Source organism: Heterocephalus glaber, unplaced genomic scaffold, assembly GCF_053883595.1.
Source record: "Heterocephalus glaber isolate CG9 unplaced genomic scaffold, H.glaber_assembly_v1.0 deba00000347, whole genome shotgun sequence".
In the NCBI taxonomy this organism is placed as follows: domain Eukaryota; kingdom Metazoa; phylum Chordata; class Mammalia; order Rodentia; family Bathyergidae; genus Heterocephalus; species Heterocephalus glaber.
Window position 1 is genome coordinate 12205801 of NW_028258143.1, and position 1062179 is coordinate 13267979.

The window sequence follows — 1062179 nt, forward strand, 5'->3', positions numbered from 1 at the left end:
ACTGGATATCTAATTTAAAATTTTAACACTTTGATATTTATTGAAGTCTCATACAGCATGTAGTTTGTCTTGATGAATATACCATGTTGAAAAGAATAGATACTCTATAGTTTTGGGGTCTAGAATTCTGTATTGTCTATTAGAAAGTGATAGTGCTGTTCAGATATTCTATGTTTCTACTGTGCTTGTTTGTTCTATTGATTCTTAAGAGAGGGGTATTAAACATCTAGCTGTAGTTGTAGAATTTGATCTTTGCTTCAATTCTGTCAATTTTGCGTTACATTCTGATTTTTATGATTTTCTACTGAATCTACTCCTTTGTCGTTGTGAAATATTTTTCTTTACCTCTGGAAATATTCTTTGTGTTAAAGTCTATTTTATCTAATATTTTAATAGTCACACCAATTTTCTTTCAGTTGGTGTATGGTACAATTTTTGTCATCTGTTCACTTTCAATCTCTCTATGTCTTTGTATTTAAGATATGTTTTTTACATACTGTATATAGTTTGGATTTTCTTTTTTTATTCATTATGGCAACTCTATCTTTTAGTCATAGTTGACATAATTATTTGTATGATTGAGCTGATATCTACCATCTTATTGTCTTCTATTTGCCTCATTTATTCTTTGTTCCTTTTTACCTCTTGGCTTTTGGGTTAATTAAAATTTTTTTATTGAACTTTCACTTTATCTGTTTTTGACTTGTTAGTTATACCTCCTTGTTTTTTAGCAGTTCCTCTAGAAATGGAACATATTTATTCTAGAACATATTCATCTTTGACTTCATAATTTACTTAGGGTTACTACACTGTATCACTGCACATAAAATATAAGAAACATCCAACCATGTAAGTCCATTTGTTGTCTTTCTTTTTCAGATTTATCCACATATTTAGTGTTTGTTTGTTGGTGTTCTTCATGCCTTCCTAACAGTTTCCATGTGGTGTTATTTCCCTTCACAGTGAAGAACTTCCAGTAGCACATTTTATGGTGGAGATCTGTTTGTGGCAAATTCTTTCTGTATTAGTTTGGTAAAAATGCCTCTCATTCAACATCCTTCTTCTAAAAATGATTAATACACAATTTTTTGAAAATTTTTAGATTAAAAAATTGATATGAAAGTATAGTTCCCATATATTCCTGCCACCCACAAAAAAGTCTTTCCTTACTATTTACATCTTCTATTGATATAGGATATTTGGTATAATTGATTAAGTACTGTTTGTATATGATTAACTAATTACACAGATATTAGTGTAAAGTCCAAAGTTTACATTAGGGTTTACTCTTTGTGTTGTGTGCTAATGGGTTTTGACATATGTATACCAACATGTATTCACCATTACTCTATCATTGAATAGTCTCCTCTCAAAATGCACTGAGCTATAATTGCTTATTAGTTCCAAGAAGGTTTTTTTCTTATTGTTGGTTCTTTTAGATTTTCTGCACAGACCATTGAAACAACCCTGAAAAGATGACACTAGTATTCCAATTGCCTAGCTAAAAGCTTGAAGTTAGCAAGTAGGGCTGCCAGATTCTGCAAATTGAAATACAGGATTCCCAGTTAAATTTGGATTCCAGACAAACAATAAGTGATTTTTAGTATAAGTATGTCCCAAATGAAAATTATTCATCATTTAACTGGGTGTTGCTTATTTTATCAAGGTGATTTTTCATTTGTTCATTTGTTTTATTTTTTGAGGCAGGATCTTGCTATTAGTTTAGGCTGACCTTGAACACACTATGTAGCCCAGGCTGGCCTCAAACTCAAGGCAATCCTCCTGCCTCAGCCTCCCAAGGGATTATAGGCACGTGCCACCACTCTCAGCTCAAGGTGATTTTTTTAAAAAATTAATTTTATTGGTATACTTTTAATATACAAAATAGTCACATCCATCATAGGAAATTTGTACCTGTAAATAGTATATCTTGATTCTTTTTTACCCCATTCCCCTACCTTCCCTTGAGCCCTTCTTCCCCTCCTTATTTACACAATCTTTGTTTCCATTTTTTCCTTCCATTCTCTTTTGTTCCTTTTCTCTTTCCTCTCCACTCTTCCTTGTTCCTCTTCCCATTTGAATGTTTTCTGAGAATCTAAAATCAAGGTGATTTTATCAATAATTTAGCAAGGTGTCCTTATATAACCTATCAGGGAGGTTAAATAACCAGCTTATGGAGTAAGACTGAAATAAAAGTCTGTCTTTCAGGCTTGTATTCTTTCACATCATCATCTCAAGATGGGCATTGAGAAAGAGGTTAAAATGAAAATTGACCAGGACTGGCGATTTAGCTCAGTGGTGCCACTGCCTGCCTTGCAAGTGCAAGGTCCTGAGTTTGAAGAAAAAAAAAATTGACCAAGAAATAAAAACCAAAGGTTAGTATAAACAGTCACATAATTAAAGAATACAACAGAAATAAAGCTTCATATTTTAAAGACATATTAAGCTTGTATATGTCAAGACTATATAATGTCACATACATTTTTAGAAAAGAAGCTTCTGCATTTTTCAGTAAGTAGCAGGACAAAGCCTAGCAGCACACATATGTCAGCTAACCATATGTTTTGGAATGCCTTGGGTCTACTTCCTTATGAGTATGTTTTGTAGTTCACAGTCTCTTTCACTGTGTTTATTGCCATTTATGAGTCAGACAAAAATGCATTTACTGAAGCTTTTGCTTTAGAATACCACAAGCCAGTCCAGACAAGATATGTGTTCTAATGTAAAGGTTTTCAGCTGCTGATGCTTTCTCAAGTGTGGCTCTAAGAATAAAACCAGTTCAGGGACAATATATTAGATTCTCAGTCTGTAACCTACCTTCAGCTTCAAAAAGGGACCCTTTTGGCATTTCACAAGGATAACAAAAGTATGGCTTCCCTGGAGAAAGTCTCAGTGAGCAACGTGATGGTGGCAATAGTGCCAACCATGGAAGTACACAGGGATCCAACTTTTTAAACACCCAACAGCAACTTTGAAGAGTGTACAACAATTGTTTTCTCTCCTAGATGAAATTGTCCTGCTTTTAATTCTCCAAGCTAGACACTTGCTTGGATGGTTGCCTGGGTGACAGCCTGTAAACTAAGCCGTCTCCTTGCAACTAACTGAAGGGTTTGTGTATGCAGAACCAGTTTTAATAAAAAAAAAAACAAACTATTGGTACTGTGCACACTGGAAAATAATCAAAGAAAAAAATCTAAATCTATGCTGCTTTTAAATGGATCCCTAGTTAAAGTGTGGATTGACAGATGGTCCAGAAATCAGTGCCACAATGAATTAATATGACATTGGCTGCTGTTTGGCTTGATGTTCAACTGTGTACCCATTGCCTCAGCAAAACTCACCATAGGTAAGCCAAATCTCCACTTTTCAACCTGCTTAGATAATATAATATGTTGCAACATTTTCTCCCCAAAGGATGTTCTGAGGAAGAACATCAGGTAAACTGACGGGGAAAACTGTGTCCTTTTGTCAAATAATTATATCCTTAGAGTTGTTGTAATAAGCTGGTTGTAACTTTTAAAATATTGTGATAATCCCTTCTAATACTTTATACAAATGCCTCTAGATCATAGGCTAAACTAATATATACAAGAGAAGTATATGAAAGCACTCGCTTTCATTGAATTATATACAGGGACAATCCTGTACTTTAGTTTAATCACCTTAATATTTATAAACTTTATATCATATAAACCTTATAGCTACTCAGTGTTATATACATATGAACTGGATACATTTTATTAACTTAAAATGAAATACTTGTTACTTTAATTCTTTATTACCTAAGATTCCAAAGCAAATATACAACATAGTAAAAAGATTTGGCATTACAAGTAGATCACCCATGCAATCAAAGTTTAAAAACAAAAAAAATACTGGGTTTTAATAAAGCTCTGTGGAATGAAACATTTAAAAATCACTGCTTAAAACAGTTCTAAATGGAAAATTAAGAGAAGGTTTCATCTGAAGAAACTTTGAATGGAAATGCACAGATTGGAGGTCAGAAGAGGAAATGATCACTAATGAAGTGACATGGGTCTGTCCATGTTAGTTGAAAGAGTGACTTGTATGTGGGAATACTGCGGTGTGTTCATTAAATATGCATCATCTTTCTCCAGCCACTGCTAAATGTGTAAGACACGGGATGACCAAATAATGACCACATGGCCTGTATTGTAGTGATTTGATTTGATGTTATTGGGACTGCAGTTTTTTAAAATCAAAATTCCCATTTTTCATGATAGATGGTAGGTACTGCTTGTGAAAAGCTCTCTATTAAAGGTTACATGAAGACTTAAACCATAAACCCTATAACATATATTGCTATTTCTTGCCTCGTTATTTGAATATTTGAAGTTTAGCTTTATTATAGGACAAGTTTTAAGTATCCTTTGTTTCTGAAATTGTTTCTTTTATCTGAAATGATTCTGCAAACACTGTTGGTCTTTCAAAAAAAAGCTATGTAGATAAACCCAAGTTACAAAGCAATTTGCTGGGACAGATACGTGTCGTGGTTTGAAATTTTTCTGTGGCCTAATTTTGAGCTTATTGTCTGCTCTTTCCACCCTTAGTAAAGTTTCAAGTATGCATTGCTTATTAAATGCTAATGATTAGCATGGTGATTAAGTGACAGCAATCAACCAAATGTCTAATTAGAAGAGATGAAAGAAAACAGGCACTGCTGGTGGGAGCATAAAGCGATAAAGCAGTTCTAGAGCATGATCTGGCAGTATTCTGTGAAATTAAATACCCTTAACTCTAAAGGAATAACAGGTGGTAGTGAAAAATGTCAGTTAGACAATAAAAATGACTGTAAGAAAGATTGTTTGTTGAACTGAAACAACTAGGTTGGTGTTTCCCAGAGTTGCCTGATAGCAGGAATCATCTGAGTGTTTGATTATAGAAAAAAAAAGAAGCCTCTAGAGCAGTGGTGGTGAACCTATGGCACTTGTGCTGTAGCTGGCTGTTTGTATCATTGAAAGCTCTAAAAGGTGTCACCATCACTGCCCTAGAAATATAAAAACATCACCGGTAGCCAGGTGCAGTGGCATATGCCTATAGTCTCAGACTCTCAGGAGGCTGAGGCAGAAGGATTGGGAGTTCAAGGCCAACCTAGGCAATTTAGTGAGGCTTGTTTCAAAATGAAAAATAAAAACGGCTGAGGATGTATCTTAGTCGTAGAGTGCTTGGTCAGCACACACAAGGCTCTTAGTTTGATCCCTATACTGGAAAAAAAAAATCACTGGTTGCCACTGGTCAGCAGGAGGGGAAAAGGAGTGGGCAGAGAACAGAGGATTTTTAAGGCTATAGTAAAGCTATTTCCTGTGATACTATTATAATGAATGCATGAATACATGTCATTATGCATTCATCGAAACTCTTAGAATATGTAACAACAAAAGTGAACCCCAATGTGAATTGGATTTGGCGTGATAATATTGTATTTGTAGGTTCATCAGTTGTTAACAAATACAGCATTCTGGTGCAGGCTGGTGACAGTGAGGCAACCAGTGGGGGTAGGTAGGAGGAGCAGGAGATACATGGATTTCTGCTCAGTTTTGTATTAACATAAAATCATTTCAAGGAATAAAGTCTATTTTAAATATTTATTAAAAATTTAAAGTTTTTAAAAAAATGAGTGTCCCTAGCCTCAACCAGACTTACTTTAAAAGAACCTAGGACTCTTTATAACAAGGAGACAAATAATTTGCATAGGCAACTTTAGGAAATTGTGCTGAACTAAGACCACCATTTCTTTGAAAACCAAGGAGACAGCATGCCCAGTTTACACACTGGCTCATTGCTGCCCTCATCTTTTGCCATTCTGTAAAAGGAATAACCCCATCCACCCTTCCCTGCATCAGGTCCTTTTTATTGCCAGTCCCCAACCTCTTGGATTTGTCTTTCACTTTCTGTGACCAGTCAGTCACAAATCTTTTGCTTTCAAATTTTCATTTCTGCCTCTCTACTTTCTGTCATAATAATCTTCCTAAAGGGGCCAGGGTAGCTCAGTGGTTCCATCGCCTGCCTTGCAAGTGGAAGGACCCGAGTTCGATCCCTGGTACCAAAAAAAAAAAAAATCTTCCTAAAGTACCAATGTTCCTAAAAGGCGCTGATGACTCTCCATGATCTTTCCAACCTGCTGGGGAGTTGTAGTATAAGCTTCTATCTGATTTTACTCTCTCTTCCTTGACCCTAGGTATAGATGGATCTTTGTTGGGGCTCATCCCCCAGTCAAAATTGCCCTTTCCCCTTCACTCTGAATCTCCAATATTACTGACACTTTCTTTCCAGGGAGTGTTCCAGCCCACACTGTTATCCCATTCCTCTGACATCTGTATGGTCCATTATCTGTTGCTTGCAATAATAATCTTGTATTTTGATTCTTCTCTTTTGCCTTAACTAATTTATTTTCCTTCTAACAGGCCAATGAAAGCTCCTGAAGGGCATATAGATCTTCCAAATGAATGAATGAATTCATAGAATAGTATTATTTCTGGAATGAAGCATATGTAGCATATATTTTTTTTTTAAAGAAAGAAGGCTGTATTTAGTCTGGTCTATGAATTAGAAAGGAATTTGTGTGTTTAGAACACTGAAGGCCAATTTTAAGCTTTTTCTTAGCTTCTCTCCACAAAGCAGTGTCGTGGAATGAGCCCCTTGTTCTTTTGTTTCCAACCAAATGCCAGATCATTGCAAGTAAATCATCTCTTCCCTGAGTAGTATGTGTCCACATACAGTGACTATGGTGTCCAAAGCAAAAACTGGAGCTTAGAGACTGACAAAGAGTTCATATTGCTCCTAATAGCAAGGCATGCCATGGGAAGGGGGGTTTTTGGAAACTGTAATTGCAATTTAGGAAATATTTCTATGATTTGGGAAACTGAGATGGGATATTTAGAACTTTCCTGCAAAAGCTAGAATGGTAGCTGCTATGCTCTCAAGGCTAGAATTATGTAAGATACAAAAGAGTAAGGCATGAAATGTCTCTTCTGTTAAGGAGTTTGGTATCATTGGGAAGATAGAAATCCCATAAGGAAAATAATTATAAGGAGGCAAATAAACCACACTAAAAAAGTGAAATCCACCAAGTGTAGTGGTGGATGCCTGTAATCCCAGCACTTGGGAGGCTGAGGCAGGAGGATTACCATGAGTTTGAGGCCAACCTGAACTATATAGTAAGACCCTGTATTAAAAAGAAAAGTAAAATTTAACACAAATTTTCCCTTATAGAATGTGCAAATGCATTGTAGATAGTATTTCAGACTCTAAGCAACCTTTTGAAGAGGGGACTCTCATTTCCATTTTCAAGATGAGAATTAAAGCTCAGAGGGGATGAGCAACATGCCCAAGGTCACACAGTCAGTACTCTGCAGAGAATTTGAGCCAAGATTCTGTCAGACTATGAAGCCTGTGTTCTGGAGTTGGTGTTGGTTTATCCTTTCTTCTCCTGTACCACAGCAGATTTTTCAAAGCAATGATAAAGTTACTGTTGTTACAATTTAAAATGTACAAAAAACCAAGATGGAAATGTAGGATTATCTTCCTTTTAAAAACTATTATAATATTTTTACATCTAGGGCCAGGGATTTAGCTTAGTGGTAGTGGTTTCGCCGCCTGCAACCCATGTGCAAGGACCCGAGTTCGATCCCTGGTACCAAAAAACAAAACAAAACAATATTTTTACATCTAAAACAAGAAAATCAGTGTTGATGAAGGCAGAATACATCTGAACCACCTACTGTTTTACTGGCTCTCTATAATTAAATCGTTTCTTTTCTCTTGAAGGCAATTTTATGGGACTAGCAAGATGAACAAAAATAAACTGATTCATGATTTCCTAGAAGTTATTTCAAGAGGTGATCTCGAACTCATCTGTGACCATGTTACTAAAGTCCATTCCATCCTTGGAAACCTTGACTTTCAGCACCCAAAGACTGGGAATACAGCTCTCATTACTGCAGCAGAAAAAAACCTAACAGAGGTACAGGTGGAAGAAAAAAGATTGTCATACTATGCCAATAAGCCAGGGACATTTACGTTTGGTTTCCAGATTTACATTTGGAGGTTTCTTGTGGCTCAACCGAATGAACTTTCTATATTTTCAGTCCATCCAAAGCCTTGTATCAGGTGACAAGGCCATTATTACTAACACAACTTCAGTGTTGAGGACAGTTGAACATGGTGTCCACAGCCACACTGCCTTCTGGCTGGAGCTGTAATTTGCAATCTTTGCTGGCCAGGGATTTAGCTCAGTGGCACTGCGGCTGCCTTGCAATCTTTGTTTAACCTGGGCTTGATTTGGCTTCTTTCTTTTTAAAAAGGAGCCTCCTTTAGTTCAGGTCATTTGCTGCCCTTTTATCATGACATCTTTCAAATTTTCACCTGTTTTTTTTTTTTTGTACCAGGGATCGAACTCGGGTCCTTGCACTTGCACAGTGGGCAGCGAAACCACTGAGCTAAATCCCCAGCCCTTCACCTGGTTTTTATATAAGGTCTTGGAAAGTTTTATAGGACAGTGGGGCCAATTACAAGAATTTATCTAGATTTCTTTGATTCAATTTCTCACTCTCCAGTGAGTCACTTTCCTGAATATTGCAAACCTAATCTAAACTAAGAAGAGCCTGAACACTGGTCAATCTGTGGTTCTCATGAGAATCAGTCTGTCTCTGGGAAATTGAATCTAAAAAATCCAAAGTTATCTGAGGAATGCCGAAATTCACCACAAAAATCCTGCCACCTACCATCATCACTGAATGGATGTAGGGTTGTCATCAGGAAGGGCTGAGCTGCAAGATAGCTCTTTCCACTCTTCATTAACAAGCACTATACACACCTCACGTCTCCGAAGTAAACCAAGCAAAGTTCATGGTTTCCGTCCATATCATTTGTGACTTTTCTTCCTTTCTCTCTTTTTTCTTTTTCACTCTTCAGTGAAGATGCACAGCTCTGTAACTGTTGCCTGAAAGGGGGTAGAATCTTTTGCCCACCCAGGGTGGATCTTGATATTATTTGTTGCCATGACACGGATCTGGGGCAAACTGCCAGACTGGTGAGAGACATAGCACCTACAGGAAATTTAGTAAAAGCTAGGACACTGAATAGCTATCTTTGAACTTATTTCTTGGCACTCGACTTGCATCCACCCCCAGTTCTTCCTCATTAACAGTCAATAAAGTAGAGAATCATTTCTTGCCCAATTGACCTACTCTTTGGTTGATATGTTTGCTGCTGTTTTCCCATGAACTTCCTTTAAATCCCATTAATTAGTCCATGAAGCCTGCATTCTTGTTCTTGTCTCCCTTATCATCTCATCTTTTTTTTGAAAAAACTATCAACAATGAAACATCTGAGACTTTTCCTCACGTGGAAGCTAACAAATGAGACTGCCATAGGTTCATAGATAGACTCCTGGGCCAAAGGAAAATAATGGTTTACTTCCTTTATTTCTACTAAGAGGGAGAGGACCAGAATTTCCTTCAGTTTTCAATGCCCCAGTTTGCCTAGGGCAATATGAAGAGGGCCAAGGACACAGTGGTTATATTGCAAGGGATGAACCATGATCCTTGGGAACCCTGACCTTTTACAATGAACAGTAGATATGTCTTTCCATTGCTCCAGAGGGAGATACTATTTCTGTCTTCTAAGGCTGTTCACTACACAATATCTTTGAAAACATTGTGTAATACCAAGGTAGTTGGCGCCTCTTCTTTGCTCAGAGGCCTGCAGTGACCCATGGAGGATGTCTTCCAATAACCTCTCTAAAGAATGATCTACTGATTTATCCTCATTGTCTCTGCTTCCTCACCTCTGAGAACTATTATCGTCTAGCATCTTTCTCTACCACTTCATTGAAACTTCTTTTGCCAATATCATCTACAATATCTTCGGTCACTTTCACGTCTTAGTAGCGCTCGATGTCAGTTTTTCTTGAAATATTTTCTTCCATTTGCTCTCTTCTGGTTTTCCTCCCTACTTCTGTAGCAACTTCTACCCAGTCTCCCTTATGGATTCTTCTCTTAAATACTTATGTCCCTTGATAATGAGGAGATGACTCATAATTTGGTAACTCAAGCCCACATCTCTCACCTGAATTCCTGTTTATATATTATCTTGAGCTTCCAACTGAATATCTCAACTTTGTTAGCACAGAGGGCTCAAAAAGAGCCTGTGGGCCAGGGATTTAGCTCAGTGGTTCCAGAGCCTGCCTTGCAAGCACAAGGTCCCGAGTTCAATCCCTGGTACCAAAACAAAAAACAAACAAAAAAAAGAGCCTGCTCCAAATTGTCTTCTTCATCTTTCTTCCCAAACCTAATCCTTTAAAAAAACAATTGCACCAGTGTTTCCTATCTTATTAAATAGCATCACTATCTGTCTTAATCCATTCATTCACTCACTAATGAATTTTTATTCGTGTAATAAGTTGTTTTGCCCATAAACTTGCATTCTAGTGAAAATAAAGCACAGCAAATAAAAAAACCAGAGGCATTTAAGTAGATTACAAGCTGTTGTTAGTGGTTTGCATTAACCAATAGAGCAACTCCCTTGTCAGTAAAGTTCTCACTGATGTGGCTTTATTATATTCATTCATTTATCATACAAGCTAGTAAGTTTCATTTTAGCATATCTGTACATGTGGTTACATTTATGCTAAGACATAAATAATGATAAAAGATGACATTTGAAGAGCAATTGGGACAGAGGAAATAGCAAGAACAGGTTCTCGATTGGGTAAAAGTCCTTGTGAAGTACGAAAATGTGGCTAGAGTTTACAGGGGCAGTTAGAGTGGCATGAGATGAGGCCAGAAAGATAGGCAGGGACCAGGTCATGCAGAGGTCTGAAGACATATACAAAGGCATTTTAAAAAACAGCTTTATTGAGATATAAATCATATACTATACAATTTATCCATTTTAAAGTATATAATTCAATGAATTTTAGTATATTCACATAAATACACAATCATCACCACAACCAATTTTAGAACATCTTCATCACCTCAAGAACTCCATCCCCACCCAAAAGAAGAAGAGCCCCAATACCCTTTAAATATCCCTCCTTATCCTTTCTCCCAACTCCCCACGCCATCCCTAAGCAGCCACTAACCTAATTCCTGTCTCTATAACTTTTCCTATTTTGTACATGCATATAAATGGATGTGGTCAGTATGTGGTCTTTTGTGAATGGCTTTCTTTCACTTAACATGTTTACAAGGTTACCCACGTGGTAGCATGTATCAGTACTTCATTCCACCTTTTGTTCAAGTAATATTCCATTGTATGGAATCATCCAATGATGGTAATTATCCAGTCATCCACTGATGTTAATTTGGATTGTTTTCACCTTCTGATAAATGTAAAAAGCTTTCAACCTAGGTGTAGAGATCCTGGGTTACATGGAAACTTGGTATTTAATAATTTAAGGAACTGCTAGACAGTTTTTCAAAGTGGCTACATCATTCACATTTTCACCAGCAGAAACAGTGATAGTGATTCCAATACTTACTGTTTGAATTTTTTATTCTAGCCTTTCCAATGAGTTTCATGCAAAGGCATTTGGAAATGGAGAGACAGTTTCAGGCAAGGGAACATGATGTTCCTTCCTTCTTTCTTTCCTCCCTTTCTTCATTTCTTTCTCCTTCCCCTCCTTCCTTTTCTTCTTCTTTCCCTCTATCCTGAATTCTATCCATATGTAATTCCTAGAGCTTTGAATGTTACTTTCCCTCTCCTCCATAGTCTTTTATTCACACAGTGTCCTTTAGCCTGGATAAATTAATCTAATTATTAGTGTTTCAACTTAGACTTTACTTTTTCCAAAAGTCTTCCTGAACTTTGCAAGACAGCTCAATAAGTTTCTTCTAAGTGCATCGCATTTCAGCCAACTGTGTATGCACCTCTACCATTGCCTTTATCACACTGTGCTGCAACTCCCTTTTATCTTTTCCTGTTCGTCAACAGACTGTAAATGACTTAGACTGCCTCTTTTTCTTGGTCACAGTTGAAGGCCCAGTATCAAGAACAGTTCTTGGGCATACATTGGGCACCCAATCCTTATCTGTTGAATAAATCATCAATGCACCTTTTAAAATGTAGTTTACATTCCCCCTAGAAACACCTACAGAAATATTTGTGACATAAAGAATATATAGATCTGAATCTTTGGGTCTAAAAGATTTGGGTTAAAGTGATGCCTACTTTGGCCTTTGGGTAGGTGGGCAGGTAGTAAGAAGGGCAAAGACAAGGGCTGGGGATTTATCTCAGTGGTTCTGCTGCCCGCCTTGCAAGCACAAGGACCCAAGATTGAGCCCTGGTACCACACCCCCAACCCCACCCCCCAAAAAACCAAAAAGAAGGGCAAAGACTACATGTGAATCTTTTATTTTATAAAACTTTAATGTTGTATGGCTTTAACACAAAATACTCATAGATCTTTGGTCTAAAAATACACCACCAAATCATTCATATCACAGAGATTTTTATTTCCCATATTTACAAAGGCAAATAGCAGTTACTTGCATCTAAATCCCTTTCTTTCTTTCTTTCTTTCTTTCTTTCTTTCTTTCTTTCTCTCTCTCTTTCTTTCTTTCTTTTTTTCTTTCAAGTAGTGCTGGGGATTGAACCTAGGGCCTCACACATGATAAACAAGTGCTCTGCTACTGAGCTACACCCCAGTCCACAACACTCCATTTAATTCTTTTCTTATTCTATGTCATCAATCAGACCCATATTTAAATGTTTCCTACCCAACTCTGAAGGTATAGTTGATATTCAAAATATTAAATTAGAATGCTGTTGTTTTACAGGTTGTTAGATTTCTTCTGGAAAAGGGAGCAGATATCACTCTTTGCAATTACAGCAATCAAACTGCAGTCCATGTAGCTAACTGTGATATTCAAAGACAACTCTTGGCAGTAAATGGAATCAAGGCTCCCCAAATGCAACTTCTACAAAGTTCATGGCAAGGTGATCTTGAACAACTTCAACACTTACTGGTTAGTTAAAGTGATGTTTACTTTGGCTTTTAAGTAGGTGGCAGGTGTTAAGAAGAGCAAAGACTACATATGAATCTTTTATTTAAAAAATATCTTTTTAAATGCAACTCCAGAAAGTCTCAGAAGGAAATACGAGAAAAAAACCAGGATTGAACAAAAAAAACAGGATACTGGGGTGGAAAATAAGATAATAAAAGAATACCCCAGCAACCTATTGCCACTTTCCTCCAGGTGAATACTAGAAGAAGTCAGGCAGCACTCCTGGGAAATGATATGCTCCCAGGAAACCTCCAGAGAACTACTATCAACTTGCTCAGAGAAGTTCCCTTGACATCACTGCCATTTGTACAGTTGCTATTTAGATCCCCTTGGACCAGTTGGAGTTATTATCTTTATCCTGAAAAGGGAATCAGAGAGCCTATGCCTCACATAATATTTAGCTGTGACTAAAGGATTTAAGAGGAGTATTGATCCTCTTATCTAGATTTTCTACATCCCCAAATCACCTTGCCAAATCACATGCATAACCAAGGACACTAATTATTAGTGACTAGCAATTGTCTACTCTTGGCATTTATCTTCAAAGATACTGGCAGATCCACGAGACCTTCCAGCTGAAAGAAAATCAATTGCTGCTAGGAAACAGTTTCTTCTAATCCCTTATGGTAAAGACACAAACAGAGAGGGAAAAAGTGAAAGATACTCTAGTCACGTTCAGTTCAAGGATAGATATAACAAATCCGAAGGACACTATAATTCTTTTGCAGTACTAAATGATAGTCTAAAATTACCATACATTATGAACTGAGGGTTAGAAATTTTTCTGAAAGACAATACATTTTGTTTTAATGGTATTTTTGACAGTTGTAATTGTAATCCAATGTCTGTTTTCAAAACCACATTCTTCACCCCTAAAAATTAGCAACCAAGCTTTAAGAAACTAGTGCCAAAAAAAAGAGAAACTAGTGCCTGTAACAGAGCTTAATCAACAGATACTAAATTAATGTGCTACTAGCAAGACCATCCTCAGCTCAAAACTTTCATGTTGGTTCTAACTAATAATAAACATCAATATAAGAGGCAGTTTCTTCTCAGAGACTGAAAAAAAATTGACTAATTAATTCCCATACCACCCCGCTGAAGTAATATCATTATCTCTGTTTTGTCTCTAGAGAAGCTGAGGTAAGGATGCTGACTACACTAACATGACACACAATAAATTAGAGATGGAAATTAGTGCATAACTTTGGTCTACAAAAAGAGCAACTTGGATATTTTGGCCTTTCAGTAGCTTTCCAGTTCTGAATTATTCAAATTAAATTTTACTTTCAATAAAGCATCTAATGACATCCATATATCCACTTTCATTTGAGTACATAAGTGCTGTTAAATGAACTGCTTTAATATTACAAATCATTCATTCAACAAATGCTTATTGAGCCCTGACTATATGTCAGACACCCCACTGAATGCTTGCTATTCATGTTCTGCTTCTAATAATCAGAACAACCCTGCAAGGAAGACACCCTTATCCAGCTGCACAGCTGAGTGGTCTGAGGTTCAGAAAGCAGGGTAGTCAGATTTTGAAAATAAAAATACAGATACCATGTTGAATTTGAATTTCAGATAAATAACAAATACCTTTTAAGTGTAAGCATGTCCAAAATGAAAATTATTTATCATTTAACTGGATGTCTCTTATTCAGCAGTATAATTTTATCAAGGTGTTCCTGATTTAACCAAGGTGTTCCTGACATAACCTATCCAGGGAGGTTAAATAACTGGCTTACAGAGCTAAGACTATGACCCAGAGCTGTCTGTTTTTGGCTCCTTCTTAGTGTAGATACTGAGAAATAATATATTGAAGTTAAGGCTGAGGTGTAGCTCAGTGGCAGTGCATGTGTTTATAAGTAAAGCCTTGGGTTTGATCCCCAGCAGCAAAATAAAAGTTAAAATGAGAAGTTGGCTAAGCAGTGAAAATTTGAAGATTTGTATAAATAGGTCTGTAATAAAAACACAACAGAAATAAAGCCTTGTGTTTTTAAAGGCATCTGAAGAGTTCCTGGATGTAAATTTCCCAAACCAACATGGCTTGACCCCTCTGATGTTGGCTGTGAGAGACGTGGACCTGTTTGAACGTCTTGATATGTTAACCATCTACAGACCTGTGGAAGTTCTGTCTGAGCTCCTTAGGCATCATGCGTGAGTACAAGTAATCAGTCAGTACCAGCTGAAAGTCATCTATTTTATTGTTCTTTAAAGAAATCACATGTAAACCTGGACATATAGGATTTTTATCATATATATTAAATGCATGTGAAGCATCATAAAAGTGACTTTGAAACTGCAAAGTGATGTTCAGATGTTAAAATTGGTTATTATTTTTAAGATATTCAGCTTTTTGTCTTATTTGTTTAAATAATTACTGTTTTGGTAGTTACTGGGAATGTCAAATAATTCTTGAATATGCAGCTGTCTGCCTCCAAGATGTTAGTAATTATTTTGAATAACATTGTCAGTCTATCAAAAGCAATTTTACTAATGATTTCCATTTATCTGAAAATGATTATCTACCAAATGTTTTTAGGACATGGGAGGTTAATGATTAACTTTTTTAAAAATAGAGTTAATTGCAATTTCCCATAGTGTTACCTAGATATCTTGTCATCACATAAGAACAGATGGGCCAGCTCTTTCTCAGTGTTTACATCAATTTTGTTTTGGAATAGAGAGAGTGAGAGCAAGAGCGAGAGAGAGAGAGCCAGAGAGAGGCTTTAAAAAGAAAAGTATGGTCAAGGATGTGCATTATTATAAAAGTATCAGAATAGTAGAATAAAAATAAAAATTTGAAGCTTTCTCAGACTTTAGTGTTAAGAAACTGCTGGGATGGTTGTAAATGCAAATTGATGGATTGCCTCCCTACCTCGCCCATATCCAGCTGATGTTTCACAGGTATGAATTGGAGTCCAGAATACAGGAGATCAAAAGCAGATGAGCAAACTGAGGTCCCAAATTGAGTAACTCACCTGTCTATATATTAAAGTAGAGCAGCCCCAATTCTTGATCCTATAGTATTTCTTTTGAATTATGATTTATTTTTTTGTGATACTGAGGACTGAACCCAGGGTCTTTGCACTGAACCTCACCCTCAGCCCTTTATTTTTCATTTTGAGACAGGATTTGTCTAAGTCACTAAGGTGCCCCGGCTGGATTTGAACTTGCAGTCCTCCTGCCTCAGCCAGCTAGAGTGCTGAAATGACAAGCATGTGCTACCATGCCTTGCTTGAATTATGTTCTTTAACAATCCTTAATGTAGAGGTCACAAGAAACTATTGCTGCAGCTAAGAACACATTACCCTGCATAGCAACGAAGAGACTCATATTAGAAGTGTTACCAAAGGATGAGGCAAGAAGATGGTGAATTCCAGGCCAGGGTGGGTTATATAGCAAGTTCAAGTTCAGCTTGGACTATGTAGCAAGACCTTGTCTCAAAAACAAAAAGAAAAAAGGTGTGTAGAGGGTGAGGGTTTTATGGATTGAAAGGATTTAGATCAACTTGTTCCTTATCCTAAAACATAACAAAGAGAGTTGTTTTCTTCAGTATAATCTGTTAATAGGATTTTCATTATTTACCCTTTGGATCTCTCTGAGCCAACATCAAAAACTGGGATTCAGTACAACATAAAGAGGATAAGATGTTTGTGTTGTTGGAAAGAGCCCTAAGATTAGCCAGTTGAGTTTAAGAACTCCAGGGCAAGGGAAAAAGGAATAAATGATCATGTGAAAAAGGACATTATATGACAATATAGCGTTACTCAATCAAGAGCTTGTGAAAAAAGCCTAATCAGTTTTGATTTGTTTTATTTTGTAGTGCTGGGGACTGAACCCAGGGCCTCAAGCATGCTGGGCAAGTGCTCTACCACTGAACCCCCAGCCCTAGCTTAATTTTAAAATGAGAGTCTATGGCACTCCAACATTTTGAATGACAAAAGAGCTAGCCATTTAGGTCAGCAGTGAACTAATTCATTGGAAATTCTAAAAATAATCAAGTCAGCTATTTGGGATGATAAAACAATAGTTTAAGATGCTTTTGTCTTGATACATGCATCACTAAATTTTGAAAATTTTTGTCCAAAGTTGGAAATAGTCTGCAAATCTTATAATGGCTTTAAAATGATGGCAGGAATAAGATACAGAAAACATTCTTCTTACTTAAAATTTTGAAAAATTGTCACTCTGGCTCATACATTTTGGGTTTTCTATCTCATGCATTTTGAAATCATTATCACCTCCCAATACAGAAGATTACTTTTTATTTGATATCAATGTTTTTTCTTCAATATTGGCTTCCTTTTTTCAACCGATTTAAACTAAATAATCTTCAATGTTGATTCTATTCTTCCTAGAGATCCTAAACTCTGTGATTTTAGTGGAAAATCAACAATACATTATGTGTCACAAATAAAGAGTATGAGGAAACAGCAGTTATTGGACATCTTGATGAATTCTATACCCAAACCAGGTAAATATTTCATTCCACATGCACAATTCCCAACTGAAAAAGGCCTTTCAAAAGTCTTTCTTCCTCTTTTTGGTGGATCTACTTTAAAGGAAGCAAGCTAACAGCTACTCACTGATCAGTGACTGGACCAGGCCCATGACTACATGTTCTGGGAATGTAAATGTTCAAAACTCTTGAAAGTAAACAAAAAGGCAAAAAGGCAGAAAGTGAGGATGATCTCTTTATCATGCATTTCGGTGTTGGACCTCTGAAGAAGAAGGCTCCTTAACCCTGAATAGCTGTTGATGGTTTCAATGGTGAAAAGCTCTTTCTCATGTCCCAGACTCCACAGTGTTGCTGCAGTGGGAACATACCATTAAGTATGAGCTGATTTGATTCATGTTGAACCAAAATCTGACTCTTGGTGAGTGTCTTAGTTACTTTCCCATCATTGAGACACAATATAACTTAAAGGAGAGGTTTATCTTAGCTCAGGGTTTCAGTCCATGGCTGGCAGGCTCCAAGGCAGAAACACTCAATAAAGAGAGTCTGAGTGAAGGATCAGTGCTCTTTCTGTGGCAGTCAAAAAGCCAAGGAGCTGGGAAGAGGGATGCACCCTTCCAGGTCATAACTCCAGTGACCAACCTCCAGTCAGACCCCACCTCCTAACAGCACATTTAGCTCCTGAACTCACCAATGGATCCATCAGTGCTCCCATGATCCAATCATCCTCCAAACATGTGAGGCTTTGAGGGGACATTCTAGATCTAAACTATAAAAATAACTTTTAAATTCTTCATAGAATTTAAGATTTGAGGTGCCTAGTGTTGATGGATTGAACTTTAACTCTCTTAAATATTCTACTTGCTCAGAATCTCAGCATACATATTTACTTTTTTCTCCTTGAGTAATAACAGCCAAAGCCTTTAAAAACCATGTATTCTGTGGATTCTTGTTGTTTTCATCTCTCTTCCAGTAAAAATTATTGAAGCTTTATCAAGATCCCAGGCCATTTAGCCAGGCACAGTGGTACACGCCTATAATCCCAGCACTGGGGAAGCTGAGACAGGAGGATGACCTAAAGTTCAAGGGTGGCCTAGGCTACATGAGTTCAAGGCCATTCTGAACTGCATAGCAAGACCCTGTCTCAAAAAACAAAAAACAAACCAACCTCAAAAAAGATCCTAGACCAGTGGTAGTGAACCTAGGGCACACGTCCCACAGTGGGCTGTTTATACCATTAAAAGCTCTAAAAGGTTTGCTATCACTGTCCTGGACCATTATTGGGGGAAAAAAAAGAAAAGAAACTGACAAAATGGAGCTGATTTTAAAAACTAGAGCTAGATCTTCCTGTGAAATTGTTGGAAATGAATCTTATCAAAACATGATATTATGTTTCTTTTGGACAGAAAGACATGTTGAATCTTTGCTTGACATTTGTCTTGATACAAACTCTTCTCCAACTGATATGATGACAGTTACCAAAAATCAAAACATAATCTTGCAAAGCATCAGCAGCAGCAAGGTAAGATGCTTCCTTTAAAAGAACAAACTAAGGAAACAAAACAAAAACAGATAACCTGTTCCATTTACCACTTCATTTGTGTTGCTTGAATGTTTGATGGTAATCATATATTACAATTACAGCTTTAATGTAAGCATTATAAAATGTAAAACACAGTTAGTAAGACACTTTTCTCAGAATTTACTGAGTAGTAATTAGCTAGTCAACTCTGAGTCCCACACAGTGTGTGTGTGTGTGTGTGTGTGTGTGTGTGTGTGTGTGTTAGTCCAGCTTGCTATAAGGTACTATAGCTTATAAACAATAGAAGCTTATTTCTTACAGTTCTGAACACTGGAAGTCTAAGACCAGAATGTTAGCATGGCTGGGTTCTGGATAGAGCCCTTTGCTTGGCTGCAGAATGCCAGCCTCTCACTCATTCTCATGTGGTGGGAGAGAGCTTGCTTTCTGGGGTCTGTTGCATAAGGCACCAAGTCCATCATGAAGCTCCACTCTCATTACCTAATCCCACTTCCTAACACCATCACATTGGGAGTTAGGATGTCAATGTTTAAACTGTGATGAGACACAAATGTAGTATTCAGTCCACCCATAACTCTGTAGGTGATTCCATAGAAGATTGTTGCAGCTGAATCCATACTAAATAACATGTTGCACGATTCCATTTAATTAAATCTTTTTCTTTTATCAAGCAATATTTTATTATTTTGGTTGTACAGAACTTTCACTGCTCCATGTTTTTGTAGATTCCAGTGGTACCTTTAAGAAATCTGGTGTCATTCTAGTTTCCTATTCTCTCTCTCTCTTTCAACTTTTAGGATCCTTTTCCAGCTCCACTACTTTATAACTTCACAATACTTTAGGGTGACTTTTGTAGTCATTATTCTGGGAATAGATGGGCCCTTTAAATTTCAAAACTCACATCTTTTTGTTCAGGTACATTTTCTTTTTTCTTTAATTTTCTTTATTCCTTTTAAAGTTATTTCTTGCTATCCAGGTATAGTAGCAAGCACCTACAGTCCCAGCACATCTGTCCAGGAGTTTGAGGCCAGCCTGGGTAACACAGCAAGACCCCTGTCCCCAAAATAATAAATAAATAAATATACACAAATTAATACAAAAATAAAATTATTTCTTCTTCATTTCTTTCTTCATCTACATTCTTTTTTTTTCCTTTTTGTTGTTTCAACTTTATCTCAGATTACAGATTTTCCTCAAACATCTGGAAGTCTTTAGCTATTCATATTTGAGGAGACACTAAAATGTGGTGGGAAGCTATTTATGGTGCAATTTATCTATTTGTAGCTTTCTCTAGGGTGGATCTAATAGTGAAATAGTTTTGTTTTAGGGGACTTATAAATATCAGTATCTGTGGGTCTACTTCTCTGGGCTCACTGAATATCTTCAGAAAAGGATTTTCCAATCTTTTGACTCGGCAGTGTACATTGGCTGCTGGCCATGTGGGAGCTGGGTTGGGAAGAAGAATGAATACAATAATTTTGGGGGCAGTGAAATTACTCTGTATGAAACTGTAGTGGTGGACACATGTCATTACGTATTTGTCCAAATTCATAGACTGTACAACACTAAAAGCAAACCCTGGTGTAAACTGGGTGACAATGGGTGTCAGTATCATCAGTAATAAAGGTACCACTCAGGTGAGGAATGGTGATAATGGAGAAGCTGTGCAGAAAATCTCTGCACCTTTTCAATTTTGCTATGAACTGCACAAAAAATAGTTTATTTTAAAAAATCAGAAGTTTTGTGTTTTGTTGGGAGATTTTATAAGAAAGAAAATATAATCATACTATATTGTAAGTGTACTACATAGTACAACCCCCTCCTAAACATAATTAGGTTATTGATTTATCAACAGAAATTAAATTTACTGCCATGATGAGGGCAGGGCATTAGGATGTTACATTGTAAACTACCATAATAAGTCAACAGGTGACGTCTCACTTTGATGGCCTAAGAGACACCATAGTAATCAGCTAGAGATATGGAAGAAAAGGCCATAAGAAACAGCTATGTTTGGTAGTGGCTGCCTCTGAGGGAAAGGGTGGGGAAGGAAATTGATTATTGTGTTGTTAAGTCTTTTGCCATTATTTTTTTAATATAATTTGATTTTGATACACAATTAAAATTAAATACATTAAAAATATAAAAATGGTTAAATTAAGACTTCTCTGGGGCATGACATAAGATAGAATAGAAACTTTTATTTTTGTAATTCTATGAGAGTATTTTAACTGTGCATTTATAACATTTCTAAACAAGTTAATCTGCATCTTATCAAAGTGGCTTTTGTATTTTCCTGAGGACAGTGTCCAGGTGATGTGTTGGAAATGTTTGACATATTTTGGTGTCATAACTCGGGGAGCACGCATGTAGTGGGATACAGACCAACGATGCTGCTTAATATTCTCTGGTGTGCAGGATGGCCCCACAACAAAGAATTATCTCACTCTAAATGCCACTTTGAGGCTGAAAAACTCTTCCCTGGGTGGCTCAGTGGTATAGCACGCACTTCCCATACATGCAGCCCTGGCTTCAGTCTCTAGCACTACAAAAACCCTATACCCTGCTATATAATAGGTAGTATTGTTTTTGGCTTCTAATATATAGTAATAAAAATAAAATACCTAGAGTCCTATCTTGAAAGTGAGTGTCATGCATTAGAAACTAGATAAACAGACCTATTTACTTTTCATTTTTATGGGACATTTAAGAAAAAGACAAAAAAAATCCCTTCATATTAGTAAATTTCTTCACACAACCTTAAAACTTTTTCTAAAACTTTCCCTACATATTTTTTCTTATTGTGGTTGAAATCAAATTTGATTTTGGGAAAAAAACATTTGATTTTGGGAAATGAAATAGACTTCTTCACTATTGAACTTGCCTTTTCCTCCACTGTGCTTTCTTTAGGGTTTAAATCGTAAAACCCAAGCTTGTCCTTTGCTTCTTTTCTTTGAATAGAGTCTTGATTCTCTTCCTGCTTGTCTGTAATAGGTTTTTATTGTGTACAAATACAAGCAGTTGCCTTGCTTGTAGGATTGCTCTCGACGGGCTGTTTATAGGCTCTTCCAGCTTTTTTGTTTTTTGTTTTTTCATCTCAGGAGAATCCTCTTTCCAAATTTAATTGTGTATGATTTCTAGGCTACTTTTCCCTTCTGTGTGTTTGGTGGTCTGATGTTTGCAGGTGAAAATGCTATGCTCTATTTCTCATTTGTGCTTTACCTCCTGGGTTGTTGCTAATGGTTTATGAAATCCATCCACGATTGGGATTTGTTAATGTTGTCTCTCCTGCATTCACTACTATGTGTTAGTATTTCAGTTCTCCTCCTTGTGACACAAAGCATATCTTAATTCCTTTCATAATTAGCATTCTATAAAAAATTAGAAAATTTTGTGCTGCTTTGGTTTTAGAGTCTTTCTTTTTATGATCACCTTTGCAGTGGGTCCTATTCCCTACACCCTTTTTGTATGTGATACTTATGATTTTTCCATTTATTCCAGGGCAGAAATTTTTGTCAGGCCCTTTTAGGTATTAGATATTTTTCTTTTTTCCTATATAATACTTGTAACTGAAGTGTGAGTATCCTTTGTTTTCATTTTGCTCATTGTTGTTGATTCTCCTGTGTCCACTTCTTGTTGAAATTCTTTGTTTCAAACCTTCATGGTAGCAAGATAGCAGACTGATCAAAAGCTTTGGAACTAGACTTCAGAGTTTGGGTATAAATGTTGGCTCTACAACTGGCTAGCTGTGTGATCTTGGGTAAGTTACTCAACTTCTCTCAGCTTCATGTGTTAAATGAAAGTAATAGTTCTTACCTTTAGAGTTATTGTGAAGATAAAATTAGCTAATATAGATAAGGTCCATCCAGTAATGTCTGGAATGATAAATGTGAATGCTTGTCATTAATACATATTTTGCAGGCACATATGCTTGTACTCTGCTGTCTTCCAACTTTTCCTAAATAACTGATATCAGAGCAGTTGAGACTGAGCCTAGCCTATCAATCAACATAGAAACTTGATGTGAGGACCAGTTGTATATTTAACACTTCCAAATGAAGGCTGCTATTTTTCCAAAGTTTGGCATAAAAATTTCATTGAATCACCATAACTGTATGAAATGATAGAAATATGTTTTGTGATTTTATAGAATCTTGTAGACTAAGTATTTGAACAAAACCTATGGATGATGAAAGAAAAATCCAAATGATCCATAAGCATCTAAACCATTTTAATTTTTCTGTTAATTAAAGAGTGTATAGTCACATGATAATAAGGTAATTAATCTCATATATTACACTAACAAAAATGAAAACTGATAATAATTGATGAGAGAAAATATAATAAAACACATACACTGCTGGTGGATGATAAATAGATAAAAACTCTACTTTTAAACGGTATAAGAAAACTTAAAATTTTTCATGCTCTTTGGATTAATGATTTTATATCTACAAATCTACTCTAAAGAAACAATGCAAAATTAGAATATTAGTTGTGAAGATGTTCATAATACTATGTGTAATAATAGAGAATTAAAAATTGCCTAATAAGCATCATGGGCCTTATAAGATTTATGGGATTTGTAGCAGAAACATTATTATAACCCTCTGATAGATATTTATTGGAGGAAAGAAATTTTAAATTCCATTCAAATGATGTTTACTTAATAAATTGCTTATAAATGTATGCTTATCTGTTTTTAATTATAAAGAAATGAGGTTTATCTTTGCTCATGGGTCTGGTCCAAAGTCAAACAGCTGTTTCTAATGATGTCCTCCTTGCTGGCAGGGTGCCAAGGCAGCACAGGGCATCACTTGCGAGAGACAGGGAGGGCTTACGCTTATCCAAAGTACAAAAGCCAGATTCAAAATTATATGATGCAGCTCGATTTTTAAATACTTTGGAAAAAATGAAGGAAAGATGTTTTCTATGTTATCATGGTCTGTCTTTTCATTGTTGGATGACAGGTGATTTTTTTTCTTAGTTTTTAAAAGCACTTTTTTGTATTTCCATACATTGTGAATAAAGTTTTCCCCTTTTTGTAAATGGGAGGGAGAGGAACTTGCCAGATATTGGCAGAATTTTTGAAAATTGGAGACGGACAAGCTGTGAAATTGATAGCAGTTGGGTACAAGATGAATCCATCTACCACTGAAACCAGGATGGCCTGTGCGAGCGTTCTTAACCTTTGCCAGGAGATAGACAGTATTTTTAAAAAGCATCAATTGCAGCATAAAAGCAAAGTGTGACCACTTAACTATCTGAATATCTAAAAAGATTTTCAGCAGTACTATAAATGGAGGATTTTTTTATGTTCAGATTTTATTACGTTCAGATTTTATTATGTTCTATGATAATTAAAATAAACAAAGCAAAAAAAGAAAGAAAGAAAAGAAAAACATTTCCAATCCATTTTTGAGCTAATGAATGAAATATCTGAGGGTTTTGTGACAGGCTACTTGTCTGAGTTGTCAGATGACAGGCACCTGCATTTGAGGCAAGGAGTTTTTATTCAACAGTCCTCTCAAACAGGTAACTCATCCAGATCATACAAGCAATAAAGCTAATTGAAACATCTGGATTGTGATGTGATGTTTTAACTACTATTTGCATCTATTGTTGTTCTACAGTTTTTTGTTTGTTTTTTCTGGTGCTTGGGATTGAATCCATGGCCTCCATGCTAAGCACATGCTCTGCCACTGAGGCTCTGCCTCACCCTTCTTATAGAAATTTAACAGCACAAAATCAACAGCAAAATTTCTAATAAAGGAACCTATCAAAAACAATGAATTCCAATAAGAAAATATTTCTTCTTTATAGAGTTCAGAGTGTTTTTTGTAATTCCAGTTGATTTTCAACCTTATTTTTCAGCATGATGATTATTTTCTAGAAGGCAAAGAGAAAGTTTGAGAAGTTGTATCCCATGATTAGATCACAAAGCCTTCATCTTGAAAACTCTAATCAGCTTTGCTGCCTACTTCAGTCTTGGGTTATATCTGTAGCTTCCACAAGGGGCAGGGATTTCTATCCTTACCATTTGTAAATGATGCCCCAAGGAAGCATTATGGAAAAGATCGTGTTCCTTTGGGGCTGTTCACTGTGACTGTGGCTGAAGGATTCTTTCCAGTTACCCATCCAGATGGAATTTGTGGCAGCTTAGCATAAGCCTGGATGCTGAAGTGATAAAGTATAAAATATTGAATTTCTATTTGTCTGTATCATTTCAGCTTTGATCTTCATTTTCGATTATGCAATTAATCACATCTGAAACTGTCTGAGCCTGGTGCTCTGAGGGTAGATACTTTCCCATTATTTTTGTCTTAGGAACTTTATCCACTTTAAAAGAAATCCACAGTGTGAAACTTTAGCCTTGAAAAACTAACACTTATTGTGCCAACGAAATGGTACATTTATATTGCAGGAATTTGAACAAGATGGTGACTGCAGTCATTCCATGTTGGTTAGTGAAGAAGGGGATCCCAGGAGTGAAGGACAAGATTGGCTACCCAGGACAGAAGGTATCTGGCTTCTGTCTTTGATGTGCTTACAAAGTTAACATTGATTTGGCGGGGCGGGGTGGTTTCTGTCTCCTAATTTTGGAAGTGCTCAGTGTAACTTTGAGAACACAGAAAAGGCCAGGCATGGTGGTGCACACCTATGATCCCAGCTCCATAGAAAGCTGACCCAAGATTGCATGTTCGAGGCCAGCCTGGACAAAATAGTGAGACCCTATCTCAAAGTAAAATAAAAATGGCTGGGGATGTATTGCAGTGCTTCCTGGGTTCAGTCCTGGGTTCTTGCCATTAGGGGCTAGAAAAGAAAACCATCACAAAGGAAAACAAAAACCTCTCGACATCCTATCCTTTAGTCCACATCTGAATCAGTGAATTTTGGCAACTTGCCCTTGCTCAGATGGTCAACTCTGTCCTAGTTCTTCTCGGTAGCTCACCCTACTCAAGCTCAGTATGATTCTCTGCCCCTTTCCCTTTTGCCGAATAACATCCTTTCTCCTCAGAATCTTTCTCCTCATCCATCTCTTTCTCCTCAGAATCTTACATCAGCTCCAGGAATCTGTTGCCTTCCAGAACCAAACATCTATCCATCTGTAGTGGTCCCTGAGTTCTTTCCCTCGAGGGGAAGGTGGGAGAGTGAACTAGCTCAAAAATGCCGAGTCTATATTTTATCCTATGGGGCCCCAAATCAAGAATTTTCCAGAACAACACCTATTTCAAATATGTTACCCTGCAGTATCCCTGAGTGCCCTTGCAGACCGCACAGTATTTGCAGATCCTTGCTTTAGAAAATAAAATAGTCAGCAAACACATTACCCTACAATCTATTTGCCTTTAACCCTTTTTTTTTTTTTTTCCTGGTACGGGGGATCTAACTCAGGACCTTGTGCTTGCAACGCGGGCGCGGTGCCACTGAGCTAAATCCCCGGCCCTGCCTATGACCTTCTTCAATTAAATGTTTATTTGAAGTGCTCCAACTTCTCCCTGGGAATTTTCTGGCTTCCATTTCTAACACTCCAGGAAAGCTGCCCTCTTCGATGTATGTATTTTTCTCATCCTTTTTATTTACTCCCATGGAGGCTGCATCTTTTCCTGGCGGGGGTCTCCTCCAGTGCCTTGTGTCTGCTGCCCTCTGCTGGACAGCCTCCTGCCTTTCTCCAAATCACCGCAAATCTCTTCGCAGGCCAGGGCAGAGAGTAAATTAGTAACAGGTGAAAATGATCAACACCATTAAGCGTGGAAGAGCTAATTAAAAATTTAAAAATCCTAATCCCTTCCAAACAGTCCTTATGATCTTCCACTGAATTTTATAGACTTCAAAGTCAAGTTCTCAGAAGTCTAATATTGTTCCTGATCACCTTCCAAGAGGTTAAATAGTTCATTTATTCTGCTCAATTTGGAGATGACTTGCCATTGAGACACTAGGCATTTTTTTTAGATTTATTTGTAATGTTTTCAGTTTTAATATAGAAGGCAAAATACTTAGACAAAATTTCACTGAGCCCTTGGAGTTTTAAGCCTTAATAAATTGGATTACAAATTTCAAAAAAACAATAATCTTTCTGATAAAAATTTTCCTCACAGTTGATAGATTTCAGTTGAGTTACTTACACTTTTTAATCAGAGTCTTAAGTAAAAGTGTTTTGAGGATTGCTGTGCATTTTATGCATCTTAAATATCCATGTAGTTCTCTTTATCAATTCACTACTTTAAATCCCATTTCCATGTTATTTCTAGTGTTATTAATGTTCAAAGTGCTCATAGACTTTCCAAAAAAGACTATATGTATATACCACATGACTTTATTCTGGTATAGATATGCATGTTTAACCATTTTGTATATATCTGTTTGTCCATTATTCTATTAAAAAGGGAAGATCACTAATTAAAATACCTATAACCCCCATAACATTTGGATCACTCCCATAAATATTAACATTCTTTATGGAGAATGTAAGTATTCTCACAGCATACATTTGCTTTATTATGGGCTTTTGCGAAGGTAATGTGTAAAATACAATTTATGGACCAAAAAATAAAAGTCTTTCATTTTTTCCCCTAATACAAAATTCTTCTTGCCTTCCTCAGTTCTCTTTTCTCAGAAGACAGATACAAATCTTCTAGACTAGAAACTGATCTTGTAAATTTAACTGATCTTGTAAATAAACTGATCTTGTTTTTCATGAGTCAATAACAGTGATTTTAGGAATTAAATTAATGGGCTTAAAATTTTTAATACAATGTAAATTCATCAAGATTCTTAGTCACAAAGAACCTACTCTTAGTTGTATTTAAAAAAGGAATGAGGGCCGGGATGTAGCTCAGTGGCGCCGTGCCTGCCTGGCAAGCACAAGGTTCTGAATTTGATCCCTGGTACCACACACACAAAAATAAATAAATAAATACATAAATAAATAAATAAAAATTAAAAAGGAATGAATTTTAAAAAGGCATTATAAAGTTCATAAACCATTGAAAAATCAGAGAGGAACTGCCTTAGTCCACTCAGGCTGACAACAAACTAACACAGCCTGAGCAATTTAAACAGCAGACATTTATTTTCTCATAATTCGTTAGCTTTACTCTCATGGCCTTACCTGGTGTGTGTGTGTGTGGGGGGGTGGTCACTAGGTTCTCTTCTTATGTAGAGACTACTCTTGTTGGATCAGGGCCCAGGAAAAGAGCTAGGAAAAGAGCTTCAATGTATGGATTTTGGGAAGACATAACATTCAGTCCATAACAGGAAGACTGTAGGTTGTACTGTCAGGAAGAATTCCTGTAACCACATCTCCAAATTGGCCACTGCTGATCCCCAAATCATGCTGTCTCTGCCATAATCATGTACCCACTATGTAACTAAGAACTCTGTCCCTCTGCTGACACCACCTCAGTTCAAAGGACACCTGGACCTTATCTTTTTTTCAAACTACTCACATGCATCAGTCTTTCAAGTAAGTTTTCTGAACTCTAGTGATACAGGAGGCTAGAAAATAGAGGGTTTTAAAAAAATACAATTTATTCTTTTCCTGAGAGACTAAATTCAGTGCAGTATTTGTTTTCCTAACATCCAACGTGTCTCACATCAAACTTAACCGCTTTCTGTGCAGTGACTGGAGGCGTGATCTATTTTATCTGACCACCCTCATGCAATTCGTTTGAGTAGTTTTGTAGCTTATAAGCAATCAAAATGTTTCTCCCTACAGTTACTCCTGCATTTGCAAGCAGTTTCTTCCACACATGGTCTAAAGAAAATTTATGTGATATGATTGCACTTTTTAAAAATACCAGGATTTCTAAAACTAAGAAAAACAATATTTAAAACATCAGTGTTTTTGATTAAGGATATAATTAAATTTAATCAGTACATTATATTATAGTTTAACTCATGCTAGAAATGTTAAAATCCAAGATCTTCCAAGTCACATAATACCAACGTTTCATATTAATGAGTAAATTATTTGGGTTCCATAACAGAGATATTAAAGGATAAGGAAGAGAAAAAGCCATGCTTTCAAGTACTCCTTTTTTACAAATATAGAGGCAAACTAATGAACACAACTACACAAAATATATTCCAACTGAGTGCAAGATAAACTAGTTAAGGATTAACCTTTAAAAATTGTATTTTAAGGGCCAGGGATTCAGCTCAGTGGTTCCACCGCCTGCCTTGCAAACGCAAGGTCCTGAGTTCGATCCCTGGTACAAAAAAAAAAGAAAAAAAATTGTATTTTAGGACTTTGTGATATCCCCATAAAAGACAGCCGACTAAGGTATTAAAACAGAAGTTGTTTGAAAATATCATTTTTAAAAAGTTGAGATTCACAATTTAGGAAGTTATCAAAACATAGGGAAGGGTATCAAAATATCAAAAAGGGTATCAACTTTGATGCCCACAATTCAGACAAATATGCCCATCAATTTAAACAGAACAATGAAAATACACAGGAAAGTCCATCTTTTCTGGAGACAATAATTTTTCTTCATTGAATAAGTTAGGCTGGGCCACATTGTAAGTTTCCATTTTTAATAATGGCTTTAACATTAACAATAAGTTAATGATCATTTTCTGATTTTTTTATGAATATCATTTTCACCTCTTCTATGAAGAAAATATGTTTTTGGCTTTGTCAAAATGTTGCCTTTTATTTTCTCTCAATGGTAACATTTTCTGGGTTTAATTTACCATTCCTTATGTGAACAATGCACTTTGGCCATGATAATATACTCAAGGACTTTATTTTTACTGTGACAAGGTGTCATCTTTGCTGGTCTCCTGAAGGTTCAGAGCCTATCCACAGTTCCTTGGCTATTCACAGTGTTTAAGAAACTGTGGAACAAAGATATAAAAAGTGTTTACATCTTTCTAAATGATTTCAGAGTCAGTACTTTCTGTAATATTTGCCCCATTTAGGACCAACAATTAGGATAGTGGCTCTTAAGAATTTCTAAAAAGGCTGGTATTCCTTATATTTACTTATTGTATCTTTATTCCTTAGTTGAAAAAGAAATCAGCCAGTTGGTCTTTTAAGTACTTAATATTTGTTTGGAAATGTTCTGGGTTTATCTGTCCTATATAATCATAAAACATACAGTCATTTTTAGTCATGTGCCCATATGAATACATTTGTTTGCTAACTTCCATGGCAAAGTACTAAATGCATCTAGCTTTTGTCCCAGAATATCCTTTTCACTGACAGTTTAGTTATTAGGAATGTATGCTATATGTTTTTCTCACTCTAACATGTCATCTAGGTTTTCACACTTGAGGATGACTACCAAAATGTTATGAAATACATCTGTCTTCCTTTCAAGTTGGAAATGACCTTGTGCATGTCACACAGACACATGGCTATCAGTTTTTTCATCTTAAAAATGAAGGGGTTGGATCAGATGCCCTCTAAGTTCCTTTCAGCTCTATAATTCAAAGCCTCTTATTTCACACTACACAGTGTGGTGTTAGCATCTTTTGAAAACTTAAAAAAAATGTGACCATTCCAAGGAAACTTCATTTTTAGAGTCATTCTTTGCTATTGTGTAATGTTAGAAAATATACAATCAAGTCATCTTGAGAAACATGAAGAAAATCAAAGCTAGATACATTTTCATGGTACCACAAAATATAATGTTGAATGACAAAGACAGTAAACATGATTATCATAATTTGCCTGATTATAAATAGAACTTTTCCTTTTGGAGAATTTTACTGTTTCTTTTAAACTGCATGAGTCCCATTAAATGGCACAGATATAAAAGTCAAACAATAAAAATACTATTGACCCCCAGTACCAAAAAAAACCAAGCTTTTTCTCTGAAAGTTCTTATGTATTGAATAAAACATCCAATGTCCTTTAAAAAGTGTAAAAATCTACTAAACGAGATGATGATGATGATGATAGTGATTGGGAATCTTTCCCAGGCCTCCCAGGAAGTGGCAGAGGAAGTATATAGACTCAGATCTGATCCACCCTTTCCCTTATCCTTCTTCTGATACTTCATCCCTAAAATTCAGTCAGTGGAACTTAAAAAACCATTGCTCCTTCAGGTGTAGATTGACTAAACAGCCATGTCAAATTCATGGATAGGACAAGCATTGTATCCTAGAAGGACCTTCCTCTGTGTTCCCACACTCTGCACATGTCTATCACAGCGCTGACCATCTCTTTGCTTCTTATTGTCTCTACCAGGGCCATAGCTCCATCTTGTTTATTTCTATATCTTCAGTCCAAAGCCTTGGGCTTGGTATACATGTACTTAACAAAAGTTTATTGGATGGGGAAATTGAGAAATAAACTACGTTATAATGTTAAATTGTTATAGTATGCTCAAGCATTGGTTCCCCAAGTTGAACTTTCCATTTAAGAGTTATACTGGGAATCATTCTGTGGAACCAAACAGGAGATGACCAAAATTACAAATACAAGCAAGTTTCTTTGAGGCTACAAGAATTATCTCAGTTAATTCTCACTACAGACCGTCCTGGGAAGTGGGTACAATCAGTTACACTTTATAGAAAGAGGTCTTATTTTATCAACCTAGGGACAGTGCTATTCATTGTAAAACCATATTTTCCATCTGGAAATTTTTATTATACAGTATTTTTTCTTTTTAAGCATTTATTTAAAAACTATCATATGCTGAACAAGAAAGATACAAAGATGGTCAAACTTCAGCCACTGGTTCATGTATGTTTTCTAATTATTAAGAACAAATTGGTCAAATAGAAATACAAATACTTCTCCCACTCACTGTTCATTACTTTTACTTATTTTTATTTTTTAAATTTTTTTTGGTACCAGGGATCGAACTCGGGTCCTTGCGCTTGCAAGGCAAGTGGCAGAACCACTGAGCTAAATCCCTGGCCTACTTTTACTTATTTTTTTAAACTTACCATTCATTACTTTTTTTCTGCTCTGCTACTGTCACGTGTTTCCATAGGTGTTGAGATTATTATGACTTTTCCAAGACATGTCAGTCATCTCCAAGAAGTGAGCCAAGAAGATCTGAAAAAAAGCAAGTAAGGAATATTCTTGGGTTGTTCAATTAGAATATAAATATGAAGTGATGACACTTGTGTAGCAACCTGCATTTTTAGTAATTTGATCCAAAACAATGTTCTAAGGCAAGGGTCACAGTAAATATTATATAGCAGGGGCCAAATAATATTTTAGGCTTTGTGGGCCAGATGGGCTCTTTTGATGTGATTCAGCTCTGCAGTTGTCACTTGAAGGCAGACATAGACAATATGTAAACAAATGAGTGTATATGCAATGCAATTAAAGCTACAAAAACAGGATGAAGGTCAGATTTGGCCCCAAAGGAAGTTTGCTGACCTTGCTCCAGAAAAGTGCTATACAAAATGTGGTTCTTTGGCTCTGTGTTATGTCCATGATGAGCTCAGTACAGACCTTGAGAGTAACCATTTAAAACATTTGAATAGTGATTTTACAACATAATTTTAAATTCATTGGTCATATAATGAAAAAAGTGGGGCTTATTGTTTGCATGTTTTTAAATTTTTATTTTGTTTTTATAATCATTCATTTTTATTGGGGTTTACGAAAGTATCAACCCATAACATAATTGAAACTTTAAAAACTGGCCCAAAGATAACTTGAGAAGAACTGGGCTGGCCAGTGCCTTTGGAGATACAAGGTACAGAGCTCGCTTTGGCAGCACGTATACTAAAAGTTGAGATAAAAGGCACAACTCCTGTACCTACACTGTCTCTGATTTCTCTGCTTCAGGAAATGGGGACTAGAAAAATGGAAGTGTACTAAAACCAAATCCATTCAGGTGATTGTACTGGGTGCAGAGTACAGAGAAGGTGAGGAGCAGGTTGGAGGGTGGAGAGGTCTTGTCCTCTCAGGATACAGCCATTCCACTTAGCAGCACCACTTGGAAATAGGTCTCTAAACTTTCCAGTGATGTCAGACTGGTCTGAGAAGTAGAGATCCAGTAGACATGGTGATTGTGTGAGCTTTCCACCACTGTGACAAGACCCCTGAGATAATCAACTTAAAAAGAAGGAAAGGTTTACTTTTGGGTCATGGTTTCGGAGGTTTGAGTCCACGGTCATTTTTGGCTGTGTGTGTGTGTGTGTGTGTGCGTGCACACACATCATAGAGGAATGTATCTTGTAGAGGATACTGCTCACCATATGATAGCCATGAAGCAAAAAGAGAGACCAACAGACCAGCATCCCAGTATCTCCTTTAAGGGCATGCCTAACTTCTTTCCACTAGATCCTCCTAACTCCTAAAGATTCTGCCACCTCTCAACAGTGCCACAGGCTGGACACCAATCTTTTAACATATGGGCCTTTGGGGGACATTCCAGATCCAAACTATAGTGGTGAATGAGTTTTAAATCAAACCATGTCTCCCCTTTTAGTCAGATAACCTCTGTGCATCAAGAATGGACACAAGCACATTCTGTTTCTCTCCCAAATGAAATTGAGATGGTGGACTTCAGGACAAAGATGCTGACCATGAGGCCTTTACTCCTGAAAAAAGAAGAAAGTTCCAAGAAGCTCTGTGATGTAGATATGGGCTTTTTGTTGCCCAGAATTTGCTTAGAACCATGTATCTCCAAGTCAGTGGCCAGGGAAGAGGCTCCTCATTTTCTGAAGGGGCAGCAAAGAAAATCTGAAGGTAAGTTGAGAATTTAATTCTATAGTGATTCCTTTATTCTTTTGGCAGACAAATATTTGTTATGGCAGGCATTATTCTAAGTCCTGGAGGTGCAGTGGTAACAAGACACAATAACCCCTACCCTGGTGAAATTCACACTTGTGAGTGAGACAGACAATAAAGTAGCAAACAAGTAAAATATATCACATATCAGGTGGTGATAAATGTTAAGGAAAAAAAGAGAAATGGGCATGTAAAGTCTGGGAAGTCCAAGATCAAGGCACCAGTAAATCTGGTGTCTGGTGGGCTTGTTTCCTAGTGCTTAGATGGTACCTTCTTACTGAGTCCTTGCATAGTTGAAGGAGTAAACCAGCTTCATTGAGCCTATTTCATAAGAACATTAATCCAGTTTATGAGGGTTCCACCTTTATGGCCTAATTATCTCCCAAAAGGCTCACTTCAATACTATTATCTTGAGAATTAGGATCTCAATGTATGAATTTTGGGGAGACACAGATATTCAGATTATAGCAGGCAGTCTTAAATTTTACATAGGGTGAATGAGGGATAGTAGAACTGAGAAGGTAACTTAAGCAAACAACTAAAGAAAAGAGAATGGGTTGTGTATATTTCGGGGAAGAATGTTCCAAGGAACAAGAAGGTCAGTGTAGCTGGAACAAAGTGTGTATGGGTGGGAGGAAGTATAAGCAAAGGAGATTTGAACTGTAATAGGACAGGCACAAATTATATAGGGTCATGTAGTACATGGGAGTATTATAAGTGACTCGGGGGGAACTTTAGAGGATGATCTGAAGTGCAAGTTTAAGCATTCTTTTAAAAGTGCCCTAAAAATAGGTACAGAATTATAAATTATAACTTAGCATTTCATCTTTCTTGACTCATATGCATCCTTGGTTTATAACCCCTAGTTTAGAATATACATTAGTACTTTTTTTTTCTCTCTTCCATATCTTTTAATCTGCATTTCAAATTTTCCATATCCTTTTCTTTCTGAGCTGTATTCTGGGTAATTTTATTTTTATGTCTTTAACTTCACCTATCATCTTCAACATTATCTAATCTGCTTCTAAACTTACGCAGGGAGTTTTTTTCTACCAATATTTTATAATAAGATTTTCCAAATATACAGTAAAGTTGAAAGAATCTTTACAGTGAACACTTGTATATTGACCTTCTACATTCTACCTTTAATATTTTGCTTTATTTTATCATATATCTGTTCATCTATCCATCCACTGATATATCTTAATTTTTGTTGAATTTACAAGTAAATTGCAAATATCAGTATATGTTTCCCCAGAATTTCAGCATGCTTATCATTTGCAAGAGTTCAATATGTGTTTGAAGATTTTTTTTTCATTTGGAAAAAAGTACATCGAGTGTACATTCGCCGAGTATTTACAAATGCATATGCCTGTGAAACCCAAATCCTTATCTAGATATAAAATAATATGAGTATCAAAAAAGTTCCTTTATGCCCCTTCCCACTCAATACTTATCTGCTCTCTCAGGGCAATTCCTGTTCTGAGTTTTTTTTCCACTATAGATCATTACATACTCTTTTAAGTAGTAGGGGCCAGGGATTTAGCTCAGTGGTTTTGCCATCTGTCTTGCAAGTGCAAGGTCCTGAGTTCGATCCCCAGTACCACAAACAAACAAACAAACAAGTAGTAAATAGTACTCCATTGTATGAATATTCCACAGTTTGTTTATCCAATCTTCTCTTGATGGATATCTAGGCTGTTTTTTTGACTATTATAAATTAAGGTTCCTCAAATTTTTCTTTTTTTTTTTTTTTCTGGTACCGGGATCTAACTCAGGGACCTTGTGCTTTTGAGGCAGGCAGTGGAACCACTGAGCTAAATCTCTGGCCCCTAATCATTCTTTTTTTTGGTACTGGGGATCGAACTTGGGACCTTGTGCTTGCAAGGCAGGCGCCAGAACCACTGAGCTAAATCCCAGCCCCTAATCATTCTTTTTTAAAATGAAAAATTAAAACAAATTTGGCCAGGGATTTAGCTCAGTGGTTCCAGCTCTTGACTTGCAAGCACGAGGTCCCGAGTTCGATCCCCGGTACCAAAAAAACAAAGGGATGGAAAATAAAACAAATTTTCATGATAAAAACAATGGAATTTATAATTTGGGGAAGTATATGAACTTCTCCCTATTTCCTATTTATCTCTCTTCTATTTTGCTTTTTATTTTTCTCATATAAGAGAAACCATGTAATATTTGAGCTTGTGTGTCTAACTTATTTCATTTAACAATATGTTCTCAAGTTTCATCCAATTACCTATGAATGCCTCAAGTTTATCTTTCTTTATAGCACCATAGTACTCCACTGTATACAAATACCACATTTCTTTTATCAATTCATCTACTGATGGATATATATGCTGTTTCCAAAATCTAGGTATTATAAATTGTGCTGTTATATATATATATTTTTCGGTACTGGGGGTCGAACTTGGGTCCTTGTGCTTGTGAGGCAAGAGGTGGAACCACTGAGCTAAATCCCCAGCCTGTGATTGTGCTGATATAAACATGGGTGTGCATATATCACTGTAATATGATGATTTTAACTCTTTTGGAAAAATACCTAGGGGAGGATAGCTGGGTCAAATGGAATTTCTAATTTTAGTTTTTTGAGGAAATCTCCACACTGACTTCTACAGTAGTTGTACTAGTTTACATTCCCACTAACAGTGTAGTAGAGTTTCTTTTCCCTACAACCTCACCAGCATTCAGTGTTAGATTTTTTAATGATAGCCACTCTTTCTGAGGTAAGATGATATCTTAGTGTAGTTTTAATTTGCATTTCTCTGGTGGCTAGGCATAATGAGCATTTTTTCATGAATTTATTGGCCATTTATACTTCTGAGAAATGTCTATTCATTTCGGTTTTCCTTGTTTTTCAGTTCCAGGGAATTGAATTCAGGACCTTGTGCTTACCAGGCAGGCACAGTGCCACTGAGCTAAATCCCCAGCCCTCCATTTTTTAAAAAAATTGAGTCTTTTATTTGACGAGAAGGTCTAATTTTTTTTTAGTTCTTTATGTATTCTTGATGTTAGTCCTCTGTCCAAGGAATAGCTGGAGAGATTTTTTTCCCATTCTGTAGATTGTCTCTTCACTCTATTGGTGGTTCCTTTGCTGTGTAAAAGCTTTTTAATTTAATATGATCCCATTTGTTGATTCTCAGTATTATTTCTTGTGCCACTGGGGTTCTGTTCAGAAAGCCCTTGCCCATGCCTATGTCTTCAAGAGTTGTACCTATTTTATCTTCCAGTAGATTGTCTGTTTTAACATTTAGATCTTTGATCTATTTTTATTTTATTTTAGTACATGGTGAGATATACAGGTCTAGGCTCAGTCTTCTGCATGGAGATATCCAATTTTCCCAGTACCATTCAAAGAGGCTATCTTTCCTCTAGTGAGTGTTTTTGCCTCCTTTGTCAGTGATCAAATAGCTATACGTACCTGAGGTTGTTTCTGCTTCCTCTATTCTGTCTATTCTGTTCCATTGATCCATATGTCTCTGTGCCAGTACCATGCTGTTTTAATGACTGTAGCTTTATAACAACTTTAACTTCCAGAAAGATGGTAGATGCCACCTGCTTTGCTTTTATTACTCAGGATTGCTTTTGCTATTCTGGGTCTCTTCTAATTACAAATAAATTTTAGGATTGTTTTCTCTAGGTTTGTGAGAAATGACATTAGTATTTTGATTGGAATTGTGTTAAATATGTATATTAGTTTTAGAAGTATGGCCATTTTGATTATGTTGTTTTTCTCCTAACCAGGAACAGGGGATATTTTTCCATTTTTCCATGTCCTCTGCGATTTCCTTTTTCAGTCCGATGTAATTGTTATTGTAGATATCTTTCATTTCCTTAGCTAGGTTAATACTGTAAATATTTAGGATTTTTTAAAATGCTATTGTGAATGGTATTGTTTTCCTAATTTCTTTTTCTGTGAGTTTGTTATTAGTGTATAGGAATTCTCTGATCATTCTTTTTTCTTCTTCCTCTTCTTCCTCTTTCTCCTCTTCTTCCTCTTCCTCTTCTTCTTCCTCATGCTCCTCCCCCTTCTTCCTTCCTCTTCCTCTTCTTCTTCGTCATCTCCTCCTCCTCCTCCTCCTCCTTCTTCTGACAGGGTCTTGCTATGTAGGTGAGTTGAGGCTGTCCTTGAACCGACTATGGAGCCCAGGCAGACTTTGAACTCTTGGTGATCCTCCAGCCTCACCCTCCCAAGTGCTGGGATTACAGGCATGTGCCACTGTACTCAGGTGAATTTCCTTCTAGTAGATGTACCAATCAGGGTCTTTACTGATTTGAGTCTCCTTTAGCCTGATTCCAAGATTCTCAAATTAATGTGCGAGTCTAAGAACCAGTTTCCAATTACATTGAACCCAAGACTTAGTTGACAGAGCCAAATTGATGCTGGCCTTTTCTCACGATGTGACAATGTTATATGGATTTGATTGTCACTATTCTGAACCCTTCAGCCGAAACCACATATAACCCAACATGTTGCACTTATTGGCTCATTGCAATGAGGGATATGGAACTCCAGATTTCAGGCATCTTTGTAAAAAAAGGAAAAATATAATAATTATATGGTTTTTGGAAAAGGGTACAGTTCAAGTGAATTTTAAATGAGCAGTGTTTTAAATTTAAAAAAATTTTGTGATAAGGCATACATAAAATTTGCCATTTTAACCATTTCCAAGTGTACAATTCAAGTAGCATTAAGTACATTCACATTGTTATACAGCCACTGCCCATCCCCAGAACCTGTATGACAGACATGAGCACTACTAAATGCCTTCCATTCCTTGAACAAATACTGTTCTTTCTTCTGGAACACTTTGGAGTCCTTTGGGTCTCATCTTAGATACCACTTCTCTGGGAAATCTTCCTGAACTTTTCCATGAATGGGCGAGTTGCCATTCTTTTGAACTCCTATAGGATCCTGACTTAATCTGCAACATAACTCCCAATGAATTGTCACTGTTTATGTCCCTGTATTCACCAGATTATAAAGGTAAGAATCATTGCACCTACATAACTATTTTGAAAATACATATTGAATTAACAACAGGAATAGTAACTATTTCTGAGGATCTCTTATTGCAAGGCACAAATATCCACTAATAATATTCCAAGTTTTAGAAATGAGGAAACTGCCAGGCATGTTAAGCACATGCCTGTAATCTCAGCACTTGGAAGGCTGAGGCAGGAGGATCGCTGCAAATTCAAGGCCAGCCTGGACTACATAGTCAATTCAGACCTGGGCCATTTGTCTCTGAAGCCAGTATGCTTAAGCACTATACTAGCTATGTGCAGAATTGTGAGGAAAAGGGGAATAAGCATATTTAGTTTCAATGAAGATGCATTCAGAGAAAAGGAAGGGCAGTTGGTACAAGCACAACCTAAAGAGACGTTTGGATGGAGATAATGAATTGAAGACCCAGGAAACTCCTCTCTTGGCCATACCACAAGGAATCCTGAAAATGTAACAGGTACTACACCCAGGCAAGAAGAACCTTAATGAGGTCAGAAATTTGTTGTGTGGCTGTTTCATAGCTGCTGTAGTCTTGTCTGGAAGTGTCAATTTGGGTTTTTCCAAACCAGGATTTGTTTGCCTTTTCAGTCCCAATGCAATTTAAAAAATTTAGACAGTCAGTATATGTTAAGAAAAATTCAAAAAGTATAAATGAGCAAAAATAAGAAATAAATACATATAGTACTGCTGTTTCTGCTGGAGTATACTTCCATATTTCTGCATTTCATGATTATAATTATATATTTTGACTGTTCAATTTATATTTCATCTATTAAAATTTAACTTTTATGGGCCGGGGATTTAGCTCAGTGGTTCTGGCGCCTGCCTCACAAGCACAAGGTCCTGAGTTCGATCCCCAGTACCAAAAAAAAAAAAAATTAACTTTTATATTATTCTACCAGACATAAGCAATTTTCACAATCTTTTTGTTTTGTTTTGTTTTTTTGAGATAGGGTGTAGTTATGTAGTTCAGGCTGGTTTGAAACTCATCATGATCCCCCTGCCTCAGCCTCCCAAGTACTGGGATTACAGGTGTGTCCGACCACACCTGGCTCTCGATCTTTATATTTAAAATAATTCAGTATCTTCATTATTACGATCAGGTAAAATACTTCCAGCTGAGCCCCAATGTCTTTTCTGAGACATTGCATTTATACTGGTTTTACTAACTGCTTCATTTCACCATTTGTTTACTTTTCATAAATCTATCAGTAAGTCATCCCCATCCTGTCTAATGCACTAAAAAACCCTCATCTCAATACAGGGGATTACATGGCAAGTAATCTGTTGCTTCCATTTATTTTGAAGACATTGCCTCTGGGACCTTCTGCCCTCTGCAGTGTCTGCTCTTTGGACCTACTGACCATCTGTCCCTTTGCCAGCATCCCAGAATTCCCTTGCCTTCCTGGTTTGTTGAATCCTAGGGTACGGATACATGGTTTCCTCCCTCATTTAGTGGGGCACATTTTCCAGTAACTTTCTGAGAAAAAGTGCACAGAGCACATTAATGATAATCTTTTGTTGTCTCTAATTCCTTTGAGCTATTTTCTTTCTTTCTCTGTATTTTCATGGTAGAGGATTTTCTTACATATCAATGATCCCTGGTGATTTTTTTTTTGATCCTTGGTGATTTATTTGTATTGAGGAGAGTGACACTAAAAAGGTCCACGTGTGTGATTGAGTTTGCTGAATGGACTCAAAGAGCTTGAATGTGCAGAGACCCGAAAGATTGATTGAGGGATTCCCCATGTTTAAATGTGCATAGATAGGCCTTTTCTGTAGGCTAGTTTTCCCTAGAGAGGGATAATCCAAGCTCCTGCTTGAAGTTTATAAGGCTGGAGGCCAATGTTCTTGACACTGAACACTGGCTTTATAATTCATTATGTAGATCGTTCCTTAATCCTGAATCCCCTTTATTTTATTACAGCACCACATTTCTGCTTCCAGGTATACCTAGAGCCTCAACATCTTTTTTTTCAAGCTCTCCAGAGTAAACTGCCAGCCATCTTCCAGGAAAGGAGATGAGCAATTCCTGACTAATTGGGCAGGAATCTGGATCCCACTTCTCATACAGAGTTATGAGCATCTTTTTTTTTCTTCTGACCTGTATCCCTGTCTTCAGAGGTACCTGTTATTTTCAATTCTTGCTCCTTGTTAGTGCATGTTTGTAGTGCATGCACTTTACAGTTATCTTGGGGAGTGGGTACATGTACATGCTACAGCTTGGTTCTTTTTTAATCCCCTCACCGCACTTTCCTCCCGCCTCCTCTAAATTCCCTTTCACCGTTTTCATTCTTGTTGGTACTATTAATCTTATCTCATAAAATGTTTACATTCATTGAGGTTATTAGGTTCCTGTATATGATATATCTTATACTATATTTCCCCTTCCCCTCTCCCTCTCCTCTTGCCTTAGTCTCCAGGACACCTTCCCATCTGCAAGAGATCTATCCCCTTGTCTCCTTCTAGCTGTCTTATATTGTGCTCTTTGTGCTTTGCCTTACTCAAATGAGAGAAACTTTATGGTATTTAAACTTGTGTGTCTGATTTATTCCCCTCTTCTGCTCCTTTCTAGGGTTTTTCTCTTGTTAAGTTTTCTTCCTATAAGTATTGGTCAGAGAAAGCTGACAACTAAATCAACTCTTTATTCTTCCATATAATTTTCACCATCCAAAATTTTGTTGGCATTACTCATCTTCTATTTTATTCTGTTTGTGTGTGTGTGTGTGTGTGTGTGTATCCTTTTTTTTTCTCTTAAATTATTTTATTGGTACATTTTAGGTATACAGTACATTTACATTCATCATTGAGAACTTGTACTTTTACATGATGTATCTTTGTTCTTATTTTTTCTCCATTCCCCTGCTCTCCCTTCAACCCCTCCCACCTCCCTATTTGCAAAGGTTTTGTTTCCATTTATTCCTTATCTCATATTTTTTCCTTTCCCCTACCCCTCCCTCTTCTCCTACCCCTTTGGACCTTTTCTTCCTATTTCACATTATGAATTATCCATTTTAATCCTTACTTACACTTTCAGTTTCTCATACCAGAGAAACTATTCAGTATTTACACGTGTGTCCTATTTATTTCACTTAAGAGTATGTCCTGATTGTGCATCCATTTAGCTATAAATGTCTCTAATTTCTCATTCTTTATGGTTGAGTAGTACTCCATTTTATTAAAAACCACATTTTCTTTATTCAGTCTCCAGTTGATGGGCACTTGGGCTGTTTCCAAGCCTTAGCTATTATAAACTGTGCTGCTATAAACATGGGTGTGCATATATTGCTGTGGTATGATTGTTTTAATTGTTTTGGAAAGATACCCAGCAGAGGAATAGCTGGGTCAAATGAGACCTCTAGTCCTAGTTCTTTGAGGTATCTCCATACTGATTTCCACAGTGGTTGCACCAGTCTGCTCTCCCACCAACAATGGGGAAAGGTTCCTTTCTCCCCACAACCCCGCCAGTATTTGTTATTGGTTGATTTCTTAATAGCAGCCATTCTTTCTGGGGTGAGGTGGAATCTCAGTATTGTTTTCATCTGCATCTATCAAGTGACCAGTGATGTTGAACATTTTTCATATGTTTATTTGTTGCTTTTACTTCTTTGTCTGAGAAATGTCTGTTCCTTTCAGATGCCCATTTTTAAATGGGGTCTTTAAATTTGGGGGGGGTCTGAATTTTTTACATTCTTTATATATTCCAGATAGTAGTCCTTTGTCTGAGGAACAGCTGATAAAATTTTTTTCCCACATTGTAGGTTGATGGCTCTGTTGGTGGTTTCTCTTGCAGTGCAGAAGCTTTTTAATAAGATGAGATCCCAGGTGTTCTTTGTGCTAATTCCCGTGCTACTCAAGTTTTGTTCATAAAGTCTTTTCCTATGCCAACGTCTTCACTATTTCTACCTAACTTATCTTCCAGCAAGTTTAGTGTTTCTGTTTTAATATTTGAATCTTTAATTCACTTCTATTTTAGTTTAGTGCATGGTGGTAGATACGGGTCTAGTTTTAATCTTTGGCGGTTGAAATCCGAAGTCAGGTTTATTGATTTTTTTTAAAAATTAAATTCTTTTATTGGTACATTGTAGGTATACAACACAATTACATTTCTCATTGGAAATTGTACCTTTACATAATGCATCTTGGTTCTTATTTTTTCCCCATTCCTTGCCCTCCCTTCACCCCCTCCACCCTTCCCTATTTACAAAGACTTTATTTCCATTTTTTCCATTTCTCATCATTTTTCCTTTCCCTTCTTTCCTTTCCCATGCCCTGCCACTACCCCTACCCCTTTGGACCTTTTCTTCCTATTTTACATTATCGATTATTCATTCTAATCATTGGTACATTTTAGGTATACCATATAATGACATTCATCATTGGAAATTTGCACCTTTACATAGTCTCTCTTGGTTCTTATTTTTCACCCTTGCCCAGCCCTCCCTTCAACCCCTCCATTCAACCCCTCCATTCCTCCCTATTTACAAAGATTCTATTCCTATTTTTCCATTTTCTCATATTAATCCCATTCCCTTCTATCCTTTCCCCTAGCCCTCCCACTTCCTTCACCTTTTCTTCCTATTTCACATTACCTATCATACATTTTAGTCCTTATTCACACTTTCAGTTTATCACACAAGAGAAACTATTAGGTATTTATACATGTGTATCCTATTTATTTTACTTAAGAGTATCGCCTCAATGTGCATCCACTTAGCTTTAAATGTCTCTAATTTCTCATTTTTTATGGCTGAGTAGTACTCCATTTTATTAAAAAACCACATTTTCTTTATCCAGTCTCCAGTTGATGGGCATTTGGGCTGTTTCCAAGTTTTAGCTATTACAAACTGTGCTGCTATGAACATGGGTGCACATATATCACTGTGCTATGATTCTTTTAATTCTTTGGGGAAGATCCCCAGCAGTGGAATAGCAGGGTCAAATGGGACTTCCAGTCCTAGTTCTTTGAGGTATCTCCATACTGATTTCCACAGTTGTTGCACCAGTCTACACTCCCACCAGCAGTGGAGCAGGGTTCCTCTTTCCCCACAGCCCAGCCAGCATTTGTTATTGGTTGATTTCATGATAGCAGCCATTCTTTCTGGAGTGAGGTGGAATCTCAGTGTTGTTTTCACTTGCATCTCTCGAATGACCCATGATGTTGAACATTTTTTCATGTATTTATTTGCTATTTCTACTTCTTTGTCTGAGAAATGTCTGTTCATTTCAGATGCCCATTTTTGGATTGGGTCTTTAAATTTGGGAGGTCTGATCTTTTTAAGTTCTTTATAGATTTGAGATAGTAGACCTTTGTCTGAGGAAGAGCAGGTGAAGATTTTTTCCCACATTGTGGGTTGTCTGTTCATACTGCTGGTGGTTTCTCTTGCTGTGCAGGAGCATTTTAATAAGAAGAGATCCCACTTGTTGATTGTTTGTGCTAGTTCACAGGCAACTGAGGTTTTGTTCATAAAATCTTTTCCTACACTGATGTCTTCAAGGGTTCTACCTAACCTCTGTTCCAACTGGTTCAGAGTTTCTATTTTAATATTTAGATCTTTAATCCATTTTGATTTTAGTTTAGTGCATGGCGAGAGATACAGGTCTAGTTTTAATCTTTGGCAAGTTGAAGCCCAATTTTTCCAGCACCATTTATTAATGAGGCTATCTTTCCTCCAGTGAGGGTGTTTGGCTCCTTTGTCAAAGATGAGATGGCTGAGTGTGTCTGGCATTGATTCTGCATCTTCCAATCTGTTCCACTGGTCCTCAGGTCTGTTTCTTTGCCATTACCATGCTGTTTTTATCACAGTAGCTTTGTAGTAGAGTTGCAGTTTGGGGATTGTGATACCCCCTGCCATGTCTCTGTTACCAAGAATTGCTTTTGCTATTCTGGGTCTCTTCTTATTACAAATGAATTTTTGGATTGTTTTCTCAAGGTCCATGAAGTATGCTGCTGGGATCTCAATTGGAATTGTATTAAATCTATATAGCAGTTTTGGAAGTATGGCCATTTTCACTATACTAATCCTTCCTACCCAGGAGCAGGGGATGTCTGTCCATTGTCTGATATCATCTTCAATCTCTCTTTTCAGAGTGCCATAGTTTTCAGAGAAGAGGTCTTTGATTTCTTTCATTAGGTTGATTCCTAGGTATTTCAGTTTTTTGGATGCTATTGTGAAAGGAATTGTTTGCCCTATTTCTCTCTCAGTGAGTCTGTTGTTCGTGTAGAGGAAAGCTATTGATTTTTGTGTGTTGACCTTGTAACCAGCTACTTGACTGAATTTGGTTATTAAGTCTAGAAGACTTTTGGTGGAGTTCTTGGGGTCTTCTATATAGAGTATCATGCCATCTGCAAATAATGACAATTTTGACTTCTTCATTACCTATCTTTATTCCTTTTATTTATTTCTCTTGTCTAATTGCTGTGGCTAATGTTTCCAGAACTATATTGAACAAGAGTGGTGATAGTGGACATCCTTGTCTTGTTCCTGATTTTAGTGTGAAGGATTTCAGTTTTTGACCATTTAGTATGATATTGGCTGTTGGTTTTTCATAGATGGCTTCTATCAGTTTGAGGTAGAGACCATCTATTCCAATTTTTTGTAGGGTTTTTATCATAAATGCATGTTGGATTTTGTCAAATGCTTTTTCTGCATCTATGGAGATAATCATATGGTTTTTGTCTTTGGCTCTATTGATATAGTGTATTACATTGATTGATTTGTGTATATTGAACCATCCCTGCATCCCTGGGATGCATCCCACTTGATCAGGGTGTATGATCTTCTTGATGATCTTCTGCATTCTGTTTGCCAGTATCTTATTAAGGATTTTTGCATCTATGTTCATTAGTGAGATTGGCCTATAGTTCTCTTTTTCGGTTGGGTCTTTCTCTGCTTTGAGGATCAAGGTGATGCTTGCTTCCAGGAATGAATTTGGGAGTATTGCTTCCCTTTCAATTTCATTGAAGAGTTTAAACAGTAGTGGCAGCAGTTCCTCTCTAAATGTCTTGTAGAATTCAGCAGTGAAGCCATCAGGGCCCAGGCTTTTCTTAGTTCATAAGTTTTTAATTACGTTTTCAATTTCATTGGTTGATATTGGGTTGTTCAGAATTTTTAGGTCTTCTTCATTCAACTTTGGTAATTCATATGTATCTAGGAATCTGTCCATTTCTTCTGTGTTGTCCATCTTATTGGCGTATAGGTTCTGGAAGTAGGTATTGATGATCCTCTGGATTTCTGCTGGGTCTGTTGTAATTTCACCCTTTTCACTCCTAATTGCATGGATTTGGGCCTTTTCTTTCCTTTTTCTGACAAGGTTGGCTAAGGGTTTGTCAATTTTGTTGATTCTTTCGAAGAACCAACTCTTGGCTTCATTGATTTTCTGTATGGTTCTCTTAGTCTCCACTGCATTGACTTCTCCTCTGATCTTTATAATTTCCTCCCCTGTATGAGCTTTGGGGTTGTCCTGCTCTTCTTTTTCTAGAAGCTTGAGGTTCAGCATCAGCTTGTTTAATTGGGCTCGTTCTGTTTTCCTAATATGAGTATTCACTGCTATGAATTTCCCTCATAAGACTGCTTTCATTGTGTCCCATAGATTCTGATATGTTGTATTGTCATTGTCAATTAATTGAAAGAACTGTCTGATTTCTTCTTTAATTTCCTCTGTGACCCATTGGTTATTCAGAAGTGTGTTGTTCAATTTCCACATGTTTATGAAATTTTTTGAGTTTCTTTTGCTATTGATCTCTAATTTCATCACACTATGATCTGATAATATACAGGGGATAACTTCAATTCCTTTACACTTACTTAAACATGTTCTATGTGTGAGTATGTGGTCTATTTTGAAGAATGACCCATGTGCAGCTGAGAAGAATGTGTATTCTGATTTTGTGGGGTGGAAGACTCTGTAAACACCTGTTAAGTTCATTTGTTCAAGAGTTCGATTGAGTTCTAGTATTTCATTACTTATTTTTAGTCTAGTTGATCTATCTATTTGTGACAGTGGGGTGTTGAGGTCCCCCACTACAATTGTATTAGTGCATATATGACTTTTCATATCTGTTAGTATTTGTTTTATACAGTTGGGTGCACTAGTGTTTGGTGCATAGATATTTATGATTGTCATCTCTTCCTCTTGGATTCTTCCCTTTACAAGGATGTAGTGTCCTTCTTCATCTCTCTTAATCAGTGTTGGTTTGAAATCTACTTGATCTGCAAAGAAGATAGCTACTCCTGCTTTTTTTCGGGTTCCTGTCACGTGGAATATTGTTTTCCACCCTTTAACTTTCAGTCTATGAGTTTCCTTTTGAATTAAGTGTGTTTCTTGTATGCAGCATATTGTTGGATTTTGCTTCTTGACCCATTCTGCCAGTCTTTTTCTTTTGATTGGTGAATTGAGACCATTAACATTGATGGTTATAACTGAAATGTATTGATGGGTTCATTCTTCTTTGCTTCCTGGGATTGTGATCCTCAATGTCTGTTCCTAGGATATTGTGTAAAATTCTTTGGAGTGCTGGTTTGGTATTCATGAAGTTCCAAAGTATTCTTTGTCATGAAAGTATCTTATTTCTCCATCCATTTTGAAAGATAGTTTTGCAGGGTACATCAATCTGGGTTGGAGGCTGTTTTCTTTTAGGGCTTGGAATATGGCACTCCAAGCTCTTCTTGCCTTGATGGTTTGTGTTGAGAAGTCTGCTGTGATTCTGATGGGCTTTCCTTTGTATGTGATTTGTTTCTTTTCTCTGACTGCTTGTAGAACTTTGTTCTTCTCTTGTGTTTCTGGAATCTTAACAATTATATGCCTATGTGTAGATTTTTTTTGATCAAGGCTATTTGGAGTCCTATATGCTTCACTTATCTGTATGTCAAGCTCTTTTCCCCTGCTTGAGAAGTTTTCTGCCATTATTTTTGTGAAGAGATTTTTTATGTCATCTCCACTCTCTCCTGTTTCTTCCTTGAGCCCAATCAGTCTTATGTTATTCTTCTTTGCATCATCTAGCAGCTGCTGGATTGATTTGTCATGTTCCCTTTTAATTTTGAAGCAATTTTTTTCCATTTGTTTCCTATGTTGGGATTCAATCATATTCCTGAGCTACTCTATAGTTTTATTAATCATGTGTTGCAGTAGGGGCACAATTTCTCCTGTTATCTGAGAAATTATTTCTGATTTCATTTTTTCCAGATCCCCTTTCATTGCCAGTTCAGTGGGTCCAGGTGGTTGAGTATCAGAGTGTTCCATCTCATTTCCCTTTGGGGTTGCTGTAGGTGATCTGGAAGTCTGGATTTGAGACTTATTTACGTGTTTTCTCATTTCGACTGGGGAAGCAGGGGGGGGGGGTGCTGTTGGCACCTGTAAGGATTACCTCCTCTGAGCTGGGAGAGGTGGGACAGGGGCCGGGAGCAGTGGTAGGGATGGTGACCCAAAAGCCCTTTCGTGTGGGCTGGGAGCAGCGGGAGGGATGGTGGCCCGGAAGCCCCTTCCTCTGGACCAGGAGCAGTGGGACAGTGGCTCAGAAGCCCCTACCTCTGGGCCAGGGAGCAGCGGGACTCAGTACCTTGGTCTGGTGGTCTGGTGTCCTCTGCGTCTTTGTAGTGTGGAAGCAGGTGGCTGCCTGTCTGCAGCGGGGTGACCCAGCGTCTTCCGCGTGACTCAGGACCTCGGTAGGGCGTGCACAGACCTGCCTGTCTGCAGCGGGCCAACTCGGCGTGTCAGGTTTATTGATTCTTTGTAATTAGGCATATAACACACCGTAGGAACCCTGGGCCTCCACTAAACACAAAGGAAAAGATAAAGCATTTACTGGCTTTGAGCGAGCGGTGGGTAGTGGGGAAAGCTTTTAAAATTTTATATTTATTTCACCTAATATATACACAGAATTATATAATTTTACTTAGTAAAAGTTTCACACTCTAGATTCCAACAACTTTGCCAAACTTGAACTTGAGAGATAAATAAACTTCACTACCTTGCTCTAGAAAGAGGGATTTGGTAGAAGATGGATTCCATTTCTTCAGTTTTTTCTAGGATAGTTCTCTGTACATGGGAAAGACCAGAGTTTTACACAATTTTTCTGATGATAATTCTACTGAAAAACCTTATGAGAATATTATTTCCCTAAATTAATATGGCAACTTCTTGATTGAAGAATTGTACTTTTAATGTTCTTGGTCACGTTCCTGTGAACTACATCGCCCATGCAGCCAGGCTTTGGCAGTGCCCGTGGGATTCGTTGCAGCCTTCATGTTTGCGGTGTTGGGAGCCAGAAGCTGCACCTGAAGTCGAACGGAGCAGTGGCAGATGCTGGAATGGGGGGGGGGGGGGAGGGTTACGGATGATGGCGACCGTGCAATGTCTCCTTCCGGTATTTAGATCCCTGCCGCTTAGAGTCTGTGGAGATGCCTCAACCCACGCAGAGCAGAGTGCGGTCCCATGAAGCAGTGGTGACAGTCTGACCACAACCACTAGGCGGCTAGGGGCCAGGGCCGCCCCAAGGGCCAGAGTGCCGCAGGGCAGCCCCAGAGAGTAGCGCATGCGCCTGTTTGTATCCTTATTTACACCTTTTTAAACCCCTCATTTTAGTGACAGAAAATGGAGAAAAGCTTATATATTCAACCTGCTATGATTAATTGGAATTCTACACATTTTAAAAGGCTTTCAATGCATATTTCTGACTTAATCTACCAGAAATATCTTACTCCACCAAAAATCTTTCAGAGTATCTTTCTATTCAACAGCATTCCTGACCAGTACTGCATAATATCTAACCAAATATATATAATATCTGAAAGATGTTTTTTTAAACTCAAGAGGTTACTTATATGCACCTAATTATAAATTATGCTCAGATTTATTTCTGGATTCACTTCTCTTTTCAACAGAAAATCTTAACCTCTAAAGTGGAACCTCTATGAGAGCAAAGATTTTTGTCTTTGTTATTCACACCTGGTATATTATCATTTGGAATGCTATTAAGCAATCAGTAAGCACCCAATAATTATTTGTTGAATAAATGCATAAAGAAGTGGGAAAGCAGGAGGAATGCCCGGGCCAGCTGTTGCCAAGGAGAATGCCTGTGCCTCCTGTGAAGACCCTCTTCTTAGGGGACTTTTTCATGTGATGCGGATTTCTCTGCCTGTGCTACAGCTCATAAGAAGTTCATTTCTTTCTAAGAAAATTGTCAAAATCACAGCCTGTGGCAGAAAAGGACTTACAGGTATATTTTATTTAGTCCTCCCAGCATTTAAAAACAAAGGACTGGCCAGGGATTTAGCTCAGTGGTTCCACTGCCTGCCTCGCAAGCACAAGGACCCGAGTTCGATCCCCGGTACCAAAAAAACCCCACAAAAACCCCCAAAACCCACAAAGGACTAGGAATGGCAGTGCACACCTGTAATCTCAGCGCTTGGGAGGCAGAGGCAGGAGGATCAACATGAGTTTGAGGCCAGCCTGGGCTACATAGTGAGTTCTAGGCCTGCGCGGAGTAAATAGTGAGACCCTGTCTCAAAAAAACTAAACAAAAAGACCCCAAAGTCCCCCAAACCAAAAACAAACAACCCCGCAAAGGATTGGGAGGAACATTTCACAAAAAATCTGCTGATCTCTGGTATCTTGTCCTTGGAAGATCTAGCAGTGCTGGGTTACCCTCCGGTTTGGACTTCACTTACAACTGGATAATGACACCACTATAGTTTGGGCACATGATATCAATTCGCCACTGTCCACTTATACCCATTTATATAATTTGTTCTGACCCTGGAGACATTGGAGCCTTTTGACTTCAGCTTTAGGCTGGAGTGATGGATTTGGAGAACTGTTCTGTTTAGTAAGAAGGGTACGACTTCTAGGTTTTATATTACCTAATGAATGCCACACTCTTCTCCACATCACTGTCCAGAATTTATGATATAACTCAAACAACTGTTGGGAGACAATTACACATGAATATTTTCATGTTTCTGCACAGTCTAGGCTTTCTGAGAAAAAGATGTAGAAAATTAAGTTTAAAGATGATTGACTGGCAAACAGGCCTTGGAAGTTAGGACAGTTTGTATCAACTCTAGGGACATTTAGAGAATTACTTCCTCAGGAACTATTTGCTTTCATCCTAGGATAATAAAGCCCAGAGACAACTTATTCCTTTGTCCTCGAGACATTTGCTTACATTTTATCATAAAGGTCTCACTCTGGAGGGAAGGATGGGCAAAGGTGCCAACCACTCTATAATATCACCGGAGACACGTAATTTCAAGGTCCCTCCTATGGTGCAAACCCACCATGTAAACATCTGACTCTCATCATATCACCCTGTGAAGAACTGGGATGCGGGGAACTGGCATGTTTCTCTGTCAGTACTAAATGGTCTGTTCTCTGATCCAGGGACCTCATGTACCCTGTCAGAAATAGACATAAATACAGTAGTCCCCTCTTACTCACAGAGGTTCTATTTCATGTTCCTCAGTAGATGATTGAAACCACCGATGATACTGAACCCTATATAGTCTGTTTCTTCCTGCATATCCACACCAATGATAATGTTTAATGCATAAATGAGGCATAGTAAGAGATTAGCAACAATAGAACAATTATAAAAATATAATGTAACAAAAGTTATGTGAATGTGGTCTCTCTCTCTCACTGCCCTGCACTCATCCTTCTTGTTCTTGTGATGATGTGAGAGGATGCAATGCCTGTATGACAAAATAAAGTAAGGTGAATGGCATAGGCATAGCGATGTAGCATTAGTCTCATACATGACGTTATTTGAAAACCAGCACTGTGATACTAGGACAATGAACCTGACAACAGAGATGTCTAGAGGGTGACTAATAGGTGGGTGGTATGTACAGTGTGGGTGATAAAAATGTGATGATTCATATCCTGATGGAACAGAACAAGATGGTGCAATATTTCATCATGCTTCTCAAAATGGCACACAATTTGGTGCTTTATGAACTGTTTATTTCTGAGATTTTCTATTTAATGATTTTAGGCCACAGAAACCATAGGAAACAAAACTGTGGGTAAGGGGAAACTTATGGGTAAGCATAAAACAACAATTCCTCCTGGTAGCCGTGGCCTAAAGTCTTCCATACCCACTTCCATATGGATTACATGGGGAAAAACTTTTAATTTCTACCACTTTCTCTCAAACTTTAACAGCTACATTACTTCATCCTCAAACTCTAGTTTAAGAATGTGCTCATTTAACTATTAAGAATATCCAATTATTATTTTTTTCTTTTTGTAGAGTTTTCTACACGTGACATGAAATGCAGTAGCCGACAAATTGGGGTAAGATTAGTTCTAATATTTTTGACTTGAGAATTAAAAACCAAGGAACTTTATTGTTAAAGACAAACTTCATTAAACTGTTCGGAACCTAGTTCTCATCAATTATATCTTAGGAAAACAACAACTCATGGTTTATATTGTATAAATTTGATAAAATTGCTTTTATATTTCCTATTATATTATCGTACAAAAATTAATGAAAAATATGCAAATTTTGGTCATCCTGTATTTAAATAATTGGAATGCTAAGTGGTTAATCTGTCTAGAAGCTAGATAATTTTTTCCAGTGGTGAAAACTTTTTAGTTGCTTAATTTATAAGTAAAGTTTTTGGAGGGATACTTATAATTCTTTACTTTTCCCAGCTTTCTCACCTCTTAGGTATCCTGTGAGCCTTTGAGAAAATACTTAAACTTTAGTACCTCTTAGTGTTTTAAAAAAGGAGTTTATTGGGCTAAAAAAATTAATGGCAGTTACTAAAATGTCAAAGCACTGGGAAAATCTGCCATTATTTCTAAGTTATTTGGGGGAAATGTAGAAAATCACCAAGACAATGAAAATGAGGCATTGCCTCTCACTTTCTAATGCTTAGGTTTCTAGTGTCAGTTTCTTTTTCCTTTCTTCTTACAAAAGGTGGCAAAGAATGAAAATTAAATTTATAAGCTGTCAGTTACCATGCATGATGTGTGCCTATAAATATTCTGATATAATTATGGACTCTGTATTCAAGGGGAAAGCCTACAAGGAAAGAAACATCAGGGAGTTTATAACTCAATGATTGCAAAACGGAGTATTATATACTAGGTTATACTGACCTCTAGAGGTTGGCATTAATACAAACTAGCTTAATTTGAAAATATAGTGGACCCCCGAAATTCGCGGAGGTTGTTCCTACAGCACCCATGAATTGTGAAAAACCACAAATGTCAGCTATGGTCAGAAAAATGCCAGCAAATGCCTATTTTTATAGTTTAAACTCTATGCTATGTCTCCCGCAGTTATGTAATTTAATTTAATAAAATACTGTATTACTAGAGCCTTAGAAGGTGCAGGGCATTTTGGCGGCATCTTAGGGATCTTAGGGCTTTAAGAAGAACAAAACCAAGAACACTCGATATAGCTACATGCAGCACAGCAACTTGTTATGATGCGGGAATGCTGGTGCATCTGCTGGAGATGGGTTACAGGCAGCAGCCAATCAGCAGCAAGGAGAACTAAGTAACGCTCTCGGATTGGCTACTTGCAAACCTCCCGCCAAACAAAACAAAACAAAAAACATTGTGGAGGATATTTGAGGTTTCCGTGAAATTGCAGGGGTTTTCATGAGTGACTGAGGCTGCAAACTCTGAATCGTGACTTTGCGGGGGTAATATGGTAGTTGAAGGGCAAAGGAGAATGAAGAGTCATGCAGGTAACTAACTTTCAAGTACAAAGTGTGGCGATGTATAAGCTACTCTCAACAAAACAATTCAGCAAAATGATGACGAATATTTGTGTGCCAGATACAAACTTTGGTTTAGCCAACAATGGAGCGATCATTGATAAAATATATATAAGAGCAATTTAAAACTATTCTCAGTGGGATTTCAAAAATCTTAAAACAACCCTATGGAAAAAAAATTAAAAGAGAAGAGAAATAAACTGATTGTTATCTTAAATTTTTAATCACAGGTCCTTCATTTGAAAATATGTAACCATGAGTGTTTTTTTAATATTAATTTTATTGGTACTTTTTATTGGTACATTTTAGGTATACAATTCGTTTACATTTATCTTTGGGTGTTTGTACCTGTACATGATATATCTTGGTTCTTATTTTTTTCCCCATTACCTGTGTGCCCTTCACCCCCTCCACCCTTCCCTATTTACATAGATTTCATTTCCATTTTTTTTTCTTTTCTCATAGTTTTTCCTTTCCCTCTTTTCCTTTCCCCTTCCCCTCCCTTCACTCCTTCATCTTTGGACCTTTTTTCCTATTTCAAATTATCAATTATTCATTTTAATCATTTTAACTCTAGTTTACACTATCAGTTTCTCACACTAGAGAGACTATTTGGTATTTACACGTGTGTCCTATTTCACTTAAGAGGATGGCCTTGATATGCATCCATTTAGCTATAAATGACTCTAGTTTTTCATTCTTTATGGCTGAGTGGTACTCCATTTTATTAAAAAACCCACATTTTCTTTATCCAGTTTCCAGTTGATGGGCACTTGGGCTGCTTCCAAGCTTTAGCTATTACAAACTGTGCTGCTGTGAACATGGGTGCACATATATCACTGTGGTATGATTCTTTCAATTCTTTTGGGAAGACACCCAGCAGGGGAATAGCTGGGTCAAGTGGGACATCTAGTCCTAGTTCTTTGGGGTATCTCCATACTGACTTCCACCAGTCTGCACTCCCACCAACAATGGAGAAGGGTTCCTTTCTCCCCACAACCCCGCCAGCATTTGTTATTGGTTGATTTCTTGATAGCAGCCATTCTTTCTGGGGTGAGGTGGAATCTCAGGGTTGTTTTCATCTGCATCTCTTGAATGATGAGTGATGTTGAACATTTTTTCATATATTTGTTTGCTGCTTTTACTTCTTTATCTGAGAAATGTCTTTTCATTTCAGATGCCCATTTTTTAATTGGGTCTTTGAATTTGGGGGGTCTGATGTTTTTCAATTCTTGATATATTCTAGATAATAGTCCTTTGTCTCAGGTACAGCTGCTAAAAATTTTTTCCCATATTGTAGGTTGTCTGTTAGCTCTGTTGGTGGTTTCTTTTGCAGTGCAGAAGCTTTTTAATAAGATGAGATCCCAGTTGTTGATTCTTTCTGCTAGTTCCCGTGCTGCTGAGAGTTTGTTCATAAAGTCTTTTCCTATGCTAATGTCTTCAAGAGTTCTACCTAACTTATCTTCCAGCAAGTTTAGTGTTTCTGTCTTAATATTTAGATCTTTAATCCACTTCTATCTTAGTTTAGTGCATGGTGATAGGTATGGGTCTAGTTTTGAATCTTTGGCAGGTTGAAATCCAGTTTTTCCAACACGATTTATTAAATAGGCTATCTTTCCTCCAATGATGGTGGTTGGCTCCTTTGCCAAAGATGAGGTGGCTGAGCATGTCTAGAGTTGTTTCTGCATCTTCTAATCTATTCCACTGATCCTCAGGTCTGTTCCTTTGCCAGTAGTACCATGCTGATTTTATCACAGTAGCTTTGTAGTATAGTTTCAAGTTGGGGATTGTGGTACCCCCAGCCATGTCGCTGTTGCTTAGAATTGCTTTAGCTAGTCTAGGTCTCTTATGGTTCCAAATGAATTTTTGGATTGTTTTCTCTAGTTCTGTGAAGTATATTGTTGGAACTTCAATTGGCATTGCATTGAATTTATATAGTAGTTTTGGAAGTATGGCCATTTTCACAATATTGGTTCTTCCTACCCAGAAGCAAGGGATATCTTTCCATTTTCTTATATCCTCTTTGATCTCCTTTTTCAGGGTGCTGTAGTTTTCAGTGTAGAGGTCTTTTGCTTCTTTTGTTAGATTGATTCCTAGATATTTCATTTTTTTGGATGCTATTGTAAAAGGAATTGTTTCCCTAATTTCTCTCTCAGTGAGTCTGTTATTTGTCTACAAGAAGGCTATTGTTTTTTGAGTGTTGACCTTGTATCCAGCTACTCTATTGAATCTGTCAATTAAGTCTAGAAGTCTTCTGGCAGAGTTCTTTTGGTCTTCTATGTAAAGTATCATATCATCAGCAAATAAAGACAGTTTAACTTCTTCTTTTCCTATCTTTATTCCTTTTATTTCTTTCTCTTTTCTAATTGTTGTGGCTAATGTTTCCAGAACTATGTTGAACAGGAGTAGTGATAGTGGGTATCCTCATCTTGTTTCTGATTTTAGTGTGAAAGTTTTCAGTTCTTGACCATTTAGTATGATGTTGGCTGTTGCTTTTTCATAGATAGCTTTAATCAGGTTAAGATAAAGACCTTCTATTCCAATTTTCTGTAGGGTTTTTATCATGAATTGGTGCTGGATTTTGTCGAATCCCTTTTCTGCATCTATTGAGATGATCATGTGGTTTTTGTCCTTGACTCTGTTAATATGGTGTATTTATTGATTTATGAATGTTGAACCATCCTTGCATCCCTGGGATAAGTCTGACTTGGTCAGGGTGTATGATCTTCTTGATGACCCCCTGTATTCTGTTTGCCAGTATCTTGTTGAGGATTTTTGCATCTATGTTCATTAGGGAGATTGGCCTGTAGTTCTCTTTTTGGGTTGGGTCTTTCGCTGGTTTTGGAATCAAAGTAACACTTGCTTCCAGGAATGAATTTGGAAGTATTGCTTCCCTTTCAATTTCCTTGATGAGTTTAAAGAGTAATGGCATTAGTTCTTCTTTAAATGTCTTGTAAAATTCAGCAGTGAAGCCATCTGGACCTGGGCTTTTCTTTGTTGGTAAATATTTTATTACATTTTCAATTTCACTCATTGTAATTGGGGTGTTTAGAATTTCTATATCTTCTTCATTTAACTTTGGCAATTTGTATGTATCTAGGAATCTGGCCATTTCGTCTGTGTTTTCCATTTTATTGGAGTAGAGGTTCTCGAAGTAGGTATTGATGATCCTCTGGATTTCTGTTGGATCTGTTGTGGCTTCACCTTTTTCATTCTTAATTGCATGTATTTGTGCCTTTTCTTTCCTTTTTTTGATAAGGTTGGCTAAAGGTTTATTGATTTTATTTATTCTTTCAAAAAACCAACTCTTTGATTCATTGATTTTATGTATTGTTCTTTTAGTCTCCATTGCATTGATTTCTGCCCTGATCTTTATAATTTCCTCTCTTATACGAGCTTTGGATTTCTTATGCTCTTCTTTTTCTAGGAGCTTGAGGTTCTGCATTAGGTTATTTATCTGAGTTTTCTGTTTTCCTAATATGGGCATTTACTACTATGAATTTCCCTCTAGAACTGCTTTCATTGTGTCCCATGGATTCCTGTATGTTGTACTGGCATTTTCATTTACTTGTGGAAACTGTTTAATTTCTTCTTTAATTACTTCTGTGACCCACTGGTTGTTCAAGAGGGTGTTATTCAGTTTCCATGTGTTTGTTGGGGTTTTAGGGTTTCTTATGTTATTGATCTCCAATTTTATTGCACTATGGTCTGATAATATACAGGGGGTAACTTCTATTCTTTTACATTTACTTAGACATGTCCTATGAGCTAGCATGTGGTCTTTCTGGAGAATGACCTGTGTGCAGCTGAAAAGAATGTGTATTCCGATTTTGTGGAGTGGAACACTCTGTAAACATCTATTAAGTCCATTTGTTCAATAGCTTGGTTCAGTTCTAGAATTTCCTTGTTAACTTTTTGTCTAGATGATCTATTTGTGATAGTGGGGTATTGAGGTCCCCCACTACAATTGCGTTAGTGTTTATTTGGTTTTTCATGTCTATTAATATTTGTTTTGTATAGTTGGGAGCATTCATTTTGGTGCATATATATTTAGGATTGTCATCTCTTCATCTTGGATTGTTCCCTTCACAAGAATGTAGTGACCATCTTTGTCTCTCTTAATTAGTTTTGGTTTGAAATCTACCTTGTCTGCAAATAAGATTGCTACCCCTGCTTTCTTCTGGGTTCCTGTGGCATGGAGAACTGTTTTCCATCCTTTTACTTTTAGTCTATGAGTTTCTTTTTGAGTTAGGTGTTTTTCTTGTATACAGCCTATTGTTGCATTTTCCTTTTTCATCCATTCTGCCAGTCTATTTCTTTTGATTGGTGAATTGAGGCCATTAACATTGAGGGTTATAATTGATAGATATTAATTTATCCTTGTCATGATGTTTTACTTTTGTTGGCTCTTTTATTTCTTATTTTTTCCCCCTTTCCCTTTAGTGTCTTACCTTGCCTGGTGGATTCCCTCTGCTGGGCCTCACAGAGTTGTGGCCTTCATTGCTTTTTTCTAGGATATTGTTTATAATTGTTTGGAGTGCTGGTTTGGTGTTCATGAAATTTCTCAGGTGTTCTTTGTCATGGAAGTATCTAATTTCCCCATTAATTTTGAAAGATAGTTTTGCAGGATACAACAGTCTAGGTTGGAAGTTATTTTCTTTTAGGGCTTGAAATACTTCACTCCAGGCTCTCCTTGATTGGAGGGTTTGTGTTGAGAAGTCTGCTGTGATTCTGATGGGCTTTCCTTTGTAGGTGATTTGTTTCTTTTCTTTAACTGCTTGTAGGATTTTGTTTTTCTGTTGGGTTTCTGGGACCTTAACTATTATATGTCTAGATGTAGATTTTTTTGGATCATGGCTAGTTAACCATGAGTGCTTATTTCTCATTTTTGAAAGTATTGTTTTGTCATGGTTCTAAAAAAACTACTGGGTATGAGATTTTAGTTGTTTTGTATTGTTTTTCTTTTTGGTGCTGGTGATATAACCCAGGGCCTTGTACACAATAAGTTCATGTTCTACCATGGAGATTTTAGTTTTTAAAATTTTTTTTATCTCTAGGATAGCTTTGTACTTTAAAGTCCTTCCTTAAGAGAATATTACAATCTCTTCAAATGACTTTAAACCAGGTAACATGATATTTTTATGTTCATTCTCCCCTTTTTCTCTCTTTCCTTTTAGTTACCTCTGCCACCACTGTCACTCTTGCCCATGAGATCTGATGTCCTCACTATCCCCAAAAGTCACAAGTTTCTAAGGGAGAGAGAAAGAAATATTTCAAGCTTCACATCCTCTATATCTAAGCTCTCAGTTAGTCCATCACAAGAAGCCTCATTGAAGGGCTCAATGGATCAGAATCTCAGGACTTCTGGTAGCTATATTTGGTCAAGAAACATGTGTTCTTTTTGGAATGGTAACCATCACAGACAACACCTGGAGGTAGAGGAGAATTGGAGATCCAAGGAAACAGAAGAATTGGACAAAACTGAAATCTCTTGCTTTGATAAAAGGCAGTCTTTTGTGTTCTTTGAGACTTTTAAGGAAGGCAATATTCTTATAGGTAGGGGAGAGGATATTGAATATTATGGTAGTGATATTAGAAAAGCAGAAGAGAACTCCCAATATCTTTTATCAAGAAAGAAACAAGATTCAGCAGCCAGAAAGTATGAACAAGATTCAGAAATTGTATGTACCTTTCCAAGCAAGCTCCAAGAAGCCCAACATTCAGTAGCAACTCTAGCTGAGAATGAAGAGATTAAAAATGATACCATTGATTCAAAAAGCTCTTCATTGTATAAAGGTGAAGCCACAGAGCCCAACATTTTAGAAGAGTTTACTGAACTTAAAAGCTTGTCAAATGTAATCTCTGATGGCCCCACTGAAAAGCTCCTAGAAGGTCATAGCGATATGGAGACAAATGTGAAACTATCTATAGCAGAAGGAAGCAAAACAGAAATGAATGAGAAGATGCCTCTTGTTGACATCACCGTCCCTGGAGATGGAACCCCCCAGGAACCAGCCATAGTCAAACCAACCCTCCAAAAAAGAAAGACCACCATTCATAACAGTAACTTCAACATACTTGCACACCAAGGAAATGACAAACATAAGATGAATATCCATAGAAGTAAACTGGATTCAAAGACCAATACAAGTAACAGGACAGCTCAGAATTTCATGATTTCCATTCAAGCTTCCATTAAGCCAAGTATGCATAAAACTAGCATAAAAACTCAAGTTTTCCCTGCTTTGGAGCTTGTTGATCCCAGGCCTCAGCAATCACTGAAGTTTCAAAGGAGAACACCACAGATGGAAAAGAAGCAATCAACTTTCCGAACTCAGAAACCTAAAAAGCAATCATTTCCTTGCATCTGTAAAAATTCAGGAATAAAAAAGCCATGTGTTCTTCTCTCTGCTCAACCAACAGAGCCAAGACTACATTACTTAGATCTTAAGTATAGTGACATGTTCAAAGAAATCAATTCAACTGCTAATGGACCTGGAATATATGAAATGTTTGGGACCCCTGTTTATTGTCACATGAGACAGGCTGAACAACATGAAAACAAATTTTACTCTGAGATATATTCAGCTCCATCAGGCAGATGTATAACCAATAAATGTCAATCTTCACACAATGAGAGGAGCAGCAACAGCAGAACAAGACTTTCTCAAAAAAGACCACATATTAAACCCCCCAAGCCTTCAGTTTCTCTTAAACAGAAGCACAAATGTTTAATTTCTAAAGGGAAGGGTTGTAAGGCTGTAGGTAGAAACCTACAAGACATTGAAAATAATAATGGTATTTCAGAAGCAGGCTGGCAGATAAAATCTTCAGGAAATGACTTTCTCTCTCCCAAAGACCAAGTTCAGCCCATAAACTTGTCCCAGACTCTTGAGAAGTCCACTGAACAGAACAAATTCATTCCTGTTTCAGGTTTATCCATTGTTGAAGAAATTTCCATGGAAGAGTCTACCAATGAAGGAGACATTTCTAACCATCAAATACTCACCACGAGCCTTAGAGATCTGCAAGAACTTGAAGAGCTACATCATCAGGCTCCATTTGTTCCTTTAAAAAACAGCTGGGCCATGCCCACTGAGAAGAGTTCTATTAAGCATGTACTGCCAGAAAAGCAAAGTACAACACCTCTGGATAAAATAAATGCCAGCCAAATGTTACTGAATTATCTAGAGTTTGATAATGTTTTAGATAAGCCTAAAACACTTGCAAGTTTCTCTTTCCAAGAGAAACAAGAAAGCACATCTTCCCAAACATATCGATATTGGGCACATTCTTTGGATCATGATAGTTTAACAAGTAAGTCAATAACATTTCAAACATTAAGAAAAACTTTAAAGGATACAAATTCAATTTCCCAAGAAATTCTGGATTCTGTAAAGAATGAAGAGTTGACAGATGAACTATTAGGTTGTCTAGCTGCAGAACTATTAGCTCTTGATGAGAAAGATTACAACTCTTGCCAAATAATGGCAAATGAAACAGATCCTGAAAACCTAAATCTTGTCCTCCGAAGGAGAGGAAATGCCACAAAAGAACTGGACAGAGAGATGACAAATATCACAATACAGGTTGGTATAATTAGAATCCTAGATTCATTGGGATGGGAAGGGACCTCAGAGACAATCATAAACTCTAAATAATTAAGTAGTTTTTTCAAGGTCTCATTGTTTGATCACAAAGTTGGAATCCAGGTCCCCCAGAAAGATATTTTCTGTATGTGGCCTTACTTCTGGGATTTAATTAGTTTAACACTGGAATGAAATCACTTGGGGTAAATTAATTTGGCAAAACTATTTACTTAAATAGGTCGTTATTTTATTCATTGATAACATTTTCAGAGCAGATACTTTTTCATGATTAGTAAATAGATCAGCAAAGCATTACTACAGATGTGTTTTAGGTGTTGTGTAAGATGGAAAGAAATGACTATGGCCTGTGAAGTAGCTCACCATTTCATATGAAGACATGAAATGAACATTTCTCAAAGATTCCCTGCACTTGAGCATTTGGTCTCAGATGATTGACTACGTTAGCACAAAAATATTGATACCTACTATGTTTCTGGCACTGAGCTAAGAACAAGGAAGATAGTGGTGTATAGAACTCAGCTATTGCTCTCAAGGAAGCATAAGCAAAACTCCTGAAAAAAAATTTAAAGCATTTTGTTTGGCATGGGAATGAGAATAGAATGGAAAAAAAATCAACACATAGTTGTGGTTTGTTTTAGTATACCCTGAGCACATGATTTTCCTATTCTGCTCAAATTTTAAGGACAGAAATAGCAAGTTAAGCTGAAATGTTATTTATTAAACACGAAACCAGGTGTGATCAAAATATACAGTGAATATTTAAATTTTTAAAATTTATTACAGTAAAAGACATTGTGACTAAACTGGCAAGAAGGATGAGGCAGGTGTGTTTGAAGTGAGGGGGAGTATTTTGAGGGGGATTAATAGCAATGTGACTTTGTAATAAATTTAAACATTCACCTATTTTTGATTACATTTCATCAGATACAAAGTAAATAAATACACCGTAGCTCGGTTTATTGAGAACTTACATTTGAGTGAGGCTCATTGTAATACATCATTGTAATGCTCATTATATTACATCATTGTAATGCTTTATAATAGCACTATAAATCCTGTAGGTACAAATATGTTCCCATAGTGTCAATGAGGAAATTCTTCAAAGGTATACTTTTTTCTTGACTTCCAGGGAAGTGCTTCTCAAGGTTTCCTGTGAACATGTTATGATTTAGATTGAAAATGGCTCCCAAAACCTAGTGTGTGTGTGTGTGTGTGTGTGTGTGTGTGTGTGTGTGTGTAAGGTGATTGGACTATGGGTTGGTAGCACTATATAGCTTGCTTTTGGTTGGAGGATATGGGTCACTGGGGGCATGGCCTGGAAGGGTTTATCTCCCTCCCCAGCTTGTCCCTTGATTCTGTCTGCTTCCCTACCACCATGGGCTGAGAGCTCTCCTCCACCTTGCCCCTCTACCATGCCTTGGAGCCAGTAGACTATGGGCTGAAACATGAGCCAAAATAAGTTATAGGTGTCAGGTATTTTGTCCCAGCAACAAGGGAAGTAACTAAGACAGAACATGAATTTCTTGGGGATCCTATTAAAATGTAGATGTTGATTCAGTTTGTCTGGGACTTGAGATTCTGTAGGTCTAGAAAGTTGATTCTGCTGGCCTGCACATTCTCTTCAGAGTAGCAAAGGTCTTCAGGATTTTGGATCTTCAGTCAGTTTTGATGAAGATTAAATTCTTTGTTATGGGTCTGTGTGTGTGCATGTGTGTATGTGTGTGTGTGTGAGAGAGAAACTGTTTGTGATCTGTTTTGTAAATGTACATGTTTTCTCATATATATATATATGCTTATACAGTGGACCCTTGACTTACGAACTTAATGAGTTCCAGAGGGCTGGTTGTAATTCAAGTTGGTTGTAAGTCAGTACAGCTGAGATCTGGATGTTTACCTGGGTACATGCTATAGATAATAAGAGGCAGGTGAATCTTCCACTAACCTAATTAACCCAAGTCGGATCCAACTTTAGGGTCCACTGTATGTATATGTGTTTGATTGTATGTATATCTTATGGAAATAAATGAAGAACAGGAAATGACTATTCAGAGGTTGCTTCAACCACCTCCACTTGCATTTGGTAGGGACATAAAGGCAGGCAGAGGGGTGGGAAGGATTTATGATGGGGAAAAGGAGACCATTGGTGTGGGGAAGTCATTTGCTTAACTAGAGGTGTGGCATTCTATGAGATTAGTGAGAGAAACATAGTCGACATTCTTTAATTGGTCCTAAGTTGGAAATGGGGACAGAATTTAGAGAAGCTGTTATTAACCGAGTACTGGTTATGTGGTCATTTTTGGGAAATCTGGGGGTCCAGAAGTTACCTATGAACAGTAAGAATAGCCATGGACAGGTACATTTGAAAGGAAGACTACTGTACTCTCCATTCCAATGACTCAGTTTAATGCTGATCTTTCCTTTTGTCTCATTTTTCCAGAGGTATAGTAATGGGTTTAAGATATATGACAGTGAGGAGAAATTTCTGACTTCAAATGAAAAGAGGATGTTTTCTGAAAAGAGCTTAAATCATGAAGAATCTATCTTGTGGACCAAGGGTGAGATCCTTGGGAAGGGAGCCTATGGCACAGTAAGTTCAATCAGAACTCCCAGCCCTCCTTGACTTTTCTTTTCCCTAGCTGTCCTCTCTGCACTCCTTCTGCCCACACTCTTACATAAAGTTCTTTCAGTTGGAAATAACAGAAAACCCAAAACTAACTGGCTTGAAGGAAAACATGTTTATTGTTTTATGCAGCTAAAAGGTATGGAGTTGGTCTGGCTCTGGGCACAAGTGGTTTCCGGGATCAAACCATATCATCACTATTTCTTTATCCCCATCTGGCTCTTGTTTTCAGGCTTCACACAGTGGTTTAATGACCATTGCATTTCTTGCCTCTCATTATTCCCGGTTCAAATCTAGTGGGAAAAAACCTGTTCCTTCAGTGGCTCAATGTTACTGGAAGTTGGGAGAATCATTTCCAGGTGGCAAAACCAAAAGTTGTACCTTGTGTTTTGCAAATTGTGTAAAAGGCAATCTAAAGTCTTAGTAGTTTTGATAGTATTTACATAGGTGAGTAAAGAAAAGACTGATGCTCCAAATAAGATAAAAATCTTTGCAGTTGCCAGTTGGGAACATTGCAGGAATGGGGTGCCGTGGGCCTCTTCTAGAGATTTTTTTCCAGATTCTTGTTGTCCTGAACAAGGAATTGGTCAAGACATGTGCAAAATGGAGCAAGGTTTTACATTTATTAAAGGTAGGAAAAGAAATACGCTCTGCAGGGTCAGAGCAGACCACTTGAAAGAGCTTACATGTGTAGTAGCCATAAAGTTAATGGTGGCCATCTTTGGTCTCTCTCCATTCTGATGTCAGTTAGATCGACGTCATCCTATCAAAAACCTACTTGAAGGACTGTGGATTTAGCTCAGTGGTGCCACTGCCTGCCTCACAACCACAAGGTCCTGAATTCGATCCCTGGTACCGCAAAAACAAAAAACAAAACAAAAATACCCCTTCTTGATTTCATGTCAGAAGAATTGAAGATAGCATGATCTGATTGGTCCCTGGTGAGTCTTAGGATCTCTATGATTAACTGGTCATGCCCAGTATGCCCAGTTGGCCATACTTTAATCCTTGGGTCAGGTGGAAGGCACCAAATCATCTAGATAACATCAGGAGGATTGCCTCCTGCCAGGACTTGCCTCCTTTCTCCAGGAAGCTTTAGAACTGACCTATCCTTATTTCATTTATTCAGTGAGGGGTTTTTAAAAACCACAATCTGATGTAATCATTATAGAAATATATGAGGCAAAAATGGTTATATCGGCCCAGCTCTAGCAGGTTTGGAGAAAGCTAGAAAGAAAAAGGTGGGCTGGGGAGGGCCGGGCAAGGAGGGGGCGATATTTGCCGCTGGGTGAGTGGCCAAGCCTGAGTTTCCCCGGCTCCCACTAGGCTTTGTGTACAGGGGATCCGATTACGGGGAATAAGCTTTACCTGCGAGGTAGGCAGGAACCCTCTCACGTTGAGAAAACTCGTGGAGGCTGCACACTGCTTCGGGTCCACAGTCTGGGCGCCCAGCGCTGTAGTGAGAGCCCCCGAGCCCCAGCATTCCCTGTATCATTATAGGCCTGTACTCGCCCTGAGGTGTTTGGTTTGAATGTAAGACAATGAAGTGGAAGGAACCTGCTCCCACCACTCAGGAAAATTCTTTTTAGAGAAGCTCTGTAATCCTTATCCCCACTGTCCTCTTCTGACTTCTCACCCTGTTACTGGTGCTGAGCGTTACTGGTTACTGGTACTTGTTCAAGAATTTTGCTTCTCATTGATTTTGGTGCACTTATGTTAGTGTTTAAGAAGGTAAACACGTTACATGGTTCAGTACATGTGGATGTTCAAACTAAGTGTGTTTAGCTGGGGATTTAGCTCAGTGGTTCTGCCGCCTGCCACGCAAGTGCGAGGTCCCGAGTTTGATTCCCGGTACCAAAAAAGAAGAGACTAAACAAAGTGTGTTGGTTATAGTTGGATCTTTGAGTCTTTTTTTCCTTGTAGTACTGGGACTGGAACCCAGGGCTACACACATGCTAGGCAAGAGCTCTACCAGTAAGCCACACCGAAGCCCTTGATTTTTTTTTTTTGTACCGAGAATCTAACTCGGGGCCTTGCGCTTGCCGGACAGGCGCTGTGCCGCTGAGCTACATCCCCGGGCCTGCCTGCCTTCCTTCCTTCCTTCCTTCCTTCGTTTTTCTTTCATTCTTGTTTTTTGAGACAGGGTCTCTAGTCCAGGCTGGTCTTGAACTCACTATGCAGTCCAGGCTGGCTTCCAACTGTGGGAAACTGCGACCTTGTCTTTTCGATCAAGGGATATAAACAGGACTGCCTACGTTTTAAACTTTGTTTCCCCCTAGGTTGCCCTCCTCCACCTCATACACCAGAGTTGCAGTTGTTGCAGTTATAAGGAACCTGGAACACCTTATGCCAAAGACTTTCAATTCCCTGTGCCCTCAGACGCCCTCAGCTACTCTGCCCAGCAACCCTTCAGCCTGTACCCCTTGCCACATAAACTAGACAGTCAGGGTAAATTGTGAACCTTTGAACCAGCCAGTGGGGAGGTCAGCTACCCCCATGGATATATAAGGAGCTGCTGCAGCAGCTTGGTGTGCTTTCTGCCTTGCCCTAGAGTGCATGCAGCCTTCTGCAGAAGTAAAAACTTTGCCTTGTCGAGAAAAAAAAAAAAAAGGTTGTATCAGTTTTACTGACAAGAAAAACTGAAGTCAAAAAACTTACACAACGTATACAAAGTTATATAGTTGGGGAAAGGTAAAGTCAGGATTGTAATCAATCCAGCTACTCAACTCCAAGCCAGTATGATACCCACTTACCATACTGCTTGCTCACTCCCATCTTGGCTCCAAAATTTGCTTCAAAATTTTGCATGTAGATGAGAATGTATCAAGTGTTTGGAAGAAGGGAAAGTCAAATGTGACATGAAGCATTTTGTAAATGTGCTATGATATCATTAAATTTAATAATAAGGTATTTGTTTGTTTCTAGGTATATTGTGGTCTCACTAGCCAAGGGCAGCTAATAGCTGTAAAACAAGTAGCTTTGGACACCTCTGATAAATTGGCTACTGAAAAGGAATACCAGAAACTACAGGAAGAAGTGGATTTGCTCAAAGCACTGAAACATGTCAACATTGTGGCCTATTTGGGGACATACTTGGAAGAGAATATTGTAAGCATTTTCATGGAGTTTGTTCCTGGTGGCTCAATCTCTAGTATTATAAACCGTTTTGGGCCACTGCCTGAGATGGTATTTTGTAAATATACAAAACAAATTATTCAAGGTGTTGCATATCTCCATGAGAACTGTGTGGTACATCGAGATATCAAAGGAAATAATGTTATGCTAATGCCAACTGGAATAATAAAACTGATTGATTTTGGCTGTGCCAAGCGTTTGGCCTGGGCAGGCTTAAATGGCACTCACAGTGACATGCTGAAGTCCATGCATGGAACTCCATATTGGATGGCCCCAGAAGTCATCAATGAGTCTGGCTATGGAAGGAAATCAGATATCTGGAGCATTGGTTGCACTGTGTTTGAGATGGCCACAGGGAAGCCCCCACTGGCTTCCATGGACAGGATGGCAGCCATGTTTTATATTGGAGCACATCGAGGACTGATGCCTCCTTTGCCAGACCACTTCTCAGAAAATGCAGCAGACTTTGTGCGCATGTGCCTAACCAGGTAAGAAACAGAAAACAGGAAGAGGAGAATTCCTGAGTCCGAGCAGCTGACATTCCCTTTGCAATTTGTGGCCCATTAAATGCTGTTTCAGTTACATAATCAATTAGGGAGTGATTTTTGTGCTGAAAGTAATCATGACTAATTGCATTGGGTGATTGTTGTTGTATCAAGTATAGGGGGCAGTGCTTCAGGGAGAAATTGGCTCAATTAAGTATGCTGTCAGGTCCTGACAATAATTCTCCAAACCAGTGGGTTTGCAAAATTTGCTAAAGACCTACTTATGTATCAATGGGAGTATGAAGCTGGAACTCATCCATTACAACTAGGATGATGCAGAGCATCCTAAAATCACCCACCTAGTGAGGCTCAACATTTAGTTGTAATACAGGTAAGGCTGAGACTCATATTCAATTTCCTGTCTTCCAAGAAAGCATGCTTTCTTATCCTTAGATGAAAAATTCTAGTGCTTATCCTTTTAACAAGCACATATGACACCTATACCCTAACTGCCAAGGGGTTCATTTTGTCTTTCTGATTAAATCTCAGAATCCACAGTTCTCCTTGTCTGCTAGGAAGTGTGTCCCTCTGTCTCGCTCTCCCAGCACACATATCAGTCTGCCCTGATTGATTTTAGGATGAACACGTGAACCATGGGTGGAATATGAACTCCAGGAGTCTAGTTCTGGGCACTGCTAAATGCAGAAAGACCTTAGGTGTCTCAGTGTGGATTTTATGAACAGAGCCCCAGGTACAGAACTGCCAACCTTCCTGAAAAAAAACAAAAAACAAAACCCCAACAAACCACAAAAGGGACATAATGGCATTAGGGACATCACATGGAGCAGTACTCGATGTGATTTGTCTTAGCTCTAAAATTACTGTAGTTGCTTTGCTGTGAGTTTAACAATTACCTGTTTTTTTCTCACAGCTAGAAACCACTTGATTATTCTCATTTTCTTTCAAGTTATCATTACATAGACAAATACAGCTTTAAAGAGAAAGAGTGGAATTGTTTATGGCTCTCCTTTTGAACCTTTGCATCATAAACAAAGCAATACAGAACTTATACCACTAATAAACAGAATTATGAAGGTTAAGTGAAATGGCATATATAAATTGCTTAGCAGTCTATGAGGCACACAAGTAGGACTCTGTAGTTAATAATCATTAGGAAGAACATTAACACACTTCAATTAATTAGTGACACACACACACACACACGCACGCACACGCACGCACATATAATCACCTCTTGAAATTCTACAGCAAAGACCCTAAAGACTCTTGCATCTCACCTGACGCTGAGGCAGTACGTTGGATGGCAGGTCAGATGGCAGTGTGCTGAAGGGCCAGAAATGGACTCTGCTTGAGACTAGAAAGCAAGGTAGGAATCAAGAATTTAGACTTTGATGGCAGAAGCAGTGAGAATGTAAAGAGGATCCCAGAACATTTCAAAAGAAGGTGAATTAGGACTTGGTAATGGAGAAGCATAACAGGATTTCATGGTTTTGAGTGTGGATAATGGGAGAAATAGCTGTGAGAGCAGTAGGGAAAGGAAATTGAAAAGGCCCTTGCCACTTGTCTAAGGAGACATTTGGAACTCCAGAAAGCAATTAGATTGGAGGTACAAACCTGATGCGGTACTACAGCCTGTAGTCCCAACACTCAGGAGGGAGGCTGAGGCAGGAGGATCATGAGTTGAGGCCAGGCTGGGCAACTTAGTGAGACATTACCTTACAAAAAAGAAAAAAAAAAAAAAGGTGTGCAGTTAAACATTCTTATAAGGAATAGGAGTATAGCTCACTGGTAGAGTTTGGTTAGCAGCCACAGGGCCTTGAGTTTAACTTCCAACACCAGCTAACAATAAAATCATTACAATGTCGTTATAGTCTTGAAAAAAATTAAAGGCTGAGAAAAATATTTTTGAAAATGTGCAAGGAGAAAAATAATACACATACAATCAAATCTAGCATGTAACTGGAAAAAGAGACGGACAAAGGAAAAGATGGAATGAGAGGAGTTGCCCCAAGGTGGAAAATCAAGAGAACAAGTTTCCAGTAAGTTCCAACAGAGACAGTTTCAGATAGGAGGGAATAGTGAGCATTTCAAATACTACAGATGACAAGGAAGATGAGTTCACTAGATTTGGTTAATTTCAAGAGGATGATTTCTATAGAGCAGTAGGCCAAATTGTAAGGATTTAGGGGATAACAAATGTTAGGGGAAAGAAGTAGAGTTGAGGATTCTCTTTAGTGGTAGAGCATGTTCTTAGCATGCACAAAGCCCTGAAATTGATCTGAAACATCACCAAAAAAACTAACCAAACAAAAATCTCACAGGGTTCACATTATGGACATTTGCAGGGATAAAGTAGGATAGCTGGTGTGGTGGTACATGCTTATATTCTGAGCACTCTTGGAGGCTGAGGCAGAAAGACTGCACATTTGAGCATACCCTGGGCAATTTAGTGACTTAGTGTGATCTTGTCTCAAAAAATAAAATGGGCTGGGGCCGTGGTTCAGTGTGAAGGCTTTGGGATCAATCCCCAGTACTGGGGGGGAAAGAAGAAAAGAAAAGAAACTGGCCAGATGGCAAGCAAATGATTTTTGAAGAGATCACCATGTATTTATTTTTTTTGGTACCGAGGATTGAACTCAGGACCTTGTGCTTGCAAGGCAAGTGAAGGCACCACTGAGCTAAATCCCCGGCCTGAGATCTCCATGTATTCTGAAGGCAGGAGAAAGGAAATCCAGATGGAGAGATTATTATTTTGAAATGATATATTAAAATAAACGTTAAGTATTTTATCCCATAGTCATCTGAAAAATAACCTGGTAGTCATTTTGGTTTCAAAATTATTAAAAGATAGCCAATTAAGCCAGGTACACAGGTGCATGCCTATAATCTCAGCTGAAGTAGGAGGACCACAAGTCTGAGGCCAGCCTGGGCAACCTAGCAAGGCCATCTAAAAAAAAGAAAGAAAAAAGGGCCATGGATGTAGCTTAGTGGTAAAGAGCTTGCCTAGCATGTGTGAGGCTCTGTTTGATCTACAGTACTTTCCAAAATAAAAGGCCAATTTAACCAAGAGAATGCCTTTGGAATAGACCACTGCAGCTGTTGACTGTTCCAAAGGTTCACTGACTGCTTTACTGAATGATAGATTTCCAAAAGATTTAAATTTCTTGAAGAAAATCTAAACTACAATAGTACGGAGCAACTATCTTCTTTTAATTTATTCTCATCTAAGAGCATCAAATGAGCATATGGTCAAAATGGGATTATTTCAATCACCAAAGCATATTTTTAAAAGTTTTAGGATGGTTGGGGATTTAGCTCAGTGGTGCCATGCCTGCCTCGCAAACGCAAGGCCCTGAGTTGATCCCGGTACTGGAAAAAAAAAAGTTTTATGAAATTATTATTTGTGGTACTGGGGATTGAACCTAGGGCCTGGTGCAAAATAGGCAAAGACTCTTAACACTGAGCTACACCCTCAGCCCTTTTTAGTTTTGAGATAGCATCTCACTAAATTGCCTTGGCTGGCCTGTTAGGAAAAAAGGAAGAGAACAAACGTAGGAGCTCAACAGGACAGGTTTATTTTAGAACAAACTTGAGAGGGGCCACTCCCAGCACTGAGATCAGACTGGGTAACTCTCGTACAGGATATAAATTCTTTCATAGGGTCATGTGCATAAACTGGAGCTGTGAAAGAAAAAAGTCAAAATAGGACTTTTGAGGGGAAGAGTTCAGTGAAAAGTTGTGGCTACCTGCGGGGGACAAGGCTTGGGAACATACAAGGAGTTGAGGTTGCTTGTCAAGAGCAGGGCTGAGTAACAAGGGGAGTTATGGGGGTGCTCACTGGGCCTTATCAGCCCATTATTATACATCCTTAGCAGATGTACAGAGCACAGGGAGTGGGAGATGATGGTGGTCAGATTCCTTCACCTGTAGCTCCAATCCTCCTGCTCAAGCCTTCCAATTAGTAGGAAGTATAGGGGTGCACCGTCACACCTGGCTTAATTACGTTTTTTTGTTTTTGTACCAGGGATCGAACTTGGGACCTTGCGCTTGCAAGGCAGGTGCCGGAACCACTGAGCTAAATCCCCGGCCCCTTAACTACTTTTTACAGTCTTCAATTCTGCCTTTTTTTTTTTTTTAAAGCAAAGTCTTGTTATGTAGTTCAGGCTGGCCTTGAACTCACAGCAATCCTTCTGCCTCAGTCTCCCGAGTGCAGAGATTACAGGTGTGTGCCACCTGGGTTCTAGTCTGGATTCTAATATTCTAAATCTTAAATCTAATGCTAAGCGCTTAATGTACTCTCAAAGTATGAACTGTAACTGTAAATTATACCCCAAATTGAATGAAGTGCCATGGAAAAGTAGGGCCTAGTTTTTTTTTTTTTTGGTACCGGGGATCGAACTCAGGTCCTTGTGCTTGCACAGCAGGCGGCGAAACCACTGAGCTAAATCCCCGGCCTGAAAAGTAGGGCCTAGTTTTTAATCACAAGTTTTTGAACACCTATGTGTGTTGAAATGCTGCATATACATTATTCATTTTTTCCAATGAAGTAGGTATTGTTGTCTTCATTTTACTGGTGAGTGAAAAACTGGAGTCTGGACTCAACTCAGGTTTCTTGGACTGTCAGCAGTTAATACTTATATCTTTAAAGTCTGTATGTGAATTAAGTAGATCTTGTTGGCAGTCACTTTACAGGGTGCTGCTTCTAATGTGTTTCCCCTTCCTAGGGACCAGCATGAGCGACCTTCTGCTCTCCAGCTTTTGAAGCACTCCTTCTTGAAGAGAAATCAGTGAACACACAAGATTCTTCCCAGGCCTGCAGAGATACTGTTACTGCTTACTTGTGTGGAATGATGGTCGAGACCCTTGTTTTCGTACTGGAAATTCAATCTCTTAACCAGATTCTACAGTGTCACTAAAAATCTTACATATTAGCATTCTCAAGCTTGAGTATTACCTGTATGAGAGGAATATTTTAAATGAGAACCCATTCCAGTGTTTTGTTTTGGTTATCCAGGAACTATAATCTCTATTGCTTTATATATTTCCTTTAATTTCTGGCTTTTTAGTTTTCATGTCATAGTTTTAAATAAATTATACAAAGAACCTGTATCATCCTGCCTGGTGAGTAAATACACTTAATTCTTGCAAGACTATTAAGATGGGAAGGTAAATTAAGAGATTCTAGATTGTGCTTTTCAGCAGCAGTCCTAACCTTAAGGGTTCCAGGAACCTCAAGGCCTAACAGGAGCTAAGGGCCTTGGCATTCCATCATCAGTCCCCCAGCTCCCCAGAAGTCTTTCAATAAGTCAGAATACCTAAGGTGGTGCCCTAAATTGGCTGCTTCCCAGGTAGGTTACTTGTAGTATAATCTGACAGCTTTCACTTCTTTGCAGAGTAAGTTAGGTCATGAACACATATACAACTAGTTAAGCCTTTAGGCTGGTAGGACAAAAACTACATCTCATGGGAGAGTGAGTCAGCATAAAAACTTTTCAAATGATTTTCACCACTACTGAATGGTCATTTTTGAAGTCACTTTGTAAACTTTCACTTCTGAAACACTGGCAAGTTGTTAGAATTCTTAGAAGCTCTTTTAAGTTGGACTATTTTTGACAAGGTTTTTATTGCTGTGGATTTAGCACTAAATTTGACACCTACTGATTTAAGCTATATTTTATTGGCTGCCATCACCTCAAGATGGTATGTGCATTCTAACACTAGTATCAGGCTTTGTCAAAATTAATTTTTTGAGAATATGAAATGTAGCCCAGGTAAGATAAAAATATTTTACTTCTTTCTCTCATTTGTAGTTTTAAAAAAATATCTGATACAAAGGCATGACTATATTTCCTATTTTACTCACTTGAATATCAACATGATCTGAAATTACATAATCTTATTGTAAAGGAAAAACAAAAGAAAAAAATCTAGCTAGGCGCAGTGGCACATGCCTGTAATTACAACACTTAGGGAGGCTGAGGGAGGATTATAAATTCAAATCCCACTAGGGAAACTTAAGATACTAAAAAAAAAAAATCTGTTGGGTTCTGAAGCAATTAACTATATTCGTCTATTAAACCCTGTGGGGAAAGTGTGGGGAGTAAAACATGTTGTGTACACAAATCACAGTAATGGACCTATGAGGTTGGTTAAACAAATCTACCCTTCTATTTAGAGAATACTGAACACAATTTTGAACTATTAAAAAGAATCTTCTGGGCTGGGGATTTAGCTCAGTGGTGCTGCCACCTACCTTGCAAGTGCAAGGTCCCGAGTTCGATCCCTGGTACCAAAAAAAAAAAAAAAAAGAATCTTCAAAATAGGGTTCAGAGATAATTTTCTGACAGCCATCTAAATGGTAGGCAGAATTGGGATTGCCACCCCATTTCTACAACTTTTAAAGCTTTTTCAGATTCAATCTATTAAGGAAACCAGGTACTCTCTCACTGCTTTACTCAAAGCAAAATACCAGACACACAGATACACAAAGGCAGAAGTCCACTTTGATTCTAAGTACTTTAACGGTGTGATGAACTACTGTTCTTTTATCAGTTATATTGCTTTCCCCTCCATGAATATAGCCAACACAACTGTCCTCATTTTCCATCACACTAAAGAGCTCACTTCATTAAATACTCCTTTTCTTTTGGGCCCAAACTCAACCAAAGAAAATTTAACTCTCAAGCAAAGTTCTAAAAAGTAGGTCTGCAGTATCTCAAATTTAACTTCCTTTAGCCCTTACACTGTGGACATTTCTCAGTGGTAGAGTTAGGAGGCACAAGAGACAAAAGTGAACTCTGGAGTACTGGAAGTTGTGCAGTATTCTACATTTGGACTGCATCCATTCCCTCCTACAAGATCAATGCAGCAAGCAGTCCCTCTTTCTGTAGTATAATGAACAGCTGGAAGATAGTAATGCAATCAACCTGCTCAAGGAGAAGCCAAAACCTCTATTATTTGCTAGGCGGCCCAGTTGTTACTTTTCATTTACAAGTATTAATTCAGCTTAAAGCAACTACTTAAATGTAGAAACTTGGATTTAAAAGGCTTTCCTGATAATTCTGCCAGTTAGTTCTGAGGTGGGCACTTCTATCTATTGATAACCAACATTGGTGTGTCCAACCCATGGCCCAGGGACCACTTGCTCTCTTAAAAAATATTGTAAAACCGTGAAAAACCATGGGTGAATTCATCTGTAAAACAAGCTCATACTAACTTCAAAGGCTAGAGAAAACTGACCTTGGGGGTTAGTTTGAAAGGCCTAAATAAACTGCTTGTCTTCATTTCATGGCAATATGTTAAAAGGCTGCATTAGTGAGGCTATTTTGGGAGGTGGTATTAAGGGAGAGAACAGGCAGATTTTATACTAGGGCTAAAACAAAATTTTAAAATACTGAAAACAGCAGGAGAAAAGGGGAACATGGATTTGGACAAATTTGATTAAATGGAATTAGACATCCCCCATTTAACAACCGAATTATGGGCCTATGATTATTATTAGGTCACTAAATGAGGAACTGTATATAGTATGTACATTACAATATTCAGAACAAAGAAATAGTCAAAGGAAACTACAACTTGATGACTTCACTTTTATTTGCACAATTCTTACATGGAGTACTATAATGTATAACAGAACATAAAATTATAGTACTGTACTGTACAGTACAGTCAGCAAAAACTACAGTACTGTACTATAGAAAAAGCCCTTACTGTTGTTACCAACATAATCTCTTAATGTGATTTAAAGAATTTATTTACATCTAGGCTTAAATGAATACATTTTTGAGATAACTTTTGCATCTTTTACTAAAGTTATTGCAATTAGCTTTCATTTTCTTTCAAGTGGAAGATACAGGAAAATGTGTGCGGAGGGGAGGGAGGTTGGAGACAGGAAGGATATTAAAAGGGAATGTACTAGTAATGCAAGTTTATAGGGAAGGAAATGAAGGTACAAAAATCAAATAATTCATCCAAGGTCAATCTTCTATTAAGCACTAGGGCTAAGATTGGAATTTGACCATACACAGTGGTGCCTTGGTTCACGAACTTAATTCTTCCCATGATTCTGGTTACACGCCAAACTGCATGAGAACTGAATCAAATTCAATGGTTGGGTTCAATGCTGACACTGAAATTTGATTTTGTTCTCGTTCAATTTGTTTTTCAACCAGAATTGTGGAAAAAATTTTGTGAATCAATTAATCCGAGAAGCTGTACCCTGATGATATGTGTTACTAGGATAAAGAGTCAATTATATTAGAAACCAGGTTTCCCACATTTTTCTAGGGACTATAAGTTACACCTAACTCATGTTAACAAGATATGTTAGAGGCTTGAATTTATGTTGTTAATAAACAAATTTTATTAATAATTTCTTATATAGGAGAAGCTCAAATTCAGACTAATTCATGGTAGTACACACATATGCCTGTTCTGGATTTTCTATTAGCAAACATCCCATTCAGTTGTCCTTGGGGGTTCTGAGTACATTTAGAAAACAGAATTCCAATCACTGTTCACAACACAGTATTTGTGAGGTATTCTAACCAAATGAAGCTGCTTGAAAACACACATCCTAAAAAATAGAATTGTACTCATCACTAAGAATGGTCTCAGTACTTAATAGGCAAGTCAAATTAAACTACTAAATAGAAATGGCAACACATAGGCTTTTAAACAAGGTTTCTGCTCAATACTTGGAAATAAAAATTAGCCTCAGGAATTTACTTTTGAGATTAATGGATCAAAGCAAATAGGTTAAGTTACCTTTATAAGACAAGAACTGCTCCTAGCCATGCAACCTTTAATATCTTGGTTACCAACCCATTGAAAGAATATGGCAGGCAGAACAGATGATGGCAAGTTATGCAACAGAAAAAGGAGTCACAGAAGAAAAAGCAAGCTGGTCCCAAATTGACACTGAAATAAATGAAAGCATGTTAAAATACTTAAGAGCATTTCAGTTCCACTGGCAAGATCATCTTGGTTGTAAAGACAGATGTTTCAGACAAATTTTTAATAAAATAAGCAAATTTTTGCTAGGTATGGTGGCACACACCTGTTATCCCAGCACTGTGGGAGGCTGAAGCAGGAAGATCAAGTGTTTGTGCCCATCCCGGGCAATGATCCTTGGCAAGATCCCAGTCTTTAAAAAAAAGGTCTGGGGAAGTAGCTGTGTTCAATCCTCAGCATATTGAAAAAAAAAAAGCAAACTTCTTAGTTTATATCTCTATCAGCTGATCAAATTGCCCAATGATTTCTGATGTAAACTTAGGTGTGAATTCTCAGATTAACATTGATATTGTAACTTGTTACTCTAACTGGACAGGGACAAAATATACTGCTTTTCCAGTATAAAAATGTTTGAATTAGTCTGCCTAATAAATGGGCTTGAATTTGGTTAATTCAAGTTTCTCCAGAGGCTGGGATTTGTTGACCTTTTATCTGCATAACTGTGGTCAGTGAATCTACTGCTTCCCATGAGAAAGACTGCTCAATCAAGAGAAATAACAAAGCAAGGGTCCTTCATAACAATAACTTGCAATTTTTCCCAGCAAAAAATCCTAAACAATCACCTAGCAAGGTAAGGACAATGGCAGGTGAGAAACTGCTGTTTGTTCAGATAAAACTGGGGATGGTAAAAACAAAAATAAAAACAGGATGGTGAGTTAACAGAACTGTATTCTTTTACAGGTGGTACCATGCTAAAAAATAAATCCTGTTTCATATATGAAAAACCCTAACATGTCTAATCAATCAAGTGGGCATATTGTTTAATATTCATGCATATATAAGCAGTGGTTTATTTCTAAGGTTGGTTAAGGAATAAAAATTTAAAATTTCAAATATAAAAAGAGTATGTGCTTAAAACCTTTTAAGGCAAGGTATTGGTAATAGAAATCCTTAACACTGGTTCTCTGAAGCACACCAACTACAGTAGTTGTTTTCTTTAGGTCAGAGGATAGACAGGCCAACAAGGTCAGTTAACCTACTAATTATGAGCTGTCGGTACACAGCAACAGAAGCATCACCCCATGACATTCCTTACCATGTATCTTGGTAGAAGTTTTCTTTAAATGACTGAATAACCTGAATGAATCTGCACACACAGGGGGAAGATGAAGGTACAAACTCAGCTGCTTTTAAAGAGAAACATGGGATGGATGCTATGACTTTTTGCAAGGTCTTAACCACTAATAGGTACTTAACCACTAACATATTATACCTGTTTTGTGAAGTAGCTTTCTGAGAATGTTTCGCTGAAAACTGCTTTGCTTTGGTTCTGAAATTACATTTTCAAGTGGCTAAGGCAAATATTTAGGGGGCACAGCTCAATATTGGAGAACTAGTCGAAAGAGGTAGACGTAAAGCCTTTGTTTGCAATGTGCTTCTGCATAAAGGTAACAAATCTGCAATCTAGGGAAAAGACAACTTAAAAATGAATCACTCTTTTATAAGATGTTTAAAGATAATGCTTTTTAATATTTCAAATATTTAAAAAAAATCTCATAAAAAATGTATCACCTTAACAGTACTTTGCACATGTGGAATTTCATATCTAAATTTGATATTATTTTGGTTTATTTATGGCTACTTACAAGACTCACAGTAATGTCCATTCATCTGAGTCTTTTTCTTTGGTAAAGCCTAATGGGACCAGGCCGATGAATTATTTTATGCAAATAAGATGGTTGAAGCAAACTCATGGTAATATGAATTATAAGAGTTTTTGTTTAATGGCAATGAAACTTAAAAGGATTTCTGCATTAATCACCTTTGTGGTTTTGGAAGCTTAATATCCTGTTCAGAGGTTAAAGAGTTTGAATAGCTCACACAATCCTGTAAAAATCACAACTGACTGCCCTTTAATAAATAAAGTCATTGTAAAGAATTACATTTACAGAGTGAAAAGTTAATACATAGCATTTCAAATTCAATTTTGGAAGTACTAGTAAGTACTGACCATAACAATATATACTAGCTATCTTTTTAACTGTCCATCATTAGCACCAATAAAGATTCAACAAAATTACCTTTATTCCCACATTTCAAAACAATTCTTCAAATTCTTAGTGAAGTTTAACTATAGTCACAGACCTTAAATATTCACATTGTCTTCTATGTCATACTGAAAATAAGTTCACTACTTTTCTGGATATTCTTTACAAAATCTTATTAAAATTCCTGGAATTATCCCCAATTATACAGTAGCACAACCACCCTATGTCGTTTCACATGATAGATCTGTAGAGGTTTCACATCTAAATCACCAAGAACAGAACCATTCCCTCCCTCATCTTGCCCTCAGCTTAATTCTATACTAGTCCTTGGATCATGTACCACTGTAAAAGTATAACTGTATCAAAATTACCATGTTTATGGATACAATATTATGCCATACAGAACAACAAAGTTACATATAATGACAAAATTACTAATGTTATGCAAGACAAGAACAAATGTCAGGACATGCTACCTAGGCAAAGTCCCTAGAAGGAGGCTCCTAGTATCCCAAATTCAAATAACATTGATGAAATAATAAAGTTATCTTAGATAACTGCTAAATAAAAGTAGAGCACAGATTAAACTCTATTATTTACAACCACAAAGTATTTGAGTAAAGTTACAATTGTGCACATATCAGTGGCTTTGTAACAAAAATAGTTCTTTTACAGCGGAAAAATTAAGACAGTTTTCAGTTCAACATAAGTTGAATTCAACCAATCTCAAAGATACTCAAAAGCTCCAAGATTTACCACAGAATAAAGTCAAGATTAGCAATAGACAAGAGCCATACTACTGGTATTTAAAACAAAACTTATACAAGTTAAAGTCTATCATTCAATCAGGAGTCAGATGACTGTGCAAACTTTACCTTAACAGGAGTATACTGAGATGTGCAAACAAATGTAAAACCTCCACTAGTGGTTTGCCTGGAGGCTGATCTTTGTTTTTCTACAGAGCTTTCTGATAGCAACCATAAGCTATAAATACAGGTACAGTGCACAGTCAGTAATCTTTTCTTTTTATTTATTGTTAGAATATAAAAGAATTAAGAGAGCATAGGTTTAATTTCATTTTTATAAGGAAGACTGCATTTACCTGAAAAAGAAATATGACATCACACACAAACACGCTTCAGGGGAGGAGAGTATTTAAGAATATGGTGTCGTTCTGAATGCTAAAGGAAAAGTGATCCCTGTTTATTGTTAAAATACGTAGTGTTAAAGTTCAAGGAAAAACTTACTAATTCTTCACTATGTAAGTTTTTGTGAATTTAGTTTTCAAATCACAGTAATCTATATAATTATTAACAGCTGTTTTATATTGTAATAAGCCAACAGACATTTAAATGCACTTCACATCAAGAGTATGTAAACTTTATTTTTTTCTTCTTCAAGCCTTCAGAGAATTAGGGGCCATTTCAGCAGCCAATCTGGTCAGGACCTCTGAAGGCAAAAACTGAGTGCCTCACAGTGTAAAGGACCACCTGTGGCACTGCATACCCATCTGGTAGTGAAGTGTCCCTCTCTTCAGCGGCTTCCAGTAAGGCCTAGAGTTTAAGGTTAACATGAAAAAGTGCCACCTTTGTTTCAGATTAGTGTTGGACTCTGACAAGAGAAAATAAAGTTATTCTGTACATTGTTATACTTACAAGCAGCTCCAATCCTGAGTATTTATGGTAATATCTAAACATACAAAAATGTATGTACATTTTCCTCCACTTTCTTGTAAACAGTTGTCAGTATACTGTTTTATCCCTTTATCATTGAAACATGCAAATCATACATACAAGTATAAATACACAAAAGAAAACAATTTTCACTCATTCAAAAGCCAAGCAACAACAAAAAATAACTACAGTATTCAAATTATAAATAATGCTTGAGGCATCTTATATTCCTAGAAGCAGCCAGGCATTCATCCTAATGTTCTTAGCTGCAATTGTAGAAATAATGAGTTTTGCACCTTCCATGCTTTTACAGTATTTATAACACTATCATATGTGGAGATAAAGACTTGTTTACTATAATCTCTTCTTTTCAGAATGAAGAATAAAGCAGCACTTACAAATATTGAAGCAGTGGCAGAAACAGCAAGTGTTACCACTGCTAGATCAGGAGGAAGTTTTCCATTCTAACAATTTTTAAATTAAAAAAGTAAAGGAAAAATTGACCTAAACAAATGATTACATATTCATTCCTTGGGCACTTAACAGCGAGTCCAGCATGTCGAATGTGTCTTTGTAGTCCATATGCTGGCTGTTTGTACTGTACTCGTGATTGGCATCAGGTCCGTTGGTCTCCACTGGCTTCTTGTCCAGTTTCACGAGGGTGCTGAGATGTCCGTAGCCCACCTGGTATGTGATAGGGGGAGGAGGGGGTAAGGGATGGTTAAAAACAGAGTTGTGAGAGGATATATACTGCTTAACAGAGGAGGAAGAACTAGATGAACTACCTGAACTTTTGGAACTTTTGCTCATTTTGGAGTGATGGTTGTGAGAAGCATCATTGATATGCAGCTTCTTCCTTGAAGAACTGGAACTAGAGGAAATGCCATCACTGCTCAGGCCAACTGGACTCCTCAAAACAGTGGGTGGTATTCCATCAGCATTGTGTTTACTGCCACTGCTGCTGCCACCACTGTGCAAATGGGGATGCTTGTGACTGCTGGTGTGGTGGCGGTTTGCAGGGTGCTCCTTGTGCTTTTCCTTATGGTCTCTGCTAATATGTGGGCTCGAATGCTTGCTCTTCCCACTGCCTTCATCAGAAGAGCTGTGTCTTTCTGAGGATGAAACTTTTATCTTCATCTTCAGCTCTTCTTTACTGGTGCCTTTATCAGTGGGTGGTAATGGAATTCGTAATTTCAGTGATCCACTCTTTTCCTTTTTTTCTGCCATGTACTTTTCAGGTTTTTCAGTATTTGTGATGGGAATTTTCATTTTAATGGGAGAAGTTACAGAACTGCTGCTTGTTGCCTGTGACTGCGTGTGTTTGTGTTGCTGTTCTACCTGGGCAGCTATATAATGATCCCTTACATCGACATCCAGAGTTTCTAGCTTACGTTTTTCTCTGTATTTATCTAAAGACATTTTCTGAGGAATAACTCCAGGAGTAGCAGAAATTGGCCCATGGTGTTTACTGCTCCCTGCTTTATGAGTATATTCTTGCTTAACAGAAGAATGATCAGAAATTTTGTCAGGTCTGTGATGTAATCCTGAATGGAGTGATATAGAAGGTCCCTGTTGGAAGTTGATGTTGTACTGGGTGCCAGACAAAGACGTCTCCTGTTTCTGTGAATATATTGGTTCTGTCCTTGCTGATTCTTGATGCTGAGGCCATTCTTGGTGTGATGACAAACCATATGAGGTACCTGGCATTCCTGTGGCTAGCATTGACAAATTGTCAGTTGTATGGCTGTCCTGAACAGAAATATTTCCTGAATTTAGAGGTACTGGTGCAGGGAATGCAGAAGTAGATGGTTTCTGAAAACTTGGGTTTGTTGGTACACCAGTGACACTATCTACTAAAATGGAATTCTGAACCAAAGATGAACCAAGAAGTGGTGCCTTTGTTACTTGTCCGTCTACTTTTGGTTTCTTAACCGGCTGATCAGCCTATGTAAATAAAACACACAAAAGAAGCAGTGAAAGCACAGGGATTTAATGTGAGATTTTTGCTTGTAAATAGTCTATTTTAAATATATGGAAATAAAATCACCCAGGGCTCAAGGTTTTATGCTGCCAGCAAATAAATGTCTTAATTTTGAGGTGTAACAGAAGGCTTTGAAAGCACTGGTTTTAGAATCAGATACAAATTAGATCCTAGCCCAGCATTTGAGATAGTAATTTAATTTGTCTAGGATACAACTTCCCCATTTGTAAAACAAAGATAATTATTTCCACCACAATAACTGTGAGATTTAAAAATAAAATGGATAATACACTTAGAAATTCTACTGGACACAGTAGTTAAATAAACTGTGAACACATGGAGCTTATAGAATACTGCTTTTAGGAATAGTGAAAATTATTAACCACACAATTTCAAATGAGCTATATAACTGTTAGGTAAGTGACAAACTGATTCTATTAAATCCTGCCAATACTCTTACCCTCCAGTTTCGAATCCTCTTCAACCTACTAGGCGTTTTCTCCAATATTTGTAGAAACTCATGTGTTAGCTCTAAAAATAAAATTTAAATTTAAAACTTAGAAGGTATCTTTAGGATTTAAATTTCTCGCAAGTGGGCAATATTAGAAAGGAACCCTATGAGCTCATCTCTATTATAGTGGTACCTTCGTTCACGAACTTAATTCTTTTCCACATTCTGGTCGCAAAATTTATTCTATAAATTCGGTTGCAACTGGAATCATGGAATGAATTCTGCAACCATAATCATGGAAAGAATTAAGTTTGTGTATTGAAGTGCTACTATATTATTAACCTTTGTTCAATCTTTAGCATATGCAGAAGCAGACTATTTGTGTAATCCAGGGTCTTGTGTGTGCTAAGCATGCACTGTGCCAATGAGCAACACTAGCCCAAAGCTGGGTCTTTATTTTTTATTTTTGGTACCAGGGATTGAACTCGGGTCCTTGCGCTTGCGCAGCAGGAGGCGAAACCACTGAGCCTAAATCTCCGGCCCAAAGCTGGGTCTTTTTAAAAATTATTTACTTATTTATTTTTTTTGGTACCAGGCATTAAACTCAGGACCTTGCACTTGCGGCACCACTGAGCTAAATCCCCAGCCTGCTGGGTCCTTTATTTAAAGAACACTTCCCTTTGAGCAGTACTGATCAGACCCAAAGCTCAGCTTCTTCTCAGTCTCATTTTTCTACCTTTCCTGTAATTTGCTGTGTACTGCCGTGGCTCACAGTGAACTAGGACTTACTGCAGAGGTTCTGGATCTCCCAGTGAATATCAAGTTCATTCTGGAAAGGATGGAAGAAGCTGGTTCTATTGCTTTGGAGGAACTTATCAGAAAAGAAAAGGACCGGTTCTTCTCCAGCGTGGACTACATTGTGATCTCAGATATCTATCTATGGCTTAGCAAGAGGAAACCTGCACTCACTTATGGAACCCGAGGAAACAGCTACTTCCTGGTGGAGATGAAATGCAGAGATCAAGATTTTCATTCCGTAAGTTTTGGTGGTATCCTTAATGAACCAATGGCTGACTTGGTTGCTCTTCTTGGTAGCCTAGTGGATTCATTGGGTCACACATCCTGATACCTGGAATCTATGACCAAGTGGCTCCTCTCACAGAGGAGGAAAAAGAAATGTATGAAGCCATTGATCTGGACCTCGAGCAATATTGGAATAGCAGTCAAGTTGAGAAATTTCTGTTTGATACAAAGGAGGAAATTCTAATGCAACTATGGAGGTACCCATCTCTTTCTATTCAAGGGATTGAGGGTGCATTTGATAAACCTGGAACTAAAACAGTCATACCTGGCTGGGTTACAGGGAAATTTTTAATCCGTCTAGTCCCTCACATGAATGTGTCTATGGTGGAAAAACAGGTGAAGCAGCATCTTGAAGATGTATTCTCCAAAAGAAATAGTTCCAACCAAACTGCAAATATTAATGATACTCAGTACCTTGCAGCAAAAAGAGCCATCAGAACAGTGTTTGGAACAGAACCTGATATGATCCAAGATGGATCAAGCATTCCTATTGCCAAACTATTCCAAGACATTATCCAAGAGTGTGACGATGCTTCCACTGGGGGCTGTCGATGATGGAGAGCACTCTCAGAATGAGAAGATCAACAGGTGGAACTACATAAAGGGGTCCAAATTATTTGCTGCCTTTTTCTTGGAGATGGCGAAACTGCATTAATGACAGGAACCTTCCAGACTGATATGACCCACTGACACACCTCACCTCACTATGTCCCCAGACAGGGATGGGATCTAAATAAGCAGAGAATGTTGCTCTAACAAAGATTTTTTTCCCCCCTCATTTAAAATGTCTTGAGATACTTGGAGCAATAATAAAATATTTTAAAGGCAAAAAAAATAACACTTCCCCTTCTGATTTTACTTGCATACTTAGAATCTATGAAAAATCCATCTATAAAAATATCCATCTCCTCCACTAAAAAAAAAATCTCCATTAGGCAAAAAAATATAATAATATTTGTTGTAGGAAAGAACCACCCAATGGATTCTTTAAAAGTTGGTATGCAAAAGAATACAAAGGATTTTAAAAATAATCTCAATCTATCTTCCCCAACATATTTATGAATTACAAAGAGAAAAATGTAACTCTATAGTGGAGAAGCTCAGCAATATACCACCTTAATCAAGTGATCATCACTAGCGGTAAAATATATCAACACAATGTACTCTTTTCTATTATGCACTAAGCAGGGAATAACCTACTTCTGCAGTATTCTTATCACCCAAAACTCCAAGCTCAATCTAGTTATGAGAAAACATTTGAGAAGCTTCAAATGAGAAATGCTCTGTAATAGTGACCATTATTCTTCAAAATGTCAAGGTCATCAAACACAAGGAAAGACTGAAGAACTTAACAGACTGCAGATAAAAGGGACGTGCCAACTAAATGGAATATGGGATCCTGGAATAGGGAAAAATGGAGAAATTCAGATAACCTGTGGTTTCATCATTATCATAATCATTATTATTGTTATTTTGAGACAGGGTCTTTCGCTATGTAGTTCAGGCTGGGTTTGAAATTGTGGCAATCCTCCTGCCTTAGCCTCCGAAGTGCTGGGCTTACAGACATGCACCACCATGCCTGGATCCTGTAGTTTCATTATAATAAAATGTTAATTTCCTGGCTTTGATAATCATATACTGCTATATAACATGTTAACACTAGGAAAATCTGAGTGAGGGATACAGAGGAACTCTTTCAAGTTTAAAGTTATTTCAAAGTTAAATGCTAAAAAAAAAAGAAAAAACTTTCCTCCACCTATACTCATATTTTCTAGAATACAACACTATTAGCAGATTATCCTTGCCATAATTTAATCAGTTTTCTTAGGTTTAGGATTACAGTAAGATGACCCACTTTTCCAAAGTGGTATAGCAATGATAAATTATTCTTTTATATCCTAATGTACCATCATCACTAATAAATACTGGCTATGCTCAAGACAAATGTTAGTTAAATGAATCAGAATACCCATTATATAAATAATGCCAAGTCAACTCAATACTGAGAGTGAACTTATCTGAATAGAGACTACAGATTCACTTAATATTTTTAATACAAACACTAACCTTTTCTGCTAACTATTCTAGGAAAATGCTAAGACTGACAAATGTTCCCCAAAAAGCACACAGCATACAAAAATCCTATAGCACTATGTTTATAAGGATGGTGATATCCAAAACTAGCTTGTGAAAGGGTATGATGTTAATTGACCCATGAACCAAAATCTATTAATTTTCAAGATCCAACTTACTTGGCAATTTCACAAATGTTTCCTGACAGTCTCATGATCAAGTCTGAACAAAATAAGATCCAATGCCTGGACCTCTACTTTGTCATTTGAAAAAAAGGGTCACTTTTCTCCTTGAACTTGGGGTCCAACATTAACATGAAATTGTTTTGACTCAATTTCTTAACAGCTTGGTTGTCAAACATTAAAAGCATATAGTTTCTAGTTCAGAACCTGGCACATAGCAGATACAAAATGCAAGCTTTGTTTTTCCTACTCCATTACATTTTATGTAGTAGAGGAATAAATAATTTGACAATCTGTGATTGTAAATTAGCAACATACACAAAGACCACAGATGTTTAAAAATAGAGGCCTTTCCCCTACAAAGCTAATATATAGAAAAATTTAAACACAAAACACAAAAGCATGAGTGTAGTTCAGTGGTAGTGTTTACGCAGAATGTGACAGATACTCCAGGCACTGCTTAAAAACAAAGCGAAACAAACACCACCACCAAAAAACCCCAAAAACCAACCCCCCCAAAATAAACAAAAAACCCCAAGCCAAACCAAGACATAAAACAAACCATATACTCTTTTCTATTATGTATCAAAACAAAAAAACAAACATATGCAAGGGTTTATTAATCATTAAAAAAAAAGAGAACACATACACTCCCTAAAAAACCTTATAAATCTAGGCCAATGTTGTTTCTGGAAGAGATTAAATGAATTACTTCAATAAATAACAATAGTATGAACACTTCATGTATCATGCTAAACTTCAGATATATTTTAAATTTTAAATTACTTTAACATTTCTGGTGATCAAAACCAAAAGCTAGGGCCCAGGGATTTAGCTCAGTAGTTCTCCTGCCTGCTTCACAAGTGCAAGGTCGCGAGTTCAATCTCTGGTACCAAAAAAAAAAAAAAAAGAAAGAAAAAACCCCCCCAAAACCCCCAAAAGCTGCTATCAACAATGAGCTTCAGTTTTTCAGAATCAAAGTGGAGAGATATTTCATGTGGCTCTTCTTATGTCAAAAATTCCAGTAACTTTTCTGCAAACAAGTACTAATAGAAATAAAAAATCCTAGTAACTTTGTAAAAGCAGATTACTTTTTGTGAGTCTTATTTCCCACTATGTACATAAATTATTTTTATAAAAATTATGCCTTCTTAATTCAGTGACTGCTAAAGTTAAGACAGTACATAGACAACCTAGTTTTCAAGCTAGAGAACAGATAAAAAGAGTACTAAAGCCCAAGTGGGTTTGAGATGTCATTTCAATTCACTGAAGATTTTCTTTGCTCTGAATAAACTCTGAGAAAACTTCTGACAATTTTAAGAAAACAGTATAATCGGGTGGCAGTATTATGATATGAAATACATACTTTGGGAGAAATTGAGGAGGAAAAAAATGAAAGGGATCTAACAAAGAAGCTATTCTATAACAGGATTAGGCAAACTACATATGGCCAGTTAGCCAAATATGGTCTGTTGTCTGTTTCTGTAAATGAAGTTTTATTGGAATACAGCCATATCTATTCATTAACCTATTACTTATAGTTGTTTCCCAGCTACAACAGTAAAGTTATGCAGTTGAAACAGAGATCTTATGGCCTACCAACTCTAAAGCAGCATCTTTCCCACTTTATGTAACACCTGTCTCCAATAGTAACAAATGTCAATCCTGTTTTCCCATCAGCCTCAATTTCTAAAGAGAACTGGAAAAAGCACAAAAAAGAATAAAGTGAAAATTTGCTAAGTGCAGTTCTTATCAATTAGGTAAGAAGTAATACACACAGTGGTACCTCAGTTCAAAATCTTAATTTATTCTACAATTTTGGAAAAGATGGCCATGTTTGTGTTTGTGTAGGAAAGATGGCTATGGGCATGTATGTGTCTGATGCAGTTTGCTAACAAAAAGAGAATTTTGCCAACTGCTTCTGTCTGCAAACCAAAATTATCTGCAAACAAAAAGCAGTCTAATTTCCTTTCTGAAATCTTATTACTTGGTTAAAATGTCCTAGAATCTCCCATCTCTGAACACTTTCTCATTTCTCCATCAGATAAATTCTTTCCTTATCAGATTTGGGAGCTTTGCAAATTTCAGGTTCACACAATTGACAGAATTTGTATCTCAATTTGCCCTTGTCCATTAATGTTTAATAATGCAAACCAACAAGGGCACTAAAAAGCAAGAATGGTTACCTAGAAAAATCTCTTTAGCTTACTCTTTAGTATCATCTACAGTTAACACTCAATTTCTGAGTTTACAGCAACCTTTTTTTTTTGCAGTGCTGGTGATTGAACCCAGGGCCTTGCATATGTAAACTTGTGCTCTACCACTGAGCTCTGAGACTAAATTTACACATCTGAAAATTATATATGCTATAAACAGGTATTCTTGTCCTATTAACCCACAGCATTTATTTATTTTATTATTTTTTTGGTACCGGGGATCGAACTCGGGTCCTTGAGCTTGCACGGCATGCGGCGAAACCACCGAGCTAAATCCCCAGCCCTAACCTACAGCATTTAAAATCATTCTTCTTTGAAAAGATGCCCTGGTTGCTTTGCTACCATCTTATGCTACCATGAACTGTTGCTCCTCTGCCATGTGCCACTGCCTTGGAGCCAGGCGACTATGGACTGAAATCTCTCAAACTGTGAACTAAATAAACTCTTCCCCTTAAAAAAAAAGCACATATACTTCAGGAAAAGAAAAATAGTATGGGCTGGGCATGATGGTGCATGCCTGTTATCTCAGCACTTGGGAGGCTGAGACAGGAGAATCACTGAGTTCCAGGCCAGTCTCAGCTCCATAATGGGTTCAAGGCCAGCCTGAACTACAATAGTGAGACCCTGTCTCAAAAAAAAAACAACAAAAAAAAGAAAAATAGTATGATGTTTTTTCAACAGATGGTGTTACCTTAATATGGGGGACCCTAGGGGCCGTTATATATAACAGAAAACCCACTATACCGCTGGTCCTTAGAGAAGAAGTTGAGAATGCATGTGTAGCAATTTCAATGACCAAGGTTACCCAAGCAGCAGTTTGCCGTACTAATGTCTGGAATCTAATGGCTACCACTTGAAGCACCTCTTGTTACTGGAGAGGCTAACGGTAACTTATATGAACCTCATGATGTTACAAGTTTTTCTTTGCTTGAAGCATATACACTTTTTGGGAGGTGGACCTTGTATATACATTTGTAGTAAATATATTCAGTTGTTTGTTTTTTCATTAGGGTAATGAGTCTTATTTTCATTCTATGTACCTGATCATGTAATTACACCTTTAAATTCTATACAGGGCCAGGGATTTAGCTCAGAGGTGCTGCGCCTGCCTTGCAATCACCAAGATCCTGAGTTTGATCCCGAGTATCAAGAAAAAAAAATCAATTATAAAGAAAAAATTCTAGACATGGAATATACTCATTTTTTTAGAGACCTTAGAGAGACCTTATCTTTTGAAATGCAATTATTAATAGCCCATACAGAAGGAAATTTTTCCATAATGAAAAGTTAAAAAAATTCTAATGTAAAAAACAATTTTTCTACTTACCATCTAGTAATTCTAGAGTAACTGTAGGATCTACATATTCCCACCAATGCTTTCCATCAGTTGACACAGGAATCTCCCAATTGGACCATTTGCAAGCCAAATGAATGCACACACAAGCTATCACTGTTGGTTTGTACTGCAGACAGAAGGTCGTAAGATGCAGACTGTTGTAGAGCAGGTTTGAAAATGGAGGGCCATAGAAATTCAAATATGTAAAACAAAGAAAAACATTTATCAGTAATTTTAAAGAAAAAAATAAAATTTTAGGTTTTCTTAATCTTATTAAATTAAAAACTTACAGCAACAAAAATTCTAATATGAAAAAAGCCTATGTAGATTATAAAATGCAATCCCTCACCCTCATGGTATATTAATACCCTACTATCACTAATATAAGAGCATTTAAGAAATTTGTTTTTATACCTAAATTTAGAGTATTTTATAAAAAGAGGGAAAGATAGTATACTTGCAATAATTACTAGTCACAAATAGAATTTTAAACTTTTTTGGGTACTTCTATTTTTTTTGTAATGTCTTGTCAAAAATGTAATTAAAAAAGACTATTTGTCTAACAAAGTAATTTCAATGTCACATCATAATCAAGGATTATAACCATTTGATGTGGCTTAGACATAATTCTTTAGTAAATCAAAGAAAACATTTCTTATCTATGTAAATTTCTGTGTTCTTTTCAACAAAGCCCCAAAGGGAACTTACCTTTTCAAAAACAATTTCATGGCCCATTATTGCTAACTACTACAAAAATACTAACATTCTCCTCCAACTATATACTAAATATTGGGCAGTTAAAACATAAGAGAAGGGCTAGCCTTTCTAACCAAAGTTTTAAATTTAAATCCTTCCCCCCTTAGAATTTCTAGGGTAGATGTTAAAGTCCAACAACATATATCTCAGAAAAATATACTGGCACCTGCCAATCCAAAATTTTAAATAAAACTTATCAGTGTCACAAGAAATTAAGGACCACACAAGGATGGTCTGGTTCCTTTTCCCAATAGCTCACTTAAAAAACAAATTCAAATCTTTCATATCAACCTAGAACAGAATTATATATTAGATATTAAAAGTTCCTTAAAGTCACCCTCCCAGTTTAGTTTCAGAATTGATAAATGTTTACTGATCATCCACAAATAGGTATCATTTTTTGCTTTATATAAGCTGAAAAGGAAGTTTTTTATAGAACTAAAAATTGTATTTATGCAAACGCAGGCACTGAAAGACTTGACTAATTCTAGTTGGTTTGTATTAACTGGAACCCCCCAAGTTATATAAATTTATTTATTAAAAAACTTCAGTGACTATTTAGATTGGATCAATGTGAAATTTAAAAAAAAACTGTCATTTAACTATAATTGTAAACTAGAAATAGCTTTATACTTACCAAGTTGCTCGAGTTTCTACGTTAAGTTTAGCTCTTTGTAATCTTTAGCTGCTATTCAGGCTACCAATTTTAGACTTATGCACTCACAAATCGAGAATATGTCATCAGAAAGCACCACTACACTTCACATTGTGCATTTAACCCCTCTGTGCCCAAAGTCCCTTGTACAATACACCGCAAAGCAAACAGGAAGGTACCACCACAGTAGTTGGTCCAGTCTCCTGTTGCAACAAGGGTAAGAGACACATTGAGGGGGCCCTGCATTAAAGGAAGCTATAGTGTGCTACAACAGTGCAACAAAGAGGGTCAGGATAACAACCTGTTGGTAGCCATGAAATAGGATGTCTGTGCCAAATCCTTGCTTGCTGTAAGAAAAGAAAAGGAAAAAAAAAAAAAAAAAAGACAAAACTATCAGCATTAACATGCTACCATCAAAAAGTTCTCAACACAACAAAACTTCAAAGATTTGTACACAAAAAGTAAATTTTACTTACTACTTACAAATATCACAAGAGCGCCATCATTTTCTATACTACTGAAAATCTTCAACAACATTCACTCAAATGTTTCTTGCTATCCCCCAAAGATCTGAGAAACAAGCCGATTTGCTTTTAGCTAGCCAGTTACAAGGGCTAAACTTGTTACTAAGTTAAGCATCTAGTCAGCTAAAAGTTGAAATAAAGCATTCTCCTGGATTTAAAAAAAAAAGAAGAAGAAGAAGAAAAGATTTTTGAAGTCTAATACAAAATACAGAGTTGCCTGCCAGACTTAATCCTCAGTCATATTTTAGTTGGCATAAATAATTTCATCAAAATAAAACAAAACAAAACAAGCACCCACCCTCCCAAATTCAAGAAAGCACAAACTGCTCAGTCTATCATGCTATTAGCCATCAAAAGAATAAACAACCTAGAAACATCATAAGACTATAGATATAAGAAGCTCCACTGTATCATTTTAAAAGAAAATTTACAGAATTCAATTAAAGATAACATTTAGAAAAGATATGAGTCTTCAAGGGTGAGTCAGGATGCTTCAACACTGGTCCCCAACAAAAAAGCAATTTTTAACTGGCCTTTTAAGGTACTGAAAATAGTTTCCCCTCCCCTTTTTGTGCTTGGTATTATCTTTTTCAAAAAGAATATCCTTGCTATAATTTCATTTTTATTCCCAATTATATTCAAAACCACTGCTCTACTAGGATTAGTTCATCTCAACACCAGCCCTCTCTAACAGGGCTCAAATCCCCCCTTTATTCATGGCACCTGTAATCCCTGCTGCCCCATGTGGATCATCAACATAAGGGTTTTACAAAAGGGATTTGGGTTTGGCAGAGTTGTGCTAAGGAAGAGTGTCAAAGCATCAGATGTCTTGGAGGCAGTGTGACTTAAGTATGGCATTCTTTCCTGGTGGGGAGGGAAGGAGAAATCACAGAAGTGAAAGGTCCCTGGAAAATGACAATAGCCAATTTTGTACCAAAGTAGCATAATATTAACTTTCTCATGGGGGGGGCTTTACAGAAGTTAAATTTATTTACCCCTCCCCCAAAGTAATCAAAACATATAGAAAAGGAAAAATCATTTTAAATTGCTATGGCAGTTTTCACCTAGGAATGTATCTAAATTCAATAATCTATAGTCACTGTTAAGAATGGAAAGGAAATGTTCTTTTGTTAGTTGAAAGTGGTAACAGAGCAAAGAAAAACACAGCAAACATGAAAGAATTTTTTTTAAATGGAGTGAGAGATTAACTATAATTACTTGAAATGTTAGTCAGACAAAATGAAATTAAACATATATGGTTTGCACTCAAATTTAAGCATGTCACATTTTAAACATTAGTAATAACAAAATCGATTTAAATGCTTTCCTTTGTATGATGTATCAAATCTGCAGTTTTTGTGTATAATTTAAAAAAATCTAGTCTTATTTCTTACTGAGTGAATACGTGATTTTTAAAAGCATACATTATCTTCCTTCATCTAATATCTTTTTTCATTAAGTTCTCAACTTAGAGCAAATTATATAGTTCTCTATTTTTCTTACAAAACTTAGCTTTCCCTTTGAAATTTTCAGGAAAACAAAGCTATAATTTTTTTCTTAATTCATCATTTATAACTAGTTATACAATTCTGTATTTATATTGTAACACTGGGGGTGAGAATGTGCTATAAAATATATTTATATAATAACAGAAACCATAATTAAATACATTCTAGTGTGCAAAGTGATCTAGTTGTAATGTGTGCTACTATGATAAAAAAATGCAAATGAGATTTTTAGAAATCTATTTTTTTTTTTTCTTCCCGGTACCGGGGAGCAAACTCAGGACTTTGTGCTTGTGAGGCAGGCGCAGTGCCACTGAGCTAAATCCCCAGTCCTAGAAATCTATTCTTTAACAAGAAAATTGTGGTTACCAACTACAGGCTTAAAAAAAAAAAATGCAGTGATGAACATAAAACACTACACGTAGGTATAAAATGAATTCAATTTAGGATGAATAAAATGTGAGAATATTTAGATAAACACTAAAAAGAAAATAAGGTCTTCAAAAGTCTGACCCATTTTGCTTAGAATAAACCTAAAAGGCTGGTGGCAAAACAATGAAACTGCAAAATTTATTCAAAATGGAAGAGAAAAAGGTCCACTAAAGGTCCACAAGAGGTTGCTATGAGTACCTAACACTTCAAATGGGCAACAGGAAAGTAGAAGAAGCAGACATGCAATGGTGTAAAAAGTATTTCTAGGACTACAACAACAGATACATAGAATTCATTAATATGAGTAGAAAGATCCATCATGCTTTACACGCAGTAAAGCAAATATACAAAAACTTCATATTCCTATTTATCACAAAATGTATTGATTTAGTTATTTCTACATTTACATGAAAAGGAAACCATTTTTAGAAGTGCTAAAGAACTTTAAAAATTGTAGTAAATCAATTTTGTTTAAATGAATATGGAAAACCATTTCCAAAGATGACAGATCTACTAATAAAGGCAATTTTTATCTGAAAGAGGTTGGCTTCAAAATTCAACTTATCATTTTTCAAGAAGCTAATGGAAGTTTGTTATAAATCAGAAATGAACATTACTAGTTACACCAGTATACTGATGGCTTACATTCTAAATATTAACTGGAATGGGAATGGAGTAGTCCAATGAGGGAGGATTCCTATTACTTGGAAGTCCTCCAATTTTTCAGGGAACCGAGATTCTCATCTAAGTTTAAAGGAAACGAATGCTTCCTTAGGAACAGAAGATGTATAGTCTGATGCAGAACACTAAAAAATAATGCTTCAAAATAAATTTACCTCATTTTAATAAAACCCAACAACAGACTAAAGAACAAAATAGCATCCAAACCATTTATAAATGATAAAAGCATTAGTATTTATTTTAAAAATTTCCAAGATGACTTACCTCTTACTAACTGGGTGCACTTCACCACATCTGTGTGTGGGTGTTCAATGGTGATCTCAAAACCTGAAATGATAAGCATTTTCCCCCCAACCACTTACCACTACAATACCTACCAGAGAAATACCATTTACCACACAATCATAAATCTGTAATATATTCATTATTAAAATAAATCCAAAGACAAAATTAAAGCTTCTCCATCACTTTTGGAGGTGTAATATTGTTTACTATACCTCTAAAAATGAGAACTACAATGTCTCAAGTAGGAAAACAGTTAATGACAAGGGTAATTTTATTCACAATTCTGAATAATTAATTTGGAATTATCCTCAAGTTAAAAACAAATTAAAATCACAGCAAATAACAATTACATATTAAACTGGTCCAATAGTTTATACAGAAAATTCAACTAAGTGTTATCTTTCCTAATATTTCAAATCTTTTGTTGCAGAAGATTTGAAAAAAACATTTTTATAAACTTAGCTGTTGGACAACAGTGGTAGAAGTTACTTTTAAATAATAGTCCTTTTAGTTTTTTACTGTGTTAGATCAAAAGGTTTCAAACAGTGTATAACTTAATACTGTACTAAAAATAATACTGTACTAAAAATCATATGGCAAGTGAACTATGTAGGGCTCACAGTTCTTTAAATCAATGCCTCTTAAACCAAAGATAAAATGGTGAAAAGCTTTCAATGTTCAATCCTTAGTTATGTCAGGATTTTTGCTCTTATTAAAAGGGGTTGTAACATTTAGTGCCTTTAGAAGCAGTAATAAAAGTAAATTCATAATCTGGATTTATAAAGTTGCTGTAAAATTTTTATTTCCTCTGCAATTATACATGTAAAATACTTTAAATAAAACCACAGAGGTATATCTTCTACAGTTTTAATGTTCCTTTAAAATAATGTTATTCATTCTCTATGTTTCAGAATGTGTTATAAGCAATATATATGCAATGACTCCTTCCCCGTTCTGAGTATCGAATCCAGAGAGCACTGAGCTATATCCTCTCCCACCCCTTTTTAAGAAAGGGACTATTAAGGTACCCAGGCTGACCTCAAACTTCTGATTCTCCACCCTCAGCTTCTCAAGTACCTGGATTTACAGGCATGCATCATCTTGCCTGGCTACAAAATGATTTCATATTATTTATTATTACTATTAGTAGTAGTAGTGCTGGAAATCTAACCTAGGGTCTTGCACATGCTATGTGAGCATTCTACTATTAAGCTATACCTTCAGCCTCTACATAATGTCTTCATATAATAAAAACAACTTTATAAGCCAGGGATGGTGGTACACGCCTGTAATCCTGACACTCTGGAATGCTGAGGCAGGAGGGTCAGAAGTTCAAGCCAGCCCAGGCAACATAGCAAGACCCTGTCTCAAAAACAAAACACCAAAACATAACTTTATAGTATTTTATGATAATACAATTTATATTTTTCATTCAAAATATGTAATGTTGATAACTTACCATAAATTCATATTATTTTGTATAAAATGACAACATGCCAAATAAGTCTCACCCTTGTATTTTTTTTATTATATACATTTCAAACAAGCTACTTTTATAATAAGAATCTATCTTTGTGATATAAAGCAGAAGTAAAGAAATGTTGCTCAAGTTTAGAGAAGTCAAGGGCCTATAGATTTAAAATTAGATCCCTTTGAAAGCACGTATTTATTCTACCATACCCTACTACGGTTTTCCATAAGTAGAACACTGTTTTCAAAAAGTCATAACCATCTTAGGTCTCAATTTCTTCACTAGCACAGTGAAAGATTAAATAAACCTTGCATACAAAGAAAACTTTTTAGAATATGATGATCATTTAAGTAATTATTATTTCACATTAAAAAAGATGTGATTTATTCATTAAATACTATTACCTCTGAGAGCAAGGACTGTCATAAAGTATTCTCCAGTGTAAGTCTAGCATAGTGCTTCAACAATCCAAAAACCAAAGAAATCATATGAGGCTGTTTACCATTTAAGTAAATTATTCTAAATGAAATTAAAAGTTTAGAAAAATGGTTTCCTTATAACTGGACAATATTATTCTAGCCCCAAAACCTGTCTGAAAATAACTTTCTTCAAAAATAAAATTATTCTAGAAATCTTAAATATTTAGAATATTGCATCGAAGAACACAAAATAACTGATGTAAGTACATACCTAGTGTTTGTAGCATTATGGTTTCAAGTAAAACCAGTTCTTGAGTCTGCTGAAGGTAAGCCTGTCAGATGAAAACAATAAAATGCTTAAGAAAAAATGTAACACTACTAGGGCAATTGACTTAGATCTCCTGGGAATCAGATTATAAAAGAACTACAGCAGCTTGCAAATAAGGGGAAAATAAATTGAGGGAGATAAGAGAACACCTATTTGCTGTGACAAGTCTAAACTGAACCACTATCTACTACAGGAGATATAAACAAAGCAAAGGGAAAAAGACAACTCCTCCCCTCCACTAGAGACAATGATAACACATAAGGGGTAGGTTAACTGAAAAGGAGATCAACACACTCTACTCAGTAGTGGGGAACCTAGGGCATGTGTGCCACAGCAGGCTATCTGTTACCATTGAAAGCTCTAAAAGATTCACCATCAGTGTAAGAATGTTATACCTAGGCATTAGTGCATCAACACACATTAAAGAGAGAGGAACTAAGCTAAACAAAATCATCAAACTCAAACTTGTCTTTAAAGAAAAAGGCTTACAAATTCACACTATGACACTTTATGTGGTAATTCCTTGAACATAAAAGTGAGCATTTTCAGAATTAACTTCCTCTCAGCTTTGGAAAGACAAAATCAAAACGAAACTTCAAATTTCTAGATTAAAAAAAATTCTGATGTAAAACATCAAAATAATGTATCATATATCCAGAGACATAAAAGTCAGAGAGCTTTCTCCCTAAATTTCAAGAAATTATTCTTTTGCAATACTTAGAATAAAATTTTCTGCCATCCTATCTATTCTCAGGTCGTGACAACTGACGCAGATGGTCAAGAAATAATATATTACATGTAAAAATCATGTTAGTAAGCACTTACTGCTAAACTTAGATATTGAAATGCACCTATAATTTTATTTATGCTCCATTCTGAAAGATGACTAACTTTTAAAACATGGATTTCTAGTATCTAAGCAATACCTCCAAGTATTCATTAGAAATAATTTTGGGTCTCTAACGACAAGAAAAAATATATCTTTGAATAATCACAAATTCTTTATTATGTAACAGTTATATCACTATCTTACTTTCTTAAAGCCAACATCTATGACAGAGCTTGTCATTAATAAAATCAGATATATTTCTATCAGAGCTCAAATTAATCTGGACATTAAATGATCTAACTCAAACTGAATTAATGTAATCTTATTCACTCTATCGGTAAAGGTTCCTAATTAAATAACTTACTTATAATAGGGATGCTAGCAAAATTATTTTAAAAACCTAAAATTCTAGCTTCTATTTTTATAGAACAATTTTTTAAAAAGACTAATTACTAGTCTAGAGGTCAGTGTTTTTCTCTTCCTTTATCTGCCAACAATTTAAGAGTTATTTAACTTCTGGTCTCAAGTGCTGTACACCTATCATGTTTTACCTTCTACATTTATCACTGCTTTGCTGTGAGAATAAACAAAATGTGAAACAATTAAAAGTAACTTTGAATCTAAGCCTTATATGACTCAGAATAACATCCAAATTCACAAACTGTTTCTGCCAGATGGCTTCCTGTGATTATTGTTCAGTGCTAATAAAAATAAGCAAGATTCAAATTTACAAAGAAAACCCCAAAACCCAATTTTTACATACATCACATTTTGTATCCAGTAGTGGCTCTAGGGGATAAAGGCAAGCATGTGCTACTTTGATAACATGTTCAAGTTTTCGAGCCTGTTCTTCTACTTTTGCAGCCAAAAATAATGCAGTAGGTGATATTATCTGCAGAAAATAGAAAAATTTGATTTAAAAAGTAAGTCATTTGGGGAAAACCCTCTACTCTCTAATGGGGGAGGCTTGTAAGGAAGGAATGTATTATTAATATAGTATGTTTTATATGTTAGGCTATGACAAAATTGATGTATGAGCTGTCTTTTCTTTTTTTTTTTTTTTTTTGGTATATGGGCTCTACCACCATGCTATACCTAGTTCCAATGTAAGTTTTAAGAAGTTATTAATTAAATAGAATTGGTTATCCTAGTGTATAAAATGTATTTTATGTTTTGCAAGTAGAACAGCAAAAGAAGAAAAAAAAGATTTATATCTTAGTTAAATGAAAGTTTAAGTAATATTACTTTGTACATTATATTAAGTATAGGAAAAAACCCAGCTCATGTGGAAAGATGGTGTAGTTAAAAAAAAAAAAAAAGATGAAAAGGGGGTAAAGTATATTTGCTATACTCATAGGCAGAGTCCCCACTTTCTAATGCTCATATAAGTAAAGCAGCATTTCATTCCATCGCTAAGAGCCACACAATCTTGTTTAAGGGAAAAAAAAAAAAAAGAATCCATACAACAAAATAAGATGGGAATTCAGCTTAAAAACCAGGGCATACTCATGTAATATAAACCAAGACAGTAGGAATTTTGCTAAGTGGAGATCCAGAAAGTAGCTTTTTTTCATTTAAAGCTTTTAGAGTAAGTTAGGTTCTTGAGATAAAAGTACAAGAACACAGCACTACAAAGACAATGACAGAAAAAAACATTAATTTTGAATAAATATTTACCCCAAAAGTTCGTAACAAACCAAGTAATTGCTAACTCAGAAACCAGGCATACCTTAAACTCAAATGTCTTAAGATTACATACAAATTTCTTACGGAAAGAAAATTTCTAAATGTTAAGGTTCAGGCACCTATTTTTCAAGAGATGAACCTCTGAGTCTCATTGTATCTTGCAGCTTATCAATCACTGTTCTGAAATAATACCAAAGAGGAGGTAGAGAAAGGCATAAATCTTATCATTATATGATTCGGGTAATTAACATAAAGAGAAAATTTCTACTAGAGGGAAGGTAGATCATTTTCTCTGAGAGATTTTAAAATATGTCACCAAATTTAATCACAAGATTTTGAGGACTTTCTCTACTATAAATGCATTTGCAAATGACCAAATGGAATAAAAATGACATCAAGGAGTTTTCTTTTTTTGGTATTAAAAAAAACCCTAAACATGTAAAATAAGATGTATTTGGCTCCTGCTACAGTGTGGATCTTGACTGTATCCCCAAAGTTAATGTGATAAAAGATTTGGTCCCCAGGGTGGCATACTAGGTGCTATGGATCTGCAGGAGGTAGGAGGTTCTTAGGTTATTGGGGGCACCTCTCCCAAAGGGATTGTGGGATTCCATTTCTTCCTTTCTCTTTGCTTTCTGGTCATGAGATGAACAGTTTGCTCTGTCATGATACGCTGCTTTTACCAGATTCCCATGAGAGAACAGAAACTCAAGAGCCATGAGCCCAAAGAAACCTTTTTTGTTTTATAATTACCACCAGTTTTTCATAAGAGTGACAGACAGCTGACTAATACTACTCTCAACAACCAGAAATGTCATCTTAAATGAGCTGTTTAATTTTTTGGGGGGATACAGGGGTTCGAACTCAGGACCTTGCACTTGAGAGCAAGGCACTGTGACACTGAGCTAAATCCCCGGTCCAAGCTGTTTAATTTCAACATAGACTTTCAGCTTATTTCTCCCTTTTAAAAATTAAAACAGAAAAGATAGGAAAAATTGAGAAGGCCCAAAACAGTAATTTAGTCTGGAGTAACAGACTGAGTTATTCATTTGTGTTCCCATTATCTAGCAGTGTGGCTGTTGCTCAATGTTTGCTGAATGTATTAGATGTGGATGGTATATAAAGGTACCAATATCTAAATTAAAGTACTGTATTTCAAATGCTACAATAAAAATCTAAGGGTGAATGCCCACATAAGAAATACTCAATAAAATGAGCACATTTAGTTTCCTACAATCTCTTATCTAATATATTGTTCATGCCTAAGAGAATACCCCAATCCAACCTTCAAGTAGCTAAAGCTATCAAAGAGTGAAACAGTACTTATATTTCCTTCCTAAGTGCAGATGATCCAGAATTTCTCTTCTTTACCACTAAGGCACTTATAAAAGTCTCCAATGAACTTTTCTTGGTAAACTTTTACAGGGTTCCTAATCATAGCTCTAGCCTCTTCATACTTTTTGAACCAATGGTAACTGTAAGCCTCAATATCAAGAAAACTTTTAAGCTACACAGCTTTTCTTCTAAAATAATAGTGTCAAAGGAAATAATGAGTACTGATGATTCTAAAGTTATAAATAATTCAAAAGATTAAGTATCAGTGAGCCATGCAACAATCTTCAATAAAGATTCCCAGTTTATTTACCCTACTCATAGAAGTCTTTTTGTTCCCTCAATTCCCACCTTCCTCTAGCACAACACTAATACTTAACATTCTTCTGATGTTCCTGGTAAAATTTACTAACTCCATTCACATTTCCTCCTCTACAATCTGTTAATATTTTACTCCACCAGAGCTGTCAAAAGAAAACAAAATGAAACACTGTTTTAGATACTTGGTGAATCTCCATGTGAGGTTTTAATTTTAAGGATGACTAGGGAAGGCAATCAAACTACATACTCATGCTTCTTATACGGAAGGTAGACTTTGTTGTGAGGCTTAGATGAATTCCGAAAGGTTTGGGTAATAAAAATACATGTATTGGGCCAGGGATTTAGCTCAGTGGCACCATGACTACCTCACAAGCGCAAGGTCCCGAGTTCGATCCCCAGTACCCCCCCCCCAAAACCAAACAAACCCCAAAACATATATTATTAGTTCATCTGTGGTCTTTAAGGATGAGGAAACTTTTGAAGGGAACAAACATTTATTGGTATGCATAAATTTGGTTCAAAGCCAAAGTTCACAATGATATTAAAAGAGTACAAATAAACATTTTGGCTTATTTGACTAAACAATTATAAAGTGAGATTCAGTTCATTGGGGACCACGTACCATTTTAGTGTTCTGGTAGCTAGTTTTAGTAAACCCTCGAATTACTATAACTAAAGCAAATAACAAGAAGTTAAGTTTTAAATAGTACACAGACTGGTGTACTACTACAAAGAAACGTTGTATTTCGAAACAAGACAAATTTCTACAGAAATACACATACAAATCAGGGATAGGGTTAGGGAGAGGTGATCCAGACAGTGGTGACACAGTAGTCAGACTGTCTCAGTGAAACCCTGGTTGTTACTTGACTAGCAGAGGCAAATTACTTATTTTCTTTGTGGTTCAGTTTCTGGATGTATAAAAATGTGAGAAAGAGTACTTGCTTCTAAAGTTGTGGTAAGGATTAATGAATCACCACTATATACGCAGAGCACTTAGAAAAATGCGCCATAGGAATGATTCAAACATTACTTCTATGGTGAGAAACAATCATGTATTGTTACTGATCTTAAATTTAAAAAATGATTTAACAAGTTTATTTAAAAATTTCTATTAGGGACGGGAGGGGGCTTGGGAGGAATGGGATAAAATAAAATTAAAAAGAAAAAAATAAAATTTAAATAAAACAAACATAACTGTTTAAAGGTTTTCTTACAGTTCTAATTAAGCATATTCAAACACTAAAGTTACAACACTTGTCATTATTTCAATGACTTCCACCTACATTCTTTTCTCCCCTTCTCTCTATTCCTTTGTTTCCATTCCTACCTCTTGATTTGACTCCCTTCCTTCTCCATCTTTTCTCCTGCCCACTCCTGGCTGCTGTGTTCCCTCTCTGCCATGCTGCCCCCACTGCTGACATTTTTCATTTCCAATGCTGGCTTCCACCTTGATAGTTGGAGGCAAGATCAGGTTGAATTAACAAAAAGCCCAGGTAATTGCTAAGTCATTGAACATGGCTGCACCAGTCAAGTTTCAAATGAATCATTCTGGTTCTTACTATTATAATAGCCATTAGTGCATACAACTGATATGTATTTGTATTTAATAATTAGCCATGACTTTTTATTTGCTTTTCACCTTTAAGTCTATTAAGACAAGTCCTCTTAAGTTTGCTAATACATTACTAACAGGCTCATTCTAATCTGTTGTTTTTTTTGGGAACTGGGGATCGAACTCTGGTCCTTGCATTTGTGCAGCAGGTGGCAAAACCACTGAGCTAAATCCCTGGCCCCCGTTCTTGTGTTTAATCTTTAGCCAGTCTAGTGATCTCATTCTTCCCTGTGCCTTAACTGCCCCAAGAAACTCCCTACTTGAACCCCAACTAAGACTAAGGCACTATTCTTGGTGCCTTCTAAAGGGGATTTATTAATATCCAGGTAGCTTGTCATAGCTCTAGTTGTCATATCCCAAAAATTGGAAATTACTTGCCTAAGGTTATCCCTTTAAGAAAAGGGATAGTGGTATAACCTCAGTAAAGGTCCACAGAAAGGTCTCAAGAGTAAGGGAAGAATTTAGATATGCGGAAAGATGGTGAATAGCCCACAACCACAACAGAAAAATCACCAAGCTTGAACCAACTGAATCAAAATCCCAGTAAAATGTTAAAAAGTACTGTAAATCCTTAATTTTGCTGCACTAAAAAGTAGCATTATAGTATTACAGAAAGTGTCATTAATTATGTTTGACATTTTAGTTCTTTTCTTACCCATACACATTTTTTTTTGGTGAGATACTGTCACAGAAGAAAATTCACACTGAGAATTAAAAAAAAAAATCTTCAGGCTGGATGTTATTTGGGACATTTATAAAGGCTGAAAAATGTAGTATGAAGAGAATAAGGGTTTTTTCCTTCCTTTTCTTGTTCTTTTATGTAAGTTTATCCAATTTTACTAATTTCCTCTTATTCCTATATGTCAAAATTTGGTTTGTCTTAGTGTTTACACTATAATTACAGGTCTCTTCTCTGTAGGTAAGGATGGTACATTATTTTTATGGTGTATCAGTATCCAGTTTGTCTTTGACAAAATTAATCGATGCTGATTTAGCTGCTATTGCCAGGGTGGCACAATAGTTGCTATTAATAGGTTTTCTCTGTATGCCAGTAAGTAGATTACTTGCGTGTCATTAACAATACTGCAGGCCATTTCTAGAGAATTGGGAGCTGGGCCAATTACAGTGCATTCTCCTTTCCCAAATTAGGAGGGGGACAAAGGCAAAGGGCTATAGTTGGTCACATCCAGAGTGCAGCACTGAAAAGCATACATTAACTAAAGGGCTCTCCATATTGGCAACAAAATCCTTCCACTGTAATCAACCTGTGAATCTTAGCACAAAACACAAACAAACAAACACCACAATAGAAACACAAGAAGACAAGGCAAAAAAAGGCCTCCAATAACTCCAAAACTGATCCATGGGACATGGGGGTGGGGTGGGGGGATCAAAAGACACTGTTACGGCTTTTGTCTAGATGTTCCCCCCAAAGCCTCATGTGGTCATAGGTGGAGTTTTTCAGAGGTGGTGAGATCTAGAGTGTGTGCTGGGATTAAGTGTGTGATTACTAAGTTAGTCCACTCATTGATCTGGCATACTTCTGAGAGTGGATAATGGGAAGGCCCTCCCTAGGTGTGAGTGCTACCTGCCCTAAAGGTGAGTTGCCTGGACAGAATAGAAGGAACAGAGAGAGGGCTGCTGTGGTCGCTTGAGCTGCTTTTTCACTACTTTGTTGCTCTGCTGTCTTCTATCCACCATGAACTATTTCTTCTCTGTGGCGCCCCTCTGTCAATGCCACACTGCTTTGGAGCCAGTTGATTATGGACTGAAACCTCTACAAACTATGAGTTAAAATAAACCTTTTCCTCCTTTAACTTTAGGTGTTGGGCCATTTTGTCTCAGCAACAAGAAAAGTAACTAAGGGCCGGGGATTTAGCTCAGTGGTTCCGGTGCCTGCCTCGCAAGCGCAAGGTCCCGAGTTCGATCCCCGGTACCAAAAAAAGAAAAAAAAAAGAAAAGTAACTAAAACAGACACACCCAAATTAAAATTATCTGAAGGAGATAAAATACATCAATAGGGTGCCTGACCAGCTCAAAGATGATACACTACACAGTTAATGAACTTAATAAACAAAACAATTAGCGAGTTTACAGAATACTTTAAGAAAAAGCTAGATGAGCTAAAGAAAATGATCAGAAAAACAGTGAGTTCTAATAAATCTAATGATGCACTTCAAGGTCCTAGAAAAACAAGAATAATCCAAATCCAAAGTTAGTACAAGGAATGAAATTACAATGATTAGAGTGGAAATTAATGAAACTGAGACTAAAAAAACCAACACAACAAACCAATTTACCAAAGAGTTATTTGAAAGAATAAACAAAATAGGAAACCCCTTAACTAATCTTACGAAAAGACCAAAGTCAAAGCAGCTAGAAATGAAAAAGGCAAAATTCAAAAGGCTGCCCAAATCCAGAAGAGATAAGTAACTATTTTGAGATCCTATCTTCAATAAACTGGAGAATTTAGAAACTGACAAGATTCCTAGATACATATGAATTTAAAAAAACTCAACCCCCAAAATATAAAAACCCTGAGTAATCCAGTATTAGCCATAGATATCGAACAAATAAAGATTATATGATGACTAAGTAAAGTTCATCCCAGGGGGTGGAGGGATGGTTCAATATACATAAATCAATAAATGTAATACATCACATAAAGAGAAGGATCAAAATCACATGATCATCTCAACAGACACAGAATGACAAAATCAAACATCCATTCATGATAAAAATGCTGAAGAAAATAGATACAGGATGTTCTCCCATTATGATAAAAGTCATTTATGACAAACCAACAACCAACATTGTATTAAGATGGGGAAAAACTGAGTTTTTCCTCTAAAATGAGGAATAAGACAAGAATGTCCACATCACCATTCTTCTTCAATATAGTTCTCAAAACATTAGCTAGAGCATTCAGACAAAAGAAATAAAATGATATGTATAGAAGTCAAATTATCATTATTTGCAGATGACATGATCCTCTATATAGAAGACATCAAAAATTCTACCAAAAGACTCTTAAAAAAAAAAAAAAGGAGACTGAAAAGGACATCAGAAAATGGATAGATAACCCCTTGTTCCTGCAGAACCAGTATTGTCAAAATGGCCATACTAGCTGGGCATGGTGGTGCAGGCCTGTAATACTAGCACTCCGGAGGGCTGAGGGAGGAGGATCACTGTGAATTCAAGGCTAGCCTGAGTTCAAGACTAACCTGAACTACATAGTGAGACCCTATGCGGGGAGGGGGGAGGGTGGCGGTGCCACACTTTCAAAGCTGATACACAGATTTGCATTCCTCAAAGAGCTAGAGAAAAAGTTCCTAAAATTCACATGAAATAAAGAGACCCAGAATAGCAATAGCAATCCTGGGTAACAAGAGCAAAGAAGGAGGCATCACAATTCTGAACTTCAAGTTATACTGCAAAGTTATGGTGATTAAAAAAAAAAAAAGGCAAAGCATGATACTGGCACAAAAACAGACATGTGGATAAAGAACAGAATATAAAAGATGCAGAAACCAACTTTAACAAATGAGTCAAAAACACACAGATAGCCTCTTTAACAAATGGTGTTAGGAAAACTGGCTATCCATATGCAGAAGATTAACTCTAGACCTATATCTCTCACCATATACTAAACAAAAATCCAAGTGGATCAAAGACCTAAATGTTAAAACAGAAACAATCTCCTGGAAGAAAACAGGTAAAACTCTGGAAGACACAGGTACAGGCAAGGATCATTTGAACAGAACCCCAGTTGCACAAGAAATAATACAACACATGGATCATATCAAAATAAAAAGTTTTTGCACAGCAATGGAAACAACCAACAGTATGGATACCCCTCAAAAAAATGAAAACTAGAAATTCCATTTGACCCAACATGCACACTCATTTTACAAGCAGCACAATTCATTAACAGCTAAATCTTAGAAACAGCCTATATGTCCATCAACAGCTAAATGGATAGAGAATGGAGTATTACTCTGCCATAAAGAAGGATAAATTTGACTGATCTGAAGGAAAATAGATGCACCTTGAGACCATAATGTTAAAGAAATAACATGAAATAAATAAGACACACAAACGTAAGTATCCCATGGTTTCTCTTATGTGAGAAACTCCAAATATAAATAGAGCAACACAGAGCCTTTGTGTTGTGCTCTGTTGCTTGGTACCTTGTCAAGAATTTGAGGCTCCCAGTGCCCAGGAGGAGGCTTCTGGGCCAATGCACCACCCCCTACCCCAATGCACAGGAGGTGAGCCACACAGGTACCAGCAACAACCCCCCCCCCAACAAAAATGAGAAGACACGTAAACAAGTCTCAAAACCAGACTTCCAGATCACCTACAGCAACCCCAAAAGGAAACGAGATGGAACACTGATTCGCAACCACCTGGACTCCCTGAACTGGCAACAAAAGAGGATCTGGGAAAAATGAAATCAGAAATAATTTCTCAGATAACAGTAGACATTGTGCCCATAGCGCAAGACATGATTAATAAATCTAGAGAGGACACAGATAAAAAAATAGAGGAACTGAGGAACGTGATGGAATCCCAACATAGGAAACAAATGGAATCCATAAAACAGATACAAACAGATTTCCAAGAGATTAAAAACTCCATTGAAAGCTTACACAGCAGAATGTGCCAATGTGAGGACAGAATTTCAGATAGAAAAGATAAGATTGTAATTAGTGACCAGGAAAAGAAAAATTGCTTTAAAATAGTAAGGGACCACGAGAAATCAATCCAGCAGCTGCTAGACAATGCAAAGAAGAGTAACATAAGGCTGATCGGAGTCAATGAAGAAACAGGAGAGAGTAGATGACATAAAAAAAACTGTTCACAGAAATGATGGCAGAAAACTTCCCAAGCAGGGGAAAAGAACTTGACATACAGATAAGTGAGGCATACAGGACTCCAACTTGCCTTGATCAAAAAAAAATCTACACACAGGTATATAACAGTCAAGATTTCAGAAACCCAACAGAAGAACAAAATTCTACAAGCAGTGAGAGAAAAGAAACAAATTACATACAAAGGAAAGCCCATCAGAATCACAGCAGTCTTCTCAATGCAAACCTTCAAGGCAAGAAGAGCTTGGAGTGATGTATTTCAAGCCCTAAAGGAAAATAGCCTCCAACCCAGATTGATGTAATCTGCAAAACTATCTTTCAAAATTGATGGGGAAATAAGAAACTTTCACAACAAAGAGCACCTTGGGAACTTCATGAATACCAAACCAGCAATCCAAAAAATTTTAGACAATATCCTAGGAAAAGACAATGAGGATCACAACCCCAGGAAGCCCAGCAGAATGAATCCGTTGGGCCTGAAAAGAAATTAAACGCAAAGGGGGAGAACCCAACAAAAAGAAAGTCATGACACTGATAAGTCAATATGTATTTGTACTGGCTATTTATCATCTTCTTGTGTCTACTTTTTAATTGGGTTGTCTACTAATGAGCTCTAAGAGTTCTTTATATTTTCTGGAGTTAGGTTATATGTATTATAAATATGATCTGTTTAAGGACCACTTTTCATTTTCTTAATGATGTCATTTAAAGTTCTAAATTTTGATGGAATCTCATTTATCAATTTCTTTCTTTTATACATCATTGTTTTGTATCCTAGGAAATTCTTGCCTGCCATAAATTCATGAACATTTTTATTTTCCCTTATAATTTCTTCTTAAAGCTTTATAGTTGTGGTCTTTCATATTTAGGTTCATAGATCCTTTCAAGTTATTTTTATGTATGGAAATAAAGGGTTGAGGTTCATTTTTTACATACGGATAACAGGTATTCTAATACCATTTGCTGAAAACACTATCTTTTCCTCTGCTCTTGAGTTTATGTTATATAAAATATTAATGTTAAATAATCTTTCAAAACTCAGTGGACCATATATGTGTGGTTCTATTTCTAGATTCTCTGTTTTATTCCAGTGACCTGTATGTCTTTCCTTACACCAACACTGCCTTGATTACTGTAGCTTTAGAGGGAGTCTTAAAATTAGGTACTAAACATCTTCCAACATTGTTTTCTTTTTCTTTTTACTTTGCTAAGTCCTTTGTACTCCTACATAACTTTTAAATTTCAATATCCAATTCTTTATTTATAGCAAGTATACACAGACCTGAATTTTTATATATACCTTGTGTTTTCTAATCCTGCTAAATTCAAATACAAGTTCTAGGGGCTCCTAGAGATTTCTTAGTATTTTCTCTGTAGATGATCATTTCATCTACATATAAAGATTTTACTTCTAACTTGGCAACTGTATGCTAATTGTCTTTCTATTGCCAGGCTATTCTGGTTTGGGTCTAGGTTTCAAAGTTTAATGGACAGATGAAGAGTAGGCATATCTGCCCTTGTTCTCCACCTTAGGGAGAAAGCATTGTATCTTTTCCATTCATATAAGGTGTTTTTGCTGGAAGTATGGAGTACGTGTCTTTTATCTGTTGAGAAGGTTCTGTTCTCCTTCTAGTCTCCTGATAGCTTTTACCATGATCAGCTGTAGAATTTAGTCCAATACTTTTTCTGCAACTACTGACAGGATCATATGGCTTTTTCCTTTCCTCTGTTAAAATGATGACTTATGGGAGTGGATCTTCCAATGCTGAACCAACACTGCCATCCCTATAATAAAACCACTTACTACATACTGCCAGATTTGACTTCTAATAGTATGTTTTGTTAAACAAATTTTTATCTATGTTCATACTTTTTTCTTCTGTTATCTTTATCCAGTTTTAGGATTAGCACAATGTTGATCTCCTAAAATGAGGGGAGAAGAGTTCCTTCTTTTTTCTGCTTTAAATGTTTGATATAATTTACCAGTTAAAATGTGTATGAGCCTGTTGTCATATAGGTAGGTTTTCAAGCTAGGAATATGCTTCCTTTAATAGGTGCTATTCAAATTTTATATTTCCTCCAGAGTCAGTTTCATTAATTTGTCTTCCAAGGTACTTCATAGCAGTTGTCAAATTTATTTCAAAAAAGATTTTTGTAATATGCTTTCTACATCCTTTTAAATTCTGTAAAAATCTGTGGTAATATCCTCTAAATTTTGATATTGTAATTTAAAAATGTATAATTGATATTGTGTAATAGGAAGAAAAGGTCTAAAGGAGTAGGGGAAGTGGGAGGGGTACAGAAAAGGAAAGACGGGAAAAGAAAAAATATGAGAAAAGGAAAAAAATGGAAACAAAGTCTTTGCAAATAGGGAAGGGTGGAGGGGGTGAAGGGTGGGCAGGGGAAGGGGAAAAAATATAAGATCCAAGATACATCATGTAAAGATACAAAATTCCAATGATGAATATAACTGTACTTTATACCTAAAATGTACCAATAAACTTAATGGAAAAAAACAGAGCAAAATAAAAGATAGTAAATAGGAAGACAGTTTTTCTGCAAAAGGGAAGTGGACCAAGAGATGGAAGGAGCATAGAGGGAGAGAAGGAGATGAATGAAGAATTCAGATGTGTCATGCACATGTAGCAACTCCTCAGAAAGAATATAATCATTATGTACTGCAAACAAGTACCCCCCCCAAAAAGTGACAAATACAACAAATATATTGGGAGTTATCACTTCACATCCACTAAGATCACACAAAAAAATGTGAAGTGTTGGAAAAGATGTGGAGATACTGGAATCCTTGTACATTGCCCGGGGGAAGATAAATGCTATGGCAGCTTTGGAAAACAGTTTGGCAGTTCCTTTAAATGTTTTCAAAAAACTATCCATTACTGGAATCTTGAGTTACCATAGAACATAGCAATTTTACTATGAGGTATGTATCCAAAAGAACTGAAAACATACGTTCACGTAAAAACTTGTACTGACCATAGCATTATTTATAACAGACAATTAGAACCAATCCAAATGTTCATCAATGTATAGATGGATAATAAAAGTACAGCCACCTGATGGACAGAATATTGTTTAGCAATTCAAAAGAATTAAGTATAAATATATGCTACACTATGGATAGATGATGAAAACAATACACTATGTGTAAAACCAATACCCAGACTAGGCTAATCTATGGAGACAGACAATAATTTAGTGTAACTCCCCATTTTATTTGTTGATAGATACAAGTACCTATAGCCAAACTAGCACTGTCAAATAGAAATATGGTATCAGTCAACTTACAAAGTTCTGGAAACCAATTAGAAATAAAGAAAATTAATTTTAATGTATTTTATTTATTCTGATACTATAACCTATAAAAAAGGATTAGATATGGTATTTCATATCTTCCCCATACTCAGAATTTGAATTTTTACACTGACACTTTACCTCAATCCAGATGTTATTTGAACAATGTGAAATGTAGTTCTACCAAAGCAAAAGCTGTGCTTAAAAGGAAATTATTTGACATTGTTTGCATTTTTAAACTTAAAATAATTAAAATTCAGTACAGTGCCACTCCTCAGTGCACTTGTCACATTTCAAAATGTTCAATAGTTATCTCTACTTAATACTTACACCACAGTTTCATAAAATTCCATAAAGAGAATGAAAGAAAAACCCATTACATATATTTTCTTAAATATAGCCAGAGATACTTAATATGCCACCTTTACAGCTAAAACCTTAAATATAAGGCAATGCCAACACACTATGGGGTGGTAAGGAGATTCCGAAATTCCTCCTTATTTCCTAACATGTGTATAATGATCTAATTTGTTTTCACTTAAAATAACCTTAACGAATTTTATGTACTAAAAATAAATCCCCTGTTCTAAAATTTGAAAACCAATCTATAAATTTTGCATGCTTTGGCCAATGCTAACACTAATACACATTTGTTAGTGTAAAATTCTACTCTATTCTGGAGAACCGATTTAGTTTAAAATTTCATAAAGTGGGCCAGGGATTTAGCTCAGTGGCACTGCACCTGCCTCACAAGCACAAGGTCCTGAGTTGATCCCTGATACTGGAAAGAAAAAATTTCAGAAAGCTTTGAATGTGTCACTCAGAATTCATGTGTAGGAAACTAAATTACAATTGGAGGAGGGGGTGTCTAATGGGAAAATGTTAGGTCAATAGGGGTTGGATGGCATGACCAGATTAATACCATTATAAAAAGGGCTGGGAGACTGGATTGCTCTCTTCTGTACTTCTGCCACATGATTAGTCAGCAAGAAGACCCTTGCTAAATGTTGGAGTCTTGATATTGGACCTCTCAGTCTCTACAACTGTGAGGCAACAATTCACAATAAATTACCCACTCTCAGGTATTGCTATAGTGGCATGGCACAGTAAGTATTATTTCTTGGTCTACAGCAGTAGGGGCGAACCTATGGCATGCGTGCTGCAACAGGCTACTGGTATAATTGAAAGCTCTAAAAGGTTCACCATCACTGATCTAGGGTGTAGTTCAGTGTTTCAGCATTTGCCTAGTATGTGCAAAACTTGATTTGACCCCAAGTACCACACCAAAAGCAATTACATACTTTTAAATTCTGGGACAAATAGGGTATGGTCACCAAGTATATAAATTATTAGGATTAAGACTTTTGTAAGTTACTACATTTCATCCCTGTAATTAGGCAGATAGATGTACTGTGTTCCAAAGTAACACTTAAAATTTTGAGGAAACTGTACAGAGTTGTTCTAAGAATCAATTTGAGAAAATGAACTGATAGCATATGGGTATGACTGAAAAACAGTGAATTTTTAAATAAAAAATTATGACAATAAAAGACATACTGCCATTAATTCCCCAAGAAATACTCTTCCTCATTTCAAACACACTTATCCCACTGTCCTAGCCACTTTCTGAAGCAGTTCTGGAAGTCTTCATTCCTGAGTGTTTTAAATTGCACTGTTGTGGCTCCCTTGATGTTGAATCAGCTCAAAACATTTAACTTTCATGTTCATTTTGACTTTTCGGGAAGAGCCAGAAGTCATCTGGTTAGTAAAGTAGATGAGGACTTGCCATGTTTTTATGAGCCTGTTTTGTCACTGGATGGCACTAGACAGCAGCATTCACCAAATTTTTGATCATGCCTCAAAAAGATATGAAAGAAGACTTCCAGAATTGCTTTAGAAACTGCTAAGAACAATATCATAAATGTGTTCAGATTGAGGGAGAGTATTTTCAAAGAGATTAATGGTAATGTCTCCTACTGTAAATTTATTAAAAATTTGAACATTTACTTAAAAATTTATTTCAGTATCTATTAACAAACCCTCCCACAAGGATCATCCTATTTAACAGAACAAACTTCAAGTGACTTATTCCTTAAAAAAGATAATCAACTTCACCCCCCTAGAAGGATTTACAGATATAAAATACATTTAAATAATACCATATTTTAGTGCCACTGGAAAGCTGTATAATTGAAGGTGACTGAAAATAAACCTTTAATCATTTACCTGAAGAATACTAAGATGGCAAAGGCAATACAAAATCTCTATAGGAAAAAAGAGCAACAAGATAGCAAAATCAAACCTCATGGATACTTAACACAAGGCATTCCTAGGAAACTCCAAATACACTAAGGTAAGGAGAAAACAGGCTACTCTGTAGCCACAATATCTTGCACCTGTGTAGCAAGAAGCAAAGGGAAGCAATGGGGCATGTGTTAGACTTGGCAACAGAAAAACTTCACAGAGCCAACAGGTGCTCATTGGAGGGGCAGTGCAATTTGAGAAAAGCAAATTTTGCCAATCTATTAAGTAGGTGGTGGATGCAAGAAGCCTTTAATAAGGCTTGAAGGTTGACGCTAACACCTATGATAATTTGAAACTGATCTTTTAAGATTCTCTTTTAGGACTCTAAGGAAGAGAAAATCCTGGGAGCAAAAGCACAATTGGTACAAAGGAAAGAAAAGATAAAAATGTAGAGGGGAAAAAAAAAGCAAACTACCAAATTTAATATTTCACAAAAAATAATAGAAAAAGCACTTGTAAAATTAGGAACTCATGAGGTATTTTATTTTTTATTGTTCTGTTGCTAGCAATTAAACCTTGGGCCTCATGCACATGTCCTCTACCACTAAGCTATACCCTCAGTCAAAGACAGAATCATCCTTCCGCCTAAATGAGGTGTTTTAAATTGTGATCCTTTAGTATCCAAGAGGGATTGGTTCCAGGACACTCTTCCCTCCAGGAGACTCAAATCCCTTATGTAAAATAGTGTAGTACTGCATAAAACCCACACAAATCCTTCTGACTACTTTAAGTGATCCATAGATTATTTAAAACTAGTATCAAAACTGTTTTGTTTAGGAAGTAAGGTTAAAAAAGTCCGTACATATTCATTACAGATTGATGTTCACACAATAGATGAATCAAAGCACTGTATTTCTATATATAAAACCTTTAATGATGGGGAAGACTAAACTGGTTTTTAGGAGATGTGTGGTACTACATAACTATAAAGAAACTGAAGAGAGACTATTTTATATTATTAAGAGAGGCACATGGAAACACTTTCTGGGATAGCTGGAAAAGTTCTAGTGTACTTAAGTCTTAGCTAACAGCTACAAGGTTGTCTGCTTAAGAAAACTCACTTCCTACACAGTCATGCTACGGTATTATCAAACACCAAACAGATGGAATATAACAAGACATTAGTAGGACTCAAAGGTAAGATCAATATGGACATTCAAAAACAGAAAAGTACGGTTATCAGGGATAACCCTTTATGAAGGAGTTGCAACTTCAACTCAGTCTTAAAACTCGACAGAACACAGACATATGGAAAGTAGAGAAAACCCCCTAAGGAAATACTGAGGTACACAATGAATAAATGCCAAGACTGATGTCTGGACATTTCATATAAATAGAATCATGCAATATGTGGTTTTTCACATAATGTATTGTTTTCAGTGTCTATCCATGGTGTAGTATGTATTGCTGAGCAAATGTGAAACCTACAAGATCTCACTGGATTTAGTTAAGTGAGGTAAGCAAATAAAAACCTGAGTTTTGTTTACACAACTCCTCCTTAGAAATGACTGGCATAAACAACTACTGTTCTCCTTCAAGAGCACAGTAGAAGCTCGGGAGGGATTTAGCTCTGTGGCACACCTGCCTTGCAAGCACAAGGTCCTGAGTTTGATCCCCAGTACAAAAAGAGGGAACATACTAGAGAAGGTAAAAGGGGGAAATACTATGTGGACTTAGACAAGACACTCAGTAAAATGAATCTGTTTCATCAGGAGAAAACACTACCTGAGAAGGGTGAATTAGACAAAATTATCTTAAGTGCCTGTCACACAGTAGATTTCATAAGACATTTTAACAGATAAAACATGAAACATAAATAGATTTAACTTGTATAGAATTTGACCAAGTATAACTTCTGGGGAGATGGCAGCAGATAAAGAGCCTCTGTGAAATTTGGTGTCCTGACACTGGAAAATAGCAGCTTGAGAAGAAAGAGGGAAATGGGTCCCCAGGATCCAGGAAGGATCTAAGGCAAGAACTGAAATTACAGGGAGAGCAAAGAGAGAGACTTTAATGAAGAGCAAGGAGGTAGCAAGCAGCACTCTCTCCCAGAGGCCTGACACTTGGTGAGGAAATGGTGGGCTGAACTTCCAGATGCATGGTGACTACTGGCAACCCAGAGGCCTCCACAGAGAAACCTAACAATGTAATGGAGCAGTGGACAGAGGACGGCAGCGGCTGGTGAGTTCTCCAGGTTCAGACCTCACACAGGAGAGAGTGATTGGCTGGTAGCCATCTTGGAGAGGGCCCGATTGACCTTGGAAGTGAGAACAGCTATCAGTGGCTCCAGGCGGCTCAGTGCAGATACTGAGTTCAAGTCAGTGGGGGGAGTGGAGGTCAAGCCACCAGGAGACATACAGTAGGCTCAAGGAATCTGGTTCCAGCCTCATAGCCAGAAATTGGTCTGAACTTCAGAGGAACTAAAGAGGCAGGCTGGCTGGAATGATCTACTACCCCATCATGAAGCTGTGTCTGGTTTGCTGATATTAAGCAACTTGGCTCTGGACTCTGACTGCCCATACTGGCTACCAGTGACAGCAGAGACACACCTTGGAATGGACTTTTTTTTGGTCTTTTTTTTCCCCTGCTTTCTGGTTCTTGGTTGTTTTTTCTTGACTGTTTGAACATGGTTTCTAGTTTTTTTGTCATTCTGTTCTATTTTGTTTTTATTTTTTCCTTATATCTTTCTCACCTGTCTCCTTCACCAGTTTCCTAGTTTGTCCTCCAGCCTTGCTTCTCATTTCTTCTTCCTATTCTATTTGTATTTTACCCCTAAGCCCCTTTCACTCTTCTCCCCCAAGGGTAAAACTGCCACATTAAGGGCTTATTTATTGCATACATCTCTTGGGTTCATTCTAGATTTTGTTCTGTAAACAAAAGTCTAGTTCATATGGTTAAAGGTAGAAATTAATAGTTGCCACTGTCTGTCATTTTCTAGGCTGTATTTGATGCTATTGTTATTGTTGATTTTACTACTTTAGCCAAGGTGACATAATTGTGCTAATCAGTTGTTCCTCCTGATATAGCAAGACTGGGATTGCCTAAGGGTCTTAAAAAAAAAACCCTACAGGGCCAGGCCTGGGATTTAGCTCAGTGGTTTCGCCAACTGGCAGCTGGGCCAAGTAGACAAGCTTCTAATACCCAATATGTACAAGAGGTAACATCTGCAACAGACTCAAAACCCAAAGCAAGCTACACCTGGAAAACATCTCTGAGTAGTCATTTCCCTGAACACTGGAAATAAAGCTACTTGCCATAAGCAATTTACCAGCATCAAGCCAGGAATCAAACTAAAAAAAGAAAAAAAGAGATAAGACATTTAAACAAGATGCAACTCCCCCACCCAACAAGACCTTCAGCTCACCAAAGACAAGCCCCTGGGGGTGGAGGGCAATGAGGTGGAACAATCCAAAAGTCACTCACCTGGACTCTGTAACAGCAGAAATAACAAAGGAGATGAAAAAGGCTCTTGGAAAAAAAAAATCAAAGCAGAAATAACATTCTAGATAACCACAGAGATGGTGACCAGAATGAAAGACATGCTTTGTGACACTAGAGCAGATATTGATTAAACACACACACATACACACACACACGAGCTCAGGAACATGGGAGACCATGAACACTCAGCATAGGAAAGAAACAGAAACTGTGAACATCCAGCACAGGAAACACATGGATAACATGAATGCCCAGCATAGGGAAGAAATGGAATTCGTGAAACACATTCAAACCGATATCCAGATTAAAAACGCCACTGAAAAGTATACACAGCAGAATGAGTCAATGTGAGGACAAAATATCAGATATAGAAGAGAGGATTGCAGTAAGTGAGCATGAAAAAGAGAGATTTCTTTAAAATAGCAAGGGACCACAAGAAATCAATCCAGTAGCTGCTAGATGATGCAATGAAGAATAACATAAGATTGACTGGAGTCAATGAAAAAGCAGGAGCTAGCAAATGACATAAAAAACCTGTTCTCAGAAATAATGGCAGAAAACTTCCCAAATGGAAAAAAAATTTGACATATAGATAAATGGGGCATATAGGACTCCAATTAGCCATGATCAGAAAAACAAAAAACAAACTTTCCCAAGGCATATAATAGTCAAGATTCCAGAAATTCAACACAAGGACAGAATATTAAATAAAAGCTGTTAAGAGAAAAGAAACAAATCACCTATAAAGTAAAGACCATCAGAATCACAACAGACTTCTCAACACAAACTCTCAAGTCAAGGAGAGCCTGGAGTGAAGTATTTCCAGCCCTAAAGGAAAACAACCTCCAACCTCAACTGATGTACCCTGAAAAACAATCCCTCAAAATTGATGAATAAGATACTTCCATGACAAAGAAGACCTGAAGAAATTCATGACCACCAAACCAGCACTCCAAAATGTTCTGCAGGATTTTCTAGAAAGACACAATAAGGATTACAACTCCATGAACCCCAATGGAATGAATCCACCAGGCAAAGAAAGAAATTAAACAGGAAAGAAGGAAGCCAACAACAGGAAAATAACATGACAGAGAAATTACAATACATATCAGTTATAACCATCAATATTAATGGTCTCAATTCACCAATCAAAAGAAACAGACTAGCAGAATAGATCAAGAAGCAAGATTCAACAATATGCTGCATACAAGAAACAAATTTAATTCAAAAAAAAAAATCCACTGACTGAAAGTCAAGGGATGGAAAACAATATTCCATGTGACAGAAACCTGGAAAAAAGCAGGGGTAGCTATTCTATTTGCAGATAAACTGGATTTCAAGCCAAGACTAATTAAGAGAGACAAGGAAGGTCACTATATCCTGGTAAAGGGAAGAATCCAAGAGGAAGAGATAACAATTCTAAATATATATGCACCAAATAGCAGAGCACCCAACTATACAAAACAAATATTAATGGACATGAAAAATCAAATAAGCACTACTACAATTGTAATGGGGAACCTCAATACTCCACTCTCACAAAAAGATCAACTAAACAAAGAAATCAACAAGGAAATAGAACGGAACCAAACTTTTGAACAAATGGACTTAGTAGATGGCTACACTGTTCCACCCCACATCAGAATACACATTCTTCTCAGCTGCACATGGGACTTTCTCCAAAATAGAGCATATATGAGCCAATAGAACATGCTTAAGTAAATGCAAAGGAATTCAAATTATCCCATGCATATTATCAGACCACAGTGAAATGAAATTGGAAATCAATGGCAAAAGAAACCACAAGAACTTCACAAACATATGGAAATTAACACCCTCTTGAACAACCAATGGGTCAAAGATGAAATTAAAGAAGAAATTAGATCATTTCTACTATCAAATGATAATGCCAATACAACATACTGAAACTTATAGGATGCAGTGAAAGCAATCCTATGAGGAAAATTTGTAGTGGTGAATTCTCACATCAGAAAAACAGGTCAAATAAACAACCTAATGTTGAACCTCAAGCTTCTAGAAAAAAGAAGAGCAAGTCAAGCCCCGAGCTCATAAGAGGGAGGAAATTATAAAGATCAGAGCAGAAATGAATGCAATTGAGACTAAGAAAATACAAAGAATCAATGAATCAGAGATGTTTCTTTGAAAAATTAAGTAAAACTGACAAATCCTTAGCCAACCTTATGAAAACAAGGAAAGAAAAGATCCAAATCTATGCAATTAGGAATAAAAAAGGTAAAATCACAATGGATCCTGCAGAAATCCAGATCATCAGTATCTACTTGGAGAACTTGTACTCTAATGACATGGAAAACTCAGAAGAAACGGATAGATTCCTAGATACATATGAATTACCAAAGCTGAGTCAAGAAAATAAAAATTCTGATTAATCCACTATCAGTCAATGAAATTGAAGATGTAATTAAAAATCCACCAACAAAGAAAAGCCCAGACCCTGATAGATTCACTACTGAATTCTGTAAGAAATTTGGAGGAGACCTAATGCTACTACTTCTCTAACTCTTTAATGAAATTGAAAGGGAAGCAGTACTCCCAAATTCATTCCTGGAAGCAAGCATTACCCTGATACCAAAAGCAGAGAAGGATCCAACCAAAAAAGAGAATTACGGGCCAGTCTCCCCAGTGAACATAGACACAAAAATCCTCAGTAAGATACTACTGGCAAACGGAATGGAGCAAATCATCAAGATGATTATATACCATGACCCAACAGGATTCATCCCAGGGATGCAGGGATGGTTCAACTCATGCAGATCAATTAATGCAACACACCATATTAACAGAGCCAAGGACAAAAACCATATGGTCATCTTAATAGATGCAGAGAAGCACTTGACCCAGTCCAACATCCATTCACGATAGAAACTCTACAGAAAATTGCAATAGATGGTCTTTATCTCAATCTGATGAAAGCTATCTATGACAAACCAACAGCTAACATCATGCTAAATGGACAAAAACTGAAAGGTTTCATTCTAAAATCAGGAACAAGACAAGGATGTCCAGCATCACCACTCTTACTCAATACAGTTCTGGGAACTTAGCCAGAGGAATTAGACAAGAGAAAGAAATAAAAGGAGTAATGATAGGAAAGGAAGAAATTAAATTACCATTGTATGTGGATGAGATGATACTCTACATAGAACCCCCAAATAATTCCACAAAAGACTTCCAGATTTAATAACCAAATTTGGTAGCATAGGATACAAAGTCAACCCTCAAAAATCAATAGCATTCCCATACACAAACAACAAACTCACTGAGAAATTAGGGAAACAACACCTTTTGTAATAGTATCCAAAAAATGAAATACTTAGGAATCAATCCAAGAAAGGAAATGAAAGACTTTTACATTGAAAATTACAGTACCCTGAAAAAGGAGATCGAAGAGGTTATCAGAAAGTGGAAAGAAAACCATAATTCTTGGATAGGAAGACAGTGAAAATGGCCATAGTTCCAAAATTGTTATACACATTTAATGCAATCCAAATCAAAACACCAATAGCATATCTCACAGAATTAGAGAAAACAATCCTAAAATTCATTTGGAACCAGAAGAGACCTAAAATAACAAAGGCAATTCTGGGCAACAAAGGCAAGGCAGGGGCATCACAATCCATCTTAAAATTATATGACAAAGCTACCCTGATAAAAACAGAATGGTACTAGGAAAAAACCAAACAAACAGGAGGATCTACAGAACAGATCAGAAGATGCAGAAACAACTCCAAACACATTCAGCCACCTTTTGTTTGACAAAGGAGCCAAACACCTTTACTGTAAGAAAGATAGCCTGTTTAATAAATAGTGTTGGAAAAACTGGCTTTTCACATGCTGAAGACTAAAACTAGACCCATATTTTTCACCATGCGTTAGACTAAAATCAAAATGCATGAAAGATCTAAATATTAAAATAGAAACAATAAATCTACTGGAAGATAAAATAGGTAGAACTCTTGAAGATATTGGTGTACACAAAGATTTTATAAACAAAACCCTGATCACAAAAAATCAACAACTGGTATCTCATCTTATTAAAAAGCTTTTGCTTTAGCAAAAGAAACCACCAACAAAGTGAAAAGACAATCCACAGCATGGGAAACCATTTTTGGTAGCTGTTCCTCAGATAATGAACTATTATCTAGAATATATAAAGATTTAAAAAAAATTAGACCCCCTCGAATTTAAAGACACAATCCAAAAATGGGCATCTGAAATGAACAGACACCTCTCAGATGAAGGATGACAAATGGTAAATAAATATATTAAAAAATGTTTAACATCTCTGGTCACTCGAGAGATGCAAATTAAAAAAAAGGCTGAGATTCCATCTCACTCCACAAAGAATGGCTATTATCAAGAAATCAGCCAACAACAAATGCTGGCAGGGGTGTGAGGAAAAAGGAATTCTTCACTGTTGGCGGGAGTGTAGACTGGTCCAACTACCATGGAAATCAGTGTGGAGATTCCTCAAACAAATAAAACTAGAGTCTCCATTCGACCCAAGTATTCCCCTTCTTGGTATGTTTCTGAAAAAATTAAAAGCATCATACCACAGTGATATATGCACACCCACATTTATAGTGGCAGAGTTTGTAGTAGCTAAACCTTGGAAACAGCCCAAATGCCCACCAACTGACGAATGTATAAAGATGTGGTTTTTAAAATATACAATGTTGTACTACTCTGCCATAAAGATGATTTTGAGACATTTCTAGCTAAATGAATGTGCCTTGTAACCATTCTCTTAAATTGGACACAGATGTTTAAATACTGCAGTATTTCTCTGGTGTAAGAAACTGAAAGTAGAACCAAAATGTGTAATATAGATATTGGGAAATGGGAAGAGAATGCTCAAATGAGAAGGGGTACAAGGGAGGGGTGACTGACAAAGGGAAGAGAAAAAACAAAACAGAAGGAAAAAAATGAAAACAAAGCTTTTGTAAATAAGGAGGGGGAAGAGGGGTCTAAGGGAGGGAGGAATGAGAAAAAAGCAAGATACATTATGTACAGGCACAAATTCCTTACAATGAAGTTATCATTATGTACATCTAAAATGTACCAATAAATGTTTTGCTTAAAAAAAACTTCACTAAGAAAATTAATGAACAGAGTTCCTAAAAGAAGTTGGATCAATATCTAAGACTGATGCTAGAGAGGATGCCAACATCAGTTTATGTCTTCCAAGCATTGTTGGTTCCAGCACTTTTATACTTTACTAGATTTACCTTGAGCTCTACCTAGCAAGGCCATTCTTCAATTATGAGTCCAAATCAAGAACCTTTTTGCATGCAGTAAACAAAGGATAGATTTAATCTAATTGGGCTATATAAAAGCATTTACTGCTAGTAGTGATTCAAATCTCCAAGAAACTGATAAGAGTGAACAGGGAGTTTCTGGGTTACCAGCAAATGCTGAGATTGATATTATTCTTAAAATACAAAAGTGCTTCATTTCTAGGGTTCTTTTAAATGTCAGTGTGAGAAAATGAGGTGATAAACACCTAAAAATAATACAATGTATGATATAGAAGAACTGATATAGTTTGGCTTAGCATCTTCACATTTAAGCTTGTTATTTCATAGGGTTTAATTTCTCAAATGATGTGCAGTTTACTTTGTAAGGACTCATACTTTTCCTAAGTTTACTATAACATTCAAGTACAATCCTTCATGATAAATTTTCCCAATGATGTAGAATATGAATTTGAATGTGACCATTATGCACTGCAAATACGTACTAATGAAAATTTTAAAACTTAAAAACATTATATTCACCTCCAAAAACCAAGAAACAAATAAATATGACTTCCATTCAATCTGAGATCACTCTTTCATTTTGAAGAAATTGGGGATGGGGTGGAGAGTGAGGCTGTGCAATAGGTAACAGTGTACAAATACAATTATTAAAACCACAATAAAAGGCAAAACACCACAGCTATGAAGAGTGTAATGTTGCCTCCCAAAACATGAGATTTCAATTATAATGACTCAATATAAAATGCTGAAGTTTATATTTGCATTCATGAGATATTAAGGAAGTAATAAAAGATATTCTGGCTATTTACTGAATAACACTTAAAATAGGGAAAGCTCTAATGCAAGTAACCTGACCCACTATTCAATTCAAAGTTGTGAATTTGGCTTTAAAGGAGATATTTGTTTTAAACCACACCAACCAGGCTGTAAAAAGAAATTATGAGGGAAAACTTAAGAAGCAAAGGCTTATGTTTTAATCATTTACTGGAAGTAGAAAAGCTAACCTGATTCAGCAAATGGAACATCAACAGTCATAATTTCTACAACTATTCTGACTTGTAATTTCTATGAGGATCAACAAGAGTTACTTAAGAAAAGCCAAATTTATATAAGTATCCATTAGTTCACTATGCCTTTGCAGACAATGTAAATAAAAATGTAAGTTCTTTAATCTAAATAGTATTACCAGTGACTTCATTTTTCCTCCACAACACCATCAGACCTAAGTACTATGCATAAGAAATAACTAGGAAACTAGAATCAACAGTACAAGGATCACACTGATTTAAAAGGAAGAGTGGAAATAAGGGGGACTGCAAGAGACCATAGTCTATGTAAAATTATATACTGTTCAAAATAAACCTACAGCCAATTTGTAAACCAAGCCAGACTTGATCAGAAGAGATAAAAGTAATCAATCTAAATCATGAAACATATCAAAAATAACATTCTTTGGCAGTGGATTTAGCCCAGTGGTTACGGCACCTGCCTCGCAAAAATAACATTCTAAGGATCTTTTTATTTTATTTTTTGGAACCAGGGATCAAACTCGAGTCCTTGCACAGCAGGTGGCGAAACCACTGAGCTAAATCCCTGGCCCAAAGGATCTTTTTAAAGACTGTTTTCCTAACAAATGAGGTTCAGCCCATGCAAAAATAAGTTCTCCTGATTCATTTTCTTTTTTGTTACATGATCCATGTAGCTACACAAATTTCAGAATAACTTTCTAAACAACTGATTTTTTAAAAAAAGTAATATAGCTAACCATGGTGGTGCATGTCTGTAATCCCAGCACTCGGGAGGCTGAGACAGGAGGATCACAAGTTTGAGGACAGGTAGAGCTACACAGTGAGATCACATCTCAAACCCCCGCCCCCCCCCCAAAAGTAATATAGTGTTGGGGAGTGTAGCTCCATGGTAGAGGATTGTTCAATCCCTAGTCGCGAAAAACAGTATTACAAAGACACTGAGACTTAAGGAAGGGTTAAATTAATTTGGCATACTCCTGACACAGTGTATTTGAAGCAAGCGTTGAAGTTTGAATCACAAACTTAAGGAGACAAGTAATATTAATAGGTGATAAATTGAAACTTTTCTGACATTTAAGAAATGATTGGGTAGCAAAGGACTTATCTCTCTAAACAGCTAGGTCTTTTAGGTGTTACTTCAAGGGAATGTGACCAATTTAATCAAAATTCACAATATTTGAAACAATGAATCCAACAAAATAAACATTATCAGTGAACATTACACAGGCCTAAACCACAATGTACTACCGGATTACTGAAATTTTTAAAATGTGAAGTATAAAGTTTAAATAGGAAAAATACATCCATTAAACCTTTTCGGAAAAGAAACCTTTCTTTCTTTTTTTCTTTTTTAGATACCGGGGATCGAACTAAAAAATGTTTATCTATCTCTTATAGTTTAAAAGGCCTAGCAGATTCTAACATGGTGCTTTAGTTAATTCATCATAAATTTAAAACTCAAACGAAAAAGCTCCACATTTGAAGCAAAACGTTTATCAGGTCATTTATCTTTACCATTAAAAGACTAAAACCAACAGTACATTAATAACCAACTGATTTCTTCTCCCCCTTTATTAGTATGTGTTTGTGAAACAATACATTCGTCGTGGAGTACTAACAGTAAGATTTAAAGTTTGGTGGCACTAAAAACGGGCAAAAAAATAGTACTTACATTTCTACTGAATTTGGTGAAAGAATGGTGCATATAAAACCTGTGCATATAAACAATTGCAGTGTTTATTGTGAGCTGAGAGCTGGAATATAACATTTAGGAAGTAATCTGAGAAAAAACACCATTTCATTTCCAAAACGATTTTGCTGGAAAATTCCCGATCTGTGGTTCTTTTCCGATCCCTTCCATTCACTCAAAACCAAACCAAATTGCATATAAATAAATAAAACCCCGGAAGAGGAAAAGAATAGGCTTGAAGCCAAATAAACAAAAGTAATAAATGCTGACGATTTCACTCATAATATTATTGAGAGCCCTGGAAGCATTTTTAAGTAGCTACAACAGACTAGAATCAAACAGTTGAAATGCGCGCGCACACACCCACATACAATACCACAAGAACATAAAGACCTCCAGGGCGCTCCCGAACGAGAACCGCCATCAAGTCGGGGAATGGCCTCGAAGAACATTTAAACCTTTCAGTTTTAACCTTACAACCTCGCAACCTGTTCTCTGATGTGGAGAAGGCCGAAAGGGCCAGTCTTCTTCGATAATCCTTAGGATTCCCTCTGGCCTGGGTATTAGTCCCATTTCGAGCCGCCACCACGCGCTGCCCCAAACATTACACAACGCAGCCTCCTGGCCCGCATTCCCAGTCTCCTCTTTCTCCCTCCCCTCCTCCACTGGTTCCTCGCGGCTGCCGGAGCCCAGGCTTTCCCTCCATCACGTCGCGGCCCTGGCCCACAGAAGGCCAGGGCAGCGGCGCCATGTTTCGGAGACACCAGGCCCGGCAACCCGGCGAAGGAGATGGCTTGAGGGGTGGAGGGCCAAGAACAGGAAAGGATACACATTGAGACGCTGCCCCATGTCCTGGATAAGGTTAGCGGACTGCTGCCGGTACGAGAGCTCTTTATCCGCCTCCACACCACAGCGGCGACTCGGTGTGTTCTCCAGCTGTTCTCGAGTAAAGAACCAGCGAGAAGAAGTTCCACGGCCCGACGCCATGACACTTCCTCCTCCGCCCGCTCATTCGCCCATACCCCCTCCCCTCCTGGCTCCTAGACTCGCCTCCAAGGCCGCTCGATCACGCCCCACTTCGCTCGCCGTAGGGCACGCTCCGTCCCTTTTTAACTCCCTGACACTGTCAGTGCGCATGCGTAGGGGCCGATTTAGCAACTCTCGAGTCTTTTGTGTTCTTTTTCCTGCCCTCCACCTCTCTCTCGCGTACAGGACCACAATGCCCCGCGCCGCGTGTCATTGGGAGGCGCCGAAGGTGGGGATCGCCTGGAAGGAAAAGGTCGGCGCGGTGCATGTCGGGTCTAGGGTTGGCGAGGTGAAGGGGCGGGGAGGAGAGGAGGGGAGAGGCTGGGAGTCCTGTTGGGCGGGGGCTTGTAGTCAGACGGCTGCGCTGTGGGCCCTGGGCCTGGACTCCGGAGACTCCTCGTCTTCCTGGAGCTGCAGGCCGGCTGCGCTTTAAAAATAGAAAAATCTTTCTTTGTTGCGGTTGCATGCCGTTACACCATTTTCCTTTAGAGTTGATCGGCATATTTTCATAGTCCTATAACTCGTGTCCACAGTCTCCGCCCGAGAGGCGGGTCTGGGAAGTAGCTAGCTAGGAAAGAGTATATAGGGAGTCACGCTCTACGTTTGTCCGCGTTTGAGCCCCCCCCCCCCCCCCGTTTTGACTTCTGGTGCAAGCCTTGTGTTTATTTTAAAAAATTACTTGTCAGAGGTTATGTAGTTAGTAATTGAGAACGGAATCTGAACGAGGTTTTCATTTCTGACTGGGAGCCTCCCCCCACCTTTGTTACTGAGACTTGAACCAGGAAGCGCTGAGCTGTATTCCCATCTCTTAATTTTTAAAATTTTGACCAGGTCTTGCTAAGTTGCTGAAGCTGGCCTCAAACTTGCGACCCTCTTGCCTCAGCCTCCCTAAGTAGCTGGCTTACAGGCGAGCGCTGGGTCAGTTTAGGAGTGTTTTTCAATGGCGCTTTGGTTTCTTTGAGAAAAGTTTGGATAGGAGCATATAGTGCGAGAGAAACAGTAAAATGTTGTATTTAGTATTTGGTAACATGACACACACCTGTTTATCCCTTTGCTTTTCACCAGAGAAAATGCCACCGTATTCACACAAGAATCCATGTCTGGCTCTCAGCCAAAGCCTATTGTATGTGAGTGAAATTTCTTTTTTTGTTACCGTTGATGTAACTCAGGACCTTGCGCTTACAAAGCAGGCGAGGTGCCACTGAGCTAAATCCCTGGCCCGTGAATGAAATTTTTACGTTTTAAGTGTTAATTTGTTTGCTGGATCGCTTGTAGTAAAAGCCATTACTTTCAAATGAGTTCCTTATCAAACCTCCAGGCTTTTTTTTTTGTCCTCGTTTTGAGGTTCTTTGAGGCTCTGAAAATAGTAGTAGCAGTACTGCCTGCTCCATTGTACCCTAATATTAATTTGATTAGTCGGCCGTTATCGTGGACAGTTTCCCAAATAACTTCATTTCTTACTTGCCTTGTGCCTCACGTCTTAGGTTACTTAGAAGTTCCTAGATAGGGACTGGGGATATAGTTGAATAGTGGGACATTTGCCTAGTGTGCATGAAGCTCTGGGTCTGATCCCCTGCACTGAAATAAAAAGTTCTGCGATTTAAATCAACATTCTAAAAGTGCCAACCTCTAATTCCCATTTTTTTATAAACACTTGACAAACAATAAGAGAACTTCCTCAACTTGATAAAGAGCATCTATGAAAAGACTCTAACAACTCTTCATAGCAAAAAGTAGATTCTTACCCCTAAAATCCAGAACAAGGCCAGGATGTCCCCTCTCCTGACACCTTTCGTCATTGTACTAGCATGTCTTAGCTAACATAATAAAAAATGGAAATTGAAAGTATGCAGATTGAGAGGGAAGATATTTACCTTCTGCTCACATATGACATCATTGTTTATGTAGAATATCCCAAAGAAATAAACTCTTGCAACTAATCAGCTATGGTAACCTGTAATCCCAGCACTTGGGAGGCTGACGAAGGAGGATTGCTGAGAGTTCGGGGCCAGCATTGGCTACACAGTGAGTTCAAGGCCAGCCTGAGCTACACCATAAGACCCTGTCTTGCAAAAGTTAAAAGAAGGCTGGGGCTGTAGCTCTGCAGCAGAGCACTTGCCTAACACATATGAGGTCCTGGGTACGATTCCCCAGCAGTGCATAAATTAAAAGAAAAAAAAATTTAATTCAGCGATGAGGAAACAACCTAATGTTATTTTTAATAGCAAAACATTTATTGGTACATTTTAGATATATATAATGATAACTTCATAGGGAATTTGCACCTTACATGGTACCGCCCATCTCTTTTTTTCTCATTCCCTGCTCCCCTCAAGCCCTCCTCCCCTCACTGTGTACAAAACTTTGTTTCCATTTTTCCTTCTATTTTCACTTTTTTTCTTGTCCCTTTCTTTTCTTTCTTTTTTTTTTTTTTTTTTGGTACTGGGGATCGAACTCAGGTCCTTAGCTTGCGAGGTAGGCAGTGGAACCACTGAGCTAAATCCCCGGCCCTCCCTTCCTTTCCTAATCCCTCCGCCCTCCCTTGTTCCCCTTCCCATTTGAACATTTTCTTCCCGTTTTCCCATATCTATTATACATTTTAGTCCTTATTTTCACTTTCAGTTTCTCACACCAGAGAAAATCGGGTATTTAAACATGTGTCCCATTTATTTCACTTGAGTATGGTCTCAAGGTGCATCCATTTAGCTATAAATATTTGAAGCTCATCCTTCTTTGTGGCAGAGTAGTACTCCATTGTGTAAAAACCCCCACATCTTCTTTATCCATTTGTCAGTTGATGGGCATTTGGGCTGTTTCCAAGATTTAGTTATTACAAACTGTGCCTCTATAAACATGGCTGTGCATATATCACTGTGATATGATGCTTTTAGTTCTTTTGGGAAGATACCAAGAAGGGAAGATACCCTTGTCGAATGGAAACCCTGGTTTTATTTGTTTGAGGAATCTCCACACTGATTTCTACAGTAGTTGCATCAGTCTACACACCCACCAATAGTGGAGAAGGGTTCCTTTTTCCACACAGCCCCTCCAGCATTTGTTACTGATTTCTTGGTTACAGCCATTCTTTGTGGAATGAGATGGAGACTCTGCATTGTTTTAATTTGCATCTTTTATATGACCAGTGATGTTGAACATTTTTTCATATACTTATTTTCTGTTTGTACTTCTTCATCTGAGAAGTGTCTTTTAATATCAGATCCCCATTTTTGGATTGGGTCTTTAAATTTGGGGGGGTCTGATTGTTTTAAGTTCTTTATATATTTTATATAGTAGTCCTTTGAGGAATAGCTGGCAAAAATTTTTTCCCACGCTGTGGGTTGTCTCTTCGCTCTCTTGGTGGTTTCTCTTGCTGTGCAAAAGCTTTTCAATAAGATGATACCCTAGTTGCTGATTCTTTGTAGTATTTTCTGTGTGGTCTGGGGTTTGTTCATGAAGTCTTTGTCTACTCCTATGTCCTCAAGTCAATCAGCCCAGTTTTAAACAGGGCAAAAGTTTCAAATGGACACTTTCCTGAAAAAAAAAAAAACTGGGCTGGGGATTTAGCTCAGTGGTTCTGTTGCCTGCCTAGGAAGCACAAGAGTTCAATCCCCAGTACCAAAAAAAAAAAAAAAAAAAAAGAGTCCAAGAAAAAAAACAGACTGCCAAATAGCTTATGACAATGTAATGTTTGGGGAAGGGTATAGGCCATGCCACACCACACCCCCTACACCCCCTGCTCCGCAGGAACATGGATCTCCTGGTGATCCTAAACCCAGCATTGGTAAGAAGCAGAGTTTAAAGTAAAAGCAGGCCATTTATTTGAAGATGAGGAAAAAAGGGGTTGGAGAGAGCTCTTGAGAGCCACTCCAGACCCCTTGATGAGTAGGTAGTATTCAAAAGGAAAACACTCCTGGAGTTTTTATTTGCAACTCCTTGTATTGAGATCCTTGTCCCATGTAGGGTCCTGGAATCTGATTGGCTCCCTGGCTGTTTTTGGTCCTCCCTTTGAATTTCTTTTGGTCATATGACCTTTCCTCCATGGAAGATAAGATTAAGGGTGGGGTTTGTAGATAAATAGTTTAGGTTTAAGGATGAAGGAAAGGGAATTCTTACAGAATTCTTACCTGGGACCTTCCTGAGTTTAGTTTCTTTGTCTTTCTGATTGCTGTTGTCTAATCTGCCTCTGTAAGAAGGTGGCAGCCTTTAGGAAGTTTCTCCATTAACTTCTAACAAAGCTCAATAGGTCTTCATCCTATCTTTTTCCTGACTGTGGCCCCTTATCCCTACAGACGGATGCTCAACATATATTGTAAGAGTATTATTTTTCCTGTCATTTTTATTTTAAATTATTAATTAGATAAATTGGGTTATTCCCTTACATGTTATTTTATTTTTTTTCCTTAAATTCTTTTATTGATACATTTTAGGTATACAATATGTTTACATTTGTCATTGGGTGCTTGTACCTGTACATGATATATCTTGGTTCTTATTTTTTCCCCATTACTTGTGTGCCCTTCACCCCCTCCACCCTTCCCTATTTACATAGACTTTGTTTCCATATTTTTCTTTTCTCATAATTTTTCCCATGTTATTTTATATACCAAGAAAAAAACCACATCATTATTTTTCAGGGTGCAAGAAAAAGGGGAAAGGTTTGTTTTGCACACATAGTATAAAATATAGACTTAATTGAATAAAAGGAAAATATTCAATAAGTCAATTTATGGATGAATTTTATTTTATTTTATTTTAAAAAATTCTTTTATTGGTACATTTTAGGTATACAATACGTTTACATTTATCATTGGGTGCTTCTGCCTATACATGATGTGTCTTGGTTCTTCTTTTTTCCCCCATTACCTGTGCGCCCTTCACCCCCTCCACCCTTCCTATTTACATAGATTTCGTTTCCATTTTTTTTTCTTTTCTCGTAATTTTTCCTTTCCTTTCTTCCCTTTCCCCTTCTCCTCCCACCAACCCTACACCTTCGGACTTTTTCCTATTTCAAATTACTATGGAAGAATTTTAATAGACTGCTTCCACAGCTTATCAATGGGGCTATGTATAGAAATATATAGGACTCTATCCATAATTATCAGAAATAAGATTAAAATTTATTATGTAACAAGCATACCAAAATGCATGTCACATGATTCAAATGTTTCTACTGAATATAACAAAATAAAAAATTTTATGAATACAAGGCACCCTAAAAGGGTAGGAAGCCAAAGGACCCAAAGATTTTTATACTTAAGTTTTACTTCATAGAAACATTAATTCAGTTTTCAAAATAGATTTAGTTGTAGTACAACATTGCCAATATTCAAGCCCTCTTCAGACAGGCAGGTCTGCGCACACCCTATGGAGGTCACAAGTTTTGCGGAACATGCTGAATCAGCCCGCTGCAGACAGGCAGGTCTGCGGACACCCTACCGAGGTCCCGAGTCAAGCGGAACATGCTGAATCAGCCCGCACTCCTGCAACAATCCACTGGACCCCCCACCCCTGCGCCTCTGTACAGCCACATGGTTCCACACTACAAAGACGAAGAGGACACTGGACCACCAGACCACCAGACCACGGTACTGAGTCCCACTGCTCCGGGCCCAGAGGTAGGGGCTTCTGAGCCTCCATCCCACTGCTCCTGGTCCAGAGGAAGGGGCTTCCCGGCCACCATCACTCCTGCTGCTCCCAACCCACAGGAAAGGGCTTTTGGGCTGCCATCCCTACCGCTGCTCCCCTGTCCCACCTCTCCCAGCTGTGAGGAGGTAATCTGTGCAGGCGCCAACAGCAGCCTCCCCCCCCCCCCCCCGTTGAAATGAGAAAACACATAAATAAGTCTCAAAACCAGACTTCCAGATCACCTACAGCAACCCCAAAGGGAAATGAGATGGAACACTCTGATACTCAACCACCTGGACCCACTGAACTGGCAACAAAAGGGGATCTGGAAAAAATGAAATCAGAAATAATTTCTCAGATAACAGGAGAAATTGTGCCCCTAGTGCAAGACATGATTAATAAATCTAGAGAGGAGCTGAGGAACATGAAGGAATCCCAACATAAACAAATGGAATCCATAAAACAGATGCAAATAGATTTCCAGGACATGAAAAACTCCATTGAAAGTCTACACAGTAGAATGAGCCACTGTGTGGACAGAATTTCAGATATAGAAGATAAGATTGCAATTAGTGACCAGGAAAAGAAAAATTGCTTCAAAATTATAAGGGAACATGAGAAATCAATCCAGCAGCTGCTAGATGATGCAAAGAAGAATAACATAAGACTGATTGGGCTCAATGAAGAAACAGGAGAGAGTGGAGATGACATAAAAAATCTCTTCACAAGAATAATGGCAGAAAACTTTGCAAGCATGGGAAAAGAACTTGACATACAGATAAGTGAGGCATACAGGACTCCAAATAGCCTTGATCAAAAAAAATCTACACATAGGCATATAATTGTTAAGATTCCAGAAACACAAGAGAAGAACAAAGTTCTCCAGGCAGTCAGAGAAAAGAAACAAATCACATACAAAGGAAAGCCCATCAGAATCACAGCAGACTTCTCAACACAAACCATCAAGGCAACAAGAGCTTGGAGTGACATATTCCAAGCCCTAAAAGAAAACAGCCTGCATCCCAGATTGATGTACCCTGCAAAACTATCTTTCAAAATGGATGGAGAAATAAGATACTTTCATGACAAAGAGTACCTTAGGAACTTCATGAATACCAAACCAGCACTCCAAAGAATTTTACACAATATCCTAGGAACAGACATTGAGGATCACAACCCCAGGAAGCAAAGCAGAATGAACCCATCTGGCATGACAAGAAATTAAATGGAAAGGGGGAGAACCCAACAAAAAGAAAAAGTCATGGCAATGACAAGTCAATACGTTTCAGTTATAACCATCAACATCAATGGTTTTAAATCACCAATCAAAAGAAATAGACTGGCAGAATGGGTCAAGAAGCAAAATCCAACAATATGCTGCATACAAGAAACACACTTAATTCAAAAGGAAACTCATAGACTGAAAGTGAAAGGGTAGAAAACAATACTCCATGTGATAGGGACCTGAAAAAAAGCAGGAGTAGCTATCCTCTTTGCAGATTAAGTAGATTTCAAACCAACACTGATTAAGAGAGATGAAGAAGGACACTACCTCCTTGTAAAGGGAAGAATCCAAGAGGAAGAGATGACAATCACAAATATCTATGCACCAAACACTAGTGCACCCAACTATATAAAACAAATACTAACAGACATGAAAAGTCATATATGGACTAATACAATTGTAGTGGGGGACCTCAACACCCCACTGTCACAAATAGATTAACTAGACTAACAATAAGTAATGAAATACTAGAACTCAATCGAACTCTTAAACAAATGAACTTAACAGATGTTTACAGAATACACATTCTTCTCAGCTGCACTGGGTCATTCTCCAAAATAGACCACATACTCACACACAGAACATGTTTAAGTAAGTGGAAAGGAATTGAAGTTATCCCCTGTATAATATCAGACCATAGTGCGATGAAATTGGAGATCCATAGCAAAAGAAACTCAAAAAATTTCATAAACACGTGGAAATTGAACAACACACTTCTGAATAACCCATGGGTCACAGAGGAAATTAAAGAAGAAATCAGACAGTTCCTTCAATTAAATGACAATGACAATACAACATATCAGAATCTATGGGACACAATGAAAGCAGTCTTACGAGGGAAATACATAGCAGTGAATACGCATATTAGGAAAACAGAACGAGCCCAATTAAACAACCTGATGCTGAACCTCAAGCTTCTACAAAAAGAAGAGCAGGACAACCCCAGATCTCATACAAGGGAGGAAATTATACAGATCAGAGGAGAAATCAATGCAATGGAGACTACGAGAATGATACAAAAAATCAATGAAGCCAAGAGTTGGCTCTTCGAAAGAATCAACAAAATTGACAAACCTTTGGCTAACCTTGTCAGAAAAAGGAAAGAAAAGGCCCAAATCCATGCAATTAGGAATGAAAAGGGTGAAATTACAACAGACCCAGCAGAAATCCAGAGGATCATCAATACCTTCTTCCAGAATGTATACGCCAATAAGATGGACAACACAGAAGAAATGGACAGATTCCTAGATACATATGAATTACCAAAGTTGAACGAAGAAGACCTAAAAATTCTGAACAACCCAATAACCAATGAAATTGAAAATGTAATTAAAAACTTACCAACTAAGAAAAGCCCAGGCCCTGATGGCTTCACTGCTGAATTCTACAAGACATTTAGAGAGGAACTGCTGCCACTACTGTTTAAACTCTTCAATGAAATTGACAGGGAAGCAATACTCCCAAAATCATTCCTGGAAGCAAGCATCACCTTGATCCCCAAAGCAGAGAAAGACCCAACCGAAAAAGAGAACTATAGGCCAATCTCACTAATGAACATAGATGCAAAAATCCTTAATAAGATACTGGCAAATAGAATGCAGAAGATCATCAAGAAGATCATGCACCCTGATCAAGTGGGATTCATCCCAGGGATGCAGGGATGGTTCAATATACACAAATCAATCAATGTAATACACTATATCAATAGAGCCAAAGATAAAAACCATATGATTATCTCCATAGATGCAGAAAAAGCATTTGACAAAATCCAACATGCATTTATGATAAAAATCCAACAAAAAATTGGAATAGATGGTCTCTACCTCCAACTGATAGAAGCCATCTATGAAAAACCAACAGCCAATATCATACTAAATGGTCAAAAACTGAAATCCTTCACACTCAAATCAGGAACAAGACAAGGATGTCCACTATCACCACTCTTGCTCAATATAGTTCTGGAAACATTAGCCACAGCAATTAGACAAGAGAAAGAAATAAAAGGAATAAAGACAGGTAATGAAGAAGTCCAATTGTCATTATTTGCAGATGACATGATACTCTATATAGAAGACCTCAAGAACTCCACCAAAAGTCTTCTAGACTTAATAACCAAATTCAGTCAAGTAGCTGGTTACAAGGTCAACACACAAAAATCAATAGCTTTCCTCTACACAAATGACAGACTCACTGAGAGAGAAATAGGGCAAAGAATTCCTTTCACAATAGCATCCAAAAAACTGAAATACCTAGGAGTCAACCTAATGAAAGAAATCAAAGACCTGTTCTCTGAAAACTATGGCACTCTGAAAAGAGAGATTGAAGATGATATCAGACAATGGACAGACATCCCCTGCTCCTGGGTAGGAAGGATTAATATAGTGAAAATGGCCATACTTCCAAAACTGCTATATAGATTTAATGCAATTCCAATTGAGATCCCAGCAGCATACTTCATGGATCTTGAGAAAACAATCCAAAAATTCATTTGGAACAAGAAGAGACCCAGAATAGCAAAAGCAATTCTAGGTAACAGAGACATGGCCGGGGGTATCACAATCCCCAACCTGCAACTCTACTACAAAGCTACTGTGATCAAAACAGCATGGTACTGGTAAAGAAACAGACCTGAGGACCAGTGGAACAGATTAGAAGATTCAGAAACAACGCCAGACACACTCAGCCATCTCATCTTCGATAAAGGAGCCAAACACCCTCACTGGAGGAAAGATAGCCTCCTTAATAAATGGTGCTGGAAAAATTGGGCTTCAACTTGCCATTGATTAAAACTAGACCTATATCTTTCACCATGCACTAAACTAAAATCAAAATGGATTAAAGATCTAAATATTAAAATAGAAACTCTGAACCAGTTGGAACAGAGGTTAGGTAAAACCCTTGAAGATATCAGTGTAGGAAAAGATTTTATGAACAAAACCTCAGTTGCCCGTGAACTAGCACAAACAATCAACAAGTGGGATCTCTTCTTATTAAAACGCTTCTGTACAGCAAGAGAAACCACCAGCAGTGTGAACAGACAACCCACAATGTGGGAAAAAATCTTCACCTGCTCCTCCTTAGATAAACATCTACTATCTCAAATCTATAAAGAACTTAAAAAGATCAGACCTCCCAGATTTAAAGACCCAATCCAAAAATGGGCATCTGAAATGAACAGACATTTCTCAGACAAAGAAGTAGAAATAGCAAATAAATACATGAAAAAATGTTCAACATCACTGGTCATTTGAGAGATGCAAATGAAAACAAGGTTGAGATTCCACCTCACTCCAGAAAGAATGGCTGCTATCATGAAATCAACCAGTAACCAATGCTGGCGGGGCTGTGGGGAAAGAGGAACCCTGCTCCACTCCTGGTAGGAGTGTAGACTGGTGCAAGCACTGTGGAAATCAGTATGGGGATACCTCAAAGCAGTAGGACTGGAAGTCCCATTTGACCCTGCTATTCCACTGCTGGGGATCTTCCCCAAAGAATTAAAAGAATCATAGCACAGTGATATATGTGCACCCATGTTCATAGCAGCACAGTTTGTAATAGCTAAAACTTGGAAACAGCCCAAATGCCCATCAACTGGAGACTGGATAAAGAAAATGTGGGTTTTTTATAAAATGGAGTACTACTCAGCCATAAAAAATGAGAAATTAGAGACATTTTTAGCTAAGTGGATGCACATTGAGGCGATACTCTTAAGTGAAATAAATAGGACACACATGTATAAATACCTAATAGTTTCTCTTGTGTGATAAACTGAAAGTGTGAATAAGGACTAAAATGTATAATAGGTAATGTGAAATAGGAAGAAAAGGGGAAGGATGTGTGAGAGCTAGGGGAAAGGATAGAAGGGAATGGGATTAATATGAGAAAATGGAAAAATAGGAATAAAATCTTTGTAAATAGGGAGGAATGGAGGGGTTGAATGGAGGGGTTGAAGGGAGGGCTGGGCAAGGGTGAAAAATAAGAACCAAGAGAGACTATGTAAAGGTGCAAATTTCCAATGATGAATGTCATTATATGGTATACCTAAAATGTACCAATGATTAGAATGAATAATCGATAATGTAAAATAGGAAGAAAAGGTTGAAAGGGGTAGGGGTAGTGGGAGGGGCAGGGGAAAGTAAAGAAGGGAAAGGAAAAATGCTGAGAAATGGAAAAAATGGAAATAAAGTCTTTGTAAATAGGGAAGGGTGAAGGGGGTGAAGGGAGGGCTAGGAATGGGGAAAAAATAAGAACCAAGATGCATTATGTAAAGGTACAATTCCCAGTGAGAAATGTAATTGTGTTATATACCTACAATGTACCAATAAAAGAATTTAATAAAGTGCAAAAAAAACCCATTGCCAATATTCAATTGCTTACCTAAATATCCTTTTTCTGTCAAATGTTACTTAAAAGAATAAGATTAAGTGCTTGAAGGAATAGGAATGCAGCAAAAAACTACAGGAGCCCACATAACCTTTTTCTTAAATTTAAATTGTCATATATAAGATTTTTATATACAATCAGTGTGCATTGTAACAGATTGTATTAAAAGTCAATCAAGTTTGTCTAAAATGTTAACCTGGCTGCATAACACATTGGAAAAACAGATGAATTTACAGTAACTTTTGGCCACTTGAATTGTAAGAGTGTCATATACCTACCTAAGGATTATGCTGCATTGTACTACAAATATTGTAGTACTCTTTTTTTCTTTCTTAAAGAAATGGAAAGTGTTTACTATAACAGAGACCTCAACACTGCCCTCTCATAAGGGTTGGATAAAAATTTTTTTTGTCAGTTATTTTAGACTGGCCTTCATTTAAATTATGTTTGTATATGAACTTTATTCTGACCTGTGATCATGTTTCAGGTTAATAAAGAAAAAAGGCTTAAGGACTTTGTTCACTTTCCAAAGCTACTTGTTTACATTGTACTGCGACTACCTTGCGGCTGTTCATCACAAGCTTGAATATTTAAATTCTGTACTTATATCTGTAACATAACCAGGAATGTCCTGTTTGTGATTCATTATTATGCCTTTTTACAAAAAAATGGCTGTGAATTATTCTAAATGTGTTAAATGAGCTTTCCTTCTTTCCACCTCAGGCTTTTTTTTGACTGTTCCTTTCTCAACCAACACAGGCTTTCTTATTAAAAAAAAATCAGTGCAATGACATTTTTTGATGATTTGTCTTGATGGAATCATGTTTAGAGTGCAAAAATGGGGAAAGGGGCCTCTTATTTCTATTAGTCTTTTATTTTATTTTGGTTCCGGGCATTGAACTCAGGACATTGTGCTTGTGAAGCAGGTGGTGGAACCACTGAGCTAAATCCCCGGGTCCTCTATTAGCCTTTTTTTATATTGAATGCTTTATTAGATACCTGTTACTCTGTTCTTCCTTTTTTAGTCAATATTATGTTTGTAGTAAAAGAAAAAATGGTGAGATAATATGGAAAGTCTCAACTGGATGTTCTGGAGACTTTTTTTTCGGATGCATTTGGTTTAAGAGTATTCTTAAGAGTATTCTTAGCAGCGATTTGTAATTACAAGACTGGAAACATGAGTGTCCATAAATTGAGAATTGGACGGTGGTACATCTGTGTAATTTTCATTTGTAGAGTTCAGCCATTTGAAAGAAGGCAGCATATGTGTAAAGTGACCACCAAAAAGCAAGAATCTATTGTTTGAGTAAAATGACAAAAGGAATAAATACGTACAACTACTTGTCTAATCACACTGTAGGAATACAGACACACCAAAAAGCAAAAAACAAAAGCAGGTGAATAGTTACCTTTTCAGGGTGGAGACACAAGTTGAATTTGATCTTTTAGAACTTTAACATTGTTTGTATGTTAACTTTTCAAAAGTGAACTATTAAGTTGTCGGTTTTTTTTTTTTTAGAAATGGTAACTTCAATTTATTCTTTTTCAATTTTGATTAGAAAAAAATCTTCAGAAACATGTTTAGTTTAAATTTAAAACTGGTACTTAATGAAGTAATCTTAAGAGCTTATCTTGAATATAGGTTTATGTTTTCTGGTTGAGTGAATTAATTGGATTGAGCCAGAAATGGCTTCTATTTTAGGAGACACAGAGAAAAGTATTGTACAAGGAAAAGAGAAATACTCGGATGGTTATGAATGGTTATTTGTCTTTGGAATCTGTCTTTGTGGTGATGGTATTTTTTTTCCAGTACCTATTTTAGAGAAGTACCTGAAGTACCTAAAGTACATAAAGAGGGAGATAAAATCTTGAAAATCTAGATTGGTGTGTAAGCAGTGTTGTTCTAAGACCAGCCAATCAAATGTCTCTACTTTTGCTCAGAACCATGTATTGCTCATGGCACCTGAGAAGAATGTCTTCTATCACCGTGGTGTAGTATACAGATAGGTTTGTGAATATAAGTACGGTATTTGTTATGGGCTGAATTTTGTCTTCTCAAAAGTCTTATGTTGAAGCCCTAACCCAGCACCTCAAAATGTGACTGTATTTGGATATAAAGTCTTCAAAGAGGTAATTAAGTTAAAATGATACAAATGATCTGAGCCCTAATCCAATATAAGTGGTATCTTAGAAGAAGAAATTAGGATGCAGACACACACATGTATTCATGATATTGAATAAAGTGACTAGGTCACTTTTCTAATTGTTTTTCCCCCATGGTGCCAGGGATCCAACTCAGTACCTTGTGCACCAAGGCAGGTACAGTGCCACTGAACTAAATCCCCAGGCCTTGGGTCACTTTTGATAAAAGGGCAATTATTAAATACTATGTCAAAAGAGCTCAAATATAGAATATTTGAAAAGAAGTAGAAATTTTTCCTGAAGATTCGGGGGAGGAAAAGACAGTAATATATATTTCCTATTGTTGTGTTATTCAACATTTATTTATTTATTTAGGCAGATTGGAATCATAAACTGATGGGTGGGGAAAAAACTTACAAAGCAACAGGAAGGGCAAGAAAGATGCAGTAATTAAACTATACAAAGTGAAAATAATAGGATAAAAATAGTTTAGTAAGAATTAGATCTCTTTACTCTGATGAGGCACTAGTACAAATTATATGCTAATATTCAACTTTTGATTTTCTGGACTAATAGAAGGGAAAAGAAGTATGAATGAACCCAACCAAAGTAAAAGGTTATTTGGAAAAATTATATTTGATTTTGGGATTCAGCCAGAGGTATGTGAATTGCAGATGTTCATTACCCCTCCCAGTACCAAGTTCTTTTGTAGCATCCCAGTTGAGATGATAAATTAAATTAGTAGAATAAGGCTATCCTGGTATTGCCTGATTACTCTGCAAAACTAGCTTTATACATTCTGCTCAGTATTTTAAATTAAAAATTTATGCTGAAAGTAGATTATAGAAAGGAACTCTTCTCCAGAATGGATGTCTCATCCATTCTGTAATCACAGCTATGTTCCTATAATTTTGCCTTTATTTTTCTTATCCTCTACCCCCCCAAAGCCTTATCTAAGATTCAGCCCAAATTCTAGTATCTGTCCCACTGTTTGAGACCAAATGAATTCTTCTTATTGAAACTTCTTTGAAGTTCTTGTATGCTCAGTAATTATTCTATGAATGTGTGTATTGCTTTCTTAATTGGGTTGTAAACATACATGTACATCTTCATTTTGTGGCTAAAGCATTCCCAGCCAAATTCTGGCCTAGTGGAAGGTGTTAAAAATGAACAAAACAGGTTATTTCGGCCCAATTCACATGACCAAAATGGAGAATCTACTTGAGCCCCTAAAATGAACCTGGTGTTTTGGCTTTTCTCCATATAAATCATTAATGATATTTTATTTTTTTATTTCTTCCAGGTCAATTAAAAAGACACTGGAAAAGTAATTTTTGATTTGTCTGTGAAATAATGTACAGCTTTTCAGAAGGAAAACACTTATGCATCATTTTTGTTAGGAATAATTTTTTTTTACCAGGGATCAAACTCAGGATCTTGTTCTTTTGAGGCAGGCGGGAGTACCACTGAGCTAAATCCCTGGCTCTGTTAGGAATAATTTAGGATATTTGGGAATATTCTATTTCTGAACAAAATAGTTCCAAATAGGATTTTAGTATTATGTGTGATACATATTTAAAAAGAAAAGTGAAATCTTATCATGAATTCAGTCAAATTGTTTTTGTAGTGAATTCATTCAAATTGTTTTCTTTCCAGACCCAAAAATATCAGAGCATTGCCGGCTTTGAGTTTATCCTACAAAAAGGAAAAGAAAAAAATTTTATTTTAAAATATTATTGGTTGTTTTAAGTATTTTATTGTTTTCCTCAGATTTTTAAAAACTCAGCTCCACAGTATGAGAGAAAAGTATTAGCAGGTTATTACAGTGAATCTCTTATCCAAGTCTTCTTAATCCATGTTTTGCCACACTATTTGAAATATAAATCTGAAACTAGATTGTAGAAGAATCATATAAATGGGAGAGCCTCCTAGAAGTGGCCTCTTTGGAAACTTTTAGTGGCTCTCCAATTCTATTTGGAGGCAAATACAGAGAGAAGGTACAGTTTAAGTCTATGGGACAAGAGGGTTAGAAACAGTGCCTAAAAGTAATCTAGCTATCCCCTGGTTTCTAGGCATATACCTTACTTTTACATATGGCCCTAAATAAATGGTGAGATCTTCCATCATAAGAGAAGTGATACAGATGAAAGGTCTCAGATGGGGGCACAAATCTGTACACCTCATAAATTTCATGTAAGAAAAGTTCTCCCTGATTTTTCTCCACCTACTCCCTGTTCATAGACTATCAGCTCTTTAGCAAAAAGAACTGATTTGCTGGGTGCAATGGTGCACACCTGTAATCCTAGCTACTCCAGAGACAAGAGGATTGAAAGTTTGAGGCCAGCCGGGGCAACTTAGTGAGACCCTGTCTCAAAATAAAAAGGGCTGGATAAGAAGCTCAAGTATAGAGTGTCCTTCAGGCTGGCCTTGAATTTACTACAGCCCATGTTGGCCTTGAATTTGTGGTGATTCTTCTACTTTAGACCCCTGAGTGCTGGGATTACAGGCATGTACCACCATAGCCAGCTGAGATTTTAGTCTTAATACCCAAATAACTAGCATCATTACAACTTTTTGAAATCCATAAATAACAGAAATGTTAAAGGAAAAAATTTGAGACATTTTTCTTTTGATCTCTTTTACATACTAGCTTATATTATTGATATTCTTCTTTACAGTTGTCTTTCTTGGCTTTTGAATTTAGTAGTGCTAGGCTGTTTTATATTCCTTTTATATTCTGTTTTATATTCCTTTGTTTTACATTTCATTTCATTTTTTTTTTTTGTGGCTCTGGGGGTTGAACCCAGAACCTTCACACTGAACCACAGTTTTTCTATTTTGAAACAGGGTCTTGCTATGTCTCTCATTGTTTAGACTGGGCTCAAATTTGTGATCCTTCTGTATTAGCCTCCCAGAGGTGTGCACCACCACATTTGGCTACTTTGTCCTTTTTTTTTTTCAGTACCAGGAATTGAACTCAGGACCTTATGCTTGCCAGGAAGGCACAGTGCTACTGAGCTATATCCCCGGCCCTCCTTTGTCTTTTAAATTTTATTTTATTTTTGGTTTTTTGAGACAAGGTCTCACTATGTAGTCCAGGTTGGCCTTGAACTCACTATGTAGTCCATTGAACTTGCAATCCTCCTGCCTCAGCCTCCTGGAGGCTGGGATTACAGGTGTGAACCACCACAACCAGCTATCCTTTGTCTTTTAATACTTTATCAGTGGTGGTGAACCTATGATACAGCGAGCTGTTTATATCATTGAAAGCTCTAAAAGCTTTCCCATCACCACAGGCTTAGCTACTTCCAAAGATAGAGAAATAGCGTTAGGAATGTTAAGTGTAATAATTTATTTGTTCTTTGTTAACATGCATTAAAGTGTTCTGGAACTAAATGCATTTAGGGCAGGAACACTCAAGAAGAAGACCATGAAATAAAACATGCAGTATACCTTTGTTTCTTCATCAAATTCTTCCATGGACTCTATTAACTTCCCAGGTTCCAACTCACCTAGCGGAAAAGGGTAATCGGTTCCCAGGATGACCTTATCCTGAAAAGAGAAAATATATTTTCACTTGTAAATTGGTAGAGCATCAACATCTAAGAGCCTCCTATAAACTTTATTGTATTTACTTATTATAAACTTAATTCATAGTAAGATAACAAATCTTTGTGATTAATAGAAACAGGAATCTGATCTAAATACTTAGAGATTTAATGGTTCTAATTTTATTTTGACATTTTTCCAGCAGATGTCGCTATTAAGTCTCCTAAACTTGCATATCAACTCCCATCCTCAAGAGATGGAAGGAGCTAGGAAAGAGGAAAGGGGAAGGGAGTAAAAAGAGAATTAAGATGTTTTATGTATATGTACCAACTCCCCAGGAGGAATGTAATCATCATGTACTACAAACATGTACTAATAAAAAATAAATAAAAACTGAATAAAACCAAGAACTGAAATACAGAATATAAGAAATAGGCATTTATTTAATAAAATATATAGAATGATATAATTTTTGTGGGGTTTTTTTGTTTGTTTTTGAGATAGGGTCTCGCTATGTAGACCAGGCTGGATTTGGATTCACTATGTAGCCCAGGTTGGCCTCAAATTCACAGCAATCCTCCTGCCTCAGCCTCCTGAGTGCAGGGATTACAGGCATGTGCCACCACGCCCTGTGATCCCGTAATTTTTGAATCCATACTAGAATTAGGAAAAATGAAAAAAAAACTAAAGAGAGATATTAAGTCAATGGTATTGTATCAAAATAAGAAAAACACATGTCAAACTGTAATTCTTTTTTTTTTCTTTGGTACTGGGAATCGAACTCGGGTCCTTGCACTTGAGAGGCAGGTGGCAGAACCATTGAGCTAAATCCCAGGCCCAAACTATAATTCTTATTTTTAAAACTTTATTCCACTTATAGAAGAAATAAATACAAGGAAATTAAATTATTTATAACAGGATAAAACTAGCCTACTAAATTATAGAATATCTGAAAATAAATAGGAATAAAGAATACTTATATATGCTGAAATTGAATAATCCATAAGTTGTAAAGAATAACCTTAAAGTAACAATGTAAAGAGAAAAAAAATGTAGAACAATGTGTCTGCTATCCTCATATTTCTGTTTTTAACAAGGATGTATAGATCCACAAATATATGCAGTATATTTCAGGAATGGTACCTGAGAAACAAGTAGCATTAGTTGCCTTTGTGGAAGAGGTTTGAGGGTGAGGAAATCTACCAGAAATCTCTCTTCTCTTCCTGACTCCTTCCCTCCCTTCAAGATATAGCTCACATGCAGTATAAATTAATCCTTTAAAAATATACAATTTAGGGGCTGGGGATTTACCTCAGTGGTTCCGCTACCTGCCTCTCAAGTGCAAGAACCCGAGTTTGATCCCCGGTAAAAAAAAAAAAAAAAAAAAAAAAAAAAAAATATATATATATATATATATATATATACACACACACACACGCACACACACACACACAATTCAGTGGGGTTTTAGTATATTTATGAACTTGCATAGTCATTTCTGAGGTAGGATGGAAAAAAGACAGGAGACACGGAAATAATTTTAAAATTGTACTTTTAATAAAAACTGCAGCTTCAGGACACAAACTGAGTCAAAAATTCCTAAGGTCCTTAAAACTACAGAAAGCCTGGGCCATTTCTTTTTACCTGTAAATGGACCTTGGCCATTCCCTTTTCCTTATAAATGGGCCTTTCACTTATGGAAGGGCTACAGCTCTGTCATCTGTGATGGTTTTCCATCTATGAATCAGCCACTACCCTTTCCCTGTAGAAAGGGCCACTGCCTATCATCTGTAAATTGAATCCCATCTTCCCATAGAGTCACAAGTCTCACAGATTTCCTCCCCAAAACCCCATAAATATACCCAGCTACAGGGTACAAGGTGCCTCTCTCTGTTGAGAGCCCTCTATTTCTTTGAATGTGTACTTTAAAATTTTTATCTAATAAATCCCTTTATGTCTCTTATTTCTGGTTATGTCTTATTTTGGGGGAAACACAGTATCTACAGAATGTGCAACATTCTTTTCAACAACTACAGAATACACATTCATCTCAGAAGCATGTGGAGCTTTTTCCAAAATAAACCTACTAACCCATAAAGCATGCATAAATAAATACAAAATATCCATGAATATTATCACATGCATATTATTAGATTATAGTTTAATAAAATGAGAAATCAATGACAAACCACAAAAATATGCAAACACAGATTAAACAATACACTTTTGAATGATCAGGGGGTCACAGAAGAAATCAAGTTAGACAGTTCCTAGAATCAAATGATAATGCCAGTACAACTAGAATTTATGGAATAACAGTGAAAGCAGTCCTAAGAGGGAAGTTTATAGTTGTGAATGCCCACATCAGAAAAAGAGTGAATCCAAGCAAATAACCTAATGATCCACTTGATGGTCCGAGAAAACAACAACAACAACAACAACAACACCCACAGAAAACCAGGGCAGAAATTCATAAAATTGACACAAAAAATACAAAGAATCAGTGAACCAAAGAGCTGATATGAACCCTTGCCAATCTTTAAGCAAGCAGGAAAGAAAATATCCATCTTAATGCAATTACAAATGAAAAAGGTGAAGTCACAACAGACACCACCAAAATCCAGAAGATTATTAGGGACTACTTTGAAAACCTGGACTCCAATAAATTGGAGAATCTGGAAGAAACAGGTTCCTAGATACATATGAAATACCAAAACTGAACCAGGAAGGTGTAAAAACCATGAGGAGTTCAGAAAGCAAGATTGAAATTGAGGCAGAAATATAAAACCTACCAACTGAAAAAAGGCCAGGACCTGATGGATTCTCTGTTGAACTGTAGAAGAACTTCAGGGAAGACCCAATGCCAATATTCCTCAAACAGTATAATGAAATTGAAAGGGGTAAAGTATTCCCAAAGTCATTCCTAGAAGCCACCATTACCTTGATTCCCAAACCCGACAAGGACATAACAATAACAACAACAACAACAACAAAATAAACAAACCCCAAGTCCCCCAAACTATAAGCCAATCTCTTTAATGAATGTAGATGCAAAAATCCTCAATAAGATACAAAGTAGGTATGGAAGGATCTTAATCTGATAAAAGCTATTTATGACAAACCTACTACCAACATCAAATTAAATGGGGAAAAACTAAAAGATTTTCTTCTAAAATCAGGAATAAGACATAAATGTCCACTATCACCACTCCAGTTCAGTATAGTACTTGAAACTTTAACTTTCAATCAGGCAGGAGAAAGTAATAAAAGGGATATGTATAGGAAAGGAAAACAAGCTATTCTTATTCAGCAATGGCATGACCCATTATATAGAAGACATATCTTTCACCATGTACTAAAATAAAATAAAAAATGGATCAAAGACCTAGATATTAAAACAATACAACACAGGTAAAACTCTTGGAGTCATAGGTATAGGATGGATTTTCTGAGAACCACAATTGCATAAGAAATAATATCAAGAATTAATGAATGGGATTCTATCAAAAAGCAAAGGAAACAACAGAGTGAAGAGATAACCTATAGGATGAGAAATTTTTCCAGCTACTTCTCAAAGGACTAATATTTAGTACTCAAAAATGTTACCCCCCCAAATAAAAAGACCCAATTAAATAATTTGAAACTGAAATAGACACTTCTCAGAAAAAGAAGTACAAATGACCAATACATACATGAAAAATTGTCCAACATCTCTGACTGTTATGGCTTTTATCTAGGTGTCCCTCCAAAGCCTCATGCATTCAGAAGTGGGGATTTGTGAGTGACTGGATCATGAATGTGATGCTAGATTATGGATGTGATGCTGGATTAGTCCACTAATTGGTTTAGCATAATTATGAGTGTGACTGAATGGATTTACTGAAGATGGAAGACCTAACCTAGGTGTGAATGACACCAATTAATAGGCTTGTAGCCTGAACGGAATAAAAAAGAAAAATCAGAAAGAAGTGTGCAGCTTCCTGCCTGCCATGCCATGAACTCTTTCTCCTCTGCCATGCCACCCTGCCTTGAAGCCAGCTGACTATGGACTGAAACTTCTACAGACTATGAACTAAAATAAACCATTCCTTCCTGTGGGTGTCAGGAATCTTGTGGGTGTCAGGTGTCTTGTGGGTGTCAGGTATCTTGATCCAGCAATGAGAAAGTAACCAAGACACTGGCCATTGGAGAAATGCAAATTAAAATAACACTGAAATTTCATTTTACTAGGGAAAGTAATATGAAAATGTATCCTGCAAAACTTGCCTCCAAAATTGACAGAGAAATAAGGTATTTCCATGACAAGGAGCATCTCAAGAAATTCATAATCACCAAATCAATATCATAAAAATTTCTGATGAATATCCAAGAAAGAGACAATGAAACCAACAATGCCAATGAGAAGAATAGCAACAACAACAACAACAACAACAACAACAACAAAAACCTTGTGGGATGGGCAGTGAGCAAAATGAAAAAAATCAGCAACAGGAACATAATGCAATGACAAAAATAAGTCAATAACTTTCAGTAATAACGCTCAAGGTGAATGGTCTCTCCTCAAACAAAAGACACAGATTAGCAGAATAGATCAAGAAACAAAACCCAACAATATACAGCATAGTGGAAGCACATTTAATTAAAAAAGAAACTCATATAAAATGGAAAAATAGGAACAAAATCTTTGTAAATAGGGAGGAATGGAGGGGTTGAAGGGAGGGCTGGGCAAGGGTGAAAAATAAGAACCAAGAGAGACTATTTAAAGGTGCAAATTTCCGATGATGAATGTCATTATATTGTATACCTAAAATGTACCATTGATTAGAATGAGTAATCCATAATGCAAAATAGGAAGAAAAGGTCCAAAGGGGCAGGGGTAGTGGGAGGGGCAGGGGAAAGGAAAGAAGGGAAAGGAAAAATGATGAGAAATGGAAAAAATGGAAATAAAGTCTTTGTAAATAGGGAAGGGTGGAGGGCATGAAGGGAGGGCTAGGTATGGGGAAAAAATAAGAACCAAGATGCATTATGTAAAGGTACAATTCCCAATGAGAAATGTAAGTATGTTGTATACCTACAATGTACCAATAAAAGAAATTAATAAAAAAACTCATAGATTAAAAATTAAAGGATAGAAAACAATATTCCATGCAAGAGCAACCTGAAAAAAAGCAGGAGTAGCTCTCCTAATTTCAGACAAAGTGAATTTCAAGCCAAGACTGATCAGAAGAGACAAAGAAGATCACTACACTTGGATGTGGTAGCATATATCTGTAATCTCAGCACTCAGGAGGCTGAACCAGGAGGATTGCCATGAGTTCAAGGCCACCTGGGCTACATAGTGAGTTTAAAGGCAGCCTGAACTACATAGACCTTGTCTTAAAAAAAAGAGAGATCACTATCTATTGGTTAAGGGAACAGTTCAACAGGAAGAGATAACAATTATAAAGATATGCATATCCTGATGTACACAACTTCATAAAGCAAACATTAATGGTCACAAAAAATTGGATAAACATCAATACAATTGTAATGGGGGACCTCAATACCCCACTGTCACAAATGGATAGATGAGCTAGACAAAAACATCAACCAAGAATTAGAGTTGAATCAAACCTTTGAACAAATGCATGTAATAGATATCTAGAGTATTACATCCAAAACCCACAGAATACACATTCTTCTCAGCAGCAAATGGGATTTTCTCCAAAATAGACCACAAACTAACCCATAAATCATGCTTAAGTAAATGCAAAAGAATTGAAATTATCCCACGTATTAGTTACTTTTCTCTTATCGCTGAGACAAAATACATGACACCCAAAGTTAAAGGAGAAAGAGTTTATTCAGCTCACAGTTCATAAAGGTTTCAGTCCATAATTGTCTCCAAGGCAGGATAGATGGCAAACAGACCTTCCAGAGAAGAAACAACATGGTGCTCACAAGGTAGCAAAAGCAACAAAGGACCTTAAAATGTCTTTATTCAGACTACCGGGATTAGGGCGGTGCCAAACCAATCACTCATGTGTAGTGGTTTAGTAATTACATGCCCTTAATCCTAGCATCACACATTCCAGATTTATCTACCTTCAAAAAAGACTGCATGAGGCTTTGGGGGGATATCTAGACACAAGCCACAATATCCTATGTGTATTATCAGTGCAGTGTGAAACTAGAAATCAGTGACAAAAGACACCACAGAAACTATGCAAACACATGGAAATTAACTAATATCCTCTTGAATAATCAATGGTTTACAGTTGAAATTTAAGAAGAAATTAGACAGTTACAACAATCAAATGATAATTCCAGTATGACATACCAAAACCTATAGGACAAAATGAAAGCAGTCCTAAGAGAGGCGTTGATAGTGATGAATTCTCACATCGGGAAAACAGAGCAAACACCAACAGATAACCCAATAATGCACAAGAAGATCCTAGAAAAATAAGAACAATCCAACCCAAAAGCTAGTATAAGGAAGGGACTTACAAAGATCAGAGCAGAAATAGTAAAATAATCAATTGAGATTTAAAAAATCAGTGAATCAAAGAGTTAGTTCTTTACTGATTAAACAAAATAGACAAACCCATAACCAGTCTTACCAAAATATGAAAAGAAAAGATCAAACTCCATGCAAATGAAAATTAAAAAGACAAAGTCTCAATGAATTCTGCCAAAATCCAGAGGATCATTGGTAACTATTTTGAGAAACTGTACTCTAATAAAATGGAAAATTCAGAAGAATGAGTAAATTTCTAGGTACATGTGAACTACCAAGCTGAACAATGAATACATAAAAATCCAGAATAATACACTGTGAGTCAATAAAATTAAATAATAAATAGAAAGAAAACTGCCAACTAAGAAAAGCCAAGGTCCCAATGGATTCACTACTTAATTCTTTTTTTTTTTTAAAAGCAAAACATTCAATGGAAGCAAGATATATCATGCAAAGGTATAAACTATATATATGTATATATATATATATACATATATATAGTTTAGATATACATTCATCATAGGGAATTTATACCTTTGCATGATATATCTTGCTTCTTCCTTTTTCCCAATTCCCTCCCCTCCCCTCAACCCCTGCCACCTCCTTATTTACAAAAGCTTTGTTTCATTTTTTTTCTTTTATTCTCTTTTTTCCTCATCCTTTCTTTCCTAGGAACAAAGAAGAGGGGAGGGGATTGTTCTCCTCATTTGAACATTTTCTTCCTATTTCTCAATAGCTAATATACATTTTGGTCCTTGTTTCCACTTTCAGTTTCTCACACCAGAGAAACAATGTGGCATTTAAACATGCATGTTTGATTTATCTTATTTAAAATATGGTCTCAAAGTGCACCCATTTAGCTAGAAATTTCTCAAGCTTATCTTTCTTTATGTCACTACTGAATTCTGCAAGAACTGTAGGGAAAATCTAATACTAACACTACTCAAACTCTTTAATGAAATCAAAAGGGAAACAGTTCTCTCAAAGTCATTCCTGGAAGCAAGCAATACCCTGATTTCAAAACCAGAGAAGGACACAACCGAAAAAGTGAACTGTAGGCCAACTTCTTCCCTGAACATAGATGCAAAAATCCTCAATAAGATACTGGCAAATAGAATGTAGCAAATCATAAAAAAGATAATACACCATGACCAGGTAGGATTCATTCCAGGGATGCAGGGATGGTTTAAGATTCACAAATCAATACATGTAATAGACCACATAAGCAAGGACAAAAATCACATTATCATATCAATAGTTGAAGAAAAAGTATTTGACCAAATCCAACATTCATCATGATGAAAACCCTAAAGGGATATAGAAAGTCTTTATCTCAATCCAATAAGAGCCATTTATGACAAGCCAATGGCCAACATAATACTAGAGACAAGCAGAAAGCTTTTCCTTTAAAATCAGGAAAAAGACAAGGATGTCTGCTATTGCTGCTCCTGTTTAATATGGTTCTTGAAACATTAGCTAGAGCAATTAGATAAGAGAAAGAAATAAAAGGGAGGAGGTAGAAAAAGAAATCAAATTATCATTGTTTTCAGGTTGCAAGATCATCTACATAGAAGACCCCCAAAACTCCACCAAAAGACTACTAGAATTAATGATCAAATTCAGTAACATATCAGAATACAAACTCACCACTCAAAAATCAATAGTGTTCCTGTATACCAATAACAAAATCCCCAAGAGAGAAATTAGGGAAATGATACCTTTTACAATAGCATCAAGATAAATGAAATACTTACGAATTAACCTAAACAAAGAAGTGAAAGATCTCTACAATGAAAACTATATTACACTGAAAAAGGAGATCAAAGAGGATATCAGAAAATCAAAAGTTATGCCCTGTTCCTGGATGGGCAGAACCAATAACTGTCAAGATAACCATGCTTCCAAAATTATTATACAAATTTAATGCCATCCCAATCAAAATACCAATAGCAGAGTTTGGACTGAGCCTGGAATGAGGAGCTTGGCCCTGGGGCAGCAGGACACAAACTCTTTGCCATAAGCCTGGTGGAGGACTTCCAGGAAGATGGTGGAACAGTAAGCAGCAACAAATCAATCTTTCCTAAGTTTCAGAATCCAGACACTGGAAAATAACATGAGGGAAGAAAAGAAGGAGGGCGGTGGGACCCAGGAAGTATCTGAAGGGAAAATTGGAGCCTACAGAGAAATTGAAGAGACAGACCACAATGCAGAAAAAGGAGGGGGCAATCTGCACTTTCTCTCTGGCTCCTGGCTAGTGGCATGAGAAAGGAAGATTGAATCTATAGGGACAGTGAAAGCAGGTGACTCCAGAGGCCTTCAGGGAGAAACACACCAGTGGAATAGAGTAGTGGATGCTGTGCACTACTTCAGCTGCTGAGTGACTCCAGTCCTGGCATCTGCCATATTCACCAGAGAGAGTGCCTGGTCAGATGTAATTTTAGTGACCGGTCAACTGAATGTGGAACTCAGAGTAGCCATAGGTTGTCTTCATCTCAGGGCTCCCAGTGTTAAGATCCCACAGTGACTTGAGAAGGGACAACCACAGGAGATGTTCATGGTCAGAAAGTTGTAGTCAGGCCAGCAAGAGACTCTCAGAGTGTTATAAGTTAAATGATTGAGGAGCTAGCCTCACAACCAGAGGCTAGGTTCAACCTGAACTTCTGTGAATTTGCAAATGCCCAAACTGACACTTCACCCTACTCTCCTACTGCTGGCTTGCTAGGATTACCCAGCATGGATCTGGTCTCTGACTGCCTCCCTTGTCTATCAGTGAGAGCAAAGTCATGTCTTGAATTGGACACTGCCACAAAACTATAGACTCCAGAAGATAACAGCAGGCTTGAAATCAAAGAGAAATTTCTCCTTTTTTTCTATGTTTTTTCAAAAAAAAATTGCTCATTTTTTTTTCTTGTGAGTGGGAACATTGTTTTCAGTTTTTGTTTTGTTTTGCTTTTGTTTTTGTTTTTTCCTTTTTTCCTTCTCTCCTCTTTTCTTCACCACTTTCTTGAGTCTTGGGTAATCTTTTATCCCTCAGCCTTGTTTCTAACCTGTTTTTCTTTGTTTATTTCTCTATTTCTTCCCCTTTCCCTTTTAAATTTTCTCACCTTAGGGTAAAATCACTCTATTAACTGGATATTCACTCTCTATAATTTTGATTTGTCTTAGATTTTGTTATATAACTATAAATCTTGTACCTAAGGTTAAAGGTGGCAGATCATTACTTATCATAATTCATCATTTTCCAGACTGTGTTTGATGCTATTTCTATTACTGATTGTACTGTACTACTTTAGCCAAGGTGTCATAGTTGTTGTGAACAATTGATCTTCTTTGTATGCCAATAGCTAGACTGGGAATTATAAACAATGCTACAGTCCAGTACCAAAAAACTGGGTGCTAGGCCAAAAAGGGTGCAACATTTCATCCTTAATTAATAGAAGGGGCAGGATCCTAGGACAGACTCAAAGGCCAAAAGTCAGCTAGGCCTAGAAGACATCTCTGAAAAGTAAAGTAGTAATTTCCTTAAGAGGTCTCAATACTAGTAATAAATCTACCTACCATAAGCAGTTTACAAGCTTCAGTACAGAAAACAACAACAATAACAACAACAAAACCCACAATACAACAACAAAAAGAAAATGAGGAAACATGGAAGCAAGATACAACTCAACAGCTGCAAGGTAAATCCAGGGGACACTGAGGTGGAAGGAATCAAAAGCCACCTAGCCAAAATTTCTGAAATGGTAGCAGCAGAAGTAACAAAACAGATGAATACATTTCTGACAAAAACCACAACAGAAATAATTACACAGATAATTAAAGAGATGATGACCATAATAAAGGAAATGGTTAGTGAATCTAGAGTAGATACAGATATGTAAAATAGAGGAGCTTGAGAAAGATATGAAAACCATGAATCCCCAACATAGAAAAGAACTGAATTCCACTAAACAGCCTCAAGTAGAAATCCAGGAAATTAAAAATGCTATCAAAAGTATACACAGCAGAGTCAGTCAATGTGAAAGTATAGTATCAGATCTAGAAAACAGGGTTGTGGTTGACAATCATTAAATTAAAGACTTCATAAAAATAGAGTGGTATCTCAGTACATGAACTTGATTTTTTCCAAGATTCTGGCTGCAAACCAAATTAGATGAGAACTCAAATTCAATGGTTAAGTTCAATGTTGACTTAATGAGGAAATTTGATTCAGTTCTCTTTCAATTCGGTTTGCAACCAGGATTATGAAAAGAATGTGGTTTGTGATACAAGGTACCACTGTAGCAAGGAACCTTGAAAAATCAATCTAACAGCTGTTAGATGATGCAAAGAAGGCTAATATAAAATTAACTGGAATCAATGAAAAATCAGAAGATAGTACAAAGGGCATTAAAAAACCTGTTCACAGAAGTGATAACAAAATCTTTCCAAGCATTGAAAAAATATTTGACATACAGATAATTGAGGCATATAGAACTCCATATAGCCATGATCAGAAAAATACTATGCCAAAGGATATACTAGTCAAGATTTCAGAGATTCAATACAAGGACAGAATATAAAAAGCTGTTAGAGAAAAGAAACAAATCACCTATAAAGCCCACCAGAATCATGGCAGACTTCTCAACACAAACCTTCAAATCAAGGAGAGCTTGTAGTGAGTATTTCAAGCCCTAAAAGAAAATAACTTCCAGGACGGGGGATTTAACTCAGTGGTTCCGCTGCCTGCCTCTCAAGTGCAAGGTTCTGACTTCAAACCCTGGTACCAAAGAAAGAAAGAAAGAAAGAAAGAAAGAAAGAAAGAAAGAAAGAAAGAAAACAAACTCAGACCCAGACTGATGTATCCTGCAAAATTATCTTTCAAATTGATGGAGAAATAAGATACTTCCATGACAAAGAACACCTGAAGAAATTCATAGCCACCAAACCAGCACTACAAAATGTTCTGAAGGACATTCTAGAAGAGATAATGAGGGGTACAACTCCATGCACCCAACAGAATGAATCTACCAGGGAAGGCAGGCCATTAAATAGAAGGGAAAGAAAGGGAGCTAAGAACAGGAAAATAACACCACAGGGATTAGTCAACACATATCAGTTTTATTTATTTTTATTTATTTATTTTTTTGTTTGGTCAATACATACCAGTTTTAACCATCAATGTAAATGGTCTCAATTCAGCAATCAAAAGAAACAGATTGACAGAATGGGTCAAGAAACAAGATCCAACAATATGCTGCATACAAGAAACACATTTAATTAAAAAAGAAATTAGACTGAAAATCAAAGGATGGAAAGCAATATCCCATGTGACAGGTTTCTGGAAAAAAGCAGGGATAGCTATTCTATTTGCAGACAAAATGGATTTAAAGACAAGACTGATCAGAAGAGACAAAGACAGTCATTACATACTTATTAAGACCAAGAGGAAGGGATAAAAATCATAAATATATATGCACCAAAATACCTGTGCATCCAACTATATAAAACAAATACAATGGATATGAAAAATCAGATAAGCACAAATACAGTTTTATTGAGGCACTTCAATAGCCCACTGTAAAAAATAGATCAACTAGCCAAAATTCAACAAAGCAGTTTCAGAGCTGAACCAAACCTTTGAACAAATAAATTTAGTAGACATCCACCTAACAACAGAACACATGGGACAAATGTATTCTTAGCAGTACAAGGAACATTCTCCAAAATAGACAACATACTACCTCATAGAACCTGCTTAAGTAAATGTAAAGTAATTGAAATTATCACATGCATATTATCATATCATAGTGCAATGAAGCTGGAAATCAATTGCAAAAGAAATGACAAAAACTACATAAACACATAGAAATTAAATAATACCCTCCTGAACAATCAATGGTTACAGATGAAATTAGATAGTTTGTACAGTTAAATGATAATATCCATGTGACCTACTAGAATTTATGAGACACAATGAAAGCAGTCTTACTAGGGAAATTTATAGCAATGAACTCTCATATCAAAAAATCAGAGTGAACTCAAATAAGTACCCTAACATTGAACTTCAACATTCTAGAAAAAGAAGAACAAGTTAAACCCAAAGCTTGTATAAGGAAAGAAATTATAAAGATCAGAGCAGAAATTAATGCAGCTGAGACTAAGAAAAAAATGCAAAGAATCTATGACTTGAAGAATTGATTCTCTGAAAGATTAAATAGATAAGTCCTTACCTAACCTTATGAAGAGAAGGAAAGAAAAGATCCAGGGCTAGGGAGTTGGCTCAGTGGTGCGGCTACCTGCCTTGTAAGAGCAAGGTCCTGAGTTCGATCCCCGGTACCAAAAAAAAAAAAAAGAAAAAGGAAAAAAAAGAAAGAAAAGATCCAAATCCATGCAATTAGGAATAAAAAGAGTAAAATTACAATGGATCCTGCAGAAATCCAGATCATCAGTATCTACTTGGAGAACTTGTACTCTAATGACATCGAAAATTCAGAAGAAATGGACAGATTCCTAGATACATATGAATTACCAAAGCTGAATCAAGAAAATAAAAATTCTAATTAACCCAATATTAGTCAATGAAATTGAAGATATAATTAAAAATCTACCAACAAAGAAAAGCTCAGACCCTGATAGATTCACTACTGAATTCTATAAGAAATTTAGAGAAGACCTAATGCTGCTACTTCTCTAACTCTTTAATGAAATTGAAAGGGAAGCAGTACTCCCAAATTCATTCCTGGAAGCAAGCATTACCCTGATACCAAAAGCAGAGAAACATCCAAACAAAAAAGAGAATTACAGGCCAGTCTCCCCAGTGATCATAGACACAAAAATCCTCAGTAAGATACTGGCAAACAGAATGGAGCAAATCATCAAGATGATTATATACCATGACCCAATAGGATTCATCCCAGGGATGCAGGGATGGTTCAACTCATGCAGATCAATTAATGCAACACACCATATTAACAGAGCCAAGGACAAAAACCATATGGTCATCTTAATAGATGCAGAGAAGCACTTGACAACCCATTCAGGATAAAAACTCTAGATAAAATTATAATAGATAGTCTTTATCTCAATCTGATGAAAGCTATCTATGACAAACCAATAGCTAACATCATGCTAAATGGACAAAAATTGAAAGTTTTCATTCTAAAATCAGGAACAAGACAAGGATGTTCATCCTCACCTCTTATTCAATGTAGTTCTGGAAACTAGTCAGAAGAATTAGACAAGAGAAAGAAATAAAAGGAATAATGATAGGAAAGGAAGAAGTTAAATTATCATTATATGTGGATGACATGATACTCTACATAGAACCCCCCAAACAATTCCACAAAAGACTTCCAGATTTAATAACCAAATTTGGTAGCATAGCAGGATGCAAAGTCAACATTAAAAAAATCAATAGCATTCCCATACACAAATAACAAACTCACTGAGAGAGAAATTAGGGAAAAATGCCTTTTGTAATAGCATATGAAAACCAAATACTTAGGAATCAATTTAAAGAAGGAAGTGAAAGACCTTTACATTGAAAGCTACAGTACTCTGAATAAGGAGATCAAAGAGGATATCAGAATGTGGAAAGATATCCCTTGTTCTAGTGTAGCATGAACCAATATAATGAAAATAGCCATATTCCAAAATTGCTATACAGATTTAATGCAATCCTGATCAAAACATCAATAGCATATCTCACAGAATTAGAGAAAACAATCCTAAAATTCATTTGCAACCAGAATAGACATAGAATAGCAAAGGCAATTGTGGACAACAAAGGCAAAGTAGGGGGCATCACAATCCCTGTCTTGAAATTATACTACAAATCTACCTTGATAAAAACAGCATGGTACTGGCGAAAAAACAGACTTGATGAGGTTCAACAGAACATATTAGAAGATGCAGAAACAACTCCCTATAAACTTAGCTACCTTATCTTTGGCAAAGGGGCCAACACCTTCACTGGAAGAAAGCCTGTTTAATAAATGGTGCTAGAAAAACTGGCTTTTCACATGTTGAAGATTAAAACTAGACCCATATCTTTCACCATGCACTAAACTAAAATTGAAATAGACCAAAGGTTAAATATTAAAACAGAAACAAATCTACTGGAAGATAGAATAGATAGAATTCTTGAAGACATTGGTGTAGGCAAAGACTTTATGAATAAAATCTCAGTCATGCAGGAAATAACACAAAGAATCAACAACTGGGATTTCATCGTACTGAAAAGCTTTTGCACAGCAAGAGAAACCACCAACAAAGTAAGGAGAACATCCCTAAAAAGGGAAAAAATTTTTCCCAGCTCTTTCCCAGACAAAGGATTAATATTCAGGTTACATAACTAAAAAAAATTAGGCTCCCCCTAAATATAAAGACCCAATTCAAAAATGGGCATCTGAAATGAATAGACACTTCTCAGAGAAGAAGTACAAATGGCAAATAGATATATGAAAAAAATGATCAAAATTACTGATCATTCGAGAAATGTAAATTAAAACAACACTAACATTCCATCTCACCCCTTAAAAAAATGGCCATCATCAAGAAATCAACCAATAACAAATGCTAGTGAGGCTATGGGAAAAAGAAACTTTTCTTTAATTCTGGTGGGAATGTAAACTGATACAACCATTATGGGAATCAGCATGAAGATTCCTCAAAAACTAAATCTAGAAATTCTTTTTTAACTCAGCTATTCTCCTTTTTAGGTATCTTCCTCAAAGAGTTAAAGACCACAGTTATGTATACATACCCACATTTATAGCAGTACAATTCACAATAGCTGAATCTTGGAAGCAGCTTATATGTTCATCAACAGGTAAATGGATAAAAAAGTGGCATTTATACACAGTAGAGTATAAGATTAAGTCATTTGTAGAAAAATAGATGCAAAAATAGGGCATGGTGGTGCACACCTGTAATCCCGTTACTTGTGAGGCTGAGACAGGAGGATCGCTGCAAATTCAAGGCCAGTGTGGGCTATAGTGAGTTCACGACCAGCCTGAACTACATAGTGAGACCCTGTCTCAAAAAAAAAAAGATGCACCTTGAGACTGTAATATTGAGTGAAGTAAATCAGACAGATAACCTTAAATATTTCATGTTTTCTCTTATATGTGAAATTTAATATATAAATAAAGTGCAAAGTAAAAGACAATACAAAAAAGAGAGAGAAAAAAGTTACTATAATGGACAATGTATCTAAAAGTGTACCTCGATTTAGTATAGCTAATTATCAGAGGTGCAGGGTGTTGCAATGGCCAATGTTCTGAGCTCCAGAATATAGAGCAGAAGTGAACAACAGAGAGAGGGCCTCTCTGAGGCTACTTGATGAAAATTGAAGCCCACTGAAAGAGTGAAGAAAATCTCTTCAATAAAGGCACACCAGACCACCGTAGTTGTAAGTTGAAGGGCTCACCACCTCCCCTCGGAACCTGGACTATCTTCAGGGGAAAGGTAGCTGGAACCTGCAGTAGAACCTTGCAGAGTTCAATCCAGCAGGTGGTCAAGGAGCTCAACTTGGGTCTTGCAGCCAGAAATCAGCCTGAATCTCAGTAGACTGCTGATGGCTTGCTGAGACTAATCAACTTAGATCTGCACACTGCTGCCCACATTGTCTAATGTGACAGCAGAGACATACCCTGAAGTAGGCCCTTTATTTTTATTTCTATTTTTTATTTTTAAAAGTTTTTTTTCTTATTTTTAATTTTTATTTATTTTTTCAAATTTATTTTTACTGGTTTCTTCTTTTTCTTTTTTATTTTCTTTCACTCTCATGCTCTTGCTCTCTCTCTCCCACCTTGTTCTTCATCCCTCTTCTTTTTTGTTCCTTTTCCTGCCCTAATTCAGATTTCTTTTTTCTTTCTTTTTCTTTTCTTCTCTCTTTTTCCTTCTCTCCGTTGTCATTAGTTTTATAGGGAAGTGAATACAGTTTCTAGCTTCCCTATTGCTGTTAGTTTGTTCTGTTCTTGTCTTTGTTCTTTTGTTCAGTTTTTTCCTCTTGTCTTCAACAGTTTCCCAAAGTTTGCATGATCCTCCTGTGTCCTCTGGCCTCACTTCTAACCTTTCCCTATCCTTCTACCTATCTATCCCTTCCTCCCCAACTCCTTCTAAGTCCTCACTCCAGAGGATAAAGTTGTATATTGAAGAGTTTATTCACTGTAAACATATTTTGGGCTGGTCCTTGATTTTGATTTAATTCACATGATTAAAAGTGATAGATTAATGGCTACCACAAATTGTCATTTTCTAGGCTATTGTTTTTTATTCTATTGTTGTTGCTGATTGTATCACTTGGGCTAAGGTGTTAATCTAATCAGTTGTCCTTCCTGGTGTACTGAAAACAAAATCACCTAAGAGTGATTAGAGACTCAAAACCTAAAGACCAGCTATATCTAAAAGAAACCTCTGAGAAGCAATCATTCCATAAGAGTTCTAAATACAAGCAAAAAAGATACTTACAATAAGCAATATCAAAGTATCAACCAGGAATTAAACCATAACAGCACCCACAACAAAAATAGAAATGAGAAGACAACTAAGGAAGGCACAAACCCAGACTTCCAGCTCACCAAAGGCATGCTCTGTGGGAAATGAGGTGGAAAAATGTGATTATCAACCACCTGGACATCCTGGACTGATAGCACAGGAAGTAACAAAACAGATGAATAAGGCTCTAGAAAAATTCAAGACAAATAATTTCCCAGATAACTACAGAGATGGTGAGCAGAATGAAAGACACAATTAGAAACTCTAGAACAGAAACAGACAAAAAAAAAAAATAGATGAGTTCAGAATCATGATGGAAGCCACTAATGCCCAGCATAGGAAAGAAATGGAAACCATGAATGCCCAATATAGGAAAGAAATGGAATCCACAAAACAGATTCAAACAGATATCCAGGAGATTAAAAACTCTATTGAAAGTATTCAGAGCAGAATGAGCCAATGTGAAGACAGAATATCAGATATAGAAGACAGGACAGTGGTTAGTGACCATGAAAAGAGAGATCTCTTAAAAATAATAATGGACCACAGCTCCCAGCCGAGAGGAGACTTCCAGGTCAACACACCACAGCTCCCAGGCAGGAGGAGGCTTCTGGGTAGGCATGCCAGGGCTCCCAGCACAGAGAAGGCTTCCGGGTAGGTGTGCCATGGCTCCCAGCACAGAGGAGGCCTCTGGGTCAGCATGCCATGGCTCCCAGCCCAGAGAAGACTTCCAGGTCAGTGTGCCACAGCTCCCAGCCAGGAGGAGGCTTCCGGGTAGGTGTGCCACAGCTCCAAGCACAGAGGCGAGCCATGTGGGTGCCAGGAACACACACACACACACACACACAAACACACACACACACACACACGCACATGTCGAAATGAGAAGACAGGTAAACAAGCCTCAGAACCAGACTTCCAGATCACCTACAGCAACCCCAAAGGGAAATGAGATGGAGCACTCTGATACTCAACCACCTGGACTCCCTGAACTAGCAATGAAAGAGGATCTGGAAAAAATGAAATCAGAAATAATTTCTCACATAACAGCAAAGATTGTGCCCATAGTGCAAGACATGATTAATAAATCTAGAGAGGATACAGATAAAAAAATAGAGGAGCTGAAGAACATGATGGAATGCCAACATAGGAAACAAATTGAATACATAAAACAGATGCAAACAGATTTCCAGGAGATTAAAAACTCCATTGAAAGTCTATGCAGCAGAATGAGCCAATGTGAAGACAGAATTTCTGATATAGAAGGTAAGATTGCAATTAGTGACCAGGAAAAGAAAAATTGCTTCAAAATTATAAGGGAACATGAGAAATCAATCCAGCAGCTGCTAGATGATGCAAAGAAGAATAACATAAGACTGATTGGGCTCAAGGAAGAAACAGGAGAGAGTGGAGATGACATAAAAAATCTCTTCACAAGAATAATGGCAGAAAACTTCCCAAGCAGGGGAAAAGAGCTTGACATACAGATAAGCGAGGCATATAGAACTCCAACTAGCCTTGATCAAAAAAAATCTACACATAGGCATATAATTGTTAAGATTCCAGAAACACAAGAGAAGAACAAAGTTCTCCAAGCAGTCAGAGAAAAGAAACAAATCACATACAAAGGAAAGCCCATCAGAATCACAGCAGACTTCTCAATGCAAACCCTCAAGACAAGAAGAGCTTCGAGTGATGTGTTTCAAGCCCTAAAAGAAAACAGCCTCCAACCCAGATTGATGTACCCTGCAAAACTATCTTTCAAAACTGATGGAGAAATAAGATACTTTCATGACAAAGAGCACCTTAGGAACTTCATGAATACCAAACCAGCATTCCAAAAAATTTTAGACAAAATCATAAGAAAAGACAATGAGGATCACAACCCCAGGAAGCCCAGCAGAATGAATCCACTGGGCACAGCAAGAAATTAAAAGCAAATGGGGAGGATCATACAAAAAGAAAAAGTCATGACAATGATAACTCAATAAGTATCAGTTATAACCATCAATGTTAATGGTCTCAACTCACCAATCAAAAGAAATAGACTGGTAGAATGGGTGAAGAAGCAAGGTCCAACAATATGCTGCATATAAGAAACACACTTAATTCAAAAAGAAACTCATAGACTGAAAGTTAAAGGGTGGAAAACAATACTCCATGTGACAGGAACCTGAAAAAAAGCAAGAGTAGCTATCCTCTTTGCAGGTCAAGTGGATTTCAAACCAACACTGATTAAGAGAGACAAAGAAGGACACTATATCCTTGTAAAGGGAAGAATCCAAGAGGAAGAGATGACAATCATAAATATCTATGCACCAAACACTAGTGCACCGAACTATATAAAAACAAATACTAACAGACATGAAAAACCATATAAGCACTAATACAATAGTAGTGGGGGACCTCAATACCCCATTGTCACAAATAGATAGATCAACTAGACAAAAACAAGCAATGAAATACTAGAACTCAATCAAACTCTTGAACATATGAACTTAACAGATGTTTACAGAGTGTTTCACCCCATAAAATCAGAATACACATTCTTCTCAGCTGTACACGGGTTGTTCTCCAAATAGACCACATACTTGAGCATAGAACATATTTAGATAAGTGCAAACGAATTGAAGTTATACCCTGTATATCATTAGACCATAGTGAAATGAAACTGGAGATCCATAGTAAAAGAAACTGCAAAAATTTCATAAACACATGGAAATTGAACAACACACTTCTGAATAACCAATGAGTCACAGAGGAAATTAAAGAAGAAATCAGACAGTTCCTTCAATTAAATGACAATGACAATACAACATATCAGAATCTATGGGACACAATGAAAGCAGTCTTACGAGGGAAATACATAGCAGTGAATACGCATATTAGGAAAACAGAATGAGCCCAATTAAACAACCTGATGCTGCACCTAAAGCTTCTAGAAAAAGAAGAACAGGACAACCCCAGAGCTCATACAAGGGAGGAAATTATAAAGATCAGAGGAGAAATCAATGCAATGGAGACTAAGAGAACGACACAAAAAATCAATGAAGCCAAGAGTTGGCTCTTCGAAAGAATCAACAAAATTGACAAACCTTTGGCTAACCTTGTCAGAAAAAGGAAAGAAAAGGCCCAAATCCATGCAATTAGGAATGAAAAGGGTGAAATTACAACAGACCCAGCAGAAATCCAGAGGATCATCAATACCTACTTCCAGAACCTATACGCCAATAAGATGGACAACACAGAAGAAATGGACAGATTCCTAGATACATATGAATTACCAAAGTTGAATGAAGAAGACCTAAAAATTCTGAACAACCCAATATCAACCAATGAAATTGAAAACATAATTAAAAACTTATGAACTAAGAAAAGCCCAGGCCCTGATGGCTTCACTGCTGAATTCTACAAGACATTTAGAGAGGAACTGCTGCCACTACTGTTTAAACTCTTCAATGAAATTGAAAGGGAAACAATACTCCCAAAATCATTCCTGGAAGCAAGCATCACCTTGATCCCCGAAGCAGAGAAAGACCCAACCGAAAAGGAGAACTATAGGCCAATCTCACTAATGAACATAGATGCAAAAATCCTTAATAAGATACTGGCAAACAGAATGCAGAAGATCATCAAGAAGATCATACACACTGATCAAGTGGGATTCATCCCAGGGATGCAGGGATGGTTCAATATACACAAATCAATCAATGTAATACACTATATCAATAGAGCCAAGGACAAAAAACATATGATTATCTCCATAGATGCAGAAAAAGCATTTGACAAAATCCAACATGCATTTATGATAAAAATCCAACAAAAAATTGGAATAGATGGTCTCTACCTCAAACTGATAGAAGCCATCTATGAAAAACCAACAGCCAATATCATACTAAATGGTCAAAAACTGAAATCCTTCACACTCAAATCAGGAACAAGACAAGGATGTCCACTATCACCACTCTTGTTCAATATAGTTCTGGAAACATTAGCCACAGCAATTAGACAAGAGAAAGAAATAAAAGGAATAAAGATAGGTAATGAAAAAGTCCAATTGTCATTATTGGCAGATGACATGATACTCTATATAGAAGACCCCAAGAACTTCACCAAAAGTCTTCTAGACTTAATAACCAAATTCAGTCAAGTAGCTGGTCACAAGGTCAACACACAAAAATCAATAGCTTTCCTCTACACAACAACAGACTCACTGAGAGAGAAATAGGGCAAATAATTCCTTTCACAATAGCATCCAAAAAACTGAAATACCTAGGAGTCAACCTAATGAAAGAAATCAAAGACCTGTTCTCTGAAAACTATAGCACTCTGAAAAGAGAGATTGAAGATGATATCCGAAAATGGACAGACATCCCCTGCTCCTGGGTAGGAAGGATTAATATAGTGAAAATGGCCATGCTTCCAAAACTGCTATATAGATTTCATGCAATTCCAATTGAGATCCCAGCAGCATACTTCATGGATCTTGAGAAAACAATCCAAAAATTCATTTGGAACAAGAAGAGACCCAGAATAGCAAAAGCAATTCTAGGTAACAGAAAAATGTCAGGGGGTATTACAACCCTTGACTTGAAACTCTACTACAAAGCTACTGTGATAAAAACAGCATAGTACTGGCAAAGAAACAAACCGGAGGACCAGTGGAACAGATTGGAAGATGCAGAAACAATGCCAGACACACTCAGCCATCTCATCTTCGATAAAGGGCTTCTTTTAGGGCTTGGAATATGGCACTCCAAGCTCTTCTTGCCTTGATGGTTTGTGTTGAGACGTCTGCTGTGATTCTGATGGGCTTTCCTTTGTATGTGATTTGTTTCTTTTCTCTGACTGCTTGTAGAACTTTGTTCTTCTCTTGTGTTTCTGGAATCTTAACAATTATATGCCTATGTGTAGATTTTTTTTGATCAAGGCTATTTGGAGTCCTATATGCTTCACTTATCTGTATGTCAAGCTCTTTTCCCCTGCTTGAGAAGTTTTCTGCCATTATTTTTGTGAAGAGATTTTTTATGTCATCTCCACTCTCTCCTGTTTCTTCCTTGAGCCCAATCAGTCTTATGTTATTCTTCTTTGCATCATCTAGCAGCTGCTGGATTGATTTGTCATGTTCCCTTTTAATTTTGAAGCAATTTTTTTCCATTTGTTTCCTATGTTGGGATTCAATCATATTCCTGAGCTACTCTATAGTTTTATTAATCATGTGTTGCACTAGGGGCACAATTTCTCCTGTTATCTGAGAAATTATTTCTGATTTCATTTTTTCCAGATCCCCTTTCGTTGCCAGTTCAGTGGGTCCAGGTGGTTGAGTATCAGAGTGTTCCATCTCATTTCCCTTTGGGGTTGCTGTAGGTGATCTGGAAGTCTGGTTTTGAGACTTATTTACGTGTTTTCTCATTTCGACTGGGGCGGGCGGCTGTTAGTGCCTGCACAGATTGCCTCCTCTGAGCTGGGTGAGGTGGGACAGGGGCTGGGAGCAGCGGTAGGGATGGTGACCCAAAAGCCCTTTCCTGTGAGCTGGGAGCAGTGGGAGGGATGGTGGCCTGGAAGCCCCTTCCTCTGGGCCAGGAGCAGCGGGATAGCAGGTGGCCCAAAAGCCCTTTCCTCCGGGCTGGGAGCAGCGGGAGGGATGGTGGCCGGGAAACCCCTTCTTCTGGACCAAGAGCAGTGGGACGGTGGCTCAGAAGCCCCTACCCCTGGGCCAGGGAGCAGCGGGACTCAGTACCTTGGTCTGGTGGTCTGGTGTCCTCTGTGTCTTTGTAGTGTGGATCCAGGTGTCTGCCTGTCTGCAGCGGGGTGAGTTTGCATCTTCTGCATGATTCAGGACCTCGGTAGGGCATGCACAGACCTGCCTGTCTGCAGTGGGCTTATTTGGTGTGTTCTGTGCATCTCAGGACCTTGGTAGGGCATGGGCAGACCTGCCTGTCTCAGTGGCCCAGTTTCTAATAGCTAATGCTTGGAAACCGCCCAAGCGCCCATCAACTGGAGACTGGATAAAGAAGATGTGGGTTTTTTTTTTTTAATAAGATGGAGTACTACTCAGCCATAAATAATGAGGAGCTAGATACATTTATAGCTAAATGGATGCACATTGAGGTCATACTCTTAAGTGAAATAGGACACACATGTGTAAATACCAAATAGTTTCTCTGGTGTGAGAAACTAAAAGTGTAAATAAGGATCAAAATGTATAAGTGATAATATGAAATATGAAGAAAAGGCCTAAAGGGGTAGTGGAAGTGGGAGGGGTAGGGGAAAGGCAAGAAGGGAAAAGAAAAAATATGAGAAAAGCAATAACATGGAAACAAAGTCTTTGTAAATAGGGAAGGGTGGAGGGGTTGAAGGGAGGGCAGGGGAATGGGGAAAAAATAAGAACCAAGATACATCATGTAAAGGTACAAGCTCCCAATGATGAATGTAACTGTAAAATGTAGCAATAAACTTAATGGAAAAAAAATAGATGCATAAATAACATTTTTCTTAACAAAAGTAATAAACATTCCTATCAAGTTGGGCAAGAAACATGACCATTAACTTAATTTAAAACAAGAAAAGAAAAAGTGAGTGAGTGGTCTGCTGGGAGAGCTGCGCTATAGATCATTATGGCCGGGCCTAACTCACCTCCTCCCATGGATGAGGCAGGGTTCTGTGGGAGGAGAACAGGTGACAAGAGGGCGTGGTGGAGCAAGGCCTGGCTGAGAAGAGTATGTGTCTTCCTCCCCATCCATTCCCCATAAAACCACCAAAGGATGATAATCTGCAGACCTTAGCTATTCCCCTGGTTCCAGTTACAGACCAGCCCCTTTTACCTTCCCCTGCACTTCCCTTATCTCTACCACTATAAATAAACGCAGTGCAGTTGCCTGGGAGTCTTTCTATCCCATCAGGAGGAAAGCCCTATCTGGCCGCAGCTTTGTGTCCCTTTGTTCTTTTGTATCTCTTTGCTTTTATTTTTAATTTTTATTTTTTTGGTACCGGATTGAACTTGGGACCTTGCACTTGTCAGTCAGGCTGCAGAACCACTGAGCTAAATCACCAGCCCTCTTTGTCTTTCTTTTCTTCTTCCCCCTCCATTCTCTCTCCTTGGACCCTTCAGCAGCACAGGCTGTGGCAGTGGTGAAAAAAGAAATTGGTAAAATTCACTACTCATTCACTACTTTTGTTTCCTTCTCTTTCAGCCTCACTCTATTTGCATTGTTTGAGCCACCATAAGCAAAGATTTGTCTCCTAACCTTCAAGCCCCAGATATGTTGCCACATTCCAGATATCTCTACTTGGCTGCTCACACGCAACATGTTATCTGTAATGATCTAGCTCTTAAATGTCCCCTAACAGCCCATATGGCAAAGGCTTTGGTGCCAGTCTGTGGTGCTCCTGGGACAAGATAGAGCCTTTAGAATGTGGGGGCTAGGGCCGGGGATTTAGCTCAGTGGTTCTGCCGCCTGCTTCGCAAGCGCAAGGTCCCAAGTTTGATCCCTGGTACAAAAATACAACAACAACAAAAAAATGTTGGGGCTAGTGAAAATAAGTGAAGTCATTGTGTGTATGCTTGTTAAAGGAGTATTGGAATTCCAACCCCCCCCCCCCTCTTTCTGCTTCCTGGCTGCCAGAAAGTGAATAGCCTCCTTCAACCACATGCTCATTCTATGATGTACTGTCCTACCATAGGCCAAGAGAAATTGCACCAAGTGACCATGGACTATGAGTCAAAATAAATATTTCCTCATAATTTGGTTATCTCAGGCATCTTGTTGCAATGGTACAAAGCTAACACATTATTTAATATTGAAGTTATTATCTAAATACTTATTCAACACCATGTTCATTCTGTCTCTCACACTTTTGTTCTCTTTTGCCTCCTGTTCCACCCCATCCACCTGCATTCTAGCCATCTTCCATTTGCTCTTCCAGGTCCACTCTCCATCCTTTTCTTTCCCTGCTTTTCATCTGAAGGCTCACCTTTATGAACTATACAGTGGGCTCCCTTGGCTTCAGGCTTCTAGATGAGTTTAGCTCATAATTAAGTCAGGAGCCTGGAGAGTGGGAAGGAAGCTGTCTTCTATGGAATCATCTAGACTTGCTCCAACTAAAAGTCTCAGCTTCTGTCAGAAGAGCCTTTCTATAGAACCTTTTCTGTCTTCAAATTTTAGCCTGAATAGTAATGGAGCTCCTCACATCTTTGTAACTAATCCATTTATTAAGCCCCCTTAAGTTTCCCCAGATCAAATATTACATCTTATTTCCTGCTGGAGCCATGAATGAGTCACATTGTGTTCCAGTTATACCAGAATTTTACAGTTGACTTTAATGGGTTGATTTCCTCTGATTGGATTTCCCTGTTGAGCCTGAATTTCTATTTTTATTGATTAATTAGTTAATTGATAATTTTATTTTGATAGAATTTCAAGCTGACAGAAATATTGTAAGAAAATTCAAGGATCTACCATATAACCCTTGTCTACATAAAATAATTGTCTATATTTTATCACCTTTGTTTAGTCATTTCCAATGCCCAGATATTTATGTGTATGTACATATTTCTGAAAATATATGTAAGATGGAGACATCATGACCCCTTACTCTTTAATATTATTTATTTCCTGAAAAGAAGACATTTTTTCCATAACCACAATATACTGTACATCAAACTGAGGAAATTTAACATTGATACAATATTGTTATGATATCCATAGTTTACATTCAAATTTTGTCATTTGTCTCAATGATGTGCTTCATTTGTTACTTTAGTTTTTTTGGACATGTAATAATTGTACAAGTTTATATAGCATGATGTTTTCATATGGGTATATATTGTGTAATGATCAAATTGGGGCAATTAACCTTTCCATTAACTCATTTATTGCTGGAGATGAAACATTCAAAATTTTCTCCTTTATTTTTTTGAAATATACAAAACATTATTATGACTATAGTCACCCTATTGAGCAAAGAACATCACAATTTATTCCTCTTATTTAGAGGTATCTTTGTATCAGTCGACCCACCTTTCCCATTGCTGCTTCCTCCTCTCCTCTCCAGCCTCTGGTAACCATTATTCTTACACTACTTCTGTGAAACTGACTCTTAGATTCCACACATGAGTGAGGTCATGTAGTATTTGTTTTTCTGGGCCTAACTTATTTTGCTTAACATTATGTCTTTCAGGTCTGTTCATGTTGTGAAAAATGATATAATTTCATCTTTATGGCTGAATGGTATTCCATTGTGTATACATACACAACAAAGGAATGTATTTCAACACAATAAAGGTCATAAATGACAAACCCATAGCTGATATCACTGAATGAGAAAAAGTAGAAAGCTTTTTCTTTAAAATGTGGAAGAAGACAAAGATGCCCACTTTCACCATTTTTACTCAACATAGTACTGAAAGTCCCATCCATATCAATTAGAAAAGAGAAAGAAAGGACAACTCAAATTAAAAACAAGAAGTAAAATTTTCCCTGGTTGCAAATGACATGAATAAATAAATATATATCTAAAGACCACATCAAAAAGCAGTTAGAATTAATACAAGAGCTCAATAAAAAGTTGCAGGATATAAAATCAGCATGAGAAAATTAGTAGCATTTTATATACCAATAGCAAACTATCTCAAAAGTAAATGAAGAAAGTAACCCAATTTACAACAGTTACAAAAATTGCCTAAGAAAAATATAATCATGAAGATGAAAGATCTCTACAATGAAAACTACAAAACACTGATGAAAAAATTAAAGGTACAAATACATAGAAAGATACCCTGTGTTCATGAGTTGGAGGAATCACTATTGTTACTATCCAATATGATTTAAAGATTCAATAATATTCCTATCAAAATACCAATGACCATATCTTCTTTATCTGGTCACCAGTTGATGGGCATTTGGGCTGTTTCCGAGCTTTAGCTATTACTAACTGTGCTGTTATAAACATGGGTGCACATATATTGGTGTAGTATGATGCTTTCAACTTTTTTGGGAAGGTACCTAGCAGGGGAATAGCTGGGTCAAATGGGACCTCTAGTCCTAGGTTTGTTTTTTTTTTTTGGTACCAGTGATCGAACTCGGGTCCTTGCGCTTGCAGGGCAGGTGGCGGAACTACTGAGCTAAATCCCCGGCTCTCTAATCCTAGCTTTTTGAGGTATCTCCATATTGATTTCCATAGTGGTTGCACCAGTCTACACTCCCACCAATAGTGGAGAAGGATTTCTTTTCCCCCACAACCACGCCAGCATTTGTTATTGGTTCATTTCTTGATAGCAGCCATTCTTTCTGGAGTGAGGTGGAATCTCAGCCTTGTTTTCATTTGCATCTCTTGAATGACCAGTTATGTTGAACATTTTTTCCATATGTTTATTTTCTGTTTCTACATCTTTGTCTGAGAAATGTCTGTTCATTTCAGATACCCATTTTTGGATTGGGTCTTTATATTTGGGGGGGTCCTGATTTTTGTAAGTTCTTTATGTATTCTAGATAGTAGACCTTTGTCTGAGGAACAGCTGGTAAAAATTTTTTCCCACATTGTGGGTTGTCTCTTCACTCTGTTGGTGGTTTCTCTTGCTGTGCAGAAGCTTTTTAATAAGATGAGATCCCATTTGTTGTTTCTTTGTGCTAGTTCATATGCGACTGAGGTTTTGTACATGAAGTCTTTTCCTATGCCAATGTCTTCAAGAGTTCTATGTAACCTCTCTTCCAGGTTTTTTATAAAATGGAGTACTGCTCAGCCACAAAGAATGAGGAACTAGAGACAACTGTGACTAAATTGATGCACATTGAGGCCACACTCTTTTTTTCTTTGGTATTGGGGATCGAACTCAGGACCTTGAACTTGTGAGGCAGGCATGGTACTACTGAGCTAAATCCTTGGTGAGGCCATACTCTTAAGTGAAATAAATAGGACACACAAGTGTAAATACCAAATAGTTTCTCTGGTATGAGAAACTGAAAGTGTAAATGAGGATCAAAATGTATAATAGATAATGTGAAATAGGAAGGAAAAGTCCAAAGGGGAAGGGGAAGGGGAAATGGGAAGGGTAGGGGAAAGGAAAGAAGTGAAAGGAAAAAATATGAGAAAAGGAAAAAAGAGAAACAAAGTCTTTGTAAATAGGGAGGGGTGGAGGAGTCAAAGGGAGGGCAGGAGAATGGGGAAAAAATAAGATTATGTAAAGGTACAAATTCCCAATAATGAATGACATCATATTGTATGCCTAAAATGTATCAATAAACTTAATGAATTAAAAAAATACCAATGATGCTCTTCAGAGAACTAGAAAACAATGTTAAAATTTGCACAGAACCACTGAAGATACTTAATAGCCATAGCAGTCTTGAGCAAAAATAACAAAGTAGACATGTCACATTGCCTGACTTCAAATATACAACAAAGCTATAATAACAAAAACAGTATATTGACATACAAACATATAAATGAATGTAACAAAATGGAAAGCTTTGAAGTAAGCTATAACCAATAGATTTTCCACAAAGATTCTGAGAACAAAAATTGAGGGAAGGACAATCTCATCAGTGAATGGTGCTAAAGAAATTGAGTATCCACATGAAGAAGAATGAAACTCAACCCCTACTTTTCACCATTAAAGAAAATTATCTTAAAATGGATTAAAGTGGGACCTAAAACTATAAAACTACTAGAAGAAAACAGGGGAAATGCTTTAGAAGATTGGAATGGGCAAGGATTTTTTGGACAAGCACAGGAAACAAAAGTAAAAATAGACAAATAGAATTATACCAAAAAGCCTCTACATAGCAAAAGAATCAGTCATCAGAGTAAAAATAAAGCCTATAAAATAAGAGAAATATTTTCACATAATACATCTGATAAGAGACTACTATCCAGAATATGTAAGGAAAAACTCAAAGTAAAAAAACAAATAACCTGATGAAGAAATGAGAAGTAGATCTAAATACACATTTCTCAAAAGAAAACATACCAATGACTCATGGGTATATGAAAAATTGTTCAACATCACTAATCCTGCAGGAAATGCAAGTCAAAACCATAGCAAGATATCATTTCACTGTAAATGACTTGCTATAAAAAAGGAGATAAGTGGTGGCAAGATGAGAAGAAAAGAGAACTGTTGGTGAAAATGTATATTAGTATTGCCTACTATATTTTGGATCTGAAATGTCCTCTAAAAGCCCATTTGTTAAAGTCCTGGTCCCTAGCCCACGGCACTAGTGAGAGGTGGTGGAGTCTTTACGAGATGGGGCCTACTGTAATTGGAAGAAGTGAGATTATTTCTGGCATGCCCTTGAGGGGGCTATTAGGACCCATGTCCCCACCTGCTTCCTGGCCACCATAACATGAGCATCTTTCTCCACCACACACTCTAGAGCCATGGGGTACTGTGACAGGCACAAAGGCAATGTGGCCTAGTGACCATAGAGTGAAATGTCTGAAATCGTGTTCCAAAATAAACCTTTCCTTCTTATAAATTAATTATTTTAGGTATTTTATCACAGTGATGGAAAGCTTACTAACATTATGGAAAATAGTTATTGAGATTCTTTAAAAAATTAAAAATAGAACTGCTGTATGATATGGTAATTCCATCATTGGGTATATATCTAAAGGAAATGAAATCATTATGTTGAAGAGACATCTGTACACCCATATTTATTGTAGCACTGTTCACAATAGCCAAGAAATGGAAATAGCCTAAGTGTCTATCAATTGATGAATGGATAAAGAAAATGTGCTATATAACACACAATGGAATACTATTCAGCCACAAAAATAATGAAATCTTGTCATTTGCAGCAACATGGATGGAACTGGAGATCATTATGCTAAGTGAGATAAGCCAGACACAGAAAGATAAGTATTATAAAATTCACTCATGTCAAATGTGAAATAGTTGATTTCATAGAAGTTAAGAGTAGAACCTGGACATCATGGTATACCCCTATAATCCCAGCACTCTGGGAGGATGAAGTAGTAGAATAACAAGTTCCAGCCTGGCCTGGGCATCTTGGTTACTTAGTGAGACACTGTCTCAAAATAAAAAGTAAAAAAGGAGTTGGGGATATAAATCAATAGAAAGGCTGTAACTCAGTGTAAAAGTCCTGGGTTCAATCTCCAGTGCTGAAGGTGGGGGTGAGACTAGAATGGTGGTTACCAAAGCCAGTGGAGAGTAGAGAGGAGAGAGGGATGGGGGGAAGTTGATAAATAGTTACCAAGATAGGAATAAGAAGTTCTGATGTGCTATTGCATAATAGGACGATGACTACAGATAACAATAATTTACTATATATTTGAAAAAACTAGAAGAAAGGATTTTGAATATTTTCACTGAAGAAATACTGAGGAGATATGTTTAACCTTATGTAAACATTACACCACATATAATTGTATCAAAACATTGCAATACTTTATGAATATGCACCATTTTAATATTTTTGTCAGTTCAAGCAAATTTAAATTAAAAAATATTTTAATGTGCTTACCACAGTAGTGTCTGCTTCCAATTCAGGATGTTACACAGCAACTCTGGTTGGATTTGTATAACATTTTTGCCACTATTAATTGGAAATTATACCTTTGGAATTAACTTGGTAATCTCAAAAACTCTAATGTCTGATACATAATTGTTTGACAGAGCATGAACCTAAACTGTCTTTCCTTCTGGTTGATGGCAGCACTTTTCACCTAGTTGTCCAAGCCAGAAACCTAGAGTCATGTTGGATTCTTTCTGCTTCCTTACCTCCTGCATCTCACTGGATCACTAATCCCTTGGAATCCTACCTCTATATCGTTTCTTGCTTTTATCACCTCCTCTTCACTTCCTCAATTACTTCCTTAACTCAGACCCTTGCCATCTCTTAGCTCTGAAGCACCCCACATATATTTACCACACTTACTGCATTATGAGATAATCTTTAGTAATAATAACAATATCTAACATTTATTGATTTCTCATTAAGTACAAGGTGCCGTTCTAAGCTCTTTGCATTTATTAACTTATTTGATCTTTGCAACCTTCCTATGAGATGGATCCTGTTAGCATCCCCATTCAGTAGATGTCAAGATGGAGATGACTTGTCTAGAGTTGTGCAGCTAAAATGTGGTAGAGGCAGCTTTGTGTTTATAACTCCTCCACTCTGCTAAGAGTTAGGACACAAACTGTCCACAGCTCTGAGTTTAAGATCTAACATAGAGTAGATACTTATTCAATTAAACTGGGCAGCTAATGTCATTTTCCAACTATTCTGTCTGATTTTAGACTTACTTCAACCAATACTAAGAACTGGAGAGGATACCCTTTTAAATATACAAATTTGCCATGACATATCCCTGGTTAAAATCCTTTAGTAATTTCCCATTGCCCATAAAGTAGAGCTCAAATTCCTTAGCACAGTATAGATGGCCCCAATAAATGTGAGAAAGACATTGGCTCCAAAATCTCGACTGGTGCAGGACTTTGTAACCTGATGTAACTAGCTGCTTTTCCTGGGGGAATAAATAGCACTTTTGGTAGCATACATGAGCAATTTCTAAATGACTAGTGGACTTAAGAATCCATCCTCATAAACAACTCAACTGATTATTGGCCTTTCTTTCTTTTTTGTTTTGAGATATTGTACAGTCCAAACCAGCCTTGAACTCACTGTGTAGCATAGGCTGGCTGCTAATTCTTGCCTCAGACTCCTGAGTTTTGGAATTATAAGCATATTCCACCACATCCAACTTGATTATTAGCCTTGAAACTGGTCTAAGATATTTCACTAATAACTCAGAGTGGCTATCATCCTTAAATAGATATCCTTTAAAAAAATCCAATCTAACAATAATTATATAGCTATTTTTCCCTATAAAATAGCACTACCAAGAATGATTCTTTTACTTGGAATTTTGAGACAGCCTCTTGTTTTGAGAGAAGTTTGGAGCATAACTGATACATGCTTATAATCATTTGAAAGTTGTTTTAATGATGTGTGTTCAAAGGTGAATAAATGTTTGAATGTGTGAAAGAAGGAACTCTTACTGTAACTAGGTCTGATATACTAAATATATTTAAAATGCTCAATACAAACTTTAGTGAGAGCAAATAACACTTTGATTTCTGTAAAAAAATATTTTTCTAGGTTTTATGAATACATTTATATGAATATTGGGCCAGGGATTTAGCTCAGTGGCACTGTGCCTGCCTCACAAGTGCAAGGCCTTGAGTTCAATCCCTGGTGCCAAGAAAGAAAGAAAAAGTATAATGATATTGGAATATACATAGTAAAGTTTCAAAGAAGGCAAGAATAGGCTAACAAATCTATTTCTAGATTTCTGTATTCATTACTATATGAAGCCAAGCAAATATACCTGCTGGTAGAATCCCTGAAGACCCAAAGTTATATCTACTCACATCTGTGCCAACAGCTGATCTCATTTTGAACTGTCTGCTTGGTATTCACTGGAGTTTCATTTGTCCTTATTTCTACCTTCCTCTTGCAAAAGCTGTTTACAATTTTAAAGCAACATAATTTTTAGAAGTCCCATGGTTATATTATATTTGTCAGCTTCATTAACATGAAAATGAAATCTAGAAATTAATTTTGCTTTTTAGAGTACTTCCCTTCCCAATATTATAGCCTTCTCATGTATATATGCATTCAGAAAGGAGGTCTGTTCTGTTTTAATGTGGAGAAAGCAAATGATTCTAAAACAGAAGTGAAAACCACTCATGCAATTCATCCTTCCTGATTAAGAGACTTCCCTGCCTTCCTTCCTAACTGGATTTTGAATGCCCACTGAAGGATATCAAATTCATGGTTTGGCAACATTTAACTATTATTTAGTGGCTATTATTCACAGTTTCTATCTATACAAAGTTAATTATCTGGCTTGTAAATTTTTCTTACATGTTATCTATCTTTACACCTTATATTGAAGACATCTAGTAAACTGTTGACTATTTCTAGCATGTTGGTAATTTCATAAGGGAGAGGAAAATAGGCATAAAAGAATTGGAAATACAATTCTTGTTTGAGTTTCTTATTCTGAGGGAGAGGAGATAGTAGCAGGGAGTAATGTGGGTGGGAAGAGACACCTTAAGAGTTGTATGGTACTGTAGGATGAAAGTCATACTCCATTGATTAACATGAATCTCTACTTGATCGATGCTTAATAAATAGTTGGGTTAAAATGCTTTTTATTGTTATTTCTAGCACCTATTATCTCCTGATTCCAAATTGACTATGTTTCAAATAAATTGCATGAGAGTCCTGGATTAAGGATGTGTACAATATGATCTTGGGTAACTGTTGCTCCATTTTCACTGACCTAGCTCCCTGGGGTGTACAAGGCACTCGTTGCATCTAAGGTTCCTAAGTCCCATACTTGATCCTGGGCTCCTCAAACCTGAACTTTGTTGTTTGTAACAAGATTCTATTCCCTTGGTATCCACTATGATCATGAATTAATTTTAAAACATATATGTTCTAATTTGCTGATGTAATTTTCACAATAGTTTCGTTTTATTAGGGCCTTTCTAAAGATTCTTTTAAACCCAAGTGAATAACTCTAATGGTAAGTATTTTAACTAACATCTCTCTCTTTTCTGGGATACTAAAATTATAACTTCTAGACAAATGCTGGCTTTTCTTATTAGGCAGGAGGGCAGTGGATAATCCTGATGGATTTGTCAGCACCATCATTGCTCTAATATACATTTCCCTCTCCAAAACCAGGAGCAGCACACATCTCCCTGTGAGGTCAAAGACCTACTGAGTTGATAATAATAGTGATTAATATTTCTGTCCGGAAAAGGAATAAACTGCTTTCTTATTGGGATACACTAACATTTTCACATTTTCAGGGAATGCAACAAACACTGAAAGATGTGGCTTACTAAGTAAGCTCTAACAGCAGAAGATGGTTTCGTTTTTCTTCTAGAAATTGAACAATTAACCATCTCATTAGCATATCTCATTAGTGTTATTTGTAGTAAATCCACCATAACTGTCTTATAACATAGCTTACTACAAAAATTCTAGTATATCAGTGATACAGTTTGTTCCCTGACACATAATTTCCAAGAGAAAGAGCTTGATTTAATTTAATCAATGCAAAAATAAGATTAGCCTTGTATACCCAAGATCATTACACAACTCAGTTAAACAAATATTAACTTAATGCCTACTATTTGTAAAGCACTGGAATAAGAGTTATAAATCCCTGACATTTGTATAATCCTCTGGTGTAGTATTATATTAACTCTTCACATAAACTCTACTTGGTTATCTTCATTTTACAGTTGGGGAACTGAGGCTGTGAGGGACACTAAAGGCCACCAAGCTAACAAGTGTTAGAGTCAGATTTAGTGACTTCTAATGAATAAAATGTTATGGAAGTAATGTCTAGTAGTGATTTTTATTGCAGGTTATAAAAAGGATAACTGGTGGATTCTTACTCCCTTTCTCACATTCTCTCTGACTCTCTCCCCATTTCTTAACCTTCATTTCTCTCAAATCACTCATTCTTGAGCCACTCAAGCAGCTCAAGCAGCTCTGTACAGAGGCTCATTTGGGGAGAAACTGAGGCTTTCCACCAAAACCCAGCAGTCACGTGTCCATCATGATTAGAATACACCCTGGAAATAAATCCTTCAGCCCCAACCAAGTCTTTTTATCTTTTGGTACCAGGGATCGAACTCAGGACCTTGCGCTTGTGAGGCAGGCGGTGGAACCACTGAGCTAAATCCCCGGCCCCTAACCAAGTCTTTAGGTGATGGCAGTCCTAACTGAAACCTTGTCTGCTGCATTTGGCCAGTTGAATTGTTTTTAAATTCCTAACACAAAGAGAGCATGAGACCATATTGTTTTAAGCCGCTAAGTTTTGGGTGATTACTTATGCAACATAGATTGCCAATGGATCTAGCCAAAATTATGACATAACCATAATGAGTAGATGAATGATTAAAGTGTATTTTCTATGCTCATATGATATAGGGAGGCTATTTTTTTTCTTAATTTTTACAGTGATAGACTAGTGACATATAACTAGTGTTCTCTGATCTATCTTTAAAAATGAGTAGAGGTAGATTAAAAGAAAAAAAAACATTTAGAGGAAAAAGAAAACAAGAGATCATTTACTTTAAGTCCTTCTTGTCCAAGTGATTTAGAAGAAGGTACTCAAAAATAGTTTTGGTTTTTTGAGACAGGGTCTTACTTTGTAGTTCGGGCTGCTCCTGAACTCACTGTGTATCCCAGGCTGGCCTTGAACTTGTGGCGAGCCTCCTGTCTAAGTCCCCCAAGTGCTGGGATTACAGTGTGAGTCACCATGCCTGGCTTTTTTTTTTTTTTCTTGTACTTGGGATCAAACTCAGGACCTTGTGGTTGCCAGGCAGGAGCGGTGCTGCTGAGCTAAATTCCCAGCCTGGCTTTTTAAAAATCACATATATTTAGTCTTATGGTATTGTTTAAATTATGACTGATCAAAATAACACATGCATAGTTAAACAATATATCATCAAAAGCAGTCCTGTGCCAACTTTCTCAACTCTTATTCCCCGAAAACATCCGTATTTACCTTTTTAACTTACATTTTCTGATAACTGCCTTCATATTCCAAGATGATAAGGTTATGGTTTTTTTTCTTGTCTTTTTTTTTTTTTTGGTACTGGGGATTGAACTCGGGTCCTTGCGCTTGCGCAGCAGGTGGCGAAGCCACTGAGCTAAATCCCTGGCCCCCTTTTTTTCTTGATATATTAACTTCAGAGAGTATTTACTGATTTCCCATTGTGGTCATTGGAAATTTCTTTCTTATCCTTAAACACTTTAATTTTCCAATTACAAATTTTCAGTTAAAACAATATTTAGTATTTATACCTTTATGACTGTAAATATTGTTCAATGGTGAGTCAAATAATGTACAATGATTATCTGCCCCATACAGATTGTTTTCTTGGAGTTATTTCCTTTTCTTAATTTTTTTGTATGTACTATTTGTTCCTAAAGCATTAATAGAGTCTACCTAAAGACTAGCAACAACTGTTGCCAGCTCTCAAAAACACCAAATAATCCATCAGTTCAATATGTTTCCCTTCTGAACACCTCCCTCCACAGCAATCTATTCTCTTGCTCTAATCTACACCGGTTGCACTGTAGCACAGGTGTCCTGGTAGGACTTTCCTTAGTCATTTTGATTTTGTGATTGTTTTTATTTGGTAGTGGGGATCAAACTTGGGACCTTGTGTTTGCAAGGCAGGTGGTGGAACCACTGAGCTAAATCCCTGGCCTTTGTGATTGTTTTTGAAAGAGAATTTGTTAATGTGAATATAACTAAAATGAGGAAGCATTAATATTTTAAAGAAAACCTTCTATGTCCTAGATTCACCAGTCTGTGAGGTCACATAAAATGAAGTTACATTTACTTTTGATACCCAAATTATAGTAGTCATGCCTTTATAATTTGAATATAGGATGTCAGTATGATCACCTTTGCAAAGTGCTCCCTGAGTTTTTCTAGGGGTGCTTACTAGAAGTAGTCACATGTGCTCACTAACTAATTTACCTACTGGTTTCCAAGAAGTGCTTGCTATGTTCTTTCTCTTCTTCTTCAGCACCCTGGCCAATGTGTATTGCATTAGGTACTTGTTTAAATATGTTGATAGTATTCTTCATTGCTGATGGTATTACTCAGGGTAGGCTTTATATGTACCAAGGGTGTTTTCTCTTAATGTTTCCATTTTCAAGAATACTAGGAGGTACAAGGCTGAATGGGTGGTAATGTGAATGACCCTTTCTCCAATTCTGTATTACTTTCTCTCTTCCTCTCTTCCACTGGTTAAGTCCAGAATCCGTGAGTCTTTTAGCTTCACTTCTTTGTAGTTTTTAACTTACATACTCCCTTATCACCTTTCATTCACATCCAAAGAAATTAATAGTAACAAGTAACTGCTAACCACCATCTCTCTAGATATAACACAGAAGCTAGACAATGTAAAAACACAGCTCAATCACATATAGCAGTATCCCTTATCTGAGGTTTTACTTTTCATAGATATAACACAGAAGCTAGACAATGTAAAAACACAGCTCAATCACATATAGCAGTATCCCTTATCTGAGGCTTTACTTTTCATAGTTTCAGTTTCTCTTGGTTTGTAACAATTCTGAAGCATTAAATGGAAAATATCAGAAATATTTAATAAGTTACTTAAACACTTAATAAGTTTTAAGTTGTATGCCATTCTGAGTAGCATGGTGAAATCTTCCACCACCCTACTTTGTCCAACCTGGTATGAAACATCTCTTTATCCAGCATATACACATTGTATGGTATATCTATCCCATTTGTTACTGAGCAGCCATCTTGGTTATCAGATGGACTGACACAGTGTCTCAGTGCTTTTATATAGGGTTTGGTAATAATCAGTAGTGTCAGGCATACACTGAGGATCTTCAAATATGTAGGTATCAGTCATCTTTCCTGTCACTGGAACAAAGTATGGTAGGCTCTTGACTTATGAGCTCAATCAGTTCCCAAGGGCTGGTTGTAACTTAAGTTGGTTGTAACTCAATACAGCTGAGATTTGGATGTTTACAAGGGTGCACACTATCGATAACAAGAGGCAGATGAATCTTCTATTAACCTAAGAAGTCCAGTTGTTCATATGTCAGGCCAATTGTAACTCGAGGGTCCACTATACCCGATACTCTCAACTTAATGGAGAGATTTATTTTTGGCTCACAGTTTCAGAGGTTTCAGTCCTTGGTCAACTTACTTCAAGGCAGGAACATTATGGCAGAGGGTCATGGTAGTGCAAACTCACTTCGTGGCAGCCAGGAAGCAGAGCACAGGGGAAGGGTGCCAGTGAGAAATGCATCCTTCAAAGATATGCCTTCAGTAACCAACTTTTTCTAAATGGGCTCTACTTCCTAACAGCGCATTCAGTTATGAATATCAGTGGATTAATCCACTGATGAATATGTTACCCCATAATTCAATCACATCTCCAAGAGTCTCTCAATTCAGTCAAGTTAACAACTAAGTTTAACTGTCACAGAATATATACCCCCTGGATAGGGAGAGACTAATATAATTTATTACCAAACTAAAATATTAAACATTTACATACTAGTTATGTCCTCAAACCTGAGAAACAGCATTAAAGTGAAATGAAGAATACATTCTGGAGCTAGAACACTACTTGTTACTTATGAATGATGGGCCTTTTAATCCACTAAACAAAATTTTAGAAAACTTAACGGTCTAATTTAAATCCAAGTACCATCCTGAAAAATCCTTAAATTTCTAAAAATCTTTAAATATGTCCATATATTTTTGGAAAGCCCCAAAGATTTTTTGCCTTGGAAAAATTTGGAAACCTTCTGTAGATATTTATAAATAATAAGATAGAACTAAAATATGGTCAGTCTTTAGTATCCCCAGGTCCCACATTCTTGGATTCAAGAAACTTTGGATCAAAATGTTTGGAAAAAAATTGCTTCTGCATTGAACATGTACAGGCTGCTTTTTCATTGTAATTATTTCCTAAATAACACAGTATAACAGCTATTTACATTGTCTTAGGTATTATAAGTCATTTAGAGATTATTTAAAATACATGAGTGGATGATTGTACATAATATGTAAATGTTGTGCCATTTAATATAAGGACTTGAGTATCTAAGAAATTTAGTTTCTGTTGGGGTCCTGGAGTCAATTCCCTTTTGGCAACAAAGGGCAATTATAGTAAATATTTCAGACTTTTTATTAATTCATATTTGTCTTTTCCCTAAAAATGTCTAACTTGCTAAGCAATGTGTGCTAATCCAGCATACATCTTCCAATAAGTCATCCAAGTGTGAGGCCCCGCTTACCTTTCCTATGACATCCATTAATAACTTGAGGGCTCGAGGATCATGAACCAATGAGTCTGTGTAAAAGGATCCGAGGTATTTCTTTGGATCAGTTGGATTGTCCCGGGCACATAGATCTGGGCGCATGTTGAATCCATGGGAGATTCTTCCCACGGTGAAAGGGAAGGCACCACCTGCAAGTAAAACACGTAAGTCAGGAAGAATGTGCATTTAAAAGGATTCCTTTCAGTCTTGGTGTTTCATGTAGAGAGAAGTTGCCATAGCCCAAGTGATGAACGGTCTTTACAAAGGACCTGTTGGATTCCAAATGCTGGGAGATGATACAAAAGAAATGACATAACTCATCTAGAAATTCAGACATGAGAAATTTATCCCAAAGAGAGAAGACAAACATGCAAAGATATATGATCAATGTTTTCAAATGTAATGTGGTCATCATAGCAAAATATCAAGACAGTCTTATCAGTTAAGTGATATCTGAATCATGATGATATTTCCATAAAATGAAATGCTATGCACAATGTCATGAAAAAATGATATAGCTCTGTATTTATTGACATGGAAAGATGTCTTCCCTATGTATTGGGAAGGAAAAGCAGGTTAGAGAATAACAAATATAGCTTGATATTATGTATGTATATGTGTGTGTGTTCAAGAGTCACAATCTCAGTTACCTGCAGGGACCAGGCAAACAATACAGAGGAATGGAGTAGGCTTTTGTAAACAAAGGAGAATGGTAGAGACTGGAGAGCTCTTGGTCTGATTAGAGAGATTGTCATAAAAAATAAAATACAATTAAACAAAAACTAAACTTGCCTATAAAAAATGGAATTTGGTCTTATCAGATGACTAGAATTATGACTGGAAAGTTGTTATAGACTTAATTGTATCCTTCCAGAATTCCTCTGTTCAAGTTCTAACCTCTTATATGAATATATATATCATATATATATTGGTACTGGGGATTGAACTCAGGACCTTGTGCTTGTGAGGCAGGAGGCGGTACCACTGAGCTAATCCCTGGCCCTTATATGACAGACAGTGTATGGAGACAGAGTCTTTGCAGAAGTGATGAAAATTACTTGAGTTTGGAAAGTGGGGCCATAATCAAAGAGGACTGATGTCCTTATAAAAAGAAGAGACACCTGTGCTCTTCCTTTCCTTCCCCTGTTCCCTCTTCCCCTCTCTGCCCATGCAAACACAGAGGAAGGGCCATCTGTGAGCTAGGAAGAAAGTGGTCACTGGAAACCATCTCTGCCAACACTTTGATCTTAGACTTCTAGTCTCCAGAACCACGAGAAAATAAATGTCTGTTGTTTAAGCTGCCTAGTCTGTGGCATTTTGTTACAGCAGGCTAGGCTGATTAATACAAGTAGAATCTTACCTCCATGTGCAAAACATACTTTCAGTTTAGGAAACTTCTCAAACACCCCACCCAAGATCATGGAACAAATAGCCGTGGTGGTCTCTGTAGGCATTCCTGAAAGATAAAATAGTCACAAATTTCAGGCTTGTCCTTTTCACCAAGAAGCAGCTCAGTGACATTATTGGCCAGGGAATAGCAGGTAATAGCTGGGGAATTGCCAGTGCCAATAATCATGGGGCTCCTGTTCTCCAGTATGGTTTGGCTATATACAGGCTATTATTTGGCAAAGAGGGTCATTGGATGCTTCCTATTTGCCATCTGCAAGGAGAATAATGTAGTGGGTAGAACATCTTTTGTCCTAATTCTCCTGACTTTGGTTTTGGATGCAGTGGAGCAAGCAAAGTGTAAGGAGTCTGGGCTGAATATTAACTCTTGTAATTCTCTGCCCCCTGGCCTGTGATAAGTTATTTAATGTTCCTGAGCCTGGGCTTCTTCACCTGTAAGATGAATACAATGTTGCCTATCTTGCAAGACTTTTGTGGAGTTTTGCAAGTAATGACGTTACCAAAGCTCTTGGGAAGAACTTCATGTTGGAGATGCTCAACAAATATTAATTGCCCTCTGTGACTCAGTTTCCTCATCTATAAAATGATTTGTTAATAGCTGGGTCCTGCCAATGGGTTGTTCTGAGGATTCAGCAGATAGCACCTGACGGTTATTGCTCAATAAATATTAACTATTATTGTTATTCCTGCCAAATCATTGCTGTCTCTCAGGGTTAAAATTGAAAATTAGTGGATTAGTGTGAATTATTTCAAGTGCTCTATGCTCCAAGGAGAAGCAGCTGCTCCATTTCTGATGCCTTCACACCCAAGGCACCAGTTTGAGTTGCACTGCCAAATGACTGCTTTTCAGACTGTGACTCAGAGATCTCTGACTGCTCCTCATACACAATCTGTACCTTCTGGGGGCACTATTTTTTGGCTATTGACTGGGGCTATACTGGACACTCATTTTGTCTGTCTCCATAAGCAGAGATGCCCTATCTCTTTAACTTCCTGAGAATTCTGGAAGCATGATGGATTCATATCCATTTGTGAGTGATTCTGGGGCAGAGCTCCCTGATGGGAGGGGGATCGACTTCCTTCTGGACCCGTGATTTTGCTTCTCATTAATTACTTGAAACATATAGCCCCACAATCCATTCTCCATACAAGAGACAAAGTTATATTCACAATGGACTGTGACCCTTCCTCCAATCCACTAACAATCACTTTAGCATTCACAATAAAATTCTGAAATCGGCCTGTTTGTATATGATCAGTGTATTTGATTATCATTCCTTTTCTCTGACTAGAATACAAGCCCCATGGGGACAACAGTTTTGTTCATATCTATATACAGGGCTTGGCATGGTGGAGGAGATCAATATATATCCATTGCATGATTATCAAAGAAATGATAAAATGATTTTATGAAAATACTCGGTTTTTCATGTCAAAAAGTTGTAATTTATAGGGCTAGGGATTTAGCTCAGTGGCGCCTTGACTGCCCCATAGTGCAAGGTCCTGAGTTCGATCCCCAGTACAGCAGAAAAAAAAAGTTGTAATTTATAAATAAGTTTGTGAAAGTTGTCAAAAGTTGTGTGAATTAGGATGAGATTATTTTGGATCTGGACAGCATGGTGCTTTTAAACAACAATTAGTAAGAAAAAATTAGTGGGGATAGGTGAGAACCTGCTTTGTTAAATACTTTGGTTTCCACTAACAATCAGAGGACCATGTAAAATACCGTAGCAGAAAGAAACCATTGGAGGAATCCAGACCAGGTCTCCCATTTACAGATGAGGAACTGGAGCTCAAGGAGGTGAAGCGACTTGCTACATATTATACCATGACATAGAGATTAAGCTGGAACTGAAATTCTGACTGTGATTTCCAATATATTGCTTCATTTGATTCTTCATTTTGGGTAGTTGCCATTTTGATTAATTAATAATTACTAATTGTGCTGGAGAGTGAATGAATGGATGATGACCCCTAAAAAGTCCAACACTTCGTTTAGGGACCCACTTTTCCTTGGGTCTTTAGATGAGGTGCGCTTTTTAGTTGTAGCTCCAGAATTTTACATCATGTGTTCTCCATGTTTCTTTCTTATTGGGCTGCTAATAAGAGTTTGGATAGGACAAATGGAGGTTTCTCCTCTTTCCTTTTCTACCACTCTCATGTGGAACCATGAATTAATAGTGCAGGAAGCAAAGGGCAGAAGAGAGGACCAAATAAGAGAAACATTGAGAGCTTCTACAACTTAAGGCTTCAAGATCTTTAGATGGAGAAGTTGACCTTCTACTTGTAATTCCAATGTTCTCATTTATGACAGCTGATGTAATTTTCATCTTCTAAAAAAGTCTGCTAAACATTGGTACTTTTTTCCTTTTCTTGGAGCCTTTTTGGAAGTTTGTGTAGCAAAGTGCCTTTGCAGTCAGGCAAATCTATGTAAATTCCAGTTTCTTTTATTAACTGTGTAACTTGAATGAGATACCTAACCACTTCAAGACTCAGTTTCTCCATCTGTAGAAAGGTCATTATGTCAGCCTTGTAGATTAAATATATGACTTACTTATCATGTGATTTATTTATAAGCATATTGGATATGATTAAAGTCAAGCAAGGTAATATATATAGTGCCAATCTGAGTAAGAGTTCAATAAATGATAGTTACTATTACTCTCAATCTTGTTAACTTTACTTTCTTTATTTTACATAATGGGGTTCCACAGGTGATTGGAAAAACCCAAAAGTTGGTCCTCTGTTCCAGACCCCAAGCTGACACAAACCTACAAGCCAAGGGAGCCAGTATTTGGCCATTCGTCCATCCATCTGCATGTCCCAGGGATGCACGAACAGGGAACAGTTCAGCCTTTCAGCTGCCTTTGAAGAAGCAAGAAGAGAAGAAGTTTATCTGGATGAACCAACAAATACAAGGTACTCTTTTTGGGAAACTGCTTTTTTTGTCTCTAAGTTTATATTGATTTGGATAAATAAAATACTTTTGAAGTTGTTTTTTTTTTCATTACTGGGAATTGAACTCAGGACCTTGTGCTTGCCAGGCAGACACGGTGCCATTGAGCTAAATCCCTGGCCCTTGAAGTTGTTTTTTGATCTGTGTAAAAGAAACATTAACAAACTGCTCCTGCTTGGAAAATTACAAAGGACATTTAGAATTAATGAAAGGGATTGGTGGATTTACCATTGAGGTTGATAAATTTAATATATTGTTTGGCAAAACAAGTCACAGGAAACATTAATCATGCAAATATTTTGACTGAGGTCAAAATGTTCAAGCACTAATCCCACACTTCAAATTTAGAGGAAGTTTTCCCTGCTGGCTCCTACTTGGCCCACTCTCTGAGAGGGATGATAACCCTGGAATCAGGGTAGCAGTGTTCCTTTCTTTTCTTAGAAACTTGAAGGTGTAGGAAGTGAGGAAATGATGGACTGGGTGCTTGGGTCTTAGGGCGGGGCTGGGACAGGCTGGCCTGACTCAAGCCATCAAGTCAATCAGAGCCCAAACTAGGTGGGAATTTTCTGGGGCCTATAGGCACTCATGTAGCCCCCACAGGCCAGGTGTCCCCAAGCAGTCTGCTGTGAATAAGATGACCTAGGAGGGGAACAACATCTCAATGCCTGAGCCAAGGAAAGAACTAAGAGGAGTGTCATGGGCAAACTTGTTCCAGACTTGTCTTCTGAGAAATGGAAATACCATCTGGATGGAATGACTTTTATTCACCAGGATATTTACTAAGATGAGTCCCTCCAACAAGCATTGAATATTAGTGCTTGCTAAGGTTCAAAAACAGATTTTCCTTAGTACATTTTCTCTCTAATTGTAAGGGTGTTGAACTGAGTCATCTTATCTTCATTCATAAATATTTGTGTTAACTAGGCTGATGCGATGTGACTTGTGTACTTAAGCATTTTTAAAATATAAAAACAATTTTGGACAATAGGAGATTCTGGAAATGGTAGGCAAAGGGTAAATTGAAGACTTCTAACAACAGGTTCTGGGGAGCAGAGAGATATAAGCTTTTTGAAGGAAGAGGGGCTAATTAATTTTTGATAATGGATGCAAGTTACAAAGAGAATACTGACTTCTTGGGATGGTTTGGACTTTGCAAAGGCATATAATCATGGTATCCCATTGGGATTTAATCCTTATTAATATAAAACTTTATTCTATGTGCCTATAATGGTTCATTTCTATTCAGTTCAAATTAATAATTTAAAAATCTCCTATATATGAGATATAATGGAGAACACAAAATCACTTCTCTCAAAAGTATAACATTCACCAAGAACTTAGTATATGCCAAAGCTGTTTTAAGAATTTTGTAATTATTGGGGCTGAGATCATAGCTTAGCGGTAGAGCACTTATCTACCATATTCGAGGATCTGGATTTGATCCCCAGTATCACAAAAAATTACAATTATCAATTACTTCAATTCATCATCTGATGAGCACTCTTATTCCTCTCATTTTACAGAGAAGGAAACTGAGGCAGATGAAGTGAAGCCTAAGTAACTTACTCAGATATTATGGCTGACTAATGGTAGAGCCAGACAATCTGGCACTACCATTTCATCTGCTTCATACTGATAATTTTTGTACCTGAAAAGTACACTCAGGTTCACTCAATAATAAAGGAGGTCTAGGAGAGAACTGGGACACAGTTAGATACTCTGGCCCACCAGGGCTAACTTGAAATGACAAAGTCAGCTTGGCTTTCAGAATTTTCTCTTATTTGTTTGACCATGTTACTAACACAAGCTAGAGAGTATTGAGGCAGGTGAGCTTTGCTGACCAAACAAATGTGCTATTAACCCTGGGACATTACAAGTCAACAGGGGTCAGGATATGCTCCTGAATCCTTCAGAGACTGGTAGTCCCCCAAACAATCTAATTAGAATGATTGCTGGGTCAAGCTTGTCACACAATGAAAATATTTGCGTGGGCCCCAACTGTCTGCTATTGCTAAGACCCTTAGTAATTCATAAACCCAATTCCAATAAATAATAAAATGACTTGTGGCTGAAGTCTTGTTCATACTGTGCTGAAACAACTCGAATACTCAAGTAAATGAATCCTTTTTCAAAGCTCACTAAAGTTTCCAAAAAACATTCATGGCATCAGCCAAGCCGCTGAAGTCAATAAGCTTCAGGAAGTTCAATATTCAGAGGAACATTAAATCTTTCAGGTCATTTAACAGGCAATCCCCAACTGGTGGGCCATCACCATAGATACAAACATAGAAGAATTTTTGCTTGTAATTAGAGCTTAATAAATATCAAATGAATAAATGATAGTAAGTATAGTTCCTAGTGAGTCCACAAACATCTATTTAACTCATCGTTAAGGATTTTGCCTTTACAATGAAAATAATAGAAAACAATACTCTACCATTATAATTCTAAGAAGAAAAGAAGGAATTTAAAAATGCTATTGAGTAAAGAATCATAGATCTTGAATTCTGGTACTAAAGACAGCATTTTTATTTATAGAATGAACAGAAAGAAGAGAAAGGCTAGTGGAGAAGATTATGAAATGACATACTTAAAGTCGGTATTTCATAAATAGATGGCACTAAATTTTTGGAAATATATTTTATTATGAGATAATTTAAATATAGAAAGTATAAACAATAGTATAACAAACATCTATATACTAATTGTCTTGTTTCATCAAATGTTAACATTTTCATGGCATTGTTTTTCATTATATATTTTTGTTATACATTTTCAGAAAAATTGGTTTTAAATGTTTGTTAATTGAGAATTGGTTAAATAAATCATGGCACATTTATACATTATATTATTTTGCGGATATTTAAAATCACACATTAAGGTAATTTTCATTTAGTTTGGAAATTTTTAGGGTATGAAATTGCATGCATAACAATTTCAATTTTGCTGAATATAGATATATGCAAATTTTACAAATGAAATATACTAAACAGTGGTTACCTTTGAGTGACACAATTAAGGGTGGTATTTGTTCATTCCTCTTTATACTTTTCTGTCTTTTCCACAATTTCTTCAAAGTTAGTATTTTTAAAACAATTTAAAAATATTTTTTCCAAAGTAAAAAAAAATTTTTGCATGTCATTAACATGGTTCTTATGCACAATGGTTGTGATGAAGGAGAGATTTCAGTTTCCAAAGGAGAGCAAGGGTGATAGAAAGAAAAGATTTCATCATGGAGTTAACTCAGGGCTGGTCTAGGAAGCATTTGCACCATCCCTCTTCTGTAGAATGGCCCATTCATTTTTTTTTTTTCTGGTACCTGGGATCGAACTCGGGTCCTTGTGCTTTCGAGGCAGGTGCCAGAACCACTGAGCTAAATCCCCGGCCCCATTCATTTTTTTGAAGGAGTTTTGATAGGAGGTTTCCATACCTTCTACCTACTTCTAAAATCATCAGTATCTCTGTCTCCCTCTTCTCCTTACCAGCACCCAAAGCAGTGCTCGGCCCTGGCAAGGTATTCCGTGGTTGTGCGTTGGCTGAGTGACAGCTGTGTACTCACTTCATAGAACTGGAAGAGTTCCTTGTCATTGAGGTCCCATGTGTTGATATGGGAGCCAATCTGGACCCCTGGAAAGCCTAACTCCTTTACACAGCGCTCCATCTCCTTGATGGCCAGCTCTGGAGCTTGCATGGGCAATGTCCCCAGACCCACAAACCTCTGGGGATGGCACACAACTGTGGCAGCCAGGTTGTTGTTTAAAAACTGGCACAGTTCCAAAGTATCCTGAGGTTTGGCCTGGTGGAAAAAGGAAAGGGAAAAATCATACTGTTGAAAACATACTTCTTTAGACAGTTCCTCTGAAAACCTCTTGGATAAAATACTTGTCTTTCTCAATGGCTTTACCACTCAGGCAACTGAGGCACAGCTTGAGAAACACACTGGCTAAAGAACACCCAATCTTTGTAAAAAAGCAAAAGAAACCTGCCAATATACTACTGGTTAATTAGAAAAATTAAGGCTAAAATCTATCATTGAGCCTTTTATCTTGATTACTGGACCATTCTATTCTAGAAATAGAATGAGGATGGCTCCCCAGGGAGGAGACTTGGTCTCGCCCAGTGTCTGAAGCCACAATCAAGGCACTTTTTTGTCACTCCTGTTCAAGGGATACCAGGCCTATTCAGGGACCTCTCTTTTCCTACTTGTCCTCTCCATTCTTTCTGATGGCTGTGGCATTCAGGACTGGCCTTAGCAAAACACAGAGCCAGATGAAGTTTGCTTTTCATTCTTTTAACTCTCCCTTCTTCACTGTTTTCCCTTCAACATCACTCTACTGCTAGGAATTTGGAATCCAAGTTGTTTTGTCAAAGTGATTTGATAAGATCAGGCATACTGAAGTTTTAAGTAGTGAATCTAATCACAGGAACAGAGAAAAACTGAATCTCTAATAGTTGATCTATGAATACAGGTGGGAGAAGTATGGGTGAGTGGCTGGTTTTTCATTACTTCTTAAATCACAGCAGGAGTAAGTGTGCATGTACTTCATGCATCCCCAGCTCTGTAAAAAAATTTCCCACCACAGGCTGAAAATCATGAGTGTTTGAGATTTATTCACATTTGGGAAGGTATCCAACTCTAAAACACTCCTTTTAAATTGTATATTTATCTGGAAGAGGCAACATATTAGATCAAAATCATCTTAACTCAAAACATTCTTACCTCTGAATAAATTGTCTTGTCAGTTCCCCATCAAGGTATCTCAGGAACGAAACACCAGACAGGCAAGTTCTAGGGGTGTTAAGGCTGAGTCTAGAATTGTACTGTCCAACTATAATGCAAGTAGCATAGTGACATATTGGGTACTCTATTAGATCAAGGACATGGCTAAAATAACAGGCCTGGGAGAGGATACTGCTGATCTCTAAAGGGGAGGGTGGTTTGGGAGAGGGCATGGGCTTGATCCACCTGTTGGGCAGCTGGACCTGAGCCCCCACTACCAAGGAGATGGCTTGAGATTTCATACTCACCCAGTAGCTAAACATGATGGGAACTGTGGATAGAGCTTGTACTGTTACTCCTAGACACAAAGAAAGGCAAAGCTGGTGAGAATTGCCCAGGCACCCCTTCTGCCTTTCCCAGGGCCAAAAAGTCAGCAAGCCCCCACCCTAGCCACCTTCTGCCCACCCTCCCTTGTTATTCCTCCCCATGCTCCTTGTCCCAGGTCCTCTCCCAGGCCTCCCTCATCACTCAGCCTCAGGTCTTTGGGAGAGAGGTGAAGGTTGGACAAAACTGAGATCATTCAAGAAAAACAAGCTGACTCTATTTGCCAAGTATTTCTTCCATCCTTTTTCCTGTGAAATTTTATTTAAGCAATGCATTTCTTTTTACCACACCCCTGCCCTGAGTTTTCTACCTTAGGTCATGCAGGACACAGTATATTTCTTAGCCCCCTCCCCTGCCCCGTTTCAGTTCCTAAATCAGCCTGGATGGAGTCTCATGCTCTGGAATACCCAGAATGGGATCCTGAATTTGGATTCAGAATCTAGGATATCAAGAATCTCTTGTTTTTAGGAGAATCTACCTTCTGTAATTGTTGTAAAGATTAAATAAAATTAATGCATGTTGAATACTTACAACAGCACATAATACAAATTCAATGCTCAGTAAGAATTAGTCATGACTGCTCTCTCAAGGACAGCTATGGAATTAAACACAGAACAACAACCAAAAGAGAGTCATGTACTTCCATCTATACTGTAGCCATAAATAATGATATCTGACATCAGTCAGCCAAGTTTCATTTGCACTGTTTTTTTTCTTTTAAAAAGTGGGCCCTCTTCTTGCTTTGTATTGATAGCAAAGCCTTGCTTTTTACTGTAAATCTAGGAAACATGTTTTTCTCCAGCTTCCCTCTCATCCCAGTAGTCTCTTAAAATAGGGGTATATACTACATTCTCTGGAGTAGTCTACAGAAGTGCTTAAGGCTTTCTTCATAGTTTCATCTGAGTGCCACTTAGATATGTTTTTAATTGTTAAAAATATATAAAGCAATTCCTGGATAAAAGCACCCTACAGCATTCTAACACTCCAGAGACCACCTACTCATTTTGGGCTGCCACAATTGATTCCTTTTTTTTTTTTTTCTTTTTTGCAGACCTTGGAATAAAATTAAAGTCTCCTGGCATTTCTGTACATTTATCTGAACTTCTTATACATTTGTTTTTGACACTATATATGAATTGCTTGTTTTGATTCAAATCTAGACCACTGATGTCAAAATTTTGGCTTGACAATGTCAGTGGTGGCAAGTTCCTCATGACAGCCTGTAGGCACTGCTGACTTGTGTTTGGAAGGCTTGACTTATTTCCTTAGAGTGTGCTTTCTTCAGGTGGCAAAGCAGTGAGCGATAGTATAAAATGGGTATAATATCAAATTTTAGTGTTTGAAATTGTTTTATATTGTGAGGACTTGTTTGCTTTTTTAGACATTAGATAAGGAATGCAAGCAGTTCTTAGAAATTGTTAGAAATTGAACTTTGAAAGAAAAATTTCTTAATTTTCTTTTTTCTGGGTTTTCATCACGGAGTATTCTGAGATTATCTGTTAACTTTAAATTTTTAAAATCTTATTCCATCTCCACTTTTATGTGTCAATGGATGTGTTTTGTGTATTTAGTACACCAAGACAAACTACAGAAATTGACTCTCAAGTCTGACTAAACAGGCTGTTGCCATGGATCCTTAATCTATGATCTCTAATTTTACTATTTTAATTGGTTCTCTGATAAGTTGGTACTATACATTTGAGCTAAAAAATACTTTAAATAATAAAATGCCACTACTAAATTTTTGGTTATATACCACTCTGTTTTTAAACAAGGTGTAATTAATTGTGATGTGTTAACCTGACTTGAATAAGAACTCTCTAGATTAGTAAATCTCTCTCTCTCTCTCTCTCTCTCTCTCTCTCTCTCTCTCTCTCTCTCTCCATGTGTGTGTATGTGTAGATGTGGGTGTCACCAACCAATAAACTTGTAGCCTATGCAGAATAAAAAGGTAACAAAGAAGAAGGAAGTTTTCCCTTTTTCTTCTTGGAATGAGCTGTGGTCTTTGCCTTGCCTTTGAATGTTTGTCTCCTGTTCCTTCAGGTTTTCAGTACAGATTCTTCAGCCTTCCAATTCAGACCCCTTTGGCTTTCTGATAGGACTTGCCCTGGACTCTGCAGTGAGCTCCAGGCCTTTGACCTTCAACTGGATCCTCTGGCTGTCCGGTATGCAGATAGCCATTTTGCATTCTCCTACCCCAGACTCTGCAGGTGGCCATTGTAAGCCTACCTAGCAAATCCTTATATAATCATATTAAATCTGTTCATGTAGTGAACTATACCTGATGTAGATTTTGATACCAGGAATGGGGTCAGGGAGGCTTTCACCCAGATTTCAGAGGAAGGGCTTAGAGGCCAGACAGTGTGCCTGTGAGAGGGCAGTATGTGAAGCTGTGAGAATGAAGCCAAAAGTGCAGTAGAGACCCTGAAAAGTCAGAGAAGCCAGGGATGTGGAGCCTCTGATGAAAACTGCATAGAAGGAGCAAATTCAGCTCAAGAGAAAAGCCATAAGGTCTGCAATCAGAGGCAATGCTGCAGAGGCACAGTAGCACAAGCCCTTTGTAGTCCACATCTCACTGCAGCTTACCCTGGGTGTTGGATGCAGAGCTACAGGATTTAATATTTGCCCTGCTAGGTTTCAGTTTTCCTTTGGTCCAGTTGGTTTCTAGCTCCCTATTCCTTCCTTTTGGAATGGGAATGTTTACCCTGTTTCTTTGTATTTTGGCAGTGTTTAACTTTCTTTTTGATTTTTATAGGCAATCACAGCTAAGAGTTTGCCTTGAGTCTCAGAGGAGACTTTCTTTGGACTTGAACTTTTCAGCAATGCTGAAACTATTAAGACTTTGCCAATTCTCAGAGATGGATTAAATATATTTTGCAAAAAGAAATATATATGAGTCTTTGGGGAATCAAGGATGGAAGGGTATGGTTTCTAGATGTTACCCTAAAGCCTCATATGATCATAAGCAGGGCTTTTTGTGAGGTGATTGGAGTGTGGTGCACTATACTCATTGGTGGATTAATTCACTAATGAGTTTATAGCTAAATGTGCTGCTAGGAGGTGGGTCCTGGTCAAAAGTGGTGAGTTACTGGGGGCATAGCCTGGAAGGGTATAACTCCCTCCCTTGGTTCTCCTTTTGTTCCTTCTGCTTCCCTGCTGCCATGATGTGAGGCACTTTCCTCCACTATGACCATCTGCCATGCTGTCCTGCCCTTGGAGCTTCCTGACCATGGACTCTAAATATGAGCCAAAATAAACCTTTCCTTTAAGTTGTGGGTGTCAGGTATTGTCTTAGCAATAAGAAAGCAACTAAGACACAGGGTACAAGGAATCTTAGAGCATTTAAAATCCACAGTCTAAAGCATTGTAACGGAAAATCCCCCCTTTCCTAGTACAGCTGGAATAGCTGGACCTGACAGAGAAAAGGCAATTGGAAGTTGTCATCAGATAAATCATGCCAAATGGTAAACAAACTTTAAAGATAGACATTGCTTTTAAGTCATATGTAAACCTGGTAGCATTTCTTATTGCAAATACCTTTCTGATCCATTTCTTTAATACGAATTTCTGGATCCCAGCAGTTCTCTTGGACAACTCTGAAGACTTTCCCATCTTTTACCATCTTTGCTTCTCCCTGCGTAGAAAACCCATATTAGTAAAAGGATGCCTGAATCTACTTGGGGTAATCTTTCTTTGTATGCTTTGAAACATATTTCTCCTCTAACATTTTTGGAAAAAAATTTTTTTACTTAATTCACATAGCCATAGAAATCTACTCATTTAAAGGAATTCATCTTTTCTTCCTCATGCCTTTCTTTGGTCTGGAGTTGAGGGAATGTGCTCTGTGGGTGTCAGTGACTGAACAGAAAGATAACAATGTCATGGTCATAACTTTTCTGGCCTGCATGACCAAGGATGGATGATCCCTTTGATGATCTGAACCACTGGTTATAAAATCCAAGAGGATGGCCCAGGGTTTAGAAAATTTTAATTCTATAACATTTTAGAATTGGAAAGAACCTTTGAGATAGACCATTGTCTAACCCTCTTCTTCAGAAGCAATATATGGAGAGTGAAAGTAAGTGGTTTGTTAAGCAAAGCAAGGCCCACTGATGTCAACACATATAGGAGAAGAGGGAGATGAAATGAATTAGACTGAAAGTATGTAAAGAATTTAGTGCTGAGTGGCTCACTTCCACCAGGCATCATGCCTGCCTAAGTACCCTACCTCTTAAAAAGTTGTGTATTTTGGGGCCAGGGATTTAGCTCAGTGGTTCTGCCACCTGCCTTGCAAGTGCAAGGTCCTGAGTTCAATCCCCGGTACCGAAAAAAAAAAAGTTGTGTATTTTTAAACTAATACATAACATTTTATATATTTTGGTTTATAACATGATGTTTTAACATATGCATGCTTTGTAGAATAGCTAAATGAAATTAACGTATCAATTGCTTTTTTGAAGTAAGAATACTTAAAATCTATTAGTAATTTTCAAGTATATATTATTGCTAACTATAGATTTTTTGAACTTATTTCTCCTAATTGAAATTTTTTATCCTTTGACATTTTCCTCAGTCTCTTCTCATTCCCCCCTCTCACCCCCATTCAATCCCTGGTAACCACCATTTTGCTAGCTGCTTTTGAGTTTGACTTTCTTTAGATCCACATATAAGTTCATGTTGCATTTGCCTTTCTGTGCCTGGGTTATTTTAGTTAACATAATAAGCTCAGGTTTATTCAGGACGTTGTTGCAAATGATGGGATTGATGAGATTTCTTTCTTTCTTTTTTTTTTCCGGTACTGGGAATTGAGCTCAGGACCTTGTACTTGCTGGGCAGGCACAGTGCCACTGAGTTAAGTTCCTGGCCCTCCTTTTTTTCTTTTTCAAGGGGAATATTGTTGCAATTAACAAGAGAGAGCAATTTCTCTTCAATATACTGATTTCATTTCCTTTGAATATATACTCAGAAGAGCAATTGCTGGCTCATATGGTAATTCTATTTAATATTTTTTAGGAAACCATATGACCATATCAATAGATGCATAAAAAGCACTTGACAAATTTCAACAACCATTCATGATAAAAATTTTCAATAGATGAGATATAGAGTGTATGTACCTCAACATAATAAAGTTCATGAATTACAATCCCACAGTTAAAGTCATACTTCGTGAAAAGTTGAAAGCTTTTCTTCTAAGATTAGAAACAAGACAAGATCGCTAACTTTTGCTACTTCTATTCAACATAGTACTAAAGGTTTTAGCTAAAGCAATTAGTCAAAAAAATAAAAAGTATGTAATAGGAAAGGAGCAAGAAAAATTGTCTTTATTTGTAGAAGATGGGAAAACGACAAGGACTCCCAAAAATACTATTATAACTAATAAAAAAATTGAATAAAGTTGCAAGATATAGTATCAACACAAAGATCAGCAACAGTTGGATTGATTTGCCTCATTTGTGGTCCTCTGTTAATGCCAGCATCTGAACCATTTTCCTAGTTTGGGGAGTCTCCTGCAGGAATCTTGAAGGGGCCTAGATTCCCTCTACAAAGCCTCCAAACCCAAATACTTGTTCTCTTTGCTTCAAATTTGGCTAGTCAATGCTTGGTTTAAAACAAGATAAAAAAGACAGGACAGGTGAATTTATTCTGCCAGTGATTTTGAGAGTGGCATGTCCAGTGTCCATTAGCAGCAGTGGTAATGTTGAGAGTCTAGTGGGGGCCAGTGGTGCTCTAGTCAGGCTCCTACTGTGGGGCAGCCATGGTTGTGACTTCAATCCCCTTATTTACTTCAGTTTCTGCACACGTTATGAGCTTGGTGCCCTGGACATTTTATGAAATTTGAGAGACTTAAAATACTTTCAACAAATTTGTTTCTTCTTAAACTAATTATTATTGGTTTCTGTTGGTTGTGACCATGAGTCTTGACTGATACTGAACCCACAAATAGAAAATAGCAACACATATCTTTCCATTTGTCAAAGAAGAGAGTTAAGAACAGTGATGGTGGAAAAGAAAAAAATTTGGAAGCACACTTTCATTTAGCAAATGAGAGGTTTTCTTTTGCTCTTTACTGGCATGTGCCCTAAGCACTGCTGGAGAGACCCATTTGTGGCTTTGGTTTGGAAGTGAGCAGTGCGAAGGAGCAAAGCTTCCCAATAGACAAAGGTATTGTGTGAGATGCCTAAGTACTGATTTCAGATAAAGCAGATCATATTAAACCCAGTATATGATCAGTTTAATGCTTACATTTTAGCAGTCCATGATATACAGTGACTTGTCCAAGGCTATATATTAGAAGCCATTTTCAACTCTACCAGCTGATATTTGGCAATTAAGTATATTTGGTAGGCAAAAGTTAATTATTATAATTTCATAAGGAGTTTGATTTTTTATACAATAGGAGAATCAGATTCAATAAACTTCTCTTTCTCTACATTTTTAAGTTAACAGTATGGTAAGAAAAATGAGTAGGAGCAGCTGTCGGTGGAACTTAGTGAAAAATTCCCATAGAGCAGTTATGGCCTATAATTGACTTCCCACAATTCTCATTGTTTGTTCAGCCACAATTTTGGGCCTGACGGTCATTGTTTTTTGTTTTGTTTATTTGTTTTTGTTTTCTGAGACAGGGTCTTTCTATGTAGTTTAGGCTGGCCTTGAACTCACTATTTAGATCGAGTTGGCCTTGAATTTGTGGCAATCCCCCTGCCTCAGCCTCCTGATTGCTGGTATTACAGGCGTATGCCACCACACTCAGCTCTGACAGCCATTGTAAAGAATCAATTCCTGGTCCTCCTTACTTTACATTCAGGATCCCAGAGTCTTTACAAGGTGATAAATGTGCTTCACGGATCAGTACTTGATGCTAGGGGAGGAAAGAAGGGGTTTCTAGTCCTGTTATTTCACATTGATCTCAAAATCAACAAAGACCTTAAACTAAGCTAATGACTAAGTAATTGGAGCAAACTGCCCTAACTTATGCCACCAGACTCCAGTCCTATTTTTCTAAGCTCTCAAAACTCAACTTTTTAGTTAAAGAATTTCCTCAGGCCAAGGCAAACAACTATCTCAAAATTGATTCCAAAAGCACTGAAAAACCAAATGTTTAAAAGAAACAAATAGATCAAACCAGGGAAATGGTTTGGAAAAACATCTTTCGGAGAACAAGAATCTCTAAGGTAAACTAATCACTAGAGAAGAAGATATTTGTTCATTAAAGGAATGTAGAAGATTAAAAAGAATTTTAAAATCCCAAATTTTGGGTCATCTCATTGCTCCTGGTTAATTTGCATAACAGTACACATTTGCATGTTGTTTTCTAGTGACTGTAATTCCTGACTTCTGTAATTATGAAAAGTACAGATTTGGGTGGGTTTTGTTTCACTTAGCTTTATGAGTGGGAAAGAAAGTGTCTCTGTTTTGTTCTATTAGACTACCATTGTAATCAATTTTGTTGGAGATAAGTAAATCAGTAAATGTGATTGGAAACTGTTTTTCTTTTTGTTTGCTTTTGGAGATTTTCTGTTAAGTTTATGAAATATCTTTGCATTGTGTGAAATGAAGGCCATTCATATTCACTATTGAGGGACAAACTTTGGCCTGAGATATGGAGTAAGAAAAAAAATCAGAGGGCAGCTGTTTCTGCAATTGCAGTTTTCTGATAGATTTGTAGTCAGTTCCACTCCTAATGTACTTTTCCTTGAAGAGACTTGAGGCCAACTGAAAGAATGAGCTCTCTAGTTAGAAACCAACACTGGGAATGCAAGAAGCTGGCACTTAAGAGTACACTCTTGGAGAATGTGAAGATGAGCTTTCCCCAAGATTCTGATGTTTAAAACTCTTTAATGATTCCCTATTGCCTTCAAGATCAAGTATAAAAGCCAAATTTCATTTTGGGCCTAAGCTCCTAAATCCTTTAAGTCCCTGCCTCATGAGGCTTATGCTTACCTCCTCAGCTCCTTTCCATAATTTGTTCTCCAAAATGTTGCCTGCCTCTGTACATACTCCACAGAGAAAACTGGTCATTTAAAACCATAAAGACCTTCCAAAGAATTTGCATTGCTTGGAGATTGCAATCCAGACTCCTAGCATGTCCCACAAATGTGGTTGGACCCATTTCCTACCCTCTCCCCTTCTCACTGCATTTCATCCACATTGCTCTCCTTTCTTGCTCCTTGAACACATTGACTCTTTGCTTCTTGATGGCCTTTGCAACTGGCTGTTCCCTCAGCCAGGAACATTTTCAAGGTTTTCCCTGCTTGTCATTCATGTATGTGCCACATCAGTAACCGAACAGCCTGTTACTCTCTGTAGCAGCAGTTTTTTCTTTTCCATTTGTTTTTTTTTTGTTTTTTTTTTTGGTGCCGGGGATTGAACTCAGGTCCTTGCACTTGCGAAGCAGGCAGCAGAACCACTGAGCTAAATCCCCAGCCCCTTTTCCATTTAGTTTTATTGGTACATTTGAGGTATACAATACAGTTACATTCATCATTGGGATCTTGTACCCTTACATGATGTATCTTGGTTCTTATTTTTTTCCCCATTCCCCTGCCCTCCCTTCACCCCCTCACCCTTCCCTATTTACAAAGACTTTGTTTCCATGTTTTTGCTTTTCTCATATTTTTTCTTTTCTCTTCTTTCCTTTCCACTACCCCTCCCACTTCCCCTACTCCTTTAGACATTTTCTTCCTATTTTGTTTGAATTAATCATTGGCTTGGGTTCCATCTAGAATTTGAGCACCATGAAGGTAGGAACAATCACTCCATTGTTTACCAGCATATTTCTAGTGTCTGGATGGGTGGACCTGGTACAAAACAGATTTCATTAGGGCCAGAGATTTAGCTCAGTAGTGCCACCACCTGACTTGCAAGCATAAGGTCTTGAATTTTATCCCTGGTACCAACTCCCCCCCACCCCCAAACAGATTTCATTAAAAACAAATGAATGAATGAATGTATTTGCCATGAGTTCTCACATTTAAGTTTGCTAAGACAGATAGCTGTCTCCACCCTCAGATTTGGTAGCTCTGGGGTATGGCCCCCAAATCTGCATTTCTCCCAAGTTCCCAGGTGATATTGAGCCTATAGGGACCACAGTTTGAGAAATGCTAGTGCCAGCCATAGCTGGGTGCCTGAGTTCTGGGGTCACATATAGTTAGTATTTCTATGCTTTTGTTCCCTGTCTTCTTTTTCTGGAACACTGTTTTCTTTACTTCTTGGGTAAGCCTCCAGCCCTGCTTCAAGACTCAAGATAGGCATCACTTTCTCCAGGAGATCTTTTCTAATTCTTGATGCTCAAGTCTTTGCTCCTTAGTGCGTAGTTCAAAGGCAGTCCTCATCTCATTCTAACCTTACAACTACATTGGGTTAATCTTGCACATAATTGTTTTCCCAGATCATGAATCCCCCAGGGCCTACCTTAGTCATGTCTATATTTCAGCTTGAAGCTCTAGAATGTTTCCTTTGAATTCCAAGAGGGTTCTCTGAAAACAAAGCCAAACTTGAACTCTGTACAGGTTTAGATTCCCAGATCACTTATTAGAGTTCATTATTTGCAGAATGCTTTGCCCCAATGCCTTCCTCTTTGGCATCAAAATCAGCCAGAATATCAGTGGCTTTTCCCTTTTGTCTCCAGTGTTTGATTTCTCTAGCTTGTGCTCAAACCTAATTGTTCCATTTATTTTATCAGCCTTAATACACTGTAATAATCTGTGCAGAGGGCCAGGTCAGTTCCTTGTGGTAGAGAAATAAATGCTAAAATTGGTTCCAGGGCAGAAAAAAAAAGATTTCTTAATGGATTCTCAAATACCAATTTTATCTTCCTAAATGCTGCTCTTTGAAGTCACTCCCCGCTTTTTCTAATAATTCTGAGCAGTTCTGCTCTCTTGCCAACTACACAGTTAATGCAGGACAGAAGAGTTAAGTTCCCTTGAGGCACACTCTGCAGTAAGATATCTCAAGGCTAAGGATGTCCTTGGGTCCCACTATGCTCACACTTTGGGAGAAACTTACCTTGCTATGGTGTTGAAGCTTTACCCAACCTCCATAGCCGAATCTCTGCAGTGGAGAGATGCACAGTTAGACTTACGGAGCAAAGAAGAAAGGATTGCAATAAATGGGCTTCTTCAGGGAAAAGGATATTTTTAGGCATCCATCCCATCCTTTCAGGCGTCATCCTCCCACTTGTCCCCTTGAGCCACATATTGCTTATTCAGTATTTATACTTAGATCAATTTACTCTTTTCCATATATGTATTTATGCAAAAATATACACATAATTATATATTTATAAATGTATATATGTATTTATGCACAAAGTACATTCTATATATCAGAAGTACCAGTTTCATCTCTTCTCCTCCCACAGTTTGAAATTTTAAGGTGAAGATTAGCATTAAAATATATTTGTTTATGGACCACCTATAATCATTTCACAGGCCACCATGAGTACATAGAACTTAAATCACCCTCTATGAATAAATACTGCTCTTCAAACTGTGGGCTGCCGTCCATGAGTACATCATGAAATTAATTGAGTGGATAGGGACCTAGACATTTTCGGATAGCGCTAGTGTCCTATTCATATTTCTTCCCTTTAATGCTTCAGGACACGCCAGCCCATCTCCACCTGCCAGCATCTGCTTCTGAGGGCTTCTCTTACATCCCTGGAAACTTCTTTGATCAAATCCTAGATGAGAAGTACCAGGAAATTAGACTTCCCTCTCCACCTGCCCAGCAGCCCTCAACCAATGACTGAGGTAGTTTGTATACATATACACTAAATACTCTGGTATCACACTCTTGGGCAGGATAACTCAGGCAAGGAGCACATTCTACACTCAATAACAAACCTGTCATTGACTGTCTTTCTTTCCCTGCCCCACTTCTCCACTCATTGGCATTTCCTTGGATCATTTCCAAAGGAGGATTCAAACTACCCACATTTGAATCCTTGTCTCAGTCTTACTTCTTGGAAAATGCAAACAAAGATAAGAAAAAAAATGGAGGCTGGGGATTTAGCTCAGTGGTTCCGCCGCCTGCCTTGCAAGCATAAGGACCCAAATTCGATCCCCGGTACAAAAACAAAAAACAAAAAAACAAAACAAAGAAAAAAAATGGAAAGGAAAAGATAGAATTAGGATAGAACAGGATAGAATGGAATAAAATGGGAAGTCTTCCATGTAATATTAGTTCCACAAAAATTTTTGCCATATATATATATATATGGAAATGTTTGTACTGAATCATAATATAAATATATTTCTTCCCGGGAGTCATGGATAAAAATTTCTGAAAGCCACTGCCTAAAAACATGTCATCTATTACTCATATAACTTCAGGTTTTAAAATATCATTTCATTCATCCCTTCATTCATTCCCCAAGCCCTCATGGAGTCTCATTTGTGAAAAGCCTTCCTAGGGCAGGGAAAATTAAAGTGAAGGACAGTTCCAGGCTATGTAGGGCAGGGTCTTTTGCGCTTGGGGTTGTGATGGACAAACAGTGCAAGAGCTGCCTGGTAAGTGAGACCTGCTATTATAGTCCTCCAAAAGATCTGTGGAAACCTGGTGGAGGGAGCTGATCCACACCTTGGGTCAGTTTGTGTCATAGGAGGAAGGTTGAAAAGGTAGTCTAGGATCGTATTGGAGAGGAATTTCTCATGTTCAGGATTTCTATGTCTTAATGAGTGGCTCTCAGAGCATGATGTAAGGAGGGAAGGTGTGGAAGCAGGAAATACCTAGGTGAAGGAGTTCATCACTAGCTCTTAAACCTTCAGCAGTAGAAGTAAATGATCTAAGTAAGCTGAATTTCAGCACCATTTCTCACTTATAATTGGATAAGTCCAGGTGACAGTGGTTGGTTCTGATGTCATGGTGTAGAGATGTTGCCTAGAGGGAGACAGATCCTGGCAAATTGCTCTTCCTAGCTTCCTTCTCACCTCCAGGCTAAATGGGAAAGTCTGGATCTGGACCTCAGTGCGGTATAGGGGTTTTTGTCTGTGTCTGTGACTGGAATCTGCCTCAACAGGTTTTTTAAATGCATATTAGTTCTATTCCAATCTTATTTTACCTAGATATAAGATCTATCTTTGAGTTCTATCTTCAAATAGTATTAGCTATAGAAATCTATGTGCTTTCTGCCTAGTGACATTTGCAGACTCTGTTTAATGACCTGGCATGCAAAAGAAGCTGTCAGCTGGGGCCAGTTCTCCCTGCCTCCAATTTCTCCTTAGCCAGTGCCCTGATACTTTACTATCTTCTCTTTAAGCATTCAAAACCCTTATACTTAGCTCTTCTCTTCCCCTGGAAAAAGCTACCAAGAGACATATGTCGAAGGAAAGGGTGGAAAATGACCTTAATCAATTACATTTTAGAATAAATTTGAGACTAACTGTATGCTCTCAAGTTGAAAATTTGCTATTAAAATATTATAGTCAGGGCTGGGGATTTAGCTCAGTGGTTCCAGTGCCTGACTTGTAAGCACAAGATCCTGAGTTCGATCCCCAGTACCAAAAAAAAAAAAATTATAGTTAGTATAAAGGAAAAGGTTTTATTTCCTTCTTTCCTCCTCTCCTGTTTTCTTTCATTCATTCCTCTGTTCCCTTCTTCCTCACTTTTTTACTGTTTCTTAATTCTGTAAATAACTTTAAGTCATATGGGAAGAATTTTATTTGGGTAAGGATGGGGAGATAGAGGGAAAAAGAGCAGAGGGGTTCTGACACATGCAAAAATCACTTTTAGGGATCTGGCTTTGTTGGAGTAATTTAACGTTTTCAAATCGCTATTTCCTTATGTGTAAAATGAAGCTAACTGGAATAGCTGAAACAGTATTATGGGGAATTAATTGATATAATGAATATAAAGCTACTGACACAAAGCCTGGCTTATAGAAAAGGCTTTATCAATGCTAATGATACTAATGGTGATGGTGACAGGGTTAGAGATGGTGTTGGTAGCAGTGGTAATGACAGTGGCAAAGGGAGTGAGGTGGTAGAAGTAGTGGACATGGTCGTCAGTATTTGGTGGTATTTGGCAGTACCATTGATGGTGATGATGGTGTTGTGGCAGCAGTTTCCACAGCAGTGATGATGGCAGCAGCACTGGTAGTAGTGAGGGGTGGTAATGTGTGTCAGACAGTGACAGTCATGTGACAGCCTTACCGTACCCCTTGGTGGAGTACCCTGGGGTCAGACACTAAGGAGACCTATGAAGGAAGGAACTTTCCTCTCCTTTTCCTGAAAAGATTTGTATTTATTATTTCACAGGCCACTTGCAACAACCCAATGTTGCAACTCATTCTACTCTAGCTTTGGGCTCCATATAGTCCCCCAGCTGTCATCCTGGCTTGAGCCAAAACTTGGGTCTCAAATCTATGGCCCTAAGAGTGGTTTATTCTGATCCTATGCCTGGAGACATACAGTCTGATAGTGTTTTAACTGAGAATTACTAGTATCCCATAGGCATTTATGGCATGACAAATGAAAAGCAAATTTTAAAAATTCAATGAAATTTAGTTTTATATACAAGAGTATGTTTCTGATATGGATACGTATGAGTCAGAGTGGATGAATTCAATGGCTTTCTTTTTGCTAGCATCAGATTTATTTATTTATACACTTGTTTTTGACAAAGTCTAGGTATGTTGCCCAGGATGGCCCCAAACTCCTGGGCTCAGTTGATCCTCCTGAGTAGCTAGGACTACAGATTCCTGCTACAGTGCCCAGCTCTTGAATGTTTGCAGTGTCCTTGGGACCTCACACAAGGTGATTCATGAACCTCCTGGGTGATGAAATCAGATATCTATTTCCTCAGAGAAGTTGTTGAAAAGTCAAACTATGTCTGAGATTTTGTCTCTGAAAATCTTACCTTAAAGAGTACAGCTAAACCATTGCTAATGAAAGGAGATTTAAATATATGCTTTTAAATTAAAGGCCAGAATTTTTTTTACCCCATTTAAAATTGAAAAATTTCAAGCCCTACAATTGGCCACATAGTAGGTGGTCAGTAAAGCCTTGCTTAAAAATAAGGCAAAACCTTACTATTATCACCAATGGTTTCATTGTAGATCAGGCTCAGACATCTTTCATATGGCTCCTTGGGCCAGGATTCTCCTATTTGTGACAGCAGAGAGTGTGAGTCCAGATTCATTAGAAACCATTTAATTAAGTTTGTCTGAATCTGTTATCCATCTCAGATAGATTTTTAGAAAAGGACCCTGACTGTAACTTTGACTAAATCATCATTAGTAAGTGCAAGTGAAAGATTTCTCAAAATTGAGCCCTTTGTAACCTTTAGTTAATCATCAGCCCAGGTGTGCTGATTCTGCTTTTTAGTTTTTAATTGCACAAGATGGTCAATATTGTGCATGTGTCTCTATTAATATTTAAGAAAGAAAGACAAGTTTGAAAGGAGACATTACTTCTTCCAAAGGAAATTCATCTCATCAGAAAAAAAATAGTACTGGTTTATTCTTTTTCTTCATTTATTGGAAAGCTTGAAAAAAATAGTGAGAAAAAGTTCTTTAAACTATTTAAATGAGACAGATCTTTTAACTATTTTTTCCACTAAGAAACATTTTGAAGACAAAAGAAATATGCTGTCGTTAGTGTAACTTTAGTACTCACTGTACTGACCGTATAGATTAGAAATGAAGGGACTAGCAGATAGATCTCAGCCCCATTAGATATGTTTCACTCATCCAATTTGGAAAATGTGGCTGGTTTTGGCTAGTTGATTCATCACTGGCTTACCAGCACTCAAAAGGAAACCTCTGTCATATAAGAGATCCAGTTGTTTAAACTGTAGGTTGGAAGCCAGGTACCAATGTAAGCCTTGGCAGGCTTACATGAATGTGAAAAGTTGGGGGCAGGCTTGTATCAAGAAAGGCATTAGAAAGCAGAGAGAAGCATGGATATCCCTTACAGCAGTAATATGCTCCCTGGCTACTTTTCTCAAGGTGGATAGGGTAGTGGTGCTCTGGAGGGACCACTGTAGTCCTGTATAGCTCCAGGTATATTTCTGAATATCAAGTACTTCATTTGTCAAGCAGGTTAATAATATAAATATTATCTTCCTATGTCATAAGATTTTATATGAATCAAATTATTTATATATATATATATATATATATATATAGAGAGAGAGAGAGAGAGAGAGAGAGAGGCTACCAAAAAAATGTATACACACTTCAGCAGTTGGCTGTATTAATAAATGTCTGGAAGCTAACGGCCACCACTTTGAGCACCTCTTGTAATTGTAGAGGCCAAAGGTAACTTGTCCTAATCTCATGATGTCTCAATAAATTTAGTATTATAATATTTATACATTTTTTCTTGTGGAGTATATATCCCTAGAACTACAAAATACTGTGACTAGTATCATTGTAAAATGTATCATCTATCTGCTTGCAGCATGTGAGACTGCTGGGTAGGAAAAACCTGATTATTGCAATAAAATACTGCTTCATCTTTCAAGACAATAAACTTTGCTTGATAGGAGGGGCAGGCAGTATAAAGTGGCAGCAAGACAAATGCCTGGGAGTTTTCCAGGGCACACATCTATGTGCTCTAATTTTCTTTATCACTCAATTTTCCAAGTAGTTTGAACAATTCCTTTAGGGCCCTGCATGAAGTGGAGCACCTAGAAATTGTCAGCTGTAGGTGGCCAGTTCTCTGCTGAAAAACAGGCAATCTTCAGGATGGGAGGCAGGTAATGGGGGGTGATGTGGCATGGGCTAATACTGATGCAAAACTTTCCTCTCCCTGCAAAAAAGAGGCATCATTTTAGGTTTCTGTGGGTTTTCCAACTGGAAAAGGTAGAAGGGTTTTTTACTTGTGACTTATTTATGAACAGCTTCTAATTTTCAGAGGGAATATCTCATTGGGGCCTAGATTTAGTAGGAAGATAACCATTTTTCTCCAGGATGCTGGAGAATTCCCCAGAAACAATGAGATTGGTTTAGATCAGTTTGGGAGTTTCTGAAGCTTGACTTTAAGTCCATTTTTCATTCTAAGAATGCAACAAAAATGGATAGAACAGCTAGGTTCTTTGCACACCCAACTATGAGAGGAACTGAAAATTCCTTGTTCTGGTGGTGAAAGCACCTCAACTATGACTGGATTACTCTCTGTGTTAGTCCATTTGGGGTGCTTTGATAAAATACCATCAATTGGTGGCTTATAAACAACAATTTATTTCTTATAGTTCTGAGTGCTGGGAAGTCCAAGATCAAGGATGTGGTAGATTGGGTGTTTGATTCCTGATTCATATAGATGGTACCTTCTTGCTGAGTCCTCATATAGTAGAAAGGGCAAACAATCATCCGTGGGCCTATTTATAAGAATACTATCCCATTCCCAAGGGCTGTCTTTTCATGACCTAATTGCCTCTTGAGGATCCCATTTCTGAGCACTGTTTCCTTGGTGGATGAATATTTCAACATATGAATTTTGGGTTTACCCAAAGATTCAGACCACAGCACTCTTTAAACCTCAAAATCCTGGTCAAGCAGGTCAATGCTATCGAGCTTGGAACCCTCTAGGTGGCTGGGTCAGGCTGTCTTGTAGAGGAGGTTACAAGTGTACAGTGTCCTTCAGAGACTATCATGGGAGCTTCCAAAGCATTTAGTGTAGGTGTTATTTGATATTCAAATAAAGAGAAAAGTTGTAATGCTGGAGTTAATAGTTTTTGCTGAGGATAGATCAACATGTTCCCATGTAAACAGTTAGACTTTGTGTGTGTGTGCACACGCACGCGTGTGTGGACATGCATACATGTAGATCAATAGGATTCCTTTTAATACGATAGGTTTTCCAAGAAGGTTCAACATCATTTGCATGTTTCAATCTATAATTTCTACCACCCATTTTACCTAAGATGCCAACTAGACTGAGAAACACTTAAGATTACCATTCTTGTAGGAGACAACTATGGGAGGAAAATAGTTTCATTTACTAGCACAATGAATTAATTAGAGTTTGGGTTCATTCATTTTCCCTCACTTGGGATAAAATGATGAAATATTATCAGTGATGTGAAAGAATTGGAAGAATGCTAAAGATTAGGGGAAACCTGACACTAAAGCTGAACAAACTTTACCAATTTAAAATTTCCTTCATATTCTACACCTTCCTCTTTTAGTATTCGTTCAAAAGGTCTTAATGACAAAGAGTTTCCATCTTTAGAGAAACACAGAGAATACACTTTACAGATACTCATTGTGCAAGACTTCATGTCATTTATTCTAGGGTTGGTTTTTTTTTACTACCTACTTTCTATTTCTTCATAACAAGGGCTTACAGCTTAAATGTCAAAAAGGAAAGGCTTCAGACAAGTGTGCTAAAATAGATTAAATTTTTTCCACAAAGCTATCTCCTGGTGCTTCTAAAACTTATTTTAAACATTTTGGAAAACAGATATACTTTAGAAATCCTTGAAACCTATCACATTCAATTTTTAATAGCCTTTTAGTTGAAATTATAACTTTAAATTCTGTAATTGATGTGTATCTTTATAGCAGGTTGAACGTGCGGTTTAAAAGGAAATAAATCTGCTTGACTTATATTGTCCAGAAATTTAAGAGAATGCTTTCTTTGAGAGGAAAAAAAAGATTTTTGAGAAGGCATTTATTTCTTTCAAAATAAATATAAAAGTTATTTTTAAAAGCTAGGAAATTAGAACTACTAAAGACAAATTAAAATCACCCTGGAGCAAAGAAACATAACAGCTAATTCCTCAAAGAAGAGAAAGGTCTATAAATAGAGGCACTGAGAAACCCTGGAGAAGTTCCAGAAATAATTCAGCAAATTAATTACCATTACCTTTTCTAGATCTGGCCATTCTTTTGGTAGAATGTGGCTATGGATGTCAATTTTCATCTCCATAGGATCAGAGGAGACATGTGTTTAAAAAAAGAAATTTTGATATCAAGAGATCTCCATGAAAACCACAGAGTTAATTGATTTACTCAGCCCCTTTATAGCTACCTTCAGGTACTGGTCAAAAGGGGTGTTTTGGTCCATTGGAACTACCCTATTAAAGTTCAAAATTCTGTTTATCAACCTGGCTTTGAGTCAACACTATTTAGTAACCAGGACTCAGCACAAAATAAAAAAAAAAATTGTACTCAACCTCTGAGGTCAAAAGTACAACAAGCTACTCTGAGTTACTAACAAATGAAAAATGACTAATTTTAGGGGCTGGGGATTTAGCTCAGTGGTTCTGCTGCCTGCCTTGCAAGTGCAAGGACCTGAGTTTAGTCCCCGGTAGCAAAAAAAAAAAAAAAAATTAAAAAATTAAAAAATGACTAATTTTGCATTTAAATATTTCAAGTGTTTTTGATTATATATAATCAAAATATATATAATTTAAAGTCAAATAGTATATGGTTAAAAATGAAATAATACAGAGGGCTTTTGAAGAAAAATGATATATCCTTGACTCATGTCTTCTTATACTTGGTTTTACTTCCCAGAAACAACCAAGTGTTTTTACTTTTTTGTTCGATTATTTCCATGTCTTTAAATAATATTTAACAGTGGCTTCATCATGAAAATGTAGCACATTGACCTGGTACTGGAAAAAAAAATGTAGCACTTTGAAAAGGTTGTGGAATAAATTTTATCCTTACTTTTATAAAAAATGTCCCCTCAAAACAAACAAACAAAAAACAAAACAAAAAATATCTGGGCTGGGGATTTAGCTCAGTGGTTCCATCACCTGTTTCATAAGCACAAGGTCCCAAGTTTGATCCTTGGTACCACAAAAAAAAAAATAAAATAAAAAATAAAAAAGTGCCCACTCTTCCAATGTATTTACCTCCATTGCCTTTGTCCCTTACTCATTCATTTGTTTATTTGTTCATACATGCATTTAATAAACATTTATCAAGAATTACAGTACTGTATGCTGGGTATAAGATTGAATGATACATAAGATGATAAATATCCTATAATAGATAATTGTACACAGCCTAAGTATAGGCGGAAGAAGACAGGAGCCATTGTTATTGAGGGTTACCTATATGGTTAGAGAGGGCTTCCACTGGAACATAATATAGAGCTCATGGCTGCATCTTTAAAGGAAACCTGGAGCAAATTAGTCTTTTATTGCTCTGTTCTCACCCTCTCCTCTTCCTAGAAAGCTTAACATATTCAAGGGACTCCAGGGTCTTTAGTAAAGCCTTGAATCTCCTTTGAGGTGATCCCTTCTACTCAGTGTCTCAATGACAACAATACAGGGAAAATGTAGTCAAAAAGCCTTTTTTCTGTGATTTGATTAGATTATGGATAAATTATAACAGACATACTTATAAGTGATACTCAGGGCAAAAGAAAATAAAGGACACTCCAAATTCCTTTTTAAAAAAGGTCAGTGAGCTAAAATCCAATGACTGAGACTTTAACACACAGGCACATGCCAGTACTTTTAGAGCACTTCTCTTTGGCAGGCACTGTTTTAACCATTTCAGTCACATCAATTCATTTATTGCCCATATCATTGCTAAGAGGAAGGGACTATTAACAATATCCATTTTATAGAAGAGAAAGATGAAGCACAAAGAAGTTATGCAATTTGTCTGCAGTCATATGATAGTACATGGTAGGGCCTCAATATGAACCTAGACAGTTTGGCTTCAGCATCTTAGAGATTTGGGAATTAATATCTCACAGGGATGGAAGATCCTCACTTGTACTTATGCAAAGCTGAAATCTATCAAGCTAAAATTCTTGAAGGTTCTAAAACCTTATGAAACAGTAGGCTAGACACAGTAACAAAAACAACATGATGTCACAAAAACAGACATGTAGACCAATGGACTACAATAGAAGATTCAGAATCAAACCCATTCACCTATAGCTATCTGATTTTTGACAGAGGGCCCAAAAACCTACACTGAAAAAAAAGACAGCCTTTAACAAATGATGCTGGGAAAACTGGATATCTACATGCAGAAGATTAAGACTAGATCCCTGTCTCTCATCCTGTACTAAATTAAAAATGAATCAAAGACCTAGATATAAAACCAGAAACTGAAATTTCTGGAAGTTAACACAGGGGAAACACTTGAAGCCAAAAGAAAAGACTTTCTAAATAAGTCTCCAAAGCACAAGAAATAATATCAAGAATCAACAAATGGGATCACATCAAATTATAATCTTCTGCACAGCAAAAGGAAAAATTAACGAGTGAAGAGAAAACCCACTGAATGGGAGAAAATATTTGCTTTGCACTATTCTCATAGAGGATTAATATCTAGAATATATTAAGAACTTAAAAAAGTAACCCTCAAAAAACAAGTGAGTTAGTAAAAAAGTAGGCAGATGATATGTATAGAGACATCTCAAAGGTAGAAGTACAAATGGCCAATAAGTATATTTAGCCATTAGAGCAATGCAAATCAAAACTATGTGGTGTCCAGATCTCAGAATATAGCAATTTGAGGAAGAGAAGAAGCAGGGAAGTGGGTCCCTGGGACCCAGCAAGGATCTGAAATGAGAATTGAAGTCCATGGGGAGAGGAAAGAGAAAGACTTCAATGCAGAAGAAAGAGGTGGCAAGCAGCATTTTCTCTCTGAGCCCTGACTCACTGCATGGGAGGGGTAGCTCTAACCTGCAGACCCGCAGTAACTACTGGTGACCCCAGAGGCCTACATGGAGAAACACACCAGTAGAATGGAGCAGTGGACTATAGGAACCAGCCTATGAGTTTATCCTGACTGTGTGTGTGTGTGTGTGTGTGTGTGTGTGTGTGTGTGAGAACAAGGATGAAAGACAAAAGACACAAAGATAATTTAGAATGAGGGGCCAGGGGGCTCTTGCCTTTAGTGGAAAAAGAGCCCTGAGCATTTGGCTCACCTCATTTTTATTCACTTAGACAAGGGTGCAAGCAATAAGGTTAATGGAAGATTTATCTGCCTCTTGTTATTTATAGTATGTACCCAGGCAAACATCCAGATCTCAGCTGTAGTGGCTCTTCTCTGAAACTTACAACATGCCAGCATGCCTTTTTTCTCTTTTGTGCTCACAAAAGGTCAATTAGGCCTCAGTCCTTATTATCTGGTCTCCTACAGTGGACAGCAGATTGCAGAAGCTGGTGAATTATTTGGGTTCAGATGTCCCCCAGGAGAGGGTAATTGGCTGGTCACCAGCTTGGAGAGGGAACATCCAAGCTCAGCAGAACTCAGAGCAGCTGTGGGCTGGATCCATATAGCAGCTCCCAGTTTCAGAGTGAGGCATAACTGAGTTCAAGTCAGCAGGAGATCAAGGAGCTGAGTTCAAACCATCAGGGATCCGAGTTCAAGACAGCATGAGGCACACAGAGTGTTGCAAGCTGAACAAATCAAGTTCCAGCCTCATAGCAAGAAACCAGTCTGAACTTCAGTGGAACTAAAGGTGCAGACTTGCTGGGATTATCCAGTAACCTGTAAATCTATGGCTAGCTTGCTGGGATTGATCAACATGGATCTGGGCTCTGTCTGCCCACTCTGTCTACCAGTGACAGCAGAGACATGCCTTGACATGGACATTTGTATTTCTTCCTTTTTATTCTTGATTGTTTTTATATGACAGTGAGCATTGTATCTAGTTTTGTTGTTGTTGTTCTGTTCATGTTTCATTTCTTCCCTTTTCTTTCCATACTGTCTTCTTCACCAGTTTCCCAAAGTTCTTGTAATCTTCCTTTGTCCTACAGCCTTGCTTCTAATCTCTTCTTCTACTTCTATGTTTCCCCCTTTAACCCTTTTCAATTTTTCCCCTGAGGGTAAAATTGCCATATGTAGGGGATATTTACTGTATACAACTTTCTGGCTTGTTTTAGATTTTGTTATATAACTACAAACATAGTTCATACAGTTAAAGGTGGCAAATTAATAGTTAACACAACTTGTCATTTTCTAAGCTGTGTTTGATGCTCTTGTTATTATTGACTGTACTACTTTAGCCAAGTTGACAGATTCCCTAAGGATTCTCTATACTAGCAATGAAGCTACCTGCCACAAGCAATTTACAAATGACCTAGGAATTAAACTTAAAAAAAAGAGAAGAAGAGCGTGGTCGGCGCGGAGGGATCTGGGGTGAACGGAGCGCGGAAAAATGTCCCCCTGAGGAGACCTGCAAGTTCTGTGGGGGGACCGCAGCCGGTCCGGAGGAAGGCGGCCGCCGAGCCCGCCCGCGTGCGGCCCCGAGGGAACTTTCGCTGAGGCTGGACCTGCGAGAAGTGCCTGAACATGAACCCCCAACAACAGCGCATGGCCGCGACAGGGACCGACAAGGAGCTGAGCGACCTGCTGGACTTCAGTGCGATGTTTTCCCCACCTGTTAATAGTGGGAAAACCAGACCAACGACACTGAGAAGCAGCCAGTTCAGTGGATCAGAACTTAGAAGATGATGAAACACTTTCCGCCTTTCTTTATGAAGGCAGAATTAACCTGATTGTGTAAACCAGACAAACAATAAACAATAAAGGAAGGACAAAGGAAAATAAAACTATGGACCAATTTACCTCATGAACATATTACATAAATCCTCAAAAAAAAATAAAAGCAAATTAAATTCCACTGTTCATAAAAGGAAAATCATAATCAAAACAAACTACAGCTAACATCATACTTAATGAAGGGATGAAGGTTTTCTTCCATGAACAAGAACAAAGCAAGTGTGTCTACTCTTAATCTCTCTCCAGTTCAGTATTTTACTAGAAAATCCTGGTCAGCATTAATATGGCAACAAAAGGAAATAAAAGAGGAGGAGATTGGGAAAGAAGAAATAAAACTGTTTCCATTGACAGACAACATGATTGTCCCAAAGAATCTTCAAAAACCTAGAGTTTAGCAAGGTCACAGGATATAAGATACACACCCCCCCATCCCCATCCCAGTCTTAATTCTCTATACATTTGGCCCTTCATTTCTTCTGGTTCACTGTCTGCAGATTCAACCAACTATGGATTAAAAGTATGTGAAAGAGGGGCCAGGGATTTAGCTCAGTGGTTCCAGCGCCTGACATGCAGGCGCAAGGTCCAGAGTTCGATCCCCTGTACCAAAAAAAAAAAAAAAAAAGTATGTGAAAGAAATTGTGGCTGAACTAAGCATGTGTCTGAACTAAGCCCTTTGTTGTCATATTCCCTAGGGAATATAATATAACAATTATTTATATAGCATTTATATTATCTTAGGTATTATAACTAATATGGAGGTGATTTAAAATATACAAGAGGATGTGTATAGGTTGTGTACAAATACTGTGCCATTTTCAAAGGAACTTGAGTATCTGTGGATTTTGGTATTTGTGGAGTTTCCTGGAACCACTCTCTTGTGGATACTGAAAAACCACTGTCTAGCAATGTATAATAGGAACATTCATGGAATAATAAGTACTATTTACAGTAGTTCCAAAGGAACAGATACTTAGTCATAAATATAACATACATGTACACTTGATCTGTATGCTGAAATCTAAATAGTACTGAAGGAAATCAAAACAGACCTAAATGTAGAAGTATACTATGTTCGTATAAAAACTGTCAGTCCTTCCCAATTTGATTTATAGATTTAATACAGTTCCAATAAAAACTCTAGCAGTATATGGGCACAGGGAATCTGACATCAAAATTTAGATGGAAATGTAACAAAATTAGAATATTTAAAAATTTTGTAAAAGAAGAATAAAAAAGGATTATTTTTTGTGATTTTGATATAGTGTAATTTACAGGAAGTACTGCACTGTGAAGGGATACAGAAGTATTCTCCTCTGCCCTCCCCTCTTTTGATTCCTTTCTGTATTTTGGGGCATAGGACTGAGTACTAAACAACAAAGCATGGTTGTCAGTCAAGCATGCCATTTCTAGAGAGTCATATGTAGACATATTCTTATCCAGAAAAGAAAACAAAAATAATTTGAAAGAGAAGAAATGGAAGCAAGATGTAAACCTAGACTTTCAGTTCACCAAAGGCAAACCCAGGGGGCAATGAGGTAGAACAAGTTGAAAGCTACCCACCTGGACTCTCTGAAATGGTAACAGCAGAAGTAACAAAGCAGATAAATGAAGTTCTAGAAAAAATCAAATCAGAAATAATTTCTCAGATAACTACAGAGATGGCGACCATAATGAAGAACATGGTTAGTGACTCTAGAGCAGATAGAGATAAAAGAATAGATGAGCTCAGGGAAATTATGGAAATCATGACTGCCCAACATAGGAAATAAATGGAATCTATGAAACAAATTCAAACAGATATTCAAGAAATGAAAAATTCCATTAAAATTCTACCCAGCAGAATGAGCCAATATGAGGACAGAATATCGATCTAGAAGGCAGGATTGTGGTTAGCAATCATTAAATGAAATATTTTTTTAAAATAGCAAAGGACCACAAAAAATCATTCCAAAGTTTCTAGATGGTGATGCAAAGAAGAGTAATAAAACATTAATTGGAATCAATGAAAAATCAGACGATAGCACAAAGGGCATAAAAAATCTGTTCACAAAGTAATAGGAGAAAAATTTCCAAGCATGGAAAAAGAATTTGACATACAAATAAGTGAGGCACATAGAACTCCATGTAGCCATGATCAGGAAAAATCTATACCAAGGCATACAGTAGTCAAGATTCCAGAAATTTAACACAAGAACAGAATATTAAAAGCTGTTAGAGAAAAGAAACAAATCACCTATAAAGGAGAGCCCATAAAAATAATGGCAGACTTCTGAACACAAACCCTCAAGTCAAGGAGAACTTGGAGTGAAGTATTTCAAGCTCTAAAAGAAAACAACCCCCAGCCGGGATTGATGTACCCCACAAAATTATCTTTCAAAACTGATGGAGAAATAAAATACTTCCATGACAAAGAACTCATGAAGAAATTCATGGCCACCAAACCAGCACTCCAAAATGTTCTGAAGGACATTCTAGAAAGAGATAACAAGGGCTGCAACTCCATGAACTCCAACAGGATGAATCCACCAGGCAAGACAAGTAATTAAACAGGGGCGGGTAAAAAGAGAACCAACAACTGGAAAATAAAGTGGCAGGGATAAGTCAATACATATCAGCTATAACCATCAATGTAAATGGTTTCAATTTGCTAATAAAAAAAACAGACTAGCAGAATGAATCAAGAAGCAAGATTCAACAATATGCTGCATACAAGAAACACATATAATTCAAAAAGACATTTATAGATTGAAATTCAAAGGGTGAAAAACAATACTCCATGTAACAGGAACCCAGAAAAAAGCAGGGGTAGCTATTCTATTTGTAGATAAAATGGATTTCAAGCCAAGACTGATTAAGAAAGACAAAGAGGGTCACTACATCCTTGGAAAGGGAATAATACAAATGGAATAGATAACAATCATAAATATATATGCATCAAATATGAGCACACACAACTGTACAAAACAAATATTAAGAGACATGAAAAATCAAATAAGCACTACCACGGTTGTAATGAGGCACTTTAATACCCCATTGTCACAAATAAACAGATCAAGTAGGGCCAAAACTCAACAAAGAAATATCAGAACTGAACTAAAGTTTTGAACAAATGACTTAGTAGGTGTCTATAGTGTGTTCCACCCCACAACATCAGAATACACATTTTTCTCAGCTGCACATGGGATGTTCTCCAAAATAGACAACATACTAGCTCATAGAACATGCTTAAGTAAATGCAAAGGAATTGAAATATCCCATGCATATTATCAGATCATAGTGCAATAAAATTGGAAATCAATGGCAAAAGAAACCACAAAAACTTTATGAACACATGGAAATTAAAGAACACCCTCCTGAACCACCAATAGGTCACAGATGAAATTAAAGAAGAAATCAGACAGTTTCTACAATAATTAAACAATAATGGCAATAATTGGCATTAAACAATAATGCTGTACAACATACTGGAATTTATGGGGCACAATGAAAGCAGTCCTATGAGGAAAATTTATAATGGTGAATTCCCATATCAGAAAAACAGAGCGAGCTCAAATAACCTAATTTTGAACCTCAAGGTTCTAGAAAAAGAAGAGCAAGTCAGCCCAAAGCTCGTAAATAAAGATCAGAGCAGAAATTAATACAATGGAGACTAAGAAAACAATACAAAGAATCAATGACTTGAAGAGTTAACTCTTTGAAAGATTAAATAAAATTGACAAACACTTAGCTAAATTTAACAAAAAAAGGAAAGAAAAGGCTCACATCCATACAGTTAGGAATGAAAAGGGTGAAATCACAACAGATCTTGAAGAAATCCAGAAGATCATCAACTCCTACATTGAGAACCTATATTGTAATGAGATTAAAAAGACAGAAGAGATAGACAGAGTCCTAGATACATATGAATAACTAAAGCTGAATCAAGAAGATATAAAAATTCTAATTAAGTCAGTATCAGTCAATGAAATTCAAGATGTAATTAAAAACCTACCAACAGATCACTCCCGCTGCTCTCAGCCCAGAGGAAGGGGTTTCTGGGCCACCATCCCTCCCACTGCTCCTGGCACAGAGGTAGGGGCTTCTGAGCTGCTGTCCTACTGCTCCTGGCCCAGAGGAAGGGGCTTCCCGGCCACCATCCCTCCCTCTGCCCCCATCCCAGAGGAAAGGGCTTTTGGGCTGCCTTCTGTCCCACCACTCCCAGCCCAGAGGAAGGGGCTGCTAGGCCACCATCCCTACCACCACTCCCGGCCCCTGTCCCACCTCGGCCAGCTCAGAGGAGGTGATCCTTGCAGGTGCCAACAGCACCCCCCGCTTCCCCAGTCGAAATGAGAAAACACGTAAATAAGACTCAAAACCAGACTTCCAGATCACCTACAGCAACCTCAAAGGGAAATGAGATGGAACACTCTGATACTCAACCACCTGGACCCACTGAACTGGCAACAAAAGGGGATCTGGAAAAAATGAAATCAGAAATAATTTCTCAGATAACAGCAGAAATTGTGTTCCTAGTGCAAGACATGATTAATAAATCTAGAGAGGAGCTGAGGAACATGATGGAATCCCAACATAGGAAACAAATGGAATCCATAAAACAGATGCAAATAGATTTCCAGGACATGAAAAACTCCATGGAAAGTCTACACAGCAGAATGAGCCAATGTGAGGACAGAATTTCAGATATAGAAGATAAGATTGCAATTAGTGACCAGGAAAAGAAAAATTGCTTCAAAATTATAAGAGAACATGAGAAATCAATCCAGCAGCTGCTAGATGATGCAAAGAAGAATAACATAAGATTGATGGGAGTCAAAGAAGAAACAGGAGAGAGTGCAGATGACATAAAAAAAACAGAAGTAATGGCAGAAAACTTCCCAAGCAGAGGAAAAGAACTTGACATACAGATAAGTGAGGCATATAGGACTCCAAATAGCCTTGATCAAAAAAAATCTACACATAGGCATATAATTGTTAAAATTCCAGAAATTCAACAGAAGAACAAAGTTCTCCAAGCAGTCAGAGAAAAGAAACAAATCACATACAAAGGAAAGCCCATCAGAATCATAACAGACTTCTCAACACAAACCATCAAGGCAAGAAGAGCTTGGAGCGACACATTCCAAGCCCTAAAAGAAAACCGCCTCCAACCCAGATTGATGGACCCTGCAAAACTATCTTTCAAAATGGATGGAGAAATAAGATACTTTCATGACAAAGAGCACCTTAGGAACTTCGTGAATACCAAACCAGCACTCCAAAGAATTTTACACAATGTCCTAGGAACAGACATTGAGGATCACAACACCAGGAAGCAAAGCAGAATGAACCCATCTGGCATGGCAAGAAATTAAATGTAGAGGGGGAGAACCCAACAAAAAGAAAAAGTCATGGCAATGACAAGTCAATACATTTCAGTTATAACCATCAATGTTAATGGTCTCAATTCACCAATCAAAAGAAATAGACTGGCAGAATGGGTCAAGAAGCAAAATCCAACAATATGCTGCATACAAGAAACACACTTAATTCAAAAGGAAACTCATAGACTGAAAGTGAAAGGGTAGAAAACAATACTCCATGTGATAGGAACCTGAAAAAAAGCAGGAGTAGCTATCCTCTTTGCAGATCAAGTAGATTTCAAACCAACACTGATTAAGAGAGATGAAGAAGGACACTACATCCTTGTAAAGGGAAGAATCCAAGAGGAAGAGATGACAATCATAAATATCTATGCACCAAACACTAGTGCACCCAACTATATAAAACAAATACTAATGGACATGAAAAGTCATATATGCACTAATACAATTGTAGTGGGGGATCTCCACACCCCACTGTCACAAATAGATAGATCAACTAGACAAAAAATAAGTAATGAAATACTAGAACTCAATCGAACTCTTGAACAAATGAACTTAACAGATGTTTACAGAGTCTTCCACCCCACAAAATCAGAATACTCATTCTTCTCAGCTGCACTGGGTCATTCTCCAAAATAGAACACATACTCACACATAGAACATGTTTAAGTAAGTGCAAAGGAATTGAAGTTATCCCCTGTATATTAGCAGACCATAGTGTGATGAAATTGGAGATCCATAGCAAAAGAAACTGGAAAAATTTCATAAACACATGGAAATTGAACAACACACTTCTGAATAACCAATGGGTCACAGAGGAAATTAAAGAAGAAATCAGACAGTTCCTTCATTTAAATGACAATGACAATACAACACTTCGGAATCTATGGGACATAATGAAAGCAATCTTTGAGGGAAATTCATAGCAGTGAATACTCACATTAGGAAAACAGAATGAGCCCAATTAAAAAACCTGATGCTGAACCTCAAGCTTCTACAAAAAGGAGAGCAGGACAACCCCAGAGCTCATACAAGGGAGGAAATTATAAAGATCAGAGGAGAAATCAATGCAATGGAGACTAAGAAAACAATACAAAAAAATCAATGAAGCCAAGAGTTGATTCTTTGAAAGAATCAACAAAATTGACAAACTCTTAGCCAACCTTGTCAAAAACAGGAAAGAAAAGGCCCAAATCCATGCAATTAGGAATGAAAAGGGTGAAATTACAACAGACCCAGCAGAAATCCAGAGAATCATCAATACCTACTTCCAGAACCTATACGCCAATAAGATGGGCAACACAGAAGAAATGGACAGATTCCTAGATACATATGAATTACCAAAGTTGAACGAAGGCGACCTAAAAATTCTGAACAACCCAATATCAACCAATGAAATTGAAAACATAATTAAAAACTTATGAACTAAGAAAAGCCCGGGCCCTGATGGCTTCACTGCTGAATTCTACAAGACATTTAGAGAGGAACTGCTGCCACTACTGTTTAAACTCTTCAATGAAATCGAAAGGGAAGCAATACTCCCAAAATCATTCCTGGAAGCAAGCATTATCTTGATCCCCAAAGCAGAGCAAGGCCCAACTGAAAAAGAGAACTATAGGCCAATCTCACTAATGAACATAGATGCAAAAATCCTTAATAAGATGCTGGCAAATAGAATGCAGAAGATCATCAAGAAGATCATACACCCTGATCAAGTGGGATTCATCTCAGGGATGCAGGGATGGTTCAACCTTTGCCAGTCAATCAATGTAATACACTATATCAATAGAACCAAAGACAAAAACCATATGATTATCTCCATAGATGCAGAAAAAGCATTTGACAAAATCCAACATGCATTTATGATAAAAACCCTACAAAACATTGGAATAGATGGTCTCTACCTCAAACTGATAAAAGCCGTCTATGAAAAACCAACAGCCAATATCATACTAAATGGTCAAAAACTGAAATCCTTCACACTCAAATCAGGAACAAGACAAGGATGTCCACTATCACCACTCTTGTTCAATATAGTTCTGGAAACATTAGCCACGGCAATTAGACAAGAGAAAGAAATAAAAGGAATAAAGATAGGAAATGAAGAAGTCCAATTGTCATTATTTGCAGATGACATGATACTCTATATAGAAGACCCCAAGAACTCCACCAAAAGTCTTCTAGACTTATACCCAAATTCAGACAAGTAGCTGGTTACAAGGTCAACACACAAAAATCAATAGCTTTCCTCTACATGAATGACAGACTCACTGAGAGAGAAATAGGGCAAATAATTCCTTTCACAATAGCATCCAAAAAACTGAAATACCTAGGAGTCAACCTAATGAAAGAAATCAAAGACCTAGTCTCTGAAAACTATAGCATTCTGAAAAGAGAGATTGAAGATGATATCCGAAAATGGACAGACATCCCCTGCTCCTGGGTAGGAAGGATTAATATAGTGAAAATGGCCATACTTCCAAAACTGCTATATAGATTTAATGCAATTCCAACTGAGATCCCAGCAGCATACTTCATAGACCTTGAGAAAACAATCCAAAAATTCATTTGGAACAAGAAGAGACCCAGAATAGCAAAAGCAATTCTAGGTAACAGAGACATGGCAGGGGGTATCACTATCCCCAACCTGCAACTCTACTACAAAGCTACTGTGATAAAAACAGCATGGTACTGGCAAAGAAACAGACCTGAGGACCAGTGGAACAGATTGGAAGATGCAGAAACAATGCCAGACACACTCAGCCATCTCATCTTCGATAAAGGAGCCAAACACCCTCACTGGAGGAAAGATAGCCTCTTTAATAAATGGTGCTGGAAAAATTGGGCTTCAACTTGCCAAAGATTTAAACTAGACCTATATTTCTCGCCATGCAATAAACTAAAATCAAAATGCATTAAAGATCTAAATATTAAATTAGAAACTCTGAACCAGTTGGAAGAGAGGTTAGGTTAGAACTCTTGAAGACATCGGTGTAGGAAAAGATTTTATGAACAAAACCTCAGTTGCCTGTGAACTAGCACAAACAATCAACAAGTGGGATCTCTTCTTATTAAAAAGCTTCTGCACAGCAAGAGAAACCACCACCAGTGTGAAGAGACAACATACATTGTGGGAAAAAATCTTCACCTGCTTTTCCTCAGACAAAGGTCTACTATCTCGTATCTATAAAGAACTCAAAAATATCAGACCTCCCAAATTTAAAGACCCAATCCAAAAATGGGCATCTGAAATGAACAGACATTTCTCAGACAAAGAAGTAGAAATAGCAAATAAATACATGAAAAAATGTTCAGTAACACTGGTCATTCGAGTGATGCAAATGAAAACAACACTGAGATTCCACTTCACTCCAGAAAGAATGACTGCTATCATGAAATCAGCCAATAACAAATGCTGGTGGGGCTGTGGGGAAAGAGGAACCCTGCTCCACTGCTGGTGGGAGTGTAGACTGGTGCAAGCACTGTGGAAATCAGTATGGAGATACCTCAAAGAACTAGGACTGGAAGTCCCATTTGACCCTGTTATTCCACTGCTGGGGATCTTCCCCAAAGAATTAAAAGAATCATACCACAGTGATATATGTGCACCCATGTTCATAGCAGCACAGTTTGTGCTAGCTAAAACTTGGAAACAGCCCAAATGCCCATCAACTGGAGACTGGATAAAGAAAACTTTTTTTTTTGTAAAATGGAGTACTACTCAGCCATAAAAAATGAGAAATTAGAGACATTTATAGCGAAGTGGATGGACATTGAGGTGATACTCTTAAGTGAAATAAATAGGACACACATGTATAAATACTGAATAGTTTCTCTGGCGTGAGAAACTGAATGTGTAAATAAGGACTAAGTGTATAATAGGTAATGTGAAATAGGAAGAAAAGGGGCAAAGGGGAAGGAAGTGGGAGGGCTAGAGGAAAGGATAGAAGGGAATGGGATTAATATGAGAAAATGGAAAAACAGGAACAAAATCTTTGTAAATAGGGAGGAATGGAGTGGTTGACGGGAGAGCAGGGCAAGGGTGAAAAATAAGAACCAAGAGAGATTATGTAAAGGTGCAAATTTCCAATGATGAATGTCATTGTATTGTATATCTAAAAAGTACCAATGATTAGAATGAATAATCGATAATGTAAAATAGGAAGAAAACGTCCAAAGGGGTATGGGTAGTGGGAGGGGCAGGGGAAAGGAAAGAAGAGAAAGGAAAAATGCTGAGAAATGGAAAAAAAATGGAAATAAAATCTTTGTATATAGGGAAGGGTGGAGGGGGTGAAGGGAGGGCTAGGAATGGGGAAAAAATAAGACCCAAGATGCATTATGTAAAGGTACAATTTCCAATGAGAAATGTAATTGTGTTGTATACCTAAAATGTACCAATAAAGAATTTAACAGCAAGAACTAAAAAAACAAAACCTACCAACAAAGAAAAGCCCCACTCCTGATGGATTCAGCCCTGAATTCTGCAAGAAATTTAAAGAAGACCTAATGCTCCTACTTTGCAGATTCTACAAAATGGAAAGATATCCTTTGTTATTGGGTAGGAAGAATCGATATAAAGAAAATGGCCCTCCTTCCAAAATTGTCATACAGACTTAATGAAATCCCAATCAAAACACCAATAGCATATCTCACAGAATTAGAGAAAACAATCCTAAAATTTATTTGGAACCAGAAGAGATCTACAATTGCAAAAACAGTTCTGGGCAACAAAGGCAAGACCATGTGCATTACAATCACTGACTTGAAATTATATTACAAAGCTACCATGATAAAAACAGCATGGTACTGAGAAAAAAGTCCCAAGTCTCTATGGAATAGACTAGAAGATGCAGAAACAACTCACACCACACCCAGCTACCTTATATTTGATAAAGGGCCCAAGCACCTTCACTGGAAGAAAGATAGCCTCTTTAATAAGTGGTGCTAGCGGGCTGGGGATTTAGCTCAGTGGTTCTGCCACCTGCCTTGCAAGTGCAAGGTCCCGAGTTTGATCCCTGGTGCCAAAAAAAAAAGTGGTGCTGGAAAAGCTGGCTTTCTACTTGCTGAAGATTAGAACTAGCCCCCTTTCTGTCACCATGCACTAAACTAAAATGAAAGTAGATCAAAGACCTAAATATTAAAACAGAAACACTAAATCTGCTGGAAGATAGAATGGGTAGAACTTTTGAAGACACTGGTGTAGGGAAGATTTTTTTGAACAAAACCCCAGCCACACAGGAAATATCACAAAGAACAACAACTGGGATCTCATCTTAATAAAAAGCTTTTGCACAGCAAAAGAAACTACCAACAGAGTGAAGAGACAACCCACAGAGTGGAAAATTTCTTTCCATCTGTTTCTCAGAAAAAAGACTACTATCTAGAATATATAAATAACTCAAAAAAATTAAACCCTCCCAAATTTAAAGACCCAATTCAAAAATGGGGATCTGAAATGAATAGACTCTTCACAGATGAAGGAGTAGAAAAAACAAATAAATATATGAAAAATTGTTCAACATCATTGGTCTTTTGAGAGATACAAATTAAAACAACATTGAGATTCCATCTCACTCCAGACAGAATGACTGTTATCAAGGAGTCAACCAATATCAAGCGCTGTGGGGCAAATAATGATATCCACCATGGCTGTATTTTACTCTGAAGGGAAAGTAGAAGGTCTATCAAGAAGTTTTGATCAGGAGGTTCTGACAGCTCCTTTCTTCACAAAGACTCTTTTTGTATTAGTTTTGAGCCCCGGGAGGTTGGTAAAACCGCTAGGTTGGCCAAGTAGATTGTCTTGGCTGGCCATCACCTCCTCTACGGAACTCAAGAGTCTGGTCATAGGTGCCTTCTTCTCCCCATGTCTCTGTCTGAGTGGGCTTGATATTGCTTAATAGCACCTCTTCATAGTTTCCATAATCAGTAAATTAACAACTGCAATCATATTGGAAGAATGGAGAGCTTCAACTTCTGCTTGGTAAAACTTGTTGTCTTCCCAATAAAGTGCAAAACATTCATCTCCAGGTTTCCACATTTTTGCATACTCCATAGGAATAGATGATTCTAGTGCTTTTTCTGGCTTAATTGGCCCAGATCTTCTTTTGGGCCCACTATTGTAAAATACTTTTTCTTCATAGGGTATAGCTGTGACAGATCCTGCTGGCTTAATTGGTCCTACTTTTCTCCCTTTCTGTGGCATTTCTGTCTCTCCATTTGGAATGGCAATGAAACTATTACTTTGGACAGGATTCTGGTAATCAGTATTTACATGAAAATGGCTTTTCAATTTTTACACCACTGAAAGCTTCCGTATTTATTGTTTATGATTTCCTGTCATAAAAATGATCAGGATTACCTGTTTGACTTTCTTTTTTCCCATGTTTTTGACTATTACAATCTATGAATTCTTGAGGAAGTGGATTTTCTTTTGCCTTTGCATAGGATAGACTTTTTCCTGATCTGCTTTGCATAGCATTATCTTTGTTAAAAGCACCATCATTGTGCTGAGAATTTAGAGGATATGAAGTATCTTTAGTTCTGTCATATCTAGGATATGGTCTATCACATTTGATCCTCTCCTCAGCCCATACTTCAGATCCTGAAGAAATACTCTGTCTTTCAGAAACGCTATTTCTAGGCAATCCACGGCCATCTAAAATTGACTTTGAATTTTGGATGTCTCTTTGAAGACGAGGAGGTTTTTCATTTCTTGGCTGCCTGGTATCATTACAAGGAAGATGTCATGGTTGATTATTATCTTTTACTCCATTTTATTCATTATTTGACATTCTGTGGTGTCCCTGATGAAACTGCTGTAACTGCAGCTTAGGCTCTTCCACACTTAAATTTCCCATTTTAGACTCCAAAAAATTCAAATAATGTGCTTGGTGCTGAAGGCCTTGCATTTCCTAGGTCCTCTTCATCTTCTGATCTTACTCAACCCCTGCCTTTTCCTTTACCTCTTGGAGGTGGACCTGTAATAGGTTTCTGTTGATTGTTGTTAAGCAGTACATTCAATGCTGCTTCTAAATTGTTGCCATTTTCCATAAGAGCTTGCCTCGATGCATCCTTACTGAAGCCCATTTCTGTTATGTGCTTCAGTGCTTTCTCATCAACCAATTCTCTATAGACACTTTCATGTTTCTCTTCCAATCTGGTTGATTTTTCTTTCTGTAAAACTTCTCTACTTTGGTTACCGACAGCATTCATGTTGAGATTACTTCTGGCACTACCCCCTGCTCCTCCAAAGGTCTTAGTTTCCTTGCTCTTTGCAACTTCTGCAATAGCAGCAGTCATTTGCTTTTCAAATTCATCATTATCATTTGTCTATTTGACAGGCATTGTAACTTGTAATGTCTTTCTTTGATCAAATTCTCTGCTATCTACTTGAACATGAGAGGCACACTTCTCTCCAAAAGGCACAAAAGAAGGTGGTCCACCCTCAGTTCCAATGTTGCTTCTACTGTGTTTTGATAAGCTTCTCTGTAACTCCTATTTCTCAATAAGGTGTTCCACTTTACCACCAAGAACTGTGGTGTTAGAGACATTCAAGAGCAGAAATCCATTTTTTGTATCAACAATGCCTGACAGCTTGATTTTAGTTCCAGGTAGTGCATTCAGGCTTATTTTTGACATATAACTAAATTCTACTGCTGTGCAACTTATATGACCATCTGTCATCTGCAAATGCAGTGTCCTTGGTGCAGCCTGAGATTCTTCATTATCCTTTGGTGCAGCAACACTTCGAATTTTTTGAATTTGCAAAACACATGGACCTTCAAGCTTTTCTACCTTTCTACCACTGCTGATGTCACTGGGAAGGAATTTCTTGCCAATTGTTCTCAAATCTGTATTGAGAACAATAAGGATGATGTCATTTATATTGACTTTGTCAGGAGAACTTGTGCAAGCTTCAATGCCTTCATCTGAAAGATACAATTTGTCAAGGTTTCAATCCACAGTCAGCTGGCTCCAATACAAGGCAGCATAGCAGAGGGGCATGGAAGAAGAGAATCAGTCCATGGCAGTGCAGGCATCCAGAAAAAGCAGCAGCAGCAGCAGCAGCAGCAGCAGCAGCAGGTCTCCCTTTTCATAGTCCATCTAGGCTGCAAGCCTATTGGTTGATGCCACCGACCCCAGCCACTGCTTTTAACATTCATGTTTCTACCAGTGACATATTTATTGTGATTAGGTAATCTCTAAGACAGTAGTGTTTCTCTGTTTCCTTTCAGATGTGCTTCTCACTTCTTTTTGAGCCCTCACTAGCCAAATCTTCAACATTCACATTTCTATTTCTATTAACAGTCTGTTAAGGTCAACCTAAGGTTTTGGTATTAGGATCCCAGTATTGAAGTTCTGCTCATACTGCCCAACTCCAAAATTATTTCCACATTTTTGTATATTTGTTATATTAGGAATTCTCTTTCAGGTACCAAGTGTGTATTAGTTTCCATTGCTGCTGTAACAAATTACCACAAATTTAGTGCTTTAAACAATATAAATTTATTTGCTCATAGATCTGAAAGTCTATGAGCCTATCAGAAGTCTAAAATAGGTGAGCAAGGCTGTGTTTCTGCTGAAGTTTCTAGAAATTAATGTTTCCTTGGTTTGCTACCTTCTTGAGATCACCTGTGGCCCTAGCTTGTGGCCCTCTTCCTCACTGTCGAAGCCGTAAGTAAGCATCTTCTAGTTCTTCTCTCTGCTTCTGTCAATATACTGCATTTTCATTTTATTCAATTATTCTACCTCCCTCTTATAAGGACCCATGTAATTACATTAGGATCACCTAGATAACTCAGGATAATTTTCTCATCTCAAGATTCTTTTTTTTTTGTCTTTAAACACAGACTTTAATGGTAACAATTCCTTTACGCTTAATTAACATTAGTTATTACAAGTCTTAGGCAGTTGTCACTTTTAGACATTTAGTGACTTGCACTGGGTTCCTCGAAAAAGACATTCACTTAAGTGTAATCAACAGTTAACAGTTATGTCAACACAAAACATGGCTAATTTGTCACCCCCATCACTAGCACAGCATGATCAGTATTTTAATACTAAACCATTCATATTTAAAAATAAAGTGAGTGCTTCACTACCCCTGAGACCACTAGTTAATCGTGGTTCATTCTTTTAAATGTGAGTACACCCACACAGTAAAAGGAAACTAATGTTAAACAAAAAGTCTGATCATTACATTGCAAACCTGCCCGAGAAAAAAGTGAGTCACTTAAGAATGTGATATTTATCACTAACAGGCCAACTGTATTCATAGGTGAAGAAAAATGTGAGTTTACTACAGGAAACACAAACAACAGTCCAAACCAATACTTAAGCGAACAGTCACATCAGTCCTACACATGGCACTAGCAATGTCCAGTTGCTGTCGGATGGGGAAGAGGGCAAATCCTTAAGATTCTTTTGAAGGTATCGTGGTGATCCCAAGTCCAGCGCCTATACATTAAAAAACGTGGGGTTTTCCAGGTACTTCACTGTTCTTACACCTGGAGAAGCCTCTATGGCTTATTCCCTTAGAAGCAACACAGGAGATACACAAAGTATCAAAAGACACAACTGGACATACCCACTAATCATGATCACGGTAGTCTAAGGTATCTCTGTAAACAACGTCTAAAGCTAAAAAAAAAGTCCAGTTGAAAGCCAATTAGGGCCCCACCCTTTTATTTTAAAAGTTTTATTCATGTTTGGTTTTCAAGAACATGCCTATTAAAGCTGTTATTTTGAGTATAGGAATCTTGAAAAGATTCTGAAAATAGCCAAAGAGCAGTTATTTCTTACCTTGTGGAGCAGTTACTGGTTTTTCATTCATAATTTGAATCTATAAAAGTTTTGACAGCATGACATCTACCCTGAAGAACCCATGATTTTTAAAGCAAGATAAAAGTCACTTCATTCATTGGAAAAGACCATTTAGGCAGATTTGTATTTCCAAATGAAGCGCTTACTACAAAATGAACAAAGCTAGAATATCTTCAGAAAGCATGCATTTCACTTCCAGTTTAGATTAGAACCTTAACAAATTATGTCCAAACTACATATTAAAATGTTTATAAAAATTAAGCTTTAACGTTTATTTCTAGCTTTCCACATCTGTGTGCAGACAAGAAATAAGATTGCATGTAAGTGTAAGCAGTGCAAAAATGTGAAAGTGGAGACATCACATTTGCTAGAAACTGTACACAGGACTTGAAATAAAACAATGAGTAAATCAAGTTAACTAGGAAAAAAGTAAAACTACAGGGTCAGAGTTAGGGTGAAGGACGGTAATGCCCTTGTTACTACAGTTCAGCAGTAGAGAGAGCACTTGTTGAACAGAAGAACCCAACAGCACTCGACCTTAGCCATTCATGTGAAGTCCCTCGCAGTGGTACCTGCTGCACTGATGCTCACAACTGTAAATGGCCGACAATCTACTCCCTCAGATACTCAAATACCCCAGGGCTAGGCCACGTCAACACAGCCTTGCAACAGCTCCCACATGGAACAGTACTTTATTCTGTCAATTCCGACCCACTGCTCCCATGTGATGGTTTTCTTAGGGTGTCAAGTGTACAAGGTGAAGACATTCTAGACAGGGGATGCACCTGGAAAATAAACTTCAACTCCATACACACATTTCAAAGCTGCTGGGGCCCAAGTCCATCTCGATCTCCAGGGCTGCCAGGATCATATGCAGCACACTGAAGCTACACTATCCGAGTAGCCTATTCTGCATAAGTCAGGTCAAGCAATAGATCAACCTATAACAGACTGCATTTTAGCTGAACATGACAAAATAGTCACTCTTGAACTTTACATCATTATCTGATGTCAAACAATGAAGCAAATCCCAACAGTATATACAAAAAAAACCAGCTTTGCATTTACAAGATTGTTTCCCATACTGATTAATCCAGGCAGCTAACTCATTGGTTTATGCAACTTTATTGAAGAAAAATAAATCAATTACTAGCAGAGCTATTAGTTGATCACTCATCCATTGACAACTTGTATCATTTACTCAGTGCTATATTTAATAGTGTTTTGGAAGATAGATTAACTAATAGCTCCAAGCCTCCTAACAATTTAAATGAAAATTACAAAATGTTTTGAGACCCTATTTTGGAATACAAAGGGTGTTTGAGTTCCAATTTCCATTCTCTGTAGAACATGAACAGGTCATTCCTTTATTGACATGCATAAAATACATCACATTTTCTGTTCTGCTGATGTTATAAATTCAATACCAATTCTCCAGCCACATCAGTTATGAGCATAAAGTATATCACGTAACCTCAAATCTCTAACAGTGGAAGGCTTAACAAGAATGGATGCTGCTAGAATAATGCTGCTTCCTTGCCGTGACAACCGAGCATCCATCTCCCCCTCTCAGCTAGCTTCTTCAGCAGCTAGAGCTGTGAGGAATGGTTTAGTCTCATAATCAAGTTAGAGTGAAGACGTTGGCCGCATAATACACATGCTCCATTTTTTAAAAAAAATTCTGAATCTTGGGCAACCGTTCTCTTGTAACTACTTTACAGTTTCTAAGAGTGGGGTTGTTGCTGTGACATTACCTGGCCATGTAGCTCAGGAGCCTTTGGAACTGGCTTGTAGGAAGGAAAAAAGTTTGTAAATGCTGGCTGAAGAAGTGGAACTGGAATGCCTTAGGCTATTTTGTATGGGAGATCCTGGTCAGAGCTCAGAAGACCAGAAAGCTGGTAAAGACCAGGCTCAGGAGGTTTCTGCTAGGAAGGATTACAATTGGCTGTTGGACTCCAGACAATGTGTGTTACGGCTTGGCAGAAAGTTTGTATGCATTTTGCTCATGTCCAGAGACTTTGCCTGAGACTTAGATTAAGGGTGGCAGACTGATTAATCTCACAGAAGAAATTTCAAGGCAGTCTAATGTTGAGGCCATGGCATGGCTGCTGTTGGGGTCTTTTAGCCAGATCTATGTTGAGAATGAAGAGCAAAAAGCCTAGCAGAATGATTTAAAATGTTTTGAGTTTGGCCAGAGGGGAAGCTCCAGTATAGCTGTGAACTACAAAGATAGGACAGAGGAGATCTTGATTGCTGAGAAGGGACAGGAGAATAGAAAAGATGGCCTGAGGGCATCACAAGAAGCAGAAGGGCTCCACCCTTTGCAACCTAAAAATTGCAAAAGTGAAAGACTTTGCTTTGAGAAGAAAGTCACAGAGCATCATGTTCCAGAATGGCAGCAGCCTAGAGAATTTGTTCCTCAGGATTGGATTCAAAATACTCAGAGATCCAGGCACTCAACCCCTGCAGCCAAGTAAGGAAGACTAGCTGCTGCTCCAGCTGGCAGCAGGCCTTGGCATCATCCACGTTGCACTGGTTTTAGGTGCATGCAGAATGCAAGAGTTGTGGGGTCAGGAAGGCTTTCACCCAGATTTCAGAAAAGGCCTGGGAGGCCAGGCAGGGGGCCCCTGAGAGGGCAATGTGTGAAGATCTGAGTGTGAAGTCGAAGGTGCAATGGAGACCCCAGAAGTTTGGAGAAGCTAGGAGTGTGGATCGTCTGAGGAAAACTGTAAGGAAGGAGCAGAGCTAGCTCAAGAAGGAAGCCACAAGAGCTACAACCACCAGAAGTGCCTGAGTGGCCAAGCTACCCAAGTCCTTTGGAGTTCACATTTCACCACAGATTGCCTGATGCTGCACATGGAACTATAGGACTTAATTTTTTTTTCAATCTTCACACTTTTTTCCCCAATGGCATTTAGGGGTATCTCTTCAGAGTGGGGATATTAGGCAGCCAGAGCTGGATTGGGCCCTTGGATTCAGTACAGAAGACAAAACACACCAAGATTGTGGCTGGAGATGAATCTGAAGAGAAACAAGCCTCAAGATGGAGATGCAATAGCCACGTCTGCAAGCCTCCCTAGAAATAACAGCAGCTTGAGATTGTACGGTGATTAACACTGCCTGATCTAGTGAGCCCAGATAGGCATCAGATGCATGCTGGATAACCAGACACCTGGCCTCGTACTCTCATTCTTTGCAGGAAAGCCTTTGTTCTTTCTGTGTTAGAAGTTACAGATAAGATAAAGTTAATGATGCTTGCATGTGTCCCTTTACATGCCCCATTTCACTACTGGATCAATACTAGCTGAGCAACTAGACTTGTAATCGTATAGGTTGATTGTAGTTTGACCTATGTTGTGATTTTGATGTATAAAATACCACTGACAAAGAGCTTCAGCAGCCACCCACTCAGGACATCTCTTGGAAACCCTGGAGCTATTCTTTTTCTTATTTCTAACAAGACTCTCCTAACCTAAAAACAAATAAATTAAAAATAAAAAAAGAAACCAAGTACTTTATGTCTAGACAATAGGAAAGATAGCTTGAGACCATCTCAATTGCCCAGACCCCACTCATCACAGGCCCAAGAGCTTAAATAGGTAAACTCTTTTGAAGGACTTTTCTTTAAGAAAAGAGCCTCAGAGTGTCCTGCTTATTCTGGGCTGCCTAGGGAATTGTCTCCCATAGTTCAGCACCCCAGGCACTTAGAAGCTGCTGCAACCATTACCCAAGAGTGTCTGGCTACTGCTTGAGCTGGCCGCAGACCTTGGTATTATACACATGGTGCTGGTTCTGCAGGCATGCAAAATGCAGAAGTTGTGGAGTCATGGAAGCTCCCACCCACATTGTAGAGGAAGGCCTAAGAAGCCAAACAATATGATCTGAGAAGGTCATAGCCTCTTCCAGGAACTCCTGAGAGGGTGATGTGTAAAGCTGTGAGAATAAAACCAAAGGTGCAATGGAGACTTCATTGAAGTTAGAGATGCCAGGAACATGGAACATCTGACAAGGAAGCTGCAGGCAGTGAACAGAGACAGCTCCTGAGATAGGCCACATGGCCTGCAACCAGCAAGGCCATAGGGACGGGGCTGCCCAAACACTTCGGAGCTCACAGCTCACCACCATGTGCCTTAGCTCTTGAATATGGAGCTACAGGATTTAATGTTGCCCTGCTGTATTTCAATCTTACTTTGTTTTTTTGTTTGTTTTTTTTTGGTACCGGGGATCCAACTCGGGACCTTGCGCTTGTGAGGCAGGCACCGGAACCACTGAGCTAAATCCCCGGCCCATTTCAGTCTTACTTTGGTCTGATTCCTTTCTATTCTCCTAATCTTCCTTTTGCAATAGAAATGCTTGCCTATTGTGTGTTGGAAATATTTCACTTTTTGTTATCATTTTACAGGGACTCATAGATAAAAGTTTTCCTTGAGTTTCAGAGGAGTCTTTGGACTTGGACTTTTGAACAATGTTGAAACTGTTCACATGTTGGCAACTCTTTGAGATGAACTAAATGAATTTTGCACAATGAGATGGACATGAGTTTTTTTTTGGCTTAAGGGTAGAATGTTATGATTTAGATTTAAAATGCCTCTCAAAAGTCTCATTTGTTTAGAGGTGGGACTTTTAGAAAGTGATTGGATCATGGGGGTGCTATACTCAACAATGAATGAATCCATTGATGAATTCATAGTTGAATGTGCTGTTAGGACACGTGGCCTCATTGGAAGAGGTGAGTAACTGGGGACATGACCTGGAAGTATATTCTTGTCCCCACTCCTTCCTCTCTCTCTGCTTCCTATCTGCCATGACTTAAGCAGCTATTCTCTATCTAGCTTTTTCATCATTCTGTTTCTTCCTTGGAGCCAGATAACCATGGACTGAACCCTCTAAAACAGTGAGGCAAAATATTTTCTTTAGGTTGTAAGTGCTGGATATTTTATCCCAGGGATGGGAAAGCTGACTAATACACCTCTATAGAGGAATGAAGAGAATGTTAAGATTACACTGGGCATTTTTACTTTCTGAATGAAGACCGAGTTTGCAATTTAAGGCAGCCTTAGGAATTTTCATTCATTAAAAGTGGATTGATGAAGACTGGTGGAACCACTGTGGAAATCAGTATGCAGATATCTCAAAGAACTAGGACTAGAGGTCCCATTTGACCCAGCTATTTCCCTGCTGGGTATCTTACCAAAAGAATTAAAAGAATCATACCACAGTGATATATGTGCACCCATGTTTATAGCGGCACAGTTCGTAATAGCTAAAGCTTGGAAACAGCCCAAGTGCCCATCGACTGGAAACTGGATAAAGAAGACGTGCTTTTTTTTTTTTTTTAATGGAGTACTACTCAGCCATAAAGAATGAGAAACTAAAGACATTTATACCTAAATGGATGCATATTGAGGCCATACTTAAAATATATATATATATATATTTATTGGTACATTTTAGGTATAAAATACATTTACATTTATCATTGGGTGTTTGTACCAGAACATGATGTATCTTAGTTTTTATTTTTTCTCCCATTACCTATGCACCCTTCACCCCCTCCACCCTTCCCTATTTACACAGAGTTTGATTCCATTTTTTGTTCTCATAATTTTTCCTTCCCCTTCTTCCCTTTCTGCTTTCCCTTCCACCATCCCCAAACCCTTGGACTTTTCTTATTTCAAATTATCAATTATTCATTTTAATCATTTTCATCCTTATTTACACTTTCAATTTCTCACACCAGAGAAACTATTCGGTATTTACACATGTGTGTCCTATTTATTTCACTTAAGAGTATGGCCTCAATATGCATCCATTTAGCTATAAATGTCTCTAGTTTCTCATTCTTTATGGCTGAGTAGTACTCCATTTTATAAAAAAAGCCACATCTTCTTTATCCAGTTTCCAGTCGATGGGCACTTGGGCTGTTTCCAAGCTTTAGCTATTACAAACTGTGCCGCTATAAACATAGGTGCACATATGTCACTGTGGTATGATTCTTTTAATTCTTTGGGGAAGATTCCCAGTAGGGGAATAGCTGGGTCAAATGGGACCTGTAGTCCTAGTTCTTTGAGGTATCATTGAGGCCATACTTTTACGTGAAATAAATAGGACACATATGTGGAAATACCGAATAGTTTCTCTAGTGTGAGAAACTGAAAGTGTAAATAAGGATTAAAATGAATAATTAATAATTTGAAATAGGAAGAACGGGTCCAAAGGGTAGGGGAAGTAGGAGGGGAAGGGGAAAGTAAAGAAGGGAAAGGAAAACTATGAGAAAAGAAAAAAAATGGAAAATGGGGAAAAAATAAGAACCAAGATGCATCATGTACAGGTACAAGCACCCAATGATAAATGTAAATGTATTGTATACCTAAAATACATCAATAAAAGAATTTAAGCAAAGAGATATTAAAGAGTAGATTTAAAAAGTGAAAAAAATGGATAGAAATATCTTGAAGGCTGTGCAGATTTTCATCCAGAGTAAAGAAAAAGATTGCCTTCACTAAGCAAAATTAAATTAAAGTTGCACCTACACCTAACTCCAATGTGTGTTCAATGTTTATAACAAAAGAAAAGAGCAATGCTTTTATTTTGACTCATAAAGACTGGCAAACGTTTTGGCTGAGCAGGAGGTTAATTACAGAGTAATTAAGAACAAACAATTCCTGCTGGAAAACTAAGGAAAATGAACAAAAATGGGAAATTGTATAAGATCTCCACATTTAAGAAATTATAAATCAGTAGGCATTATACTTGGTATGCCTTTATGTAAAGAGGCAAGGGGTCTTTAAATTATTCAGTAGTTGGAGTGTATAAAAATAAAAAAATGATTTAGACAAGTCTGAGTAGCTCCCTCTCTTGGCCCCAGTCTAATGGCTACAAATTAGTTCAAATGCCAAGGTTTAACCTCTGCCTCTTCTGCTTACTGCCTTGGGCAAATTACTGTCTCTCTATAAAATACGGTTAGAAAATTGAAGAACTGATTTCATAAAGATATCGTAAGTATTAACTTGAGTCATATAAAACCATAAACGATGAATTGTACCATGAGACATAATCAAATTCTTGGTCTACCATATGCAAAGACTGGGAAGAAATCTAATATTGGTCAATTTAAGGACCTCCCTCTCCCTTTCTTGGATTATAGTAGAATCTAGGTTTATGAAATGCAGGAATATGAAATGGGGGCTTTCCTTCTCTGGAGGTCACCATGATTGCTTCTCCTTAGCAAGGCTTGTATGGCTCAGTTGAAAGTAGGTAGCTGTACAGGCTGAATGGACTACTTTTGGAAGTTCCTATTCAAAATGGATTTCTTCACTTCTACAACTGCTCCTCATCTTGTTTTTGTTTTCCTTTTAGTTAGTGATACTCTATCCAAGCCAAGCTTTTCCCTCTCTGCTTCTCTTTCCCCTGCCAGTCAATGAATCAATGTTACTAAGTCTTTTTATCGTGATCACATTGCATCTCCCAACCTTGTTACTTCCGCTCCAGCCTCGCTGTCAGGCACTCATTATCTTTCTCCACGATTTTTAAATTGCCTACAAATGGTCTCTGGTCCCCTGTAATCCATTCCCAAGATTCCCTTGGCCAATATCACCTCTCTAATATATAAAATGATTACTTATCTTTCTGGCTTAACACTTTGCATGGTTCTTCACTGCTAAGCCCAGCTTCCCAAAGAAACAAGACCCCAGACATCCTTCTCCATCTCTCTTTCTTCTGTTTTGCCTGTGTCCTATGCCTAAGCTGCAGAGAATACCTTGTGTCTCCCCAAATGTAATACATTCTTCCTTTTGTTTTTATTTGTGGTTTCTTGGCCTCTAATGTTTGGAATGACCTTTCCCTGCTCTTTTTTTCTGTCATAAGCACTCTAAACCATGACTCAACATTTCTCTTAAACCACTTCCTCCATGAAGCTTCTCTTGACTACTTCCATCCCCCAATAATAAAAGCAACCACACCCCCTAGAGGACTCAATTGGGGGAATAAGTCAGTAGAAATGATCATGACAAAGCTGTAAATGGGTTCTAGTTTATCTTCAAAGACAAGAGAGTTCCTTTCTGCTACCTTTTCCCCAGCCCCTCATTTTTGGCATCCAGAGACCTCTTGATCTATTTCTCCACTTCATCAACACTTGACATTTGGAGAGGACCCAGTTTCAGTCTTCTGCATTTGAATATGTCTACATTCAGGCATTGTTGAATTAATGAATTTTTAAGTTAGCAACAGAGGAACAAGAATCATGTTTATTTTGTCTGTTGTATCCTCAGTGAAAAGCTACTGAGTAGGAGCTTATGATGGTTATTTTTATGTGTCACCTTCATTGAGTAATGGCACTCAGTTCATCAAATAGTATTTTGAATGTTTCTGTGAAGATATTTTTAAAAGTGGAATTAACATTTAAATCAGTAGACTTTGAAAAAAGCAGTTTATCGCCCACAATGTGGGTGAACCTTATCTAATCCATTGAAAGAAAGCTTGATATAAAAAGACTGACTTTCCCCAATTAGAAGGAATTCTGCTAACAGACTTCCTACAGCATCAAATTGTAATATCAGCTCTTCCCTGAGTCTGCAGTCTGTTGGTTTACCCTGCAGTTTGCCAGCCTCTACAATCATGTGATCCAATGTTTAAATCTCAATTTTCTCTCCCCGCCCCCCCCGTCTCTGTCAGTTAATGACAGGAATATATTCTGAGAAATGTGTCATTGCCATTGGTAAATATCATAGAGTATACTGACTCAAACCTGAATAGTATTGATCAATCAAAAGATTTGGTAAAGACAAGATGAATGGGGGTGCTGCTAATATAACATGGCTTACTGTTTTACAGTACACTTTTTATAAGTAGAAATATACTCTAAAATAATGATTAAAAAGTATGACAGTAAATATATAAACTAGTAACAGTTATTATCATTTTTGAGTATTATGTGTGGTATGTAATTGTATGTGTTATATTTTTATACAATTGGCAGCACAGGAAGTGTTTACATTAGCATCACCACACACATGTGAGAAATGCAATGTACTATGACCTTAGACAGTTACTACTTCTCTAGGTGATAGGAATTTTTCGGCTCTATTATAATCTCATGGGACATTACATATTTGGTCTGTGATTGATTGACACATCATTATGCAGCATATGACTCTACAGCCTATTGGTTGTGTTTCTGTAGACAACGCTCAATAATAGAGTGCTCTATAAATGTTTCATAAATATTTGGTGAACTAATTAATCAATAAGTAAACATAACTAAGTGGATAAAATGTCTTTTGCAGGAACATTTTTTAAGCCTTATGTGAAAGATTTTAGCCCTTATTCCCAGTGTTTCTTTGAATTCTTTGGCCCTTTTTGTATTTGGCTAATTAGGTGTTTAAGGGTAAACAAATAGACCAACTCTTGGATTTGAGTTTTAAAAGCCTCAGCCCCAGTGGTGGATGGAAAGACTTTGAGCCATAGACTTGGGAGAAACCAGGAATAATATTAAAATTTTCAAGACAGTCAAAAGGGCATTAGAGAAGAAAAGGGAGTGTGTAAATACTATGGGTCTTGAGGAGGCCATCCTTCAGTTCTGGGTGGGATGACAGAAGAAATCCTTTATGGGTTGAGGGACCTTGATTTGGTAATTGGGGGAGAGCTGGTCATTGGTTCCCAAGCAGAAATAGGGTTGTGGCAAGAAAAAGTTGTTGATGGTTGTACCTGGATCAAGACAGGTTTAGATGAGTAAGCAGAATGCCCAAGGCTCAGCAAAGCAAGACAGCTAATGAGTGATCACAAAAGAAGAATGAAAGTAACTGAAAGCAAACCAGCCATCAAGGGGCTGCAGGGTGAGGAATGAGGAGTGAGCCACCAGGCATTTGTTTGTGTTGATGATTGCAGGAAGATGCATCAGCAGACCCAAGATTGACAGTTACCTAACTGGGTCCTACCTCTTCTGTTAATGCCCTGCACAACAAAAGAGAGTAATAAGGTCTAGGGCAATGGTTTAGACAGAGTATGGACTCTAGCACAGACTTATGGACACTGTTTTTTTTGTGTGTGCAAATTACTTAATTCTCTATCTACCCATTTCTCCATATATAAAATAGAACAATAATAGTAGAATATATCTTGAATTTTTATAAGCATTAATTTAGTTAAGACATGGAAGGCATATAAAACAACAGGTAGCATAGAATAAGTGGTACATAAACATTAATCTTTATTTTTCACATTAATATTGTTATGTAAGCCTGCCAGAATTTAGGCAAAAGCTTTAGGAAAATATATGGATAAAGGAAGCCCTGTAATAACTGAGATTAAGTTTCTATCATCTAACAGCATAAAGATTTATTAACAGTTGAGGAAAATTATAGGAAAGTAACAAATATTACATTTTGCATTGATCTGTATAAAGACACACCTGAAATGTTTGCAAGCTCATGTAGGAATTTCAGGTATCATTATATAGATGAGGATTTTTGGGAGTAGACTGGGACTGATAATCTTACTGTGCGTAGGTCATGTTATCAACGGATGATAGCTGCCTGTGACAATATGGAGAGATGGGGCCAGGGAATAGGTAGAAGATTAGCTCTGGGGGTGGGGCAGGAAGTAAGGCACACCAATGAACTGGTACATGGCTAGCTTTGGAGAAGATCTCCAGTTCTTCTGAGGGCAAAGGAAGCAATGAAAGGATATGAGGGTGTTGTGATGGGTTGAGCTGAAGGTAATCATCAGTGAAGAACTACTATGGCCTCTTTTTGAGATATGATGTGAGGTTGTCCCCTGAAAAAGACTGGAGATTTGCAAAGAAAGCAAAAAAAGGATCCGCTTTAAAATGGCGTCGGAACTGCTTTCTAGATGATAAACAACAGCATCAGGGCTGAAGTGTAGTTAGACTCTAAGATTGTTTAGCCTGAACTAGATTGTGAAGCCTTGTCTCAAAAAACAAACAAACAAAAAAAGTTTTGTGGCACGTCAGTTAGAAACATGCAAAGAAATTCTTTTTTAAAGTCTAGAAGAAAATGCAGCCAAAAGTATGCTATGTTTTTATCAGACTAGTGAGCTTATCAATGACTTTTCATCTCTGTATCTTCTGAACATCTTATAACAAGGTCATAAAAGTTTAATCATTTGAGGTTTATAAAAGTATATTTAAAAAGAATTTACTATATGTCACATTTTCAGTGTTCTCAAAAATCTCAATGACTAATCTCAAGACCATGAAACACACAGCTTGTCTTCTCTGAGCTGTTTAGTCATAGCTTAATCCAAAGTTCTCATTTCACTTTGATAACGTTGACATAATATAGCCTACCTGTTTCCTCAGGTAATGAGGAAATGAAAAACCCCACAGTCCTGTACACTCTATTCCAGTTGCCTCCTAAAGTCTTTTTTTTCAGTGAACTGCAGGAACCAAGAATTGAGATTCAATTCAGAATTTCCTATGATTACATTACCTTTCTCCAGATCAGAGTAACCTAACAGGCTTTGCACTTGTAGGAAGAGCTATGCCAATTGGAACTCAGAAAAAAATGCTTAGCTCACTTTAAATCAGATTGAGGAGTGCCATAACCTAAAAACCAGTGGTATACTTGAATCTTATTCATCTTTTCTTTTAATTATAACTTTGAATCAGTTATCAGCTCTTCTCTGACTAAGCCTGTTTGTTCACTGTTGCCATAACTGATGACTACTTTATAAATGAGTGCTTGGCATTTACAGAATGGGAGATAATGCACTATTTTCTTATAACGACAATGCTAGAGCTGTCAATCATTATACCCTCTTACACTATTATAAAGGGAAGAGGCAGCAATAAAGAAGGGTGAAATCCATCACCTGATGTGTGTTTAGAAAGAAATGAATTGCACTCTATACCTAGAGTTCTGATGATAGAGAATAATAAAATCATTTTCCTGTGGCCTTGAGGATGGACTGGGCAAAATTAGAATATTTTGATATTATTCCTCAAGTGGTAATCACTTAGGTGAAATATTTTTATTTTAGTTTATTAGTACATATGTGTTACACATAATGCTTACATTCTTTGTAGAAAGTTGATATATATATATAAAACATCTTAATTTATCATTTAAATTCCTTTTTCGTTCCCTCCCTCCTTCCTCCACCCACCCATCGATCCCCTTCCATTTTTTGGTACATGATTGCAGTATATAATGTTTATATTCTTTGTGTGGAGTTGGTACATGTACATATGACATCTCAATTCCTTTTTATCATCTATTCTCTCCCTCTATCTTTTGATCCCTTTTCCTGCTGAAAATGATCTATTTCCCTACTTTCTGTTATCTTTTATTTTGCTCTTTATTTTTATTTTGAAATTATCATATAAGAGAAAAATGCAATATTTTAGCTTGTGTGGATGATTTATTTCACTTAACATTGTGATCTCAAGGTGCATCCATTTTCCTACAAATGGCTTGACTCTATCCTTCTTTATGGCAGAGTAGTACTCCATGGTGTGAAAATACCACATTTCTTTTTTTGTTGTTGTTAAATTCTTTTATTGGTACATTGTAGGTATATGACACATTTACATTTTTCATTGGGAACTTGTACCTTTATATAATGCATCTTGGTTCTTATTTTTTCCCCATTCCTAGCCCTCCATTCAACCCCTCCACCTTTCCCTATTTAAAAGACTTTATTTCCCTTTTTTCCATTTCTCAGCATTTTTACTTTCCCTTCTTTCCCTTCCCCTGCCCCTCCCACTACCCCTACCCCTTTGGACCTTTTCTTCCTATTTTGCATTATCGATTATTCATTCTAATCATTGGTATATTTTAGGTATACAATATAATGACATACATCATTGGAAATTTGCACCTTTACATAGTCTCTCTTGGTTCTTATTTTTCACCCTTGCCCAGCCCGCCCTTCAACCCTTGCATTCCTCCCTATTTACAAAGATTTTGTTCCTGTTTTTCCATTTTCTCATATTAATTCCATTCCCTTCTTTCCTTTCCTCTAGCCCTCCCACTTCCTTCCCCTTTGCCCCTTTTCTTCCTATTTCACATGACCTATTATACATTTAGTCCTTATTTACACATTCAGTTACTCACGCCAGAGAAACTATTCAGTATTTATACATGTGTGTCCTATTTATTTCACTTAAGAGTATCACCTCAATGTGCATCCACTTCACTATAAATGTCTCTAATTTCTCATTTTTTATGGCTGAGTAGTACTCCATTTTACAAAAAAAAGTTTTCTTTATCCAGTCTCCAGTTGATGGGCATTTGGGCTGTTTCCAAGTTTTAGCTATTACAAACTGTGCTGCTATGAACATGGGTGCACATATATCACTGTGCTATGATTCTTTTAATTCTTTGGGGGACATACCCAGCAGGGGAACAGTGGGGTCAAATGGGACTTCCAGTCCTACTTCTTTGAGATATCTCCATACTGATTTCCACAGTGCTTGCACCAGTCTACACTCCCACCAGCAGTGGAGCAGGGTTCCTCTTTCCCCACAGCCCCACCAGCATTTGTTATTGGTTGATTTCATGATAGCAGCCATTCTTTCTGTGGTGAGGTGGAATCTCAGTGTTGTTTTCATTTGCATCTCTCAAATAACCAGTGATGTTGAATATTTTTTCATGTATTTATTTGCTATTTCTACTTCTTTGTCTGAGAAATGTCTGTTCATTTCAGATGCCCATTTTTGGATTGGGTCTTTAAATTTGGGAGGTCTGATATTTTTGAGTTCTTTATAGATACGAGATAGTAGACCTTTGTCTGAGGAAAAGCAGGTGAAGATTTTTTCCCACAATGTATGTTGTCTCTTCACACTGGTGGTGGTTTCTCTTGCTGTGCAGAAGCTTTTTAATAAGAAGAGATCCCACTTGTTGATTGTTTGTGCTAGTTCACAGGCAACTGAGGTTTTGTTCATAAAATCTTTTCCTACACCGATGTCTTCAAGAGTTCTAACCTAACCTCTCTTCCAACTGGTTCAGAGTTTCTATTTTAATATTTAGATCTTTAATCCATTTCGATTTTAGTTTAGTGCATGGCGAGATGTATAGGTCTAGTTTAAATCTTTGGCAAGTTGAAAGCCAATTTTTCCAGCACCATTTATTAAAGAGGCTATCTTTCCTCCAGTGAGGGTGTTTGGCTCCTTTATCGAAGATGAGATGACTGAGTGTGTCTGGCATTGTTTCTGCATCTTCTAATCTGTTCCACTGGTCCTCAGGTCTGTTTCTTTGCCAGTACCATGCTGTTTTTATCACAGTAGCTTTGCGGTAGAGTTGCAGGTTGGGGATTGTGATACCCCTTGCCATGTCTCTGTTACCAAGAATTGCTTTTGCTATTCTGGGTCTCTTCTTGTTCCAAATGAATTTTTGGATTGTTTTCTCAAGGTCTATGAAGTATGCTGCTGGGATCTCAATTGGAATTGCATTAAATCTATATAGCAGTTTTGGAAGTATGGCCATTTTCACTATATTAATTCTTCCTACCCAGGAGCAGGAGATGTCTGTCTATTTTCTGATATCATCTTCAATCTCTCTTTTCAGAGTGCTATAGTTTTCAGAGAACAGGTCTTTGATTTCTTTCATTAGGTTGACTCCTAGGTATTTCAGTTTTTTGGATGCTATTGTGAAAGGAATTATTTGCCCTATTTCTCTTTCAGTGAGTCTGTCATTTGTGTAGAGGAAAGCTATTGATTTTTGTGTGTTGACCTTGTAACCAGCTACTTGACTGAATTTGGTTATTAAGTCTAGAAGACTTTTGATGGCATTCTTGGGGTCTTCTATATAGAGTATCATGTCATCTGCAAATAATGACAATTTGACTTCTTCATTTTCTATCTTTATTCCTTTTATTTCTTTCTCTTGTCTAATTGCCGTGGCTAATGTTTCCAGAACTATATTGAACAAGAGTGGTGATAGTGGACATCCTTTCTTGTTCCTGATTTGAGTGTGAAGGATTTCAGTTTTTGACCATTTAGTATGATATTGGCTGTTGGTTTTTCATAGATGGCTTTTATCAGTTTGAGGTAGAGACCATCTATTCCAATTTTTTGTAGGGTTTTTATCATAAATGCATGTTGGATTTTGTCAAATCCTTTTTCTGCATCTATGGAGATAATCATATGGTTTTTGTCCTTGGCTCTATTGATATAGTGTATTACATTGACTGACTTGTGTATGTTGAACCATCCCTGCATCCATGGGATGAATCCCACTTTGTCCGGGTGTATGATCTTTTTGATGATCTTCTGCATTCTGTTTGCCAGTATCTTATTAAGGACTTTTGCATCTATGTTCATTAGTGAGATTGGCCTATAGCTCTCCTTTTCGGTTGGGTCTTTCTCTGCTTTGGGGATCAAGGTGATGCTTGCTTCTAGGAATGAATTTGGGAGTATTGCTTCTCTTTCCATTTCATTGAAGAGTTTAAACAGTAGTGGCAGCAGTTCCTCTCTAAATGTCTTGTAGAATTCAGCAGTGAAGCCATCAGGGCCCGGGCTTTGCTTAGTTGATGAGTTTTTAATTATGTTTTCAATTTCATTGTTGATATTGGGTTGTTCAGAATTTTTAGGTCTTCTTCATTCAACTTTGGTAATTCATATGTATCTAGGAATCTGTCCATTTCTTCTGTGTTGTCCATCTTATTGGCGTATAGGTTCTGGAAGTAGGTATTGATGATCCTCTGGATTTCTGCTGGGTCTGTTGTAATTTCACCCTTTTCATTCCTAATTGCATGGATTTGGGCCTTTTCTTTCCGTTTTCTGACAAGGTTGGCTAAGAGTTTGTCAATTTTGTTGATTCTTTGGAAGGACCAACTCTTGGCTTCATTAATTTTTTGTATCATTCTCTTATTCACCATTGCATTGATTTCTCCTCTGATCTTTATAATTTCCTCTCTTGTATGAGCTTTGGGGTTGTCCTGCTCTTCTTTTTCTAGAAGCTTGAGGTTCAGCATCAGGTTGTTTAATTGGGCTTGTTCTGTTTTCCTAATATGCATATTCACTGCTATGAATTTCCCTTGTAAGACTGCTTTCATTGTGTTCCATAGATTCTGATATGTTGTATTGTCATTGTCATTTAATTGAAGGAACTGTCTGATTTCTTTTTTAATTTCCTCTGTGACTCATTGGTTATTCCAAAGTGTGTTGTTCAATTTCCATGTGTTTATGAAATTTTTTGAGTTTCTTTTGCTATGGATCTCCAATTTCATCGCACTATGGTCTGATAATATACAGGGGATAACTTAAATTCCTTTGCACTTACTTAAACATGTTCTCTGTGTTAGTATGTGATCTATTTTGGAGAATGACCCATGTACAGCTGAGAAGAATGTGTATTCTGATTTTGTGGGGTGGAAGACTCTGTAAACATCTGTTAAGTTCATTTGTTCAAGAGTTCGATTGAGTTCTAGTATTTCATTACTTATTTTTAGTCTAGTTGATCTATCTATTTGTGACAGTGGGGTGTTGAGGTCCCCCACTGCAGTTGTATTAGTGCATATATGACTTTTCATGTCCATTAGTATTTGTTTTATATAGTTGGGTACACTAGTGTTTGGTGCATAGATATTTATGATTGTCATCTCTTCCTGTTGGATTCTTCCCTTTACAAGGATGTAGTGTCCTTCTTCATCTCTCTTAATCAGTGTTGGTTTGAAATCTACTTGATCTGCCAAGAGGATAGGTACTCCTACTTTTTTTCAGGTTCCTGTCACATGGAGTATTGTTTTTCATCCTTTCACTTTCAGTCTATGAGTTTCCTTTTGAATTAAGTGTGTTTCTTGTATGCAGCATATTGTTGGATTTTGCTTCTTGACCCATTCTGCCAGTCTATTTCTTTTGATTGGTGAATTGAGACCATTAACATTGATGGTTATAACTGAAATGTATTGACTTGTCATTGCCATGACTTTTTCTTTTTGTTGGGTTCTCCCCCTTTCCATTTAATTTCTTGTCATGACAGATGGGTTCATTCTGCTTTGCTTCCTGGGGTTGTGATCCTCAATGTCTGTTCCTAGGATATTGTGTAAAATTCTTTGGAGTGCTGGTTTGGTATTCACAAAGTTCCTAAGGTGCTCTTTGTCATGAAAGTATCTTATTTCTCCATCCATTTTGAAAGATTTTGCAGGGTCCATCAATCTGGGTTGGAGGCTGTTTTCTTTTAGGGCTTGGAATGTGGCACTCCAAGCTCTTCTTGCCTTGATGGTTTGTGTTGAGAAGTCTGCTGTGATTCTGATGGGCTTTCCTTTGTATGTGATTTGTTTCTTTTCTCTGACTGCTTGGAGAACTTTGTTCTTCTGTTGAGTTTCTGGAATCTTAACAAGTATATGCCTGTGTGTAGATTTTTTTTTGATCAAGGCTATTTGGAGTCCTATATGCCTCACTTATCTGTATGTCAAGCTCTTTTCCCCTGCTTGCGAAGTTTTCTGCCATTATTTCTGTGAAGAGATTTTTTATGTCATCTCCACTCTCTCTTGTTTCTTCATTGAGTCCAATCAGTCTTATGTTATTCTTCTTTGCATTATCTAGCAGCTGCTGGATTGATTTCTCATGTTCCCTTATAATTTTGAAGCAATTTTTCTTTTCCTGGTCACTAATTGCAATCTTATCTTCTATATCTGAAATTCTGTCCTCACATTGGCTCATTCTGCTGTGTAGACTTTCCATGGAGTTTTTCATGTCCTGGAAATCTATTTGCATCTGTTTTATGGATTCCATTTGTTTCCTGTGTTGGGGTTCCATCATGTTCCTGAGCTCCTATGTAGATTTATTAATCATGTGCTGCACTAGGGGCACAATTTCTCCTGTTATCTGAGAAATTATTCTGATTTCATTTTTTCCAGATCCCCTTTTGTTGCCAGTTCAGTGGGTCCAGGTGGTTGAGTATCAGAGTGTTCCATCTCATTTCCCTTTGAGGTTGCTGTAGGTGATCTGGAAGTCTGGTTTTGAGACTTATTTATGTGTTTTCTTATTTCAGCTGGGGTGAGGGGCTCTTAGTGCCTGCAAGGATTACCTCCTCTGAGCTGGGAGAGGTGGGACAGGGGCCCAGAGCAGTGGTAGGGATGGTGGCCCAAAAGCCCTTTCCCGTGGGCTGGGAGCAGCGGGAGGGATGGTGGCCGGGAAGCCCTTCCTCTGAATCAGGAGCAGTGGGATGGTGGCTCAGAAGCCCCTTCCTCTGGGCCAGGAGTGGTGGGACAGAAGGTGGCCCAAACGCCGTTTCCTCTAGGCTGGGGGCAGCAGGAGGGATGGTGACTGGGAAGCCCCTTCCTCTGGACCAGGAGCAGTGGGACAGCGGCTCAGAAGCCCCTACCTCTGGGCCGGGAGTAGCGGGACTCAGTACTGTGTTCTGGTGGTCTGGTGTCCTCTATGTCTTTGTAGTGTGGAACCAGGTGGCTGCCTGTCTGCAGCGGGGTGATTTGGTGTCTTTCGCGCGACTCGGGAACTCGGTGTGGTGTGGGCAGACCTCTTCCTCACTCTCTTGCAACTGCAGGAGCTTTGAAGACCTAGGCCCTTTATCTGTGTGTAGATCCAAATTTGAGCCACTTTAGCCCCAGCCTTGTGTCTCAGCAGCCATGATATGATAGAGTGGTACTTTACTATCTAGGATTTCTTCCTCTTCTTTACCTAGCAGGATCCACTTTTCTTTTCTCTCTGACAGTCCATGTGGTTTTAGTGGGGCCAATACCCTCTCCTCTAGTTCCAACCTGAACAGTGGCCAAGATCATTAGGTAGAGAGATGAGTATGTGACTTAAATGTGACAAATCAAACCCAGCTTCAGGCTGTTGTCATGGAGAAAGAAGGTATCCATGTGGTAGGATGTTTGATAGATATTCATGGTCATGTTAACACTACTTGGAAAGAGCCTGAGAAGCAAATCAACCCCAAATAAAGCACAGCTGAGAAAGAAAGACTGAGCGTGTATTGGTTAGGAGACTCTGGAGAAACAGATTCAGTATAAAATATATGTATGATTATTTAAGGAAATTGTTAGGTAGACTTACAGGATCAGAAGCAGAAAGGCTCCAGTGGCCATCTGTGAACTCAGAGGTGGAAGAATTCAAATTGCTTGTCTATGTGCATGATAGCCAAAGAATCCAGTAACTTGAAGGCCTGGAATTTCACCACAGAGTCACCAGTGTGAGTATCTGTTGGGAGGCTGAAGAGTCTGCACTGGAAGGCTGAGGAAACTGGAGACCAACATCCAAAGGCAAGGGCAAAGGCTGGAGCTCTTCCAGAAAAGGGAAACACTTCCTTCTTCTCTACTTTTTAATTCTGTCCAAGCTATAAGCCTATTGATTGCTTGCATGAACATCTGAGGTGGGTCTTCCCCTCTCAGTTTCCTGGTTTACATGTCAGTCATCCATAGACACACCCAGAATTTACTACTGGGAGGCCATTCTTACTCAAGTCAAGTTGACATATCACAAATTATGATCACAGGGAGTAGACGGTAGAGAAAAGAGGAAGAAATACTGATTGAGATTACTGGTGACATCATTTGAGACCCTGTTTTCAGCTACATTTGGAGCAAGATCTATGCCTGGCTTTGTGTGTGTGTGTGTGTGTGTGTGTGTGTGTGTGCTATGAGCCAATGAAGTAAAATATTGGTTTGTGAGCATAATTCATCCTGGAAACATGTTTGTAATCCAAAGCACTTACATATCAAAGCAAATTTCCCCATAATAAATAATGGAAACTCCAATGATTTGTTCTGCAACCCAAAAATATTCATATAGAAATGACTATAATACTATAATATACTATAAAATAATAAAGAAAACACAAGATATAAAAAAAATAAACAAATTATTCTGCACTTACTTTTGAATCTGCACTTACTTTATGGCAGTTGTGAGGGAGGTAAGAGAAAAGAGGGCTATTGTGTAGGATGACTTTCACTATGAATGGAATCATTGCTGTCTATTGGCTCAATGGAATCTCTTTCTTTTCCTGTTCAAGGAACCTGTTCAATGACACTTGCTTTTTCTTTCTTTTGAGGATTTTGTGGAAATTTGACATTGCATTGTCACTAAATAGATTCATCGCTTGCACTGCTACAGCCTTATTTGGTGTTTTTCTACAAAATTTTGCAGTTTTTCCACATCTTCCTAATCTCATTTGAAGGGAGGGATTCTTCTGCCTTTTTCTCCTTCTCCTCTACAGATGAGATCTTCTCCATAATGCCTGGCTGTTGGGAGACAATCACACACAACGAGGCGGGGGAGAGGAAGGATATCATTGGCTCAGCTGTGATCATGTGACATTCAGTTTCTGGTACCGCAAAGTTTGTTTATCAAGTTAGAATTTATTAGTAATGTTTGCTCGTTATGTTGAACAGTCACAGAACAAGTTACTTGCAATCCAAGGTTTTTCTTTTTTGTTTTAGGGTAGTTCAAATTGATTTGTATTACTTGTAACTGAAACTTGGCCTCCATGGTATGATAAAATTCTACTTTTGCTTGGATAATTCTTCATGCTTCCTATTCTAGAACATTTTAAAAGTACTAGTTCCTGGGGATGACTTGGTTTCTTGGATATCTTGCTGGATCCTGTGGATGAATTGTCTCTACTTGAAGCAATAATCTCATTTTCTTGCTCTCTGAGAACCCTAAGCCCCTGAGCTATATAGGTTTCTTGGGTTGCCTCTGATTCCTCATTTGACTTTGGATCTCACTTGTAGAGAATGGAAGGAGATGGCTCACTGTCTTCAGGCCATCAATAGATTTTGTCCAATGAGAAGGCCTGATTTGCTTCTTTTCTATTTTCTGTTTTAGGTCCTGTTGGTATTATTTTTGTCATTAGAAGAATAGACATGATGAATTCTCATGCCTGTAAATTAGAAGGGGCTAGGAATAATGTGGATATTCATAATAGCATCATATGCATAATATGGGGTTCATAATATAACAATGTCCAGAAACTAATATCTTTAAATTAGAAAATTTGAGAGACTTTATAAAGGGGCAATTTATAAAGTTGTGGGCAGAGAATAGGGAAACTGCTGGGAAACAAAAAGGTGCATTTACCTTACTTGGGTCTGAATGGACAAGGGGAGCAAGAGGTCTCCCTGACAGGGAAAACTGTGTGGAACTGAGACCACCTGTGTGGGAAGCAGGGGGAGAGGTGCTCATCAGAAGTAGGTTTATCCTGAAGCCCTTGAAACTGAAGCCTTAAGGTCCCTTGCTCACATAGGCCCCTTGAGTGCTAATTGCTGCTGCAATGAAAAGCGGGAAAAGCAAAACCAGCTGGCTTGAAGCGTATCTAAGTGTTCTTGATAAATTGTCTAAAGAGACTTCAGACTAAAGGATAGGAATCTCTAAAGCTCCACTAATTTGTTTTGATTTTTTTTCATTCTTAATAAATATTCATATTTATATCTAATTATGCATTTTTCTTAGAAAGTGTGTCTAAAATTGTATTAGCAATGGGTCCTACAAACCCTAGAATTTCCTCCACCCTGCCTTGGATCTGAAAGGAATTTAAATGAAACATAATTTCTGTCCTCAATGGGCTGAGACCAGTGAGGGGATACAAATGGGCAAAACAATGGCAGCCTCCCCCAGCCCCCACACAATGGTTTTCATGCAAGTGTTCTCATTAAAGTGCTTATCATGTCGTCCTGTCAGTGTCCAGGTTCTTTATCTCTTCTCAGTAGTCTAGGAACTTCTCAGAGCCTGAATGTGGCGTCTTTGGTCTATATACCTCACACCAAGCAAAGAGGAAGAGAGGAAAGAATTAATGAATGAGTGAGTGGATGAATGAGTATGATTAAAGGCTATGACTGACCGTAGAAGTATGCAGCCAGAGTACAACAAAGGTGTTCTTAAATATTTCATCTTTCTTTAGAGTCATGGGCATGGCCATGGGATTAAAAGTCCTAGAAGTACGTATATTACATATGTTATCTTTGTCAAATAGAAGAAAAAATAGGACAGAAAAGCACACTTACATATTTATCACATTACACATTATATCAGACTTGTCTAGGAAGTTTTGAAAAATGCTGATGTCTGGCTTTGCTCCAGGAATACTAAATCAGACTTTCTATAGCTGGGGGCCTGGCCACCTTGAACTTGTAATAAGCCATAAATAATTCTGATATTAACCCCATATTAAAACCCAAGTTTAAGCTATGTAACATGTTCACATGTCTATTAACATATAGACTGGAAATGAACCAGCAGTGACATTACATCACATATCTGTTGCTTTTTGCCTGCCTAACATCTCCTCTCCTTTTCTAGTAATAACATCCTTACTTCCCTTTGTGGGGGAGGGGTTCTTCTTGCTTGATCCTAAATTGATGTGATTTGGATTAGGCATATGTCTTCAAACCCCCTCCATACTCAGTCTGGACCTCAGTGGTGTCAAGGGTGGAAATGACACTTAGTTCTGGCCCACATGTGTCCCATCCCCCAGCTACTGAGTTTAGTTCAGAGATGCGCACATGATGAAATCCATTCTGAGATTTTTATGGGACATCTTGGGAAAGAGAAGCCCTCTTTCCACTGGGACGGCCAAGTGAAAAGAGGTAGGCTGGGGCTGCAAAGGGTCTGTTAGAGGGCCAAGCTACCAGAGAAAAGCAGATCCAAGTAATAGGGAGACAAGGAGAGTCCTCATGACTTTCTTTTAGCCCTCAGAGTCAGCTCTGTTTGAATTCAATTCAGCTTGAAGCCAGTACAATACTTACACATAGGACAACTTAAGCAGTCACAACTGCAAAGTCTGACAATTTATGTTAACTTTTTCCTGTAAATTTGTCTAGTGTTTCAAAAACCCCAAATCGAATAATTCTTAGAACAATAATAAGAGGTAGCTGGGCATGGTGGTACACACTTGTGATCCCAGCACTTGGCAGGCTGAGGCAGGAGGATTGCTGAGTTTGAGACCACCTTGAACAACATAGTGAGTTCAAGGCTATCCTAAACTTCATAGCAAGATCCTGTTTCAAAACACACACACACACACACACATACACGCACATGAGTTAATATTTATTGACTATCTACCATGTGCCAGGCACCATTCTAAGAGTTTCACATATACTTAGTCATTTAATCCTTGTGTAACATACAAGTACCTCCTTGATCTACAGATGGAGAAACTGAGGCACTTTGCCCCATTTCCATCAACCTCAGGTTCAACATATTTCTTGCTATAAAGTCAGGAAATACTACAAAGATCTTGACTGCTATTTGAGAAGCCACCACGTAAGTGAGTTATTGTACTTAAATATAAAGGTTTCATGGTACACAGCATTGCTGCTTCCAGAAGTGTCCCAGGGAAGCCTTGAGGGGATAAGAAAGAAAAATAGCAGCCATGGTTCAAGGTCACAAAAGAAAAGTCAGTGGTAGGCTGGTAATATCTCTGTGAAAGAGGAAAGTTTAAAGGAGTGTTTTTTTCTCTCTGTAAGATTAGATAATCAAGGGTATCATGCTACTTTCAGAAATCTAGACTCCTGCAGAAAGAAAATGGATGAGAAAATAATAGCATGTTGCCATGGCAGAGGAGATGGGGAGTTGCCTCCTAGGTTATCTCCTGGCAACCATTTGACAAGGAGCTGCACTTGACTTTGAATTACAGGCAATGAAGCAACCACTGGGGAATCATTTACAGAAGAACTTTAATCAAGCTCACCTTGGTGTCTTGAGAGAATCCCAGATTTATTAATAGAAAATAAACATAATTTTCAGGCATCTCTCAGTGAACCATTTCCTCAGTCTGACCAGTCATGAAAGCAATGAAAGTTTTGTTCATGAAAGAACTGGCCACTTCGGTTTTCTGAAAACAAGTTACGCCAAGGAAAGATTAGCTCTTGTTTGTAGATGCCTCTACCTCAGGGACCAAACCACGGGAGTGATGAAGAAGGGGTACTTTCTGGAAAGGAATTGCTAAAAATCTTGCCCTTATCCAGTGAAAGGAAGAAACTCCCATGGTGAATAGTGACCAATGCATCCTGTCTTACCCAGGACTTACCTGGTTTGAGCAATGAAAGTCCAAGTCCCAGGAAACCTGGAATGGTTTGCCAGGACTGTCTCTCCTTTAAAAGAGAAAGTCCCACATGCTAGGTCTATCTGAGCTGCTATAGCAAAATACCATACACTAGTAGCTTATATAACTAATATTTATTTCTAGTTTTAGAGGCTGGGAGTTCAAGATCAGAGGGCCAGTGAGGGTCCTTTTCCTAGCTTGCAGATTGCTGCTTTCTTATTGTGTCCTATGAGAAAGAGAGATGGGGAGGAGGGGGAGGGAGAGCTCTGATTTCTTTTTAGAAGAGCAGTAATTACTGGGGCTTCAACATATGAATTTGGGGGGATACATTCAATCCATAACATGAGGCAAACAGGGGCAGTTGGTCATCTCTGATTGACTGCTTCATAATGCTTTCTTAGAAATAGACATCTCTTGAGCATATAAATATATTTGCTTTCCCTTTCAACATTTCTAGAGGCTAAGCCCACTTTGGCTCACCCTCAAATGGACAATAATCTGTTTGTATATGAAGTAAATAACCTGTCTAACTTGTGTAAGTAGTTTCAAATACACCACAAGTTTACAAATTTTATCTGCTCTAAGAGGTGTTTTGTTTTGTTTTTTGTTTTGTTTTGTTTTGCAGTACTCAGGATTGAACCTAGGGCTTCATATATGCTAGACAAGTGCTTAACCACTGAGCTACAGCCCCAGCGCTCAACTCTTTTATTTTATTTTGAGGCAGGGTCTCACTAAGTTTCCCAGGCTGGCCTCAAACTCAAGATCCTTCTGCCTCAGCCTCCTGAGTACCCTTCTTTCTTAATTGCCCCTGAGCACTATCTATTTTGTTCTGAAGAGCCAGAGCATAGTAGGTACTCAATAAATAATCAGAAGAGGAAAGTCTTCTCTAATTTTATTGGTCTTCAAAGCTCTTTCCTTTGTTGGGTATCAGCTCTATCATGGTCAATGGTAACTTTTCCACTCTAACATAATAATTATTGTCAACTATGAGCTATTGTCCTAGGCAGCAGGCCAACGTGTGTGCCTGCTGCCTGTGACAGTAATTGTAGTGTTGGGCAATGGTGGCTTTAGCAATGTCCTTTCCAACCACTTGCAAAGGAATGGCAAGATTCCAATGTAGCTAAAAATCTCTCAGCCAGGTTTTGTCTTTAAACCCCAGTAGGATTCAGATACCATGAAACAGAGGTTTTCAACCTTAGATGTAAAGTAGAATCACTTAGGAGCTTGAAAAAATTCCCGTGGTTGGCCTCCATTCTGACCAAGTAACTTAGAATCTCTAGCTGAGAGCCTGAGCATCAGCATTCTTAAAAGCTCCCTGTAGTTTTCCTATACTCAGTCACAGTTGAAAACCACTGGCCTAAGGATCTTTGATGACTGAGATGACTTTCAGGAAGGAATTGTTCTAGGAAATGACTAAGATGAACTGTAAGAAATAATTGTTCTAGGAAAATTTATCTTTTCCAGAGTAACACTCATAGATGCTACCAGTATTTGAGTCAAAAAACCTTTGTTTTGTTTTTAAGTATATACTGTACTTATTTTAATTATGAGAATTATGCACAACTCACTTTTGCAGATTTTCAAACAATTTAGAAATCAATAGGTAGATTTTTTAAAAAGCAAAAATAATTCTTTTTGTCCTGTTCCAGAGATAACCCTCTTGTTATCATGGGGTCTATTCAGACCTTTCCCACTGTTGTTATATTTGTATATGTGTGTATAGACACAGGTTTTTTTTCACAAATGTGATCATGCTTTCTATATTTTCAAGTTTTCTTTCTTCTTAGCCAATTAGTCTTCTAGATATTGCCAAGTCATCATATCTGTGTTTACTTCCTTTCCATTGCTTAATCTCGTAAACTGCATGTTCCATAGCTAATTTCATCATCCCTGGTTAATGGGCACAGGCTGTCTCCAGAGTTTTTCCTGATGCACAATGAGCCAATCACTGAAATGACAAGTTTTGCAAAAGATAGAGTTTACCCATGAAGTGGCCAAATGTTTGGAAATGGAGGAAGCCTCAAATATACCTTTTTTTTTTCTTTTATTGATTCTTATTTTTTCCCCATTCCTAGCCCTCCCTTCACGCCCTCCACCCTTCCCTATTTACAAAGACTTTATTTCCATTTTTTCCATTTCTCATCATTTTTTCCTTTCCCTTCTTTCCTTTCCCCTGTGCCTCCCACTACCCCTACCTCTTTGGACCTTTTATTCCTATCAAATATACCTTCTTGAAGATAAGCATTTAGGAGTGTTTAAGGGATAAAGAAACAATGATCTAGGCATAGGGAAAAGTGGAGGAAATGTAGTCAGTGGTCTGCACATACATAATTGAATATCCTGACTCTTCATGTCAGAAATTGGCAACAGTATTGAACTCTGAGGGCTCTTTGGTGTCAAAAGGTTACCTATTATATACTTGCACAAGTCCACCAGAAGGGTCAGTAATTTCAATGGTTTTGAGGTAAAATGAAAGTGTCTTCCAGGTTCCTAAAAAACAACTGTTACCATCGTGACCCATATATAAGAGGTTCTATCTATAGCAAAGCTGATGGGAATAGACTGCTTAGCTATGTAGTTTCTAAGATTGGTGTTAAAAACAGGTCCTATGTTTGTCAGTTAACCAATCCATCACCTTGTTTTGTGTGTGTTTCTGTTTATAAGCATCTTATTTGATATGGATTGTTGTTTCATTATAATTGAACTCATGACCAACAGCACTATGATTTACACTCGAGTGAAGCTTATTTAGCACATGGATTTTCTCTGACACATCATAGCTTTCTTGTGTTTATGAAAATGGGACAGCACTACAGGATTGTGTTTGGGGTCATTTTAAACAGCAAAGTTATCACCATAAAAATGTGGAAAATTGTGGGAGACCAGCTGGGAAGACTGAGGCCTAATTGTCCTCCTTGGTGAGCACTAAGAAGAGGGAATGCAAGCATGCTGACATGCTGGAGGGAAAAGTAAAAGCACCTGAGATTCTGTTGTTTACCTGGACAAGTACCATGGAGGGAGGGAGACAGATGAATCCCGTGTAACTCTAATTGCTTGTGCTCATGTCTGAGTGAATGAAGCCAAGGTGTGCCAGTCACTTGGGGCTCTATGTTGAAGGGAGACAAGAGTCTTCAGCCTTTCAGATTTTGACTTGATTCTGTGACTTTACTTTTTTTTTTGTACTGGCGATCAAACTTGGGACCTTGCACTTGCGAGGCAGGCGGTGGAACCACTGAGCTATATCCCTGGCCCTCTGTGTCTCTATTTTTCATCCTTGTCACCCTTGTTCACCTTCAGGCTTGTAGGCTAGTTCCTATAGAAAATGTGGCATTAAATAGATCACTGGAAGATTACTTATTTCCAGAAGAAAAGCTCAACCAGAAGGCAGTGTTGGCTTCTTTGACCTCAGCAGAGAGTGTGTGTGGGGAAGGCTCAATTTTTTTTTTTTTTTACTGCTCTATGCATATCTGTTAATGACTCAAAAGCAGGCTAGTAATGATTTGGGTTTGCAAATACATTTTAGCAAATAGGCAAATTCACAGGTACAGAAGCTGCATAACCATCAGTGAGGACTGATTGCATTTTGTTTGACCAGTCTGATGATGAAAAGAAAAAAAAAGAAATTGAATTGGAATGATGGGGAGGGATGGTACGGGCACCTTCTTGATCTTACTGTATTTCCCATCATTCCCAGTTATTTACCACTGTTGGCTTCACACATCTATCTTCTCTACCTGGTCTGTGGGAGGAACTTGATACTAGGACTCCCTGGTGTGGTTTCCTAGAGGTAAAGCCCTTTTCTGTGAGCAGCTAGTGTTGAGACAGGCCAGGTGTGTTCCACTGGTCCCAGTGAAATGAGTTTTAAGTTTAGCTTTGGGGATGGGGGGGATCACAGAGCACAAAGTTGAAGGAATGTAAGTCTTAGCACTGAAAGTCCTCACCAGGACACAGGGGTAGACTAGATCAAGGGGTGTAACTAAAGAGCGAACACTGCAGAACTCTCTGAAACTCAAAGTCCCATTATAGTATCGACTTTGATATTTTCAAATATTTTTATCCATTTTGGTTTTGGGGTTTCAAATACATTTTAGCAAGTAGGCAAAGTGGGGGGGGGCAGAATCGAGCTCTTTGCTTTCCTACGGGCATGGGTGTGGATTAATTCCCAGCAGTGTCAGGCCTCCCAAGAAGCCTGAACTGCAGGGCCCAGCTCTCCATGACCTGCAGGTGGTTTAGTGGGGGCCAGATGGCTGCTTGCTCTGCCCTAAGGATAGTTCCCTGCAGTTTCAGGTGAATCCTCCTACTCTGGGACTACAGAATTATGGGTAGGTGAGGTGGGGTTGGCTAGTCAGCTAAGTTTTCACCTTCTATGCACAGACAATAAGGAGCAAATTTTCTAGGTGCCTGAAATTTGTCCCTGGAACACACAATTAAAAATTTTTAATCATTGTAATTTTTTTTGACCTAAGGAATTTTGTCACTGTCTTTTTTATTGGTTATAAAGATTAATGGGTTTCATTTTGGCAGACTCATTCATCTGCTAGGTTTCTGGACCTTTTAGCTCATCAATATGTGGTTACTCTTTGCTGCTATCAGTGTTTCAGGAACATACTTGGCACAATAGGTCTGAGAGCTACTTAAGCCTGCAACAGCAAATCCAATAGTTATAGTCTTGTTTACTTGCTAAAATGTATTTGAGACTCCAAAATCAAATGTCAAAAATATTTGGAAACACCAAAGTCGATACTGTAATGGGACTTTGAGTTTCAGAGAGTTCTGCAGCGTTAGCTCTTTAGTTACACACTTTGGTCTAGCTCATCTGGTGTCCTGGTCAGGACTTTCAATGCTAAAACAAAGATTTCTATTCCTTTAACTTTGTCTTGTTCCTGACCTCCCATTGATAGGTGCACTTGCTTTCGCCATGATGTGGTCTTTATAAACTTACTGGTCTCACATATATAGCTCCAACCCAGCAAGGCTTTGTGGCCACCCTTTTCATCTCTGCTCACTTATTTAAAGATGCAGTTGTTGAGGCTAGTGCTGCCAGCCAGAGAGGCAGACTATTACTGAGTGCAAGTGGAAAACCATGCCCCAGAATTCGGTTTACCCCCCAGAGGTGGACAAATCGGGTGGAAAGGTAGAAGATCACAGATGGCAGACTTTCCCCCCGAGGTGCAAAAGAAAGGAGGCAGGAGGAAAGTAACTGTCCTAGTTCATTTGTGTTGCTATATTAAAGTGCCATAGACTGGGTACTTTATAAAACACAGAGACGCTTATTTCTTACAGTGTTTGGAGGCTACAACTCCGAGATCAAAGCAGAGGTGGTGTCTGGCGAAGTTGGGCCTTCGCCCAATTCCTGGTTCATAGATAGGACCTTTTTGTTTTGTCCTCACCTGGTGGAAAGAGTGAGCTAAGTGTGGGGTTCTTTATGCAAGGGTACTAACCCCATTCCTAAGAACATCATTTCTCTGACCTAGGTACTTCCCAAAGGTCTTATTTCCTAATACTATCCTCTTGGCACTTAGGATTTCAACATTTACATTTTGGGCAGACACAGTCACTCAGTTCATTGCCGGAAACCATCAGAAGTGCCTAAACCATTTGAAGCAATTTCTAGTACTCTTAATGAAGTGCAACTTCCAGGAAAGTATATTTCTAGCAGTTTCACAATTGGTGAAATAAAGGCAAAAGTTTTTCTGCCTAGAACCAATGTTGAAATTTTACCATGCTTCAGCTTCCTGCCACAGACATAATTCTTATAAATAAAAAGTGTCCTTACCCACTCTATCCCCCTAAGATAACTAGTATTTATCTATCCTTACCATTGCCTTGTTTCACATTCTGGGCTCTGACATGCCATTCCACACACCAAACTAGAGAGCCTTTCCTAAAAGGCCACCTGGGTCATGACCTCCCACCCTCCATCCCCTTGCACATCCCCACCAAGAAAAGCCATGTTTCATTATATGGCACATTTATTCCTTGATCTCTTCTACAAAGCATGTGCCAGTCATCAGCTGGGGGCCTTCCTCCAGATTCCTTGTTTGTTTGTTAGTTAGCACCCAAATGTTACAGCTAGAAAGATCTGGCTCCAAATCCCAGCTTTACCACCTTCCAACTCTGTGATCCCAGGTGAATCATTTAACATTTCCGAGACTCAACTTTCTCACTTGTAAAATGGAGATGATAATATTGAACTTTAATACTAACCAAACTGTTAATACTGGCTTGTTTGGGGAAGTAGAATCTGGGAAAGCATAAGGAAGGGATTTACATTTTATACAGCTTTAAATTATTGGCTTCTTTAGTAAGATTATACAAGTGTTCAAAGGATTGAAAAAAGTCTGGTTGACATGGTGTAGGATGCTAACCAGGAGCATAGATCTGGAGCAAGACTGCCTGATTTGAACCCAGCTCACCCACTTACTTGCTGTGTCACTGTGGAAAAGTTACTTAACCTTTCTGTACCTGCTCTACTGATTTGTAAAATATTGCTTACCTTACCTCTTAACGCTATTGTTGTAATGATTAAATAAGTAACATACATGCAGTGTTTAGATTAGCACCACCACAAAAGTGGCACCCCTGAGTTTGCTGTTCTTAGTAACTAATGGATAGTGAAACACCATTTGGTGTCTCTGCCTTCATCACCATTTAATAGAGTCACTGTGAAGACTGCATGAGGCACTTGGTTCATGCTGAGTGCATAGTACCTGGTGAGTAAAGGCTGGATCCCCTCCTGTCTCTTTTTCTTTCCTTTCAAGCTTCAGTTCAAGGACTCATTCTTTGGAAAGGCTTTCCTTTCTGGCCAGCCCTACATTTCCTATATTAGGACTCTTTTCACTCTGCAGTCCCATTGCTGGTTTACTTCTCTGTTTTGCACCAGACTCTAAGAACTTTGATGGCTAAGTATTATCTTAGTTGTATCCTTTTATTTCAAGCATGTGGCCCAGTGGCTAGCAAAACAGTAGGAGCTCAATATGTTTGCTGTACTTTGCATGAATAAATATGACCTCTACCTTCAAGCAGTTCATAATGTATCTAGGGTAAAAAGATATAAACATTCCAAAGTTGGTCTACTTATAAAATGTAAAGACTTGTTTTTGACAATATCCCGGGCAGATAGGGGATAAGTTGAGCACTGATGTTGAGACCTGGGGAAGGTCACCTAACTTCTCTGAGATAGAATTCCATTAATTGTAAAAGATGTGGAAGATAACTCCAAGCCCCATGAAAACATTATGATTAAGTATCCACCTTGGGGAGACTTTCAGTTCTAGAGATGCTCAGAGAGGGAAGAAATCCGTTTTGGCCTTTGTGGTTCCACAGGCTTTTGGAATACATAGCATCTGAGCTGAGCTTTGAGAGAGTGGGCAGGGATTAGGGAAATGGAGAGGAAGGCTGACTATTTCAGGCACAAAAATATTTTGAGACGAAAAAGTTTAAAGAAAGAGACAGACGGGGGATAATCAACTTTCTTGTCAAAAAATAAGAATTAAAAGAAAAGGCTCATTGACTTGTGAATGCATATTGGCATTTTATTTCTTCTATCAAATTTGAAAAAAATTTTTTTAAATGTTAATTGGAGGCTATCAAAGAAAAGCTAGGACTGTCCAAACCTGGAGAAGACTATCCCTAAAATCCAATGGCGTGATATTAATTTTTTGAGAAACAGCATGCTATTGGGTTGAGAACAACCCAAAAGCTGTGGGTGCAAAGGTAATTAAGCTAAGAATCAAATGTTCTTATTATTTTGAAATTTAACTTTGTTTAAATGAGTTTTAGTTTCTTAAGTCTACAACTTGGTTAACAAGTCTTTAAAGACAAAAAAACACTGACAAATAGTTATTTGGTATTCATATTTTAGGAATTGAAAGTAACATAAAACACTTCTTATTGCTTACCTGTATTTTCTATTTTGCTACAATGTGGCATTACTTGAGTAACTTAAAAGGTTCTAAAATTTTTTTTAAAAAGCAAGTTATAATCTCCAAATTTCTTGAGCCTGCTGCCTCCCTTCTTTGGCTCATTTGCTTCCTACATGGAAACAGTCAAAAATATAACAACTAAAGAATCCTGATTGCAACTGCAGGGCCTCTAGCATTGGTTGGTGTATGCCGCTGCACCTAGTCTACATTTTTGTGATGCTGTAGAGCTGTATAACAACAGTGAATTTAGAGCCATTTCTTCTTTAATCTTTGTTTAAACCAGTGCTGGTGATGAGCAGCAGGGATCCTGTTATTAATGAATATTGCCCCCTAGTGGAAAATTCACAGGTCCATACACAGCTAACTGGGTAGAGTGCAATTTTTTTTTTTTTGGTACTGGGGATTGGACTCAGGACCTTGCTCTTTCGAGGCAGGTGGCAGAACCACTGAGCCAAATCCCCAGCCCTAGAGTGTAATTTTTGAACTACTCTATAATTCAAGAGAGATTAAACTCTTCAGTTTCCAACTATTCTTTCAAACTGGCTATGGAAGCAGAATAGTGTCTCTCTCCCACAAAGATGCCCATGTCCTAATCCTTGGAAGCCTATGCATATGTTACCAAACAGCAACAGTGGGACTTTGCAGATATCATTAAGTTAAGGACATTGAGATGGGAAGTTATCTGGGATTATCCAGGTTTCATGTTCTGAAATTAGTTTAATGTTGCCATGTTACTGGGCATTTAAGCTATTTGGGGTTTCCGGTATAATGAATAAACAGTGAGGAGAATATTTTATACAAAAGCCTTTGATGTTTTAACCCATTTCCTGTTGCTGTAACTAAATACCTAAAGCTGGATAATTTGTAAAGAAAAGTGGTTTGTTTAGTATAGTTCTTGTGGTTAGAAAGTATAAGTAGCATGGTATCTGGTAAGGGCTCTCTTCACTATGTCAGTACATGGTGAAGAACCAGAAAGGCAAGTGGCTACATGCACAAGGGCCAAGCCTGTGGGGTGACCTTGCTTTATCACAACCCACTCTGCTGAGAACTAACCCAGTCCTGTGAGAACTACAATAATCAGACCTAATCATCTTCCACCTTGACCTACCTCTTAAACATCTACCACTTCTCTACATCACCATACTGAGGACCAAGCTTATAGCACATGAATCTTTGGTGAAAAATACCCATCCAAACTGTAGCATCTGAATTTTGGATTGTTTCCTTAAAATAGATATCTAAAGGCAGAATAAGTGGTTTAGAGATTGTGGATAATTTCAAGGTCTATGAAACTTAATTGAAAAATTACGTTCTATTAGGCTTACATTAATTTCCTCTCCTACAAGTAGCATATATTGGCTGGGAAATTTGCACGTACATAGGTTTAAATCAGTGACTTTTATATCTATTTAAATGTAACTCATCCTAAACTATACATTTTATAGCATAAAACACACACAGACACACACACACCGAAATGAAGTTTTAATTTCAACATAAAATGTGTTACTTTGATGATGTGTTTTATAGTATCTGCTATTTTTTAAAATGCTGGTTTTAATTCATAAGTTGATTTTAGGGTCTACAAATCTGTTTTTAAAGGCCATGATCCAATTTGAGTATAATACTTATGTACATTTAGGGGGATCATAGGAACCATCTTTTCTGAAAGTAATCTCAACCCCCAACTTCCTGCCACTCCAGAAAACTTGCTTGTCTGATGAAATGATCATAGCACTCGATTAAAAACAACATCTGCATTGAACAGCTGACCAACCTTTTAAAATCTGAATTTAGCTCTGCCTCCAAGCCTAAATGTCAGCCCCATTAGTTTTACATTTTGGGTGTTTGTTAATTCAAGAATTCTCACAGGTACACACCTTGTGATTTCTATGCATTTAATAATGGAAGATGAAGTGGCAACCACAGATCCTTCAAATTCTGAATTCTGTAAGATTTTTGATGTAAGTTGCACCTTTGCTGTTATCAACACTTTTGTATATCTGTGAGTTCTGGCTGGGCTTAAAAAAGATTTAGATCTTCCAGCCAACATCTGGAAAAGGGGAATGAACAAGCATTGGGTTTTTAAAAATAGAGAGAAGGACACAGAAGGGAGGAAACATCTCTATATTTAGATAAATGTCAGGTTAGTATCCTGAACTCAGATCTAACAGAAATTCCTTGTCATGTGTTAAGTGCTACCATTTTGATGAAATATTTTAAAAAATCTGTCAGCATATATATTAAACACATGTTATAGAACACTCAGTTCTAAATTTTATGAAAAATTTAAATGACAAACATTTCATGAAACACTTTTTTTTTTTTGTACCAGGGATTGAACTCAGAACCTTGTGCTTGCGAGGCAGATGGCAGAACCACTGAGGTAAATCCCTGGCCCTATATTTTTGATACTAATTCAGTTTTCCTTTCTTATTTCCAACTGGCAAATAAATGGACAACACTGGAAGAAAGACAACAATAATGGAATAGTTAAACATTAAAGATTGTGAAAAAGTGCTTCAAAAATTATATTTTTATTTATGATACTTTTCCTTGAAAGAATTCAAAAATATTTTACAAACATTTTCCTCATTCATTTGCACAGTCTTTTAGTGCAATAAAAGAATCTTATATCCACAGTATGGAAAGATTAGAGGAAAAAAAGGACTGTAGCCAAAGGATCTGCCCAGATTGAGAAGTATGGACAAAATATTTACATTTTCAAATTCTAAGCCATCATCTCACATGTGCCTCATCCTTAATCATAAGACCCTCAAGAGTTTAAGTCTCTGAAAGCACAGATTTTTTGTTAAATACATAGCACCAACTGTGGGCTAGGCACCACTCCAGTTATTTCCAAATATTGTCCCATTTAACCCTATTAATATTACGTTTTTATGAAGGAGGAAACTGAGGCACTGAGATATAAATGACTTGTTGGAGGTCACAGCTAGTCAGAAGTGGAAACAGGGTTTGAAGACTGCAAGTCTGGCTCCTTGGTCTTAATGATCACATTTTGTTTCCTCTGATGCTATCAAGTAAATGAATCCTTACCTTTTCTTTGGACAGCCAAATTCCTCCAGGATTTTACATTGTTTGATATATGGGAGCATATTTTTGATATGATAATATGTTAGTGGACAAATTCAAAAGCCAAGGTGTATCGTGAACATATACATACATACATTCATACGTGAACTGGGATAGAAATTTATACTGGACTAAAGGTACAAGTCCTCTGGGTTTCCCCTGCTATCCACTAGATGGCCACCATCCCCCAGGGCCAGTGGGTCATTGAAGAGTAATCAATCCTGGCTGGAATTTGGATGTCACTGTGAAAATTGAGTGTCCATAATGTAGCCTTTAGTTATAAGGCCCTATGCTCTGGGGCCTTTTCTTCTTACATCCAGATTTCCTCTGGATTACCAGAGTTCTCTTGGCTCTTACACATTCCCTGGTGATACTTGTAGGTTCTCCTAGAGCCTGTGTGTGACACACAGACACTGGGTCTATAAGCTTCATTGAATGAAGCTGCTTCCCCTACTCCCCTGCACCGCTGAATACAGGGCCATTACCCAGTGGGGGACTTATTTGGTATTCTGCAGTCTCCTCTGGCATAGGTCACCCAATGTTCTAATTTCTCAAAGTGTAAGAGTGGGCTCCTTATGCCTTTTCTGAAAGTTTTTACCCACAAGATGAGTTAAAACATTTGCATCTGACTTTTTGTCTCTCCCCACTCCTTTCCTCTTTCAGAGGTTTTCCCCTAATGCAAGTTCTTCTTTTCTCTATGATCCATACTCTGCTTCTTCTTGTTCAAAGGGAATGTTGCATAATCTAGAAAATATCTTTGTCAATCAACAAAGCCTGGCTTTCAAGGTTATCTTCATCATGGACCTAAAATCTATTTGAAGCTTCGAGCTGGGCTCTGACTTTTTCCCCCCCAGCACTGAGGATCCAACTCAGGACTTTGCCCTTGTGAGTCAGGCATGCCGCCACTGAGCTAAATCCCCAGCCCATGGGCTCTGATTTCTGTGATCTCCGTTATGTCCACCTTCTGTCTAGGCAAAGAAGGCCTCTGCTTTAACAAGTCGGGAGTCCTCAGCAACATGATTTATTAGGATGGTAAGTAGTTATTTTTTGATTCAAGTACCAGTTTTAGAGGATAATGAGCCTTCAGCTTAAAAAAATCTTATCTATAGGGTACTTATGGTAGTAGGTTAATATGGGAAAAATGTACCTGGATGTTTTAAAAATCACACTGATAAACCCTGCCATGGCCTTGCTTCTTGACTTTCCTCTCATTGTCATCTGTCTTTAACTCCCTCTAACAGAAATATCTTTGTGAAAATTTCTTCTCTGTTTAAAATCCTTTGACTTCCCATCACCTTCAGTATGAAGTTCAATATTCTGTCATCTGACTCTGCCTGAATCTTCATTTTATCAGGTGTCACCCTGCGATCCCCATCTCTCCAATGCATTCTGTGGCCTGCTGCCAAAATGTTCAATTCCCCGAAGACCCCTTGGCTCCTGCAGTCCCAGTAGTAGTGCCTCACATACATTGCCAAGCTACTTTGAATTCTTTACATCCTACTGCTCCTTTCTGGCTATATGGTTTTTCATTTAATACCCAGGTCCAGTGGGATCACCTGAGGAAGATGACACTTACATCCTTGGCAGATTCTTTGCAAAGGTGGGGTGGGGGGATACTGAGGATTGAACCCAGAGCCTTCCCTCTGAGCTACATCACCAGACCTTCCAAAATATATATATTTTGACTCAGGATCTCACTAAGTTGTAAAGGGTGTGCTTGAACTTGTGATCCTCCTGCCTCAGTGCTGTGCCATCATGGCTGGCTTTGATGTATTCTCTGAGCTGCCCGATGACCTTCTAGCTTAATATTTAGAAAACTGTGTTTAATTGTCTATATCTAAAATATTTAATCCAGTCTACATATTCTAAATGCTGTTTTTACCAATGAATCATGTTAATTGATAGGTTACTAATTTCATCATTAAAAGCAATTTCTGACCCTCCATATTCTAATTAGCAAAGCACTAGTGGACATACTGATATTAGAAATATTTGTTGTGACCCTTCTGATGTAAAGCCAGCTGATGACCTCAAAACACATATTCTTAACTAAGAATCTCCACAGAAACAATCAAATAAGAAAATACTAGTTTAAGTTTATAGACAGCCAAGAAAGATTATGCTTCCCTCACTCACTGTGCCCCAAATTTCCCCACTCCCTTAAAAATCAAAGTAGAAACTTCAGAGAAAGACAAGCCTTACAGTTATTTGTATGATAAAATTACAGCATTAAAAATATAATTCATCTTCCCAAAAGACTTAAAAGAATCATACCACAGTGATATATGCACACCCATGTTTATAGCGGCACAGTTTGTAAGAGCTAAAGCTTGGAAACAGCCCAAGTGCCCATCAACTGAAAACTGGGCATATTGAGGAGATACTCTTAAATGAAATAAATAGGACACACGTGTAATTACCGAATAGTTTCTCTAGTGTGAGAAACTGAAAATGTAAGTAAGGGTTAAAATGATTAAAATGAATAATTGATAATTTAAAATAGGAAAAGGTGCAAAGGGGTAGGGGTGGTGGGAGGGGAAGGGGAAAGGAAAGAAGGGAAAGGAAAAACCATGAGAAAAGAAAAAAATGGAAATGAAATCTATGTAAATAGGGAAGGGAGGAGGGGGCGAAGGGAGGGCAGGGAATGGGGAAAAAATAAGAACCAAGTTACATCATGTACAGGTACAAGATCCCAATGATAAATGTAAATGTATTGTATACCTAAAATGTACCAATAAAAGAATTTAAGCAAAAAAAATTCAAGTTCATTGGGCCAGGAATCGGGATGTTTTCAGTGGAAATGAGCAGAAAACACCTCAAAATGGCTACAACTGCAGGGAGAATGCATTATCTCACTTAGCAAGAAGTTCTGACCTAGGGCAGCTGCAGGACTGATTAGCTTCATGCAGTGGTGGTGAACCTAAGGCACCTGTGACACAGCTGCCTGTTTGTTATCACTGAAAGCTCTAAAAGGTTCACCATCATTGGTCTAGTGGCTCAAACTTTATAAAAACCCAAATTCTAGGGCTGAGGGTGTAGCTCAGTGATAGAGTGCTTTCCTAGCATGCACAAGGTCCTGAGTTTGATACCCAGCACTCCAAAATAAAATGAAAAACATTAGAGAAGTGAATAAAGTTCACATGACTAGTGTGGAGCATGCAAAGGAGGGACATGGGTATGTCATGCTGTGGTAAGGAGTTGGCCTTTATCTCACCTGTCACACAGGTATTTAGTACCCATTTGTGGAAATAGTCTTGAAACTAGGCTGTACTTTAGATCAGTTTATTTTGATTCACCACTGCTCTCCACTGTGTATCTTCTAATGATGCCTAAGAAGAAAAGGATAAGATCGCTTATCTCATGCTTTCTCATTTCCTCAGGGGAAAATTCTCTTTGCTAGGTGCCAGAGAGATTATCTGTTGAAGCCCTTCATAGTAGCAGGGCTGTTACAGCAGAGCTCAAGCTATTCCTTCCAGAGGCCACACTTAGACCTGAGGGGCAGTCCTAATCAAGGTGACTGTCAGACCATGGGACAGGACCTCCTTTCCTTCCCCAGCCCACCTGTAGGCCTCCCTCCTCACTTCATGTTGCTATGGAGAAATGTATACCTTTGAGAAATGTATATCTTTTTATCTGAAGAGAATTACTCACATTTTCCCAAATTTCTAGGTAATTTTTATTTTGAGCAAAATGTTTTGGTGCCTATACTGTGACTTTTATTTAGTCTTTGCACTTCATGTCACTTTTTATTTTAGCATGGACTGCAAAATGTCAAGATAATGATGTGGGTTTCCTTTTCCGGAGCACTATTAAAGATTCTAAGGGAGAAATGTGTTACCTGATGACCTTCTGAGGTCCCCAAAAGGACCATTTACAGAGAGAGCATCCACATCTGTTAAGCCCATGAGCATGTCTCTAAAATCTGTGTTTTTACTAGGATATCATGCCATAAGTAAGGTTACATGTTCTAAAATCATTGTGCTGAGAGAGTCCCTGTGGCCATGCCATAATCTCAACCAGTCCTGGCCCAAGCAGCTGGGAGGAGGGGCAAGGAAACAGGGAAGGTATGTGCAGGCTGGGATTTGAGCAGTGGAGGGACAGCAGGTTTTGCCCTACACGCTCTATCCCCTTTGGTAATCCGTTTGCTAATCCACGCTCTCTAGGGACTCTTGCTTTGGGCCTCACATTTCCGAAACAATTCAGGCTTAAGGCAGGTAGGCAGACAGGGTGTGAATTCTGAGCCTTGAACCAGGCCAGGAATAGAAAGATGATAGCTCTTCTCTGAATGAGATGTTCTGGGAGCTGAAAAGATGCAATGAATTGCCAGAGATTTTTTTCACTCTTTTGTCTGAGACGATTTTCTCTTTCCACTGAGAAACCACTGTGGAATAACCTTTCCTGAACCTCACAGTTTGGGTGAGAAAGCAAATTTCCTGCTGCCACAGCAACTGCCTCTCATTTCCCCTATACAGACAGGGTTGAAGCTCCCTCCATGATGTGAGGTCTATAAGGGATGAGGGAGTCACACCAGCCCATTTCCTACCTGTTTGTGTACCAAGTGCTAGAGGAACACACACATATCAGAAACCTTATCTGCTCACCAGCTGGCAGAGCCAAGTGGCCACATGACCTAGGACTAGGCACTGACAATCCTTGTGCAAAACAGGATCCCTGTGCCTGATGCCTACGTTTGGGATCATGATTCTCCACCCTTCCAGGGGGTCACTCACCTCCCTTCTCACATCTAGTAAATAGGACCACAGGGTCAAAGACTAAAGGTCCTTTCAATGATAAAGTGTCATGATATAGAAATGACCTCTCCATCAAAGGGCAATTTATCTGAGAATGTGTCCCACTCTAACACTGCATCCTCCAGGCCCAAGTGGTGGCCACTGCCATTCATGTGTAATTTGGATGCCCTGGGGAAGTTTTCAGTTCAGTTCAAATACTTATAGGTCCAGTGGTTGGTTGAATGAATGGAATTAACAGGATCTGGTGCATAGATTCTTGGTTCTACTCATAAAGTTGGCATTGGAGGCTGCCTAAGGAAGCTGGGGGTCAGTATAAGACAGGTGGATAGTGGTGGGGAGAGGTGTTCATGGTCCATGGATCTGTAACTTGGAATACATTTTTCCATATGTAGGCTGTAATTAGTAGTAGTGGGGGTGGCAGATTAACTTTATGTAATTATATAGCATTAGCTCATGACTTCAAGACTTCAAGGACAAGAGTAAAAGGGCTTTGATGGGTTGCCCGCTGGGGATGGAACAAACTAAATATCTGATAGAATGATCCTTTCTGAGACTAAACAACTGACTAAAAAATTGTGGGCTAGGGGTGTAGCTCAGTAGTAGAGTGCTTACTTAGCATGCATGAGGCCCTAGGTTCTCTCCCCAGGACCTCAAAAAAGTTTTCTAACCACTTGTGAATTGAAGGCTGTGCATGGAAGTTACCCTCCCAGCTTTCACCATCTCCCCTAGCCTCATTTCCTTTCCCTTTGAGGATCCTCAGGTCTCTTGGACCCAGTCTGTGGTCCCTAGAATATTCCACCTGACTAGTTACATCTTTTTATTCAACTCCTTTTCTCTTTTCAAACACTCATCATGTTTCTTATGCCTCTCACAAAGCTCAGCCTTTTCATGGCTGGATGGTTTCATTTCCTATATGACCAAAAAATGAAGTCATTGGGCAAAAAGCACCCCAATTTTCTGCCTCCTACTTTATCCCTAATGTCTTCACCTGTCCAATCTCAACGGATGAGCAGCTCAATTAGGGCAATCTACTGTCTGAGCCTTTCCATTCTTCTCCACCGGAAGTCACTCCTTCTTATGTTCACTGGGCCACTGCCTTGCACAAACATAGGGGTGTCATTCACAAGCAGCATGGTATAAATGATGCTGCCTGAGTTGGCAATGGACAATGCTGGACTGAAAATATATTCCTGTACTATTTCTATATCCCTGTCTGTCATTTTAGCAGTAACAATAATCCCCCTTCCCTCTTGTCTTTTAACGCTCAGTCTCTCTCCTTTCAGACATTACTGTAGTTTTTGCATCACTAGGATTGAACCCAGGGCCTCACACATGAGAAACAAGCACTTTTTCACTGACCTACATCCCCGACCCTCAGCCGTAACTCTTAAAATAGTTATTTACACTTGTCTTCATTTCCTATCCCCCTTTTACTCTCCATAGTACTGCAATTCACTCATCATTCAATATATATTTATTAAATACCCATTATATGCTAGATATCATGGTAGATTCTTAGACTACAAAACCAAGTAAAAGAAAAATTATAAGGGCCCTTACACTTATAGTTAAGAGACTATTAAGAAAGAGAAATGGGCATAATAACAAATCACATTTTGAAAGTACATAGTTTCCAGCAGATAGGTCTTATTTCCATATAAATCAGGGCAGCATATAAGAATCTTATGTATAACAAGGAAGCTTATCTACTATCCCTATTAACTAATTTATTTGTTTTACAAAAGATAGAATCTGGAAATACTGCTTTATTTCCTTGGAGTGGAAAAGGGTAGGAATACTTCACCCTATAGCAGGTCAATGGGAAGACATTTGAAGGTGGTTGCAACCTTTGGATTTCTCAAATTTAGGAATGATTTATGCTATATAGAAAAATGGGTGATTTCTAAATCCATAAAAAATAAGATGTCATGAGATTTGCATACAATTTAGCATCTCACAAATGTCTCAGGATTCTGTTACCTAACATTGATTTCTGATCATCCAAAAAATCAAATTAATGTTTAAAAATAATCTATTTTGCAAACTCAACATGCCCTGTCTTGACTCACCCCATTTGGCAGAAACATAATATGAAAAAACCCATCATTGCCTTCTTGTGGTCTTGGAGGCTTCTGGGTGAAGTCTTTAAGAGGTACAGTGCCTGCCTCCCTAAACTGGTAGTTTTTCTAAATTTAGGTGACCCTAACATCAAGGTTAGGTTCTTACTTGTAATCCAGGGCAGTTAATTAGTTAATCTGTTCAAGAACTCAACCTAGAATACTTTCCGGTTCTTCAGTTGTCTGGTCAGATGTAGTCTTCATTAGACTCAACAGTTGCACTGTTTGGGTACTGGCCAAAAATGTGACTGTAATATAGTGTATTCCCTCACTCTTGCCTTGGAGTGGTGTTCATGGGGATGTGCCATAGGACCTCAGGAAAATATAGATCAGAGAAGGAATGTTAAGAGTCCCTATTGAGCACTTAGATCAATGGTTCTCAGTCTCAGCTACACATTTGGATCACCTGGGAACCTTTCACTGCTCCTAATGCCTGATTACCACCTAGAGATTGAGGCAAATCATCTGGGGGTATGGCTGGGCATCAGTAATTTTTAAACACTCCCCATGATTCTCATGTGCAGTACATTCCATTGATTTTGTACTACTCTTCTTGTACTGTACAAATAAGCTAATTGCATCACAGAACTTGAACAAGGCTGCATGGCTTATGAAGTAGGGGGTGGAAATTCAAACTCAAGTTTCACAAATGTTCTATCAATGACCTTAAGAAGAAGTATAAATAGTCAGAGAGAAAAGAAAGGAAGAAAAATTTAGAGATGTTGGTGGGTATGCTTGTGACATCAATGAATCTGAAATAACTTCTGTGGTTCATGTAAGAGTCATGGTTAAGTAGCTTTAAAATGTTTCATAATGGGAGGTCTGGCATGGAAACTCCAGACACCATCCCTGGTCATATTTCCTCCTTCAAAGCCATGCCATCTCTCTTGGGAGTAGTGCTCACCATTCTGGGCAAACAGAAATATGTTCTAAAGAACAGATTACATCGAGAAAGCAGACATCCTCTGCAGGAAAGACTATTGTTCTGTTTCTCAGGGCCAGAGGACTGTGAGTGGGAACAGGACACCTATCCTCTTGACCCTGGGGATGGACATAACACAATTAACAAAAAAAACATGTAATATTTTTAAAATAATGTCTGTAGCAATTAGTTTATAAACCTTACTGTGCTTCTGAATTACTTGAGGGAATTTGTAAAATCATAATACAACACCTAGAAATTGTGACCCAGTAGAATCAGAGCGCAGTAGTTTGCATGTGTAAACACTTCATTCCAACACACACACATTCATACTGCCTCCTTCTCCAGCACACATAAGCCAGAGCCCTCAGCAACTCATATCAGAGAACCCTCAGAATTTAATCACTAAACCTAACGCCTCTGGAGCAAACCCAAACATAAACAAGACTTGCTGATAGATTAAACACAGAGAGAGGAATTGTGGTAGCAGTGTGAGATTTTTAAATGCATTTAAGTGCATTTAAAAAAAGTATTAGAGAATAGTTTTGATATTTGAATTAGACTTTAGGTGGAGCTGTGAGAGGGAAGGTTATTATAATAACCCAAAGGAAGGTTGGAAGGCTGCAGTTGGAAGATCAGAGTAGAAGTCACTCAAGACTTCAGCCTGAAACAATGGAAAAGCTGGGCTCATGACCAAGTCTGATCTGCTGCCGTGGACTTTCACGTTTGGGTTATTACAAATAATGACACTATGAAGTTGGGCATAGAAATATCTGTTCAAGTCCTTGTTTTAGGTATATACCCAGATATGGAATTCCTGGATCATAGAATTCTATTTTTAATTTTTCGGGGAAACTGCCATATTGTTTTCCATAGTTATACAATTCTTACATCAAATGCATTTTTTATATCTATTGAAATGGAACATGTAGGGTTTGTCCTTTATTAGTGTAATGTAGTATATTAATTGGTTCTTCAGATATTACTAACCTTACACTCTTGGGTTAATACTGCTTAGTCATGGTGCACAATACTTTTTACATGTTGCTGGATTCAGTTTATTAATATTCTATTAAGGATTTTTACATGTATATTCATGAGGATATTAATTAGTTTTTAGTTTTCTTTTCTTGTGATATCTGTCTGGCTTTGTCGTTAGGATAACACCAACCTCATATAATGAATTGGGAAGTGTTCCTACATTCTCAATTTTGTAAAATTTATGTAGTATAGTAGTATTGCTTCTTTAAATATGGGATGAAATTACCCAAGTAAATATTTTCTTTCTTTCTTTCTTCCTTTCTCTCTCCCTCTCTCTCTCTCTCTCTTTCTTTCTTCCCCTGAGCTATATCCTCAGCCCTTTTAATTTTTTAAAAATTTGAGACATGTTCTAAGTTACTTAGTTGTCCAGGCTGGGCTTGAACTTGCAATCTTCCTGCCTCATCCTCCCAGAATGTCGAGATTACAGGCAGGCATCACCACACCTGGCTCCCAGGCAAATTTTTAAAAGCCTACCTCAGATTATATATCTTTTTAGTTTAAAATCCTTCTGTTGCTTTCCATCCTATTAAATTACAACCCAAACTCCTTCCCCAATATGTGAAGCTCCGCAAACTCATTTCTCATCTATTTTATGTCACTATATTCTAGTCACCCTAGCCTTTTTTGTGTCCCTTAAACATGTTGAGCTTGTTCCCAACATGCCCTACCTGTTTCCACTTTGGGGCCTTTGTACTGGCTTCTCTACCTGAAATGTACTTTCCCTGGCCATGTAATCATTGGTGCCTACTTGAGTTCTGCCTGAACCTCTCCTCCTCAGAAAGGGCTTCCTAAGGGGAAGGATAGACTTAAGGATCTATTCTATCTCCGTCTTATCACCCTATTTTAACTCTCTGCATAACACTAAATCACATCTTGGAATTTTTCTTGTTTACTTATTACCTATTTCTCTTTATGTTGAATGAGCAGGGACTTTATAGTGTCTGTTGTCTGTGTCTTCCTGCTACCAGGAATAGTGTTGACACATAGTAGGTGATCAAAGGTATCTGTTGAGCAAATGAACATCAATAACAATCCTAACAGCTGCTACTTGGGCACAGGCACTGATTTAAGGAACAGGTACTGATTGAAGTGTTTACAAATACCATTTAATTTAGTTCTCTAAAGTAGCCCCAAATGAAGATATTGCTTTGCCTTATTAACCAAGAAGAAAATGAAGCTTTGAGATATGAAACATATTCATGGCCACACAGCTGTTAAGGTGCAGAGCAGGGTAGGCACCAGGTTTGTTTTGCATCAGAGCACAAGACGATCTGTACCTTGACATAAATACCCTCTTCTTAGTTAAAGACAGGAAAAGCTTATTCACTCTGTTAAAAGTAGAGACCTCAGGTTGATAAATCTTCATGAAGCCCAGGGTGAGATCCCTTTGTTCCCAGCAGTGATCTGTGTGGGCATGAGGAGCTGCTGCCAAGCCACGGTCCCACACACTGTCTTGATGCATCCCATACGTGCTCAGAGGCTGAGTTTGCACATCTTCTTTTTGAAAGTGCATTTACTTCTGTCAACACACTTGGCTTCATCTTTTACATATTGCAAATTTGTATTCCTGTCTTTTGTGAAACCAATGTCCTTGTGACTTCCATGTGTCTATCAGCTAAAGCTCTGATAGCTTTAGATGGTCTGACCACAGAGGCAAATAATAATTCAGAATCACTTGATGCTCCCTCTGGCCTAGCACTGTCCAGGAGCATCCCAGGGAGCATCTTTGGTCACTGTACAACAGCCCCAGGATGGATCTCTGCTTAGTAGCCTATTTTGTGGATTTAAAACCTTAGGCTCAAAGGGGTTAAATTATATACTCCAAATCACATTTCTAGTTTGTGGGGTTGGCACAGAATATGAACCTAGCTCTCTAGACTCCTGTCTGTGTAGCACCTGGCCAGAATCATGCCTCTTGTGAGTTATTACTGTTACTGTTGTGAAAAGCACTTGAAATATATTATATCACAACAGCCTTGAAGGGGGCATTGTTGGGACCCCACCCAGATTCCCTTTAATGTCAGACACCCACCCACCAGCTGCTGGGAGTGTTGACTGCTCACAACTCTGAGTGCCCAGCAAACAAGAGCCACCTTGTCTAGGAATGACTGCTTTCCTCATGGGTGTGGCTCTAGCCAATGTAGCCAATGACAGATATGGGGTACAAAGATCTGGTTGCTGGTCTCAGGCCTGGATAACTCTCCCTGCTGTACAGAGCTCCCCATAGGATCAAGCTGAGTTTAGAATTTAGCCAAACTTACATTTTTCTTTGCTCCTTCCTCTGTTCTGTGGTGTTTCCCTCATTCCTCTTCTCTTAAGATCACTCACACCAAGCATGAGTCTTGGGTCCTGCTTCTGTAGACAGTAGACAAGCCTGGAGTCCAGAGTTACTGTCTGTATTTTGCAGAGGGAACATGAAGCTGGAGGCAGTTGTTCTTAGGCAGGTACTCATCTCACTACTAGACATGTGACGTGACTGTGGGCTCCTGCCCACGTGAAGAGTGTTCCTCATTTCCTCACTGAAATCTCCCCCACTCAAAGCACAGACTCTGAATCATTCTCTCATTCTTTCTTTGAGAAAGAATTTTCTTTCTGTCTTAACATTGTCTCCCAACACCTATCATGGACTACAGCTGTCAAGACACTTACAGAGCAGCTGGAGTCTGAGGTAACTATGGATTTTGGTTCACCAGCACAATTTTCTTCTGCCCCCTATACTGATAGTATCCCTTCCTCATGCTCCATTGACCATTGGCCACAGGGTAGTCATGTAACCCAGGCTAGACCAGGGCACCATCTCTCCTGCAAGTTACAGAAATTGGACCTTGGACGACCTTGGTTAACCCAAATTGTTCCTCTCTTGCTTGTGATTTTCTGACAGAATGTACTGAGAATGCAACATCCTGAGACTAGCATGCATCCATAGCAACCTAGGCTGTTCTTATTCCTCCTAGAACAGGATGCTCTGCAATGCTCGATTCCAGTAATCCAGGGGGTACCCAGGGTATTGAAACCCAGGAAAAGTGCTTTCAGGGTCTCTGATCTGCTGTGTGACATGGGGTGCTGACAGATGAGACTCCATTCTCTCAGGGCAGCTTTCTTGAACTTTGAAAAACTGACTTGCCACAGACTCTAGGCTTCTGTTGATTTTTGCTGCTTCCCTGTGAGTAATAAAGTTGCTTTCTCTGAGTTTGGCAAGTGTTCTGTCTCACTGAACTGAACCTAAGCACGGGGGGGGGAGGGCTAAGGGAATAGCTTATTGGCAGAACACTTGCCTATCATGTGCAAAGCCCTGGATTCTGTCCTCAGCAGCAGCAGCAACAAAAAGTGATAAAGGTATTGGGGTTCCATTTGGTCTTTGCAGCTGTCTTAATGTTAAGAACCTGCTTTGAGCTCCTGACAGAATAAGAACTCTTACAGAGCTCTGGAAACTGGGCTTGTGAAAAACTTCCTGCCAAACTTAGGAACCTGGCACATGTCACCAAGCCAGGTCAGTTAGACCCCTTCTTTAAGACATTTTGTAGTAACTAAGAGAAAAGAAAGCCTCTTCTTGCCTCTGAGGTGCTAGAAGGATTCAAATCTGGGTCTGTCAGGGACCAGCTTTCCTGCCCCAGTGGAAAAGGCCTTTCTGAGGTAACAAAGAGTCAACCAATTCTGAGGGAGCAACAGTGCCAAGAGGTGAAGAAAAGCCAGGTGTGGTAGTGCACATCTGGAGGGTGAGGCAGAAAGATTGAAAGTTTGAATCCAGCCTTGGAAGTTTAGCAATTTAGTAAGACCCTGTCTCAAAAAATAAAAAATGAAAGAAAGGGCTGGGGATATAGCTCTGAGTGGAGGCCCCTGGGTTCAATCCCAAGTACCAAAAGATGAAGAGAGAAAATGGCAGTCTTGACAACCATGAGGCAGCACTGAAACAGCCACACTGGAGGAATCCTGTCCTTTCTATGCAAGCTAGGCAGGCCATTTGTTGATTTCTCTCTGTAAGGTTCTGACCACAGGCAGATGCCACTTCCAGTTGAAAGAATTCCAGGAGACAAGCTATGTTCTCCAGTGGACTGTGAGCAACCCAGCCATCAGAAGGTGAGAATGAGGTGCAGAAATCAGGTTTTTTAACTTGAGGTTCTAACTTGTTCTATTTAGTCCAACATCCCAGCTTTCCCAAGGAATAATTACCTTGCCTTTCACCTGGGGAGTAAATGACCAGGATGTGGATCTACTAGAAGGGAGCTTGGTGCTGGAGGAGCTAACCTAGCCAGAAATGTCTCAGGCAGTCTGTTCATCTAGATCTTTGAAACAGTAAAAATCAGGAGCTGATGTTAGAAGATGGGGCTGATAAAAGGCATGTTCCAGGGATCCCTCATCCAGGCAGAGCGTCCTTATGGAGCTTTTTGTCCTACTGCTGTTTTTCCTACTATGTTTATTCTCTGGAGAAAATTTAATAATCCGTTAAGGGTGAGGCTGGAAGTTCTGACCAAGGAGTTTGTGCTGATGGACTATGGGATGTGGCCCTGGCCCATGGTATAGCAGGGAAGTGGATGGCAGTTTTCTTTCTCTGCCCTCCTTCCCCTTGTCACAAGGCTTGCGTCTTCTGATGTCTTTGTGTGAATTGAGGTATTGCATACTCTTTTCTAGGAGAATTTGGAAGCTAGGTCTTGTTTTTTGTTTTGTTTGTTTGCACTGCTAAGGATCCAACCCAGGATCTTATGCATGATAGGAAAAGTGCTCTGCTACTGAGCCCCAGGGCCAGCCCTGGAAGCCAGATCTTTATATACATAATAAAAACATTGTTTCTCATTAAAAGATTTTATTAATTTTATTGGTACATTTTAGGTATACAATATAATGACATTCATCATTGGAAATTTGCACCTTTACATAGTCTCTCTTGGTTCTTATTTTTCCCCCTTCCCCTGCCCTCCTTTCAACCCCTCCATCCCTCCCTATTTATAGACTTTGTTTCCATTTTTCCATTTTCTCATATTGATTCCATTCCCTTCTTTCCTTTCCCCTAGCCCTCCCACTTCCCCTTCCCCTTTGCCCCTTTTCTTCCTATTTCACATTATCTATTGTACCTTTTAGTCCTTACTTACACTTTCAGTTTCTCACACCAGAGAAACTATTCAGTATTTACACATGGGTGTCCTAATTATTTCACTTAAGAGTACCACCTCAATGTGCATCCATTTAGCAATAAATGTCTCTAATTCTCATTAAAAGATTTCAGGGAACATCTTAGTTCTTTTGGGCTAAATTACCATAGTCTTGTGGTTTATAAACAATAGCCATTTATTTTTCACAGTTGTGGAAGTTGGGAAATCCAAGATCAAGGGAACCACAGATTTGCTGTCTGGTGAGGGCCTACTTCCTGGCTCATAGCTGGTAGCTTCTCACTGTGTTCTCTTCTGGTGAGAGGGGTGAGGGCCTGCCATGGCCTGTGTGGCTGAAGGGTCCACAGAGTGAGAAATGAGGATGGGAGATTAAGAAAAAACAAAGAGATACCAAAGAACAAAGAGAAACAAGCTGGGGCTAGGTGGAGTCTTCTTCCTGATGGGAGAAAAGGTCTGGCTGGCAACCACAGCAAGTTTATTTATAGTGTGGAAATAAGGGAAGTGCGGGGGGAGCTCAAAGGGGATGCCTGTGATTGGAACAGGGAGAGCCGCTAGGCTCTGCAGGACATCGTGCTTGATGGTTTTCTGGTGAATGGACTGAAAGGAACATAGTCCTCTTCTCAGCCAGGCCTTGCTCCACCGCGCCCTCCTTCTCACCTGTTCTTCTCCCCACCTGTTCTCCTCCCTCAGGGCCCTGCCTCATCCGAGGGAGGAAGCGAACAGGATGCATGTTCTTTGTTCCATGAGGGGCTCTGCCTCATCTGCTGGAGGGGCCAAGTTAGGCCTGGCCATAGTGATCTACAGTGCAGCACTCCCCGCATCGGACCTCTCTTGGGCCTTTTTTGTAAGAGACCTATGTCTTTCTAATGACCTCATCCTCCAAAACCATCATTGTGGGAGTTAGGAGGTTGACATTTGAATTCTTTTTTGGTGGGGGACACAAACATTCACTTCATAGCAGCAAGTAATAGGTATAAGAGGTAGTTTTTTGGTGGGAGAACAGGATAAAAAAGCACCCTTCCAGAAGTATCTATTTTTATATGTAAAGATATGCCTGGCTACAGGGTCTTCAAGCCATTCCTGGAAGTATAAGTGTCCGGCACTAAGCTGTCTGGCACTCTGGATTTGTCTCTCTGTGCCTCAGTTTCCCCATCGTCTCCTCCCTGCCCTCCTGATCCCTGGCCACCATAGCCACTGGCTAATCTGACTTCTCGCCATCATCCTCTGGGTGGGTGCCACTGTCATGCCCATTGTTGCCTTCCTTGGGTAGGTGGCCCTGGGAGCCCAACACCAACAGTGACAGGAGCCCATTGCCCAGTGCCCCTGCTCACAGCTGGCGGCAACGGCAGCTGCTGCCTGACACAGAGGAGCATCAGGGGCAGTGCCAGGGCCTGCAGCTGCAACAGCTGGTGAGCCTGAAGCTGCTGTTGGATGATGGAGTTCAGCTCAGGAGTGGTGACCTGCTTGGCTTTCTCAATGGCTCCTAGGACCTGTTGCTGGTGCTCCTGGGAGAGACAGGGCAGACCCTGGGCACAAGTGCTGTTCAGGAAGACCCTTTACAATCTCCATTTGCTTTTGCATTTCAGTGTTGAAGCTGTAGTGGACACAAAGCAATTTGAGCCTATTTCGATGGTTTTGGCATTATGAGATCTCAAAAGTCAGAAAAGATCTGAAAGTCAAACTCAAGATGATGAACGACAGCTCCTCATCTCCCAGCAGTGATGAATTAGAACCAATTTTCAAGTTTATAAACAGCTACAAAGCCTCACAGTCTCCTGAGCTAGTGCCACCCAGGATTACTATTTTAGAATTAAAGTATTATCAGGACATTTTTTTCACCTATTAAGGAGCTTTTCATCTGAAGATCTTGATGTGTGTGACTACCTAGTGAGTACGCATCATTTCCAGTCTCCCCAAGGCAAAATGGGATGACTACATCATGGAAGAGGGAACAAAATTATTGGCCTGTATGGAAGGGTTCCTCAGAATATTGGCTTCTCAAACCCTGCACAGTATGACAAAAACTGCAGGATTCTTTTAATAGAATGATTGTCATTTCATTCCATTATTAAGCCAACAAATATTTTTCTACCATGTAAAAGGCACCATCCTAGGTAGTTGAAATACATTAATGAATAAAGTTGGCAAACTATCTTATCGTGTGGGCCACACATTCACAAGACATTTGACAGAGTGTGGTATTAGGAGCAGGTCATTGGGATTCATGATCAATGGCGGAAATACTTATGCCTATAGAATTAGAAGACTGCCATGTGGCCCCTTCCCAGAAACCAAGTTACTTTGTCAGCTTGAGTCTCCAGCAGTCATTCCTCCTTCCCCAGGTATTTAAATTTTTTCTATATTCTGTTGTAAAATTTTCTATGTATTGTGTTAAAATCTTTCTGGCTTGGAAAAGACTATCCTTCGAGGGCTAGCCATTTTGTAGTTAGCAAAGACTCCAGCCCTGGGAACCTGTTTTTGATATCAAAAGTAACCACTCCAAAGACTGAACTCCTCTATCTGGTGCATATACTGCTGGAGACAATATTCTTCCACCTTAATCACCATGGGACCAGGTACCAGATAACTAGGGAAGGAACATTGTTATTGCCCAGGGCCACCAAAATTATTCAAACTTGTCAGTCCTAACCAGCTTTTCCTGCCCAGCATTACATTCTTGAAGAAACCCCAATAAAGGCTGTGGCCTAAATGTTCTTCTCACTCTTGTCTTCTGTCTCTTGACCACTCCCATGTCTCCCCTTGTGGCTCTTTGTGCTGTGGCCTGACTTTAGGACATATAATCACAATACACTTTGTTTTTCTGAGCTTCTCCCATGGCTCCTCTTGTGGCTGCACTTGACTGAGCCTCGTACAAAACACTTAGTTACCACCCAGCCCCATCCCCTTTCAATGAGTGAGCACAGGGCCTAGCAAGAAGGGCTGGAGCTCATAGAACCAGATTCTGTAGTTCCAGTTTTATCTCAGTCTCAGTTTATAATTACTTTGTAATGGTGTTTTGAGTTTAAAGAATGGGAAGTGCCCAGCCCAGAGTAGCCATGAGTATGACTTTTCTCACCCTTAACTGTGGGCTAGACAGTCTGGTGTAAATAGTTACTCTGCGATTTAAGCACATGTGGAACACAGCAGTAAGGAAATGCCAGAACTGAGGGAGTCAGATCCATTTGTAGATGGTATCCAGAGAGTAGGCACTGAACACTGGGTGCAGCTGGGAGAGGGTGGATTGCCATTCATTCATTGAGCACATATTCACCAAGGCCTGTTTTGTACATCTCAGGTCCTGTGTTAGGACACAGGGAGGCTGAGAGATAAGACTATTTCAGAAAGAGACAGATGTGAAATAATTACAACACAGTGTGACACATTTTCTCAGAAGCACGTTGGACTGGTGGGCTTCTAGAAAAGGAAGTGGCCTGTCTCCCAAACTGGGCATGGGAAGGTAACCAGGAAGGACCTAAGATCATGTCATCACTGAATAAAGGTGCTAGGGAGGCAGAGGGGCATTCAGGTGGGAAGACAAGGTTGAAGGCTTGGTGACTGGGGGGAACCCAGGATGTGTGTATGGCTAGAATCTAAGGATTAAGGAGTAAAATCTAAAAGTGAAGAGGTCCTCAGAGGGCAGGATGTGGATGGCTTTGGATGTCAGGCTAACAAGCTTATAAACACCAAGCTGATATGATGAGGAGGTGATGGTGAATTTTCATGGGGAAAAGACATGACTAACCTCATGTTTTAGTAATGCTACTCTTACTGTGATGTGGAGAATGAGTGGGGAGTGCATTGCAGGTGGCATTGCAGCCAGGAGGAGGCACCTCCTCAATCCAGGTGAGACAGGATGGTGGCCTGATTCTGGGAAAATAGTAATAGGGCATGGCTGGAGGTTCTCACTTGGCTGTATGTAGGAATCATCTGAACAAATTTTAAAAATAGCACCAGCCCACACTCCAATCCAGATGAATTTATCCAGAATATTTATGATAGGCCTTGGCATGGGTGTTTTCTTTATTTATTTACAATTGGCATAATAATTGTACTTATCCATGAGGTACAATGTGATGTTTTGATAAATGCATACATTGCATAGTGATCAAATCAGGGTAATTGGCATATCTATACCTTAAATATTTCTCATTCTTTGTAGTGAGAATATTCAAATTTGCTCTTCTAGCTACTTAGAATAGACCATACATTATTGGTGTCTATAGTCACCCTATTGTGCAATAGGACACCAGAACCTATTTATTCTAACTATACCTTGGTACATGTTATTGAACCTCTTCCTCTCCCACTTCCTACATACCTTCCCCAGCTGTTGAGAACCACTGTTCTACTCTCTACCTCTGCAAGAACAACTTTTTAAGATTTCACATATAAATGAGATTATGCACTGTTTAATTCACTAATGATCTCTAGTTCTATACAAGATGTTGCAAATGATAGGATTTCATTTTTTATGCCTGAATAGTAGTCCATCATTATATATAGACTACATTTTGTTTATTCATTCAGCATCTTATAAACATGTAGGTTATTTCCTTTTCTTGGTAATTATGAATAGTGGTATAATAATCAGGGAAATGCAGATGTCTTTTCCACATACTAATTTCATCTCCTTTGGATATATACCCCAAAATAGGATTGCTAGATCGTGTAGTAATTTTATTTTTAATTATTTTCTGAGCCATACTGTTTTCCATTATGGGTATGCTAACACTATGTAAGGGTCCCCTTTCCCTTTTCTCAACATTCTTGCCAACACTTATTTTATTATTATTATTTTTAGTAATAGCTACCCTAACAAAAGTGAGGTGATATTTCATTGGTTTGCATTTTCCTGAGTACTAGGCAGGTTGAACATTTTTTCATGTATATGTTTGCCATTTGTATGTCAGGACCTTCACACTGAGCTACATCTCCAGCCCTATTTGTTTATTAATAAATATTAATAATATTTAATATTAATAAATATTTTTGTTTTGAGGTAGGGTCTTACTATGTCACTAAGTTGTCCAAGGTGAGCTCAAACTTGTCATCCTCCTTCCTCAACCTCCCAGAGTGCTGGGTTTAGAGGTGTGTGCTCCCACACCAGGTTTTTGTTTTTTTTTTTGTTTTGTTTTCTGGTACTGGGGATCGAACTCAGGACTTTGTGCTTTTGAGGCAGGCACAGTGCAGCTGAGCTAAATCCCCCGCCCAGGTTATATTTCTTCTTTGAGAAATATCTAGATCTTTTGCCCATTTTAGTTGGGTTATTGTTATTTATTTATTTTTTGCTATTGAGTTGTTAGGGTTTCTCAGATATTTTAGATGTTAACTATCCATCCTTATCAGATGTTTAGTCTATAACTAGTCTCTTTATCTAGGTTGTCACTTTATTACACTGATTGTTTCCTTTGCTGTGCAAATGGTTTTTTGTTTTGTTTTAGCTTAACGTAGTCACATTTGTCTCCTTTTCCTTTTGTTGTCTGAACTTTTGTGGTCTTATTCACAAAATCTTTGCTGGGTGTGTGTTTTTTAAAAAAGCTCTCCAGGTTACACTAATGTGCAAGGTGGATAACCACTGAAGGTTCCCTAACTCTGTCACTGAGCTAATGAGTCTGCATTCCAGGAGCCCTGGCCTGGGAATCTGCATCTCAAAGCAGTGATCCTAAAGCTCCCCAAGATTGGAAATTATCTTCCCACATGCTTGAAATAAGGGAGGTAACTATCCACAATAAACAGACAAATGGGCAGAACCTAGAAGGACAGAACTAGAGGGACTGTCCAGCAAAGGTGGAGGAGGACACATGGGAGAAGGGCTCAGGAGCCAACAGACAGGGACAGAAGATCAGAACGGCCCCATGTGGACTATTCGGGAGTTTCCATCACATATTTGGGTTTAGGCATTGTATTAGTTATCTGGGATGCTGTAGCAAAGTACTGTAAACTGGGGAGCTTAAACAATAAGAATTTATTTTTTTCCTGTTGTAGAGGCTGGAAGTTGGAGACCAGTATATTTTCCTTTTGAGGTCTATCTCCTTAGTGGGTAGGTGATTTTCTTCTTCTTGTGTCTTCACATAGTTGTCCCTCTGTGTAGGTCTGTGTCCTAATTTCTTCTTCTTATAACAGTCAGATTAGACTAAGGCCCATTCTCATGACCTTGTTTTACCTTATTTACCTCTTTAAAAACTTGACCCCCACATATAGTCATGTTGTGACATACTAGGAGGCTGGGTTGTGAGAAAATGAATTTTAAGGGGCCACAGTTCAATCATAACAGACATCTCAGTGTTAGGAAGAGTGAGACATACAAGGTCTGGTACCCACAAGAAAGGAGAGCACATCAATAGTAAGGGCAGGTAAAAGAAACAGGCCTGCAATACAGATTTTAAACAAGGCTTTAAATAATACTTTAGAAAGTCTCTGGCAGAAGTGTTATGGTTTAGGTCTAAAATGTTTCCCAAAATCTCATGTGTTCTAAGTGGGATTTTTGGAAGGTGATTTAATTATGAGTGCATTAAATCCCTGAGTGGATGAATCTCTTGATGAATTCTTAGCTAAATGTACTATTAGAAGGTAGGGTCTTGTATGAGAAGATGAGTCACCCAGCCTTTCCTCTTACTGTGCTTCCTGCCTGCCCTAGGTTGAGCAGCATTCCTCTACCATTCTCTTCTACTACACCATTTCTGCCTTGGAGCCAGTCAAACATAGACTGAACCTCTGAAACCCTGAGCCAAGTTAAATCTTGTTTCCTTTAAGTTGCAAGTATCAGATATATTTGCCCAGTGACAGAAAACAGACTAAGATAGGAAGGAATAAGACACATCTCTTTCAGAGACTGAATTGATTTTTTTATCTGGAAGATGAGTGAAAGGGTCAAAAAGCATGATAAAGGCACAAGCTTCAGCCAGGGGCCTGCCATACTATTGGTAAGTGTGTGCAGATCCCAGGAAGCAGCTGTGTGGACCAGAGATGTGCAGCTGCAGGCCGATCCCGGCCAGGGCTCCACCCTGACCACAGAGGCTTGGGCACACTCGCCCAAGCCAAAGGCCCACCCAGAAAAGACCTGCACAGGCACACAAGCTTCAGCCAGAAGCCCACCATACCATCAGCCGCAGCCAAGGGTCTGCCTGGAAAACAGCTACTCAGGCACAAAATTGAGCATCTGAAATGAAGAGACATTTCTCAGACAAAGAAGTAGAAATAGCCAATAAACATATGAAAAAATGTTCAACATCACTGGTCATTCCAGAAAGAATGGCTGCTATCAAGAAATCAACCAATAACAAATGCTGGCGGGTCTGTGGAGAAAGAGGAACCTTGATCCACTGCTGGTGGGAGTGTAGGCTGGTTCAATCACTGTGGAGATCAGTATGGAGATACCTCAAAGAACTGGGATTAGAAGTCCCATTTGACCCAGCTATTCCCCTGCTGGGGATCTTCCCCAAGGAATTAAAAGTATCATCCCATAGTGATATATGTGCACCTATGTTCACAATGAACTATAGTTGATACATTATCATGAAGTGAAGCCAGTACTTTATTCAGATATCCTTGATTTTATCTCAGGTCTCTGTTTCTGCTCCAGGATCTCATCTAGAATACCACGTTGCATTTAGTTGTCATGATCCCTTTGGCTCTTCTTGCTGTAATGGTTGTCTCTCTTTTTATAACAATTCTTTTGGCTTATTCACTATTGTGATTATGAAATGAATTCATGGATAATACATGCACACATAATTTAAAAATCAATACAATGACCTAAATGATAACAGAGGGGAAATAAAAGTAGTGCCATACATAATTAATGTGCATTTGCTTTTATAAATGTTCAGTCAGAACTACACTAGATGTCATAAAGAAGTAGTCAGATATTTGTTCCTTCTTATAATTCTAGAACAGACAGAAGACCGAGACTCTGGAATAGTATTGACACTTTTTCTTCATTTTTGACATTTTGAAACAAGAGCTAAATAAATATACTCATATACACATATGGAATTACTAGCGCTGTGGCAGTTATACATGCGATAGGAGCAGATGTGTTGATTGCTGACTCAGATGCCATGAGTGGAATTGGCTCAGTTTCCTGGTTTTCTAAAATGGAAAACAGTACCATCTTTCTTAGACTTATACGATAGTTGTATTCCCAAAAAATTTTGTGTGTATTCAAAAGGTGCAAATATATTTTGTATTTACATGGAAAACAGAATTAAAGTTCTAATGTAATTAGAAGCACATTTTAACAGAACCAAAGATGGAGTCTGACATATAAAGGCCATGTGAGACACAATGTCCTGCATTCCAGGCCTCCCCCACTAAAGGCCAGTGGCCCCCTCCTTCCATCATTATAACCAATGCAGTTTTCTAAAACACCTCCCAGGGGGCAGTACTGCTGTGGATTGTGGTGCTAGAAAGAGCATAACAGGAAGCCTTGGTTCCTTTTTTGTAAAGTGAGTTCAGCAGTTGGCTGAGTCTGATACACATTGCATGTAAAAATACAGCAAGAAGCCTGGCACGTGGTATGTCCTCCAAGAATGTGAGCTAAAGCCTGGCATGGTGGCCCATGCCTGTAATCTCACCCTTCTAAAAGGCTGAGGCAGGAGGACCACAAGTTTGAGCTCAACCCGGGCAATTTAGTGAGACACTGTCTCAAATTAAAAAACAACAACAACAAACATTGGGGATGTATAGTTCAGTGCAAAAACCCTGGGTTCACTCCCCAGTACCAGGAAAAGCAAGCAAACAAAACAAAAATGTAAGTCAATATTATCTTTCAGTTAATCAGCAGTTTGTTTAGGGGAACACAGTGTCCTTGGTATCCAGGTAGGTGTGTGTGAGTATGGAATGCAGATCAGGCAAGCACATCATTCCTGCCCCACACATGAAACAAGCAGTGAATTATTAATCATTTACATTCTGAAAAGGGAGCTCCCAGGGGTGAGCCAGTCAGAGAAATTTTTCTGGAGGAGACAATAGCAGCGTATTCAATCAGGGCAGCAATAACATGAAGGAAAATATATTTACCCCATGAATAAAAAATGTCTCCTGGATGCTTCGCAAAATGTGGTCTTCAGATCAGTGGCACTGGCAGCACCTGGAGGTTCATTAGAAATGCAGAATCTCAGACTTACTGAATTAGACTCTGCAATTTTAACAAAAATCTTGGGTGTTCTTAGGAACAGCGAGAATGTGATACCTTACTTCACCTATCATAGGGGTTAGGGCTGACACTCCCATAACAAAAGACAGGTTAACAGGAGAAAAATATAACACAATGTATTTAATCAACACTTTACCTAACATAGGATTCTTCAGAAATGTAGACCCAAAGGTCCAGGGAAACTGTCCATTTTAGGCTTGGACTTGATGAGAATGGACAACCGTGTAGAAATGTGACTGCACAAAAGGATATGATCTAGTGGTAATGAACTGGGTGGGAAATGCAAGGCCTGTCCAGGGATTCTCCTTGGCTTCTCTGTGCTGCATTCTTATCTCCTGGGTACAAGGAAACACACCTTCTGGAAAGAGCAGGTCTTATGATCTGCTATCTGACAAGGTAGCTCAGAGAATATTCCTAGGTTTTATGGCTTGGCTTTGAAAGAGTGGAGAGGGGTTCCAGTTTCTATGAACCATTCTAGGGAAAGAAAAATTGTAATTCTGCAACTTACCCTAAAGGAGAAAGGGGAGCAGGAGAAAGAAGGGCAGGGGCAGCTCAGAAACATCTTGCTTTTGAAGCCCCTTCCCTCAAATTCAAAGGACTCAGCATGCCAAAGCACCATACTTTGGGATGTTGTGTTCTGAACCTCAACATATCCATGTGCACAGTCACATTTGAAATTCCCTGGACAGCAAAACCAGCTAAGGAACCACAAGAATGAACAATGATATGCTCTCCTTTGGTGAGCGTCTGCTATAGATCTTGAGGTGTGTGTGTGTGTGTGTGTGTTATGTGCAGCATGCATGGAAAAGATCAGAACAACAAGGTCCATGTTGTTGAAGGACTCACAATAGGTGGTTTCCGGTAGAATCTACTTCAGAATGTGGGAGTTGGGGGAGGAAAAGGGCGCTCCAACAAACATCCCTAGTCAGGACCTCAGGTCTATTGAATAACATTTTCGGAGAGCGAGGGAGGAGGAGCAGGTATTTAAATAAACAAACAAAAGGATGAATGATGGAGATGTAGCTCAGCTGTAAAGTGTGTGCTTAGCCCTGGCAGGGCCCTGAGTTCTGTCCTAGCTCATTAAAAAAAGCAAACCAAACGAAACCAAACCAATCAACCAACCAACCAGCCAACCAAAGAAACAAACAAACAAACAAAAAACACTAGACGGGAGAGGGAAGGAGCTTCACAAAATGCCGACGCTAAGATCTCAGCCCAGACCAGCCACAACAACGCTGATATCAAAACCTCTAGCGGTCCTGGAGGCCTGAGCATTTTTGTTCTTAGTCCCCAGGTGATTCTTGGAAAGACATTGACCTGAGGATCAAATGGGATAAACCTGGAGGGAGAAAAAAAAAATTCCATGTGGAGTGGAGTGGGGGTGGAGGGGTCTGCAAATGGGTGGATTGTCTGCTTTCGAGAACAGAATCAGGATTAACCAGTAGAAATTTTCATTTTTTTGCCAAGTAATCATTGTGTTTTTCTTTGTGGCAAGAAGGAACCTTTGAAATGACCTTGTTCAACTCCTTCAGTTTGTAGGCGAAGAAAAATTAGTGGTCAAAAGGGTAAAGAAAGCCAAAGTCAACTCAGATCTAATTCCAACCCAACAACTACTAAATAAAATGAGACCGTCTCATTTCTGGCGATGTTTCCACTGCACCACAAAGATATTTAAATCCTACCCTGATTTTGATCATTAGCAAAGCCGAGATGAGGAAAGAAACCGTTACTTTAAAAAAATAATAAAATAGGGTGGATTCTTTTAAATAAAGAATTGGCATTTTAGGGTACTCGAATTAAATTTAGAGACTGATGATATCCACCTAAAGATGAAATCTAGATTTTAGAGCTTGTATGTTGATCTCATTAAATGCAAGCTATATCTGTTAAACGGCCGGGTTTCTTTTGCACTTCTCTGGTTAGCCGCATTAGCCGGGTGTCGATCGCATTGGCCTCGCTGGGGAAAACCAGCCGGACAGCGCGAGGGTACGAGGTCTGTGCCCTTTAGAGACCTGGACATCGATAGCGCTGGGGCGAGCCGGGAGACGGTAGAGGAGGCTTCCATTTGAATCCTGCGGAACGATTTTGGTTGCCGACAGGGGCTCAGGAGCTGGAGGGAACGGCGTGGGAAAGGCTCAGGGAAGTCGCAACGGGGCAGCTGTGGGGTCCAAGCATCTTCTAGAGCGCCCCGCTGGTCCAACAGATACTCCATCCTTTGGCTAAGTTGATGATCCAGAGAAACTGGGAGGAGAGAGAGCTCTAGGCAGGCATGAGACCGACAGGCTGGGGAGGTGAACGTCGTCTTCTCTGGATCGTTGGTGAGAGTGGCAGCCCAGACAGGCAGAGACCTGGTACAGCCCCTGACGCCTGTACGGCTTCGGAAGAGAAAATGCCAAACGAGGGAAGCTGGCCACCCTCCCGCCCACGCGCGGCTGCTGCTTTTGTGGACCGCGGAGGAATCGGGTCAGAAGGGTCCCTTCTGGGGACCGCTGCGCGGGTGGGGCGTGGCGCCTGTCACGCCCTCGCCGAGCCCTGCCCTGGCCGCCTGCTGAGCCCCCCACCCTCAACAGGCCCCCAGTCTCCGCAGATCTGGCCCAATCCGGTGTCTTCAGCTCCACCGCCTGGGCGTGCGGCCCGCGTGCCTCCGGGCGGGTCCCTTCCGCCCGCACCTGCCCCCGGGGGCGGAGCGCGCGGGGACCGCGCGGCCCCAGCCTCCTCCAACGGCCGCGCCAGCCGAGCCGCGCCGGACCTGCCCCGGCCCCGCCCCCGTGCACCTCCACTCCACCGCGGCTGCCCTCTCTGCCTCCCTCTCCTCCGTCCGTCAGTCCATCCCTCCGCCTGGCGGATCCGCGGCGCCTCCCACTTCGGACTCGAGTCCCAGCCGCTGGGATCTGGAGCCCCGCGCCATGAAGCCGGCCTCGGGCAACGAGCGCAGCAGCCCCCCGGGCCCCGCGGTCCCGCCGCCGCCCCGGGGTCACGCTCCCTCGGCTACCGCCCGCAGCCCGGGCCCGCTGAACTCCCCGGAGCGCGAACCCGCGGAGGAGCGGCAGCTGAGGATCAGCGAGAGCGGCCAGTTCAGCGACGGGCTGGAGGACCGAGGTGAGCGGCGCGCCCCCGGCCCCCGAGTCCCTTCCCCGCGCAGAGCGCGCCTCTCCCTGCTCACGGGCTGGACCTGCCGGCCGGGGGAAGCGGGGCGCGGAGCCAGGGCTTCCCCGGGACGGGACGACGGCGAGCAGAGGGCGCAACTCCCGGGTCAGCAGCGGCTCCGGACCCGGGGAAACCGGCTGCTCCGAGCCAGCCCGGCCTGGGCCCGCGCCCTCCTCCTGGCCAGCCCCAGCCCCAGCCCCAGCCCCAGCCGCTCAGCGCCCACTGGAAAAGTTTGAGGGAGCCGGGATTTTTTGCCTTTGGTGTGGAGCGCTCCTGGGGACTGCGGTCCCCGCGCAGCTCAGAGGGTCCAGGTTTGATGAGTTCCCTTTGGGTTCCTCTGCTATTCCCCGCCAGCTACAGGGAAAACTTCCCTCCGTGGGCTTAGCCTGGAAGTGTTTCTCGGTGGGTTCCGGGGCTGACAGTGCAACCAGCGCAACCCAGGGTACAATAAAAGGAAAGAGCCAGGGCCTGGGATGCTGCTGGACTCTGGTCCTCACCGGAGTCTCGGATTTCAGTGGTCCCTGCCGGGCTGTCTGATGCTGGAGGCTGAGTGCTAGGGCATTAGAGTTGACGCCACCAAGGATGGATGTCACTGAAACCTGGTAGTTCCCGGAGAGTGCATCTCCAGACCCTCTGGAATCCCTCCCTGGACACTGGCATTGTATCCTGCAAGTGTCGTCCCTGAAGGGGCCGAACTCTACCTCAGACCTACAGCCGGTTGCCCTCTTCCAGTGGTCTGCGCGGAAGGGAACGGGAGGACTTCCCTGTTTGTTGCCGAGTTTCCCTCCTGCTCCTTATCCACCCCTCTCTCGTTTCCTTTGGCTTGAATTCCTTGAGGAAGGAACCCTGTTCCTGGCCAAGACGACATCCTTTCAGCTTCTTGCTGCTGCTAAGTGGGACTCCTGGAAAAGAATTAGTGGTTATGCTAAAACCCTTGGTGGCCCAAGCAGGATCCTAGAAGCCAGGCCCTTCACCAGGAGCCGGCTTTTTGCACCTCCGCCCCCTTTTCGTGGAAGCTTTTTTGTCAGCTGTGGAGGGTTTATGTATTTTAGTCTTAGCAGGTTTTTGTCCTATTCTTAGTATCTCCTGTACATTTTTATTCCGGCTTCGTGTTTGGATTCACGATGTCTTTCTCCTTAGAAATTTAAACTGTAGCATGTGAAATAGAATGACATGGAAACAGCGATTCCGATTCCCAGAGAGTCGGAGGAGATGCTCTCAGGAAACTGGAGCTGTTCCAGTTGCAACGAGTTCTCTACCCGTGTTGCAGTTTCTCCCCCTTTTCTCACACAACTAGATACCCTTTGAGAGCCCGTAGTGGGTGACATCGACCCCACCCAGCAAAACCTGTCACTTTATATGGGGTGTGTTAATTACCCTTGCCCGCCCTGTAACCAGTATTGTAAGATTTTAAACATTTATACTGAAGAAAGACACAAGCCTGGGTTGGATTTAATTTTGCAGCATTGCGGGTCATCTGTAAGACCTGGCCTGTCTCACCACAAAATGACAGGAGGGAAAAAAAGTGCTAGAGTGAGTTAATATTCAGCATTTCTTTGCAGCTCATGGTCAAGTGTAAAAAGCTCTTCTGAATTATTCTTGAGGTTATTCACCAGTGCTCAACTGAATTTCATTTTCCATTATATTGTAGCCTGAAAGCATTTGCTGTTCATGAACCATCACTGTGTGAAAGCGTTGCATGTCACACACAGCATCCCTGTTAGGGTGAGTTCTGTCCCCCAAAGAACCCGGAGCCATGTGCCATTGAGAGCCAGCTGAAAGTCAGTGTGACATTCTTTTGTTTGACGCATTCCTGATGGCAAAGAGTTAATAATAAATGAATCATTTTGTTCAAATAAATCAGAAGGTTACCTGGAGAGATTTATTATAATATTTTGTGTTTGTGCTTTTTTTCTTGTATTGATTTTTGTACCTCTTGAGAAGGGTTCCAGTGCTTTGACCTCTTTCCGAGTGGTGAGAACAATTGAAGGAAGAGTAAACCTTGGCGGTTGCCTGTGGTGTAGCTCTTTCATCTGGTTCTGCCTGTCCTGCCGCGCTGGCTTTCTTCTAGGCCTAAATACCTATAGTGTGTGGGGGGATGAGGACTCTTGATATATACCTACTTACCATTTTCTTTTGTCCTAACTTCCTTCTGAGCTATTAGGACTCCAGTCACAGGGTTGCTTTATATTCTGGTGTTTGGGGATTTTGGAGCCATTTTTCTCTTAGAAATGACTTGAACTGATTCTCAGAAACCTTGCAAGCTTGGAATGTCAGTAACTACAGTGCCATTTGGTTGATCCTGTACTTCAGGGAGCAAGAGCTCTGCGGTTGGACTTTCAGGGATGAAAAACAAAAAACAAACCAAGTTTACCTTAGGCATTACATCCACCCCTTTTATGCCCACTTTCCTCCCCATAAGTGTTTCCCGTTATTCTGTCTCAAACCTTAGGTGCCACTTAGCTTTGAGAGTGACAGACTTCAGCATTTCCCAGTAGCTCTCCATCTAATAAAAATTCTTCTTCCTGCAGAGAATTAAAGCTAGGAGAAAGCAATGGGGATTAATTTGTACTAGTCTGGGAATGACTGATGGCCTAAACCTCCCCACATATATTTGCTTCTGCCTCCCTATCTCCTCCAAATAAGGAATTAGTAGTTCATTAATATAAGTTTGTGCTTAGTTTTGCCAGGTTCAAATTACAAGTATGTGAAATTCCAGCGAGGTTAGAAATTCAAATGTGGAGGTCAGCTATGGTAGGGAGGATCTGGCCCTGGATATAAACATGAGTCCTAACTTAACTTTGCTGGGCTGTTTTGCCTCTCCAGGTCACCTTGCTTCCACCTCTGCAGCACAGCTACCTGCAAACTTTAGGAAACTTCACCCCATCTTTGTGGCTTGTGCATATGCATGCACCTGTCACAGGTGTAGTGTCACTTGGTTGTGGTCCATTCATTTAAGATCTGGATCTTTGGTGGTGATCATACTCTACTTCCCTTTGAGGAGTAGAAAGTGTTCTATTTTTGGTATTGGCCACATTTTTTTTTAGTGAATAGAAATGAGGAAGTCCTTCATTTTTTGGATAGTGCATCCTTTGCAGTTATTTTTTTTTTTAAATTTTAAAATTTCGTAGGGGAGACACATTGAGGATCAGATCTGGGGAGGAGCCTCTGTTCTACTACTGAGTGTCTCAAAGTGTAGCTCCCATGGCTGCCAGCCAAACCCCTGCCTGGACTGCTGACCCAGAGTGGGTGAGGCACATGGGTGGGCTCAGATGCATGGTCAGGACAAGGTGTATCTTGAAATCAGCTGGCTTTGGAAGGAAAAAGAAATGTTATGTGGCAGAAGAGAAGGCCTAGGTCACGGTTATCCTTCATGGAAAATTAAATCTATTTCTAAAAGAAACCGTGTAGATAAACCTCCCCCTCTTGAAATTATTGCAATCAAAATACCTTGCAAATGAACTGCTTGTTTGAGTCTATAGTTAAATGTTGTAACTTTGCTTCTGAAGATCAGTTGGTCAGAATGAGAGGATGATTTTTTTTATCATTTGGAAAAAGGAAAATAAATGATTGGGGTGTATGGGATCTGCTCATTCTAGGTTATGCCTCTACCTGAACAGGAGGGTTATGGTAGTTAAAAATTAGAATGAGATATTTTTCAGTAGCTAAGGAAGAAGCAAACAAAGGGACCTGCTGTGTTTTCATTTGAAATCATCTGTACCTAGGGTAGAATGAGACAGATAAGTTTGTCTTTTTGTCCACCTGAGTGCATGCATGAAGGAAGATTTGGGGAGACTTTTACAGTCAGAAGATAGAGATGGTGTTATACTTACTATTTGCATTTTCATCTACATCTACTATTGGTTCCAACCTAAGCCCACAGATTTTGATCAGTTAAAAATCTCCAGGGCTGTGACCTGGACTTACTAAGCCCATGTTCCTACTGATGTATTAGGAATGTGCTCAGAGATGTTTGGGCCTGGGTAATAGACAGAGCTGAGAAGTTTCAGCAGGATCCTTGTTATGGTTTTTAAACAGGATGCAGTTTTTGGCAGTGTTGGTGCTCAGAAGATAATCCTCCAAAGTAATGCACTTTGGCATGCAGGGTACTCTGCATTGAAGGACATTGGAGGGGTTCAGAAGCAATGTATCTTCTGACCTTTTGATTTCCTTTCTCTTGCTCTCCCTTCTCTCCCAAGTAGTTCATGTAAACTAGAATTTTTCTTCTCCTACTAGGTAGGTCATAGAAACTAGAACCTCTCTCCCTATAGCCAACCTGGAAATATTACTCTGACCTCCTCATCCTTTCTGTGTCACAGCTGGTCATAGAGAAATTTTCTGACCTACCTTGTCTGGTAGTTGATCATAAGACTATTCCGAAAGGGATCTTGACTTCTACCCAAGAGAAAAGAATACCACACAGACACCAAAACAAATCTAACAGACAGGCAAGCCTTGCCGAGTTTCTCTTCTCAGTGTGTTACCATTAGCTCATACCCCTTTGTCCAATCACACTTTTACACACTTCTCTATTTTTCATCAAATCTATGCATAAAAATAAGACAGGTTTCTATGAGTCTTTGGGTTTTCATTTTGGAAGGCTCACATGTTACACTGAACTCTGATTAAATACATTGGTCATGCTTTCTCTCCTCTTAACTTGTCTTTTGTTGTAGGTGTGTTGACTATGTCCCTTATAGGTAAGGAAAGGTACCACACCCTTTCCACCGCTATACCAACTATAGACTTCTGTGGTAACCAGTCAGACAAATGAGATGATGGATAGGTGGATGTTTTTCAGATGAGCACTTAAACTTGGCTGCAAGATCCTTCATTATTTGGGTATGATGAGGCTGCTCAGCCTCTGAAGGGACTATTCAGGGATGTTCAGCCAAAGCTGGTATAATAAGCTTCTGTTTATACAGAGCACATGACTGAAAATTTGATTCTCTGTGCAACTAAGAGATGCCAGGTATGATTTATTTTCAAAGGAGAAGAAAGAAATATAAATTAAGATCATACTGAAGATGTTTTAATCTTTGGCCCCAGGGGGTGGAAGCTTGAGTATTGCCTAGAAGTTGTATTTTTCTATCATTGTCAAGAACTCTCAATGTGCAGAGAATAGGAGACAAATATAAAACCTGTCCTACACATGGCCTACCTAGGAGCTACCTCTGCTTTTAGCAGGTTTACTCTGCTTTAATATTCCAAGAAGTTTTTGATGAGTGCTGGTATAAAGGGAGGAGAGAAGAAAACATGGCATCTAATTTGGGCCTTGTGGCTGTTGTTGGTTGTGGTTGAAGAGAAATGGTCCACTTCTTCCTGTTAGTTGCCAGGGGTCAGAGAAAGGGTTTGTAGTCTATGATTCCTTGCTTTGGGAATTGTTAAGGCTGTGCTGGTGGATCCAGGCCAATCAGTGCCCACAGCTGATTGGCTCAAAGCTCTACTGAGTGCCATGCTCTTTTCCTAATGGAAGGGCCTTCTTGGATGGAGCAGCATCTACCTGAGGCAAATGACAGCACAGGGGCAAGAGACTGGCCTGGTGTGACATGTCAGGGAGTAGTGGGGTCTGTGGAGTTCTAAAGAGGCCAGCTGCTGTCACCCTGCAGAAATATATGGCCCATATTACCAGAACCTGTGATTTTTTTTTTTTTGGTACTGGGGATCGAACTCAGGACCTTGTGCATGTGAGGCAGGCGGTGGAACCACTGAGCTAAATCTTTGGCCCCTAGAACATGTGATTTTTTTAAAAAAGAGATTCCAGAAAACTTCATTTTCATGTGAAATCTTCTAATTGTGAAAACACAGTGTGGGCCAAACAAAACATATCTTAGTTCATGGGCTTTCAGTTTGCAATCTTTGGATAAGAAATTGTAACTCTGGCTGTGTGTTTCTTAATAAGGAAATGCCTAAATTCCTTTTCTCCTTGTTTTTGTCAGGCTTGCTAGAAAGCAGCACCCGGCTGAAGCCTCATGAAGCCCAGAACTACAGAAAGAAGGCATTGTGGGTGTCTTGGTTCTCCATTATTGTAACACTGGCCCTTGCCGTGGCTGCCTTCAGTGAGTATCAGGAGTCTTGCTAATCAATATACGCCAGTGTTTCCTGTCTTATTCTCTAACCCCTCTAGGATATGCTCTTGCTTTTAGTTGACTATTATTGATGAGTAAATTTTTTAGGTGGTTGGATAGTCAGGGTACTTATAAATTAGTAAAATGGCTTCTCTACAGAAAGAAGAGGTATTATGAAAAAGAAATGGAGAGCAGTACTGAGAGCTTTGGCTCTCATCAATATGCAGGTTTGTGGAAGTAGATTCTGGTTGCCAGATGAACAGTGGAAATATTCTCTTGGTGGATGCCTTCAGCTTGAGCTGACATGTGATAAGTACATATCCTTGAGATTTGTATTTTGAGCCTAATGCAACAAGATGAGTGCAGTATTGCAGTGAGCCTTCTCCTTTCCCCCGATTATATCTTGTGTAAGGTTTGGAATAAAATCATATGTACATTTTAATGTAAGAAAAATGGAATTATTTTCTTTCAAGTTTTTAGAGGCCACAGAAATAAAATCATTTATTATAGTCAAGAAAAACTATTAAAGTGGAATAATTTCTGCCTGTAGACAATCCTGTTTGAGGATTAGGAAGCCCCATAGCATGTGTTTTCTCAGCCAACATTTGCAGCCTATGGAAATAAGCATGAGCTATTTATTCTTATTAACGGTGCAATGATTCATAAGCCTAAGCAATGACAGTTACAGCTCAACCTTGGTAGAAATCTTTTTTTTTTTTAAATGCTGGGCTAAAGGGGAATTTTTCTGTGCATTTGTGGTAAATTTATTACCTAACAGAAAACTATGTATTCTAAGTAGTAAGCATCATGTAAGGTGTCTCAGAGTAAGAGGAAAAAAAGACTTGTCTATTAGAAGATATAACTATGTTTGTGTTGTTTAAAATTCTATTCTGCCAGGTTGGCCCTGCTGCTGGAAGTTGGGATTGGGTCCCAAGAGGGAAGATTAGAATTCGGCCAAATGCTTCCTACAAAACTAGGCATATATTACTTGAAGCAATTTATATTGGAAATACTGTGCCATATCTTGGCTCTAAAAAGCCAAATATTTCGTTTTACCAAACGTCATGCAGAGGGTAACGTGTTTCAGGAAATAAACAGAAATCTAATCAAGGGGAATTCTGATTCCTGAAAATACCTACTTCCCCTCCCCTCCCCCTCTTACTTAATGGCTGAAACAAGAATAACAAGCCCCTTGATGTCCCTTGAGGGTAATTTGGTTGTGGTGGCTGGTGGGGACTGTGGATCAAACATTGTAATTTACATAAATAAAGAAAGAGAAATGGGATGGAGATGATTTACAAACAGAATAATAGTTACTCAGACATGTCCATGTGCCCAGTAAAGCCCTTATGACTTTATTGTGTGCGTGTTTGAATAAAGACCTAGGTATGAAGAATTATGAGCAAGCCTTTCCTTTAGGAGAATAATGTAACATTTATGTACTTAAATCTCATAATAGGGAAAAAAATATGAGGAAATTTTGGTTTCACACATTATGCCTAATCAATTGGGTTATCTTTAAAATATTGTTCCATTTCCTTTAATAGGAAAGGATTTGCAAAACGTGTAGAATTAGAATGTTGCTTTTTGTAAGGCTTTCCTTTTCTTTAAAAAATGATTTTACCCCCTTATTGCAGCAAGTATTTAATTTTAATTTTAATTTTTATTTTTTGGGGGTACCGGGGATCGAACTCAGGACCTCGTGCTTACAAGGCAGGCGCCAGAACCACTGAGCTAAATCCCCAGCCCTTTGCAAATATTTAATTTAAATCCTCTAACTTCTTGCCTATAAAATGTGGACATTATGATGTAATTTCATAATGTATAGTCCATTCAGTTCTTTTTCAAGTTGCTTTCCACTTATTCTGGTTTAGTTAAACTAAAATATGTAGAAGATGAGTTAAATTTTCTTTTTCTGGCTTAACTATCGAGTAGCTTCATTTTGAGAGAGTGTGTGTGTTTTGTATGTTAAACCCCTGGGCTGGTCTCTGTGTTGTTAGGATTGTTGGTGTTACTCTGTAGTCTCCTAAATATATTTATAATATGAAATATTTAAAATCCTTACTAAAGTGTCATTTACTTGTTACAGACTTTTGTATCATTCTTTTTAATAGTTTTCATGGAAAGAAAATAAGTAGAGATTAAGCAATATAAGCTGACTTTTGAAGTTGTGTTTAAATTGGTGTCTAAAGGAAAACTATACATTTCAGAAATGGCAATAAAGTTTTAGAAAGTGTTACCCCCCACCCCCAGCCTTACTCTTTAAGGAGGTGGTTGACAGAGGGAGAGGTGGATAAAATAGAAAACTCTGTCTTGGTAAACTGCTGTCTTATCCAGGGAAACTGTCAGGTTGAACCAGTTAGTATTTTTAAGAGAACTGCTTACAGAATTACTATAGGTGATGCTTTGGTGTTTCAGAGGTCTTTGGAGTATGTGCGCCTGTGTGTGTGTGTGTGTGTGTGTGTGTGTGTGTGTGTGTTTGTGTCTGGGGGGTGTTAATCATGGTAAAAAGAAGTAGACTGTATTTGTTGTCGTGTCTTTTGCCACTGTTGGATGGTAAAAAAATTGGAGGCAAGCAGAGTACTCATCTTTGCTTGGAGCTGGTCTTGAAGATTGTTGAATGAATTAACTGAGAGAGATTTTTAAAAACTTTTACAAAAGATATTAGGTGTTAGGAAAATATTTTTTTTGGAAAATGGTAGCTGGGTGTGATGGTGCACACCTGTAATCCCAGCACTGGGGAGGCTGAGACAGGAGGATTTCTGTGAGGGCTAGGCTAGCCTGGATTACATAGTAAATCCAAGGCCAACCTGAACTACATAGTGAGATCCTGTCTCAAAAATGAACAAACAAACAAAATAACAAATTTCCCCTGCTCAGTTAGATACCAGGCTTAGATTTCACTTATTTTAACAACAGCTACAATTTTGGGAGACCATCTATCTTACCATCTTTATGGACATGCCTTATTCAGGGCAGTACCTGGGAGATGAACGTCCCAAATCAGTTGAAATTTCCCATCATCACCTACTCAACTGCCATTTTCTATTTTTTTCCTTTCCTTTGATTAATTAGGTCTCCTTCACTGTGTCTTTATTTTTTTCCCTTAAATTCTTTTATTGGTACATTTTAGATATATAATACATTTACATTTATCATTGGGTGCTTGTACCTGTACATGATGTATCTTGGTTCTTATTTATTCCCCATTCCCTGTGCTCCCTTTACCCCCTCTGCCCTTCCCTATTTACAAAGACTTTGTTTCCATTTTTTCCTCTTCTCATAATTTTTCCTTTCCCTTCTTTCCTTTCCCCTTCCCCTCCCATTTTCCCTACCCCTTTGGACCTTTTCTTCCTATTTCAAATTATCAATTATTCATTTTAATCCTTATTTACACTTTCAGTTTCTCACACCAGGGAAACTATTCAGTATTTACATGTGTGTCCTATTTATTTCACTTAAGAGTATGGCCTCAATATGCATCCATTTAACTATAAATGTCTCTAGTTTCTCATTCGTTATGGCTGAGTAGTACTCCATTTTATTAAAAAACCCCACATCTTCTTTATTCAGTTTCCAGTTGATGGGCACTTGGGCTGTTTCCAGGCTTTAGCTGTTATGAAATGTGCCGCTATAAACATGGGTGCACATATATTGCTGTGGTATGATTCTTTTAATTCTTTGGGGAAGATACCCAGCAAGGGAATAGCTTGGTCAAATGGGACCTCTAGTCCTAGTTCTTTGAGGTATCTCCATACGGATTTCCACAGTGGTTGCACCAGTCTGCACTCCCAACAATGGAGAAGGGTTCCTTTCTCCCCACAGCCCAGCCAATATTTGTTATTGGTTGATTTCTTGATAGTTCTGGGGTGAGGTGGAATCTCACTATTGTTTTTATCTGCATCTCTCGAATGACTAGTGATGTTGAACATTTTTTCGTATGTTTATTTGCTGCTTTTACTTCTTTGTCTGAGAAATGTCTGTTCATTTCAGATGGCCAGTTTTAAATTGGGTCTTTAAATTTGGGGTGGGTCTGATTTTTTTCAGTTCTTTGTATCTTCTAGATAGTAGCCCTTTGCCTGAGTTACAGCTGCTAAAATTCTTTTCCCACATTGTAGGTTGTTTGTTAGCTCTGCTGGTGGTTTCTCTTGCAGTGCAGAAGCTTTTTAATAAGATGAGATCCCAGTTGTTGATTCTTTCTGCTAGTTCCCGTGCTATTGAGGTTTTGTTCATAAAGTCTTTTCCTATGCCAATACCTTCAAGAGTTCTATCTAAATTATCTTTCAGCAAGTTTAGTCTTTCTGACTTAGTATTTAGATCTTTAATCCACTTCGATCTTAGTTTAGTTCATGGTGATAGATATGGGTCTAGTTTTAATCTCTGGCAGGTTGAAATCCAGTTTTTCCAACACGATTTATTAAATAGGCTATCTTTCCTCCAATGAGGGTGATTGGGTCCTTTGTCAAAGATGAGGTGGCCGAGTGTGTCTGGAATTGTTTCTGCATCTTCTAATCTATTCCACTGATCCTTGGGTCTGTTTCTTTGCCAGTACCATGCTGTTTTTATCACAGTAGCTTTGTAGTATAGTTTCAAGTTGGGGATTGTGATACCCCCTGCCATGTCTTTGTTGCCTAGCATTGCTTTTGCTATTCTAGGTCTCTTCTGGTTCCAAATGAATTTTTGGATTGTTTTCTCTAGTTCTGTGAAATATATTGTTGGAATTTCAGTCAGCATTGAATTAAATCTATATAGCAGTTTTGGAAGTATGGCCATTTTCACGATATTGGTTCTTCCTACCCAGGAGCAAGGGATGTCTTTCCATTTTCTTATATCCTCTTCGATCTCTTTTCAGACTGCAGTAGTTTTCGGTGTAGAGGTCTTTCGCTTCCTTTGTTAGATTGATTCCTAGTTATTTCTTTTTTTTGGATGCTATTGTAACATTTTCTATTTTTTTCGTAGGTGTTTTCTATAGGCTATGTCCCCTCAAGCCATTAATTTCTTTTTTTCTTTTTTCTTTTTTGTGGTACTGGTGATCAAACTGAGGCCCTTGTGCTTGTGAGGCAGGTGCTGTGCCACTGAGCCAAATCCCTGGCCCCCGTTTCTTTTTTTTTTAAAGCCATTTATTTCTAAAGAACCTACTGCTAACACTAGCTTAAATCAGTATTATTATTGAGCTATTTGTCATAAATCATGTTTGTAACTCTGATTGACATTCACCTGTCTGGTATAGTTTAAAAATTTAGATGAACTTCAAAATTTGTGACTTAAAAGTACATTGATTAGGATATGAACTATTTTTTATAGTACTTGATAATATAGCAATTTTTAGACCTGTTCAAATGCTGATATAAAATCATATGATAATATATCTTAGAATATTTCAGAGGAAGCCCTAGTTTGGTTTTAAAATTTATTTTGTTTATAATTGACAGGTAGCATGGAAAATGGCACTCCTGCTCTGAACAAACATGAAGAAAAGGTCTGTTTTAATAATGAGGCTAGAAAGAGAACAGCAATTTGGTTTCAAAAGTCAGGGTTTTGACATCATTGATGTCTTTGTTAGGATGATTGAAGAAAATGTATTCTGACTCTGTTTTGAGGTTTGAGTATAAATTCATTTTTAAACACTCAATGCTTGTTCAGTGGGAAATGAAGATATAAATGAAACATTCTGATTGAGGGACCTTAAAAAAAAAATACTCCAGACCAAGACCTTCAAAAAAGCACTAAAAAATTTAGTGCATAGGCAGATTTAAGAATTAGAAAAAAAAAAATATATCTCTGAAAGGAGTTTTTTTTTTTTTGTTTTGTTTTTTTTTTTTTGCAGAAATTGGGCCTTTACATTAGGACACAGCCCCAGGTCAGCCTTTTTAATTTTAATTTTAATTTTAAGGTAGGCTCTTGCTAAGTTGCCTGGGCTGGACTTGTATTTGCCTCCTTCTACCTCAGCTTCCCAGAACTGATTATAAGCTGATTATAGGCGTCACAACTGGCTTGTGATTTTTAATTTATATATGGGGATTTTAAAATAATTTATTGGATTTTAGTGTAAACTCTTTTTAAAATGGCACATTAATATGTACCCATTCTTTTTATTTCTAAACTGTCAGACCAAGAGTTGAAAGATGGGTAAAATGAAATGACGATGTGTCTATACATAGGATAAGGTGCCTGGGAACTTTCTGAGATGTTCTCTTACCTGCCAGACACATCGTCAGATAGAATAGGCCCAAGACGCCCCAGGGACTTTCTGGGGTCCTGAGAGTAATGTGTAAATAGTTACAGTGATCTTGAAAGAAGGACCTAACCCAATCTTTATCTCCCTTTCTCTGTCCTACCTTCTCCTCAGGGCTAGGCCCATGTCCTTTGGTCCTGCTCACCACCTCATGGATCTCACATGGTGGGCTCCTCCTCAGAGGCTTCATTAACTATGTGACCTCATCCCCAGGGTGATTTTATCCACTACATTGCATGTTTCCTTCCTTGCTGTTCTATCCTTAGTACCCCGTCCTCCATTAGGCAATGAGGTTTGTGAAGCTCTGGTCTCTTGTGCCAGCGTCCCTAAGAGCTTTTGCCCTCATAATACTGTGAGAACCAAAAATTTAAGCATACAGTGTATATTCTGCTCATACAGTGATTCTTTTGCATTGCTTTCTCATTCTTATTTTTATTGGATAAACAGTGTATGTACATGATAAAAATTCATGAGAGCCGAGGTATATAGCGCACATCTCAGTCCACCTTGACTCCCTGTTCCTGCTCCGCACAGATAGCTTTTGTCATCAGTGCTTTGTAGGGTCAAGGCATTTTCTCTGTAGCACAAACCCAAAGATGGTACCTGCATACACCTTCCAAGTGCCATCTCTGTTAGATATAGTGTCTTATCTTTGTTGGTCTTTTATATAGCATGAACATCTTCACAAGTTACTGTTTCATGTGAAGTGGAATTGAAGTGGAGAATCTTCAGAAATAACCTTCTGGTGACTGTCTGGTAGTCCAGCTGACCTGGAGGATGAAACAGTTGGGTGGGAAGATGTGGGCAAGTAATTGGGAGCCACATCCTGGTGGTGTTTGGTGGGATAACTCACTCACTGTAGATGGGTTCTGTGTGGAAACCAGGAGGGAGGATTAGGCAGCAACACAGTTTGGGATGCTCACCCAAGAGAGAGAGACAACTCTCGGCCTCTGAGTTCTCCCTTCATAGCCTTATGTTCTCATCTTCAGAGATTCTGTGCTAGGCACTCCCTTGTCTGTTAAGCTACGGATAGCACATAGGTTACAGAGTCATATTTTAATCTGGCCCTTTGCTTCCCATAAGACTACTCATGATCATTCTCCAATCTTCCTGGTTAAACTCATCTCCTCCCGAAAAGGCTCCTTGTGGTCCCCCAGGTGCAGCATTTTGCTCTTTGCCTGTGTTCTCATGACTTTGGTGTTTCTTGGTCTCAGATGCCGTTAGCTCCTCACTCTCACTATTATTTTGCTAGGTAAAGTTTACTTATTCCTCAAAATCAAGATGAAAGACTACCTCCTCCAGGAACCCTTCTGTGGTCCTCCTGGCTGATTGAAATACCCTTTCCCCTTATAGCTCCATGGATGCCACAAAGCAGATATTTGATGTACAATACTTAAGTCTTCAAAGTATTGTTTTCTGTACTAATATATACTTCTCAGTGCCTTCCATGGCTTCTGCCCTCTGCAGTGTCCTATTCCTAGTTCCTAATGCAGTTGGCCATGCATATTGGTTGGACTGGAGTCAGTTTTGACATCTCCCTGCAGAGGCCACCATGGACACAGCAGGTTGAGGATGTATATTTGTAGGTAATGATCTCAGACTAAGGAAGAGCAGCTTTCTCAGGTGAATGGAAGCAAGGAGGGAAGCTGCAACTTGGGCACCTTGGGCAAGGAGGGAAGCTGCAACTTTGTGAATATCTGGGTTGCAAGAACTCATTATCTCTCCCTCCTCCTCTGTTCCCCACTTCCCTGATTTCTTTTCTCCCTCTGCATCGTCTTAGGCTGAAGGATTCAGAGGCTTGCAGTGACAGGAACTCCCTGCCTGCCACTGTTAGGAGAACACATCTTCCTGAGTCTGCTCTCACAAAAGAGCTGCTGTTTGTAGCCAGGAGGGGAGGAGCCGTCTTAGCAGCTGCCTGCCTGGTCTGCCTCCCTTCTTGGTACGTTCTGTGCACAGTGTTTAATTTACATTGTGGTCAGTGTGCATTAGCACGAGGGTGTGCTTGCTGCATAGCCATGGCAGGGACAGAGGGGAACTGAGCCCAGCTGGACTCCTCGTCAGACCAGGCAGTCTCTGCCCCTCCTTGCTTGGGAGATTTGTGAGGGGTTTTTTGTCTTGTGGATCAGTGACTTACCAGTTGTATTTGTTACCCAGTTAGATGAGAAGGGGTTTTCTGGTCTGCTTATGTCCCAGACTGTAATTTGGTCCTCTGGGAATTGCCTCTTTAAATATGCTTCTTTATTTTTTTTGGTACCGGGGATTGAACTCAGGTCCTTGAGCTTGCACAGCAGGTGGCAAAACCACTGAACTAAATCCCCAGCCCCTGTAATTGCTTCTTTAATGTGAGTTTCTGCTACAGTTCCTCACAGACAAGAAGTGACTTTGAGGTGTCTTACGTTTTGTTCTGAAATGTAGATGCCCTAAGATTTGGAAGAAGTAGCTGATGCTAGAGGGAGGAGAAAGCCCTTTTTTCCAATAAAGGAAGTTGTTCCTCATTTGCACTATCCCTCATGCCTGACAGCCATTCCTCCTTCCATCTGATGAGTGTGTCCATCCGGACCTGTTGGTGAAGGACACCTGCTGTGCCAGGTACCACACAGGATATCAAGCAGCAGAACAGTCTGTTCCCTTAAAGAGGTCAGGTAGATTGGATACTAGGGTAGGACAAGAAACCCAAACCTTCTACCTTGATGCACAGGGATGTCCAGGAAAGGGCATTGATGACTGGTCAGAGTAAAGATGATTTGCAGGCCCCTGCCAGCCACCTGTCCCGCCCCCCCCCCCAAAGAGTGAGATGTGGATTGGAGCTCTCAGTGCGATGCTAAGGCTACCCTGGGGGTAGTAGGGGAAAGGTTGCTGGTCTCAGGTAGCAGGATTTAGACTATGATGTCCATATGGCTGCATTCATGTGCTCACACAATAACAGACTCGGTGGCTAAAACAACAATCTATAGTCCCATACTCCCAGAAGCTGGAGATTTGAGATCAAAGTGGCATTAGGATTGGTTTCTTCTGAGGCTGCTCTCCTTGGCCCATAGGTGATTATCTTCTCCCTGTGTATTCACATGGTCTTCCCTCTGTATGGATCTGCATCGTAATACTTCTTCCTATAAGGAAGTCATCCTGGATTAGGGTCCATTCTAATGACTTTAATTTACCTCTTTAAAGATCCGAACCTAAGAGTATCAGGGAGACACAATTTAGACCATAAAAACACCCATGGTCAGCACCAGACAGGTGGAGGAAATTAAAATCTCAGGATAAAGTAAATGTCTTAAAAGAGTGTTATCTTCAGGGAAAGGGTGGCCTGGAATAACACACCCACCAGCTCAGAAAGACAGTGAGGAAGTTCATCTCTTCAGCATAGCACAAGGTGGGCTGAGAGTAAGGGACTTTTCCACTAGAATTCATAACTATGAGACTGAGTTCATATAAATTGTGTTTTGAATTTTCCTGGGTTGATTCCCTGGGAAATAGGCTCTGAGACTCTGAGATTTACTACAGGACATTTTTTGTGGGTCGGAGTGAAGCCTGGGGAGGGACTGGAGAATAACACCTGGAAAGGTTTGGAGAAGGAAAAGGGCAGAAGGAGAGGTTGAACTGCAATGCTGTTGCCTTGGAAGCTCTTCTGGACACTCAGAAGCTGGGCCGGGCCTTCAGAGTTTTCCAGTTGAAGCCAGGGGGCAGACCAGACACTGGTGCGGGCTGCCCCAGGGGACAGGTGTAATCTTGGGAGGCAACTTCCTGCAGTGGAGGGCAGTTCCAGGAGAGGGATGCAGCTTCATAGCCCTCATTCCTGGCAGCTGGGAGAATGAGTGCCTAGGCCTTGAAGAAGAATCCAAGCATCCACTCTAGGTTTATACACTCCATTTGTCCTGGACACCCTGAACAGTATCTCAGTTATTGCTAAAATGTTAATACGCGTGTGGTCCTGGGCTATAAATACCTTTGGAGCACCTGAAAGAAGCAAGGTCAGAACCTCTACTAAGATCTGCAGGAGCCGCACAGATCCAGCCCCGCTGAAGATGAGTTCAGAGTCCAATACTAGAAAGCTCCCAAGGAAAGAGCCCATCATGATTGGGGGTTATTCGGAAAGCATGATTAGGACTGAATTCTAGATATGGAAATTTTCTGACAAAATCAGTAAAGTTAATATTTACTATGAATAATCAAAAGGAACCAAACGTATGAAAGAAAAGACAGTGAAAAGAGCAACTAAAAATTACCAGATAAATTTTTTGTTGTTCGGTGAAGCAATAAAATCTATAGTAATCCTCATTCTCTCCCCTATTTCTCTTTTTTCCCTTTTCCAGCAATCACTTTGCTTTTGTAGTTGATTCTTTGTTTACTTATGTGTATAAATAATAGGCCACTAATGCTAATTCTTGATTTTTTTGAAGTTTAGGCATTATTTCTTGACTTCCCCAAATTAAAGAAGATATTCTTTCTCCTCCTGGCCCCACACAAACCTGCTGACTTCCTGAAGTTCCATCCATGCATAAAGCTATAGTTTTCATTATAATTATGTGTCCTGCTCACTGAGCTGCACAGTAAAGAATGACTACTTCTTTCTTGCATAATTTTTTATTTTCTCTGAATTTAATGTTTATTTTTCTATGAATTTATTTCTTATTAAGCTCTAATTCAGCATTTTCTAAAAATTCCAACTTCAACTTCTCTGAGATGCATTCAGATGCACAGGTAATAGTGTCAGCTTCTTCTCCAGGGAATCTCTCTCAGAGCCATTTGACCTCCTCTAATCCCTGTGGTAAATTTTTCTACCTGCTACACAGCTGCATCCCAGCATATCTCTTCACTGCCTTTTTGAAATTCCCTTTAGTTTTCTTCCCTCTTGGCCCTCCTTTTTTTGTATGCTAGGTATTCCTTTTCTCTGGTTTATTCCCTTTTAAAGGGAACATATCTTCTCCTAGCTTCCTAAGAATGGGCACATGGGAGGTATAGCTTTTAAGCCATGTAATACTTGAAATGTCTTTAATATATCTTGACACTTGATTGATAGCTGGATAGAAGGCTCAGTGGGAAATAATATTCCTTAAGAGTTCTGAATGTTTTGGTCCATTTTACTCTAATTTCTAGTCTTACCATTTAAATCCTGAACTGTTCTGAATCCTAATACTTTGTATGGAACTTGCCCTCTCTCTCATCCATGCATGCCCCACCCCTTCCATCTCTCCCCTTTCTTCCTTCTTTTCATCTCCTCCCTCCATCTTTCCTTTCTTTCCCCTTCCCCTTTCCTTTCCCTTCCCTTTCTTTCCCTTCTCTTTCCTTTGTTCCTTCCTTCCTTTCTTCTTTCTTTTTTTTGTGATACCGAGGATTGAACCGAGGGCTTCAAGCATGCTAGGCAAGTGCTGTACCACTGACCTGCATCCCTGGTCTTTTTGATTTTATTTTGAGATAAGGTCTTGCTAAATTGTGTAATCTGGCTTCAAATCTGTGATTTTTCCTGCCTCAGCCTCTGAGTAGCTGGGATTACACGTGTATATGTGTGTGCAACTGCACCTGGCCATACTCCTACTTTCTCTTTATATTTTTTTGTTCTACTTGCTGAGAAATTTCCTCAACTTCATATTCCTACTTTTCTACTGAGCTTTTCATTCCTACTTTCAAGTTTTATTTTGTTTTTTAATTGTCTTGAGTGTGTTCCTTTTAAAAAATGACCCATGGCTTATTTTATGGATCTTTTAAATAGATTCTAATCTTTCTGAAAATATTTGTGATGGTTAAAATAACAAACAATGATTAATTAAAAAACCAACTGGATCTTTAAGCAGGTGGGTGGCTTTTACTATAGGTCTATTGTTGGTCTGTTTTGTTGGCAGAGTCCAGTTTGATATTTCCAGACTCTTCTTACTGGGCTGGCTGAGTGGCTCAGAGAAGGGCATTCTTTTATTCTGCCTGGAGGCTGAATCCCTGTGTTATGGCTTGTATCCAAATGTCCCCTCAAGACTCATACACTCATAGGTGAGGGTTTTTGGAGCTGGCTGCATCTAGGGCTTGTGATACTGCTCCTGCTTCGCTGCTTTGCTGCCTTCTGTCTGCCATACCATGAACAGCCTACTCTATAATGTTCCTTTGCCTGTCGCCCTTCCTTGGAGCCAGCTGACTATGGATTGAAACATCTACAAACTGAGCTACAATAAGCCTTTCCTCTTTTAACTTTTGAGTATCAGGTAGAAAAGTAAGGCACCCTGATTGCCTGACTTTTGGGAACTCAGTTAGGGATGAAGGTTGAAATTTCAACATTCTGTGTGAATTTTCTTCCATGTTCAGCCACTTTCAGTTTGGTTCCCTCTCCTTCAGCAGAGACTGATGGTATTCAAATAAGAGACCATGGCACACTCTCCAGAGATTATCCTCCTGGTAGGAGAGTTAAGAGTGATGGGTGTTTCCTTTTTATGCAGAGTTAGGGAGGAATCTGGAGAATGGCTTGTTAAATAGGCTTTGAACCACTCTCCCCCACCATGCACACACTGTTAGTCTTCTTTTAATTCTTGCCAATTCTTGCTTTCACACTGCTGTGCTAGGAATTTGCTTTCTGGAGCCTGTTAAATCAATTACCACTTCCTCATTTGTTCTCTGGCTTCTAAAAATTATTTTTGTTGCCTCTTTCATTTTCTTTTTCTAATGCATTTTTCTTCTTTAAAAGTCTTCACTCTTAGAGGGTGTTTTAGAAGAAGCAAAAGTAAACCTGAGAAACCATTCTACTGTATTTCTCTGAAAGTGTCAAAGAGAATAATTTGTAAGGAAAATTATACTATGTAAATCAGAAACCCGTGAGAAATAGTGAACCAAAATATAGACCAGAGGAACTTACCCCAAATATATGAAAAGCGATTCTTTTTTCATATTTCCTAAGAGATATGGAAGATAGAATAAGTACCAATATGAACAAGTGAGAACAAGCAGGGAAGAGAGGAAATAGAGAACAGCCTGTGTTTTTACAGGTACTATCTGGAGCAGTTTTGGAATTGATGGTAGATACTGATTACATGCCTTTCAAACCACTGTAGGGAAAAAAGAATTAAAACACTTACCTCATTCAGTAGACACCAGAAGTAAAACAAATGACACAGAAAAAAGCATATAAACTACAAAAATAAAATGTAGAAAAAATCCAAACATTTCAGCAATTTCAGAAACTATAAATGGATTAAATCCATCAGATAAAAATCAGAGAAGGGCCAAAGTTTAGCTCAGTAGTAGAGTGCTTGCTTTTTGTGGTTTGATTCCCCAGTCCCCCCTGCTCCCCCCCCCAAAAAAAACCCCACAGAAAACAGCAGTAAAACAAAAGCTGGAGGTAGATTGCTTTAAAAAATATCTGGCTGTACATTGTTAATAGGAGACAAATTTAAAACAAGGTCACAGAAAGGCATAAGTATAGGGAGAGAAAAAATGTATCTGGCAAATACTAGCAAAATAAAGTTGGTAGACATGCACTGAGCTAAAATTGAAATGTATCAAAGATCTAAATATTAAAACAAACACAATCTGCTGTAAAATAGAATAGGTAAAATTCTTGAAGATGTAGGTGTAGGAAAAGATTTTATGAACAAAACCCCCATCACACAGGAAATATTACAAAGAATCAACAACTGGGATCATATCATATTAAAAAGCTTTTGTACAGCGAAAGAAACCACTGAGAGTGGAGTGACAACCCACAGAATGTTACCAGCTGTTCCTCAGACAAAGGACTAATATCTAGACTATATAAAGAACTCAAAATTTAAAGACTCAATTCAAAAATGGGTGTCTGAAATAGAAGCTTCTCAGTTGAAGAAGTACAAACTGCAAATAAATATATAAAAAAAGTTCAGTATCACTGGTCATTTGAGAAATGCAAATTAAAACAACACTGAGATTTCATCTTACTCCAAAAAGAATAGCTATCATCAAGAAATCAATCAATAACAAATGCTGGCAAGGCTGGCAGGGAGGAAGGAACCTTTGTCCACTGTTGGTGAAAGTGTAAATTGGTATGACCAATATAGAAATCAGTATAGCGATTCCTCAAAAAACTAAAACTAGAGGTTCCATTTGACCCAGCTATTTCCCTTCTTGGTATCTTTCTGAAACAGTTAAAAGTATCATACCACTGTAATATAGGCACACTCATGTTTATAGCAGAACAAATTGTAATAGCTAAATCTTGGAAACAGCCCAGATGCTCATCAACAGATGAATGGATAAATAAAATATGATTTTAATATAAATGGAGTACTACTCTGCGATATAGAAGGATAAATTTGAGACATTTTTAGGTAAATTGATACACTTTGAGATCATATTTATAAGTGAAATAAATTGGACACACATGTTTAAATATTGCATTGTTTCTCTTGTGTGAACAGAACAGTTAAATAAGGACCAAATTAGATGATAGATATTGAGAAGTAGGAAGAAAATGTTCAAAAGGGAAAGGAAACAAGGTGAGGGGAGTAGAAAGGGAAGGAAGGGAAAAGGAAAAAAAGGAAATAGAAGGAAAAAAATGGAAACAAAGCTTTTGTAAATAAGGAGGTGTGAAGGGTTGAAGGGAGGGGAGGGAAATGGAGAGAAAAAGAAGAGTTAAGATATATTATGTACAGCTACAAATTCCCTATGATAAATGTGATCATTATGTATATCAAAAGTATACCAATCAAATTAATTTAAAAAAAAGAAAGTTGGTGTAACTATACTAACAGGAGAAAATAGAATTCATTACAAAAAGCATCGTTAGTCATAAAGGGTATTAATGTAAAAGATTCATTTATTCAGAATACAAAACATTTGTGAATTCATATGCAAAACAACAAAACTCAAACTCCCAAACAAAGAGGGACAGAATTATGGACAAATTATAATTATAATGGTAAACTTTAATATACCTCTTATTAGTTGATAGATGAAAAGACAAAAGTAAAGACATTTAAGATTTGATGTATATAATTCAATGTTTTCCCAACATTTTTGACTGCTATCCTTAAGGAGAAATGCTTAGAATACATAAACATATCTATACAAACTACACGTCATTATATCTAATGACATGATGCTAATATACAACATAATTTTTTTGTGCTACTAGACAGTAAATTGCTGTTATTAAACTGAATTATGTAGTTTATTGTGTGAGCTACTGAATGTCAGAGTCGTTAAAATGGAAAAAATGTGCACTTAGGTAATTTCTTTCCTCTTTCATTTTAAAAACTGCTAGTGACAATTACCAAATTAATTTTATGCCCCACAAGTAGGAGATAATTGTCAGTTTAAAGTTCACTGACCCATTGTGTCAGTGTAGAGAACCTTGCATCCAATAAGTATCTTTCAAAAAGTCACCACTCCCATCATTAGAAAGGAAGTTCATTAAAATTTCTAAGAACCTACATTTCACAGTATTCTCTGGCTACAGTGCAATGATAATTTGAAATAAAAATAGCTAAAATGCTACTGTATATCATGATATATATTGGGAAATTAATATTTCTGTATAGCTCAAGGATGAAAGTTAAATGTTAAAAATTATTTACAACTTAAAATGGGAAATCAAAAATTGGTGAACAAAACTAAGAACTAATTACAGCAATAAGAAGATAAGAAACAGAAAAATACTAAATACAAGGCAGAGAAGATTACAGCCATGCTACAGCAGCATGATGGGAGACCCCAGCCAACTCTACCCTATGGATTCTGTGCCCTGGCAGGGTCAAAGTGCCAACTCCTAGACAGCTCTGCATTTTGGTTACCCACAATACTGAGCCACAGAGGCAGTGATCAACTGAATAACCTGATTGTGAATGAGGCCAGTGCCTCAGGAGAAAAGATAAGTCCCCAAGAGTCAGCAGCTTCAGGGAGAAACAATGAATAGGCCAAAAGTACTGGCTCCCCAGAAAGCCTATGTCTGTTGTAAACTCCAAAAAACATCATGGGATTTTACTCAGAGAGGAACTTCTTCAGGGTAGGATAGAGTTGGCCAGGAAATCCAGGGCAGTGTCCAGCATATTGCCAGAGAGAATTTAATCAGGCACCGTTTGGAAAAGGGGTTGGTTGATTGTGCGAGACTAAGACACACAACAGCTACACTACAGCTTCACTCCAGGATTGTCAATGTCATACAGTAACTAGTTGAGAGACAGCCATCGGAGTCAGGCAGAGAGAGGATGAGGGCTAGACATAAATCCCTTAAGAAGTTCAAGTTCAGGCCAGAGAGGACATGGGCCCTGTACTCCAGGGTGGGAGGCCAAGTCCAGCAGGTATGGTTTTCAGAGGTGGCTGGATCTGAAGGTGATGGCATTAAATCCAGTGCTCTTTTTGAGCCCCTGCCCTGTTTTTTACATCTAGTAGAAACCAGTGATTCGATCATTTCCCCATAAATCAACATGACTGGGGACAAGCCTCAGCTTGGATGCTTGTTGTGGTCTGAGGTTTATGAACTTGGGGCCTCTGGAGCAAGGAGAACATCTCACCACCCCACAGGTTATAAAGCTGGGTGGAGAGGACCATGATTTGCTGGCTTAGAAGACTTCAGGCCCTAGGAGGAAATCATTCATTTGGAAATACAGAGGAATTTTTATTTTGGACTCATTTTTTCCCCTCCTTTATTGTGTGTATGTGTGTGTGTGCACACATGCATGTGTGTGTGGAATTCCCACCCTTTTTCCCATTTCTTTTTTCTTCCTTTATTATTAACCATGCCTAGAGTACATTACTGACAAGGAGACACTAACTAAAGAGACCTCTATACTAGCAAGAACTCTTCTACTCTAATCAATCCACAAAACTCAGGACAGAAAATGAATAATCACAGAAACATGAGAAGGCAAGGCAACAAAATAAAAAATAGGTCAATAACGTTCTTGGTGACTTCAAAGATGATATAACTAAACAGATAATGATCCTTATAAAATGATCAGTGAGTCTACATAACACACTAATAAAAAGCTACCTGAGTTAAAGAAAGCAAAGCAAACATGAATGTCCAACATAGAAAATAATTAGAATCCATGAAAAGGTTCCACACAGAAATCCAGAAGATAAAAAATTCCATTGAGAGTACTGGCAGCAGAAGCAATCATTGTGAGGACGGAGTGTCAGAACTGGAAGACTGGGGTATTGTTAGTCATCAATTATTGAGAGATAACAAAAACAAGAGAAGATGAAAAACGGATCCAACAGCTGCTAGATGACACAAAGAAGAGTAAGATTAATTGGAATTGTAAAGTCAGAAGACAGAACAAATGGCATAAAAAACCTATTTACAGAAGTATTGGAAGAAAACTTTCCAAATATGGGAAAATAATTCAAAATACAATACAGATATTTGAAGCAAATAGAACCACAAATAGCCATGCTCAGGAAAGAACCTCTCCACAACAAATCACAGTCAAAAATCCCTGAAGTCCAACATAAGCACAAAAATCTTAAAAGCTATTAGAGAAAAGCAATGAAGCACTTATAAAGGAAAACCCATTAGAATTACAGCAGACTTCTCAGCATAAAACTTAAAGACCAGGAGAGCTGGGATTGAAATGTTTCAAGCCCTAAATGAAAATGACTTCCACACTGAAGTATCCTGCAAAACTATATTTCAAAATTGATGGAGAAAGAAGATATCTCCATGATAAAGAGCACCTAAAGAAACTCATGACCACAAAACCAACATTCTAAAAAATTCTTGAGGCTATCCTAGAAAGAGATAATGAAGCTAACAATGCCAAAAGTTCCAATAGAATGAGTGGGCCAGGTAGGATGAGCAATTAAGTAGAAGGGAAAGAAAGGGAATCAGTAGCAGAAAAATAATGCAAGGGCAGTAATAAAATAATACCTTTCAGTAATATCTCTCATTGTGAATAGTCTCAATTTGGCTCTCAAAAGACACAGATTGGCAAAGTGGATCAAGAAAGAAAATCCAAGGTATACTGTAAACAAGAAACATATTTAATCCAAAAAGAAATTCATAGACTAAAAATCAAAGGATGGAAAACAATATTTGATGCAGTGGAAACCTGGAAAAAAAAAAAGGAGTAGCTAGCTATCTTATTTTCAGATAAAGTGGATTTTTAGCCAAAACTGATCAAAGAAGGTGAAAGAAGACAAAGAAGGTCACCACATACTTGGAAACAATTTAATAAGAAGGGAACAATTTAATAAGGGAATAATTAATAAGGAAACAATTTAATAAGAGACAGCAATTATAAACATATGCCTGAACACATATGCACACCCAACTTTATAAAACAAACACAACTGGATGTTAAAGATCAGATACACACCAGTATAATTATAGTGAGGTACCTTAAAACCCCAATATCGCAAATAGACAGATTAACTAGACAAAAGAATTGGCAATGAAATATTAGAGTTGAGTCAAACCTTCAAACAAGTGAACTTAATATCTATAGGACCACTCAACAATAAGAGAATATACATTCTTCTCAGCAGCACATGAAACTTTTTCCAAAAAGACTACATAGACTACACAGTAGCCAATAAAGTATGCTTAAATAAATGCAAAAAGAGTCAAAATTATACCATATATTTTATCAGATCACTGTGCAATGAAACTAGAATTCAGTGGCAGAAGAAACCACAGAGATTATGCAAATGCATGAAAATTAAACAGTACACTTTTAAATAATCAATGTTCACAGAAGAAATCCAGTAAGAAATAAGACAATTCCTAGAATTAAATAATGGTAGAACTTATGGGACACAATGAAAGCAGTCCTAAAAGGGAAGTTTAAGCCAAGAATGCACACATCAGAAAGAAAGAGTGAGCCCAAATAAATATCCTACTGGTGAACTTCAAGGTCTTAAAAAAATAAGAACAACCCAAATCCAAAGCTAGTACAAGGAAGGAAACTCTAAATATCAGAGTAGAAATCAATGAAACAGAGACAAAGAACAAACTACAAAGAATTAATGAATCAAAGAGCTGGTTCGTGAAAGAACAAACAAAATAGACAAAACCTTAGCCAATCTTAACAAAAAAAAAAAAGAAAAAAAGGAATGAGAGAAAAGGAAGAAAAGACACAAATTAATAAAATTAGAAATGAAAAAGTTGAAATCACAATGGACACTGTGAAAATCTAGAAGATTATAACCAACTAGTTCACAAACTTGTGTGCCAAGAAAGTGGAGAGTTCAGAAGAAATTATTTCCTTGATACACATGAATTACCAAAATTGAACCAAGAATATTTAAAAACCCTGAATAATTCAATAGCAGGCAATGAAATTGAAGCAGTAATAAATCTATCAACTAAGAAAAGCCCAAGTCCTAGTAGGATCACTGCCACATGCTGGAAGAACTTCAGGGAAGATCTAATGCCAATACTCCTCAAACTCTTTAATGAAATTGAAAAGGAAAGAATATTCCCAAAGTCATTCCTGAAACCTACCATTAGCCTGATTTAAAAACCAGAAAAGGATCCAACCAAAAAAGAGAACTGAGCCCGCTGTAGACAGGCAGGTCTGCGGACGTCCCACCAAGGTCATGAGTCATGCGGAACATGCCAAATCAGCCTGTACCCCGGTAGCAATCCACTGCCTCCCCCCCCTACTCCTCTGGCCTCTTCTCTGTACAGCCACCTGGTTCCACACTACAACGACGCAGAGGACACTGGGCCACCAGACCACGGTACTGGGTAAGTTGGAGTCATCTTCACCTCCCATCAGGACCGGGTCTATCTTCAGGGGAAGGGCAGCTGGAACCTGCAATACAACTCTGCAGAGTTCAACCCTACAGGAGGACAGGGAGCTCAACTTGGGACTTGCAGCCAGAAATCTGCCTGAATCTCATGGGTCTGCGACTAGCTTGCCGAGACTCATTGACTTATATCTGCACGCTGCAACCCACGATGTCTATTGTGACAGCAGAGACATACCCTGAAAGAGGCCCTTCATCTTCATGGTTATTTTTTATTGCCCAAATTAGTATTATTAGTTTGTGTTTTTTCTCTTTTCTTTTCTTTTGCTCCTCTTATCTTTAATTTTTTTTCCTACTTTTTGCAAATATTTATTTTTCTCTCCTTTTTTCCTTTCTTTTCTTCTTTCTTTTCTCTTTCTCTCTTACACTCACTCTCGTGCTCTCCCACATTGTTCATCTTCCCTATTTGTCCCTGTATTGGTCCTCATTTGGAGTTCTTTATTTTCCTATTATTCTCTTTTTCCTTCTCACCTGTGTCCTCTGGCCACACTGCTAACGTTCCCCTATCCTTCTTCCCATCTGTCCCTCCCTCCCCAACCCCTTCTAACTCCCCATCCCAAAGGGTAAAGTTGTTATATTGAAGAGTTTATTCACTATATGTTGGGTTGGTTCTTGATCTTGATTTAATTCACACAGCTAAAGGTGATTGATTAATAACTGCCACAAAAATGTCATTTTTGAAGATGTACTTGATGCAATGGTGTTGCTGATTGTATCACTTGGGCTAAGGTGTTGTTACTGATCTAGTCAATGAACCTTCCTAGTATAAGGAAAATGAGATAGCCTTAGAGTCATTAGAGACTCAAAACTTAAAGGCAAGCTATATCTGGAAGACACCTCTGAGAAGCAATCATTCCATAAGGGTTCTAATTACAAGCAACAAAGATACCTACAATAAGCAATTTCAAACTATCAACCTAGGAGTTAAACCAAGGACAGTACCAAAGACAAAAATGAGAAGACATTTAAGCAAGGCACAAACTCAGACTTCCACCCCACCAAGGGTAAATCCTGGGGGAAATGAGATGGAAAAGTCTCATAACCAACCACCTGGATACCCTGAACTGAAAGCACAGGAAGTAACAAAACAGATGAATGAGGCTCTAGAAAAATTCAAAGCAGAAATAATCTCCCAGATATCTACAGAGATGGTGAGCAGAGTGAAAGACATGATTAGAGGATCTAGAACAGAAACAGATGAAAAAATAGACAAGCTCAGAAACATGCTGGAAGCCATGAATGCCCAGCATAAGAAAGAAATGGAAATGATGATCGCCCAACATAAGAAAGAAATGGGATCCATGAAACAGTTTCAAACAGATATTCAGGAGATCAAAAACTCTATTGAAAGTATCCACAGCCGATTAAGGGAATCTGAAGATAGAATATCAGATATAGAAGACAGAATCGTGGTTAGAAAATAGAGATTTCTTAAAAATAGTAAGGGACCTTGAGAAATCAATCCAACATCTCCTAGACGATTCAAAGAAGAATAACATAAGACTGATAGGAGTCCATGAAAAAATAGGAGAAAGCACAATTGACATAAAAAAACTGTTCACAGAAGTAATAGTGGAAAACTTCCCAGACAGAGGTAGAGAATTGGACATACAGATAAGTGAGGCATATAGAACTCCACCTAGCCATGATCAAAAAAAATCTACATCTAGACATATAATAGTCAAGATCCCAGAAACCCAACAGAAGAACAAAATCCTATGGGCAGTTAGAGAAAAGAAACAAATCACCTACAAAGGAAAGCCCATCAGAATCACAGCAGATTTCTCAACATAAACCCTGCAATCAAGGAGAGCCTGGAGTGAAGTATTTCAAGCCCTAAAAGAAAATAACTTCCAACCTAGACTGTTGTATCCTGCAAAATTATCTTTCAAAATTGATGGGGAAATAAGATACTTCCACAACAAAGAACACCTGAGAAATTTCATGAACACCAAACCGGCACTACAAGCAATTCTAAACAATATCCTAGAAAAAAGCAATGAAGGTCACAACTCCATGAGGCCCAACAGAGGGAAGCCACCAGGCAAGGTAAGACACTAATGGGAAAGGGGGAAAAAATAAGAAATAAAAGAGCCAACAAAAGTAAAACAGCATGAAAAGGATAAAACAATATCTATCAATTATAACCCTCAATGTTAATGGCCTCAATTCACCAATCAAAAGAAATAGACTGGCAGAATGGATGAAAAAGGAAAATGCAACAATATGCTGTATACAAGAAACACACCTAACTCAAAAAGAAACTCATAGACTGAAAGTAAAAGGATGGAAAACAGTTCTCCATGCCACAGGAACCCAGAAGAAAGCAGGGGTAGCAATCTTATTTGCAGACAAAGTAGATTTCAAACCAAAACTAATTAAGAGAGACAAAGATGGTCACTACATCCTCATGAAGGGAACAATCCAAGAGGAAGAGATGACAATCATAAATATATATACACCAAATACAAATGCCCCCAACTATACAAAACAAATATTGATGGATATGAAAAACCAAATAAGCACTAATACAATTGTAGTGGGGGACCTCAATACCCCATTATCACAAATAGACAGATCATCTAGACAAAAAATTAAAAACAGAATTCTAGAACTGAACCAAGCTATTGAACAAATGGACTTAATAGATGTTTAAAGAGTATTTCACCCCACAAAATTAGAATACACATTCTTTTCAGTTGCACACGAGTCATTCTCCAAAATAGACCACATGCTAGCTCATGGGACATGTCTAAGTAAATGTAAAAGAATAGAAGTTACCCCCTGTATATTATCAGACCATAGTGCAATAAAATTGGAGATCAATAACATAAGAAACCCCAAAACCCCAACAAACACATGGAAACTGAATAACACCCTCTTGAACAACCAATGGGTCACAGAAGTAATTAAAGAAGAAATTAAACAGTTTCCACAAGTAAATGAAAATGCCAGTACAACATACAGGAATCCATGGGACACAATGAAAGCAGTTCTAGAGGGAAATTCATAGCAGTGAATGCCCATATTAGGAAAACAGAGAAAACTCAGATAAATAACCTAATGCAGAACCTCAAACTCCTAGGAAAAGAAGAGCATAATGAATCCAAAGCTCGTACAAGAGAGGAAATTATAAAGATCAGAGCAGAAATCAATGCAATGGAGACTAAGAGAACAATACAAAAAATCAATGAATCAAAGAGTTGGTTTTTTGAAAGAATAAATAAAATCAACAAACCTTTAGCCAACCTCATCAAAAAAAGGAAAGAAAAGGCACAAATACATGCAATTAAGAATGAAAAAGGTGAGGTCACAACAGATCCAACAGAAATCCAGAGGATCATCAATACCTACTTCGAGAACCTCTACTCCAATAAAATGGAAAACACAGAAGAAATGGGCAGATTTCTAGATACATACAAATTGCCAAAGTTAAATGAAGAAGATATAGAAATTCTAAACACCCCAATTACAATGAGTGAAATTGAAAATGTAATAAAATATTTACCAACAAAGAAAAGCCCAGGTCCAGATGGCTTCACTGCTGAATTTTACAAGACATTTAAAGAAGAACTAATACCATTACTCTTTAAACTCATCAAGGAAATTGAAAGGGAAGCAATACTTCCAAATTCATTCCTGGAAGCAAGTGTTGCTTTGATTCCAAAACCAGGGAAAGACCCAACCCAAAAAGAGAACTACAGGCCAATCTCCCTAATGAACAAAACCTCAGTTGCCTGTGAACTAGCACAAACAATCAACAAGTGGGATCTCTTCTTATTAAAAAGCTTCTGCACAGCAAGAGAAACCACCAGCAGTGTGAAGAGACAACCCACAATGTGGGAAAAAATTTTCAACGGCTTTTCCTCAGACAAAGGTCTACTATCTTGAATCTATAAAGAACTTAAAAAGATCAGACCTCCCAAATTCAAAGACCCATTCTGAAAATGGACATCTGAAATGAGCAGACATTTCTCAGACAAAGTAGAAATAGCAAATAAATACATGAAAAAATGCTCAACATCACTGGTCATTTGAGAGATGCAAATGAAAACAACATTGAGATTCCACCTCACTCCAGAAAGAATGACTACTATCATGAAATCAACCAATAACAAATGCTGGCGGGGCTGTGGGGAAAGAGGAACCCTGCTCCACTGCTGGTGGGAGTGTAGACTGATGCAACCACTGTGGAAATCAGTACGGAGATACCTCAAAGAACTAGGACTGGAAGTCCCATTTGACTCTGCTATTCCCCTGCTGGAACTCTTCCCCAAAGAATTAAAAGAATCATACCACAGTGATATATGTGTGTCCATGTTCATAGCAGCACAGTTTGTGATAGGTAAAACTTGGAGATAGCCCAAATGCCCATCAACTGGAGACTGGATAAAGAAAATGTGTTTTTTTAAAATAAAATGGATTACTACTCAGCCATAAAAAATGAGAAATTAGAGACATTTATAGCTAAGTGGATGCACATTGAGGCGATACTCTTAAGTGAAATAAATAGGACACACATGTATAAATACTGAATAGTTTCTCTGGTGTGAGAAACTGAAAGTGTAAATAAGGTCTAAAAGGTACAATAGATAATGTGAAATGGGAAGAAAAGGGGCAAAGGGGAAGGAAGTGTGAGGGCTAGGGGAAAGGATAGAAGGGAATGGGATTAATATGAGAAAATGGAAAAATAGGAACAAAATCTTTGCAAATAGGGAGGAATGGAGGGGTTGAAGGGAGGGCTGGGCAAAGGTGAAAAATAAGAACCAAGAGAGACTATGTAAAGTTGCAAATTTCCAATGATGAATGTCATTATATTGTATACCTAAAATGTACCAATGATTCGAATGAATAATTGATAATGCAAAATAGGAAGAAAAGGTCCAAAGGGGTAGGGGTAGTAGGAGGGGCAGGGGAAAGGAAAGAAGGGAAAGGAAAAATGCTGAGAAATGGAAAAAATGGAAATAAAGTCTTTGTAAATAGGGAAGGTTGGAGGGGGTGAAGGGAGGGCTAGGAATGGGGAAAAAATAAGAACCAAGATGCATTATGTAAAGGTACAATTCCCAATGAGAAATGTAATTGTGTTGTATACCTACAATGTACCAATAAAAGAATTTAACAACAACAACAAAAAAGAAAATGTGGTGTTGATACACAGTGGAGTGCCACTATGCCATGAGGAAGCATAAACTTGAGTCATTCATAGGTAAATGTATGCTCCTTGAGATCATAATACTAAGTGAAATAAATCAGACATATGAGCTTAAATATCACATGGCTTCTCTTATATGAGAAACCAAAAAATATAAATAATGAGCAAAATAAAAGGTAATTTGAAGGAGCAGGATCTTTTACAGATGGGAATGGGCTCAAGAGATAGAAGGAGGGGGAAGGGAGGGGAGGAAAGGGGATATAAAAATTAAGACCACTTATGTACATGTATCAATTTTCTACAATGAATGCAGTGATTATTTAATAGAAACATCTAATAAAAATAAAAACTGTAAGAAAAATAGAAAAAAGAAAAGAAATCATACATTTAAGAATACAAATAAATGAATGAGAAAAAGATATGATAAAACCAAAAGCCATCTAAGGCTAATTAAATAGACTTATTAGATGGATTTTTAAGAAATGAATGAAGGAAAAGTAATTAGAAATTAAATGAAGAGTGTAGTAAGGTAGAAAATTTAGGCAATGAGACTTTTAAAAATAATTTTATCCCTGTAAATTTGAAAACTTAGATAAAATGCATCATTCCATAAAATAATAAACTGCCATTGTTGGCTCAAGGTAGAAGAATTGACCTGAGTGGTGTATGACCATTAAATAATGTAATTCAGGCCAGTACTTTTCTACTAGCATTGATTTTTCGCTTTCCTCCCTTTCCGGTGGACATCTGGCAACATTAGGAGACATTTTAGTTGTCACAAACTGTGAGTGAAGTGCTACTGGCCTATTCAGTGGGCAGAGGGCAAGGATGCTGCCAAAGATTTTCAAGTACAGTCTCTTTCAGAAAAAATTATTTGGCCCCAAAAGTCACAGTGCCATGGCTGAGACACTAATTTGGGTCAACATGGTTTTACGGGTGCTTTTATGATTATTCCAGGAACAGATAATCTCAGTTCTCATGCTGTTTGTTGAATAGAAAAAAAAGGAAAGCTTCTGCATTGTTTTGAAAATAGCGCTACCTTAATACCAAAACCAAGGTCAATAGAGAATTTATAAGTCAGTATTATTCATGAGTATAGGTACAAAACTTTAAAATATTGGCAAATGGAATCTCTTTGTGTTTATGTAACAAACCCACAAGCAAATAAACACCATCATCATATGTTTTTCTTCTAGGAATGTAGGATGGTATACTTAGAATGTTTATTATGTAATTCACCATGTTTATAAATTAAGAGGAAAATTATAGCATCTCTTAGTAGGTATACAAAAAAGCATTTGAGAGAATTCAGGCAAGATAAAAACTTTTAGTAAACTGGCAAGAGAATTGTTTTAACCTAATACAGAGTATCTAGTCTAAAACATCAATAATCTTAAGTGGAAAATATTAGAAGCAACCCTTAAAATCTAGACTATAGTTAAGAATATAGTAGATGTCTGCTGTTACCTCTTGTCCTCAACATTATATGAGTCACACCAGTGGGGTAAGGCAAGAAAAAGTAATAAAAGTATATAGATTGGAGATAGTAAAAGTAATCATTATTGCACATGGATAATATAGTTTGTTTCACATAGAAATGCTAAGGAATTCTGCAGACATGATTAGAAGAAATAAATTTCAACAAGATTATTGTGGGTAGACAGAAGTTTAATATACAAAACTCAATTATATTCTGCGTGTGTGTGTTAGCGTGTGCATGTGTGCATGCATGTGTGCGTGTGTGTGTGTGTGTGTGTGTGTGTTTTGGGGGACTGAACCAAGGGCCTTTGCACTGATTTTCATCGCCAACCTCTTGCCCCTTGAGACAGGATCTTGCTAATTCGCTAAGTTGTCCAGGCTGGAATAAACTTGCAATGCTTCTGCCTCAGCCTTCAGAGTGCTGAGATTATAGGTGTGGTCAGTTATGCCTACTTCAAATTTATTCTTATATGACAGCAATACAGCAGTAGAATTTTTAATTTTCATAATGAAATAGTTTTTCTGTTGTGCTGGGTAATGAACCCCAGGTGCTCACCTAAGTTACATCCCCAGCCTTTTCTTTATTTTTATTTTGAGACAGGGTCTTGCTAAGACTGGGCTTGAACTTGTGATCCTCCTGCCTCAACCTCCCAGAATACTTGGATTACAGACATGTACCACCATATCCAGCTATGATATAATTTCTTATAGCAACAAATCAAAAGGAATGTCAATAAACAGTATAGTTTCTATATGGCGAAAATTATAAAATGCTATTAAAGTATATAAAACAAGACCCGGATAAAGAGAGAACTGCATATTTATGATTGAGAAATAATGTAAGGACAATATAATTTCTCCTAGTATTAACCTGAATACATGCAATTTCATTAAAAATTACAATAATTATTTTTTCAATAAAGATGGTGAGCTCTAAAATGCATATGGAGGACTAAAGGGTGAAGAATAAACAAGACAATTTTCTGAACAAGGTACATGTCCTAAAGAACTTCTAAAACTAGAGCAGTGGAGATTGGGATATTTTTAGGGACAAATAGAACAAGGAAGTTGAGTAGGTAGAAAAAAATAATACCACTCATACATGGAAATTGGTTGTATAAGAGAGGCTGCATCATATATTAAGGAGGGAAATAATGATAATAGAACAATTGGCTGTCTATATAAAAAGATAAAAATTTGCACACATTTATATACAAATATAAATTCCATGTGAATTAAGAAGCTTAACCTGGTTTTTCATTCTTTATGGCTGAGTAGTACTCCATTTTATAAAAAAAACCCCCACATCTTCTTTATCCAGTTTCCAATTGATGGGCACTTGGGCTGCTTCCAAGCTTTAGCTATTACAAACTGTGCTGCTATGAACATGGGTGCACTTGTATCGCTGTGGTATGATTCTTTTAATTCTTTTGGGAAGATACCTAGCAGGGGAGTAGCTGGGTCAAATGGGACCCCTAGCCCTAGTTCTTTGAGGTATCTCCTTACTTATTTCCACAGTGGTCACGCCAGTCTGCACTCCTACCAGCAATGGGGAAGGGTTCCTTTCTCCACACACCCCCGCCAGCATTTGTTATTGGTTGATTTCTTGATAGTAGCTATTCTTTCTGGGGTGAGGTGGAATCTCAGTGTTGTTTTCATCTGGATCTCTCAAATGACCAGTGATGTTGAACATTTTTCCATATATTTGCTGCTTTTACTTCTTTGAGAAATGTCCGTTCATTTCAGATGTCCATTTTTGAATTGGGTATTTGAATTTGGGGGGTATGATTTTTTTCAATTCTTTGTATATTCTAGATAGTAGTCCTTTGTCTGAGAGTCATTTATAGCTAAATGAATGCACATAGAGGCCATACTCTTAAGTGAAATAAATAGGACACACATGTATAAATACCAAATAGTTTCACTAGTGTGAGAAACTGATAGTGTAAACAAGGGTTAAAATGATTAAAATGAATAATTGATAATTTGAAATAGGAAAAAAAGGTCCAAAGGTGAAGGGGTGAAGGGAGGGGAAGGGGAAAGGAAAGGAGAGAAAGGAAAAACTATGAGAAAAGAAAAAAAAAATGGAAATGATGCGTGTGTAAATAGGGAAGGGAAGGGGGGTGAAGGGCGAACAGGTAATGGGGAAAAAATAAGAACCAAGACACATCATGTACAGGTACAAACACCCAATGATAAATGTAAATGAATTGTATACCTAAAATGTACCAATAAAAGAATTTAGAAAGAAAAAAAAAGCTTAACCCGAACAGCAGGAATTTAAAACTTTTAATTGAAAATATGAGACTTCATACGCCCTGGGTATAAAGAAAGATTTTAAAATTTGAGCTACCGAAAGACAAATTACAAAGGAAAACATCAATTGATTTACCTATAAACATCCTCAAAACTTTGTGCATCAGAAAACAAACATATAGGGCTGGGGATTTAGCTCAGTGGCGCCGCACCTGCCTGGCAAGCAAGCGCAAGGTCCTGAGTTTGATCCGGTACCGAGTCAAAAAGAAAACAACCACATAAAACACCTCAGAAGAAGCTGCTGACTGGTAAAGATACTTACAAAGCATTAACTTGGGTATGGCTGAGGAAATATATTAAGATTATTCTAGCACTTCTATTTGTAACAGCAAAAAACTAAGAGACAGTTGTCCATTACTAGGAAACTTGATAGATGTAATATCTAAAAACAGAAAACCTATATTTAGCAGGTTTCAGCTTTATCATACCCAATGTATTCTTTAAAAAAACAAGTATTTTATCATACCCATTTTACTATTTTAAAGTGAACTATCTACAGACACCACTTAAAAATAGTATATCCTAAATGTAGCATAATAGGTGAGGAAAGGAAGATAATTTTGGAAAAACATGTACATTTAAATATATAAAATGCTTAGTATGATATTGATAGATATAATTAAGTAGTTAGTTGACTACACTTGCATAGAATGACTAAGTTTGGATTTAAAAGAGGTAGGAAATTGAGTCATACTGTAAGGTTGACATTTTCCTTTGTATGACATTTTGAAATAAGGCTCAGGGTATATTGATATTAATATGTAGAACCACCATAAATATAAGAGCTACAAAAACAGACTGATACAACATTCAACATTTGAATGTTTTCAATACTTTGAGTGGAGTTGCTATTGGTAACCTAATTTTTTGAATTGATTTATAATTCTTTTTAAAGGGCTAAATAACACTGTGTGGTGGTGCATGCCTGTAATCCCAGCACTCTGGGAGGACTGCAAGTTTGAGCCAGTCTGGGGCATTTAAGTGAGACCATGTCCCAAATCATCTTGACTAAAACCAAACGTATTCTTCTCTTGATTTATGTAGTAGCTACATTCCTGGAAAAATCAGAGTTCATTTAAAACTAGGCAGAACAGAACAAAACAAACTCCTCTACAGATGAAATAGAATTGAGTTCTAGGCTCAGATAATTTTCTACCTGCGAGTATGTTTGAATTGTCTAAAAGCCCTAATAGGGCAAGTGGGGATTCTTCAATGTACATGACTCTCTTGAACCTTCCAGGATATTAAAATGTCCAGCTCCTTTCTACCCACTAACTAGTATGATTTCATCAGTCCAAAGCTGTAACAACCAGTGATAACCCTACAGATTTCCAACATGCCCCTAGGACTTGATACTGCCTCCTGAGAACTGCTGAAGTTAAATTCCTTACATGGATGAATCTGAAAAACTATGCTGATGAATAAAAGAAATTGCCCCCAGTTGTATAATCTTAAAAACAGTACAATGTGCTGCTTGTGGATCTGTAAGTAGAGCACAAGTATGGGAATGTGGAGTTAAACTAAGAAGAGTATATGTCTTGCTTGGGGTAGACAAAGGACCAATGAAGGATATGCAGAAAGCTTCGGCCATAACTGTAGTGTTTCTTTAAAAAAAGTTTTGAAGTATTGGGATTTGTCAAAACTGGGTGGGGGGATTTATTAGTGTTGGTTCTTTTGTTATTCTGTAGTTCATCATATGCTTAAAAACCCTGCGTAGTAATCTCAAGTGAGACAATAAAGAGTGAAGCCAAACGAGATAAAGTTCAGATGAACAGTTATTGTTGTGTCTATACATTTCTGTAATACCTTTTGACACCTCAACTATTTTAAAAATGTTTGGTTCTTTACTTTGAATTAATAATGTTTTTTGCCTTTCCCCTCTCTTTCACATAGCATCTAATTTGAAAATAGCCTTTTATTCACAGTCAACCTATAAGGAAATTAGTGGATTTATTATTTTTCATATACTTCTTATGAATTTTTCATATGTTTCCATAATTGTCATTTTCTGTATTCTTTCCAGTGTGTCTTCCTGTTTGAAAATATTTTACAGTATCTCTATTGTCAGACTGTATAGACATTACATATTTTACTGTTTCCTTAGAACTATCATTTAGTCTCAGTTCTACAAACAAACATTTTAAATTATCACTGCCAATCCTTATAATGATGCTTCATTTAAGCACTTTCTCTATGACATTCTTCAGGAAGAGTTCATTGAAACAATATTTGTTAAGCTCTTGCATGTTTATAATACTTTCCTGTGGCTTTACATTTGAATTTTGGCTGAACATAAGATCCTTGGTTCACATTTTCTTTCCCAAATCATCTTAAATATTTATTACTTTACTGTGTCTTGGCATAAAGCATTGGTGTGAGTGTTGGATGACACTCCTAATTTCTTTTTTCTTTTTTCCCCGGTACTGGGGATTGAACTCAGGAACTTGTGCTTCCCAGGCAGGCATGGGACCACTGAGGTACATCCCCAGCCCAGAACAATTCTACTTTCTTGCACTGAAAAGTAATTATCTTTTCCTTGGATGTTTATGCCCAAATAATAATTTATTTTGTTTTGTTCTTGCAGTATTGGGTATTAAACTCAGGGCCTGTTCACTGAGCTCCATCCCCAGTCCTTCAAAATTCATTTATTTATTTTGAGACAGATTCTCACTAAAACACTAAATTACCCACATTGGGTTTGAACTTGTATTCCTCCTACTTCAGCCTCCCAAAGGGCTGGGATTATAGGGATGTGCTATTGTGCCCACCTCCAAATGATTACCTTTTAATGTCCAAGAGTTTTACTGAACTACATCTTTGCTATTCTGGGTCAACTTTCTCTAGATACTGCTTAAGATTATATAATTGGTATGGTCTTGAAACTAGATACAAGGTGTCATTTCATGTCTTTCTTAGAAAAGTATTTGTTCTGTTCTATTGCTTCGATTTGATTCCTTAGAGATTTTTAATTTATGTATGTTGGATCTTCCTTGCCTATCATTTGTACTAATCACTTTTCCTGAAATTCTTTCTGGCTTTCATTTCTATCTGATTTTAAAAATTTTCCTCCTTTTCATCACTTACTTCTTTAAAGTATAGCTATTTTTTCCCTCATTTATTCCTTGCAGTTTTCCCTTATTTGTTGAAATGAGAATTTTCTTGTTTTTAAGCCTTGAGTTCAATTTTCTGTTCAAATGTTTCTCCTTTTCAGTCACCTATTTCAAAGGTTTTAAATTCTGATATATATTTCTATACATACATCATTTTCTTTATTTCTTTTTACTTGCTTCAAGAAAGTATGAGTATTTGTATCAGATTTGTGAGCATGTTTTCCTAGTGTGCTTTAGTAATATGTAGCTTCTCCTTTTTTGCTTGGTGGCATATTTGAGTGCAGTCTTTTTCTGTTACGTTAAAGTAAAATGAGTCTTCCTTTACTCCTATGAGGAAGAGTAAATCTGGAGAGATTTTTGGATAGCATGGTTCTAGAGTTCCTTTCTCTTACTCTTTTGTTTTCTTTGCTCCACAAAATGATTTTTAAAACATGGTCCCCTTATTTGGGTCTGCCTAATTTGCTCCCACTTTTCATTAGGATTGAGTTTTCCTTTGCCCCATTTTTCTTTGTCTTGTTCTGCTTGGATTCTACTTCCAGTAACTTCTTCTCAGTACGGGCTCTGTTCTGGAAGGGAGCTTTGACTTGTTAGTTCCTAGTGGCTTTCACATCATCATGGTTTTCACATCATCAGACTTTATGGTTATTCTCATGTATTTGTCTGCAAATTGGAGCTTGTATAGCTTTATTTTTACAAGGTAGTTGTGGCTACCTTTCTTAGATGGACTTGCCGATAACTCTAGTAATCATCTGTTACTGATTTCAGAATTCTTCTTTCCTTCTTTTGACTTCGTCCTGAGGTCTTGCAGCTGTTAAGTGTTCCTCTTTTATATTTTGTGGCAATGCCTTTCACCTAGTTTTCTTATAAATTCTTGAGTTTTGGGTCCTACTGTTTTATTTTCTTTGATGTCTTTATGGGGGGGATTATAGGACATTAAAAATTATTTCTATCTTTCCAGAAAACCAGAGATTTGGATTTTTCACCTTTATATCTTTTCCCTTATGTTTTACTTATCTAGGGAGATTTCTGGCCATTTCTATTATTTGCACTTAGAAACACTGTTGCATTGTTAGATGGCAGGTACCCTTTGTTTATGTGATAAAGTACATTTCAAAACAGGGACTTTCTGCTAGGCAGCTCTGATGGTGCATACATATAATCCTAGCACACTGGGAGGCTTTGGCAGGAGGACTGCAAGTTTGAGTCCAGCCTGGGAAAATTAGTGACTTAGCAAGACTTTGTCTCAAAATTTAAACAGGCTGGGGACATAGCTTAGTGAGAAAGCCTTGGGTTTAATCCTCAGTATGAGAGAGAGGGAGAGACTGAGAGTGGGAAAGAGACAGAGAGACTGAGAGAATGCCTGTCTGCCTCCTCCTCCTTGCAGAAGAGTAATGTGTATATGTAGTCATTTTGTGAGAGTTTAGACCACATCTCAGGTTATTTTTTAGTGAAAATGAGATATGGTGTCAGAACTGAATAGATATTTATGATAAAGTGATGTACTGGTCTCCTGAAAGCAGAAGCTTAAACTCTGAAGGTCCCATAAAAAGAGTATTCTTAGTGAATGACTTTTAAGTGGCCAAAGATGGCTATTTTTTCTTTTCCTTTTGCTCTTAGGAGAGATGTGATTTGTTTCTGGTGAAATAAGAATAACTTCTTAGTTGTAAGAAGTCACCTTTAAGTGAGAGGCTCACCGTGGTAATGTCTGCAGTGCCATCAAACAGTGGGATGGGTTCCTTCTTTCTGGACAGCACCTGTCTGAATTGCCATCATTATAGACTATTTGCCCTCATTAGGTAGGTTCTAGTGGGTCTCCAGACTTTGTTTGAATACACCTAAAATTAGGAGCTGGGTGTGATGGTACACACCTATAATCCCAGGACCCTAGGAGGCTGAGGCAGGGAGATCATAAATTTATTTATTTATTTATTTATTGAAATAGTATTCATTTCTTTTTTTTTTCTTTATGTATTCTTTTATTGGTACATTTTAGGTATACAATATAATGACATTCATCATTGGAAATTTGCACCTTTACATAGTCTCTCTTGGTTCTTATATTTTCCCCCTTCCCATGCCCTCCCTTCAACCCCTCCATCCCTCCCTATTTACAGAGACTTTGTTTGTTTTTTTTCATTTTCTCATATTAATTCCATTCCCTTCTTTCCCCTACTCCTCCCACTTCCCCTTCCCCTTTGCCCCTTTTCTTCCTATTTCACATTAGAAGATCATAAATTTAAACCCAGCCTGGGCAACTGTCTTACTTTTCCATCACTGGGGCAAAATAGCCAAGAACCAAAACTTGAAGAAAAAGAGGTTTATTTTGGCTCACATTTCAGTCCATAGTCACTGGCTCCAAGGCAGAATGACACATATTGAAGGAGAAGCTGCTCACCTCATGGAAGTGGGAAAACAGAGAATGAAGGGAGGAGCTGGGGAGAAAGCTATATACCCTTCCAGGCCACACTCTCATTGATCCACTTCTTCCCACCAGTGCCAACTCCTGAAAGCACATTTAGCTGTAACTCATTAGTGGACTAATCCACTAATGTGTATAGTGCCCTCATGATCCAATCACCTCCCCAAAGCCCTGTCTGTGAGCGCATGAGGCTTTGAGGAGCATCTAGATATATACCATAACACTCATCTATTCTGGTATTTTGTTATAGCAGCTTAAGAAAACTAAGACAGGAAGGGAGAGGAAGAGGACAGTTCAAGGTGGCAGCATCGGCTACTCAGCCTGGAGTCAGGTGGTTCAGTGTTTAGCAGCTGGGTTATCTCTGTAACTAGAGTGATCTGGCTCTTTCCCTGGCATTCCGCCTCCTTTTTGCCAGCTTCTGGAGCTTGTTTGGCTGGCCTTCCAGTCAGTTCTCTGAACTCTAAACTCCTATGTAAATCCCTTCTCTATTAATCAGAGTTGGTGAGTATTGTTCAAAATCAAGAATTAAACTCCCCTAGTTGGGGAATTGTTTTGACAACTTCCATGTTTCATCCTCTCATGCTTTGTACATAGTTTTCTATTATTTGGTTGACAAATTAGCTTTTTAAAAAAAAATCAGTGATTCATTTTTCTGGTAAAAATAGTATCTACATGGGATGTTGATCATAGAACATGTGCTTTATAAAGAATTGGCCTCCATTTGTAATAGCTTCATTTAACTGTCACCTGAGTCATGCTTCTCATGATTGAATACCATCGAAGCGTGAGTGTTGCCACCTCTGCTGTATGCACTTTGTCAGTCACACAGGATCACTTTTAGAGAGGTGTCTAGTACTTAGCACTTGTATGATGTTGCTGAAATTGTATTGAGAGATGAATATACATTGGTTATGCTTTCTTGTTAACTTAGCACATGTTCTATGACTAATTTTATTTATCAAAAAGGTAGATGCTCATGATTTAAGTCAGATAGTGCTAAAGTTGGTGACAAAAATCTGTCACCCGTGGATCCCTTTCTTGTCTTCCACCTCGCATAGCTATATCTGACCCTAGAGACACTGCTTTCCTCATTTCCTCTTGGTTTTCTGCAAAGTCTGCGTTCCTTTTAAAATAGTTTTGTAGTGATTGGATGAAATGCTGAGGGAGTCAGGTGGGAGAGCGGGGCTGAGGTGAGGGGCATTATAATGACTTTCTGGAAAATTCTCTACAACCCGAATAGGTATAACATAATGCTAAATTATGACTTATAAGTCAAATATTTCATTTACACAATTTGATATTTTTAGCATTCTGAATTGCTACTCATAGCTAAGAGAAAAATCGCCCCCCTCAAATGCTCAAGATAAAAGACTTTTAGTTAGTGATTGTGTTGTTGGTCTGTTGTTTCCTGCCTAGTCACTGCTTTTTCTTGAATTAGAATTTATGTGTTTTTCAGGATAGTTTGAGGATTTGTGCAGAGAAAGAGAGTCCTGAGTGGTAGGTTTATTGTGGAAACCTAGAGCATTAGATAGGAATTTTGAAAAGTTAGCTTTTGGGTTAAGCATCTTTAAGATGTGATAATTAACTTCAGCAGGTGATTCACCTAGGATTTTTATAGGCAGATACTGTTGACCCAGAGAGGACATACATTCTTCCAGTTACTTTGTCAACTCAGGACCCCAGGGAAGGTTTGGAGAAGCAGCTCCTGTTATATTTTAGTTATGACATCAGTCAGGCAAGGACATAAAGGTCGAGAAGTAGAAAGAGAGAGAATGGACATTTTTGAATGCCATTGGGTTTTTTTCCTTTCTTCAGTGCTGGGGATGGAAATTGGGGTCTTGAGTGTGCTAGGTAAATGCTCTACCACTGAGCTACATCTCCAAGTTCTATATTGTATCCTTTTGTTTGGTATTTCTGGAGTGCAGCATTACCAGCTAATTCTTTCTCAGGGTGGCTCATGCTCATGGGCTTCTATCAGAATAAAATGCTCTTCTCACTGTCCTTGGCCTTGGGAGAACATTTAGCTCCTCATGGTCCCACTGAGCCTTTGCTCATGGTATAGAATTAATTACTCCCCTCTAGCACCACTGCTTATGTTTATAGTTGGGGCTCCTTTCATTTTGCCTTATAGGTTGGATGTGTCTGTAACTCTCATTGAAGAAAGCTTTTGATAGTATGGTTTGTGCTTGATAAATCTTTTAAATTACTAATAGGTAGAAGTTGCTCTGTTCAACATTCATCAAGAGAACAAATGAATGGGTGGCGAGGGCATGTATATTATGAGGCAGAGACCAAGTACTGCTCGTTTCTTGGTGACCTTGAAGAAATCAATTTTCATAGGTCTTGCTTTCCTCATCTGTGAAGAAAGATAATGATGCTTACTTTTGTGATGTGGTGAGTGTGGAAGTCAATACATGCACTGCTTAGGACATTATGGCACAAATATATGACAGTGACTATCATTAGTTGTTGTTAATAAAATGCCATTTGTCATAGATTTTCTTTTCCTCTTGTTTTCACAATTTTAACTGTGCCCTTTGGAGATGCCACTAGAAGTTGAGGGTATGTTGCATCTGTGAGTAGGACTGTTACAACAGTGCTTCTCCTGTTTCTTATTGGTGATGACTTTTGTGTTGACATCTCAAGTTTTTATTTATTTTTTGCTTAAATTCTTTTATTGGTACATTTTAGGTATATAATATGTTTACATTTATCACTGGGTACTTGTACCTGTACATGATGTATCTTGGTTCTTATTTTTTCCCCATTCGCTGTGCTCCCTTCATCTGCTCCACCCTTCCCTATTTACAAAGAGTTTGTTTCCATTTTTTTCTTTTCTCATACTTTTTCCTTTCCCTTCGTTCCTTGCCCCTCCCACTTCCCCTACCCCTTTAGATCTTTTCTTCTTATTTCAAATTATCAATTATTCATTTTAATCCTTATCTACACTTTCAGTTTCTCACACTAGAGAAACTATTTGGTATTTACACGTGTATGGTATTTATTTCATTTAAGAGTATGTCCTCAATATGCATCCATTTAGCTATAAATGTCTCTAGTTTATCATTTTTTTTTTTTTGGACACTGGGGATTGAACTCGGGACCTTGTGCTTGCAAGGCAGGCACTGGAACCATTGAGCTAAATCCCCAGCCCCTAGTTTGTCATTATTTATGGCTGAGTAGTACTTCATTTTATAAATAAAAACCACATCTTCTTTATCCTGTTTCCAGTTGATGGGCACTTGGGCTATTTCCAGGCTTTAGCTATTGTGAACTGTGCCACTATAAACATGGGTACACACATATCACTGTGGTATGATTCTTTTAATTCTTTGGGGAAGATACCCAGCAGGGGAATACCTGGGTCAAATGGGACCTCTAGCCCTAGTTCTTTGAGGTATCTCCACACTGATTTCCATAGTGGTCGCACCAGCCTGCATTCCCACCAACAATGCAGAAGGGTTCCTTTCTCTCCACACCCCTGCCAGCATTTGTTATTGGTTGATTTCTTAATAGCAGCCATTCTTTCTGGGGTGAGGTGGAATCTCAGTGTTGTTTTTATCTGCATCTCTCGAATGACCAGTGATGTTGAACATTTTTTCATATGTTTATTTGCTGCTTTTCCTTCTTTGTCTGAGAAATGTCTGTTCATTTCAGATGCCCATTTTTGAACTGGGTCTTTGAATTTGGGGGGGGGTCTTTTTTTTTCAGTTCTTTATATCTTCTAGATAGTAGACCTTTGTCTGAGGCACAGCAGTTAAAATTTTTTTCCCCACATTGTAGGTTGTCTCTTAGCTCTGTTGGTAGTTTCTCTTGCAGTGCAGAAGCTTTTTACTAAGATGAGATCCTAGTTGTTGATTCTTTGTGCTAGTTCCCATGCTACTGAGGTTTTGTTCATAAAGTCTTTTCCTATGCCAATGTCTTCAAGCGTTCTGCATAACTTATCTTCCAACAAGTTTAGTGTTTCTGTCTTAATATTTAGATCTTTAATCCACTTCGATCTTAGTTTAGTGCACGGTGATAGATATGGGTCTAGTTTTAATCTTTGGCAGGTTAAAATCCAGTTTTTCCAACACCATGTATTAAACAGGCTATCTTTCCTCCAATGAGGGTGGTTGGGTCCTTTGTCAAAGATGAGGTGGCTAAGTATGTCTGGGGTTGTTTCTGCATCTTCTAATCTATTCCACTGATCCTCAGGTCTGGTTTTTTTTGCCAGTACCATGCTGTTTTTATCACAGTAGCTTTGTAGTATAGTTTCAAGTTGGGGATTTTGATACCCCCTGCCGTGTCTCTGTTGCCTAGAATTGTTTTTGCTATTCTAAGTCTCTTCTGGTTCCAAATGAATTTTTGGATTGTTTTCTCTAGTTGTGAAGTATATTGTTGGAATTTCAATTGGCATTGCATTAAATCTGTATAGAAATTTCAGGATTATGACCATTTTCACTATATTGTTTCTTCCTACCTAGGAACAAGGGATGGCTTTCCATTTTCTTATATCCTCTTCGATCTCTTTTTTCAGAGTGCTGTAGTTTTCAGTGTAGAGGTCTTTTGCTTCCTTTGTTAGATTGATTCCTAGATATTTCAATTTTTTGGATGCTATTGTAAAAGGAATTGTTTCCCTAATTTCTCTCTCAGTGTGTCTGTTATTTGTATATAAGAAGACTATTGTTTTTTGAGTGTTGACCTTATATCCAGCTACTCTCCTGAATCTATCAATTAAGTATCGAAGCCTTTTGGCAGAGATTTTCTGGTGTTCTATGTAAAGTATCATATCATCAGCAAATAAAGACAGTTTAACTTCTTCCTTTCCTATCTTTATTTGTTTTATTTCTTTCTCTTGTCTAATTGCTGTGGCTAATATTTCCAGAACTATATTGAACAGGAGTGGTGATAGTGGGCATCCTTGTCTTGTTCCTGATTTTAGTGTGAAAGTTTTCAGTTTTTGACCATTCAGTATGATGCTGGCTGTTGGTTTTTCATAGATAGCCTTAATCAGGTTGAGATAAAGACCTTCTATTCCAATTTTCTGTAGCGTTTTTATCATGAATGGGTGCTGGATTTTGTCAAATGCTTTTCCTGCATCTATTGAGATGATCATATGGTTTTTGTCCTTGACTCTGTTAATGTGGTGTATTACATTTATTGATTTACGAATGTTGAACCATCCTTGCATCCCTGGGATAAGTCTGACTTGGTCAGGGTGTATGATCTTCTTGATGACCTCTGTATTCTGTTTGCCAGTATCTTGTTGAGGATTTTTGCATCTATGTTCATTAGGGAGATTGGCCTGTAGTTCTCTTTTTTGGTTGGGTCTTTCGCTGGTTTTGGAATCAAAGTAACACCTGCTTCCAGGAATGAATTTGGAAGTATTGCTTTCCTTTCAATTTCCTTGATGAGTTTAAAGAGTAATGGCATTAGTTCTTCTTTAAATGTCTTATAAAATTCAGCAGTGAAGCCATCCAGACCTGAGCTTTTTTTCTTTGTTGGTCAATATTTTATTACATTTTCAATTTCACTCATTGTAATTGAAGTGTTTAGAATTTCTATATCTTCTTCATTTAACTTTGGCAATTCATATGTTTCTAGGAATCTGCCCATTTCTTCTGTGTTTTCCATTTTATTGGAGTAGAGGTTCTCGAAGTAGGTATTGATGATCCTCTGGATTTCTGTTGGATGTGTTGTGGCTTCACCTTTTTCATTCTTAATTGCATGTATTTGTGCCTTTTCTTTGCTTTTTTTGATAAGATTGGCCAAAGGTTTATCAATTTTATTTATTCTTTCAAAAAACCAACTCTTTTATTCATTGATTTTTTTTGTCTTGTTCTCGTAGTCTCCATTGCATTGATTTCTGCTCTGATCTTTATAATTTCCTCTCTTGTAAAAGCTTTGAGTTTGTTATGCTCTTTTTTCTCTAGGAGCTTGAAGTTTTTGCATTAAGTTGTTAATATGAGTTTTCTCTGTTTTCCCAATATAGGCATTCACTGCTATGAATTTCCCTCTAGAACTGCTTTCACTGTGTCACACAGATTACTGTATGTTGTACTGGCATTATCATTTACTTGTAGAAACTGTCTAATTTCTTCTTTAATTTCCCTTGTGACCCATTGATTGTTCGGGAGGGTGTTATTCAATTTCCATGTGTTTGTGGGGGTTTTGCAGTTTCTTAATGTTATTGATTTCCTATTTGATTGCACTATGGTCTGATAATACACAGGGTGTAACTTCAATTCTTTTACATTTATGTAGACATGTCGTATGAGCTAGCATGTGGTCTATTTTGGAGAATGACTCGGGTGCAACTGAAAAGAATGTGTATTCTAATTTTGTGGTGTGAAATACTCTTTAAACATCTATTAAGTCCATTTGTTCAATAGCTTGGTTCAGTTCTAGAATTTTGTTTTTAATTTTTTGTCTAGATGATCTGTCTATTTGTGATAATGGGGTATTGAGGTCCCCTACTACAATTGTATTAGTGCTTATTTGGTTTTTCATATCCATCAATATTTGTTTTGTATAGTTGGGGGCATTTGTATTTGGTGTATATATATTTATGATTGTCATCTCTTCCTCTTGGATTGTTCCCTTCATGAGGATGTAGTGACCATCTTTGTCTCTCTTAATTAGTTTTCGTTTGAAATCTACTTTGTCTGCAAATAAGATTGCTACCCCTGCTTTTTTCTGGGTTCCTGTCACGTGGAGAACTGTTTTCCATCCTTTTACTTTCAGTCTATGAATTTCTTTTTGAATTAGGTGTGTTTCTTGTATAGAGCATATTGTTGGATATTCTTAATCAATTCTGGCAGTCTGTTTCTTTTGATTGGTGAATTGAGGCCATTAACATTGATAGTTATAATTGATAGATATTGACTCATCCTTATCATGATGTTTTACTGTTGTTAGTTCTTTTATATTTTGCCCTTTCCCTTTAGTTTCTTGCCTTGCCTGGTGGCTTCCCTCTGTTGGGCCTCATGGAATTGTGACCTTCGTTGTCTTTTTCTAGGATACTGTTTAGAATTGTTTGGAGTGCTAGTTTGGTGTTCATGAAATTTCTCAGGTATTATTTGTTGTGGAAGTATCTAATTTCCCCATCGATTTTGAAAGATAATTTTGTAGGATACAACAGTCTAGGTTGGAAGTTATTTTCTTTTAGGGCTTGAAAGACTTCACTCCAGGGTCTCCTTGATTTGAGAGTTTGTGTTGAGAAGTCTGCCATGATTCTGATTGGCTTTCCTTTGTAGGTGATTTGTTTTTATTCTCTAACTGCCCGTAGGATTTTGCTCTTCTGTTGAGTGTCTGGCATCTTGACTATTATGTGTCTAGGTCTAGTTTTTTTGATCATGGTTAGTTGCAGTTCTATATGCCTATCATATCTGTATGTTCAATTCTCTACCTCTGTCTGGGAAGTTTTCCACTATTACTTCTATGAACAGTTGTTTTTTATGTCAATTGTACTTTCTCCTTCTTTTTTGTGGGCTCCTATCAGTCTTATGTTGATTTTCTTTGCATCATCTACCAGCTGCTGGATTGATTTCTCACTAGCCCCTTACTATTTTCAAGAAATGTATGTTTTCATGGTCATTAACCACAATGCTGTCTTCTAGATATGATATTCTATCTTCAGATTCCCTTAATCTGCTGTGCATACTTTCAGTGGAGTTTTTAATCTCCTGGATATCTGTTTGAATCTGTTTCATGGATTCCATTTCTTTTTTATCTTGGGCAATCATGACTTTCAATTCTTTCTTATGCTGGGCATTCATGGCTTCCAGCGTGTTTCTGAGCTCATCTGTTTTTTTAAAATCTGTTTCTGTTCTAGATCCTCTAATCATGTCTTTCACTCTGCTCACCATCTCTGTGGTTATCTGAGAGATTATTTCTGGTTTGAATTTTTCTAGAGCCTCATTCATATATTTTTGTTACTTCCTGGGTGTCCAGATGGTTGATTATCAGACTTCTTCACCTCATTTCCCCTAGAATTTACCTTTGGTAGGATGGAAGTCTGAGTTTGTGCCTTGTTTAAATGTCTTCTCATTTTTGTTTTTGGTACTGTCCTTGGTTTAATTCCTGTGTTGATACTTCAGAATTGCTTATTGTAAGTATCTTTGTTGCTTGTATTTAGAAACCTTATGGAATGATTGTTTTTCAGAGGTGTCTTCCAGAAATAGCTGGTCTTTAGGTTTTGAGTCTCTAATGACTGAGGCTGTCTCATTTTCATTGTAGCAGGAAGGACAACTGATTAAATCAATCACAACACCTTAGCCCAAGTGATACCATCAGCAACACCATAGCATCAAGTACATCTTAGAAAATGACAATTTGTGGTAGTTATTAATCTGTCATCTTAACTGTGTGAATTAAATCAAAACTGAGGACCAACCCAACATATATTTATACTGAATAAACTCTTCCATATAGCAACTTTACCCTTTGGGATGGGGAGTTAGAAGGATTTGGTGAGGGAGGGATAGGTAGAAAGATAGGGGAAGGTTGGCAATGAGGCCAGAGGACACAGGTGAGAGAAGGAAAAAGAGAAGAAAAGAAAAATAAAGAAGAAATACAATTTAGGGCCAGAACAGGAACACAAAGACAGATGAAGAACAATGTGGGACAGCAAGGGGAGTGAGTGAGAGAGAAAGAGAAAGAAAAGAGAAAAGAAAGAAAAAAAGAGAAAAATAAAAATTTGAAAAGAGCAGGAAAAAAATTTAAAATAAGAGCAAAAATTTTAAAAATACTGGTAATAATTTTGAAAATTACAAAAAATAAAAGATCAAAATGAAGGGCCTCCTTCAGGGTATGTCTCTGCTGTCACAATAAACAACATGGGTAGCAGTATGCAGATATAAATCAATGAGTCTCAGCAAGCCAGTTTCAGACCCATAGGATTCAGGCAGATTTCTCATTGCAAGTCCCAAGTTGAGCTCTGCAAAGGTCTACTGCCGGTTCCAGCTGCCTTTCCCCTGAAGATAGTCCAGGTTCAAATGGGAGGTGATGATCCCTCCAACTTACCAAGTACGGTGGTCTGGTGTGCCTTTATTGCAGAGATTCTGTTCACTTTTCCAGTGGCCTTCAGTTTTCATCAAGGAGCCTGAGAGAGGCCCTCTATCTGTTCACTTCAGCTCTATCTTCTGGAGCTCAGGACAATGACCTTTATGGGCACCCCCCCCCCCACTTTCTAGTGTGGAACCAGGTAGCAGCACAGCCAGGAGGCCAGAGGGGCGAGGTAGTGGGGTTCCGGGGAGCTGCAGGCACTGCTAAGCTGGTCGCCGCCGTGGGTGTGGTGAGGGCTGGACAGAGCCAGGCTCCAGGCGGCCAGGGACCTCTCTTTCCAGCAGGCTAAGCTGGTCCCCCAACATCTCAAGTTTAAAGAGTTGCTCAGACAAATCACTCTAGTGTCTTTGCTGTCCTTTGGCCTATTGCCATCCATGTTTGTTTTCATATAAAAATCTGACAGTCCTCTTCTATGTTCCTCTCTGTTTGTGTGTAAAAAACCTGCCATCAAGTTATGGGCTGTGCTGGGGACACAGGGATTAGAAAGACAAGCTGTGCAGCCTTTAACATGCCCAGAAATCAGCATTACTTACCGCAGATGTAATCAGTGGACCTCCAGAATCTTTAACAAGCAAGCATTTAGGCTCTAGTATCAAGTTGTAATTGCCACACATGTCGCTTACTCTGAGTCCTGAAAAATTGTTGTGGTTGTGTATGGCTTAAGGGATGAGTTTGGTTTTAAAGAAAGAAATTGAGTATGGTGGAAAGAGTGTGGAACTAGAAGTCAGGAGGTTGGAGGTCCCAGCTTTGGGATTTTGAAGTCACTTCAGTTTCTTTTTAAAAAATTAATTTTATGGGTACATTTTAGATATATATAATGATAGCATTCATCATAGGGAATTTGTACCTGTACATGATATAGCTTGAGTCTTCTTTTTTCCCCAACCCCCTCCTTCCCTTCAACTCCATTTCCCCTTCTTAGTTACCGAAGTTTTGATTCTCTTTTTTTCCTTTTATTCTTATGCTTTCTTTTCCTTTCCTTCCTTTCTCCCTCCCCCATTCCTTTTCCCCCTTTCCACTAGAACACTATAGAACACTATATTGTGTTACATTGCAACACAATATCTATTATATATTTTGGTCCTTATTTATCCTTTTGGTTTCTCATACCAGAGAAACAATGCGATATGTAAACATGTATGTCATATTTATTTCACTTAAGAGTATGGTCTCAAAGTGCATCCATGTACCTAGAAATGTTTCAAGTTTATTCTTCTTTATGGCAGAATAGTACTCCATTGTATAAAAAAATCACATCTTTTTTAACCATTCATTCACTGATGGGCATTTGGGCTATTTCCAAGATTTACCTATGACAGACTGTGCTGCTATAAATGTGGGTATGCACATATCATGATGCTTTTAATTCTTTGGGGAAGATACCCAGAAGGGTAATAACTGGGTCAAATGGAACCCCTAGTTTTAGTTTGTTGAAGAATCTCCACACTGATTTCCACAGTGGTAGTACCAGTCTACACTCCCACCACCAGAGGAGAAGTGTTCCTTTTCCCTCAAAGCTCCACCAACATTTGTTCTTGGTGGATTTCTTGATGATAGCCACTTTTTCTGGAGTGAGATGAAATGTTAGTGTTTTAATTTGCATCTCTCGAATGACCAATGGTGTTGAACATTTTTCATATATTTATTTTCTATTTCCATATATTTATTTTCCACTTCTTCATCTGAGAAGTGTTAATTCATTTCAGATGCCCAGTTTTGGATTGAGTCTTTAAATTTGGAGGTTCTGTTTGCTTTTGAGTTCTTTATATATTGTAGATATTAGTCCTATGTCTGAGAAACAGCTGAGAAAATTTTTTTTCCCACTCTGTGGGTAGTCTCTTCATGTTGTTTGTGGTTTTATTTGCTGTACAAAAGCTTTTTAGTAAGATGAGGTCCCAGTTGCTGATTCTTTGGGATATTTCCTGTGTTATTGGGGTTTTGTTCATACAGTTTTTCCCTACACCAATGCCTTCAAGAATCCTACCTATTCTGTCTTCCAGCAGATTTAGTGTTTGTTTTAATATTTATGTCCTTGATCCATTTTGATTTTAGTTTAGTGCATGGTGAAAGATATAGATCTAGTTTTAATCTTTAGCATGTGGAAATCCAGTTTTCCCAGCACTATTTATTAAACAGGCTATTTTTCTTTCACTGAAAGTATTTGGCCCCTTTGTCAAAGATAAGGTAGCTGAGTGTGTTTAGAGTTGTTTCTGCATCTTCTAATCTGTTTCAGTGAGCTTTGGGTCTTTTTTTTCTTGCCAGTACCATGCTGTTTTTATCACAGTAACTTTGTAGTACAATTTCAAGTCAGGGATTATGAGGCCCTCTGCCTTGTCTTTGTTGCCTAGAATTGCTTTTGCTATTTTAGTTCTCTTCTGGTTCCACCATGAATTTTAGGATTGCTTTCCCTAGTTTTATGAAATAGGTTGGATTGATTTTTCATGGTCCCTTGCTATTTTTAGAAATCTTTCTTTTTGTGATCCCTGTTGTAGCCAGGGTTTTGGCAAGAGAATACATTTAATACAGGACACATAGTTTATAGGATTATTTTATGATAATTACCCAAAAAGTCAAATGAAAAGGAGTGCAAGGGAGATTAACTGCACACTAGAGGCCCAAAGAATCCAGCTCTGGGCCTGGATCCCAGAAAGTTCCTACACAAGTCCAGCTAAAGACTTAGAGTCCAAGGCAATGTCTACCAGGAGTCCAGTGTCTCATGCTTGTCTGTATTGAGGATCTGCACCTGGAAGGCCTAAAGGCCAGTGGTGGAAGCCAGAAAACCTATCCCAGTGAGATGAAGGATTTGTGCCACCAAGCTGAGGGATCCACATTGGAACCAGGAAGTGATGCTCGTGGTGAAGATCAGAGCTCCCCTGATGAAAACAGCAGCCATTCCCAGCAACAGTGAGGTCCCAAGCTTCTCCTCCAAGGAGAGCAGTGTAGTTCACATTAGGAAAACCATCTGTAGCAAGCTTCTCCTAGAAAATCAAAAGGCCAAGATCTTCCCTTCCAATTCTTTTTATGGCTATTGTTAACAAACCTCAGGTGGATCCTTCACACCCAGACCACGCTGATTCAGTTCAGCTGGCATTAAAAGTTGACCATTAGTTAATCCACTACAATTCCATCCTCTAGATCTGGTATTCTCTCCTCACATTGGTTCATTTTGCTGTGTATACTTTCAATAGAGTTTTTAATCTCTTGGATATCTCATTGAATCTGTTTCATGAGTTTCATTTCTTTCTTATGTTGGGCATTCATAGTTTCCATCATTTTCCTAAGCTCCTTTATTTTTTAAATCTGTATTTACTCTAGATTTACTAATCATGTCTTTCTTTATGGTCACCTCTGTAGTTGAGAAATTATATCTGATCTGCTTCTGGAACCTCATTTATCTGCTTTGTTACTTCTATTAGTATTTGAGAGAGTTCAGGTGAGTAGGTTTTAAATTGTTCTACCTCATTGCCCCCTGAGTTTGCCTTTGGCCAGCTGACAGTCTAGAGTTGCATCTTGCTTCCATAACTTCTTATTTTCTATTTTTAATTTTAATTTCTGCATTGATGCTTGTAAATTGCTTATGGTAGGTAGTTTTATTGCTAGTATTGAGAACATCTTCTCAGAGATGTTTTCCAGGTGTAGCTGACTTTTGAGTTTTTAGTCTGTTGCATGATCCTACCTCTTCAATTTATTTGGGATGAGAAGTTGCTGCCTATTTGGCCTAGCCTCTTGGTCTTTAGCACTGGCCAACAGCATTCTTTATGACCATCAGGTAATCTCAGTCTTGGCATACAAGGAAGAACAACTGTGTCACGTTGGCTAAAGAAGTACAGTCAGTAATAACAATAGCCTCATGCACAATCTAGAAAATAACAAACTGTGGTAACTATTAGTTTGCCACCTTTAACTATATGAACAAGATTTGTAGTTATATAACAAAGTCCAAAACAAACCAGAAAATTGTATGCAGTAACTATTCCCTCAGTATGACAATTTTACCTTCAGAGGAGAAAGTTTTAAAGGGGTTAGGAGTAAAATAAAGAAACAGAAGATGAGAAAGAGATTAGAAGCAAGGCTGAAGAACAAAGGAAGATTAAAATAATCTTTGAGAAACTACTGAAATGACAGGAGAGAAAAAGAAGAAATAGGAACAGAACACAAGAGCAATGACAAAAAAACTACAATGTTCACACTTATATAAAAACAAGAACAAATAAGAATAAAGAAGTAAAAGAAAAGCAAAGGAATGAAAAAAATATCCACCTCAGGGTATGTCTTTGCTGTAGACAAAGGGAGCAGACAGAGCCCAGATTCATGTTGAATTGATTGCAGCAAGCCGGCAGTAGAATTATGGTGGGTTGATGGATATTCCCAGCAATCCTTTGCTTTCAGCTCCACTGAAGTTCAGCTGGTTCTGGATTCTGGCTGTGAGGCTGGGGGCCAAGTTGTCCAGCCCTTGACATAGTGGGTGCTTCCTGCTGGCTTGGACTTGGCTCCCTGAACTGGGGTGTCTCCTACAGCTGCACCTCACCCTGACACTTGGAGCCACTAGATGGACTCAACCTTCAGGTGCTCTGAATTCTGAGTTCAGTTGGTCACTTTCCAAAATGGCGACTGGCCAGTCGCCCTCTCCTTGAGACATCTGAACTGAACTGGAATGTAATAACTCACCAACCACTGTAGTCTGCAATGTTCACTGCACCATTCCACTGGTGCGTTTTTCCGTGGAAGCCTGTGGAGGTCACCTGTGGTCACTGTGTCTCTTCAGGTTTGAGCCACCCCTCCCATGCTGCAAGCCAGAACTTGGAGAAAGTGCCAATTGCCACCTCCCTGTTCTGTGTTGAGGTTCCTCTCTTCACTCTCCCCATGGGCTCTGATTCTCACTTCAGATCCTTGCTAGGCCCTGGAGTTCCAGTTCCTTCCTTCTTTTCTTCCTCACATTGCTACATTCCAGCATCTGGACTCCAAATCTCGGAGAGCCTGTTTCTCTGCTGTGCATCACTCTGTCATCTTCCCAGAAGTGTTCCCTTATTTGGTTCACTGTTGTCTTTTATATTGGGCATCTTCTTGCAAAGGGAAATTTGGGAATGTATATATGATTCAGCCCAAAAGAACCACTTTATTATAACCCTGAAGACTTCAATAGTGGCTGCCACAGGGAAATAGTAAAACAGGCTAATCTATAATTAACAAAAGCCTCTGGATAAGTTTAACAGAAGTTCTTGACCCAGATGTTTCCATCTCTCATCTCTGCAGCTATGCCTAATTCCACTTCAGTTTCTTGAGACTTGGTTTCCATATTCTTTTAAAAAGTATTCTTAACATTAGTTTCATTTTTATCTGTTTAATATTTTTATTTTTTAAGGTTTTTTTTAGTATGTTTGTGATGTAAGATAATTTTATTCATTTTGGGGAATTGGTACTCCTTGTCCCCCCTCTACCCCTTTTCCCTGACCTACTTCTTTTCTCCAAAACATCTACCTCCCTGTTTTCTATTATCTTTTCTTTTTTTGCTCTTTAAAATTATTTATATTTTGGGTTTCTCATATAAGATCCTTTTTTTAAAAGAGAAGTTTAGATTCACAGCAAAATTAAGTGGAAGGTAGAGTTCCCATGTACTTCCTGCCCTCACACACTCCCCATATCACTATCTTCCACTGTTGTGATGCATTTATGACAATTGGCGAGCCCACACCGACACAATAGCAGCATCACCCAGAGTCGGCAGTTTACCTTAGGATTCACTCATGTGATGTATCCATCATTATAGTATCATAAAGAATAATTTCACCTAAAAATCCTTTGTATTCCTCTTTTCATCCCTTCCTTCCTCTAAACCCTTGTAACCACTGGGTTTTTTGCTGATAATTTTGCCTTTTGTAGAACATAATCTAGTTGGAGACATACAGTGTATAGTTTTCATATTGGCTTCATTCACTTTGCAATATGCATTTAAATTTTCTCTGTATCTTTTCATGGCTCGATAGCTCATTTCTTTTTAGCACTGAAACATATTCTGTTGTCTGGATATACCACAGTTTATCCATTCTCTTTGCTGGAGGATGTCTTGGTTACTTCCAGATTTTGGTAATTATGAATAAAACTGCAAAAAGATTCCTATACATGTTTTTGTGTGGATATAAATTTTTAACTCTTTTGGGTGAATACAAGGAGGATAATTGCTGGTAAAGTGGCTGTGCCATTTTTATTCCCTTCAGCAACGAATGAGAGTTCCTGTTGTTCCACATTCTTGTCAGCATTTGATAGTGTCACTTCTGGATTTCTGCCATGTAATGGTAGTTCATTGTTGTTTTCTAAGCTTTTTTTTTTTTTAAGTATGGTAATGAACTCTGAAGCTCTCCAAACTCTAATAATTTGTAGTTCTAAGGACTTGAGCCCACTTTCTCCATTTTCATCTCATTCTCCTTGGTTTGCTGCTGCTGCTGAGGTACAAAATAGTTAACTGATTGAGATATGGCTCTTGACCCCTCAAAATGAGCTGACTATGCTCTGGTATTTGTTGTTGATCTCTCCCCAAACTGGAAAAGATGTTTTAAGCTTTGTGAAGTGATAAAGGAAAGTGAATATAAATTTATAAGAAAGTCTCTCTTTATCCTTTCTCAGGCTGGGTTGTGCAAGAGAATTAGCTCTAGTGACTGAACAGAGTGTTGTGTACAATGAAAGAACCTCTCTGTCCCGTGTGTTGAGATAAGTAGAATCCATGAACCATGCTTGGGAGAATTGAGGAAGCTCACTCCTGTCGTTTTCTGTGCTCTGTGGTTAAGATAAGGAATCCTGATTAAGAAAAATTGCAAGACTAAGTAGCAACCTTTGGGTTAACTGGATGCAAACTCCGGGTTTGTTTTCTCTGGGATCTCTTAAATAAGTATTTGATGAAGTAAGGTTGTTTGCCGTATGTGATGCATGTCCCCTCCCCACAATGATTAGTTTTAAAAATTTCTTTTGCATCTGGGTTCCAAATTTACACTTATGAAAATATATGTATTATGAGGTGATCCTGGGCATGTGAAAATCAAATTGGCAGTGTATGGACATGAGGCTGTTTTGTTCCTAGAAGAAAAATGTGCTCCTTGGCTATCTGTCCATTCATCTGCTCCATACACTCTAACTGAACTCTGTGTGCTGGAAACTAAAGTTTGTCAAGAGGAATGCAGATTGGGATGATTTGTAAATTGCGAATGTACTATGTACTGTGGGTTCCACTCTACTAAGAGAAAGCATGATGCTTGTGCCTAGATGTGGAAGCTGAGTACCAGCACTTAACAGATGGAGCCTTCTACTTTTATTTGCTTTGGGTAGGGGTGGGTGGGTAGTGACCATATGTGTGTTGTGGGCCAAGGAAACAAAGTTCTCAAAAGTCTGGCGCACTTGGGGAATTGCAGGTGGTTAGGATCAGCAAGAACAAAGAGGTGGGGTTTATGTGGCAGTTGCTGCAAGGAACTTAAACTGGAGAGGAGGTTAAGGGACTGGAAATGTGAGGCTGCCCTGCTTAGCATGTATCCAAGACTCTGTCCAGTACTGAGCAGGATCTAAAGGAGGTTGGACTAGATTTTGGGATGATTGGATGTGGCTGTTGAAGATTGCCAAGGTGCCCTGCTAGATGGCTATATCTGAGACTTGGAGCTTAGGGGGCTTTAATGTGTGCCGATGGAGAGAAGATGACTTAGGAATTGATGGTAAATGTCAAGCACCCTTCAGTGACCCAAGAACCTTTGACAGATGATCTAAATGATCCTAAAGATGGGTGAAGGCATGCATTGACTGTTCATTTTCTATCAAATGTCCTCTGTTTTAATTCAAATAGTCCACACAGGTTGTAAGGTTAATCTTGATTGAGTACTTACTATGTGTCAGTGATCATCTGAATTTATGTGATTGTGCCTAATCCTCTTGACAATTCCATGAAGAAAAGGAAGCATAGAGGGGCTAGTAACATGGTTCACAGGTGGTGCGGCTGGGTCTGAACCCCAGTTCTCTGGCTTCAGAGCATGATCATCCCCTCTCTATGTGGACTAGGGTTAAGCCCTACCTGCCCCAAAGCTTCCTGGAGTCTCCAAGCAGAGATTGTCCCTACTCCTTTGACCTCCTTTGCCCAACATACAAATGAACTGTCAGAACTGATAGGAACTTTGCACTTCAATGTGGTCCACAATGAGCTTTTGGGAATGTAACACTGGAAAAGAATGGTAACTTTTGGTGACTTAAGTAACAAAAAAGTGAAAGATTTGTGGAAGTGGAGTTTAGCTAAATTTGAACTGTGACTTTAAAGACTGTTTTATAGATTTCATCATTGCGGACTAAATCCATTCTTTGATTTTAATTTTTAAATTTAATCCTTTTATCTATCCCTTAAGGGTAAATATCCATTTAAAATGAAAACAGTAATTAATTAGTATTTATAAAACAATTAAAATTTTTCTTAAGGCCTTGTTTAAAATATTTTGCTCCAAAATATTATGTAGAAACTTTTATTTTGTCATGCAACCATTTATATAGGTAGGAGACTTGTGAACAGTTTGTATTTTGCTTTAGTAACCTTAGTTTCCTTTCCTAGCTGTCATGCCACTTGGCAGAGCACCATATGACTTGAGGTTGCCTGTATTTGTTAGCCTACTGTATGGATTGGTTCCTTTGTATTTTTCTTGGAACAAATGTTTGAAGAGCTCCTTAAAGTAAGTTTTTTCTGGCAGGTATAGGGTAGAGGCATTAGAGAAGCTTGGGAAGTTGATTGATGAGAGAAGGCAGTGCTGCTGAGTTGCTGGGCAGGTGGCTAGGAACCCTGTGGAGACTCCAGCACCTTGCAATAATTCACTTGTAGTGGGAGGTGGAGGTGAGGGAGTGGGACTTAGAAAGTTTGTTTCTAGGTAGGCCACCACTTCAGTTTTCTAACCCTGTGCAGGAGATTCTCTGTGCCTCTTTGATCATTTGTAGATGGGGTAGTTAGGTCCTTTCTAGGATAGGTGTAAGAATCAACTAAAGTGCTACTGAAAGCCCCTGGTGAGGTCCTGAATTAGTCTGGAGTTCCTCACTTTTGGTGCTTCCTTCCAACTCAGGGCACTTGTCTTTCCTTTCTGTCCCTTGGGTGAAATTACTCTTTAAGTATAAGTTTTCACAGGTATGAAAATGATTGAAATGGCTGGGGCCTGCAGAGCACATATCCGATTGAAATGCCTAATCTTGCTCTAATTGAAGAAAACCTCTCCTTGTGTTATGGTACATGACCTAAAGAGAATGATTTATCCTAAAGGTGATGGAACAAAGTGACACTGGCTATGCACTTGCAGACATAGACATATACAGTGACCAGAAGAAGACTGGTGTTCCTCAGGTGCATGCCAAGATGGCACTGCTGGCTGTTAAAACCCACTGGGCAGTCAGTCACTGCCCACACCCCTTATCTCTGCTCTTTTGCCCATCTCCTTTCCTGAGATCCTGTGGTTTTACACACTAGCCAGTAGCTGGAAGTGCTAATGCTGGGAGTGGGTTCCAGGACTTGCCCCAGACTGGAAGCATACACTGACCCTTATGTCGGGGTGGGGGAGTGTCTTGATCTCTGTTAGTTGTTAAATGTGTTGCTTGTTAACCTCTTTGTGCGAATCCAATATTTTCATATACCTAGATGGATATTGGAAGAGGTTTCTTTTGTTTGGTGAAAGACTGACATTTCAACAGTTGAAGTAGCAGTTGTTCTCAAGTATAGTAGCCTCATTGAAATGTAGCTTACCTACTGCAAGTTAGAAAAAGCCAGCTCTATAAAAATTCATTTTAAAACAATTAAAAATCAGTAACGTGAAAGAATTAATTTATTTAGCAGACATTTATTGATCAACTGGTCTGTGCTTGGAAAAAATAATAACTTATCTCAAACATGATAGAAATGTGCAAGGGCTTGCTGCTGGTTTTGCAGCTGTCTGCACCTGCTTTGGTTTCTGTTTTATAGGTTGTGGGATATGAAATAACTCCTAAGGGGACACAGTTTGTTAGTAGCACAGGTGAGGTTTGAAGCCAGGTCTGGAGATTGCACAGCCTCTGCTCTGACCTTTAACCTTGCTCTCACTGGCTGTGTCTAAGAAAAAACTCAGTAAGATGCTGCCACTGTCGTTTCCTCGTTTTGGTGAGGAGGAGCTACCTGTAAACAAAAAACCCCCCAGAACACCATATTACTTCAAAAAACCAAAAATCTTTACCTTTTTTTCTTGCTTGGAACTGTTTACAGCCCATAAAGTCTGAAAAGACAGCCAGGAGAGTAACAAATCCTGTGCTAACGTGGGCTTGAGAATGAGGCAGAGTATCTTTGAGCCTCCACTAATAGCTGTCTGGATTTAACAGTGAGATCATTCCCTGTCTTGGTGAGGCTCTTAGATGTTAAAACTCTGAGAGTCATTCTATGGCTCCTTTTGCTGCTGGAGGTTTGGTAGTGGACTGGTGAAAATATATTTAGTAACACTTGTAAGGAAGATTTTATTCAGGACCATGGAGGCAGGTATGGGAACCATGGCAACAGTGTGTCCTGAAGTGAGGGGGGGATTGGGCTCAACTCCAAATACAACATGGGCAACTGGAGATTTGTAGCCAAGGAGCAGGCGGAGAGTCCTTGGATGAAAAACTAGTAGAGAGGAAATGTCAGAGGTAAGGGGCTTCTGGTTAAGATGCTCTAACAGGATTGTTGCTAACGATAGGCCAGATGTCATATGAGGGATGGCGGAGGAGGAGGAGGCTGCTGATCGGATATCCAGGATGATCAGATCTTGAGGGTGGGAGTTCTGGTTAAACTAACATGGTAAGGTATTTGCTAAAACTGGGTTTTGGATGGAAGTCCACATATGGGCCTGGAAGATTTAGAAGCCTGATTAAAGTTTAGCCAAGCAAAGACTGTCTTGTCACCAGAGATGGGACAGATGTGTTAAAAGCGATTTTTGAATAACGCAGTGTCGTCCTAGAAAATGGAGGTTCTGAAACTGAAACCACAGGATAATTAGGAAGTTTGTTCTGCTTTCCTGACACCAGAAAGAGACCATGACCAAGAGGTGCTGCAAGTGGGCGGGGACATCACTGTCCGTCTGGCTTTCTGACCTTGTAGGTTCCTTCCTCTCTGTCTGTCCAGTGGTACTGGAGGAGCTACCATCTACTTCATTATGACCTGGGGGTATACTTAGTTAAAAAGGTAAAGATGATATTGGTACTTATTATAATATTATAGTATAAAAGTGATACATCATTTTGAGGAAAAAAGGACAATTCTCCACTCTTCCATTTTAATATTTTTTGTTTATCACTATACTCTGCACCCATTTTAAGAAACATAGCTATGATCATATTATAAATATATTTTTGTTTGGGGTGACTTTATTACAAAAAGATCTTTTAGAGACTTGAGTCATTTTTCCACCCCCAAGATGAAATTGACTTTTTTCTTTTGCTTGTAAAAGTAATATATGGTGTGGTTAAAAGAAAATTAAACGATTTTGAAACCAGTAGTTTCTTTTTGATTCAAAAGGCCACTGCCGCCTTTATTTTTGTCTCTCCCATGTCTTTTCCAGCATAGATTGCAGGGAGCTTTTTGTCTGTGGCATTTCTCTTACAAGGAGTGAGATTTTGTGCTGAGGGCCGGGTATGGACGGATCAAGTGCTCACACTTCAGAGATACCTTTAAAAATAGCACCGTCATCACAGTCCCTGGGGCTCAGTCTTATCCTGTGGCCTCTATGTCCCCCATTCCTCTGTGGATCTGGATCATCTTCAAAGCTTCTTTCTCTGTGCAGTCAAAGCCATGATGTTTGAGGGAGGAAGAGAGAGGAGCAGGGTTGCTGGAAGCTGGTCTGCTTTGATTTTGACGTGTCACAAGTTATGCTGGTGGAATGTGGACATTTTGATGGTATTTTACATCTCCTTGGCCTAGTTAAAATGCTTTCTTTGGAGAATTGCAGAAGCAAAATTGCTGGCAGAAAACAGAACTGTATTCTTCTGTGTTTTTTCCCTACCCTATTGGTGGAGTTTTATCAGTTGGTTCAATGAGATAAGAAGGAGGATAATCAATATTCTTTTAGGGCTGCCTTATACAGTACCAATTCATTATGACTTTTTCATCTCAGATATTTTTACACTTAAAAATATATGTATAATATTATATGATTTCATTTTTGTGAAGTATCCACAATAGGTAAATAAATAGAGACAGAAAGCAGATTAAAGGTGGACTAGGACTGGGGTTGTTGGCTGAAGTTAGAGGCCACATCTAAAGAGTAGGGAATTCCTTTTTGGGGTGATAAGAATGTTCTAAAATTAAATGTGGTGATGGTTGTGCAACTCTGAATATACTAACAGCCATCAAATTGTACATTTTAAATTTGTGAATTGTATGTTGTGTAGGTGTCTCAACCTGTTAGAACTAGGTATGTGTGTCCACTGTAGTACTAAACAGTGCAGTTAATCTTTACCCTGTTGGAAGGGCATGCCCCTTAAAGAGAAAACACACAATCCTTTGCCCATAAGAATGAATGGAGATTCAGACATTTGAAAGTTTTTTTTATATTTTTGAGCGAGGATGAAGGGCTGCTCAATAGTGAACTGGAGTGGGCTGGCTCCCGATAGTGGATTGTTAAAATTTCAAGATTTTTACAAACTGGTTGACACCAAGTTAGTGGCTTGAAATCAGCAATGGGGTGGTTGTATTTGCATTGTGGAGACTGAGAAATGCTGCATGTAAAGGCATTTTTTTTCTCTCAGAGAGCCAGTGAACCATTTACCATCTCATCACGGGCCCACTGCACTGTATGTTACATCATAGAAGGTCCATTTTCTCCTGGCCTTGAGCTTAAGCTCTGAGTTTAGGAGCTATGTCTTGAGGAGGATTGAGGACAGTTGACCACAGAACTGTTTTAGACTCTGGTTTCCTTTTGTCAGAAGGCTTTGGGCTAACCTGAGATGCTTCCTCTCTTTTGCTATGTGGAGTGTCTGCTAATAATCAGTGATTGCTTTTTGCATGGCCATTCTGCTTTTGATAAAGAAAAATTCGATTTCCAAATCCTGGTACCAGATTTATTTATTTACATTATTATTATTATTATTATTATTATTATTATTATTATTTTTGGTACCAGGGATTGAACTCGGGACCTTGCGCTCGCGAGGCAGGCGCCAGGACCACTGAGCTAAATCCCCGGCCCCAGATTTATTAATTGGTGTTGTTCTTTTCACTTGGAGGCTGCCTGATTGTGAATTCTAGATGAAATTTGCAATGGTAACTTATGAAGCTAAGCAACAGAATTCCCTTTACTTCATATTCATCTTCTTTAACTAATTCAATCTGATTTAGGCTTAGATATCTAAAAGTCTTTTTTTCCCCATACAGAAAATATATGAATTATTCATATCCTTCCCATTATGAGCTGGGCATATCAGTCCCTTGAGGAGTCACTGCTACACATTTTATACTTCTGTTCCTATGTGTTTGTCAACCTCTCTCAGTGAGATTAGCAGTTAGCCATCCTGGAAGTTGTAGAAATAACAGAAGTTTTGGGAAAACCTCAGTGATCCATGTGGCTAAAATGTAAACCTAAAAAACTCTCATTATGCCTATGTGATTCAGATTTCTTTCACTAATATTTTAAAATTAAACATAAAAGTACTTGTCCAGGCGTGGTAGTACATGCTTATAATCTTGGCTCTCAGGAAGCTGAGGCCAGGAGGATCAACAGTTTGAGGGCAACTTGGGCAACTTAGCAGGACTCTATCTCAAAATAAGAGGGTTGGGGATATAGCTCAGGGGTGGTGCACCCTGATTCAATCACAAGTATCACAAACAATAAAACCAGATGAGCTGAGTGGTTTATTAAATTTTACTAATATTTGGTCCAACTTTTTTCTTTTTAGTGCTCACAATGAAATTTCAACCCCAAACTCTTCTGAAAATGGATGTGTTCCTCTCAATGGAAATATATTCAGTATCCAGTTGATGGACAATTGGAGTACTACTCAGCCATAAAGAATGAGAAACTAGAGACATTTATAGCTAAGTGGATGTACATTGAGGCCATACTCATAAATGAAATAAATAGGACACATGTGTAAATACTGAATAGTTTCTCTGGTGTGAAAAACTAAAAGTGTAAATAAGAATCAAAATGTATAATTGATATTGTGAAATAGGAAGAAAAGGTCTAAAGGAGTAGGGGAAGTGAGAGAGGTAGGGGAAAGGAAAGAAAGGAAAAGAAAAATATGAGAAAAGGAAAAAAATGAAAGCAAAGTCTTTGTAAATAGGGAGGGGTGGAGGGGGTGAAGGGAGGGTAGGGCAATGGGGAAAAAATAAGAACCAAGATACATCATGTAAAGGTACAAGATCTCAATGATGAATGTAACTGTATACCTAAAATGTACCAATAAACTTAATGGGAAAAAATGGAAATATATTCATATATTTCTTTTTGAGAATGCATATTGGAAAATTCAATTAGTAGCCCCAAAGTAAGAATTGATGCTTAATCCTATCTTCTCGAGATGAGTGAGAGATACTTTTACATTAACTTGGAGTGATACCTGTGATGCAATGTATCAAATGCAAAAGGCAGGGTAGGCAGTGTGTATAGTATGATCTGATTTATGTACAGAAAGTATATCCTCAAATATGGAATAATTTATGCTCATCAAAAGTATGTATTTGTGTGCATATAAAAGAGAAAAAGACAAATATTGACCTTTTCCTTCCTAATGACTATATCATTGTATGTATGCACCCTAATTTATTTAACCAATCCCCTATTAATGAATGCTTAGGGTAGTACAGCTTTAGACTTGTAATGGTTATGTAATACAAATATACAACCTGTATTTATATATAGTATGTTTTCCTAGTTTCCTGTTGCTGTGCTGCAGTAGTAAATGACCATAAACTTAGTGGCTTAATACAACCCAAAGCTATTACTTTACAGTTCTGGAGCTTAGAAGTCCACAATCAACCTCATTGGGCTAAAATAGAGGTTTTGATGGGATCGGGCTCCTTCTGGAGGAGAGACTATGTTTCCTTGCCTTTTCCAGGTTCTAGGGGCTGCCTTCATTCTTTGGCATGGCCTCCATCCATCCAGCAATTACATCACTGCAGCCTCTGCTTCCATTGTTGCGTCAACTTTCCTATCTTCCTGTTTCCCTTTTAAGGACTCCTCAGAGTCCATGGCTCACCTGGATAATCTAGTATGCTGTATTTTCCTCATCTCAAGATCCTTAACACCTGCAAAGTTCCTTTTGCTATGAAAGGCAAGATATTCAGTTTTTAAGGATTAGGAAGTGGACATCTTTGGGAAACACTTTTATTGATGACATTATTTAAGATTCTGCTAGCTTTTTAGTAATTTGCCTATTTTGTTTAACCTGTGTCCATCTCTGAGTACAAGGTTCTTGGGATACAAAAATGAACAGCTCAGTGTCTGCTTTTCATGGACTTATAGCTTTGAAGGGAGAGAAGACCCCACAAAAAAATGTGGGGAATTGGAGGATCTGCTGGTCATTCAAAATGGCTAGGCCTCAGGTACAAGATAGGAAGTAGCTAGAAATGAAGATAGAGGGTAAATATGAACCTGACCACCAAGTCCTTGTGTAAGTTTATGAGATGGGGCTGTCTTTTGTGGATTATGGTTTCTTATCCCAGGGGTAGTAGAAAGATACCAGGGGCTCCTTTATGACCTGACCTTGTATGTAAAAGTTTAGGTATTTGTGCATTTTCCTAAGAGGGTCTATGATATTTGTTAGATTTTTGATGGGACTTGTGATTAAAAAAACATTCAGTGCAATAGCTGTGATTGATGGAATGTCTTTGAAGGACTGTAAGTAGGGAAATAATATGATTAAATTTCTACTTTGGAAAACTGGCCTTGGGTGGGGTTTGGGGTACATGAATAGGGGCAGGAACATTCTGAGGAGGTCCCCCATAATGATGACCCAAGAAGATGAGAGTGAGGCAGGAACAAGAACAGATCAGTGTTACTGGATTTCAGGTAGGTGGGGCAGGTAGAATTGACAGAATTTGTATGACAAATAAGCAGGGTAGAAGATAATAGGCCAGAGTTCTGGATGTAGAAAAACTCCATTAATAGACTTAGGGAATACAGAGGTAAGAAGGGTTAGGGGGTATTATGGGGCCAGTAGGAAGATGGTAAATTCAGGACTGGGCATATTCATGTCATGGGGCCTGTGGGACATTCAAATGGAGACGAGTAATATATAGTACACAGTCATAGCAGTTCGTAGAGTACGGAAGTATAGACATTCAAGAACTTCATTTCTATATTTTTATTTGTCCTTTCATGACACCCTCTGTTCTGTTTCTTTATTGTAAGGCTGAACCCTTGAAATGAACAGGGCTTAGGTTAGGAATTTTGAGGAGACAAAAGTAGCAATAGCTAATGCATTTTTTTTTTTTTTTGCTTTTAAAATGTAAAGGATACTTTTCACAAACAAGATCCTATTTTATGCTTATGCAACCTGTTGAGGGATAGTAGATGAACTGTAACTGACATGAGGTTAATGATAGTAATAATAATTATTTCATGACAGGCTAAGGCTATCTTTGCATTTATGAGCTTAATTCATCCTTACAATAGCCCTATAAGAGCTATAAGACTGTTATTTTTATTATCCTGTTTAATAGCTGAGGCAGCCAAGTTCCAGAGAGGTTGAATAATGTGCCCTAAGTTAGCCACCACTAAGGAGGAATGGAGCTAAATAAGTTTTGAACTTGGTTGAGGCTCTTGCTCTGGTGTCATCCTGTCATTTGTGGGAATTGTCATGGGGGAATTGAGTGGGCCACATGGGGGCAGTTGACAATAGCATTTCTGTTTCAGATTTCATGGTGGGAAGACAGGGATCCTACAAGAGGAATGTTGGGGTAGTATTAGTAAGAAATCTGGGATCTGTAGGTTGATGGGGAGTGCCTGGGTCACCAGCTATGGATAGAGGAGTCTGTATAGGGCTTTACTCTGGCAAATTGGGTGATCCTACATAGCCAGTTTGGCTATCTAGAGAGAGAAACACTAGACATGGCAGAATGGGGGTGGGTCCTTGGGTATCTGTGGCTGAAGCTACAGAGTTTGGAAAGAGGTTGTGATTGATCCTAGAGACTGCAGGGCCCAGAAGTTGGGGAGCAGGCTGGGGGTGCCTCAGAAGAGTACAGTGGACCCTCAAGTTATGACCAGCCTGACGTATGAACAACTTGGGTAAATTAGGTTAATGGAAGATTTATCTGCCTCTTATTATCTATACTGTGTACCCAGGTAAATATCCAGATCTCAGCTGTCTTGACTTACAACCAACTTGAGTTACAACCAGTCCTTAGGAACCAATCAAGTTTGTAAGTCAAGGGTCCACTGTATCCGTGCCATGCCCCTGACAATCAGCTTGTTAACCTGGAGCTGCTGAATGGCTGAGGCTCATGATAAGGATTATGAAACCCAGGCAGGATTTGGAGCCTCTGGGAAGCTGAGCACTCTGGGCCAGGTGCCAGTTTTTGTGTTATTTGTCTACAGTGGCCTTTATGGAGGTCCAGTATTGCTAGTGAGAAAGGAGAAGGCACTCAGTCCCAGCTGCTGGGCAGACATGGCTGGACAGAAGCACAGAGCCCATCACCAGTGAGAAAGACTGTCACTTGGGGAGGATAAGTCTTCCACAGAACCAAGACTCAGAGTCCTGTGACAACATATTATGTTATAGGAAGAATGGCACAGTGCTTGGGAGAAAAGTAATGAACTAGAATATCACAGACGAATATTTTGTTTATTCAAGCACTTATGTGGTATTGGTTTCAAAGTACTTTAAATTCAGAGACTTCGAGGTCAAGTAATTGGCTCTTATGAAAGGGTTTCTTGTTACAAACGGGGAGCCGGTGATCTCAGGTTCCAGCCCAACTCAGTTAAAAAACCAAGGCTTTAGCTTTCTGAAATGGAAGCTCCCTGCTCCAGTAACTTGCCTCTTCCTCACCTTCTCAGGCTTTGCCTTAGCTCGTTAATACACCTTCCTTCTCATATGTCTCTTGCTGCTATTGCCCAGGGCACGGAACTCCAGCCATCCCCCAGCCAGCTTATTGAATGTTACCAGACTTTATTTGTTTTAAGTTATTCGTGTGCCTGATTCTTGCTGTCAGAGGCTTAGTCTGCAGTGTGGCTGTCAACTTGGAGGAAGGCCGGTGTCAAGGCCAGAATGCTCAAGAGGGAGAGGGAGCTGGACATAGGTGGTGTGGTTTGTAATTCCAGACCTCTATGAGGCTGAGGCGGGAGGGTTACAAGTTCAAGCCCAGCATATGCAGTTTAGTGAGACCCTGTCTCAACTTTTAAAAGAATGGCAGGAGATGTAGCTCAGTGCAGAGGCCCTAGGTTCAGTCCCCAGTACCACCAAAAAAACGGGCGAAAGGCCCTAATCATGCCCTTTCTACGTTTCCCCTTTGGATGCTCAGGGGTTGGTATGGGGAATTCATATACTTCTGGCTGTGGGAATTGCCCAGTCTCTCCTTGAGCTTTTGCAAAGCCTCTTGAGTGACCTTGAAAGAGAAACTGTGACATTTTCAAGATCTTGAAGCAGAAATTTAAACTCGTTTTTAAAAAAGGCGTGATTTACTCTACTAGGAGGTAGAGTTGTGAAATTAAACACTGACATGATTATTTAAACCTACCCAGAGGTGGTAAATTTCTATCTTGGGAGTTGGAGCTGAGTCTTCTAAAGTTCCTGTGATCTAGTCACAGTGACTGCACAGCATATCACTCCAAACCCAGTGATTAAAAGAAAAATAATTGCTATCACCAACCTTGTTTCTGTGGGTCAGGAATTTGTGAGCGGCTCAGGTGAGTGTCTGGGCCAGGGCTCCAGTGAGGCTGCTGTCAGAGGGTTGCCATGGCTGCGCTCATCTCAAAGGCCCCTCTTCATGCTCATGTGTGATGTTTGCCTAAAGTGTTCACAGTGGGGCTATAATTCATATGTCTTGCTTCTGAGTGACTTGAACCATTGGTGGTGCATTGCATGACCGTCCCATGCACAATTGTTTTCACTTGTACCACCAGCTTTACAAGCTGCCCAAGGGACAGTCATGCATGTACCACGTGTGTCAAGCTGGCAGGAATATGTTTAAGGAGCCACAAACTCCTAGGGGCTATAGCAGGTGAGGCTCCTTGTACATACTCCATCCCTATGGAATCTGCCCATGTCCTCTCTCTAACATGGTGGCTTCTTTAATGATTGCTCAGGGGTCTGAAGACATGTGTCCCCAGAGAGAACCAGGGAGAAAAATAATTGTGAGATCTAACCTCAGAAGTTGTGCTGCATCACTTGGCCCACTTTCTCTTGGTCAAAAAAGTAGTAAATGTCAGCCCAGGTTCAAGAAAGGGAACTAGAGCTACCTCTCAATGATGGAGTATCAGTGTCACACTGTAAGACATCATACATGGGATGCGAAAGAAATCTGTGAAGCCATCTTTGGAAAAACAGTTTGCTGCACACTAGAGGGGAGATTTCATTGGAACTGTCTTGTTATAGCTCATGAGCTTTGGAACCAGAGTGTTAGAGAATCTTCATTTGGGATCTATTTTTTTTTTTTTTTAAATCTGGAGATGATCAGAAATGAAAGCATAAAAGAAAAGAATGGGGAGGAAGTCAGGGCTCAGACTCTTATATTTTTTTCTCTTCTGTCTACCTGGGGAATAGAATTAGGACCAGAGAGACACAGTAGGCCATTGGCCAAGGTAGGAAGGAGTCACCAAGGGGAGGGGGAAGAAGCCCAGGAACACATCCCCTTTTGGATCAGGGTCAAAAGGGTCAAGCGTTTGCTTAGGGAAGGGACTTTTGGTCTTTATAATGCTGGCCGGCATACCCTAGAAGTGATCAAAAGACTTTTCACTCATCCCCCACCTCCCCATTCTTCAAAAGTAAAGGGGAACAGCCCTGGGCTCTGCTCCTGCCAATGCTTCTATGGTGAGGAAGTGGCCATGGGGGACCTGGGTCTCATGTTTGATTTAATTCCTGGTGGTGGTCTCTTTCATGTAGCACATGCAGGAGGCCATGAGCCAGTGAGTTTCTCATGTAAGAGTTCCTTTAGGAAATGTAGAGACTCAGTAACTGAAGTGCAGAATTGGCCACACATGAACCCAGACCACATTCCCTCCAAGGAAAACTGATGCATACGCTTGAACTATTCTATAGCCACATTCCTAGGGGGCAGTCATTTGTTTAAAATATATTCAATTAACTGCACTTAGAATATGTTAGCCCACTTGATAGTGTGGAGAGGAGGAAGGCACCAGAGAGCCCATGGTTTATAAGTGCTGTGTTCGTAAACTTAGCACCAGAGGAACCTGAAATGTAAGGGCTGGGTCTCTGGGCCCCAGGAACCTGAATTGAGGTCTGAATATTTGGAAGAATATTAAAACTAATACACAATGGTACTCTGTCACTCTGCTTTTCCCCTCAGTCCTTCCCCTTCCAGTCCCTTGACACTGGGACATCTCGGCGAGAGGTAATGAACACAGGTGGAAACTCTTTAACTAGTTCCATCCACGAGAAGGTTTTTGTGATGACTGGGGACAAGGGGCAATAATGTGGCGGGGGCTTATAGGTTGGATGGGTAGGCAACTCTTTGAACTTAGGTTTTTAAAATTTTCTGTCCTTAGTACTAGTTTTGTTTCTCCTTCGATTTATTATTATTAATTTTTGGGCCATTTTTTCCTTTGGCTTGTAGGCTTTTAGTCTCTGGCTCCTTATAAATCCCTTGGTCTTTGTATTTACAGAAATAAATGAGGCTCAGAAGGTCTGGCTAGCCTTGGCAGGGCTGGGTTTACAGACCAGACTTCCCAGCAGCTGGTTCAGAGCCTTATCTATTAGAATTATCTGTATTTTTCCAACTGTGGTGTTCAAAAAGTTTGCCAGAAGAAGATATCGTAAATGTCACTGAATGTGTTTAAGGTGATTTTGGTGGATTGAGGCCATTAGATTGTTTTCTCTTCCCATTTCAGGAGAAGTAATGATTAACTGTAGACCCAGTGACTCATTAGACAAATAACACGTGGATACTCTAGCTGGATGAGTGCTCTCCTCTGAGTAGTCACTTTGCGAAAATTTATATAATGTTATCCCTAGCTAAAATATATTTTAAACTTCTATTTTGCGGATACTTTAAGAAGTTCTTTTTGTTTGAATTAGTTGGAATGTGGATTCAGTTTTTATATGAAATTACAAATAGTCACAGCTTAAACATGTATCCTGGGTATAAGCCGCCCAGGGCTGCAGACACCTCCATGACAGCAGAGATACTGTTCCACCCTTTTGCTTTGCAAAAGCACATTTAGAATAATGGGGTGTCAGTGTCACATTGTGAGACACCAGACATGGGATGGGAAAGATATCTGTGTGAAGTGCCCTTCTGCCTGAAGTGCCCTTCTCTCGCGTGGTTCCAGAACAAGAGTAGTCAGGCTTTTCTCACCCCATAGGTAGGAATATGGAGGATTTCTCTTTGGAGAAATCCAGCCTATCATGGCTGTGTTGAAAGTGGAGAAGGTGGGACTTGGGAAGGGCTTTCAAGGAAGAGGAGGTGGCAAATGTGGAGGCAGAAACAAGAAAGAATCCTAAGCAGCTGGAAGTCATCTAGTAACCTTGGACTAGATGATCTCTGTGGGTAAAGGAGAGTTGTGAGAAATTAGACCTAAGACATGGGCCTAGTGGTGGAGGAATTTCTAGGCTGTGCTAGAGAGCTTTGGTTTTACTTGCAGGCATTTAGGTGCTTTGGAAAAAGTGTACCCAGGGATGAGATGTCAAGTGTGTAAATGGGTTGAAGAGATGAAATGAGAGGAACAAGCAGATAGAATTTGCCTGTTGTGATCCCCAGGTGGATGGAGATGGTGGCCAGGATTTAGACTGATTAGTGATTTTTGCTGTTCAGTGCAGGGGACTGATCAATCAACTGTTTGATTGATTTATTTATGTATGTACGTGCATCTCTTTTTCTCTTCTCTCTCTTTTCTCCCTTCTCTACTCCTCCCTTCCTTTTCTCCCTCCCTCCTCCTTTCTTCTTCTCATTGTGTTTCCTTCTTTTCTTCCCTTCTTTCCTTTCCTTTTCCTTTTTCCCCCTCCCTCCCTCTCTTCCTTCCTTCCTTCCTTCCGGGGCTGGGGATGGGGATCAAACCTGGGACCTTGTACAAGCTAGGCAAGTGAGCTGCATCCACTGAGCTGCATCCCCAGCCCACTTCTTACTTTTTGAAACAATCCCTATTGATTTATAGGTGACAGGACCAGATCTTAAAGGGAGCTGCTTGATTTGGGTCAAGAAATACAATTTGTCAGGAAGGAAGCTTCTCTTTGTGAAAACTGGGGATATGCATTCAGCTACTTTGAAAGCAGTTTCTAGTCAACAAAATAATACTGTAGTAGCAGGCATTTGGAGAATTCTTTCAATGAGGCAGACAGAGCTTACATATACTGTTGTGTTTAATGTTCTTGATGCTTTGAGGCTAATATACCAAGTTATACCAAGTTTCAGACACAGAAACTGAAGCATGGAGAGGTTCAGAGTCTGCCTAAGCCATGGTGCCAATGAGAAGTAGAACCACATTTTAAAATTATCTCTGTAACAACTTTGCTGTGCTCTTTGCTACTATGTAAGTTAAGGGAAAGGGAGGTGTGAGATGGGGTATGTACTCACCTTGTAGTATTCTGTTCAAAATCATTATCAGATCTTCCAGGGAACTATTCCCATAGACCTTGAGCTTCAAATGATATTAGACTGGCCAGGGATAGATGCAGGGCAGTGGTTCTCAAAATGTGGAGTGACTGCACTGTTAGCATCATCTTCAGTTTTAGCTTCCTACCATACATTTTGTGACTTAAACAATAATTTATTCTCTCACAGTTCTGAAGGTGAGAAGTCTGAGCTGAGTCAAAGCTCCTACCACCTCCCAATAGCTCCAAGCTTGTAACACATAGGTGTTTGGGGGAAATTCAAGATCCAAACTGTAGCAGTTTAAATAAGCCTCCAGGACATTCTGTTGGAGTCTGAAGTTGACACTTAGCTTATAAAGCTAAGTTGACACTAAGCTTATAAAGCTCAGCTTGTAAGTAACTGAGTCAGGTACTGCGGAGAGGGTCATCAATGCTATGGACATCCTAATCTCTCTATAAAGGTATTAAGAATGAACAAGAATCCAGCATGCTAGCCATGATGGAAGCCTTCTTTTGCTAATCATGAGGAAAGCTGATTTGAGAAATCCAGGCCTGGAATTCATGAAAGAGAAAAGGGGTACATGGTCTAGATGAACATTCCCTGATACAGATAGGAGAAGAGGAGAGCCATGAGACAAAAATGAGAGAGATGACATTTTGTTTGGGTCCTTCGGATGTGCTTGTGTCTGTGAGGTTGCCGGGTAGTATGCTTGCCTGTCACCGAGACCTGGAGGTGTTAGGCAGGCAGTCTTCACTAGTAGCTTTGGGAGCATCTGTAGGGGGCAGATGTGGTGGAATAGGTAAGAGCCAGATGCAGAGTCCTGGTTTTGCCTCCTTGTAGCTAGGCAGCCTGAATGTACTGCCTGACTTACAGCATCTTCCTGTCCTCAGCAATGGGATAGAAGCCTGTATTGTAGAGTAGGGAGGCAGTTGAATGATACATTCAGAGCATTCAGCATTCATGTTTGACATGGAGAAGATCAATACAGTTCTGATAATGCATCAAAATGAGGCTGTAGCAGGGACACAAGGCAATCGGAGCCCTTGACACAACCACACACTTAGAGCACTTGACCATGGCTTATAGGATGTCATTCTCCATACTTGTCACAGAACCAAAGGCAGACTGGTCCAAACAGTCATGGTGAGGATTTCTCACAAAGGTTTTATTATCTTTGACTTTCTCAGAAATAGCAAGAAGTTGATGAAGAATGTTGAACTGGATGAGCTTCTGGGCTTTTGCTGAATTCTGCCCTTCATGTTTGCCTTAGTCATCAGACCAAAGACCTTCGGGGACACCCAGAAGGCTTTAAAATATTAGGGTTAACAAAATTTGTAAATGGTAGAAACCAGCCTGAGCTGCCTTAAGCTGGGATCATAAAGCTTATTCCTATAGGAAGAGAATTCTGGCCACTGTCACTCGCCTCTGTGTCTCTGTGTGGATCTGTTTAATTCTTCTTTCTTTGCAGCCAGGATTCATTCTCCAGGCCCCATGGCAAAATATAGCTGCCCACAATAGAGGGTTAATCACACAGAGTCCTAACTCCTGCAGGCCCAAATCAAGGTTCTCAGGCCGGAAAGGTTGATTGGCCTGCAGTGGGTGACTAATTCAAGCCATGCTGTCAGCAGTGGCCTGTGGATTTGGGAGCACAGGGTACCATCACACAGAGCACCCAAGAGGGTATGCTTGGTACAGAATCAAGGTTTTGTTAGCTGAGCAGATTGTCCCAAGCCTGACAGACATGGCACAGAGGAACTGACATTTGGTTATGAGGTACCTGTGATATGAAAGCATGTGGAAAGGTCCTTGCTCATTCTCGGTCATTTGAAGCCCATGATCTGATAAGTCTCATGAGTATCAGTGGATTTCAGGTTAGTGATGCCAAGAGAGGAAAAAAATTCTCTCCTGTCTTTCCCTCTTCTGAGCAGAAGAATATAGAGAGAAGGATAATTACTCAACTCCTAAATCTTAGAATGCATCATTATTAATATTTTAGTCATATGTGCAACTAGTCTTTTTTTCTCCTGGGTATGTACTTTGATATTATATGAATAATTATCTTACAAACAGAACCTTACAAATGAGGCTAGAGTTCTTTTTGACCAACAGCCCATTCTGGCCTTACCTCTACCAGGTCTGAAGGTATCCACTTTTATGTGTTTGGTATATATCCTTCCTTTCCTTTTATTATATCTTTCCTATGTATTAGTCAGCTCTTCATTGCTGGGACAATATATCTGATACGTACGACATAAGGAAGGGTTTACTTTTGGTTCACAGTTTCAGAAGTTTCAGTCTATAGTTGGCTGTCTCTGAGACAGAAATGTCACAGTGGAAAGGCGTGGTAGAGAAAAGCTGTTAATCCTATAGGAGCCAGGAAGAAGAGAATAGAGGAGGAGCCCAAGAAGAAATATACCCTTTAAAGGTAGGCCCATGACGACCTACTTCCTCCAACCAAGCCCTACCTCCTAGGAGCACATTCAATTATGAACTCATCAATGGACTAATTCATTGATGAGACTAGCACCTCCTAATCATCTTCCAAAGCCTCTGAACCAATGAGAGTTTTGAGGGACATTTTTGATTCAATTCATAGCAATTTACATCTTTATGTATAAAGAGATCACTTTATACCTAGTTCAAAATATCTATCTTAAAGAAAGACAAACTACATATGATTCTTTATTGGTTCCAAGGGTGCACATTGAATGAATGAAAATGAAGAAACCTATGAATACCTCCTTTAAAGATGGTAAGCTTTTGTTATTTATTTTCAATTGACTCCATTAAAACTCTCCTTTTAAAAATCGTGCAAGTCTCCAGAAAATATGCAGGGGTAGAACTTTCAAGATCCTGATCTTGGATTGGCAAAAAGCCTTTACAAGAATGTATATTGTGTGAGTTTTATACACATTTGTCTATTCCTCATTGTATGAATGAAAAACTTAAGATGCTCTTTGTTTTATGGAATTTAAATGAGTTGTATATTGCCAATGGATTCCTGAGGTCATCATAAGCTCCATAAATTGAACTTAAATGTTTTTGTATCCACCTGGAAAATTAAGGAGCCATAAAGTTCCAAAGTCTTTGAGTATGATTGTACAGGCATCATCTAGACCTGCTGCAAAGGAAGATTTAGGAATGATTCTGTGGTATGGTATGAAGCCATTGTTTTGAAACATGAGTATGAGCGCAGATTTCATTTGCCAAGTGATATAAGTTCTTTTGAAAATAAGTACTGATGAAAATTATGCACTTATATGTTATGTCGTAGTCTATTTTATGTTACTATAACAGAATAATCAAGAATAATCCTTAATAAAGGATATAAATTTATTACCAACTCCCAATCTGACCGCATTGGGGGTCAAGTTTCTAACTTGAGCTTGTAAACTTTGGAGGACACATTCAAACCATCACATTTTGAAAGTACTTTTCTACAGGGCTTCTTTCCATTTCTGAACCATCAGAAAAACACTACCTCTCTCTTTTTCTCTCTCTTCATTACTTTTTTTTAAATGACTGAGCAGTTTTCTGAGATTTTCAGCAATACCACTGGGTATGCATGTGACCACTTTACTCAGCTGTTAAATCTGCAGAAGGTCTGTTTTGAATTTGTCTGATGGCCTGGTTCTCTTGCTTCTCTCAGCTATGGACTGACATCGCAATGGATCTGAGAGCTGATTTCAAAGGTTGGCTATGAGTAACTGGGTGGGCATCTTTAGAAGGTGAGGCCGCTACAGAGACACATCTTAAAGCAGGCATCACTGATGAAAGTTGCTTTCATTTAAAAATAATTTCTTTTAAAGTCATCTCTGGGCTGAAAAGAGCTAGGGCCAAGTTGGGGAGGACAGGAAGTCTGGTGGTGGGAATGCCAGGACAGGACACGGGCCCGGCCAGGAGAAGGACGGGCACATTTTTCCGGGAAACTGCCTCCTATGGAGGGGACAATAATCAGCAGCAGACCGGACCGGACTGCCAATTGAGGCGGGGGAGACTTTGAGGAACCAGGAACAACAGCAATTCAAGCATGGATCAAAGTAGCGAAGGATGTACAAAAAAGATTCGCAGTGTGAATACTGACAAACTTATAAAGGATTTTTCACAGATAGAAAAGGACTATATGAATAATATTGTCAAACTTGTACATGAAATGAAAATCAAAGAGGAAGAACATAAGACAGAAATAAGCAAACTTTATCAAGATATGCAGAAAAAAGTTGAATTAAATGAAGAAAAGCACAAAGATCTAATAAAGAAAAAGGAGATGGAAATCTCAGAGTTAAATGCAAAATTAATAACTCAAGAAAAAGAAAAGCAAAATGAAATAATCAAACTACAGCTGGAGTTTGATGCCAAACTAGCAAGAGTTCAGACTAAGTCAAAACCATATCCAGATGCTACTATTTCCCCACAGAGTATCTACAGAAGGAAGCTTCAACATCCTCAAGAAGAAAAAAACAAAGAGATTGCAATTCTTCGTAATACCATTCACAATTCGGAGCAGCGCCTTTCTATTGGCAAAGATTCTCACCTTAAATGTAGATGATTGTAAGTATTACAGTAAATTCATTAATTACTATTTACTTTTTTTTAAAACAATTGAAAAATTCGCTTCCATTTTCAATATAAGTATACTGCCTAAATAGCCTAAATAATAAATGAGACAGCTTTATAAAAATAAATAAATAAAGTCATCTCTGAGCATCTGCATATGACTGTGAATTAACCTCTCTTTCTTATTCCTGTATCTAGTCCATTGGTAAATTAATCTAAAATGTGACCATAATCAGCCCCTTCCTATCCATCTCTGCTGCTTTGGGGCATCATCATCCCTTGCCAACACCATTCCAGTGGCCTCCTGCTTCCAGGCCTCTCCAAGGTGGCTTATCCTCCAAACTCCCAAAACAGTCATTTTTTAAGCCAGAGATTAATCTTCCTATTTCTTTACTTTAAAATCCCCTAGTAGTTCTCCTTTAAACTTAATAAAAAATCTAAATTCTTCACCATGGCATCCAGGTTCTGAGTGGTCCAGCCTCTGTTTGCCTTTTTGATTTCATAGGAACACTTTCTGTGGCTTATTCCCCACTAAAACAGCCACTTTCATGGTCCTTAAGCACACCTACATCTGGGCAGCACTGGCCCCTTCCCTCATAGAGATCTCAGCTCAAATATCCTGTCCTCAAAGATGCCTCCCCAAACCAGGCTGCATAAAGTAGCACCTCCTGCCCAGATGACCTGATCAAATCTTTCCACTTTGTTTTATTCAAAATCTAAACATTATGTGAAGTTATTTGTCTTTGTTGACTTGTTTTTTACTATTTGGGGACCACAGCATCCTTAAAAATTAGAGCAAATGGTAGGCAGTTGGTACAAGTTATGGTTTGGATCCAGATGTCCCCTCAAACCTCATGTGGTCATAGGTGGGGCTTTTTCAGAGGTGGCTGGATCTAGAGTGTGTGACAGAGGGATTGATTCATGATGAAGTGCTAGGCTCAAGGGCACTAGGATTAAGGGTGTGAATGCTGCCTACCCTAAGTAGCCTGAATAAGATATAAGGGACAGAAGGAGACTTGTCTTTATCCTTGCTTGTTTTGCTACCTTCTGCCTGCCATGAACTGTCTCTCCTCTGTTATGCCTGTCTGCCACACAACTCTGCCTTGGAGCCAGCCAATTATAGGCTGAAACCTCTACAAACTGTGAGATAAACAAACTTTTCCTCCTTTAACTTTGGATGCCTGCTATTTTGTCTCAGTGATGAGAAAAGTAACTAAGGTAGTACACGTTTGTGGAGTAAGCAAACATGGTTGTAGGAAATGGTGCATCCAAGCCTACAGTGAAGAGCTCCCTGCCTATCTTTACTTGTTCATGGGGTGACCTGAGCAGTAGTACACTCAAGCCTGCTGCAGGGTCACCCCTGCCTGAGTCTGATATGTTACAGGGTCTGTGCTCAATGTGTAGGGGGAATTGGGGGTCTTGATTGTCATCTTGGACTCAGACTTCAAAGCCTGTTGTCCTAATCATTTTGAAGTATTTTGCCTTCCTTTGTAAAGCAGAGCTTTATAAAAACATGTTTTAGAATATCACAATATTGTGTATTCCTCACAAAACAATGAAATTTCATGACACATTTCTTGGAATGTAATGTATCCTGGCCATCAAGTGGATGCATGACTGTACTTATTTCTAAAACAAGCCTTTACTTAGAAATAACCCCTGCAGGCTTGATTTATGGCATCATTTATAAATTCACCATTATTATCAAATTTTTTTGAATATTCGTTTGACATTTGAATATACAATCAATTGATTTTTTAAAAATGTAAATTTGAGTTGAAAACACATGATAGAAATGGGTATAAAGTTAAAAATTAAAGTTTCCAAGCTCCTTTTTATGTGTTAATGATTTGAAATATATAATTCCAGATTTTGTATGCACACACATATATAGAATGAATCATCTATAGTATAGTGTAATTATTTTCTACATAAAATTTTGGTCATATTGTGCCTATTGCCCTACCCCTTTTTTTGTTTCATTCAATAATATGTCATAGACATCTTTGCATGCCAGAACATGCAGACCTACTCTGTTCTTTATCATGGCTGCAAATGTTCTATAGAAATGCCTTGCATTATTTTACCCATTCCAATACTACTTGACAATTACATGGTTTCAATTTTTGGTTATTAAAATATGCATCCATGTTTTAATGTAATTTCAGTGTACTTGCAAGTGTTAAATCTTTGCAAACATTTTTCCATGTTTCCATATGTAGTTATTTGATATTGATATCTTCCAGCTAGTAAAGTACCTAAATAGAACCTAATTGCTATGCTCTTAAATTCCTCTTTCTCACTGCTATACATAATTCTTTATTTAAAAACAGTTTTATTGAGATATAATTTATATATCATATGGGGCTACATTGCACTATTGTTTGCAAAGGAATTGTAAATATTTTAAATGCAGCTAGCCCTTTAAAAGCATATAGATTATTGGCATTGGTTACTAATGTTGGTCCAGGGTCACAGGCATTGGTCATTGACACTGTTTGTGAACACTGGGGTGTGAGAGAAATAGAGGAGGGGAAATAAATGTTTGTGTTTTGCCAAACATGAAAATTCCTCAAGTTTTGATTGATGATTAATTTAGGCCAAATATTTTCAGTGTGTATTTCCTTTCCTGTGAACTATGTAGATCTATTTCACTTATCTCATTGCTTCTTAAATTGAGTTCCAGAATTTTACAGATTATCAATAGACTTTGTTATATTTCATGTAAATATTTTCTTTAACCTTTTTGCCCATTATTTTGTTGCACAAACTTTTGTTTACTTTGCTAGACTCAAATGGGTTAAGCTTTCTTTTGATATATCATAGGTATGAGAATTGTCTCCAGAGTTCTGACATTTAGTTTTTTCTTCTAGTTCATTTTTCCCCACTATGAATAAATAGATATATAAAGATCCCTTAGTAGTAGAAATGATTCTTCAGTTCTTTAGAAGTTTTTAGCTCTGAGCCATCAGCTATAGTTATACCCTGAGGAAATGTTTACTTCTGGTAGAAGTGAATCGTTTACCTCCTGTATTACCAAGGCCCAAATGGATATAAGAAATATTACAGTTTAATAGTTGGTGAGAAACCAGTGCTTAGCTCTGGGCATCATGCCACCCATCTCAAAAGGCCTATTACAATTACAACTACAACCAACAGGCTTATGCAGATTTTACGCTGTGTGAGGTCTTTTCCTTTTACATCTTTGTGTATACAATTTATTTATTTATTTATTTTTTCTTTTAAATTCTTTTTATTGGTACATTTTAGGTACACAATACGCTTACATTTATCATTGGGTACTTGTACCTGTACATGATGAATCTTGGTTCTTATTTTTTCCCCCATTACCTGTGTGCCCTTCACCCCCTCCACACTTCCCTATTTACATACATTTCATTTCCATTTTTTTTCTTTTCTCATAATTTTTCCCTGCCCTTCTTTACTTTCCCCTTCCCCTCCCACCATGTCTATACCTTTGGACCTTTTAATATTTCAAATTATCAATTATTCATTTTACTCATTTTAATCCTTATTTACACATTCAGTTTCTCACACTAGAGAAACTATTCGGTATTTACACATGTGTGTCCAATTTATTTCTCTTAGGAGTACGGCCTCAATATGCATTCATTTATCCATAAATGTCTCTAGTTTCTCATTCTTTATGGCTGAGTAGTACTCCATTTTATAAAAAAACCATATCTTCTTTATTCAGTTTCCAGTTGATGGGCACTTGGGCTCTTTCCAAGCTTTAGCTATTACAAACTGTGCTGCTATAAACATGGGTGCACATATATCTCTGTGGTATGATTCTTTTAATTCTTTTGGGAAGATACCCAGCAGGGGAATAGCTGGGTCAAATGGGACCTCCAGCTCTAGTTCTTTGAGATATCTCCATATGGATTTCCATAGTGGTTGCACCAGTCTGCACTCCCACCAACAATGGAGTAGGGTTCCTTTCTCCCCACAACCTAGCCAACATTTGTTATTTGTTGATTTCTTGATAGTAGCCATTCTTTCTGTGGTGAGGTGGAATCACAGTGTTGTTTTCATCTGCATCTCTTGAATGACCAGTGATGTTGAACATTTTTTCATATATTTATTTGCTGCTTTTAATTCTTTGAGAAATGTCTGTTCATTTCAGATGCCCATTTTTGAATTGGATCTTTGAATTTGGGGGATCTGATTTTTTTCAATTCTTTATATTTCTAGATAGTAGACCTTTGTCTGAGATAAAGCTGCTAAATTTTTTTTCCTGCATTGTAGGTTATCTCTTAGCTCTGTTGGTGGTTTCTCCTGTAGTGCAGAAGCTTTATAATAAGATAAGATCCCAGTGGTTGATTCTTTGTGCTAGTTCCTGTGCTACTGAAGCTTTGTTCATAAAGTCTTTTCCTATGCTAATGTCTTCAAGAGTTCTACCTAACTAATCTTCCAACAAGTTTAGTGTTTCTGTCTTAATATTTAGATCTTTAATCCACTTTGATCTTAGTGTAGTGCATGGTGATAGATATGGGTCTAGTTTTAATCTTAGGCAGGTTGAAATCCGGTTTTTTCAACACCATTTATTAAAGAGGCTATCTTTCCTCCAATGAGGGTGGTTGGGTCCTTTGTCAAAGATGAGGTGACTGAGTATGTCTGAAGTTGTTTCTGCATCTTCTAATCTATTCTACTGATCCTCGGGTCTGTTTCTTTGCCAGTACCATGCTGTTTTTTTTCACAGTAGCTTTGTAGTATAGTTTCAAGTTGGGGATTGTGATACCCCCAGCCAAGTCTCTGTTGCCTAGAATTGCTTTTGCTATTCTAGGTCTCTTCTGGTTCCAAGTGAATTTTTGGATTGTTTTCTCTAGTTATGTGAAGTATATTGTTGGATTTTCAATGGGCATTGCATTAAATCTATATAGTAGTTTTGGAATTATGGCCATTTCCACTATATTAGTTCTTCTTACCCAGGAACAAGGGATGTCTTTCCATTTTCTTATATCCTCTTCGATCTCTTTTTTCAGAGTGCTGTAGTTTTCAGTGTAGAGGTCTTTTGCTTCCTTTGTTAGACTGATTCCTAGATATTTCATTTTTTTGGATGCTATCGTAAAAGAAATTATTTCCCTAATTTCTCTCTCAGTGCGTCTGTTGTTTGTGTATAAGAAGGCTATTGTTTTTTGAGTGTGGATCTTATATCTAGCTACTCTACTGAATCTGTGAATTAGTTCTAGAAGTCTCTTGGCCGAGTTTTTTTGGTGTTCTATGTAAAGTATCATATCATCAGCAAATAATGACAGTTTAACTATTTCCTTTCCTATCTTTATTCCTTTTATTTCTTTCTCTTGTCTAATTGCTGTGGCTAATGTTTCCAGAACTACATTGAACAGGAGTGGTGATAGTGGGCATCCTTGTCTTGTTCCTGATTCTAGAGCAAAAGTTTCCAGTTTTTGACCATTCAGTATGATGTTGGCTGTTGGTTTTTCATAGATAACCTTAATCAGGTTGAGATAAAGACCTTCTATTCCAATTTTCTGTAGAGTTTTTATCATGAATGGGTGCTGCATTTTGTTGAATGCTTTTTCTGCATCTATTGAGATGATCATATGGTTTTTGTCCTTGACTCTGTTAATATGGTGTATTACATTTATTGATTTATCAATGTTGAACCATCCTTGCATCCCTGGGATAAATCCGACTTGGTCAGGGTGTATGATCTTCTTGATGACCCCCTGTATTCTGTTTGCCAGTATCTTGTTGAGGATTTTTGCATCTATGTTCATTAGGGAGATTGGCCTGTAGTTCTCTTTTTGGGTTGGGTCTTTCGCTGGTTTTGGAATCAAAGTAACACTTGCTTCCAGGAATAAATTTGGAAGTATTGCTTCCCTTTCAATTTCCTTGATGAGTTTAAAGAGTAATGGCATTAGTTCTTCTTTAAATGTCTTATAAAATTCAGCAGTGAAGCCATCTGGACCTGGGCTTTTCTTTGTTGGTAAATATTTTATTACATTTTCAATTTCACTCATTGTAATTGGGGTGTTTAGAATTTCTATATCTTCTTCATTTAACTTTGGCATTTCATATGTATCTAGGAATGTGTTCATTTCTTCTGTGTTTTCCATTTTATTAGAGTACAGCTTCTTGAAGTAGGTATTGAGGATCCTCTGAACTTCTGCTGGATCTGTTGTGGCTTCATCTTTTTCATTCTTAATTGCGTGGATTTTAGCCTTTTCTTTCCTTTTTCTGATAAGGTTGGCTAAAGGTTCATCGATTTTATTTATTTTTTCAAAAAACCAACTCTTTGATTCATTGATTTTTTTTGTCTTGTTCTTGTAGTCTCCATTGCATTGATTTCTGCTCTGATCTTTATAATTTTCTCTCTTATACAAGCCTTGGGTTTGTTATGCTCTTCTTTTTCTAGGAGCTTTAGGTTCTGCATTAAGTTGTTAATTTGAGTTCTTTCTGTTTTCCTAATATGGGCATTCACTGCTATGAATTTCCCTCTAGAATTGCTTTCATTGTGTCCCACAGATTCCTGTATGTTGTACTGGCATTATCATTTACTTGTAGAAACTGTCTAATTTCTTCTTTAATTTCCTCTGTGACCCATTGGTTGTTCAGGAGGGTGTTATTCAATTTTCACGTGTTTGTGGGGAGGTTGGGGTGTCTTTCTTTCTTTCTTTCTTTCTTTTTTTTTTGGTACCGGAGATCGAACTCAGGTCCTTCTTTTTTTATTTTTTAAATTCTTTTATTGGTACATTGTAGGTATACAACACAATTACATTTCTCATTGGGAACTTGTACCTTTACATGATGCATCTTGGTTCATATTTTTTCCCCATTCCGAGTCCTCCCTTCACCCCCTCCACCCTTCCCTATTTACTCGGGTCCTTACACTTGTGAGGAAGGCAGCCTTTGCGGGTTCTTAATGTTATTGATTTTCAATGTTATTGCACTATGTTCTGATAATATACAGGGGGTAACTTCAGTTGTTTTACATTTAAATAGACATGTTTTTTGAGCTAGCATGTGGTCTATTTTGGAGAATAACCCATGTGCAGCCGAAAAGAATGTTTATTCTAATTTTGTGGGGTGGAATACTCGGTAAACATCTAGTAAGTCCATTTGTTCAATAGCTTGGTTCAGTTCTAGAATTTTGTTGTTAATTTTTTGTCTAGATGATCTGTCTATTCGTGATAGTGGGGTATTGAGGTCCCCCACTACAATTGTATTAGTGCTTATTTGGTTTTTCATGTCCATCAATATTTGTTTTGTATAGTTGGTGGCATTTGTATTTGGTGTATATATATTTATGATTGTCACCTCTTCCTCTTGGATTGTTCCTTTCAGTATGTAGTGACCATCTTTGTCTCTCTTAATTAGTTTTGGTTTGAAATCTACTTTGTTTGCAAATAAGATTGCTACCCCTGCTCTTTTTCTGAGTTCCTGTCATGTGGAGAACTGTTTTCCATCCTTTTACTTTCAGTCTATGAATTTCTTTTTGAGATAGGTGTGTTTTTTGTATACAGAATATTGCTGGATTTTGCTTCTTAATCCATTCTGCCAGTCTATTTCTTTTGATTGGTAAATTGAAGCCATTAACATTTTTTTTAACCATTAAATTTATTGGTACAAAATACAGTTACATTCATCATTGGGATCTTGTACTATTACATGAGTATCTTGGTTCTTATTTTTTCCCTTTCCCTTACCCTCCCTTCACCTCCTCCACCCTTCCCTATTTGCAAAGACTTTGTTTCCATTTTTTCCTTTTCTCATATTTTTTCTTTTCCCTTTTTTCCTTTCCCTGACCCCTCCCACTTCCCCTGCTCCTTTAAATCTTTTCTTCCTGTTACACAATATCAATTATACATTTTTTAAATTACAATATCAAGATCTAGGAGACATTACCACAGATTTTACAGAATTTAAAAGGATATAGAAAGTATATTACAAAAATCTTTTTTGAAATAAATTTGACAACTTCTAAGAAGTACCTTGGAAGACAAATTAATGAAACTAACTCTGGAGGAAATATAAAATTTGAATAGCACCTATTAAAGAAATAGAATATTCTGAACTTGAATACCTACCTATATGATAACAGCAGGCTCATACACATTTTAACTGATAAATTATATCAAACAATTAAAGCAGAAAAAAGAAGGAATACTTCTCCCCTCATTTTAGGAACTCAACATTATGCTAATCCTAAACCTGGATAAAGATAATAGAAGAAAAAAGTATGAACATAGATAGAAATTTGTTTAACAAAACAAACTATTAGAAATCAGATCTGGCAGCATGTAGAAAGTGGTTTTGTTATAGGGATGGCAGTGTTGGTTCAGCATTGGAAGATCCACCCCCAAAAGTCATCATTTGAACAGAGGAAAGGAAAAAGCCATATGATCCTGTCACTAGTTGGAGAAAAAGTATTGGACTAAATTCTACAGCTGTTCATGGTAAAAGCTATCAGGAGACTAGGAGTGGAACCGAACCTTCTCAACAGATTAAAGAGATGTACTCCATACTTCCAGCAAGAATGCTTTATATGAATAGAGAAGATACAATGCTTTCTCCTTAAAGTGAGGAACAAGGGCAGATATGCTTGTTCTTTATCTGCCCATTAAGCTTTGAAACCTAGGCCCCACCAAAATAGTCTGGCAATAAAATGACACATCTAGGATAGAATTGGCAAGGTAGAAGCAAAATCTTTATATGTAGATGAAATGATCATCTACAGAGAAAATACTAAGAAATCTCTAGGAGCCCCTAGAACTTGTATTTGAATTTAGCAGGATTAGAAAACACAAGGTATATACAAAAATTCAGGTCTGTGTATACTTGCTATAAATGAAGAATTGGATATTGAAATTTAAAAGTTATGTAGGAGTACAAAGAACCTAGAAAAGTTAAAAAAACAAAAACAGTGTTGGAAGATGTTTAGTACCTAATTTTAAGACTTCTTCTAAAGCTACAGTAATCAAGGCAGTGTTGGTGTAAGGAAAGACATATAGATCATTTGAATAAAACAGAGACTCTAGAAATAGAACCACACATATATGGTCCACTGAGTTTTGAAAGATTATTTAACATTAGCATTTTATAGAATATAAACTCAATTCAAGAGCTGAGGAAGAGATAGTGTTTTCAGCAAACAGCACTAGAACACCTGGTATCCGTATATAAAAAATTAACCTGAACCCTTTATTTCCATACATGAAAATAACTTGAAGGGATCTATGACCCTAAATATGAAAGCCTAAAAGTATAAAACTTTAAGAAGAAATTATAAGGGAAAATGTTTATGAATTGAGGGTAGGCAAGAATTACCTAGGATACAAAAGACATGATGTATAAAAGAAAAAAATTGATAAATGAGATTCCATCAAAATTTAGAACTTTAAATGACATCATTAAAATGAGAGGTAGTCCTTAAGCAGACCATATTTACAATGCATATAACCTATGACCAGAATATATAAAGAATTCTTAGAGCTCATTGATAGACAACCCAATTAAAAAGTAGACATAAGAAGATGATAAATAGCCAGTACAGCACAAGGAAAGGTATGCAACTCTAGAATCAGAAAAATACTAATCAGTACAATAACAAGATTGAATTATACACTCATTAGGGAGATGAAGTTAAAAATTTTAAAAGCCTTGTCCTGACTTTTTCTTTTTGTTGAATTCTCCCCCTTGGCGTTTAATTTGTCACACCCAATGGATTCATTCTGCTGGGTTTCCTGGGGTTGTGATCCTCATTGTCTTTTCCTAGGGTATTGTCTAAAATTTTTGGAGTGCCGGTTTGATAGTCATGAAGTTCCTGAGGTGCTCTTTATCATGAAATTATCTTATTTCTCCATCAATTTTGAAAGATAGTTTTGCAGGGTACATCAGTCTGGGTTGGAGGCTGTTTTCCTTTAGGGGTTGAAATACATCACTCGGAGTTCTTCTTGCCTTGAGGGTTTGCATTGAGAAGTCTGCTGTGATTCTGATGGGCTTTCCTTTGTATGTGATTTGCTTCTTTTCTCTCACTGCTTGTAGAATTTTGTTCTTCTGTTGGATTTCTGGAATCCTATCTATTATATGCCTATGTGTAGATTTTTTTTGATCAAGGCTAGCTGGAGTCCTATATGGCTCACTTATCTGTATGTGAAATTCTTTTCCCTTGTTTGGGAAGTTTTCTGCCATCACTTCTGTGAAGAGTTTTTTATGTCATCTGCACTCTCTCCTCTTTCTTCATTGACTCCAATCAGTCTTCTGTTATTCTTCTTTGCATCATCTAGCAGCTGCTGGATTGATTTCTTGTGTTCCTTTACAATTTTGAAGCAATTTTTCTTTTCCTGCTCACTAATTGCAATCTTTTCTTCTATATCTGAAATTCTATGCTCACATTGGTTCATTCTGCTCCGTAGACTTTTGATGGAGTTTTTGATCTCCTGGAAATCTGTTTGCATCTGTTTTATGGATTCCATTTGTTTCCTATGTTGGGATTCCATCATGTTCCTCAGTTCCTCTATTTTTTAATCTGTGTCCTCTCTAGATTTATTAATCATGTCTTGCACCATGAGCACAATCTTTGCTCTTATCTGAGTAATTATTTCTGATTTCATTTTTCCCAGATCCTCTTTTGTTGCCAGTTCAGAGAGTCCAGGTAGTTGAGTATCAGATTGTTCCATCTCATTTCCCTTTGGGGTTGTTGTAGGTGATCCATAAGTCTGTTTTTGAAGCTTCTTTACATGTCTTCTCATTTCCACGGGGGGTGGGGTGCTTCTGGTGCCCTTGAGGCTCACCTTCTCTTCCCTAGGAGCTTGGGATGGCGGCGGGGGAGCTTCCTGGTGCTGGGACCAGCTCAGCTTCTCTGCCCTAGGAGCATGGGATGGTGGTGGGGGAGCTTCCTCCCAGGTGCTGGGACTGGCTCACCTTCTCTGCCCTGGGATCTTGGGATGGCAGCGGGGTAGTTTCCTTCTTGGTGCTGGGACTGGCTCAGCTTCTCTGCCCTAGGAGCATGGGATGGTGGTGTGGGAACTTCCTTCCAGATGCTGGGACTGGCTCAGCTTCTCTGCCCTAGGAGTGTGGGATGGCAGCAGGGGAGCTTCCTTCCAGGTGCTGGGACCAGCTCAGCTTCTCTGCCCTAGGAGCTTGGGATGGCGGCAGGGGAGCTTCCTTCTAGGTGCTGGGACCGGCTCACCTTCTCTGCCCTAGGAGCTTGGGATGGCAGCAGGGGACCTTCCTCCCAGGTGCTGGGACCGGCTCAGCTTCTCTGCCCTAGGAGCTTGGGATGGCAGCAGGGAAGCTTCCTTCTGGGTGCTGGGACCAGCTCAGCTTCTCTCGAGGCCATTAACATTGATAGTTATAATTGCTAGATATTGACTCATCCTTGTCATGATGTTTTACTGTTGTTGGTTCTTCTGTTTTTTATTTTTCCCCCTTTCCCTTTAGTTTCTTGCCTTGCCTGGTGGCTTCCCTCTGTTAGGCCTCATGAAGTTGTGACCTTCATTGTCTTTTGGTAGGATACTGTTTAGAATTGTTTGGAGTGCTGGTTTGGTGTTCATGAAATTTCTCAGGTATTCTTTGTTGTGGAAGTATCTAATTTCCCCATTGATTTTGAAAGATAATTTTGACAGATACAACAGTCTAGGTTGGAAGTTATTTTCTTTTAGGGCTTGAAAGACTTCACTCCAGGGTCTCCTTGATTTGAGAGTTTGTGTTGAGAAGTCTGCCGTGATTCTGATTGGCTTTCCTTTGTAGGTGATTTGTTTCTTTTCTCTAACTGCCTGTAGGATTTTGTTCTTCTGTTGGGTGTCTGGCATCTTAACTATTATATAGCTAGGTGTAGTTTTTTTGATCATGGCTAGTTGGAGTTCTATATGCTTCACATATCTGTATGTTCAATTCTCTATCTCTGTCTGAGAAGTTTTCCACTATTTTGTGAACAGTTGTTTTTTATGTCAATTGTACTTTCTCCTGCTTTTTTGTGGACTCCTATCAGTCTTATGTTGTTTTTCTTTGCATCATCTACCAGCTGATGGCTTAATTTCTCCCTGGTCCCTTACTATTTTCAAGAAATGTTTGTTTTCATGGTCATTAAGCACAATGCTGTCTTCTAGATATGATATTCTATCTTCAGATTCCCTTAATCTGCTGTGCATACTTTCAATGGAGTTTTAAATCTCCTGGATATCTGTTTGAATTTGGATTCCATTTCTTTCTTATATTGGGCAGTAATGACTTCCATTTCATTCTTATCCTTGGTATTCATGGCTTCCAGCATGTTTCTGAGCTCATCTATTTTTTTTATCTGTTTCTGTTCTAGAGCCTCTAATCACGTCTTTCACTCTGCTCACCATCTCTGTAGTTATCTGGGAGATTATTTCTGGTTTGAGTTTTTCTACAGCCTCATTCATCTGTTTTGTTACTTCCTGTGGTATCAGTTCAGGGTGTCCAGGTGGTTGATTATCAGACTTTTCCACCTTGTTTCCCCCAGAATTTACCTTTGGTAGGATGGAAGTCTGAGTTTGTGACTTGCTTAAATGTCTTCTCATTTTTGTTTTTGGTACTATCCTTGGTTTAATTCCTGTGTTGATACTTCAGAATTGCTTATTGTAAGTATCTTTGTTGCTTGTATTTAGAAACCTTATGGAATGATTGCTTCTCAGAGGTGTCTTTCAGATAAAGCTGGTCTTTAGGTTTGAGTCTGTAATGACTCTGAGGCTGTCTCATTTTCATTATATCAGGAAGGACAACTGAGTAGATCAATCACAACAGCTTAGCCCAAGTGATACCATCAGCAACACCATAGCATCAAGTACATCTTAGAAAATGACAATTTGTGGTAGTTAATCTATCACCTTTAACTGTGTGAATTAAATAAAAATTGAGGACCAACCCAACATATGTTTATAGTGAAAAAACTCTTTAATATAGCAACTTTATCCTTCAGGATGGGGAGTTAGAAGGATTTGGTGAGAGAGGGATAGATAGGTAGAAGGATAGGGGAAGGTTGGCAGTGAGGCCAGAGGACACAGGCGAGAGAAGGAAAAAGAGAAGAAAAGAAAAATAAAGAAGAAATACAAATTAGGGCCAGAACAGAAACACAAAGGGAGATGAAGAACAATGTGGGATAGCAAGGGAGTGAGTGAGAAAGAGAAAGAAAAGAGAAAAGAAAGAAAAAAGAGAAAAATAAAAATTTGAAAAGAGTAGGAAGAAAATTAAAAAGAAGAGAAAAATAAAAAAATACTACTAATAATTTTGAAAATAACAAATAAAAAATAAAAGATCAAAATGCAGGGCCTCCTTCAGGGTATGTCTCTGCTGTCACAATAGACAACGTGGGCAGCAGTGTGCAGATATATGTCAATGAGTCTCAGCAAGCCAGTCACAGACCCATGGGACTCAGGCAGATTTCTGGCTGCAAGTCTGAAGTTGAGTTCCCTGACCTCCTGCTATGCTGAACTCTGCAAGCTTCTGCTGCAGGTTCTACTGCCCTTCCCCTGAAGATAGTCCAGGTTCTGATGGGAGGTGATGATCCCTCCAACTTACCAAGTATGGTGGTCTGGTGTGCCTTTGTTGCACAGATTCTCTTCACTTTTCCAGTGGGCTTCAGTTTTCATGAAGGAGCCTCAGAGAGGCCCTCTATCTGTTGTTTACTTAAGCTCTGTCTTCTGGAGCTGAGGACAATGGCTTTATGGGCACCCCCCCCCCCCACTTTATAGTGTGGAACCAGGTAGTAGCACAGCCAGAAGGCCAGAGGAGCTGGGTAGGGGGCGTGGTGGACTGCAGGTGCGGCTAAACTGGTGGCCGCTGTGGGTGTGGTGAGGGCTGGACAGAGCCAGGCTCCAGTGGGCTAAGCTGGTTCCCCAACATCTCAAGTTAAAAGAGTTGCTCAGACAAGTCACTTTAGTGCCTTTGCTGTCCTTTGGCCTATTGCCATTCATGTTTGTTTTCATAGCAAAATCTGATAATCCTCTTCTATGTTCCTCTCTGTTTGTGTACAAAAAACCTGCCATCAAGTTATGGGCTGTGCTGGGGACACAGGGATTAGAAAGACAAGCTGTGCAGCCTTTAACATGCCCAGAAATCAGCATTTCTTACCACAGATGTAATCGGTGGACCTCCAGAATCTTTAACAAGCAAACATTTAGGCTCTAGTATCAAGTTGTAATTGCCACACATGTCGCTTACTCTGAGTCCTGAAAAATTGTTGTGGTTGTGTATGGCTTAAGGGATGAGTTTGGTTTTAAAGAAAGAAATTGAGTATGGTGGAAAGAGTGTGGAACTAGAAGTCAGGAGGTTGGAGGTCCCAGCTTTGGGATTTTGAAGTCACTTCAGTTTCTTTTTAAAAAATTAATTTTATGGGTACATTTTAGATATATATAATGATAGCATTCATCATAGGGAATTTGTACCTGTACATGATATAGCTTGAGTCTTCTTTTTTCCCCAACCCCCTCCTTCCCTTCAACCCTGTTTCCCCTTCTTAGTTACCAAAGCTTTGATTCTCTTTTTTCCTTCTATTCTTATGTTTTCTTTTCCTTTCTTTCCTTTCTCCCTCCCTCCTTCCTTTCCCCCTTTCCACTAGAACACTGTAGAACACTATATTGTGTTACATTGCAACACAATATCTATTATATATTTTGGTCCTTATTTATCCTTTTGGTTTCTCATACCAGAGAAACAATGCGATATGTAAACATGTATGTCATATTTATTTCCTTTAAGAGTATCACCTCAAAGTTCATCCATCTAGCTATAAATGACTCCAATTTCTCATTTTTTATGGCTGAGTCATACTCCATTTTGTAAAAAAACCACGTTTTCTTTATCCAGTCTCCAGTTGATGGGCAATTGGGCTGCTTCCAAGTTTTAGCTATCACAAACTGTGCTGCTATGAACATGGGCACACATATATCACTATGGTATGATTCTTTTAATTCTTTGTTGAAGATACCCAGCAGGGAAATAGCTAGGTCAAATAGGACTTCCAATCCCAGTTCTATGAGGTATCTCCATAGTGATTTCCACTGTGGTTGCACCAGTCTACACTTCCACCAGCAGTGGAGCAGTGTGCCTCTTTCCCCACAACCCTGCCAGCATTTGTTATTGGTTGATTTCATGATAGCAGCCATTCTTTCTGGGGTGAGGTGGAATCTCAGCATTGTTTTCAATGGCATCTCTCCAATGACCAGCAATGTTGAACATTTTTTCATATGCTTATTTGCTATTTCTACTTCTTTGAGAAATGTCTGTTCATTTTACATGCCCACTTTTGAACTGGGTCTTTAAATTTGGAAAGTCTGATTTTTGTAAATTCTTTATATATTCTAAATAGTAGACCTTTGTCTGAAGAATAGCAGGTGAAAGTTTTTTCCCGCATTGTTGGTTTTCTCTTTACACTGTTGTTCATTTCTCTTGCTGTGGAGAAGCTTTTTAATAAGAAGAGAAACCACTTGTTGATTGTTTGTGCTAGTTCACGGGCAACTGAGGTTTTGTTCATAAAATCTTTTCCTGCACCAGTGTCAAGAGTTCTACCTAACCTCTGTTCCAGCTGGTTCAGCGTTTCTGTTTTAATATTTAGATCTTTAATCCATTTTGACTTTATTTTATTGCGTGGTGAGAGATATAGGTCTAGTTTTAATCTTTGGCAAGTTGAAACCCAATTTTTCCAGCACCATTTATTAAAGAAGCTATCTTTCCTCCAGTGAGGGTGTTTGGCTCCTTTGTCAAAGGTGGGGTGGCTGAGTGTGTCTGGAGTTGTTTCTGCATCTTCTAACCTGTTCCACTGGTCCTCCGGTCTGTTTCTTTGCCAGTACCATACTGTTTGTATCACAGTAGCGTTGTAGTATAGTTTAAGTTGTGGGCTACATTATCCCCTACAGTGTCTGTGTTACCTAGAATTGCTTTTGCTATTCTGGGTGTCTTCTTGTTCCAAATGAATTTTTGGATTGTTTTCTCAAGGTCCATGAAGTATACTGCTGGGATTTCAATTGGGATTGCATTGAATCTATATAGCAGTTTTGGAAGTATGGCCATTTTCACTATGTTGATCCTTCCCATCTAGGAGCAGGGGACGTCTTTCCATTTCTGATATCGTCTTCAATCTCTCTTTTCAGAGTGCTATAGTTTTCAGATAAGAGGTCTTTGATTTCTTTTGTTAGATTGATTCCTAGGTATTTCAGGTTTTTGGATGCTATTTCTGAACATTTTCATTTCATATTTTTAGACTATGCTTAACCACAAATAAGTGAAACTGGAAAGCAAAACCACAGATGAGGTGGAGTACTAGAATCAGACCTTTATCTGTGTCTGGGTTTCCACATTTCTCTCCTTATTGATTTTTTTCTCTTTTTATCTCCTCTGCTAAAAACTTTCTGACATGCTGATAAGACTAGAGTCATTCATCTTTGTATCTCCTCTACTAGAATGAAGGGATTTTCTAGGATTTTGGCAGTGTTGAAAGTTTGATTTGGTCCCTCTAAGTGCAATAATACTTATCAGTCCCATGATACAATTTTTTATCTCTGAGATACTTCAGATAGTAACTCAATTGATGAGTGATGGAAATGTTTATAGCAGCATGAATCGCTGCTGTTCCTCTAACAAAGGAAGTAGGAAGCACTTTGAAGGACAGTTATGAGGTGTGGTGAGGAAATGGGGAGGCTCAGGGGTAGATAAAACCAAGGGATAAGGGAAAGAGCCCTCCTGTAAACACTGGGCACAAGTCCTGTCACCCAGAAATAAGGGACTAATATTCCTGCTTTTCAGAGCAGCACAGAAAGCTGAGCAAAGAGTCAGAGACGGTAGTTCTCTCAGTGGACAGTATAGCTTTTAACAAATGTTTTTGCTTATGTGTTTGTCTACCAGGCTTGTTATTTTCCCATGAAAACTTTCCATGATTTCCTACCAATCTCTTTGTCTTTTCTCCTCTCCCCACTCCTGTCATAATGAAACATTAAGTATGTAGATCTAGTTGTGTCACTGTCTTCTGATTGGGATGCTATAATATTTGTTTTTGCTTTTGTCAGTGTAGGTTTCTCATATCTTCACTATTCTTTGCTCTAAGCTTTGCTATTCTAGAGTTTGAGGTTTAAGAACATTGACCATTTGTTTTGCCTTATTCCTTCTTTGCTTGAAGGGGTCAGCAAACTTGGTCTGTAGGCCAATCACTGCTTGTTTCTGTAAATAAAATTTTATAGGGACACAGCCGTGCCTATTCGCTTATGTAATTGTGAGGCGAAGGTGGAGATGATTAGTTTCAACAAAGACTACGTGGCTCTCAAGGCCAAAAAATATTTACTGTTTGGCCCTTTTCAGAAAAACCTTGTAGATCTCTGCTGTATTGTGTTAAATTGTCACCTCATATTCTCTCTCCTTCCTCACCATGATGGTATTTTCTTCTTGGTTGATTCTTCTATAGCAACGATGGTGAACTTTTTAGAGACCAGGTGCCCAAACTGCAACCCAAAACCTACTTATTTATCACAAAGTACCAACACTGCAATTAAACCTGAATACTTGGCTGCTGGGGCAATTTGGTTTGCATGCCAACAGAGAGGGCTCTGTGTGTCCTCTCCGGCCATAGGTTCACCGCCACTGTTCTATCGTATTTATGTCATGACATATATTTACCATATATAGCCACTCAGCACATATCACCGGCTAGAGGTGTGTAGCTTAGTCTCATTTGGCTCTCAGTGTAGGTAGTCACTACACTTCTAATAAGAGTGGTGGTGGTAGTGGGGTGGTATTGAACACCAGCTCAGTAGCTGTTGCTGCTGTTGCTGGAACTAGGCACTAAGTTAAGCTTTACCTGCTTAAACTCTTAATAACTTTCATTAGATAATGGTCTTATTCTTATTGTACTGAGGAAAATGAGGTACAGAGAACTAGTATTTTAGCCCAAATGTTATTAAATGGAAAGCGCCAAAGCCTGAATATAGCCATGGTCTGCCTGACTTCACAGAGCGGACTGACCTCCTCTGCTGTGCTGCTATCTCCTCAAAATGAAGCCAAGCCTTCTGGCACCAGGGACTTATTTTCATGCCATGTCTTACTTGGTCTTTCTCTGGTACACTAAACTCCTAGTTATGTTTTACCCCTCTATGTGTTCTACTTAGAGAGTAAGAATTCCTTTGTGACTTCTTTTTCTTCTTACTTTTGTGTCTTCAACACAGGCATTCTTTTAAGACTTCTTATTTACCCTTCTCTTCTGTAGGGATCTTATCTATGGTTAAACCTTGAAGAGTCAACTTTATAGAGAAGACTATGGATCTATAATCTGCTTTTCTTTTGGAACTAAATCACGGGCCTGATCTTTTGCCAAAGTTGTATCTGATTTTCCTAATTTCTTACTGGACCTCTCTCTGGCATCCCCTTAGATCTCACTTTCTCCCCTAGAATCAGCTCTCTCCCTGACCTGTGTTTCTGTTTATGACATCTTCCCATCACGGAAATTCAAAAGAGAAAGGTCATGTGTGCCTTTTCTGCTTCCCCACCTCCACTGATTTGTGTTTATCCTGGCTCGGATTGGTTTTTGTCCTACAGTGTCCCATTCCTGCTACTTCACCCCAGTAGCCTTCACGGTACCTTTTGACTAGATAGGTATAATGGGCTCTTTCTTACTGTCCTTAGTATTCCAGGCTGGAATGACAGACTGTGTTGTGGTGCTCTCTCCTTTTGGTCGACTGTGCCTCGGAAGCTTTCTGCTGTGGTATGCATGTGTCCTCTCAAATTCATTGGAAACCTAATTCCCACTGTGGTGATATTAAGATGTAGGACCTTTGGGGAATGATTAAGACTTGAGGGTCTACTCTTATAAATGAATTAGTGCTCTTATAAAGAAATGAAAGGGAGTACCCCTCCACTTCTGCCAGGTAAAGATGCATCAACAACCTGCCCTCTTTGAAGCAGAGGGAGAACCCTCACCAGACACTGGATCTGCTGTCACTTTGATCTTGTCTTTCCCAGCCTCCAGAACTATAAGAAATAAGTTTCTCTCATTTATAAATTACTGTGTTAGTCACCTTTGCATTACTATGGTGAAATTTTAGGGTTAAGTAAGTTTAAAAAATGAAATGATTTATTTTGGCTCTTGATTCTGTGGGTTACAGACTGGGTAATCCCATTCTTTGGGCTTCTGGCAAGGGTAACATATCACGGCAGGAGTGTATGCACAATATACTAATTATATCATGGGCTGGGAAGCAGAGAGTCACAGTAAGAGAAAGATCCTGGGGTCCCACAGTGCCCTTCAAAGGAACCCCCTAGTGACCTGTGGACTTCCCACTTGGCCCCACCTCCTAAAAGTCCACAGCACTTTCCATTAGCAGGCCTATAACGACTTTCAGGGACACTACCCTTATTCAAATCCAATCTTAGTATTTTTCATAGCAGCAAGAGTGGATTAAAGTACCTCTCAACACAGGCAGCAATGGTACATTCCTTCTTTATTTTATGCAGTTATGTGAAGTAGTTTTATTCATTTATGTAATCTATCTACTTCGAAACTCAGTGGTTTCTTACTAACACATTGAAAATATCAGTGCCTAGATAAGCATACAAAGCCTGCCTGTATGTGGCCCCCAATATTTACTGCTAGTATCATCACCCATTCTGTTTCTCCTAGGTTCCAGGCAGTTAAGCACCTCGGTGGTTATAATAAGTGGTCCCTTACTTCTCATCTTCATACTCTTACGTCTTTCCAGAATGCCTTTTCCATCCTGCAAAGCCTACTTCAATTGCTGCCTCATCGGTGGTATCACTTAATTTCTAGGTTAATGCGAATTTTCTCCCCTTTGAGCCAATGTATTACTTTGTTGGAAACTTTCTTATTGGAATTTGGCCTTTGCATGTACTGTGGTGACTGGTAAACTTGTCTTCTGTTCGTTGTACTGCTAATGCACCAAAATGACCTCTTCTCTACTTAACTGGTGTTTTAGATGCCGGGGAAATGCTTAACAAATATTTGCTGAATGATTCTGAGTGGGATTATAGGAGACAAGTCATATGGTTGGCCATGAAACTTAACAGATTTTTTTATTCCAGTATCCCTAATACACTGTTGATTAAGTGGTACTGAAGTCTTCAAAATATACCTTTAGTTAAAATATTATTATTTTCAGCCAAAGTCCCATCATATACCAGCTCAATGTGATGATTCAATGTATTATTAGCCAGTTTTCCATTGCTAGGACAAAATACTTGACATATACAACTTAAAGCAGCAAAGGTTTATTTTGGCTCATGGTTTTCAGTTTATGATCAGCTGGTTCCAAGGCAGAAATATCATGATAGAAGGGCCTGGTAGAGAAAAGCTACCCATAGCAGTTAGGGAGCAGAGTAAGAAAAAAGCCAGAGAACAAGGGGCCAGGGAGCAGATATAATCCCCAAGGCCACACCATCATGAACTGCCTAGATATGCCCCAAAGTGTGCTTTATTAATCTCCTAGGTCTCTCTCAAGCCAATCAAGTTAACATTCAAGATTAATCATTGCACACACAACGAATCCAGAATATCTCCATGTCATGAGGTGTCCTGTCTTGGTCACTAAGTCACCTCTGTGGGACTGAGGTTGCCTCTTGCCCTTTCTGTGGTTTACTTTGCTCATATGTAAGGTGGGCCTGGATAAATATTCTTTTTACGTAGAACAACAATACTAGTGGGTGATTTTTGTCTGCTTCTCCGGGGTACATTTGGAAATGTTCAAAGACTTTTTTGGTAGTCCCTCCTTGGAGTGGTGGTGCTACTGGGCTAGGAATACTGGTAAACATCCTCATTACATAGGACAACCCCCACAACAAAGAATTATTTGGTCTAAAATGCCATTAGTATGAGATTGAGAAATCTTAAGATACAGGATATTGTGACTTAAAATCTTTTTTTTTAACTAATTGAATGACTGTTATAACCCTGATATTTTAAAGTATAATTTAATTTAATAGATTAATGCTTTTTCTAGGAAACGTCCTGAGATTCAAAGTTTTCTCTTTTTATTAGTGTGTAACCAAATGGGGATAATTAATGCTATTATGGAGACTCACAATGTGTGTAATGTAAGATCATATCCATCTTTATCTTACTGGATCAGACCTTTCAAGATTCCTATCTTACTGTTGTTAAAACATTTAAGAGAATTTACAGGGAGGAAGTTTAGAAGAAATGGAAACCATATATATGTGGAATGAACACAGGCTTTAAACAACTAGATGAATTAAAAGTGAAACCTTTTTTTCTCTTTTTATATCCTCTAAGGACCACAATTACTGATGTTGTTTGAGAAAGTTCCTGCAGCTTGATGAGGCTAGAATCTGGGCAGTTTGAAGGCTAGAGGCACAAGCTGAGGTATTCATTACTTTGTAGTTTGGAGTTTGTCTTGCCAAAAATACCAGAGCCAAAAGCTAAAGCAGAGGTAGAAATAACATGAATGGTCAAGTACACAAAAGCAGACCCTGCAGCAGGTGCTGGGCTTGTTTCTTCATGATGCTAACAATGCTGTTTAGAGTCCTTGCCAATGGCAGGCACCAGGGGTGGCCTTTTACCTTGGGTGTATTTGAAGCAAATTGGAAAAATGAGTTTATTTATTCTTGATTCTTCTCTTTCTCAACGTTTTTCTCCACAGGTGAGCTTTGAAAAACTACCAGATAAAGAACATAATTTAATTTGTAGAGAATTACTGTTTTGGAATAAACTCAGAACCATATTCTAAGAACTTGGTATGAAGTTGGCATAATTGTAATGATTGGCAAAAATATAAAAATTCCTGAAATATATTAGAAGAGTGAAAAGCGTTTACTAATTGAAAGTGTTAGATGATTTGGCATTCATACTGATCTATAGCAATGTCATTAACTAAAGAGACTTCTCAGATTCTGTGATTCCCTAACAGAATCACTGCAGTGTTTCCTTCCGCTGGTTTATGAGTTAGCGAAGACATGGCGCTGCAGGTAATAGGAAACCTAGTTAGGGCAATTTAGTCAAATGGGAGGTCATTTTCCTTAAGTAAATCTAGAGCAAGTCAGCAATCCTGCCAGAAACCCAGGCTCTCTAGTTTTTGGTTCTTCATTTATATAGTCATATGTAATATGTAATTCTTTTTTTTTTAAAAGACAGAGTCTCACCATGTAATTGAGGGTGCTCTTGAGCTCACTGTTTAGCCCAGGTTGGCTTCAAACTTGTGGTGATCCTTCTGCCTTAGCCTCCCGAGTGCTTTCAGGCATGTGCCACTACGCCCAGCTAAATTTCATTTTCAAGCTCATGAGATAATTGTTTTGACATCCAACATGCCTAGAGGAAAGGAAAGATGATAGAGACTGTTGAGTATAAGATCACACTCAGCTGAGTTCTGATTGGCCAGCTTGTACTCATGTGGCTACCTCTACTTGCAAGGGAGCATAGGAGCCTCAATGCTGCCTACTGCTGTGCTATCAGAAGTAAGGGATAAGGAACAATGGACCTTGGGGAGGCAACAGGGCTGCTGGCTTGGTACTTTTTTTTGTTTTTGGTGGTGCTGGTGATTGAATCCAGGGGCTCGTGTCTCACTGAGCCATATCCCAGCCCCTACTTGGTTGGTGCTTTTGCCACCAACAGATGATTTCAGGGATTTTAAACTCATTCTTTTGTTGGTTTAGGAGAAGTAAATCAGGAAAAATTAAATTATCCCAGTAAATTTTTGCCTTTTGCTGGCTAGGTTGCAAAAGGTTGTATTCTGGATTATGGTTCTTTTTTTTTTTTTTTTTTTTTTTTTTTAACCAGAAAGGCATTAAAACTGCTTTTAGGTATGTGCAACATCATTATATTACACGTAGGTTGAGCATTCCTTATCTGAACATCTGAAATCAGAAATGCTTCAAAATCTGAAACTTTTTAAATGCTGACATGATGCCACAAGTAGAAAATTCCACATCATGAAACTTTTTTCATGCACAAACTATTAAAATTGTATAAAATGACCTTAAGGCTATGTATATAAAATAAACATGAAACATGAATTTTGTGTTTAGACTTGGGTCCCAACACCAATGTACCTCATTGTGTGTATGCAAATGATCCCAAATCTGAAAAACTCCAAAATCTGGAACACTTCTGGTCTCAGGCATTTTGGATAAGGGATACTCAACCTGTACATATTTTATTTTCCTGCCAAGGCTAAGATGTTTACTTCCCACTATGTGGTATAAATCTAGCTAAAAGTTTCTGTAATGCTGTTACATTGAGAAAGGCTAAAGAACAGGGATTTTTTTAAAAACTGAGAACAAAGGACACAAGTCCTTAACTACCTTTAAACTGAATTCGTGTATGGAGAGATGCTCTATGAGGGAGAGATGGCCGAGCCGTCAAGGGTGCTTATGTTTCTGGAACCATGAAGCATGGTGGCCTTTCTGCTGATGGCCACACTGATGTTGCCTTCAGTGCTGCACCCAGTGGGTTGAGACACTTTATCCTTCTTTATTGTTTGCTGAGTACTCAAGTTTACTAGGAATGTAGTAGAAAGTTAACAAGTTGTGTTTATTTTTGACCCTTTTCAACTTCCTATGAAAATCAGAACCACAATTACCGCCACCCACCACCACCTCCTTCATCCTAGCTCTGGTAAATCTCTTTTGGGGCTTGTTTTTCTTTTTATTAGAAGGTACTTCTGGATGCCTTGAAGAGAGTCTGGGCTGCCTTTAATCCATTGCTATTCCACTCTCATTGTATGATGTTGCTGTTTTTTTTCATAAGCCAATTTTTCTTTTCCTCAAGTATTTGACACTTAGCTGAGTGAGGCTGTCAAAATGTTTTCCTTCTATCATTAGCATAGTCTGTCTTCCTTCAGTGTTTTGTGTGTTTGTAGTGGGTTTTGTTTAATCTGCTGAGCCACAGATTAACAGCCAGACCTCCCCCTCTCCCCTCACACATCTCCCTACACAACACATAGAGGACAAAATCACTTTCAAAAAAGCATTCTAGATATTTCGCACTGCTGAAGAGGATGGGCTGCCTGCCTGCCTCTCAGGCTGGCGGTAGTATGCCTGCTGACAGTGTTGCCATGGCAATGGGTGAAGGATCCTAAACCTGGGCAGAGAGGGAGAGGCCTGGGAGAGAACCTGGCTGTCAGACCCTGTGAAGCCCCTCTGAAATATCTCATTTCTTACTGCACTCTTAGGATTGGCATTTGTCTCTCCAAGAGCACAGTGCATGCCTGCATGGAGACAGCTTTGTTAGCTGTGCCCATGCCTGGGCTATTTTCTCCTGCTTTTCTTTCCCATGCGGCTCTGGGGTTTCCCCTCTCTTTTTGCTTCTCTTATTCTCTGCAAAGTGCTGCATTGGGGATGGGAGACCTGCTTGAGGAAATTCAGGTAGATGAAGACATCACTGATTTGAAGATGCTGGAACTAAAAGCAATATTATTTAGAGTTGTCTTTTCCTCCCTTTTGGAAGTGATCTACAACTTCGAAATAGGCTAATTGTGTGGCAGTGACATTAGTACTGACGATGCTTTCCCTTCCTTGGGTGCTTATTGTATCCAAGAAACTTACCTTGAGTTGTCTCGTTTGGTTCTCATGGGGACCAAATGGTGGATGATCATTCCCATTTTACAGGTAGGGAAGTAGGGATCAGGAAGGTTAGGTAGCATACCCAACATCACACAGCTTCTAAGTGACAAGAGTTAAACCCAGTGTTAATCAAGCATTGTAAACAGTCCTGACTTGTCATAGACAAACAGTAAGTACATTGTGTGAATGAATTCAACTGCTACTGGTGAGGTCCTCAGTGAATACTGATATTAATGTGTAATTCAGCATTTTGTCTAATTGGAAAAGCAGACCATAGGTGTCTAGATGTACATATTCCCATTAGTTTAGACAATGTTTGGTCAACATTGGTCAGTTGATGTCTTTGAAATCTTTTCTTCACAACATCTGTCAACTCTGAGCCAGCCCCTTGGGATCACAAATTCTGAATTGGTATTCTCTTTATTAGTGGGGCGGTACTCCTAGGTGAAACCCTTGTACATAACTGCAATTAATGATACCAATAGAACTTTATTATAGAACTTGAATGATGCTGAAGTTTATTTAGAAGAATAAATATGCAAAAATAACCTATGGTTTGGACAGAGATTGGTGAGGAAGAACTAGTATAATCAGAATGATGATGGAATTAAAATTGAAGATGTTAGCCAACAGTGGTGATATGTGCCTGTAATCCAAACTACTTGGAAGGTTGAGGTAGGAAGATCACAATTTTGAGGGCAGCCTGGGCAACTTAATGAAATCCTGAATCCTGTCTCAAAAAATAAGAAGAGTGCCCCTGTTCTGGGTTCAACTCCCAGTACATATATTTACAACAGAATAATACAAGAACTGATCAGTGAAAGAAAGCAGAAAGACCAAAGACAGTTCCCTAGTGTATCTTTAAGAACAGCATACAAGGGGCGATCAGAATATATGATCAAGCCAGGCATGGTGGTATATGCCTACAACCCTAGGACTTCAGAGGCTGAGGCAGGAGGATTGCCACAGGTTCAAGGTCAGCCTGGGCTACATAGTGAGTTCAAAACCAGCCTGAGCTACATAGCAAGATGCTGTCTCAAAAAAAAATATATATATATGTATATGATCAATGTTTATGTTTTAAAAATTTATCACAGTAAAAGATATGTTGCGACTAATCTTACAATTGTTCCTGCTCACTTAAAACATACTTGTCTCATCATTCTTGGCATTTTCTGAAACAGTTCTAGAAGCTCTTTTTTGTGGTTTTATGAGATATGATAAAAAATATGGTGAATGCTGCCACTGAGTGAATATCCAACAGAAAAGCAGACTTGTAAAAAAATTACGGTGTGTCCTCACCCACCTTATTCACTGGACCTGACACTGTGTGACTTCTGTCTCTTCCCCAAGTCAAAATGACCAGAAGGATAAGTGTTTTGGATTAATTCCGTACATTGAAATAGTGACAACAGCACACTAAAAGATACTCATGAAGGAAGACATCAAGAACTGCTTCAGAAAGTGGCAAGAACAATGGGATAAGTGTGATTGAACTGAGGGGGAGTTTTTTTTTTTTGAGACAAGGTCTTGCTATGTAGTCTAGGATAGCCTTGAACTCACTATGTAGCCCAGGCTGGCCTCAAACTCAGGGCACTCTTTCTGCCTCAGCCTCCCAAGTGCTGGGATCACAGGTGTGCATCACCATGCCCAGCTATTTCCAGGGGAATTAATGGGAATATTTCCTTTACTGTAGTAAATTTGAAAATTTTTTCCCTGTATTTATCAATCACACCTTTTATGATAAGATAGATATCTCTTTTTTTTTTTTTTTGGTACCAGGGATTGAACTCAGGACCTTGGACTTATAAGGCAGGCACAGGTGCCACTGAGCTAAATCCCCAGGCTGATAAGATAGATCTCTTAATCTGTAAGAGTTATTATATCATTAATATCTGCTTGGTATATAAGAAATACAGTACCTTTATAAGGTCAAAGTAAAAGTCACATTTCTTTGCATAGTTTCACTTCCAAGAATAAATTATTAACATAGTTTTGAGTTACATCACAAATATGCCTAGAGATAGGCATACTTTTTGAGAGCAGGGCAGCATGCTGTATTGGTTAAGAATATTAGCTCTCACCTAAGACAGCCCAGTTTCAAATCCTGGCTGTGTATCCTTGGTTGCACTATCTAACCTCTCTGTACCTCAGTCTTCTATTCTTTAAAATAATAACGATAGTAGGACTTACAGGGCTGTTACAAGGAGAAATGGGGTAATACATGTAAAACACTTAGATGAAGCCTGGCATATCATGACTGCCCAATAAAAGCTTTAAAAAATTTAAAGTCATGCTAATGATGTCTTGTAACTATGGTAACTGATCATTTAACAATATATTGTAGGCATCTATTATGAATATATACTCATACACATGCATCCACTTTATTTTGGATATAGATATATGGCTGTACATTATTCTGCTTTATCAGTTTAACAGAATTCCTCACTGATAGCTGTGGAGAGTCCCTAGGACCACCCTCAGGCTTGATGATTTCCTGGAAGGACTCATGAGACTCAGGAAAGCTGTCATGCTGCTAGTTGTGGTTCATTTCAGTGACAGGATACAGATTAAAATGAGAAAGGGGGAAAAGCAGACAGAGCCTAGACAGTGGTGGTAAACCTATGGCATGCATCCCTAAACGAGCTGCTTGTATCATTGCAAACTAAAAGGTTCATCATCACTGGCCTAGAGTGAAGTCAAGAGTGTAGGCTTCAACCTGACTCCCAGTGGAGTCTAGGCACATGCCTAATTCTCCCAGCAATGGTGTGCAACCTCCAGAGGCTTGCCAAGCAGGGAAGCACACCGAGCCTTGGTGTTAGGGCTTTTGTAGGAGGACAGTTATGTTGGTATATGGGACCTGCTGCTGGCTTCCACTACACACACTGCAGTCCTGCAGAGCAAAGACCGGCGTCAGCCATACATAGTCAGCCCTCCATCTCTTCAGGTTCCACATCCATGGATTCCACCAGCTACCAACTGAAAATATTTGAAAAAAATGTTAGAAAGTTCCCAAAAGCAAAATTTGGATTTGCCACGTACCAAGTACTTTCTGGAATCCACATATATGAAGTGCTATGTAGGCAAACCCTGTGGTAGCCACCAGCCTTTTACAGATCCTCAGTCTGACTCCAGGGATCACTACGTGAGCACCATTTGCCTGACCTTATGTTCTGCTACTATCTAATTAGCTCTAGAGTGGCTGCATCTGTGCTGAACATTTACAGAATTTTTTTTGTTGTCATTTCCTAGACAATTCAGTACTGCAACTATTATATAATATTTATATTGTGTTAGATATTTAATCTGGATGTGATTTAAGGTATATGGGAGGAGTGCATGGGTTATATACAAATACACCATCATTTTATATAAGGTATTTGAGCATCCTTGGATTTTGGTATTCTGGGGCTGGGGAACAGTGGAGGAATTTCCTGGAACTAATCCATCACAGTTAAGGAGAGGCAACTGCATCCCATTGATAATATTAACTGGTACAACTTGTACTGCATGTTCCAAAGTCTCAGGCATACAGAAACATTCATATCAGTAAAATATTTTAAGGTGTCAAAGTTCATTTCCCAGGAGGTTCTGAAGGGAGGCCTTCTGTGTAGGGCTTTCAATCCAGGTCTGCTCAGGTAAACTTATCCTGTACAGATAGGCAATTAGGAATTTTCTTTTGTTTTACTATTGTGAACAATACTTTAAGAGGTAGCCATATACATATAACTTACGAATTTCTCTGAAAAATTCTATGATATAAGCTTATAAAATTTAAATAGCTGATCCAAAAATCCCATAGAGTTCAGCTTCTGACAGTTTTCTACTATGAAAATCAGAGTTGACATTTCACTACATCCTCTTCAGCTTTATATACAATAAGTGTTTATTAATTTTTTTAATCTGATAAATATTGATATCTTACTAATTTAATTTGCAACTAATTACAATTAGGGAGATTGTACATTTTTAATATGTATTCTGGAAATTTCTATTCTTTGACATTTCAAATTTGAAGAACGGAAGAATTTAATAAAGAGTATTGGGGCAGTTTATATTTCCCCTGGTATACCCTAAATTATGTTTCATAGCAATTGATTTTTTTTAAAGAACCAGGCAGTGAATATTTTAGTCTCTGTAATATCTCTATTCCATATCCTCTTTTTTCCCTCTCAAACAGCTCATGGGCCATAAAAACGTAAATGGCAGGCCATAGTTTTCTAATTGCTTGTTTCAGTAATTAAATGTAAAATGTCATCTGGTTCTTGTATGGTTTTTATCTGATTTTAGTATCAAATATTTTATATTAATTAGAACCTGAGGATATAAGGTTTTCTACTTGTAGTGTAAGGTTCTATTATATGCCAATTTGGGCTTGTAAGCAATAAAGGAAGTCAACAGAAGTAAGATATGTACCAAAGAGAAGAGCTTGATAATTAAAAATTACTTCATGTTTTGTAGTGTTTGGGATCTAACCCAGGGCTTTGTACATGCCAGGTAAATGTTCTACCTCTGAGCCACACCCTAAACCCTACAAAAGGTTTTTTAATGAAGATTTAACAATTTAGGCTTAAGCATCTAGAAATAAATACCAAAAAAAGTGATAAAATAGATGTATGTAAAATATATCTTTGAGATGAAATTAAAAGTTTGATAGTTTTTTGTTTTGTTTTGTTTTTTGTTTTTGGTACTGGGGATCGAACTCTGGTCCCTGCGCTTGCGCAGCAGGCAGCAGAAACCACTGAGCTAAATCCCCGGCCCAAAAGTTTAATAGTTTTAAAGACAAACATTTTTCAAATGCATCTGAAAAAAACGCATTAGGCAAAGGACATGAGAGGAGTATTTCAAAAGAAGAAATACAGGTTACTAGTAAATATGGTATATAGATAACAGCATCACCATCAAGAAAAAAAAAGCAAATTTAAACATTATGCTAACATTTCCTTTCAAACTGACAGTGATTGGAAAAAGGGCAATATCCTCTCTAGCAAAAGTGGTATGAAATGGGCAGTATTATACACTTCTGTTGAACACATAAATAAGTCTTTCCAGAGGGCAGCTCACAGAATATGTCTAAGATCCTTAGATCTGAAAATAACTACAGGAATTCTCAAATTTTACATGGTATAGTATCTATATCAAGTGGCATGTGGTCTTGCCAAAACCTTCATTTTTTTCCCAGTGAGACCAATGATAGACTTCTGACCTCTAGAACTGTAAAATGATAAATTTGTGTTGCTTTGAGCTACTAAAGTTGCTGCAAGTTACTATGGTAGCAATGGAAAACCCATATAGGGAAAAGTTCATACAGTGTCAGTGGTTTGGAGACACATGATATCACAGTGTGGGATGTTTGGGAAGAGGGTGCTGTTCTTGCAACAGACTCTCTAATAAGCTGTCATCCTGTTTACCGGAAGTATGGAACTATCAAATTAGAAAAGTATAAGCAGGATTTTGTCCTCCGTCCTAGTCCCTTTTACCTTTGGTCTGTCTCACTGTTCAGAAACAACATATGAAATAGTTGGTGTTTTCAGTAGGCAATATTTTTAGCCCTCAGAATGTGTTTGGGTTTTGCTATTTTTAGCATTAGTAAGGTTACAATTTTTGAAGGAAACGTCAGAATTACTATCAGGTATTTCCTTCCAACCTCGATACCCTTAGTGCTCATTTCTCTATAGTGCTAAACTCTGACTCAGAACTACATGTGACTTGTTACTGTAAATCTGCTCCTCTCCTCAATGGAAGGCAACAGATGTGTGTGTGTGTGTGTGTGTGTGTGTGCACGCGTGCACATGGCCTACTAAGAAATGGCTCTGTGTAGTCCTAGGCAGAAAAAAGACTCATGATTGTTCCTGGGTGATGGGGTTGGGGTGATTTTTGTCCTGGCTATTACCTTTTGCTTACTTTTGACAGTGTGTATTGACTTCTTTAAACATCGCAGTGCATTTTTTAAAAATGAAAGATGAGAAATTTCTGTGCACACTTGACTAGGGATTGCCTGCCATCTTCAACCAGTGATTTCTTTACTTTAATATCTTGATCATGATTAAGAAACTCAAAGTGCATGAAATGTTTCTGTGTGTTCACTGGTAAAAACAAGTAGTCATCTTACACATCATCTGTCTTTCTTGGTCTTTGATAGTTTTCTCTTCTTTGTTGGAAAAGTATAGCACAAAGCAATGCAGCATACTAACCTCAGAATTAGAAAGCTTGAATTCTTGCCATCAGGCTGTTGCTAACTAAACATTATAAAACTTGTTTCACTTCTTTAGGTCCCATATCCCTTTATCTCTTTTAATAAAATAGGGGAGTTTGGACATTGTGAACTTTCTTGTCCTGTCCATGTGTAACATTCTAGAATTTTTAATTGAATCTAATCCTCATATATGAGAGCTGCTTGGAAAACTGTAAATGGAAGTTGTAAGCTGGACTTAAGTATAATGTTGAGTATATGGACTTAGTTGAGTGGTAGCATCAGAATTTATCTGAAGTTGACATTGTTATGTATGAGGGACACACACACACACACACGCACACACACACACACACACACACACACACACACCACAAAGCCAGTATTGGAGGGAAAGTGTTGTTTTTGCCCTTTCCCTTCCCCTTGTACTTCCATTCTTTTCACAACCACCAGAAATCTTTAGATGAGAGATTGGAAGTAGCCTAGAAAGGAGGAGCTGGAGCTGTCACTGAAACCCCTTAGGAACTTGAGAGTACTTGGGTCAGAGGTCAGAGAATATTGTTTGCTCAATTTGTGTTTTTGACACCTTCTCTCTGCTTTTGCCCCCTTCTATCTTCCTACTTTCTTCCTTTGATGGAAGTAGAGATTTTATTTAATACTGGGTAAGTGAAGCAAGTGAATTCAACTAAAATTTCCCACAGGCTGGCCCTGTGCTTCCGAATAAAAGCACTCCATTCAGCAAGCTGAATAGTTGTTTCTCGGGACTTGAGAAAATGATTTGACTAAATATTATGGAAATCAGCAGACACCAAAATTTAAATGGACCCGTCTGTGCTGCATTTTATTTTTCTTATAATACTTTCTCTTGGGGAAATTAAGTGGGATTGGGAGAAACCAGTATCATTTGTCCTAGGACAGAATGTTCAGACCACATTCTTTTGGTGTCTTTTGCACACTGAAGTCAAATGCTTAATTCCCACTCAATTTTACTACTGTGTATTGGTGATGCAGAGAAATATCCTTTGCTTTAATTTAGCAACAAGATCTTCTTGACATGTTTCATTACAGCAACTGGCATGTTTCCTGTATGGAAGTGAAGACACTGACCCCCAGCTGTGGAGTCATGGTAGAGGCCACCTAGAGGTGGGAAGCAAACATATTTGCTGTGTTCATCTGAGCCATGGTTTTTATTGAGATATAATTTATATATCTAAAAATGTCAGTTGTACATTTATAAACTTGTATAACCACATGATGTTGTGAAACATTTTCACCACCCCCAAAAGTTCTCTGATGCCTACTTGCATTCATTCCCTGCTCTTAGCTTCAAGCATTCTGTTTCTATACATTTACTTTTTATGGGAATTTCATATAAATGGAATCATAATTTGTAGTCTTTTGTGTTTTACTTCTTTCAATCAGTGTAATGTTTTGGAGTTCCATGTTGTCTTAATATCAGTAGTTTGTACTTTTTAATTGTTCAGTAGAATGCCTGTTTCAGTTGGTGGACATTGGATTGCTTTCAGTTTGGAGCTCTTACAAATAACACTGCTATGAATATTTTTATTCCAGGCTTTATGTGGATATATATTTTCATTACTTTTGGATATATACTTAGGAATGGGATTGCTGGGTCAAATGGTAAGTCCAACCTTTAAGAACCTGTCAAACTGGTTTCCAAAGTGGCTGTACCACTTTTTTTTCATTGACCATTTAGAATTCTTATTCTTTTTTTTTCTTAAATTCTTTTATTGGTACATTTTAGGTATACAACACATTTACGTTTCTCATTGGGAATTGTACCTTTACATGATGCATCTTGGTTCTTATTTTTTCCCCATTCCTAGCCCTCCCTTCACCTCCTCCACCCTTCCCTATTTACAAAGACTTTATTTCCATTTTTTCCATTTCTCATCATTTTTCCTTTCCTTTCTTTCCTTTCCCCTGCCCCGCCCACTACCCCTACCCCTTTGGACTTTTTCTTCCTATTTTGCATTATCGATTATTCATTCTGGTCATTCGAGAGATGCAAATGAAAACAACACTGAGATTCCACTTCACTCCAGAAAGAATGGCTGCTATCATGAAATCAACCAATAACAAATGCTGGCGGGGCTGTGGGGAAAGAGGAACCCTGCTCCACTGCTGGTGGGAGTGTAGACTGGGTCAACCACTGTGGAAATCAGGATGGAGATACCTCCAAGAACTAGGACTGGAAGTCCCATTTGACCCTGCTATTCCCCTGCTGAGTATCTTCCCCAAAGAATTAAAAGAATCATACCACAGTGATATATGTGCGCCCATGTTCATAGCAGCACAGTTTGTAATAGCTAAAACTTGGAAACAGCCCAAATGCCCATCAACTGGAGACTGGATAAAGAAAATGTGGGTTTTTTTATAAAATGGATTACTACTCAGCCATAAAAAATGAGAAATTAGAGACATTTATAGCTAAATGGATGCACATTGAGGCAATACTCTTAAGTGAAATAAATAGGACACACATGTATAAATACCAAATAGTTTCTCTGGTATGAGAAACTGAAAGTGTCAATAAGGACTGAAATGTATAATAGGTAATGTGAAATGGGAAGAAAAGGGGCAAAGGGGAAGGAAGTGGGTGGGGTAGGGGAAAGGAAAGAAGGGAATGGAATTAGTATGAGAAAATGGAAAAACAGGAACAAAATCTTTGTAAATAGGGAGGAATGGAGGGGTTGAAAGGAGGGCTGGGCAAGGGTGAAAAATAAGAACTAAGAGAGATTATGTAAAGGTGCAAGTTTCCAATGATGAATGTCATTATATTGTATACCTAAAATGTACCATTTTGTATTCCTACCAGTGGTACATAAGGTTTCTGATTTATCTATACCGTACGGAAACATTTTGTCATGTCTATATTTTGACTCTAGTCATTCTTATGGGCATATAGTACTATCCAATTTTAATTTGTATCTTTATAACAGTTGATATTGTTGGGCATCTTTTCTTGTGCTTATTAGCCATGTGCGTATTTTTGTGGCATGTCTATTCAAATCATTTGCCTAGTTTTTTAAAATGAAGTTTTTTGACTTCTTTTATTGAATATAGGACGTATATGTATTCTGGATGGAAATACTGTATCAGAAATTTGAATTGCAAATATTTTCTCCCAGGATGGGGCTTATGATTTCTCTTTCTCAATGGTTTTTCTTTCTTTCTTTCTTTTCGTTTTTTTGAGGCAGGGTCTCACTGTGTAGCCCAAGTTGGCCTCAAACTCATAGTGATCCTCTTGCCTCAGCCTCCCAAGTGTTGAGATTACAGATGTGTGCCACCACTCATGGCTCAAGATATTTATTTTGATGATGTTCAGTTTAATCAACTTTTTCTTTTATGGATTGTTTTAGATGCATCCAGGAAATTTTAGTCCTAAATCTAAGGTTATGAAAATTTTCTCCTATGTTTTTCTCCACAGGTTTTATCACTATTGGTCTGTTACACTTAGGTCTGTTATCCATTTTTGTTAATATTCGCATATAATGTGAGGTAAGAGTCTAAGTTCATTTATCTTCCTTTTCATATGGATATTCAGTTGTTACAGCACCATTAACTGAAATGACCAAGCAATTAAAAATTCCTGTTGAATTGCACTGGCAATTTTGTTAAAAATGAGTGTACAATCAAAGAAAAAATTTCTCCTCTTGGACTCTCAATTTTGTTTCATTCACAAATGTTTCTGTCTTTACACCAATGCCATACTGTTTTACTATAGTTTTCTAGAGTTAAAATCAGATAGTAGAGGTCCTTCAATTTTTTCTTCCTTTTAACAGTTGTTTTGGTTACTTTAGAGTCTTTGCATTTCCATATAAATTACAGGATTAGCTTGTCAGTTTCTACCAAAAAAATAATAAAAGCTACTAGGATTTGATAATGTATGTATTGAATCTATAGATTCTTACATCATATATTTGAGGAGAACTACCATGTTGGATGTGAAAATGGAATTAATCTTTTATTTAGAGCTTTAGTTTCAGTAATGTTTATATTTTCTAGTGTACAAGTCTTATACTTCTTTTATTTACTTTGTTGCTAGATGTTTTATTCTTGTTGAAACTATAGTGAATGGAATTGTTTTGCTTTTTTAGTTTCATTTTTGGACTGTTCTTTGATAGTGTATTGAAATAATTAATGTTTGTATAATAGCCTTGGGTCTTGCAAATCCACCAAACTTGTGTTTTAACTTAATAATTTTTGCAAATTATTTAGGATCATGTTGTTTGTAAATATAGTTTTACTTCCTTTTCAATCTTGGTGCCTTTAATACTTTTTCTTTACTGAAGATATAAAACTTTCAGGAGAGTGTTGAATAGACATGGCAGGAATATTTATCTGTGTCTAATTTCTGCTCTTAGGGGGAAAATAGTCTTTTGTTGTTCAGCATTATTTAGCTGTATGCGTCACAGATGGACTTTACAAGGTTGAGGAAAATCCTTTTTATTACTATTTTGTTGAGAAATTTTCTCAGTAGAAGGGATACTATTGCCTTTCATGATTATTTGACTTTGGAGAAAAGCCAGGAGTTTCACAGAGCCAAATCCTGTGAATAAGGTGGATAAGGACATGCCATAATGTTTTTATTTGACAGAAATTGCTATAAATGTTTTGAATTGATTCAGGACATCAAAGCAGCCATGAAAAAACACTCACCAAAAAGGACCTCTAGAATTGCTTCAGAAAGGGGCAAAAATGGTGGGAAAAGTGTGTTTGAAAGGAGGGAGAGTAGTTTTGCTGTTGCTACATGTTTGTGATACATGATGAATACGTTGATCACTGAGAGGTGGTATATATACATATAGCATCTTAATCATTTTTACTTCCTCTTCTCTTCCCCACTCCTGTCTCCCCCAACTCCAGATGAGAGGGAGAGTATTTTAAGGGAGATTAGTAGGAATATGTCTTTTAATATAATAAATTTTAAAATATATAAACACTAACTGTATTTTTCAGTCATATATTGTATGTTGCTGGCTTTGATTTGCTATTTTTTTTTCATTAGAGAATACTGAATCTATATCAGTGGAGGAGATTGGTTTGTACTTCTTTTGTGAGGTCTGTCTGGGTTTGGTTTTACAGTAATACTGACCTCAAAACAAATTGAAAAGTGATCCTTTCTTTTTTACTTTTTTAAAAGTGATTGTCTACAATTGGTGTTATTTCTATATCATGTTATTTCTTCTGATTTTTAAATTTCTCCAATTTTAAATTTCTTTAGGCTTATGTGTGTGATTACTTTAGGTATTACAATATTAATGTTAATGCATCCTAATCTACCTTATATTAATATCAACCTATAGGAACTGCTCTAAATAGCTCCATTTTCTTCTTTTTTCATGATGCAGTTGCCTTATGTATCTACCTCTTTGATGAGCCCCCAAATATTGTACTTGTACAACCTTTCACAACTTAAAGAAATTAAAGGAAGAGTAAAAGGGATATATTATTTTATTTTTGCCTTTGTGATTGTGATTTCCAGTGCTCTTTATTTCTTGCTGTGCATTCATATGACCATATGGAGTCATTTCCTTTCAGCTTCCCTTATTTCTTATAAGGGAAGTCTGGTATCTACCTACAAATTTTTTGAGTCTTCATTTGGCTAGGGATGCTTTTGTTTTGCCTTCATTTTTTTAAAAAAGCATTTTATTTTGAAATAATAACATATTTACAAGAAGTTGCAATAAATGTACAGGGACATCTCAGGCACGATTAGCCTCGCTTTCCTAATGTTAGTGTGTTGTGTACTATAGTACAGTATCAAAACCAAGTAATTAACATGGACCCAAATCGCAGAATTCGTTCAGATTTTTGCTGGTCTGTGTGCTCTCATTTGTATGTGTGTGTGCATGGATGGGTGTACATTAATATCTGTTACTATCTTCTGATTGAATTGCTTTTTAGTATTGAAGTTTGATAGTTTCTTATATATTCTAGTATAAGTCCTCGGTCAGGTATGTAATTTGTAATTACTTTCTCCCAAATTATAATTTGTCTTCTCATCCTTAGTCTTTCTTGGAGCAAATGCTTTTAATTTTGATGAAGTTCAGCTCATCAAGCTTATTTCATTGTTGTTGGGCATGGTTTTGGTCTCAAGCCTAAGAATTCTTAGTCTAGCCAGAGATCCTGAAATTCTCACCTACTGATTCCAGAGAGTTTTTATAGTTTTATATTTTACATTAAACTCCACGATCCACTTCAATTTTGTATAAAGGCTGAGGTTGTGTTTCTCTACTCTTGCCTACTGCCTGTTATGTCCCATGATGTTTGATCTTTACACCATCATATTTTGTGGTTGTTGTTGTTATTATTTTTTTATTTTTTTTGATTCCAGGGATCGAACTCAGGTCCTTGTGCTTACGCAGCAGGCGGTGAAACCACTGAGCTAAATCCCTGGCCCTTGTTTTTTGTTTTTGAGACAGGGTCTTGCTATGTAGTTCAGACTGGGTTGAACTCACTAAGTAGTCCAGGCTGGTCTGGAACTCACAGAGATACTCCTACCTCAGCCTTCCAAGTGCTGGGTTTCCAGGCATGTGCTACCACACCCAGTACATCATCATATTTGAAGACTATCCCTTCACCACTGAATTGCTTTTGCGTCTTTCTCAGAAGTAATTGAACATATCTGTGTGAGTTTATTCCTAGGTTATCAATTATGTTTCATTGATCTATTTGTCTCTTCCTGCCAGTACTATATGTACTATGTTAATTATGATAGGTGTATAATAAGTCTTAACATTAGGAAAAGTGATTCATTTGTCTTTGCTGTCTTTTCATTATTTTGAGTACTGGGATATTTCTATTTCCTTTTGTATAAATTTAGAATGATCTTGTCTATATCTATGAAAAACCTTACTGGGATTTTGATCAGAATTAAGACAGATAAGTTTTGGAAAATTGACATCTTTACTATGTTGGGTCTTTCAAACGAGGAAAGTGATGTCTTTCCAATTACGTATCGGGTCCTTTTGGTTTTCTTATCAGCACCTTGTAATTTCTAGCTTGTAAATGTTTTGTTAGTTTTATACCTAGCTATTACATTTGCTTATGTAATAGTCTCCCTTCTAGTTTCATGCCATCTTTCCCCCCTAGATTTGACATAGTAGAGAAATCATGCAATACTTGCCATTCTGAGTCTAGCTTATTTAATTTATTTATTTATTTATTTATTTATTTTTATATTCTTGATGATAACCATTTTGCCTGGAGTGAGATGGACTCTCCATGTTTTGTTTTTGGGTGAGTGGTACTGGGGATTGAACCCAGATCCTTTTTCCTGAACAATATCCCCAGCTGTTTGTTATTTTATAATTTGAGACAAGGTCCCAATTATGTTAAATTGTATTGCCCAGGCTGGGCTCAAACTTGCCATCTTCCTGCCTCAGTCTCCTGCCTCTTCCTGCCTCAGTCTGTTGGGGTTACTCCATGTTGTTTTGATTTGCATTTTCCTACTGGCTAACAGTGTTGAACAAATTTTTTCATATAACTATTGAATATTTTGTATTTCTTCTTTTGAGAATTGTTCACTTTGAATTATTTGTTCTTTTGGAGTTAGGTTTTTGAGCTCTTTATATATTTTGGATGTTAATCATTTGTCAGAAGAGTAGTTGCCAATGTTTTAGGTCTCCACATAACCAAGAAAAAAGTGTTACATGGGTTGAATCCAACATGATTTTCATGCATGTAACATAAGTCCTATTATTTTAACCTATGTATCTGTGTTGTTTTGCACTTCACTCTCTGAAATGCCATTGCTTGTCACTGTTCTACCACTAACCCCAGTGAACCCTTCTGAATATTTCAAGGTTATAACAGTTGTCTGTAACTATGTGGAATCAGTCTTTTAGACTCCCAGTTCTGGCTAAATTCAGTGGACCCTCAAGTTACAAGTAGCCTGACATATAAACAATTGAGTTAATTGTGTTAATGGAAGATTCATCTGCCTCTTGTTATCTGTAGCACGTACCCAGGTAAACATCCAGATCTCAGCTGTATTGACTTACAACCAACTTGAGTTACAGCTGGCCCTTGGGAACCAGTTGAGTTCCTAAGTCAAGGGTCCACTATATAACCCGGCTTCCTTCATGACTTCACTGTACTCCACAGAATTGCAGTCACAGCACCTTTAACACTTCATTATACTTTTTGCTTAGATATTTGTCTCTTCTTTCTAGCTTACAAATCTCTAATAGGTAGGGACTTTATTTCTCTATTTAATTAATTTTGCGTCACTAATGTTCCTGAGGACCACATGGGTATTCAGTGTTGAAAAAAATGACTGGAGAAATTAGGTGAGATTTGTTATGGCTTGTGTCTAAATGGCCTCCCAAAGCTTCATGCTCTCAGCTGGGGCTTTGGGAAGGTGACTAGATCGTGGATGTGTGGTACTACATTAATCCACTGATAGGTTTATAGATGGGTGTGGTTGGAAAGTGAAGACTAGTGGAGGAGGTGGGTTCCTGGAGGTGTGGCCTGGAGGTATATATCCTTCTCATTCTCTTGATCTGTTGCTTCCTGCCTGCCACACCACAGACTGTTTCTCCACTGCAATGCCTCTTTGCTGTGTCACTTTGCCTTGGAACCAGCTGACTATGAACTGAAACCTCTACAAACTGTGAGCCAAAATAAATCCTTTGTCCTTTAAATTGTGGGTGTTGGGTATTTTGTTTCAGCAATGAGAAAGTAACTAAGACACAATGCAAACATGAGTAAGTAATCTGCTGTTCTGGCATAATCTGGATTCTGTTAGGTGAAAATCATAGGTTTAATGGTAAAATATAATTACTGACTTTTAACCACATATTTAAGGTAACCTTTAAATTTTAATTTTTTATTATTATTTATGGTACTGGGCATCAAACACAGAGGTACTCTACCACTGAACTACACCTCCAGCCCTTTTTATTTTTTGAGATAGGCAGGGTCTCACGAAGTTGACAAGGTAGGACTCAAACTTGTGACCCTCCTGCCTTAGCCCCAAGTAGGTGGGATTACAGGTGTGTGTGCCACCATTCCCAGCTTAAATTTTTTTTTCAAAATGCTTCAATAAAAGGATCTGCTTTCAAATATTTTTATCTAATTTGTTAGCTGGTGTACAGCATCCTATATGCTAGGTACTTGAACTGATACTGCTGACCAGTCTTTTTCAAAAGGAATAGTTTGGGAGTGATCAATCTTACTATAGAAGCTTTGCATGTAATGATTTTCCTGAATCTGTAGAGATGACCTGCATCTCTAAAGCACTGCTACACATTCACCTTGCCCACAGATCCCTCTTCCTGTGTTCTCCACCCTGACTGCTCATGAGATGCACCTGGGGAGTTGGTAAATATCTCCTGTTTTCTTTTTCATGATCAAGTGTCTAGAGTGGTGTCTGGAATACAGTAGACATTCCATAAATATTTCATGAATGCACCATATCTAAATCATTAAGACCAGAAAATCTCAGAACCAGTTTAGGAGGCATGAGACCAGGAAGGACACAATTGGTGGTTAAGCCTGGCATTGTTGCCTCTGTAGTCGCCTTGCATCTGTCCCCTGGCACATTTGTTGTTTAGCTGCTGCTAGGCTGTTGAGTTGGTTTCTACCTCATTGGCCTCCAGGGTGTCAGGCTTGACTTCTCCTGCCTCTCTTGTACATGCTGCTGGACATAGCTTCCTGCAGTGCCACTCTGATCCTGTGATCATTGTAGGAGGCCAGCCTACGGAGTTTTCTCCTGACGAGGATGAACAAGGACGAAAGATAGACACAGAGTTAATTTGGAATGAGAGGGACAGGAGCCCTGAGCCTTTGGCTTGTCTTACTTATTCACTTAGACACTGGAGAAGCAATCAGGATAATAGAAGATTCACCTGCTTCCTGTTATCTATACTCTGATAAACAACCAGATCTCAGCTGTATAGATTCTTTTCTAGGACTTGCAACATGCTAGCATGTCTACATGTGGGCAAAGGAGGCACAGCCTGTTGTTTTTCTCCTCTGTACTCACAGAGAAGGTCAACTGGGCCTCGATCCTCACTGTCTGGTCTCCTACAGATCATGTTGCATTAACATAGTTCTTGTGCATTATCTGGTTTGAGAAAGAGGTAGGTTTAGACTGTGACCAGAGCTGACTTACCCTTTAACCATGATGGATAAAGTGCTTAGGGCTTAAGAAATTCAGGTATATTTATTTGCATAGTATTTTGGGAAAGTTGAATCCTGTACATGGCAGTTTTTCAATGACACCTGGGCACAGCATTATCTTCCAAAGAAGTCTATCTTTTCTTTAAAACAAACTTTAGACTCCTCATCCCATACAGCATATTCCTTAGCCTCCTTTCCCACCCCTACCTGTCTCCTCTCTGCGTTGGTGGAGCAGGCTCCTCAGTGAGCCTGTATGAGTTCTCTGTGAGCTTGGGCTTCAGGAAACATGGGTGAAGCTGTACCTACTGATAAAGGTGGATATGTGTTCTACTAAGGAACATGTATTTATTTTGACACAGGGAAACAGACATCACAGAAGTACTTGAAATTGTTAAAAGTTCTCTTTTCAGTCCCTGTGAGTGGACTGTAAGTGACATAAAGACAGCACATACTTCCTGGGCAGCTCTGGTGAGCCAGGTGGGTCTGAACCTGACTCTGTGAAACTTGCTCTGGGAGGGAGGCCAGCTTGGCTGCCTTCCATTCCTTAAGTGGTGAATAGTCTGGGTGGTGAATAAGGACTGGGTACCATACTGTCACAAATTTTTTGGAACCAGAGTGTTCCTCACAAACACAAAATGGACAAACTGGAAATAACTTACTGGGGAGCTAATTTATTTGCCTAAAGGGAGGTGTAGAAATCACTACCCTCTTGTTTTATTGCCAAGGATTTCCTCTCAGAGCTGTTGCACAAGTAGAGGTACTTGGTAAGACACCAAATAAGAGACACTCAAACTTCTGATGTGTTCTGTGGGTTCCAATTCTGAAAAAAAACAATAAAGATTTTAATAAATATTGAAAAAAAAGTGCTTAGGGCCTATTACGGTTTTGCAATGTACCTATGAAAAGTTTTAATTTTTAAAAAATCAAAAACAGCTTTTTGGTCAAAGAATATGACTTAGTACGTAATATAGATTTGCTCATCTTTATACAAGTACATCTTTAAAAAATTGTTTAGAAGTTTTACATTTTAACATTCTAATGGATTTTTCAGTATTTTAAGCGAATTAAAAGAAAAATTTGCCATGAATGCACAAGTACTGGAGATCCACAGAAATTACATTGCAGCTTTGGTTGTGACTTGCCTGTGGTTATCCAATGTGGCACACTTAGAATTGACATTGTCTTTGAGTTCATGGAGCAATTTCAGACCCCTCTTTCACAGGTGAGGGAGCGGGGGCCTAAAGGGGCTGTGCCTGGCTGAAAACCACATGGCTGCTGAGCCTTTTGGTCACAGCTGGATATTCTGACCGCTGGCCACTGCTGTTGCCCTGAGTCATGCTCCTTTGCCTGGAAGCCTTCTGAAGTGAGTATGAGTATGTTATGAGTACCCTTTGATGAGTAGGGTTTCTAAATATAGCTCTCTTTTCTAAGTGATTGAACAGGTGCTTATTGATGCTCCTTAGTCACTCACAAAGAGTCACCTGTGAGTGACTGTGACACTTTCATCCCATTCTTACCTCCATTCTACAAGGTCAGGTCAAGACAGTTCATAACCTCCATTTCATCACATCCCTGCCCCCCCATAATGGGGATCAAACTCAGGTCTTCATGCTTGCAAGGCAGGTGCAGTGCCACTGAGCTAAATCCCCAAACCTCTCATCCAATTCTTTACTCACACTAGGTAACAATTCACTGTGTTACTAATAAACCATATCTTAAAGGGAATAGGTCTATTAGGTAAATAAAACTGTTGAAATAGTTAGAACTTGTTTGACTGTTGTGGAGGCAAATGGTGCATAGTAGGCTGTCAAGTATTAATTTTCTCTTCCTTTCCTTTACTTAGACAACATTTGTAGTCCTCTACACATATATCTTTTTCTGTTACTTGTTTATTACTCTGTTAGCTCAGACACAAGTAAAGGATTACATCCTAACCAATTATCTGCACTAAAAACTTCATTTACCTTCATGTCATGTGAGGATTAAGAAACCTTCTACTTCTTCACTGTTTTGCACATATAAACCTCATTTCACAATAATATAGTCATACATAATTTTTATTCATTGAGTTTTCAGTTATTCATACAAAAATTATTGATTGCCTTTTCTGTGGTGAACTCTTATCTGGGGTCGGGATATTGAAATAAATCACTAGGACAAACCTTTGCTCTCAAGGAGTTTGTTTTGCAGTGGAGACAACACTAAAATTATTTAGATGGCATTTTCTAGTTTGAAATTTTTTAATGGTTCTAAATAATGTGTGTGTGTAAAAGTAGAAGCCTTTTCATATATTTATAGTTGTTAAAAATAGGGTAAAGCTGGGACTATAGATATCTTCACTATTAAATGTTAACTTTATGTCTTAGTTATGACTGCTATATCCTTAGGTGGGTGGCTTATACACAATAGAAATTCATTTTTCACAGTCTTGGAGCCTGGAACTTCTGGATGAGGTGGGTGTGTGATCAGGTTTTGGTGGGGATACTCTCCCAGGTTCAGTCTGCCATCGTATGTGGCCAATGGAGGTGAGAAAGCTTTCTGGGATGCCTTTTATAAGGCCCTAGTCCCGCTCCTGAGCACCCACCTTTATGACCTAATCACCTCCCAAAAGCCCCACTTCCTAATAGCAGCACACTGGGTGGTCAGGATTTCAATATATGAATTTGTGCGTGGGCCATAAAAATTTAGTCCATATACTTTATATGTTTAAATTTTACATGTGCAGGGCTGGGGATTTAGCTCGGTGGCACTACACCAGCCTCGCAAGTGCAAGATCCTAAAATTTTTACACGTGTTCATATACATCTTATGAATCCTTTCTCAGAGTGTGGATTCAGTGGCAAGCGTTCTGAATCGAAGTGTTTATTATGGACCATATTCAGGAAGGGTTGCCTCCAAATTTCCAGTTTTCTTGGCATTAAACTGGAGAGAACACATATATACTTGTAAAGTCATTTAAACCCAGATTTCTAATTTTTAATGATTTTGTTCTCCCAGTCTTAGTTATCTTGCCTGTACCTGGTGTGAAGTCAATTATTTTTCAGCAGAATGACTTCAGTGAGTCTTGCCACAGTATTTAATTTGTCCTAAAAATTTCCCCTGTTTCATTTTGCCCTCATATATATTAGCTCGGCTAATATTTAGGGAGCAAAGTTCAAAGACCTAGGCTAAAGAGGCAGACTGCCTGGGCTCTTAGCTGAGCCCTGCTTCTTGCTAGCCCAGCTGCACTGTGGCCACTCTATTTTCCTTATCTCAGTAAAGCTAATGATCTTACATATCTCACGTGATTGCTGTGAGAAGCTTATCAGTACAGATAAAATCCTTAGAACACTGGTGCACAGCAAAGGCTAGGTATTGTTATTACTGTAAATATTTAGCATTATGTAATTTGCACAACAGGTTTGAGAGCAGATGACATTTGTTAGTTAAAAACTGATCCTACCACGGAATGAATTTTGTGAGACAGCAGCCTAGATCAGTCAGGGCATTTTGCAGTGGAAATATCTTTCCCTACTCTGGCAAACAGGTAAGGACAGATCAGTTATGCTTTGTGTGTAATTGAGTGTACACTCACACTGTAACTCAAAATGTGCACCAAGTTGCCTGGAAATAGATTTTTCTTTTTCTTTTTCTCTTTTTTGTTCAGTGAAACCAATTAACTTGCTACTTGCCAAAATCTTGCCTTGTCATTCTGGGGAGTGGGGGTGGGGGAGAAGAGATTGAATCTGTGGAGTATGTTGTCCCTTGTTTATATTCTGTACATATTCTATGAGATCTAGAGAACTGGCCAGTACACTTTCTTCTGAATTTAACACATTTGTGTGCCCGACGAAATGATATTTACTTGCTGATGATCTAAACTAGTGGATGGAAATGGACCTAAATTAATGAACACAGCAGGCAGGGTTTCTGCCAATGAGTGTTTCTCCCTCCCTGATTCACAGTTCTGCAGAATCCTGGGCTCTTGGGGAACAGGAGAGTAGCTTTTTGTGCCACATATGTCTTTGTTTTTATCCTGCTTTGTGTGAGAGGGCACAGTGACAGGCAGCATATAAATAGCTAGTTCCCACTTTTATTTTTAGTGGTAATGACTTTTTTTTTGAAATGGGATTTCTTATTTAATAAGTTCTGGGATATAATTCCCGCCTAGCAGAAGACAGACTGCATCATACCCCTTGGGAACTCTCAGTAAAGTTATTGTCCATTTATCATAGAATAAAATAATCCTGGTGATGAAATAGATAATCTTTAGCCTGCTTTAATGCTCATACCCCCCTCTTTTCTATCCCTCCCTTTCCTCTGTCCTCCCTTTCTCTCTAATAAACTGGAACGACACAGATTAAAAGTGTTTCTGAGTGAGCCAGATGCACTCAATTTCTGTGGCTCGTTGAGGAAGGGAAAATTCTGCCATGTTAACATTCCCGTTCTATCAGGCTGACCCTGTACCTGGATTTTCTCTTGCCTCTTTATTGAGTTTTTGCCCCTAACCTTTAAATTCTCCACCTAGATTCCTCAAAGACTTCATTAAATGACACCCTGTTCTACCTGGTATGTGTTCCAGGAAGACTGCCTGGTGGCTGAGCTGCTTTCATGGGGTTAAGTGCTATTGTTGAATTAAATTTGTATGTAGAAGAATTCCAGAGTCAGAGGCATCTTTAATTTTTTATGAATCAAGCTTTTAGGCACTAGAAAAGGTTAACCCTGTAGTCACTCACATTCGGAACAGTTTGGATCCTTATAGACTGATTGGAGAAACAATGAGGAAAGAGTTGCTCTTGAATGTGCCTGTGCCTGATCTTCAGCCCCTCTTCGTGTGCTGCCCGCCCCCTTGTGTTGTCTGTTCTCTCCACCTCAGTGTCCTCGGGAGATCCGCTCCAAGTAGATCTGCAGACAGCACGAGAGCAAGTGCACTTTTCAGGGTATTGTACTGACCTGTCCTGTCAACTCACAGCGAGATGATAATGGAGAGGGAGAGGGGCCTGTGTGCTTGGGCTGCTCTGCTTTCTTGTATCAGCCTCAGGGTGCAGTACAGTATGATGCTGTTTCTAGTTTCCTTGTTAACTGTTCTAAGGAGTTTCCATATAATCTCAAGTGAATGTAATTGGATCGCTCTCAGGGAAGGTGGGACTTTTAGGGAGTTTGTCTTTTTTCTGAGAAGCTGAAAGTCCTGGTCTTCCTTTATTCTATTAAAATCAGAATACCAGTATTTGAGAGAAGGTGATACCAGTGACATTGCTTATCTAATTCTCTCACATCCAGGGCCATATGATATATACAGCGTGTGTATATATATGTATATGTATCTATGTGTGAGAGAGATCTACCCCTCTATCTGACTATCTTATTCATGCATATATACAGGGTGTGAAAGCTGCAGGAAAATGAGTTCATTTGTTCCTTTGGAGAGCTAAATAGGAGGTAGCAACATACGTAAGTGGTGACATTTGAACAGTGGTTGGAGTCCTGAATGTCAGGCTGTAGAATATGAGCTTTATTTGGTAGACATTGGGGAGCTATGAACATTTGTAAATGGAAGAGTGTTGTGATGCAAACCTAGTTTGGGAATTTGGGACAGAATGAGAAGCATTAGGTGAGAACTAGGAGAAAGCAGGCCTGAGGAGTATGATTAGGGGCACCCACAGTAGTTCAGGTGCAGAGTGACACTGGTTTGGTCGAGGTGTGGGGTCCAGGAGTGAGCAAAAGGGCTGAGCAAAAGATTTCAGGGAGGTCAGGAGGAAAAACCACAGGGTTAGAGACAGACAAGCTGGTGTGGTCACTGCCTGTGTGACCACAGGCAAATTACTTAACCATTCTGTATCTCCACTAGGTCTGTGTCTGAAAATGGAGACCTCAACCTTAAACTTTATAGGATTAGATTGACTGTAGCTTGTCAACTACTCTTAGTAGGTAAACTAAGGATCAGTGGAGTTTGAGTCTGGTGGATGGGACAAACCTGAAAGATAATGAAAAGTTTAAGTCTAAATGAGTTATGAATAAGAGTAAGTGTATTTGTCCTTAAAGCCAAAACCCAATAGCCCTTATCATTAGTACTATGGCTTTTGATTCTGTATTTCTTGCCAGGTTTCTTGAGGGTTAGAACCAAGAGAATTCACCACAGGAGTATGAGGACTGCTGGATGTCTTATTCATGTTTGTATCACCACATACTGTACACAGTAGACAATAAATAAATGGTGGCCTCTTTTTGATCTTTGGCTTTCCTTAGCCCCTTTCCAACATCTGGGTCCTGTGTGAGCTGTCTGTACCTCAGAGCTCACCTCAGTCCCTGTGGTAGTTTCGCTGCCCTTTACTTCTAGACATCATGGCCCTGTGCTTGAACTACTGCAGTGGCCTCATACTCTCTGCCTTAAACCTTTGCCCCTTCCTGCTTATCGTAGGGATTGCTAGATAATGGAGTAAACTTTTAAAGGTACATTTCTTATTCTAACATGAAATGCTCCCCCCCCCCCATTCCCTTTTGGGAAAGACACCAACAGTCCTGGTATTCACTACATTAGAACCAAGAAAATTCACCACATGAGTATGAAAATTGTTGGGTGTATCATTTAGGTAAGACATGAATTCCTTTAAGAGAGGACTATTGGTTCCAGAATGTCAGGAAATGCCATTCCCTACTAAATAAGCGCCCCCATATTCCTTGGTCAGCTGTTTAAGACCCTTCATGAACACTACTGCATCTCAGTCTAACTGACCCTATTTTTTCCAAGAATTGAAATAGACTCCTCCTCTTCCAGTCTTCTTCCTCTTCCAGTCTTCTTGACACTATTTCAAACCAGCTCAAATGTTACCTCTTCCATGCAGCCCTTTGTGATTCTTCCGTCATCAAAGAATAAATCCTATGGTCCTGTACTCCTGTGAGAGGCAGACTTTACACTGGAACACTTGCCTCACTAGACTGAGTTCTTGGGGATGAGGGGCCTGTTGGTTCTCTTCTACCCCATCTAGTATATGATTTTGGTATACAGTAGCCATCTAATGAATGTGTGAATGGATGACTCCTGGAGAGATCTGTGGTATAGCCTTGACTGATGGCACGTGCTGGTTCAGTGCCCTCTGCTTGTACCCAAGGATGGACTTGTGTTCCTTCTCAGATGTGATGCCACTCCACTTTGATCTGATTTAGGAACTGCAGGTTGGACTCCACAGTGATAAGTGTCTTTCTTTTGGCTTTGCTTCTCTGCCCTGAATGATGATGTGATGAGGTGTAATTGGCACCTCAATAGTGATACAAGATGCCTCTTTGCAGAATCACATCTTGCTTCCCCCTCCTTTCTTACTCTCTGGCTCACTCTTTTCTTTCAGAATGAGCATGGTTTTTAATTTGATTACCAGCAAACATATCAGCTTTTCAGGTCTGTGGCCTACCTGATTCTTCAGGTTCTTCTTGGAGCTTTACATGGAGTAGGATTTTTAGAAAGGCACCAGCAGTCCTCATATTCACATTAGAACCAAGAAGATTCACCACATTGAGTATGGAAACTGTTGGATATATTATTGAGGTAAGACATGAATTCTTTAAGACAGGGCTTCTCTTGGTTCCAGAGTGTCAATTCCAGGAAGGGAATCTTGGTTTATGGAGATTTACAATTTGGGTAGGAATTTAGCTGATGTTGACAAGATTCATACTCAGCTTTTTGGGTAACATTTTACTTCCCCTTGGATGTGGCAATTTACAGAGAAATTGTAATTGACAGGGCTATTTTTCACACTATTCAACAGGGAATATTATGAAGTTGCTTTCTTCCTAAAAGTAAATTAAATATAAACACTCTGCAGTAATTGGACTTGAAGTGCATCCATTCTTGTTATCTGTCTGAATACCTCTTCATCAGCACCCAGGAAAATGTCTCTGGAGCCTTCCAGGTTTTTGACATCAGACAGCTAAACTGAATTGTTATCAACAAAAGAAATCCCTTCACCCAGGAGCCCTGGGGTAGCATTTGGTCCTCTTTGCTTAAGGAACTACTTTCTTATTTAGTCTTAGTATTCCAGCTTTAGAATACTTAGGAGACAGAGTTCATTGATGCCCTGCCTGTGTGATTTAACCATGTGTCCAGTTTCTTTTGTGTCTTCATTGGCCTTTGGCATGGCTTATACACCTGATTATGTACAAAGGCTGGCATTGAAGACTGAATGTGCAGTGGTGTTCTTGACTCAACTTCCTGATTACGATAATACATTGGTTCAAAGTCAAGGGTAGACCTTTTTATAGACACCTTTGGGATTTTTCTGGTGGACTAAATTACCAAATATAAATACTTGACTTAGGATGGCTTGCTCCAATAAACTTTGCCACTTATTACCTTTCTGTGGTTAGTTGAAGCTCACAGCAACAGCCAACACTGGCATTTAAGACTGTCTTGTGACTGGGCCGGGAGTTATTGCTGCTGAACAAGTCCCCCTGGAGGATGAGCCCTGGAGTCTGTCAACAGCTCTGTTATGGGTTAATTGTATCCTCCCAAACTTAAATATTGAAATCCTACCCCTACTATTTCAGAATGTGGCCTTATTAGGAAATATGGTTGTTGTAGATGTAACTAGTTTAGATGAGTTCATATTGGAGTAGGGTGACCCTTAATCCAGTGTGATTAATATCCTTATAAAAAGAAATGTGCAAACAGACCTATTCATAGAATGTCATGTGAACATGAAGATAGAGATCTGAGTGATGCAGCAGAAGCCAAGGAAAGCTGAAGATCACTGGTGTACTACCTGCCAGAGGCCTGGAGCCAATTATCCTTTAATACCTGCAGAAGGAACCCTCCCTGCCAACACCTTGATCTCAGACTTCCAGCTAAATACCTAGACTAAATACCTTCTGCTGCCTGGTTTTTACTTTGTCACAGCAGTTCCAGCCAACTAATATGAATTTGATCTGAGATGAAGGGATTCTCAAAGAAAAGGAAGTTGTTCTGGAAACAGCCCTTCCCCCAAAAGGTTCCATCTGAAGACTCTCAGGGACATTCATGTACCTTCACTGTAAAACTATACAGTTGAACCCCGATTTTGAACACTGTTTGGAGGGCCTTAGGACCTTGCTTGCTCATCATTACAGATTCTTTGACCTTATTTTAAAGAGTTGAAAGTCTATGTACTAGAATCTTCCCTGAGGAGAACATTTATTATAAAGTCTTCAAAATTTTGGGCCTTATTTATATTTAACAAATGCTTGAAAACATAATGATTTCTTTTCATGGTTACTTTTACTAATGGAGTATTGCAATTTCACCTTATGTTTATAAGAAATGTTGATAGTAACAGCTAACATTCCTTGAGCATTGACTTTGTGCTAGACATACTTCTAAGCCCTTTAAGTGAACTTATTTGATTCTCACAGTTCTCTAAGAGGAAATAGAGAAAGAGAGAGAGTGAATAACTTGGCTAAGGGTTTTACTAGATGAATCAATTCATAGCCATCATGTGGGGATCCATTAGGTCAAGAGAATGAGGTTGCCATCTCTTTCTACTTTTGTTTTTAGTGGGATATAAATGTAATGGATACACTTTTTGAAAGACATCTACATGTGATGTAGTTATAAGGATGAAAATGTTGCAAGTGAGCTCACAGTTTTGGGTCATGTTGCTCAGATTCTAGCTAAAGAATATCCAATTATCCATAAAGTGTCTTGGCCAGAAAGTGTTGGTGGGAAGTTGGCAAGTCACTGGGCATAGTTGGGGCCCAGAGCAGGGCACTGGGCCCTGATACCTACCAGCTCTCTTGATTATGATGAGTCATTGCATTTGGGGATCCTCAGCTTCCTTAGCTCTGAAGGGAACTAGCACTGTTGTGTTTACACAACAGGCTCAGTGGCTGGAACCTTGAAGACATTGTTACATTATAGATAATTTTATCAAACATTTGTGCTTGAATCTAATGAAAGTTGCTAGTCAGACTCTCGCTTCCTTAGCAAGAAACTTGAGCCTTCATCCTCTAATTTTGACTGTTTTAAAAGAATGATTTCATTTTGAAATGAAATGGTTAACAAATCCATGGTTCTGGGTAATTAACCTTCCAAATAAACTTTGAGGTTATGTCTTACCAGAAACCTAGTTTTGGGGGAGGGTTCTTCCCTGTGATTTTCACATGGGTGACAGTAGAAGGGTTGTACAGGCCACCATTAACCCCACTTAATGCTCTCTGTATACTCATTCCATGACTTCTACCCAATGGGAGCTCAGTGAACATATGCTTTTGTGTATGTAGCAGTGAGTTTATGGTTTCTGTTTAAAGTTGATGGCCTTCTATAGCCCAGCCCTCTCTTGGCAACACAATAAATTTAGATTTTTCACTTTAAGGATTTGCATTGTTCTTTGCAAACATTAAGAAATTTTATTTGGGGCCGGGGATGTAGCTCAGTGGTTCTGGTGGCTGCCTTGAAAGTGCAAGGTCCCAAGCTTGATCCCTGGTCAAAAAAAAAAAAAGTTTTATTTTGGATATCAAAGTCACCACCGTGTTACTTCATCATGGGAGAAGGAGAAGGAGAGTTTAGCGATGTCCTTGCTTTAATCTCTATTTCTGCCAAGCAGTAGTATACATATCCTGTGCAGGAATCTTGTAGCCCATATATTCAGTACCTTTTAAGTGCCAGGTACTGTTTTGGCCCTGGCATAGAGAAGAGAACAAAACAGAAATCCTTGTCTTTCTGGAGCTTGAAGGAAAGATGCTACATTATTAGGCTGAGTAAAAGAGGAGAACAGAAATAATGTCACAGAAAGCCTCACTGAGGAGATACAAAGTTAGGGAGGACTGAGGGAACAGCATACAGATAGATATCTGGGAAGAGCATTGCCCACAGAGGGAAGAGAAAGGTCATGGGAGGAGGCTTCTCACAGCAGCCTGGCAGTGGCCAAGGCCAGTGGCCAGAGCAGAGTTGGGGGAGGTCAAGAAGGCCCTAAGCTCATAGAGGTTATGGGGCTTCTGAGGCTGGGCTCTTACAAGCCCCTTAAATGTTTTAAGACCTGTACGGAAGGGAGCTCCATGGATGTGGTGAGACCCCTTTCCCAGGATTCTGTTGGCTCCAGCTTCCTCTGTTGACCCTTGAGTTCCTTCTAGATTGTAGATCAGCCTCCCATTTCTGGGGTCATGGCCTTCTCCATGAGGTTTTGAGTGATGGCCTCATTACCCTGGACATTGATTGTTTCTTTTCCCCTTCAAATTCTAAGAGCCTTTTCTCAGATTACTGTATTGTCTTCTGAAAGTTTTATCATCATAAATGGTGCCTGGAAAGTAATGATGGGATATACAATACTTAGTGAAAATTTACATGTCACAAGCATTTGCCCTCTCCCCCAGGGCATTGCATGTATCAACTCTCAATACATAGTAACTGCCTGAGGTAGAGACTATTAACTCCTATTTCACAGGTAAGGAAACCAAGATGGACTGGGGCTGGAGTGTGGCTCATTAATAGAGCACTTTTCTGGCATATGAAAGCTCCTGGCTTCTGTTCCCAACACTAAAAGACAAAAAGCAAGGTAGGGGTGATGGCACATGGTCTGTAAGCTCAGTGCTCTGAGAAACTGAGGCAGGAGAATCCAAATTCAAGTCCAGCCTGGGCAATTTGGCAACTTAGTGAGACCCTGTCTCAAAATTAAAAGGGTTAAGGGTCACGCCGAAACAGCCCACTGCAGACAGGCAGGTCTGTGGACACACTACCGAGGTCCCGAGTCTTGCGGAACACGCCGAATCAGCCTGCGCCCCAGCAACAATCCACTGGACCCCTCTCCCCGCTCCTCTGTACAGCCACCTGGTTCCACACTACAAAGACGCAGAGGACACTGGACCACCAGACCACGGGACTGAGTCCCGCTGCTCCCGGCCCAGAGATAGGGGCTTCTGAGCCACCATCCCACTGCTCCTGGTCCAGAGGAAGGGACTCCCCGGCCACCATCCCTCCCGCTACTCCCAGCCCACAGGAAAAGGCTTTTGGGCCACCATCCCTACTGCTGCTCCCGGCCCCTGTCCCACCTCTCCTATCTCAGAGCAGCTTCACTGCTGAATTCTACAAGACATTTAGAGAGGAACTGCTGCCACTACTGTTTAAACTCTTCAATGAAATTGAAAGGGAAGCAATACTCCCAAATTCATTCCTGGAAGCAAGCATCACCTTGATCCCCAAAGAAGAGAAAGACCCAACCAAAAAGGAGAACTATAGGCCAATTTCACTAATGAACATAGATGCAAAAATCCTCAGTAAGACAATGGCAAACAGAATGCAGAAGATCATCAAGAAGATCATACACCCTGATCAAGTGGGATTCATCCCAGGGATGCAGGGATGGTTCAACCTTCCCAAGTCAATCAATGTAATACACTATATCAATAGAGCCAAGGACAAAAACCATATGATTATCTCCATAGATGCAGAAAAAGCATTTGAAAAAATCCAACATGCATTTATGATAAAAACCCTACAAAAAATTGGAATAGATGGTCTCTACCTCAAACTGATAGAAGCCATCTATGAAAACCCAACAGCCATTTATACTAAATGGTCAAAAACTGAAATCCTTCACACTCAAATCAGGAACAAGACAAGGATGTCCACTATTACCACTCTTGTTCAATATAGTTCTGGAAACATTAGCCATGGCAATTAGACAGAAAGAAATAAAAGGAATAAAGATAGGAAATGAAGTCAAATTGTCAATATTTGCAGATGACATGATACTCTATATAGAAGACCCCAAGAACTCCACCAAAAGTCTTCTAGACTTAATAACCAAATTCAGTCAAGTAGCTGATAACAAGGTCAACACACAAAAATCAATAGCTTTCCTCTACATGAACGACAGACTCACTGAGAGAGAAATAGGGCAAATAATTCCTTTCACAATAGCATCCAAAAAACTGAAATACCTAGGAATCCACCTAATGAAAGAAATCAAAGACCTCTTCTCTGAAAACTATGGCACTCTGAAAAGAGAGATTGAAGATGATATCAGAAAATGGACAGACATCCCCTGCTCTTGGGTAGGAAGGATTAATATAGTGAAAATGGCCATACTTCCAAAACTGCTATATAGATTTAATGCAATTCCAATTGAGATCCCAGCAGTATACTTCATGGACCTTGAGAAAACAATCCAAAAATTCATTTGGAACAAGAAGAGACCCAAAATAGCAAAAGCAATTCTAGGTAACAGAGACATGGCAAGGGGGTATCACAATCCCCAACCTGCAACTCTACTACAAAGCTACTATGATAAAAACAGCATGGTACCCACAAAGAAACAGAACTGAGGACTAGTGGAACAGATTACAAGATGCAGAAACAATTCCAGACACACTCAGCCAGCTCATCTTTGATAAAGGAGCCAAACACCCTCACTGGAGGAAAGATAGCCTCTTTAATAAATGGTGCTGGAGAAATTGGCTTTCAACTTGCCAAAGATTAAAACTAGACCTATATCTCTCACCATGCACTAAACTAAAATCAAAATGGATTAAAGATCTAAATATTAAAATAGAAACTCTGGACCAGTTGGAACAGAGGTTAGGTAGAACCCTTGAAGACATCAGTGTAGGAAAAGATTTTATGAACAAAACCTCAGTTGCCCGTGAACTAGCACAAACAATCAACAAATGGGATCTCTTCTTATTAAAAGGCTTCTGCACAGCAAGAGAAACCACCAGCAGTGTGAGGAGACAACCCACAATGTGGGAAAAAATCTTCACCTGCTCTTCCTCAGACAAAGGTCTACTATCTCAAATCTATAAAGAATTTAAAAAGATCAGACCTCCCAAATTTAAAGACCCAATCCAAAAATGGGCATCTGAAATGAGCAGACATTTCTCAGACAAAGAAGTAGAAATAGCAAATAAATACATGAAAAAATGTTCAACATCTCTGGTCATTCGAGAGATGCAAATGAAAACAACGCTGAGATTTCACTTCACTCCAGAAAGAATGGCTGCTATCATGAAATCCACCAATAACAAATGCTGGCGGGGCTGTGGGGAAAGAGGAACCCTGCTCCGCTGCTGGTGGGAGTGTAGACTGGTGCAAGCACTGTGGAAATCAGTATGGAGATACCTCAAAGAACTAGGACTGGAAGTCCCATTTGACCCTGCTATTCCACTGCTGGGGATCTTCCCCAAAGAATTAAAAGAATCATACCACAGTGATATGTGTGTGCCATGTTCATAGCAGCACAGTTTGTGATGGCTGGAGCTTGGAAACAGCCCAAGTGCCCATCAACTGGAGACTGGATAAAGAAAATGTGGTTTTTTAAATAAAATGGAGTATTACTCAGCCCCGAAAAATGAGAGATTAGAGACATTTATAGCTAGGTGGATGCACATTGAGGCAATACTCTTAAGTGAAATAAATAGGACACACATGTATAAATACCAAATAGTTTCTCTGGTGTGAGAAACTGAAAGTGTCAATAAGGACTGAAATGTATAATAGGTAATGTGAAATGGGAAGAAAAGGGGCAAAGGGGAAGGAAGTGGGAGGGGTAGCGGAAAGGATAGAAGGGAATGGGATTAATATGAGAAAATGGAAAAATAAGAACAAAATCTTTGTAAATAGGGAGGAATGGAGGAGTTGAAGGGAGGGCTGGGCAAGGGTGAAAAATAAGAACCAAGAGAGACTATGTAAAGGTGCAAATTTCCAATGACGAATGTCATCATATTGTATACCTAAAATGTACCAATTATTAGAATGAATAATTGATAATGTAAAATAGGAAGAAAAGGTCCAAAGGGGTAGGGGTAGGGGTAGTGGGAGGGGCAGGGGGAAGGAAAGAAGGGAAAGGAAAAATGCTGAGAAATGGAAAAAATGGAAATAAAGTCTTTGTAAATAGGGAAGGGTGGAGGGCATGAAGGGAGGGCTAGGAATGGGGAAAAAATAAGAACCAAGATGCATTATGTAAAGGTACAATTCCCAATGAGAAATGTAATTGTGTTGTATACCTACAATGTACCAATGAAAGAATTAAAAAAAAAAGGGGTTAGGGGTGTAGCTCAATGCAAAGGCCCTGAGTACGCACCCCAGTTCTGGAAAAAAAAATAAAAAGAAAAAAAAGAAATAAGGGAAATAAACCTAAGGCGGCACAAAGATGTTAATAAACTCTAGAATGAGGTGAGGTTTCAAATCCTGCCGCTGTAGATAACTGCTATGCCCATAGTAACTTTCTAATGAAGTTCCACAGCTCTCTTTCCACAGGGGTAAATAAAATGAAGTTATCCTAATATATTTTATCTTAATTATCATTTCACAAAGATGCCTCTTAAAATTGGGCAATATGTTTTAGTGCTATTTTTAAAGGAAGAATTGTTGCAGAAGTCAGTATAGCTTAGGAGACATGTGGAGAGTGTTCCAGCAGGTAGATTCTTTTCTGGGTCCTGTGTATAATTCACAAGACCATTTTTTTTTTTTTTTTTTTTTTTGGTACTGGGGATTGAACTCGGGACCTTGTGCCTACGAGGCAGGTGAAGGAACCACTAAGCTAAGCTAAATCCCCAGCCCCAGGTAGATTCTTTTCTACTCCTTGCAAGTATGAGGGAATGTGACTTCCTTGAACCCCGGAAGTGGTTCCTCTGCCCCCACTACTCCTCCCCTCAAGGTGGAGGCAGAAGCTGAACTCCCATCTTCTTAGCTGACAATGACTTATGACTGTTGCCAACAACTCGGGCATCAGCTTGATGCAAAACTAATTTCTTCTTTCTTCTGTCACAGATTGAGCCTATTTTACAACTAATTGATTGTCTCCTTTATTTTTGTTTCCATTGCTTTACGTAAAGTTGTGTTCTTTGGCAGTCGGGAATGGTGGTGCACATCTGTTATATCCCAGCATTGTTGGATGCTGAGGCAGGAGGATCACAAGATTGAACCCAGCCTAGGCAGCTTGGTGACTTTGAGATACCCTGTCTCAAAATAAAAAATAAAAAAGATCTGGCCTTGTAGCTCAGTGCAAAGGCCCTGGCTTCAATCCCCATACTGCAAAAGGAAAAAAAATTCTTTGGTTAATATGATGTGATTAGTGTACATGTGTATAGGCAGATGCTGACGTATGTGATGAGAAGAGATGGGAAAACTACAGGTGGAATATTTCCCTTGTAAAATGTGCTGACCTGGCTTCTAAACCTATTTTCTCATCCAGTTCATAAAATCCTTCCTGCTCAAAAAGATAGGAAGAATATCTCCAGCTCTGCAGGAGGGAGGACTGAGTCCCAGTGCAGGCACAGTGGGATGGCAGCAGCACTGATATATTTGGAAGGAAACAGACTCAGTTCTGGAATGAGTGTGAATGTTGACATTCAGCTTCTCTCACTAAAGTGGAGAGTTTCATATATAATCTCAAAGAGACAAATATGACATGTTGCTGAGGCTATTTGCATGTAGACACTTAGGGGAAAGGTGTGAAAATTGGTTCTGTAGTATGTATTTTCTAGTTAATTTAAAAATATTAATTGGTTTGAGAGGAAGGAAAGTTGATTGTTTATTCAAATAGCTACTTGCAGGGATAGGAATTTGGCTAAAAATAAACATAAAATATTATAAAAGAAAAAGAAGGGGATGTTCAACCCAGGGTCAAAAATGGTGTCACCTGCCCCTAATGGTACGTAATGGATTCCAGACTCCTCCTGATTTGCCCAATCTCTTTATTATCTTCCTGCCCTGGCTCTGTTCTCCCAGACCCCAGTGTCTGTGATTGTCCCGAAGATTTAGGCTTCAGGGCGGGATCTTGCTTCTGGAATGAGCCTTAGAGTTATCTCAGGAAGCCCTCCTGGAAAGTTTGGAAAGTCAATCCATCATCTACATCTTGCCCTAGTCTCAACTTACATTCGTCTTAGGTCCAATTCCAGATTAATTTCTTGTCTCAAGAATGAATGGATTTTATTCTATATACGCTACTATATTTGGAGGTGGTGAACAAGGATTTTATTATGTGCTTCTGTTGCCAAAGGAACAATTTATAGTGTTACATATTATGTTCCATCAACCTGCTTAATTGGGCTTGACAGGGTTTCATTCTTAAACAGTTTTGTAACCCTCCTAATTAGAATCCAGTGTATGGTGTTATGTCTCTTAAATTGACAACTGTGACTCATAGGGTTCAGATGGCCTAATTAATGTTCAACTCTCAGTGAATTCTAACTCTCTTCACTTTTGTTTCCATCGTTACAAAAGTCACTGAGGTGCAGACAGCAATAATTCAATATACTGTGAAAATGTATCTTCTCAAATCAACAAAATTCCTGTTTTACTATGTGATTGGTTAAGTAAAATACCTTTGCTTTGTTTATTGAAGTGCTTGATGAAAGCCTGGGATTTACATTTCATTTAAGTACCAAATTTTACCAAGCACCTTAGTTTAATAATTGGTCTTTGATCCGCTGCCTGCCTTGCAAGCGCAAGGTCCCGAGTTTGATCCCTGGCACCAAAAAATAATTGGTCTTTGATGTACAGTAGAAAGTAATTTTTGGGGTTATCACTTTGTTTTATAAAACTCAATCTCTAGATCTGTTTGATATCATATGAGATCTTTCCTGTGTACAGGAAAAGAAATGATTACCATTAGTACAAGCTCCAACTTGTTAACAAAAAATATTCAAGCAGTAAGCAGTGAATTGTTTATTCCCTGACTGATAGGTTATATATGTCCCTTTTTATTTTCACAACTTTGAGAGCATCTTTACAGATGAGATAACTGAAGTATAGAACCATTAAACAATTTGCCTCATCCTAGAGCTGTTACAGGCATGACTAGATTGAAATCCAGGTGATGCCTGTCCCAAAGTCCTGTGTCCCCACTAACTTAGTGCTTGTGGCTTTCTCATAGCTCCCTTATTAAGGTGGGAACTAGGAAAAAAGAGTTGGATGTTCAGGTGGTAACAGCCAGAACATTTAAACCTTGGGTGGATCCAGGACTTTTCCATTAGTGAATCTGTTCATTTAAAAAAAAAAAAACAAACCTCAAAGAGCTTCTTAGTGTCAGAAACTTTACATTTTTTTTTTTAAATCATGGAGGGATGGTTCTGAAAAATTACTAGCATCCAATTATAGTCTCCATTGTGGTGTGATTTTTAAATCCACTTTTGTGGCACTGGGCATCTAACCCAGGGATGCTTTACACCTGAGCTATACCCCAGATCTTTTTATTTTTGAGACAGGATCTTGCTAAGTTGTCTAGACTGGCCTGGTACTTGGAATCCTTCTTCCTCAGCCTCCCAAGTAGCTAGAATTACAGGACTGCACCACGGGTCTCATCTTAAACTCATTTTATTTTATAGTGTGAGAAAGTGAGTTTTCAAAAGAATTCAGTGTCCCAAGCTATATATGTTTTGATAAACTGAATAGTTTATTAGTAATCCTTATATGGAAAGCTCTTTTCAGAATAGTTACCCCTTTGCAGATATCAGAGTATTCCCTTGAATAGACTTGAGACGGAGGAGGATTTGGGGGAAGCTTGTTACAAAATAGTGAAGCTGCTGTGGGAAATTTCGGTAGGACATGATGGTCCCAATCCCCCCTCCTAACCGGGAGGGTCTGATGGCTTTCTGCCATTTACTTGGTTTCTTTCAAGTGCTGTACCTGGTGGAAATTTCTTCTTTTGGAGCCCCTGTAGGAATAACTGAACCATCTATTTCCTTTTGTGATTGTCTTTCCATTTAAATACTAGGTACATCCAGAATGGAGGTTCATATCTTTGTGGTAAGTTATTTGGGAGTGGAAAAATACAGTAAGTTAGGTTCTTGGGGAATAGAGCAATCTCTTCGACCTCCCTTCTTTAGAATATAGTCAGGCTCCACTTGGCAGAGCTGTAGAAAAATTGTTGTTTTATATGCACATACACATACCCTCCCCACACACCAGTTATTTTTCCAATTAAGCTGTGACGTTTTACATGACCAGAATTAGTGAGTTAGGGCTTTAGATTACTGGGACAAGTTGAGAGGTGAGTAATCACAGCTGCATGTTAGTATTATTTTGGTTGTGCACAGTATTTTTCATATTAACTGCACCAATGGGAAATGTTTTCTAACTTTTGCAGTTCATTATCAAATTAATGTTTTCCAAATGGCTAAAATCTAAACAGGAGGGTAACTCTTCACTATTCACATGGATACGAAGCTGGAAATGTAACATCTGACAGGAATATCATGCATTTCATTTCTGGTTCTAGAAAGGCTATGGCGGTACATTGGAGGGATTGACATAAACAAAATCTTCTCTTCCTTAGGTGTATATGTCTGGGTGCTTCTGTTTGTTCAGCTTTGGTGAGAATAATTCTTGTGAAATGGGGCAAATCCAGAAAAAGAAATAATGTGAGCAAAATCTATAGTCAGAATTTTCTTTTTCAAAATTAATCTTGTGGTTAATTTTTTGACAAGCTACCAGAATACTGTGTAGCTCATCTGAAAACTACCCTTTCTCTTCCTCTTATTTTTAAACTGCAGAACGCATATAACCAAATTTTTAAATTGTGGAATGCATATAACCAAATTATCAAAAGTAGGAAAATTGGAGTAGGGTGTGGTGGCCCATGCCTGTAAAACCAATATTCTGGGAGGCTTACAGGAGAATCACAAGTTTGAGCCCAGCCTGAGCAATGCAGCCACTTAGTGAGGCTCTGTCTCAAAAAAGAAAAAGGACTGGTGAAGTAGCTCAGGGCAAAGATCCTCGTTCAGCGCCCTGTACTGCACTTAAAAAAAAAAAGGAAAACTGAAAGGTTAAGTTATTCAACCTATTTGCCCTTTATGAGAGAGTAAATGTCCTTTAGGCAGGAATCTCACCCAGGGCAAGTGAGAAGGCCCAAAAATGCCTCCATCTAGGAGGGGTGAGACCTACGTCCTAGGGACAGCAAGGGGGATTTGGGGGAAAAGGGAAGAAGCTGGGAACTTCCCTACTGCCTCTGGCTGTAGCAACTCTACACTAACTTTTTCCTGGCCAGCATCTTTTTTAATGGGCCTGGAGATGCTACCTCCTCTTCTTGTCACTTCAGCCCTAGGTATGGAATTGGCTTCCAACTGATCTGTGTTTCAGGTGCCTCAGTATCCTAGTTTTGCTCTTTTCATCCCAAAAATTAAAGTAAGTTAAAAAAATCTCTTCCTTTCTGCCATCTAGGGTGACTTCTTTTCCTTGCTGGGACCTTGGCTGGTGCAGAAGATTCTTGAGGAAAGGAAAGGGATCATCCATAATAATAATAATAATAATGCATCCCATAGAGCAAGAATGCAGATTTGGGCTCCTAGGAGTTGAATTGGTGGCCATGCCATATATTTCATAATGTGTGTGTACTTGTATGTGTGTATATAAAACATATTTATTGGTCAAAATGCTCAAAAAGTGGCACCTCTTTCATTAAGTTCAAGAAAAGTCTATTAGGTTTTATGCCAGCCTCTTAGGGATGGGGTGAGGTTGAAACAGGAATTCATAAACGGGAATGAGAGTTGTGAGGTAGGAGACTAAGGCATGGCATCGTGGCTGGAGCAACTGGGCATGACCTGCTATTGAAGAGAGTGTTAAGCACTGCCCCAGAGCAGCGGCTCCCAAGCCTGACACAAGATCAGGCTGAACACTGCATCCAGTGCCAATTTTCTGACATGAGAACATGCTGAACCTGCCACCTGATGTCAAACTTCTGATGCAAGAACAAACCAAGCTTAGCATCAGATACCAATCTTTTAGCATGAGATCAAGTGGGACTATCTGGATCAGCTGTTGAAGAAAATATAAAAAGATGGCAATAATTGACTTTGTGCCCTCTGCCCTCTTATTCTTACAGTGGTCTGTTCTGCCTGCAGGATGCAGCTTCTCTTTTCTCTTCAAAGCACTCTTTTCTCCTTGAGGACTTCTTTTGACTTATTTTCCTTTTCTTATGTTTATCCTAAATGCTAATCTGTCACATTCACCAATTGTTCCAGCCAATTCATTGAAGGAAAAGCACTGTTGGTTCCTACACCTAGTAACAGTTGGGGCCCCTGGTGAGTGTCCAAGCTGAGGGAGTCGGTACTACACACAGCAGTTTGGATGTGATGTGCGTAGATAAGAGTATTCACAAGCCTTAGAGTTGACTGTGCAGCCTATTAACAGGGAGTAAATAATAATATCTCTGATGCTTATTTGATTTAGGATATTTAAGAGGGATGTCCTAGTTTTATCCTGATAGCAGGGAAAGGAAGGAGAAACCACATGGAAGTGGGCCTGTTTGCAAGGTGCCCCTGCCCTTTCTGTGTGAGACCTTAAAATGTTTGTAGATGCATTCGATTTTGAGAAAGGTGTGATCCCTGCCAGCCTTGAAACTCTCAGCTTTGTAAGCAGAGATTCCTGAGAGGCCAGGCCATTATCTATCTCTCCTGTTGATTCCTTTTATGTATGGGAGACCGTCTCCTAAAAAGAAATTCTTGACCTCTTAGAGGCATTGTGTGTGATTGGTGAGGAGTCCTGCTGGGCCATTTGCTCAAGGTTAAAATTCTTACTGTCACTTAATGTGTGGCCCTTTTATGTTGGAGAAGCTTATTTTGCAAGCTAAAATTAGGCACAGGTAGGATGAAGCCCTTATAACTAGGCATGCAGCTTTTCCCTAAATGTGGCTACAACAGGCCCTGTTGGCATTTTTGTTCACTTAATTTAGGGTTTAGTGAGAAAAACAACAGCAACAGGCTTTTATGATGACTAAAACCATCTTGAAGAATTTCACAGGCAAGTCAGAACTATGACCTAATTTTTAGCATCTTTCTTCCTGAGATCTCCAGGAGTTTAAAAAATCCTCATATCCCCTCTACTTGTCCTCTGTGTCCCCTGTGCCTCATCCTTAGCTGACCAGTCAAATGCCCTTTCCTCAGGGTCTTGTTCTTGGACACTGTCCATGGTCCATCACCCCAAAGCTCCTCCCTTGGCCATTCAGTACTGACTTTTTTTTTTTTTTTTTTGTACTAGGGATTGAACTCAGGACCCTGCACTTGTGAGGCAGGCAGTGGCACCACTGAGCTAAATCCCCAGCCCACAGTACTGACTTTTAAATTCTCATCTTACTATATCTGCGGTGTCTTTTATTTCCTTTGCTCTCCATCTTTGACCACTTCTTAAGCACAGGATTCTCCAGAGTCCTTCATCCTTCTGTGCCTAGGAAATGCCCACATCCTGGGCTGGCTTCTGTGTGCATCTGTCCCAGGACCCCCACAAGTCTAGTAACTCTCGAGGATCACTTCCACTTGGAGACTCCCTTCTACCAAGTGTGCCTTGTTTTGATTTAGGACAGTGATGGCAAACCTTTCAGAGATGGAGTCCCCACACTGTAACCAAAAACCCACTTATTTATCTCAAAGTGCCAGTACTGCAATTCAACTTGAATACTGAGGTTACAGCTTAGAAAAACAACTCATACATGACCATCTTTTGTCTTAAAAGAAAAACAATAACAGAGCTTTCAATGATACAGCTTTTATTGAAAGGTAAAACTTTGCATCTGGCATGCTTTTACACAATGTGATCCCTGCTGTTGTATGCATTTTAATTGTCAAATCTTGGCTCACACTTTCTTAGTTTGAGAGCAGCACATGAAATGTTCGGGTCATCTGTCAGACTGTTTCTTGTATCAGATTTGGTATAATTCAGAGCTAAAAACAGCTGCTTACAAGTATAAAATGATCCAAACAAAGTAAGAGAAACAATCCCAAATGCTTTCACTGACTTAAAATTATTTGGCAGAGAATTCCATACTTTAAGGATTTCATTTTCAGTACTACCATCTGTGCTGTCCTTTGTCATCCTTTCAGTCTTCTCAACTGTTGCATGGAAGTCATAGAATATCTTTTTTCAGGTAGAGCTATCTTGAAGTTCCAATAGCTTCATTTACAGATTTCCAAAATCTAAGCAGTATAAGCAGGAAGCCCAAGTATTCAGTTTTGGCTTTATACAGAGAAGAAAATACAGGGTTGTTTCCTTCTTACAGAACCGTAAAAATCTGTTACTACTAATGGCAACACATCTTGATGGGAGTGTGGTACAGAGCTAGGAAAAGCCTGAGCACCTCGTGCATTCCATGTCCCACTCACCCATCAGCTGAAGGACAGATGTCATTCTAGACTCTCCTGTGCTGGAAACACTGCACACAGCAGACCCTTGGAGGTGAAGGTAGTGATGAGTAGACCCCAGGATCTTGTCTGACACCAGAGCGGGTGTCTCAGCCTTGCTCTTGGCTGTACAGTGGCAGGATGGTGGGGAGTGGAGAGAAGGGTCTTGGCCATGGTTCAGATGGATGTGTTTCAGAACTGCTTAACCAGATCCCATTTTGTAGGCAAAAAATCAAGACCAAACATTGTGACAGTTATCCCAAGCTATCAGTACCTGTACTTTACAATCATTTCCTTTTCCTTTTTTACCCCTCAAGCTATGCTGAAGAAATACAAGATTTTTCAAAGAGGACCTGAACTTTCCCCTTCCTCCTCGCCACCTGGACTTCCATTCTGCATGCTCAGGACCATCCCCCACCCTATTCTCCCCAGATCCCAACATGTCTGGGCTGGCCTTGCTTGGCAAATGGATCCTGCCTTTTTCCCTACTGGGTGGCAAAAACCTGGTTAGGCCATGGAGCATCTTTCCATCTCTTCGAAAAAGTCCTCTTTTCTGTGAGCAATGCAGCCCCATGCTGTGTGTGCATGGTATAATAATGATGATATCCCAGGAAGACTGAACCTCTGTTTCCTCAGGCCATGTAAATAAGCTTCTTAATTTTCTTTTAGACTGAGCCTGAAAAATGACACATTGCTTGGCGGCTAGACAGCACATGGAAGGTTCTCTGGGGCCATTCCCACAGCTTCACTTGTGGGGCCTGGATGTCTTGGGCTTGTTGTATCTTTGCAGATTCAGCCCTGTGTCATACTTCTGGGTAACTGTTTATTTAAAAGGGGATGCATATAAATAGCATCTAGATGTCATAATACAATCTCCCCCCAGTGTAGCAATCATTTTTATTAGCTCTCTAATTTGAGTACTATTGGCTCTTTGCAGGGCTGTACAGGTTCCCTTGCACAAGTCATGCAGGGGAATTAATTTCAGATCATTAAGCACTTAAGGGTCTATAATAAGCATACAGTCTTCTGAGCTCTGAAAGCCTGGCTTGGTGGGACAGCAGGATGTGCCTGGAAGTGCATGTGACTGAAAGTCGAGATAAGAGGATGCTAGCATTGGCGTTTGGCTCTGATGATAGAACTTTGGTTGAGTAGCTTTGCTCTCTGTATTCCAGTGTTTTTTTTGTTACATAAAGATGCTGGACTAGATAGAGCATCTCTAAGGACTTTCCAGCTTTAAGTAAAAATGTATTATTTTAATTAAAGTGATAATGAACTGGTTGTCTTCAAATATAATTAGAGTTGGAGAGGTATCTTTTTTTAAGAGGGAATGTGGAACGATATTAAAAATTATATTTATTCCATCAGCGAAACTTTCAAGAAGTGAATGTAATTAATGTTGCCATGGAGAATTTGTGGCCTGAGAACAGAACTGTCTGCATCCGTTTCCCTTTTAGTCTCCACTTTGAGTTGGGGTGACTTCTTTGGAAGTCTTGTGCATCTGGAGGCGACTATGTCCTGTGCTCCTGAGAACCTGAAGATACAGGTGTCAGTTCTTGCTGTATGCTACATGATTTGGGAAAGTTGCTCTCTCTCTCTCTCTCTTTTTTTTTGCCCTTTTTTCCTCAGGAATTTGTTCTCTTTTTAATGTGAGAAAGTAAGCTGTGGTCCTATGCAAAGAAGTTTAACAGAGCAGGCTGGAGATTGTCTATCCTCAGGAAAGCTTGCTTGCAAGATTGGTCCTTGGGCTGTATTTGGGAACTGGGCTGGGAGTTCCCTACCCTTATAGTAAACTTTTTCTAAGAGTGGCTCACTGTGTCTAAACTCCGTGTATAAACCATGTGTTATAAGCTGAGTATCTGCTTTCCTCCTAGAATCAGGGATTTTGGTAAGTGCCACCTGGAAGGTACTCATATAAAGGGCCTCCAGTAAAGTCCCTGTGCATGGAGTCATTAATAAGCTCCCTGGCAGACAGCACTTTGCAGGTCTTACAACTTGTTGCGGAGGAATGGAGCATGTTCAGTGTGACTCCACTGCATGTTCAGTATGACCCTTGGAAGCTTGCATTTGGTGTCCTCCATGCTTTGTTCCTTGTACCCTTCCTTTTGCTCATTTCACTTTATACCCTTTGGCTGTAATAAATCTTAGCTGTGGATGTGACTATGTCCCAAGCCCCAGGGTCCCTTAAGGTGAGTCATCAAGCATGGGGGTGGTCTTGGGGACCCCTGGCAGAAGAACTCTAAGACTCTCTGAAAATTGATTTTGTCAGTAGAATTCTTTGGATTTTTTTCCAGACTAAAAGTTACTTCAATAGCCTAGGCTTTTGTCCTCCTTAAATTGGCACTGAGGAAAAGGTCATGACAGGGCCACGTAGGAGTGAACTAGCAGAAATGCCCTTTTTCTGGGGTCAAACAACAATGTTTTTGGCCAGTAGATGATGTGCTTTTGATTGTGAAAAAATAAATAAAAGTGATACAGGGTCAAGGCAAAGTGAGACAGTAGCTAGGCAATATCATTTTTAGATCTTGTTTTTTTTTTGGTACCGGGGATCGAACTCAGGTCCTTGCGCTTGCGCAGCAGGCAGCGAAGCCACTGAGCTAAATCCCCGGCCCTAGGCAATATCATTTCTGTCATAATCTTATTAACTGTGTATTTTACATACTGATGTGTCTGTTTTTGAATGAATGTAATTGAATTCTTAAGACTAAGGCTCTGTCTATAACATGAGGGGAGCTCATTTGAAAAAAATCTTTCTGTGAACCAGTTTCTAATTTATCTTTGAGGGGATGCCAAGATGAGAAAAGAGTAGCACCAGCCTGAGCATCAAGCATTCTGATTGAAAGAGACATGTGTGTGTTGTACCAGCCTGGAGTGTCCCAGTTATAGGCAGTGGAAATCCCTCACTTTAGTTAAGTAAAATAAATGAGAATGTATTACAAAATTAAATTGGCTGGATCCACAGGCTCAAATGATGGCAGAATTCTGTTTCACTCCCTTCTTCTCTGCCTCTCCTCCTTTCTTGTCAGCTTCATTTTCCGGCTGGATTTCCATATGGGTGACCTTGAATTGTTCTGCAAAGGGTCCTAACCCTTAGGAGGAGAAAGACCTTTTCTGTTCTACAATTTATCTGAGCCTGCAAAAGAATCCTGAGTGTCCAATCACTGTGTCCAGGGGGTAGGATATGCTGCAATCTGGTCACAGGCTTTGCTCCAGTGGAGGAGGACAAGATCATATCTTAGTGTCAGCTACTCTGCTGGGAAGAAACATCTCCTACCTTGGGAGTAGGAAGAGAATTTCTTTTACTAGAAAAAAGAAAGAGAGAATGAACAAAAATGCCTAATATCTTGTACATATGTGGATCTCAGAAAAAAAGTTACATGGCATCTGATATTGAGGTTCGCAGGTCCTATTACTTGGTGGTAATTGCTGGCTGCCCCTGAGAACTGAGTGTGGAAACATATCTGGCCTTATTTTCCTAGTGGGCACATATTAGTGGCTTTGCTCTGTGCCAGGGAATGGAGATGTGATTATAGCTAGACTGTACAGTTTAATGAATTTTCACAAAGTGAAACATAGATGTGTGGTCACCTTTCACATTTCCATCTGACAAACCTTCTAATGTTTCCTCCAAGACACTGTTCTCTGCCTCAAGAAAACCACCATTCTCTACGATAATTCATTGCCTTCTCTGTTTTTGAACTTTACCCAAACAGAATCATACATAGATTTTCTATCCAATGAATGTTTTTATGATTGCCCTTTTCTCTGTCATCATTATTTTGTCTTACCTACAAGCATGGTACATGGTATGTTTAGTTTTGCTAAGTGTTTAATGTTAAATCTTTGATAGAGACCTTATTCTTAATAGAAGTTAGAAGGAAGTTGCTGACATTGGAATAAAGTGGGGCCAGATGAGAGGCCTGGTGTGATTCCCTAAAGGCTTAAATCTATGGTGTCTGCGGGGCTCTTTTGAAAAGCCAAAGGCAAATAGCACAACCATGGCAAGCGGTTTGGAAATGTTCAGTTCACTGCCCTGATACCTAATTATGAGTTATTTATCAGCATTATGTGGAAGTAAAACTGATGCTATCAGGGAAGAATTATTATTATGGGGTGATAAGCCATGACTCCTTACTTTTATATTCTTTTAGAGCCATCAACATTGATTCACCTTTGATTTACAGCTCAATATCCCTGGGAAATTGTACTGATTCATGTAAAATGCCAACACAGCTTTCCATGTAGAAAATCCTGTCAGAGTTCAATCCAGACTATTTGTAGCTGGATAACCAGTGGCACTATGGGTTTTTGGCATAATGACGTCATTGAGTGTCTATAATTTCACTTTTGAAGATTGTCTCTTCCATATTTGCTCCCTTAACTGATTCCCTAAGCTTTTCTTGTGAAGTTGTATTGGTTGTTTGATGGATTCAAAGATGTCTTCTCTTTGTTGTTGTATCGTCCTCACTTTAGAATACACAGAAGGCACATGGATAGCTAATGTGATTGTTGACTTGGAAACCAGATGTAAGGTTTTTTTCCTTTGTTCCTTTTTCTTTTTCTGAACAGCCTATAGAAAATTCATGGTCAAGGTCAATGAAAGCTGGCAATATTTTAAAACATAATAGAAAATAATAGAAACATAATAGATTGGAGGCACTCTAAAATACATGTTACCACATACTTCCGAATAAAGTGAGTAATATTTGTTGAGAAAAAATTGCCTTATTCTAGAATAATCTTATTTAAATCTAGTTTTATTTTTTAAAGCTAGAACAATGCTGTTTATGCAATTAACTGCGTCAGACATGATGATAGCCTTTTAAAAAGAGACCAGGTAAGTTACCAACCTCTAATAGAGGAGGCAGTGTATCCAATTGGATACCTGACCTTTTTATCCACTGCAGAAGGTTCTCTGAGCTATATATTTACTTAGTGAATTCCCAGGACAAGTATACCATTGTACATTTGTACCTCCACTTCTTTTTGAGTCTCTTCGCATCATCCCCAAGTAGATAGTGTGCAAATGAAGAACGGTGCTGTCTTGGGGACTTTAAATTTGGGAAATTCCTGACTATTTTGTGAGTATTGACAAATAGTGGATCTATTTTGTTTGTAACTATGTAAGTAAAGAGTAGATTTAGGAAGTCTAGAATGCCCACCACTTAAACCTACATCTACACAATCTCTTTTTTGGCCAAAATCAGTTTGTCTACACTGGCAAGCAACTCCAAAATACCTTATTTGCAGTAGCCATGTTTGTGGCTAGGCTGCTCTCTTCAGTTGTGGTGTATGGACTTCTGCTCCCACCTTGGAAAGCTTCCACCCTGGAAAGTACGTACAAGTACTGCACAATACACACAGCAAGAGAGCATAAGCATACAAAGAGATGGAGAGTGTAATGAGAGCTTGATTTCAACCTTGCATGTCCAGACCTCTTCTTCAAGGCCATCCCCAGCTCCATTTGGTTGTGTAGTTCTCTGAAACGTCATGTGCACTTCTATGAATTTATTTCTGCATACGTGCATGTACCCACACACATGAGCTTTGAGAGTCACTCTTAATTACCTTGCTTTATTCCTTCACTGCATTTTATGACATTAGAATCTATCTTTTCTAGGAGCTCACTGCCGTCTCATAGTGTGGATAGATGATAATTTATTAAATCATCCCTTATTGAGGGACGCTGAAGTGGTAGCTACAGATTCATAACCTTTGCTGTTATATATCTGTAGTAAACACACTTGCATGTATTTTTCTGTACCTATGCCAGCATAAGTATAGAATATATTTCTCAAAATGGAATATGTAGCTTACATTTTGATGAACATTTCCAACTTGTTCTTCAAAGACATTTCTCTATAGACATTAAACGAGAAGACTGTGTCCTCATACCCTCATCAACACTTGGCGTTTAAAAATACTTTTATGCCTGCCATTGTAATAGGTAAAATGGAACTACTCTTCATGTTTTTATCTTTTATTCAACCTTACACTTGTTCTTCATATTCTTTTTCTGAAATTGCCGATTTATGTCCCTTCTTCACTTACCTGTTAGGCTCTTTTAAAAAATAATTTGCACATATTATTTTTAAAAATTAAAGTATAGGAATCCAGACAAGTCATAGATCAAAATTGTGAAGCTTAAAATATTTCATAGAGTGAAACAGCTGTGTAACCACCATTCATACTTACCTTCCCACCTGGGAGCATGCCTCATTTCCCCTCCCAGGCTCTGTTCCCTCCTCAGAGATAATCACTATTCTGATTTCTACCACCCTGGATTGCATTGCTTGTTTTTGAACTTCACACAAATAGTATGTAGATTATCCAATGAATGCTTTTGTTTGCATTTTTCATTATTTATTATGATTCATATATGTGACTGTGATTAGCCTCAATTCATTGTCGTTGTTGTATAGTATTCCACTGGCTTAATACTTTACCGGTTTATCCATTCTACTACCACTGACATTTGGTTTGTTCCTAGTTTGCACAATTACAAATAATGCTGGTGGGAACATTTTATAAGGGTCTTCTACTATCCATATGTAATGTGTTCCTAGTGAGTATCTTGGTGTAAATTGTTTGAGTCATGGAGTTTGATCATTTCTTATAATTACCATAAGCCTATTTTAAAAAACATTTATACTAATTTACCCTTTGCACTACTAGTTTCTAGAGTTCTAGTTAGACTATATCTTTACCACTACTGTATTTGAAATGGTCAGTTTTTTTAGCATTTCTTTGAGTATGTCTTATTATCTACTTGTGCTTTTAATTTTGTTTTCCCTGGTTACTAATGAAGTTAAACATATTTTCATGTTTATTGGTCATTTGTGTATTCTGTTTCATGAAGGATCAGTGAAGTCTTCGCCTGTTTTCCTATTGGGTTGTTTTCTCTTTCTTATTAATTTGTAAAGCTTCTTTTCTTTATTCTGAATACAAACCCCCTGATAGTTATGAGTCTTGTATCTTCTCCAACTCTGTAGCTTGCCATTGGTGTCTCTTCCTCTCCCTCTCACTGTCTCTCTCTGTCTCTCTCATCTCTTTCTGTCTCTGTCTCTGTCTCTCTCATCTCTCATCTTGTTTTCACTACTAGGGATTGAATTTACAGCTTTCACACTTAGCAACATCCTTAGCTCCCCTCCTTTGAAACAGGATCTCACTAAATCGCCCCAGCTAGGCTTGAGTTTGCGGTCCTCCTGCATCAGCCTTCCGGAGTATAGAGATTATGGACGTGCATGACCATGCCTGGTTCTGTTAACTTTTTTTTTTTTTGTATTAAATTCTTTTATTGGTACATTGTAGGTATACAACACAATTACATTTCTCATTGGGAATTGTACCTTTATATAATGCATCTTGGTTCTTATTTTTTCCCCATTCCTAGCCCTCTGTTAACTCTTTTAATGCACTTCTATTTATTTATCTTTTCCCTCATGATGAATGCTATTTAAATCTTTTTCTTCCTCAAGGTTATAAAAGTACTCTCCAATCGTACATTTTAGATATCGTATCTCCTATGGAATCTTTTGCCTTACGTATTTATATTATAGCTCATCTATATCACTTTTCTGTATATGGTGTGTTATAGGTCAAGATTCAGTCATTTTATATGAATATCCAATTGGCCCAGCACTATCAAATGAAACAAAACTTTCCCCAGTGTACTTTAGAGGTGCCTTTCTTATGTAGTGACCATGTATGTATGGGTGTTTTTTGGTTCTCTGTGGTCTTTTTGTTTATCTTTGTGCCATTCTACTATAGCTTTGAAACAAATAAATATTGATATCTGGTAATGACTACTTCTAGTTGTTGTTGTTGTTGTTGTTTAGAATTATCTTGGTTATGCTGGACTCTTCACTTTGCAGAAATATTTTATAGTGGTCAGTTCTTTCCCAAGAGAAGTGAATTTTGATTGACAATATTGATTCCTTCATTCCACATAGTATACCCTTCCATATATTTAGTCTAATTTCTCCCAATGTTTTACTGTTTTTCTAGGCAGATATCTTTTGCATTTGCTGTTAGTTTTATTAGTTCTAGGCATTTGGTTTTTAGGCTGTTATACAGCCTTAAAAATTTCATTTCTTTCTGTTTGTAGCTGATATAGAAATAACTGGTACAGGGGCTGGGGATTTAGCTCAGTGATACTGTGCCTGCTTTGCAAGCACAAGGTCCTGAGTTCGATCCCCAGTACCAAAAAAACCCAAACATAGAAATAACTCATACAATATTTTCCTATTGACTTGGCGTCTGATGGCCTTATGAATTCACTTCTTAACTCTCTTTGGTTCTCTGGTACTGTCTGCCTGTTTGCCAGTACCTCCCTGTTTTAACAGTTGTGGCTTTATAGAGAGCTGATCATGAAGAGAGCAGCAGGCAGCTTTGAGCATTTTTCCTTTGGGTGCTCTATACCTAATTTCAGTAGTATATCTCTGAGAACATATCCCTGCCTTGCGAGCAAAAGGCTGCCAAGCTGAAGAGAACCCCTCCTACCCATCCCCAGTAATGTCATCAATTTTCCACCTGCCTGCTTCTTGTGCCATGGCTGTCTGAGCAGTTGTCCTTTGGTTTCACTCCCTTGCTGTGTAGTGGCCGAAATCCAGGTTTAGAGGTTCAGGAGTAGGTGCCACTGCTCACCCCTGTGGTAGCCAAGCACAGAATGGGCAACGGCTTGGCTTTTGAGGACTGCACCATCTAACTGTGGAAAACTCTGAGCTCGGCCTAAGATTTGGCTGAACTATGTTATCAGCTTTCCATGTCTTCCCTTAGTACGGTCTAAGTTTTACTATATTCGTATTTTGTAATTGAGGCTTTGAGGGATGACTGTGCCCTCATTTCTTTGGTCATTGTATTCATTCTCTAGTTTTTCATGCTTCTCATTACTTTGGTAGGTTTTATAGAGTGGTGTGGATGGAGGAGAGAAAAAGGCTTTATTCTATCATGTTTAACTTGTATTCCCTGAGTGATAATGTTAATGATCTTCTAGTGACTTTGATTCAGCTCAAATGAGTAAATATTTATTCAGCACCATTTCTTTAACCCAAGTCTTTAAAGCCTTATTCGGTGTATCTCCCTTCCTCACAACATATTCTCCTCTTCAAACTGTTCCTTTATGAGCTTTAAGCCAGATAGGTTCAATGTGTGGGACGCCGTCAGCACTGCCAAGCTGAGAAGACGGCCTGGGAGGGTGAGCTTGGGTCCTGACATCTGTGCCGTTACCGCTCTAGTGCCCATAGCATAAGCTTTAGGATCTGGCCTGAATTAATCATTGCTTGGTAAAAACTAAATGTCCTTAATGGGGCTTAGGAATCTCTCAAGTTGTGTTTGGTTTAGTTTTACAAGCATTTATTGAACACCAGTGATGTACTTTCATAGGACCTGGGGATGGAGATGGATATTCTGTCACCATTGACTTGAGGTTTCTACGTGTTGGTTGGGAAAAGACAAGGCAGGAGGGAAAGGGAGCTTCAGATGCCAGAGGAGACGTGTTCAACCAAATTAGAACTAGGAGTGGATTGAGAACGAGAACTTCCCTAGAAACACACTTTAAATTCCCACACTCAGCCACACTCAGAACAGTGGCTGGAGAAGACAAAATGTGAGGCCCTGTTCTACACCACCTCTCCCCCAGCTCTGTTTATCCAATGAGTGCTTTATTTATTAGGTGAACATAGCAACATTCTCTGATGAAGGGAAATTTGGGGTTTTCAAAGGCATGTTTCATCAATTGCTGGGGAAATAATAACTGTATCCTTAGTTCATGAAATAGTATTTTCTTGTAGTAGATGCTTAAGTGTTTGTTCATTGAATGAAAACCTTGGTGAGTTTAGTCTACTCCTGCTGGTCTGGACAGAGGGTTGCAGGATGGGCTGAGTGGAGTATGAGGTTGCCCAGCTAGGCCCATCTCCCACAGGCTTAGACTACTTGCTGGACAGCTGTGCTGGCACCATGGGGGACCACAGCACAAGAAGGCATACAGTTGTGTAAAACTAATGTTAGAAATGTGCAAATGACATTCAGCAAGAACCCATCTCCCACAGTTGGTTCTGGGAATGAGGTCTTCAGCATGAAAGTAGCAACAGGGTGAGTGGGCTATTCACTCAATTGAAGAGTCTATAAACATTCCTAAAAGTTGAGTAACCAAGATGCCCTGGGGTCCTCCTTCCTCTTTGTTCCTAGTTTGTAAAAGAATTAAGGTGAAAGTGTGCTATGCAGTTGAAGAAACTTTGGCTTTAAAAGCAAGAGACTTGGGTTTTTGTCCTCAGGCTGGTGTCACCTGTGTGTGAGTGAGACCTCTGTGAAACTTCATCCTCCAGGGCTCTGTCTGTGAAGCAGCGGCCAAGCCCATGCTCCAGTAATGCTGATTCCACTGTGGTAGTGTGATTGCTTGCATTCCATGTTAGGCTACCTGAGCAGAGTTTACAAGGGCTGTGTGATTAAGGGAGCAGGGATGCCCTGGTATACCCTGGAGACCCATGTTGGGTTATCCTTATTTAGATTTTGTTCTTCTTTTTTTCTTTTTGGTACCGGAGATAGAACTCGGGACCTTGCACTGGTGAGGCAGGTGGCGGAACCACTGAGCTAAATCCCTGGCCCCAGATTTTGTTCTTATGTGCTGTTCTGTTCTTGATCTTTCCATAGTCTGCAGCCCTTGCCATTTGCAGGGCCCTCAAGCTCTGTATAAAGGAATGATCCTTACAGAGGCCAGCTTCTGTCCCTTTTGCTCAGGGAATGACTGCCTGGTAATAAGCTGGGTCTCTTGGTGTTTTGGGCCCTTCCTGAAAACTGTTCCCTGGCACATGGGAGCTAAGGGAAAGGTGTAATTCTGATCGATCAATTGATAAAAGCTGATCCAAGCTTTTGGGAGACATCAGGGAACAAAAAATTGAAAGTTTATGCTTCTGTTTCAATGGTAGGGGATGGGGAGTGCAGCACATAGATGATTTACCATATTCATATATAAATAAGTCGAAAACACATGTGGGTGAGGATAAGGGGGCACTAAGATAGGGAGCTGGGTATGTTGTAGCATTAAATAGGGCAGCCAAGAGAGGCCTGTGTGGTGAGCTTGAAGCAGAAACCTACAGGAGATGAAGGTGTATGGCTGGAATCTCTGCTTTAGTTTGTTCCATGCAGAAAGATAAGCCAAGGCTTGGCTATGCAGAGGTCACCAGGAAGGCCCAGGTAGCTAGAGTGAGCAGATGTGGCCTGTAGGGGAGGAGGTCAGATCATGGTGGCCTCATCTATTACAAGGGCTTTGGTCTTTACGTGGAGTGAGATGTATACAAGCAACATGGCTCGGTGTGGGTGTGGGTGTGCGTGGGTGTGCGTGGGTGTGCGTGTGTGTGCACGTGCGCGCATTCATACCCTGAGAATGGGGAATGGGCTGGGGCAGAGATAGAGGCTGAGCATTTGGTTCTTGTTCCCTTCCTAGTGCAGAAGAATCTTTCATTGCAAAATGGCCCTAAACATTATCAAATGACACCCTTTTGTCCTGTAAGTAGCAGCTTAGGGGCAGTGTTCTACAATTTCTTTGAACCCTCCCTCGCTGTGAGTTTCACAGCTTATTGTGGGTGTGGGATTTGAGGACGAGCAGTCACTTTTCTGTTCATGACCAATTCTTGATCATGTGAAAGAGAAGGGAGGCCCATGAGCATCCCTGAGGTCTTGGTAATGGTTTGTTGTGTGCAGACAGCAGAGCTCAGAGGGTGGGTGGGTAGTGCCTGTGCCCTGTCTGGGGCTTTTGTGTAGTTCTCAGGGTTGTCTGGATAAAGAAAACACACTGAATGTTTCTGGATTTGAGAATCTGAACCGTGGTACAGCTTTTTGTAATCTGCTGAGCACCAGACTTTGTAGGAGGAAACATTGGAGGGTGCTATTCATGCTGTGCCATGAATGTTTGGTAGGCGCTTTGCTGGAACTTGCAGAGATGGATGTAAAACCACTAGCCTTTTACACAATTTGTTCATCTGGAATTCGATACTCAAGCCATGAAGTCAGCGAGATAACAAAGGGCCAGGCAGAGGCAGGGGCTGAGAAGGGTCTCTTGACCTGAATGTACAGAAGAGGGAGGCATCCAATAGCTTGTCCGCATCCCAGCGCAGTGCTGGCACTGCCAGGAGAAAGGGACAGCCTGAGCTGTGCAGATCTTGGCATTTTAGGAGAAGCCAGAAATCCAGGTTTTAAAAAATCGTTATTTTGTTTTTGTTGAATTTCTGGATTTGAAAACATTCAGAGCCAATTATGATATTTGAATAAAACTGGCTAGGCAAACAAAAACAAAAACAAAACCTTCTGGGTTTCACACTCAGGCAGCCTTTTTGCAAATTCTGATCTAGACAGATGAAAGGTTAGCCAGTGTACTGCAGCTGTAGATGAGTAATCTTGTGGACTAAACAGCTATTTTGTGAATTTGTTTTTTAAACAGCTTTTACCTCTCCACTGAATTCAACAACCTGTCACTAATTTTTATAGTACTTGATAATCTTGTTTGAGTGGGACATAGTCTGGAGGCCACTGTTGAGGTGAGTTGAAGTATAGATCAATTTGTGACCCTTGTTAGTTCCACTTCTGCCCAGGTCCGAGCAAACAGGGGCGCCTGCCACTGAAGACAGGTGATAGAAAAAGTAGCCTGACTGGGTTAGTTCTGTGGCTAAGTGAGGTGGTTGCCAAGCGCCTGAGTGATGGAGGTGGTCTAATTAAAATAGGATTGATTTATTAACAGGGCTTTACAGTCACATAATTTAACAACTTGGAGGTGTTATGGGGCCTGGGATATTGCTAAAGAGTGCTAAGGCTCAAGATAATTATTGCCTGACTTTGGAGAGAATGACAGATGGGTCCTCATTGTTGCTGTAAATCTAGCCGGCAATTGAAATGGAATTCTTTGTTAAATATTGTTGAGGGGCTCTCCCATTGATCCTTGGTTGCCTTGCTGGCACACTCCCCTCTGCATTTCCAAGGCTCTTTGTCTCAGCCTTCCACCACGACCCTCCCTCAGAGCCTGCTGCTTATTCAGCTGCTGGATTTGCATTTGGCTTTGCCTTGACAATGAGTTGCCTGGGTCCTGTTCATTTTCCAGCTGTCTTTCTATTTGAATTTGAGTCTCCAGTCAAGATGCTTTTTGGCCTGGTGTGACTTAGTTAAAAAAAGACCTGGTCTTTTAACCAGACCTATATAAATATTTATTTAAGTCTTCTGTTGTTTTGTGTGCTTCTGGGAGTATAGCTGTTATTACTCCCCTTGACATGTAAATGAAAGTAGAGTGTAAGACAAGCAATGCCCTGGAAGGCAAGAGGTCTCTGAGACTGAGAGGGACATTTTACTTGTATTCCACTTCCTGGCTTGCCTGGTCTTCCACCGTACTCCAATACTGCCCTTGGCCATCCACCATGAACCCTATGGGCAATTTGACCTACAAAGATGGATTTCAGATACTTAGGCTTAATAAAAATAGGCATGGTGGTGTGCTCTCCTGTAAGCCAGAAGCATTTGTGAGCTCACAATGCAGCCTCCCACATGTCCACTGTAAGTCTGGTTTATGCTATTTCATTTTAGACCTTTGGATATATTTTTTATGAGTTGGAAATTTTTCCCCAGATAAAAATTTCTTTCTTTTTATGATTTGAATGGTTACTATATGATGGTTTTAGGAAATGTGAAAAATTTAAAAAAAAAAAGAAAAAATCTACTCAAAGATTAATCACTGTTATCATTTGAGGGAATTTTTTCTAGTTTTCTCCTCCCACCCCCTGCACTAGGGATTGAATCCAGAGCTTTGCATTGAGCTACATCTTCAGCCTTTAAAAAATTTTTTTTGAGGCGTTGTCTCACTGCATTGCCCAGGCTGTGCTCAAATTTGTTATCCTCCTGCCTCAACCTTCCAGAGTACTGGCACTGCATCTAGCTTTCAGTTCTTTTCAATGAACTTTTAAAACCCAGTTGACTGTAAAGCTAGTCATATTATATACATCATTGTGTATCTTTCTCTAATTCTCTCTCATAATGTCTTTCTCCACCCTTTGGTTTTAGCCTACATGGCTTCAATGTGCCAGGGTTTCTATGCAGGGCCTTTGCACTGACTTCCTGCTTGCTGGGAGGTTCTTCTTTTTTGACAAGTGAATGGGTCACTCCCTCACTTCTTTCAAGTCTTTGCTTAGATGTCACCATCTCAATGAAGCATCTTCTGACCTCCCCACACCTGTGGCCCCTAACATACCATCTATTATTAATATCATTATTCTACCTAATATACCAATGTAAACATTAAGCAACAGTATTTTTGTACACATTTCAAAATGGTTATATAAGATCTATCCTTTCAGTAGACCCTATTGCTGAATATTTAGATTGGATCCAATGTGTTGTTTGTTATAAATTACATGAACTTACTATGAACCTTGTATGTAAGGTGTTTTTTCATTTCTTAGGCACTAAAGAAATTCTGGGATGAGGGATTATCAGGTCGAGGTATATAGTATTAAGACTCATTTGGTGGCAAGTCAAAGAAACTCAACTCACATTGGCTTAAGCAATTTAAAGAAAATTATTAGACAGTATTTGAGGAACAGAGGGGTGCATATCAGACATGGGTGATTCTAGAGGGCTGGTTGATGTCATCAGGGCTTGATCTGTCTCTTTTCTTCAGTGTCCACTTCCTCTGTGTTGGCTTCATTCTGTGGCCATCTTTATACATTTATGTCAAGCACTTCCCACCGTTCCTGTTTTCGTCTTACTAGCTCTAAAACCACGTCTTAGGAAGGCATTCCCTCTAATATTTTTAGCAAAAAACTTGGTATGGGCTCTCCTTGGCTCAAATTGGATTGTGTCATATTTGAATCATTAACTTTGGATGTGGGACAAGTTAGTGGGATATAGCAGGGTGGGAATCATGTCATTCCTGCCCACAACATTTAGTCTGAGGCTAAGCCAGGTGCAATTCCCCAGGGTGAGAATCAGGGTGCTGTCCCCAGCATGAGGAATGGGCGCTATGCAGGCCCCAACCAATATACCTTCATGTTACTTATGAACATTTTAAGGACTCTGTGTCTGGGGGGGGGGGTTGCAAAAAAGCAGAGAAAAGGAGAGGAGTCCAGTGCAATGTCTAAACCTGCAATTTTGGAAGTGTAAGTGCAGCCTAATCAGATGGAAAAGCATTTGGACTTTAACCATGAGGAGGAAGGGTGGAAACCAGACCACAGTCCCCGGAGAATTGGACGAGGCTCCTGTAGCTTGCAATCACACACCTCAGAGGCTGGTGGTGACCACTAGCTCTGCAAGTGCACTTTTAACTTAATGAGCAGTGGTGATAGGTGTGGATGTGAGAAATAAACATTCTTGAAGACTCCCCTGAGATTCTGCTAACTGCTATCCAGGTGCAGTTGCAGGCTGTGGCCAGTCCAGTCTGTTGCATTTCAGCACAGTTACAGGGGGGTACATTCAACAGGCCCTGCTGTGATGTCCTGATAGCCTCGGTGACTTCATTACCTTCAGCTCTGTGGCCTCTGCCTTGACAAAAGCAACCTTCATAGGAGACCTCTGTTTTGTGGCTGCTTGGTTGCCCATGTCTTCATGGGCATGGCCAGTCGGCAGCATAACAGGGCCCATGTCTGTTATCTGCCTTATGGTCAGTATCAAACTTCGACCCCATGGTGGTTTTTGGCTATGCTCAACCATGTGTACATGGAGCTCCAAGGGCCCCTATGATACCATCTCTGCCTCGGGTGGTCATCTTGGTCCTTGCCTCCTGTTCTCCAAGTGGGAGAATGAAGGAATGAAGGAAGTTAGAAATACATCAGTAAAAACCCTCTGCCTTTACTTTGGAACAGGGACTGTTTAAAAAATCGGACCTTTTCTGTTGAGTTCAATCTTATCCTAGAATTAGAATATATTATGATGGGTCAGGAGCCAAAGAAAATGAAGTCATTACTCAACATTGTTTATGAATTCCTTAAAGGCCTTCTGAACTCTCCCATTTGGTTCTTGTATTAATAACTGTTCTTATTCAGTAGCAAGAACCAGGAAGCTGCCAGAGGTGAGGCTGTGTGGAGGGCCCTTCAGTGTAATCTTGATTCTCCATGAAATTTTTGGCATTTCCTTTTCCATGACAGCAAGGATATTAGACTGAGATAATTCATCAGTGAATGATGTATCTCTGTTAAGGACTCCAAGTCAACCTAGAGCCCCATTGCTCACATTTCCCTTGCACATAGGATAGAGCAACAGTAATATTCCACTTGTGCTGTAGGTTTTCCAGCCGCTGAGCAGGCTTACCTCACTCACACATGCAGGACTTTCTGGTATAATTCCAGAGTGTTTGAAATTATGGGTATTGGACTCGCATGGAGTTGGGGAAATCCTGCCATTCAGTGGTCATCTCTTTGTTTGATTGAATTCCTGATATATGAAATTCCTTGTGTGTCTCACTATGATCAATCTTTTGAAATCTATAGCTTACTATGTATGTCTGGCATCACCATATAAGTCATACACAAACAATTTTAAAGTCATAGTTTACTGCTTTTAAAGCAGGTGGTCTTTTGTGATTGGATGTGGAGGAGAGTGCTTTTCTAGCTGTGCTGTCTGTGATGCCCAAGCTGGAGAGCACAGTTAGAGACAGAGTAGGCTCTTTGGCCCTGCAGCTCTCCTTTTGTCTGTTATTGAGTGTATGTGCAAGATGTTAATGGGAGTTAAGAGGTTTCTTTCTTTTTTTTCTTTTTAGATTTTATTAATTGGTACGTTTTAGGTATACAATATAATGACATTCATCATTGGAAATTTGCACCTTTACATAATCTCTCTTGGTTCTTATTTTTTCCCCATTCCCCTGCCCTCCCTTCAACCCCTCCATCCCTCCCTATTTACAAAGACTTTCTTTCCATTTTTTCATTTTCTCATATTAATTCCATTCCTTTCTTTACTTTCCCCTACCCCTCTCACTTCTTCCCCTTTGCCCCTTTTCTTCCTATTTCACATTAACTATTATACCTTTTAGTCCTTATTGACACTTTCGGTTTTTCATACTAGAGAAACTATTCGGTATTTACACGTGTGTCCTATTTAATTCACTTAAGATTATCGCCTCAATGTGCATCCGTTTAGCTATAAATGTCTCTACTTTCTCATTTTTTATGGCTGAGTAGTACTCCATCTTATTTTTAAAAAACCCCACATTTTCTTTATCCAGTTTCCAGTTGATGGGCATTTGGGCTCTTTCCAAGCTTTAGCTATTACAAATTGTGTCGCTATAAACATGGGTCCACATATACCACTGTGGTATGATTCTTTTAATTCTTTGGGGAAGATCCCCAGCAGGAGCATAGCTGGGTCAAATGGGACTTCCAGTCCTAGTTCTTTGAGGTATCTCCATACTGATTTCCACAGTGGTGGCTCCAGTTGACACTCCCACCAGCAGTGGAGCAGTGTTCAAGAGATTTCTACTAGTGATAAAAAAGCAGCCTGCAAGAAACACAGCTAAACTATTCTAAAAACAGGTTGTAATGGGAAAAACTAGATACCTTTTTTATGTGCTTTTATGAAATTTTATTGTGCTTACTTAACAATGACTGAGGACTTACTCCAAGCCACTTAATAAGACATTTCCATACTCAGGGCAGTCCATGCAGGGATCCACGACCTCTCACATGCCAATGTGGGCTGTGAATTAATGGTGTTTAGGAAAGCTCTGTACTCTTACACCATACACCTGTCTGAGATAGCTACAGCTGGGCACTATGCCTAGCTGGCTCTGGCCTTCCCCCTGGGCCAGTAAGAGCAACATCAGGAACACCTGGAGTAATTCATGTCAAGATTAAAAAAAGATGGACAATATTCCGCCTCACACAGCCTAAGAAATAGAATGAGTGTCACTGAGTTTCAGGTGGGACTTAGAATGTTAGGAAGCCAGTGGTTCTCTTTATCTTGCACTCTGTGTTTCTGCCCCTTGCTTGTCTTTCTACCCCCTGGTCTTTGTAGTAAACAGGGGCACAATTTCAGTTCTACTTACACAAATTGACCAACTAGAAAATGAACTAATTTTGGTCCACTTTGGGCCAGGTGACCCCCTTGTGCACACAGTACAACATGACTCTCTGGGTCTATTCCTGGATATTGTGGATAGGATGGGGAATAGTTCCCAGTAAAGGACCACTGTGGTCAGCTGAATGGACGTCCACATAGGTGCTAACCCCAGTGCCTCTCGCCCATGCCTGTTTCCACACTTGGAGCCTCTGGGCCTGGAGCAAGCCATCTCAAAGCTTTGGTGATTCAGAGGTAGAATTTGCTTCTTTGTTGGAGGGTGGATATAGCTTGTAAAATTTAGCTTTTGTTTGTAGATCTGCCTTTATTGAGTCAAATTGAGGACAGTTTTTGAAGCTGGACATTGCTTTGATACAGAACAGAATTAGGCAAAACTGGCACCTAATTGACTTGGCTCCCAATTTTTGAATATAGATAAAATGTTTTAACTATAATCTTGGCATTTATGTTTATAGACATCTATTTAAAATAATCTGTTTTTCTAAACAGTTATGTTGGTGTCTATTTTACACTTTAAACTCTAGGCAAAAGATATTTTTTTCAATTATATTAGCAATGATGGAGGCATTAGATTCCATCACCAATTATTTTGTATGAGAAGAGTTTGAATAGTTGTAGTCCTCCTTTGAAAGTTTAACATACTTCCCAGATATGTTTTCTGGTTTCTAAATTCTCACATCTCAGAAGTCATATGATTGACAACTACATAAACAGGTTTATTCAGAAGTTGGATGATTCTGAACACATAGGGAAGGGAAGTTGTTGCAGGTAGAATTTGGAAATCTTTTTACCATCCATTTCTTCAATTTCAGATTTTTATAAGGATAGTAAATTTTTAATTTTATTCTCTTGGAACCTTTCGGTGATGTTTAAAAGGCCGTATCAAATATATTAATATATGCACAAATGAGAGAAATTATCTATGAGGATTTCAAATATTCTGAATAATATTTTCTTTCTTTTTAGCTGTCTCCATTATGAGGTACAGCGCCTCTGCTTTTGGGTTTGCAGTAAGTAAATGTACTTTCATGAAGTTTTGCACGTTTTTCCTGAGCCCATGAATCTCTCCCTGAGCCCTCAAGAGGGCGGTTAGCATGTGAGAGCTTAGCATGGGAACCATACCTTTTATGGAAAAAGCTTCTGTAAAGATGACAATTTACTAGAATTAAACTGCAGTGTGACCATGTATTTCACAAGGACAGATGGGGAAACCATGTTTTCCACCAAAAGTAGTTGATTGAGAGGCTATTTTAGGAGTTTTAGACCTTCTTTCCATTTCAGGTATGGGTAGGCCTGGTAAGTACTGAGTGATGCATTTACTGGTATAGACAGGTGTTGGGATGAGTTGGTCTGTAGCCCAGCTAGGGGTTCCTGGGCTCCCAACCCACCTCCAGATGAAAGTTGTTCAGGAAAGCTGGTCTTTCCTGTGGTTAGCCATGTTGAAAAACTGGGTGATATTTCCCCTCACTCCTCCAAGACAGTGCCAGTTCTTGTGAGTTTCTAGAAGAGTGTGTAATATGGTGTGATGATTGCTAAAGAGAACTGCTTGCAACATTCCTCCTCTGTAGAGGTAGGATTTCTGGTACCTGAGAGTATGTGGGCTTCTTCCCAAACCTACTTCTGCCCTTTGTCATAAGAACTTAATGTTTGTGGAGGTGTTGCAGAGTCTTTTCAGAATCTTATGATAGATGTGGACTGTCCAGAGAAATGCACATGACCACACATACACACTCAGACACACCACATAAACACACACCGAGAAACACACAAATATTCTCTCCCTCCTCTCTAGCAAGCCCTGTCCTGTCCCTTCTACCTTCTATTTGCCCTCGTGTCTCCCTCTCTCCCCCGTCTTTGAAACAAAGCCTTGACTTTTGTTTCCAATATCAAAGTGCTGGTGGACTCTCTGGAGCCCTGGGTAACTCTCACCTTCACCCCTGAGTCTAGGTGGAACAGTCCTTTTGAGGGCTAGAAACAGAACCCACACCTTTAAGATGTGCAGGGAAATGTTGAGATTATCTTGCCCGCCTCAGGGAAACCAATCCACATATTTCAGAACAGTGTGCTACCCATCCCCTGCTTTATGTCTCTAGAGTGCTGGGAGCAGAGTCCACCACACAACTAAGGGGCTACGGCAGTTATCAGGCCAGTACTCTGGTGCTCTGAGCTCCATGCCCCAGGCTCCACCATGAGGGTTATGAGCAATTGTGTTGAGACATTCAACACTTCTTTTCACTGAGATACTCTGAAATACAGCAAAATTGTCTTGTGTCTTCATAGTCATGCTGTATTACCTCTGGAAAACCACTAATGCCGTGTTTCCTTCTAGTTTGATGCCATCTTGGACGTCTTGTCATCGGCGATTGTCCTGTGGCGTTACAGCAATGCAGCTGCTGTACACTCTGCCCACAGAGAGTACCTGTAAGTAGATTCTTATTTTTTCCAGACTTCAGAGCCCTTGCAAATGAAGGCTAGACAATTAGGCCATCAGCACACATCACCCTGCGGCTTCTGTCCCAGCAGTGAGATGAGGATCCCAGGTTGCCTTTGAGGGCAGCTAGTGCAATGTCAGCCATGGTAATAGGTCTTCCTTGGATGGTCAGAGAGATCAGTGGTCCTTTATAACCCTCCTTGTGCCCTACTCTTTGAGTCCGGAGTGAATGTTTATTTGCTTGTCCATCTATCTATCTGTTCTTCCATCCGTTCTTCCATCCATCTATTCATCCTTTCTGTTACTGTAATCTTAATTTTTAAAAATTTGAACTTTTTTCTTCTAAGTAAGATATCACTGACTTATAGAAGACATTTTAAAGGCATTCTTCTAAATTATTCTACTTGTTTTCCATCACTTTCTAAATTAGAGGATGCTGCTTTATCCTATGGGTAAAAATCTTGAATGTGAAGGATTTGTATTTGTGTCTATAAAACATGTATCTTTTTACCTTTCCTTACCCTATAGCAGTGATGCTGAACCTTTTAGAGCTTTCAATGATACAAACAGCCTGCTGCAGCACTTGTGCCATAGATTCATTACCTGTAACATTTGAACCCCCCTGGGTAATAAGAGCACAGGTTCTAGAGTCAGATTTTTTTTTTCATGGTAGAAGGAATTAGAACTCAGGGCCGAGCACAGGTTCTAGAGTCGGATTTCTTTATTTTTATTTTTATTTTTCATGGTAGAAAGGATTAGAACCAAGAGCTTCATGCTTGCTAGGCAAGTGCTCTACCATTGAGCTATACTCCACTCCTAGAGTAAGATTTCTTGGTTTTGAAGATGACAATTTGGGCGCCAGCTCCTGGTGTCAACGAGCTTGATCTCATCTGATCTTGGAAGATGACAATTTGCTAGCTCTGAGACTGCTTTGTGTCTCATTTCCTCATCTGGAAAATCAAGAAAACAATTTCTCCTTCACAGGATTATTGTGAGGAATACACATACATACATATCTATATATACATATATGTGCATGTGTACAAAAGGTGATAAAATTATATGGTGAGTGTTTAAAGCATTGCTGCCAATGATGTCTGAATTGACTGAAAAAGTTTCCCTTTCTTAGTCATTTTGAGTTTGGAGAAGAGCCACTGTGTGGAAGTCACACAGTGCTAGATCTAGTGAATAAAGTGGATGAGAACACACTGTAATGTTTTTATGAGCTTGCCTTTCTGTTGGATGGCATGCAGGAGCAGCATTCACTATATTTTTGATCACAAAAGACTTCCAAAATGGCTTCAAAAATTATCAAGAACAATGGTATTCGAAGTTAGGGGGTGTGTTTTGAGGGAAATTAATGCTCTACTATTATTAAAACATTATTATATTCGTGTATATTTTCATTACATGATATTCATGTGTGTGCATGTGTGTGTATGTGTATGTGTGTATCAGAACATCAGGCAAGAGTTTTACCTTGCCTGTACAGATTTTGGATTGAACACAAATGAGTAACTCCCCCAACTGCCCATTGAGTATGTGGTAGTCCTCAGAGAAAGGGTACTCTTGAATGTGTTGTTAAGCCATACTCAGTCACGCAAGTGTGTCAACCTTGTTGCTGCTAGGAGATTCAGGAAATATTGTATTTGCAATTGAATGTGCACAATGGAAACTTCCAGAACGTGATACCATAATAGATTTACATTTTAATTCATTTCATTATTGGCTTTAGGTAGTACACAAAAACTTTTTTTACTTGTTAAATAGTATTTTATTTTAAGTGTGTTAGCTCTTTTAACAAATATAAACTTATCAAACTTGTGATATATCAAACAAGATATTATTTTGGACAAAATTAATTTTAAAGTGAGTTAATTTATCATTGAAAAACTTCAGGAAACAATGCTAGCAAATTAATTTTATAAAATTTGAAATGATCAAATGTTGATGATGACATTCAAAGTTATGTTAACTTTTTAGCTGAAGAAACGAATGCATTTGCCCAGTCTACTATGTAGCTATTTGGAGAATTTAATAAAAATAATCTAGAGAGTGCCATGTAGAGATATACCCAGATTTTGAGAACTAGTTGCTGTCTTGTCAGAAGAACACATTATATTTGAGTATAGTTGCAATACCCAAAATACTTGCCATTAGCAAGTATTTTAGCATTTGATATGTGGTATGTCTGAAATGAATTGTGCTATAAGTATAAGATATACACCAGATTCCAAAGACTAAGAAAAAATATAAAAATTTTACTAATTTAAAAAATGTTTATTACATGTTGATAACAGAATACTTTGGATGTATTGTACTAAACTATTTAAATTACTTTTTTCTTTTTTAATTTTTAAACATGGCTTCTAGAAATTTAAAATGATATATATGCTTTGCATTTTATTTTTGTATATTTCTATATACAGGAAAAATAGAATTTCTTCTATATATAGGAGAAATAAAATGAAAAGAATTGTAAGGAGATAGTTCTATTCCATCTTTGTTTTCTTATTTTAGAGTTAATAATCCAGCATCTGCTTTACAATTTCAGAAGGAATTAATTTTAGTTTCCCAATTCCTTTCTCCTAATTTGATTTCTTATCTGATTTCCTTTCTATTGAAATGATTTTCATACATACTAGTCACAAAGCCACAAATGTGGCTTTTCTATACTGTTGAGATCTCTGCAAACTTTCACCAAGTGCCCTGAGGTTTCCCAGATGAAGGTTCTATGATGAAGAAATATTTATGGTTTCACTGTTTTAATGATCCTCAAATGGGCACCATTAAAAAAAGTGTATATTATCACCGAAAGGCACAACTTTGAGGGATGATGATGCTATGATCATTGCTAGTTTGTTGTTTATGTGATGATGTCAGTGAATTCACTTGGAGATTCCTAATCTAGGGATTAAAATGATACAATCCTCTGTATTGTTGGCTTTAAAGTTTTAATCTCCAGTTAAAAGTTCATGAAATTACTACCATCTGAGAATCCAACGTTTACATATTAACGGGCATACATGAGTTGTGAGGAGCATAGGTAGAAAAACCATTGGTTTTCAGTTAGTTGTTAAAGAACAGTATTACTATTGGAAAGTATCCAACTGGCTCTGAGTTCTCTCTCTCTCTCTTTTTTTTTTTTTTTTGTGAACTGGACCCAGAACCTCAGGATGAATCTTGAGTTTGAAGTTCCCATTGCGAAGAGAATAAAAGCCTTTCTTGGTCTTGCCACCTAATGGCTGTGTGTCTTGACTGTGGATGGAACAGGGCATTGAATACTCAGAGGACAGATTGTGGCCCCTGTACCATCACAGAATATATCCCAATAGTTTCTTTGTTGTTGCTTTCTCTTTTTGTAAAAAAGCATAGCATAAAATTTAACATTTTAACTATTTTTAAGTCTATAGTTCAATAGTGTATATTTACATTGTCAGATATCCTGAGATTTTTAATCTTGTAAAACTGAAACTCTATACTGATTAAACAATTCTGTTTTCTTTTCCTCTCAGCCCCTAGTAATGCCATTCTACTCTCTGTTTTTATGAATTTGATTGCTTAGAGACCTCATAAATAGAATTTATACAATATTTGTCTTTTTGTGACTGGCTTATTTCACTTACAATGCTGTTGTCAATGTTTATCCATGTTGTAGTGTGTGATACAATTTCCTTCTCTTTAAAGGCTAAATAATGTTTCATTATATATATGCCACATTTTTGTGTATCCATTCATAGACAGATTGCTTCCCTCTCTTGGCCATTGGGACTAATCTTTCCATGAATGGGTGTGCAAGTAGTTCTTTGAGAACTTGCTATACTCAGAAGTGGGATTGGCAGATCATATAACATTCCTTTCTTAAATATTTTGAGGAGCCTCCATAGTTTTTTCTGAAGCAGTTGCACCATTTCATAATGCCCCAAAATAGTTGTTTTTTTTTTTAAAGCACCAGCTTTGATCAGTCACTTTTCTGTGAATTTCAGATATGGAGAGGTTGGATCATCAGGTTTACTCATCATCAGGGCTTTCAACAGATGAACATGGGAGAAAGGTGAGGGAGTCAAGTATATTTGCAAGGAAGGGAGTGTGCAAATAGATCAGAGTATCCCAACTGGTCAAGGATGCATGGGATGACCGTGGCAAGGTGAATGAACAGTCACATGGATTACAAGTCTTGATTAGCTTAACAATTGTTGGTATGGGGTACTATTCTGTAAGTGAGATATGAAAAACAAGAATTTGAGGATGTGGAGTCTGGGAGTGGGATGACAGTGTTTAGGAAGGGAGGTTCAAGGCCATGCAGGGGTGAACAGAGGAGTCTGGGCATGGGGTTGGGGGTGGTGACACTAGCCGGGTGCCAATGGATTGCCATGCATCCAAAGAATGAGGCTCTATGTGTACAGTTACATTATGAGCTCTAAGGCTTATTAAGTGAAGAAAGCATAGTACAAAATATGTGTGGTCTTTTCTCATTTGTTTTAACAAAAGAGGGTCACATTCACACATTGGCTTATGCATAGAAAAGATCTCTGGAAGGACATAAAGACTGGCAGCAGGATGACTTCCCCTCTAAGAGAAGGGCTAGGGGCAGATGAAGGCGTGACATTCATCCTCTGGACCAGAACCATCCAGTAGACTCTGGGCCAATATAGCATACTCTGTATCTGTGCTGAGCTATATGACAACCACGAGTGCCATGTGACCATTGAGCATGTCACATGTGGTTACAACCACTGGTGAACTGAATTAACTTTAATTTTAAAGAATTTAAATAGTCATGTGTGGCTAGAGACCACCATATTAGAAAATGAAGCATCTTTAGATAAATTGCTCACTTTTAACCTTTTTTAAAAAACGGAGTTGTTAATAAATCAAAATGCAGGAGGAATGGGTGGTAGCTTAGTGATAGGCCACTTTCCTAGTGTGTGTGAGGCCCTGGGTTCCATCTCTACACTGGAAAAAGAAAACAAGTACAGAGAATTTATAAGAGAAAGGCATTAAGGGAAGCAAGAAGGTGCTGGAAGTGGAGAATGTGGGGAGAAATTAGTGTATGAGGAACCTGGCAAGGCTGAGTGACACAGGGAATATCATGCCTGTCTTCTTAGTCATTCTCAGCCCATGTACCATGTAAGGCTACAGGAAGGACAGCCTCCTGCTGCTGTCAGCTGCCAGGCCATCAGGATGCTTGCCATAGAAGGTACAGCTTGATGCTCTTTGGAAGCCTCTAACATTTTGCATATGATTACAGCGTGGTGTGGGGGACGAAGGCCCTGCAGGCCCAGCTGTCTCTTTGGGCCATGTGTCAGCTCCTTGAGACAGAGGGGCGGAGGAAGGTGGGGGGCATTGCTCACCTTTACAGTTTCTTATTCTGTGATGGAGTCAGAAATGAAGCCCAAGAGGTTGTTCTGTTGTTCCAAATGTACCTGCAGATGGCATTTATTTGCTCAGTAGTGTTTTGGAAAGTGAATTTGAGCACTCTGGAATGGATATTCTTAGAGATGCATAAATATTTTGTGTGTGTCCTCATGTAAAATAAATGGGGCACACTGGTTCTCACCCAGGGAGCCTGCTGTGTTTGCTTTTCCAATTTGCTGAGCCAAATGCCTTGGTTTACAAACTCCAAGCTGACAGGATGGTTTGCTGATAGGCTTTTGATTACTGGCTTTGCCAGAACCTTTGATGCTTTTGGAAACAACTCCAAAAATTAAAGAAAAAAAGTAACCGATTCAGTCAAGGGATAATGGTTTGATAATTTGTTTCTGATGTCTGGCCTGAATGGATTACAAAGGCATTGATTTATACCAGGAACATACTAACATCGTATCATATCTCCCTGCCCTCATGAAGTGTTTAATCTCATCCTAACTTAGAGGTTCTGGGGATGTGAATTGGATTTATTATACATTTGTTCCATGGTCTTAACTGTGCAAAGCTCTTGAACATGTTATAAGTCAAGAGCAGAACCTGAACTAGAAGAATAAATAGCTTTGGAGGTACCCTCAATGACTGATGGGATCGGAGACAGAAAGTGGCATCTTTATAGGTGGACAGAGCTCAGCTGCCTTAAATGGTTTGGATTTTGTCTTGCCTGAAAGCAGAAAGGAATGGCATTCTACTGTCAAGCCTTTCATGTGCCAAAGGACATATGAAACCCAACAGAACACAGACATGACACTAACAAGTCATGGTGCTATGGGCAAGGTATATTGAAGAAATGTAGACTTGGTCCTTGTTATGAATTGTGTCTCCCCAAAAGACACATTGAAGTCATAACTCCCAGTGCTACAGGATGTGATCTTTTTTTGGAAGTAGGGTTTTTCCAGGTGTAATAAAGTTAATATGGGGTCATGCTCCATTAAGGTAGGCTGTAACCCAATATGACTACCATCCTTATAAGAGATGATGGAGACTGGAAGGAGACAGCCACGTGACAGTACAGGTAGAGATTTGAATGATGCCAAGTGAGTCATGCTAAGGATTGCAGAAAACACCAGAAGAGGAAAGAAAGCTAGGTCTCCAGCAGGGGACGATCCCTTGATCTCAAACCTCCAGCATCCAAAACTATAAGACAGTAAATTATTGTTTTTAAACCAGCCAGTGAATGGTCCTGTGTTATGAAAGCCCCAGGAAATGGATGCAGGCCCTGAGAAGAGTCCTTCATCAGAGCTACACTGTCCCTCACCTGCTTTGTTCATTTTTTTTTTTGGGAACCTGGGATCAAACTCAGGTCCTTGTGCTTGTGGAGCAGGCAGCGAAACCACTGAGCTAAACCCCCAGCCCCTGTTTTGTTAATCTTTCTAAGCCTCAACTTTCTCATCTGAAAAGCCAGGGTGGTTATAACAGCTACCAAATGGCGTTACAGTGAAGATGAAGTCCAGTGCTCAGTGTAACTTTCATATATGCTCAAGGATGTCAGATGACTAATATTATATCCTTGGAGTTTTGAAAATGGTTTTATTAGTTGCACCAGACTAGTTTGAAATGATCTGCCCCATTGTTTTGTTTTTCAAGAGCATAGGATAAAAGAATTTGTAGAGAATGATTTTAAATCTTAAGCAGACATTTTTAGCATATTTAGAATGTTGCTTTTTACCTAGAGACATAGGGGAAGTAATGTAATGAGGTGATAAAGGGTGGTTCTTGATTCCTCAATTTCACTTCCCTCCAAAGAAATGTGATTTGTATAAGGCAAGACAAAGGAATACATGATTATTGTAAAAAGAGGTAATTCGTAGAGGTACAAAGAGCACAGTAAAACACATTTGTTGTAAGTTATCCTAGGAATGACCAGAGTTAGGATTTTAATGTATGTATGTGTCCAAGCTTGCATGCACAGACAAGCTGATGGCTTTCACAAAGTTTAAAGAAAACTTCATCTCTGTATAATCAATTTTTAATAATTTTTTGCATAAACATAATATATATGCATTCTTTCATAAACTAGTTTTTTTCTACTTAAACCATATGTGGAACATCCTTCCATCTTAGGATAGAGGTATGTTATTGTTTTGATATCTATGTGTTAGTCTGTGTTTGGATTTTATTTAAGCAAATTTCTACTGAAGATGTGGGTTATTTCTCACATCTTGGGGTTAGAAACATCCCAAAATAATCATCCTAATATGTGTTTGTTTTCTTTTTTTTAGGATGAATTCTTAAAAGTGTAGGTCAAAGTCTATACCTAATAACCTTGATCACCAGTATAAAACTCTGCTTCAAAAAAATCACATCGACAATCTCAATAGTAAGAGCTGAGAATGTTTGTACACCTATCTTCACCAGCACTAAGTATAATAATTCTTTTTTCTTTTTTGCTAGCTGTCCAGGTGGAAAATTGAATTTTCCATGTTAACATTTATTTACCAGTCTAGTTGAATGTACTCTCATATACTTCTTGGGCATTTGTGTATCTTTTGGGAATTGGGTTGCCAAAATTTCTGATGGGAATGAAAAGCCTTTTATTTCTACTTGAAGTTACTCTCATATACTTCCTGGACATTTGTATTTCTTTTGGGAATTGAGTGGCCGGGATTTCTGATGGGAATGAAAAGCCTTTTATTTGTTTTGTTTCCACACTCTGGCTACTAGAACTCAGGTGACTAAGAAGTACAACTTAATAATTGACAAGGTAGTTCCTGCTTTGCCTCTTACTGTGTGTGTATTGGTAAATTTGCTTGTCTAGCTCCATCAGAAGATTTTAAGCTCATAAAGGCAAGAGTATTCCTTAGCTATTATATTCTTTTTACCCCCACTCCCTGGAATAAAGCCTTACATTTCACAGGTACTCATTAAAAAACTGCAATGTAAAAGATTGAACTATGAGATTCCTTCATCTTACGTAAAGTTTTGACAGCTCTTACTAAGATGATAGTAGTAGCCATTCACCGAGCACCTGATCCATACCAGACATTATGGTGCCTCTGCTTGAGATAAAGGTATTATTTAACACCCATTAGAGAAGGTAACTGTTGTTCCTAAAGGCTCATGGCTAAAAATGGATAGAACTAAGGTTCAAGCCTAGTTCTTCTTTGGTCTGAAACTATGCAACTACTATGCAACACTACTCCTCCAAATAATCATTTGTATAGCTGGTTTTACCAGTTTGTCACTCATCTTCCTCATTCTTCCCTAGAAATGTCCTTTCCTAGCAATTAGCTGAACACAAAATTAATTGGAGGAAGAGAGAAAATGGTTGTGGGTTCAGAAGAATTAAGAACCATACCATGGTCTAACGTAAAATGAAGCGTTGGACTCTGATTCTAACTTGGTAAACTGAGAAGTTGGCCAGACACAGATGACAGCAGTTTTATCAAGAGCTGGAATTCATTTCCTGAATTCTTTGGCAAATAGTTGCTGTGACAAGCACTGCAGCCTGCCAGCGTCTCAGAGGCCTTGACAATGAGGATCATTAGTCTTGGCTGCAGCCTGGACATCTTCCACACGCTTTGAAATAGCCCAGTTTTCATGTTGATGGACTGAAGCTCAGCTCTCTAGTTTTGCCTTCAAGGAACAGGAGGCAGCCTGTGTCCTTTCCTCTGGCACTTCTGTGGCCTCTCCTCTGGCACCTGCTGCCAGCAGAAGATACTTGCCAAATAAATAGTGTCCTATCCCCAAGAGCATTAGGCCTCAGCACTATGAAAGTGGCCTCTGTTTCATCCTGACAACAGTCACCCTTTCGGAAAACCAAGCCTGGAAGTCATGGTGCTCATCATCTTTCCACTCTGCTGCCTTGGTGGGAAATGCTGCCAGTGCCTAGAAGTTAATGGGCTTAGTTCAGAAGTCTTCCTTGAAGTGGTCAGGCATCTGAGAAACAGAAGACTTCGATGTCCCTCTTTGTGACTACCGTTGTCAGGAATTGTGGCAGCTCCTGAGCTGTCCTATTTCCACCCAAAAACTTTTGGCTTTGTTTACTCTGCAGTTGTGTTTGAAATTTTAGGATCAGAGTTTTTATGGTATGTTTTATTTTTACTTGAATCTCCATGTCTTGTTCTGTGTGTTTGCTGTTGGACATTTTTAATTAGATTTGAATTTGCATAGTACTTGCCACTGACTACTGATGAACACCTAAATGCTGATGTTGGTTATAGTTGTCAGCCTGCCTTCCTGTGATTATCTTATATTGTACTGTTGGATTCCAACCATCCACACCACTGGGTATTTTCACATATGACCACTTCTCTTAGGAAGGAGCTCACTATTGTGTACATAGCCTTCCTTTGGAGGTAAAGTTGTACTGGATAGAATTCTGGCGACTATTTTTCCCATCCTAATCTTCTCTCTAAGAGTCACAACCTTTGAACATGGAATCATCTAGATCTGACTAGTGTCCAACTGGATCAACCAGCTCCTTGCATAGCTAAAGAGCAAAATATGAAGCACTTAGAGGACTATTTTAATGGTTTTTTAAAATGGGTTTTACCTACCTCAAAGTGTTATGAGAAACAAATGAGGTAATATGGGAAAGTTAACGTGGCCCAGTATGAAATCTATACTAGGTACCTGATATGAGGGTTATTTTTAACAGTAGACTTTCTAGGAAAAATACAGATTTTTTCTAAATAGTTTTATTAAAACATAACTTACATAGGGGTGCAGTGCCATATACCTATAGTCTTAGCTACTCAGGAGGGTGGGACAGGAAGATCCTTTGAGCTCAGCCTGGGCAACATAGTGAGACTGTATCTCTTTAGGAAAAATTATATATATGAATAAGATTCATTAGCACATTGTCTACCTGTTTAGAGTGTACAACTCGGTGGCTTTTAGTATATTCAGAACTGCCCATCCATCACCACAGTCAACCTTAGAACATTTTTTTACCACAAAAAGAAGTCTTCAGCCAACTCCTCCTTGTCTTCCCCGCCTTCCACCAGCTCAGGCAACTACTAATCTGCTTTCTGTCCTGATAATGTAGACTATTTTATACATTTCGTATAAATGGAATCATATAATGTGTGGTCCTTTGTGGGTTCCCATATGCCTTCCTTAATTTCGACATTTACTTAGCACAATGTTTTCAGCGTTCTCCACGTTATCAGTTGTCAATTCTGCCTTTCTTTTTATTGTTGTATCATATTCCATTGTATGGACATACCACACTTAATTTCTCTGTGTATCGTTTGATGAACATTTAAGTTGTTTCCTCTTGGGAGCTATTATGAAGAAAGCAACTATGAACATGTATGTGCAAATATTTTTGTAGACATATGGTGTATCTTTTTTGGGTATAGAGTTAGGAATGAAATTGCTGAATGTCTTAATCTGTTCAAGCTGCTATAACAAATTGCTATAGTCTAGATAACTTATAAACAGTAGAAATTTCTGAGAGTTCTGGAGTTTGGGAAGCCCAATATCAAGGCAGATTCAGTATCTGGTGAGGACCTGTTTTTTAATTGATACATGACATATTCTTAATGTGTCTTTATATGGCAGAATGAGCACAGCTCTCTGGGGCTCCTTTTATAAGGACACAAATTTCATTTATGAGGGTTCCTCCCCATGATCTAATCACTACTCAAAGGCTCCAACTCATTGGGAGGGTGTAGGATTTCAACAGAGGGACATGAACATTCAGACTATAGCACTGAGTTATATGGTAACTGTATACTTAACTTTTGAGGAATTATCCAAATGTTTTCCAAAGTGTCTATGACATTTTATATTCCCCACTAGCAGTGTATGAGGGTTCCAATTTCTGCACCTCCTTGCCAATACTTTATCTGTTTTTTTGATTCAAGTCCTTCTAGTGGGTATCACTGATGTTTCATTGTGTTTTTAATTTATACTTGAGGATTTTTACACTTTTGAAGAAAACCATTTTTCTTTTCCCTTTTCTAATTTTTGGTTTTGATTCCCACACACCTTTTGAAGTTCTGTTAAAGAAGCATGCCACTATCTGTAGAATACTTTCTTCCAGAGGCCCTTTACCTTAAAGAAGTTTGTCTTCCTGGCCTCTTGATGGTTCTAGAGTCTAGCTTTTGGCCTTGCAGACTGCAGCTTGATTTTAATGCTACAAAGTCAGGAAACTCAGAATAAATTTGCAGAACTGACAGGCAAGAACAGGATACCAATTTATTAGTGGCAAAGTATTTGTCATAGACATTGTGTCTGGGTAACTGTTTTTAGATTAAATGTTCTCAGGGCCAGGGATTTAGCTCAGTGGTGCTGCCACCTGCCTCACAAGTGCAAGGTCCTGAGCTCGATCCCTGGTACAAAAAAAAAAAAAATAGATTAAACTTTCTGTCCTCCAGAATTCATATGTTGAAGTCCCAACTCCCAAGGTAGTTGTTTTAGGAAGTGATTAGGTTTAGATGATGTCATCAGGACAGAGCCCCATGATTGGATTAGTGTCCTTTTAAGAAGAAGACATAGCAGACCTGGCTCTCTTCACTATGAGAAGACATTGTGAGAAGGTGGCTGTCTGCAAGCTATGAAGACAACCCTTACCAGAACCTGACCATCCTGGACCCTAGACTTGGACTTCCAGCCTCCAGAACTGTGAGAAAATATCTGTTGTTTAAACTACACTGTTTGTAGATTTTGCTATAGTAGCCCCAGGTAAGAGAGTGTCCATATGGTGTCTTATTTTTCTCCTTGTAGATTGACTCACTTAGGAATCTTGGGCATTGACATAAGCAGGGATTAGATGACTACAATATTTACTGACATCAGTCTGTGTATTAGAGATGTTATTTGAGACTAAAAGGCAATTATGACACTGAATAAGATTCCACCTTCTTCAGGAAACACTTTGGAGTGATCCACCATATTTGCCTTTATCACTGTTCTTTTTGTTGGTTGACTAATCCCCCATCATATTATCAACTTTTTTTCAGTGCTGTTGATCTTGTCACCATCTGCTACCAATTGGAGCTTCATATTCTTTTTTAAAAATTCTGTATATTTTAGTGACTGTAGGTGTTAGGCATAGAGCTATGGGTCTTACAGTTTGGCAGGAAACTATGGCCTAGGAATGAAGGGATTTTACAGTTCCTATTCTGATCTGGTAGATTTCTATTTAAATATTAACTCTGAAAGTTTTCTTAATTACTCATTTTTAAAACTATTTTTGGGCGTTGTGCTAAGTAATTTCTATGTTTTGTCTCAATCCTCAGAACAATACTGTGAGATAGAAGTTTCACTATTCTAGCTTTATAGGAGAGGAGATGGAAGATTAGTGAGATATACAGTGACTTACCTAGTGGGTAGTGGATTCTGCTGGTGGAGCAAGGATTGGTGGTGGAGCAAAGATTGTGTCTTACCCTATAGGGTTCCAAAGCCTAGTGTAGCTTAATTTCTGCACAGTGCTGCCCTGTGGACTCACTGTGCAAAAAGACCTTGTGTGCTGAGGACAGGTGTGACTGTGGACCCAGATGGGAAGAGGAAGGAGAGAACAGCTGTGAATAGCCCCAAACCTCAATTATCCCTATAGGGGATTCTCATAGGGTTATAACCAGTTGAAGGGGGACACCCAGAGGAGACTGGCAAAGGGAGTCTCATTTTCCCTGTGACTGAGAAGTTATTTTCTCAATCTGAGAGGAAAAGCAATCTTTTGGGTTTATTTTTACTATACATGTCACTACCCTTTGTTTTCATTTTTCTCATCTGTTAGGTTAAGACTGAAACTTATTTTATCTGTCCTGGAGGCATCCTAGGATAAGGATTAAAAAGACTAAAAGGGGGCCGGGGATTTAGCTCAGTGGTTCCGCTCCCTGCCTTGCAAGTGGAAGGACCTGAGTTCGATCCCCGGTACCAAAAAAAAAAAAGACTAAAAGGATTAAAAGTAAACATGTTCTGAAGATTTGGAAAAGTGTATGCAAAGTCTCATTTATGCTTGCCTGCTCCCCCTTGTGTGCTCTGTTTCTCTATGTATAGTTCATCTATACACAATATGAAATATATAAATTAGTATATAAATATACATTTTAAGTTGTTTAAATTAATTTAAATTCTTTTCAAATTTTATATTTTTATTGTATGAACACTTAAAAGGAGCTCTATACTCTTAACAAATTAAAGATAAAATAGAATATTATTAACTAGAGGCACAGGTTTATACAGTGCTTATTCATCGTGTATAACTGAAACGTCATGCCCTTCAATCAGGAACTCCCTTTCCCCCACCCCTTACCTTACATTCTTAAATACAAACCACTAGGGGGAAAATCTCTGACAGGGGTTTTGTATTTGATAGGGTTTCATTGAGTTTCCCAGGATATTGGGAAGAAAAAGTTTCCCAGGCTGCCCTCGAACTCAGGATCCTTCTGCCTCAGCCTCTCAAGTGGTTGGGATTCTAGATATGCACTACAGTACCCAGGTGGTCAACTTTGAATAGCAGAATTTTAAAAAATCCTCCCTTTCTATAGCTTTCTTAGGGGAACAGAACAGGGAAAGTTGCTGTGTTTCTGTTTTGCTGTAGCATTTTGTTGCTACAAAGAGATTGTTTAGTGTGGGTGCTGTCATCCACCAAAATTTGTTCCTTGGCATCTTCAGCCAAGCATATCTTTTGGTCTTTTTGCATATGTTTCTTTGAGAAGAAAACTTGTATATACAGCACATCTGTGATGTGGAAGTCTCCCATAAACAGACACCATCCTGATCTTATCTACCCTTTAAATCCAGGTTTGGTCCTCTTCTCCCAGGGCAACTGAGTCTAAAATTGTAGAAAAGCCAGTTGTTCTGGGTGTAGTTCTTCCAGAATAGGAAGTAACATGTTGGAGTCTGAACTTGACCCTTCAAGAATAGCCGCTATGTGAACAATCTCTTAACAAGTCCTGGCCAAGAGAATAGATGAAAATTTGGGAAATAAAATATTTGGCCCCCCATGTCTCAGTGTGTCTCATCTCTCTCCTGATTTGAGCAACACACTATCAGCTTCAGCTAAGACCAGCTGTCTGGATGAATTTCTGCTGCTAGTTTTGGGTTTGCTTACCTCTTTCAGTCGGCACCTGGGAAAGGTGGTCACAGAAAGCCTCTTCATGGTGCAGAGTGAACATTCATGGATAGATCAATCTTGAGGGCCTCCTGTGACATATTAGGGGATTTAAGCTCCACCCTTCCTTTGAATTTTCTAGGTTCTCCTCTTTATTTCTGAAATGGTAAGCCTGATCCAGGCATTGGTTTCTGATTGAAAAGGCATCTATCAATGTAGTTTACATCTTGTTTCATATGTGAGAAGGTAAAATCTGTTTTGAAAAAGTCCAGTAATTTTACTTGTTTGCTCTCAAGAGATGCATTTTCTAACACCTGTCTCTGAAGTGTATTCCTTCATTCAATGAGTTGATAAGTGTTCATCATGTGCCTAGTCCCTTGTAATTGCAGAGGTAGTAAGAACTGTGGGGAAAATAATAAAGCAGGGCAGCAGCACAGAGCACATAAAGAGGGCTTCTCTGAAGTGGGTGAGCAGTGTGTCAAGGTAGGTAACTCTGCTCAGGTGATGCTTGAACCGATGCTTCAGGTGGCAGGAAGGAGCCTGGAGAAAAAGCTGCCCTGCATAGGGTGAAAGAATGGCCAGAAGCAAAGAACTCAGGTGGGGTCAACTTGGTATGTGAGAGTTAGGACACTCTGTTCCTCTGTCTGTACCCAGGTTGTGCAGAGCAGAAGGAGATGCAGCTGGAGCCCTGGGAGCCTTGGGAGGAAGATTTGATTATAAGAGCAGTAGAAGGCCAGAGGCAAGTTATTAAGCCTTGGGGTGAAATGACCTGTTTATATAATTAATGTAGGAGAGCACAGCTGGCTTTACATAAGAGAAATCTGCCATTTCATGAATATGGGAGCCCCTCCATTGTTTCTTTAAAAGTGAGAACACCTTCAGTGATTGTAATTGTGTGCATATGCATAGAATAAATGGCTTTAAATGAATATTAAGTTTTAAAGTAAACGTTTTCTCTCATTCTTTCTTACTCTTGTCTTTTTCCCCCTTAGCCATAAAAGATAACCGTAACGAACAGTTCAGTGCATTTGCTTCCAGAATATTTTCTTTGCAAATAAAATATGAGGGCTGGGAATTTAGCTCAGTGGTTCTACCGCCTGCCTCACAAGTGCAAGGTCCTGAGTTCGATCCCTGGTACCAAAAATAAAAAGGCAAGCAAATAAGGTAGGATACACACTTGTATGCTTTTCACACACACAAATATAAACATGTGACTAGGTGTGAAAATGAGATCTTTCTTGGGGCTGGGGATTTAGCTCAGTGGTTCCGGTGCCTGCCTCGCAAGCGCAAGGTCCCAAGTTCGATCCCTGGTACCAAAAAAAAAAAAAAAAAAAGAAAAAAAAAGAAAATGAGATCTTTTTGAACATATTGTTCTGGAACCTGCTTCTAATACAAAACCAAGGATGTTTTAAAATGTCCTGCCTATGTATCTAACCCATTCTTTTTACTGACCTCACGGAGTTCTGCTGTTAGCGTAATTTAAGAGTGCTGAGTTGTTCCAGCTCTTGCTATCTTACTGTGATGTCTTTTATGGCTTCTGTGTGAATCTATTCATACCTCTTTGTTTAATCCTTTAGATTCTATGCTTGAGATATAGGGTACTTTTTTATTCAATAAAAGCAAACTAAACTGTGCATTTTTAAATCCCTTAATGTGCCCTGGCCAGTCTGTATTCTGAATGAGATTGAAAGCTGGTTTATTGGCAAGAGTGTACATTACACCAGAGACCCGTCAGTCCCCGAGCATGGTACGGCTGTTGTTTGCCACTGATCTGTACTCTTGAATGTTCACAGAGTGGCTTCTGTGATTAGAAATGCTGCCAGCCACAAATGCACCGAAGAATGAGGAACATATGTAGGGAATGGTAAGCTCACCTATTTTATATGCACATGCAGCCCAGAGTATTCCCCAAGCGCTCATCACTGTGTGGGCACAGCTGCAGGTCTGTATTAGGTTGCTCTGCCTAATATCATGAGTAACTAAAGCTAGGGACAGGCTTACAAACAAAAGACTACACAAAGCTGGGCCTGCCCTTTGCATAATTAACCCACGAGTCTGCACTTCCAGAAAAGAGCTTGTTTGAGGCAGTGGCAAACACATTCAGGATCAAATACACATTTCCTTATTATCAAATATACATTGTACAAATATCACCTTCTGCCTAAAAGGGGGGTGGATTTAAGGAGGATTTTGCTCATGTCTTGGGAGGAAGAAATTATTTACAAGTAATTTTCCTGTATTTGTTGTCATACCCCATGTCTGAGAAAGTCCAAGAAAATTGGCCTTGTGAGATGTTTGGGAAGGAACTGTCCAGCACTTGGAGCTTGGGTTGCTTGGACATGAACCTGTTGCGCTGATTTTTGACATCAGTGTTCACAGTGCATTTACAGTAGCTCTAAAAGCTGAGCCAGGAGTTAGGCTTAATTTAGCATCCCTCCTAACCAGCCCACTTCCAGACATAGAAGGGCTAGACTTCAGCTTTTGGTTTGTCAGCTATACAGGATCTTGAATTGGTATAGAATGTATGCATCTGATCTTGGCTTTCAAACCAACTGTGTCCACCCCCTCTCCTTAGAGTTGCCTCTCTCCAAGGAGGTGGACACTGACATCAGGAGCTCTTTGGGGACAGGTAGAGGATATTAGATTAAGTACATATTTCGGTGACCTCTTAAATGAGGGGTTTCTTGTGGCAAAGTATAACAGGCAAACCCCATTACTTCTCTACATCATAACCAGACCGTGATATAGCTGATGGTAAAAGTTGGAAGTGAAGCCAGAAAGAATCAAATCAGCCTTGAGGAAATGTAGAAAAGTATGTAAACTCCTTGGATCCTAAGCTTTATAGTATTGGATTGGCCTGTTTTGGAGGAAAGGTGTGTGTTGTTTTTGTTTGTGTGCATATGTATGTTTTGGGGAATTCTTACTGTGGGAGAAAATAAATTTGCACATTACCTACTTTACAGACATAATTACTTTGATTTATTCCCCCTTCAGCCCCTGAGGGGAGCCCAGGTTATTACATTTAGTTCCAAAGAAAGCATATGTTATAGAGTTAATGAAAAAGCCTTTCACAAGTCATTCATGCTTTCTTCTGCAAAATAAAAAATTGTTTTAGTATAATTATTGAGGAAAACCTTTGCATTTCTCTGTGGTCCATTTTATATTGAGAAATTTACCACGGAGCCCCTTTTCTTTGTTAGCTCCCTTCTCCAGAGTAAGTCTGAAGTATCTACAGTGAAACACGGGTTGTGTCTGAAAAAATAGAGGCATCTGTAGGATGAGCTTTAAGGGGGACAGGCTTAGGGGAGGTTTGAGACTCAAGTGGGGACAAAGGTCTTGGTGCCCAGCATGTTTATCATGTTTATAATCATCCTGTGAAGGCCTAAGTGCTGGGATTGGAGGCTACTGGGTTAGAAGTGGCCTTGATCACCACCCAGTATCATCACTTGCCCTGCTCCATCCCTGTCACATCCTGGATAGTAACCCTGCAGCCCCTGCCTGCATGTTCCTCTTTCCTTTTATTGCTTTTGAAAACTAATTATAAAAAAGTGTTTTAAATAACTTTTCATGACCCTTAATATATATGCACTATTTAAAACTGAATAGCCTCAAAGTAGTTTTTAAAAATCACTCTTTGTCCTACCACAAATAAAATGGCTATCTTTTGAGGGGATTTTTTTTCCTCTCTGTCACTTTTATGCATGTGCCTAGGTCTATGCAGTTTTACAAAACTGGGTTGAAGCTGTGTGTTCTATTGTGTCTTCTGCTTCTGCCCCAAATGAATTTTCTAGAGTGAGCATTTCTATGTCATTTGAAAAATCTTGATATACTTTAAGTATCCCTTAATATCCCATCTTATGGACCTATTATTAACCATTCTCTTTCTATTTAATACCTAAGAGTGCTTTCATAGCAATGTCATAATATCCTAATCCTCTCTTAAACCCCCTTTTCTTCTCCCCTTATTCCCTTCTTGTCTAATAATATTCTCCCTTCTATTTTCATGTCATTGTTTCTAGAAATACATACTGGTAGGTAAAATATGTTATACTTGTCTTTGTGAGCCTGGGTTATTTCACTTTACCTCCATTTCCATCCATTTTCCTGTGAATGATATAACTTCATTCTTTATGGCTGAATAATCATTATGTACATATAATACTTTTTCTTTATCATTTGTTGATTAGGCTGTTTCCATATCCCAGCTATTGTGAATTGTGCACAATAAATGTGGGTATACAGATATCCTTATAATATGCTGATTTTAATTCATTTTGCTATATTCCAAGGAGTAGTATAGGTGGGTCATATGGTAGTTCTATTTTTAGTCTTTTGAGGAATGTCCCTACTGATTTTCACACTGGCTGTACAAGAATTCCCTTTTCCTCACCAGTATTTATTGTATTTTTAATGATAGTCATTCTGACTAGGGTGACACAGAATTGCAATACAGTTTTGATTTATATTTCCCTACCGGCCAGAGGTACTGTATATTTTTTCATATACTCATTGATCATTTTTATTTCTTCTTTTGAGGAGTGCCTGTTCAGTTTATTCACCCATTTATTGATTGAGCTATTTAATTTTTTGGTGTTAAGTTTTCTCAATTCTTTTACATAGTCTCAATATTAAAGAGAATAGCTCTATCAGAAGAATAGCTGGCAAAGATCCTTTCTCATTTTGTATGTTGTCTCTTTAATCTATTGGTTGTTTCCTTTGCTCTACAGAAACTTTAATTTCCTGTAGTCCCATTTGGTGACTCTTGCTATTATTTCTTGTGCTATTCAGGAAGTCTTTGTGTTTGTGGCTTCAAATGTTTTCCCTATTTTTTCTTCCAACAGTTTGAAAGTTTCAAGTCTTATATCTAGGTCTTTGATCTATTTTGAACTGATATTTTAATCAGATGAAACATAGGGACCTAGTTTCAGTCTTCTACATGTGAATATCCAGTTTTCTCAGCACCATTTGCAAAAGAGGTTTTTTTTCCCTCTCCAATATATGTTTTTGGCTCCTTTGTCAAGAATGAGCTGGCTATAGCTGCACAGGTTTATTTCTGTGTCTTCTATTGTTTCATTGGCCTATGTGTCTATTTTTGTTCTAGTACCATACTGTTTTGTTAATAGGGGCTTTGCAGTATAATTTGAAATTGAGTATTATGAGTATTATGATGCTTCCAGCCTTACTTTTGTTAGGATTGTGTTAGTTATTCTGGATCTTCTGTGTTTTCATATAAATTTTACCATTGTATTTCCTAATTCTGTGTAGAGTGTCTTCACCGACACACACCAAACCTTATTATCCAGAAGCATTTAATTTAAGCTTTGATTGTTAGTTTTTCCAAATGATCATTTTATAGGAGCTGGTAAATGACAAGGCTCAGAGAATGACTATTTTCCGTGTTCTTTTTGAAATATAATGGCCTAATTAAGACAAAACCAGAGAAGAAGTGATGGGACTATGCAAGTGGTTTTCTGAGGGACCTGTCAGTCCACTGCATTGCTGGGCTGTTCTCCCTGATGGGTATAAAGTAGCTTTAGTTCTGATTTTAGAAGTAGCTAACCTAGGGGCCGGGGATTTAGCTCAGTGGTTCTGCCTCCTGCCTCAAAAGTACAAGGACCCAAGTTCAATCCCTGGTACCAAAAAATAAAGAAGTAGCTACCCTAGTTGGTGAGAGAGACTTCATTAATTCCATAAAGGTTTGTGTCAGGCAGTCCTTTTGTTTAGTATAATTGTAGAGATTTTTAAGGCAGCTCCTCCCTGAGAGATTTTCAATGTGGATAACTTTAAAGTTTAAAATATTTCACCAAATCTTGTGTGGTTTTATAAAATTCTGAGTCATGCTAAATGTGTCCTGGAGTCTCCCTTCCTTGCTTTCACCAAAAGGGGAAAACCATTTTTCCTCTGCACTAATAGCTTCAGAAAAGATAGTGTTAAATACAAAGATAAAAGTAACCATGTTTTCCTGACCTATTGTAGGCCTAGAAAACATAACTTTGAAACAGCCGTGAAAAGTTCATTATGTGGAACTGTGGTTGGTCCCAGAAAAGGACACATCTGAGCCACACCTGAGGCCTGGCCCAGACCCTCTCTCCAGCCTTATTCCATATATACCTGTTGGACGAGCCTCTTCTCTAGCCTGTTGTGAAGTGCAAATGCTGCACCATTCTTACCTCCCTGTTCTCAAGTAGTTCCCCTTGTTGCCTCCCCACCCCACTTTCTTTACCCTTCTGCCCTGAAAGATTCTGGAAGACTTTTCTGGACCATCATGTACTGCCGGGTCTGGAAGCAATGCCTCATTAAACCAGGCTGGTGCTGGAGATGGGCCTCTGCAGCAGTTTCCAGGTGGTGATCATCTTGCTCTTAGGAGTATTGGGCAGGATGGGAGGCAGATTATGTTTTCAGTGGGTTCTTCTCCAAATACAGACTTTGGACATCAAATTTCCTTTGAGTGCTTCCAAACTATAGTGTACTTGTCCCCTTAGCCCAGATGGAAGTCTCAAAAGCAGAATATTCTCTCCCATTGGATGACTGTGGTATCCATCCAAGGAAGAACACAATGACCTCATTGCAAACAGTGAGAAATAGCTATAAGGCTGTGACATCTGATTCAGTGCCGTGCTTCCAGGGGCCTCTTTCTCCCCTGAGGGCTTGTGAAAGCACATACTGCTGGACCCTACCTGAGTCTCTGCCCAGGATGATGGGGCAAAGCAGAGAATATACATTTCTGCCAAGTTTGAGGCAATGCCATTTCTGTCAGTCCAGGAACCACACTTAGGGAAGCACTGACTTAACATACTTGAAGACTGATTCTTGCATTTAGCCACCCATTGGAACCACCTGTGGCCTTCTAAAATTCTATGCTGCTTTCCAGACCAACTCTACGTATATGTGTGAGCATGAGACCCAAGCACTGAGCTTTGGGGATCATTCTGGTATGCAGCAAACTTTGAGAACTATTGTTCCAAGATGATGCAGTTGAAATTCTAATGCACTTACAAGTCACTCTTGATTTGTTCAAATATTCTGGTTCAGGAGGTTGAGGGAAGGTCCTAAGATTCTAGTGGGATTCTTAGTTTGATCCAAGAATGACAGTTTGAGTTGCCAGGCTCTAAAATTTGGAGAAAAGGATATCTTAACCTCAGCTCTCTGGACATTTTGGGCTGGACTGTTCTTTGTTGTGAGGCTGTCCTTTGCATTGCAGAATGTTTAGCAGCATCTCGGCCTCTATCCACTAGATGCTGCTAAACCTTACCTACCCAGCTGTCACAACCAACAATATCTAAATGTCTTCTGGAGGAAGATGAGGGGGAGTCAAAAATCTTCCCTAGGGTGAGGACCTCTGGAGTAATTCCACTTACAGAGGCTGGCTTTTAGGACCCTTCCCCCTCCTTCACATTTTTGTCTTTCATAGAAACTTTACCCCTTTGATCAGGAGGAAAACCATTTATCCAGATATGGAGTAGTCTTAAATGCCTGGAAGAGACTTCACAATGGACAGAGTCATTCATACCAAGTGAATTAAGTGTCAGCCCTCTTGGCTAAGGCAAAGAAGGGTATCAAGGTATGGAAGGCTGGGGGCCTGAGAAGTCGGGGGTTGGGTAGGTTGGAGGAGAAACAGAGAGCTTGGCTGGGTTTTCTCAACAATGGAATCTTGAAAGACATCAGAGATAGAGATAAAATTTGGACATGGCTTGTTTCCGTTTCCAATCATTTCCGGGTTAAAAAGAAATTGAGCACCATACCCCAGCACTTTTCTGTTAAATGAAGTTTTTGGCATGTGACCTTTTAACAAGCCCATGAATAATTCCCTTAATTGACTACTGGGTGGTGATGTTTTTATTCCATGTATTGCTATAGTTCAGTGGTAAAGCTCAAACACTCAACCCCTACCCACCTTCTCACCAACTGACAAGCTATTCAGTCAGTGAAGGTTGCAAATTACATATCTCTTTCACGGTTTTGAACAAGAAGCCTATTCCCCCCCACACAAAGCATGTTAATGGTTAATAAAATTACTGTGTACAAATTCATCAGTCGTATCTACAAGACCCTAATTCTCTAATTCAGTTGAACTACCTCTGGCATTAATGAGGCAGATTGATTGTGGAGTTGTGATTACCCAGTGGCTCATTATATAAGCTCTGTAAGGGGTGGGTCGTTCTTGTCCATCTGTCAGAAAGCCAGTGGGCTAGCAATTAGGAATGGAATGGACATCTCAAGAACTGTTCCAGCCACATGGCATTTTTCTTTCAACATGCATGGAATTCGATCTTTTCCCCCCTTGTTTAAAAAAAGCAAATAGCACATTAATTCAAACTCAGTGGGCAGACAAATTATAGCAAAATGGGGTACTTGCTACAGTAGGACAAATTGGAATGAGCCTTAGATGAGCCAGTAGAATAGATGAGCCAATTGAATAATTATGGTGGGAATAATAAGTTACTTTCCTCTGCATTGCTCCCATAATCATTTGCCCCATGTGACCAGCAGCCTCCTATCCCTACAATGCTGCTTCTCTTGTTGGCAAAATAAAGACTGTGGTGATAAAGTCACTGTCAGATCTGTGGCTCCAAAACAGGCATAGTAGATTCTCTACAAACAAGCCCTTGTAGTTTCTGGTTGTGGGAATTTTGGGGCATAAATTATCCAATCCATGTACCATGCCCCAGAGTGCTGGAAACTTAGTTATTGGTAGTGCCAAAATAGTTTAATTTTTGCACCTAACCTGCTTAGTTTACCTCTTAGGAGCTACTTAGGAGCTGCCTTCTCTCAAATAAAAGGAAGCAGATTCAAATGTTTTCCTTCTCTTTGATCAATTGAGCCAGCATATTTTGTTCACTGTGTTTTTTCTTAAGGGGAGTCAGATGGTGATCTTTATGTCTTAGAGCCAGACTGGTCCCTCTGAAGGAAACAGCCCTCAGCAGTTGGCCTAGCAGTAATGTGTCCAGACAAACAAAGGCTGTGACAGTGGACTGCCTGGTTTCCAGACTTACTGATGGTCAGGAATCATCAGCAGAGCTTATAAAACCTCCAGTATCTGAGCCCAGCTCCCTATACACATCCTCCATAGATATGGGATAATGAAGAGTAAGACAGGCCTCATAGGATGCTTCAGAGAAACACACTCTACATGAAATGAGAAGCAGGATGGTGAGTGCCCAGAGAGCATATGCCATGAGTGATGTAGATAGGTTGAGGTCCATAGCCCAGCATGACAGCCTTAGACATGTTTCTCAGACACTTCAAACTTGGATTTCCTCAATGCTCAATATCTGCCTTATCAGATAGTTGTGAGGAATCAATGGGAGGATGTAGGCAAAGCATTTGGCTGTATTTCTATTAACTGTTGAATACCAGGTGAGCGGACCAGTGGATTTTCAGCAGGTAGATCTGGTACTTACTGGTCCAAAGAACTAGCTGTGTCTCTGACATGGCTACAGTGTTAGGATTGTTGGATTATTGGGATGCTCTTTCTTATTCAACTTTGTTATTTTTGCTCGGCTGGGGATCAAACCCAGCTTAACTGTCAACTTGATTGGCTTGGGAGTTGTCGAGGAAATTAGGAAAGCACATTTCTGGGTATGTCTGGGTGAGCCATGGAGGCAAGACCTTGGGTACTATATCTGGTCCCTTGTTCCTGCCTCTTGGGTGCTGTTCCCCTGTTCTGCTTCCAGACTCCATGAGCTGAGTGGCTTTGCTCTGGCACACTCTTCTGCCATGATGCTTCTGCCTTAGAACTAGCCTCTTCTAGACTGTGGACTAAGCCTCTGAAACTGTGAGCCAAATAAACCATTTTCTCCTTTAAATTGTGGGCATCAGGTATTTGTTCCTAGCAATGGGAAGGCTAACTAATGTAGCCTTAAACATGCTAGGCAAGTGCTCTATTCCTGAGCTTCACCCTTTCCCCCTATATGGTCTTTTTTTGTGTGTGTGTGCCAGGGACCGAACTCGGGACCTTGCACTTGTGAGGCAGTCGCTGGAACCACCTATATGGTCTTTTAAAATGAAGTTTATATTTATCTTGTGTGTACAGAGATTTGGGTGGGTTTTCTTTGAATTCATCATCATTCCTACAAAAATATTCCCTAGTCATTCATCCATTTGTTGCCCAATTCAGTTCTCTTGCTTTTGTAGGTTGGCCCCAGCTGATGAACTTGGGAGACTGAAGACGTGGCACCAACCCAGTCAAAGCCACACCCTCAATATGAGTTACAGCAGGGTTCTCCATATTGGCTTGGTTAACACTGTAGACCAGCTAATTCTCAGTTGAGGTGGGGCACTGTCCTAGGCATTGTCAGATGTTTATCAGCATCCCTGGTTGCCACCCACTAGCAGTAATTAGCACCTTTCTCCAATTATGACGATAGAAATCATCTCTAGACATTGCCAAATAGTCCCTTGTCTCCTGGAGGCAAAATCACCCCTGGTTGAGAGCCACTGACTTTGATCCAAGAGTTCCCAGGCCTCTTGCTTCATGAGAAAATATCCATGGAGCTTTGTAAAAATAGAAACAAAACAGAACTAACAAAACCTGCTGAGGCCCTCCTGCACACTATGGAGTCACAAAGGGGGAGCCCAGTAATCAGAATTCTTTAGGAAGCCTAGAGATGGTTCTGATGAGCAGTCAGATCAAAAGGTTTACACTGTCATGGTCCCTTTGCTGTGGCTTTGGGTGAACTTGTCTATTACAGTTGTCTTTTAAAGATGGGTTAATATCTGCCTGTGCAAGACCGCAGTGTTAGTAATGGGAAGTAAGTTTGTAGATAAGCAGGCATTTTGGACTTCCAGTGGTGAGTTATAGGCCCTAAGAATGGAGATCGGAGCATGGCTCAAGGAAACAAGGGGAATTTGTATGTTGGGTCAGTTATATCTGTGTATCATTTAAATACATTCCTTTTTAAAAAGCTGTGTTCCAGGCATTATTCTGATAAATAACATTGTTGTATCCATTATAAAGATGAGGCCATGACAGAGGGGTTACACAGTTTTGCCGAGGCCCCTAGTAGGTGCTGTGTTGTGACAGAGCTAGACACTGTGGTTCCAGAGCTTGTGCCTTGAGCAGTTTTCTCTTGCCTCTTTCCACTGCAAAAAAAAGGTTCACCTGGAGCTGCTAAGAACTAGGGCACTGTGATGCATTTCACAGAAATGTGTGCATGAACCAGTCATGGTGGAGCTTGCCTTTAATCCCAGGACTTGAGAGGCTGAGGCAGGAGGATTGCTGCCAGTTTGATGCTGTCCTGGGCTACACAGTGAGTTCAAGGTCAACTTGAACTACATAGAGACTCTGTTTTTAAAAAGTATGCACGATAATGTTAGATATTGACATCCTTAATTATTTTTGAAGTGCAGATGAATCCCTTTCAGGATAATAATTATTTGGAGGATGTATATATTAAATAGAGTGACAGGTTGTTATGTACTGGACCTTCCCTCTAAGGTGATAGTATGTAGAGTTAGGTACATGATAACAACATTTTCTTCTTCCATCACCCCTTCCACTGGCACTACAGCTCAGTTTCCAGATGAATCCTTGGAAGGTGGGACTTACAGTGCAAACTGTCCTTGCCTCCTCTTTGGTAGGGCATTGTCCACTCTTCCTTCTCCTCCACATTCATTCCACTGACCTCCCAGGGGAAGTGTCTGTGTTTTTAAGCTTGCTCATGTCTTTCTCCTTTTCTAGGGGAGATAATTCATATAACAAACAGTGCTCTGCTCCATTCCGGATAGTGCCTGTCTTCAGAAGGTCTAAAGCCACACCTTTTTGGATTCATCTGGCCCCAGGAAGCTTATGTCTTTTACTGCTCCAAAGTCACCTCTGCCTCCAAGGTCACTCCTCAGTGTGACCTTTGTTTACCATGATTTTTTGAGGGAGACACAGACCACCAAACTGGCTCCTGTCATGAGGCTATATAATATTTTAAAGACTGCCCCCGGGAAAGGAGGAGAAAGTCAATGGATTTCTGAGGTTAAATATGTAGTGTTTTGAATGGGAAAGTCCTACTTTAGCTCTCAAATCTGATTTATTGGGCTTGGTTTATTCATAGCCTTACTTTTAGATCTCTGAGTATCTTAAATGATAATATAGAATTGTAGGCTACTACAACAGTTGTGCCAAAGACTGTTACTTTTGGTTTTACATTAGAATCTAGAAGAATGTCCTAATCCTGGGGGCCCAAGATAGCTTTAATTTGCAGAACCAGGAGAATTATTGAAGTAGTTGTCCTGAGTCTACATTTGGTTTGATCACTCGGGTGTTTGTGGTTAGACTCTGAGTTCGTTCATCTTACCTCCAAATTATCTTGTTTTGTCTTTATTTTGACAGTGTACTATGTGTGTCCCTATTTTAAGTACTTCCTGAAACTTCTGTCTCAAATTAGGGCCTCAAGTAAAGACCTCCCTGCGGGTAGTTGATTAAATGATGATGATTCTGGGAGTGATTTAGGAAGCAGTAGAGAGTGGGAGTAGACAGGGAAGGAGGCAAAGCCAAATAATGTGCACTGGATGATCATGGTCACTTCTGTTGGCAGAGGAACTTCAGTTCTGCTTCTGCCTTTGAGAGGCAAACACCATGCTGCCCCAGCAGGTAAGACTCTGTCACAAAACACAGGGAGCCATCCCCTAAGCGTTGGGAGGAAATCTAAGATGCCCAAGGCTATGATTTGGCATCAAAAGCACCTGCTACACCTCAGTGCCCATTTTTTAGGTGATCCCCAGTGGTTAAAAAAAAAAATCCTCCCTGTCGTTACTTTGAGTTATCCTTAAACTAATTCAACAGTAAGTTTCTTAATTTCTTCATTTCCAAAATGGGCAGGATGATAGTGGTTATATATACGCTAACATTTGTTCTTGAGGTGATGTGCCTGGTGATGTTTTTAGCTTTCAATTCTGATTTAGGGACCAAATCAATAGCCTATCTATGGGCAAATTTGTTTTTTTTAAGAGAAGGTTTAACATTTTGTGAATCTAATAATAGATTTCAATGTAACTTAAAGTTGCACAGTTTTTAGCAACTAGCTGGATGAAAGCTTTAGGATTAATCATTTGTGTATTCTTCCCAAGTTAAAATATAATCAGGCTCTAGTGTATTGCTAATTCTTTAAATAATTCTAAATCATTATTTTACTTAGAAAATCAGCTTTTTAATTCAGTGGATAAATAACATTTTCTTTTAAGATGCTGTCTGTATTATCTCTTTTTTCTCTTATGCTGGGAAATGGCAACCATTCAAACTAGTAGAATGTGTAGGCCACAGAGAAGTTACAGAAGTAAGACCCAACCCCAAACATGGTGCGTTTTTCCCCATCTGACAACTCTGTAGTGGTTAAAGGAGGCCTACAGTTTGCAGATTTCTCACTGGGAACCTAATATTTTTTCCCTAACTTGCCAATGGGTAAATAATACCTACTGTTCAGTCCTTACATTTTGGTTATGCAAATAAATATGTGCCTCAAACTTGTTGATTTAAAATGAAAAACATGAAAGAGCCAGATTCCCAGATATAAAGTGTTATATCTGAAACTTTAGAGTTTAAGGACTTTCGTGATTAAATCAAAGTTGCTAATTTGCAATATAAGGAAGCTAAGGTCTAGAGATAATTTCCTGTGTGTCCTCGAGTTAATCACAAAGACAGATCTAGAACCTAGGACTCTTCAGCCTTGCCCCCAGCTTAGTGGCCCCCAAAATACTCGTGTTTAAGTTTGAAAAATATGCCCACAAGACTGGTTGCAAAAATGATATGCATTTGTCTAGGTGGACAGAACACTCATATTTTTTTTTAAAATGCTATGTTGCAAGCCTCAGATTTGGATGTTGAGTCCCATCTCAGTTATTGAGTAGCTTTATAACTCTGGGCAGATCAGACTTTTCTGAGATCTCCAGTGGTTCTCTCTTTCTCCCTACACCCTCTTTCTTAGCACTTCTAACTTGTCTGATGGGAGATAAGATGGTACTCTACATTGCAGTGTGAGGGAAATCTCCTAGGAGTCTGTAAGAGGTCTCTGTGCCCACATGCCACAGGGTGTGTATGTCCCCTGGAACTTATCACCATAAGACAGCCTGAGATTCAGCTTCTAAAAGGCAAGCCATGGCAGCTTTTACTAGAAATCCCAGTGAAAGAAAAAGGGGTATATTGGAAGTGTTACCTTTATTTATGTGTTCTTAATCATTTTTTTCTTTTCTGTTTTGCTAGAGATAGAATCCAGGAGTGTTTTACCACTGAGCTACATCCTCAGATATTTTATATTTTTATTTTGGAACAGGGTCTTGCTAAGTTGCCTATGCAGGACTTGAACTTGGTGATCCTCCTGGCTCAGTGCTAGAATGAACAGGTATGCACCACTGCTCCCAGCTCAATATCATCCTAATGACATATTCCCAACAATTTTAGAGGGAAGCAGTATTTTTATCTTCTTTCTGTCCTGGGGATTGAATCCAGGCCCTTCACACTGAACTACATCCCCAGCTCATTTTAATTTTTTATTTTGAGACAGAGTCTCACTAAATTGCTGTGTTGCCCAGGCTGGGCTCGAATTTAGGATCCTCCTGCCTCAGCCTCCCAGAGTGCTGGGATTACAGGTGGGTGCCACCATGTCTTGTTTCTGTCTTTGTTCTAATAAGGAAACCAAGTCTTGAGAAAGGAGTAATGGTGAGTTGAGTTTGGGTGAATGCATGCTATGACTGGCCTTCCTTGTCCACAGGTTCTGCATCTGTGATTGATTGAACCATGGATTAAAAATACTGGGGGAGAGGGGAAGTGTCTGTACTGAGCATGTGCAGACTTTTATCTTGTTATCATTTCATAAACAACACAATAAAGCAACTATTTATAGCATTTACATCATCTTGGGTATTATATGTAATCTAGAGATGATTTCAAGTACACAAGAGGTTATGCTTAGGTTATACGCAAATACTGTGCCATTTTATATAAGAAACTTGAACATTCATAGATTTTGACATCCAATGAGCTTCTGGAATGATTCTCTGCCAATACTGAGGGGCATTGTATATTGCCTCAGAAATGGTGGTACAATGGTGGTATAAGCCACCAAAATCACATCTGGCACCTCTAAGCCCCTTACCGTATAGAAGTGGATGGCCATGAAATCTTGATTAATTTATACTACCAAATTTGTGACTTGATAGAGACAAATATTTCACATCATGTGAGGATGCAAATAAAGGGAAACATTAAAAGAAGTGTAGCTAGAGAAGGGACTTCTAGAAATAATCCTAAGAATTCAACATTCACAACAGTAGAAAGAAACAAAGTCCATCTTACCATTGTACTTTATAGTATTTTTCCTCCTAGAATTTATCTGTATTTAGTTTTTTTATACATACAGTATTTCTAGTCTGTAGACATCAAGTTTTATATCCTGCTTTTTCACTTGTCTTTTGGACACTTTTTATCTATTGACAAAAATTTTAATGTCACCTAATTGTGACCTGAATTGATGTGTCAGTTAAACACTCCTTTTGTGGCACATTAAAATTTCCCATTTTTACATAAAAGTAAAGCTGCTGTGAATTCTTCTGCAGAAAGTTTTTTGTTCTCTAGTGATAGATTCCCAGAAGTAGATCAAAGCAAATGAACAATTTAAGCCAATTATTTTTTTTCAATTATTTTAAATATTATAATTAAGAAGGTTAGAAACTGGAGAACAGATTACCAAGGAAATGTTAGGGTATTTTTGTGAGATAAAAAGATAGATTCAAGTAACCAACCATGCTGAAAAGCCCATGTGCTCGAGGTGCTGAGCATGTCATTTCCCACTGGGATGGCAGTGGGGTGGGTGCCTGATATCCCTGCCAGGGTGGAGTTCCAGAGATCACAGGGGACTTCCACTCTTGGATGTTTTTCATTCTATGGGATCGATATGTACACACTGGGATTGCTTGCTTTTCACGATGGACTCAAATTTGAGGTGGTTCCTCTCCACATAACCAGACAGGTGTTCCACATGATTCTCACACAGGGAGTCCCTCTTCCATTTCCATGTCCTGCATTTTGGAGACAGCCTCTTGCTTCCACTCTAATAGTTGTATCTCTTTCGAGATCCTTGAATCTATCCACTTTGCTGCAGCACAGACAACCCCCTGAATCTCAGCAACATGTAAAAGAAACATAAATTTCTCAGTTATTTCCTATGAAAGCCAAGGTTGGTAGTGGTCTATTCTAGCTGAGGTCTTATTCCAGGTCCTGGGCAGAAGCAGTAGCTGTTTGCTGAGATCCACTGGGCATAAAGGAAGCCAAGCCAACACATTTAAAGTTTTAGCTCACATGTGCTGGATGTCACTTCCACTCATATTCCAGTGGGGAGTGGGCAAGACCACGTTTAGGGGCTGGAAGTCACATGGTGAAAGTAGGGAGGTGTAGTTGAGAGCAAATGTGTAGTTAGGGAGGATGATACAATCTTCCACAAGCCCACTGGGAGCTGGCTTCCTTGTTTTCTTCTGACATCTGACATTCCCTTGTCTGCTGCAGCACAGAAACCTCAGGACCTGACTTTGAACATAAACTTCTTTGACCCTAGAGGAAGATGATTTTCAGAAACAAAGGGTTTGCCGAGCTAGCACGTGTCCAGTGCAGTCTTTGGCCTCTTTGCCACTATGGCAGATAGTGTTTTCTGAAGATGCCCATAACAATTTCTTTCTCTCTCATGTGCTCTTTTATAATATTATCCTGTCACCCACCCCCCCATCAGAAGGTGGCACCTCATTCACTTCCCCTTTGATCTCAGCAAGCTTGTAACTCACTTATAGGCATCGGAATGCTCTGGAAGAATGCTGCATGACTTCGGAGGCCTTGCAGCTTCTACCTAATTCTCATGAAACTTTTGCTCTGGGGAAAGCCGGCCACTGTGTGGGAAGCCCAGCTTCCCCAAAGGACATTGGTTAACTCTGCTTGATCATTACTGCTGAGCTCTACCTTCCAGCTGCCCCTCCTGTGGGATGAAACATCCTGGTTTTCAGTCCTTGCTGTCATTCATCTTGAACTCAGAGAACATAGGTAGAGTCTGGTGAGCTCAGTATGTGTCAGATGCCTTGGTTCAAGGTTCAAGGAAGGGTGCAGTGACTGTTAATCCTCCCCTTGGGACAGCAGAGCCTGATGGAGGTCCATTACCAATGAGAGGGAATTGGGGCAGGTCAGGCCCAGCAGATGCTCACAATAGATATATACTGCCCAAGTCAGCTTTTGAAAAGACAAATCTAATCATTTTTTTAATCTCAAATATTTCTCTGACTAAGCTCCTCTCTCTAGCTGCCTTCCTAACACCCCGAGTTGGATGGGTAATAGACATCTCAAACTTAGTATGGCCTCCTGAACTCCTGACCTTCCTCCTTTTAACACCTGCTGCTCCTGCAGCCATCCCATCTCAGGAAGTGCTGCCTCTATCTTCCCTTCTCTCAGTCCCAAAGCCTTGCAGCATTCTTGATTTGTTTGCTGCATACCATGCAGGAACAGAATTTGACAATCATACAGACTAAAACTTGGGCTCCAAAGACTCAGCATCTCCAGTATCACCGTCCTGTTCCAAGTCATCTTTGGTTGCACTCTCACTTAACCTACATGCTGCAACTGCCTCCGGACTGCTCTTTCTGTTTCTGCCCTTGCCAGTAAGCAGTGATCCTTAAAACGTGGCACCTCACGTGATGTCCAAGCCCCCGGGCCCTCCCACGCTTGTGAATGCACACATTCTCACAAGGGCTCTATGAGCTTACAAGGTCTATCCCTCATCCTCAGACTTCACCTGTCAGCCCCCATTCTCCCTCTCTCTCCCCTTCTGCCCACCGGCTGCCTTTCTGTGCCTCCTGCAAGTTAATCAGACTTCCACCTCAGACTGTCATTGTTCCCTTTTCCTGGAAGTTTCTTTCCCCAAATATCTGTATGGCTGGCTTCCTAGAATGGTGCCTGATGCAAAGTGGGTGCGCAGTGATGATGATGCGTTGAAGGAGCAAATTCTGATATGTCTTCGAACCTGCTTTTCCTGCGACACACTTCACTTCTCTTTATCAAGCTTCTTTTGGTTTGTTCGAAGTTAGTTCTGTTCTCCTCTAGGAAAGTTCCTGTGTGATTTAAATGTTTCCTTTCCCTGCTCCTTGTCCATGTCATTTGTCGCTGTACCTAGTGTATAATGGGTTTCTTAGGAAGTGATTAAACCCTCAGTAAATACCTCCCTCCATCTCAGCCTTGACTTAGTGTTGATTTGCATTTAATAGGCAGTATAGGTGCACACATAACAATAACAAAAGGCATAATAGGGTGTATTCTGAGCAGTGAGCTGCTGTTCCCTGTGTGTTTTTAGCACAGGTTGTTGTCACTGTCTTTGGGTTTTTGCTGGATATGTTCTATGCATAGACAAGCAGTGGTGCATTCCATAAGTATTTAGGAAAAAGTTGGAATCGATGTGCTGATAACTGACCTGACATTGAAACTACCTAAGTGGTTCATTTTGAATGGTCCATTTGCATAAGTAGTAAAATTTCTGGATGTTCTTATTCTCCTAATAAATAGAGGTTACCTGGAGATTACTTTTTCTTTCTTTTCTATATAAGGTCTCATTATATAGACCAGATGTTGTTTAAACTCTGTGTAGCTCAGGCTGGCCTTGAACTTATGATGCTCCTGTTTTAGCCTTCCAAACCCTGAGATTACAGGTATGCACCACTGTCCATGGCTTAAAAGAGAACCTTTTTTTTAAAATGTTACTAAGACTCAGTTTATTTCTAATAATGCTAGGTCAAATACACTGAATATCAGCTAATTGGCCCTTGATCTCACAGTAATTTGGAGAACCCAGACACCTACTCTCACCTCCAGCTGCCCATTCTAAGGTCAACTCTTTCCTGGGTCATAGCAGTTACTTTCCCCAAAATTTTCTTACTTCTACCCATATCCTGCCTTGGCCGGTTCCTGAAAGACCAGCTAGGGTGATCCCTTTTAAGCGCGAGCCTCTGTTTCATCCTCCCTTGGTTTCCTGACCTGCTCAGAGTAAAAGCCCAGGTTCTTTGTTGACCATAAGGTCCTGCAGAGCCACTGAGCTCCAGCTCCACTGGCCTCATTGCTGTTCATGGAATGCTTCCTTCTAGGGAGCCTCTGTCCAGCATGCTCTTCTCCAGATGGTTGAAGAGCTTTCTCTCCCACCTTTTATGTCTTTGGTTTATAAAAGTGAGACTACTGGATATAAAATAGCACTCCCATTATGCTTCCCCTTTATTGTGCTTTATGTTTCTATACAGTGTGTTTATTTATTCATATCTTTGTCTGTCTCACCCCATGTGAAGTCCAGGAGAGCAGGCAATTAATTTCATTCTCTGCTGAATTCTTGCTCTAGACACTGTTATGGCTTGTGTTTCCCCAAAACCTCATGTGCTCATAGGTGGGAGTTTGGGGAGGTGGCTTGATCTAGGGTGTGTGATGCTTGGATTAAGGATGTGTGATTACTAAATTAGTCCACTGATTGATCCAGCATAGTTCTGGGTATGGATAATGGAAAGGCCCACCTTGGGTGCAGGTGGCACCACCTGCAAGGCTGGTAGCCTGGAAGGGATAAAAGGGAATGGCTTCTGTTGCTGCTGTTTGTTTGCTTGCTGCTTTGCTGTCTCCTGCCTCCTTGCCATGGACTATTTCTTCTCTTTGATGTCCCTCTGCCACCCTACCTTGGAGCTAGCCAGCTATGGACTGAAACCTCTATAAACTGTAGGATGAAACAAACCTTTCCCCCTTTAACTTTGGGCATTGGATATTTTGTCTCAAAATGTTGTTTGTCAACAAAAGAAAGTAACCAAGATAGACATAGTCAGTTTGGTTGATTGATTGAAAGACCCTGGGCCATGAGGCTCAGCATTGATTCCTCTTGCAGTGTATATTGGAAGCAGAAGTCCTGGATAGAGTTTGGCATCCTTTAGATAGATAGCTGTTTCCTTTTTTTGTTTGTTTTTTTTTGGTACCGGGGATCGAACTCAGGACCTTGCTCTTGTGAGGCAGGTGCCAGCACCGCTAAGCTAAATCCCTGGCCCTAGCTGTTTCCTTTTTATATATCCACCTCCCTACACCACAGAAAGAGTATAGTGAGACCTAGGGGCCCCAGGAAAATGGCCCTGGGAACTCAGACTCAGGAGATGCCTCTTCAGCTCAGGGCAGCTGTCTGAACATTAAAGCTTAGATTCACTATCCCTACTCCAGCCTTACCATTTACTCTTAGCTTACTACCCCCTCTTCCTCTTTAGCCATTCTTAAAATTCTGCCGTGGTCTCCTGGGTCACCAGGTCCTGCAGAATTCTACCTGCATCATGCCTTTCCATTGACTCTTCTCAGCTATAATGGCCCTGTGTAGGGAGTCATTTCTTGTTATCTTTAATACTGTCTTCCCCTTGATTCCCCTGCCTGTGGCTTCTTTCTCTTTAACCCTTTCATCCCCAGCCACAGTCAGAAGGGTCTTTGGAAAGCCCTTGCTTAAAATCTTTCAGCAACTTCCTGTGACCACCAAAGGCTTCCCCAACCTTAGGCATTATAATTTTTTCCCTATGTAACACTTATTTTATTATTTACCTAATATCTTAATGTAGGTAGTCATATTTAATTTCTTCCTAACCAATATTTTTGAAGTCATGGGGTGATAATCATTTTTTCCAAAGTACATAATAATTTGTAATTAATACAACATACTGCATACCATCTAAGACCCACTGAGCATATCATGGGTGACCTGTCCACCATCTTGAGGGAAATTCAGGACACACAGGGGCCTTCTCTATGTGACCCTTGCATTTCTGCTGCCCTTGTGCCAAATGCTTCTGAAGGAGGATCTCCAGGCTGAGCTTCCACTGAATCAAGGCCTCACAGTTCTGTGCCTTTGTGCTTTTGTTGATAAAGTTAGTTCTCTGTCTGGAATACCCTCCACACCCTTCTGGTTTTTCCTGCTTGACGAATCCTTTCACACACATGTCCATTATTCCACAGCCAGCTAGCTGTAGAGCCAAGCTTCCTTCCTGCTTTGTCCTCAGGGTATGTTTCATCTTTCTAAGTCCTTTTTTCATTTTGTTCCTTGGCCATTGTCTGTTTTCACATAAACAAGTGATTTCTGTGCTGTAATGATTTCCAGGTTTCCCATCCTAGGTTTGGTCTTTCTGAGGCTAGGTATAGAGTTCTTTTGCCTTTGGCTCAGGGCTTGGCAAGCAGAACTTAAAATATGAATGACTGAAAGTTTCACTTCCCTTTCTAAAATGCAGTTACTCCTGGTGGAGCAGCTACTGTGGTTAAAGATTGGTTGATATAGATGAAAACAAGAGTGAGAGTTGGTGTGTAAACCTGAAGAAGAGCTCCCCAAAGGAGGGAAATGATGCAATGATTGATGGGAGGTATCAAAGGAAGATACCCCTTCACAAGGTCCCCTACCCTATCCCCTGTGGTTCACATAAATGTGTATCTGGTCTTGAGAAGTAGTTCCTGGGCTAAGATGCCTTAAATGAACTTCTACATTTTTAGCACAGCCTTTAAAGCTGCACTGTTCACTGTAATACTCATGAACCACACAAGGCCATTTGAATTCTAATTAGTTAAAAGTAATGAAAATTAAAACTTACTTTCTTCAGTTGTACTAGCCACTTTTGAAATGCTCAGTGGCCACATTGAACAGCACAGAATAGAGCATTTCCATCATCACAGAGAATGCTATTGGGCTGCTCTGCTCTGGAGTTTGATTTTTTTAAAATAAAACCCTCATGTTGAACATCGTCCCTAAAATTGAAACCAAGAATAAAGTTTTATCTAAATGAGATTTCTGTGGTTGTGGATGTTGCTCAGTGGTAGAGCACTTGCCTAGCATATGCAAGGTTCTAGGTTTGATCCCCAGCACTGGAAAAAAGAGGGGGGAGGGTGGGTGTTATGGTTTATATCTATATGTCTCCCTAAAACCTCATGTGATCAGAGGTGAGACCTTTGGAAGGCAGTTGCATTATGGGGGCATTATAGTTGATTTGCTGTTGGAAGGTGGGGTCTGGTCTGAAGAGGTGGATCACTATGGGTATGATTGGGAAGGGTGTATCTCCCTTCCTGGCACCTTCCTTGACTCCACTTCCTGGATGCCATGAAGTGAGCAGGTTCTCCTCTGCTGTGCCCCTCTGTCGTACTGTCCTGCCTTAGAGCCAACTGTCCTGCCTGGGAGCCAGCTGACTATGGACTAAAACATAAGCCAAAATAAACCTCTCTTCTTTTAATTTGTGTTTGTCACATACTATGTTTCAATGATGAGAAAGAAACTAAGACAGTAAGATTTCCATTGGCTGAGTTCAATTCAGCTTGCCTGTTGTTACAGGTATAAACAAAGGGCTACAGTAATTATTAATTAAGGAGAGGATTTTTAAATAGGTGCATGTTCAGGATGTGGATGATGTAACCCTAAAGAAGGGATGGACCTCTATTGTCTAGAGAGCTCTAGCCTGCTTGACCATCCCTAGTTCAGGTCAACCTCTCTCATGGCAAGGCAATCACAATACAGAAGATGGATGAAGCTGAAAGCAGGAAGAGTTGGGAACATGATGAAGGGAATGGGCTCTAGAGCTCAGGCAAATCGAAGGAAGGGGACAGAGATGGGTAGGACTAGGAAAAGAAGCAGCAGTGCTCCTGAAGCAGGAGAGGAGGTAGGTGATAGTGATGGAGAGAGGAAAGGCTTGTGACTTGAACAAGATGGTATGTATTTGTGGCATAGCCCCCATAGAGTGGTGACTGGCTCACAACCATGGGTTGCTCACTTTCTCTTTCCTTTGATCCTGCCTCCAAACTGATTTGATTCATGGCTTTTTTTTTTTTTTTTTTTTGAAGTGACAGAATACATGGTGGGAAGGAAAAGCCTAGCTAGAATGAACCAGTAGTAAAATTGTGCATCTATAAGTGCTGGGTGTATCCTCATATCACCTGATTTATATTTCATAATTTGTTTCACATTTGAATGCCCAGATTGTAAGTGCTTTGTTTTAGATTTTTTATCAGTACATGTTTGCGTTATGTAATGTTTATATTCCGTATGTGGAGTTCTGCATGTCCATAACACATCTTAATTCCTTTTTTCATGCCCTGTTCCTCTTCATCCCCCTTGATCTTCTCATTTGAGATAGGTCCATCTTCCTACTTCCCTATTATCTTTTATTTTGCTCTTTATAATTTGGGTTTCTCATGTAGAAGAAACCGTGTGATATTTAAGCTTCTGTCTCTAATTTCACTTAACATTTGGTTTCAAGATTCATCCATTTTCCTACAAATGACACAGGTTTATCTTTATTTATAGCAGAGTAGTACTCTATTGTGTCTAAATACCACACTTTCTTTATCCATTGATCTGTCAATGGACATGTAGGCTATTTCCAAGATTTAGCTATTATGAATTGTACTGCTATAAACATGGGTATGCATGTATCACTGTAATATGATTTCTTTAACTCTTTTGAGAATATACCTAGAAGGGGAATAGCTGGGTCAAATGGAATATCTACTTTTAGTTTTTTGAGTAATCTCCACATGATTTCCATGGTGGTTGTACTAGTTTGCATTTCCCCCAACAATACAGAAGGGTTCCTTTTTCCCCTGCAGGCTTACCAGAATTTATTATTATTTGATTTTTTGCTGATGGCCATTCTTTCTGGGGTAAGATGGAATTTCAGTGTTGTTTTAATTTGCATTTCTCTAATGGCAGTGATGTGGAGCATTTCTTCATATATTTATTGACCATTTGTACTTCTGTGAAGTGTATATTCATTTCACTTGTCCATTGTTTGTTTAGGTCTTTTATTTTAGGTGGGTCTAATTTTTGACTTCTTTCTATATTCTAGATATTAGTCCCCTGTCTAAGGAATAGCTGGCAAAAAAATTTCCCTATTCTGTAGGTTTTCTTTTCAGTCCATTGGTTGTTTCTTTTGTTGTGGAGAAGCTTTTTAATTTGATATGATCCTATTTGTTGATTCTCAGGCAAGTGCTTTAGAGATGACATTGAAAGTAAAACAAGCACTTTCAAAACTGAAGGTAATTGGTTAATGGCCAGGGCTGCTCTGTGTTTTGGGGGTGTTTTATATTAGAGTTGTGGAAGAGGCTTCTCATTCATGACTCTTTTGATTTGAGGGAAAATCACTTAGAACTAGTATGACAAGACTTATGACTTAGAACTAGTATGACAGGCTTCATAAATGTGAGCTGGGGGCTGATAAACTGGCAGTTGACAAGGAGCCAGATTTTCATCTCGCCTCATTTTGGATGTGAATGCCTGATAGATTTTGCCTTTATAATTTTAGAGGCAAAAATTAATGCCTCTAAGTCATTCATAGACTTACAGTCTTGTATATAATTAGTAATTCACAGCCTTTTGCAGAACAACAACAGAAAAAACTAGGTTTAACCATCTATAATCATTTCTTTAAAGTGACTTTGATCATTTCTCTGGATTGTGCTGGCCTTTCAGACATTAACTGTCTTAATACATTGTTCATCAGGGTCACTCAGAAAGCTTATTAAAATGCAGATTTCTGGGTCCTAGAGTTTCTGCTTCAGTGGGTCTGAGGTGGACTTACTCAGAATCTGCTTCTCTAACAAGGTCCCTGGGTGCTGTGGATGCTGTTCATCTGTGGGCCCCACTGTGACAGCCTCTGGACCCATGGGAGCTTACGCTGTCTTAGTGTGAATTGATTGGGGGATTATGTTGAAGGGAGTGGTGATTCATTCGCCTCTTTCTGACTCAGAGTTGTCCTCCAGGGCATGGGCAGGAGAGGAAACAGTGTGTTCTTTCTGGTGACCTTACTTCTCAGTGCTCCTGTCACCTGCCAGGCCAGCCTGTTCAGGCAAAGGCCACGTGTGCTGAGGGAGCAGCTGCCCCTCCACTCTCCACCTCCCAAGCTTGGAAGCTGCTCACATGTACAGATGCAGAAGCAGCCACATCTGCAGTGTTTGCTCCTGAATTAAATCTTGACAGCATCCTGGAGATCCCGGTGGTCGCAGAGTGGTGGTGCTGAGCATGTGACATGGATGTCAGAGCCTTTTAGTGGCTGATTGGTTGACTGGGCTTGACCACTGGGAGGGTGTCAGTGGAGCTGGGTGGACTTTGAATTCCTTCCTGGGTAGCCTCTCAAACCTTGACTTCCTGAGTTTATGAAACGTGCTTCTCTTCCCCCTCCTTGTCCATAAAATAGCAGAAAAATGAAAATCTGGGTCTGGGGAATGGCCTCCATGGGACTTAAGAGCCAAGACAGAAACTCTGAGAGCCTGTGGGGAAAGCTGCTGTGTAAACACAATATATTATTAATACAGTGCTAAAAAATAGCATCATGCTCTCTGCTATTAATAGCTTCTTTAGATTGTCAGAGCAGCTAGGCTGTACCACACTGGCTCCAGAAGTGTTGAGGGAAGGGTGACTGTGGTTTTCTAATTTGCAGTCCATTGAAAAGAAGAGGAAAATATTCTTTTATAAAAAATTGGAACATTCATAGGCAGATTCGTGAAGGAAATATGATTACACTAATGCAAAACTTCACTATGCCAGATTATAAATTTCTTTTGATTTTCATTATATTTCAGAATTACTATACAGTATAGCCCATTCCATGGGCATTTGGGTAGAGTGTGGAGTCTCTTTCCTCCTCTCTACCCCATTGAAAAGTGACTGATAGCCCTTAGACTCCATGCAGGGCAACTTACAGATAAATTAGTGTATTCTGTCCACTTCAGATGCACATGGAGCACCTGCATAGAAGATAGTGTAGCTTTGATTAAAGATATGTAAGCAGAAATTATGTATCAAGTTCCTTGAATTGTTTATACTTCTTTCCTTAAGTAATATCACAAAATTGAAACCCAACTTTTGTGTTTGGTAGAAGCATGCCTGTAGTGCTGTGGCTAAAGATAGATTCTGGAGCATCACAGACATCCCCTGTACAGACATTTGTTTCCTTTTTCCCTCAGCAAAGTATAGAGATGAGGGGGTAATGACAAGGCACCTGTAGAAGGCCTAGCATGCAGGTGTGGCTGCTCCACTCATTTCTCAGGGAGAAGAAGCTGAGCAGTAAACACATACAAAGGGGCAGGGGCATCTCTCAGGGACAAGGCCCAACACTTCGTCACCATCTGGGATGACTGTTGCCTTCATGCCTTTGTTCTGGAGAGCTATGTGCTGTACTCCATAGTGGAAGCTCCTTAGGAACAGGACCTCACTTGGGACTGGGCCTTGCAGTAGAATGAAATTAGAATTAGACCAGGCCATGGCCCATAAAAATTGTTTTGGAAGCCTTTAAACAAGTGCAGAGGCTGGGTTCACCCTAGAGATTCCGATAAAACTGACTTAGAGTGGCCCTCGGGCAAGATTAAGAAACAACAAACAAAACAACAAACATCTCCGATTCCCAAGGTGAGTGCAGTGTTGGGGCTGGGAAAAACATTGCAAAACTTATCTTGGAGATCTAGATTAACTTTAGCCTGTCTTTCTGTACTGGAACTGCTCACAGCTCATTTGCTCATAGGTAGAAAAGATTACTCCAAGCTGACCCATAGTCAGCATTCAGTGGAGAACTTGGTAGTCACGAACAAGTTGCTTTAAGAGCATTGATTCACAAGCTCTTGAGATTCCTGCCTTGGCTCCAGTCCCTAGTTACTCAAGAGCCCTCCAGTAGGGGTACCTTGCTTTCACATGAATCCCTTTTGTCCCTTATTGGTCTTAACACCAGTCCTAGGTGCATTGTCTGTATTAGCTGGTTAGCTGAATCAGCGTGTTCTTACTGTCTCCATTATCTTTTCTCCCCATTGAGTGTGTGTGTTTCTCTCCTGGGGCTCATTATGAGGATGCATGGCACCCATGGCAGTTCATCCGTATGATCAAGTTTCCACCAAGATCCCCAGCTCATTCATTACTTTTCCCTCCATCTCAATGTTCTTTTTGTGTTTTGATCCAACCTACAATGATTCTTTCCTTTCGTCTTATCTTTGAAGAATAAAACTAGAGTGTGGGTGAGAAGCCTACTAAGTGGATTCTTTTTTTTGTGTTTTGGTACCGGGGATCGAACTCAGGTCCTTGTGCTTGCGCAACAGTCGGCAAAACCAGAGCTAAATCCCCATCCCTAAGTGGATTCTATGGAGCTTTTTTTTACCTGCCTTTAGTCCTGACTCTGAAATTTTGGGGATGTGTCTGTCCATGGGTTTATTAAGATTTGAGGTGCTACCTCAAAGTTAGTGAGCAGTTTGGGACCATGCTGTTAGTCCAGAGAAAGGAGTCCAAAATGGGTAATGAAAAATGGTCTTATTTGATAGCTTGGAGGAAGAGGGTTGCGTAGGCTGCCAAATGATGGTGCATTAAATTGGGATGGGAATTCATTTATTCTGTCTCTGTGTCTCTCAGTCCCTTGCATTAGCATTATCATTTCCTCATGTTTATTATCATTTTATTTCTCCAGAGATTTGTTGTATGGTCATCAGATGTTCTATGTCTGGAGGCTTATAGATTTCCTTGTCCCCATATCCTCAGCTCTGTACCCTGTAGCATCATCCATGGTTATGCTCCTAACTTGCTCCTGCCTCCTCCTGTGGTGGCTATCTTGATTGGTCTCATTCCTCCTTTCCTCCTCTCATTTCTATTTTTTTAAATTAATTTAATTTTTAATTCTCTATCTTACCACTCACACTCGCTAAATTCTTCCTCTTTTTTGTCATTGGGAAAAATCCAAAGATGTCTCTCCCATCTTATTTGAAAAAAGCATGCAGAGTATATTTCCTTTATCTAAGCTAACAGTGGGTTGCTTTGCTATGTTTTGTGCATTATCTCTTTTTATCTTCAGGTAGGAAATGTTATTCCCATCTGAAAGGCAAGGGGCTGGAACCTAAAAGATATTGAGTTCCTTGACCAAGATCTTGTAGCAAGTCAAATGGTAGAGCTTGGGAATATCTGATGCCAGAGCCCCCCCACGTTTGCTATTACACTTTTTACCCTCCACTTTGTGGAATGAAGCACCCTGTTTGCCAGAACAAGGGAGATGAGTTTTGTGACCTGCAAGACCCTTCCTCACATTTGTGACATGCTGCTAGATGCTGCAGGATGGTGAGCCCCTTTCACACGAGGTTGCCTTTGGTGATGGAATCCTGAACTGTATACTCCCAGGGGTGGCTTTGTATCAATCCTGGGGGTGTGGGTGCTTACTCTGCAAGTATGGCAGTGTGAATTCAATTGCAAAATTGTGTCCTTGTCATAGTCAACTGTGGCAAGTCTTCAGCAGTATGGAGTTCTCTCGGTTAAGACTATCAATGTTTTGTTTTTTGCAGAGCCTGTGTCATCCTGGGGGTGATATTCCTTCTGTCATCCATATGTATAGTGGTCAAAGCCATCCATGACCTCTCAACCAGGCTGCTCCCAGAAGTGGTAAGGTCCCTCTTCATCCTTAACCATCTTTACCAGCGGCTTTGGCTCCTGAGTTCCCTCTTACTACGTGTTTGCTGGGGGAAGGTGAGCAGGTTCAGAGACTATGTAACATTCAGGGGTCCAGAAGAACATGCTATGGGGATATAGATGACTTGGCAGAGTGGAGCACTGGGCAAAACAAAGAGACCCCAAATATTTAAGCTGGTACTGGGTTCTGTGACTCTCTCTTTAGGTCTTTGCTTATTTTTAAGATAAGATGTCTTTTATTTTTGGTAAAAAGAAATGGGATTGTTTTTGTGTAGCATTATGATCCAATCTATGTTGTTTTCATTGTTCTGTATTTATTCAGTGATTGCTGTAATAAGGAGTACTGTATTTTTTTCCTTTTCACATCAATACAGCAAATAAATCTATTCACATTAGGTTTTCTAATACAACTGACTTTGGGTATAGAAACTAGAGAACACAATTTTGTATTAAAATGTGTCTTTGACTGCTTTGTCCTCTGAATAAGAGTCATTACTTGACCTCTGATTCTTTTTTTTCCTCCTCCCCTTAAGTATGCCAAGAAAAGAAATTTTTTATAGTCTCTTATCAAGTGATCTTCACAGAAGGCAACTGATTTGGCTACTAGGAGATGAAGATCTGTCATTACAATAATTCTCTGTATACAAATTCATAGCAATTTGAATGTAAAATATGGGCACTTCTCTCAGGATATGATTTGATTTGCGCCTGGCTGCACACACCATGTCGTATAAGGCTAAAATGATTAGACCTTTAATTTTACTTTTAGAAAAATATATTACTCCTTTTGGGGTGATCTATTGCATTTGTGTTTGTGGTTATAGGGATGATGAAAATGAAGTGGGACGTTCTGCATTTGGTACAGACATCGAAGTGCTGCCTTAACTTGTTTCCTTACTCCCTTTTAAGCTGAGATTAGAGGCATCTCTTTCATGAGGCACAGGATCTTAACTAGTATTTATCACTGTAGTTGGCCTGAAGCTTATTCTCTTATATTTCGATGACAGGCAGGATGGATGCCAGGGCAGAAATGTGCCTACTTAGGTCATTTAGTTATTTTCAGAAGTAGAGCTTGCTCAAGCAGATATTACTATTTATTACACTCCTGTGCACTTCTCCCAATTACTGAACTCCTACTCTGATCTTCCTGGTTGCCAGGGGTCTTAGGCTCTTCCATCCTCTCCTTCCATCAGACTTGCTTTCCCATGTTTCATTCTGTCACATTCTGAATTGATTTAAAATATGAAGGCACAGAGTATGATATACAAGTTCAGTTAACATCTGCATTTTTTAGGGGATGGAAATGTGCATCAACTTTAAGAAATGTTCATAGCTGGGAATTTTCAGCATTACACCAATTGACACATTCATTTACTTAGGCATTAAAAATTAATTTTCCTTCAGGGCTAACTTGGTATAAGATGGCTGACTCTGTTCACCAGCCTTGCAGAGGCAAGGCTTTCCTTGTTTTTCAGCTGGGAACATTCTCTCGTTATCCCATGGTGCAAATGCTGTCACGTGGAGAATCTCACCAATGTAAATTCTACGCCACAGTGTACATGTTAGTGCCCTGCCCCTGGTAGGGTTCAGAGAGGGTGAAGAGCTCCATGGTTGTACTCCATATGAGCCCTGCCCTTGGGAAACACACACCTACTGCACTCTTTAAGTCAGTTTTATCAGTTCTGATTTTAAAATCCTATTTGTAGTCATCTCCTTTATTTTATTTTTACCCTCAGCATTAATAGAGGTTAAGAAACGGACTTTCAATTTCAAGCGGCATGAATCCCCTTCCTCCTTCCCTCAAGGGGAAGCCTTCTCTTGGCTGGCTGACACACAGCAGATAAAATGCTCCCAGATCGTAGTCAAAGGTTTCTTGATTCCAGGTCTTCTGGTTCCTTTATTCTGCACTAGAAGTTTTAGAAGCCAGTAGGTTATAGCCAGGACCCTAACCTCTGGGCTTCAGTAATTCCGAATGAATATTCATCCATAATGCTTCATGTAAATTAGGAGTCACATATTCAAATGGGGCAGGAGCCAGTCCTGAATCAAAAATAAGAGCAGCTGGCCAGGTTTGGGGCAACTGGAAAGCATGCGCCCAATTGTGGTTCCAGCTTTGCCTGGAGTTGTCCTATTGTGAGGACCTGTGTTGCCAGGTCTTATAAGGTTTTTAGGGAAAAGTGGGAACTTGTGCTTAATTTGAAATAAATTGGCAACTGATTAAAAATTTTTTTGAAAAGCATGGTTGGGAGTAGGTTGATAATTTCACACACACAGGTCAGGGAAAGTATGCCTCCGAGCTGCATGCGGGGAGTTTTCTATTTCTGGTGGAAAGCAGGCTACGAATGTAGGCCTGTGCAAAACCAGGGTAGCTGGTCTTTTAAGGCCTGCATGGCATGAACTTTCCTTCCAGTCAATCCCTCAGTCTTTGCTTCAACTACAGAGCTACATTTTTATATTAAGTTTCTGTTCTCTCAGAAGCTGCATCTTCCCTCCTACAACCCTATTCCCTTGGCTGCTTTTTTCATTCAGCTGCACAATTCTCAGAGTGAAAATAACTGCAAAAGTGGGTAAGTTTTAAGTAAGAAAGACTTACAGTTAGAAATTACCTAACCATGAAGTCAGCTGGCTCTGAGCCTCAGTGGTATCCCTAACTGTGCCAATCCCTCAGGGTTTTGCTGGAGGAGGAACTGGGCCAGCCTAACCCAGAAGAGGGCACCAGGGAATCTCTATGAGGATTCATAAGCAAATGGCATAAGCCTGGTTCCTCACTACCTGCAGTCAATGGCTTTGTTTGGTTAATGAAATGCTTTCCAAACTCTACACCTACCGCAGTTCTGGAAGTGAGCGTTGTGTGGGCAGTGCTGTGACATAGAAGCCACAGTGCTGCTTTGTGTTAGTGGGTTGCTATTTGTTTATAGAATGAAAGAAAAGTTGTAAACCAAACTGAGCAGGTTTCAGAAACATGATTCTAATTATCCTCAGACTACCTTACCCATTACTTCTCATTTATTTATTTATTTATTTATTTATTTATTTATTTATTTATTTTTGTACCGGGGATTGAACTCGGGTCCTTGCGCTTGTGCAGCAGGCAGCGAAACCACTGAGCTAAATCCCTGGCCCTTTCTCATTTATTTTTAGTTGACAAGTAAAAGTTGAATACATTTGTGGCATACAGCATTATGTTTTGATATATGTCTACATCATACAATGGCTGCTTTAAAATGAACATCGTGCTCTTCCTGTTTTACCCCACCCACCCCACTCTGGTAAGGAGGGAAGGTGTTGTGCTTCTCCCTTTTGCTAGGACATGGTGCTCTGAAAGCCGAAGTGATCTTCTCGAGGTTGCCAGCTGGCTGGTGGCAGAGTCTGGAGTTGAATTCTTGTCTTTTTGTCCAGGGCTGTTTCTGGTACCGTGGACCTGTACGGCCCTGCTGTCCACTGGCTTTTGGGGCTGGCCCTCTTGAATGTCTCCTCCTCCTACTTCTGGAAAGCAGAGCTGCTCTGGAGGCAGATGTCCAGGCCCAGCTGCTCCCAGCCTTGGCCCTTGTGGCTATTCCTGCCACCACTGCCCCAATCACACAGGCATTCCGGGCGGCTGACCAGGGGCCCACACTAGCCTGTCTCTTAAAAGACCTTCATCAGATGGAACACAAAGAAAGACAAGGGTGTGGGGGGTGGGGTTGCAGGGAGCGTGGAATCACAGGCACCGTAGGGATTAGTGCTGTTGCTGAGTGTGGTGGGGGATGTGAGCAGACATCCTCAGGTGTCATTCTTCTCCCTGTCTCTTACTTGGGTGGCCACAGGCACATCCCATGCATTCACTGACCCTCGGTTTCCTTGTATGTAAAGTGGTGACATTGCTTCTGTCAAAGATTTTAAATAAGGGTCATATCAGGGACTGGGGATTTAGCTCAGTGGTTCCACTGCCTGCCTCACAAGCACAAGGACCTGAGTTTGATCCCTGGTACCAAAAATAATAAAATGAAATAAGGGTCATATGAGCAATTTATTTTAAATAAGTGGCATTAGAAGACAGTACTCCTCTGGTTGACATTTTTGGGGGTGGGGCGTGGAGAATACAGGCATGGTTGGCTCTTCACATCCTACTATTTGAGGTTTCTGAATTGCTAATCAGTTACTCCAATTCAGGCCCCAAAGTAATTTTGGACTGGGCTCCTCTTTCCTGCCTCTTGATCTCCTCTGGCTATAGAAGCTGCTTTGATGCTTGACTTTGGGGAGCCCCTGACCTCTGGAGGTCCTGCCCTGCTTTCCTGGGTGAGGCTGGCACATTCTCTCATAGGCTTCAGGTGGCTATAGCTAACTTTGGGCCACTTGGAGAACACAGGACATGCTGTTGGAAGGCTTGACTGCTAAGCCTCACCCACCACTTTTGGCCAGGCGACTGTAAGGAAATAATTTCCCTTCTGTGAGAACAACTTCCTCATTTGTAAAATGGGTGTAGTGCCACCTGCTTCACAGCAGAGATTGTAGGCACTAAATGATATAATGAGTGTGGAATTGCTTTATAAATTCACATGCTTTGCAAAGGAAGAGGATGATGTTTGTGATTCCAAGGCTCTAGAAGCTCATCCTTTCCCTTGAACTTTCTGTCTCAATCTATTGCCAACCTGTTACCTTCTGCCTTGAGTGGACTGTGACTTTTTTACTTTGAGCTCCGGGCCAGTGTCTGGACCCAGTCTCCTTCAGTGATCATGTGTTGATACAGCTATATGTTGATAATAATAATAATTGCTAGCATTTGAATATCTGCTCATCTCCACACCCTCTGTCTAGGCATCTGGGATTCAAAGTCAGGTACTGGTAAAAGCTGGGTGTTTCTCATTGTTCTACAGAGCCTTTTACTTCTCAAGGATTCCTCAGCTTTTGCTCCCAAGCAGCTCGCAGTCTGGGAGAGTCCCATGAGCTGATACAGACATGTATGGTAATAAGGGCTATGGGAGAGACCTTCACATGAGAACAGAGAGGAGCCTTCTGTATCAGCTTGGGAGAGGGGAGCTACGTGGGGAACGTTCAGGAAGGCAGAGCCTCCATGTGACATCTGAAGGACAAGCAAGGCCTGCCACGGTGGAGAAGGGGGGAGGGGAGTGTTGTAGGCAGAGGGCAACAGAAGCAACAGGTTCTCTCTCATATCTTTGTTTTCTATTTACACAAGAGCCTCAGAGTAAAAGGTGCAAGATAGAGAAGAAAGTAAAGGAAGAAAAAAGAAAAGAAAAAATTAACGTGTTATAAATCTGAAAAATTGCTTAGCAAAATTTTATTTCTTTGTCTTTGAATATTGCCTGAAAACCTCTGCTTGTCAGTCTCCCCACTGTTTTTGCCTTAAATTCCACTCTGGAACAAAGCAGCTTCACCCCAGCAGTAATAGGGAACTCCTTGATTGCTCATCTTGCAGGCAGCCCATCATTGGCTTTTTCATTTCGGGTCCCTGCTTGTGAAGGTGGTGTCTGGCAGGGCAGTCTTCTTCCACCGTGGGAGCACCTGGGCAACGAGCTTCACTGAGCATGCAATACTCTTGAGAAGGAGGGTGCTCTGAAGAACCTTTGGAGAGGTCTGTGTGCTTTGGGGAGCCTCAGGTGAGATTACATTCTCATAAGCAAAGCTGGAAATGAAACTCTTATAAGGAGTACTTTAGGCTTGAGTTTCAAGTCCACAGCAAGATCTTTTTCTCACAGACCTTCCGGCCTATGAAGGCCCTGTGAATGTTGGATTTCTGGGCATTTGTATTTGCACAGTGTTTACTATTTGGCCTCTAATTTGGGTTGGTAGGAGTCATTTATATGTTCTTCAAGTATTGTTATGTCACTCTCCGTGAGTCTGTAACTTGTAGGAGGATGGAGATTGCCTTCTTCCCACACCCTTCTTCCTTCCTTCCTTCCTTCCTTCCTTTCTTCCTTCCATCCTTTCTTCCATCTATCTATCCATCCAACTGTCCATCTATCTATGGTACTGGACATTGTAGTACCTAGGACTATTGTACTGAACTGTAGCCCCAGCACTTTTAAATTTATTTTTGAGACAGAATTTCACTAAGTTGCCCAGGTTGGCCTCCAACTTGTGATCCTCCTGTCTCAGCCTCCCAGAGTCCTGGGATTATAAGCATGCACCCCAGTTACCATCCCCTCACCCTTTCCTCCCACCCAGCACTTCGCTCTTCTCTACAGTTAACCTCCTGAGCTCTCTACATGCCTACTTCCTTGGGAATCTCACTGCTACATCCATCCCTCCTCTCTTGGCACCTTCAGTCATTCCTTGGCTGCCACTTCTTACCCAGGCGTTGACTTTTCAGCCTCTGCTGCCCCAGCTCGACCACTCCTAAAAATGGTCTGTCTGAAGACAAGGACCCCTGCCTTTGCATTCTTTTGTCATCTCAAGTTCAGTCCTGGCTTCTCCTCAGCCTCCCCCTACCAGTAGTTTCTGCATGGCAACCCTGGCAGGAAACACTTAACAGAAGGAAATGATGGCGAGACAGTAAAGATTTGTCAGCCTCAGGTCTTCTAAAGTGAGCACCTCATCCTTGGAGCATGTTTCTGAAAGTTTACTCCATACCAGACGAGTGGTCTGAGGCAGGATAGCACTGGGGTTAACAATGCGGCAGCTGCAGTCGGGGAGACAGATCTTGCCCAGCTCGGTCATTTTCTCACTAGGGGACCTGTGGTGGGGTGTTTAATTGTTTAATTGTTCTCTGCCTCAGTTTCTTTGTAAAACGTGAACAATAATGGTATCTTCTAACAGAATTAATAAAATGTAAAAAGTTAAATTAATAAAATTAAAAAGATGTAGGCATTTGCTTAGGATATAACTATTGAATGAATGTTAACAGATGTTGTTGGGCTAGAGAAGAGCTGGCAAGATCTTTCAGGATCTTTAGTGCTGGAAGATAAGGCTGTATTGAACCGTTCAGGAAATGAGCTCAGGTTGGGTAATGGTATAGGCTTTCTTGTGTAATGACCTATAATTCCTGGATCCTCTATCAGCAATAGAGAGATTCATCTTCCCGTATGATGTGCTGTCAAGCATAACTCTAAATTCCATTTGGGAGTCGTATTGACTTACATTTAAAAAATCATACATGGTCAAGGTCTCCAATGTCCTCCCACCACTTTATCCTCAGCATCATACAAAGAATGGTAGAAATTCAACATCTTGGACTATCTGCTGTGTCTCATTCTTGTTACTTCAGACAGAATAATTTCATCACTTCAGCAATACTGACCTCTTCATTTGTCATAGGCAAGAATCAACAAGCTTCTAAAAGGAAACAGTGCTGATAAAAGTGGATTATTATTGGTTTGAGTGAATTCAAGGAGAACAGAAAGCCCAGAAATAGACCCACACATATCTGGTTGACTGGCTTTAAACAAGGGTGCCAGGGTAACTCAGTGGGGAAAGATCTCTTCAACACAGAGGCCTAGATCAACTGGGACAACTATGTGAACAAAAAGAACGTCAACCTTTATACGAAAGTTAACTGAAAAATGAACTGTAAGTCTTAATGTAAAAACCCAAAGTTAAAAATCTCTAGAAGAAAACGAGAAAACTGGTACAACTTTGGGATAGGCAACAGTTTTTAAGATGTGTCCCCCAAAACAAACCAAAACACTGAAAGTTGGACTTCATCAAAATCAGAAACCTTTGGTTTTCTAAGATAACATTAAGAAAATGACAAGACTGTACAAACAACACATATATTGGACAAAATTTTTATATACATAATATATGAAGGATAGCTTTAAAAAAAATAATCAGACAATTGGAAAAGTACTTAGTCCACAATAATAAACAAATGAATTGTGAATAAGCACATGAAAAGGTGCTCCACATCATTAGTCATAAGAGAATTACAAATTAAAAATACTGTGTGCCCATGAGAATGTCTAATTTTAAAAAATCCCAAAGACCAAAAATGTGTGGTGCAGCTAGGCTTGTGATACTCTGATGGTGAGGGAATAAAATAGTATAACCACTTTGTTAGACTGTTAAGAGGCACCTTAAAAAATTTAAGATGCATTTACTGCCTGACATAGTCATTCCATTCTTAGGTATTTACCAAGGGAAATGAAAGTATATATCTGCACAAGGACTCTTACACAAATGTTCGTTGTAATTTTATTTCTAACATCAAAAACTGGAAACAACCTAGAAAAATGTATAGCAACAGATGAATGGATAAGCCCATTGTAGTAGTCATACAGTGGGATACTACTCATCCATTTTATGTCATGAATGAATGTCAAGGACCAGAGGAGAATTAAGGCCTAATTAATTGGCTTCCTCTGTGAGCACAAAGGAGAAAGACTGCACTCAAGGGTGACTGTATATTAGGGAAAAGTTAAGACAGCTGACATTAAGTTGTTTACCAGAGAATGTACTAATGGATATTGGAAACCACATGAATGCTGTGTTATTTTGATTGCTGTGCCCCTGTTTGGGTGAATAAAAGCGAGGTGAGCCAAAGGCTGGGGTTCCTCTGCCTGACAGAGGTAGGGGTCTCCTGGCTGCCTGCGCCTTGAGCTGACTCTGTGTTGCTTTATTATTCATCTGTGCTTCTTTTGCCCCAGGTCAGGAAGGAACAAAGTGGCTCTGGTTCCTGGAGCGAGGCCGGCCGTGTGCGCCAGCTACTGGTGGTGCCCCAACTTGGGGCCAGGGACCGGGTTTGCCTACAGGTGAATCTCAGGGTAATTGAGGTGGATACCAGAAAATAAGGCGAAGAACTCCATATATACTGTAGGCCTCCAATTGTTTAGGGTTTTAGATACAAATTAATTTATAGTGACAGAAAGCAGATAACAGTTGCCTAAAGATAGAGGGAGATGAGGGAGGAATGAAGAATCATGAGAACGCTTATGCGGGTGATAGAAATTTGCACTTTTGGGGATTATTTTACAGATAACACAATATGTCAGTGCTGATCAAAGTTACACTTTACACAGTTCAAGCGCATATAGGGGCCGTGCTCGGTCACTAAAGACCTCACATTGCTAGGCCAGGTAGGAATCCTGCTGAGAGCCACAAAGGATAAATACTTCAGGTTGCTGTGAAGGGTGGTTTTATTTTCCCAAGTGTGCCCTGTTCAGTTACACTATAAATAGATAATGTACCCGGCTAGCTAAATATAAAAGCTATCAGCAGAGGTAGATAGCTTTAAGAGGAACTTTTGCTGAAACTTGGCTAAACTCATGAAGTTTCCAGAAACAGCCGTGAAGTGCCCATTGGTGGCTCTGACTCTTGATTGTGTTCATCATTCCGAGCCTCTGGGAGTAGGGGCAGTTTATCGTTTTGGTCTCTTGCCCACAGTGTGACTTGTCGCTTCAAGCGTTACCTAGGAAATGACAGTATAGGAGTCTCTGATTGGTTCTCTTTCCTCCCTCTGGAAACTTGTATTTTAATCAGTATATGATTCTGTGGGCCATCTGCCATGTTACTTTATTCGGTTTATTATGCCTCTTTACATTTTCTACCATGAAAAAGTGGTTTTTTTTTTAGCTTTATGTCTTACTAGACCTTCATGGGATTTCTGATGTAGGTGGAGGTGTTAGACCCACCACCGTTTTAAAACAAAGAAATCCTTGGCTAAATAAAGAAAACCTCTTACTCCGGACTGCATGAGGTCAGTGTCAGAGGCACACAGTGAATGAACCCAGTCTCTTGAAAACTACTTGAGGGCTCTTTCTGGCCTGTGGATTGCCTCTGAAAGTACCTCAGAATTTGAGGATGTAAAGGGTCGAAAGGCTTTTAAAACTGGTTGTTTTCTGATGAAGGAAATATGGCTCAGAGACAAAGTCTCATAAAAGAATAAACTCTAAGTCTAGGACTTTCCCATAATTTGCTGAATGGGAGTGACATTCCCACCCCCATATTCTCAGTGGTCTTGGAGATTTTTGCCTAGATTGGTGCTATAAACACTCATCTTAGGCAGCTTCTGGGTTAGGGTAACACAAATTAAGGAGGGAGAAAGGAAGACATGCTTGTTCCTTTCCATACCCCAGCCTACTGTAGGGACATCTGTGTATTTAAGGATACTGGTGTTTATCAAAGATGATGTTGTGTATCATGGTTGAATACTTATTCAAATACATCTATACATGACCTTTGGAAACTTAATCTCTTGGTACTTGTTTCGTCATCTGGAATGAGAGGACAAACTAAATTAACTCTTTGTTCTCTGTATGAGGTTTTGAGAACAAATTCTTTTGAATAAAGAAACAGTTTGCACTTTCCTAAGTATAATATGAACAACATGATTCTCTTAAGATTTCTGGGGTTTCTTTTGGGGGTGGTTGTTTATTGTTTAGCTAGTGGACAGACTCACAGTGAATGCTTTATTTCCCAAGCTTAGCGTGAAATATCCCTGTTTATACGAGGCACACAACACATCCTAGCACAGCAAAGGAGTGGAGAATAAGTTCTTCTAGTAACAAGGGCTCCTCCTATAAATTACTTGCGCTCCATCCTTCTTTCCCATGAGCAGTGCTGTTGCTCTGGAATATTCTGCCTGTGATTAGAATACAAATATCGGGTAACAAAGCCATTGGTGTTAAGAAAAATTGGATACTTTTCTGGGATGTAGTTTTGGGGAACTGTGTAAAAATGTTTAACTTTTTAAAAGTGAGGCCTTTCATCATCCCAGTCCTCTGAAGGAGTTAAGAAATTCTGGGACCAAAGTGGCTAAATCTTCTCTGTAAAGAACTTTCCAAGGACAAGCAGAACGTGAAACCAGCGTGGCTCTGGGTGCTTCTGAAGGTCAGCCGTGAGGAGGGGCTCCCTGACCTCCTTTATTCTCTGTACAGTTGGCTGTTTCAAAGAGGGAGGAGGGTGAGTGGGGGAGGGTTGTAAGAGGGAGCAGCTGCCCAGAGGTGACACTTCTTGACACGTCTGCCCCTCTGCAGGGAAAGGGGCCTTGGTGAAGTTAGTGTTGGCCTCGGTTCTGTGTACCAGACTCTGTTTTGTTTTAGCCAACTCTGTGTCTCCCCTCTCCAGTTGCAATTCCCCAAACACCCCCGAGCCCCATTGAGGTGTGTGTCTTTTGTGTTCTCTGACACTTCATGCTGATGGATGAGGTAGTTCTTAGCACACTGCAGTGTGATGATTTTTTTTTTTTTTTTGGTCTACTTGTCTCTCTGACTTTATACAATAGACAACCAGAACGGAAACTCTTTGAGGAGCAGACCAGAAAGTCTTTAAACGTTGGGCTTGCTGTCTTCCCAGCACCTACAACATGTGGGAGGAAATCAGTTAAGAGTTTGTTGACTGAATAAATTCATTCTGTACAGGCTATTGACTGTGCCAGGCAGTCACTAGTATGGCTTGCTGGAGGGATTAAGCAGCAGGAGTTTATCTTTCAGGGAACCCCAACCAGGTTTCCCGGAACATTGCTGCGGACACTGACGTCTGCATGGGAGAAAGGTAGGACCAAGGGGGCTGATCCCAGACTGCTCCCCATCACCCATGGCCTTGGCATCCCTCTGTGCTGAGATACTCACGATCAGTTTGAACAGGTTTGGGGGGAGGTAAATGAGTTCCACGTTTATTTTTCCTTTGTAGTTCCAGCTCTTGGCATTTTTTTTTTTCCTGTTTTCGAAGTAAAAGTTGAACTGTTCATTTGCGTAAGGAGCTGGCAGAGGTAATCTGCATAAAAGTGTGTTCTGCAAGGTACTTTGCACATTGTGTCTTAAAGGGTCAGGTAGTTAGGCTCTGGCCTCACCAACATGCCCATGTAGGTTCTTCAGAGGAGTCCTGTATTTACAAGTCTGAGAAACAATCCAGATTGGCTGGTGACTGACATTGGTGAGTGTATGCAGGGTCACTCATGAACAGACCACGAGTGTAAATTTGTCACTCGGTATGATGATCAGATGTTCTCACCCTTTCAACCAAACACTAGTCGGTGTTGCTTTGAAGGGATTGTGTAGATGTGATTGCATGTGGAATCAGTTGATGCTTAAATAAAGAAGCTTATTCTTGATTATCAGTTGGAAGGCCTTAAGAACACAAGTGAGGTTTCCCTGAGAAAGAAATTCCACCTGTGGACAGCAGCTTCTGTTTGCACTCAAGCACCCAGCCTCTTGGCCTTGAGAACTTGGGCCTTCCCTCGTCAGCCCTGCAATCACATCAGCCAATTCCTTGCAGCAAACATCTGTATCTCCCATGAATTCTCTTTCTCTGATTGAACTCTGACTGATACAGGCAGAAATTACTGCCCTGAAGTATTTTCTCTATATTTGCTTTCAAGTTTTTCCATGTTAGACACATATATAAACAGCCAATTTACAAGATTCATTATGAAAAATCCTCTCCATAGAGGCAACCAATTATAACTCCTTTCACTTCCACATCTCTTCTTTTAAGATTTGTGTGTGTGTAGTGTTGGGGATCGAACTAGGCCTGGCATATGCTAGCCAAGTGCTCTTCCGCTGCACTACACCCTCAGCCCCCTCAATGTCCTCATTTCTAAGCAACATGCACGTGCTGCTGCTGCTTTATTTTCCAGCGCCAGGCATGATTTATGGACTTCCTACTCTGAGTAGGGCTTTTGTCATGTCTCTCATTGTTTCCTATCTGGGCTGGCCCACTCTTGGTAGGCTCCACAGTTGCTTTGGAATTCTGGGGATTCTTTTCGCTTTTCTCCTGGGATGTATCTCACTGTATCCTGTGTTGTTGTCTTCCATGATTTATTCTATTGGTGGAGAAATGCATCCTCCAATAGCTTCTTGAGAACAGATTCAAAGAAAAGAAAAAGATTTGAGACTTTGAATATCTGAATATCTCATGCTTTAATATATTTTGTTTTCATGCATTATATGATAGTTTATCTGGGTGGAAATGGGCTTATGCTTAAAATTTCAAGGTTTGCTTTTGAGATGTCTTATGCTACTCTAATAATCAATACTTTGTGTGTTTTTTAAAAGAGATATTTCCGGAAGCTTGTAACATCTTCTGCTGTGTTCGGAGTTCTGAAATTCAGGTTTTTATCCTTGGGTACTGCACCACCCACCCCTCAATTGTGCTAGGTCCTCAGGCCCTTTTACTTTCAAGCTCATGTCTTTTATTTTTGGAAGCTTTGTTGAGATTATTTTAGTGATTTTCTTACTTTCTTTTTTGCTATTGTTTTTTCTGTTTTGTCTTTTTGGACTTTCTGTTTTTCAAATTTTAACTTTCTGGACTGGTCATCTAATGTTCTCACATATTTTATTGTTTGTCTTTTTTCCCCCACTACTTGAGAGATTTCCTCAACTTTATTTTCTGGTCTTCTGGTGCTTTTATTGAGTTAATTTCTGTTATGTTTTTCAATCCTGAGAACTTTTATTCATATATATTTTTTATCTATTCACATATATATTCATACATATGAACTTTTATGTGTTATCTATTATATATAAATTTTTATATATGTTATATTTGGGGGGATATTGAAGGTAGAGCCCAGAACCTTCACAATGAGCTGCATCCCCAGCCCTTTTTATTTTTTATTTTGAGATAAGGTCTAACTAAATCACTAAGTTGCTCAGGCTGGGCTAGAACTTGCTATCTTCTTACCTCAACCTTCTGAGTAGCTGGGACTACAGATACATGCCACCACATGGCGCTCTACGTTCATTGTTGCAATATTCTTATTCAAAAGTTACAGTATCACTTATTTCTGATGTTAACAATAATTTTTAAACATTTTTTCTCTAGCAATCATTTTTTGCCAAGTGGCATTTTTTTCTATTTGTTTTTGGTCTTTTGTGTTAGTGAATTTCCAAAAGTGTGATGATTATTGGGAAAAAAAATACATACATACGTATGAATGTATATAGTAAGTCCCTGACTTACAAAAGAGTTCTGTTTTGGGAGAACATTCATAAGTTGGATTTGTTTGAAAGCCGACAAAGTGAATCTTACAGAGTACACCTGTGAAAGTTTGCAACTCAAATGTTTGTAAGTTGGGGACCTACTGTGTGCTATATATATTTGTTTAATTCTAAGGTGGTGGTTTTTAATAACTTCATAGTTAGCTATATTTGTGGAATTTAGGGGATATGTTAACTTGAATTGGGGAGAAATTGTCTTTATGTTCATTTAACCTCTATTCAAAATTTAGCCTGTTCTTCAACCATAAAATTAAGCAATAATAATAATAATAGTGGTATATTAGTATAATAATAATGGTATATTAGAGTGTTATGACTTTGTCACCAATGAAAATCAGGTATTTTCATCTGAAATTAGTTTTGGGAGCTATCTCAAAATATTACTTGTGCTTATTACAACTTACACTTATTAGATCTGCTCTCAGATTTTGCAATTTAATTCATCGAGAAACACTTATTACAGCATAATTTTTATATTCAATTAACCTTATGCTAATATTAATTGGTTTCCCTTGTAAGTCTGTGTATTTTATGTTATTTATGCAGTTGAAGTCACTTTCTTTGTTCTCCCTTCCCAGACTAGATAGATAGATTCCCTAATCCTCTTGGTGGAGTTTAGCCTGATGTCCCCTGCCTAGAGGCCCTTTCCTTTGCTCTCAGGGATGAGATGCTTCCTCCTCTGCTGGAACAGCAGCCATTCTAAGCAGGTGGAGGGCTCTGGGCTTCCTTGTCAATGAAGCCTCTTGCTTTTAGGTTCACCTCTTTTGCCCCCATTCAAGGAATGCCTAGCAACATCTGTTCCTGCAGCTTGGGGAATTAGGGATGTGCAGGAACATGTATTTCTCCACCTCCCCTCTCTGCCCTTGGGCTCCAACACATCTTGATCCAGGAAGGCAGTTGCCATTGTCATGTATCTCTCCCTAGCACACACAATTTGATGGCTGTTGTCTTTCCCTGTTTTCTTAGTCTTTTGTTTTCAGCCCCTTAAAAAAAAAAAAATCCCTCCGTACAATTTAGTGGGGTTGCAATAGCTGAACACATGCATTCATCCCGCTATCTTTCTCTGGAATTCCGATTTGTAAGGCATTTTGTAATGTATAAGCAAGTATTCTTAGAACTGTGAATTATATTTCTTTTCCCTTTATTTGGCAAAAACTGAAATTCAGAGTTGTCAAGCAACATTAGAGGAAGAGTATTCTAAACATTTTTAGGTAAATAGGACAGTAGAATTTAAAATGGACAGATTGCCTTCAATATCCCTTATTAGCTCTATGACCTGACCTTAGAGGGTGACCTCTCCTTTAGGGTCATAGTTTCCACCTAGCAGGGATCTTGAGATGATTATGTCTAAAATAAAATTAAATTGCATATTAAGCACTTAGAAAATAGCCTCATCTCTAATTGGAGGCAACAGGTAGTATTGGCTTGTATTATAATATTTGTTACTTGAGGAACTCTATAGTTTGATTCTGGGGAAGCCGTGTGATGGCCAATAACATAGGGAGCAAAAGTAGGCAGCCAGGAGGTCTTACTCCTGTTGCAGAGCAGAATTATTCAGGGGATGCTATGAGGGGTTTGCAGAGGGGATGTGATGCTTCATCCTGGTTTGGGGAACCCTTTAAATGCCTCATGGTCACTGAGGGCAGGGTGCGGGGGGTGGTATGAGCCCAGGCAGGATAGCTCATCTCACATTTCACAGAGAAGCTCAGGAATCAGTGCTGGTTTCAGAGACTCTTGGATTCTTTATCTTGTATTAGAAAACATCAGTCTGATGCCTCACTTAACAGAAGCCAGGCTGCATCTTGGAGTAGCCACCAAGTACCTCAAGTACCGCTTTGTCCCCGAGGAAGTCGTAGCACCTCAGCTGATAGTGCTGTGCCCTTCTTGGTGGCTTCCTGGGCTGTGGCATCATCCTCAGCTTCATGGTCCCTGCAGAGCCAGAATCTGCTCCCTTCACGGCATTTTGCAGGCCCTCGCCTGTTAGGTTGGCCATCCTGACCAGAAAATGTGGGACCAAGGCTCTCCGTCTGCCTGTAGGCTCCCAGTGACCCCGGGATTTGGTGTCTGTTTATCTAAACACCGGCGGTTGACATCCCTGACATCCAAATGGTCTGATGCTAATTCCCAAATTGTGAAGCCATTGAATGTGAATCCCTGGCAATCTGTCAACATAATTTAATAACCAGGGGAACTTGAGGGCTTGTGCTTGGCGTAATTTCCTCCACATCTGCCAGCTTTTGTCATCAGCTGGGGTTGGGGGAGGGTGGTGATAAAAAGTTTTGAGGACAAGAGTGACTTTTAATTTCACTTGGGGCCCTAAATCGATATTCATTTCTTATTCAGCCAGCACTAGCATTTCCCTGGGTGACACTTGAACACATGTAGCGTCACAATGGTTGGGAATTTGTCCTCATTAGGAAGGCAAAGGACACCTTTTTGCAGGCATAAGCAAGTGAGCTTCCACATCCCCCACTTGCTGCCTTGCGTCTTATGAAAAGGAAAGCAAAGGTCTGTGGGGGAAGGGAGGGGAGGTGGTCTGCCGACTTGGCCTCTGTCTGGTGTTAGTAGCCAGAGTTCTTTGTGACTTAGAATTGTAACTGCTGGTGTCACCTCTGATAAGGAAGAAGCTCAACATCAGATGTGACACTCGGTGCTACTGAAATTTTATTTCTACACAAGATTTTCCTGTGCACAATATGTTAAATACAGATGCTTTGAGTTGAAACTAAATGGGGAAATGGGAGTGGTGGGAGGGAACAAGACAGAACCTCGGTGTCTCTTCTGTTAAGATCTGTTGTAGGCTGATGGCCAGCTAGAAAGAGGATTTGCTTATTTTATATGAAAATGAGAACCAGAAGATGGAATTGGATTTGCAGATGTCAACTCACATCCTCCTGTTGGTGCCTGGGGTACTGGGAGGGAGTGATGGGGAGCTAGGTGGAAGAGGTGCAGAGTTGTGTGGAGACATCCTGACAAACACAGTCTTGCTCCATGATTGGACTAGCCCTCTTAGCTGCCATAGACCTTGACGGAGGTTGTTTGAGGAGATCGTCCACCTCCACTCAGTGTGCTCTGATCTTGACCTGAAGGTACAGCTCATGAAGGCAGATGGGCTCCTAAATAAGGGAAGAGGATTAGATCCCATTGTCATCTGTTCCTTGTACCAACGATTGCCATCTTTCTTGGGAACCTAAATGTAAAATCCAGATATCAGCAGGAGGCCCTTAGATTAAATTTTTTAAAAACTTTTCATGATGAGGCCTGTGAATCAAGTTAGTAGAATAAGACACCAAGACCACACAATAAAGACTGTTGATGCCTTCACTCTCATGGATGAAATCTCAAAAACGTTGACAAAAGAAGCCTGACTTAAAATACACACCCAGTATAATTCCATTTGTATAAAATTCACAAATGGAAAAAAATTAATCTCTGGTTATTAAAGTCATAAAATTATAGAGACCTGGGAAAGGGAAATGAGGAAATCTTCTGGGTAATAGAAATGTTCTATATTTTGTTTTGGGGTGATTATATGGATTTCAACATTGACAAAACATTGACGAAACTGAAATCTGTATCTTTTTGCATATTGTATTAGCTTTTTGTTACTGTGTCTAAATACCTTTAAAAAAAACTTAATGGAGGAAAGTTTTATTTTGGCTCACAGTTTCAGGGAATTCAGTCTGTGGTTGGCTGGTTCCAATGCTGTAGGCCTGTGGCACGACAGAGACATCATGGTGGAAGGTTATGGTGAAGGAAAGCTTCTCGCCTCACAGTATCCAGGAAAAGAGAGAAAGGGAAAGAGTCAGAGGAGGGGGGAGAGGAGCTAGGGACCAGATACTGTCCCCAAGCTCATGCCCCTATGATCTGCTTCCTTTAACCAGGCGCTACCTCCTAGTAATGGCATCATTATTTCCATCACCTCCATCAAGTTACAACCTTATCAATCAATCCACTAATGAAGCCAGAGCCCCCATGATCTTATCACCTTCCAAAAGCCCATCCTGGAACAGTTGAGCTTTTAAGGGGGCATGTTGGGTCTAAACCATGACATCCATTAGTTGTATCAAGTAAGCCTACATATAATAATTTTCAAAAATCTGAATCCTTAGACTTGTATATTGGAAGCAGGGCCTTAGTCACTTGGGATGAATTTTAGCCCTGAGATTTGCTGAATTCAAGGTCTCCTCTCCTTGTTTACTTCCTTTTGACCATTTGTCTGGTGATTGCTAGCTGCTCCTGCCTTATACTTGACTATGCCACTTGTAGGTACTTCCTGCTTTATCTCCAGCTCACAAGGAAACAAGGTAACTTGTTTCTAAATCAGCATTGTCCAGTATAACTTTCTGTGATGATGGACATGTTCTACAGCTGTACTCTGTTATAATAGCCAAAAGCCATATTAAACACTTGAATGTGACTAGTCAAATGAGGAACTGAGTTTTAAATTTCATTCATTTTAAATTTAAATTTAAGCACGTGTTTGAATGAAAAAAGTACTATTTTTAAACTTGAGGGCTGAGGCAGGATTACAGTTAGGGACTACCTCATGGAGAAGGTGATATTTGGGCAGAGAGATGACCGAGGTAAGGGAGTGAGCCATCTGGATGTGTGGAACTTGCAGGCAGAGGGAATAACTGCAAAGGCCCTGAGGTAGGAGTGTGCCAGTCATGTCTGAGGAACAAAGAGGAAGTCAAAGTGGCCGAAGGAGAATGAGAGATGGGTAGAGTGATAGGAGGGGAGGGCAGAGGAAGTGGGGTTAGTTGGTTGGTTGGTATCCAGTTGGTTTGGTTGGCATTGAATTTCAGAGAAGACAAGGAAAATACATTTTCCTATTGCTGTATACCAGCTCATGGTGACTCTAATTCAGCACTCACCAGACTCTATGTGAAGCAGTGCAAGGGCCTGAATCTTCTAGGAGAAAAGCTGATAGAGGCCCTGGACTGGCTGAGCAAGGCCTTCTGAGCTAACATACCATAACAGATTATTTTCCGTCAGCACAAGACTTCTCACCCAGCTCAGATTTTGTCAGCTCTCCACTAATTGCCTTTGAGTCCTAAAATTAGCCCTGTGGCTTTTACCACATTCCTGTCTGGGCTTAGATGATTGGAAGAGGTGGATAGTGTCAGGCCACAAGGGACAGCTGGAGGGTGGCTGGGAGCCTTGAACTCATAAGCATAGCTATGCCACCACCTTATCTATCTCTGTGTGGAGATAAATCACCCCCCTTTTTCCAAGCCTCAGTTTTCTCACTGTAGCAAGAATTAGATTCTCCTCAAGCCTTTTCTACTTCTAATGTTGTGTGATTCCAAGATCATCTGACGTTTATACAGAAGGGATGTTCTCTCTTATCTGGTTGTTGTCAGACTTGGGGCCCCAGGTGTGTGTGTGTCTCCATGTCTTAGGTAAGACAGGATTAATCTTAGCATAGAACATAGTATCACTGGGGTCTGCATCTTCTTGGAACTCCTCTATAACAAATGTATTCTACCAGAGTAAGGTGTATTACTAGCTCTAAGAAAAGAGACAGCACTCATTCTTGGCTCTCACATGCTGAAAGGTAGGGGGTGTGTTGAGAGTAGGCTTCTCCTAAGCTGCCTTGAAATTTGGGTTGGGGGGCTGCCATAGACCACTGGGGCTGCTATAAGAGAATATAATAGACTGAGAGACTCAGGAACAACAGAAGGGGTTTAGTTTTTACACTTCTGGGGGCTGACAAGTCCAATAGCAGGGTATTACTAAATTCAGCATCTGCTGAGAATTTGCTGCTGGTTCATAGATGGCCATCTTCTTGCTGTGCCAAATGGGAAAGGGACAAAAAGGTTCTGGGATGTCTCTTATAAGGAAGGTCATTTTTCCCATTCATGAGAGCTTTGTCTTCATTGACCTAAATCACCTCCCAAAGGCCTCACCTCCTCATACCATCACCATGGGGATTAGGATTCAACAGATACATTTTGGACAGACTCATTTTCTTTTTATCAGGGAATACTTTTGTTTGTACCTTCTTTTCAATATGTGTATAGCTATAGTATTAAGATAAATTTACCGGGGTAGATGGTTTGGTCAAGAGATAGGTATATTTATCCTTTTCAGAGAAATTGTCCAATTGTTCCCTAAATAAGCGAATCATTTTTCACTGACATGAGAATTGTTTTGAGAGCCTGTTTTCTCATAGGGTTATAGTGCTTTTGGTAGATAAAAGTGATATCTTATTATAATTTTGGCTTTTCATTTGTTTTACAAGTGAGTTTGAGCATCTTTCATGTGTTTAAAATTAACTGTATTTTAAACTGTCGTCGGCCATTTTATTTATCCACTTTCTATGATTTGTTAGTCTTTTTCTTATGGACTTCTATGAGCTCTTTATATATTAAGATTAACCCTTAATGATGATTTTTTAGTTTGTATTTGAATGTGACCTTTCCCCTGCACATCTTTTAATTTTTAAATCATTAAGTACGTCACTTGTTATGGCTTTAAATTAGTTATAAAAGACTTTTACCATGCCATGGTCTTAAACTTTCCAGTGTGGACATGATTTATGTAGAGTTCACATTTAATGTGTGTTATCCTTGGCTAAATGAGTGGCTAACTTCCTTAAGAATTTTTGCTCAAGGGCCGGGATTTGGCTCAGTGGTTTTGCTGCCTGCCGCGCAAGTGCAAGGACCAGAGTTCGATCCCCGATACCAAAAAAAAAAAAAAAAAAAAAAAGAATTTTTGCTCTAGTCTTCTATTATGTCATGAAGATTCAACTGTGAGAAATTATAGAGACTGAGTACTGGTAACTGAATACCTAACAAGGAACAGTGTACCTGTCCTCATGCAGTCCCTGGTTTTCAGGACATGGTGAGATTATAAGGCCATAGATGAAGCACTCTGGTAGAGTTTACACCTGGGAATCACTCCAGGCCCGGCCCCTAGCTGAGTGATCTCGAGCAAGTCATTGAGCTTGCTGTGTCTGTTTCTGCATCTGTGAGATTCCTGTGCAGCATTTCTATGAGGACTGAGGTGGCAGGTGTGGCTGCACATTGAAAGCATCTCCTGAAGTGCAGACTTGAACTGCTTGCAGTTTCCCAGGATTAGCCATGCCCTGCTGCATGCCTGACTTTCAGCAAGGTATCTTTTCAGAGATGCTTTCTTTTTCAAGCTTGGAGACTATCTTAGCTTGTGCTGCCATAAAAAAATGCCATCAACCAGGTAATTTAAACAACACCAATTTATTCCTCTCAGTTCTGGAGACTGGAAGCCCAATATCAAGATGGCATCACAGTATTTGGTGAAAAATCTTTGCTTGGTTACATATGGCCCTTCCTTGGTAGGTGTGGCTGGAAAGGAAGGAAAGGGAGAGAGAGAAATTTCTTATGTTTTCTTCTGATAAGGGCACTAATCCTGTTATGAGAGCCCTGTTACTATCCTCAAAACCCCATCTCCAGATACCATCACGTCAGGAGTTAGGGGTTCCACACAGAAGTCCCTAACTAGCAGGGACTAGTGTCCTGATCAGGCTGATGACCCCATCTCCTTGACATGACACTCACGTTAGCTGTGGATGAGGCAGTTTGGAGAGAGGACTACTTGCCCCAGGAGAGTCCCCAGGCTTTGGGACTCCAGCACTATTGTGTAGTCCTCAGCGCTACTGTGCTGCTGGGATGTTGAAAGCTAGTGTGTGGGGAGCGGCTCTGCAGGTGTGTTCCAGCCCAAGCCCTTCCTGGCCTCCTCTGCAGGGTTGCTTGCCTGCTGTATGTATGTATGTATTTATTTGGGGGCAGATCAGCAATAGTGAGCCACACTCTTCAGCTCCGGTAAGACTCAGAGATGGTCTTAGTTTCTGTTCTTCCAGAGGGGAAGGCAATTGTTCCTTCAGAGCTGGACCTGGGAGCAGAGGGTGTCTGATAGAATGAACCACATAAAACAAAACAAAACAAAACTGTGTTTTGCACAGTGTTTCTGTACACTGAAAAAATGTAGCTCTGAAATACTAATACGGCATTTCTTTGTGCCCAGCCCTGCTAAGCCCCTTGAAACACCCTTATGAAGTTAGATGTTGGAAACACTATCAGTGACACAAGATAAAGGGCTTGCTGCAGGAGCGAGACTTTATACGGGTGCAGTTGCTAGTGGTGACCCCCATGTACAGCTATACATCTGCCTGTGGTGTTGGGCCAGAAGTCATGGAGGATGCGGTCAGGAAAGAATTGGACCTTGGGAGAGAGATGCAGGCCCAAACTGGTGTCTGTGAAGACAGCTTGGAGTCATATCTGAAGCCACAGCCTCCCAGATATGGGCGACCTACAGAAGAAGCTGGTACCATGTGCCACAAAGCTGTTTGCAGGCCTGGCTTGGGACCTGGGGCAGCTACAGGATGGGTTGTGTGGGGCAGCAGGAGAGGTTGGCCTGACTGCCTCCCTCCCTTCTGTCATGGTGAACCTGTGGGTTGGTGTAAACACACTCAAGCTGCAGCAGTGTTTGTGCCCTACGTGAACTTTAGGGACTGATGGCTTCCGCTTCCCTTCTGCCTTCTGCATGTCATGCAGATGCCTCTGGGCCAACTTGACCCTAGAAGCATTTAGGAAGGAATTTCTGGGAAATTTGTTCCAGCTGAGCTCGGTGCCCTGGTATACAGTCCCCATGGGCACCATTTTGCAGAGGGGAATGGAATATGAGAGAGAGAGCTAAGCGATTTGCCCCGAGTCACATGGCTGTTGTGTGGGCTTCACTTTGTACCTTTAGCTGCTGCCCAGTACTTCCACTTTCTTTCCTGAGAAACCTGCCCTCTGCACTCTGGGAGTGAACCTTAGAGTTACCAGTCCTTGGAGGGCTTCTCAGGAGAGAGAGCACCCTACAGATCACCACTGCAGATCCCAGTCCTAGTCTTTCTGAGATCTCTGTTCACTTCACCATGCTTACTGTTTTCTAGGTAGTAATTCCCCTGTGTTCACTTAATGGTGATGCCTGCTGTACTTTGGGCTTCCCATGAGCACTTAATTTTGCCATTTGATGGAGTAAGCATGTAGGTAATGTGTTTGGGTCCTTTAACAATGAATGCTCTCTTTTTATTCACCTCTGTTACTTGGCAGGGGTTACAGGGGTCCCACTGACACTTACAGCAGAGAGAACTGAGACTCAAGAGCTCAGGCTCGTTTTCCCAGTGAGGAGAAGTTGAGAACTGAGCAGAGGTTTGCTGGACACATTCCTGAGCCATAGGCAGCCGGGCCCCATTCAGTAGTGAGCCCCCTAGGTGGCAGCCCCAGGAAGGACTGACAGAACCATGAGGGTGCTTCTGAGGGGAGGGGAGAGCACCCCACCCTCCAGTTCCTGGATCCTCTGGGAGGGAAGCACAGACCTTCTTCACCTCTAGAAATTCAGGGATGAGGTTTTTGCAAGGGGAGAGATTGAATGGAGCCAGAAAGGTTTCAAAATATTTTTCTTAATTGACATCCTCAGTCTCCCAGCTTGTGCTTGAGTCTCGTCAGCACCTGGGACTAGCTTATATATGATTCCTTAATGTGTCCTAGTTTACTCTGTCTACTGTAACAGAATACCATAGACTGAGTGGCTTATAAACAACAATTTATTTTTTATAGTTCTGGAAGCTCAAAAGTCCAAAGTCAACACATTGTATGTCTGGTGAGTCCGCTTCCTGGTTCATAGATGGAGCCTTCTTGCTGTGTCCTTACATGCAGAAGGGGCAGAGGTGTTCTCAGGGGTCTCTCATACAAGGAAGGCCACTAATCCTATTCATAGGGGCTCCGCCCTTATCATCTGTTCATCTTCCGAATGCCATACCTCTAAATACTATCACATTGCATTAAGATTCAGCATATAAATTTTAGGGGGCACAAGCATTCAGGTATAGCATCCTGCTCACATTGTTTTCTGCGGGTGCACAGAAAATAGGGTGCACTGCAATTAGGCTGAATCCCTTCAAAAAAGGAGCTTGATTTAGGAGTTTTTGTCTTCCAGCCCCATTGTGGTGGTCTCTCTGATACAGCCTTCTGCTCAGGAGGGACTCAGCATTGGCTAAAAGACCAAGTTTGTCTCAGTTCTTATTGATAATTTGATGAGGTGAAACTTCCACAAGGTAATTATTTATAAAAAATGTATAAATTTGAAATGATTCTAGAGTTATTGAAGAGTTTTAAAGGTAGAGTAGAGGGTTCCTATACACCCTTCATCCAGCCTGCCCTGATGTTAATATCTCCCGCAACCACTGCACATTTCTCTAGACTGTGAGATCTCAGCACAATAAAAAAGTGATAGACTCCATTCCAGTGTTCCCCTCTGTCCACTGAGGACCTTTTTCTCTTCCTGTGTTCAGTCTGGGATACCGCGTTGCATTTAGTTGTCATATCTTTTCAGTCTCCAGTCTGTGACAGTTTATTGATTGTTCCTTATCATTCATGACCTTGACACATCTGAGGAGGGTCAGGTATTTTGTAAACTATCCCCCTGTTTAGGTTTGTTTGATGGTTTTTCACAACTGAACAGGTTATGGGTTTTGACAGAGCACCATGGAGGCCGAGTGCACATCTGGGGCACAACTTATCAATGGTGATGTTAACCTCGATCACTTGGAGAGGAGGCGTCTGCTGGGTTTCTCCACTGTAAAGTCACTCTTTTGTCCTCTTACCTCTCCTTATTTGCTCTGTTTGTGTCATCAAGTCCAGACTGTGCTCAAGGGCAGGTGGTGAGGTTCGAGGTTGATTCCTATGTCCTGGGGCAGGGAGCAGCAAAGAATTTGTGAACATACATTTTGAAAACTACCACTGCCACAGACTTGTGTTTTGGGGGACTTGTTTTGATACTATACAGATACCCTTTTTCCAGTGAGGTGATTTTCAGATGACTTTGTTCAGTCCTGAGCCAGGGAAACAGGCTGTCACCTTCTTAGCTACTGTCATTATGTTAGTGAATTTATTAATAAAACACTTAAGAAGAATCCTGTTTCTTTTTGGATGTATGATGCTGTATCAGATTTCTGCTGGAAGTTACATTTTAATTCTGGAGAACCTGAAGCCTGTGTCTCATGGGAGCTGTGTGGGAGCTTGTAGCAGAGCAGCTCATGGGCTGAGTGTCAGGAGATAACTGTACTGGCTTTGCATATATGACTCATTCATTTGCTTGCAAACGTAAGGATCAGAGGTGTTAAGATAACGTCAATAGCAGACTATATTTTTCGATGCCATTTTTCCCAACTTGAAGGCTATATTTGAACTTTCAATTATGTGCTTTTAAGGAAAAAGAATTTTCGGTAGCTCTGGTCATAACTGACCTTGTGGCTAATTCAGTTGGCTCTGTATTAAAGAGTTCTGAGGCCAGTGATGTGTTTCAAAATTCTCAATCACCTGCATTGTGAATTACCTGTGGAAAACTACTTAGATGCCATTTTTAGCATTCTGACCAGCTCTATTATTGATCAGTGGTTGCCATTCATTTTAGCAGAATAGTGGGAAGCTGAATCTCTTATAGGGAAAGAAATACATAAAGGGCTTCTAAATAAATATAAATCTGAATATCTGCTTTAATCGTCTTTTCTAAGTCCCAGAGAGAGTTAACAGAGCTATGAAAGTGTACAGCACACACCCACCTGGTGGCAGCATACCTAACTACTTTTTCTTGGAACAAAGCAGATTTTTAAGGCGAGTGGTTTGCAGATGACCTGCTGTAGCAGGAGACAAACTGTTGAAACCTGGAACTTTCTTTTCTAGGATGATTTCCTGTTCAGCGTTTCCATTTTAAGTGGGATCCTTTGCAGCATCCTGGCTGTGCTGAAGTTTATGCTGGGGAAGGTTCTGACCAGCAGAGCACTTATAACAGATGGTGAGTAAGGCCAGTGTGCCTGATCTCTGGGAGTAAGCCCATGGCGAGGGAGGATGCTGTCTGGGTCATTTTGTAGCTGCTTATCTTGCAGGAGAACTCAACAATTTAGAATCCATTTACCCCACCCCCCTCCTCCACATGCTGTTTAATGATTCCCTGGGCTCCTATAACAGGGTAGACATCTCAGGCCCTGAGAATTTAATAAACCTTTTGTGAATCCCCTGTATCCTGACCTAACAGGGAGGCTCGGGACTCCCAGCCTCTCAATCATAAAACACAAGAGTCTGGCTTCCCAGACTCTTAAGTTGAATGGTTCCAAGTAAAAAGTAAATTTTTTTCTCTGGATTCTTTACATTTTCCTCTGTAAATTCTCCATGTTCCTGTTCCCTTCAGCTAGTGAGCTGGTCATATAGGGGTTTAGGTTGTAATGACCAGGTACCTGTGTGGGGGCAGCCATCCATGAATTCTCTGGTTAAAACCCAAATCAGACAGAAAAGCCTTTGTGTGTCTCTGTGGGTCTGGGGGATCTTCCCATGTGGCTCTTTGGAATGACAGGGAATAGGGTGCGTGACTGCTGGTGAAGTGCACCTTGGGTCCCAAACTAGCATTGACATAAACAAGAGATTTGACAAACAGAACCACCTGCCCATTTTATTCTCATTCATTCTTGAAATGTCCAGGATCTAAGGGTTTGTAGTAAAGTAGTGGGGCAGTCAGTGTATAGGCTTGGGGTGTATCTGTACAAAATAGAGCAGAAAGCAGTGGATTGACCTCTTTTCTTTCTCTTCCTTCCCTTTGCCTTCTTCCCTCCCTTTCTTTCAAGTAAAGAAAGACTCCTCCCTCCCAAATCCTCAAAGTTCTTTGACATGTGAAATGCATGAGGGTGGTGGGTGGCTTTGGACTAAGAGGATGCTGCACCAGAAGGCAACATAGGATAGGCTCTGATCCCTCTTCCTGGCCCATGTCGATGCCTCATTATGTGTGGATCTGGGCTTTACACAGTGGAATCCAGGGACATGAAGAAGTCAAAATGTTTCCAACCAAGGACTGAGCTCAGGTCTGAGAATCTTTCCAGCCTCTGTCTACACTGCTGGCTCCCCACTTCTTGCTCTTGTCTGTAGCGTTGTCTCCTGAAGGCATGAGGAGGTCCCAGATGTGTGGCCCTAGTTGCCTTGGCAAGGGCATCACCTGTGCAGAAGGATGCAGGTGGGGGTTCCTTTGAAAGGCCTGAAGGAGTGGGGTTGCATGATTTGACATACTGACTGTAAAACAAGGTGACTCCAGGTCCTAACCAGCTGACACCTATCACCAGCCTGGCAACATTGAAATTGGTGGTGAGATGTTTGTTAAAAAGATTCCTGGCCTCACCTGTTGATCTCAAGGGCAAAAAACTGAGGTGGGGCCCAGAAACAGGCATTTCATAGCTGTCATCCACGTTGTGCACACTGAGTTTTTTGCTGCCTCCAGGGCCACCCCAAAGGGCTAGGCACAGTGTCACCCCAGGAAGGTGGACCCTGCTGTATTCAGTGTCTCCTGAAAGAGCTGAAGGATGAGTGGGCAGTCAGCTGCTTGAGTTTGGGTTTCCCAGCCGCCTTTGAGGTTCCTTTACATCTCTCTGATGAACACAGCTCTGGCCCAGGTCCTTAGTCCTTGCCTTCTCAGAGCCATGTTCCTCCCTCTCCTTATGTCTTCTTACCTGGAACACAACAGGCAAGTAGCCACACCAGGAGGACAGCACAGACAAACAGCTTTCTGAGCTCCTGGGGTGAGGACACAGGGCAGCTTGGGGGCCTGATTCTCCATGTGCCAGTCAGTCCCCTTTTCCCTCTACTTGCAGACACCTGGCATCTGTATGTATCCCGCTGACTGCAGTCAGGCTGCAGAAACCTGAGTGTGGACCAGCAGTTAGACCCAACATCAGACCTGCCCAGGACCATGGGGTGTTCCTCCACCCTCAGCAATAATCCTTTTGCTTTGGCTGGTGGTTTTTCCTTAACATTATAGCAATTTCATGTCCAAATTTCTATTTAGGCAAAGTCACTGTACTTCCACCATTTTATATGGTGTACAGAGGACAACCGAATGCTACTTAGGGTTCTCTAATAACTTCTGACTTTTTCACCCACACAACCATTTACACTAAAGCAATATTTCCACCATACTTTTAAACCAGGAAGGAGGGGGAAATTACAAAGAGAAGTGGGTAGTTGAAGTGAAAATTGTCCCACAAACAGGGCAAAGCTGTCCTCCAGGCAGAGGGAGCCCTGTGGTTCAGGAGAAGACCCTAAGAGGTGGACCAGGGCAGGTCACAGTAGGACTGGAGTTTGGCTATTTTGCCAAACGCACAGCAGATGAGATGACATGACTGATGTGCTTTGAAGACCCCCCTTGGTAACTGGTGGTGGGGAAAAGAGTGGAGAGAAGTAAGACTGAAGCAATGAGAAGTCTCTGGGGAGCTAAAGAGAGTGGCAGCTTGGATCCTGTGAAGATAGAGCGGGTGGAGAGAAGGGTGGATATTTATAAAACATGCAGGGCTTTGGGGCACATGGCGGTGGGGTTTGATAGAGAGAGATGCTGTTCCAGGGAGCAGAGGCAGCCCCTTCCCCAGCCTGTTTCCCATAGGGGGCCCTTGCGCCTGGGAATGGATTGGTCTCAGTGAATTCTTGGCAGTAATTGCAGCCTCCTGCTAATTGTATTGTCTGGGATGTTTTACTCATTCATTGATTAGCAGAAGTAGGGAGTGATCTGTAATTATCTCCCCTGGTTCTCTCACTTTGGAGGTGGGCAGGGTGGAGATTTGCCAGCCATGGTTGTCGGTAATGTTGTGGGTTCTCTAAGGGGCTGGCTCTGGAACCCATACCTTGGATACTGCCCTGCTGAGCTGAGCCAAGTGCCTTTTCTGTGCAAGGAAGTAGGTTCAGCAAACTGCTAGTCCTGTAGGGAGGGAAGCAGGAAGGAGGAAGGGAGGCCCTTATCTGTCGCAGGTCTCTGGGACCCTGCAGGACTGGGTCACAGTGACTCTGCCATGTCCTTCATTGCAGGGATGTGTCCTTAAAGCTAGGAAGCAGGTTTTCGGGGAAAGGGGACAGAAGGGCATGGATGGTAAATTCCAGATTTGCCCATTTTGTTATGCAGATTTTGTCTAGTTTGATTTTGTTGCTTCAGATATTTAGTCAACATACATATTGCAGTTGGGACTAGGATGAAACTTGCTTTGCATTAGTTAAAGTACAATGGAAGCTGGGGGTGTAGCTCAGTGGTAGAGCAGTTTCCTAGCATGCATGACATCCTATGTTCCATCCCCAGCAGTGCAAAAACTGTGTGTGCATGCACATGTATATGCATTGTTTAACAAATACTATGCCTGAGGGACATTCCGAACAGGGGCCCAGGGCTCAACTTCAGTTCTATCCACAGGGACAGCTGGGGAGAGCTGAGAAATCCCTCACAAGGGGCCTGTCATGACTGTTCTGCTCTCTTCCAAGTCTAAAATACTTAGAGAGTCTGTCGATTTTTCAAGCATATGAAAAACTTTATCAGAACATTCTTCATAAAATTAACATGCCTAATTATACAGATTCAGAATCAGTCATTAAAGCCAGACTGGAGGGCCCTTCAATCAGGATGTCCCTGGTTATTATATGTTAACTCACAGACAGACCTGGTTAGGATTGCTCTGTGGTTTTAACTGAGGGGACAGGGACCAGCTCATGTGACGGAGTGGCTACCAGAGCCTGGTGTGCTGCCCTTGGTGCAGTGGCTGATGGGGAACAGGGCTGGTGCTCCGCTTCTTCCTGCAGGATGTGACTGGGAAAGCTACAGAATTCTGAGGGGTGTGGTAGGGTAGCTATGTCCTGCACGTGCGTTCTGATGCAGGCTCACAAGAGGTGGAGCTGAAATGAGTCGGCCTTTGTCATGTGAAAGGTGAGCCAAACCATCAAATAGGATACCTGCCCCCCCAAAATGCAGGTGAAGGAGGCCAATGTGCCTCAGGTCCTTAGGCTGGGCTGTCCGCTGTGCTGGCAGGTAGCGCCTGATGACTTGGTAGAGCTGAGTGGACATCTAGTGGCTGCCTGGGGAACTTCAGGGTCTCTCCATCTTTTCTAAACACCATTGTCTCAGGGCTACTTAACAGTTCAGCAAGGGGTGGCTCCCTCTCTCTGGGGATAATAGAGCATAGGCCATGCCCCACGTGGCTCCTTCCGCCTCTCCATCTGGTAATTCACTAATTAATGTGGTGATCATTCGTGTCCCTGATAAATGCCAGGCACTGTTCTGGGACTTGGAATATAGCAAGGAAAGGAAATACTCCTGTCTTTAAGCTTAGGTTTCTAATGGGAAAGAAAGATGGCCAAAGTAGCATGTCAGGTGGAGAAGAGTCATTGGGAAAAATGAAGTGGTGAGGATGAGGGGGTGGGGCTGGTGGGTAGGGAGAAAGTGCCTTAGGGCTCAGGCCCAAGGTGCAGAGTCCTGTGAAGTTCCAAGGCATTTGGGAGAAGCAGGAGGGGGTGGTGCAGCAGCATGAAGTCTGAGTGGGACTTGAAATAGTAATAGGCACTTTTCCAATAGAGGGTTTGGACTGTTGTCCACTTACATAAGGTTATGCTGGCACTCCGGCTGGTGTCAGAGAATGGGTGGGCAGCTGGAGGGGAAGCTGGTGAAGACTGGTAGTGGGCATATGGGTTGGGCCAGTGGGGCTGGTGAGAGGAAGGTAGTGATGAGACTAATTTGTGACCATAGCAGGTGGCAAGAATTACTTGCTAGATTGCTCGGTGGGTGTGAGAGAAGTCAATGGGCTCAGAGTTTTGGGTGGCAGGAGGGTGAGGTGTTTAGGGGCAGGAAATGATTGTTTTGTTCATATTCCATAAGTGAATCAGTAGACGAGGGGACAGTTCAGGATAAAGGACAGACATTTGTGAGACGCTGGCTCACTGGGAAGAGTGTGTGCACAGAGGGAAACTGCAGAGGGCTGAGCCCAGGCTACTAGGATGGAGATGAGGAGGAGCCAGCAACGGAGGCCGGGAAGGAAATTGCTGGAGAGGAAGGAGGAAAGCCAGGAGTGAGCAAGGCTGGAATGCCTAGGAAGAAGGGGAGCCATGTACCCATGAGACACATAGTCACAGATGACCTTAGGAAGGGTTTAGGAGGGAGGAACCTGAGCAGAATGGGAGGCATGAAGGTGAAGAGAGCTTAGGAAGACAACTCTTCAGGGGGTTCTGTGCAGGGCAATAGTACATGGAGGGGAAGACAGGGTCAAGGAAGGAGTTGTACTGCATGGATGGTAAAGTAGGTTCATCCTAGAGGGAAAGATCCAGGAAAGAGGGAAGTGAGCAGGTTTGCAGAGGTTGTCCTTATATAGGAACAGAGAAGACGAGAGGTTGCCATTGCATGGTGGCTTTGGTGCTGACAAGATGAAATATTCTTGTCCAATCCTAAGTGCTCTAAGAACAAGGCCGAGTCACTCGCTGAGCTTTGGAGAGGGTGTGAGGTGAAGTCCATAGCCAAGTGTCACAGGCCTGTCTGTAAGATGCCCGTGCAGCCCTCGGGTTTATCTTGTGGTCATTAGTAGGGAGGAGTCAATAGATGTCCCCTCCTTGGAACTGCTGAGCATGCTTCTGACCCAAGCTTTGCTTCTATCATTCCTACTCTTCAGACTTTCTTGGGAGTAAGACAGAATCATGTGTTTTAGGATGATTTCCATTCTGTTGCTTTTAGCCAGAGTAGGCTTTTGAATTCAGCGAGAACATGGTACTATTAGAGAGAGGGAGTTGGGCTGGGGATTTAGCTCAGTGGCATAGCACCTCCCTGGTGAGCGTGAGGTCCTGAGTTTGATCCCTGATACCAAAAAAAGGGAGTTGAGCCTGGAATGAGGCATTGAGAGGTGACTGGCCCTGTGTAGACATGGAGCTCCTCTAGGGGAACCTCATGATGCTGAAGCAAGCCAGGAACTTTGATTCACGTCACTGGGAGAGCCCAGAGCCATTCCCTTCCCATGTGGCCTTTGAAACTCACAGGTAAAAGACAAATGTGATGTATAAGTTGTGGAATCCAGAGGATGTAACAGGTGAAAGGAGATGATTATCAATATATATTAGCTCTAGTTCTGCATTTATTGCTGTTTCTCCAGGTGTGCAACTCAATTAAAACTTCGCATTGCTCTTCTGGAGCCAGAGGGAAGATCCTTAGGCAAAGGAAACTGCAGAGGGAATGGGTGCAGGGTCAGGTGGAACCCCAGCCCCACCCTTCTCCACTGACTTGGTTAATTTAACCTCCCTCTGCTTAGTTTAGTTTTCCTATTGGTGAAGCTGAGAAAGTTGATATGCAACTAAAACACCCAGTTTGGGACCTGGCCTAGCAGACATTAGACAGATTCGCATCACCAAGGACTTGAATGTCTACCCTACACCAAGCACTATTGTGGACTCTGTGAATTCAACAGCAAACCAAGCTCCTGTTTGTCACCAGGTTTGCATTAGTGGGTGTGGGAAGAAGACCAAAATGAACCACACACGTACTGTCACTTGGGTGTAAGTACTTGGAAAAGAAACAGAAATGAAGAGGTAGAGACTGAAGGTGAGTGTGATAGCTGTCTAGGGAGGTCCCTGGTGACACTGGGACAGAGATTAACGAGCCTCGTAAGTGCCTCAGGTTGTGGCTATCATGGGCGAGAGATCTTCCAGACACCTTTCTCTGGCACATGCTCCAGAACAGGGAGGAATTTTGGTGGCTAATAAAGATGGTTTGACACCGCCACCTGGCATCTTTCTGCTTCTTTTGCAGGCTTTAACTCCCTCGTGGGCGGCGTGATGGGCTTCTCCATTCTTCTTAGTGCAGAAGTGTTCAAGCACAATGCAGCAGTCTGGTACCTGGATGGCAGCATCGGGGTGTTGATTGGCCTCACAATATTTGCCTATGGGGTCAAGTATGTTCCTTTTATCTTTACTTTGCTGATGGCCAAGAGTGCTTTTCTTTCCACCTCCTCCTTTAGCTAGGAAATGACAGAGCAGGATCCCGAGAATCACATCTTGTTCCTGTGCCCTTCTGAGCCTAATCTGTCAGGTGACTGGAAACCACCTCCCCCTACCCCAGCAAGGTTCAGTTGTTCTTGTAGCTAACAAGAAGTTAGGCAGACTCTTGTGGCACAAAAGCTTTAAGCCTCTTATCAAAAAGGATTCCTTTATTTTTGTGTGTTGTCTTTACCACCAAGTGGTTCCCCCTTTAGCCATTTCTGACCGGAAGATGTGTACTCCTCCCTTTCTCTATACTGGTGGCTTTCACAGTGTCTCTGGCTAGCATCTCTGTATGGCTTCCTCACTGTGGAGGTCTTCTTGCCAGACATGGGTGATGGCATGGTTGGGGAGGTCAAGCAGTTCCATGGGATCAGAGCTGGACCTGACTTTGTTAAAATGTTTCCCATCTCCCACTGTGATGCTCTACTCAAAACCAGGCATAGTTATAAGGGTTGGTGAGGACGTAGAGATTCGGACCCACTACAATGCTGGTGGGAATGCACGTGGTGCTGCTGCTTTGAAGAACTTGGCAATTCCTCAAAATGTGAAATATGGAGATACCATGTGACTTAGCATATACTCCAGAGAAGCTGAAGCCACACATCCATGCCCAAACTTGTACATCAGTGTTCACAGGAGGCACAAGTAGAAACCATCTCGCAGCTGATGAGTGGATAAATGTAGATCTGTACAGTGAACTTACTCAGCCATCAGAAGGAATTAAGTACCAATGCACACTGCAGTGTGGATAACCTCAAACATTATGCCAAGTGAAGGAAGCTAGATAAAAGTGCCACATAGTATGATTGCTTTTATCTGGAATACCCAGTATATGCAACTCCTTAGAGATGAGATAGGTTCTTGGTGCTGGGGTAGGTGTGGAGGAGAGAATGGGGATTTGCTGTTAGTGCGAGTGGGTTTATTTATGGGATGACAAAAATGTTCTGGAATTAGGGTAGTGGGGATGATTGCACCAACACCTGACTGTAATACAAACCCCTGGTCTGTAAACTATTTCCAAGTGTGTTTGACAGCCTGTGAATGAAGAAATGTGGTATGGATGTGACCACGTCTGCCTTCCTCTCTGCAGGCTCCTCATCGACATGGTGCCAAGGGTGAGGCAGACGCGTCACTACGAGACATTCGAGTGAAGGTGGCTGGGGCCGGCATGGGCCCCATCTGCATGAAGACTGTCAAGGTGACCAGAGGTTTCCATGCCGGCAGACAGTGCCAACACTCAACTGAACATGGTTTGTCTGTTTATTGGAAGTTTTCTTTCATACAGTTCGTCCTCACAAGCCAAGATCTGCTCAGCGGGTGGATGTGCCTCACACGCTCACACCATGGCTGTCACACACATTAGGACTGTGTTCAGAGGAGGGGACCCGCTTCCCCATCCGGAGCCGGAACTGATGTTTTCGATATTCTGGAGTAAGACAGTTCTTGTGGGTAGGGTAAGAGCCCATCCGTGGTTCTCTAAGCCTGAAACAGACAGTGACTGACCAGGTCCACCTCCTCGGTAGTGTGTGTAGCCCCAGCCACCACCTGGTTCGAGAGTCGCTCCTGGCAGATTTTAAGGAAGACCGTGCCCTTTTGTCCCACATCCCCGTAAAAACCCCAAACCATCAGTATATCCTCCTTGATTTCTATCAGTGTACTTCATTAGTTTCATACTGTTTTACTAATTCTAAACCTAAACAGATTTGTTCAAAAGGAGGCCATTCTATTTTTTAAAGTACTTAGTGATACACATACGAGCTTTGCATGGACAAGCTAAATAAGCACATAACCCTTTCTCATATGTTCAGGACCTGCACATCCATGTAAAAACAGGATCCATTTTTGAAAGATGTGAAACTAGTTTATTTGTAATAAATAATGATATAATCCGTATATGCATATATCTATATGCTGTGTTAAGTGGTAATGGTACAGTACAGTGTGTGAGATGGTTTACTCCTCTGTAAGGAATGAGACATTCTCAGTTGATGTAACGTTAGGTGTAGATTCCGTACCTGTCCCCTTCCCTGGAATGTTCTGTACCTCTCACAGTACTGCCTGTCCAGGCAGCAGTGTCTGGACAATAAAGACCTTTACCTGTTTTGTATGGTATGGGGAGGTCGTCCTTTGAGAGACGTCATTGTGCGGCAGCAACACATGGGCCTGATGTCTTTACAGCTCTCGCCATGGGTAGGCTTTCCATTGTAGCTGAAGGATAACTTGGAAGGGGTTGCTTGTGCCTGGGACTGGCGGTAAAAGCCAACATGTTGGACTGTTGCAAGGGGCTTCATGGCCTCTGTGGCTCAGCCTGACACATGTATTAGGGGGAGCTGAAGGCCCTGGCAGGCTATCTTGCCTGGAACATGGAGGTGGCCGCTACCCAGGTCTCTCACTCCAGCATTCAGTGCCCTGTGCCCCTACCCCCTCCAACTGGTTAAAGGAAGGTCCAGGTCGAGCATCCCTAACTGAAATCCAAAATGCGAAGTGTGTATAGGTACATCGAAACATTCATTTCCCACCTAGGCTTGGGTCCTATCCTCCAGATATCTCATGTATATGCAAATGTTCTACAATCCAAACTTGTCCCGGGCATTTAGATCAGTTAGGGGACAACCTGTACTTCATTATATAAAGGCAAGGCTGCTTCTGTGTGTGGCTTCCCCAGACAGTACTCCAGTGAGCCTTCTATGAGATGTTATGAACGCACTAAGATAGGCCAGATGTTTGGGAAATGCAGGTTGAGCGCGTTTCTTTTCTGCAGGATTTCTCACTATATTTAATATACATTGTATGGGGGCAGGGGCACAACCACGATGTGCCTTTCCCCAAACAGAGGTATTTGGCATTTCTTCAGCACTTTTAAGAACTTGTGTCTCACCAAACATGGGCTGCAAACTGTGTGGCAGTCTGTCGTGGGCAGTTCCCCGGAAGGCCTCTGGAGCTGAGGGTCAGGCCAGCCCCTCAGTATTGGCTGGGGTGTGGCCTTCCTTCTTGTAAATGCTTTTATTCCCCTCAGGGGGAGAGATGTTCCAGGTCTACCTGGTTCTGGTGCTCAGCCTCCCCTACTTTGTTGCAGACAGTATCTCAAAACACAAGTGTAGCAGCTCACTTTCCAGTTCAGCTCCCCTCTAGGTGAACGAAGCACAGGGAGTGCTCTGAACTTGGCACTGGTGGATGTAATGTAAAGGATAAAACGGTTCTTTCCCCTCATCTTCACCATCCTTGCAGCTTTTTCAAACATGTTTTCAAGCTATGAGAGGCAGCTGGACTACAGCCCAGCTTTGTTTTGCCGGTGACCCTGTACTCAGTGGCCCCCTCAAAATCACTTGCACCTGTCACACAAGGAAAGTTTATTGAAAAATAAAGTTCTCCCTAGTTTTCTCTACAACAGTGGAAAACAAAGCAGTGCTCTCTATGCCAGTACAGTACATTTGGACAGCAACACCTTATTTGCAGTATCCTGTATGACTTAACCCCGTAAGTACACAGTAGAAAATAGCTGGACCAGGATTTGTTTGAAGACACAGACACAAAATGGCTATTAACAATGTCAAGATTGTAACTAACTCCTGTAGATGGACATAACCATCTCCTTTGGCATCAACAATTACGCTATTAACACTTGGGCAGGTTAGCGAGCAGAATGCTCTGTGTTCACTCATCTCGGCCCAGGGGGATGAGGGGCCATCCTGAGATCCCGTCCTGCTGCCCAGGTCACTGCAATGCTGTGTGTGCCCGATACCCGCTCCACTCCACAGACACTGTCCCTGACCACCAAATAAGCAGACTTCCCCAAGGTGACACAAAATCTGGAGGAGAGACAGAGGCTCTGAAGGTGAATTCCAATCACTGCATCCATACAATTATAAGACTGCTGGACAGCGGAAGAGCAACCAAAGGAATTTGGAAAAGACATTGAACTCCAAAAACTTTCCCCAATCTATCTAGAGTTGTGTCAACATAGGGCAAGAGATAAAACTTTAAATCCACTAGGGCAGTATGGGAGGCTAAATCCCCAATAAGACAACAAACTGACACTTAAGTGATTTGGGAAAGCATCATGGAACCACGAGCAGCCTGTGGGAGCTGTTCTGCCAGAGGCCCAAATTCCTGCTCCAGGATCTCAGCTGGTTCCCCTGGGGAGGTGGGTTTTCTTTGGGACCAGGATATGGGATTAACTTTTTTTTTTTTTTCTTCTTTCTTTTGTGACTTGCTACCTCCCCAGACCATTTTATTTTCTGACAGGATTCTGCTACATTGCCTAGGCTGGGCTTCAACTTGTGATCCTCCTGCTTCAGCCTCCCAGAGTGCTGGGATTACAGGCATGTGCCCACACCCCTGTTTTTTGGAATTAACCTTTAATTGGTAGAAACATGAGAGCTAACCAGCCTGTTAGAGCCCACCCTGGCCAGCAGAGTGCCACGAAGGGACTTCCTAGGGGAATGTTTAAATCAATTGGTCATTTCTTTTTCCTTAAGGGACACAGAAAAGTCTCTCTCCACTGCAAAGGAATAAATTAACTTTAATTCTTGGGGTGCAGTCTGTCAAAGGTCTTTTAATTTCAAGCTCAGAAAGTTCATCAAAGAAAAGCCCTGGAATGTTCCAGAAGATATCAGTGGGGTGAGGGTCAGTAAGTGGCCACACGTCACCTTCACACTTTTCGTCTCCAGTCACTTAACGCTTGCAGCCTTTTTTCACTGGGGGCTGATGTCTAACAAATTTTCAAAGGACTCAGTGCATCCAAGAATACAGTAAAATTTCAACTAGGAGGGTAGGTGCAGAACTTGAGCACTCTAAACCAGTAATTCCTACAACATTCATCAACTTGGGATAATATTTCCATGTAGGTATTACTTCTGAGGAACAGGGAAGGAGCTCAGCTCCGTATTTGTCAGGTTTTATGAAATGCTAATAATAACAATATTTAACATTTACTAGGGCTTACTATGTGCCAGGCACTGTACTAAATACTGACTCCTCACAAAACCCTAAGTGCTAGGAGAGATAGGGTAATTATTTTTTCCTGCATCCAAGACTATACAGCTAATATGATCTTTTGCTACATGTAAAAATTTGTTGTTCCACTTGTTGAAGCCAACAAGAGTGAAAGGAACTCACGCTTAGCTTTACGAAACTGCCAGCTTCCTAAATGAGCATGAATCTACATAAGTCCATCTAGTCACATGAAGATGCTTTGTGGCCCCGCACGGATAGATGGGATTAGAATAAAGCCAATATGGAAATTAAAATATTTTCAAATAAATAAAATAATCCAGGCTTGGGCTAGCAACACAACAGAGCCTGTCGTTAACAAAATAGACTTTAAAAAAAAAAATCAAGAATTTGTGGGCCGGGGAGAGGGAAGCAGTGTCTAATTACATACACAATCTAGGTAATCCACCTTGGTCTGCTCTGAAAAGCACATAGTCATTTGTACACAGTAATTTCTTTCAGTCCAACCCCACACACTGACATCTTCACTTACCAGTGAGTGGTAGTGTGGCTCCACTCCCAAGTGGAAACTGATTACATTTATTCAACCTGCATCCATCCAGGAAACAAAAAGAGAGGGTACAGGTCTTTTCTCCTTCATGATGTTAACCAGCCTGAGTATTTCTGGGCTATTCCTCTAGAAAGCTCACAGTCCCTCGTGGAGGAGGGGCTTTCTGCCTTGACAACACTTCAGCAAGTGCTGGGTGGCAGGGAGTGCAGACCCATCAGTGCCATCGGTACCCTGGCAGCCAGCAGCCCCAAGACAGACCGCAAACCCCAGGAGGGAGCCAGGCCTTTTCTTGGCCTTCTCACGGCCTTGAGTCCTCCTCTGGGAGCGCATGTGTACACACAAATGCTGTGGCCTAGGGGGCATTTCTGGTGCCCAACCTGAACATCTGCACTCACCCAAGTACCGGTCCCACCAGCAGCAGCCTGCTGTCACCCTGCAATAGCACACAGATTCCAAAAACCAATCCCAAAGAAAAGTGAAAAGGCACATCAGGAAAACAAATCCCACCAAAGAAACAGACTCGACTATTTCCAAACACACAGCAAACACTGAAATCAAACTGTGATAAGCAATGACAAAAACAAAATCAAAGCAAAAATGCAAAGAGCATCTCCATTTGTACATGTGCAAATCAAACTGCACACATGAAATAAATGAGGTGTTTACTGGCATTCAAAGAAGTGTTTGCCCTTTCAGGAGTTTTTACTCCACGAAGTACTTACCTTACAAAGGAACGTGTTTTCTTTCTTAATAAATTAGATAAATGTTTCGTTCCCTTCAAGTTTAAGACCACAATGGGAAAAATAATCCAAAGGACAAGGTAAGATATGATTATAGCATAGGAAAACAGTGATCCTATTTTGGATTTCTCTCCCTGTGGAATAGTCATCAGTTACAAATTGACTTAGGTTTTTATAAAAATCAGCAATAGCAAAACTGCTGCAGGCTTCCAGCCACACTTTCAGAGGCACCTTCCTCTTTTTTCCACACTGGGCAAGTGGGGAACCGACCCCCCACCCCATCCCCCCAGCCCCCCGTTTCCTGACCAAACCTGGACAGAGCACAAGGAAGCCTGGGAGCTGATGTACATCCACCACTTCCATTTATAATGTCTGTAACAACAGGAGCGGGAGCGTGGGCTGGTTTGGCCAGAGAGCAGCAGACTCACCAGTAGATCTCCTGTTTATTTCCAGCTAAGGCTGGACTGGGGGGAAGGAAGAGGAATTTTTAAATGGGAGAAAGTGCTCTTCTGAGCTGCCTGACCTTGGGGTCTTGACTTTGAGAACAGGAAGGTACAGAGGCCCTGAGCTCAGCAACAGCCAGGAAACGATCCGTGCAGCTTCTGCAGGCAGGGATAACAATACTTTCCAGGTTTCTCGCTTTCTGAATTCCTGTGCTTGTATAAACAGTGGGTTAAAACAGGCAGAGCCAGGGGAAGCAAGTCTTGACTCGTAGGCTCCCCCTGCTGGTCAATTGTCTGCACTGGCAGCCTGTGAAGCAGGGAAGGAGACCAGCAGGGGGCGGAGCTGGTCCATGAATTGCAGGTCTGGAAACTCAAACTCAATACACTAAGATGCAGCCAAAAGGCTCACTCACAGAGAAAAAGCCTTTCCTTACAGTGAGGAAGTTCTCTCCCCTCCTACTGCAGGAAACTGCCCTGGCAAAGTTTTAAGAAATGAACATACGCTTTTCCTTTGGACTTCCAACCCTCCTTACTGAGCCCAGGTAGAGGTCGTTCCCAGTCAGGTCCTGAGAGGACGCTCAACCCTACCCCTGTCAGTACTCAGGGCAGAGGTCTCCCTGTCAGATGTGCTGAGGGCCACCTGAGGAGCAGAGACTCTGGCTGCCCCTCCCTAGCCCCCTCCACTCTCTAAGATGGAAGTGCAATTCAAACTCACAGAGCAGAGATCTGAGGGCTTGAAGGGGGAGTTAACGGCTATGCATTTGCTATTACAGTATTTATGCACCAAGCAGAAGCCAAGAAGCAGGGAGATCCAACTTCCCAGACTTAAAGTCTCCATGTTCTTGCTGGATCCCACAAAAAAGAATTCTTTCTTTCCCTTGCTCCTCACGCAGGCCCACCCACAGTCATTAGCTTTGCCCGGCTCTTCTGCCAGCAGAGGTCCACGTGGCTCTCCCTTTCTGCCACCGGCAGAGTTCGGGGAACTCAAGACTGCAGGTGTGGCACCAAGTGCTGAGCAGCCACGGCCCATGGCTCCAGTGGTAGGAGAGGGCTCACTCTCACAGCACGGAGGCCTCGGGGGCTTCACGGGAAGCTTACCAACTTGCACAGAGTACAGAAGCCATGGTTTTGCGGAGGTGAGAGCTTACACAGAGGCAGCGCACAGGGCTCCACGATGTGGAAAGCTGAGCCCCATGTGTCTGCTCCTTCCCCTCAGAGTAAAAGCCAGCACCACCACCCCTTGGGAGCGGCCAGGACAACACACAGCATTCACCAGGAGCTGCTCCTGCTTGCCCAGCAAACATCAAGTTCACCAAGACCCCCACCGCCTAGACTTGGGTGATGTCAGACACTAGAGGGGACATAACACAAGCCCGTCTGTCAGGTGCCCAGACATCAGGTGTGCCACTGATGCTTGAGGACTGACTACTCCTGTCCACATTTCAGCACCTTGGGGACTGGAGAATCAGCCCTCCAAGCCCGAAGACAGCTGAGTCCCACACCTCTACTTTCCTCCTTACAGGGGCATGTGAGGGAGGGTACATTTACCACTGACTAGAAAACAAAAATTCTACAACCTTGCATTTCTTCCCTAAAAGAATTCCAACCAGAAATTAGGGTTAAGCTGGGCAGGTAGATGGGAGGGGACACACAGGAAAAGGGGTGTCTCCAGGCTGCAAAACAGCGCCATCTTTTGTCCCTGGTTGGGCTCTCTGCCCTCAGAGGTGCCCACATGGCCTCCAAGGGGTCATTCATCTTTCACCTGCCACGTGCCAAGCACACGCAGGGCCCATCAGCCATACAACAATACTCAGGACAGTTTGGCTGTGTATCCAAGGCAAGATTTTTTTTTGCTCTGCCACCACCAGAAGCCATGTTCTCCAGCTGCCCTCCAGAAAGCCATCAGCCCCACTGCACCCCACCGGAAGCAGAGAGAGTAATACTGTGAAAGTGAAATGATTAACAGTGGGAAACAGAGGCAGAAATACGATCGGTCCCTTTTCTCCCTCCTAAACCCCTCCCTCCCTCCCAAATAAATAAGTTAATGGGTTTAGAAATGTTCCCATTCAAAGTTTTCTCCAATTAGCTCAATTCCTCCTCTTATTTTGTTTTAAATGAATCTTGAAACGTTTTTATCTTTTTTTTTTTTTTACCCTGGAACAGCTGCTTTGACAGTCTCTCTGCAGTTGCTCCGCACAAAGTAGAAATGAAGCCTGTTGTACCAGGGAGAAGCCAGGCTCCTGGCCTGACAAATGCTCTCGTTTTGTTTTGGTGACAACTCCCCTGAGATGCACTGACTGCAGCAGCAGCAGGAGAAGCACCGAGCAAAACCTTCAACCAAGAAGTCCGGGCTCTGGCTAGAGTCCTGGAATGACTTCTGCCCCTGGCCCTGCCTGGCAGAGCTGCTGTCTTCCCCAGCACAGTGCGAGCAGAGGAGAGCCAGGGCTGCTATAGGCAGTCTTTGCAGAGGGCCACCTGGCCCTTGATGTAGTCCCGGCAGGGGCAGATCCTCTGGTGCCTCGGGTTGGCCCCTGCACAGCTGAAGAGCAGGAGGTCCCCTTGGAACACACAGTGCTTGCTCTGGGGGTCGATGGAGGGCACCAGGATGTCCTTGGCCTGCTCTGAGCTCTGGCAGATCACCTCGTACCTGAAGAAGAGAAAGGCACACTGGTTGGCGAAGCAGGGGACAGAACTTGTCATGATTACTGGCCCTCCTGGTCCACCTGCTAAAGTGGGGCGGGGCATATGGGACTCCTGCTTCAGAAATGAGATGGTAACGGGGTCACCCTCTGGCCCCATGATTCTTCACTTCTAGGAATGTGGGCTGTGCCCATGCAGTCGTGTAGGGTGTTTCTCTGAGGCAGTGGGGAGTAGTGTCAAAAATGGCAGCAGAATGGACACAACTTGCGTACTCACCAAGTGGAGGATGGCTGTCGTTTTGGAGTTCTATGCATCCATGAAAAAGAATGAGAAAGAAATGCATGCTCAGCATGAGAACTGTCCTAGAGAAAGGCAAGTCTCAGAACAGGATATACAGTGACCAGCTTGTGTGTGTGTGTGTGTGTGTGTGTGGAGACAGTCGCACACTGAAGAGCTAGCAATAGGTGTTTGTGAAGAGCAACACTGAGGCTAAGCTATGCATTATTTTGATATCTTACAAGTATGCTTAACTTTTTAAGTAAAGGCTTAAAAGGTTTCTGTTATTTGGCCTTTGTCTCCCACTGGAAAGCAATCAGGGCTGTCCCTGGGCCTTGATTCCCCAGACCTTTGCCATGATTCGCACGACCTTTCAGCCATGGGTGACAGTGACCCTGGATAGAAGGGAGCAGAGGTGGCTTCAGAAGGTGTGGAGCAGGTGACCTGGACCCTGCTTCTCCCAGCGTCCCTGCTCCTCTGCCATCTTCTGTAACAGCACAGTGGTCTGTGGCCAGGGACCAAATGGCTTTGTTCCTCCGTCTGTGATCAGTGCTTGGGGATGGAGGCTACACCTTGGCATTGCATCTCAAAGAATCATGGATCTTTCCCTCTTGCTTGCATACACTGGCTCCCTCAAAACAAGGAGGTCTCACCCAGCGAAGGTGGGCGGAAGCCGGGTAGGAACCAGGCTTCCCCTCAAATCTGAGAACAGGGTGTAGGGGGTTGGGGCAGACCTGGGGTGCATCCCAGCTTTCTCTCTCAGGAGCTGTGTGTGTGACCCTGGACAAATGACCAAGCCTCTCTGTGGCCCAGTTTTCTCTTCTGTAAAAGGGATAAATAATCCCTAGCGCAGGCATCACATGAGTGCTTCTAGAGTACTTGGCCCAGTCTCCTTCTGAGTCAGTGGCCAGTAAGTGGTACCTCTCATTACTATGATCACCGCCAATGTCCAGGGCCTGGCAGCTACTGGGGGCCACATCACCTTCCTCCCTTGAGGACAGTGTGAATTTAGACCATGCACATTAGACCATGGCCATTCTGCTTTGTTCATGAGAGTCCCACTGCGTGCTGTGTGGGAAGAGGTCAGGACAGATACTGAAGATTTCCCACTGCCTCTGGGAAGCTTGTGCTTGCAGGAAGGAGAAGTGCCATTCTCCCTTTCAGTCCTGCGGCTGTCTTCCTCCAGCCAATCAGCTGCCTGGCCTGCCCCCTCGTGCCAAAAGCAACCAGGGCCTTGCTGGCACATCGGTAGTGTCTCTGGAGCTCGGAAGTCATGGGGCTGGTTAGATCAGGCACCGAGGCCTGCGCAGGAGGGCAGTGTCCCTCCTGTCCCTGTAGTCACTCTAACCCTTCCCTAGAAACTCTCACACCCCTGGCCCTGCAGCAGCTGGGACATGGTGGTGGCTGGGGCCTAAAGTCACAGTCCAGGAAGGGAAAAAGCTGGATGTGGGGATTTCATGGATTTTCTACAAGGAAAAATAAGCCAGAGACATGGGGCTACCCGCCCTTCTCAGTGTACCCTGAATGGCCAACAAAGGAAAAGGGGTGTCTGGAGCTCAATCTGGCACGAAAAGTTTACATCTGGATTGTGGCCTTGGGACACAGATTGATGCTTATGCTATTCATGTATGTAGGTGACTTATGGGAGCTGCCGTGCCTTAACCATCTGCCTGGCACACTGTTAACCAGGAGCCTGGAAATCTCTGCTGCTACTGTTGTGCCCCACAGTGAGGGGCAGAACTGCTGGGAACCATGAAAAGGTCCCGTTCCTTCCCTGGGTCACTTGGACTCAGGCTCCAGGGCACAGTTTCTGGTGTACGAGTGCAGTAATCTCACATCTGGGAGTGTGTCCCTAATAAGGCTGTGGTAGGAGCCTACCAGGATGGGGCAGAGGCCCTCACACTGTGCTTCTAGGGCAGGCCCTTCCTGGGCCACAGTGGGGATCCACCACGAGGCACTTCCCCAATGGTCCCTTGGTGTGAAGCTGTGGGAATGTACAGTTCTAGCCACTTTCAAATGTCACCCATCTCCGAGGCCGGACCATCTTTCTGGCCCCCACAGAGCTCTCTCCCTCTTACTGGTAAGCAGATGCCAGTCCCAGAGGCCTGGGCAGCCAGGAATGCTCCTCCATCATCCTTGCCTAACTAGGAGCCAAAGCCAACTGAGTGGCTCCAGTTGCTGAAGCATCCTGCAACCGTGCAGCCTCCACGGCTCAGGGTCTTCAGTGCCTGGGAGGTCCCCTGCCTTCCCAGGGGGCTCGGCAGGCTGCGTACATCTCTGTTCCTCTGCTGTCTGTCTCACTCTCACCCCCTCCTGCTTGGTGACTCCACACCCAGCATCTTTCCTTGCTCTCCTTTGGAGCTGCTTTTCCCCAGCTGGCCTTGGCAGCTTTTCTCACAGGGAATGGGCGCTTCTGGGACCTGTCAGCCCTCTGCACCATTTATAGCTCTGGAAGAAGAATGAAAGACCAAAGGCCCTTTACCATGGGGCTGCCCACTTCTCCTTGTCACCAGTGTAGGCTGAGAAACCCAGCACACCAGAGTAGAGCAGAGAAGCTACCATTACTCTGACACCAGATGGCATAGGACGTAAGGCCCTTCGAGACGCAGAAATGGAAGCAGGGCTGTCCCACTGCTGCCCCTCCTGGAGTGCCTTCCTTCCCTCCAAGATACACCTACACTGCCTGGGGCCACTTTGACTCAGGCCTGCCTGGCTTCACAGGTGCCAAAGCACTGACCATCTAAATTTCACCTCTTAAATCCCATTCTCAAGGAGTAAGCCCAGTGGCCAATACAGAAGTTCCTCCACTCAGGGTCATGTCCTCATAAACCCATCCTGCACTGGAAATACTGTAAGTGGAAAGTACACTGAATACACCCGACTGACTGCTCAGCCCAGCTTAGACATGTGGCATTTGGCAGTATCAGCTGTTGCCCCCTTGTGCCTCTGTGGCTGACTGGGAGCTGCTGTTCACTGCCAATGCCCAGCACCATGAGACAATCACACCACCTATTCATAGTCTGGAAGAAGATCCGAATGCAAAATGTGAACTGCAGTGTCTATGGAATGCTAAAGGCTTTCACACCAACGTCAAATTGAAACCCCTAAGTTGTACCATTATAAATTGGGGACCACCTGTAAGGTAAAATTTTACAAAATATAATCTTACGAGGTAGCCATTACAAAGCAGGCTTCACATTAAAACATGTTCCTTTTTATGGAGCTGAGTCCTCCCCACTGGGCCATGCAGGAATGGACGCTGGTACTGTTGGGACTGCCTGCCTTGTCCTCTCTGTCCTATTCTAGGTGGAGTCTTAGCTGAGTCCTGAATGCTCTGTGGTGGTCTTTCCAGAACTTAACTGTCCCCTGCATGCACAGGGTGCTCAAGGCCACCTGATTCTCCTGATTCAAGGGCTTGATTTATGAGATACATAAAATTCATACCACACAGTGAGGACAGGTGGTATGTATAGGTCACAGACGCTCGAGGACTGAAAGAAGTTTAAGCTCAGATGAGAACCAGGACCCAAGATGGAGAAAAGAACAAGCAGCCCTGGCTTGTTGGAGCTGCTAATTGCTAATTGGCCATGAAGATGGATGGGCCAGGATTACCTCCATACCGAGGAGGCACTCAACAGACTGCCAGATTACAACATTATCAGTATTTACAAATGCATGAACAAGTTATTTAGTAGGGCTCTATGGTCACAGAATTAATTTCAGATGACTTCATTGCAAAATTACCATTCATTCCAGCCCCCTGGTAAGAAAACTCAAATCTCTCCAGCGGGGAAGGGTGGGGGGTGAGACCATGACACAGAGCCCACAGCCCAGACCCCTGCTCTGTGGACTTGGCATGGGATCTGGAGGAGGAGACAGAGGACTCGCCAAGGGACTGGCTTCTCTAATCTCAACCTGGCGTCTCGAGCCTACTCTGCTCCCTGGAAGAAGGGGCCCTTCTGCCCTTCAGCAAGGGCTGTATATCCCCACCTCTGTACCACCTAGGATATCCCATCTCCAGTAAGAAAACTGATGGAACTGGCCCTTTGCCCAGGTGTGGTTGTCCTTCCTGTCTCTTCCTGACCCTTGCCCTGGAGGTGGGCCGCCTGGGCAAGGCTGCCGGTATGGACTGCATGCTAGCTTTAAGCCAGGCCCTACAGCAGTGCCAAGGCTAAGAGCCTAACTCCTTCCCAGGCCAGGAAGGGAGCCGCACTGTTTGCAAGTCCTGGGTAGGTTCCACTCCCAGGAGGCTGCACACAGACGAACTGTGAGGATAGTCTGGACCTAGTGATTTCGAATGCCCAATTATAAACAGAGGGCTTGGGGTTCTGTACAAGTCACCACATTCCAGGAGGCATCTACAAGAGGAGCCAGTGCAAAATCCCACATGGGACTCTAGAATTCAGGTCTGCAGTGTGGAGCTGGAAGTTTCTGGCGCCATCAACAGCTTTCCATCCATGTCAGAGACAGCAGCCTCTCACAGAGCCTCCCTGGCGGCAGAGGAGGGTGCATACCAGCCTAAACAACGGGAACAAACAGCATCCCTCCCAGACCTCCAGCTCTGCTGGAGCCCACTCTCTCTAAACAGAGTTTTAGGCTGTGCTTGAGAATATGACACCTCACAGGAGGGATCACGCCAGCTCAGACCGCCATGCATGGTGACCAAAGTGGACAGGCATGAAACCATCAGCGGGGACAAGCCAGCTCTGAGCCTCAGGTCCACTCCATTCCTTAAACATCCTCTTGCAGCCTTGGACAGAATGTTCAGAGTTGAGGCAGTAGTGTCTCATTATGTATAAGCAAGTTTCTTGACGAAAGCCCCTCATCAGTGCTATGAAGGTAGATGAGGGAGGCTAGATAACTAATCAATATTAGATAACCAAGACAGGGAGGAGGATAAAAATCAAGAGAAATTAACACCGATAGGGACCCGGGATCAGAAGCCAGAAGAAACCGGGCACCGCAGATGCCAAATTCAAAATGTCAACACAAAGGGAAACAAACAGCATCACTAAAAAAGTCAAAAACCACTGATTCAAGGGGCACCCGAGGCCCCTCCCAGGTGCAGCCCTGGCCAGTTCTCAGCCTGCACCTCACGGCTGAGGGCCTGGCAGAGTGCGGCCTGCATAGGTCCCTAGTGTGCCGCATCATGAAGGTGCCTGAAGAAGGTGCCTAAGTCAGTGGACTGCAAGTGGAAGAGGCAGCACTTGGAATTTGCTGGGGGCAGTTTTGTGCCAGCTCCTTCTCCCTACTTCTTATTCCTTTCTGACTCCATGATTGAAAATGACACTTGTGCAGGCTTGTTGGCATCTGTATTTCTATGTCCACTTCCACTCCTGCTCTTGGGTGCCACATTAGAAAACAGACCACTCACCAGCTCAAACCCAGATGTGTTATTATTCGTGCCAACAGCCCCACTCAAATTTTAAGTATATCAGCATGCCAGGCGACTTCATTTTCCTGGATCTGCAGCCGGCTGGCCTTCCCACATCCTCCCACTACAGGTCACAGCCAGGATGCAGACACAGACTGCCTTTCCTCCCAGCTCTAGCCCAACGACCCACAGACACTTACTTCAGCAGGTCCTTGACCTTATTGAGGTGCTGGAAGAAGGACGGCTCGCAGATGAGCTGGCTCTCCTGGCACACCTGCTTGCAGGACTGCCCAGGCTCGGCAAGCTTCACCTGCAGGGCACTCAGCGGAGGCCACATCACTTGCCCATGGCAGAAGTCCTAAAACGAAAATGAAGCCATCAGCCAAAGGACCAAGGAGACAACCGGGGCTCTCCAGCCCTGCCAAAGGATACTGATGATGGAAGGCTCTGCAGTGGACAGTGAGGAAGGGGAGAATGGGAGCCAGACAGCTTCAGGGTGGGCCAGGTCCTGACCTTTCCAGCCACCAGCTTCCTCGGCCCCAGACCGGGAGACAACAGCAGTGTCTCCCATGTGGCTGTGAGGGTGACAAGCAACACTGGCAATGCACACAGCACCGTGCCTGCCCACACTCATCATCATCATTGTCGTCAATAATCCTGCAGTTTGGCTACTAGACCTTCAGCTCTGCCCCAGTTCCAGAGACCTTTGATAAGCTAATTTGCCTTGATGATCAGCTACTCAATAATACTGCTTCACGAGTGCCAGTTTTACCTCAGTGGCAAGATGTAAGGTGAAGAATCAAACCAGGCAGCTGACAGACATTTTTGATGTCCCCCAACATGGTACCACATGCTTGGCAGGGACTGGGTGCCTGCTGGCTGAAAATAGTTACCACACCACACTGACACACCGAGTAGAGAGAAGGTGTGAAGGAACGAACGTGGCTTCCCTACAAACAAGGGCAGACTGGGTGGTGCCTGGCACTCCCAAATCTAGAGGGAGCCAGGAAGCCGGCCCAGCTAAGGAAGACAGGAGAGGGCAGGGGGTCTGGGGACCAGGAAACAACCTCCTAGCATCACGATGACCAGTTCCCTTATGAGGAGAAGTGAGGAAAGGAGGAGCAGACACTCTGACCTGGCAGCCCAGCTCTATCTCAGCTGCGCCTGAAGTGATCCCATGCAGGCACCTGAGATGGCAACACAGGACCTTGGCACCGAGCTTGCTCTCCTAGCACATGGCCAAGGGCACCAGGGCAGAATGTCTCTGAATCCCCAGACTCCTGACCTGCCGAAGGTACTCCCTGTGCCAGAGACCTGAAAAGCATATCTGACAAATCCTTTGGGAGTGCTAGGTGGTTGGGATCCTGGGTCCATGGTATACCCTGTTCACCCCACGATATCTAGGATGGCACAGCAGTACCCAAGAGGAGAGACAAAGGGTTCGTCGATACAATCTAAAGGTCGCAATAAACTAGATACCTGTTTAAAGACAGATAATACCTGGCAAAGAGGCAGCCTTTCAAGCGCTGACAGGCGACTCTGTGACAGGGAAAGCAGCAGGGTAAGGAATTAGCCTTAGGCACCCGGGAGAGACACAAAGACATGAAAACATGTGTGCTGCTCTGAGAACACCCTCTGCTGGCCAACCTGCTGCTGAGAAGTGGACCGTGGTCAGGAAGTTGACTTTGCAATGCAAAGCGTCCTTCTCGGATATTTTATTTTCCCTCAGCTTTCCTCTCCCCCTTGTGCATGAGGAAATTAGTCATCTCAGGGCTCAGAGCTCCCAGCTCCAGGGCACACGGAGGAAATGTACTGTGCCCCACCCTGTGTCACGTGGGGAGTCACAGGAGGGGCCTCACATTGCCAGGATTGTGTCCTTACAACATGGAGGGTGCGGCACCTCAACAGGCAGCACCTAGTGGGGCCACTCCTACTGCTTTGCTTTTTTCTTTTTTTTAAACCTTTTAACCTTTACTTGTGTTACTTTTAATGCATCAAAAGACAAACAAAAGGAGCAAAGAAAATCCTCTCCTCCCAGATTCAGCAGGCAGCCCGGTTTGGGATCCATTCTACCTCGCTCTTCTTCTATTTGAACCTCTGGGCAAAATAAGTAATATTCAGAGCCTTAGTTTCCCAGCAGAAGGAGAGATGATAATGATGATTTCCTATGGTCCTGGCTTCTTTTTCCTTTTTTTGGTACCGGGGATCAAACTTGGGACCTTGAGCTTTCGAGGCAGGCGGTGGAACCACTGAGCTAAATCCCCGGCTCTCCTTTTTTCTTAAAGGAAATGACAATGTTTGCTGCTGAAGAAGCCCAAGTGTGATCAGGACTGGAGCAAGTAAGGCAGGCCACTGCTGTCCCCTTGCAACATCACACTGCTGATAAGGAGACATGCCTCCTGGAGTCTGAGTTTGGTGATTAACAAACAAATGCTCCACCCAAAAGTGGGCAGGAAATCTGGAGCTGGATTCACATCCAGAAGGTCTAATAACTCAAGATATATCAGGTTATTTAGGGTATTAGGGTACAGCTTAGTCTTCTGCAAGTGAGGCACAGGGGTGGGTAGGCAGAGTGTCCTGAGATCCATGCAGCAGTAGGGTCGGAAGACCTGGAATGGGGACTCCTTATTTTCATTCAATGATTTTGAGAACAACCCGTTCTTTTAGACCCTTGGTAGCATACCAGTGTGGGTCTTGGGTGGCCACTGCTCTTTTCTGTGCCAGTATGAGGAGCCTTATATTTTGCAACCCTACCCATCCCAGCAGGATGACTGTCATCATGTAGGAAGAATCAACAAATAATGATGAAGGGAGTTATCAACAATCAGAGCTGAGGGCTACTTAGGTATTCAGAAACTGTGAAGTGTTGCTTGTTTTTCTGGCTGGCTAATGCAAGCACCTTTGCTTGTAATTCCAGAGGAGCAAATTAGTAACTTCTACACCCTTCCAATATTACAATAAAGAGATTCTTAAATCTCCCATTCACCAAAGCCTATAGTGTAACTGTACAGAACAGAAATCTAGAATCAGATCACATCTGCATCAGAAGAAGCCAAGCAAGAATTTCTCTGCTTCTTGGATTTGCCTTGGCCCAGCCTTGGAGCTACAGTTTGGATCTTGAATGTTCCTCAGAAGCCCTTATGTTAAAAGGTTGTTCCCCAGCAGGTGGCACTACTGGTGAGTGGTGGAGCCTTTGGGATGTAGGTGAGCTTGAGGTCAGAGGGGGTTTGCCTTTGCAGGGATATCAGATCCCAGGCTCCTTCCTGTCTCTTTCACTTCCTGACCAGGAGTTGGGTATTTTTGTTCAGTTGCACATTTCCAACATGGTAGGCCACTGTGGGCCTCAAGCAATGAATGAAGCCAAGCAATCATGGATTGGAATGTTTAAAACCGCGAGCCAAAATAAAACTATTCTATGAAGAAGGTGACTATTCCAGGTTATTTGTTTTAGTAACAGAGAGCTGACTGACACACTTGGATTCAGATGGGTAACAGAAATCCCAGAAGGCTGAAAGTTCAGTTCTGCTTTTATGACTTGTAAGAAAATGGGCATGTCTCTTCCTAGTATATCTCCACAAAACACAGCTGAGGAAGTTTCTGTGCACTTGTTGGGTTTGGGCATGATTAAAACCCTGGCCCTTATTCCTTCTCAGCCTTGTACCAGACTGTTTAAACAGGTTAGAAAAAAGACCCTACTATGTTTGAGAAGGTGGTGATGTGGCAAAGGAATGCGTCTTCAGGCATAACAAGATCTGAAACCAGGCCCCACCACCTTGGTGCTTTGGGTGGCTTATGGTCTGGTCTTGAATTCCACTTGTCTGACGGCAACACCAGCACAGTGGAAGAATGGAGGCCAGCAGAAGGGCAGCAAATGGCAGGTGGTCCACCAACACGCTCCTTGAACTCCTCCTTGGCAGGGCTGCTTCCACTCCACACACTTTCACCGACAGTCTCGGGGGCATCTGCAGGGGCCAGGCTGTCCCTGGATGAATGAATACTCTGTACTTTTTCTTGAGCAGGGCAGAATAACACTGCAAAGTGAGATGTTTGGAGCCCCGCTGTGGGCTGCTGTGCCTGGTCTGTTCGTGCCATTGGGCATTACAGCAGCTAGGCTTCCTGGGTTCCCTGCCACAGGTGCATTTAGCTCAATTCTGTATGTGGGCTGCAGTCACTGTGCAGGATGGTTTGGCATCCTTCCAGTAATCTGTTTTGGGCCCAGTACTGGACCAGGGATAGTAAAAAATAGCAGGAAGTCCATCTTAAAGCTTAGGAAACCATCTGGGAAGCTGGAAGGAGTCATCACACAGCACGACAGGTGGTAGGGTGGGAGGGGGCTCAGGATCTGGGCTGCTAATCTGGCCCCAGCTAGAGGACTTCACTGACATCTTTTGAGAGCTCTCTGCCCACCCTTACATATGAAATGGGGATGTACCATCAGTCCTTCACTCCCGTGAGATGAAAAGGAAGTGACTGACAAGGAGGGTTCCCGAGATGTTAAAGACAGTGTCCCAAGATTGCCAGTGATGTGCAGCCAGGGTCCAGAGGTAGAAGTGGAGTTGGCTGCATTGCATAAGCTAATGCGTCCACGAGAGCCACCTCTGGGCTCACCTGCCTGTAAGGCACAACTGACACGAAGATCCTGTCATAAGTCTCCTGTCACAGGAGCAGCCACTAGTGAGTGCTCACAAAGGCTGGTGGTCACTGATGTTGTTGACTACAGCACTAACATGGGAATGCCTAGTTACTTCCTCACGGTAAACACTCATTCAACAAGCACCTGCTCAGAGGCAGAAGAGCATGCATTCATTAATCACTTTACAGTGACTACTAAAGCCTTATGCTGAATGTTAGAAATACAAACAAGGAGACCAAGTCCCTGGCATCAAACATTTGGTGTAAGTCTAGTAAGAGAGGCCAAAATTTAAAAAATTACAGAACATATAAAAACAGATATCCAAGCAGGACACAAAGCCCATGTGGAGGAGGGAAAAGACTAACTCTACAGAGGAAGGGGGAGTGGTGGTGGCAGCAATCAGAGACGGCTTCTAGGAGATAAAGACTTCTGGGATGGGCTTTGTAGGCTGCACAGGAGTTAGCGGCTTACCAGTAACATGGTGTTTTGTAGCGCCATAAAGAGCTGTTGAATTGAAATAAATGGTTTTGGCATTCTGGGACTGTGATAGTAGCAGAAGTGGAAAAGGAGACTGTTCCAACCCAGTGAGGCATCTGTGCAGCCAGAATGAGACATACACAATCATTTCCAATCTGGTTAACAAGCCTACTTAGAACACACACCATCTGCATTCCTTTTTAACAATTATTTCAACCAGTCACCAAGTTTCTCCTAGATGTGCTTGATGAGTTAGACATTTCCATGCAGAAAGCATAACCCATAGGAAGGTTTTTACGCAGTGACAAATTCATGAGAAGAAGCCATGCTCTCGACCAATGAGCACAAGCCACTGCAGAGCAGAGGGAGGGGCTGCCCCTGTCATGCAGGACAGGGAGCATGGCCAAGATGTTATTCATGAAATCCCCCTCCCAACCCAGGGCTGGAGCAGACAGGGCAGGGGAGCTGTCCAAATAGAAGCATTAGGTGGAGGGCTGCTGCCCAGGTGAAAAGGTCACCTGTTTGGAGGAAAACCGGCTTGGGAACAGAGGGGCCACGGAGAGCATGGAGCACAGTACTTGTGTCCATTTGTGTTTTTAGAAGGCAACAGAGAAAGTGTCTGAGAAGCTGCGCTACAGGAACTCTTCTCCATGATCTCTATTCTCGCCAATCAACTGAGCCATGATGCCACCTTGAGAGTTCACATAAATCTGTTCCATCTCCTACGCCCTGACTACCACAGGGCTGTTCAGGAGATACACGAAGGGTGCATGTGAATGTTCACAGCAGTACTCATCACAATAGTCAAGACAACCCAAATATTGATCACCTGGTGGATGGATAAGCACACTGTGGCCACCTGCACAATGGAATACTCGTGAGCAGTAAGAAATTCCGATACATGCTACAACGTGGAAGAACCCAACAACATGATGGCAAGTGAAAAAGGCATAAATCTTTAGGAAAGCAAGTCTCATATAGAAAACAGATGAGCAGTGTCCTGGGGCCATGGGAGAATCAAGGACAGAGTGCAAATAAGTATCACTAAGGGGTGATGGCAATGTTATACAACCAGGTTGAGGTGGTGCTTGTACATCTCCATCAAGTTGCCAACAAATCACTGAACTGCACCTTTGCATGGAGTGAATTTCATGGTTCATCTGAGAAATACACCTTGGTTTTGAGCTCCCGGGGCAGTGAGTAGCTGAGGCTCTCAGAGATCCTTCACGGGCCAAGCATAGCTGTCAGCCCCAAACACGTATTAATCTATTGATTCTTCCAACTCTAAGGATAAGAAGCAATATCCTCGTATCACAAAAGAGGGCAGAGCACAGAGAAGCCAGGGAACCTGCCCCAGGTCAGAGAAAGTGGCAGCTGAGCCAGGCTGTGAAAATAGGCAGCCGGATTTCAGGGTGCAGTATCCAGGCTAGTACCCACCTTCTCCCCCCTTTAATGCCTTTTCTTCTTTCCCTGAAAACTGTGTCACCTCCACCGTACTCCTGCCCTAGGACTCTCCAGCTTCACCGTCAGACTTGCCCTTGCATCTGACTCTGTATCACTTGTGAAGCTGACTCTTCTGGTCCCTCCATATCCATAGAATACATTTCAAGTGAATTAACAGCTCTTTACAAACTAAATGACTGTGACTGATCATCCTGTATATGTACAGGCTCTTTATGGGAAGTAGAAAATAGAGTTGAAGAGTGTATGTGTACACTCAATGGGAACACTGCCACCCCAAAGAAACTGCTATGCTCTCTGGCCTGAGACAAATACATACCCCCACCCCGAAATGCATAATGAAAACCTTCACCAGTCCCAATACATTCTAGTTAGGGAATGACTGTGCTTGGTCTTTGATTACAAGGGGGTTTTGCCTTGCCACTTACTCCCCCTCTACTGCAGGCAGTGTCTCTTTTGGGGAGTTCCTCTCAAACAGTGCACAATCTCAATCACTCTTAGTAGAGCAAAGGATGGAGGGCATGGATGGAAGTGAGCACATGGGTTCTCTAGAGCCTGCTTCCTTCCCTTGGGGCCCGTGCATTCTGCTGGTGACTGTTCAGCTGTACCCTGACACCTGGGTGCTCCCAGTGGCTGTCAACTGGCTTCCTCTGGGTCCTGCTGCCGTAGGACAACCCTGACAAAAGCTCTGTGGCTCCTGAGGGTCACAGCATAGAAAGCTCTTCCCTGGGGTGCTGGTTTCATGTCGATACCAGAAATACCCTTCTCTCCATCCTCGGTACAATTTGAAGATATTCTGCTAGCTGTGAAAATAATAAATGCCCCAAGCTCTTCAGTATTAGAACTAATACTCAAAGGCAGAAAACTGAACATGTGAGCCAGTGGAGTCTGGCTCCTGTTTGGGATGGAGGACCATTTTAGGTCCAACAGAATTCCTGGTATAAACTCAGAAAAGGCCCCTTACTGCTCATTTAGGGGCACTGGGAAAATGTCTTTTAAGAAATGTCCCATACACAAGATTGCCAGAAACATTTTTCGAAAATACTAATCTGATAGCATCACTGCACTCACCTCGTGATAGAACCTTTCAAGCTTCCTGTTTTCCCACATTCAAATCAGAATACTTCAGCTGAGCCTCAGTACCTCCCACACCCTGTTTCCTCCTCTAGCTTTGTCTCTCCCCTCTCTTCAATCACCCCTATGAGTCCTAAGATTCATCATTTCTTTCTTTTCAGGCTTTGGCACCCTGACTTGGGCAGCCCATCCCAACCTCCCACTTTGCTTTCAGGCTGTGCTCTTGTACCAAGCCTTCGAATACTCCCTCAGCTCTCCCCTTCTCCCTGCTGCAGGGTGAGTGATGTGACCCCAAAGCATGCTAGCTGTGTCACTGGAGTAAGGCCACCCTACACTGACCTAAGGGTGTGGACTTGGCTGTTGGCTCAGTGAAACCCAAGACACCTGAGCTTAGGGGCTGCGCCTCCGACACCTCTGCCCCGCTGGCAGTACAGCCCACAAGATGCTCCAGGTGACAAAGAGTCACAGAGCACATGAATCAATCAACCGAAAAAACAAGAAAGAAGTCTGGATTTCTGTGACCTGCACATCTCTGCAGAGGTCTCTAAAACTAGGAGGTGACGGGAAAGGGCAGTTTCATTAGCATGTTTTCCAGAAGAGAATTTCAGCACCATGTTATCCAAATTATAAAGTCCAAGGCAAGTTCCTGGTTCCTGATGTACACAGTCACTTACCTTCCTGTTCCCTTTTTCTTTCACCTGGGAGTGATGATGCACCTGCTATGTCAGGCACTATGTATGGAAAGCTGAACAAGCCAGGGCAGCCCCTCTATTACGGAGGACTTAGCAAGGTCTATTTGGAGAATAGGACCTTCATGCTTAAGAAAGCCGAGCAATAGACTAGGAATATAGAGGAACTGAGATGTTGTAAGGACTGGCTGGAGTTTATGTGCCCCAGGAAGGAAAGAAATAAAGGTCTTCAAATAAACCTGACCAAGAGTCATTTATATCTGCTGGTGAGAAACTATTTTCCCTGAGAGGAAGTGCACTGGGGAAAGGAAGAAAAAGGAAGCAGGCCCAGGGATCTGGTAAGAGCTCAAGAAAGACTCTGAGACTGACATTAGCCAGAGCTGTGAGGTCTCAAGAACCAACGCTAAAGGAGGCCCTGGAGCTCCCCTCCACACCTTTAGGGAGGCTGAGCAGCTGCAAGATGTGAAGCTGAGGTCCAGGACACCTACCACCTCCTGAGCCCCCGGCAGATGCTGGTGATACAGACCTGGCCTCACAGTAAACCTGTGCAATGTCCTGATCCCACCACCTGTGAGCTCTATTACTGTGAGACTGCCGTGATGGAGAGAAGGGGGTGATTACTACCGGCAGATTAAATGGTATGTTAAACAGCAGCCCCTCTTACCTCAGCATACATGTTCCAAGAGGCCCACTGGACCCCTATATCCATGGTCGGCACTGAACCTTATACATACTATGTTTTTTCCCATGCATACTTATGATAAAGTTTAATTTAAAAATTAGACACAGCAAGAAATTAACAATAACTGAAGTAAGAACAATTATGGTATAATAATAGTTACATAAATATGATTTTTTTCTCTCAAAATTTCTTATTGTACCATATTGGTATTTCCCAGCTAGTAACTTTGGATCATGGTCAACCCTAAGTAACAAAAACCTCAGAAAGTGAAACCACAGATAAGGGAGCGCCAGTGTGCTCTGATGTGTTTGGCACATGCTGGCTGAACCTGTATGTATGTGCTTGCTGGAGTTATAATATCGCCACTCTGCAGTCCTACAAGACTGACTGAGCTAATGGTTCAAATGCTCAGCTCTCAAGGTAAAGTCTGCCGAGTTATAATTACATGAGTATAATAAGCACATAAAATGCTATAATACAGCATAATGTATTCAGTAATCAATAGTACTAGATTGCATTTATTGAGCACTATGTACCAGGCCCTGTTTTAAGCCCTTCCTGTGTATTAGCTCTTATAACTTAGCCATTAGAGGAAACGAAGGCAAGAGAGGCCGACTATGCCCAACTCATAAAACCACACACATGCAGTGCTGGGAGTGGAGCCTAGCTGTCTGGGTTGCAGAGCCGCCCTCTTGCCACTACTGAAAGCCCAAACAATCAGGCAGGCCACCCCGAGGCTCACACCCCTCACCCTCTCCTCAGCTTCAGTCTCAAACCACCTGCTCTGCCTTTGAAGCTTCCACCAGGCCTTCAATCTCTCTCTACTTGAATTTCTATTTTCAGCGGTCCTCGTCCCTCATTGTGTAAAGATCTCTTGGTTGACTCACCCTTTAAGGGGAGCCCCTTATTTCTGCAAACTGGTCAAGGAGTTCAGATTCCCCCACCCATGGAGGTTTGGAATTAGTCTATTTCTAGCTCTGTTTTGCTTCTGAAGTTCAAGGAAATAAAATGTTATACAAGGAAGGTAACAGTGCTCATGGCCTTTACCTCCAGGAGCACAAGCCATAGTTTCCAAATGCTATTGAGGGTGGCGGGACCATGCGTGCCCTCTTCTGCAATGGAACTGAAGTTCTGCTTTGATCTGTTTTATGAATCTAGGTTTCATTTGAAAATGGGTCCTATTTGAAAAGATGTTAGAAACCACTAAAAAGTCCTAAAATATATCCTATTGAAGGAATGCTTACAAATTGCGGTTTCTGTCCTTGCCTTTCTTAGGGTGAGAAATGAGGCCAGGAGAGAGCTATCGTCTGCCCCCTCTCCCGAGTCCCCATGATGTTCCTAGAACCTCAGGGGACACAGGCTCTGATGGCCGGGAAGACTCCATCTTGACTACCTGGCCTCTCCTACTGTACATATCCATGTGACCTTCCACAGTCACTAAGAACACACTGCAAGGAAAGACTGGCTTTCAGGGTGGCCAGGACAATGCTGCGCTTACAATTCCCACCAGTCATTACCCAACTTCTGGAGTCTTCTAAAGCAGGCAAATGACTACAGCAACATGGTGAACTCTGAACTGATCATGGGAGCCCTCTGGGTAATGGGAAGGAGAGGACAGCAAAGACAGACGGACAGACTTCTGATGAGCCTCACCTGCTTCTCGATGAATGCGTTGATCCTCTGTAGCATCCCCTCACAGGTGAATTCATATGGCATGTACGGCTCAATCTGTAGATACAGATCATGGAATCATGAAAAAGGAGGACACAGGACACCTGAGCCTTTCCAGATCTCCACTGACTTCCTTGACACACAGGTGCTGACATCTGCCTGAAGGCAGCATGGGAGGGGTTAAGACTACAGTCTTGGAAGTCACCAGACAGGGCATACCACCTCACTGCTCTTCTCTAGGTGAAGACTCCAGAAAACCATGTGTCACACACCTTATGTGCAAGAGGGTTATAAGAAAATCCCACCTCTTTTACATTATAGTGCAGATTATATGAGGGAAAAAGTGCTTAGTAGGCATACAACAAAAAGAGAAGATGATCACTTAGTAGCAGGTAAGCTCCACAGGGTGAAGTCTACAGCTGTGAACCCTCGACAATGCCATGCTAAACACATATGTGGCACATACAGGAACTTAATAAATCTCTGTTCAACAAATGCATGACCACTCTGAGAGATGCACACAACAAGCTGTTTAAGGACTCATGGTGGTGGCAGAAGCACTGGTCTGAGTTAGTAGTGAGATTAGCAGGTGCTCAGAGCACTTGTACTACAAAAGGAAAGTCAAAGTGCCATGAGGAGCTCAGCTAGATGGCCCTTGGAGGCCAGATGGTCAAAGCTGACTTCTGCTCATGCTGGGCTTTTAAGGTCAGAGATGAGTCTAGAAAGCCGAGACCTGGGAGGGTCAAGGCATGGAACACATTCTAGGTGGAGTGAGTACTAAGAGATTTGACAAGAAAAGATGGAGGAAGCATGAGCATAGGATTTCAAAGACTTGTGAGAAAAGGGAGACAAAGAGAGTTGCTGGATTTACACAAAAGCCTTGAGATTTCTATAGCGAGCTGCCTAGATTTCCAGGGCAGCAGGAAAGTGCTTCACTGGGGTAGGTGAAATATTCTGATTGATACTGTGACACGGAAGAAAAAGGAAAGACACATGGACTGCACAGTATTTGTCAACACTCTGAGGCCTGTGTCTTCAGGGGTGTACCAGTGTAAAATAGGAATTTCATTTGGGAGAAAACCACCCACAATCCCATCTGTTACAGCTGCAGAAAACCCAACAGCATCTGCCAATGACAGGGAGATGGGCACCTTACCTTCACTAACTCCCTCTTAAACCTAGATTTCTCTGAATCTATAGGGTGGAAAGCTGGACACGGGCTTGCTGCAGAGAGGACATTCCCAGTAGGCAGCCAGCTACTCGGGCTTGGGGCATCCTCTCCCCTCTTCTGCTGAGTCACACATTATGTTTGAAAACTTAAGTCATGCTTTCAAAGAATTTGATAGCGTAACTTTAAATACACGACCAGACACAGGTTGCATCACAGAGGCTCGATCCTAGTCACATCTGTCCAGACAGAGATAGAAACTGAGCTGTCAGCACTGAAATACAGAGGCTATTCTAAAAGAAGAGAGGGGTCAGTGCTCATCTCCAAAGAGCTCCATATCCTTTGAAGAACTGCCTTTCATGGTTCCAGCTTGCTCCTTCCCAACTCAGCCTTTTGCACTTGCAGGCCCTCTCTGACCTAGACATAGCTCTTCATAAGAAATGCAAACTTTTTATTTTAAAGGATATTTACTTACTCAAGCCATGACTGACTCTAGAAGCTTTCTATAAATAGCCTAGAGATACCTCCTCTCAAAGGTTTTTAGAAGACACTAAAGGAAACCATCTAAAACAGAAGACATGGCCTATCTGGGTTTTCTTTTAAGTTGAGTAGAATTTCCAGAATGGAATAAACACGCATTGGTGGGGAGCTATAATGAGACCAGCAGATTCAGTCCCTTGAGAGGAAGCAGGATAAATTCCCAGGGTCATTCTGACAACATATTCCAAAGGGCAAAAACAAATGACAGGTAATTCAAAGGGCTCAGTGTAGCAAATGGCTCTACCTCTGTTCTATTAACCACACCCAATTTAACCAAAGGGATGCAGATTCAGTCATTGCTTTGGGGCCAATTCATTCTTTTGAAGGAAAGGAAGCCAGACAATCTTCCCAAAAAGAAAACGCAAAAAAAAAAAAAAAAAAAAATTTAAAGGCAACCCTAGGCTACTGTGCTTCCAGTGAGATCAACTAGCCATTCTGCCATGGAAAGGAGCAGGGCCCTCAGCTTGGGAAGACTCTCTCAGGGCATTTCCCTGAAGTCAGAGATGCTGAGGGGGCTGGGGGTGGGTGGGTAAAAGGAAGCAGGTTTCTGTTTAATAGACCTTCAGGAACAAGCCAAGGCCTCTTTGGGATACAGAATGAAAGAGAAGGCTGAAATCGTATCCATTTCCTGAAAAACCCAAGTAGAGAAGCAAGGATGCATTGCTTATCATCAGGCTTTGAGGAAAAAGGGCTGTTATTCATCTGGTTAGGCCCACAGGAAGGATGCCTGCAGGCTGCACTGTGGAGTTTCTGCTGGCCCTGGAACCTTTTCAGGAACTTCTCATATTCTCTAACATTTTCTCTTCTTCACTTCTCGGCTTGTGAGATTTCTTATATCCACTGGTACCCACTCCTCTCCCAGTTGGGAGAAGATTTCTAGAGGGAACTGCTCTCAAAGATCAGCTAAGCCCTGAATGGTTCAGCAGCTAAGCCCTGAATGGTTCCACGACAGGTGTGGCTTGACCTCATTCAATGAGAGACGGTCTTAGAAGGTCTCAGAAGACCTCTATTTGAGTCTAGGCTTCTCTATTTACTAACCATAGGATTTTGGGGTTAGGAAGATCTTATAATTTCTCTTGATGATTCTAATGTAAACTTGGTCATGTCTTCCTCCTGTTCAAAACTTTCGGCCAAGGCCGGGGATTTAGCTCAGTGGTTTCGCTGCCGGCTGCTCAAGCACAAGGACCTGAGTTCAATCCCCCATACCAAAAAAAAAAAAAAAACCCTTTCGGCCACACTTAAAAAATTCAGAATCCCTAAGGCTGCCTATTCAAAGGCCTTACACATTCCAGCTCCTGGGGACCCTTTTATTGTCTCCTTTATTTTACATAAGAAGTCGGCTGTGTTCAATATCATTTTTACCCTGAATGTAAGAAATTTTTCTCTGGCTGCTTTCAATTCGTTTCCCCTATTTTTGCTTTCAGCATTTGATTACGATGAACCTGAATATGCTTTCCTTTGTATTTATCTTGGTTGCGGTTCACCATGCACCTAGAATCTGTAATGGCATTCAGTATGTGAACATTCTTAGCTGTTATTTTAATTATCTCTTCTATGCCATTCTCTTTCCCTTCTGAGATTCCAGCTATACCTAAGTGAGGGAAGGTAATATTGTCCCATGGACCTCATAGGCTCTTTTGTTTCATTTTCTTTTTTCTTTGCATTTCAATTGGGATAATTTCTATTGAAAAGCCTTCAAGTTCACTGATTTTTTTTTTTCCTTTGCTGCAAACAGTCTGCTGAGAAGTCCACGGAATGAATTCATTTTTGGTATTGTAGTATTTCTAGCACTTACCATCTCGCTTTAAAAAAAAGCTTCCATCTCTCTGATGAAATTTCCCATCTGTTCACATATGTTGTCTATCTTTTTCACTGAGTTGCTATCAGATCATTCTGGCATCTGAGCTATCTTCTAGGTCTGATTTTATTGACTTTCGTCTCTTCGTCATTGATGTTTGAACCCAGAGCCTTTGCACTGAGCTACATTGCAGCTTTTTTTTTTTTTTTAATTTTAGGACAAGATCTCACCAAGTTGCCCAGTTTATACTTGAACTTGGGATCCTCTCCTACTTTAGCCTTCCAGTGTGCTGGGATTACAGGCATTAACCAGCACAACTTTAAGTCATGTTTCCTTTTTTTTTCTCCTTTTTTGAGTATCACATTATATACAATCTTGGAATTACATGTGGGAAAGGTCAGCCCCAAACTCGATCCATTTCTAACAAGTATAAAGATTTTTATGACAAGTTTTTATATTAATCTCATTGCTTACTCTATTTCTCTTCCCCATTTTTTCCCTTTACTCCATTTCATGTTTTTTTTTTCCTTTTTAAATTTTATATTATCTTAACAACTAAATCCCTGAATTTAAATCCAGGTTTTGCTTCTTACTTGTGGCCTTGGGTAAATCACTTACCTTCTATAAGCCTTAATTTTCTCATCTATTAAGATGAGAATAATACAGAATTGTGGAATAATTAAATGAGATAAAGCTTACAATGTAACATAAGTAACATCCACTACTGTTAACAATTTTTTAACTGGCCTTAAATAGTTTTTGAAATAATGTGGAGTAAGGGGGATGAGGGTTTTAATTAAACTGTGGAGCATTAAAGGTTCCATGGAGTGAACAGAACAAATCCATGTGGAAATGACTATATAGAAGTCAGTGCTCATGCTCAGGGTTTATGCACGTGGGATTTACATTAAATTATGGCTTGGCAAAAGTGATCTATTACATATAAAGTTTTGCACTCCATGATCTCGAGCTTGGTACTTCTACTCAGGTTTCAAATTAGTCTTCCTCATTTGTACTTAACTAAGTGTCTTGGGTGGGTTGAACTGCATTTCCTCAAAATACATGCTGAAGTCTTAACCTCCAGTATCTTGAATGTGCATTATTTGGAAATAGGATCTTTGCAGATGTACTTAAGATGATGTCATGCTGAATTCAGGTGGGTCCTAATCCAATATAAGAAGAGGAATAGCAGAGACAGGGAGAAGGCACTTGATGATGGAGGCAGAGATTAAAGCTCTGAGGTGGCAAGCCATGGTATGCCTGCAGCCTGCAGGTGCCAGATGCTAGGAGAACACAGTACCCCCTCCCCCTTGTCTGTAGGGGATACATTCTAAGACCCCTAGTAGAGGCCCGAAACCAAGGAATGGTACTCAGTCATTGTACAAGTACCATGATAACACAACAGTTGATCTGATAACTGAGACTATGACCAAGTAAGTAAACCAGGGAAGGTAGCATATATGGCACGGATACATTGCACAGAAGGCTGATTCAAGTCCTGGATGGGACAGAGCAGGACCGCCGGAGCTTTCATCATGTTACTCAGATTAAGTGTGCAATTTAAAATATGTGACTGTATTTCTTGAGTTCTTCCCCTCAATATTTTTGGACCATGACTGACTACAGAAAATGAAACTTCAGATACAAGGAGATTATTTTCTTCCATTATAGCTTTCTAAGGGAGCGTGATCCTGCTGATGTCTTGATTTCAGCCATCTATCCTCCCAAAATGAAAGGTAATATTTCTGGTGTTTAAGCCATCCAGTTGTTGTACTGTGTTATAGCAGCCCAAGTAACTAATGAATACACCAAGGGATTTGGAAACTCAAGAAAGAAGAGCCAGACTTAGTGGTGAATGCCTGTAGTCCCAGGATTCTGGGTGAGTGCAGCAGAAGGATGGGACATTTGAGCCTGAGCCTGGGCAATTTAGACTTAGTGGGACCTTGTCTTTAAAGGGCTGGCAGCATAGCTCAGTGAAGCCCATGGGTTCAATCTCCACTATGGAAAAACAACAACAAACAAACAAAACAAGAGATCATTCCATCTCAGGAATGCCTCCACGATGGTGAAGCTTTTGGAGGCAGTCCAGTGCCACACTACACTAGACACTTCTATGAGCAGTCCCCTTGGGTCGGGCACTTCTGCCTGAAACTATTGAAAATGGCATAGGGACTGTGCATGTCCTTGATGGAAAGCTGACAGCCATACCACTAACCAATGCCAGACCATCTTTAAGGGGGCAGGGCATGAATAGTACACTAGAGTATGCTTGTTGCCCTGGAGATACTCAGAATTAATTGAAATTGATAGTTAGGCAGTAGACTACAAATTGGTCATTCCATTTTATTTCCCAGAGGGGAAACACGGCCCTTTCCAGGTGTAACCTGGACATTCTTCCTAAGATGGATTTCTAGCCTCTTCCTCTTTACACTATGCCCTGAATCCACGCCCTTCACAATTTTGGTTTGCAAATTCTTACCCATCCTAGAAGACTTAGCTCAAAGTACAGTGTTCTCCAGAAAGCCTCCTTCTACTTTTACTCCTATATCGTCTGCATGGTGCTTATGGAACAGACATCCTGTGGTGTGTGTTATGTCTATGTTTGTTTGGAAACCTCAATTCCTCTCTTCCTCCTTCCCATCCATCGATCCACCTACCTACCCATCCATGCAGTAGTTCACAATGGCAAGTACTGGGAATACAATAGGCAGATATACTTGCTGCCCTCATGTTCCTTAGGGTCTAGTGGAAATTCAGACTACCAATTAAGAAAGTAGGAACAAATACTTAAATGTTAACTGAACACTATGTGGTAGGCATTGTACTTAAACATTTTGTTTAGACATGATCTCATTTAGCCTGTATAAGTGACCAATATGATAGGTAATATTAGCTCTACATGACAGTTTAGGGAATGATGCTAGAAACTAGAACCCAAATCCGAAGTGTTTGAGTCCTGCCCACCTTCACACCCGTGTATATGCTTCTCTTAAAATATTATAACCAAGTATGAAAAGTGTTCTAATAAAAGAAACACAGGAGCAGATTCCCCTGAAAGAGTTCATGGAAGTCTTGGGGTAATAGAACCCATCCCTAGAGGACAGTAAACTTCCCACAGAGGGACCCAAATTGATCTACGTCTGTGGAAGTAAACAACCCTCCTCCCAGGATGGCTCAAAGAGTGTTCTGTGTACTGCAGGGGCTTAATAAAGTCTGCTAAATTCATCAGGAAAGGCCTGAAAAGTTAGTTATCCTTACAAGTTTTTACCAAATATTCAGATATAAAAACCAAATAAACAGATGTTCTACAAAAACCCTTCCCAGTACAGTGGACCCTCAAGTTATGACCAGCCTAACATGCAAACAACTGGAGTTATGACTGGAATTTTAGTTTTAACTTACAAACAAAATCTTGAGTTATGGCCCAAATGTCGGCCACTTGTGCTTCCAGATGGTCTCAGATACAGATTTAACATTACACATCACTTCCTGTGTGGGGCTGAGAAATTCTAGGCCAATGTCTCTCGATGGACACTGCGATCCGCCTATATATTAGAGACACTTTGAAGGCTATATAGAGCCTTCAACTGACCAACCTGAGTTACAACCAGCCCTTGGGAATGAATTGAGTTTGTAAGTCAAAGGTCCTCCTCTGTGTTTCTTTCCGCATCACCCCTATAACTATTTCTACCTGTCCAGCTCTTTGTGGGTAAGAAAAGAAGCACAGCTATCTTTTCAGATTTCGTTAGTGTCACAATTACATCATGGAACCAAGTAAAATTCAAACCACTCTTCCCAGCCCCACAAACCAGGAATCCTATCAAGAGGATCTGTAGAATCCATGCTCACATCTGGACACCAGTTCCATTTTCTTTTCTTTTTTCGCAGTACTGGGGATCGAACTCAGGACCTTGCACTTGCAAGGCAAGCAACAGCGCCACTGAGCTAAATCCCAGGCCCCAGCCAGTTCCATTTTCCATTTCATGAAACTTCCATGAAATTCCAAGAACAAATCCTACAGCTTGTCTGTTTTCTAGCTTCAGCTAATGTGGGAAAGCACCATTTACTGAAACAAATGGCCTATGATGCTTTCCATTTTTCCAGGTCACTTTACAAATGGGGTGGGGGGAAGTGAAATAAAAGATAAGGGGAAAGGAAAGAAGAGAAAGGAAAAATTATGAGAAAAGAAAAAAAATGGAAATGAAATCTATGTAAATAGGGAACGGTGGAGGGGGTGAAGGGTGCACAGGTAATGGGGAAAAAAGTAAGAACCAAGATGCATCATGTACAGGTACAAGCACCCAATGATAAATGTAAATATATTGTATACCTAATATGTACCAATAAAAGAATTTTAAAAAAAGATAGAACCTTCTGATTTAAAATTGCTTTCACTGCATCCTCTACTTCCTCTTGACTGTTGAGATCAACAGTCCAGACATGTGGCCGGCCGATGAAAACTTCAGCGTAAGGATGCTGGGACGTCAGCTGGAAAAGAGAACACAGCTCCTCAGTTTCACAGACAATGAATTTATTTGAAAAACCTTCAGTGTTAGATGAAGCATTATGCCTTTTAATGGTACTGAACTGTACCTGTGTATTTTACAAGTCCTTCCTCTTGACAATCAAAAACCTCTTAAGTAAATAGCAGATAGCAACAACAAAAGTGATGGCTCCATACCTGGAATCCCACTTGGAAATAAGAAAATGTCACAACTTCAGGACTGGTGGGTTTCTTTCTGTGTGTGTTGCTGGAGATGGAGCCCAGGGCCTGTGCATACTAAGCAGCTGCTCTACCACTGAGCTACAACCCCAACCTGTATAGGTGACTTTAATTTCTGATGAACATTTACTCTCAGCCATAGCCAGTGGTGTGGTCCTCAGCTTCTTCCTCTCAGGTTCTTCCCCTGTTTCCTGCTTCTCAGATGGCATGAGTTGAGCACCTTTCTTCTGCCATGCCTTTCCACCATATGCTTCTACCTTGGAGCCAGCTAGCGATGGACTGAAATCTGGAACCTGAGCCAAATAACCTTTCTTCCTCTAAGTTGTGTTTGTCAGGTATAGTATTTTGTCCCAGCAATGGAAAGCAAACTAGTATACCAGCCCCAATAACCACCTAGATCGAACCAGTATCTATTATCCCAGCCACAAGAGACAGGTAAGCATAGAAAATTGGAATAAACATCAAGACTGTAAAAGTTGTAAGAGGATAAGTAATGGTGCACGCAAAAGGTGACAGAAAGAAAAATGGTAACATCAGAAAAACATAATTTTTTGAATGGTTTCAGGAATAATCATTAGCATAACACTGGAGCCTGAAATTTATAAAGACAGCTTGTCAGCAGAATAGCACAGATCAGCAGTTTTTAATCCTAAAAGAGGTTGTGCTTTAAGAACAAAGCATGGGCAAAGATACCAAGCATGCATACTGGCTATTCTGAGTTTTTCAAGAGGCTGTTCTTTGACACAGCTGAATCGATCCCTCAGTCATGTCTCCACTTTTGTTCTTGTATCCCCTTTAAGGCAGTGGTGAGAATATTTTCAGTTACAATGGCTGAGGTGCCTTAGTCTGTGGGTAGGGACCAGGGACACATGACATCCAAGGATGTCCAAGAGAATTGTACACAAAGAACTGTCAATTTCCCAAACTTGTGTTTTTTCAATGGTGCGGACTGAACTCAGGCCTCTGCTCATGATAAGCATGTTCTCTACCACCAAGCTATCCTAGTCCAAACAACTTTCCAATGCCTGCAGGGCTTTCATGTGGATTTACAGAATTTAACTCTTTGATACAGTTTTAATATACACTGAATTTTCTAGGGGAAAATTATCATATAAATCAAGAAATATGTTTTACTTGGAACTTCACCCATGTGCTGTCACCATTTTGGAAAAATCATGGCAACAAAATCAAAGCCACTTAACACATCAGTCTTCAGTAAAATACCCCATTGGCCTACATTTGCAGCAATCAGGTTTGTGGCAATTTTGTATGTATGTGTGCTATGTACACATACTCTTACATTTAGCAGATTCATAATGTCATTTACAAGCCAAAAAGGCTGACAACACTCACTCACATGCATTACTTCTGTTAAACACAAATGTTCATTGTAAGGAGGAACATGGCGTCCTATCTTTTAATATAGTTCTTAGCTACACAATACTGAAATACTCGTTACTTAATTAGAAATTATTTTCCTTTTATTTCTCCTTTATATCAGACTCAGGGAACAATCCTTTTGAAATTAGCCATGTAGGTAGTTTATATTCACAAATTTCATTTCAGGAGAGAAAACTCGATGGCTCATGTTACATCATATTTTATAAAAGGAGCTGCTGGTTCCAGTACTGTTAAGACCTTTGCTCCTGAGGCCCAGCTGGATCTCTTTTTGCCCTTGTTCCTACTGATACAGATGTACACCCAGAGGACTGGATGATTGGATCACTACTTCTCTATCTTGCTCTTATTCTTCATTCTTGGTATTCCACTGTACCAGTGGCTGCATGTACTATACAGGGCAGAAAAAGTAAAGCACAGGGCATTGTGCTGCCAACCATGCAGGCTCACACAAGAACATGTGCAATCCAAGACAGCAGATGACTGTAGTGTCTGCTCCTGCTTCCCCTGCCCCGTCATGGCCCTCCCTAACCTCTGCAGCTCATCCTGACACATGCCCTCTTCTTATGCTTGGCTCTGTCAGTGAAAGAGGCCACAGACAATCTGCAGGCCCATGGAGCTGCAGAAAGGTGTCCTTTATTTAAACACTCTGTGCATATTTTAACTCAATACATGTTAATGAAGTCCCCGGCTGGGCCAAGCATTGTGCTAATCACGTGAACATACATTAGTCATCTGGTTCTCTATATCCACAAAGATACTCAGGGGTTCAGAAGTGTTTATACTTCTCCAAGGCCACATAGCCAGAAAGTAGTTGAGTCAAGTGCAAATCGAGATCATTCAATAAGGTTAGTTTTGGACAAAACAGGAAGATGACAATTTAGAGGATGCCACTGAGTTCTTACGAAAAAGATAAACAAAAGTTTTTTAATCACTTTCTTAAAGCTGGCCAACATAAAAAAATTCCAGGATGGAATCTGTGCCTGTGTTAGCCCTTTTCTGAAGATGAGCAAAATGTCACATCATTTTCATTTTATAGCCTGGAGAACAAACTAATTAGTCCTTCCACTGGAATCAGGGTAAATTAAAGTTGCCATCAATGTCACTACTTAGTAATTTATATATTAGCAACAGTCTTTCTCTCCTCTTTCCTTTTAAGGTTCCTGCTTATTTACAGGGTTGCTCTAAGCACTGAGAAAATACAAAATGTGGAACAATTATCATTTATTCATTTACATTTATTGAGGGTTGCTTAATTTTATGAGTAAGGCATTTTGTGATTCATTAGCCCCCTATGAATATTATGTTCCTCCTTATTAATTTATTGAGGACTGTCTGGTCTCTACTACTTTATTGTATATCAATCAGGAAATGTGGTGGACTATAGTTCGTAAAAGTAATGAAAACCTTATTAAATATGAGACATTATTTCAGAGTGGGTATTAAATCTCCAAGGGGAACATTAGTTCTCTTTATGGACAAAAACCCCTGAAGCCAGAGAATTCTTAATGGTTTACAAAATGTCAGAAGAATGATCAGGAACTTATTAATATGTTTCCCAATATCAAGATAAAAATCCAATTTATATTACAGTATATATCTAACCACTCATATTACTTAAGGCATCATGGAACTTTCTGAGTAGACATTGCAGTTTTAAAAATTGGCTCAATGCAAAAATAAAGAGAAAACTAAACTCTTATTTAGAAATCTCTCTAAGTGAAGGCAAAAAGAGACATACAGGCAATTAACATGACTCAATTTATGGACACGAGCTGTTGCTTCACCCCAAAGATTTGTGTGGGCATAAAGAGACAACTTTGTACTTGCGTGTACTTTTGTTAACTTTTTTCTGTTTGCTGAGGAAAAACAGGCAATTTCTAAGGCTTGTTGACCCTCAGAAATCTGTACACCTATTTACAGCTTTTTCCCAGTTAAAAGAATCTTTGGTTAAGGAATTTGGAGGGTTTAGTAAAGTAGCAAGACAGAGTATGTGGCCCACTTGGCCATGAGATCAAGGTCACTGGTCCTTCCCAGAGCTGCCTGATGTTGATGGAGGGAGCTGGACATAGATGAACCCGCCTTCCTGCATGAGTCAAAATGACCTTGGGGTCTCCCTAATTCACAACATTCATGTATTCCAAAAGAGGCTTGAAATCCCCTCTTCTTTTCAGTTAATTCTGCACATTTCCCCTCCACCTGGCACAACTCCAAGTTAACTCCCTTCCTTCATTCACTTAGCTACTTCTTTATGCCCTTCCACTGATATGCATCTTTCTTATCATCCTTCATATCAGATTTGGAGCTCCTGGAAAACAAGAAATGTGCTCTGCTAAATTCACCCAATGTAACAACTAATGCCATGGGCCCTGTGGGGATACATTAAACACCTGTCAATTGTCCTTCTGCTTCTCAGCTCTCCTGTGGGAGCCCAGGACTGATGGAGTTACCTGCGTGAGGTCACTCGCTGAGCAACTGTTGAAAGGATTCCACACTGTCTTTCTACTAGAGTCTCATTTAAGCACTGGTGGAATTATCCTGCTCAGCAGCTCCAATGTCTCCTCTCTCTTTATGCCATGAAGAATGAAAACCCTCCATGACCTCAGCAAAAAGCAAATTACTAACTGACAGAAAATGATGAACATACATACTTTCCTGATCTGAGCTCTGTAACGTTACATCATTCACAGGACAAGGGCTAGATGGTGTTTAAGAAGATCATCGATGTTTTCCAGGAAATGTTCAGTGTACAGAAAAACTGACCTGTATTTTTTAAAAGCATTATAGTTCATGAGTGGTAATGAAAGACTAATTTTTTCTAATTAAGGATTGGAAAAGACCAAAAGAGACATGACAATTAAGTGCAATGTGGGATTCTGAATTGGTTCTGGGAACAGAAAAAGAATCTTGTTGGAAAAACTGGTGAAGTGCAAATAAAGTCTGTAGTTCAGAGAATACAAGGGTGCCAATGTGAATTTCTTGGTTTTGATAACTGTATCGGGGTTCTGTAAAATGTTACCACTGGGGTAAGCTAGATAAAACTATTATTTTTTGCAACTTTTCTGTATGACTAAGAGTATTTTAAAATAAACCAAAAGTAAAATATAACAATTGCAGTTGTAGGTATATACCCCAAAGAACTGGAAGCAGATACTCATAGCAGCATTATTCACAATAGGCAACAGGTATTTACAACTGCCCGAAAGTCCATCAAGTGATGAATGGAAAGCCCAAATATGACATAGTCATATAACAGAATATTTAGCTTTAAAAACAGAAAGATTCTGAGGTTGCATGCTGCCTCAGGGACCAACCTTAAAAACACCATGCTAAGTGAATAAGCCAAACACAAAAGAACAATTACTATACCATTTCACTTAGATGAAGCACCTAAAATGAGCAATTCATACAGATGGAGAGCTGAATAGAAGTTACCAGGGGCTGATGGGAGAATGGGGAGTTATGATTTAATGGGTTCAGAGTTTTTGATTAAGCTGATGAGTAAGTTCTGGAGAAGGATAACAGTGGTGCTTGTACAGCACTGTGAATTTACTTAATGCCAATGAAGTGTACATTTAAGAAGGGTTAAAATGATAAGTTTTGTGTTACATGTGTATCTTACCACAAAAAAGTTTTATCGATCCCCAGTACCAAAAAAACCCCCCCAAAAACAAATAAAAAGTGGACAATTACAAATATACACAATTTGGGCAGAAGTAGAACTTCAGAGATTTCTTATGCTCAAAATTAAAACCTATGGATAATGGTGAAATATAAACCAACATACTGGACAAATGAAATAGAAGAGAAAGTCCAGAAATAAATCTATGTATTTATGATTGTCTGATCTTCAAAAGGGTGCCAAGAACACACAATGGTGAGGGATAGTCTCATCAATAGAGTGCTAGGAAAACTGGCTATCTGCATGCAGAAGAATGAAATTAGATCTGTATCTCACACCACATACAAATAAAACCAACTCAAAATGTATTAGATTTAAATCTAACACCCCAAACAGTACAACTATGAGAGAAAAACTAAAAAAACCTTCTTGACATTGGTTTGGGCAATGGCGTTTTGGACATGATTCTAAAAGTATAGGCAAAAAGATGCAAAAAACAGGCAAATGGGATTGTATCAAACTATATTGGAAAGGCATGGAATCAGTTTATTGAAAAGGTATCTGCACTCCCGTGTTCACTGCAGCACCATTCACAATAGGCAAGGTGGTGGAATCAACCCAAGAGTCTTGCAACAGATGAATGAAAAAACTGTGTGTTTATATATGCCAAATGGAGTGTAGTTTAGCCTGAAAAAAGTGAAATTCTGCCATGTTCAACAACGTGGATGAACCTGGAGAATGCTCTGTTGAATGCAAAAAAAGGCAGACACAGAAAGATGATACTGCATGATCTCACTTATATATGGAATCTAAAATAGCTGAACTTATCTAAAGTAGAGTACAATGGTGATTGCCAGGGGTTGGGGCATGTGGAGAATGAGGATATGTTGATCAAAAAGCACAAAGTTTCAGTTATACAAGATGAATAAGTTCTAGAAATCTATTGTTTAAGATGGTGACTATAGTTAACAATGCTGTATTGTACATTTGTAATTTGCCAAGAGGGTAGATCTTTTGCTTTTACCACACACTCTACAATGCGGACACAGGACCTATGTAAAGTGACAGATCTGTTAATAATGTTGATTGGGCTGATTTCATAATGTATATTAAACATCACGCTGTGCACCTTAAATATACTGTTTTTATTGTGTGAAATAAAGACACAACAACAAAAGAAAAAATCTAGTGATGACTGAAGTCTACTTTTTACCCAAAACTCCTAAGTTTCAAAGAAGCCAGTCATATACTAAAGCAAAGATTCCTAAGTTGAGACATTTTCACTGCTAGGAAGCATCTTTTAAATCTTTCCAAAGAACAAGCTCGTCAATGTCAGGCTGTGCTCCTGATCTCTGTGCCTTTGCACACCCACAGCACCTGCTACACAGGTGTGTATTAAGTACTGTTCAATAATTAATGAATGAACTGACCTATCAAAAAGAAACCATTTCCTAGAAGGAACAGTTTAGGTCATTACACAAGCAGAAAGGAAAAGCAAGCAAGCAAACACACAACTCCTTTTAGCGGGTATATGAGCCACAGTTAATCTTTCTGAGATAAATGGTGGATCTCGTGGATCTTCCTCCATTTTCTTTGGCCACTTCACCAATGATAGCAGGGTTTAGAGAAAAGAACTCTCAAAATCATCAACTCTATGGACTGGCCAAGATTTCTGATTCATCAATAAAGAATAATCATTAAAAATACATTTTATGCATTACTTGGAGGGCCAATTCAGGCAAATAGTAAAATCCAGTAAAAGCAGCAGAACTGAATTCTTTAAAATACGTGCTCTTATGTTATAGGATGATTGGCCATCAGTGTAATTGCTAGCAGAAGGCCCTGGATGACCAGGATGGTGCTTTGACATCCCTGTTTGTGAGCAACCCGCTGAGCCACTTACTAGTACACAGAAATAATAAGAAAATCAATCTTATGGTTTCTTGCACATACTTGTTTCTGACCCGATAGAGAAGCATCCAGCTTGATCACTCATACTTAGCTGTGAATGACTTTGGTTTATTGCTCCAAATAAAATCCGATTATCCTGGATGATGATTCATCACCCACTGTGGATTTTCAAGAGGATCTTGGAAGGCAATTCAAACAAGTCAAATGGTTTTAGCAGTGGCAGGAGTAGTTCACAGGATGGTGCCTGCTGATGGTGGGCTAAAACATCAGGCACAATACTTTAGTCACCCATGATATGTCTTGTCTCCTGAGGCTCATGTTCTCTGAGAACAACCACGGCCTACTTTTTATTCTCCAGAACCCAAGATGGAGAGTCCCCCACCTGATTTTCTCATTCTCTCAACTCAGACTATGGCTGTAATCAGAAAGCTAGAATGTCTGTGTTCACATTAAAATAGAGTGGGGGACAGAGTGAAAAGATCTTTACTTTGTAGATGGAGATTCAAATGCCAGCCCTGCCTCTAATGATCTGAGGTACCCAAGTCATTTCTCTCTCTTCCAAAGCCTCCTTTCCTACCCAACCATGTTAAATGAAGTTAATACAGCTGGCTTTCTGTACCCCCAGGTTCCCCATCCACCCACTTGGAAATATTAAGACAATATTTGGAGAAATGCATTTATCTCAAACAGGTATAGGCCTTCCCCCCCTTGTCACTGTCCTTTAAACAATACAACTGCTATTTATATAGCATTTACAATGTATTAGGTATAAGAAATCCAGGATGATTTAAAGTATTTGGGAAACTGTTGCATGCAAATACTATGCCGTATTATATAAGGAGCTTGAGCATCCACAGATTGTGGGATCTGTGGGGATCCTGGAACCAATCCCTGATGGATACTGACAGATGACTTTACCTACCAGTCCCTGATGGATAGATGAGCTGACTTAATCTACGTTAAGACTCCATAAATTGTTATTATTCTTTTTGCGCTATGTGTGGGGGTGGGAGGGCTGGGGATGGAACCTATCCTGGTCTTGTGCATGCTAGGTAGGCACACTACCACGGATTTAACCCCCAGGCCCTATATTCTTCTTATTGAAAGCAGAGTGATTTTGATATATACTTACCTCTCTTAAGGTTGGCTTGCCAATGAAAAAGTCTGTGTTTTTGCTGCTTTTTGGTGGGTTGAACTTGGGATTCAGAAAAGCACATCCATTTGCAATAGCCTCCAGGGGAGCTGGGCCCTCATAAGGAAACCCAAGTCCAACAAACAACTGTTAAGACAGAAAAACATACACCATATCAACACATCTGTCAGGACTGGCTCTCCCAGCTCACAAGGATGTTCTGTGGTCCATTCCTGTGGATACCTCAGACATTCTGGAAAGGTCCCAGGCTCTGGGGATAGGGTAGGGCAAAGAGAAGGCGCTTATACCAAGATGGGACACATCACTGGGAACTGTTACAGCCCGTATAAAGCAGCTTGGCTCACTGAAGTGGTAAATACTGGGGGGCGGTGAGGAAGGTAGAGAGGTTGGGTATTAAATGACAACAGAAACCAAGAGCCAACAATCATCTTTCTGTGACTCACCCAGGAGACAGGACCGGAAAAACACTTGCTAAACTAAACAGAAGGTTTCTGCATTGAAGTGGAGGAACAACAGGCCCCTTCAGGGACGCTGGGCAGAGGAGCAGAAAGGTCACTTGGTGGTTTGATTACAGTTCAAATGGAACTGCTTTAAAATATGGTTTTCCTAACAAGTTTTCACTGGGGGACACTAATGTCTCCGTTTTTATTTTCCCCTGGGATTGAGGGAGGGTGCTGAACTGCTCAATCTGTTAGGCCAAGCTTCCCTCTCCAGGAAGCAAACCATGCATTCCCCCAAGGTAGACAACAGATGGCAGCAAAAGCTTGCTGACTCAGCCCTAGGAGCAACCACACAGTAGGGAGCCACTGTGACAAAGGGGACATGGTTCTGCAGTTCAGCAGCACTGATTCCTGGGCTCCTAAGTGAAAATAATCCCCCAGAAGCTCCCAGTTGCCCACCCTCAGCGCAGGAGTGCAGTACTGCAAGGAGGCCTGGAGGTCACTCATGGGTAGGTCCAGGTGGGGGCTGGGGGAGCCTGTGTTCCCTCTGCCCACATCAAGGGGCCAGTTCTGCAACTGTGCCAGTGTGCAGAGGCACATCAAGTGACAAAGGTTAACTGGTCCCAGGACAGATTTCCTTCCGCCTTCCATGGAGCGAAGCAGGCTGTGGCCCGGATGTGGATGTGGATGTGGCCGTGCTGATTCCCTCTTCTCCAGCCCCTGCACAGCTTGTCTTTGCAGCTGCTCTAAGTTAATGATTATTGAGGAAGCTTCTGCTGGAGGGCACTGGGTTCCCTGGGCAACATGGGAGATGCAGATCGCACATGTTGAACTCTGAATACCAAGGCAGCACCACACAGCACACATTTAACACGCTCGAGGAGGACAGCCCTCCATGGGACTCTGGGGCAAAAAACCAAAATCTCAGGTGTTCTGGAGCACCTTTCTATTTCATTAACTCTTGCTTTGTACAGAGTAGGGTAGTATTCAACCTTTCTGGTTCTTTGGAGGAATAACCTTTCATTTCCTATAAACCTTGAGATCACCCAAGCAGATGTATCCATAGGAGAGGGAGCTGGAAAGAAGAAAGGCTTGGGGAGGCCTGCAGAGCTCCTGTGGCAATGAGCTGAGAGAGAACCTGGCAGTAGGAGCTGACAGGAGCAGCAGAAGGATAGAGGGAAATCTCTATGCCACTTGGAGGCTCCTGTGGATCTCATTCTTATTACACAGAGAAGTAAGATCATCAGAGGGAACTGATGAGTACTGGTGTGGCTCAGAGGTGGGCCAGGAGATGGCAGCTAAAAAAAAGGACAAGGAAAACGTGGGATATAGTTGGTGTGATCGAAAAATATGATGAATGCTTACGCCACTTTATTAGAGTAAAAATATATTGCCATTGCCATTAATCTTCCCCGAAATACTCCACCTTTCCCTGAACACACACCACTGTTCTTATCACTTTCTGAAGCAGTTCTGGATGTCTTTTATTGTCAGTGTCTTTTGCCTCAATGTCCTGAATTGATCTGAAGCATGTATCTTTCATGGTCATTTTGACCTCAGGGAAGACCCAGAGTTGCAGGGTGCCAGATCCGCTGTGGATGAGGATACCATAATGTTTCCATGAGCTTGCCTTTCCATTGCATGATGCTCAGCAACAGACACTTCATAAAGACACAGAAGAAATCTTCCAGAATTCCTTCAGAAAGCTGCAAGAATGACAGGCTAAGTATGTTGGAAGTGTGTGTGTGGGGTGTGGATTTTTGAGAGGAATTAATGGCAATGTGTCTTTTACTGTAACACATTTAAAAAATTTAAGTATTTACCATCTATTTCTATTATACTTTGGATAATTTCCTGAGACATTTCAGCTGTACTCAGAATGAAGAATCCAGCGTTACCATCATTATGGCTTCTGATTTCTATAATATACAGTCCCTGTCATGCTTTAAGGAAGACATGCCACCTTTCCAGGGGAAAAAAAATCACCCCTATCAGGCTGTGGTTAGGCACAGAATAGGAGTATCCAGATCTTTTTGACTCTGAGAAGGAAGGTATTAGAAGATGCAGACTGGGCTTCTGTGGATTTAGCCAGAGAGATATAGACCCTACAGAATTTCCTGACCGCTGGAAATCAAGGACCCACCATGAAGAGCCAATACCTTCATTAACTCTACAAATTGTCAGGTGAATTTTGGAGGAAACGGAAAAAGCACAATGCTTGTCTATTTCAATAGAAAGTCTTGGGGAAAAAATTTAATTGGTTCCTTCAAGTCCAACCAATCTGAACCCATTAATTAAAAATATTTGAGGCTGTTGCTTAATGGATTTGAATGTGACCTAGGTTTAGTTGTATTTGAATAACAATTTGCACCAACTCCTCTGCCCTTCTGGCACCAGAATATCTCAGTACATAAACACTTTGGGCTAACTCCCCCAAGCCTCACAATTTTATAAAGATGCCTAAGCAAATACCACACAATTTCTCGGCAATGAGTTATCTTGTCACACTAAATAGGACTGCAGGAAATGCATGACTTGGAAACACCAAAATAACAGTTTTCTGTCACTTTTGTCAATAAGCAATTTTTCCTTGCTTCCTGTATACTCATTACCTGTGACTTACGATGGAACAGATGTATTGAGGTCAAATACCACGGCTGAGGGTTGAATGACAACAGGGCAGGCAGGGCAAATTCACCACCTTCAACTGTAAATTTCTGCATGCTGATGGGCTTGCCACACATTAGTACCTTAACCAAACCAAACTGCTTTCTCTCTGATAGCCAAATCCCTAAATCCCCTTGTCCTGTCTCTCTGCCTACTTACAGATATCCCTAGCACAGATTTACAAGACAATATGGCAACAGTGCACTCAAGTACCAAAGCTTAGCTCCTCTGGAGAAAATATTTTTATTTACTTCATTTATCCTCTGCCCGGACCTCAGAAGCCCAGAATCTAATGTTCCAGGTGAGGGAACATCTCCATGGTGGCAATTCCGGCTCCAGCAATGAGTGTTTCTCAACAGAGGGATTACATGTTCTAAAATTGAAATTTCAACTAATGCTAAGCAAGAAAGAACAGATGAAGCACCGTATGTTTTATTCATGGCACAGGACTGGGACATCCTGACACATGAACAAAGAGACCAGTAACACTCAGATTTCTTTCTCTTTGTAAAAGAAGAAACAGAATTCTTCTAAATCCCTAAGTGAAGCACTTCGCAAAAGTTCTTTTAAATATGGACAAAGTAGTTCTTTTAAGAATTCTGCATGGGTTTGATTATTATTTTGTATTATTTCTAGTTCTTCCTGTGTAAGTGTTAACACCCTTAAAGTTACATGTTTACGTCCTCCAGCACATCTGTATGCTCCTTGTGGGCAAAGCTACCTGAGTCTTCCCTGTAGACAATGGTTACAATAAGGCCTGGAATATACCTGGGACTTAATACACATTTGCTGGATGAATGAGCAAAAGCATAAATACTAAGAAATTAGATCTTCCTAGCAATCAAACGTCTCTGTGCTCTAGGGAGGGTGACCACATTTGTGTGTAGCAGTGTGTGGGGATGTGCTTTTGCTCTGGAATTTAGAGGGGTTATGGATTCAGATCTCTGCACACTACTTCTAAGTAGTGGAGCTCTTGGGCTATCACTCACAGGGCCTGGAGATGTGAGCAACATCAAGGAGGAAGGCATGAGGTACCTAGGGTGCAGCATCCTTTGCTTGGGAGATCTAAACCATCTAGATGCATGACTCATGAGAAGAAGAAGAAATCACTAGCAGGGCACGGTCCTAAGATCCCAGATGCCAGTGGGTTTCATCTGGACTCCTTTCTTCATTCTTTATACAATTACAGGTTGGAATCCCTTATCTGAACTACTCAGGACCAGAAGCAGTTCAGATTTTCTCAGTATTTGTATACACATGAAGTATTTTGGGGATGGGATCCACATCTAAACATGAAATTCATGTATGTTTTACATATACTTTATAAACAGACTAAAGTAGTTTTATACAATATTTTCAGCATGCCTATGTTTTGACTGTGACCTAAAATGTAAGGTTAGCTGTGGAATTTTCAACTTGTGACACTCTGCCAGGACTCAGAAAGTTGTGGAATTGGGACCATTTTGGATTTCTGATTTTTAGACTGGCAATGCCCAAATGTATTCTACAAGCTAGGGAGTCTTCCAGGCAACATGGTAACATACCTGTGAACAGAAAAGCAAAACCCCTCTAAATACATGGAGCAGTGTGGAGTCTGGTCCCAGAAGCAGTGGAACCTCAAATGCCACAGCTGACTGTTCTTTGGGTGAGGTGGGAATGGGAGTGGGGGCAGGCATGAAGACAGGACAAAATGGGCAGCACACACTGCACATTTGCTAAGCCTGTTCAGGCCTCCAGATGAGTCGACATGGCCGGGATCCAGGATCACCAAGGCTCACCAAAGTCTTGGAAGAGGGAATGGTGAGAGGTTTGGATAGAGAAGGGTCCAGACGCAGCATGAGCAACAGAAGTGGCTTCCCCTGGTAGATCACAGCCAGGATCCGTTCTGGACTGCAGAAAGGAAGGTACCCAATCTGGCTCAAAAATCACAGCTCCAGCACCTTTCCATCCCTGTGTAGGACGATGATGCCCTATTTGGTATGACATATAGAATAAGGAGCTTCCCAAGGGAAGGTAGAGGATAGAGACACAAAGAGGTTAAAACTAGGAGGCCAAAGAAAGAAACCACATTACAGGAGATAGAGATTTAAACCAAAAATGAAAACAAGTCACCCTGATGAGTCCTGTTTGCTGGTTCCAACTGGACTTTTGGACTTTGTTGTACCGAATGACTCATCTGTGATAATAAATAAATAATAAATTTATTAATAATATAATAATTTATATAATAAATTCATCCATCCAAATTTATGCTCCTAGCAGAAGGATCTTCTAGAGTCCAACAACTTCCGAGCTCTTTTAGCCATGATTGTAGCGCAACACTCCAGCCTCTGTAGGCTCCTTGAAACAAGCATGTTCAAGACACCTAGGCCCCTAATGGCAGGCTAGGACAAAATTCTGCTGAGTAGAGGGTTTTCTGAGCTTGGTGCAGAGATTCAAAGATGGCCCATAAAGAAAAATAATGAGTTTGAAGCTGATTAAACATCTATCATCTCTGTATGTCTCAAAAGCTCTCAAGGAGACCTACTTGCTTTTCTCTCCAGTAATGAGTCCAAGGAGCCTGCAAATCTCATTCATTCGACACATGTTTGCTCCTGGGCAGCTCCCATCCCCCCACCCTCCTCCCCGACTTCCAATGTGGATTGGAATAAATCTATTTTAAATTTCTGGGAGACACAGAGGAAGGCGTTAGAGGCAGAAACAGTTATAAATGCAAAGCCTGACTGCTCTTTCATGTCATTATTCCAAATCCCAACATTCATTCATTCCACTGCCTGCTGTCCTGTCCTGGGGGTAGGGAGTCTCTGGGATACACTACCTGAGCCCCACTGTATTTGCCAAGTGTCAGAACCATAATTCCACTCAGAGTACTTTAATATATGCTTGTCAGATAAGCAGGCACTAGGTAATGGGATCGGTGACATCTTCAGAAGGTTACCTAGTTTTCAAGGATGAATGTATGCCCTCTGTGCTCAAACTTCCAGCTGCACGCCTTAGTTAGTCTCTGGCTTTGTGGGCCGAGGCCTAACTGGGTCTCTCTTCTTGTCTTCCCTGGAAATCAGGGACATCAGCTTTGGCCTATTTTCCATTCTCTGACAAGGTAAATGGAAGGTAGGTAAGGAAGGGCTCTTTTAAAATGTGTTAGGCTGAGCAAGACATTCACGAGGCTAGCTTAATAGAAGTGTGCGAGACAGTAATGACATGCTGCTGAAAACCAGCTCTGCCAAATGCTATTTTCAAGGATCTTGAACTTTTTCTACACCCTCATGTGGAGAAAAGTAAAATGAGGAAAATGGCAAAAAAACAGCACAGCTGTTAAAGGGCCTGGACACACTAACGATTCTAAAGTGTCAACCTAAGACAAAGGTGATGGGAAGCAAGACAGTGAAACTGGGATACACGTCACTCCTGGAAGGTCACAGTTGTAAGACTACAGTGGCCTTGAAGGAAATAAAATCTTAATTAAAACAAAGCAGGTCATTGGCCAAAGAGTTAAAGAATTTCTCAAACTATTTTATTGATGGCACCATGCAACTGACTTGGAGGTACTGAGAGATGGAGGAACTGAGGCCAAAAGGACATCTGTATTCTTAGGGTTGGTTGGTGCCCATAAGGGTTCTTAAATTTCGGTGTTGATGAGGATGGTATGACAAGGGCCTAGAAAAGCTTTAATTTGCAATTTAAAAATCCAGAGTTGGAGCCACCTTCACAACTTGACCTAAGTTTACCAAGGCCAAGCCCAACAACTCTAGAGATAACAATACTTGCTGTGTCTACCTCTTAAGGTTGGTGTGAGAGTCAAAGCATGTGAATGTATCATCTAAAACCCAAGCATCCCACAGGACTGGCAATCGTTATTATGCTGCAGAAGTCCATCTGCTGAACTTTTCTCCCCCACCTTGAATATAAAAACAGAGAGAGCCGAGGCAGAGACCAGGCTGAGAGATTCACCTTCTTTTTTGAGACAGGGTCTTGCTACGTAGTTCAAGCTGGCCTTGAAAGTACCACAATCTTCTTGCCTTAGCCTCCTGAGTGCTGGAATTACAGGAGTGTGCCACCATGCCCAGCTGAGAAGTCCACTATTGATAATAAACTTCTCTATGATATATTAGGGGAGGGATATACGTGCTTCACTCAGTCTTGTATCTCACATACAATGCCTGGCCCAAAGCATCTACTTAATAATTGTAAACTTCATAAATAAGAACTTACTAATAAACATGAGAGGGTTTACCTAATATACTCAAGTGCCAGCTGATCCTTCAAGGCTGACTTATGAGGTGCCTTACTTCATTTGGTACTTCCATGGTGGGGTTAGAAACGACACAGACCATTGTATGGACATGCTCCATGTCATCATGCCCAGCCAAATAATCCTCACTACCTACACCTCAGAGACTGGTCTCTGCCTATGCCTGTGACAATCAGATTCTCTTCTCATCAAATTTTATCTTACACTATTTTCCATCACTCAGACAAGGTGGATTGGTTTCTAGTTCTTTCCTGAATGTCATCATCATGTTGGTCATGTGATTCTGGCCCAAGTACCAGGTGCATCCACACCTCAGCCATCTCTTACAACTTTCACGATGCAGTCCTTAACCCTTGAGCTGGTAGGGATATTTTTCCTCACCCGAACTCCAGTGTCCTATATATGCTTGTTGAATGAGGAGGTGTGAGGGAGAGCTGGCTTGGGAGCACACATGGGTGCCTGGGGAGAATTCAGCACTTCCAGCCTATTGTGAAAGGTGCTATCAGGAAGTCTATCTCCAGGCAGGGGCCACACCCTTCCCATTTGCAGAGAAGGTCCCCCATAAATATAGTTCTTAAACATTTTTTAATTGAACACTTTCTTTTTCCTTTTACCAAATCATTAAACCTGTAGCAACCTCCTTCCACAATGACTTATCAGCAATAGCTGATAAGTCGCTGCCCAGTCATAACCTAAAAAGCTATTGCATCCTTAAAAGAAAAAAAAGCATGAAAGACTCTGATCGCATTTAAAAACCTTCCACATCTACAGTAAACTTTTACAATTACCTTGGTTTCTCGCAGAAGAAACTGTAGGTCCCGTCCACTGAGGATACCGTGGTTTTCCACGTAACTAGGGATGTTCTTTGTGCTGGAACCATAAACAGTTGCATGCACTTCCATGTAAGTGTGAATGATATCCAGGTAGATCTTCTTATTCTAAAGAGAAACACAAGCAAAAGAAATTTTTTTCATTCACATAAGAACCCATCTCATAGGATAGAACCTCCGTTATATGCTAGAGACCACAGAGACGGAATTCTTAATATGGAGATGGCAGGAGTTCGGCAATCTGATTACTGAAATCTCTTTTTAAAGTGAGCTGGTTGGATTTTGAGGCAAAAAGCAGTCACATTACCACTGCATAAGTTATGGCAACATATAGCTGAATATCAATGATAGCTCATGAACAACTCTTTTGAAGTATCATCCTCACTTTGAATAGCACCAGGGACTCAACACATTGTTTTTGGCTTATCCTCTTTATGGGGTAGGAAGTTTGAGGAAAGAAGGCCCAGAAAAGACAGTTGGTTGAGCTAAAATATTTATCTGGAGAGGTTAAATTGTCCCTAAGGAACACAAACATCCCCAGTTTTTGCCAAAATTCCTCCTGATGAATAACTCATATTAGAATTGGATCTCAGTTAATTCTGATCATGAGGGGAGAGTTTCCCACAATGTGTATTCATTGACTCAGCTTCTGGAAAGATGAGAATATCCAGGTAGGCAAAATGAGAAAGAGATTTAATGGCAAGTTTGGTGAGCAGTGAAACATTCAAGAGCAGTTTTAATTTTTATTAGAACCCCTTCCCTGGGTTTGTAGGACTGAATTCATGACACGTTTTCTAAATGAAAACCACTTGTGAAGTGGAAGCAGGTTCACTTTCCCTTCCTCTTCATGTTTCTGTGTGACTAAGTTGTATAAACTGGATTTTGTACAGTGTAGGGACTCCCCTCCCCCCATTTGAAAGCCCCTAGTTCTGTAAGGTTTTTCAGTTGTATCAGAGTGGGACAAGGTTTTCCCATTATATACTCTTTTCAAACACTTGCCAAATCTAGTAACAGCTGGTTCTGTGACTTAAGACTCTAGGAACATGGGGGCTGGCAACATTGTACAGGGAAGGGGAGGCAGGGCTGAATGTGGTGGGTCATGATCTGCCCCTCTGCCAGAGTGCCCTGGTGACTGTTACACGGGACTTCTAACTTTGGGGGGAAATCTTTCAAATCATTACTTGAGAAGTCTTCATGAGCAGAAAACTAGAAACCCCCATTTCTTTATTTCATGCATCAGAATGACTTTTTGGCTCATGCAGCCCCTCCCTGCAGCCTAATCTATGAATACAATAAACTTTTGAACTGAAAGTGAAATGACTTCCCACTTGAAGCTTGAGCCACCCTTGGAACACCTACTAGAAAAGTTAACTGGAAAAGTTCTAGAATACGGTTCTTGTGCTAGAGGCATCTGACAACTTCTGTAAGTCCTTCTTCCTCAAGTCCCTGGTTAAGTAGGTAGGAGACCCTGTAATCCTGACCTCTCCCTTGCTGACCGGCCCAGAGTGGGTCAAACCAGAAAGGACCCAGTTCTAGGCCACCAGCAGGCTGGGAATGGTGTGGTAGGCTGAGGGAGAGGAAGGGAATCCACCAGATCCCCCTAGCAGTCAGGGGAAACACAGAGCCAGTGACTATGGGCATCAGAGCAAAAAGATCATTTGGTGTTGGAGTTTGTGCAATTATGGGCCAGGTAACAAGGTTCTGAGGCTGTCAGCTGCCAGATGGGAAAGAACAAAACAGGAGCTAAAAGGAAGGAGAGGAGAAGGCAGATAGACAGATGGTCATGAGAGGAATCTAGACCTGGCATCAATGGAGACAGCATCTCTGTGAGCATGATGAAACAGAGAGACCGAGGAGGAGGAGGAGGAACAGGAAGAAGGCAAAGAGGAGATGAGAATGAGAAAACAGAAAGAAATACCTGCACTGGTGCCCACCAACTGGCAGCTGTTTTTTATCCTAAATTCCCTGGGTCTTTGTGGATCCCTATAGAAATAGTAGGTAGCCAAGCTTTTCCCAGACCCTACCTCACATTTTCACTTGTGGCACCTGGATGAATTCCAAAAGGAGGCCTCTCAGGACTCATGCTGGTTTTGAAGCAGGGACTTAGGGTAAAGACAGGCACCTCTCCTTGATGCAAAAGGAGACACTTCCTGGTAAAAGTTAGCTGCTAAGTAGTGAGGATGGACCACAGGCCCTAACTAAGGTCTAGGGTGAGCTACAGGCAAAACAGCAAAAGCTCCATCTGCTTCCCATCCTACAAACATTCACTGCAGAAAAACTCAAGATTAGGATCCCAGACTAAATGCCCGAGAAAAGAACCATATACTAGATAATACACATGTGGCCATCAAATCCCAGAAAAGGTCAGGGCTCAAGTTCAGGCAGACAGAGGTCTCTGTAAAAGCTAATAAAGTCTACAAACTTATTAACATTTAGGTATGGTAAAGTCTAAAAGCAGAAATTACTTTCAGAGAGGATTTATATAATCTCACGAACAAGAAAAGCCCAGCAGGTGATCAGAAGGAAAAATGTTTCAAGCATAACTCTAACCTTTGAAGTTGACATGGCAATTAGATAACTACCTCAGCTCTCTTGTGCAGAAATCTGGTGAGGCTGAACCATGCTATGTATTCCAGATAAAGGTGCCACTGATGCCTCTCGAGCTGAGCTGAGCCATACACACTCCCAGGGCAAACACTCCCTGGATGCTAAGGGCATTCAGTGAGGTATTTGTAGCTCAGATCTCTTTCCTGAATTTTGAGTCCAGGTAACAAACTGTCTCCTGAAATTTTCCACCTGGGATGCTGCAGCCACTTCTAAGCGGGTGCCCCCATACCCAACCAGCATCCCTTGATCTGCTCTTGAGCTCAGTGAGTGGTGTCAATCTCCCCAACAGGAACCTGGATGACAGTCACGCTTATTGTTCCTGTACTTCCCAAACCTCCAAATACATGCATCAAATAAGTAACAAAGTCCAGTTGATGCTACCTCTACAATATCAAGTTGGTCTCTTCCGCTTCAGGCCTTGGATCCTTGCTCATCTGGCTTGCACCAGTATTAAAACTATCAGCACTTTCACACATGTCTGTGTGGCTCAAAAGATGACACAACTAGTCCATGGTTTCTGCAAGTAAGCAGCAGTGTTGGGACTCACTGCAAAAGAATTTGTATGGGTTGATGCTACTTTGCAAATTTTTTTAACCATGCAAAGCAATATTATGCATATGGATGATGTTTATACATGTGGACATTTGTAGTTGAAGTACAAAACTATGCATGAGGTTAACATAAAAACTTCCAGATACTGATTATGGAGGAGGGATGGTTTGGCACAGTAGCCAGAGCTTCAGTGCTATTTGTAATATATCACTTATATGTTAAAAATATTCCAAGATGCTAACATCTGTAAAGCTGGGTGATATCTAGATGTCTACTATGATTTGAATGTGTCTTCCAAAAGTCTGTGTGTGGCAAATCCATCTGTTAATGGTATTTGGAGGTGGGCCTTTGAATGTAATTAGGGTTAGATAAGGTCACGAGGGCAGGGTCCCCGTGATAGCATTAGAGGCTGTATGAGAAGGGGAAGAGACCTAAGTAGCAGGCACGCTTGATCTGTCTCACCAAGTAAAGCCCGCCATGCTACAAGGTAGCAAGAAGGCCCTCAGCAGACCCCAGGCAGATGCCGAGCACTGTGCTCTTGAGACTTCTCAGCCTCCCGATCTGTGGGCCAAATAAGCCTCTACCGTCTATAAATTACTCAGTCTCAGATACTTGGTTATAGCAGCAGAAAATGAACTAAGACTAGTTTTTAAAAACACTTCTGTATATTTGATGTATTTCACAATTAAGATATAAACATTTAAAATAGATACAATCATTAATAAACAATGCTCAGCTTGTCCAAAACTCCAAAGCTTGTACCCCTGACATCATACCAGAAGGCTTAGTTCTTGCCATAAAGGGATTCAATGTACACTGTACGCTGCTAAGTATTAGGTTTAAGGAAAAAAGGGCCGAGGTTTCTTAAATGAAGCATGGCCCTGCCTGTCTTTCCCTAACTCAGGAGAGGGCCAAAAGAAGGAAGTGGTACAAAGACACGGACAGGGGCATCTTCCAGCACGCGTACCATCCCTCCCTTAGTTTGGTTATCCAGGCCTGGATGAAGGTGACACCATCACCCAGGAGGTGACCCAGGAGTCCCACTGACCTAAGAACTAGGTGAAAGTCACTCCCTAAGAAGCTTTCCTTCTCTGACTTAAGAGGTCAAGATAAAAAAAAAAAAAATTATTCCCAAAGCCTTATCACCAACTGATTTCTTCAAACATAGCCAAAAGGGGCTTGCAGTGAGCATGACACCACAGCACCCCGCTTCTCCTGCCTCAGAGCCATGGGAAATGCCTCCATGAGGTCCCAGCTCAGCCACTCAGCAGCCCTTAATGCTTTCAGTCTCTGGTTCAATTTAAATTCCCATTAAAAACAACTGATCTAACTGATTAAAATTTAAACTACCTAACCTCATTTTGGGGGGAGGAGAGTCAAAGGAAAAGGAGAATGCAAGCTCGAGTCAAGGAGCATTGTTGTCGGCGGCGTGTCTCTGGCTGTTTATGGCTGTAGCTGGAGGCAGGTACATTTGCAGAACTGCTGGGTAAGATGTTTAGAGCTTGGATGGAGAGCTTTAGGAAAACAATTCAATCTAAGCCTCACACCCATGAGTCCAAAGCAGGGCAGAGGCAAAATGCACAACTGGAGAATCAGATACTCTTGTCCAACTTCTCTTGTAGCTGGGGAGCTGGAGGTATAGGAATGTTCTCAGGCAAATGCTAGTTTTTGTGCTTGGGGATGGAGTGGATACTATGTAATTCTCCCCAGTAACAACTCTGATCCCCCACTGCAGACACACGCATCTTTTCTGGGTACCATTTGCCCTCATCAATCTGGCACCTGCCTGTGATCTGCTGCTTTTCAAAAAATAATTTTATGACCCTTCCGAGAGTTGGTTTGTCCAGTGGCTGGCACCTGGTGAGTCTGAGTTGGTGGGAATCATCCTGGGGAAGTGTGGATGGGTACGGGAAGTCAAACTCTCTCCAGAGTGACAGAAGGGAGCCTGACATCAGAAATCTGCGGCAAGGATGGAAACTGAGACCAGGTTTCAAGAAGGGAAAAAGGAAGTCCTCAAGACGGGGCCAAGTGGGATGGAGTGTGTTGTCTTGATGGGCCCTTGACCCACAGCTCCACTTATGTCTGAGCCCTGGTGCGCGCATTCCTGCCTTCCCCGTGGGTTCTGAGGATGGACCTATCCCTGCTGTAGCCCAGATGGTAAGGCTGGGCTTCTGTCACATGAAACAAGAACAGTCCTGACAAGTACATTTGTGATCAGATGCTTTGTACCTTCCACCTCTTCCCTGACAAATAAAGAATTGTCCCTTTACATGGTTTTATAAATATACTTTTACCTACAATGGAATTATATCCTGAGAAGCACATTATGAGTAAAAAATATTACAAGTGAAAATGCATTTAATATCCCAATAAACCCACTGAAAAGCTAAAAAAATCTTAAGTCACACCATGAGTGGGGGAACTATGTGCATACAAGGATGAATCACATTTTCCCCTTAAGAAACACAAGGCCTTCGAGTATATGTGGACCAAAAGTAGCCATGGGAAGTGATGTGCTTTACTACTGCTGAGATGTAGCTCCTTAAAAGGTTTCTTGGACTCGTAATGGGGATCTCGAACATCTTTTTCTACTACTGGCCTCCTCTCTTTACTCCTGTAACCCGTCACCCCTGCTGCCATAACCTCTGAGGTGAGCTCCTTATGTGTGAGTGGTGACACACATCTCACGAGCCTCCTCCAACTGCCTGCTTCTTCTCTTTCTCACACAGCCAAGCTAGAGAGAACGGACACAATAGGATGGGGGGGAACAGGCACTCTTCTTGAACAGCAGCCTGGAACCACAGGGGCTTTAGTTCCCTGTGATGTGAACCCACTAGGACTCAAGAGGAAGGAGGAAAAATAAACCCTTCTTTCTTCTAGACTGTAGTAAGGCAGAGTGCCTCCCTGTGAACTTTCTGGGCGGGGGCGGGGGGGGTGCCATCATGTCTGTGTGGCTCCTGGTAAAGTGAGGGCTGGCATGGTCACACATGCTATCATGTTATTCTGTAGTGCCCTCTGCCCCAGTAAAATAGTAAGAGTACTCCCCCCTTAACCTTCGCTCGGCAGCAGCATTCACTGTATTTTTGATCACACTTCATAAGGATATGAAAGAGAACTCCAGAACTGCTTCAGAGAGCGGCAAGAATGAAGGGATAACAGTGTTTGATGTGAGGGAGAGTACTTTGGAGGGGGATTAATGGCTATATGTCTTTTACTCTAATAAATTTTTGAAATTTAAACATTCATCATGTACTCTGATCACACCTCATATGTGCTGTTTTTTTTCCTATGCATTCAAGGCCTTTTCCAGCCTAGGCTGCTTTTCTGCAAGCTTTCCAGCTTTACCTCCTACTATTATAGATAGATGAGCTAGGTAAAAATATTAGAGGCAGTCAGATAGGGCTAAGTCCTCGAGGGGGCCAGGACAAAGGTGAAACACTCCACAGCTGCACACTGGCGGAATTCCAGGCCTCAAGATGGAGATAAGATGACCAGACCCACAGACTTCTTCAAACAACTGGGCTTAGTGAAGTACAGATAGGCACTGACCACCCCGGTGGGTGACCAGAGACCTCTGGACCCACTGCCTCCTAGGAGAATCCTTGTTCTTTCCATCCATGCTTGGTACGTGACTTGCTTCCCAGTTGGACCACCATTACCTACATGGCTATACTTGTAACCTTATTGGAAGGTTGGGTTTCACCCTAAAAAACTTCTCTGTAAAGTGGGGTCCTTGGCTACCCACTCGGGACCCCTCCTGCCCTTCAGGAGCTTTCCTATCAATAAATATCTTTCTACTTTTAACCTCTGCCATTCCTAGGACTCATTTTTTGATTTGTAGAGAACAAGAACTCGGCGTATCATACAGTTAACAGGTTAGGAGACACAATATTTCCTATTTCCTGTGACACTACTATTCCCTCTTCCACTTTGCCTAAGATCTACCTACATGATCTCTCCTGCCTAAACCTCTCATGTGCTCCCGCACACACTGGGTGCCACTGCCTTTGCCCACCCTGTCCAGTCAGCTTTACTGGACGCACCCAAGTGCTCTGTACTCTGGTATCTTCCTGCCTCACCTCCTTGGGTGGTGCTGTGCCTGAGTGTTCCCACCTAGCTGGAACTGTGAACTCAAGGGCAGAGAACAAGGCTTAGCAGAGATGCGGCATCCAATAGGTTCTCAGCCTATACTGAGTAAGAGTGACAAAGAGGGCACACCAACCACAAAGCATCTGTGGGCTCTTGGAAAAGAGCGTCTCAGGTACTGCCCAGGTCCTCAGACTCCTGCCAACGATCTGCCCATCATCCCATCCAGAGTCAGGAGCCAAGTTCTTCTGCCTGCTCCTAGGAAGTGACTTTCAGGTCCATGACCAACGAAGGACATATTTTAATAAAAAACAAAATGACAGTCGTACACCTTTATAGACATATCTTACAGTTGATTTCCTTTCACTTTAACACAGCTACCAGGAAAAAGGATCTGTCTTAGGAGCTGCAAGGTAAAAAGAAAGACAGGAAGTAGTGAGGGAAACAAAAGGAAACAACCTCATCTGCCTGCTCCTGAAGGCTAAAATTCAGCAAGGATGAAAAAGTACCTTATTCCAAGATTAGAGGTGAGCTCTGAAATGCAAACCTCTGAATTTCAGCAATGATTTACACTACAGAATAATTTAAACCCTATGCAGTCCTCGACTCATTTACCTCCAGTAACCACCCAGAGGTAAAGGGCGCGCGCGTGCGTGCGTGCGTGCGTGCGTGCGTGTGTGTTCGTTCCTCGCTGTGTTTCACCCAAGGCTCAAAGGGCTCTGGAAGACTGACAAGTAATCAGTCTCAGGCCTGTCTACCCCACCATTTCCTTCCCAAGTATCTCTGTAGGATAAAAAATGCTGCTCAATTATCACAGTGGGAATAGAAAGGGAAGCCTCACTGTTGCCTCTGGCCTGACTGTGGTCTACAATGAGTCATGAGCAACAAAGTGTCTGCACCTTGTGATACACAGGTTAAGCAGCCCAGTCCAGAAACCTAAAATTCAAAATGCTCCAAAATTTGAAACTTCACTGCTCAAAAATTTTCAGGTTTTGGAACACTTCTGATTTCATATTTTTTAAAATAAGGATAATCAAACAGTCAGGTCTATGCAAATATTCCCCAAAAAACCCCACAAAAAAAACAATCCAAGCATTTTAGAGAAGGGCTACTTAACCAATATTGGGTTTGTAACTGAGGTTAAAATGGATTTTTAATAATTAGGATTTTTCAAGTTAGACTATCTCTCCAGGTTGCTCATGCTGAGTGGAAACTGCTCCCCCACCCACCCACCCCATGCACGCTGGGCACCAAAGAGGCTTCTCTTCAATGGAACAGGAATTTCAACATTTCCTGGGACCACTTGCGGGCAGACACCCAACTAAATCTACATAGAGGTATTTCCTGGCTTTTGCCCTTCCCTGTCTACAGAGTCCTGAGAGCTTCTGTGTGATCAAGAGGCAGATTAGCTGCCCTCCTAACTTGGCTAAATTAGGAATAAATCCAATTCTCCATTTTTACACGTTTTTCTCATATTCTTGATGGTGGACAGAACGGATCAGATAGTTGGGGCCCCGATTCAACCCCATCCCGCAGGCTCTACACTTACTCTTGACTTCATCTGGTATAGGTTATAATTCGCCTAGACCAGTGGTGGTGAACCCATGGCATGCATGTTACTGTGCTTTTCTTTTAAGACAAAAGATGTTAATGTATGAGTTGTTTTTTTCTAAACTAAAACCTTAGTATTCAGGTTTAACTGCAGTGCTGGAACTTTGTGATAATTAAGTGGGTTTTGGGTTGTAGTTTGGGCTTTTGTCTCTAAAAGGTTTGTCATCACTGACCTAGGGCAATGGTCTTACATAAGGTTGTATCTGAGTATGCTTAGAAGTGGTTCTAGAATCTACCTATAGGGGAGTTAGGAAGAAGGAAGGATATTCACAAGAACTTATTAACTAGGTGAGAAGTTTGGTCTCTGGTCTATAGAAAGAAATCAGGAAGTTTATCTGGCTAACAGGCAGACCAGAAAGAGCAATCAGTCATGTTTTTGCAATTTGATGGCATATTTTTCATCTACAAATAGTGAATAGCAGGCCATGTTCACTTTAGAGTTCTACTAGATACCTGCTATATGTGAAGTGCTGAGCGAGGAGCGGAAATTGTGGCGTTAACACTGTCCTCAAAACATCAAATAGAAGAAGCTGGAAATAGGAGTCCTTGGACGGCTAGAATCTTCACTTCATGGCTCGATTTGAACCAATGCCCATGCCCCTACAGATCTACCAGTTTGGACCAGCTAGTTAGTATGTTTCCCATTTTCCAGCACTTGTTTTTCACAGCTTTCTCAGCCTTAGCACTACAGCTTTCTGCCATTTAATGAATGCCTCTTCAAGGACCCTGGGGAACTGCCAGGCAGTCTGAAAACACAAGAAACCCTTTGACATGACCCCCTCTCTACTTTGTGAAGGGCAGGAGGTCTTCAAATTGTAAAGCTGGTTTCTCTTTGCCCAATGCAAATTCAGTCACTCATGGATAATGATGCCCTTTAATCTACTCTGACTGACACAGTCCCAAAGCAACAAAGCCCACCAGCTATGCTACTGTGTTCAGAGAAGAGGTTGAAAGGTTAAAAACAGATCACCATGGCCCGAATATGTCAACAGGCTCCTCCATGAGCTTCCTGTGGTCAGCTCTATCCGGACAGTAATCATAGAAATCAGACTGCTGAGTGAAAAAGAGAAAGTTGTCACACAAAGAAAGTTTAGCAAGATTAAGAGGTTTAGCGAACTTTAAGTTGCATTTTTTAAGGAACCCCCAAAGGGTCAGTGAATGATGGATGGAATGGACTTGACCTCCGTCTTCTCCTTTATAGAATTTGAGGAAGGGGTGATATACCCTGACAGGTTTTGGCCAGTGGGTAATGAAATAGATCAGAGTCTGTTTCATCACAGAGAAGAACTAAATCCTCCACAGGACCACCCAGCTAGAGTCTCCAGGGAATTCTGGAACACTGGGATGGGTGCTGTTGTAGTGAAGAGCAGCAAGGCCACACTATAGGTGGGTGTGATTGGTGATATGGGACTTCTCCTGACTATTCAAAGGAAGCCCCAAGGGCCAGGAGCCAAATGAGGGTCATATGCCCCCAGAGCGAGCAGCCAGTCCCCCTCGACTAGAGGCAAAAGTGTAATATACTTGTGGAACTGGTGTGGGTGGCTGCCTCCTCAGGGCACCCTCCCCCCAGTAGGAAGAAGGGTCACTGAGGCTCCATTGGCTTTGCCCCAGTTCTACCTAACTGGGTAAGGAGGGTCTGTAAGGGGACACTTGAACAACTTGTCACCCCCAAAATTTCTGGGGGACTAAAGCCAAACTCAAGCTTTGAGAGGTCTCATGGTCACAGACTGGAAGCTGCTGGACTCCCTTGGAGGAGAAGGCTACAGCAGAACCAGCTTCTGGAATGGCTAAGCTTCTAGTTTCTCAAGGGAAGGGAGCACTGGGTTTCCCTTGGTGCAGGTGTGAACTGCACAGAAGGGTGCCCATCTAGGTTCCAAGGACAGTCCTTGGGGCACAAAGGCCACAGGGACAATGGGCAGACAGAAACCAGAAACTGACAGGGAGTCACACCATCAAGTTGAGAACACATAACACACATGGAGGTGATCCATGGGGGCTGGAGGCACCTTCATAGTTTTGCCAAAGAAAATGAGCATTAGATACCTTCAGAGCTCAGGTGGTGATAATACTGGCAGTGCCAGTCTTACACAAGGAACAGCTTTCCTACCCTTCATCTTGGCCTTTCCTCATTTGTCCCTGGAGAATTTGTCAGCAGCACAGTTTTGTGAACAGGAAGGTGGCAGAGAGCATGAGGAGGTGAAGCCACAGGGTGACCACACACACACACACACACACACACACACACACCGCCCCGCTTCCAGCTTCTTGGGTGGAGCAGCACTTGGCAGCAGAGGGAAGCTTTACTTAAAATGGTGTTCAGAGTTTCCATTATTAAACCAAAGTGGATACTTTAATTACTGCACTGGGATTGTTCTTGGAACTAAAAGTAATAGAAAGATTTTTTACTGTTTTAAGAGTTACAGGGCCTGCCCAAAATTGTATCCAAAGCACAGAGAATAACCTCCACAAAGAAAGGGTTCAAATGGTTGTTTTTTTCTTGTATTCTATGAAATCTCATTCTTTCAACTTAAAAATACAAGGTGCCTTTAGGTAGTAGATGGATGACCATTTAACATTTCAAGTTACATGAATCTATAGGGGTTTAGAAAAATATGGCATACTTTATGTGAGTTCATGAATATTATTTAGGACAAACCTAAAATGGTTAATTTTTAGAGTATGTCCATTAAGAATAGCAGTTAACTGTCCAGGTGGGTATGGATTTGGGGTGGAATGACTGAGATTTGGGAGATGATGCGTAAAAGCAGCATTGGCGGGGACAGCAAGATCTAACAGGACATGAAGGAGAGGAAGATTCTGTCATCCCACCAAGCCTGGCAGTAACAGCACCATAGCAGAGCCCCAGGGTCATGCCCTTTCCTCAGCAGGCCTGGATCAGGATCAGAGAGCAGGAAAGAGAAAGGTTCACGGCCCAGGGCAAGTGCTGTGAATGGCACAGGCACAGACTTTATCACGTGGCTGGGCTGATGGGTCAGAGTCCCAAGGACTGGAAGGCAGTCACCAAGTCCACTCAGTGCTCACTCACTCAGCTGAAGTCCAGGAGTGGAAAGCTTCCTTATAAACCCTACTTCATGCCTTGGTGAAAACTGTCAACTGTCAATGCCTCCTGAGACAACAGCATGCCACAAGTTCCTTCCTTCATTCTGATTTTGGGTGAATGTCTTCCCTGTGATTTTCTAGGCTTTCCTCAATCTGTTTCTGGACAGAGACTGGTTGAAGCTCTTCAGAGTCCTATCTGGAAGGTAAGAAACCTGGTACAAGTTTTAGTTCTCTTGGAACCACTGGAATAGATCTGGGGTGCCTACTTTATCATGTACAACTTCAAGTTCCTTACATATAAAATGACAGCCTTGATTTGAAGGTCTGTCAACCCATTAAATCCATGACTTTTATTTATTTATTTATTTATTTATTTATTTATTTATTTTTGGTACCAGGGATCGAACTCGGGTCCTTGCATTTGCAAGGCAGGCGGCGAAACCACTGAGCTAAATCTCTGGCCATGACTTTCAATTTATGATGTAAGTAGCTCCTTCTCTGCTTTCTGTGGGGCTTCCCTAGCAGTCTGAAAAGGCAAGGAGGCAGAGTGGCGACCAGTCATTGCTAGATGCTACCCTCACAGCTGCCCTCTCTCCAGAGGACTCACCCCCCCAAGTGAAAAGGACCAGGACTGCTGGCAGGCACACAAAGTAGACCGTTGGGCCACCCTGGGGCACTCCCTTACCTAGAGCTTCCCCAAACAATCTGGCTGAGCTGATCTCCACCTGAGAATCTTCAGCATACTTGGAGCATCCAAAATCCAAAGGGGATCACTTTTAACACCCACCCCTCCTTAGATCAAAGATTAATTTCAGCAATAACCATGAGATGAAATGAGTAATAATCATGACCAGGAAAGAAATGCAGTGAACATTTTTTTTCTGAACTTTGAATACACAATCACATCAATAAATAATTTAAAAAATACTATATATAAAACTAGGAAGTAACAGGTTAATGCTTTTAATCATTTTAATGTAGTTCTCTGTAAAAAGGGAGCAAAAACCCATTACCTTTCTGTCTTGTCTGTTGATCTCTCTGAGCAAAGAGTAAAGAGTAGTATTACATTTTCCATTTTCCAGTGTTAACTGTATATCTGTCAGTGGCTCTACCAAAATTAATAATTCATATATTCACATTAATGGACAGCACTGACAGATTTGTCAACCTGTCTTTACTTATAGTTTATTGAGGAGCATTTTTTATTTATTTCAAAAAGTTTCTTTCAAACGAAGTACACAAATCAGTCACAAAATGACTGCCAGAATACACATCAAATCTGTTTATTTCTGCATGCCAAGATGAAAAGTAATTGCTTTCTTTCAATTTCCAACTTTTTCATATGTGATTATCTTACAACTTGGGGAGAGAGAAAATCTGTCTCCAAAGTTACATTTGGCAGTCCCAAACGGCACATTTCACACGTTGTGATTTTGTAGAAATCTGGGAGGTGGGATCAAGGAGGACCATTTTGCTGGGAAACCAACAAGGGAAATCACAGCACGCGCCAGGCCTGCTTCTGCAGGACAGTATACATCTTTGTTTCACTGTAAAGAGAAGAGGGCATCCCACAGGCCTTACCCTCCTGCCAGCCTCTCATATCCTGAAGCAAAAATGGCGCCGTGAGTTGGATGCAGCACAGACATTAGGCGGGTGTTTACACTCCACCAGGCAAGCACACGCTTCCTGGATTCTTCAGAGACAGCAGGTGGGGTGGGACACCGAGATTGGCTCCATTCATTTGACCGTGAATTAAATAAAACACAGACCAGGCCACAGCAATATGGAGAAACACTAAGTGCTTAATTTACTGTAAAGGAATTAATCCTGTGATTCTATAGTAATATTTGGAGGTATTCCTCACTTTAGAGCCCTAATTAATAATAAACAGCACCTCTCTGGGGACACCAGGATAGCCATAGACTCAGGCAGGTCACAAACTTGTCCTCTGGTTGCAGATCATGACCACAAAGACTGCTCAGGAGGAAGAGAGGCTCCAAATAAGACATCATTTAATGTGCCGGGAAGCTCTCACTGCCAGAGGGACTGTGCTCAGGGTAAGCAGCACTGCTTCAAAAAAACCTAGGGCTTTTTGAAGATCTTTATGCTTGATGGCTCTAACCAGCAGCCTCACAGAATGGAGGGTACTAACTGGATGGCAGAGTAAGGAGAGGCAGGAGTCAGTCTCTCTACACACATACAGCCTTGGCACAAGGAGGCCTGTCCGCACCCCTCACATAGGACTGATGTAACCCGCCCTTCTGGGACCCTGTCCACACGTCTGTAACACTTAGTAGGCAGTTGGTCTCAAAACTGATGCAATCTGGGTTTTTATACCAGCTCTGTGTCTAACTTCTTATGGAATCTGGGCAAGTGCCCAAAGCTTCAAGTTTTCTTATCTGTAAAAGTTGGGACTGTTAAAACTGCCATACTATCTCAAGAGGGGGTTCATAGGAACAAATGCAATTTCTGAAAGTATTATGGTGCGAAGGGGCTACAAATCCCATAACCACATTCTCTCACACACACACTCCCTATAGGCATCTAAAAGTGCTCAGCCAACACTGTTATGGTTGACACAGGGCAGGCCATGAAGTCCAGACAGAGCAGCACCTTCATATGCTTCAGGGCATGCCCTGCCCTCACTAAAACACCTTTTGTCCTTGATGCTGAGGTCCCTGACCCAGGGCTCCCCACCTGTGTGCTAGGGGAGGGCGCGGGCTTGCTTCCATTGTACCACACAGCTCTGATGAGTTTCTAGTTTTAAACTCGAATGCATAAGCACTGTGCTTGTTAAATTTCCTGTCCAAGGCATTGTGCCCATGCCATGTGCATTAGTACCCACGGCTTCCCAATGATGGATGTGTCAGCTGGTAAAAATGTGCATAATCTCTCCCCTCAGAATACCAAGTGTCAACAGTCGCTGTTGTAGGCTGGGACATGGCATGTGACAAACCAGGCCATTTAAAGCACAAATCTCTCTTGGGCTCCTTCCTTCCCTGTTGGATCAAAATAGGAGCTATCTTCCAAATCCCAGGCACGATCTCCTCAGTGCTATGGAGGTATTTGGATGGAGATCCTGATTGAGCACAGCACCGAGAGTCCCTTTTGAAGGACAACTGAGAAGCAGGCTTTATGGGAGGGCTGATTTTAAGAGGGAAGCCCAAAATACCCTCCCTGTTTCGCTCCTTGAAATAAATCACATGTCTCTCAAAATTTTCATGTTTCAGTTCTGATTTCCTGAAATCATGAAGATAGCAGAATAAAAGTGATCAGCCTAATTAGAGCCCATTCCAATCCAAAATGCTGCCAATAAATATATTTAGAAAGGAAAAGCAGTTTAAGTGACAATTTAGAAGCAGCAGTTTGAAAACAGGGACAACCAACATATACTGGGAAAGCAAAGCTGAGGTCTCACCTTTGTCAGTCATTTTGGAAAATCTCTCTCTGGCTTTCTATATCCTTCTCTCCCCACACAATCCACACTCTATCCATCCCCTCTATTTCTCGGGTACCACTCGAGCTCTGCTCCTACACCAGGTCCACCCTAATGGGCCTACAGAGGAATAGTAAAAGGGGTGCAGAATCTGTAGCCAGGAAATTGAGCTTTTAGACTTAGCGCTACCTTTGGCTCTGTGCTCTTGAGAAGCGGTTTCACCTACCTGACCCCAGATTCTCCAGGTTATAATCATCCTCTCTCCTGGGGAGCCCCAGAGGATCATAGCAGATGGCAAGGACAGGTGACTTCAACTACACAGGATTCTTCTCATGACTTCTCAAACCTTTCTCCTCTACCCCATGTCCACAGCTGGTATGGACTAACTGTGTCCCCTTAAAATTCACAAGTTGAGGTCCTAAACCACCAAGTGGGGCCTTTGGAGACAAACAGATTATGGGAATCAAGCCCTTGCAGATGGGATTAGTGCCTTTATAAAAAGAGATCAGAGATCTAGCTTTCTTTCTTTCTGACCCAAGAGGAAGTAGGTTGCCTACAATGCAGAAGAGAGCCCTCACCAGGACCCAACCATGCCAGCACCCTGATTGTGGTCTTCTAGCCTCCTGAACTGTGAAGAATTTATAAGCCACTTGGTCTATGGGACTTTGCGACAGCAGCTGGGTTGGATTAAGCCAAGGGGTACATAACTGTGGTTTTCAGTCTTGGTTCAAAAGATGCTCTACTGGTTTCCCATACCATTCTGCTGCCACCACCCCAGGGAGCCCCTTTGGAGTGCTCAGGGTGCACCTTATTCTTGACACTTTACTCAAGCATATCCCATCACCCCAACTTTCTCAGCATTATTATGCTTTTAGGCAACGAACCCCCCTGATCCTCTAGTCATTGCGGTCTCCCACCTTATTAAACACTACTTGAGCATACAGTCTGTTGCTTTCTGTTAAGTGATTCAAAGCTTTGGGAGGAAGGACCTGGTCACATCCATCTGTGATCATTAATCTGATCACTGGTCAGTTCCTGGGGGAAGGACCAAGACAGATCTATCTGTGACCACTGGTCTAGATCATCAGCATAAGTGATTCAACACACACCTGCCAAATTACAGAGGCAGAGGTCCAAGAAACAAAGACCTTGAGGGTTTGAAACAAGACAAGGAATAAGTGATGCTTATCCAATGAGAGAAATCACAGAGGTGGGAAGTTGTCCACTCCAATGGAGAGCAGGGCCAAATAACCCGATATTTCAAAGGAAAACTGCTACGACTATTTTAGCAAAAACCAAAGGCCACTATATTATTAGCAGGGAGGAGGGTCGGTGTTCACATACTAAAATGCCTGTCATGGATTATAAGTTTGTGTTCACTGATAGCCCAGACACCACGTGCAAATACCAGTAGTAGGGGCAAGTTAAAGCCCTTTGAGAGATTCTACATTTAAAATAATATAGTGTTCTTTCATGTGATTCAAATGAAATTTAATTTCTGAAAACAAAAGAATATACACTGAAATTAAAAATGTCTTTAAATTTTGTGATTTTTAAAAAGTTAACTGAAATTGAATTTTGTTTGGTGTCTGGTTTATTTGGAGGGTATTATTGCTATGAGGGAACCTCACAGTGACTCATCTAAGGTATGAAGTCCAAAGTGGGATGCATAAGATGATTCCGAGACACACACACCCAAGAAAACGTTCATTTATAGTTCTCATCATTTTAATAATGAGCCCTGCATTGTAACAGTATTACACATTCTTAGTGATAAATTAACATCCATACATTAGGAAGTTGTGCTCAACATTTTTTCATTGGCAGGGCTGTAACTATCAAAAAGAAACTAAAGACCAAGAGGTAATGCAGTCCTGGATAGAAGCTTGCAAATAACCACTGGCCTACAGTGAAGCGGCCAAATCATATTCTGTTGGTATAAATTTCTCCTCATGAAAATGGTTGGAAAAAATGGATGAAACCCCACCATGCTTCATCTGGTCTGGTTATCTGCCATTCTCAGTTTAGAAACAGTAACTGTAAAAGGAGAACAAAGGTATTTGGCAGAATGTGGGAAAGAAAGCATGAACAAGTTCATTATAAAGATTCAAAAGAGGTGGCATTTGGCTTCCTCTGACCTTAACAGAATTTCTGAGCTCAGAACTACATACTTAAGTCTCCAAGAGAGACTGAGGCAAAAATATGAATACTCTAAATTTAATATAGGAGCAGCTTGGCATAACCCACATGAGTTCTGATTCCAAATTTGTTCAGGTCACCTTCACACACCATTAGCTCAGTTACCCACCAAGACATCTGACACCATATGTTTATGACTGCAAGCCTCAGGGTCTCCAGGAAAAAATTAATCACCGAGGACCTATCTAGCCGGGTGTCTGATGGTTCAGCTGTTAGAACATATAGAGGCAGCACAGAGGCTGAGGCTATACTCAGAAAAATTAAAGTGAGAAAGCTTCCCTTCAAAACAGCAGCAGAGCTGGGAAGCAGAAGGCGCTAGCTCACTGCAGATGCTGTCCAAGTCTGCTTCCTAGAAGAACTTTTCAGATGGTCCTCAACTCGGCATTTATAGGCTAACTTACTAGTCAATATAGCATCAGAAAGAATAACTGCAACAGAATGAAAAACATCAAATAACATCACACATTAAATTAAGTGAGCTCAGAGAGACACACTATCACTAGCAGTACTAACAAATAATTGTGTGTAGGAAATGATTCCTATCAATGTGGAAGGCTGAGGAAGGAGGTCTGCAAGTTTGAGCCCAGCCTGGACAACTTAGCATCTCAGCAAGAGCCTGTCTCAAAATAAAAATAAGAGGCTGGGGATGTAGCTCGGTGTTAAGAGGCCCTGGGTTCAATCCCCCATATGGTTTAAATGAGAGGAGGAGGCGGCGAGGGTAGGGTAGGAGAGAAAGAAGGGGAGACTGAGAAGCGGGGGACAAACTAACCAGACATTATGTACTTACAGATGTTAAGACAAAGCAGCCTTGCCGAAATCAACCCTAAATTTGCTCAAACTGCTATATCTTATCTACCAATTTCAGAAAAGCAGCAGGGAGAAAAAAATGGCAAACCACATCAGGGGTATGTGATTAACGAAGTTCAGACTGTGGGCAGCTCTGCAGGATAAATAACCTAGTTTCTTCAAAAATAAACTTCTATTAAAAAAGACCCAAGGAATAGACCCAATCATACCACTGGATCTCATCTGCATGATCATTTGAATAAAATATTTAGACAATCTAAGAAATCTTTAGACTGGCTGCATATTTTACTAACTCACTGTAAATGAAGTTTAGTTGTGATAATTTTACTGTGGAGTTTTTAAAAAGAGCATTATATTTTAGAGATGTATACTAAAATACTTTAGGATAAAAGAGTAAGATGTCTTGGATCTGCTTCAAAATAATTTGGACAGTGGGTAGGAGAATAAAGATAAACCATGATTAGCGGTGAGTTGATAACTTATGAAGCTGGGCAACAGGTACCTCGGGACTCATTATGCTATTCTGAGAAGTTTTCCATGACAAAATTGAAAGAAAAGAGTTACCTTATTTTGAGAAAACCTTAGAAGCGGAGAGAATGAACTCATTTTGGGTCTCCCTGGTTTTGGGGGGGGCGGGGCACCATCTGAACGTCAGATGCCTCTAGCCTTACACTCAATTCTGTGGGTCCCTTTGTACATCTTTTGAGCATCCCTCTAAAATCCAAGGCTCTGGTTCCCATCGGGCCAAGCTGGTGATGTTGGAGTCTTAGCTGCTTCTTATCAGTGGGACCCATGTGATTATAGGATTATGGGTGGGAAACAACCTGATACTTCCCCCTGGAATTGGAGTTTTCATCCCTAGTCTTCTGTTCCGAAGCTCCTGGGGACATATTTGGATATTCAACTCTCTGAAGCTATGAAAAGGCAGTTTCTTCTCAATACTTCTTTTTTTTTTTTTGGTACCAGGGATTGAACTCGGGTCCTTGCGCTTGCACAGCAGGCGGCCAAACCACTGAACTAAATCCCTGGGCCCCCTTCTCAATATTTGTCCCTTCTTGTTCTGCTTCTGTGTTGTCCAGGCCTGGATCACAGGATGAGGACAATTTCTCTCCTCCTACTCTCCAGTATGAGGTGGCACAAGGCATGAGCTTTGCTCTGGTCAGATCTGGGGTGTCCTCCAAAGCCTCGTGTACTGGAAGGTGACCGAGTCACAGGGACACTACTCATCTGTAGGTTGGTCCCCTGGTGAGTTCACAGCTAACTTGCTCTTCAGAGGTGGTCACTGGGGTGTGTGTCACTGGAAAGGTACATCCCCTTCCCTGACACCTGCCCCTCTGCTTCCTTACCACCATGGCCCGAGCAGTGTTTTTCTGCCATGCTCTTCCATCATACTGTTTCTGTCTTGGAGCCAGTCCTCTGTGGGCTGAAACTTCTGAAACTGGGAGTCAATATAAACTTCTTTTTCCTAAGTTGTGGGTGTTGGATATTTTGTTTCAATGACGAGAAAGTGACTATGACACTGCTGAACAGAACTTCTAGCAGACATGGCCCAGCCATACTGGTGAGCCTGGGGCATTACATGTGCTTAGCTCTACAAACATCCCAGTGAATCCTGGCAACCACTTAGGAAAAACACAATGCTGCTTCCACATCACAGATGGTCAAACTGAGCCCAAAGAGAGCAAGAAACTTGCCTAAGATCGTCTACTAAGTTAGCAAGCAGAAGTGGAATTGGGACACAGCTTTCAACTGATACTCTATGAAATCTGATTTCTGGGTCGGCTAGAGAAAATGCATCATACCTATCTTTTATCGGGCCAAGTGGTCTCTGGTACACTCTTATTGTAGTAGTATTTGTGTTGTTCTCTATTTTTATCTTTACCTCAATTTTTCCTTACCCTGAGATGTCTCATTTAAGCATGTTTCCTAGACATATAACAATACCCTCCCTACCATTTCACCTAATACAAAAGTTAGCTTAGCACATTCATCCCCCCTCCACCCTTTCCATTCTGAACACAATCTTACTTTTATTTGGACAGAAATGGTCTAGTGAAAAGCCCACCATTTCCCAGTTTCCCTAGCTACTAAGGGTAGGAGATCTTTAATTAAGTTTCCTATGAAAGTTCTTTAGAGTGGGCTGCCTTCCTTTCTTTTGTATCCTAAGTAGACTAAGATGAGACTGGAGCTTGTCTAATGGCAGGAGTTCTAGCAGCCGTTTTGGATTAAGAAGTAAATTTGAGATGAGTACAATTACTTAGTATAGCAGAGTTGGAAATCAGAAACAGCCTGGGTCCTAATGATAGGCCACAACAGCAGCTCTCACTTGCCTTTTTTAAGTGGGTGAGAAAGGAAATCCTTGATTTATTTAAAAGATATTTGTACAGTGTGTATTCTAATACATTCAAATGCAGTTCCTAAGGTAAGTATTAAACCCAGTCACATTTTGACTTTAACATAAATACCCTATTTAGTCACTGATTTGAAGGACATTCTTTATAAAACCTCTGAGGTCATTTCTCATCAATAGCTTTGTTCAAACATTTCCTAATTTGCCTCTGACAGCTTTTTATACCCTGACACTTAACTGATTTTCCCTAGTCTGGTCACAAGCTAATTTTGCACATTTAAAAATAACTCATCATTTTATTCTGCATCAGAACGTTTACCCTGATGTGCTTTTGAGGATTTCTGTCACCATAATACAGTATTTCCAGTCCACACTGTGCTGTGATTCTGGTTGATAACAAGGTGCTACTTACACCTTATCTCCCCTTCCAGGAGCCTGAGCTGCTGATTAGCACCTCTTCTGCTGGCTATTCCACATTCTCTCCGGCTATTACAACCATCCTGACCTTACTGTATATGCTGGAGTAAAAACTGCTCTGCTTATCTTCCTTCCAATTGGCATTCATCAAAGTCTAATCTGTATTGTCTCTTCCTCCTGAGAACACTCAATATTATTCATCTTCAGTGGCTTTAAAATCTTTCCCTGGTGTTACATTGCCAATAATTTTTTATTTTCTTGCTGCTATACCTTACACATGTATGGATATAATTTTATAAATACGCAACTTTATATGTACACATTAAAAAATTCACACATATGTCTAGAACCCGATCTTTAAGCTTTACTTTCTAGCCTATCCTCAAATTTGAGGGGTATTAAAAACAGTACTTGCCGGGGATTTAGCTCAGTGGTTCTGGTGCCTGCCTCGCAAGTGCAAGGACCCAAGTTCGATCCTCGGTACCAAAAAACCCCCCAAAAAAGCCAGTACTGCCCTCCACTCCCAGTCTATCACTGGTGAGGGGCCGCTGTGCATGGTGGGGCCCAGCTGATGTGCGCACACTAGGTCTCGCCACTTAGCAGTGGAGAGGGGCTTCAGATGGCTCAAGAAGTATTAAATTTAATGACTCTACAACCTTACTTTCACTTTTCATTCCCCTTGGATTTAACATACATTGTGCTACAAATGTGCTATCCTGACATAACAGCTAACCTGAAATTCTTAATGCTTATTTGATGCCTCCTTGGGTTTGGCCAGCTATTGGGATTCAGATTCTCCTGCTCAATACAGCTACTTGATTTTCAATATTATTTGGAGGGAAAAACAAAGAAGAGAGACAGAGATGGGGGCGGGGGATGGGAAGTGAAGAAAGGAGCAAGTTCTGATGAAACACGTTTCTCTGATGCAAGGGTGCACACACATGAAGCACATGTAGGAAACAGTGCCACCTGAACATGTCTGTTTGCTTCAGTTCACATGCGATTTTTTCTAGCATGTCAGTATTTTTTTAGAATCAGTAACAGCAGGAGAATGCAAGACATACTCCGCCAGCTGCATGCAGCAAGCCACAAAAGAACAGTGCCCTACACCTGGCCTCCCTCCTGCTGTGGCAGAGCCAGAGGCCCTGTCATGGATGTGCTCCTGCAGGTTATCTTTCAACGTGAGGGCCAGGAGTGTCTCACCTAAAGCTGCAAACCATCCTGACCACCCTCTCCGGGATGCTGACTGGACCATTTTAAAAGCAATGTTATGTGTTTACTACAGAATTACTTTCAGGGCTTTAAATGTCTTTATAACTCTGTCTCCATTTTTATTGCCATTTTTATTTTTCTGAAACTGCTGTCATTCAAAGTTGTCCAGATTTGTAGTTTGTTGCCACCTTCCTTTCCTGTAATTTTTTTTAAGTCTGCAATTTTGCAGTTTTTAAGATTTTTTCAGAAATGTAGATAGCATGATATAGCAAAACTGTACATCCAAATTCCAAAAGGGTGGGTGCTGGGCCTGTAGCTCAGGGGCAGAGACCTTGCCTAGCATTCAAAAGGCCCTGGGTTCCATCCCCAGGACCATGAAACACAAAGGCCCAAAGAAGTAAACAAAAAATAATGGCACCAAAGTAAATTTGAGGAATTTAAAATAGTTTGTAAAAATCAAATAGTTCTTAAGAGTCAATTTGCCTTCTTAACAACTGATTTTTAACAGTTTTTCTCATGTTTGATATTTCAGAGGAAAGGACGGCTTGGTTCTTAAAACATCACAAGGTTGGCTGGAGCTAAACAGGTGAAGCAGAAAGAAACATGACCCCACCGTCCCGGACACAGTGGCGTTAGGAGCAGAGGAGAAGCACACTGTTAAAGAGGACAGTGGAAAGGGAGGCACAGGGCAGCCTGCGGGGCAGTGGGGTCTAAGGGGACAGAAAACCAGGCAGAGTTGGCATCTGGGTCAGGGGTCCACAGCTTGCTTTTGCAAAGGCCAGACAATAAATGTCCCAGGCTTTGTGCATGGTGAGGTTCTGTTCTACTCAGCTCTGCCAGAGAGCAGCAAACAAATGTGTGTGGATGTGCCCCAGTGGACGTGTAGGGAACACTGAAATGTGAACTGCACACAATTCCCCTATGGCCTACTGGATCCTTCTTCTTAACCATGTGAAAATGTAAAAATCATGCTTAGCTCACAGGCCATACAAAAACAGGTGCGAGGAGTGTAGGGTGCAGTCGTGAACCTAATTTTGAGCTTCCAGACATGCTATGGGTGAAATTAACTCCTGTATTATATTTAAAAAACTGAGTATATTTCTGCCAACTGACCAAAGTAAGTAGCAGTAGCAGTTAATATAGCCCGGGGTGGCCAGCAGGAGGAAGATAATTTCAAAAGTAAATTTTCTTTTTGATACCGAGGATCCAACTCAGGACCTTGCGCTTGCCAGGCAGGTGCAGTGTCACTGAGCTATATCCCTGGCCCAAAAGTAAATCATTTAATGAAATACAACACAATAGCTAGATTAGTAATGAGATATGTAACTAATTTTTTCTTTCAGTTTTGATTTAAACTGGACGTATTTTGTGTTTTATAAGAAAAACAGAAAGCTCATTAAATTGTCTATCATTATTTAAATAAACAGGGAGAAAATTAAACTCAGGTGAGTATGTCAGTGGCTTACCATGACAATTCTTATCTACCCACAGCAGACACTGTTACTCTGCATTTTTTATTCAGCCTAAGAGGGACAAGTAGCTGATCAGCTAATAGAATCCTTCAATACAAAAAATGAAGAGCGGTGCCCATACACTGGAAACATTTTATTTAAACCTAAAACTATAATGCAATCTCTAAAATTTGTTTAAAGTGTCACATAAATGTACAAACACTTGAAAAGCAAGTAAAATGCCAGCTCCATCATTTTACTGTTGTCTTGACTACCCATAATTTGACATCTTTCTCATGAGATCTTCTCCTCAAACTTGCCAGGTAGAGAATGAGGAAACAAGCTCAGAGAAGACAGGTAGTGTGCTCAGGCTACAGTGCTGAGTGATGAGGAGGCAGGAAAGGGCTCTGCCTCTAACCCACACACCCTCTTCTCGCCTACTCTATCTGCAACACTGCGAAGGAGGAAGATGCACCTGCTTATTAACGGCACAAAGCTAAACCCAGGTGAAAAGGACTGCTGTTTTCTTAAAAGGCTAACTTAGGGCTGAGGATTTAGCTCAGTGGTGCTGCCACCTGCCTCTCAAGGGTAAGGTCCTGAGTTCGACCCCCAGTACCAAAAAAAAAAAAAGGCTAGCTTAAATGCAAGCATAAATGACAAATATTATGCGTTAATAAGATGACAATCACTACCCTTTAGTCAGCATTTACTATGCCCTAGAACAGTACTAATTGTGCATAATTCTAGTTTACTCCTCTCAAAAACATGTGAGATAAGTAGTAGTATGCCTTATTAGTAGATGAAATTCACAAAAGCTGGCAGGTGAAAGTCAAGGATGGGAAAGACTGGGCCAGAACACTCTCCCCTAATCCCTTTCTTAATGCTACTCTACTTTGAGTGAGATTGAGTGGGGTAATGCTGAGAGGAAGTGGAACTTTTATGAGGTAGAGACTAATGGAAGGTGGCCCCAGCATGGGGGATGCTGCTCTAGAAGTGGATGAATACAGTTTTCTTGAGTCTCTGCTTAGTTTTCATGAAAGTGGGCCATCATAGGAGCCAGCCTGGTCCTCCCAGTCTCTCTGGCTTCCTATCCCTCCTGTTGTCTCTTCTACATGTGTTCCCGCCCAGTTGTGATGTTATTCACCACGAGGCATTCACCACAGGCAAGTAGTGCCACGTTCTTGGAGCTCCAGACCTGTGAGCTAAACAAAGTTCTTTTCTTTACAAACTACCTATCCTCAAGTCTTTTGTCACAGCAACAGAAAACAGACTGATACAGACACTGTCCTCATCTTAGAGAAAGGAGGCTTTCAGCAAATCTTTCTTGAAAGCTTACTACATACATTAGGTACTACATTTGGTACTCCTTAACATTCCTTTTCTCATCTCTACAGTCCTATTACTTATGTATACGCATCAATCATTCTTTCTCTAGCAGGTGAGAAAACTGAGTTGACCAGAGTTAAAACATGCCCAAGGTCGCAACAAAAGTGATAGAGTCAGATCAAGTGCAGAGCCCATGGTCTAATTCATCTACCACAAGAAGGGCACTAAAATGCAAACTACTATTCCCACCTCCCTTTTTTCTTTTCAATGAAAAGTGCTGAGCGCTTATCAACAGGGCTTGGAAAAGAATTCATTCTTCTACAATTGGCCCAGCTCCAACCAAGTGTTCATATTTTATACTCTTAAAATATTTCTTCTGTATTTCCTGTGGCCAGGGCTTGGCTGGGCAATGGGGATACAAATGTGAATGAGACCATAGGGCAGCTGCCCTCAGAAAATTCGAGGTCCAGCTCAAGAGACCTAATCCCATCAGAGGCAGCATTGGTCCACAGAACAACTTCGCTGGGCTTCCAGGTGCTGGCAGGCTACCCCTGCCTGTGGGCTGCCTGTATGAAACTTAATCTTGGAGCTCCTTATCCAGCTGGTGAAGGGAAGCCCTCGAAAGTTACAGATGTTACCTCACAAGGACAAGAAACTACTTACACTGAGATCTCTGTCTGTTGCTAAGCCGTGACTCATCTGGCTTTTGGGTCACAGCCACAGTAACATTTCCTTTTTATTTTATTCCTTAAAGAACAAAAGTGGAAGGGAATGCTTGGAGACAAAGAATAAGAGCAAGATAATATAATATTTAGAACAAACACATTCTTTTCTGAAAGGCCCCAGGCAAAAACTTCGTATCTGCTTTATCAGACCATTGTTAATTCATTATAGGAAAAGTCCAAACAGAAGAAGAATTGAGAATTTATCTAAGAAGAAGAATTTATCTAAGAAAAAGATAGGGAAGAGTAAGGGAGTGAAGAAACAGCAGAGAAGAGAAGGTGGGAGAAGGGTGGGAGAAAGGAATAGAAAATCAGAGGCAGGTAGCTAGCTATATGATTGTGAGGATTTAGGGTAGAAATTATCCCATCTAGTGTGCATGCAGAGCTGGATTTCTTCAACAGCCACAACATAATCATCCCAAAGTGCCAGGCACTGTACTGCGTTCTCATCTATAATCCCCATCTGAAGTAATCCAGACACCCCTGGGAGCTGTGTTCTATTATCATCCCCATTCTACAGTTGAGAACACTGAGGCTTATACTATTAGCTAAGCATCAGGTGAAAGAGTACACAGTAAGTTGGCAGAGCCTGGAAAAAAGCTTGCCTTTGCTCTTAACTGCCATGCTCCCTGGATTAAGGGTTACACAGACGCTTCTGTGGCTGATGCTGGTAGAAGTAAAACAGAGAAAAATTACAGAAGATGAGAACCTTGTGATTAACTCTGCTTCTCAGCTGCAACGTCTCAACCTCATGAGTGTACCTTGTTCCCACCACATGGTCCTCACTGTCTCATCTAGCACTCACGTGTAGGATCCCAATGCGGCAGAAGCTACTTGTGAACCAGACACAAAATCATTTTGTTCCTGTATCACCCTTCAGCGCCCTCTACTGACAATGCTCTAGTGCCAGCTACAAAGGGAAAATGTCTCTAAGGCTCAGATTGGTTTTCAAAGAGCAATCAGAAAGGGTAAATTTGGAGCAGCAGTACACAAATACTGGCATGCTTGCTTATCCTTTAGGACAAGGTCAGGGGACTGGGTGTAGCTGGAGATGTTCTAAGAGGGATGAGAGAGGAGAGTTAGAGGAGGAGGTTGGATATGTGCGAGGTATAGTGAATACTGTGTGGACTGTGGCAAAGGCTGTGTTATAATTAACCCTGTGGTACCTACCTACACCCATCTGGTGCTCTTCTGGAATGAGCATTAGCCAATTCTCTCTAAAAAAGGAGTTGTAGGCCCTTCTACCCCAGAAGACAGGAGTGGAGAGATAGGTGGAGAAACAGGACCAATTATGAAAAAAGTCAACAGTTTTGATGGCCTTCCATGATCAAGTGACAGCATCTGGTGAAGGCAGGGAACTAGGAGGACAGAAATGCTTTTGCTTTGTCTCTACTGATGCTATGTTGCTTTTGTCCACTGGCTCTGTTCTCTCTCCTCCAGCTGAGAAGGTGTGTGCTGTGATATCGTTAGAAAAATGAGATGGGATTCGTCCAACTCAAAAATGGACCATCTTGCAAAAATCACATCTCTTACCTCCTGCCTTCCCCTTTAATGCCTCCTTGGGATCACATGACATGCTTAACCATTCAGTTCTTCATGTAAAAATTTCCAACATTTGCCGGGTCAGTATTTCTGACTCTCTTAGCTCCCCGAGGGCAGACATGTCCTTCCTAGTCCCAATTTTCAAGGAAGTTCCTGCTAACTGATTCTCGATGCCAATAAGGAACACAGAAAATTAACAGAATCTTTAGAATAAGGGTTTATTTCACTTATTTTGCAAATAAAGCAAATAAGTATAGCCCATCCCACTTTCACTAATTCTGTATAAGAGATTTCAAGTCTCCATACAGAATCTTACAGTACTTTTCCTTAAAATCTGTCCCAGGCCATCACGGACATATTCTTGATTTTGAGGGCCTGGTCAGAGGAAAGAAAGAAGGAGGGGTAGCATTCTTAGCAGCCCAGTGTAATGGCTTTAGGACAAGCTTCATTTGAAATCTTGACCACCTGAAGGACCTTGACGTCTACTTGGCTCAGTTCTTTCCTTCAAAACTGGGATCAATAACAGTACTGACTTCATAGTTATTGTGTGGGCCTCACCTGGCACATAAGCAGCACTCAAATGTTAGCCATTATCATTATCATCATCTCCAAAGGAATTCAGTGGGCTCAAAAACAGGATGAAGGAGGGAAGAAACAAGAGGCAGAGAGCTGTAAAAATTTCAATGGAGCAGCAATAACTCCAGGGCTCCCTAGAGCTCTGGTGTCCCTAGAGGCTAGACCAGGACTCTGGATTTATTTCAAGCGCAGATGGGCTCATTCAGTACCCCAGCCAGATTTGATAAATGTTATGTATATAACTTTGATTTAAGTATAAAATCACACACAGTTGCTATATATCACTTCAGATGCACACACATTGTTACATCTAAAAATATTTTCTATTGGTTTATCATTTTTGCAATGTCACAATATTTTTTGTAATAAAGTGGATTCTGTTTCCAACAAATAGCCCATATTATAAAGTCTCTCAATCTGTATTTCTTATATGAAACTCCATCAACAAGCTCTGTATGAGAAGGGACCGTTTCAAGGTCTCAATGACATGGCTCTGCACTGATGTAGCAGGTTCCACAAGGGCAAATCCTTTAATCAGTTTCTACCAAAATTATTCAAGTACTCCAGCTGGCATGGGAGCAACTTGAGTGTCTGTCCACATTAACACTTCACTAACCTGTGCTAAGCTAGTATAAACACCCACCAGAAAGAGATCAGACCTCCCTTAGACCACCCAGCACAAGCAACTGGCTTGAGTCTCATTCCCAGATTTATAAATTGCTCCATTTTGAAATGGTACTTCTAGTTTGCTCTTCTCTTTAAGAAGTAGGCAGAAATTCATATCTCTGTTTCCTCCTACTGCCACGATTCTGATGCACTAGCTGAGTTTCTGAGCATGGATATATGGACCACAGGGAAGTCACTTCAAGGCATCCTTTTTAGGTGTGTTTCAACTTCTAGTGTCAAAGGGGAATGGGCACTATTGTCCCAGGAAGAAGCTGGGGAGAAGAACCCTTAGGGATTTTTACACCTGCACCAAGTAAACACATCTAAGTTCCCTTCTCCGCAGGAAGCCTTCCTTGAGTTGAGGGTGTAGAAGTGTCTTTGGCAGCCTTCCCACAAGTGGACAGCACAGCCTCAGCAGGACTAAAATGCTGGAAGGGGTGGTGCAGAAAGACAATTCACTGTTTTGCCACAGTGACCAGAATCTGCGTACTGAACAGGGAGACCATCTCCTGCCTGGCACAACTGACCACTGTCCAGACGGGATCTGCACAGGTCTGTCTCCTTATGGAGTCACTCTACTTTTACAAGAATTTGGATTCTGCCTAAAATTCTCATCCAAAGCATGTTTTCCCATAAACTGTGCTTTAATGATGTTATATCTAGGGGAAAACATAATCAACATGATTACCTCATTTTTACAAATCTGTGCCCGATCACATTCAGAAGGCCATGCCTTTTGGACCATAGTAAATTCAGACACATTACCAGTCTGTTTTCCAAGAACAATCTTAACCCCTTCTTCACTTGGAACAATCTTGCATTGCTTTTATGACAACTTTCTTTGTGAATGCTGTGGTTTCTCCGAGGAGCACTAGTCACCTGGGCACTGAACACCCTTCAGTCACTCTGTGAGGTGTCGCCTCCTCAGCCTCCACGGAGCTCGGCCTTTTCCACAACTGGATTCACTCAATGAATTCTGTTCATGGAAGTGCCTGCTCTTCTCTCTCTTTGCTCTGAGACAGCAACTTCTTTTCCCATCTCTCATCACTATTGTTCCCTTATCAGCTGCCAAACTGCTAAGGCTGGAGGAATAGGAAAAAACCCTCCAGGCAAATTACAACCACAACAGCTGTGTTTACTAAGAGCTAAGAATGAACTCATCCCAGCACTATTAGAGAAGGGGCAGCAATTGGGAACCTTCCAGAAGCACCCCACCCTGGGGATGTTCGCTGGCTGCCTGAGCCTCCTGTTTCCCAAACCAGTCCTGGCTTTTGGAAGAGAGTTCTGCTGAGCACCAGGGGCCTCGTTTTCACTCACACCACTTTTATGTTTTCTTTTCACAGCTGCAGTCAGTTGCACTTGGTTGTTTATGTCGTTTTGAGGGCTCCTAGTCATGCTAGCTGGCTGGGGGTCCTCCTGAGGGGCACAGTAACAAAACTACCCTCCACATGTCTCTCGGACCACCTTGAGAAGGCCTAGAATTCAACCACTCATCATTCAAACCTCAGGACCCTTAGAAGGGGCCTCTCTAAAGTGTAAATGTCACCACAAAAAGTATGACATCAAGAAAGCTAACAGTCCTCCACACCTTAAGGTGGGCTGTTGATTCCAAATGTCTGAAGCTTCATTTTATCACCTGTGAAGCTGACGCATGCTTCCCAACCTATGAGGATATGCTTTGTGGCTAAGATCTGTACAAATTGTTACTTGAATTCCAGGGTTAAAGGGCATGCATCATTATAATCTGTATCAGCTAGCTGCATCCTTGAATGGATTAACTAAGGTGATTGGGTATTACTATAGTAACCAGGGGGACAAGTCCATGGGGGAGTGAGGAAGGCCATGTGCCTGGCCAGTTGTATTCAACAGCAAACACAGGAACACAGGGTGCAGCCTAGATACAACAAGGGCACAGCAGTGTCTTCTACAGGCTTTACACAAGGAGAACAAATGATTACGGTTTTTCTAATCTGGGAAAAAGAGTCCCCACCTAGCACAATGTTTCTAAGATTTGCCTATGTGGAACACTTGCTGAACATCCAGTCTCCCAGGTCCCTTCCCTGGAGATTGGGACCAGAGTAGGCTGAGCAGGGGTGGTGGCATCCCTGATGGTACTTGTGATCAGAAAAGGGTTTTTTGTTCGTTTTTAAAATGCTTACTAAAGTTCTAAGGATGAACTTAAGCTTCCCTGCCTTTCCTTGAAACAAAGGCTGGAAATCTTAACAAAGCCCCCCCCCCCCCACGAATGCTACCTGAGAGGGTCACACGAGGTTCCTGCCTGGACCTACTGCTTGAAGGTGTAACCATGTGGGGCTCTATTGGCTGTGTACTGAGGAGGGCTTTTGACTCACAGGTGGAAGTCTGAAACTTTATTGTATTAGAAAAGAACAGTCAGCCAACAGGCTCAAAGTCCCAGTGCAGGGTAGGGTGCCAGGTATTTTTCCCATCTAGTCCAAGCCCCATCCATGACAAAGAAGAAAACCAAGTTTCCATCCCAAGCACAACTGGGCAGAGGCAGCCATGGCAGTGCATATCAGAGGTGAGCTGTCCACTGGCACATGCTCTTGCGCTGTCTCCAAAAAGAAGACACCTAAATCTATCTGCAGATTTCAGGAAGTAGGGTTCTTGCTGGAGCTGCATAATGGAAAGGGGGCACTGATTTTCCTCTCTGCTCACCCTTATGCCCTAAAACTTCAGACTTCCCAACAGGCAGTAGTCAGGTCTGGATGAGGTGGTCCAGATTATTCATGGGATTTGTCATTCCAAAGTTCCTTTTGTACTTACTTCACCCTCCTCAGGGGAAACCTTTTCCCTCTCAAAGCAGCTTCCCCAGTGTAAAGTGTGCAAACACAAACACTGCTAGGGTCAAACAGGTCATGGTGACTACAAAAGTCATCAGAAAGACTGTCATCCTGGGAACCACCCAGCACCCATCCATGGGAACAGTAACTGCTCAGCTCCAGACAATCTTGGGCGTGTGAGGCATGAGAGTTCAATTTGTGGCTGCCCCTGTTGCTTTAGGCACAAACTTACATACTGATGTGGGCTACTACTACCAGGCTGTGGCCAAGCTTTGAATCCATGGAGCGTTTCCTTCCAGTTCCCTCACTCTTTGGCACCCACAGTGTACAAAGATAGTCTATGGCTGTCAGAGGCCTTACAATCCAGACAGCTCCATGTCCCCTGGCATGTGATACTTCTCAGAACCCTGCCAATGCCCCTTCAGCCAACAGCAGCGGAGGCTTAATGGCTTCCCACATGTTTCACCTAATTTTTGGATGGCAGCGATAGTTGTTTTGCCTCTTTGGACATTACTGGAAAGCTGGACAAGTTCATGTGCAGCCTATTTTCTGTCCCTTTTCAGGTCATGCAGAGTTCAGATCTCTGCTTAGCCTCTGCAATCCTAAGCCTTTTCCCCTTTGGCCAAACATACCAGTTTTTTCTATCTGTCTTCATACCCAGTAGAGCTTTGAGCCTCCCCACATTTTACTCCACCCAATCCAAAGGAGTCTAGTTTGCCTAGATAATCTTAATTACTAGCAGGAAAAACATAAATGAATACATCGTATTGTTCAAATAGCTTTATGTGATCATGAAGTACATAACCACCAAATAAATTGATGGTGATCCCATGATTATATAACCTAGCACCACTGTGGCCATCCTGGTTAAGTACACTATGGTGTTTGCACAATGATGATGTTGCCTAGTGATGCATTTCTCAGAATGTGTTTCCACAGTAAGTGAAGTGTGGTCTATGTATTCACTCATGTCATCTTAAGAAACCTAACATTGGTGCTATTACTACTCCTTTTGCAGATGAGGGAACAGAGGCATGAGAGGGCTAAAGGACCCACCCAGCCAGCATAGCAGCACTCCCAAGTTGTAGGTGAGCTCACCAGTGCAGAGACAGAGGGATGGACACCTGGAATGTTAGTATGGACCAGCACAATGTTTGGTCCTTTCCAATGGGCAGGAAATAGCCCCTTTGTTCAATATGTTATCCCTCAACTGAAAGTCCATGATCAATTCTTGGCAGGGCCCACACTACTGACCCACATAAGCATACTGTCATTTAAGCCCTTAAATCTCTTTTACACTTGTGAACACTAAGCCACAGCAAGCCCATCCTCTCCACAGACAGTTGGTTTTGTGAACTCTGGGTCAGGCCTGGCCCAATTATCGTTCCCCTTCCCCTCCCCTCAGCTCCCTGTCTGACTCTGCCCTACTTCTGGTGGCCCATAAAGTTGTCTTGTAGGCTATCTCCTCCTTGCCCTTGCTCTTGAAAGAATTAAAGAAAGCCAAGAAGGAGTTTAGATTATAGAATCGTGGAACTCTGGGGATCTAAACAAAAGAACATCTAGTCCTCTGCTTCATTTTACAGATGAGGAAAGTGAGGCAAGGGACTGCTTAGGACAAGCATCCAGCAAGCTATGCAGCTGAAATTAGAATCGGGATGTCTGCTTTCTGATCCTGGATGCCTCCCACTACTCCATCTCCAGGCTTAGACAGGGGCACTACATGGTTCACTCAGTCAGCGAATGGGGAAACTGGGGAGAGCTTAAGATGATAGCAGAAAGCTTGTGACAACACAGGGAACAGACCACTAGGAATATGAGGCAGGAAACGCTACCTATTCCTTTGAGTAGGCTCATCAAACACACATGTGCTTAGTATAGGCATCACACAGGGTTAGGTTACCGTCGGCAGGCAGGCAGGCAGTGGTATTTCTGAAAAATCTGTAAGTATCCTGTATGGTAGCTTTGGAATCTTAAAAGCCAATGATTCGTTTCTGATGTTTCTCTTTGCATTTCATCTCTCCTGTTCCTCCCCCAGGCTGCTACTTGAATTTGGGGAAAAGGCTCTACAGTGTCACTGCACTTCATCTTGTGCCAGGTACAAACGGCACAATTGACTGTGGCTTGGTGAGTGGCTGTTCTTGATGGCAGAATCTGTACAAATATAGGCCCATTCCTTTCCCATCAAACCCCATCTCCTGCTTTCCTTTGGGCCACAAGAGAACACACGGAAAGACCCTTGAACTTCTTTCTACCTCTGGTGAGTGCAGTTTCCAAGAAACCATGACCAGGTCTTTTTCTCTGACTTGTCAAGGGAAACAAGATGGTGGAGACACTTCACATGCTCCTCTGGAGGGAACTACAACCAAGAGCTGTGATAACATCAGACACTTTGCAAATCCAACAAAACTAATTTCTATTTCAAAATATATTCTATGCCAAAGTAACATGAGGTAGGTTTAAATTCCTCTGGTTTATCTCTATATTATCGGGCATGAAAAAAGTGTGGCTAAGGAGATTAAAGGGCAAACAGGATGACAAAGTTTACCCTACTTACAAAAAAGTGTTCTTTTCAAGGATTTCAGTATATCTGTTAATTACAAAGGTCTTCAGTGGTTCATTAAAACAATGCACTAAGAGCAGTTAATTCCAACTATGAAATCAAATGGCATTCTCCACATGACTCCAATTTACAATTGTGCATGAATTTAAACTAAGTCCAAGTCAACCAAATTAGTAAGCTGGATAATTACATAGTTTCTGGAATGGGACTGTATCTCAGACTTAGAGGTTATCTAGTTTAGAGGCTTTCAAGATTTATTTTTGGTTGTTTAAAGCAATACAATCCTTCTTCCCATGGAAATCTTAATGGAAATCCAAATCTGCGCCACAGATCATCAGAGCTTCTTTGGTGGGATGGGGCCCATGCTGTGCAGCTGCCCCCCAGCCTCCCCCATAGCTGCAGCCCAGGGCTCAAGAGAACAAAGCTGGTAAATAGTTAATGATCCCATGCTAGGATGGGCGAATGCTTTCTGTAAAGGACCAGGTGGTTAATATTTTAAACTTAAAAAAAAACATAAGATCTCTGTCACATATTCTTTTTTTTTTGGTACTGGAGATCGAACTTGGGACCCTGTGCTTGTGAGGTGGTTGAACCACTGAGGTAAATCCCTGGCCCTGTCACATTTACATTTTGTTTTACAACTTTCAAAATTAAAAATCATTCTTAGCTTGCAGACTGTACAAAATAAGCTGCAAGAAGGATTTGTCCCATAGGCTGTTGTGTGCTTTCACTTCTAAAAAGTTTTAAAATATATTTTTAAGTTTTGTTTGTGTCTCGTAGTGGGGATAGAACCCAGGTCCTTCACACTGTACTACATCCCCACATCTTTTTGTTTTTTGAGATAGGGTCTTGTTCAGTCACAAAGCTGCCCGGGCTGGGCTTGAGTTTGTAATCCTGCTTCAGCCTCCCAGAGTGTTGAGATTACATACAGGCATGTGCTACCATGCCCAGTTTTGTCTCTTTTTTAGTAGCTTCATTGAGGTACTGGTATAATATACCACACATTTTTAAAGTGTACAGTTTTGTAAGAGTTCACTTATGTATATACCATGAAAGTATCACCACACAGAAGACAATGAAAATATCCATTTTCCCTTCTTGCTCTGTCTCTTGCAACCAATGGTTCGGCTTCTGTCACTATGGAATAGTTGACATTTGTCTAGAGTTTTATATGAATAGTCAAAACGCATGAGTGGATGCTCTTAATTATTTTGAGGTCAACCACACTGTCACATGTATCAATAATTCACCCCCTTTTAAAAATAAAACCAATACTTTCATTTCTTTTGTTTTTGGTGCCAGGGATCAAACTCAGGACCTTGTGCTTGCGAGGCAGACAGCAGAACCACTGAGCTAAAACCCCGGCCCCCAATACTTTCATTTATACAAGGGAGGAAACTGAGGCCGGAGTTGCCTCCCCCAAGTCACACACGGTAGGAGAGCTAGCCCAGAGCCAAGATCTGGGACCTCCCTGTGCAGTATCCTCTTTCCATGTTGTCTCATTGCTAATCTCTCTTTCAGATTCTTAAGGCCCAAGAAACTTCTATGGGTCTGTAGACTCTGTACAAATACAGTCCCACTCATTTTCCATCAAATTCCATCTCGTGCTCTCCATTGGTCCACAGAGAATACAGGGAAAGGCCCAAAGCAAAAGGCATTCTACGTTTTATCCCTGTTTCCCCAGATAAATCAGTATTTAAAATAAATCAAAAGGAGATTCAGTCAGTTATCAAGTACTGAATGCCTACCAAATGCCAGGCAGTGCTGGGCAGCAAAACTGACAGGATTCCTGTCCTCATCTAACTTACCCATTGAGTGGGAGCAGAATGACAACCTAAGACAAATGTCTACAGTGGTCTTAACGGAAGGAACAGGGTGCTGTGATGCGGGAGGGGTGACACCTGCCTGACAGGACTTGTGGGGCAGGGAGGTCCCAGGAGTAAAAGTTGGGATGAGCCAGGGCAGGTGCAGCCATTAAAGGGTTGGCAAATAAAGGAGGATAAACTCGAGCCATTTTTAGGTAAATGGATGCACAGTGAGATCTTAATTTTAAGTGAAATAAATTAGACACACAAGTTTAAACATCAAATTATTTCTCTTGTGTGAGATACCCAGAGGGTAAATAAGGAGGACAATGGAGAACAGATATTGGGAAGTAGAAAGAACATGTTCAAATGGCATGAGGAACAAAGGAGGGGGGAAAGGAAAGGGAAGGAAAGAAAAGGGAATTTAAAAAAAGATAATAGGAGGAAAAAATGGAAACAAAACTTTTATAAATGAGAGGGAGAAGGGTCAAAGGGAAGGAAGAGAAATGGGGAAAAAAGAATTAAGATATATTTTGTACAAGTACAAATTCCCTACAATGAATGCGATCATTATGTATGGCAAATATGTACTTCTACTAATAATAAAAAAAGTTGGCAAGCTGGGTGTGGTGACGCACGCCCATAATCCCAGCTACTTAGGAGGCTGAGGTGGGAGGACACAAGTGCATGGCCAGCCTGCGAAATCTTGTCCCAAAATCAAGAGGGCTGCAGGGTATAGTGCAAGAGGTGTGCATGCTAGTGCAAGGGTCTGGGTTTCATCCACATTACGTTAAAAAAGGGGGTCCTCATGCACGTCCTGGTAGAGAGGTCTGTGGGGGTGCACATGGCCGCAGCCAGATTGCTAGGGAGAGCAGAGTGTGTGGGGCGGGTGTGGCTGGCTTGCTGCAGGGAGCCTCACTAAACCTGCTACCAAGTGTGGATTTCATCATAAATGCAATGTGCTCTAAGTCTGAAGTAAAATCACTGGAGAGTTTGGGCAAAAAAGTAACATCCAATTCACATTTTTAAAAAAAGATCACTTTGGCTAATGTGTAAGGAGAATGGATTAGAAAAGAGCACAGGGGGCAACCCGGGTCACATTTCCAAAAGTTCTGCCTCATTTCTTTGGCCTGCAGGGAAGGGGGGTGCCCACTGTAGGACCCTTTATAATCATGCAGCCTCTGAGGGCTATGTGAAAAGGAACTCACCAAATTCAGGTGAGTCTGGTTCATTTTGGTTGTTGGTAAGCAGCCCAAAGCTGGGGCAAATCAGGCCCAGGGATCGGGACCCAGAAAAGATTTGAATTGCTCAAATGGAGGTGTGTTTATTCTGTAGAACTGTCTGCAAGATTACTGCTGAGTCGGCCATCCGTGTGGGGAGCACAGAGCAGCAGTTTACCTGGAAAGCCAATATTTTCCAGGGCTCTTGCTGTATGCTCAGGTCACTCACGGAGTCCTTTCTTCTGGGTTTGAGAATCCTGCTGTAAATATAGAACCACACTCCAGGGAAGGGCAGGGGAGCAGTTCCATCAAGAAGATGGCAGCAAGGAGTCAAGGCTCTAAGGGGGGAGAGCAGACCCTGGCACTGGCCCTGGGTTTGCCACTGCTTGTGTGGCAGGTCCTTGGCCATGTCATTCCATCTCTGAGCCAGCACCCTCATCCATAAACTAGGACGGTTAAAGATGCTAACAGCTGGGCCCACCTTAAATGCCGATGAGGAAGAACTCCAAGAATTGGAAAAACTCCCACAAATGTAAGGCTTCTTTAAATTTTTTGAAGTGCTGGGGATCAAATCCAGGGCCTCACACATGTTAAGCACATGCTCAGACACTGAGGTACAGCCCCAGCCCAAGGCCCTTTTATAATCATTTACTTACAAGGCACTAGCTTTTTGCTTAGGAAAAGGTGTTAGGCTCCATGTGTGAGCCTTTGTCTTTCCTGTGACCCTTCGAATTTCTTATCTACCAACATAATCAAGAACCTTGCAACAAAAAGATCTCTACTGAGATTCATGCCAGGGACTTCCAGCCAAATGTGTCCTCTGAGAGAGCCTTGGTTTACTTGGGACACAACATAACTCAGAGGTTAGCAAACTGCTCTGGAAAGAGCCAGACAGTAAATATTGTCAGCTCTGGAGGTCATACAGCCTTTGTCTCAGTTACGCAACTCTACAATTTTAGTGCAAAAGCAGCCATAGACAATGGATGGCCATGGCTGTGTGCCAATAAAATGTTATTTATAAAAACAGATAATGGGCTATATTTGCCCCAGGGGCTAGAGCACTGATGCGAACCTTTTAGAGACCGAGTGCCAACCTGCAAACCACTTATTTATCACAATGTGCCAACACTGCAATTAAACCTGGATACTGAGGCTTTGTTTAGAAAAAACTCTACATCTTTTGTCTTAAAAGAAAAACACAATAACGTGCGTGCCATAGGTTTGCCACCACTGGGCTACAGCTTTTATACTAACAGAGTTTAAAAATGAATTTGAATACTTTTGGACAGGGTTCTACTTGCTAATTTCCTGTAGGCTCAGCTCATATCATCCCTCCACCAATTCCCACTGTGGTGTTTCGTGTCTGGCTCATGTAATGATAACAATAGTGCCAAATGCCTATTTAGACTTACTGTGTGCCAGGACCTGTTTGAAGCAGTATATGTGTGTGTGTGTTCATTTAATCATTACTGAAACTCTATGACAAGCCTCATGAAAAATGAGACCAAGAGAAGTACGGTAACTTGCCCAAGATCAGGCAGCTAAAAAGCCCAGCTCTTTGGCTTCAAAGTCTATGCTTTTGATCACTGTGCCACACTGCCCAGCAAGCACCTGTATGAACGAACCTGAAGAACAGGTCACAAGGGAGCCAGCGTGCCTTTCTTACCTCCTGTGAGAGTCCACTGCCTACCGCAGGCTTGCTCTTTTCCTGGGGCCAGGTAATAGGAATGAGAAGTAGCAAGGTTTGTAAATGTGCTCCTGCCCAGTCAGGTTAGGGTGACTGCAATCGGGCACTAACAGCAGCAAAAGGTGACAGGAGAGCTGGCAGTCTGACATGAACAGCAGGACAGCAAGGGAAAGGAGAAAAGGAGACTTCTTTATTCACTGACTGGTCAGCTACTTGTGGGCAAACTCCCCAGCGCGGGTTGCTCAAAGTGTGGTTGCTAACACCACATCTCCATCGCCTGTGTACCTGTGAGAGCAGCAGAGTCTCAGTGTCACCGAGCAGGTCTCAACCAGAACCTGCATGTTAGGAAGATTCCAGGTGATCCACATGTACTATGAAGGCAGAGAAGCCCCAGTTTACAGGTCAGGCACTTCAGGGAGTTAGCACCTCAGGGAAAAAAATGGGAGAGGAATGAACCTGAACTAAAGTTAAGGACTTTAGGGAGCTTTTGATTCAGGGCCCATCTTTGTTCTCCTGATGTGGTCAAAGCAAGGGCTCTAGCACATTTGCTTCAGCAGTGATTATGTGTTAATAAGTATTAAGAACACTGTGGCATTATGAATATGTAAAATGCTGACCCTGCACCCTTGGCTAAACATTCATTTGTGCTCAGGATATTTTTTTTTAAAAGAAACATGGAAATTAAAGTAATATAGTTAACCAAGATGACTTCATTTTCTGTATTGGGGATTGAATCCAGAGGCACTTTTCCACTGAGCTAGATCCTCAACCCTTTTTTTTTTTTTTTTGAGACGGGGTCTATGTTGTCCAGGTTGGCCTTGAACTTGTGATCCTTCTGGTTCAGGATCCAGAGTAGCTGACATTATAGGCATGCACCACTGCACATGGCTAAGACTTCAATTAACTTAATTTCTCTATTTTAAAAGTCACTTATCTTTTAAAAAGTCATTAATTTTCCACTTTCCGACAACTTTGGGTAACAGGATGTTGAAGACAGATATTTTTTTCTAGGTACATCTCTGGTGTAGCCAGACCAATGCTCTGCTTGTCCCAGAGATAGAGGCCAAGAGCCCAGAGCTGTGGGCCCTTGGGATAAGAACACAGTCTTGTACCTGGAAAAAGGCTGTAAGCAATTTCATCTGATGCTGAAGGTCTCAGGGAGAGATGCTTCCTACCTTGGTGCCTTCTGGATTCTGCAGCATGACAGCAAGGTCCCTTTCTCTCTCATCCATCTCTCCATCACACATTATAACATCAGGACAAGACCCGTGGGCACTGTGGTCATGACAGAGGCAGGAGATGGAAAGGGAAACACTCCTTCCTAAGCCTTTGTATTTATCAGACTTACGTTTCTTGACAGGTATTTGGAACATAGGACGACCTATCCAATTTAGCAGGTATCCGTGATGGGAATATAAGGACCAGAATGCACTCAGTTGCTATAAAGGAACAAAATGTTAGAAAAGGATACACAATATGGAAAAAGAAACAGCTACTTTCTGTCGCATCTGTGTGTCTTCCTTCTTATCCAGCACTTCTCATGACAGTGTTCCTCCTCCCTATGGGGGTGCTTCTCACCTTCTCAACAGGGTTCTGTCTCTTCCAACATCAGTCCTGCTTTCTTCGTCATCATCTGGACTCCTGCCAGGTTTCTGCCTTGGCCTCAATATGACTCCAACACATCCTTATTTCTGTCCCTATGGTTATTCTTAGTGTCCCTTTGTTTCCAGCACCAAGGGAAGAATCTCACTGACGCAGCTCAGCTTTCCGAGTCAGGTTCCTGGTTCCAACGTCAGTGAGCTGGACTGCTTCAAGTGAGAGAACAATTTCCCAGTCCAATCAGCCTGGGCTGGATGGAGTCACACGGTGGCACATCTCACTCAGGGGCCTGGATAGGGGAGAAGAGGTCCTCAAGAGGGAGAGTGGTGGTGAGGATGAAGCAAGTCCCTTCAGAATTCAGTGAGCTCTAGAATCCGAGGGTGAAGCAGGACCTTATGCAATGATCCGGTCCGAACTCTGGCCCCATCTAATATCCTAAATCTCCCAGAGCTAACAGATGTCATTTCCTTCCTGAAGATCTCTGAGACAAATTGGGACTGGATGTGGGGAATGAATGGATGGGAAAAGTCATTTATAAAACTTCCCACTAACTGGGTTTTAAATGAAGCTTTGGAACTGGGGTTGGAATGACATCTCACTTATAAGGCACATCTGTTTTCTGAGTATATTCACTACATGCTATGCAACGGAGATATTTTGGGGGAAAAACCCCTAGAGTCTCAAATATTGATCTATGTTCAAAAGTTGGAGATGATGTTCTAAATGTATGTGAAAACTTTCCAGTATTTTTCTTCTTTTGAGGGCTATTTCCAACATGGAGTACTGGAATGATGTAATAAAATAATACCTTTGAAACAATACCCTTGATTTTTGGTATTCAGAAAAGGATGAATATAGACACAATGACACAAGCCTTTTGCAATCTCTGAGTGGCAATGGTATAATGAATGCTAGTTACCTGCAGAGTTTTACAAAATACAGAGGAATTTCCAAATCACACCTCTAATCACTTAAAGAACATGGTTAACACTTTTGGGAATCTGACAGGCATCAAAGAATTCATTTTAGTGGCAGTATTAATTTATCCAAAACAGGTAACCAAAAAGCATTCAGGACTAACGTATCATTTTGTTTTTCTAGAAAAACAAACAATAAAAACAACAATAAAGTTGCAAAAACACTCAGAAGAGGGCTGCACTTGGTTCCAAAACAGAAGTGATATAATTGCAAGACATGCTCAGACATGCAAGCTATTTGCTCCAAACAGCTGCACAGAGGAGAAGCCAGTCGCACCCTTTATGGACCCAAGTATTCCTAAATCCAGCGCCATGATTCGTCACATCACAACCAAGCTGAGAATGCGAACCCCCAACATGCCCTTCTTAGCCCAAGCTCAGCTGAAACTCAGCTGAAAAATGTGCCATCAACATGGGGAACATTTTGACAGGTGGGAAACAAAACAACTTATATATCCATCAACAGACGAACAGATACAGAAAATGTGGTCTTTATACACAATGGAGTAGTACTGTGCCATAAAGCAGGATAAACTTGAGGCATCTGAAGTTGATAACCCTCAAGACCATAATGTTATGTGAAATAAATCAGACACACGAGTTTAGATATCGCACAGTTTCTCTTATATGAGAAATCCAAAATATAAATCAAGAGCAAAATAAAGGATACATAATAGCTAAATGGAGAGATCTTTTTCAAATGGGAAGGGGAACAAGTGGAGAGGGGGAAGGAAGAAAGGGAAAAAGGACTTAAAAAAAGAGTCAGAAGGGCTGGGGATTTAGCTGAATGGTTCCACCGCCTGCCTCTTAAGTGAAAGGTTCTGAGTTTGATCCCCAGTACCAAAAACAAAAGAAAGAAAGAAAAAATGGAAGCAGCTTTTTCAAGTCTGAAGGGGATCAAGAGCTGGAGAGAGCAGAGAGGGGCGGGAGGGAGGGGGTAAAAGGAATTCAACTGTGTTATGTACAAACTCTCCATAATAAACGCACTGCAAACATATACTAATAAAAATACATAATAAAAAATTTAAAAATTTTTTTAATGGGAACATCGCAAATAGCTAATTATAACCTACATCGATTTTACTGTACTTGAAGAGAGAGTAGAACACAGGTTGAGTGTCCATTATCTGAAATGCTTGGCACCAAAAGTGTTTTGGATTTCAGACTTTGGGATGCTTGCATAAACATAAGCTATTTTGAGGATGGGATCCAAGTATAAACCCAAACTTCATATTTGTTTCATATATACCTTATATGTGTTGCCTGAAGGGAGTTTCATACAAATATTTTTAGTGTACCTGACTTTTGACAGTAACCCATCATATGAGGTCAGGGGTGAAATTTTTCACCCTGTGGTCTCAAGTCAGTGCGTTTTTTGGGCAAGGGATATTCAACTTATAATATACGTAGGAAATAATTCTCATTTTCCAGGGCAGAGCTTCTCAACCTTTGTGCTACCAATATTTTATGCTAGATAATTCTTTGTACCACATAGCAGTGCTGGGGTCCTGTGCTTTATAAGGTGTTTATGATATCTTTGGCCTCCATCCACACAATCCCAGCAGCACCACTATCCAGATATAACCACCAAAACTATCTCTAGACATTGCCAAATGTCCCTCCAGAGAAGGAGGAATAAAACTGTCACCAGTTGAGAATTACTGTGTGAAACAAAGACAGAATCTAGCTGTTCATAACAAAGGCCATTATTTGGAATTAAATCAGCATCCCTAGAAACAGGCCAACTTCACTGACTTCATTGTCTTTCTGCTACAGTTAGCTTTGTAGAGCTGAAGGTTGGGGCACTATCCTTCTTTTCTGAAAAGGAAGTCAGAAAGGCGATTACAAGAACTCTTTACCCTGTACAACACTGTGTTGCTCGGTAAGGGAGACAGGATGACCACAGTTTATGATCATTCTGGAAAGGATTTAATTCTACTGTTTAGGATGAGGCATGTTTTTAGGTTCTGGAGACATCTGTTTGTTTGAGACAGGGTCTCATTATATAGTTCAGGCTGGCTATAAACTTAGTATGTAGCTCACGCTGGTCTTGAACTCTTGGTGATCCTCCTCCTGCCTCAGCTTCCTGAGTGCTGGGATTACAGGCATGCACCACCATGCCTGATAGGTCCTCCCAAAGGCTTCTGTCTTATAAAACATTCCTCAAAATGATCCCATCTCCTACTGAGGTCTACTTGCCATGTAAAAATATTTATGTTGCCTGTCAACAGGTCACACCAGACCCCATTCTTTTACTGCTGTATCTTCCCAGGTGCATTCTGGAATCATCCCAGGAGGGCAGAAGGGGCCCTCCAGGGCCCAACAGCCAAGTGCTTTGGAAAAACCCAATTTAGTTTATAGTCAAGAGCTCTTTCACCCGAGACCTCCCTGAGCAATTCTGCCCACAGTCAGCCCTGGTAGGCATTCCTTTCCTGACTATGGAGCAAACACTGCAAAAACACTGCCTTCCTCGAGAAGGGAAGTGTTCACTTTCACAGCCTGCTGCCCAGAGGGCAGGAGTAAAGAATCACCACAGTCTCTCTGTGCAGTGCCCAGGTCTAGAGAGCTACCCAGACCTGTGGAGCCATGGTTTTCAAAAGCAAGTACCAGTGCCCCTCAGTATTTGCAGGGATTTGTTCCAAGACCTCCCAAAATATCAAAACCGGAGGATGCTCAAAACCCCTTTTATAAAATAGTATGGCATGTGCATAGAACCCATGCACATCCTCCTGTACACTAAAGTCTCAGTGTACCAAAGTACAATAACATCACTTTACATTATTTACAATGTATAACACTATGCAGACACTATGTAAATAGTTTTTGTACTGTATTGTTATAGGAATGACAAGAAAAGAAAATGTACACATTCAGTAAAGATACATTTTTTTCTTTCAGATTTTTAATCCACAACTGGTTGAATCTGTGGATGTGGAAACCCTGGCTGGGGGGCCAGCTGTACAAGACATGAAAGAAGCTGTGATGTGCAACCAGCAAGGAGTGAAAGGGCTTGCTGTACCACTGTGTAATGGCAGACAGGAAACCAAGCTTCAGTTAGATGCCCAAGTGCTGGAGCAACCAAACCCCTCAACATTCTTGTTTACGTCTGAATACATCCCATTAAGCCCTGGGCACTTGGTTTGATTACTCCTTGCATCAAAGTTAAATTAAATTAGCCAACCATTTTCTTTTCAGGGAGCAACATGCACACAGCTGACTCACCTTCCAGAAGCTATCCACTTTGCCATACACAAGGGACTGGTTCTGCCTTTTGATTTCGTTAATGTGATGGATGTCGCTGGAGTTCAGGTGCTGCTCGACCACAAAGCCCAGAAAGCTGTTGTCTGGGGTGTGAGCTGATGTAGGAAGCAAAAGACAGGACCGTTAGAATTTGATCAGCAAGTAGCAGCAGCGACAGTTACAGATTTAATACAAGACTCCTTACTCTCACTCACTTTACCTTCCTCCTCACCGGGGAGGGCTGAGGGACTGTTCTCTGCCACGCCGGCAATAGATTCACATGAGAATTTCAGGATCCATGTTTAAGATAGATTAACCTAAACAAAGTCCTGCTATTTTTAAGGGAAAATTTATCTGTCTAAAAATCATTGAGCACTGCCTTCTCTTTCCTGTTCCCTCAGCAAAAGGCTAGGCTCTGGGGAAACACTCCTTCATTCACCTTTCAACTCTTAAAAGAGCCAGAAACCTGCAGCGGTCAGGGTTTGATCAGTGCTTCTGAACAGGAAGGGTCCATGCACAATCCGATCTGACTCTGGCTGTGTTTACTTTCCACTGGGTAAAAGGGGGTTGGGGGCAAAAATTGAATAGCACCTGCCCAAAGTTTCATCTCCTCTAAGAATTATTAATAAAAGATGTACAGTCGTGTGCTGCATAGCATTTCAGTCAGTGATGGCCTGAGTATATAATGGTGGTCCCAGAAGATTATCTGGCCAAGTGACATCACAGCGCTCTTTGCTTGTGTCCATATGTCCTATAGTACTGGCATAATGATGCAATAACATAACAACGCACTTCTCAGAACATGCCCCGTTAAATGACATGGGACTATAATTTAAGGGGCTATACTGAACAGGGCATGGAATGACGGCAGAATAAAGGTAAAGCTCACTAGTGCAAAAGCTACTCCAAACAAACAACCACTGCAAAAGAACAGTGCCTTCAGGGTAGACTAATTTGAAATAGAAAAAGGAGATGTCTATTAACATTTTACCAAAGGGGAAACGATTCTACTGCATCCTGAAACATTTGTATCTCTTGCCTATAATTTAAAAAGAATTACCACCACAAGTCAATTATCAAAAAACAATTCTCTCTTGATTAAACAGAGACCACCCTCTTTTCCATCTTTATTCTCTTCAGAGAAATTTCAGATTTTCAGGAGATGGCCCAGCAGAAGCCACACGTAGCCAGTGTGAAGGAACTGCTGTTTGGTCTGACCTGAATAGAATAGCTATAAATAATGAGAAACCAAATTCTTCTTGGTAGTTGAGATATACTCAGGATTCAGTAAAATCCATACACTGCAGTCCCAACTATACCACGCACAGGAAGGAGGGTGGTTCACAAGCAGGGAGGTGTGCCCCTTTGTCTTGTTCTGGTTTTCTCAGGACAAAAGAGGCCTGGCCCAGGCTTGAAGATGGCACCAGAGCCCTGGAAGTCCTGCTGAGGTGTCCTGAGGCATAGGCCTGGAAGTCAGATACCCAACCTCTCGCACAATAGTCCTGTGTGGGGAATAATAGAGGGTCTGTGGCAGGAAGCCTGAAGCTATGGAGATTCAGGAGCAGCATAAATACTGGGCTGTCACCATCCTGTCTCCCAGGCCTGCGCCTAATGGGGGTGACAGAACAAGGAGATAATAGGGTTGTGACTGGGGAGTTGTGTGCGGTCTGGCCAGTTTGTTATTTCATTTCTGTATTTTTGAACAAGTGCCCAGAGGCAAAGGCAAGGGCAAGGGCTGCAGTTGGCTGAAAAGTAAATTATTGAATAAATTCTCCCGCCAACAAAAGGCAACAGCTGCCTTTTTTTTCCTTTTCCCTTTTTGAAGAGGTGACAGAAGAGGGGATTTGAGAGAGAATGCGGGAGGGGTGCAAGAGAATCTGTGTGCATCCTAAATGTCATTCAGGCAACTAAAGAAGTCTCTTCCTAAAGCTTTTTTGTTATTCTAAAAGTTCTGAACTAGAACCCGATACTCTAAATTTGGGTGATTTTTTTTTCCAGAAAATTTATGTAGTACCTCAAGTTCCATTCTTAAGACGTTTTCCCCCTGACATTCAGTTATCTAGTCCATATGTGGATACTTGAAAAATCTAGTATGTTAGTATGTAAAATACTTAATGGGTCGTATTTCACGTTATACTGTACTAAGGTGAAGTCAAAAATCAAAGGACCATTAAACCCCCACCCCTACAAATAATACATACATGTATAAATTTCGGTGTTAAATCTTCATTCCCCTAGCTAGTAGTTTGAGCAGTGAGACGGTGGGAAGGAAACAATTTATTCCAAAAACTTGTGAGAAATGGCAAACTTTAGCTTCACGGCGACTGTAATTTGGTACTAAGTCAACTCTTGACACTGTATAAAGAATAAATTACACTTACAAGCTCTCCTCTAAATTTTCACCCAATTGCTATCAAAACTCCTCCCACTATTCGATGCTAACTTGAGGAGCAACAGCATACCTGTATGGTTTGGGACAGCACATGCTTATAACGGGCACCACCAGATTTAATGAGCTCAGACCTGAGTACCAGCGTGGCCTCTCCAGGACTCTTCCCAGGTAACGCTGAATTTGTTCCGGGACATCAAATCTTAGCAATGTGCCAGTTTACTCAGCTTTGACTCACCCCAGTAGGTGATTTGGAGTAACTACAGGCCAGATGTACCTTGCTTCCAAGGGGGTGACCAGCAGCTGTCGCCTGCTTGGTAACATCTGCAGAGAGGACCCTAGTCTCAACACAAGGCTCCCCATGTTGCTTGTAATTAATAGCAAGCTGTAAGCCCAGCCTGATGTGATCTAGACTGACCTTTCCATTGAGATCTGACCTCAGCCCAAGTTTTCTCTTTTTCTCTGCCTTAAGATGAGAACACAAACTTTAATTGTGTTGCAAGATTTCAAAGAGTGGATAGTTACATTTCAAGATAAATCAAAGAATCCTATCATAAATGAGATGCAGGAAATTCTGTACTTTGAGTGATCGGTCCATCCTAGAAAATAAACACGACTAAGAAAAAACACCAGATACCTGAGTTCTTTGTCTTAAGTTCTATGCTAAGCACATTATAACAACTCTTTCATTTTTATTCTACAATAGCCCTATAACATGTTTATTGAAGTAAGAAAACAGAATTATTTAAACCACTCAAGTCTGCATGCCATGAAGGGGAAATGCTGGGTTTTAGAGCCAGAATGGCTGGTTCCAATCTCCTTAAACCACTCTAATTTACAGCCTCATATCCCAGATATTTTATTTGCAGGACTCTGAACTATAGTGGTAAACCATGCTTCAGAGGAAAATAACATCGTAAGATAAACCAAAATAGACATGCACATGCAAGCGCGCACACACACCCACGCACACAAACACACATATACACACACACTTATATATGCTCAAAGTTTTGTGATGAACTTCTGTTGTTCCAATGTGGGACTGTGCTGAACTTTTTACATGCTACAAAGTACAGGAAATTTGCTAAACATTTACAATGACCTTACTATAGATATAGTTTAGGACAAACTTCTTATTAAGAAAAGCACTACTTAAGCACTGGGGAACCACCTGTTTATAAATTATTACAAACTGGCTTGATGCATTCCCTGAGCAAATCATGATGCCTACTTTGAAGAACTACTACTAAAGGACACAGCTGAAAAGGATTACGTCCTTATGTTCTATAACACAGGAGAGTAACCAAAGTTGACAACAATTGGTTTTATATTTCAAAAGCAGTCAAGAGGATTTTGAGTATTTTCCAACACAAGGAAATGATAAACATCTGAAGAAAGAAATACTATTAGATGAGCTTGAGTAATCCATTCAATGTCAAAATTTTAGAGCACTCATTCTGCAAACCAGGTTATATTCTAGAAATTGAGTGATTACAACATAAGAGTTTTTGCTTCTCGGGAGCTTACCAACTACTTAATAAATGAAGTACACATTATACTACCAAGCAGTAATAATGTCTTCTTTAAAATATAATTCAAAAATTTTATTAAGTCAAAATAAAGTACCTTTACTTCAATGGTATAAAACTCCAAGGTCTATTTTTATGACCAGTAAGTAACAAATACCTCTAAGAATTTTGTTTCATGCACATCGTCTGGTCATCAAAGGCAGACACCACATATCTAGCCTGGGCTCATTCTTCAGCCCTTACAGTCAGTTTCCAAGTCCTGGGGCCATTAGCTTCTCAAAATCTGTCAACTTCCTCCCTCTTCTCCGTCTTTCTTAGTTCAGGCCTCATTGATTTTTTTACCAAGATTTCTGCAATAAACAAGCTTTTCTTTCCCCTAAATACAAATGCTTTTATTAGCTTTCCTGATTATAACTGAAATACATTCTCAGTGTAAAACTTTTTTTCAGACAATAGAGAAAGATATAAGAAAAAAAAAATTCCTCATTTTACCACCTAGAAATAACTACTACTAGTTGGCTTTTTTCCAAGGTTTATGGATCTTCTTTATCCTCAAACTAAAATTGGATCCTATTACATCTACTCTGGTAAACATCTTTCTGTACTTCCACAATGTGTCACAGGTATCTTTCCAGATAATACCCACAGCTCACCACTGCTTATTAAAGAGGCACAATATGATGATACGTCAAAGATGCTCCATGGCTCTGTTGGCCAGCATCCCTTTGTGGAAATGACCACACTCCCTTCAACCCTGTATGTCTGTGTGGGTGTCAATCCTAATTCCTGCCCTAGCCTTCTAGCCTGCAGGAATGGACAATTAATTGAGAATTACTGACTCTTACCTAACAAAGGATCAGTTCAAAGATAGGTTCACGACCTAAGTTATGCCAAACATGGCTTCTCTGTGACTAGCCAGAGCTACTTTTTTTTTTGGTACCGGGGACTGAATTCGGGTCCTTGTGCTTTCGAGGCAGGCAGCGCAACCACTGAGCTAAATCCCCGGCCCAAGAGCCACTTTTGAAGTCAATGTTTTTCCCCTATAACCCCTAAGCTGTTAGGGTGGGAATCTAGAGCTGTAGGTGGCTCCCCGTGTGCCCATATGTTATAAATTTAGATTTAAATTTCCTCCTCAAAATCTCATTCATTCAGAGGTGGGAGTTTGGGAGTTTGGGAAGGTGACTGGATCATGGAGGCACCACACTTACCAGCAGATTAATCCACTGATGAGTTCATAGCCAAATGTGCGGTCAGGAGGTAGAGCTTGGTTGGAGGAGGTGGGTCATTGGGGGCATGACCTAGAAGGACATATTCTTGTTCCTGGCCCCTCCCTTCTCTAGCTCTGTTTCCTCACTGCCATGACTTGAGCTCTTTTTCTCTGTCATGCCCTTCCATCATGCCATTTCTGCCTTGGAGCCAGCCAACCGTGGAATGAACCCTCTCAAATTGTGAGCCAAAATAAACCTCTTTTCCTTTAAGTTTCAGGGGTCAAGAATTTTGTCCCAGTGATGGGAAGGCTGACTAATGCACCATGTAAGGATAGCCTGTCTGAAAGTAACACCAACTCAGAGAAATGCAAAGTTGAGATATGGAGGGAAAACATCCGCCAAGCCTGTATTCAGCTCTCCCTATGGGTAGTTTCAACAATTCCTAATGATAAAAGACAACAAAGCTTTGTGACCAAGTCAGTATGACAGACATCCAATCTAATATACTCCTTCCAATTCCTGACAATTTAACTCAATGGATATCATATATTACCACATCCTTGTAAACTCTGTGGTAGATTTCTAACCACTCCCCATACCTATAAACCCTGGCCTTTTTTACCTTCCTTATTGATCTCTAACTCCAATCCACCCTTTGCAAATATTCTATAAAACAAATCTGGACAACGGTGGTTTCCTACAGAAAATCTTCACCTTCTTCAGGATGATGCAGGGCCTAGTGAAGCTATCACTCCATCTTTATTTCTGGTCATACTCCCAGTGCTGTCTCTGCCCAACTACGACTCATGAGCACTGGGCAGCATTTTACTATCTTATCTCAGGCCACCAAGTGTTTGGCATGCCTATTGTAAGTCTCAGGGTAAGGGATCTCTCCACTCAGGACTAAGCACAGTTCCTCAGTGCTCTCAAATATCTTTCTTGATAGACTGGCCACTCCCTGAGGACCACACCTGGTTTATGTACTTGACTTCCTGGAGCACAGAGCCTACTAGCTATTGAGTAAATATTTCTGGAATACATGACTGATTAAATTAATAACTCGAGATTAATAAGTTGCATGACACTTTCTGAGGAACCTCCTGTGCTCAGAGGCAGGGCCATGTGGAAGGGGACTAGATTCCAGGGGCTACGGCTGGCTTGGTGTTGGGAGGTGGAGTGTCACTGGGGCCCTGACCTGGGAAGGGCATCTCTCTCTCCCAGGATCCTCCTTTTACTCTCTGCTTCCCAGCTGCCCCAAGGGAGAGAAGCTTTTCCTCTGGCATGTCCCTCTGCCACACATTCCTGGCTTTGGAGCCAAAGCATGGACTGAAAATGTGAGCCAAAATAAACCTGTCCTCCTTTAAGTTGTGAACGTCAGGTATTATTTCTCAGTGACAAGAAATCTACCCAAGACCCATATATACATAGGTGCAGGGTAAATATTTATCAACTTGATAAATCAACATATCTTTTTATCTAGGTTACAAAATGGATTTGGGAAAGAAGGGAATAAAGTTATATGACACAAAAATAATTTGGTTTAAAAAACTACACAGGTAGTAATATGCTTCAAGTTTTACCAAAATTGATTTTTTTTTTTTTTTCAAATGCTAGGCTCTTTGAGAGAGAAAACTAGGATGCAGGCTAGGGAAACTGTAATGTACAGCTGAGCTGAAAAGATGAGTGCCTGGATTGTTGACGGAAGGCACACTGGAGTAAATTCTTCAAGTGTTGAAAAGCAATTTAGGAGAGAATGGCCTCCCTAGAAGAGCATTACTCCTACAGGCTGAGACTCAGATGTGAGTAACTGGGGCTGATTCTATTACTCACAGGTCTGCACTGAAGTAAAAGGGAAGACTTCTCCCAATCCAAGTTAAAGGCCACAAGGGCAGTTTGAATCACAAATACCTCCTTTGACTGTCATGCCCTAAAAGTAAGATCTTGTCTGGAAGCAACTGAACTTCAGTGACAGCCAAAAGTTTTGCCATCTGCAGGGAAGAGAATCTGCTCATTTCTAAAATTTCTATTTTAATCAGGCAAAATTTTTGATCCACATTCTGGCCTGACAGGCAAATAAAAATGGCTGTGGGCCCCAAATCCTGGCAAAATCTCAAACAGGTAGAACGCAGCGACAGTGATGAGCATGGTTTGAACAACTCTTGAAATTCCAACCAGGTAAAGTGTACAGAAAGAAGACAGTAAGACGAGGTCACCAGCTTCATGAAGCATATGCAATCTCAACTTGGCACAACACTTTTTGCCCATCTCTGCATCGTCACATGGACTACAAACAGAAGAGGTGTTGTCCTTCAATTTAACTTAATTTAATTCCATTGATAAATATGTTCTTAATGCCTACCAGATGCAAGGGGCTACTAGTATCAGCAATGAGAAAAACAGACAAACTGCAATCATTATTCACTTCAGGTGGCAAGGGAGGAAAAAGGAAACAAGCAAAATAAGTGAAACATGAATGCTAGGAGTTATAGGGAAAATAAAGCAAGAGAGGGCCATGAAGATGGGGGTCAAGGCACATCCCAAAGCACATCTGAGTCGAGCACAACAGTTTACCCCAAATGTTGCTCGGGCAGTGGGTTCATGTGGTGACTTTACCAAGCATCACTTGGGCAGGGGTCATTTCAACCAGTCGATTCTTGTATTGAATAAATTTAATAAAATTATTATTTTCCTGCTATATTATCTTATAAAAATTAATGAAAAATGTAATCTTTGGTCAACCTGTATTTAAATACTCAGACTGGTAAATGGTCAAAGACCTGAGGCAGAGATGGGAAAGTCTAAGGGGAAGAAGGTTCCAGAAGAGACAACAACTACTGCAAAGGTCCTGAGGTAGGAATGTGTCTGTGGTACATATGAGACATCAAGGAGGCTAGAGAGAGACAGATCAGCAAGAAGTGCACTAAGAGCCAAGGCCAGACTACACTGGACCTTAAAGCTGCTACCATAGGATGTGCCTTTCCCTATAGCAAGATACCACGTGAGTCATGGCATTCGGAGCACAGCAGTGTTATGCTCTGATCTGTGGTTTAATCAACTTCATGGGGAAAACTGGGTCTATTGGTTCTTTATTTATTGATTCAACAAATATTTATTTAACACCAACAATGCGCAGAGGACCAATTCAGGCACTGAGGACTCAGCAAGAATCACACCGGTGGGGATTACAGTGTGGAACCTGGGCTGGAATAGGGCTGGCTGGGTGGGAGCCACTGAAAAGAAGAGCTGGCTCTGAGAAGAAAGGCTTCCAGAAAGGTGCTGCTTCCTTGAAGGATGAGAGGGACTGTAGTGGATGTGTGTAGGTGTGGGCATTAAGTGGAGGGCAGGGCTTTCCAGGTAAAGCAACAGCCTGGATATCAGAGAGAACATGGCATCCTGGGAGGTACCTAGAAGCCTGTAGGAGGCAAGACAACCCAAGAGAGGCCGTGGGTCCGGATGGTGTAGGAGTCAGGACTTGAATTTAGGTTTAGGAAGTGAGGAAAACAAGTGAACACAGAACTTCCTCCAAAGTTCCCATGGTGCACCAAGACATTCATGTGAGAAGCAGAAGATGAGACAGGAGTCTTAAACCCCTATTGGGGTGCCATGGGGAAAAGGACTAGGCTACTCTGGGTCAAGGGGGGTTTCAATAACTGCCACCTCTGGTGTCTAGTCTGTAGTTATGGGTGAATCATGCTTTCGGAACCTCTTCTTCCCTCGTCTGGACACTGGAACAACGATCCTGGCACACCACTGCTTTTGGGGACTCTGGTAAGGACCAAGAAAAGAATACAAGTAGAGTCTCTTAAACACTGGTCACTGCCACGTATCACTCACTTCACAATGACCATGTGGAGTTTGGTCTCACTTGGGCACCTTGCTCACTCTCTAATTGTAGCTTTATTCCTGCTCTTCTGGCCAATGAAAATTAAAACAATGAACGGAGGCAACCTGCTGACTTCCAAAGGGTCAGAGGAGTGGCTGCTGAGCAAGAGTGGGGAGCTAGAGGAAACCCTGCTGTCTAGAGCCAGAGAGAAGTCTCGTCCTTCTGTAGCCAGAGAAAATGGAAGAAGACACCTCTAGAGAAAGAACAGATTGTCATTTTCTAAATGGTTAACTCTGGTGGCCCAGGCCAGACTTCCAACTTCAAGGCAACAAAGCCTGTGCTGAATTGCCTCACTTCAGCCACTTGGTTCTCACAGTGGGAGAAGGCAGAGATTTTCAAGGTGTAGTACCAGGTCCAGCAGCACCAACACTGCCAACATCTTGTCAAAGGCAAATTCTCTGGCCCATCCCAGGCTCTGCAGTCTGCATCAATGAGCTTTCCAGGTGATTTTAATGTGCACTCAAGGTTTAGAACCACTAGCAGAAAGGTCAGAGGGTATTGGGTTCAAATCCCAGCTTTCCCACTTATAGCTTGGCCAGGTTTCTTTAAAGACGTGACATTCAGCTTGAGAAATAGGAACTGTCATATCACCTATGTAAAGCACAGGAACCAAGATGGCCCCTCTTCCACCAATTGCAATCCCACCTGGATGAACTTGCATTCACACCAATTACCTCCATCCCTGCAGCTGCTTAACCAAAACAGCATGGATATTTTCCCCAATACCTGATGCTTGAATCCTTAAAGGAGAAAAAACACTGGAAAGGAAGTTCTATCAGTCAAAGAAGCCAACTTGGAGAAGCTGATGGCTTTATCTTGCGATTCCCACAGAGGTTACCGCATAAAACATTCAGCTTTCGGCTCTGCTGTCTTTTCCTATAACTATCCCAGCAGTGGGTTTTTGTCCCCTCACTTTTCACTCTAGCCTACATCTCTGCCACTGTGAGCTATGGTTTCTGGCTGTTCCACTTTGCCTGGGTTGGGGAGTGGTTCTTATCATGCAGGTCATTTAGCTAGAAAACTGGAATGAGCTGCTCACTTCACTGTGAACCAACTCTTCAAGAAACAGTTCCAGGCGCAAGGCAGAGGACAAGCCGGATAGGCCTCTGCTCACATCTGTTCTGCTCCATTCACTGGGTCTGTTGTCGGGAGCAATGCTACGTAATTTTAGGGAAAAATCATTTGGTAGCCTAGTTCTCCTGCCTACAGCCCAGCTATGGAATTCCGAGACATAATTCCATTTGGGCCTCCGGTCCCAACTGAGACCTCAATGATCCAGTGATGCTGTGATTCTCCAGGACAAGAAACATCCTGGGAGCCGAAATCATCCTGGGAGGAACAAACATCTACTCCGTTCCTCCTTGTTCTTGGATTGTTACAGCTTACTTACGCAGGCTGTACTGAACTCTCTGCGAGTCATTTGTTAACATTTGTTTCTCCCGATGTACTGAGTACTGAATAAAAGGTGCGGTAAGCTGGGGGCTTTCGTCTTTGCCACCCAGAGCAGCACTGATCAGACCCAAAGCTCAGTTTCTTCTCAGTCTCATTTTTCTACCTTTCCTGTAATTCACCTTGTGCTGCCATGGCTTGCAGGAGACTAGGACTTACTGCAGAGGTTCTAGTAAGGTCCCCTTTCCCCGTTCCCTACAGTCTGTCACCTGTGAAGTAGAAGTATGACACAGCCTTGTTTCTATGTGTATGCCTCCTGACCTCTCTTAAAGGTAGCTTCTGGACAGCAGAGACTTAGGGACACACAGGTATCAAGAGATACTCTGTATCTGTATCAAACAACTAACCAAAACCAACTACCAAATAAAGATTCCAATATAACTTTATTTCGCACTTATATGGAAAAGAAAATACTCAAGTTTAGTCACCTCTCTACCCCCTACTAAGGAGCCCCTTATAAGGATTTGGGAAAGGGGATGGTTTAAAAAAAAAAATCCAAGGTAGCTGGAGGTGAAATGGGAAGGCTCTAACCGAACACATCCAGAACCCCCAATCTGTTCCTTATTCAATTCCCTGTTACAGCTCCCTGTCTTTTCTGCCCAGATGTTCTCCCATACCAAGAAACATTCCATATTCCCCAGCCTGGAGGACAACATGGAACATGAGCACCCAGAAGGCTTATTTTCCAATGTCATCACATGGCAAATGACACCTTAATCACTGTAGTTACTCAACAAATAAAAGAAACCTATATAGACTTTGCTTAGGAACAAGGAAATGCATGGCAGTGATATGGACAGAGGAATTATAAAATTATAGCATACACAGCCTTGGAAGGTTACTAAAACTTTTGTGGGATACAGAAAAAAAGATCTACTCTGAAGCTTATCTGAAACAGTGGTGGGGGAAGGGCAACCTCATCATGACTGCCATTGCTGCTTTCAGCTACAGTCTCCAGGGAAAGACAGGAAAAATTCAATCAGATAAAGATTTTTATCCCAGCTGATGTTTTTACATAAACCAGATGAAGTTGTGAAAGTGGGTGTTGAGCAGATAATTAGAGCTATTCAAATACAGTATAATACCTAGTGCAAATAATCAATTTGAGGGTTTTATTTTTCTCTTTTACGTGGTTTAGGCAAACATTCTATTTTTTTTGTGTGGGCAGATTTTTTTTTCATTGTTTACTAAGGTATAACACACCTTGGTTAAGACAGGAAAAAAAAAAAGACTGCTCTAAGGAGTTTAAAGCATATTTGCAGTGGATGAAGGCAGAGTCTGAAATGATGGCCAGATATAAAACCAACCCACGCATTTGGAAAGCACAGAAAATCCCACCATTAATTCTCTACAAATAAAAACAAAATATCTCCAAATACACACACATTAGGAGATGGTCACTTGATGGATTCTAAAACAGCACTGGAGATGTTTTCAAGTCTCAACAGAATCTTAGAAAAGAATATGATATATTAAGTGGACAAAAGGGGGCTGTAAAATTTTAGTATATAACAACTATGTAAAAAATACACGTGAAAAAATAGTAATGTTACACTGTGTTTTGAGGAAACTTTCAGTGGGAGAAGACTCTCCTTTTTTTGTAATATGACTGCTCTTCATTTTATAGACTGGAAAGATAGAAGAAGTCATTGAAAATAGTCTGAATGAAAAAAATACAATTTTACTATGGGATGATTTGAAGGAGGCTGGGGTGGTTACAAATCTGGGTGGTGGCTTCTGAGAGGTGCAGAGTTGGAGGGTTACAGTATGTGCTAGGGCAGAGAAGAAAAGGGGGACTTGGGGCCAGAGAGCCAAAGGATGTGAACGCTTCACTGTGGATATGGACAGGACTCCTGAAACAGAGGGAAAGGCCTGGAGGCTCTGAGGAAGGCAGGCTGGATCCAAGCTGAGTTTTCAAGAGCAGCTCTAGAGGCCGCAGAAAGGCCTTAGTGTCTCATTCTGAAGTCCTGCTAAATGCAGACACGAGGTGAAAGCAGAACTAGGGCCCTAAAACAGGAATGGCACTTATCAGCTTCCAGGAAAAAGTCATCACATGACTGATCTAATCAAAGGCGGGGTGGGGGGGCTTAGTGTTGGCTCACCACCTGGTCCTGATGGGGAAGGTATCAGGAGTAGTAGTCTATGCTGATTGGTCTATGCTAAAACGCCCAACTACACACAGGTTACACAGAGGGGGTCATTCCAGTGAACTTGGAAAACAAGTTTGGGGCAGAACAACACACACACACACACACACACACACACACACACACACACAGAAACCAAGGCTTTTCAATTTGTAGAATTCCCACCATATTAGCAAGAAATCTGAGGAGAGAAACAGGAAAAGCCTTCAAGTAAGAAATGTGACATGAATATTTAAGAAGCAAACATGTTTTGGTCCAGTAGATTTCATCTGACTGGCCATACAGATGTTGCACCAATAAGTAGTTTTTCTCTTTCTCTGTGCTGACTGTTCTCTTCACTGCACACATGCTGGAACACTGCAAAATCTCCTAAAACAACCGACTCGATTGTACAAGGAAAACACTATTTCTTTGGTCTTTAAAATTTTCATCAGGTAACCCAACAACAGAAAACAATCTAAATACCCAAGAGTCTCTAATACTCTCAATGTATGAGCACATTTATACATCAATTATGTAATGATGATTATCGGGCCACATAGGAGGTACCAGCGAATTTCATTTTTTAAAATATTATCAAGAAGTAAATATAACTTTGGTCATTTTCTTCTTATATTCAAAGGAACAGTCTTTCCCTTCAGAGCACTAGAGTAGCCACATTTATCCAAACATCCGAGGTGGACATAGCTCCTGTCATAGGGAAGAGAGGGACTTTCTGGCAAGGAAGCCTCCAAATTCACTGTGGGCAGGCTCTGGATGGGAGGGTGCAGGACATACTGTTTTCTGTTGCAAATTCTCCAGCCTACATACATCTATCTCAACATGATAAATGAAGCCTCAAACTGCTTCATTTCCCTACTCATTTCCATATTTCCTCCATTCAAGACAGCCTCATCCATGAGAAAGTTTTCCATCAACCTGTCCCATGACGGATTTAGAACCACTGGTGAGGACTTGCTTCACATCGCATTAAGATCCTCAAAATGCTCATTTTCTAATTCTTCATTCCTTTTGCATTTATTATCTCTGATTTCTCCATGATTAACAACTTTCTCTCATCAACCATTTGATTATTTCAAATATAATTTGTGCTTGAAAGGCAGGAAGATCAAAGCTAGATTTTTTTCCTCTTTATTTTTTTTTAGAATGAGTTGGTGTCCTAGCAACTTGTAAAGGTGACCAAGTACATTTTGTGGGGTTTTCTTGCTTGGTGCATCATTTTGGTCTCAACCTTTTTTTTTTTCATTTGTTTGATTTTAATCTACTGAAATCAGTGTTCTTTTCACGCTCATACACCCTAACTTTGGGGTCCTATGTCCTCTGGATTCCACCCCAGCAGTCGTTCTTGGCTTCCTTTCCTTTCCTTGTGGAATGATAAGATGTCCCATCTTGAATATTTCTTGCAATCCGCTCTTGATCCTAGGAGGAGGTTCCTTTTAGCGAGAAAAGGTATTCAGGGAACCCCAATATGAGTGCTAAGGAATCATTGCTATACATCGGGCTGCCTGTACTTTTCATCCTTTTCGAAGCAGAGCTAGGAAACTCTTTAAAGAAAACAAGAGTATATGTTGGCATTTCCTATTCAAACTGAATATAACAGTCATTACTCCAGTTCTTCCTTTATCATATACTGAAAATCTTGGTTCCCACACTATAACAATTTCAAATAACAATATAAATATTTTCTACTATGATGTATAGGCAAATCATAGTGCCTATGGTGTTTGTTGATGTTTTGCTATAAAGTTCCTTTTCTTTTTTTTTAGGAAGGCAGTCAAACGTGGAAAATTTCCCCGACTCCTGGTGAATTCTGTGTCATAGTTAGGAAATTTATTTCTCTTCCCAGGTTAATAGAAATAACTCTGCAATTCCAGCTTTAGTTATATAGTTTTTCCAGGTACTGGGGATGGAACCTAGGGCCTCACATATGCTAGGCAAGTACACTATGACTGAGCCACATTCCCATCCTTCTTATATTTATTTTGAGATAAGGCACCGCTAACTAACTTGCCCAGGCTGGTCTCCAACATGTGATTCTCCTGCCTCAGCCCCTTGAATAGGTGGGATTACATTTCAGTAACATTTTAAACAGTGAACTTCTTTCAATTCAATCACCAGTACTGTGGAACACAAAATAGGTTTGCAGGGCACTAAATCCCACCATTCTGAAAGACTACACTTTTTGGAACACCTCTCCTCTCTTAGCCTGGACAAAAGAAAACACCATATTTTGGAGGGCGCATGCCTACCACACCCTCCAAGTAGCTTAGGCTATCTTGGACAGAGGTAACATTTTATGTCACTTGGCATAACACACAGTTCACGTCTTAGTTTGTGTGGTGTCACCTCATCCCAGCTTTTCAATTTTCACGGCAAAGACAAACCACAGGCTTAACTCTAATCATGCCTGACCATGCCGACAACCACCTGTCACCTAAGATAACAAATATTAGTTGTTCCCTGAACTATGTGCTAGGGACAGGTTGCAATAAAAGGATAATATAGCTCCAGGGGCAATAATAATGTTGACAAGGCATACAGCACACCCTTACCAACTTCTCTTGGCTAAAATAACATTTAAATGTAAGTTGATTTTAGAAACCACTCCTCTCATCAGCTGTAACCCTTCTTAATTTTCCCTTCTTTGAACTAACACCCAAGCATTAATTCAGGGTGCTCAGTGTTACATTTAGTGGGCCCAAACAAAGGGTCATTTTTGAGTGGCTGTATACAAGGGACAGGGCAGTTGCATGGGGAAAAGGCAGGGCAGGCTCTCTCAGGTCTTCACTAAGCAGACAGATTGACATCTCTGAAATGGTTTCTAGAACGGAAACCTCTGGGTTAAACTTATGCTGGTAATTTTAGAGTACAGGAATTATCTACTCTGAGCATTGAGACTTACTGTTTAACTCACATAGCTATTTATTTTCAGAAAAGAACTTCACTTTGTTACTATGGTGTACTGACTTAAATATTTATTTTTGGCACCAATGCTATCAAATTTGGTACTTGGCTTCACAGTCATCAACTAATTAGAAATAACTGAAGCAGGAAAATGGAAAGCAACAGTAAGAAACCTGGTGAGGACTGGAAAAGAATGGCCCAGAAACAGAAAATTCTAGAAGTCTTAACAGTGGGGCCAGGCCTTCAGCGTATACTTCAGAGTATGCACTCTTCTCCCACCTAAAATAATCACTGCTAATGATCACAATGCTATCAGGTCATCAGGAGAGGGGAGAATCTCATTCTGAGTCCAGTGTTCAGGGAGTCAGTCAATTATAACACTGAGTTTTAAAAGGTGCATTTAGAAAGGGCTAGATTTTTTTCTCTGAAGTTTGGCACTTAATTCATTAAGATATAGTTACGCAGACATCATTTTTCATTAAAAACGAAGTGGACCCTCGGCAGCGTCAGTGTAGCACGAGGCGTACTTAGGCTGTGCCAATTCAAAGGTAGCCCAGTTCTTTTCTAAAGGCAATTTGTGGTCAACATCCTTCTCCACAACATTTCCAAGGCTTCTCACAAAATGCTCACAGGGGTTTTTCAACTCCAATTAAAAGAAAAATTCACTTATTCCCAAGGAAAAGGTTCACAAAGAGCACAAACTTCTACACCTAAGGGTCTTGATAATAATAACCCTAAATAGATGGTTGCCTTTGGTGGCATTCTGGAAAGCAGAGGAGAAACATAAATACTCACGGAACATGGTATAAAACTGCTGAGGGTTCAGATTCCATTTTCCCCAGGGGGTCTTGTGGCCTTTGGACTGGGCATAATTTGCATGATTAAACTCTGGCTCAGTACCAAATGAATCCAGGACTCGGAGCATGCACCTGAAAGAAAAAGTGATGTGTATAAAGCTACAACCTTGACCTCAATGTCCAAAAAGAAAAAAGCTCTAGCCTCTTCTTCAAGGACTACCAAAAATAGACAAATATTTTAAATTACAAATGGTACCAGGTGGTGAACCTATGGAACATGGGCTGCAGTGGGCTTGTCTGCATGATTGAAAGCTCTGTAAGGTTCGTTACTACTGTTTTAGAATAACTTATACCAAATATCTACATTTGTGATTTGAGAAACAAAGCCATCACAGAGTAGACAGGATTTGCTTCAGATGGCCTGACTAATAACATAGAGGACTGTTGAGTATCAGTAAAATGAAAAGTTCCCTCAAAGCTGTAGCTGGGGACTGCAATATTTACTGCTGTACACCCAGCACCCAGCCAAGGCCAAGCATACAGCAGTTATTAAAGAAACAGAGTTACTACCTCTACAGGTCTCAATTTGCCTAAAGCACAGGCCATGGGTTATCTCTCCCAGGATAAATGTTTTAACATTTATATTGGCTAGCTGGACTATTTGATTTTAGATAAAAGTTATGCTATTGTGACGAATCCCCCTGAAAGTCCATGTGTCAGAAACTTAATCCTCAAATTCATATGTTGATGGTAGTCTGAGGTGGGGTCTTTGAGAGGTACTTAGGGTTAGAGGGTTTGAGGATGGAGTGCCCAGGATGGCATTAATGGATTCATAAGAAAGGGGGGAGACACAGGAGCTTGTGCCAACTGGCTCTTGGTCTCTCACCTTGCCATGCCTTTCCCTAGAATACGGCACAGCAAGATGGTCCTCATCAGATGTGGCCCTCCACCTGGGACCTTCCAGCCTTTGGAGTGGTGAGAAATTAATATCTTTTCATCATAAGTTACCCAGGCACTGTTGTGGCCACACAAGGTGGGCTATGCTTATAATCTTACTCAACAGGTGTGATTTTTTTTTATGTACCTATTAACAATAGAACTTGCTGTTTTTTTCTAGAGCCTGATGGAACACAACTGAAGATGTTTCATTTGCCTGTGCTACCAAGGCCAAAGATGGCCTAAAACCTACTTTTGTGTGGCTATGGGCTAAGGATGGTCTTTAGATTCTTAAAAAGCAGGAAAATCCTCTCTGACATGTGAAAATTATATGAATTTCATATTTATGCATTTAAAAATAAAGTTTTATATGAATGCAACATCATCTTACTCCCATATTTGTCTGTCACTGCCTTTATGCTATAGAACAGAGCTGAGAATGTATGTATGGATGTATTACAAAGTCTCAAATATTGACCAGCAGACCCTTGACAGATGTCTTCTGACCACAGATTTAGAGGGCAGAAAGAATCACCAACTGGAATGAGTTAATACCGAAACAAAATTTATTGATTTTGGTTACACTGACTTCATCACCAATTCTCAAAACATTCATGCAAATTAAGTTCCTGAATGCCTAATAAAAACATCTATTTTCTGTTGTTTCTTATCAATAATACTTCTGAATAACTTTGACTGAACCAATAAGCATAACAGTTAATAAAGATTAAAGCACACATTTTAGAATCAGATGAAGGCATTAACTTTTGAGGATGTGACTCAGTTTCTTCTTCCATATCCCACTACTATTATTAGAAAAAGTTTCAATTTTAAAATTTTCACTTCACTGTAAGTGTCTGAAACAAAAAAAAACAACAAAATCCAAATACTACAGTGGATATTCTAGGAAGCACAACTGTTAATTACTATTTTTGCGTGTTGATTTTCTTACCGCCATTTGTTTACACAAGGACAAAGAAAGAGTATGAGGGAAGGCTATGACCACAGAATGAAATAAAAGCTGACCACAGAAATAATTCCCTTGTTTATGTGGCTTTCATTAAACATGCTCTCATCAAAATGGCAATTTTCTTAAGACAGAGTCACTATGTTGCTCAGGTTGATCTTGAATTCGTCAATTCAATCCTTTTGCTGCAATCTGTTGAGCAGCTAGGACTATGGGTGCATACCACCATGCCTGGATTGGCAATTACAGCACATTATCAACAAGGATGGTGACTTCAGTTCGGCAACCAGCAGGGGCAACCAGCAGGGAGACAGAAACAGGTCCCCAGAGCTCCAGAAAAAGAAGTCACAGTCTATATTCTTCTCTAAGTTAGTTTGGTGACTATATTTGTAACTTTGACTTTTATTATTGCTATTATTCACTTGGATAATTAAAGCAAATCCCGGTTAGCAAGAAAAAAAATGTTCAAATGAGAAGGGGAATGAGGGAGGGGAAAGGGGGAAAGGAAAAAAGACAAGAAAAAAGGAATAGAAAGAAAAAATGGAAACGCTTTTGTAAATAAGGAGGGGAAGAGGGGTGGGAGGGGAGAATGGAAAAAAAAGAAGCAAAATATATCGTGTACAGGTACAAATTCCCTATGAGGAATATTATTATTATGTGCATCTAAAATGTACCAATAAATGTTTCGCTTCAAAAAAAAAATGTTGCCTGGTAAAAGCCTACCTCCTGGAGGCCTGGGGTTCTCTTGAGTCAAGATGTAAGCTACATCTGGTTTCTTGGCAACAAGACTACAATGATCAGATGTCTCCAAGAAACTTACAGTTCAACATCCTTTTACTTGAGGCTTTGGCTGAAGCATTGTTTATTTTCTAGCTTATACAGGTTTGTTTTATAAACTAGCAGCAGAGGACTGACCTTTATCTTATGATATGGGAGATTTAAAATTGTAGTTTTCATTCTTTGATCACTCTTTACATATGTTTTGGAATTGTGTTTGTGTTAATCTTTATGTTATCTCTCTAATGCTTTGGTATGTCTGGGGCATCAGGAACATACTAATGACTTAAAAAAGATACTTGCTTAGATTCTCAAGGTAGCTTGCCTTCTGCTAATAGGAACCTCAGCAATACCTCAATGACTCCTGCAAAACTCTTTTTACTCTCAGCTATAATACTTTAAGATGGATGCTCCTTGGAGCTTTCTGTTTTGCTGGAGTTTGATGTAAAATGTGGCATGACTTGGACTATATGCATCTTAATCCTTATATCTCCTTAATGCTCATCAAAAGACCTCAGATGAAACAGAAGAGGGTAAGTTTCATAGCTCCTAGCAGAATTAGTTGCATCTATGTAGTTATTTAATAAATGTTTGAATTTCCTAGATCCTCATGTAAATTGAACAAAATTTACAAATATTTTCCCCAAATCAACAGGCGTAAAGGGCTTGCTCCCAATTGAGAGATCAGATGAAAACATACATGTAATTCACAGTACCTACCATCAACCAAGAGGAAGACAGACAGCTCTTACAACTTCTAATTGTAAAAGGAGAAAGCAATGGGTAAGAAACTTTCTAGAGGACCTGCTTGGCATTTTGATGGACTCAGCTCAATCATACCAAAGACTGAAGGGCTAAAGCACTAACAGATCCCCTGCCTGTCATTGCTAATGCAGTCCAGTCACCAAAAGGGGCAGATTAACATTTCACTTTTCATAAAATCCCTCTGAGATGGTGCCTTTCCATACAACTCGAGTCAAATACCAATGTACAGTGACCTATTTATTTATTTATTTTGGTACCGGGGATCGAACTTGGATCCTTGCGCTTGCACAGCAGGCGGCGAAACCACTGAGCTAAATCCCTGGCCCAAGTGACCATTTTAATAACAACATTGCCTCTCTTAATTGACCTAAACTCTACTGCTGAGAATATTTTTCCATCCAGACAGCCCTTCTTAATGTTAAAGACATGAGTCTAGAGAGGTCTGAACTGCCCAGTTTTCTTTGAACATTTTCCAGGTGTCTGCCATTCACAAAATGCTAGAAAACAACAGCCCTGCCTTTAAGGCTACAGCAAAGCAAAACAAAACAAAACAATTGCCTTTACTACATAACTTAGAAGAAAGATGGTCCTTTCTACATAACTGAGAACAAATGTGATAGTGTGAGGTTCATACAGACTTCAAGGAAAAAAAAGAACACAAGTAACAGGAGAAACGCTATAAAATGCAGAGTGCTATACTGGCCCAAACCAAGATTATATTTTTCTTTCTTTTTTTTTTTGGTACTGGGGATCGAACTCAGGTCCTTGCTCTTTCGAGGCAGGGGGCGGAACCACTGAGCTAAATCCCTGGCCCTTTTCTTTTTTTAAAAAAATGAAACTATATTACAAAAACGAAAAGAACAAGAGACTATTCCATCAATAGTCTCTATTCCATTTATCTCTTTCTTATGACTATTTATTGTTCAATGAGAAAAATCAATGTTGCTGGGGAAAAAACCCTGTACAACGAAAGGGAATTTTACAGATAATGGATATCTCTCTCTTCCGTGCATTTGAGAAGATTTTTAGTATTCTCAGTTTTAACTTCTGTCTGATTTTTTTTGTTTTTTGTTTTTGGTACCGCAGATCAAACTCAGGGACCTTGCATTTGTGAGGCAGGCACGGTGCCACTGAGCTAAATCCCTGGCCTGTTTCTGTCTGAATTTTGAAGGAGTTCAACCTGATATAACCTTGGGAAAATCAGGTTACTAATATTAAACTTAACTAACCTGCAAAGGAGACAGAGGTCAGACCATTCAAATTCATTTACTGGTTAAGTTAGAAGACCCGTCAAAATATCACCTTACCCAAGAGCAACAGAAAAGAAACACATAGCAAGAGTTCCAAGTTATACTTACTGAGATTTTTCAGATGCTTCTTCTCTTAGGAAGTGGGTTAGAACTGGAGATCAGTATTTACTACCCCTGGTACAGTGCTTCCCTAGCCTTCAAAATTTTTACCCACATTCATCAAATATTGATACTATTAAACAAAAGATGATCTTTGTTTAAATTTAGTTATCTTTTAAAAATTATATTTAAGAGCCAGGCATGTGGCATGGACCTGTAATCCCAGCACTTGGGAGGCTGAAGCGGGAGGATTGCCACAAGTTCAAGGCCAGCCCGGGTCACATATTGAATTCAAGGCCAGCCTGAACTACAAAGGGAGACCTTGTCTTAAAAAACAAACAAAACAAAACAAAATTTTATAGTAATCTTTTATAGACCATAAATAAAAGCCAGTGTCAATGGTAATAAACAGAAGATAACTAAAAATAAAGCCTCCTTTAAAAAGTATTAAATTCAAACTAGGTGCTTGTGCTTGAAGGTTGGTATATGCAACCACTGTCACTCTGTGAAAAGCACATGCAGGTGTCAAAACAAGTGCTAGAGATACAGTAACATCAAACTATGCCTTCTTAGAAAGGTTAAAAAGATTGAAAAAAAACCTTATTATACAGTTTAAGTCATTTAGTGCCATGTTTGTGAACCACTAGATTGTTGCAAATACTGGATCATGGTCTCAAAGTCATACCTAGGAAACACTGGGCTCTTCTATAAATAATAAACACTGCACAGAGCACCAGGGATCACAGTCACATGGAGCACAGATTTATCTTAAAAAGGAAAAGACCTCAGCCTTCACACAAGGTGCCCCAGCTTTCCCTCCTGAGAATGACAAGAACACCGATGAGGGGGAAGGGAAAAGAGACATGAGTCATCATCTCAAATCGAAGGACTGCAAAAAGAAACAGTCTGCATATTTTATCAAAATCCTTCTTTGACTAAACAGATGAGGCCAGTTTAGGCATACTGAAAGAGGAATCTAAAGTATTAAGGAGGCTGGACACTTGTTTTCTCAAGACATCAGTGAAAATAATGAATAACTCTAGAAGTAGAAAGTCACTGTCCAAAATCTGAATTTCAATTAGGAATGAGAAACATATGCCACACTCTTCAAAAAATAACATTTAATCATCTTTTCTTATTCTTGTTTGGGGGAGGGACTTAAAAAATAAGAACAGTATGTAGTACTTACTGGTAATGAACCCAAGAGGGTCCCAGAGTTTTCTTGAACTGAGCAAGTCCCACAATATCAATATAAATGAGCTCGACGATTCTGTCTCCTATAGTTGGGCAGCCAGACCGGTTTCCTACAACCTTCTTCATAATTCTAGAAAAAGGGTAGAGAAGAGGGAAAAAAGAAATCACTTACTTTGAGGTACTAAACTTGGCACATTAAACAGGCAAATAACCACTTCAAAAATTTTTAATAGAGATGACAGTATGGCCCTTCCAAGTCCAATACCTGTCTCAATTCTTCTGACCTGTCAAGTCCAACCTAGACCCCTGATTCTTATCCTGAAAAAGCAAATATCACTGTGAACACAGCATCTGAAATCAAGGAAAACATGAGTCTGAATCCATCTTCATTGTATAGCAGTTATGAGACCTTCGAGAAGGTACTTAGCCTGAATCTCTTTCCTTATCCCCCAGAAAAAAAAGGATAGAATATGAAGATGATATTCTACCTCCTATTTCTTATCTAACCTCTCCATTCTCTAAATTTCTTCAATTTTTAGGCTCTACAGTACTGATTACTTTTTATACAGTCTAGCCCTGTTCACTAATTTTTTCTGTTATGTCAAACATTCTTTTAACTAGACTGCATTATAGAATCAGCATTATGGATTATACTTTTTCATTAAATTTTCTTTCACCCACGTACTCACCCTTCTACCTAGACATATAAAGCCACCTCTACAGTCAGGAAATGACAATGGACTTGAGTCATATGTCAACTTAACGGGCATAAAGAAATACTAAGCATCTACCATTTGCTCAAAAATAGTCAACACTATTGATTCTTAGCACTGTTCACACCCCACGATAATTCTGCACCACTCTGTGAAAATCCAAAGGACAAAAATCTCAATAGGACTCTGCTCTAGAATCTCGTTCCCCTATTGCTGTTGGCACCCTTCTCCCTCTTCTCTGGGTTTCTGACAAGGGTAGGTTCCATAGAACCAATTTCTTCCTAAGGGTTGGAAAACTTTCTGTAAGAGCTGGAAAATAAATACTTTTATCTCTGCAGGCCATACAACTCTGGCACTGTAGGACGGAGGTGACCATAAACAATACATAACAATGGAGACAGAGGTACACCCCTGAAACTTTACAAAAACAGAGGAGACAGGGCGAGACAGTTTGTGGACCTCTGGTCCACCTTGTGTTCAGTGGTTCTCAAACTTGTTTGGATGCTGGATTTATTTGGATGCATCATAAAATTCTTATGGCTGTGTTCTATTTCCAGAGGCTGTGCTTTAACTGGCTTGGGAATAGTCTATGAGCACTTTAAGGAGATCCCCACAACCTAAAAAAAAAAAGAGAAAGATCCCAAGTGATGCTAATTGCAGGTAACATAGAACCACTGTTCTTTCTCTTCCTAAAGAAAACACATCTAGCCCTAACCTTGATGTGCATAAAGACCAATACCACCTCAGACTTTTCTGTGATCATGGGGTAAGTCTCTGCCTGGTACATTTCTTCTTTTCTTTTCTCTTTTCTTTCTTTCTTTTCTTTTTTTTTTTTTTTTTTTGTACCTGGGATCAAACTTATGACCTTGCACTTGCGAGGCAGATATGGTGCCACTGAGCTAAATCCCTGGACCCTGCCTGGTACATTTCTAATAGCCGTCTGGTTCCCCAGGCAATTCTTGTCCTTAGTACTTGCATAATATTATATGTGTTCATCTATCCACTCACTCACTCACTCACTTCTTCCTTTACTCATTGGTTCAGTATCTGTATGAACACCTACAGCGTGTTAGGCACTAAGAGCTAAGTACACAAGGGTGAATAATACTGTTTTCTGTACTTCTTATACTTACAATCCAGCATGCATATCTCCATTAGTATTAAGAGATTTGTAATTAGTGCAATTATTATTTAATGTAGTTGAAATTATGAAATTATTGGCAGCTCCTTAACTACAAGCTAGTCAACTCTGTGGATTTCACACCAAAAGCCAGCCCACAGAAGGCAATGAGTGAGTAACGGAGAAGTGTATGAAGGCATCCACTTTATGGGCTATGGACCCAACATATATTAGAGCAAGCAGGAAGAAGGCAATAGGACACAGCCTTTGCAAGGAATAGGAGTGAGCATTAAGGATGAAAAGATCTCTAGTTAGTCTACTTCTGAAAGGGCCAACACAGACTGGAGGTGAGAATATAGGCTATGAATTCAGACAGACATTGGGATCAAATCACCATGATCCCTAAGTCTGCAGACAAATCACTTTGGTTTGAACCTCAGTTTCCTTATTTTTAAAATGCAGACCGATTTCTAGGTGCTAAAGACCAGTAAGAGGTCCACAAAGGTGAGTTGTGAATAGTCATCATCAACACGAGAGTTGTCATAATTGGTGATGATACCATTGTAACTTTAACTTTTGAGGACATTATTTTATTTTATTTTTTGGGGTACCAGGGATCGAACTTGGGTCCTTGTGCTTGTGCAGCAGGCAGCGAAACCACTGAGCTAAATCCCCAGCCCTTCTGAGGAAATTATTAACAAATAATAGCTGATGTATTACCAAACTTACTGCTTTTATCCCAATATATACTGCCACCAACCAGGCATGGACCTTGGACCTAACACAAGTGACCTCACTGAGCACCAATGCCTTGTGATGGACCATCTATTTGCTTTAGCTCCTATCCTATCTCTTGCATATTCATTCACAGTATTTCTCCTGGAAATACTTGACACTGCACCACATTATTTAGCTGCTGGGTAGGACATCTCTAAGGGCAGTCACTCAGGAGTGAGGGGGATCTAAGTGTCCCTGCTTGGCCAGCTGTGTAAATGGAAAAGGGACTGCGAGACTGTTAAAGCTAGATGCAAATTTCAGTGAAAAACAAGTTTAAGGAAGAGTTAACAGATTGAGCTGAAAGTTGGCTAATTGAAAAAGGACTGGATCAGGGCTTTCAGGAAATTCATTGTATCCAAATTAAATTATAAACAGGAACCTGCCCTGTAGTAAGATTTAGAATGCCTGATGTTGAGCAGGGAACACTATGAATTTCAGTAAGAGACAGGGAATTAGAAAAGTCAATAATGTTTTGTGCTGCAGATGTTGGAAGCACCTGTAATAGCAAAGAATAAGCTTCTTAGTTTGAATTTTCTGGCATTCTTTCATGAAGCCTTGGGAGCCTGCAGCTACAATGAAAACATATTATCCTTTTCCCAGTGTATGTATTTAGCTCCTGAAAATAATCTTCTTATCTCCTGTTTAGTGAATTATCACTTTCATTTTCCTCTGCAAGAAATTACACACTAATAGAGGACTTTTAAGAGTTTACAATTTCTTTTTTGTATTCTGATTTAGAAATTGAAAAGTAATCTCCTTACTCCTTGAGCTCCGCCAGTGAAGCTGAAATCCTAATGTCATGGCCCAGTAAGTACAGAGATGTAATTAAATCACTCCACTGAACTAATTCACCAAGAGGGCCACCACTGAATGCAGTCTCTGCGATCTTAAATCCAGATTCCTTGGTCAGGAGTCCCAGGTGAACAAGGACCTGGAAAACAAAACAGGCATGTATTCATTTGCACTGAACCAAATACAAAGCCCACAGTAACACACCGCAAAGCGATCAATTCTAACATCACGCTTATGTCGAAATGAAATCTCAATGTGGGGTATGCCATTTTTCTAGAAGGTGCAAAGACCGGAAAGAAATAATTTTTCATGTTTTAGAAAAAGAAAATCATTATTTCCCTTAACGTGGCTATGTGTGTACAATATGGATGCATTATCCTGGTTTTTGAAAATGGGGTATATTTGTAAGAACCGAATGAAAGGAAAGTAAGCTACGATATTAGAGTATCTTTTAACAATATTTAGTGTTTTCCATAGCTGAAATATTTTAATCTTTTCCCATGAAAATTTTCCAACACAGAGAAAAGCAAATTAGACAATACAGTCAGCTCCAACAGACTTACTACATAGCTTTGACAACTATTAATTCATGACAAATCTTATTTAATCTATATTCCCTTTTCTCCTGACCCCCTAGAGTACTTTGAAGCAAAGTTGAGAGGTATCTTTCCATCTGTAAATATTTCAAAATGCATCTGTAAACAAAATAGACTTTCACTTAAAAAACACAGCCATATCCCTGTCACCTATAAAAAAGCTGTAATTCCTTAATGTCACCTAGAATATAGTTAATGTTTATATTTCCTCAGCCCCCCCTTCTATAAGTACAGCTGTGTGATTCAGAAGTTAAAGTGTACTGATAATTATAACTGCCTCATCTGTCTCTTAGCCGCCTTTCATCTCTATAATGCCTTATTACTCTTTCTTTGAGGGGATTGTCTATAATTTATTCATTAAAGAAACTGGTTATATTTCCAACAAAGTCCTCTACACTTTGAATTTTGCTGATTCCAAATCCAAGGTGTTGCAAAAACAGATCTCATTCTGTCCTTCATACGTGTGGTAAATTAGTAATGAAAGCTTAAGGTATGACCAAATTCACACTCAATTTTTTACTTCATAAGTGCTATGAACTTTCACTGGTGGGAAAAATATCTAGGTGTCCCTGTTTTGGGAGATTAAGAGCCACTGCTAATCAGTAACTAAACTCCTTAGCCTTTTGGGGGCTGCAAAGTACTGATATTCTATCATTAATTTTTCATCTATTAGCTACAATACATCCGCGAAGAGAAACTTCTCTATTTGGTCACCCTAAAGTATAGTTTGCATAGAACAAGCCTAGTGACTACTTGATTTTTTTTCCATTTGTTTTCCAGTTTTTAAGATAACAAGTGTTTTTTAAAGCATATTCTAATTATGATTCCTGTTTTGTTTTTTAAGTATTATAAAATCAAGTATATAAGCACATTTAATGTGGTTCAATCAATTGTGATTATTACTCTATCAAACTGTTCCACCTTGGCCGGTGGGAAGCTATTGAAGTTGACCCCTCAATTCCTTGGACATTTCCTAGCAGCCTTTGATAGCTTCTCTGCCCTTAGGTATGACAAAATGTTCTAAGCTTGCTATGCACAATTTCTGCCTTCTTAATGCACCATTTTTCCAAGAATCTCTTATACTACTTGGTGGAAATAGCATTTAGAGATCAAAGTCTAGGGCTTAAGGGACCCTAGTTAATCACTATTTGAAGGCCCTTTCAGTGGCACTAGCTAGGAAATGTGTTTTTCCTCTAAGATACAATAAATTTTGAGTTCTTACCAGTCCTTCAAATTCAAACTCGGGACTGTAATATTTTTATATAACACTATTCATTTTACATCTGTTATTTCCTCTCTCCCACAATGAAAATCCCACTTCTCAAAGACACTAACATAATTACTCATTTGTGGTTATCCAATTATTCACATTGAATTCAGAATGAGAACATTGATACTTCCACATACAACATGATTTGTAAAAATTGTTTTAAAATATTTTGCAGCTTTTTGTCCTCTGTGAAATCCCATCAGAATTGGGTTCTACAGGCATTAAGAATAGTCCTCTTGGTGTGCTTGTATCAAAACTGGATGGATACGTAGTCAATTCTTTGTTCTTATTTTCCTTATGGCTTTTATCATAATTAAATGTTCACACTTAATGTAAAATGGTTCCAGCATCAAATCTACAAAGATAAATTCAGAGAGGTCTAGTTTCCATACCTGTTAATGCTACACTATTCCCTCCTTCCTTTTTTTCTTCTTGCACTAAGATATGCATAACATAAAATCTACCCTTTTAACATATGCAGTTTAGTAACATTAAGAACATTTACATTGTTGTGCAATTATCACCACCATCAATCTCCTTTATTTTAAAATTTTTTTTGGTTTTATCTTTCAAAACGCGTGCAATAAACATGCATGTTACGTGTTTGTGTATGTATGCAGGCAGGTAAAAATTCCCCCCTCCTTTTAAAAATAATGTGTGCTAGTCTCCACTTAACTGTTTTTTACCTGACAATATATCCTGTAGATGACTCCTTAAAATTATGGAGAAATACAGTGGACCCTTGACTTACAAACTCAATCAGTTCCTGAGGGTGGGTTGTAACCCAAGTTGGTTGTAAGTCAATTAAGTTGGTTGTGAGATCTGGATGTTTACCTGAGTACACACTATAGATAACAAGAAACAGATGACTCTTCCATTATCCTAATTAACCCAAGTTACTTGTATGTCAGGCCGGTTGTAACTTCAGGGTCCACTGTATTCTTTCATTGTACAGCCCACTTACAGAATCTCATCACACGTCCTTCACAAACTATTTATTTAGTGCCAAACTGTCTGGTCTTGGTGTCTCAAACTCAAGGAATCTAAGCAAAACTGACCCATCAAACTTTGTCTTAGGGTCTTACAAAATGTATCTATACTTTCCTTTTCAAAGACATCAAATGAGTCAGATTCATTCTGAAATTCCCTTTAGATGTGGTAACAAGTTGTTTACTTTGCTCAGTTCTGAAATCAGAACGGTTAATCCACAGCCATGTTACTTAATCTATAACTAACAAGGTAGAAGATTTTCTAAGCCAGGAGCATTCCACAGGGTTTCTAGGCATGACCCATGAATTTAAACAACATGGCCCAAGTTTAATAAAATCTCCTTTCTAGATATATAAGCAGAAGCACCAATTAGACAGAGGAGCAATGGAACTCACAGGTAGTCCAAACAACGAACAGGTGAAACTGTCATGATGATATAATAGAAAGTTCTCAAAGGCTGGGTTCAGGTAAAGAAGTGGGAAAAGTTTCCTAACATGCTCAGACTGACAGGTGGCTGAAAGGAAAACCTGACAGGCAGATATTCAGCTTAACTTCATCTAAGAAATTTGGACTGATCTCTGCTAAATGAAAGTACTGTGGATAATAAAAAACAAAAAAGGGCTGTACAAGAGGCTGGGCTGATTCACTCTGAGGGAATATCGTGTGAGACATGACATTTCTCTTACTCTTGTTTCTAAGCAAAATCAAATTTTAAAAGAAAACTGGCATCTAACTGAAATGAATTAAGAAGAAACTCACTTTCTTCCGCTTTCTCTTTTCAAGATTTTGCTTTTCTGCCAAGGACTTGATTGCTTGAATCCAAGCATCAGCCATTCGCCGGATCCGAAGTCTCATCCACCGGAATTCTTCATGCTTTTTCATCATACTGTAGAGAATATTAAAATCCATACGAATTTCTGCCTAGAAACAGAAATTTAATAAAATGTATAGAAGATAAAAGCCAAAAAGCCTAATGGTTTTCATGATGTGACATTTGAAAACTTGAAAGTGAAAGTCAATTAAATCCAGGGCTTCAAAAATGAGTCTTGCCATGCTGCCCGGCTTTTATTAGTAGGTCCCAGGATTGCAAATTAATGCAAGGGTCCCTGCATGCTGATCTGTTATAAGGGATATCATTAAAAAATGAGAAATTGAGAAAGGCAGTACAGTCACTGCAAAGCCCTGAGCTATGTTAAAACACAGACTTTACAACAAGTATGCGTGATGTACCTTGAAATTCTGTTCTGAAATTTATTGTGCTGCTCGAATCGACTGCTAGGTAGCAGACCCCCAGGAAAACTGAAGTCAGATCTAAATATATTACCCAACATCATGTTGGTTGCCTATGAACCTTTTCCTGTGCACAGAATTAAATGGGGAAATAAATGCTCATCTTCTAGTTTTGTCCCATTCCAAACCAACAAAAATTTATTATTTTTAAGCTATTTAAAAAACAGGAACATTCTTTCCCTACCACAGCTCAATACTATTTAAAATTCTGACCAGTATGATTTAAAATCCAAAGAATATTTTTCCTAATATTCTGGTTAAGATAGCTGGGTACAACCCATGATTAGAGCCACAGAGCAACATAATACTTCACAGAACACCTCGCATGCACTGAATCTATCTTTTATCAGTCACCATAGATCATTTTAAGCACCTATCTTCTTGTGGTCAGCAAACTAGGGCCCGGGCCAGTCCACCTCACTGACTGTTTTTGTGCATAAGAGTTTATTGGCACACAGCCATGTCCCTTCATTTACATATTGTCTATGGCTATTCTGTGCCAGAGTGGCAGAACTGAGTAGCTGTAACAGAGACTGCATGGATTACAAAGATAAAAAAATTTGCAATCTAGCTTGTCAAAGAAAAATGTTTGCTAATTCCTGGTCTAAAGAACAAAGACTTCACTTTTCAATGTGGCATACACAGTTGTTCAGTCTCCTTCTTACCTTTCCCATCTCAGCTTCATCTCAGTTCATCCAAACCTCCCGTCCTTGTCCCCCCGAGCTATGCTCTATGATACTAAGTGTTCACTTTCATGTTATCAGAGAAATCCTTCACTCCTAGACCTCTTAGAAACTCATTCATCATTTTAAATTCAGCTCGAATGTCATCTTCTCTATGTAATCTCCCCTGACCTTTGCAGGCTGAGATTGCCTCTTCCTCATTATTCCCAACAGCCTACTTTAAAGCTCTGTCACAGGCATGGTCACTATTTACAAGCAGCCCCCTCATTAGATCACCCATCACCTCCACATATGGCACCAAGTCTCATTCCTATCAGTAGCCCATCATTTAGGGATCCCCAAAGAATTGCTCAATAAATAAATCTATGCTAACTGACTCTCTGATTTGGTCACCTGGATTTCTACAGGACTAGTAATTAAAGTTCTTCAGCTGAACACTATTTCAAATTATAGTTGGCACATCTAAATGATTCCACATGTATCACTTAATATCTGACCTAAATGCACAAATTTAGGAAGAGTTTTCCAAAATCATTTACCAATGAATTATGATCAGCTTCTTCATAGGGATTTTTTACTCTCCAAGGTAAATGAGGACACCAATTTTCAACCTGAAAAACATAAAACAGTCACACTAAGTATTATGGTTTATCTTCAAATGGATTAATATATGTACAAAGTGCTGAGAACAGTTCCTGGCATATGACAGCAATATTAATGTGGGATATTATTAGCCAAATTTTTATGACTTTAGCTAGCGATGCAGCTTCCCTCACAGGTGGGGAACAACAGGAGCACTTGGAGACACTTGACATCTGTCCTTCAGAGACTGATTCTATTATTGTTTAATCCTCACACTTCTATACTGGAGAGAGAAACTTAGGACAGAGAGTTTAAAGACTTGAACATGGTCGTAAGGGAATGAGAATGTGAAGGTGCTTCTGTGGCCATGTAGCAAATGGACAGGAGTGATCTGCCACCTCTGCTTGCCTGCCTGGACAGGAAACAGTGGCATCTGAGCTATAGAACTCAATGTTTTATCTGAGATCAGCAAAGCAATCAATACCTTAAAGCTAACTGGTCAAGGCTTTCTCTCACTTTCTGGCTGTTCACACTATCTCGAGAAATATGGTGGAAAAACCAACAGGAGGAAGAAATGAAGGGAGAAATGGAAGCTGGATTGTTCTGTCAATGCACAAGGGTTCAGACAGTTGTGAGGAGGGAGGAAAAAACCACCAGGAATAAAGCACCAAGATTTTGTAGAAATTACTCTGGGAACAGTTACACCAAAGAAAATTAGGAAAATTAATTTCTAGTAAAAGAAAAATGAGAAATGCATTGAGTAATACTGATGTTTGACTTCTTTGTCTAAAATAATTACAAAATTTCAAGATAATATTATTACCCATTTACTAAAATATAATAGCTTTATTAGAGATGGCTAATAATCAGGCATTGAAAATAATTCTTCTAGTACCAGGCGGATCTTTAAAACTTAAGATTGTGGTGCATCTTTGAAGATGGGAGGGCTATGCAGGGGACCACAGACTCTTGGCTCAGGAGAGTTGCGCAAGACAGTTTGCCCTCTAGATACGGGTGAGTTTTCAAAGAAACATGTCAATTTCACTAATCTAGAAATTATTCATAATGGATGGTAATTTTTCCTCTGACCAAATATAACTGGCCTGATTTGCATAAAGCCATCTGCTACTGCAAATGATCAGAAAGCAGCATGCCAAGGGTGGCAAGGCGGGTGGAGGGGGGCAGAATCCCAAGACACGGAAATACAATATTCTCTTTTCTTCTTATATAGTAAAATTTGATTTTAAGATATTTATGAATAGCTTTAGAGACTTAGAAACACTCCCCACAAGAAAAGCTGAAATTGCTTTTACTCATTAAAAAAAAAATACTAACTTGCTTTGGAGGCCTATGGTCTAAGTACTGGGGCCTTTCGGGAATATGACCATGGAAGGCGAAATGTGGAGTCCCACAAATGAGAAAATGAGGAAAAAAAAGGAAGCCTGAAAGAGGATGAGGCCTGTCACAGTTGCAACAGCATCACACACATCTGTACCTCATAATTTAGGCCAGACTGAATTATTTAGATCCAATTAAATTTTTGTAAATGGACTCAATAAAACATCCCTATAAAAGCATATTTAGAGCATGAACACTTCAAATGGATGACTTGTGAGCCCTTCAACTATACACACACACACACACACACACACACACACTGAGTAAACAAGGTACAGATTTAAAATAAACCTCACAACTAAATAAACAAGTTAATAAAGCAATCCATCAGGATAAAAAAAAATCTGTCCATTGAAGAACATGATTTGGAAAGATGAAACAAGACTATGAATAAAGAAAATCAATTAAAAGACACATTAGTGGGACCAGATATTGATAAAAGATAGTACATTCCCTTCTCATTTCTCTACACTGAAAAGAATCTTTCAAGATTCAGTCTGATGAAAATACAATTCAAAGTGATCTAAAATATGATTTCCCTACAGAATCCTCAAGACTATAAATTCCTTTTTTTGTTGTTTTTTAAGGCACCTGGGATTGAACTCTGCCTTGCGCTTGTGAGGCAGGAATGGCACCACTGAGTTAAATCCTTGGCCTCTGTAATTCCTCTTGAAGTTGATCAATTGATCATTTATCTTAGTTCTTCTTACTCTAAATCACTGGACACTACTTTGGAAGGTTCCAAGAGCATCTTACAAATATGGAAAATAGAGTTGGTCCAACTGAGCTTTTAGTGAGAAATTTTGCTATTACACATTCACTCAGAATGGTGGAAAAACTGATTGTGAACATCTTAACCCTGAACAAAGTGGTGGGTTTTTAGCGTTGTTTTTGTACACAGTGACAGGATAATTGGTTAATGAAATAATTAAATTATACGTAAAACCAATTACCCCATAGGGAGAGGGGGAAAAATAAAACAAAGCATTTCTTTCTGAAACCTCAGAGGGTTACCAGGATTGGAAGAAAGCCAGCACTGACAATAACTCCAAGTACTGAAAGAAACAGCCCTCCAATGAGCAACATTTTCCCAAATAAAAGTCACATTTGTAACATTCGGGGAAAATCTTGCTCATGGCCTACAGTACAACTGTTTTCTGGTTGATCTGTCCAGGGTCCTTTAACAATCTGACCCACCAGGAGAGCATCCTACCAATAGAGCCAGACCCTAGGAGGTGGCTCTGGCTGTTCAATACCATTCTGAACAGCTCCTCTCCTAACTCACAACTGCAGTGTCCTACATTTGTTTGTGGCTACTTGCCCCCATCCACTGCCTCAGCCACACTTTTCCAAATGTGGCACTTAATTGTGTGTTTGTCCTCATGCAAGGATGCCCTGGAACCATTGCCCTTAACTATCTACCCTCTCTCTGCCCAACTCTCATGGCCTGGGCAAGCCCCATCTCAGAGCCTCTGCCAAGGAAGCCACTGGACGTCTTCAACAGCAGCCTGTATTTCACCGCAGTAAGTTTCAAAATTGAAAACTGTCTAAATTCATGGTAACACACACAACAATCGATAGAGAAGCAGAACCATTACTCTAATAGCCTTCAATTTGAGGCAAAACTCTCTGGACATGAACTGATCTTTTTCGTACACTAGCCTCAGGCTACAGAATGAAGAGGCAGCAGAGACAGAGACGGGCCAGGCTGGCATTCTGGAGCATTAATGCATATTCCACTATAAATCACTTTCCCTGAGTGAGGAGATATAAAATAAAACAATTTGATTTTTGACATTTCTCCTCCCGGTGATTTAACCTCCTTTGAACTAACAAGGTTTTGTGGCTTAATCACGAGGACAGAGAATCAAAGCATTCTCCGAGTCCCTAAAACTTCTAACTAGGTCAGGCTTACTTTCAACGTCTATAGGATGAACAGTTCATTATATTCAGGTAAAAAAAGAACTGCAGGTAGATACACATAGAGCTAAAGCTGGAGTTTAAAGGAGGAATGAGGAAGTAATAAAAATGCGGCAAAACCTAAAAGAAGACTCAAAGTTTAGTATATATGGATTTAAGTATACTACAGTATAACTGCAGAAAAATTTTCCGTTGGAAGAAGTTTCAGTCTGCCTTATGGGCTCTACTTTCACTACCAATACGAAAGTTTTGTTCAAATGGATCCCTAATAAAGGATTCCATGTTCTGTTTCTTAGATGGTAAGTACAATCAAAACCAAATGGGAAAATACATAATACTCAGATTATCTCCAGATGACAGTGTTATGAATGCTATTAATTTTCTTGTTAATCTGCACAATTTCTATAAGAAACATTTATGAATAGAACTATTAAATGAGATATAATACATAAATATATAAGTCTTTACTTTAGGCTTAGAATGTATCAGGTTCCCTGAAAAATAAGAACACAAAAACTTGCATGTATCACTCACTTTCCCCCTGAGGAGCCCAGGATGTGATTACTAGCACCACATAAAAACTCAAGGCTTATAGACACACTGCAGGGGTCATCCTGCAGGGGCCGGGGCCAACTGAAATCTGTTGCTTCCCTGACCAAGATCGAGAAGGCCACCTTAAGATCAAGCTTAGGGAGGGACCAGAGAGCTGCTGAGCGCAGAAAGAGGACTGAGTCTGGGATCAGCCAAAATGGGCTGTATGCTCAACTCTGCAAATAACTAGACATGTAACCTTAAACTATGTGGCTTTCAAGATTTCTTGTCTACAAAATGAAGAATGTGGATCAGGTAATGTTCCTCATTCTGTTACCCTATAAAGTCAAAAGTGGAATTTTATGTCATCTTGTTAGCTAGTTGTCAAATGAATAAACTGTCTGTATGACATTTCATTTAGACACATGCAAAGACACACACTTGTTATACTTCTAAATGCAGGTATTCATTAATGAACATCCTAAAAATATTTAAAAGGGACTTCTCTCTACCATGCACCAAGGATCTGCCCACCCCATAATCCAGCCAGTCAAAAGGGAGTGGCTCAGCTACATAAACATCCCCTGTACAGGACAACTGTGCTGATTAGTATTTTGGCCCAGCAGCTTGTTGAGAGTTGTGTATGAGCCTGGGTACAGGAAACAAAGGGAACAAGTGTTTACTACCAAGTAGCAGGATCTGAGTTCCAGGATGAGCCCGCTACACACACAACCTCACTTGATCACTTGCTCATTCAATTGGTCTTTTGGGGGAGACTGATCATCATGCCAGATGAGGACAGAGACAGACTGGATATAGCTAAGGGCTGAAATGCTGTCTGCCTGTCCTGCTCCAGAGCTGATGAGCTTACTACTTAATAAGCACACAAACCAAACATTCGATTCTTAGAGTCTCATAAGCATAGGTGAGGCTTCTGTATTGTATATGACAGTATTGCCTAAATCTTCTGCATAAAATTATTTAAAAATGATTCTTTGGGGCCGGGAATTTAGCTCAGTGGTTCCGCTGCCTGCTTTGCAGGTGCAAGGTCCCAAGTTTAATCCCCATAACCCACCCCCCTAAAAAAAGATTCCTTGTATTCCTGAAAGGAATACAGTTCTGAAAGGTCAGTGAAAAACAATAAACTTTCTGAGTTCAACTCCTGCCCCTATATTATGTATTTTGTGTAGAAAGAGTAACTGTTTTAAAGTCTAAATTGATCACACTCTGCACGTACTCAGATTCTTCAATGGCTTCTCATTGTACTTGGAAACATAACCCAGAATTTACACCAAGTTCCTACAAAATGTGACCCCCACTCTTACTATAGCATCTGCCTCATACACTCTCTCTAAATAAACTAACTTACTTGCAAACCCCAAAACATGCCAAATTCCTTCCAGCCTCAGCAGAATTGCCAGACTTAGTGAAAAGACAATGAGGATGATCAGCTAAATTTTAATTTCAAATGAACAACATTAAAAAAAATTTTTTTACTGTGTCCCATGGAGTATTTGTCATGTAAGAGCACTCATTACTTACGCAAATTATTGTATGTAATTGGGTTACAATTTATTGTTTGCTGCTCTCTGAATGTAAGCTTCCCCAGGACCAAAGCTTCATCTGTTTGTCCGGCACACCCCCCGGCCCTGAAAAGTATCCCTGGCACATAGTAGATACTCAAGCAATACTCGGAGCATAGTAAGTGAATAAATCAAAGGCATGACTGCATCTGTAAGATACTTACGATAGTATAACTTTTTTACTTATGTAGTACTTTATTATTCTCATTTTATTAGAGTCTTTCAACAATACACTGAGTTAGGCCAAGTAGTCTTCTTCTTGACCTCAGTGAAGGAAAACCAGAATAAAAACTCAAGGGAAAGCTCAAAGCCATATACAGCTGAGTGGTGAGATCCAGACAGGCCATCTGGCTATTTGTTTTCCAAAACAATAATTACTCCTCATCTGCAGGCGACAAATTCCAAGCTATTCCATGGATAGTCATGACTCACATACAGTACATACTATTTTCTCTTATGTACTGGGTTTGATAGAAAAATATGGTGAATGTTTAATTTTTTAAAAAATGTTTAGTAGACATACTGTCATGAATCCCCTTCAAAATATTCCTCCTTGTTTTGAACACACTTATCTTGCCACTTTTTGAAGCAGTTCTGGAAGTCTTCTTTCATGAGTATCTTTAGTTGTGTTGCCATGGCTGTCCCTCAATGCCATGAATTGATTCAAAATGTTTATCTTTCATAGTCATTTTAACTATGGGGAAATGTCAGAAGTTTCATAGTGCCAGTTCTGGTGAATAAGGTAGATGAGGGAGGACACAGCACAATGCTCTCAAAAGCCTGCCTTTCCAATGAACAGCACATAGTCACCAGCATTCACCACATTTTTGATCACCCCTTGTAAAAGCACTTAAAAAGGACTTCCAGAACTGCTTCAGAAAGTGCCAAGACCAATGGGATAAGTGTGTTGGGAGCAAGGGGGAGTATTTTGAGTGGAATTAATGGCATTATATCTTTTACTGTAATATATTTTTAAAAATTTAAACATTTACTGCATATTTTGATCGCCCATGTACATATACCTATGATAGTTTAATTTATAAATTATGCATAGTAATGAGAAATGTAATTATGTTGTATACCCACAATGTACCAATAAAAGAATTTAATACAAAAAAAAATAAAGCAGAAAAATTATTAACAATATACCATAGTGAAAGTTATTTAAAATTGATGAGCTGTTTATTTTTGGAACTTTCCATTTAATATTTTCAGGCCATGGTGGACTGTAACTGAAACTGCATGAAGGAGACAAGGGGAGTAGCTGTCACATTCTAGTGTATTCCCTGATAAGGCAGGCAGGAATATCATGGACATAAGCATGAAACTACATGTAGGAAGAAGAGTGCTGAGGGCTGGGCTGATCCATGAGAGTTCTCAGGACGTAAGAAAGGGGTAGAACATAAAAAGAAGCTGCAATAAGTTCTCATATGTTCCATAGAACCAGTGGGGTTCTGATGAGAGGATGACACAGGATTTCCAAAATCTACCGAGAATCCCTGTAGGGGGAGGAAAGTCAATCTTCTTTCATATAGGAGCAGCTCCAGAGGAATTCTTCTGTAGCCAATCATATAGGCAACATACTGACATGCTTCCAAACTCTCACTTGGTACAATTGCTGGTGCACACTGGCAAAACTGGCCCCACCTGGCCTGCATCCACACTGGGGACCCGTTAACTGCCAAAGTCACCCAATTTTATCAGTCACATCCTAGAGACCCGGATATAACTCTTGTATCTAATGAAATTGTGCCTGGAGTGTAGGTCCAGGTGGTGATAATGAGAATAAAAGACAGGCAAGAGAGCTACACCTCTAACATAAACGGCTCCTTCCAATCTGATAATCTAATCTGATCCCTCATATTCTCTTGTAGATACAATATTAGAAAACATTATAATAGACTTTTTAGTAAGTACTCAAACTACATCTGGCTTCATGTCTCAACCCACATGTCTTAGCAGATTTAAAGTTAGAAATTCTGCAATGACGTTTTTTGGAAGATGAGAAGTTGACAGCTGGGAACTCAGAACAATGACAATAAAAAGCTACTGCCTATTCTGTGAATACTTTGAACATAACTGTTCACTCAATAAATGCTCATGGCATGTACTGTATCGCTGTATATGAGAATAAAACAAGTCAAAAGTCCCTCTGAAGACTGTACTTGAAAATCCTGGATGGTGATGGTCAACCCTGGGCCACTGCATTTGCTGTTCCCACTGCCTCCTGAACACCTCTGTCACATGTCTGCACTTCTTAGCTCACACCTCCTTCAAACACCATTCCCTCACCTCCTCAGTAGGGCTTTTTCTGACCACTCTGACAAAACCTGACACATTAACCTTGCATTAGCATTTCTTGTTTATTTTTTCCTCTATGGAATTAAATAAAATCTAAGATTATATACTTTACTTTTTGATGCTATCTCTTCTCATAAAACATAACCTTGATGTTTGCTGTCAGCACCCAGAAAATTCTAATGGCAGTGAATGCCCTGGCACCTAGAATGTGGTCCCTGTGTGCTATGTAGAGATATGGTTGATTCCCAGATACATGCAGCAAAATACCTCACACCAGAGAGTAAAAATACTATTAAAAACTGCCAAGGAGCCAGGCATGGTGGCACACACTAGTAATCCCAGCACTCTGGGATGCTGACATAGGAAGATTGCAGGTTCAACCTAGGCTGGGCAACTTAGTGAGACCCTGCCTCAAAACTTAAAAAGGGTTATTTATGGATATAGCTCTAAACAAAGGCCTTTGGTTTAATTTCCAATGCAGAAAAAAAACAAACCCGAAAAACAAAAATCAACTTTCCAGATCATGTCAAAAAGATGCAAAAAGCAATACAAATAGGTTTCCAAAGCAGGAATAATAAGAGATATCGGTAAGAAAAGAATTGTGGTGGATCACACATATAAAATGTTTCAATTAATGACTTCATGATAATAAAAAGCAAAAGGCATACAAGCAAGCAAAAATAAATTAGTAAGGTGCTGGTGGAAGTGGAAGATGTTAGGCAACCAGCATCGTAGAAAAACATAAAGAAAACAACTTGGAAATAAACAAACGTTTCCTATATGTACTGTTTCTCAGGATGACCAAACAGCACACGAGGAGTCACTACTCCTAATATATTAAGAATGGACCTCTAATGAATTTATGAACTAGGCACTGATCATCAATTGCTCTCACAGAAAGAGATGAGCGGACATCATTTGCCTCCTAAGAGAAGTATATAATAGCATCCCTAAAATGGTCTTGCAAAAAATAACATGCCTAACTCTGATCAACACACCTAACTATGAATTTATAGGAAATATAAGGGGCAGAGGGCCAGGTTATATAACAATATGGAGATGTTGGCATCAGAATTCAGAAAAGAGCAGATTAAAACCAAATTAAAGCAGTTTCTTCAACAACAACAACAACAACAACAACAACAAAAAACACAAGGGCAAAAATAAAAGATGGAAAGGAACCTAAAATTCAGGAGACTTAAGATACACCAACAATTGGAATTCATGGTTCTCACTTGAAATCCAGTTAGAATAAACTTTATAAAAGAACCTATAAATACGAATAGTAATTTGAAATTTGATGATGTTAAGAAATCATGTTAATTATGAGCTATGAAGTGGTAGTAGTTATAATCAAATTAATTTTATGTCTTAAGAGTCTCTTTAAAAGCTACATACGGAAATATTTATAGATAATATGATGTTTCGGATTTGTTTCAAAATAATGTAGTGGGGGAAGCATGTAAATGAAATAATATGGCCATGAGGTGAATTACGGTCATGGGCACACGAGGTTCATTCTACTTTCTCGTACATATATGAAATCTTCCATGTTAACAAAGTTTAGAACATGACAATTTTAGATATACTTTTTTTTGGTACCGGGAATTGAACTTGGGCCCTTGCTCTTGCGCAGCAGGCAGCGAAACCACTGAGCTAAATCCCTGGCCCTAGATATACTTTTAACATTACAAGAGACAACACCGAAAAGTGTGTAAAAAACAAACTGAAGATTATGTCACTGAAGCCCTCGCCCATCACATGCATTCCAAGGAGCAAAGAGGGTGCAGCTTGGGGACTGGCAAGTCAGGTTCTCTTCCCTTTTGTATAGTGGAGGCCGGAAGAAGTCTAACCATAAATGTTGTAGTACCTGAAACACAGACAACCCACAGGCATTATTAAGAAGAATATCAGAGAAGAGAGTGTGTGGGGAGAGAACAGAGAGATCAGTTAGGCTCACTGACAAATGCAGCTCTATAAAGTCAGGATTTTAAAAAATCCTTTTGCTAAGGATATCTTAAAACTCAGATAATAAGAGCAACAAATGCACATAGATGAGAAAGATACAAATAAAGGTGAACTCAGCAAGTGGGAAGAACGTGACCATAAATCTCTGCTGCCTCCTTTACTGCCAAGAACTGTTATATGGTGGAAAGGAATTTCCCATTTCACACAGTTCGCCATGTACAAGATACGAGTTGGTCTTGTCACACAACAGGCTAGTGGTACTTTTTTTCTTTTTTTGGGTACCGGAGATCGAACTCAGGTCCTTGTGCTTGCACAGCAGGCGGCAAAACCACTGAGCTACTAAATCCCCGGCCATGGCTAGTGGTATTTTTTTTTTTTTTTTGGTACCAGGGATCGAACTCAGGTCCTTGCGCTTGCGCAGCAGTCAGCAAAACCACTGAGCTAAATCCCTGGCCCAGCTAGTGGTATTTTTAAAGTACTTCCAGACTCATCCCAAATGCTTGGTTTTTTTTAAAATTCAGGTTGTTGTTTTTTTTTTTTGTAACCTAAATAGTTGATTCTTTATCACTGCCCACTTTGACAAATTAGCCTATGCAACACCATTTCCAAGTTATCTTTAGGAGCCAACACAGACCATAAATCCAATTCATTGTGCTGGTTATTAGGATTTCATTTCATGCTCACATTCACAAACATTTAAGCTTTCAACCTTTCCTGTTGGGCATTAATCTTGGCATTAATCAAGGGATTAAGTGTGCTGAATTTAAACTCAAGGTTAATAGCACGCTTAGTCAATATTAGTTTTACATATTGCCGAGGGAAAACAGCAAGAGGCAAAGGCCTTTATGCATGTTGCTCGTGAAATATAAGAAACAGATTAATGGGTAAAGCATGCAATTACTTCTTTTGTTCCACTGTGAAGGAGACATGGAGACCCACACATAGTTTCATTATGAAGACGACATGAAAACACACACACACACACATATATTTGAAGCAACAGTCTGTACACATCTAAAGATCCAGCAATCAATCCCCGGGAAATTTGACTATCTGACCAACTACACTTAAAATGGCAACAGAAATGCTTAAAAGCAGTACCAACCAATTAAGAAGTCTGGGAAGGTATGCTGCTTACTACCTTCTAGAACAATGGTACAAAAAGAAAAAAAATGTGTGGGTGTCAAATACATCAGTATTATCCATCAATATACCATCAACATGGGTGAAGAATTTCATGCTAAATTTTATAAAATCTGCTATCAGGAAAAGGCTCTGCAGACAGCTAAGTTAATATACGTGAAACAATGACATTCAGAGTAAATTACTTTAGAGGGCCTTGTCTCTGTAACGGGAATAGTTATATGCCTCACAAAAACACACACAGAAAATGAACTGCCTGATGTTCTGGAAACCCAGGATATGCGATGAATCATTCATTCACTCCTGTCACTTGGAATGGTTCACATCTGGTTTTCATGAGTTATGTCCTCAGGAGAAATAGTACAGGTTTCCTCTTTTAGGCAGGGTAACAAAATTATGAAGTCGTAGAAAACTGTCAATAAAACTGATTAACTGAAACAAACTAATGGAGCCATATTTCACACATAAATTATTAAGCATAAGACTGAGTGTAAAGTCAGTGGCTGTAGCTCACTTACCTGAGTTCAAATTTCCTTCAACATGAAGGGAACAACAGAAATGCAAAGGGCAGGATTTTGCAGCTATGAGACTCTCTGAGCCTCTATGATGTGGCTTCCACTGACCTTTAGAGTCGGTGAGCACAGTCAATGAGATTGAGGTGTCTGGTATACAGTGAGGGCTTAATGATTTTTCATTCTTCTCTCATTGCCTGCCACCCAAAGACTTGCCCCAAACAAGACAACTACTGGACCATTATCTCTACATCCCAGTCCTTACTACTGTGTCATACCTAAAATAAGTAGCCCTGGGGATACTATCAGGGGACATACTGATGGCTTTACTTCCTGGGGTTTAACCAAAAAAGATTTGTGGACTAAAAGCTGGTGAGCTCAAAAGCGGAAATTTATAATTCCCTAATTCAGTGGAAGCTGGCATATAGAGACAACCACAGAAAGGAAAAGAGAAAGAAGTATGCCACTTCCCAAAATGGGTCTGAATCTAAATGCTTTGATTAACCTGGTAACTAACTAGGTCAGAGACATTTTACTTCATGTCCTTCTGACATTTTCCAAATTTCCTGATGTTAAACATGGACAAAAACCAAAAATCTGCTCTTTGAATGAGAACTGAGGCTAGAATAAAAGTCACTGATGTATGTGGCAATCAAGTTAATAAGCCAAATGAATATGTTCTTCTCATTTTTCCAATTATGATGCAGGAAGTAAGTTTAAGAGTTCACTGAAAAACAAAGTGATTTTCAAGATAGCAAGAGAGAAAAGAAAACACAATAACTAGACTAACAGCTTCACAGAACCATAAATATTGTCCAGGACTTAAAAAATATTAGAAAGTAATTTTCAAAACTATCCCTACTAACTTCATATTAAAAACAGTACACAGGCTCCGTATACCAGCTCCCTATTCTAATGCAAACATAAGCACCTCATCCAGAGATGAGCTGTCATGGGGAAAGGTGCTGATCATACACAAAAAAATCAGTATGTGAAGTGATGCTATGTTAATTATTGAAATTTACCTATCCTACAATGTATACATATATCAGAATGTCATCCTGTATATCATAAATATATACAACTTGTATTTGTCAATTTTTAAAAATAGGCATCAAGGAAATAACCGAATTTCTATACTACCAGAAGCCAAAGAATTGAAAATTAGACTGGTAAATGAGAACCATAAATTGATTCTAATTCTAAAATCGAAACAAGAGCCCACTTACAACATCCAAGGCTAAGTGACAGCCCACAACTATCCTCAAATAATGACAATATCAAACAACCATGGGGGCAGGGGGCTGGGGATTTAGCTCCGTGGTTCCGCCGCTTGCCTCACAAGCGCAAGGACCCGAGTCTGATCCCCAGTACCAAAAAAAATGAAAGTGTCAGTTATTTTTATTGAGTGTCTTTCATCCGCTAGGCTCTACTTTAAGTATATTCCCACATAAACTCAGGAATCTACACAAAATTCTCATGGGAGAGGTCTTTGAAAATACATAAAATTAAAATGATTAATTTGTAAAGAACCTGAAGCACAAAGAGGTTAAGTAAGTTTTCCAAAATCACAGAGCTTAGAAAACAGCAGAAACAGAAGCTGAAGTTCGGGTGTAAGGCTCACCTCATCATGTTTGGGAAATTATTTCTCATAGGGTACCTATTATAATGCTCTAATAAGACATTTGTTAAGCACAGGTACATGGTTTTTTTCCGAGTAAAACTTTGAACCAGAGAGGTCCCTAGTTCTCTCCCAAGGGACTCATCTCCACCCTTACTTGGTTCAGAGCTTTCACCCTTTCCTCCTCTCCCATTTGACTCCTTTAAGATAAAGAAGCACGATGGCAAGCAAAAGGACTTCTGAGTGGGGGACAATGGATGAATAGAACAGATGCTCAATAGGTGCTCAATGAACTGCAGTCAGCTAAAAAAAAAAAATGGAAACGTCTGATCACCTGCTTGAGAAGAGAGTGATACAGCTAACTAACCATCATTCCCTACCCTGGGAAAAGAAAAAATATTCACAAGTCTCAAGAGGAAAGACTCAGCCTCCACTAATGAGGATTCGTAATTCATGAGCCTTTGTGTAGCCCCCTGTCCCCTACATCCCTCTTGATTTCTCTCCCCAGAACCTCGCTTTTCTCTCCTTTGAGCTGTAGCTTTCCCTTTCTCCCCTGAGAGTAGCGGTATGCGATGGTGTCAAAGGAAAGGAACACGGTGGTGAACAATCACAGCTCCTTTCTATGAGTCTATACCACTTCCCCACACCTTCCTGCCCAGCAGATGCAGAAGAGACTGCTGAGGAAGGAATGCAAAAGCCTCTACCCATTATCTCCTTGGTCCAGCTCAATGTGGAGATTCTCAGGAAGGTGCGAAATTAGCTCAGCTTGTCCATCATGGTGCACAGTTGGGCTCTGGCTACATTCTAGCACAAGGAAAGAAGAAGCAAACTTTGGAAAATTAAACTGGATGAGAGCCCTGTCCTCTGGGCAGGAAAGGTACTTTTAATTGACTTCTCACAGAAGTGAGGCTCACCCACGGCTTCAAGCCTTACTCCCTGGCAGAAGGAAATGAGAAGACAGGTCACAGGCAACTCAAGCCAGAAACCAAAAAACAGCTCAAATAAATGCTGCAAAATCCATTTGCCAGCAGCCTGTTAATACTGTTAATAAGGAATACTGTAAGCCTCTCAGTGCTTTTAATTGCTGAGGTGTTTTAACTCTCACTAGCTTTAAGAGTCTCATGATGGCCATGGAAAAATCTTGTTAACAAAAAAGTCTGTGGGGCTAGCAGTTCCGCTCAATGGTAGAGGAGCATGTGTGAAGCCCTTGGGTTGATCTCCAGTGGGAGGGGAAGGGAGCCTGACTCAGAGGTGCTCAGAAAAGCTAGGGAATGATATAGGACATGGACAAACCCCACACAATTCTCTGCCCTCTGCTCTACTGCAAAATACTGGCTTCTATCCCCCAAAGAAGTTGTCACCCTACAGCACAGAAAAAAGAGGTACTTGAGTCCCACAAGGAAAACTATGGCAAAAGCATTTAATTTAGCCTCAAAAGATGGAGGCATTCCCTATGGCATTACCAGAGAGTTGTTACCGTGGGTCAAATGGCAACAGCAACAGCATACAAAAAAATGGACAAAATAAATATGAAATGGCAGCAGAGAGCCCTCCAAGGCACAGCCTCGGAAATTAGCCTGCACCTGTTTCCATCAGACCCGCAGGCTGCTCTCTCCCTCGATGGGAGAAGGGGCATCACGCATGTTTTGGTTGTTCCTCAGGTTCTTCCCCCACAGCAGGATAAAACCTGACTCTTTCCCACCCCTTTAATTTTCCTGAAGGTGAAATGGAGATCACTGAATCTTAGAGCAAATCCTACGTGGTCTGTAAAATGCTGGGCATTTCTTGTACAAAAACTGCTACTTAAATTCAACGGTACAAATGAAAATGAACTTCAGGTAAGAAAGACAAAAAAGAAGGCAGAAGTAATTCACTCAGCCCAGAAGTAAACAGCTACCAAGCAACAAACACAGGCCAAGGAGTGCAATGACACCAGTCATTAAGGAAATGCAAACCGAAAGTAGCACCCATTGAGATGGTTTCTCTGAAAAACACCGGAAAGTAAGAGCAGTGGTGAGGATGTGGAGAAGCTGGAACACAAGCACACTGCTGGTGGAAATGCGAATGACTACAACTGCTATGGAAAACAGTATGGTGGTCCCTTAAAAATTTACAAATAGAGGGGTGAGGATTTAGCTCAGTGGTTCCAGCAACTGCCTCTCAAGTGCAAGGTCCCGAGTTTGATTCCTGGTAACAAAAACAAAAATAAAATAAAAATAAAAATTTACAAATAGAATCACTATATGAACCAGTAAATCTATTCCTGAATGTATACCTAAAAGAACTGAAAGCAGTACGAGAAGTATTTGCATGCCTATGTTCAGGACTGTGTTATTCCCTTTCTCCAAAGGGAGAAACCACCCATGTCCACTGACAGCTGCACGGGTAAACTGTGGTACAGACATAGAATGGAATATTATTCACCTTAAATGGATGTTCTAACATATGCTACAACATGGATGAACCTTGAAGACATTATGCTAAGTGAAATGAGCCAGATGCAAAAAGAAAAACTGCATGATTCCACTTATACGAGGTGGAATTGTCAAATTAAAAAAGAAAGAAATTAGAATGGTGTGGGGCAGTGCAATGCGGAATTAGTGTTCAATGATTATAGAGCTTTAGTTTTACAAGATGAAAAGAATTATGGAGGTGGATGATGGTGAAGAACGGTTAAGATGGCAGATGGAACACTGTATGTATTTTACTGCAATATAAAAAATGGGAGGCTAAAAAGAGGAAACAGCTTGTTTTTTTTTCTTCGAGATTAAGAAAAAAATAATTCTTGGGGAAGTAGGGAGAATAATGAAGAAAGGAACCATGGGAGCTTCCATATAAAAACGACACAGGTTTTTAAGCTTTTCAAATCTTAGGTTCAGCTATAAAATACGTACATGCACCCCCAAGAACCACAAGAAGCTACTCACCTCACTGAGGTAAATAAAGAAAGAGCAGGTGGACCCATCCACTCCATAGTCTGCGTAGCAGGGATCTGAACGCCACATATCTTTCATCCACTGAAATGGACAAGAGCAGAGAACATCTCTCAATCCCTGAGCAGTCTGTTGCTGGTGTCTGTGCCCATCTGCTGACAGAGAACTGGAAGGTGTGATGGTGACGGCGGGGTGAAGAGCTTAAGCGGGCCTAAAGACAGGGCAACAGGATCACTGAGCTGAGGTCAAGAGGTCCAGCTGCTCAGCTCCTGGAGGACCCACAAACAGAAACTGGCTTGGGCTGGGTCCAAGCAGAGGTGCGTAGAGGACACAGAGGCCGGAGATGCAAAGGCTAGAAGAGCTTGGTGAAGACAGAGCGCCTACAGGGACGCTCACACGGAACTATCCTCCGGACACTACAGTCCCGGGGGTCCCAGCACAGGGCCAGGATGCAAAGTACGTAAAGGGGCTTAAGTGCCACTCGAGCATGGGTGAGCATTTACAGACATCCCAAAAGGAGAGCAGAGGGTGCTTCCAGGGTTGGTCTCACCATCCTAACTGTACATCTGAACTGAAGCTTTTTGTCTGAATGCTCCTGGGCAAGGAATGGTCTCAAGAGTAGGCCATACAAATAGATTTTTTTAAAAATGTTGGGCTGTGGGTACAGTTCAGTGGGTGGGCACATGCCTGACATGCATGAGGCCCTGGGTTCAATCCCCAGCACCAAAAAATAAGACTGAAAGAGTAGTCAAGGGTCTCTGGGTACTAAACTGGAAATGCATATGTGGCACTTAAAGGAAAATTGGGTTTAAATGAGGAAGGGCCTGGGGAAGAGGGAAGATGGGCTCTAAATAAAAGCAGCCCCTTGTCACGGGACCTTGAAGGATTACCCACTCGAGGGTGGGAAAGAAAAGGCAAGGCAGTTCAGAGACTCAGCAGGTGCCTCAAGTGGCCCATGTTCCTCCAGTATGACCAGTAAGAGCCACTGTCGACTAAACCATGGGACAGCCACCAGCAAAGAAGGGGCCTCATGGCCACAGCACAAAAATGACAGGATGGAGGAAACCCTTCAAGGACTTGCTTCAAGGCCTCACACACCCACTTGTATCACTGGGAGAGAGAAAGATCGAGGATGATGGAAATGAAGAGGGGTTGGTTCCACCTTACCTTTATTTTCCCCTCACAGTGGGGGAAGCCATCCATAGGAGGCAATACACATTTTTCTTGAGCTCCATTAATGATATCTGAAAAGAATGGAAAACAAAGGATACCATGAAGTCCATAAAATACAAGCCTAAAATCCTTGTAAGCAGAGAGGCAGGGAAGAAACCAAAAACAGTGGCCTATTTTGGCAGACATGTTCTGGTCCATGGAACCGCTCCAGTTCCAAACATGTCTAATTGGCTTGCGGTGAGGACCTGACCAAGGACAGCACACCAATAGGATAGCCAGAGCCCTAAGATGTTTCTGGACCAGTCCAAAGGGTGTGCCAGGGCAACCGGTGTGCTTTGCTTGGAGATCTGCAATTGAGAAACAGAGCAAATAAACATGGAGGAGGAAGTGTAACCCTAAGAAGCGCCTTCAAGAACCTTAAATCTAATAGTGAACAATAGACAAATGAACAAGTGAACAATGGTGTAACAGACATGACTCAGGACTAGACAAAGGAAGAACACTCAACTCAGTCTCTAAGGGTCAAAGAAGGCCTCCTGGGATCTAGAGCCATATTATCTGAGAGCCCTGAAGAATAAGCAAAAATGAACCAGCCAGGCAGGTGATCTAAAGACGTCATTAAAGAACTGAGGTAGATGCAAAGTCGGGGTCCCACACCGGCTGGAATGGACAAGTAAGGTACTGAGAGGCAGGCAGGGCACATACAATAAAGTGACCACCACCACAAGGATTTTGGTCTTTTCCTAAGAGCACACTAGGGCAATGGACAAGGAAACATTTCAGGAGGGAATGGTTATGATCAATGTTTTCTGTGGGAAGGGTCATTTTAGTTGGAAATTAGGACAACTCTAAACAGGCATGGCTTTCTTCTTTTTCCAGAAATGCTTAGAAGATGTCACCATTATTTACTGACAACAATTCTCTATACCAACTACTAATGAGAAATAAGATCCAAAATTGAAATATGATTTGACAAAGATATTTAAATAATACCTCAGTGGCTCAGGGCTAAAATAAAAGTTAGGGTCAAGGAGGATCTCAGTGTACTCTGATTCTTAAAAGCAGATTCTTTTGATATCCTGCAAAGAGATTTTTATTTCTTGATGCAGGGCTTTCTACACAACTTCTGCCCACTAACCATTAACTGAAGCATAGGTATCAACATCCTCTTTATCTGGAATTAGAGGCAGGGCCATCCAGCAGTTGAAATGAAGTTTCTTAGCTTTTCAGAGACAATATTTAGTGGTCTCTAAAATGGGTTTTATTCAGCTCTTATTAAAGAAGTTCATATTTATAAGGAATTTGGCTCAGCATAGCCTTTCTGGAAATTCTGAGTTTCTGAAATAAATACAGTGTTATCAATTCACCCTGTAGCTCCCTTGCTCCCATACGTCAAGTGAGAACTACAGATAGATCACCTCAGCGAAAGACAGAGTATGTCCCCAGTAACTATGACTCCTTTTATTGTCCTTAATACCCATTTTCCTGAGCAACACTTACCAAACCAAGAAGTAGCAGCAGAGGTTCTGACAAAGCAGATTCACGATCTAGAGCTGGGGTAGTGGGACATTTTAGAGGACATTTAGAACGGTAAATGCCCCATTCCCCGCACTATTTACATTCTACTATCAGAATGTGCAGAAGCCAGAGGCTACCTACCAATCTAGGTGTTAGGAAGGAGACTGAAGGAGACACACCTGGTAGGGAAAGGATCTAAATGCCGCAGGAAGTGAAGCTTGAGCTGACTATGTAGAGCTTCATTCAGAATGTCAAAGAGTAAAAATATGTTTTCCCAAGGTTGATAAACTATTCTGTAATGGACAAGAGAGTAAATAGTTTTGGCTGTGTGGGTCACAGTCTCTGTCATAACTACTCAACCTGGCTATAGTAAATACAGAAGTCTAACAAAATTTCACTTACAGAAACAGATGCAGACTGTGTCTGCTACTCCACAAGACTCCCAAAATGAGGCAGCCTCCTCATTTCTATGGAAGACCTGCCACAGTGACTATTTTTAAGGACCCCTGCAGGCATGTTTCTCAGCCTCTCCCACCTTCTACCTTTTGTCCAACTACTTAAAGCCCTCTCCTTTTATTTACAATTCAACCAAGCATTCACCTCCCAGAACACATAGTCCTTAATCCTTTTTCCCATAGGGAGTCAGGATTTAGTTAGCCTTTGGCTTTGCCCTCGCCTGGGCTTCCTTGGGCTGGTGCTCATGTGTCTCCCCACCACAGTGAACAACGTGTTTTCTTTGTATTTGTCCATTTACCCCCACAGAACACAAGGAACCTATGAGAAGGTTATGCCTTCTTGCTGGATCACCAGGCATTCAGTAAGCACTGCCTGAAGGGACACAGACATGTTTCAGCCTACCCCTGTGGTTGGAGAAGGACTCAGGGCTGTGGTCCGGTCCCCCGTGTGCACCTGTTAGGGCTCCACAGGTTTTTTCTCAAAGGAATGAAGAGCTCACATCCCTATGAAGTGGAGAGGAGAAAAATCAGCACTGAATAAAGGGGGCAGGAAAGTCTCTCTTAGAATCACTGACTTAGGAATTCTGAGTTCTGGACTATGAACAACACACAGTCAAGGGGACACAGCTAGACAAGAGGGCAAAGGACAGGGAGGGCAGCAGAGGAAGCAGAGCCCTTTCCGATGCGGGGAGAGGCAACGCTGCCTATTGTCCAGGCTGAGTGACTGATATTCAGACCCTGTCGGTATTAAAAAAGAGAAGCTTGTGGTTTTATATGATCTTCATGAATCACATGTTCATTGTTCCAATACCTTTACAAATCACACGCAAGGTTTGTCGAGTACCATATAATTCATCTTTTAAGTGTCCAGTACAATATAGATACCTACTTTTTGAGAGCATTACCTACCAACTATATAGACAGCATCATAAAACACCCACCTTCTGCACACTTATTTAATGTTAATGATAACCATTCTACACTGCTGAACAAAAGACATCTAGCAATAAGGCTACAAAATGAGTCTCAAAGAAGGCTAGGGATGTAGTTTTGTGGTAGAGCACTTGCCTAACATTCATAAAACAACAAAAACCAAAACCAAGCAAACAAAGAAAGGGGAAGCTCCAAGTCAGGCTATGCTTATAGGTAGCACCTGGGTGACAATGATAAAGTGGGATGGGAAATGGAGGAGTGGGTGGGAAGAGAGAAAGACAGAGAGGGGTGTGTCATGGAGCCCCACACAAAGGCCCTTATTCAGAGTGAAAGCTGCCCTACCTGAAGAGAGCCCCCCATCACTTTTCTGTACACTGATTATAGCAAAGATGGCGAGTGTACCAAATGGGTACTTCTTTTTAAGAACTTAGAGAACATGGTGCCTCTGACATTTTATCTAAAAACAAACAGGCACCTGATAAGTTGAGGATGTCTGATTCTCTTTCTATGATTATTTTAAGGGAAAGAGTTGGGGGGGTGGTGGTGGAAAAAACTGGGTTCAGAAAACCTCTCTGAAGCTTCAAAAATCATGACCGATCTCCTCCCCAGGAAGTTTCAGCAAACTGAGATTAATCTCATCCAGTTCCTTGCCAACAGCTGGGATAACTATCTGCATGAGCAAGGGCTCCATTTAGCCCAATGCCACCCTGCACGCATTTTCTCTCCAAAGATAAAGGGTCTCTAGTGCTTCTGTTTTGTGTGTAGAGCAAGGCAGCTTTTCTGCCAGCACACCTGATACGAACATGCGGCCACACTTATCAGATGGCCCAGCCAAGTGTGCTCATGTGAGCTGCCCTGGCTCCAGTGCTCAGCAAATACCCAGGTACTGACTCAATCTCCATGCTCTGTCTGGAGCCTCAGCTCTTGCCGCCAGCCCCTCCATCAGCTGGCTTGGCTGCAGGAGCTAATAGCAATAAACTGGACAGAATAAGCCATGGTAAAATACAGTCTTCCATTAAAAATGACCTCACCAGTAATTTTCAGCTTGGCAAATATTCATTTAAGGCTGCTTCACATTTGCACGATGAAAAAAATGATCTAATATCTATAACTGAATCAGGTACATATATTCCAGGCAGAGGGCCCCACAGAAAGAAGAGCCGTTTCTCTAAGAAAGAGCTGGGAAGCCGAGACGTGGCTAAGTAGCGAGAACCACTCACAGACCTCCAGAACTGCATACAGGTTGAATATCCTGTATCCAAAATGGTTGGGACCAAAAGCGTTTTCAATTTTAGAGTTTTTCAGATTTTGGAATACTTGCAGACTTTACTGGATAAGCTTTCATAATCAGAATATCCAAAAGCCAAAATATCCCCCAATTTGAAACTTTCAAGCATCACGTGAGCTCTGAAAACGTTCTGGGTTTTGGAGCATCTTAGATTTCAGATTAGGGATGTTCAACTGGGTACTTTGAATAGACTTGTTTACATTTTCCTATTTGTTTTGTTTTGTTTTAACCTAAAAGCTAGAAATGTACCTCACCACTGTACCTCAGAATTTCAGCACTAAAGAGACTTCTGGAACCCTATTTGTCATCCCTCTCTACTTTGACTCTTGATTCATAAAACTGCAGCCTAGAGAAGTGAAGTGCCTTCCTCATTTGTTAATGAAACAAAATTCATTAAGCATCTTCTCTGTGCAAAGCACTATAAATGTTCAACCCAGGACTTTGCCTAAATCAAGATTATTTCCACTGTACTGTTTCCAGGTGTTAAAAGACAAACTACCATATTTGTATTCTGTATGAGAAATCTAAAGAGTTATAAATTCTTACTCCCCTCTGAAAAGCACTGCCCAGGGCTTCATGGACTTGCTAAACAGACGCCCAGAGCTCCAGTATTTCCCATGTATAAACAGGATGGACATAATGGAAGGCAAAAAGAAAATCACACACATACAAAAATGCCAAGTATAATCAATGCCATTAAATAGCCAATCAGAATTCAGCCAAATAACTTGAGATTATTTCCACTTCCCTTTGTCACATCCTCTGTCATTTATTTTCACAGGATTAGGTGCCTAATGAAACTTCTAGGCACTAAAAATGTTTCTTTCTTTTTCATAAATTAGAATTAAAGGGGACCTAGATTTTCAGTATTGAGACAGAGTATGTAAGAATGTCACACATGCACAACTTCCATAAAAATGCAACCCTCTATCTACACCACTGCTCCTTGGAATGTCCAACCAGATAAAAGGTGATTGTCACACACCTAGGAGCACATACACATGGTATGCAGGAAACAGCTGGGGTTAAATAACTGCCATTGCCATGACAAAAAGAGTCTATCATCACTAGTCATCAAGGAAGTACAAATCCAAATCACAATGAGATAAGTGTTCGCATCAACTAAAGAGATTATAATCAAAACTTTAGACAATGGATGTTGACAAGGGTATAGAAAAAACATTGAGGGCAGGAATGTAAAATGATGCATCAGCTCTGGAGAAACTCTAGTCCCTTAAAAAACTAAAGATAAAGTTTCCATTTGACCCACAATTTCACTCCTTGGTTTTTACTACATAAGAACAAAAACATTTATACCATAACTCACCCAAGGGGTCATAGTCTGTTTCTGCTTATTCCTAACAGCCAAAAGTTGGAAACAACTCAAATGTCCATTGATCAGTGAGAGATCAAATGTGGCACATTCATGAAGTAGAACACTATTTAGCCATAAAAAGGAATGGAGTGCTCACACATGTTACTACAGAGATGAACCTTAGAATCATCATGCTAGGGGAAAGCAGCCAGTCACAAAGGCCACATATTGTATGATTTTAATTATATGAAATTCTCATAATAAGCAAATCTACAGATAAAGGAAGTAGATTAGTGTTTGCTTATGGCTAAAGTAGGAAAGGTAGGAGGAAAGTGGGAGGAAAGGAAGGGAGTTAGCTAAAGGGTACTAAGTTTATTTTTGAGGGCATAAAAATATTCTAAAACATTTTCTGGTGTACAGAATTCTGTGGATATACTAAAACCTTTTGAATCAGACACTTCAAATGGGTAAACTGCATGGTCTGTGGATTACATTTCAATAAGGCTATTAAAAAACAAAAAAGCTCTACCACTGATTCATTCAATGAATATCATACCTATGGTAAATGAGCATCTGCAATGATTTTAGTACCTTCCTGAGAAGCAAACAGAATATAAAATAATGTCTGCCTTGAAGGAGTTGCTAAGGTACTTCAGAAGTTGTTCAGCAGAAAAAATAGTTAACAGCCCAGTGAAATATATAGTAAGGGCCCTGGATCAATAACTGGGCAAGAAGAGGAAACAGACTGTAGGTACCAAGGGAAGCAGGGAAGATGGACAGGCTTTGAGGATCTGGCAGGTCATTTGCTATTCTAGAGTTTATTTCCCTTCATTCCATAGTAGCAGAGTTTTTACCTCAGTACCTGGACGTGTGACTGGGGTCTCTCTTACAGCTGAATATGACCTTAGACTAAATTCAGACCTAGGCCATAGGAGAGGAAATTCCAGGCAATCTCTATTGTCAGGACAGTCTGCCTGGCTCATTACAGTCCTGATATCTGCTTCCTCCTTCACCCTTCCCACAGGCTGAAAGATGGGCATGCAAAAACCCAGCAAAAAGGAAAGGATCTGGAATCCTAAATGGTGTATGAACAAAGCCACTCTGTCGGTCTGGGCTATTCCCTACTGGAACCCAGTAGCCTGTGAAAGAGAAACCACCCTGTCTCATTTAAACACTGCATTTTTGGGTACCTTTGTCACAGCATCTTAGTTTACATGTTAAATAATCATCAGACAAGTGGGGAACTGAGTTCTAAAATACAAGTAGGAGTAGATGGGAGAGAAGAGGAACATGAGTGCATTGAAGAACAGGAATAAGGATAACAGCAGCCAACACAGCCTAAGCACCTGCTACAACTTACGCACATGGGTCTTCTCAGTTAATCCTCATTATGACCCTGAGAAGAAATGCATTACCCTATTCAACAGAAGACACTGAGTCCCAGAGAGATTAAGTAACTCAGTCAAATTCATGGAATAAGTTAGCCATTCTTGATTTGTAGATTTAAAAATTACCTGGGAAGCTTTTAAAAATGTACCACCACCATTTCTCCATATCCTGATGCTTTAAATGGCACGGGCATGGTGTAGTCATTGCTTTTTCTATGCTCCTTCTGTCCTCCCAGGTGTCCCTAATGGTCAGCCACAGTTTGGGACTGGCAGAGTGAATGGGAAAATAAAAAGGGCAACCCAGAAGAGGAGGACAGGCCAGAGATGGAAATCGGGTTTAATCTACATTTGAGGAGAGCAAATCTAACCCCACCAAGCAAGGAAACCAATCAACCCTGTAAGTATAAGAGACCAGGGAGCATACAGGGAAACAATTCAGCTAAAGCAGAGGACACAAGACAAAAAGAATTAATATGGTTGGATAAGGAAGCAGGCACTACACATTACAGAATCCTGAGTCCCAGGATAAGAATACTATTTGACACAGTTACCACTTCTGGTGACAGGAAGGTCAGTGCATGTACTTGTGTAGTTTGGGTACAGTGACCACAGGGAAGTAACTGATAATCTTTGAGTAGAAAAGCAACATGCTGGGAAAAAAGGGGCACAATCCAAACAAAAAAAAAAATAAGTAAAAGCCACTTTTAAGGGATAAAACAGTAACCAGACCATTCTTTAAAAGGTACTGTTGCATAAAATCTTTAGAGTTGATTAAAGTTTGTATTTAATGTGAATTTCCCAGGAGTCAAAAACAATCTTTCATAGGTAAGGAAGTCAGAGCGATTTTTCCGATACATGATTTACAGAGAGAATTATGAATGTTTAACCCCTTCTTTGATTAACAGCAGCTTCTAATGTTTTTCTTATATAATCTCTTAATCATTTTCCTTTCATTAAACTCTCATTAGTGCCTACCTTTCCTTTCCAAATTTTCAAATGTATTTCCAAAATGACCCAGCATTGGCCTTTCAAGTTAGAACATTATAAAAATCTCTGTTCTCTAAACTCTAAATAGAAGAATTCCCTCAGAAAATGCCATCTCGGGGGCCGGGGATTTAGCTCAGTGGTTCCGCCACCTGCCTCGCAAGCGGAAGGACCCGAGTTCAATCCCCGGTACCAAAAAAAAAAAAGAAAGAAAATGCCATCTTGCCTCACTGGCCACCATGTAAGATGCTTCCTCATTATGAAGCAACCTGCTCCTGAAAGTGACAAGTCCTTGATCACTCAACCTCTGCAAAGGAAAATGTAGAAAATGGAGGTAAAGACTACATCCCAGAAAGGGCTGAGAGTTGCTTGCTAAGACATTTTAGCTTCCATTATCTCTCCAACTTTTACCAACTGAAAAACGTGAACATATTACTGAATCTTCCAGAGCCTATGTTTTCTCCCTCAAAAATAGGATGAGGGTTGGGAGTGTAGGTCAGGGGTTAGAGCACTTGCCTAACATGTGCAAATCCCTGGGTTTAATCTCTAGTATCACAAAAGAAAAAAAAAAATAGAACCAGTAAAACCTTCCAAAATCTGAGTAATCCTTTCTGTGGCAGGTACTATTAACTCTCACATATGGCCTCATTCAGCACCAGAACAATCTCCAAAGGAGAATGTGAGCTGCTGAAAGAAATCAAACCATGAGAGGCAGGTATGGTGGCTCATGCCTGTAATCTCAGCACTCGGGAGGCTGAGGAAAGAGCACTGCTGGGAATTTAAGGCCAGCCTGGACTATATCGTAAGACATTGTCTTAAAAAAAAAATCAAAACATGAAAAGGTGAGCCTCCCTATAGCACCCTAGAACAGCATACATAAACTCTGATTTGACCATTCAACCCACTGGATGTTCTTTGGGTCTGTCTTGCAGCTCCAGTTGGTTTTACATCACAATGCTTGGTGGGGTATGAAATATAGTCAGTGATTAAAGTGATCTGTACTTATGGAAGGAAAAGCTCTAAGTCTTTAAAAAATAAATATAATAGGACAATAGCATGTAGTTGTTTATATATATTTGAATAGCTTTGGGACTGGAAAATAAAACTGAGTTTATAATATGATTTGGATAATCAGAGTTCTTTGTATGCATAAATCTGCATGTTTTCATCTCTATGTAAACGACATTTTCTGTAAGTTTACACTTAATTTCTGCTATAGCTTTGTCTGCAACAAAAATATTCTTACTAACAATGTAATGAATATAAAATATTCCACACAGGTATCATCCATGTGTCTGGTTACAATAAATGGGGTAACAGTCACTAAATTGGGAGAATGTTAGTTTTATACTTCGAAAACAACAAAAAATTAATACTGGCATCATATTTCCAGGGAAAATATTTCTCTACATAATATTTTAACAAAAAAGATGTAAACTAACATATTTTGCGACATCCTCAGCTGTCAATTTTGATTTAAGAAGATGTAACTGGGAAATAGATGGCAAATATTAAAAATTCAAGATTTTATTTGCAAAACTACATCATATTCTCAAGTTGAGGGCCTAAGGCAATTTTTATAACTATTTCCCTTTTCCCATAAACAAGATAGGGCAAAGCCCCTCACAACTATCCTATTCTCATGTGCAAGTTGCCCGCGGTGGTGGAGAAGTGGCACACAGGTCTCTCCCTGCAACAGTGACATACTGCTGACTCGAGGTGTGCACATCTTGCTTCTCCCCTCAAACAAGCAGCTGGTTTTCCTTCAGGAGCAGGACTGAGTTAAGCACAGCTCACACATTTCTGACTATTCTTATCAAACTCTGAAAGGCATTCTGGGTTTGGATTTTAAGGAAAATTAGAGGGAAAAATATATGTATGTGGTCTATGGCTGTGTATATTTATATTCCTTTTTTGTAACTGAAGAAGAAAAGAAAGAAATGTGGAATCAGTGTCCAATCTTTCAGCTTCCCTGGGCCACACTGAGTGATGAGAGATTGTCTTGGGCTACACATAAATATATAACATAGTTAACATAGGTAACAATTTTTTAATATTTTTATTATAACACTTAAAAAGGAGAGGGATATATCCATAAAACCAGTGAGCTAATCTGACCTTGTTTCTGTGAAACTAATGCATCAATGCTTGGTTGCTAGAGTCTAATAATTAAATAAGAAAATTTTACATGTCCGTTTAGTAACAATAACTGCTTATCTTCATGGGTCTACATGTAGGGAGGGATACTAATGTCAATACTGCTGTTCTACTCACCAAGTCCTAAAAGCACATGTAATGTCTGAGGCACAAGTTTCGATCTGACTGTATGTGGTAGGTGCAGAGGGTGGAGCTAGCATTTGGTTGTCACTTATGCAGGCTACACTGGAATACCACAAAACTGAGTCACGAAAAGTAGCACTGAAGTCACATAATAATGTCAAAAGTTTATGATCTTGTGTGACCGTACTACTGGCTGTCCAGGGCTGTACATGGCCTGCAGGCCAGGGGTTAGACGTGCCTGCCATAAGGTAAGGCTGGCTATATATATATATATATATCCTTAGGCTATTTTGATGGTATAAATTGTCAAAATAAGAGTGTTGTTTTTAAGTCACACAATGCCCTCTTTATTGAATGACTTGTCACCAGTCTTAGCACAGTTCTTGCTAAAGGGTGGGGATTTGAACTGGTCTCCTAGACATCTTCAAGAAGGAAGTGCTTTCACTAATCTCTTTTTTTTTTGGTACTGGGGATTGAACTCAGGACCTTTGCTCTTGCGAGGTAGGCAGTGGAACCACTGAGCTAAATTCCCGGCCCCCACTAATCTGTTAATAGGAGCTTCTGTTTTCACCCTCTCACCTAAACTGAGTTTTTTGTTTTCTTTTGATTTCTTGGTTGTAGTCTTTAACCTTTAATAAATTTAAAAATAAAATTAATACAGTTTAGAACTGAGATGACACTTGGATAATAAATTTTAGGTATTAGGAAAGTAGAGAAGACCAGAACACTGTCAACACTTACAAGAACTGCAAACCTTTGGGTACAAGTTTGAAGAAAGACTGGGAGTTATTTAATTTATAGGTTTTGAGTGATTTAGCTAGAGCTGCATGAAGCTTACATGCCACTGGCTTAAAACATACACGCCATGCCTGCTAGACAATGTCCTTGGCTAGGGACATCTGTCTCTTACCATCTTTCCTATCTAGCAGGTGCTGCTTTATGTAGAAAAGAAATATGTCTCTTATTAAGACCATTTAAATTTGGATACCACTATTCAGTTTATAAAATTAAGAGAGCAATGTTCAGATTAAATATTATAGGGATTCTTACAACACTGGAATGCTATTCATTGACTCAAAAGAGAGAGCTATTATTCATGTGAATCAATTTCTTCCTTAAGATTTTCAGCTGCTAGAGAATTTGTTTGGAGAAGTAATCTCTTCCCAGTGTAGTACTGGGCTTTTGAGTTAGATCCTGGACACTGAGATCCTTGGATAATGGATTACTATCTAAAGACCCATTCTACCATGCCAGTATCCAGAATAAACTAATTACTTGCTCACCCTCCAGCCATGGCATTAGGATGGGGAGTGGGGGTGGGATCCACCATTAAAGATGCTTTTTGTCAACCTGGAAATGGTGGGGGTTTTTTGGATACCTTAAGAACAAAGTTGAATCACTGGGCACTGGTATTAGCAGAGAAGTTTGTGTTGGAATACTTCCCACAGATAAAACTTACAGTAAGATACTGTAGGAAAAGGAAAAGCAAGAAGAAAGTAGAAGGGATCTGAGCCTTGGAAGAGGAGAACCATGCCCACCAGATAGGAGTCACATTTATACAGCTGTATCTTGGTGGGGACTCCTTAATCTGACTGGTGGCAGATGGTTACAAGATAAATGAAAGGTTACAGTCTCAATGGCTTATAGTGTTACAGAATGAAGTTTGGGTAGCTCCAAGAGGCAGGCTATTTCCCAAAAGAAGCAGATAAAGGCGAGGCCCAAATCTGCACATGAACTGTCTTATACTTCTTGAGTGACCCCATACCTAAGCATTTGTGGGGGAGACTCTTGAGGAAAGCTCTAAAGTTGGTCAAGAAATTTTAGCTGCTGGTCATTGTACAGGAGGAAGACTTGTAAACCCCTGAAGTCAGATGAGTTCCATTAATATTTCAGTCTTCAGTGAAACTCAAGAAGGGTCTCATATTAGGCCCAGGACTCTAAGATGTCCGTAATGGGGCGGGGGGGGGGGGGCTGAAACAGACATACTCTAACAAACCATAACACCAGTATTTCTAAGTCCATGGTGAAAAGTAATTTAACAGCGACTAGAACAAAAATATCACCCTTTAGAGGAAAACAACAGATCCTAGGTACTCTACAATATAACATTATAATATCCAATATTTCCACAAAGAACGACTAGATATATGGAAAAACATAAACCAAAGTCAAGAAAAACAATCAACAAAAGATGATGTAAATGCTGAAGAATCAAAAAAGAATGTAAACCAGTCATTAATATTGAAGACGAAAAATAATCATTAGTGAATGAAAAAGAATCCTCAGCAAAGAAATAGACACTTGGGGGGAAAAAAATCAAAAGAATTCCAGAACTAAAAATAGATTACCTAGCAGGAAATATCACAGAATAGGAGGGCAATCTGCAGATGGTGAACTTGAAAAAAAAAACAAAACACCAGAAATATCCAATCTGAACAATATGGATTGAAGAAAATAAAATAAGCAGAGCCTCAGAAACCTGTAAGAAAATATCATGTAGACAGTTTTGGGGTAGTCAATAAATGGATGCCAAGAAATAGGAAAGAGAAAATGGAGGAAAAAATACTTGAAGAAATAATGGCCAACAACTTTCCAAACTTGTTTAAAAAATTAACTTCAGATCCAGTAACTCAGTGAACTACACATAAGATAAATATAAAGACAATAACATTTGTAATAAACTGCTAAAAGCCAAAGATAAAAATGGTAAGACACATTACATAAAAGAGAACAAACGTAGATATGTCACCCAACTTCTCATCAGAAAAGGACGGAGGCTGGAAAACACAAACAGCATTGCTTAAGTGCTGAGAGAAATCTTACTGTCAGCTCTGAATTCTTTATGTCATTGAAAAATGCTGGTTAAAAAAAAGGCATTTTCAGAGAAATAAAATGACAGTAGAATCTACCACCAGCAGACCTGGTAAGAATTAATTTTAAAACAAACAAAAAAAGCTCTCTTGGTTGCAAAGGAAGTGACATCAGATGGAAATGTGGAACTCCAGAAGGAAAAGGACTGAATCAGAAATGTTAATATATGGGGCCAGGGATTTAGCTCAGTGGTGCTGCATCTGCCTAGCAAGCTAAGGGGGAAGGGGGTGATGTTAATATGTGAGCAAATATACAAGACCACAGTTTTTTCTTCTCTTCATTTCTTTACCAGGTAATTGACTGCTGAATGCAAAAATTATATTAGGATATAGTGAGGTTTAAAACATGTGTGGATGTAACATATGTAACAACACTACAAAGGATGGTGGATGGATATGAATTAAACATTAAGTCTGCCAAAATAGTCACTTCTTATCTGCAAGGGATACATTCCAAGACCCCAGCAGGCACCTGAAACTGCAGATAGTGCTGAACCTTATATATACTGTTGTTTCTTATACATATATACCTATAATAAAATTTCATTTATAAATTAGACACAGTAAGGGATTAACAATAATAGAAAAATTATAACAATATATTGTAATAAAGTTTATTAGAGTATAAGTAGTAAAAGCTGTAGATTTGTTCTTACTGTAGGTCACAGGAATCTCAGCACACAATTTTTTTCCCTTAAACTAAGAACTTTCACTTTTTCACTAAAAGGGGAGACTTTGCATATGTGAATTGCCAGCAATGCCACTCTTGCACTTGGGGGCCATTATTAAGTAAAGTAAGAGTTACTTGAACATAGCATTGTGATACACTGACAGTCAGTCTGATAGACAGTTACTACATGAATACCTGGCAGGTAGCATGTACAGAATGAATACACTGCACACAGGGATGACTCATCCCAGGAGGGATGGTGCTATACTTCATCACGCTGTGAGGAAAAGCACACAATTTAAAACTTATTTCTGGAACTTTCTGTTTAATAATTCTGGATCACAAGTGACCTTGGATAATTGAAACTGTGGAAAGTGAAACCATGGACAAAGTAAGTAATATGGTAAGAAAGTATATTGCAATCTCTACAAAGGATGATCCTAAATTAAATCGCACAGTCAAATCTGATCCTCTGCCTGTTTTTGTAAATAAAGTTTTATTGGAACACAGCCGTTCTGTTCATTCACACACTGTGGTTGCTTCTGCATTACAATGGCAGATTTAAGAAGCTGCAACCAAGATCAAGGACACTGTAGTTCCCAAAACTGAAACATTTTACATCTGGGCCTTGAGAGAAAATGTGTCAACTTCTATCCAATAGAGTCCCTTGGTCAGTCTTCTACTTAGAGAATATTTTTGGTGTCTGAGAGATGAAGTAGTGGTGACTAGCTTCTTCCCAAGTCTCTCTCATTTTGAGACAAAGGGTCCTAGTTTCTGCAGAACACTCACGCCCGTAGGGTGGAAGCCGAAACAAAACAAAACAAAAATAATAAAACAAACTGACACTGTCATCATGGACTCCTGCCCACGCTTATGAGTTCCAGCATATTCTTATTCTCCTCCACTCAACACACATCTTTTCTTCCCGGCTGCCTGCTCTGTGGACGTCAAGCCCACCCACTGTCAGACACAAAGAAAACAGCCTTATAGAAACTGTTAAACCAGCTTCCACAACTATGTTAGGCCAAATCCCTTTAACAAATCCTTAATATACTTATAGCCCTCCGGTGGTTCTGGTTCTCTAATTTAATCCTGACTAATATAAATAAAGAAAAAATTTAAAAGCCAAGTTGGTTCTTTGAGAAGATGAATAAAATTTATAAAGCCATACCAAGAGTGATCAAGAGAAAATACAAATTAGCAATATTAAGAAAGAGGGATACCACTACAAATTCTACAGAGTTAACAGAACAGTAAGATTTTATAGAATAATAAGGGAGTATGATGAATAACTTTTGGCAGTATAATCTATTACTTAGAAAAAATGATAGGCTCATGTATTTCTGTCTGGATTGTTCACAATAGTCTAAAGCTGGAAACGATTCATATGCTCATTATTGGAAAAATGGATAAATCAATTATGGTATGCTCATACAACTGAGTAATTTAAAAAATTTAAAAAATATCATGCAGGATTAAAGAATTCAGACGCCTCAAAACTGTTCATATATGCTTTAATTTTTATGAAGCTCAAGAACAAATAAAATTCATCCTCGGTGATAGAAATCAAAACAATGAATGCCTACAGGGGATGAAGACTGAAGGAAAGAAATCATGGGGAAACATTCTGGGGTGATAAATATATTTTTATCTTGCCTGAATTGCTGCTTTTATGGATGTATACATTTATCAAAACTCATCAACTTGGACACTTATGATCTGCGCCCTCCATTGTATGCAATTTTGCTCTCACACAAAAATTAAACTAAGGTACTTAAAAATGTATGCCTTCTGTTTGACTTAAGAACACAGATATGAGAACATTATTTTCCTTTGCAAATCTCCATTTATTAACCCCTTGCCAATCACCCTTATGGAAGGATTTATTCTATAAACTCACACATTTCCTTAAGCACTTCAAATAACAACATCCTCAATGACTTCCAGTATTACACATGGCATTGTGGGCTCAGAGAGCCAAGGCCTCCATCAGTTTACGCTGGATACATAAACACACAAAGAACTGAAGTTTGAACTTTATTCTGCAAATTATAATCGCAGAGTTAGTACAAACTGTTGAAGCATTTTTCTCGGTTACAGGCTGCATTGAGGTGTCTCAGAGCAGAGTGGACTAACTGTGTATTTATAGTGCTCAGCTTTAAGTTAAAGAGAGGTTTCAGAATCAGGTTTCCCTCCAAAGGTATCAGTTCAAGTGCAGAGAGTCATCAGCACCAGGATATAATTCACTCTCAGCACTCAGCAGAAAGGCTGTGATTGCACTCCTACTCCTATCTGCAGGCTTTGACAGAAACCACCCGGCTTCAACTGACAATATGCAACCCAGCTTCTCAACCTATTTGCAGTACCTGGCTCTCTGCCTCACACACTAAGCCCCACAATAGGTCTTGAAAAGGGAAAAAGGCTGAAATGAGGAAATGGGGAGTAATGAGGAATTTTTATTTTCTCACATCGTGTAGAGCTAATAAATCAAATGGCTAGAGAATAGCAGAGAACAGCTGCTTCCTGCAAACATTATACCCAACAACCACTAGTATAAGAATTCTAATTTTACTTCTACTCTGATCAGTAGAACACAGAAGCAAATTTAATAGCAACCTCTGCAATAGAGCTGCAGATCAAAGAGTAATCACTAGGAGATAATGATTTCCATATTGTATCACAAGCTCTCATAATATGAGTGTAGAGATATTCGGAGAGTTACACACAAGGTCAGTGCAAGGCAAGGGGAAAAGCAGGGAGCAACTGGTTAGAAAGAAGCAAGGCTTATGTGCTGTGGGGGTGGTGATTGCTAAAGGAAGGGGTCACTGCCACAGGAGGCCTTGGGATACTGATTACTAGATTTAAAAATGCTAGCTCTGAAACAGGAATTATGAGAGGAGAGGATGAAACCCATACACACCAAATTAAGCAAGTTTTGTGGAGTAGGAGGAAACAAAGGATAAATAGCAGGTATTTACCTGAATAGTATCTAAATAGTGGGAGGGAGGAAGACAGATAGGCAGGCAGGCAGGGAGGGTAGGCAGTTCTTTTAGATGTCCCTCTTGTTTGGCTTGGTTCTATCAGCAAAGAATTAGAAGAGAGGTTGCAAACACCTTAGCAACATGTGTAGCTCATAATAAGAACATCCTAATGTAGATATACTCCATGAAATAGTAAAAGAGCTAGACAGTGTTATATGCCTGTAATTCCAGCACTCTGGAAGGCTGAGGCAGGAGGGTAAGTTCAAGCTCAGCCTGGGTAACTTATTAACTCATCTAGACCCACTCTCAAAATCACAAGCAAGGTCAGTGCAAAGGCCCTAGGGTTTAATCCCCAACACAAAAACAAAAATTTTTTTAAAAAAGCTATAAAACCTTAAACAAAAATCCTATTTCCGTTTAATGAAAATAAGATTTTAATTAAGGTCATACAAATCATGTTCCAAATCCTACCTAGCCCACAGGTCTAGCTGAACCAACCCCCTTAACAATGAAGCTAAGAGTAACATTTAATCTCCAGTACCACCACCAAAAAAAAAAAAAAAAGTACTCTAGCCCAAACAGACATCGTCAGCCTGCTTTATGGACCTCTGTAAAATTTTTAGTCTGTACCAAAAACTCTAGAACTTTGGTATTCTGTTTGACCATAATACTCTACTTGAAATGTGTTTGTGCACAAACACGTACATAACCAGAAAAGACTGCAAAGTCAGTAAGATTAACTTCTACAAGATCACTGGTCACTTACCAGTCTTTTTAAATAATTATTATCCACAGCAACACTAGAACAACTTTGGGTATCTTAGTTATCATAATGTTGCTGGGACAAAATATGGTACCTGACATACACAACTTAAAAGGAGAAAAGGTTTCTTTTGGTTCACAGTTTCAGAGGTTCTGGTCCCTGATTGGCTGGCTTGAAAGCAGAAACCTTTTGGTGTAAGGATATGGTGGTGCTCATGTCAGGAAGCAGAAAGGGAAAAGGAAAAAGCTAGAGAGAAAGAAAGGGGAAGAGATGGTGAAAAAGAGAAAGAGGGAGAGAGACCCTTCAAAGACACATGATCTACCTCTTCCAGTTGGGCCACTCTCCAGTTCAGCCCCACTTCCTAAAAGTCCATTCAGTTACAAACTTCATCAGTGGACTGACCATGAGATTAGGGGTCTCATGATCCAACTGCCTTTCAAAAGCCCCACCTCTGAACCTGTGAGACTTTGGGGATGGTATTTAGATCCAAACCACAATACTGGCTCATATTAATTCATATAGATTTTATGAATTGTAGATGATGGTGGTGGTCCTGATACTTGGACAGATCAAATTTGAACTCAGAGGAAAAGCAATGATACATTCAGGCATTTCTGGGAAAGATGAAGAATTGCTGTTCAGAAGACTCAGGTAAGAATATTATTCCCTTTATGGCAGATTAGTGTAATCCACTATGTGTAAATACCACATAAACTTGAATCATTTGTAGGAAAACGGATGCATGTTGAGACCAGAATGTTAAGTGAAATAAATCAGACACACAAGCTTAAATATCACACAGCTGCTCTGCTATGAGAAAGCCAAATTATAAATAAAGAACAAAATAAAACATAATAATAGGAAGTAGGGAGACAAGAGCTTTCTCACATGGGAAAGAAATCAAGAGAAGAATGGGAAGAAAGGGGGACGAAAAAAGGAATTAAGATGTGTTATGTACATGTACCAACTCCACACAAGAAACATAAACATTATGTACTGCAAACATGTACTAATAAAATCAGTTTTAAAGATTCTTATCCTCAAATGGGGATATTTCTTTTCATAGCAAAAGAGAAGAATTGTTATCTTTTAAAGGTTACTCCCTTCTGTTCTTTATCCTTCCTCATTCAGAAATAAAGTGGAGTCTTAAACTGATTTCATGCTCTTTGCTTTGAAATCATCTCAGCTGTTATACATAACACTCAATCAGCCTCCATTCTAACCCATGGCCTCTACCCACATATGCACACTCAAACACCAAAAATGAGTTGTATGGGAACAGTTGTGAAAGATTATTTCCTCTTTACATACTTGATGGAATTCACTATCTAGGTCTGTAATTTTCTTTGTGGGAAAAATTTTTACTTATTCAAAGTTTTTATTTGCTATTTAGACGGTTTTGAATTAAAATAGATTTACTGGTCTTTCTAAAATTTCTCCATTTCTACAAAATTGTCTGATTTGATGGTATAAACCTATAGTACTCTCTTAAAATCTTAATTTCTGTACTGCCATTGGTGATGTCCTTTCCTTCATTATTTTGATAATTAGGTCTACTTTTTTCTTTCCTTCAATCTAAGTGATATTTGTCATTTTTCTTGATCTTTCCAAAAAGCAACTTTTGGCTTAATGGATTTTTGTATTGTTTTGATTTCTATTTCATTAATTTCCATTCTAACATTTATTATTCCATAATTTCTGTTGGCTTTGCCCTTTTTTTTAGTTTTTTTTAGTGTAGAGGTTTAAATTATCAACTAGAATCTAATTAAGTGCTTATGTCTATAAGTTATATTGATATGTCACACAGCCAACAATAATTACTTTTATAGAATCTTAAACAAGAAAAAAAATACTTTTTAAAAAAATTTATCTTCTCTAGTATTCATGTCTTTGTGTACATTCATTTTACCATCTTGTATCATTTACTTTTGGCCTAAAGAACATCCTTCAGTTTTTCTTTTAAGGTAAATTTGCTTAGCAGCAAATTCCCTGAGTTGGCCTTTGTCTTTGTTTTGAAAAATAACTTTGTTGGAAAAGTAAGTACTAAGTTTTTCCTACTTTTTTCTCTTTCTGCACTTTGCATAATACTGTGTCTGGCTTCTATTGCCTCTGATATGACCTGTTTTTCGCTTGTTGCATTTACAATTTTCTCTGTCTTTTAATAGTTCTAATAAAATGTGTCCAGCTGTCAATTTCTTTGTGTTTATACTAATTCTAATTAATTGAGCTTTTTGTCAGTAACCAACACTTCTAAATTTTGGAAGTATTTAGCAATTATTTCTTCATGTGTTATTTCAATTTCTTTTTTTTCTTTCTTCCTTCTCCTGGGGCTGCCATTACATATACAGTAGTATGCGTGAAGTCATCTACGTGTCTCAAACAACTCCCCTTTTTATTATTAGTGTTTACACACTTTTCTTCATATTGGTAATTTCAGATTTCTCTCCAGACTGTTTCTGTTGACAACTTAAGTACTACCATGAGTGCCTTCAGTCAAATTTTCACGTCAGTTATTTTCCTTTAGAACCTATTAGAATTTCTATTTGATTCTTTTTAATAGTTGGTCTTTGTTATGATTCGGTATTTTTTGAGTTATTGTCATTATATTTTCCTTTAACTTTTTAAAACATGGTTTCCTTTATTCTTATAATACTTGCTTTGAAGCTAAGTCTGCTAAGTTCAAAATCTAATAGGGACTGAGATACATAATGGATGTTGGGAAATGGGAAGAGAAGTGTTCAAATGGGAAGGGGAACAAGGAAGGAGGGAGGTAGAAAGGAAGGAAGTGACAAGAAAAAAAAGTGAAAATAGAAGGAAAAAATGGAAACAAAGCTTTTGTACATGAGGAGGGGAGGGGGCGTGACGGGGGAATGGGATAAAATAAAATTTATTTTAAAAAATTCAAAATCTAGAGAAATTACTAGTCATTGTTTTGATTACTGATTATGCTTTCCCCTTCTTTGCATATTTTGGCTGAAACTAGAAATTCTGAAATATATTTAACAGCCATAGATTTTTCTGTAGGGTTATTATAGTTGCCATTATTTTGTTTAACAATCACCTAGACCAGTGATGGTGAACCTTTTAGAGACCGAGTGCCAAACTGCAACTCAAAACCCCACTTATCACAAAGTGCCAACACTGCAATTAAACCCTAATACTGACACTTTAGTTTAGAAAAAATAACTCTACATTACCATGTTTTGTCTTAAAAGAAGAACACAATAACACATATGCCATAGGTTCGCCACCACTGGCCTATTCTAAATCTGTTTCTCTAGGGTGTTCGGCTATTTTTATCTCTAATCAGAGTTTTCGGTTTTGTTTTTCAATTCTTTTTTTTTTTTTCCTAAGTTTGGACTGTTCCTGTGTTTGCACAGCTTAGTATTAAGCCAACGACTAGTCAGAGTGTGTACATAAATGTCTCAAGTCAGTAAGAAGTCCGCTCTCTGTTAATATATATATGAAAGTCTAAATCTATCTTGCCTTTTCTTTTTCTTTTCCGTGCTGGTCCTCTTGTGTTCCCTCTGTGTTTGAACATAGGTTCACAGTTAGGTAAGGATGAGTAGATAGCTTGGAGCCTCTCAGGTCTCTCCTGAACAGACTTGTGGATAATTTATCTAAGCCACTTATGGCTGTTTTACTTCCTTGATCACAAATATTTGAGTAGTCTTCTGGTTCATTGCTTGCCCCAAATCAGGCAAAATCCTCAGTTTAGCCATGTCAATGGCTTTCCCATTATCAGCACTACTGTTGCTGATAAGCTCCTGAGGTTGGACATCTGGCTGATCCTCTGTCAAGGAAGCCGATTTTCCCAGCTTGCCCTGCTACCAGGTATAGGATAAGAATGGCAGCAACTCCAGGTAAAAAGACTATCAACTCTGACTGTTCTTACACAAGTTCATGAGTGTTTCATGAGTAATCACTTTTTAACTTGCTAAGTACTTTTGGTCAATTTCCAAAACCCTAAAATGGTTACATTTGACAATTTTATCTAGTTTTATCACTCCTTTTGCAGAGGATTTGGTGAGCTGCTCCCTTCCCTGTGGAGAGGCAACAGCTCTGTAAGTATTAAGGTGGACAACTTGGATTTCCTATGAAAGGGTTAAGTGAAATATTATAGAACTTGCTGCCCAGCTCTGAAGAAGTTAGGTGTAGGAGAAAGTGATAAGAACAACACAAGGACACGGAACTAGGGAAAAGAAAACACGGGACTGTCTCAAGGCCTGGGGACTTTCCAGATGTGCCTTATGTAAGATGTTTTCTATTCCTGAGTGCTATAAAAGAGAGCAGTAAAGTCAACAAAGTAGCTCGGATGCTGGGAGCTCCCCCAACTCTGTCTCTTTGCCTTTCTTTTTCTTCATCCTCACTCCCCCATTCAGGTACTGTTCAACAAGTGACAGCGGGCTCCGTCATGGGTGGCGCCCGAACAGGGACCTGAGTACGGGGGATCAGAAGTGAAGGACGCCGCGGTTTTGTGGGCCCGGAGGAGGTAAGGGCGGCGCAATACTCGGGGGTTAATACGGGTCAGGGAAGTAGTCGAAAGCTTTTTGTGCAGACCCTGAAAAATTTACTGCACGCCCGAGGTACTCGGATTGGGCAACAGCAGCTATGTAACTTTTTAGAGTTTGTAGAGAAGGTCGGTCCTTGGTTTCCCGAGGAGGGCACAGTTAGTTTAGAATTGTGGAATAAAGTAGGGAAAAAACTCCAGGATTATTATGAAGGCCATGGTTCTACCGAAGTTCCAATAGATACTTTTAGTCTGTGGGCTCTGATGAGAGACAGTCTAGATCCTCGGCATGAGGGAGATCGAATGGGACCGGGAAAGGAAGAATCCGTGCCTGCTCCCTTAGGGGACTCTGGGGTCCAGACCTATGCTGCGCCCCCCGAGGAATCCGAGGGATGTCTTGAGCCTTCTTGCCCCCCTATCATGAATTCCTTTCTGGGGAGCGAGCCATTGGACCCAGGAGATGCCGAATCATTGGAGGAAAAGGTTGCCAAGTATAATAATGAGGAATGGCCTCCCGCACCAGTGGTGGCCGCTGCGGCCCCTGTTCAGTCCCTTGAAGATCAGGGAGTGGCAAAACGGTTTGATCTGCTGGAAAAAAGGCTTGATAAATTAACCCATTGTTGGGAGGAATTGATGATATCCAAAGTTTTGCCTCCCCCCGTGGCCCCCTCGGATCCTCCCCCCCCCCCAGATACTCTGAGCCGATCAGAGTCATGGATCCCTTTGTTGCATTGACGCAGAAACCCACTAATTTGCGGTTCCTGTTTTGCCCGACCACGGCCTTGTCCCCAGTTCAGGCCAGTTTGACCCGTGCGGCAGAACAGGGGGAAAACCTCCAGGGGTTTCAATTGACCTGCCCAGTTTTTGATACCGTAGATGCCCAAGGTCAGGCGATTCGTGCCCATCATCCCATTCCTTTTCAACAATTAAAAGAGTTGAAAATGGCACGTGCTCAGTATGGCCCTACTGCCCCGTTTACCCAGGCCATGCTAGAATCCTTGTGTACAGATGCCTTGCCCCTAGGGGATTGGAAACAGATCGCCAAGGCCTGCCTTTCGGGAGGCGATTTTCTCCTTTGGAAATCCGAGTATGCAGATCAGTGCCAAAAAACTGCTGAAATAAATCGAGCCAACAGAAATAATATTGATTATGATATGCTGGCAGGAGAAGGGCACTATGCGGATATCGCTAACCAACTAAATTTTCATCAGGGAGTCTATGCCCAAATTTATGTTGCAGCCAAGAGGGCATGGCAAAAATTGCCTTCAACGGGTCAACAGACAGAGGATCTATCAAAAATTAGACAGGGACCCGATGAGCCTTTTCAAGATTTTGTGGCTCGCCTTATGCAAACTGCCAGCTGCCTGCTCGGGGATTCCGATGCAGGGCTGCTCTTGGTTAAACAACTGGCTTATGAAAATGCTAATACTGCTTGTCAGGCTGCCTTACGGCCATTCAGAAAAAGGGGCACCATTTCGGATTATATTCGGATGTGTGCTGATATTGGGCCTTCATACACTCAGGGCCTAGCTATGGCCGCGGCCCTGCAGGGAAAAACTGTAAAGTATGTGTTGTTCCAATAATCCTCTAAAAAACGGAGTGCCAGAGTTCCCGGTCCACCGGGAAGTTGTTTCGGTTGTGGGCAAATGGGACATCAGATTAAACAATGCCCCAATCCAGGGCCGGCTGCCCCCGTTCCTCAGAAGAAAAGAGGGGGGGCCTGAATTGTGCCCTCGATGCCGATGAGGCAACCATTGGGCCAATGAATGCAGATCAAAAAGAGATGCCATGGGAAATGTACTCCCGGCGGGAAACGGCCGGCAGGGCCCGCTCCAGGCCCCGAAACAAATGTATGGGGCCCTGCAGAACTTCGTGCCAGCTCAGAAAGGAAATCCATTTCTGACCTCTTCCAAGACACCTCAGGCAGCGCAGGACTGGACCTCTGTTCCTCCACCTTCACAGTATTGACCCCGGAGATGGGGATGCAGGCTTTGCCCATGGGGGTGTGGGGACCTTTGCCTCCAAATACAGTCGGTCTCCTGCTAGGACGTAGCAGTAGCACTATGACAGGCCTTTTGATAGCTCCTGGGGTGATTGATGCAGATTATACTGGTAAACTTAAAATTATGGCACATTCCCCAGGGAGTGTTACTGTTGTGCCTGCTGGACAACGCATAGCCCAGCTGCTTGTTTTACCTCAAGTTCCCTCCCCCATGAAAGCCTTGCAAGCGAAAAGAGGCGATCGAGGATTTGGCTCCTCTGATGCTTATTGGGTACAGAGCATCGGGGCTCATAGACCAGAATTACAATTGATTATAAATGGGAAAAAATTTAAGGGGTTGCTAGATACCAGAGCTGATGTCTCGGTCCTCCGATTAGATCAGTGGCCCTCGACATGGCCCCAGAAAATTACCGTGACACAGTTGCAGGGGATTGGACAAACTCGCGATACCGAGCAAAGCAGCGATATGCTTTCTTGGTCAGATGAGGAAGGACATACAGGGCTTTTCCGGCCTTATGTTATCTCTGGCCTACCTGTTAATTTGTGGGGTCGAGATGTCATGAAAGATATAGGAGTCTATCTTTATAGTCCCAGCACCCAAGTTACGCAGCAGTTAATGGATCAAGGACTTTTACCTCACCAAGGGCTGGGAAGTCGGGGTTGCGAGCCACGGCAAGCCTTGCAGCCTGTGCCCCGCCCCGAACGAAGCAGATTGGGATATTTTTAAAGAGGGCTATTGGTCCCCCTGTACCCCATGCCGACCCCATCACCTGGAAAAGTGATGAGCCCGTGTGGGTAGACCAATGGCCCCTTACCAAGGAAAAGATATTGGCTGCCGAGCAGTTGGTACACGAACAGCTCGATAAAGGACATATTGTCCCTTCCAATTCCCCCTGGAATTCCCCCATTTTTGTGATCCGGAAAAAATCTGGAAAGTGGAGGCTTTTACAAGACCTTCGCAAGGTTAATCAAACCATGGAACTTATGGGGTGCCTTACAGCCTGGATTGCCGCACCCCTCTGCCATCCCTCAGGACACATATAAGATAATTATAGATTTGCAAGATTGTTTTTATACTATTCCTCTTGCAGCTGCGGATTGTAAGCAGTTTGCCTTCAGTGTGCCATCCATAAATTTTAAAGAGCCAATGAAACGATATCATTGGGTGGTCCTACCTCAAGGAATGGCCAATAGTCCCACCTTATGTCAACAATATGTGGCCCAAGCTGTGGAGAAAGTTAGACAGGCCTATCCTTTAATGTATATCATCCATCCTACTTGCGTCCAAACAAGAAGGATTGTTATTGTCAGCATATGCTCTATTACAGCAAGCTTTGCGAGAGATAGGATTAGTCGTTGCCCAAGAAAAAAATACAAACTTGCCCCCCTTTTCTATATTTGGGATATTCTCTCCATCCCCAGAAAATTCAAACTCAGAAACTTCAATTGCGAAGAAATAAGCTCAAGACCCTGAATGAGTTTCAACGATTGTCAGGAGATATAAATTGGCTTCGTCCTTCCCTAGGGTTAACCACCAGGAAATTGAAACCTTTGTTTGATATCCTTCGCGGGGACCCTGATCCTTGTTCCCCTCGTGAATTGACCCCTGAAGGACGTTTGGCCCTAGGGAAGGTAGAACAAGCCATTGAAAATCAACAGTTGCGTTATATGGATTATTCCCATCCTCGGGCTGCCCATATCCTCGCCACTCCACATACTCCTACTGCCGTCTTACGGCAAGAAGGACCGCTTCTGTGGATTCACCTGCCTGTTTCCCCAGCAAAAGTGATCGTGCCTTATTTTGAAGCTGTGGCCCAGTTGGTATGTTTGAGTAGAAATGAAGCCAAAAAATATTTTGGACAAGAACCCCCTCTTTTTATCCTTCCCTATGATAAAAAACAAATTGATTGGTTATTTCAAAATGTGGATTGTTGGGCCATAGCTTTTACAGGGTATAGAGGAGAGATTAATAATCATCTGCCCAAACATAAAATATTACAATTTGCTGCTGTACATCCCTTTGTTTTTCCTCGTGTTGTTTTAATGACTCCTATAGCTCAGGCTTCCTTGGTGTTCACTGATAGATCCTCCAACGGTCGAACGGTTTATGTTATCAATGATAAAATACATCGCTTTTCCGTTAATTCAACGTCAGCACAGATTGTGGAGTTGTCTGCAGTGGCACAAATTTTTGATCTTTTAGCTACCCAACCATTCAATTTACATACTGATAGTATATTGCCCAAACAGTCCCTTTGCTAGAGACTGCTGATCAGATCATGAGCACACAAAAAAGGGTGCTGACCCTATTTCGACAAATTCAAGTTTCCCTTTGTTCCCGAAAGTTCCCTTGTTATACTGGACATATTCATACACATTCTGGCCTCCCTGGCCCTCTTGCCAAAGAGAATGATATTGCTGATCGAGCTATGCAGTACATAGCCCTTAGTCAACTGGACTTGGCTCAGCATTCTCATGCTTTACACCACCAAAATAGTTGTAGCTTGCGAAAGCAATTTCATATTACCCGTGAGGCTGCACGACAAATAGTTAAACAATGCCCCACCTGTCCCATACATCATTCTGTTCCCTATTATGGAGTTAACCCCAGAGGCTTAATGACAAATCAGTTATGGCAGATGGATGTCACCCATGTAGCGACGTTCGGAAGACAACGGTATGTACATGTTTGTGTTGATACGTTCTCGGGTTTTATCATGGCGACGGCCCAAGGTGGAGAGGCCTCCAAGTATGTTATAGCCCATTGTCTTACATGCTTTGCTGTAGTGGGGCTTCCTAAAATTATTAAGACTGATAATGGCTCAGGCTATATCAGTAAAGCCTTTCAAGTCTTTTGCAATGAATTAGGAATTGTTCATAAAACAGGTATCCCATATAATCTCCAAGGTCAAGGTATTGTTGAGAGAGCTCATGGGGCTCTTAAAGTACAATTACAAAAAATAAAAAAGGGGGAGCTATATCCCTTATCACCACAAAATTATCTACATCATGCTCTTTTCATTCTAAATTTCCTAACGGTGGATGCCCAGGGAGTGACAGCGGCCGAACGTCTGTGGCATCCCCAGACTAAAACATCCTATGCTCAAGTTCGGTGGAAAGACCCCCTCACTGGACTCTGGAATGGCCCCGACCCGGTATTAATATGGGGATGAGGGCATGTCTGTGTTTTCCCACAGGATGCCAATGGCGCCCACTGGCTCCCAGAGAGATTGGTCCGGCATGCAGATACGCCTCCACTCCCTCCAAGTGTGCCTGAGGATCCTCCTGCTGACGAATCATCATGAATCAAGCCTGGGAGAGCTTTTCTGGACCTATGTGCTGGATCCTCCCACGGCCCACCCACACAGTTGGGAAGATGGAGGGGTGATGGTTTGGGTCAATGATACACGATGGCTTGGCAAACCAGCTCTCGCTCGTGGCGAGAATCCGGAGCAGAAGGGGATCAATTATACTGGGGTGGGGGTAGGAACACCCATATGTTTTTCCCATAATCATTCATCTTTTGGATGTTTGACGCTGGGCCCCCAACTCTTGGTGGAAAAGGGACGAGATGATTGCCCCTCGGTGATCCATGATGTATTTCTTGTCATGCCTGTTGGATCTGAGGCCGATGGTACTGTCCCCCAAGAGTATCCCCCATGTGGCCAAGGACGATGTATCAATGAGACTGTGCCCTGGGAAAGGTGCGTGGGAAATACCCTCCGACGCTACAATATCACCGGCTTCACCACATATATCTTGGATTGGTCCGCCTCCCGCCCTGCGTTGAATGAGCCTTCCTCACCATCCCCAGAGGGGCCGATACGCCCGGTCTCTGCTGGACTTTGGTGGACATATACAGGATATTCCCAACCTTATATTTGGAAAATAGCAGCGGCCTTTGCACAGCTCGATGGGAAAACTGGGAGTGGTAGGGGGCAAATGTTGTCAAGAAATGTCACCGTGTCCGACGGCCGTTGATGTTATTGCTGGGGGAGCTTGATGTCATCAATGTTTCTGCTTCTGAATTGTATAATGTTTCTTGTATTAATTGTAAATTGAGTAATTATATAGCCTCTCCTCTACCCGATGGAACCCGTGTCATGGTTCTCAAACATCCCGGGTTTGTTATGATGCCGGTTAATATTACCGAACCCTGGTATTCCAGTCAAAGAGTACAGGTTTTGGAAGAATTGAGGCAGGCCCTTCGAAGATTTTGTAGAGGAGCAGGATTGATTGTTGCAGGCATTGCTGCCCTGATAGTTCTCATTGCTTCCTCAATAACTGCTGCGGCTGCCTTAGCAACCTCTGTACAAACCGCACATTTTGTGAATCAGTTGTCTGAAAATGCCACCCTGGCTTTAGAAACGCAAGAAGATATAGATATAAGATTAGAACATAAATTGAATGCTCTCTATTCTGTAGTTCTTCATTTGGGAGATGAGCTACAGATTTTAAAATTAAAGTATAGGTTGCAGTGTCATGTTAATTATCATTGGATATGTATAACTTGAAAAAAATATAATATTTCTAAATATGATTGGGATAAAGTTAGATTACATTTGCAGGTAGTGTGGCACCATGCCAATTTGTCATTAGATCTCCTTCGTTTACATCAGAAAATTGTTGATTTACAAGAGGCGGAGCCCCTCCAATTTGATGCCGCCGAGTATGCAAGTGATCTTTTGGGGCAGTTAAAGAGCAGTTTGCCCTCGTTGATGGGGATCCCCCACTTGCTTGTTAGCTTGCCAGTGTTGGGAGGGATCGTACTCCTAGTCTGCCTTCTTGCTCCTTATTTGCTTAAGACAGTGGTCCAAGTTCTCTCCCGAGCCTTCGGAGAAATCCATGATCTTCGGCTTCGTGCATTGCCCCCTCGGCCGGTCATTTAAAGGAGGCCGGTAGTCAAGGACAGGTAAGAGAGGGCCTAGGAAACTACCAACCTAAGACAGAGCAAGGAGGGCATAAGTCCCCTTGTCTCCATGACGGGTAAGGAGTTTCTCTGAGGCCTCCTGCCTAAGACAGGCACGGTCATCCATTCACCGCTTCTTTATATATAAAGAAAGGGGGAGATGTGGAGAGCCAACAGCTCTATAAGTATTAGGGTGGACAACTTGGATTTCCTATGAAAGGGTTAAGTGAAATATTATAGAACTTGCTGCCCAGCTCTGAAGAAGTTAGGTGTAGGAGAAAGTGATAAGAACAACACAAGGACACGGAACTAGGGAAAAGAAAACACGGGACTGTCTCAAGGCCTGGGGACTTTCCAGATGTGCCTTATGTAAGATGTTTTCTATTCCTGAGTGCTATAAAAGAGAGCAATAAAGTCAATAAAGTAGCTCGGATGCTGGGAGCTCCCCCGACTCTGTCTCTTTGCCTTTCTTTTTCTTCATCCTCACTCCTCCATTCAGGTGTTGTTCGACAAGTGACGGTGGGCTCCGTCACTTCCCCATACTGAAAGTCTTGCCTCCAAACAACATCGAGTTTGGAGAAAGAATTACAAATACAAACATGAATGAAAACATGAATTAGAAAAGTATAATTTCCTTGTGTTAACCAGTTTTGGAAAAGTAATAATTTTCATCCATCTTTCCTTTTCTGGATTCTACAGCTCTTACCATTTAAATACTGGGTATTTTTTTTCCACATCCTAATCAAACATCAAGTCTATTTTAGCAAAGTAAAATAAATAACAGAAGACAGAGACGTTAAGTGAAATAGATTACAGTATCTACTGGATAAGGTCTGTTGTATAAAAGGATTCTCTATTTTTCACTCATGTACTCTATGAGACTAAGGAAAAGTGATTTTTCTTTCAAGTACTAAAATTCATTCCACAAGGTGAAAGGGAGAAGGCAGGGAGGGGCAAAAAGAAAAAGGAAGCGAAAGAACCATTAGGATTAGTCATATGTTGCAAAGAAACAAAGAATATTTAACCTTCCATCAATAAAAACTTGAAGTCAAAGATATTAAGAACAGGAAACTCAGGAGAACTGAATGAGCCAGGCAGCCACTCTCTTAATACCAAACCAAGTAATTTAATATTTGGTGGGTATTTAGTGCCCACAAATTCCAGAAACTGACTCCCAGGTTTAGCTAGTTATACATGTTCATCATGACTTTTTTAAATTTGCATTATGTTTTAAATATCAAGTGATCATCTCCAATTCTCTTAAACACACCCACATAGAAAGCATAGCAACTCAAATACAGTGGAGTTGGTCTACCTAGGTACGTGAAATTTAGTGAATTTATACTGTTCGCCTCCTTCCACTCCCTCTACCCCACCTCTTGGCCTAAAAGGCCTAAATGGCCAAGATCCCAGTATTCTCTTACCACAAACAGAAGTCCAAATAAGAAAAAACATGTATGTATAAGGTTGCCAGATATTATTAGACAAAACCTTCTGCCTTTCCACATAATTTCACCTTTATCTTCTACTTCCCAAATAAAAACTGTAGTCATTTTGGGGGATATTATTACAAATAATAACATTCTTGTGGTTTGGAAGGAATGCTGTAAATCCATCAAACCCGTCCTCCTACCTTAAAGCAGAATTTAGAGGAAGACAGGAAGATTTGTTGTGTTAAAAGTTAAAAGGCTGAACTGAAACACAGATTACAACTTGGCATAATTCAAGCTTCTTGAAACTACTCTTGTTGGGTATCAAAGCTGCCCAAACCCGTTTCTGATAGTTCCAACAGAAACTGAACACCCTCTTCCTGCTTGGTTGAAGCCAATAACAGCAATAGCAAGCCAGCAGTCAGCCACTTACTGCTGTTTTTGTAATCTTTGGGAAGAATCTGGGTGATAAAATCAAGATGGAATGAATATCTTTAGTAAGCAATGAAACTACCTACTAAAATTACAACAGAGACAAGAATAAAACAGAAAGCCAATGGGGGTGGTGGATACTGTCAACACTATGAAGATTTCTTTCCAATTATAACTTATTTCATAGTTCCAATGTTTGGAAATTACTGCAACAGGACATCAAAATAGCTCATGTTCCCTGAGTGAAGAAAGCTATGTAGCTGATTGGGCGTACTAAACTCCCAACTCCACTGCCAATGTTAGCAGATGCTTCGAGCACAATCCAGCTCTACCATGGCTACATTCAACTCATACAAAGTTTAACCACGGTTTCTGCATTTTTCTGGCCATCTCTCATTTTTCTGTTCCTTTCTGGCAATTTCAACATGCTAAAGTGCCTCCAAATGCTAACCAATATATTGGGCATCTAAAACTGTGTTATCTAGACCTGCTTTGTATAAAACCAAAGCTGTCAGCATGCAAGTTCCCTCATGGAGAACTTGACTTGTGCAGCGATATACTTGCAACAAAAAATCCTTTGTTAGGTTATATATTTCTAAATTAGTCTCAGAAATATGAATAGCAGGCCAGGTGTGGTGGCCCATGCCTATAATCCCAGTTCTCAGGAGCCTGAGGCAGGAGGATCACCATGAATTTAAGAGCAGCCTGGGATACACAGTAAGTTTAAGGCCAGCCTGGACTACATGGTGACACCCTGTCTAAAAAAGCAAAACAAAACACACACACAGAAACAAACAAAACTCAAAACATAAATAGCACATCCCAAATATATAAACCTACTGGTTTTCTATGGCAAATAAAATCCCTATATTTAAACCCTATGTTAAGACTTGTAAATGTAAAAAGAGTAAAAATGAAGATAGTTACTTTCCTGCCAGCATGGGCATCTTGCCACAATGTATAAGGTCCATGGGGCTAGACTGACAATGAGTCCTTTAGCTATCATTAAAGGATGAAACAATGCAGACTAGCCATCCTGAAAGAAGGAAAATCACTTACGCTTAACACCTGCAGGCTTGTGCTAGTTTCCTCCTATACTTATACTAGAATCACAGCACGATCACCAGCCTACTGCTTGGAATCAAATGCCCACTGATAATGTATTCATTTGCAATTTAATGAATCTTCCATCCATTTTCAATTTTCGTATTTTCCACTCACTGAATAGTAACACTTATTATTATATACATGTTACGAAAATAGGCAAGAGGGGCCAGGGTGCACAGTGGTACCCAAAGTGAATTGCAATGAAAGGAAAACAGGCTACCGGTCATGTGTGAAGGTCTATTAAGGACCCATGCTTCCCCAGAAGTATGCCTGCCTGCTTATTTTTAGAAGTGACAACAATGGACATGCCCTGAGCCAGGCACACAACTGGGAAGGCCCAGGACCTCCTTCATCTGAAAGCTATCTGGAAACCCTGCCTTGAAACACAGCCTCGAGGGCACCTGCCTGTTCCTATGAAAACTTAGACATCTAGCTCAACCTAAGGGGATTTAAAAGAGCTTCAAGAGCAAGTCACATATATACTTTGACAATGACCTTCCATATGCCACGAGGATCTACAGTATAATCTCTGGTTAAAAGAGCTGGCAATGGAGCAAAGAGACTTCAGCCATCAGCTGTGGCCCAAGACAAAGAATACAGATGACACAGATCCTAGTAAGGGGGGAGGGGTACACTATGATGTCTAGGGGCAGAGGTGAGTAGTAGGAGGGGACAAACTTGAAGTCCAATGAAGTCATAAAAATTGGAGGACCTGAGAACCCAAAACCCTTAATTTCAAATATTCAGAAATCAGAACCTAGCTTTATCCCCAAGTTAGAGCTGCTGGCAAGAAACTCTCATTAACCCTTACGAGGTGGAGCAATGAGGTCATCATTGTACATAAGAGTCAGGCAAACTGTGAGAGCAACCTCAGAGAGCAAAGATGCTCCTCTCTGAGCTTCACTGGTCTCCTCTAGAAGAGGAGAGAACTCGTGTAAGGGTTAAATGAGATGCTATACAAGAAACACCACTGGAGCTGAATAAAAGACAGCAAGTTTCAGGCTGGGTTTCTTCATGTCTTGATTCTAGTTCCTCCCCCTATAATCAATAAATAAATGGGGGGGGTGTAATGCTCTGCTACTGCTTCCTGTTCTGCCTTTCCCGCTGTTTTTGAGCTCTGAGGACTTGGACACAATCTGAAAAATCAGGCTATTACAGTCATGGTTAGTTGCTAAGGTGATATTCACTAAACTAAGCAACATCCATTTGCTAAGGTAAAGACAAGTCCCTAATTCATTCATTCTAATTAATTCTCTGTGGGCCTTCCATAGATTAGAAACCTCAAACTGCAGACAAAAAAAAAGATATAATCATACATGCCAACCCCAACACAGCAACCAGAGTGAATAATTTGAGAAGAAAACAATCCAGAGGAACAGTCATGGAAAATTCTAGAATAGACTGGACTCAATGTGTACTGATACAAAAAGAAAAATGACGTACCATGCTAAGAAACCACCAAATATAAAACATCAAAAGAAGATCCCAGGAGGGGCCACACTGTAAGTTTCTAGGAAAAAATGACTAACCAAGTAATCATGGCAGCAGCTGTCATATTGAGCACAAATATATTCTCACAGTATCAAATGTGTGACCTTGCCTTGGCATTCAGAGCTCTCAGCCTCAGCTTATCTGACTCTTGCTCTCAACTCCATATCCTCGAGACACAATGGCCTCACTCTGGCCTGTAGATGTGCTGAGGATTGTCCAGTGTCTTGGACTCAGTCCTTGCTGCTCTGTTTTGAGTCATTTTCACAGGTAACACAGTGACTCACTTCATTCAGATTTCAGTTCAGACGCTTCTCCCTCAGAGGCCTTCCCCAACCATCTTAAATGCATCTTCTTCGTCAGTTTGGGTTGCTATAACAAATTACCACAGACCGAGTGTCTTGACCAACAGAAATTTATTGCTCACAGGCCTGAAGACTGGAAGTCAAGGTACCAGCATAACAGGGCGCTTGGTGAGAGCCCCTGCAGGGTTTGCTTTTGGTTGTCTTCCCCTCACAACCTCACATGGCCAAGAATAGAGAGCAAAAGTAAGATTTCACATCTTTGCCTACAGGGGCACTAATCCCATTCACAGTGTCCATGTTTAAGACCTAATCACCTCCAAAAGGCCTCATGTCCAAAGGGCCCCACCTCCTTACACCATCACATTGATAGCTAGGATCTCAACAAAGGATTCTGCAGGGAAATAAGCATTCAATCCACAATATACTTTCAACTCTCCCAGGCAAATTTTTCTTTCTCCCCTTAGCCCTCTTTTTGAGACAATGTCTCATTTATGTAGTTCAAGCTGGCCTTGAACTCATTATGTATGCAAATTTGTCTCTTAACCCTGATTTTTTAAAATCACAATTACCTCGACTTGACAACGACGACATCATCATCGGTAACTTTATTTCCAGTCTTTCTCTCTAGAATGTAAGGTCCTTGAAGTGAGGCTCTGCTCATTTTATTTTGCTTTTAACTATAGAAGCAGATCAGTAAGAACTTTAGAGTTAGTTAGCACTCAATAGTACTCAAGTGGGCTCATTTGCAAAACTCCACTAAAAAAGAACCATTTTCTACTATGCTTTCTTGCCACATTGTTGAAGAGCTCATGAAACTGGTTTTACTTTACAGGCTCAGTCCCTTCAGTATGTGTTTCTCTTCTGACAGCAAATACCACTTATAGGAGCATCCCCAGAATCAGCAAGCCCTTGTGTCACAGTGATTCACTGCCCCTTATCAGGGGGAGGCAGCCTTTTTAACGCAAAACCAGCCATGGAGGCTTCCTGTCCAGCCAAGAATTGAAAGATGATTGAAGATATTTAAGAAGAATCATTTATACAAGCAAAGATCAGTATAAACCAAAGTAGAGACAAGAAACCTCATGTTTGCATGTGGAGAGGATGCAGGAAGGAAGAATGTTAAGGGAGCAAGAGGATGAACAAACCACCAGCCCCACGTTTACTGCGCTGTAAGTGCAACTGGTCTCTGCCTGTCATCTACTTTAATTCACCACAAAACCTCCAGGGACTACTGAGTGGCTGTTACTAGGCTACATCAGAAAAAGAAGAGACAGTTCTGGCCAGAAATGGTAAGACCCAGAGCTAAGAATATGTAAGAAGTAGGAAACTGCTTTTCTCACAATCATCTTACTAATTCCAAGTGTACACTTTTAAAAGAAAAGATTCAAATAAGAAAATGTGCGCAGGACTAATGGATGCCTCAGTCTGCCTTGAATCTGCATGGCCTGGAGACTTCAGTACAACCTGACAGCAAGCCCTAGTTCCAGGGTGGGTCCTCAAGACTACCTTCCAGTGGATGACTCACTAGGAGGATATGGGGGGATTCACTACATGCACTCATGGTGCATAGTAGCAAATACATATTTACAGCTGAGACTTATTTCAGCAAAGAGACACAGTAAAATTCAGCAAAAGGAAAGACTCATGGGCCAAAGTCCAGAAGAGACCAGGTTCAAGCTTCCAAAGGTCTTCTCCTAGTAGAGTTGTAGAGGACGTGTTTATTTCCTCCAGAGATGTGTTGTGACAACTTCATTAGTCTGTTTTCTGTTGCTAATAACATAATGACACAGACAGACAGAAAGGAGGTTTACTTTGGCTCATAGTTCTGATCCAAGATCTGCATCTAGTGGTGTCCTTCTTGCTTAGAGAGTCCCAAAGTGGCACAGGGCACACATGGTCAGAAGCAGTGAGGGAGTGAGAATGTGTGTGTGTTATCTCCCCTTTGGTCTCTCTTCCTTTAAAGCCACCAGTATTTCATCTGGGAGCTCCACTCTGAGGCCTTCATCCTAATCTCCTCCCAAAGGTCTTACCTCTAAACATCACAGCTGATTGTTTCCAACTTAATACCTCCCGATGTATATTAAACTCCAACGTGAGTTTTCAAAGGAAACAAATCATATTCAAAGCATAGCATGACACAGGTGAAATGCTGTCTACCAGGAAAGCTCATTAGGGTCTTGACGCCCAGGGATTTTACTGGGAGCTAGTCTGGTAGGCACCATACATGTGCCAAAATTCTGCACTCTCAGAAGAAAGGCAGGTGTTGAGCATAAACTGAAGTGTTTGTGCCAATTATTTAGTCACAATCACTCACTCTTACTAGGGAATGATAGAACAAGAACCCTTTCAAAATCCAAATTCCCAGATGCCAGCCCACAATCAATCATGCAAGCAGGCAGGCCTTTCTAAGAACAAGTCTCAGGGCAGCCGTGTTCACTTTTTTTTTTTTTGATACAATGATGCACACCATACCCTAGGTTCTATATATATACACACAACACAGACTATACTGCCACCAAGATGCCCCCACCTCAGGCAGCATACAGGAGACTGGCTGGTGACTTTGTGCCTGGATCACTACCCAAAGGCATTGTTGTTGTCAAGGACTTGGAACAGTCACAGATAGGAGCTGGGCACAGTGGAAGCAGCTGCCCTGTCACAGGCAGAGGGTGAGGCAGGTCCACACTAAAGAAGAAGCCCCATCAAGCGAGGCCATGGAAGGGGAGAAAGAGAGACAGCTAAACTGCACTGTGCAGCTTCAGGGTAAGCATAGCCCAGAGGGGTGAGTCTGGATCCAGAAGGGGACAGAACTGATGGTCACAAGATTGGACAAAGAGAAGCTACAGGAAGTAGACTGGGTAACAAGTGACATGAAAGACACACCAAAAAAGACATGCAGCTTGAACATGTGCAAAGTCTTTCAGCTTCCACATGCTCACCACTGTTTTCCATCTGCTGGTTTTGTTGTTGTTGTTTTTAATGTTACCTGTTTTTGTAAAGCTGTGGAAACAGTGACAAGAGGTTTGACAGGTAAAGCCCGTTTTGCACATCTGATATTTCCAGAAGGTGTGAGAGCTAGGGAGAGAGGGAAGAGAAGCAGAGTGGGGTGGCTTTCAGAAAGGGGAGACTGTGACTACACAGCAGTACTCCTGGAAACCAGTTATCTGGGGAAGTCACAGCAGGGCAGACTGACACAGGTTAGCCCACTCACACATGCTTCAAAGGAAGGGGACTGCCACTATCATTGTGTTTTTATTGGTTTTTGCACAAGGCTTGACGATCATGCTTATTAGTTTATATTTATCAGAATAAGGAGCCATCTATTTTATATGGTGTTAGTTCAGGGCTTGGAGAACTTTTTAAGAAGAGCCAGGTGGTAAATATTCTAGACCTGGAGGCCACATGTTCTTTGCACAACTATTCAACTTCTGTCCTTGTGGTGTAAAGGCAGCCAAAGATGTCATGTAAACACACAACCATGGCTATATTATATATAAAACTTTATTTACACAAACAAGCTGTGGGCTAGCCACTAGCATAATCTCTATATTGAACTCGGAAGAGGCAGAAACAGGTCTTAGGTGGGTATTTGGGTTGTCAGCGGATCTGATGTGGACCCCTTGACAGACAGTGTCTATCATGTGCCAGACAAAGCACATGAGGTGACTGCTTCCTTACAAGACTCTGTCTGAGCCATGTCAGGGAGGCAGAATCACATGAATCCAACAAATATAAAGGATGCCTTCATTTCCAAACACCAGCAATAACATCCAAACCTCAGCGAGCACTCAAGAGGATACAAGCAAAAAAGAGACACAAACAAGAAATTTGCAAAATATACAAATCCCATAAAACATACAGAAAACATCTAACCCCTTTAGTAATCAAAGAAACACACATGTAAGACATCATCTTCTACTTATTATGCTTATTATACTGGCCAAGCTTTTTATTTAAAGAAAAATACCAAGTTATGTAAAGAGAACATAAAATAGAAATATTCACATGTAATTGTTCAGAGTGAAACTCATAATATCTATCAAGTCTTAAGATACTTATACCAGAGCCTTACAGTTATAAACTACAAAGGTTTGCTCTATAGGAAAATTGAGCCTAAAAAGGTTCAGAACAGTGAAGAGGACAGAGAAGGGGAAGTAAGGTCCCTATTCCCAGTTTTTAAAGGAAGACAAGAATCATGCCGCAGGCCATACTGTGGCAGGAGGGCTCAGGGTTCCAGGAAGAAAACCTACTACCCAAAACATCCACTATATCTCTTCGTCTGTTTTGGCCATATTAAGAGTTCTGATGGAAAGTTTAGAGCTCAATTTTCTAAAGTCAAGAATTTTTGTTTCATTCACTGGTGTATTCCCAGCATTGTGAACAGTGTCTAGCACACAGACAATAGTCAATACTTAGTCTTGACTTATACTTAGTCAATACTTACAATAGCCTCCTCTTCTCTGTGTAGAATATGCTCAAGACCCCTAATGGATGTCTGAAACCATGGTTAGTACCCAGCACTACATACACTGGTTTTTTTTTACACTACATGCCCATGATAAACTTATCAATTGTGCACGGTAAAAATTAACGATTATAATAAAATAGAATCATTATAACAAAAAAGCTGGTTAAAGCTTATGAAGTACTAGTTTCTAAAATTTTCCATTCAGTACTTTCAGACCTCAGTTAACTGTAACTGAAACCATGAAAAGCCAAACTGCAAACAAGAGAGAACTAATATTTATTTTGGTAATTGAAACTAAGCAAATATGAAACGTACATTATTAACTCTGGAAGACGTAAATTAAAAAGATGTATCAGAAAGGCAATTCAGTATCATCTCATTTCATTGTCTGACTGCAAAAAAGAAAACTCAGGATATTACGATTTTGAAGAATGGAGAAAAAATGCGAGGGAAGGGGCACTGGAAGGGTGGTATGTGATATCACACAGACTCCCATCTTCCAAAACCAGAAAATCAGAAGGTCAGTTTCCAAAAATGCAAGATACAGTAAACCAATATAAAAATGTTATTCATTTGTGAGAAATATGAAGACATATATTGAAAGAAACAATTAAAACTTAAAAGTACTTATGTTTGAGGAACATAAGTCAGAGTTAGGAAGGGCTGGCAGGAGGCTGATTTTGTTAGAAGCCTTGTATATTGATTTTTAAAATTATGTGCCTGTACTAATTTGATGAAAATAAACATTAAACTTCAAAAATGTGTATTCTCTTTGACCGAGCCTTTCTGTGACTTAAAAAAAAATTGTTCTCAATACAATGATCAGAGATGCAAGATTTATGCTCATGACAATGACCTTTAAAATAGAAAAATGGGGGAAAAAATTTAAAGAGACCTAGTTAATAAACCATTACATGCTTATTTCAAAAATAAAGCTCTTGAAGAATAAATGCACAAGAGAAAATGACCTTAAAAATCAGGATTTTAAAATCATATTGAGTGCAATTATAATTTTTATGCAATGTTGTGCAAGCACAGAAAAATGTAGAAAGAATCATGTTAACAGTCATGTGCTCTACATAACAGGATTACAAGTCATTTTTTCTTATTTATCCTCTTCTATATTTTCCAAATTTCCTAAAAAGAATTTGAATTATTCGTCAAACACTATAAAACTATTTTTAATTTTTAAAGTAGAAAAAAAAAGACTGAAAACAAGTCTTGGTTTTTCTCTAGAGAAAATGATCTCAAGACAGAAAATGACAGGTGGTTCCCTGACTTACTCATAGTTCATCCTAAAATGATTTTATGATGGCACAAAAGCATTAAGTGTTTAGAAGAAACCATACTTGCATTTGGGTTTTTGTTTTTGAGAATGGGGTCTTGTTGTATTTCCCAGGCTGGCCTTGAACTCCTGGCTCAAGTGATCTGCCTCAGCCTCCTGAGTAACTGGGATTGCAGGCATACATCACTGCACCTGGTAGCCATACTTCAAATTCTGAATTTAGATCTTTTCTGAGGTTAGTGATGTGCAGTATGATGCTCTCCAGGCGAGGCAGCAAGCCCTAGCTCCCAGTCAGCCCTGTAATCACAGGGGAAACAACAGATAATCTGTAGTGTACTGTGAGGCTAATCTATGAGGTTTGGTTGGCTAGCTGTATTCATGTCATTTTTGACTTATTTTCAACCCAGGCATGATGGCAAAAAGAAGAGTAAAATCATTAATTCAACAAACAAAGCTTGCTTGGTACCTGAAATACTTAAATCCAAACCACAGAAAGCGACCTGACATATTATCTTCAATCCTTAAACCTTAACCTACTGTATACTCATCCTTTAAAAGTGTTCCATACGTGATCTTGTGTGCCAGTCAATGAAGTGCAACTGTCTCAACATCTATGAATGTGGGCTTGAGAAATGTACCAACCAAGATCCACATCCTAGCTCAGTTATCCACCATCCTGGCCAGATTATGCATTATCTCCCACACCGATACTCCTGTATCAGCCATTTTGCAGATTTGCTCTGAAGAAAGAGCTAGTAAAGTACCAAAAAGTGATGATTTGTGCCTGGCGTGGTAATCTTGAAATAGGAAGAGCTATTTTGTTGGTAGTCCATGTTTTATGAACACCCCACAAATCCACTACATCCAGCACATGAGTCATAGGCTGCATACTGCACTTGAGATAGCATCATTCACTCAGAGCAAGGACCAGCAAACTTTCCACAAAGAGCTAGAGAGGGTTTTTGGCATGGTCAACCATACTGCCTCCTCCCAGTCTACTCAGCTCTGAAGTTGTAGCATCAACATAGCCAGAGATAAGAAAAAAAAAATGAATGCTGAATTCCAGTAACACTTCATTTGTAAATTCAGGCAGTAGGCTGCGTTTGGTTTGCTGTCCCCTGCCTGACACAGGCTTTGTGAACGTAGCCCACTGGAGTCGTGGGAGATGGAGGTAAGCTCCACTGCTAAAACAGCACGTAAGGCTGCCAGACCATCCACTGAGAATTTTGGGAAGTCACATTTCCCTCTTGAATGGGGGTAATACTAGAACTTCTAAATTTCTTCAATTTTTCAAAGTCCACGAATCTCTGGCAATTCTGAAAGAAGCAACAGATCAGATGACTTGCCAAAGATCTTACTGTACGTTCTGATAGGAATAGGCTTCCATCCCAGGAACCCTGATCCTACACTCCTCACTGGGGATCCCAGGTCCCTGCCTGGCATTCCTCAGTGGCCAGCTTGCTCTCTGAATGCCAGCCCTCTCACTAGCCAACCATATATTTCTCAGAGAACCTCTGTAGTGACAGTCACATCTTTGCATGGTCACACTGGGAATCTGTGGACACTGTTAAGAATACAGTGAGCAGAGATAGGAAGTAAATCACAGAAAGGATTCCTGTGAAGACTGTGAAGTTCTGCCAGACCTCTAGCCCCTGACTCCAGGTGTCTAAGATTTTATCCTGGGTTAAGGGGAGCAGAGTAGATGGCAAACTGAGAAAGTGTGGATCTTGGGCCAAGGTGTTATGACTCACTCACTCACCCAGGTATTAACTTCTGTGAAGTATTAAGCTTTATAAGTACGGACTTTGGGTCAAGCCTCATAAAGACTTCAAGGACCCATGATGACTTCACAGAGGGCTTTCTGAAACCTCAAGGTCACAACAAACATCCCTGAAACTAAGAGCAGTTTCTATAAAAGGAAACATTACAATTCTCAACAAAAACTTTAACCCTTAACAAAGACAGGCACCTACAGACAAGATGCTGACCTACACAAACCCTGCATCCATGCCATGACCAAAAGCCCGACCCTAACATGTGTGATCTTTCTTTTAAACTCTTCATTGTAGTTTGTTCATTTTTCTGCAAATTAATAGAATCTGCCCCCACTCTGATACTTCAAATACAATTTCTGAAGCTCCTTAGCCTTAGCTAAAGAGGAACTGTGGGTATAGGTTCTGACCTATAAGAGGAACTGGGGGTATAGGGTTTTTTGTACCAGAGATCGAACTCGGGACCTTGTGCTTTCCAGGCAGGCGGTGGAATCACTGAGCTAAATCCTCACCCCCTCAAAAAGAATAATTCTATAAAAGCATACATGAGGCCTTGGGTTCAATCTCCTGCACAAACCCCCCCACCCCGCTACTGAACAAAGGGACACACAACACCTTTTAAAACCATCTGCTGAAGCCACATTTTGATATATAAATAATGGCTAAGAATTCACTGAGCACTTACAGTGAGTGGGCCAGCCCTTCAAATGCACTTTTCATTTGGCCCTCCCAATGTCCCCTGAGCTACTTCCTGTTTTGCAGATGAGAAAACTGAGACTTGACCTCTAAATGACCTGACCCACCTCTCCCTGCTAGAGGAACTCAGCTTTAAATCCTAGCGGTCTGAGGGTGGAGTCTGTCCTCGACTACTGTACACACCACACATGTGAACACATTTACACCGTCCAGGGTTCCGGTACTGGTTTCCAGTATCCTATTTGATCCCAGCAGAAGCATAAGTGATAGACGATACAGTTTGACAGTAAACAGTTTCTGTGTGTGTGGCGGGGTGCTAATAAGCCATCTTTCATACCAGGATTAAAAGGGCTTGGTAGTGCTCCTTAACTATACCTCAGAATGTGCTTTAAGACTGTTGTGCAGGCTGATTCCTCTGGCCGAAACAGTCTTCCACCCATAGTCCCAAGATTCTCTCCCTCCTTCATTTAGGTCTCTGTTTAGTGTCCCTTCTTGAGAGTCTTTCCCTGGAAGCCCACACTACCATTAATAGTACCTTCCACCTCTTGCTCACATCACCATAGGACCTAGTACAGATATAGATCTGTGGCATTTGTTTACTATCTAATCTCATGGCTAGAACATTATCCCCACATAAGAAGAGATCTGGCTTTGCTCATCACTTTGTCTCTAGTGCCTAGAAAGTGCCTGGCACAGACAGTTGCTGAGAATATCTCCCAGGAATGAATCAAGCCAGTCAGTCTCTGGGTGGTGGAACAACAGCTGCACTTCATCTTCTGGCTTAGATGTAATTTCCAAGTCTTCAGCAGTAAAACTGAAACCCTCTTTGTAATAGGGTAGAAAAGTTGTTTTTCAAATCTTTCCCTTTTGAAAGCACAACCCTTTTATTCACTTATACACATAAGGAGAAATATGGATTCTTTGGTCAATGGTAGCCTGGAAGCCTGAAAATCATTGCCAAATTAATCCCCAAGTGTCCTTGAAGACGGCTAAGAATGCCTGAGGCTTAGCCATGGAACCCATACCCTGGGCATTCCTCACTAACTCAGCTGCTACTAATGTTCCTCTGACCTCAGGCAATAACTGTCCTCCTGACATGGCACAGGCATAGGCCAACAGCTACATTCTTAATCCTCACAGCATTCCTGGGTAGTACAGGGAAGGCAGTTTATCTTCATCACTATGTCACTAAGGTCTTACAGGAGAAAACTAGCCTTGTAAGTGGCTCTTGGGGACACCCATCTGTCTCCCAAGAGTTAAGATTTAGAGAATCACTGAAGAGAAATGACCGGAACTTTTGCCAAGTGGTTCTCTGAGTTTCAATATCAGATACTGTCAGATATGGCTTTTACTAATCTCTGTGCCCCAGCCTAATTGCACCCTACAATAAAGTCTTAAATATTTACTTTGTTCTTCTGCAAATCTTGCTATAACTTGTGCTGCACACATTAACCAAACTTAATAAAAGCAATTATCAAGAAGGTTCTATTAGGGTAGAGTTTAGACAGGTTAATGACTGTCTTCCCTTGAGAGCTGAACACTGCTAGCACAGGAATTTCCCTCTCTATTTCAGAGTAAAAAGGAACAGTGAGGGGTCAGGCAGATTCGAGATCTGCTTGAGTTTGCTATGACAGGTGGTATGTGGCAGAGGAATCCCCAGAAAATACAGGATCAGACCTGGGTGGTTTACAAACCTACTCAGCAGTGACCATCTGTTACAGGCTTGGCCTGGGCAGAGGCATGGGTGTTAGGCACTGATGTGGTTTCTTAAGTATATGAGCCAAAGATCAAAACTTAGATAGCTCTTACTTTGTGCTCGGGACTTTAAATGTTTTACATGCACTGACCCGGTCCCAATACTACCATGATGGCACCAGTGCTGCATCTCCATTTTACAGATGAGGAAACTGAGTTTACCCACGGGCATGGGCCTATGAAGTGGACATGCTAAGATATGAACTCTGGCATTCAGCGTCCAGAATCAGTCTCTGAATTGCTTGTTCAATCAAGGCCCCAAGTGGGAGGAAGCATTAGCACAAGCACTTCCCTGAATGTCTGTATATGGCCCTTATGCAAGGCCTCTGGTTCAAGAGCCCATCTCTACTTGTACAAAGGTGAAGAGAAAGTTTCCGCTCTGAAAGCTGACTTGGAAAGCTTACCAACATGAAACACCAAGATAGTCTAAAGCTGCGTAATGGTACTGCTGTCCAGCTCTGATCAGGCAAATCAAAATGCAAGCTAAAAATCTCCATCAGTCCCAGACATGAAGTCCCTATGCGGGCTCTGTCTATGCTACAGGTCTGTGATCATGCACAAGACTTGCTGAATGTCCATGGGTGAAAGAGGGACAAACAACAAAGACTATGACAAAGATAGCTCTGTGGTCCCAAACCATGGGCCAGTTCAGCCTCTCTTAATCACCTGACTAACTGGACAACTCTTTCTCCAATTTCTAAACCCAGTAAAGAATTTCAGATCATCCTTGCCCTGCATGCTTTCTTTCTTCCTAGGATATAAGTGAGAAAGGAGAAACAAAAACAAGGGCTGGGGGTATAGCTTTGTGGTGCAGCATTTGCCTATCTTCCACGAGGTCCTGGGCTCATTTCTCAGCCTGCCAAACAATAAAACAAAACAAAAAACTGAACAAGCAACTGCTTTTATATATTCAATTTAATTTTAGAAGCTATGGATATATATGCAAGAGCACAGAGCTTAATGGAACAGCTCTCAAAACCGCACAAATCTCCAAACCTAAGACAACCGTTTTCAAAAAACATGGAGATGGATACATCTCCTTGCCCAGACTACAACAGCTTTATTCCAAAATTTTTTTCTGCATTTAAAATCTCAGGTTCTATAATGAGTTTATTGAAATATGTTTCAATGAAAACAGGTAAAGAATAAAAGAGCAAAAGACAAGGGAATATTTGAGAGAAAACATATGCTATACTGTAGATAAAGAATGTCTACTGAATCAATACCATATGTAAGCTGTATCATCACGGCATCCACATACCTCATTAAGTAAAATTAGAGCAAGTTGGATCTGCCGCCTTCAGATTAAAACAAACAAGTTTGATTTCAGCATGTCCTCTCTCTGATACAAATTACAGCCCTGAGAGCAAGGGCATCTTCACCAAGCACAGCAAAGCCTCTGCAAATTCCCCAGCCCAGCCCAGCCCAGCCCAGCCCAGCCCAGCCTAGCCTAGCCTAGCCCAGCAGCACATATTACTAAAGGCTGCTTCTATTCCAGCTATTTCCCCCATCAAAAGGCCAGGAGGTATGCAGCAATACATACTCTCATTTTGCAAAGTGAAAAGAGACACACAGTCATTGGAAGGTCATTAAGTCCACAAGGCATAGGATTATCAGGTCCCTGCTGCTTTTCTGCAAGAACTATTCATTCAGACCAACTGCTAATGTGTGTTAGGTGGCTACTCACATTTTTTATAATGAGTTACCAGGAAATAACAAAACAGATTAACTTGTTACAGAATCTGTTCTCAGAAACTGGTAAAGCATTTCTCCTTCTAACAATTTAAGTTAACTTCTCAGGGCTTTCAGGAATCCCCAAAGTATTCAGGGATCTGCCAAGGCAGACAAGGGTCACAAGGGGTGATCTAGAAGTGATGGCATAGCCCCTCTCATGTCATGATTAAAGCTCCAGCACTCAGTAGGTGGCCAGCCTCATGTGTGTTCAGGAGGAAAAGGAGTATGCTCAGTTGAGCCAACACTAAGAACTTATTTGCAGGCTCCCAGGTAGGTAATGGATTTAAAATAAAAATGCAGGATTCTGTACATACTCTTGAGCCAGTCTTACAGACTGGCTATGGAAACAAGCAAAGTGAGAAAGTCCAAAGATGCAGAGTGGTGGTAGGAGCATAGAGCAAGAACACTGAAAACCTCTGGGGTCTGAAGGAGCCAGGGAGGCTTATGATATAGTGCTTTAAGTGAGTCTTGAACAAGGTGAAAAATAAGAATTAGCCCATACAGACAAGTATGCCAGGCTACCTACAAAAATGTAAATGTGTTAGGCATGAAAAAGCAGTGTGCTAGGCTAGTTCCTATCAAGGCTGGGTGTATTCAGCCACAGCAGCACTTAAGATAGTAGCAGATGGAAGGGGAGGTAAGGGTGTAACTCAGTGGTACAACATTTGTCTACATACTCTATGCCCTGGGTTCCATTCTCCAGCACTTCGAAAAGAAAATGAGTGGTGGAAGACAAGTTAGAAATCTCGAAGCTTTGCCTCCTTGACCCCTCCGCAACTGCAAGGTGAGAAAAGGCTGAGCTAGGCTTAGGATAGATAGCTCTGGAAATGCAAACCACGGCATGGCCAAGGTCCCTTACAGCCACATACATTTTATCAGCCTGCCTAGAGTCTCTTTGCAGACCTTCTCCAATACCATGGAGTCTCAGGGGTGCTGCATGTGACTAAGGTTAGCCAAAAGGTAACACAGGTCACTGGGTACTCTGATGGGATCACGGATAGGCATACAACCCAAGATGAGCCAAGCAGCTCTCTCTCCATGAATGTTGCAGCAGGAAAGGTAGCAGTCTTTCGGTGGGATTGAAAAAAAAAAAACCCAGAGCATCCTTGGGACTATTTCTGAGAAGATGGCTTGCCAAAGAAGCCAGCTCAGAGAACAGTACAGTTGCAGTTCCTGGGGGCAGTTCTCATATGTGAATCCAGCAGCAGCATCTTTTGAACTTACTAATTACATGAGCTCCAGGTTCCCTTTTTGTATACGCTTACATGAGGTGGATGTTTTGCCTCTCGGAAACAAAAGATTACAGACAAATACATAGATTTCCTGAGAGGCCTCCAAGTATTAATATAAAGAAACAAAAAGGTCAATTTGGGAACTTCAAGTTCAAAGTACTCCAATGAGGGCTGGGTCTAAAGCTCAATGTGGCACATACAGGGCCCTAGGTTCAATTCCCAGTGCCGGAAAAGTCTCAAATGTACAAAAATATGTTCTACTATTCTACTCTATAAAGTACTTCACAAATAAGTTATTAAGTGTGTTCTCTGCAATGATGTGCAAATACTCATCACTGCAAGGATCCTTTTTTGATGTCAATATTCCAAATATGTAACTTTTAAACTGAATTAACAAATGTTCATATAGCTCTAACTTTGTGCCAAGAATGTTTCTGAGTACAGTGGTACCTTGGTACGTGAATGCTTTTGTTTGCAAACAATTTGGTTCACAAATAGTAGCATTTGACAAAATCTTGTTTGTTTGCAAACCTTTCATTGGGTGACAAACATGACTGAGGCCATCTTTCCCAAAATCGTAGAACAAATTAAGTTGGCAAACAGAGGTATCACTGTACTTCACTTTCCTCACTCAATCCTCATAACCTCATCAAGTAGACACTACTATTATTTCCCCTATTGCACAGATGAGGAAACTCAGCCACAGGAAAACTACGAAATGCACCAAAGTCACACAGTAATGAAGTGGTGGACCCAGGATTTGAACCAGGGGTATCTGGTTCCATAGATGCTGCCTATTATGCTCTTTCTTCTGAGCACTACAGCCAGAGTTTCAACTGTTATTAAACAGATATTCACATTGAATGGCTCAGGGCAAAGTACTTTATACTCCCTGAATCCACATTTACAAGTACACATGCTTCTGTCTTCACACACTCTGGGGACCAAGGCAGGAGAACTGCAAGTTAGAGCCTGGCCTGGGCAACTTAATGAGACCCTATCTAAAAATAAAAAAATGAAAAGGGTGGGCCAGGGATTTAGCTCAGTGGTTCTGCACCTGCCTCGCAAGCGTAAGGTCCCGAGTTCAATCCCTGGCACCACAAAAAAAAAAAAAAAAAATGAAAAGAGCTGAGGATATAGATCAGTTCAAAGGCCCTGGGATTGAGCCCTAGAATGTCAGTCATCTGTCAAGCAATACACTTCTGGGAAACATTATGATGGCTTCTCCTTTGCCCTCTCTCATGGTTCCCTTTGTGCCGGCATCACCCTGATACCCTCAAACCTACTCTTATCCCTGGGCCTCATGCACTTGCGTGGTTTCAAGCTTTTCTTCTTATTTGGGTCAGCTGAATTCTCACCTGGCTTCTGACTAGATCTCCTCCATGTGGCCACTGATCATTTCCTGAAAATACCACCTCATCTGTTTACCCTCTGCTTCAAACCTTCCCTCAGCTTCTACAGCAGAGAGAACAAACAAATTCCTTATTTTGAAAGCTGTGCCTACCTTCCCAGTATTATCTTTTCCTCTGTTGCTCCAAATATGCTGTCAAAGGTATTTTGTGCTATAGAATAGATCTTTGGGGACAGGTCTTGTTTTCCACAACTTACTTTACTCTCTCGTATCTTGATAATTATATATACTCTATTTCAAATTAATAAAATGGAATTTCTTCTAACATTCTGTAATTTAAATCCACTTTCTCAGACTACTTTGTGCCATCATTATTCTGAATTAGTGCCTCTTTCATGAAAATAATTGCCTTTCATAAAAGCACAAGTAAAACGCACACTGCCAAAAATGCACTGGTTATGGGCCAGCAAAGGAGTTTCACACCATTACAGTTCAAAAACAGTTTTCTGAGATTTTATAAAACCTCTTTCCTTGGAAGTCTCAGAACAGTTGCAAAGCTAAATACAGTGGGGGTTGAGGGCATTTGTAAACAAGCTATCAAGAGGCAAAGAGAGTTTAGGTTTCCACTGTCCAAGCAACAAAGCTCAATATCAACTCAGGCATCTTTTTGCGCTGACCATGAGCGGGGCCACCAGATTCCAACAACACCTTATTGATGAGAGTTTCTTAATCACAATAGGACTGACACTTAGGGCTGGATAACTCTCTGTTATGCAGGCCGTACTGCGTATTGGGGGGATGTTTAGCAGCATCTCTGGCCTCTATATATGAGATGTGAAGAGTACCTTCCAGTTGTGATGACCAAAAATATCTTCAAACATTGCCAAGTGTTGCCCAAGACTGTCCACAGTTAACAATCACTGACACAGGTAGGTTCTATATCAGCATCACTGCTCCTGAACTGTATTCTTAATGATAAAAATCGAAACATCCTTGACCATACAAGGTGAAAACCACACCAACAATGACACACACTTTCTGAAGAGATACTGAAAAAACCTTTTCTGATAAATATCCAAATACTATTGCTGCCTTCGCAAGGAACAAAACAGAAAGCAACATATAGACTGACAGAACACCTTGAAATTTCATGTCTCTCTCCTGTCCTGTGCACCACATGGGGTCCCACTGCCTAGTCAACACCTGATCCTGGGAAACCCACCTAGTGAGCCACACTGCCAGGGCTGGTGCTGGGTAACTTCAGGTGCCACTTTGACACAAGTGATAACACAGCTACACAACGATGCAGCACAGGTGCAACTTGATTTCAAGGTCCAGTAGCAGCACAAAGGGGGAAATTACACTTTCAAAGGCAAACCCTGAAACTCAGCAGGGACAGTTTTCATTTTCAATTTCCAAATGCCAAGAATAATAATTATGGTTGTTTTCAAGAACAGCATCCAAGTTCAAATACATTGCACTTCAATCCCAAATACCCAAAACGTTACATGCTGCAAATGACATTTGAAAAATGTAGGGCTGTATTTTGGACTAAAGACCAGGAAATAGTGGCATGAGTTTGTGCGTGCACATTCAAGTTTGTGATCGTGTTTCCCAACTGACCTTGCAATCATAAGTAATCATAACACAAAGTGGATGTTATCATTATGTTTTGGCTTTTAGTGAACAGTCAGCACTGGCCAGTTATTCAGCTGTTAAATGATAGCAACTGTTTCCTGATAATATAAGTAAATAAATGGGCGCGCGTGTGCACGCACACGCATGCACACACACACACACTCCTGGCTGCATTATGTCCTTGCCCTTTAAAATATTGGATCCAGATATACAATCTAGAGTTGTAACTGTTACTTTCTACGAAGACTCCACAACACAGGATCATCTAGGAGAAGCTTAGTCATGACCAACAGAAAAAAGAATCCCTCTTCTTAGGTGCTATGTGCTGAAAAGGGAAAATGAGATACCAAGTCCCATTCCCACACATGGAGAAGAGAAATACAAGGAAAAACTCCTCCAGCAAACCCAATCCATGGAAGCGGTAGCTACTGAGTAACTTCAACAGACAAAGCTTTGAACATGATATTATGAGCAGAACTAAAATACTGTCTTCAATATCAGAAGGCAAGTGTCTTTATTATCAGGTATCTACACTGATTACATCATCCCATATCTGGTATATGGCAAAGAACTACAGACCTAGTCCTACTTTTGTCATGTAAGATCACAATACTAGAGAAAGGTAGACAGGTTTTTCTAGAAAACAAAAAGATTTTTAAAAAATTAATTTTATTGGTACATTTTAGGTATACGATATAATGACATTCATCATTGGAAATTTGCACCTTTACATAATCTCTCCTGGTTCTTATTTTTTCCCATTCCCCCACGCTCCCTTCAACCCCTCCATCCCTCCCTATTTACAAAGACTTTGTTTCCATTTTTTCATTTTCTCACATTAATTTCATTCCTTTCCCCTACCCCTCCCACTTCCCCTTCCCCTTTGCCCCTTTTCTTCCTATTTCACATTATCTATTATACCTTTTAGTCAAAAAGATTTTTTTAAAGCTGAGGAACCTAGGGATTCATACTTGCTGGCCATATAGGCATATGCTCTACCAATGAGCCATACCCCTGGTCCCAGGAAAGTAGGTAATTTTGACAAAAGGGTATTCAAGCTTTTTTGGAAAACAAATCTGGGTAAACTGATTTCCTGTGCAATCAATGGAAGGGTAAGACATTTTTTTTTTAATCTGCTTTTTCATTTGATTCTCCTTTGTCTTCAACAACATAAACAGAACTCACAAATGCAGCTCAATCTGATGGCTGATTTTAATGAAGTTCATTTCCACCTAAATTTCTCCAGGGGCATGTTCACTTCCACATAATAAAAAAAGCCCAAGGGTGATAAATTTGGAGAGAAAAGCCATTTGGGATAAAAGCCACACAGAACATAGTTAAAACAGTGGAAGGGGAGGGGGTGTGCGGCACGCACACACATGCGCACACATATACACACACCCTCATAGAGACAGATAGCAAGAGCAAGCTAGAGAGCTGTACCTTTAAAGAAAATAAATTTAGGGAACTCTTCAACTACTATGGTACCCAATTTAGAAACAGTTTATAGTCAACCAGAAGATATATCAGCAAGCAGTAAGACACAACAGTAAGCAATCAGAAACATCAGTGAGCAATAAGACACTGGAGTAAGCAGTAAAGACACACCAGGGAGAACATTTCTGAGCAATTACCACATGTCTTAATGCAGGAAGAGAGAAAGAAAACCTTCACTCAACTAAGATTGGAACCCCATAAAAAAGAACTCTCTCACAGCTCAAGAGCCATTTCTGAGATGACAAGAGGGCTCCAAGGACCAAAAGAACAGCCATGGGCCGGAAAGAAGGCAGAAAAGCAATAACACACTGCTATACTCTTGAATGATGTTTATCGACTTAAGTTCTCATCCTTCTTTTTGGTTCAAGACAAACAACTAAAATATGGGCTGGTTCACTGATGACATAAAAAGGACCTCCACCCTCTAGGGTAAACACAAGAAGGTGTCCAACACAATGATACCCACTCCAGCCAAAGTATTCCTGAGAGGAGGATGTACCAGCACATAGAGGGACAGACTTTTCAAAGGCCAGCCCCAGGGGTAGAGCTGAAGAAGCAGGGTACTTCCATTTCAGATGGGTTATTATACCCCGGGAAACTGTCAACTCTTTCTCTAGGACCTTTTAGAAGATGATGGCACCTTGTTACAGACTCTGCCCTTAATTTACAAAGGGAAGCAGGAACAATGCAGCAAACATTCAATCTTTTCCCTCCATGATGCCAGGAGAGCTTAAGCCAGAAGCCAAGGATCCCTCTCCACCACCACCACCAACTACCTAAACTTGGTAAAACCCGTGGAACCACTTTCTTTGCAGAAATGCTAAGAAGATTAAGAGCATGTTGGAGGGTCAAGAACAACAACTGGTATATACTAGACTCTTGCTGTTAAGCTTCCTTTCCTTCCCTTCCTGTCTTTTCTAGGTCACAATCCATTTCTAGTCTGTCTCTCTTCACAAGGCTTCCAGAGTTTATTTTCCTGCAGGACAGCTTCCATCATCATCCCCACCTCATGAAGACCATAGCTTGTGTTTCTGTATGTATGTGTATTATTACCATAACAGACCACTAAAAAGCCCTAAAGAAATGGACTGTATCCAACATACACAAAAGATATAAAGGTGTGAGACTGCAGTTAATTATTAAACACAAAACTCTGTTTTCTATTGCCCAAAAAGGAGAAAAATGCAATAGTCTGGTCTGTTAAATATTAAAAACATGGCAAGAGCAGCTCATTTAAAAGATCTCCAGTGTGAGTCAATGGCTTAGAGAATATGCTCAAGAAGTATCTGTTAGCTGAGTTAAACTATCTCAGTACACAGGTTAGGATCTCATGTGAAAGAAGTAGCCAGCAAATCCCTCTTATGTCATTCCTGGAAGTCCATTATTCTGCATCCTGAGACTTGAAGTCTCTTTGTGAGCCAGCAGTCAGAAGGAGAGCCAGGGACAACAGATCCCACAGCAGCGGAGAGAGTGAGGGCAGCAGGTACACAGACCCTTAAGTTATGGACAGAAGCAGTGAGGGTCAGCAAAATTAATGGCAGAATACTCCACCGTACCTTCAAAATCAGATAATGCAGAACTGTGATGAAATCAGACAGGCCCTTTCCAAGAGCATCTTCTACTGGGAATGGGCATTGGGAAGTGGGGACTAAAGAAGCCTGGATCCCATTTATTAATAAGCAGCTCAAAACAACGGGGAAGGGGTTTCTTGTCTAATTACAGAAACTATTGAAAACTGCAGGGAAGATGGAATTTATGGCCTAGATGGCACCACCTCTGTGTTGTAATTATAAAAGTTATTTTTAACACTTTGGTTGGATATTTTGGATTATTAGAAATATATTTTTCAATTTACAACTTGCTAAAGTGTAAAGAACATAACAAAAAGGTAATACAAACCAGCCTGCATAATGTGAAACAATTAAATGTTTTGACACTGGGAGATGGGAAAGGAAAAAGAATTGCTCCTATTTGACTCTGCATTTTTATAAGAAAAGAGGAGAGAGAAATAAGCAATGAAGTGTGTTAAATGAGTTTTTTTAGTTTCAGTAGTAATCCAGTTACTTTATCCCCTAACAAGAGTTGAGTCTACTGGCCACAAAAGTACATAGACAGCTTGTTTACAACCAACATGAGGACCTCATCCTCAGGCTGTCTGCTTTGTCCTGGGTTCCTAAGACACAGTGGTCCCCTAAAAAGAACAGTCCCAGCTCGAGCACAAACACCCATGGGCCAGGGTATATAAGGGTGAGCCCAATATGAGTTGTAGATAGTGACATATTCTGGATGATGACATGCTGTATATGACTTGGGTTTTGTTCTTAATTCATTTCCCTCCTCTTGTCCAAGATTCCAATTTCAAGAAGGGCTCAGACAAAAAGCATCACAGTAGAAACTTCATAGTGGTGCCCCTGAATGGATATGGAACTGGTCAGAACTAGGTAGGGCCCATTTATCTCCTAAAGACCATTTCCAGAATTTCTATTGCTCCATATATACACAGGAGACATTTTCTGCAATGGTAGCTGTACGTTAACAAGAGGAGAGAATCTACTAAATAGAACAGAATTTTGAAATTGTCTGACATCAGGGAGAAAGAAGAAGGAACTCTAACCAGCAGGTGCTTCTCAGGTAACCTCTATATTTCATTTAATCTACTCTACGAATCTTCTCATTAGAAGTCAATTCCAGGAGCTCATTATGTGCAAATGTGTCAGAGAAACGACCGGATATTACACATCATGATGAAGCCATAAAAGCATTCTAACATCTGTTATTCAAAAATAAATTCAAAGTTATCTTCACAATGGCCATAATAAGTTTATGGAATTTGTATTGTAACAATAAGAACTACTGTGCTGCGTTTTTTTCCTAGTCCAAAGCAGTGTCTCACTCCATGTCTGCATGTGCAAGGGCCACTCTTACCTGCCACATTAATCTTCTCAAGTGCTACCAAACTGGGAACAGCTGTGGTGGAGTTGGTTAAATTTGTTCCTGTGCCATTGATAACAAGATTGTCCACCTTCGACTCCAGCTTGCCAATGCGCTGCAAAATGTTATCCAATAACACAGCAAGAGTTTTCTTCAGATCTGTAAAAGAAAATGCAGAAAATGTGAAAAGATGTCAGTGTCTGTGCATACATGTCTGACTCTCTCCATTTCTAACATGGAGAATAAAAGGTCTCAAAACGTAGGCTAGGGATATAGCTCAACGGACACAAATAAACCTCTCCTAATAAAGCATATCTTAGAGATGACAGAGGCCAGCTTCAACTGGCCCAGACCCTACCAAACAAATTGGTTTGCTATAGAATGTAAGTCTGGTAAGGAATGACATTTTAATGTTACTTCCAGCTACTAGAGAAAAATCTCTGGTACACAGCACCCTACCACACATTGTATTAAATTCCTTCTCCTTATAGCCCTGTGGTTATGACACATAGAGCAACAACCCAAAAATGCAGCAAGGTCTCAAAGTAGCTTCTGGATTGAGTTCATTGTTGTTTTTAATCATTGGGTACTCTGGCATGCCCCAATTTTTTGGAATGAAAGAAATATACAGGACTTGCACATGTTGGAATAGCAGATGAGCAAGAGAAAAGACACCCACGTGAATAGAACCCAGTCCCACTTAGGAATTAGAATTTGGCCAGGGCAGAAGTTCCAGTGTGGGCAGCAAGATGCTGAGCAGCTCTGAATTAAGACAAATGGGAAGTGTCACCTTCCATTCTGTCAACAAGAGCAAGCTTGCCTCAGAGCATGTGTCTAATTTGTCTGGGAAATAAACAGACACCTGATCAATTTCCCAACCCAGACCACAGTCACAGTACTTTGGCCAAGTTGCATCCAGGCAGAGAGAAAAACTCACTACAAGAGAAATGCAAACATGCAATTAATATGGAAGTTTGTGTTCCCTATGGTTTACAGATAGTATCACTTGTGTATAGACTAAAAACTGTACACAAAATCCACATCTTTATTTTGAAAGTCTTGTTTGTAGCAAAACCTCATTCTGACACCTATCATTAGACTTTTTCACAAGGTCCATAGCACCCTGTTCATTCATTCATCCAAATGAAAATCATTCAAATGGATATTTAATGTGTGTCTTATTCACAGGCACTGTAAATTTTTTAATTTTTTGTAGTTTATGACGCTTTTGATATTTTCACAAACTTTTCTGGCTGTCCTTCCAGAGCTTCCAGCCAGTGCTTAGAGACAGCAAAGAGCCTAGCCTAGAACATGTCTCTGACAATGCAAAGTAATTAAGCCAGAGGCACACCTTCACGAGCTGACCCACACATTCCAGGAGACAAATGCTCCTCTACTTACTTACTTACTTTATTTATTTATTTATTTATTTGAGGACTGGAGATCGAACTCAGGTCCTTGCACTTGCGAGGCAGGCAGCGGAACTACTGAGCTAAATCCCTGGCCCCACTCCTCTACTTTAATCATCCCTGGGCTGGGTGTCAGGCAATGAGGGAGCATTGCTAGAGTCCAGAACTCACCAACATTATCCAAACTAGCCAGGCCTAAGGTGCCTTTCTGAGAAAACTCCAATAAAGGGAGTGGCCCAAGCCTTCCCCTTGCCCCTGCATCTCCCTCCTGACGATCCTGGCATCTTTCATGTGACCTTGCATGGTGCGTTGTGCCTTCTGCCTTCAGGTCCTGTGAATTGATAAATTCATTTTCCTGAGCCTCTCCTGTGCCCCTTCCTGTGGCCACAACTGTCATGAAAGAATACAAAACACACAAAAGCTAGTCCCAGTGGTCAAAGCCACAGGACAAACACTGGAACTGCCATAAAGATGGGGAGGGAACTCAAGTTTCCTAAATGTCTGTCATACTTCACCCATGTACATGAGCAATCCTGTTTTATCCTTACTCCTCCTGTGAAGTACATGCAATTCCATTTTACAGATGAAAAAAACTGAGGTCCAGACAAAGTTCAAGTATGAAGTTCAGTCTTTCATCTATCACTCAGTGATTAGGGCCCCAAACTCCGGAGCTAGACTTCCTGGGTTTCAGTTCTGGATCTCCATTCCTGTTTCCTTATCTACCTAACAGTGATGTGGATAGATTTCCCTCCTTGGGGTTATATAAGGACTTAAGGAGGGATAGGGCTGTAGCTCGGTGGTAGAGCACATGCCTAGCATCCACAAGTGCCTGGATTTGATGGCTAGCATTTAAAAAAAAAACAAAAAACTTAAAAGATGTTTCTGACACTGCCTAGCATATAATAAACACTGCACAACTGCCTGTTAAGTATATAATAAAATTAAACCTCCCTCTGAAAAATGCTGTCATCCTTCGAAAGACTTTCCTTAGGTGATGATGCAAAGCTTTATTATTTTATCTGAAGGATCATAAGATCACTCTCCTCCCCAGCCACAGTCCCATACTCAGTGTGACTCAGTCCATCTCTGGTACATCATTAACTGGCATGGACGGTGGGAGCTGGTCACCCACTCTGCAATGTGACTGTGTCTAATGCTTAACCAGGTCTGACTTCTGATGATTACTGGAGGCCAGCCATGCAGATGGGGGCAACTGGGTGTATGCAAAGAGTATAGGTTCAGCAGAAGGAAACACTATTCAGATATGGGACATAACAATCTCCCATGTCCACCTTCTCTGCCTAAAGCCTGCATCACTAGACAGCTAAAATCTGTGTTAAAATAGCAGGTTAGTACTGTATTACCAGGAGTTGTAGTTAACCAGACACGTGGGCTCTAGCATGGGCCAATTCAGCATTTTCTAACCTCAGCCCTACTGGCCCTGTGAACCAGGTCAGCCTTTGCTGTGGCGACTTTCCTATGCTTTGGCGAAGTCTGGCAGCCCCACTGGCTTCTTCCTCCTAGGTGACAGTAGCAATTCCTAAATGTTACAACCAAAACTGTCTCTGAACACTGTCAAATAATCCTTGGGGGAAAAAAGGTCTCCGTTTGAGAATGGCTAAATTAAGTACATTCTCCCCATTCTTATCTAATTTTTTGTTTGGTATTGGGGATCAAACCCAGGACCTTGTGCTTGAGAGGCAGGCGGCAGCACCACTGAGCTAAATCCCCAGCCCCATTTTCCCCATTCTTGTATGCTCCACTGCCCTTCTGTGGTGCTATCAAGAAAGCATACAGTGGAGGAGTAAGAAGCTACTGGGTACACAGGTGTGACTTCCATGCATCAAGGCATTGCCGGAAACATGGCAAGCAGCACAGTGGGAGGCCAGCTCTCCTGCCTCACGAGTGTGAGGAGAAGACGAACCAATGGAAAGGGCCTCTGGGGGCTGGTAACCTTGTGAAACCATGTTCAGAGGCCACGAGTCTGGCAGAGTCCTGACCCATAATTATCAGCGATAGCCATCAGTGGAACACACCTTAGGTAGGATACAAAGTTTTTACATTACCGATTAAGATTTTTCTCTCCCTATTCTCAAATTACAATCTATAGGCGAGTGTGACCTACTATCTCTTACTGTTCCCTTCCTGCTTCCACTGGCCTTCTGTGGCTCTGTGACATGATGTGAATAAGGACATTTATGGTGAGGATGAAAAATGTTGATGTTCACCACCACAACTACTGCCCCAGTATCACCACTATGCAGTGAGTCCTGTCTGTGTGCCAGTCTCTGCCCTAAACACTCACATGGATCAACTCATTTAATCCTTCCAAGCCAGAAGAGGAACATGTGGTTGCTCCCCTCCCACGTGACAAATAAGCCACAGCACAGAAAGGCCAAGTAATCTGTCAGGTCCCTGCAGACATAAGATCAAACAGACAGTGAGGTTCCAGAGCCAAGGGCTCCTGTCGCTATGCTACCTCTTAACAACCACCATGGGTTTATCCACCAGCAATCATTGCTGACCTGCTTTTCTGAACCCATGTATCCATTATCAACCTCTGGGAATGTGTCATGTGTTTTTGTTAAGTCATATCCAGGACCTTCAGAGTCAGTGATGCCACTGTCCTGTGGCAACTCCATCCATCTCACCCAGCATCCATGAACAATGCAAACTGACACTGAACTGGAAACTACTGGATAAATCAAACTGATCGAGGACTTAAAAAAAAAAAAAAAAAGCGAGACTCTACATCTCTGTCTTAAAATGAAGATGGACTATGGGATAGCAAAAACTTGGACTCCCTAGACACTTTAAGGCACATTTTCTCCCCTGACATGAAAAAAGTAAGAGTTCATTTCCAACTCAAGGAGCATTTTGAGACACCATTTCAAAATAAATCAATACAAGATTAAAAATATTGTTAGTGAGAAATACAAGGTCAAAGATGATACAATATCTATCTTTGCATCTGTTAACGTTTGTGTCTAGATGTCCCCTCAAAGCCTCATGCAGTTATAGGTGGGGGTTTTCAGAGATGGATGGATCTACAGTATGTGATTCATAGTGCAATGCCGGGATTAAGGGTGTGTGATTACTAAATCAGCCCACCGACTGGTTTGGTACTTTCCTAATCCAGATAGCCTAGATAAGAGTATAAAAGGGGAAGAAAAAAGCTGCTAAGGTCCCTTGCTTGCTTGCTTTGCTATCTTCTGCCTGCCATAAACTGTGTCTCCTCTGCAATGCCCTCTACCTTGAAGTCAGCTCATTATGGACTGAAACCTCTACAAACTGAGCTAAATAAACCTTTCCTCCCTTAACTTGTGGGTGTTGGATATTTTGTCTCAAGAACAAGAAAAGTAACTAAGACAGCATTTTACCAACTAAGCACAGTAGCTGGAACATTATGGTACTCAATAAATATGTTTTACAATAAGTGAATGAATGAAACAAGTAAATGAACTATAGTCCTTCCACAAATAATGAACAATATTTCTCCCATAAATTACACCTTTCTGGGTGATTATTTCTCACACTTGTATTTTACAGTTAAAACTGCAAAAATTAACAGCTTTATTGCAATTTAAACAAACAGTGCAGTATTTTTGTGGTTATTCTTAGTGGGAACCTGCTTATCCAGTAAGACTACACACCAAAAAATTATTTCTAGAGAATTTAATAAGAAAACAAGTGCGAAAAATATTCCTCCAAATTCTAGTATAATATTTCCATACTTATGATTGTATTTTATAGTTATTATAGCAGTAAAATATGTCCTCAGCAGGATTACAATTTTCAACTACTAATGAGCTTTTAAAATTTTGTTTGTGTTTCAATAGCAATAAAAATTTAATCTCAACATTACTACAGCAGCTCTACACTCCTAAAACTCAACATACATGATAAAGATGAGATCAAGGAAGTTGAAAACATTTAACATGGCCCTCTGGGGAAAGGCGGAGTTGGTTTCTACTGGCTAGAGGCTCCTTGATAAATGGTGAGATGGATTAAACCACGTAAAATCAGGTGCTCCGACAGCTTCTATGAGCACTCATTTTCAGAAAGCCAGGACATCAAGCATACACAAGGGTGAAAGGTGCTGGCAGGACCTTGAGTAGGACAGATAAAGAAGTATCACGTCTGACCAGACTCTTCTCCCTATGTGGAATCCAAGAGAGGGAATCTCCATGGAAACAGAGCAAGGCTAGTAGAATACGGTTTATAGATGTATCAGCTACAGCTGGGAGACTGGGTCATAAACCTTGATTTTTATATCACCAAATCTATCAGTATTTGAGGAATTACCAAGAAATGCCATGTCTGGGGATCCTTCTGTCCCCTACCGCATTTTCCCTGAGACTTGCCTCCCAACCAGTCATCCTCAGGCTTACTGTTTATCACAAGACTCCCTGGGTGAAGTCAGTCACTAAACTCCGCCTTCAACAAACTACATCAGAATCTACAGAAGCCACCCAACAAGCAGTCTGGGGAAAGCCAAGGTTGAGATCTACTTTCAAGGCCTGGCTGCCATGATTCAATGGCACAGAACCAAGTACACAATGAGCAAGAACTTATATCTGAGCTGCCAAAAATAATTTACATCTGTTCTTGCTCCTAACTCAAATCCCTTTTCACCACAGCTGCCCCAAGAGACAGAGTGTGAACAACAGAGCCACAGAGCAGCAAGACAAGCTTCTCTAGAGAAAGAGGCAAGGGCAGGGCGGTAATGAGAAAGGAAGGTGCTAATGAAAAAGTTAACCTCAACCTCTTATTCCCATCAACTGCCAGCAGCGTCAAGTCTCATCAATTATCTATTTCTAAATTAATTTTAAAGTGACCTTTCCACAAAAAGATAATACTGTGATACTAATGACCAAAATACAGTCCGTTCACTATGTACAAGCGCATTCAAAGCACTACTCTTTATAAAAGAGAACAGTGTTATTTATTACAGTTAAGAGCTGGAAACTACTCAAATACTCAACAAAAACATCAAATTATATTATGTCATCCATTCACAAGACAGAGTAAATCACTAGATTGTAAACTCGGGGAAGGCAGATGCTAGGTCCGTCTTGTCATCTCCGTTTATGGCCAATAGCTATTAATATCAGGAGTTCAATAGATACTTATTAAATGGTTGGGTGAAAAAGGAAAAATGTACAGCTATCAAATTACCTAATAGCATGAGGGAAATTAAAATAAATTTTAAAAGGTATATGTAACATATAATCCCAATTTTTTAAAAAGAGCACATATATGTACCTACACATGCATGAACATATATACATGAACATGTGTCTGCAAGAAAAAAGTACTGGAGAGAAATCAAATGTTATTAGTGGTAAAATCTGGGTTTGGGGTAGAAAGTATTTTTACTTCTCATTATAATTCCTCATGTGTTCTCACTTTTATATAAAAATTCAAATTGCTTTCAAATTGGCATAGGTATGAAATACCTATACATTTTAGTGTCAGAACACTAAGATACTGGACACAAGTACCTTAATACCAGGTATGACAAGGTGCACCAGAAATATGTGAATGGCATTTACTGCCTTATCTCATTTGATTTTTAAAACCACATGGTGGGTAGCCACCTGCATATGAATGCACAAATGTCACCCTGCATCTGATGCCGGCAGTGAGTTTGCACCCTGAAGGGCATTGCACAATTACTGCAAAAGTGAGAGAGTAGCTGGAATGATCGATGTCACTGACTGCTGTTCTTTCCTGGGTTAGAAGAATGAATTTAAGCTTGACTAGAACTTGTACCTAGCCATAAATACTAACCCAGAGGTGCTGCAGGGGCTGTCACTTGTGTTCCAGGAACTTTCTAGACATCAGAATCTGAGAAAAAGACACTAGGTAAGTCTGCTGAAGGCATCAAGTGCTTTACAGAATTTGTAAATATCCAGAGTGGAACTCTTGGGCTGTTTTCTGACACCTTGCCAGCTGTATGAATTTTAGCCATTGTTTTGGAAGAGACAAGGACTCAGAGGTGCTGTGAAGCAAAGGCCATTGTCACCCAAGGGCTCCAACCTGACTCCAGGGACCACATCTTCCCTTACATGCTAATATTCCTCACACACCACTCCATACCAGAAACATTACCGCTAACAAAACCCTGTCAAGATCCATAGATCAACTCAGTCATGGCCACTTTGACTCACTCACCACCCACCCACACACAGGAAAAGCCTTCTTCTGTATATGTGCTGTCTGAAGCAAGAGCAAAGAAACCGCTTTTGAATATGGCAATGACAACCCCACCTTCTTGTTTAGGGTGGGGGCACCAAGCCTGCCTTTCTCTAGAGCAGAACATGTTTCCTCTCACTCTGGTTGGGCCCCATTCCTGTAAATGCTAGGGACAGCTGCACAGACAAAATAGCTTTCTACATCAACAGTTTTTGTTAGGTGGTAACAGATGCAGGAACATCTAGGCCAGGCTTAGTGGTAACTAAGAGCGACAAATGCACTGTACCAGTAGGTGCCTTAATAAATGCCACCTGTAAATCCCTACACTAGTCCTATGAGGTGAATGATACTATACCCTCCACTTTACAAAAGAGCAAGTGACTTGCTCAGGGTCACAAACCTAGTGTGGCAGGTGCATACTCCTCCCTAAGTGGAAACAGTTTCTAACTGCCTTCCAGAATAAACAACGGTTCCCATGTTAGGATCATGCATAATAACTACTTGGAGCCTCCTGGATACAGTCCACGGGGAATTTCTCCCATTTCCTGCTTCACTAAAAACATTACTGTGATTCTCAAATTAGTTCCAGCTGTAACTGTACCACACAGATAGACAGTCACAGAGTCTGGGCACTATTCTTCATGGCTCCTACTATGTGCCAGGTAGGATGTTTGAGGCCAGGGGGAGAGTGAGGAACAAAACAGACTGAAACCCCTGCTCTTTGGGAGTTTGCATTCTAATGAAGGAGAGGAATGATGGGCACACATAAATAAATACAGGCTTCTAGTGGCTTGAGTATTTGGAAGACTGAGAACGGCAGGAAGGTTGGACTCTCCTTCTGTGAATGAGGTCAGGCAGACTCTTCTGAAGCAGAGAACAGGCAAAGACAAAGGTAGGGGGAGAGGAGAAAATGCAGAGCCTGAGACACAGGAAAATGCCACCACCCAGAAGACGGCTGTGGGGCCAAGGCAGATGCGAAAAGGGCCCAGAGCACCGGCAGGGTGCTCAGCCAGCTGACGAGAAGAGAGCACCATGACACAAGTGAGGAGGAGGAGGAGATGACTGTGCCACGTTATGGCCACTGGGTGGGGGGGGAACCTTCTGAGTCTGAGACACAACTGTCACCCACATCCAGCTCCCCCAACATGACTTGAAGTGAGGTGTGAAAGAAAAGGCCTTGGTGACAGGGAGCAGAGGGATGAGCCCCACGTTCTGACTGGACTGTTCTTGTCTAAAATGCTCCCAAGGTCTCCTCAGATCCCTGACTGTGGCTGGTGTACTTAGGAACTGGCTGGCTTAAGGGGGAAGTGGGGCGGCTACACCTCACTGCAGCATGGCTGGAAAAGCCCCAAGCCCCCAAAAGGCCCACTTTTAGATTTCAAACTCTCTCAAGCAGAAAGCCCTTCCTTTAATCACACCAGCCACATCACTGTAGAGTGACTAAGTTCTCCTCAGACAGCCTGGCTATTTTTTTCCCTACCAGTCTCTCTCCAAGAACAATGCATTTTCCCTCAAGGGCAAGGAATTTGTGCTTTGGCGATGGTGGGTTTCCCCATTATCCCACAGAAGTTCCAGACCTCTCCAAAACAGTCCCTTGATCCTATTAGTAGAAGCAGAATCAAAAACAATAAAAATTTAGAAAACCTTTCTGGGTTTGCATCTCTTTCTTTTTTTTTTTTTTTTTGGGTACCGGGGACCGAACTCAGGACTTTGCGTTTGTGAGGCAGGCATAGCACCACGAAGCCAAATCCCAGGCCCTAGGCTTGCATCGCTAAGGAGATCCAATGTGAGCTTTTTTTTACCCCCACAGGAGAAGTAGAAGGAAAGACATATAAAAGGCCCTGTCTGAATCTCAGAATGTCACTGGGTCTGCAACATGGCAGCTGCTACCCTTTCAGATCAACCTCTGGCAGCCCTAAATGGAAAAGACATCTTAGACATAAACATCCAGACCAGTGAGAGCCACCAGAAACCAAGAGCACTGATGTCTCTACCTGCCCTATTACCAAAAGCTCAGCGCTGGTCCTCCACCCACACCCTGTTCTTCCCTAAGGAGACAAGAAATTCCTTCCTTCCTTCCTTCCTTCCTCCCAAGGAGAGGGCCAGGGTCACAAGGTGGGGTCAATGCCAGGTGTACTCACAAGAACATCTATTCCACTGCCTCCCCTCCTCCAACCCATCACACACTGAGAGCCTGCAGGGCCCTCACAAGCTGCCACTTCTCAGCCCTCACCACCGTTCACACAGCTCCTTGCCCACTGTGGCCAGCTGCTGAACCCTCCATTCTGTCCCTAGAACGTACCTGCCAGTCTCAGCCTGACACACCTGTGCGTTCTGCCAGGCATGCTCTGCCTTAGCCTCCCTTGAACCCACCCTGCCCAGCTGTCCTTTTCCCATTCAGGTTAAGATATATCAAAAGAGCTGTGTTCTCTGACTTTCTGATGCAAAGTAGCCCCTGAGTTACTTCTTCATCACATTCCCCTCTGTCATTTTCCTCCCACAGAACTATTGCTACCTGACAGTCTCTTGTCTGTTATTCTCCCCTGCAAGAGAATCCGGCATCTATGAGAGCAGAGACGCTGTCCCTTCCTGTAATCCCTGCTGTGAGCACAGTGCCTAGATAGTACTTGGAGCACACCGGCAGAGACACTTCCTCAAGAACCAGGCTGGAAGTAGAAGAGCCAGTGAAGGAGATCATCTACTGCAGTGGTGGCAAACCTATGGCACGCATGTCACAGCAGGGATACAGAGCCCTCTCTGTCCGCACTGGAGCCTAACTGTCCCAGCAATCGAGCACTGCATAATCAAATTTGACTGCAGTGTCAGCACGGCAATAAGTAAGTGTGTTTGAGGGTGCAGTTTGAGAACTTGGTCTCTAAAACGTTCACCATCACTGATCTAGAGTATGAAACATGGGGAACCTGGACACGGGCAGAAGGTAAGAAAGAGCAGGCCACAGCACCTGGAAGGCAAGGAGAAGCCGGGCACTCAGCCAGCAGAATCCAGGGTGGGAGTAGCTGAGCATCTATAGTTGTGTTAGCCTAGGCTTGTGACCTTCCCAAGAAAAAAGGTCCTAGGGCTCAAAGAGGCAAGTATGTGAGACATATCAGGGTGAGTGAGGTGTGGATGACGGACTCCCAGGGGAATCTCACCTGGCCTCAGGTTTCCTTTACTATCCCTTGGGAATAGAAGAGGACCAGGCCTGCCCTGTTAAATTAGAGGTGATCTCTAGGGATCACAATTTGGGTTGGGACATTGAAGACAGAGATCAATTCACCTCAGAAATAAGAACGCCATTGATGGGGCGAGTGGCACCATTCTTGACACAATTCCTACAATGTCACTGATGGGCATGGTGCCTGCCATGCTGGCCAGGGAGAGCCTGGTGATGCTGACCTGCTGAGAGCTCTGGCCTTCCATGTGGTTGGGAGGCAAAAGTCAACACAGCCTCTCCAGATGGACAGAGAAACACACAGAAATCCCTTCTGCACCCAAGAATGAATGGTCTGACTGTTGCTCCAGCATGTTGCCTAATTGGGAACCTTCCAGGCAGCACTTTTGAATTCCCAGTCCCAGAAGAATTCCGAAGTCTCCAAAACAAGGAACAGTGGTGGTAGTGGCAAGATACTCTTTCAAAGTTTCCTCTACAGATGCTTGTTGACTTACTGTGGGGTTTGATCCAGATATACCCACCGAAGTTGAAAACATCCTAACTCAGAAATGCATTTAATACACCTAAGCTACTGAATGGCTCAGCTTCACCTACCTCAAATTGTTCAAAAGACTTGTATTAATCTACAGCTAGGCAAAATCATCTGATGAAGGCTATTTTATAATAAAGTGTAGAATACCTCATTAGTTTTCTCAATACTGCACTTAAAGTGAAAAGCATATACTTCTGCAACATCATAAAGTAGAACAATTGTAAACTGGGGGCCACGTGTATTATTCTTTGAGCACTTTTCAATTAACAGCCCACAGCAAGTACATCTAAACATCTAAAAGGTAGCACCTCATTCAAGCTCCAGTCCTTGGTGAGAGAGGAACTGACACCCTATAAATAGTCAGGAGCGAGGATGGTGACAATGCCTATAATCCCAGCACTCTGGGTGTCCTGAAGTAGGAAGACTGCAAATTCAAGCCCAGCCTGGGTGACTTAGTAAGACCCTGGCTCAAAATAAAAAACAAAGTCGGGGTTATACCTCACTGTGAAGGCCCTGAGTTCAAACCAAATACCACCACCAAAAAAAAAAAGTGTGTGCCTTTAGAGGCCCTGGCCATGCAGATAGGATGTGGATCCAAAACTTACACACACACACGTACCACTCCAATTCTTACCCTGTCACTAAGGAGCAGTATTTCCACAGGATAAAGAAATGCTGTATTTGGTATTTGGATGTCCAACTCACAAAGATAAAGGAGACTTGGAACACTAAGGAAAAACTGATAGGTAGAAAGACACACTGAGAAACTAAGTCAAGAAATGAAAAATGTTTTTGGTAAAGGACAAGATAGTAAGTACATTAGGTTTTGCAGTCTCCATGACCAATTGGTTTTTGTTTTTACCAAAAAAAAAAAAAAAGCTATCAAGGAAGATTCTGCCCAAAGGCCATAGTTGGCTGACTCTAGCTTAGATCGCTGGAATCCCAAGAAATTGTTGGGTTAGTTAGGAGCATGAGCAGATAGTATGAAGAATGCCCTATGGTGATGGCTGAATGATGGATTCAGAATGTTTTAGATGTCTTGTGAAACAAATACTGGCATTGTGTTTCTCTGTTATTGCATGTGCTGTAAACAAATGAGAGCAGCTGTTTTCCAGTGAAACTTTATTTACACAAATAAACAGCATAGAGCACACTTTGCTGAACTCTACTGCTTAGGAATATCAAGCCAGGGATTTTAATCAATCAGCAATCATCTAAAAATCAGCAATGATAACTCTTCAAACACCTGTCACAGACACTGGAGATTCATTTATAGCAGGGTGAGTGCTTCTGATTATACCAACATGGGGATGGGACAAAGAGATTTCTTTGGTGTGTGGGGGGGATGCCACTTAACAAGATCAAACCAGACATGGATTGCAGCTATGCAAGATCTACTCTTTACTCTTTCAGGGCAGACATTTGGACAGTACACTGCATATGGGCTGTCTGTGGCAGAAGAGAGGACTGCAAACCAAAGTCCCATGCAGCCTCATCACTGCTCTGCAGCCCAGCTACGCCACTGAGGATCCTGCATCTTATCTGACATTAACTGTCAGACCTGCCTGTCTGTTGATGTTACTGACACTGACGGACATCATGGAAGCACGTGTCATCAGACTGGCTTGCCAGTTTCCCAGGACCAGCCTTGGACTACACCGATCTCTCGAAAAATCTCTCTTGCTCAAGCCAAGTCACTGGTGATAAAACTGGGAACTAGGAAGAAGGCCAGACTGTCAAATTTGAAATGATAAAAACTAATTATCTGCTTTAGAAGATCCTTAAGAAGATGGTGTTAGTGTTTCTTGTTGCTTTTCTTAATGCAATGTTTCTCCAAGGTGGTGGTGGTGGGGTATCCTCTCCTGTGTGGAGCTATTTTGGATTGTCAAAGCTAGGGAAGTGCTTCTGGCACTTAGTGCTGCAATCTCATCATGCATGAACAATCTCCCAAGACAAAGACTTATCTAGCCCCAAAATGTCAAATATTATTAGGTGAGAAACTCTGTCTCTGTGGGATCTCACCACATGACGATCCCAAATAACTCAGACACATATCCACAGTCCAATTAAATCCTAGAAACCCAGCACCAAAGACCACATTGACACATCAAGTTGATGTTATGAAAGACAATGCCAGCAGTATGAGTTAAGACTTGCTGATGAAGCCTGTTTGTTGTATCTGAGAAAAAAAAGAAAGATGAATTGATGTACTACAGGTCATCTATAAAGGAAACAAGGTGGAATAAATAATTCCCGTGGTTTCTTTGAGAGGCAAAGTCCCTTGGCTACAAGCCTGCAAAGTGGTTGAAATTCTAACAGGCTACTCTGGGGTTTTGGGTTACTATTTTACAAAATAATCTCTCTGGGAGTCTGAAAAGCTAAAATTAGATCTTTGTCCTTTAGAATGTAAAGGAAGTCTTCTCTCTGAGATGTTCAGCAGTATACAAGAAATAAAAAGAGCCAAAACAACTAGCAAAAATGAGAGTCTTTAAATGGGCCACTCATGTGGTTTCTTCCTGTCCATGGAGAAGGGTGGACTGAAATAAACAGAAGGGAATTACTACTGAGCTAGTCTTTTTCCCCTCCAAAGGTATTACAAGGAATACACAGAACCAGAAACTTTAACACAGCATCCGTCACCTGTTACATCATGAATGCTGGCAATACTAATGTTGAGAGTCTGCTTTACTCTTTTTTTCCCCCTCTCTTGGTGGTTATTTCTACTCTGGAAATGTTACAGAAGATGTAAGTCAATGAGTAATTTTTAAAGGCACCCTCTGAAAAACTATCTTCGTTTTTTCACCACGTGAGCTCTCAAAATGGAGTCTGTTTTAATCTATCACATCAAAACAGGAGGCATTTTATCTCTGAATATTCAAAGTCAATGCTTATAAATGCTGACAAATTTCAAAGGAAAATATTAAAAGCAGACAGCATGATCATTCAAATAGTAAGCAGTGAAAAGTAATGTCTATAAGGTCCTTCAGAAGAAGACATCATCTAATAAACAGCTATTATACAGCCAGGTGGTGACCTATCCCTATAAATCCCATCTACGTGGGAGGCTAAGGCAAGAAGATCATAAGTTTGAGCCCTGTCTGTGCAACTTGGTGACACCTGGTCTCAAAATAAAAAGGAGGGGGCGGACATGTAGCTCAGTACCAAAGCTCTGGATCCAATTTGAATAACAATGGGTCGCCCTGTACACATCAAGTCTACTCTGGATATAGCTGGGACATGGATTCTCTAAAATACATTATGATCCATATTTCATTTGCAATTTTTGTTTTATTTTGTTTCATACAGTATTTGTGAATATACATGTATAAACTATCAGAAAGACACACTGAAATGTTAACTGCGGATATTGCCTAGAGTAATAGAGTTATGTGTGAATTTTTTCTTCCTTTTTTGTCTATAGTTTCCAACTTTTTCTATATTAAGCCTAAATTTTGCTAAAAGAAAAGATATATTCCATATGTATATTTTTGTTTTACTCGACATCATTTCAAAACAGATTTAGGGCACATAAAAATAAGCAACAAGTACAAAAAGGTTTCTTTCAAAGTGAGAGCAACCGGAGACGAGAGCAGTCAAATCTCAAGAAGCCAAAGTTCAAAACTACCAGCTGGCATATATGCTCTGATGCCCTCTGCCCAGGCTGAAGGGGTCTAAACTTACTAATCACCATAAAAACATTTCCTCCCACTTCCTCACTCACCCCTCCCCAGGCCTAATTAAGTTTTATTTAGGTAAAGATGAGAATGTTTTCCAGCGTTTCCTGAATACACTCACAAATGAGGCCACGTAGTTAAAAATGTGTTGAGGGAGGAAGAGGCAGCTGCAGATACAACCCAGAAAGCACTAACCAACCTGATCATCATACCTGGGGCAGTGTATGTATGTACAAGATCTCAGAATCCCACACAGGACACTGGTTTACCTTTCCAAAAGTGTCCCTTTGTGTGCAATTCATTGCCCATGAAGGCAGGGGTAAGGGACACTTAATCCAGGGCAAGGCCAAGCCTGGGAGCCCCCAGGGTTCTTTCAAAGCCAAGGCTAAGTCACATTCAATGAAAAGGTAGCCCCAGGGCCAGGGATTTAGCTCAGTGGCTTCGCTGCCTGTGCAGGCACAAGGACCCAAGTTCGATCCCTGGTACCAAAAAAAAGAAACGGTAGCCCCATGTAAAGGCAGCACTTACCATAAGCTGTCATGACACCAGCATATGGCCCATCCACTACATTCCTGTTTTCTTCTGCCAATGCCTTGATGTACCTTTTGCTGAGGTCCAGGATCTGCTCCCGCAACATGGAGCTGCTTTCAGGCTGAGTTCGCTGCTGGATGGTAAAATGCAGAAGCATCATCCCCCAAATGAAGCCAAAAGTCACCAGGAAAAAGCCCAGCTTCTGAGAAGACAACTTCCAGGGAGTAAAGAGAGCCATTGCTCTCCAGCAACTTCACCTGCCCTTGCCTCTCAACGCCTAGAAGGTAAACTCAAATTCATGGTGTAGGCTGCATCTGCGCAAGTCTCACTCAGGCTCCTGTGTCAGCTGATTTCCTTCCTTTGCTTCCATTATGCTGCAAAGAAGAAGGGAGAAAGTTAGGAAAGTGCTCAGTTGTGGCAAAATTCAGCAAAATAAACTAGAGGCCGTGATTTTACCCGAATAACTCTACATCAAATATCAACTTCCTTTTTTTTCCCTTAATTTCTGGTTCAGACTCCCAGGTTATGAATCAGGATCTGTACGCTGAGAGAGGAAATCTGGCCAGGTGACAAGAAGCTGTACAAACACGGGGCGGGGGGGCAGTGTGTGACTGAGTGTATTAACAGGTGTAGTGCGGCTGTTCCCATCTGGACCAAGTTCAAAACAGGAAGCTTGTTTTGCAAAGTAGGGAGGAGATGGAAGGATATTTCACTGCATGTCAGCAAAAACCCAAGTGGAGGGTGGAGTCACATCACCACCAACGAGCCCTTCTTGCTTCTGTAACTTGAGCTTGAGTCATTATTATGTGCCTGGGGCAAGGACTGGAGCCTGCAGCTGCAGAGGTGAGCAAGAAAGTGGATGCTCCCTCAGGGGCAGGTGACAAGGAAGGGGGAGAAGTCCCCCAAATCCTAATTACACATAGCCAGCTTTCATCATCAGTGTTCAGAAATGGGATGACTCTCTAAGGAGCCACCAGGTAGCCTCCCCCAGTGCACCAGCACAGAGAAATGCTAAGGTTATAACCAAAGGTCTTTCTGTTTTGTTTTGTTTTGTTTTTGGTGCTGGGGATTGAACCCAGCCCCGGAGTATGCTAAACACACACTGCACCCTTGAGGTTCACCCCCAGCCTCTCGTTCTAGCTATCTCTAGCAAAAGCTGCCCCTTTCTGCCCACTTGCACACTGAAGAATCACAGGAAATATGAAGCACCTAGCTGTCTGCTTTTCTGTGGTTCTCACTTTCACTCCCACCATGAGGCAAAATGAAAAGTCAAAATGCACGAAATCCCACAGCCTGGGTCCATGTGACCAGTGTGTACAATTACCTGCCCCTCCAGCCAGAATCCTGGGCCCAGGATCCAACCAGCTGGCAACAGTGCCACTTGAGGGAGAGAGGCTGAGCGGTGATATCTTGCCAGGGTCTAACTCAGTTTATTTCAGAGTGTCCATGTTTTAATTCAAAAGTTGCTTTGCCAGCAGCCTAAGAGGAAAGGGGTCAGACTCTTGCAGCAATTAGCGTTCAAGAGAGCAGTGTGGCAGAGATCTCTCATGGTCAGCATTCCGCTGCCTTTCCCTCACCTATATAACAAAGCAATCAGCAGCTGGTACCTCTACTAATAATAACAGTAAATGTTAAACTATGTTCAAGATACTCTGATAAATGCTCTTTTATACCTTAGCTCACCAACTCCCCCAAAAGTTTTAAGTATTAATATTATTATCCCCATTTTAAGAGGAAAAAAAATGATGAGAAAATAAAAATACAGGGAGATTTACTTGACAAAAGTCATTCAGCTATGTAGCAGAGGTCTGACAATCTCGGGATGGCTTAGAGGTCAGTAAACCACATCCAACTTCCCCTCATCGTTCCACTTCCCCACCAGCCTGTCTGTAAGGCCAAGAATGCTCCGCACATCCTCAAAGGAAAGCAACTAAGAACATGTAATGAAGATACTATATAGTCCACAACAGCTAAAATATTTACCATCTGGTCCCCTGCAGAAAAGGTTTGCCAACCTCTCAATTTTAAACCAGTGGCTGTCCAGATGTGGTCCCTAACTCAGCAACATCAGCACCATCACTCCTATAGGCCCCACCCAAGACCTACTGAGGCAGGCTTGGAGGTGGGATGGGCACCTGTGCATTAAGGAGCCCTCCAGGTGATTCTGATGCATACTCGGTCCTGAGCCCCTGATCCAGACAGCTGGGCCCCAAGTTCACACATCTATTCTCATACACTGCCACCACAATGTCAACATGATTACGCTCAATCTGTGTCTTGCATTGCTATATAACATGAGCTCCTCTGCTCCACCGCATCCTACACACCTGACAGTGTCTACTCATCTCCATAAACCCTGAGCATCTTTCAGGCAGCTCTCCATCTTCACTTAACCTGCTCCTCTCACTGGGCTGGCTCACTCCTCCACACTACACACACAATCCAAACCCAGCCTGTTCTCCAAGCCCCACCTCCAGAGCCATCTGCTTCAGAGCATATCACCCACTATTCTATCCTACAGTGCTCCCTTCCTGGTCTGAATTCTTGAAACACATGTCTGTCTACCTTAGATTGTTTACCAGTCCAAATGGGGACTTACAGATTCCATTCTAATAAACCTCAGATTAAGGTGAAAACAATGTAAGTGCAAAATGCATTTAATACACCTAACCTATCTAACATCACAGCTTAGCATAGGCTACCTAAAATATGCTCAGAACACTTCCACCAGCCTACAGTTAGGCCAAATTATCTAACACAAAGCCTAATTTATAATAATGTATTGACTGACTCATGTAATTTACTGAATACTGCACTGAAAGTGAAAAGCAGTTGTATAGGTGTGCTTTCACACCATCTTCAAGTTGGAAAATGTCAAGCTGAACAGTCCTAAGTCAGGAACCATCTCTCTGTAACTTCTAAGAGAAAGACACTGACCCCAGGGGCACAATAAAGCATTGACTAAATAAGGCCACTATGGCACTTTATTCTGCCTTCTGAATACTGGGCAATGTTAACAGAAAATTCCCCCTTTCCCTGCTTCACGTGCTCCCCAAGTACACACAGACCATACACTCAGGGCCCCCAGGCTCTGGGGACTGAACATGAGCAAGATGGAGTTCCTGGTGTGGGGTGCTGGTACCGTGAAAGCTGTCTCTCTAACTGGGTGTTGTCCGCACTTCCTCAGGAAGTGGCTGCACTTCCTCTCTCACAGCCCACACACATTTGTCATTCCAGGCTGAAGGGATTTTCCCCAGAGCAAGTAAATGAGGTGCTACACCAAGAAAGACAATCTTCTGCTGATTTTCTTCAACTAGTTTAAGTTAGAACTCCAAATGCTGACAGGAGTTACTTTCAGACAGGAAGTCCTAATTCACCGCCTCAGTGAACCTTAACAAAGAGGCACAATTTAAGCCCCAAAAAGACCAAGGGCTGGAACCAAACAAGGGCTTTTTAGAAGGTAGAAGGCTTCTAAACCTTCACCTTGGGGAAGTCATAGTCACCTGGACTATGGGCAAAGAGACAGCCAAGAAACAGCCTAGATGAAATTATTCTAGCTCAGAGAGTACAAATTTGCAGTGAAAATCCTTAGCCATAAGTAGTTCAGAGCACTTAAGGGACCCAATTTAAAGGGACTATAGAGCTTCCAGGAATGTTCTTTCCTCTAGTGGAATGTAGAGTATAAAATAACAGAATCAGCACATGGGCAGCACACAAAGAGAACCACGTTAGAATTCCTTTCTACAATTTCTATTAAGACACAATTTAAGACTTTTCAAAAGCATTATTCAGGAGATGCCCGTCTCCCACAGTAACAGGAGGATAATGAAGAAGAGCCAAGATGGCCATCCTCACAGAATCTTAGTCTCATAAAAGGACTTAATGGTAATCATCTGTAATGGACATGATGAACGAAGAGGCCTCACACCAACAGTCATCAAAAAATGGTCATTCAGGCTAAGAAGCTTGAAGCAGCCAGGTCCTCGAGCTAAGCAAGTCCACAGATACAAAAGAGACTACACAGTGTATCTTGGAAGACCTTGTTGCCAGCCATAGTAATGGCAGCCCAGGGGCATGACTTCGCCCACCCACCTCAAGGCAGAAGGTTGCACCCAGTCTGTCTGCAGTACTAACCAACCCAATATGCATGCCCTTGAGACTCTACATCTTGAAAGAGTAGCATTCACTTCCTTCCCACTCACTACTCCACAAAGTAAAATCTGACTTCTACCTTTCTAAACATGATCAAAGATGTTGGGCAAGGAAACCAGTCACTTCACTTTTTTTTTTAAACCCCCCCCCCCGCAAAAAAAAACCTTACCTAAAGAGATATTTAACATCATTAGTTATTAAAGGAAGTAGAAGTTAAAAACAATAATATACTGCTTAAAACCCTTGAAGATGGCAATAGTCAAACAAAAACAGAGGATGTGGAAAAACTGGAACCGTCGTGTAATACTGGTGGGAATGTAAAGTGGGACATCTACTGCTAAAAACAATTGCAGTTGTTCAAGTATTTAAAGAGGGAACTACTATATGACCTACACAATTCTGCTCCCAGGAATTTTTTCAAGAAAAATGAACACATATGTCACAAAAACTTGTACACAAATTTCACGGCAGCATTATCATAATAGAAAAAGAGAATCCAAATGTTCATCAACAGATAAATGGAGAAACAAAACTGGTATATGCATACAATGGAGTCTGTCTTACTTTTCTTGTTGCTGAGACAAAATACCTGACACTCAAAGTTAAAGGAAGAAAGGTTTATTTTGCCTCAGTTTGTAAAGGTTTCAGTTCATAGGGTTCCAAGGCAGGGTGGTAGGGCAGAGGAGAAACAGTTCATGGCAGGCAGAAAGCAGCAAGGCAGCAAGCTTCAAAGTAGCAAAGCAGCAAGCAACAACAGCAGCCCTCTTTCTGTCCTTTATACAGTGGACTCTCAAGTTACGACTGGCCTGACATACAAACAACTCAAGTTAATTAGGTTAATGGAAGATTCATCTGCCTCTTGTTGGCCTCTAGTGTGTACCCAGATAATCATCCAGATCTCAGCTGTATTGATTTACAACCAACTTGAGTTACAACCAGCCCTCGGGAAACAATTGAGTTTGTAAGTCAAGGGTCCACTGTATTCTATCCAGGCTACATGCCCCTAGGGCAGCTGGCACTCACACCCAAGGTGGGCCTTCCATTATCCACACCCAGAACTATGCCAAACCAATCAGTGTAATCACACACTCTTGATCCCAGCACACACACTAGATCTAGCCACCTCTGAAAAGCCATACCTAATGAGACTTTGTGGAGACATCTAGACCCAAGCCATAAGATAGTCTTATTTGGCCGTTATAGGAATGAAGAACTGATTATGCTACAACATGGATAGCCCTTGAGAACAGTAGGTTGAGTTTAAAAAAAAAAAGACAGTAACTGAAGACCATGTAAGGTATGATTACATTTGTATGAAATATCTAGAACAGGTAAATCTACGGAGCCAGAAATTATACCAGTAGTTTCTTAGGAAGGGTTAGGGAGGGTGGAGAATAAGGAAATTGGGAGGTGATATCTAAGGTATGCAGGTTTCTTTCGGGGGAAATAAAATGTTCTAAAATTGTGAAAACAGATACTTAATTCTGCAGATATACTAAAAGCCACTGAGTTGTGCACATTGAGAGAACAGTATATGTGAATCATATCTCAATAAGGCTGTTAGGACAAAGGCAAGCCCACATCTAAAGCTGATAGGAAGAAAACCAAGGTAATAGGCCTCCCAGGCTGACAGCAGCCTTTTCTCTTATTCCCCACTGCAAAGCCAAGATAAGGCTATGCCATCACTAAGGGCCAGTCTCAGGCCTAGAAATAGGTGGAAATCCACTAGACATGGTGGCTTTTTAAAAAAGTGGTACTGAGGATTAAATCCAGGGCATGGCAGATCTTATAACCTCTAGATCAACCTCAGAAGCCTCCCTTCCAATGGCTCCTGGCCCTCTTCTCTGGCAGATGCCAATTTCTCAAGTCACGTAAAAACATTCTGAATGACAACCCAGTTCCAAGGCAGTAAGAAAAGACTGATGAAGCAGGTCTTTCAAGTCTAACAGCTGATGAGGCCCCATGTCTTCCACCATGCCCTACTTCTTAAGAGAATGAATGAAGGTGGAGATCCCCTTTCCTTTAAAAGTAATGACAGCCCCAACTACAGAGATCTGGTCTTGTTCATTAGCTCCACAGGACAATACTATTACAACTGACAGTGGACCATGCTGCTCTTAGTTACAGCGTAGCTCTTTTGTCCTCACCAGTCTTTAAATGGTGGCAGTGGGACCTACCAGTGTCTCCACCCTGTGTAGTGACATTCAGGAAACCCTAAGTCAGCTGTGCTCACCCATATTACCTTGCCAAATCCCACCCCTACCTCCAATCTCACAACTCAACCCTACAGCTTACAAAAAGCCTCCAGGACTCCCCAGACTGCAAAGGCTCATCCTCTTTGGAATGCCTACAAGCAGTTCCTGATCCTCCTGAAGAGCTTCTTGCCCAATGCTCTATGGGATAGTCCTGTTTCATCTCTCCTATGGGCTCTGTGAGCTTCACAAAGAAATACTAGGGATGGTTATGTCTGCCACACCGTGAATGGTCACTGAACCACTTGCCGGGGCTAAGGTGGTAGAAATGAGATGTGAATACAGTATACAGGTGAGCAATGACTACCACCACCCCAAGACCTCCTTGTGAACCACGAAGAACCCAGGCACTCTGGGACCACATTCTGTACCTCATGTGTCAGAAGATTTTACCCTAAGATCTTTTCCTACTGTGGTGAAAAAATTATTTTGCCTTTGAACAGATGGGGTTAAACTAAAGTGAACAGGTATTGAAAGAAGAAAACAGGGGAGAAAAGCTCCAGGAAAAAAATTCCTGGGGCAGAGTACTGAGACTATGGGAATAAAAGGATGTCCAAGACAAGGAGGGAGGGAAACAAGCAGGGGAACCTTCCATGGAGACTGCTGGCTTCATCACTGTTATGCTAAGATGATCCCAGGAAAGGACAGCAGGAAGGATGGTGAGGAGGAGATGAAAATAGCCCGCAACAACTGTTACCTGGAAATCTTTGATCACCAGCTTATTCTGTCCATTGGCATTATGGGATCACAGGCAAAACTGTTACCTCAGTTTCTGAATAAATATAGGGAAAGTTCTACAACTACAGAACCTACAACTGAATGATTAGGGTTGGGTGATCTGAGTTACTGCTTTTCAACTATGTTCCAAAGGACTTTCAGGGTTCCCAGAGGTAGATGTCCCAGAGATCTGACAAATGATACTTTTGTATTGTTTATTTTTTTTGTTTAAAATGTTTCTCAAAAATTTGTTAAAATGAGTTTTACATGGCAAATCTTAGGACAATGGACACAATCAGTATACACATTAATTTATACTGTAAAGACCAAGAACAAAATTTCCTTGGCCAACTGTATATATGGATTTTTGAACTTTGAATTTCTATGTTATTGGTTGGGAAGTTAATACCCAGTGATGGTCTTGTTTGCTCTTTCTTTCCTCCCCTCCTTCCTTCCTTCATTCCCTCCCTCTCTCCCTTCTTCTTTCCCTCTTTTCTTTAGTTTGTTCATTCGTTCAGTCTCTTTCCTTTGCCATTTTGAGGATTGAACCCAGAGCCCTATTCATGCTAGATAAGTGCTCTATGACTAAGCTATATCCCTAGCCCTTGTTTGCTTGTTTTCTTTTCAAAATTCATGCCCACATATCCATTAATATAAAATTATATAAAATAATACCCTAATTTAACGCTAGGTGAGGGGTGGTAATACATGGTGAGTTTTAGAAGCGTCTTGCCTGACTCCAATAACATAAAAAAGTCACAGTCATCTCTTGGGATGTTAATGACCCAACTTTGAAACAATTCTACTTTTTCAAGCCTCTGTATCAGTTTACATTAAGAGCTTTAAGGAAGGCTTGGTAAACTACTTCTAAAAACAGTCATTTGCATTCATAATCAGGTGAATCTGGGTTTCTGGGCCAAAACATGGGACAGAAATCAACTGGGTGCTAACCTGATTGACCTAACAGGAAATGTGATAAATGCACCAAAGACCTTTATACAGACTGGGGAACTAAAATGGATTTTACCGAGGATAACAATGGACGAATGCTCCACATACAGAGGAAGACACTGAGGTCCAGAAAATGACATTTTCCAGTGAGAGTCAACATTCAAACCATTACTTAAGTTTCGTCACCTAAGACTAATGGTCTCTGCCAAACCCAGCTGAGTCTATCAAACACTTGCTGAAACACAGAAGGAGACCTACTGATATGAAACACAATCTGGAATGATATTAAGTCCAATGATATTAAGGAGCTAGGAGTCTAATGCCACATTCCACCAACCTCAAGGGGCTGGGAGAATCAACACATGATAGAAAAATACACGTTCACAGAATTACTGGAATAAGGAAGACAGATGGGCTGGGGAGTGAGGGGTGGGAAGAAGTTTTTGCTTCGAATATGGTTGTCTTGTTATTTAAAGGAGAAGCGGAGGAGAGCAGGACAAGCAAAGCAGCTTTATCCTTCAAATATATCTAAATTGCTGGGAAGACGCTCTGAAGTTGTCCACCTCCCTGCATGGCCTGGGCATATGAGCCTAGTGCCATCAACCTGAACTCAACAAGAAGGCTCACCTCACAGCTGCCCTGGGTCTCAAGTGTGCACCCTTGACAGCTGTGATAGTGCTCTGCTCTCCTCCAGCACTAGGGAGCAAACTAGCTCAGGGACAGACAGAGAAGTTGCCCAGAAGGGGTATGGACAGAGATCCTTACTTCCACTTTCATGACTCTGGCCCTTTTCTTTAAAAACAGGAAAAGCCCATTCCAAATGAAAACAGCCTTTAGGGCTGGTTATGCTGGTCTTCTGTTGAGTCATAAACAGTAAGGTGCTAGCTCAAACAGCACACCTTGGGCTCATCCAGGGAAGCTCTTTTCACGGCAGGGTTTTTTAAAAGCCTGTGCATCCTCCCTTGCACTTGAGATGATCAAAACAAGATAGTCCCGTGCCACAGTTTTCATTCGCTGTGCCACATTTATGCTCTTACTTCGGGCAGGGAAAGGAAAACCTCTAGCCCCACCATCTGAGGCAGAACATTCACCCTACAGTTACACTGTCCAGTAAGTGAAGTTCAGGGCTCCATTGCTGGCATCAGTAGAAAAATAAAATTTTAACACTATAACAGGGTTAATGAATCCAGATGGAGGACAGGCCTTCCTTCTTGCCTCTTGCTCTAGCCTTCCCCTTTCCCACCTCTGCTGTGTTCTGCCATTCATTTATAGCTATCTCCACTAGAGGGCATGGAGAGGAAGGGAAAATATTGGAAATTAACCTCTGATGATTTGAATGACTTCACCTCTTAGTTGTGCACATACTAGCAGTTGCACGAAAAAGAAAGAGGACAAGAGTGAGCAGGAAGCTGTCGCTGCAGACTAGATAAGAGCACCCTATGCTCTGTTTCATTCACCAAGCCCACAGGCGATTACAATTGATAGACTTTCCCATCAACCCAAAATGAAACTGCAGCAACCCAAAGAATTATAAAAATGTCTATTTCACCAAAGAAAAAAAGCATGGGTTTGAGAAATGAAATAAATTTCTTTAATACAGGGTTTCTCAGTCATGGCAATATTGATGCATGGAGCCAGATAATTTTTTATCCTGGGTATTGTTGGATGTTCCCCTGGCCTCCAGCCACTAGATGGCATTAGTGTGTTCCCAGAGCCCTCCACAACTGGATAGTTGTGACAGTAGAAAATGTTTCCCTATGGTGCCAAGTGTTCCCCAAGGGATAAAACCACCCTGTTGAGAGGCACTGCCTCAAATAATCAAGAGGGCTGCCTTAACTAATCTTCCTCACCCTAGGAAGATGCTCAGGTCATCCGGATGTTACACTACAGGGCAAGAGAGCAGAAGACTGAGGTGAACTCTGGAGACCATCTTGGGCCCTGATGTCAGGCAGGCTCCAGGGCCTGTGCTACAGATGTAGAGGCCACAGTGGGAAGAGAGAAGGCTGATTTCCCAAAGCTGCCCCAGGCGTCTGACATAGGCCCTCAATTTCCTACACGTTCTTCAGTGCCATCATTGTGGAGGCACCAGCTGGGAGATTTGCTCCTAGGCTGGTGGTGTTGCCATTTACTAATTGGTTTATGGCATTGGAGCTAGGCTCTACAAAGATCCTAGTCCATAAATCAACAGGCATAGGAAGGGAGGCCATGAGAGGATGCAGTCTGGAGATGTTTCATCAGGCAGTCATTTTAAAAAGGCAGGACTGTCATCTGGCTGCCAGCCCAGGAAACAAGGAACTGGCATTACATATGAGAGGTCAGTAATGACTCTCAGAGAAGGAAAACAGAAGAGTGTGGGTAAAGATTACACACCATGTAAATTTGTTAGCTAGGTGGTCCTCAATGTTGAATGAAAATGCTCAAAAGGTTTGTTTCCACTCAGCCAAAGGACAGTAAAGCCACAAAGGAATGTTACGGTAATTATAAAACTCACCCTTTTCCCTGAGGATTGGCTTTTGGCAACTTCCTACACCTAGAAAACGCCCATGAATGACCATAGGTCCAAATGGTCCCAGAAACAGTCCCCAAAATAATCACAAATCATCAAATTTATTTCTGAAACATGGCCAATGCTCTAAAGAGAAAACTCATTATTCAAGGGCTCTCTTAGCCCTTGGCTCAACAACCCCACCCCAGACTTCTTCTTCACACTGAATTGGGGAGGGACAAAGACTGGGTGCTAGCCCACACCAAAAGGACTCAAATTACCCTGTCTGCAAAAATGGGACAGTCTTCTAAAACTTAATTTGATAAAGACCACCAAATTAAAATTTTTAATTGCTAATGTGGAACAAGGTGACACACACAGGCATAATTTGAAGTGGCCACTAACAGGCACATCAGATTTAAACCTTAGAATTCCTGATTACTTCTCAAATAAGGACAGCCATTCCATGTGAAGCACACAGAATTTCCTTAGGGAAGAATTTCCTTAGGGAAGAATTTCATGGTCAGGTGGTGTTAATAATTTCACTTACTCCTTAATTTACAAGCCAAAGTCAACTCTCCCAAACCTGGTGACTATCTTGGGTCAGCCTAGTCTGGTCCTCAGATGACACAAATGCTCAATTAGCCTGAAATAAAGGGAAGCACTTCAGAGCAGAGCTTCCCCACCCTCAGAGCTAAGGTTCTACTAAGCTAGGGTCTTTGGACCCTGATTCACTTAGGATTCGAATGGGCTGCTGTATAAAAAGTAGAGATGTCCAGCTCTCATGCCCAGACATGCTGATTTACTTAGTCTGAGGTGTGGTCCAAGCTGAGATATTTTCATGGTTAAGCTGCTTAAGTGATTTTAATATGCAGTCAGGTATAAGAACTATTAAAAGACATTCCTTTTCTCAGCCCTATGGGCCCTAAATAGTGGAACCCAAATGTGGTCTATTCCAATGACAACCTTTCTTCTACCCACAAACATAGGTTCACTGGCTTTAAGGTGAAAGGGAATCTAGCTTTCTCTTTAAAGAATCACAAGCTGAATTCCTGTAGTCCCAACTACTTAAGAGGCTGAGGCAGGAGTACTGCTTGAGCCCAGGAGTTCAAGGCCAGCCTGAGAAACACAAGCAACCACGTCTCTACAAACTTGTCTGCTCAGGAGATGGCCTGCCAAGGCGCCAGCTTTTCAGGAACAGGTGGTCAGTGCAGAGCCCAATTAGATCACTCCAGGGCTCTGCAAGAACCTGTGGAGAATAAAACTGGGCTGATAGGGCTTTCATTAATTTTTTCTGGGCAGTGGGCTGTAAAGTGAGAAATGATTTGAGTCTAACTTAGTGCCCTCAATATCTACCAATGTTTCTTGTAATCAGCACCTTCATAACCATGCTATTCAAACTCTGGGCTGTGACTTGTTAGAAATACACACAGGCTCAAACCCAGACCAAATGAATTAATTGACATTTATACCACAATCACAAGGTTATTTGTCTGAGCCTTGAAGTATGAGAAGCATTGCTCCTTACCTCATACAGAAAAGTAAAAAGGAAGGCAGATACTAACTGCAAGTGGGAGGCGGGGGGGTGACAGAGAACATGGCACATTTCTTTTTATAACAAGAGTATCAGTTAATGGTGTAACCTTTGAATAAGGTGGGTACATGTCTAACTGACATCCAGCTGAGAGATGAGACTCATACACAGAAAGCATGGTATTACCGTGATGAACTAGGTTTGTACACAGGACAAATGGCCTGCTTTCTAATTGCTGTCAGACACAAAAAGTTTTGATTCATTAGCCTAAAATCAAATACATAGCTTGGATACATGTCTTCCAAAGTTTAGCTCTAAGCAAATAACTCCCAAAAGGAAAAAACATTATGCAGCTACTCAACATACACTTTGCATATCTCAAAGTTAGACATTACAAGGGTTTTAAAGTTTTTGTTGTTATTTTATAATTGCTGAACTATTCACTTTAGAACATCTGGTTATAACCACAAACACTTCCCCAACTGACTTCAAGATGGAACAGCCTTCAAATGAGGCAAGCATCTTCACCAGGCACTTTAATTTTGCATAAGAGGATGTTAACCAGTAGTGAAAGTTTCTGGAAAAGGCTCTAATACCAATATATTCTAGGGCATCTCATCATGACTTCATGACCACTGAGAAACTTTAGAAGTTTTGCTGAAAGGGCCAGGGATTTAGCGCAGTGGCACTGTGCCTGCCGTGCAAGCAACAAGGTCCTGAGCTCAATTCCTGGTACCAAAGAAAAAAAATGTTTTGCTGAAAGAAACTGTACTTAAAAGATGATTTAAGGGATACACAATATATTGTTCTAGACCCGCTTTGGCCAAACTTTTGGGACAAATGAATGAGCTACTGTCATAATAATAGTCTCTTTCTCCTCTTCTCTCTCTTCTTTTCCCTTCTCCTCCCCCCCTCCTCTGTTTTTCTCTCTCTCCCCTACATGTACAGATAGCCACACAACTATATCCTTCAGGAACTTTTTAATCATTTCCTAATTTTTACACATATATGACAGAACACTGAAGTAAAATCTTAATTCATTTTTGAAACAAAATATTAAAGTTTATCGAGTTCACTCATTTTCATACCAACTCTGCTAACATTCCACATGATTAATGATCAATTACCTTTTGCCTATTAACTCTGTAATATACAGCATTTATTTTAATTATGTAAGAAAAGTATGATTTGTCCATTAAAAATCAGTTCCAAACTTACATTCCTATTAGTATGCATTTCATGTGAAGACTAAATGCATATGTAAAACCAGATAGCAATCTAATTACTGGCCCTGACATCAAAACTAGACAAGAAACTGCCCAATGTTTGGATTTCTTGTATCTGGATTTCAAAACAAACCAAATGTTTTATAAAGGGAAAACTCTATTTCCTCTGGATATATCTCCACACAGAGTATTTGCTCTCTTTCCAGGAAGAAACCAGAGAGAAGCCCCAGGCCCACACCTTCTTTGGTGCATTCACAGCTGTTGGGGGAGAAGGACATCTCCTCGGCTCAGGGGGACTGTTGGAAACACTCCCTCTCTGGTACTGCTTTCATGGGTTCAATCAGCGGGGTGTCCCTCCCTACCCATAGAGCCATTCCCTGGGTGCCTAGCCACCTAGGTGGGTATATGAGACACAACTGGGGTGAATCAGGAAGTCTTGCATCTGTGCCACGTCCTCCAACTCTTCTATATACTAATAAAACTGGAACTGTATTTATTTTTAGATGATGGAGATTAAATCTAAGGCCTTCAACATGCAGCATTATATTTTAATCTTTATCGAGTTGTTCCAATGTCCTCCACAACCCAGAAGTAGGGAGAGTGTGGTTACCTGGCATCTCCAAAACCCCATGTTTACTTTTTTCTATTTTGCTTCTAAATACCAGAATAAGACATTTGATTTCCTGTACCTATTTAAAGGCACCATTCTACAAATAAAACATTGCAGGTGTATGAATCTTTAGTAGATAAAAAGATAAAATGACCAACAATCATACTATTTTTTCTTTAGAAATACTGAATATTTTTAAATACTCTAAGGTACCCCAAAAGAATTTTGATCAAATGAATGCAACCCCAGTACCAAAAAAAAGTTCCAATAAGGATATAAATATTTTTCATTATAACACAACACAACACAACACACTGTGGTGAAAAGTCTCATGGATTCCTAGGGCAGAACACACTCCCGAAAGCCACTAACTGCCCAATCCACGCTCTTGATAAATGCTAGTAGGCTTTTGGATTCTCTAGCTTAAGGGGGATGGAGGATCAAATGATAACTACGTATTTTATTCACTTACCTTTAAAAACAGACATGGTAAAGGGTGTTTCACTGCCATTTAGAGTGAAAGTACTGGGTATCCTCCAAACTCCCTACTGGGTGAGAAACTGGGTGAGAACAGTGCTTTCTTCCAAACCCTTCAATTGGGCCTGCTCCCACCCTGCACTGCCTTAAAAGATAACGTGCGGCTGTTTGCATAGAAAGTTACTTGGAATTGTGTGTCTTGAAAATAGCCTCTGGTGTTTGTGTGTGTATGTGGGTTCTGTCTGAGATCAGATAAACTCTGGAAGCTTCCTTTGGCTACCTGCCCGTGACCATGTACCTAGGTTGCCTGGGCAGGCTGTGTGGAATCCTCCTCTTAGGTGAGATGGCGAAAAGCTGAAGGTTCCTGAACTCCACTTGCTGTGTATGGGCCACATCTGTACTTGAGAGATGTCGGACCTTCTACACCACTGCGTTTCTTGTGGTCGTGCTGTTACTGGTATAAAGTTAAGTGCCTTCGATGCTAAAGGCTCAGAAATTTTTCTTAAACTGGTTTCATGTCCTATGCAAGTGTTTTCTACAACCTGCATAACCAGTACTTTGTAAAACTTGTTTACGCTTCAATTGTACATAGTGTTTTTTAAAGAAATATGTAGTATTTTTATTTAGGTACCTCCAAACTTGAATTCGTCTGTGTGAAGCATTGTAAAACGATACATTTCTCTTTCGAGTACCATTACAGTTGTACAGAGGTTTTCACTGGTTCTATTTTTCTACTGTTACTGATAAGCATGTAACACTGACTTTATCCTACGTATAGCTGGCATTTCAAATAAACGGCTTGTATAGAAAAAAAAAAAAAGTCTTCGAGCCCATGTATTTTTATTTAATATAGAAGGCAATAATAATAGCAGCCAGGTGAAAGTGATGATTGAGTATACTTGTGAACATGTTGATGGTTTCACTTGTTACACTCGATGTAACCAGGAGCACCCAGAGAAGAACGTTTCCTTCATGTCAGTTTCAAGAATATTCCTCTGGACATCTGTCTGGATTTCACTGGATCGTCACAGAAAACACCTAACAGACAGTTGCCTCTTCAAGAAAGCTGCTAGGAAAAGCTTAGAACCAAAAGCACAATCCAGGAAGTAAACCGGAGTCTGGTAGCTGATATTTGGTATATAATCTTCATTCCTGGCACTCACTTTCCTATCCTTATTTTCTCCATGCCTTGATTTTTATTTTCTTACTTGATTTTAAATGTCTTCCTGTATTGTATGTTTAAATCCTTTGGGGTATGAGTAAGTAAACAAATTATATGAGTAAGTAAACAAATTGGACCAAGGCATCTGTGGTAGCCAGAACAAGGGCTCCTGAATCCATTCAGAGCCTCATCCCCAGAACCTGATTCAGTATATGACACTATGGTATTTGGATATCAAAACTCATGTTGGAAAAAAGAAAACTCATGTTGAGATTTGACTGCTAAATGCTGGTGTTGGGCCTTGGGAACACTGCCTTTATGAATGGATTAAGATCTCTATCAAGAACCTGGATTAGTTGTCACAGGAATGGATTGGTTCTCACAGTGGGGTTGATATAAACCATCTGGTCCCTTCAAACCCTACTCCCTTTTTCATATGCACTTGCTGACTAGTCTCACACATTCTTCTACAATGTGATGCCGCCCACCATGTTGATACACAGCCCTTGATAGATACAAGCTGCCTGATTTGCAACTTTCCAAACTCCAGATCCATCAGCTAAATAAATAAGCCTCTTTCTCTGTTACCCAGTCTCAAGTATTCTGTTACAGCAACGGAAAACAGACTACATCATATGACCTGAAGTACGTGGCAGCAGCTGAAATTAAGGGTGCTGATCAGCTGACCTTAAAATAAGATAATCCTAATGTATCCTGGTGGGCTCAATGTCATCACAAAGTCCTTAAAAACAGAAGAGAGAGACAGAGGGTAGGTCAGAGGAATAAAGCAGTGTTTCTTCAAAGAGCTCTGAAGACTACTATATTCACTAAGTGGTTTTCACGGGTCAAGGACACTGATTTAACAAGTTATTTGGTTGCCCCAGAAACCTTGGTTCTATTCAGATAAAGAAATTCAGAAGAATGAGAGACACCTTGATAAGAGTGACAGCACCAGAAACTAACTCTGAATACTGAGTGATAAAGCCCAAGATACATGGAAGAGAAAAGGACAATAGTGTACAACAATTTGGCATCAGGGCAAACACACTTAAGCTGGTCTGTCTGGGGCATCACTCTATAGTGAGAGACCAAATTGGACATTAACAGCCATGACATCATGCCTCGTGCCATTCACAAAATGGAATGTAATACTATCTGTGGGCTATTTCCAGAAAATGCACAGAATTAAACTCCTAATTGACAGTGATAAAGGAAGCATTATTTGGGAGCAGACAAGGTGCAGAAGAAGAAAGAAGGTATAGTAAAGTAAGGGAAGCACAGACAGGATCAAATGCCACACTGTCTTCCTAACCATCTTTCCCCTCCTCTGGACTCAGGCTTCCACCAAACTGAGTGTTCTATGAACTCCACAGTTGTCCCAATTATCACCATAATAAGTTATTACCTTAACACACATCCTCTCATAGAATGTTCACTCCAAGCCGATGAGCTAAGGTGCTATGATTGGTTCCATTTAACATGGGGGAAACTGAGTCATGAAGAACGACTAAGCAATCTGTTCATGGCCACAAAGCTACCAGGTTGTAGAGCCTTTAGAGACTCATCATCTGGTTTCTTAACTAGCACTGAAAAATGTTTCAGATTCGAATAGAAAGCTTGATACCCAGAAGGTCTCCAGAATTATAAGGCAGGCGGCGAAACCACTGAGCTAAATCTCCGGCCCATCCAGAACTATGAGATAAGTGAATCCATGAAGCAAGCCTAAAAACAATTAAAGAGGCAATCACTAGATCAGACATATAATAAGCGCTTAAGTCACTTTTTTGCAAATCAGCTACTTTCAACGAGCCGGATAGGTACAGGAGAATCACCAAGAATTTTTCAAAAGGAAAGTCCTGAGCAGTCCTGAGTAGCTCCTTCATCCTCCTCCCATAATTCTGCTTTTGTCATTCTGGGTTGGGCTTCCACTGGAAAATTAGAAAAGAAAATCTTCCAGGTGATCATGCAAACACCACTCTGATCTCTTCCCCAGCCCAGTCAGTGGAGCATATTGGCTAAGGGGTGTTTTAACACCCATGCAGGGAGTAGAATCCAGAATGGTTCAGCATGGAATCTCACAGTGGGGACTCAGTTTTAAAGGTCTTAGGAGGCACAAGCAAAATCTAGGCAGCACACAAAACAATTCTGCTATTTAGACCTTGGCCCAGCAACCAGGGACAAAGTAAGATGTAAACACACACACACCCTTAACCACCTACCAGTCCAGTGATTTAAATATAGGATGACCAAAAATTGTACATTTTTTCGTTAATTTTCATAAGATAATATTAACAGGAAATATAAAAATGAAAGTTTTATCAAATTTATTCAATACAAGAATCAATAGGTTGAAAGGACATATGCCCAGGCAATGACCAGGAAAGTCAGTGCATAAACAAAAGTGTTGCTCAAGTGATGCTGGGTAAATTGTTAAGTGTTTAAACTTCAGAGGGAACTCTGAAGAAAAGCACAGATTACTAACACATATCCTGAGTTGAGGAACGGAGACCAAACATACTACTTTTCTCTTGAAATTCTAAAAGTGACATTAGACAATTTTCTGTAGAATGAAAACTAAATAAAAGTCCACAATTAGAGACCTGTGACCATCACATGCATATTTAAAGATGGGGCTTGCTAGGTACTCCTGATGGTGCTAAGTACTGGGAGAAAATAATGAAGATTCAAGAGATCATCCTGCCTTTGGAGAGGCCCACCCACCCCACATTCCCAAAGGGCAGTCAGGACATGGCCACATCAGGGCTCTATCAGAAGATCCCACTGTGCTGAGATTCTGGCAGGAAAGAAGCCTCAGGAGATTTCAGGGAGACCCTGAAGACTCATCCCTCCAACTAAGGTCAAGCCCTAGAGGATGAGAGATAAATGAAAGAAAGTTCTGGAAGCTACTGACTTCCAGCTCCAAGCCTTCTGTGCAGCCATGGCGCCCTGGGAAGAACAGCTCACACTAGAGTGACAAGGCCCCAGTGCTCAGGGTTCCAGTACAAGGGAGCTCTGAGTCAGTCACTTTATATCTGAAAATCTTCATTTTGTCTGCCCTTAAAAGTAGGCAGTAGAATCAGGTGGTGTCTAAGCCCCTTCCATTTTAACGTTCAAATGAGAAAAACAGATTTTTATTTGCTAAGCTCTTTGAATTTTTTTTATTAATTCAAAGTGACATCACTTATAGCCTAGAATGTGATCCTAAGCAGGAAGGGGAGTGGGAGGCAGGTTAGATGATAGAAACTGATTTATGGTGAAAGAATTGCAGATGAATGAAGACATTATACAAAAGAGAAAATCACCAAAGTTAATTTTAACTGCGCCCTTTCCCTTTTATCCCTTGCCTCAAATACACTAAATCCATGTCACTTGCTTCTTATGACCACTAGATTTATAAGCTCATTAAAAATACTTTTATATTCACTCTATGCAAAAAAAAAACATGGCTATTACTATAATGATTTAAATGTCTATAGCAGTGCAGCAGGATCTGTGGGAAGTTTATTAATGCTCCTGCAAAACATGACATGAATTCACCATGTTGGATACCTGCTTTTGAAAAGTGCCCTGGCTTTTCCCAGTTGAGTTCAGTTAATATTTATATTGTGACGGGCCCCAATTAACTGGACTAGGTAAACCTTTTCCTCAATTCCTCTGCTCCATGGTTCTTTCATCCATTAAAACTGGCCCCAGGATCAGTCTCAGGTGCAGTACTGTGTACCTTAACAGTCACTGTGCATGAAAATCACTTGGGGAGATTTTTTTTAAATACAAATGCTGGTCCTCTCCCATCTTGAAGATTATGAATCAGTTCGTCTGGTAAGGCTAGAAAAGTAAAGCAATTTTGAGCATGCCAAGAGAGTACATTTGTGAACTATTAAGTTGAGATGCCTACCTTAGCAGCACTCGTGAGAGGAAAGGGTGCAGGAGACAGGCATAAGGAGGTAGGTGGCAGTAGGCAGGGAGCAGTGCTGCACTGAGGACAATGTGCCCCATTTACAGAGGGCAGCTACTCCTCAACGCTGACCACTGAACAACTTGAGGGAAGGCAGCCTGAGATAGCCTGACCTTCCAATCTTGCCAGACATGCAACAAACTCAGAATATTGGTCAAATCTCTCTATTTTTTTAATGTTGGCACTAAGTTAGGCCTTAAAAATTCCAGGTGGGCCAAACAAAACACATTTGCAGTCTTCTAATACCAAGAATCACCTTATCAAGCACTTATTGCTAAAGCTGCACAGCCTTGTCGAGAGACTGAAGTGAAATATAGGCCCTTGAGTTCACAGGCATCTACAGTTTTGCTCACCTGCTCAATCCACCTCATTACTGCTGTCTGTCAGCATATCCCAATTGCTCGAGCACTGTCACCTTTCCAAACATTCTCCAACACCACTTTCTGATCCTAATTTTCAAGAACTTTGAAGAGCACCAACTTCTAGCCTATGAATCAGTCACACCTAGATGCTAACCCTAAGAAACTGGATGGGAATTTAAATGTCACCTGGCATAGTGAGAGACGTGCAGGGCCCCAGGGTCCAGAAAGGCTAAGGTGAATTACCCAGAGCAACAAAAACTTTTCAATGGCAAAGTAAACAACCCTCCCCTATGAGCAGCGGAGGCCCGCCTTGGAAAACTCTCACATCGCAGGTGATGGCTGGTTACTCTTGGAGGACACAGTTTCATTATTAATTTCTTCGGTATGTGCCCCTGTAATCTTGTAATTCTTCAACTATACTATTATATTTGATTTCCAACTTCAGAGTTTCTTCCCCATTAAGATTCAGACTCCTTGAAGGAAGAGATTAAAGTCCTTTCATGAATTCAGTGCTGAATATTTGTTGAGAAATGTCCTAATAGGCCCCTCCTTAGTCAACAAAGACATTTGCTGGTGTTGTCCTTGAAAAATATAGGCACTGCTGCTCTGGAAATCACTCTAAAAACCTAAAATCGTTGACTCGTTGACTACTTCCCTAGAATCTCTTCTCAGCCCCCAATAACTGCTTTCACCTCTTCAATAACATGGATGGTGTATAAAAAATACAAAGAAATGAATCAGATGAGCAACTTTCAGCTGGCGGCTTTCTTCTCTCCTCGGACCACAAAATCTCCTTCCTGCTCTAATGAGATCACCTCCCATCATCAAGGGACACAGCAATGTGTGGTCTGAATTTTCCATGCAGAGACACACCTCAGAAGGCAGCTCCTCAGCCATGGAAGGAGTCAGCTGTTGTACTCAAAAGCCTGCTCGGGAATTATTCAAGAGGGTCAGGGCAGAGGCTGGAGCACTTTGTGTGGCTGGACAGGCACAGCGGTGCAGCAAAAAGGCTTGGGAATTAGATTCAGATTTAAATCTCAGCCCTGACAAAAGCCAGCTCTGTGCCTGCTTTGGGAACTTCCTTCCAGAAATGGAGATCTAGGCCTTACCTGTAAAATATCTACTTCACAGGGTTCTAACGAGACTTGATGAGAGGTGGTGCTCCTGGGGAAGACTCAGGACTCTGTAAGGAGACCCAGAGGTTTGTGCAAGTCACCACAGAATCCCCCATACTGCCTGGCCTGAAAACATCAACTCAGCCTTTGTTGACCTAGTTTTACGCTGAGCAGATCATGGTTTGCCTTCTCTCATTTATTTGTCTCAAAGGATGTAAGTACATCTGTGTGAAACACAGAAAATACAGGCAAGTGTCAGCAAAATGTCACTACAACTGACAAACAGAGTTTCTCTATCTTGTTCATCAGTTTTGAGGAGGAAGCCAAGCAGCCCTCAATGACCAAGCCTGATTTCCAGAGTTGATCGTAACTGTTACTTCAAAGAATTTCCTAGGCAGGAATCTAAAGTCTAAAATCCATCCACTGAATTGATTATGAGCTATAATAATATCCACATCTCAAAGCAAAACCACTGTCTTAGTTACTTTTCTCGTTGCTGAGACAAAATACTCAACGTCCACAAGTTAAGGGAGAAAAGGTTTTTTTAGCTCACAGTTTGTAGAGGTTTCTGTCCATAATCGACTGTCTCCAAGGCAGAGTGGCACGGCAGACAGGCATCGCAGAGGAGAAACTGTTCACAGTGGGGCAGAGGGCAGCAAAGCAAGCAAGAGACAAGATGAGCCTCCTTCTGTCCCTTATATTGTATCCAGGCTACCAAGATCAGGGGTTTACCAAACCAATCAGTGGCTAGCTTTAGCACCCTTAATCCTAGTATTGCACCATGTATCAATCAAACGCTCTAGATCAGGCCACCTCTGAAAAAGTCCCACCTATGAATGCATGAGGCTTTGAGAGGACATCTCAACAAAAGCCATAACAACCACACCTTATGATTTGCTGCATAGAGTCTTTCCCTAGAACTTGCTGTATTTCTAAAATCACAAAACGAGACCAAAAAACAAGACTTGTAGCCTTGTATTTCACAATCCATAGAAGATAAAACAAATCATATGCCTGGGAAACAATTCACACTGACATAATTTTAAAGTGACTAAATCTTAGATTCAAGAAGAATAAATGTCTGTACTATTATTCCAGCATAAAGCCAGCTGAGGTTTGATCTTAGGTCACTAGATAGAATTACATTGTTCAAATTTATTCTTGGCAAGTCATCTGGGGTATAATCCATTTTACCAGGATAAACAAGTGCTTGCTATCAAAATCTCACACATTTACACACAACACATACCATGACCGCCACCAGTCATGAAATCAAGACTATCTACACCATTCCTAATTTGTGTTCCCAGGGGATTCTGAGATAAGGCAACAGCTCCTGTAACAGAAATGCTATATTCCAAGCCGACAAAAGAAATAGGCATCAGAAGGCAATTCTTAGGTCTGTTGTCTACTTAAGAGTAACCTATGAATGTTAATTTCCTGGCTTGGTATTGTATTAGAGCATACAGTGCCCTCCACCCTTTATCCTTCATTTCCTTTTTCACAGTATCAGTTATTCTCAGTCAAATGCAGTCTGACAATATTGAATGGAAATTTCCACAAACAGTTAAGTTTTAAATTGTGCATTACTCTGAGTAGTGTGATGAAACCTCATGCCATCTTGCTACACATGAACCAGCCCTTTGTTCAGTGTATCTATTCTGTATATGTTACCTGCCCATTAGTCACTTAGTAGCCATGTTGGGTGTCAGATCAACTACTGGGTACCTAACATTTGTATCCCAGGAACCATTATTTTACTTAATAACAGCCCCATACTTCAAGAGTAGTGAAATGGCAATTCAGATAAGCCAAAGACAAGTCAAAGTTCTTCCTTTAAGTGAAAAGTTACAATAATGTACATATTTTGAGAGATCACATCCATATAATTAATTTTACAGTATACTGTTATAACTGTTCATTTGTGTTTTTTTTGAAAGGCAAATTTTATTAGTACTTAAATACAATACTTAAAATGTTTCAATGTGTCCAAAGGGTCCAGATATCACCATTCGGCATAGAGTCACAGGGAGGTACTACTGAGTGTTTCCAAAGAGTACTGAGCAACACTGGCCAGCTCAGCCCCTCCTTGCCGGTTTGTGTCCAGGCTTCTCTGGAGACTCCTCTTGGCTCTACACCAAACCAATAAACTGGTAAGGACGAGTAAAACCATGCTTACAGCTATCAGTGTCATTCCAACAGCAAAAGCCACAGGGTGGGTGTGTGCCAATACAAGGAGAACCATTCCCAAAGTCACAACTATGAGTCCCACACAGGAAAGCAGGATGTATTCATAGGTGCTAGACTTCTCCAACATTCTCCTCAGCAGACTCATCCTTAGATTATCATCCCATAAACGTTCATACATTCTGAGGTTGTGCTGGTCCTGTAGCACAGGCCTGTAATTCAGTCACTCTGGGAGGCAGGAGGATCACAAGTTGGAGTCCAGCCTGGGCAATTTAGCAACTTAGCTTGACTCTGTTACAACAGGTAGCTTTTTAGTAAACAAATATCAGGAATAGTTTCCTCTAAAAACAGGCAGAAGCCCTGGAAGATGAAATGACCTTAGAGAAAACGGCCGTTTTTTGTTATAACTGTTCATTTTATTAGTTATTAAACTCTTACTATACCCAACTTACAAACTAAATTTTATCATTGGTTTGTATGTATAGGAAAAGAAACAGTATATTTAGAGTTCAGTACCATCTATGGTTTCAAGCATCAGTGGGAATCTTGGAACATGTTCCTCATGGGTAAGGGGGACCAATGTGTGAAATGGCTCCTTTGCAAAAGCTGGGTTCATTCTTAAAACTTCCTGTGAAGTAATTATCTCAAAATAAAGGGGTTTTTAAGCATTACTTATTGGGTATTTTTCTGTTTGTGGAGATTTTTCAAGATACAAAATTCTTTTTTCCCAGATTCCCTCTTCTGCTTATGACTCCAGGATGGGTGAGATCCGCAACTAAATACTTTGAAAAATGGCTCCAGATGATTCTGAAAATTTTCTCATGTACACTGAGAACTGCCACCTCAAGTAACAAACATCACATTTAAAGACATTTAAGAAGTGCAGAAACTAGGCCTGGGGGCATAGCTCACTGGCAGAGCACATGTGCTTAGCACACACGAAGCACTGGCTTCAATCACCCCCCTACACACACTCACACACACTCACACACACACTCACACACACACACACAAACTGCCATTTTTATTTTTCATATTGGCTGCTGCACAAAGGATGTATTTGAAGGGGACAAGACTGAGTGGAGGTTAGAAGCTCAGTGGGGTGGTACAGGCCAATGTTGGTGAAGAATGAGACCCAGAAAGGCCTGAAGGGGGTAGTGCCAGTCACAGGAGGTACAGACCCGGTGCTAGAAACATGTACGAGAAGTCAGATCAGCAGGCTAATGGGTAACTACTAACCGGATGGAATGAAGGAGGAGTCTCAGATGATTTGTAGGCTTCCAGCTTAGGCAGGTGGGAAAATGGTGACGTGTTGTTCATCAAACCAGGAAAAGAGAAGCCAGTATATGAGGGACTGAAGGTGCTACGTCATGTAGTGCTGAGAGCACAGTCATCACTGTCTAGTGGAGAAATGCCTTCTTCCTCATCTGAATGGGTGTGAAGCACCAGGAGGCACACCTTTTGGCACAGCAGGCTCTAAGTCCAGCCACTGTTCAGTCATTTCAACCCCTAGCTCTGCCCTAGTCAAGTCAGTTGTATATCTGCACAAACCCCACCACTTGACCTCATGTACCTCTACTAGGTAAAGAGCTATGAGACATTCCTCACAGGACCTAGAGGGCCTGGGTGTCTAGCATTCCTATAAAAAGAACTCAGCTCCCAAGGAGAACACCCGTTGATATGCCATGTAGCTATTCATTTCACTTTTCAATCATTTTCTTTTAGGAAAAGGCGTTCCAAAGTGCAAAGTCCTATACGAGACAGGACATCAAGAAAGCCATGCAGTTTTCATGACACGATCTGCACATGGATGCACAGGCAACACTTCCCACCTGCCACTGGGGAATGTGGTCTCTTGCTGATCACTTGGCCTGGTTGTGAGCATTCTTCTGGTAACAATTTTGAGATATAATTCACGTTATGTAATTCACCCATGAAAAATATACAATGCCGTGGCTTTTAGTATATTTACAGTTGTACAAGCACTACAACAATCAAATTCAGAACCTACCACTCGAAAAAGAAGCCAAGCTCTTCAGTTAGCCCCTCCTAAGCACCCATATCCCCCTCCAGCTATAAGCAAGTACAAACCTACTTTTTGTCTTGACAGATATGCCTATTCTGGGCATATCATATGATATATTGTCTTTTGAGACATGTTTCACTTAGTATTTTTTAAGGTTCATCAGTGTTGCAACATGTATCGGTACTTCATTTTGTACATGGCCAAGTAATATTCTATGCCGTGGACATGTCACCATTTGTGGATCAACTCACTGGTTGATGGCAACTATGAATAAAGCTCCTATGAACATTTACACATAACTTTTTTGTGTAACCATGTGCTTTTTAAAAATTTCTCTTGGGTATATACTTATGAGGGGAATTGCTGGTCACATGGCAACCCTATGTTTAACATTTTGGGAAACTGCTAAAATGTTTTCCTCAGGGGCTGTACTATTTTACATTCCTACTGTAGTGTATAAATGTTCCAATTTCTCCATACACTTACCAATAATTGCTATTATCTGTCTTTTGGATTACAGCCATCCTAGTTGTGTAAAGTGGTATCTCACTGTGGTTTTGATTTGCATTTTCTTGCTGATTAGTGATAGCTAACATTTTATGTATTTGTTATTCATATTTCTTTTGGGGAAATGTCTATATAGATCCTTTGCCTGTTTTTATTAATTGGATTATTTGTCTTTTTGTTATTTAGTTTTAAGATTTATTTGAATATTTTAAATAGAAATCCTTCATCAGATATATGATTTATAAATATTTTCCTATTCTGTGGGTATGCTATTAATCTTATCTATCTTCAATAATTTTTTTCTTTTTTGGATCTAAGAAACAGAAAACATTTCTCTATTTCTGTCCAGCCATAAAGTATTGAAATGCATTTAAATAATTTTCCTATCACCATTTTGTGTGGCATGTTTAAATGGTGGGCATATCTCATGAGCTCTTTAATACAATGTATCATTATAGAATACTTATCTAAAAAGATAAAATGATGACTTTACAAATATGAAATGAATACATGCTAAAGATATATTTAGCTCATTAATTAATGAACAGAAAAAGATGTTATAAGAGGCCCAAAGGAGAATGAATACAAAAGCACGAACATAAATGAAAATCACAAATGTAAAATGTGTTAACAGATACCACACTGAAGCTCCCCCAAAAATGGATATTCACTTGCATTTCTATGAACAAGAATCATTCCTACTACCATCACTCTTCTATGACTTGCCTAATTGTGAAAGAGTTTGCAGAAAATGAAAATACACATAACCCACAAGTGTACAGTAGATACTAAATCATCTTTTTTGCCCATTTAGAGTTCTCCATAATTTTTCTTACCATTACTTTTGTGAGGGGTGTTTTATCACTCATGGTCCAAGGAGGAGATGGAAAACACAAGAACGTGAACAAGGAAAGCAGAATATAAATAATCAACTACAATCCCGGAATGAATGAACAAGACACTGACAAATAAGAAGTAGTACACAGTGCTCTGAAACATAGGAAGACAAGTTATCAGGATAAGAAGACCAGGCAGGGAAAAAGGACCCAGCCTAGGGGCACAGATCCTGATTTTCTCAAAGAGGGCACAACTACAATTCATTGGATGACACAGAAGCCACTGTGGCATTCTGTAAGGTGCCAGGAAATCCGTTCACAGGCAGATATGTTGCTGGAGACACTCTGCTCCAAGACTGCCCAAGAGAAGCTATGGCTACTACACACCACAAGGAAGAGACACCAGACAAGGCACACACGTCAGAACCTTGCCACCTTTGAATCATACTAGAACTAACAAACAAAATTCTTTCCTGCTGCAATGTCTCGCTAGTGCCGTCTACTGACAAACCTTAACACTGTGCCAGCTGCAAATGGAAATGTTTAAGGGGCCCAGATCCAACCTCACAGAGCAGTCAAAAAAAGGTAGAGGTGACAGGTTGTAAATCAAGAACTGGCACGTGTCCAATTGCTAGATATAGTTGGGAACTGCAAGCTGTATATCTTAGGAAAGATATTTATGTCGTGTCTTCTGGCTAGAGGACTTTAGGCACTTGGGTACTTAGATTAGGCAATGTGGGTACTTTAGATTTTAATCTGGACTTCTCTTATCCTGTAATTTGCCACTGTTCCCAGGTGTTTATTCATTTACCATGCCAAAAATCCTTTTCAACAACTCTCCCTTCAAAGGCACACCATTCTTACCTTTAACTTCACTCATTCTTTTCCCACCCTTCTAACCAAATGCTCACACCCATCACTAACGATGTTGGAACAAGGAGTGACAGTCCTGTGACTTACACCCACCAATGCCATCAACTTCTGATGCCTTTAAAGAACTAAAAGACTTCCGTCTTTCCTTTTATAACAGAAGTATTGCTTCCTCTGTATAAACTCTTCCCATTTTGTGCTAATCTGTTCCCATTTGGAAGTCACCACCATGAGCCCTGGATTTTCTGAGTACGATTCTTCCTGGTCTCAAGCCTTTGAATCAGACTATGTTTTGTCTAATTCCTAGCAGGTGAATGGAAAATTCTTCAACTGGGCCCTTGTCCATGGAAAGGAAATGTGCACCATTCCCACCCATTACACTCCCAGCGACTGCAAAATAACCCTGTTAGTGTCAGCAGTGGCTGCTCCAAAGCCCACAGAACTGAGGAATACAAGGATTCTTACCCTCCATGATCCAGAATCATCTGAAGCCATTCAGGAAGCTTAGGAAAATCAAGCTATAGTTAACCAGGGGCCTTCTCTTCTTGAGGATGCCTTGCCTGCCAAGTTCATCCCCAGGAACCATATGATAGAATTCAAAAGTAGGCAGCTGTGTGTTATGTCAGGTTCAGCTTTCGCATAATATAGCCTATAAAAAGCCATACTAACAAAGAGGCTGGTGCCAAAATGCTTTTTGAGAGGTACTATTTTTTATTTGTTTGTTTTAGGCAATAATTTGTAGCTCAGTATTTCAGTGCTCATAAATGCTAAACCCTGCAGAGAATGAATATAAATGTGAGTCTTGCTTGCCAGGAATAGCTAGTTTCTAAAACTTACTATTTCAGGTTTTCATCTTTGGCTTCATGTGGCAGCAGTGATTTGGAGAGAGTAGTAAAAAGCCCACACCCAGAGACTTCAGCACTGTGGGCCTCTTATACTATTGTTTTATAGACAGGGAGCCATCCCGAGGTCGGGTTCTTCACTGGTGCAATCCATGATTCACAAGGGGGCAGGGACAAGGCCCTGGGATACAGACCTCAGGCACACAGCCTGTTGCTGGGAGGGAGGAAAAGGTACACGATTATGGCCACGTTGTCTGCTCCCATTGATGGGTCAAAGAGGGAGGACATCAAATTACATCTGTTCATTAGGATACAGCCTAATTATTTGATACTGGATGAGAACACAGACATCAGGAAGGGTTTTGTTTTTAAATCAGTTACCAACATTTGAAAAACAGGGATATTTCAAATGAGAGTTTGAGTTTCTTGCCCCAACAAATGAGGCTGTGCAGTAACACTGACCCACTTCTGAGTGTGGAGGCCTTGGCAGGAATGGAGTACTGGGGCCTGGCTCTCCATTTGCCATGGAACCCACACAGGCTCCTTGTGAATCTGTGTGGCCCACCAGTTCCTGCTGGCATGTCAGTTTGGTTCTGTACAAAATGACCCAAAGCCCCATGCAGGCAGGTCACATCTGCCATTTTTATTTGTATCATATTTCAACATTATGCCAACCACATAGTTCCCAGTGATGTTCCTGCTCCGTGACAAAGTTCAATATCAAATTAAGAGGTGCATACTACCAGAACCCATGTCTGTATACAGTACAGACTGGGTTTCCTTGTAGTGTCAGAATTTGAAACATTTCAGATTTTGATTTAAGGATGCTCGACCTGTATCTCATTTCATTCTTAAAACATCTTGAAAAATTTGTTCCTCACTCCACCTATGAGGCTCAGAGAAGCAGCTACCTGCACTTGCAATGTTCATCCAGCTAAATGATTATAGAATGATTTCACATTTACGATTCCAAAGGAAAGGAGTATAGAAAAGCAAGTCAGAAAACAAAGAGCTTCTAGTTTTTTTTAAAAAAAGGCAACAAACGAGCTGATTTGCAAACACTCTCTAGTTTCTCAGATAGTTTTTGTTCCACATTTCTAAACAAAAAGTACATATATTATGAGGTTATTGTTTCTTCTGCAAAACTCTTGAGAACTTTGCCTCAAGAAAGCCAAATATCTACCTCCTAAATCTTCAAATGGAGGTAATTCTGCTATAGGAATTAGTGACCTTGCTTCAACCAGGCAATTTGGAAGGAAAAGCATTAAATTTAAAGATAGCATGCCTTCCATGAGAGTTCACTGAGGCAAGAAGTCATAGCAGAAAGTATTCCACGTAATGGGAAGCAGGGATCCTTACCTAAGGGGACAGCATAGAAGCACCACTCAGCTCTCAGACTACACACCAGCAGGTTGATAACTAAACAAATGACTATTTAAATTACTTACCTTAAAACAAAAACAACAAAAAGGTGTTATCTGCAGTTTGAAGAGGAAATGGGACAGACGCCTGAGGTCAGAAGCCTGGTAAAACTCTAATAATGCCACTGTTACATACAGTTGTCCACCTACCCACATACACTCATCTCAGTGACACTCCAGTAGTAGAACAGAGACGTACCACTATTACTTTACACTGTCATAAGATAAAGTCCACTGAGATGAAATTCCCCTTTCACATGTTTATTTCCCTGCTCATCAAGGATCTCGCTGCTTGAATCTCTAGCCCCTTATAAAGTGACAGTATCCCCTAGACATTATGCTTTCTTTTCACTCCCAGAACTCAAGGCAATAGTCAATAAAAGATTATTTTTCTTTTTTTTTGGTACCGGGGATTGAACTCGGGACCTTGCGCTTGCTAGGTAGGTGGCGGAACCACTGAGCTAAATCCCCAGCCCAAAAAGATTATTTTTCTGATCTATGTATTTGTATGTGAACACATATAGAATCTACAAAATCAAATCACATCCAATGTACAGATATGTATCCAAATCATTCTATATTAGAATTTATAAGAAAATGATAGAAAATTAGAACTTAACTAAAACACAGAAGGCCCATACCCAGGCTACAGTGTCTCTAACAAGAGCTGCCCATCACTGGTGTGAACTCTGCTCCTTGAACATTAACATACCCATCAACTGCCAGGAGATCTGCTTATTCTGAAGATTTGGAGTCAGTGGGCCTAAAGAGCCCACAGTCCAACAAGCTTGCAGATGAGAGTGATAGCGCCAATCTGCGGCCCATTCTTGGACGGCAAGGATCCAGAAGACCCACTGGAATCCGTAACTTAGCTGGTGCTAACTCACCCCAAAGGTCAGAGCCTGATGAAGTGCCTTTAGATTGGAAATTCTTTATGTCACTTATCAACTAACAGTTGGAAAGTAGTCAACCCTAACAGGTAAGAATTAGCACTGGAAGGGAAACACTCAAAAACAAATCCCATACTGCTTTATTCCCACTACTGCTGTTTTGTATTATAGGGCACTTGGACTTATGCACCTTGAGGAACCAAATAAATAATGGCTTTATCATCATTAGAAACAAGCACATATATGCTCCTACAGTATCTTTTTCCTTTGGATCACACATTCTAATTACAAATCTCTTTCAATTTTCTAAATAATCTGAGCAGAGGGATCCTGATATTTGGGGCCCACAGACTCCTATAGAATCTAAGAAAAGCTATGAAAATTTCACAGACACCAAAATCCATAAACTGTACCAATTTCATCCATAAAGGAAAGCCAGCTGGCTTTGTATCATCCAGAAGTGTTACTTTTTTAAAGATATAGGTTACTATTCAGAGAACTCAATTTTAAAACTAAGAATCCTTTCCAACAAATACACTGCAGAAGATACCAAGTCCCTGCCTCCAAAAACTTACTACAGGCCACAGAATGCCTGCCAACAGGATGTGCACCTTATTATAGAGTGAGACGATAAACGAATCTGAAAATTCACAAAGCCACAACCATGGGAGCAATCACTACAATTGGCATTTCTCTGACCTACATTTTCTTAAAATCATACCAAAATTTATGGGACTTTTAAGGTGGTTATCCACAGAGGGGCTGAATGACAGAATAGGGTAGAGAATTAGGAAAGGAAAACTAATTAAAAAGCAAACGGAAAAACCAGCTTGGAAAGGGCTCACTGAACTACTGACAGTATAGAGGGCTGAGGTGAAAAACAAATGCAAAAGAGATTTAGCAGAATTCAAAAAGAACATGACCATAATGAGCAATGAGGCCACAGCCAACTCCCGGTGACAATTCAGAAACAGAAGCAATCGGGGTGGCATTTGTAGAGATGAAAAAAGAAGCAAGTTCCCAGGACAAAGAGGAGTACAGTCTAGACTGAAGGAGAGGGAGAGGTGGGGAGGGAAGTAGGCAGGTACCTTCTCAGGAAAGCAAAACAGCAGCAATGCACACGCGTGTGCACGCACACACTCCTGGCCAGCAGAGAAAGCAGAGATCAACTGAATATGGAGTGCAATGAACTATCTGAGCCATCAGAAGACAGCTCATAATCACAAACCATGGCTTCAGGTGTCTGGAGGGGATTTACCAACACTGGTGGAATTACACCCCTTTCCCCATGATCAAGCCACACTACTCCTTCCCATGAGTGCAGAAAACAAGGTGGAGACACTACTTTGTATTCCTTCATCTGAGCCATTTATGGTACGGATGTGTCATGGGGACAGGGAGGACAGAAAAATACGAATCAATATGCCTAAGTGCATCATCCTGAAACCCCAACACATGAGAAAGCCCAGCTAAGACCAGCAGACCACATGAGTGAGTTGGCTAAGACCGAAGAACCACCAACTGACCTGCAGACTCACAACCCCCAATGAGCCTATTTTAAGCCACTAAGTATTGAGATAGGGCATCATGTTTCAACAGTGAGCTGATAAAATAAATGGATAAAGTCTAATTTATGACAGTGAAGTCCCAAGAAGACCAGGGCAATGCGTCCTTGTTCCATGCCACAATGAGAACTCAAGTCCTTCAATGTGGCACTGTAACAAGTTGTGAGATCTGGTATATTGTGGTCTGTTGTGAGATATCTGAACTCAGTGCTGTGAAATCTGCAAGTGATTTAAATTAGTGTGGCTTGGTTGTGCTTATCTGTAACACCACTTTGACTTGTGTGTTGCCATAAATCATCTGTCCTGCAAACCAGCTCTCAAGAATCTCAACAATTTTTGGTGATGATACCAAATCCTTTGGGGAAAGGGCAAGGGAAAAAAAAAATCTTTAAATGTTGCAATCCATTTTTCCCTCTCAACTCTCCCTGTTTTCCCCTGTCAATTTAGTGACTTAACAAGACCCTGTCTCAAAACAAAAGACAAAAACAATTTTTTTAATGGGCTGGGAATGTATCACAGTGCAAAGGCCTTAAGTGCAAACCCAAAACTCCCCCCCCACACACACAAAATGCCTAGCACTGCAGTCAACATTCAGGATACAAAGCAAATGTTCTTCTGCCCTCATGAAACTCAGTGTGACTGTCTTAAGAGTCCCTCTTCCCTCAGCAGAAGCACAGATAACCCAACCTGATTCTATCAAAGTCAGAAGTCCAGAGCAGGTGGTGGGTCCCATGGCTTGCCTTCTGAAATGAAAACACCCAGCTAATCCACCTTGATTGTGGCTTCAGTGTGTTAGGGAGACCCAAACTCAAGCTGATTTCTTAATGAAGGATTTTGATGAACTGGTATCACTGGGGTAACTGCTTCATAGGTGGTTGAGGCAGCATCTGTTGCTTTTCCTCTTGAGGCAGCTTTCAGTTCAATTTTCAGCACACACTCCCCACCTACGTCCTCAGGTGACTCTGGTCTAGTAAATTAAGTCTGGTGAGTCTCACTTTCATATATATAAATTGGAGACTCCAATGAGATTCACTAAAATCATACAACATGGACACTCACAGGTTTGGCACATCCCAAATATTCCTAAGTGCTCAAAACAGATTTCTTCCTTTCAGCTATAAAAACATGCTTGCTACACAGACATACACAGACACTCCTTCAGTTCACATTTATTCCCTTCTGCCCAATACGGATGTTACATCTATAGTAACAACAGCAAAAAGGTCTGAAAGTCATACCCAAAACACATACTTTCGTTCAACTAAATTCAACCTAACATCATACATACAGGGTATGATTAGCAGGGGCCCCTAAGGGTGTTACTAACCTCCCAGGACTTTTCTCTTCCTAGAAAGAATACCAACAAACTCCTTATGGGACTGCAGAGGTAGCTAATGAGAAACAAGCTCCAGGGGTCCTAGGAAACAGCATGACATTGTCCTGCTGAACCTAGTTGCTGCCAAGAGTATAACATTATTTTCTGGCCCAAGAATCCCCATCGTAAGCACAACTCCTGTCACACACAGAGTAGGGCTCCCAACCATTCCTACAGCCCTCGAGGGTCAGGATAAGGGCAGCAGTGGGCACATCTCCCCCATCTAGAGCTCTCCCTCACCCACGCCTACCTCACCTGAGAAACCACAAGGATCACCCTCAGATGCAGAACAGCAATGGCAAAAGCAACAGCACAAAAAATGATGCCAGGTCCATCTTCATTAATCACCTTCCTATGTCTGGTGTGAACTGTCTCAGGCAAACAGAAGAGTGAACTATATTTCCTGCTTATATAAGGAGACCCGGGTCTCTTTAGCATGCTTCCCCTACCAGCCCTATTTATTTCCTCAAATTAGAGTTTTTCTTCAGGATTTTCACATAAAATTCATTAGATCATGAAACCACCTTGACTAACAGAAGGACCTAGACTCGATGTTAAGGAAGAAGCACCGTGGTTGTGCTTTTGGTTGTCAAGTGGTTAGAGCTACCTCACCTTCCTTCTTTACTTAAAATCCCTGTATTTTGGAAGTGCACTAGATCGCAGGATGGGAATTTCCCATTCAGAACCTGACAATCAAGTTTGGAAAAACCACAAGTTCAAGTTTTACAGAATGACAGTGTGAACAAGCCTCAGACTCCATCTTTTACCTGCAGGATGCCCTAGTCAAAACAATTAATGTCCAGCTTTAATACTTATAAATAAATTTAGCTAACTCAAATTAAGCTGCCCTGATTTGGACCTTGTTCCTTATTTCTGCTAATGCCATCGAAGCAAACCAAAACATATGAGAACAGAATACGATTTAGCACAAGACACCACCTCCAACTTCTCCCTTGGAAGAAATTGAGTAATTGAGCAAAGAGCAATTGATAAGACTCTGGAACACATCAACTTTCTTGAAAACTTGAAATAATAATACCTTTCTAATATCACCATCCAAAAACCATAAAATCCATTATGAGCACAACGCAAAGCCCTTCAGAAGCAAATATAATAGGTACATTAAAAACACAACATACCCTTTACACACCTACCAGAATGGCTAATGTAAAAAAAAGACAAGCACTACTAAGTGTAGGAAGGATTTGTACACTGAAAGTAAGAGTATAAATTGGTACTACCATTTAGGCAAAGTGGTGGTAGTATGGCATAAAACTGAACATGTGCGGCCTTTATGCTTCCAAAATTCCATTTCTAGGTGTATATCTGGACCTATGTTCACCACTCCACTCTACTGTAGACCTGTGCTCACCATAACCTAGGACAGTGGCAGGAAATCTACAGCATGCATTCCACAGCAGGCTATAACATCAAAAGCTCTAAAAGGTTTGCCGTCACTGACCTAGGACATTTCCAGCAGCACTATTCATAATAGCCAGAAAGTACATAAATGCCTATATACGGGAGAATGGATGAGTAAATTGTGGTCTATGCACACAATGGAAGTGAGTGATCTATAACTATACACAATAATATGGATGAATTTCACAACATAACATTGAGCAAAAGAAGCCAAACACACAACAGTACACATGAGCTCATTTATACAGTACCAGACCAAATGAATCCGTACTGTTGAAAGTCAGGATAACAGAGAGAATTGGAAGGGCATTAAGGCCGAGCGTGATGGCTGGGAGACCAGGAGAGGCATTCTGCAGAGCTGACAAGGTTCTGTTTGCTTACCTGAGTGTCTGAGTGGTTGGGTGAATTTGTGTGCTTTGTGGAAATTTATGGAGCTGTACATTCATGCTATGTACTTTTTCTGCAAAGTATATTAAAAGTTTAAAATAATATCAAGATGACCACCAGTTAAGTCCAAATGTTGATCTGTTGTTAGGTTGTGACATAAGAAATATGTATTTGCCCTACCCAACACTACCTCCCTCCCTGCCACTGAGCTTCCTAGTAATTTCCTCAGCGAGAGGGCTTCCTTAAAATAGTTGCTCTTGATCCCCACTTCCTGGCACAAAGAGCCTAAGTCTGACAAATGTCAGTGTGATTAACACTGCCTTTTATATGCTTCATGACATGACTGAGGTTAAAGTCCTTAGCATCAGGATTTCTGTAGCCAGAAACACCCAGGTAGAATCAGAAGATTAGAACCGTCAGTTCAGTCCCCCAAGCTCTGGGCAGGAAAAGGCTGGAGATCCACTAAATCCCCAGTGACCAGTGATTTAATCAGTCTTGCCTAACGTAATGAAGCTTTCATAAACCCCCTACATAACAGAGTTCAGGGAACTTTCAAGTTGGTGAACACATCCACATGCTAGAAGGCGACATGCCAACTCCATGGGGATAGAAGGTCCTGCACTTAGAACTCTTCCAGACTTCATCATATGCACCTCTTCCTCTGCCTACACATTTGTGTCCTTTGTAGTATCTTTCACAATGAACTGGTAAAGAGAAGTAAATGCTTCCCTTTATGAGCCATTATAGAAAATTATCAAACCTGAGAGAACACCTATTACAGGCCCTCATCACCACTGAATGCAAGATTTAAAGTGGGGTAGGAGGGCAGTTCACATTCAACCGGATGTGTCTGGTATATTTGCAAAGCTAGCCCAATATCTGATTAGACAAACTGCCACTCCACCATCTGGGACACCTGTTTACCAACCTGCAGATTCAGCCTAACCATCTAATTTGTTAACACCTGTTATCAGACCAACTTTCTTTGCTCTAGAAAAATGAGGTGAGGGCATATGCAAAGTGATGCTTTTACCCAAGTCAGCAGCACAGGTTCCTTGAATATAAAATGCAAACACCATCCAAAAGGCCTGTCCAGACAGGGCTCTTCTCAAAATGAAAACAAGCTCAATGTCAAGAAGATGAGACAAACATTTTTCACAATGCACTAACTTCAGCAAATCAGCATTCTACTTCCGGTGGAGCTCAATATCCAAGCTGGTTCAGCTACTATCACTGAAGAGACCTGCAAGTCTCAGGGTCTTATTGACATGTTTCCTCTCCCTGAAGATAATCATTTGATCCATTGGAAGTGAATAATAAAAAGAGTATTTCTGGAGAAGTAGAAGGCAATGGGGAAAACGCAAGTCTTCTCCAGGATTTTCCAGGTAAAACAAGATCCTTGCTCCAAATTTCCAGAGAGCTTTAATACAAGAAGTGCCTCAGAAATCAAATTCATCATTTTAAGGGATGTTTCGGTGTTATACAAAAAAGCCAATCCCATACACAATTCCTCTGCCTTCACCACCTCCCCCCAAAAACAGGAAGAGGGAGACAAGTGGCTGCTGGTGACTCTGGATAGCACGACAGGCCTGGTTCTTTCCATGGACGTAGCTTTCTCCATGCTTATGAAACAGAGAACCCCAGGCAACCCTAGAAAAACTGACGCCCAGAACACCAGTGAGGACTTTTCCTATCCTCTTTACTTCATTTTTAAAAAATTTAAATTTACAGTAGCACACCTCTGTAATCCTAGGATTTGCCATGAGTTTGAAGCCAGCCTGAACTAACATAGTGAGATCCTGTCTCAAAAAAATGAAAAAAATTTTTTCCATCAGAGGCTAACAGTAAGATGTCGTTTTACTAAAAGCAAAGAACTTGGCTTTTTATTTTTTGCCATGCTTGTTTGTAATTAAACCTACAACCTAAGGAATGCCCCACTACTAAACTATATCTCCAGCCCTTACACATTTTTTTTTAAAAAGTCCAGCCAAGGAAGGCCAAACAGCTTTACAGAAGAGGGGATTATATTCATTTAATTTTTGATTTCCTTAGATATTGAGTTTCATGCCTTGCCTTAGATAAGGCAAGTTCTCAGACATTTCACATAGATGTAATGATGTAATGCAAATTCTTCTTAGCTTTTCTTTATTGAGAAAAGGACTAAGGTTTGGGGTCTAGGGATGTACCATAGTAGCAGAGTGTTTTGCCTAGCACATGTGAGGCCCTGGGTTCAGTCTGCATGATGGCAAAAAAAGAAAAAAAGAAAAGATTAAAGTATTCATTGTATGTATCTGTCTGTGTTATTTGTATCACAAATCCTAGGACTTTTTTTTTTTCAAAACATACAAGTGCCCTACCACTGAGCTACATCCCCAGCCCACAAATACTAAAGTAAATAGTATTTATTTCCTTTCACATGCTGAGAATAAAGGCATATCCAATCTCTGATTTTCAGATATACTACTTAAAATGTTCCTAAACAGCTAACCAGCGACCTCTTACCTGCTAAAGCTAACAGATGCCTGGCTCATGATCAAAGTCTCCACTTTCCTTGGGCACCAAGCTCCCTGCACAGCCAGCATAGTTTAATTTAGTTGGATTCTGTGGGTGGTACACACAATATACAAACTCTTTTTATTCCAATCATTAAAGGTGTCTTAATATGCTGAAGCACATCAAATGCATAAGTCAGTACGTGTTAATTACAATGAGGCCAAATTAAAGTGAGTTCATTTGGAATAAAGCTGACAAGTCTATTAAGTAACTGGTATAGGAAGTAAACCAGATCTCTCAGCAATTGTGCCTGAAAGTTAAAAACTAAGGGTTTAAAGAAAAAGCATTCTTCCAAGACTCAGAAAGCTCTGGTACAAAGTGCTGTCTTGCTGTGTCCTTGAGGATCCTTCACCTATCTTGCCTAGTCAGAAATTACTAGAATGTCAGTGACAAAGCTGATAGGGTTAAGACAGGATAATGAACATGAAATCTTTTAGATTTGGAACTTTAAAGTTTTTTTGCCTTCAAAGAAGGTGTGACCACCAGCCAACTGAGATCCACGGACCCTTATTGAACTACAACACACAGACCAATGAGGCAATAGAATAGAAGCTAATCACTCCCTTTAAAACCTTTCTGAGCTGTGGAAAGTCATTTTGTCAAGCCTATAGGCAACAGTCTCCTGAGGTGGGCCTGGTGGTAGGTAGCCAGTAGACTGCAACATGGCACCAAGCACAAATATTAAACATCACTGCGGCCTGTGGTCTGACCTCAGTGACTGCACAAGCCTCTCAGCAAGACAGGGCTTTGCAAGATCAGGATTCATTGTGAGGCTCTTAAAATCTCTTCTGAACCTAGCAGGAGCCAATGATCAGTACCTCCAGTAAGCAACCTCCTTTTTACAACCTTTGCTATCATCATGCATATGGCCACGTGTCTTGAGAGAGCCCAATATGAAGGCTTAAAGATTAGTCTTGCCGGGGATTTAGTTCCGTGATTCTACTGCCTGCCTCGAAAGTACAAGGTCCTGAGTTTGATCCCCGGTACCAAAAAACAAATAAATAAATTAAAGATTAGTCAGTTTGGCTGGCTCAGGTCACTGGAGGAGAAAAGTAAGCATGTACAGACAAGTTATGTTTTCCAAAGATAAACACCTACTTCTTCACCATCTATATACTACCTTCAAATAACTGCCCTTGGGGCTGGGGATTTAGCTCAGTGGTTTGCCGCTTGCTGTGCAAGCGCAAGGCCCCGATCAATACCAAAGGTATCGATCCCTGGTACCAAAACAAAAACAAAAACAAAAACAAAAAAACAACAAATAACTGCCCTTTATGGCAGGCAAAAATAACAGCCTTCTGAAATTGTCCTGGTTGTAATCCCAGAATATGAATGTCACCTGAGGAGGCAAAGGGGACTTGAAGTTGTAGGTGGAGTTAAAGTAGCTAGTAAAATAAAATAATCACCCTGGATTATCCAGGTGGGTCCAATATAATCCCAGGGCTCATATGAGTAAAAGAAGTGGAAATCAACACCTATGAAGCATCAGGTAAGACTGGTGTACAGAGGGAAGAAGCCACAAGTCAGGGGGTGTGGGCAGCCTCCAGAAGCTCAAGAAGCAGGCACGAGGGTTCTTTTCCATGGCCTCCAGGAAGGAACACAGCCCTGCTGACACTTGATAGGCCCGGTGAGACTATGGATTAGTTCTCTATGGTTGCTGTAGATACTTCTATTAATTTAGTTGCTGAAACAGAAATTTACTCCCTCATAGTTCCAGAGTCCACAAGTCTGAATTCAGTATCACTGGGGAGAAATCAAGCTATCAATAGCGCCATGCTTTCTCTGGAGGCTCAAAGGGAGCCTATGCTGGTGGCTGCCTGCTTTGGTCTGTAGTGACATCAATCCAACTCCTGCATTCATGGTTACCTGGCTTTCTTTTTAAGGGAGAAGGGTTCTTGGGGATTCAACCCAGGGAGCACTGAGCTATATCCCTAGTCCTTTTTATCTTGAAATAGGATCTCACTAGATTGCTCAGGCTGGCCTTGAACTTGCAATCCTTCTACCTTCAGGCTCCCACATAGCTGGCATTACAGGCATGCACCACCACAACTGGCTGCCATTTTCTTTTATTCTAATACTCCTCTGCCCCTCTATTAGAAGGACATTTGTGATAGCATTTGGGGCCCACCTTGATAATCCAAGATAGTCTCCCCACCTCAAGATATTTAACTTAATCACATCTACAGAGGCCCTTTTTCCATGTAAGGTAACATTCACAGGTTCTAAGGATTAGAGAATGGTATCTTTGCGGGACATTATTTAACCTTCTATTGGGCCAGCAATTTCACACTTCGGGCCTCCAGAACTGTAAAATAATACATTTAGGTCTTACACCACTAAGTATGATCGTCTGTTACCTAACACTAGGTAGCCCACTCCTAGTGTTACAGGGAAGTAACTCCCAACCTGCTACATGTGCAGAATTCTTGTCTCATGACACCAAAGAATGAAGTCAAGGACAAAGGAGGTGAAGAGTTGGAAAGTTTTATTAAGAGAAAACTTGTGAATGGGAGGAAGGTTTCTGAAAGTGCACTGCTGCTGAGGCTCATTGTTTACGGGATTTTATACAGTAAAATCACATTGCAGATTAACTTGGATCAAACTGTAATCAATCTGCAGGATTACAAGTACAGTCACTTAGATATTGATCTAATAGAAAAACAAGGTACATAGCGAGGGTACACAGCAGGAGAAGAACAAAAGCATTTCTGGAAGGGTTAGGAGGGTCAGAGGGTTCTGGTCATCTACCTGTTTGTTACATTGTTTCTATGTGTATTACACTGTTCAGGCTTGCTGGACCAGATGGTGCTAGTTACAGTATAGTCTTGAGCTGTTGTTTATCTCTGGGGAGGCTCCCAGGCCTAGTCATTGTGTTTCCATCTTGAGGCCCAATTTCTGTCAACTCAGCCCTCAGCCACAGACCTGATTTGCCTCACCTCTGTTCTCACTGTCTTGAGCCTGGTTCCTAACTGCCTATCAATCTCTACTGAACTTAGCTTTCTATAATACTAGTATCCACATCAGTATCTCAGGGACCCTCTGTATCTATGGGGACTTCTCTTTCCATTAATATTCCTGACATGCCAGAATGCTAAGATTCAGCAGGAAGTAACCATTAGAAGTTTCAGAAATCAACTTCTTCACTTTCCTCTTCATCTCTCACAAATTCCTTAAACTGTATGGTGATTCATAAAACAAAGATAATGGGGGAAAAAAAGAACTGTCATTCATTTTAGAGAAGTTCTCTCAATAATAAAAGAGTATACTCTATCCGCAAAGGTCAAAGAGCTTTGACAAAGCCAATAATACCAAGTATAACTATAAGGCGATGGAATAATTGAAGGACCATACTCAATTAGGGACAGACTCTTTAGTAGCTCGGCATGTTGAGATACTCAGGCTCTGTCCTGGGACTTCGTCTCATGTCTGTACTCTCCCCTTAAATGAGTGCATCCTGCCCTATAACCTCAAATACCACCTATAAGCCAAGGGTCTCAAATTCATATATCTAGCCTTGACCCCTCACTTAATGAGCCCCAAAGCCAAATATATCCAATGCTCATCAGCTCCTCCAGAATGTACAGTATGTATTACCCACAATTTAGCAGCTCAAAACAGACCCACTGATGTCACACAGACACATACATGGCCTCAGCAAATGGCATTACCCAGCTATTCTACCAATGAGAAACGGGAAGAAACAGGTAGACGTTTTGGAGATGGGGAAGAGGATTTGGAGAAAGGGGGATGGGGAGGGGAGAGAGTAAAGAGGATAAAAAATAATTAAGATATATTTATGTACGAGTTTCCCAAACATAATTATTATGTATTGCAAACATATACTGTACTGGAGAAAAAAAAAAAAAGAATCACGCACACACAAAATATCACTGCTGGGGTCTTGTACTTCATTTTCATTCCCTCTCTTCCCTTCTTTCATTTTTCTTTTCATGTGCCTAATGCCCTCACCCCAGCTTGCTGGCTCCCTTACCTTGTATCTTGTTTCTGCTCTGTCATAACTCTGGCTTGCAAGGCTTGCCTTAATCTCAGGGTATCATGCCACTCGATAATCACGAAGTTTTCTCATGAATGTCTCAATCCAGCTTCCTAAAACATCACCTCACTGGCCCAGGAAGCAAAGGTCATAGGATAGAACAAAGGCTCATAGGCAGAAACTAGAATTTCCAGTAGTGACAAGAAGAGATCCTCCCAACAATAGTAAGGCCCCAACATGTCTTCATTCATTCCTGTTTAAAAGATGAGTACGTGACTACAGGATCACTACAGGATCGTCCCAAAGGGTGGGAGGGCTGTCAAACCAACAGATGGTAGGAATCACAAGGATGTGCGAATGAGTGCTGGCAGGAAAGAGCCAAGATTAGGAGGGAAAGAATCTCCGTGCAAATCACATGACTAAGAAAAGTTATTCAGGAGAAGAACAAATCTGATCCTTTTATAAATGTCTGTACCCAAAGCTCACCATATTAAATGAAATGCTTCTGCTTCACACATAGATGACTAAGTCCAATTTGTACCAGTTAGTAAGTTATGGCAGGTTTTACCTCCATCAAATAAAATCTGTACAACACACCTGCAAAGCAACTACTGTTGCATTTTTCAGAAGAAATGAACGTTCAGAGAGGTTCAAGGCCAACCTACAAAATTTTGGAGGCCAATGCTTCCTTTAAAAAATCAGAAGGGGGCCAGGGATTTAGCCCAGCAGCACCACACCTGCCTTGCAAGTGCAAGGTCCTGAGTTCGATCCCCGGTACCACCAAAAAAATCAGAAGGAAAATAAATGAACATAATCTATCCTGGGCATAGGTGTACAATAGAATTTTCAATTTTTAATGGCGGAAGGGGTCTACTAAATCCAGTCTCAGGCTCTCCAGAGTCATAATGTAGCTCTGAAGAAGCAGAGTGACATGCCCTGGGCTACAAACAGCAAACTACAGTCCTGATCTGTACTACCTTTTCCCAGACCACCACAAGGCCTCTCCAGACTTCTTTTTTTTTTTGTACCAGGGGATCGAACTCAGGACTTTGCACTTGCAAGGCAGGCGGTGGAACCACTGAGCTAAATCTCCTGCTATCCAGACCTTTATGATACTTCGTAAAATCAGAGGTTACTCTAGAGTCTCAGAAGCCCTATCTCCTGGCCTTTATGACAATGTATTTTTTTAAATGCAACAATCAATCGTGGTGCTGGGAGTGTGGCTCAGTGCTAGAGCACCTCCCTTGCATACACAAGGCCCGGGTTGAATCTCCAGCATTGAGGGGGAAAATAAAAAGGTCACTAGTTCTAACAACGTACCTTACAAGACTCACCAAAATCTGATTCTTCTTCCTGCAAGAGCTCTTTAGCCTAAGTAGAAAACCAACTGTTTTTATACACTAAAATAAGCAATCTCTGGGCACTCCCCATCACCAGCACTCCCAGAGAATAAACAGTGACAATTTCAAAGAGCATTTCTAATTATGTTGGGATGAGTTGGGTTGCTCATTAAAAATGCTCATTCCAGATCTAGCCTCACACCAGCTCAATCTCCAGGGATGCGACCAAGAAATCTGCCTTAGAAACAAGCACCCAAGGTGATTTTCACCTGTAGAGATTGATGGAGATAAACCACTTTTTGCACAGTTTGAACATTTTAAATTTTCCCACAATGCGACTATCATGTATAATGAGTGTTATGGTTTGGACCAAAGCTGTTCCCCCAAAAGACTCATGTGTGCAGAGATGGGAATTTTGAAAGGTGATTAGACCACAGGGACTTCAGTCTCGTCAATGGGTTAATCTACTGATGAATTCATGGCTAAATGTGCTAGGCAAAGGTTGCGCCAGGTTGGAGAAACCTGAGACAGGGTAACTTGGAAGGGTATATTCTTATCTCCAGGTCACTCCTTTCTCTCGTTCCCTTATTATTTCTCTGCTTGCTGGCTGCCACAAAGTGAGTAGTTCCCTCCACCACCATGCCCTTTTGCCATGACATTTCTGCCTCAGAGCCAGTGGACCATGAACTGAAACTTCTGAAACCATGAGCCAAAATAAACCTTTTCTTTTTTAAATTGCACCAGGTATTTTGTCCCAGCAATGGAAAGCTAACACAGTGACCTAAGAACATATTTTGTTTTGAAACTTACCACAAGGAAAAGAAAAAAAACCCATCACTAATGATAAAGTCACACTTGAAATCCGTCACCAAATCAACCCTATTTGAAGTTGTTACTTTTACACACGATTTTACTAATATTTACAATATGACTGCTTAATTTTACCTTCACAGTATCTTGGGAAACAACTATTAAATTATAAAGTACTTTTATTTGTCCTTTATATACGTAATTTTTTCCCCTAAATTGTGTGTATCACCAGGTTACATTACCTGTGACTTGTACTCAGGATGGTAAAGAGACCATTCAAAATAATTGCTACAAAAAGAGACAATGGGCTTTATAAGATTATGAAAGACTTTAAAAGGTTCTAGCTAAGATGTGCTTGTGAGATATTGCTCATTTCAAAGAAGGGACACTCCCTACAGACATTCCTACCACACACACACACACACCCCCACACACAGAGTTAAGTAAGGTAAAGGGGCTACATAGGCTGGCAAGTAGAGCCTGATTCCTACAGCAGCACTCCTATCTGGGTACTGAGTCCAACACCAGTGCTGTAGTCTTTTCGAGTTGCTATTAAATAATACCTTAGACTGGTTAATTTATAAGCAGCAGATGAGTTTATGCTCACAGTTGTGGAATGTCCCAGATCATGGCACTAGCAAATTGGTGTCTGGCGTGGGCTGCTCTCTGCCTCATAATGCTACTTTCTAGCTATGCCCTTGGTGCAAGGGATAAACAAGTTCCCTCTGAGACTCTTTTAAAAGGGCACTAATCCCATCATGAAGGTTCCACCCTCATGACTTAACCATTTCCCAAAAGGCCCCATATCTCTTAACACGATCACACTGGGGATTACTTCTCAACACATGATGCATACAAACCATGGCAGCCAGCAGCACGAAGAAGCTGAACATAAATGTTTGGACAGCAGTTACTGGGGCAGGAGGCAGAGAAGGGGATGAGAAAGGAGAGGAGCTCAGAGATAGATGTGAGCTACCAGTGAGCCCAAGTCCTTGGGTTGAATGGTTTCAACGGTATTCAATAATGAAAATCATGCTATGAAACTAGTCTCATGTATTCATTAGTATCAACCAACTACTACACTAATAATCACAGAAAGGAACAGGATTTAGTAATCATACTAAATGCTGACAGCCTTTGTTATAGATAGCAAACCACATATTAGCACACACCCTTTTAGGCTTGAGTGCCTATCAGCAGCCTGGGGAGGGATGGGTAATCACTGTTCACATTTTTAAAAAACTTTTTTTTTTCAGAGGCAGCATGGGGAGTGTGGCCTTCTAAGCAGCATGTCAGGACAGATCAAGATGCAGGCATCTGGTGGCCACCAAGGCCACCTGAGACAACCATTTGCTGTCTCATTAGCATAGCGCAGCTGCTACCTCACTTGACAACAACACCCACCTGGGGGATCTGACAAGCGCAGGTCACCCTGAAAGCGAAAGGAGAAAAGGCTCTGAAGACAAATCATAAAAACTATTTCACCCTGTCTGAAGCTGTCACCAGTTGACCCAACGCTGCCAGAAGATGCTGACTTCTTTTTGAAGATGCCTCCATGAGGCGACTGACTGCTCAACCCTCCACCCCATCCTTCTACACCATCCTATCTCTTTCTCCATCAACCGGTTCCCTAATGTAAGAAACAAACAAACAAAACACACACATAGAGTAAGGAAGAAGCTTTTTACAATGAGGGAAAAGAAAAATATAATTTGCTTATTACAGCTCAAACACAGGAGAGGATTATAATATCCCACATGGCAGCCTCAACAGCTCAGCAGGCAACACCCTTTTGTGCTCCCCAAAAGACATTTCTTCATGTGCCCTGGACCTGCTTCTACTTTGCTGTTCAATACATAATTGTACCTATAGGTTCATAGGACAATTTGGCTCAAACAGGCCAAAAAGGCCCGTGGAGGCCAAGGCCATTTACACACCCTCGACTAGGCGTTACTGTAGCCTAACAACTTCCCAGCACACTAGAGAGGAACTCACGACTCGTCATCCTGGTCAAATAGAGATCAAATACCTGACCTGCTTTCTCCCATCAACAATGTTTCATCTCATCAACAGTCCCTACCTCACCCAAACAATCAGTCTCGGGGCCTGGGATTTAGCTCAGTGGTTCCGCAGCCTCCCCAAAAGCGCAAGGACCCGAGTTCGATCCCTAGTACCAAAAAAACCCCAGAAAACAAAAACAAAGGGTCAGTCTCACGCCTGCCTCACGACATACCCTCACCCCCACCACAGGTTTGGCAAGTCCCTTTCACTGCTCATTCCTCCCACCGCACAGCCCAAATGCAAGGGACTGGGCCCGGCCTGATCACCTTAGAAAATATACGGTCCTTCTTTCCTTCACGATCACATTACAATCACTGTCTAAAACCATTCTGCTTATTTTGTTTACCATAATGGAAACTCTATGAGGACCAAGAACTCATCAGTTTTACTCCTCACCACCTCCTTGGTGATTACAGCATGGCCTAGAGCACAGTAAGTACTCATGTATTCCTTGACTGAGTGAATAAATAGAGAGAAGCTAATGCTAAGACAGTGTTGCTCAGAAGGCACTAACTCTGCACCAAATCAGGCTTACCTGATTGTGGATTCAAGGGTAAAGGACAGAGTAGCTAAACACAGAAAAGCAGCAAAAAAGTCCACTGCTAGTAATTGGCAATGACTGACATTATCCAGGAAGAACAGTTGTGTCCCTGTGAACACAGGAGAGAAAACAGAAACTTCTAGTAGAACCCAAGGAAGGAAGATGTCAGGGGATCTCTAGACAATCCTGTCATAAGTACTTGGGCTGAAGGCCACATTCCCTTGGCAGAAAATCTGTTTAGTCTAGGGCTGGGGATTTAGCTCGGTGGTTCTGGTGCCTGCCTCACAAGCTCAAGGTTCCAAGTTCGATCCCCGGTACCAAAAAAAAAAAAAAAAGAAAAAGAAAATCTGTTTAGTCCTTCAAGCACACAATTACAATGCCCAAGGCCAGTCCCTCACATATTTCTGGACTGCTTCCTCAGAGTTGTGAATTTCTCAGCCTTTATGAAGGAAGTGTGTTGGCCAAAACAGTCGTCATTGCCCAAACAGAATACTTACTAAGTGCAAAGTATAAAATAATTCTTAATTTCAAAGAAATTGACCTGAGGGAAAATACAAATCTCACGTATTCCCAAAACAAGCTGCCAATTAATGGTTTTAAGACCCATTACTGGTGGCTGTCATCTTTGCTGGATCACTGAAACTCCTTGCAGGCAGAGCACATTCATTTCTGCTATCTGCACCACTTACATCTATAGAGCTCCAGTTGAGAACCTGTTCCCTCAAACTCCATGCAACTAATGAGTAATAATACTAGCCACTAGCAGAAGTATTTCCCAAGCAAAGGATTTGGGGGCACCTTCCCAAAAGTTAAGTTTGTAATAATAACGGAGGAGAAGAAAAGCAAAGGATTCTAGGTAAAACTGAAGATCATGAAAAACTACAGGAACAAAGCCATAAACTGAATATAATTTAGTTACTTTTTCATTGCAGAGACAAAACACCCAACAATCACAAATTAAAGGAGGAAAAGCTTAGTTTGTAGAGGTTACAGTCCAGTCAGCTGGCTGCAAGGCTGAATGTCATGACGGAGGAGAAACAGTCCATTGCAGGGCAAGCAGAAAGCAGCAGGGCTTTCTTGTTTCCCACTTTATTTCATCTAGGCTGCAAGCCTATTGGTTGGTGCCACCCACAACCAGTGCATCTTTGCCCTTCAGTACCTCCATCACCCATACCCAGAACTAGCCAGCCCTGAAATGCCAGCCTCTATTGTACAACTCACCAATAGTTCAAAGGTGACACAAAAGGGAGAGAAGCTTTCAGTCAAAAAAAAGTCCCAAAGGAAAGAAGGGAATGGAATTAATATGAGAAAATGAAAAAATGGAAACAAAGTCTTTGTAAATAGGGAGGGATGGAGGGGTTGAAGGGAGGGCAGAGGGAAGGGGAAAAAAACAAGAACCAAGAGAGATTTATGTAAAGGTACAAATTTCCAATGATGAATGTAACTGTACTGCACACCTAAAATGTACCAATAAAATAATTTTTTAAAAAGTCCCAAAGCTTTTACCACTCTGCCCTGCCTCCCATTAAGGCTCCAGCCCCATCCTGGAAGACTGTTTCCTAATCAATGCATGCTTCTGAGTTGTATCAGCAAAGAGCAAACACTGGCCTCTTATGAGAAGTGGAAGGGGGAAGACAAAGATGTGCAATCAAAGGAAAGAGAAGATAGTACTCTAACAATTTAGTTAAATTATGCAGAAAAGATCTCCCTAAGAAATAACAGCTTAGCATAAGAACTCCAGAATGGAGTTTTATGTTTACTTTCCAATCTATCATCAATTTTGGAAGATATGAAAGTATTTAATTTCTCTGAAGTAGTACACATGCAACATTTCCTGGTGTGCTAATTTTTACCTTCTGTTAACAAAAATGTTTTAAAACAACTTAATATGCCACAAGAAAACATTTCAAGAGAGCTGTAGAGCTACACACAAATGCCATTCACTCAGAAAATAAATTTTGTCTCTTTTATACTTGCTGAGTGTCAGAAACAGCCCAGTACCTAACATTTACAATTTATCATGTAACATAAACCCCTCAATAGAAGAGAAGTTATGATCCAATTACCAAAAGTTTTAACTAATAAGAAGAAGACTGTAAAGTAGTGGTTCTAAAACCTGGCCCAGCATTTAACCCAAATGGTAGCCCATTCCAAGCCCCACTCTGAGAACCTGCTTTAGTTCCTCTACTGTGGAACATCACAGGTGCCCACAAATTTAACGAGTCTTTTCTTGACCAGTAGGTAGACCTTGGAAAATGGTGAGGATGGGTTGAGCATGCTCACCTACACCAAGGATACTCTGGGTTTAAAAGTTGGTTTAGACCAAAATGCCCCAAAGATCTTATTAATTCCGCCACCTTGGATGGGGTCCTGATGGTCCAAGACGGTCACACCTCACATCCAGCTGGGCTTAAGAGCAAAAGGTGTCATCCAGCCAACTCCTTGGACACTGCTGTCAGTTGCCTGGTAGTTCTGAAGAACATTAGAGTAGAATGCTGGCAATGTGCAGAACTGGTCAGGGTTTGAGAGCCAACGTGCACATTTTGCATTTTGTAAATGCCAATGATGACAGAATTCACAGAAGGGAGCCAGAGACTGGCAGATAGGCTCAGTGAGTCAAAAGCAGCAAACTGAGTTTAGAAAATCTGCTTCTTTCTTCAAGATAAAGAATCCTGAGAATGTCGGCCATTGCTACCCTTCTTTGCTACTCAGAGCTTCAAGATCCTTTTATTTACAGTTACCAAGAGACCCTACTGTAGATGCAAGGCCCAAATAGGGCTGTGTTGGACTGCTACTGTTCTTCTAAAGCCATTGTGCCCTTCACCTATGGAATCAGGAATTCAGCAGCACATCTGGTTGCACAGACTATAAGCACCTCCATAGCCAGGTGCCAAGGAAATCAAATTATGTTCAATCAGATATGAGTAGAAGAAACATGTGTAACTTCTGGGTCCTCCTCTCCCTTTGCCCTTCCCCCTACCCTTTCTCCTCCTTTGTCTAAGGCCAGAAAAATGAGAACAATAATAAGAGATGGCAGAGCAACAGTTAGAAGGAAGCTGGTCCCTTAAATCCTTGAATAGAAGTGTCTAACTTTAACATAAAAGCAAATTAAATTCTAATTCATTTAAGCCCCTCTTGGTTAGCATTTCTGTTAGATCAGTGGAGTCTGTATCCTAAAATAGGCTCTGAATTACATGGAAAAAGATAAGCACGACAGGTAGGCAGCAATCCCTTCATACCTTCCTTTATCTTTGGTCTACTAATATGGGAGACATTCTCCTGCTCAAATGGCAGCAGAGCTCTGTGTTGAAGGTGCACAGAATGGTTCAAGAGCAGCTCAAGGTTTTTGGCAAATGCTTGCTTATCAACCTGATAGGAGGTGCAACACCATCTGGCACTCACATCCAGTGGAAGATCTATTGCTTGGGATCAATTCTGTATAGCAAGCAAGTTTATTTTTACCTTTTTAAAATTTTTATGCACAAAACCACAAGGACATAAACGTCTGAGTTAGGCATGCCAGAGACATTTAACGAGGTGGGAAAGTGGGATCCAAAAATGGGATCCAACAGAAGCCAGTTTTCATCACGAGTGATTAAACACTTGCCCAGCAAAGCCCACAAGGCCTCAGCCAGAAACTCTTTTAAGACACCACAAAGACATGAGGAATGTAAGGGAAGGGAGACTATCCCGGATTCCCTGACGCCAAGCTTGGAGGGGCTCCCTCACATCAAGCTGGGACTCTGCAGAGGGCTAGGCAGGAGGGCTCGCGGTCACATCCACCACAGCCTGGGAACAAAGCCAGTGACTGAGTGAGATGTCAGCCAATGACTGTGGATCATACAGAACAGCCCACTTTGCTCTCCCTAGGAAACTGCTCTCATGGAACTCCCAGCAACCAATCAGCACCTCTAAGTGAAGTGATGTTTTCCCTTATGCATACGTAATACTTGCTCAATGCCAAAAATTTGGTAAATACAGTAAAAACACAAAGAAAATTTAAAATCTGTTATCATTCTACTTCTCACAAACCACTGGCAAGATCTTGGGATGAAATATATATCTCTGTATGTGTTTCATATACATGCCCCTTATACAAAGTATATCTTCTATACATCAGTCTCACTAAAATATTATACTTGGTTTCTTATAGCCAGCTTTTGTATCTTAGTAACACATTTTAAACATTTTCTCATTAAAAATATATATATATTCCATTTGACTTTAGAAATGATCTCCTTTTTGAATTTTATGAGTACATATTTCCGGTACATAATGACTACACTCGTTGTGGAGAGGTAATACTTGTACATAACTCATCTTAACTCATCCTAGCTATTTTATCATCCCTTTTCCATACCCTCCCTCCTGCCTCCTTCCCTGCTCCCTCCATCTTTTGGTTACCTTTCCCTTTGCAAAAAATCTACCTCCCTGTTTCTTCTTATCTATCTTTTCTTTTGCTCTTTATTTATATTTTGGATACTTAAGCTTGAGTCTGATTTATTTCACTTAACATTACAGTCTCGAGGTACATTCATTTGCCTACAAACGAATCAAATTTATCCTTCTTTATAGCAGAGTAGTTCTCCATTGTTTATAAATACTATATTTTCTTTAACCATCCATCTACTGATGGACATATGACCACTTCCAAGATTTAGCATTGCGATATCCCATTATAGTGATATGCTGCTGCTATACATGACTATACATGTATCACTATAACAGAATGTCTGTAACTTTTTCAGGAAGATACTTAGAAATGGAATAGCTGGGTTGAATTCTGACCACAATTTAAAAGCTACATGGGCAGGGGATTTAGCTCAGTGGTTCTGCCGCCTGCCTCGCAAGTGCAAGGTCCAGAGTTCAATCCCAGGTACCAAAAAAAAAAAAAAAAGCTACATGGTACTCTGCATTCATATATTATGTTTTATTAAATAATTCCACAAAATTAGGCATTTAGTTTCCTAATTTTTCTATTCAAAAGATAATACAATAAACTATTTTTCACTTCCATATTTATAATTTCATATATTTCCTTACAATAAAGAAATTACCTGATAAAATAAGAGCTTTTAGGCTTTTAGAATAGTAATATTCCCACATTTCTTTCAGAAAAGTTGTACTTTATATTCTCCACTATCAAGACATAAAAATGCCTATATAGCCCATAAACCTCAACAAAAATTCTATTATTTCAATCTTAAAAATTATTTGTACATCAGATATAAACAACTACGACTAATAAAAACTACAACCACAAAACTTATAATGCACTTACTATGTTCCAAGCACTGTTCCGAGTTACTTATGTGTGTAAAGTAGGGCTGCTTTCTTAACCCCACTGTATTGATGGGGAACCTGAGGCACTAGATGAAGTAATTTTTCCAGCTAATCAATGGAGGAACTGGAGTCTGAACTCAGGTAATCTGATTCTAAAGTCTACTCTCTTAACTACTACATCCTAAATCCACACCATGAACTATGTATATCTGATGAATGAAGAAAAGTATTAGATTAACAACTAGCATAGGGGTCACAGAACATACATCTAGCTGGTCACACCTTTATCTTTATTTGCAAAAGGTTATTGAAGGATATAGTGAATTTTTAAATTTAAAAAGAAAACATTACAGTAAAAGACATATTGCCGAGAACAATGGAATAAGCATGTTCAAAGTGATAAGTATTTTGAGTATTTTGCGGGGGATTAATGGCAATGTGTCTTCTACTGAAATAAATGGTTTAAACATTCACCATATTTTATGATCATTCGTAGCTAAGCAATCATGTATGATAATCTCTGTCAAATACAAACATTACAGTGTGTCCTCATATAGCCTATTCACTGGCTCTGAAACTATGCAACTTCTGGCTCTTCCTCAGAGTCAGAATGGTCATGAAAAATAAACACTTTCAATCAATTCAAGTGTTGAGGCAGTCTAAGAATACAGCTAAAGATACTCATGAAAAAGAACATCCAGAACTGCTTCAGAAAGTGAGAAGAACAATGATTTGTGTTCAAATCATTAAGAAATATTTTGAGGGGAATTAATGGCAACCCATCTTTTACTGTCATAAATCCTTTTTTTTGGTACCAGAGATTGAACTCGGGTCCTTGCGCTTGTGAGGCAGGCGGTAGAACCAATGAGCTAAATCCCCAGCCCTGTAAATCTTTTTAAATGTAAGTACTGACCATATCTTTTATCACATCTTGTACATGTTCAGCAGTACCACTGTGGGGTGGTTCCCAAAGTGATGAATCCAATCCTTTATTCTAGCAACCTATGCTGACAGTACACTATCAACTTTCCATTGGTTCACTTGTCAAAAAGTGTCCTGAGTTTGTTATTACTTTGCAAGTTAACTATGCCTAGTCAGGATAATCACATAAAAAAAAGAGTGGGTTCTTTCATTTCCTTGTGTTAAATAAAAATGATACAGAATCCAGCAGTTCCTTTTCTGGGTATATACCACAAAAATGTGAACAGATACTTGAACACCAGCGCTCATAGCAACACTATTCACCAAGGCCAAAAATAGCCCAAGTCCATTCACAATGAGTGGATAAACAAAATGCAATATAAGCCATGAACACTGGTTCATCCCCTCAGTCCCAGATACTCTGGAGGAAGGAGGATCAACTGAACCCAGAAGTTTAAGGTCAACCTGGGTACCATAGTGAGACCTCATCTCAAAAACCAAAGAGGCAAACAAAATGCATCATTGTCTATACAGGGGAATGTTATTCAGCCCTTAAAAGGATGGCAATTCTGGCACATGTTCCAACACGGGTAAACTCTGCAGACAATATCCCGTCACAAGAGGACACATAGAATCTGACTCCATTATATGAGGTTCGTCTAGTAGTTAAATTCATACAGACAGAAAGTAGAATGGCAGTTGATGGGGCTGAGGAGAGGGAGAATGAGGAACTAAGAGAAGATAAAAAAAAATTTAGAGGTATACAGTAGTGATTTTTGCCCAAAAATGTGAATGTACTTAATGCCACAATAATACACACACACACACACACACACACACAAACACAAATACAAATATGACTTAGAACCAAAGGACCTCCATGACCTTCGTATCTAGTTAGGGCACTTCAGCCACCTGGACCCTAACCAGATCCTCATACACCCTTCTGGGTAATGCTATACCCCAGAAGTGCAGTGAGGCGGGGAGGGGGGACAATTAAATTCTTAAGATTAAAACTAGACCTATATCTCTCACCATGCACTAAACTAAAATCGAAATGGATTAAAGATCTAAATATTAAAACAGAAACGCTGAACTGGCTGGAACAGAGGTTAGGTTAGAACTCTTGAAGACATTGGGGTAGGAAATGACTTTATGAACAAAACTTCAGTTGGCCATGAACTAGCACAAACAATCAACAAGTGGGATCTCTTCTTACTAAAAAGCTTCTGCACAGCAAGAGAAACCACCAGCAATGTGAAGAGACAACCCACAATGTGGGAAAAAATTTTCACCAGCAGTCCCTCAGGCAAAGGTCTACTATCTTGAATCTATAAAGAACTTAAAAAAATCAGACACCCCAAATTTAAAGAACCAATCCAAAAATCGGCATCTGAAATGAACAGACATTTCTCACAAAAAGAAGTAGAAATAGCAAAAAAAATATGAAAAAATGTTCAACATCACTGGTCATTCGAGAGATGCAAATGAAAACAATGCTGAGATTCCACCTCACTCCAGAAAGAATGGCTGCTATCATGAAATCAACCAATAACAAATGTGGGCGGGGCTGTGGGGAAAGAGGAACCCTGCTCCATTGCTGGTGGGAGTGTAGACTGGTGCAACCACTGTGGAAATCAGTATGGAGCTACCTCAAAGAACTAAGACTGGAAGTCCCATTTGACCCAGCTATTCCCCTGCTGAGTATCTTCCCCAAAGAATTAAAAGAATCATACCACAGTGATATATGTGCACCCATGTTCATAGCAGCACAGTTTGTGATAGCTAAAACTTGGAAACAGCCCAAATGCCCATCAACTGGAGACTGGGTCAAGAAAATGTGTTTTAATAAAATGGAGTACTACTCAGCCATCAAATCTGAGAAATTAGAGACATGTAATAGCTAAATGGATGCACATTGAGACGATACTCTTAAGTGAAATAAATAGGACACACATGTGCAGATACCGAATAGTTTCTCTGGTGTGAGAAACTGAAAGTGTAAATAAGGATCAAAATGCCTAATAGATAATGTGAAATAGGAAGAAAAGGGGCAAAGGGGTAGAGGAAGTGGGAGGGGTAGGGGAAAGGAAAAAGGGGTATGGAATTAACATGAGAAAATGAAAAAATGGAAACAAAGTCTTTGTAAATAGGGAGGGATGAAGAGGTTGAAGGGAGGGCAGGGGAAGGGGGAAAAAATAAGAATCAAGAGAGAATGTAAAGGTGCAAATTTCCAATGATGAATGTCATTATATTGTACACCTAAAATGTACCAATAAAAGGATATACAAACAAACAAACAAAGGAACTCCCTTTATAATTCAATGGAAAGTCTGACAATCTAAGGAAAGTACCTATAGTTGCTAAATAAGACACTGACCTTAAAATGAACCTTCGCTATAGTCCAAAGAATGTAGCATGGGACAAAGGTGAGGATTATGATAAAGACCAGCATTTCTATTGCAAATTTTAGTCTCCAAATTATTTGCAAATAAATTATCCATTGTAAAGGCATATGGATTGGAAGTCAGAGTATCTGTTCCCCAAAACAGTGACATCACCTCTCTGAGCTTTAGGCGTCTTCATTTGTAAAATGGAAAGAGTGCTGTCCATCTATTGGGATTGTTGAGAAAGGGTTGTTGACAGGGTCAAATCAGACAAAAGATGTGACATCACTGGAGCTATTATAAATATCCTCGCCAAGTTAGTGATTAAATAGATCAGTAAGATAATATTTTTACTGTCTCTCAACTAAGAACAGATAAAGGTTTTTTAAATGCTAAAAAAAAAGAAAGAAATCCAAATTTTGTAGACTTTCTATGTTGCAATTTGAGAATAAAGTTGTAGATGATACAGGGACATCTATTACACACACCAAAACAAGGATAAAATGGGGCCAGGGATTTAGCTCAGTGGTGCTGCTGCCTGCCTCCCAAGCACAAGGTCCCAAGTACCAAAAAAAAATCCCCCAAAACAAAAGATAAAATTAAAATGCCTCTGGAAACAATCTGTAATAGCAGGGTCCAAGATGTACTACGAAATTCATATAAGTGCACAGTCTGGCATAGTAAAGGAAAATCGGATTCAAAGAGAAGAACAGTAAAAACCACAAGAATCAAAGAACATATGGGGACAAGGAGAACATTCTGAGAACAGGGAGGACCACGGGAAATACCTTTTTGAAAAAACCACTAGGCCTCAGTTTTCAGTGGGCAAAGACATCAGATGCAGAAATCCATCTGCAAGGTGGCACCCCCATGTCCATACAGATCTGGGGTACATTACTGAGAAAGGTACCTCTGGGAGTGAGAAAGCTTACCACCAGCTAGCAACTTCCTATTCTCACACAAGAGCATGAAAGAACAGTTTCAAAACCACATTTTAAAAGTCTCAAGCTCAGAAATGCTGCCTTTGTGGCTTATTTAATAGAAGGTCATTATAAAATCCCCAAAGACTGCTTAATTACCACGCAACTAAATAAAGTTCTTCTAAAGAAAGGAAAGCTAGAGCCATCAAGGCTAATCACATGCTACTGCCTGAGCAACACCACCAAGACCAGAAAGGGGCTAAGACCCCTTCGCTGGCCGCCATCTTATATCTTGTTACCTTGAACATAACACTCCTATCATTCATTAAAGAAACTGGCTGGTTTTTGTCTCTGGGGGCAAAGATTCTGCATTGCTGGAATTTCCTGAGTAAAAGGAGTGTCTGTTATTTATGACTCCCTTGGATCACACTTGAGTTCATACTAAGAAATGAGATGTCTCAGATAGGGGCTGGTCACTGGAAAGACCACACAGTGATCAGAGGGTCAGGGCCAAACCAGCCCACTGGAAGGAGAGGAGCACAGAAGTTGTATCATTGGCCATGTTACTGTATCTACTCCTATGTAAGTGACACCTCAATAAAGTCAGGACTCAATGGAGCTTCTGGTTGGTGAATACCAGATATACCACAAAGGTGACATGGCCTAATTCCTCAAGAACAGAGCACAGGCGCTCTTCATCCCAGACCCTCCCAGACCTTGTCCTATGTGTTTCATTTGGCTGATATTGGCGTATATCTTTTATAATAAAATGTATCTTTTCTAGAGCACTTTCCTAGTTCTGAGAGTCATTGTAGTGAATTATCAAACCTGAGTGGGTCATAGGAACCCCTGCATTTGTAGCCAGCTAGTCAGAAGTGTAAATGGCCTAGAACTTCACTTCCATCTGGTATCTAAAAGGGGAGTAGTCTGGCTGGGGACCAGTCTCTCACATATGGGGTCTGCACTAGCAGAATTGTACTGCGGTATGCTCTTATTAAAGAGTCAGAACATTGGGCCAGGGATTTAGCTCAGTGGTTTTGCCGCCTAGTGCGCAAGCGCAAGGACCTGAGTTTGATCCCCAGTACCAAAAAAAAAAAAGTCAGAACATCCATCTCTCCCACTTTCGGTCAATTCAAATGTCACCCACAAAGTAAATACTCATGTCCAAAGCATACAACTTTTATCTGTTAAAATTTATGCCAACTAAAAGTCTTCCTCCACTTAAAAATAACAGCTAAAGTGTTTGGAGGACTTGCTATACCAAACGGTCCTAAGACCCTCTGTATGTATTCTCATAGGATGGATACTGCTATTAGTTCCATTCTACAGATGAGAGCACTGAGGCACAGAGAAGTTACAAGACTTGCCTAAGGTCACATGGTGGAGCTGTCAGGATTATAAAGAAGCTCCTATCTCCTGAAGCGGCCCCTTTAGCCACAAGATCAAAGACAGGCTGTGACTGTTGGCTGCCTACCCTCCGAGGGCCCACAGGACCCTGGCCCTGTCCAGCCCATCCTCCATCTTTCTGATGGTCACATGCCAATGTCTGTGGGGAAGAAAGTGCGCCTCCTGATGAGAGTTATCCAGCTTTAACTGTGGCTCAGGAAAACGAATTTTGAGAGCACAGCACTGGGGAAGGCTAACTATTTCCCTGAAAGTCTTTTCCAACCAACACACAAATTAACAGCTGGATGATACTGGATATAAATGAAAGTGACAAATTTCACTGAAGCAAATGAACAGGTTGAAAACTGTTCCTTATCATCATCTCCCTCACCACAGGCAGTACTCTCCACAACTGACACGATCTCCTCTCTCCTACTACTTTCCCCATTATTTAAACTCTAAGGTGTTAGATACTTCCTCACTTTTATCAAACTTACTTCACTATTTGATGTTTTCAACATGGTGCAGCAACTAAAATCTCAGGCAGTCATGGTGGTAATTTTTCAAATAAAAATTACATTTCAGGATATCAGTTAGTTGTCCTTCCATTGCATTCACTCATTCAACAAATATTCTGAGCATCTTCTACCTACAGAGCAACCATCTAGGCACTTGGAACATAGATAGCAATAAGTCTGACAAGCCCGACTGCTCTCATGATACTTACAAGGCAGCAGGGGAAAGAGTCAAAGGGGGAAAGAGTCAAAGAGGGAATGAGCAAACGTACATGTAAGCATGTGTACTCTGTGTACATGTGTGTATTTTCAGGAAATAAGTGATTAAATAAAACAAAGCAAGAGAGTATCTGGGGCACATATGAGACAATTCTGTGGTTGGAGTGAAATAAAACATGGGAAAGGTAACAGGAGATAAGGTCACCAACTCATTCTAAAGAGATGTAGCCAACCCCTTATCACCACTTCTCCCCCTTCTCCATGCCACCATCATGTTACCTTAACGATCCCACATTCCTAACTGATCTCTCGGCTGCCACTCTTGTCCTCTTATAGCCTTTGTCACTTACAGCCAATTTTCCACACAACTCAAATGACCCTTATAAAACATGAACCAGGTCACCCCCTGCTCCAAATCCTCTAAGCGCACCCACCACAGTCTGAATGAAACCCATCGTCTGCACCCTGTCCACCCAGGCTCTCTGTGTACCAACACCGCTCGCCATCCAAACTCATCTCCTTGCTCCCTTCACTGCACCTACTTGGCCTGGGAACTAGGTCACGTTTGCTCCTGCCTCAGTGCACTAATAAAAGCCACCGCCCTCCTGGAACTCTGCCTCTCTGCTCCAATATCACCTGCTCTGGACCACCCAATCTCCAACAGCTCCCAGACACCACTCCCTACCCCTAGTCCTGCTCGGTTGTTCTTCACAAGCTATGTGTTCACCTGACACATGATTTTATCTTTTCTCCACTCCACATCCCCAATGCCTAGAACGGTGGTGGTACAAAGCAGGACCTCAATAAACATATGTTACATGGAGGAATGAGTGACTTCACGATGCCATCACTGACCAGGCTGTGCAGGGAGTAACCCAGCTGCCCACACCGCTTATTCAGGGACAGTGAGCTCTGGATTCAGTTCCTGTTACAAGCTCAGAGGGCAACATCTTCCCTGTGACAGAGCCAACTGCTCCCACAAAATTTCCCTCTGATTCTGACCCTGAGAGGACAAGAACTCCTACAAAAATCATGACAATCCCAACATTCACGCAAGAAAAAGCCAAAAAGCACTTCCTGGTTGATGGATTTCTCTAAACTGCAAAATGGACATAACCATCTCAAATCCTGTTAGGCAGAGAGAGGACAGAATTTCCCAGGAAGCAGAAATATCTTTAGGCCCCTTAACTTGCACAGTGTCAACCTCACCTATACTACTAAATGAGCTCCTCCCACACAATAACTTCAGGCTTGGCCCGAGAGCATATGACTCCCACAAGAAATCCCAAGGCCTGAAATTCCAAGGCCAGCGGGAGGGGTGAAAGGACTGGATGTCTCTCTTTCAGCCTTTTACTTATAAACCTTGGTGCTTTGTCCTTTCAAATAGTGCTATGAGGGGGAAACTTGGCCTGAGCCATCAGTGACTGAAAGCTCTTCTGGCCTAGTCGTAGGGAGGAATCAACCCGAGAGGGATTTCAGGCCTGTGTCAGACATGGGATTTCATTATTACAGGGGAAGAAGAGAAACTTGCCAGGCTTAAATAAATGACAAAGCAGCAGCTGTCATTCTCTCCTTAAATCTTGTCCCTGAAGTCACCTTCAAGCTGTCATAGTATCAAAGTCAGCTCTTATCTAGCCAAGGGTGATGACATTAAGAGCCAGCTCCAGGTGAGTAATCTCAGGCCGGGAACATCCTTCGGACAGGGCAGTGCATGGGACAACAAAGACTGGCAGGTTCTTTCTATACAAAAAGCTCCTCAGCCAGGTGAGACCTTCTTTATGGGAGTGGCTACACTGCCGCTACTCAGTCTTCATGATTATTTTTTGCCCGTTAGATTGAGCAAATGTGTTTTGTCACCAGGTACTATAGTTTGGATCTTAAATGTCCACGCCTAAAGGCCCATGCAGTAAAAAGGTTTGGTCCCCAAACTTTGGGGCATTACTGGGAGGTGGTAAAGCAGAAAGCTTAAGAGGTATGGTTTAGTGCGAGATTTTCAAGTCATTGAGAATGTGCTTTTGAGGGAACAGTGGGACTCCAGCCCCCCTCCCTTTCTGAGTCCTGGATTGAAGGAGGCAGCATTGCTCCCCGAATACTCTGCCACAATGTGCATCACAGGCCCCAAAACAATAGGGCCAACTCATCATGAACTAGAACCTCCACAACTGTGAGCTACAGGAAACTTTTTCTCTTTATAAATTGATTATCTCAGGTATTTGTTGCAGCGACAGAGCTAACAGTAGGATGCAAAGTATGTTGCAGTTGGTGCATCTATCACTACACGAAAGGCCAACACACTCCAGGCTGGGGTCACAGCTTGGCTTTAACTGGACACCAATCCACACCAGTCACTTCTACTATCCCATCTGGATAAACGGGTAGGGTTGGGAATGGACATCAGTCTTCCCTGTCATTTCCCCCCAAGTTTAGAGTAGTGAACCATGCAGGGAGAGCCACTGGCTTTCCCGTGTGTCTGTTCATAGACCAGAGATCATCCACCTTGTGAAGACAGCAGAGGCTAAAACGTCATGGGCTCTCAGCAGAATGCCAGGCATTCCTGCAACACAGAATCTCTTCTTCGAACCAGGAATTAGGGGGAAACAGCACCATGTTGTACACATAGCCTCTGTTTCTCAGAAGAACGCAGAAAACATTAAATCACATCTCTTCACTTTCCTACATGATTAGGTTATCACCTTGAGTATTCATTTTGCCACCCGCTGGCACTCACAGGCAGATATGCGATTGTCAAAAGATCTGAGCAGGTTAGAACAGAAAGATTCAAAATTGGGAAAGCTCTATTACACCACTTATAATTTCTTTTTCTGGGAATGAAAAAAACACCGCTAAGATGTGATTCTAGGGGCTGAGTACCTGAATCAGTCACACACTCATATCAAAATTACTGCAGAAATGAAATAGGGCTTTTGTCGGGCTGCATAGTCATCATGTAAAAATGGCAATTAATTCACTTAAATGATGATGATTAATACTCCCTTTACATAACCCTCTTTTTTTTTTCTTTTTTTACCAATGTTTCCCTGCATCAGCAATCAGCAAAGTAATCAACATCAATGTCAAGCATTTTCACTGAAAAATGAACTCTCTCTCATCAACACCTTCACATACACAGCAGTATTTCCATTTGGAAAACAAGGGGATAGGGATGGGGGAGATCAAAGGCACAATTCTCACTCCCCCGCATCATGGAATCCTGCTGACCACAGGGCTGCGGAATGAAGTTGTGCCCATCCACTCAAGACTCAGTGCAGACAACAGCAGGGCAAAGAAGTCTCCCTTGCCCCTACAACATTCTCCCCACAGACTGGCCTTTCCTGTCTTCCATGCACACATTTCTGAGTACCTTGGTCAGCACTGAGTATGTAACAATGGGCACTGCTATAGATGCTGGGCACACAGTGGTGTACAAATGCAGCAGAGCGTGACATGCACACAGTACAGCAAGAACACCGAAGAGACACCTCTCATCTGATCCAGGAAGATCAAGGAAGGCTCCTCTGCAGAGAAAGACTGTCAAGACCCTGGAAGGAGCCTTGAAGGCTGCAAAGATAAAGGAGGAGGGCTTCTCCAGGAGGAAGAAGGGTACAGGACTGAGCAGCAGCACCAGCAATCAGTCATTCTCCAGGACACATACCCTACAGGCCCGAGACATACAGAGGGGCAGGAGGGATCAACACAGGCCTGGGGAAGCAGCACAGCTGAGGAGGCCACACAAAGGCCACAGCGGGTCTCAGCACTCCAAGCAATCAGAGGGTGACTCTGAAGGGCCCGATGGCCAGGTCCGACATGATCCAATTCCCGAGACAGGCCTAGATTTTATTTGTAATCTTTGCCTCTCCTTCATAGAAGTCACGAAAATAAAAGGGGAGTGAAGGTAGCAGATTCAGCAACTGTATACAAGTAAGTGTTGAAGAATGCAGGATATTGGATGTGAGGGCGATCGGGCTGCGACAGCTGCCACCCCATGGATCACCAGGATGGCATCGGCCGACTGGCTGGCCAGGCGGGTGTCCCCTTCCTCCCTCACCGCTCCATGTGTGTCCCTCCTGAAGCTCCCTCGAAGAGGACAACCACCCCAGATAGAGGAGGGCCCTTTCCTCGGTCAAAGTTATATGAGTAGCTGAGCTCCCCTACTAAAAGCTCCAAACTAACTCTCAAGAATGCAGCATATAAGATTCTTCCTAGTTTTAATTAAAAATGGTAGGAAACCACTGAGGGGAAAAGAAAAAAGAAAACCTTTCACAGAAAAAAAAAATTAAGAGAGCTAAAAGGGAGCTTCCCTGAGTCAGCATCCCTGACGTAGCGATTTTGCTAGAACCATTCATTTTTCTCTCTGCTGGGACCGACTGAGGCCGCTTGGCAAATGCTTCTCTTGTCCCGTGTGGCCCACGGCCCACATAACACCCTAACAGAGCCACGATGAGCTCCGAACTTGGCTGCCACGGCTCTGTGAATAAGCCAGCCTCTGACAGATCCAGAACAGAGTGAGAAGGCACATTCTCACCGTTCATGGTGGCTACGGAGAAAGCTATTTTTTAAAGTAAGACTTTTAAGTTAATTTAACAGTTGAACATTCCTGAGACCCTACAAACTGAGGATTAAATTTCTCCACCAAGTGAAGGGCAATTTTAGATCTCTGTGGTCCAAATTTCAACTGCTAAACATCCCATCCATTCAATTTTTACTCAGAAAACAGTATTCTGAACGTAACCCACTGATAAAATAAGACTGTGCTGCACTGCTATGGTTTCCAACTCAAATCCAGCATAAGCTTCCCCATGGTCTATACAGCCTACTAACCACACTTTAACCCTCTAAATCACTCTTGCTGCCAAGAAACTGGACTGCTTCCACACACATAAACTCATGAGGAACAAAACTGCACTGGGTGGAGAATCATGGTCAGGAAGGCTATAAAGAAATCAAGCACACTGTCGGCCTCTGGGGAGGGACCTTTTTAAAATACTCTGAATTCTTAAGAGGTAAATCTATTTCTTTTTCAACAAATACACTGAAGGAAACTAGAGACAGAAACAAGGCAGGAAGGAATGTTTAGTTGAGAGAGAATACTCTGAGAAAGAGCCAGCATCCCTCTCAAATTATCTGTCCATTCTTTTCAGATTTCCCTGAAGAACATGAAATTAACATCCTTCCAAAGAGGTCATTCCATCCCATGAAAGATTTGACTATAAACATGTAAATAAGCTTTTTAAGGAAAATATTGCTGATCCCTCCCTTGGAATCTCTTATCTTACACACAACTCCAATTTTGTTATGTGGTTTTTCCAGGCCTAGGCAGAAAGAAGGCAACAGATCTGAACAGCAGTAGCAAGACAAGCATCTGATGCCCACAGAGCCTCAAGGAGAGCCAGCCTGGGGGTGGTAAAAAGGGCAAGGGAATGAGAGACTGTTAGACCTGGGTGTGAGTCTGTCCTGCCACTCCCTGCAGCCCGACCGCATCACAGCCTCTCAAGTCAAGTTCTTATTTATGAAAAGGATGATAACATACTTCACAACACAAAATACATGCAAGGTTCCCTACAAATATCAAATATTACCTTCATTCGTGGCTTGTATATATCACGGTATTTACCTAGAGGTAACTGTTGGCTTTACCAAGAGGAGTTTTAGTCACGGCCCTAGAGTTGTTCCAGCAGGACTGACAGCAGGTTCAGAAGTCAGAAAAGAGCAAGATGTAAGAGAGCACGGAACATAGTGGTAAAGAACCACCATAGCAAGGAGGTACCTGCTTGGGTTCTGATCCTAGTAGGTGACTTTAGGGCAACTTTCCTGACTTCTTCACTTCTGCTTACCTCAGTCTCTTTTATTTGTAAACCATGGGTGCTAGGACAGGGGATTCACAGTACTTACAATAGTTCTGCTCTATAAAGTCTCTGCAGACACTGAATTAGCAAATCCTAAACAATCGCTCCTAGAGAACACAGGGTCAGGTTCCTGCAAGCTTCTGGTCACATTTAATACACAGCACTGTTTTATATATTTTGACAATATATTGTTGACTCATTACTACAGAACTCCTGACCAACATCACTAACTCGTGCTAAGTGAGGCTTGTCTAACACATGTGTTCTCCCTCAGGTACATGATGCCCTTCTTGTGCTTAGAAACGGCAGACAGCCTCTTACATTTGGGGGCCACTTTCAGCAGCAAAATCACAACAAAACTAAAACAAGCAGAAATAGGGAAACATGGCAGTAACCAGAAAGAAGAACACAGCAGAAGTAAGAAAGCAGAGTAGCTGCCTTGGTGGAGGACCTCAGGATCACAAGCACCAGGCAAGTCAAGTTTTCCTTTACTCGGTGCATGTCCACCAAGGACTGGAAAAAGCACTGCACTGCTTCGGGGTTTACATACGGGTTTTAACAAGTGCTAACACTTACTTGTAAATATACAAATCCGCAAACAATGATGATGGACTAAACACAGAATAGATTAACAATTCAATGAATTTATACAGACACAGTGAGTATTCAACAACTGTTAGTTATTACTAAGGAGGAAAATATGTAAATAAAATATTACAGGTGACAGAAATAGGAAGAAAGCCATTACCACATCAGTGGCACCAGAGAGGGAATCAGGAATCCAATTCCCTTTCCTAAAGCTATCTCTTGCTCAACCTTTTCCTAACAGTTGGCACTCCCACGCCAGCCAACATCCTTTTGCCCTCAGATTGGCTCTCTACTCCTATAGTTTTATAGTTTATCTTCAGAAACTACATTCCCCAAAACCTCTTACCAACTGGTTCTCCTGGGGTTGGCCTATGGGAGGGCAGGAGGAGGAAAAGCCAGGCTCCCTCCTCCCTCCAAATCTGATTAGAGCTATCTTCTCCAAGGACGTAGCTCCTCCACAAGGCTTCTCCTGTCCCTGATAAAACCACTGACTTCTTCCTAAGGTTATGAATCTTTGAGTTGCCACAACATACTCTGGTAACTCACCTTTCTCATCACTTGATGCTCTATTTCCTGTGGGTTTTTCTGTTTTCGATGCCTGGCCCGGTTTTCCTGGCTGGCCCTTGACTGGCACTCTGGTAAACACTGGCTTCAGAAGATCCAGCACCCTGAAACTTCAGCCAAGAAACTGTGCCCACCCCAGCCCACCCCTACACACCCCTGCCACCCCACTCCCCTCACAGGCAACTGTCTCTCTGACAATCTTAGCTCTGCTATTCTGACTCTCAGGTCTCTCTGAATGGAAAGCAAATAAAAGGTTTCGCTCTGTGTTTAATTCACTACTTCAGGAAGAGAAATGGCATACTTAGGAAGATTATTACTGCCCTGTCAGCTTTTCATCAAGTTATATTACCTCTTCCACCTTTCAGCATAGGCTCCTTCCTGGTTGCCCTTGCCCTAAAGAAGCCATGATTTCTTGCTACTTAAGTGCTATTTACTTTTGAAAGGTCTAGCATTATGTGCAACTCATAAATACCTTGATCTTAAAAACTCCAAATGTAGCCTATGGCACACAGCCAATTCACTCTCAGAGTATTCATCTGCCATTCTGGGCTGCTGACCGAGGGCCTGCAAGATCACTGGTCATAATTCTGAGACAAGCTCTATTCTCTTTTCAAATCTCCATTATTTCTTACCCAAGTGCTTTAAAATGTCACACCTGACCACGATCATCCTCAGACGTATCAGATGAGTCAATGCATTTGTTCAGATAAAAGAAGGCAATGCTGAATAAGACTGTGATCTGTGAATCAGAGAAGAAATGGAAAGGGCAAATGTAGTGAATGCCAGCCACATACATGAAAACCTAAGTCCCCTTCATCCTGGGCACACAGCTGAGAGACATTTCCCAGCAGGGGTGGCCAGGTGATGGCACTGTAAGCAGAACGTGATGCCAACTACTGTCACGCCTGGCCATAAAACCCTCCCCTGCCAGCTCTGCTATCTACTTCCCCATCCAGTGGAAGGAAATGACAATTACTACAGGGTGACTCCCGAGGGCCTGTACAGAAGAAGCCAGGGCCTACTGACCCTAGGTCACTAAATGACTCCTTAAAACCACTGCTACCACCACACTGTTCACCAACTTAAGATTACAAATAACAAAACTTACAACAGGTGCAAATGACTATGGATAGATATAAACACACACTCAGGGAGACTGTTATAGGAGGACACTATTTCAGGACACATGCCTTTCAAAGGAGCTGAAGGCCTGTTAGACACCTAGTTAAGGTGGCCAAGTATATATGGTGCGATTGAAAATTATGGTGAATGTTTAAAAATTCTTCCAAAGTATTACAGTAAAAGTCACATTACCATTAATCCCCCCAAAATATGCCCCCTTCACTTTGAACACACTCACCATTCTTGCCACTTTCTGAAATAGTTCTGGAGGTGCTCTTTCATGAGTGTTTTTAGTTGTGCTGTCATAGCTTTCCTGATCCTGAATCAAATCAAAACATTTACCTTTCATGGTCATTTTAACTTTGGGAAAGAGCCAGAAGTCACAGGGTAATGGATCCAGTGAATAAGGGGGATGCCACCATGGAGTGGCATAGGCAGCAACATTCACCGTATTTTTTACCAAATCGCATAAAGATACTCATGAAGGAGGACCTCCAGAACTGCTTCAGAACGGTAGCAAATACAATGGGATAGGCCAGTAAACACATGAAGAAATCCTCAACATCACTGACTATCAGAAAAATGACAATTAATACAGCACTGAGATTCCATCTTACCACAGAACGAATGGCCTTCATCAAGTGGAAAAAGGAACCCTTCTACATTGTTAGCGGGAATGTACACTAGTACAACCACTACAGAAAACAGTATGGAGATTCCACAGAAAACAAACTAGAAATTCCATTTGACTCAGCTATTCCCCTTCTAGGTATCATTCCAAAAGGGTTAAAGACATCTTATTACAGCAATACATATATTATAGCCATGTTTATAGCAGTAAATTCATAACAGATAAATCTTGGAAGAAGCCTACATGTCCATCTACACATGAAGAAAATGTGGTGTTTACACATAATGGAGTACAACTCTGCCATAAAGATAAATTTGATTCATTTGTAGGAAGATGAGACCTTCAGACTATAATGTTAAATAAAATAAACCAGATACACAAGCTTAAATATTGCATGGTTTCTGTTGTATGAGAAACACAAATTATAAACAAAGGGCAAAATAAAAATAGATAATAGGAAGTACAGAGAGCTTTCTCAAATGGGTAGGAAATCAAGAGATGAAGGGAGAGGGGAAGGAATGAAAAAAGGGAATTAAGACCTGTTACGTATATGTACCAACTCTACACCAGGAACGTAAACATTATGTACTACAAACTTCAACTAGTAAGAAAAAAAGAATGGTAGGATATGTGTTTGAAGCAAGAGAGAACGTTCTGAAGGGGAATAATGGCAGTATGCCTTTTACTATAATAAACTTTTACAAATCTAAACATTGGCCTTGTATTTCGATCATCCCTTGTATATGAGCTAATCCCCAGCATATTCCTTGAGCAAGAAGCTCAAGACACAGCACCCAGGGCCGGGGATTTAGCTCAGTGGTTCTACCGCCTGCCTTGCAAGCACAAGGACCCAAGTTTGATCCCCGGTACCAAGAAAAAAAAACCCAGCACCTGCTCCAGGTCTCATTGATCCTGCTGGCAGAAGAGTGACCTGTTAAACAACTGCCACTTCCATTTTAGAGTAAAAAGAAACAAGATCTGTGCCAGGTGCATGTGGTGGTACACACCTGTAGTCCCAGAACTCTGGTAGGCTGCAGGAGGATGACAGCAAGTCTGAGTTCCCTGGGAAACTAATGATTTAGAGCAAGACCCTATCCCAAAAAAGACACTAAAATAAAATAGCTGGAAATGTAGCTCAGTGCAAGAGCCTTTTGTTCAATCTCCACAACCACAAATAAACAAATAAATAATCAACCAGCCAACCAAGACCCAGAGATGTCAGGGTAAGCCTCCCTGCAGGCAAGAAGAGAAACAGGGCCCAGAAAAATCACCAGCTAAAGATGCAATGACCAGAGCGCTGTCAGTGCTCCTCCCCCAGGTTAAGCAAGCTGAGGAGGCACCACCGCCTCTCTGAACCTCAAAGGCAAAGTAAAATGCCCTTTGCCTCTGTCCTGCAGGGAAGTGAACACACAGGGAGAAATCCCAACCCTGGGGAGAAGTCACAGATTATTTACAAAGTGAGTTGTCTGTGGCATTAAATGTGATGAAGGATTCAGGAGATAAGAATGTGGCAAAGCTGCCTGGGAAAATGAGTGGGACCTGTCAATTACAAGATCCCAAGGACAGTGCCAAATAATCCTCAGGACCCTCATATGTGGAACTTTTCTCCAGCTCCCACAAGATGTGGACAGCATAAAAGAGGAGACACCACGGAGAGTCCTCTATCATGACTCCTCATGATAGCCCGCACTGCATTTCCCAGATGTGTGTACTTTTATTTTTGGTTTTATCTTCTTTTTCTCTTCTGCCCAAGTTCACTCTGCAGAGCTGGTTTCTCCTGTACCCATTCATTCGCACTTTTCAAATAAACTTTTGGCACCATTTGTGGCTTGTCTCATTCAGTTCTTTGTGTGAGACACGGAATACTTTTGAGTGGTGAGCCATTTCTAAAGAAACTACCCAGTAACAATATTATGGGAAGAAAACAAGATGTAGCAATGGCATTAGCTCTGCCAAACAGGACCAATACCACTGCCCACTACCAGGAGTCCTGAACAAGCTGAAGAAGGAAGGTGATGAAGGGGAGAGGGTTCACTCACATATGCACCCTTGGAAGTGAATGGGAAAACAGGGAAAACAGACAAGAACAATAGAATAGCAGAAAGACCACAGGAAACTGGGTGGAGGGGTTTCAAGTAGTGCTACCTCCCTCCAAGTATGGTTACACTGCGGTTAGGTACAGGTCTGGGTGCCTGGCTGATAATCGTCTTCTCAACTTCTCTAACATTAGCCAAAAACAGAGAAGTCACTCTCAAAGTTATTAAGAAATGTTACCAGTGAAATCAGGAAAGGACAAATAAAATACACCAGTGACTGTCCTATTAAATATCTGCACTTGTCTGGATCTTTGAAATGATTAATTTTTTTCAAGTAACGCCAAAGAACAAACATGTAATGCTGTTTTGAACCTCCTACTAAGAATGAGATTCCAATTTGATACAACCAACACCAGGCACCTGTTGTGTCGAGACTCACACTGATGTCCTGTGCTTCATCTGCTGTGTGCTCCTTTGGGCTTCCCATCCTTGAGGTACATTGGCTTCCTCCACTGTGCGTTTCCGCTATGAGGTGGTGCCTTGCCAGAAGGCATGTGCCTGGCCCTCAGCCCCACACTGCCCCGGGACCCGGAGGAAGCAGGGTTGAGACCACCATGCCATTTTCCCAATGCAAGGTGGCCATTAAAAATGCTGTTTCAGAGTCAGAGGCACCTGGTGGGCTCTGAGACGGAAAACACAGGCACACCAAAGGCAGAGGGCTGGCAACAGGTGACAAGCCTTGCCCAGTTCACAATCTTGCCAAAGCCCATGGCTACCAGCAAGTTGGCCCAGGAAGCCCATTTCTGCCTTCCAACTCCAGGCCAGATACGAAAACTATACTGCCAGACCAGGCCCTAGCATTTCATAAGATGTGGCAAGGGTCCTGGGCCTATGAAGATATCAGGGCAAAGGCAATGAAAGCAGTATGTTATAATCACACCTAAGACCATTCATCAAAGTCCTCATTTCGTGTCTCCAATTTTTCACCTTTGATACCAACAAGAAAACATCATTAACTTTTAATCCTATAATCTGGATTTACTGGCTAATGTATTTGAATGTCTGCACTACCTAAATAGAAAATGAAACAAAACTTTTTCTACCTAAAAATAAGACTGCTTTAGGCACCTTCATTTAACTCACTTGCTGCCACATGCTTGTCACTGGTGGCATGAAAAGAATAAGGCCACTCCTAGCCCTGAAGGAATGTGCAGTCTGGACAGACCCACTTTGATTCCCTTTTGCCTTTTTTTCCATTTTTCTTTAGCACTATGTATTCCTGGGTGATTTTTATTTTCACCAGGAACACATCTTTTTCTTCCAGTCATAAGAAAAGAGACTTAGAAGTTAGTTCTCAGAAAAATTAGAGTATAACTGACCAGGTACAGGATCCACCAACCTATCTGAAAGACATTTCCAAGGGAGAACCTGTCATCACAGGCTCTTGGCTATCAGTCACTTGGTCTTCAAGCTAATACTCTTCTCAATCTAAACTGACTTCGCATGGTAACACATAAACCTAAGCAGAAAGCCAAGGCAGCTTCTTCCTACCTGCCATATTTTGGATCTGGAATGACCCCCCAAGGCCTATGTTTTAAAGCCTAGTCCCTAGCTCATGGAACTACTTGGGAAGTGGTAGAATCTGTCCAAGAATGCCTGACCGGTGTGGCCTATGGATTGCATGTGCCTATGTTATACTAAAAGATAGTTTTGTTACTTACATATATTAACTATACTATATATTTTATAAGCAGCCTAAAACAATTCCTCCTCACTCAATATGGCCCAGGTAAGCCAGGTACATCCAACCTGTACAGGCTGTCCGCAGGCTGGACACACCTGTGGGGGCCTAGTGGGAGATCTTCAGGTTCCGGGAGTGTGTCCTTACAGGGGCCAGTGGGAGCCCACCCTCTCCTCCCCTTTTCTTTTGGCTTCCCATCGATGAGGTACACTGTATAGGGTTCCTCCTCTCTAAGTTTCTGCCATTCTGTGGTGTCTTGCCACAAACCCAAAAGTAATGGGGCAAGTGATCATAAACTGAAAATCCCAAAATTAGGAGCCAAAATAAGCCTTTTCTTTATAAACAGACTTATCACAGGTGCTTCTTAAAGTGAAAGGAAGCTGATTAATATGCCAAGTGACAAGAAGGGACCCAATTCTATAAAATGGTGGAAGGAAATGGCAAGCCACTCATCACTTTCAGGAAGGCCCAACTCTTCTCCCACTTGGGGGCTGCCCACATGTGCAGAGACCACATGCTTTATACTCTGAAGGCTATTTAAAGGATGATAAGAAATGGAAAGTCATCTGTGACGTGGCTTTCAAGTTATAAATGTCAGTGACAGCGAAGTCTGCCGCTTCGGGAATACCTCCAACAGTCTGACAACAGCCCAGCCCGACGGCTCTGGGGGAGGCTGACAGACAGCTGCTCTTTCGGTAGTCGTTCCTGAAAGAGCCAAGAGGCCTCTCCAAAGGCAGCTAGGTATTGCATGCTAAAGGGAGAAAGTGACAACATATTTGGTCTCAGAAAGACACAGTCCAGGAGCCCCACATGACACCAACATGTCTGCCTACTCTGTGAAGGCTGTCAAACCCACAGGGTCTAGAACTGAGAGCAGGAGGGAGGTATAGAGACTGCCAGAAAAATCACAGCACAGTAAATGTAGAAAGATACTCATTCATCCCTGCGTGAAAGCCACAGGAACTGGATAGCAGGGACCACAGGTCCCGCTCCGGCCGGCTTGGGACCCAAGGCCGGCCTGCTATCCACAGCTGCCATGCCTGAAATGAAAGTCGTATTTCCGTTAAGTATGGTGTGGGGTGTGTGCATGGGGATAGGGAAGGATGGATTAAATACATGTGTTATGTTTTAGACTAAATCCCACATCTTTAGAAATTCAAAATCCCTCTGAGATTCCAAAGGAGGCACTTACTGTTTTTCTGGTTTCTCCCAGAAAACAAACTTCCAAGGTGACAGGTAAAGAGAAGCCACAGAGTCACATGATTTTTTTAGCTCCTACACTAATGCCTTTATTCACATAGACATTCATCTTTTTGTGGAATGTTGGGGTATTTTTTTCCTCCTGTGTTGTGGTTAGAAACGAAGTCTGTTCAAAACCCACATATATAAAAGAAACAAGAATTAAAAATGTTTAATGTTTCATTGTGCCTGTCCCATAACCTTGATACTCAAATCCCATCAGCCTGTGAAATCTAAATGTTCTGCTCCAAGTTTATCAAGGTAACTCTCCAAGGCAGCCTCAGCAATGGTTGTAGCCCTTGGGGCATGACACTAATTTTTTTTTAGAGTAGTACTCCAATGGGCATATAACACCCATGTTTATTTTTTAGGAATATTTCTACTGATGATTTATTTTATGAGTTTTATATTATACAATATTTAAAAGGAAAATAAAATATTAATAAAATATTAAATATTTATACATACTGAGTGTTCAGAACAAATATCAACATTTTCTACGTCAACTGTTTATCTAAAAAATACCAGAAAAATTCCTATGTTAACTACAATGAAAATACAAATAAAACTTTATCACAGTTTTACTTTACTTCAATTGTTACACCTAAGGCAGTCTTCACACACGAAAACAGGTTCCATACACAATAATCGCTTACACTGACAGCATGTGGCTTTCCTGGTTTTCTTGGTAAGACATACTTGACATCTTGTTTGTCTTCCTGTTTTCTTAAGAAGGTTCTTGGGATGTCTGACCTGTCTGTTCACTGGTCCATTCCAGAATTCTTTTGCAGAGTTCTTTGGGGAGACACATATTGTTCTTCCTACGTTGTCAATGATCATTTATCAATTCCAGACCCAATTCTCTAAGAAATTTCTCTGATATTTTGTGCTTGGTACTTTATTGTAAGCTATGAAACTATTTATGCCTGACATGTTTAGGTTCAAGTAGAACACAACCATTAGCCAGCGCTTTGTGTTTCGGGTGACATCATAGTTGCTAGATAATTCATCAACATCTATTCTTTCATTTCATTGTAAAATGTGACTGTTTCTGGTTTCATCCATGTTGAGGATTCACTATCAATCTTTTGGGTTTTGTTTCTTGGTTTTTTTGAGACAGGGCCTCACTATGTAGTTCAATCCTCCTGCCTCAGCCTCCCAAGTGCTGGGCTTATAGACATGCACCACCACACCTGGCTTCATTATCAATCTTATGGTGTAAGACTGACAGTATCAATAGAACTTTGTTATGTCTTTCTGAAATCCAACGATTGTACCATACATTTCTCTATCGTGAACTTGCAACATATTTTTTCGGGAATCTCCACTTTCTTCTTATGAATAGTTCCCAGGCCGGTCAACTGGTGCTCTTTTAGCAAATGTAACATCAATTGGCAACTAGCAAACCAATTGTTGAATGTGACATTTGGGTTACTTTTTCTTTTCCAGTACCAGGGACTGAACTCAGGCCCTTGTCCTTGTCAGGCAGGCATGGAGCCACTGAGGCACATTCCCAGCCAGCCAGGGTTACTTTTTGAAATAGGTGCAACAAGCCTGTTCACAATGTTATACAGTTTATTACTTCACGAATAAAGACTTGGTAACTGAGTTCCAGGATAAATTCTAAATTCAAAGTGTAAAATGTCTTCGCCTCTATTGAGGGATATATTTTTATACCATATTTGGAAAGTTTATTGGGCATTTATTGCCAAAAGCTACAACCACCACAAAATGATGCAAGTTGTTCATCAACTGTCATACATATATTCCAAGAGTATGTAAATTGCTTAACAGTTTGAAACAAAGATTTCAAAAAATGAGCAAACAAAGCACAAGGTCCCAAGTTCAATCCCCGGTACCAAAAAAAAAAACAAAAAAAAAAAACACATGCAAAAAAAATGAGCAAATAGCCAAATTGTTGGATTTTTTTCTCGGTGGGTCTTTCTGTAGTCAAAACATTGGGAGTTTTGAAGGAAACTAAACCTCTTGAGTGTCATTATTGTTCTAAAAATCTCAACATCACATCTGTCACTTCTTCATAAATCCTTTAGATTCTGACAATTAGAATAATAAAGTCCTGTTATGAAGGGTTCTAGTGCAGATAGTGAGATGTCATGATGAACATATTTTTTAGTATATTTTGGTGCATATAGAACATTTTACTTATATTTCATTATTAGTGTATTTCACAGCATCTTCCAGCATATCGCCTGTTATAAACAATTTCCAAAATTGAATCGCAGTGTTGGCATTCCCTCTAATAGGTATCACCCCTAGCAAGAGCCTAACAACATTTTCTGACCAAGTTCTGACTTTGGATTATTCAGGTATACATGGCCATTTTGCAGCAGTTTGACTAGTCAAATATTTATTTAATTACTGTTTTATTCCTCATCTGAATCAAAGTCTTCATTCTGAACTTCTCTAACTATCATATCTTGCTAACTTCTTTGGTTTACATGAACCAAAGTCCATCATTGGTAGCCGAGCCACCTAATGACTCACTTTCAACCTCCTCCCCAAGTTGTAAAGGCAGATTTTCATGCAATACTGTATTGAATTGGGCTAATTCTACAAGAAAAATCAAAATAAATAATTTAATAAAACAAATTATAAATACACAAAAATGTAATATAACACTTGACAATGTGAGTTGTAAAACTCACCTGCTGACACTCTAACACATGTGCATACACCTTGCTGTTCATCTTCCAAGTGGGTGAACACAAAGATTGCTTCCTGTGTTCCCCCAACAGAACTACTGAGATGCACAGCCAGGTACCATTAAATTAAATATCTTCATTAGCTAAGTATGGTATGGGTGTCTGCTACATAGTATGAGGAATGGTTAAATATTACAGATGATCCAGACAGCTGAAATAAGGCAGCTGAAAAAAGGAAATACTTAATAATTACTTCTTCTATAAAACAGTCATAAATGGAGATAAGAAAATGTACTCCTACAGCAACAGTTACCCAATACAGACAGAGTTCAGAGGTTGTGCAAGTCTTATAAATCACACTTTCCAGTTCAGTGATTTGACTTCTTTTCACATCATGACCCTCTGTCTGTGTGTCAGGCCTTGGTGGGGCGGATCTGAAGGGTTCCAGCCCTTTGTAAAAGTAAGTGGCCTCAATGAATTAAAGTCTATTGAATAATATCCAGTCACTTCACTAACTCTATAGATAAAATACTCTTGCCTAATTACACTGAAAAAGTCAGTGCCACCCTATAGCCTTAGCAGAGTGTTAAAGATGACCCCTCAGGATTGTAGGTGGCATGGCAAGAGCAACCTCCCAGCCCACTGGGATCAGAGTGTCTGCATTTTTTTTTTGGTACCGGGGATTGAACTTGTGCTTGTGAGGCAGGCGGCAGAACCACTGAGCTAAATCCCCAGCCCTGTCTGCATTTTTTGATGGTTCCAAATAGTAACCTTCTCAACTTCTTGGTCCTCTCTCCTCCAAGAGCAAATATCCTGGGCTCTGTGCTTAGCCAGGATGAATATCTCTTTCTCTTTTTACAATACTAACATGGCCTACTGGATCCTCCTCCCATGTCTACTTTAGAATAGGAATCACTCTTGAAATTTAAAGGACAAGGACATTTTTAAGTTCCTCATCTTAAAGGACTTGATCTGCTCCAAACAGATGGCTGACAAAGAGCCTGTCTGAACTCTGCCTCATTTTTGGAATCCAACTGCCTAAAAGGCAGATGATCTCCCCCCCAAAAAAGATACACAAAAATAGCTATGTGGGAGGCCCTATCACTGTCACCTAGAGGCAGTTATTAAAAAATATTATCTTGCTTGTTAGGATCCAAATCTATCTATTATTAGTTCAGCAGGAGTAAGGCTACACTTGGCAAGGATGGAGCATTTGTACAAAACTGCTCTTTGTTCCAAGTCTCAGAAGGCATTAAACTAAAGCTTTTACCAATCCCAGTGCCTTCTGGAGTAGACTACATTAATACATTAATACACATACACACACACACATACACAGTCACAAGTATACTATAGAAAATATTTTAAAAGATAGCTCTATTACAAAAAAACTAAGAAGTTTGCAATAGGAGACAAAGCCAATCCAATTACAAGCCTGTTCATTCAAACATAACATTATATGTAGCTACTTCACCTTCAAGAATAAAACTAAAAGCAACAGTAAAAAGCTATTTTAGAAATACATCTATTATGTACTTCTGATTTGGGCTAGTATTTTCCTTCTGAAAAAAAAAAAAAAAAGGAGGAAAAACATGTCCATTAACTGACACAGTATGTTTCTGATATCTGTGGAATCTGTCAGCAGACAATCATAAGGACCTCAGCAGGGAGGGAGGAAGGGAGGGGAAACAGGCCACTCTGCACAAAGCCATCTTCAATCTGCTAAGACTGTTAGATCTTTCCAAGACTATCCCACTGGCCTGCCTTATTATTTTTAAGGACTTCATAAAGGAGCGTGTTGTATAATTTGCTGAAAAGTTGCTTACTTTTAAGCAAAACAAAGCCAATTCCTTCTTTATATGGGCTATGTCATATTGCTACATTCACAGTATTAATGTTTTCATCTGTGTCAACAAGCTCTAAGTAATACCAGAGAGTGGTGAGCTGGGGCACCTTGGGAGAACAGGCTGAATCTGCAGTCATTCCAAATCCACCAGCTCCGGGAAACAGTCTGGGCACAGTGAATGTTTACTCAAGGATGGAAGGAAGGTTGAAAGGAAACAAATCGAAGCTGGTGACCATGTAGCCTCCTTTTTATACTGGCTTCTGTCTGACATAGCTTTGAGGTGAAGAAATGGGTTTACTAACACTAATAGCTCCAGTCAAGACTTCCAGAAAATAATCTTCTGCATCTTATTAAAAACAGCTCAATCCTGTACTCAGGTGTAGGCTAATGAAATCAATACTCATATGCCTTGGGACTAAGTAAAATCAAGTGACTCTATACTTTTATTCTTCTGTGTTTTCATAAACATCTCATTTGGGACATCGTAGGATAGTTTTCCTTCCAAGTACTGGGACCAAATCCCCATGGGTGACAGTTGATACGAATCATAGCAGTGATTATGAGATTCAAAAACCACTCACGATGTGAAAAAAAATTCATTATCCTTTACCTCTTCAATGATTTCAAATCTGGATTATTTTCCTCTAACAACAGTCACTCAGTTAAGAACTCAATCTTGATTTCCCCTTAAAAATCAGACAAGCTCCTTCCTGAGTCACATGAGAGCTACTGCCTCACCCTTGAATCTGAACATTTGCAAAATTCACGGTCACTGAGAAACCAAGAGGTCGTTTACTTCTAACCTTGGCAAAGCTTTAATGTTCAAGTTATCTTAAATACTTCCTGCAGAGCCAAGTACAAAACATCAACGACAATTTATTGCCATTTCTAGCTGGGTCTATAAAGGAAATGTTGAAAGAGGTCCTTTCTCTTTTCTCATTTTCAAAACAGCACACCACCAAAACTTTCACTAAGACTGCACCCAAAGTACTTTTTCTGGAGTGTAATAGGAGGTTACTCTCCGTTTCTTCTTGGACTTATGCTTTGATTTTTCTCCCATAATTATACCTAAAAGAATCTGGCTGCCACCACCCTGGACTGACCAGAGACCACTTTAAGCCTCTTCCATCCCTCTGTGCTTTTACACCTTCTAAAGATGTATAATCATGGGCTAAAGGCACAGTAAACACAGCTACATGCCCTAACTCCCATCAAATTCTTCGGCCCTGCTCCTGGCAGACAACCACCACGTCCTGCGTGTCTCCAGCCTCATCTCTAGCAAACAGCCACAACTCCTGTGCACTGAACTTTTCCTCTCACAGCCCCATTCCGACCTTTTCCTTCCACAGCCACCCTTCCACGCTATAAAAGACCTCATAGCCCGTACGAGAGCAGCTGGTCTGGTCTGAGTGCCAGGACAGTCCCTCTCAGAAACCTGCCCTGTAGAGCTCGCACCTTCGTTTTTTCCTTTTTTCCTAACAATACCTAAACTATGAGCACATTTGTAGACCGAAAGTCATGGGAATACAATTCAAATTTGAAAGAGAACTAAGGCAGCCATCATAGGAGACAGTGACAGAATGGCCGAGAGAAACCAAGAAATCTCCTTTTCAACCAACATTTATGTCTTTCATTTTATATTCTGGATAAAAGACATCATAAATGACCTATAGACAAAATCATCTGCTTGATAAACTCTACACCCTATGACAGCATTTTATTAGAAATCTGCAGTTGCATTTCTCGTTCCCCTCCCTACCCTCACATCCAGACCATCTCTAGGAGTGCTCCACGATAAACCGCTGCACATGCCAAGGATCCCTGCACAGTCCCCACTCAGGTTCTGATGACATGGGAAGATGGTGGGCAATTCTAGACTTTTGGGTCCCTAGCTTCACATGTTTTGGCTCTGAAACCTATCAGGCCAATCCCTTTTTCAATTTTTACACTCAGGCTTTTCTTCCTTACTCCCATGGACAATATCTCTCCAAATACTGGATCTCGTGACAATGAATGCCAAAACCCACGATGGAGGGCCGGATATTTAGCTCAGTGGTTCCGCTGCCTGCCTCACAAGCGGAACGACCCAAGTTCAATCCCCGGTACCAAAAACAAACAAACAAACAAAAAATAAAACCCATGATGGACTATTTTACTATTATTTGGTTATGAAAATGTTTTATTTTTTCATAAAATAAAAAAAAAACCACTGTGGACAGGCCTTCCCTTTTTCCTTTTCCACACCTAGACAAGGCTAATTGAGAACCCCAAAGCTGCCCCATGTGCTCATTCCTTTAAGTGGCTAAAGAGAACCAGCCTATAGTTCTATCTGAAATACCTTTTATGCCTAGAGAGAAGATTTCAAACAATAGGACAAGCTGGTGCACATCAGACACAAATTATCACTGTATTTATAAACGTTTAGTCATTCAATCATCCTTTTCAATCATCAGACTGACCCTTATAATTACAATTCTGACTTTACATTGTTTATATCCTACATTAGCCAGAGAAGCTAAAATCACCATGCAGTGAAATTCAGTCCAATTACATAGATCTCAACTAGTCTTTGACAACAAAACTTACACGGTTTTAACCCTAAATAAGTTTGGTTTCCTTACACTTCAAAATTTTATAGCATCTTGGGCCGGAGGATTTAGCTCAGTGGTTCCGGCGCCTGCCACGCAAAAGGCCAAGGTCCCGAGTTCAATCCCCGGTACCAAAAACCAAAAATAAAATTAAATTTAAAAAAACTTTATAGCATCTTTTGGTTTCAATGAGGCCTTTCATCAAGTCTCTCTAAAGTATTCCAAAATGTAATAGAATGGAAATCTGCCCTGCTTGCTCGTATGACCTAAAACTAAAACACTGAGCATCAAGTCTCAAAACTGTGACAACCACCATGTGACTCTCCAACCTTCTATCTTCTTGTGCCTGAAAAGAGGTGATCATTCAGAGAAGAGGAATCCAGAAGTTAAACAAGGGAAGCACAGCTTGAGGCTTCAGTCAGGGAGCCTTCCACAAGAATTACCAACTATTATGACTGTGGTCGCTACTGCTTGAACAGGATAACAAATTACCAAGGTTAAGAAAAGGGCAGTTCTAGAACCAGTGCAAAGCCTGGAACCAGTGCAGCAGACAGGGCCAGATCAGTCACACTTTCATTTTCCTGACAGCTACTTTGTCAGACTGCTGTGATAAGGATGGTGATTTAATGGCTCTGGACCTGAAATACCCTTAGTTAAAATGACTGTTCTCCTACAAATGGTCCCTAGACACAGTGTGATTTGCAGAAGAGATAAAAACATCCAAATGTCTGAATTCATCACTATCTTGGATTTGAGAGAGAATACTGGTAGCAAAGTTTATCCAAGATCTTACACCAAGACTCAGTGACACCAGGTGGGAAGACCGCTTATCTAGATTTGCAGTCATTTTTAATGTTCATTTACAATGTCACAAAGAACAGATCCCCCTGACCAAACTTGCATACCACTCTAAATTAAATTTAGTATTTTCATCAAAAATTTACTTTAACAGGCCCTAAGGAATTTATCCTAAACTGGGTGTGGTGGCACACGCCTGTAATCCCAATCTCTGGGAGGTTGATATAGCTTAGTGTGAAGGATCTGTGTTCAATTCCCAGTACCACCAAAACAAAAATCTTACAATTCTGCTTTGAGAACCAACCTCAACATTTACCCATTTCTTTCTCTAAACCCAATGGTTCTCAAAGTGCACTCCTTGAACTAGCAACATTAGCATCATCTGGGAAGTTGAAAACACAAAGTCTCAGACCCTGTCACACACGGACTCAATCAGAAACTCAGGTGGAGTCCAGCAATCAGCAATCTGAATCAGGCTGAATTTGAGAATCACGCCAACAGGTTAGGGACCTATATGGGCTGGGTCTTTACTTCAGATAGCTCTTTTTCTTATAAAACTCTCTGGCATTTTGCTCTTCCTTAAAAACTTGCTATAGGATGATGTCAACTGCTCCTTTCTATTTTTAATTTTTCATGAGGCTGAGGATGACTCATTTAACACCTTATGTGATCACTTAAATAGCAAGGAGCTTTCTCACACCCCCTAATGGCAGGTGACTGCTGCCTGTTATTTCTGATGTAATTACAGGAACACTTCAGCAACAAAACTTGTCCTTTACCACCCTCAGTAAAAGCTGTGATGAAGAGTCATAATTAAAACACTCCATTCTTTTCCATAATGCGTTCATCATAATGTACCATTTGAAACTGATCTTACCACATGTCATAACAAGGAAACACAGAGCCTAAGATCAAGTTTAATTTACTATAAACAGAGATCAAAATGGCATGTCTTGGGCCTGGGATTTAGCTCAGTGGTTCCGCCACCTGCCTCGCAAGCTCCAAGGACCTGAGTTTGATCCCCCACCTGGTACCAAAAAAAAAACAACAAAAAAACCTGCATGTCTTTAGGCAAACCTTTTCAACTGGCAAGAAACAAGCAAGCATCAACTATGTTGCTTTCTCATTTATCTAAGAGAAATATGTATGAAAGCGGAAAAAAACCAGTTGACACCTTTTTCTACGGGCTTTAAGGTGATCTCATAAAAAGGAAAGATCTTCTCACCAGACACCAACCACCCTTCACCCAACTTGACTAATTATCGAAGTAGGAAGTCTAAAGGGGACATTTCTTAAATAATAAATAAAATCTTTTCTCGATCTTTAATATGTTGAGGCATGCATTACATTCAGAAAAGGTAATTTCATACCTGCTGTGAGGTCTCCCGATGAATTGTGCATATCAACACATTATTAATTTTCCTTTTTGATTAATTTCACCCTTACACTGGACAAGGAGAGATTAATGATGTCTGGGAGACAATGCTCAGGTCTTGTAAGATACTAAATTAACCTCAAGTGTTCAAGTAAATAGAAAGCCCAGATAAGGAAATGATAATCGAATTAGCTCTAGGAGGTATCCAAAGCACCATGTAAATATTAATGCCTAGAAACACAGTGTTTAAACTGTAAACTGTAGTTAACACCAGAGTTATTCGAGGACAAAGAATGGAAGACTGGAAGCCGGACTTCTGAAGATTGCATCCGTGCACCAATAAGCATGTGCCCTTATCACTGGCTAATGACCTAAATTTATCAAACTTTGTTCTCAATTTCTCAAGGGTCCCCTGGTGTTTCATTCAGCCTCTTTATATCCTTCACCTTGCCTTACCTATCCTGAGGATCACATCAGGGCTCCTGACTCAAAACATGAGAAGAGGCAGTTGGCTTCATCACAGGAGATGAAGCAAAGGAGTGAGAATCCAGTCTCACTGTGTAGTTTTAGACAATTCTGTGTGTACTTGCTAATTCTATTTGTGATAACAATGACTACATTGGCAACCTGCTATGAGCCATGATACTGGGAGCTTTGTATAAGCAATACAACATAACCATACCTCTTTGAGGCATTTATTACTACATCATACAGAACTTGAGGCTCAGAAAGCTAAATATCTCATACATATAACCCCCATATTTTTTTAACCTGTTGTCTTGATTGGCAGGTATATCATTCAAAAATATTTTCTGAGTTTATTAATGACAAAGACTCTGATTGACATTTAAAAAGGAAACATCAGGGCCGGGGATTTAGCTCAGTGGTTTCGCAGCCTGCTGCGCAAGCACAAGGACCCGAGTTCGATCCCTGGTACCAAAAAATAAAATAAAATAAAAAAATAAAAAGGAAACATCAGATACCTCAGCACCCCCACACACATATCACATTGACCATTCAAGCACAAGGCCCACAAGGGAGGTAGGACAAAAAGGTGCTGAATGTGACATACACAAGCATGTCTGGCAACGCTGCAGTAGGTGACTCCTATCTTCACAAAGATCTGTTAGACTCCCAAGTCTGGAATGGACCACATCACATGAATAATGGAACATTTGCAGCCGCCTAGACATTATTTCACAAGATCTGAAAGCTATAGGCATGTCATGTTCCTTTAAAAAAAAAAACTTCCCTCCCTACTTCCAGCTCCAAATCTCCTAAATCTTCTTGAATCCCAAAATTGAAAAACAATTTCGCAATTCTATGCTATCTATCCAATTGTTTAATGTCCCTTAGAAAGAATATCCTTGTGTCTTCCCTCACAAATAAGCCTGCCCAGCCAGAACCTCTATCCAAGTTCTAGCACCAAATACAGCAATTGGTCGCCTCTGGCCACTGGCTTGAACAGTGCTGTCCAGTGACAGCCACTTGCCACACATGACCACTTATTAAAATTAATTAAATCTAAGGGGCCAGGGATTCAGCTCAGTGGCACCGTACCTACCTTGCAAGTGCAAGGTCCTGAGTTCGATCCCCGGTGCTAGGAAAAAAAAAATTAAATCAAAAATTCTGTCCCTCAGATGCACTAGTGGAGAAATGAATGGCCATGTATGACTAGTGGTTACCACACAGGATAGGATAACTAAAGAACATCTCCATTATTGAGTCAAGTTCTATAGGACGGCACTGATGTTGAGATATTTCAGGACTACATCTTTTATCCTTATCAATACCGTGCAGGATGACAGAGAACCTTCACCACAGAACCAATCAAGAGCTTTGTACCCATGTGTCTTGAGGGCTTATCCTTTAAGAAACAGGTCATGTGGCAAATTTACAAATGATCTCACTAACGTGCAAATGAACAAGTGGACCAGCCTCAGAACTGAAAGGATAACTGAAAGACACTGAAACAGTCATTATGGGCTTCCATTCAGGAAGAATGCAAGCTGATGGAACTAGTTTATTAGATCCTCCAGCACAAATAACAGACACATAGAGGCACCACCTCAGCAAAGGTCTCTCCAGGTGAAAGAAGCTCATCTTGAAAAACAGAAACACAGTCTTTGTAAACAAGGAGGGGTGAAGGGGGTGAAGGGAGGGCAGGGGAAGGGGGAAAAAATAAGAACCAAGACATATCTTGTACAGGTACAAATTCCCAATGATGAATGTCATATTGTAAACCTAAAATATACCAATAAACTTAATAAAAACAATTTTTTTAAACTTAAGTGAAAAAAGAAAGCTAATCTCTACAATCCTTCCTTGGCAAGACAAAGTCCTCAAATTTAGTCTCTTGTTTCTAATTATTAAAGAAAACAACATTAGAAAAACAACTCTCAACTCACTGTATTTCCTACCAACCACTCTCATTAAATTATTTCACTGAAGTTGTAATAAGAAAGCTGGGTATGGTGGCATACACCTGTAATCCCAGCACTCTGGAGGCTGAGGCAGGAGGTTTGTTGTAAGTCTGAGGTCACCTTGGGCTACATAGTGAGTTCAAGGCCAGCCTAACAAGTGTATAGTGAGACCTTATCTCAGAAAATGAAAAAATTTTAAATTAAAAAGTTGAAGTAAGAGACCAGCTTTTATTAATAATGACCATCTGACAGCAGGCTACCTAGAAGTAGTCATTTAAAAGATTTCCAGGCCACAATATAAGCATGGATCAGAATATCACATGTGCCTCATAAGAATGTAATGTATACAATTATGGTCAATTAAAAATAAAATGATTTAAGACATTAAAATAAACAATTTCTATAAATCAAAAACCTAAAAAAATCTGAATATTACTCCAATTTGAGGAAGGAGCCTAGTGTTGGTTACTGTTGGACTGGAACAGCAAGGTGGAGCAACAGAGCTACAAAGAAGCAAAGTCACTGATCTGACCTTGGACTGTTACAAGCTGCAAGTTCTGTGCACACCGCATGTCTTCTTTCTCTTGTGGTTATGCACTGCTTTCCCTACTGTCCTCTTCTCCTCCCTCCCTCTGGCTTGCTCAGTGGACACCACTTGTATTGAACTTCACACCCAAGACAAGCCAAACTTTATGGCCACCAGCACTAGTCTCTGAAGTGGCAGACCCACATCAGAATGCCACCTTCACCCACTGCAACCCTCTGGAATCTTGGCAATCCCCTGACAGTGCCAGACTCAAACTGGTACACAGGTCAGACCCGGGCATCTCTCATTCGATGGTAGGAAAATGAATGGGAACTCTGCAGAGCTGGATGAGAAGCCGAAGAGAAGAGTTTTCCAATAAAAAATGCAAATTAATCTTCTGGGCACCAAGTGGGAAGAAATAAACACGTTCCTCTTAAGAGCCTATCAAAGTCATCTAATCTTGGATCAATGTTCCTCTCTCTCTCTCAGCATTCAACTCAATCACATCAATGAGATTTCTGAATCTCTTCTCAGCATTACTCACCTCTGCTTAAGGATCCCGGCCAGCTGGATTACTAATAACCCTGATGAGAGCCTTCCTTCCTTAACCATTTCCGATCCAGTAGCTCAGTCACTTTCTCCTTGGCAGGTCTTTCTCCAGCCTCTGCTCCTTTTTTTCACATCCTCCCCACAACATCTGCCAGAACCACCAAGCTGCCCCACACAGGTCAATCCCACTTCAATAAAGAGGCTGGAGTATCACCAGCTCCAAAAATACATCCTGGCCTCTAAAGACTATTGATGTGAGGACTGCTTTGCTCACATCAATGGGTCTTAGGCAGACTCCCCCTCATCATGATTTTCCCTGCACTAATGTCTCCCCCTCCTCTGCAAGGACTTAAATTCAATTTACCCCTGCCCAATTCAAACATCTCTGGGATGCCTTCCTTCCTGGGTGTGGCAACTTCCCTAACCAGACTGTCAGCTCCCCAGGGCGGGCCATGTCATACACTTTTCAGTGTCTCTAAAGAGCATTTCCAATACAGACTCTTATATAAAACCAACACTCCAAATACTAGACAAGTCACTAAAACTATGACTTCTATTCACACCCCTAAACTCATTATTCTAACAGTAGCGACTTGGACCACTAAGGTCATCCCACTTCAATATAGTTTGCAAAGCACTTAACATCTCTAGACCTCATTCCATCTTCTGTGAAACAGACGTAATATTAGTACCTACTCCACATGGTCCACAGGGTGGAGGAGATAATGGTAAAGCACTTAACACATAATGCTTCATACATAGCAGGCATTCAATAAAATATTGCCTTACTCCTCCTCCTCTTCCTCCTGTTATTAAGTCTCCTTAAGGGAACAATGCAGCATAGTAGAAATCATGTGTTTGGGATCTGTGTCCAGCTCTATTAAAATCCTAGCTATGGGACCGTGGGGAAATTATTCAATCACTCAGCACCAGTAGTCATGTGTCACTTAATGTGGGAGGTATCTTCTGAGAAATGCACCAGTAAGGTATTTCATCCCATGAGTGTACTAATATGAACTGAGGTGACTATGTCATCACTGGGCAATACTGTTTTGTTTTGGTACAATGCACACTGTGGTTGACCTGGTACCATAGGGCACACAACTATATTTAACTGTAAAAGGGGAATAATAATCTCAAAGCATTAGTCTAAGGATCAAATTAGGAAATGTACACAAAGTTCTCAACACATAGCTACTCAATTTGTGGCATTTACTAAAATATGACTTTAATTCAGTCAAAGCCACAACACAACTGCAAAGGGAAAATTCTCTTCCTGTTCTCACATCCCTTCCATCTCCTCCCAGTCAAATTCTCAAGGCCAGTCCCCAAACCAGGCCAGAGCCGTTTCAACTGACAATCTCCTGCCTGTCAGCAAAAGGTCCCAAAACTGAGAGTCCAAAAAATCACATTAAGAGATGTGAGACCCATCCCTCTAAGGGAAATACATGCACCTTTGCAGCAACCATTTCATCGGTCTCCAAATACTCATACCACAAATATTTTACACTTAACACTAGCAAGATCTTTCCTAAAAGGACGCACTGATACTACTGGTTCTTTTTTTTTTTCTTTTAACAAATCTGATTGAAACCACTCTAACAATCAAAAACAAAAAAAAGAGAGAGAGGGAAGCTCAAGTGAGAGAAAAAACCAGATTTGAAATAGATACTCAAACAAGTAGATAAAATGTTGATAACTCCATAAAAAGCAGCCTCAACCAGGATCATACTCTTAATGGGAAAAAAACAAAAATAAACTACTCTGGCAGACCAATTTGCAAGTTTTTGAAAACTCTGTAAGGGGAAGTCAGAACAGAAGAGATTCCAGAGGTTCCGACTCCCCCCATCCCAGGGGCCCCTGACTTCCACCTCCTCCAAGCTGGAGTTCAGGGCCCCAGGAGGCCGACCGAGGAACTCTTGGCTCCGGTCCCTCCACTGCAGATGGGGGCTGGAAGGCAAGTGGCCAGCATTCAGAAGTTAAATAAGTTACCAGGTAACAAAGTTCCCACCAGAAAAATGTATCTTCTAAGCCATGGTTTAACTCCACAAAGCTGAAAAATGACTTCACTTCCTTCTCAACACTCCCAAGCCCAGCAGCCCAGGCGAGGTACAGGGCAAGCACTAGCTGGGCAGACAGGACTTTACCCCAGCCCTTCCCAGTCAGCTGAGGTAAAGACAGTCATTCCCTCCTGAAGGAGGGAAAGGGAGGCTTGTTGGAGCCCGTGGTGTGGAGAAGTCTGTCCTTCACAAGAGCCTGCAAACTTATAAAAAGCTACAGGCTTACCAATGGTCCCCCAAATCCACACAGCTCCCCGCCACCACACTTCCTCACCAACTTCCACAACTCCAGCTCTCCTCACTCCTGCCTCAGGACTGGCAGGTATTCTTTACTAAGTCCACCGGAGGCTCCTGGCAACGCCTACCCTGAAGGCCACGAGAAGTGTCAGGTGACACTAATGATCCCAGCAGAGCAGCAGCTGGCATTACTGGCTACCCATGAACCAATGAGCTCCTACTGTAGGAGCAACTTTTACCACAACCCTTTTCAGTAGTTAGGGGATTAATCTCATTTGCAGATTAAGAACTGAAGCACAGAGCTCAAGTAACCTGCACCCAGTCATCACAGCTGAGAGGTGAAGCACAGTGTTAAAGTAACTCACACAGTCACAGCCAAGAAGTGAAACCAGGATGTAAACTCACCTGTCCAACTGCAGCGCTCTCTGACCTGGCCACTCTGCCATTTGTCCTTCTGCTGACCACCCTGGGAGTGGAAATGCTCTCTTAAGCTCCACAAACCATCTTCAGGTGCTGGGGGAGCCTATTTAGACCAGCTGTGTTCACACAATGCTGGGCCTCATTCTTCCGGCCCCTCAACCTCCATGACAGCTGCATGTGGTCTCCTCACCACGATCCCACACGAGTGCCTCTCGAAAGCCAGGCTACAATGTACATGTCAGGAAGATGAGGCTTCCTTTCACCCCGGGCTGCACCACCACACTAATTGGGCAGAGGTGTTTCTTGATTAGTTTGTAAATCCACCCCCTCCCCTTTTAGGAAATATAGCAGCGTGGTGGCTCAGCAATCTGTATTTTCCCTCTCCAGATAACTCGGATGCAATTTAAGAACCACTCTTCTCCACAGCCATCATTTTCAGAGTTAGGAGAAAGATATTAGAGAATCTCTGAAAGAACTTTCAAAGAGATATGTCACAATAACAACAAACAAGACAGAGCCCAGGGCATCAAGAGTGAGGAAAGGAGCAGAGTTATTCTCAACACTGAGTCCTTATCCTCCCCCACAAACGTTTATTATGCAGATGGTTAAATTAGGTCATGTGAAAGTGCACTGTAAAACTGCAAAGCCCTCTTCAAATCTTTGCTGTTCACGTGTAGCTAGAAAGAACACAATTGTCTAACTCTGTGAGCTGGCATAAAGCATCAGCCACCTTTCTGTTTAAGCAACCTTGTCATCCTTCCAATGAGTTAACATTCCCACCTCCAGAGACTCATTGAAAAAGATGAGGGGAAGGGAGCAGGAGGAAGAAAGGAATCCTAGAGACTTTTACAGGACACTATGATGGGAATACGGGCTTTCCCTAACTTAGTCTTACATAAAAGCACAACACCTCCATTGAAACCAAGAAATTAACACTGGCATGATACAGACTTTATTTAGATTCAAGTCTTCACCAGTATTTTATCTCCCCTAAACCCCTTTGAGGTAGGCACCATTCTAATTCCTACAAGAAGGAAGTTGCTGAGGCCTAATACCATATGACTCAGTCACTTGCTCATTGTGAAATAGCACAGACTAGCAAAGCTTGGATTTGAACTCAGTTCCACCATACCTGGAGGCTCTATTTTACCTCTGCACAGTAAGCTTCTCTAGATGTTGCCATCCCCATTTTAAGGAACAAGAAAACCTGACACAAAGCTATTTACCTGGAGGCACACTTCCAGCATCAAAGCTAGACATGTATCACAGCCTAGATCAATGCCACAATGCAGTGACATCATCAGCTTCCTCTGTGACACATGGAATAAGGAACCCCATGAAGTCCATGAAGAGCTCTTGACAACCAGGAAGGATGTCATAGAGGCTGGTTGGGAGGGAGAGGATCACATGCCTGGAGACAACCTATCTTAGGGCCACTGGCAAGCCTAAGAGCTCTCATGCGGGAAGAAAGAGTCCTTAACAAGAATTTTTAGAGGAACACATTGCCATCAATGGCCACCAGGATCCTTGCTTTGGATTTTACAGCATGGTTATAAGGAGCACCTTAAAAACATTCTCCTTCCAGGGGATTCTGTACCTCAATCCTTTCTAGACCCCAATTTTACCATTTGAACAACATAAGAAGTGGGGGAAAGCTCTCCCCACTCTGGGGAGCTCACACAGAATGCCACAGGCTGAGTGGGAAGAAGGAAAAGACAAGTTCACAAGCTCACATGGTGGCCTACAAAAAACCACATGTGTGGTTTTTCTCCACCTTTTACTCTATTTCCTGGTTGGCATTCCAAAAGCTAGCAGGACACAGGGCAAGACACTTTGTATTGTTAGAATAATTCTTTTGTTCTTTCTTCTTAATAATTGGTTTTCACTGTGCGTTCTCCAGACCAGAAGCATGGTATCTTCGGGGACTCATTAGAAATGCAATTTCTTGGGCTGCTCCCCAGGTGTACAATACATCATGAACTCTAGGCATAGGCTCAGCAAGTCGTGTTTTGACAAGCATTTCAGGTGTTTCTGATGCCTGGCATAGTGTGAGAACCTCTTACTCATGGCTGACCTGTGACATAGAAATGTATTCAGAACGGTCCCTCTGCAAATAAACACTATAGTTCATGCGTCTATGTGCTCAGCCAGAAGGGGGTGGAATCCATTCATCACACAGAGGGTAGTGCAGCCCTGGCTCATGCTATTCATGGGCTTCATGGAGCTGGCAGTGCAGGAGAGACTAAAGATTCCAACCCAAAAAACCTACAAATAAATATACAACTACAGACTGTGGCAAACACTCAAAGAATGTTGAGGAGAATACAGTGGAGAATGTTGAGAATCAACTTTCACCTCAGGGGCCAAGGAGCCTCGCTATGGAAAGGTCAGTTAATCTAAAATATGAAAGAGAAGCAGAAGTTAGCCAGGGAAAGAGGGAAGTAAAGACTCTCAGTCCAGGCAAAGCTTGTGCAAACGCCACATAGCAAGAATGAGCTTGGTGGTTTGGAGGCAATGTTGTTAAGAAGCCAGGTTGCATCAGGTATGGTGGTGCACATGTGTAGTCCCAGCATTCTGGGAGGCTGAGGCAGGAGGATTACAAGATCGTGTCCTGCCTGGGCAACTTGGCAAGATCTTATCTCAAAAAAAAAAAAAATGCAGGGAGGGCTAGGGATCTAGCTTAGTGCAAAGGCCCTGGGTTCAATCTCCAGTACTACAAAAAAGAAGAGGAAGAGGAAAAAGAGGAGGAAGGAGGAGGAAGAGGAGGGGCCACATCAGCAGAAGAGACAGGGTAGCTAAAAAAGAGAAGGAGGCAGAAGTTGCAAAGAATAAGCTGGAGACAGCACCTGGCCTTGTCACACGCAAAGGCCACGCAGATGTGATTAGGTCTATGTTAGAAACTAAGCTTAATAAGGATACTTCCAAATTTTAGACACAATACTGACAATAATAAGTAAGGCCCAGGCAAGTAGCTCAGTGGTAGAGTACTTGCTTAGCATGTGTGAGGTCATAGTTTTGACTCATCATGCTACAAAAAGAACAAAAGTAGTATTTTTTCAGTACTTCCTACATGCCAGGCTCTGTCCTCAGTATCCCCCCCCCAAAAAAAACTACAACAACCAGGAAGTAGGTTCCATTATTATCATCCCCCCATTTTATAGATGAAGACAGAAGCCAATTAAGTTGATCAGGTCAACAAGGTAGTAGAGGACTGGAACAGAGTCACATCAACTTCAAAATCCAAGCTCTAGGCCTCAGCGCTCTGCAGGAGAGTGAAGAAGCAGACAGGGGCAGTGGTCTGGTTTGCATTTCCAAGCCACTGAGGGTGCAGAAAGGAAGAGGGAGTAGCAACAGAGACCACTGCGTCTTCTAGGCAAAAGATGGCAGTGCCCAGGCCAAGGTGGTGATAGGCAAGCAACAGAAGTGCCTGGGTAGCAGAGAAGAGTAGACTGTGCCACGGGCTGCTTAACGCATTCTAAGGCCCCTGACCATGGACAAAAAGGAGACCTTAACCACTCCCTCCATCTTTCTGGAGAACAGGAATAAGGACTCAAAAGAGCTCTTATCCTGTAGGGCCAACCCAAAACAGCACTGTAACTGTGACAGAAACATCGACAACTTGGCCTCTGTGCTTTAAGCAGTGCTATACCGCTGCAGAGCATCTGGAGGAAAGTCTGCTCTTTATGTAGAACAGATGCCCTTTCGACCAGAAAAGGTCACAGGCAGCTCTCAAAGCACTGACCAAAGTGAAACTTACATGGAACAAGATACTTCTAGCCTGTATTTTAACAAGCACTTTCTCTTTAATTACCTTGACTGCCTCACAGCTCTTTATGGGGAGGAAGATAGCACATTTGTCAGAATGGCCTGAATTCCTAGGAAAGTCTTACCTTTGGTAAAGTGGTGTTGGGAGAGTCCAGGTATTAAACTATTTCCTTGGGTTAGATTTGGAGTATAAGTATGGTGTGTATCACCTGATTTTAAATAAAAAGTGTGTGTGTGCACGTTGAGAGGGGATGGAGCTCCACCCCACTCATCCTGCAGAGAAGAATCAATGCTGCTAGCAGATGTGTGCTAGAGGTGTGGACACATCAACCTATCAATGGAGCCACTGGACCTAATCAGCTAACAGCAATACCCATGGCTGGGTTGTCCCCCTCCCCAAGATGACCCATGCATGGTTAGTCATAGCATGGACAGGCCAGGTGTGAAGCCAGCGGGCTCCAGAGAACATGGAGGTAGAAGGTAGGCAGGAGTCCAACTTTCTTCTATATGGAAGTCACAGTCCCACTTATACTACAGTTGTGACTAAGGCCACCTGGATTTTGGAGATCTGAAAGGGTTCATCATAAAAGGTTATGGAAGCGGGCAAAGTACCCTCTGAAACTCTCTCCTGACTGTCCATTTTCCCACCACTCATCTCTCCCATGTTCCCCTTTCTTGCATTCACTGCCTTAATTGACCACAAAGTCTCTGCTGTACACTGAAATTGTGAAAACGTGAATAAATGTTCTGTCTTTCCCTTGTTTACATAAGTACTAAAATAAATATCTCTTGTTAAAGCTCTGGGTCTTTTTTCCCCAATAGGATACAAAAGCCTTAAAAAGGGCAGTGACAGGCCTGTCCCTTCCCCCCCTGGAAGGGGTCGGGAAACCTCTAACACTGTGAGGGAGAGTAAAGGGTCCAGGTGAGAGGTGAGTGGGAAGGAATGAGAGAGAATGGTACAAGGTGAAAGGGACCCATCTCTCGGGGGCCTCAAACCCCATAGCACAGAGCATTCTCACCCCCCAGGAACTATAAGCAACAGTTAACGTATCATTCAGCAAAGACTTGAAGGCTGGAGAAATACAGTCATCTGCTCTTGGCCTGTAAGGCGCTGAGTGGCTTAATCACCCAGCAGGGTCTAGCAGGCAATACAGAAAACTCCTGGGAGACAGCAAGCCAGTAAATGGAAAGCATTATCATTCATAACAGGATTAATAACAACACAGGCTGGAAACAGACACCACTGGATTACTTCTCCAACCTCTTCAGGGAGACTGCCAATTTAGATGGAGAGTTTTATTTCATTGTTTTTAAACAAGTCAGCATCTCCCACCATGTAACACCAGGAATCCTCTCCAGGGAAACCTTTTCTTGTACATCTGTCCTGCCAGGACAGCCTGCGTGAAGAATGGGGGTCAAAACAGTCAGCAAGAATGTCTAGAAGGAATTTTACAATTCAGATTAAACAGGTTAAAAAAAAAAAAAAAGAAAGAAAGAAAGAAAAAGCACTTTTCAAAAGGCTTAAGGGGATCAGTAATTCCAGTTGCAGTATTTCCTAAGCTGTGTTTCTCAAACCACTTTGAGTACTGGTAAAAAATTGAGGACTCGATGCCCAAGGCGGGGGATGCCCAGAGATCTTCCTTTTTAATAAGCTCTTTTGGTCCTTTTTATGCAACCGAGGTTGGCAAAGTCCTGCTCTATTTTATTAATGCACTGCTGATACACAGGTGAAGCGAGAGAATGATTCATACATTTAAAATTAAGAAGATAGTCTCTTCGAGACACAAATCTTGTATCTTGGAGATTAACTAGCTTACCGCATTTATCAATTCAATTTGGCACCCCAGATTTTCAACGGAGAGTTCATTGTTTTAAAAAATTAAAAACACATTAATTTTGTTTACTCCTTTTCTTTTCCTTTGATGAAGTCTCTACAAACGATCAGTTTGTTGAAAAGGTCAACATTTGGTGACAGACAAATTGTCACCTTGATAGTGAGAAAGAGCTCTGTACTCAACAACAAGCCCTCCCAAGCCTCGCTCACCTTACTGGCTTTTTAATTATCCAAAATAGAAGTAAAACCCTACCTTGAATCTTTCTAAATCACAGTCTAAGAAGGCCGACAGGTAAATGGAATCAAAGTGTATAGGTGGCATATCCTTAGCCAAAATGCTTGGGATTAGAATGTTTTGGATTTTTGATTTTTTTTAATTTTGGAATTGTTGCACATGCTGTACATAATGAGAAATCTTGGGGCTGGGACCATATCTAAACACAAAATTCACTGAGGTTTCACATACACCTTACACACACAGGCTGAAGATAATTCTGCACAATACTTTTCGTGTCCCTGCATTCTGACTGAGACCTGTCACATGAGGTCAAATGTGGAGTTTTCCACTGGTAGCATCATGTTAGCACTCAAAGTTTATGATTTTTGATCATTCTGGATTCTTAGACGATAGATATTCAACCTCTATCCAGAGCATGAAGAGACAAAATGTGGATTTGGCAAGATCCTACCTCAAACAACCTCAGACTCAGACATCTGACACTCTCTCCTGCTGGAGTCACAGAATCTCTCAGAGGTACACACAACCATGTGGCTGGCACTACAGAAATCAGTATGGAGATTCTTCAAAAAACTAAAGATAGAAATTCCATTTGACCCAGCTATTCCCCCTCTGTCTTAGTTACTTTTCTCACTGCTGGGACAAAATACCCTATACCCACAAGTTAAACAAGGAAAGGTTTATGTTAGCTCACTGTTCATAGAGGTTTCAGTCCATAGTTAGCTGGCCCCAGGGCAGGGCAGCATGACAGAGGGGTATGGTAGAGAAGAAACAGTCCATGGCAGGACAGGCACAATGCAGCAAACAATGGGCCTTTCAGACTTTTATCCTATCCAGGTCACAAACCTATTGGGTGGTGTCACCCATACCCAGGATGGGTCTTCCCATTAGCCACACCTATAGGAGACCAGCTGGGAAGAGTGAGGCCTAATTGGCTTTCTTGGCGAGCACCGAGAAGAAAGAGGGCATTCAAGCATGCTGACATGCTGCAGGAAGAAGTAAAAACACCTGAGGTTATGTTGTTTACCTGGAGAAGCACCGTGGAAGGAGGGAGACAGATGAATCCTGTGGAACTCTATTTGCTTGTGCCTGTGTCTGAGTGAAAAAAGCCAAGGTGCACCAATCATTTGGGGTTCTATGTCAAAGGGAGACATGAACCCCTTGGCCCCCCAGATTTTAACTTATTTCTGTGTCTATTTTTTATCTTTGTCACCCCTTGGTCAGGTTCCAGCTCAGCTTGTAGGCTGGTTCCTACACACATCCAGAACTACGCTGAACCAATCAGTGGACTAATTTACTTATCACACACTCATGATCCAACCACCTTCCAAAAGCCTCACCTACGAGCACATGAGGCTTTGAGGGAACATCTAGATACAAGCCATAACACATCTAAGTATCTTCTCAAGAAAGTTCAAAACATATTACAGTGATACATACATACCCATGTTTACAGCATCATGTTTTTAGCTATATTAATAGCTAAATCTCGGAAGTAGCTTATATAGACGAATGAATAAAGAAAATGTAGTATTTATATACAATGGAGTACTACTCTGCTATAGAGAATACATTTGAGTTATTTGTAGAAAAATGGATACACCTCGAGACCATAAGGTTAAGTGAAATCAACCAGACACACAGCCTTAAATATTGCAGCTTCTCTCATATGAGAAACCCATAATATAAATAAAGAGCAAAATAAATAATAGATAATAGAAAACAGAGATAGATCTTTTGCAAAAAGGAAGGGGACCAAAAAAGGTAGGGTTGGGGAGGGGAAGGATATGAAAAAAGAATTAATGTGTGCTATGTACATATATCAACCCCCCATGATGAATGTAATCATTATGTACTGCAAACATGCACTAATAAAAATTAAAACTTAAAAACCTATGGGGTTGAAGGCAGAAGACATTTGTCATAGGACCTGGAAGGTATTGCCCAGTGATGGTCAACCTTTTAGAGCTTTCAATGATAACAGACAGCCAGCTGCAGCATGATGCCATAGGTTTGGCACCACTAGTGTAGCCCATCACCAGACCCCATCACCTGAAGTCCCCATGTCTTCATAGTTTTATAACTATTTATACTGTGATAAGCATGATTATACTGCATTGTATTTGTGTTGAAAAGGGATCAGTTCTTACATGTAAACAGTAAAAATTCTCTATGGTGTTGCTAATCCTGGGTGATGCATCTTTCACTTTAAATCTTACAGGAAGACTCAAATGACAGAAGTTGGGCAGTGGTCTCTTGAGCTTTGTTTGGGAAGCCCAACCTGTAGGGCAAAGCAATGAAGCTAATCCAACACCACTGTGGCCTACTATAGATCTGCCAAAGATGACTCTGGAAATCTACAGGCATGAGTGTCAAGAGAGGAAAAAAGAGCAGTTCCCAAATTAACCTCTGCTTCACCAGTGTTTTGGCATCCTGCCTGCCCTGTGGCAGCCTGACACTTCTTACAGTCCTGATATCTGACAGTCTCCAGGTAGACTACCTGGTTATTCTGATGTAAGAGTTTACATCTCTTGGGCTTCCAGTTGGTTCAGCTGATCAGAAACCCGGTGGGGGATTAGAGGAAGGAGAGGTCACAGTATCTCTTGCCAGCTCTCTTTCCTCTTAAGAGCCATCCTGCTTCCTTGACTACCACTAGGCAGCCCTTCTTCCCTAGTTCTGGATCTCACTGGATTCCAGGGACTCTCCTTCCCCCGCTTACTGCTTGGCCTGGAATATGGGTTTCCCACTGTTGTTAGGGTGCCTTTGTGGATCCCTGATTCCAGCCAGCATAGCATCCCTGTAACTATTTCTTTTACTAGTCTTCATTCCAACCATCTAGGGTGAATTCTATTTTCTTCCAGTAACTGATACTGATTCTCATTTCAATTGTAGTTGCTTTTGTGAGGTTTAAATGCACAAATGTGGGTCTATAAGAAGGTGGGGTTATCTTTAAGAGTTCCCTAACCTGGTATTTTAGTCACTTTGCTTGTTCCTGGGACAAAATACTGGATGTGCATGACTTAAAAAACAAGAGGTTTACTTTGGCTCATGTTTCAGAAGTTGCAGTCTTGCATGATTACGGCACAGGGGAAGGGCATGGGTGGAGGAAAGTTGCTCATATCATGAACTAGAGAAGGAAGAGAGGGATCAGGCAGGGAGAAATACCCTTCTAGGCCACACCCCCAGTGACCCACCTCTATGGACCAGACCCTACCTCCTAACAGCACCCCAAGGTACAGTCTTCTTCCAAAAGCCCCACCTAAGAGCACATGAAGCTTTTAAGGGACATCTACATATAAATCGTAACACACAGTATGAGTATGACTAGGCTAATAGGCTACTATCCATGGTCTTGAATTTAATTCCAAATCCAACCAGATGAAATTAGTATTCCTGATGCATTAGGGCCTTTAAACTCTTGTCAGCAGTATGTGCACATTTTTTTTTAACTTTCCTCACTTCCTGCCACCTGCTCACTCACAGGAACACAGAAACTCTGAGGAACCTATGGGCCATTTCAAGTTCCTTTGGGAATATCATCTTCAAAGATAATTATAATAGCTACATGTCTGTGATGGTTGCTTGATTGTGTCAACTTGAGAAGTTTGGTTAAAACAAGCTTAGCTAAATGGGTTCAGCAGCTCCACACCCTAGAGAATAGGAGATCCACCCTAGGGCGGCTCCACCCTTGTGAAGGACACACCCTAGGGCGGCTGACCGTCTGGATGGTATAAAGGGGAAATGAGGAAGGAGGGATCTGCTTCTGTTCCTTTGGAGGAGCTCCGGTCTTCACCTTGAACATCATCTCTTGCCTTCTAGTGCAGACTCTTTGGCTTCCCACGTGGATCATTCAGCCTTCAGGCATAGACTCTTCAGACCATCAGCCACCTGATATGGACTCTAATGGGACACTGCAGGGAGCTCCAAATCTTCAACTAAATCTTCCATCTCCAGTGTGTAGACAGACCCTCTGCACTCTTCATCTGACTCTGTGGGTAGCCACTGTAACCCAATCTTGCAAATTCATATATATTTGTATATATACAAATGTTTATATGTGTTGTATCTGTTGTTTTATCTTGTGTTTTATCTGTTTCTCTAGTAAATAGTGACAGACACTGTGTCACGGACATTAGATAAACTGCATAACTGCCCTTAAGGACGCATTCTTTATCTCTACCTGTCAGAGGAACAGAGTTAAAAGCGTTTACACAAAAGCCAGGAGCGCTGGTGCACACCTGTAATCCCAGCACTTGGGAGCCTGAGGCAGGAGGACAGCTGTGAGTTTGAGGCCATAGCAATCCACAGCAAGACCCCTAGAAGTTTAGGTGAATAATCAATTGTCCAGAGAGGAGGTGAGCCAATCCCAGCGCCCAGGAAGAGGCTCCCCTGCCCTCATTCCACCACTCCTAGGGCAGAGGTGGTGAGCCATGCAGGCGCCAGCAGCAAGCGCCCCCCCCCCCATGGAAATGAGAAGGCTCTTACGTAAACAAGCCTCAAAAACAGACTTCCAGATCACCTACAGTAATTCCAAAGGGAAATGAGATGGAACAATCTGATACTCAACCACATGGACTCCCTGAACTGGCAACAAAAGAGGATCTGGAAAAAATGAAATCAGAAATAATTTCTCAGATAACAGCAGAGATTGGGCCCATAGTGCAAGACATGATTAATAAATCTAGAAAGGACACAGATAAAAAAATACAGCATCTGAGGAACACGATGGAATCCCAACACAGGAAACAAATAGAATCCACAAAACACATGCAAACAGATTTCCGGGAGATTAAAAACTCCATTGAAAGTCTACACAGAAGAATGAACCAATGTGAGGACAGAATTTTAGATATAGAAGATAAGACTGCAATTACTGACTAGGAAAAGAAAAACTGCTTTAAAATTGTAAGGGAGGGGCCGGGGATTTAGCTCAGTGGTTTTGCCGCCTACTGCGCAAGCACAAGGACCCGAGTTCGATCCCCAGTACCAAAAAAACATTGTAAGGGACCACGAGAAAGCAACCCAGCAGCTGCTAGATGATGCAAAGAATAACATAAGACTGACTGGAGTCAATGAAGAAACAGGAGAGAGTTCAGATGACATAAAAATCTGTTCACAGAAGTGAGGGCAGAAAATTTCCCAAGCAGGGGAAAAGAACTTGACACACAGATAAGGGAGGCATATAGGACTCCAACTAGCCATGATCAAAAAAAAAAATCTACACATAGGCATATAACAGTTAGGATTCCAGAAACCCAACAGAAGAACAAAATTCTACAAGCAGTTGGAGAGAACAAACAAATCACATACAAAGGAAAGTCCATCAGAATCACAGCGGACTTCTCAATGCAAACCCTCAAGGCAAGAAGAACTCCAAGTGATGCATTTCAAGCCCTAAAGGAAAACAGCCTCCAACCCAGACTGATGTACCCTGCAAAACTCTCTTTCAAAACTGATGGAGAAATAAGATACTTTCATGATAAAGAGAACCTTAGGAACTTCATGAATACCAAACCAACACTCCAAAAAATTTTAGACAATATCCTAGGAAAAGACAATGAGGATCACAACCCCAGGAAGCCCAGCAGAATGAATCCATTGGGCGTGACAAATTAAATGCAAAGGGGGAGAATCCAACAAAAAGAAAAAGTCATGACAAGGCTTTTAAAACTTTTAACTTCATCTCCCTAATGAGTGTATAATTCAATCTTATTATTGTACTGATTAGTATTTTTCTGATTCTAGAGTTGCACACCTTTCCTTGTGCTGTACTGGCTATTTATCATCATCTTATGTCTACTTTTTAATTGGGTTATCTATTAATGAGCTGTAAGTGTTCTTTATATATTCTGGTCATAGCTTATATGCATTGTAAATATGGTCTGTTTAAGGACTACTTTTCATTTTAACGATGTCATTTAAAGTTCTAAATTTTGATGGAATCTCATTTATCAATTTTTTTCTTTTATACATCATGTCTTTTGTAGCCTAGGAAGTTCTTGCCTTCCCTAAATTCATAAATATTTTCCCTTATAATTTCTTCTTAAAGTTTTATAGTTTCAGTCTTTCATATTTAGGTTCATAGATCCTTTCAAGTTATTTTTATGTATGGAAATAAAGCGTTGAGGTTAATTTTTTCTATATGGATACCAGGTGTTCTAGTGCCATTTGCTGAAAACACTCTTTTCCTTGGCTCTTGAATTGAGTTTATATTCTATAAAATGTTAATGTTAAATAATCTTTCAAAACTCAGTGGACCATATATGTGTGGTTCTATTTCTAGATTCTCTGTTTTATTCCAATTACCTACATGTCTTTCCTTACACCAACACTCCCTTGATTACTGTAGCTTTAGAGTAAGTCTTCAAATTAGGTAGTAAATGTATTCCAGCAGTGCTTTTTTTTTTTTAACTTTTCTAGGTCCTTTGTACTCCTACATAACTTTTAAATTTCAATATCTAATTCTTCATTTATAGCAAGTATACATAGACCTGAATTTTTACATATACCTTGTGTTTTCTAATCCTGCTAAATTCAAATACAAGTTCTAGGGGCTCCTAGAGATTTCTTAGTATTTTCTCTGTAGATGATCATTTCATCTACATATAAAGATTTTACTTCTACCTTGCCAATCCTATCCTAATTGTGTCATTTTATTGCCAGACTATTTTGGTTTGGGTCTAGGTTTCAAAGTTTAGTGGACAGATGAAGAGTAGGCATACCTGTCCTTGTTCCCCACCTTAGGGAGAAAGCATTGTATCTTCTCCATTCATAGAAGGCTTTTTTGCTGGAAGTATGGAGTACATGTCTCTGATCTATTGAGAAGGTTCGGTTCCACTTCTAGTCTCCTGATAGCTTTTACCATGAACAGCTGTAGAATTTAGTCCGATACTTTTTCTCCAACTAGTGACAGGATCATATGGCTTTTTCCTTTCCTCTGTTAAAATGATGACTTGTGGTGGTGGATCTTCCAATGCTGAACCAACACTGCCATCCCTATAATAAAACCACTTTCTACATACTGCCAGATCTGACTTCTGATATTTCATTCTGTTAAACAAATTTTTATCTATGTTCATACTTTTTTCTTCTATTTTCTTTATCCAGTTTTAGGATTAGCACAATGTTGATTTCCTAAAACGAGGCAAGAAGTGTTCCTTTTTTTTTTCTGTTTTAAATGTTTGATATAATTTATCAGTTAAAATGTATACAAGCCTGTTGTTGTCATACAGGTAGGTTTTCAAGCTAGGAATACACTTTCTTTAATAGGTGCTACTCAAATTTTATATTTCCTCCAGAGTGAGTTTCATTAATTTGGCTTCCAAGGTACTTCTTAGAAGTTGTCAAATTTATTTCAAAACAGATTTTTTAATATGCTTTCTATTAGCCTTTTAAATTCTGTAAAATCTGTGGTAATGTCTCCTAGATCTTGATATTGTAATTTTTAAAATGTACAATTGATATTGTGTAATAGGAAGTAAAGGTCTAAAGGAGCAGGGGAAATGGGAGCGGTAGGGGAAAGGGAAAAAGGGAAAAAGAAAGAATATGAGAAAAGGAAAAAAATGGAAACAAAGTCTTTGCAAATAGGGAAGGGTGCAGGGGGTGAAGGGAGGGCAGGGGAAGGGAAAAATAAGAACCAAGATACTATGTAATGGTACAAGATCCCAATGATGTATGTAGCTGTATTTTATACCTAAAATGTACCAATAAACTTAATGGGGAAAAAAAATAATCAATTGACAACCTTGTCACAGATCAGTCTGACCCTAAAGCTGTTCTTCCCCATCCTTGAGGCACCATTCTTTGAAAAAGGAAAACTGTGGTCTGCAGGTTACTCCTGGACTGAGCCTAGGAGGAGCAGGCTCCCCAGCTTGAGGCAAATCAAACACACTTTAATCTTAAATAGCAGTTTAACCCATAAACTGGTCATGAAAGCCCCTTATAAATTAAAAAATGATGGTGTCCCTGAGTGGTGTAACATATATAGCACAACTATAATGACTGTGTGTACACAAAACTTGTCAACGATAGTTATCTCTAAAAAGGTGACAGAGCTGTTTGAGTTTTCTATTGCAAACATGAAACTTCATTTATTTATTTAGAGATGAAGTCTCATGCTGTTACCCAGGCCCTCACTCAGCAATCCTCCTGCCTCTGCTGCCCAAGTAGCTGGGATTACAGATGTGTACCACCTGGCTGGGCATAAAACTTGATCTGTTATATGAAGAATGAGATTAGGAGGAAAATAGGCTAATTTGCCTAAACATTTAAACCATGGTTCTTCAATGTCAGCTGTACACTGGGATCACCTGCAAGCACCTAGGACCACCCCAGAGATTTGCATTTACAGCACATGTCACAGAGGACATTTCCATTGAGGAGGGACCACATGTAGGATTAGGGTTCCCCAAGACTACAATGAAGCTGGAAAATTCCTATCGTCTGATGGTGTCATAACCACTGCCAAGTGGTAGCAGAAGGCATCATTCATGTGTTGTACTGATGCTGGAGTAAACAAACCCACTGCCCTACCAGTCACATATAGCATTACAATTATATACAGTATATAATACTTGATCATGATAATAAATGATTATTTTACTGGTTTATGTATTTACTATGCAATACCTTTTAGCATTATTTTAGTGTATTCCTTATTAAAAACAATTACTGTAAAATGGGATGCTTTGTTATGCCACCAGCAGCTTCATGCATCTCATGTCTACAGTATCTGACTAAAACAAAATACCACATGAAGTGACTGACCTATGCCAACGCGGTTTGTGTAAGCACAATGTATGATGTTCCCACAAGGATGCTACACTTTTACACAAGGGACTTGAGCATCCTTGATATTTGGTGTCCATGGGGCATCCTAGAGCCAATTCCCCTCAGATTCCAAGAGATGGCTGCTCTACTTTAGTTTATGCCTACACTCTTAACTTAAGAAAATGCCAAACATCATTCACAATTCAATGTATATAAAGATGAATTTTTTTCCCCATCCCACCTCAAAGTCTTTCAGGTATAGAAGGAGGAAGAGGATGGGAGGAGAGACTGGAGGAGCGAGAGAGGAAAACTGGAGTTACAGGATTTACTCATCCCAGCATTGATTCTACAGCCAGGTGCAAGACCTCAGGCAGAAGAGAGGGAAAAACAAAAACAAAGAAACTGGGCTAAGGATTTAGCTCAGTGACACCGTCCATGCCTCTAAAGCACAAGGTCCTGAGTTCAATCCCCGTTACAAAAAAAAAAAAAACCAAAAAAAAATTTGGAACAAAAAAACAAAACGAAGAAACAACAACAACAAAAACCAATAGCTTCAGCTCTATCATGTACTAATTTCCAGTACGCTGTCACTCTATGAAGCTTTTTCAAGACATGAACAATGAACATTTCCTGAAAACTAACTACACTATATATTTTAATTACAGCAGTATTTTTCAGTTGCCACTTCATGTGAAAAGATCCCTGTTTGTTCCACTACAAAGACCCAACTGTTTTATCTGACTCAAGACATCCATCACATGAGTGCCAATATCTTGGGACTTAAAAGGGGGGCAGTTTGAAACTTTCTAAGTGTTTAATCAATAGGCTCCTTTTCATATAGTACTATGCTGACTGCAAAGAACCTGAACACGTTTTTGTTTCTATAATCTGAACTTAAAATAGCATTTACTGTGTATTGAATTGGCTATGTGTACTCTGGGTACAGCACTAAGCTCTTAAATTACTCTTAACACATCTATTACCCCATCTTACTATTAAAGAAACAAATTATTAAGAATTTTATGCTGGACATGGTGATACATGCCTGTAATCCTATAATCCCAGCACTCTGTGAGGCTGAGACAGGAGGATCACAAATTCAAACTGAGCCTGGGGCAGCAAGATCTTGTCTCAAAATAGAAAATAAATAAATAAATAAATAAATAAATAAATGTTGAGAACTTAGTGTGAAGACCCGAAGTTCAATCCCCAGTACCACCAAAAGTAAAATAAACAAACAAAATTAAAAAGTTTAAGGATACAAAATCATTCTCTCAGGAAAAAAGAAAAAAAGAAATAGAGATAGAGAGATTCTAAAACTACATTAACATTTGTACTGAAATTCCAGTTATAAGTTAAAAGGCATTTTTAAAAATTTTAGTTCACTAGTACATGTGTATAATACATGTTTATATTCCTTATTGGAAGCTAGTATGTGTATATGATACATCTTAATTTTTTTCACCCACTTTCCCTTCCCTCCCTTCCTGTCCAGATTTATTTTTTACTAGATAACATTATAATATATTTTCCCAGGGTGACGAAGAGGCATCATACCCATTTATCCTAACAACAGGCTAAGCTAAACAACTCAAAGGCCTATTTTTCTTCATAGCCAAACTTTCCTAATGACTCTGGAATGACTTTTTAAATTTATTCCATTCATGCCAGGCATGGTGGCATATACTTGTAATTTCAGCACTCGGGTGACTGAGGCAGGAGGACTGCTGCAAGTTCGAAGTCAGCCTAGGCTACATAGCAAACCAGACCCTGTCTCAAATATGCAACAACAAAAAGATTTATTCCATTCATAAAGTAACAATGTTTCAATGAAATACAGGAGAGAATAGCATCTACACAGGCATATGGTGGTCAGAAAAGGCTGTGGCCAGTCCACAGAGGTGGGAAAAACCCAGCTGTTGGCACTAGTGCCCAATAATCCAAGAGGTGGTGGGCCTTGGAATATTGTAAAGGAATCGAGGAAGTTCCCAATGCCAGCTCAAGTCCATTACAGATGGCAATAACAGCATCCTTCAACAGGAAGGCGCTCATTCATAATCACTAGGAGGCTTTTAAAGTGATCCTACTCAAATATTTTGATTCTGAAGGTCCTCACAACTCATTTCTTTCAATTTGATAAATGAAATGAGGCAGGAAGAAGTGGGATGGCAGTGTTTTTTTTCTACCCCTATGAAATCAGTTGCTCATAAAGGTATTTAATGGGGGTGGGAGAAGTGCATTACTAATGAGTTGTTTTACCATTAAGCAAACAAGACAACATGTCAAAATTCTCCTTGTATACACCAAAACTATCCAAAACATCTAAAACCTTTCTTAAAGTGGGGTAAAGACTGGAGAAAGCAACCCAGGACTGAGCCATCGCATGGAAAAGAACAGGCTAACCAACTTCAGGGTCACCTTTAAATAGTCTAACAGGAAGTCTCAGCAGAGCACTCTTTGTTCTCAAACCATCTTTTCCACCAGCGTGGAAATGCACAAGAGGAAAGCAGAGAAAATGGGATAAGGTGGGTATATTATCACTGTTCACTAGAGAAACAGATTTAATATTATTTTTATTATATATATATATACACACACACACACACACACACACACACACACACACACACATAAAAGGAATTACAAGGTAGACTTACAATGGCCACCTGCAGAGTCAGGTATGGAAAAGCACAAAAGGGCTATCTGCATGCTGGAGATCTGAAGAATCCAGTCAAAGGTTGAAGGCCTGGAGCTCACTGTAGCGTCCTATGAGAGCATATCAGGAGACTGATGAGTCTGTGCTGGAAGCCAGGAGATCACATTCACGGTGAAGACTGGAGCTCCTCTGAAGAAACACAAGCGAGCCTTCCTTCTCCATTTCCCTTTTATTCCATTCTGGCTACAAGTCTATTGGCTGGTGCCACTCACACCCAGGGTGGGTCTTCTGTCTTTAGTAAATCCCTTCAGGCACACCCAGAACTATGCTGATCCAAATTAGTTGGAGGTTTCTTACTCAAATTGTCACAATCTGTTAACTCTCACGGTGGCGGTGTGTCAAGAATGAGAAGTCCTATTAACTTTAACAGACTTTCACAAGTATCATAAATTCCTCTACATTTCCCCACAACCTTATCCCATAGACAAATCACCTTTCTGGTCTTAAAATGAAACCAGAAGTCAGAGAGGTTAAGTAACTTGCCTAGGAGCACACTGCTAGTCCCAACAGAGTCAGAATTGAAGGGCAGGTCTTCCTGGCCTCCTGCCCCTGCCCCTTACCACTCAGATCTTGTTACTTTCAGGTCAAATTTCAAGACTTAGGAAAACTGCATCCCAGGTACTTAAGGAGGAAAACAAAACTTCCCTAGGTCATAATCTCTGGGCAAGTAGGGAAAATCACCAATGAATGTCCAAGAAGTAGGGGCAGGGGCGCTTTCCATTCTCTCATAGTCCACAACCTCTCCTTCCCAGATCCCTTTAGCTCCCAGAACTATTTATTACCAATTCCTTATCCACCCCACCATCCTATGTTACCACTATGATCACCCCACGAAGTCCCCATTTCACAGTCCACTTTTTCTCCTCGACACTCAGGCTATTCCATAGTACCAGAGGAAAAAATAAGTACACAAATGCACAGTAACCGCATAAACTGTGCTACCAGTTTCTTCCTATCTTAGTCTTGTGCAGGTCTTAGGCATCAAAATACCTTGATTTTTGTTTTTGTTTTGGGGGGTTTTTTTGTTTTGGTTTTGGTTTTTGGTTTTTTTGGTACCAGGGATCAAACTTGGCACCTTGCGCTTGCGAGGCAGGCACCGGAACCACTGAGCTAAATCCCCAAGCCCTAAGCATCAAAACACCTTGGGCTTCTTCTTGTCCTCAACCAGCTCCATTTCCATTTATCTTCACCCAATTGCTTTGCCCCTCTACAGATCTACCTCATCCATCCACTCAACTGTCACTTTATTTATTCCAAAATTTACTGAGCACTCATGATGTACCAACCACACTAGAGAGACCAGAATCAAATCTCTGTATTTTCCAGTCTAGAAAAGCAATAAAATGTTTTTATTTTAAAATAAATATACATATATCAGGGGAACATGCCTTTTTTGGCTGATGAGATATATGAAAATAGTTTTGAGGCTACTGGTTTGGCAATTGGATGGATGCTTGGGAGTAATGTCACATGGGAGAGCAGGTCAGTGGCCTGGTGAAAGAGAACCCAGGAGCTGAGAAGACCATAAAAGGAAAGCTGCTTATGTACTAGGGGCAGAGCTGGACAGAAATGGGACCTACCCACTTCTGCTGCCTCCAGTTTTTTTTAATTGAGGTGAAATTCATGTAACATGGAATTAAAAACGTACAATTCAGAGCTGGGGATGGAGCTCAGTGGTACAGTATGTACCTAGCATGCATGAGTCCATGGATAGATCTCTATCTAGTTCATTCACCATGTTGTGCAATCATCGATGCCTATTTAGTTTCAAAACATTTCTATCACCATAAAAAGAGGCCTTATTAACCATTCCTCCTTACCCTTCACCCCTAGACTCTGGGAAGCACTATTATGCCTCCTGTCTGTAGATTTTCCTATTCTGGGTGTTTCATATCCTTAGAGTCAGACACACACACACACACACACACACACACACACACACAATTCTGAATAAAGCTCTGCTTTTGTTCTTCCAGTCTCTTTCCTTAGTGTTTCTGGTCCTGTCTCACACATGTTCCAAGATCCCCAATCCCCCTCCTGCCTATATTTTTAAAATCTCCCTCTGAAATGATCTTGCTCTAATCCTGTGAGCAGTCTCTCATCCTCTAGGCAACGCACTTCGCTTGACCCTTCTTCCTCTATCAAGACAGTACTAACATCTTCTGTCACTTCTCAGCCTCTGAATCATTTGGGGGATATGAAGAAAAGGTCCTCCAAGATTTCCAATGGACAAAAGCAATAAAAACTTAGAAGGCCTTATCTCTTCAGTGCCTCTGGCCATGTAATTCACATGACCTTGGATAATTAGAGACTTAGCCTCTCTGCCTCATTTTACTCATCTGTAAAATGAGGATCAAAACAATAATTACTTCATAGGATTTTTATAAAGAACAAACGAGTATAAATATCTAAAGGGCTTGTATGTGCCAAGCACACTGTAACGACTCCAACACTGGTATCACTGCAGTCAGGATTCTCTGTCCTATAAAAACCATGGCCCTGCTATCACAGTCATGTTCTCCTGGTACTTTTCGGTCATACCCCCAACTTCAGGTTCCCATGATCTCTCCCCAAGACCACTGAAGGAGATGCCTCCTGCTCCAGTCTTGTTCCTATTCCCTCTCTCAAACAGAGGCCAGAATACTCATCAAAAATCCAAATCAGCCCAAGCCACATGCCTGCTTAAACCCTTTCTGGTGCTCTCTTCTGTCCTCAGAAGCAAGCCCAAATGCCTCCCCAGGGAAGGCTTTCCTGAACCTGCCCCAGACTCAAGAACTTTTGCCCTGCCCTCTGTGCTCTAAGGGTGCTACAGTTAACTCAGAAGGCCCCCTCTGCTGACATACCAGACTCTGCCAAATTCTGTGCATCTTCAAAGATTCAGTTGATGCCTTTTCTGATGTCCCTAATGGACTAAGCACATTTCCTGCCTGAAACTCATTGATATTACCTCTTTATTGGTCTGTTTTCCTCTTTAGACTCTAAGCTCTTTGAGGACTCCATTTATCTCCCCCACCTATCCATCTATCCATTCATTCATTCATCTATCTACCCATCCAGTCATCAACTTAGCCATCCATCCATCCATTTAACAAAAGTGTCCCAAGAGATTTTTCTTAAAAATATGTATTTTTTAGTTTTCCTGTTGTTGTTGTTGTTGTTGTTGTTGTCCTGGGGATTGAACCCATCTATGAGCTTACACTGAGCCAGATACTAGGAATAAAATAGTTATCAAGACAGCTAACAGTTGCTGCCCTCAGACAGCTAACAGTCCAGCAATGGGAACAAAGAAAACATGTAACAGCCACACAAACTTCCTGAGCTGAAATCCTGGCTCTACCATTTGTTAGTTGTGAAATCTGGGGCAAATTACTTCACTTCTCTATATCTAAGTTTCCTCCTCTGTATAAAGAGAACAGTAGTGTCCACCTACTTTTTTGTTGGTGAGACTGAGAGCTAACAGATGTAAATCAATGGGAAGAACACATAACACTTCCTGGTAAATGACACCTACTTTGTCAGAATGAGCTGCTCTTCCTATCACGGGAACACTGAGAGTGTTCATGACATGCCCCACCTGGATGTGGGAGCAGGGGCTGATGTCACCTTTGTGCCTCATGCTAGACATACAAAAGGTGATCAAAGTATACAGTGAGTATTTTAAAAATTTATTACAGTAAAAGTCACATTGCCATTAATCCGCCTGAAAATAATCTCCCTTGCTTTGAACACACTTATCCCATTATTCTTGCCACTTGGTGACACAGTTCTGGAAGTCTTCTTTCCGGAGTGTCTTTATAAGGTGTATTCAAAATAAAATGAATACTGCTACTGAGTGCCATCCAGTGGAAAGGCAGGCTTGTAAAAACACTGAAGTGTCCTCATCCACCTTATTCACCAGAACTGGCACTATGCAACGTCCAGCTCTTCCCCAAAGTCAAAATGATGATGAAAGGTAAACATTTTGAATCAATTCAGGACATTGAAGCAGCCACAAAAGTGCAACTAAAGGCATCCACAAAAAAGGACTTCCAAACGTGCTTCAGAAAGTGGCAAGAACAACGGGATATATGTGTTCAAAGTAATGGGAATATTTGGGGGGGATTAATGGCAATATATCTTTCACTGTGAAAAAAAATTTTTTAATATTCACTGTATTTTTCGATCACACCACATCCATGCTCTTGGTACATGTTCATGGAGTCACACCAGTAAGCCCTGTGATGATGGTTCACTGGCTCAGCGTCAAACTCTCAGACCTGGAAGTCACACTGGGTAATATCTGACCCAACTCACCCACTTTGGCAGAAGAGACAGAGGCTCCCAGGCTAGTCAATGGCAGAGAACATACCAATCCCCAGATCTCCTGACTTCTCAGCATGTCTTGTGGCCTAACCCACTCATCCTAGGGTTACCCTGGGGTTATCCGCAGAAACACAGCTGTTCTGCATCTTCCTCCAAGCCTCCCTTCTGCATGCCTGCTGCTTGTCACGCAGGCTGCCTCTCAGCTCCCCTTGCCTCACGCCTCTCCTCTAGCCCTATATTTTTCTTCCTGTTTCCTAGTTAGTACTTCTCATATTTCACAGAAAATCCTGGCCCTGTACAGAGACAACCAGATATGGTTGTGTTCTTCAGGGAATGGCTCAAACAAAAGACAGGGGCAAGTGCATCCTTAAGCCCCCCAGTTTCCCTTTGGATCCCACTGTCACTTCTGATGGGAAAGGGCTTTTTCTTCATCACTTGAATGCCATTTTACCTACTGCGAGATTCAGTCTTTTTTGGGTGTTCAGAAAGCAGACTCCCCATTAATATGGGTATACACAGAATGAAGCCCAAGTAGCAGCTCTTAGTTGAAAGATGAATCTCCAGTGTGCAAGCAAATACCTTACCATACACCTGCTTACTTTAAGTTTCCAGCAGTGGCCTCTGAGCCTCTGAATGGCCTGTCATTCTCTGGCACTACAGACTTGATGACAAATGACAATCTAGCAGAACTTTTTTTTTTTTACAACTGTGGTATTTACCAAAGTGCTCTATTCTGAAACTTCTGCTTCCACACCTCAGCTGGCTTAGAAGGCAGCCAGAGAACGTGACACTGTGAACAAATAAATCCTGGGATGCTGTGCAATGCTCTTTATTACTTTTCATAGTGCGGCTGTAACATCATTTATAAGAGCCTTGTGCTTCATGCATCTTTGAGACTGAACCTCTGCCAAGTGTGTCTGATGCTCATGGGGGCACAAAGGATTGTCAAAAGCCAGAGGGTAACATAACTAGGAGTGCAGTATATTGAGGGCTGGGATGTTTATACTAACATCTCATAGGAATGACTATACCACACAAATTCGCCTTGACAGTAATAGCCATGTAGAAAATGCTAATAACTGAAGTGATAAATTTCGATGTGCATGCCTTCCTATTGAAGAATTCATTACAATCAGCCCTTTACAATCTGTGGATTCTACAACTGTAGATTCAATCAACCATGATTAAAAGATATTTGGAAATAAATTCATCTGTACTAAATACATGATAGACTTTTTTCTTGTCATTATTCTTTAAACAATACCATATACCAACTATTTACATAACTTTCACATTGTATTAGTTATTATAAGTAATCAAGATGACTTAAATATATGAGAGGGTGTGTATAAATGATATGTAAATACTGTGCTACTTTATAAAAGGACATGCGCATCCACAAATTTGGGGTCCTGGAACTAATGTCCTGTGGAGCCTCTGTGTATCACTGTATCTTAAATGCCACTGGCTATAAAGATGTTTGCCCTGGAGATGAGATGTTTCTTGTAAATGCTAAAGCACATCCATTCTTTTAAACAAAGAAGGGAAAACCATTTTTTAGGAAGAGAAAAACCACCTGCCTTCCCAACAAAACCCTTTCTGTGATTCTACAGGAAAGATCTCTAGCAGACATTTCTCTTGCCAAAGAGAATTTGACCTGGACTCAAAGATGATTTCCTTTGGCTGTACACCTAGCACAGGACTCATCCTCAGAAGGTTATTCCATATGTGCCTTACGAATTCATCTGTAGATGGGCAGCCTGAGCTCAGCCTATGATAGAGCAAGAAGGCTTTGAAATCAGAGACCTACATTGAACCTCCCACCCCACCCCAATTAACAGTGAGACCATGTATCGCTGTTTATGCCTATTATCTCAGCATAACCATTAACAGCACCCCTTTTCACTCTCCAATTGTCCGGGTTTGGATCAAAAACTACATGGACACCTTGCTATTACAGGAGTCATTGCAGACAACTCTTCATTTCTCCACTCAACAGTCTCACATTTGTTTAATGAAAACAGGGAACCTAATTTACAAGGTTGTCCCAAGCATGAAATCACGCAGGACGCACAAGGCTTGATCACAGGACAGCCCAGTGCTCCCTGAACACCACCAACCTATCATGCTCAAAAGATCATCAATAGGGAGAACGTACTGTCCACCCACAATGCCCTCAGCTTTTATTGTCAAGCTGAAGACAGGACAACTACTTTCCACTTCTTATTGTCATAAAGTCTATAAAAATGGGATGGGACCTATCTGTGTCCAGCAGTTACACATTAATACATCATCCATCTGGCCAGGAAATGACTCATTCATGAATATTAAATTCCTATATTCTAAACCTTCTGGATTTTAATTACTTTACCCACAAAGGTGGGATTAAAATCAAAATTCACCCCAAATAAAACTACTGTGCACCAGGCCAAGTGAATGTGTTTCACAATACAGGGGAGTCAGAGATTTTTTAAAGTGAGTGTGATCATCAGGCCTTAACCAATGAATCTGGTGAATTTCTTGCTTTCTCAAGCCAAAAAGGAAGCTGGCCTTACAGATGTCATGATAGAAGGACAGCTTCTCAATAAAAGAATCTTCGGTATCTGATTATAAAAATTAGGCCTAAGCACTCAAGATCTTATACTTGAATCTGCACTATCAGTGCCTCAGGACTCAACTGAATTTTACTATTCCACTTAAAAAAAAAGATGAGATGCTGTCACTTCATTGATAAGCTTGTTAAATACACATAGTTTCTTAATGCCTTAAAGGTGCAGTAACAATATAATGCAAAACAGGACTGTTCCTTCTTCCTGAAAGGTTTGGCTTATACTCAGTGATAAATTTGATCAATAACTAAATCCACTGATGGGAAAAATGTAAGGAGACTATTCCATTCTGCACTTCATCATAATTATTTTTGAAATGAAAACCAAAAAATTATAACGTTCGTTATCATTTAACATGGTTGTTCACCGTGTCAGTGTTGAATTTGTCAGGATCCCTCCTCACCACAACTTCTAAAAATCGAAAAGAAAATGTTCAGTGCATCCATGCTCTAAATATAGACTTTGAAGCTATGAGAGGAAAAAGATGCACAGGGCAGTGCAACAACAGCTTCAGGTTGAGAGGACAGCAAAGAACACTGCAATAAGCTCCTTGGTGGCAGTCACTTCCTGTCAACTGAAGTTTCTAAAAAAAGGCTGACTCCCCTCCCAGAAATCCACTTAGTAACTGCAGCCCAGTACCTTGGAGACTGGATTCACTGGATGGCAAGCCAGGTGTCAAAATGAAGTACATACCTGTGGAGTTGTCTACCTCTACCTAAGCCCTAAATTCTGGGGAATGTCCCTCTCCCCATAAGCCATATACTAACAGGAAAAGAGCCCCACAGCCATTTGTAAGACACATTTTCTGTGCAACACGGTACTCTGTAGAGTTGTGTTGATAATTACTGTATTAGTCAGCTTTATTTTCATGGGACCAAATACCTGATACACACAATTTAAAGAAGAGGTTTGTCTGGCTTACGGTTTCAGAGGGTTCATTACATGGCTGTCTGACTCCAAGGCAGAAATGGCATGGTAGAAGGGACTGGCAGAAGAAAGCTGCTCAAGCCATAGCAGTCAGGAAGCAGAGACAGCAAAGAGAGAAGCCAAGGATAAGAAATAAACCCTTCCAGGTCATACCTCCAAGTAACACACTTCTTTGAAATAGGCTCCACCACCTAACAGCACATTCCGGTATGAACTCAACAATGGATTAATCCACCCTGATCCAATCACCTTCCAAAAGCCCCATCTCTGAGCCACATGTGACTCTGGGGATACATTTTAGATCTAAACCATAATAATTATGGAACTGAGAACCATTCAAAGAGGAAAACAGAATTGGTCTTTAGAGGAAATTTTCTTGCAGAACATGCTATTTTTTCTCCATGTAAAAAACTGAAACAAATTTAACATTTCTGTTTAGAATTTAGATAATTGGGATGTTTTATCTTTAAATGCATCATGTACCTTGAAGGAACTGATGCAGCCTTGCTGGAGCAATGTCTTGACAAACTTGCCTCCTCAAAATATGATAGAAGAGTGAGCTAGGGATAGGTGCAACTCATCAACCAGGTCTAAGAAGAAAACTAGCCACCTGGAGATAACCCCACACTCACTCCATGCCCCTGTCTGACAGCCCTGAGGAAGCACCAAGGAGAAGGTCAACTCCTGATGACAGGGAAGGAAAGAGGAGCAGTGTGGGCTATGTGGTATCCAAAACAGTCCATAGTTCTCTAACATTTCTGTACCACAACACTGCTGGCAGACTGGGGAAGCATACAGACCCCTTCACAGAAGGATTTTTAAGTACATGAAATAGAATACATAGAACTGCAGGGAAAATCAATTATATTTAATTACCAAAATATTTTTAAAGTGGTGATATAGTAATACATGTGCTTGTTTATTAACACATTAAATAACACTATCTAGCAGCAGGTTTAACAACAACCATCATTTCAAAATGGCAGCAAGTATTGCTATATCAGTCTCTCCGCTATAATGTATAACGTGATATGAAAATACTGGTTATCTATTGGTAAGAAAGTGCAAAACAACACTTATACTACTGTAATTTGTGGATGACATTCACTAGTAAAGGGATTATTAAATTCTGGCCACAGGCTAGTGAAAATAAAGGTGCACTATTTCCCAAACAAGCCCACAGACCCCCTCACCTGAAATGCGCTACAGCCATTCATATGAAACTTACATGATCACCTGCTTTCACCTTTGCTAGGGTTTGGATATGGTTTGTCTCTCAAATCTGTGCTACAAGCATGTTCTCAGTGAAGTGGTGTTAAGCTAGTGGAACCTTTCAAAGGCGAGGCCTCCTGGGAGCTAACTGGGTCATGGAAGCTCCGCCCTAACGCATGGATTACTGTTCTCTCTCAGGAGTGGGTCAGGTCCCCTAGAACAGGATTCGTCCCATGAGAAGGGGTGGCTGTAAGGCTATTTTGACTTTCTCCACTCACTCCTGCTTCCTTTCTCACCACACGAGCTCTCTCATACACACACACACACACACACACACACACACACACACTTCCACCATGCGTTCTCTCTAAGGATGCCACCTGCCATGTTGTGACACAGCCAGGGGATCTTTACCAGATGCTGGCACCATGCTATTTAGACTATCCAGCTACTAGAACTGAGAGCCAAATAAGCCTCATTTCTTGATACATTACCCACCACTGGGTATTCTATTGTAACACAAAGCAGACCAACCTCCTACTCCTGCAAGTTTTCCAGGATGAAGAGACTGAGCAAGAGTCATTAAACCACAAATATGGGAGTGTGGAAAATCTCCACCAAGAGGAGTCCACAACAGTGGACTGCAGGAGCAGCAAACAGTACACAAGGGCCAGCATCTTTCTTTCTTTCTTTCTTTCTTTTGCTGCATCAAATGTATGAATCATAGGGTTTTTTAAACATTCAATTTTAAGACCATTAATTTAGCTGAATTATTAGACTAAAGGGAAGTTATTTTACAAATCCCTGTGTTCTAAACCTATCAGCCCCAAATCCCCCAGTTTATAACTTGTAAAACCCCTTATCTGCAAAAAAATTTAATAATCCACCTTAATTTTAAACACATATTTTAAAGTCCTAAGAGCAACATAAATGAGAAGAAAAGGAATTTATGACAAAGCTAACATATTTCACTAAGCAATTATATGGGCAAGGCCACTCTAAAAAGTATAATGGAGTCATTAGATGCTTATAATTTAATATAAAATCAAAAAATGGATCAGATACAAATGTAGATGATAACAGGTGATACAGTGATGCTACATGGGTGATGTGAGTTTCCAAAATGTAATCTTTATTGACAGCAAATGATGATGCTTGTTTAAAATGTGCGAAAATGATGTGGTGTGCAGTTAGGTCTAGATTTGGGTTTTACTTGCCTGTGATCATCTAGTCGTGAGATACAGTTCATGGTACATAACTGTTCTACCCAGTACAGATGTTTTGCATCCCTGGCCCTCACCCAATAAATGCTATAGCAAACCCTCAACCACTGACAGCCAAAACTGCCCTCAAACTTCCGATATGCCCCCAATAACTCTCTAAGGCCTTCAGCTAAACCAGAGTCTGTCTCCAGGCCTCAGCTTCTGCCTACCCTTGGGTGATCTCAAGCTAGCATGGAAAGGACACGTCCCTGAACACTGGAAGAAGCATGACAAGAGAAAGATTGGGCTTGTTGTATGGCTTCCTCGGTAGCAGGTACCCTTACCCAGAGTTCTGCCCTTGGAACAAGAAAAACAGAATAAGGAGGGGAAAAGAATTAAGCAGCTAGGCAGATTAAAGCAGAAAGGAGGACAAAGGAGGGATTCTGGGGTTCCCAGCGCTTAGAACCGAGGTTGCAGATGGCTTCTGAACTCCTTCCCTGTCCTTGATGTGAATTCTCCACTTTGGATACAGCAAGCTCCAACAGTTTTCTGTTGCTGGCACCCAGAAGAATCCTTATTAATTACACACACCACCTGGAGGGATAGCCACTCACCTGAACTGAGTGGGTGGCAGAAACAGCAAAAACACTCAGGAGAACTTACACTTCAAAGGATCTACCTTCCTTGGGAAAGCTCCCTCAGGTTTTACTTAAGCTCCTCATGCTACAAACGCATCTATTTTGGATCCATTCTCAATATCGATAAAGAAATGAGTCACTGGCCATTCTTCATCTGGCATCTCAGATTCTAAAAAGACATAGCTAGATCATTCTTAAGTCTTTTCTGCCTCTGCTCTCATTCATCAATTCCATGAGCCACACAACATAAGTAACAATGTAGATATTGAAGAAATTTGGCATTTAAGGACCCAATTAGGTCTCAGTGGGAGAAAATGTTTCCCAAGGCCTTTTCAACCACAAAAGTTCATGATTTAATGTCTCTAAATTGTATTATGCTCAGAAATAATGCCACCCTAATTTAGAAATGCAGCAATAAGGACCAGTTGCCAGAGAGTTGTTCTTAAAAGAATCCAGGATCACTGTTTTTCTACCTCTTCTACTAATGGACTCCATTATATCACAAAAAAGGCACTGCTGGAATCTAATGAATAAATAAGCAGCACTTGAATGGAATTTGTGTCCATTTTAATTCCAATTAGTTTCCACTAGAAAGCCTTATTTAAATTAAAAGGGGGGAGGCAGAGCACTTCAGAATTGCTTGAAAAGTTTCCTCAGCAAGCCAATCAGGTAGTATAACAAATAGCAAAAGCATAACTTGGATCTAAGAGAAAAGATTTCTGTAAAGGGGTTAGGTTTCACAGCTGCCAGATTGCTTCAGGATAATTCCCAGAAGGACATCTGGAGAACTCAGGGTCCCTGTGCTGGATTAACTACTGGGCAACTTGGAACACCCAGGTGAAATGAGACAATGTGGTTCTGGGAGTGGAAGACCCAATGGAGGATTGTTGCCAAAAGCATAAAAAGAGAACTAGAGGGGAAGATCCTATGCTGTTCATTTTCCTGATGCAAACTTGATTGTCCTCATGGGAGAAGCAGCTCGGGTCCTCGCTATCAGTGGGAATGGTTGCTGTTCTCATCAGGGGAGCCCTGATCTTTGCCGTGAGCATCACTTCCTGGCTCTAGTGTAGATCCCTCAGCCTAGTGGCACAAATCTTTCACCCCACCGGCCCAGACTTTCTAGCTTCCACCACTGGCCTTTGGACCTTCTGGGTGCAGATCCCCCGATATGGACTTGCAGGAGACACTGCTGTGGGCTCTAGGCCTCTAGCTGGACCCATGAAGGATACTGCTCTGGGCTCTAGGCCTTTAGCTGGACTTGTGGGGGGCATTGCTATGGGATCCAGGCCCTTGGCTGGATTCTTCAGGCCTCTAGTGTGTGGAAAGATCTCTTGTATTCCTCTGCATTTGACTTGTTGGGTAATATTATAAAAATAATCCTATAAATTATGTGTCCTGTATTAAATCTAGACCTTTGTAAACCCTGACTACAACAGTCCCTTGAACAGTGTCTTCCAAATGGAGGCTTAAACTTACCGATGAGTTATGAAGTCAACTCAGTCCAATGGTCAAAAAACTATTTCTTTAAGGGCCAGAAAGTAAACAGGTCAGGTATTGCAGACCAGGTCATCCACCTACTTATCTCTGCTACTGCAACATAAAAGCAGCCATAAGCAACCCAAAAACAAATGGAGGGGCCAAGTTCCAATAAAACTTTATTCACATATTAGCCAACCGGTCACAATATGCTAATCCCTGACCAGCATTTTTAAGCCACTAAAGTAGAACAGAAAACATCAGAGAACATCACAAGTGGTAAAAATAAGCAATATTTCATAAAATTTGCTATTATATATGTAAATTGTGAGTCAATATGTATTCCTTACTGTAGATTCAAATCAAAAGCCACCATATTATTATAGGCAAAGTTAGGTAGAAATAAATATATAGTCAGAGAAGGACTGGACTCAAGGAAGTCAGAAGAAAAAATAAAGATATCAGACTTGTCTGGACACATATCTGAAGAAGGCCAGGCCTACATGACCCTTAAGGAATAACAATAACTTGAGATTATAGTGTAATTAGCACCACCTGGCATCAGTCATTCAGGTGGGTGGGTGACCAGAGCATCTAGACCCATCCCTTCTCAAGAATGCCTTTCTTCTTTCCATGTACCCTTGCTACGTGACTCATTTCCCTATTGGATCAATATTAGCTAAGTGGCTATACTTGTATCCTATAGGTTGGTGGCAGTTTGACTCATGTTGTACCCACTTTGCTGTACAAATTACTCCTGACAAAGAGCCTCGGTGGCAACCCACTTTTGGGACCTCTCCTGTCTCTCAGGAGCTATCTCTCAATATGCCTTTCCTACCCTTAATCTGCACTGTCCCCTGGAATTCATTTTTCAATATTCAAGGACACGAATGAACTCAGCATATCTGACATCTAGCAGGTTGGGAGTTATGTGTCTCCTCTATCAATATTAGAAGAGAAAAAGTAGTTCACAGTTATAATGAAACTGATTCGAATTTGAAGGACTTCAGTGTTTTCTGAAAAGGGGAAAAAGGCAGGTAGAATGAGAAGTTCTTGGACCTAATATACATCTTTCAAGAATATTAGTTAAGGGCCGGGGATTTCGCTCAGTGGTTCTGCTGCCTGACTCGCAAGCGCAAGGTCCGGAGTTCGATCCCAGATACCAAAAAAAAGAATATTAGTAAAAAAAAAAAAAAAAATTAGTTAAACATAGTCCAAAATGTTCTTCTAAAGGATACTGAAATTACTTCTTATGCTACTCAAATATCTGATATGTGATGTGTTTCAGTTGTTGCAGAACAAATCTTCCCTGGTTCCAGTGACTCAAAACAATCATGCATCATTTGTGTAAGTGTATAGGTCTGACAGGTGCTTCAGGTGACCCAGGCCAGGCCAGGCTGGGCTGATCTAGCCCAAACATGCTCAGGAAACAGTGAGCAACTGATGGGTCAGAGGAGTATGGCTGGTAGAGAATGGAATCAGCTGACAGAAGTTGGCTTGACCCACTGGGCATGTTCTCACACTGGCAGTGGGGACTGAGAGAGCAAACTCAATTGTAACAAAAGGCAATGAGAAACACAAAGGCACTCTAAAAAGCTATTTAAACACAGCACTTGCTAACAGCCCACTGACCAAAGCAAGTCAGATGACCAATTCCAGTGTGGGGAATGGGCAAGGAAGAAGAACTAAAAAGATACAGAGCAAAGACACCAGGAAGTCATTACTCAGAGCCATTACTGCAATCAATCTACCACAGACAATATTTATTGTTCATTGTCACTCTGGCAGAAGCAGAGAAATTTCACATTATTTTCAGTTTTTTCATTGCCATTTCTCATTTTGTTTTTTCATTTTCACTTTTTAGGCAGAAAAGCAGAGTGAAAAGAATGCGGGATTTTGTATCCTGGCCCTGCCAATGTAGCTTGTGTGACCCTGGACCAATTTCCTTTGCACCTCAGTTTCCTTACTGTAATAACGGGATTACAGTTACATAATTTGGAACATGCAGAAGTACTTAGCTAATGTCTGGTGTCAGCACAACTCAAACCTTAGTTAGATACCAATGTATTTTGCCAATAGTTGGTGTGAAGATGTTGAAAAAGATGGAACAAGGAAAACAGCAACATTTCTGTAACAGTAAATGTCCTTTACAAAAGAGAATAATTATTTTCATTAAGAATAAAGAAATCTTTCCTTTCAAAGAAAAATGACTCCTAAAGATGTTCATATCTTAATCCCTGGAACTTGTGATTCTGTTCCCTTACAGGGCAGATGTGATTAAATCGAGGACCTTAAGATGGAGAAACTTGTTCTGGATTATCCCAACTGGTCTCCTCTAATCACATGGATTTATAAAAGCAGAGAACAATTTCTAGCTCTGTTCACAGAACCAGCAGAAGACTCAGCTCATCCTTGCTGGAATTACAGTGAGGAGACACAAGCTGAGGAATGCAGGCAGTGTCCACAAGCTGGAAAAGGCAAGCAGATGGATTCTGCCCTAAAGCCTCCAGAAAGGAACAGATACCTTGATTGTGGCCAGAGAAATTCATGTTAGACCTTCACCTATAGAATTAAAAGAGTAAGTGAATATTGCTTTCAACTACTAGGTTTGTGGTTGTTACACCAGCAATAGAAAGATGATGTTTTTTTCTACTAAAGGCTAAAAAAAAAGAAACAGAAAAGCCTCCCTTGAAGCTATTGGATTGGGAAGAATTTCCAGAACCTGAAGAACACTAACCATGTATGGAATCCAAACTGGGAAGCTGTATCTGATTCAGGGTATAGGGGCAGTTAGAAAGAAGGCAGCATGACAGAAAAAGCAATTGACTGTCACTTTACAGCACTTTATAGGAAGAATAGTAACATCATTATCTTCAGTATCCAAGTATTTACTTCCTATGGCTCCAACATGGTACTGAGGGAAAGGCCATCTAAACAAAATCCCTCCAAACACCTTGGCTGTTTCAGACTTAAATTCCAACTCTTATCACTCACATCTTTTTGTTTTGTTTTGTTTTTGCAGATAATATGAAAAAACAATAATAATCTGAGGTGGGATATGTACATGCACACAGGGTCTCAACTGTGACCTTCGAGAGTCCTTAAATTACACTCACTGTAAGGGTAAAAAATGTCTACAAAAAGTCTGCCAATTGATTTGAAAACATAATCTAAAAAAGCACAAGGACCAAATCAGACTTCAGAGTTAAGGACACATCTAACAGTATTCCTAAGGATAGATTAAAGATACTAGAAACATTGAGTGTGCTGAGCCCAGCCATGTGTGCACACTAGTAGAACCCCTGCATAGGAGAAACTGAGAGATGAGTCATTGGACAGATGAGAAATCAGAATCCCAGAGTAGAGGACCAGCCCCTAAGATGACAGGCAACCAGCTGCAGAGGCCTCACCTGACAGAGCTGGAGTTCACTCAGGAGTCAATGAGCCACATGGTCCTGCAGATCCTGCGGCTCCCAGTGTGCCAAGCTCTAGGCCAAGTCTAGTCTCTGCCTACTAGAGCTCCAAGCTCCGTGTGTTTCTTGGGACCAGATTTTTTTTTTTTTTTTTAAACGAAGGGCTAGAGAATGACTTGCCCTTACAGTTCTTGAACATTAGAATTGCAAATAAGGAATAGTGAACCTATACAAGAAAGGTGATCATTCTCAACCAAGAGATTTGTATTTGCTCATACAAAGCAATCCAGTGAAGATTGCCAACCTAACAATGTCACCTTTACATCTGGCCAGCATAACAGTTAAAAATCAGATAAAAGGAGGGCCAGGGAATTAGCTCAGTGGCACCGCACCTGCCTTGTAAGCTCAAGGTCCTGAGTTTGATCCCCAGTACTGCCCCGCCCCAAAAAAATCAGATAAAAGGAAAGGGGGGATGTATCATTCTTAGTGGAGACTAAAACCTCACTAAAAAAAGAGGAAGGCAATCCTGGGGGACAGAAGGGCTTGTCACTGAGTTTGCAATGAATGGTCTTACACAGGACTTCGGACACTTCATGATGAACATCACTTGGGGAGGGGACAGAGGAAAGCTCCCCTTCCACTCTATACCCCCAACCTGGTGCTACTTCTACCCTTGCTTGCTAAACAGTTACAGGAGAAGAGAACAGAAATGTATAGAGCATAAATCCCAAGAGAGATGCCAAAGGAAAACAGAAAGACCATATTAGCAGAAGGCACCACATAGTGCTTCCCTAAACAAGATGTATAAGAGAAAGAATTCGTCATTTAGGAAACTCCTCATTGGCATGAACATGAGTAAATAAAAAACCAGAGTGGAAAATAATAGATGATTTTTTTAAAACAGCTGCAAGTAGACTAATACCAAATCCCCTTATCCTTTAAATGTAGTTGTTTCACAGGCAAGCACAGAAGAAGGATATAAACAGGATTTGGCCTGGCAATGCCTCATTCCTTGGACACTGTGCCACTGAACTACAGAATCCCAGGAGTCTGATTATCCTCTGCTCTTTCAATCTCAATTTCCCAAGGGAAATAACAGCTGGGGCGGGGGTGCTAGAGGAAAGCATATTATTTCTAGGCTGAGTCAGGACCAAGGTTTTTCATTTTTAAACACAGGAAGGTAAACATCCCAAAAGATCATAATAAAAGGCTAGTTCTTAGGTAAGCATTGTACTGTCTGCTAATGGGAGTCTACCCACACAGGCAAAAACAACTCGAATGCTTTCTCTTTTATTGAATAAAATAATTTTACTTAATTTCCTTATTCTACACCTCTTCGCCACATGTATAGGATCAGTCAACATTAGGGCTGAACAGATTTTGGAGTTCATTCAATCCCCTCTTAATTTCCCACATAAGAACCAAGGACCCAAACTGGTCATATGGGCTGACTCAATGTGTGGTTCATTTGTACTTGTCTTTATAACTGAACTGTCTCTTCAGCATGGATGCTGGCCAAGCCTAGACTTAAACCCCTTGAGCAGCTGGGGGCAGTTTATTAAGCAGAAACATCTGGAATATGAAACAGGTGAGCTGATATGCCTGATGCAAATCTGGGCGCAAGGAAAGAAAAACAGGAAAGGAAACAGTGCTAGCTATTATACCGGGTGGGTTTGTCAGTGATCTTGGTGGTCAGAGGAACGTCTGGCAGGGCCTCTGCTCTGCTTCTAGGCTTCCCCACACTGTGGAGATGTCATTGTGCCATCTCTGCCATGTCACCCCATGCTCCCGCATCATGGAAATCAATGCTGAGAGGAGCCAGAAGTCTGAAGACGCATGGACAGAATTACAAGAGTGAAAAATAAAAATCCAGCCGAGACAGACGATGTTCCCAAGACATCAAACTCAAAGGTGAGGACAGACAGCTTAGATGACCCCAGGCAAGGATGGGGAGCAAACTCGACCACACCCACCTGCTCCTCCTCCTCCTCTCTACCTGAAGTCAGGAAGACAGGGGGCTCTAGGAAGGAAAAGACACCAAATGACCAACAAATCCTGTCCCTGGAACATGTCTGTGAACAAAGTGGCACACATCTGTTCTCAGTTGTTATCAATTGTTCCCACGGGACCTAGGGTCAGACCTGAAGCTCAGCTTTGCCACTGCTGCCAGCCGACAAGATGATGAGCAAGTTCTTCAACCTCTGCACTTCCATGAGAAAGAAAAATGATCCAGGCAGATCTCCTTGCAGGCCCTTCAAAACCCCAAGAGTTTAAGATTCCTTTTGGCATGGGTTGGGAAGAAGGTCCTGACTAGCACAGGGCACCCTCACCAGCCTGAACAAGGCACAGGTGCAGCTAACACGGGTCTGGGTTCAAATCCTTGCTCCGCTACTTGGCCAGATTTCACTCCTCAATGTTCTCCGTGTGTAAATAAATGGGGAATAACAACTCTATTACCATCAGGTTGGCAGTGAGGATGAAACAAAATAGTACAAAAGACGCATGTGGAATAATGTCAGTTATAGAAGATACATTTTCATCACCATCGTTCCTGTTTTCTTGCCCACCTGTTCTTGACATTTCTCCACCAAGACATACAAGCTCTGTGACCATCACCAAAACAACACACTGTCATGGGGGAAACAGAGAGATGGAAGAGACCCAAAGTATTAGAGGAGAAGACTTGTTTGTGTGAGATACTTACAAAAAGCATTTTGCATCATCATGACAGGACCTAAAAGCAGTCAGTATACAGAAATCCAATACTAAGGAGCTCATATAGGAGTAAGGAAGGTATGTATTTCCTCAGAGGCACCCACAAAAATCAACCAGGGAGGCAGGTAAGTTAGGCTGTTACTATTCTAGGATAACCTTGCAGGGCTGACTTTTTAAAAGTAAACCTATTGAGAGCCAGGCATGGTGGAGCATATCTTGTGATCCCAGCACTCAGGAGGCTGGGGCAGGAGGACTACCGCTAGTTCAAGGCCAGCCTAGGCTACACAGTGAGTTCAGAGCCAACCTGAACTACAGTAAGACCTTGTCTAAAAAAAAAAGTAAACATATTAGACTCTTCCTGGTAACAGAGTCCTCCTCGGGGCACACCTTACTCCTGCATTCATGGGCAACAGGGCGGAGACATCCACCTCAGGTATCCCAGCAGAGGCCATGGTCCAGGAGGCATTAATACAGGTCTGGCAGCAGTGACAAGGAGACAGCCCCAGTTTAAAAGAACTTCTCCCATCAAACCTAAATACAAGTTTATACCCCTTGCCTGTCTAGATTTTTTTTTTTTTTGGTACTGGGAATCAAACTCTGGACCCTGCACTTTCAAAGCAGGTGGCAGAACCACTGACCTAAATTCCCAGCCCCTAGATTTTTGAGACTACATCATGAGACCCATGAGGAAGGCCTTGTTCTCAATCATGAAGTTTGTGTGTCTAGACAAGAGAACTGGGGAGTTTCGAAGAAATTCAGTGATTCCCCTAAACTTTCCTTTGGCTTCCAGAACCGGGAAAGTCACAGAAGGATGTATTCAATTGTGGCAATGAAAAAAAGACAGAACAAGACAATCAAAATGAGCAAACACACAGATCAAGTTCCCACCCTCCCAGCTTCCACACAATCCCAGGACTAAGGCTCCGGGGAGCCTGATGGCAGCTTTCCGAGAGCTATTAGTCTGCATTAACATGCTGAAAAGAGAAGGTCAGATAAATTAAAAGTAAGAAAGTAATTCAGAGGAAGGACATCTTCACACCCAGCATCAGCACAGTGCACAGCAAGTGCTGGATAAATGCTCCCTGAGTTCACCTGCATCCTGCATCATGATCACAACAGCATTCAGGTTACCGACATGGACACAGGATGTAAAGTAGGTATGCAGACATGGCTTAGATTAGACTTACAAACCTTTAAAGGTTGGGGAGATCTTTACTCAGTTTCAAACAGAAACTTAAAAGTATATTCATTTTTTGGCCATTAAGAGTGCCTCATACATCAAAGCAATTATTAACTTTAAAGGCAGCCTGGTAAAACTTGCACTGACAAGTTCCAAATGCTTATATATTTCTCAACCAAACCTCTCCATTGTCACCCTTCCCCCAATAAAGCACTGAGCCACATCTCCAGACCTTTGTTTTTATTTTGAGACAGAGTCTCACTAAATCACTAAGTTGCCCAAGCTAGGCTCAAACTCGAGATCCTCCTGCCTCAGACTCTCAGAGTGCTAGGATTACAGGTGTACCACTATGGCCTGGCTTCCTCTTTTTTACGTACCTGGATTTTGGAACATATATACCTTCCTTCAGTCAAAACTACTTACTCACCTGGCACCAGACACTTCCCAAACTTTGACAATCACTAGAGCAACTTCCCCAGAAAAAGGTGACAGCACCCACTTTCCTGAGACCTACTATAATTAACCCCACAGAATCTCATCCCTAGCCATCCTTCCTAGAGACAGGAGGCTAAGATACACAGGAGAAGGGAAGAAAAGCAGTGTCCCCTCTTTGGAAAGAGCAGAACCACATGTCCACTCTGTGGATGACCACAGAGGGAGACAGGGCACAAACTTGGCCACCCAGGGCTTCCTGATGACTGCTCTGTGCAATTTTCCAGTTATCTCTGCAGGGCACATTGGTCACTACCTGCCTGTCCCCTGCCAACATTTGTCAGAGGGTTGGCTCAGCAGTGATGTGGAGCCAGGGACATGGGAAACATTAGGAAAACTGGTGTCAGATGTCAGAGTGATAACTAGAAGGAATCCTGGGCAGCCACACTCCTCGGGGGAGGAGCCAAAGGCGTCTCACTCAGCTAGGCTCACAGGGGAACTCTGGCATTTCAAAGCTTTTGGAGGCCAGCTGGGCAGAAGGCTGGGTGGTTATTTATAAACTGAGAAAGCTGAATGGGAAGGGAGAAAATCTGAATTCCTATGCTCTCTCCGGTCCCTTCCAGCTACCAGATTCTCCCAAAGAACACTGCATATGCACATACATATGCACATGCTTCCTTATAAAAATGTACACGGATGTGTGAATATATATCAATGCATACAGTATTTACACTTCCAAACACAAAGCACTTGAAATGCACACTGCTAAGATCAAAGCGCGCATGAGCTGCTCTGCACAGCTGCAACTGGAGCACACAGAGACCACTGTCAGACCTGGGCAGAGCCTCCCGGTCTCCAGATTCTGCACTTCATCTTAAAACCAAGTGGTGGCCATTTGGGCAGATGCAGACCTGCAAAATCTCCAGACCAAACTGCAGAACCCTTTCTCCTAGTGACTCTAGTCCCAAGTGCCTCAGAGCCAGGACGTGGTAAGTTGGGAGATGGAAGGAGGAAAGGAAATGCCTGAGCCCTTATGCCCAGACACCAGTTCTGCCCTAGACAGATCCCTGGCAGAGGAACTTCCTTCCCCTCCTCTCTTAGTCCCTAAAAAGGGTAAAAGGTCGCTCTGTGTTCCCACTTCCTTCACCTCGATTTTCAGTCTCTTCCACTTTAAACTGACTACATGGACATTAAGTTGATAACTGGAGAAAACTAGAAAGTCCTCCAGAAAGCAGAGAACCTAACACTGTCAAAAATTTTAAAAAAAATTATATATATATAATTAATATATATATATTATATATACTATATATATATAATATATATAGTGTTTCCATCTCAGCCCGAACAGCAGCGACAAAATAATTTATAAGAAGAGAAAGGTGAAAATTCATTTACCAAAACAGATTTGCGGTTCACTGTTTATATTGACTGTCTTGGATCATAAGAGAGTTCTGATCCAGCAAGCATCGACGCTCAAAATGTAGGTGACACATTGGCCAACTTGGGGAGGAACCCTGAGTAAAACCCAACCAAGTCGCTCAGGTCCTGACAATGAAAGGGGCAGTTCAGTTTAATGAACTTGCTCTCCAAGTGCATCTCAACAGAATGCGAGCCCACCTCTAACGCTCTGCTCCCAGTGCGCTTACAGGTGCTAAGCTGACATACCACAGAACCCCACAAACCACGCTTTGCCTTTTCCCAATTTCACAGCTCCGGGAGAACACAAGCTTTCCGAACTGGGACGCCAGGACCAGGTGCACACAGAGGCGTCTGCCCTGCGGAAGGGCTGGAAGAAGACCGCGACTCGGGCATCTCAGAAAACTACACGCATCACCTGGTCCTCGCAGTCCCGAGGCGCTCCGAGGGTGCTCGGATCGCTGCTGGACAATTCGAGAGCCATCTCTTCCCTCTTTGGCGAGGTGGCTACGAAACCACGGCTTTGTGTGCGACAGCGAGTGCGCGCGCCAACGTCCTCGGGCTCACACACCCCTTTCCACCGGCCTGCTCGCTGCGCCGGGGCCACGCGCACCACGGGCGCACCGCGACCGGGTCCACCTGGCAAACGGCCAGGCCACCAGGCCTCTGGCCACCGGGTCGCGGGGAGTGAGGAATCAGATCCACGCCCCCGTTCCCAGCAGCGGGAGTGGCCAGAGAGAGCAGCGCCCGGTGCCCAGCACAAGCCAGGCAGGGGCCGGGGTCGCAGAAGGTCACCGGGCGGACGCAGCCCTCCCCACGCGCGCACCCCACCCCCAACTTTAAGAGCCGCGGAATCGGAGAGGGCCAGGGCGGCTCGCGACTCGGCAGGAAGTTCCCAAGACCGCACTGAGCATGCTCTCGGGGACTGTGTGCGCGGGTGTGGGCTCTTCGCTCCCGTAGCCTCTGCGACCCGCAGCTACGTTGAGCGCGCAGCTGGGATCGCGACCAAGCGGGGGCCCCAGGGGCACTGGGGGTGCGGGGGCCTCCCTTATCTCCCGGCCTCGAGCGCTTGGCGAGCATCTCCCTCCTCCCCAGGGACCAGGGACCAGGGGCCAGTCTTGCCCGTTCTTCTTCCTCACTAGCCGGTGGCCGAACCCGCCTCGCGCACCCGGGTCCTTGGGACCCGACCCTAGCCCAGCCCAGCCCACGCCCGCAGCGTGACCCCACTGGGCTCCTCCGGCGTCCAAGCGCCAATGTGCCAATCCCGGCCGCCCGCCTAGAGCCCGCGCCCCCGGAGCCTCCTCCGGACAGTTCTTTGCAGAGCCTGCGCGCCCCCTCGCCCGGGGCCTGAAGGTCTTTGGCCTCCCCTAGAGGGTCTGCGCAGGTAGGTGGGAGCCTCCAGGCGCGCCCCCCGGCTGCACTCCGGGTCCCGCAGAGAGGCCCGGCACCCACGCAGCCCCGAGTGCGGCGCGCAGAACCCCGGGCCGGCCGCGCCGCCCCGGTGCGGGTTCTCCAGCCGGCCGGCGCCCCTCGCGGCCCCCTCTGTGCGCATCTCCCCGCGGGGATGGCGAGCTCCGTCGCGATCGCCCCGACTCAGCAGCTCTTACCTCCTCGCTGGGCAGCAGCAGCAGCCGGGATCACCCGCCGGCTGCCGTGCCGCGGGGCCCGAGGCGCAGCCGGGCGCGGGGTCGAGGCGCCCCGAGCCTGCGGCGCGGCTACCTGGGCTGGATCGCGCCCGGGGCCGCCGCGGGAGCCGCAGGGCCGCCGCCGAGCGGGCCGCGGCAGGGACAGTCTACAAACTCCCAGCCCTGGCCTGGCCGCGCGCAGCGCGTCCACACACGGCCGGAACGCAGCAGAAACGCTCCTCCGGGGTCCTGTGGACCAGGGCGTGGGGTCTGCTCAAAATTTCTCCCAACCCACTCCTAACCGACCTCTCCAACTTCTCTCCGCTTCTGAGCTCGCGGCTCTAGGAGGCAGGGATTCCGGCCAGGGAGGTTCAGCAAACTCCCCGCCCTCCCCAGAGGAGCTCTCAGCCAATTCGGAGCGCTCCAGCTTCTCAGGGACTGTCTGCAAACTCTCAACCTTGTCGAGGAGGACTTCTCCCACCCTCTCAATTCTGCAGCCCAAGGGGGGACCTCAGCGAGCTTGACGGATGGGATCGCGGCCATACCTAACATTCTAACAAGGGCAGAAACAACGTGCAAATATTGATATGACTATACATCCTCCAGAGTAGTGCAGCCCGGGCCTCTAGCGACCGGAGACCCAGCAGCGAGGGGGGAATTGTGTACTCAACTGCCTAGGGGTGTAAGGGACTCTAGTAAATGCTGAGACTCACTTTCCTGTTTGTACAGTGTGACCTTGGGCAAGCCACTTGGCCATTTTAAATTCAGCTGCTTTATGAGCATAATAAATGCTGCTTCACGATATTATTGTGAAGATGAAATGAAATATTTGTGAAGTATTCAGCAGTACCTGGCAAATAGTTGGTACACAATAAATGATTTTAGTTCTTTTCTCTGCCCAGCTCCCCGCCCCTGGATTTTATGAACACTCTGGATGTGCTAGCTGAACACTGTACTGTTGTAAATTCAGAAAGAAAACACATCCCATGCCCCGAAGGCACCACTGAGAACAATGACTGGCATGAAATACTAAATCCAATCAAGCCTTGAGAGAGAATGCCATACATTTACGTCGCTAAATATTATATGCAATTGTTAAGTAGTATCTGGAGTGGAGGAAGAATGGACTGTTGAATTACCTCAGCATATAAATGACAAGGTTCATAAACCCAGCAAGTTTCAGGTCCTGTAACCAGTCTCTGCATCTGGTTACTGTATGAGGGTTTATGTTCAAGCTTTCCTGAAGCATTTCTCCACTGTTCTCCCTTCATTCTTGGGCTAAAATCACCCCCACCCTGCTGCCCTGCCTTTCCAGCAGAAGCTTTTAAAAACTGAGGATCATGGAATTTTTAAACTCCTGAAATAATTTAGTTCATCTTCCTCATTTTGTAATTGAGCTCTCAGGATGAAGAGCCTTCGCTGATTCGGGAGGTCTCCTAACTCCCGGAAGAAGCACACCTATACCTCTCTTGCCTGGAGCTAGCACTTGAGGTCCTGCCTTTGACTTCTTTCAATGGGGAAGAAACAGCCAGAGCACTTCCTAATCAGAGAAGCCCGAAAATATCGGCCACTTAGATCCTCAGCTGTCGAAAATTTTCCAGGTGGTGCTCAAAGACCGCAAGGAAATCTGCAGGAGCAGGACAATTCCTCTTTCTTAAGAAGAGATATTCTGTTGAAATCCTAGAAATATTCCCAGCCATGTATTTCCCTCAGTCCCTTGAAAGAAAACAATGTCTCGAGCTCTCTTAAGGCACCAGTAGGGAAATAGAAGAATGGCGACATCTGGTGGTCAAGATTTTCTGTGCCTGACATACTGTAAATTTTATCGATTTTTTTTTTTTTTTTTTTTTTTTTTTTTTACAGAAGTCCTACCTTCCAGCTTTGTTTAATGATTTTTACAAGATCAGATTCAGATCAAATGTTTTTGGCAAAAATGTTACAAAGATAGTATAGGTTAAAACTTTGACTATCTTTATAATTTAAAGATTTTAACAAATGGAACGTATACAGCATTTCAAGTATTGCATATAATCAGGATGGTTTCTCAGGGCATACAGACTGTCAGAAACAAATGTTCCTATGTAGGACTGCCTTTCCACCACCATAAGGTTACAAATCAAAGAATATGAGACCAGGTTATATGAAAAGGGGAAGCTTAAGACAAATCCTCCAATTACCAATTCATTTTTGTATTTTTATTCCCTAAAATCCAGAAGTCTATTAAGGGTGTTCCCTGGAATCTCTAAGAATCAATTAAATTAATGTAGAATTACATTAACTTTCAAAAGTTGAGGACAAAGCCAGAAATTTTACCGATCTTGATTATGATTTACACCCTTATACTTTATTTCTCTAGAAAGTATAGAGAAGTAAGTTCACACATACTTTTTGTAAAAAAAAAAAAAAAAAAGGATATAACCATCTGTAATATCTTTTATATAGTGAATCCATAAAATTTATTTATTTTTCCCCCGGTGCTGGGGCATAAAATTTAAATGATTGATGTCTTTTAGAAATCTTTAGGCAACCAAGTGGTACAATTAGTAACTACCCATGGGAACTTTGCTGCCTAGTCAGTCTGTTGGCATTCAATACCACCACCTCCAAACAAATGTGTATTAAATTATCAACTGTATTCAGTTCAAATAAAATACTCATTGAAATCAAGTATTTTGGAGAGGCCAAGTGACAGCTAGGAATATAAGAACAGTGGGATTAAGGTGGTTGGTTTTTATGGGGTCAGAAACTTAAAGAAGGAGAAAAAAAAATGAACGTAAAGCCTTAAATTTTCAGGCCAAAGTACATATAGAACAGGGATTTTCTATGACTACAGAAATAGACAAAAACCAACAATAAACAAAACAAAATAAACTGCTTATTTTTAGCAGCTGGAGGTCAAGATAGGTGAAAACCAAAAACAAAATTTGATCCTGTGAGTTGCTGAGTTACAGTCACTTATAGTCACAACCAAGCCACTCTCCTATTTGAAATCAAGGGTACTAGTACATCACAGTAGGACCCTGAGGATTGGATGGAGACGCACGGCAGAATTCAGATGACCTTTCAGTTCCCACCCTGGCTTCTCTTGCCAAATGAATGCAGTAAATGAGGTTCTTGCTGACTTGATTGAGATACTACAATGATCAGACTTGAGGGTGTGCCTTGAAACTTCAGACCTTATGCCAAACCCTCCCTTATTTTCTCTGCCCACAGAGTCAAACCCCAGCATGCCCCAGGAGGCAATTGAAAAGGCAAATTCTGAAGGAAAAGACCCATTCCAGGAGTTGTGAGATTCTGATAATTGATAAAAACAAAAATCTAAAAATACATGTAGAGACTGATTCTGAGACCGCTAGACCAAGGAAGTAGAACAGCCTGTAGGTCAGGCTGAAATGATCTGTATGGAAGAGTTACCGAAGACCCTAGATTCAGTGTGCTCCCTGGGGCAGGTGGGAGTAGAATTACTCATCTATTCAACTGGCTGCCGACATCTAGACTCTTAGGTGCTGGTGCAAATAACAACACTGACTGGCACACATGTGGCTCTTATGAAGTGCCAAGCACCATTTTAAGTATTTTCCTGCATTAAATTATTTAATCCTATTAATAAAGTTATGAGATATGTACCAAAAGATGAAACGGAGGCATTTAGAAACTTGACAGATTCTGCATGCAGCCTGGAAATGGTACAGCTAGAATCTAAGATGGCTTGATTCTAGTTTCTGAGCTTTTAAAGTCTGTGTGAAAGGTTTTTTCTTTTTTTTTTTTTTTTTTTCTCTTTTTAATGAGACTGAGGTGGCACAAATAGTATTCTGTAGAGCAGGGATTCCAAGAATTTGGGGAAAGGCTGTAATAGATTATCAAGTGCAATCTATTTACCCATCTCAGTACCATGTTCTCTAAGAAGTCCAAGAAGACACATACTGCTGCATTGAGAATTCCACCGATAAGAGGAATGGCAATGTTTTTGAAGAGTGCTGCAGTGGCTTTTCTCTGGAGGCTGGACTATATTAAAGAGTGGCTCTCACTCAGTTCCCAAATTCACTGCCTACCAACTTTCAGCCCCTGGAGTGACAGACTGGTTACTTGCAGGAGACACCACAAAATACCCATCTGAAAGCCATTTCCTGTCTATCTTCCTTTGCTAGATTCCACTGTAGGGTCTAGAAAGTCAGATGCCTGCTCTGCACCCACTTTACTAGCATGGAGGGGTGGGGCAACATGTGACCCAGTTCTGACCAATGAAATCTAAGGGAAAGTTGGCTGAGGAATTCTGGGAAAGAAACTTTGTTTTCTTCTAAAAGGGATCAAGAAGAGCTGGCTTTTTACCTGGCCACACCTGAACTCCTTGCCTTTGAAGGAAGTCATTAACCCTGGAGCTGCAGCAGCCAGTATTCAAGTACAAGGCATAATCCTAAACTGAAAAGCCACATGGATAATGCAACCCAGAAAGATGAAAAGAGCCCGGTCTTTGAAGAGCCATTTTCAGCAACTGTGCACCCCTAGGTCTCTTGTTATGTAAGGAAAACAAATCCCAACTTGCTGAAGTATTGTTGGTTCACTTTTCTAACATCTGTAACCTAAAATATTTCTAAATAATAAAGTAATCCTGGAGGAAGGACCCACAATATCATTACACTATACATCTTCCTTCCAACTATCAGAAGACCCCTCAAAACAGCTCATATTCTTACCTATATTTCTTAAGAACTTTGAAGAGGGTCTATTACACAACTTAAAGAAATATTTTGTAAGCCCTTTCTCCTCTCTGTCTACCCAGATTGCACAGGAGAGCTGAACCTTGTGCTTGCTGGGTCTCCAGATCTTTCCTTTCCCTTTCTCCTTCCCCACTGTTTCTGTCCCTATAATACAGATTGTGTGGCTTCTGTCCAGCAAACACAAAAAGTGGGACTTATTTTTCTAATGTGTATTTTATTTGTTCATTACTATTTTAATTGTACAACTCTATGGAATAATGTGGTAGTTTTATCTACATATACAGTGTGTAACAAGGACGTTATCATTTCCATCTCCTTAAATTTTTATTTTTCTTTTTTTTTTTTAGTTTTTTTGGTACCGGGGATCAAACTCGGGACCTTGCACTTGTGAGGCAGGCAGCAGAACCACTGAGCTAAAACCCCAGCCTCCTTAAATTTGAAAAAAAAGTTTTGATTAACATGTAATAATTGCACATATTTATAGGATATATTGTGATATTTCAAAACTTGGGTACAGTATGTATTGATAAAGTTAGGGTTATTAATGATTTGATCTTCCTATCATTAGGCTATGTTTGAAGCCTTTGGGCTCCTTTGTTCAAGGTCTTCATAAACTCTATAGCAGACTATTGTGAACCAGACGCCCCTCAGTGTGCTGTACAACACTGGAACTTATTATTTGTGTCTAAGTGTGTGTTCCAGTACCTGAAGGAGACCACTTTAAGATGATGTTGAGCCGGCTTTGATTATTCAATTGGCTTATCACAATTGGCCTAGACTTATAATTCAGAGCTGGTTTAGGCTTAAGTGCACAGCTTAATGGCTGAAGCTGGGATGCAGGAAGAGACCTCATGGTTCTACTGGCCATGGCCAAGACTAACCCAGGTCAACCACACTGTGGTGCCTGTATTACCTGATAGCATCTGCACTTGAAGACCCCATGATTCTTGCTCATCCTCTATAAGAAGTTAATATTTGTTTTGGTGGGTTTTTTTGTTGTTGTTGTTTGTCTGTTTGTTTTGGGTACCAGGGATTGAACTCAGGTCCTTGCACTTGCACAGCAGGCAGCGAAACCACTGAGCTAAATCCCCGGCCCTCTAAAAAGTTAATATTAATCTAAGGGAAAGAATAAGTTTCTGTTAACCTAAGATTCACTTCTTGCAAGAATGCTTTGTTCTGTTCTTGCTAGGCCTTGCTCATGTCAGTATCTCTGATCATCACCCCACATACCTGACCATACCCTTCCCTGCTGCTGCTTTGTATTCAATGAAATATTGACAAGTCCGGAGATTCTGGGTCTTTGCTCTAGAAACTCTGACCGCCTGGGCCTCATTTCCTTTACTACTTATCTTTGTCTTCATTCCGTGTCACGTACCTAATCAGGGGTTGGGGGCTTCATGGAGGGTCCCGATAGGTACCCATTATGTACCCGCCGACCTACCATTCCCTCCTCTCCTACCTCACTGCCTATTCTCACTGTTATGCATCCCAATTCACTTTTTTTTTTAAACTTCAACAGATAGAGTGAATGTGTCTAGTTATTTCACTTAACATAAGTGAAAAAACTACACAGCTACACATAACTACCAAATTCCCTTTTTGACTCCCAGTATTCACATTAATTATTGCTGTTTCATTACATATCATTTTAACTTTTTAAATTGTTTCTATAGTTGCTTGTAATGGACATTTCTATATTTTAGGTCCCATTACTTTCTTTCTTTCTTTTTTTTGTTTTTGTTTTTGTTTTTTGAGTCAAAATCTCACCTATAATTCAGGCTGACCTTGAACTCACTGTGCAGTCCAGGCTGGCCTCAAACTCATAGCATTCCTCCTGCCGCAGCCTCCCAAGTGCTGGGATTGCAGGTGTGTACCACCATGCCCAGCACTGAATTTCATTTTTAAAGTAAAGATGATTTCTTTTGAAGACAAGTTGGTCCCAATATGAGATCAAATACATTTGAGAATGTCAAATGTTCAAAAATTACATATTTTAAAAATAGTAGCATATGTTTTTACAATAATAATAATACTCAAAACAACGTTATGTAGAAAAACAGGGGAGCAAGCTCATTTTTACAGAAGATTGTGTTAATGGCTCTGTGCCAGTTTCCAATTGCTGCTGTGGCAAATTACTTCAAATGTAGTAGATTAAAATAATATGAATTAATTATTTTACAGTTCTGGAGACAGGTGTCCAGAATAAGTTGTGAAGAGCTAAAATCAACATTTTGGCAGGGTTAGTTCCTTCTGGAGACCACAGGGAGAATCTATTCCTTGTCCATCATTCATTCCAGTCACTGCTTCTATTGTAACTCCACCCTCTCCCTATTTTGTTCTTCTTGCTGCCCTTTTACAGGAGTCTTTTGATTATAATTAGGACCCACCCAGGTAATACACAGTAATTTCTCCATATCAAGATCCTTGACAGTCACAGCTGCAAAGTCCTCTGTGTCCTGTAAGGTAAAATTCACAGGATCTACAGATTCCATTTGAACATCTTTGGTGGGCCATTATTCGGCTCAGGGACCACAAAGAGTGAGGTCCATTTCCCATTAAAGTACAGCCACCCCTCTCCAGAATCCTCCAAAATCTCTCATCACATACCAACTCATAATTCAATTTTCTCTGATATTATCAGCTCAAAAGTCTCACATCACTTTATTTAAATCGTCTGAGTCTAGAATGAGCAAGACTCAGGATCCATTCTGCAACAAAAGTCCTCTCTGTCTGTGGACCTATAAAACTAGACCACAAACTTTTCTAACATGCTGCTCAAACTTCTTGCATCTACCCATTGCGCAGTCCTAAAACCACTTCCATGTTTTTAGGCTTTTGTTATATCAGCACCCCGCTTTCTGATAACAAATCTTTATGAGTTTCTATTGATACTGTAACAAATTGTCACAAATTATGTGATCCCCAGATATACTAGTGAGATAGGCATAGGATAACAGTAATAGACATGAGAGAGAGAGAGAGAAAGAAAAAGAAAAAAAGAAAGGAGAGACAGAGAGAGAAAGAGAGAGAGTTGTTATAGTTTAGGTCTAAAATGGCTCCCAAGCCTCATGTGTTTGGAAGGAGATTAGATCATGGAGGCTTATAGCTGACTTGCTGTCAGAAGGTGAGGTCTGGTCAGAAGAGGCGGGTCACTCTGGATGTGATGTGGGAGGCTACACCTCTCTCTCGACTCCTCCCTTGACTCTCTTTCTCTCTGCCATGCTGTGAGCAACTCTCCTCTGCCATGGTAGGTCCTGCCTAGCAGCCAGCCCACTGTCAACTGAAACATGAGCCAAAATAAACTTCTCCTCCCTTAAATTGTGGGTGTCAGGTATTTTGTTCTAGTTACAAGTAAAGTAACTAAGACATGAGTTACCAGTCCTAAACAACTTTGAAATCTAACTGTGAAAACTCCATTTCAAGACCTAGGATTAATCCTCTGTGGCTCTCACCTCCACTCTCTGAGACTGAGCCCCATCCTCTAAAGCCTACTTCATATTTAAATGAAAAGCAGTACATGCTTTCATCTAAGTAATTTCACCAGCTTGTTTTCTGCCTGTAAAATTTGAAAGTACAACAGTCTCTTTTTATGTTGTCTCCTCTATGCACCCCACCCCCTTTTTTGTCTAAGATGACAGTGTTTCTACCAGTATAACGTCAAGAATCTTGTGGATCTTCCATGCATGTTGGGATACAAAATAGATAAGAGGCTCCTCCACAGATCTTTCCTGGATAGTCCCATGAAATGGCCAAGAGACCCTATAGGTCACACATTTAATTTCCTCAAAATGTATGAAGGGAATCATACAACTTATTCCCTCTGTGTGACAGAATACAGTGACTGTTTCTTCCCAACCACAAGCAAAAGATTGTCTGGCCACACCTGTGACTCTTTCTCTCCAGAGCCCAATTTCCTGACAGTAAATCTCCAAATTTTATTTTCTTTGGAAATCTGAATAAGCTGAGGATTTCCAAAGTTGTTAATCCTGATTCTTTTTTCTTAACAACCTTTTTCTCAATTTATCTTTCTTTTGCCATTTACTCTAAACAATAAATGATAAAACATGTTGTACCTATGATACTGTGCTTGGAACTCTCCTTGGCTAAAATATCCAAGTATATTGCTGAGAAGTTCTTTCACATCAACATAGAAACCCAATTCAGCTAACTTTCTCCTACCATAGAACATAGATCCTCTTTTCTCCAGTTTCTACTAGCATGTTCCTTTTTTCTTCATGAACCCTCACCAGCAGGTCTTGAACATCCATATTTCTAATAGTCTCATCAAGGTAGTATAAGCTTTCCTGTCATGCTGCTCAAACTTTCTTCCTGATCTATCCATTCCCCAATTTCCAAAGCAACTTCCTCATTTTTCGGTATTTGTTACATTAGCACCCTGCTTTCTGATAACAAATCTCTGTAAACTTTCTATTGATACTGTAACAAATTACTGCAAGTTTAGTGGCTTAACACAAAACAAATTTATTCTCTTGCAGTTGCCGAGGCCGTATGAAATCAAAGTGTTGGCAGGGCTTCCTTTTTTTAATTTATATATTAATTGGTACATTTTAGGTGTACAATACATTTACATTTATCATTGGGTGTTTGTACCTGAACATGATGTATCTTAGTTCTTATTTTTTTCCCGATTACCTATGCGGCCTTCACCCCCTCCACCCTTCCCTATTTACATAGACTTTGTTTCCATTTATTTTTTTCTTTCTCATAATTTTTCCTTTCCTTTCTTCCCCTTCCCTTTCCCCTCCCACCACCCCTCCACCTTTGGATCTTTTCCTCTTTCAAATTATCAATTATTCCTTTTACTCATTTTCATCCTTATTTACACTTTCAGTTTCTCACACTAGAGATACTATTCAGTATTTACACATGTGTGTCCTATTTATTTCACTTAAGAGTATTGCCTCAATGTGCATCCACTTAGCTATAAATGTCTCTAATTTCTCATTTTTTATGGCTGAGTAGTACTCCATTTTATTAAAAAACCATATCTTCTTTTTCCAGTTTCCAGTTGATGGGCACTTGGGCTGTTTCCAAACCTTAGCTATTACAAATTGTGCCACTATAAACATAGGTGCACATATATCGCTGTGGTATGATTCTTTTAATTCTTTTGGAAAGATACCCAGTAGAGGAATAGCTGGGTCAAATGGGACCTCTAATCCTAGTTCTTTGAGTTAACTCCATATGGATTTCCAAAGTGGTTGCACCAGTCTGCACTCCCACCAACAATGGAGAAGGGTTCCTTTCTCTCCACACCCCTGCCAGCATTTGTTAATGGTTGATTTCTGGATAGCAGCCATTCTTTGTGTGATGAGATGGAATCTCAGTGTTGTTTTCATCTGCATCTCTCGAATGACCAGTGATGCTGAACATTTTTTCATATATTTATTTGCTGTTTTTACTTCTTTGAGAAATCTCTGTTCATTTTGGATGCCCATTTTTAATTGGGTCTTTGAATTTGGGGGGGTCTGATTTTTTTCAATTCTTTATATATTCTAGATAGTAGACCTTTGTCTGAGGTACAGATGCTAAAAATTTCTTCCCATATTGTAGGTTGTCTCTTAGCTCTGTTGGTAGTTTCTCTTGTAGTGCAGAAGCTTTTTAATAAGTTGAAGTCCCAGTTGTTGATTCTTTGTGCTAGTTCCCATGCTACTGAAGTTTTGTTCATAAAGTCTTTTCCTATGCCAATGTCATTGAGAGTTCTACCTAACTTATCTTCCAGCAAGTTTACTGTTTCTGTCTTGATATTTAGCTCTTTAATCCACTTCTATCTCAGTTTAGTGCATGGTGATAGGTATGGGTCTAGTTTTAATCTTTGGCAGGTTGAAATCCAGTTCTTCCAACACTATTTATTGAATAGGCTATCTTTTCTCCAATGAGGACGATTGGCTCCTTTATCAAAGATGAGGTGGCTGAATGTGTCTGGAGTTGTTTCTGCATCTTCTAATCTATTCCACTGATCCTCGGGTCTGTTTCTTTGCCAGTACCATGCTGTTTTAATCACAGTAGCTTTGTAGTATAGCTTCAACTTGGGGATTGTGATACCCCCAGCCATGTCTCTGTTGCCCAGAATTGCTTTTGCTATTCTAGGTTTCTTCTGCTTCCAAATGAATTTTTGGATTGTTTTCTCTAGTTCTGTGAAGTATATTGTTGGAATATCAATTGGTATTGTATTAAATCTATATAATAGTTTTGGAAGTATGGGCATTTTCACTATATTGATTCTTCCTACCCAGGAACAAGGGATATCTTTCCATTTTCTTGTATCCTCTTTGATCTCCTTCTTCAGAGTGCTGTAGTTTTCAGGGTAGAGGCCTTTTGCTTCCTTTGTTAGGTTGATTCCTAGATATTTCATTTTTCTAGATGCTATTGTAAAAGGAATTATTTCCCAAATTTCTCTCTCAATGGGTCTGCTCTTTGCATATAAGAAGGCTATTGTCTTTTGAGTGTTGACCTTATATCCAGCTACTCTACTGAATCTGTCAATTAAGTCTAGAAGTCTTTTGGTGGAGTTTTTTTGGTCTTCTATGTAAAGTATCATATCATCAGCAAATAATGACAGTTTAACTTTTTCCTTTCCTATCTTTATTCCTTTTATTTCTTTCTCTTTTCTAATTGCTGTGGCTAATGTTTCCAGAACTATATTGAACAGGAGTGGTGATAGTGGGCATCCTTGTCTTGTTCCTGATTTTAGCATGAAAGTTTTCAGTTTTTGACCATTTAGTGTGATGTTGGCTGTTGGCTTTACATAGATAGCCTTAATCAGGTTGAGATAAAGACCTTCTATTCCAATTTTCTGTAGTGTTCTTATCATGAATGGGTGCTGGATTTTGTCAAATGCCTTTTCTGCATCTATTGAGATGATCATATGGTTTTTGTTCTTGATTCTGTTAATATAGTGTATTACATTTATTGATTTATGGATATTTCTCCATCCTTGCATCCCTGGGATAAATCCGACATGGTCAGGGTGTGTGATCTTTTTGATGACCCTCTGTATTCTGTTTGCCAGTATCTTGTTGAGGATTGTTGCATCTATGTTCATTAGGGAGATTGGCCTGTAGTTCTCTTTTTTGGTTGGGTCTTTCCCTGGTTTTGAAATCAAAGTAACACTTGCTTCCAGGAAAGAATTTGGAAGCCATGCTTCCCTTTCAATTTGCTTGATGAGTTTAAAGAGTAATGGCATTAGTTCTTCTTTAAATGTCTTGTAGAATTCAGCAGTGAAGCCATCTGGACCTGGGCTTTTCTTTGTTGGTAAATTTTTTATAACATTTTCAATTTCGCTCTTTGTAATTGGGGTGTTTAGAATTTCTATATCTTCTTCACTTAACTTTGGCAATTTGTATGTATCTAGGAATCTGTCCATTTCTTCTGTGTTTTCCATTTTATTAGAGTACAGGTTCTCGAAGTAGGTATTGATGATCCTCTGAATTTCTGCTGGATCTATTGTGACTTCACCTTTTTCATTCTTAATTGCATGGATTTGAGCCTTTTCTTTCCTTTTTTTGATAAGGTTGGCTAAAGGTTTATCGATTTTATTTGTTCTTTCAAAAAACTAGCTCTTCAATTCATTGATTTTTTGTCTCATTGTCTTAGTCTCCATTCCATTGATTTCTGCCCTGATCTTTATAATTTCCTTTCTTGTATGAGCTTTGGGTTTGTTATGCTCTTCTTTTTCTAGGAGCTTGAGGTTCTGCATTAGGTTATTTATCTGAGTTCTGTCTGGTTTCCTAATATGGGCATTCACTGCTATGAATTTCCCAGGTAGAACTGCTTTCATTGTGTCCCACAGATTCCTGTATGTTGTACTGGCATTATAATTTACTTGTAGAAACTGTCTAATTTCTTCTTTAATTTTCTCTGTGACCCATTGGTTGTTCAGGAGAGTGGTATTCAATTTCCATGTGTTTGTGGTGTTCTACGGTTTCTTATGTTATTGATCTCCAGTTATATTGCACTATGGTCTGATAATACACAGGGGATAACTTCAATTCTTTTACATTTACTTAGATTTGCCCTATGAGCTAGCATGTGATCTATTTTGGAGAATGACCCATGTGCATCTGAAAAGAATGTGTATTCTGATTTTGTGGGGTGGAACACTCTATAAACATCTCTTAAGTCCATTTGTTCAATAGCTTGGTTCAGTTCTAGAATTTCATTGTTAATTTTTTTCCTAGATGATCTGTCTATTTGTGATAGAGGGGTGTTGCAGTCCCCCACTACAATTGTAGTAGCACTTATTTGGTTTTTCATGTCCATTAATATTTGTTTTGTATAGTTGGGGGCATTTGTATTTGGTGTATAAATATTTAGGATTGTCATCTCTTCCTCTTGGATTGTTCCCTTCACAAGGAAGTAGTGACCATCTTTGTCTCTCTTAATTAGTTTTGGTTTGAAATCTACTTTGTCTGCAAATAAGATTGCTACTCCTACTTTTTTCTGGGATCCTGTGGCGTGGAGAACTGTTTTCCATCCTTTTACTTTCAGTCTATGAATTTCCTTTTGAGTTAGGTATGTTTCTTGTATACAGCGTATTGCTGGGTTTTGCTTCTTAATCCATTCTGTCAGTCTGTTTCTCTTGATTGGTGAATTGAGGCTATTAACATTGATAGTTATAATTGAGAGATATTGACTCCTTCTTGCCATGATGTTTTATTGTTGTTGGCTCTTTTCTTATTTTTCCCCCTTTCCCTTTAGTGCCTTACCTTGCATGGTGTCTTCTCTCTGTTGGCCCTCATGGAGTTGTGACCTTCATTGCCTTTTTCTAGGATATTGAATAAAATTGTTTGGAGTGCTGGTTTGGTGTTCATGAAATTTCTCAGGGTTTCTTTGTTGTGAAAGTATCTAATTTCCCCATCGATTTTGAAAGATAATTTTGACAGATACAACAGTCTAGGTTGGAAGTTATTTTCTTTTAGGGCTTGAAATACTTCACTTCAGGCTCTCCTTGATTTGAGGGTTTGTGTTGAGAAATCTGTCATGATTCTGATAGACTTTCCTTTGTAGGTGATTTGTTTCTTTTCTCTAACTGCCTGTAGAATATTGTTCTGTTGGGTTTCTGGGATCTTCACTATTATATGCCTAGGTGTAGATTTTTTTGATCGTGGCTGGGTGGAGTTCTATATGCCTCACTTATCTGTATGTCCAATTCTCCACCTCAGACTGGGAAGTTTTCCTCTATTACTTCTGTGAATAGTTATTTTATGTCAATTGTACTTTCTCCTGTTTTCCTGATAGACTCCTATCAGTCTTATGTTATTCTTCTTTGCATCATCTAGCAGATGTTGGATTGATTTCTCATGGTCCTTTACTATCTTTGAGAAATCTCTGTTTTCATGGTCCTTAACTGTGATCCTGTCTTCTATATCTGATATTCTGTCTTCAGATTCTCTTAGTCTGCTCTGCATGCTTTCAATGGAGTTTTTAATCTCCTGAATATCTGTTTGAATCTGTTTCATGGATTCCATTTCTTTCTTATGCTGGGCATTCGTGGCTTCCAGCATGTTTCTGATCTCATCTATTTTCTTGTCTGTTTCTGCTCTAGAGCCTCTAATCATGTCTTGCACTCTACTCACCATCTCTGTATTTATCTGGGAGATTATTCCTGCTTTGAATTTTTCTACAGCCTCATGTATCTGCTTTCTTACTTCCTGTGCTATCAGTTCAGGGTGTCCAGGTGGTTGATTATCAGACTTTTCCACCACATTTCCCCCCAGAATTTCCTTTTTGTGACTTGGAAGCCTGCGTTTGTGCCTTGTTTAAATGTCTTCTCATTTTTGTTTTTGGTATTGTCCTTGGTTTAATTCCTGGGTTGATATTTCAAAATTGCTTAATGCAGGTATCTTTGTTGCTTGTGTTTAAAACCCTTCTGGAATGATTGCTTTTTAGAGGTATCTTCCAGATATGGCTTGTGTTCAGGTTTTGAGAATCTAATGACTCTGAGGCTATTTTATTTTCCTTATACCAGGAAGGAAAACTGATTAGATCAATAGCAACATGTTAGGCCAAATGTTACAATCAGCAGTACCATAGCATCAAGTGCAGCTTAGAAAATGACAATTTGTGGTAGCTATTAATCTATCACATTTAACTATGTGAAGTATAATCCCCTGTGCCTCTGTAGTGAGGGACCAGGTAGCAGAAGAGCTGTAAGACGGGGGAGGAGGGGAGATGGAATTGGGCCTTGCAGGCACCTGCATGGCTAAGCAGAGCACCGGATGAAGGCAGGGCTCCAAGCCACTCCCAGGACCTCACCGTGCCATGGACAGGAACCGGAACACAGCTGAGGAGCCTCAGGCTGCCTGGCCAACCAGTGGAGAGCAGGGCTTCCTTTTTTCTCAAGGCTCAAGAGGAGATTCCGTTTCCTTACTTCTGTTCACCCTCTGGGGCTGTCTCACAGTCCTACATCACATCTACTTCCATCCTCCCATATGCTGCTTTTTAATGTGATCTCCCGCCTCCCTTTTAGAAAGATCCTTGTGGTTACACTGGGTTCACCTAGAAAACCCAGGATAATCTCACCCTGTCGAGATTCTCAATCACATCTACCAAGTCCCTTTTTCCATAGAAGGCATTATCCACGAGGTCCAGTGACTAGGATGTAGATAGCTTTGAGGTACATTATTCAGCATAGTCCAGGCTACAGTGCTTTATCCTTTCAGGTAATGATGCCCTCTCTCACGGGATTTTGCAGTGCTCTCTGTCTGTGAGTGTGGTGTCTGCCCCATCCTTGGTCTCTGATTTTAGCCCGGTTGTTTGCCTGGTCTAATAGAAAGCAGCAAAAGTGATGCCTTTAAGGTTTTTTTTTGTTTTTTTTTTCCAAATTTCCTTCTGTTCTCTTGAGTTTCCACAAGATAGGGTGATTCTATCAGTCTATCCCAGTTGTCCTGTGAGGTAGATGAGAGTATACAGATCAAGCCCAGCTCAGAATGGAGCCCTTGTCACTCCACAAATGGAACAGTGAGCCCAGTGAAGATCAGGTTGTCCTTGCAACTAACCCTCAACTGTGGGAAAAATACATGCACGCTGTCAGATATTATTGGCTTTTAGGGCAGTTTGCTGTACTGCAATACAATTCTTTTATTTACACAATAATTTTAAGGCCTAACGGAAAACTACCAATGTCCATTCAATTGTTCAGAACGCCTAGAGTGCTGTGAATTTAGAAACACACACACACACACACACATTCATTTTCATAGTGTATCAGACATAATTTTTTAATGCTTTGCAAAGAAAGTATCATCTGTGTGGAAGCAAAAATTTTTCTCAACTGCAGAAAAATCAGGAAAGGCAGTGATTTAAAGTAGAGGGACCACCTTTCCTAGAATATCAACAGCAGAAAATTAAATTATGAGAGTGTTTGCTTAAATAGACTTCCCAAAGAGTTTAAAACTCTGCGAAGAAAGACTTCAGGTAGTACATACAACACTTTCCCCTGACTTTCAAACTTTGCAATTTAGAAAGGAATTCCCAAAGTATGTTCACTGTAACACTAGTTCAGCAGTTTCTTAATTGTTGTGTTCATGTGTGTGTGCAGCACTTGTGTACTGAGAGCTGACTGTGCATATTCCCCACTCACATTCAGTGGTTTGGTGACTTCAGGTTTATGACAAGTAATGAGCCATGGTGGGAGTCTTTATTCCATGAAAATTGCACTCCAGTTATGACTGTATGCATGGGACCATAATAGAAAGTCCATTTCACACACTGGATCATGGTCAGAAGCTCTGAAAGCCATGGCATTTGTAGTGACTGAGTAAACCTCAACTCCTCACAGTACTAACAATCATTTGTGCAAAACCTTCCTGGCTCTGGGAGCAAGGCTTGACCCGGTGTCAAAGTAAATAATGACTCTCTCCATTTTAATTTGGAAGCAGAGGTATTTTTTCTGTGGATGTTTCTGCCATGAGTATTCAGGTTTCTGTGTTCTATTTGTCCTTTATCCTTAGCTTGGGGCAAAGGGAGTGATATTTCATTGTAACATTTCAAGCTCATTAATTTAAATTTATGTCAGTTATGGGAAAAGAATGGGTATTCTGCGTGCATGACTATTTTTTTTGTTCTAGCACAACTTATATATTTCAAATGGACAAAAAATTAGTATCATTTTCAGTATCTTCAGATAAACTGCCTTTTAAAGGGTGCTTCTTTTCCAGTACTTTGAGGTCTACATGACGCAACTAGAAAATTTACTACTGTGGAAAATGAAGACTGCTTAAAGCGAATTGGGGGTGGGGTATGGAGGGGAAGGCCCTCTGGGGGTTTTTTGATTGATTGCCGTAACATTGTCCTTCAGGCAGCTGAGGAAGTTTCATATTCTCTTTAGACACCACTAAGTGCCAAAGCTTCTGCAGAACAACTTTGATGATACATGAATGCTGCTTTCATGCCTTTAAAAGATGATGGTTGTTCTTGTTGTCCTGTTCTTGGACCATGCTTCATTCCCCATCAGTATCATTCTAGATTGACATAGGGAACAAGAATTGGCTTTGAGCCATGCTGGTGGCCCTTATCTGCAGCCAGCAGACACTTGTACAGCAAATAGAGAATCTATATACTCTAGAAAGCAAATAGAGAATCTATATACTCTAGAAAGCTCACCAGCTCTTGGACACTAGAAGCAAATCCAGTTAGTATTTCTAATGAATGTTGGAACAATCTCTGAGCCAAAGATTCTTAAAAATCTCCTTTTGTGTATCCATTCTTATGAGGAGGCTGAGCTATTGCTCTTTTGAATTTCCCATATTTTGATAAGACTTAGCATATATTTCGACAAATATACTTAATCTTTGCCTTGGCTTTGTAATTTCCTTTGCCTTCCAAGCATGAGACATATTAAGGCCCTTGGTGCCTCTCCCTGCCCATTTTCACTCAAGCTCCCCACTTTCACTGAAGTATAAATTTGAACAGTGAGAGTAATATAAAAAGAAACTTAATGGAGCCATACGCTGTAAGCCATTTCCATAATCCTTAGTCAAGTCTCATGTGTTGCCCTCTCCCCAACACAGGTGGCATTTGCAAGACTTTAACCACTTTTACCAACAGAACCTTGTGATTTGATTTGATCAATTGACTTTAGTCACTCTTTCCTAAGGAGTCATGCAGATACCTTATTGAGTTGAGCCCTTGGCCACCCTACACCTTCCAGCCAGAGTGGTGTCCCTGAGCTGCTCCTCTGTGGGGCTATTGGAGGCCCGCTGCTGTCAGAGCTCCCAGAAGCAACACTTGGCAAAGAAAGGATCAAAAAGTAACAGAAACTGTTCACATGCTGGAAGTAGTGCCAGCTAATTCCACATGCCAGGCTTAATTCTGGGCATATTACCTGAATTAAACCATAAACTCCTCTAAGCTGATGCTAGTAACATCATTTTCTAACAGAAGGAAATTGAGATTAAGCAAATCTTGCTCAGTATCACAAAGTCAGTAAGTGGCAAAATCTGGACTCAAATGAAGAGTTTGGCCCAAGGGCTCAGGCTTCTAGCGCGAAGGTATCTTGCTCTGAGCTCCAAAACTCTCTCATTCTTGGTAGATTAGGTTCTAACTCCTGAGGGAGGCCCGGAGTGCCCTCCTCATCTATTGTAGGCTCTTTCTCCAGTCTCACCAAACCCCACCTTCTCCCCATGATAAATAATTTTCAGTGCCCTGAAGGTGCAGCACCTTTTACACAAACAGCTCCCTTCCAAATGGCCCATAGAGTAAACAGGAATGCCACTGACTATTTAAAGGAATATTTGAAAGATAATGTTGTGCCCAGATCGCGAGATCCCCAAAGACCACCAAGGAGCCGATTCCGATGCAAACGCACGAGGGTCGTTTACTCAAGCTCGAGCAGGGACTCTCATCCGACACCGACGCAGCGGGTCAGGATTGAGAGCCCCGAATTTCAAATTAGCGGGGTTTTTATTGTGGTTACAGCAAGGTTTGGGGATTCTCCACTTAGCAGTTACATGATTGGTTGACATTTTGCAAGTATGAAGTGTACATTTCCGATTGGCTAGGTTCATCGGGAGCGGGGGTTGAGGGGCGGTTACATGTAGGTTTTACGAGGGAAATGAGGGACAAAGCTTAGTGGTCGACTGTCACGTACTGATGGTCAGCAGACACACTGACTATTAGTCACGACCATTACATACTGACAGTCAGCACATCTACAGATTGTTCTATGGATAGGGGGCCCGGAACGTTCTTTTCCTAGGTAAACAGATGGTTGAGTAATTAACTTAGGAACTTTGCTTCCTTACAGATTGTGTCTTTTGTCCCAGAGCATGCACATTTTAACCATTAATTTGTGGGGACAGTAGAGACTAGGGGAATAGTGGATTTTAGCAAAATGGAGTCGCTTTGGTCTCACAATAAATCACCTTTAAACTTTAGTGTTTGACTTACAACAGTAAAAGTTTTTTCTTATGATGAATCTTATCATGGATTATAATAATCATTATGGTATGATGCTGAAATCAAAAGCCATTAAAATAATAAATGCCATAGCTTCCACTAAGTTGCTTAATAAACTCCTCAAAAATATTAACTTTTACCTGAATCCTGTGCTCCAGGAAAACAGCAACAGCTAAGAAATCATCCTACTCTTATGTTTTCTGAAATCCCTGTACCCTTTGTTTTCCAAGATCTCTCACCATTTTGTGTTCTAGAAAACAACTCCGTAACTATCATCTGTGATCTTTATAAATGGGTTGATGGTCTATATAAAGATCTCCACTGGGTGAGAGATGACAATCTCATTTGTTACTTTTAAAAACCTGTTTACATTTTTGTCTATTTTGACCTCAGATCAATTAAGAATTCATGCTCAATTGGAAAAGAATAACTCTTTGATATGAGACAGTGAGTTCTGCATTTCTGTGTTTATGTTTGGCCCACAGCTGAAATTTAGTTAAAGCTAAAATCTTTCTATATATGATATATGATACATTTCTATCCCCAGATATTACAAAATTAGATTATAAAACCCACCTCCTTCTCATTGTGCTGGGGATGACATCCAGGAAGTGCTCTTAAACCTCCAGTCCAGATTATAAAATCTCTTAAATAAACTCTCTTTAAATTGGTCTAGAGGTAAATCCCTACATAAATTGAATATTCCTAAAGGTTACCTGTGTGATACACTTTGGGGTCTGTTAATAAATGTGTTAATTTTTTCCACTTTGAAAAGCTTAACTAATAGAAGAGGGGATAATTTTGTCCTAAAGAAAATGACTGGTTGTTCAACAATGAAAAAAAAGAGGGTATAGTATCAAATTTGAACACATACTGAAAATTGTAGAAAGTTTGCAAAAATAGAGTTTTATATGCAATGGTTTTATCAGTCAGTGCTCACCAGAGAAACAGATTTAATACAAGATATATAAAGATTTACAAAGTAAGCTTACAATAGGTATGGAAGAGTGCAAAAGGGCGGTGCACTTTAGATGGAAGGATCCAGTCCAAGTTTGAAGGCCTGGAGCTCACTGAAGTGTCCCATGTGAGTCTATATCGGGAGGCAGAAGGATCTGTGCTGGAAGCCAAGAGACAACGTCCACGGTGAAGACTGGAGCTCCTCTGAAGAAACACAAGCAAGACTTTCTTCATTTCCCTTTTATTCCACTCAGGCTACAAGCCTATTGGCTGATGCCGCTCACACCCAGGGTGATCTCTGTCTTCAGTAAATCCCCTCACCCACACACAGAACTATGCTAATCCAATTTAGTTGGGCATTTCTTAATCAAGTTGACATGATCAGTTAACTACCACAATAGTAAAGCTAGTTAAGTTTCTAGTTTACTTAATGATAGTCAAAACAGTGTTAGTATCAAGTATTATTCTAATGTAAATCTAGATTCTGATTTTTGCTCCTTTTAAGCCACTGGTTTAGTCTTCATAATAGATGATGAAAAATTATTCTTATTTTCTTTGTGATCTGCCTATATAAAAACAATTAAAAAATTTTTAAATTTCTGAGCCATGTGTGGTGGCATATGCCTGTAATTCCAATATCTGAGGCAAGAGGATTGTGAGTTGGAGGCCAGCCTGGGCTACATAGCAGGAACCTGTCTTAAAAAAAAAGAATTTCTCTATGAGACTTTTTCATGTCCATGATTGTTTAAGAGAATAAAGCCTCCTCATTTCTGAAATAAAGATTCTTTACCATCAAGCTATCTCCTGCATTTACTTTTTTTTTTTTTTTTTGTGGTACCTGGGATCAAACTCAGGACCTCAGGAACTTGCACTTGCAAGGCAGGCGCAGAGCCACTGACCTAAATCCCTGGCCTCCTGTATCTACTTTTTTATTTTGGTACCAGGGATCGAACTCAGGTCCTTGCTTTTGCGAGGCAGGTGACAGAACCACTGAGCTAAATCCCCAGCCCCCCTGCATCTACTTTTAAAATTTTTTATTGTCACTTTTGTGAAACTAGTGGTCAAGTATTATTCTCAGTAGCCCATAATTCTATCCTAATCACTATTCAGATTTTCCAACAACTTTTAATATTTTGTCTTCTTAAATAATCCTAAGGATATATATACATATATTTTTGTACCAGGGATTGAACTCAGGACCTTGCATTTGCCAGCAGGCACAGTGCCACTGAGCCACATCCCCAGCCCTAATGATGAATACACACACACACACACACACACACACACACACACACATATTTTTTGGTACCGGGGATCGAACCTAATGATATTTTTTGACACCTATGACTCTCTGAGATTTCCCAGAGGGTGTCTGGAAAATGACAGGGTTTTGTTCTTTTACCTTGTAAAATCAGAAGTTCTAGAAATAATTAAGTTTCTTTGATATGTTATTACATATAGATGAATGCCATGGAAAGCATTGTCAAATTAGAAAGTACACTTAACCTCCCCTAGGTTAAATTTGCATGAGCAAAATATCTTTATAGTATTATCAGTATTATTATTATTATTTTGTCTTCTTTTTCTTTGTTTCTTTTCTTATTGGTACATTTTAGGTATAAAATACAGTTACATTCATCAGTAGGTTCTTTACCTTTACACGATATATCCTGGTTCTTATTTTTTTTCCCTTCCCCTGCCCTCCCTTCACCCCTTCCACTTGCCTCTATTTGCAAAGACTTTGTTTCCATTTTTTCCTTTTCTCATATTTTTTCTTTTCCTTTCTTTCCTTTCCCCTACCCCTTGCACTTCCCCTATTCCTTTAGACCTTTTCTTCCTATTACACAATATCAATTATACATTTTAAAAATTATAATATCAAGATCTAGAAGACATTACCACAGATTTTACAGAATTTAAAAGGATATAGAAAGCATATTTCAAAAATCTGTTTTGAAATAAATTGACAACTTCTAAGAAGTACCTTGGAACACAAATTAATGAAACTCACTCTGGAGGAAATATAAAATTTGAATAGCACCTATTAAAGAAAGTATATTCCTAGCTTGAAAACCTACCTGTATGACAACAACAGGCTCATATACATTTTAACTGATAAATTATATCAAACGTTTAAAGCAGAAAAAAGAAGGAACACTTCTCCCCTCATTTTAGGAAATCAACACTGTGCTAATACTAAAATTAGAGTCCCGTGGAAGACGCCGAATCACTCCGCTGCAGACAGGCAGCCACCTGATTCCACACTACAAAGACGCAGAGGACACCAGACCACCAGACCAAGGTACTGAGTCCCACTGTTCCTGGCCCAGAGGTAGGGGCTTCTGAGCCGTCGTACCACTGCTCCTGGTCCAGAGGAAGGGGCTTCCTGGTCACCATCCCTCCCCCTGTTCCCAGCCCAGAGGAAAGGGCTTTTGGGCCACCTTCTGTCCCACTGCTCCCGGCCCAGAGGGAGGGGCTTCTGAGCCTCCATCCCACTGCTCCTGATTCAGAGGAAGGGGTTTCCCGGCCACTATCCCACTGGCTGCTCCCAGCCCACATGAAAGGGCTTTTGGGTCACCATCCCTACCACTGCTCCCGGGCCCTGTCCCACCTCACCCAGCTCAGAGGAGGTAATCCACGCAGGCACTAACAGCCCCCCACTGCAGTCGAAATGAGAAAACACATAAATAAGTCTCTAAACCAGACTTCCAGATCACCTACAGCAACCCCAAAGGGAAATGAGATGGGACACTCAGATACTCAACCACCTGGACCCACTGAACTGGCAACAAAAGGGGATCTGGAAAAAATGAAATCAGAAATAATTTCTCAGATGACAGGAGAACTTGTGCCCCTAGTGCAAGACATGATTAATAAATCTAGAGAGGAGCTGAGGAACATGATGGAACCCCAACATAAGAAACAAATGGAATCCAAAAAACAGATGCAAATAGATTTCCAGGACATGAAAAACTCCATTGAAAGTCTACACAGCAGAATGAGCCACTGTGAGGACAGAATCTCAGATATAGAAGACAAGATTGCAATTAGTGACCAGGAAAAGAAAAATTGCTTCAAAATTATAAGAGAACATGAGAAATCAATCCAGCAGCTGCTAGATCATGCAAAAAAGAATAACTTAAGACTGATTGGGCTCAATGAAGAAACAGGAGAGAGTGGAGATGACATAAAAAAATCTCTTCACAGAAATAATGGCAGAAAACTTCCCAAGCAGGGGAAAAGAGCTTGACATACAGATAAGTGAGGCATATAGGACTCCAAATAGCCTTGATCAAAAAAAATCTACACATAGGCATATCATTGTTAAGATTCCAGAAACTCAACAGAACAACAAAGTTCTCTAAGCAGTCAGAGAAAAGAAACAAATCACATACAAAGGAAAGCCCATCAGAATCACAGCAGACTTCTCAACACAAACCATCAAGGCAAGAAGAGCTTGGAGTGACATATTCCAAGCCCTAAAAGAAAACAGCCTCCAACCCAGAGTGATGGACCCTACAAAACTATCTTTCAAAATGGATGGAGAAATAAGATACTTTCATGACAAAGAGCACCTTAGGAACTTCGTGAATACCAAAGCAGCACTCCAAAGAATTTTACACAATAGCCTAGGAACAGACATTGAGGATCACGACCCCAGGAAGCAAAGCAGAATGAACCCATCTGGCATGACAAGAAATTAAATGTAAAGAGGGAGAACCCAACAAAAAGAAAAAATCATGGCAATGACAAGTCAATACGTTTTAGGTATAACCATCAAAGTTAATGGTCTCAATTCACCAATCAAAAGAAATAGACTGGCAGAATGGGTCAAGGAGCAAAATCCAACAATATGCTGCATACAAGAAACACACTTCATTCAAAAGGAAATTCATAGACTGAAAGTTAAAGGGTGGAAAACAATACTGCATGCAACAGGAACCAGAAAAAAAGCAGGAGTAGTTATCCTCTTTGGAGATCAAGTAGATTTCAAACCAACACTGATTAAGAGAGATGAAGAAGGACACTACATCCTTGTAAAGGGAAGAATCCAAGAGGAAGAGATGACAATTATAAATATCTATGCACCAAACACTAGTGCACCCAACTATATAAAACAAATACTAATGGACATGAAAAGTCATATATGCACTAATACAATTGTAGTGGGGGACCTCAACACCCCACTGTCACAAGTAGATAGATCAACTAGACTAAAACTAAGTAATGAAATGCTAAAACTCAATAGAACTCTTGAACAAATGAACTTAACAGATGTTTCCAGAGTCTTCCACCCCACAAAATCAGAATACACATTCTTCTCAGCTGCACATGGGTCATTCTCCAAAATAGACCACATACTCACACATAGAACATGTTTAAGTAAGTGCAAAGGAATTGAAGTTATCCCTTGTACATTATCAGACCATAGTACGATGAAATTGGAGATCCATAGAAAAAGAAACTCAAAAAGTTTCATAAACACTTGGAAATTGAACAATACACTTCTGAATAACCAATGGGTCACAGAAGAAATTAAAGAAGAAATCAGACAGTTCCTTCAATTAAATGACAATGACCATACAACATATCCAAATCTATGGGACACAATGAAAGCAGTCTTACGAGGGAAATTCATAGCAGTGAATACGCATATTAGGAAAACAGAATGAGCCCAATTAAACAACCTGATGCTGAACCTCAAGCTTCTAGGAAAAGAAGAGCAGGACAACCCCAAGGCTCATACAAGGGAGGAAATTATAAAGATCAGAGGAGAAATCAATGCAATGGAGACTAAGAGAATGATACAAAAAATCAATGAAGCCAAGAGTTGGTTCTTCGAAAGAATCAACAAAATTGACAAACCTTTAGCCAACCTTGTCAGAAAAAGGAAAGAAAAGGCCCAAATCCATGCAATTAGGAATGAAAAGGGTGAAATTACAACAGACCCAGCAGAAATCCAGAGGATCATCAATACCTACTTCCAGAACCTATACGCCAATAAGATGGACAACACAGAAGAAATGGACAGATTCCTAGATACATATGAATTACCAAAGTTGAATGAAGAAGACCTAAAAATTCTGAACCACCCAATATCAACCAATGAAATTGAAAATGTAATTAAAAACTTATCAACTAAGCACAGCCCGGGCCCTAATGGCTTCACTGCTGAATTCTACAAGACATTTAGAGAGGAACTGCAGCCACTACTGTTTAAACTCTTCAATGAAATTGAAAGGGAAGCAATACTCCCAAATCCATTCCTGGAAGCAAGCATCACCTTGATCCCCAAAGCAGAGAAAGACCCAACTGAAAAAGAGAACTATAGGCCAATCTCACTAATGAACATAGATGCAAAAATCCATAATAAGATAATGGCAAACAGAATGCAGAAGATCATCAAGAAAATCATACACCTTGATCAAGTGGGATTCATCTCAGGGATGCAGGGATGGTTCAATATACAAAAATCAATTGATGTAATACACTATATCAATAGAGCCAAGGACAAAAACCATATGATTATCTCCATAGATGCAGAAAAAGCATTTGACAAAATCCAACATGCATTTATGATAAAAACCCTACAAAAAATTGGAATAGATGGTCTCTACCTCAAACTGATAAAAGCCATCTATGAAAAACCAACAGCCACTATCATACTAAATGGTCAAAAACTGAAATCCTTCACACTCAAATCAGGAACAAGACAAGGATGTCCACTATCACCACTCTTGTTCAATATAGTTCTGGAAACATTAGCCATAGCAATTAGACAAGAGAAAGAAATAAAAGCAATAAAGATAGGTAATGAGGAAGTCAAATTGTCATTATTTGCAGATGACATGATACTCTATATAGAAGACCCCAAGAACTCCACCAAAAGTCTTTTAGACTTATACCCAAATTCAGTCAAGTAGCTGGTTACAACGTCAACACACAAAAATCAATAGTTTTCCTCTACACCAATGACAGACTCACTGAGAGAGAAATAGGGCAAAGAATTCCTTTCACAATAGCTTCCAAAAAACTGAAATACCTAGGAATCATCCTAATGAAAGAAATCAAAGACCTCTTCTCTGAAAACTATGGCACTCTGAAAAGAGAGATTGAAGATGATATCAGATAATGGACAGACATCCTCTGCTCCTGGGTAGGAAGGATTAATATAGTGAAAATGGCCATACTTCCAAAACTGCTATATAGATTTAATGCAATTCCAATTGAGATCCCAGCAGCATACTTCATAGACCTTGAGAAAACAATCCAAAAATTCATTGGGAACAAGAAGAGACCCAGAATAGCAAAAGCAATTCTAGGTAACAGAGACATGGCAGGGGGTATCACAATCCCCAACCTGCAACTATACTACAAAACTACTGTGATAAAAATAGCATGGTACTGGCAAAGAAACAGACTTGAGGACCAGTGGAACAGATTAGAAGATGCAGAAACAACGCCAGACACACTCAGCCATCTCATCTTTGACAAAGGAGCCAAACACCCCCACTGGAGGAAAGATAGCCTCTTTAATAAATGGTGCTGGAAAAATTGGGCTTCAACTTGACAAAGATTAAAACTAGACCTGTATCTCTCACCATGCACTAAACTAAAATCAATATGGATTAAAGATCTAAATATTAAAATAGAAACTCTGAACCAGTTAGAACAGAGGTTAGGTAGAACCCTTGAAGACATCGGTGTAGGAAAAGATTTTATGAACAAAAACTCAGTTGGCCATGAACTAGCACAAACAATCAACAAATGGGATCTCTTCTTATTAGTAAGCTTCTGCACAGCAAGAGAAACCACCAGCAGTGTGAAGAGACAACCCACAATGTGGGGAAAAATCTTCACCTGCTCTTCCTCAGACAAAGGTCTACTATCTCGAATCTATAAAGAACTTAAAAAGATCAGACCTCCCAAATTTAAAGACCCAACCCAAAAATGGGCATCTGAAATGAACAGACATTTCTCACAAAAAGAAGTAGAAATAGCAAATAAATACATGAAGAAATGTTCAACATCACTGGTCATTCAAGAGATGTAAATGAAAACAACTCTGAGATTCCACTTCACTCCAGAAAGAATGGCTGCTATCATGAAATCAACCAATAACAAATGCTGGTGGGGCTGTGGGGAAAGAGGAACCCTGCTCCACTGCTGGTGGGAGTGTAGACTGGTGCAACCACTGTGGAAATCAGGATGGAGATACTTCATAGAACTAGGACTGGAAGTCCCATTTGACCCCGCTATTCCACTGCTGGGGATCTTCCCCAAAGAATTAAAAGAATCATACCACACTGATATATGTGCACCCATGTTCATAGCAGCACAGTTTGTAATAGCTAAAACTTGGAAACATCCCAAATGCCCATCAACTGGAGACTGGATCAAGAAAATGTGGTTTTTTACAAAATGGAGTACTACTCAGCCATAAAAAATATGAAATTAGAGACATTTATTGCTAAGTGGATCCACATGAAGGCAATACTCTTAAGTGAAATAAATAAGACACATGTGTAAATACCGAATAGTTTCTCTGGTGTGAGAAACTGAAAGTGTAAATAAGGACTAAATGTATAATAGGTAATGTGAAATAGGAAGAAAAGGGGCAAAGGGGAAGGAAGTGGGAGGGCTAGGGAAAGGATAGAAGGGAATGGGATTAATATGAGAAAATGGAAAAACAGGAACAAAATCTTTGTGAATAGGGAGGACTGGAGGGGTTGAAGGGAGGGCTGGGCAAGGTTGAAAAATAAAAACCAAGAGAGACTATGTAAAGGTGCAAATTTCCAATGATGAATGTCATTATATTGTATACCTAAAATGTACCAATGATTGGAATGAATAATCGATAATGTAAAATAGGAAGAAAAGGTCCAAAGGGGTAGGGGTAGTGGGAGGGGCAGGAGAAAGGATAGAAGGGAAAGGAAAAAATGCTGAGAAATGGAAAAAATGGAAATAAAGTCTTTGTAAATAGGGAAGGGTGGAGGGCATGAAGGGAGGGCTAGGAATGGGGAAAAAATAAGAACCAAGATGCATTATGTAAAGGTACAATTCCCAACGTAAAACCCCCACTAAAATTGGATAAAGATAACAGAAGAAAAAAGTATGAACATAGAAATTTGTTTAACAAAATAAACTCTTAGAAGTCAGATCTGGCAGTATGTAGAAAGTGGTTTTATTATAGGGATGGCAGTGTTGGTTCAGCATTGGAATTTCCACCACCACAAGTCATCATTTTAACAGAGGAAAGAAAAAAGCCATATGATCCTGTCTATATGATCTAGTTGGAGAAAAATTATTGGACTAAATTCTACAGCTGTTCATGGTAAAAGCTATCAGGAGATTAGAAGTAGAACAGAACCTTCTCAACAGATAAGCCATGTACTCCATACTTCCACCAAAAAATGCCTTATATGAATGGAAAAGATACAGTGCTTTATCCCTCAGGTGGGGAACAAGGGCAGATATGCCTACTCTTCATCTGTCCATTACATTTTGAAACATAGACCCAAACCAAAATAGTCTGGCAATAAAAAGAAAAAATAGCATAGGATTGGCAAGAGAGAAGTAAAATCTTTACATGTAGATGAAAGGATCATCTACAGAGAGAATACGAAGAAATCTCTAGGAACCTCTAGAATTTGTATTTGAATTTAGCAGGATTAGAAAACACATGGCATATATTAAAATTCAGGTCTATGTATACTTGCTATAAATGAAGAATTGAATACTGAAATTTAAAAGATATATAGGAGTATAAAGGACCTAGAAAAGTAAAAAGAAAAAAAAAACAGTGTTGGAAGACATTTATTATGTAATTTTAAGACTTCCTCTAAAGCTACAGTAATCACGGCAATGTTGGTGTAAGGAAAGACACATAGATCAATGGAATAAAATAGAGAATCTAGAAATAGAACCACACATATATGGTCCACTGATTTTTGAAAGATTATTTAGCATTAACATTTTATAGAACATAACCTCAAGAGCAGAGGAAAAGATAGTGTTTTCAACAAATGGTACTAGAACACCTGGTATCCGTATTTTAAAAAATTAACCTCAACCCTTTATTTCCACATATAAAAATAACTTGAAAGGATCTATGAACCTAAATATGAAAGACTGAAACCATAAAACTGTAAGAAGAAATTATAAGCGAAAATGTTCATGAATTTAGGATAGGTAAGAATTTCCTAGGATACAAAAACATGATGTATAGAAGAAAAGCAATTGATAAGAGATTCCATCAAAATTTAGAACTTTAAAAGACATCGTTAAGAAAATGAAAAGTAGTCCTTAAACAGAACATATTTATAATACATATGACCTCTGACCAGAATATATAAAGAACGCTTACAGCTCATTAATAGACAACTCAATTAAAAAGTACACACAAGAAGATGATAAATAGCCAGTTCAGCACAAGGAAAGGTGTGCAACACTAGAATCAGAAAAATACTAATCAGTACAATAACAAGAATGCATTATACATTCATTAGGGAGATGAAGTTAAAAGTTTTAAAAGAACAGATGTCAGCTTAGTTGTGAACCAGTTAGAACTTTCTAATACTGCTAATGTGAATGTAAAATGATAAAACCATTTTGGAAAACAATATAGAAATTTCTTGTATTACTGTTAAGAACCAATAATTCTGTTCTTAAGTTTTTACTTAAGAGAAATGAAAACACATGTTCACGATAGATTTGTACATACAAGTTGACTATCCCTTCTCTGAAATTCTTGGAACCAGAAGTATTTCAGATTTTAGATTGAAATCCACTTGATCTGAAAAGAGGATAGCTACTCCTGCTTTTTTTCAGGTTCCTGTTTCATGAAGTATTGTTTTCCACCCTTTAACTTTCAATCTATGAGTTTCTTTTTGAATGAAGTGTTTCTTGTATGCAGCATATTGTTGGATCTTGCTTCTTGACCCATTCTGTCAGTCTATTTCTTTTGATTGGTGAACTGAGATCATTAATATTAATGGTTATAACTCATACATATTGACTTATCATTGCCATGACTTTTTTTAATTGTTGGATTCTCCCCCTTTGCTTTAATTTCTTGTCGTGCCTGATGGATTCATTCTGCTGGGCTTCCTGGGGTTGTGATCCTCATTGTCTTTTCCTAGGATATTTTCTAAAATTTTTTAGAGTGCTGGTTTGCTATTCATGAAATTCCTAATGTGTTCTTTGTCATGAAAGTATCTTATTTTTCCATCAATTTTGAAAGACAGTTTTGCAGGGTACGTCAATCTGGGTTGGAGCTTGTTTTCCTTTAGGGCTTGAAATACATCATTCCACATGCTTCTTGCCTTGTGGGTTTGTGTTGAGAAGTCTGGTGTGATTCTGATGGGCTTTCCTTTGTATGTGATTTGTTTCTTTTCTCTAACTGCTTGTAGAATTTTGTTCTTCTGTTGGGTTTCTGAAATCTTAACTATTATATGCCTATGTGTAGATTTTTTTTGATCAAGGTTAGTTGGAGTCCTATATGCCTCACTTATCTGTATGTCAAGTTCTTTTCCACTGCTTCAGAAGTTTTCTGCCATCACTTGTGTGAACAGTTTTTGTATGTCATCTTCACTCTCTCATATTTCTTCATTGACTCTGATCAGTCTTGTGTTATTCTTCTTTGCATCATCTAGCAGCTGCTGGATTGATTTCTCATGGTTCCTTACAATTTTAAAGAAATTTTTCTTTTCCTTGTCAGTAATTGCAATCTAATCTTCTCTATCTGAATTTCTGTCCTCACATTGGCTCATTCTGCTGCATAAGCTTTCAGTGGAGTTTTTAATCTCCTGGAAATCTGTTTGTATCTGTTTTATGGATTCTATTTGTTTCCTGAGTTGGGTGGGATTCCATCATGTTCCTCAGAGCCTCTATTTTTTTATCTGTGTCCTCTCTAGATTTATTAATAATGTCTTGCACTATGGGCACAATCTCTGTTGTTATCTGAGAAATTATTTCTGATTTCTTTTTTTCCAGATCCTCTTTTGTTGCCAGTTCAGGGAGTCCAGGTTGTTCAGTATCAGATTATTCCATTTCCTTTCCCTTTGGAGTTGCTGTAGGTGATCTGCAAGTCTGGTTTTGAGGCTCGTTTATGTGTCTTCTCATTTTGATGGGGCAGGGGGGTATGAGGTTGCACCTGCAGGGCTTACCTCCTCTGTGCCGGGAGCAGTGCTTTGGAAGCCTGGGAGCCTCCTCCTGCGCACTGGGTGGATTTTCTATTTTTAGTTTTTTGAGAAATCTCCATATTGGTTTCCATAGTGGTTGCACTAGCTTACATTCCTGCCAGCAATGTGAAAGAGTTCCTTTTTGCATAGAACCTCATCAGCATTTGTTATTATTTGATTTTTTTGATGGTAGTCACTCTTTCTGGAGTAACATGGAATCTCAGAGTTGTTTTAGTTTGCATTTTTCCAATGGCCAGAGATGTTGAACATTTTTTCATGTATTTATTGGCCATTTGTACTTCTTCTCAGAAGTACCTATTCATTTCAGCTGTCCATTTTTGATTGTGTCTTTTATTTTGGGGACATCTAAATATTTTTTAGTTCTTTATATATTCTTTAGTTCTCTGCTCAGGGTATAGCTGGCAAATTTTTTTTTCCATATCATAAGTTGTCTCTTCACTCTGTTGGTTGTTTCCTTTGCTGTGAAGAAGCTTTTTAATTTGTTATAATCCTATTTGTTGATTCTTGATATTATTTCCTGTGTATTTGGTGTTCTGTTTGGAAAGTCCTTGGCTATGCCTATGTCTTGAACAGTTTTACCTGTTTTATCTTCTAGCAGATTAAATATTTCTGTTTTAACATTGAGATCTTTGATCCATTTTGATTTTAGTTTAGTATACGGTAAGAGATATGGTCTAGATTCAGTCTTCTGCATGAGAATAGCCAGATTTTCCAGCACCCTTTGCTAAAGAGGCTATCTTTCCTCCAGCATATGTTTTTGGCCTGTTTGTCAAAGATCAGTTGGTTAAATGTTTCTGGAGTGATTTCTACATCCTCTATTCTGTTTCATTGACCTGCTTGTCTGTTTTTGTGCCTTACTGTGCTGTTTATCACTGCAGCTTTGTAATATAACTTGAAATCCAGGATTGTGATGGCTCCTGCTTTACTCTTGTTGCTCACCACTGCTTTTGCTATTCTGCATCTCTTCATATGAATTTTAGGACTATTTTCTTGAGTTCTGTGAGGAATGATTTTGGTATTTTAATTGAGTTGTATTATATTTGTATAACAGTTTTGGAAGTATGGCTATTTTGACAATATTGGTTCCGCCTGTCCAGTTACTAGGAACATCTTTCCATTTTTAATGTCCTCTTTGATCTCATTTTTCAGAATGCTGTAGTTTTCTTAACACAAACATTTAAAGTCTTTTGTCATCTGTCAATGTTTTGCTTTACTCTGATGCTTCTCTGAAAGGTCTTGCCTGAGTGGTTTTCCTTCAACAAAGGACTACTTCAGAGCTCCATGGAAAAGGACTTTGAGAGGCACTTTTGGGTACAGGCTTCTGAAATCTTTGCTTAGTTTAGAGACTGTATCTATGTCAATGGACTGAGTTAGGATTTCTGGGACTTTATGTACTGCAACATGTACTAATAAAAATTTAAACTGGGGAGGGTGCCTGAAATGAGTGACCTCTCCAGTCCTAAGGGGAAAAAACTGATGGGTTTATGAGGTTGTTAACCCTAGATGGAAAGGTATAAAAACCTTAATGGCAAAGTGAATAAACTTATGGGGATGTATGTAATTTTGGGGGGTATTTTTGGTACTTTAATTCTGTATTGTAATTCTCTGTATTCAAGGAACACATCTTAAGCTATCTGTTTTCTAAAGCTGTCTATAAGTCATTACAATATGCAGATTATGCTTTTAAAAACAGAAACATTTATCTTTTTGTCCCTGCCTGATCTCTTCAGAATTCAGGAACTATTCAGTACAGTATATTCTCTTCATGGTAATACAATTATTTTAGTAGGTTCAATAATGATCTGTCTTCTTGGTTGGCAAAGTACAATTGGAAACATTGTTTATGCAATTGTGGCCTTGGCTGAAATGTCATGTTTGAGAATGATGCTTATTTAATGAGATGTGACCAAACACTTTGAAGAAACAAAGGCTGACTTTTGGAGCCAGTACTGACAAAGCCTTCTTGGGAAAACTGTCCCTCCCTGGCTTATAAGGTTGCTAATGTTACAGTGAAAAAAAAAAAAGTCGCTTCCTGGGAGGTGTAAAGAGCTTAGAATATTTGAGAATCTCAAGGTGAAATTCTCTCAAGTCTGTTGGAACTGCAGATGAAATCGGCTGATGACTTCTTGGATTGGTTTCTTAGCCCTGAGAGGTTTTTAAAAGTCCAGTTTGAGATTCTTGTGAAAACTTCCTATGAAAGCCAATTTACAAAGCCCTATATAGAGTAAAGTACCATTATTTGCATCTAGGTAAATAATCAGGCCAAATCTAATGAGCCTGTACTTATTTTGTGTTTAAGAATAATCTTTCACTGGGTTTGGTGGCACATGGCCTATAATCCTAGCACTCAGGAGGCTGAGGCAGGAGGTTCACTACAAGTTCCGACCCTGGGATACATAGTGAGTTCAAGGACTGCTTGAACTGCATAGCAAGATCCTGTCTCAAAAAACCACCACCACCAATAATAATAATAATAATAATAATAATAATAATAAATTTTTCCTTGAGATTATTTTCACCCAGAGGAAGGTGACTGTAGAGAAAAAAAATTTGTGTCAACAAAAATCTGTGCATTGTCCAAAGCACATACTTTCCTATTGCCATATTCTGGCCCTATCCATTGCCTTTGTTATTTGTTATTTTGCACTTTTGTGTGAATTGCAGGTAATTGATGGCTAGGAAAATTCAGAGGTTTAGTTGCCTTTTTTCTGTCCCTATCTGCAAAAGAAAGTGCTTGGTAGTATCTTCCTGCAAACTGGACTGGACCCTATTTACCTTACTCAAGTCAATCCATTCAAGTTATTTTAAACACCTATTAAGTGTGTAATAAAAATTTTTTAGTTCTTCCAGTTGTCTTCTATATTTGGCTGCAGCACTCCTTACTAATTTTTCCACTCTTCTTTCTCCCACCTAATCTGCTGTCATGAGAAACTAAAACCTGACCACACAGATTCCTATTGATTGGGATCCAAGTTTTCTTGTGCTAGCCTTTTTTCTCTAGAATCTGAAGAAGCCCTGAGAGATAAAGTCCAATGACTTGATGTAAACCTCAAATAACTTAACTCTAAGGAAGCAAGCCCAGGGAAAAGCTCAGGTCATTCATGCCCTCATATGTGAAGCAACCAAGACTGTAGAAAACATCCCCAGGGTATCTGTATCCTAACTCCAAGAAACTCAATGTGCAGTATTGTGTAACCAAAAATTTCTTCTCTGCTGACTCCTTGAAATCACTAGACTGGAGTTACCTTCAGTGTTCAACCCTGGCTGTTTAATGCAATGTATATTACTATCTCTCTTTTTTGATGTAGGATGTCTGATAGTTTTTTTTTAAAGGACTGATCTTTGGCCATCTCTCAGTGGATAATTCAACTGATTTTGCAGGAACAACACCAAAAAGACATTGAGAGGCTATTTCTTAGACCCTATTTCCCCTCAGAAAGTTTATGATTGGTTGTTCAGGGGTAAATAATATTCATCTGTCTTGAACAAAAGGGAGAATTAGTGCTGTTGAACTTTACCTGAGCCCTATGCTCTGGAAAACAGTAAGTTAAGAAATCTCATCACTCTGTTCTGAGTTTGTTCATTCACAGGATTCCCTTGTTTAGCTACCTCTACACAATTCCACAGCACCTGCCTGTTAATGAGCATTCTTCACTAATGAATGTGCTCTCTGTTGTAATAGCCTGAAAAAAATCATCCCTTCAGTAGTCTGGGTCCATTCTGTCTTTCACCTCATACAGTAGATTCCAGTTGCCAAGTACGATAAGGTAGGCTTTGCACTCAATGTGAAGAAAAAGACCATGAGGAAGGGGAGAATTCTGAGGAATGTGAGTATGAAGAAGAAAAATATGCCCTGGCCAGCAACAGTACCAATGAACTCAGCACCTAATTTTCTTAGTTACTTTTCTTGTTGCTGAGACAAAATATCCTCAAAGTTAAAGGAGGAAATGTTTATTGTAGTTCAGTTTGTAGAGGTTTCAATCCAGCCAGTTGGCTGGCTCCAAGGCAGGGGGCATGGCAGAGGGGCATTGCAGAGGAGAAACAGTTCATAGCAAGCAGAAGGCAGCAAAGCATTGAAGTAGCAAGCAGCAAGAATCCCCAGCAGCCTTTTTTCTGTCCCTTACAGTTTAACCAGGCTACCCGCCCTAATGCCAAGTAGCGTTCACACCCAGGGAGGGCCTTCCCATTATCCACTCCTAGAAATATGCTAAACCAATCAGTGGACTAATTTAGTAATCACACACCCTTGATCCCAGCATCACACACTCTAGATCCAGCCACTTCTGAAAAGTCTCACTTATGACTGCATGAAGTTTTGCGGGGACATTTAGACACAAGCCATAACACCAGACACAGACCCTCCAGACCTATTTATCTTTATGGACAATGGTAGTGGACTCTGGTGTTAAATCAGGCCTGTGGGACAATTTGGCAGAAGATTAGAGAGAGGAGAGACAGAGAGTCAGGACTTTATTTTCCTGAATGCTCTCTGGCTTTAATCCTATACAATTTTCTTCTCTGAGTTCCTCCAAGCTCCTCCTTCTCCTCATTCTGCCAGCCTGATGATAATAGATCTCCTCTTTCTCTGGCCCCTGACCTCTGCACTTTCCCTGTGGCTTTCCTACATGCCTCTGTTAATAGTACCTTGTAAATAAATACATCCTTGAATTATCCTATTGTGAGTGTGTTGTTTTCTGTTGAGACCCTAATGATACTACTAGAATTCATTTTGGAACCTCAAGAGACATTTTGGTCTTCAGAAATCCTTTTTCCGAATACCTTTGGGAAGGACTAATAGCTTAGATTATTTTCAGAGAATAAGGTCAACTGTGATCTAGCCCTCTCCTTTCTTTTTCTTTCTTTCTTTCTTTCTTTCTTTCTTTCTTTCTTTCTTTCTTTCTTTCTGTCTGTCTGTCTGTCTGTCTGTCTGTCTGTCTTTCTTTCTTTCCTTCCTTCCTTCCTTCCTCTCTCTCTCTCTCTCTCTCTCTCTCTTTCTTTTTTTCTTGTTTTTTTTTTTTGGTCTCCTCAACACCTCTTCTTACTCCATACTTAAACAAACTGAAGTATTTGAAGTTTAACAAACACAGTATGTTATTTTAACCCACTGAGTTTGGGCCCAGGCTCCTTCAGTGCCCAGTGCTTACATCTGTTGTACTAATACTCATCTTTTAGGCCCAAGTCAGGGGCTCTTTCCAGAAAACTCCTAGTGAGCTTCTTAAGTAGCAAAGTCACCACCAGCTCCACACCCTGTCTGTGAATACCTCGAGTTCTGAACATGCTATTTTCCTGCAATGGTTGGTTTGTATGTCTGCCTTCCAAGGACTTCTATAGCCCTTCTAGATAGGGACTAAGGTTCTATTTAATTCATGAGAACACATAGCTTGAGTGTAACTATCTCTCAGGAAATATAGTCTGGCTGAATTACATTGGGAGTACAATTCATATTGGGACAATAAAGGAAGAGAGGAACATTGGAGAGGGGAGGAGTTAGGCATTGGATCTTGGCCTTTTGCAAGCATAGATATCTTTAAAAGCATAGGAAGAGAGAAGACAGAAAAGCGTTCAGAGTTAATATCTTGGCTGCAAACTGGGTCACCTGAATCTGGGGGTATTCAAATTGGTCTTTTGTCTAAGCGAGCAAACTGCATAAATTAATACATTGAACTCTGGCCTAAAGAGCTGGAGGCTTTAATAAATAAAGTGTTCCACCACGCCAGACAAGAATACAACACTGCCAAATGTCCTGGCATCTCAGTTACAATAGCAATGTTTCCTGGGCCCAGGCCCAGGCCTGAGAGTGCTCAGAGAATATTAAAAAAAATTTTTTGTGTTTCTCTTAACATCTTCTTTGATTGAAGAGACAACCTTGGCATCTCCCAAAAGCAAAATAGACATCTCCAGTCTGCTTAAGGCTACTGCTTGACTCTGGCTTGAAATGAAAGGCTATTTCTGGATGCATTCTCTCTGTACTGTTTTCTCCTCTGTGGCTTCTCCATTTACTTAGGGGGAAAAAGCCTAGTTGGTTAAAAGCATAATTCTGCCAAGTATGACAAGGTTTTGTTAATAGGATCTCTTTTACAGAGAAAGAGTGGGTATTTCTTGGGGTCAAATACTCCTTCTCTACCATAGAATATTACAATAGTTCAGTTGGAAGGGATCTTAGAAATTATAACTTCCGATCTCTTATTTTTATGGAGGAGAAAACTAAGGCTGTAGAATAGTGATCAAATTTATTCAAGGTCAGAGAGTGAGGACAAAATTGGTTTAGAATTCCAAAATTCATTCAACACTCCCTGCTTTTTAAAATAACTCTAATTTTCAATTTATTCACAAAATTTTAAAGCACTATTAAGGATGTAATACCTTTGAGATCCTGTCTTAAAAATAAAAAATAGAAAGGACTGGGGATACAGCTCAGTGTAAAAGTTCTGTGTTCAATCTTCAGTACCATTAAAAAAAAAAGCTTAGTTATTTAACTAAGATATTTAACTCGTGTTGTGGTAGAGAACTCTAGGGCTTACCCACATCTTATTCTCTTTCTTTTTGGTTACCTGAGATGTAGACTATTCCATCCCCTTACTTGGCAAGGATCACATTTCTAGTTCTAACCAATGGGGTGGAAGCAGAGGTAGCCATGCCACTTTTGAGCCAAGGCATGAGATCACCTGTAGGAGATCTCCAGCACTGTTTTCTTTAGCTGCGTCAAGTGAGGAAGCCATCAAATCACTGTAAGCCTGGGTCCTGAGTGACAGTGTGGAGCACAGCCTTTCTCTGACCTGGGTGAGATATGAAACACTTATGAGAAAGTTTTACTTATTGATGTTTGGGGGCTGTTTGTTTTGCAGTATAAACCTAATCTTTTACAGCTAACATGGCATGAGAAATGATGTGTGTTAACTGATAGTAAGGTTTAAGTGATTGTAGTTGGTGGTCTTTCCCTGGCATTAAGTTTTATTTTGGTACTGGAGATCAAACTCGGGTCCTTGCGCTTGCGCAGCAGGCGGCGAAACCACTGAGCTAAATCCCTGGCCCAAGCATTAAGTTTTGATATAAACTTACAGTACAGAATTAGAAACAGATCTTTTTCTTTATAACTTTATAATCCAGGATTGGAAAGAGAGTATGTCTAAGGGAGCTTGTGGAAACTGCCATTAAATACAGTGTATGTGTTACAGGAATATGAGGAAGAGAGATGGCTCTGCATTGATAGGAGAAATCATAGGGGAGCATTGTCCGAGTTCTTATATGCTAGGGTTTGCACAAAGGGGATGTGAGAGACAGGTTGGGATTAGAACTTCAGAGAAGGCAGAAAGCCATTCAATTTCTCAATGAAGGGCTGGAGGTTTTGCTCAGTGGCACCACGTCTGCCTTGCAAGTGCAAGGTCCTGAGTTCGATCCCTGGTACTGGAAAAAAAACCAAAACAATTTCTCAATGAAAAAGGGCTTAAATCTATTCTACTGCTATTTTCTTCACAAACTTTGCTTTGACTCTTCTTATGTTCTTGGAATTTGAAGTTGAAAACACTTGGCAACTAAATCAGAAGGCTCATACTTGTTTTCAGAGAGTTTGAAAGAAGATGCCATTCATGTGGTTTCTTTGAAAAAATCTCTGGACCAGGAGTCAGACCTGGACTGACTGTGCCATTGGGGCAAGTTACTTAGTTTCTCTGGACCTCATTTCCAGTGTTCATTAATGAGAAAGATGACCATACTAGTTTCCACTGTGCACATCTAAAGTGTGTCCCACAGAACGCTGTTTCCCAAGACACTTGATGGGAAAGGGTCCTGCAGTTGATAACTTTGGGGAAATAGGAGAGGAGCACTACATGCCTCCAACTTCCTACTCTGAGCGATTCATAGTGCACATTAGCTTACTAAAGAGTGAACAGTCTGACCACAAAGAAACTTGTTTAGTTTTATTTATTCAACACAGTGTTTCCCAAATTTGTTTGATTGTACACTGCTCCTTTCCCGACAAGTACTTGTTACAGTTACTGAGAATAAGTGCTGTTTGACTGGAAAATGCTGATTGCCAACCGAATCATTCTGTAGCACATGAGGATGTTCCCAATGGTTCTAGTTTTTCATAGCTTCCACAAAGTTATTTCTCACTTAATATTTTCTCCAACTTTTCTGTGAAGAACAATATACAAATACTCACAAATCAGATTAGTGGCTCTTGGTTGGAATAATTTTAAAAAAAGTAAGGGTGGGTTAGAAAAATAGATCCTTAACACTTGATGAATGTTCAATGCTTTCCATAAATTCAGTATCCCATGATAGCTTTCACACGTTTTTTTTGGTACCAGAGATAGAACTCGGGACCTTGCACTTGTGAGGCAGGTGTCAGAACCACTGAGTTAAATCCCGACCTAGCTTTCACACTTTTTTAGGAGAGTCCCAGACACTAAAAGAAGTTGTTCAGAGCTCAAGTTTTTGAACTCTTAATTCAATGCTCTGTGTACTGTTATATGCTCCTAGAAACCAAGAATGTGAACATTAACTAATTTATATGCTGCTTAGTAAATATTTGTTGAATGAATAAATGGAGTCAGGTAGGCAGGAAGAAAAGAAGGAAAGAGAGGGAGGGAGAGAGAAAAGAAGAAAAGAAATATGTAAATCTGTCTTGGTTTCTGTCTTCAGGGAGCACAAAATCTAATTTATATTATCAAATGCCTCCTATGGACTAAGGGAATACAGAAATAAACTATATATTTCTATCTTTACATTACAGTTGAGTGAGTAGAGACAAGATCGAGTTAGGTAGAGACTAATAAACATAATAATGACAACTATTTATTAATTGCCAAGCCTGCTTCTAAGTGCTTTATGTGTATATTAGCTCACTTTGTCCTCACAGCTATGGTAGACATCATATCAGCTCCATTTTACAGATCAGAAAACTGAGGCACAGATGGGTAAGTAGATTATCCAAGGTCACACAGGTAGTAAATGTCATAACTAGATTTTCAATCTAGAGTTTTTGAGTTTAACACTGTGTATTCCTTTCCCATGTGGTATGGTAAATTTTAGAACAGATAAATCCAGACATAATAACAGGGTTCTAGGAGCTTCAAAGTTGAAGCAGCTCATTCAGCAGGTGAGGAGGATCACAAAGGCTTCTTGGAAGAGGCAGCACTTGAGGTGACTGGAAAGAAATTAATCATTCAGGGAATCAAGTAAGGGTTTTCTACATTGAAGGCAGAACCATGTGGCTGGAGACAGGGGAACAGGTGGCACCTTGGGCAATTGTAAAGAATCTGGATAGCAGAAGCATGGCTGTGGGAGGCAGTGGAGCAGATGAGTCTGGTGAGGCCAGCAAGAGACAGCTTGCAGGAGGCTCATGTGTCCCAGGGTTTGAGGTGTTCTCATCTAGGCACTGGGTGGGTGATGACGCTTCGGTGGCCTTTAGTAAGAGAAGCCACATACTCCAAGAGTTCATGTCCATCTGGGAGGGATGACCTTCTGACCCAAAAACCCATTTCAGAAGCTACTGCAATAAGTAATCCATATGGGAATTTATCATGTCTGAAATAGAGTGGGACAGTAGGAATGAAGAAGAGGGGAAAATGAGACCAACATAAGGGAAGACATAAGGCCATCAGGATCCATTAGAAGAGTGGAGAGGGAGAATAAATTAGATCCAGCCAAAGGAAGAGTCTTTAGAGAGGGTTTTTGAAGCTCTGTACCATTGATATTTTGGCCTGGTTAATTCTTTGGAAGAAGGGAGGGCCTGGGGCTGTCCCATACACTGTAGACTATTTAAAGCACCCTGGTCTAGCATTATCCCTGTCCCACCTTTTAGTTGTGAAAACCAAAAGCATGTCTTGGGATATTGTCAAGTGTTCACGGCTCATTTGGAGTGAAACCAGCCCAAGATATTTCTCAACATGTGGTTTGCAGACCAGCTGCATTAGCACTATTAGGGAACTGATTTGAATGCACATTTTATGGCCTCCAGCAGGCCTACCTACTAAGTCAGAAACTTTGAAATACAACCCAGTGATCTGTGCTTGAATAAGCACTCCCTGATGAGTTTGATGCTCACTAAAGGTTGAGAACCATGAGTTCCAGAAAGGAAGAAGAAATCTTGGCGGTCCAGCATGTCAGGCCTGAAGAGGATATGTTCTAGATGAGTACTAAAAGATTCCTGGTGTCTCTGATAAAGGCAAGGTTAGTAGTATGTGGAGGACAAAAGTTTTCTGTGGGTTGGAGCCTGGGTAAATGGAAACCCCAAAGTTGAAGAGTGGAAAGTAGAAGATCATGCAGTGTCTGAGGAACTTTTTTGGATTACGTTTTGGACAAATCTTGAATATATGGATAAGTTCAATCAAAAGAATTACTTGGACCAGGTCTTAAAACCTTCAAAGCAGAAGAAAAGTTCTAGGAGAGAGAAACAGTTTAGGTGAAAGTGAAATTAGTAAATAACCTAAAACATCAAAAAATCACTGGTGGAGACCATGATGTGGCTGATAGCACAGATTCATGGGAAAAGTAGGGAAAAATTCATTCTTTGGAGTTCAAAGACAGCCCTGGTAATGAACCCAGACCTTAGGAGGGTTTTATTGAAGATTCAAGCCTGGTCTATACACTTGCAAAATACTTACCAATTTAGGCCGAGGACAAAGTACTCAGTCCTCAATTATTTGGACATACCAATTAAAAGCATTTTTCTTTACTTAATGAGTTTCTTTGCTCAAATTAAAGAAGTTCTCTTTTTCCACCTCATTGATTCATTCATCATGCACATCGATCCCAAATTCAGTGGTTTGGAAACTCTTAAGTTCATAAATCACTGTAGAATCCTGGATACATGGTGGGAGACAGTACTTAAGAAATGAACTTCAGTCCTTGGCTTCTCTTTCAATGAATAGGGCATATTTGTGCTCACATTCACAAGCAATTCAACTAATCTCCCAAGAGAGATTGCTCAAGGAAACAGAGTTCTCTTGTTAATATGTTACTCAATGAGCTTGATATCAATGGTTCCATAACTGGATGTCTGAGCACTATAAGCATAAACCATAACTGACAGTTTCAGGATAATGAGTCCTGAAAAAATAGAAGAAACAATACTTCTTCTAGCTTAGTGTTATACAGCTAGTTATTATTACACCACAGTAATGATCACATGGAGCACAAAAACAAATTCTCAGGGTATTTGCTGTTCTTACAACTCTTTTATGAAGACCCTTTTCCATCGAGTCATCATACTGGTGCCCTCTGACCCCCTTTTCCTACCCTTTGCTGATTGGATAAGGAGTAGACATTGATTGAAGCCCAGTTAGGTTGTGGGCTATTGCAAAATCCTGTGCAAACAAAGACTTCACTTATTACCTGGACCAACCAAATTCCCTTTTTTTTGGCCCTTGTATTGGAGGTAAGAGGAGAATGTGATTAATTGGTAATGGAAGATAGATCCTGGAGAGAGGAAGAAGGAACTTTGATACACTAACAATGGGGCTACATGGTGGGTTCACTGTGATCTGGGCACTAGTATTGCTTTAGATTCAGAGCAAGCTCTGAGGCCCTAATAGAGTTCCAAAATCTGTGAAGTTGCCCTGGGATGACTGTGCTGATGCAGCTCCCAAGATAGTAGAACAAGCATAAGGCTGTGATTCCAACCATCCAATTAAATAACCAAACCAGCCCATCAAGCTGAACCAGAATGAACCAAAGATACAATACAACACAACAGAAACAATCTTCCTTGCTTATGTTAGTGTTCTCTGTTGCTTGCAACCAAATGTGGGTAGCTTGGTACTCTACTCTAGACCCCCATCCCAAGTCCACCTCCAGCACATACATTTCCTGAAATGAGGTCAAAGTATTCCCACATCTCCATGTTCCAGTCCAAAAATAATCTCTGTCAAAGCAATACTTCTAAGAGGAAGGAAGTCAACTTCAACATGTTTGACCTCTGCCCTCTCAGTTCAGATGATACAACTAAAGTGGGGGATAAGAGCAATGTCTGTAGAAGAGAGAGCAAGAGACAGCATATAGCCAGCAGAATTCTAGACAAACCTTCTAATAACACATATAACCATTTTTCTTCAGTGCTGACTATACAGAGGTGAGAAAGATCTGCTCCTTGCTTACAAGAAGCTCACAGGCTCATGGAAAAAACCAGCAAATGAATGTAATTCAAAAGGACAACATGCTATTGTAGGTGTTGCAGATGACCCGGAAACACACATCAAGGGGAGGAGAGAGACTACTCCCAGCAGAGAGAAGGGCAGGTTTGAAGTCCTGGGATAAGTGAGCACAGCAAGTTTGGTGAACAGGACTCAGTGCACTATGGAAAGGAATAGACTGAGGGAGCAGGGAGTGGCAGAGAAGGATGGGGTGGGGCCAGGTCACACTGGGGCAAAACAGAAGTTCCCAAACTTTCTCAGCTCATTGCTTCCCTAGTATGTCAGTTATTTTTTCCTGGTGCCCTGAAACCAAAAGAAATACCTAACAGTTCCTTTTATTGAGTAGTTGGATTTAAACAGCTGTAGGTAAATAGCAATTTATAACCTAGCAATTATAACTCTTTTAGGAAAGTATAAACTGGAAGAAAAAGTGATATATCATTTCATTCATAACTAATCACAAGTAGTAGTGAGATATGTCAACTGCTGAATAGCACACAACTTATCAAACTGTGGAATCAGGTTGGATTCTACCATCCTTTTTGTTGTTGTTGTTCCACATTGAATTTTGATTTTTATTGTAATGACTACAAAAATCTCAGCTTTGCAAAAATACAGTGCTATCAGAAGGAGTAAAGAGTCAATGCTGAGCTCAGAACAATCTCAGATTAGTAGTTTGTGCAGTAGCCTTTACTGTGAGATATTGCTACATTTCCCTCAAAAAGCTAAAATATTGTGTGTGTCTCTGTGAGTTCTTTACAGTGCTCTGAGGTGCCTCAAATTTCATTTTGGAAAACAGGAGGCTACAGTATAGTTAATGATCTCTAGAGGAGATGCAGCAAAGGAAACCACAAAATTCAAAAATTGGAATCAGTAGCTAGGGATTCAGGACAATCATTCACATGGTCAGTGAAAGACAGAAGATACTTGAACATATGCAAAGCCGACCGAGAAATAGTAAGGAGATATTGTGTGTTTGAGAGATGATTATTAATCATTTACAAATGGTTTTCATTTATTGTACCTATTATTTGCCCGCAACATGGGTAGGAGGAGCCATCTTTGAGTTGAGGACAGATGTAGAGCCAAATCTCTGATCTCCCCTCCAGGCCTGTGGATGGTGAGGCTGACTCCGTTTAGCCAGTGCAAGTACACTCACCTTTTTGTTGCTTTGGTGTGGTGGTGGTGGTAGTGGTGGTGGTAGTGGTGTGTTGTGTGCATGTACTATGTTTCCTTGAAAGTAAGACCTAACTAGAGATTTAAAAAAAATGCCAGCCCCAATGAGCCTATCCTTGCCTTTCTTCCCATTAAAGGGTGGCCAATGTACAATAGATTAGTAAGGTATAATCTTCTACATGACACTGGTCATCACCATGGTAACAATCAGCTATTAATTACAGCTGAAGTTTACTTTTCAGCTAGGTCATATTTGGGAGGAAACATCGTAGCTTGTTAGTTTCAGCCAAGCATAAGAAACACTCTAAAGTAATTGCAAATCTTCAACTTTCAGTAAATTCTTAGTAGAGTTTCAGGATTTCCAAAGGGCTGTAGCAGCAACAAATGATAAGAGAGATAGAAGAAATGGAAAAAAAGAAAAGAAAAATCGGCAAGCAGGAAAGACACAATTTACCCAGAATAGAAAGACTCCATTCAGTGAAGGAGATAAAGGAGAAAGCGATTCACCTTTATTCTTGGAAAGTGAGATATAGTAAAAGGAGCTGTTGCCATGAGAAGAAAAGAGAATGAGAACCCTGGAGAGAAAGGAGCATTTTCATGTCACCAGGTGACATTATTGAGTCCCTGCCCATGTTGCTTCTGACTGGAATTTGTCTCCCTGTGGCGCCTTTAGAATGGGTAGAGACACACTATAGGAAGAGCAGACAGCTCGCTGCCAAGTCTGATCAAAAAGCCACAGAAAATAACTAAAAATAACCTCCCTATGGCCTGCCCTCAAGCCTGCCATGCTCCCCTCTGCCATGGTGCTTTTGAATCGGGGCACTGTGTCTCCAGGGTTTCTCTGTTAAAATAGAAAGATGTTATTTTGGAAGGATAAAGCGTAACTGAACAGTATTTGTCCAATCTTTAGCTAATTGTTAGTAGTGAAATTAAATGGATTGTTGTTAATAATGTATTCTATTGTATTTAATTTGCTATATAACAAATTACTCCAAAACTTAGTGTTGTGACAATAAACACTTACTGGATTAGGAATTTGGGAACAACTTAGTTCGTGGCTCTGGATCAGGTACTCTCATAAGCATTTGGTTAAGTCCTAGGAAGAGCTGCAGTCATCTGAAGGCTTGAATGGTACTGGTGAATCTCTTCCAAAATGTTGTGTACACATAGCTCTTGTCAGGAGGCCTCGGTTCCTCATGCCATCAGTCTCTCCGTGGGGTGGTCATAGTGTCCTCACAGTGGCTGCTGGCCTCTAAAGCAGCATACCCCAATCTATTTTGGCACCAAGAACCCATTTCAAGGAAATCAATTTTTCCACAGACAGGGAGAAAGGAGGCATTTTTTTGGTTTTTGTTTTTTTTTTAAATTAAATTCTTTTATTGGTACATTGTAGGTATATAACACAATTACATTTCTCATTGGGACCTTGTACCTTTACATGATGCATCTTGGTTCTTATTTTTTCCCCATTCCTAGCCCTCCCTTCACGCCCTCCACCCTTCCCTATTTACAAAGACTTTATTTCCATTTCTCATCATTTTTCCTTTCCATTCTTTCCTTTCCCCTGACCCTCCCACTACCCCTACCCCTTTGGACCTTTTCTTCCTATTTTACATTATCGATTATTCATTCTAATCATTGGTACATTTTAGGTATACAATATAATGACATTCATCATTGGAAATTTGCACCTTTACATAGTCTCTCTTGGTTTTTATTTTTCACCCTTGCCCAGCCCTCCCTTCAACCCCTCCAGTCCTCCCTATTTACAAAGATTTTGTTCCTATTTTTCCATTTTCTCATATTAATCCCATTCCCTTCTATCCTTTCCCCTAGCCCTCCCACTTCCTTCCCCTTTGCCCCTTTTCTTCCTATTTCACATCACCTATTATACATTTAGTCCTTATTTACACTTTCAGTTTCTCACACCAGAGAAACTATTGGGTATTTACACATCTGTGTCCTATTTCACTTAAGAGTATTGCCTCAATGTGCATCCACTTAGCTATAAATGTCTCTAATTTCTCATTTTTTATGGCTGAGTAGTACTCCATTTTATTAAAAAAACCACATTTTCTTGATCCAGTCTCCAGCTGATGGGCATTTGGGCTGTTTCCAAACAGCCAAATTATTTAGCTATTGCAAACTGTGCTGCTATGACCATGGGTGCACATATATCACTGTGCTATGATTCTTTTAATTCTTTGGGGAAGATCCCCAGCAGTGGAATAGCGGGGTCAAATGGGACTTCCAGTCCCAGGTCTTTGAGGTATCTCCATCCTGATTTCCACAGTGGTTGCACCAGTCTACACTCCCACCAGCAGTGGAGCAGGGTTCCCCTTTCCCCACAGACCTGCCAGCATTTGTTATTGGTTGATTTCATGATAGCAGCCATTCTTTCTGGAGTGAAGTGGAATCTCAGCGTTGTTTTCATTTGCATCTCTCGAATGACCAGTGATGTTGAACATTTTTTCATGTATTTATTTGCTATTTCTACTTCTTTTTGTGAGAAATGTCTGTTCATTTCAGATGCCCATTTTTGGATTGGGTCTTTAAATTTGGGAGGTCTGATCTTTTTAAGTTCTTTATAGATTCGAGATAGTAGACCTTTGTCTGAGGAAGAGCAGGTGAAGATTTTTTCCCACATTGTGGGTTGCCTCTTCACACTGCTGGTAGTTTCTTTTGCTGTGCAGAAGCTTACTAATAAGAAGAGATCCCATTTGTTGATTGTTTGTGCTAGTTCACGGGCAACTGAGGTTTTGTTCATAAAATCTTTTCCTACACCGATGTCTTCAAGGGTTCTACCTAACCTCTCTTCCAACTGGTTCAGAGTTTCTATTTTAATATTTAGATCTTTAATCCATTTTGATTTTACTTTAGTGCATGGTGAGAGATACAGGTCTAGTTTTAATCTTTGGCAAGTTGAAGCCCAGTTTTTCCAGCACCATTTATTAAAGAGGCTATCTTTCCTCCAGTGAGGGTGTTTGGCTCCTTTGTCAAAGATGAGATGGCTGAGTGTGTCTGACATTGTTTCTGCATCTTCTAATCTGTTCCACTGGTCCTCAAGTCTGTTTCTTTGCCAGTACCATGCTGTTTTAATCACAGTAGCTTTGTAGTATATTTGCAGGTTGGGGATTGTGATACCCTCTGCCATGTCTCTGTTACCTAGAATTGCTTTTGCTATTCTGGGTCTCTTCTTGTTCCAAATGAATTTTTGGATTGTTTTCTCAAGGTCTATGAAGTATGCTGCTGGGATCTCAATTGGAATTGCATTAAATCTATATAGCAGTTTTGGAAGTATGGCCATTTTCACTATATTAATCCTTCCTACCCAGGAGCAGGGGATGTCTGTCCATTGTCTGATATCATCTTCAATCTCTCTTTTCAGAGTGCCATAGTTTTCAGAGAAGAGGTCTTTGATTTCTTTCATTAGGATGATTCCTAGGTATTTCAGTTTTTTGGAAGCTATTGTGAAAGGAATTATTTGCCCTATTTCTCTCTCAGTGAGTCTGTCATTCGTGTATAGGAAAGCTGTTGATTTTTGTGTGTTGACCTTGTAACCAGCTACTTGACTGAATTTGGGTATAAGTCTAGAAGACTTTTGGTGGAGTTCTTGGGGTCTTCTATATAGAGTATCATGTCATCTGCAAACAATGACAATTTGACTTCCTCATTACCTATCTTTATTGCTTTTATTTCTTTCTCTTGTCTAATTGCTGTGGCTAATGTTTCCAGAACTATATTGAACAAGAGTGGTGATAGTGGACATCCTTGTCTTGTTCCTGATTTGAGTGTGAAGGATTTCAGTTTTTAACCATTTAGTATGATATTGGCTGTTGGTTTTTCATAGATAGCTTCTATCAGTTTGAGGTAGATACCATCTATTCCAGTTTTTTGTAGGGTTTTTATCATAAATGCATGTTGGATTTTGTCAAATGCTTTTTCTGCATCTATGGAGATAATCATATGGTTTTTGTCCTTGGCTCTATTGATATAGTGTATTACATCAATTGATTTTTGTATATTGAACCATCCCTGCATCCCTGAGATGAATCCCACTTGATCAGGGTGTATGATTTTCTTGATGATCTTCTGCATTCTGTTTGCCAATATCTTATTAAGGATTTTTGCATCTATGTTCACTAGTGAGATTGGCCTATAGTTCTGTCTTTCAGTTGGGTCTTTCTCTGCTTTGGGGATGAAGGTGATGCTTGCTTCCAGGAATGGATTTGGGAGTATTGCTTCCCTTTCAATTTCATTGAAGAGTTTAAACAGTAGTGGCTGCAGTTCCTCTCTAAATGTCTTGTAGAATTCAGCAGTGAAGCCATTAGGGCCCGGGCTTTGCTTAGTTGATAAGTTTTTAATTGCATTTTCAATTTCATTGGTTGATATTGGGTTGTTCAGAATTTTTAGGACTACTTCGTTCAACTTTGGTAATTCATATGTATCTAGGAATCTGTCCATTTCTTCTGTGTTGTCCATCTTATTGGCGTATAGGTTCTGGAAGTAGGTATTGATGATCCTCTGGATTTCTGCTGGGTCTGTTGTAGTTTCACCCTTTTCATTCCTAATTGCATGGATTTGGGCCTTTTCTTTCCTTTTTCTGACAAGGTTGGCTAAAGGTTTGTCAATTTTGTTGATTCTTTGAAGAACCAACTCTTGGCTTCATTGATATTTTGTTTCATTCTCTTAGTATCCATTGCATTGATTTCTCCTCTGATCTTTATAATTTCTTCCTTTGTATGAGCTTTGCGGTTGTCCTGCTCTTCTTTTTCTAGAAGCTTCAGTTTCAGCATCAGGTTGTTTAATTGGGCTCATTCTGTTTTCCTAATATGCGTATTCACTGCTATGAATTTCCCTCATAAGACAGCTTTCATTGTGTCCCATAGATTCTGATATGTTGTATTGTCATTGTCATTTAATTGAAGGAACTGTCTGATTTCTTCTTTAATTTCCTCTATGACCCATTGGTTATTCAGAAGTGTGTTGTTCAATTTCCACGTGTTTATGAAATTTTTTGAGTTTCTTTTGCTATGGATCTCCAATGTCATCACACTATGGTCTGATAATATACAGGGGATAACTTCAATTCCTTTGCACTTACTTAAACATGTCCTATGTGTGAGTATGTGGTCTATTTTGGAGAATGACCCATGTGCAGCTGAGAAGAATGTGTATTCTGATTTTGTGGGGTGGAAGACTCTGTAAACATCTGTTCAGTTCATTTGTTCAAGAGTTTGATTGAGGTCTAGTATTTCATTACTTAGTTTTAGTCTAGTTGATCTATCTATTTGTGACAGTGGGTTGAGGTCCCCCACTACAATTGTATTAGTGCATATATGACTTTTCATGTCCGTTAGTATTTGTTTTATATAGTTGGGTGCACTAGTGTTTGGTGCATAGATATTTATAATTGTCATCTCTTCCTCTTGGATTCTTCCCTTTACAAAGATGTAGTGTCCTTCTTCGTCTCTCTTGATCAGTGTTGGTTTGAAATCTACTTGATCTGCCAAGAGGATAGCTACTCCTGCTTTCTTTCAAGTTCCTGTCGCATGGAGTATTGTTTTCCACCCTTTAACTTTCAGTCTATGAGTTTCCTTTTGAATGAAGTGTGTTTCTTGTATGCAGCATATTGTTGGATTTTGCTCCTTGACCCATTCTGCCAGTCTATTTCCTTTGATTGGTGAATTGAGTCCATTAACGTTGATGGTTATAACTGAAACGCACTGACTTGTCATTGCCATGACTTTTTCTTTTGTTGGGTTCTCCCCCTTTCCATTTAATTTCTTGTCATGCCAGATGGGTTCATTCTGCTTTGCTTCCTGGGGTTGTGATCCTCAATGTCTGTTCCTAGGCTATTGTGTAAAATTCTTTGGAGTGCTGGCTTGGTATTCATGAAGTTCCTAAGGTGCTCTTTGTCATGAAAGCATCTTATTTCTCCATCCATTTTGAAAGATAGTTTTGTAGGGTCCATCAATCTGGGTTGGAGGCTGTTTTCTTTTAGGGCTTGGAATATGTCACTCCAAGATCTTCTTGCCTTGATGGTTTGTGTTGAGAAGTCTGCTGTGATTCTGATGGGCTTTCCTTTGTATGTGATTTGTTTCTTTTCTCTGACTGCTTAGAGAACTTTGTTCTTCTGTTGTGTTTCAATGATATGCCTATGTGTAGATTTTTTTTGATCAAGGCTATTTGGAGTCCTATATACCTCACTTATCTGTACGTCAAGCTCTTTTCCCCTGCTTGGGAAGTTTTCTGCCATTATTTCTGTGAAGAGATTTTTTATGTCATCTGCACTCTCTCCTGTTTCTTCATTGAGCCCAATCAGTCTTATGTTATTCTTTTTTGCATCATCTAACAGCTGCTGGATTGATTTCTCATGTTCTCTTATAATTTTGAAGCAATTTTTCTTTTCCTGGTCACTAATTGCAATCTTATCTTCTATATCTGAGATTCTGTCCTCACAGTGGCTCATTCTGCTGTGTAGACTTTCAATGGAGTTTTTCATGTCCTGGAAATCTATTTGCATCTGTTTTTTGGATTCCATTTGTTTCTTATGTTGGGGTTCCATCATGTTCCTCAGCTCCTCTCTAGATTTATTAATCATGTCTTGCACTAGGGGCACAAGTTCTCCTGTCATCTGAGAAATTATTTCTGATTTCATTTTTTCCAGATCCCCTTTTGTTGCCAGTTCAGTGGGTCCAGGTGGTTGAGTATCAGAGGGTTCCATCTCATTTCCCTTTGGGGTTGCTGTAGGTGATCTGGAAGTCTGGTTTTGAGACTTATTTATGTGTTTTCTCATTTCGACTGCAGTGGGGGGCTGTTAGTGCCTGCGTGGATTACCTCCTCTGAGCTGGGTGAGGTGGGACAGGGCCCGGGAGCAGTGGTAGGGATGGTGACCCAAAAGCCCTTTCCTGTGGGCTGGGAGCAGCAGGAGGGATGGTGACTGTGAAGCCCTGTCCTCTGGACCAAGAACAGTGGGATGACGGCTCAGAAGCCCCTACCTCTGGGCTGGGAACAGTGGGACTCAGTACCTTGGTCTGGTGGTCTGGTGTCCTCTGCGTCTTTGTAGTGTGGAATCAGGTGGCTGCCTGTCTGCAGCGCGGTGATTCGGTGTCTTCCACGCGACTCAGGACCTCGGTAATGCATGCACAGAGCTGCCTGTCTGCAACAGGCTGATTTGGCGTGTTCTGTGTGACTCAGGACCTCAGTAGGGCATGGGCAGACCTGCCTCTCTGAAGCGGGGTGATTTGGTGTCTTCTGTTTTGTTTTTTCATTAGTATATATTTGCAATACAGAATAATTATATTCCTCAGCACTAGCATCACTGCCTTAAATCCACCTAATATCATCAGGTGTTCAATTCTCAGAGGAACATTCAACCTAGATCTCTTGCATACACAGTTCACAGTAGCGTTCGAGCTCCTATGAGAATCTAATGCTGTAGCTCATCTGACAGGAGGCAGAGCTCAGGCAGTAAAGGGAGCCATTGGGAGAGGATGTAAATGCAGATGAAGATTTGCTTCTTCCATCATGGCTTGCTCACCTTTTGCTGTGATGCCCTTGGGGTGGAAGGATTGGAGACTTCTGCTCTAGAATGAATGATCCATGGGAGAGAGACAAGAATTAAGGTGCAATAGCTTTTATGGCTTAGATTGGAAATTATACTCTTTCACCCCTGGCAAGTACTATTTGTTAGGACAGAGTCACCAAGTCCAGCCTATATTCAAGGAGTCCAGCCTATATTCCATCTAGTCAATGGAAGAATACCAAAGAATTCATAGACATATTTGAAATCCACCAAAGCCAAGCACTGAATAGCTAGGAAGAGATGGAAAACAAGACAGGTCAGGGTTTTGTTTTTTAATGAGTTTATTAAAGTTTAATTGATGTACTCCATGACTCGCCAGTTTAGGTTATACAATTCAGTAGTTATTAAAATATTCACAGTGCTGTACCACTGTCTTATTTCAGAACATTATGAAATGCCCAAACCAAAGGTAAACCTATTAGTGGTCATTCCCTATTCCTTGTTCCTCACCTTTAGCCTTGAGCAACCACTAATTTATCCTTGTGTTAGTTGTGTTTTGATAAATGATTATTAAGGAAGAGTAGATTAGAATAGATTTCTACACCAGTCTTTCATCTTGCTGAGGCTGCTCTATGGAGCTTGGATAGAGGGTAGGCGTCCAAGGGAGATAGCAACAGAGCTAGGCCAATCTTACTCCTTTGCTACAAAGCAGCAGACAGAGGTTGGTCTAGAACTTCTTACAGTCAGTAGTCACTGCTTAGGTTGTATGCATGGTGGTCTTTAACAGGTCCCTGAGCAACCACTCAAGGAGGGATCCCTTAGGCCAGCAATGGGAGGATTGTGGTGCCATGGGTGGAAATGGAGCCCAAATGGAGTCCTGTGAGCTGAGGGAAGCTGGATGTATAATCAGATGCAAGTCTTTTCAGCTTTGCTACTGACAGCTTACAAAACTATTTACATCAAGGCTTCCTTTAAGGATGTTATAGATTTTCTCTGGTTTTATTCCCCCTGCTGATGACTTCCTGATATCCTGGGACTATCAACCTGGCAGTAGTGTTGTAAGAATGAGAGATATGTGGAACATACTTAGCTTGAGAGCTTCATATATACTATTTCTTCAGTAGAAGATGGTTATTATTGCTGTTATTCACAGGTAATGTGGGAATACCTTGGATATAGGCTAGGAGCCTGTTAATCCCTCTGGAGAGTAGGATAGGAGCTCCAGTGGCACTTTCTGCAGCTGTCTCTGGTAGCTTATGGTGGCTGGAGTCAGCCCCACACTCTTCCCTGTCCCCTCAGTGGCTCCAGTCCTTTTTTTTCAATGAAGGATGAATCTGGGGATCCATTTTGCTTTCATTGCACTTAGAAGTACAGAGAGAACTTAGAAATACTACTCTATTCATTTATACATTTATATGAAAGTCATTTTCTTCATTTTAAGTGCACACAAATGGATAGTATTACATAAACGCGCGCACGCGCGAGCACACACACACACACACACGCACGCACTGCTCTGGGCTGTCAGCAGAAAAAAAATCCCACCTTATAATGCAAATAGACTGATTGGTTCAGCTGCAGAGGTAGCCTGATAGAAAGATGTGTTCTGGTTGGTAGGTAGGGCTCTCTCCTCCTACTTCTGGCTTCCTTTAGGCTCCTATTCCAGTTTTTTGTACAGACAAAAATAACTGGCCCGAAGCCTCCTTGCTTGATATTACCAGCGGTAGACAAACCTCTTGGCAGAGAAAAGACCAGAGGAGAATCTTCAGTATGAAAAAGTCCCTCCATTGATGTTTCTCCAGGAGGCTACCATTCCCGGACCCTGAGTGGACACAGAGAGTTTACACATGGCCTAAAAACCCTTCCTTCCATGCTCTGGGATGGGCACAGGAAGCTCTTTAGAAACCCCTTAAACAGGACCCTTTCCTGACCCCCATCTCCTTTGGCCATCCAAGCCTACCTCTCACTGTCATGTCTCTGTGTGTTATTTTTTCATGGAACTACATCTTAAAGTCCTTTGATTGTTTATTTGTTTAATTCCATCCATACTCTTAGAATACAAGCTCCATGGGGTGAGGGAAAGTGTCATCTTTCTATTCCGCATCCCAGTGGTGGTATACAATAGGCATTTGGTAAATATTACTGAAAGAATGAAGATGTGGGGAAACCTTACATGCATATTAGTAAGTGAAAAGACTGCACATTGTATAGTTCCAACCAAATAACAGCCTGGAAAAGGCAAAACTTTGGAGGCAGGAAAATGATCAGTGGTTGCAGGCTGGGGTGTGGCTCAGTGGTACAGCACTTGCCTAGCATGTGCAAGGCCTTGGATTCCATTTCCATCACTGCAAATAAACAAACAAAAGAAGAATCAATGGTTGCCATGGATTGGGAAGAGGGAGGAATCAATAGGCAGAAAACAGAGGAGTTTTAAGGTCATGAAACTATTCTGTATGATGCTATAATAATGGATTAATCGGTACACACAAATGTGATAATCTGTCCAACCCATAGAATAGTGATGGCAAACATTTTAAAGCTTTTAATGGTAACAAACAGCCTGCTGCAGCATGCTTGCCATAGGTTTGCCACCACTGCCATAGAAGGTTCAATGGCTAGAGTGACATGTGAACCATGGACTTTGGGTGATAAAGATGTGTCAGTTAGGTTCATCAGTTGTAATGAAGGTACTGCTTAGTGTGGAGATTGGGAAGTAGGAGAGGGTGTGCATATAGGGGGTGAAGGAGTAGGGGAAACATCTTTGTCCTTTTGCTCAATTTTGATGTAAATCTAAAACTTCTAAAAATACAATCTATCAAAATAAAAAATGAAATAAAGGGGAGAGGATACATATACATGCTCCCTTATATATGCACTAATCTTTCTGACAGGATATGTAAGAAATTAGCTACATTAGTTGTTTCCAGAGAAGCAATTAGGCCCTTGGAGTTGGGGGTGTGAGGAAATCTTTTTACTGCACATTCCTTTTGTTCCTTTTCAATATGTGAGTATATTATCCAAAAATGAAGTAGGTCAGTGACAGAATCCATGATCACACACAGCACCCACTTTTGCCAAAGTCTGATGCCACAGGTGAGTTCTGAATACTCAGGTGGGTCTTCCTTGCCCATCCATCAAAACAATGGCTGGGCAGTGGGATCCATGCAGGGAACTTGAGTCAGCCTCTGCATCAGCCCTCCCACCCCGGCAAGTCTAGCCAGATGCCAATTGGCACAGGAATAGGGATCCTGGCCCAGAAAGAGGATGACCCTCTTGGGGAGCATCAGGCCCCAGGTTCTGACTCCTGTTCTCCCTCTATCCCCAGAAGTAAAGAGGAGGATAGGGCAAGAGCCTAGGGAGCAGCTTATTTCCTTGAGCACATTCTAAAAGAAAAACTTTTCAATATTTTTCTTCTGCCAGCCAATTTGTTGATAGGACCACAGTGAAAAAAAAAAACACAACTCAGTGAAAATGTGTAACACCAGTGAAGGTTGGAAAATGCAGTTGTTCCTCCATTTTTTAGACCTGTTCACACTATGAACTGGATGCTTGGTCTGTAATGTTCTCACACTCACCCTCCTCCCTGGAACGATGCCCTAGCTTTTCTCTGCCCCATGTTAGAACCTGCTCTTTCCTCTGATTTGCTCCCACCAGAAGCATTTTTTTCTCTTTAAGAACAAAATGGTGAGAAGCATTAATACTCAATCTAAGATCCTGTTTCCCCCTTTTGCTTTCTGTCTCCTTCTCTAGACAGTGGGCAACCTTTCCAGCCTCTCGTGAATTATAAAGCTATGCAACTTGCCCAGGACTTCCAGAATTGACTTCCTGTTTATTGTGATGCCTTCTTTCCGGGAGGCAAGAGGATGCCAGTGGCTTCATTGCCAGCCCAGGATTTCAAACATCCCCCACAGACTCTTTTACAAGCCAAATCTATATCTACTTGAATGGCCACTAAGCATAGCACCCTCTCTCAGGCACTGAAAATATGTACCATTCTTCTAGGAAGTCTTGATTCCAGGAAGAGAGGCATACATCATACTTTAAAAAACACATGACAACAGAGTGTAATAGCAGCAGAAATGCAAGTGTGCAACTAATTACAGACAGGGAAGCAGATGGCCTCATCCTTGTGGAATAGTCGAGGAGAAGCCCTGCAGAATGAGGTTAAGTGATGGCTCTAATACACCCGAGGAAGATGGGAGAAAGGCAGGCTTTATCTCCTGTCTCTGTCCTCTCCACTCTTCCCAAGATAGAGACATTCTCTGTCATAGAGCATCAGCCCAGCAGCCATAAACAAAGGTAAAAGCTCCCACCTTTGTGGCAACTGGAGATAATGGAAAGATGAAAGAAATCAAGAGGAGGAAATGAAATGTTTCTTGATGGCATTTCCTCTGCCTTTTCTGTTTGGAAGCATCCCACTGGAGCTCTTTCCTGTTGTGTCTGTCTGTCCCACCAAACAAACTTGGGAAATGTCTTTTTTGTGTGAGTTTTTCCCCGTGTCTCCTTCCCTTTGATTATTTTGACAGGCAAAATCATGGTCCCCAAACACATTCCTGTCCTAACACCTGTGAATATGTCACGTTACATGGTGTTTTAGTCAAGTTTTTGTCACTGTGACCAAATATTTGAGAACAACTTAGAGGAGGAAAAGTGTATTTTGGCTCACAGTTTCAGAGATTTCAGTCCATGGTGAACTGGTTCCATTGTTGTGGGCTTGAGGTGAGGGAGCATATCATGGTGGAGGGGTGTGGTGGAGCAAAGCTGCTCACTTCATTTCAATTAGGAAGGAGAGAGAAAGAGAAAGACCTGTGGACAAGATATTCCTTCCAGGCGATGCCCCCAGTGACCTATTTCTCTAACTGGGCTCCACCTCCTAACAGCATGTCTTAGTCACTTTCCTTATTGCTGGGACAAAATACTCACCCCTGGAGCTTAAAGGAGGAGAAGTGTATTTTATTTTAGCTCACAGTTTCAGAAATTTCAGTCCATGTCCAGCAGACATAAACACAGAAGCAGCATGAGGGAAGGGCCTGCTGGTGGAGAAAAACTGCTTACCTCATGGTGGTCAGGAAGTAGAGACTGAAGGAAGGAGTTGCAAGGAAGATATACCCCTTCACATCCCCAGTGACCTGCCTTTTCCATCCAAGCCCCACCTCTCAGTAGCACACTCAGCCACTGATCTGGCCAGTGGATAAATCAGCCAATGAGTACGGTGCCCCAATGACCCAATCAACTTCCAAATACATGAGGCTTTGGGGGAAAAATTTAGATCTAAGCTATAGCATAGCTCATTCAGCTAGGAATTCATTATTGGATTAATCCTCATTACCTACATTACTCCCACAATCCAATCACCTTCCAAAATCCTACCTGTGAACACATGAGACTTTTGGGGAACATTTTAGATCTAAACTATATGCGTAGCAAGGGAGAAGTAAGAGAGCAGATAGCATCAATCTTGTTCCAGATATGATCTTAAAGACAGGAAGTGATCCTGAATGAGCTGGACTGGCCCAATGTGTGATCTCAGGGTTCTTAAATGTGGAAGAGGGAAAGTCAGTGTCAGAGGGATGTGATGTGAGAATGACTCAGCTAGCTGTCATTGGCTAGGGGGAGTCCCTGACCTGTGGCTTCCAAGGTCTTGGGGAGAGATGCAGTGGCACCCAGTCCTCATAGGAGGAGATGAGAAGACCATTTCCCTAGAGGTCCAGGTATTCAGTTAAGGTGAGAAAGAAACGAGTGACAGAAGCAGAGAAGGCTGTGGCCTGAAGGTTGGTACTATCTGTAGAGTGAAATCCACAGGCAGGATGCTGCCCCAGGAGGGGTCCCCAGGAGGCTGCGGTGCCCTAGAGGGAGGCGTTTATGTATGTGTTACAAAGAACTGTCTTGGCCTACGTGTTCTCTAATATATGGAGTCTCTCCTGAAACTGAATTTCTTGTGAATTACAAAACTAAATCTTGTAGATTCATCCAAAAGGAGTAATGACCACTGAATGATATGACAAATACAACTTTTAAAAATTCAGCAGAAACTCATTACTAATTCATTCCTAGAATCAGCTTTTTAAAATTCCTCTCTTCGATGCTCATGAGCTTCAGAAGTGGACTTCACAAGCTGTTTAATTTTGTTCCCATAGAAGAGGTGACACATGACGTGTCCACCTTTGCACTCCAACCTCCCCATCGAATCCATCTTCTTTACCTCGAAATAAGAGAGGACGCAAGAGGGAAGAATAGAACTCAGGCAACCTGCTCAGTGGAGGAGACCCCTGCTTACTTATCCAGAAAGCCAAACACAAAAGATGGTGTGTTCTGAGGTTGGAGGTGAGGGCACATGTCACCACTGCAGCGGTTCTGTTGGATGCTGTTTGCCCTTTAGCTGGAATGCAGCCTTTAGGTTGAAACTTCTAAAAATAGAGATTGGGTCTATTCATCCTTTTCTTTCTATCCCCATCCTCTCTCCCAAATGCCAAGTACAGTGTTGGGCACAGAAATTTGTTTAATTAAACCCTTATTGCTTGGAGTTGAAAGTGCAGTCAAGGTCCGCTCATCCCCAGCATTCCAGACCTCCCTGCATATCCGGGCCCTGGAGATTAAATGAGACTATGTAGCATGAATGTCCATGCTATTGAATGATGCTATTGAATGAGTCCAGTTTGAACATTATGAGATGCTTCATGATCTTTGGGATATAATTCAGCTTCTTAGTAAAGCATACTTACAATAACTGAACTAATTTCTCACCCCAATCACACTCCTTCAGCTCACCTCCCTTTCCCTACATGTCCCCTGAGCACACCAGACTCGTTTTGGCTGTTCCCCTGTCTGGAAAGTCCTCCCTGCATCCATAGACCCAGTTATCTGGCAAATTCCCACTCACTTTCCCAGGGTCTGTTTGCATGTTATCTCTACTAGAAAACTTCTCCTGAAGTCCCAGGCTGAGGGAGGTACCTTGTCCACATGCACTCTTAGTGACCAAGACCTGTTTCAGGGATCGTGTCCTTTATCTTTATATCTATCTTTTTGTTATTGTGGCCTGACAAAATGAATGGCATGTAGTAAATTCTCAGTAAGTGTCTGCTGACTAACTGCAATTAATAGTTCCTGTTTTTTTCAGCATATTTTATTATGCACAACATAATACGCCAAGGTCCATGTGCATTATCTCTCATTTAGTCATCTCAGCAGTCCTATATAGTTGATTTCTTTTTCCTGTTTTACAGATTCAGAAACTGGGGTCTGGGAAACACATAGCCCAAGCTTCCTTAGGTGGCTAGTGGAGGAGCCAACATTCAAATCTCAAAACTTTATCAGAGGGCTGGGGATTTAGCTCAGTGGTTCCAGCGCCTGCCTTGCAAGTGCAAGGTCCTGAGTTTGATCCTTGGTACCAAAAAAAAAAAAAAACCAAAACAACTTTATCAGATTCTCTGTGGAGTCTTGTAAGGTTCTTCAAAGGGCTCCTGTACTACTGTTTTGGTTTGAAATAGAAAAAATGAGGATGATAGACTGCATTTTCCCTCCAGTCACACCCTTTATGGCATGAGTTTGCAGTTCCTACCATGAGCAACAGAGTTTATTTTTTGACTCCATTGACGTTAAGTTTGCTCATGTGATTGCCTGAAGGAATGTGAGTGGATGTGGAGCAAACAAAGGCTAGCAGCTATCAATGGGGCTGGACTTGTTCTTTTGTGCCTCCTCTCTTTTCCACAGGAAGACCTCGGAAAACCACTGATCTGAGGAGCATGAGAGACAGTCAAGTGGATTTGGCCCCAATCCACAGCTTGAATGCCAATCTACTTAGTCAAATCCCTAAAAACCCACAAAAACCTCAGCAAGAAACACTTTTGTTATGCTGTTGACTTTGAGGATTGTTTCTTCTGCAGCATGTTTTTGGCAATAGCTGACAAATATAGTTAAGAATGTAATGTTAGAAAAATAAACTCCAATAATACAAGGATAATGTCTCCCTCCAAGTGAAGGCTTTTAAATAGGCCTTTATCTTTTAGATACACAGAAGGAAGAGTTTGTTGATGGTAACCTTGTCAACCTAGATGGGCTAACTAGGGGGACTCTGGAATATTTTTTACCAGGATAACTTAATAAAAGTCATCTTTCTGGAATAACTTCTTGCAAAGATTCAGATGTGGTTAAAGACTAAGTTACAGGTCCCTTAAAAATTCCTGAAATCCTTCATACTTTGTTTGCCTATGACAATTTAGAAAAGAGGCTTAAGAGTTTTTGAGGTCATAAATACACAATTTTTAAAAACATTTAAACTGGCAACATTTTGCCTAGGTGGTAAAATAGTAATGTTTACTTTCTGGTAAGGTTATTCTTGGGAACAGCTGTACCACTCTGTGGTTAAGGTAGGAATATATGTTAGAAGCCAAAGAAAAGAAAGGATTTGGATTCAGAAGTGATGTGCACACGAAGACTAGAGTATGAAAGCTTTTGGTGTATTTGAATCATTCATACACCCCTCTTTCAGAATTGTTGGCATCACTCTCCATTTGAACAGCTCTTCCCTGGGCTTTTTAGGGTAGGATGTCAGTCTTGGAATGGAGGGTCATCCTAGGTTTCTCTTCTTGTAGCTCCATCTTGGCCTCTCCCTGATCTGTGTCAGCCTCCCCCTCAGGCTCAGGAGGGAGAATAAATGTTTACGGTCAACCAGGGCAGGCTACTAAGGCATCTGTTGTATAATAATTGCCTCACCACCAGTAGTTCTTTTGATAATAATTTTCATGTTGATGAACTCATTGGGGATGGAAATGGAGACAATAAACACTTCAGGAGCTCTTCTTTCTGCACCACAATGTTTCTGTAATTAATTGGACAAATTCTTCTCTCTCCAAGCCCCCAGGTATAGCCAGTGAAAGAATCAAAGAGAATTGTTAAGATTTTTAGCAACATAGTCTGACCTACTTTACAGCAAGCTTATTCTGGGAAGGAAAGGCATCCAGATTTCAACTATTTTCTTTGCGTCCAAATCCTCCAATCTTTTAGTTAAGGAGGGCCAAAGACAGACATTGTTTCATTGAGACTTTGAGAATTTCATTTTCTCTAGCTGATGGTTGACTAATAAGCTTGATTCTTATTAGGGTGAAGGGCATTATGTAAAGGAAGTGCCTTTGTAGCTGGATTAAGAGAGCAGTGTTAATTTTAACTTCACTTAAAAATAAAAATGAGAACTCAGGGCAATAATCAGCACTTGCTAAAGCAGACCAAACTGGAAGGATAAATGTTTAACTTTCTCTGAGAGTCTTAAAAACAGAAACGGTAGAACTTCAAATGAATAAATATTACTTGAAAGTGTTGGTTGGAGTCTTCAAGAGCACTTGGTTAGAAAATAGTTATTAAAAAATTCAGAGGGTGGAAGTGAAATGTTCAAACACATTGCCCATTAGTTAAATGTTTCTGAAGAACTTTAATATCTCTGCCATTTTTTCACTGAATGATGAAAAAGACATAGTAAGACTTCATCTGTCTTTGATCAATAAACATTTGAGTGTATACTTTACTCTCCTAGAAACCTCAGACATCCTCCAGGGAGGAGTTTGGGAAGTGATCATGGTTGGAGGTTGTGGACTTGAGTTTCTTTTCATTATTCCTGAAGAGATTTTCCTACATGTATTTCTGCCTGCCACGTTGATAAAGTCCAACTTGTCTATTCTGCTGTGGCTGTTTCCCTTCTGCCCTCTCCATGATGGCACACCACAAATTTAGCAACAACAAATTTAGCAACAGGATTGTGCTGTGAGGTATACGGCAAGAACCCCACACTTCTCCAAATGACTTCACTTGATGTGCAAAGCCCAGGAATTTGGGCAATATTTCTGCACAAGAATATTCATTGCTAAGTCAAGGTAGTAATGAAAATGTCCTAAATGCTCACAACCCTGAGAATATGTAGGTATATCACAAAATATTTACAGTATAGAATACCCTAGATCTTAAAATGTAGGTAAATTATGCAAAAAATGTTAGGTGAGGAACAGATAGTTGTGGGAGAATCCCTCAAAATGACAAATATATAAAGCTTGAAATATGAAAAAATTTACACACACACACAGTAAAGACATAAAAATCTTCGTGGCATGCAAAGCAACAAATTCAGGACAATGGTCGCCACTTAGGGGAGAAGCTTCAAGAAAGGGCATCATGAGAAGAGGAACTCAGGAAGTTTTATTTACATTTTTATTTCTGAAGTTGGGTGGTGGGTATAAGGTATTTGTCTTATTTTGTTATGCTTTGTTGTATATCTGAAATAAAACTTTTGTTATAACGAAGAAAGGGAGGAAGCACCAAGGGCTAGGCCTGAATTCTCCTCTCTGTGCTGGCCTCATGGGCTCTCTAGGTCTCCGTTTTCCTTCCATGTGATAGAGTTGGATTTAGCAGTACGGGATCTGCAGGGAAGAGACACGTGCATCTGTCTCCCTCTCAGCGTCCTTCCTGTGCTTGGTATGATGGTTCATTTCACTTGTCAGTGTGATTGGGTTGACAGAGGCCTAGGAGGTTAGTAAAGCACACTGCTGGGTGTGTCTGGGTGGGTCAGGGGTGTGGTCTTGAGCAATATGTCAAGACCCCTTCCTCTCAATCTCTTTCTCTGTTGCTCTGCTTCCTGGCTGCCATGAGGTGGGCAGCTTTCCTCTGCCATACCCTTCTACTGTGATGCTTCTGCCTTGGAGCCCACTGACCATGTACTAAAACCTCTGAAACCATGAACCAAAATACATTTTTTCTCCTTTAAGTTGTGTGTCATGTTTTTTGTCCTAGCGATGACCCCAATGACTAATTGCCATATGTGTGTTTGTATTTAAATTTGCACTAAGCCACTATTTCAGTGCTTGCCAAAACCACCCTGGATGGATGAAACTCTTCTGCTCTCAAGTTCTAGAGAAAAAAAGACTCCACAGTTTCTCTAGTAGCTCACCTTATAATCTGGTAATTACAGCCCAGGCATGTGGAACATGAGGGAATCAGGCCACAATCAGCCCTTCTCTTTACCTCTTCTCATTTTTACATTAATACATCCTTAAACTTGGTTTAAAAAAGTCACACATTAAAAATGTCACTAAAATAACACTTTCATATGAACAGTTAGACATGACAAAATGTCACGGGTACACAATGTTAAATGAAAAGAGGATGTATAAATGCAGTATATATGATATGATTGCAATTTTGTGCAAACATATACAAAGACTAGAAGAAAATGCATCTAAGGAATAGGATTATTGGTAATTTCAATTTTCTTCTTAATACTTAATTTTTCAGTTTTCTATAATGAGCACATATTACTGTTACAAATAGAATTTTTTGTTTTTGACACAGGGTCTCACTGTGTAGTTTGGGCTGGCCTTGAACTTACTTTGTAGCTCAGACATGCCTTGAACTTGTGGTGATCCTCCTGCCTCAGTCTCCTGAGTGCTGGGATTACAGATGTGTGCTATTACAGCCAGAATAAACAGACTTTTTACATATATTCATAATTTTAAAATGTGGAGTGTTTTGATAGGGTACAGAGGACCCAGGTCCACCCTGAGCCAGTTAGCAGGGATGAGAGTGGCCCTTGCAGAGATCTATCCGAATACACAGCCATGTCTTCAACAGCTGTCTCACAGCTTTGAAAACTTTGAAAGCTCCATTTGCCACACTGGCAAGGAACAAACACATTGCCAGAGATAATTCAAACCTTCCCAAAGAATCATGGAGTGGAATGGAGTCAGTTATGATGCCAGCATTAAGTCTCTGCCTAGGGGATGATAAAGTGCTGTGTACATTTCCTTAGTCAGCTCAGCAGCCCAAATCCTGATGAGGCACATTCCCTTAAACCACACAGATGTCTCTGCATCAGTCTGCTTAGACTTCCACAGACTGCACAGTTGAAACAGAAGACACTTATTTTCTCACTGCTCTGGATGCTGGGAAGTCCAAGATTAAGGTGCTGGTAGGTTTGGTGTCTGGAGAGGACTTTCTTCCTGGCTTGTGGATGGTGGCTTTCTCATTGTATATCCTCACATGGCAGCATGCTGGCATAATTGTTCTACTTTTATTATGATTAGTCTCTTAATGTACTTAATTTATAAATTAAACTTCATAGGTGTGTATGCGTAAGGGAAAATACAGTGTATAAATGGTACAGTATTCAGTACTCTGATTTCAGGCATCCACTGGTGAGCTTGGAACACATCCCCCATAGATGAGGTAGACCGCTGTACTCAGGGTTACCTCTGCAGGGCTATTCCTGAAAGGAGAAATAACCGGTTGGCACACACTGGTTTTGCTAAAGTGGCTGTGGAGTGAGCCTGGAGCTGCAATTGATCCTTGCATGTGCTTGTCACTGTATTAGCTTCATTACCAACTTGTGAGTGCAGTTAGACCACAGGGAAAGTTTATGAGCTTCATGTTGGAGTGAAGACATGTTTCAAGGGGCCCAGACGAGTCCAGCCTTTGAGCCCATAATACGCTTTCCAACAATTACTTGTTGAACACATACATGAATAAAGTGGTCAGTCAGCATGTCACATCTCATCAACATCGTCATCGTCGTTGTCATCATTATCATCATCATCATCAATAATTAATATTTATTGAGTACTTACCATGTGGCCAGAATTTTAGAAACATTTTTGAAAGGGGAAGTCACTCAAACCAAAGATGCCCAGAAGTCATGCATTCCAGCCATCATGCCGCCAAGGAGTATTAGGGTTGCCCACAGGTTTCTTAGAGCATTTGGGCAGGAGGAAGATGAAAGTCCAAGACACAGGTCTACTCCTGCTTCAGGGTACTCAATATCATTTTTACCTGTCTTCTATATAATATTAGCATCAAAAAGTTAATGTTACAAGGAGGGTTTCATTGCTAAAGTTTGAAACATTGCTTCATTCAGTGTTCTCATTGGAAAACTTAAGAGTCAGAGTTAGGAAGGGAGTTAGCCAGTGTCATACAGTTAGAAGATGGCAGAGCAGAGAGCAGAAACTAAGTCTCTAGAGCAACGTACTTCAACTATACTCCATCGTCCTTTATCTGGGGTAATATCATTGAGGTAACAATATGAGATATTAGATTATAAATTGGAATATAATAATAATAACTTTATTGAGTCCTCACTAGATGCCAAGCAATATGCTAGTTACTTTACAAGCATCAATCTATTTAATTCTCACAAAAATACAGAGAAGTAGGTGCTGTTACTGTCATGATTTAACAAATCCAAAAACGGAAACAAATCCAAGTCACTGAAGGACTCCATGGTCTTATTGGAAGTGTGTGATGGAGCCAGGATTTGATCCAAGATGACATGGTTTCAGAGCTCATCCCCTGACTGCTAGATTCTCACCTCAAGACTAAAAAATTCTTTTTTCAACAAAGCAAAAATGCATAGAGTAAGTCCACTGTCTTTCCTTCTTCTGCTCAATAGCATTTCCTTATCTAGTCACCTATTTTCTAATCTTTAAGAAATGAAAGTGGGTCAGAGGCTTGAGTGTAAGACAGAGAGCATATCATGTTGAAGATGAGCCGGTGGCAGTGACAGAGCCAAAATCAGAGCTGGAACCTGAGGAGAGAGTCTTCCAGGAGAAAGTGTATCTTCATACATCACCACACCTGAAAGCAGTTTTCCAGAACGTGATCCAACTGCAGAGATGGCAGCCGAATCATTGCCTTTCTTCTTTGGGGCAGTGTCCAACTGGGAGCTCAAAGCCTAGTATGAGGACCTGCAGGAAGTCCTGTCCTCAGATGAAAATGGGGGTAACTATATCTCATCCCCTGGAAACGAAGAGGAAGAATCAAAAACATTCACCACTCTTGACCCTGCATCTCTTGCTTGGCTGAAGAACCAGGACCACCAGAGATCACAAACACTTCTCAAAGCCCTCGCTCTCCAGATTCCAGTCAGAGCTCCCTAGCTCAGGAGGAAGAGGAAGACCAAGGAAGAACCAGGAAATGAAAACAGAGTGGCCAGTGGCCAGTCCAGGCTGGAAAGCAAAGAGTGAAGGAAAAAGAACAAGAGAATGAAAGGAAAGTGGCACAGCTAACAGAAGAGAATGAACGGCTCAAGCAAGAAATTGAGTGCCTGATGAGGGAAGTAGAGGCAACACACCGAGCTCTGACTGACCGAATAGTTAATCTGCACCAAGCATGAACAAATGGGGCCATCACTCCCCAGCTCTGGCTACCACCAACCTTTCCCAGAAGTAGCTATTGACCACCTTCATACCAGTGCCAATGATGTGACCCTCAAATCCTTGGGGTAGACAAAGGGAAAGGGTCTCAGCTTGTATATAGAGGTTGTACATTTATTTATTATTGTCTACATCCATTAAAGTGACTTTTGTGACTTAAAAAAAAAAAAGAAAAGAAATGAAAGGTATAGAATCCCCAGTGGATACATTGAAATCTCTGCAGGGAAGAACAATTATTTCTACTTCACAGGTGAGGTGACTTACAGAGGTTTATAGACATAAGTCATCATTTCTCAATCAATGAATGCAGATAAAGGGGACAATTACATTTGTCTAAGTCCCCAGACTTGGTTCACCCCACACTATGAGCTGCTAAGTGCATGTGGAGTAAAATGATGGTGTGTTTGTGTGCACGTGCATATGAATGCGTACACATATGTGTGTATTGTGTGTGTAATCTGGGAAGGGGAATGAGAGGTGGATGTTGAAAGCTGAGACTAGAGAAAAGTGCAAGGGATAAATTCTCAATGGCCTTGAAACTCTACTGCTGCTATGCATTGCACAGATGCCGATGTAGAAGTTTAAGTGAATGAACAATGACTTTCATGTTTTAAAAGTATGACTCTATATATAGTAAAGACCAGGTTGAACTTGGCACGTGGAACAAGACTACACAAGAAAATATGGGTCAAGGGATTGAGCTAAGAGGATGTTGCAGTTTTCCAAGAGAGAGATGCTGATGGACTGTTAAAGGAATAGCAAAGGTGCTTGAACAGTATTTGTAGGTAATCCACAAACCTTGAACACTCTCTATCCAGTTAGGAAAGTAATTGCAGGGCTAGGGATTTAGCTCAGTGGTGCTGCCACCTGGTTCACAAGCACAAGGGCCTGAGTTTGATCCCCCGTACAAAAAAGAAAGAAAGAAAGAAAATTGCTGGTGTCCTGATGTCCCTTAAAAATCTCAGGTAACCCTCCAGTGTTGATTGCATATAATGGTGAAAGCTTGTGATACGCGAATGACTGATTAGAGATTTCAAATTAAGTAACCCCTTTACCTGGGGGTGGTAGAGGAAGAAAATTGACATGTAAATTTAATCATAGTATCGATGCTGGAGAATTTAAAAGTAAAATGTGCAACTGATAACTTTACTGAAAGATGTGATGATGGATAGTAGCTCAAAGAAAAGTTAAGGTAGATTGGAAGAGATCCTTACCTTCCTTTGTCAGTCTACTGGAGGCAAGAGGAATGAAATAAGCAACTGTTGTCTGGTCAGGTGAGGAAGTGATCAGGAAGGATCTAAGTGCAGGTAATATGGGTGACAGATGTCCTTATTTTTGGAAAAGGGACCAAAGCAGAGACTTTGCTTTTCATTCATTTAGCAAATATTTATTTAGCAGTCACTTCTCATCAGACACAGTGGAGATCTATCAATGAATAGAATAGACAAAATTTCCTCTCCATAGGGAGCTTCTGCTCTTGCAAACATTCATGGAAGAGGTGGGGCTTGAGCTACATCCTGAAGGAAGGGAAATTTGATTGACAGAAGGCAACATCAGAGGTGGGACAGCACATATGAAATGCACTCTCAGGAAGTGTTTATGGTGGTAAATAAAATGGGGGGAATTGAGAAATAGTCAAAGTGAGTGTGTAGTAGGGGAGGAGCAAGGAATCAATCGGAGGCACCCTGAGAGGATTGCTGGATAAGTTGGGTTGAAACTTGGAGGGGGAGACTGAATTTTATCTGTGAGCCTAGGGATATGAAACAAGCTTCAAGTTGAAAAAAGGAGGCAGCCAAGACAGCAGTGTAGAGGGGCAGGAAAATCTATGGCCATTTCAAAAATTAATTATTTCTCTTTCTCAAGGTCTGCCCTATTCCTTCTCCAGCTTCTGAGTTTTAAAGATATCTAAAAATGTGATAATTATGTCTTGAATTCATAAGAAGAGTAGAATTAGGTAGAAATGCATACAAATCCATGGAAATTATTATGTAAATGACTTAGCAGTAATGCAGGCCAACTTCTCAGAGTGACCACTTAACAATTCTTATATTGGTTATTTAAGCATATTGTGAACTTAAGAATCAGTCCAGGCAGCTAATGTGCTAGGATGGACACAGTTCCTCAGTTGAAAGTTCCTCATAGGAATTTAATTTTAAATAGATGATAATAAAGTGGAGAATTAAGATTCAATGAGAGGGAAGAAAAATGAGTAAAGTCTCCAAATTCTTTTTTTTTCTCTTTTATTCATACCACAGGCTTTACGGAATCTTTTATCATTCTGACACTTGCCATTTATATCACCAGTGTCCTCTCCTGTCAGATTTATTTTACTCTTATGTTGAGGAGAAATAAAGCTGCTTATATAATTCACTAGCTTGCCCTGGAAAATGTAGAAGTCCTGTGATGATTTCAATAGTCTAAAATCCCTTGAATTCCTTGGCAAATACGTACAGCATCATTATCATGAGAAGGAGCATGGGAGCTTTCCCCATTCAGCCCTCTTATTGCCACCCTGAAATAGCCCAATGGTACAAATCATCAGGGGGTGACTGTGGAAGCATCAAGTCTGGCAGAGTCTACCTCAGTGCCTTCTGGGGTTGCCCAGGGTCCCTCACCTGTGCTCAGGGACATCTCTGCTCATGTGTTACATCTGCTGTTGGTACCCCCCAAGAGAATGCCTCCTGCTTGACACAGCATCCTTCAACCCCAGGCTGCCAGTATCTTCAGGGAACAAGGCATCAGGGTGGTTTATGTGACCTTTTGCATTTTATCATCAAGGCTCAGAGCATAATTGCTTGTATCCAGACTCACAAAATCCTTAAGATTGTCAGCCTCCAACTCTTCTTTCTGCAGAGCTCGATGCCAGACCATCAGAAATATGCAGAAGAGTGTATGTTGCAGACATGTTTTAGTATCTATGGACTGGAAATCTATTTTCCATCAAGAGAAGGAATAAGATGAATAAACTGTGATAATAAAGATGATTACAAGCACAAAGACCCGAGTTTGATCACCGATACCAAAAAAAAAAAAAGATGATTAAACATAGTTCATTAAAAACGTATCAGACAGCTGTGAATGGTGGTGAATGCCTGTAATCCCAGCACTCTGGGAGGTTGAGGCAGGAAAGTCACAAGTTCGAGCCTAGCCTGGGCAATTTATTTATTTATTTATTTTTAAAATTTTTTATTTTCGGCCTGGGCAATTTAATGACTTAATGAGAACTTGTCTCAAAATTTTGAAAAAGAGATTGGGATATAGGTCACTCAAAACAGGAAAAAACGAAGTATCAGAGACCCTTTGTTCCCTACCTCACAACTATTCAGATCGCCTTAAAATAACTGTTTTAAGTTTTAAAAATGTGATAAATACACCTAACATAATTTTTGCCATCTCAACCATGTAAGAATGTACCATCAGCGGCATGAAGTGCAACCATCACCATCACCCACCTCTAGAATTTTTCTCATCTTCCCAAACTGAAAGAAAATAGCAATAATTCCATTGAATAATTACTCCCTATTCCTTTTCCTCTCAGCCCCCAGCAAGCACCATTCTAATCCATCTCTATGAATTTTTTTTGTATTAAATTCTTTCATTGGTACATTGTAGGTATACAACACAATTACATTTCTCATTGGGAATTGTACCTTTACATGATGCATCTTGGGTCTTATTTTTTCCCCATTCCCAGCCCTCCCTGCACCCCCTCCACCCTTCCCTATTTACAAAGACTTTATTTCCATTTTTTCCATTTCTCATCATTTTTTCCTTTCCCTTCTTTCCTTTCCCCTGTGCCTCCCACTACCCCTACCCTTTGGACCTGTTATTCCAATTTTACATTATCGATTATTCATTCTCATCATTGGTACATTTTAGGTATACAATATAATGACATTGCTCATTGGAAATTTGCACCTTTACATAGTCTCTCTTGGTTCTTGTTTTTCACCCTTTCCCAGCCCCCCCTTCAACCCCTCCAGCCCTCCCTATTTACAAAGATTTTGTTCCTATTTTTCCATTTTCTCATATTAATCCCATTCCCTTCTATCCTTTCCCCTAGCCCTCCCACTTCCTTCCCCTTTGCCCCTATTCTTCCTATTTCACATTACCTATTATACATTTAGTCCTTATTTACACTTTCAGTTTCTCACACCAGAGAAACTATTTGGTATTTACACATCCGTGTCCTATTTATTTCACTTAAGAGTATTGCCTCAATGTGCATCCACTTAGCTATAAATGTCTCTAATTTCTCATTTTTTATGGCTGAGTAGTACTCCATTTTATAAAAAAAAACACATTTTCTTTATCCAGTCTCCAGTTGATGGGCATTTGGGCTGTTTCCAAGTTTTAGCTATTACAAACTGTGCTGCTATGAACATGGGTGCACATATATCACTGTGGTATGATTCTTTTAATTCTTTGGGGAAGATCCCCAGCAGTGGAATAGTGGGGTCAAATGGGACTTCCAGTCCTAGTTCTTTGAGGTATCACCATCCTGATTTCCACAGTGCTTGCACCAGTCTACACTCCCACCAGCAGTGGAGCAGGGTTCCTCTTTCCCCACAGCCCCGCCAGCATTTGTTATTGGTTGATTTCATGATAGCAGCCATTCTTTCTGGAGTGACGTGGAATATCAGTGTTGTTTTCATTTGCATCTCTCAAATGACCAGTGATGTTGAACATTTTTTCATGTATTTATTTGCTATTTCTACTTCTGTGTCTGAGAAATGTCTGTTCATTTCAGATGCCCATTTTTGGATTGGGTCTTTAAATTTGGGAGATCTGATCTTTTTAAGTTCTTTATAGATTCGAGATAGTAGACCTTTGTCTGAGGAAGAGCAGGTGAGGATTTTTTCCCACATTGTGGATTGTCTCTTCACACTGCTGGTGGTTTCTCTTGCGGTGCAGAAGCTTACTAATAAGAAGAGATCCCATTTGTTGATTGTTTGTGCTAGTTCATGGGCAACTGAGGATTTGTTCATAAAATCTTTTCCTACACCGATGTCTTCAAGGGTTCTACCTAACCTCTGTTCCAACTGGTTCAGAGTTTCTATTTTAATATTTAGATCTTTAATCCATTTTGATTTTAGTTTAGTGCATGATGAGAGAGACTGGTCTAGTCTTAATCTTTGGCAAGTTGAAGCCCAATTTTTCCAGCACCATTTATTAAAGAGGCTATCTTTCCTCCAGTGAGGGTGTTTGGCTCCTTTATCGAAGATGAGATGGCTGAGTGTGTCTGGTGTTGTTTCTGCATCTTCTAATCTGTTCCACTGGTCCTCAAGTCTGTTTCTTTGCTAGTACCATGCTGTTTTTATCACAGTAGCTTTGTAGTAGAGTTGCAGGTTGGGGATTGTGATACCCCATGACATGTCTCTGTTACCTAGAATTGCTTTTGCTATTCTGGGTCTCTTCTTGTTCCAAATGAATTTTTGGATTGTTTTCTCGAGGTCTATGGAGTATGCTTCTGGGATCTCAATTGGAATTGCATTAAATCTATACAGCAGTTTTGGAAGTATGGCCATTTTCACTATATTAATCCTTCCTACCCAGGAGCAGGGGATGTCTGTCCATTGTCTGATATCATCTTCAATCTCTCTTTTCAGAGTGCCATAGTTTTCAGAGAAGAGGTCTTTGATTTCTTTCATTAGGATGATTCCTAGGTTTTTCAGTTTTTTGGAAGCTACTGTGAAAGGAATTATTTGCCCTATTTCTCTCTCAGTGAGTCTGTCATTTGTGTAGAGGAAAGCTATTGATTTTTGTGTGTTGACCTTGTAACCAGCTACTTGACTGAATTTGGTTATTAAGTCTAGAAGACTTTTGGTGGAGTTCTTGGGGTCTTCTATATAGAGTATCATGTCATCTGCAAATAATGACAATTTGACTTCTTCATTTCTTATCTTTATTCCTTTTATTTCTTTCTCTTGTCTAATTGCCATGGCTAATGTTTCCAGAACTCTATTGAACAAGAGTGGTGATAGTGGACATCCTTGTCTTGTTCCTGATTTGAGTGTGAAGGATTTCAGTTTTTGACCATTTAGTATGATAGTGGCTGTTAGTTTTTCATAGATGGCTTTTATCAGTTTGAGGTAGAGACCATCTATTCCAATTTTTTGTAGGGTTTTTATCATAAATGCATGTTGGATTTTGTCAAATGCTTTTTCTGCATCTATGGAGATAATCATATGGTTTTTGTCCTTGGCTCTATTGATATAGTGTATTACATTAATTGATTTTTGTATATTGAACCATCCCTGCATCCCTAGGATGAATCCCACTTGATCAGGGTGTATGATTTTCTTGATGATCTTCTGCATTCTGTTTGCCATTATCTTATTAAGGATTTTTGCATCTATGTTCATTAGTGAGATTGGCCTATAGTTCTCTTTTTCATTTGGGTCTTTCTCTGCTTTGGGGATCAAGGTGATGCTTGCTTCCAGGAATGAATTTGGGAGTATTGCTTCCCTTTCAATTTCATTGAAGAGTTTAAACAGTAGTGGCAGCAGTTCCTCTCTAAATGTCTTGTAGAATTCAGCAGTGAAGCCATCAGGGCCCGGACTTTTCTTAGGTGATAAGTTTTTAATTACATTTTCAATTTCATTGGTTGATATTGGGTTGTTCAGAATTTTTAGGTCTTTTTCATTCAACTTTGGTAATTCATATGTATCTAGGAATCTGTCCATTTCTTCTGTGTTGTCCATCTTATTGGCATATAGGTTCTGGAAGTAGGTATTGATGATCCTCTGGATTTCTGCTGGGTCTGTTGTAGTTTCACCCTTTTCATTCCTAACTGCATGGATTTGGGCCTTTTCTTTCCTTTTTCTGACAAGGTTGGCTAAAGGTTTGTCAATTTTGTTGATTCTTTCAAAGAACCAACTCTTGGCTTCATTGATTTTTTGTATCCTTCTCTTAGTCTCCATTGCATTGATTTCTCCTCTGATCTTTATAATTTCTTCCCTTGTATGAGCTTTGCGGTTGTCTTGCTCTTCTTTTTCTAGAAGCTTCAGTTTCAGCATCAGGTTGTTTAATTGGGCTTGTTCTGTTTTCCTAATATGCATATTCACTGCTATGAATTTCCCTCGTAAGACTGCTTTCCTTGTGTCCCATAGATTCCGATATGTTGTATTGTTGTTGTCATTTAATTGAAGGAACTGTCTGATTTCTTCTTTAATTTCCTCTGTGACCCATTGGTTATTCAGAAGTGTGTTGTTCAATTTCCACGTGTTTATGAAACTTTTTGAGTTTCTTTTGCTATGGATCTCCAATTTCATTGCACTATGGTCTGATAATATACAGGGGATAACTTCAATTCCTTTGCACTTACTTAAACACATCCTATGTGTGAGTATGTGGTCTATTTTGGAGAATGACCCATGTGCAGCTGAGAAGAATGTGTATTCTGATTTTGTGGGGTGGAAGACTCTGGAAACATCTGTTAAGTTCATTTGTTCAAGAGTTCTATTGAGTTTTAGCATTTCATTACTTATTTTTAGTCTAGTTGATCTATCTATTTGTGACAGTGGGGTGTTGAGGTCCCCCACTACAATTGTATTAGTGCATATATGGCTTTTCATGTCCGTTAGTATTTGTTTTATATAGTTGGGTGCACTAGTGTTTGGTGCATAGATATTTATAATTGTCATCTCTTCCTCTTGGATTCTTCCCTTTACAAGGAGGTAGTGTCCTTCTTCATCTCTCCTAATTAGTGTTGGTTTGAAATCTACTTGATCTGCCAAGCAGATAGCTACTCCTGCTTTTTTTCTGGTTCCTGTCACATGCAGTATTGTTTTCCACCCTTTAACTTTCAGTCTATGAGCTTCCTTTTGAATTAAGTGTGTTTCTTGTATGCAGCTTATTGTTGGATTTTGCTTCTTGACCCATTCTGCCAGTCTACTTCTTTTGATTGGTGAATTGAGACCATTAACATTGATGGTTATAACTGAAATGTATTGACTTGTCATTGCCATGACTTTTTCTTTTTGTTGGGTTCTCCCTCTTTACATTTAATTTCTTGTCATGCCAGATGGGTTCATTCTGCTTTGCTTCCTGGGGTCGTGATCCTCAACGTCTGTTCCTAGGCTATTGTGTAAAATTCTTTGGAGTGCTGGCTTGGTATTCATGAAGTTCCTAAGGTGCTCTTTGTCATGAAAGTATCTTATTTCTCCATCCATTTTGAAAGACAGTTTTGCAGGGTCCATCAATCTGGATTGGAGGCTGTTTTCTTTTAGGGCTTGGAATATGTCACTCCAAGCTCTTCTTGCCTTGATGGTTTGTGTTGAGAAGTCTGCTGTGATTCTAATGGGCTTTCCTTTGTATGTGATTTGTTTCTTTTCTCTGACTGCTTGGAGAACTTTGTCCTTCTGTTGAGTTTCTGGAATCTTAACAATTATATGCCTATGTGTAGATTTTTTTGATCAAGGCTATTTGGAGTCCTATATGTCTCACTTATCTGTATGTCAAGCTCTTTTCCCCTGCTTGGGAAGTTTTCTGCCATTATTTCTGTGAAGAGATTTTTTATGTCATCTGCACTCTCTCCTGTTTCTTCATTGAGCCCAATCAGTCTTATGTTATTGTTTTTTGCATGATCTAGCAGCTGCTGGATTGATTTCTCATGTTCCCTTATAATTTTGAAGCAATTTTTCTTTTCCTGGTCACTAATTGCAATCTTATCTTCTATATCTGAAATTCTGTCCTCACATTGGCTCATTCTGCTGTGTAGACTTTCAGTGGAGTTTTTCGTGTCCTGGAAATCTATTTGCATCTGTTTTATGGATTCCATTTGTTTCTTATGTTGGGATTCCATCATGTTCTTGAGCTCCTCTCTAGATTTATTAATCATGTCTTGCACTAGGGGCACAATTTCTCCTGTTATCTGAGAAATTATTTCTGATTTCATTTTTTCCAGATCCCCTTTTGTTGCCAGTTCAGTGGGTCCAGGTGGTTGAGTATCAGAGGGTTCCATCTCATTTCCCTTTGGGGTTGCTGTAGGTGATCTGGAAGTCTGGTTTAGAGACTTATTTATGTGTTTTCTCATTTCGACTGGGGTGGGGGGCTGTTAGCGCCTGCACGGATTACCTCCTCTGAGCTGGGTGAGGTGGGCCAGGGGCCGGGAGCAGCGGTAGGGATAGTGACCCAAAAGCCCTTTCCTGTGGGCTGGGAGCAGCCGGAGGGATGGTGGCCGGGAAACCCCTTCCTCTGGGCCAGGAGCAGGGGTACGAGGGCTCAGAAGCCCCTACCTCTGGGCCGGGAACAGTGGGACTCAGTACCTTGGTCTGGTGGTCTGGTGTCCTCTGCGCCTTGGTAATGTGGAATCAGGTGGCTGCCTGTCCGCAGTGGGGTGATTGGGTGTCTTCCGCGTGACTCAGGACCTCGGTAGGGCGCGCACAGACCTGCCTGTCTGCAGCGGGCTGATTCGGCGTGTGTTCCGCGCGACTGGGGACCTCGGCAGGGTGTGGGCAGACCTGCCTGTCTGCAGTGGGCTGATTCGGCGCGTGTTCCGCGTGACTCAGGACCTAGGTAGGGCGCGCACAGACCTGCCTGTCTGCAGCGGGCTGATTCGGCGTCTTCCACGTGACTCCATCTCTATGAATTTGACTACTGTAGGTACCTCACAAGAGTGAGTTGAATTGTATAGTATTTGCCCTTTTGTGTGCTGCTTATTTCATTTAGCACAATGTCCTCAGGGTTTAGCCATGTAGCATGTGTCAATATTGCCTCTCTTGAGGCTGAGTAATATATACTACAGTGAATCTGTTCATCTGTTGGCAGCCACTTGGGTTGTTCATACTTTTGGCTGTGTATATAAGTGTACAAATATCTCTTCATGTTCCTGCTTTCAGTTCTTTTAGTCATACACCAAAAAGTGGAATTGCTGAATAATGTGATAACTCTTAATTTTTTGAGGAATATTCATAGTATTTTCCACAGTGCTTGCCTGGAGCAACACTGCTGGTATCCAGATTCATAAAATCCTTATGATTTTCAGCTTCCAACTCCTCTTTCCGTAGAACTTAAGGCCAGACCATCAGAAATGTGAAGAAGAATGTGTGCCACAGGCATAATTTAGTGTTTAGGGACTGAAAACAAATCAATTTTCCCTCGAGAGAAGGAATAGGATGAATAAATTGTGAAATAACTATACTGTAGAACAATATGTCGACATTAGGAAGAATGAATTAGACTTATCTCAGACGACTTGTAGGGACCATTTTACATTTCTATCAACAGGAAACAAGAATTCTCATTTCTCCTCATCCTTGCCAATATAGTATTTGTTATTTTCTACTTTTTTTAAGTGGTAGCCATCCTAATAGATGTGAGGTGGTACATCATTGTGGTTTTTGTTTTACATTTCTCTAATGATTAGCGGCTATGCATCTTTTCATGCGCTTATAGGTGATGTGAATATTTTCTTTGGAGTGATATCTACTTAATTGTTTTCTAATTTTTTTTTTTAAATAGGGGGTTAATGTATGCCTGTTTCTCTGTGGTTTTGTGTTTTATTGTTGTTGAGTTATAGGACTTCCTTTAGGGCCTGAGTTAATGTTCTCCCAAACGCGTATGATGAAGTCCTAACTCCCAGTACCTTCATTTAGACATAAGGCTTTTGAAGAGGCAACTGAGTAAAATAAGGGCCATTAGGGTGGGTCCTGGTCTCTTTATAAGAAGAAGAAAGTAGGACCTCCATAGATACAGAGAGAAGACTGTAAAGATACTAGGAGAAAGTGATCATCTGCATGGAACAGAGAAAGACTTCCAGAGAAATCAATCCTGTTGCTAACTTCAGATTTCTAGTTCCCAGGATTATGAGCAAATGAATTTATTGTTGAAGCCACTGTGGTCCTTTGTAATGGCAACTCTTACAAATGAATGTAAGTTCTTTATATATTCCTTTATGTCAACCTTTGATGTGGCTGCCAGCTTCAGGCTAGTGCACATGACAGGACCTTGCTTCACTGTGCTACTTTCACGTAGGATTTCTGACGCCACTGTGTGGAATAGTAACCGGATCCCACTGGCTCTTGCACAGGTGTATCAAGCTGGAAGTGCGAGATAGTTAACATGCAGGTAGTGACCCTGGATCAAAGAGGTTTTAGAGAAGCTAGTGGTTTAATGCTCTCCTCTTCCCTCCTGTGGGTGGGGAATTTTGAGGAACATTCTCTATAACTCCGGACATGTTTGTGCTTTTTTTTTTAAAAAAAAAGCCTCCCTGAAAGAGATCTATGTCAGATCTCTAGAGCATGTGAATGTTATGTATCTGGAACAAAGGTCATTGCAGATGTGATTAAGTGCAGGATTTCTAAATGAAGAAATTATCCTGGATCACCTGGATGGGTTCTAAATCCAATGACAAGTGTCTTTTAAGCAGATTATATTTTTAGAGCAGGTATAGGGTCATAGTAAAATTGGGAGGAAGATACAGAGATATTGGATATGTTCCCTGCCCCCATATATGCAAAACCTATCCCATTATCAACACCCCCCAACAGAGTGATACATTTGGGAAAATTGGTAAACATACTTTCTCTCATCATTGTCACCCAAGCTCCATAACTAACATTAATGTTCGCTCTTGGTGTGCGTTCTGCAAATTTGGACAAGTTTATAATGGCATGAAACTACCATTACAATATCATATAGAATGGCTTTAATGCCCTAAAAATCCTACTGCCTATTTTCCTCTCCCTCCTTCTACTTCTAGTAACCACTGATCTTTTCACTGCTTCCCTTGTTTTGCCTTTTCCAGAGTGTCATATAGTTGGAGTTATGCAGGATTTAGCCTTTTCAGATTGGCTTCTTTCACATGGTAAAATGTATTTAAGGTTCCTTAATATCTTTTTATACCATGGCAACTCATGTACTTTTAGTACTAAATACTATTTCATTGTCTGGATATATCAGAGTTTATTTATCCATTCACCTACTAAAGGACGTTTTGGTTGCTTCCAAGTTTGGGCAATTATTAATAAAGCTGCTGTAGATATCTGCATGCCAGCTTTTGTGTAGACATTCATTTTTAATTCTTTTGAGTAAATACCAAGGAGCACAATTTCTGGATCATAGGGTAAAAATGTGTTTAGTTTTGAAAGGAACTGCCAAACTGTCTTGCAAAGTCACTGTACCATTTGCATTCCCACTAGCAAGGAACGAGAGTTCCTATAGCTCCACATCCTCACCATCGCTGGGCATTGTCAGTGCTCTGGACTATGCCCATTCTCATAGGTGCAGAGTGCTGTCTCTGTTGTTTTAATTTACAGTTTTATCTTTGGAATCATATCTAAAACACCATCACCAAACCCAAGATCATCTTGATTTTCTCCTATGTTATCTTCTGGTAGTTTTACTGTTTCAGATTTTACATTTGGATCCTGATCCCCATTGAGTTAATTTTTGTGAAGAATGTAAAGTCTGTACATCAGCTAATAGTTTTTTCTAATGGATATCTAGTTGTTCTAGTACAATTTGTTGAAAAGGCTGTCTTTTCTCCACTGTATTGCCTTTGTTTCTTTGTCAAAGATCAGATGACTGTATTTATGTGTCTGTTTCTGAGCTTTTCATTCAGTTCCATTGATCTATTTCGTTTTTTGTTTCTTTCTTTTTTTTTTTTTTTGGTACCAGAGATCGAACTCGTGTCTTTGTGCTTGCGAGGCAAGTGGTAGAACCACTAAGCCAAATCCTTGGTCCTCATTGATCTATTTCTTTATTCTTTATCTAGTACCATACTATCATGATGACTATAAAGTTAGAGTGAGTCTCGAATCTAGACAGTGTTGGTCCTCCCACTTTGTTCTTCTCTTTGAACATTATGTTTGCAACTTGTGTCTCTTACCTCTCCATTTAAACTTTAGAATCAACTGTTAATGTTCACAAAATTGGTATTTTGATTGGGAATGCATTGAATCTATAGATTGATTGGGAAGAACCATCATCTTGGCAATATTGAATCTTCCTATCCATGTGTGTGGATTATCTATTTATTTAGTTCTTTGATTTATTTCATGTAAATTTGTAGTTTTCCTCATATATCTTATACATATTTTGTTAGATTTATACCTAAGTATTTGACTTTTTGGAGTGCTAATGTAAGCAAAATTGTGTTTTTAATTTCAAATTCTACTTGTTTATTGTAGGAAAGCAGTTGATTTTTGTATATTCACCTCCATGTATTTTGGGATTGTCTGGTTAATCATTCTAGCATTGATTTCTAGTTAAATTTTATTGTGGTCTAAGACCAGATATTCTATGATTTCTATTTTTTAAAAAACTTATCGATGTGTGTTTTATGGCACAGAATGTGATCTACTTTGGTGAATGTTCCATGTGAACTTGAGTTGAATGTATTTTCTGTTGTTAGATGTACTCCACTGCTGTTGATTATGTTTAGTTGACTGATGGTGTTGTTGAGTTCAACTATATCTTTACTGATTTTCTGACTCCTAAAGCTCTTCATTTTGAGAGTTTCTTGAGTCTCCAGGTATAATGATGAATTCATTTATTTCTTGGCATCTGAAAGATTTTGCTTCATGTATTTTGCTGTTGTTAGGTTCATATATGTTAAGGGTTGTTGTATCTTCTTGAAAAGTTGACTCTTTTATCCTATGTAATGCTCCCTTGATTTAAAGTAACTTTAAATAACTTTCCTTGCATTGAAGTCTGCTCCTTCTAAAACTAGTATAGCAAAACCTGCTTTCTTTTGATTAAGGTTATTATCCTTTTTTTTTTTTTTTTGGTACTGGGGATCAAACTCAGGACCTTGTGCTTTTGAGGCAGGCAGTGGAACCACTGAGCTAAATCCCCAGCCCTATATAATATACTTTTAATCAATGTGTATCTTTGTAAAGTAGCTTTCTATTAGAAAACATGTAATTGACTTTACCCTTTGATCTCCTTTGAATATCTGTGTTTTAATTCGTACACTTTTAGCACTGCTTTTCAAAGTGATTATTAATAGTATTGGATTAGTATTTCCTATATTTGCTAATGTTTTCTACTTCTTTCCCTTCTTGGTTCCTATTTTTGTCTTCCATTCATTTTCTGGCTTTTGTGTTTTTAATGGAGAATTTTTATATGATTTGATTTTCTGTCCTTTTTTAGCATTTTGGTTATACTTTTCTTTTTTACTTTTTAAAAAATAGTTGCCTTAGGGATTTCACTATACATTTACAACCAATCAAAGCCCACTTTTAAATAATACCGTACTGCTTCACAGATGGTATGAGTACCTATAATAATAAAAGAATCCTAATTTCTCCTTAATGTCTCTTGTATCATTGCTGTTATCTATTTTATATATATGAACATACACGCTCATATGCATGCACACATACACACAGATGTTCCTTAACTTGTGCAGGGAAACCTCAATAAGTCCATTATGAGTTGAAAATATAAATTGAGAATGCATTTAATACACTTCCTCTAGTGAACAACATAGTTTAACGACATAGTGAATTGTAGAGTAGTTGCCCTTTATCTTTATGTTTGTGTGGCTTCCTGGGATCTGCCACTACATCATGAGAAAGAATCATACCACCAAACCAGCCAGCCCAGGAGAAGGGCAAAATTTAAAATTCAAAGTAAGTTTTCCACTGAACGTGCAGTGTGTGTGTGTGTGTGTGTGTGTGTGTGTACATTCTATATATATACTTAATTGAATATATTGCTTTATTATTTTAAAAAACTTACTTGTTATGTAAATTAAGAATAAGAAAATACAAATTTTTATTTTACCTTCACTTATTCATTCTTTGATACTCTTTCTTTATATAGATCAGAGTTTCTGACTATATTACTTTTCTTCTCTCAGCAGAATAACTTCTTTCAGCATTTCTTGCAGGGAAAGTTGACAAGTAGTATCTTTTTCAGAGATAGGCAGAGGAGAATTTAAGATAGGCAGAAGAGGAGAAGGCAAAGAAGATGGAACAGGAGATGCAGCCACAGCCAAGGAGTGCCAACCACTACCAGGAGCTGAAGGAAGCAGAGAAGGATTTTTCTCTAGACACTTCAGAGGGGAGTGTGGTCCTCCTGACATCTTGATGACAGGTTTTTATCCTCCAGAACAATGAAAAAACACTTTTTATTGTTTTAAGCCACTGATTGTGGTAATTTACTACAATAGTTACACAAAACGAATGCATATTTCCAGTGGTATTGGCCCCCATAGACCATAGTGGTGGCAAGCTCAATAGTAGAACGGTTGCTTTTTGTTTCTCCCCTTTGTCGCTCTTTCCCATTCCTTACTTATGTCAGTAGGATCATTTTCCCCAAATAATTTCCTCTTAGAGGAAATCCAGTCAATGACAGGTAGTTGCAGAAGTGACCCTTCGAAGTAGAACCTCCCGATTTCATTGTGGAAGCAGAAGGACTCTGTTACTGGTGGTAAGTGGGCTGGTGGCAATTCCTGGAATTCAGTGCCTTAATAAAATATTTGGGGGCTTGGTGGGCCTGTGAGGGATTGTCTCCTCTAAGATAAAGGGTAATTCATTGTTTTTTTGCATCTCCTATTGCTAAGAGACACTACATTTGGTGTGCCTCTTTCAATTTCGGAGGCTGCATTGAACACATTTGCAGATGCTGCTCTCACCTTTCTGTTGGGTTATTCAGAATCTCATGTGTTTTGGGAAGACTCTGCAGAAAGCCCAGGCTCTGGGGCAAGCTGTTCTGTCACTTATCTCACAAGACTTAGCGTATCATAAGAGTGCTAGATGTATCCATGGATGCCTGTGTGGAGTCCTTGGTAAATCCCAGTAGGAAAATCACAGAATAATCCCTTAGGGTTCTGGAGAAAAGTCATACCTTATGTGGCAGAGAATTTCTTACCATTTGAAAAGCAGCTATTTGTGTGTTGCTAAGCCCCAGTGGAGGCCGAGCACCTGCAATGAGTCATCAGGTGACTTTGTGACCTAAGTTTAAAAGTAACTGTGACCCAATTAAAAGTTGGGCCTTATAACAAGCACCAAGTTCATAGGATCAAATAACCACAGCAGCAACTCATGTGAAATAAAAGGTACATTTTGGAATGAGGAGGCACAGAAAGCATCAGTAAGTTATGTGAACAGGTAGCTTTGGCTCCAATGCCACTTATGTCTCTTGCACCACTGCTTTCCCTCAATTATATCTAAACCCTCATGGGGGCGGAGGTTCCTATAACCAAACAATATAGCAAGAAAGAACTTGGACATTGTTGAGAGACAATTACACAGTGCTAGCTGAAAGTAAATCCATCTGACTATAACTTCCCTTGGAGATGCCCTGTAGGATAATGAAAAATCTTTGTGGGAAGAGCAGCAAGCTATGCACCAATTACTTAATTTGCATGGAGGCAGAAGTGTACTGAGATGTGGCTATAGACAGGCTCCTGGCAGTGGTTAGTGTCTTGTCTGAGTGTCATGGGATGAGAGGAGTAAGATCAAAAGATGAGAGTTAAGGAAATTAAGAGATGAGGCTTTTAGGTAAATCTGTGGAAGTGGGCCCAGTACACAAGGACTTTTTGGTGTTGTGTTCATGTTCACTGCAGAGCTTCTACCACAGATAAGCCCCTCTCACATGGGTCTGGTAGTATTCTCTTTAGCAGCTCAGGGCTTGAGCAGTAATCTCCTCGATGCCCTAGTAGGAGGGAATAATGCTATGAGATTTTTGCATGGAAGATTTTCATGCCCAGAGGTCAAGCCAAAGAGAACATAGTCAAATTCTCAATCTGGTAATATTATTCAAAGAGACTAGCTAACTTTCTGGTGGCAGATGGACTTCTTCAGATCCTTTCACTCTGGTGAGTGCAGCAAGTTGTTCTTATAAGAATTGACACCTACTCTGAATGCAAGAATAGGTGTCATCTCTGGCTGTCAGCTTTACCATCCAAGGACCTACAGAATGTATAATTTATTAGCGAGGAGACCATGTAAGAATGTATCAGATGACCCAATTTATGTTAAAAGAAATGTGTCATTAGGTGCATAGCTACAGGAATCTCTGATTCTACCATTTAACATATCACCAGGACGCCAAAATAAGGATGGTAAGACCTATCAAAGACTCCTGTAGGCTGTTATCATGGGAACAACATTCTATGAAGTTGGAGTAAGCTCTTGGGATGTATTTTATGCAGAGGCAATTGTCAATATATGGTCTGTGTCACCAAAGCTAGAATACACAGATTCTGGAACCAACAGGTGAAAGGACAATTAGCCACCTGCATTTACTCCTAGTGACTCACCTGAGAAATTTATCCTTCCCGTCCTGCAATCCTGTGCTCTGTTAGAGACTTCCTAAAGGATAGAAGCTGGTTTGTACCAGGTAGTCTCTGCCAAATTTTGAGTTTCAATCCCTGCCTAATCGTTTTCATTCCCTTGAGCCAGTGGGATGTAAAGAACAATGTTGGTGGGGATAATTGACCCTGGTTACTTTAAGAACCCAGGGTTGCTGCTCCCCAGCGGAGCGAGAAAGAAATATGTCTGGAACCCAGGGGACACTGGTGTTTCATGCTATGTGGTAAATATAAATGGGACATTCAGAAATCATGATTGTAGAGCCATGCATAAAGGAACTAAGGTGCCACCTCTATGGGGATAAGGGGCAAAGGCCCAGGTGAGGCTGGGGGGAGCCTGAAATGGATGTGGAGAAAAGAGACAATGTACACTGACCAAGCTATACAGGTGCAGCAGAAAGACTATAGATAGGTCCACTAACTCCCCTGTATTGTCCTTTGTAGAGATCACTACTGGCCACCACATTAAAGACTCCAAGTCTGATCCTCAGGCCTTACATCCCTCCAGCCACTTTTACTGTGGCCATTGCTATAGCAAGTGGCTTCCTGCAGATGTGACTTTCCAGCAGCTTCTCTCAGTGTCATTTCCCACTCTTGGCCAGGAGCCTCTCTGAAATGACTCTGTGAGGTGCTGCTAAACCAGTGTGGTACTCACTCACTCACGCACAGTCTGGGAGTAACAGAATGAAGTCCTTGTGGCAATCCTTGATGAATAGGAGATAGAAGTTATGGAATAAATAAGTATTTCCGTCTTCCTCCATACAGGTAGAGAATTCTGAGGTTCGAGGTGTGTTACACAAAGCTTCTTAGAGGGTCCCAAGGAGATTAATCCCCACTTGCCCACAGCAGTGACTAGTTAATAAAACATTCTTGTATTGGGTTACTTAGGGAAAATGGAGATGAGTGTGGGGTATAGATATGAGAGAGAGCAGAGGGAGGTGGAGAAGGGGCCAGAGGAAAAAATATTTATATTAGATCTCATTTTTATAAAATTACATAGAAACATACATGTATACCTAAAGAGACATTTGCAAAAACAGTCACCAAAGTATCAATATTGGTTATCCTAAAAGATGAGATATAAAGTTGCTTGAATTATTTACCAAGCACATGTGATATCTATATATTGTAATAAAAAACCCCCACTTTACAGAGGAGTATAAACGGCAGGGGCTAGCAGTGGGAAGAAGATCCTTGGATCAAGATGAGTATTTATTCCCTTGGCAATTGTGTTCAAAATGCTCTTTCTTCCAAAAGCCAGAAAATAAACATTTTTCTAATTCATCAGCTCAGTGTAAATAGAAATTCCAAGGGTAATCAGGCACTAGTTTCACAGCAGGAGCTGGACTTCAGTGTGGGACCACAAATGGGACTCATGCTGCACACATAGTCTTTCAACCTCTTTGCAATCAGTTGAATCAAACACCCACTTACAGGAAAAGAAAAAGAAAGTCCTGAGCTCACATGGAGTTGCTCTTTGCCCAAAATTCTCACTCATAACATACAGCAAGGGGAGATTAAAAAGCTGATAGCTGACGAAGGAAAAGGTGGATTTTCTGAGACAAGAATGTCTTCTGTTTATTATGTTCCTTCTCCCTTGGTTAAGGGTCACCAGGTGGAGTCCTGACCTTATCTGATCCTAAAGGCCTCCATTCAGTCCACAGTGTCTCACTTAGGAGAGTCTCCAATGGAGCCTGCCTCAGTTCATTAGCCAACAGGGTCCCCAGGAGAAGTACCCAAGGTGCGAGGAGCTGGAGGAAGAGAAGGGACCCCTTTTTTGAAGTAGCCTTTGAATTTTGGATGAAACAGATAAGGTTCTAATTTGGAGAGCAGGGAGTTATGCCCCTCATGGAAGAAGCCTTGTGAGAGGAAGATTATAAATATGAAGGATTTAAAAATGTGTCCTAGAAGATTGATGAATCAGGCCCAAAATCCTGAGTTGACAGCAGCTTTATGTGTTATTAAGTCTTGACTTTGGAATTGAAGGAAATTTCCCACTGGAGAAGCCTAATGAGAGCCAGTATTTGGTGCTTTACTGAAGAAGCAAGAAAACCAAAAAGACACCTTGGTACATACCAGTGCAGGCATTTAAAAGCATTAGGGGAAGCCTGAGGACTAATGCTTCTGTCATGTTGCTATTAAACATCCCTATCAATGTTATTTTTTATGGAAAACCATAATTTACAAGTCGTATCTCTCAGATTTGCTATCTGTCTCTCAGCTCTGGCTATTTCTTAAGCCTCACCTTCTTTTCTGTCTCATTTCTTCCCTTTTTCTTTGGTGTAAGATGAGTTTTCTCTTTTTAAGAACATCATTTCTAGGGCTTGCACTGGCTTTAGAAGACAGGATGATTATGGGCAGTTCTGGAAAAGGGTTCCTCGCACCCTCTTGGCTTCACCGTAATGTTTTCCTCCTATTTAAACTGGCTATGTGTGGGCCTGTCCCATTGCTGAAATAAGCTGGCCATTCAGGTGGAGAAGGGTGGAGGCTTCACCTTGCCTAAAATTAAATGCCATTTGATATTTGTGCATTTTAGGAACCTTCTAAGGTGCTGGAAATGTTCTCTGTTTTGGTTAGGGTGTTGCTCACTGGTACATTATATATGGAAGGCACTGGTTTTACACACTTGATTGTATCTAAGGTATACTTCAATAAAAAAGTGATTGAAAAATATATGGCCTCAAAACATCCAAGGCTGTAGATAACATCTCTAATTGTCCTCTTTATGACTTTGGACTTTGAAATATAAAATAGAGGGTTTTTTTTATTGGATGTGAAAATTCACTAAGATAACATACATTTTGATTCAAGAGCAATTTTGGTTATCACGTTCATCTTTTCATTGCAAGAATGTGCACTTTTCCTAGGAGTAAAGGAGAACTTAGAGAAGAAATGGACCTTTTATTGTGAGACTTTGTGATAGGAAGCAACAATCTCCATTTGGTAGATGAGGTTTTTTCTCTTTTTGTTTTTGGTAAGGTGATATATGATTTATAGTTGGCAGCATCCCAGAATGTCATTTTGTTTCAAAACTGAAAATGTTCAATCTTTGAGTGATGGTGGACAACTCCTTCTTTTAGAATCCTTTGCTGGGGTGTGAGTTCCCAGGAGATGGTCTTAGCCAGCAGGACTGTGCAGCCTGTGTGCTTATGGCTGGAACCTATGGCAAGAAGGGGGACTCTCGGAGCCAGTCCTCATGAGGGCAACAGTTCCCAGCCGCCCTCCACACTACCCCTGGGCTCTTGAAACAGGACAGGATGCTTGATAGACTGCTAGCCAGGTGTCTGTAACTTAACATTCTGTTATTATTACATCAGCCACTCTCTAGGCAATCTGGACGAGTTGCTCACTGCTGTCAGTTTCAGGGCTTTTTATACCCATAAAATGAGAGCGTTGCTTGGACCCAGTAAATGGCTGCCATGGTTACAAGTGAGACTCACCTGGGGGAGATTCAGCCAAACAAGAAAGCAGGTGCCAAGTAGATGCTTTTCGGGGCTTTGGCTTAAGGAATGTCAGTCCTTGGGTCTCCCGGTCACAGATGACAGTTTTAAAGAAACCTCCTTCTCCATCCTCCATCTCAGTGAGTGACACTTAGCACACACTAGCCTTGTGGGCAGGTCATCTGAATATGTTCTGTAACCTGCCTATTCCTTCCTTTTCACCCCAGCTCAAGTCATCTATTGCTTGTTAGAATAAATGAAACCATCACTCATGGTTTTTAAAATTATTTTAAACCTTTTTCTTATGAAATATTTTTAGGCTCCAAGCAGCTGCAAAAATAACACAGAGATCCTGTGAGCTTTTTGTCTAGCTTCCCCAGTGAACTATCATCACTAGTTATTATTTCACAACATGATTAACCCCCTCCCTGTCCTCCATTGAAGCCCTGACAATTGGTCTTGGAATTGGAAAGAGGCTAGTAGCAAAGAGCAGCATTATTTGCAACATGAGAATGAGGTGCTGAGACAAAACCTCTAGTTTCCTAGCTGTTAATCCAGAGCATGCTGTGTCTTTATGTGATACAGACTGGCAAGGAGATTAAAATAATCCCCAAATGAAAACTGATGGTTTATCTATTTAAAGTAGAGGCAGTGAATAACTTGTGAATGCATGCATTTGCTTATTATTCCTCCTTGTAGTGGAGGTGGATGGATGAATTAATTCATTCCTCTACCTATGTGTCTCTCTGCCATGTAAGGAACATGAGGCACTTTGGAGAGGGCAATAAGGTATGACTAAAAGAATCATGGCTACGACTTGGGGGACTGATTTAGCTCTGGTTCTGCCAATTGAGTGAACTTGGTAAGTCCTTCTCTGAGCCTGTCTGTCCTTGTTTGTAACATGGAGGCGGGTGAGAACTGGATGGGGGTACTTAGAGCCTCCACATTGTATGAGTCTATAGAAATGATGGTGGTAAATTAGACTCCCTCGGATGCTGGCTGTGAGATATTATGGCTTGTGTCCAGATGTTCCCCTAAACCCATGTAGTCATAAGTGAGGCTTTTTCAGAGGTGGCTGGATCTAGAGTGTGTGATTGATTCATGGTGCCATGCTAGGGTTAAGGGTAGGTAATTACTAAATCAGTCCACTGATTGGTTTGGTACCACCCTAATCCCAGTAGCCTGGATACAATATAAGGGATAGAAAGAGGCTTGTCTTACTTCTTGCTTGCTTTGCTACTTTCTGCTTGCCATGAATAGTTTCTCCTCTGCAATGACTGTCTGCCAAGCCACCCTGCCTTGGAGCCAGCTGACTGTGGACTGAAACCTCTAAAAAGTGTGAACTAAATAAACCTTCCTGCCTTAACTTTGGGTGCCGGGTATTTTGTTTCAGCAATAAGAGAAAAGTAACTAAGACAGAAAGGGTCTGCATGCAGGCTGCTTTCAAAGGAAAACCTTGGTAGCAATATCAAGTGAGGGAGGGACTGAAGTAGGATTGGGAGAAGGAGCAATTGAAGCCCAAATGGCAGCCTTGGGCATGGAGTTTTCTAGAGTTTCATGAAGTTTTCTGGAGCTAGATGACCCTTTGGCATAGTGTCAAGGAGGGACAAAAGGGCCAGGTCTTTTTACCTCTCATCCGTCAGGATAGCTGACCCAGGGTGGGAGACTGGCCTGGCAGCTTTCTGGAGCTGAGGCCATTTCTTTTTCAAAGGACACTCTCAATTGATGGTCAAAAAAGGCTTCCACTTAAGGCTCATCTGAAAAATCCACTGCCATGTCTACTATAGTGATGGTTATTAATCAATAGAATAAAAGGAATAATAGGACATTAGCATTCAGAGGGATATTAAATGTCACATAGCTCAACCTTTCATTCAGCAGGGGAGGAAAAGGAAGGATGCTATGACTTTTACAATATCAAATAGCAAGGTGATGACCAACCAAGTCTTTGACCTTATCTCTGTTGTTTCTAGGATGGGACATTTCATGTGCTCTGTGGTTCTGGGCATCATTCTTTCCATAGGAGTATAGAGAGCACCAGGCAGGCCATAAGCTGTCTCCAGGGTGGCACAAGCTGTTCTCAGCCACAGTCATGGGCCTAGAGCCCAAATCAGTTCTGGTTCTTTCTAACAACTCCTACCCTCTGGGCCTTCAGACATTCAAATAAAATAGCAATCATCTTTCTAACTGCCTGTGAGCCTGTCCAGGAAAAATTTTCAGGTCAATTCTTTCTTTTTGGTTCCTGATTAAATGAGGGAAAAGTTAAAAATGCATTAGGATTAGGCTCAGTGGTGATAGTGTGTCAATGGCTTTGGCTATGTGGGAAATTCATCAATTTATCATCTGAAGCTGGATTGACAGAGCACAGAGCCATGCCAGAAAGGATTTTAAATTGGCACTTTCCCCTGGATTTGCACAAAGTATCTGCAAGGGTCGCTGTGGCCTACCTTGGTGAGCCCCAGGAGGCTGGATAATGAACTTCCCCTTTTGTGCCAAGCTGGCCTCTGTGTTTGGCAGCATTTGGTGAGGGATGTGAGGAATAGGGGTAAGCATGCCAGAAACAGTAACATTTTGTAAGAAATGTCTTATCTTGTTCCATTCACAGAAGAAAAGAAAACATTAGTGCAGAACCAAACCTCTTTCTCCGGGTAATCCATCTCTGTTCAGAGAGTTGCTCCCTGCAACTCTCTCTTGCATTAGACTTCCTGGCTTCAGCCTGATACACACACTGTATTCCCTGGAAATTCAATGAGACCTACATGTCTATCATAATTCATATTACTGTGTCTTATCTCTACATAATGTGTTAATATGGAAATTAATTTTGTCCTCATCAGATAGCAAAATAAATTGTCAGGGTATGGGATTCTTTTAGCATTGTGGAAAGTCCTTACCCTGTCTTTTGCTGGCAGCTGAATGCTTAATATTATCCAAACAGGGAAAAATTAACTTGCTGCAAATACATAGGAACTGATTTAGAGCTGAAGCATTTTCTTTGTTTTCAAGCCTGGGTGGAACCAGCCCTCCTGATCAGCCTCTTTCTCAGTCATTTCCATCTGTGTCACACCTGCACCCCCTCTAATCTAATTGACCTCCAGAAATTTTCTAAATGCACCACACTCTCTCAAGTTTCTGGCCCTTTGTTTATGCTGATCCCTTTGCCTGGGCTGGTTTGCTTTGCTTTCTTTCCTTAAGAAATATGTACTTCACCTTCTAAATGTCACTTTCTCTGAAGCCCTTGGGTTGGGGCTTCTTTTGTGTGCTCTTATTTACCATAATATGTAGGTCAACAGTGCAGGTATGATTGGTGGCTCTGTTAAGCACATGCCTGGAGGGGGGCCTACCAGAAATTTATTTCTTAGAATTCTGGAGACTGAGAGGTCCAAGGTCAAGAGCTCACATCTAGCTGTGTTATCCCATGGTGGAAAAGCAGAGAGGCAAGAAAGGATGAGGAAGGGAGAGAAGGAGAGAGGGAGAGAGGGAGGGAGGGAGGGAGAGAGGGAGAGAGGGAGGGAGAGAGGGAGAGAGGGAGGGAGGGAGGGAGAGAGAATGCTGAACTCATCCTTTTATCAGGAACCTGCACCACTTTAAAAGATCCCACCTCTAAACACTGTTACATTGGAGGTTCAGTTTCCAACATGTCAACTTTGAGGGACACATTTAAATCATAGCACCAGCCCTGCTGGGTGGATTGCCAACTCTTCTCAGGTGAGGACTTGTCTGCTTTTGTTGGTTTCCACAGCTCACAGGCCCAGGAGGAGGGCAATTGGAAAGAGACTTCTTCCTTCAATGAGTAAATACAAGACAGGAGCTTGCAGAAAGCCCTCTTTCTGCTTAACCCCTCTTCCCTCAGTTTCTCACGACTGCTCCTAATGTTGCCAATCAGCCTATGGTTCTTTTGCTTGATTCAGATGGAAATCATGGATTGGCAAAGTGTACCTTTGCTGGCAGTCTGGGTGTCACCAAATGACCCCAGATAATGCTGGATGCCGGGAGTTGACACGGCCAGCTGCTAGTCCCTGCTGCTGCCAGCCATCACCTGCCAGTGTGGGCTGGTGCTGGACACTGTAGGTTGACTCTCCCAGGTGCAGGTCTCTGCTGCTACTGTTCATTGGCTCCTGGTCTCTGGAGCTCTTTGGTGCTAATAGTCCTTAGTGGTTTTTGCTCTTTTGAATGACTGCTCTGTTCACACTACTCAGAATAAGACTCCTGAGTAGATTTACCATTTTTGGAGCCCACACTACCCGAGAAATAAATCACAAGCAGATTTACAGAGCCACCAAAGTGAGTCTTTAACAGGTCCTGTGCAGTAGCACAACGTGTCTCAGTACACTGGAGGGAGCCCCTCCTAGATTAACTCAAGAAAAGGCTGGGGAGTGCTGCTTATATAGTGGTTGCAGGCTTGTGATTGGTCTAAGTATAGGCCTGTGATTGGTGCAGAGCTCCAGGACAGGCTTGTCTGTCATGGCTGTGATCCAGTGAGGGGGCAGGGCTAAAACTAGGGAATCTTCTGGAAGGCTAGCTGTGGAGCTTGGGGATGTTAACAGTGGTGCCCATATCCCTTCCTCCCTGATCTCGGGCATGCCAGGCTGCGTCTTTCCTTCTTCAAAAAGGCAACAGTAGAGCCTGAAGTGGCAGAGCTGCACCCATGTTAGAGTGGAGTCGGAAAGAGTGACAGCCAGGGAGGATACCACTGGCTAGTCAGGGAGGACACTGCCAGATGGATAGGAAGGACAGCTATCCTAAAAGGAAGTTGTTCCAGCACATTGGGAAGGGAGGGGGAGGGAAGAGAAGCGAGTGGGAGGGGCACAACAACCACCTGCCAAGACATGTCCCCACTCCAGCCAGCAGGACAAAATGGGAGTCAAGCATTTCTCACTGAGGCTGTCAGAGATTCTGACTTGTCTCTCGAATGGGGAGGAGACAGGAGGGGCAACAACAACGTGGGAGGGACATCTTTTTGGAATTGTACTTGAGGTCTTTATGTGTCTGGTCGTGGCACGTCCAGTTACCAAGAGAAAAGCACAGTTATCCTCCAAAGGGGGTGACATGTCCCAGTTTCTAGCCTTGCTCCCCACCTTACATCCTCCGCCTTTGAAAGAGAAGCAGAGGCTATGCTGGAGACTCACTACCCAGCTCCACAAACACCGTTTCTTTGGTATCCGGTGGGGATGGTGCCTCTTGCTGTTGTGCAGTGCAGCAGTCCTAGAGAGAAGCTCCTTTCAACTTCCATAGCTCCAGGAAAGGCTCCAGGAAAGGCTCACTCCCTAGAAGCCAGCCTTGCTGTTTCCCTTCCCTCTCTCCTCCATCCCCAGCTCCTCCTCCCTGTCTCTGAAGACAGCTGCCCCCAGAACTAGACATATGGACTTAGAGGCCAGCCCTCCACAGGCCTCAGAGATGGAGCTCTTTCTGCCCATGTGAAGTTCATTTACAAATTCACCTGCCAGTTTATTCTTTCTATTGGTGTGAGGGTAACTTTTGACTCAAATACAAAAATTCCCAAATACTTGCGCCAATTCATTCAGATGACACAATCTCTTTACCCCGTATCAGTAAAAAAAATCTTAAATAGACATATCCATTGCACAATGAAAAGTTTTATTTCCCATTGTGTGTTGGAGCACTTACCCCTTCCCCCTTCCCTCCCCTGTTCCAGGCCTCCTTCTAGTCTTGTCTGGGCTCATGGAAAGGGAGAATTCCTGTCACTTACTCACCGGTGGCAATGCAAAAAACAGGCAGGACTATTCTGGGCCCTAAGCTCAGGTCGGAGTCTTTGGTCAGCTGCACCTGTGAGGGAAGCACTAAAAGAATTTCTCCCTGTGCTAGCAACTACTTGAGGCCGGCATCCATCTCTGGTTTTATGTATTGTTCTGGTTCCCATGAGAGCCTTCAAACACATTCTAGGTACTGCCTTTCACGCATTCTCAGCTGGACAGACAGGAAGGAAGGCAGCCAGACCTTCTCTTAGGAGGAACTAAAGTGGCTGCATTCCAGAAGCTCCTCTGTAGCCACTGGACGGCCAAACCTCCTCTGTGACTGAGATAGCACAGGCTGTGTGAAGCAGTTTAGCACTAAACACTGCCCATCTCATATCCTCAGGGTTTAGGGGTCTGGGAGTGTATCTCCCTCAAAGAGGACACAGGTTACCATCAGCCAATGTAGGGACCTTGTTAGAGGGCCAGAAAACTACTTTCTGTTCATCTCTCTCAGCCTGGGTCTCCTCATTCCCCTTCCCCAGTGTTGACTATGTGGAGGGGACTCTGGGAGCTGTAACTATTATAAGAGAGGGGGAATGATCGGTTGTGTGCCTTGTGGGAGGGACAGAGAGAATGCTGGTGGCTGGGTGGGCAGGTATACACACAGATTACACCAGATGGTCACGTTCATGTTGTTTCTCAGGAGAGAGGCAAGCCGTTCAAGGGACACTTAATGAGTGTACTCTGAATGGTGCTGCAGGTGTGCGCTATTTACAATAAAATGACACATCACACATGTTTTAAGGCCTAAAATAACTCTAATGCAGTAGAACAGGATTTCTCCAAATTTTGGGGCCCTGATAATAGTAGGAAATACCTTTTTATTTTTTAAATGAATATTTTTGGTACATTTTAGGTGTACAATACAATGACATTCATCATTGGAAATTTGCACCTTTACATAATCTCTCTTGGTTCTTAGTTTTTCCTCATTCCCCTGCCCTCCCTATTTACAAAGATTGTTTCCCTTTTTTCATTTGCTCATATTAATTCCATTTCCTTCTTTCCTTTTCTCTACCCCTCCCACTTCCCCTTCCCCTTTGCCCCTTTTCTTCCTATTTCACATCATCTATTATACCTTTTAGTCCTTATTCACACTTTCAGTTTCTCACACCAGAGAAACTATTTGGTATTTACACATGTGTGTCTTATTTATTTCACTTAAGAGTATCGCCTCAATGTGCATCCATTTAGCTATTACATGTCTCTAATTTCTCATTTTTTATGGCTGAGTAGTACTCCATCTTATTTAAAAAACCCCACATTTTTTTGATCCAGTCCCCAGTTGATGGGCAATTGGGCTGCTTCCAAGTTTTAGCTATTACAGATTGTGCTGCTATGAACATGGGTGCACATATATCACTGTGGTATGATTCTTTTAATTCTTTGGGGGAAGATACCCAGCAGGGGAATAGCTGGGTCAAATGGGACTTCCAGTCCTAGTTCTTTGAGGTATCTCCATACTGATTTCCACAGTGGTTGCACCAGTCTACACTCCCACCAGCAGTGGAGCAGGGTTCCTCTTTCCCCACAGCCCCACCAGCATTTGTTATTGGTTGATTTCATGACAGCAGCCATTCTTTTTTTTGTTAAATTCTTTTATTGGTACGTTGTAGGTATACAACACAATTACATTTCTCATTGGGAGTTGTACCTTTATATAATGCATCTTGGTTCTTATTTTCTCCCCATTCCTAGCCCTCCCTTCACCTCCTCCACCCTTCCCTGTTTACAAAGACTTTATTTCCATTTTTTCCATTTCTCAGCATTTTTTCTTTCCCTTCTTTCCTTTCCCCTGTCCCTGCCACTACCCCTACCCCTTTGGACCTTTTCTTCCTATTTTACATTATCGATTACTCATTCTAATCATTGGTACATTTTAGGTATACAATATGATGACATTCCTCATTGGAAATTTGCACCTTTACATAGTCTCCCTTGGTTCTTATTTTTCACCCTTGCCCAGCCCTCCCTGCAACCTCTCCATCCCTCCCTGTTTACAAAGATTTTGTTCCTATGTTTCCATTTTCTCATATTAATCCCATTCCCTTCTATCCTTTCCCCTAGCCCTCCCACTCCCTTCCCCTTTGCCCCTTTTCTTCCTATTTCACATTACCTATTATACATTTAGTCCTTATTTACACTTTCATTTCTCACACCAGAGAAACTATTGGGTATTTACACATCTGTGTCCTATTTCACTTAAGAGTATTGCCTCAATGTGCATCCACTTAGCTATAAATGTCTCTAATTTCTCATTTTTTATGGCTGAGTAGTACTCCATTTTATAAAAAAAACACATTTTCTTTATCCAGCTTCCAGTTGATGGGCATTTGGGCTGTTTCCAAGGTTTAGCTATTACAAACTGCGCTGCTATGAACATGGGCACACATATATCACTGTGGTATGATTCTTTTAATTCTTTGGAGAAGATCCCCAGCAGTGGAATAGCGGGGTCAAATGGGACTTCCAGTCCTAGTTCTTTGAGGTATCTCCATACTGATTTCCACAGTGGTTGCACCAGTCTACACTCCCACCAGCAGTGGAGCAGGGTTCCTCTTTCCCCACAGCCCCGCCAGCATTTGTTATTGGTTGATTTCATGATAGCAGCCATTCTTTCTGGAGTGAAGTGGAATATCAGCGTTGTTTTCATTTGCATCTCTCCAAGGACCAATGATGTTGAACATTTCTTCATGTATTTATTTGCTATTTCTACTTCTGTGTCTGAGAAATGTCTGTTCATTTCAGATGCCCATTTTTGGATTGGGTCTTTAAATTTGGGAGGTCTGATCTTTTTAAGTTCTTTATAGATTCGAGATAGTAGACCTTTGTCTGAGGAAGAGCAGGTGAAGATTTTTTCCCACATTGTGGATTGTCTCTCCACACTGCTGGTGGTTTCTCTTGCGGTGCAGAAGCTTTTTAATAAGAAGAGATCCCACTTGTTGATTGTTTGTGCTAGTTCATGGGCAACTGAGGTTTTGTTCATAAAAACTTTTCCTACACCGATGTCTTCAAGGCTTCTACCTAACCTCTGTTCTAACTGGTTCAGAGTTTCTATTTTAATATTTAGATCTTTAATCCATATTGATTTTAGTTAAGTGCATGGTGAGAGATATAGGTCTAGTTTTAATCTTTGTCAAGTTGAAGCCCAACTTTTCCAGCACCATTTATTAAAGAGGCTATCTTTCCTCCAGTGAGGGTGTTTGGCTCCTTTGTCAAAGATGAGATGGCTGAGTGTGTCTGGCGTTGTTTCTGCATCTTCTAATCTGTTCCACTGGTCCTCAAGTCTGTTTCTTTGCCAGTACCATGTTGTTTTTATCACAGTAGGTTTGTAGTATAGTTGCAGGTTGGGGATTGTGATACCCCCTGCCATGTCTCTGTTACCTAGAATTGCTTTTGCTATTCTGGGTCTCTTCTTGTTCCCAATGAATTTTTGGATTGTTTTCTCAAGGTCTATGAAGTATGCTGCTGGGATCTCAATTGGAATTGCATTAAATCTATATAGCAGTTTTGGAAGTATGGCCATTTTCACTATATTGATCCTTCCTACCCAGGAGCAGGGGATGTCTGTCCATTGTCTGATATCATCTTCAATCTCTCTTTTCAGAGTGCCATAGTTTTCAGCGAAGAGGTCTTTGATTTCTTTCATTAGGTTGATTCCTAGGTATTTCAGTTTTTTGGATGCTATTGTGAAAGGAATTCTTTGCCCTATTTCTCTCTCACTGAGTCTGTCATTTGTGTAGAGGAAAGCTATTGATTTTTGTGTGTTGACCTTGTAACCAGCTACTTGACTGAATTTGGTTATTAAGTCTAGAAGACTTTTGGTGGAGTTCTTGGGGTCTTCTATATAGAGTATCATGTCATCTGCAAATAATGACAATTTGACTTCTTCATTTCCGATCTTTATTCCTTTTATTTCTTTCTCTTGTCTAATTGCCGTGGCTAATGTTTCCAGAACTGTATTGAACAAGAGTGGTGATAGTGGACATCCTTGTCTTGTTCCTGATTTGAGTGTGAAGGGTTTCTGTTTTTGACCATTTAGTATGACATTGGCTGTTGGTTTTTCATAGATGGCTTCTATCAGTTTGAGGTAGAGACCATCTATTCCAATTTTTTGTAGGGTTTTTATCATAAATGCATGTTGGATTTTGTCAAATGCTTTTTCTGCATCTGTGGAGATAATCATATGGTTTTTGTCCTTGGCTCTATTGATATAGTGTATTACATTAATTGATTTTTGTATATTGAACCATCCCTGCATCCCTGAGATGAATCCCACTTGATCAGGGTGTATGATCTTCTTGATGATCTTCTGCATTCTGTTTGCCATTATCTTATTAAGGATTTTTGCATCTATGTTCATTAGTGAGATTGGCCTATAGTTCTCTTTTACAGTTGGGTCTTTCTCTGCTTTGGGGATCAAGGTGATGCTTGCTTCCAGGAATGAATTTGGGAGTATTGCTTCCCTTTCAATTTCATTGAAGAGTTTAAACAGTAGCGGCTGCAGTTCCTCTCTAAATGTCTTGTAGAATTCAGCAGTGAAGCCATCAGGGCCCGGGCTTTTCTTAGGTGATAAGTTTTTAATTACATTTTCAATTTCATTGGTTGATATTGGGTTGTTCAGAATTTTTAGGTCTTCTTCATTCAATTTTGGTCATTCATATGTATCTAGGAATCTGTCCATTTCTTCTGTGTTGTCCATCTTATTGGCGTATAGGTTCTGGAAGTAGGTATTGATGATCCTCTGGATTTCTGCTGGGTCTGTTGTAGTTTCACCCTTTTCATTCCTCATTGCATGGATTTGGGCCTTTTCTTTCCTTTTTCTGACAAGGTTGGCTAAAGGTTTGTCAATTTTGTTGATTCTTTTGAAGAACCAACTCTTGGCTTCATTGATTTTTTGTATTGTTCTCTTAGTCTCCATTGCATTGATTTCTCCTCTGATCTTTATAATTTCCTCTCTTGTATGAGCTTTGGGGTTGTCCTGCTCTTCTTTTTCTAGAAGCTTGAAGTTCAGCATCAGGTTGTTTAATTGGGCTCATTCTGTTTTCCTAATATGCGTATTCATTGCTATGAATTTCCCTCCTAAGACTGCTTTCCTTGTGTCCCATAGATTTCGATATGTTGTATTGTCGTTGTCATTTAATTGAAGGAACTGTCTGATTTCTTCTTTAATTTCCTCTGTGACCCATTGGTTACTCAGAAGTGTGTTGTTCAATTTCCAAGTGTTTATGAAACTTTTTGAGTTTCTTTTGCTATGGATCTCCAATTTCATCCCACTATGGTCTGATAATGTATAGGGGATAACTTTAATTCCTTTGCCCTTACTTAAACATGTTCTATGTGTGAGTATGTGGTCTATTTTTGAGAATGACCCATGTGTAGCTGAGAAGAATGTGTACTCTGATTTTGTGGAGTGGAAGTCTCTGTAAACATCTGTTAAGTTCATTTGTTCAAGAGTTTGATTGAGTTCTAGTATTTCATTACTTAGTTTTAGTCTGGTTGATCTATCTGTGACAGTGGGGTGTTGAGGTCCCCCACTACAATTGTATTAGTGCATATATGACTTTTCATGTCCGTTAGTACTTGTTTTATATAGTTGGGTGCACTAGTGTTTGGTGCATAGATATTTATGATTGTCACCTCTTCCTCTTGGATTCTTCCCTTTACAAGGATGTAGTGTCCTTCTTCGTCTCTCTTAATCAGTGTTGGTTTGAAATCTACTTGATCTGCAAAGAGGATAGCTACTTCTGCTTTTTTTCAGGTTCCTGTCACATGGAGTATTGTTTTCCACCCTTTAACTTTCAGTCTCTGAGTTTCCTTTTGAATTAAGTGTGTTTCTTGTATGCAGCATATTGTTGGATTTTGCTTCTTGACCCATTCTGCCAGTCTATTTCTTTTGATTGGTGAATTGAGACCATTAACATTGATGGTTATATCTAAAACGTATTGACTTGTCATTGCCATGACTTTTTCTTTTTGTTGTGTTCTCCCCCTTTACATTTAATTTCTTGTCATGCCAAATGGGTTCATTTTGCTTTGCTTCCTGGGGTCGTGATCCTCAATGTCTGTTCCTAGGCTATTGTGTAAAATTCTTTGGAGTGCTGGTTTGGTATTCATGAAGTTCCTAAGGTGCTCTTTGTCATGAAAGTATCTTATTTCTCCATCAGTTTTGAAAGATAGTTTTGCAGGGTCCATCAATCTGGGTTGGAGGCTGTTTTCTTTTAGGGCTTGGAATATGTCACTCCAAGCTCTTCTTGCCTTGATGGTTTGTGTTGAGAAGTCTGCTGTGATTCTGATGGGCTTTCCTTTGTATGTGATTTGTTTCTTTTCTCTGACTGCTTGGACAACTTTGTTCTTCTGTTGTTTCTGGAATCTTAACAATGATATGCCTATGTGTAGATTTTTTTTGATCAAGGCTATTTGGAGTCCTATATGCCTCACTTATCTGTATGTCAAGCTCTTTTCTCTTGCTTGGGAAGTTTTCTGCCATTATTTCTGTGAAGAGATTTTTTTTATGTCATCTGCACTCTCTCCTGTTTCTTCATTGAGCCCAATCAGTCTTATGTTATTGTTTTTTGCATGATCTAGCAGCTGCTGGATTGATTTCTCATGTTCCCTTATAATTTTGAAGCAATTTTTCTTTTCCTGGTCACTAATTGCAATCTTATCTTCTATATCTGAAATTCTGTCCTCACATTGGCTCATTCTGCTGTGTAGACTTTCAGTGGAGTTTTTCATGTCCTGGAAATCTATTTGCATCTGTTTTATGGATTCCATTTGTTTCTTATGTTGGGATTCCATCATGTTCTTGAGCTCCTCTCTAGATTTATTAATCATGTCTTGCACTAGGGGCACAATTTCTCCTGTTATCTGAGAAATTATTTCTGATTTCATTTTTTCCAGATCCCATTTTGTTGCCAGTTCAGTGGGTCCAGGTGGTTGAATATCAGAGTGTTCCATCTCATTTCCCTTTGGGGTTGCTGTAGGTGATCTGGAAGTCTGGTTTTGAGACTTATTTATGTGTTTTCTCATTTCGACTGGGGTAGGGGGCTGTTAGCGCCTGCATGGATTACCTCCTCTGAGCTGGGTGAGGTGGGCCAGGGGCCAGGAGCAGCGGTAGGGATGGTGACCCAAAAGCCCTTTCCTCTGGGCTTGGAGCAGCCAGAGGGATGGTGGCCGGGAAAGCCCTTCCTCTGGACCAGGAGCAGTGGGATGGTGGCTCAGAAGCCCCTCCCTCTTTGCTGGGAGCAGTGGGAGGGATGGTGGCCCGGAACCCCTTCCTCTGGGCCAGGAGCAGCAGGACAGAAGGTGGCCCAAAAGCCCTTTCCTCTGGGCTGGGAGCAATGGGACGATGGCTCAGAAGCCCCTACCTCTGGGCCGGGAATAGTGGGACTCAGTACCTTGGTCTGGTGGTCTGGTGTCCTCTGCGTCTTTGTAGTGTGGAATCAGGTGGCTGCCTTTCTGCAGTGGGGTGATTCAGTGTCTTCCGTGCAACTCAGGACCTCGGTAGGGCGTGCAGAGACCTACCTGTCTGCAGCGGGCTGATTTGGTGTGTGTTCTGCACGACTGGGGACCTCGGTAGGGTGTTAGATTGGGTTTTTTAATTTGGGAGGTCTGATTTTTTAAAGTTCTTTATCGATTCTAGATGATAGATCTTTGTCTGAGGAACAGCAGGTGAAGATTTTTTCCCACATTGTGGGTTGTCTCTTCACACTGTTGGTCGTTTCTCTTCCTCTACATGAGCTTTTTAATAAGAAGAGATCCCACTTGTTGATTGTTTGTGCTAGTTAATGGCCAACTGAGGTTTTGTTCATAAAATCTTTTCCTATACCAATGTCTTCAGGAGTTCTACCTAACCTCTGTTCTAGCTGGTTCAGTGTTTCTGTTTTAATATTTAGATCTTTAGTCCATTTCAATTTTAGTTTAGTGGATGGTGAGAGATATAGGTCTAGTTTTAATCTTTGGCAAGTTGAAACCCAATTTTTCCAGCACAATTTATTAAAGAGGGTCTCTTTCCTTTACTGAGGGTGTTTGGCTCATTTGTAAGAAGATGAGGTGGCTGAGAGTGTCTGGAGTTGTTTCTGCATCTTCCAATCTGTTCCACTGGTCATCAGGTCTGTTTCTTTGCTAGTACCATGCTGTTTTTATCACAGTAGCTGTGTAGTATAGTCTTGAGTTGGGGGTTGTTATACCCCCGTGCCATGTCTTTTTGCCTAGAATTACTTTTGATATTCTAGGTCTCTTCTTGTTCCAAATGAATTTTTGGGTTGTTTTCTCAAGGTCTGTGAAGTATGCTGCTGGAGAAATACCTTTTTAGTATCAAAATTACATTTAATTTTGTAAAACATAACAATAATTTACCTTTTAAAATGTGGAGTTCAGTAGTATTGAGTATATTCACATTACTGGGTAACAAGAAACTTTTTATTGTGCAAAACTGAAACCCTGAACCTATTAAACAATAATACTTCACAGGAATAATGGTCCATTACTTTGGGTCTGAGGCAAGGCAGAAAGGCATGGTGGAGCAAAGCTGCTCACCTTGTGGCAGCCAGGAAACAGAGTGAGAAGCAAAGAGTTGGAGAGGAGGCAGCCAGGGATATGATATGTCTTTCAAAGGCACACCCTTAGCAATGTGCTTCCTCCAACTAGACCCTACCTCCTAATCCTCCATCCAGCTATGCACTCCATTGATGAGGTGGTGCCCTCGCAATTTAATCACCTCTCCAGGCATCTGTTAATCTAATCCAGGTGATAATTAAGATTAACCATCACACATGCAATACTAGTTCATTACTGTTATATTACATAATATCTCAACAATTTATAAGAGTCACTTACCCAGATGGGCACCTGTTCACAATTTCATTGTGAAAGATGAAACAGAAGATATCTTTCACCAAGAAGCTCTTAAAACCATGGAGCTATTGACATGAATTCAATAGGCTATTGAATAGTAAATAGTAAAGTGGTAAAAGCAGCAATAATGATAATAAGTAGCATTTACTGAATGTCTAAAGGTGCTATTAAGCTCTTTTAGTGCATCATCTTGTCTCATTGGTAGTTACAGGCAGAAACATAGCCATTCAATAGCCCCAGACTATTTGGATTTTGTATCAGTTCTTCCAAGGGAGATATCTGCTTTCACCAGAAGCACATTGATAGGGGAAAGAGCATTTGTCAGGTATAGACAAGGATCATTAAATCTCAGCTGGCTAAGGCACCATGTTGTAGAAGGTGGGAGGTCCTGAGAAGCAACAATTGAGGTGGACTTCTGTTACAGTGCCCTTTCTTTTGCTCTAGGAAGCCTGGTAAACCTGGTAAGTCTTTGGTCAAGTCTCCCAGAGCCGACCAGAAAATCTCCCACCTCTGAACCTAATTCTTTCATTTGTAGACACCCTAGACTGCATAATGTTTAACTGCCTGTTTCTTAGAACCTAATAGTTTTACCAAGTTGCATCTCTAGTGGCATTGACCTTTTTTATCTAGCTTGTAGATTACTGTGTTGGCCATTTTAATCCTGCACATCATCTACATGGCAGCTAAGAGAAGACAATGCATGAAAATTTTTGCCCCTTATTCAAAAGATTGCCCCTCAGGCCCTCACTCAGAGCCTTTTAACTCCCATAGTAGGCATGACTTTGATTAGTTCAATAATTGCTTTCTGTCTTGAGGCAGATTGAAAATTCAAATTAGATGTGTGTAGACTTGAGCTATGTGTATAGGGAAGTCTGCTAACTATGAAAGAAAAAGAAACTAAGACAGTATGCATAAGAAGTGCCTGTGTGTATGAAACACAGTGCCTGCAGCCTTTTTGAGGCATAACCACTCCACATGACTTTGTACCCATTGGTGCCTTGTGCATAGTGACCCTGGCAGGGAGGAGATCTTACGTTCTCAAGGCAAGGTTGACAGTGGGAGGAAGCAGCAGCCTGCCTAGGTGAAAGGAAAATGGGAGAATGACTCAGAAAATGTGGGGTCAGCCCTTTCTCACCACTTACTAGCCGTGTGACCTTTAGCAAGTCACAACCCTTCTCAAAGTCCCAGTTTTATATTTGCCAAATGGGATTGAGGTGCATAATAATAGTAGAACATCTGTCACAGGCTTCTTGTGAAGACAAGATGATACAGATTGCAAGTCTTCTGTGTGTTTAAAAGGACTAAATAAATGTTTGTGTTTAATTATTCATCTCAGTGTTGAAAGGGAAACGAATGTATACCATAAGATTTAAAAATAGTTCTCTCCAAAATGAAAGAAAATGAGTTTTGGAATGGAAAGGAATGACTTTCAATTTGTTAAATAATTTATATGAAGTTTTGTTTTATATATTGATATAGACATAGGTATAGGGGAAAGAGAGAGAGAGACAGAGAGAGAGAGAGAGAGAGAGAGAGAGAGAGAGGGAGAAAGGGAGGAAGACAGAGAATATGAGAGAGAATGGGAAGTACCAGTTATGAACACACAGAGGTTCTGGAGTCACATGTACATCTTTATCCATTTATTCATCAGTTCATCCATTTGCTGGGCATCTATCATGGGACAGATCTTAAAACAGGTGTTGGGGATACAATGATAGGAAGAAACCAATATGGTCCATGGCACTTTTATTATAGCAGGGAAATTAATAAAATAATGCCACCAATGAAGGCGTAGTTCCAAATTACAATAGTGACTCTGAAGTATGGCATGGTGGAACAAGTTTGCTTGAGTTCAAATCAAATTTGCTGACTGGGCGACAACAGGGCTGTTACTTAATTCCTCCAAGCCTCATTTTTCTCACCTGTTAAATGGGAAAGAATAGTATTTACTTTTTAGTGTTGCTGTGAGAATAAACTGAGATAATGCATCTAGAGTAGGGCTTCTTAATGACACGTGATTGACATTTGGGACTGGATATTTCTTTGTGGTAGGAAACTGTCCTATACTTTGAGAGATGTCTAGCAGCATCCCTGGCTTCTATGTGATATAGGCCAGCAAGCATCCTTCCCCTGCACTGTGATAACTAACAATATCTCCCAAATATCTCTTTTTAGCCCCAAGCGAGAACTGGTCTATAGCATTTAAAGCAGTGTATGGCATGTGTTGAATGTTCAGTATATGTTAGCTTTTATAATTTTCATTGAGCAAAGAAAAAACAGGGATTAAAATCCTAGTATAGTCATTTACTGGCTGGGCACCCTAAACTTGGGAAGATTAACAAATTTGTGTCTTTATTGGTTTCTCCATCTCTAAAAAAAAATGCATATCATATTTAGTGGTTGTTAAATAACATAATATACTAAGTATTAATTTAGTTTCATATAAGCATATCTAAAATAATATGCTATGGTATGAATGTCCCCACCAAATTTTATGTAGAAATTTTATCTATACTGTGAAGTAGTAAGAGGGTGGGAATTTAATCTGGCCATGGTATGTGAAGGTGGGGCCTTTGGGAGGCAACTAAGGTTAAATGAGGTCATAGGGTAGGGTCCTAATTCAGTGGGTCTGTGACTTTTTGGGAAGTGGAGGAGAGGCTTGAGCTACTACTCTCTGTTTTACTATATGATCCCTTGGGCCACTCTGAGACTGCTGAGTCCTCACCAAAGAGAATGACCTCACTAGATCCCAACTGTGAACTTCCCAGCCTTCAGAACCATGAGCTGAATAATACTTTATGCTTTATAAACTACTCAGGCTGCGGTATTTATTTACAGCAACAGAAAATGGATGAAGATAGATAAGGAAGAGCCCAGCAAACAGTAACCCATGGGACAAATATGGCCTACCATCCATCTGTTTTTGTATAGCACACAAGGACTTTTTAACTTTTTAAACTGAGTTTCAATTTGCATAATACAAAATTAACCATTAACCATTTTAAGGTGTACAATTCAGTGGCAATGGTTTTTTTTTTAAATCTTTAAGTGGTTAAAAAAAATGAGAATAACGTTTTCTGCCACATGAAAACTCTATGAAATTCAAATTTTAGTGCCCATTGTACATTTCGTTGGAACACAGCATTACTTTATGGCTGCTTTCTTGTTACAAAGGTAGAGTTGAGCAGTTGTGATAAAGGGCATGTGGCCCCAAAAGTCTGGTATGTTTAGAAGTGATCCTTTTCAGAAAAGCTTGCTGGCCTTTGCTTTAAGGTTTAACAAGACTGAGAATTTCATCACTTTCATTGGGAAATATTTTCTTCTCTCCTTTTTTGTCCTGCTTGCTGATTGTAGTGAATTATAGCTTTCACTATATAAATGACGGGGAGTTTTCTCTATGGATTTGACAAAGCCATCAGGATCTGCAGTTATGTGGCCCTGGGGGCCCTTGAAGAGGACTGCATCATGGGACTCATAGGATGGAGGGCATGCATGGGGCCTCTGGCTGTCTAACTTTCAGTTCCTCTTCTTAGCTTCCCAGTGCCCTCTGAGGCTGACATAGCTGTGTGAAGACCTGAACAATTTCAGTTTGGGAGAATTTATGATTTGAATTTTAGGTCATCAACTCAGGCTGCCCTTTATTTTCAGTCACTTACCTTTTTTCCCAGTCTTCTTTTCTGTAAGATCCCTTAAAACTGTTGGATGTTCTGCTTTAATCCTGGGTGTAAGTCAGTCGACCATGGGGCATTGCCTGGTCCAAGGGTTAGCAGAGGATTCCTACACTGCTTGTTTCATGCTAAGCCATTAGACTAGAGATGGTGAAACTTTTAAAGGTTTTAATGGTAACAAACAGCTGGCTGCAGCACGCATGGCATAGATTCACCATCATGGCATTAGACTGGCCTGTGAAGTTTGTTAAAATATGGAACAAGTACAACAGGGAGAACTTGAGATTTTCTTTTCTTTTTCTTGGGTTATAATATAGGGAAGCCTGAAGAATCCTCAGTTTGGGCAGATGAAGGTGGAAGCAGCAAGAGAAGCTTATATGAGAGACAAAATGCTTGAGAGTCTTCCTCACAAATACTCTAGGAAGTCCGCAGAATTTGAGTCAATACAGGAGGAGGCCTTCTAATACACCCGGAAAAGACTTTCACAGTGCTCACTCCTCATGGTCCCAGCAGAGGATGCATCTAGGACTTTCCTGGTTTTTGTATCTGGACAAGAATTGAGGAACTCCTGGGCGTTATCCCCCATGACGCTTAAGGGGAAACATCTAGATGAAATGAATCCAAAAATGCCTGGGCCTTTTCCCCTAGGAAACCCTATTTTTCACAGTAAAGATTTCTTCCTGGGTGTATGTAGAGTACCCAGATATGGAAGCCTCCACAGAAAGAACTAGGAATGGAAACATTCATAACCAAGATTAAAAGCATTTCTGATGTAGCAGGTATTATTTATGAGACTACTAAAATGCTCTGGCAGCAATTCAACAAAATGAATGTCTGAGTCTTCCTGAGGTCAACCAACCACACCCCTGTCCTCTAGCTGAGTGCTTTTAGAGCACTTTAAAACCACTTGGTTCTAAGATGGGCTAGCTTAGAATAGAAAATAATACACAACACAAACTTAGTGTATCAGACATCTAATAGGTTGGGAGATGTGTTAGTTACTTTTCTCTCATTGCTGAGACAAAATACTGGACACCCAAAGTTAAAGGAGGAAAGGTTTATTTAGCTCACAGTTTGTAGAGGTTTCAGTCCATAGTCGGCTGGCTCCAAGGCAGGGTGATGTGGCAGACAGCTTGCAGAGGAGAAACAGTTCATGGTGGCCAAAAGGTAACAAAAGCAACAAGAGACCTTGACGGTGTCTTTCTGACCCTTTTATCTTATTCAGACTACTGAGGGTGGGTAGCACTCACGCCCTTAATCCCAGTGCCCTCAGGCCTAGCCCACCATGAATCCATCACACACTCTAGATTTAGTCACCTCTGAGAAAGCATGAGGCTTTGGGAGATATCTAAACACAACCATAACGGGAGATATACTATAATATATATCATATAATATTTTCATATTTCCTCTCCTGTAACAGTATCACACCTTAAAAGTAACTTTTCCCTAAACCTCATTCAATAATTTGCTCCTATTTAAAAACCTATAGCATTGGAAGAACCAATCTCTGACCCCCGACACATGTCACACCTACATTTGAACAGTGCTCAGACTGCCCTACAAGCCTGCCTCAGCCACTCTTAACAACTCTTTTCCCCTTTTACCTATTAATCCTCTGCCCCATCCCAGACACGTAGGATTCTTACACTTGGCCTAGCTATAATGTTGTCAATTTATTTACTCTGTCCTTTAAGTGGTTGGATGGGTGTTGCTATAAAAACTAAGGAAAAGTAATTATTCAACAGTTCAACAAATGACTTCAAACTATCCTTGAGCCCTATTTGAAAGAACATACTTTTCTCTCTGTGGCCCAGGCATGTGTTGATTGCAATTTACTTTACAAATCAAATACAGCAGTGGCCTGGCTGAACATGGTATGTATGGACCAGACCTTCCTATCAAAGGTGGTCCTATTAAACCATCTAATGTGAGAAACTAGCAATGACTATGCCATGAGAACTGTCCAGTTCGGATTTGACCCTTGCAGAAATTCTGTCTGGGTGATTCCTGAATACCAGTTATCGGGGGATGGTCAATTGCCTGACTGAGGGTACAGCAGAGGATGAAAGAATAATATACAAAGAACAAGGAATAAAGAATAAAGAATGATAGTTTATTACTTGGGGGCTGGGAATCGATCTTAGCTCTCTCCTGACTCAGACCTTGATCTCTGGATTTGTCAGTTTTTATGATTAAACAACATAGCAAGGGGTGTAAAGGCAGATGTAAGGAAAAGCAGATCTAAGGCACTATTGAGCCAGACTTGGAAAAGGGGAGTAACTACGTTTACTTGTGAAGGTCAGGTCATAGTTAACAAGGCACCTGAGTTATCTTTAGCTGACGTTTGACCTGTGAGAATGGCTGCACAGCCATAATTCTTGAGCTGCAGTGTCATCCTGCTATTGGAAACGTCACAATCTCATCAGTCATTGAGATCTGAATTGTGATGGTTGACATAGAGAAGTTTGACTCTATACACCAGCTGAAGGCTCATTTAGCAAGTTACTCATAGGTCTTGGAATGATTCAGTTTAATAGCTAAATTATAAGCCAAGTCAATAATATCTTAAAGCCTGCTCAGTGCAATTTCAAGCTGGTCTACTGCATGTAAGCGCTGCCCTAATGAGATAAGGAGTAAGTAGTTCAGAGTAACAAAGTCAAACTGTCTTCATGGCCCTTTGATTATGCTATAGATGCTGAATCAGGTAAAAATATTATCACAGTCAGATAGGGCAAGATCCTTGAGAGAGTCAGGACAAAGGTGAAACACATCACAACTGTGGTCAGAGAGACATCTGTAGGAGGCTGGGCCTCAAGATAAGGACAAGATGACCAGGCCTGCATACTTCCTCATAGGATAAACACTACCTAATGGAGTCTAGATAGACATCAGTCACCCTGATGAGTGACCAGAGACCCCTGGACCAATCATTTCCTAGAAGTATTTGTTCTTTCCATCACCACTTGTTATATGACTTATTTCCCAACTGGACCACTGTTATCTAAGTGACTGTACTTGTAACCTTATTGGTTGATCATGTCTGTGGCCCACACTGTACCCATGTGGGTTTTGGTCTATAAAACTCCTCTGTAAAGTGGGGTCCCCTCCTGCCTCTGGGAAGCTATCCTATCAATAAATATCTTCCTATGCTTCACCTTTGCTGTTCCTAGAATTCATTCTTTGAGTTTTAGAGAAAACAAGCTCTGCGTACCAGACATCTGACAGGTTGGGAGATATAATATTTCATATTTCATCTAGGGCATTATTTCCTGTATCAATGCTTTAATCGCTATTTTTGAAATAAGGATAAGAGGGGATGGAGCTCTTTATTAATAACCTCCTTAAACGGGTGTCTTAATTCCAGCTCGGAGGCCTCCTACCTCCAAACACCTAGTACAGGTCAGGAAGTTTTAACTCTGATGGCAGATGGGTTTACTGTTTTGTTAAGAATTTATGTCAGCATGATAAATATTTCAGATTTATTCATGTCATATTTTCTAATTCTACTACCACCATCTCCAGGATCCCAGCTCAGGTCTCTGTTGTTTACCTGGCCAATATATTACTTCTCCTTTCCAGTATATCCCCATTCTCAATTCCTCTTGCCTTTTCTATCAAGACCAACAGCTCACATCAATTATATAGATAAACTTGGTCAGGGAACAGCTTGAGCTGCTGTAGCTGCTATAGCTGCTTCTCTCAACGACCATCTATTTCCTCTTGCCACTTACACCATAAAACAACTATATGACTTAAAGAACGAGGTCCATGGGCCATTAGGACAATGGCAGTTGCTTCCTTTACCCTGTTTACAACCTGTTCATTCCCCTACAGGTATCCTGTCACTTCTAAGTCCCTTCTATTAGTCAGAATATCAGTTGGAACAGAGAAGTCTGGGAAAGTGGAGTAGGACAGAAAAAAAAAAAATCAGAACTGCCTGTGTGTGCCTGGATTATCCAACACAGCAGCTTGTTATTACATAAACTCTCCGCCTTTAGTTCGGGGAAGCTGGCCAGGAACCGTCCAGGGCTACATCAGGTGCTAGATACTTTTCATCTGTTAGCAAACTGAACGTGTTAACCTTCTCCTGTGCAGTGATGAGCCTATGTCTTTGTAATAATATGCTTATTTTCTGAAAAGTCGTAGGCTTTCCCTTAGATCAGTGTGCTTCAGAATCACATGGAAGACTTTTGCTACAACTCAGATTGCTGGGCCATACCTCCCGCTTTTTATTCATCAGATCTGGGGCCTAAAAATCTGAGTTCCTAGCAAGTTTCCTGGGTAACACTGGTGTTCTTGATCTGGTGACCATACTTTGAGAACCATTGCCTAGGAGAAAGCACATATAATTATTTTACCAAAACATTGCGCCTAAAATAAATTCCTCAACACAGACTCAGATTTAGTCTCCAACATTATGGGACAAGTTTTCCAATTTTTATGTAACAGCTTAAATGTTAAGGTTTACCCACAGAACACACTGAGTTTGAAAGCTTTGGCAAGGTAGAGAGCAAAAGTTATGACACTGAGACAGAAATAAGTAGACATTTTAATGAAGACATTAAAAAGGTCTGCAGCCTCTTCAGTGATCATGATGGGTTTGAAGTTGTGTAGCCAGAGAGCTCAGGAATTGTAAGGGGATGGCCCAGGACAGTTCCAGCTTATATTCCAACTGCTGGTCTCCAATACCTACAACAGAATTGGTGAACTATGGCCTGCAGGCCACACCTGGCCTGACACCTCTTATTGTGAGGACTACACGCTAAGAACGATTTTTTACATTTTTAAATGGTTGACAAAGGAATGACTTTCATGAAATGTGAAAAGTATGTGAAGTCAAATATCATAGTACGGTTTTATTGGAACTCAATTATACCAGCTGTTTCTATATTGTCTATGGCAGAAGTAAATAGGGGTGCAGAGATCCCAAGGTCCACGAAGCCTAAAATATTTGCCATCTGGCCTTTTACAGAAAATACTTGCAGGGCCGGGTATTTAGCTCAGTGGTGCCACTGCCTGCCTTGCTGACTTCTCAGCTACAGGAAAAGAGGATTAAATTTGTGGCATGAACTTGCTTGAATGAAGACCATGTGAAACTTATAAAGAGATCTCAAAGGACCTCAGTGGACACAGACTCCATGACCCAGGATTTGGGGTGTGGGTGGAAAGTGCAGGGTATCAGTACTCCTGTGAGATTATTGACCTGTGTGGAGTTGGCTGATTGCCAGAAAGACGTTTCCTGTTGGCATTTTGCTGTAGCCCTCATCCCTGGGGATCTGAGCTCTTACTGGAACCTTCCTTAATACTCAAGGAAATATTTTTTTTAAAAATTAGTTTTCTAAACTCGGCATATGCACTGGAAAATAAGTCAGTGCTGGGTTTGTATGTGTAGCCCTTTTACGGGTGATGATCACACTGAAAATATTTCATCTTGGAGCCTTTTCTTGGGGTGGGTGAAGTCCCCAGGTAGAAACAGAGCTACAAAAGGGCCAAACAAGTGGCTACATGTCTATCAGTGTGGTTGCACACAGGTCATATGCTCCAAAAGAGTAACATCATATAAGAGAACTATAGGCTGGTGACAATAGGCAGCCTCACAGGAGTCCTTTGTATAATATTGCTTTTAAACTTTAAAACATAGATACAAACATGAAAATGAAAAATTTAGCATTTTTTACCTTAATAGTAAGAATGTGGTTTGATGTTTTTCTCCATAAAGAGCAATTGCTTTATGCAAATGCAATGTAATATGGGATTTCAATTGCAATGTATTGAAATTCCATTATGTCGGTTACAATGGGAAGAAATTGTTTCTTGTGAATTGGTGCTAATCAAACCCCAATAATATAAAAAAATGCATCTAGAGAAATGTTTCTGTTTGAACACTTTGGATAAAATTTATTTTATGTTACTAGATAATACAGTTTCATGGTTCCAGAAAATAAAAAATAATACATGAAGATATGCACTAAAATGTTTCCTCTCACTCTCTTTTCTTTCCCCTCTGTCTAGCTTGTTCCCCATAGGTAACCATTTGTGTTAATTTCACATTGGCCATCCTAGTACATAAGCAAATATGAATATTCTCTTTTCCTCATATAAAATTAACATATGAATATTCTCTTTTCCTTATATAAAATTAACTTTGGTTTTCTCACTTACTACAAAGCCTTCAGATTTCTTTTTGTTATCCATATACAGCCTCCACATTCTTATTTTAGTCATACAGTACTATGTTGTGTGACTACTAGGATTTGCTTATACTACATCTTATTGCTAGACCTTGCTTGTTTCCAGATTTTTGTTATTATGCCTTTCAGGAATGTTTTAAAGTTTCCCTTTATGAGTATTGCACATTTCCTGTTAAGCAACTGGATTTTGTTTGCATGTAGTTCTTTCTCTTGCTCTGAGTAAAATGTTAGTTGTAATATTTGTCACAGTTTTCTACTGTTTATTACACCATACATTTTATCTGGTAATACTTGCTAATAGTCTCAATTTGCTTTTAGACATTTGAATTTTTAAGATATTATGGTAATAAACTTTTTGTTTATAGAAAAGCCTCTCAGAACTTGGCATTCCATACTGATTATCTTTAATTAAATGTAAAATTACTAATAATACATTCCTAACACAGTAAGTGAAGTGAGGCGTGGGATTCCTTAAAATATTTAAAGGAAAATGAAAGACTGTAACTGTTCCTGATTCAAAATAACACTGATTAGAAGTATGACTGTGATTTATAAATTATAAAATTTGATATAACAATACAAAATGTAATTCATTATTTAAGTTAAGGAATAGTTATTGATCATTTTAAAAGAAAGAAAATATTCTAGTTTAGAAAAAGTATAATACTAATAAAAAGTTCTAATACCAGGTGAGAATTCTATAAAATAAAAATTTCATTGAATATGTAAAAACATGCAAGTTCTAATATTACTAGAAATTCAGTAATCAAAAACACAATTGATGACCTTTTTAGATTTTATGCTTGTGAATTTTCCCACTATCTCAATATTGCCATGAACAAAACACTAGTAGTAAAAATTACCTTCTCTTGAGAACTTAGAACTATTATCCGTTAGAATGTCAGCACCTTCAAATTGAAGACTATACAAGAACAGTGAGGTTAAACCAAACTTTAGGTAAGTACTTTGAAAGATCACACAGAATGAAGGATGATAAGCAACTTTCAAAATTAATCGTTTAACAATGTTTACTAAGTGATGACTATTATTGGACACTAAAGAATTCTGGGACTATATTAGAATTAGTTCATGTGCGTGAATTATTTTACTTTCCATTGGTATGATGACATCATATATTGTGATGTTAAGTCAGGCAAAACTCTGAGAAATGTTCAAAATTCAGGTTGTTATAGTGGTAAATGTCAGTAACAATTATAAGTTACTTAAGACTATGAAAGAAAGCAAGAATCCATCAAGTTCAAAGGTCTTTAGTATTAGATAAAAGATACATTTACATATTTTAGGAACACAACTGATAATATAGGCCAAGATTAAAATTTTATGGAATAAATTTTCTAACACATAAATATAGCCTTAATCATCAAGTACGAACCACAAGCATGAGTTTCTGGGAATACGATGGACTAAGTATATAAAACAACCATGGTATCTGTCAGAAGTTCTGTACAAAATATTGTTTTAAAATCTTAAAAGCACTGAAGATCTGACAAGGGAGTATGTAATTTTCAGGTCCAAGTCTCAGTAAGAGAAGGCAGCATAGAGACACAGAGAGTTTGAAAATGCAAAAAGCAACTGGGAGACAGAGGACAGAGTGTGAGTGTCCAACTTCCATGTAAATGAAATTCCAGAAATAGCAGAGATGGAGACTAGGATAGAAGCAATGCAATAAAAGATAATTATTGAGAATATTGCCCAATCTACACATTCAAGAAGTACACTAAATCCCAGGGAGTATTAAAAAAAAACAACCAAACCTTAAAAGCCAGAAGAGAGAAAAGATGAATCACCACTAAAGAAGCTATTAGTGGTCTGACCTGACCTGTCATAGCAAATATGGAAGCCAGAAAACCACATCCTCAATGTGGTGGAAGAAAATATCCACTAAGTTAAAATTCAGTAGTTAGTGAAAATATCTTTCAAATGTGAAAGCAAAATCAAGAAGTACTGTTTTCTTGTTTTCTGTCATCCACCACATATGCAGTAAAAACTATAAGGGTATCTTGAAGAACTGTACAGATGCAGGCCAAATATCTCGGGTCTTACGAACTGGGATACCAATGCAATTTAATATGACCTGTCTGATTTTCAACAATCTTAGCTTGCTAAGAAAAACAGCTCCCTTAATACCTGAAATTCCTTGACGTGATGGATGGTTACCCTGTGGCACTTACTTCCGCATGTTATTCAGAGACACACAACATTGTGAATTTGGTTCACTAAGACAGAGACCCTACTCTGCAGAAGAAATCTGCCCTACCTCCTTGTCCTCCAGGAATAAAGTTGCAAGTCATAAACATGGGTGTTTTAGAAAACGGAAAACAAGAGCACTGTGCTTTACTTCTCATGGACAAACATTGTTGACCCCCTTTGGAAGTTAGCTTCTAAACTCTATTTTAAGAACTTCACAGAATATCTTGCCATGTTAGGATATTTTTCTATTATCATCTTGATTATGGATTTCATGTACTTAAAAATCTATTGTTTCATGTGTTGATTTAAATTATATATCTAAAAAGTCCAATCAAGAAGCTGATAAATCAGTATGAATTTTGCATTGTGTGTGTTTGTTTCATGCCTTCCTGTGGGAGGCCTTTTAGTAAATACAAAGTTTCCATGAACTTTGAGGTTTTGTTTGCAACAATAATTCATCATAATTACTCTTGGGTAGAGCAGTTTAATAAGCCCACATGATACAGTAGCTAAGACCACAACACTTTCTTCAAGGGAAAGAACATAATCTGCGAACTACCTTCAAAGGAAGATGAATTTTGTGACTACAGAGACCTTCATTTTGCTGAGCACCTTGACTGTTAAGGTTGCTGAGGCGAACTTCTGTATAGTTAAATGGGGTGAAAAATTTGAAGTTGGAGTGAGTGTGTGGAAGCAAAGAGAGAAGAACTAGAGGGCATCAGGATATAGACTGAGATACAAAAACAAGAATAAAACACCATGGGAAAATATACCTATTATCTTAGATCAAGGGTTCTTAACCTTTTATGTGCCCAGTAGCCATTTGGCAGTTTGCTGAAGGCTATAGATCCCTTTAAAGGCAGAAAATAAAATACACAGGATTGCTGAGGACAAATTATATTTAATAGTCATAAAAATATAAGTAAGAACAGGTTTAACATAGAATTGCATACATGGTTCATTATTAATACTGTAATAAAAAGTGCTTGTAATGGTCTAGAAGCTACCACAGATTTCAAAGTAGTGGTGAACATAGACAATGAATTTCTGGATAAAGACTATAAAAAAGAACCTATGATTTCTGTCCCTGGTAGAACCACAGGGAAAGCTGACACTTATGTCTACATTAATATTGAAGGACCCTAGTTAGCAAGACAGACTCCATATTGCTGCTTGATCCACCTGCCTGCCCTTTAGATGAAATCAGAAGGAGGAAGCTTAGAAACTTCCTCCCCTTAAAAGGTCCCTTTAAAAATAACAATTAATCAACTATTGTTTTACAAATGTTCTAACAGCAGGAAGTTCCACTTCTGTACCTTTCACTTGCTTTGCTAGTTCTATCCCATAGGAGGACCTAGAAACTGTTGGCCTCAAAGGTGTATAAAACATGTTTGTCTCCCCCTAGTCGGGGCTCAAGTCTGATGCTCGGCTCGGGTCCCAGCTGGTAATAAACTCCTGTGTGGATTTAATATCGGTCTCTAGTTGGTTCTTTCTCACTGGGTGTAACAAATATTAATAATATTTTTGCCCAACCTGATAGATTTCTTTCTCCCTAAAATAGCAGCTACAGGGCCAGGGATTTAGCTCAGTCATGCTGCTGCCTACTTCGCAAGTGCAAGGTCCCGAGTTCAGTCCCCGGTACCAAAAAAAAAAAAAAAAGCTACATATAATGGCCACCTTCTCCTTCCCACAATGCTCCATTTCCTGCCACAAGCTCCCCTTCTTCTCACAATCCACTGTGTTCCTGCCTAAAACCCAACCCCAAGATGGCTTCCTTTCCACTCAAACTGGTTTTCTTCTTCTCATGATGCAGTGTTTCCTGCCTAAACCTAGCCCTCAGAATGGCTTCTCCCACCAAAAGACAACCTTCTTCTTCCCAACGTGCCCCTCTTCCTGCTAAAAGAGTAACCTGATACACCCTTCCGGCAATTAGTGATGTCACAAGTTCCTCCAATCCCTTGGTGACGTGCCTAGTAGACCCTCCAATCCCTCACAGTCATACCTCCCAATCCCCACCTAACCTCTGTAAAGGTGCTCCAGTTCCTCCCACGACGTGGTGGCTGCACTCTTTGTTCAGAGGCAGCTCGGCAGACTGTCCCTTCTCCTTAATAAAGGCTTGTTGTGGTACTGGTCTGGTCTTGGTTTTCCGCTCTTTTACCTGACACAACCAACGTCACAAAGCCTATAATAAAAACTTCTGCCTAAAGTGTAATGTAAATTTCTTCTCTCCCCATGTAAATCTCTAGCAAGGATTTCCTTGGGATGCAATGCTTTCCTGTGAGTGGATTCTCTTGGGGGAACATTAATGACAAGGAAGCAGGGTGAGGGCCTAGGCCTCTGGCAGCTCTCAGCGCTTGGGCCTTTGCCAAGGGCTTGGTGGTTAGGGCCCTGGCCGGCTGGAGGTAGAATCATGGCATTTGCTTGCCGTCTTGTCCACACAATGCAGGGGACTTGGAAAAACACAAGATGAACATCTGCTCACAAAAGAAATGCATTTAAAAATTAGGAAATAAGTAGATTAAATATTTTCCCTAAGGTACATTAAGAGCCTTTATTAGGAAGGCAGAAAGGGTTTTGTGATTCCTTCTACTTCCTCATATCTCTGCAGCACTTTTAACTTTGCAAAACATTTTTCCACCCATTATCTAATTTGCTTTTTACATTCACCCTGAGGTTGGCAGTGCAGCTATTATTCTTCTGTTTCTTCTAAAAATATATGTTTCAAACACAAATTTACCAGAATCAGAGCAAAAATTCAAGATGGAATAGGCAATGATATTTCTGAGAGCACAACTATTCTTCCATCCACAGAAAATTTGAATGAAATATTTCACATACAAATAACTTCCTCTTGCTGATTAAAAAGAGGAAAGGCAGAGCTGGGGATTTAGCTCAGTGGTTCTGATGCCTGCCTCAAAAGTGCAAGATTCCGAGTCTGATCCCCCGTACCAAAAATAAAAAAACAAAAGAGGGAAGGCATGACTACATGCTTATTAAAGGAAAATATATTTTAGGGTACAATTTTTCTAAAACAATTTACAAAAACCTGTATGTTTATAAAGAATTGAAATAATACAGAAAGGCTGAGGCAAATACTTTAAATCCTTCCCCCTTCAATAAAACTAAATCAGAGAAACTGTGTCTGGTAGAACCCAACAAAAAACAAAAATAACACAAGCGAATCTAACAGACAATTCAATATAAAGTATTAGCCAATAACATAAAGATACAGACAGGTAGGCCTAGGATTATTTCTTTATTATATAGCCTCTCTGTGGTATTTAATGAATATTGTTACTTAATACTTGCCAGTAGGGAAAAGGATTTGGTGAATTTCCACCCAAGTTTTGATGACTTTTTCCAAAACTCAGGAAACTTCCACTGCACAGTTCTCTGTCTCCTTTGTGGGACAGCCCGATCCAGGTTTAAAATTGTTTAATAGGTAACCGAAATGGTAAAAAGATAAAGTAGGGGTCTACAATTTACCACCCATAGGAAAAATACAGACTGAACATTTTTTTGTAAGTACAGTTTCATTAGAACACAACAATTCTCATTTGCTTACATATTATTGAAGGCAATTTTGATGCTATAGCAAAGCCTAAAGTATTTACTACCTATTTAGTCCTTTGCTAGAAAGGTTTACTGACCTGTGGTCAGTATCAAGGTCACAAAGAAGCAACAAGTGTAGGATGGGGTGAACAAAGACCGGGAGTTGGAATGATTGAAACTTAGAAGCTTGGAGGAGTTAAAACTCAGACTTAGATGTGAGTGTGCTGGCTGGCTGCTGGTGATGTTTCCCAGGGAAGGAATACCTCCAAATGTTAGAAAATTGTAATCAGATTTCTTTGCATATTTATGTGAAAAAACGAGGCTGAAAAAGCTTGCTGAAGACTCTTGACTCTAGTTCCTTGTAAGAATGGGACTTAAGAATAGGCTTAAAAGAAAGGAAGAAATGTGACAGAGTAATAGTGGGGGTAGGGCAGTCTCACACAGGAAACATTTCACAGGGAAAATGCAGGTATAAAGTTTGGAGGAATTGGTAAACAGTTCCTCAAATCCTCAAGCCCAGCTCATAGCCAACATAGATTAAATCATGGTCTCTGGGCATGGCCCTCAGCATGAGTATTTTTTAAAGCACTCGAAGTGACTCCAACATGCAGAGAAGGCTGAGTCCAAGCGCTTGAAGCCATGACACGCATGCACTCAAGTTCACCAGCATCTAGTCTTTCTGCCTCACATATAGTCTTGCCACCTTGGAGGGAGTCCATTGTTTTTGGTCAGAGAGAGCTGCTTCAGCATCTGGTGGGCAGGTGGCAATGGGTGGCAGAGAAGCAGTGGACATATCCCTTAGGAGATAGACTTGGGTATGACCTTCCTGTGCCAAGGGTGGGTAGCTTCCTCTAAACTAGTTCGTAAGAACAGCATGGCTCCGTCATTTTCAAGCCCCTTCACACAGCTCCTGTCACTGAATGAGAGTGAGATCACTTTCAGACCAGTCACATTTGTGTAATGAAATGGAAACAAACCCTCCTTCCTGCAGGAGGAAAGCTCTCACTTAAGAGGGGGCTGGCAGGAGAGTCACAACCCTAGATAGTTCTGAATGGGGCCCTAGGATATAGATTTGTTGAGTAGCACAGGCTGGGATCTGCTCAGCAGAGCCGCTAGCTGGGCCTTTGTGGGTTTACCAAAACTTTTCACATGGGAGAACACACTGGGAGATGAACTGTAGAAGCAAGCTTGATTCTTCATTGAAATTTTTCCACAACAAAAGTAGTGCATGTTCCTTGTAAAAATAATTTTTGAAAAATACTGAGAAGCGTAAAGTAGAAAATTATCACCTGTCATTCTACTACCCAAATATGACTACAAGTAGAGTTTTGGAGTAATCAGCTTGGACCTTTAAAGCATGCATAAAATATAATATAACTACAGCAAAATTTGCATGAGACTGATTGTATACTTTGTGCTTTTTTTAACCTTAATATACCTTGAGTATTGTCATTGGTAGCATTATTTTTAACGGCTTGTTGAATTCTATCATTCTATCACATTGCTTAATCATTTCTCTATTCTTAGAAACTTGAATTTTCATTTTTCATTATTATAACTAACTCTGTAGTGAATAACCTTACAGATAAGTCTTGAACAACGTACCTGATTATTTTTCAGTTCTTTTTAAGTTTTAATCTGTGGGATTTTATTCCTTCTGCTGGGAACACTTTTTTCCTCTCCAGGCTCTTTACCTAGTTAACCTCTCTGTATTCCTTCAATATGAGGTTAGAATGTGAGTTATTCCAAGGAGGCCCTCCTGACCCCAAACTATATTTGGTTTGTCAGCTAAAAGCTATGGTAGCAACTTGCAGTTTTCTTCCACAGCACTAGCGCATTTATTTCCATCTTTTTTTCTGCTAGGGCCCCAACTTTGAATAGTGTTGTGCCCACATTTGCAGATTGAATTTATATACACATACAGCTCTCCTGAAGCTGGGTTTTCAGGTATCTTCTTGTCTTTCAGAGATAAGAGACTGATTTAGTTCTGGTTCCCTCACAGTCCGAAGGCTTCAATGCACAGGTTGAAGGTAGAGAAGCCAAGATCAAGGCCTGGTCATCACCTGATCTTAACAAGGCCTGATCTTATCACTGGGTGATAGGAATTCTTCAGCTCTGTTATAACCTGATAGTATCACCTTTGTTGGTGTGGTCCACTATTGACTGGGATGTTTTTATGTGGAATATGATTATATTAGTTTTTTATGTTCTTGGATTTCATATAAATGGAATCATATAGTTGGTACTCTCTTATATTTTATCTTTTTCATTTATGGTAACCTTTTGGAAATTTTTCCATTTTGTTGCAAATATCCAAAGTTCATTCTTTTTCCCCATAGTTGTTCAATATACCATTGTATGAAACTGACAGTGCTTGCCAGGTAGCCACTGTCAACTCTATCAATCCAAGCCATTTGGCAAAGAAAGCATACCTTCATTTCTCAGAAGATATATTTATCTTTGCTCCAGGAAAATTTACAAATCTATTCATCTACCCATGCATCGGTCTGTTCATCCATCAACCATCTACCCCACCCATCCATCCCTGTATTCATCCACCCATCCATCTTTCAATCCATCCTATATAGACTGAGCACATACAAGCAGGTATGTATTATTCCTTCATTCAAAAAAATTTATTGACTGATTATCATATGCCAAGCACTGTTCAAGTTTCAGTGAAAATGGTAGATAAATTTCTTTCCTTTTGGAGCTTTGAGTTAATTCATTATGAGGAAGCATTGTGCTATCAATTTAGAAAATGTCTAACAGAGAAAAGGATATGGTTCCTATTTTCAAGAAACTTACCACACACCGAAAACAGCCATGCCATTAGTGAAGGCGATATGAGAGCTGAAAACTAAGTATTACTGAAGATTATAGCATTAGCTCTATCTTCAGTGATTCCTGAAGGAGCTTCCATGTCTGTACAACTTCAGCTCTTGGTCCAATGGTGGGAACACCACTCAATCTGATCCATACCCCGCACTTTAGTTGATTGATCTAGCGAAGAAGCCTGAGCCTAATTTGGTCAATCTAGTTCCTTCATGGAGCTATTTAAAACAAAAACTGAGAGGTTCTGTTTATTTCTAAGAGTGTATGTTTTAAATGGCAAATTTCCAAAGAGTTGTAGGCAGCCTTGTTTTCTGCTATGTGTAGGAAAATGGGCTGCAGGGGAAGAGAGAGAGCTTAAATGAAGAGAGATTCAGAAGACAGGAATTCAGTGATCTTTGTTCCATGATTCTAATTGTTCCTACAGCCCAGCTGTGAGTTTTTATTTCTAGTTTTGCTGGGTAAGCCTGCTTTGTGTTCTAATAGACAATATATTACACTGTTGGTATTTATTAGTTAGGGTTGCACCCAACCAAAAGAATCCTTTCTACATTGGAAGGCTTTCCAGAAGGCGTGGCCTGTGTGCTGCTTCATAAACATTAAATAGAGCTAAGTGTTTTAAATTTTGGCCTTTGCTCCAACTCTGTGTTGAGAAAAAAAAGAGTCAAATCACATTTCAATGGTTATCTTGTAATTTTAAAAACCTGAAGTAACATTTCCCCCAATAAAATTGAAATATTTAAAATATTAAAATAGTATAGAAATAGTTAATATTTCTCCTGATCTCCCCATAATGTTACCCTCTAGAAATAATGTCTATTAATAATTTGGGATAGTCATTTAACAGACAGTATTATATAATCTGATTTTGTCTCAATATTGCCATTTAAGGGTATTTTTAATTAAAATACTTTTAATTAAAATGTTTTTATTTTAAAAACTTATTATTTAAGAAACTTATTTAGATATAATTTAACTTACAAACATTTATAAAATTAAAAATAGTACCATGAAGAAAACCCACCTAGATTCATCTTATCCTATATGCTTATTGTTTGTTTCTCTTTGAGTCGTTTCACAGCAAGCTATAGACATTATGGTCCTTTACCTCTAACTTCTTTAGGGCATAAAGAAGTTTTGGTAAATTTATACTGATAAGCTTACAGTGATATAATAATTTCATCTAATCTGTTGTCTATATTCTAGTTTTTTTGGTTGTTCTAATAATACATGATATAGAATTCTTATCTTCAGCATAGAATTCAATTCAGGGTTAAGTATTGTATTTAGTTGTCATGTCTCCACAGTTTACTTTAAACTGGAACTTTCTGACAGCTTTTCTTTGTGTTTTGTGATGCTGACATTTTTTAAGATAGAAATTTCCTTGTTTTGTGTTCATTTGATATTTCCTAATGGTGAGATTGATTACATTCTGCATTCTCTGCCAGTATACTGCACAACTGATGTTACATTCTTTTTATGGGATCATATTTGGAGATAGAGTATAGTTAACCTTTAGGGAAATTCAAGAATCATAACTATATAGGTTAATGAAGTTTTGTGCATTTATATACCAGCATAACTAACAAGATTAGAACTTAGAATATTTCCATCAGTTGCGGCAGTTTTGTTTTACTGCTCCCAATAAATGTCCACTCCCACTCCCTCACCCCAAGGTGGCCACTCTTCTTCCATCACGTATCAAAGGAGATACATCTGAGAAACACGTTAGGCAATTTCATCATTATATGAATATTGGGGAGTATGCTTACATAAACCTAGATGACTTAGGTCAATCACTAGATGTGGGTTCTTGGTGCAATCAAGAGATACAGAAAAACATGAGATGGATGAGGCTGTTCATGTAACAAAACATACTGTCTTGAAATAAAATTTTTAGATTAAGTAGTAGGAGAACACTAAGTGGTGATAAAAAGTCTAGTATAGGAAATACATAAACTAGTAACATGGTCATTTATTGTTATCAAGGGTTACGTATTTACTGTATATAATTGTATGACTGACAGTGCAGTAAGATTGCTTATACCAGCATCACATGTGAGGAATGTGTTGCACTACAACATGTTAAAGGAAACAACATCACTGGGTGATAGGAATTTTTCAGCTCTGTTATAACCTTGAAGTATCACCTTTGTTGGTGTGATCCACTGTTGACTGGAATGTTTTTATGTGGCACATGATTGTATTAGCTTTTTGTGTTCTTGGATTTCATATAAATGGAATCATATAGTTGGTACTCTTTTATGTTTTGTCTCTTTCATTTATGATAATCATTTTGAAATTCTTCTGTGTTGTTGCAAATATCCAAAGTTCATTCTTTTTTCCCATTGTTGTTCAGTATGGCATTGTATGAAACACTGATAGAGAATATGTTCAGCTTTTGGTTATTTTGAATAAAATTGTTATGAGAAACCTTAATAAGGCTTTTTTTTTTGCAGATATATGTTTTAAAATATCTGAGTAATTATCTTGGAGTAGTATTGTTAGGCCATAGAGAATGCTTATGTTTACCTTTTCCTTTTTTTAGAAAGTGCTAGTTTTCCAAAGTGCTTTTCCATTTTATACATATAACAGGCATTTACATTGATTCCAGTGACTCCACATCCTCACCAATAGTTGCCAGTCCTTTGATCTTAGTGCATTCTGGTGATAATATAGTAGTATCTCTTTGTGGTTTTCATTTGCATTCCAGTGATTAATTTCAACCACCTTCCATGAACTTTTTAGTCAGTTGAATATCTTCTTTTTAAAAATAGCTTCCTAGGGCCTGGGATTTAGCTCAGTGGTTTCACCGCCTGCTACGCAAGCTGAAGGACCCAAATTTGATCCCCAGAACCAAGAAAAAAATATATCTTCCTAAATCTTTTGGCCATTGTTTTAGTTGAGCAGTTTGGCTTTTTTTAGTGATTTCTAGGAGTTCTTTACATATTCTGGATACAAGTTGTACCAAATAAATTTATAGGATGTACTTTCTTCTAGCCTGTGGCTTACTTTTTAATTGTTTTAATGATGTCTTTTAATGAACAAAGTTTTTTGTTTTGGCCAAATCCAATTTATTAATTTTAAAACATAATTTCAGTTTCATCTTTCACATATCCATCTCAAACAAAATTTTTGTATGTGGTGAGAGGTAAGAGTCACCATGTCATCTAGTGTGGATTATGGTCCTTCCTCTAGTAGGACCCTGGACTCTCATCACTGTATGGTATGGACATCTCTCTGCTCACAGGTCTGGCACATCTTCACTCTCTGGCTGTTGTGATAGCACTCACAGCAAATATTACATTGGGAGAATTGGTGGACGTGGAGAACTAGTTCTATGTTTAAAGCTTGTGCAGATTTCAATCTCTCTTGCCAGCCTACAAGGCTGTTCTAAGTACTTGCTAGTTTCTCCCCATCCCTATAATGTTTCTCTGATTCAGAGAGACAAGATTCTTCACATACCTGTGTCAAGACTCAGCAGATGTCTCCAGGAAGAGGCCCTATCTCTCCCTGGCCCTTGGTTCCTTTAGATTTGCTTGTTTTCACAACTCTATGATATCCCTTGAAATTGTACAATATTTGAGCATATCTATTTTTTTCTAGTTGCTACAATGAATGTAGTGACCCATTGGTGACTTTACATCATCCTAGAAAGCAAGCTAGTTCCATGACTTCTAACTGATGTCTACAGGCTGATAATTCTCACATTTTTATTTGAAGTCAGGGCTTTGGTAATGAATTCCAGACTTTATTTCTAGTTATCCTGAGGTTTTGCAAGCCTTTTCAATTTTCATATCTTAGATGGAACTCCTAATCTTTCTCCATAAACCATCTCCTACCTGGATTTTCTTGTCTTCATGAATATCAATATCAATATCCTACCCCAAGCAGTCATCCAATATCTGGATCTATTGACAATTCTGTCTCACCACTGACATCCATTGATTATTAATTTCACTGGAATCTAGGTGAGAAAGCCTCATGTATCCCATTGCCTTGATTCCCTTTCATTGCTCAGTTGAAGGGCTTCAAAATTCCCTGGCCAAAATGATTTCAGTTGTCTCTTAACTGAGCTCTAGTTTCTCTCTCAACCTCCCACTCCACTTCTGCTCTTTTTCTCCCCTCCAACCTCTCTGTCTATCCTATCTTCCTGAATACTTTTTGAATGATCTTTAAAATTAAACTTTGTTGGGCAGGGGATTTAGCTCAGTGGTTTCGCCGCCTGCTGTGCAGGTGCAAGGACCTGAGTTCGATCCCCAGTACCAAAAAAAATAAATAAAATAAAATTAAACTTTGTTTTGGATACTCAACGTGATTGCATCATCACAAGACTTAAAAACTCCTAATGACTCTCTTAATTTCCATAAAATGAAGTATAAGTTCTTTAATTCAAAGTCCCTTGCAAGCTAAGCCAATGGTCTCTTTCTAGTCACATGTCTAGTCATTTCCATACATATGACCCCTAAAGTGGAGAGTTGATGCTGTGCAGCACCTTGAGAAACCTTTTCTGTGTATCTCTATGTGAGGAACATCCCATGCAAAGCATCATTGGTGCCATTGGAGCCTTGCAGCAAATTAGCCTGCTTATTCTCCAGCAGCTCTGCATGGTTCTCTGTTCCTTAGAAAACGCATGCATTCATACCTGTACACTCTTTCATCCTGCCTGGAGCACCTTCCTTAGCTTATATTGGTAAAATTTCTTTTATTACTCCAACACTCAGGTAATATGGCTCCCGGCCATTTTAGTTTTTTCTAACAGGCATTTATCCTACACAAAGGAATAAGTTATTGCATTATTTAGGTTCCATTAAAATGCTTCTTCATAGTTTCTTACTGATTGTTATGTCTGTATCTGTCCTTGTTAGGCAGTCATATTTTAGAGGGAATTTTATGTAGTAACATGTCTCCTTCTATTAGTCTGGAGTATGTCTAATTTGAGTCAGAAATAATTTGTGACAGGCTGGAGCCTGATTTTTGTGTTTTGAATATCTGTTTATGGCATTTATGTTTTATCTTGTAGACAATGGGGAGGCATTAAGAATGGGGCAGTGGGCAGTAGGTGATGAAATGGACTGTGTCATGCTTGATGAAATAACTCAGCATCAAACAAAAGAACAGTGTAGGTATGTGCAGAGGCAGGAAGGGCAGTTGGTCTGTCTAGTCCTTAGAGTAGACAATAATCTACTACAAACTTTACAAATAGTCATGTGAAAATGCTCTTCCTACAGAGAACAATTAGTCAATTTCTGAATTGTTCCATGCCAGCTTTCAAATGTCTGATTTAATGTTCCAAATGCTGAATTGTTTAAATCAACCTGTAAGCGTATTCATGAATGTTTCCTAATGGCATTGGCCGAACAAGCTCTAAGTGCAAAAAGCAACTTCTTTGTTTATGACATGGTTACATATTCTGCTTCCTGGTAGGATATGTGGGGAAATAACCACTCCGCTCAAGGGCAGGTGTAGGTGCAGTCTCTGCTTTACTCCCTTCTGTGACTGATTTTTTCCCCAAATTGAACTCACTTACCTCCAACAGGGCACATCCATGCTGGACACAACAGGCATATGTGCAACGACAGCAACCTATTTTTTTCACTGTAAAATTATTTTTGTTTTTTAATGGCAGGTCAAATATTCTGAAACATACACATATTCTGATAGTCTTCTAATCCCAATTGAGTTCAAATATTAAAGTAACACACTTGAGCTAAGAGAATTCAGTATTTTTCCAAGGCACTTACTGAATCTCCATGACTAGACGAAAACAAGAACAATTAGGATGAACAATTAGATGGTATATAATATAAAAATAACTTTTTGCTTACAATTTACAAAATGTATTATTATTATAATCTTTGATATCTGATAACCTGCAATGCTGGCTGGATGAATCCAGCAATTTTAAAATTCAGAAACTATTTTCTAAAACTTTAGGGCAAATAATTTACAAATAAGGTACACAAAAATTTAGATCATGCAGAAATTTCTTACATCTTCTGTTAATATTATTTTATGACTGCAACTTTATCAAATTATATACCTACTTGTCCTGTACATATACAAAATAATGCATACATGAAAAAACAACAAAAGAGTGGTCCTTAAACTCAATTTTATCATAAAAGTATTACTTACTGTATTAACAGGTCTACAAGCAGCGTGTAACAGGGTTAAGAGATATTAAGGCAGTAATACTTGAAATTACAAAATAAACCATATATAATACTTTTTCCTAGGTGTAGGATAAGGCAGGTAGATGGTCCCAGAAAAGATTATGGTAACAATCTACAGTGCTGTTAGTCCCACATTTTGAAGATGGAATACTATAAATCTTGCATTCACTGGCACTTGAATTTTCCAGTATGACTGATGTAACTCTCTGAATCATGTCCATTCTGAAGGAGGGTCTCTTGGTCCTTTGGGTTTTCCACAGCAATTACCAAAACCAATATCTGTGGCTTCTGCTGGACTTTCTGTCATCTGATCTTTCTTGTCATTTACAGTAAGTGGAGATTCTGTACAAATCTCTGGGAGACCTGCTGCTGGATGATCACATTTTTCACTTCCAGAGGTTACCAAGCCTTCGGACTGTCTTCGTTCAGACCATTTCTGACTGTGAAGTTCACTCCATTCAGATCCTATAGGTATATTATGTTCACCTGCCAGTACAAAAGATTCAGGAGTTCTTTCAGGGAGGGGAGGAGGTGAGTCTTCACTAACATCAACATCTTTGTCAGCACCGGGACGCAGCGCTCCTGCTGCATCGTGTGTAGCAATGGACGTGGGCACCACTTTCCTGGCAGAAATGCTCTCAGTGCTGGTGGCAGCAGAGACTGTGGCACTTGCTGTTGAAATGCTAGTTTTGTTCTTGGTCCCAGCACCATCAGAGTTCCTGTCATCCGAATCCGAGTCATCCGAATGAAGAGGATTCGTGAAACTCGGGGTCTCGGAACAGTGGCGAACCACTGGGCCGCTCCTCGTGGTCCTGGGCTTCGCCTGGCATGGGGAGGGGGTTGGGGCTAGAGCTCAGAGGTTTCAGGGCTGGACAGTGGCTATCTGGGGATCTGACTTCAGAGGCTGCAGGGGCAGGGGTGGCGTTTTGGGGTCCGTGGAACGACCACGCCGCTTGTCCCTTCCTGTCGAGGGGCAGGCGGTCTGGCCTCAGGGGTGTGTCTGCGCTCAGCCCGGGCTCCTTAGGGAGAGATGCAGGGGCCCACAGCAACCTATTTTGCTGAAAAATCAGGTCATCTTGCAGCTCTGTTGTTTCTCTTTTCATTATTTGTTTTCTTTGTTTTCCCCTTGACCCCGAGTTTCTATTTCATTAACCTCACTGTATATTTCTTCTGCTGAAAACCAAATCAAATACATTTTGGAAAAAGGCAGGCTATAAATAAAATTAAGGAGAATAAGAAAAAATAGCATTCCTTAAAACAAATGTTTATTATAGAAATTTTATGAAATGTAGACAGGTGTAAAGAAGAAAGTGAAAACTGTTCTTTGAGAGAAAAACAATATTAATACTAAAATATACACCTTTATGTATTTTTAATAAAATGTATAAATTTATATACTATAGTTAAGATAGACATATTATAGACACAAATTGATCAAACATATATTTAATAATACAACAATTGTAAATATTGTTTTATAATGATTTTTATTCAGCAATATATTTTTCCTTGTCAATTTATTTGCAGATAAATGTAGTGGAATGACTTTAGTGTATAAACTTTATTTTCCTGCATGTCTAATAAAATAAAGCCAGCAAAAATAACAGTAACAAAATACCAATGGTAGCCAAATGAAGAAATACAACGCCACCATAATGGCAATCAAAAAAATAAATAATTCTCTTTCCCACCTCTAGGAGTAGAATACAAAAAGTGATTCATAAATAAAATCTTGAGAATTTTAGGGAGTATGCTCTAATTGGTAAGGAAAAAGGATAAAATCTGAGCAGAAATCTCAGGATATTTTCTGTCTGGGGAGGCAAAACAGCTGATGATATAAGATGGGTAAAAAGGAGAAACAAACAAATGACACTGACAGTGTTATATGACAGGTAGTTTCTGCTGTAAATGGCGCATGTGAGGTCACTTGGAGACAGGCTTGGTGAAAAAGAAAGTTTTATTTCAGTCCAGGTGTGAACAGAAACTAAAATCGGGGGAACATTTCAGCAGCTAGCTGGGAAGAGCCAGGATTATTATACCCATGTGTGGATGGGCTGACACTGAGAGATAGATATCAGCAGCTAGCTGGGAAGGAAATTAGGTTTATGTAGGTATTGAAGGGGGTAAGGAATTGGGGTGAAATGTTTATGATTGAGGGTCCAAGGATGGTCAGTGCAGGAGTGTAGACAATCACTGGACTTCTTAAGCACTGGGGAGGTTGTATACTCCACGTTAATTTTTTTTCCTTCTGTCTTGTTTACTGAGCATAGCCTGTTGTTTGCTAAGAGCAGCCTGTTTTCTTTTGAAGGTATTATTCAGGCTGAGCATGACAGTTTCCAGGGTGGCACACTGAATTAAGGGTATAATCTAAAGCTCAAGGCTACTACTACTCACTTTACTAAGCAGAATAAACTTATTTTACAGACATTTAACTGAGCATTTCTCTCTCATACTAGAGACTGAACCCAGGGACTCATGAATGCCAAGCAAGTGCTCTGTCACTGAGCTTCATGCCCAGCCCTTAACTGAATCTCAGATGAGAGAGAATAGAGCCATATTTACCAACAAAGATTGTACACAGCCCAAGGTCTCCCTCTATTTTTAGGTGGATTAAATTTCATACTTAGCTCTTAGGTTGAAGTTTTAGAGTTGTAGGAAATAGATTCCAAGAGGAAAAGAAGACAATAAGAATTTATCTACGTTTCACCTGCAGACAGAGCTTCCTTATTGAATCTGAGCACAATTAAAAGAAATACATTTAAGCCAACATACTATAGCCACCAAAAATAATAGTAAGAGTAACAAGAAGTGACAGAAACATAGAAGGAGTTGATGGCTGAAGAATCGACTCTGGGAGAAAATTCCTCACAAATATTTCATGCTGTACAACAATTTAAGAAAACCTTGGATTTAATTTTCAGAATAGTTCAGAAATTACATAATAAAAAATCTGAATATGATGGTGTTATAGTCAGGGTTTGCAAGGAAATGGATTTATTACAAGACACATAATTTATGGGATTATTTTATAATACTCACCCAAAAGTCAAATGAACAGGAGTACAAGACATCTGTCCACATACTACAGACCTGAAGAATCCAACTGAGGGTGTGAATCCCATGGCAAGGTCCCCCACAAGTCCAGCTAAAGGCCTACGATCCAATGCAATGTCCTCCACGAGTCCAGCCAGAGGCCTAGAGCCCACAGTAATGTCTTATGCAAGTCTGTTTTGAGGATCTGCCTCCAGAAGGCCTCAAGACCAGTGGTGGAGGCTAGGAAGCCTGTGTCAAAGGGGTGAAGGATTTGTGCCACCAAGCTGAAGGATCTGGACTGGAGCCAGGAGGCAATTCTCAAGGTGAAGACCAGAGCTCCCCGATGAGAACAGCAGCCATTCCCAGCAACAGCAAGGACCCAAGCTCCTCTGACGAAGACAGCCAAGTTCATATCAGCTGTGGCAAGCCTGCCCAGGAAAATCAACAGTGTACGATCTTCCTCTCTAGTTCTCCTTTTATGCCATTGGTAACAATTCTCAGGTGGGTCTTCCATGCCTAGAACCACACTGACTCAGTTCAGCTGGGCCTTCTAAGTTGGCCATTAGTTAATCCATCACAGATGGATATGGAGCTTGCAAAGCTGAGGAAAGAAAAAGAAGAATGAAGTACTATCATTGCAGGAGCAATAAATAAATTAGAAATGGAAAAAAACAGGATAATCATGGTTGAAAAAGTAATCACTGAAATCTCGGAAACATTAGAGATACTTTCATTAAATTTGAATGACTTAGAAAGAGAATTAAGAAATTAAAGAGAAGATAATAACAGAAGAGGGATAATAATCAAAAGTTGATAAACAGGAAATGGAGAACCCAACAAATGGAAAAGAAAAACCATTAAAATATTCATAGATGAAAAATTTCCCAGAAAGGAATATCTGAGCTTGATGTAAAAGACAATCTACACTGTAGAAAAATATTGGTCCTGATAGTAGACTTTGAGATGCACCATTCAAAATTTGTGGGAGAGGGGCTGGGGATTTAGCTCAGTGGTTTCGCCACTTGCCTCACAAGTGCAAGGACCCAAGTTTGATCCCCAGTAGCAAAAACAAAAAACCCCCAAATTTGTGAGAGAAAGAACAAGAGTATTCTCAAGGTCACCATGCAGAAGAAGAAAGTCTTTTGTTGGTTACATCAGATTTTCCATAGCAAAAATCCTATCAGTGGAGCAATGTATACATCCTATGAGAGAAAATATGACTCAAAAATAACTTATCAGAAATCATCAAATGAGGGAATCAGAGAATAAATATTTATAAGCCATTCTGGAAGCAAACAAATCAACTGCTTTGTGATAAAACACCAGACAACCTAGAGATGAAAGGAAAGGCCATAGGAAAAAACCTAATGGATCAATACATTCAAAAACAGTGAAATGACATCTACAAAGTTCTGAGATAAGGAAAATCTGACTCAAGAATGCTATAGCCAAGTTGATTTCATAGTAGAAAGGAGAATGCTATCCCTGCCTTGCCAACAGACACACACACACACACACACACACACACACACACACACACACATATGCATGAATTTGCATTTGATACTTAGGCCTAAGCTCTTGCAGAACAGAATTGAAATTCTACAGTAATGAGAAAAACTTCCATGGCACTTTGGTCTTTGTGCCATTTTCTGTTCTGTTCTCAGGATCTTCACTGTTTTGATTTCTATTTCCTGCTTTTCCAGTAGAAAGAGCATATTATTTAGGGTAAATGTTTTGCATTTATGCTCATGAATAAGGTTGGATTACAATGTTATTTTCTCATAATGTCCCTGCCCTGTTTTCAAATCAAGGTTATATTTTTCTCATAATATAAAGTTGGAATATCTTATTTTTATTTTATAACCTTTTAATAGTTTGGGTCAGATTAAAATTAATTTTCTTTAAATGTTAGAATATAATGCATAGTTTAGTTGTGAACTTCTTTTTTTTTTTCCTTAAATTCTTTTATTGGTACATTTTAGGTATACAATATGTCTACATTTATCATTGGGTGCTTGTACCTGTACATGATGTATCTTGGTTTTTATTTTTTTCCCCATTACCTGTGTGCCCTTCACCCCCTCCACCCTTCCCTATTTACGTAGACTTCATTTCCATTTTTTTTCTTTTCTCATATTTTTTCTTTTCCCTTCTTTCCTTTCCCCTACCCCTCCCACTTTTCCTACTCCTTTAGACATTTTCTTCCTATTACACAATATCAATTATACATTTTGATCCTTATTTACACTTTTAGTTTTTCACACCAGAGAGACTATTTGGTATTTACACATATGTGTCCTATTTATTCCACTTAAGAGTATGGCCTCAACATGCATCCATTTAGCTATAAGTGTCTCTAGTTTCTCATTCTTTATGGCTGAGTAGTACTTCATTTTATAAAAAAAAAAAAAGCCCACATCTTCTTTATCCAGTTTCTAGTTGATGGGCACTTGGGCTGTTTCCAAGTTTTAGCTATTACAAACCATGCTGCTATAAACATGGGTGCACATATATCTCTGTGGTATGATTCTTTTAATTCTTTTGGGAAGATACCCAGTAGGGGAATAGCTTTTTATCACAGTAGCTTTGTAGTATAATTTCAAGTCAGGGATTGTGACACCCCCTGCTTTGCCTTTGTTGCCCAGAATTGCCTTTGCTATTCTGGGTCTCTTCTAATTCCAACTGAATTTTAGGATTGTTTTCTCTAATCCTGTGAGATATGCTGTTGGAATTTTGATTGGGATTGCATTAAATCTGTATAATAATTCTGGAAGCTTGGTCCTTTTCACTATACTGGTTCTTCCTACCCAAGAACCAGGGATGTGCCCCTCACTGCCATTCCATGCTTCTAGGGCAGAGAAGGTGAGCCAGTCCCAGCTCCCGGAAGGAGGCTCCCCCACCTCCATTCTACAGTCCTAGGGCAGAGAAGGTGAGGGAGTCCCAGCACCTTGAAGGAGGCTCCTCTGTTGCCATTCCACACTCCTAGGGCAGAGAAGGTGAGCCATTCCCAGCACCCAGAAGGAGGCTCCCCTGGCACCATTCCATGCTCCTTAGTCAATGTCCTCATCACTGGGACACGATACCTGACACCTCTGAACTGTACATCTTTACATGCTGACTGCTAATTGATTGGTTGGATCTAGCTTGCAGTAGTTCTGGAGATGGAGAAGTCCAATGTCAGATGCTGCCTCCTAGTGGGTGCTCTTCTCCCTGTGTCATCCCACGGTAGAAGGCTCATGTTGGTGAGGAAGCAGAGGAAGTGTGAATTTCTATATTGATACCACAGTAGTAAGAGAATACAGCTTGATGCTACTATCAGTAGTTGTTTGAAATTTACTGTAATTTACTGCATAGTACAAAGTCAATTTTTATAAATACTTGTCTTAGTTACTTTTCTCATTGGTGAGATAAAATACCCAACAAAGTTAAAGGAGAAGAGGTTTATTTCAGCTTACAGTTTGTAGAGGTTTCAGTCCACAGTTGGCTGGCTGCAAGGCAGGATGGCATGGCAGAGGGCCATCACAGAGGTTAAACAGTTCATGGTGGGAAGAAGGCAGCAAAACAGCAAAGTAGCAAAGAAGCAGCAAGCAGCAAGCAATGGCAGCAGATCCCTTTCTGTCCCTTATATTTTATCCCGAGTACATGTCCCTAGGGTGGGTAGCACTCACATCCAAGGTGGGCCTTCCCATTATCCACAACCAGAGCTATGTCAAACCAATCAATGGACTAATTTACTAATCACACACCCTTAATACCAGCATCACACACTTAATAGCAGCATCACACCCTCTAAATCCAGCCACCTTTGAAAAGCCCAATCTATGACCACAGGAAGTATTGAGGAGACATCTAGACACAAGCCATGACAATGTGTATTTTATCTGTTTTGTTATTATCAAGCTCAGAGTTATAGATGTATATGCTGTTACATCAAGGTTGTTTATTATGTTGCTCAAATCCTTCTTTGCTTATTTTTTGTCTTCTGGAAACCATATATTTCTGGCATAAGTATCTTAAAAATGTCCCATGATGATTGAGATGTATTTATATTTCCTAGTAGTTCTGTCAAATTTTGCTTTGTATATTTGAGCCTAAGTTATTAGAATATATTTATATCAATTAAGTCCATTATCACATTAATGTTTAACCTATTACAGACTAAAGTTAATCAATATTTTGCTCACCATATCTAACAATGAAGGATCTTGGGAATCTTAATTTCTATCATGCTCTTCTTTCCTTCTATGCTGTTTTATGTCATATATTTTTATTGTAATCTGGGCTTACTTTCTTCCTATAAGACATTACTCTTCTTTGATGTTTATTTGTTTGGTTTTTTAATATAGTCCTATGGTTCAAAAATCAATACACAATACAAGCAGAGAATTCAATTAAAAATTCATTTTCCCAACAGTGACTACAATCCACCTCCCCAAAAAGAAGATTTTTGTAATTTTTTGGTGTTTCACACAACATACCAATACAACTATGAATATAAATCCTTATTTTTCTACCTTCTAATATAACAGTAGGCATAATATAAACACTGTTCTGTGCTTTGACTTTTAAAATTCAACAATATAGCTTGTAGATCTTGCATATCAATACAGAGGGACTGTCATCATTGTTGTATAATATCTCATTGTATGAATATAATAATTTATATAATGAGTCCTTTATTTTTGAAACCTTAGGTTTCTAATACAATACAATTTTCTAATACAATACAATGATGTAATGAATACTTTATATTGCAGTGTGGACTTATCATTTTATAAGAAGGAAGTTAAATATGTAGAGTGAATTCCCAGAATTACGATTGCCAGGCCACAGGGTAAATGTATTTTTAGTTGAAGAGATTTTGCCAAATTGCTTTGGTGAATTGTGTTTGTTAATACTTTGATTAAGATTTTTGTATGTATGTTCATGAATAAAATTGATTTTTAATTTTACTTTCTTGCAATATTTTTGCCAGGTTTGGGTATCAGGGTTATATTGGCCTCAAAAAATGAATTTGATATATTCTTTGTTTTCTTTTTTTTCTGGTAGAAGAAAAATAAGATTGGTTTTTTTTTTTCTTAAATATTTGGTAGACTTGGCCTGGAGTGTTCACTGTGGTAAGGTTTAAATTATAAATTCAAATTTTTAATTGAATTAGGTAGTCTAACCAGATGGGAAAACTTCCCATTTCCTCATTTTAGAAAAGGTACTTTGGTGAAAGAATTCAGACTGACAATGATACTTTTAGCACAGAGAATTCCTTGAATATAGTGACCAAGGGCACAGGGTTTTTTTTTAATTTTAAATTTTAATGTATTACAAGTAGATATTAATAAAGAAAATATAAAAGCTGTTCTATGAAAAAATAATTTTTCATAACAAAAATTATTAGAGAATAACCATGGTGAATATAGTTTCTTCAAGAAGGCTAAATTGATCTGACTCCTGACTTATATGTGAATATAAGAAAATTATTTCAGATTTTTTGCTTTAGTTTTCTTATGTATCAAACAAGAATAATAATAGTAGTGCCACTTCATTATGATTTTGAAGATTAAATGTGTTAATGGAAGTATAATCCTTAAAATATTTCTAGGCACATTATAAATGCCATATAAGTGCTAGTTTATATAACAAAGATATCACTCCATTATATTGTTTTATGCTGAGAAGAAACTTGTAGTTTAATTTTTGTTCCTTTGCAATTAATTTTTCTTTTCCTCCTGGCTACATTTATAATCTGCTCTTTGCTTTTGGTATTTTCCAATTTGATAATGGTATATCTCAGAATGTATTTCTTCAATTTTAAAATCAGTTCCAGAAAATGATTAGCTCTTATTTCTTCAAAAGTTGCTTCTCCCTTATTCTCTTCCTGTTTCTGGAATTTTAACTGTACATATATTATACTTTTCGACTGGAACCTTCATGCTTAATTTTTTTTTCTTTTTTGAGACAGGGTCTCGTCCTGCAGTTCAGGCTGGCCTTGAACTCATTATGCAGGCCAGGCTGGCCTCAAACTCGCAGTGATCCTCCTGCCTAGTGCTGAGATTATAGATGTGTGCCTCCACACCTGGCTAACTTCTTAACTTCCATGTCTTTGTGCTTAATTTTTTTTGGGTGGTATGAGGGATCAAACTCAGGACCTTGTGCTTGCCAGGCAGGTGCGGCGCCCCTGAGCTACATCCTTGGCCCTCTTTGTGCTTAATTTTAATAATCCCTTCAGTTTTCATTTCTAATTCACAAAATCTTGCTTCAGAAGTCACTAATCTACTCTGTAGCCGATCATTAAGGTTTTAATCTTAATTACAAATTATTTTTTCCTTTTTAGAAGGTCTGTTTGGTTCTTCTTGAAATGTTTGGGTATACTTTATCTTTTTAGTTCCCTGAATTTTCAAATATTCTCTCCGTTTCTTTAGGTATGTTAAACATTTTAAATTATGTGTCTGATAATTCAAAATCAAATATTTGATGGTTCTTCGTTTTTTTGTCTGAGTTTACATTTAAACATGGTGCCTTTTTTTTTTGTGGTGTAAAATTCGAAGCTCTCATTGTCCTGGAATCTAGCTTCAGGAGATCCCAGAGGGCTGGGATTCAGGGAGGTTTTGCAGAGAGGAGCCACACTTGCTTCTGCTCAGTACCTTAAGCAATTATCAGTCTAGGATAATTTGAAGTCGTATTTTTGACTTGAGGTTTTCAAACCAGGAGAAAGCAGAAGTTGAACTGCAAATTTTAGTAAAATTTAAAGTCAAGTAAATTTAACCAAAATCAAGTAAAATGATTTTAATTCTCTAAAAAATGACATTTAATAAATATCTATGTGTCTGAATGTCATCTGTGTCTACCCCTTTACTAGTCTGTTTCTATATACGTGCTTAGAGTTGTCTGAAACGAAGTCTCTCCACGGTAACAGGGATTATTCTCAGATATTACAATTTAATAAGTTTTATGCTTTGACCTTTGTTCTATTTTGTATTGCTTAATTTTGTCTTGTAATAATCACATTTTTCCTAATACAAGGAAATTCTTACTTTAAAAATAAGCAGTATGCAAACCCTGCACTGGGTAATACTTTCCTCAGCCTGGTTGGTGGCCTCTTTCCTGGCGCCCCTCATCATTCTGCCCTATAACTGACTTCCTGCCCTGTGCTCTGTGCAACCCTAGGTCAGAATACAGTCTTTAGCCTCAGTACTTGCTGACAGTCCTTACCAAGTCAGCCTACTCGGTTTTCAAACCTGGCTGGCAATGAGAGTCCTTTTGCCAGGACTTGTTCAGCAGGTAACTTTGGCCAATCTTTGGTGCCAACTGTGTCTTAGCATTGCTCCCCTGCCCTGGCCAGCCCCTCCAGATGTGTGCTCTGCCAGCGCAATGCAGCCCTCCCAGCACCTGCACAGGGCAGGGCTTCCTTCAGGGCACAGTCCCTCGCAGTGCCAGCTGACCTCTCTGTAGGTCTCTTCCTTTCCCACTCTCTCCCTCCCTCTCTTCATGCTTCTTTTCCACCCTCCCATTGCCCTCGGTGTCCTCTCCTTCTCCCCTCTTTTGCCAGCTTCTCTTTCACCCCCTTCTTCCTCTTGGTTACCTTCCTTTCTTTTCTCTTTCTTCCGTCTTTTATTTTTCTTTCTGCCTTCATTCTGCCTTCATTTGTTATTGTAAAATGATTTGTTAGGAGGATTAAATAGAATTATAAAATGCAAATTGCTTATCATAGTGTTGAATACATAGTAAATGGTTCCTCTGTGGAAGCAAGTATTATTATTAATTATTGAATTACCCATCCCCTCATTTATTCAACAAACACTGATGAATCTAGCATGTACCAGGCACAATGCTACGCATTCTGTCTAAAGTGATAATTCAGACAGAATTGCTGCCTTCAAGGAGCTCATAACCAAGGAGGGAGTGACAAGGAGCAGACAAATCCTCCGACCATCTGACCCCTGGGTGTCATGGTACACAGCACCTCGTGAACACAGGCCTTGGCTTCTCGGTCCTATAGTGGAAGTCAACAGAACAACTTCACAGCTTGCTAATGTTGCCCAGTGACAGATTTGTTTCCTGTGCTGGATGGGCAGTGACATTAACAGTGTTGTAGCCAAGACATGGATTTCAAGTGCTCTAAATAGATGGATGCTTTTGATCTGCTCAGAACTATCAGTCAGCCTGCTTGGCCCCAAAGCCTGGGATCCCTGAGGCAAAGTTTTAAAAATCGATATTTGAGCCACTTTTTTTTTTTTTTTTTTTTACAGACAAAGCAATAGGTAAGAAATGAAGAAATGAGAGTGCTTGCTGGGAGAAGCTGGGTCTCTGCAAATATTGAAATTTCCTTTTAAAAGTAACCAATGCATTCTGTGGTTTTCATGATGAGCCAGATTTGGGTTTCTAGTTCACATCTTAAAATATTTAGCTTTAGAAAATAAGATGTCCTTAGGACATTCACAGGACAATTTTTCACAAGCAGTTGAGCAGATTTTAAGGCTTCATTATGTGTGAAATGTACCATTTCCACCTGTACTGACCACGGGATGTACTGTACCATTTGCCACCTTGTGGCAGGTCCCTCACTGAGGTCACCAGGAGGAAGAGGGGTGAGTGCCAGCAGGGAGCCCTTTCCCTCTTTCTTCTAGGCTGGATCATGTGCCCAAGAACTTTTGGTAGAGAACGTGCTATCAAAATCTACCTGTCCCAGCCCCAACCTCTTAGACACTTGCTGTGTCCTGGGGCTTCAAGGTCAATCCAGGTGTTGTATTATATCACTGCTTTTCCTGGTTGGGAAGTTAACCGTGATTCCTATCAGGGGGCACAGAGGCCAAAGTCACGGTTGCTGTGCATCTTCCAAAGTCCTAGTCTACTTAGCAATTTTCCAGTACCATAGCAGCTGAGTACGGGAAATATTTAAGGGCCTGTGAAATTTTCTGTACCTCTTGCTATGGTTTGAATATGTTCTCCAAAAGTTCATGTGTTGGAAACTTGGTCCGTAGCACAGTATTATTGAGAAGTAGGGGCTTTGGGAGGCAATTGGGTCATCAGCGCTCTTCCCTCCTGAATGGATTCACCCATTCATAAATTAATGATTTATTGTGTAATAAGAAGTTGGTTAATTAGCCTGGTAATTGGTCTGTTATAAGAGCTAGTTTGGCCATGTCTTGTGAGCTTCCTTGCTATGTGATGCCCTGAGTTGCCTTGGGATGCTGCAGAAAGTCCCCGCTAGCAAGAAGGATCACACCAGTTGCAGATGCCAAGCTCTTGGATTTCTCAGCCCTCAACATACATTTTCAAGGTGGGATGCTATTTCGTATAAATTACCTACTGTGTGGTATAATAACTTCAGAGATAGAAACAAAACAGACTAAGACATCATTCAAATCATAGTTATTTGTTGGTTATTTTTTTTGACCTATAAAAGGGATTTGGACATTTTGTAAAGTGCGCACTGTAAAAAGTTCAGGGCCGGGGGCAGGGATGTAGCTCAGCATCATAGTGCCTTACTGGGAAGTGCAAGGTCCTGAGTTTGATCTCAAAAAATGTTTGGGGCCTGGAAGGGGCAGCCTGGATCTTGAAGGAAGAGTGAGAGCCTGATTCTTTGGTCAGTTTATTTTCTTGGTCCTCATTAAATGGATCCCAACCAGCAAGAGCTTTTAGCTTTTCAAATAACACTTTTGTAATATATTTCTGTTAGATTTTAAAAGTAATACACACTCATTTTATGTAACTAGAAAAGTTCAGAAGGCAAAAAGTAAAAAATACAAATCATTTGCAATCTTACAACCTAGTTAGAACCACAACTGCCTCTGACTATAGACAAAGACTATTAGATGGAGAAGCCTCAATATCAATACATTTATTGAACCAACATAATGCCATTCCTTAACTCTCTAGAATAGTTCTTCTCAAGGTGTCACCCCCGGCTATGTAGCATTGGCATCATTTGGGAACTTGCTAGAAAATGTAAGTTCTCAGGCTCCACTATAATGGTTAATCTCCACTGTCAACTTGATTGGATTGAGAAATTCTTAGGAAATTAATAAAGCATGCTTCTGGTTGTGTCTTTGGGTGATTCCAGCGATGACTGATCACGAGGGCTCTATCAGAATAATCCACTGGTGAGGCCATAATTTGATGGCATTATTGGGGTATAACGACTACTCAGGAAGTGGGGGCTAATACAAGGGAGTGTGTCATGGGACATGAGTTTGGGGACTATACTGTATCTGGCCCCTTGGGCCTTCCTCTCTGGCTTCTTTCTGCTTTTCTCTCTGCTTCTTGGCTTCCGTGAGTTGAGCAGCTTTTCTCCACCATGTCCTTCCACCATGATGTCTGCCTAAAGCATGGAACCAACTGACTGAAACCTCTGAAACTGAGTCAAAATACCCTCTCCTCTTTTAAACTGTTTATGTTTGGTATTTTGTCACCGTAACAGAAAGCTGCCTAATACACTCTCTCTTGATGTCCTGGGAATCAGAAACTCTGGTAGTGGGCTTATTGGTCTGTGACCTAATATGGTCCCCAGGTCATCTTGATGCACACTAAAATCTGAGAATCACTCCTGTAGAGTAAGTCTGGCCACTTTGAACCAGACCCTTTTGGACTCTTACTCCATCTACTCTTGGAAATTTCTGGAAAACACTCCCAATTTAACTTATTTGCTTTTAAGCCAATAATTTAGTCTTTTTAGATTTATCTTAGAGCCTAGGGCAACTACTCAGTCTTTCTGATTCTATCCCTGCCTACCTTACCTTCTTTTTTTCAAAATTCCATTTGGAAATGTGGCATAACATTTGTGTCCACATGTCCAGAAGGACACCAGCCTTAAACTGTTCCCTTGGGTTCTTCTGGTTCTGAGACACAGCCAGCCTAGCTTCACCATTAAGCACTGTGCTGGCAGTCACCCTGGCATCTGTAACTGCTGACATGTGTCCTGGTCTTTCTCAGCTGGTTCAACATGCAAGGGCCTCCCTCTGCAACCTAGGTCTTTGGATGACTTCTGCAGATTCTGTAGACTCCTGAGCTTCTGCCACATCTTCTGTTTACCCACTTGGTGTACTTCTCCTGCCATCTCCCAAACGCATGACCACTCTTCTGGGTCTTTGCCTTCTTAGCCAAGCTGAGGTCAAGTCATGTGTCATGGCTCTTGCTTGGTCTCCACCCTGATTCCCACATGGAGAGGAAGGTGAAGTTCAGCCTGCCCTCAGTGGTACTCTGAGCTCATGAAACACAGTTGTTTTTTTCTCTTTGAATCTCTTCCCACCCTCTCCATTCCTCTTCTCTCTAATCCCTTAAGCAAAGCCATTGATATGGCCCACTTTTATCAGTTCCTAGCTTTCAAAGCCATCTCAGGGTAAAATCCTATTTTGAATGTCAAAAGTTAAACAGAAATTCTTTGTCTTGGCATCTGGAATAATGCCCTGCCCTGAGGCAGATGGATGTAGGAAGGCAAAATAGAAAAACACAACAATATGTTTCCAAACCTTCCCCTCTTTTCATAATCAAATATATACACAACTTTCACATAATTTGGATTCTACTGCATGTACTTTTTGATAGGTCTTTTTTTTGTCACTTATCCATATGCCATGTGCACTGTTTCCATGTCATTAAATACTTTTCTACAACACAACTTTTAATGACTAAGGAATTAAATGTGTGGTGGGAAGGAAAATAAATTGCTATTTTAAAACCTTTTGGCAGTTTGTCTTAGTTTCTCTGGGGTGTGGTAGCAAAATTCATTTAAGGGAGGTTTTTTTTGGTTATTGGAATTTTAAAAAACCTCTTTAATAGGCTTTTAGATATTGCAAAGACACTGGAGCTGAAGTTTGAGACAAGGAGGAGGCAGTGAAAAAACTACTTAAAGTAGTTCTGATGTTTGCAGATTTTTGGCTTCCTTTGGGGTCAGTGAGCTAGGCTTGCAGGCCTAGTTGCAAGGAGAAGGACTTGGATACCTACAAAAATGACCTCTCACAGGATAGGTAGGCCAGACCAAAAGGTGAGATGGTCAGCAAGGTGCTCCTTTCTTTGAAGTATGAATGATAGCTTTAAGAATATTGATGCTTGACTTTGAAGTTTTATTTTCCCATCTTGTATTCTTATGAGCTTCTTGGTAAAGGCTGTTATACACACAGGTACAGACCAAGTCCTACTTTTAGAAATTAAAGAAAAGGGCTATTTCCATATTTCAGTAAAGAGGGGAGAGGGAAAATATATGACAAAAAGATACCAGAAGCCAAAAGCAGCATGAATTCAAGTGGACAGTTACCACCAGACACTATAGCTACTCTTTATGAATTATTAGTAATATTCAGGAATTCTTGTGTCACACAAAACAGGCAGTCCAGTTATTTTATTTGAATATTAAACAATAAGATAAGTATATTAATGCTGGAAAACCAGGTACACTTTAAACGTAAGTGTAGCATAATTTATTTAACCATCCTCTATTTGGGTTATAGTTTCCATTTTCCACTGTTATTCATAACACTACTATGAGAAGCATTAAAGTTTCAGGTGTTGTAGATTGTCTTCTCTGGACAAATTTCAAGAAAAGAAATGGCTCTGGTGATGACTATACCCATTTTAAGTCTTGTAATATAGAGCAATTTTGTTTGAAGTCTTCGAATTTGAGCAGGCATCTATTGCATCATGACTGTTAGAACTGCCACTCTGCATATAGTTTATGAACCAGGTGGAGGATTCCATAGTTTGATGGAATAATCACACTTTAGGGCTGGGGAACATCAAGGAGGTCAGATATCTCTCTGAGATTTCTAGTTTAAAAACAATAATGATTCAATATCAACCTTATCAGTTTGATTTCATGGAAATTACATTTAGAAAGTACATGGAATTTTGTATATACTAGAGATCTGTACATAGTAATAATTGACTTCTTTGACCTTTCATTAGGGGTGAGAAAAACTTGTAGATTTCAGTGCTTATGTCTCCATGAGTCCAGAAATGAAAGAAAAATAAACTAAACAGAACCTACTTGCTGTGGTGTCTGCTGCCAGCCATGAGCCTCAGTAATTTGATTCAAGGGTATTTATAACCTACTTTTTGAATCATTGAAGCCTAGACTGTGATATTTCTTATGTTTCCTTGCTAAGAAACCAATGAACAAGCAGAGATTGTGTGTTTTCCTGTACAAGGCAAGATATGTTCCTTTGGAAATTTTGGAAAACTTTCCAAACTTATGATACAAACCACTGGAATGATACAGAGGAGCTGTTTTGCAAACTTAGATCTGTTTTTCTAGGATTGCACACAGGGCCAGAGTTTTGGGAGGGTTCTTGTGCCCTGTGGGGTTGATTCTGTCCCAGGAACTCACTGACAGTAATTAGATCTCATCTGGCATAAGACACTGGGTCCACCTTTTTTCCTGAATGCTTTTCTTTCATTAAGAAAGGAGTCATCTCAGTGTTGACAGCTGATGCTAGCAGAAAAAGTAAATGTTTCCCATAGCGGTTGTTTACAAAGTCCTTTGTGACCAAATGAGTGCAAAGTAGACCACAAACATGCTCGTTGACACCTGGGAGGTCAAATCTCAGAAACAGACACTATACCTCCTCATGGAAATACATAGAGAGCAAAGTGGTAGGAAAAAAATCTATTAAATTCATAAAGATATGGATGGGGAAGGGAAAACAGGGATCATTCTTCATGTCTTTCTAGCTACTCTACTCTATTCTAAAGGCTTCTTACAGAGGTGACCTCACTGGGGCTGTGGCTGGGGCAGGCAGGTGAGATGAGTGAGTCATGCCAGTGCAGAGGTGGATTTTGTCTTTATTTAGAATTTTGAAATTTTGTTCTTCATGGATTTTTTGTATATTAGTTTTGATTTTCCTTAAAAGAGATTGTTCTATTGGGCTGAATAGTATTCCCCCCAAACTCACGTTTATCCAGAAACTCAAAATGTGAACCTCTTTGGAAATAATCCTTGCAGATGTAATTAGTTAAATGAGATCTTACCAGATTAAAGCAACTCTGAATCCAATTACCATGTGAACATTCAAGAATACCAAGGAAGACCGATAGCCACATAAAGACAGAGGAAGAAATGGAAGTAATGCAGGTACAAGCCAAGGAACATGCCCGACTGCCAGTAACCAGTAAAAACTGAAAGAGAGGCCAGGGAGGGTTCCTTTCTAGACCCTTGGAGGAAGCATGGCCCTGTTGACACTTTAATTTCTGACTTCTAGTCTCCAGAATTGTTTCAGAATAAGTACTTGCTGTTTTAAGCTATCTAGTTTGTTGTTCTCGAGGAGGACCCAGTTATTGTCCTAAAGAAATTCCACCTTGTCTTTATAAGCTGGCCTTTCTCTTTCATTTATCTCCCGTGGGTGCTCTCAAATTCCAGGAGTGAGCCTTGTAGACAATCACCTTGTGATGGGAACTGAAATCGCCTCCCTCAAACAACAACTTCTCTGGGCCCAACTGGATCCCCAGCACCAGACCGGAAATAATGCTCAACTAGACTACCGTTTGACCAACTGCTTGGCTACACAGACTTCTCACTCCTGACCTAGTTTTACCCCTGTATAAGCTTGGAGATATTCTCAGTACCTCCATGACTTCGCAGACTTCTCACTCCTACCCTAGTTCTACTCCTGTATAATCCTGGAGATATTGTCAGTACCTCGAAGGCAGTTCTTAGGAGGTTGCTAGACTGCTGTCCTTCCTGGTGTGGCCACCTTCAAATAACCAAGAACCACTTGATTCTCTGTTGATTGTTATCATGGCCCAAGGGCCAAACTGTTTGTTGGATCCTCTGAGACAGGCCTTCAGCAAAAGCACTTTGTTACAGCAACCCTTGGAAACTAGTACAATTGCACTAAAATACTTATTTTGATTACTGAATTTTTGGTGTCCTTTTAAATGTTGTACTCAAGTTGAGTGCCTTGCTCTCCTCACCTTGGAGCTAGCTGGCTTTGTTCTCTCATTTACCCATGGTAACAACCCAGTGAGGGACACACAGGAAAATGCTCCACAGGCTCCTTTTGATAGGATATGTATAACATATAAATGGTATACAAAATATTGAAAATGTGTTCTGGGAGGGGAAAATAAACAAGGTGGTGTGAATCAAAGGGGCAGTGGCCTGAGAATTAATCTAAGAGAGTGATCCTAAAGGTGGAGGGAAAACTTCTACCAATGTGCTAGAAACAAGGAAAAGACATATCATAGAGAAAGATCAAGTAAACTACTGTGTCCTCTCAATTAATGCAACCATTAAAGCTGAAACTTGCAAATATATGCAATAGCTTGCAAAATATTTTAGCTAGAGAACTAACTTGAATTAACAGAGAAGTGTACACATATGTATGACTATAATAATGTTGAAAATTACATAATCTTTGCATTAAACTGGAATGACACTGTGCCTATTGGTGTATATTGGTGAATTATTTATTTATGCATAAATTCTTATCAATTTACTTTTAGGAGCATACATGTTAGTTTTCTACTGCTGTGCAACAAAGTATTACAATGTAAGAGCCTAAAACAAGCCAAATTTATCATCTCCTGGTTCTGTATGGCAGACATCTGGTAATGTCTGGATCCTCCGCTCAGATTCTCACAATCAAGGCTGACATCCACGTTGATCAAACTGTATTCCCATGTGGAGCTTGAGGTCCTCTTCTGACTTCATTCTGGTTGTTGGCAGAATCTAGTCCTTATATGTTCTTATTTTCTTACTATCTATCAAGTGGGGATAACTCATTTCCTACAGGCTACCCTCAGACCTTGGTCTGTGGACTCCTTGAAACATGGTGGTTCTTCTTCCATGCCTGCAGGAGAATGTCTCTCCAATTGGCTATCACAGAGTCATGTAATACAACCTAATCGAGGTAGTGACTATCATATCTTATCCACAGACCCCATCTGGGTTCAAGGGGAAGGAATTACACAGGACATAGATATTAGTTGGACTATGGGGCCATCTTAGATCTTCTCCTATCATAGCATGCAGGAAAACAATGAGGTCAGAGCCAGGGGTTGAGTCTATTATAAGCAGCACTGCTCTGGGCTGGATAACTCACTCCATACGAGTTCTATGGGAAGTATAGGAGGCCATGATCTTGGGAGATGATGCAGTTTTCTCTCCAAAATGGCCCAGTCTTGGGATGTTTTCTTTTCTTCCTTACATAGATATCCATCTGCTATGCCTGTGAGACAGTTCATATATTCCCTCTATTCTCTCTGGTAATTATAAGCATTTCTTGAAGAAAGAAAAAGAAAACTATCATTGTTGAGAATCTTGGAGTGTTATAGGCTCTGAATTGAGTGCCTTATATGAATTATCATTTTAGTCTTCACAATAATCTTAAGAGGGAACACGAAGCTCTCTGAAAGGTTAGGAAACGCTCCCCTGGTTGCATGGACACTTAGCTGCAAAAGCAAGCATTTGAGCCCCAAGCTTTTGAATCCACAGGCAATGTTCCTTTCATTGCTTCAATGGTCATTTGTTTTACAGAACTGAATTCCTCAGTGCAGACACTATGTGCAACCCATTAATGCCATGACAGTGAAGGAGAAGGCCTTAGCCTTTCTACTGGCCTACACTTCAGTGATATGAACAGACATTCCACAAATGTGTAAATGTGAACTGGGGCAAGGGCCTCTGGAGCAACTTTCAATTGTGGGAGCTTAAAGATGAGATTTGCCCTGGTCTGCAGGAAGATCTAAATGGCTTCCAGGGAAGCAACTAACGATGAGGTGACTGTGCAAAGTCAGAGAGGCAGGGTCTGGGCAGGCAAAGGGAAGGGTTCAGGGCCAGGCTAGAAGAACCACTATAGCACATTCCAGGTGCTTAGAAGAAGGCCCAAGAGGCTGGAGTCAGAGGCACAAAGGGAACACATGTGTGATGTATTTTGTGCTTGGATCTGGGATGATGCCGTACACGTGAGCCCTACGGTGCTGTGCAAAGGGTTTTGGATTTTCTCCTAGAAGCAGTGGGAAAAGTCCTGAGCTTATGCAGAGGCTGAAATAGGGAAGAGTATATCTTTCTTTACTGTATATTTTAATTCATTTATTTAACACAATTGATTTCAACCCCAAGTGTACATTTGAATTACGTAGATAGTTAAGATGCTGATACCAATATTCCACCTTAACTGATTAAATTCATAATTTGAAGGATTGGAATCAGTATTTATTTGAGGCTCACCAGATAGTTCTCATGTTCAACCAGTTTTAAGAGCCACTAGTTAAATGTTGTTAATTAAAGTCCTACCTGGATCCTATCTAGCCTAACACTGGAAAACAACATAAACTCAGACTTGCCTTCAAGGAGCTTGGCTCCCCTAAGCATATTCAAGCTTCCTTTGTTCATTACTCATTTGATCATGAGTTTTGCCACTCCTGGCTCTTAGAATGTGTCCTGCCTAATCTTTTGTGATACTGCCTATAGCTAAAAGCACTTGTAGGGACCGTGGGGCCTGGGCCACATTCAGTAATAAAAGCAATGGATCAGAGAAGAGAAGGGCCAGGCTGGCCTGCAGAACAACATGGACACACACAGACATGCCAGCCAGGCTTTAGGGGCACAGCCATGTCCAGTCCTATATTAATCACATGGCGGTGCGTGGAAGCTGTGTGCTCATGGGGTTGTTGATGGAGAGGAATCACCACCTGGCTCAAGCCTGGGGCTTTTCCTCCACCCTTTCAATTCAGATGGATTCAGAGAATTGTAAGTTTCTTCCCTAAAACCCTGTCAATAGTGGAAACAGTTGAAGGGCCATGGTGGACAGAGCTGCCTGGTCTCCTGCTTGCCTGTCTTTTGGACTTCCTTCCAGCCTTGCCTACAGCTACTCCCCTTACTTTGTCCTCCAAAGCAGCTACAAAAGTCACTCTAAGACAGAAGGGAAAATTGAGTATGAATGGAATACTTCTGTACAGTATGTATTTTTTCAGTTTCCTTAGGTGAAGTGTATTCATACATTAAAAGTTAAGGGAAATGCTTTATGGTATCTTCAACTTCTTTTCAAATAGTTTGGTAACAAAAACATCATATTTCTTTGTGTAAAAGTGTAGATATGGATAGATAAGGAGAGAGAAAAGAAGTGTGGGAAAATATTAACTGTTGAAAGTAGGTTAATGTATATGCATATCCAGTTTTTTTTAATCCCAATGTTTAAACATTTTCATAAAATATTGGAAGAAGCAGAACATCTAAAAATGAAAAACAAAAGAAAATCTAGGCCTCATAGTGCATATCTGTAATCCTAGGACTCTAGAAGGCTGAGGTAGGAGGGACCACAAGTTTGAGCCGGGGTTGGCAACTTAGTGACTTAGCAAGACCCTGTCTCAAATGAAATATAATAAAAGGGCTGAGGATATAGCTCAGAGTGAAGGCCTTGGGTTCAATTGCCAGTACAAAGAAAAGGAAAACAAAAAGAAAAAAACCAATCAGATCTGAATTCAAATCTTGACACTACTTCTTAGGAGAATGGATTTGAGCTCATTACTTCACCCCATAAGCTTCCATTTTCTCATCTTACCATCAGGAATAATGATACCCAATTCAAAAGCAGTTGTTAGGATTGTTGTAGATGATAGATATGAAGAACTCAACACAGCACTGGCCCAAGCTGAGTGCTACACAGGGTCCCCTTTGGCCACAGATGAGACTCAGATACATCCAAAGGGTGGAGTATGGTTGCATCCTTCTCCCAGGTATCCTTTGGTTATCGGGATTACTAAGAAGTTTCCTTCAATAATGACTACATTTGGGGTGCCAGTATTTTCACATGTGAAAGATGGATGGAGGAGAAAGGGTCTGGAAATTGCTAGCACATAGAGATGGATGACAACCTCTTTGTCAGGGTGAATGTTAACACCTTCTCCCTCATCTCATCCTAATCCTGAAACCTGCTGAGATACCATTTCATGACTGTTATACAGCAAAACTTGAGTGAGCTTGGAAGTGAACTCTTCCTCAGATCCTCCATTCCAGAGCCCAGCCTATTCAACTCCTTGACTTCAGTCTCATGAGATTCTGAGCAGGGAATCCAGTTGAGCCCATCTGGATTTCTGACCCACCTGAGGTTGTTGTGAGAACATGGCACTCAACAGGAGCTGGGTGTCATCTGGCTTGGCCCAATCCCTTTGCTATGTATTCAGGATAAAAGCCGCTACATTTGTGGTAATTTGCTATATAGCAAGAAAACTTATACACTACTTGAAAGAGAATTAGTCCTAAAGGAAGAAGGACCTACCTGCATTTTGCAATGGAGGATAAATTTCAATGGTATTGAATCTGCTGTCCTGACCCAGGTACTAGATCCAAGATTGATTGGTTAAACTCTGTGATGTTTGGGAGTCTCAAACACCCTACTGTAGAACCTCTCCCTACAGAGGGAAAGTTCATTCTCATTCTACAAGGGATTGCTCTGTTGTCTTTGTGCAGCAGAAGGAGGGAGAAAGGATGGGCAGGATCTAAACCCAAGGGCAAGGTAGTCTTGGTGGCATGTATAGTAACACCATTAACCCATCTCTAGCTTAGCTGGTCCCATGGTGATGACGTTTTCATGGCAGAGCCAAGAGTCACTAAGAAGCCTCATGGCAGGGAGATGATGGCAGAGTCTAGGACAATCCCATAACATCTGTGCTAACCAACTCTGACTTGGGGTGATTTGGGAACACTGAAGGTACCTTTTAGAGAATCCCTTGATTTTGATGACAGGGGAGATGTTTTCAATGGATTGGAACATCCGTGATTAGGAGAAGGTATTAATATTAACATGACTTTATTTGAACTCCTGGTTGGTAGTGTCCAAATAGATACAGGATATAGAAATGCCCAATGCTATTTGTTCATTTAACTTGGCTTCTACAGGGTCAGCTCCTATATAGGCTGGTAATAGCCAAATATATGGACTTGGCGCTCAATAAAATCCAACACCTCTTCATTATAAAAACTCGGAAGAAATTATGTATAGAAGGAATGTTCCTTAAGATATTAAAAGCTATATATGACAAATCCCCAACCAACATCACATTGACTGGGGAAAGGATGAAATTATTTCTTTTAAGGTCTGGAACAAGACAGGAACATTGATGTCCACTTTACTGCTGTTAACATGGTACTGTGAGTCTCAGAGCAATTAGGCAAGACAAAGAAAAGGTATGCAAATAGGAAGGAAGGAAATCAAATTTTTCCTGGTTACAGATGACATGACTCTAGATACAACTGACCCTTGAACAACATGGATTTGAACTGGATGGGTCAATTTAGAGGTGGATTTTTTTTTTTTAGAGATTTGCAACAATTTGAAAAAAAACCCCCTAGATAAACTGAATAGCCTAGAATGTTGAAAAAGGTAAGAAAAAGTCAAGTATGGTAGGAATGAAAAAGTACACAGAGATAAGTTTTTTATAATTTAGCAGTATATGGCCGGGGATTTAGCTCAGTGGTTCCGCCGCCTGCCTCGCAAACGCAAGGACCCGAGTTCGATCCCTGGTACCAAAAAAAAAAAATTTAGCATTATAAACTACTAATCTATTATAAAAAGTGAAAATTTAGGAAAACGTATGCACACAGGCATTGACCATATGTGGCACCATTTGCAGCCAGACAAGTGTAAACACATGTAAAGATACGCTGTTAAATTATGGCTGCATAAAACTAACTGTAGTAATAATACTATACCAATGTAATGAATTTGCAGTCACCTCCTCTTGCTGTGGTAGTGGGCATACGTGGTGTGAATATCAGCTAATAGTGCCACGTGACACTAATCATCTTTCTGTGAGCAGTTCATCTCTCTCCAGCAAATGACATATTGTGGTAAAAAGTGATCTCTTGGTGAGTGCAGTGGGTCATGGTTATAGTCCCGCTAATCAGCAGCCAGAGGCAGGTGAGTTGATTGAGGTCAGTTGAGGTGAGAAGTTTGAGGTCAGCCTGGGAAATTTAGAGAGACCGTCTCAAAATTAAAAATAAAAAAGGAGATGAGATGTAGCTCAGTGGTAGAGTAGCCCTGCGTTCAATCCCTAATACCACCAAACAAACAAATTGATCTTCCATGGTACTCTTTCTTTTTCATCATATTTAGTACATGTAACATACAAAATTTGTGTTATTTGAATGTTTATGCCAGTAGTGGTGAACCTATGGCACATGTGTTGTTTTTCTTTTTTGTTGATGTTGTTGTTTTTGTGTAACCTGGGATTGAATTCAGGACCTTACTCTTGCAAGGCAGGCACTGTGCCACTGAGCTAAATCCCAGGCCCATGTGCTGTTTTTCTTCTAAGAAAAAAGATATTAATGCATGAGTTGATTTTTTAAAACTAAAACCTCAGTATTCAGGTTTAATTGCAGTGTTGGCAATTTGTGATAAATTGGTGGGGTTTAGGGTGCAGTTTGGCCACTTGTCTCTAAAAGGTTTGCCATAACTGGTTTATGCTATGGGTAAGGCTTCAGATCAGCGACAATCTATTAATAGTTAGATTTTAGGAAAGCAAAAGTTACATGTGAATTTGTGCCAGGGATTGATGTTCCTAACCTTCACATAATTCAAAGGTCAGTTGTACAGAAAAATCTAAAGATTTCACTAAAAGACTATTAAAACTGATAAATTTGGTCAAGTTTCAGAATACAGAATCAACTTAAAAACATTAGTAGCATTTTAATACACTAATAACTAACTTGCTGAAAACAAAATCATAAATATCATTCCATTCACAATATCTACAAGCAAAATACCTAGGAATAAATATAACCAAGGAAGTGAATGAGCTCTATAATAAAACTGCATGAGAGAAATTGACAAAGACACAGAAAAAAAAGAAAACCTTCCATGTTCATGGATTAGAAGAGTTAATACTTTTTTAATGTTCATGTTATCCAAAGTGATTCACAAGTTTATTTCAATCTACCTTCAACATATCATCAATGCATTCTTTACAAAACTAGAAAAAACAGCCAGGGATTTAGCTCAGTGGTTCCACCTCCACCACCTGCCCTGCAAGCTCAAGGACCCGAGTTCGATACCTGGTACCAAAAAACCCAAAACAAAACAAAAACAAAAACACAAAAACAACAACAACAAAATCCTAACATTCATATGGAAGCATAAAAGACTCCTAATAACCAAACTAATCTTAAGCAAAAAGAGCAAAGCTGGAGGCATCACATTACCTTAAGATATCCTGCAGGGCTATAGTAACAAAGACAGCATGATTCTGGCATAAAAATCTACACATAGACAAATGGAACAGAATAAAGATCTCAGAAATAAATCCATGCATCTAAAGGCAACTGATTTTTGATGAAGTTCTAAAAACATGCATTGGAGAAAGGACAGCCTATTCAACATAAATGGTGCAGGGAAAACTGGATATCTATAGGCAAAAAAATGGAATGTGGCAAAAAAAATGGAATTTTACAAAAATAAATTCAAAATGAATCAATGACATAATCTAAAGTCTAAAACAGTAACAACAAAACACTTATAAGCAAACATAGGGGAAACATTTTAATACATTGATATATGTAACAATTTTTTGGATAAGGCTGCAAAAACACAGATAAGAGCAAAAATAGGCAAATGGAATTATATCAAACTAAGAAGCTTATAAAGAGCAAAGAAAATAATCAACAAAGTGAAGAGACAACCTACAGAATAAAAGAAAGTATTTTCAAACTATCTGACAGACAAGATTCAGAACACATAAGGAACTAAAAAGAAATCTCAACAACAAAAAAATCCCCAAATAATCTGTTAAAAAAGGATATACCTTTTTTTTTTTTGGTGTTGGGGTTCAGACTTGGGACCTTGTGCTTGCGTGGCAGGTGGCAGAACAACTGAGCTAAATCTGCGGCCCCAGGATATACCTTTTTATAGGAGGATATACCACCTGAATAGACATTTCTCAGTATAAGAAATACAAATGGCCAACAAATACATGAAAAAATGTTCGACATTACTAATCATCTGGGAAATGTAAATCAAAATCAAGATGAGATATTATCTTACTGTGGTCAGAAAGGCTAATATCAAAAAAGCAAGAGAACAGGAGCTGGTAAGATGTAGAGAAAAGGGAACTTTCATATACTGTTGGTGGGAATGTAAATTAATACAGCCACTATGGAGAACAGTGCAGTGGTGGTGAACCTATGGCAGGCATGCTGCAGGAGGCTGCTATCATTGAAAGCTTTAAAAGGTTCACCAGAGGCTCCTCAAAAACCTGAGAACAGATCTACAATATAATACAGGTATCTCATTTCTGGGTATATATAAAAAGGAAATGAAATCAATATATCAAAAAATATCTACGCACCTCTGTGTTTATTTCAGCATTGTTTTCCTTTACTTAATTGCTTATTTATTTGGTTGTTTATTTATTTATTTAGTAGTAGTATGTTTGGAATACATAATGTTTACATTCCTTGTGTGGACATGGTACGTGTATATAACACATCTTAATTCCTTTTTTCATCCCCTTTCCTTACTCTCTCCCTCCCTTTTTTGATCCCCTTACTATTTAAGAAAGATCTATCTTCCCACTTCCTATTATATTTTATTTTGCTCTTTATTTATAATTTGGGTTTCTCATGTTTCAAGAGAAACCATGTGATATTTAAGCTTGTGTGTCTGATTTATTTCACATTATGGTATCAAAGGAGTATTATTTTCAATAGTTGTTAGGTGTGGATTCAACTTTGGTGTTCAACAACAGATGAATGAATAAAGAAAATATGGTACATATACAAAAGGAATATTATTCAGCCATTAAAAGGATGAAACCAAATACTGCAAGATAAAGACAAATACTGAATATTCTCTCTTATGTGTAGAAGTTAAAAAAACTGATCTCAAATCAAGTAGAATGTTAATTACTAGAGGCTAGGAAGGGTTTTGGAGAGAGAAGAATAGAGGGATTTTGGAAAATTGGTACCAAAATGAAGTTAGATAGGAGTCCCAGGGTCACACAGCATAGTGAGTGACTGTACTTCCCAATAACCTATTGCATACTTTAGAAAGAACAGGAGAGGCGTGTGAAGCCACCAAACATAAAGAAACCCTAAAGAGATGAAAATTCTAATTACCCTGATTTGATCAGTGCACACTGTATATATGTACTAAGGTGTCTCTTGTACAGTTATTATGTATTAATTAAAAAGAAAGATAAAATTAAAAATGTGCCTCCCAGGGACTTAGAGTATAGAAGGAGAGATAGAAATGCGTATTACAGAAAGAGACAGGACATAGCAATGGCAATACTCCCAAGAGATTTTTGCTTGTCTTTTCCAAGTCTACTTGCAAAGAATCCTTTGGAACTCCTCTAACTCATCTGAGGGGCAACAGGTGACTGATAGGGACTGTTTCCTCTGCTCTCTTCCCTCCCTCCTGCTTCCCAACAAGCACGGTCCTCCTTGTGCCCTGCCAATACCATCTTACTATTGGCAGAGGTTATGAGGGAGGATATCAGGCCCATGATGATATCAGACAAATACCCAGAGCCAGGAGGCCCGCACAAAGGTTCAGAAAGAGTGCTGTCAAAATAAAACTGAGAATATACATTTTCTTTGGGAATGATGGAGTAAGTACAGGAGGCTTGAGTTCAAGATTCTCTAGTGTCCACTGATACTGACATAATAAATCAGATCTGTGCTGGCTTGGAGAGCCAGCTGGGAAGGAAGAGGCCAAAGGAAGTTGTGAGTTGATGGTCCCCTTAGCCTGGGACTTGTAGGTGATGCCATTTTAGAAGAACACCGGCCAAAACAGGGATGGGTATTGGCTCCAGTACATGATTTTCTCAGCTGGAGCCCTCTTGGAATGAGCTATACATAAAACCACTGCCTTTGTGATGCAGGTTAAAAATAGCAGTAACTGCCAGCTCCCTGAGTGTCTCCAGTTATTATCATTCTTATTAGTGGACTGGAAATTAACCCATTGTGTGTGGAGCCACATGTCCGAACTTGCTTCTGGCCAACTGGTTTGTGAAATGCTAGCCTTAATGTGGGACCTTGCTCTTGCGAGGCAGGTGCCGGAACCACTGAGCTAAATCCCCGGCCCGGCATGGTACATTCTTGGAAAAACTCACAGCAGAAGTGGGTGGTGGGAATAAAGTGCCAACTACAGCCCTTTTCTTTTTCCAGGCCTGCTGCAAGAGTCCTAAAGTTCAAAGCCATGAGAAGTTGTGCTGTGGGGCTGATTGGCTTTGCTCTTCCTGGTAAAGTTGCATCCAGCCAGCCCATCCACATATGTTTTCCTGCCCTCTGGTGGGCATGGGTGCGTAACTATGAAGTTGCAACCTGTGAGTTCTACAAGATCTGAAGACCCCAAACAGAGCAGAGGTCTAGGCCATAGGTGAATACTAAACTGATCTAAATTTTGAGGCTAACATAGAAGGTTCACCCCTTTTTAGGAATCCAGATGTCATGAGAAGAAATTGCAACATAGTAAGAGAGAAAATGGCGAGTGTGTCTTCTGGACAACCCTGAGGCAGGTCTGGGACTAGGATGAGACAAGCAAGGTGCCCAACGAAATTTCAGGAGGCACTGATTCTCCTCTTCGTCCAAGTACAGGTTCAGCCCTTGCATCAGCCTGAGAGTGAGGGCCTGCTTTAATTTTGTGCTGCAGTTCCAGCCCTGAATTAGGGATGTCCGAGTCTGGTCTTTATTGAGAGCCTATGGTAGGGGGAGTCCTAATGGGGGCTTAGGACAGTGGAGGCTCTTGTGGCGGCATTCATTTCTCCTTCTGTTTTGGTGATGGAAGCCCGTTTATTTGGGGTGATGAGCAGTGAACCCAGTTTAAGGAAACATGAAGAAATGTTACCGCAGCATTCTTACAGCCTAGGACGGTCCTGTGTGAAAGGGGAGCAGATGTGTATGTTGTGTGACAGGGAAGGCTGCCCAGAAGGAGCTCACTCATCTGAGAGAGGCTAGTTTTGTCATTTTGACTTTTCTCCTTTTAGCCTGCAATTTGGAAGCTTCAAGGGCATTTTTGAGAAAGGAGGTCAGGCACTAGAAGGACAGAACAGAGAGATAGAAATCTGATGCCGTAGTACTGTTAACAGTGCTATTATTGAATCTCATAATGTGACAGGTCTTTAAAGATAAGGAATTGTGACTCTGAGAGATAAAATAACTGGCTTCAGGTCTTCCTAAAGAAGGGCTAGAGCAGGAATTAACACTCAGGACTGTCTGATTCCAAAGCTGTGCCCTTAGCTACTACCCTGTATTTCTGTGCAGGTGCCTCCTGGGGACAGAGCTGGAATTCAGCTCCTTTTCTGATTCTGTGACAGGGTTTCTATTATTGCTGCTGGGCAGCTTGTGCTCCCCTAACCTGAAGCTAGATCAATAGCTCTGTTGTTCCCTTCTGGAGGCTGAGCCTAAAAAGATGAGCTTCTCTTCTGAGTCCTTCAGGTACCTGAGTGCTGGTACTGCCTGCTCAGCTGGAAGAAACATACCCTCTAGGGCTTTCTTTCCAACCTCCACTTGTTCCATTAGATGGCATTTCCATGAAATATGTATGCTTTCTCCTGAAGCCTTGTAAAGTGTGCTGATTGGGATCATCTGGCTTGAGCAGCAAGTCAGGTTGAGAAGAGGTACTCTGTCATTCCATTGCCTTGTCCTTTACCAAGGGGGACCAGAGAGGAATTCTGGCTGGGGCGTCTCCATGTCTCCAGGGCAGGTCAGGATCAGAAGGCTGTCTGAGGCCAGAGTCTGCAGGTGGCAGGCCAGACACTGGATTATTGTCAAGAAAACCATTCAGCCACGAGATAGGGCAGGGTCTCCCAAGTATAATTTTCAGTCATAAGCCACGGCTCCTGAACCTTCCCCTGCTGTACTCCCAGATACTCAGAATGGTGTTGACAATTAGACTCATTCCTTTTGTCTTGGAGCCTGTGAGATCTCCAGCCTGGGTTTAAACTTTGAATTGTATTCATCTTGGGACTCAGGCTTGCCTAATTGCATGGAGGACTGTGAGGGGCCTGCATATGTGTGTGTGTGTGTGTGTGTGTGTGTGTGTGTGTGTGTAATGTTCTAATGAAAAATACAAAAATATGGGGGAAAGAGCTCATGTTACAGGGAGAGAATATTGAAAGGTACAAGTTTGAAAAGAAGAGGTGAAGATGAGAGGGGAACGGTGTGTGCTCTCTGCTAGGGTGAAGCAGCTGAAACAGGATTTGTGCCAATTCCCGGAGCTACATCCCTGCATTCTTGATGGGACCCTTGGGTGGCACTGCATTGGGCTCCTGGTTCCAGGTGGTGTTCTAGACTGTGCAGGGATGTGGACTTTGCTGATGGCTTCTGGCCGCCCTCAGGGCACAATGTAGTGACTGTGCCAACTCTCAGTGACACCTGCTCCAGCAGAGCTCAGCCAGACAGGAATAGTGCAGATGGCACTTCAGCCACTAGCCTTGTGTGATGGTGAAACTGTTTTGTGTCAACTTGATTTGCCATCGTGTGTCCAGACAGTTGATCGAACATACTCTGGGGTGTGTCTGTGAAGGTGTTTACCTATGAGATCAATATTCCAATTGCTACATTGAATAAAGCAGATCACTCTCCTTAATGTGGGTGGGCCTCATCCATCAATTGAGGGTCAGAATTGAACACAGGGCTGAATTTCCCTTGAGTAAGAGAGAATTCTGCCTGACTTTGGATTGGGACTTCTGCTGAATGTGTCAGCTCCATAATACTTGTAAGCCAATTCCTTATTATAAATACCGTCATTGTATATATGTACTACTGTATATCTCGCATATATTTTATTTTATACTATTATATATCTGTATAATATATACACACATATAGGTAAGATGTGTGTACATGTCACATATATCTTATATGTGTGTATACAATGATTCAGCTTGAGGGTTTTTTTTTGACATTATGGTGGTAGAAAAGCAATATGCATCAGTAGAAATTGTACTTTGGATTTTGAATCCAATTTTGTACTTTTCTCAGGCTAGTGATATGTGGTACAATACTCTCTTGTGATGCTGGACAGTGATCGACAACTCCCAGTCAGCCACACAATGATGAGGGAAAACAATGGTTACTCTGCAGCATGCTGTGTTGCTAAGCTATGATGTTCTGTAGGGTAGTGGAATAAATGCATTCTCAATGAAATTTTCAACATGTGAAGGATTTATCAACGTAGAACACCACTGTAAGTAAAGGAATTCTATTTTCTCTGGAGAACCCCTAACTAATTCAGTCTGTCAAAAGGCATCCTTATGGTACCATGGTAACTCAAATTACAGGTAATGGCCACTGCCGTGAGGTAACCAAAGAGCTGTCTGAAGAACATACTGGAAATTTCTGGATTTGATAGAAATCTTCAGTGGGGTTGGATTATTTCCTTAGAGTTAAGCACATAGAGAACAAAATGAGGGTCTGTAGTAGGCTGAATAATAGCTCCCAAAGATGTCCACGTCCTAATGCCCAGAACCTGTGAATATACCACCAGACAGGGCAGAGGAGACTGTATAGATGTGATTGGGTTAAGGATCTTGGTATAGGGAGACTGTCTTGATGGTTTGGGTGTAGCCTCAGAGGTCCTTATAAGAGGAGGCAGGGGGCTGGGGATTTAGCTCAGTGGCACCGCACCTGCCTCACAAGCAGAAGGTCCTGAGTTGAATCCTTGGTATTGAAAAGAAAAAAAAAAAAAAGAGGGAGTCAGGAAGGACAGAAGGATGGAGAGGGAATGTGATGAGACCAGAGGTTGTGGGAATGAGCTTGGAAGATGGGAAAAGGGAGTTTGTGAGCCAAGGCAAACAGGGAGCTTAGAAGCTAGGAAAGGCATGGGAAGCTGATCTATGGGAAACATACTGCCTTCTCCTTGGGAAACCTAGAGAGCAGCCTTGCTACTAAACACACGGGCAGACAGATACTGAGCTTCCCCTCCACAATTTCTCTCATTCCCTCATAACTTGGAACTGCTCGAGCTACTTTCTCCAAATTTCATTTTTAATTGTCCTCATGGGTTTAGGAGGGTGTTCTGTTGTGCACCCTAACAGACTCTGTCTTGGCTGGGTCTCTTCTCGCGCCCTTACAGTGTCATATGTAATGAAGGGAGATGCATCTCTTGCAAACACTTAAGATTTTTGCCATTTATTCCCATTGTATGTAAGGCAGGCCTAGCCCCACTGATAGTAGTAGTAATGGCATAGCAGCCTCTCTCTGTTTGAGGACTGTGTTTGAGGTGAGCATCCTAACAGACAAAATGGCTTGGTTATCTGATTTGAATACTTTGATGTACAGTGAAGGTAACCTGAGATGGTTTGTATCATGAAGACCCAGTGGAAGAGAGCACTGCTAAGCAAGCAGATAATAAAGGGGGGGGGTTGATTCTTGGAGGGAATGAGGAGGAGGTTCTGTTTTCTTGCTCCCCACCCATTCTGTAGTTTTTTAAAGTTTGGCTTGGCTTCCTAAATAGTCTGATTTGCACATTCTGCCTTTGTGTTTTCTTTAACTATTTTTAGATCTTTTGATTCAGCTTTGTTGGCAGCTGCTCTTCCCCCAAATACTTGAAGAACTTGCAATTCCACAGTCAGATGAGGTAAAGATTTGATGGCTGGGAAGCCACCCTCTTCCTGCTGCTGATTCCCTGATGGCCTGAGGCTCTGCAGGGTGGCCGCTTGCCCACAGCTGGCATTCTCCATGGGAACGCTCCAGCTGGGGTTTTCTCACATGATGTTAGAACTCAAGTCACTTTCTGCGAATGCAACACCTGGCAACATTTTGAGGTGGCCATAGTCATCTTTCTTTCTGATAACTTGTGATCATTCTTCTAAGGTTCTCTCAAGAGGCATGGAAAGAAGCAGGATTCTGATTGATTCCATAGTAAATACATGGTTTTTAATCTCAGCTGAACATTACTTTATGATTTTTACTCTGCCATTCATTCCTGGGTCAATTCTTCACTACATCATGGGATTGATTGGCAACTATCTGGGCTCAAATCCAGGCTTTGCCACTTACCACATATGTGGTTATAATAATTTCTGTGCCTCAGTTTTCCCTTCTGTAAAATGGGCATGGTAATAATGTTTACATCCTGGTATTGTTGTGAGGGTTAAATATGTCTGTATGGAGGGGCAGGGATTTAGCTCGGTGGTGCCATGCTTGCTTGGCAAGAGCAAGGTCTTGAGTTCAATTCCTGGTACTGGAAAAAAATAGAAAATATGTGTGGATAGAACAGTTGATTTGGAGGATTAAAAATGACGGTAATGGCCAACAGCAAAATATAGCTTCTCCAGGATCTAGAATTGAGACATCTGAAAAACAAAAATTTAGAAGAAAAAAAAGCGGAACTCAGGAGGAACTCAGAAATCAGGAGGAAGCTGGCAAGAAAACTAGAAACTACATAGAAGCTGGAGAAATGAAGTACAACACAGAGGAAAGAATGAAAGAGTTAGAAAACTAACCCTGGTTCCTGGGCAAGGAGACATGCCTCTGTTAACACAAGGTTGGCAGCTTGATGGAGAAAAAATGGACCAGGTTACCAGTGCTACCTCTAAGAAAAAGCAATGGTTATCGTAAACTGCAAAAATAGTGCGGGTTTTACTCTGAAAGTGACTTTTTCCACATGGCAGGATAGAATTAGATAAGAAATCAAAGGCAACACCTGCCATATTTGAGAGGGCTTTATCATGAAACATTTTGGGAAGGGATTAATTACTTTTTTAAGACTGAGCTATAGAACAGCTACATCTCAGGGTTTCTGGAGTCACCTGACCACGTGAATGGGTGGGAGATGGACACGAGACAGTTGTGGAGAGGACATTGGTAGACATAGACCTGCTGAGAAGTTTAAGCTCAGGAGGGAAGGACATGAAGGTTCTGCCATCCAAGTTGAGAAGCCAGGCCAGGTATAAGGCTTTTGACGACACCTGGGTCTGAAAGTGCAAGTAGATCCCCACTTCCCATACATCTAGCACAGAGCTATGTGCTCTGTTTGCTTTCCGCATCTGCCAATGTGATCAGAAATAGGCCTCAGCTTGGATGGTTGCCACAGCCTGTGTACAAACAGAGGGACCTCTGGAGCAAGGAAGGGACCTCACAAATCCATAGGCCATAAAGCTGGCAAGGAAAGCCTTGCCTTGGGCTCACAAAGGGACAAGGAAACTGAGAGCTGCTGAAGAGAATGTAGCCTGAAGTGAAATAGCTTGAGGGCAGGCAGCATTGACTGACCACACTCAGTAGGAAAGGTGGGGCAGGAATCAACATTCACACATGAAAAGATGAGTATGGAAACAAAATAGGTCTTAGCAGTGATTCACTACACCCCTCCCCACCATACCTTGTAGACTCCAGTACTGCAGACCTTGGAAGAAACCACTCATTCATAAACACAGAGAGATTTTTGGGGACTCATTTCTCTTTTTTTTTTTTCATTGTTTTCCTGGGAGGGAAAGGGTTGAGTTTTTTTTTCTTTCTTTATTTGGCTTTTCATTTTTCCTTTTTTATTGTTTGTTCTTTTTTGTTACTTTATATAATTCTATTATTTTCTTTTCCCCTTAATAGGATTCTTATCTCACATTTTTCTCTTCCTATCTTCCTTTTTTAATATTTCAAGTTTTACTTCATTCATTTTCCTTCTCCCTACTCCCTCCATCTTTACTGGCATTACTATTAAGCTTTATCAGACTACATATCTAGTTAACTCTATGCTAATATGGTTGAATTATTTTCTATTGTAAATGGTGTTATAGTTGTTGTATCTAGTAGCTATTTGCTGTATGTCAATGTTGGATTGCCTTTGTGTTTATTTTATAATTGCAGCTCTCTTTTCTATTGTTAAGGGTGGTACAGTGGCAGCTTTTATTGGTTCTTATGTCAATGTCAATATCCAATATGTCATTGACTCTATTATTATTCCTGGTTTCATTGCTATTGCCAGGATGGAATAGTTTTTGCTATTGTTTTTACTGTGTGCCAGTATCTGGTTTGTTTTTGTGTCATCAATAGTACTGTGATTCATTTCCAGAGAACCGGGTATTGGGCCAGTTCCACTACAATCTTCCTCCCCAAATTAACGGAGGTGGTTGGATATTGGAACAGAGGCAAAGGCCTAAAATTGGCCATGTTCAGAATATATCACCCGAAAGAAGACATTAACTGAAGAGATCTCCATACTAGCAAAAAAGTCTTTCTACTATAATTAACCTGCAATCTTCAGCATGTATACACACACAAAAACCCACTAAAGCCAGTATAAACATGAGAAAGCAAGGAACAAAAATACCTCCAAAACTCTAATTCCTACAAAGCTAACACATGGGACATCAGTGGGGAGGGAATCAAAAGCTAAACAGCTGAGTTATACAAAATGATAAAAGAGGAGAACAAACAAAAAAACGGATCAATAAGGTGCTTGGTGAGCTCAAACATGGTATAACTAAACAGAAAAGGACTTAATAAATAAAACCATCAGTGAATTTACAGCAGATACAGATAAAAAGGTAGCTGAGCTAAGCAAAATAACACAAAACATGAATGACCAGTTTAGCTAAGAATTAGAGTTCATGAAAAGGTACCAAATTGAAATCCAGGAGATGGAAATTTCTATTGAAAGTATGGGCAACAGGAGTGACCGATATGAGGACAGAGTGTCAGCCTAGAAGATAGGCCTGATGCAGTTGACCATATACTCAGAGATACCTTAAAAATGGCAATAGAACATGGAAAGTGGATCCAGCAGCTGCTACATGAGGGAAAAGACTAATCTAAGATTAATTGGAATTAGTGAACAATCAGAAGATAACATGAATAACATAAAAAAAAAACCTGTTAACTAAAATAATAGCAGAAAACCTTCCCAAGGATGGGGAAAGAATTTAACATACAGATAAGTGAGGCATATAGAACCCCACATAGCCATGCTCAGAAAAGAACATCTCCACAACACATCACAGTCAAAATTCTAGAAGTCTAACACAAGGACAGAATTTCAAGAGTTGTTAGAAAAATAAAAAAGCAACAAATCACTTACAAGGGTAAACCTATTAAAATTATGGTAGACTTCCCAACACAAAACTTGAAGGCCAGGAGACCATGGAGTGAAGTGTTCCCTGCCCTAAAAGTAAAGAATTTCCAACCCAGGCTAACATATCTGTGAAACTGTGTTTTAAAATTGATAGAGAAATAAGGTATTTCCATGACAAAGAGCACCATAAAAAATTCATGACCACCAAACCAGCACTCCAAAAAATTCTCAAAGATATTGTAAAAAGAGACAATAAAACCAATAGTGCCAAAGGGTCTAATAGAATGAATACATAAGGTAGGGTGAGCAGTTAAGCAGAAGGGGTAGTGGGAGGAATCAGTAATAGGAAAATAATGCAATGACAGGAACAAGTCATTATATTTCAGGAATAGCTCTCAATGTGAATGGTCTCAACTGCCCAATTAATAGAACAGACTGGCAGACAGGAGAAAAACAACAACAGCAACAACAACAAGCCAATGGTATGCTATATGCAAGAAACACATTTTAGACAGGCAGGCCTGTTCACGCCCTACCGAAGTCCTGAGTCGCGAGGAAGACGCCGAATCACCCCGCTGCAGACAGGCAGGTCTGCCCACACCCTACCGAGGTCCTGAGTACCACGGAAGACACTGAATCACCCTGCTGCAGACAGGCAGCCACCTGATTCCACACTACAAAGACTCAGAGGACACCAGACCACCAGACCAAGGTACTGAGTCCCACTGTTCCCGGACCAGAGGTAGGGGCTTCTGAGCCATCATCCCACTGCTCCTGGCCCAGAGGAAGGGGCTTCGAGGCCACCATCCCTCCCGCTGCTCCCAGCCCACAGGAAAGGGCTTTTGGGTCACCATCCCTACCGCTGCTCCCGGCCCCTGGCCCACCTCACCCAGCTCAGAGGAGGTAATCCGTGCAGGCCCTAACAGCCCCCCGCCCCAGTTGAAATGAGAAAACACGTAAATAAGTCTCAAAACCAGACTTCCACATCACCTACAGCAACCCCAAAGGGAAATGAGATGGAACCCTCTGATACTCAACCACCTGGACCCACTGAACTGGCAACAAAAGGGGATCTGGAAAAAATGAAATCAGAAATAATTTCTCAGATAACAGGAGAAATTGTGCTCTTAGTGCAAGACATGATTAATAAATCTAGAGAGGAGCTCAAGAACATGATGGAATCCCAACATAAGAAACAAATGGAATCCATAAAACAGATGCAAATAGATTTCCAGGACATGAAAAACTCCATTGAAAGTCTACACAGCAGAATGAGCCAATGTGAGGACAGAATTTCAGATGTAGAAGATAAGATTGCAATTAGTGACCAGGAAAAGAAAAATTGCTTCAAAATTATAAAGGAACATGAGAAATAACATGCTTAAATAAATATAAAAGAATCAAAATTATTCCATGAATATTATCAGATCATAGAGCAATGAAACTGGAAAGTAACAGCAAAAGAAGCCACAGAAACTATACAAATACATGAAGATTAAAAAACACTTTTGAATAATCAATGGGTTGCAGACAAAATCAAGGAAGAAATTAAATCCTAGAATCAAAAGATGATGCCAGTACAACATACCAGAACCTATGGAATGCAATGAAAGTAGTTCTAAGACAGAAATTTATAGCTTGTGAATGCCCACTTCAGAAAAACAGACTGAGCCAAAATAAATAACCTAGTGATACATTTCAAGGTCCTAGAAAAACAAGAACAATCCAAATCCAAAGCTAGAACAAAGAAAGAAATTATAATGATCAGAGAAGAAATTAATGAAATCAAAACTAACAAAACAATAAAAAGAATCAACAAATCAAAGAGCTAGTTCTTCAAAGAATAACAAAATAGAACCAGAGCACTGAGGAGCAGAGTTCCCCCACCCACCTAGAACCTAGGAGGTGAGCTGAACCTCCCCACCCCATGCCTGTGCCGAGGCATTACCTGGATCCACATTGCAGAGTTTCAGGGGTCGTAAAGTACATTGTTCTGAGCTCCAGAAGATAGAGCAGAAGTGAACAACAGAAAGAGGGCCTCTCTGAGGCTCCTTGATGAAAATTAAAGCCCACCAGAAAAGTGAAGAAAATCTCCAATAAAGGCACACCAGACCACCTTAGTTGGGGGAGCAATGGTGTGGACCAGAACAGCGTGGCTGCAAACAGATCCCAGCCAGGGGTCCGCTCTGTCCCGACTCCAGAGGCTGGGGCACACCGGCCCAAGCTGAGGGCCTACCTGGAAAAGAGCTGCACAGGCACACAAGCAACAACCAGAGGTTCGCCCCAATACTATCAGTAAGTGCGCGAGACCCTAGCCAGAAGCTTGCTCACACAACAAGAACTGGGGTGCATAGACCCCAGCCAAAGGCCCTCCCAGACAATAGGTACATAAGCCCCCTAGCCAGAGGCACACCTAGATACCATCCCAAGTGTGCACAGGCCCCAGCTAGAAGTGCAACCAGACAACAGGTCAGCACAGGGATCTAGAAGGCCACTTTTCTGATAGTGTACTGGTGAGAAGCAGAGAAAAGGCTGTTTGGTGGCTAGCTGAGAATTGAGGAACACTGAGTGAGTAAAAAGTTGCCTCAACAAAGGCACAGCAGGCTGCATCTGTTGAAATGAGAAGACATGTAAACAAGCCTCATAACCAGACTTCCAGATCACCTAAGGCAACCCCAAAGGGAAACAAGATGGAACAATCTGATACTCAATCACCTGGACTCCTTGAACTGGCAAAAAAAGGGGATCTGGAAAAAAAGAAATCAGAAATAATTTCTCAGATAACAACAGAGATTGTGCCCATAGTGAAAGACATGATTAATAAATCTAGAGAGGACACAGATAAAAAAATAGAGGAGCTGAGGAACATGATGGAATCCCAACATAGGAAACAAATGGAATCCATAATACAGATGCAAACGGGTTTCCAGGAGATTAAAAACTCGACTGAAAGTTTACACAGCAGAATGAGCCAATGTGAGGATAGAATTTCAGATAGAGAAGATTAGATTGCAATTAGTGACCAGGAAAAGATAAATTTCTTTAAAATAGTAAAGAACCACGAGAAGTCAACCTGGCAGCTGCTAGATGATGTGAAGAAGAATAGCATCAGACTGATCGGAATCAATGAAGAAACAGGAGAGAGTTCAGATGACATAAAAAAACTGTTCACAGAAGTGATGGCAGAAAACTTCCCAAGCAGTGGAGAAGAATTTGACACACAGATAAGGGAGGCATATAGGACTCCAACTAGCCTTGATCAAAAAAAATCTACACATAGGCATATAATAGTTAAGATTCCAGAAACCCAACAGAAGAAAAAAATTCTACAAGCAGTTAGAGAAAAGAAACAAATCACATATAAAGGAAAGCCCATCAGAATCACATCAGACTTCTCAACACAAACCCACAAGGCAAGAAGCATGTGGAGTGACGTATTCCAAGCCCTAAAGGAAAACAAGCTCCAACCCAGATTGATGTAGCCTGCGGAACTATCTTTCAAAATTGATGGAAAAATAAGATACTTTCATGACAAAGAACACATTAGGAATTTCATGAATAGCAAACCAGCACTCCAAAAAATTTTAGAAAATATCCAGGAAAAGACAATGAGGATCACAACCCCAGGAAGCCCAGCAGAATGAATCCACTGGGCATGAGAAGAAATTAAAGCAAAGGAGGAGAATCCAACAATAAAGAAAGTCATGACAATGATAAGTCAATATGTATGAGTTATAACCATTAATATTAATGATCTCAGTTCACCAACCAAAAGAAATAGACTGACAGAATGGGTCAAGAAGCAAGATCCAACAATATGATGCATACAAGAAACACACTTAATTCAAAAAGAAACTCATAGATTGAAAGTTAAAGGGTGGAAAACAATACTCCATGCAACAGGAACCCGAAAAAAGCAGGAGTAGCTATCCTCTTTTCAGACCAAGTGGATTTCAAACTAAAATCTGAAATACTTCTGGTCCCAAGAATTTCAGATAAAGGATAGACAACTTGTATGTACAAATCTATCGTGAACATGTGTTTTCATTTCTCTTAAGTAAAAATTTAAGAACAGAATTGTTGGTTCTTAACAGTAATACAAGAAATTTCTATATTGTTTTCCAAAATGGTTTTATCATTTTACATTCACATTAGCAGTATTAGAAAGTTCTAACTGGTTCACAACTAAGCTGACATCTGTTCTTTTAAAACTTTTAACTTCATCTCCCTAATGAGTGTATAATGCAATCTTGTTATTGTACTGATTAGTATTTTTCTGATTCTAGTGTTGCACACTTTTCCTTGTGCTGAACTGGCTATTTATCATCTTCTTGTGTGTACTTTTTAATTGAGTTTTCTGTTAATGAGCTGTAAGCGTTCTTTATATATTCTGGTCAGAGGTTATATGTATTATAAATATGTTCTGTTTAAGGACTACTTTTCATTTTCTTAATGATGTCTTTTAAAGTTCTAAATTTTGATGGAATCTCTTGTCAATTGTTTTTCTTCTATACATCATGTTTTTTGTATCCTAGGAAATTCTTACCTATCCTAAATTCATGAACATTTTCCCTTATAATTTCTTCTTACAGCTTTATAGTTTCAGTCTTTCATATTTAGGTTCATAGATCCTTTCAAGTTATTTTTATATGTGGAAATAAAGCGTTGAGGTTAATTTTTTTACATACGGATACCAGGTGTTCTCATGCCATTTGTTGAAAACATTATCTTTTCTTCTGCTCTTGAGTTGAGTTTATGTTCTATAAAATGTTAATGTTAAATAATCTTTCAAAACTCAGTGGACCATATATGTGTGGTTCTATTTCTAGATTCTCTGTTTTATTCCATTGATCTATATGTCTTTCCTTACACCGACTTTGCCTTGATTACTGTAGCTTTAGAGGAAGTCTTAAAATTAGGTAACAAATGTCTTCCAACACTTTTTTTTTCTTATTACTTTTCTAGGTCCTTTGTACTCCTACATATCTTTTAAATTTTAATATCCAATTCTTCATTTATAGCAAGTATATATAGACCTGAATTTTAATATATACCTTGTGTTTTCTAATCCTGCTAAATTCAAATACAAGTTCTAGACGCTCCTAGAGATTTCTTAGTATTCTCTCTGTAGATGATCATTTCATCTACATATAAAGATTTTACTTCTCTCTTGCCAATCCTATGCTATTTTTTCTTTTTATTGCCAGACTATTTTGATTTGGGCCTATGTTTCAAAATGTAATGGACAGATGAAGAGTAGGCATATCTGCCCTTGTTCCCCACCTTAAGGAGAAAGCATTGTATCTTTTCCATTCATATAAGGCATTTTTTGGTGGAAGTATGGAGTACATGGCTTATCTGTTGAGAAGGTTCTGTTCTACTTCTGGTCTCCTGATAGCTTTTACCATAAACAGCTGTAGAATTTAATCCAATACTTTTTCTCCAACTAGTGCCAGGATCATATGGCTTTTTCCCTTCCTCTGTTAAAATGACTTTTGGGGGTGGATCTTCCAATGCTGAACCAACACAGCCATCCCTATAATAAATCACTTTCTTCATACTGCCAGATCTGACTTCTAATAGTTTGTTTTGTTAAACAAATTTTATCTATGTTCCTACTTTTTCCTTCTATTATCTTTATCCACTTTGAGTATTAGCACAGTGTTGATTTCCTAAACTGAGGGGAGAAGTGTTCCTTCTTTTTTCTTTTGCTTTAAATGTTTGATATAATTCATCATTTAAAATATATACGAGGCTGTTGTTGTCATATGGGTAGGTTTTCAAGTTAGGGATATACTTTCTTAAATAGGTGCTATTCAAATTTTATATTTCTCCCAGAGTCAGTTTCATTAATTTGTCTTCCAAGGTACTTCACAGAAGTTGTCAAATTTATTTCAAAGAAGATTTTTGTAATATGCTTTCTATATCTTTTTTAAATTCTGTAAAATCTGTGGTAATGTCCTCTAAATCTTGATATCATATTTTAAAAATGTATAACTGATATGGTGTAATAGGAAGAAAAGGTCTAAAGGAGTAGGGGAAGTGGGAGGGGTAGAGGAAAGGAAAGAAGGGAAAAGAAAAAATATGACAAAAAAATAACAAAATAGATGAACTTTTAGTTAATCTTACAAAAAGAAGGAAACAAAAGACCCTTATCAATGCAATTCAAAATAAAGAAGGAGGACCAGAGATTTAGCTCAGTGGTTCTGTGGCCTGCCCCACAAGCACAAGGACTCGAGTTTGATCCCTGGTACCAAAAAAACAAACAAACAAAACAAAATAAAGAAGGAAAAATCACAATGAACCCTGCTGAAATCCAGATTTTGAGCAACAACTTTGAAAACTTGTTCTCCAATAAGTAGAGAATCCAGAAGAAATAGGTAAATACTGAGATAAATATGAATTGCTAAAACTGAAGCAAAAAAGATATAAAAACCCTGAACAAGCCAATACCAGGCAACGGCATTGAGGTAATAAAAAACAAAAAACAATAAACCTACCAACTAAGAAAAGTCCAGGACCTGATGGATTCACTACTGAATTCTATAAGAACTTCAGGAAATATCTAATATCAATACTATTCAAACTCTTTAATGAAATTAAAAGTAATGGAGTACTGCCAAATTCATTCCTCGAAGCTAGAATTACCCTGATTAGAAAATCAGACAAAGAGCCAACCAAAAGAGAGAACTACAGACACATCCCTTTAATGAACATCTCTTTAATGAACATAGATTTAAAAAAAAAACCTCAACAAGATACTGACAGTCAGAATGCAACAAATCATCAAAAAGATCATACATCATGCTCAAGCAGGCTTCATTCTAAGAATGCAAAGATAGTCCAACATATAAAAATGTATAAATTCAATACATCACATAAATAGAAGCAAGAATAAAAATCATATGATCATTTCAATTGAGACAGAAAAGACCTTTGACAAAATCCAATATCTTCTTGTGATAAAAATACTGAATAAAACAGAAGTGGAAGGACCTTATATCAATCTAATAAAAATCATTTTTGACAAATCTACTGTCAACATCATATTAAATGGGGAAAAACTGAACGTTTTTCCTCTAAATCAGGAACACAACAAAGATGTCCACTATCACCACTTCTTCTTAGTATAGTGCTCAAAACTTTAGCCAGAGCAATCAAAGAAAGAAATAAAATGGATATATATAGGAAAGGAAGAAATCAAACTATCCTTATTCATAGACAAGATCCCCTACGTAGACAACCCAAAGAATTCTGCCAAAAATCTCCTAGAACTAATAAAGAAGTTCAGCAAGGTAGCAGGATACAAAATTAACATTAAAAAAATCAATAGCACTCCTGTATACTAATAATGAGTTCACCAAAAAAGAAATTAGGAAAATAATACCATTCACATTACCTTCAAGAAAAATTAAATAGTTAGAAATTAACCTAAGGAAGTGAAGAACCTGTGTAATGGAAACTATAGTACTCTGAAAAAGAAGCTTGAAGAACACTTCAGAAAATGGAAAGATATCCCCTGTGCTTGGAGAGGCAGAACCAATATTGTCATAATTGCAAAAATGATATATAGATTTAATGCATTTCCAATGAAAATAACAACAGCATTCCTTAAAGAACTAGAGAAAACACTCTAAAGGTCATATGTAACCAGAAGAGACCTAGAATAGCAAAAGCAATCCTGGGCAATGATAGCAAAGCAGGAGGCATCACAATCCTGGAATTCAAGTTGTATTACAGAGCTACTGACACAAAATCAGACATATGGATCAATGGAATGGAATAGAGCATGAGAAACAACCCCAGGTACATGCAGCTATCTGATGTTTGACCTTTAAAGGCCAAAAACATATACCGGAGGGAAAATAACCTCTTTAACAAATGGTGCTGGGAAAACTGACTATCCACATGTAGAAGATTGAATCTAGACCCATATCTCTCATCAAGTATTAAACTAAAATTAAAATGGGTCAAAGATCTAAATTTTTTTTTTTGGTACCAGGGATTGAACTTGGGGCTTTGCGCTTGCAAGGCAGGCGCTGGAACCACTGAGCTAAAGCCCTGGCCCTAAAGATCTAAATATTAAACAGAAACACTTAACTTGCTGGAAGATAAAATAGGGAAAACTCTTGAAGACATAGGCATGGGCAAAGATTTTTCTGAACAGAACCCCAAATGCAAAAGGAAATGACATCAATAATCAAGAAATGGGATTATATCAAATTAAAAACTTCTGCACAGCAAAGGAAACAACTAACAGAGTGAAGAGACAACTAGTAGAATACAAAAAAATGTTTTCCAGTTACACCTAGACAGAGGACAAAATCTAGAATATACAAAGAACTCAAAAAATTAGACACCCCAAAATAAAAGACCCAATCAAAAACTGGGCAATTTAAATGAATAGATACTTCTCAGAAGAAGTACAAATGGTCAATAAATACATGAAGAGATGTTCAATATCTTTGACCGTTAGTGTAATGCAAATTAAAACAACACAGATTCCATCTCACTCCAGAAAGAATGGCTCCCATTAGGCAATCAAATAATAATAAACACTGGAGAGGCTGTGTGGAGAAAGTAACCCTTGTACATTATTGGTGGGAGTGTTAACTAGTACAACCACTATGGAAATCATTATAGAGATTCTTCAAAAACTAAAAATAGAAATTCCATTCAACCCCGGCCTTTCTCCTTCTAGATATCTTCCCAAGAAAGTTAAAGATATCCTATTACAGTGATTCATCCACACCAGTATTTATAGCACTGCAACTCCCAATAGCTAAATCTCAGAAATGGCCTATATGTTCATCAGCAGATGAATGGTTAAAGCAAATGTGACATTTATACACAATAAAGAAAAACTGTGCCCTAAAGAAGAATAAATTTGAATCACTTGTAGGAAAATGGCTGCACCTTGAGAACATAATGTTAAGTGAAATAAATCCGAGACACAAGCTTAAATATCGCATGGCTTCTCTAAGTATAAATTACTTAAAGAGCAAAATAAAAGATAGGTAAAAGGAAACAGGGAGATAGGCCTTTTGGAAATAGGAAAAGGACCAAGTGATGGAAGAAGGAAGGCAGGGGATTTAGCTCAGTGGCACGGTGCCTGCCTTGCAAGCTCAAGGTCCTGAGTACCAAAAAAAGGAAGAAGGGAAAGAGCATTAAAAAATAACTAGAATGTGTTACATACATGTACCAAGTGTCCACAATGAGTATAAGCATTGTGTATTACAAACATGTACTAATGAAAATAAATTTAATTAAAATAAAATAAATGTGTGGCATGTACAGTGGCTGATGTATAACACACATCACAAGAGGATTAGCTGTTATTTCTCCTAAACTTTTGTAGTACTCTCAAGCCCTTACCTCTCACCCTCACCCTGATTACTTAGGTGACCTTGTTGCTATCTCCATTACTAAGAAAATAGAGGCCATGGCTAGAAACGAATGAATTCTCTTTTATGTCTAGCCGAGGCCTCTATTTTCTCAGTAATAGAATTTATATTTCACGAATGCTCTTCTTTCTTTCCAACCTCAAAGGGAAATGGCTCTGTCTTTGTGTTGGCATTGGCCTTCCACTGTGGCCTTGGTCCTTGTTCCTTTTGTCCCTTAAATCTGGATCTCCAGTATATTCTCGTCCTGTGCGGCTCTTCTTCACAGGCACACTTCATAGCCACAAAGAAAATCATGAGTAATACACATTCACGGTGGAAAAAAGCACAAATAATTAAAATTTAGAAGTTACCCAGAATCTCACCCAAGTTGGCCCCTCTCTAGTCCCTTCTTTCCATTCATACAAAATGATCTTTCTATTGGTCAGTTTTGTTACTTCAAGGCTATGTTTCCAAGTGTTTCCAAGATCTCCACTCTATAGAATGAAACTGCTCTACCTCAGCATGGCACTGGGGTGTCTATGGTTTGGCTAAGTACCCCTCAAAGACTCGTGTATTAAAGGGTTGATCAGGACCCCATGCTACTGTTGGGAGGTGGTGAAACCTTTAGGAGGTGGGGTTAGTAGGAGGAAGGTTCACTGGGAGTGTGCTCTGGAAGGGGATACTGGGTGCCTGGCCACTTCCTCTCTCTCTATTTCCTGGTCTCCATGAGGTGACCTATGCCACACACTCTCCATCATAATGTGCTCCCTAGCCACAGGCTGAAACAATCATAGACTGAAATCTCTCAAGCGATGGGCAAAAATAAACTTTTTTCCTCCTTTAAGTTGATTTATCTATCTTTATTATGGTGATGGGAAACTAACACAGGGGTTCCTCATAATTCACCCAGAATCTGTCTCTAATTTCTGGGAAGCCTTTATGACCTCTGATCCTTTGCTCCTGCTCTCTTTCCTCTCGGCAAAATTATACTTGTTATTTAAGCTCCAGACAAAATGTTGTCTGTTCAGTAAAGCCTTCTAACTACCTAAGTCAGCAATGATTGCTTCTTGTGTGCTCTGTCACACTGAGCTCCAATCTCTAATAAAGGACTTATCATATCCTAACAGGTTCCCATTTACATGAGTCTCTGGATTCACATTGGTTTGGCTACTGTTGGGTGATTTTTCTCTTGCCCAGCATGCCTGGGAGTGGCTGAAATACAGGCAAGCAAGTGCTTTCCCCCAGGGTGGTTTGAATAGACATTTGATTTGCATTTGGAATTTGAGTTGCAAGAACAGCCCTGAATTCCAATTTGCAACCTGAAAAGAGGCCTTATTGGAGCTTATCGTGGGATAGCCTCAGTTGGGGAAGCTTTTCTAATCTTTCCAGGAGGTGCAGATGACTCAGTAATGTTAGGATTTGTACCTTGTGTTTGTCTTCCTGGTACTCAGGACCTGCCACTCACTGAACTTGAGATCAAGGATCTCCTGGTTTCAGACACATCAGAACCCTACAGAGGTTGGGGGAAGGGGCATAGAAAGGAGAGAAACTGGTCAATATGCAGGTGACTGGGACCAATTGCCAGTTTCTGATTCTCAGGACAACTGGGCCAGGGCCTAAGAACAAGGCGCTTTTAACAAGGCAGGAGATGCTGCTGGTATGGGGCTGCATGTTGGGAACCACTGCTCTCAGGAAATGGACATGCTGGCCCTGGCTTTCCTGTAATACTCTTCCTTTTTCTTCCTGTCTCTATGGTGACAGCCATGGTTTCTCCTTTGCTCATTAGCATTATGACTGCTGAGCCCCATTTATTTTAAACCCAGGTTTTTCTTCTCCCTGCCGTCCTTCCCTTACCTAAATTGCCTTTGACGAGCACCCAGAGGACAAAAATTTTGCCACTGTTGCTCTGATCTGTAGTGTCCATAATAACTGGCAAACCCTAGGAGCTTGAATAAATTTCAGAATAATTGAGTTTGATGTCTGCTTCTGGCCCTGCTCTTGAATTGTTCTTTTTGGCAATAAGTTAAGTCCTTTCTCACCTATTTTTATTGTTGGCAAAATAAAGGAAGCATAGTATCTGACAGCAGATATAGGTTAGAGAACTGGATACAAAGAAGTCTGTCTAGGAAAGAATGAAGAATAATCAGTGTTAATCAATAAACTGGAGACAGTGGCTGCATGGGACATGCATAGTGGTCCTATAGGACAGCAAAGAGCTCAGGTAGTCTGCAGACCCCTTTCCAGGAGGGGATCCTTCCAAGATTTGCTTTGCAATTGTATCAGTCAGTATTTACTAGAGAAACAGATATAACACAAGATACATAAATATATATGAATTTACAAGATTGGCTTACAATGGCCACCCACAGGGTTGGATGAGGAAGAGTACAGAGGACCTGTCTGCACACTGGAGACCAAAGGATTTAGTCGATGGTCTGGAGCTCACTGCAGTGTCCCGTGCAAGTCTGTATCAGGAGGCTGATGGGTCTGCAATGGAAGGCTGAGTGTCTATTCGGAAAGGCTGAAGAGTCTGCACTGGAAGCCAGGAGACAATATCCAAGGTGAAGGCCAAGACTGGAGTTGCTCTGAAGAAACAGAAGCAGATCCATCCTTCCTCATTTCCCATTGATACCACCCAGGCGACTAGCCACCCTAGGGTGGGTCCTCGAAATCCTAGGATGTGGAATTGCTGAGCCAATTTAAGCTTCTCCTAACTAAACTTCTCAAGTTGACACAATAAATCAACCAGCACAGAAACGTTCTCCAGGAACACAGCTACAGCAACACCCAGGAGAAAAATTCTCTTGGAAGAATCTCAGTTTGGGGTGAAACAGTAGGGAAATATGATCCCTATGCAGCTGCCCTGGCCCAGCCTGACCCAGGTTAGTAATAGAAAAAGCGCATATAAAAAGTAGCAATGTCTGATTTTTCTGATTTAAAAAATTAACTCAAAATTTAAAAGTTCTGAGAAAAAAGAGTGTCTGGAAGGACTTAAGTTACTTATAATCTTAATACCCAGAAAAAAGCAGCATTTGTATATCGAAGTATTTTATTCTCGTTAGTGCCTTTCTCTATCTCTTTTGGTAATATTTTCTGTTACTCTAGCCTTTACATTTTCTGCATCCTGCTTTTTTTTTTTTTTTTTTTGGTACCGGGGATCAAACGCGGGACCTTGCGCTTGTGAGGTAGGCGGCGGCAGAACCACTGAGCTAAATCCCCGGACCCAGAATCCGGCTTTTAAAAACTTGCCTTACTGAGCATATTTCTGTCAATTCTTGGGCCTCAAAAGCTTGATTTTTAAACCTTTATTTTGTAATTACAAAAATAATTATCATTGCAAATAAACTGAAGGATTCAGATGTGTATATAGTAGAAATGGGAAACATTTCTCTTCTCCAATTCCACTTCCCAGAGGAAATCACTACTAACAGCTTGAGGGTTTTTCTTTTCTTTTTGGGCATAGCCTGTAATTTAAATTTTAAGCCAACAAATAAATGGGATTATATCACTCTGGTACTTGCTCTTAAAAAAGACATTTAGCATTTTGTGGGCACTTTTCAAAAATTAAACATAGTGAAAGCATAATTTATCATAGCTGCTCAATATTCTGTTATTGAACATTCTCATTGCTTAGCAGTTTTAGTGTACTAAAACATGCTGAGATGGTGTATACTTCTTTATCTACCAGAGGTAGGAGTGTTTGAATAGCTCCTGGATGCTAAGCAATTCAGCAGAGAAGATTCATCTTCCTATAGACCTCTTGGCTTAGGTCTCCCTTTGAATCCTGCTTCTCCTCCCTTTTCGGCTAGTTTCTCAAACCAACATGAATTTGGATGCAACTGGTGATGTGAGTCATTGATATCCCAGGTCCTCCTGCTTGTGACTCCACCAGGGTATTTTCCCACAGGATGGAGAAGCTTTGCAAAACTCAGACTTGCAGAGATGACCCAGAGGGGGATGGTTCCTACTATCTTCCATTGTGAACAACAGGGTTGGCAAGGAGAGAATGGGCCCTTCACCTCTGAAGTGGAAGTCATCCACCTCTATGGGTGTTGCTGGACAATCATAGAAGAAATAACTTTGGAGCCAGAGATTTAGCTCAGTGGTTCTGCCACCTGCCTCACAAGCGCAAGGTCCCGAGTTCGATCCCCGGTACCAAAAAAAAAGAAGAAATAACTTTGGGAAATGAAGAATGTGAAGCATAGCAGGATGATTAAAGGTGGAGGATGGGTTGGGATGTAGCTCAGTAGTGAAGCACTTGCCTAGCATGTGGGCGGCCCTGGGTTCCATCCCAGCAACATAGGGTTTAAACGGAGGACAATGATTTCAGTCCTCCTAGGAAGGTCAGATCAATTGCAAAGTGAACACAGTACCAGATGGAGCAATATATGGCAGGACTACAGCTTTTCAATGTTTGCTCCGGAGAGTCCTCAGATCAGGGCAGGAACATCCATCTTTGGACATGACGGGAAAATGTGCTGCATGAGAAAGGCTGGGGAAGGTTCATGGTTCATTGAGAATGAGCAGGAAATCACATCCTCCCAGATGTGCAGTGATAAGGGAGGAATCTCAGGTCCTCTAGGAGCACAGCTGATGTGTGTTTATTCCAGGCAAAGGGATGCAGTTCAAGGGTTTCAGCAGCTATTTCTCTTTTCCTCAAGCATCATTTGGTTCTGGGGTCATGCCCGTATAATCATTTCCCTGATATGGTTAACTGGGGAAAAGGATCAGTTTAGAAGCAAAGAAGAAACCATGAAGGTGTAAAGTTTTCTTCACCTACCGAGCCGGCAGTGAACAATAGCAGAGATGAAGGATGGGCTCTCAGAGGCTATGGGGCTTATGCCTAGTGTTCACAAGTCTCTAACCGTCTGGGCTAGACCTGTGCATCAATCAAGATTCAATCAGAGAAGCAAGACACGAGGATATCTATACACACAACATCACTAGTACCACATGGTATAAACCTAAAAAAAGAGAAGAGATTCTTCAAATGATAATATTTATTTGGGAATAGCACAGCACTGAAATGGGAATGCAAGTACTGTCATAAACTATAGGCATCTTCAAAGGAGTTGAGGGAAGGGGAAAATTTTAAAGACCGAATGGGGAAGATTATATCAGATATTCTGGAACAATAACCCTGGGCCACTTGACTAATAACAACAGTGGTGTCTGAAGTTGAGCAGACACTTATGGAAGTCCCATACAGGTGCTTTTAGTGTAAGGGTGCAGGGACCTCGGTGCAGACTTGTGGCCTGGAAGCCTTTAGTGATAGTTACTATCAGGCCATCCTGCATGAGAATCCTTCCTGTGTGAGTTCCCAGTGCTATTTATTTTTGTGGGATAAAGTTGACACAAATGGCTCCCTTTTGGTTCTGACAGTTTTTACTTCTCTTTTACAATGCCAAATCTCTACAACTAACTATATATGTGTATTATATGTAGTATTGTTACATATTTATATTTAGAGAGTTTCTACTAAGGTCAAATTGGTAATTTATCAACTGGTAAAGCCAAGTTTTATAAAACTATATATATGATATTAATATATCATATATTATATATCATATTATGATATTAATATCATAATATATACATACATACCTACATACCTGTATGCACACATGTTTATGTGGATGTAAAGTAGAAGAGACCAAGAGCAGGAGTCCATAGGATGAACTGAAATCCTTCTCAGTGCTGGGTTATCTAGGCGGCCTGCAAAAGCTGAGGCCCTTCACTAAGAGTGAAATACATCCCTGGCCATGAGCTGCAGCAGTTCAGTTCAGAAGGGTCTGCAGTGGTGGCGAACATATGGCACAGGTATTATTTGTTTTTCTTTTAAAACAAAAGTGGGTTTTGCCTTGCAGTTTGGGGACTTGTCTCTAAAATGTTTGCCATCACTGGTTGAGGGAAGTGAGAACAAGTGTGAGTTACAAAACACTAGCTGCTACCCTTCTGCCAGAAATCTCCTATGAGAACTTTTCTTGTAGTGCCCTAGCCATAACCAAGGTGACACATTACAAAGCTGCCACAGGTCTCTTCTTGACCCTTTGTCATTCATCCACATCTCCTGAAGCCAGACTTAACCTCTAAATAGGTAGTAACAATGTCAGTCTTCCACTTAACATAATACAACTATCTGGTGTACAGAGACAGTCTTTTTCTCCTAAAGAAGATTTATAGTCTTTTTTTTTTTTTTTGTCTTTGGATAACACTCATCCTTCTCCTAGGAAACTGATACTCCACTTTTATGTCCTTTACCTTAATACTGAGCTGTAGAGTTATATCTATGAACACATTTTATGTAAGATGATAAAGGGAAGAAAAAGAGAAAGAAATAAAAATAATAATACAGACATAAACATTCATATTGAAATAAGGAATAAACACTATCCTAGTCCTTGATGCAATAGATCACAGGGTTGTAGCTGGTATTTATAACTGTCTTCTTTCACTATCCAATCCATAGTCCTTTTGCTTTCAACAAGCAACCCATCTGGTTACAATTCCCTGCCTACAAGGTGGCCCAGACCTTCACTCCTGAAGGATTTGGGCCATTCGGAGTCCTGACTCAGTTGAATTATTGCATTTAATTTTGGGGCATGCAAACTTAAGAGATGCCCTAGAGAATCTTTTTATTCCAGACATACTCCTCCTTATCGCTTTTGTATGGCAGCACCTTAGCTTCCCCCCATAGGCAGGAATGATGATCACAGTCTGAATGTTAACCACACCCCCACCCTTTGGCCTCTTGATTCATTGGCACAAGGAATTCAAAATAGCCGGATGGAAGACTCAACCTCTGGTTCAGAGGAAACATTGTTGGTCTGTAAGTGCAAACATTTCCCTTTTTGGAAGCAACACCATACGGCTAGCAGAGCCTAAAGTTGAGGGCTAGAAAGCAAATTTTTTCTGATGGATCAGTGGGTGGAATGGTGCTGCTTTCACTTTTAGTATTTGATTTCCAAACCTGTGACTACTGGCTATGAGATATTGGATGCTATTTAGAGCACAGCATCCTAGAGTATGTGAGCCACCCCACCAGTGTTATGCCATTTATTTCATACTGTAAGGGAGAATTCAAAAATCATCCCACCATCTTGCCAAGCCAGTTGCTTCAGGATGATGAGGAAGACCATATGACCAGTCAATCCCATGAATTCCACAAACATAGGCATGTTGTTGTCCCTTATTTTCTATGAAGTGAGTTCTTTGGACAGATGTCAAACTGGAATACCACGAAGGAAGCGGGTAAGGTTCTCTATAAGTCTACACATGGTAGTTTTGGGAGAACCTTTGCTGGCAGGGAAGGCAAATCCATACACAGAGTAAGTAGCTAAGAACAAAATATTCTGTCTTCCATAACAAAGGTCATCCTAGGTAATCAACTTGGTATACTGAGTCCTGAGGAAGGATGCCATACCCAGGGCTCAGCATTAGCCTTTGCTGTAGGCAGATTGGATGCTCATCAGTATTTGAGACCAGATGGTCTTGGTTACTAGAGGTCCATGTTCCTTAATCACAGTTCCTTTTTCATGAGTCTGCTGAACATTGGCAAAAGTCCCTAGGGAAGGAGACTAACTGGTATCCACAGAATAAGTCATCCTATCAATATGATTTTTAACTCTCTTCACTGATGAGGTCATCTTTTATTAAGCATTGTGCACGAGGTACCAATATCTTCACATGCCATTTCTATTTGGGAAGCCTTATCCATGTACACGTCCCTTAGATTTTCTTGCCATTAATTTTTCAATCTTGCTCTTTCTTTTTTACCAGACTGTTCATTCAAAACATTAGCTTCAGCCTATGAAGTAGTTTAGACCCCTAGTTCTTACACCTAGCAAAATGAACAATCCGTCAACCTGCTCCAAGTTCTACCAATTAGGGGCATTTTCCTCTGTCACTGTCCTTCCAGTGTCACTCCACTGGGCTACTCCAGTGTGTGGATGTAGTGCTGCAGCCACCCATTTTCACATGCAGAGTTATCTGTAAACCATGCTGAAAGGTTTTTCTTTCCCTTACTCAATCAATGGATTTTAGGAAACTCGTGCATGAGGCCACAGATACAGAGTGAAAAAGAGAAGACATTGTAGCACAAATAGAAACCAAGAGGACCGAGGGGACTTCCTTGTATGACTTCTGTTCTCAGGACTTGCTCAACACTGATCTCATGTCCACCCCTTCCATTTGTTAATCAAGTGCTGCTGTGAAGGCTGAATGTTAGGGTTTGATGAGTCAGACAACCCTTAATTCATACTGGGTAATTCTATATCATAACTTGGTGTACCAGAGGCATTTTTTCTCCACCAAGGCTCAGTAGCAAGCCAAAAATTGTTACTGTTTCTCAAAGTGAGAGTGGTTATTTGCAGAGGGCCACATGGCTTTGCTAAGAGTCCTCACTATAATTCACATATAGATGCCCTCCAAAAGTTCCATATATCACTACTGTCAGCCAGTGAGATGGTATGCATGGTTAGATCTGTGGGTCGTACGGTCTAAATGGTGGAGCATTTTGCATAGCAGCCTGGACCTATTTAAAGTCTTGTCTTGTTCTGGGTCCCACTAAAACCTGGAAGCATTGGGGACTATTTGATAAATAGGTATATGTTGCCTCAAAATTCCCAGTTCCAAAAAGATGTACTATTTTTGTGCCTTTTCCTAGTGGTAGGGTGGTTTGATGCAGCAACTTACTCTAAACCCTGAAAGAAATTTCATTAAGCTTTTGGGGGTTTTATTTCCATTACCCTGCTGCAAATATTTTCTTTATGTGCCTAAAGTAATTGCTCAAAAGGTCCAATAAGCACAATATCATCACTCTAATAGGCCAACACTTGGTCCTGTGGAGTGAAAAGGTGATCATATATCTATGGATTAGACATTAGACATAGGGCTGGAGAGTTTACATAGCCCCAAGGTAAAACAGTGATGATGTATTGCTGGCCTTGCCAGCTAAAAGAAACTGCTTCTGATGGTCTTATTAATACAGCATGTCCCAAATATTACATGCAACATCTTTTTTTTGGAGACAGGGTCTTTCTATGTAATCCAGTCTGGCCTTGAACTCATTATGTAGCCCAGACTGGCCTCAGGCTCATGGTGATCCTCCTAGCTCAGCCTCTTAAGTGTTGAGATTATAAACATACGTCACCATGACCAACTCTGATGGTCTTATTAAAAGGAATTGAGAAAAGGCCACATACAGGTGACAGGGGATATGTTGATTTGCTCCACCAGCAAAAGCTACATCTGGAAGAGAAGCTGCAAACAAAGTCACCACTTTATTAAGTTTAAGGTAATTACTGTCATTTCCAAACTCCATCTATCTTACACACAGCCCAACTATTATAGACTAGTTGGATGAGGATGTGGTAGAAATCAACATCATTGCATCTTTCAAGTTCTTGGTACTAACTTTTATAATCTCCCCAGAAACATAGTATTGTGTTTGTTTAAGTAAAGATAGTACTAGTGGCTTTCATTGGCCTTTCCTACCATAGGAACCCATGCTCAATAGGCTAGGGAAATAATGTGGGATTCTGCTCAATGTGTCTATGCTAATTATGCACTCCAGAACTGAGGGAATGACCAGAGGATGATTTCAGATCTCATTGGGTCCACCCTGACACAGCTAATCCAAAACTCCATGAGTCATTTGACCATCATAAATGCTGATTCTGACTGGTAGATTATAGTAACACGGTATTCAGAAATCGTCCTTGCTTTGTGGCCTGAAATAATCCCTGAAAAGTGTGATTGTTACTCCTTCCCCGATGCACAGGTCCTTTGGGAAAGATTGGGAGACATACATTGAGATTGGGAGGATATATTTGTAAAAGTATAGCAGGGCCTTCCTCAAGGACCGACATGAGGTTGGTGAGTCAGTTCGAGTCTGGGAGTTGCTCAAGAGACTGTGACTGTTTCATTTGGTGACCTAAACCAGACTTCTGTTTACTTGGCTTATAGCTTTTCACATATGTAGATAAAGAATTCTTTAAAACACTACTTATCAATTTAAGTTTTAGAGACAGTATGACTCACTAGTCACTGCCAAAGATCTCTATGAATCAAATTAGTTTTTATTACTCCTCTGTTTCTGATTTCACTTGATCGTATTATCCCAGAATTCTAACATTCCCACTGGATTCAGGAATAATAATTTGGACACAAGCCGTGCTGTAATAGGTGATCAATAGAGAAGATCAATCACAGAACTCTTCAAGGATGCTAGAGGAGCATCCTTGCACCTTGATCTTATCATACACATTTATCACAGTCTTGGTGAAGGGTGTGTTTTTTGGATCCTTCCAGAATTGACGAGCAGATCTTAAATGATCAATGCATTCTAACATTCCAATCTTTCTTAACTCTGAATATTTTCACTCTACAGCACATCAGTGGCATTTCAATTTTATTTACTATAAATCACCTCTGAATACCTATTTTTGTTAGCCAAACAAGCAAAAGTAAGAGCTATTTCTACATCCTTGAACAAAAGCATGGAATATAGATTCTTGGCTCAATGAGCCCTTGTCAGTAAATTTGGTCTAAAATAAGTTTCTGCTCCTTCAAAAACTAAAGCAAGAGTGGAGATAAAGTGGTGGAGAAAGCTAGGATAAAAAATCAACAAGATCTAATGAACTTACTGATCATTGCTTTCATCATGACATGTTCTATAGAGGGCTCAAGTGACTGTTAATGTGCCTCCTAATTAGCAAGGCAGCTAATTTCCGCCTTACTTAGCTTATCTCTGCATTATCAACCCATTCTTGTTTGTTAGTATTGAGGTGAGCAGATGACAGAATTGGGAAAGGACATCACTGTCACTTGGATTCTATTCCTTTACATTTCTCTAGGTAGGAAGAGCAATCTAAACTCCAGCTTCCTCCTCAGTGAATGGGTATTGCTTTATGGAATTAATGATCATTAGAGAGATTATAAAAGCTTTGTATGTAGTATGCATGTACTAAGTAGCTTGGATTTATTCTCATCATTACAGCTAATTAGGGAATAAAATCTATTTTCATCCTTTCTTAAATACATTTGAGCATTTTTTTACTTTTAGTTTGTTAATTTCTTCCCATAGATTCTAAATTTTATGGGATCAGCAAATTATACCCTTCATACCATTTGCAAATTATACCTTTCATACCCATAGCTATCTGAAGGATCTGCAATCCCAGTGAGAATCACTGGTATGATGCCTGGAGTGCCAAAGATATCCAGGGCCAGCTCATTTCTGTATAAACCTTCACAAAAATACTGCTTGGCCAGTGAATGATTTGTAGCATTTACCGACTTCACTGTTGGTCTCAAAAATTTGTTACCTAGGGCTTGGAAGAACAGTTTTCAAAAGTCCTGGAAGGAATATGAGATGTGGGTGTGGAGGAAGAACAATAAGTGAGTACTGGACCCTATATGAGGTGTTTTCTTCCTTAAAAATATTTTAAAAACTTAAGTTTTATAAACAAGCAGGGTATGGTAGTAGTAACTTGGCATGCAGAAAAAAATTCAGGGTAGGGTTGTGCATCAAAGCATGGGCTCCAGAGCCACATGGGCTGGGTTGAATTTTGGCAAAGGACAGTTTAATTTCTTCATGCCTTGGTTCCTCAACTGTTAAAATCAGGGCTCTCATGCTTATCACAGGGGTTTGCTGTGAGGACAAAAGAAATTAACTCTCTGCAGCCCTTAGAACAGTATCTGGTACAGTGTGCAAATGGTCAGTGTTTGCTATTGAAGCAGGTCTCCTCTATGGATGCTTAGGGAGATATCGTCATTGGCAGAACTCAGGGGGAAGGTATAGGAGGAATCTCCAAACTACCTTTGAAACTTTCTGTGAGTCTTAAATTGTTTCAAATTAAATGTCATAGGCAACAAAATATCTTAAACCCAGAAGTACTCTCCTGGCTCCAAAGCTTATACCTGTCATTAGATAACCTTTCTCTCCATCATCAGGAAAAAGAAAATTCTTAAAAGTCCCACTGCAGAGGGCTAGGGGTTTAACTCAGTGGCACCAGTGCCTGCCTCACAAGCACAAGGTCCTGAGTTCAATCCCCAGTACCAAAAAGAAAAAAAAAGTCCCACTGCAGAGGCTTCTCTGGCCTGAAGGCTGAGAGGATAAACAAAGGGCAGGTTTCTCAGCATCCAGCTATGTATTTAGAAAACAGCTTCAGCTACTTAGGAAGTAACTAATTAAACCTACAAGGAAATATAAACTTGTTGTTTAAAATTCCCAAAGTTGAAAAATTGTAAGAAATATTATTCTGTCCCATTTGATTATGAATGAAGGACCTTTGCAAAACATCCTCAGCTGCCCGTGTTAGCTCTGGTTTCTGTGTGCGTACACACCGCACTCTGCATTAGAAACCTCAAAGGTTAGCAGCTGGTCATGTATCATGGTCCAAGTGTCAGATAAAACCCTATGTAAGCATGTGGAATATAGGTCATTATTTTGTACATCAAATGAGAAATAAACATGAAAACAATATTTAAAAATACAATTTTTAAGGTATTAAAAAGAATGATGCATCCAAACCCCTCCAGATTATGTGGTTTTGCTAAGCCGGTGATGTATGTGAGGATATTAGAACCCAGGGTTAAGGTGAAAATAAGGAGGTTTCTGATTCTTCCACATGGCTTATGAACAGTAGTCAAAATTTCAGAGAAATTATGCTTCTGGCAGCAGCATATCATGCAAGGATCCTCAAAGGCAGTGGGAAGGTGGTGTTTCTCCAAGGGACATGGGGGAAGAGAGGTTTGAAAACTCATATTAAATCTGCAGGAAAATCTGCCTTTGGGAAACAAATTTTTATAGTTCTAACCAGAAAAGGTAAAGCAAAACAGAATCTTGGCTGGGAGAAATGCATCAAAGAAAACACGCTTTTGCACATCAATTTGTTGTAAGGTAATGATGGAACTTTTCATTAAAAAGTGGCATGGGTTAAAAAAAAGACTTAAATGAAATAAATAGGACACATGCGTGTAAATACCGAATATTTTCTCTGGTGTGAAAAACTAAAAGTATAAATAAGAATTAAAATGTATAATTGATATTGTGAAATAGGAAGAAAAGGTCTAAAGGAGTAGGGGAAGTGGGAGGGGTAGGGGAAAGAAAAGAAGGGAAAAGAAAAAATACAAGAAAAGGAAAAAAATGGAAACAAAGTCTTTGTAAATAGGGAAGGGAGGAGGGGGTGAAGGGAGGAGGGCAGGGGAATGGGGAAAAAATAAGAACCAAGATGCATCATGTAAAGGTACAAGATCCCAATGATGAATGTAACTGTATTGTATACCTAAAATGTACCGATAAACTAAATGGTAAAAAAAAAAAAAAAGACAAAACTTCTGGACTAGAGCTTGCGACTTCTGATCACCCTGAGCATCACATCCTCTTGTTTGCCCCATCTCTTTGTACTGACCCAGATGACTACAGTACTAAATCATTAGCAGAAAATATTACCTTGGCATAATTGAGGACTCAATACTGTACTTAAAAGGGGAACTGAAGAAACATTTTTTTCCAAGGGGGTATGCTTTCTCACTGGCCCAAAAAAGCTGAGTCCATTGGGCTTCAGGGAATAGCTGAAAACTGATCTTCAAAATTTGTGTTCCATGAACTATAAACACTTTGGAGTTGAACCGTCCTCTGAGGCTCCATTTCCTCACCTGTAACACATGGATGCTGATGAAAGGGCTTTGGAGGTGGTGATTGAAACGCTTAAATGAGATACAGGTTGAGTATCCATTATACAAAATGTTAGAGTCCTTCTATGTAATTCTGGGGAAAAATCATTTCATAAGTAAATTATGATTCGGACTGGATGAGGCCCAATGTCTTCTTGCCTGCAGGCCAGCTATGGCACGTGGAAACACAACTTCATTTTGCCTCAGGTCACAAGTTGAGTCCTCAGTGGTCCCTGATACTGTGACGCTCAATGGCAAGAGTACATCGGCTGAAGTCATCCTGGTTCTTTGAGAACTGAGTAATAAAAAAAGAGAAAAGTTTCACCTAGGGGAAGGACAAATTCCTTATTATCCTGCTATTTCATCCCACCCTACTGTAAGAATACTTTGCTCATCTCACCGTCCTCATCCACATAGGATTACCGCCACCCTCTACCCCGTACTCCCTCTGATTATTGTGTGTACCCAATAAATAGTGGCAAGGTCTTTGTGTTTGCCCCTTTGAGGCACTGACCTCCCAGCCTCCCAAGTATTATGAAATTACATATATTTCTATTGTCTTTCCTTCTTTAGCCCTTGCCACCCCCTTTTCTAGGCAGATTGGAGGATTGATTAGCCTCCTTCTAGTACAAAACACTTAGAACCAGAAGAGTTTCAGATTTTGAAATTTTTTTTGATTTTGGAAAATTTGCTTAGACTTCACTGGTTATGCACCCCTAATCTGAAAAATGTGAAATCTGAGCACCATGACACAACAAATTTTGGGTTTTGGAGCATTTTGGAGTTTTTGATTATGGATTCGCAAACTGTAATGAACTTAAAGTAACAGTACTTTAAAAGTCATCAATTATCTGAGCTATAATTATTTACACTCCTGAGGTGAAATGACTTGATCTGCCCTTCTTCCCCTGTCACACCGTTTCACCCATATGCCAATGTTTTCAGTCCTATCCTGAGATCTAATATAAATGCATGGCCCTTTTCCAAGCACAAATTTTTCATATTTGTGGGAAGACAGCATTAATCATATAGAATTTAAGAAGGAAGAACAGAGAAGGGAAATAAAAAGGACTAAGGAGCAATATGTATATGTATCAACTCCCCACAATGAATGCATTCATTATATATCACAAATATGTACTAATGAAAAAATAAATTCAAAAAAGAATCAGGATTAGGATGACCTAGATGTGTGATCTATAGTTCAGCCACTGGTCAGGATAGAATCTGAGTGTAAAAGACTGAATTCCAGGTGCCTCTACCTGGGTCCTTACTCTGGGTAGGAGAACAGCAGTAAGACCTAACAACAGTTCTTTACCTTGCCTGCTAATTCCCTAAATTCCAAATCATCTCTCATAGGGACCCAGTGACAATCTTAATTTTACAAAATGATGCCCTTGGTGCCACACTCTTCTATCCGGTGAGCACTCAAGTCAGGAACTGCGCCTTGGTAAGGAATGGCCAGCTTCCCAGCAGCTGTCACAGTTTACCATGGCATTCCATCCTTGCAGGTTCTTCCTAGAGTGAGCACAGCCTGATGCTGGCTGAACTTTGTGAAAGTGCACTTACCACTACTAGCATTTGAATTTCCAACATTATTTTCCTTGTTGGCATTTTGTTTCTATTTCTTATCCTCCCTTTTTTGTATTTTAGGAATACTTGCAAGCCATCTGCCATCCTTTCTGGAATTCAATGGCATATGAATACATGCATACATAAACTATATACTGATATTCAGACACATCGAATACAAGTGCATGAGTCAAGGTGATTGGTACTCCAGAGTGAGGGTGTGAGAGGGGAATGGGAGCTGTATTTTTCAATATACATACGCCTATAACTTGCTGATGCTGCCCTACCTCCACTCTCAGGGATCCAGGTAACACCAGAATCGAGGTAGAGGGAGCATTTTTATTTTGAAAAATTCTTTCAGGTGATTCTGACATACATTTCTGCCTTCCAGCCTCCTACCCATGGCTCAGAGCCACATCTTCAGGTTTTCTCATTTCTATTCCTGCATCTGGTCAGAAAACAGCCCACTCTGCCTGATTAGTTCATCTCTCCATGGAAATGCCATCCTGGAGTTTTGAAGTAGTGTTGTGCCCTTGGCTTTTACAGAGCTAATATAAGAAACAGGCAGTTGAAGGGCACATCTGAATCTTTTTCAAAGCCTTAGATGAGACCATTGTCCATTATGTGACCAAATGTCTCCCAAATAAAGATTTTTCTTCACAATCTCTTATAACATTCAGTGTTAGAGAAAAATCTGACTCTGCGGGAAGACTTGAATACTCCCTTTTTATAGACAAGGGGAACTATACTGCCCATGATGCTGTCATTTTTTCTTTTTTCATTTTCTTCCAGGGAACTCTGTTCAATCCAGCAAATATTGAATGCTTGGTACCACGTTATTTACTGGATTACAAAGATCAATAGGGCCAGTTCAGAGCTCTGAGACATTTAAGGTCTAGGGGACTCAGAGGCAAATACATGTTCCATTTAGCTATGCTTTCTTCAGATTCATTTTATGATCTCTTCATTCTCTGTAGTTTTCAAAAATGCTAAATTCTCTAAATTTTATGTGCCCTATGTATATAAGGCAGTCCTCTCCCCACCCCAAGTGGAAAACAGGCTTTTGGAAGTTTTTGTTTTGTTTGTTTTTAGCTTGTTGCTGTTCCTCCCTCCCTCCTTCCTTTTTTCCCCCTTTATTTCTTTCTTTCTTCATGGTAGTGGCAATTGAATCCAGGGCCTTGTGAATGTTAAGCAAGCACTCTGTCACTGAACTATATCCCCAGCCCTTTTTTATTTTTAATTTTGAGACAAGGTCTTGCAAATTGCCCATGGTGGCCTCAAACATGTGATCCTCCTTCTTCAGCCCCCTGAGTAGCTGGGATTACAAGTGTGTGTCACCATACCTGACCCTGTGTTTTCTATGGACCACCTTCTCAATGCTCTCATATGTAACATAACCTCCTTCTCTGGCCAGAGCTGATTGACTGGAGGTCACTTTCTGACATGAGTTAGGACAATAAGATTGTTTTCAGACTGGAAGCTTGGAGTTGAACCCTGAGAAACAAGCCAGATGGCCTTGAGGGCTGAGGCTACCATATTGGAGTGATGGTAATGGAACTAGTGGTGGTGGAGAAGTGAGATAGTTGTGTTGCTCTGCAGAAGAAGATTGAACTGCCCCTCAGATGAAGGGTGAAATGCAAGCCCCCCAGGGAATTAAGGAGAAAGTGAATGAGCTGGAGAGGGTAAGAAAAGCACTTGGGAGAAAATAAATGAAAGTTGTCTTCTGGTATTTTCTATTTTCTCAGTAAAATAAAAGGCAAACTCTTTAGATGAGAGTAGGAATGGGAAGGGGGTGGCAACTTGAGAGGAGAGAGGTGTGAATTACTCATCATGGAGTAGGGGTGTGAATTGCCTGGTAGGAGTGACAAACAGCACTCCAGGCCCACTGGATGTCTCTGACATTAACTTGAACTGAGACAACTCATCCTAGTGCTTTTTCTCTGGACACTTTTGGCTATGTGAGTGTAGAGCAAGTAGAAAGTCAGGTTAATCAGTGCTTTCTGCCAGCTGCATGTCACAGAGGATGAGAGGAGCAGAGGACGTGATTGTGTCTGTGGAGGATTGATCATGGGTCAGAGACACAGATGTGGTCTAAGGATCTTTGTTATTGGAGTACAGAGGAATAAACTAGAGAGGTTAAAAAAAAGTGGTATTTGGAGAGTGGGGTGTGTGAAATACAAATTGTGGAGGGTGTAGTAAATGGCAGTTCCAAAGAGTAAGGTGCATGTGAGCAGAGGTATGCTGGAAAAAAAATAGCTGGAGATGAGAAGATCAAGAAACAGAGAGGAGGGCCCGAGATTTAGCTCAGTGGTTTCACTGCCTGCTGTCCAAGTGCAAGTACCTGAGTTCGATCCCAGGTACCAAAAAAAAACTCCAAAAAAAAAAAAACAGAAAACAAAAAACCAGAGAAGTGAAGGTCCTGAAGGGATTATCTATATGAAGATTGAAATCATTAGGTATTATGGGAATAATAATAATAGAGAAGAGAGGGAAACCCAGGGCAGTAGCCAAAGACCTTGAAATGACCTTAATAAGGAAGATCAATTGATGGCATTGTGCATATATCTTAAAGGAGCTCTTGGAAGGGCATGTGGGAAAGGGGAGAAATGGGAGGGAAGGGAAGGGAAAGTAAAGTAAAAATGATTAAAATATGATGTGTATTTGTACCAATCCCCAAGATGAATGTAATTATTATGTATCACAAACATGTGCTAATAAAAAAATAAGGAAACTCTTATATGCTCACTCAACATTCAGCACAGTTTATTTTACTTCTGGACACCAACATGTGTGTGCAGAGGTTTTTGTTATAGAGAGACTGCTGAAGCTGACACTTCACAGAGACAGCAGAAGTACAATGATAAGAACTGGGGCACAGGATTGGGGCAGGGCAGGACTCAGGGATGAGCCATGTCTTTGGTGTGACAGACTGTTATATTCATTCCTTCCCAATAAACCATTTGTCTCCATATTCACACACTTGCATTGTCTCTTGCATATTGGACTCTGGGTGTGGCCAGATAACTTGCTTTGGCCAGTGAGCTGCTGGCAAATGTAATCAATCAGAGGCCTAATAGTCACTTGTACACTGGACCTGTGCTTTTAGAATCTCCTCCTTTGAATTCCGAGATCACCATGCTGTGAGGAAGGCCAGCATGAACATGTGGATGCCCAATATGGAGGATAGCCAAAGAACTCAGTCAGATAGATGTTTCCAAGTGGGTGGTCTCAGCCAGTCCCCTAACTGAAGTTCCAGTTAATCATGAAGCAGAAAGGCAACTTCCTGACTTATAGAGTTGTAAGCAAATAAAATGATTGTTGCTTCAGGCCACTAAGTTTGAAGTTTGGGGGTGGCTTGTCATGCAACAGTAGGTAATGGAAACAGGTGGCATCTGGTCAGGACTGGCCTTAGCACTGATGGAGTGAGGGTGGGCATATGGGTTCAGGAGGACAAGGGACCCTGTAGATATATTAAATACCTCTAGCTGTGAGAATCCAGAAGGACAGAGATCTGTGTGTTTGCAGTAGGTATATTTTTTCTTCCTCTTCCTAACAGGTTACCCCTCCTCTATGTGACTTATAGAAAGGTGGACCCAGGTCCCACTGGTATATCCTGATTATATCAAACTAGTAACTGGTTTAGGAAGTGACATGTGACGGAGGTTTGGCCTATGAAGCTTAAAGCTGATTCTATATAGTGTCATCTATGGTTTTTAGATCCTAACAGAAAGGTTCAAGATAGAAGCCTGTCTTACAACACTGTCAGAGTCCTGAGGAGGTCATGTACGTCTTGCTACATGGATTGTGAATGCAGCTAGCATAGGAGGAATAGAAACTTCTGCAGAGACAGGGAGCTGGGACTATAACTCAACATGACTGGTCCCTTTCTTACCTCTACTCTACTTATGTGACCTAATAACTTACTTTATAACTTTCTCAGGAAGTTCAGTGACTTGCAACTTTTGTCTTTAGTTTATTGAGGTAAAATTCACATAATGACACTATATTTTTGAGGTCAGAAATTTTGTAAGTAGGGGCAGAGGAGGTGAGCCAATCACAGCACCCAGGAAGAGGCTCCCCTGCTGCCATTCCACCACTCCTAGGGTAGAGGAGGTGAGCCACGTGGGCACCAGCAGCACCCCCACCACTGGCCGTGGAAATGAGAAGACACATAAACAAGCCTCAAAAACAGACTTCCAGATCACCTATATCAACCCCAAAGGGAAACGAGATGGAACACTCTGATATTCAAACACCTGGACTCCGTGAACTGGCAACAAAAGAGGATCTGAAAAAAATGAAATCAGAAATAATTTCTCAGATAACAGCAAAGATTGTGCCCATAGTACAAGACCTGATTAATAGACCTAGAGAGGACACAGATAAAAAAAATAACAGAGCTGAAGAACATGATGGCATCCCAACATAGGAAACAAATGGAATCCATAAAACAGATGCAAACAGATTTCCAGGAGATTAAAAACTCCATTGAAAGTCTACGCAGCAGAAAGAACCAATGTGAGGATAGAATTTCAGATATAGAAGATAAGATTGCAATTAGTGACCAGGAAAAGAAAAATTACTTCAAAATTGTAAGGGACCATGAGAAATCAATCCAGCAGCTGCTAGATGATGCAAAGAAGAATAACATAAGACTGACTGGAGTCATTGAAGACACAGGAGAGAGTGCAGATGACATAAAAAAGCTGTTCACAGAAGTCGTGGCAGAAAACTTTCCAAGCAGGGGAAAAGAATTTCACATACAGATAAGTGAATCATACAGGACTCCAACTAGCCTTGATCAAAAAAATCTACACATAGGCATATAATAGTTAGGATTCCAGAAATCCAACAGAAGAATAAAATTCTACAAGCAGCGAGAGAAAAGAAGCAAATCACATACAAAGGAAAGCCCATCAGAATCACAGCAGACTTCTCAATGCAAACCCTCAAGGCAAGGAGAACTCCAAGTGATGCATTTCAAGCCCTAAAGGAAAACAGCCTCCAACCCAGATTGATGTACCCTGCAAAACTCTCTCTCAAAATTGATGGAGAAATAAGATACTTTCATGATAAAGAGAACCATAGGAACTTCATGAATACCAAACCAGCACTCCCAAAAATTTTAGACAATATCCTAGGAAAAGACAATGAGGATCACAACCCCAGGAAGCCCTGCAGAATGAATCCGTTGGGTGTGACAAAATAAATGCAAAGTGGGAGAATTCAACAACAAAAAAAGTCATGACAAAGCTTTTAAAACTTTTAACTTCATCTCCCTAATGAGCGTATAATTCAATCTTGTTATTGTACTGATTAGTATTTTTGTGATTCTAGAGTTGCACACCTTTCCTTGTGCTGTACTGGCTATTTATCATCTTCTTGTGTCTTCCTTTTAATTGGGTTGTCTATTAATGAGCTGTAAGAGTTCTTTATATATTCTGGTCATAGGTTACATGCATTGTAAATATGGTCTGTATAAGGACTACTTTTCATTTTAACGATGTCATTTAAAGTTCTAAATTTTGATAGAATCTCATTTATCCATTTTTTTTCTTTTTTACATCATGTTTTTTGTATCCTAGGAAGTTCTTGCCTACTCTAAATTCATAAACATTTTCCCTTATAATTTCTTCTTAAAGTTTTATAGTTTCAGTCTTTCATATTTAGGTTCATAGATCCTTTCAAGTTATTTTTATGTATGGAAAAAAGGGGTTGAGGTTCATTTTTTTATATATGGATACCAGGTGTTCTAGTGCCATTTGCTGAAAACACTATCTTTTCCTCTGCTCTTGAATTGAGTTTATATTCTATAAAATGTTAATGTGAAATAATCTTTCAAAACTCAGTGGACCATATATGTGTGGTTTTATTTCTATATTCTCTGTTTTATTCCAATGATCTATATGTCTTTCCTTACACCAACACTACCTTGATTACTGTAGCTTTAGAAGAAGTCTTAAAATTAGGTACTAAACATCTTCCAACACTTTACATTTTACTTTTTTTTTTACTTTTCTAGGTCCTTTGTACTTCTTTATAACTTTTAAATTTCCATATCCAATTCTTTATTTATAGCAAGTGTACATACACCTGAATTTTTATATATACCTTGTGTTTTCTAATCCTGCTAAATTCAAATACACGTTCTAGTGGCTCCTAGAGATTTCTTAGTATTTTCTCTGTAGATGATTATTTCATCTACATATAAAGATTTTGCTTCTACTTTGCCAATCCTATCCTAATTCTGTCATTTTATTGCCAGAGTATTTTGGTTTAGGCCTCTGTTTCAAAGTTTAACAGACAGATGAAGAGTTGTTCCCCACCTTAGGGAGAAAGCATTGTATCTTCTCCATTCATATAAGGTGTTTTTGCTGGAAGTATGGAGTACATGTCTTTAATCTGTTGAGAAGGTTCTGTTCTACTTCTAGTCTCCTTATAGCTTTTACCATGATCAGCTGTAGAATTTAGTCTGATACTTTTTCTCCAACTAGTGACAGGATCATATGGCTTTTTCCTTTCCTCTGTTAAAATGATGACTTATGGAGGTGGATCTTCCAATGCTGAACCAACACTGCCATCCCTATAACAAAACCACTTTCTACATCCTGCCAGATCTGACTTCTAATAGTTTGTTTTGTTAAACAAATTTCTATCTATGTTCATACTTTTTTCTTTTATTATCTTTATCCAGTTTTAGGATTAGCACAATGTTGATTTCCTAAAATGAGGGGAGAAGTGTTCCTTTTTTTTTTCTGCTTTAATTGTTTGATAATAATTTGTTATCAGTTAAAATATATACCAGCCTGCTGTTGTCATATAGGTAGGTTTTCAAGCTAGGGATATACTTTCTTTAATAGGTGCTATTCAAATTTTATATTTCCTCCAGAGTTAGTTTCATTAATTTGTCTTCCAAGGTACTTCTTAGAAGTTGTCAAATTTATTTTGAAACAGATTTTTGTAATATGCTTTCTATATTCTTTTAAATTCTGTAAAATCTGTGGTAATGTCTTCTAGATCTTGATATTGTAATTTAAAAAATGTATAACTGATATTGTGTAATAGGAAGTAAAGGTCTAAAGGAGCAGGGGATACGGGAGGGGTAGGGGAAAGGAATGAAGGGAAAAGAAAAAATATGAGAAAAGGAAAAACATGGAAACAAAGCCTATGCAAATAAGGAAGGGTAGAGGGGGTGAAGGGAGGGCAGGGGAAGGGGAAAAACATAAGAACCAAGATACTCATGTAGTGGCACAAGATCCCAATGATGAATGTAACTGTATTTTATACCTAAAATGCACCAATAAACTTAATGGGGGGGGAAAGAAATTTTGTAAGTAAAAACATGATGATCCCCTTCACATCTTCATTGGAAAGGCTTTAAATTTGTGTCCATATCTTCTCCCTACATACCCTCCCCCCGTGCTAATTTATTGGAAATGCCTGCCATGAGGATGCAGTGAGGGATGTAGTTGGAAATATTAAAATACCCAAGCTATAAACAGTTATGGGTTATGTGTGCTCAGCTTGCATAAAACACTCTTTGCTTCAGTTGTCAGCCTGTGATCCAAGAGAAAGTGATTTCTCGGTCCCGGAAGGCTTTAAGGAGGACACTAAATACAGATATTCCTCATGTTCCTTCCTCTTCAATGGATAATAGTTTTGATGACATTGTTTTCCTCTGACACCTGAAACTTTTAACAGAGATCCAAATATTGAGTATATTCCAAACCTCATAATCTATTTTTGTAGATATAATAGACATATAAACTAACCTTGTATAAAAGTAGCATGGCTTATAACATAATTTATATCCAATATGTTCTTCCACATAGGAGATGCCTTCATATATTTCCTCCCTTCATTTTGTTCCTCCAGTGTATTCTCCAATTGTGTGTCAAATCATTGTAATATGGTGTTATAGAAATGAGTATTTACTTGTGTTCTTTTCAGCTTCAGCTGGTTCCATAATAAGGGATACCTAGTTTGTTAAGTTCTAAGTAGGTCAGAGGGTGTAGATGACCTGGATCTATTCGCACTAGTGAAAGGCAGCTGAAAGCTTGCCCTTATAGGTTACCCTGTGGTATCTTCCCAAAAGGAGAACAGCAAGGCTATGTTAATTGAGGGAAGTCAAGACCTATGAATGCAGAAGAGTAGAACTGATCAATAGAGCACCTCATTATCCATCCCTGAGAAAACCTGGAGAGGGGAAATGTGCCCCATATGCCCTCACTGCCCTTAATGGAACAAAAATTTCATTACTTTATCTCTCAGGCTGTGCTGGAGCGAACAGTCACAGGACATGCATAATTCTAACTAACCCCATTAAGTCAGGATGGCAAATGCTGTAATTTATTCCCCTTCTTTGTTGGATAAGGTGGATAACTATTGCAGTTGGGTTCTTAGGTAAAGGCTGCTACAGAGTCTGAACTAGTTTTGGAGCAATAGGATAAAGTCCTCTCTCGGAAGAGAATCACATGCTCTTTCCTCCTGATGTAATAGATGTGTTGGAGATCTGTGGGTCTGCACAAAGGTTGCAGCTCTAGAAAGGACAGTTCTTGAGGCATTTACACCAGAGCCTTCTCCTCTGACCAGTGCAGCTGTTCCAGGAATAGACAAGGTGAGATAACTCAAGTGTTAAATTGGCCCCACATTTTAATCTGCACCACTTGATTGACTGTTGTCCTTCCATTTCTGCCCCCTTCCTTTCACCTCTAGGCCCACTTATCTGTAGGTTGCAGGACCCTGCAATTGCTCATCGGAGGACAGCTGGTCACAACAGCCCTGGGTTCTGCCAAGGCCAAGAGGGATGGGAAATTGTAGCCCTTTCCTAAGGGTGGGATATGGCACAAGAGTATTTCTGTCTATTTCAAGTAAACATGTATTGAGTCA

The 1062179-nt window shown here is 40.2% G+C and overlaps 5 protein-coding genes, 5 long non-coding RNA genes and 5 pseudogenes across 42 annotated transcripts; 9 read left to right on the plus strand and 6 right to left on the minus strand.

The window, feature by feature from the left end:
* The first annotated feature begins 3084 nt into the window (after window positions 1–3084).
* On the plus strand, window positions 3085–76587 carry Map3k19 (mitogen-activated protein kinase kinase kinase 19). Its single transcript, XM_004836108.3, has 14 exons — window positions 3085–3346; window positions 7789–7984; window positions 12804–12992; window positions 15040–15194; window positions 17399–17514; window positions 18903–19018; window positions 25461–25557; window positions 31987–32065; window positions 33442–33701; window positions 52019–52062; window positions 58679–61090; window positions 63549–63698; window positions 66657–67354; window positions 72097–76587. The coding sequence occupies exons 1-14, from the start codon at window positions 3279–3281 to the stop codon at window positions 72161–72163; spliced, it is 4647 nt and encodes a 1548-aa protein (XP_004836165.2). The 5' UTR covers window positions 3085–3278; the 3' UTR covers window positions 72164–76587.
* Ccnt2 (cyclin T2) lies at window positions 74951–125369 on the minus strand. 7 transcript variants are annotated; one of them, XM_021236908.2, is made up of 11 exons: window positions 124985–125195; window positions 124138–124219; window positions 101925–102044; window positions 98019–98147; window positions 96370–96430; window positions 94188–94250; window positions 91083–91128; window positions 89362–89525; window positions 82490–82560; window positions 80834–81992; window positions 74951–80732 (listed from the first exon to the last, which is right to left on the minus strand). In XM_021236908.2, the coding sequence occupies exons 1-11, from the start codon at window positions 125140–125142 to the stop codon at window positions 80665–80667; spliced, it is 2121 nt and encodes a 706-aa protein (XP_021092567.2). In that variant the 5' UTR covers window positions 125143–125195; the 3' UTR covers window positions 74951–80664. The 7 variants fall into 7 exon arrangements, 6 of the variants coding, with proteins under 6 accessions (XP_021092567.2, XP_021092561.2, XP_004836161.2 ...); XR_204799.4 differs by lacking the exon at window positions 101925–102044 and having other exon boundaries at window positions 90764–91128; window positions 124985–125369; XM_021236902.2 differs by having other exon boundaries at window positions 74951–81992; window positions 124985–125197.
* Window positions 82776–84530, plus strand: LOC106010130 (beta-Ala-His dipeptidase pseudogene; annotated as a pseudogene).
* A 14797-nt stretch (window positions 125370–140166) lies between the features above and the next one.
* Acmsd (aminocarboxymuconate semialdehyde decarboxylase) lies at window positions 140167–208436 on the minus strand. 6 transcript variants are annotated; one of them, XM_087195864.1, is made up of 10 exons: window positions 208308–208436; window positions 200503–200547; window positions 194032–194128; window positions 190419–190468; window positions 188950–189186; window positions 185206–185299; window positions 182388–182483; window positions 181004–181176; window positions 142129–142168; window positions 140167–140311 (listed from the first exon to the last, which is right to left on the minus strand). In XM_087195864.1, exons 1-10 carry the CDS (start codon window positions 208368–208370, stop codon window positions 140307–140309), a joined length of 900 nt encoding a protein of 299 aa, XP_087051990.1. In that variant the 5' UTR covers window positions 208371–208436; the 3' UTR covers window positions 140167–140306. The 6 variants fall into 6 exon arrangements, with proteins under 6 accessions (XP_087051990.1, XP_087051970.1, XP_087051978.1 ...); XM_087195844.1 differs by having other exon boundaries at window positions 142070–142168; XM_087195852.1 differs by lacking the exon at window positions 200503–200547 and having other exon boundaries at window positions 142070–142168.
* Window positions 208437–224027: 15591 nt separating this feature from the next.
* LOC101723751 (tudor domain-containing protein 3 pseudogene) lies at window positions 224028–226223 on the minus strand (annotated as a pseudogene).
* A 58321-nt stretch (window positions 226224–284544) lies between these two features.
* On the minus strand, window positions 284545–288821 carry LOC147829856 (uncharacterized). The gene is made up of 2 exons (XR_015445327.1): window positions 286050–288821; window positions 284545–285119 (listed from the first exon to the last, which is right to left on the minus strand). It is a non-coding gene; the product is annotated as an uncharacterized LOC147829856 (long non-coding RNA).
* Window positions 288822–289091: 270 nt separating this feature from the next.
* On the plus strand, window positions 289092–528176 carry Tmem163 (transmembrane protein 163). Its single transcript, XM_004836102.3, has 8 exons — window positions 289092–289284; window positions 295272–295391; window positions 449047–449090; window positions 450410–450501; window positions 493234–493330; window positions 518943–519054; window positions 525835–525976; window positions 527155–528176. Exons 1-8 carry the CDS (start codon window positions 289092–289094, stop codon window positions 527213–527215), a joined length of 861 nt encoding a protein of 286 aa, XP_004836159.1. The 3' UTR covers window positions 527216–528176.
* LOC147829857 (coiled-coil domain-containing protein 152 pseudogene) lies at window positions 353167–374017 on the plus strand (annotated as a pseudogene). The gene has a single exon (XR_015445322.1). The product of XR_015445322.1 is annotated as a coiled-coil domain-containing protein 152 pseudogene (transcript).
* A 1223-nt stretch (window positions 528177–529399) lies between the features above and the next one.
* Mgat5 (alpha-1,6-mannosylglycoprotein 6-beta-N-acetylglucosaminyltransferase) lies at window positions 529400–866817 on the minus strand. 19 transcript variants are annotated; one of them, XM_087195779.1, is made up of 19 exons: window positions 866394–866756; window positions 804341–804424; window positions 738432–738808; window positions 722913–723077; window positions 668926–669002; window positions 667753–667842; window positions 651806–651877; window positions 650053–650214; window positions 646407–646576; window positions 643031–643165; window positions 637046–637179; window positions 620721–620854; window positions 576188–576337; window positions 568020–568166; window positions 559605–559721; window positions 551710–551784; window positions 541241–541398; window positions 535667–535696; window positions 529400–535397 (listed from the first exon to the last, which is right to left on the minus strand). In XM_087195779.1, exons 3-19 carry the CDS (start codon window positions 738670–738672, stop codon window positions 535199–535201), a joined length of 2256 nt encoding a protein of 751 aa, XP_087051905.1. In that variant the 5' UTR covers window positions 738673–738808; window positions 804341–804424; window positions 866394–866756; the 3' UTR covers window positions 529400–535198. The 19 variants fall into 19 exon arrangements, with proteins under 19 accessions (XP_087051905.1, XP_087051883.1, XP_087051892.1 ...); XM_087195757.1 differs by having other exon boundaries at window positions 804318–804424; XM_087195766.1 differs by having other exon boundaries at window positions 804318–804424; window positions 866718–866736.
* LOC147829858 (uncharacterized) lies at window positions 569940–576181 on the minus strand. The gene is made up of 2 exons (XR_015445331.1): window positions 574086–576181; window positions 569940–573323 (listed from the first exon to the last, which is right to left on the minus strand). It is a non-coding gene; the product is annotated as an uncharacterized LOC147829858 (long non-coding RNA).
* On the plus strand, window positions 588065–604482 carry LOC106010449 (uncharacterized). 3 transcript variants are annotated; one of them, XR_015445323.1, is made up of 5 exons: window positions 588065–588348; window positions 588544–588627; window positions 590104–590202; window positions 591048–595832; window positions 599099–599254. It is a non-coding gene; the product is annotated as an uncharacterized LOC106010449 (long non-coding RNA). The 3 variants fall into 3 exon arrangements; XR_015445324.1 differs by having other exon boundaries at window positions 588103–588348; window positions 595667–595832; window positions 599099–604482; XR_001184257.3 differs by lacking the exon at window positions 591048–595832 and having other exon boundaries at window positions 588112–588348; window positions 599099–600297.
* LOC147829859 (uncharacterized) lies at window positions 608138–620725 on the plus strand. Its single transcript, XR_015445329.1, has 3 exons — window positions 608138–610100; window positions 617623–617929; window positions 620397–620725. It is a non-coding gene; the product is annotated as an uncharacterized LOC147829859 (long non-coding RNA).
* Window positions 689842–698248, plus strand: LOC101721641 (uncharacterized). Its single transcript, XR_015445325.1, has 2 exons — window positions 689842–690868; window positions 696086–698248. It is a non-coding gene; the product is annotated as an uncharacterized LOC101721641 (long non-coding RNA).
* Window positions 866818–931987: 65170 nt separating the features above from the next.
* Window positions 931988–932158, plus strand: LOC147829860 (DDIT3 upstream open reading frame protein-like; annotated as a pseudogene).
* Window positions 932159–932192: 34 nt separating this feature from the next.
* Window positions 932193–932692, plus strand: LOC101721037 (DNA damage-inducible transcript 3 protein pseudogene; annotated as a pseudogene).
* Window positions 932693–1062179: the final 129487 nt, after the last annotated feature.

Excerpts from the sequence above, each read along its gene's own strand:
- Mgat5 (XM_087195795.1), bottom strand. The coding sequence starts at position 738,672 with ATGGCTCTCTTTACTCCCTGGAAGTTGTCTTCTCAGAAGCTGGGCTTT. Across the intron at positions 669,003-722,912 it reads TGAGAAGATTAATGTGGCAG|ATATCATTAATGGAGCTCAA; the intron begins GTAAGAGTGGCC and ends CATTCTTTTCAG. Across the intron at positions 667,843-668,925 it reads ACTGTGAGGGGAAAATAAAG|TGGATGAAAGATATGTGGCG; the intron begins GTAAGGTGGAAC and ends TGTCCATTTCAG.
- Acmsd (XM_087195844.1), bottom strand. The coding sequence starts at position 208,370 with ATGGAGATGAAAATTGACATCCATAGCCACATTCTACCAAAAGAATGG. Across the intron at positions 185,300-188,949 it reads AACTCTTCCAGTTCTATGAA|GCAGCTGAAAGGCTGAACTG; the intron begins GTGAGTACACAG and ends GCTTCTTCAAAG. Across the intron at positions 181,177-182,387 it reads AGTATGTTTTGCACATGGAG|GTGGTGCCTTCCCTTTCACC; the intron begins GTAAGATTCTAC and ends TTTTACTTGCAG.
- Tmem163 (XM_004836102.3), top strand. The coding sequence starts at position 289,092 with ATGAAGCCGGCCTCGGGCAACGAGCGCAGCAGCCCCCCGGGCCCCGCG. Across the intron at positions 449,091-450,409 it reads CCTCTGCTTTTGGGTTTGCA|TTTGATGCCATCTTGGACGT; the intron begins GTAAGTAAATGT and ends GTTTCCTTCTAG. Across the intron at positions 519,055-525,834 it reads CAGAGCACTTATAACAGATG|GCTTTAACTCCCTCGTGGGC; the intron begins GTGAGTAAGGCC and ends CTTCTTTTGCAG.
- Ccnt2 (XM_021236902.2), bottom strand. The coding sequence starts at position 125,142 with ATGGCGTCGGGCCGTGGAACTTCTTCTCGCTGGTTCTTTACTCGAGAA. Across the intron at positions 89,526-91,082 it reads TATTTCATGGCTACCAACAG|TCTGCATCTTACGACCTTCT; the intron begins GTTGTTATCCTG and ends GCTCTACAACAG. Across the intron at positions 81,993-82,489 it reads AGAGGATTCGAAACTGGAGG|GCTGATCAGCCGGTTAAGAA; the intron begins GTAAGAGTATTG and ends TTATTTACATAG.
- Map3k19 (XM_004836108.3), top strand. The coding sequence starts at position 3,279 with ATGACATTGGCTGCTGTTTGGCTTGATGTTCAACTGTGTACCCATTGC. Across the intron at positions 15,195-17,398 it reads GAGCTCCTTAGGCATCATGC|AGATCCTAAACTCTGTGATT; the intron begins GTGAGTACAAGT and ends TATTCTTCCTAG. Across the intron at positions 25,558-31,986 it reads TTGGCTACCCAGGACAGAAG|GTGTTGAGATTATTATGACT; the intron begins GTATCTGGCTTC and ends GTGTTTCCATAG.